At 39.0% G+C, this 1,153,433-nt stretch overlaps 2 long non-coding RNA genes and 2 pseudogenes across 2 annotated transcripts; 2 read left to right on the forward strand and 2 right to left on the reverse strand.

The window, feature by feature from the left end:
- The first annotated feature begins 22,074 nt into the window (after positions 1–22,074).
- Positions 22,075–22,669, forward strand: LOC127107281 (uncharacterized). Its single transcript, XR_007795673.1, has 2 exons — positions 22,075–22,215; positions 22,332–22,669. It is a non-coding gene; the product is annotated as an uncharacterized LOC127107281 (long non-coding RNA).
- A 497,740-nt stretch (positions 22,670–520,409) lies between these two features.
- LOC127105879 (uncharacterized) lies at positions 520,410–520,897 on the forward strand. Its single transcript, XR_007795157.1, has 3 exons — positions 520,410–520,458; positions 520,632–520,748; positions 520,858–520,897. It is a non-coding gene; the product is annotated as an uncharacterized LOC127105879 (long non-coding RNA).
- A 333,225-nt stretch (positions 520,898–854,122) lies between these two features.
- On the reverse strand, positions 854,123–855,540 carry LOC127105174 (ATP synthase subunit a-like; annotated as a pseudogene).
- A 240,525-nt stretch (positions 855,541–1,096,065) lies between these two features.
- On the reverse strand, positions 1,096,066–1,096,165 carry LOC127109173 (uncharacterized; annotated as a pseudogene).
- Between the last annotated feature and the right edge of the window lie 57,268 nt (positions 1,096,166–1,153,433).

Below are 1,153,433 nucleotides of genomic sequence, written 5' to 3' on the forward strand. Positions count from 1 at the left end.
GTATTATTTCCTTCTGGAAGAAAGGATGAGTCAGAACTTCTGAGTTATTCAGATTCTGATTGGTGTGGAGACAGAGTTGACAGAAGAAGTACGTCTGGGTACTTATTCAAATTTCTGGGAGGTCCCATTTCTTGGTGTTACTGTTGTAAGAAGTATGACAAGAAGAAGATCCAATGTTACTGTTGTAAGAAGTTTGGTCACTTTGCTAGAGACTGTTGGTCAAACAAGGAGAGAAAATCAGAAGAAGCAAATATAGCCAGAAGTTCTAATGACGAATCTGTGCTATTGATGGCCTCTGAATCTGATGATATGGATCTGATAGACTGGTGGTATATGGACACTGGTTGTTCAAATCATCTTACTGGAAATAAGAAATGGCTGGTTGACTTTGACTCTGAAAAGAGGACAAAGATCAGATGTGCTGATGACAAATATCTTAATGCAGAAGGTATGGGAAATGTCAGAGTGATTCTGAACAATGGGAAAACAACATTGATTCAGAACGTGTGGTATGTACCTGGCATCAGAAGCAATCTGATGAGTGTGGGACAATTAATTGAGAAAGGTTTTTCAGTTATCATGAAGGACAATCTTCTGAAGCTGTATGACTGCAATCAGAAGTTGATTATGGAGTCAGAACAGGGAAGGAATAGAACATTCAAGGTGAATGTCAGAACTACAGACTCAGAATGCCTTAGTGCAACAAGTGCTGAGAAGGAGAGTGAGTTGTGGCACAGAAGATTTGGTCATTTGAATTTCAGAAGCTTAAAACATCTGAATTCAAAGAAGTTGGTACATGGAATTCCTGCAATTAAGAAGCCTGAAAAGTCATGCAAAGTTTGCATGGAAGGAAAACAACCACGATTTCCATTTGCGTCAGAAACTGCTCCAAGAGCAAAACATGCCTTAGGAGTTGTACATTCTGATGTGTGTGGTCCATTTCCAGTAGCATCGATTGGAGGGAATAAATACTTTGTGTTATTTGTTGATGAATTCACAAGAATGACATGGGTGTCCCTTATTAAGTTTAAACACGAGGTGTTTGATGAATTCAAGAAGTTCAGAATGAAGGCTGAGAATCAGAGTGGTCAGAAGTTGAAGATTCTTAGAACTGACGGTGGAGGTCAATATAACTCCAAAGAGTTCCAGAAGTTCTGTGAGGAGAATGGAATTGAGCATGAGGTTACTGCTCCTTATACCCCTCAACACAATGGTCTTGCTGAAAGAAGAAACCGCACTTTGCTTGATATGGTGAGAAGCATGCTAAAGGAGAAGAAACTTCCTTAGAAGCTCTGGCGAGAAGCTGTTGCCACTGCAACGTATGTACTCAACCGATGTCCTACGAAGAAGTTGAAGGAAATAGTTCCAATACAGAAGTGGACTAGAGATAAGCAAAGTGTTAGTCATCTAAAGGTGTTTGGTTCTGTTTGCTATAAACATGTTCCAGAAGCCAGAAGCCAGAAGACAGAAGTTGGATGATAGAAGCAAAGTGATGATTCTGATAGGGTACCACAGTACAGGTGCATACAAGCTCTATTGTCCAGAAACCAACAAAATTGAATTAAGCAGAGATGTGATTGTGAAGGAATCAGAATTTTGGAATTGGGATAAGTCTCAATCTGATTCTGATGTTAGAACTTCTGAAGAAAGGTCAGAGTTAAGAATTTCTGAAGTTGGAGTAAACTCTGACGTTGATTCTGACTCTGATAGTGATTCTGACTCTGGAGAAGACTCAGAAGATGAAGGTGACTCTGATGATCCAGACTCTGATGACCCAGACTCTGATGGTAATCCAGATTCTGGTGGCAATTCAGACTCTGGAAATATGTCAGCCCCTGAAGATGGTCAAAGCTCTGGAGGAAGTCAACCATCTGAAGCTAGAAACTCTGAAGCTCAAGACTCTGAACAAGTTCAGAGACCACAAAGAATCAGAAACATAACATCCCCAGAAGATATGCAGAATTTGACATGCTGCAAGGCACTGAAGTAGACTCTGAAGGAGAAGTTATTCAGTGTGCCATGTTAGTAGACTCTGAACCCATAAGTACAGAAGAGGCTCTTAAGAAGAAGCTCTGGCTGAAGGCCATGAAAGAAGAACTTGATGCTATAGAGAGAAACAAGACTTGGAAGCTGACAGAACTTCCAAAAGACAAGAAAGCCATCAGCGTCAGATGGGTTTTCAAGCAGAAGTTAAAGCCATATGGTTCAATGGGCAAACATAAAGCAAGGTTGGTAGCCAGAGGATTTCTACAGAAACCTGGGTTGGATTACTCTGAAGTGTTTGCACCTGTAGCAAGACATGAAACAATTAGAATGGTGATTGCAATAGCTGCTAACAGGAATTGGCCTCTGATGCATTTAGATGTAAAATCTGCATTTCTGAACGGTCCATTAGAAGAAGAAGTTTACGTGTCACAGCCTCCTGGATTTGTGAAAAAGAATCAGGAAGGAATGGTGTACAGATTATACAAAGCTCTATATGGATTGAAACAAGCGCCCAAAGCTTAGAATCAGAAGATTGATTCATTTTTCAAGAAGCAAGGCTTTCAGAAATGTGAGATGGAGTATGGTGTCTATGTTCAGCATACTTCTGAAGGAAATATGACTCGGGTATGTTTATATGTTGATGATATACTGCTGACTGGAAGTTCTGAACAGGAGATAGCCAAGTTCAAGAAAGTTCTGATGAATGAATTCGAAATGACTGATCTAGGCAAAATGACATACTTTCTAGGGATGGAATTCAGATACTCTGAGAAAGGTATTATTTTGCATCAGCTCAAGTATGAATTAGAAATTCTGAAGAGATTTAATCTGAAGAATTGTAAGATTGCTGTCACACCTTCTGATACAAATTAGAAACTGGATTCTGACTCTGATGGAAAGGATGTGGACGCTACAACCTTCAAACAGTTGGTTGGTTCTCTGAGGTATTTGTGCAATACCAGACCTGATATTTTCTATTCAGTTGGGATGGTTAGTAGGTTCATGAGTAAACCTAAGTGGTCGCATTACCAAGCTGCTGTCAGGATTCTGAGGTATATCAAGGGAACTCTGAAGTATGGAGTATTATTTCCTTCTGGAAGAAAGGATGAGTCAGAACTTCTGAGTTATTCAGATTTTGATTGGTGTGGAGACAGAGTTGACAGAAGAAGTACGTCTGGGTACTTATTCAAGTTTCTGGGAGGTCCCATTTCTTGGTGTTCCAAGAAGCAACCTGTTGTTTATTGTTAAGTTGTTATTATTATTGTTGTTGTTGTTGTTGTTGTTATTGTTATTGTTGTTGTTGTTGAGACCCGTTATTGTGACCCTAAACCCTAGAGGTTTAATCTTGTTGTTGTTGTTTAAAAAAATATATTTTTTGGTTTGTTGATGTTGTTGTTGTTGTTGTTGTTATTGAGACCCTAAACCTTAGAGGTTTAATCTTGTTGTTGTTGTTGTTTGAACAAATTTATGCTATAGGTTTATTTATGATGTTGTTGTAGTTTTTTTGAGTGTTTTTTTGAGTTGTTATTTAATGTAAGTCGTTGTTTTTTAGTTATTGATGTTATTGTTGTTGTTGTTTAGTTGTTATACTACCCAAAGTTATGAAAATATATATGTTGTAGTTTAGTTGTTGTTCATGAGTTTGAGTTTGACATTGATATTGAGATTGAGATTATGTCTTTTGTGATTCTTTGTGCACCTCTCATCTTGTTCCGTAAAATTGAGTTTATTATATATAATACCCATTGTTTGTTTGACTAACCTCTTTTTGAATATATAACCTATTAAATTGATTTTGGAAATAATCACATGAAAAATTAGGTTGTATCTTAAACTTATTTTACACTAATTAATGATTTTGTAACATTCTGCAACTCATAGTTTATCTCATGTTTTTTTATCGTTAAAATATCTTCAATACTTCTAGTTTTCGTTCAATTTTCTTCCCTATTTGTTTATTTTCCAGAGCATCAAACTTTATGCTTTCAAGAATGAATTAGTAGAAAAGGAAGATTTGAATAAAGATTTTGAAATATTTAAGAGATTTTAACCATAAAATAGCGTGATATGAACGATGAGTTACAAGATGCTCGAAAATCATTGATTAATGTAAGTTGTTCTTCATATATAACACAATTGTTGATATAATTATTTTTCTAACCAATTTTGAGAAGTTATATGTTCAATTAGGGTTTAGTGATACAAGAATCCATATTATATTTAATAAATTCAAACGTGTTTTGTTCGTCGGTTGAATGTCAAAACCGAGGTGAAAGGTGTTATAGTCATTGGTGGATATCAAAACCGAGGGTAATGATGTTTTTTCCATTTAAGAATTCCAAAAAATATCTCCATAGGGATCAAACCCATGACTTTTACACATTACCAGTCGGTTGTGATAAAACTGAGAGTTAAAGTGTCATACTTTTCATGACGCCCTTCATTATCTCGCCTGTAAAACCGGAGTAAGACCTCTTTTTCAGCCGAGGTAAAATGTGTTTTTCGTTGTAGTGACCATATCAACCGTTTCTAATTCAATATTGGACCCTTAAACATTTATCATGATATGTATAATTGGAAAATTCAATCTAGATCATTCATGTCCCTCATCATGATTTGTGAAGTATCTATTAACCATCTTTATATATATATATATATATATATATATATATATATATATATATATATATATATATATATATATATATATATATATATATATATATATATATATATATATATATATATATATATATATATATATATATATATATACACATGGATTGCTAGTGAGATCTAGTATTCTGAACTTGCAAAATTAACCCATTATCATCATGAACGAAATCAATAAGATCTGCAATATAAGATACACAACTTTCTTCCCAAGAATTAGCAAAGAGATCCAATTCGTATAATTGACCTTTGTACTAGAAACGACAACTATCTAAAGCCATTTTCAACTTATACAGTTGTCATCCAAGCTTAACATTTAACTTATACTGTGATATAAATATATAGTTCATAAATTTTGGAATAACATCATTATAACTCCTTTAGAATGATTATTCCCATATACTCTCAAGAAAAGGAACACCGGATATTTTTAAAATATTCATAGACTTTCTTTATAGTGATCTAGTGATGAACACTCTAATAATTTTGGTACTTCTTGTTTATGCTCATAGCATATAGTGCATCTAATGCAATATATATAATGATGTCTATTTTTCTTGTCCAATAAGGTAATACATTATCCATTAGACAAAACATAATGTCACATATGCAATAAAGTTAATGTGGGATTATGCATATTATGTGTCTCAACACTTCGTAGGAATCTGTACTTATGCTAGGATTTAGATTCATCAACCATCTATTTCTATATGTTTTGATTCCTAACCTTTTACGAAACCTCACCTAAGCATTTCATCAAAACCATTTCCTTAACCATGTCCTACATTGGTGTTGTAGGGAATTTGTTTTAATTATTAGTATGTCGCCTACATACATACTAAATTAATGTAAATACTCCCACTAACCTTTTGTGTGCACAATATTTAAACACGACATTTATTAATCTATGTTTTTAAAAAACTTCGTTAATAAAAGGATTCAACTCCAAAAGGCCTACTCCAATCCATAAATGGATTTAGATAACTTATATACCTTTTAGAATCGAGGTTATTTATGATTTTCTCCAGATCTCGTGCTACATGTGCCAATGGTCCAACAACAACCCCCTTGTTGAATTGGTTCATGTTACATTCTCATAAATATATGTATTTATGATGCTTGAGTTTTTTCAAGTTCTACATCACTCCCACTAGCTCCTTTAGATACATATTATCTCTAATAGAATATTTCGGTTCTAGCAACAACAAAAATTATTCTATAAAGTGTTATAGAATATGCGTCCCCAATTTTCATTAGGATACATCCATCAATACATCTTCATCTATATTGTGATCAAATTTACTTGATAAACCTTACAACCCAAATAATCATAAAGACAAACTAGGCATTCTTACCTCCATATCAAATATGGTGTCTCTACGACTACTTTAAATGAAATTGGTTATGGATGTGAATAATTGTATGTAAACAAAAATTATAAATAAGAGTCACAAAGATATAATCGAACTATATTATATTGAACAATGTCAAACATGATACAATTTAAATAGTCATTATATTCTTTATATATGTATTTAGCACATCGAACAACTTGTATGCTCTTAATACATTTTCAAGTTGTTTCCTTCTACTTCATTCTTTAACTCTTCTCAAAAGAATTCTAACTTGTATCACATACACAAGTCCATAATTATTAAGTTTGTCAGTAATATAAATGAAGTAAGAGAAATAAAATTCATCTAGCAAATATATTTAGAGCTCCATATACATCACACATGTATATAATCAAGATATATCATGTGTAATATCACTTTAGTCAATAGTTTGAGATGTTATATATATCTTAAAAATTAAGACTTGCATCTATCAATTGATATAAAATCAAATGATTCAAACGATCTATTCTCATAGACTTTGAAAATGCATTTCCCACTTATTTGGACTAAACATTAATGTAATTGATATTTACATGGTTCAAATCTTATTCGATACATCCTACATTTGTTATAGATGAGCTTATCAAGATCCTAGAACTCAAATCCACTACTTCATTCAGTATTGCAAACACTGTTTTGGATAATCATAACAATACTTGTCCATTATCAAACATGCATTCCTCATCTTGTCAATAGAAGACTTATAATCAATGTTTCTTTTACTAAATGAAACTTAATAATAATTATTTGTCTTCATTGCAAGCTCTAATCTAAGGTGACTCAAATTATAATTAATCTCTTACTTCTTTAAAACTCTTCACATTCTCATAAATGTGAGATCAATATATGGTATTACATACCCATGATATAGAAGTAGACAATTTGACTTTATATAACTAAATGTATGAATAAAAATTCTCACTTTTTTCTTCTACTTTGACTCTTTTGATAACCATTAACAATTTTCTTCTTTTGACACATGAAATCAATGTCTCTCTTTAGAACCGTGTTTTTCTGTCAAAATTCAAAGGAATATAAAATGAATTTCATCCCTTTTATAATTCATCTATTTAGAATCACAAACTACTTTCTTTTCTTTTAAATAAGATGTGGTTGATATATTTAAAATTTATTCATAATGAATCTAGTCTACCTATCCGAGACAATCTCAAATAAAAATTGACCAGCTATTTGGTCTATAAGAAATCCCAATTTTAAATCTCAATATTATTTTAGATCCATTTGGATTCCTAATTTACAAATAATATTAATTACTTATAAATTAAATTAATATATATATATATATATATATATATATATATATATATATATATAAATTAATATATATATATATATAAATTAATATATATATATATATATATATAAATTAATATATATATATATATATCTTGTAAAAAAATTTATTTATATATATGTGTTCATATAAATTAATATAATTAATAAAAAATATAAATTTATAAATTAAAAAAAATTAAAAAAACAAAAAAAATAACATTTATAAAAATAATAAAAATAAATAAATAAATAAAAAAATGGAATGGGCATAGGCGCCACTCCTAGTGGCGACTTGCCCTACCCATTAAGGGTAGGCGCCAACTAGGGTGGCGCCTAAGGGTAAAATTTGGCCAAAAATGGCCATTTGTGTAATTATTTTGAAAAATGGTATATTTTTGAATTTTTTTTGAAATTTTTGGATATTTAAAAAAAAAATTCAAGATATGTTATATCTATAAACTCGACTTGATCCTTCCCATAACTATCATTCTTTGAATCTAGTTATATTTGGTTTTTAGGAATTGGTTTCTTGAGAACATACAATTTTTCTCATGCTTGAGAATAATTCTCTATTTTCGTACCAACTCAAGAACTCTTTTATGATCCTTAGATCCTTCATTAGGACATTTTATAGTAAAATATAAAATAAAATGCAAAAGAAATTCTAACTACAAATGTGTAAAACATTGTATCAAATTAAATCACTTTAATAAGGCCTTTATTAAAATGCTCCAAATATTTTTACTCAAACCAAATGACCCTCATCATTTAATTCGAAAAATCCTGTCGGAGGATTTTCTAGCGAGTCGAGATCCATGTTTCTCTTTGTTTTAAGTTCGCATAGGAGAATTACACAAAACTATGTTATGTAGGTATGAAGTCTTTCCAATTGTATCTAATACAATTCTCACATTTTATCAGTTGAGTGAATAACTCCTTATTCTAATTCATCATATGGATTATTCTCAACCCTTGCCTCTAAATATATATAATCCTATCATAATTAGTTTAATATACAATCCTATTATAATTAGTTTATTTAAGTCAAACCCGTAAATTTAGTAGTTGGATATTACATTATCTCATTGCATCTTACTAATACAAAACATGCATCTCGCGTTGAGCGAAACCTACATTATTCGATACTAGTCTTGATGAGTGCTAAAATTTTGGAAAGCCATTAACTTAATATTTAATCGAGGGCTTTTCTTAAGTTTGGTCTCACTTATTTGTGTATCTCAAGCACTTCCATATAATCATACATTTCGTACATCACAGACATAAAATAAATTTTGGTAATACGAATATGACCACCTAAAACGCAAAAATTAAATAAACTACTTTATAACAATTCTTTGACCCACGAGCAAGCTTCTCCATCGGCGTCATCGTTTGGCGTTGTCTTCTCTTCAACTCTTGAACTTGAAAAATTATAATATTTACATATATAAAATAAATAATTAAATGACACGACGCACATGTCACATTTAATTAAAATAAATCATGACATGCATGCCATATTTAAAATAAACAAATGCCGAAATTTAAGATCATAACCGTATACCAATTTATTTAGTAATAAATAATTCAATAAGAAATAATAATATATTATTATTTTATAAATATTGGCGCATCAACACTGGATGCCTTTTGCAAATTCCAAAGGCACAACTCTTGCATCATCACAAACTTTAATGAAAATGCATTGATACTGTCATACCCCAAAATTTGCCCGTTAATCTTGCAAGACATTTTTCAAGGCACTCCAACTCATTTTTCAAGACATTGATCTTAAAGGAACAAAGACCCAGCACACAGGTGGCCAAATCCAGAAAATGACTTAAACTGGCTTGCTCGCTAGGCGACCAAAATCCTTCGCCTAGCGAACTCTTCGCTGCACCACTCGCCTAGCGAAGCTTGCGAATACTAGAAATTTTGGGCTTCATTCTGAGCCCATTAGGTCAAAAAAACTATTATAAATACCAATACCTCATTCAGAAAAAAGGGGGAGGAAAAAGAAAAAGGAAGAAACACAAACCCACACAGACAGCAAACCCTGGAGGCTAACCAAGAGAATTCAGAGCAACCCTAAAGGAAACCCTGAAGGAAACTCATCTGCACAAAGGTTACCTCCGCCCAACTCAATCCGGCACCAACCCTAAGAGTGATCCGCCAATTCAACGGTGCAATTCAATTGCAAACAGGTTTGCACTATCACTACCGTTTTATGCTTCCAATTGACCGGGCAGCGGAACCCCCGGCTGACTCTGCGTAGTATGGTCGGTCGCCGAAATTTAATTTGGTTTTAATTAATTAAAGGAATTAAAATTTAATAATAACAATGTGTTTATTATTATTGCCTTGTGGTGATCAGTTATGGCCTTAGTTGTCCTTTATTTTATTTTGGGTTTTAAATACGACCTGCGTGTCGTGCCTCTCCTTTTGATATCTTAATGTAACTTCTTTTCTCATCTCAAACCCTCGTATGTAAAACGAGTTTCTTCTGGAATGTAATGTTATGAATAAAGAGAAGAAGACAATGTTATGAAGAAAGAGAAGATTTCAATATCAAAAGAGGACAATCTTGAAGATCTTGCTTGGAGAAGCTTAGAGAAGAATTCAATATTAAAGGAGGACAACCTTGAAGATCTTGCTTGGAGAAGCTTAGATCGTAGTAGGTTAGCTTAGGTTCTCTCATTGGCTTGAGAGAACAATTGCGCTAGGGGCCATAACTGTTTCATTTTGTTTGTATGTATGTTGATGCATGTGAATGTATGTTGATGCATGTGAGAGACGATTTATATGATAAACAAGCCGGTGAGATCATAACAATTGCAATTCCCTCAAACTAAAATATTAAGTTTATGCTTTCCAAGTTTTAGCACTCATCAAGACTAGTATCGGATAATGTAGGTTTCGCCAAAGCGAGGTGCATGTTCTATATTAGTAAGGTGCGATGGGATAATTGTAATATCCAACTGCTAAAACAATGGGTCAAACTTAACTAAACAAATTATGATGATATTATATGTGTTTGCTTTCCAAGTTTTAGCACTCATCAAGACTAGTATCGGATAATGTAGGTTTCGCCAAAGCGAGGTGCATGTTCTATATTAGTAAGGTGCGATGGGATAATTGTAATATCCAACTGCTAAGACAATGGGTCAAACTTAATTATAATAATATCATATATGTTTTAGAAGCAAAAGTTGGGAATAATCCATATGATGGATTGGAATAAGGAGTTATTCACCCAACTGAAATTTTCGAGAGTTGTATGAGATACAACTGGAAGGAGTTCCTACCTAAATAACCTAGTTTTGTGTAATCCGCCTACGCGGACTTAGAACGAAGTGAAATATGGATCTCGACCCACTAGAAAATCTTCCAACGGGATTTTCCGAATCAAATGATGAGGGTCATTTGTTTTGAGTAAAATAGTGGGAGCATATTTGATTAAAGGCCTAATTAAATATGTCAATGATACTTATATTTTCTTAATTCTTATGTAGATTACCATGACAACAAACACCTTTAACAACATCTTGCGATCAATCCTTGACAAGGAAAAATTGTCTGGGACAAATTTCCTGGATTGGCACCGAAACCTGAGGATTGTCCTCAAACATGATAAAAAGCTGTATGTCTTGGAGACTCCTGTTCCTGAAGAGGAACCTCCTAGTTCTGCACCTAAGGCAGAAAGAGATGCTTATAAGAAGCATGTCGATGATGCCAATGAAACTGCTTGTCTCATGCTAGCTACCATGAACTCAGAATTGCAAAAGCAACATGAGAACATGTCAGCGTTCGATATGATCGAACACCTGAAGTTGCTCTATCAAGAGCAAGCAAGGCATGAGAGGTTTGAAGTTTCAAAAGCCCTTTTTCAAAGCAAGTTAGCTGAGGGAGCCCCTGTAAGTCCCCATGTGCTCAAGATGATTGGGTATGTGGAAAACCTTGAAAGGTTGGGTTTTCCCCTCGGAAAGGAACTTGCGACTGATTTGATCTTGCAATCGTTGCCAGATAGATTCAGTCAATTTGTCCTAAATTTCAATATGAATGATATGGATAAATCTCTTCCTGGACTGCTAGGCATGTTAAGAACAGCTGAACAGAATCTGAAGACAAAAGGGAAGTCCATTCTGATGATCAGAAATGGAAAGAGACAGAACAAAAGGCCCACCAAGCAGGGTGATAAAGGGAAAGGCAAGGAAGTTGCCAAACCCAGACCCGCTGTTGCTGCTTTGAAGCCTAGTGGAGGCATAGCAAAGGCAGGCACCTGCTTCCATTGCGGTAAGACCGGACACTGGAAGAGAAACTGCCCAAAGTACCTGGAAGATACGAAGAATGGAGTAGAGACTTCAACTTCAGGTATTTTTGTTATTGAAATAAATTTATCTACTTCTGCATCATGGATATTAGATACTGGATGCGGTTCTCACATTTGTACAAATGTGCAGGGGCTAAAAAGAAGTAGAGATTTGGCAAAAGGTGAAGTTGACCTACGAGTTGGCAATGGAGCAAAGGTTGCTGCTTTAGCCGTAGGAACTTATGTATTAACTTTACCTAGTGGTTTAATAATTCAGTTAGAGAACTGTTATTATGTACCTGCAATTAGCAGGAATATTATTTCCATTTCTTGTTTGGACAAGTTTGGTTTTTCATTTATAATAAAGAACAATTGTTGCTCAATTTATTTGAATGATATATTCTATGCTACTGCACAAATGAGCAATGGACTGTATGTCCTTGATCTCGAAATGCCTATATATAACATTAATACTAAAAGGATGAAACCTAACGAGTTAAATCCAACTTACCTTTGGCATTGTCGATTAGGCCACATAAATGAGAAACGCATTTCCAAACTCCATAAAGATGGACTCTTGGACTCTTTTGATTATGAATCATATGAGACATGCAGATCTTGTTTAATTGGAAAGATGACAAAGTCTCCATTCACAGGAAAAGGTGAAAGAGCTAATGATCTTTTGGCCCTCATACATACTGATGTATGTGGACCACTGAACATACCAGCCAGAGGAGGTTTTCAGTACTTCATCACATTCACTGATGATTTCAGTAGATATGGTTATGTGTATTTAATGAAACACAAATCAGAGTCCTTTGAAAAGTTCAAGGAATTCAAGAATGAAGTACAAAACCAACTAGGTAAGAATATTAAAACTCTTCGATCAGATCGAGGTGGTGAGTATTTAAGCCTAGAGTTTGATGACCATCTGAAAGAGTGTGGGATCCTATCCCAACTTACTCCTCCTGGAACACCCCAATGGAATGGTGTATCTGAGAGAAGAAATCGAACCCTGTTAGACATGGTCCGATCCATGATGAGTCACGCAGATCTTCCAAACTCCTTTTGGGGACATGCACTATTGACAGTAGCTTACACACTTAACCGTGTTCCATCCAAGAAGGTTGACAAGACACCATATGAAATATGGAGTGGTAAGAAACCACATATGTCTTACATGAAGATTTGGGGTTGCGAGGTTTATGTGAAACGACAAATTTCAACTAAGCTTGAGCCCAAATCTGACAAATGCTTATTTGTGGGGTATCCTAAAGAAACAAAAGGGTATTACTTCTACAATCCTTCTGACGGCAAAGTGTTTGTCGCTCGAACTGGAGTTTTCCTAGAAAAGGATTTTATTTCCAAAGGAACCAGTGGGAGGAAAGTAGAGCTTGAAGAAATTCAAGAATCACAAAGCATAGATACACCTATGGAGGAACTAGAGCAGGAAACACAAGAAGTTGTGGAAGAGCAACCTGCTCAAGTAGAACAAAACCAGCGTAGGTCAAGCAGGATACGTCAACTACCTGAGAGATATGGATATCTCATAACTGATCAAGGTGATGTATTACTCATGGATCAAGATGAGCCTGTGACCTACCAAGAGGCCATAACTGGTCCCGAGTCTGAGAAGTGGCTAGAAGCCATGAAATCTGAAATGGATTCCATGTACACAAACCAAGTTTGGACCTTGGTAGAGCCTCCTGTAGGAGTTAACCCTATAGGATGCAAGTGGGTCTTCAAAAAGAAGACTGACATGGATGGTAAGGTACATACCTATAAGGCAAGACTGGTTGCAAAAGGATATAAACAAATTCATGGGATTGACTATGATGAAACCTTTTCACCAGTTGCAATGCTTAAATCTGTTCGGATTTTACTTGCTATCGCTGCATATCATGATTATGAAATATGGCAGATGGATGTCAAAACTGCTTTCCTTAATGGAAATCTTCTTGAGGATGTGTACATGACACAACCTGAAGGATTTGACATACCAGAGGAAGCCCAAAAGATATGTAAGTTACAAAGATCAATCTATGGATTGAAGCAAGCTTCCAGGAGCTGGAATCTTCGTTTTGATGAAACAGTAAAACAATATGGATTCATCAAGAACGAAGATGAGCCTTGTGTCTACAAGAAGGTTAGTGGGAGCATGATCGTTTTCCTGGTATTATATGTGGATGACATATTACTCATTGGAAACGATATCCCTACCCTACAACAAGTAAAGTCTTGGTTAGGGAAATGCTTTTCTATGAAGGACCTAGGTGAAGCAGCCTATATATTAGGAATCAGAATCTATAGAGATAGATCACAAAAACTGCTTGGCCTAAGTCAGAGTACATACATAGACAAAGTGTTGAGACGCTTTAATATGCATGATTCCAAGAAAGGATTCATACCTATGCAACATGGCCTATGTCTATCAAAAACACAATCCCCTTTAACTAAGGAAGAAAGGGATCGCATGAATAAGATTCCATATGCATCTGCAATAGGATCTATCATGTATGCCATGTTATGTACTCGACCAGATGTCTCGTATGCTTTGAGTGCAACGAGTAGGTACCAATCTGATCCTGGTGATGCTCACTGGGTAGCAGTCAAGAATATCCTTAAGTATTTAAGAAGGACTAAGGACTCATTCTTGATATATGGAGGTCAGGAAGAGTTGGCTGTAATTGGATACACTGATGCTAGCTTCCAGACAGATAAGGATGACTTTAGATCGCAATCTGGTTATGTGTTTTGCTTAAACGGTGGCGCTGTGAGCTGGAAAAGTTCAAAGCAAGATACAGTTGCTGATTCTACAACGGAGGCCGAGTATATTGCTGCCTCAAGTGCAGCAAAGGAAGCTGTTTGGATCAAAAAGTTCATTAGTGAACTTGGCATAGTCCCTAGCATTGTGGATCCCATTGGTCTCTACTGTGATAACAATGGTGCTATCGCACAAGCCAAGGAGCCTAGATCTCACCAACGATCCAAACACATACTTAGGCGTTATCATCTCATTCGAGAGATAATAGATAGAGGAGATGTGAAAATATGCAGAGTACCTACACTTGACAATATTGCTGACCCACTGACAAAGCCTCTTGCGCAGCAGAAGCATGATGGCCATATTAGATCTATGGGTATTAAGGGTATGCCTGATTGGCTCTAGTGCTAGTGGGAGATTGTTGGTGTAAGCCCTAGAGGCCAATACTTTTGATACTTGTATCGAATTATTTATTAATAATAAAAGGCTTTTTCTTTATTACGTTTGTTTAATAAAGTCCCTAGAATAGCTAGTCTGTTTAATGTATCAAGTATGACTTAATCATGAGATCACATTAAACATAAGGACACTATTCTTAAAGTATCCGTAGTCGGGCTTTAGTGTGAAGTGGGATAACATTAAAGCATCAAGACTATTATGTTTGGAGACTGATGATCACATCTCATGGATCATGGATAAAGAGTTATCAAGTCTTAAACATAGGTATGAATATTAAGAGTAATATTTGTACCGGATTGACCCGCTATGAGAATACTATATAGAAAGTTATGCAAAGTGTCATAAGTTATTCTCATGGTGATAATAGTGTATTCCACTCTTCGACCTGAAACCACTATGGATCCTAGATGTAGAGTCGAGTGCTTTATTGCTGATCCAACGTTGTCCGTAACTGGATAACCATAAAGACAGTTAATGGGTACTCCACAAAGCATGCTGAGGGACATGAGTGTCCTAGATGGAATTTGCCCATCCTGCGTAACAGGATAAATGTCTATGGGCCCAATATTGAACTGAACAAGGATGACACGGTCTATGCCTTGTGTTCAATATAGACATAAGGGCAAAAGGGTAATTATACACATAATTATTATCACGGAAGGAATTGTCAGATCACTTGACATTTTCGTGTCTTGGGTAGCAGTGATGTGTTGCTAGATACCGCTCACTGTTTGTTATGTTAAATGTGTGATTTAATATAATTGCCAACGTCACGAAAACCTACAGGGTCACACACAAAGGACGGATTGATGAGAGATAGAGTAACTAAGGAATATCGTAAGGTACGGTACCCTTAACTGAATTATAGAACATCGTAAGGTACGGTGTACTTGAGTAGAATACGAAATATGGTAAGGTACCATGGGCTTAAGTGATTTTGGGCATATTATAAGATATGGGCCAAAATACACTTAAGTGGGCTTTTAGCTTGAAGCCCGCACAAGTGGTTCTATAAATAGAACCCTTGTGCAGAAGCAAAAATTTGCGGTTGCATTATTTTCGTTTTCTATCACTCTCTCTCTCTCTCACTCAAAGTCTTCATTCGTACCAGCTAGCACTGAGATTGAAGGAACCCGTTCGTGTGGACTGAGTAGAGACGTTGTCATCGTTCAACGTTCGTGATCGCTTCGTGGATTTGCATCAAAGGTTTTGATCGTCACAAGAGATCTGCACCAAAGGTTTCAACCGTCACAAAAGGTAAATATTCTATCACTGATCATGACCATTCGTAAGGATCTCTAAAGGAGAAATTTTTTAATTTCCGCTGCGCTTTGGGTCGCAATTCTCCTTCATCACATACTTCCGAAGAAGGTAGCTGGCTAGGTATTCCGCTTTATTTGTGGGATACCCTTGTGGAGATTCATCCTAATTACCTAACTGATTACAAATGTTGCCTTTGAATATATGATCTTGGCCCTCTCTTTGTTGCCTTACGGTATTACGGTCATGTCCCGCGAATGTAAGGATACCCTTAGCCAAGACCCTTCGATTAAATCATTATGTCCCTATAAGATAAATCATAGTCCCTCGGATGTTGCCTTCGAATATATGACTTTGTCCCTCGATGACCCTTCGTGGTAGCCTACGGTTAAATGATGATCGTCCCTTCGAATGCTAAGGTATCCTTACAAATGTTGCCTTCAATGACCAATCGACGACCCTACGATGTCCCTTCACATCCAAAGGATAAGACTACTTACTTCTCAATAGTAAGGACAGTTTTACCCTCCTAAGGATAGGAAATACCCATAAAGACCTTGGGTAGGTATAACTCTTAAATGCTGACTCACAATGTCGCATTACGCGAAAAACCGGCGGGAAAACAAGAACAACAGAGCCGCCACCGTGCGTTATTTATCCCAAAAAGAGGGAAAGGAAACGCTCAGAGTAAACCTGGGAAAAGACGTGGTCTCGCGACCAAAGAGAATGGGATCGGGAGTCGGTCATGCGAAGGGAAGGTATTAGCACCCCTACGCATCCGTCGTACTCGACGGGATCCACGCACAATAGGAAGGGAAATTGGTTGCTAAAACACTGCTCAAACACACACAAACACTGGCTGAAAGAGACACAAGGAAACAAACAAGACTGACTCGGCAGGACATCGTATCCTGGGCCTACTTAGTCTATCAGGCATAGACATCAGAGTCAAAGTAGTTCGGACAGGGGAAACGACACATGCTCGCTAGGATGTCGCATCCTATGCATACGTATCTCCTTTGGACGAAGGAGAATCAGAGCATTCGTAGCTCGGCTGACACACACACAAACAAACGAAGGCAAACGTGGAGCCTGAATGCCAATCACTGGACTTATATCAGCATCCGAACCAAAACGCACACACACTGGAACCCGAATGCCACTCGATGGTCTTACATCGGCTTCCAAGCACACAACAACACAACAAGTTAATAGGGAGTCGGGGACTCGAGCCTATAACTGTCAAGCAACACGCACAAAAAGAAAAAAAAGCGCCCGGAGAGATCAGCTCAATCTCCTGCCTACATACTTCATCTGGTGTGAAGATCAGGGCGATGTAGTTCCCCTACGCAGGGAAAAAGGACTAACCTAACCAGATAACAGAGGGAGACACAACACTAGGGAGACTACGACTCGAGCCTAGATGTTGTCATGCAAAGTCATCCCTAAGTTAAGGTTTCTAGCTAACTTGCACAGGAAGCAAGGGTCTCGATTGCAACTAGGGCAAGAGAAAGGGGAGGTCTCAATCGCAACGAGGGCGAGAGAAAAGAATTAGTGTTAGTGGTTAGTCAAACTCGACAAGAAATCGCATCTCGTGCCTACGTATCTCATCTGAATATGAGAATCAGAGTTGCCGTAGTTCGGCTAAACTATTCCTGTTGGTTTGTGTTTTTTAAGTGGACAACGTCACTACGCAATCTACCTGATGCTCGACCTTTGGAGACTTACTCACCTGTAGTAGAAGGAGTTGACGTATCCTTAAGAGGGGATAATGTTTGTTTGTGTTTTAGGAAAGCTCAAGCAAGAAAGGAAGTCCTATACGAAGGAACCGTGCTACCTTAATTGTCATGCAAACGAGACTACGCGGAGTCTAGCAAACCTAGGGGATACAATCACACCACACAAACATGTACAGCATGAAATAAACACACCAACAAGGGGCTCAAACATCAGGGCTAGGCTTTAGTCGAGGGGTCATATCAACCTCAACAAACAAGCCTCTGTATCGGGGTCAGGTTAGCTCTTAACCTTGCCATTGAGGGGCTAAGGTGAAGCTGATGAAAGGTGAGTGAAGATGAGACTTCACAGCTCTTATCCCTGGTCAGGGAGAGCTTCAGACAAAGGAGCGTGGGTCCAGAATGGAGGGACCCTTCTACGCTCGAGACTCTGACTCGATTGTGCAACAGCACAAGATCTTGGGTTTGTGTCCCAATGCATCAACACACAACCGTGCGAGCAGAGGGACGACTCAACAGAATAGTGGGGGATAGATTGCATATCCCTTGGCTTCCACCAATTGCCTTAAATAAGGACTTTCCCTGCCTGGCACAAAATGTAAACAACCACAAACATCGCCTCTTAAGGAGGACTTTAGACAGTTGCCTGGCCAATTAACAGGCCAGGTCTTCCAGACTACATGAAGTCAGAAGATTATACCTCAGTGGTAAGCAACCACAAGCTAGCAAAGCAAAGTTCAAAAATGAACTCAAAGCCACTTAGGTACCTGTGAAAAAATCTAAAACAATCAGTTAAACTGTATAGACAAACAACCAACAGTCAATATTAAACAGACAGACAAAGCATCATCAGACAATGAGCAAGGCACAAGCACAAGTGAATTTGTTCTCAAAGCCTACAAAACAACACAATGTTAGCCAACATCAACCAATAATCAGGCTTAAATGAATGAGGCACTCCAATCATGGCAATGTGCCTTTGAACCTGAAATCCATAATCCAAACAGTGAGTCCAAACCACTAGGTCAAAGCCTAGGGTCAAAAGAGGGAAAAAATCCAGAACAGAAGCTGATACTCCACATGAAATTCATTTACTCAAGTGATAACATGTCCTAAAATTAAGGGAGCACGCAAGATTGAATTATTTCTAAGTCTAGGGGTAGAACAGTTATCTCACAGTTAGGGAGCAATATTGAACTAAAATTCTATTATGAGATCCTAATTAGAATCAATTAAAATCTAAGCTAGATTTAATATTCTAAAAAAAATCCAAGCGATTATCTAATTCTAATAATATTTCTAATTGTTTCTAAAATTCTAAGCTAATATCCTAATTAACTTTTTCTAATTATTAACAGCAACTAAACAAGTAACCTACTAACCACACCTACTTATTTCAAAAAAAAACTATTAGACTATTCTAAACATCATGCTAAATCAACAAATTCTAATTCTAATTTGACAAATAAAAATGATAAAATTCTGAAATTTATTTCTAATAATATCACAATTAATCCTAATTACTAGTTAACCTAATTAACTATTGTAAAAAACCAAGCCATGGATTATTCAGAAATTCAGCAGACTGGGCCTAAAGGCTAAGCCCACACTGAGGGGGTATGAATAGCGAAAGGAGCATGGAAATACCGAAGGCTCGGGCCTAAGGCCCAACCAAACCCAAGGCTGCATCAACGGGATGTATATCCCTTCTTCGCCTTCCTGTGAACAAAATGTCTCTAAGGAAAAATGGAAACAATGCGTGTTTAAACAACTCCGCCACGCCGGAGCTCATCGCCGGTGACGGCGGAGCTCCTATCACCCCTAAAACCATGTCAATACAGCGAAATTCCAAACCGAACCTACGCACGGGAATAGTTTCCCTTAACTCTCCATAATCCGTCCGAATCGAGGACGTCCTTCCAAGAAACCAAACTCTCACAGGCGAAATCACACGGAGGATTCGCGTCAACTCAAACAACTAGCTTAGGGTTCACGATCTCTAAGACGACTCCACAATACGGTGGCGAATTTATGCCGAACTAAAGGGAAAAGATAAATACCTCCGATGTGAATTCCGACGAGGATGAGCTGAAGAAGATGGACGTGGTTTTATTGACGGTGAAGCGCCGACGATGACCGAGTGAAGTAGACGCCGGTGTTGGATCCAGAGGCGCACGCGAGCAATCGAGGCGTATAATGAGTGATTTCTTCGTGTCGGACTTCCGTTTACGTTCAGCCACAAGGAGGCGTTCGTCACCGGTTCAGATCGAACCGATACCGGTATTCCGAAGTCGTTAATGATGTTCACAGGTGATTATCCTTCCTCTTCCGTATGAATCTTTTACGCTATATTCCTGCTTCTTCCCTATGGATTCTTGCGGTTGTTTCTTCTTCTTCAGTTTCTTTCTTGGAGTGATTCTGGTGAGATGTTGATTGTTGATGGTGAAGGTGTCGTGAATTTGTTACGGTAGTCGAAGATTCTGTGAGTATGGTTGAAGATTGACACAGTGAATGTCGTTGAAGAATCGAGGTGGAAGTGGTGGTTTAGCTCTGCCGTGTAGAGCTTCGAATGATGAAGCTCCCACAACAATGGAGGATGAGCGTGTACTGAAGGTGAGGATTGAGTGCAGAAGCTTTTTTGGAATCAGGGAAAAATCTTTCGAACCCAATGATTGGCAATGATTGCCTCTTATATAGGCTTGATCCAAGGGGCAAATTGGAGAATTGGATTTGGGTTGTTAGATCCTGATTTTGCCAGCTGGATTTAAGTGAAGGTGAGTTTTAAATTAAATCACGTGGAATTTTCCACAAGTTCACTCTCTAATCCCTTTGCTTTAAGTTCTTTGATCCAACTGTGGATAACTGTTATTGAACCAAACTGATTTGGACTGTTGCTTAACTTCCTGAACTGCATATTATTTTGAAACTCATTGATTTGAACTGAACTGCATTGGCTTGTTGTGACTTGCTTAGATATTTTCTATGGTGCAGGATTCGTGTTCAGTTTGGTGTAGTGTCAGGGTTAATATACATTGTGTCAACACAAGCAAATTCATTGCAAGCCCCCGTCGGTTGCCGTTATTGCTCGATGCTAAGTTTAGTGGCTTGATGCAAGACTCGCCCTGTCGCAGTGCAGTATTGTTATGCTGCTAGATCCGGAACTAGCCTTAGACCGATGTTGCCGGTAACTCGAGTATGCTGCTGGATGTTGTGTTGGTCTGCTGCAACAGGTATATCTGACTGAATTGTTGCTATTACTAGCTGCTGAGTATGCTTTGTTGAAGTGACCAAATGGCTAATTGTAAGTTTGCATTGCCTTGCTGCTGCAGCTTGAAATGAGTATGGTTTTAGGTTTGCCCTTTAATACCCCAAACAGGTCATGCTTTATTGCAGGCGAAGCCTTGTTTCACTTGGTCTATGTGTGTTTTGGACAGGGTTTGGCAGTATTTGCCTGTAACAGTCCTTGAGCAGAAGGTAATTGATCAGATAAGCTCAGAGGTGCTACTTTCTCATCTTCCATCAACGTTCCAGAGGGAATATGAAGTCTTCCGTCAATGTTCCGGTTTGATGACCTGTGGGGTCTACATTTCCCATAGTGTTTTTCTACCCAGTGTTCTAACCACAAATGAATCATTATTTGCCTCTTTGATTGTGGCCTTTGGAGGAACACCGAGAACAACAGCTTCATTCAACAATCCACCTTTAAGGACCTTTTCCACATCTGGCAGTGCATATTTGAATCCCGCTTGGCAATTTCTCTTCTCATCTTCGAAACTGTCCCGTTTAGGCATGGTAACTCCCATCCTCTTCTCTAATTCTGACTTGTGTCGGTTGTGACTTATTGTTCAGAAGTTGCGCATGTTGGCAACATGACAATGACCTGACCCTTGGTCCCCTTTTGCAGGCTAATACTGTTCACGATCACGACGCCGACTTCTTCATGGCCTGATGGGTTAGAATGAATTGCAGCTAAGCGTCGCAATATTTTACAATATGACAAGCTGGATGTGATTCTGCAGGTGAGACACCACTGCTGTCCGGTTGCAGGCCTACACATTGATCCATTATGTCATGACTGCAGTTCTGTTCTGATTTTGACTTGTGGTTCAATGTTGTTAGCAGGTACGGTGACATCTGGGTCTGTATTATGGCAAAGCACCTCAAACTTCTACATTGCTTGATAACCGTGGATGCCAAGCCTTGCGTAAAGACGTTGAAGGGCTTTAGTCTTCAAAAGAAGAACATCCACATTTCCGCTTGTTTAGGCTAGCTGTATCAGATGCTTCCTCACAACAGGAGTATTTAATCCAGATCCAACTAATAACAGCAGCAAGAGTAACTCAACTCTCTCTAATCTGTAACTTCATTTATTCAACTCCATACACTGTCATTATTGGATGCACGATTTCTAGCATGACCAACTTTGATTCACTTTCTTGGATTTCATGCAGGTCATGTGCACATGGAGGGTGATTCGTTGAACAAAACCACATGATGGCCAACATTGAGTTTTACGACCATTCACGACACATGGCAAACCAAAAACAACAGTCACAGATTAAGATTGAGAACGGAATCAGAATTGGGATTGGGGATATAGGGTTTTAGGAAGTTGGGGAATTAGGTTGACTTTGGTCAAAGTTGACCAAAAAGTCAACTGTTGACCAAAAAGTCCAATATTGGTCAACACCTCTTCCTTTGCATTTTTTCCATGTAATGAACCTTTTATGATCATGTAATGAATGACATTTCTTCATTTAAATGAACTTGGATTGGTATTTGAATTAAATGGCTCTCGAAATGAATTAATTTGAAATTATCTTACATGAATGAGTGGATTTTGAACATGTATTGGAACAAAGTGAAATGGATATGACACTGACTGAATTAATCATGAGTGACACTCCAATGATAATCATGAAACAAAAGGACTTAGAAAGGATCAAGATGTGCTGAACCACAACCTTCGTAAACCGAATACTAGAATCAATGAACATGAGCATGGTAGATAGAAACACAACCAAGAACTCCACCCAGATGAACCAGGACCAAGAAGTTGCTGAATGCAAGTTGACCAAGCAAGGGGATCAAGCATTTTGAATGATGATGTACCAGCCGAACTAGGACTAGGAGGCCACAATATAGGAATTTGACCTGATCAGGGTATGGAACCATGACCAAGTAAAGGCCTTTAAATCAGGGTCTTGATCCCTCCAGAACCACTATTAACATCAGATTTAAGCATAATGCCCGAACATCTCCACACTAGGCTTCGATTGGGGCCACCCCGAATTCACTGAGAAATCCTAGTTTCCACTAGGTGTAAGAATAAAGCTCTGAATTCAAGTCACTGCTCTCTTGTATTGAACCTTGCTTATGTAGATGAAATGCATGCTTATGATGATATGCAAATGTTAATAACCTAAAAATGAAATGAATGTACAAATGGGAGGGTGCAAATTTGAGGTGCTACAGCTGCCCCTATTCAATCAACTGGGAACCCGAATGGATGAGAGCAACGGCTGTCAGACTTTCAGGGTAAACAGGGATTGAATACCAAGTACCGTAGAATTTGCACACTGCTGGGAATTTTTTTTTGTTTTCTTCTTTCTTTTCAGGGTAAAGCACATCCAGACATCGACACACGATGAATGGGAACAGAAATCATCTCAACTAGATGCCAACGGACAACTAGGAAACACTCAACGTTTACCAAAACCAACGGAGAGGTAACTCAACTCTACTGGGGATAACCAGGAAAGGATACAACCATACGTCAGCGGACGTAATGGGGAAAAACTCAACGTTTACCAAGACCAACGGAGAGGTAACCAATCATTAATGAATGACTGGAAGGATAGTGATACAACCATACGTCAGCGGACGAAATGGGAAAGACTCAACGTTTACCAAGACCAACGGAGAGGTAACCAATCATTAATGAATGACTGGAAGGATAGTGATACAACCATACGTCAGCGGACGTAATGGGAAAAACTCAACGTTTACCAAAACCAACGGAGAGGTGACCAGACATCATCGGATGAATGGGAAGAGAGATACAACCATACGTCAGGGGACGTAATAGGAAAAACTCAACGTTTACCAAAACCAACGGAGAGGTGACCAGACATCATCGGATGAATGGGAAGAGAGATACAACCATACGTCAGCGGACGAAATGGGAAAAACTCAACGTTCACCAAGACCAACGGAGAGGTAACCAATCATCATCGGATGAATGGAAAGAGATATACAACCATACGTCAGCGGACGAAATGGGAAAAACTCAACGTTTACCAAGACCAACGGAGAGGTGAACCAACTTGGGGAAAGGTACAACTAGACGTCATAGGACGACTAGGAAAAACTCGACGTTTACCAAGACCAACGGAGAGGTAACCAATCATTAATGAATGAATGGGAAAACTCAACCAGACGTCATAGGACGAAAGGGAGACTCAACGTTTATCGACACCAACGGAGAAGGAGGAAACTCAACCAGACGTCATAGGACGAAAGGGAGACTCAACGTTTATCGACACCAACGGAGAAGGAGAAAACTCAACCAGACGTCATAGGACGAAAGGGAGACTCAACGTTTATCGACACCAACGGAGAAGGAGAAAACTCAACCAGACGTCATAGGACGAAAGGGAGACTCAACGTTTATCGACACCAACGGAGAAGGAGAAAACTCAGCCAGACGTCATAGGACAAAAGGGAGACTCAACGTTTATCGACACCAACGGAGAAGGAGAAAACTCAGCCAGACGTCATAGGACGAAAGGGAGACTCAACGTTTATCGACACCAACGGAGAAGGAGAAAACTCAGCCAGACGTCATAGGACGAAAGGGAGACTCAACGTTTATCGACACCAACGGAGAAGGAGAAAACTCAGCCAGACGTCATAGGACGAAAGGGAGACTCAACGTTTATCGACACCAACGGAGAAGGAGAAAACTCAGCCAGACGTCATAGGACGAAAGGGAGACTCAACGTTTATCGACACCAACGGAGAAGGAGAAAACTCAGCCAGACGTCATAGGACGAAAGGGAGACTCAACGTTTATCGACACCAACGGAGAAGGAGAAAACTCAACCAGACGTCATAGGATGAAAGGGAGACCACAACCGGACACCAAATAGGACGTCTACTGGGGATTCTGGCTGGGAAATCAACCAGACATTAATGAATGACTGGGAATAGGGTATACAATCAGACGTCATCGGACGAATGAGAAAAACACAACGTTTATCGAAACCAACGGGGAGGTAAATCCACTTGGGGAAGGGTACAACTAGACGTCATAGGACGAATAGGAAAAACTCGACGTTTATCGACACCAACGGAGAGGAGAAAACTCTGAGGGGAATCATATGGTATTACCAAATGATCTGTAGGGAATAAGCAGCTAGACATCATCGGACGACTAGGAAAAACTCGACGTTTATCGACACCAACGGAGAGGAGGATTCTTCTAGGGTGAGCGAACACAACCAAATCATCAACGGATAATTGGGAAAAACTCGACGTTTATCGACACCAACGGAGAGGAGGAATCTTCACTAGGGAAGAAGGACGACGTTACGAACATCGAAAGATGATGTTTACCGACACCAAAGAAGACCAGACACTTACGCATGACTGGGAAAGCACCGAAAGATGGTGTTTACCGACACCAAAGAAACAACACACGCGGGTGCTGACAGGACGACATCTACACATGTCTGGGGCAAGGCTAAACACTTGCAGGGGATCTCACTGGGGATCAAGGTCATGACAGCGAGCAAACAGGAAGGAACACCAAGGATACCGGGTTGTAGGCATGAAACGGGTGACCGACCAAAGCGTGAATTGGTTTGTGTTCCAAAACACTCATCATCCTGAAGAGGGCTAGAAAAGCGATCTTGTTAAAGGATGGACATTCGATTCCACAAGGAATACGAATCTTACTCAACTGGGGAGGACGACTTCGACCCAAGAGCGCGTGAGACAGATTACCTATAGCCGTCAAAACGTAGATAATAGACTCGCATGGAAGATTATCCATAACCGGGTTGTAGGTTGTTAGATGGATAAAACGACCGAAATCATCCTGAAGAGAGCGAAAGCAAACTTGTTAAAGGATGGAAATTCGATTCCACAAGGAATACGAATCTTACTCTGCTGGAGAAAACAATCAAAAGACCGACCAGAGAGTGCATGAGACATATTATCTATAGCCGTCAAAACGTAGATAACATACTCGCATGGAAGATTATCCATAACCGGGTTGTAGGTTGTTAAATGGATAAGCGACCGAAAAGAAAGGCATCGGGGTACCAGGAATAGGTATGCAAAGATGACCAATCAAAAGAGGATGAAGTTGCTTACTCGGAGCAAATATCCGAAAGGAAGGAGAAGACCCACCGGGGACAATACTGCTTGATCAAGGCAAGTATCCAGAGGGGACAAGACTATCAATACCGCCAACTGGGTACTGATAACTGCAAAGAGGGGATTACATCTACCGGTTTGTAGGTAGAAAACCACGGAAAAGTAACCAGTCATCGATAAGATGAGCACACAGGGTTAACTCCACCAAGGGGATGAAAGTGGGATTTTACAACTACCATCTAATAGGTAGAAAACCACAAAGATAGGACTTACAACTACCGGGTTGTAGGTAGAAGCCGACCGACAGAATGAACCACAAAGGTTACCTCTGCTAGGGGATGAAAGTGGGATTTTACAACTACCGGTTGGGTAGAAAACCACAAAGATAGGACTTACAACTACCGGTTTGTAGGTAGAAGCCCACAAATTCCGCTAAGGATAAGATGAATGAGTACCGGTTAGTGAGCCACTATTCATTCATGCCCCAGGGCAACACAAGAGACAGTCAACAAGAAGCCAATTTAGGATCGATCCAAAAAGGCAAACTGAATCAAGACTCATCCTAATGAGGAAAGAACTCAATAGGGAAAACCCATCCCATTAGGGAGGGAACGGAAGCAACCGTCATCCACGAGGATGTATCTCAGTGGGGAAATGGCAGGAAAGGATGGACACTTTCTGCTTAAGGGGTAGACTCTACATGGAGAGATCAGACACACCCACATCTACTAGGAGGCTACTGGGTAGAACCAGGTTTTTCTTTCACCAACGGATGAGGAAATAAACCTCTCTGGGGGTACCAATCCTGAGTGCCGTCAGGAGCAACTGTAGCGAAAGCGCTGTACAGACGTCGAACAAGAAGCTGCCTCTGCCGGGGAGACGGTCTGATCGGGTTAACACATGAATGCATATGTTTGAATTTTTCTATGGCGTAATGCTCCATTATGAATGGAAATGCTACGCGATTTGAGGATGCAATGATCACTACATGCAAAATGCAAAGTGAAAGGAAACCCCGCTAGGGAGCCCACTGATCAAATACTCCACTCTGTGGGGAGACTCTGCTGAGGAAATCTGCTTGATGAAAACTCTGTAGGGAGAGCACTGACTTCTCACTCATGCTGGAGAACAGAGATACCAAGAATCAGCCAGATCTCTGGTGAAAATAGATAGGCATCGATGAAGTTCCTCATGTCAACCACTCTGCTGAGGACCTACCTGAGAAAATGACGGAATACTGAGACGTCAATCCTCCAAATACCGAATCGTTGCAGAAAAGCATCCGTGCCAGGGAGAGGAGAAGACTGCTCTGCTGGAGAGACGAAAATTGAAGTCTTCAGTACACCTACTGCTTGAGAACTGGCCCACGATAATGTCCAAAACAACAACCTTGCTAAGGATGCCCCACGCTAGGGCTCAAACAGCACTCTATTAGGGATGCCCCACCATAGGGCTAACAGAGACTTGGAGAAAACATGTTGCACTGTCGGGGACGTGAAGATGAACAACTTCAACCAACACTGCACTGAGCAACCTCGCTGAGGAGAGACCATGAAAAGGTTCTACAGGACAAAGATACAGTTATGCTTGAGATACGAACGACTGTCTTACCCGTCGGTAATCATACCACCCTTGGGAGAGCACTGCGGGTCTCCTAGGTATCCTTTCATCATTGTGAATGTTCACTTTGTTTAAGAACAATTTTGTGAAAAATTTTGTTTATTTTGAAAACAATGATACTTTATCAATTAAAACATGCAAAACATTTGTTGAGTTGAAACAAATAAGAGTGCAAATAATGGGATAAAATCTCAAATCGATGTGATGGAATGGTAGTCTGCAAAGGGCGAGACTCCATAGATCTGTACAAGTTTGAAATCGGTGATATATATTGGAGAGGGCTACATTGAACATAATGACCTTTCCTCTACCATTCTGAATTTCGATGTATTCGGAGCTTCGGTCGACGACGCATAGAGAATTCCTGGCGGATGACAGATATAGGACACGGTCTTGTCAAGATGCAGTTACTTGCCAAATCCCTAACTTTTGCCTAGATTGCCCCAGTGTGAGGTGTTTAATCTAGCGGGATGCAAATTCTTTTTTTTCCATGTCTCTAACTTTTGCCTGGATCGCCCTTTCGGGTTTTCAATCCACCGAGACGCTCCTTTTTGCCTAAGTCGCCCTTTGGGGTGTTCAACTTAGCGAGCTGTCTTGCTTTTTTTTTGTTTAGGCTAAGTATTTCTTGACTGCATCCGGATTCACAGGACGAGTGAACTTCTTCATCCATTGTTGTAAGTGTCAAAGCACCGCCTGAAAAGGCTCTCTTGAAAACATATGGACGTTCATAGCTTGTAGTCCACTTGCCCCTGGAATCGGGCACGAAAGACAAGACTTTCTTGAGCACAAGGTCATTTTCTCAGAACTCGAGACTCGACCTTCTAGTCGAATGCTTTCGTCACTCTCTGCTGATATAACTGACCATGACACCTGGCAGTTAATCTCTTCTTTTCGATCGAATTCAGCATCAGTCAACTTGGGACTTTGAGGATGCTATTTTTCCTTTGTTTTTTCTTTTGATTTTGCTTTTGATTTCTTTTGATTTCTTTTGCACCCTTTCTTTCTTTGTTTTTTTTTTTTTTTGATTGATTTTTTTTTTGATGCCCCAGTTGGCTGTTCTGCTGATTCTCGAGATGCAGCTGAGTGATCTTCTTTTCTTGCTCAAGAAGTCGGGAAATCTCGTCAGGAATCCCTTCAACATCATCTTCTTCTACTTCGAATACAGGGAATTCAAAATTGGGAGATGACGTCCGATCATTATGTTCAATGGGTTTGAGAAACAACCTGCATAATGATTTCGATATGAAAAACTTTTTGGAAAACAAACAAGACAATCGTTATGCAGATGAAAAGATTGCTTTTATTCCTGTTTTTAGGGTTTTTTGTGATCACCGATTTCATGCAAAAAGCGAAAAGGGAAAACAATTGGAAAAACAAATGTTTAACATGCATTTACTTGAATGAAAATATCATTGCACAAAATGTTGCCAACAATGTCATCACTTCTCCTTTTGGCATGGGAGAAGGGTTTTTAAACAAAGTGATTATTACTCTGACTTATGAACAACTGTAGGAACGCCCACAGTGACCCAATTGTGATAGATCTCACCAGGGATAACAATTGTCAGAATCTCTTGCATTAGTAGCTTCTGCTTTTGATCAACCCTCTTTGTTGAAGACCTCAGGAGAAAAGCCAACGCCAGCCCGCGACTTGTTATCTTCAAGCTTGGTTAACACGGGGACCCAAGTCTTCAAAGTTCAGAGTACCTGACTGCACAAGGTCTTGAACCTTCATTTTCAACTGAAAGCAACTATCCACATCATGACCAGGAGCACCCGAATGATACACACAATGCTGCTCAGGCCTATACCACCACCGAGGGTTGACGGGTATAGCCGGCGGGTCTATGGGAGTAATCAAGTTCCGCTCTATCAACGAGGGATACAGCTCTGCGTAAGACATAGGGATCGGATCAAAAATGACCCTCTTCCTCTCATTACTTGTACCGGCTTGATTATCATAGGGAGGCTGGTAAGCCTGCTGTTGCGGACGATGTTGCTGATGTTGATACCGCTGAGTTGGCCTTCCCTGTTGCTGTTGGGTTGCTGGAATAGTCACAGCGGCAGCTTGACGATATTGTCCTCTGTTCGCACTCCTTCGCCGGTGCACAGCATTTGTTTCACTCTCTCCCCTTTTGGGTGCCCCAGAGAATGGCTTCTTAGAATTCAACGAACTTGAAGAGCCACGATGGCGAACCGGAGTACGGGTTGCTCTGACATTAACAGTTTCTGTAGCAAGAGGCTGTCCATTGACTATGATACCCCTCAAATCATCATCCACGTCGTAGTTGTTGACGGGAATAGTGGCAGCAGCAATTTGATCATTAACGGGGACCCCCTCTGGTGAAGCACGACTGGGTGGCAGAATCATGGCTTCCTGTCTCTGGGCTAAGGCTCGCAGCTCCTCTTGCCCCTGAACGACCCCTTGCATCATGGTCATGAACTGGGCCATGTTTGCCCTCATCTCAGCCAACTCAGTATGAACCTGATCCATACTCCTCTGATGATTCGATCTGGTTGCGGTGCGGACGATGATCAACAATCCTGTCTCAGACAGGAGCCAGAGTGAGAAGTCCGAACTAGAACACCTGTTATGCAACATGTTATGATTATGATGCTAATGCATATGATGCACATGATAATGATCATTTCTCAGGCCTTCAAAGAGCCTGATTCATCTTCGAGAAAAAAAAGCAATCTGCAGCAACGACACAGTATACAAGAGCAATGAGTACCGAGTGAAACCAACAATTTCATCTGTAAATGAGCACCCGGATCTATCAGTGAACAGACTCTGGAATGTACCTGAGAAATGATATGCATGCAGAGATCATTTTTTTTCTTTTTTTTCAATTTTTTTATTGATTCTTTTTTTTTTGTTGATTGCGTTTCTTTTGAAAAATAAACATGCTATGATGCACATGATGCAGACACGACTGGCAAGCTGTGCATATCTGGACACAGGATCGAAGCTTCGGCTCGAACTCTGATCACAACCATCTGAAACCCCAAAGTCAACTGGTCAACTGTCGTCTGAACCCAATCTGAGAAACTGAGTCACCAACAGAACCCTGAGTCACCCACAGAACCCTGAGTCACCAACAGAACTCTGAGTCACCAACAGTCACCATCTGTACCTATTAAAATGATCATTCCCTCCCCACTCACGGGTGTCATCTAGGCCAGGGTAAGGTCGAGAGAAACGCAGGATAAACAACCCTTTCAAGAATATCATCCTGTGCACACCAGATGTATGCACCGATAATACCCCATCAGAGTCTGAACTGCTCGTGATATCAATGTTCCGCTAAGTGGCGTACACCACCCGCTTCCCATGAATCACTCTATTCCTAGGTTTCCTAGATTGCACTCATAGCCTGGGTATTGGGCCTTTTACCTCGAGTATCACCCACCCCCAATCAGAGAACACACAACCAGCACAGCAGATGAAATGAATGAATGCAAACATTAATGCACACATTGAATGCAAACAGTACATGAAATGAATGCAATAAATAACAGCAAATAACAACCAAAGCCCTAACCTAGAGAGCGCTAGGAGAGACTCACTTAGGGAAGAAGGACCAGCACAGGTCAACTTCTCTATGTATCCCCAGCAGAGTCGCCAGCTGTCGCATTACGCGAAAAACCGGCGGGAAAACAAGAACAACAAAGCCGCCACCGTGCGTTATTTATCCCAAAAAGAGGGAAAGGAAACGCTCAGAGTAAACCTGGGAAAAGACGTGGTCTCGCGACCAAAGAGAATGGGATCGGGAGTCGGTTATGCGAAGGGAAGGTATTAGCACCCCTACGCATCCGTCGTACTCGACGGGATCCACGCACAATAGGAAGGGAAATTGGTTGCTAAAACACTGCTCAAACACACACAAACACTGGCTGAAAGAGACACAAGGAAACAAACAAGACTGACTCGGCAGGACATCGTATCCTGGGCCTACTTAGTCTATCAGGCATAGACATCAGAGTCAAAGTAGTTCGGACAGGGGAAACGACACATGCTCGCTAGGATGTCGCATCCTATGCATACGTATCTCCTTTGGACGAAGGAGAATCAGAGCATTCGTAGCTCGGCTGACACGCACACAAACAAACGAAGGCAAACGTGGAGCCTGAATGCCAATCACTGGACTTATATCAGCATCCGAACCAAAACGCACACACACTGGAACCCGAATGCCACTCGATGGTCTTACATCGGCTTCCAAGCACACAACAACACAACAAGTTAATAGGGAGTCGGGGACTCGAGCCTATAACTGTCAAGCAACACGCACAAAAAGAAAAAAAAGCGCCCGGAGAGATCAGCTCAATCTCCTGCCTACATACTTCATCTGGTGTGAAGATCAGGGCGATGTAGTTCCCCTACGCAGGGAAAAAGGACTAACCTAACCAGATAACAGAGGGAGACACAACACTAGGGAGACTACGACTCGAGCCTAGATGTTGTCATGCAAAGTCATCCCTAAGTTAAGGTTTCTAGCTAACTTGCACAGGAAGCAAGGGTCTCGATTGCAACTAGGGCAAGAGAAAGGGGAGGTCTCAATCGCAACGAGGGCGAGAGAAAAGAATTAGTGTTAGTGGTTAGTCAAACTCGACAAGAAATCGCATCTCGTGCCTACGTATCTCATCTGAATATGAGAATCAGAGTTGTCGTAGTTCGGCTAAACTATTCCTGTTGGTTTGTGTTTTTTAAATGGACAACGTCACTACGCAATCTACCTGATGCTCGACCTTTGGAGACTTACTCACCTGTAGTAGAAGGAGTTGACGTATCCTTAAGAGGGGATAATGTTTGTTTGTGTTTTAGGAAAGCTCAAGCAAGAAAGGAAGTCCTATACGAAGGAACCGTGCTACCTTAATTGTCATGCAAACGAGACTACGCGGAGTCTAGCAAACCTAGGGGATACAATCACACCACACAAACATGTACATCATGAAATAAACACACCAACAAGGGGCTCAAACATCAGGGCTAGGCTTTAGTCGAGGGGTCATATCAACCTCAACAAACAAGCCTCTGTATCGGGGTCAGGTTAGCTCTTAACCTTGCCATTGAGGGGCTAAGGTGAAGCTGATGAAAGGTGAGTGAAGATGAGACTTCACAGCTCTTATCCCTGGTCAGGGAGAGCTTCAGACAAAGGAGCGTGGGTCCAGAATGGAGGGACCCTTCTACGCTCGAGACTCTGACTCGATTGTGCAACAGCACAAGATCTTGGGTTTGTGTCCCAATGCATCAACACACAGCCGTGCGAGCAGAGGGACGACTCAACAGAATAGTGGGGGATAGATTGCATATCCCTTGGCTTCCACCAATTGCCTTAAATAAGGACTTTCCCTGCCTGGCACAAAATGTAAACAACCACAAACATCGCCTCTTAAGGAGGACTTCAGACAGTTGCCTGGCCAATTAACAGGCCAGGTCTTCCAGACTACATGATGTCAGAAGATTATACCTCAGTGGTAAGCAACCACAAGCTAGCAAAGCAAAGTTCAAAAATGAACTCAAAGCCACTTAGGTACCTGTGAAAAAATCTAAAACAATCAGTTAAACTGTATAGACAAACAACCAACAGTCAATATTAAACAGACAGACAAAGCATCATCAGACAATGAGCAAGGCACAAGCACAAGTGAATTTGTTCTCATAGCCTACAAAACAACACAATGTTAGCCAACATCAACCAATAATCAGGCTTAAATGAATGAGGCACTCCAATCATGGCAATGTGCCTTTGAACCTGAAATCCATAATCCAAACAGTGAGTCCAAACCACTAGGTCAAAGCCTAGGGTCAAAAGAGGGAAAAAATCCAGAACAGAAGCCGATACTCCACATGAAATTCATTTACTCAAGTGATAACATGTCCTAAAATTAAGGGAGCACGCAAGATTGAATTATTTCTAAGTCTAGGGGTAGAACAGTTATCTCACAGTTAGGGAGCAATATTGAACTAAAATTCTATTATGAGATCCTAATTAGAATCAATTAAAATCTAAGCTAGATTTAATATTCTAAAAAAAATCCAAGAGATTATCTAATTCTAATAATATTTCTAATTGTTTCTAAAATTCTAAGCTAATATCCTAATTAACTTTTTCTAATTATTAACAGCAACTAAACAAGTAACCTACTAACCACACCTACTTATTTCAAAAAAAACTATTAGACTATTCTAAACATCATGCTAAATCAACAAATTCTAATTCTAATTTGACAAATAAAAATGATAAAATTCTGAAATTTATTTCTAATAATATCACAATTAATCCTAATTACTAGTTAACCTAATTAACTATTGTAAAAAACCAAGCCATGGATTATTCAGAAATTCAGCAGACTGGGCCTAAAGGTTAAGCCCACACTGAGGGGGTATGAATAGCGAAAGGAGCATGGAAATACCGAAGGCTCGGGCCTAAGGCCCAACCAAACCCAAGGCTGCATCAACGGGATGTATATCCCTTCTTCGCCTTCCTGTGAACAAAATGTCTCTAAGGAAAAATGGAAACAACGCGTGTTTAAACAACTCCGCCACGCCGGAGCTCATCGCCGGTGACGGCGGAGCTCCTATCACCCCCAAAACCATGTCAATACAGCGAAATTCCAAACCGAACCTACGCACGGGAATAGTTTCCCTTAACTCTCCATAATCCGTCCGAATCGAGGATGTCCTTCCAAGAAACCAAACTCTCACAGGCGAAATCACACGGAGGATTCGCGTCAACTCAAACAACTAGCTTAGGGTTCACGATCTCTAAGACGACTCCACAATACGGTGGCGAATTTATGCCGAACTAAAGGGAAAAGATAAATACCTCCGATGTGAATTCCGACGAGGATGAGCTGAAGAAGATGGACGTGGTTTTATTGACGGTGAAGCGCCGACGATGACCGAGTGAAGTAGACGCCGGTGTTGGATCCAGAGGCGCACGCGAGCAATCGAGGCGTATAATGAGTGATTTCTCCGTGTCGGACTTCCGTTTACGTTCAGCCACAAGGAGGCGTTCGTCACCGGTTCAGATCGAACCGATACCGGTATTCCGAAGTCGTTAATGATGTTCACAGGTGATTATCCTTCCTCTTCCGTATGAATCTTTTACGCTATATTCCTGCTTCTTCCCTATGGATTCTTGCGGTTGTTTCTTCTTCTTCAGTTTCTTTCTTGGAGTGATTCTGGTGAGATGTTGATTGTTGATGGTGAAGGTGTCGTGAATTTGTTACGGTAGTCGAAGATTCTGTGAGTATGGTTGAAGATTGACACAGTGAATGTCGTTGAAGAATCGAGGTGGAAGTGGTGGTTTAGCTCTGCCGTGTAGAGCTTCGAATGATGAAGCTCCCACAACAATGGAGGATGAGCGTGTACTGAAGGTGAGGATTGAGTGCAGAAGCTTTTTTGGAATCAGGGAAAAATCTTTCGAACCCAATGATTGGCAATGATTGCCTCTTATATAGGCTTGATCCAAGGGGCAAATTGGAGAATTGGATTTGGGTTGTTAGATCCTGATTTTGCCAGCTGGATTTAAGTGAAGGTGAGTTTTAAATTAAATCACGTGGAATTTTCCACAAGTTCACTCTCTAATCCCTTTGCTTTAAGTTCTTTGATCCAACTGTGGATAACTGTTATTGAACCAAACTGATTTGGACTGTTGCTTAACTTCCTGAACTGCATATTATTTTGAAACTCATTGATTTGAACTGAACTGCATTGGCTTGTTGTGACTTGCTTAGATATTTTCTATGGTGCAGGATTCGTGTTCAGTTTGGTGTAGTGTCAGGGTTAATATACATTGTGTCAACACAAGCAAATTCATTGCAAGCCCCCGTCGGTTGCCGTTATTGCTCGATGCTAAGTTTAGTGGCTTGATGCAAGACTCGCCCTGTCGCAGTGCAGTATTGTTATGCTGCTAGATCCGGAACTAGCCTTAGACCGATGTTGCCGGTAACTCGAGTATGCTGCTGGATGTTGTGTTGGTCTGCTGCAACAGGTATATCTGACTGAATTGTTGCTATTACTAGCTGCTGAGTCTGCTTTGTTGAAGTGACCAAATGGCTAATTGTAAGTTTGCATTGCCTTGCTGCTGCAGCTTGAAATGAGTATGGTTTTAGGTTTGCCCTTTAATACCCCAAACAGGTCATGCTTTATTGCAGGCGAAGCCTTGTTTCACTTGGTCTATGTGTGTTTTGGACAGGGTTTGGCAGTATTTGCCTGTAACATTCCTTGAGCAGAAGGTAATTGATCAGATAAGCTCAGAGGTGCTACTTTCTCATCTTCCATCAACGTTCCAGAGGGAATATGAAGTCTTCCGTCAATGTTCCGGTTTGATGACCTGTGGGGTCTGCATTTCCCATAGTGTTTTTCTACCCAGTGTTCTAACCACAAATGAATCATTATTTGCCTCTTTGATTGTGGCCTTTGGAGGAACACCGAGAACAACAGCTTCATTCAACAATCCACCTTTAAGGACCTTTTCCACATCTGGCAGTGCATATTTGAATCCCGCTTGGCAATTTCTCTTCTCATCTTCGAAACTGTCCCGTTTAGGCATGGTAACTCCCATCCTCTTCTCTAATTCTGACTTGTGTCGGTTGTGACTTATTGTTCAGAAGTTGCGCATGTTGGCAACATGACAATGCCTGACCCTTGGTCCCCTTTTGCAGGCTAATACTGTTCACGATCACGACGCCGACTTCTTCATGGCCTGATGGGTTAGAATGAATTGCAGCTAAGCGTCGCAATATTTTACAATATGACAAGCTGGATGTGATTTTGCAGGTGAGACACCACTGCTGTCCGGTTGCAGGCCTACACATTCACAACTTAAAATTAAATGAGATAAATACTTTGTATACATTCGTACTAGAATCATTACCAAGTTATATTTTTCTAAACAGCTTTCAAAATTAAATGAGATAAATACTTTGTATACATTCGTACAAGAATCATTACAAAGTTAAACTCTCTTTTCAAAACATTTTTTTTAAACAGCTCTCAAACACTTTTTTCAGACAAGAAAAACATAAGTGATCAAGCAATTAAGAGCCCATGGATAACCATGGATACAAAAGGTGCTAACACCTTCCCTTTGTATAATGTACCTCCCGAACCCAAAATCTAATCAAGGTGTTTCCTGTTCTTTTCCGCCTTTCCTTATTGGATAAAAGAAAAGTCGGTGGCGACTCTTGCTATCCGCGACATTTGCTTTCCAAAGCAAAAAACTCCCAAGGTCAGTTCACCGTATGACAGAACTGGCGACTCTGCTGGGGACTTAAAAAGAGAGGTTACCTTAAAAAAAAGAGAAAAAAATTAATAAGGTCATTTATGTTTTAAGGGATTGCTTGGGTATTTTATGCTTGAGTGAAAGATCCTACACCCGGATCTAGTGTACCTTAGGTAAGTAGCAAGAGATCATCGCGACTATCCGGCGTATACTGGAATGGTTAAAATGATGGCTACGGTTAATGTGACACTTTGGATGTCCTGATGTTCCTCATGTTTACTTGAGGAAAAATTTGGCATCCGTGTGGTGTCATCAAAGCGTTAACCAGACCTTTAGAACCCTAATTGACTCATCCTAGCCATTAGAAAGTAGTGAGATAACTGACTTCGGTTCCGACTGGGGTTGGTTGAGACTCGATACTACACTCTTTGAGATTGGACTTTAGGGAAGCTTTGGTCAACCACTTGGTGTTGCACTGAAGTGGACTTAAAGAAAGGTCAATGATTTGAGATCCTTCTAGAACCCGGTTACTATTCTAGGACAGGTTGAACCAACCGAACTTCAGTGGGGAGGGTACTTACCTATGGAACTCATGCAAGCCTTAAAACCTAGGAATGATTGCGGTGTGACTTGTTTGTGCTTGTTACATCATGACATCATAACATCATAACATCATAACATCATGACATCATGACACTGTACTAACCATTTCAAGGACTTAGGGATTTAGCTTTGCACTGTTAAACAGGTTATGGCTTCCAGGAAGACCATCCGGATCAATCTTGTAGCAATCTCTCCTCAACTCAAAGATTTAGTTTCAGAACTTCTCGATCATGCTCAGTTCATCAAGAAACATGGTTCTCTCCTCAATTTGGTTACCCACATTAGAAGAATTTTCCAGGCTGCTTGAGATACCTATTCCAGTTCTTCGATCTTAAACATCATTGCTTCACCTTCCCAGATTATCAGTTGGTACCCACATTAGAAGAATTTTCCAGGCTGCTTGAGATACCTATCCTTGATCAAACCCCTTTCAGTGGTTTAGAAAAGATTCCGAAGTCTGAAGAGGTTGCCGCAACTTTACATATGACAAAGTCCGACATTGAGACCAATTGGGTAACAAGAAGTGGAATTAAGGGTTTACTTGCCAAATTTCTGATAAATAAAGCCCGAGAATTCCTAAAAGCTATGAAGGTCCAGGATTTCGAAGATGTTCTAGCATTGCTAATTTATGGGTTGGCGCTATTTCCTAACCCGGATCAATTCATAGACATGAATGCTATTAAGATATTTCTCACTCATAACCCTGGGCCTACCTTGCTTGGAGACATTTTGCATTCCCTTCACACCCGTACTGTGAAAAGGCAACGGACTCTCATGTGTTGCATACCTTTATTATCTAGGTGGTTTATTTCGCACCTTCCTCAATCAGTCTTGAAGAATGAGCAAAATTTGAAATGGTCTCAAAGGATAATATCGCTCTCGCATTCAGACATCCATTGGTGTCCCCAACCCAAAGAAAATGTTATCATCATTGACCGTTGTGGGGAATTCTCTAACGTACCACTCCTGGGGATAAGAGGAGGTATTACTTATAACCCAGATTTAGCCCTACGTCAGTTTGGTTATGCTCGAAGAGATGGTCCACAGGAAATAATTATTCAAGGCACTGTGTTTGACTATGACAACGATTCTCAAGGTCTCCGTCAAAGGTTTGTACGAGCTTGGGGCATGGTGAAAAGAAGTACTTTAGGACAGAAAAACTCTATTCCTATGGAACCTTATCTCAGATGGGTACGCGCAAGAGCTCGTGAACTTGTCATGCCATATCCTGCAGTCGGACCGCTGATTGTTGAACCAGGAGTTGAAGGAGGTGCCCCTCAGATCATTCCTTATCCAGATATGCCTACCAATGTTGAAGAATTGAAGAAATCCTGGATCCAGTTGAGAGAGGAAAGGGATACTTTTGAAACTCAGTTTGGTGCAGAAAGGAAGAAAGTGTTAGAACTTACCAGCCAGCTTAATGAGGAACGAAGACTCAATGCATATCTTCGCCCAAAAAGAAGCCGTCCCTGGGAGACTTGAGCTTTCATTGTATTTTATTATTCTTGTTGTAATAAACGTTGATTAAAAAATTATTAATAAAAGTTCCTTTCTTGGTGGTTCACGCAAAGTTAAATTCCAAAAGTCCTTGAAAACCTTTCATACATTGCATAGCATAACATAACATTGCATAACAGGTATTCTAAAGGATCAATGTTCTCACGGTCTTCCTTCTCGAACAAACTGTCAAAGATCTCCAGGCTCAAAATGCTCAATTCTAGGAGATGATCTTGAACTTATCCAAGGGGCAGGAGGAGCTGAAGGCTCTCTTGCTCGAGAAGAAGAAAGACAAGAAAGCTGTGAGTTACATTAACCCGGGAAGAAGGCTTAAAGGACAGGCCGCAGGAGTCAAGATTAGAATTCCGAAGGATCAAGAAGAGGAGACAGAAAATGATTCGGAAGAGGAGAATGTTGATCCCTTCAATCCTGAGGACGACGATGAAGATTATGAGAATGAACTGTACTCTCCAAAAGATGACAAGTATACGTTGCTGGAAGAACGTATGCTAGCTATGGAGGGTCAGAAGGCGCCCGGTCTGGATTTCGAAATCTTAGGTCTGGTCTCTGATGTGGTCATTCCCCGCAAATTCAAGGTCCCCGCTTTCACTAAGTATGATGGTGCGTCTTATCCTCAGATGCATCTGAGAGCTTATGTGAGAAAGATCCAGCCGTATACCACTAATAGGAAGCTATGGATCCATTTCTTCCAAGAGAGTCTGTCTGGCACACAGTTAGAGTGGTATTATCAGCTCGAAAGCTCTAACATCCGCACCTGGACTGATTTAGCGACAGCTTTCTACAAGCACTACCAGTATAATTATGAATTGGCGCCTACTCGGCTACAGTTGCAGAATATGACTATGGGATCTAAAGAAAACTTCAAAGAATATGCTCAAAAATGGAGAGATTGGGCTGGCAGAGTCAAACCCCCTATGACTGATCGAGAATTAGTGGACATGTTCATGGGTACACTGACTGGCCCATTCTACAACCATCTATTGGGAAGTTCCTCATCGGGTTTCACTGAACTTATACTAACAGGTGAACGTGTTGAAAGCGGCATTCGAAGTGGAAATATACAAGCGGCTACCTCTGATCCTCCGGAGACTCCTAATGTCATCACTGCTCCTCTGCCTAATCTTGACAAGACTGTCAATGTTGTAGAAGATGCTGATAATGATTGTGACTTGGATAGCTGGATTTTTCTAACAATTGGTGACAGACTCGACAATTGGAAGGCTGAGGACACTATCCTGATTTCCTTTAGTAAGGAGTAATTGTTATTGCTTATTTTAATGTATTAAATTTTATTAAAGGTTTTGTCATTTTCATAAGCATATTTGCATTCAATAAATCAATGGACCTTTTGCATTCAAATATTGCGCTCTTTATTTTTCCTGTCGTCTTTCAAACAAGCTATGCTTTCTTACACACACTCACGTAACAAATTGCAGATCCGTATCCACTCTGGATCCTAGTGATAATAATTCTGCTACTGTTCATTATGACTTTGAAAATCCGATCTACCAAGCCGATGATGGAAGTGAGGAAGATTGTGAAGTCCCTGGAGAACTTGCCAGACTGTTACTGAAAGAAGAAAAGACCATACAGCCGCATGAGGAATCAATTGAAATTGTAAATCTGGGTACTGAAGTAGACAAGGAAGAAGTCAAAATAGGAGCAGGCTTGGAAAACAGTGTCAAAGAAAGATTGATTCAGATGTTACATGACTATGTAGAGGTTTTCGCTGGAAAAATCAAGAGATAATATGGAATGATGAATGTCAAGAAGCTTTAGACAAAATCAAGAAGTATCTCCAAGAACTTCCAATTCTTATGCCACCAGTTGAAGGAAGACCTCTAATCATGTATTTGACCGTGTTAGAAAATTCAATGGGGTGTGTGTTGGGGCAACATGATGAGTCTGGTCGAAAAGAGCATGCCACATACTACCTTAGCAAAAGTTTACCGGCTGTGAAACAAGATACTCGCAGCTCGAGAAAACTTGCTATGCTTTGGCTTGGGCTGCTCGCCGACTAAGACAGTATATGTTGAATCATACCACTTTATTGATTTGTAAGATGGATCCGATCAAATATATATTTGAGAAAACTGCCCTCTCCGGAAGAATAGCAAGATGGCAGATGATTTTAACAGAGTATGATATCCAATATACTACTCAGAAAGCGATCAAAGGAAGCGTGTTAGCTGATCATTTGGATCATCAAGCAGTTGATGATTACCAATCTATGAATTTTGAGTTCCCAGATGAGGATGTCATGCTTGTTACTAATTATGAAGAACCTGGACCAGATGAAGGACCCGAACTAGGATCCCGATGGACTATGGTTTTTGACGGATCTTCTAATGCGTTGGGCAATGGTGTTGGTGTTGTAATTATTTCTCTCAAGGGTTGCCATACGCCTTTCACTGCTAAACTATGTTTTGACTGTACCAACAATATGGCTGAGTATGAAGCATGTATTTTGGGACTCAAGGCTGCTATAGACCTGCGAATCAAGTTTTTGAGTGTGTACGGAGACTCAGCCTTAGTAATCAGTCAGATCAAAGGAGCATGGGACACTAAACATCCGAATCTCATCCCTTATCGAGAGAGGGTGTTAACATTAATCCCATACTTTGGAGAGATTACATTCGAACATATTCCACGAGAAGAGAATCAGTTGGCAGACGCATTGGCTACCATGTCATCTATGTTCAGAGTCAGATGGGACAATGAAGCTCCCATGATCACCATTGAACGATTAGATGAACCAGCATATTGTTATGAACTTAATGCTGATGAAGTAGAAGAGAAACCTTGGTTCCACGAAGTAAAAAGATATTTAGAAACTCAGGAATACCCTGAAGGGGCATCCATCAATGACAGAAAATTTCTGAGGAAGTTCTCCGCTAAATTCTTTTTGAGTAATGGAGTATTATACAAACGTAATCATGATTCGACTTTGCTTCGCTGTGTGGATAAAAAGGAAGCAGAAAAGATTATGGAAGACATACATGACGGTATTTTTGGGACTCATTCTAGTGGACATACGATGGCCAAGAAGATTCTGAGATCAGGGTATTATTGGTCTACCATGGAAGCTGATTGCCACCATCACTCCAGAACTTGTCACAAGTGCCAGATCTATGCGGACAAAGTACATATACCTCCTGCTCCATTGAACGTGTTGACAGCACCTTGGCCCTTTGAAATGTGGGGCATTGATATGATCGGAGAGATTAAACCTACTGCTTCTAATGGACATCGTTTCATTCTTGTTGCTATTGATTACTTTACAAAGTGGGTAGAGGCAGCCTCATTTGCTTCTGTCACCAAGAATGTGGTGGCACGGTTCATCAAGAATAGTCTTATTTGTCGATATGGCATCCCTGAAAGAGTTATCACAGACAATGGCACCAATTTGAACAACAAGATGATTACTGAACTCTGCACGCAGTTCAAAATAAAACACCATAACTCTTCTCCGTACCGGCCAAAGATGAATGGCGCCGTAGAAGCTGCTAATAAGAATATTAAGAAGATCATACAAAAGATGACAGTAACATACAAAGACTGGCATGAGATGTTACCCTTTGCTCTTCATGGTTATCGCACCTCTGTGCGCACTTCGACAGGGGGAACTCCTTTCTCTTTAGTCTACGGAATGGAAGCCATTTTACCAGTGGAAGTTCAGATTCCCTCTCTAAGAATTATGAAAGATTCAGGCTTAGATGAAGATGAATGGATTCAGACTCGACTCGATCAGATAAATTTGATTGATGAAAAGAGACTTGCGGCTGTTTGTCATGGGCAGATATATCAGAAGTGCATGACCCAGGCATTTAACAAAAAGGTCAAGAGACAGGTGTATCAAATTGGCGACTTGGTGATCAAACGTATCATTCTACCGCAAGGTGATCCCAGAGGCAAATGGACTCCCACATACGAAGGGCCATTTGTGGTTAAGAAGGTATTCTCTGGTGGAGCCATGATACTTGCTACAATGGACGGCGAAGACTTCCCGCATCCCGTGAACGCAGACATAGTTAAAAAATACTACGCATAAAAGAGACCCGCTAGGTCGACGTATCTAGACAAAAGTAAGGGCATCCCGGCGAACCAAAAGGGTTCGGGAAAAAATTAGGGATAAACATATAAAAATGTACACCCGGCAAGTCGAAAACCTGAAAAGGCGGCTTGGGCAAAAAAGGGTATCCTGGTGGACTGAAAACCTGAAAAGGCGGTCCAGGCAAAAATTAGGGATTAAAGCGTATGACTATGTCCCGTTCTCAGTCAGCTTCACCCAAGTCAAAGGGACTGAACAAGCCAATCACTTCTATCCGACAGCAGGAGATGAGACGCTTGAAGACATAATGACAGTAGCAGAATTAAAGTCAATAGGACTTTTCCTTCATAGCTTGTTCTTTGCTTTCTTGACAATTTCCTCTTACTAGGATTTCTGTCTCCTTGTATTCAAATTGCCTGTTTATAGGCCCTCTTTCAAAATCAATACAATTTTATTTCCAAAAAGATGCTTTTGTTTTACTTTCTCTGTTTTGTTTGCGTAAACGTCCATTGATTTAATTTGAATTAATATATGCATTTGAATATGATCGATGTTTACCAAAAATACATACATAAAATAGAGATCACAATTACTAAAAGACTTCGGGATCGAGGATAAGGTCTAACCATGCTTTCCAATGAATCCGTTGCTAATTCTACCCCCCAGCAAAACCAGTTATTCCCCATAAGAAATTGGCATTACTAGACAACTGGTCATCTGTTTATCCCCAGCCAGGTCCGGTTGAATGTTTTTACCATCAGACAGAAACCAAGTATCCCCAGCTAAGAAAGGGTCATCAATGCAAATGTCTCCAACCATAATATTGGGATTTATTTTCCCCTGGAAAAACTTTTCGGACGCATAATTCATTCATTACATCATTTCACAGCATACGCATGCATGCAATGTTCGCATTTATTTTCAAAAGCATAAAACATCTCATTCATCATGACATGGCATGAAGCTAACTTTATTTTTCAGGTTAATTATTCTCCTGATACAGTCAAAATAAAGATCCATTCAGACGGATATCTTCATCGATTACATTCAAGATTCAAATACATCTTTCAGATATAATCCATATGGACATCCATTCTGACAAGCACTCTGATATCCTCCTAATGGTGGCATCTTTAAGCCCATCCCAGACATTTATTGCAAATACGACATATACCAATATTATCAGATATAGCCTAACGTACGGTTCATTCTGATTCAGCCCAACATATGATTCCTTCAACTATTCCAATACGGTCTAACGTACGACCTATCTGGATGTTCATTTCGTCAGATACTACCTAGCGTACGGTACATTCCGAGGTGTAGTCTAGCGTACGACTACTTTTCGTCAGACACAGCCTAACGTACGACTCATTCTGCAACTCAGATACGATCTAACGTACGATCCATTCTGATCTTCATTCATCAGATACTACCTAGCGTACGGTACATTCCGAGGTGTAGTCTAGCGTACGACTACTTTTTGTCAGATACAGCCTAACGTACGACTCATTCGGCAACTCAGATACGATCTAGCGTACGATCCATTCTGATTCTTACTTCGTCAGATACAGCCTAACGTATGGCTCATTCTGCAACTCAGATACGATCTAGCGTACGATCCATTCTGATTCTTACTTCGTCAGATACAGCCTAACATACGGCTCATTCTTCAACTCAGATACGATCTAGTGTACGATCCATTCTGATTCTTACTTCGTCAGATACAGCCTAACGTACGGCTCATTCTGCAACTCAGATACGATCTAGCGTACGATCCATTCTGATTCTTACTTCGTCAGATACAGCCTAACGTACGACTCATTCTGCAACCCGGATACGATCTAGCGCACGATCCATTCTGATTCTTATTTCGACAGATACAGCCTAACGTACGGCTCATTCTGCAACTCAGATACGATCTAGCGTATGATCCATTCTGATCCTTCATCTCCAGTGAAGTCGACAGCCTAATGGATGACTCACTATACGGTCTAGCGTACGACCCGGTGTGGCACCCATGTCTTCAAATGTGGTCTGATGTACGACGCACTCTGAAGCTCTCATCATCAAACTTCCTAGATGGCATCTTTAAGCCCATCTCCATCAAGACTAACTTTTAATTAACAAGTGCAAATTTTTGGGGCATTCTAAGTGTTCAATAATCTTCCACCTCCAGACCACGAATGGCGTACATACCATTCTAACTCTCTCGGTTTAAGAATATTGAACAGGGGCAGCTGTCATACCCCAAAATTTTCCTGTTAATCTTGCAAGACATTTTTCAAGGCACTCCAACTCATTTTTCAAGACATTGATCTTAAAGGAACAAAGACCCAGCACACAGGTGGCCAAATCCAGAAAATGACTTAAACTGGCTTGCTCGCTAGGCGAGCAAAATCCTTCGCCTAGCGAACTCTTCGCTGCACCACTCGCCTAGCGAAGCTTGCGAATACCAGAAATTTTGGGCTTCATTCTGAGCCCATTAGGTCACAAAAACTATTATAAATACCAAGACCTCATTCAGAAAAAAGGGGGAGGAAAAAGAAAAAGGGAGAAACACAAACCCACACAGACAGCAAACCCTGGAGGCTAACCAAGAGAATTCAGAGCAACCCTAAAGGAAACCCTGAAGGAAACTCATCTGCACAAATGTTAAGTATGCATGAATATCCTGAATGTTTAACCATGTAATTTCGGTAATGGATGCCATAGGGTTCGGAGTTCCGGAAATCGTACTGTTATCAAACTCAAAACCCGCAGCCGTTCGCTAGCACATCGCTAAGCAAACATGCATCAAGGGTTCGCCAAGCCTTCGCTAGGCGAGGCAGTAGCGAACATGGCAGTCGCTAATTTTTCCTGTTCTGTTATGTGCTTATCTAATATGAGTTATTATAACCGTGCATTGTTTACCTGACATTATTATTACTCTTTTGTTTGGTGCAATCCCGTCTTGGTATTCTAACCCGTTTGTTGAATTTTGTGAGGGCTCACATACTTCCGAAGAAGGTAGCTGGCTAGGTATTCCGCTTTATTTGTGGGATACCCTTGTGGAGATTCATCCTAATTACCTAACTGATTACAAATGTTGCCTTTGAATATATGATCTTGGCCCTCTCTTTGTTGCCTTACGGTATTACGGTCATGTCCCGCGAATGTAAGGATACCCTTAGCCAAGACCCTTCGATTAAATCATCATGTCCCTATAAGATAAATCATAGTCCTTCGGATGTTGCCTTAGAATATATGACTTTGTCCCTCGATGACCCTTCGTGGTAGCCTACGGTTAAATGATGATCGTCCCTTCGAATGCTAAGGTATCCTTACAAATGTTGCCTTCAATGACCAATCGACGACCCTACGATGTCCCTTCACATCCAAAGGATAAGACTACTTACTTCTCAATAGTAAGGACAGTTTTACCCTCCTAAGGATAGGAAATACCCATAAAGACCTTGGGTAGGTATAACTCTTAAATGCTGACTCACAACTTAAAACACTTTTCACACCTCACACTTTGCAAAACATCTATTAGAAAATCACCACTTGGTATACATTCGTACTAGAATCATTGCCAAGTTATATTTTTCTAAACAGCTTTCAAAATTAAATGAGATAAATACTTTGTATACATTCGTACAAGAATCATTACAAAGTTAAACTCTCTTTTCAAAACATTTTTTTTAAACAGCTCTCAAACACTTTTTTAAGACAAGAAAAACATAAGTTATCAAGCAATTAAGAGCCCACGGATAACCATAGATACAAAGGGTGCTAACACCTTCCCTTTGTATAATGTACCTCCCGAACCCAAAATCTAATCAAGGTCTTTCCTGTTCTTTTCCGCCTTTCCTTATTGGATAAAAGAAAAGTCGGTGGCGACTCTTGCTATCCGCGACATTTGCTTTCCAAAGCAAAAAACTCCCAAGGTCAGTTCACCGTATGACAGATACCATCAAAATATAATGATTTATTATTCAATATGATTGATTCAAATGTCATTGCTTCACCATACAAATGTCAGATTTCAAAACAAAATGAAAATTTATCATTTAAATGTATAACAATCATTATAATAATGGAATGAACGAAATAACACAATATATCAAACATATTGACATCGCATTAGAAATATTTATATCATATATAAATTGGTTAAGCATATTTTTATCACTTATGGATGATCGAAGTATCTATTGGTCCACAAGGTTGAAGATGAAGATGAAGATGGAAGAAGAGAGAGAACAGAGAGAAAACAGTTATAACAAAATCTCAGAAATGGTATAAGAAAAATTATGTCTCTATATTCTATTAAAAACGATTACAAGAGTTGCTTAAATACACAACTAAAACTTCCATGTAAGTAAAACAACAAATTCTAAAACTCGGAAGATTGAAAAGAAAAGAAAGTAGTTTGTGATTCTAAATAGATGAATTATAAAAGGGATGGAATTCATTTAATATTCCTTTGAATTTTGACAGAAAAACATGGTTCTAAAGAAAGACATTGATTTCATGTGTCAAAAGAAGAAAATTGTTCAATAACACAACATACTTTAGAGTCCCCTTAATATACATCAGAATTCTGACAGGAGCTTGGTAACGTGGCCACTTTGGTTTGTTCAGTAAACCTACTTACCATTCCAACTGCATAACAGATGTCATGCCCGGTGTTACAAAGATATCTCAATGAGCCAACCAACTGTTTAAAAGTTATAGCATCTACATCATCACCCCAACATTAGAATTTAATTTGTGATTCGTTTCAGCAGGTGTGATTGCAATCTTGAAATTTGTCAGCTCGAATCTCTTTAGAAGTTCAAGTTTATACTTTAGCTGATGCAAATGATACTCTACTCGGTGCATAGAATCTTCACCCCTAGAAAATATACGATATTTCCCAGATCAGTCATCTCAAACTCATTCATCCGCACCTTCTTGAACTTCATTATCTCATTTGAACAACTTCTTGTCAGCAATATATCATCAACATAGAGACACACCAGAGTTATATTTCTTCAGAATTATGCTGAACATAAACACCATACTCCATATCACATTTTCTAAATCCTTGGAGCTTGAAAAATGAATCAATTTTAAGATTTCAAGCACTAGGAGCTTGTTTCAGTCCATTCAATGATTTATGTAACCTGTACACCACCTCTTCCTGATTCTTTTTCATAAATCCAAGAGATTGTGACACATATACCTCTTCTTGCAATGGACCGTTCAGAAAGGCATATTTCACATCCAGATGTATCAGATGCCAATTCCTATTTGCAACTATAGCAATCACCAATCTGGTTGTTTCATATCTAGCTACAGGCGCAAATAATTAAAATCAATCTAATCCAAATTTCTATAGAAATACTCTTTCTACTAACCTTGCTTTTTGTTTTTCAATTGATCCATCTAGCTTCAGTTTCACCTTTAAAACCCATATGACGCTGATGGATTTCTTGTTCTTTGGAAGCTCAGTTAACTTCCAAGTCTTGTTTCTTTCTATATCCTCAAGTTCTTCTTTCATAGCCTTCAACCACACTTTCTTCTTGAACGCTTCTTCAACACTAACTAGTTCAAAGTATACTAACATGGCACACTGAATAACTTACCCTTCATAGTCTATCTCAGTATCTTGCAACATGTAAAACTCTGCAAATCTCCATGGTATCTGACGAATTCTTTGTGGTCTTGTTTCAGAGGCTGGACCACCTTCAGAGGCATGACCATCGTCATAGGTTGGATTACCACAAGAATTTGAATCATCATTAGATTCACCTTCAGAGTCTTCTTCAGATTCAAATTTACTATCAAACTCTCACTCTTCTTCGGACTCAGAGTCTCCATCATGCTCTGACTCATATTCAGAGGAAGAATGCCCTTTAGACACAGATTCTCCTTCAGAGTCAGAAATCTCTTCAGAATTTGACTTAGGTGTTAACACTGCACCAGAGTTGGATTTGGACTTGTTCCAATCCCATGCTTCTGATTCTTTCACAACAACATCTATGTTGAATTCCACCTTATTAGTGATTGGACAATAAAGCTTATACGCACATGTACTGTGGTACCCAATCAGTAACATTACTTTACTTCTATCATCCATCTTCTTTCTATTAGCACCTGGAACATGTTTGTAACAGACGAAACCGAATACCCTAAAATGACACACACTTTGCTGATCACCAGTCCACTTCTCAAAAGGAACAATTTCCTTCATCTTCTTTGTTGGACACCTGTTGAGCACATACGTTGTAGTGGCAACATCTTCTCTCCACAATGTGTGAGGAAGCTTCTTATCCTTCAGCATACACCTTATCATATCAAACAAAGTTCGGTTTCTTCTTTCAGCAAGACCATTGTGCTGAGGAGTATATGGAGTAGTCACCTCATGCTTAACAACATTCTCCTCACATAACTTTATGAACTCTGTAGAGTTATATTCACTTCCCCCATTAGTTCTGAGAACTTTCAATGTCTGACCACTCTGTTTTTTAGCCTTCACCTTGAACTTCTGAAACTCAGCAAACACCTCATGCTTAAACTTGATGGGTGTTACCCATGTCATTCTTGTGAACTCATCCATAAACAACATAAGATATTTGTTTCATCCAAGTGAAGGTACTTCAAATGGTTATATTTGTTTCATCCAAGTGAAGGTACATCAAATGGTCCACAAACGTCAGAATGTACTACTCCTAAAGCCTGCTTTTCTCTTAGGGCTGCCTCTGATGCAAATGGAAATTTATGTTGCTTTCCTTTCATGCATATCACACATGACTTCTCAGGTTTCACAATCTTGAGAATGCAATATACCAGCTTCTTAGAATTCAGATGTCCTAAGCTTCTAAAATTAAGATGCATGTGCCACAACTCACTATCACCTTCAACGTCTTCTATATTAAGGAATTTAGTTTTAGTTATCTCCACGTTCACCTTGAATATTCTATTTCTTCCCTTCTCATATTGCATAATTAGCTTCTGATCAGAATCATACAACTTTAAGAGATTATTTTTCATAGTAACTGAGAAACCTTTCTCAATGAGCTGACCTACACTCATCAGATTGCTCTTCATGCCAGGAACATACCAAACATCCTTGATCAGAACAATTTTACCATTCTTCACCTTGACTTTGACATTTCCCATACCTTCAGCGTTAAGGTATTTATCATCAACACATCTGATCTTTTTCCTCTTTCTAGAGTCAAAATCAATCAACCATTGTTTGCTTCCATTTAGGTGATTTGAGCAGCCAATATCCATATACCACCAGTTTACCAAATACGCACCATCAGATTCAGAAGCCATCAATAACACAAGTTCATCATCAGAATCTCATCTGGCTATGTTTGCTTCTTCTTATTTTCTTTCCTTGTTTGACCAACAACCAGTAGCAAAGCGACCAAACTTCTTACAACAATAGCATTGAACCTTCTTATTGTCAAACATATCATTTCCCTTTTGATGTTCCTTCTCATAAGAATTGGAGGCTTCTCACTTCTGAAAACCATCACCATGTATCTTCTTGCCTTCTGACCAAGACTGCTTCTGACTCTTCTTCCTAGAAGATGGCTTCAGAGCCTGCTCTACCTCTCTTTCAAAGGTTCTCTCAATCATACGCAACTCTTGTGCCTCTAGACTGCTCTGCAGCTCTTCAATCCTCATGGTGCTTAGATATTTAGAATGTTCAATTGCTATAACAATGTAATCAAATTGAGGAGTAAGATATCTCAGTACCTTCTCTATGATTACTTATTTTGACAAAGTTTCTCCACAATACTTCATCTCATTGGTGATCATAATCACTCTAGACATATAATCAAGTAACTTCTCATTGTCCTTTATGTTGATATTCTCATATTATTTACATAGAGACTAAAGCTTCACCTTCTTCACTAATGCATCACCGCCGTAACACTGTACCAGTGTGTCCCACGTAGCCTTCGCCGTCGTTGAATCAACGATTTTCTCAAACACGTCCGCATCCACACACTGACGGATGTAGAACAACGCCTTTTGATCTTTCTTGCTTATTTCTCTTTGCGTGTTTCTTTGTGCTTCCGTCACATCTGTCGCAACCAGAACATAAATGTCGTTGACGAGATCAAGAACGTCTTCAGCGCCAAACAACACATGCATCTGAATTGACTACAAGTTCTAGTTATTTCCATAAAAAAACTAGAAGCTTTGTATTCAAGCTACCGTTCTCGTCGTTCATCTTCAATTTGTGCACTAAAACTCACACAGATCTCACCAAACACTTGTGTTTCCCAATCCCGCAAAATCAAGAAATGTGATTCTGTTATGATTTCGATCGGGAGTTCAAGAAACGAAATCAATCGCACACGCCTCACTGTACACTCGTCTTACCATGTGAATGTAACTTGAGCTCTAGATACCACTTGTTGGTGCACAAGGTTGAAGATGAAGATGAAAGAAGAGAGAGAAGATAGAGGAAACGATTATAACAAACTCTCAAAAATGGTGGAAGAAAAATTATGTTGCTATATTCTATTGAAAAACTATTAGAAGAGTTGCTTAAATACATAACTCAAACGGGCACGTAAGCAAAACAGCAGATGCTAAAACTCAGAAGTAAAGCTAGGTTCTGAGTAGGCAACTTCTAAGCTACGCTGAGTAAGGTTTCTGAAATATGTAGCTTCTGAACACTACACCTTCTGAAACAACTTCTAACTACCGCTTCTGACTAACAACCTCAAAAGCTTCTAACTAATACAAGTTATGAATAATAAATTACTTCTATCAGTATCAATGCTTCATCATACAAATGCCGGATTCTGAAGCATAATCAACATCGAACATCCAAATTATACAAAACATGATATCAATATTTAATATTAAATAATATATTTTTTTACTTTTATTATTATTTATAATAATAAACTATTATTATTATTATTATTATTATTATTATTATTATTATTATTTATTATTATTATTATTATTATTATTATTATTATTATTATTAGTTATAATAATAATAAAACCAAACAATAACAGTGTTATGGCAAGAGAAAACATACACCTTGCGAATTTTTTTTTTAAATATCCAAAATTTTCAAAAAAATTTCAAAAATATCCAATTTTTCAAAATAATTACACAAATGGCCAAAATTGGCCATTTTATACACTTAGGCGCCACCCTAGTTGGCGCCTACCCTTAATGGGTAGGGCAAGTCGCCACTAGGAGTGGCGCCTATGCCCAATCCATCTTTTTTTTTTTTTTTTTTTTTTTAATGTTATTTTTTTTGTTTTTTTAATTTTTATTTATTTATAAATTTATGTTTTTTATTAATTATATTAATTTATGTTAACACATATATATAAATAAATTTTTTTACAAGATATATATATATATATATATATATATATATATTAATTTATATATATATATTAATTTATATATATATATATAATATAATTTATAAGTAATTAATATTATTTGTAAATTTTTGGAAATAAAATTAATTTATATATGTATAAAGATATGATAGACAATATTTTTAAAGATAAAGATAAAGATATAAAGATAATAAACAGAAAATATTTTTATTTAAATAATAGACAAGACAAATATTACAAAGATATGATTAATCACATATGATGCGGTCCCTTGTACGATCCGCACGGGGGAGGTCTAGTTACTTGCCTAGACGGTTCACGTGGTGGTGGTGCTTCCCTATTACCACCCCTTGCCCTAACGCGCCCCCTTGCCGCTTGCCGTTGTGGTTGGGTCGAAGTCCCTTCAGTGCTGTAGGAAAGACGGGTCCCCTCTGCGCCCTCGAAGCTTTGTCTCGGTGGGACAAACTGACTACTGCTGGGTGCGCCCTCGAATTGTGGTCTTTGGTAGTTTAGGGTTGAATCGGGTTGGCCAAAGTGCAATGTTTGTTGTGGTGTGTAGTAGTCCTGTTGGTAGTCCTCTTGTATACCCGTGTCGGGGCTAGGTGGAGGACTGGAAGAGCTTGGGAAATTGTCGTGTTGGAAGTGTTGGGATTGGTGGAAGTGGGGGGATTGATATTGTGGTAGGTGTTGGGACTGTTGATGGTGGTGGGAATGTTGAGTTTGTTGTTGGTAGTCTTCATGGTATTGGGATTGAGTTTGTGGTATGTATTGTTGATTTGGTTGGGGGGTGGACATGTGTTGTGGTTGTTGTTGTTGGTAATATGGTGGTGGTGGTTGTTGTTGGTAATAAGGTGGTGGTGGTTGTTGTTGGTAAAATGGTTGTGGTGGTTGTTGTTGGTAATAAGGTGGTGGTTGTTGTTGTTGGGAATACTGTGGTGGTTGTTGTTGTTGGGAATACTGTGGTGGTTGTTGTTGTTGGAAATATGGCTGTTGCATCCGGGGATCGTCCAAATAGAACGGGTCAGACACAATCATTTCTGGATTGGTATTTGCTCTATACCAATCCACATATTCCCTTGTCGGCTTCATTTCGTTGGGCGCCACCGGAAATTGTAGAACATAGTGGGCACGGTCTTTCCACATTTTTCGAAACTCCTTAGCAAATTCCTTCCAATTTTGGGCATACCACTGGTGGCTGACTTTTTTTAGATGCCAAGGTTCCATAGACATTGGGAGGCCTGGGATTTCTTGATGCATTCCGAATTGAAGCTTGACACGGTCACTTTGGTGCATCTCCACAGTGGTGAACCGCATTATGGCCGTTTTTGCTGTCCAAACAGCTGCATCTTCGGGGTTGGGTTGATGTTCCAATCCCAAATATGGCCTCCAAATAAACTGCAGAGAAAAAAGTAAATATGTTATTTATCGAGAATGCATGACATTAATAAATCAGTTAGAAGTTGAGTGATTTAGTGGTAATACATCCTGTGCTCGGAGACGATCCAACAGTTGACGATAAAATATAATTTTATTTTTGGGGGTAAGACTATAATCCAGTCCGGTTGTAATGAACCTAAACAAAAAAAGATAAATAATATTAGTTACAAATATTTATAGAATAAATATACAAAATGAAATAAGATCATAAATTTACCTAGTTGCGTAGGGGAAGGAGTAGTCATTAGGATTTTCTGGGGCTAGCCTCGGCAATCTCCACCACCCCCATGTTTGGAGCAAAAAGGCACATCCAGAAAATGTACAGTGCTCATTTTGTGCATTTTTACACAAAGAGCTATATAGGAATGCTAATACTGCAGAACCCCAACTATATGTGCTTATTCTATCAATGTCCCCGAGCAAACTCAAGTACATAAAATTTATGCTATTTCCCGTCCCTTCGGGAAATAGCAAGTTCCCAAACAATAGCATAATGTAAACCCGGGTTTTTATGACTTTTTCTTGTTCGGAGGATTCCTCAGTCAAAGTTATGGAGTCGTGGTACAATTGTAGGCTAGATAATTTAATACCCTGACCCCTTGCTTTGGCAGACCCCTCACCCTCGACCAGATCTACCCCCAACATTTGAACACATATTTGGTTAGGCTGTTGAACATTTCCGGTCACAGGCTTACCATCTATTCTAAGACCTAAAAGCATGTACACGTCCTCTAATGTGACGGTACATTCACAAGTTGGTAGGTGAAAGGTGTGTGTCTCAGGTCTCCAACGTTCACACAGAGCCAAAATGAATTTGGCATCAATGGTGGCATTTACGACATGCATTACATGACCGAAACCCGCACGCTCTATGTAAGGTACGCACCATGGGTCTGGATAAGGCATTGGGTGTGAACGTTGACGAAATTTCTTGGGATCCTTTAAAAACAAACAATATAAAAAATCATTATATTGGACTTTTAAAAAAGTAATTACAAACATACGAAAGAGGCAATGTTCAAGAAAAACTTACGAATGAGGCAATGTTTGCCCTAGTTCCTCTGTGTTCTTGGCCCATGGTAAGAAGCGACATGACTGCAATGTAGGAAGAAGCTTGGTGGATGAGAAGTTTCGCCTGAGTTCTCTGAATAAAAGTGTTAGTGGTTGATGAAAACTTGCAAGAATGACCCTCTATTTGTACTCGTTTTCAAGTAGACTGAATATGCAAAAATGTGACAAGTGTAAGGCATGCGTGGTAGTGTTGGCATGCATTGGTGGAATCTGATGATGCAGAAACGTGACAAGTGTAAGGCATGCGTGGGAATCTTGCAGAATAGGTGCAGACTCGGTGGCAGTGTTGGCATGCATAGGTGCAGACTAGGTGGGAGTTGTCTTGTCTTGGGGAAGACTTGGTGGAATCTGATGATGCAGAAACGTGACAAGTGTAAGGCATGCGTGGGAATCTTGCAGAATATGTGCAGACTAGGTGGCAGTGTTGGCATGCATAGGTGCAGACTAGGTGGGAGTTGTCTTGTCTTGGGGAAGACTTGGTGGAATCTGATGATGCAAAGGTGTGACACGTGGAAGGCATGCGTGGGAATCTCTGAGACTTGGTGGTGAAGAGTTGATGGGGAACAGGCATGCATGGGAATCTCTGAGACTAACTTCAGACTAGGTGGATAGGTTGGCATGCATTAGTACAGACTAGGTGGGAGTGTTGCATTCAAGGGTGTGACACGTGTAAGGCATGCGTGGGAATCTCTGAGACTTGGTGGTGAAGAGTTGATGGGGAACAGGCATGCATGGGAATCTCTGAGACTAACTTCAGACTAGGTGGATAGGTTGGCATGCATTAGTACAGACTAGGTGGGAGTGTTGCATTCAAGGGTGTGACACGTGTAAGGCATGCGTGGGAATCTCTGAGACTTGGTGGTGAAGAGTTGATGGGGAACAGGCATGCATGGGAATCTCTGAGACTAACTTCAGACTAGGTGGATAGGTTGGCATGCATTAGTACAGACTAGGTGGGAGTGTTGCATTCAAGGGTGTGACACGTGTAAGGCATGCGTGGGAATCTCTGAGACTTGGTGGTGAAGGGTTGATGGGGAACAGGCATGCATGGGAATCTCTGAGACTAACTTCAGACTAGGTGGATAGGTTGGCATGCATTAGTACAGACTAGGTGGGAGTGTTGCATTCAAGGGTGTGACACGTGTAAGGCATGCGTGGGAATCTCTGAGACTTGGTGGTGAAGAGTTGATGGGGAACAGGCATGCATGGGAATCTCTGAGACTAACTTCAGACTAGGTGGATAGGTTGGCATGCATTAGTACAGACTAGGTGGGAGTGTTGCATTCAAGGGTGTGACACGTGTAAGGCATGCGTGGGAATCTCTGAGACTTGGTGGTGAAGACTTGATGGGGAACAGGCATGCATGGGAATCTCTGAGACTAACTTCAGACTAGGTGGATAGGTTGGCATGCATTAGTACAGACTAGGTGGGAGTGTTGCATTCAAGGGTGTGACACGTGTAAGGCATGCGTGGGAATCTCTGAGACTAACTTCAGACTTGGTGGTGAAGACCTGATGGATAGGCAGTAAGATTCTTGCAGTATAAATATTCACACACATTTTCGCAAAGGTATTCACAATATCTTCACAGCAATCTTCACAATATCTTCACAATATCTTCACAAAACCTTCACAATTCCTTCACAAAACCTTCACAAAACCTTCACAAAACCTTCACAAAACCTTCACAATGTCTTCACAAAACATGTCATCTTCTTCACAATACAAAGTCAAAGCTCACGTCAACGGTGAGACTTATGAATGTGATATGTCTGGCTTCCTATTTAGAAACACCGAATGCACTCGGTTTTGTCTAAATAGAGGAGCTGACTTCTCTTATCTGAAAAGGAAGATTGAGTCCAAACTAAGACAACCCGTGTCCCAAATTTTTTATCAACAACCTTTTTTTTCAGAAAACAACTCTGTCAAGTTTTATAAGTCATTGATTCAAAATGACATGGAGACACAACACATGCTTCGTTACCATGAGTACTCTGGTTACGAATACATAGTGTTGTACATTGTGTTGGAACAACCTCAACCAACTCAGAATATTCAATCACGGGTTATTGATCCTGTGATTGATGACGAACAACATGCTGAGCACCACGTTGAAGACGATGTGGTTGATGATGCTGAAGACGTGGTTGATGACTTGGTGAACCGTCATTCTGAAGACGAAGACCAACCTCAAATACCTATAGCGCAACGCTACTCACCTCCTGCGCACTTCACAACACTTAACTTGGGCGAGGATGAGCACTCATCAGATATGTTCTACAACCCATATATGAGGTCTGATGAGGACTTAAAGAAGGGTGACCAATTTCGGACCAAGGAAGAGTGTCTGTTAGCAATAAAGAACTGGCACTTGAAAAATTGTGTTGACTACGATGTTATCAAATCAAATCCGGAAAGATACGTTATTGTATGCAAAAATCCGGAGTGTGGATATAGGTTGATGGCATCGTACAAGAAGAAGTATAATGCGTGGGTGATAGGGTCCATATCTCAAGCTCACATTTGCGTCAACACCAACATGGCACAGGATCATCGCAAACTTAGCCATGACATGATCTGCCATTCCATATTACCTCTAGTTAAGGCTGACCCGTCACTGAAGGTCAAAACAATTATCTCCCATTGTGTGGCTGTTTTCAAATATACACCGTCATACAGAAAGGCTTGGTTAGCGAAAACCAAGGCAATTGAACTAGTGTACGGTAACTGGGAGGAATCATACAAACAACTACCACGCTACCTGGCTGCACTACGATTGTATTCACCTGGGACGGTTACTATAATGGAGACCTTGCCTGCACAATCCCCTGACGGAACTCGTCTAGAAGGTAATGGAATTTTCCACAGACTTTTCTGGGCATTCCGTCCCTGCATCATCGGGTTCACATTCTGCAAACCACTTGTTCAAGTCGATGGAACTTGGCTGTATGGGAAATACAAAGGATCGTTACTGATGGCGGTCGCACAAGATGGCAATTCAAATATTTTCCCAATAGCCTTTGCATTGGTGGAAGGAGAAACGGCTGCTGCATGGAGTTTCTTCCTTAAGAATCTTCGAACGCACGTGACTCCACAAGCTGGCATCTGCGTGATTTCTGACAGGCACGCTTCAATAGACAGTGCATACAATAATCCAGCAAATGGTTGGCATGACCCCCCATCTACCCATGTTTACTGCATCAGGCATATTGCCCAAAATTTTATGCGGGAGTTCAAGGATAACTTCTTGAAGCAACATTTGATAAATGCGGGGTATGCATTAAACCAACCTGGATTCCAATACTACCGCCGGGAAATAGTGTTGGCAAACTCTGATGCAGGGAGGTGGATCGATAATATCGACAGAGCGAAGTGGACTAGATCATATGACGATGGGGTGAGGTGGGGCCACATGACAACAAATCTTGTGGAATCAATGAACGGCGTCTTTAAGGGCATACGTAACCTCCCGGTAACCGCATTGGTGAGTGCGACCTATTTTCGGATGGCAACGTTGTTCGTAACAAGAGGCAGGCGCTGGCATGAAGTGTTGCAGACGAGTCAGGTATATAGTGATGCCTGCATGAAGTTTATGAGGCAGGAATCTGCCAAAGCCAGCAGCCATCGGGTTACGGAATTCGACCGCCATGGCCACACTTTTAGTGTCAAGGAAACAATTGACCACAACCAAGGGCTGCCCAGGCAAGAGTATAGGGTCCTAATACCAGACCGTTGGTGCGACTGTGGTCAATTTCAGGCCTATCGTATGCCTTGTTCCCATGTCATTGCAGCGTGTTCACACAGCCACTTCGATGCATTATCGCTAGTGTCTCCAATCTACAAAGTTGCAACATTGCTCAATGTATACGACAATCCCTTTCCGGTGGTAGCATTGGAGGCGTATTGGCCAGAGTATGACGGGGAAGTTGTTTGGCACAACGAATCGATGCGGCGGAATAAAAGTGGTCGCCCAAATAGCAGGCGCATTAGAACTGAAATGGACGTCGCAGAGAAAATGCAGAGGAAGTGTAGCATATGTAGACAACTAGGGCATAATAAGAACAACTGTCCATATCGTGGATCTAGTTCCACAACTTAGTTTTCATATTCATAAATTTGTGTACCAAAATCATTTTAAATTTAAGTTTACTTTTTATTCCAAATAGAAGATGACACTTGAACAACAAACACAAACATCTCACATTACAACACCAATTACTAAAACAAAAACAAATACTGGAACAAAAACAAGTACTAAAACAAGAAGAAGTACTAGAACAATAACAAATACAACAACAACATGACAAACAACCATTAAAATCTAAGAAATTACAACAGTTAACACTATGTCGTCTGATCCATGCATCATTTGGATGCAATCAATGTCGCTTTCAACTTCAACCCACCAACGTATCGTTTCTCCAGTTTCAAATGAGAACCTTGTTCTAAGCCTCTGAATCCTTCTGATGACTTCACCAGGTTTGTAATCTCCCTCTAACCAAGACATCAAGGACCTTTTTAGTTGGTCCAACGAACGGATGTTCCAAAATTTCATCTCCATTGGGGGTTTCAAAGGCGAGAAAATAACATGCCCATCCCTTTTTAAGATTACTGGTTCAGGATCCGGGCGCCTTGATGATGTTCGCTGCCATGACGACGGTCTTGGAGATGCCATGAACTCAACTTGATACAGAAAGTGATAGGAAACAGTGGTGAAGAAAATGCAAGGAAATAACACTTTATTTATAGGAAAAGATCTGGGTTGTACACCAGTCTACTTAACCCTAATTAGTGTCGCACTTGATTAATTAGGGTTTCAATTAGGTCATAACTACCAAACTCGGATTATAACCGATCAATAAACCCTAATTATAATTGATAGATTAACCTTAACATGAATAACCCTAATTCTCCCAAAAATTTATAAATAATATTATTTACTTATAAATTAAATTAATATATATATAAATTAATATATATATATATATATATATATATATATATATATATATATATATATATATATATATATATATATATATATATATATATATATATATATATATATATATATATATATATATATATATATATCTTGTAAATAAATATTTATATATATTAATTAAATGTGTATAATATTAATTGTTTATAAATTAAATTAATATATATATATATATATATATATATATATATATATATAAATTAATATATACATAAATTAATATATATATATATCTTGTAATAATTTTATTTATATATAAGTGTTAATATAAATTAATATAATTTATAAAAAAATATATTTATCAAATATCTAATATTTAAAAAAAAAAATTAAAAAAAAAATTAATAAAACATTTAAAAAAAAAAAAAAAAAAAAAAAAAAAAAGGGATTGGGCATAGGCGCCACTCCTAGTGGCGACTTGCCCTACCCATTAAGGGTAGGCGCCAACTAGGGTGGCGCCTATGTACACAATTAGGGCAAATTTTGCCCATTTGTGTAATTTTTTTGTAAAAATGGTTAATTTTGAAAAAAAATTTAAAATTTTGGATATTTAAAAAAAAAAATTCACACCTTGCGGTGGTTTCTGCAAATATATATGTGATGCAAGAAAAACATAAACCCGTAACGCTCCGTTTTGATGCTTTAAAATATAACTCTGAATGATTAGACATTTCACAATAGCAAGTATATAGATATATGGTCAAGCTAAGATGTGATTTGCAGGCAAGCATACACGCTTTTACTGTAAAAACACAATCACATCACATATGAAAATTGGAATTAAAATTGAATCCAATTCAATTATATATGATCAAACAACATATTATTTTAACTATATCAGCATATTTAATCATATTTAAATTAATGATTTAATCAGAATCATACTCGGATGTTGGGGTAAGGATTTAAGAGGGATTTTTCAAATATTTTGATTCTTTTAGCGGACAATCTCGATGAACGAACTTTAATTAAATTATTAATCACAAATCAAACAGCAAAATAACGATTCAAGAATTAACTCTTGAAGTGTGTTTTATCTTTGATTATCAATTGCAGAAGATATCAGAGTCTCTACATAATCCACATGAGCACAAAATAGAACACAATGCTAGTTGTTTTTTTGAGAATGACAAAATTAACAATTACGATTGCAAGAGAAAGAGATTCTCTATTTATAGAGAGCTACTAAAATCCTAATCCTTTTATTTTGAACTTTTTCAAAATAAACACAATTTTATTTAATTAAATTATTTTAATTAAAATAAATATTATTTATATTTAATTAAACTCTTTTAATTAAATAAAATAAAATATTAATTAAATTAAATCATATTTAATTTAATCAATTATGAATTCTCAATTAAATAATATTTAATCAAATAAATTATATTTATGTTAATTTATTAAATAATATAATTATCATCTAATTAAATTAAATCGTATTTAATTTAATCATTCGTTCCATTATTAGTGTTCTATGTGTGTGATCTTGTAGGTTCTCGCTATGTTGACAATAATATTAAATCACATATTTAATATTATAAATAGTAATCATTATCTAGAAACACATCATTATTACCCCCCAAGTGACAAAAATATCGTGTGATGTGACATAACCTTTCTATGATAATGATCACGTGTATAATTATCATTTTTTCTTTATATCTATATTGAATACAAGACATAGAACGTGCCTCCCTTGTATAGTCCAATATTTTATTCCTTGATCCCTGCATATACTTGATAACAACTAACAAACTCAATATCTCATATCGATTTATTTGAGCATGACCATGCATTTTACAGTCATACTCTATCAAGAGGGTCATAGATATTACTCATGTATATGTACGAGGGACAAATCTCATCTAGGTCACTCATGTCCCTCAACATGATTTCTAAAGTACTCATCAACCATCTTTATGGTCATCCTGTTACGAATAATATCTGATTGACAATAAAGTACTCGACTCCACATCTTGGGTGCATAGTGGTTTCAGGTCGAAGGGTGGTATACACCACTATCACTACGAGAATAACTTATGACAGTTACATAACAAACTATGTAGAATTCTAATGATGGGTCAATCAAGTATAAATATTACTTCTAATATTTATACCTACGTGAAGACTTGATATCTCATATCCATGATCCATGCCATACATTCATCAGTCTACTCACATAATAGTCTTTATGTATTATTGTTGTCCTATTTGATAGTAAAATTTGACTACAGATACATTAAGAATAACATTTTTATGTTTAATGAGATCTCATGATTAAGTCACATTCAATTGATCATTAAAATATTAAACTGACTAATTATTCTAAAATATTTATTATGTCATATCTAAATAACATAATGAATACAATATATATATATATATATATATATATATATATATATATATATATATATATATATATATATATATATATATATATATATATATATATATCAAAGTCATGATACAAAAGCATATACAACTAGGGGTGTTCAAAACCGAACCAACCCAATAGAAAACCACAAATCAAACCAAAACCGTCAAAAAATCGTATTTGGTTCAGATGCATTTGAGTCATTTTTTAACAAAACCACATGGTTTGGTTTGGTTTGCGATTTAGATTTTGCAAACCGAACTAAACCAAATCAAACAGAATTATGTTACAACCCAAACTTCACTTATACCACATTCAATCCAAAATCCAAACCTATTATGCCTTAGCCTTACAAATATTCTCTTACTCACACTTATGGTTTTAGTTTCAACCTTCTCAATTCTCTCCCAGTAGTATCGCACATTCTTCTCATATTCTTTGCCACGTAAATCTCCTTTATTATATTCTAATCTCTCCTCTATTATGTTCCTTATTTTTCATCTTCTCATTTTTATGTTATTGTTTCTCTTTCAAATATGTTTTTGTATATTTAATGAGAAGTTTTTGTATAAATATAATGAGTTTTGTTGTTATTTGGTAATGTATGAATGACTAAACACAAGGTTATGTTATTCCTATATGTTTATGTATGACTCAATAAAAATCTTGTAAAAATCCGAACCAACCGAACCAATCCAAACCGCATTGATTTGGTTTGGTTTGATTTTATTTTATTCCTAAAAGCCAACCGAACCAAAGCAAACCACGTCATTTTTTCTCTTGTGGTTCAGATGATTTTTAGTTTCAAAATCATCCAAACCGCATCGCGAACACCCCTATATACAACTAATATTGATTGATTATTAGAACTTAGTCCAACATTAACCTCGTGTAAGAATAAGGCGGCTATATTTATATAAGTGTGTAACGATAATAGGGGTGCATAGAGTGTGATTGATTAGTTTGTATATTTGATGGTAAATATAAAATTAGTGATTCGATCTCTATTGTATTTTAATTTTAATGTAATTGACTTTGAAATCCTTAGAAACCCTTGTGATTTTTTTACGGTTTAATCATTTTATGCTTTACCCTTTTTGTAATGAATGTTAATCATTGTAATATAAGTTATAAATTGAGTATTCTCTTTAATTTAATCGATTTTCATCTTTATTTTACTCTTTTATTTATATTGTTTTGTTTCTTCTATATTTACTATTTAGTGAAAACATTATTTCATCTATTATTTTGATTTTGCAGTTTAAACTTCCGGTTCGTAACTTTTTGCTTCTTGTAATTTTAGTTTTTTCATGTTAGTTTTAATTCTTGATTTTAGTTTTTTGATGTTAATTTTAACTCATGTAACTTTACAAAAGAAATTTACAACTCAAGTATCTCAGAATAATAGAAAGTAACCTAGGACAAAATTGAAGATAACCGAAACATATTTTGTATCTTAATCAATAAAATATCCACTACAATTTCATATAATTAGTGTATATTTTATATCTTTATATAGAGCCAATTTGGATAAAATACTTATTAGATTTTCACAAACAAATCCATAACTTATGGAATCTTGAACAAAATAAATATTTCTAAAAGAAATATTTCCAAAATAAATCATGGATATTTTGGAACAAAATAAGTCTTTTCTAAATAATACTTACATAATCTAAAACAAAATAACATAGCATGCAAACATGATTCTTTCTTAAAAACTTAACCAAAATCCAAAATCAAATGAAAACATTCCAAAAATAACGCACAAGTTGATAGCGAAATCAAGATGTCTTGTCAACTTAACTGATATATTGCTTAACATTTTTCTGATAAAAATAAAGCAATTCATATGAAATAAAAAACTGTCTCTTTGCCTATTTTTTTGGCAAAATAAAAAAATAGAGCACTTTTAGCACGTTAATCGTCAGATAAGGCTATTACCAAGATAAATTGACGAAAATGAAATACATGCATCTAATAAACAAAACTAAACCAAAAATAAAAAACACATAAGTGCCTCTTCTCCCCCACAAAATTTCATGTTCTTCCATTATTTGCCTGAAATCACTACTATAAAAAATAGATACAAAGACGTCACTATTACAACGGTCCTTCGAAGGGCTGTGGTGATATCTCAAATTTTATGCGCCTCTATAATTTTTTATTTTTTAATTAAATGTTGTTAGTTTAAAACCCCGGTTTTCTAAAACAACTGTGGTGATATAATTTGATGTTTTATAAGTTCGACTCTCAGTGCTTGCTATTTCGTGATTTCTTTATAATTTAACATCATCTTTCATTTTTATTTAATCAAAGAAAGATATATCACTACGGTTTTTTAAACTAACCATTGTGATATATTTTCTATTTTTTATATTTTAATTACTTAAAACTTGACGTTTTTTTTAAATATCATTAATGTTAATGTCAATTTATATCACCATGGTTTTTCAAAAAACATTGTTGTGATATCTTTTTTATTATTTTTATTTGCTTAAGACATGGCGCTCTTTTATAAATTTCATCATATATTACAACAGTTTTTAGAAAAAATCATGGTGATATCATTTAATCACTTTACACAAAGCTAACTAACTTGTCTCTTCAGTTGCATATTTTTATTTCCATCAAAAAAACAATTCTTCACGAAACAACACGATTTTCAACCCTAACAAAACGTACATCACCATTTCAACCCCAATGATACAAAACCAGTTTCAACCCTAACGAAACGTTCAACACCATCTTCAAACCAGAAGAAATAACAACATTTTCATCTGCTTTCTAACTGTCGAGGAGGGAGGCGATACCATGGTGTTTGTTTATCTGCCTTCAGTTTAGCTGTCGAGGAGGAACTTTAAGATTCTGACAACATTTTTTCCTTATTCATCACATTTCTAGTACGTAAAATTTCCCGTCCCATGCATCTAAACTACCTACATTTTCTATTGTTATTGTTGTTGATGTTTGTTATTAATGCTTTGTTGAAGATGATATTTGTTGTTATTTTTGTTGCTTATCTATTTGTTGTTGGTGATTATTTCTTTGACTTACATGAGATCAAAGAGTTTTCCTTGTTATTGATTTTCTAGACTAAGAAACATGCTGACTCAATTATTGCACAACAAAAGCAATGTCAATTGCCAAAAAATATCAATTGTTATCGATTCGATATTATGTTATATAAACACTAATACATATTTATTGTTTTAAATGTGTAGTTGACGTTTGAACTTAGTGATGATTGGATGTTGAAAAAAAATTGGTTAACTTATGCTAGTACAACTTGGATGAATTTTAAGTCATGGCTCACGAGTGACTACATTACGAAGCCAAAGGCTAATATTGAACATCGGTGGGTGAAATATCCTTTTCTTGACAAGAAGGTTTGGAAAAAGTTTGTGAAGTCTCGTAACAGTGAGGAGTTCATGGTTAGTACTAGTTGTATTTTATGATAGTTTTAATGATAAACCAAGGACGTTAATATTTTTCCTATGTTTATAACAGGCTAAAAGTAAAATCGGAAAGCTGAACAAGTCCAAAACCAAATACCCCTATAGATTATCCCGTAGGGGATATAAGAAACATGAGAAAACCATGATTATTAAAAAAAGACAACAACTAAGAGATGGGGACTCCATAAGTCGTGATCAGGAATCATCTCCACCATCACGACATGAGAAGTCAAAGAGGGCTCGACTGAGACAAAATGAAGACTACACTTCAGATGCCTCTAGATTGGTAGCTAGGAGAATTGTAAGCAGGACTTGTTGTGTATATGTTTAGTGTTATTTAAGTCACTTTGATAATTAAAAATGTATATCTTATCATACTGTGTAGGATTCATTGGTTAACTCAGCCCTTGAGGTACATTTGTTCCAGAATCACAATATGATATATTAGTAGAAGTAAATAGAATAAAGGAACATGGTGGGTGTGTCCGTGGGGTTGGAGATAGCATCGGCTCGAGAGTGTTTTTTGGTACGTCTAAAAAAACACCGGACAAGTATCAAATGAAACATTGGAAGAACTTCAGAGGAAGATAGATACTTAAAAGCAAGAACTTGACAAGAAGTTAGAAGCGGAGCGGGAAACTCGAAGGAAAGAATTGGAAGAATTAAAAGAGTTATATAAGATATGTGAGAGTGAAATTTGTGTTATCTGAAATGTATGATATACATTGTGTTAATTCTGTTTTGTGTTACTTTGTGTATTTTATGATATAGAGAATCAGTGAAACCGTGCCATAATGTAAAAATAAAGAGGAAGATACTGATGAACAACTAACAGGTAGATATGTTGTACATGATGCAAGCACAAAAGATAGTTGTCCAGTCTCCCCTACCGGTAGAGAGATCCAATACGGGTTACTGGCTCCTTCTGAAGAATCATATTCCAAAATGATGGCTTATTTTATGCACAACGAAGATGAGGTGTTTACCCTTTCGCTAAAACATGATCCTACGGTTGTGGGGTTAAAGGATTTCTTTATGATTCTTAAAAATATAAAGGATATGATTGATGGAAAATGGTAGTTGGACATAGGGATACTACAAGTTTGGTGCACGTAAGTATATCTCATCATATGGTACATTCATTATTTTGTATAGAATTAATTCCTCCCGTGTTTTTTATATTTTGTTTAACCTTTTAGGCACATTCACCGTGTATGTATAAAATTAAATAAATCGAATACTTATGGATTGTTGGATCCAATTAGAGTACGATTTACAAATAATTTCGCTAAAAACATTGAAGAATACTTAACACCACAGATAGCAGATGGGAAAGAATGTTACTTAGCACCATTTCTCAATAAGTAAGTAGTTTTAAAATTATGGTTTCTCTATTATATTTAATTTTTATGTTTTACAAAATACTAATTATATATGCTTGTATTGTTCATTAAGAGAATATTATCAATTGATCATCATATCTCTTCGGACGAATTTGACAACTACATTGTGTGACATAGAACTTGATCCTACGATGAAAAAAAATCATTACTAGGTAACTTTATGTTTATGAGAATTTTTATGAAATTTTATCTTTGACTATGTAATTATCTTAATGTGTATTATTTTAAAATCATTTTCAATAATCAGGGTTGTCAAAAGGCAGTATAGGTTGAACAACTCTAGAAAAAAGCTCGCATTTTATGAGCCCAAGATTAAAGTACAAACACACACACATCACGACATGAAATGCATGTTTGGTTATATATTCTTGAAATATGTAATTGCAGACGAGGAGACAAGCAAAGCCATACGAGTGTGAGTATTATGTAATGAAACACATCTTTAACATTGTCGTTGTCGACATTGTTCATTCGTGGGATCAAATATATAATGTCATGGAATATTTTTAATAACATAAAAATTTTCTATTATAATTCAAATCCAGTGATATTCATTTCTTTTACTTGTTTATATAGACGTTTAATGTCATGATACACTTCTCTTTCGAAGACTTAGATGACGTTCGTAGACGTTGGGCATTTATTTTTAATGTTTTAGTTGAAAAGGAGGGGGTGGTATTTGTAATGGTTAATTTGATATTTTATATATTTAATTTGATATTTTATATATATATATATATATATATATATATATATATATATATATATATATATATATATATATATATATATATAGGTTTGTAATATACATGTAAAACAAATACAAGTCTATAATATATGGAGAAATAAAATAAAATATAAAGAAAAACACAAAGAATTTAAACACGGTTACTTATACAAACTGTTGGTATAGATATAGCGCGAAATATTATTAACCGTTGTAGCGGTAAATTCATGACCATTAAGCTATGGATAAATTTAACGTCAATAAAACCAGAGTGGCCACCGCGCTTTTATTGTTTCCAAGGGAAAAATACGGACAAAACCCAAAGATAAGAAGTTTTCGAATCAAAACTAATAAAATGCCAGAGATTATAGGTAAGGGGGTTGGTTACACAGAGGGAAGGTGTTAGCATCCAAAATGTCATAGATACTCCTAGGGAGCCCTTTTTTATGTGTGTATGTGATTTGGTATAAAATGATGTTTGCAATAAATAAAGTGTGGGGATGAGAAAAGAATTCATTAATTATATTTTTGTGTTTGAAAAGACCTTCGGACTTGTGCCTACGTAGCAAGATAAAATGAGGGATCAAAACCTCGTAGTTCATGGTAACAATTTCAAAGTGAGTGAGTTGATTTTTAACAAAAAATTAAGTTTAAAAGAGGCACAAAGGGCCTAAAAGAGTTTGAATGAGTGTTAGTTTTTTTTGTCTTTTAAAATTTTAAGTCAAATATGATTAAATTTATTTACAAGTTTGATTATGAAAAAAGGGGTGTGAAAAATGCAATGACATAAGGCCAAAGTTTCTAATTTTCAATAAAGTCTAAGTTTAGAAATTACAAGCAAAGAAGATTTTAAAAGGAGGGAGAAATTTAAAATTAAAGAAGTGGGAGGAGATGAAGAGACTAATCCTAGGCAAAATTAAAAGTTAAGAGTTGAAAAGATCTGACCAATGGGATGCAATCCAATAGACAAGAATGTCATATAGAAACATAATTTTCCCTTGGACTTTAGAACCAAGCAATGTCAATACACAAATACCAAGATGAAGAGCATTGCATCAAATAAAGATAGCCTCATCCAAGCTTAACAGATTCATGATCTTCTTCATAATCTCCTATGTATCAAATGATTTTAGTTTTTTGATGTTAATTTTAACTCATGTAACTTTACAAAAGAAATTTACAACTCAAGTATCTCAGAATAATAGAAAGTTACCTAGGACAAAATTGAACATAACCGAAACATATTTTGTATCTTAATCAATAAAATAACCACTACAATTTCATATAATTAGTGTATATTTTATATCTTTATATAGAGCCAATTTGGATAAAATACTTATTAGATTTTCACAAACAAATCCATAACTTATGGAATCTTGAACAAAATAAATATTTCTAAAAGAAATATTTCCAAAATAAATCATGGATATTTTGGAACAAAATAAGTCTTTTCTAAATAATACTTACATAATCTAAAACAAAATAACATAGCATGCAAACATGATTCTTTCTTAAAAACTTAACCAAAATCCAAAATCAAATGAAAACATTCCAAAAATAACGCACAAGTTGATAGCGAAATCAAGATGTCTTGTCAACTTAACTGATATATTGCTTAACATTTTTCTGATAAAAATAAAGCAATTCATATGAAATAAAAAACTGTCTCTTTGCCTATTTTTTTGGCAAAATAAAAAAATAGAGCACTTTTAGCACGTTAATCGTCAGATAAGGCTATTACCAAGATAAATTGACGAAAATGAAATACATGCATCTAATAAACAAAACTAAACCAAAAATAAAAAACACATAAGTGCCTCTTCTCCCCCACAAAATTTCATGTTCTTCCATTATTTGCCTGAAATCACTACTATAAAAAATAGATACAAAGACGTCACTATTACAACGGTCCTTCGAAGGGCTGTGGTGATATCTCAAATTTTATGCGCCTCTATAATTTTTTATTTTTTAATTAAATGTTGTTAGTTTAAAACCCCGGTTTTCTAAAACAACTGTGGTGATATAATTTGATGTTTTATAAGTTCGACTCTCAGTGCTTGCTATTTCGTGATTTCTTTATAATTTAACATCATCTTTCATTTTTATTTAATCAAAGAAAGATATATCACTACGGTTTTTTAAACTAACCATTGTGATATATTTTCTATTTTTTATATTTTAATTACTTAAAACTTGACGTTTTTTTTAAATATCATTAATGTTAATGTCAATTTATATCACCATGGTTTTTCAAAAAACATTGTTGTGATATCTTTTTTATTATTTTTATTTGCTTAAGACATGGCGCTCTTTTATAAATTTCATCATATATTACAACAGTTTTTAGAAAAAATCATGGTGATATCATTTAATCACTTTACACAAAGCTAACTAACTTGTCTCTTCAGTTGCATATTTTTATTTCCATCAAAAAAACAATTCTTCACGAAACAACACGATTTTCAACCCTAACAAAACGTACATCACCATTTCAACCCCAATGATACAAAACCAGTTTCAACCCTAACGAAACGTTCAACACCATCTTCAAACCAGAAGAAATAACAACATTTTCATCTGCTTTCTAACTGTCGAGGAGGGAGGCGATACCATGGTGTTTGTTTATCTGCCTTCAGTTTAGCTGTCGAGGAGGAACTTTAAGATTCTGACAACATTTTTTCCTTATTCATCACATTTCTAGTACGTAAAATTTCCCGTCCCATGCATCTAAACTACCTACATTTTCTATTGTTATTGTTGTTGATGTTTGTTATTAATGCTTTGTTGAAGATGATATTTGTTGTTATTTTTGTTGCTTATCTATTTGTTGTTGGTGATTATTTCTTTGACTTACATGAGATCAAAGAGTTTTCCTTGTTATTGATTTTCTAGACTAAGAAACATGCTGACTCAATTATTGCACAACAAAAGCAATGTCAATTGCCAAAAAATATCAATTGTTATCGATTCGATATTATGTTATATAAACACTAATACATATTTATTGTTTTAAATGTGTAGTTGACGTTTGAACTTAGTGATGATTGGATGTTGAAAAAAAATTGGTTAACTTATGCTAGTACAACTTGGATGAATTTTAAGTCATGGCTCACGAGTGACTACATTACGAAGCCAAAGGCTAATATTGAACATCGGTGGGTGAAATATCCTTTTCTTGACAAGAAGGTTTGGAAAAAGTTTGTGAAGTCTCGTAACAGTGAGGAGTTCATGGTTAGTACTAGTTGTATTTTATGATAGTTTTAATGATAAACCAAGGACGTTAATATTTTTCCTATGTTTATAACAGGCTAAAAGTAAAATCGGAAAGCTGAACAAGTCCAAAACCAAATACCCCTATAGATTATCCCGTAGGGGATATAAGAAACATGAGAAAACCATGATTATTAAAAAAAGACAACAACTAAGAGATGGGGACTCCATAAGTCGTGATCAGGAATCATCTCCACCATCACGACATGAGAAGTCAAAGAGGGCTCGACTGAGACAAAATGAAGACTACACTTCAGATGCCTCTAGATTGGTAGCTAGGAGAATTGTAAGCAGGACTTGTTGTGTATATGTTTAGTGTTATTTAAGTCACTTTGATAATTAAAAATGTATATCTTATCATACTGTGTAGGATTCATTGGTTAACTCAGCCCTTGAGGTACATTTGTTCCAGAATCACAATATGATATATTAGTAGAAGTAAATAGAATAAAGGAACATGGTGGGTGTGTCCGTGGGGTTGGAGATAGCATCGGCTCGAGAGTGTTTTTTGGTACGTCTAAAAAAACACCGGACAAGTATCAAATGAAACATTGGAAGAACTTCAGAGGAAGATAGATACTTAAAAGCAAGAACTTGACAAGAAGTTAGAAGCGGAGCGGGAAACTCGAAGGAAAGAATTGGAAGAATTAAAAGAGTTATATAAGATATGTGAGAGTGAAATTTGTGTTATCTGAAATGTATGATATACATTGTGTTAATTCTGTTTTGTGTTACTTTGTGTATTTTATGATATAGAGAATCAGTGAAACCGTGCCATAATGTAAAAATAAAGAGGAAGATACTGATGAACAACTAACAGGTAGATATGTTGTACATGATGCAAGCACAAAAGATAGTTGTCCAGTCTCCCCTACCGGTAGAGAGATCCAATACGGGTTACTGGCTCCTTCTGAAGAATCATATTCCAAAATGATGGCTTATTTTATGCACAACGAAGATGAGGTGTTTACCCTTTCGCTAAAACATGATCCTACGGTTGTGGGGTTAAAGGATTTCTTTATGATTCTTAAAAATATAAAGGATATGATTGATGGAAAATGGTAGTTGGACATAGGGATACTACAAGTTTGGTGCACGTAAGTATATCTCATCATATGGTACATTCATTATTTTGTATAGAATTAATTCCTCCCGTGTTTTTTATATTTTGTTTAACCTTTTAGGCACATTCACCGTGTATGTATAAAATTAAATAAATCGAATACTTATGGATTGTTGGATCCAATTAGAGTACGATTTACAAATAATTTCGCTAAAAACATTGAAGAATACTTAACACCACAGATAGCAGATGGGAAAGAATGTTACTTAGCACCATTTCTCAATAAGTAAGTAGTTTTAAAATTATGGTTTCTCTATTATATTTAATTTTTATGTTTTACAAAATACTAATTATATATGCTTGTATTGTTCATTAAGAGAATATTATCAATTGATCATCATATCTCTTCGGACGAATTTGACAACTACATTGTGTGACATAGAACTTGATCCTACGATGAAAAAAAATCATTACTAGGTAACTTTATGTTTATGAGAATTTTTATGAAATTTTATCTTTGACTATGTAATTATCTTAATGTGTATTATTTTAAAATCATTTTCAATAATCAGGGTTGTCAAAAGGCAGTATAGGTTGAACAACTCTAGAAAAAAGCTCGCATTTTATGAGCCCAAGATTAAAGTACAAACACACACACATCACGACATGAAATGCATGTTTGGTTATATATTCTTGAAATATGTAATTGCAGACGAGGAGACAAGCAAAGCCATACGAGTGTGAGTATTATGTAATGAAACACATCTTTAACATTGTCGTTGTCGACATTGTTCATTCGTGGGATCAAATATATAATGTCATGGAATATTTTCAATAACATAAAATTTTTCTATTATAATTCAAATCCAGTGATATTCATTTCTTTTACTTGTTTATATAGACGTTTAATGTCATGATACACTTCTCTTTCGAAGACTTAGATGACGTTCGTAGACGTTGGGCATTTATTTTTAATGTTTTAGTTGAAAAGGAGGGGGTGGTATTTGTAATGGTTAATTTGATATTTTTTATATATATATATATATATATATATATATATATATATATATATATATATATATAGGTTTGTAATATACATGTAAAACAAATACAAGTCTATAATATATGGAGAAATAAAATAAAATATAAAGAAAAACACAAAGAATTTAAACACGGTTACTTATACAAACTGTTGGTATAGATATAGCGCGAAATATTATTAACCGTTGTAGCGGTAAATTCATGACCATTAAGCTATGGATAAATTTAACGTCAATAAAACCAGAGTGGCCACCGCGCTTTTATTGTTTCCAAGGGAAAAGTACGGACAAAACCCAAAGATAAGAAGTTTTCGAATCAAAACTAATAAAATGCCAGAGATTATAGGTAAGGGGGTTGGTTACACAGAGGGAAGGTGTTAGCATCCAAAATGTCATAGATACTCCTAGGGAGCCCTTTTTTATGTGTGTATGTGATTTGGTATAAAATGATGTTTGCAATAAATAAAGTGTGGGGATGAGAAAAGAATTCATTAATTATATTTTTGTGTTTGAAAAGACCTTCGGACTTGTGCCTACGTAGCAAGATAAAATGAGGGATCAAAACCTCGTAGTTCATGGTAACAATTTCAAAGTGAGTGAGTTGATTTTTAACAAAAAATTAAGTTTAAAAGAGGCACAAAGGGCCTAAAAGAGTTTGAATGAGTGTTAGTTTTTTTTGTCTTTTGAAATTTTAAGTCAAATATGATTAAATTTATTTACAAGTTTGATTATGAAAAAAGGGGTGTGAAAAATGCAATGACATAAGGCCAAAGTTTCTAATTTTCAATAAAGTCTAAGTTTAGAAATTACAAGCAAAGAAGATTTTAAAAGGAGGGAGAAATTTAAAATTAAAGAAGTGGGAGGAGATGAAGAGACTAATCCTAGGCAAAATTAAAAGTTAAGAGTTGAAAAGATCTGACCAATGGGATGCAATCCAATAGACAAGAATGTCATATAGAAACATAATTTTCCCTTGGACTTTAGAACCAAGCAATGTCAATACACAAATACCAAGATGAAGAGCATTGCATCAAATAAAGATAGCCTCATCCAAGCTTAACAGATTCATGATCTTCTTCATAATCTCCTATGTATCAAATGACCTATCCCTTGAATGGCTCAGAGATAGGCATTAGACACAGGTTCAAAGTAACAACTTCATCAAGACCATGTAACAGATGAACTCAAAAGGGATCTCAATACTTGCATCAAATGAAAGTTCACTTCACAAGAACTTGGTTTCAGAAAAGTTGGCATTGGCCAAGTCCTTTTACATAGGGAGTGTTGCCTAATTCTAAGTCCAATGTCTCAGATCAAACCCAATAGTCCATACAAATCTTTTTTTAGAGTTTTTGTTGTTATTAGGTACATTAAGGTCAAAAGACCCCAAAACAAAACAAGATACACAAACAAATATATACAATCACAAGATATGACTCAAGTGAGCAAAGTGAAAATGACATTAAAGTAAACAAGTTAAATGGTATGAATATGGCAAATGGATAAAGACTTGAATTTAAAGTACATAAAGTAAATGGCTTGAAATTAAATGTTAGTTGATTAAAAGTTAGTATTGCTTTTGCTTTTTATGTTTAAGTCATTCTTTGAAGAACACTCAACCCTCTATTCATAAGCATGGATCCTTGAACCAAGACATCTTCCAAAGAAAGGAAAAAAGGCCAAGTTTCAACATAATACCATGAAAGGGGGGAGACTTACAATCTCACTTACTAGAATGCTATGTCTTTTGTGTCAAAATTTAGCGCTATGTTAAGTAATCGTAATTGGACTTATGTAGAAGTCACAACTATTTGAGGTCGGGCAATAGAAATTTTAGTGTTAATGCATGTTAGAGATACGGTATTATGAACCATACTCCTAAAACATACCACACTTAAAAGAAAACGGCAAAGGGATGGTCCTAATTTCATCCATACTTATGTTGATTTTACAATCAACTAGCCTTAGGATATAGAGATATCATAGGTCCATGAAATGGATGAGAATAGAATAGGATTGAGATGAAGAGGAAGGGGAAATGAGATAAACACAAATTGGTCAAAGGAAGACTTTTATCAAATTAAAATCATTCATTCATTTTGGGAGATGAAATATACATTTCATCAATCCCCTAAATTCAATGATTTTAACTCAACAAAGTCAAATCAACCTTGACCAACGCCCAACAACAATAGTCAAACTCAACAAGTTAACACAAATAGCTCAACATAATTTATTTACAATTAAACAATTAAAAAATCAATTAAAAAATACATTAAATTATATTATGGTTGGTCAAAATCCTAAAACCTCATCAAAACCCCAAATAAATGGCCATGAGATTTATCATAGGTCAAATAAGGCCGAAGGTCAAACAAGGCCGAAGGTCAAACAAGGCCGAAGGACCTTGGAGGAAAAATTTCATAATTTTTGGAAACTTAAAACTATTTTGAAACAATTAAAAATATTCACAAAAACAATTAAATCATGAAAAAAATTAATATTGATCCAAAATATAATTTTAATTCAGAAAATGAAAGAGAAAAATATTTGAGAATTTTTGGTGAAAGTCCCATATTTTTTGGATCAATATTAAAATTAATATGAATGAATGAAAATAAGGCAATAAAAATAAAAATTAGAAAATGCAAAAATACGTGGACCATTTGATCTCCCTCATTAATTGAGGTGGCAGATCAAGTGGATCAGAGCGTGCGTTCCATGATGTTCCCTAGTCAATGTGCCACACACGTGGTAATTAGTTTGGACGCTCAAGATTAAAACAAAATAGAAGGATCCTATGGTCTGGAGACACGCCAACGCATCGCCGGAGCCAGAGCTCTGGTCTTCTTCTCCGGTGGACCTCACCAGACTGGTCCATCCTCAACCATCACCAAAATGAAAAAATAGGACATGAATTTAAATTAAAAATGCTCAGGAGCTCGAATCTGGCCTCAATTTCATCTAACTCCAAGTATATTGACAGATACAGGGAGTTGAAACTTAAGGATAATGATCTGAGTTGCTTCGATTTGACATCAAAGCAACTCAATCTTGTTGCCTATATTGGTAGGACTTCAGACAACCAAAAATCAACAAGAATTATGGAGAATTGAGTGAGAATCGAAGAGATGAAAAATTCAAAAATTCACCTTCACTGTAGGTTCAGATGGATACGATCTTGCTCTCAATTGTGCTTGGCCTTGCTCTGGATGCTTGATGGAGTGGAAATGGATCAAGAAATAAGAAGGAGTCTTGGAGTTTTGAACCTCAAAACAGTGGGAGATTCAAACTCGATTTTCAATGAAAATCCTCAAGGTTATCCTTTGAATGTGAGGTTTTAGGGTTAGAGATTCAAAGCTGGCGCGCAAGGGTCCTCAATTCAGAGTGAAAGAGCTTCTATTTATATCCAAGGCACTTGATATTTTCACACTTCATTCAAACTTTCAAAAATAGAAAAATCCCTTTGCATGGATGCATGGGCGTGCCATATGCCCATGTAATGATGCATTCAGGTCCAAAATCATGTGCAAGCAATGCTGAAGTCATGCTAACAAGCCATGCAATCGTGTATGGAAAGTGGAAGTTCAAATATGCCAAATGGTCATTCAACTTTAAGCCATACGCAAGTCACTCATACTGTGTCTAAATGGGATGAATTTGGACTTTTTGGAAAGGTTAGATCAAGAGGACAGACTTTCATGTTGGACATGTTTCAATTTGAAGCTTGGATCATGATGAATTTTTAGGTAGAAGTTTGTAAAATCAAACATATCAAAAACATTTCTAAGTACCAAGCCATATGTTCACTTCTTCCACCTTGGCTAACTTTTTCTATGAGCTTCAAATGAGAAACGCTCATTCATCAAAGTTGTATCTATCTCAAAGTACTTCAAATTGGTCACAAATTTGACCTCATTTGGATTTAGCATGAATGAGTTATGTATTTTAGAAGTTGAGGAAAATCACTTGTTCAACGGCATTGGTCCAAAAGGACCTATAATGTCTCCTCATATCACATGCATTTAAAAGTTGAATTTGAACTTCCTCCAAACATCGAAGTTGAAGTAGACATCTTGAATTGGATCATAAAACTTGAATGGATTTCATCTCATAAAAATTGAGCAAGTTATGGTCTTGAGAAGTTGACTTTCAAATTAGGGTTTAGACAAAATGACCTATATTCTCGCACCATAAAAAATGACTTTCCAAGCAAAACTAGCTCTTAACTTAAACATTAAAGTTGTTTGGAATGTTATTTCGAGTAACTTTTATCTTGGAATCATTTTCATATAACACAAGTTGTAGGAGATAAGGCCTAGGCATCCCGAGTTTTGATCAGTTGACTTCCTCTGGTCAACCACCATGAACCAACTTGCTAGCTTGCTATTCTTTTGACTTTTGGGACTCATGGAGGATCATATATGCATAAGATAATAAAATGTGAAGTATCACTTGAAATATTTGATCAATTGTTGAAGAAGCTTGTTAAAGAAGTTACATAAGATACCCAGATGAATTAGGGTTTCCAAGGCAAACCAACTCCAAACTCTTGATGATTTCTTGATCAAAATAACTTGTGAAGAACATGGGGATTCATATATGATACTTAGAGCCATAATAGACCAATTATTGATTGAGCTCCTTGCAATGAGGGTCTTAAACCCTAGATATGAGCTTGATAGATCAAAGGTGAGCATGTACAATACCTACAAAAGAGTTAGATTATACAATGACATATTTTTGGTATTTTGGTTAGTCAAAATAAAGAAAGATAAAGTATGATACAATCAAATGGTGCTTGGTGATCTCTCCCAATGCAAACCCAATGAATGAGGGGTAAGGAGAATGCTAAGGTATGATCCCAATGCTAATGAATATGATGAAAATAGCATGAGGGATCTTAGGGTCAAAATTGGGGTCTTACAGTTGCCCCTATTTAAGGACGTTCTAGCTGAGGAGATGAAGGTTAAGATCTTCGTATCGACTTAGTAGAATTGGCTTAAATAACAACATAAAGAAACAAATTTTGGTCCCGAAGAGACCTCATGATGCATATGATATGATTGCTTAAATAATCTTTGTGGGGAAAATGCTGCCACAAAGGAAAAGAATCCGGAGAGACTAAATGTCCGCTGGAGCACAATGCATTCCATAAGGAAAACTCATTGGAGGAGATAGAGACTCTGGGGAAAAAGGTTATGCGTAGGCCAGACTACGACTTTAAAAACTGCTGGGGGACACGAGGGATTCCATGAAAATAAATCAATGGAAAGACTCAGTTGGGGATAAAAGGACATCTGCGGGGGAAACAGGTAAGTAAGAACAAAGCTGAAATACCTGAACCGAACAGGGGACGAGGACTTCACTGAGGAAATACACACGTAAACTCAACTGGGGAAGAAACGATCTTCAGCGCAGGAGTAACAGAAGTATATTATCCATTACTGGTTACTGGGTAAAGGGGATAACAAAAATCTGATAGGGAGGACATCCGTTACCGGTTAGGGTAAACATATCAAGGATGACTCGCTGAGGGCAACCAGGAGGTGTATTCATTACCAGTTACTGGGTAAGAATAACCTGCTAGGGAAAAGTCAAATAGGATTTACAACTACTGGTTACTGGCCAGAAGACCAAAGAAAGAGAATACCCGTCACTAATTAAAGTGAACATATCAAGGATAAACTCAAACGGAAGAATATCCGTCATCAGTTAGGATGAGCATATCAAGGATAGACTTGCCTAGGGACATTAGGAAGGATATCCGTTATTGGTTAGGGTAAACATATCAAGGATAAACTGCCTTAAAAAGTAGGGATTACATCTATCAGATACTGGATAGAATACCAAAAAAAGAATATTTATCACCGGTTAGGATGAACACATCAAGGATAGACTCAAAGGGGAAAAATAGGAATTATATCTATCAATTACTGGATAGAAAACCAAGAAGAGAATATCCGTCACCGGTTAGGATGAATATATCAAGGATAGACTCTGCAAGGGGAAGCAGGATTTACAACTACCGGTTACCGGGAAGAAGGCCGCAAAGAGACGGAAATCCGTCACCGATTAGGATGAACATATCAAGGATTAACTCTCTGGGGAACAAAAATAGGGATTACAACTACCTTTTTACTAGGTAGAATACCAAAGAAAGAGAATATCCGTCACCGGTTAGGGTGAACATATCAAGGATAGACTCAAAGCAGGGGAAGAAAATATTCGTCATCGGTTAAGATGAACATATCAAGGAAACGTGAAAACTAATCCGCTGGGAAGAAAAGGGTTACCTTTGCCAAATCTTGGGCAGAAATAAAATACTTGCAAATTGAGAAGAATATTATCTATTACTGGGTAATAGACTCTCAAGGGGACCAGAAGCATCTATCTAGGTAAGATCTAGAAAGAAACGGTCAATCAAAGACTCAACCCAATAAGGACATAACTCAAGGGGAGTGGTTCCATCCAAATAATCAACTGGAGAGGAAACTGAAATAATAATCATCCACGAGGAAATAACTCAGTGGGGAATGGGAAAGGTTAAATTCTTTTTGCTTAATGGGTTGATGTAACACCCTTCTAAAATACCCCAAAATTAAATTAAAACATGAAAACATAAATCAGAGTAGATATGCAATTTAAGGGTGTCACACTTGACACTTCACACCGTTTTCTAAAATATCCTGTCATGCTCATTTATTTAATCAAAATAAAACATTTGCATAATACGCAGCGGATAAAACTAACAACATTCAAACCATGTAACACATTACATGTAAAGTCGTTCAACAACCAAATGAAAACATAGTAAAACATCCCATCCCGATGTTACATCTACCAGAGCATGACCCACTGAGGAACTACACTAGACTCCAAGGACTAGCTTCTACTCAATCACTGCTCATTACCTGAAACATAGTTGTAAGGGTGAGTTCCTCAATCGATATAATAAGCATTATAAAATATCATGTAATGCTAAGTAAGTTAACACATTCAATCACCCTAATCAGATCACACAATCAGTAACGGCAATATCAACTCCAAAATCATACTCAACACAATCACAAAACAACACGTATAATATTGGAATACATCCATTCATATTATACGCCATACATGATTACATTATGCAATGAGACTCCATGCATGCGGTACCGACTATTCGTGAACATATAGTTCAACCTCACCGATCAAATCCAGATACGGCTACCAAGCTCACTAGTCCCACTCATTTGAGACACAGTGACTCACTCACTAATTCCTCACCATGGGAATTAGCTACCACCCCAAGGGCTATGATATGCACGCTAATCACCTAGCATGCAAACATCAACAACAATCCATAATAATTCACTCACTAATTCCTCACCATGGGAATTAGCTACCACCATAAAGGCCATAATATGCACGCTAAATCAACTAGCATGCAAACATCAACATATCCACAATGGACATATGCTCACACTCTAAGCCATAAACAGTCCATTCACAATTGCATACATAATAGATACGTTCACAACATTATGCATACCATCATACATCATCAACATTTTTTCACATAATCATATCATGTCATGCCACATAATCAATCACAGTATTAGCACACTCTACTAATACCTATACTGTTCAAAACAACGGGAAATGATCCCTACTCTATCATACATCAGCTACATTACATTACTCAGCTGAACAACCAAAAACTGCACAACAACTGCTCAGAAAAATCACAATGCTGTCCATACGCGTATTGCCTAGTCCCATACGCGTATGGCCCATTTCCAAGCCAAGCCCATACGCGTATCACCTGTCTCATACGCGTATGCTACGCGTACCACTTCTCCATACGCGTACCAACAGAGACCAAACCACGTTCAAAACATCATTTTCCTCATCCATACGCGTATGGCCTCACCCCATACGCGTACCACCACAGAATACGCGTAATAACATGCGTATGGCGCGTATCAGCGCCAATCTCCTCCCCTCCACGCCATCTCATACGCGTATTGCCTAGTGCCATACGCGTATGACCAGAAACCAAGTTTCAGATCTGCTATGGGTTTTTCTCTGCTACGAGATCCCTCAGATCCAACCTCCCACAGTCCAATTTTACACAGTGTTCGTTCATATCATCTAACACGAATCATACCCTATTCAATTTCACAAATTCTAACATTATTCCTTCTAATTCTTACGAATCTTCTTCGATTATAACTCATATCACATTCATCCATAAGTTCATAAATTTCAACATTCATCATTCTAATCAGGGTCAAATCAATGGTTTATCACTACCCATTACATGTCAACCCATAATACCCATCAAACGACGATAAACCCCCCTTACCTGAGTAAATCCGGCAACCTTTTGCTTCCAGCTTTTTCCTTTCTTCAACCCTCGTTCTCTTGCTCTTTGCCTTTTTCCACTTTAGAGTCGTTTCTCTGTTTTCACGTGGAAACTCTCTTTTACCAAATGGGACCTTTTCTAATTCCAACTTTTATTCCAATAATAATAATAATAATAATAATAATAATCCAATTATTTAATTAAATTAATAAATATACTATTAATTTAAATTAAATAATTATCCTTATTTCATCGGGGTGTTACAACTCTCCCCCACTAAAAGAGTTTTCGTCCTCGAAAACATACATCAAGCGAATAACTCCGGATAAGACTCCTTCATCTGACTCTCAAGTTCCCAAGTTACATTGCCACCTACTGGTCCTCCCCAAGCTACCTTTACCAAAGCAATCTCTTTACCCCGCAACTGCTTCAACTCTCGATCCTCGATCCTCATAGGTGATGTTTCAACAGTCAGGTTATCTCTCACCTGTACATCATCTACTTGGACCACATGCGACGGATCAGGAATGTACCTCCTCAACTGAGACACATGAAAAACCTCATGCAAGTTCGCAAGTGACGGCGGTAAAGCGATACGATAGGCTACCTCCCCTATCCTCTCCAAAATCTGATAAGGACCAATAAATCGAGGTGTCAGCTTCTTCGACTTCAAAGCTCGACCAACCCCAGTTATCGGAGTAACACGAAGAAACACATGATCTCCCTCTTGAAACTCAAGTGACTTCCTCCTCTTGTCGTGATAACTCTTCTGACGACTCTGAGCAATCCTCATCTTCTCCTGAATCATCTTAATCTTTTCCGTAGTTTGTTGAACAATCTCCGGTCCAACCACAGCACTCTCACCGGACTCATACCAACATAAAGGCGTCCGACATCTCCTACCATACAAAGCTTCAAACGGTGCCATACCAATGCTCGAATGAAAACTATTGTTGTAGGTAAACTCAATCAAAGGTAAATAACAATCCCAAGCACCTCCCTTTTCCAAAACACAAGCCCTCAAAAGATCCTCCAGTGACTGAATCGTCCTCTCAGTCTGACCATCAGTCTGCGGATGATATGCAGAACTCAATCTCAGCTTAGTTCCCAAAGCCCTCTGCAAACCTTCCCAGAACTTCGATGTAAATCTAGGATCTCTATCCGAAACAATACTCGACGGAATACCATGCAAACTTACAATCTTCTCAATATACAACTCAGCTAATCTCTCTAACGGATAATCCATTCTGATCGGAATGAAATGAGCCGATTTTGTCAATCTGTCCACAATCACCCAAATAGCTTCAAAATTCTTAATTGTCCTCGGTAAACCAGAAACAAAATCCATACTGATACTATCCCACTTCCACTCTAGAATAGCCAACGGTTGCATTAGCCCAGACGGCTTCTGATGCTCAATCTTTGACTTCTGACAAGTCAAACAAGAATAAACAAAACTCGCAATTTCTCTTTTCATTCCTGGCCACCAAAATAACTTTTTCAAATCATGATACATCTTCGTAGCTCCAGGATGAATACTCAAGCCACTACGATGTCCTTCCTCAATATTACTCTTCTTAAGTTCGGTAACATCCGGAATACACACCCGATTACCAAATTTCAAAACACCATTCTCATCAACTCTGAATTCACCACCTTGACCTTGATGCACTAGAGTCAACTTATCAACCAAAAGCATATCGGATTTCTGACCCTCTCTAATCTCATCCAGAATACCACTCGTTAACTTCAACATTCCCAATTTAACACTATTGTGAGTACTCTCACACACCAAACTCAAGTCTCTAAACTGCTCAATTAAATCCAATTCCTTAACCATTAACATAGACATATGCAATGATTTCCGACTCAATGCATCAGCCACTACGTTTGCTTTACCCGGATGGTAATTCAAACCAAAGTCGTAATCCTTCAGAAACTCTAACCATCTCCTTTGTCTCATATTCAGTTCTTTCTGATCAAACAAATACTTTAAACTTTTATGGTCACTGAAAACCTCAAATCTTGACCCGTACAAGTAATGCCTCCATAACTTCAGAACAAATACCACAGCTGCCAACTCTAAATCATATGTCGGATAGTTCCTCTCATGAACCTTCAGTTGTCTCGAAGCATAGGCTACAACCTGCTTATTCTGCATCAAAACACCACCTAAACCCAACAATGAAGCATCACAGTAAACCTCAAATGGTTCCGACGGACTCGGTAATATCAGAATAGGAGCAGTAGTTAACCTTCTCTTTAACTCTTGGAAACCTTCTTCACATTTTGAGTCCCAAACAAACGCTTGCCCCTTTCTAGTCAACATCGTCAACGGTAACGCCAACTTAGAAAATCCCTCAATGAATTTCCTATAATAACCTGCAAGTCCAAGAAAACTCCTTATCTCAGAAACTGACTTCGGAGCTTCCCACTTAGATACCGCTTCTATCTTAGAAGGATCAACAGCAACACCACCTCTTGAAATCGCATGACCAAGAAAACTAACCTCTTCTAACCAAAATTCACACTTGGACAGTTTAGCAAATAACTTCTTTTCTCGTAGAACTCCTAAAACCATTCTCAAATGTTCAGCATGCTCTTCTTCCGATTTCGAATACACCAAAATATCGTCAATAAACACCACAACAAACTTGTCTAGATACGGATGGAAAATTCTATTCATATACTCCATAAATACCCCAGGCGCATTAGTCACACCAAAAGGCATTACAGAATACTCATAATGTCCATACCTTGTTCTGAAAGCAGTCTTCTGAATATCCTCAGTCTTCACACGTATCTGATGATAACCCGATCTCAAATCTATTTTGCTGAACACACTCACACCAACCAACTGATCCATTAAATCATCAATCCTCGGCAAGGGATACCGATTCTTGATCGTCACTTTATTCAGTTGTCTGTAGTCCACACACAACCTCATAGTACCTTCTTTCTTCTTAACCAACAACACTGGTGCACCCCACGGTGACACACTCGGACGAATAAATTTCTTATCCAACAGATCTTCCAACTGACTTTTCAATTCAGTTAACTCAACAGCAGACATACGGTACGGAGCCATCGATATCGGCCTAGTACCAGGTACCAAATCAATCGAGAACTCAACTTCACGCTCTGGTGGTAATTCATTCACTTCTTCAGGAAACACATCAGGAAAATCACACACCACGGCTAGATCGCAAATCACCAGTTTATCTTTAGCCTCCAAAGTCGCTAACAGCATAAACAACTCTGCCCCATCTGCTACTGCCTCATTCACCTGCCTTGCTGATAGAAACAAACTCTTTCCTTCCTCAATCTCAGGAAAGATCACAGTCTTATCAAAACAGTTGATATACACTCGGTTAAACACCAACCAGTTCATACCCAGGATAACATCAATCTGCACTAGTGGAAGACACACGAGGTCCATCCCAAAGTCTCTACCAAAAATACTCAAAGGACAATTTAAACAAACTGAAGTAGTAGTCACTGAACCATTCGCAAGAGTATCAATCACCATACTACCATGCATCTCAGATATCTCTAATTTAAGTTTCACAGCACAATCCAAAGATATAAAGGAATGAGTCGCACCTGTGTCAATAATAGCTACAAGAGGAAAGCCATTAATATAACACGTACCTCGGATCAAACGATCATCTGCAGAAGTCTCAGAACCCGATAAAGCAAAGACCTTGCCCCCCGACTGGTTCTCTCTCTTCGGCTTAGGACACTGTGGACTGATATGACCCACCTCTCCACAGTTGAAACAAGTCACGGTCTTCAACCGGCACTCTGCAGCCAAGTGACCACCTTTTCCACACTTGAAACACTTCTTCTCAGTACTGGTACACTCATGGATACGATGTCCAGCCTGACCACATCTGAAACACTTAGCAGGGGCACTGGAGTCTCCCCCACTAGGTCTCTTCATCCCACTTTGTCTCTGGAAACCCTTGCCAGCTGCATACGGTTTCCCACGATCACTCTGATTCTTGCCTTTCCTATCAACCCTTTGCTGATAGCTCTCTGCTCTGGCCTTGGTATCTTGTTCAAAAATCCTGCAACAGTCAACCAAGTCAGAAAACACTCTAATCCGCTGATACCCAATAGCCTGCTTGATCTCGGGACGTAACCCGTTCTCAAACTTCACACATTTTGAAAATTCCCCAGTAGCCTCATTATAGGGAGTGTAATACTTCGACAGCTCTGTGAACTTAGCAGCATACTCAGTAACAGACCGGTTGCCCTGCTTCAATTCTAAGAACTCTATCTCTTTCTTTCCTCTGACATCCTCGGGAAAGTACTTCCTCAGAAATCTCTCTCTGAACACCGCCCAAGTGATCTCAGCACCCCCAACAACTTCCAACTCAGTGCGGGTAGCAACCCACCAATCATCTGCTTCCTCTGACAGCATATGCGTACCGAACCTGACCTTCTGGTTATCGGCACACTCAGTCACTCGGAAGATCCTCTCGATCTCCTTCAACCACTTCTGAGCACCATCTGGATCGTATGCTCCCTTGGACATTGGAGGATTGTTCTTCTGGAACTCACTCAGTTGACGAGCAGCTCCCAAGCCCACAACATTCGGATTCCCTCCAAGTACTCCAGCTAGCATACCCAGAGCCTCAGCAATCGCAGCATCGTCTCTACCTCTTCCAGCCATCTCTATTCTGAAAGTCCAACAAGCTAAAACAATAAGTACTGATAGGGTTACACAACACCTATCCCGTACAGGGGAACAAAATAATTACGACTCGACTCGACCGACTATGCTCTGATACCACTAATGTAACACCCTTCTAAAATACCCCAAAATTAAATTAAAACATGAAAACATAAATCAGAGTAGATATGCAATTTAAGGGTGTCACACTTGACACTTCACACCGTTTTCTAAAATATCCTGTCATGCTCATTTATTTAATCAAAATAAAACATTTGCATAATACGCAGCGGATAAAACTAACAACATTCAAACCATGTAACACATTACATGTAAAGTCGTTCAACAACCAAATGAAAACATAGTAAAACATCCCATCCCGATGTTACATCTACCAGAGCATGACCCACTGAGGAACTACACTAGACTCCAAGGACTAGCTTCTACTCAATCACTGCTCATTACCTGAAACATAGTTGTAAGGGTGAGTTCCTCAATCGATATAATAAGCATTATAAAATATCATGTAATGCTAAGTAAGTTAACACATTCAATCACCCTAATCAGATCACACAATCAGTAACGGCAATATCAACTCCAAAATCATACTCAACACAATCACAAAACAACACGTATAATATTGGAATACATCCATTCATATTATACGCCATACATGATTACATTATGCAATGAGACTCCATGCATGCGGTACCGACTATTCGTGAACATATAGTTCAACCTCACCGATCAAATCCAGATACGGCTACCAAGCTCACTAGTCCCACTCATTTGAGACACAGTGACTCACTCACTAATTCCTCACCATGGGAATTAGCTACCACCCCAAGGGCTATGATATGCACGCTAATCACCTAGCATGCAAACATCAACAACAATCCATAATAATTCACTCACTAATTCCTCACCATGGGAATTAGCTACCACCATAAAGGCCATAATATGCACGCTAAATCAACTAGCATGCAAACATCAACATATCCACAATGGACATATGCTCACACTCTAAGCCATAAACAGTCCATTCACAATTGCATACATAATAGATACGTTCACAACATTATGCATACCATCATACATCATCAACATTTTTATCACATAATCATATCATGTCATGCCACATAATCAATCACAGTATTAGCACACTCTACTAATACCTATACTGTTCAAAACAACGGGAAATGATCCCTACTCTATCATACATCAGCTACATTACATTACTCAGCTGAACAACCAAAAACTGCACAACAACAGCTCAGAAAAATCACAATGCTGTCCATACGCGTATTGCCTAGTCCCATACGCGTATGGCCCATTTCCAAGCCAAGCCCATACGCGTATCACCTGTCTCATACGCGTATGCTACGCGTACCACTTCTCCATACGCGTACCAACAGAGACCAAACCACGTTCAAAACATCATCTTCCTCATCCATACGCGTATGGCCTCACCCCATACGCGTACCACCACAGAATACGCGTAATAACATTCGTATGGCGCGTATCAGCGCCAATCTCCGCCCCTCCACGCCATCTCATACGCGTATTGCCTAGTGCCATACGTGTATGACCAGAAACCAAGTTTCAGATCTGCTATGGGTTTTTCTCTGCTACGAGATCCCTCAGATCCAACCTCCCATAGTCCAATTTTACACAGTGTTCGTTCATATCATCTAACACGAATCATACCCTATTCAATTTCACAAATTCTAACATTATTCCTTCTAATTCTTACGAATCTTCTTCGATTATAACTCATATCACATTCATCCATAAGTTCATAAATTTCAACATTCATCATTCTAATCAGGGTCAAATCAATGGTTTATCACTACCCATTACATGTCAACCCATAATACCCATCAAACGACGATAAACCCCCCTTACCTGAGTAAATCCGGCAACCTTTTGCTTCCAGCTTTTTCCTTTCTTCAACCCTCGTTCTCTTGCTCTTTGCCCTTTTCCACTTTAGAGTCGTTTCTCTGTTTTCACGTGAAAACTCTCTTTTACCAAATGGGACCTTTTCTAATTCCAACTTTTATTCCAATAATAATAATAATAATCCAATAATAATAATCCAATTATTTAATTAAATTAATAAATATACTATTAATTTAAATTAAATAATTATCCTTATTTCATCGGGGTGTTACAGTTGATACTCTACAATTGAAAGAGGACAGACACACCAAATTTGTATGGGGAAAAGGATATTACCATAGCAGAGGATCAGAGAAATAATGAATCTCAAAGTGTATGCAAATAATGAAATTTATGAATGTATATGTATATGTATATATGATGATTATGCTGATAAAACAATCCCAAAGGATACAATTGTCGCTGGTTTGAATCATCGATACAATTCTCAGCCAATCCACTTAAAAGGGAAACATCTGTTGGAGAGAATCCACTTAAAAGGGCTACATCAACTCTGCGGGGAATTTTAGGTCAACACCATATTAAATGGGAGGCAACCCTGCAGGGGACAATTACAACACTGCTCAGAATCAGGGCTAACAGAGGTTAGGGATAATTATGACGGCGACTTGCAAGGAAGCAAAATCGGTCAAACTGTGCAAACTACTGAAATAACACACCTACAACTCACAGGAGGCAAATACAAACTCGACTGGGGAACCAACAAAATTCGGCTGGAGATGTTGAAAAGCTGCTGGAACGTTGTTGGGGGATGAAAATAGGGATCGTGCCAACTGCTTGGGAAGAACCAATAATGCTCCACATTTTAAGGCTTACCGCTTTCAGACCGTTGTTGATATTCCTTAATGAAATTGATTGCTTTTTAAAGTAATTGCATTTATTATTTAAGAAAACATGATTTTTTAATTTAAAATTTTAATTTCAAAAATGATTATAATAAAATTTAATTCTAATTAGCTGAAATAAACAAGAGTAGAAACAATTGGATAAAAGCTCAACTTTATTTAATGGAATGGTAGTCCGTAAATGACAAGACTCCATAGATCTTTACAAAAATTTGAAAAATGGTAATTTACATGGAAAAGGGCTACATTGAATATAATGATCACTAATCCTTCTACAAACTTTGATGTCCACCGTGCTTTTGGCGTCGGTTGGGAATGATGAATCAGAATTGACTAACTTGCTCAAGAATGTCTTTAAAACTGAAGATCAGCAAGATGCAGTTACTTGCCATAATCCCTAATTTTTGCATAAATTGCCCCAAGATGGGGTACTCAATTTATTAGGATGATTTTTCTGTTTTATGTCTCTAACTTTTGCCTGGATCGCCCTTTCGGGTTTTCAATCCACCAAGATGCTCATTTTTGCATAAGCCGCCCTTTCGGGTTTTCGACATAGCGAGCTGTTCTTTTCTTTTTTAGGCGAAGTATTTCTTGACTGCATCTACGTTCACAAGACAAGTGAACTCTTCACCATCCATAGTTATAAGAATCAAAGCGCCTACTAAAAAGGCTCTCTTAATATGGGCCTTCATAATCAGGAATCCATTTGCCCCTAGAATATGGTTTGAAAGATAAGATCTTCTTGAGCACAAGGTCACCATCTCTGAACGCACGAGGTCTAACCTTCTTATTAAAAGCTTTCTTCATCCTCTGCTGATATAACTGTCCATGACACATGGCAATTAACCTCTTTTCTTCAATCAAATTCAACTGATCATACCTGGTCTGACACCATTCAGCCTCAGTCAACTTAGCTTCCATTAGCACACGCAATGATGGGATCTCCACTTCTACTGGGAGCACAACTTCCATGCCATAAACAAGTGAGAAAAGGGGTTACCCCTGTTGAAGTGCGGATGGATGTACGATACCCATGCAAAGCAAATGGGAGCATATCATGCCAATCCTTGTACGTCACAACCATCTTCTGAATGATCTTCTTGATGTTCTTGTTTGCAGCTTCAACAACCCCATTCATCTTGGGTCTGTAGGGAGAAGAATTATGGCGTGCAATTTTGAAGTCTTTGCAAAGAGCTTCCACCGTATTATTGTTCAAGTTCGATCTATTATCAGTAATGATCTTACTTGGCATACCATATTGGCATATAATTTGATTCTTGATAAACCGCACAATGACTTGCTTGGTTACATTCGCATACGATGCCGCTTCCACCCACTTTGTGAAGTAGTCAATAGCCACCATAATGAAACGATGTTCGTTCAAAGCTTTGGGCTCAATCATGACAATCATATCAAATCCCCACATGGAGAAGGGCCATGGAGAGGAAATGACATTCAACAATGTCGGAGGAACATATATTTTATCTGCATAAATTTGACACTTGTGGAACTTCTTCACAAACTTGCAACAATCAGATTCCATTGTCAGCCAATAGTAACCCGCCCTCAACATCTTCTTAGCCATAACATGTCCATTAGAGTGAGTACCAAAGAAACCTACATGGACATCAATCATTAATATGTCTGCTTCGTGTCTATCCATGCATCTGAGTAGAACCATATCGAAATTTCTCTTGTGCAATACATCACCATTCAGGTAGAAATTGCCGACTGATCTTCTCAAAGTCTTATTATCTTTCAAAGATACCCCATACGGGTAAATATGACTTTGAAGGAAACACTTGATATCATAATACCAATGTAAGACCCTAATTTTGACCCTAAGATCCCTCATGACATCATATCATTGCTCAATGCACTGCCTCAAGGATCATAGTATGTTTGGCACCTTAACCCTAGGGTTGGGACTTGTTTGAGTGTTTTGAGATCAACAAGCATGCTTGTATTGTATATTATTGCTTTTCTTATTTGATTACTAACCAAAAGCACAAAAATATGTCACTAACTCTTTTTGTTTTGAAGCTCAAGTGATCATGTGCTCCAATGCTCCTAGGAGGCTCCTTAGCCCAATGAAATGGCCAGATGAAGGTGAGGAAAAGCATGACCATGGTCCAGAAAGTACCTAATCATCATATATGTCTCCTAAGTATTTCAATTTTCCAATTTGATCAAGATAACCCGAAGGGCTTGAGGATTGTTTCCCAAGGAAACCCTAATTTCATTATACTTTGAGTGTGCCTTGCCCTTGAAGCAATCTCAACCTCTGATCAAATTTAATCAATGTAAGTCCTTTCATTCATCATTTTATTCATATATGATCCTATTTGAGAATCCTCAATCATTTATTCATCAAGATTGGAAGTTTGGCCTTGAGAAGTTGACCAGTTAAGTCATCTGACTAAGCTAAGCACCATTGAGGTATAACTTTTGATGTGTTTACCAAATGAAGATTACCCAAAGATAAACAATGTTCTTAAGAACCATATAAACAACTTTCATGTTCATAAAAATTCCATTTGAAACTTGAAAGGTTATCATTCATTTCAAAACATTATAGGTCATTCTGACTGAAACCCTAATTTTGGGTCAACTTACCAAGGGCCTAACTTCCTTAGTTTTTATGATTTTGAGGTGAGACCAAATGAATTAGAAATATTGAGATGTTTAATTAAAATTTTATGTTGGACAAAATTTCATAATCCTAAAATAAATACATGTGATAATACAAAACATTATAGGTCATATTGGACCTAATTCATTGAATTTGAAAATGTACCCAACTTCAAATGCCCATAACTTTATCATAGAAAATCCAAATGTAGCAAAATTTGAGTCTAAATTTATCATCTTGAAAATCTCTACAACGTTTATGTTGGATGTTTTTCTAGTTGAAGCTTGCATCATGAAAATAGAGGGGTTTGATTAAGCTTGCTTTTGGGGAAATTTTTCAAAGAACTTTGAATATGTTTTGTACTTGGATTTTCAAAGCCAGTTTTTATTAATTTCCAAATGCAAAATGAATTTTTGCCTAACATGACTTTTGTTCCTTATTTCAAGGGCTTTCCAACCATTACTCACATTACTCTTTTGGACTTACCATTTGGGATTTTCAAAGACCTTTCCATTCATGTGCATTTTGGTATTTCATGTTATAACTTGGTATGCAAGTTGATTCCACTTCATGTACATGTCCAAATCCATTCCATATGAACTTAGGAAGATGTTTCACTTATCATTAGGCCTCACGCGCGCCTGTACAGGCCCATGCATCCAATTTCAATTTGCCATGCACACATGAGAAGTGTGATCATTTGAGACTTTCAGCTATAAATAGAGGTTCCCTCTCATTCATTCATCAACCTTTTGGAGATCTGAATTACTGCATCATTGAAACCTTAGCCATACCAAAGGAATTTGATCAAAATTTTTCTCACTTTCGAGCTTGAAACTCAGCATCATTAGCTGATCTTCAAAGCTTAATTCCTTAGCCTTTCACTTCCACTGCATCCCTAGAGCAAAGAGGAACCAAGATCTTGAAGGTTTCGTGGCCTGGAGAGCTTCACTTCAGAGGTATACCTTCAAACTTTTTGGATCTAGAACTCTCATTTCAATGTAGCATTCTTGTGTTTGTGTGGTTTTCTGAAGTCCTCACACTTGAGGCAAGCCAATGGTGGTTTCAATTTTCCATTTCGTGCACTTTCAGTTTGAACACCATGATCTTCCACTTCACATTTATCTCAATAAAGGAAGAGTGAGGAAGATCCATGTATACAGTGGTGATCTCAATCACACGAGCTTCATTTCCATGTCCTTACTTTCCATTTTTATTAAACTTTTTTTCTCTGCAACTGGTGGCCGGATTCTGTTGGCTCACCGGAGAAGACGGTGGTTTCCACCACCACTACAACATGTCTTGTCTCCTGGCCCTTGGATCACCTTGCCACGTTTTAATCCTGATCCTCCATTGTGTGTACTTATTTTAATTCATAATGTTGCGCGTTTGACTCAAGCACACACTGCGCCCTCAGATCTGGACAATCCATCCATGCCACGTCAATTAATGAATTGTATCACGCGGCTGTGATTTTTTCCATTATTTCTATTTTCTTTTATTTTCAATTAATTCATTTGATTTTCAAAAATTCCCAAAAAATTTATTTGAAGTCATAAAAATATGAGACCAATTCCAAAAATTTTCTTGAAAAATCTAGTTTCGTATTTTGATTTTTAATTTTTTTTGTGACTTCATTTAATATTTTTTGTGAATTATTTGGTTTTTAATAGTTTTAATTCATTTTAAAATACTTTCTGACTTTTGAAAAATCCAAAAAATATTTTCCTAGCATTTATGGATCACGATAAATCAATGAAAAATAGTCTCATCAATTTCTTATTTGATTTGAGATTTATTTGAGATTTTAATCCATTTTGTGCTATTTTTAATTGTTTTTAATTGTTTTAAATTGCTTTCTGGATTCAAAAATTGATGAGAAAATTAGTCAAAGCTTGTTTGATAATGTTGGACCTATGAGAATTTAATTGGATTTGTTCAATTTGTTTTGAATTAGATTAGAGGTTTGACCTTATTTGTTTATTTTTATTTGCATTTTATTTTAATTCAAAAAATACCAAAAAAATCTCATTGACTCTTTGACTCTTTGACTTGTTATCTTCATTTCTTTTCTATTTGGTGTTGATTGATGATGATTTGGTTCACATTTGATAAATTGGATTTGATACTTGTCTTCTTTTCCATTCCCTTTCATCTTCATCCCATTCTTTCCATCATTGGCCAATGAGTTAATGTCTTATGGTTGGTCTTGACAAATGAGAGGTTTAACCTTCTTTGATCCAAACCAAACTCAACTTGATCAATGATCAAGTGGGTTGTTTTGTGTCCAAGATAGGTTGCTTCTTGGTCAAGCAAATAACCTAAAGTCCATACAAGGTCCTTCCCCTTTTGTTTTGGCATGGCAAGTTCATGGAGCTTGGCTTACTAGTCATGATCTCTAACTTGTGTTATTTGCCTATATTTTTATTGACCGACCTTAGATAGGTGTGACTACTACATTAGTCCACTTACGATTGCTTAACATAACGCTACATTGTTTTATGAAAAGCTAACATAACCTCCACTAATTACTAACTTTAATTTGAGCATTTAATTTTCTTGTCATTTACTTTTAATGTCATTTATTTCTTGCTCATTATTCATATTGATTTTCCCTTTGCTCACTTGAGCACATATTTTATGTTTATGTCATTTTTCTTTTGCTCATTTGAGCCCATTATTGTATATAAATATATTGCCATCTTGTGTTTGCTTTTTGTTTGTTTTGTGTGAACCAAATGCAAAAAGGAGAAATGACTTAGAATTAGGACTACCTATGCTTAAAGGAGTTCAAGAGAAACTAGACCTTATGCCTTTAGAATGCTAAATTTGTTGAAGAGCAAATGAGCCTCATGCCGTTAAAATGATAAGACTCAAAGTTGGTCGAAAAAGGACTTCTCTTCCAAACTTATTCTTTGTCCATTCCCCTTATTGTGTTGTGAACCTTTCGATGTTTGATTTTGTGTGATAGGGATCCCATCTTGAGATTGTGAAAAGAGGACCATTGTCATGAATAGCCAAGTTAAGAGACAAGCCAAAATGGAGATCCTAGGAGCTTGAATTCAAATTTTGTGATTGCTTGTTTGTTTGCTAAGTCCAAAGGAAAGGAGCATCTTGAATCATCTCTATGATTTCAAGAAAAGGAACTCCAAGGGTTTATCTTTCCCCTCTTATCTTTGTATGCTTTAGGACTAGCCCTTCTCTTCTTCTCTCCACTCTAACCAAGCCAAAAACCTTTTTTCTTCAAACTTTGACTTTGTTTTAAATTAGAAACCTAAGCCTTAAGCCTTTGACTTTTCAAAACTATTTTCATAAACCCTTATTGTGAATAAATCTTAATCCCACTTTGACTTTATTTTGTAAATAAATCTAACTTGTAAATATAACTCATTTAAAGTTATTTTTGTGGTTCCAATGGCCACTTATTAAAACTTTTCAAAAACATTAGTCATAGGTTTGAGTTATCATAGTGGTTGATGTAAATCTCACCTCATCCTTAGTGGTTGGATTATAAGTCTTCCATGCTTATTATAGGGTTAACCCCTCCCTAGCATCTTGAAGCCTTCCTCACATGGTGGATTGTTGGTTTAGGTTGAGTTTTCTCCCTTTGATAACAAAAGATCTTAAGGATTTTGATCAAATCAATTCACCAATCTTTGAGATTTTTTCCCCGAACTACGAGGTTTTGATCCTCCTTTGTGATGGTACATAGGCAATGGGTTCATCCATTCAAACAACAAAATTTGTAAATATAATCTATTCTCTTCTCATCCCCCCAATCTTTTCACAAATACCAACCTACAACACATATTTGCAAAAAGGGTTCCCTTAGAGTACTAAGGATATTTTGGGTGCGTAAAACCTTCCCATTTCATAACCAACCCCCTTACCTAGATCTCTGACATTTTTATTAGTTTTTGATTTGAAAAACTTCTTACTTGGCTTTTGTTCGCTTTTTAGCCTTTCCTTTGGACAAATAAAAGTGCGGTGGCGACTCGAATTGTATGTTGACTTTTGGTTTAGTCAATAAACCTAAAGGTAGCGGAAACCCCGCTACAGAAAAGTGGCCACTCTGCTGGGGACTTTCCATTCCCTAGTGGGTTTAGCCTACTTTTTGCTTATGTGTGTTGTATGTTTATATTTATTCGTGACATATTTTTATGGAAATTTGGGATGAATGTATTGTTTGTAATGTATGAATTGATTAATATATTAATTGCTTATATGCTTGGTGGTTTCTTGTGAGATGAGTTCTATACCCGAAATTGAGTGCACTTATGATAGGAGAATGACATAGTCTTGTTGACTTGTGTGGAGTTATTCCTTAACAAGTTAACTTGCAAGCCCATTCACTTGGTGGAGGTCTTATTGGGATCAATAATGTCACATGAGTAGTCGTGGGTAGGCATTACTCTTTCCAATATAAACCTTAGAAGCCAAGGACCTTAGATACCTAGCCCATCTTGGCCTATTTTAGGATGTAGTGCGAAGGTCGTTCAAGTGTAAGACTTGAGGCGATTGTTACGCGATACTACACTCATATGAGTCCCTCTTGAGAATATTTTTGTAGGACGAGTAGTCGTTTTATCCGATAATATCCGAAAGATGAGATGATGACTATGGGAACCTTTTTAGAACATGATTGTCAGGTTTAACCATAGTACACTCCTGTTGGGTGGTTCTTAACCGAGACTCCATGCTCGTGACTTACAACAAACCCTTGATTCGCAGTCGATCCGTTCTAGTATATCCTCAATATCAATGGAACTTGGGTGTTGATAAGGTGTAAACCATAACCCACCAAAATGGATGATTGATATTGACGATGACTTAAGCCATCCCGTGACCTTTTTGTGATGTGACTTGCTTGATCCTTGAGTGTGATTGTTGCATCCATGCATTCATTCGCATTCATGTCATCAACAATAAAGGTTTTTCAAGGAACTTAAGAGGTCTATTTGTAAATTTTTAGACATGGATAAGCAAAGAAGGAATACGAAGAAGTACAGTTTCAGACAACCCGACTTGAAAGAGTTAAGGAGTTTGGTATCTTATGTATTAGAGCCCTTGGAATTCAAAGCTCGCCATGGGAAGCTTCTATCTATTCTTTCTACCAAGGTGGATAAGGGTCTGATGAGTGTGTTGGTGCAGTTCTACGTCCCTCTGTATCGGTGCTTCACTTTTTTGGATTTCCAGCTTTTGCCTACATTGGAGGAGTATGCTTATCATGTGGGTATACCTATTCTTGATCAGTTGTCGTTCAGTGGTTTAGAGAAGATTTCGTCTTCTCAAGAGATTGCTGATATGCTTCATATGGATGTATCTGACATTGTTGCTAATATGACTACCAAAGGTGGAATTCAAGGTCTCCCATATGATTTTCTGATTGCCAAAGCTACTTTGTTTGGCAGGGCCATGAGTAAGGAAGCTTTTGAAGCCATATTTGTACTCCTCATTTATGGGCTAGTGTTATTTGCCAACACCGACAACTTCATGGATGTGAACATTATTAGGATTTTCTCTTCTCTTAATCCCGTTCTGACTCTGTTGGGTGACACTTATTTCTTTTCGCATATGAGGAATGCAAAGGGTGGTGGTTCCATTGTGTGTTGTCTGCCTCTGTTGTACAAGTGGTTTATTTCACACTTGCCTCAGACGCTTGCCTTCAAGGAGAACAAGGGATGTCTACGATGGTCCACGAGACTTATGTCTCTCACTAATGATGATATCTCTTGGTATAATCGTGTTTATGATGGCGTTCAGATCATTGATTCTTGTGGTGAGTTCTGCAATGTACCTCTTCTTGGTACATGCGGTGGAATTAACTATAACCCTGCTTTGGCTCGTCGCCAGCTTGGGTTCCCCCTTAAAGGATAAATCTAACAACATTTTGTTGGAAGGCTTCTTCTTTCAAGAGGGTAAAGATCCCAAAAACTTGAAGGATAGGATGGTCCGCGCCTGGCGCAAGGTTCATAGAAAAGGAAGGAATGAGCTTGGTCCAAAGCATTGTGTTGCTTTGGAACCTTACACCGCTTGGGTGAGGAAGAGAGCTCTTGAGTACCGCATGCCGTACGAATGTCCGGGACCTACCCCTATGGTTATGGTTGGGCCTTCAACCCTTCCTAATCAAGGAGTAGAGGAGTTGAGAGACGAAGATCGGTCGCGTGCATGGGTTCGTGAGCGTGAGAAACTTCTTCAGCAGCTCAAGGATAAGGATGCAATGATAGAATTCCTAGAGCATCAGGTTATTGATGAGCCTGATGATGTGGTTACTTCTCTCCTTCCTAATTCATCTAGGTTTTGGGAGAGGAAGTATGATCAGCTCGCCAAGGAGAAGGCCGACATGGAAGCAGCTTATGAGAGAGAGGTGAAGAGGCTTCATGCTACCTATCTTCTGATATCGAAGGATTTGGACGATTGCTTCTAGGGCTCCATAGGATGTTATTTCTCCTTTTCCCTTGTATTGTATTTGGTTACCGAAACTCTACTAGTTCCTTGGTGTAAAAAGTTTCCAAATATTATTGCTATGAGTATTCCATATATGCCTTAAAGGTTCAATATTTTCAAAACATTTGCAAATAGATCTCTATAAAGTTCCGCTGATAAAAAACAAATCATATGCACAAGCATTGTATGCATCATATGCATAAGCAGGTTTTGTTCCGAGCTCCTAATACAGTGGTCTAACTCTTTGCTCTTCATTTATTTTGAAGACAAGCTGACGCACCGGTATAACACCCGAGCAAATCATCAGAAGATAATGGAACACCTTGAACAAGAGAACATGGATATGAAGGAAGAGATTGCCAGGCTGACTGCCATGATGGAGTCAGTCCTTGCTGCGAAAATTCAAGCTTCACCAACTCCTGCAACTCCTCCCGCAAGGACGATCATTTTTGAAGTGGCTACTTCAACAGTGCCTGCTGCCACAACCCACTTCACAACCCAGCTTTGCTTCTCTACCGGCATCTAGCCCGGTTCTGTCTGGGCCACCTCTCATCGTGCACACTCTCCCGCGAGTAGAAGACACCATTCATCATTCCGAGCCATCTGAGGGCCCAGACGTATATGAGAAAATGGATGAGATGAAAGATCAATTCCTTGAGCTGCGCAAGGAACTGAAGACTTTGAGAGGTAAAGACCTCTTTGGGAAGAGTACTATTGAGTTGTGCTTGGTGCCCAACGTTAAAATCCTAGTTAAATTCAAAGTTCCTGACTTTGAGAAGTACAAGGGAAATATATGTCCGCTCATCCATCTTGTGGTGTATGCTCGCAAGATCTCGACCCAAACAGACAACGATCAAATGTTGATTCACTACTTTCAGAACAACCTGACAGGTGCTGCGCTCCGATGGTATATGGGGCTGGAGAGTGAAAGCATTCACACTTTCAATGATCTTGGAGAGGCGTTTGTAAAGCAGTATAAATATAATGTGGATATGGCTCCAGACGGGGACCAGTTGAGGGCAATGTCCCATAAAGACAAGGAGACCTTCAAGGAATACGCCCAGAGATGGCGAGAATTGGCAGCTCAGATAGTGTCACCCTTAGAGGAGAAGGAGATGACAAAGATCTTCTTGAAGACTTTGAGCTCTTTCTACTACGAGCGCATGATCGCTAGTGCTCCCTCGGATTTCACCGAAATGGTGAATATGGGGATGAGGCTAGAAGAGGGGGTCCGTGAAGGACGCTTGTCTCGTGATGATGGTTCCTCGGCAAAGAAGTATGGAGGATTTGCCAGGAAGAAGGAAGGGGAAACTCATGTTGTTTCTTCCCATGTCAAGAGAAGACCCTCTTTGAAGAGGAGAGAAGTCCGACCAACTGTCAACCAACACCAGGTGGCTCATATAGCACCTGCTTTCAGAGAAGTTTGACAACAACCACAACAACAACATCATCAACAACAGCAGGCTTACCAGCTCGCAACAACAACCCCAACACCAACAACTATGAGAGGAAGAGGGTGACTTTTGACCCGATTCCAATGACGTATGTTGAACTTTATCCTTCCTTAATTGATAGGAAGGTGATAACTCCTTGTGATCCTCCCGCTGTGCCAGCTAGTCCCCAATGGTGGTACAAGCCCGAACTTCACTGTGTATATCATTCTGGTGCGCCCGTACATGACATGGAGAATTGTTTTCCTTTGAAGACCAAGGTGCAAGACCTTGTAAGGAGTGGGATACTGTTCTTTGAAGACGTAGGCCCAAATGTGAAGAAGAACCAATTTCCCGAGCATGGGAAGACAACTGTTAATGAGGTTCAGGGGTGCCCTGGCAAATACAAGGTCCTTTATATGAATGACATAAGGCAATACTTGGTAGAGATGCATAAGCTGTTGTGCAAACATAACCATTATGAGCATGATCATGATAGGTGCCAGGTGTGCAATATCAAAGAAAGGGGATGCCGTCAAGTGAGAAGGGACATCCAAGAGATGCTAGATCAAGGGATGATTGAGATACTTCAGAATCGTAATAAGGATGAAGTCAATGTTATCACTCCTATGTTTAAAATTCCTGATCCCGTTGTTATCAAGTATGATGGCAGCAAGAAGAAAGTATCGCCAGCTCTTGTGATCAAGCCAGCGGGACCTGTCCCGTATGTATCAGACAAAGAGGTTCCCTACCGTTATAACGCTATTATACTGGAGGATGGGAAGGAGGTTTCGTTTCCCTCAACCTCTGTTGTGAGCATTTCTGACGTTAGTGGAGTGACACATAGTGGTCTTGTTTTCTCGGCTAAGCCGAAATCCCACGAAGACGTTGTGAGGAAAGATGCTGTCAGTCCTGCCAGTCCCGTGGGGACTTCTTCTTCAAATCAGTTTGTTCCTATTGTGAAGGGTGTTGACCCTGTTGTTGTTAAATCCAATAATACTCCTATCCTAGTTGGCTAGTCTGGCATTTTGAGAGAGGATGGTGATGAGATGCTAAGGCTCATCAAAAGGAGTGAGTATAATGTTGTGGATCAGTTGCTACAAACTCCATCAAAGATATCTGTTTTATTTTTGTTAATGAATTCAGAGCCACACCGCAAAGCGTTACAAAGGGTGTTGGACGTGGCATACGTGGATCACAATGTCACAATTGAGCAGTTTGATAGCATTGTTGCAAATATAATTGCCTGCAACAATTTGAGCTTCTGTGATGCTGATCTTCCCGAGGAGGGAAAAGACCACTATTTGGCTTTACATATATCCATGAACTGTAAAGATGATGCCCTGTCCAATGTGTTGGTGGACACAGGGTCATCACTCCATGTATTGCTAAAATCCACTCTTGCCAAACTTTCATATCAGGGGGCTCCCATGAGGCATAATGGAGTGGTAATGAAAGCTTTTGATGGATCACGTAAAATTGTGATTGGCAAATTAGACCTCCCAATCAAGATTGGACGTAGTGACTTCCAGATCACTTTCCAGGTCATGGATATTAATCTGTCATACAATTGTTTGCTCGGTAGACCATGGATTCACGAGGCAGGCGCCATGACATCCACCCTGCACCAAAAGTTGAAGTTCGTTAAGAACAAGAAGTTGGTGGCGATAGGGTGAGAGAAGACTCTCTTGGTTAGCCATTTATCTTCCTTCTCCTATATTGATGCTGAGGATGAGGTTGGAACTCCGTTCCAAGCCTTATCTATTGCTGAGATTAATAGGAAAGGACTTTCTTCATTTGTCTCCTATAATGATGCGATGTTGGCCATATAACATGGTGCAACTACTGGTTTGGGGAAAATGATCAAATTGGAAGATAACAAGTCTCGGGCTAGTATAAGGTATTCTTCTGATGTTTCCAATGATCTTGGGCTGTTTCAGAGTGGAGGTTTCATCCACACCGTTGAGGATCAGGAAGCTGCTGCCATCGTTGAAGAAGATGAAGAGGAAAACCTTGGCAACTTTGTCATACCCGGAGGAATCTGCAATAATTGGGTCGCTGTTGATGTTCCAACAGTTATCCATAAGTCAACGTAATGTGTTCAATTTGTTAAAAAACCCTTCTCCCATGCCAAAAGGAGAAGTGAAGACATTTTTGGCATAATTTGATTAATACAATGATATTCATTCAATAATCGCATGTTAAATGTTTGTTTTGTCAAATTATTTTTCCTTTTTGCTTTTTTCATGAAATTGGTGATCGCCATAAAACCCTAAAAAGAGAATAAAATCAATCTTTTCATCTACATAATGATTTGCCTTGTTTGAATTCTGAAATCTCTTTTATACTCAAAATCCTTATGCAGGTTAATCAAACCCATTGAACATAATGATCCAACACCATCTCCCAACTTTGAGTTCCCTATACTTGAGGCAGAAGAAGATGATGTTGAAGAGATTCCTGATGAGATTACCCGTCTGCTTGAGCATAAGGAGAAGATCATTCAGCCGTATCTTGAGAACCTGGAGACAGTCAACTTGGGGTCTGAAGATTGCATTCGTGAAGTGAAGATTGGGGCACTCCTTGAAGAGTCTATTAAGAAGGGGTTGATTGAGTTGCTACGAGAATATGTCGACGTCTTTGCCTGGTCGTATGAAGACATGCCTGGTCTAGATACTGATATCGTGCAACATTTCTTGCCGTTGAAGCCTGAGTGTGTGCCTGTGAAGCAAAAGCTCAGAAGAACTCATCCTGATATGGCAGTGAAGATTAAAGAAGAAGTGCAAAAGCAAATTGATGCAGGGTTTCTGGTGACTTCTACATATCCTCAATGGGTGGCCAATATTGTGCCTGTGCCTAAGAAAGATGGAAAAGTCCGAATGTGTGTAGATTACCGTGACTTGAATAAAGCTAGTCCGAAAGATGATTTTCCCCTACCACACATTGATATGTTGGTAGACAATACAACTAAATTCAATGTCTTTTTGTTTATGGACGGATTTTTCGGGTATAATCAGATTAAAATGGCACCCGAGGATATGGAGAAGACAACATTCATTATACCTTAGGGAACATTTTGTTATCGAGTGATGCCCTTCGGTTTTTAGAACACCGGAGCCACGTATCAACATGCTATGACTACCTTGTTTCATGACATGATGCACAAGGAGATCGAGGTGTATGTCGACGATATGATTGCAAAGTCGAAAACGGAAGTTGAACATGTAGAGCACTTGTTGAAGCTTTTCCAGCGTTTGAGGAAGTACAAGCTCCGCTTGAACCTAAACAAGTGTATATTTGGAGTCCGTTCCGGCAAGTTAGTGGGCTTTATTGTCAGCGAGAGAGGGATTGAGGTTGATCCTGCCAAGGTCAAAGCAATACAAGAGATGCCTGCGCCCAAAACTGAGAAGTAAGTCTGAGGTTTTCTTGGCCGCTTGAATTACATTTCGAGATTTATATCGCACATGACTGCCACATGTGCGCCTATAGCGGTGTATTCGTCACTTTATGATTTATTGATTAAACCAAAAGCAAAGTATACAAAGATAGAGTCGCCACCGCACTTTTATTTATCCAAAGGAATGGCTAAAAAGCGAACAAACGCCTAAGAAGTTTTACACATAGAAAACTAATGAAAAGGTCAGAGATCTGGGTAAGGGGTTAATTACGCAATGGGAAGGTGTTAGGCACCCAAAAGGTGTGAGGGAGCCCTTTTCACACTTGTTGTACGAAATGTTATTTGTTTATGAAATATTTATTGTGCAAACATGGATGGAAGAGATGAGAAAAGAATATACAAGTTATTATTTTTGTGTTTGGATGGATAACCATTGCCTACGTACCTTTACAGGATCAAAACCTCGAGATACACAAAGCTTCTTGATCTCTCTCTTATAGGCTGCTTCCATATCCGCTTTCTCCTTAGCAAGTCGATCATACTTCCTCTTCCAGAATTTGGAAGACTGAGGAAGCAGAGAAGTCCAGGTATCATTCGGATCATCTATCACCTGATGCTCGAGGAACTCAATCAGAGTGTCCTTCTCCTTGATTTGCTGAAGCAACTCTTCTCTTTCACGGATCCAGGCACGTGAAAGGTCTTCGTCTCTCAACTCCTCTACATCTTGGTTAGGGAGGTTTGAAGGCCCAGCCACAACCAACAGTGTAGGTCTCGGATAGTCATATGGCATGAGATACTCAGAAGCTCTCTGTCTGACCCAAGAGGTATATGGCTCCAAAGCAATGCAGTTCTTCGGACCCAAATCATTCCTACCCTTCTTGTGAATCTTGCGCCAAGCGCGGACCATCCTTGCTTTCAGGCCTTGGGGATCTTTACCCTCCTGAAAGAACACACCTTCTAACAGAATATTATGAGGTTTATCCTTTAGGGGGAACCCAAGCTGACGACGTGCTAAGATAGGATTGTAGCTGATCCCACCACATGTACCAAGAAGAGGCACATTAGGGAATTCACCACAATAATCAATAATCTGAACAGTATCATACACTCGATCATACCAAGAGATATCATCATTAGTGAGAGACATAAGTCTCGTAGACCACCGTAGACATCCCTTGTTCTCCTTGAAAGCAACCGTCTGCGGTAAGTGAGAAATAAACCACTTATACAACAGAGGCAAACAGCACACAATAACTCCTCCACCCTATGCATTCCTCAGATGCAAAGAGAAATAGGCATCACCTAACAGAGTCGGAACGGGATTAAGAACAGAAAGGATCCTAATGGCGTTCACATCCACAAATTTATCGATGTTGGGGAATAATACCAAACCATAGATGAGTAGCACAAATAAAGCCTCAAAGGCATCCTCACTCATGGCCTTCCTATAAACGGTAGCTTGAGCGACGAGGAAATCGGAAGGAAGACCCTGAATTCCACCTTTGGTAGTCATATGAGCTTTAATAAGGGATTCATCTATGTGCAACAAGTCTGCGATCTCTCGAGAAGTCAGAATACTCTTCAAGCCACTGAACGGCACCTGATCCAGAATAGGAATACCCACAAGATGAGCATACTCCTCCAAGGTAGGCAACAGCTGGAAGTCCGGAAAAGAAAAGCAATGATACAGAGGATCGTAGAACTGAGCCAGAGTACTCATCAACCCTTCGTCAACCTGAGTAGTCAACAGAGGCAGAAGCTTCCCATAACGAGCTTTGAAACCCAAGGGATCTAATACGTAGGATGTCAGATTCCTTAACTCTTTCACATCGGGCTGTCTAAAGCTGTACTTCTTTGTATGCCTTTTTGGTCTTTCCATGTCTGAAAATTTTGCAAATAAACCCTTTAAGTTCCTTGAAAATTTTCTCATTTTTCTGATGACATGAATGCAGATGAATGCATGAATGCATGAATGCAACAAACACACTCAAGGATCAAGCAAAGCACACCAGACAAAGGTCATGGGAAAGTTCATAGTATCCTTAATATCAATCATCCATTTTGGTGGATTATGGTTTTCACCTTATCAACACCCAAGTTCCATTGATATTAACGGTACATGAACCGGCTCAATCATCCTTAATATCAATCATCCATTTTGGTGGATTATGGTTTACACCTTATCGACACCCAAGTTCCATTGATATTAAGGATGTCTGAACGACTCAACCATGAATAACGGGTTTGTTGATAGTCACGAGCATGGAGTATCGGTTAAGAACCACCCAAAGGGAGTGTACTAGGGTTTAAACCTGCCGAACATGTTCTACCAGAGGTTCCCATAGTCATTATCCCATCTCTCGAATATTATCGGAGGAACGAATACTTGTATTCCAAAAATATTCTCAAGAGAGACTCTTATGAGTGTAGTACCGCGTAACAATCGCATCATATCTGACATCTGAACGACCTCCGCACTACGTCCTAAAATAGGCCAAGATGGGCTTGGTAAACTAAGGTCCTTGGCTTCTAAGGCACATGATTGAAAGAATAATGCCTAACCACAAATAACTTGTGTGACATTATTAATCCAACATGACCTCCACCAAGTGAATGGACTCGTAAGTCAACTTGTTAAGGAATACTCCACACAAGTCGACAAGACTATGCCATTCTCCTATCCTAAGGTGCACTCGAGTTCGGGTATAGAACTCATCTCACAGAGATCACCAAGCAAACAACAATTGTATATCAAGCAATTCAAACATTACAATCAATACAGTTATCCCAAATTGTACAAAAATATGTCAAATAACAGATAACAATATCACACAACAAGGGTGAAAAGTAGGCAAAACCACCAAGGAAATTTTATTCCCCAGTGAAGTCGCCACTTTTCTGTAGCGGTGTATTCGTCACTTTATGATTTATTTGATTAAACCAAAAGCAAAGTATACAAAGATAGAGTCGCCACCGCACTTTTATTTATCCAAAGGAATGGCTAAAAAGCGAACAAAAGCCTAAGAAGTTTTACACATATAAAACTAATGAAAAGGTCAGAGATCTGGGTAAGGGGTTAATTACGCAATGGGAAGGTGTTAGGCACCCAAAACGTCCTAGGTACTCCTATGGAGCCCTTTTCACACTTGTTGTACGAAATGTTATTTGTTTATGAAATATTTATTGTGTAAACATGGATGGAAGAGATGAGAAAAGAATATACAAGTTATTATTTTTGTGTTTGGATGGATAACCATTGCCTACGTACCTTTACAGGATCAAAACCTCATAGTTCGGCTAAAAGATTTCCAAAATATGAGTGGGTTGATTTTAAACAAAAGCCCTAAGGTCTTTCGTTATCCACGGGAGAAAACTCAACCTTATACAAACAACAAGTCCACCACGTGAGAAAAGCTTCAACTTGCTAGTGAGGGGTTAACCCTATAATAAGCAAGGAAGTCTTACAATTCAATCACTAAGGACAAAAGGTGAGATTAACATCAACCAACTAGGATAAATCAAACCTATGGCTAATGTATGAAAACTTATCAAGAATGGACAAAGCCACAAAACAATTGAATGAGTTGGATTAACCAATTAGAATTATTCACAAAAGAGGGTCAAAGTATGATTAGAATTCAATTCAAAGAAGTATTATGAAATGGAGTTTCAAAAATAAAAGGCTTAAGGCCTAGGTTTCTAATTTGAAAAGAAATGAGAATGTTTGCACAATATTTTTCTGGTTTGAGTTAACATGCACATGGAGGTTTAAATAAACAAAAGGTGGGAGGGTGAGGAAGTCTAAAACTTCTTAGATGTTCACCTCTTGAGATCATATGTAGATGATCCAAGTGATTCCTTTGGAATAGGCAATGAGCAATAAGCAAATAAACAAAGCAAATGGATACCGGATGCCAATCAATGGACTTACACCAATCTCACAAAATAAACTGGATACGGGATACCAATCAATGGATTTACACCAATCTCCTAAAACAAACTTGGATATCAGATGCCAATCAATGGACTTATACTAGTCTCACAAGAATGATCATGGGAAACAAATGCCAATAAATGGACTTACAATTGACTCCTCACATAAAACAAACAAAACAAATGCAATAAGCAAGAGGAAACAAGTTGCCAATAAATGGTCTTACACTCGACTCCAAGGAAATAGGATGCCGATAAATGGTCTTAGTCCCAACTCCTTCCAGATCATAGGAAACAATGGCCAATAAATGGACTTACAATTGAATCCTCAATGGACAAACAAAAATGTCACAAAGATATGAACAATGATCATGCAATGATGTACAATTAATAATGATAAATGCACAAAGGCACACTCAAGCAAATATGCACAGATGAATCAAGTAATCAGACAAACAAGTCAATTAGCACACACTATATACAATCAATTAGGCTCAATCAAGGTTAGGCTTTACAGCCAACTAGAATGGGGTAACTTGAGCTCTTAACCCTAACATTGAGAGTTAGGGTGAAGCAGATGAAATGGAGATGAGGGGTGTGCCTCATAGCTCTTATCCCTGGTCAGGGAGAGCTTTGAATAATAGAAGGTGTGGGAGTTCAGAAAGTTGGAACTCTTCTCCACAAGTGATTGACTCTATAAGATCTTGGGTTAATATCCACAATGCACCAACATGTTATGTGAGCAAAGGGATGACACACTGAATAACAGGAGATGGATTACACATCTCTTTTATCTGCCAATTGCCTCATAAGAGGACTTTTCCTACTTGGCACAAAAAGTAAACAATCACAAGCATTGCCTCTTAAGGAGGACTTCAGACAAGTGCCTGCCCACATAACAGGACAAGTCTTCCAGACTACATGAAGAAGAGAGGTTATACCTAAGTGGTTAAGCAACCAAGCAAAAGCAAGTTCAAAATGAACTTAAGCAACTAATGTACCTGTGGAACATCAAACAAATCAGTATACAACTCAGACAATCAAACAACAGTCAAACCCAATAAGCAAAGGCATAAGCCACAAGTCAAGCTCAAATGAGTCTACATCAACCTACAAAACACACAATGTTAGTAGTCAAAGGTAAACAAATATGCTCAAATGATGGAGCATCATTAACCAAGTAACTTGGATGTTCAACCTGAAATCAAAGCTCAAACATGAGAGGCAAACCACTAGGTCAAAGCCTAGGGTCAAAGATGGAGAAAAAATTCAAAACAGAAGCTGAAAATTAACATGAATCAACTTCAAATACATCTTGAAACAATCCAAAAGGTCTCACATCAATATCATTCACAAAATCCATTTCATGATCAATTGAAGTTCAAGGCAAATTTAAAGCTCAAATGTGATCAACCAGAATGAAAAATCTCAATTAAATCAGAAATGATTCAAACAATTCCAAGAAAAATCATGCACATTCACAACATTCATATCAAGCATCATACAAAAAATAAGAACAATTAGAATTCATTTGGCAAGGCAAACACATCACATAAGATGAACAAGCAAAGGTGTGACACAAATTGTCACACCTACCTTAACATGATCATAAAACAGCAATGACACATGATAAAAATACCAAATCAACACCACAATTACAAGCAAAGTGTCTAGTTTCAACATGTAAAATTTCAGATTCATTGGATAAAAACTCAGCATTTCACAAATGATATGCCAAGGCGAGGTACAAAATGCATACATGTTCATATTCGCTAGCACAAAATAAAATCCAGCCAAGCACAATTTATGGAAAAATGATAACAAAATACTAGATAGAAAATTGAATGCAATGCAAAAAACCTCATAATTTTTGGATTATTTTTTAATTAGATATGATTTTTTTAAGATGATGAAAAAAGTAAAAAAATACATGAAGCAAGTACATGAAATGAATGGAGGGAAATTGGAAAATATGGCATTTGAATTATTCCCTTCGCTGGGAATCGAACCGAGATGCAATTCAAAAGACTCAGCGCGCCAAGCCTTGAAACTCTGCGTTTCATTTATGACGTGGCTTGGTCAACATGCTGAGTGTGCGAGTCAAACGCGTCTGAGCGAATAGAAACGCCATGTAAGCGAGGACGTGGACCAGTACATGCTGAGATACAGACAAACACATGCAATGCACAGAAAAGTGTTTTCAGCAAATCAAAAGCGTGGCCTAAAGTTACAGTTCATCATCTTCCTCACGCGTTCATATGAACAGTAGCATATCATCATGCATCAAGAACATTTTTACCAGAAATCCAAATTGAACATATCATCATGTAGATCTTTCAACATAGAGCACGAATATATGCATGGCTAAGGCTAATTCAACATACACGAGGAGAATCGATCACATGAATATTCATACACCAAACTTTAAATCAACATTTCTCAGCCAATAATGCACGAATTTCAATGGTTCAAAGCTCAGAACACTTAGCATCAAAAGATCAACAACAATAGCATAACAATTTTTAGAATTAGAGAGATCGATTTGGAACCACTTTGAAGTGCAGCAGCTGGATTTCGTGTGTTTCAGGCTTTGCAATGCTCTAAACCTCCTCTACAATGCTTGTACAGATGATTGGAAGAGAGATCGAAGTTCAATTATGCATGAATTCTCCAGAATTTCAAATCACCATTGATAAGTTCAAGCTTCAAGATGCTTCAAACAGGCACGGATTCCCTTGGTTCTTCCTTCAAACTTGATCAAAGATGCTACCAGATGATGAATCAAGTAATGGATGATGAATTGGTTTGAAGAAAATTGAAGAAAATTTTAGAGAAAAAATTTCAAGAATTGGATCTAGATCTGAAAATTGTGATGGTTGTTAGTGAAAAACAGTCAGGGTTTCTGTTATATACCTCCTACTAATCATGCTTCTAATCAAGTTTAGCCAAATGTTAAGTGAATTAGCAAGAATGTGGTGTATATGCAAATTTGGTATTTCACCTCTATGCATGGTGTGCATGGTGAACAGTGCACGAGTTTGGATTGAAATTCACTCAAAATATCATTTTGGAGCTAAATGCAATGGTAGAATGCTTAAACAATGCACCAATTTTAAACTTTAAAATTTTCCTCCAAAAATCAAATGAAATGGAAAATGATTATTTGATGATAATTGATGAAATGCAATGTATGTTTTGGAAACTAGAGGTCAAAATGAGAATTTAGCAAAAAGAACCACTTGAATTGGAGCTTTGGTTGAGAAATTATGACCATTTGAAGTTCAATGTATACTTTGCCATGTTTTGATCATATCTCCTTAACCACACATGAGAAATTGATGATCTTGGACTTTTTGGAAATGGGAGAGAAAGATCTGCAATTTTCATGTTCAACAAAATTTCATTTGAAGCTTTATTAATGATGTAATTTGAAGTTGAAGTTAGGTTAAAACCTTTCCATTTTTGGCAATTTTGAATTATAGGTCACTTTCTATTTTTGGAAAGTTTTGACCTGACTTTATTTTCTTCATTGTTGATGTTTGAAATGTCAAATGAGACTTGTTTGAACATGAATGAAGTATTTCTAGGCTCTTCCCACCTCCAAATCCAACAGTTGACTTGACTGTTGACTTTCTAGGCTTCCAGTTGGCTTGACAATGTTCTGATGAAATTCAAGCCTCTACCACTTGGGATTTTGATTCAAAATGATCACATAGCTCATATGAACTCTTGATAATGATTATGGGGTCCAAATTCTCAAGAATGGCCACCATCTATTGCTCAATGACTGCCTTTGACTGCTTTGACTATTGATTGCTTCATCTGCAAGACAAGGGTTAGATGACATATTTTTGTACTTTTGGTTAGTAGTAAAAAGAAAAGCAATGATCTACAAATGCAAAACATGCTTGGTGATCAAGAAACACTCTAAAAAAGATGACCCACCCATAAGGAAGGAGGCAAGGTGCACAATGATCCTTGAGGCAATGATATGATATGATATGATGCCATGAGGGATCTTAGGGACAAAATTGGGGTCTTACAGATGCCCCTATTTAAGGTCATTCTAGCCGGAGAAATGAAGTTTAGAAATCTTCATCTCGACGCGGTAGAATGGGCTTAAATAACAGTAATGAGACAAATTTTGGTCCCTAAGAGACCTCATGATGCAGATATATGCATGCCATGGAAACAACCTCTGTGGGGGATAGTGATCCACAAAGAAGAAAAGATGATCCATCGGAGTAATACACTCACCAGGAACGGAGACTCTAACAGGACTCTCATGGGGATAAAAAAGGAAAAAGAATGCGTGAGCAGGACACGACTATGAATTAGGGGTGAAATTCTAGTTATCAGACTTTGGATGTCACACGGGTTGTTATGACATCCAATTCTGCACAGACAGGAATTATGCAGAACTTAAAAGTAAGTGCAGTAAATAACACAAGTAATTGTTTACCCAGTTCAGTCCAACATGACCTACATCTGGGGGTTACCAAGCCAGGGAGGAAATCCACTATTAGTAGTATCAATTCAAAGCTAAACTCACCCGTTTACAACTTATCACTTAATCCCTACCCAATGCAATTTCAATCTTACACTAAGATCAGAGTTCCTACTCACTCCCCCTCAATCACCTCAGTGATTACTATCTTTAAACAATATTAAAGACAAGTTGAAGTCACACTTCAAACAACTCTTGATTGTGCTTCATAGCTTTAATCAAGATACACAGCACTCACGCTTAAAAGCTTTGAGCGACACAACACTTACAACTCAATGAACACCCTATGCCACAACAATCATCTACTTGATAATGGCTTGGCTTACAAGTTACGTCTAATACAAGACTCACAAAAATACAGCAGTGAAGTATGATGGACACACTTAGTCTTCACGCCTCAAAATCCCCGAAACTGAATGAAGGAACGCCTTCCTTTTTATATTGCAGTACCTGGGCTTTTGCACCTGTATTCTCCTGAATTTAAGGTCACACGCGTTCCCGTAAATTCAACATTTAGGTTACTAACAAATAGGCTATTTGTCAGGTTCATTAAATGTAACTTGGTTGTTGGTTTCCTGGTTTTTCTCTAAGCTGTTGACTTCCTGAAGAATAGCCCAAGAAAAGCTGAAACAGAAAACTGAACAACCTACAATATAGCATATGCTGTCAGGAATGAATGTCATGACATTCAGCTTGACATCAAGGTCCATATGCTGAGTCTGTTTTTACAGAAAACAGAATGTACAATTTTGCTGACCTGTACATGATCAAAATGACCATACTACAATAACAACTTACATTAATAAATGTTAAAGTGTCCAACTTAACATTTACACATTGGGCCTTATGTTAGTTATGTTATTCTATTGAAGAACAAACTAAGTTACATGCTGAAGTATAGCAGAACACCACTCTGTCTAATGTTCAGTAGCTGCTGTCAATGATGAATGTCATAACATCCAGTTTGACATTCAGTCAGTAGGCCTTATGCCAGGTCTGGTCTTTCCTTGATAACCAGACTGGAAATAAATACTAAGTTCTAACAGAACACCAGCTGTTCTATTCCTTAGTATCTGTTGACAGGTATGAATGTCACAGCATCCAGTTTGACATTCAATAAATCCTGTGTTAGCTAATCCTGCAGTAACTACTCAAGTGTGTCATGACATCAGTTAAGACATCAGAGTACAGTTAGATATTCTAACCTACAATGTAGTCACCTATACATACCATGTCATGACATCAGTCAAGACATTAGTAACCAGCTAGTGTTTTACCATATAATGCAGCCAATTAAGCACCTACAAACTCCCCCTTTGGCAAATTTTTGGCTAAAACACTTTGATCCCCATAACAGAGTTCATAGCAGCGGAATCACACACCTAGCAGGAAATAATATTAGCTAATACACTCAGAGTGGCAGCACACTCACACACATGGAAGTTAAATAAAAACTTCACATAGCAGCACACATACAGCAGCTGCAGGGGAGGGAATCTGTCATGAGAGTCTGTTGTAGAGACCCACTCTGTTTTTCAGGGGTGGTTATATTACTCCCCCTTTTTGTCAAAAATGTTGCTAAAGCCAACAACATAACCAGAGAACAATGACAGAGTTACAGACTTGGTTTTACTTCACAGTTTCAACCAAGTTAGCCTCCACTTGATCTTGCTTCACAGCTTTGATCAAGTAATCACCCACTTTTGCTTTACAGTAGGTACCACCATATCAGATGCCATGATTTTGTTTCTGACATCCAGAACCACTCCTGCATGAACAGCATCCTTGAACTCCTGCAGGTACATTGGCCTTCTCACGACAGGGTGTCTCCTTACCCTCTTGTAGCCACACTTGTTGCAAGTAGCATAGTTGTGATCTGTTGACCAATCAGAGTATAATACCAATTGTTTAATAGGCAGAGATATTAAACAATACATCCCAAACATCAGTGGTTGCTATAAGGTCTCAGAGAGACATATTCCCAGTTTGCTCCTTAAGTTTTCAAACTGAGTAGCATCCAGAGCCTTTGTAAATATGTCAGCCAGTTGAAGGTCCGTGGCTACATGTACCAAGGTGATCACCTTGTCTTCCACCAGATCTCTGATGATGTGGTGCCTAATGTCAATGTGTTTGGTCCTGCTGTGTTGGATGGGATTCTTGGAGATATTGATGGCACTGAGATTATCACAGAACAATGTCATAACATTTTGAGTGACATTGTACTCAGTGAGCATCTGTTTCATCCAAACCAGTTGGGAACAACTGCTTCCAGCGGCTATGTATTCAGCCTCTGCAGTGGACAGAGAAACACAATTCTGCTTCTTGCTGAACCAAGATATGAGATTGTCTCCTAAGAAGAAACATCCACCTGATGTGCTTTTTCTGTCATCAGCACTCCCAGCCCAGTCAGCATCACAGTACCCAGATAGGACAGGTTCAGACCCATGTGAATACAGCATCCCATAGTCACAAGTCCCATTGATGTACTTGAGAATCCTTTTGACTTGATTCAAGTGGCTCACTTTAGGCTCTGCTTGGTATCTAGCACATACTCCAACTGCATAAGAAATGTCAGGTCTACTTGCAGTTAGGTAAAGTAGGCTTCCTATCATGCTTCTATACAAGCATTGATCAACACCAGGTCCTCCATCATCTTTGGTTAACTTCAGATGAGTAGGTGCAGGAGTCCTCTTGTGCCTAGCATTATCCATATCAAACTTCTTAACTATGTTCTTGGCATACTTGCTTTGGGAGAGAAACATAGAGTCCTCTATTTGGTTTACTTGCTACCCCTAACAGCAATCTGATGGACTCAAGCCTAGCCACAGGAGCAAATGTTTCATCAAAATCTACCCCTTCAACTTGAGTGTATCCTTGAGCTACTAGTCTTGCTTTATTCCTAGTAATTACTCCTTTCTCATCAGATTTGTTTTTGTAGATCCACTTGGTACCAATGATGTTGGTCCCTTCAGGTCTTGGAACTAGCTCCCATACTTCATTCCTTTTGAACTGCTCAAGTTCCTCTTGCATGGCATTGATCTAGTACTCGTCAGTCAGGGCTTCTTTCACATTCTTTGGTTCAACCTTGGATACAAAGCAGGAATTTGAGCTTATTCCCCGTGACCTGGTAGTCACACCACTGTTAGGATCCCCTATGATAAGATCCTTAGGGTGGTCTTTCTGAATTCTGATAGATGGCATTTTGGTGGTTGCATCTACTTCACATTCAAGAGGAGGTTCCTTTTCTCAAGGTGACTCTGTTGTGAACATAGCATGCGGTATTCATTGCTTCAGCCCAAAAGTGCATGGGGAGCTTCTTTGCATGAATCATTGCCCTGGCAGATTCTTGAATAGTTCTATTTTTTCTTTCAACTATTCCATTCTGCTGAGGGGTTATAGGGGAGGAGAACTCATGACTTATTCTTTCAGATGAGCAAAACTCATCAAACTTGGAATTCTTGAACTCCGTACCATGATCACTTCTAATCCGGACCACACAACTGGCCTTTTCCCTTTGAAGTCTTATGCACAGGTCTTTGAAGACATCAAATGTATCTGACTTCTCTCTGATGAAGCTTATCCACATGTATCTGGAATGGTCATCAACCACCACGTAGGCATATCTCTTTCCACGAAGACTTTCAACCTGCATAGGTCCCATTAAGTCCATATGCAACAGTTCCAGAACTCTGGAAGTTGTGGGGTGTCCCAGCTTCCGATGTGACATCTTGGTTTGCTTGCCCACCTGGCATTCTCCACAGACTCTTCCTTCATCAATAAGCAACTTTGGGATCCCTCTGACTGCTTCCTTGGATATAATCTTCTTCATTCCCCGTAAGTGGAGATGTTCAAGACGTCTATGCCACAGCTTCACCTCCTGTTCTTCCTTGGTTGAGGAGCATATTGTTGAAAAGTTAGAGACTTTAGGTTCCCACAGATAACAGTTATCTTTGGACCTGGTTCCTCTCATAACTTCCTGATTGTCACCATTAGTCACAATGCATAGCTCCTTCGTAAACTGAACATGAAACCCTTGATCACACAGCTGACTTATGCTGATGAGGTTTGCAGTTAGTCCTCTTACTAACAGCACATTATTCAGTTTTGGAACTCCAGAGCAGTCCAGCTTACCCACACCTTTTATTTTTCCTTTGGCATCATCACCAAAGGTCACATAGCTGGTAGTGTGAGGTTGAATATCTACCAGTAGATTTTCCATACCAGTCATATGTCTTGAGCATCCACTGTCAAAGTACCAGTCTTCTCTGGAAGAAGCCCTTAGAGCAGTGTGTGCTATCCTAGCATACCATTGTTGCTTCTTGATGGGAACATAGCGCTTATATGGTTTATGCTTAGGCCTGACATGCGAGACTTGGTTAGGGAAACCATGAATCCAGTAGCAGAAGGCTTTTATATGACCAAGTCTACCACAGTGGTGACACCTCCACTCCTGGTATTTCCTCTTCTGATGATCATTCATCCTAGTTCCTCGATGTTGAGACATTGGCTTTGACTTCCGCTTGAACTTCTGAACTTTAGCCTTTGGGCGTTTGTGTTCAGCTGAGGATCTTTTCCCAAATCTTAGGCCAGATTTGGTTCCAGACTGCTGTCCCACCTTTAGAATCTCTTCCAAGGTGTCAGTTCCCTTATTCATCATTCTGATGGATTTAGTCATCTGATTCAGCTTGGAGGTCAGCAGGGCTATCTCACCATTTAGACCCTCTATGACAGACAGTTGCTTCTGTCTCTCATCTTCCAGTTCCTTGATGAGGTTCTTCTGTTTTTCTCCTTGTGCACGCACTTCTGCACTGGTGGTACACAACTTCTTATAGGCTGCAACAAGTTCATCAAGGGTCAGATCATTTGCACTTGAGTCATCATCAGAGGCACAAACACTGGTTAGTGCAGTGACATGTTTGGCAGATTCTCCTTCAGATTCACTTTCAGAATCTCCTTCAGACCATGTGATAGTTAGCCCCTTCTGTTTCATCTTGAGATAAGTAGGACATTCAGCTCTGACGTGTCCATACCCTTCACAACCATGACACTGGATTCCCTTGCCTTGGTTGAACTTTTCTTCAGAAGTTGATCTTTTCCTGATGTCAGACGGGATGTTCTTGACATTAGGTCTCCCTCTTTGATCAATCTTCTTCACGAACTTGTTGAACTGTCTCCGAAGCATGGCTAAGGCTTTTGATATACTTTCATCACCTTTAGTATATCCTGCTTCTGACTCCTCTTCAGCATTAGATACAAAAGCTATGCTTTTGTTCTTCTTTTCAGGATTCTCACACAAGCCGATTTCAAAGGTTTGGAGAGAACCAATGAGCTCATCCACCTTCATATTGCAGATGTCCTGTGCCTCCTCTATGGCTGTGACCTTCATAGCAAATCTCTTAGGCAAGGACCTGAGAATCTTTCTTACAAGTTTCTCTTCAGCCATTTTCTCACCTAGTCCACCAGAGGTGTTTGCAATTTCAAGAATATTCATGTGAAAGTCATGAATAGTCTCATCCTCTTTCATCCTCAGATTTTCAAACTTGGTGGTCAGCATCTGAAGTTTGGACATCTTCACCTTGGAAGTACCTTCATGAGTTACCTTGAGGGTATCCCAAACTTCCTTAGCTAGTTCACAGTGGTGCACCAGCCTGAAGATGTTCTTACTGATTCCATTGAACAATGCATTCAAGGCCTTGTAATTTCCAAGAGCTAGTGCCTCTTGCTCCTTGTCCCACTCTTCTTCAGGAATCTGCTCACTGCCTCCATCTTCACCTGTCCTCGTTGGATGTTCCCATCCTTTGTTGACAGCTCTCCAGACTTTGCTATCTAGAGACCTTAAGAAGGCTATCATACGAGGCTTCCAGTCATCATAATTAGAGCCATCCAACATGGGTGGTCTATTTGAGTGTCCTATATCCTTGTCCATGGTACTAGAAAGTAACTTCCCTAGATCTCACCCAGAAATTCACAGGCAGGGTGCCTGCTCTGATACCAATTGAAATTCTAGTTATCAGACTTTGGATGTCACACGGGTTGTTATGACATCCAATTCTGCACAGACAGGAATTATGCAGAACTTAAAAGTAAGTGCAGTAAATAACACAAGTAATTGTTTACCCAGTTCAGTCCAACATGACCTACATCTGGGGGCTACCAAGCCAGGGAGGAAATCCACTATTAGTAGTATCAATTCAAAGCTAAACTCACCCGTTTACAACTTATCACTTAATCCCTACCCAATGCAATTTCAATCTTACACTAAGATCAGAGTTCCTACTCACTCCCCCTCAATCACCTCAGTGATTACTATCTTTAAACAATATTAAAGACAAGTTGAAGTCACACTTCAAACAACTCTTGATTGTGCTTCACAGCTTTAATCAAGATACACATCACTCACGCTTAAAAGCTTTGAGCGACACAACACTTACAACTCAATGAACACCTTATGCCACAGCAATCATCTACTTGATAATGGCTTGGCTTACAAGTTACGTCTAATACAAGACTCACAAAAATACAGCAGTGAAGTATGATGGACACACTTAGTCTTCACGCCTCAAAATCCCCGAAACTGAATGAAGGAACACCTTCCTTTTTATATTGCAGTACCTGGGCTTTTGCACCTGTATTCTCCTGAATTTAAGGTCACACGCGTTCCCGTAAATTCAACATTTAGGTTACTAACAAATAGGCTATTTGTCAGGTTCATTAAATGTAACTTGGTTGTTGGTTTCCTGGTTTTTCTCTAAGCTGTTGACTTCCTGAAGAATAGCCCAAGAAAAGCTGAAACAGAAAACTGAACAACCTACAATATAGAATATGCTGTCAGGAATGAATGTCACGACATTCAGCTTGACATCAAGGTTCATATGCTGAGTCTGTTTTTCCAGAAAACAGACTGTACAATTTTGCTGACCTGTACATGATCAAAATGACCATACTACAGTAACAACTTACATTAATAAATGTTAAAGTGTCCAACTTAACATTTACACATTTGGCCTTATGTTAGTTATGTTATTCTATTGAAGAACAAACTAAGTTACATGCTGAAGTATAGCAGAACACCACTCTGTCTAATGTTCAGTAGCTGCTGTCAATGATGAATGTCATAACATCCAGTTTGACATTCAGTCAGTAGGCCTTATGCCAGGTCTGGTCTTTCCTTGATAACCAGACTGGAAATAAATACTAAGTTCTAACAGAACACCAGCTGTTCTATTCCTTAGTATCTGTTGACAGGTATGAATGTCACAGCATCCAGTTTGACATTCAATAAATCCTGTGTTAGCTAATCCTGCAGTAACTACTCAAGTGTGTCATGACATCAGTCAAGACATCAGAGTATAGTTAGATATTCTAACCTACAATGTAGTCACCTATACATACCATGTCATGACATCAGTCAAGACATTAGTAACCAGCTAGTGTTTTACCATATAATGCAGCCAATTAAGCACCTACAAGGGGAAACTGACGCTGCATGAATCAAGACACGACTGGAGACTTTACTAGGGAGTAGAGGACTCAAACTGGGGAAAAGAAGAATTCCAAAGGACGACACATCCAATGGAAAGACTCAAGCTGACTCAAACTATCCACAAAGGATACTTCGGATAAAATTCCGGACTCGGACTGGGGAAAAGATTCACAAAGAACCTCCCTGCCGGGGGAAATTGCATATATTGGGGAAAACGCCAATACAGCAAAAGGGTAAAATCACCACAAGAAACTCGACTGGAGAAAGGTCTAACAAAAAGACTCTCCTGGGGAAGCAACAAGGAAATGAGGGGTTACCGGTACAAGGGTAACAAACTCAGGAAGAATGAATATCTAAGACCGGTATAAGGGTGAGAGATATCAATCAACCAAACATCTGAGAAAGACCTGAAAAAAGGTATATCAACTCAGGAAAATCTGACTCCACAGGGGACCATGGTCATAATAGGGAGCAGAAAGGAAGGAACACCAGAGATACCGGTTACTGGGTATATAATAGGTGACCGACCAAAGCGTGAATTGGTATATATGCCAAAACACTCATCATCCGAAAGGAGGGCTTGAAAAAGCAAATTGACTTACAGGATGGACATTCGAATCCACAACGGGAAAACGAATCTTGCTCAGCTGGGGACACAAACCCAAAGAGCGCATGAGATATAATATCCATTACCGTCAGAACGTGGATAGTATACTCGCATGAGATATATTATCTATTACCGTCAGAATGTAGATAACATACTCGCATGGAAGGAAACACTAGGGATACCGGTTACTGGGTATATAATAGGTGACCTACCGAAAACGTGGATTGGTATATATGCCAAAACACTCATCATCCAAAACACAAACTTGTTAAAGGATGGATATTCGATTCTACAAAGAATACGAATCTTACTCCGCTGGGGAAAATCAACAAAGTATTCCAACCAAAGAGCGAAAGAGACATATTATTCATTATCGTCAGAACGTGAATAATACACTCGAAAAGGAAGAGACACCAGAGATACCGGTTACAGGGTATATAATAGGTGACCAGCCAAAAAGAGAGACAATCGTTACCAACAACAACCGGGTAAACGAAAGACAACTCACAGGGGATAAATTGCAAGCATCCAGCAATTATCCAGGAACAAAGAATATTCGATTCCACAAAGGAATAATGAATCTTACTCGACTGGGGAAACACAACAGGCTTCGACTGAAGAGTGCATGAGATATATTATCCATTACCGTCAGAACGTGGATAACATACTCGCATGGAAGATTATCCACAACCGATTATTGGGTTAATAAAGGATAAATCGACCGAAAAGAAAGGCATCGGGATACCAAAACTAGGTATATAAAGATGACCAATCAAAGGGAGAAACAACCATTACCAAGCAAAAGGGTAAATGAAAGAAGACTCGCTGGGGATGAACTGCATAAACAACAATTATCCACCAGGACTTGCTGGGAATAAAATTGCTAGCAAACGGCAATTACCCAGAAGCAAGGAGGGAATATCAACATCGAATATTGAATGAAGATAACCACAAAGAGTAACCATCATCGGTTAAGATGAACAGCAAGGTTAACTCTGCAAAGGAGAGAAATTAGGGTTTACAACTACCGAATACGGGGTAGAATACCAAAACTCTGGCTGGGGATAGGGTGAACGATTGCCGAATACTGAGCAATTATTCGACTTATTCCATAAAAAGGCGCAGACTCCGTTGGGGATTGTAGGTGTTTAATTGGCTGCATTATATGGTAAAACACAAATGTCTTGACTGATGTCATGACATGCATATGTGACTACATTGTAGTTACTGCAGGACAAGCTAACACAGGATTTATTGAATGTCAAACTGGACGTTGTGACATTCATACCTGTCAACAGATACTAAGGAATAGAACATCAGGAGTTCTGTTAGAACTTAGTATTCACTTGCAGTCTGGTTATCAAGGAAGAACCAGACCTGGCATAAGGCCTACTGATTGAATGTCAAACTGGATGTTGTGACATTCATCATTGACAGCAGCTACTGAAGATTGGGCAGAGTGGTGTTCTGCTATACTTCAGCATTTTACTTAGTTTGTTCTTCAAGAGAATAAAAGAACTAACTTAAGGCCAACTGTGTAAATGTTAAGTTGGACACTTTGACATTTACTAATGTAAGCTGGTACTGTAGTATGGTCATTTTGATCATGTACAAGTCAGCAGATTTGTACAGTCTGTTTTCTGGAAAAACAGACTCAGCATATGGACCTTGATGTCAAGCTGAATGTCGTGACATTCATTCCTGACAGCATATGCTAAATTGTAGGTTGTTCAGTTTTCTGTTACAGCTTTCTCAGGCTATTCTTTAGGAAGTCAACAGCTTAGAGAAAATTCAGGAAATCAACAACCAAGCTACATTCAATGAACCTAACAAATAGCCTATTTGTTAGCAACCTAAATATTGAATTTGTGGGAACTTATGTGACCTAAAATTCAGGAAAATACAGGTGCAAAAGCCCAGGTGCTGCAATATAAAAAGGAAGGCATTCCTCCATTCAGTTTCAGGGATTTTGAGGCGTGAAGATTTAGTGTGTCCATCTTACTTCACTGCTGTATTTTTGTGAGTCTAGAATTAGACGTATCTTGTAAGCCAAGTCATTATCAAGTAGATCATTGCTTTGGCATAGGGTGTTCATTGAGTTGTAAGTGTTGTGTCACTCGAAGCTTTTAAGCGTGAGTGCTGTGTATCTTGGTTTAAGCTGTGAAGCATAACCAAGAGTTGTTTTTGAAGTGTGACTTCAAAGTGTTTTTAATATCACTGAGGTGATTGAGGGGGAGTGAGTAGGAACTCTGATCTTAGATTAAGATTGAAATTGCATTGGGTAGGGATTAAGTGATAAGTTGTAAACGGGTGAGTTTAGCTTTGAATTGATACTACTAATAGTGGATTTCCTCCCTGGCTTGGTAGCCCCCAGATGTAGGTCATGTTGGACTGAACTGGGTGAACAATTACTTGTGTTATTTACTGCACTTACTGTTAAGTTCTGCATAATCCCTGTCTGTGCAGAATTGGATGTCATAACAACCAGTGTGACATCCAAAGTCTGATAACTAGAATTTCAATTGGTATCAGAGCAGGCACCCTGCCTGTGAAGTTCTGGGTGAGATCTAGGGAAGTTACTTTCTAGTACCATGGACAAGGATTTAGGACACTCAAATAGACCACCCATGTTGGATGGCTCTAATTATGATGACTGGAAGCCTCGTATGATAGCCTTCTTAAGGTCTCTAGACAGCAAAGTCTGGAGAGCTGTCAACAAAGGATGGGAACATCCAATGAGGACAGGTGAAGATGGAGTCAGTGTGCAGATTCCTGAAGAAGAGTGGGACAAGGAGCAAGAGGCACTAGCTCTTGGAAATTCCAAGGCCTTGAATGCATTGTTCAATGGAATCAGCAAGAACATCTTCAGACTAGTGCACCATTGTGAACTAGCTAAGGAAGTTTGGGATACCCTCAAGGTAACTCATGAAGGTACTTCCAAGGTGAAGATGTCCAAACTTCAGATGTTGACAACAAAGTTTGAAAATCTGAGGATGAAAGAGGAAGAGACTATTCATGAATTTCACATGAATATTCTTGAAATTGCAAACACCTCTGGTGGACTAGGTGAGAAAATGACTGAAGAGAAACTTGTAAGAAAGATTCTCAGGTCCTTGCCTAAGAGGTTTGCTATGAAGGTCACTGCCATAGAGGAGGCTCAGGACATCAGCAATATGAAGGTAGATGAGCTCATTGGTTCTCTCCAAACCTTTGAAATGGGCTTAGGTGAGTATGCTGAGAAGAAGAAAAGCATAGCCTTTATAACAAATGCTGAAGAGGAGTCAGAAGAAGGATATACAGGAGGTGATGAAAGTATATCAGAAGCCTTAGCCATGCTTGGGAGGCAATTCAACAAGGTCATGAAGAAGATTGATCAAAGAGGTAGACCTAATGTCAAGAACATCCCGTCTGACATTAAGAAAAGATCAACTTATGATGAGAAGTTCAACCATGGGAAGGGAATCCAGTGTCATGGCTGTGAAGGGTATGGACACGTCAGAGCTGAATGCCCTACTTACCTCAAATTGCAAAGTAAGGGGCTAGCTATCACATGGTCTGAAGGAGATTCTGAAAGTGAATCTGAAGGAGAATCTGCCAAACATGTCACTGCACTAACCAGTGTGTGTGTCTCTGAAGATGACACAAGTGCAGATGAGCTGACATTTGATGAACTTTCTGCAGCATACAAGAAGCTGTGTACCACCTGTGCAGATGTGTGTGCACAAGGAGAAAAACAGAAGAAACTCATCAAGGAACTGGAAGATGAGAGACAGAAACAAATGTCTGCCATAGAGGGGCTAAATGAGGAGATAGCCCTGTTGACCTCCAAGCTGAACCAGATGACCAAATCCATCAGAATGATGAATAAGGGAACTGACACCTTGGAAGAAATACTGAAGGTGGGACAGCAGTCTGGAACCAAATCTGGGCTAGGATTTGGAAAAAGAGCTGAACACAAACGCCCAAAGGCTAGAGTTCAGAAGTTCAAGCAGATGTCAAAGCCAATGTCTCAACATCGAGGAGCTAGGATGAATGATCTTCAGAAGAGAATATACCAGAATTGGAGGTGTCACCACTGTGGCAGGCTTGGGCATATAAAAGCCTTCTGCTACTGGATTCATGGCTTCCCTAACAGAGCCTCACATGTCAGACCTAAGCATAACACACGTAAGCGATGTGTTCCCATTAAGAAGCAACAATGGTATGCTAGGATAGCACACACTGCCCTAAGGGCCTCTTCCAGAGAAGACTGGTACTTTGACAGTGCATGCTCAAGACATATGACTGGTATGGAAAATCTACTGGTAGACATTCAACCTCACACCACCAGCTATGTGACTTTTGGTGATGGAGCCAAAGGAAAAATAAGAGGTGTGGGCAAACTGGACTGTTCTGGAGTGCCAAAACTGAACAATGTGCTGTTAGTAAGAGGACTAACTGCAAACCTTATAAGCATAAGTCAGCTGTGTGATCAAGGTTTTGATGTTCAGTTTACTAAGGAGCTGTGCATTGTGACAAATGGTGACAATCAGGAAGTTATGAGAGGAACCAGGTCCAAAGACAACTGCTACCTGTGGGAACCTGATCTCTCTAACTTTTCCACAACATGCTCCTCAGCCAAGGAAGAACAGGAGGTGAAGCTGTGGCATAGAAGACTCGGACATCTCCACTTACGGGGAATGAAGAAGATTATATCCAAGGAAGCAGTCAGAGGAATGCCAAAGCTTCTGATTGATGAAGGAAGAGTCTGTGGAGAATGCCAAGTGGGCAAGCAAACCAAGATGTCAGACCCAAAGCTGGGACATTCCACAACCTCCAGAGTTCTGGAACTGCTGCACATGGACCTAATGGGACCTATGCAGGTTGAAAGTCTTGGTGGGAAGAAGTATGCCTACGTGGTGGTTGATGACCATTCCAGATACACGTGGATAAGCTTCATCAGAGAGAAGTCAGATGCATTTGATGTCTTCAAAGATCTGTGCCTAAGACTTCAAAGGGAAAAGGACAGTAGTGTGGTCCGGATTAGAAGTGATCATGGTACTGAGTTCAAGAATTCCAAGTTTGATGAGTTCTGCTCGTCTGAAGGAATAAGCCATGAGTTCTCCTCACCTATAACTCCTCAGCAGAATGGAATAGTTGAAAGAAAAAATAGAACTATTCAAGAATCTGCCAGAGCAATGATTCATGCAAAGAAGCTCCCTATGCACTTTTGGGCTGAAGCAATGAATACCGCGTGCTATGTTCACAACAGAGTCACCTTGAGAAAAGGAACCTCCTCCACTCTGTATGAAATATGGAAGGGTAGAAAACCCACTGTGAAGTACTTTCATATTTTTGGAAGTAAATGCTACATCCTCACAGATCGTGAACAGAGAAGGAAGCTAGATCCCAAAAGTGATGAAGGCGTATTTCTGGGATACTCCACAAACAGCAGAGCCTATAGAGTGCTCAACTACAGGACCAATGTCCTGATGGAGTCCATAAATGTCATTGTGGATGATAAAGAGGAAGGAACAGATGTCATGGAGGATGTTGAAACATTCCTCGACAGTCAAACTGACAGTCCAGTCAAGTCTGAAGAAGTACAGGAACCTCCTCCTGAATGTGAAGTAGAGGCAACCACCAAAGTGCCATCTATCAGAATTCAGAAAGACCACCCTAAGGATCTCATCATAGGGGATCCCACCAGTGGTGTAACCACCAGGTCAAGAGGAATAAACTCAAATTCCTGCTTTGTTTCCAAGGTTGAACCAAAGAATGTGAAAGAAGCCCTGACAGATGAATACTGGATCAGTGCCATGCAAGAGGAACTCGAGCAGTTCACAAGGCATGAAGTATGGGAGCTGGTTCCAAGACCTGAAGGGTCCAACATCATTAGTACCAAGTGGATCTACAAAAACAAATCTGATGAGAAAGGAGTAATTACTAGAAATAAAGCAAGACTAGTAGCTCAAGGATACACTCAAGTTGAAGGAGTAGACTTTGATGAGACATTTGCTCCTGTGGCTAGACTTGAGTCCATCAGATTGCTGTTGGGGGTAGCTTGCATCCTAAAGTTTAAGCTATTCCAAATGGATGTGAAGAGTGCATTCTTGAATGGCTACCTGAATGAAGAAGTCTATGTGGAACAACCCAAAGGGTTCTGTGATCCTAACCAACCTGAGCATGTATACAAGTTGAAGAAAGCCTTGTATGGGTTGAAGCAAGCACCCAGAGCTTGGTATGAAAGGTTAACCGAATTTCTGACCTCAAATGGATACAGAAAGGGTGGCATAGATAAAACCTTGTTTGTGAAGGATGAAGAAGGCAAAATCATGATAGCTCAAATCTATGTTGATGATATAGTCTTTGGTGGAATGTCAGAACAAATGGTTAAAAAATTTGTTCACCAGATGCAGTCTGAGTTTGAAATGAGTCTAGTGGGAGAACTGACCTATTTCCTTGGAATGCAAGTAAACCAAATGGAGGACTCTATGTTTCTCTCCCAAAGCAAGTATGCCAAGAACATAGTCAAGAAGTTTGGTATGGATCATGCCAGGCACAAGAGGACTCCAGCTCCTACTCATCTGAAGTTAACCAAAGATGATGGAGGGCCTAGTGTTGATCAATGCCTGTACAGGAGCATGATAGGTAGTCTGCTGTATCTAACTGCAAGTAGACCTGACATTTCTTATGCAGTTGGAGTATGTGCCAGATACCAAGCAGAGCCCAAGGTGAGTCACTTGAATCAAGTCAAAAGGATTCTCAAGTACATCAATGGGACATGTGACTATGGGATGCTGTACTCACATGGGTCTGAGCCTGTCCTATCTGGGTACTGTGATGCTGATTGGGCTGGAAGTGCTGACGACAGAAAAAGCACATCAGGTGGATGTTTCTTCTTAGGAGAAAACCTCATATCGTGGTTCAGCAAGAAGCAGAACTGTGTCTCTCTGTCCACTGCAGAGGCTGAATACATAGCTGCTGGAAGCAGTTGCTCCCAACTGGTTTGGATGAAACAAATGCTCACTGAGTACAATGTCACTCAAAATGTCATGACATTGTTCTGTGATAATCTCAGTGCCATCAACATCTCCAAGAATCCCATCCAACACAGCAGGACCAAACATATTGACATTAGGCACCACTTCATCAGAGATCTGGTGGAAGACAAGGTGATCACTTTGGAACATGTAGCCACGGATCTTCAACTGGCTGACATATTTACAAAGGCTCTGGATGCTACTCAGTTTGAAAACTTAAGGAGCAAACTGGGAATATGTCTCTCTGAGACCTTATAGCAACCACTGATGTTTGGGATAAATTGTTTAATATCTCTGCCTATTAAACAATTTGTACTAGGCTATGATTGGTCAACAGATCATAGCTGTGCTGCTTGCAACAAGGGTGTATACAAGAGGGTAAGGAGACACCCTACAGTGAGAAGGCCATTGTACCTGCAGGAGTTCAAGGATGCTGTTCATGCAGGAGTGGTTCTGGATGTCAGAAACAAAATCATGGCATCTGATATGGTGGTACCTACTGTTAAGCAAAAGTGGGTGATCACTTGATCGAAGCTGTGAAGCAAGATCAAGTGGATGTTAACTTGGTTGAAACTGTGAAGTAAAACCAAGTCTGGGGCTCTGTCATTGTGCTCTGATAATGTTGTTGGCTTTGGCAACATTTGTGACAAAAAGGGGGAGTAATAACCATCAATCCCCTGACAAACAGAGTAAGTCTCTACAACAGACTCTCATGACAGATCTGAAGACCCCCCCCCTGCAGCAGATATTGAAGTTTAGGTGCAACTTCTAATATGTGGGTGCTGCTATGTGAAGTTTTTATTTAACTTCCATGTGTGTGAGTGTGCTGCCACTCTGAGTGTTTTTAGCTAGTATTATTTCCTGCTAGGTGAGTGTTTCCGCTGCTATGAACTCTATTATGGGGATCAAAGTGTTTTAGCCAAAAATTTGCCAAAGGGGGAGTTTGTAGGTGTTTAATTGGCTGCATTATATGGTAAAACACAAATGTCTTGACTGATGTCATGACATGCATATGTGACTACATTGTAGTTACTGCAGGACTAGCTAACACAGGATTTATTGAATGTCAAACTGGACGTTGTGACATTCATACCTGTCAACAGATACTAAGGAATAGAACATCAGGAGTTCTGTTAGAACTTAGTATTCACTTGCAGTCTGGTTATCAAGGAAGAACCAGACCTGGCATAAGGCCTACTGATTGAATGTCAAACTGGATGTTGTGACATTCATCATTGACAGCAGCTACTGAAGATTGGGCAGAGTGGTGTTCTGCTATACTTCAGCATTTTACTTAGTTTGTTCTTCAAGATAATAAAAGAACTAACTTAAGGCCAACTGTGTAAATGTTAAGTTGGACACTTTGACATTTACTAATGTAAGCTGGTACTGTAGTATGGTCATTTTGATCATGTACAGGTCAGCAGATTTGTACAGTCTGTTTTCTGGAAAAACAGACTCAGCATATGGACCTTGATGTCAAGCTGAATGTCGTGACATTCATTCCTGACAGCATATGCTAAATTGTAGGTTGTTCAGTTTTCTGTTACAGCTTTCTCAGGCTATTCTTTAGGAAGTCAACAGCTTAGAGAAAATTCAGGAAATCAACAACCAAGCTACATTCAATGAACCTAACAAATAGCCTATTTGTTAGCAACCTAAATATTGAATTTGTGGGAACTTATGTGACCTAAAATTCAGGAAAATACAGGTGCAAAAGCCCAGGTGCTGCAATATAAAAAGGAAGGCATTCCTCCATCCAGTTTCAGGGATTTTGAGGCGTGAAGATTTAGTGTGTCCATCTTACTTCACTGCTGTATTTTTGTGAGTCTAGAATTAGACGTATCTTGTAAGCCAAGTCATTATCAAGTAGATGATTGCTTTGGCATAGGGTGTTCATTGAGTTGTAAGTGTTGTGTCACTCGAAGCTTTTAAGCGTGAGTGCTGTGTATCTTGGTTTAAGCTGTGAAGCATAACCAAGAGTTGTTTTTGAAGTGTGACTTCAAAGTGTTTTTAATATCACTGAGGTGATTGAGGGGGAGTGAGTAGGAACTCTGATCTTAGATTAAGATTGAAATTGCATTGGGTAGGGATTAAGTGATAAGTTGTAAACGGGTGAGTTTAGCTTTGAATTGATACTACTAATAGTGGATTTCCTCCCTGGCTTGGTAGCCCCCAGATGTAGGTCATGTTGGACTGAACTGGGTGAACAATTACTTGTGTTATTTACTGCACTTACTGTTAAGTTCTGCATAATCCCTGTCTGTGCAGAATTGGATGTCATAACAACCAGTGTGACATCCAAAGTCTGATAACTAGAATTTCAGGGATAAAACCGCAACAACATAGGATTTACAACTACCGAATACGGGGTAGAAGACCACAAAATCCACCATCAACCAGAACGAACCACAAAGGTTACCTCTGCTAGGGAAAAGAGATAGGACTTACGACTACCGAATACGGGGTAGTAGCCAACAACTCTGATGAGGATAAAAAGATAGGTTTACATCTACCGAATACGGGTAGAAAACCACAACTCCGCGTGGGAATGAAAGAATCACAATTCCGCACGGGAAACAAAATAGGGTTTATAACAAACCACCAACTGCTGAAGAGCAAGCAAAAACTAGGATTTACGACTACCGACTGCTGGGTAGAAAACCAAATCGACTCTTGCTGAGGAATAAAAGGTATATAACCATAAATTCCGCCAAGAAAGAGTAACATAGGACTTACAACTACCGGTATAAGGGTAGAGGCCCAAAAGATTCCGCTGGGAATAAGATGAACTATTGCCGGTTACTGGGCAATTCATTCATTTATTCCACAGGGAAACACAAAAAACAGTTGACAAATGCCGATTCGGGATCAAACCGAAAAGACAGACTGAATCAAGACTCGTCCTATTGAGAATATAACTCAATAGGAAGATCCGTCCCAATATATGTGTTGGGAGGAAACGAAAGAAACCGTCATCCACGAGGGTATATCTCAGTGGGGAACTGCAAAAGGAAAGACAAACACTTTCTGCTTATGGGGCTGACTTTATATTGAGAGATTAGACACCCGACATTTGCTTGGGAAGATCTACTAGAGAGATCGATATCACCCATTAGCAGGAAACAATAAACAAAAGATATATGGCAAAAATGCAACATGAATATCTGAATGTTTATGAGTATGCATGAATATGCGTGATTTATGTTTGATGAAAAATCCAACATGAATATCTAACACAAACAGGCCCAGGAATCAAACGCCCGGTACTACACTTCCAGAGGAAAAATCCAAGAACCAACTGGAAAGCCAATCTGCTAGAGATCCATATGCTGACAAGCAAAGATCTTCGGGGAGGCAAAAGATCAGAGGATATCACAAAACACCAAATCTCTGAATGACGGATCAATCAACAACCCAACTGGGGAACAGAAAGTCACAATAGGCGTAAACATCCACAAAGACAAATCTGTTGGGGAAACGAAGAAATCCCGAGATATCTGCAGGGGGATCCTCAGTATCAACTGGGAAACAAGAATTCACTGCACTAGCAAGAACTGCCACGAAAGCAACTCCAAATAACTCCGCTGGGGAACAACCCACAAAGGGAGAACACATCATCCATGTTGAATCTAACTGCACAAGCAACTCTACTGGGAAAACTGTCAGCCACTCCATTGGGGATAAACCCACTGAGGGAGAAATAGATCACAAAAGTAGATTCTGCAACAAGCCACTCTAATAGGGATCAAAAGCATCAGGGAATTAACCACATCTCTGGACGATAGATCACCAACCGACCCTACTGGAGAAACAAAGATTTCAACAGGCAGAAACTGCCACAAATCTGTTGAGAAAACCAACTCTTGGCGGGGATCCTGACCCTGTTGGGGACTCTGGGGGAATCACAGCTACAATCCACTATACCACAAATCTACTGATGGCCCCACCGGGGAATCCACTGGGGATGAGGAGGAGAGCTGCGGATCAACCACCAAATGTTGAACCTTCCAAGAATAAACCCACAACTGCCGAGGAGGAAAATAAACACTGCTCTGCTGAAGGGATAAGAGGTGAAAACCTCAACAAGCGCTCCGATGGGGAGGAATAGCATAAATGTAGTATATCAACAAAACCTGCTAGCGACTGTGCTGAGGAAAGTGGTAAAGTACCGGGATGTCAACCCACCAACCACTGAATCTTCCTAAAGAAATCACCCATGCTGGGGAGAGAATGCTGTTGGAGAGGATCGTGAAGTCTCAACAAACACTCTGCTTAGGGAACAACCCTAACAAAAGCTCTGCTTGGGGAACAACCCCAACAACAAATCTGGAGAAAGAGTATACAACCATGCCAGGAATATGAACAAATGTCTTACCTGTTGGAAATCATACCACCCTTGGAAGAACACTGAGAAATTCTTAAGTATCCTTTTATCATTGTGAATGTTCACTTTGTTTAAAACAACAAATTTAAAAAATTTACTTGTTTAAAACAATGACATTTTATCAATTAAAACATGCAAAACATTTGTTGAATTGAAACAAATAAGAGTGCAAATAATTGGATAAAAGCTCAAATTGATTTGATGGAATGGTAGCCTGCAAATGGCAAGACTCCATAGATCTGTACAAATTTGAAATCAGTGATATATATTGGAAGAGGGCTACATTGAACATAATGATCCTTTCTCTACCAATTTGAATCTCGATGTATTCGAAGCTTCAGTTGACGATGAATCGAGAATCTCTGACAAACAGACAACTGCGGAACAGAAAGTCTTGTCAGGATGGAGTTACTTGCCAAATCCCTAATTTTGCCTAGATTGCCCCTGGATGAGGTACTCAATCTAGCGGGATGCAAATTCATTTTTTTTCAAGTCTCTAACTTTTGCATGGATCGCCCTTTCGGGTTCTCCACCGAGACGCTCATTTTTGCCTAAGCCGCCCTTTCGGGTTTTCAACTTAGCGAGCTATTATGTTTTTCATTTGCATACTTTTTCTTTTTTTAGGCAAAGTATTTCTTGACTGCATCTGAATTCACAGGATGAGTGAAATCCTCCCCATCCATTGTTGTAAGCATCAAAGCTCCGCCTGAAAAGGCTCTCTTAACAACAGATGGACCCTCATAGTTTGGAGTCCACTTGCCCCTGGAATCGGGCGCGAAAGATAAGACTTTCTTGAGCACGAGGTCACCTTCTCGGAACACACGAGGCTTGACCTTCTTATCGAATGCTTTCTTCATTCTTTGCTGATACAACTGACCATGACACATGGCAGTCAATCGCTTCTCTTTAATCAAATTCAGTTGGTCATAACGACTCTGAATCCATTCAGCATCAGTCAACTTGGCTTCCATCAAGACTCTCATTGATGGGATCTCCACCTCTACTGGGAGAACAGCTTCCATGCCGTAAACAAGAGAGAAAGGGGTTGCCCATGTTGAAGTGCAGACAGATGTACGATATCCATGCAAAGCAAATGGCAGCATCTCATGCCAATCTTTGTACGTAACTGTCATCTTCTGGATAATCTTCTTAATATTCTTATTAGCAGCTTCAACAACCCCATTCATCTTTGGTCTGTAAGGAGAGGAATTATGGTGTGAAATCTTGAACTCAGCGTACAACTCTTCCATCATCTTGTTATTCAGATTAGATCCATTATCAGTAATGATCTTATCTGGCACACCATAACGGCAAATCAACTGATATTTAATAAACTTCACAACCACCTGCCTGGTCACATTCGCATACGAAGCAGCTTCGACCCATTTGGTGAAGTAATCAATTGCTACGAGAATAAACCTGTGTCCATTGGACGCTTTCGGTTCAATCATGCCGATCATGTCGATTCCCCACATAGAGAAAGGCCATGGTGATGAAATCACATTCAGAAGTGTCGGAGGAATATGAATCTTATCCGCATAAATCTGACACTTGTGGCATTTCTTCACATATTTGCAGCAGTCAGACTCCATTGTCAGCCAATAATAGCCTGCTCTCAACATCTTTCTAGCCATGGCATGTCCATTGGAATGAGTACCAAATGAACCCTCATGGACCTCAGTCATCAACAGGTTTGCTTCGTGTCTATCCACGCATCTGAGCAAAACCATGTCAAAATGTCTCTTATATAGCACTTCACCACTGAGGTAGAAACTGCCTGACAACTTTCCCAAAGTTTTCCTATCTTTCACAGATGCCCCAGGCGGGTAGACCTGGTTCTGGAGGAAATTCTTGATATCAAAATACCAAGGCTTGTCATCATTGACTTCTTCAACTGCAAATACATGAGCTTGTCTATCCAGGCGCATCACGGCAATGTTGGGTACTTCATTCCAATACTTGACCACAATCATGGAAGCAAGCGTAGCAAGAGCATCTGCCATCCGATTATCCTCTCGAGGAATATGATGAAAGTCAACTTCAGTAAAGAACGTTGAAATCCTCCTCGCATAATCTCTGTACGGAATGAGACCTGGCTGATTCGTCTCCCATTCACCCTTGATCTGATTGACAACCAAGGCTGAATCACCATACACATCAAGATGTTTGATTCTCAAATCAATACATTCTTCCAGTCCCATAATACATGCCTCATACTCAGCCATATTATTAGTGCATTTGAAAGTTAGCCTTGCTGTAAACGGAATATATGTGCCATGAGGAGTAATGATTACTGCCCCAATTCCATTTCCGTACTGATTCACAGCACCATCAAACACCATCGTCCATCTGGAACCAGGTTCTGGACCTTCATCAAGTGTAGGCTCATCACAATCTTTCATTTTCAAATACAGATTCTCCTCATCTGGGAAGTCGTACTGAACAGACTGATGATCTTCAATCGGTTGGTTCGCTAAATGATCAGCCAAGATACTACCTTTGATAGCTTTCTGAGCTTGATACTCGATATCATACTCAGATAACAACATCTGCCAACGGGCAATCCTCCCAGTTAAACCAGGCTTCTCGAAAATATACTTGATTGGATCCATTCTGGATATCAACCAAGTTGTATGATTTATCATGTACTGGCGCAAACGCTTAGCAGCCCAAGCCAAAGCACAGCACGTCTTCTCAAGCATAGAGTATCGAGACTCACAATCAGTAAACTTCTTACTGAGGTAGTGTCGCATTACGCGAAAAACCGGCGGGAAACGAAGAAACAACAGAGCCGCCACCGTGCGTTATTTATCCCAAAAGAGGGAAAGGAAACGCTCGAAGTAAACCTAGGAAAGAACATGGTCTCGCGACCAAAGAGAATGGGTTCGGGAGTCGGTTATGCGAAGGGAAGGTATTAACACCCCTACGCATCCGTCGTACTCGACGGGATCCACGCACAATAGAAAGGAAAATGGTTGCTAAACACTGCTCAAACTCACACACACTGGCTGAAAGAGACAAAAGAAACTGACTGAAACTGACTCGGCAGGATATCGTATCCTGGGCCTACTTAGTCTATCAGGCATAGACATCAAAGTCGAAGTAGTTCGGACTGGGGAAACGACACATGCTCGCTAGGATATCGTATCCTATGCATACGTATCTTCTCGGACGAGAGAAGAATCAGAGCATTCGTAGCTCGGCTGACACGCACACAAACAAACATAAACAAAGGCAAACGTGGAGCCCAAATGCCAATCACTGGACTTACATCGGCGTCCGAACCTAAACACACACACACTGGAACCCAAATGCCACTCGATGGACTTACATCGGCTTCCAAGCACACAACAACAAAACGGGTTAATAGGGAGTCGGGGACTCGAGCCTATAACTGTCAAGCACACACAAAAGAAAAGAAAAGGCGCCCGGAGAGATCAGCTCAATCTCCTGCCTACATACTTCATCTGGTATGAAGATCAGGGCGATGTAGTTCCCCTACGCAGGGACAAAGGACTACGACTCGAGCCTAGATGTTGTCATGCAAAGTCGTCCCTAAGTTAAGGTTTCTAGCTAACAGACACAAGAAAAAGAAGGGTCTCGATTGCAACTAGGGCAAGAGAAAGGGGATATCTCAATCCCAACAAGGGTGAGAGAAAAGAATTAGTGTTAGTGGTTAGTCAAACTCGACAAGACATCGCATCTCGTGCCTACGTATCTCATCTGAACATGAGAATCAGAGTTGCCGTAGTTCGGCTAAACTATTACTGTTGGTTTGTGTTTTTTAAGTGGACAACGTCACTACACAATCTACCTGATGCTCGACCTTTGGAGACTTACTCACCTGTAGTAGAAGGAGTTAACGTATCCTTAAGAGGGGATGATGTTTGTTTGTGTTTTAAAAAAGCTCAAGCAAGAAAGGAAGTCCTATACGAAGGAACCGTGCTACCTTAATTGACATGCAAACGAGACTACACGGAGTCTAACAAACCTAGGGGATACAATCACACCACACAAGCACACACAAGCACATACAGCATAAAATAAACACACCAACAAGGGGGCTCAAACATGGGTTAGGTTTTAGTCGAGGGGTCACATCAACCTCAACAAACAAACCTCTGGAATGGGGTGAATGTTGCTCTTAACCTTGCCATTGAGGGGCTAAGGTGAAGCAGATGAAGGGAGATGAGGGGTGTGCCTCATTGCTCTTATTCCTGGCCAGGGAGAGCATTTGACAAGAATGTGTGGGTTCAGAAAGTGGGAACCCTTCTACACATTTGATACTGACTCAACTGTACAATTGTACAAGATCTTGGGCTTGTATCTGCAATGCATCAACACAGTGGTGTGAGCAAAGCAGAAGACACACAGAATAGCAGGGGATAGGTTGCATATCCCTTGGGTTCTGCCAATTGCCTCTTCACTTAGGAGGTCTTTGACTATGTACAAGGACAAATTAAACATACACAAACATTGCCTCTTAAGGAGGACTTCAGATAGTTGCCTGGCCAAGTAACAGGCCAGGTCTTCCAGACTACATGAAGATTAAGGGATTATACCTCAAAGCAAGTTGCTATTAAAGCAAAGCAAAGCAAGTTCAAAGAACTAAGCAACTAAATGGTACCTGAAATAGTCAAACAGATCAGTACACAATTCTAAATCAAAGTAAAAAGGAAACAGGCATTAGCATTTAATCAGAAGCAAATGGATGTGCAAGGCACAAGGCTTAAGGCTTGAGAGCCAAGCCACCTACAAAACAAACAAGTTAAACAAAGATATTCAAGCAAACTCATGTCAAAAGAATTGGCCTCATTGGTCATTTGTTGGTCAACCTGAAAACACAAGCTCAAAAGTGAGTAACAGGACCACTAGAGCAAGCCTAGGGTCAAAAGAGAATGAAAAAGTCAAAACAGCAAAGGGCAAGCATTCAAAATCATGTTCAAACATTTAGGAAGCAAACCCAATTGGTTTCATGTTCATATCATGCATCATTATCATTTCATAAGCAAAAGAAGTCAAAGCATGGCAAGTGAGAGCTCATAAAAGTCAACAGAAAGACTTGCATTAAAAGTCAACTCAAACATTTCCAAAAATCACCAAATAAATCATGATAAATCCTAACACATAGCATGGTAAGCATGTCAAATTTCATCTTATTTGGACAAGTGGAATGCAGTCAATGAAAATCAGAAAGTCAAAGCAATTTTGAACATGCTCAATGAAGTCAACCAAACATGCATCAACTTGAAAAATTCATAAATCAGAGATGGTGTATGATAAATGAATGGGACTAAAACCATGGCAAAGATGAGGATGTCTAGTTATCTCATGTAAAATTTCATGCCCATCTAATAAAGTATGAGGATTTCACAAATGAAATGGCAACATGCATCACACAAGGTCAACATTTTGGTCAAACAGGGGAGAAAATCTCACACAAATGGAAAATGGCACAAATAATTCCAAGAAAAATCATGTTCAAGCTAGACATACAAGAGTAGGTTCATGCAAAATTTTAGATCAATTGGAGGTCAAGAAGCACGGATACAAAAATCAACAAGTTACACATCAATGGTGTGACACAAATTGTCACACCCTACTTCAAAAATTCACAACTCACAATCCAGATAAGATAAACTCACAAACTCTACATCAAAATAAACATGAATGTGTCTAGTTTGAGCACAAAAAAAATCAGGGTCATTGGATATATCATCATCATTTCACAATTGAATTGGTAAAAGGTACAAAGAATTGATACATGAACAAAACCCTAATGCCATTAAAAATTAAACCATCCAAAAAATCAGCAAAAATCATGATAAAATACTAGAGATCAAACAGGACAATATGCAAAAAATTTCATGAATTTTGGATTTGAAATGATGATGTTATGAATTTTGTAAGATGAGTAATCAAAGTGAAATAAATATTAAACAAAAAAAAGAATTAACACATGATTAATTAAATAATATAGGGCACGGTGGCATTTCAGTAATTATGTGGTCATTTAAATGAAACGGTGCGCATCAGTTGGAGAGGTGGCACGCTGGGAATGGTTACATGCTAATGAAACAGGGTATCCATGCAAGACAAACCCATGACCAAACAGACAAAAAATTCTGGAAAATTTGAACCTAGGGTTTATGCATCTACAGTGTTCATCATCATCTCCAAAAATCGCAGCAAAAATTTGTTCCCAGAAATTAACAACAAGCATGGCAATCGAACAAATGAACCAAACACAATCATAATATAACAATCATTTTCCTCAAATCGAGCTATCAAAGAAGAATTAACCAAAAACATATTTGATAGTGAAACTTTGAATCCACTTTTCTCACTCAACACTGGACCATTTTTAGTAATCTAAAGCTCATTGGAATCAGCGAGGCATAAACTATCTAAAGCATGGCATAATTTAGTGAAACAAGGGATTCGAAAACTAACCAATGTTGAAGCTCAGTGATGATTCAGTGCTTTTTTGGCTACAAATATCCAAAACAGACATGCAAGAAGTGTCCAGGAGATGAATGGAGGAAGGTTTTATGCTCAGAAACCTTGGAAATAAACCAACTCGGATCTTGCCATGGAAGTGCTTGGAGAAAACAGAACATGAAGATGCTATTCCAGTTGGTGATTGATGCTTGCAAACAGCTCACAATGATGGTCAGGTGATGAATCAACAAAGGGTTGCTTGAGTCCTTTGGAAGTTTTTTTGCAGATTTTCAAAATGAAAGGATTGTGTATTTTGAGAGCAAGTGATCTTTTCTGTTAGAAATGAGGCTGCTGCTAGGGTTTTTGGACAGAGAATATGTTTATATACTTCTGTTTAGTGTTCTCTAATCAAGTGTTAATCAACTTTATCTCAAATGAACCAATTTTGCCAATTTGCTAATTTTCACCAAGTGGTAAGGAGGTGCATGTTCTGCACGAATTTGGGCCTTGTACAAGTCACAAATGATGTCCTAAACCATTCCCAATTGGCCAATCTGATGGAAATTGCTTAATTCAAAAAATCAAATTTGTACCACACTTGAAATTTAAACATGCTAGGTTCAAAAGGGCCATTTTGATTGGCAATGTTTTGGTGCATGATGAATACATTTTTGGAAAGAGGAGGTTAAATGTGGTTTGTTGGAAAAAACCTCACCAATTTTGGCCAAATGGTTTGAGAGATATGGCCTTTTGAAGTTCAAGAATTTGTGAAAATGATTTGATCATATCTTGCCAACCATACATGGGAATTGAGAGTTCTTGGACTTTTTGGAAATGGGAGAACAAGATCTTCAACTTTCTTGTTGGGCAAAAATTCATTTGAAGCTTGTATCATGATGTAAGATTAGGCTAAAGAAGTTTCCATTTTTGGCAGTTAAAATTACAGGTCCAGTTTCTATTTTTGGAAATTTTCTGTTTGGCTTCAAATTCTTCAATGATGTTGTTTGTCATGATATATGAGGCCTATTTGGACATGAATAAGCTCTCTCAAACCAAATCCATCCATCAAAACCATAAAATCAATCACAGTTGACCAAGTTTGACTTTTTAGGGTTTCTGACTGACTGTGCATTGAATGATGACCTCTGAGCCTCCAATCTTTGACCAAAACTCTTCAAATGGATCCCCAAGTCATGTGAACATGTTGGACCAACCCTAGGGCCTTGGCTCAATGAAAAACTCACTTGCTTGCTTGGTTGACTGATCTCCTGATCAGTTTGACCTAATTTCTTGATTGGCTTGCACTTGAGGCAAATGGGGCAATGCAATGCTATGCAGTGGACCATGATATGCTATGACCTAATATGAAAATGTATGTACAATGATAGGTGCAAATTTGAGGTGCTACAGCTGCCCCTATTCAATCAGCTGGGAACCCGAACGGATGATAGCAATGGCTGTCAGACTTTCAGGGTAAACAGGGATTGAATACCAAAGAACCGTAGGAATTTGCACCGACTGGATATAATACAAGAAGAACCACGTCATTTACCGATGACAACTGCATGACAACTTCAGAAAAGCAAAACCATTTACCGATGGTTAAAAAACTTTGATATTTACCGATATCAACTTCAACAAGACCATTTACCGATGGCTGCTGGGAAAAACAACATCTGAAAAGCGAAACCATTTACCGATGGTTGGAAACTAGAAACTTGATATTTACCGATATCAACTTCAGCAAAACCATTTACCGATGGCTGCTGGGAAAAAACAACTTCTGAAAAGTGAAACCATTTACCGATGGTTGGAAACTGGAAACTTGATATTTACCGATATCAACTTCAGCAAGACCATTTACCGATGGTTGCTGGGAGATAATTTGGTGTATAAAGGAAGCAAGACCATTTACCGATGGTGGCTTCAAAGCAAACTTGATATTTACCGATATCAAGGCCATTTACCGATGGCTGCTGCAACTGGGAATTCGATATTTACCGATATCGAAGAAAACTGGGCCATTTACCGATGGCATCTCTGCTTGGAGAGGAACAAAATCTTTGTGGTGGAACCAGATAAGACGTTTACCGACGACTTCTGGGGGATTTTGATATTATTAACAAGAGAACAAAGAAAGACCAGACATTTACCGATGACTGGGATGAGACTCGATGTTTACCGACATCGAGAGATGATGTTTACCGACATCAAAAGAATGACCAGACATTTACGGATGACTGGGTGAGAAATTTATTGGGGAGATACAAACAAATATTCGCAACTGAAAACCAGGTAGGACATTTACCGATGACTCTACTGGGGATTTCTAGCTGGGGAGTTATCAGACATTTACCGATGACTGAGGGAAAGACTCGATGTTTACCGACATCAAAAAATGACCAGACATTCACCGATGACTGGGTGAGACTCGATGTTTACCGACACCGAAACAATGGTGTTTACCGACACCAAAAATGACCAGACCTTTACCGATGACTGGGTGAGACTCGATGTTTACCGACACCGAAACAATGGTGTTTACCGACACCAAAAATGACCAGACATTTACCGATGACTGGGTGAGACTCGATGTTTACCGACACCGAAACAATGGTGTTTACCTACACCAAAAATGACCAGACATTTACCGATGACTGGGTGAGACTCGATGTTTACCGACACCGAAACAATGGTGTTTACCGACACCAAAAATGACCAGACATTTACCGATGACTGGGGTGAGACTCGATGTTTACCGACACCAAAACAATGGTGTTTACCGACACCAAAAATGACCAGACATTTACCGATGACTGGGGTGAGACTCGATGTTTACCGACACCGAAACAATGGTGTTTACTGACACCCAAAGAATGATAGAATACACGCGGGTGTTGACATAATACTTACTGGTATTACAAGAACGGCATCTAAGATATGTCAAGGCAAGGCTGATCACTTGCTGGGTATCTTACTAAGGAGAAACAACCTTTCTGTCACCATCGGGTGAGGAAATAAACCTCTGTGGGGATAATCAATTCTGAATGCTGTCGAAGCAACTGTAGTAGACTTGCTGTGCTGATGTTGAATAAAAAAGATCCGCCTCTGCCGGGGATACGGTCTGATGGGGTCTCGAACACATGAATGCATATGTTTGAATTTTTTCTATGGCGTAATGTTCCATATGGAAAGGAAATGCTACGCAGTTTTGAGGATGCAATGATCACTACATGCAATGCAAAATGATGAGAACTCCGCTAGGGAATACACAGGACGACTGTGCTGAGAAATCTTCAGGATAAATCCACTGAGGGAAACAAAGCAACTGTTGGGGAACCAACAATACAACTCCGCTAGGGGAAGACAAGGCAACTCACTGGGGAGTAATAAAGCAACTTGTTATAGCTAAAAGTAAACTGCTGGAGATATCCTAATCAATTCACAAAGATTCCGCTGGGGGAAATAACTGCTCCACTGGGGAAGACAAAACCAGGCAACTCTCTGGGGATAAGTCTCATACAGACCTCAGGTACGATAAACTCTGCTTTGGGAAATATCTGCTCTGCTGAGGAAATAGTTGCTCCACTGGGGACGACCTTCGCAATCCACAGGTAGAAACAAACTCAGCTGGGGATGCGAATACCGATCTGTTACGGAAACTTGGCCAATCCACTGGTAGGATAAACTCTGCTGGAGAGATAACTGCTTCACTAGGGAAGACTTAAACAATTCATAGCTAGGAGAAAAACTCTGTCTGGGAAAGAACTGCTGGAGAAAAGCTTACAGGTGACGACCTGCAAAACGGAACAATAGATGCCCCAGGGGGTACATGGACAAGATACGCTCAAGTGTCCTCAACATTCAAAATGATTTTCAAATGTTTTGATCTTTCTGCACGTTATTGTTTAGCCTTCATGTTTTTAGATGCAATGTTTATCAAAAATTCGGACGTTTTTGCAAACAAAACAGTAAAAGTAAAAACAAGAGAGCAATTTATCTGAATAACGACTTTTATTGATTGAAAATGTGCCTGAAAAGGCAAGTACGTTAGGAAGCAATTCCTAGGAAAAGGTAATTGCGCACAAAAGGAAAATAAACTATCCTAATGGCAATGTGAACACGGCATCCACTGTTTCCCAACTCTGTTATAACTCATATATCATCAGTTTCCTCCCAATTCCTTGCTTTCTGAGAAGACTGACTGGACCGATCACATCCTTTGAGATGGCAGCTGACGAAGCGTGATGAAGTACAGATGACTCAGACTGTAGTCTTCGCTTTAATCCCTCTTTTGGCTGGACCGTCCTTTCGGGTTTTCAATCCACCGGGATACCCATTTTTGCCTAAGCCGCCCTTGCGGGTTTTCGACTTACCGGGTGTACAATTTTTTTATTTTTATCCCTAACTTTTGCCCGAACCTTTTCTTTCTGTTTTTTGGTTCGCCGGGATGCCCATTTTTGCCTGGACTCTTTTATTCTTTTTGTCCAGCGGGTCTATTTATGCGAAGTATTTTTTGACTACGTCTGAGTTAACGGGGGAAGGAAAATCTTCACCATCCATAGTTGCAAGCATCAAGGCTCCGCCGGAGAAGACCTTCTTCACAACATATGGTCCTTCGTAATTAGGAGTCCACTTGCCCCTGTTATCTGTACCGGGAGGGAGGATCCTCTTCAAAACTAGATCGCCAGTTTGAAATGTCCGAGGACGCACTTTCTGATCAAAGGCTCGCTTCATCCTTCTCTGATATAACTGCCCATGGCACACAGCTGCTAACCGTCTTTCTTCGATAAGGCTTAACTCACTAAACCTTGTACGAATCCACTCGGCTTCGTCCAACTGGACATCTAATAGTACCCTCAGAGAAGGGATCTCCACTTCAACTGGTAGGACTGCTTCCATACCATACACAAGGGAGTATGGGGTTGCCCCGGTCGACGTACGTACTGAGGTACGGTACCCATGCAAAGCGAAAGGCAACATTTCATGCCAATCCTTGTACGTAACGACCATCTTCTGCACAATCTTCTTGATATTCTTGTTTGCTGCCTCTACAGCACCGTTCATCTTTGGCCTGTAAGGAGAAGAATTGTGATGTTCAATCTTGAAATCTCTGCACAGTTCTTTCATCATCTTGTTGTTGAGATTTGAACCATTGTCAGTGATGATTCTCTCAGGGACTCCATAACGACAGATGATTTCCTTCTTGATGAACCGGGCAACCACTTGTTTGGTGACACTGGCGAAAGAAGCTGCTTCTACCCACTTGGTGAAGTAATCAATCGCAACCAAGATGAAGCGATGTCCATTCGAAGCAGTAGGCTCAATCTTCCCAATCATGTCGATGCCCCACATGGCGAACGGCCAAGGCGAGTTCATGACATTCAACGGGCTTGGTGGTACATGCACCTTATCAGCATAGATCTGGCATTTATGGCACTTCCGAGCGTATTTGAAGCAATCGGACTCCATAGTCATCCAATAATATCCGGCTCTCAGCAATTTCTTCGACATTGCATGACCACCGGCATGGGTACCAAACGAACCCTCGTGCACTTCTTGCATTAACATGTCTGCTTCGTGTCAATCCACGCATCTGAGCAAGACCATGTCAAAGTTTCTCTTGTACAACACGTCATCCTGATTTAAGTAAAAGCTTCCAGCTAGCCTTCTCAGGGTCTTCTTATCATTCTTCGACGCACCCTCAGGATACTCTTGAGTCTTGAGGAAGTTCTTGATATCATAATACCACGGTTTCTTATCAATCGCAACAACAGACTCGGCTGCAAACACATACGCAGGCCTCTCGAGTCGATTTACCGCAACATGTGGCACATGATTCCACCAATGAACCTTTATCATGGACGATAAAGTAGCCAAAGCATCAGCCATCTGATTCTCATCCCGGGGGACGTGATACAACTTCACCTTCTTGAAGAACGTCAGTATTCTTCTGGTGTAATCTCTATAAGGAATCAGATGCGGCTGGTTTGTATTCCAATCTCCATTGACCTGATTGATCACTAGAGCTGAATCTCCAAATATGTCAAGAGTTATGATCCTCAGATCAATGGCTTCTTCTATCCCCATGATACAAGCCTCATACTCAGCTTCATTGTTGGTGACGTCGAAAGTCAATCTGGCAGAGAAAGGTATATGAGCACCTTTAGGATTGATCAACACTGCCCCAACACCGTTACCATTCATATTCACAGCCCCATCAAACATCAGTGTCCACTTGTCATCAGGATCCGGTCCTTCCTCGACAGGTGGCTCTTCACAATCTTTCGTCTTCAGGTACATGATGTCTTCATCAGGGAATTCAAACATCATAGGCTGATAATCGTCAATTGGTTGTTCGGCGAGATAGTCTGACAGGATACTACCTTTGATGGCCTTCTGCGACGTGTACTGAATGTCATACTCTGTTAGGATCATTTGCCAACGGGCAACACATCCGGTGAGAGCCGGCTTCTCAAAGATGTACTTTACTGGATCCATCTTAGAAATCAACAGAGTAGTATGGTTCAACATATACTGCCTTAGTCGGCGAGCAGCCCAGGCCAAAGCACAGCAAGTTTTCTCGAGCAGTGAATATCTTGTTTCACAGTCGGTAAACTTTTTGCTTAGGTAGTATATGGCATGCTCTTTTCGACCAGACTCGTCATGCTGACCTAATACACACCCCATTGAAGTCTCGGTAACTGATAGGTACATTATCAGTGGCCTCCCTGGAACTGGAGGAATCAGGATTGGAGGGTTCTGTAAATACTCTTTGATCTTGTCAAAAGCTTTCTGACAGTCATCGTTCCATTTGATTGCCTGATTCTTTCTGAGCAGTTTGAAAATTGGTTCACATGTAGCAGTTAGATGAGATATGAACCTTGCAATGTAGTTCAATCTCCCTAAAAACCCACGGACTTGCTTTTCCGTCTTCGGTTCAGGCATCTCTTGAATAACTTTGACTTTTGCTGGATCAACCTCAATCCCTTTCTCACTGACAATGAAACCTAGCAGTTTCCCTGATCTCACCCCAAACGTACACTTGTTCGGATTCAGCCTCAGCTTGAACTTGACCAGTCTATCAAATAACTTCTGCAAATTAACCAGGTGCTCCTCTTCTGTCTGTGACTTCGCAATCATATCATCCACGTACACTTCAATTTCTTTGTGCATCATGTCATGAAAGAGAGTCGTCATTGCCCTCTGATAGGTAGCACCAGCATTCTTCAGCCCAAATGGCATCACTTTGTAGCAGAACGTGCCCCAAGGTGTAATGAATGTCGTCTTTTCCATGTCTTCTGGCGCCATCTTGATCTGGTTATAGCCAGAGAAACCGTCCATGAAAGAGAATACCGAGGATTGAGCCGTGTTATCCACCAATACATCAATGTGAGGTAATGGGAAATCATCTTTCGGACTCGCCCTATTCAAATCCCGGTAATCGACACACATTCTGACTTTGCCATCCTTCTTCGGCACGGGAACAATGTTGGCAACCCACGGTGGATATCTGGTGATAGCCAGAAAACCTGCATCCCACTGCTTCTGAACCTCTTCCTTGATCTTGACGGCCATATCAGGACTAGTTCTGCGAAGCTTCTGTTTGACTGACGGACACTCTTCTCTGAGAGGTAATCGATGCACCACAATGTCTGTATCCAACCCAGGCATGTCTTGATATGTCCAGGCGAATATTTCCACATATTCTCTTAGCATCTCAATTAACCTCCTCTTGACAGAGTCTTCTAAAGCAGCCCCGATCTTGATCTCTCTTCTGGCGTCCTCAGTACCCAGATTAACAGTTTCCAACTCCTCCTGATGAGGTTGGATGACCCTTTCCTCTTGCTTCAGTAGTCTGACCAATTCTGCAGGGAGTTCACAGTCTTCCTCACTCTCCTCTTCAGCTTGGTAGATGGGATTGTCGAAATCATACTGAGCCATAACAGAGTCGCTCACAGTGGATGCCAAAATATCACTTCTGGATGTTTAATGTTTTGTTTTTAGAAAAAGATTTCAATAAAGTCACAGAAAACAAAAACATTGCCATTTTTTTATTTTATTTTTTTGAAAAAGTGAAAAACAGAAAATAGAAAGACAAAGATCTCAAAATTTGATTGCAAAACGTCCTTTATTTATGATAATCATTTTAAACATGATGTGGCCCTACAATGAACCACTACGCCTTGGGCAGAACGTAGGGTTTTCATGCAAAATGAAAAAACAAAAGAAAATTACTCTGTCAGTAGAGTAACTTGGACCACTTCTTCAGCTGTCCAGTTGTTGATAGACTCGCCTGGTGCACAAGGGCGGACCCAGACGTCTACACTGCAGTCATTGTCACAGTCTTCACCATCAGTAGCAAAGACATCTCCATGGTTCATCAGCCCGGCGCTGGTAAAGGTGCTCGGACCTGCTTGTACGCTCTGCTCTGCTTGGAGAGGCTCATACCCAATGCCGAATTTGTCTTCTTTGATTGGCAGGTCAACCATCTTGCCCCAGCCCTCAGCCCTACCGGAGTCAACTACCTCCTTGGCTTGCTTGTACGATGTAATCGAAGCACCTGGCTTCCTCTGCTCAGCACAAGCTACCCCCTCCAAAGCCACGGTCTCAAACGCCTGGCACAGGGTTTCATGGATCTCGCCATCTACCTCAACATACTTGAATGAGGAGAGATGACTCACCAGAATTTCTTCTTCACCACATACGGTCACAATCTGACCGTTCCAGACATATTTGAGTTTTTGGTGGAGAGTCGAGGAGACTGCCCCAGCGGCGTGTATCCATGGACGCCCCAACAAACAGCTATAAGCAGGCTGAATGTCCATAACGTAGAAAATGACGTCAAAAACTTCCGGACCTATCTTTACCGGCAAGGTGACTTCTCCAAACACAGAACGTTTGGATCCGTCAAAGGCACGCACAATAAGGTCACTGGGAGTGAGCACAACTCCCTCAACATCAATCTTCTTCAGAATTTGTTTGGGTAGGACATTCAGGGACGACCCGGTGTCTACCAATACGTGAGACAAAACAGCGCCCTTGCACTCCATAGTGATGTGCAAGGCTTTGTTATGATTACGACCTTCAGGCGTTAGGTCTAGGTCAGTGAAGCCTACACCATGCCTGGTGCTCACGTTGGCTAGTACACCCTCCAACTGGTTGACGGAGATCTCTTGCGGGACGTACGCCATGTTCAGCATCTTCAGCAAAGCGTCCCGGTGTGCCTCAGAGCACAACAGCAGAGAGAGTATTGAAATTTTGGACGGAGTTTGGTTGAGCTGATCTACAATCTTGTAGTCACTCTTCTTGATTATCTTCATAAACTCCTCAACGTCTTTTTCAAAAGAACCCTCAGCCTCCTTCTGAGCCGGTTCCTCGTCAACCACAGCTTGTTTACCCTTAGCCCTGGCAGATGCCTCAGCATTAGCATCTCTCAGCGGCTGGGGAGCAAACAGTCGTCCGCTCCTGGTAAAACCTCCCGGTCCTCCAACGTTGTCCACCACAGGACTTGCAACCACGGGATTTCTTACCGGAGCACTGATTGTTACTGGCGCTTGCAAGGCTGGCCTCGTCTGGTTACCAGCCCTTCTATCACTGCGATAGGCGTTGTCATACCTCCACGGAACAGCCCTACTATTTTCAGTTGGTCTTCTGCCAGACACATTGATAGTAGTTGGTGCACTGATGGTTACCGGAGCTGGAATGGTAACTGGAGTATTGCTTGTTGTAGGTGCACTGACAGCCCCTCGTCCTCGTCCTTCAGACGGCTTGAAGTAAATGGTGACAGTGGACACTGACCCATTATTTTTAACAGCCCGACTGAACTGAAGACAGCCTTCATTAATCAATCTCTGAACACCAGCCTTCAACTGGTCGCAGCCATTAACAGTCTCAGAACAACTCAAACAATCTTTACTACAGCCCGGGTCAACACCCCCCTTCAGCAGACGGTCCTTCACAACAAGTAGAGAAGTCTGAACATCTTCAACATTCACAACCAAATCTTCAGCCTCTCCTCCTTCAATATTATTCACCCTATGCCCACCATGCTGAGGCATAGGATTGTTCACCACATTCGGCACTGGAGCAAAATTGATTGCCTTAGCATCAATCAAGTCTTGAACTTTGTGCTGGAGAGCCCGGCATCTTTCAGTATGGTGGCCTGGTGCCCCAGAATGAAAGTCACATCGGACGTTCGCATCATAACCGGGAGGCAACACTGTTGGAGTAGCCATTGTACGCAGCTCTACAAACCCTAACCGGAGTAGTTCGGGTAACAATTCGGCGTACGTCATAGGCAGTGGGTCAAATCTTCTGTCAGCCTGCAATCTCTGCCTTGGCTGGAAAGGACGTTGCTGTTGTTGTTGTTGTTGTTGTGGTTGTTGAACCCTCTGTTGTTGTTGCGGACGAGGTTGAGGTGCAGGAATAGTCACTGCAGCCACCGGACGATATTGATCTCTGTTTGCATTTGCTCTGTACACACCCCCTCTGTGTTGTACAGCATTGGTCTCTCCTTCTCTACGGCGAGGTGCCCCAGAGAAGGGTTTCTTTGATGACGAAGAAGAACCCGCATCATGAATCCTTCCAGCCTTGATTAAACTTTCGGTTCTTTCGCCACAGATGACGACATCAGAAAAACTTCCGAATGGGCAGCTCCCCATCCGGTCCATATACACACCTTGAAGAGTGCTGATAAACATGTCGGTCAACTCCCTTTCTAGCATAGGGGGTTGAACTCTCGCAGCCAGCTCGCGCCATCTCTGGGCGTACTCTTTAAAGCTTTCAGTGTTCTTCTGACACAGACTCTGCAGCTGAGTCCTAGTCGGAGCCATGTCCATATTATGCTTGTACTGTCTAAGGAATGCTTCACCCAAATCCCTCCAGCATCTGATTGAATCCCGCTTCAACTCCATATACCAGTCCAAAGACGCCCCAGATAGGCTGTCTTGGAAAAAATACATCCACATCTTCTCATCATCAGTGTATGCGGAGATTTTTCTGTAGTATGCCTGCACATGGGTGCGAGGGCAGGAGGTACCGTTGTATTTGTCAAATGACGGTGCCTTGAATTTGTGTGGGATTCTCAGTCCTTCTACCAATCCCATATTTGTAACATCAAAACCGAGGGAGTTTTGACATTCCATTGCCCGGATCTTCTCAGCAAGGGCCTCAACTTTGCGATCTCTCGCATCATTTCTACCCAAGATATCTTCGTCTTCACTAAGTAAGGTAAACATATCCTCTTGTCTGTCAACAATCGGAATTCTGTTACGGGCCGGAGCATGGATTACCCTGGCATTAGCAGTATCGGGAGCAATTGGTTGACCGTCAACTCGAATACCCCTCAACTCTTCACCTACAACATAGTTGTTGACGGGGATAGCAGCAGCAGGAGTGCCAAGAACTGGATTTCCTTCTGGCAAAGCCTGGTTGGGCGGTGGAATTGCAGCTTCTTGCCTCTGAACTAGAGCTCGAAGTTCTTCTTGCCCTTGCGCAACCCCTTGCATCATGTGAATGAACTGGGCCATGTTAGCCCTCATCTCAGCTAACTCGGCTTGTACCTGATCCATATTGCGTTGATAGTTGAGTCGCGTTGAGTAGCGGTGCGGTCTTTGATCAGCTATCCTGCCTGGACACAGGAATCAAAGTGAGAAGACGGCACAAGAACACCTGTTATGCAAATGATATGAGTATGATGTTAAATGATGCGTATGATGCACATGATATGCTCATTTCTCAGGCATTCAAAGAGCCTGACCCATCCTGAAAAGATGGCAACCTGCAGCAACAAAAGAACAACAGATACAGGGAAATATGAGAACAACAGGGAAATACTGACAACCTTATCTATACATAAGGGTAAAAAGGTCATACAACCAAGTCAACAGAATATTCGCATAAACAGAGTACAAAGAAAAGAATCCCATCCAACAGGCCTGGAGGTGATTCTCAACAACAAAAATTCAAAAGAAACGGGGTACAAACAAATGAATCCCATCCAACAAGCCTGGAGGTGATTCTCAACAAAAAGAAACAAAGATACAAACTAAGACAGACGGTCTTCCGGAATGAGGGTCTTCAGGTAATGGCACTGGTCTATCAACAGTGTGCATTCTGAACATTCTGGTAGAGGAGTGATCTTCTCTTTCAACTGCCTTCTAAGCTCTAAGACTTCTCCTCCAAGATAATCCTCTGATTTCTGTCTCAACTCCATCTCTTTCTTCAACTGAGTGTCTTTGTCTTGGAGTTGCTTCTCCAAGTCTCTGATCTTCTTCTGATAGTTGACTTCTGCTCTCTGTAGCCTCAAGCACTCCCTATGCTCTGTATCCAACATGGACTCCATCTCATCATATGATCTCTTCTTACCCCTTGCTCTGCCAGCATCCTCTCCTTGCACTTCCCTGAGTTGATGGGCCAAGTGCAACTTATCAGCTTTAGCTTTATACAGTTCCATCTGAGTGTCTTGCTCCTTCTCTCTCAGACGACGACTCTCCATCAAAGCTTGCTTATAGTGCTCAGCAGGCACACTATCAGCAAGAACCAAGGGTGGTTGCTCCTGCAACGGTTCCATCCTATCGTAGGGTAGCAGCAAAGTTTCCACTCTCTTCCTTACCCAATCAGTGTAATCGGGCATTGCAATGGCAAACTTTTTCCCTAAGACGGATCCATCCTTCACTCCAACAGATCTCCAGGCTCTCCCTATCTGCTCCAATCTAGCCGGGTCATCTTTCTTCTCAAAATACACACTCTCAACTATCTCAGCTTCAAGTGGTCTTCTACTCATAACAAACCCTAACTGGCGAAGAGAAAGAACTGGATTATAATTGATACAACCCTTGGTCCCCACGAGTGGCACATTCCGGAATTCCCCACAGCTCATAATAACATTCCGTACGTCCATCCGGTAAGACTGCCATCCGATGTCATAGGAGGTAAGCGACATGACCCTCTGAGTCCACTTAAGAGTGCTCTGGGTATCCACAAAGGGTCCACTGACAGGCAGGAATGACATAAACCATCTGAACAGGAGAGGTAAACAACACCTGATGGCTCCACCCTTACCATGCCTACTGTGAATGGCATAGTAAGTGTCAGCTAAAAGAGTGGGAACTGGATTCCTTCCCATAAAAATACTGATGGCAGCATGGTCAATGAAATTGGGCATGCTCGGGAATAGGACGATCCCATATATCATAGCAACAAGCTGGGCATGAAAAACTTCCCAATTCCCCTTCTCGGCTTCATCTCTAGCAACCCTCAGAAGGAACTTCAACGGCAGACCCACAACTTCCCCACAGGGCTTCCAATTATCGCCAACTTCCTTGACACTCAACCGGAGAGCTCTGGCAATAACTTGAAAGTCAACCTCTTTTGGGACGTCCAAAAAAGGAACCTGATGCTGAATAGGGACACCCAATAGGATAGAATACTCCTCGAGAGTAGGCGCCAACTGGTAATCTTGGAAAGTAAAACATCTGAGCTTCGGGTCATAGAACTGAAGAAGTGTCTGCAGCGGCACTGGATCAACTACTGTCTTCAACACTGTCAGGATGTCTCCATACTGCCGAACAAAACCCTTCAGACGATCATCAGTCACAAGGCTACCCAACTCTATCAATGAAGTCAACGGCTCACGATAAAAACTGTAGGAACAGGTCTTCCGCTTCGGCTCGGGGACTGTTGCCATCTCTATCAGTAGACCAAGCTCTGGAATGTACCTGAGAAATGATATGCATGCAGGGATTAGTTTTTTTCTTTTTTTTTCAATTTTTTTTTTGCATTTCTTTTGAAAAATAAATATGCTATGATGCACATGATGCAGACTGGACTGGCTGGTTGTGCAATTCTGATCACAAGGTCGAAGCTTCAGTCAAAATTCAGAACCCAAATCCAACTTGAAAACCCAAGGTCAACTGAATACACTGTTGTCTGAACCCAAAGTCACCAACAGAACCACAAGTCACCAACGGTACCTGTAATGATCAACCCTTCCCCACTCACAGGTGTAGTCTAGGCCAGGGTAAGGTCGAGAGAAACACAGCATAAATAACCTTTCGCAGAATATCATCATATACACACCTGAAGTATGCAACGACAATATCCCACCAGGGTCTGAACTGTTCGTGATATCAATGTTCCGTTGAGTGGCGCAATACCACCCGCTTCCCATGAATCACTCTATTCCTAAGCATCCTAGATTTCACTCATGGTCTGGGTATTGGACCTTTTACCTCAAGTGACTCCCACCCCCACAAAGAAAACAGACAACCAGCCAGGCAGAATGAATAATGAATATGAATGCAAACATAATTACAAACATAAATGCAAACAATAGACAATGAATGCAAACAGTAAATAATGAATGCAATAAATAAACACAACACAAAGCAACCAAAAACCCTAACCTAGAGAGCGCTAGGAGAGACTCGCTTAGGGAAGATGGACCAGCACAGGTCAACTTCTCTTTGTCCCCAGCAGAGTCGCCAGCTGTCGCATTACGCGAAAAACCGGCGGGAAACGAAGAAACAACAGAGCCGCCACCGTGCGTTATTTATCCCAAAAGAGGGAAAGGAAACGCTCGAAGTAAACCTAGGAAAGAACATGGTCTCGCGACCAAAGAGAATGGGTTCGGGAGTCGGTTATGCGAAGGGAAGGTATTAGCACCCCTACGCATCCGTCGTACTCGACGGGATCCACGCACAATAGAAAGGAAAATGGTTGCTAAACACTGCTCAAACTCACACACACTGGCTGAAAGAGACAAAAGAAACTGACTGAAACTGACTCGGCAGGATATCGTATCCTGGGCCTACTTAGTCTATCAGGCATAGACATCAGAGTCGAAGTAGTTCGGACTGGGGAAACGACACATGCTCGCTAGGATATCGTATCCTATGCATACGTGTCTTCTCGGACGAGAGAAGAATCAGAGCATTCGTAGCTCGGCTGACACGCACATAAAGGGGGAGTAATAACCATCAATCCCCTGACAAACAGAGTAAGTCTCTACAACAGACTCTCATGACAGATCTGAAGACCCCCCCCTGCAGCAGATATTGAAGTTTAGGTGCAACTTCTAATATGTGGGTGCTGCTATGTGAAGTTTTTATTTAACTTCCATGTGTGTGAGTGTGCTGCCACTCTGAGTGTTTTTAGCTAGTATTATTTCCTGCTAGGTGAGTGTTTCCGCTGCTATGAACTCTGTTATGGGGATCAAAGTGTTTTAGCCAAAAATTTGCCAAAGGGGGAGTTTGTAGGTGTTTAATTGGCTGCATTATATGGTAAAACACAAATGTCTTGACTGATGTCATGACATGCATATGTGACTACATTGTAGTTACTGCAGGACTAGCTAACACAGGATTTATTGAATGTCAAACTGGACGTTGTGACATTCATACCTGTCAACAGATACTAAGGAATAGAACATCAGGAGTTCTGTTAGAACTTAGTATTCACTTGCAGTCTGGTTATCAAGGAAGAACCAGACCTGGCATAAGGCCTACTGATTGAATGTCAAACTGGATGTTGTGACATTCATCATTGACAGCAGCTACTGAAGATTGGGCAGAGTGGTGTTCTGCTATACTTCAGCATTTTACTTAGTTTGTTCTTCAAGAGAATAAAAGAACTAACTTAAGGCCAACTGTGTAAATGTTAAGTTGGACACTTTGACATTTACTAATGTAAGCTGGTACTGTAGTATGGTCATTTTGATCATGTACAGGTCAACAGATTTGTACAGTCTGTTTTCTGGAAAAACAGACTCAGCATATGGACCTTGATGTCAAGCTGAATGTCGTGACATTCATTCCTGACAGCATATGCTAAATTGTAGGTTGTTCAGTTTTCTGTTACAGCTTTCTCAGGCTATTCTTTAGGAAGTCAACAGCTTAGAGAAAATTCAGGAAATCAACAACCAAGCTACATTCAATGAACCTAACAAATAGCCTATTTGTTAGCAACCTAAATATTGAATTTGTGGGAACTTATGTGACCTAAAATTCAGGAAAATACAGGTGCAAAAGCCCAGGTGCTGCAATATAAAAAGGAAGGCATTCCTCCATTCAGTTTCAGGGATTTTGAGGCGTGAAGATTTAGTGTGTCCATCTTACTTCACTGCTGTATTTTTGTGAGTCTAGAATTAGACGTATCTTGTAAGCCAAGTCATTATCAAGTAGATGATTGCTTTGGCATAGGGTGTTCATTGAGTTGTAAGTGTTGTGTCACTCGAAGCTTTTAAGCGTGAGTGCTGTGTATCTTGGTTTAAGCTGTGAAGCATAACCAAGAGTTGTTTTTGAAGTGTGACTTCAAAGTGTTTTTAATATCACTGAGGTGATTGAGGGGGAGTGAGTAGGAACTCTGATCTTAGATTAAGATTGAAATTGCATTGGGTAGGGATTAAGTGATAAGTTGTAAACGGGTGAGTTTAGCTTTGAATTGATACTACTAATAGTGGATTTCCTCCCTGGCTTGGTAGCCCCCAGATGTAGGTCATGTTGGACTGAACTGGGTGAACAATTACTTGTGTTATTTACTGCACTTACTGTTAAGTTCTGCATAATCCCTGTCTGTGCAGAATTGGATGTCATAACAACCAGTGTGACATCCAAAGTCTGATAACTAGAATTTCAGGGATAAAACCGCAACAACATAGGATTTACAACTACCGAATACGGGGTAGAAGACCACAAAATCCACCATCAACCAGAACGAACCACAAAGGTTACCTCTGCTAGGGAAAAGAGATAGGACTTACGACTACCGAATACGGGGTAGTAGCCAACAACTCTGATGAGGATAAAAAGATAGGTTTACATCTACCGAATACGGGTAGAAAACCACAACTCCGCGTGGGAATGAAAGAATCACAATTCCGCACGGGAAACAAAATAGGGTTTATAACAAACCACCAACTGCTGAAGAGCAAGCAAAAACTAGGATTTACGACTACCGACTGCTGGGTAGAAAACCAAATCGACTCTTGCTGAGGAATAAAAGGTATATAACCATAAATTCCGCCAAGAAAGAGTAACATAGGACTTACAACTACCGGTATGAGGGTAGAGGCCCAAAAGATTCCGCTGGGAATAAGATGAACTATTGCCGGTTACTGGGCAATTCATTCATTTATTCCACAGGGAAACACAAAAAACAGTTGACAAATGCCGATTCGGGATCAAACCGAAAAGACAGACTGAATCAAGACTCGTCCTATTGAGAATATAACTCAATAGGAAGATCCGTCCCAATATATGTGTTGGGAGGAAACGAAAGAAACCGTCATCCACGAGGGTATATCTCAGTGGGGAACTGCAAAAGGAAAGACAAACACTTTCTGCTTATGGGGCTGACTTTATATTGAGAGATTAGACACCCGACATTTGCTTGGGAAGATCTACTAGAGAGATCGATATCACCCATTAGCAGGAAACAATAAACAAAAGATATATGGCAAAAATGCAACATGAATATCTGAATGTTTATGAGTATGCATGAATATGCGTGATTTATGTTTGATGAAAAATCCAACATGAATATCTAACACAAACAGGCCCAGGAATCAAACGCCCGGTACTACACTTCCAGAGGAAAAATCCAAGAACCAACTGGAAAGCCAATCTGCTGGAGATCCATATGCTGACAAGCAAAGATCTTCGGGGAGGCAAAAGATCAGAGGATATCACAAAACACCAAATCTCTGAATGACGGATCAATCAACAACCCAACTGGGGAACAGAAAGTCACAATAGGCGTAAACATCCACAAAGACAAATCTGTTGGGGAAACGAAGAAATCCCGAGATATCTGCAGGGGGATCCTCAGTATCAACTGGGAAACAAGAATTCACTGCACTAGCAAGAACTGCCACGAAAGCAACTCCAAATAACTCCGCTGGGGAACAACCCACAAAGGGAGAACACATCATCCATGTTGAATCTAACTGCACAAGCAACTCTACTGGGAAAACTGTCAGCCACTCCATTGGGGATAAACCCACTGAGGGAGAAATAGATCACAAAAGTAGATTCTGCAACAAGCCACTCTAATAGGGATCAAAAGCATCAGGGAATCAACCACATCTCTGGACGATAGATCACCAACCGACCCTACTGGAGAAACAAAGATTTCAACAGGCAGAAACTGCCACAAATCTGTTGAGAAAACCAACTCTTGGCGGGGATCCTGACCCTGTTGGGGACTCTGGGGGAATCACAGCTACAATCCACTATACCACAAATCTACTGATGGCCCCACCGGGGAATCCACTGGGGATGAGGAGGAGAGCTGCGGATCAACCACCAAATGCTGAACCTTCCAAGAATAAACCCACAACTGCCGAGGAGGAAAATAAACACTGCTCTGCTGAAGGGATAAGAGGTGAAAACCTCAACAAGCGCTCCGATGGGGAGGAATAGCATAAATGTAGTATATCAACAAAACCTGCTAGCGACTGTGCTGAGGAAAGTGGTAAAGTACCGGGATGTCAACCCACCAACCACTGAATCTTCCTAAAGAAATCACCCATGCTGGGGAGAGAATGCTGTTGGAGAGGATCGTGAAGTCTCAACAAACACTCTGCTTAGGGAACAACCCTAACAAAAGCTCTGCTTGGGGAACAACCCCAACAACAAATCTGGAGAAAGAGTATACAACCATGCCAGGAATATGAACAAATGTCTTACCTGTTGGAAATCATACCACCCTTGGAAGAACACTGAGAAATTCTTAAGTATCCTTTTATCATTGTGAATGTTCACTTTGTTTAAAACAACAAATTTAAAAAATTTACTTGTTTAAAACAATGACATTTTATCAATTAAAACATGCAAAACATTTGTTGAATTGAAACAAATAAGAGTGCAAATAATTGGATAAAAGCTCAAATTGATTTGATGGAATGGTAGCCTGCAAATGGCAAGACTCCATAGATCTGTACAAATTTGAAATCAGTGATATATATTGGAAGAGGGCTACATTGAACATAATGATCCTTTCTCTACCAATTTGAATCTCGATGTATTCGAAGCTTCAGTTGACGATGAATCGAGAATCTCTGACAAACAGACAACTGCGGAACAGAAAGTCTTGTCAGGATGGAGTTACTTGCCAAATCCCTAATTTTGCCTAGATTGCCCCTGGATGAGGTACTCAATCTAGCGGGATGCAAATTCATTTTTTTTCAAGTCTCTAACTTTTGCATGGATCGCCCTTTCGGGTTCTCCACCGAGACGCTCATTTTTGCCTAAGCCGCCCTTTCGGGTTTTCAACTTAGCGAGCTATTATGTTTTTCATTTGCATACTTTTTCTTTTTTTAGGCAAAGTATTTCTTGACTGCATCTGAATTCACAGGATGAGTGAAATCCTCCCCATCCATTGTTGTAAGCATCAAAGCTCCGCCTGAAAAGGCTCTCTTAACAACAGATGGACCCTCATAGTTTGGAGTCCACTTGCCCCTGGAATCGGGCGCGAAAGATAAGACTTTCTTGAGCACGAGGTCACCTTCTCGGAACACACGAGGCTTGACCTTCTTATCGAATGCTTTCTTCATTCTTTGCTGATACAACTGACCATGACACATGGCAGTCAATCGCTTCTCTTCAATCAAATTCAGTTGGTCATAACGACTCTGAATCCATTCAGCATCAGTCAACTTGGCTTCCATCAAGACTCTCATTGATGGGATCTCCACCTCTACTGGGAGAACAGCTTCCATGCCGTAAACAAGAGAGAAAGGGGTTGCCCATGTTGAAGTGCAGACAGATGTACGATATCCATGCAAAGCAAATGGCAGCATCTCATGCCAATCTTTGTACGTAACTGTCATCTTCTGGATAATCTTCTTAATATTCTTATTAGCAGCTTCAACAACCCCATTCATCTTTGGTCTGTAAGGAGAGGAATTATGGTGTGAAATCTTGAACTCAGCGCACAACTCTTCCATCATCTTGTTATTCAGATTAGATCCATTATCAGTAATGATCTTATCTGGCACACCATAACGGCAAATCAACTGATATTTAATAAACTTCACAACCACCTGCCTGGTCACATTCGCATACGAAGCAGCTTCGACCCATTTGGTGAAGTAATCAATTGCTACGAGAATAAACCTGTGTCCATTGGACGCTTTCGGTTCAATCATGCCGATCATGTCGATTCCCCACATAGAGAAAGGCCATGGTGATGAAATCACATTCAGAAGTGTCGGAGGAATATGAATCTTATCCGCATAAATCTGACACTTGTGGCATTTCTTCACATATTTGCAGCAGTCAGACTCCATTGTCAGCCAATAATAGCCTGCTCTCAACATCTTTCTAGCCATGGAATGTCCATTGGAATGAGTACCAAATGAACCCTCATGGACCTCAGTCATCAACAGGTTTGCTTCGTGTCTATCCACGCATCTGAGCAAAACCATGTCAAAATGTCTCTTATATAACACTTCACCACTGAGGTAGAAACTGCCTGACAACTTTCCCAAAGTTTTCCTATCTTTCACAGATGCCCCAGGCGGGTAGACCTGGTTCTGGAGGAAATTCTTGATATCAAAATACCAAGGCTTGTCATCATTGACTTCTTCAACTGCAAATACATGAGCTTGTCTATCCAGGCGCATCACGGCAATGTTGGGTACTTCATTCCAATACTTGACCACAATCATGGAAGCAAGCGTAGCAAGAGCATCTGCCATCCGATTATCCTCTCGAGGAATATGATGAAAGTCAACTTCAGTAAAGAACGTTGAAATCCTCCTCGCATAATCTCTGTACGGAATGAGACCTGGCTGATTCGTCTCCCATTCACCCTTGATCTGATTGACAACCAAGGCTGAATCACCATACACATCAAGATGTTTGATTCTCAAATCAATACATTCTTCCAGTCCCATAATACATGCCTCATACTCAGCCATATTATTAGTGCATTTGAAAGTTAGCCTTGCTGTAAACGGAATATATGTGCCATGAGGAGTAATGATTACTGCCCCAATTCCATTTCCGTACTGATTCACAGCGCCATCAAACACCATCGTCCATCTGGAACCAGGTTCTGGACCTTCATCAAGTGTAGGCTCATCACAATCTTTCATTTTCAAATACAGATTCTCCTCATCTGGGAAGTCGTACTGAACAGACTGATGATCTTCAATCGGTTGGTTCGCTAAATGATCAGCCAAGATACTACCTTTGATAGCTTTCTGAGCTCGATACTCGATATCATACTCAGATAACAACATCTGCCAACGGGCAATCCTCCCAGTTAAAGCAGGCTTCTCGAAAATATACTTGATTGGATCCATTCTGGATATCAACCAAGTTGTATGATTTATCATGTACTGGCGCAAACGCTTAGCAGCCCAAGCCAAAGCATAACACGTCTTCTCAAGCATAGAGTATCGAGACTCACAATCAGTAAACTTCTTACTGAGGTAGTGTCGCATTACGCGAAAAACCGGCGGGAAACGAAGAAACAACAGAGCCGCCACCGTGCGTTATTTATCCCAAAAGAGGGAAAGGAAACGCTCGAAGTAAACCTAGGAAAGAACATGGTCTCGCGACCAAAGAGAATGGGTTCGGGAGTCGGTTATGCGAAGGGAAGGTATTAACACCCCTACGCATCCGTCGTACTCGACGGGATCCACGCACAATAGAAAGGAAAATGGTTGCTAAACACTGCTCAAACTCACACACACTGGCTGAAAGAGACAAAAGAAACTGACTGAAACTGACTCGGCAGGATATCGTATCCTGGGCCTACTTAGTCTATCAGGCATAGACATCAAAGTCGAAGTAGTTCGGACTGGGGAAACGACACATGCTCGCTAGGATATCGTATCCTATGCATACGTATCTTCTCGGACGAGAGAAGAATCAGAGCATTCGTAGCTCGGCTGACACGCACACAAACAAACATAAACAAAGGCAAACGTGGAGCCCGAATGCCAATCACTGGACTTACATCGGCGTCCGAACCTAAACACACACACACTGGAACCCAAATGCCACTCGATGGACTTACATCGGCTTCCAAGCACACAACAACACAACGGGTTAATAGGGAGTCGGGGACTCGAGCCTATAACTGTCAAGCACACACAAAAGAAAAGAAAAGGCGCCCGGAGAGATCAGCTCAATCTCCTGCCTACATACTTCATCTGGTATGAAGATCAGGGCGATGTAGTTCCCCTACGCAGGGACAAAGGACTAGCCTAACCAGATAACAGAGGGAGACACAACACTAGGGAGACTACGACTCGAGCCTAGATGTTGTCATGCAAAGTCGTCCCTAAGTTAAGGTTTCTAGCTAACAGACACAAGAAAAAGAAGGGTCTCGATTGCAACTAGGGCAAGAGAAAGGGGATATCTCAATCACAACAAGGGTGAGAGAAAAGAATTAGTGTTAGTGGTTAGTCAAACTCGACAAGACATCGCATCTCGTGCCTACGTATCTCATCTGAACATGAGAATCAGAGTTGCTGTAGTTCGGCTAAACTATTACTGTTGGTTTGTGTTTTTTAAGTGGACAACGTCACTACACAATCTACCTGATGCTCGACCTTTGGAGACTTACTCACCTGTAGTAGAAGGAGTTAACGTATCCTTAAGAGGGGATGATGTTTGTTTGTGTTTTAAAAAAGCTCAAGCAAGAAAGGAAGTCCTATACGAAGGAACCGTGCTACCTTAATTGACATGCAAACGAGACTACGCGGAGTCTAACAAACCTAGGGGATACAATCACACCACACAAGCACACACAAGCACATACAGCATAAAATAAACACACCAACAAGGGGGCTCAAACATGGGTTAGGTTTTAGTCGAGGGGTCACATCAACCTCAACAAACAAACCTCTGGAATGGGGTGAATGTTGCTCTTAACATTGCCATTGAGGGGCTAAGGTGAAGCAGATGAAGGGAGATGAGGGGTGTGCCTCATTGCTCTTATCCCTGGCCAGGGAGAGCATTTGACAAGAATGTGTGGGTTCAGAAAGTGGGAACCCTTCTACACATTTGATACTGACTCAACTGTACAATTGTACAAGATCTTGGGCTTGTATCTGCAATGCATCAACACAGTGGTGTGAGCAAAGCAGAAGACACACAGAATAGCAGGGGATAGGTTGCATATCCCTTGGGTTCTGCCAATTGCCTCTTCACTTAGGAGGTCTTTGACTATGTACAAGGACAAATTAAACATACACAAACATTGCCTCTTAAGGAGGACTTCAGACAGTTGCCTGGCCAAGTAACAGGCCAGGTCTTCCAGACTACATGAAGATTAAGGGATTATACCTCAAAGCAAGTTGCTATTAAAGCAAAGCAAAGCAAGTTCAAAGAACTAAGCAACTAAATGGTACCTGAAATAGTCAAACAGATCAGTACACAATTCTAAATCAAAGTAAAAAGGAAACAGGCATTAGCATTTAATCAGAAGCAAATGGATGTGCAAGGCACAAGGCTTAAGGCTTGAGAGCCAAGCCACCTACAAAACAAACAAGTTAAACAAAGATATTCAAGCAAACTCATGTCAAAAGAATTGGCCTCATTGGTCATTTGTTGGTCAACCTGAAAACACAAGCTCAAAAGTGAGTAACAGGACCACTAGAGCAAGCCTAGGGTCAAAAGAGAATGAAAAAGTCAAAACAGCAAAGGGCAAGCATTCAAAATCATGTTCAAACATTTAGGAAGCAAACCCAATTGGTTTCATGTTCATATCATGCATCATTATCATTTCATAAGCAAAAGAAGTCAAAGCATGGCAAGTGAGAGCTCATAAAAGTCAACAGAAAGACTTGCATTAAAAGTCAACTCAAACATTTCCAAAAATCACCAAATAAATCATGATAAATCCTAACACATAGCATGGTAAGCATGTCAAATTTCATCTTATTTGGACAAGTGGAATGCAGTCAATGAAAATCAGAAAGTCAAAGCAATTTTGAACATGCTCAATGAAGTCAACCAAACATGCATCAACTTGAAAAATTCATAAATCAGAGATGGTGTATGATAAATGAATGGGACTAAAACCATGGCAAAGATGAGGATGTCTAGTTATCTCATGTAAAATTTCATGCCCATCTAATAAAGTATGAGGATTTCACAAATGAAATGGCAACATGCATCACACAAGGTCAACATTTTGGTCAAACAGGGGAGAAAATCTCACACAAATGGAAAATGGCACAAATAATTCCAAGAAAAATCATGTTCAAGCTAGACATACAAGAGTAGGTTCATGCAAAATTTTAGATCAATTGGAGGTCAAGAAGCATGGATACAAAAATCAACAAGTTACACATCAATGGTGTGACACAAATTGTCACACCCTACTTCAAAAATTCACAACTCACAATCCAGATAAGATAAACTCACAAACTCTACATCAAAATAAACATGAATGTGTCTAGTTTGAGCACACAAAAAATCAGGGTCATTGGATATATCATCATCATTTCACAATTGAATTGGTAAAAGGTACAAAGAATTGATACATGAACAAAACCCTAATGCCATTAAAAATTAAACCATCCAAAAAATCAGCAAAAATCATGATAAAATACTAGAGATCAAACAAGACAATATGCAAAAAATTTCATGAATTTTGGATTTGAAATGATGATGTTATGAATTTTGTAAGATGAGTAATCAAAGTGAAATAAATATTAAACAAAAAAAAGAATTAACACATGATTAATTAAATAATATAGGGCACGGTGGCATTTCAGTAATTATGTGGTCATTTAAATGAAACGGTGCGCATCAGTTGGAGAGGTGGCACGCTGGGAATGGTTACATGCTAATGAAACAGGGTATCCATGCAAGACAAACCCATGACCAAACAGACAAAAAATTCTGGAAAATTTGAACCTAGGGTTTATGCATCTACAGTGTTCATCATCATCTCCAAAAATCGCAGCAAAAATTTGTTCCCAGAAATTAACAACAAGCATGGCAATCGAACAAATGAACCAAACACAATCATAATATAACAATCATTTTCCTCAAATCGAGCTATCAAAGAAGAATTAACCAAAAACATATTTGATAGTGAAACTTTGAATCCACTTTTCTCACTCAACACTGGACCATTTTTAGTAATCTAAAGCTCATTGGAATCAGCGAGGCATAAACTATCTAAAGCATGGCATAATTTAGTGAAACAAGGGATTCGAAAACTAACCAATGTTGAAGCTCAGTGATGATTCAGTGCTTTTTTGGCTACAAATATCCAAAACAGACATGCAAGAAGTGTCCAGGAGATGAATGGAGGAAGGTTTTATGCTCAGAAACCTTGGAAATAAACCAACTCGGATCTTGCCATGGAAGTGCTTGGAGAAAACAGAACATGAAGATGCTGTTCCAGTTGGTGATTGATGCTTGCAAACAGCTCACAATGATGGTCAGGTGATGAATCAACAAAGGGTTGCTTGAGTCCTTTGGAAGTTTTTTTGCAGATTTTCAAAATGAAAGGATTGTGTATTTTGAGAGCAAGTGATCTTTTTTGTTAGAAATGAGGCTGCTGCTAGGGTTTTTGGACAGAGAATATGTTTATATACTTCTGTTTAGTGTTCTCTAATCAAGTGTTAATCAACTTTATCTCAAATGAACCAATTTTGCCAATTTGCTAATTTTCACCAAGTGGTAAGGAGGTGCATGTTCTGCACGAATTTGGGCCTTGTACAAGTCACAAATGATGTCCTAAACCATTCCCAATTGGCCAATCTGATGGAAATTGCTTAATTCAAAAAATCAAATTTGTACCACACTTGAAATTTAAACATGCTAGGTTCAAAAGGGCCATTTTGATTGGCAATGTTTTGGTGCATGATGAATACATTTTTGGAAAGAGGAGGTTAAATGTGGTTTGTTGGAAAAAACCTCACCAATTTTGGCCAAATGGTTTGAGAGATATGGCCTTTTGAAGTTCAAGAATTTGTGAAAATGATTTGATCATATCTTGCCAACCATACATGGGAATTGAGAGTTCTTGGACTTTTTGGAAATGGGAGAACAAGATCTTCAACTTTCTTGTTGGGCAAAAATTCATTTGAAGCTTGTATCATGATGTAAGATTAGGCTAAAGAAGTTTCCATTTTTGGCAGTTAAAATTACAGGTCCAGTTTCTATTTTTGGAAATTTTCTGTTTGGCTTCAAATTCTTCAATGATGTTGTTTGTCATGATATATGAGGCCTATTTGGACATGAATAAGCTCTCTCAAACCAAATCCATCCATCAAAACCATAAAATCAATCACAGTTGACCAAGTTTGACTTTTTAGGGTTTCTGACTGACTGTGCATTGAATGATGACCTCTGAGCCTCCAATCTTTGACCAAAACTCTTCAAATGGATCCCCAAGTCATGTGAACATGTTGGACCAACCCTAGGGCCTTGGCTCAATGAAAAACTCACTTGCTTGCTTGGTTGACTGATCTCCTGATCAGTTTGACCTAATTTCTTGATTGGCTTGCACTTGAGGCAAATGGGGCAATGCAATGCTATGCAGTGGACCATGATATGCTATGACCTAATATGAAAATGTATGTACAATGATAGGTGCAAATTTGAGGTGCTACAGGTAGTAGATAGCAGATTCTTTCTTCCCTGATTCATCTTGTTGACCGAGTACACAACCCATCGAGTCTTCAAGAACAGTCAAATACATGATCAGAGGTCTTCCTTCTACAGGCGGAGACAAGATCGGAGGTTCAGACAGATATTCTTTGATACTGTCGAAAGCTTTCTGGCAATCCTTGGTCCAATCATGGGATTGATCTTTCCAGAGGAGCTTGAATATCGGCGCACATGTGGCAGTCATGTGGGATATAAATCTGGAAATATAATTCAAGCGGCCAAGAAAACCTCGGACTTGCTTTTCAGTTTTGGGTGCAGGCATCTCTTGTATTGCTTTGACCTTTGCAGGATCAACCTCAATACCTCTTTCGCTGACAGCAAAACCCAACAACTTGCCAGAACGGACTCCAAATGTACATTTGTTCGGATTCAGGCGAAGTCTGAACTTCCTCAGACGCTGAAAAAGCTTCAACAAATGCTCAGCATGTTCAACTTCCGTTCGGGACTTAGCAATTATATCATCAACATAGACCTCTATCTCCTTGTGCATCATATCATGAAACAAGGTAGTCATAGCACGTTGATATGTGGCTCCGGCGTTCTTCAGACCGAAGGGCATCACTCGATAACAAAATGTTCCCCAAGGTGTGATGAATGTTGTCTTCTCCATATCTTCGGGTGCCATCTTGATTTGATTATAACCGGAAAATCCGTCCATAAAGGAAAAGACTTTGAATTTAGCTGTATTGTCTACCAACATATCAATGTGTGGTAGAGGAAAATCATCTTTTGGACTAGCTTTGTTCAAATCTCTGTAATCAACACACATACGGACTTTTCCGTCTTTCTTAGGCACAGGCACAATATTGGCCACCCATTGAGGATATGTAGAAGTCACCAGAAACCCCACATCAGTTTGCTTATTAACCTCCTCTTTGATCTTCACTGCCATATCTGGATGAGTTCTTCTGAGCTTCTGCTTCACTGGCACGCACTCAGGCTTCAAAGGCAGGAAATGTTGCACAATATCTGTATCTAGACCCGGCATGTCTTCATACGACCAAGCAAAGATATCTGAATATTCTCGTAGCAAACTGATCAACCCCTTCTTGACAGACTCTTCAAGAAGCGCCCCCAATCTTCACCATACGAACACAATCTTCAGACCCCAAGTTGACTGTTTCTAGATCTTCAAGATGCGGCTGAATGATCTTCTTCTCGTGCTCAAGAAGACGTGTAATCTCATCAGGAATTCCTTCAACATCATCTTCCTCTGCCTCAAATACAGGGAATTCAAAATTGGGAGATGGCGTTGGATCATTATGTTCAATGGGTTTTAGAATCAACCTGCATAATGATTTTGGTTAATAAAAACTTTAGAATTTAAACAAGCAAACCATTATGCAGATGAAAAGATTGTTTTATTCTTGTTTTTTATGGTCTTTTGTGATCACTGATTTCATGCAAAAGCAAAAAGTGAAAACAAATGGAAAAACAAATGTTTAACAATGCATTAATTGAATGAAATATCATTGTATAAATGCTGCCAACAATGTCATCACTTCTCCTTTTGGCATGGGAGAAGGGTTTTGAACAAAGTGAACCATTACTCTGATCTATGAATGACTGTAGGAACATCTACAGCGACCCAATTGTGGCAGACACCACCAGGTATGATGAAGTTGCTCAAGTCCTCTGCATCCTCTTCCAAGATAGCAGCAGCCTCTTCAACTGGATCAACATGGATGAAACCTCCACTCTTGAACAACCCTTGTTCGTTGAATGCCCCAGACGAAAAGCCAATGCCAGCCCGGGACTTATTGTCTTCAAGCTCAATCATCTTCCCTAAACCAGCAACTGCACCATATTCAATGGCCAGTTTCGCATCACGGTAGGAAGCAAATGAAGGAGACTTCTTCTCAATCGGCTCAGCAATAGATAAAGCTTGGAAAGGCGTTCCAACTTCATCCTCAGCATCAATGTATGAGAAAGAAGACAGGTGGCTAACCAGGAGAGCCTTTTCTCCCCCTACCACAACCAGTTTCTTATTCTTGACGAATTTCAGCTTCTGGTGTAGGGTGGATGTCACGGCGCCAGCCTCGTGAATCCATGGTCTACCAAGGAGACAACTATAAGATGGGTGGATATCCATAACCTGAAAGGTAACTTGGAAATCACTTGGTCCAATCTTGATTGGGAGATCAACTTCCCCAATCACGGTCTTACGCGACCCATCAAAAGCCTTCACAACAACACCACTCTGCCTCATGGGAGGCCCCTGATAAGACAGTCTCGAAAGAGTGGTTTTCAGCAGTACATTCAGAGATGACCCAGTGTCCACCAGCACGTTGGACATGGCATCAGTCCTGCAGTTCATAGAAATATGTAAAGCCATGTTGTGGTCTCTTCCCTCCTCAGGGAGATCAGCGTCACAGAAACTCAAAGTGTTGCAAGCAGTAATGTTTGCAACGATACTATCAAACTGTTCAATAGTGACGTCGTGATCAACATACGACAGGTCCAAAACTTTCTGCAGAGCCTCCCTATGGGGTTCTGAATTCAGAAGTAAAGATAGCACGGAGATCTTGGACGGCGTTTGTAGAAGTTGGTCTACAACATTGTACTCACTCTTCTTGATGAGCCTCAGCATCTCATCACATTCTTCATTCACAGTGCCACTCGGGCCAACAGAAGAAGCAGGAGTCTTTTGTATAGAGGAGGGTTTGGCAACAGCAAGTGCCGGGTTCGGAACATTCACCGCAGTCCCAACCGGACGCTCAACAGAATCAGAAACAACAGCTTTAGCCTGAGGCTTAGGCGCAGAAAACACGCGACCACTCCGGGTCAAACCACTCACATCAGCAATATTAACAACGGAAGTCGAAGGCAACGACACTTCCTTCCCATCTTCCACAGCAACCAGATTGTAACGGAAAGGAATCGCTTTATCCGAAGAATAAGGCACAGGGCCTGCAGGCTTGATGACCAGAGAAGGAGAAACCTTCGGCTTGCTACCATCATAACGGATGACAACAGGCTCGGGCAACTTGAACAAAGGAGAAATAACATTCACCTCTGGTTCATCTTCATCAACATTTCGATTCTGCAGAATCTCAATGGTACCATCATTCAACAGCTCTTGAAGCTCTCTTCGCACTTGGCGACAACCCAATCTATTGACGGAGCAGATACGGCATCTGTCATGGTCGTGCTCCATATTACTGTACTGACACAGCAAACGATTCAACTCGACCAACGACTGTCGAATATGGCTCACATATTTTACTTTATATTTGCCAGGGCAACCCTGGACCATGTTAATCGACTTCCCATGCTCGGGCAATGGGTTCTTCGTAACATTCGGGCCTGAGATCTCAAAGCTCAGTATGCCACATCGCATATGGTCTTGAACCTTGGTCTTCAATGGATAACAGTTTTCAATATTGTGTCCCGGAGCACCGGAATGATAAACACAATGTTGACCGGGCTTGTACCACCACTGCGGGTTAGCAGGCACAGCCGGAGGCTCCCTGGGAGTAACCAGGTTCCTCTCCAACAAGGAAGGACATAATTCAGCATATGACATAGGAATAGGATCGAAACTGATCTTCTTCCTATCATAATTCAGATTGGCCTGATTAGTGGTGCTGCCACGAGGCTGGTAAGCCTGTTGCTGTGGACGATGTTGCTGTTGATACTGAGGTTGTTGCTGATGCTGATGATGTTGCTGATACTGCTGAGAATTATCTCTGAAAACAGGTGCAATATGAGCCACCTCGTGCTGGCCGCTGGCATGACGCATAGGCTTCCTCTTAACAGAGGGTCTTCTTGGTTTAGCATGGGATTGCACATCATGTTCCTCCCCATCTTTCTTCTTAAACGCCCCATACCGTTTAGAAGAGCTCTCATCTTTAGCCAACCGTCCTTCACGGACACCTTCCTCCAGACGCATCCCCATGTTCACCATCTCGGTGAAATCAGAGGGAGCACTAGCTACCATCCGCTCATAATAAAATGAACTAAGAGTCTTCAGAAAGATCTTAGTCATCTCCTTCTCTTCCAGCGGAGGAGTAATCTGAGCTGCTAACTCTCGCCACCTCTGGGCGTACTCCTTAAATGTCTCTTTATCCTTTTGGGACATGGCCCTGAGTTGATCACGGTCAGGCGCCATATCAACATTATACTTGTATTGCTTGACGAAGGCTTCGCCAAGATCGTTGAAGGATCGGATGTTTGCGCTATCAAGGCTCATATACCAATGAAGAGCCGCACCGGACAAACTATCCTGAAAGTAGTGAATCAGAAGCTGATCATTATCAGTCTGAGTAGACATTTTCCTGGCGTACATGACCAGGTGAGCGAGAGGGCAGGTGTTCCCCTTGTATTTCTCAAAGTCAGGAACTTTGAATTTGAGAGGTATCTTCACACCGGGAACTAGGCATAACTCGGCAACAGACTTGCCGAACATATCTTTCCCTCGGAGGGTCTTCAATTCCTTACGGAGCTCGAGGAATTGGTCATTCATCGCATCCATCTTCTCATTAACATCTGGGCCCTCAGAGGGCTCAGAATGATAGACGGTGTCGTCTACCCTGGGAATGGTATGCACGACAGGAGGAGGCATAGCAAGGACCGGGCTAGATGCCGGCATAGAAGCAAAGGTAGGAGCTGGAATATCTGGCATGAAACCAGGAGGCATACCCCACGGAAACCCGGCTGGCATGGCATTCGGCCCAAAGTGAGCACTAGCAGCTGGCACTGTCGAAGAGACAACCTCTGATATAACGGTCCTCTGGAGAGGAGTTGCAGGAGGTGGAGAAGGTTGATGCTGAGCAGCCAACAATTGCTCCATCAGAGCACCCAATCTGGCGACCTCTTCTTTCAGCTCTCTGTTCTCTTATTCTAGTTGATCCATCACTCTAGCAGAATTGGCTCTGGTATAGTACCGGTGAGTCAGCTTGTCTTCAAAATAAATGAAGAGCACAGAGTTAGGCCATAAACAAGAAGACTAGAACAACCTGCTTATGCAAAATGATGCATGCAATGCTCGTGCATATGCTTTGTTTTTATTTCAAGGAACATTTATGGTTCTATTTGCAATTTTTTTGAATATTTAAAGCATTTAATAGCATATGGAAAATATCTCATCAAATATATATATTCAAGACAAAGAAGTACAGCATTTTTGATTATTACAAGGGAAAAGGAAAATAAACATCCTATGGATCCCTAGAAGCTCGAGATGCTGGAAGTCGAGATACACAAAGCTTCTTGATCTCTCTCTTATAGGCTGCTTCCATATCCGCTTTCTCCTTAGCAAGTCGATCATACTTCCTCTTCCAGAATTTGGAAGACTGAGGAAGCAGAGAAGTCCAGGTATCATTCGGATCATCTATCACCTGATGCTCGAGGAACTCAATCAGAGTGTCCTTCTCCTTGATTTGCTGAAGCAACTCTTCTCTTTCACGGATCCAGGCACGTGAAAGGTCGTCGTCTCTCAACTCCTCTACATCTTGGTTAGGGAGGTTTGAAGGCCCAGCCACAACCAACAGTGTAGGTCTCGGATAGTCATATGGCATGAGATACTCAGAAGCTCTCTGTCTGACCCAAGAGGTATATGGCTCCAAAGCAATGCAGTTCTTCGGACCCAAATCATTCCTACCCTTCTTGTGAATCTTGCGCCAAGCGCGGACCATCCTGGCTTTCAGGACTTGGGGATCTTTACCCTCCTGAAAGAACACACCTTCTAACAGAATATTATGAGGTTTATCCTTTAGGGGGAACCCAAGCTGACAACGTGCTAAGATAGGATTGTAGCTGATCCCACCACATGTACCAAGAAGAGGCACATTAGGGAATTCACCACAATAATCAATAATCTGAACAGTATCATACACTCGATCATACCAAGAGATATCATCATTAGTGAGAGACATAAGTCTCGTAGACCACCGTAGACATCCCTTGTTCTCCTTGAAAGCAACCGTCTGCGGTAAGTGAGAAATAAACCACTTATACAACAGAGGCAAACAGCACACAATAACTCCTCCACCCTTTGCATTCCTCAGATGCAAAGAGAAATAGGCATCACCCAACAGAGTCGGAACGGGATTAAGAACAGAAAGGATCCTAATGGCGTTCATATCCACAAATTTATCGATGTTGGGGAATAATACCAAACCATAGATGAGTAGCACAAATAAAGCCTCAAAGGCATCCTCACTCATGGCCTTCCTATAAACGGTAGCTTGAGCGACGAGGAAATCGGAAGGAAGACCCTGAATTCCACCTTTGGTAGTCATATGAGCTTTAATAAGGGATTCATCTATGTGCAACAAGTCTGCGATCTCTCGAGAAGTCAGAATACTCTTCAAGCCACTGAACGGCACCTGATCCAGAATAGGAATGCCCACAAGATGAGCATACTCCTCCAAGGTAGGCAACAGCTGGAAGTCCGGAAAAGAAAAGCAATGATACAGAGGATCGTAGAACTGAGCCAGAGTACTCATCAACCCTTTGTCAACTTGAGTAGTCAACAGAGGCAGAAGCTTCCCATAACGAGCTTTGAAACCCAAGGGATCTAATACATAGGATGTCAGATTCCTTAACTCTTTCACATCGGGCTGTCTAAAGCTGTACTTCTTTGTATGCCTTTTTGGTCTTTCCATGTCTGAAAATTTTGCAAATAAACCCTTTAAGTTCCTTGAAAATTTTCTCATTTTTCTGATGACATGAATGCAGATGAATGCATGAATGCATGAATGCAACAAACACACTCAAGGATCAAGCAAAGCACACCAGACAAAGGTCATGGGAAAGTTCATAGTATCCTTAATATCAATCATCCATTTTGGTGGATTATGGTTTTCACCTTATCAACACCCAAGTTCCATTGATATTAACGGTACATGAACCGGCTCAATCATCCTTAATATCAATCATCCATTTTGGTGGATTATGGTTTACACCTTATCGACACCCAAGTTCCATTGATATTAAGGATGTCTGAACGACTCAACCATGAATAACGGGTTTGTTGATAGTCACGAGCATGGAGTATCGGTTAAGAACCACCCAAAGGGAGTGTACTAGGGTTTAAACCTGCCGAACATGTTCTACCAGAGGTTCCCATAGTCATTATCCCATCTCTCGAATATTATCGGAGGAACGAATACTCGTATTCCAAAAATATTCTCAAGAGAGACTCTTATGAGTGTAGTACCGCGTAACAATCGCATCATATCTGACATCTGAACGACCTCCGTACTACGTCCTAAAATAGGCCAAGATGGGCTTGGTAAACTAAGGTCCTTGGCTTCTAAGGCACATGATTGAAAGAATAATGCCTAACCACAAATAACTTGTGTGACATTATTAATCCAACATGACCTCCACCAAGTGAATGGACTCGCAAGTCAACTTGTTAAGGAATACTCCACACAAGTCGACAAGACTATGCCATTCTCCTATCCTAAGGTGCACTCGAGTTCGGGTATAGAACTCATCTTACAGAGATCACCAAGCAAACAACAATTGTATATCAAGCAATTCAAACATTACAATCAATACAGTTATCCCAAATTGTACAAAAATATGTCAAATAACAGATAACAATATCACACAACAAGGGTGAAAAGTAGGCAAAACCACCAAGGAAATTTTATTCCCCAGTGAAGTCGCCACTTTTCTGTAGCGGTGTATTCGTCACTTTATGATTTATTGATTAAACCAAAAGCAAAGTATACAAAGATAGAGTCGCCACCGCACTTTTATTTATCCAAAGGAATGGCTAAAAAGCGAACAAAAGCCTAAGAAGTTTTACACATAGAAAACTAATGAAAAGGTCAGAGATCTGGGTAAGGGGTTAATTACGCAATGGGAAGGTGTTAGGCACCCAAAACGTCCTAGGTACTCCTATGGAGCCCTTTTCACACTTGTTGTACGAAATGTTATTTGTTTATGAAATATTTATTGTGTAAACATGGATGGAAGAGATGAGAAAAGAATATACAAGTTATTATTTTTGTGTTTGGATGGATAACCATTGCCTACGTACCTTTACACGATCAAAACCTCATAGTTCGGCTAAAAGATTTCCAAAATATGAGTGGGTTGATTTTAAACAAAAGCCCTAAGGTCTTTCGTTATCCACGGGAGAAAACTCAACCTTATACAAACAACAAGTCCACCACGTGAGAAAAGCTTCAACTTGCTAGTGAGGGGTTAACCCTATAATAAGCAAGGAAGTCTTACAATTCAATCACTAAGGACAAAAGGTGAGATTAACATCAACCAACTAGGATAAATCAAACCTATGGCTAATGTATGAAAACTTATCAAGAATGGACAAAGCCACAAAACAATTGAATGAGTTGGATTAACCAATTAGAATTATTCACAAAAGAGGGTCAAAGTATGATTAGAATTCAATTCAAAGAAGTATTATGAAATGGAGTTTGAAAAGTCAAAGGCTTAAGACCTAGGTTTCTAATTTGAAAAGAAATGAGAATGTTTGCACAATATTTTTCTGGTTTGAGTTAACATGCACATGGAGGTTTAAAGAAACAAAAGGTGGGAGGGTGAGGAAGTGTAAAACTTCTTAGATGTTCACCTCTTGAGATCATATGTAGATGATCCAAGTGATTCCTTTGGAATAGGCAATGAGCAATAAGCAAATAAACAAAGCAAATGGATACTGGATGCCAATCAATGGACTTACACCAATCTCATAAAACAAACTGGATACGGGATACCAATCAATGGATTTACACCAATCTCCTAAAACAAACTTGGATATCAGATGCCAATCAATGGACTTATACTAGTCTCACAAGAATGATCATGGGAAACAAATGCCAATAAATGGACTTACAATTGACTCCTCACATAAAACAAACAAAACAAATGCAATAAGCAAGAGGAAACAAGTTGCCAATAAATGGTCTTACACTCGACTCCAAGGAAATAGGATGCCAATAATTGGTCTTAGTCCCAACTCCTTCCAAATCATAGGAAACAATGGCCAATAAATGGACTTACAATTGAATCCTCAATGGACAAACAAAAATGTCACAAAGATATGAACAATGATCATGCAATGATGTACAATTAATGATGATAAATGCACAAAGGCACACTCAAGCAAAGATGCACAGATAAATCAAGTAATCAGACAAACAAGTCAATTAGCACACACTATATACAATCAATTAGGCTCAATCAAGGTTAGGCTTTACAGCCAACTGGAATGGGGTAACTTGAGCTCTTAACCCTAACATTGAGAGTTAGGGTGAAGCAGATGAAATGGAGATGAAGGGTGTGCCTCATAGCTCTTATCCCTGGTCAGGGAGAGCTTTGAATAATAGAAGGTGTGGGAGTTCAGAAAGTTGGAACTCTTCTCCACAAGTGATTGACTCTATAAGATCTTGGGTTAATATCCACAATGCATCAACATGTTATGTGAGCAAAGGGATGACACACTGAATAGCAGGAGATAGATTACACATCTCTTTTATCTGCCAATTGCCTCATAAGAGGACTTTTCCTGCTTGGCACAAAAAGTAAACAATCACAAGCATTGCCTCTTAAGGAGGACTTCAGACAAGTGCCTGCCCACATAACAGGATAGGTCTTCTAGACTACATGAAGAAGTGAGTTATACCTAAGTGGTTAAGCAACCAAGCAAAAGCAAGTTCAAAATGAACTTAAGCAACTAATGTACTTGTGGAACATCAAACAAATCAGTATACAACTCAGACAATCAAACAACAGTCAATATCAACAGTCAAACCCAATAAGCAAAGGCATAAGCCACAAGTCAAGCTCAAATGAGTCCACATCAACCTACAAAACACACAATGTTAGTAGTCAAAGGTAAACAACAATGCTCAAATGATGGAGCATCATTAACCAAGTAACTTGGATGTTCAACCTGAAATCAAAGCTCAAACATGAGAGGCAAACCACTAGGTCAAAGCCTAGGGTCAAAGATGGAGAAAAAATTCAAAACAGAAGCTGAAAACTAACATGAATCAACTTCAAATACATCTTAAAACAATCCAAAAGGTCTCACATCAATATCATTCACCAAATCCATTTCATGATCAATTGAAGTTCAAGGCAAATTTTTAAAGCTCAAATGTGATCAACCAGAATGAAAAATCTCAATTAAATCAGAAATGATTCAAAAAATTCCAAGAAAAATCATGCATATTCACAACATTCATATCAAGCATCATACAAAAAATCAGAACAATTGGAATTCATTTGGCAAGGCAAACACATCACATAAGATGAACAAGCAAAGGTGTGACACAAATTGTCACACCTACCTTAACATGATCATAAAACAGCAATGACACATGATAAAAATACCAAATCAACACCACAATTACAAGCAAAGTGTCTATTTTCAACATGTAAAATTTCAGATTCATTGGATAAAAACTCAGCATTTCACAAATGATATGGCAAGGCAAGGTACAAAATGCATACATGTTCATATTCCCTAGCACAAAATAAAATCCAGCCAAGCACAATTTATGGAAAAATGATAAACAAATACTAGACAGAAAATGGAATGCAATGCAAAAAACCTCATAATTTTTGGATGATTTTTTAATTAGATATGATTTTTTTAAGATGATGAAAAAAAAGAAAAAAAATACATGAAGCAAGTACATGAAATGAATGGAGGGAAATTGGAAAATATGGCATTTGAATTATTCCCTTCGCTGGGAATCGAACCGAGATGCAATTCAAAAGACTCAGCGCGCCAAGCCTTGAAACTCTGCGTTTCATTTACGATGTGGCTTGGTCAACATGCTGAGTGTGCGAGTCAAACGCGTCTGAGCGAATAGAAACGCCATGCAAGCGAGGACGTGGACCAGTACATGTTGAGATACAGACAAACACATGCAATGCACAGAAAAGTGTTTTCAGCAAATCAAAAGCGTGGCCTAAAGTTACAGTTCATCATCTTCCTCACGCGTTCATATGAACAGTAGCATATCATCATGCATCAAGAACATTTTTACCAGAAATCCAAATTGAACATATCATCATGTAGATCTTTCAACATAGAGCACGAATATATGCATGGCTAAGGCTAATTCAACATACACGAGGAGAATCGATCACATGAATATTCATACACCAAACTTTAAATCAACATTTCTCAGCCAATAATGCACGAATTTCAATGGTTCAAAGCTCAGAACACTCAGCATCAAAAGATCAACAACAATAGCATAACAATTTTTAGAATTAGAGAGATCGATTTGGAACCTCTTTGAAGTGCAGCAGCTGGATTTCGTGTGTTTCAGGCTTTGCAATGCTCTAAACCTCCTCTACAATGCTTGTACAAATGATTGGAAGAGAGATCGAAGTTCAATTATGCATGAATCCTCCAGAATTTCAAATCACCATTGATAAGTTCAAGCTTCAAGATGCTTCAAACATACACGGATTCCCTTGGTTCTTCCTTCAAACTTGATCAAAGATTCTACCAGAGGATGAATCAAGTAATGGATGATGAATTGGTTTGAAGAAAATTGAAGAAAATTTTAGAGAAAAAATTTCAAGAATTGGATCTAGATCTGAAAATTGTGATGGTTGTTAGTGAAAAACAGTTAGGGTTTCTGTTATATACCTCCTACTAATCATGCTTCTAATCAAGTTTAGCCAAATGTTAAGTGAATTAGCAAGAATGTGGTGTATATGCAAATTTGGTATTTCACCTCTATGCATGGTGTGCATGGTGAACAGTGCACGGGTTTGGATTGAAATTCACTCAAAATATCATTTTGGAGCTAAATGCAATGGTAGAATGCTTAAACAATGCACCAATTTTAAACTTTAAAATTTCCCTCCAAAAATCAAATGAAATGGCAAATGATTATGTGATGATAATTGATGAAATGCAATGTATGTTTTGGAAACTGGAGGTCAAAATGAGAATTTAGCAAAAAGAACCACTTGAATTGGAGCTTTGGTTGAGAAATTATGACCATTTGAAGTTTAATGTATACTTTTCCATGTTTTGATCATATCTCCTTAACCACACATGAGAAATTGATGATCTTGGACTTTTTGGAAATGGGAGAGAAAGATCTACAACTTTCATGTTCAACAAAATTTAATTTGAAGCTTTCTTGATGATGTAATTTGAAGTTGAAGTTAGGTTAAAACCTTTCCATTTTTGGCAATTTTGAATTATAGGTCACTTTCTATTTTTGGAAAGTTTTGACCTGACTTTATTTTCTTCATTGTTGATGTTTGAAATGTCAAATGAGACTTGTTTGAACATGAATGAGTATTTCTAGGCTCTTCCCACCTCCAAATCCAACAGTTGACTTGACTGTTGACTTTTTAGGCTTCTAGTTGGCCGGGCAATGTTCTGATGAAATTCAAGCCTCTACCACTTGGGATTTTGATTCAAAATGATCACATAGCTCATATGAACTCTTGATAATGATTATGGGGTCCAAATTCTCAAGAATGGCCACCATCTATTGCTCAATGACTGCCTTTGACTGCTTTGACTGTTGATTGCTTCATCTGCAAGACAAGGGTTAGATGACATATTTTTGTACTTTTGGTTAGTAGTAAAAAGAAAAGCAATGATCTACAAATGCAAAACATGCTTGGTGATCAAGAAACACTCTCAAAAAGATGAGCCACCCACAAGGAAGGAGGTAAGGTGCACAATGATCCTTGAGGCAATGATATGATATGATATGATGCCATGAGGAATCTTTGGGACAAAATTGGGGTCTTACAGCGCCTATATTCGAGCTCCTCCGGAAAGATCAGCGTCATGATTGGACCGAGGATTGCCAAAAAGCCTTTGACAATATCAAAGAGTATTTGTCCGAGCTTCCGATTCTGTCTCCGCCTATTGAAGGGAGACCATTTGTAGCACCTCAAATTTCCACCCTATATTCATGCATTCATTTCATTTTTAGGTCATTAAATATTGCATATGGCATTGCATCATATCAACAAGGACTGGCATCAAGAGAATTCATCTGTGCAAAGAGAGCAAGTTTTCCTTTAGATGAAGGCCACATGAGTATTCTAGAGAGCTTATATGAATCATGGTTCATTTTGAAGCAATTTTGCCAAGTGGTAGAGGTCCAAAGTCCACAGTGCATGTCCAGATCATCTAGGGCCCACAAAAGTCAACTGAAAGTCAACTGAGGGCTAGGAGGTGGAGAAATGGTTTGAGACACTTCATTCATGTCCAAAAGAGGTTTATTCATCATGTCAAACATCTACCTTGAAGATTTTGAAGTCAGACCAAAAGTTTCCAAAAATGGAAAGTGACCTGTAATTTCAAGTTTCCAAAAAATGGCAAGTTTTTGGACCACATTCAACTTGACTTTCCAACATCAAAGAAGCTTCAAATGAAATTTTGGCCAACATGAAAGTTGGAGATCTTTCTCTCCCATTTTAAAAAAGTCCAAGATCATGAGCATCTGATGAATGGTTGAGAAGTTATGAGCAAATGATCACCAAGTGTGCATGAAACTTCAAAGTGCCATAACTTTTGATTCAAAACTCCAATTTGAGCCACTCTTTTTGCATATTGCTTCTCATGACCTATATTTTCCAAATCTATCATTGCATTGCATGAAAAAATCGCACATGATCATTTGGCCATGCATGTGCTTTTTGGAGGGAAAATGAAGAATTTAAAATTGGTGCATCACATGAACTTAATTCCATTGCCATTGTGTTCCTTGGTTGATTTTAAGAGCATTTGAGCCATGCATGTGTACTATTCACGTCCATTTTGCCACGCATAAGGTGAATTTTGCAATTTGGTCATACACCTCATTTTTCATTAAACTTTCATTAGCCAAGCCTAATTATCATTAGCAAAGTGATTAACATGTGATATAAAAGCTTAATTGTAACAGAATTGTTGAGTTTTCACAAGTTCTAGATCTAGAATCTCACTTCCCTCCAAATTTTCTCTCAATTGAAACTTCAAATTTTTACACATAGCACCTGAATTTTATTGCATATTTGTGTTCATTGATCATCATTTAGTAGGGATAAAGCATTGATTTGAAGAATTCCATCAAGAATCAAGCAAGTTGAGCTCATGAACATGAACATGGAGGTTTGAATTTCAGCTAGATCCAGGACAATTCAAGCATCAAATCGTGCACAAAGCTTCATAACAAAAGTAGAGGAGAAGATTTGGACACTTTTGAAACCTTGAATCCACCAAATCAACATTCTGTCCTTCAAGAGGTTGGAAATTCGATCACCTTAATTCTTCATTTTATTGCCATAATTGTGTAAAGCTTTGAACACTGATGATTCTGATATAAATTTTATTGAATTTGGTGAAGTATTGATTGAGTTATGAGGAATTAAAGTTTGATGCATGATTTTGTTTTCCTTCGATTCGTGTTGGTTATGGAGTTTTAGGCTAAATAGATATTGGATCCGTGTTGTACGTTGAACAAGCTTTCCAATGATATATGCTATGCGAAATTCTGCAAAAAAAAGTTGTTGAATGCTACTGTAGCTTCGCCGGTTCCAACGAGGAAGACGGTGGAAACCACTGTCAACCTCCGCCATGAACAGTGCATAATCTCTCTGGTTCGTTCACTAGGGTTTACTGCTAGCGCGCTATTCACCGCCTCATCCTGCGTTCGATTCCCAGCGAAGGACATTTCATTTTTCACTTCTTATTTCCTTTTCCAAACCAAACGGCAGCGTTTCCATGTTAAATGCGCTTGTGACCTCAAGGTCACCTGTTCGAACCTTTGCCCATTCCTTTTGCTTGTTTTCCAATTATTTTCCTCAAGCGCTATTGTAACCTCCATGTCCACAACTCGATTCCAGCGCTATGCATTTCCTAATTCCAATTAATTTTGTTTTAGCTGAGCGCGCCTATAGCCTTGAGGACCTGGGTTCAACACCAGCCTATGGCATTTTCATGTCATTGTCATTTTCCACATTGATTTTCTTTATTTCATTTTTTGTTTGTTAATTCAAAAAAATCATTAAAAATAGAATATATATCCAAATTGAATGCAATTTTTTCCTACATGTTCATCTTGATGTCTAGTATTTTGTGATGTTCATTTCCTGATTTTATCATTTCTGGATTTTTTATGGTGAGTTGTTATTTGAGCATGGTGCAAAATGTGACATGTTGTGCTATTTTACTTGTGAAATGCTCATACTTTCTCCAATTGCCTTGAAATTTGACATGCTTGTTCTATACATGTAACATGAATTTTGAGAATTGGTTTGGCATTTTTAGCATTTTTCATTTCTGTTTTGGACACATGAATGTATGGTGTGACAATTTGTGTCACACATTTGGATATTGATCTTGTTCATTTTCATTCCCATGCCAATTAAGCTCTTCCGATTCTAATTTTTTGTATCATGCTTGTGTTTAATGTGTTGAGCTCACACAAAAAATTTCATGATCATTGGATGTGTTTCTGATTTAATGTGCATTTTCTCATTTGAATGTCCAATTGTTGGTCACATTGTATGCCTTTGCCTTATCATTATCAATTGATGACCTTGCCATAGGATTTGAGTTTGGTCCTTTTTAGGACATGTTCTTGCTTGATCAAATGTGATTTATGTTGAATATTGGCTGCTGTTTTGACTTTTTGCTTTGCCTTTGACCCTAGTCTTGGTACTAGTGGTTTGTACTCACCTTTTGAGCTTTGTATTTCAGGTTCAAGCATCTAGCTTTAATGGATGATGTAATCTCATGACTTGAGATGCAAATTACTTTGTCCACTAACCTTTGTTATGTTGTAGGTTCCTTGGAGATGAACTCATTTGAGTTGTTTACACATAGGACTTGTATTGTGTACATATTGAGGAACCACTCTTGTGTCTGTTTGATTTGTCTGAATGTGAATACTGACTTGTTTGACTTTTGTACAGGTACTTTAGTCGTTTTTAGCTCATTGCTTGAGCTTTGCTTTGCTTGTGGTTGGTATACATCCCCTAACTCCATGTAGTCTGGAAGCCCTGTCGTTTCTTTTGGCAGGCATTTGGCTGAAGTCCTCCTTAAGAGGCAATGACTGTGATTGTTTATATTTGTGCCATGTACTTGTTAAGTCCTCCTAAGTGAAGAGGCAATTGACAGATAGAAGAGATTAGCAATCAATCCCCTGTTAATCGTTGAGTCGTTCATTATGCTCGCACTACGTGCTGATGCTCTTGAACCTAACCCAAGATCCTTGTATATAGAGTCAGTCAAGTGGAGTAGGGTCCCCCATTCTGGATCCCCATGTTTTCATTGATTCAAGCTCACCCAGGCCCGGGTTAAGAGCTATGAGGTCTTATCCTCATTACCCTTCATCTGCTCACCCTGACGGTCAATGTCAAGGGTTAAGAGTTTCCTTACACCCCTACAGTGTTGGCTTGTTTGTCGAGGATGATATGACCCCTTGACTAAAGCCCAGCCTTGTATGAGCCGCTTGTTTGCATATAGTGTGTGATACCTGTTCACATGTGCTTGTTTACTTGTAGCTTTGACTAGCTTGCTTCCTGTGCGAGTTAGGTTCTGATTAGAGACCTCAACTTAGGGATCGTTTGCATGACAACTTCTAGGCTCGAGCCGTAGTCTCCCTATTAGTTCGTTATCTCCCTAGTCTCTAGTTAGGAAATTTTTTCCCTGTTAAGGGGAACTACGTCGCCCTGATCCTCATACCAGATGAGGTACGTAGGCAGGAGATTGAGCTGATCTCTCTGGGCAACCTTTTTGTTTTGTTTGGTGTGTGTTCACCACCCTTGCACCCTCTTTTCTTTTTCCACCCTCTTGTGTGTATGTTCGGAGTCTGATGTAAGTCCATCTGTTGGTATTCGGTTTCCCGTTTGCTTGTGTGTGTGTTTGGAGTCTGATGTAAGTCCAGCTATTGGCATTCGGTTTCCCGTTTGTTTGTCGTTTGTTCGGAGTCTGATGTAAGTCCAGCTATTGGCATTCGGTTTCCCGTTTGCATTCCTTTGTTTGGAGTTGGACGTAAGCCCATTGATTGGCATTCCGTTTCCTGTGGTGTGTTTCGTTTGACGTCTTAGCGTCTCCTTTCAGTGTTTTGTTTCGGCGTGCGTTAGCCGAGCTACGAGTGCTCTGATTCTTACTCTGGTTAGAGAAGATACGTATGCATAGGATGCGATGTCCTAGGGAGCACGTTCCCCATTTCCCCGAACTACGTCGACTCTGATGTTTGTGTCTGACAAACTACGTAGGCCCAGGATGCGACATCCTGCCGAGTTCGCTTTCTCCGTCTTCTTTCATCCTGTGTTTTATTCCAGCTTGGTGCGTGCATTCTTTGAGCAGTTTCTTAGCAACCTTTTTTATTCTTTTGAGCGTGGATCCCGTCGAGTACAACGGACGTGAGGGGTGCTAATACCTTCCCCTTGCGTAATCGACTCCCGATCCTAGCAATCTCTGGTCGTAAGACCATTCCTTTCCTTTCTTAGGTTTACTTCGAGCGTTTCCTTTCCCTCCTTTGGGATAAATAACGCACGGTGGGGCTCTGTGTCTTTTCCCTCCGGTTGTTTTTCGCGGATGCGACAGCTGACGACTCTGCTGGGGATTAAAAGAAAAGTTGACCTCTTGCTGGTCCATCTTCCCTAAGCGAGTCAATCCTAGCGCTCTTTAGGATAGTTGTGGTTGCTTTTACTGCTTTATTTATTGCATTTATGATTATGCTGTGATTGTATATACTTGCATATACGTTTGCATGCATCATATTATCATCGTGTTGGCTGTGTATTTGTTTTTCTGTTGGGTGGGAGTTTGATCGGTCACCATTTTACTTGATTTTCATCATGCATTCGGCCAAAATTCATCAATGTGGTAAGACTTTATTTTGAGTTTTAGTGTTTGAGTTTTAAGTATTTCATATTTGAGTATTTTTATGCTTATTTTGCTTTTGGTGTTAATTTAGGCTTTTAGATGTGTTTGATGTCGTTTCCATGGTATTGTGCATGTTTCAGAAGTAGTTGAAGAGTCGGAAGTGTCAAGACAACAATGGAAGAGGATGGAAGAGTTAAAGAAAAAAATAAAAAATTAATAATCCTGGAGCCAAACACGGCCCGTGTCTCCTGACACGGCCCGTGCTGCAAGCACATCTTCTTCCCATACAAAAACCAGAGAGCCAACACGGTCGGCCGTGTTGCTTGGCACGACCCGTGTTGGCAGGTGCGCTGAATTTTCTGATTTCTTGTTTTCACTCATGAGGTGATCCCAGAGGGAATTTTGGACTTTTTGGCTTGGCTGTAATGTGTACGGTGCTATTTAGACCTAAGAAAAGAAGAAAAGAGGACGACGGGACAAAGAGAAGAAAGAATCAAAATTTTTGGAGAACGGAGATCATCAAGCGCGGAAGCAATTGAAGATCGAAGCTATCTAATCTCTTGTAATGTCTAATTTTACATTTGTACCTTCTTTGAATAGTATGATGAGCTAAACCCCCCTATGCTAGGGGGTGTCCCTGAATTGCTTTTGTAATGAACCTTTTTCCTACAATTTTATGAATGTTTATGTTTTTATGAATCCAATTTGTTATACACGATTGTAATGCTTGCCGTATTGGAAAATTAGGTATTGATTTGGAGGTAAAGGAGGTCGGATAAATCCCTTTATCACTTTGTGTATAAGAACATCGCTAATTTCTCTTAGGAATGAGGATCTAATAGTGATGATGGGAAATTTATGATATTCATGCATGGGATTAATATTCTTTTGAATGGCTAAGGAATTGGGATTTAAAATTGAATGTTAATGGTTTCTGGCTAAGGAATTAGGGGAAACTACTCTTGAGAATCATATTGGATCATTCTAGCATAGATTTTATGAAATAAGGATTAAGTTTATTTCATAGCAATTCATACACCCCGGACCTAACATGCTTAATTTTACTGCATTAAAAATTCTCTATTTTTCCTTTATATTTTACAGAGCGAATTTACTCTTCACTTACCAAACACAGGTTCTTTTGTTTAATTGAATCATTACCAAAACTGATAGTTCCTACGCAGTCCTCGAGATCGATACTCAGGATAATTCCTTTTCATTACTACATCGGTAAAAATAGTACACTTGCTATTTTCCCGATCAAGTTTTTGGCGCCGTTGCCGGGGACTGCCAAACTATCAGTTAATAATTATTCAATTGGAATTTTGTTGCTCTGCAACTAAAATTTTATTTTATTTTATTTGTTTATTTCACTTTGCCTATCCTAACAACTGTCTAATATTTTTATGCGAGGTAAGGCCTCAGCTGAATTTCTTTTTGACGCAGAACCAGAACGATCGTTGCGAGCACGAATCAGAAAAGTCAGACGCGACAGACTGGAAGCGCCGGAAGAACCGCTGATAGTTTCTGATTCCGAGAAAGAGGGAACCGTTTCAATTCATTTGGAACACTCTGATTCTGAAAATTCGGATACCGAGCCTGAAACTATGGCAGATGCCCCACCTCATATGGAGAGACTATTAGGTGATTACGGGGGAGCTAATGCCCCGCTTGGAAGGATGACAATAGTAAATCAACCAGTCAATGTTGCCCACTTTCAACTTCACCCCTCAACGATACGACAACTTGAAAGGAGACCTTTCTCAGGAAAAATTAACGAAGATGCCAACAAGCATTTGCAGAGGTTTCTTACTATGACTACGTCGTTAAAGATTGAGGGGCATTCTGAGGAAGCTAAGAAGCTGGTCATGTTTCCGTTTACACTGTCAGAAGATGCTGAAGAGTGATTCTACTCTTTACCTGATGGAAGCATCACAACTTGGCAATAGATAGAGACAACTTTTCTCAACGAGTACTTTCTGGCTTCTGTATACATCCGAAAGAGGTACGACATAGTGAATTTTAAATAGAAAGAAGGAGAGTCACTTGGAGATGCGTATAAGAGGTTCAAACGATTGTTGGTTGCATGTCCTACTCATAATATGGATGCAACGGAGCAAATGCAGAATTTTGTAAATAGTCTTCGGCTGAAGACTAAACAACTCATTGACACAGCAGCTGGTGGCTCAACCAATTTTACAACAGCCACTGGTATTAAAAAGATTATCGAAGCCATTGCAGCCAATGAGCACCTGGAGTTGTATGACCGCAGTGTTAGTCAACCCGAAGGGATAATTGACCTGAAATTGGCAAGCCAAGTGGTGAAGATGGAAGATCAAATAGCAGCTGAAGTAGAAAGGAGACTGAAGAAGATGGCTATTGATACCCAAACTGTTGCACAGGTTCGACAGGTTCAACCAACTCACACTAGTAATTGCGAAATTTGTGGAGGACCTCATCTTACCGTACATTGCGCTGCTACCGCACAACAAATTGAGGAGATCAAGTTTCTTAGGCAGAACAACCCTTATTCAAACACATACAATCCGGGTTAGAAAAACCATCCTAATTTCTCATGGAAGGATCAACAAGGAAATATGCAGAACCAACCACAGCAATAACTTTTTCGACCTCAGCAACAACAACAACCATATCAACAACATCAACAACAGTTTCAGCAACAGGTACCAAGAAAAGCTGATTGGGAGCTTGCCATTGAGAAGATGGCCGCTCAAAGCTCTCAATTTCAAGAAGAGACTCGGAGTAATTTAAAGAACACAGGTGCTTCAATTAAGAATCTTGAAATACAGATGAGTCAGATAGCCCAACAACTAGCGGGCTCTCAACAACAGGGAGTTTTACCAAGGTCTACGGTTACTAATCCAAGAGAAAATAATCATGTGAATGCGGTGACCACAAGGAATGGTAAGTCGAAAGAAATACCTAAGAAGAGTTCTGAAGAAGAAGACTTATTGCTAGAAGTTGATCTAGAGATAAAAGAAAATGAGGTTGCAAATGAAGAGGTCACTCATGATGAAAGAGTGGTCAAAGATAAAGTGATTGATCCAAAACCGGCCGTCAAACTGCCATTCCCAACAAGGAATAAGAAGAAGGGGCAACATGAGAAAAACTTTGAGAAGTTCTTAGAGATGTTTAAAAAGCTTGAGCTAAACATTCCGTTCTTGGAGGCGCTTGAGAAAATGCCTACCTACGCTAAGTTCATGAAAGACATCATCTCGAAAAAGCGAACCATGGAGACTAACCCTATTATTCTAACCAAAACTTGTAGTGCCATTTTGCAGGGTATGAAGGTTCCCGTGAAAAAGAAGGATCGAGGTTCTGTGACTATCCCGTGTACCATTGGCGATAGATCCTTCAAGAAAGCTCTAATTGATTTGGGAGCGAGTGTAAGTCTTATGTCGCTGTCCATTTATAAGAGGTTGGGAATAGGAAAAATTCAAGATACGAGAATGACACTCCAATTTGCTAACCATTATGTGAAGAGACCTTATGGGATAGTAGAAGATGTGCTAGTAAAGATCGACAAGTTTGTGTTTCCGGTAGATTTTGTCATTTTGGAAATGCCGGAAGATGAAGAGATACCAATCATTTTGGGAAGACCATTTCTAGAAACTGGGAGATGTTTGATCGACATAGAAGAAGGCACGATGACTTTGAAAGTGTATGATGAAGAGTTAAAAATTGATGTGCGAAACACCATGAAATACAAGGATGAGGTTGCCACTAGTCAACACATTGAGACAATCGATCAAATATGTGAAAGGAAAATAGCTTGACAACACAAAAATTACCCTTGGAAAGGGTGTTGAGCTTATCAATTTTTAAAGAAAAGGAAGTAGTTGACGAGAAAGATATGGAAGTGCTAGCTATGATGGATGCATCACAACCTTTTAAAGGTTATCGACACAACCGGTGGGAGGATTTAAGGCAACCCTTAGTGGAAGAAAAGAAAGATGAACAAAAGAAGGGGACCGAATTGAAACAACTTCCGGACAACCTAAAATATGTCTTCCTAGATAAAGAGAGTAAGTGCCCAGCCATCATAAGTTCACATCTAGAAGTGCTTCAGGAAAATAAGCTTGTCAAAGTTTTAAAAAAACATAAGAGTGCTATTGGATGGTGTAACACCTCAAAATTTGCCCTCCTCTCTTGGGACTAGCTTAGCATATTGCATTTCATCTTTTAGGACATTAGGCATTACATCTTTGCATGTCATGTGAGAAATGAACAAGTCATCCTCCTAAGTCTTGCTCAGAAGATAAAGAGGTTAAAAGATTCTAGCTTGAGGGTCTCATGAATTGATCACTAATCATTTGAGGTTTGTGCTTCAATTAGGGTTTTTTTGTTCCTCAAGGAGGTTGGGTATTATCTTGGTTGAGATGGTACATCATCATCATCATGATTCATTATTTCTGATCAAGCTCCTTGGGATTAGGGTTTTGACCTCTGGTCAACCCTAATCAGTTGCATTATACCAATCAGGGTTCTTCAAGGAGATGAGGTCTTTATTGAGTTGGAGATCATCATATGATTTTGTTGAGCTTGTATAAGCTAGGGTTTCATGTTGGAGCCATTTCATCAAGAGGTTGAGGCTCAAAATCATATGTGCATGGCCAAGTCATCTATCAATTGCAAAAGTCAACTGTCAGGTCAACTGTTGGATTTGGAGGTGGGAAGTGATTAGAAATACTTCATTCATGTTCAAACAAGTCTCATTTGACATTTCAAACATCAACATTGAAGAATTTGAAGTCAGGATAAAACTTTCCAAAAATAGAAAGTGACCTGTAATTTGAATTTGCCAAAAATGGAAATTTTTTCAACTCAAGATTTCATCCTCAAGAAAGCTTCAAATGAAATTTTGTTGAACATGAAAGTTGTAGATCTTTCTCTCCCATTTCCAAAAAGTCCAAGATCATCAATTTCTCATGTGTGGTTAAGGAGATATGATTAAAACATGGCCAAGTATACATGAAGATTCAAATGGGCATACCTTCTCAACCAAAACTCCAATTCAAGTGGTTCTTTTTGCCTTGTTCTTATTTTGACCTCTAATTTCAAAATCTTGCATTGCATTACATCAACTATCATCACATAATCATTTGCAAAATCTTGGATTTTTGGAGGGAAAACATGAAATTCAAAATTGGTGAATTATTTGAACATTTGGCAATTACCATTGATTTTAAAATATGGTTTTAAGTGAAATTCAATAATTTTCGTGTACTGTTCATCCATGATTTCCATGCATAAGGGTGAAAGCTTAATTTTGCAAAACTTCTCCAAACTTAATCCATTTTCATTAGCATTCAGTTTAGGCATAATTAAGCATGTTTAGCATAGCATATATATACCTAGAGCCGTCAATTTAGGGGGCCGGGGCCTAACTTTTAAGGCCTCCAAAATATAGGGGATCCAAAATTCTAAAAATAAATTAGCCCCAAAATATATAGGCCCCCTAAACTAAAGGCCCATAAAATTCAAGTAAAACCTTAAGGCCCCATCATTTTTTAAAGTTGATTTTTTAAAGAAAAAAAATTAACTTTTTAAAAAAAAAAATTATTTTATTATTTTATTTTCATAAAAATCATTTTTTTCAAAAAATATCAACTTTTTTATTTTAGGAAAAATTCGATTTTGTTTCAAAAAAAATTAAACTTTTTTATTTAAAAAAATCGATTTAATTTTTTGGAAAAAATCAATTTTTTTTTATTTTAGAAAAAACTTTGACTTTTTTTTTCTATTTCCGAAAAAAGTCAGTTTTTTTTTATTTTCGAAAAACTTCGGGTTTTTTTTCAAAAACAAATCACCTTTTTTTTTCAAAAAAATCGACTTTTTTTATATATAAAAAAAATTGAAATTTTTTCAAAAAAAATCAAATTTTTTACTTTCAGAAAAAATCGACTTTTTTCTCGAAAAAAATCGATTGTTTATTTTCAAAATAAAATTGATATTCTTTTTCGAAAAAATAATTTTTTTTTAAAAAAAGAATTGACTTTTTGTTCGAAAAAAATTGATTTTTTATTTTTAAAGAAAAACCGCCTGTCTCATTTTAAAAAATTAATCAGTTTTTTTTTATGGAAAAAAGTTATTTATTTTTTTTGAAAAAATTATTTTGTTTTCAAAAATATCAAATTTTTTTTAAAAAACTAAAAATTTTAATACTTTAAAAAAATCGATTATGTTTATTTTTTAAAAAAATGATTTCTTTTATTTAAAAAAATGATTTTTTTTATTTACAAAAATTGATTTTTTTTATTTTAAAAAAATAAGGTTTTTTTTGAAAAAAAATAGTTTTCAAAAATATTTATTATTTAAAAATATTTCTTTAAAAAAATAAAATATATTGTTTCAAATAACATATATTTTGAGCCCCTCATTTAGGCCCTTTAAAAAACAAAAATATGAGGGGGCTTAAAAACAAGGGGCCAAAGAGTTATTGATTTAGTATGGGGCCTAAAAAAATGGGGCCAAATAGGGGCCTAATTGTTAGGGCTTTATCATTTAGGGCTTTTTTGACCCCTCTATATATACCATAACCCTAACTGTTTTTGAGATTAACATTCACAATTTTCAGATCTAGAAATTTCTCACACTTTTTATCTCTCAAATTTTCTGTCATTTTTCTTGAATCAAACCACAATCCATTGCCTAATTCATCATCTGGAAGCATCATGGAGCAAGTTTGAAGATAGATCCAAGAGAATTCGTGCACTTTGTTCATGCTTGAAGCTATGGAAGCAACAATGGTGAAATCCAATTCTGGTTGAATCAAGAGCAAGTGAACCTCAAGATCTCTTCCAATCAACTGCACAAACTTCCTAGAAGAACCTCTGAGCATTGCAAGGCCTGATTTCATTGAATTTCAAAGCTGCACTTCAAGAGGTCACAAAATTGATTCTCTTAATTCTCAATTATGCTATGCTAATGTTGTATATCTTGTTGTTGTGATCATTCTGAGCTTCAAATCATTAATTTCCATGCATTATCGTGTTAGATATGGTAGAATAAAGTTTTGATGATGAAATTTGTTTTGCTTGATTCACTTGATGTGTGATGATCCATGCTTAATCAATGCTTGATTCATGATCTGTGATGTTTATGATATGTGTACATGTGCTTATTTTTGAAAACTGGGAAATTTGTTCTTGAGTTCTTGATGATGCTCACTGTTCATGTATGGCTGCGTGAAGAAGACGAAGTACAGACTTTTGAGAACAGTTTTTGATCCCTTTGCCATGTTAAAGCGTTGCTATAGGTGTTTCACTAGGGCTTGTACGCGATTGGATCATGAATTTCCCATGCAAGCTTCCTGATTGGCCGAGCGTATTGTTGACCTTGGTTGACCAGCCAACACATTAATGAAACGCAGCGTTTCATGTGATGGCGCCAAATTTAATTCAAATTAAATAAATTCCAATTAATCCATTTAAATTGTTTCATTTGATTTCATTTCATTTCGCAATCTTCCAAAATTCATATCAAATCCAAAACACATCCAAAAATTATGGGATTTTTTGCATCATGATCCTGATTCTCTCTAGTTTTTTTTTATCATAAAAATAAAAATTGTGCATGGCTGAATATTTTTTGGTGCTAGGATACTTGAACATGAGTGCATTCTTGACCTTGCCTTGCCATATCATTTGTGAAATGCTTGATTCTTATCCAATGATTCTCAAATTTTGCATGCTATAACTAGACTCTTTTCTGGACATTTTGGTGTTGAGTTTGCATTTTTATGAATTGTCATTTTTGATTTATGATTTTCCTAAGTTGGTGTGACAATTTGTGTCACACCTTGTGATGTTCAACTTGATTGAAGAATTTGCCATGCCAAATGAATTCCAAATGTCCTAATTTTTTGTATGATGCTTGATATGAATGTTGTGAATGAGCATGATTTTTGTTGGAATTTTTGGGATCATTTCTGATTTAATTAAGATTTTTTCATTCTGGATGGTCACATTTGAACTTTTGAAATGCCTTGAACTTCATTTGATTGTGAAATGCTTGTTCCTTATCCAATGAATGTGACATTTTGCATACTATTTCTAGACATGTTGAGTGGTGTTTTGGCTTTGGTTTGAGATCTTTACCATAATCCATCTCTGCTTTATGCCTATGCTAACTTGGTGTGACATTTGGTGTCACACATGTGCTTGTTGTGCTTGTCTTGACTTATGCAATGTGATTGCCATGTCTAATGATGTCCAATGCTTCTAATTTTTTGTGTGATGATCATGTTGTATGTCTTGTTTACCCATGAATTTTGCCAAAATTGTTTGAAGCATTTTTGAATTATTGTGCATTTGTTCATTCTGATGTCACAATGTGGTCACAAGTTGCATACCTTGCCATGTTTGGTTCATGAAATGGATTTGGTAATTGATATTGAGATGAGACCTTTTGGATTGTTTCAAGATGTGAATGAAGTTAATTCATGTTAAGTTTCATGTTCTGTTTTGGATTTTTTCTCCATCTTTGACCCTAGGCCTTGACCTAGTGGTTGGTTGCTTATGTTTGAGCTTTGATTTCAGGTGGAGCATTCAAGTTCCATAGTTGTTGGTGCTCTATCACTTGAGCCTTTGATGTTTACTTTTGACTACTAACATTGTGTGTTTTGTAGGGTTGTTAACTCATTTGAGTTTGACTTGTTGGCTTATGCCTTTGCTCATTGGGTTTGACTGTTTGATATTCATGATTGTCTGTTTGTCTGTATAGTTGTGCTGATTTGTCTGATGTTTCAACAGGTACATAAGTTGCTTAAGTTCACTTTGAACTTGCTTTTGCTTGGTTGCTTAACCATTGAGGTATAACTCTCTTGACTTCATGTAGTCTGGAAGACCTGTCCTGTTATGTGGGCAGGCACCTGTCTGAAGCCCTCCTTAAGAGGCAATGCTTGTGTTTGTTTACTTTTGTGCCAAGCAGGTAAAGACCTCTTAAGAGGCAATCGGCAGATAAAAGAGATGTGTAATCCATCTCTTGCTACTCAGTGTGTCATCCACTTTGCTCACACCATGTGTTGATGCATTGTGGATATTAACCCAAATCCTTTGTTGTGTCAGTCATATGTGGAGAAGAGTTCCAACTTTCTGAACTCCCACACTTTCATTTGTCTGAAGCTCTCCCAGGCCAAGGATAAGAGCTGTGAGGTCTTACCCTCACTTCCCATTTCATCTGCTTCACCCTAACTCTCAATGTTAGGGATAAGAGCTAACTACACCCGATTCCAGTTGGCTTGCTTTTGCAGCCTAACCTTGTATGAGCCTAATTGTGTGCATATAGTGTGTGTGCTTGCTTTTTATGCTTGTATGACTTTGCCTGTGTTGTTTAGGATAGCTTGCTGCCTGTGCAAGTTAGATAGAAACCTTAACCTAGGACCATTGTGGATTGCATGATAACTATTAGGCTCGAGTCAGACCCCCTTTTAGTTTGTCATTTCCCAGTCTCTGGTTAGGAGAAAGTTTCTCCCCTGTTAAGGGGAACTACGTTCCCCTGATCCTTATACCAGATGAGGTACGTAGGCAGGAGATTGTACGAGATCTCTCCGGGCACCCTTTTCTTTTTTTTGTGTGTGTTTGCTTGACAGTTATTAGGCTCGAGTTCCAGACTCCCTATTAACTTGTCTGTTGGTTAACCTTCTTGTGTGTGTTAGGAGATGGATGTAAGACCAGCGATTGGCATTCCGTATCCTATTGGTGTTTATTTGTGTGGAGTCTGACGTAAGTCCAGCGATTGGCATTCGGTTTCCATGTTTACCTGTTTGTGTGGAGTCTGACGTAAGCCCAGCGATTGGCAGTCGGTTTCTTGTGTGTGTGTTTTGTTTGGCGTGCGTGAGCTGAACTACGGTAGCTCTGATTCTCATTCCAGATGAGATACGTAGGCATAGGATGCGATGTCCTAGCGATCCCGTTCCCTTCTTCTCCCACCTGTGTCTTATGTGAGAAAAGTCTTTACTTTGAATTAATTTTGAATGATAGCAAATTGTGTGATAATCATCCTTATGTTGGCTGTGCATTACATTACATGATACATTTGTGTTTTTATTGTGTTTTTATCCCATTCCATTGTTGCATAACTGTACATAAAGACCTACATTGATACTCCTCTTAAAATAACTCATAAAATCCATTTTGTGTCAGTATGCATCAACACATAAGCCTATGCATCGATACATACAACATATGGTAAATCACAACACTTTTTTTGTTCAGTATGCATCGATGCATACGAGTCATGTGTCGACACATGAAAGGCAAAACGCTCTATGGATCGATCCAAACGATCCTTGCATCGATGCATGATCAGTTGAAACAGCCCATGTATCAATGCATACGTATTAGGCATCGATACATGTTAGTGGAAATGTCATATGCATCAATACATACGAATTATGCATCGATCCATGCTTTATCCATTTCACCAAAAACTCATTCACTTTACAGTATGCATCGATGCATACCCTCATGTATCAATGCATAAGTTTGTTTTGTGTTCTAACAGCTTCTGTTTTCAATATATATAAGAGGTGTTGTGACAGCAGTGGCTCCTTACGAATTCTTTTAAGGGAAAAACAATTGAACACAAGATCAAAAGCAGTGTAGCAGCAATTGTTCAAGAGCATATAGAAACCTGAAAGAGACTTCATCTTCTTCATCTTCTCAATCACTTTTCTTCAAGAACATCAACACATAACCATTCTTGTTCTCTGGATTAAAGGATTATCGAGATAACATTCAGTGGTACGATCAAGGATCTAGCTGTGGTATTCAGTGGAACGATCGAGGATCTAGCTGAGTTGAAGATTGAAGGGGGTTTCGAGGAAAAACCTACTGGTTTATCCTTCAAGAACTGGAGTGTTCTGGAGGGTTTGTGAGTCACGTTTGCAGAACAGATTCAGCCGCAGCGTTGCGTTTGGAGATCGGGGGATTTCGCAAGCAGGTCGTGGAACCGGTGAATTGTTTGCAATTTCGTGCAGGAAATTTTTGATCGTGCTCAGATCAAGTGAAGGTTCATACAAGAAGAAGTTCTTGGAATTTAGAATTCTGTCTTTGTATCATAACCTTGTATCAACGAATTCGGTAATAATTGATAATCAAAGTTCTCAATTTCATTTGAAATTGAGAGGGAGACGTACCCACACGCGAGGACGACGTGGGGAACTTCCTTACCAAATCTCTGCATATCGTATTCTTACCTTACTCCTCTTTACGTTTAAAACAGTTTTCGCAATTTCAGTTAGTGTGTTGTGATTTATCCTTTTGCAAGACAGCAGTGGCAAGAAAACCTTTTTAATTAAACTCTACTGTTGTTCATCATTGATCACATACACACCAACTATTTGACAAAATTGTTAGCTAGGTTTTATTCATTGGAAATAGACTTTAATGATAAGTGCATTCAATTAGCTAAAATTCTGGTGTTGATTGTTTCTGTCATTCTTATTCATATCCAGCATTAAACTCGTGTGTCCGGTTTTCTAGTAGCGGTTCAGAATTGACGGAAGTCGATTCGGGACTGATATTTTCCGCCAACTTTAAAAACTCTGATAAAGCTTTAAATCCGTTAAATTTCAAAGAGGTGATCTATTCACCCCCCCCCCTCGATCACTAGCCACACCGTCTAATATGTGGTATCAGAGCCTGGTTCGCTGGTGCTCTGTGGCTGCCTGTAACAGTACGGATTCTGAACCAAAGGGGGCGTATAATAGAGCGCCTATTTTCAATGGTGAAAATTACGGCTACTGGAAAGACTGCATGCGAGTTCATATAAATTATGTGGATAGGCTAGTATGGGCTGCCATTGAAAATGGTCCGTTTCAAATTACTATGACAAATGCGGCTGGCGCCATAGTACCTGTAGCGGTGTATTCGTCGCTATATGATCTATCGATTAAATCATGAGCTAAGAGATACAATGAAAATTTCGAGTCGCCACCGCACTTTTATTTATCCAAAGGATTGGCTAAAAAGCGAACAAAAGCCTAAGAAGTTTTACACATAGAAAACTAATAAAAAGATCAGAGATTCTGGGTAAGGGGTAAATTACGCAATGGGAAGGTGTTAGGCACCCACTACGTCCTAGGTACTCCTAGGGAGCCCTTTTCACACTTGTTGTACTAAATTGTTATTTATTATGACATAAGTATTGTGCAAACATGATTGAGATGATGAGAAAAGAATATACAAGTTTTATTATTTTTGGGTTCGAACGGATGAACCCGTTGCCTACGTACCTTCCATCAAAGGTAAGGATCAGAACGCCGTAGTTCGGCTAAAAGATTTCCAAAAGTGGGTTAGGTTTAATTTTAAACACAAACCCTAGGTCTTACGTTATCCACGGGAGAAAACTCAACCTTATACAATCAACAACGTCCACCATGTGAGAAAAGCTTCAACTTGCCAAGGAGGGGTTAACCCTATAATAGGCAAGGAAGGCTTACAATTCAATCACTAAAGACAAAAGGTGAGATTAACATCAACCACTAAGATAAATCAAACCTATAGCTCATGTATGAAAGCATTAATGGACAAAGCCAAAACAAGTGAATGAGTGGAGTTACTGATTATGATTATGAAAATGAAGTCAAAGTATGATTAAGATCAATTCAAATAAGTATTATGAAATGGAGTTTGAAAAAAAAGGTCAAGGACTTGAGTCCAGGTTTTTAGTTAGAAAACATGAAGATGTTTGCGCAACACTTATGTCGAGTTTAAAAGGTATAGTGTGAAAAGTCTAGGACATAATGAATGATGAATGGATGAAGAATGGATAGTAAAACTTCTTAGAAGGTTCACTTCTTGAAATCATATAGCAGATGATTCAAGTGTGTCCTTTGGAATAGAAATAAGCAATAACAAACAAACAAAGCAAAGGCGGATATCGGATGCCAATCAATGGTCTTATACCAATATCCTAAAACAAAACGGGATATCAGAGGCCACTCTATGGACTTACACTAATCTCCACAGGCAAAGAAAATAAAAAGCGGATACCGGATACCAATAGATGGATTTACACCAGTCTCCTAAAATAAAAATGGATATCAGATGCCACTCAATGGACTTACACTAATCTCCTCAAAAGAAAACAAAGATGAAACATGGAAATTAACTGCCAATCTGTCTGGACTTAGGTTAACTCCACAAATATGCTCATAGGAATACCAATGCCACGTTGCAGGGACTTACAGTGGATCCTCACATACAAGAACAAAAGCAACAATATGATCACAGGAATGCAAATGCCAACTTACAGGGACTTATAATTGCAACCTCTCACACAAACAGATAAACAAACTATGATCACAGGAAAACAGATGCCAACTTACAGGGACTTATAACTGCAACCTCACGTACAAATCAAACAGATCAAATTATGATCACAGGATAACAGATGCCAACTTACAGGGACTTATAACTGTATCCTCACATACAAAACCAAACAGATCAAATTATGATCACATGATAACAGATGCCAACTTACAGGGATTTATAACTGTATCATCACATACAAACAGATAAATAGAAGATATGAGTGACCAATGAGGTCTTACACTCTATCCTTCCATATCACAGGAACAAATGCCAAAGCAATGGACTTACAATTGTCCTCAATGGGCAAACAACAATGATAGCATCACAAAACAAATGAGATGATCATGCACTAATGGCAATTGATGATGATGATAAATGCATAGCATACAGGCAAACAAGTGCACATGAAGCAATCAATCAAGCAATGAATATCAAACAGCACACTCTATAGCCAAACAATGGGGGGCTCACACAAGAGGGTTTGACTTTAAAAGTCCACTGTAATGGATGAAGGTTGCTCTTAACCTGGCCATTGAGGGACTCAGGTGAAGCAGATGAAAAGGAGATGAGGGGTGTGCCTCATTGCTTCTATCTCAAATAAGAGAGAGCATCAAATAGAAAGTGGGGGAGTTCAGAAAGATGGAACTCTTTCCCCTTTATTGACTCGATTAGATCTTGGGTATTTATCTCAATGCTCAACCATGTAATGGGAGCAAAGAGAGGACACACTGAATAGTGGGGGATAGATTGCTTATCCCTACCTTCCACCAATTGCCTTACTTGAAGGACTTTTCCTGCTTGGGACAAATATAAACAAACACAGGCATTGCCTCTTAAGGAGGACTTCAGACAGTTTGCCCGGTCAAATAACAGACCGGGTCTCCAGACTACATGAAGAAGAAATATTTATACCTCAAAGCAAATGCTAAAAAGCAAAGCAAGCAATCAAGTTCAAAGAACTTAGGCAACTAAAGTACCTGAAAAAGTCAAACTCATTAGTAAACAAGTCAACAGTCAAAATCAAAAGGAAATAACCCCAAAAGTCAACAAGAAAGGGACCAATTGTGCAAGGCACAAAGACTCAAGCATATGAGTCACCTACAAAACAAAGGTTAGCACATCAAACAATCAAACTAAAACACATTTGAATGATCCTCAAGGCATTGGTGCTTAACCTGAAACAGATGAACTCAACATAAGCTCAGAAGACCACTAGGGCTAGCCTAGGGTCAAAGATGAAAGAAAAAGTCAAGGCAGCAAGAAAAAGTCAACCCAAACCAAGTCTAAACATTCAAGAAGCATTCTCAATTGGATTCATAATAAAATCATGCATCATGGTCATTTCATATGCAAAAGGATGCAAAGCATGGCAAGAGAAGCATACAAAAGTCAACAGCAAAGACTTCATTCAAAAGTCAACTCAAACATTTTCAAAAATTATGAAATAAATCACACGCAATCCTAACATCTAACATGGTATACATGTAAAATTTCATGGCATTTGGATGAGAGGAAGGCAGTCAATGAAATTCATGAAGTCAAACCAAATTCAAGTAAGCATGGTGAAAGTCAACAAGCATGGGTCAACTTCAAAAAATCATATCAATTTGAAAACAGAAGATAAATGAATGAGATTAACACCAATGCAAAGCTTGAGATGTCTAGTTATCACATATGAAATTTCATGGTCATACAATAAGATTTGAGAATTTCACAAAAGATTTGGCAAGGCATAGCACAAAAAGTCAACAAATGACCACATGTGGAAGAAAATTCTCAATCAAATGGAAAACAGCAAGATTAATTCCAAGAAAATTCATACACAAACTAGACATGTGATAGATCATTCATGCAAAATTTCAAGTGATTTGGATAAGAGGAAGCATGTGAACAAAAATTGGGAAAATGCATGATCATGGTATAGCACCAAATTCAACACATAACTCCAAAAAATCATAACTCTCAATCTACAAATGATAAATGCACAAACTTTATATGGAAATGAAGGTCAATGTGTCTATTTTCACCACAAAAAGTTTCAAAGGCAATAGATATGTCATGAGCATTTCACAATTGAAATGGTAAAGGGTATCATTCATGCACACATGTTGAGAAAATAATTGTCAATTAAAAACCAACCAATGGAAAATTAATTAAAATTCACAATTAAATTCTAGACTCATTTGTGAGTATGAGGAAAAAATTTCATAATTTTTTGATGAAAAATGAAGGAGAAATTAATTTGTGGAAGATGAATAAACATTGGGGTGAAAACATGAACAAAAGCAAAACAAATGGTCAACACAAGGGTCAACCGTGGCATTGTGGTAATATCAGGCTCATTAACCAAAACTGCAGCGTTTTGGGGGGAGGGAACGAAATGTTCCTATTGGCTCTCAGCCAATGGAACAGTGCACAGCCAAAGGTTCAAATTTTCTGGTTTTTCTCATAAACCCTTAGGGTTTCTAACAGTATGGCAAGCATTCAACATCAATGTTCAACAATCAAACAACAACTTTCAAATGGAATAGATCAACCAGCCATTGCAAAACAGCATGTCCCTCATGTAGTCGATCAAAATAACATCAAATGGACAGCAGCAAACTAATCATGGCATTGGCATAGTGGATATCACACAAACATCATATGACAAAACCCAACAAACCAAGTGGAATTTCTGTTTTAGCTGGAAAATAACAAAGTGCAACAGCATGGTATTATCAACTTCAGTTTCATGTTTATGGTTCATCAACATTAAACACGTTTCAAACACAAAACACACAATGTCATGGCCTTAATGAACTACAAGCAACATTAACCAATAACCAAGTAAACAATACTCATGTGAAAATCTGGACAAGGAAGTTTTGCAAAACAGCAGTATGATATCATCATCATATTCATAGTTTATTAACAGCATGCCAAATTCAAACAAAATGGTAGACAAATGGCCAAAGCAGTGATTCATGGTTACCAACAGTAACAGTCATCAACCCACATGCATACACGAACTGGATTTCTAGAAATATGCTAGATTTTCATGACAGCAACATTCATCACTTCATGCTCATAATCCTCAACTAACACTCGAAACAAGTGGATTACACAACAGCACATAAACAGCATGGCCATGGAAATGTGTAGCAGCAGGACATTAATGTTTCACATGAATTTCATGGCAATGTTCATGGTTTAATAGCAGGGCATTTCATCATCAATTTGCAGCATGGTTGATAGCATAACAGCATTCATTTTCAAACAGCATCATCAACATGGCATTGTGTAAGGTTCATAATGCAAACAAACAAAAGCATGCAACATACTTCACATGGTTTTCCTGGTCATGATGTTTGGTTCAAATAACAGCAGGGCATTCAATCCACCTTCATGGTTCAAAATCGACATGAGCAAATGAAAATCAAACCAACAAATCCCATACAGTATGGCAGGTATCATGTTCTCATAGCAAGCAAACCAACAATATATAGCACAAAACATATGGTTCTTCTTCTGGGAATTTTCGAGGATTTCAAACAGCATGGCAAACTTCATCAGGGCAGCACATGTTTATCACAACAGCACACACATATGTGACAAGTAGCAAACAAAACATATGAGCTGGATTTCTGGAAGAAAGAATAAGGGTTGCAAAACAGCAGCAGGCATACATTCATGTTCATTAACAAATAAAACTCAAACAGCCCCATGGACACCACATGATAATACACTCATGATGTTTATGCAACATATAACACACGGCAACCAAAACATATGCTGGATTTCTGGAAACAGTATGAGGGTTTCAACAGCATATCACCATCACCAACAACTAAATCGTGAAAATTGGAAGAGCTCAGAACATGAAATTAGGCATGGCAAACGACATAATAAACATCCAGCATGCTCATTCTACAGTTCATTTGCACTAAAACACACTAGGTATCATGAATCAAGCAAAACATCCATGAACACAAAAAACTTTGAACTCAAATATCTCACAGCACAAGCAAGCATAATACACGATTCAAAGCACACAATACTCAACAACACAAGGGCTACACATGGCATAGCAAGAATTTGAGAAAAGAGTTGGTCGAAACTTTACTTGCTTTTGAAGAAAATGAGACACAGTTGGTATTCTGGTGATATAGCTTGAAACAGGTGAAGACAATGCTGTAGAATGATGAATGCTTGAAGAAGATCAGTGCAAACTTGCTTGGTTTCACTCTAAACCCAAGCTGCCATTGAAGGACTCCTTTGAAAACAGAACAGGATAAAAACTGTGCAGAGGATGCTTTGTGCTCGAAAGGAGTTCCAAAGAATGTCCAGATGAAGAATCAATCCCAGTTGTTCAAGGGTTTTTTGTGTTTTAAGCAGAAAATGCCAAATGCAAAAAAAAGGAGAATGAGAGAGTATCAAGGTTCTTGGTCTGTGGCTGCAGTGTCTAGGGTTTGTTTGGACAGAAAAACCTTTATATATCACCTGTTTAACATCCCTTAATTAAATGGTAAGCTTGTTTAGTGTAAATGCACTCATTTGCATTTTTGCTAATTATGTCCAAATGAAGTGGAGGTGTGTGTTTTGCTGAGAATTTGGGCTGGGCACAGGCTGTACAGACTGCATTTCTGCTGCTTTGGTTGTACAAGTGAAATGCTGTACTGATTTTTATTTTTGTGAAGCTTCTTTTGCCAAATTGCCAAATTTGCATTTTGATTCAAAATGATGGGAAAATGGTGGTATGATGATGGTTTTGGGATTGGAACAAGTCACAAGTGTGATATGGAACATTTCCCAATTGACCAAATCAAGAAAAAGTCAAAAACTCAAAAAGTCAAAGTTTGGTCAAACTTTGAATTTAAATGCAAAAGGTCCAAAAATGCCATTTTGATTGGCAAGGTTTTAGGTCATGAAATTTATATTTTTGGAAAGAGGATGAAAAATGTGATTTGTAGGAAAAAACCCCACCAAATTTGGCCTTATGGTTTGAGAGTTATGGCTTGTTGAAGTTCAAAAATTGGTGAAAATGATTTGATCATATCTTGACAACCACACATGGGATTTTGATGTTCTTGGACTTTTTGAAAATGGGAGAACAAGATCTTCAACTTTCATGTTGGGCAAAAATTCATTTGAAGCTTGTATCATGATGTAAGTTTAAGATCAAGAAGTTTCCATTTTTGGCAGTTGAAATTACAGGTCCACTTTCTATTTCTGGAAAATTTTCTGATTGGCTTGATTTTCTTCCATAATGAGGTTGAACATGATAGATGAGGCTTATACAAGCATGAATGAACTCCTTCAAATCAATTCTATCCATCAAATCTCTGATTAAATCAACAGTTGACCAAGTTTGACTTTTCTAGGGTTTTGGACTGATTGATGCACTTCTGATGATTTCCAAACCCTAATTCCTTGAGAACTTGACTTCAAATGATGTCCCAAGATGTATGAACTTGTGATTATTGATCATGATGCCCAAATTCCACAAGAATGGCCATCATCCATTGCTTTGACTGATCAATGACTGACTTTGACCTAATTGCTGATGATTGCTTCAACTGCAAGCAACAAGGTTAGACTGACAATATTTTTGTACTTTTTGAATGATAAACATATGAAAGCAAAGATATACAAATGCAAAGTATGCTTGGTGATCAAGAAACAAAACCACAAGGCAATCTACCCACTAGGAGGGAAGCAAAGGCATGCAATGATCCTTGAGGCTATGATATGAATGATATGGGCCATGAGGGATCTTAGGGCCCAAAATTGGGGTCTTACAGATGCCCCTATTTAAGGTCATTCTAGCCGGAGGAGTGAAGTTTAGAAATCTTCATCTCGACGCGGTAGAATGGGCTTAAATAACAATAATGAGACAAATTTTGGTCCCTAAGAGACCTCATGATGCAAATGTATGTATGCAAAAGACACAAATTCTGTGGGGAATATGATTCACACAGAAGAAAAGACGATCCATCGGAGTAGTACACTCACCAGGAACAGAGACTCTGACAAGACTCTATGGGGATAATAAAAGAAACAGAAATGTGCAAACAATACACGACTCCAAACTGGGGAAAAACAAAACTGACATAATCGTGAACCAGACACGACTCTGATTAGGGTAACAGAAAACAGACTGGAGAACTCACTGGGAGGTGAAGGACTCACACTGGGAAAGAATTCCGAAGGGAAATAAATCCATTGGAGAGACACAAGCTGACTCCTGAGGAGAAGCAACAAAAAGTTCCACTGGGGAAGGCAACAAAGAAAATGAGATGTTACCAGGCATACGGGTAACAAACTCAGGAAAAATCTGACTCCACAGGGGGACCGAGGTCATAATAGGGAGCAGAAAGGAGGGAACACCAAGGATACCGGTTACTGGGTATATAATAGGTGACCGACCAAAGCGTGAATTGGTTTTCACTTCCAAAACACTCATCATCCTGAAGAGAGCTAGAAAAGCAAACTTGCTTATAGGATGGATATTCAATTCCACAAGGAAAATGAATCTTACTCTGAGGGGAAAACAATCAAAAGATTGACTCAAGAGCGAACGAGATATAATATCCATTACCGTCAGAACGTGGATAGAATACTCAGATGAGACATATTATTCATTACCGGCAGACCGTGAATAATATACTCGAAAGGGAAAATTATCCTGAACCGGTTACTGGGTTGTTTATAGGATAAAATCCGAAGACGTGAATTGGTTTTCACTTCCAAAACACTCATCATCCGAAAGGAGGGCTTGAAAAAGCAAATCGACTTACAGGATGGGCATTCGAATCCACAACGGGAAAACGAATCTTACTCAACTGGGGACACAAACCCAAAGAGTGCATGAGATATAATATCCATTACCGGCAGACCGTGGATAAGATACTCGCATGAGATATATTATCTATTACCGTCAGAACGTAGATAATAAACTCGCATGGTAAGAAACACCAGAGATACCGGTTACTGGGTATATAATAGGTGATCTACCGAAACGTGAATTGGTTTTCACTTCCAAAACACTCATCATCCAAAACACAAACTGGTTAAAGGATGGATATTCGATTCTACAAAGAATACGAATCTTGCTCAGTTGGAGAAAATCAACAAAGGATTCCAACTAAAGAGCACATGAGATATATTATTCATTACCGGCAGACCGTGAATAATACACTCGACAGGAAAAGACACCAGAGATACCGGTTACTGGGTATATAATAGGTGACTAACCGAAAAGAGAGACAATCGATACCAAGCATACGGGTAAACGAAAGACAACTCAAAGGATAAATTGCAAGCATCCGGCAATTATCCGACAACAAAGAAATATTCGACTCCACAAAGGGAAATAACGAATCTTACTCGACCGGGGAAACGCAAAAGGCTTCGACTGAAGAGTGCATGAGATATATTATTCATTACCGGCAGACCGTGAATAACATACTCGCATGGAAGATTATCCATAACCGGTTACTGGGTTAATAAAGGATAAATCAACCGAAAAGAAAGGCATAGGGATACCAAACTAGGTATATAATGATAACCAATCAAAAGGAGCAACAGACATTACCAACAAAAGGGTAAATGAAAGGCGAACTGCTGAGGATAAATTGCAAGCATCCGGCAATTATCGACAGAAGACTAGCTGGGGATGCATTGGTAAACAACCAATGATCCGGGGGACAAATCACTAGCATACGGTGAAAAGACCCACTGGGGATAAAATTGCTAGCATACGGCAATTATCCACAAAGGACTTGCTGAGGATATAAGTGCTGATCTGAGCAACTTATACAAGCAAAGGAAAATCAACATCAAAGACTAGATGAAGATAACCACAAAATTAGGGTTTACATCTACCGAATACGGGGTAGAAGACCAACAACTCCGCGTGGGGATAGAACAAATCACAAATCCGCACGGGAAACCAAAATAGGGTTTATAACAAACCACAAACTGCTGAAGAGCAGGAAAATAGGATTTACAACTACCGGGTAGTAGGTAGAAAACCAAAAACTCTGGCTGGAGAATAAAAGGTGTATAACCACAAATTCTGTCAAGAAAGCCAGGAAAAGTAGGACTTACAACTACCGGTTTGTAGGCAGAGGCCCAAAAACATTCCGCTGGGGAACAACCCACTAGGAAGCACAAGACATGACAAATAGCCAATTCGGGAATGATCCGAAAAGACAGACTGAATAAAGACACGTCCTAATGAGGATGTAACTCAAATAGGAACTTCCATCCCAATATATGTGTTGGGAGGAAACGGAAGAAACCGTCATCCACGAGGATATATCTCGGTGGGGAACTGCAGAAGGAAAGACAAACATTTTCTGCTTATGGGGTTGACTCTATATGGAGAGATTTATAACACCCGACATCTGCTTGGGGAGATCTGTAAAGAGATCTATATCACCATAGCAGGAGACACGACAAACAAAAGATATATGGCGAGAAATGCAACATGAATATCTGAATGTTTATGAATATGCATGAATATGCGTGATCTATGTTTGATGAATGCTGACAAAACAGACAATTCTAACACAAACAGGTTCAGGAACAAAACGTCCGGTATTATACTTCCAGGGGAATAACCAACTGGAGAGCCACTCTGCGGAGATCTATATGCTGTAAAGCAAAGATCTGCAGGTACTGCTGAAGAAGCAGAGGATCAAAGATATCAGGAAACAACCCAATCAGGGTACAGAAAGTCACAACGGGCAAAACAGCCACCAAGACGAATCTGTAGGGGAACAAGAGAAATCCCAAAGATATCTGCAGGGGATCCCAGGGTTAACTGAGAAACAAAAGTGCATAGGCACAAGCACAAACTGCTGTAGAAGCAAATCCACATAACTCCACTGGGGAATAACCCACTGAGGGAGAATGATATCATCCAAATAGAATCTGACTGCATAAGCAACTCTATTGGGGAAAACTGTCGGCTACTCTCTTGGGAACAAACCACCGAGGGAGGACAGATCAAACAAAATATGTTCTGCAACGGACCACTCCACTTGGGAGAATATACAGCAAATTGATCACAACAAGTAGATTCTGCAATATAAGCCACTCTACTGGGGATCACAAACAGTTAGTGAATTAATCCGTTCACTGGAGGCAAAAGCCATCATCCGACCATATCGGGATTGAAGGAGTATCAACGGGCGAAACTGCCACAACAAACATTCTGCAGACTAAGCTGAGGAAAAGATGATTGAAAAACTGGGATACTAACCCAATCAACCACGGAGTAGGAAAATAAATCCTGCTCTGCTGAAGAGATAAAACTCTGATGGAGAGATAGCAATAATTCCACAGACGACTTCGCCGGGGAAAAGGTAAAGTACCGGGTATCAAACCACTGACTTACCAAGTCTTCAAAAAGAAAACGATCGTGCTGAAGAAACAGACAAATCCTACTGGCACACTGCATGGGGAGAAGAGGTGACAACTCCACCTGCAATCCTGGTGGGGATATTAATAACAGCTTTACTCGCGACTCCGAGGGGAGTATCAATCAATCAATTATACTCATGATTGCTCTGAGGAGACAAATAAAGTCTGGGGGATACGACCCACTGGAGAAAGTGACGGGGCACCAGGATGACAAACCATCAACCGCCGAAACTTCACAATAAAACATCCATGCTAGGGGAAAACTGCTGCTGGAGAAAACAAAGTCTTCAACAACACATCACTTGCGACTGTACTGGGGAACAGCCCCAACAACAACTCTGTTTGAGGAACAACCCCAACAAAGGTCTGAAGAAAGAAGATACAACCAAACCAGGAATATGAACAAATGTCTTACCTGTTGGGAATCATGCCACCCTCGGGAGAGTACTGAGATATTCTTGAGTATCCTTTCAATCTTGTGAATGTTCACTTTGTTTTAAAACAAAAATTTGAAAAATTTGATTTGTTTAAAACAATGACATTTTATCAATTTAAAATATGCAAAACATTTGTTGAATTGAAACAAATAAGAGTGCAAATAAATTGGATAAAAAGCTCAAATTGATTTGATAGAATGGTAGTCTGCAAATGGCAAGACTCCATAGATCTGTACAAGTTTGAAATCAGTGATATATATTGGAAGAGGGCTACATTGAACATAATGATCCTTTCTCTACCAATTTGAATCTCGATGTATCCGAAGCTTCAGTTGACGGCGAATCGAGAGTCTTCTGACGAAATGACGACTGATGAACCAGAAAGTCTTGTCAGGATGCAGTTACTTGCCAAATCCCTAATTTTTGCCTAGATTGCCCCAGGGTGAGGTACTCAATCTAGCGGGATGCAAATATATATTTTTTTTTCAAGTCTCTAATTTTTGCCTGGATTACCCTTGCGGGTTCTCCACCGAGACGCTCATTTTTGCCTAAGCCGCCCTTTCGGGTTTTCAACTTAGCGAGCTATTCTGTTTTTTTTTCATTCTTTTTTCATTTGCATATACTCTTCTTTTTTTTTTTTAGGCAAAGTATCTCTTAACTGCATCTGAATTCACAGGACGAGTGAAATCCTCCCCATCCATTGTTGTAAGCATCAAAGCTCCGCCTGAAAAGGCTCTCTTAACAACATATGGACCCTCGTAGTTTGGAGTCCACTTGCCCCTGGAATCGGGCGCGAAAGACAAAACTTTCTTGAGCACAAGGTCACCTTCTCGGAACACACGAGGCTTGACCTTCTTGTCGAATGCTTTCTTCATTCTCTGCTGATATAACTGACCATGGCACATGGCAGTTAAGCGCTTCTCTTCGATCAAATTCAACTGGTCATAACGACTCTGAATCCATTCAGCATCAGTCAACTTGGCTTCCATCAAGACTCGCATTGATGGGATCTCCACCTCTACTGGGAGAACGGCTTCCATGCCATAAACAAGAGAGAAAGGGGTTGCCCCTGTTGAAGTGCGTACAGACGTACGGTATCCATGCAAAGCAAATGGCAGCATCTCATGCCAATCTTTGTAAGTGACAGTCATCTTCTGTATAATTCTCTTGATATTCTTGTTAGCAGCTTCAACAGCCCCATTCATCTTAGGCCTGTAAGGAGAGGAATTATGGTGTGCAATCTTGAATTCAGCGCACAACTCATCCATCATCTTGTTATTCAGATTGGATCCATTATCAGTAATGATCCTCTCTGGCACACCATAACGGCAAATCAGCTGATTCTTGATAAACTTCACAACCACCTGCCTGGTTACATTCGCGTACGACGCGGCTTCAACCCATTTGGTGAAGTAATCAATTGCTACGAGAATAAACCGATGTCCGTTGGACGCTTTCGGCTCAATCATACCGATCATGTCGATTCCCCACATAGAGAAAGGCCACGGTGATGAAATCACATTCAGGAGTGTCGGAGGAATATGAATCTTATCCGCATAAATTTGACACTTGTGACATTTCTTCACATACTTGCAACAGTCAGACTCCATTGTCAGCCAATAGTAGCCTGCTCTCAACATCTTCTTAGCCATGGCATGTCCATTGGAATGAGTACCAAATGAACCCTCATGGACCTCAGTCATCAACAGGTTTGCTTCGTGTCTATCCACGCATCTGAGCAAAACCAAATCAAAATTTCTCTTGTACAGCACTTCACCACTGAGGTAGAAACTGCCTGACAACCTTCTCAAAGTTTTCCTATCTTTCACAGATGCCCCAGGCGGGTAGACCTGGTCCTGGAGGAAATTCTTGATATCAAAATACCAAGGCTTGTCATCTTTCACGTCTTCGATTGCAAATATGTGAGCGGGTCTATCCAAGCGCATCACAGTAATGTTGGGAACATCATTCCACCATCTGACAACAATCATGGAGGCAAGCGTTGCAAGGGCATCTGCCATCCGATTATCCTCTCGAGGAATATGATAAAATTCAACTTCTGTAAAGAAAGTTGAAATTCTCCTTGCGTAATCTCTGTATGGGATGAGACCTGGTTGATTTGTCTCCCATTCACCTTTGATCTGATTGACAACCAAAGCTGAATCACCATAGACATCAAGATATTTGATTCTCAAGTCAATGCATTCTTCAAGTCCCATAATACAGGCTTCATACTCCGCCATATTATTCGTGCATTTGAAAGTTAGCCTTGCTGTAAATGGAATGTGCGATCCCTGGGGATTAACAATTACTGCCCCAATTCCATTTCCATATTGATTAACCGCGCCATCAAACACCATCGTCCATCTGGAACCAGGTTCTGGACCTTCATCAAGTGTAGGCTCATCGCAATCTTTCATCTTCAAATACAGAATTTCCTCGTCAGGGAAGTCATACTGAACAGACTGATGATCTTCAATTGGCTGGTGCGCTAGATGATCAGCCAAGATACTACCTTTGATAGCTTTCTGAGCTCGATACTCAATATCGTACTCAGACAACAGCATCTGCCAACGGGCGATCCTCCCAGTTAAAGCAGGCTTCTCGAAGATATACTTAATTGGATCCATTCTGGATATCAACCAAGTTGTATGATTTATCATGTACTGGCGCAAACGCTTAGCTGCCCAAGCTAAAGCACAGCACGTCTTCTCAAGCATAGAGTACCGAGACTCACAATCGGTAAACTTCTTACTGAGGTAGTATATAGCAAACTCCTTCTTCCCTGATTCATCTTGTTGACCGAGTACACAACCCATTGAGTCTTCAAGAACTGTCAAGTACATGATCAGAGGTCTTCCTTCTACTGGCGGAGACAAAATCGGGGGTTCGGACAGATAATCCTTGATACTGTCGAAAGTTTTCTGGCAATCCTCGGTCCAATCATGAGACTGATCTTTCCGAAGGAGCTTGAATATCGGCGCACATGTGGCAGTCATGTGGGATATAAATCTGGAAATGTAGTTCAAGCGGCCAAGAAAACCTCGGACTTGCTTCTCAGTTTTGGGTGCGGGCATCTCTTGTATTGCTTTGACCTTTGCAGGATCAACCTCAATACCTCTTTCACTTACCACAAAACCCAACAACTTGCCGGAACGGACTCCAAAAGTACATTTGTTCGGATTCAGGCGAAGTTTGAACTTCCTCAAACGCTGAAAAAGCTTCAACAAATGCTCAATATGCTCAACTTCCGTTCGGGACTTAGCAATCATATCATCAACATAGACTTCTATCTCCTTGTGCATCATGTCATGAAACAAGGTAGTCATAGCTCGTTGATACGTGGCTCCGGCGTTCTTCAAACCGAAGGGCATCACTCGATAACAGAATGTTCCCCAAGGTGTGATGAATGTTGTCTTCTCCATATCCTCTGGTGCCATCTTGATTTGATTATATCCGGAAAATCCGTCCATAAAGGAAAAGACTTTGAATTTAGCTGTATTGTCTACCAACATGTCAATGTGTGGTAGAGGAAAATCATCTTTTGGACTAGCTTTATTCAAATCTCTGTAATCAACGCACATACGGACTTTTCCGTCCTTCTTAGGAACAGGCACAATATTGGCCACCCATTGAGGATATGTCGAAGTCACCAGAAACCCCGCATCAATTTGCTTCTGAACTTCCTCTTTGATCTTCACTGCCATATCTGGATGAGTTCTTCTGAGCTTCTGCTTCACAGGCACGCACTCAGGCTTCAAAGGCAGGAAGTGTTGCACAATATCTGTATCTAAACCCGGCATGTCTTCATATGACCAAGCAAAGATATCTGAATATTCTCGTAGCAAGCTGATCAAATCTTCCTTAACAGACCCTTCAAGAAGTGCCCCAATCTTCACCAGGCGCTCACAATCTTCAGATCCCAAGTTGACTGTTTCCAAGTCTTCGAGATGCGGCTGAATGATCTTCTCTTCGTGCTCAAGGAGACGGGTGATCTCATCAGGAATCTCTTCAACGTCATCTTCTTCTGCCTCAAATACAGGGAATTCAAAATTGGGAGATGGCGTTGGATCATTATGTTCAATGGGTTTTAGGATCAACCTGCATAATGATTTTGGTTAAGAAAAATTCAGCATTTAAACAAGCAAATCATTATGCAGATGAAAAAAATGTTGCTTTTATAGCTTTTATTTTTGTTTTTATGGTTTTTGTGATCACTGATTTCATAAAGAAAAGCAAAAAGTGAAAACAAAGGAAAAACAAATGTTTTGACAATGCAAAAATTGAATGAAAATATCATTGTATATATGCTTTGCCAACAATGTCATCACTTCTCCTTTTGGCATGGGAGAAGGGTTTTAAACAAAATGAACAATTACTCTGATCTATGGATAACTGTAGGAACATCCACAGCGACCCAATTGTGGCAGACACCACCAGGAATAACAAAATTGTTCAAGTCTTCTGCATCTTCTTCTTCAATGATAGCAGCAGCTTCCTCTTCTGCAGGTTGATCAGCATGGATGAATCCTCCGCTGGTGAACAGACCTTGCTCGTTGAATGCCCCAGAACCAAAGCCAATGCCAGCCCGGGATCGATTATCTTCAAGTTCAAGCACTTTCCCAAGACCAGCGACTGCACCACATTCAATGGCCAGCTTAGCATCACGGTAGGAAGTGAATGAAGGAGACTTCTTCTCGATTGGTTTATCAATAGATAAAGCTTGGAACTGAGTTCCAACTTCATCCTCTGCATCAATGTACGAGAAGGAAGACAGATTACTGACCAAGAGAGCCTTTTCTCCCCCTACTACAACCAATTTCTTATTTTTCACAAACTTCAGCTTTTGGTGTAGGGTGGATGTCACGGCGCCAGCCTCGTGAATCCATGGTCTGCCCAAGAGACAGCTGTATGATGGGTGGATATCCATTACTTGGAAAGTGATCTGGAAATCACTTGGTCCAATCTTGATTGGGAGATCAACTTCCCCAATCACGGTCTTACGCGACCCATCAAAAGCTTTAACAACAACCCCACTCTGCCTCATAGGAGGACCTTGATATGACAATCGAGAGAGTGTGGATTTTGGCAATACATTAAGGGACGATCCAGTGTCCACCAGTACATTGGACATTGCATCCGATTTGCAATTCATAGATATATGTAAAGCCATGTTGTGGTCTCTTCCCTCCTCAGGGAGATCAGCGTCACAAAAGCTCAGAGTGTTGCAAGCAGTAATGTTTGCAACAATGCTATCAAATTGTTCCAAGGTGACGTCGTGATCGACATATGCCAGGTCCAAGACTTTCTGCAGAGACTCCCTATGAGGCTCTGAATTCAGCAACAAAGAAAGAATGGAAATCTTGGAGGGCGTGTGTAGAAGCTGGTCTACAATATTGTACTCGCTCTTTCTGATGAGCCTCAGCATCTCATCAGATTCTTCATCAACAATGCCACTCGGGCCAACAACTGAAGAAATGGGAGTCTTTTGTACAGACGAGGAGGGTTTGGCAACATCAAGTGCCGGATTCTGAACATTCACAGCATTCCCTACAGGGCGCTCAACAGATTCAGAAGAAACAGCAGGAGCTTTGGCAGGCGCAGAAAAGACACGACCACTGCGGGTCAATCCACTAACATCAGCGATAGTGGTCACGGAAGTGGAAGGCAAAGGTACTTCAACCCCATCCTGGACAGCAACAGGATTGTATCTGAAAGGTACAGCTTTATCAGATGAATACGGCACAGGGCCGGCTGGTTTGATGATCAAAGCAGGTGATGCCTTAGGCTTGTTGCTATTGTAGCGAATAACAACAGGCTCAGGCAATTTGAACACCGGGGAGATGACACTCACTTCGGGCTCAACAACATCAACATTGCGATTCTGGAGAATCTCAATGGTACCTTCATTCAACAGCATTTGCAATTCATTGCGAACTTGGTCACAGCCCAAACGATTGACCGAGCAGACGCGGCACTGGTCATGGTTATGCTTCAAATAGCTGTGCTGACACAGCATCTTATGTAATCCAACCAATGACTGCCGGATATGACTGACATATTTCACCTTGTACTTCCCAAGGTCCTCCTGAATCATATTCACAGATTTCCCATGCGAAGGCAATGGGTTCCTGGTGACATTTGGGTTGGAGTCTTCAAAACTCAGTATTCCACTTCTCATAAGGTCTTGAACCTTATTCTTCAGCGGGAAACAGTTCTCAACGTTGTGGCCCGGAGCACCGGAATGGTAGACACAATGCTGGTCTGGTTTGTACCACCATTGCGGGTTGGCAGGAATAGCAGGAGGATCTCTAGGAGACACCAACTTCCGCTCTATCAGAGAGGGATAGAGCTCTGCATACGACATCGGAATTGGATCGAAGCTGATCTTCTTCCTTTCATAACCCACGTTTGCTTGATTACTCGTATTCCCACGAGGCTGGTAAGCCTGTTGCTGTGGACGAGCTTGTTGATACTGCGGTTGTTGGTATTGTTGTTGATGTTGATACTGTTGCGGTTGATATTGCTGACGTTGAGGAGTGTTGTCCTTGAAAACAGGTGCTACGTGAGCCACCTGGTGCTGATGACCAGAATGTCGTGCAGGTTTCCTCTGGACAGAGGGTCTTCGATGCTTTGGCTGAGACTGCACAACATGCGCTTCTCCTTCTTTCCTCTTAAACGCTCCATACCGCTTAGAGGAAGAACCATCATCTTTAGTTAATCGTCCTTCTCGGACACCTTCTTCAAGACGCATCCCCATGTTCACCATCTCGGTGAAATCAGAGGGAGCGCTGGCCACCATTCTCTCATAATAAAATGACCTAAGAGTCTTCAGAAAGATCTTGGTCATCTCCTTCTCTTCTAATGGTGGAGTGATTTGAGCTGCCAGCTCACGCCATCTCTGGGCGTACTCCTTGAACGATTCTTTGTCCTTTTGTGACATAGACCTGAGTTGATCTCTGTCAGGCGCCATGTCAACATTGTATTTATATTGTTTGACGAAAGCTTCGCCAAGGTCGTTGAAAGAGCGGATGTTGGCACTGTCCAGACTCATGTACCAACGGAGAGCAGCACCAGACAAACTGTCTTGAAAGTAGTGGATCAAGAGTTGATCGTTGTCTGTTTGCGTTGACATCTTTCTGGCATACATAACCAAGTGTGCCAAAGGACAAGTGTTCCCTTTATACTTCTCAAAGTCTGGGACCTTGAATTTAACTGGTATTTTAACACCGGGAACTAGACAAAGTTCGGCTGCTGACTTGCCGAAGAGATCTTTGCCTCTAAGAGTTCTCAATTCCTTTCTCAGCTCAAGGAATTGATCGTTCATTGCATCCATCTTTTCGTGAACATCTGAGCCTTCAGAAGCTTCAGAGTGATAGATGGTGTCGTCTACCCTAGGCATGGTATGCACGACAGGAGGAACAGGTATAGGGACCGGGCTAGATGCCGGCATTTGAGCAAATGTTGGAGCTGGCAGATCGGGCATAAAGCCAGGAGGCATCCCCCAAGGAAAACCGGGAGGCATGGCATTAGGCTGCTGGGCACTAACAGGCACTGTTGAAGTAGCTATTTCTGAAATAACCGTCCGCTGAACGGGAGTTGCTGGTTGAGGAGCAGGCTGATTCTGAGCAGCAAGAAGTTGCTCCATCAGAGCGCCAAGTCTGGCGACTTCATCTCTCAAACCCTGGTTCTCTTGTTCCAATTGCTCCATAATCCTTGCAGAGTTGACTCTCGTATAATACCGGTGAGTCAGCTTGTCTTCAAAATAAATGAAGAGCAGATGTTAGAACCAGAAGACCAGAAAAAGATGGGTACCTGTTTATGCAGGAATGATGCATGAAATGCTTGTGCAAATGCTTTAATTTTCAAGGAACCCTCAGGGTACATTTGCAATATTTTGAATATTTAAACATTTTAATTGCTCATGGAAAATATTTCATTCAAAACATTAAGACAAAGAAGTACAGCATTCTTTTAAATATTACAAAGAGAAAAGGTAAATGACATCCTATGGATCCCTATTAGCTCGGGATGCTGGAAGACGAGAAGTGCACAACTTCTTGATCTCTCTCTCATAGGCGGCCTCCATATCAGCTTTCTCCTTTGCAAGTTGATCATACTTCCTTTTCCAGAATTTGGAGGACTGAGGAAGCAGAGAAGTCCAAGTGTCGTTCGGATCGTCGATCACTCGGTGCTCGAGAAATTCAATCATAGCATCCTTCTCCTTGAGCTGCTGCAGCAATTCCTCTTTCTCGCGGATCCAGGCACGCGAAAGGTCTTCTTCTCTCAACTCCTCTACACGTTGGGTAGGGAGGGTTGAAGGCCCAGCCACATCCAACAGTGTAGGTCTCGGATGATCATATGGCATCAGGTAGGTAGCAGCCCTCTGTCTGACCCAAGAGGTATAGGGCTCCAAAGCAATGCAGTTCTTTGGACCCAATTCATTCCTACTCTTCATGCGAATATTGCGCCAAGCGTGGACAAATCTGGCTTTCAGGCCTTGGGGATCTTTACCCTCCTGAAAGAATACACCTTCTAACAGAATGTTATGGGGTTTATCCTTTAGGGGGAACCCAAGCTGACGACGTGCAAGCGTAGGGTTGTAGGTAATCCCACCACATGTACCAAGAAGAGGCACATTGGGGAATTCACCACAAGAGTTAATGATCTGAACGGTATCATACACGCGATCATACCAGGTGATATCATCATTGGTGAGAGACATGAGTCTCTGAGACCACCGTAGACATCCCTTGTTCTCCTTGAAAGCAACTGTCTGCGGCAAGTGCGAAATAAACCACTTGTACAGCAGGGGTAAACAGCAGACAATGACTCCTCCATTCTTCTTATTCCTTAGATGCAAGGAGACATACGCATCACCCAACAAGGTCGGAACCGGATTAAGGACTGAAAAAATCCTAATGGCATTCATGTCGACGAACTTGTCGAAGTTGGGAAACAGCACCAATCCATAGATAAGCAATACGAATAGAGCCTCAAAGGCATCCTCACTCATGGCCTTCCCATAAAAGGTAGCTTGGGCAATGAGGAACTCGGAAGGAAAACCCTGAATTCCGCCTTTGGTAGTCAGATTAGCTCTAATCAGATCTTCATCTATGTGCAACAGACTGGAAATCTCTCGAGCAGAAGGAATACTCTCTAAGCCACTGAACGGCACTTGATCCAGAATAGGAATCCCAATAAGGTGAGAGTATTCTTCCAAAGTCGGCAACAACTGGAAGTCCGGAAATAAGAAGCAATGATAGAGCGGATCATAGAACTGAGCAAGAGTGCTCATCAATCCCTCATCCACTTGAGTAGTCAGCAACGGCAGAAGCTTCCCATATCGAGCTTTGAAACCCAAGGGATCTAATACATACGATGTCAGATTCCTTAACTCTTTTACATCGGGCTGCTTGAAGCTGTACTTCTTTGTATGCCTTTTCGGTCTTTCCATGTCTGAAAATTTTGCCAATAACCCTTTAAGTTCCTTGAAAATTTTCTCTTTTGATGACATGAATGCGGATGAATGCGTGAATGCATGAATGCAACAAACACACTCAAGGATCAAACAAAGCACACCAAGCAAAGGTCGTGGGAAAGCTCTATGTATCCCTAATATCAATCATCCATTTTGGTGGATTTAGGTTTTCACCTTATCGACACCCAAGTTCCATTGATATTAACGGTACATGAACCGGTTCAAACATTCCTAATATCAACCAGCCACTTTGATGGATTTTAGGTTTTACACCTGATCCGGGATCCATTGATATTAACAATGTTTGAACGACTCAACCACGAATCACGGGTTTGTTGAGAGTCACGAGCATGGAGTCTCGGTTAAAAACCACCCAAAGGGAGTGTACTAGGGTTTAAACCTGCCAGACATGTTCTATCAGAGGTTCCCATAATCATCGTTCCATCTTTCGAATATTTTCGGAGGAACGAATACTCGTATTCCAAGAATATTCTCAAGAGAAACTCTTATGAGTGTAGTATCGCGTGACAATCGTATCAGAACTGACATCTGAACGACCTCCGCACTACGGTCCTAAAAATAGGCCAAGATGGGTTTGGTAAACTAAGGTCCTTGGCTTCCGCGGCACATGATTGAAAGAATAATGCCTAACCACAAATAACTTGTGTGACATTATTAGTTCAACATGACCTCCACCAAGTGAATGGGCTCGCAAGTCAACTGGCTAAGGACTACTCCACACCAGTCAACAAGACTATGCCATTCTCCTATCCTAGAGAGCACTCGAGTTCGGGTATAGAACTCATCTCACAGATCACCAAAGCAAACAACAATTGTATATCAAGCAATTCACACATTACAATCAATACATTCATCCCAAATTGTACAAAAATATGTCAGATAAAAAATAACAATATAGCACAACAAGGGTGAAAAGTAGGCAATACCACCAGGGATGCTGGTGAGGTCTCCCCAGCAGAGTCGCCACTTTTCTGTAGCGGTGTATTCGTCGCTATATGATCTATCGATTAAATCATGAGCTAAGAGATACAATGAAAATTTCGAGTCGCCACCGCACTTTTATTTATCCAAAGGATTGGCTAAAAAGCGAACAAAAGCCTAAGAAGTTTTACACATAGAAAACTAATAAAAAGATCAGAGATTCTGGGTAAGGGGTAAATTACGCAATGGGAAGGTGTTAGGCACCCACTACGTCCTAGGTACTCCTAGGGAGCCCTTTTCACACTTGTTGTACTAAATTGTTATTTATTATGACATAAGTATTGTGCAAACATGATTGAGATGATGAGAAAAGAATATACAAGTTTTATTATTTTTGGGTTCGAACGGATGAACCCGTTGCCTACGTACCTTCCATCAAAGGTAAGGATCAGAACGCCGTAGTTCGGCTAAAAGATTTCCAAAAGTGGGTTAGGTTTAATTTTAAACACAAACCCTAGGTCTTACGTTATCCACGGGAGAAAACTCAACCTTATACAATCAACAACGTCCACCATGTGAGAAAAGCTTCAACTTGCCAAGGAGGGGTTAACCCTATAATAGGCAAGGAAGGCTTACAATTCAATCACTAAAGACAAAAGGTGAGATTAACATCAACCACTAAGATAAATCAAACCTATAGCTCATGTATGAAAGCATTAATGGACAAAGCCAAAACAAGTGAATGAGTGGAGTTACTGATTATGATTATGAAAATGAAGTCAAAGTATGATTAAGATCAATTCAAATAAGTATTATGAAATGGAGTTTGAAAAAAAAGGTCAAGGACTTGAGTCCAGGTTTTTAGTTAGAAAACATGAAGATGTTTGCGCAACACTTATGTCGAGTTTAAAAGGTATAGTGTGAAAAGTCTAGGACATAATGAATGATGAATGGATGAAGAATGGATAGTAAAACTTCTTAGAAGGTTCACTTCTTGAAATCATATAGCAGATGATTCAAGTGTGTCCTTTGGAATAGAAATAAGCAATAACAAACAAACAAAGCAAAGGCGGATATCGGATGCCAATCAATGGTCTTATACCAATATCCTAAAACAAAACGGGATATCAGAGGCCACTCTATGGACTTACACTAATCTCCACAGGCAAAGAAAATAAAAAGCGGATACCGGATACCAATAGATGGATTTACACCAGTCTCCTAAAATAAAAATGGATATCAGATGCCACTCAATGGACTTACACTAATCTCCTCAAAAGAAAACAAAGATGAAACATGGAAATTAACTGCCAATCTGTCTGGACTTAGGTTAACTCCACAAATATGCTCATAGGAATACCAATGCCACGTTGCAGGGACTTACAGTGGATCCTCACATACAAGAACAAAAGCAACAATATGATCACAGGAATGCAAATGCCAACTTACAGGGACTTATAATTGCAACCTCTCACACAAACAGATAAACAAACTATGATCACAGGAAAACAGATGCCAACTTACAGGGACTTATAACTGCAACCTCACGTACAAATCAAACAGATCAAATTATGATCACAGGATAACAGATGCCAACTTACAGGGACTTATAACTGTATCCTCACATACAAAACCAAACAGATCAAATTATGATCACATGATAACAGATGCCAACTTACAGGGATTTATAACTGTATCATCACATACAAACAGATAAATAGAAGATATGAGTGACCAATGAGGTCTTACACTCTATCCTTCCATATCACAGGAACAAATGCCAAAGCAATGGACTTACAATTGTCCTCAATGGGCAAACAACAATGATAGCATCACAAAACAAATGAGATCATCATGCACTAATGGCAATTGATGATGATGATAAATGCATAGCATACAGGCAAACAAGTGCACATGAAGCAATCAATCAAGCAATGAATATCAAACAGCACACTCTATAGCCAAACAATGGGGGGCTCACACAAGAGGGTTTGACTTTAAAAGTCCACTGTAATGGATGAAGGTTGCTCTTAACCTGGCCATTGAGGGACTCAGGTGAAGCAGATGAAAAGGAGATGAGGGGTGTGCCTCATTGCTTCTATCTCAAATAAGAGAGAGCATCAAATAGAAAGTGGGGGAGTTCAGAAAGATGGAACTCTTTCCCCTTTATTGACTCGATTAGATCTTGGGTATTTATCTCAATGCTCAACCATGTAATGGGAGCAAAGAGAGGACACACTGAATAGTGGGGGATAGATTGCTTATCCCTACCTTCCACCAATTGCCTTACTTGAAGGACTTTTCCTGCTTGGGACAAATATAAACAAACACAGGCATTGCCTCTTAAGGAGGACTTCAGACAGTTTGCCCGGTCAAATAACAGACCGGGTCTCCAGACTACATGAAGAAGAAATATTTATACCTCAAAGCAAATGCTAAAAAGCAAAGCAAGCAATCAAGTTCAAAGAACTTAGGCAACTAAAGTACCTGAAAAAGTCAAACTCATTAGTAAACAAGTCAACAGTCAAAATCAAAAGGAAATAACCCCAAAAGTCAACAAGAAAGGGACCAATTGTGCAAGGCACAAAGACTCAAGCATATGAGTCACCTACAAAACAAAGGTTAGCACATCAAACAATCAAACTAAAACACATTTGAATGATCCTCAAGGCATTGGTGCTTAACCTGAAACAGATGAACTCAACATAAGCTCAGAAGACCACTAGGGCTAGCCTAGGGTCAAAGATGAAAGAAAAAGTCAAGGCAGCAAGAAAAAGTCAACCCAAACCAAGTCTAAACATTCAAGAAGCATTCTCAATTGGATTCATAATAAAATCATGCATCATGGTCATTTCATATGCAAAAGGATGCAAAGCATGGCAAGAGAAGCATACAAAAGTCAACAGCAAAGACTTCATTCAAAAGTCAACTCAAACATTTTCAAAAATTATGAAATAAATCACACTCAATCCTAACATCTAACATGGTATACATGTAAAATTTCATGGCATTTGGATGAGAGGAAGGCAGTCAATGAAATTCATGAAGTCAAACCAAATTCAAGTAAGAATGGTGAAAGTCAACAAGCATGGGTCAACTTCAAAAAATCATATCAATTTGAAAACAGAAGATAAATGAATGAGATTAACACCAATGCAAAGCTTGAGATGTCTAGTTATCACATATGAAATTTCATGGTCATACAATAAGATTTGAGAATTTCACAAAAGATTTGGCAAGGCATAGCACAAAAAGTCAACAAATGACCACATGTGGAAGAAAATTCTCAATCAAATGGAAAACAGCAAGATTAATTCCAAGAAAATTCATACACAAACTAGACATGTGATAGATCATTCATGCAAAATTTCAAGTGATTTGGATAAGAGGAAGCATGTGAACAAAAATTGGGAAAATGCATGATCATGGTATAGCACCAAATTCAACACATAACTCCAAAAAATCATAACTCTCAATCTACAAATGATAAATGCACAAACTTTATATGGAAATGAAGGTCAATGTGTCTATTTTCACCACAAAAAGTTTCAAAGGCAATAGATATGTCATGAGCATTTCACAATTGAAATGGTAAAGGGTATCATTCATGCACACATGTTGAGAACATAATTGTCAATTAAAAACCAACCAATGGAAAATTAATTAAAATTCACAATTAAATTCTAGACTCATTTGTGAGTATGAGGAAAAAATTTCATAATTTTTTGATGAAAAATGAAGGAGAAATTAATTTGTGGAAGATGAATAAACATTGGGGTGAAAACATGAACAAAAGCAAAACAAATGGTCAACACAAGGGTCAACCGTGGCATTGTGGTAATATCAGGCTCATTAACCAAAACTGCAGCGTTTTGGGGGGAGGGAACGAAATGTTCCTATTGGCTCTCAGCCAATGGAACAGTGCACAGCCAAAGGTTCAAATTTTCTGGTTTTTCTCATAAACCCTTAGGGTTTCTAACAGTATGGCAAGCATTCAACATCAATGTTCAACAATCAAACAACAACTTTCAAATGGAATAGATCAACCAGCCATTGCAAAACAGCATGTCCCTCATGTAGTCGATCAAAATAACATCAAATGGACAGCAGCAAACTAATCATGGCATTGGCATAGTGGATATCACACAAACATCATATGACAAAACCCAACAAACCAAGTGGAATTTCTGTTTTAGCTGGAAAATAACAAAGTGCAACAGCATGGTATTATCAACTTCAGTTTCATGTTTATGGTTCATCAACATTAAACACGTTTCAAACACAAAACACACAATGTCATGGCCTTAATGAACTACAAGCAACATTAACCAATAACCAAGTAAACAATACTCATGTGAAAATCTGGACAAGGAAGTTTTGCAAAACAGCAGTATGATATCATCATCATATTCATAGTTTATTAACAGCATGCCAAATTCAAACAAAATGGTAGACAAATGGCCAAAGCAGTGATTCATGGTTACCAACAGTAACAGTCATCAACCCACATGCATACACGAACTGGATTTCTAGAAATATGCTAGATTTTCATGACAGCAACATTCATCACTTCATGCTCATAATCCTCAACTAACACTCGAAACAAGTGGATTACACAACAGCACATAAACAGCATGGCCATGGAAATGTGTAGCAGCAGGACATTAATGTTTCACATGAATTTCATGGCAATGTTCATGGTTTAATAGCAGGGCATTTCATCATCAATTTGCAGCATGGTTGATAGCATAACAGCATTCATTTTCAAACAGCATCATCAACATGGCATTGTGTAAGGTTCATAATGCAAACAAACAAAAGCATGCAACATACTTCACATGGTTTTCCTGGTCATGATGTTTGGTTCAAATAACAGCAGGGCATTCAATCCACCTTCATGGTTCAAAATCGACATGAGCAAATGAAAATCAAACCAACAAATCCCATACAGTATGGCAGGTATCATGTTCTCATAGCAAGCAAACCAACAATATATAGCACAAAACATATGGTTCTTCTTCTGGGAATTTTCGAGGATTTCAAACAGCATGGCAAACTTCATCAGGGCAGCACATGTTTATCACAACAGCACACACATATGTGACAAGTAGCAAACAAAACATATGAGCTGGATTTCTGGAAGAAAGAATAAGGGTTGCAAAACAGCAGCAGGCATACATTCATGTTCATTAACAAATAAAACTCAAACAGCCCCATGGACACCACATGATAATACACTCATGATGTTTATGCAACATATAACACACGGCAACCAAAACATATGCTGGATTTCTGGAAACAGTATGAGGGTTTCAACAGCATATCACCATCACCAACAACTAAATCGTGAAAATTGGAAGAGCTCAGAACATGAAATTAGGCATGGCAAACGACATAATAAACATCCAGCATGCTCATTCTACAGTTCATTTGCACTAAAACACACTAGGTATCATGAATCAAGCAAAACATCCATGAACACAAAAAACTTTGAACTCAAATATCTCACAGCACAAGCAAGCATAATACACGATTCAAAGCACACAGTACTCAACAACACAAGGGCTACACATGGCATAGCAAGAATTTGAGAAAAGAGTTGGTCGAAACTTTACTTGCTTTTGAAGAAAATGAGACACAGTTGGTATTCTGGTGATATAGCTTGAAACAGGTGAAGACAATGCTGTAGAATGATGAATGCTTGAAGAAGATCAGTGCAAACTTGCTTGGTTTCACTCTAAACCCAAGCTGCCATTGAAGGACTCCTTTGAAAACAGAACAGGATAAAAACTGTGCAGAGGATGCTTTGTGCTCGAAAGGAGTTCCAAAGAATGTCCAGATGAAGAATCAATCCCAGTTGTTCAAGGGTTTTTTGTGTTTTAAGCAGAAAATGCCAAATGCAAAAAAAAGGAGAATGAGAGAGTATCAAGGTTCTTGGTCTGTGGCTGCAGTGTCTAGGGTTTGTTTGGACAGAAAAACCTTTATATATCACCTGTTTAACATCCCTTAATTAAATGGTAAGCTTGTTTAGTGTAAATGCACTCATTTGCATTTTTGCTAATTATGTCCAAATGAAGTGGAGGTGTGTGTTTTGCTGAGAATTTGGGCTGGGCACAGGCTGTACAGACTGCATTTCTGCTGCTTTGGTTGTACAAGTGAAATGCTGTACTGATTTTTATTTTTGTGAAGCTTCTTTTGCCAAATTGCCAAATTTGCATTTTGATTCAAAATGATGGGAAAATGGTGGTATGATGATGGTTTTGGGATTGGAACAAGTCACAAGTGTGATATGGAACATTTCCCAATTGACCAAATCAAGAAAAAGTCAAAAACTCAAAAAGTCAAAGTTTGGTCAAACTTTGAATTTAAATGCAAAAGGTCCAAAAATGCCATTTTGATTGGCAAGGTTTTAGGTCATGAAATTTATATTTTTGGAAAGAGGATGAAAAATGTGATTTGTAGGAAAAAACCCCACCAAATTTGGCCTTATGGTTTGAGAGTTATGGCTTGTTGAAGTTCAAAAATTGGTGAAAATGATTTGATCATATCTTGACAACCACACATGGGATTTTGATGTTCTTGGACTTTTTGAAAATGGGAGAACAAGATCTTCAACTTTCATGTTGGGCAAAAATTCATTTGAAGCTTGTATCATGATGTAAGTTTAAGATCAAGAAGTTTCCATTTTTGGCAGTTGAAATTACAGGTCCACTTTCTATTTCTGGAAAATTTTCTGATTGGCTTGATTTTCTTCCATAATGAGGTTGAACATGATAGATGAGGCTTATACAAGCATGAATGAACTCCTTCAAATCAATTCTATCCATCAAATCTCTGATTAAATCAACAGTTGACCAAGTTTGACTTTTCTAGGGTTTTGGACTGATTGATGCACTTCTGATGATTTCCAAACCCTAATTCCTTGAGAACTTGACTTCAAATGATGTCCCAAGATGTATGAACTTGTGATTATTGATCATGATGCCCAAATTCCACAAGAATGGCCATCATCCATTGCTTTGACTGATCAATGACTGACTTTGACCTAATTGCTGATGATTGCTTCAACTGCAAGCAACAAGGTTAGACTGACAATATTTTTGTACTTTTTGAATGATAAACATATGAAAGCAAAGATATACAAATGCAAAGTATGCTTGGTGATCAAGAAACAAAACCACAAGGCAATCTACCCACTAGGAGGGAAGCAAAGGCATGCAATGATCCTTGAGGCTATGATATGAACGATATGGGCCATGAGGGATCTTAGGGCCCAAAATTGGGGTCTTACAGTACCTAAACCAGAAGATGATTGTAATGAGAAAGATGAGAAAAAGTGGTCGTGTGATTGGAAAGCTCGAAACATGCTAATTTCAGCACTTGGTGTTGATGAGTATTATCGAGTATCCCATTGCACGACAGCTAAAGAAATGTGGGATGCTTTAGAAGTTGCCCATGAGGGCACTACTGAAGTAAAACAGTCCCGCATTAACACACTCAATCAAGAGTTTGAGCTCTTTCGCATGAAACAAGGAGAATCTATCTCCGACATGCAAAAGAGATTCACTCATCTAACTAACCGATTGAATGCGCTTGGAAAACCTATTTCCAATGAAATTGCTACTAATAAAATTCTCAGGTGTCTTAGCAGGGAGTGGCAACCTAAAGTAACAGCAATTAAGGAAGCCAACGATTTAACAAGACTTACGATTACAACTTTGTTTGGAAAGCTAGAAGAACATCAGCAAGCATTGGAAAGTCTTGAAAAATATGAGAACAAAAGTAAGAAGGAAAAGGAGAAGAAAAGAGACAAAGAGGGAGAGAAGAAGCCTCTAGCTCTTGTGGCCTCTAGCTCTAAGTCCTCACGAAAAGAGCAAAGCGACAATGATTCAAGTAGTGACAAAGACTCGGATGATGAGGAAATGGGATTGTTTGTAAGGAGATATAATAGATTCATTCGAAAGAATGGAGTCAAGCATTCCGACAAAAATCTCATGAAGTTTCGACGACAATCTACAAATTCGAAACAAGAAGAGAACAAGAATAGTAGAGGAAGAGGATCCTGTTTTAATTGTAGTAAATCTGGACATTATAAAACGGACTTCCCTATGAAGTATAAGGATCAAAGAAAAGATTCACCAAGAGGGTACAACAAACAAAGAAGAGCGTACATTGCATGGGAAAGTGATAGTGATTCATCAAGCACACAAAGCTCAAGTGATGGTGATGAAGCCGCAAATCTGTGCCTTATGGCTCACACAAAAAATCTGTCCTTCCACAAGAAGAAAAACAATGACAAAAAGGTAAAACAAGCCTATTACAATAATTTCTCTTCTATGTCTTTTTCGGAACTAAAAATAGCTTTTGAAAAACTGCATAACGAAGTTGTAGATGCTTTTAAAAGACTATCTTCCGACAAACATATTTTTTCATTTTTGGAAGGTAAAGTAAACAAAGCTGAAATTGATTTAGAAGCGTTGAAAGCTAGTATTGCAGAAAATTCAAAAAATATTGACATTGATCGATGTAGTAGAGTTAGGTATTGTGACGCTTGTTATATTTAGCAAAAAGAGGTAAACACTCTTAAGGTCAAATTAAAGAAGGCGCTACAACCTAAAGTTACTTATGCCGTTAACTCTAGTTTGTTTAAGAAGTCATTAAATCCTCCATATGCAAAATACTCTTTTATTCTAAAGGATTCAATGAACAAGAAACAACAAACACATCATCATGGTTTATGTCATTATTGTTGTCATGCTGGCCATACCATTGAGAAATGCAAGTTTAGGAGATTTCTTGTCCCTAAAGGTATTTATCAATGGAAGCCAAAAGGCAACCATGTTAGAACTTACCCACTTGGACCCAATGAAAATTGGGTACCAACATCTCTCTTTTGATATTGTAGGATGAGTGCCTTGCCTCCGCAGATAGAAGGTGGTTTCTTGACAGCGGATGCTCGAGGCACATGACCGGTGACATATCGTTTTTTATAGACTTCAATGCAAAGAAGAAGGGATATGTTACTTATGGAGACAATAACAAAGGAGCTATACTCGGCAAAGGTAGTGTAGGTAATCCCTCCACCACTACTATTTCAAGTGTCCATCTAGTAGAGGGACTTAAACACAATTTGTTAAGCATAAGTCAACTATGCGACATGGGCTATAAAGTTTCGTTCACAAAAACTTGCTGCATAATTGAACATGCTGAACAGAACATTGTGTTTAAGGGTGTAAGAGTAAACAATATCTATATGCTTGACCTGTTTGATGTACCTTTGACAAGTACTAAATGTCTAGTCACCTTGAATGATGATTCTTGGCTTTGGCATAGATGTTTAGCGCACGTTAATTTCGATTTGCTTAATAAGGTTGTATCTAAGGATCTAGTAGTCGGTCTACCAAAAATAAAATTTTCAAAAGACCACCTATGTGACGCGTGCCAAATGGGAAAGCAAACGAGGGTCTCTTTTAAATCTAAAAACGTAATTTCAACTTCACGACCCCTTGAGCTTCTCCATATGGATCTCTTTGGACCTTCTAGGACAAAGAGCCTAGGTGGAAATTACTATGGCTTTGTAATAGTTGATGACTACTCTAGATTTACTTGGACTATATTCCTTCATAGCAAAGATGAAACTTTTTCTGCTTTTAAGAATTTTGCAAATCTGTCCCAAAACAAAATGAATTCCAAAATAGTTACAATTCGTAGCGATCATGGTGGTGAGTTTCAAAATTATCACTTTGAGAAGTTCTGTGACAAGTATGGTATTGAGCATAATTTTTCAGCTCCTCGAACTCCACAACAAAATGGCGTTGTGGAGCGTAAAAATCGTGTTTTAGAGGTGTTGGCAAGAACAATGCTTAATGAGGGTGGATTACCAAAATACTTTTGGGCTGATGCTGTCAGCACAGCCTGTTATGTTTTAAATAGAATCTTAATTCGCCCTATCTTAAATAAAACTCCTTATGAACTTTTGAAAGGAAGAAAACCAAACTTGTCACATCTTCACGTATTCGGTTGTAAGTGTTTTGTTTTGAATAACGGTAAGGAAAATATTGGGAAGTTTGATGCAAAAGCGGATGAAGGTATCTTTCTTGGTTACTCACTGTCAAGTAAAGCATATAGAGTGTATAATAAGCGTTTACTTACTGTTGAAGAATCTGTTCATGTTTCGTTTGATGAGTCTTATCCGAAAAATGTCGGAAAAGGTATTTCTTTTGATGACGCAGGTGTATCTACAGAAGACATACTCAAGGAAGCTGTTGAGGAAACTGATCAGTCCAAAACAGCTGCCCATGAGAAGGAGGAAGATACTAGTCATGAAGAAAATGAGGAAGAAAAGACAGCTGAAGTGAAGGATCTTCCAACAGCTTGGAAATCCTCAAAAGACCATCCCATTGACAACATCTTGGGAGACATTTCAAAGGGAGTAATGACCCGTTCTAAGATAAGTAATTTTTGTTCTCACTTCGCGTTTGTTTCACAAGTAGAACCTAAAAATGCCAAAGAGGCCTTGATTGATGAATTTTGGCTAATGGCCATGCAAGAAGAGCTTAATCAATTTAAAAGAAATGACGTTTGGGAACTTGTCCCTCGTCCGCGAGATCATCATATCATAGGCACTAAGTGGGTTTTTAGAAATAAGCTTGATGAAAACGGAGTGATTACTAGGAACAAGGCACGTTTAGTAGCACAAGGGTATAACCAAGAGGAGGGCATAGACTATGAGGAAACTTATGCTCCAGTTGCTCGCCTTGAAGCTATACGTCTTTTGCTTGCCTATGCGTGTTCTAAGGATTTTAAGCTTTACCAAATGGACGTAAAGAGTGCTTTTCTTAATGGTGTCATAAATGAAGAAGTATATGTTTCACAACCTCCTGGTTTTGAAAATGCTGAAAATCCAGATCATGTTTTCAAATTAAAACGAGCTTTGTATGGTCTTAAACAAGCCCCTCAGGTTTGGTATGAAAGGCTTAGCAAATTCCTAATTGATCATGGATATTCAAGAGGTAAGGTGGACAATACTCTCTTTATTAAACACAAAGGGAAGCACATTCTTTTAGTTCAAGTTTATGTCGACGATATAATATTTGGTTCAACTAACATACACTTGGTCGAAGAATTTTCTAAGGTTATGCAGGGTGAATTTGAGATGAGTCTAATGGGGGAGCTGAACTACTTCCTAGGACTGCAAATAAAGCAACTTGATGAGGGTACAACAATATGTCAAACAAAATACTGCAGAGAACTACTCAAGCGCTTTGGAATGAATGACTCAAAATCAATTGACACCCCAATGCCTACCAACGGAAATCTAGATAAGGATGAGCATGGTAAGTGTGTAGATGTCAAAAAGTTCAGAGGTATGATTGGATCTCTCTTATATCTTTCTGCTTCTAGACCTGACATCATGTTTAGTGTTTGTATGTGTGCACGCTATCAATCAAATCCTAAGGAATCGCACCTAAAAGCGGTGAAGCGCATATTTAGATATCTTCACGGAACACCTAAATATGGGCTTTGGTATTCCAAAGGAAGTGATTGTAGTTTAGTAGGGTACTCCGACTTTGATTTTGCTGGCTGCAAATCAGATAGGAAAAGCACAAGTGGTACATGTCACCTGTTTTCAAATTCCTTAGTAAGTTGGCATAGCAAAAAGCAGGTTTCTGTGGCTTTGTCAACTGCAGAGGCAGAATACGTTGCAGCCGGTAGTTGTTGCGCTCATATTTTATGGCTGAAGCAGCAACTACAAGACTTCAACATTCAACTCAAACGTATTCCTATAAAATGTGACAACACTAGTGCCATAAACCTTACTAAAAACCCTGTTTTACACTCACGCACTAAACACATAGAGATTAGACATCACTTTCTTCACGACCATGTTGAAAAAGAAGACGTTGTATTTGAGCACGTTGACTCCAAAAATCAGCTTGCTGATATTTTCGCTAAACCTTTGGCAACAGAACCTTTCTTCAACATTCGTCGTGAATTAGGGATCTTAGATCTTTCTCATTTGATGTCTTAAGCATGTTGCCTCTTAATTATATTATGCCTCACCTTGGTTAATAAGATTCGTTTTAGATGACACTTATCCATCACAAGATTACGCCAACAGAGGTAATATCAATCCTCTCTACAATTCTCTTACTGCTAAGTGGTTGTGTATGTTAGAACAGATGTTCTTACTCTCGTTGATATACATTTGATTGCATATATTGTTTGCCTATATTGCTTGAACATTACAAAAATCTGACTTTTGAATCTTTCTTGGGCATAACCATCATGACATAGTGCATAATGCATATCCATACTGCATCAAAATTCATTAAAATCTGGCTTGGCATCAGTATGCATCGACACAAAACATGTATGCATCGATCCATATATTCTGAATTTCAATTTTTTTTTACAACTAGTTCAGGATGCATCGATGCATCCATCGCATGTATCGATACACAGACCTGTTATAAACAAAAATGAATGATAGGCATCGATCCATGGCCATTTGCATCGACACATACTGATGCTATTTGATTTAAATACATTTCTTTCTCTCTCATGCATCGACACATCAGCCAACCCTATCACTTCCCATCTCAAGACTTCATATCATCTGTCCTCAAAAACCCCAAAACCATTGACTAACCCTAATCTTCCTCATCTTCACCTTCTCTAAAACCCTAAATATCACATCACCATGCCTCCACGCACTATTCCAGCCAGAGCAAAAGGAAAAGGAAAAGGAAAGGAAACAGCCGGTACTTCTCAGCAACCACCAGATGTTCCTCCAAATGCCTCAGACATACTTCATCCTGCCATTGCTGCTGAATTTGAGGAATCCTTCAAGACAAGGTTGGTAATGAAACCCCATGTCTTTGATAAAACAGATGTTATTCATCTGCATCTAACTGATGTGGTTGAACTCCTGCATGCACAAAGACTTGGGTCCTTTCTATCTACAAAGGATGAGTATCATGAGGATTTCATCCGGGCCTTTTTATGCTGGTTTACAAACTGGTAGAGGCTATATGTTCTGGTGTTCTATCGGTATCAGAACATATACCTTTGAAGCCTCTGATTGGGAAACGGTATTTCAAATTCCGCCTCCGTCGATGAATTTCAAGTCCTGGCATGACCTGAATTTTGATACTGAGTTTGACATGAAGGACTTTACTCCATCTATCTTAAAGATAGACAGACCGCTAAGTGAGGATGAACACGTCACGACCGGTATGATAAAGCAAACTCCGCGTATTCTTCATTGGATCATCACACACATTCTGCGCCCAACAAACAGTGGCCATTCTCGGTTGGACAGGGCAAGCATACACCTTCTCTACATTCTGCAAAATAAGGTTCTCTTAAATTGGGCAAACTACTTTGTAAAACGTCTATTTTTCGCGCGCAACAACTCCAAGAATGTTGCTCTAGGTTATGCCTCTCAAATAATGAAAATCCTTAAGTTTTGGAATGTTGCAATACCTCTTGTTCCTCTCCTATCTCCATCCGCTGCTCAAGAGTTTGACTCTTCCACTCTATCGCATATGGGATATCGGTGGGACAAGGACCGTAAATGCTTCTACTTCTTTGAAAGAAAATCTAAAACCAGAATTTACAACTTTGATGAGCCTTCTGAACGAATCTATGTCGTTGAAGATCAGCCTGATGAAGAAATGCAGGATGCGCCTGAAGAAGATGTGCCTCAAGCTGAGGCCAATGCTGGTTGGGGTGAGTGGGTGCCACGAAGGTGGTCTCCTACCAACTATGTACCTGAACCTACAGCCCCTCCATTCTCCGGTGGTACTTCATCCTCAATACCTACTGCGGACATCACTCATATGCTTCAACAGATGGAAATTGCCAACAAAGAACGTCATGAAGAAGCACGGTATTGGAATGTACAACAATCTGAGTGGCACAAGGAGCATCGTGACTGGCATGATGAGCATACACGGATGTATCAGAATCAACACGCTTGGCACCAAGACTTGGTTAAATGGCACCAAGTTTTCTACAACGAAATGTCTGGCTTTATGGACGATTGCAACGAAAATCCTGGTATTATGGACAGATTTAGAAGTATTGAAGTTCAAAACCGATTTAGGCAATACTCCTTCATGGGCCAAAATCCAGACACAACGCCTCCTCCTCCGCCTCCGCCAAGCTACAGAGACCCTGACAGAGATGATGAGGAGTCCTGTGGTGGCCACAATCCAAATTAACCCACCATCATTTCATCTCACTGCATTTCATCTCATATTGTTCAAGTTTTATTTTGTTGCACAATATATGGTTTAGCTTATGTAATTCTTAAACTCGTTCGAATCCTTAAATGCATTTCTCTTTCTGTTTATCTCTATTGTTATTGCCCTTATTCGTCATTCTTTGTGAATGATTCTTTACTTTGAAGCTTCCTTCTTTGTGATTGATAGCTTCTTATCAATTTTTTTGCCATGTCCGGCTACACCATGCTACCTTGATAGACCTGCTTCTTCCTATTTTTGATGTTGACAAAGGGGGAGAAAATGCAGATATGCACAAACTCAGGGGGAGTATCACACATCTTGCCAAGAATTTGCCATCATCAAAAAGGGGGAGTTTGTGAGAAAAGTGTTTACTTTGAATTAATTTTGAATGATAGCAAATTGTGTGATAATCATCCTTATGTTGGCTGTGCATTACATTACATGATACATTTGTGTTTTTATTGTGTTTTTATCCCATTCCATTGTTGCATAACTGTACATAAAGACCTACATTGAGACTCCTCTTAAAATAACTCATAAAATCCATTTTGTGTCAGTATGCATCAACACATAAGCCTATGCATCGATACATACAGCATATGGTAAATTACAACACTTTTTTTGTTCAGTATGCATCGATGCATACGAGTCATGTGTCGACACATGAAAGGCAAAATGCTCTATGGATCGATCCAAACGATCCTTGCATCGATGCATGATCAGTTGAAACAGCCCATGTATCAATGCATACGTATTAGGCATTGATACATGTTAGTGGAAATGTCATATGCATCAATACATACGAATTATGCATCGATCCATGCTTTATCCATTTCACCAAAAACTCATTCACTTTACAGTATGCATCGATGCATACCCTCATGTATCAATGCATAAGTTTGTTTTGTGTTCTAACAGCTTCTGTTTTCAATATATATAAGAGGTGTTGTGACAGCAGTGGCTCCTTACGAATTCTTTTGAGGGAAAAACAATTGAACACAAGATCAAAAGCAGTGTAGCAGCAATTGTTCAAGAGCATATAGAAACCTGAAAGAGACTTCATCTTCTTCATCTTCTCAATCACTTTTCTTCAAGAACATCAACACATAACCATTCTTGTTCTCTGGATTAAAGGATTATCGAGATAACATTCAGTGGTACGATCAAGGATCTAGCTGTGGTATTCAGTGGAACGATCGAGGATCTAGCTGAGTTGAAGATTGAAGGGGGTTTCGAGGAAAAACCTACTGGTTTATCCTTCAAGAACTGGAGTGTTCTGGAGGGTTTGTGAGTCACGTTTGCAGAACAGATTCAGCCGCAGCGTTGCGTTTGGAGATCTGGGGATTTCGCAAGCAGGTCGTGGAACCGGTGAATTGTTTGCAATTTCGTGCAGAAAATTTTTGATCGTGCTCAGATCAAGTGAAGGTTCATACAAGAAGAAGTTCTTGGAATTTAGAATTCTGTCTTTGTATCATAACCTTGTATCAACGAATTCGGTAATAATTGATAATCAAAGTTCTCAATTTCATTTGAAATTGAGAGGGAGACGTACCCACACGCGAGGACGACGTGGGGAACTTCCTTACCAAATCTCTGCGTATCGTATTCTTACCTTCCTCCTCTTTACATTTAAAACAGTTTTCGCAATTTCAGTTAGTGTGTCGTGATTGATCCTTTTGCAAGACAACAGTGGCAAGAAAACCTTTTTAATTAAACTCTACTGTTGTTCATCATTGATCACATACACACCAACTGTTTGACAAAATTGTTAGCTAGGTTTTATTCATTGGAAATAGACTTTAATGATAAGTGCATTCAATTAGCTAAAATTCTGGTGTTGATTGTTTTTGTCATTCTTATTCAAATCCAGCATTAAACTCGTGTGTCCGGTTTTCTAGTAGCGGTTCAGAATAGACAGAAGTCGATTCGGGACTGATATTTTCCGCCAACTTTAAAAACTCTGATAAAACTTTAAATCCGTTAAATTTCAAAGAGGTGATCTATTCACCCCCCCCTCTCGATCACTAGCCACACCGTCTAACATCTTATTCCAGTGTGTGTGTGCATTCTTTTGAGCAGTGTTTAGCAACCTTTCTTCTATTCTTTCTGAGCGTGGATCCCGTCGAGTACGACGGATGCGTAGGGGTGCTAATACCTTCCCTTCGCATAACAGACTCTCAATCCCATCTCTCTTTGGTAGCGAGACCATGTCTTTTCCAAGTTTACTTCGAGCGTTTCCTTTCCCTCTTTGGGTTAAATAACGCACGGTGGCGGCTCTATTTGTTTTGTTTTTGCCCGCCGGTTGTTTTTCGCGGATGCGACAGCTGGCGACTAATGTTTTCATTTTCCTTTTTCAATTTGTCTCGCTCCGGTTCTAAAGCAATGCATGAATCAACATTCATGCAGATGCGATCATTCGCCGGATCTCATTGATAACAATCTTGTTACAGCCTTATATGACTTCGACAATCCGATCTATCATACCGAAGAAGAAGGCGAAGAAGATTGTGAACTGCCGGGGGAATTAGCCAAGTTGTTGAAACAAGAGGAGAAGGTGATTCAGCCGCACGAGGAACAGGTAGAGATAGTGAATCTGGGTACCGAAGAGGTCAGAAAGGAAGTGAAGATCGGGGCCACTTTGGAGGAAAGTGTTAAGAGCAGAATGGTAGCCTTGTTGAAAGAGTATGTCGACATCTTCGCCTGGTCTTATCAAGATATGCCAGGGTTGGATACCGATATCGTTGTGCACAAGCTACCATTGAGAGCAGATTGTCCTCCAATGAAGCAGAAGTTGCGCAGAAGTCGACCAGAGATGGCCATGAAAATTAAGGAAGAAGTGCAGAAACAGAGGGATGCTGGTTTCCTAGCTGTCACTAATTATCCGCCTTGGGTTGCAAATATTGTGCTGGTCCCGAAGAAGGATGGGAAGGTGAGAATGTGTATGGACTACCGGGATCTGAACAGAGCTAGCCCGAAGGATGATTTCCCGCTACCTCACATTGATGTGTTGGTAGATAATACAACTCAGTTCTCGGTGTTTTCCTTCATGGATGACTTTTCTGGCTATAATCAAATCAAAATGTCGCCAGATGATATGGAGAAAACAACGTTCATCACACCGTGGGGCACTTTTTGCTATAAGGTGATGCCATTCGGTCTCAAGAACGCCGGTGCTACTTATCAGAGAGCCATGGTGACTTTGTTTCATGATATGATTCATCATGAAATCGAATGCTATGATGATGACATGATAACAAAGTCCCAGACAGAAGAAGGGCATTTGGTAGATCTGGCCAAGTTGTTTGACCGGCTGAGACAGTTCAGACTGAGGTTGAATCCGAACAAGTGCACTTTCGGAGTGCGGTCGGGTAAATTGCCGGGGTTCATTGTAAGTGAAAAAGGAATCGAGGTTGATCCTGCTAAAGTAAAAGCAATAAGAGAAATGCCTGAACCGAGAACGGAGAAAGAGGTTCGTGGTTTCTTAGGTAGATTGAACTACATTTCGCGGTTCATATCTCATCTAACAGCCACGTGTGAACCAATATTCAAGTTATTGAGAAAAGATCAAACGGTCAGGTGGAATAATGATTGCCAAGCGGCATTTGAAAAGATAAAAGAGTATTTGCTGGAGCCTCCGATTCTGATGCCTCCTGTGGAGGGACGACCGTTAATTTTGTACTTGACAGTCCTCGAGGGGTCTATGGGGTGTGTATTGGGGCAGCATGACGAGTCTGGTCGAAAAGAGCATGCCATATACTACCTTAGCAAAAAGTTTACCGACTGTGAAACAAGATATTCACTACTCGAGAAAACTTGTTGTGCTTTGGTTTGGGCTGCTCGCCGACTAAGGCAATATATGCTGGTTCATACCACTTTATTGATTTCCAAGATGGATCCAATCAAGTACATTTTTAAAAAGCCAGCATTGACCGGACGGGTTGCGAGATGGCAAATGATTTTGAATGAATATGATATACAGTATACCTCCCAGAAAGCAATCAAGGGGAGTGTATTGTCTGATTATCTCGCCCAACAACCCATTGAGGATTATCAACCAATGAAGTTTGAATTCCCTGATGAGGACATCATGTTTCTCAAATCGAAAGATTGTGAGGAACCGATCCCGGAGGCGGGGCCTGACCCTGAATCCGAATGGATTCTGATGTTTGATGGGGCCGTTAACGTGAATGGTAGTGGTGTTGGTGTTGTTTTGGTTACGCCGAAAGGGTCCCGTATTCCTTTTGCTGCCCGGCTAACGTTTGAGTGCACCAACAACGTGGCTGAATACGAAGCTTGTATCCTGGGGATTGAAGAGGCGATTGATTTGCGGATCAAGAACCTTGTTATATATGGAGATTCAGCTTTGGTGGTGAATCAGGTTAACAGAAAATGGTATACGCATCAATCTCATTTAATTCCATATCGGGATTATACGAGGAGATTGTTGACGTTTTTCACCAAGGTGGTAATGCATCATGTGCCTAGAGAAGAGAATCCGTTGGCAGATGCTTTGGCTACTCTGGCCGCCTTGATTAAGGTGCAGTGGTGGAATCAGTTCCCCAGTGTTGAGGTGGGACGTCTGGATAGACCGACTTATGTGTTTGCTGTTGACACAGCGCCTGACGATGAGAAGCCGTGGTATTATGATATCAAGCGCTATCTGGAGACCCAAGAGTATCCTGAGGGAGCATCTAAAAAGGACCGAAAGACTCTGCGGAGGTTGGCCATTGTGTTCTACTTGAATAAGGATGGGGTTTTGTACAAGAGAAATTTCGATTGGGTTTTGCTCAGATGTGTTGATGATAAAGAAGCAAGCCAATTGATGAAAGAGGTTCACGAGGGGTTGTTCGGTACCCATGCCAGTGGGAATGCAATGGTGAAGAAGCTGCTGAGGGCAGGTTATTATTGGATGACAATGGAGGCCCAATGTTTCAATTTCGTGCGGAAGTGTCATAAATGCCAGATTTATGCTGACAAGGTGCACGTGCCTCCAAATCCGTTGAGCTTGATGTCATCTCCGTGGCCGTTTGCTATGTGGGGCATTGATATGATTGGAAAGATTGAGCCTACGACTTCGAATGGGCACCGGTTCATATTAGTGGCTATTGACTACTTCACCAAGTGGGTGGAAGCAGCCTCTTATGCAAACGTGACGAAGCAGGTCGTCGCCAGATTCTTGAAGAGAGACATCATTTGCAGATATGGGGTTCCCGAAAGAATCATTACTGATAATGGTTCTAATTTGAATAATAAGATGATGGCAGACTTGTGTCGGGAATTCAAGATCGAGCATCACAATTCTTCTCCTTATCGTCCGAAGATGAATGGGGCAGTTGAGGCAGCCAATAAGAATATAAAGAAGATTGTGCAGAAGATGGTCGTGACCTATAAAGATTGGCATGAGATGTTGCCATTTGCATTGCATGGGTATCGAACTTCGGTGCATACATCTACTGGGGCAACGCCTTTCTCGTTGGTATATGGGATGGAAGCCGTGTTACCGGTTGAGGTTCAAATTCCTTCGTTGAGGGTCCTAATGGACGTGAAGTTGCAAGAGGCTGAATGGGTAAGAACTCGGTATGAAGAGTTGAGCCTGATTGAGGAAAAGAGGCTGGCGGCCATTTGTCATGGGCAGTTGTACCAGCAGCGGATGAAGCGTGCTTTCGACCTAAAGGTGCGACCTCGTGTGTATCACGTAGGTGATATGGTGCTGAAAAGGATCCTTCCTCCTCAAAACGATCGTAGGGGTAAGTGGACACCCAATTATGAAGGTCCATTCGTGGTCAAGAAGGTTTTCTCTGGCGGAGCCTTGTTGTTAACGACCATGGATGGCGAAGATTTTCCATCCCCTGTGAATGCGGACGCAGTTAAAAAATACTTCGTATAAAGAGACCCGCTGGACAAAAAGAATAAAATAGTCCAGGAAAAAATGGGCATCCCGACGAACCAAAAAAAAATTGAAAATGATGATGAAAAGGTTCGGGCAAAAATTAGGGATAAAAAAGGAAAAATTGTACACCTGGCAAGTCGAAAACCTGAAAAGGCGGCTTGGGCTAACGAGGGTATCCTGATGGACTGAAAACCCGAAAGGGCGGTCCAGGAAAAAGAGAGATTGAAACGAACAACTACGTCTGGCATGATCGTTTGCGCTTTGGTTAAGGCACATGGATAATCCCCGGTAGGGATCGGTCTGAAGCGTCTTGTTCAGAAGGCAAAAAGCACGGGGAGTCTGAGGACATATGGGGTGTAACCGAGTTGGAACTCGATGAGATTACGGTTTCACATTGCCATTAGGATAGATTTTTCCTTTTGTGCGCAATTACCTCTTTTCAGGAATTGCTTCCTTTGTATTGCTCAGTTTGAGCCACATTTTTTCAATTAATAAAACGCATATTCAGTCAAATAATTTCGTTTTTATTTTCATTACCGCTTTGATTGCAAAAACATCCAATTGTTTGTGATAAAGAATCTTGCATTTTAAGACATACAGGTCCCTTCCAATGCATGTTTATAAGATTGAAACTTGAAATCTTACTCGGAAGGTTGAGTGACCCAAGTGTTGAAATTTTGGCATACCTGGGGCATGTTTTTATCTAACAATCTTTTGCAGGTGCTGTTAGATATTTTCACTCACTTGCAGGTTGTGATGTGAAGCTTTTGACAAAAGATCCCCGTGGATTCCAATCAGGGACGAAAGAATTGAAGAATGGTGAAAAGATGGCGAAAAACGTACGACGATCCTTGAGAGTTAATCAAGAAGACTCTTCAAAGTCTGAGATTGGAAAGTCTGTATGAATCCCAGGAGTTCGATCACCGTCGAGTACGGAGGGGGCGAGAATGCAAGGTGATGAATCAGAAAAGTCCAGACGAGTTTGGGAGCTCTCAAAAGTGGAAAGCTGACATTGGATTTAGAAGTTGAATACCAGGGTTCGACGAGTCGACGGGTGTTCTGTGCCAGAATTTCCTTGTTCCCTAGGCAGTGGCGGGGTTGTTACCTCCTCAGCAGATTCAAGGTCTGTGTTTTCCCTAGCAGGGTCGGGATGGTTATCTCCCCAGCAGGTTTGAGATTGATGTTTCCTCAGCAACCAGGCCTGAAGGTTGCTATTTCCCAGCGGAGGTGTTTGTGGGTAGCTATTTCCCCTGGCATGGTGGAGCTTGCTGTTCCCCAGCGAGTCGGAGGTCGTGGTTTCCCCACAGAGTGTGTTGGTGGTTTTTTCCCCAACGAAGTCCCCAGGTGGATCGGGTTTCGTGGAGGTTCTCCCTGGTAAGGGTGACCTATTTCCCAGCAGCAGTGCTATTCCCCAGCAGGGTGGAGATTGGAGTGTTGTCGAGTTCCTCAGCAGAGTGCCTCGAGTTCCCTAGGAGAGTCCCTTGAGGGGGATACTTTTTATGCCTTCATCATGTAGATAAGCATAGCATATTGCATAATTAATTGCGTAGCATTTCCATGATTGTGGAGCATTACGCTGAAAAATTATCATGCATCAGCATTGCAGGCATAAGCTAGTCTCAAGTCGTGGTTATTGTTTGAGAAGTGGTTTCGCCAGAAGGTGAAGATGTTACTCCGAGGAGTTTGGCATCGTGATTTTGAATTAACAGTATTCCCCAGTAGTGCGATATTGGAGGAAGAGTTTCTGTCGGGCGGGGATGGAAATGATAATTCAAGAAGTTTCGGGGTCCAAAAAGTAAAGTAAAGAGAAAGAGATAATCCCCAGCTAAGCGCAAAGTGTTCGTTTGCTACGGTTGAATAGAGAATAGCCGGTTCATGGCTTGTTATCCCCGGCATGGATCGTTGGCACGCGTGCCGCCTCGTTTATCACTATTCATTATTTCTGCCGATGCTGACAGGCGTGACGAGTTTTTCGGGTATTCAGACCGTTATGGCATTTAGGCCAGTTTTCCGACGTTAAGGTCGAGGAACTTGTGGCAGTCAAGCCAATTTCCGATTTTCAGATCGAAGAAGTTTCCGACGCTCAGGTCGAAGTACTTGTGGTATTCAGACCAATTTCCGATTTTCAGATCGAAGAAGTTTCTGACGCTCAGGTCGATGTAACTTGTGGCACTTAGGCCCGGTTCCGATTTTCAGATCGAAGAAGTTTCCGACGATCAGGTCGAAGAACTTGTGGCACTCAGGCCAGTTTCTGATTTTCAGATCGAAGAAGTTTCCGACGCTCAGGTCGATGTAACTTGTGGCACTCAGGCCAGTTTCCGATTTTCAGATCGAAGCAGTTTCCGATATTCAGGTCGAAGAACTTGTGGCACTCAGGCCAGCTTTCTGGTATCTAGACTGAAATGGCATTCAGGCCAGTTTTTCGGGCATTCAGGCCAATCTCCCGGTGTTAAGACCGATATCCATACTCTCATACTATGAGGTTCAGTATTCAGACTGATGAGCGGCGTTCAGGCCATGGTGGTTCCTGTGTTACCATTTATTTTGGTATATAGGTCAAAAATTTTGTACGGAATTCAGGCCGACTTTCTCCGTACCAGACGGATTCTTCTTTTGAGAATTGCTTCTTTGCCGATTCTGACAGGCATTATTAACTATTTCCCATCAGAGTGCAAATTGTTCGTCTGTTCTTGGTATTCAATCACTTTTCACCCGGATCATCTGAAAGCCGAGGCTATTCATATTGACAGGTTCACAGTGGATTGAATAGGGGCAGCTGTAACACCTCAAAATTTGCCCTCATCTCTTGGGACTAGCTTAGCATATTGCATTTCATCTTTTAGGACATTAGGCATTACATCTTTGCATGTCATGTGAGAAATGAACAAGTCATCCTCCTAAGTCTTGCTCAGAAGATAAAGAGGTTAAAAGATTCAAGCTTGAGGGTCTCATGAATTGATCACTAATCATCTGAGGTTTGTGCTTCAATTAGGGTTTTTTTGTTCCTCAAGGAGGTTGGGTATTATCTTGGTTGAGATGGTACATCATCATCATCATGATTCATTATTTCTGATCAAGCTCCTTGGGATTAGGGTTTTGACCTCTGGTCAACCGTAATCAGTTGCATTATACCAATCAGGGTTCTTCAAGGAGATGAGGTCTTTATTGAGTTGGAGATCATCATATGATTTTGTTGAGCTTGTATAAGCTAGGGTTTCATGTTGGAGCCATTTCATCAAGAGGTTGAGGCTCAAAATCATATGTGCATGGCCAAGTCATCTATCAACTACAAAAGTCAACTGTCAGGTCAACTGTTGGATTTGGAGGTGGGAAGTGATTAGAAATACTTCATTCATGTTCAAACAAGTCTCATTTGACATTTCAAACATCAACATTGAAGAAATTGAAGTCAGGACAAAACTTTCCAAAAATAGAAAGTGACCTGTAATTTGAATTTGCCAAAAATGAGAAGGTTTTCAACTCAATATTTCATCATCAAGAAAGCTTCAAATGAAATTTTGTTGAACATGAAAGTTGTAGATCTTTCTCTCCCATTTCCAAAAAGTCCAAGATCATCAATTTCTCATGTGTGGTTAATGATATATGATCAAAACATGGCCAAGTATACATGAAGATTCAAATGGTCATAACTTCTCAACCAAAACTCCAATTCAAGTGGTTCTTTTTGCCTTATTCTTATTTTGACCTCTAATTTCAAAATATTTCATTGCATTACATCAATTATCATCACATAATCATTTGCAAAATCTTGAATTTTTGGAGGGAAAACATGAAATTCAAAATTGGTGAATTATTTGAACATTTGGCAATTACCATTGATTTTAAAATATGGTTTTAAGTGAAATTCAATAATTTTCGTGTACAGTTCATCCATGATTTCCATGCATAAGGGTGAAAGCTTAATTTTGCAAAACACCTCCAAATTTAATCCATTTTCATTAGCATTCAGTTTAGGCATAATTAAGCATGTTTAGCATAGCATATATATACCATAACCCTAACTGTTTTTGAGATTAACATTCACAATTTTCAGATCTAGAAATTTCTCACACTTTTTTTCTCTCAAATTTTCTCTCATTTTTCTTGAATCAAACCACAATCCATTGCCTAATTCATCATCTGGAAGCATCATGGAGCAAGTTTGAAGATAGATCCAAGAGAATTCGTGCACTTTGTTCATGCTTGAAGCTATGGAAGCAACAATGGTGAAATCCAATTCTGGTTGAATCAAGAGCAAGTGAACCTCAAGATCTCTTCCAATTAACTGCACAAACTTCCTAGAAGAACCTCTGAGCATTGCAAGGCCTGATTTCATTGAATTTCAAAGCTGCACTTCAAGAGGTCACAAAATTGATTCTCTTAATTCTCAATTATGCTATGCTAATGTTGTAGATCTTGTTGTTTCTGATCATTTTGAGCTTCGAATCATTAATTTCCATGCATTATCATGTTAGATATGGTAGATTAAAGTTTTGATGATGAAATGTGTTTTGCTCGATTCACTTGATGTGTGATGATCCATGCTTAATCAATGCTTGATTCATGATCTGTGATGTTTATGCTATGTGTACATGTGCTTATTTTTGAAAACTGGGAAATTTGTTCTTGAGTTCTTGATGATGCTCACTGTTCATGTATGGTTGCGTGAAGAAGACGAAGTACAGACTTTTGAGAACGGTTTTTGATCCCTTTGCCATGTTAAAGCGTTGCTATAGGTGTTTCACTAGGGCTTGTACGCGATTGGATCATGAATTTCCCATGCAAGCTTCCTGATTGGCCGAGCGTATTGTTGACCTTGGTTGACCAGCCAACACATTAATGAAACGCAGCGTTTCATGTGATGGCGCCAAATTTAATTCAAATTAAATAAATTCCAATTAATCCATTTAAATTGTTTCATTTGATTTCATTTCCTTTCGCAATCTTCCAAAATTCATATCAAATCCAAAACACATCCAAAAATTATGGGATTTTTTGCATCATGATCCTGATTCTCTCTAGTTTTTTTTTATCATAAAAATAAAAATTGTGCATGGCTGAACAATTTTTGGTGCTAGGATACTTGAACATGAGTGCATTCTTGACCTTGCCTTGCCATATCATTTGTGAAATGCTTGATTCTTATCCAATGATTCTCAAATTTTGCATGCTATAACTAGACTCTTTTCTGGACATTTTGGTGTTGAGTTTGCATTTTTATGAATTGTCATTTTTGATTTATGATTTTCCTAAGTTGGTGTGACAATTTGTGTCACACCTTGTGATGTTCAACTTGATTGAAGAATTTGCCATGCCAAATGAATTCCAAATGTCCTGATTTTTTGTATGATGCTTGATATGAATGTTGTGAATGAGCATGATTTTTGTTGGAATTTTTGGGATCATTTCTGATTTAATTAAGATTTTGTAATTCTGGATGGTCACATTTGAACTTTTGAAATGCCTTGAACTTCATTTGATTGTGAAATGCTTGTTCCTTATCCAATGAATGTGAAATTTTGCATACTATTTCTAGACATGTTGAGTGGTGTGTTGGCTTTGGTTTGAGGTCTTTACCATAATCCATCTCTGTTTTATGCCTATGCTAACTTGGTGTGACAATTGGTGTCACACATTTGCTTGTTGTGCTTGTCTTGACTTATGCAATGTGATTGCCATGCCTAATGATGTCCAATGCTTCTATATTTTTGTGTGATGATCATGTTGTATGTCCTGTTTACCCATCAATTTTGCCAAAATTGTTTGAATCATTTTTGAATTATTGTGCATTTGTTCATTCTGATGTCACAATGTGGTCACAAGTTGCATACCTTGCCATGTTTGGTTCATGAAATGGATTTGATAATTGATATTGAGATGAGACCTTTTGGATTGTTTCAAGATGTGAATGAAGTTGATTCATGTTAAATTTCATGTTCTGTTTTGGATATTTTCTCCATCTTTGACCCTAGGACTTGACCAAGTGGTTGGTTGCTTATGTTTGAGTTTTGATTTTAGGTGGAGCATTCAAGTTCCATAGTTGTTGGTGCTCTATCACTTGAGCCTTTGATGTTTACTTTTGACTACTAACATTGTGTGTTTTGTAGGGTTGTTAACTCATTTGAGTTTGACTTGTTGGCTTATGCCTTTGCTCATTGGGTTTGACTGTTTGATATTCATGATTGTCTGTTTGTCTGTATAGTTGTGCTGATTTGTCTGATGTTTCAACAGGTACATAAGTTGCTTAAGTTCACTTTGAACTTGCTTTTGCTTGGTTGCTTAACCATTGAGGTGTAACTCGCTTGACTTCATGTAGTCAGGAAGACCTGTCCTGTTATGTGGGCAGACACCTGTCTTAAGCCCTCCTTAAGAGGCAATGCTTGTGTTTGTTTACTTTTGTGCCAAGCAGGTAAAGACCTCTTAAGAGGCAATCGACAGATAAAAGAGATGTGTAATCGATCTCCTGCTACTCAGTGTGTCATCCACTTTGCTCACACCATGTGTTGATGCATTTTGGATATTAACCCAAAATCTTTGTTGTGTCAGTCATATGTGGAGAAGAGTTCCAACTTTCTGAACTCCCACACTTTCATTTGTCTGAAGCTCTCCCAGGCCAGGGATAAGAGCTGTGAGGTCTTACCCTCACTTCCCATTTCATCTGCTTCACCCTAACACTCAATGTTAGGGTTAAGAGCTAACTACACCCGATTCCAGTTGGCTTGCTTTTGCAGCCTAACCTTGTATGAGCCTAATTGTGTGCATATAGTGTGTGTGCTTGCTTTTTGTGCTTGTATGACTTTGCCTGTGCTGTTTAGGATAGCTTGTTGCCTGTGCAAGTTAGATAGAAACCTTAACCTAGGACCATTGTGGATTGCATGATAACTATCAGGATCGAGTCAGACTCCCTTTTAGTTTGTCATTTCCCAGTCTCTGGTTAGGAGAAAGTTTCTCCCCTGTTAAGGGGAACTACGTTGCCCTGATCCTTATACCAGATGAGGTACGTAGGCAGGAGATTGTACGAGATCTCTCCGGGCACCCTTTTCTTTTTTTTGTGTGTGTTTGCTTGACAGTTATTAGGCTCGAGTTCCAGACTCCCTATTAACTTGTCTGTTGGTTAACCTTCTTGTGTGTGTTAGGAGATGGATGTAAGACTAGCGATTGGCATTCCGTATCCTATTGGTGTTTGTTTGTGTGGAGTATGACGTAAGTCCAGCGATTGGCAGTTGGTTTCCTGTGTGTGTTTGTTGGTTCGGAGTCTGATGTAAGTCCAGCGATTGGCATTCGGTTTCCATGTTTGCCTGTTTGTGTGAAGTCTGACGTAAGCCCAGCGATTAGCAGTCGGTTTCTTGTGTGTGTGTTTTGTTTGGCGTGCGTGAGCCGAACTACGGTAGCTCTGATTCTCATTCCAGATGACATATGTAGGCATAGGATGCGATGTCCTAGCGAGCTCGTTCCCTTCTTCTCCCACCTGTGTCTTATTCTAGTGTGTGTGTGCATTCTTTGAGCAGTGTTTAGCAACCTTTCTTCTATTCTTTCTGAGCGTGGATCCCGTCGAGTACGACGGATGCGTAGGGGTGCTAATACCTTCCCTTCGCATAACAGACTCCCGATCCCATCTCTCTTTGGTCGCGAGACCATGTCTTTTCCAGGTTTACTTCGAGCGTTTCCTTTCCCTCTTTGGGATAAATAACGCACGGTGGCGGCTCTGTTTGTTTTGTTTTTGCCCGCCGGTTGTGTTTTGCGAATGCGTCAGCTGGTATATTGAAGATTTGAAGGGGATAAACCCTACATTATGCATGCATAAAATTCTTATCGAAGATGATCACAAGCCGGTTGTCCAACCTCAACGACGACTTAACCCAACAACGAAGGAAGTTGTCAGAAAAGAGGTGGTTAAACTGTTGGATGTAGGGATGATTTATCCCATATCTGATAGTTCGTGGGTAAGTCCAGTTCATGTGGTGCCAAAGAAAGGTGGAACTACTGTGATAAAAAATGAGAAGAATGAGTTGATACCCACAAGGACAGTCACTGGTTGGCGGGTATGCATCGACTATAGAAGGCTGAATCTTGCCACCAGGAAGGACCATTTTCCCTTACCATTCATTGATCAGATGTTGGAAAGGTTAGTCGGTCATGACTATTATTGCTTCCTCGATGGCTACTCGAGATACAATCAGATAGCTGTTGCACCAGAGGATCAGGAGAAGACCGCATTTACATGCCCTTTGGTATTTTTGCCTACAGAAGAATGCCATTCGGGTTATGTAATGCACCAGCAACTTTTCAGAGATGCATGCAATCAATCTTTGCAGATATGCTTGAGAAGCATATGGAAGTCTTCATGGATGATTTGTCAGTTTTTGGTAAGTCCTTCGATAATTTCTTGACTAACCTTGCTCTTGTGTTAGAAAGGTGCCAACAAACAAATCTTATCCTAAACTGAGAGAAGTGTCACTTCATGGTACGTGAAGGGATAGTCTTGGGTCACAAAATTTCCTACAAAGGAATAGAAGTGGACCAAGCAAAGATTGAAGTCATCTCAAAGCTTCCCCCACCGATGAATGAAAAAGGTATTAGAAGTTTCTTAGGGCATGCGGGTTTTTACCGTAGGTTCATAAGAGATTTCTCTAAAATAGCAAAACCCTTAACGACTCTTTTAGTTAAGGATAATACCTTTGTTTTTGATAAAGAGTGTGCTGTAGCGTTTGAAACACTAAAGCAAAAATTAGTATAAGCACCAATTGTTTTAGCCCCGGACTGGTCTCTCCCTTTTGAGATAATGTGTGATGCAAGTGATATTGCAGTGGGGGCAGTTCTTGGGCAGCGTCGAGAAAAATTGTTACATGTCATTTATTATGCTAGTCATGTGTTGAACCCCGCACAGATGAACTATGCAACGACTGAAAAGGAGTTGTTAGCTGTAGTGTACGCCTTTGATAAATTCAGGCAATATCTGTTGGGTTCTAGAGTCATTGTTTATACTGACCATGCTGCTTTGAAGTATCTTTTTGCTAAACAGGACTCTAAGCCAAGACTTCATAGGTGGATCTTACTCCTTCAAGAGTTTGATGTGGAGATTCGTGACAAGAAAGGATGCGAAAACATTGTTGCCGATCACCTCTCCCGAATATCACCTATAGAAGAGACAGAAGACAAGCGTCCAATAAAGGATGAGTTCGCCGATGAACACATCCTCGCTGTCAATGGAGTGCCTTGGTTTGCAGATTATGCGAACTATCTGGTCGGTGGGGTAATCCCCCATGATTTTGATTTTAACAAGAAAAAGTTTTTGCATGATTGCAGGTTCTACTTGTGGGACGATCCTTTTTTGTATAAGAGAGGAGTGGATGGACTTATCAGGAGATGTGTTCCAGAGGAGGAACAAAGGGATGTGTTGAAAGAATGCCACGACTCCGACTATGGAGGACACTTTAGTGGTGACAAAACCGCCGCCAAAGTTCTCCAATCTGGGTTATACTGGCCAACTTTATTCAAAGATGCTCAACAAATAATTAAAGAGTGCGATAAATGCCAGAGAACGGGCAACATCTCAAAAAGAAATCAGATGCCCCAAAATGCCATGTTAGAAGTTGAACTCTTTGATGTGTGGGGTATCGATTTCATGGGTCCATTCCCACCATCTTTTGGGAAGCAGTACATCTTAGTGGCGGTGGATTATGTCTCAAAGTGGGTGGAGGCCGTGGCCCTACCAACTAATGATGCTCGAGTGGTGATTAGGTTTCTAAAGAAGACTATCTTTTCTAGGTTCGGAGTACCAAGAGCTTTAATAAGTGATGAAGGAACACATTTTCTGAATCATCTAATGGAGAAGCTCCTCTTGAAATATAATGTGAAGCATCGAATTGCGACTCCGTACCACCCTCAAACTAGTGGGCAGGTGGAAGTGTCAAACACGCAACTCAAACAAATCCTTGAAAAGACTGTAAACTCATCCCGCAAGGATTGGGCAAGCAAGTTGGATGATGCACTTTGGGCTTACCGAATGGCTTTCAAAATGCCAATTGGTATGTCACTGTACCAGTTAGTTTACGGCAAGGCATGCCATCTACCGCTTGAATTAGAACACAAGGCATTTTAGGCTTCAAAATTTTTGAATATGGATTTATCCAAGGCAGGAAGTTGTCGGATCCTTCAGCTCCACGAATTAGAAGAATTTTGGAATCGTGCGTATGAGAATGCTAAGGTCTATAAAAACCAAACAAAGAAATGGCATGATAAAAGGATAGTGAGAAAAGAGTTTTATGAAGGACAACTGGTCCTTTTGTATAATTCTCGATTAAAGTTATTCCCTGGGAAGTTGAAATCCAATGGTCAGGCCCGTTTGTTGTTCACAAAGTTTTCCCTCATGGAGCGATTGAATTACAGAATCAAGCAAACGGGGATACGTTCAAAGTCAATGGTCAGAGGTTAAAGTCGTATTACCAAGGACAAGAAATCGGTCAAATACATGTTGCTCGTCTCACAGGATGAGATGAACAACCGTCGAGCCATGCGACGTTAAACGAAGCGCTTCGTGGGAGGCAACCCACGGGTTTTCAATTTTTCTCTCTAATGATTTTTTTTTTGTGTTTCTATTTTTTTGAGTTTGAATGTTTGTAGGTTATCGCAGTGTGCTACTGGTGAAGGTGAAAAACTCGAATGGGGTAACAACTAAGGTGTTCAACCGTGGACGTGTAAGGAGAAAAGTGCAAGACAGAACAAGGCAACACGGTCGGCCGTGTTGGCTAGCACGGGCCGTGTTGCAGGCTTACCAATTTCCTCATACATTTTCCAGAGGAAGAGGAGCAACACGGGCAGCCGTGTGTGCCAGCCCGGGCCGTGTTGCTCATATGGCCTTGTCCTCATACATTTTCCAGGGGTGCAACATGGCCGGCCGTGTTGGCTAGCACGGGCCATGTTGCAGTGTGTAACGCAGATTTTTTTTTTAAAATTTAGAGACGTTGGAGTGGGGCCCACATGTCTTTAAATACCTTTTACCACTCCCCACTCACTTTTCAGCCACTTCATCTCCTCCAACCCTATTTTTCTCTCAAATCTCTCAAACTCCATAACCACCTTCACCTTAAACCTCAAATTTCATCATCATCCAACCATTTTTTTTTCAAAGTTCCTTCACAAAAGCTGGGCCGTTTCTCGCACTCTACACCGTGACGGTATTATTTTTCTCTATCTCCACTATTTTTTTCCGCTAACTTTTCAGGTGACCATTATGCCCCCCAAAAGAGCCGAGCGAGGAAAGGCTGTGGTAGAGACCTCAAGACCGAGACAAAGGGCTCGGAGGATGCCAAATGCACACGGAATCATTTTTGAGGATGATGATCATGTTGAAAGGTACAAGACTCACCTTAAAAGGAAGCTTGTACCTACAAGGTATGTTTGTGATGATACTATGAGTGCTTTAGGAATTCTAGATGATGTATCTCAAATGTTCCACAATTTAGGTATTTTTGAATTTATGCATGCAGATGTGCCTTCCTATGAACGCATCACTCTAGAGTTCCTAAGCACTGTTAAATTTAAATTGGAAAAGAACTGGACTGGTCATGTTTATGAAGATTTTGGTACTATGAGTTTCCGGCTTTATAACGAAGATTATTCGATGTCAGTTATTCAGCTTGGGCAATGCCTCCGGTTACCATTGGTAGGATCCGGGGCAGTGCCAAATGACTTTTCTGCAGGTTCCTTTTGGTCCTCTATTACAGGTTTACCGCAGTACGAACCCCGGAGTGCAAAGGCATCATGGATTCAAAACCCGTGCTTCCGATATGCTAAAAAAGGGTTAGCGTTCACCTTGTTCGGACGAGGAGATAGTAAAGGTGTGGCGGCAAAGCGGGAGTTATATTTGATGCATGCCATGGTTAATGAGGAACCAGTGAATGTGGCGGCATTCGCCGCTGACCATTTAGGTACCATGGGGCGTGCCAGCTCAGGTGCCATTTCAGTGGGTGGTATGATTACACAAATTGCTGACTGGTGTGGGTGTACGCCGGTTTTGGACGGAGAAACCCCGATGCGGGCGTTGGGCAAGCTTGACCTCAATGCCCTGTGCACGCAAGGAATGCTCGAACAAAGCCGTCATGGGTATGTGTTGGTAAGCCGGAAACGCCGGCTGTTCCGCTTACCGAACACTGATAAAACTAATATTGATAACAATGAGAATTGGTTGTATACTTCTGTTAACCACGAAGAGGCGGGAGAAGATGATTTTCGTGCAGGTGAAACGATGGAGGAAGATGCACCGGCAAGGGAAAGGGGTATTCCTCACCCTTACACCTCTCACCACCGAGGTATGGGAAGATGCACCGGAGCCACGTAACAACGAGCTATGACTACCTTGTTTCATGATATGATGCACAAGGAGATAGAGGTCTATGTCGATGACATGATTGCTAAGTCTCGAAGGGAAGTTGAACATGTTGAACATTTGTTGAAGCTTTTTCAGCGTTTGAGGAAGTACAAGCTTCGTCTGTGTCATACCCCAAAATTTGCCCGTTGATATTACAAGGCATTGTTCAAGACACTCGGACTTATTCTGCAAGGCACTGATCTTAAAGGAACAAAAGGCCAGCTCACAACATACCCACTCCAGAAAAAGGCCCAAACTAGCTTGCTCGCTAGGCGAGCAATTCCTTCGCCTAGCGAACCCTTCGTTATGCAACTCGCCCAGCGAAGCACCTGATCCAGAAAAAAGGGCCAAACTAGCTTGCTCGCTAGGCGAGCAATTCCTTCGCCTAGCGAAGCTTGCGAATATCAGAATTTCTGGGCTTCATTCTGAGCCCATTAGGTCATAACAAGAGCATTATAAATAGCCAAGCTTCAGTCAAAAAAGGGGGGAACAAAAACGGAGAAAGGAGAGCCGTAGCAAGCAAACCCTAACACTCACAGGAGACAAACCCTGAAGGAACTCGGCGGCACCAAGGTCTACCTCTGCCCAATTCAATCCGATTTGCCGATTCGAAGTCGCAATTCAGTTGCCAACAGGTTTACATTGCTATTACTACCTTATGTTCGTAATTTGCATATGGCTTTATGATTAGATTTATGAAAATAGCTTAAGTTTGGCATGTGAACTTTAGTATGTACCTGAATACCTTAAATGATTAACCATATAATTGCGGTAATGAAAGCCATAAGGCATAAAATTGGTTGACAATGTACTGATATCAAAACCAGAATCCGCAGCCGCTCGCTAGCACATCGCTAAGCGAGCATGCAGCGAGTATTCGCTAAGCCTTCGCTAGGCGAGGCAGGAGCGAACGTGACAGTAGCTGACTTTTCTGTTCTGATTTTTCACTCATGTTTTATCATGCATCATTTATCCGACCTTATTTACTGTTATGATTTTTTTTTTGTGGTGTAATCCTCGATTGCACCCTGATTTGGTGTTCTGACATGTTTTGTTGAGTTTTGTAAAGGTTCGCATACCCCAGGAAAGGATTGCTTGTTAGGTATCCCACTTTATTTGTGGGGTACCCTTATGAAGATTCACCCTGAATTACTCAATTGATTGTAATGTATCGATTTTATGGCGAAGATCCACCCTAATAGCTTAATTGGTCTTAATGTATTACCTACTTGATTACGGCTACCTAATTAATTGTAAAACTTTGCCTTTAAATAAGTGATCTCGGACCTCTCTTTGTTACCCTATGATTATGGTATTATGGTCATGTCCCGCGAATGTGGGGATGCATTTAGCAAAGACCCTTCGGTTAAATCATCATAGTCCCTCGAATGTTGCCTTTGTCCCTCGATGACCCTTCGGTGTAGCCTACGGTTAAATGATGATAGTCCCTTCGAATGCTAAGGTATCCTCACAACTGTTGCCTTCAATGACCAATCGATGACCCAACGATGACCCTTTTACATCCAAAGGATAGGACTACTTACTTCTCAATAGTAAGGATAGTTTTACCCTCATAAGGATAGGAAATGCCCGTAAAGACCTTGGATAGGTATACCTCTTAATTGCTTATTCATAACCTAAAATACTTTTCACACCTCACACCTTTCAAAACATCTTAGAAAATCACCACTTGGCATACATCCGTACTAGGATCATTGCCGAGTTATATTTTTCTAAACGACTTTCAAAACTAAATGAGATAACCACTTTGTATACATTCATGCAAGAATCATTACAAAGTTAAATTCTCCTTTTCCAAAACATTTCCTACACATTTCTCAAACACTTTTTCAAACTAGAAAAACATAAATGATTAAGCAATTAACAGCCCATGGATAACCATGGATACAAAGGGTGCTAACACCTTCCCTTTGTATAATGTACCTCCCGAACCTAAAAATCTAAATTAAGGTCTTTCCTATTCTTTTCCACCTTTCCTTATTGGATAAAAGAAAAGTCGGTGGCGACTCTTGCTAACCGCGACATTGCGATTAAAAAACACCTTAAAGTCAGTTCATCGTATGACAGAACTGGCGATTCTGCTGGGGAACACAAAGAGAGGTCACCTTAAAAAATCATTTATGTTTTCAATTGTTCCTTCTTTTAAGGGTATTGTTGAGTGAAAGATCCTACACCCGGATCTAGTGTGCCTTAGGTAAGTAGCAATAGATCATCGCGACTATCCGGCGTATACTGGAATGGTTAAAATGATGGCTACGGTTAATGTGACACTTTGGATGTCCTGATGTTCCTCATGTTTACTTGAGGAAAAATTTGGCATTCGCGTGGTGTCATCAAAGCATTAACCAGACCTTTAGAACCCTAATTGACTCATCCTAGCCATTAGAAAGTAGTGAGATAACTGACTTCGGTTCTGACTGGGGTTGGTTGAGACTCGATACTACACTCTTTGAGATTGGACTTTAGGGAAGCTTTGGTCAACCACTTGGCGTTGCACTGAAGTGGACTTAAGGAAAGGTCGATGATTTGAGATCCTTCTAGAACCCGGTTACTATTCTAGGACAGGTTGAACCAACCAAACTTCAGTGGGGAGGGTACTTACCTATGGAACTCATGCAAGCCTTAAAACCTAGGAATGATTGTTGTGTGATTTGCTTGTGCTTGTTATCACCATAACAACTTAACATCATAACATCATGACATCATAACATCATAGCATTGTACTAACCATTTCAAGGACTTAGGGATTTAACTTTGCTCTGTTTGGTAAAAAAAAAAGTTTCCTTTTTCGGTAGTTTATGCAAAGTTAAATTCCGAAAGTCCTTGAAAACATTTCATACATTGCATAGCATAACATTGCATAACAGGTACTCTAAAGGGATCAGTGTTCTCACGGTTTTCCTCCAAACAGAAAAATGGCTCTCGAACAAGCTATCAAAGAGCTCCAGGCTCAAAATGCTCGACTCCAAGAGATGATCTTGAATTTATCCAAGGGGCAGGAGGAACTGAAGGTTCTCTTGCTCGAGAAAAAGGAAGACAAGGAACCTGTGAGTTACATTAACCTGGGAAGAAGGCTTAAAGGACATACTGCAGGAGTCAAGATTAGGATTCCGAAGGATCAAGAAGAGGGGACAGATTCAGAAGAGGAGAATGTTGATCTCTTCAACCCTGAGGACGATGATGAAGATTATGAGGATGAACAGTATTCTCCAAGAGATGATAAGTACAAGTTGCTGGAAGAACGTATGCTAGCTATGGAAGGTCAGAAGGCGCCCGGTCTGGATTTCGAAAGCTTAGGTCTGGTCTCTGATGTGGTCATTCCCCGCAAATTCAAGGTCCCCACTTTCACTAAGTATGATGGGGTATCTTGTCCTCAAATGCATCTGAGAGCTTATGTGAGGAAGATTCAGCCGTATACCACTAATAAGAAGCTATGGATCCATTTCTTCCAAGAGAGTCTGTCTGGAACCCAGTTGGAATGGTACTATCAGCTCGAGAGCTCTAACATCCGCACCTGGACTGGTGTAGCAACAACTTTCTACAAGCACTACCAATATAATTCTGAATCAGCGCCCACTCGGCTACAGTTGCAGAATATGACTATGGGCTCTAAAGAAAGCTTCAAAGAATATGCCCAAAAATGGAGAGATTTGGCTGGCAGAGTCAAACCCCCTATGACTGATCGAGAATTAGTAGACATGTTCATGGGTACACTGACTGGCCCATTCTACAGCCATTTATTGAAAAGTTCCTCATCGGGTTTCACTGAACTTATATTGACAGGTGAACGTGTTGAAAGCAGCATTCGAAGTGGAAAGATACAGGCGGCTACCTCTGATCCTCCGGAGACTCCTAATGACATCACTGCCCCTCTGCCTAACCTTGACGAGACTGTTAATGCTGTAGAAGATGCTGATAGCGATTGCGACCCAGATAGCTGGATTTTCCCAACAATTGGTGACAGACTCAATAATTGGAAGGCTGAAGACACTATCCTGATTTCCTTTAGTCAGGAGTAATTGTTATTGCTATTTTAGTATTTCAAAGCATTGTGCCTATGCCCGGGGCACAATAGCTAACTTTTCAAGGGTTTTGTCATTTTCATAAGCATATTCATATTCAATAAATCAATGGACTTTTTGCATTCAAATATTGCGCTCTTTATCTTTCCTGTCATTTTGTCAAACAAGCTATGTTTTCTTGCACACACTCACGTAACAAATTGCGTATCCATATCCACTATGGATCCTGTTGATAATAGTTCTGCTACTGTTCATTATGACTTTGAAAATCCGATCTACCAAACCGACGATGGAAGTGAGGAAGCTTGTGAAGTACCTGGAGAACTTGCCAGACTGGTACTGCAAGAAGAAAAGACCATACAGCCGCATGAGGAATCAACTGAATCTAGGTACTGAAGTAGACAAGAAAATTACTGAGGAAAAATCAAGAGATAATATGGAATGATGAATGTCAAGAAGCTTTTGACAAAATCAAGAAGTATCTCCAAGAACCTCCAATTTTGATGCCACCAGTTGAAGGAAGACCTCTAATCATGTATTTGACCGTGTTAGAAAATTCAATAGGGTGTGTGTTGGGCAACATGACGAGTCTGGTCGAAAAGAGCATGCAATATACTGCCTTAGCAAAAGGTACCGACTGTGAAACAAGATACTCACTGCTCGAGAAAACTTGCTGTGCTTTGGCTTAGGCTGCTCGCCGACTAAGACAGTATATGTTGAATCACACCACTTTATTGATTTCTAAGATGGATCCTATCAAATATACATCTGAGAAACCTGCTCTCTCCGGTTGAACAACAAGATGATTACTCAACTCTGCACGCAGTTCAAAATAAGACACCATAACTCTTCTCCGTACCGGCCAAAGATGAATGGCGCCGTAGAAGCTGCTAATAAGAAGATCAAGAAGATCATACAAAAATCACAGTAACATACAAAGACTGGCATGAGATGTTACCCTTTGCTCTTCATGGTTATCGCACTTCAGTACGCACTTCGACAGGGGCAACTCCTTTCTCTTTAGTCTACGGAATGGAATCCGTTTTACCAGTGGAAGTTCAGATTCCCTCCCTAGGAATCATGAAAGAGGTGGGCTTAGACGAAGATGAATGGATTCAGACTCGACTCGATCAGATAAATTTGATTGATGAGAAGAGACTTGCGGCTGTTTGTCATGGGCAGATATATCAGAAGCGCATGACCCAGGCCTTCAACAAAAAGGTCAAGAGACAGGTGTATCAAATTGGCGACTTGGTGATCAAGCGTATCATTCTACCACAAAGTGATCCCAGGGGCAAATGGAACCCCACATACGAAGGGCCATTTGTAGTTAAGAAAGTATTCTCTGGTGGGGCCATGATACTTGCTACGATAGACGGCGAAGACTTCCCACATCCGGTGAACGGGGACATAGTTAAAAAATACTACGCATAAAAGAGACCCGCTAGGTCAATGTATCTAGGCAAAAGTAAGGGCATCCCGGCGAATCAAAAAGGTTTGGGCAAAAATTAGGGATAAACATATAAAAATGTACACCCGGCAAGTCGAAAACCTGAAAAGGCGGCTTGGGCAACAACGGGTATCCTGGTGGACTGAAAACCTGAAAAGGCGGTCCAGGCAAAAATTAGGGATTAAAGCGTATGACTATGCCCCGTTCTCTGTCATCTTCAACCAAGTTCAAGGGACTGAACAAGCCAATCACTTCTATCCGACAGCAGGAGATGAGATGCTTGAAGACATAATGACAGTAGTGGAATTAAGATCAATAGGACTTTTTCTGCATAGCTTTCTCTTTGTTTTCCTGACAATTTCCTCTTACTAGGATTTCTGTCTCCCTGTACACGAATTGCCTGTTTATAGGCCCTCTTTCAAAATCAATACAATTTTATCTCCAAAAAAGATGCTTTTGTTTTCACTTTTTCTGTTTTGTTTGCGTAAACGTCCATTGATTTAATTTGAATTGATATATGCATTTGAATATGATCAATGTTTACAAAAAAATTGCATGCCTAGAATAGTAATAGCAATTACTATACGACTTCAGGATCGAGGAGAAGGTCTAACCATGCTTTCGAATGAATCCGTTGCCAATTCTATTCCCTGGCTAAGCCAGTTATTCCCCAGAAGAAATTGGCATCACCAGACGAATTGGTCATCTCTTCTATCCCCCAGCCAGGCTTTGTCGAATGTTTCTACCATCAGACAGAAATCAAATACCCCAGCTGAGACAGGGTCATCAATACAAATATCTCCGACCAGAAGACTAGATTTATTTCCCCAGTAGAGTCCCCTGGAAGAACGTTTCAGACGCATAGCGCATTCATTACATCATTTCACATCACATACCTGCATACAATGTTCTGATTTATTTCATTCTGCATCATATACATTACATCGTTTCATAGCATGCACATGCATACCATGTTCGCAGGCATAAAACATCTCATGCATCATGACATGACATGAAGCTAACTTTATTTTTCAGGTTAATTATCCTCCTGATACAGTCGAAGTAAAGATCCATTCAGACGGATATCTTCATCGATCACATTCAAGATTCGAATACAGCTCTCGGATATAATCCATGTGACAAACTCTGACATTCTCCTAATGATGGCATCTTTAAGCCCATCTCAGACATTTACTGCAAATACAACAAATATTATCAGATACAGCCTAACGTACGGTTCACTCTGATTCAGCCCAACATATGACTCCTTCAGCTCAGATACGATCTAACGTACGATCCATTCTGACATTCATCAACTCCAAGACGGTCTAACGTACGACCCATTTGGATCTTCAACTCAGATGCGATCTAACGTACGATCCATTCTGACCCCCTTTCAGATACAACCTAACGTACGGTTCATTCTGCAACTCCAATACGGTCTAACGTACGACCCATTTGGACCTTCAAATCCTCAGATGCTGCCTAGCGTACGGTACATTCCGGGGTGTAGTCTCGCGTACGACTACTTTCATCCTCAGATACTGCCTAGCGTACGGTACATTCCGGGGTGTAGTCTAGCGTACGACTACTTTCTCCTTCAGATACAGCCTAACGTACGGCTCATTCTGTAACTCCAATACGGTCTAACGTACGACCCATTTGGACCTTCAAATCCTCAGATGCTGCCTAGCGTACGGTACATTCCGAGGTGTAGTCTAGCGTACGACTACTTTCTCCTTCAGATACAGCCTAACATACGGCTCATTCTGCAACTCCAAGACGGTCTAACGTACGACCCATTCGGACCTTCAACTCAGATGCGATCTAGCGTACGATCCATTCTGATTCCACCTTCGTCAGATACAGCCTAACGTATGGCTCATTCTGCAACTCAGATACGATCTAGCGTACGATTCATTCTGATCTTCCATCCCCAGCGAAGTCATCCGCCCAATGAACAACTCACTCTGGGATTCAGATGCGGTCTAGCGTATGATCCATTCTGATCCCTTATCCCCAGCGGCGTATAGCACACCCTGACTCCCCAGCGAAGTCAGCAGCCTAATGGATAACTCCCTATACGGTCTAGCGTATGACCCGATATGACATCCATGGCTTCAGATATTGTCTAATGTACGACGCACTCTGAAGTTTCCATCATCGAGCTTCCTGGATGGCATCTTTAAGCCCATCTCCATCAGGAATAACTTCTGATTAACAAGTGCAACTTTTTGGGGCATTCTAGTGTTTAATACTCTTCCACCTCCAGACCACGAATGGTGTACATACCATCCTAACTCTCTCGGTTCAAGAATATTAAACAGGGGCAGCTGTCATACCCCAAAATTTTCCCGTTGATATTACAAGGCATTGTTCAAGACACTCCGACTTATTCTGCAAGGCACTGATCTTAAAGGAACAAAAGGCCAGCTCACAACAGACCCACTGCAGAAAAAGGCCCAAACTAGCTTGCTCGCTAGGCGAGCAATTCCTTCGCCTAGCGAACCCTTAGTTATGCAACTCGCCCAGCGAAGCACCTGATCCAGAAAAAAGGCCCAAACTAGCTTGCTCGCTAGGCGAGCAATTCCTTCGCCTAGCGAAGCTTGCGAATATCAGAATTTCTAGGCTTCATTCTGAGCCCATTAGGTCATAACAAGAGCATTATAAATAGCCAAGCTTCAGTCAAAAAAGGGGGGAACAAAAACGGAGAAAGGAGAGCCCTAGCAAGCAAACCCTAACACTCACGGGAGACAAACCCTGAAGGAACTCGGCGGCACCAAGGTCTACCTCAGCCCAATTCAATCCGATTTGTCGATTCGAAGTCGCAATTCAATTGCCAACAGGTTTACATTGCTATTACTGCCTTATGTTCTTAATTTGCATATGGCTTTATGATTAGATTTATGAAAATAGCTTAAGTTTGGCATGTGAACTTTAGTATGTACCTGAATACCTTAAATGATTAACCATATAATTGCGGTAATGAAAGCCATAAGGCATAAAATTGGTTGAAAATGTACTGATATCAAAACCAGAATCCGCAGCCGCTCGCTAGCACATCGCTAAGCGAGCATGCAGCGAGTATTCGCTAAGCCTTCGCTAGGCGAGGCAGGAGCGAACGTGACAGTAGCTGACTTTTCTGTTCTGATTTTTCACTCATGTTTTATCATGCATCATTTATCCGACCTTATTTACTGTTATGATTTTTTTTTGTGGTGTAATCCTCGATTGCACCCTGATTTGGTGTTCTGACATGTTTTGTTGAGTTTTGTAAAGGTTCGCATACCCCAGGAAAGGATTGCTTGTTAGGTATCCCACTTTATTTGTGGGGTACCCTTATGAAGATTCACCCTGAATTACTCAATTGATTGTAATGTATCGATTTTATGGCGAAGATCCACCCTAATAGCTTAATTGGTCTTAATGTATTACCTACTTGATTACGGCTACCTAATTAATTGTAAAACTTTGCCTTTAAATAAGTGATCTCGGACCTCTCTTTGTTACCCTACAATTATGGTATTATGGTTATGTCCCGCGAATGTGGGGATGCATTTAGCAAAGACCCTTCGGTTAAATCATCATAGTCCCTCGAATGTTGCCTTTGTCCCTCGATGACCCTTCGGTGTAGCCTACGGTTAAATGATGATAGTCCCTTCGAATGCTAAGGTATCCTCACAACTGTTGCCTTCAATGACCAATCGATGACCCTACGATGACCCTTTTACATCCAAAGGATAGGACTACTTACTTCTCAATAGTAAGGATAGTTTTACCCTCATAAGGATAGGAAATGCCCGTAAAGACCTTGGATAGGTATACCTCTTAATTGCTTATTCATAACCTAAAATACTTTTCACACCTCACACCTTTCAAAACATCTTAGAATATCACCACTTGGCATACATCCGTACTAGGATCATTGCCGAGTTATATTTTTCTAAACGACTTTCAAAACTAAATGAGATAACCACTTTGTATACATTCATGCAAGAATCATTACAAAGTTAAATTCTCCTTTTCCAAAACATTTCCTACACATTTCTCAAACACTTTTTCAAACTAGAAAAACATAAATGATTAAGCAATTAAGAGCCCATGGATAACCATGGATACAAAGGGTGCTAACACCTTCCCTTTGTATAATGTACCTCCCGAACCTAAAAATCTAAATTAAGGTCTTTCCTGTTCTTTTCCACCTTTCCTTATTGGATAAAAGAAAAGTCGGTGGCGACTCTTGCTAACCGCGACATTGCGATTAAAAAACACCTTAAAGTCAGTTCACCGTATGACAGTCTGGATCCGAACAAATGTACATTTGGAGTCCGTTCCGGCAAGTTATTGGGTTTTGTTGTCAGCGAGAGAGGTATTGAGGTTGATCCTGCAAAGGTCAAAGCAATACAAGAGATGCTTGCGCCCAAAACTGAAAAGCAAGTCCGAGGTTTTCTTGGCCGCTTGAACTATATTTCCATATTTATATCCCACATGACTGCCACATGTGCGCCGATATTCAAGCTCCTCCGGAAATATCAATCTCTTGATTGGACCGCGGATTGCCAGAAAGCTTTCGACAGTATCAAAGAGTATCTGTCTGAACCTCCGATCTTGTCTCCGCCTGTAGAAGGAAGACCTCTGATCATGTATCTGACTGTTCATGAAGACTCGATGGGTTGTGTACTCGGTCAACAAGATGAATCAGGGAAGAAAGAATCTGCTATTTACTACCTCAGTAAGAAGTTCACTGATCGTGAGTCTCGATACTCTATGCTTGAGAAGACGTGTTGTGCTTTGGCTTGGGTTGCTAAGTGTTTGCGCCAGTACATGATAAATTATACAACTTGGTTGATATCCTGAATGGATCCAATCAAGTATATCTTTGAGAAGCCTGCTTTAACTGGGAGGATTGCCCGTTGGCAGATGTTGTTGTCTGAGTATGATATCGAGTATCGAGCTCAGAAAGCTATCAAAGGTAGTATCTTGGCTGACCATTTGGCACATCAGCCGATTGAAGATCCCCAGTATGTTCAGTACGACTTCCTAGATGAGGAGATTCTGTATTTGAAAATGAAAGATTGTGATGAGCCTACACTTGATGAAGGTCCGGAACCTGGTTCCAGATGGACGATGGTGTTTGATGGCGCTGTAAATCAGTATGGAAATGGAATTGGGGCAGTGATCATTACTCCTCATGGCACACATATTCCGTTTACAGCAAGGCTAACTTTCAAATGCACGAATAATATGGCTGAGTATGAGGCCTGCATTATGGGATTGGAAGAATGTATTGATTTGAGAATCAAGCATCTTGATGTGTATGGTGATTCGGCCTTGGTTGTCAATCAGATCAAGGATGAATGAGAGACGAATCAGCATGGTCTCATTCCGTATAGAGATTCTGCGAGGAGGATTTCAACGTTCTTTACAGAAGTTGACTTTCATCATATTCCTCGAGAGGATAATCGGATGGCAGATGCTCTTGCTACGCTTGCTTCGATGATTGTGGTCAAGTATTGGAATGAAGTTCCCAACATCACCGTGATGCGCTTGGATAGACCAGCTCACGTGTTTGCAGTTGAAGAAGTGAATGATGACAAGCCTTGGTATTTTGATATCAAGAATTTCCTCCAGAACCAGGTCTACCCGCCTGGGGAATCTGTGAAAGATAGGAAAACTTTGAGAAGGTTGTCAGGCAGTTTCTACCTCAGTGGTGAAGTGCTTTACAAGAGAAATTTTGACATGGTTTTGCTCAGATGCGTGGATAGACACGAAGCAAACCTGTTGATGACTGAGGCTCATGAGGGTTCATTTGGTACTCATTCCAATGGACATGCCATGGCTAGAAAGATGCTGAGAGCAGGCTACTATTGGCTGACAATGGAGTCTGACTGTTGCAAATATGTGAAGAAATGCCACAAGTGTCAGATTTACGCGGACAAGATTCATATTCCTCCGACACTTCTGAATGTGATTTCATCACCATGGCCTTTCTCTATGTGGGGAATCGACATGATTGGCATGATTGAACCGAAAGCGTCCAACGGACACAGGTTTATTCTCGTAGCAATTGACTACTTCACCAAGTGGGTTGAAGCCGCATCATATGCGAATGTGACTAGGCAGGTGGTCGTGAAGTTCATCAAGAATCAGCTTATTTGCCGTTATGGTGTGCCAGATAAGATCATTACTGATAATGGATCTAATCTAAATAATTAGATGATGGAAGAGTTGTGCGCTGAGTTTAAGATTGCACACCATAATTCCTCTCCCTACAGACCCAAGATGAATGGGGCTGTTGAAGCTGCTAACAAGAATATCAAGAAGATTATCCAGAAGATGGTGGTTACGTACAAAGATTTACATGAGATGCTGCCATTTGCTTTGCATGGGTATCGTACATTTGTTCGCACTTCAACAGGGGAAACCCCTTTCTCTCTTGTTTACGGCATGGAGGCTGTTCTCCCAGTAGAGGTGGAGATCCCATCAATGAGAGTCTTGATGGAAGCCAAGTTGACTGATGCTGAATGGATTCAGAGTCGTTACGACCAGTTGAATTTGATTGAAGAGAAGAGATTGACTGCCATGTGCCATGGTCAGTTATATGAGCAAAGAATGAAGAAAGCATTCGATAAGAAGGTCAAGCCTCGTGTGTTCCGAGAAGGTGACCTTGTGCTCAAGAAAGTCTTGTCTTTCGCGCCCGATTCCAGGGGCAAGTGCACTCCGAACTACGAGGGTCCATATGTTGTTAAGAGAGCCTTTTCAGGCGGAGCTTTGATGCTTACAACAATGGATGGGGAGGATTTCACTCGTCCTGTGAATTCAGATGCAGTCAAGAAATACTTTGCCTAAAAAAAGTATATGAAAAATAGAATAGCTCGCTAAGTTGAAAACCCGAAAGGGCGGCTTAGGCAAAAATGAGCGTCTCGGTGGAGAACCTGAAAGGGTGATCCAGACAAAAGTTAGAGACATAAAAAAGAAGAGAATATTTGCATCCCGCTAGATTGAATACCTCACCCTGGGGCAATCTAGGCAAAAAATTAGGGATTTGGCAAGTAACTGCATCCTGACAAGATCTTCCTGTTCCGCAGCTGTCTTTTCGTCAAAGATTCTCGATTCGTCGTCGACTGAAGCTTCGAATACATCGAAATTCAAATTGGTAGAGAAAGGATCATTATGTTCAATGTAGCCCTCTTCCAATATATATCACTGATTTCAAATTTGTACAGATCTATGGAGTCTTGCCATTTGCAGGCTACCATTCCATCAAATCAATTTGAGCTTTTCTCCAATTATTTGCACTCTTATTTGTTTCAATTCAACAAATGTTTTGCATGTTTTAATTGATAAAATGTCATTGTTTTAAACAAGTAAAATTTTCAAATTTTGTTTTAAACAAAGTGAATATTCACAATGATGAAAGGATACTTAAGAATTTCTCAGTGCTCTCCCAAGGGTGGCATGATTCCCAACAGGATAAGACATTTGTTCATATTCATGGCATTGGTTGTATCCTCTTTCTTCAGATTGTTGATAGGGTTGTTCCTTAAGCAGAGCTTCTGTTGAGATTTTGTTCCCTAAGCAGAGTGTTTGTTGAGAACTTCACAATCTTCTCCAACAATATCCTCTCCCCGGCATGGGTGCTTTCCTTTTGGAAGATTCGGTAGTTGGTGGGCTGATATCCCGGTACTTCGGCTATTTCCTCAGTGAAGTCGCCAGCGGAGTTGTTGATGGCATGATATACTTCATCTATGCTATTTTTCCTCATCAGAGTGCTTGTTGAGGTTCTCACCTCTTATCCCTTCAGTAGAGCAGTGATTATTTCCTCCTCGGCAGTTGGTAGTTTCCTCTTAGAAGGTTCAGTATTTGGTGGTTGATCACCAATTCTCCTTCTCTTCCTCAGATAATTCGCCAGTAGATTTGTGGTATGGTGGATTGTGTCTGTGATGTTTTCCTACAGAAGTTTCATGTTTTCCCTGCAGTATTGCCAACAGAGTGGGTATCCTCAACAGAGTTGCTTTTGTGGCAGTTTCTGCCTGTTGTAAGCTTCTGTTCCCTATTAGGGTTGGTTGGTGATCTATCATCCATAGACTTGTTGATTTCCTGATGCTTGTGATCCCCAATAGAGTGGCTGGTGTGCAAAATCTACTTGTGTGATCTATTTTTTCCTCAGTGGGTTTATCCCTAATGGAGTGGATAATAGTATTCCTAGTAGAATTGCTTGTGCGGCTAGATTCTACTTGTGTGCTCTGTTCTTTTCAGCAGTTCTTGCTTGTGCAGTGAACTCTTGTTTCCCAGTTGATACTGAGGATTCCCCTGCAGAAATCCCGGGATTTCTCCTTTTCCCCAACAGATTTGTTTTTTTGTGGCAGTTTCTGCCTGTTGTGAACTTCTGTTCCCTAGTTGGGTTGATTGATGATCCATCACTCAGAGATTTTGTGATTTCTTTGATATCTCTGAACTTTTGCTTTCCAGCAGATCTTCGCTTTTAGCATGAAGATCTTCAGCAGTTTGGCTTTCCAGTTGGATTTCTTTGGTTTTTTTCCTCTGGAAATGTAGTACCGGGTTTTTGATTCCTGGACCTATTTGTGTTAGAAATGTTTGTTTTGTCAGCATTCATCAAACATAAATCACACATATTCATGCATACTTTCAACATTCAGATATTCATGATTGCATTTTTGCCATATATCTTTTGTTTGTTGTTTCCTGCTAATGGTAATATGGATCTCTCCAGTAGATCTTCCCAAGCAGATGTCGGGTGTCAAATCTCTCAATATAGAGTCAGCCCCATAAGCAGAAAGTGTCTGTCTTTCCTTCTGCAGTTCCCCACTGAGATATACCCTCGTGGATGACGGTTGTTTCCGTTTCCTCCCAACACATATATTGGGATGGATCTTCCTATTGAGTTATATCCTCATTAGGACGAGTCTTGATTCAGTTTTCCTTTTTGGTTTGATCCTGAATTGGCATTTTTTCTAACTGTCTCTTGTGCTTCCCTGTGGAATAAATGAATGAATTGCCCAGTAACCGGTAATAATTCTTTTATCCCCAGCGGAGTTTTGGTCCTCTACCCAGTAACCGGTAGTTGTAAGTCCTATGTTCCTTTTCCCTCTTGGCGGAATTTGTGGTTATATACCTTTTATTCCTCAGCAAGAGTTGATTGGTCTTCTACCCCGTATTCGGTAGTCGTAAATCCTTTTTTTTCTCTTGCTCTCCAGCAGTTGGTGGTTTGTTATAAACCCTATTTTGTTCCCCGTGCGGAGTGGTGATTCTTTCATTCCCCACGCAGAGAGTTTGTTGGTTTTCTACCATGTATTCGGTAGTTATAAACCCTACTTTTATCCCCTAGCAGAGGTAACCTTTGTGGTTCATTCTGGTTGATGGTGGATTTTGTGGTCTTCTACCCCGTATTCGGTAGTTGTAAATCCTAATTTCTCCCTTTTGCAGAGTTAACCTTGTTGTTCATCCTAACCGATGATGATTACTCTTTGTGGTTATCTTCATCTAGTAGTCGATGTGGATATTCCCCCCTTTTCTTTTGGGTGATTGTCGTATGCTAGCAGTTGTACCCCTAGCAGATCTTTCCTTGTGGATAATTGCCGGATGCTAGCAATTTTATTCCTCAGTGGGTCCTTTCACCGTTTGTTAGTGATTTGTTCCCCGGATCATTGATGTTCATCAATGCATCCCCCGGTGAGTTCTCTTTCATTTACCCTTTTGCCAGTAATGATTGTTGCTCCCTTTTGATCGGTCATCTTTATATACCTAGTTTTGGTATCCCGATACCTTTCTTTTCGGTCGATTTATCCTTTATTAACCCAGTAACCGGTTGTGGATAATCTTCCATGCGAGTATACTATCAACGTTCTGACGATAATGGATAATATATCTCATGCACTCTTCGGTCGAAGCCTATTGTGTTTCCCCAGTCGAGTAAGATTCGTATTCCTTTGTGGAATTGGATATTCTTTGTTCCCCTTTTGAGTGTATCTCCCAGTAACTGGTGATATGTCTCTTGGATAATTGTCGGATGCTTGCAATTTATCCCCTGTGAGTTATCTTTCGTCTACCCTGTTGTTGTTGGTATCGATTGTCTCTCTGTTTTCGGTTGGTCACCTATTATTTACCCAGTAACCGGTATCCCTGGTGTTCCTTCCATGCGAGTATATTATCTACGTTTTGACGGTAATAAATAATATATCTCATGCGAGTATACTATCCACGTTCTGACGGTAATGGATATTGTATCTCATGCGCTCTTTGGGTTTTCTCCCCAACTGAGTAAGATTCGTTTTCCCGTTGCAGAGTCGAATGTCCGTCCTGTAAGTCGATTTGCTTTTTCAAGCCCTCCTTTCGGATGATGAGTGTTTTGGCATATATACCAATTCACGCTTTGGTCGGTCACCTATTATATACCCAGTAACTGGTATCCCTGGTGTTCCTTCCTTTCTGCTCCCTATTATGACCTTGGTCCCCTATGGAGTCAGATTTTCCTGAGTTGATGTACCTTTTTTAGGTCTTTCTCAGATGTTTGGTTGATTGATATCTCTCACCCTTATACCGGTCTTAGATATTCATTCTTTCGGAGCTTGTTGTTCTTTCACCCAGTAACCGGTGTTTAGATCACTTGTCTCTTTTAGTTCGTTACCCAGTAGCCGGTAACACCTCATTTTGCAGGTTTTCTTCTCCAGGAGAGTCTCTTTGTTAGACATTCCCCAGTGGAGTTTCTGTTGTGATTTTACCCTTTTGCTGTATTGGTGTTTTCCCCAGTATATGCAGTTTTCCCGGCAGGGAGGTTCTGTGTGAATCTTTCCCTAGTCCGGGTCCGGATTTTTATCCGAAGATAGTTTGAGTCAGCTTGAGTCTTTCCAATGGGTTTATTTCCTTTGGAATTCTTCTTTTCCCCAGTTCGAGCCCTTTACTCCCTAGTGAGGTCTCTAGTCCAGTCGTGGCTTGTTCACGCAGCGTCAGTGTCCCCTAATTCAGAGTCATGTCCTGCTCACACATTTTTTCTTATCCCCATGTGAGTCCTGTTAGAGTCTCTGTTCCTGGTGAGTGCATTACTCCGATGAATCGTCTTTTCTTCTTTGTGGACCTGTATTCCCCACAGAGTTTGTATCTTTTGCATGCATACATTCGCATCATGAGGTCTCTTAGGGATCAAAATTTGTATCATTACTGTTATTTAAGCCCATTCTACTGCGTCGATATGAAGATTTTAACCTTCACTTCTCCGGCTAGAATGACCTTAAATAGGGGCATCTGTAAGACCCCAATTTTGTCCCTAAGATCCCTCATGGCATCATATCATAATACTGCATTGCCTCAAGGATCATTGGACACCTTGCTTCCTTCCTTGTGGGTGGGATCATTTTGAGAGTAGTTCTTGATCACCAAGCATTCCTTGCATTTGTATATCATTGTTTTTCTTTCTATCACTAACCAAAAGTACGAAAATATGTCATCTAACCTTTGTCTTGCAGATGAAGCAACAATAGGTCAAGGCAATCAAGGGCATTCATTGAGCAATAGATGGTGGTCATTCTTGAGATTTGGACCCCACAATCATTCACAAGAGTTCACATGAGCTATAATGTTATTTTGAAGCAAAATCCCAAGTGGTAGAGGCTTGAATTTCATCAGAACATTCCCAAGACAACTGAAGACCTAGAAAGTCAACTGCAAAGTCAACTCTGGATTTGGAGGTGGGAAGTGATTATAAATACTTCATTCATGTTCAAACAAGTCTCATTTGACATTTCAAACACTCACATTGAAAAATTTGAGGTCCAGTAAAAATTTTCCAAAAATAGCAAGTGACCTATAATTTGAACTTTCCAAAAATGGAAAGATTTTGGACCAACTTCAACTCAATATTACTTCATCAAGAATGCTTCAAATGAAATTTTGTTGAACATGAAAGTTGTATATTTTTCTCTCCCATTTCCAAAATGTCCAAGATCATGAATTTCTCATGTGTGGTTAAGGAGATATGATCAAATCATGGCAAAGTATGCATGGGACTTCAAATGGCCATAACCTTTCAACCAAAGCTCCAAAATGAGTGGTTCTTTTTGCAATATTCTCCTCTTGACCTCTAATTTCCAAATCATGCATCACATTACATGAATTGTCATCACATGATCACTTGTTAATCCATTGGCTTTTTGGAGGGAAATCATAAAATTCAAAATTGGTGCATGGTTTGAACTTTTTACCATTACCATTGGTTTTAAAATTGGATTTTAAGTGAAAATGGTTGAAATTCGTGAACTGTTCACACATGCATTCCATGCATGGGGGTGAAAATCCAATTTTGCACATACACTCCATAAATTGCTAATCACCTTTGGCTTTGGCTTAAACATGATTTAAACATGATTAGTAGGAGGTATATAAGGATAAGCATAACTGTTTTCAGGAGGGACATTCATTTTTCAGATCTAGATCCAAAATTCTTCAAACTTTTCTCTCAATTTTTTTTGCAAATTCTTCAAACAAGAGCACATTCTATTGCTTGATTCTTGATCCTGACGCATTTTGGAGTAGAATCGGACGTGGAATTGAAGCAATTGGCGCCATATTGAAGCATACACAAAGCTTGAAGCATCCATGGAATTTTCAAAATCTGTTGGATTCGTGTGCAATTAAGCTTCAATTTCTCCTTCAATCACCTATACAAGCATCATAGAGGAACATTGGAGCTATCACAAGCCTTAAATCAAGCCAAATCCGAATCTGCACTTCAAGAGGTCATAAATCGATTCTCTTAATTTTAAAATCTATTATGATGTTGTTGTAGATCTTGATGTGCTGGTAATTTTGAGCTTTGAATCGTGAATTTTGGTGCAATAATGACTGAGTTAGGTTAGATTAAAGTTTCATGGATGAAAATTATCTTGTTCGATTCTCTCTCAATATGCGGATTTAGCCTTAGCTATGCATTGATTCATGATCTCCATTGAATGTACTACATGTTAGTGTGTTTGATTGTGATTTCTGGAATATTTTCTGGAAATTTGTATGAACACGTGTTACTGTTCATTTGCTGCTCGAGGAAGAAGATGAAGTTCTTCATTCAGGCCACGGCTTTGATCCTTTGGCCACGCTTTGCCTGCATTTGCATGTGTTAGTTTAGGGCTTGGCATGTACTGGTCCACGTGTGCGTCCACACAGCACTTCCATTGGCTCACGTTGCGCTGACCGAGCCACACAAGCATTGACCGTGCCACCTCAATTAGTTAAACGGTGCGTTTTGCACCTTGGCGCGCTTCAGTTCAAATGTTGACTGAATTCGATTCCTGGCCAATGCAAAATATTCAAATGCAAATTCATTTCATTCATTTTCCCTCCATAATCATGCTATGTGCTTCTCATGTTTTTTATTTTTTTTCTCATCTTGTAAAATTCATAACTATTTGAAAATTGATCCAAAAAATACCTGGTTTTTTGCATAGTGATCCTTGAGATGTCTATTTTCTAATGATCATGATTTTACAAGTTGTGCTTGGCTGGATATTATTTTGTGCTAGAGTGATTGATCATATGTCCATTTTTGACCTTGCCTTGCTTATACCTTTGTGAAATGCTTGTTTCTTATCCAATGAATGTGAAATTTTGCATGACGAAACTAGACACATTGCTTGACATTTTGGTGTTAGTTTGGTATTTTTCCTGTGATCCATTGCTGTTTTATGATTGTGTTAACTTGGTGTGATAATTAGTGTCACACCTTTTGATGTTCAACTTGTATGATGAGTTTGCCATGCCAAATGATGTCCAATGCTTCTGAGTTTTTGTGTGATGCATATTATGAATGTCTTGATTGATCATGAATTTTGTTGGAATTATTTGAATCATTTTTGTTTTAATTGAGATTTTTCATTCATGTTGATCACATGTGAGCTTTGAAATTGCCTTGAACTTCATTTGATCATGAAATGCCTTTGGTGATTGATTTTGATAAGAGGCCTTTTGGAATGTGTCAAGATGTGATTGAAGTTGATTCGTGTTAAATTTGAGCTCCTGTTTTAAATTTTTTCTCCATCTTTGACCCTAGGCTTTGACCTAGTGGTTTGTGGCTTACATTTGAGCTTTGATTTCAGGTTGAACATCCAAGTTCCATAGTTGATGATGCTCCATCATTTGAGTGTCGATGTTTGCCTTTAATTACTAAAATTTGTGTGTTTTATAGGTTGATGTTAACTCATTTGAGTTTGCCTCATGGCTTACACATTTTGTACATTGGGATTGTCTGTTGCTTATTGACTGTTGTCTGTTTGTCTGAGTATTGTACTGATTTGTTTAGTGTTTCCACAGGTACTTAAGTTGCTCTAAGTTCATTTTGAACTTTGCTTTGCTTGGTTTCTTAACCACTTAGGTATAATCCCTAATCTTCATGTAGTCTGGAAGACCTACTGTCATTGGTAGGCATCTGTCTGAAGTCCTCCTTAAGAGGCAATGCTTGTGTTTGTTTAATGTTGTGCCAAGCAGGAAAAGTCCTCTTAAGAGGCGATTGGCAGATAAAAGAGATGTGTAATGCATCTCCTGCTATTCAGTGTGTCATTCACTTTGCTCACACCATGTGTTGATGCATTGTGAATAATAACTCAAGATCTTATAGAGTCCATTTGTGGAGAAGAGTTCCAACTTTCTGAACTCCCACACGTTCCATTGATTAAAGCTCTCCCTGACCAGGGATAAGAGCTATGAGGCACACCCCTCATCTCCATTTCATCTGCTTCACCCTAACTCTCAATGTTAGGGTTAAGAGCTCAAAATACCCCATTCCAGTTGGTTGTAAAGCCTAACCTTGCTTGAGCCTAATTGATTGTGTATAGTGTGTGCTAATTGACTTATTTGTTTACTTACTTGATTCATCTGTGCATATTTACCTGAGTGTGCCTTTGTGCATGTATCTTCATCACTTATATATCATTTCATAAACATTGTTCATCACTTTGTAACATTTTGTTTTGTCCATGTAGGAGACTAGTATAAGTCCATTGATTGGCATTTGGTATCCATTTTTGTTTTGGTGAGACTAGTATAAGTCCAGAGATTGGCCTCTCGTATCCATGTTTTGTTTGCTTTGTGAGATTGGTATAAGTCCATTGATTGGCATCCGGTATCCATTTACTTTATCCATCTTGTTATTTGCTTATTGCATTGTTGCCTATTCCAAAGAAATCACTTGAATTATCTACATATGATCTCAAGAGGTGAACATCTAAGAAGTTTTACTTCCTCACCCTCCCACCTTTTGTTTCTTTAAACCTCCATTTGTATGTTAACCCAAACCTGAAAACTATTGTGCAAACATTTTCATTTGTTCTTTTCAAAATAGAAACCTAGGCCTTAAGCCTTTAATTTTCAAACTTCATTTTCATGATACTTCTTTTGAATTGAATTCTAATCATACATTGACCACTTTTGTGAATAAATCCTAATTGGTTAATTTCACTCATTCAATTGTTTTGTGGCTTTGTCCATTCTTGATAAGTTTTCATACATTAGCCATAGGTTTGATTTATCCTAGTTGGTTGATGTTAATCTCACCTTTTGTCCTTAGTGATTGAATTGTAAGACTTCCTTGCTTATTATAGGGTTAACCCCTCACTAGCAAGTTGAAGTTTTCTCACATGGTGGACTTATTGTTTGTATAAGGTTGAGTTTTCCCCTGTGGATAACGAAAGACCTTAGGACTTTTGTTTTAAAATCAATCCACTCATATTTTGGAAATCTTTTAGCCGAACTACGGCGTTTTGATCCTTACCTTCCATGGAAAGGTACGTAGGCAACGGGTTCATCCGTTCAAACACAAAAATAATAACTTGTATATTCTTTCTCTCATCCCTTCAATCCATGTTTGCACATTAAATATTTCATAAACAAATAACATTTCATACAACAAGTTGTGAAAAGGGATCCTTAGGAGTACCTAGGACGTTTTGGGTGCCTAATACCTTCCCATTGCGTAATTAACCCCTTACCCAGATCTCTGATCTTTTCATTAGTTTTCTATGTGTAAAACTTCTTAGGCTTTTGTTCGCTTTTTAGCCATTCCTTTGGATAAATAAAAGTGCGGTGGCGACTCGATTCTTTGTATGCTTTGCTTTTGATTTAGTCAATAAATCATAAAGTGACGAATACACCGCTACACATCCGGACATCATATTGAGGGTTGTAGAGCTTTTAAGCATGTCGTTCAAGATTTGGTGGATTCTAAAGCCATCAATTTTGCATCGACACCGAATGTTGATGCTAACCCCGTGCCGATGCATGGTCCTATGGGGGTGAACGTGATGTCAAAGAACAAGAGAAAAATGGAGGATACAGATGTGGATCAGTTGAGGATTCCAATGCCTGTGGTCCAGAGACATCTGATGAAGAGTGGAGTTTTCCCTGGCTGTGATAACTATTGTGCGGATGTCGCCATGAATGGGTGTGCAATGATGAAGGAGACGCTTCAAAGAATGATAGAGGTGTAAATGGACGGTGAACTATGTGAAACACCATGTCAGGCATTTGACACCGTCAAGGTAGAGAATGCCATCTTTGCTAAAGAAGAGACAAAGCCGTCCATTTCTTCTTACAAACAGGCCATGGAAGTGTTGAAGAGCGGAGAAGCCCAAGGGTGGGGAAGAATGGTAGACATTGCAGTGAAAGTGGATAGGTTTGGGGTTGGCTATCAGCCGGGCCAAGACTCGTCTGGGAAAAACAGAGAACATCGTCAACCGTTCACGTTCATCAGTGTTGGAATGCTGGATCCAGGTCACGCCTGTGCGGTGGGCGAAGAGATTGACAGTGATTGCGAGCTCGAATCGTGGATAAAATCGTGCGTACCATAGAACTGGAAGGCCTCAAAGATCATCACTGTCACTCATCCTGAAGAGTAATATTTCTATTTTTCAATTCTGTTTGCATGAAAGCCATACGTTTTGCCCGAAACGTATTGGTCCTTTGTAAGGGCCACCTCATGTGTTTCATTTTGCAACATTTTGCATCATTAATAAATGGATGTTTTTGTAGTAAAAGCGGTGTTCCCTGTTTTTCATTTATTTTTGCAGTTTAAAAAATAAAAAATGGCAATGTTTATTTTCATTTGTCTCGTTCCGACCTCAAAAGCAATGCATGAATCAAAGTTCATGTAGATGCGATCATTCTCCTGATCTCATTGATAATAATTCGGTTACACCTCTATATGACTTCGATAATCCGATCTATCGTGCTGAAGAAGAAGGCGAAGAAGATTGTGAACTACCGAAGGAATTAGCCAGGATGTTAAAACAAGAGGAAAAGGTGATTCAACCGCACGAGGAGCGAGTTGAGACTGTCAATTCCGGCACAGAGAAGGTCGGGAAGGAAGTGAAAGTTGGGGCCGCTTCAGAGGAAAATGTCAAGAGCAGAATGGTAGCCTTGCTGAAAGAGTATGTTGATATCTTCGCCCAGTCTTATCAAGGTATGTCGGGGTGGAATACCAATGTTGTGGTGCACAGGCTACCATTGAGAGAAGACCGTCTTCCAGTGAAGCAGAAGCTGCGGTGCCAAAGAAAGGATGTGAATGTGAGAATGTGTGTAGATTACCGGGATTTGAACAGAGCAAACCCGAAAGATGATTTCCCATTACATCACGTCGATGTGTTGGTAGGTAATACAGCTCAATTCTCGGTGTTTTTCTTCATGGATGGCTTTTCTGGCTATAATCAAATCAAAATGTCGCCAAATAATATGGAGAAAACAACGTTCATCATACCGTGGGTCACTTTTCGTTATAAGGTGATGCCATTCGATCTCAAGAACGCCGGTGCCACATATCAGAGAGCTATGGTGACTTTGTTTCATGATATGATTCATTATGAAATCGAATGCTATGTTGATGACATGATAGCAAAGTCCCAAGCAGAAGGGGGGCGTTCGTTAGACCGAGGCAAGTTGTTTGACCGGTTGAGACAATTCAGACTGAGGTTGAATCCGAGTAAGTGTACTTTCGGAGTGTGGTCCGGTAAGTTGCTGAGGCTTATTGTGAAAGATAAGAGGAATCGAGGTCCTGCTAAAGTAAAAGCAATACAAGAAAGGCCTGAACCGTGAACAGAAAAAGGAGGTTCGTGTTTTCTTAGGTAGATTGAACTGCATTTCACGATTCACATCTCATCTAACAGCCACGTGTGAACCCATTCAAGCTGTTGAAAAAAAAAAGATCAAACGGTCAGGTGGAATGATGTTTGCCAAGTGGCATTCGGAAAAATAAAAGAATATTCGCAGGAGCCTCCGATTCTGATGCCTCCCTGTGGAGGGATGACCGTTAATTCTGCACTTGACAGGCCTCGAGGGATCTACGGGGTGTGTATTGGGGCAGCATGACGAGTCTGGTCGAAAAGAGCATGCAATTTACCTTAGCAAAAAGTTTACCGACCGTGAAACAAAATATTCACTGCTCGAGAAAACTTGCGGTGCTTTGGCATAGGCTGCTCGCCGACTGAGACAGTATATGCGGGTTCATACCACTTTGTGGATTTCCAAGATGGATCCGATCAGGTATGTATTTAAAAAGCCAGCATGAGAAGCCAGCATTGACCGGGCGGGTTGCGAGAGGGCAAATGATTTTGATTGAATACGATGTTCAATATACCTCTCAGAAAGCAATAAAGGGGAGTGTACTATCTGATTACCTCGCCCAGCAGCCCATTGATGATTATCAATCAAGGAAGTTTGAGTTCCCTGATGAGGATATCGAGGTTCTCAAATCAAAAGATTGTGAGGAACCGATCCCGGAGGAGGGGCCTGACCCTGAATCCGAACGGATTCTGATGTTTGATGAGGCCCTCGACGTGAATGGTATGAGTGAGTGTTGTTTTGGTTATGCCGAAAGGATCCCACATTCCTTGTGCTGCTAGGCTAGCATTTGAATGCACCAACAACAGTGTGGCTTAATACGAAGCTTGTATCCTGGGTATTGAACCTCGGTGCGTACATCAACTAGGGCAACACCTTTCTCGCTCGTATGGGATGGAAGCCGTGCTACCCGTGGATGTCCAGATTCTATCACTGAGAGTCCGGATGGACGTAAAATTGAAAGAAACGGAATGGGTAAGGACTCGGTATGAAGAGTTGATCCTGATTGAGAAAAAGAGGCTAGCAATCATTTGTCATGGGCAGTTGTACCAGCCGCGGATTAAGCGGGCTTTTGACCGAAAGGTTCGAACTTGTGGGTATCGTGTGGAAGACGTGGTGTTGAAAAGGATCCTCCCTCCTCAGAACGATCATAGGGGCAAGTGGACACCCAATTATGGATGCCCCTTCGTGGTCAAGAAGGTTTTCTCCGGCGGAGCCTTGTTGTTGACGACCATGGATGGTGAGGATTTTCCATCCCCTGTGAATGCGGATGCAGTTAAAAGATACTTCGTAAAAGAGACCCGCTGGACGAAAAGAATAAAATAGTCCAGGAAAAAAGGGGCATCCCGGCGAACCAAAAAAAAATGAAAAGGTTCGGGCAAAAATTAGGGATAACAAGAAAAAATTGTACACCCGGTAAGTCAAAAACCCCACAAGGGCGACTTGGGCAAAAAAGGGTATCCCGGTGGAATGAAAACCCGAAAGGGCGGTCCAGGCAAAAGAGGGATTGAAACGAACAACTGCGTCTAGCATGACCGTTGGTACTTTGGTTAAGACACCTGGATAATCACCGGAAGAGATTGGTCGGAAGCGTCTTTTTCAGAAGGCAGAAAGTACGGAGAGTCTTAAGGACATATGGGGTGTAACCGGGTTGGAGCTCGATGAGATCACGGTTTCACATTGCCATTAGGATAGATTTTTCCTTTTGTGCGCAATCACCTCTTTTCAGGGATTGCTTCCTGTTTTGCTCAGTCATGAGCCACCTTTTTCAGTCAATAAAATGCATGTTCAGTCAAATAATTTTGTTTTTGTTTTCATTACCGCTTTGATTGCAAAAACATCCGTTTATTTTGATAAAGAATCTTTGCATTTTGAGACATAGAGGTCCCTTCCGATGCATGCTTATAAGATTGAAAACGTGAAATCTTATTCGGAAGGTCGAGTGACCTAGGTGTTGAAATCTTGGCACGCCTGGGTGTAGCACCTCAAATTTGCACCCATCATTTTGTACATTCATTTCATATTAGGTCATTAACATAAAATAGTTCATTTCATAACATTGCATTGCCCTTTGCCCAAGTGCAAGCTCAGTTGACAAATTAGGTCAAACTGGTCAGGAGAATCAGTCAAACAAGCAAACATGTGCTATTTTCATTGGAACAAAGCCCTATGGTTGATTTATCAAGTTCATATGGTCTAAGGATCATTGTGCAGTGGTTTGGCCAAAGATTGGATGTTCAGAAGTCATCAGTCAAGCTGAATTTCTTCAGAAACCCTAGAAAGTCAACTGTGGTCAACTGTGCCTGATTTTATGGATTGGAAGGTGTGAGATGGTTTGAAAGGCCTCATTCATGTCCATATAAGTCTCATTTGACATATCAAAGACCAAGGTTGAAGATTTGGAGGTCAGACAAGAAGTTTCCCAAAATAGCAGGTGACCTGTAATTTCAACTGCCAAAAATGGAAAGTTTTTCTCCCCAAAATAACTTCATCATACAAGCTTCAAATGGAATTTTGTCCAACATGAAAGTTAAAGATCTTGATCTTACCATTCCAAAAAGTCCAAGAACTTGAAATTCCCATGTGTGGTTGGCAAGATATGGTCCATTCATTTTCCAAAAATGTCCAAAATCAAAGTGCCATAACTTTTACATGGAGTGGCCAAATTGGATGGTTTTTCTTTGAGAAAATCACATTTAATGTGTACTTTCATAATCCATCATCACATTTTGCCAAAAGCCTTCACATAAAAAGGTCAATTTTCAAGTGCACTAATTAAAAATCCAAGGGCAAAATGGTCCAATTTGAGAAATACTTGGAATTTTGGCATGGGGCTTTTTGTAACACTTTCTAAATATCATTTGTGACTTGTTTGAACAAAATTTGGACAGAAAATGAGCTGCATTGAGGAAGGGCATTTTGGCCACACACTTGAAAAATACACTTAACACTAATCTTTCCATTATGCTTAATCATGATTAATTTTGGATTAATGAATTGGTATATATTGTTAATTATAACTGTATTGCTTAAGCACTAATCATTTTTCAGATCCATAACAAAAAACTCAAGAATTCTCTCACTTTTTCTCCATTTTTCACCATTCTTCAATAATTCTCCATTGTTTTGGCAATTTCTTGGTGATTTCTTCATGCGCAGGTGATGCTAAAGATCTGTTTGTAGCGATTGAAGCAAGAAACACGCAAAAATTCCAACTGTCCAAGCTTCACTCTTCAATGGCAGTCGCGATTTCACACGGATTCAAGCACTTGTGAGCTGGAAATTCTTCACCAATCACCTTCCTAATCCTCATTCTTCATCTGTTTCCACGAATCAAGGCCAAGAACACACCGAATCTCCAACTGCGCTTCAAGAAGGTGATTTTTCGAAACCTTCAATTCTTGAAATCAAGATGTGGCTTATGTAGTGCGTGGAATGTAGGTTAATTTGATGTTTGAATCGCGCGATTCCGTTAAGTATTGAGCTAGATATGTTGATCCGAATATTTGTGTGTGAAACTTCTTTCGATTAGATCTTTTTGTACGTTAATCTTTAGACGATTCCATGGCCATATCCTTGATCTACGTTGCAAGAGGAAGAGTTTGGTATACGGCTTGTGCAGTTTGGTTGAGGTTTGCTCGTAACCGATGCTGGCACGATGAACATGAAGAACGGTGTGGAAGCTTCGTGAAATCTGGAAAAAATCCCGTGCAGATCCGTTTCGCTGGCCTGGCACTTTTGAAAATGTGTTTCCCACCTGTTTTGACCAATCATACGTCGACACGCAATAAATGAGGCTGTACCACGTTTTGGACTAATTACGATTCTGCCACTGCAAGCTTAATTAATTCATTAATCATTAAATAATTATTCAATAAATATTACAAATCTTAAAAAATTCATATAAAATCCAATATTAGTCCAAATTAGGTGGGAGTTTTTTTGTTGGATCCCAATTTTTCTCTAGAATGTTTTAGGCATAGAAACTTAAGTTGTGCCTGGTAGAATTTTTGAATGGCATATTGATTTTTGACATGTGTGTAATATTCATATGTTTTACCATTTTAATCACCAAATAACCATGCTAGCTCCAAATTAATTGAAATTTCATATGATGATTCTTGAGACATTCCTGGAGATTTTGATATATGATTTGTAATTTTTGGACCTCTGGTTTGTTAGATATGATTTATTCAATTTGAGTGTGACAATATGTGTCACACTATGCTATGCTGACTTCATGATTTATTTTTCCAGGCTTACCTTAGGCCCATGGCTCTGATTTTTTGCATGAGATGGCTCTTATATGTTAGGTTTCACCATGATTTTTTGTGGATTTAATTGATCCATTTTCTAATTGATTTGGATTTTTTATTGCTGTTTAGCAATTTTGGATTGTTTCTTGAGTAGCAAATTTATATGTATTGTAAAATACTCATCCCTTATCCTATGAATATGAAATTTGATGGAGTGATTCATAACATGTATAGCTTTAATTTGGCTTTGGCCCCATTCATTTCTAATTTGATTTCACTGTTTTACCATTGATTGAAATTGGTGTACAATTGGTGACCCAATTTGGTTGTGTTTTTGCATGCCTTGACATGTTGATTTAATTCCCATAGTTCCTTTTGTCCAAATGGCGTGAAAATTGATGTGTAGCTCATTGAATGCCCTCTGTTTAGGATATAATTTTTGTGGAATTTATTGAGCTGTTTTGATATTTGTTTGGATGAAATCATTATGGTTGTTCATATGTGATTCAACTTTGCTCACTTTGTCTTAATTTGTGCATAAAATTAATTTGGTGCATAGTTTAGACATGAGACCAATTGGATTCTCTTTGTATGTGATTAATGTTGATGTTGATCATGTTTCACTTGCTGTTTTGACTTTTTCCCTTCTTTTTGACCCTAGGCTTGTCCTAGTGGTCTTGTATCTCATGTTTGAATGTGGTTTTCAGGTCAAGAGGCAAAATACCTTAAGGAGGTGGATTCACATTTGATTGAGATATCATTTGACATTGTACACTAACTTGGTTAGTTTTGTAGGATGTTTGGCTTTTGAGTTGCTTGCACTTTGGTGCATTGGATTGTATTTGTCTGTTTATAGCTAGTTGTTGAATCATTTGCGGTTTAGTTCTGTGATTGGTATACTGATGATATTTGATTGATTTCAGGTACATTAGTTGCTAATATTGCTTTGGTTTGCTTGATAAGCAATTTGCACTGAGGTATAACACTCTTGTCTCCATGTAGTCTGGAAGACCTGGCCTGTTATTTGGCCAGGCACGTCTGAAGTCCTCCTTAAAAGGCGATGTTTGTGATTGTTTACTTTTGTCCCCAAGCAGGTAAAGACCTCAATGAGGCAATTGGCGGAACCCAAGGGATATGCAATCTATCCCCCGCTATTCTGTTGAGTCGTCCCTCTGCTCACACCACTGTGTTGATGCATTGGGACACAAACCCAAGATCTTGTACAATGTACAGTTGTGTCAGAGTCTCGAGTGTAGAAGGGTTCCTCCTTTCTGAACCCACGCTCCTTTGTCTGAAGCTCTCCCTGACCAAGGATAAGAGCCGTGAAGTCTTATCTTCGCTCACTTTTCATCTGCTTCACCCTAGCCCCTCAATGGCAAGGTTAAGAGCAAAACCTCACCTGTACAGTTGGCTTGCCTCTGCAGCCTTACCCTTTGTTTGAGCCTCACTTGTGTGCATATAGTGTGTGCTGTTTGTGATTGATTGTTTGATATTGCTTGTGCTTTAGGATAGGCTGGCTCCCTGTGCCAGTTAGCTGGAAACCTTGACTTAGGGACGATTTTGCATGATAACATCTAGGCTCGAGTCGTAGTCTCCCTAGTTGTGTCTCCCTCTGTCATCTGGCTAGGCTAGTCCTGTGTCCCTTCGTAGGGGAACTACGTCGCCCTGATCCTCATACCAGATGAGGTACGTAGGCAGGAGATGAGCAGATCTCTCCGGGCGCCTGTGTCTTTGTTTTGTGTTGTTGTGTGCTTGGAAGCTGATGCAAGTCCATCGAGTGGCGTTCGGGTTCCAGTGTGGGCTTGTTTGGTTCGGATGCTGATGTAAGCCCAGTGATTGGCATTCAGGCTCCATGTTTGCCTTCTTGTGTGTGTTTTGGTTCGGATGCTGATGTAAGCCCAGTGATTGGCATTTGGGCTCCACGTTTGCCTTCTTGAGTGTGTTTTGGTTCGGATGCTGATGTAAGTCCAGTGATTGGCATTCAGGCTCCACGTTTGCCTTTGCCTGTGTTTGTGTGTGTGCGTGTTAGCCGAGCTACGAATCCTCTGATTCTCCTTCGTCCAAAGGAGATACGTATGCATAGGATGCGACATCCTAGCGAGCATGTTTTTCCCCAGTCCGAACTACTTTGACTCTGATGTCTATGCCTGATAGACTAAGTAGGCCCAGGATGCGATATCCTGTCGAGTCAGCCTTGTCTGTTTTCTTGTGTCTCTTTCAGCCAGTGTGTGTGTGTTTGAGCAGCGTTTTAGCAACCATTTTCCTTCCTATTGTGCGTGGATCCCGTCGAGTACGACGGATGCGTAGGGGTGCTAATACCTTCCCTTCGCATAACCGACTCCCGATCCCATTCTCTTTGGTCGCGAGACCACGTCTTTTCCAGGTTTACTCTGAGCGTTTCCTTTCCCTCTTTTGGGATAAATAACGCACGGTGGCGGCTCTGTTGTTCTTCGTTTCCCGCCGGTTTTTCGCGTAATGCGACACTGGGGCACGCTTTTGTCTAACGATCTCTTTTACAGGTGCTGTTAGGTATTTTCACTCACTTGCAGGTTGTGATGTGGAGCGTTTTAACAAGAGATCCCCGCAGAGTCCAATCAGGGGCAAGGGATTGAAGAACGGTGAAAAAACGATGAAAGAAGGGCGACGATCCTAGAGGGTATTCAAGAAGACTCTTCAAGGTCTGAGGATTTGAGAGTTGGCCCGAATCTGAGGAGATCGTTTGTCTCGAAGTAGAGAAAAGCCGAGAATACAAGGTGATGAATCAGAAGAGACCGGATGAGTCTGGGAGCTCTCAAAAGTGGAAATTTGACACTATGGTTGGATGGTGAGTGCCAGTGTTCGACGAATCGACGGGCGTTCCGTGTCAAATAGGTCGTATCTCCCCAGCGGGTTCGAGGTCGTTATCTCCCCAGCGGATTCGAGATCAGTGTTTCCTCAGCAGCCAGGCTTGAAGTTTGCTGCAATCCCCAACAGGGTTGTTAAGGTAATCCCCAGCGAGCCTGAGGGTTGCTATTTCCCCAACGGAGGTGTCTGTGGGTGGTTTGTTCCTCAGCAGCCGGATCTGGGATTTGTTGTAATCCCCAGCAGGGTTGTGACTGTTAGTTCCCGAGCTAGTCTGAAGGTTACTATTTCCCCAACTAGTCCGAAGTTTGCTGTTTCTCTCAGCAGGTTTGAGAATGTTATTTCCCCAGCAAGTCTGAAGGTTGTTGTTTCCCCAGCGGAGGTGGGCGTTGTATGTATTCCCCCAGCGAAGTCCCCAAGCGGATCGAGTTCAGCGGAGGTTGTCCCCAGTGAGGATTATCCGTTCCCCAACAGTAGTGCTATTCCCTAGCAGGGTGGAGATTGGAGTGATATTGAGTTCCTCAGCAGAGTTCCTCGAGATCCCCAGTAGAGTCCCCGGAGGGGGACATTTTTTATGCATTCATCATTTAGAAAAGCATAACATATTACATCATTAAATGCGTAGCATTTCCATGGTTATGGAGAATTACGCTGAAGAAAAAAAAACTCATGCATCAGCATTGCAAGCATAAGCTAGCCCCAAGCCGTGGTTACCATTCGAGGATTGGTTTAGCTGGCTGGTGAAGATGTTACTCTGATGAGCTTAGCATCGCGACCTTGGGTCATCTGGGTCGATTTCAGAATTGGTTTCCCCAGCATGGTCGAAAGGTTGGTGTTTTCCCAACAAGTGAATCCCTTGTCGAGTTGGTTTCTCTTCCGTTTCGAGAATGACAGATCAGCAAGCATCCCCAGCAGCAGTGCTAATCCCCACAGAGTTGGGAGATCGAATCGGGAATCGTGTGCTCAGAAAAGTGATCATTTGCTTTCCCAGCAGGAGTTTTCTTCCCCTTACATCTTGCAGGCTTGGATCTTTCCCCAGCAGAGGTGGATCATTTCCCAACATCTGTATAGCACATTTGCAGCGGTTGCTCCTGACAGCATTCAGGATTGATAATACCCAGAGAGATTTTGTTTCCTCACCCATCCGTGAAAGGAAAGCGTGACTCCCCAATGCAGTCCCTGGCAAGTGTCAACCTTGTTTGACCTAGGTAGATGTCGTCCTTACGATACCAGTAGGTGTCGTGTTGATCCCCGTGTGGGTCCTTTCTTTTGGTGTCAGTAGACATCATCTTTCGATGTCGGTAAGCATCTGGTTCTTTATTCCCATTCATCCGTTGATGTCTGGTCGTGGTTTTTCTCTTCCCATTCATCCTTTGATGTCTGGTCGTGGTTTCTCTTCCCATTCATCCTTTGATGTCTGGTCGTGGTTTCTCTTCCCATTCATCCTTTGATGTCTGGTCGTGGTCTCTCTTCCCATTCATCCTTTGATGGCTGGTCGTGGTTTCTCTTCCCATTCATCCGTTGATGTCTGGTCGTGGTTTCTCTTCCCATTCATCCTTTGATGTCTGGTCGTGGTTTCTCTTCCCATTCATCCTTTGATGTCTGGTCGTGGTCTCTCTTCCCATTCATCCTTTGATGTCTGGTCGTGGTTTCTCTTCCCATTCATCCTTTGATGTCTGGTCGTGGTTTCTCTTCCCATTCATCCGTAGACGTCTGGTCGTGGTTTCTCTTCCCATTCATTTGTTGATGTCTGGTCGTGGTTTCTCTTCCCATTCAACCGTTGATTTCTGGTCGTGGTTTCTCTTCCCATTCATCCGTTGATGTCTGGTCATGGTTTCTTCCTTCCCAGTCATCGGAAAAAGTCTGGTCGTTCTTTTTTGGTGTCAGTAAACATCATCTTTCAATGTCGGTAAACATGGAGTTCCTTCCCAGTCATCGGTAAATCTCTGGTCGTCCTTTTTTTGGTGTCAGTAAACATCATCGTTCGATGTCGGTAAACGTCGAGTTCTTTCCCAATCATCGGTAAATGTCTGGTCATGTATCCTTCCTTCCCAGTCAACGGTAAATGTCTGGTCATGTATTCTTCCTTCCCAGTCATCGATAAATGTCTGGTCATGTATCTTTTCGTTGATAAATATCAAAATCCCCAATAGAGTCGTCGGTAAACGACTGGTCTGGTTCTAGTTGTAAACATCTTTTCCTCCCCAGTCGAAGCCGCCATCTGTAAATGGCCCCGCTTTCCTTGATATCAGTGTATATCAAGTCGACTGTTTTGAAGCCGCCATCGGTAAATGGCCCCGCTTTCCTTGATATCAGTGTATATCAAGTCGACTGTTTTGAAGCCGCCATCGATAAATGGCCCCGCTTTCCTTGATATCAGTGTATATCAAGTCGATTGTTTTGATGCCACCATCGATAAATGGCCCCACTTTCCTTGATATTAGTGTATATCAAGTCGACTGTTTTGAAGCCGCCATCGGTAAATGAGCCTCACTTTCCTTGATATCAGTGTATATCAAGTCGACTATTTTGAAGCCGCCATCGGTAAATGAGCCTCGCTTCCTTCACTTCGTCCCCTGCAGAGTGCAAATTCCAGGTTCTTTTGGTATTCAATCCCTGTTTACCTTGAAGGTCTGATAGCCGTTGCTCTCATCCATTCAGGTTCCTAGTTGATTGGATAGGGGCAGCTGTAGCACCTCAAATTTGCACCCCCCATTCATGCATTCATTTCTTTTTTAGGTCATTAAATATTGCATATGGCATTGCATCATATCAACAAGGACTGGCATCAAGAGAATTCATCTGTGAAAAGAGAGCAAGTTTTCCTTGAGATGAAGGCCACATGAGTATTATAGAGAGCTTATATGAATCTAAGTTCATTTTGAAGCAATTTTGCCAAGTGGTAGAGGTCCAAAGTCCACAGTGCATGTCCAGGTCATCTGGGGCCCATAAAAGTCAACTGAAAGTCAACTGAGGGCTAGGAGGTGGAGAAATGGTTTGAGACACTTCATTCATGTCCAAAAGAGGTTTATTCATCATGTCAAACATCTACCCTGAAGATTTTGAAGTCAGACCAAAAGTTTCCAAAAATGGAAAGTGACCTGTAATTTCAAGTTTCCAAAAAATGTCAAGTTTTTGGACCACATTCAACTTGACTTTCCAACATCAAAGATGCTTCAAATGAAATTTTGGCCAACATGAAAGTTGAAGATCTTTCTCTCCCATTTTCAAAAAGTCCAAGATTGTTAGCATCTGATGAATGGTTGAGAAGTTATGAGCAAATGATCACCAAGTGTGCATGAAACTTCAAAGTGCCATAACTTTTGATTCAAAACTCCAATTTGAGCCACTCTTTTTGCATATTGCTTCTTATGACCTATATTTTCCAAATCTATCATTGCATTGCATGAAAAAATATCACATGATCATTTGGCCATGCATGTGCTTTTTGGAGGGAAAATGAAGAATTTAAAATTGGTGCATCACATGAACTTAATTCCATTGCCATTGTGTTCCTTGGTTGATTTTAAGAGCATTTGAGCCATGCATGTGTACTGTTCACGTCCATTTTGCCATGCATAAGGTGAATTTTGCAATTTGTTCATACACCTCATTTTCATTAAACTTTCATTAGCCAAGCCTAATTATCATTAGCAAAGTGATTAACATGTGATATAAAAGCTTAATTGTAACAGAATTGTTGAGTTTTCACAAGTTCTAGATCTAGAATCTCACTTCCCTCCAAATTTTCTCTTAATTGAAACTTCAAAATTTTGCACATAGCACCTGAATTTTATTGCATATTTGTGTTCATTGATCATCATTTAGTTGGGGATAAAGCATTGATTTGAAGAATTCCATCAAGAATCAAGCAAGTTGAGCTCATGAACATGAACATGGAGGTTTGAATTTCAGCTAGATCCAGGACAATTCAAGCATCGAATCATGCACAAAGCTTCACAACAAGAGTAAAGGAGAAGATTTGGACACTTTTGAAGCCTTGAATCCACCAAATCAACATTCTGTCCTTCAAGAGGTTGGAAATTCGATTACCTTAATTCTTCATTTTATTGCCATAATTGTGTAGAGCTTTGAATACTGATGATTCTGATATAAATTTCATTGAATTTGGTGAAGTATTGATTGAGTTATGAGGAATTAAAGTTTGATGCATGATTTTGTTTTCCTTCGATTCGTGTTGGTTATGGAGTTTTAGGCTAAATAGATATTGGATCTGTGTTGTACGTTGAACAAGCTTTCCAATGATATATGCTATGCGAAATTCTGCAAAAAAATGTTGTTGAATGCTACTGTAGCTTCGCCGGTTTCAACGAGGAAAACGGTGGAAACCACCGTCAACCTCCGCCATGAACAGTGCATAAACTCTCTGGTTCGTTCACTAGGGTTTACTGCTAGCGCGCTATTCACCGCCTCATCCTGCGTTCGATTCCCAGCGAAGGACATTTCATTTTTCACTTCTTATTTCCTTTTCCAAACCAAACAGCAACGTTTCCATGTTAAATGCGATTGTGACCTCAAGGTCACCTGTTCAAACCTTCGCCCATTCCTTATGCTTGTTTTCCAATTATTTTCCTCAAGCGCTATTGTAACCTCCATGTCCACAGCTCGATTCCAGCGTTATGCATTTCCTAATTCCAATTAATTTTTTTTTACCTGAGCGCGCCTATAGCCTTGAGGACCTAGGTTCAACATCAGCCTATGGCATTTTCATGTCATTGTCATTTTCCACATTGATTTTCTTTATTTCATTTTTTGTTTGTTAATTCAAAAAAATCATTAAAAATAGAATATATATCTAAGTTGAATGCAATTTTTTCCTACATGTTCATCTTGATGTCTAGTATTTTGTGATGTTCATTTCCTGATTTTATCATTTCTGGATTTTTTATGGTGAGTTGTTATTTGAGCATGGTGCAAAATGTGACATGTTGTGCTATTTGACTTGTGAAATGCTCATACTTTCTCCAATTGCCTTGAAATTTGATATGCTTGTTCTATACATGTAACATGATTTTTGAGAATTGGTTTGGCATTTTTAGAATTTTTCATTTCGGTTTTGGACACATGAATGTATGGTGTGACAATTTGTGTCACACATTTGGATGTTGATCTTGTTCATTTTCATTCCCATGCCAATTAAGCTCTTCCGATTCTAATTTTTTGTGTCATGCTTGTGTTTAATGTGTTGAGCTCACACAAAAATTTTCATGATCATTGGATGTGTTTCTGATTTAATGTGCATTTTCTCATTTGAATGTCCAATTGTTGGTCACATTGTATGCCTTTGCTTTATCATGATCAATTGATGACCTTGCCTTAGGATTTGAGTTTGGTCCTTTTTAGGACATGTTCTTGCTTGATCAAATGTGATTTATGTTGAATATTGGCTGCTGTTTTGACTTTTTGCTTTGCCTTTGACCCTAGTCTTGGTACTAGTGGTTTGTACTCACCTTTTGAGCTTTGTATTTCAGGTTCAAGCATCTAGCTTTAATGGTTGATGTAATCTCATGACTTGAGATGCAAATTACTTTGTCCACTAACCTTTGTTGTGTTGTAGGTCCCTTGGAGATGAACTCATTTGAGTTGTTTACACATAGGACTTGTATTGTGTACATATTGAGGAACCACTGTTGTGTCTGTTTGATTTGTCTGAATGTGAATATTGACTTGTTTGACTTTTGTACAAGTACTTTAGTCGCTTTTAGCTCATTGCTTGAGCTTTGCTTTGCTTGTGGTTGGTATACCACCTAGGTAATCATCCCCTAACTCCATGTAGTCTGGAAGCCCTATCATTTCTTTTGGCAGGCATTTGGCTGAAGTCCTCCTTAGGAGGCAATGACTGTGATTGTTTATATTTGTGCCATGTACTTGTTAAGTCCTCCTAAGTGAAGAGGCATTTGACAGATAGAAGGGATTAGCAATCAATCCCCTGTTAATCGTTGAGTCGTTCATTATAGAGTCAGTCAAGTGGAGTAGGATCCCCCATTCTGGATCCCCATGTTTTCATTGATTCAAGCTCACCCAGGCCTGGGTTAAGAGCTATGAGGTCTTATCCTCATTACCCTTCATCTGCTCACCCTGATGGTCAATGTCAGTGGTTAAGAGTTTCCTTACACCCCTACAGTGTTGGCTGGTTTGTCGAGGTTGATATGACCCCTTGACTAAAGCCCAGCCTTGTATGAGCCACTTGTTTGCATATAGTGTGTGATACCTGTTCACCTGTGCTTGTTTACTTGTAGCTTTGATTAGCTTGCTTCCTGTGCGAGTTAGGTTCTGATTAGAGACCTCAACTTAGGGATCGTTTGCATGACAACTTCTAGGCTCGAGCCGTAGTCTCCCTATTAGTTCGTTATCTCCCTAGTCTCTGGTTAGGAAAGTTTTTCCCTGTTAAGGGGAACTACGTCGCCCTGATCCTCATACCAGATGAGGTACGTAGGCAGGAGATTGAGCTGATCTCTCTAGGCAACCTTTTTGTTTTGTTTAGTGTGTGTTCACCACCCTTGCACCCTTTTTTCTTTTTCCACCCTCTTGTGTGCATGTTCGGAGTCTGATGTAAGTCCATCTGTTGGCATTCGGTTTCCCGTTTGCTTGTGTGAGTGTTTGGAGTCTGATGTAAGTCCAGCAATTGGCATTCGGTTTCCCATTTGTTTGTCGTTTGTTCGGAGTCTGATGTAAGTCCAGTTATTGGCATTCGGTTTCCCGTTTGCGTTCCTTTGTTTGGAGGTGGACGTAAGCCCATTGATTGGCATTCCGTTTCCTGTGGTGTGTTTCGTTTGACGTCTTAGCGTCTCCTTTCAGTGTTTTGTTTCGGCGAGCGTTAGCCGAGCTACGAGTGCTCTGATTCTTACTCTGGTTAGAGAAGATACGTATGCATAGGATGCGACGTCCTAGCGAGCACGTTCCCCATTTCCCCGAACTATGTCGACTCTGATGTTTGTGTCTGACAAACTACGTAGGCCCAGGATGCGACATCCTGCCGAGTTCGCTTTCTCCGTCTTCTTTCATCCTGTGTTTTATTCCAGCTTGGTGCGTGCATTCTTTGAGCAGTTTCTTAGCAACCTTTTTCTATTCTTTTGAGCGTGGATCCCGTCGAGTACGACAGACGTGAGGGGTGCTAATACCTTCCCCTTGCGTAACCGACTCCCGATCCTAGCAATATCTGGTCGTAAGACCATTCCTTTCCTTTCTTAGGTTTACTTCGAGCGTTTCCTTTCCCTCCTTTGGGATAAATAACGCATAGTGGCGGCTCTGTGTCTTTTCCTGCCGGTTGTTTTTCGCGGATGCGACACCATTGGTTATGTACTTAACTGTGCTTGATGATTCCATGGGTTGTGTCCTTGGTCAGCAAGATGAATCAGGAAATAAAGAGTACGCGATATACTACTTAAGTAAGAAGTTCACTGACTGTGAGTCTCGGTACTCAATGCTTGAGAAGACATGTTATGCTTTGGCTTGGGCTGCTAAGCGCTTACGCCCGTAATGTTGAATCATACAACTTGGTTGATATCCAAAATGGATCCAATCAAGTATATCTTTGAGAAGCCTGCTTTAACTGGGAGAATTGCCCGTTGGCAGATGTTGTTATCTGAGTATGATATTGAGTATCGAGCTCAAAAAGCTATTAAAGGTAGTATCTTGGCTGACCATTTGGCGCATCAACCAATTGAGGATTATCAGTCCGTGCAATACGACTTCCCTGATGAGGAGATTCTGTATTTGAAGGTGAAAGATTGTGATGAGCCTACGCTCGATGAAGGGCCAGAGCCTGGTTCCCGATAGGGTATGGTGTTCGATGGTGCTGTTAATTAGTATGGAAATGGTATTGGGGAAGTGATTATTACTCCTCAAGACACACATTTTCCTTTTACGGCAAGGCTAACTTTCAAATGCACGAATAATATGGAGGAGTATGAGGCTTGTATTATGGGTTTGGAGGAATGTATTGATCTAAGGATCAAACATCTTGTTGTTTATGGTGATTCGGCCCTTATTGTTAATTAGATAACAGGTGAATGGGTGACGAATCAGCCTGGCCTCATCCCATACAGAGAATATGCGAGGAGGATTTCAACTTTCTTTACTAAGGTTGACTTTCATCATATTCCTCGAGATGAGAATCAGATGGCGGATGCTCTCGATACGCTTGCTTCAATTATTGTTGTCAATTATTGGAATTAAGTTCCAAATATTACTATGATGCGCTTGGATAGACCAACTCATGTGTTTTCAGTTGAGGAAGTGAAAAATGATAAGCCATGGTATTATGATATCAAGTGTTTTCTCCAAAGTCAAACTTACCCGCCCGAGGCATCTATTAAGGACAAGAAGACTTTGATGAGATTATCTGGCAGTTTCTACCTTATTGGTGATGTGCTTTACAAGAGGAATTTTGACATGGTTCTGCTCAGATGCATGGATAGACACGAAGAAGACATTTTGATGACTGAAGTCCATGAAGGTTCATTTGGTACTTATTCCAATGGCAATGCTAGGGCGAAAAAAATGTTGAGAGCAGGCTACTATTGGCTGACAATGGAGTCCGGTTGCTACAAGTATGTGAAGAGATGCCACAAGTGTCAGATTTATGCGGATAAGATTCATATTCCCCCGACACTTCTGAATGTTATTTCTTTACCATGGCCTTTCTCCATGTGGGGAATTGACATGATTGGCATGATTGAACCTAAGGTGTCGAATGGTCACCGTTTTATTCTCGTAGCTATTGATTACTTCACCAAGTGGGTTGAAGCGACATTGTATGCAAATGTGACCAGGAAGGTGGTTGTGAAGTTTATCAAGAATCAACTCATATGCTGATATGGTGTGTCAAACAAGATCATTACTGATAATGGATCTAACTTGAACAATAAGATGATGAAAGAGATGAGTAGCGAGTTCAAGATTGCACATCATAATTCTTCTCCCTATAGACCTAAGATGAATGGGGCTGTTGAAGTTGCTAACAAGAACATCAAGAAGATTATTCATAAGATAGTTGTTACGTACAAAGATTGGCATGAGATTCTGCCATTTTCTTTGCATGGCTATCGTTCATCTGCCTGCATTTCAATAGGGGCAACCCCTTTCTCTTGAGGCAATGCACTTATCAATTATATGGTTGTCATCCCTTGTGTGGACTGACCTAAAATCCCTTATAGATTGATAAAAGTTGATATGCTATTCTACTCACGAGGATTTTGTCTCTTCCCAGCATGAGCAGAAGTTCCCAGCGGAGTAAGTGTAAGACCTTAATTTTGACCCTAAGATCCCTCATGGCATCATATCATTGCTCAGTGCATTGCCTCAAGGATCATAGCATGTTTGGTTCCTTAACCGTAAGGTTGGGAATTGTGTGAGTGGTTTGAAACCACCAAGCATGCTTGTATTGTATATTATTGCTTTCCTTATTTTTGATTACTAACCAAAAGCACAAAAATATGTCACTAACTCTTTTGTTTTGAAGCTCAAGTGATCATGTGCTCCAATGCTCCTAGGAGGCTCCTAAGCCCAAGGAAATGGCTAGATGAAGATGAGAAAAAGCATGACAATGGTCCACAAAGATCCTAATCATCATATATGTCTTCCAAGTATCTCAATTTTCCAATTTGATCAAGATAACCCAAAGGGCTTGAGGATTGTTTCCCAAGGAAACCCTAATTCAACTATGCCCTGACCGTGCCTTGCTCATGAAGCAACCTCAACCTATGATCAAATTTAACTAAGGGAAGTTTATTTAATTCATCATTTTATGCATATATGAGCCTATGTGACACCCCCTCAATCATTTATTCATCAATATTGGAAGTTTGGCCTTGAAAAGTTAACCAGTCAAGTCATCTACCTAAACTGAGGCCCACTGAGATGTACATTTTTATGTGTTTGTCAAATGAAGATGATCCCTAGAGAAAACATGTTCTTAAGAACCATATGAACAACTTTCATGTTCATCAAAAATCCATTTAAAACTTGGAAGGTCATAATTCATTGCAAAACATTATAGGTCATTTTGACTGAAACCCTAATTGTGGGTCAACTTACCAAGGGCATAACTTCCTTAATTTGTATGATTTTGAGGTCATACCAAATGAATTGGAAATATTAAGATGTCTACTTAAAATGTTATGTTGGATAAAATTTCATAATCCTAAAAAAAATACATGTGATAATACAAAACATTATAGGTCATATTGGACCTAATTCATTGAATTTGAAAAAGTACCCAACTTCAAATGCCCATAACATTATCATAGAAAATCCAAATGATGCAAACTTTGAGTTTAAATTGATCATATTGAAAATATCTACAACTTTTATGTTGGAGGTTTTTCCATTTGAATCTTGCATGATGAAAAAAGAGGGGTTTGATTAGGCTTACTTTTGGTGAAAAATTTCAAAGGTGACTTAAACATGTTTTGTAACTAAATTTTCACAGCCATTTTTCATTAATTTCCAAATTCCAAATAAAATTTTTCCCAACATAACTTTTATTCCTTATTTCAAGGGATTTCCAACCATTACTCACATTACTTTTTTGGACTTACCATGTGTGAGTTTCGAAGAACTCTTCATTTATGTGCATTTTGGCATTTCTTGCTATAACTTGGTATGCAAGCTAATTCCACTTCATGTACACGTCCAAATCCATTTCAAATGAACTCAGCATGGTTTTACACCCATCATTAGGCCTCACATGCGCCTGTACAGGCCCATGCATATCCAATTTCAATTGCCATGCACACGAGGGAAGCATGATGCACAACCAATTTCAGCTATAAATAAACAGTCCTTCTCATTCATCTATCAACCTTTTGGAGATCTAAAACGTTGCATCATTGAAACCATAGCCATACCAAAGGAATTTTCCAAAAACTTTTCTCACTTTCAAGCTTGAAATTTAACATCATTAGTTGATTTTCAAAGCTCAAATCCTTAGCCTATCATCTCCACTACATCCCTAGAGTAAAGAGGAGTCAAGATCTTGAAGGTTTCGTGGCTTAAAGAGCTTTAATTCAGAGTATACCTTTAAATTTTTTGGATCTAGAACTTGCAATTCAATGTAGCTTTCTCTTGTTTGTGTGGTTTTCTGAAGTCTCACACTTGATGCAAGCTAATGGTGGTTTCAATTTTCCAGTTCGTGCACTTTTAGTTTGAACACCATGATCTTCCACTTCACATTTCTCTCAATATAGGAAGAGTGAGGAAGATCCATGGATATAGTGTTGATCTCCATCACATGAGTTTCAATTTCATGTCCTTACTTTCAATTTTTGTTAATTTTTTTTCTCTGCAACTGGTGGCCGGAGGTTGTTGGTTCACCGGAGAAGATGGTGGTTTCCACCACCATCACCATGTGTATGCCTTCATTGCCTCAAGGATCATAGTATGTTTGGCTCCTTAACCCTAGGGTTGGGACTTGTTTGAGTGTTTTGAGATCAACAAGCATGCTTGTATTGTATATTATTGCTTTTCTTATTTGATTACTAACCAAAAGCACAAAAATATGTCACTAACTCTTTTTGTTTTGAAGCTCAAGTGATCATGTGCTCCAATGCTCCTAGGAGGCTCCTTAGCCCAATGAAATGGCCAGATGAAGGTGAGGAAAAGCATGACAATGGTCCACAAAGTACCTAATCATCATATATGTCTCCCAAGTATTTCAATTTGCCAATTTGATCAAGATAACCCAAAGGGCTTGAGGATTGTTTCCCAAGGAAACCCTAATTTCATTATGCTTTGAGTGTGCCTTGCCCTTGAAGCAATCTCAACCTTTGATCAAATTTAATCAATGTAAGTCCTTTCATTCATCATTTTATGCATATATGATCCTATTTGAAAATCCTCAATCATTTATTCATCAAGATTGGAAGTTTGGCCTTGAGAAGTTGACCAGTTAAGTCATCTGACTAAGCTGAGCACCATTGAGGTATAACTTTTGATGTGTTTACCAAATTAAGATTACCCCAAGATAAACAATGTTCTTAAGAACCATATAAACAACTTTCAGGTTTATCAAAATTCCATTTGAAACTTGGAAGGTTATCATTCATTGCAAAACATTATAGGTCATTTTGACTGAAACCCTAATTTTTGGTCAACTTACCAAGAGCCTAACTTCCTTAGTTTTTATGATTTTGAGGTGAGACCAAATGAATTAGAAATATTGAGATGTTTACTTAAAATTTTATGTTGGACAAAATTTCATAATCCTAAAATAAATACATGTGATAATACAAAACATTATAGGTCATATTGGACCTAATTCATTGAATTTGAAAAAGTACCCAACTTCAAATGCCCATAACTTTATCATAGAAAATCCAAATGATGTAAACTTTGAGTCTAAATTGATCATATTGAAAATATCTACAACTTTTATGTTGGAGGTTTTTCCATTTGAATCTTGCATGATGAAAAAAGAGGGGTTTGATTAGGCTTACTTTTGATGAAAAATTTCAAAGGTGACTTAAACATGTTTTGTAACTAAATTTTCACAGCCATTTTTCATTAATTTCCAAATTCCAAATAAAATTTTTCCCAACATAACTTTTATTCCTTATTTCAAGGGATTTCCAACCATTACTCACATTACTTTTTTGGACTTACCATGTGTGAGTTTCGAAGAACTCTTCATTTATGTGCATTTTGGCATTTCTTGCTATAACTTGGTATGCAAGCTAATTCCACTTCATGTACACGTCCAAATCCATTTCAAATGAACTCAGCATGGTTTTACACCCATCATTAGGCCTCACATGCGCCTGTACAGGCCCATGCATATCCAATTTCAATTGCCATGCACACGAGGGAAGCATGATGCACAACCAATTTCAGCTATAAATAAACAGTCCTTCTCATTCATCTATCAACCTTTTGGAGATCTAAAACGTTGCATCATTGAAACCATAGCCATACCAAAGGAATTTTCCAAAAACTTTTCTCACTTTCAAGCTTGAAATTTAACATCATTAGTTGATTTTCAAAGCTCAAATCCTTAGCCTATCATCTCCACTACATCCCTAGAGTAAAGAGGAGTCAAGATCTTGAAGGTTTCGTGGCTTAAAGAGCTTTAATTCAGAGTATACCTTTAAATTTTTTGGATCTAGAACTTGCAATTCAATGTAGCTTTCTCTTGTTTGTGTGGTTTTCTGAAGTCTCACACTTGATGCAAGCTAATGGTGGTTTCAATTTTCCAGTTCGTGCACTTTTAGTTTGAACACCATGATCTTCCACTTCACATTTCTCTCAATATAGGAAGAGTGAGGAAGATCCATGGATATAGTGTTGATCTCCATCACATGAGTTTCAATTTCATGTCCTTACTTTCAATTTTTGTTAATTTTTTTTCTCTGCAACTGGTGGCCGGAGGTTGTTGGTTCACCGGAGAAGATGGTGGTTTCCACCACCATCACCATGTGTATGCCTTCATTGCCTCAAGGATCATAGTATGTTTGGCTCCTTAACCCTAGGGTTGGGACTTGTTTGAGTGTTTTGAGATCAACAAGCATGCTTGTATTGTATATTATTGCTTTTCTTATTTGATTACTAACCAAAAGCACAAAAATATGTCACTAACTCTTTTTGTTTTGAAGCTCAAGTGATCATGTGCTCCAATGCTCCTAGGAGGCTCCTTAGCCCAATGAAATGGCCAGATGAAGGTGAGGAAAAGCATGACAATGGTCCACAAAGTACCTAATCATCATATATGTCTCCCAAGTATTTCAATTTGCCAATTTGATCAAGATAACCCAAAGGGCTTGAGGATTGTTTCCCAAGGAAACCCTAATTTCATTATGCTTTGAGTGTGCCTTGCCCTTGAAGCAATCTCAACCTTTGATCAAATTTAATCAATGTAAGTCCTTTCATTCATCATTTTATGCATATATGATCCTATTTGAAAATCCTCAATCATTTATTCATCAAGATTGGAAGTTTGGCCTTGAGAAGTTGACCAGTTAAGTCATCTGACTAAGCTGAGCACCATTGAGGTATAACTTTTGATGTGTTTACCAAATTAAGATTACCCCAAGATAAACAATGTTCTTAAGAACCATATAAACAACTTTCAGGTTTATCAAAATTCCATTTGAAACTTGGAAGGTTATCATTCATTGCAAAACATTATAGGTCATTTTGACTGAAACCCTAATTTTTGGTCAACTTACCAAGAGCCTAACTTCCTTAGTTTTTATGATTTTGAGGTGAGACCAAATGAATTAGAAATATTGAGATGTTTACTTAAAATTTTATGTTGGACAAAATTTCATAATCCTAAAATAAATACATGTGATAATACAAAACATTATAGGTCATATTGGACCTAATTCATTGAATTTGAAAAAGTACCCAACTTCAAATGCCCATAACTTTATCATAGAAAATCCAAATGATGTAAACTTTGAGTCTAAATTGATCATATTGAAAATATCTACAACTTTTATGTTGGAGGTTTTTCCATTTGAATCTTGCATGATGAAAAAAGAGGGGTTTGATTAGGCTTACTTTTGATGAAAAATTTCAAAGGTGACTTAAACATGTTTTGTACCTAAATTTTCACAGCCATTTTTCATTAATTTCCAAATTCCAAATAAAATTTTTCCCAACATAACTTTTATTCCTTATTTCAAGGGATTTCCAACCATTACTCACATTACTTTTTTGGACTTACCATGTGTGAGTTTCGAAGAACTCTTCATTTATGTGCATTTTGGCATTTCTTGCTATAACTTGGTATGCAAGCTAATTCCACTTCATGTACACGTCCAAATCCATTTCAAATGAACTCAGCATGGTTTTACACCCATCATTAGGCCTCACATGCGCCTGTACAGGCCCATGCATATCCAATTTCAATTGCCATGCACACGAGGGAAGCATGATGCACAACCAATTTCAGCTATAAATAAACAGTCCTTCTCATTCATCCATCAACCTTTTGGAGATCTAAAACGTTGCATCATTGAAACCATAGCCATACCAAAGGAATTTTCCAAAAACTTTTCTCACTTTCAAGCTTGAAATTTAACATCATTAGTTGATTTTCAAAGCTCAAATCCTTAGCCTATCATCTCCACTACATCCCTAGAGTAAAGAGGAGTCAAGATCTTGAAGGTTTCGTGGCTTAAAGAGCTTTAATTCAGAGTATACCTTTAAATTTTTTGGATCTAGAACTTGCAATTCAATGTAGCTTTCTCTTGTTTGTGTGGTTTTCTGAAGTCTCACACTTGATGCAAGCTAATGGTGGTTTCAATTTTCCAGTTCGTGCACTTTTAGTTTGAACACCATGATCTTCCACTTCACATTTCTCTCAATATAGGAAGAGTGAGGAAGATCCATGGATATAGTGTTGATCTCCATCACATGAGTTTCAATTTCATGTCCTTACTTTCAATTTTTGTTAATTTTTTTTCTCTGCAACTGGTGGCCGGAGGTTGTTGGTTCACCGGAGAAGATGGTGGTTTCCACCACCATCACCATGTGTATGCCTTCATTGCCTCAAGGATCATAGTATGTTTGGCTCCTTAACCCTAGGGTTGGGACTTGTTTGAGTGTTTTGAGATCAACAAGCATGCTTGTATTGTATATTATTGCTTTTCTTATTTGATTACTAACCAAAAGCACAAAAATATGTCACTAACTCTTTTTGTTTTGAAGCTCAAGTGATCATGTGCTCCAATGCTCCTAGGAGGCTCCTTAGCCCAATGAAATGGCCAGATGAAGGTGAGGAAAAGCATGACAATGGTCCACAAAGTACCTAATCATCATATATGTCTCCCAAGTATTTCAATTTGCCAATTTGATCAAGATAACCCAAAGGGCTTGAGGATTGTTTCCCAAGGAAACCCTAATTTCATTATGCTTTGAGTGTGCCTTGCCCTTGAAGCAATCTCACCCTCTGATCAAATTTAATCAATGTAAGTCCTTTCATTCATCATTTTATGCATATATGATCCTATTTGAGAATCCTCAATCATTTATTCATCAAGATTGGAAGTTTGGCCTTGAGAAGTTGACCAGTTAAGTCATCTGACTAAGCTGAGCACCATTGAGGTATAACTTTTGATGTGTTTACCAAATTAAGATTACCCCAAGATAAACAATGTTCTTAAGAACCATATAAACAACTTTCAGGTTTATCAAAATTCCATTTGAAACTTGGAAGGTTATCATTCATTGCAAAACATTATAGGTCATTTTGACTGAAACCCTAATTTTTGGTCAACTTACCAAGAGCCTAACTTCCTTAGTTTTTATGATTTTGAGGTGAGACCAAATGAATTAGAAATATTGAGATGTTTACTTAAAATTTTATGTTGGACAAAATTTCATAATCCTAAAATAAGTACATGTGATAATACAAAACATTATAGGTCATATTGGACCTAATTCATTGAATTTGAAAAAGTACCCAACTTCAAATGCCCATAACTTTATCATAGAAAATCCAAATGATGTAAACTTTGAGTCTAAATTGATCATATTGAAAATATCTACAACTTTTATGTTGGAGGTTTTTCCATTTGAATCTTTCATGATGAAAAAAGAGGGGTTTGATTAGGCTTACTTTTGGTGAAAAATTTCAAAGGTGACTTAAACATGTTTTGTACCTAAATTTTCACAGCCATTTTTCATTAATTTCCAAATTCCAAATAAAATTTTTCCCAACATAACTTTTATTCCTTATTTCAAGGGATTTCCAACCATTACTCACATTACTTTTTTGGACTTACCATGTGTGAGTTTCGAAGAACTCTTCATTTATGTGCATTTTGGCATTTCTTGCTATAACTTGGTATGCAAGCTAATTCCACTTCATGTACACGTCCAAATCCATTTCAAATGAACTCAGCATGGTTTTACACCCATCATTAGGCCTCACATGCGCCTGTACAGGCCCATGCATATCCAATTTCAATTGCCATGCACACGAGGGAAGCATGATGCACAACCAATTTCAGCTATAAATAAACAGTCCTTCTCATTCATCCATCAACCTTTTGGAGATCTAAAACGTTGCATCATTGAAACCATAGCCATACCAAAGGAATTTTCCAAAAACTTTTCTCACTTTCAAGCTTGAAATTTAACATCATTAGTTGATTTTCAAAGCTCAAATCCTTAGCCTATCATCTCCACTACATCCCTAGAGTAAAGAGGAGTCAAGATCTTGAAGGTTTCGTGGCTTAAAGAGCTTTAATTCAGAGTATACCTTTAAATTTTTTGGATCTAGAACTTGCAATTCAATGTAGCTTTCTCTTGTTTGTGTGGTTTTCTGAAGTCTCACACTTGATGCAAGCTAATGGTGGTTTCAATTTTCCAGTTCGTGCACTTTTAGTTTGAACACCATGATCTTCCACTTCACATTTCTCTCAATATAGGAAGAGTGAGGAAGATCCATGGATATAGTGTTGATCTCCATCACATGAGTTTCAATTTCATGTCCTTACTTTCAATTTTTGTTAATTTTTTTTCTCTGCAACTGGTGGCCGGAGGTTGTTGGTTCACCGGAGAAGATGGTGGTTTCCACCACCATCACCATGTGTATGCCTTCATTGCCTCAAGGATCATAGTATGTTTGGCTCCTTAACCCTAGGGTTGGGACTTGTTTGAGTGTTTTGAGATCAACAAGCATGCTTGTATTGTATATTATTGCTTTTCTTATTTGATTACTAACCAAAAGCACAAAAATATGTCACTAACTCTTTTTGTTTTGAAGCTCAAGTGATCATGTGCTCCAATGCTCCTAGGAGGCTCCTTAGCCCAATGAAATGGCCAGATGAAGGTGAGGAAAAGCATGACAATGGTCCACAAAGTACCTAATCATCATATATGTCTCCCAAGTATTTCAATTTTCCAATTTGATCAAGATAACCCAAAGGGCTTGAGGATTGTTTCCCAAGGAAACCCTAATTTCATTATGCTTTGAGTGTGCCTTGCCCTTGAAGCAATCTCACCCTCTGATCAAATTTAATCAATGTAAGTCCTTTCATTCATCATTTTATGCATATATGATCCTATTTGAGAATCCTCAATCATTTATTCATCAAGATTGGAAGTTTGGCCTTGAGAAGTTGACCAGTTAAGTCATCTGACTAAGCTGAGCACCATTGAGGTATAACTTTTGATGTGTTTACCAAATTAAGATTACCCCAAGATAAACAATGTTCTTAAGAACCATATAAACAACTTTCAGGTTTATCAAAATTCCATTTGAAACTTGGAAGGTTATCATTCATTGCAAAACATTATAGGTCATTTTGACTGAAACCCTAATTTTTGGTCAACTTACCAAGAGCCTAACTTCCTTAGTTTTTATGATTTTGAGGTGAGACCAAATGAATTAGAAATATTGAGATGTTTACTTAAAATTTTATGTTGGACAAAATTTCATAATCCTAAAATAAGTACATGTGATAATACAAAACATTATAGGTCATATTGGACCTAATTCATTGAATTTGAAAAAGTACCCAACTTCAAATGCCCATAACTTTATCATAGAAAATCCAAATGATGTAAACTTTGAGTCTAAATTGATCATATTGAAAATATCTACAACTTTTATGTTGGAGGTTTTTCCATTTGAATCTTTCATGATGAAAAAAGAGGGGTTTGATTAGGCTTACTTTTGGTGAAAAATTTCAAAGGTGACTTAAACATGTTTTGTACCTAAATTTTCACAGCCATTTTTCATTAATTTCCAAATTCCAAATAAAAATTTTCCCAACATAACTTTTATTCCTTATTTCAAGGGATTTCCAACCATTACTCACATTACTTTTTTGGACTTACCATGTGTGAGTTTCGAAGAACTCTTCATTTATGTGCATTTTGGCATTTCTTGCTATAACTTGGTATGCAAGCTAATTCCACTTCATGTACACGTCTAAATCCATTTCAAATGAACTCAGCATGGTTTTACACCCATCATTAGGCCTCACATGCGCCTGTACAGGCCCATGCATATCCAATTTCAATTGCCATGCACACGAGGGAAGCATGATGCACAACCAATTTCAGCTATAAATAAACAGTCCTTCTCATTCATCCATCAACCTTTTGGAGATCTAAAACGTTGCATCATTGAAACCATAGCCATACCAAAGGAATTTTCCAAAAACTTTTCTCACTTTCAAGCTTGAAATTTAACATCATTAGTTGATTTTCAAAGCTCAAATCCTTAGCCTATCATCTCCACTACATCCCTAGAGTAAAGAGGAGTCAAGATCTTGAAGGTTTCGTGGCTTAAAGAGCTTTAATTCAGAGTATACCTTTAAATTTTTTGGATCTAGAACTTGCAATTCAATGTAGCTTTCTCTTGTTTGTGTGGTTTTCTGAAGTCTCACACTTGATGCAAGCTAATGGTGGTTTCAATTTTCCAGTTCGTGCACTTTTAGTTTGAACACCATGATCTTCCACTTCACATTTCTCTCAATATAGGAAGAGTGAGGAAGATCCATGGATATAGTGTTGATCTCCATCACATGAGTTTCAATTTCATGTCCTTACTTTCAATTTTTGTTAATTTTTTTTCTCTGCAACTGGTGGCCGGAGGTTGTTGGTTCACCGGAGAAGATGGTGGTTTCCACCACCATCACCATGTGTATGCCTTCATTGCCTCAAGGATCATAGTATGTTTGGCTCCTTAACCCTAGGGTTGGGACTTGTTTGAGTGTTTTGAGATCAACAAGCATGCTTGTATTGTATATTATTGCTTTTCTTATTTGATTACTAACCAAAAGCACAAAAATATGTCACTAACTCTTTTTGTTTTGAAGCTCAAGTGATCATGTGCTCCAATGCTCCTAGGAGGCTCCTTAGCCCAATGAAATGGCCAGATGAAGGTGAGGAAAAGCATGACAATGGTCCACAAATTACCTAATCATCATATATGTCTCCCAAGTATTTCAATTTGCCAATTTGATCAAGATAACCCAAAGGGCTTGAGGATTGTTTCCCAAGGAAACCCTAATTTCATTATGCTTTGAGTGTGCCTTGCCCTTGAAGCAATCTCAACCTCTGATCAAATTTAATCAATGTAAGTCCTTTCATTCATCATTTTATGCATATATGGTCCTATTTGAGAATCCTCAATCATTTATTCATCAAGATTGGAAGTTTGGCCTTGAGAAGTTGACCAGTTAAGTCATCTGACTAAGCTGAGCACCATTGAGGTATAACTTTTGATGTGTTTACCAAATTAAGATTACCCCAAGATAAACAATGTTCTTAAGAACCATATAAACAACTTTCAGGTTTATCAAAATTCCATTTGAAACATGGAAGGTTATCATTCATTGCAAAACATTATAGGTCATTTTGACTGAAACCCTAATTTTTGGTCAACTTACCAAGAGCCTAACTTCCTTAGTTTTTATGATTTTGAGGTGAGACCAAATGAATTAGAAATATTGAGATGTTTACTTAAAATTTATGTTGGACAAAATTTCATAATCCTAAAATAAATACATGTGATAATACAAAACATTATAGGTCATATTGGATCTAATTCATTGAATTTGAAAAAGTACCCAACTTCAAATGCCCATAACTTTATCATAGAAAATCCAAATGATGTAAACTTTGAGTCTAAATTGATCATATTGAAAATATCTACAACTTTTATGTTGGAGGTTTTTCCATTTGAATCTTGCATGATGAAAAAAGAGGGGTTTGATTAGGCTTACTTTTGGTGAAAAATTTCGAAGGTGACTTAAACATGTTTTGTACCTAAATTTTCACAGCCATTTTTCATTAATTTCCAAATTCCAAATAAAATTTTTCCCAACATAACTTTTATTCCTTATTTCAAGGGATTTCCAACCATTACTCACATTACTTTTTTGGACTTACCATGTGTGAGTTTCGAAGAACTCTTCATTTATGTGCATTTTGGCATTTCTTGCTATAACTTGGTATGCAAGCTAATTCCACTTCATGTACACGTCCAAATCCATTTCAAATGAACTCAGCATGGTTTTACACCCATCATTAGGCCTCACATGCGCCTGTACAGGCCCATGCATATCCAATTTCAATTGCCATGCACACGAGGGAAGCATGATGCACAACCAATTTCAGCTATAAATAAACAGTCCTTCTCATTCATCCATCAACCTTTTGGAGATCTAAAACGTTGCATCATTGAAACCATAGCCATACCAAAGGAATTTTCCAAAAACTTTTCTCACTTTCAAGCTTGAAATTTAACATCATTAGTTGATTTTCAAAGCTCAAATCCTTAGCCTATCATCTCCACTACATCCCTAGAGTAAAGAGGAGTCAAGATCTTGAAGGTTTCGTGGCTTAAAGAGCTTTAATTCAGAGTATACCTTTAAATTTTTTGGATCTAGAACTTGCAATTCAATGTAGCTTTCTCTTGTTTGTGTGGTTTTCTGAAGTCTCACACTTGATGCAAGCTAATGGTGGTTTCAATTTTCCAGTTCGTGCACTTTTAGTTTGAACACCATGATCTTCCACTTCACATTTCTCTCAATATAGGAAGAGTGAGGAAGATCCATGGATATAGTGTTGATCTCCATCACATGAGTTTCAATTTCATGTCCTTACTTTCAATTTTTGTTAATTTTTTTTCTCTGCAACTGGTGGCCGGAGGTTGTTGGTTCACCGGAGAAGATGGTGGTTTCCACCACCATCACCATGTGTATGCCTTCATTGCCTCAAGGATCATAGTATGTTTGGCTCCTTAACCCTAGGGTTGGGACTTGTTTGAGTGTTTTGAGATCAACAAGCATGCTTGTATTGTATATTATTGCTTTTCTTATTTGATTACTAACCAAAAGCACAAAAATATGTCACTAACTCTTTTTGTTTTGAAGCTCAAGTGATCATGTGCTCCAATGCTCCTAGGAGGCTCCTTAGCCCAATGAAATGGCCAGATGAAGGTGAGGAAAAGCATGACAATGGTCCACAAATTACCTAATCATCATATATGTCTCCCAAGTATTTCAATTTGCCAATTTGATCAAGATAACCCAAAGGGCTTGAGGATTGTTTCCCAAGGAAACCCTAATTTCATTATGCTTTGAGTGTGCCTTGCCCTTGAAGCAATCTCAACCTCTGATCAAATTTAATCAATGTAAGTCCTTTCATTCATCATTTTATGCATATATGGTCCTATTTGAGAATCCTCAATCATTTATTCATCAAGATTGGAAGTTTGGCCTTGAGAAGTTGACCAGTTAAGTCATCTGACTAAGCTGAGCACCATTGAGGTATAACTTTTGATGTGTTTACCAAATTAAGATTACCCCAAGATAAACAATGTTCTTAAGAACCATATAAACAACTTTCAGGTTTATCAAAATTCCATTTGAAACATGGAAGGTTATCATTCATTGCAAAACATTATAGGTCATTTTGACTGAAACCCTAATTTTTGGTCAACTTACCAAGAGCCTAACTTCCTTAGTTTTTATGATTTTGAGGTGAGACCAAATGAATTAGAAATATTGAGATGTTTACTTAAAATTTATGTTGGACAAAATTTCATAATCCTAAAATAAATACATGTGATAATACAAAACATTATAGGTCATATTGGATCTAATTCATTGAATTTGAAAAAGTACCCAACTTCAAATGCCCATAACTTTATCATAGAAAATCCAAATGATGTAAACTTTGAGTCTAAATTGATCATATTGAAAATATCTACAACTTTTATGTTGGAGGTTTTTCCATTTGAATCTTGCATGATGAAAAAAGAGGGGTTTGATTAGGCTTACTTTTGGTGAAAAATTTCGAAGGTGACTTAAACATGTTTTGTACCTAAATTTTCACAGCCATTTTTCATTAATTTCCAAATTCCAAATAAAATTTTTCCCAACATAACTTTTATTCCTTATTTCAAGGTATTTCCAACCATTACTCACATTACTTTTTTGGACTTACCATGTGTGAGTTTCGAAGAACTCTTCATTTATGTGCATTTTGGCATTTCTTGCTATAACTTGGTATGCAAGCTAATTCCACTTCATGTACACGTCCAAATCCATTTCAAATGAACTCAGCATGGTTTTACACCCATCATTAGGCCTCACATGCGCCTGTACAGGCCCATGCATATCCAATTTCAATTGCCATGCACACGAGGGAAGCATGATGCACAACCAATTTCAGCTATAAATAAACAGTCCTTCTCATTCATCCATCAACCTTTTGGAGATCTAAAACGTTGCATCATTGAAACCATAGCCATACCAAAGGAATTTTCCAAAAACTTTTCTCACTTTCAAGCTTGAAATTTAACATCATTAGTTGATTTTCAAAGCTCAAATCCTTAGCCTATCATCTCCACTACATCCCTAGAGTAAAGAGGAGTCAAGATCTTGAAGGTTTCGTGGCTTAAAGAGCTTTAATTCAGAGTATACCTTTAAATTTTTTGGATCTAGAACTTGCAATTCAATGTAGCTTTCTCTTGTTTGTGTGGTTTTCTGAAGTCTCACACTTGATGCAAGCTAATGGTGGTTTCAATTTTCCAGTTCGTGCACTTTTAGTTTGAACACCATGATCTTCCACTTCACATTTCTCTCAATATAGGAAGAGTGAGGAAGATCCATGGATATAGTGTTGATCTCCATCACATGAGTTTCAATTTCATGTCCTTACTTTCAATTTTTGTTAATTTTTTTCTCTGCAACTGGTGGCCGGAGGTTGTTGGTTCACCGGAGAAGATGGTGGTTTCCACCACCATCACCATGTGTATGCCTTCATTGCCTCAAGGATCATAGTATGTTTGGCTCCTTAACCCTAGGGTTGGGACTTGTTTGAGTGTTTTGAGATCAACAAGCATGCTTGTATTGTATATTATTGCTTTTCTTATTTGATTACTAACCAAAAGCACAAAAATATGTCACTAACTCTTTTTGTTTTGAAGCTCAAGTGATCATGTGCTCCAATGCTCCTAGGAGGCTCCTTAGCCCAATGAAATGGCCAGATGAAGGTGAGGAAAAGCATGACAATGGTCCACAAATTACCTAATCATCATATATGTCTCCCAAGTATTTCAATTTGCCAATTTGATCAAGATAACCCAAAGGGCTTGAGGATTGTTTCCCAAGGAAACCCTAATTTCATTATGCTTTGAGTGTGCCTTGCCCTTGAAGCAATCTCAACCTCTGATCAAATTTAATCAATGTAAGTCCTTTCATTCATCATTTTATGCATATATGGTCCTATTTGAGAATCCTCAATCATTTATTCATCAAGATTGGAAGTTTGGCCTTGAGAAGTTGACCAGTTAAGTCATCTGACTAAGCTGAGCACCATTGAGGTATAACTTTTGATGTGTTTACCAAATTAAGATTACCCCAAGATAAACAATGTTCTTAAGAACCATATAAACAACTTTCAGGTTTATCAAAATTCCATTTGAAACATGGAAGGTTATCATTCATTGCAAAACATTATAGGTCATTTTGACTGAAACCCTAATTTTTGGTCAACTTACCAAGAGCCTAACTTCCTTAGTTTTTATGATTTTGAGGTGAGACCAAATGAATTAGAAATATTGAGATGTTTACTTAAAATTTATGTTGGACAAAATTTCATAATCCTAAAATAAATACATGTGATAATACAAAACATTATAGGTCATATTGGATCTAATTCATTGAATTTGAAAAAGTACCCAACTTTAAATGCCCATAACTTTATCATAGAAAATCCAAATGATGTAAACTTTGAGTCTAAATTGATCATATTGAAAATATCTACAACTTTTATGTTGGAGGTTTTTCCATTTGAATCTTGCATGATGAAAAAAGAGGGGTTTGATTAGGCTTACTTTTGGTGAAAAATTTCGAAGGTGACTTAAACATGTTTTGTACCTAAATTTTCACAGCCATTTTTCATTAATTTCCAAATTCCAAATAAAATTTTTCCCAACATAACTTTTATTCCTTATTTCAAGGGATTTCCAACCATTACTCACATTACTTTTTTGGACTTACCATGTGTGAGTTTCGAAGAACTCTTCATTTATGTGCATTTTGGCATTTCTTGCTATAACTTGGTATGCAAGCTAATTCCACTTCATGTACACGTCCAAATCCATTTCAAATGAACTCAGCATGGTTTTACACCCATCATTAGGCCTCACATGCGCCTGTACAGGCCCATGCATATCCAATTTCAATTGCCATGCACACGAGGGAAGCATGATGCACAACCAATTTCAGCTATAAATAAACAGTCCTTCTCATTCATCCATCAACCTCTTGGAGATCTAAAACGTTGCATCATTGAAACCATAGCCATACCAAAGGAATTTTCCAAAAATTTTCTCACTTTCAAGCTTGAAATTTAACATCATTAGTTGATTTTCAAAGCTCAAATCCTTAGCCTATCATCTCCACTACATCCCTAGAGTAAAGAGGAGTCAAGATCTTGAAGGTTTCGTGGCTTAAAGAGCTTTAATTCAGAGTATACCTTTAAATTTTTTGGATCTAGAACTTGCAATTCAATGTAGCTTTGTCTTGTTTGTGTGGTTTTCTGAAGTCTCACACTTGATGCAAGCTAATGGTGGTTTCAATTTTCCAATTCGTGCACTTTTAGTTTGAACACCATGATCTTCCACTTCACATTTCTCTCAATATAGGAAGAGTGAGGAAGATCCATGGATATAGTGTTGATCTCCATCACATGAGTTTCAATTTCATGTCCTTACTTTCAATTTTTGTTAATTTTTTTTCTCTGCAACTGGTGGCCGGAGGTTGTTGGTTCACCGGAGAAGATGGTGGTTTCCACCACCATCACCATGTGTATGCCTTCATTGCCTCAAGGATCATAGTATGTTTGGCTCCTTAACCCTAGGGTTGGGACTTGTTTGAGTGTTTTGAGATCAACAAGCATGCTTGTATTGTATATTATTGCTTTTCTTATTTGATTACTAACCAAAAGCACAAAAATATGTCACTAACTCGTTTTGTTTTGAAGCTCAAGTGATCATGTGCTCCAATGCTCCTAGGAGGCTCCTTAGCCCAATGAAATGGCCAGATGAAGGTGAGGAAAAGCATGACAATGGTCCACAAAGTACCTAATCATCATATATGTCTCCCAAGTATTTCAATTTGCCAATTTGATCAAGATAACCCAAAGGGCTTGAGGATTGTTTCCCAAGGAAACCCTAATTTCATTATGCTTTGAGTGTGCCTTGCCCTTGAAGCAATCTCAACCTCTGATCAAATTTAATCAATGTAAGTCCTTTCATTCATAATTTTATGCATATATGATCCTATTTGAGAATCCTCAATCATTTATTCATCAAGATTGGAAGTTTGGCCTTGAGAAGTTGACCAGTTAAGTCATCTGACTAAGCTGAGCACCATTGAGGTATAACTTTTGATGTGTTTACCAAATGAAGATTACCCCAAGATAAACAATGTTCTTAAGAACCATCTAAACAACATTCAGGTTCATCAAAATTCCATTTGAAACTTGGAAGGTTATCATTCATTTCAAAACATTATAGGTCATTTTGACTGAAACCCTAATTTTGGGTCAACTTACCAAGGGCCTGACTTCCTTAGTTTTTATGATTTTTAGGTGAGACCAAATGAATTAGAAATATTGAGATATTTACTTAAAATTTTATGTTGGACAAAATTTCATAATCCTAAAATAAATACATGTGATAATACAAAACATTATAGGTCATATTGGACCTAATTCATTGAATTTGAAAAAGTACCCAACTTCAAATGCCCATAACTTTATCATAGAAAATCCAAATGATGTAAACTTTGAGTCTAAATTGATCATATTGAAAATATCTACAACTTTTATGTTGGAGGTTTTTCCATTTGAATCTTGCATGATGAAAAAAGAGGGGTTTGATTAGGCTTACTTTTGATGAAAAATTTCAAAGGTGACTTAAACATGTTTTGTAACTAAATTTTCACAGCCATTTTTCATTAATTTCCAAATTCCAAATAAAATTTTTCCCAACATAACTTTTATTCCTTATTTCAAGGGATTTCCAACCATTACTCACATTACTTTTTTGGACTTACCATGTGTGAGTTTCGAAGAACTCTTCATTTATGTGCATTTTGGCATTTCTTGCTATAACTTGGTATGCAAGCTAATTCCACTTCATGTACACGTCCAAATCCATTTCAAATGAACTCAGCATGGTTTTACACCCATCATTAGGCCTCACATGCGCCTGTACAGGCCCATGCATATCCAATTTCAATTGCCATGCACACGAGGGAAGCATGATGCACAACCAATTTCAGCTATAAATAAACAGTCCTTCTCATTCATCCATCAACCTTTTGGAGATCTAAAACGTTGCATCATTGAAACCATAGCCATACCAAAGGAATTTTCCAAAAATTTTCTCACTTTCAAGCTTGAAATTTAACATCATTAGTTGATTTTCAAAGCTCAAATCCTTAGCCTATCATCTCCACTACATCCCTAGAGTAAAGAGGAGTCAAGATCTTGAAGGTTTCGTGGCTTAAAGAGCTTTAATTCAGAGTATACCTTTAAATTTTTTGGATCTAGAACTTGCAATTCAATGTAGCTTTGTCTTGTTTGTGTGGTTTTCTGAAGTCTCACACTTGATGCAAGCTAATGGTGGTTTCAATTTTCCAATTCGTGCACTTTTAGTTTGAACACCATGATCTTCCACTTCACATTTCTCTCAATATAGGAAGAGTGAGGAAGATCCATGGATATAGTGTTGATCTCCATCACATGAGTTTCAATTTCATGTCCTTACTTTCAATTTTTGTTAATTTTTTTTCTCTGCAACTGGTGGCCGGAGGTTGTTGGTTCACCGGAGAAGATGGTGGTTTCCACCACCATCACCATGTGTATGCCTTCATTGCCTCAAGGATCATAGTATGTTTGGCTCCTTAACCCTAGGGTTGGGACTTGTTTGAGTGTTTTGAGATCAACAAGCATGCTTGTATTGTATATTATTGCTTTTCTTATTTGATTACTAACCAAAAGCACAAAAATATGTCACTAACTCGTTTTGTTTTGAAGCTCAAGTGATCATGTGCTCCAATGCTCCTAGGAGGCTCCTTAGCCCAATGAAATGGCCAGATGAAGGTGAGGAAAAGCATGACAATGGTCCACAAAGTACCTAATCATCATATATGTCTCCCAAGTATTTCAATTTGCCAATTTGATCAAGATAACCCAAAGGGCTTGAGGATTGTTTCCCAAGGAAACCCTAATTTCATTATGCTTTGAGTGTGCCTGGCCCTTGAAGCAATCTCAACCTCTGATCAAATTTAATCAATGTAAGTCCTTTCATTCATAATTTTATGCATATATGATCCTATTTGAGAATCCTCAATCATTTATTCATCAAGATTGGAAGTTTGGCCTTGAGAAGTTGACCAGTTAAGTCATCTGACTAAGCTGAGCACCATTGAGGTATAACTTTTGATGTGTTTACCAAATGAAGATTACCCCAAGATAAACAATGTTCTTAAGAACCTTCTAAACAACATTCAGGTTCATCAAAATTCCATTTGAAACTTGGAAGGTTATCATTCATTTCAAAACATTATAGGTCATTTTGACTGAAACCCTAATTTTGGGTCAACTTACCAAGGGCCTGACTTCCTTAGTTTTTATGATTTTTAGGTGAGACCAAATGAATTAGAAATATTGAGATGTTTACTTAAAATTTTATGTTGGACAAAATTTCATAATCCTAAAATAAATACATGTGATAATACAAAACATTATAGGTCATATTGGACCTAATTCATTGAATTTGAAAAAGTACCCAACTTCAAATGCCCATAACTTTATCATAGAAAATCCAAATGTAACAAACTTTGAGTCTAAATTTATCATCTTGAAAAGCTCTACAACGTTTATGTTGGATGTTTTTATAGTTGAAGCTTTCATCATGAAAACAGAGGGGTTTGATTAAGCTTGCTTTTGGGGAAATTTTTCAAAGAACTTTGAATATGTTTTGTACTTGGATTTTCAAAGCCAGTTTTTATTAATTTCCAAATGCAAAATGAATTTTTTCCCAACATGACTTTTGTTCCTTATTTCAAGGGCTTTCCAACCATTACTCACATTACTCTTTTGAACTTACCATTTGGGAGTTTCGAAGACCTTTCCATTCATGTGCATTTTGGTATTTCATGTTATAACTTGGTATGCAAGCTGATTCCACTTCATGTACACGTCCAAATCCATTCCATATGAACTTAGCAAGATGTTTCACTTATCATTAGGCCTCACGCGCGCCTGTGCAGGCCCATGCATCCAATTTCAATTTGCCATGCACACATGAGAAGTGTGATCATTTGAGACTTTCAGCTATAAATAGAGGTTCCTTCTCATTCATTCATCAACCTTTTGGAGATCTGAATTGCTGCATCATTGAAACCTTAGCCATACCAAAGGAAATTGATCAAATTTTTTCTCACTTTCGAGCTTGAAATTCAGCATCATTAGCTGATCTTCAAAGCTTAATTCCTTAGCCTTTCACTTCCACTGCATCCCTAGAGCAAAGAGAAACCAAGATCTTGAAGGTTTCGTGGCCTTGAGAGATTCAATTCAGAGGTATACCTTCAAATTTTTTGGATCTAGAACTCTCATTTCAATGTAGCATTCTTGTGTTTGTGTGGTTTTCTGAAGTCCTCACACTTGAGGCAAGCCAATGGTGGTTTCAATTTTCCATTTCGTGCACTTTCAGTTTGAATACCATGATCTTCCACTTCACATTTATCTCAATATAGGAAGAGTGAGGAAGATCCATGTATACAGTGGTGATCTCAATCACACGAGCTTCATTTCCATGTCCTTACTTTCCATTTTTGTTAAACTTTTTTTCTCTGCAACTGGTGGCCGGATTCTGTTGGCTCACCGGAGAAGACGGTGGTTTCCACCATCACCACAACGTGTCTTGTCTCCTGGCCCTTGGATCACCTTGCCACGTTTTAATCTTGATCCTCCATTGTGTGTACTTATTTTAATTTATAATGTTGCGCGTTTGACTCAAGCACACACTGCGCCCTCAGATCTGGACAGTCCATCCATGCCACGTCAATTAATGAATTGTATCACGCGGCTGTGATTTTTTCCATTATTTTTATTTTCTTTTATTTTCAGTTAATTCATTTGATTTTCAAAAATTCCCAAAAAACTTATTTGAAGTCATAAAAATATGAGACCAATTCCAAAAATTTCTTGAAAAATCTAGTTTCGTATTTTGATTTTTAATTTTTTGTGTGACTTCATTTAATATTTTTTGTGAATTATTTGGTTTTTAATAGTTTTAATTCATTTTAAAATACTTTCTGACTTTTGAAAAATCCAAAAAATATTTTCCTAGCATTTATGGATCACGATAAATCAATGAAAAATAGTCTCATCAATTTCTTATTTGATTTGAGATTTATTTGAGATTTTAATCCATTTTGTGCTATTTTTAATTGTTTTTAATTGTTTTAAATTGCTTTCTGATTTCAAAAATTGATGAGAAAATTAGTCAAAGCTTGTTTGATAATGTTGGACCTATGAGAATTTAATTGGATTTGTTCAAGTTGTTTTGAATTAGATTAGAGGTTTGACCTTATTTGTTTATTTTTATTTGCATTTTATTTTAATTCAAAAAATACCAAAAAAATCTCATTGACTCTTTGACTTGTTATCTTCATTTCTTTTCTATTTGGTGTTGATTGATGATGATTTAGTTCACATTTGATAAATTGGATTTGATACTTGTCTTCTTTTCCATTCCCTTTCATCTTCATCCCATTCTTTCCATCATTGGCCAATGAGTTAATGTCTTATGGTTGGTCTTGACAAATGAGAGATTTAACCTTCTTTGATCCAAACCAAACTCAACTTGATCAATGATCAAGTGAGTTGTTTTGTGTCCAAGATAGGTTGCTTCTTGGTCAAGCAAATAACCTAAAGTCCATACAAGGTCCTTCCCCTTTTGTTTTGGCATGGCAAGTTCATGGAGCTTGGCTTACTAGTCATGATCTCTAACTTGTGTTATTTGCCTATATTTTTATTGACCGGCCTCAGATAGGTGTGACAACTACATTAGTCCACTTACGATTGCTTAACATAGCGCTACATTGTCTTATGATAAGCTAACATAACCTCCACTAATTACTAACTTTAATTTGAGCATTTAATTTTCTTGTCATTTACTTTTAATGTAATTTATTTCTTGCTCATTATTCATATTGATTTTCCCTTTGCTCACTTGAGCATATATTTTATGTTTATGTCATTTTTCTTTTGCTCATTTGAGCCCATTATTGTATATAAATATATTCCCATCTTGTGTTTGCTTTGTGTTTGTTTTGTGTGAACCAAATGCAAAAAGGAGAAATGACTTAGAATTAGGACATACCTATGCTTAAAGGAGTTCAAGAGCAACTAGGCCTTATGCCTTTAGAATGCTAAATTTGTTGAAGAGAAAATGGGCCTCATGCCGTTAAAATGCTAAGACTCAAAGTTGGTCGAAAAAAGACTTCTCTTCCAAACTTATTCTTTGTCCCTTCCCCTTATTGTGTTGTAAACCTTTTGATGTTTGCTTTTGTGTGATAGGGATCCCATCTTGAGATTGTGAAAAGAGGACCATTGTCATGAATAGCCAAGTTAAGAGACAAGCCAAAATGGAGATCCTAGGAGCTTGAATTCAAATTTTGTGATTGCTTGTTTGTTTGCTAAGTCCAAAGGAAAGGAGCATCTTGAATCATCTCTATGATTTCAAGAAAAGGAACTCCAAGGGTATATCTTTCCCCTCTTATCTTTGTATGCTTTAGGACTAGCCCTTCTCTTCTTCTCTCCACTCTAACCAAGCCAAAAACCTTTTTTCTTCAAACTTTGACTTTGTTTTAAATTAGAAACCTAAGCCTTAAGCCTTTGACTTTTTAAAACTATTTTCATAAACCCTTATTGTGAATAAATCTTAATCCCACTTTGACTTCATTTTGTAAATAAATCTAACTTGTAAATATAACTCATTTAAAGTTATTTTTGTGGTTCCAATGGCCACTTGTTAAAACGTTTCAAAAACATTAGTCATAGGTTTGAGTTATCATAGTAGTTGATGTAAATCTCACCTCATCCTTAGTGGTTGGATTATAAGTCTTCCATGCTTATTATAGGGTTAACCCCTCCCTAGAATCTTGAAGCCTTCCTCACATGGTGGATTGTTGGTTTAGGTTGGGTTTTCTCCCCTTGATAACAAAAGATCTTAAGGATTTTGATCAAATCAATTCACCAATCTTTGAGATTTTTTCCCCGAACTACGAGGTTTTGATCCTCCTTTGTGATGGTACATAGGCAATGGGTTCATCCATTCAAACAACAAAATTTGTAAATATAATCTATTCTCTTCTCATCCCCCCAATCTTTTCACAAATACCAACCTACATCACATATTTGCAAAAAGGGTTCCCTTAGAGTACTAAGGATATTTTGGGTGCGTAAAACCTTCCCATTTCATAACCAACCCCCTTACCCGGATCTCTGACATTTTTATTAGTTTTTGATTCGAAAAACTTCTTACCTTGGCTTTTGTTCGCTTTTTAGCCTTTCCTTTGGACAAATAAAAGTGCGGTGGCGACTCGAATTGTATGTTGACTTTTGGTTTAGTCAATAAACCTAAAGGTAGCGGAAACCCCGCTACAGAAAAGTGGCCACTCTGCTGGGGACTTTCCATTCACTAGTGGGTTTAGCCTACTTTTTGCTTATGTGTGTTGTATGTTTATATTTATTCGTGACATATTTTTATGGAAATTTGGGATGAATGTATTGTTTGTAATGTATGAATTGCTTAATATATTAATTGCTTGTATGCTTGGTGGTTTCTTGTGAGATGAGTTCTATACCCGAAATCGAGTGCACTTATGATAGGAGAATGACATAGTCTTGTTGACTTGTGTGGAGTTATTCCTTAACAAGTTAACTTGCAAGCCCATTCACTTGGTGGAGGTCTTATTGGGATCAATAATGTCACATGAGTAGTTGTGGGTAGGCATTACTCTTTCCAATATAAACCTTAGAAGCCAAGGACCTTAGATACCTAGCCCATCTTGGCCTATTTTAGGATGTAGTGCGAAGGTCGTTCAAGTGTAAGACTTGAGGCGATTGTTACGCGATACTACACTCATAAGAGTCCCTCTTGAGAATATTTGTGTAGGACGAGTAGTCGTTTTATCCGATAATATCCGAAAGATGAGATGATGGCTATGGGAACCTTTTTAGAACATGATTGTCAGGTTTAACCATAGTACACTCCTGTTGGGTGGTTCTTAACCGAGACTCCATGCTCGTAACTTACAACAAACCCTTGATTCGCGGTCGATCCGTTCTAGTATATCCTCAATATCAATGGAACTTGGGTGTTGATAAGATGTAAACCATAATCCACCAAAATGGATGATTGAAATTGACGATGACTTGAGCCATCCCGTGACCTTTGTATGATGTGACTTGCTTGATCCTTGAGTGTGTTTGTTGCATCCATGCATTCATGCATTCATTCGCATTCATGTCATCAACAATAAAGGTTTTTCAAGGAACTTAAGAGGTCTATTTGTAAATTTTTAGACATGGATAAGCAAAGAAGGAATACGAAGAAGTACAGTTTCAGACAACCCGACTTGAAAGAGTTAAGGAGTTTGGTATCTTATGTATTAGAGCCCTTGGAATTCAAAGCTCGCCATGGGAAGCTTCTATCTATTCTTTCTACCAAGGTGGATAAGGGTCTGATGAGTGTGTTGGTGCAGTTCTACGTTCCTCTGTATCGGTGCTTTACTTTTTTGGATTTCCAGCTTTTGCCTACATTGGAGGAGTATGCTTATCATGTGGGTATACCTATTCTTGATCAGTTGTCATTCAGTGGTTTAGAGAAGATTTCGTCTTCTCAAGAGATTGCTGATATGCTTCATATGGATGTATCTGACATTGTTGCTAATATGACTACCAAAGGTGGAATTCAAGGTCTCCCATATGATTTTCTGATTGCCAAAGCTACTTCGTTTGGGAGGACCGTGAGTAAGGAAGCTTTTGAAGCCATATTTGTACTCCTCATTTATGGGCTAGTGTTATTTGCCAACATCGACAACTTCATGGATGTGAACGTTATTAGGATTTTCTCTTCTCTTAATCCCGTTCTGACTCTGTTGGGTGACACTTATTTCTTTTCGCATATGAGGAATGCAAAGGGTGGTGGTTCCATTGTGTGCTGTCTGCCTCTGTTATACAAGTGGTTTATTTCGCACTTGCCTCAGACGCTTGCCTTCAAGGAGAACAAGGGATGTCTACGGTGGTCCACGAGACTTATGTCTCTCACTAATGATGATATCTCTTGGTATAATCGTGTTTATGATGGTGTTTAGATCATTGATTCTTGTGGTGAGTTTTGCAATGTACCTCTTCTCGGTACATGCGGTAGAATTAACTATAACCCTGCTTTGGCTCGTCGCCAGCTTGGGTTCCCCTTAAAGGATAAACCTAACAACATTTTGTTGGAAGGCTTCTTCTTTCAAAAGGGTAAAGATCCCAAAAACTTGAAGGATAGGATGGTCCGCGCCTGGCGCAAGGTTCATAGAAAAGGAAGGAATGAGCTTGGTCCAAAGAATTGTGTTGCTTTGGAACCTTACACCGCTTGGGTGAGGAAGAGAGCTCTTGAGTACCGCATGCCGTACGAATGTCCGGGACCTACCCCTATGGTTATGTTTGGGCCTTCAACCCTCCCTAATCAAGGAGTAGAGGAGTTTAGAGACGAAGATCGGTCGCGTGCATGGGTTCGTGAGCGTGAGGAACTTCTTCAGCAGCTCAAGGATAAGGATGCAATGATAGAATTTCTAAAGCATCAGGTTATTGATGAGCCTGATGATGTGGTTACTTCTCTCCTTCCTAATTCATCTAGGTTTTAGGAGAGGAAGTATGATCAGCTCGCTAAGGAGAAGGCCGACATGGAAGCAGCTTATGAGAGAGAGGTGAAGAGGCTTCGTGCTACCTATCTTCCGATCTCGAAGGATTTGGACGATTGCTTCTAGGGCTCCATAGGATGTTATTTCTCCTTTTCCCTTGTATTGTATTTGGTTACCGAAACTCTACTAGTTCCTTGGTGTAAAAAGTTTCCAAATATTATTGCTATGAGTATTCCATATATGCCTTAAAGGTTCAATATTTTCAAAACATTTGCAAATAGATCTCTATAAAGTTCCGCTGATAAAAAACAAATCATATGCACAAGCATTGCATGCATCATATGCATAAGCAGGTTTTGTTCCGAGCTCCTGATACAGTGGTCTAACTCTTTGCTCTTCATTTATTTTGAAGACAAGCTGATGCACCGGTATAACACCCGAGCAAATCATCAGAAGATAATGGAACACCTTGAACAAGAGAACATGGATATGAAGGAAGAGATTGCCAGACTGACTACCATGATGGAGTCAGTCCTTGCTGCGCAAATTCAAGCTTCACCAACTCCTGCAACTCCTCCCGCAAGGACGGTCATTTTTGTAGTGGCTACTTCAACAGTGCCTGATGCCACAACCCACTTCACTCCGAGTATGCCAGCTGGGTTCCCTTGGGGAATGCCATCTAATTTTGTTCCAGAGGGTTTTGCTTCCACCTTTGCTTCTCTGCCGGCATCTAGCCCGGTTCTGTCTGTGCCACCTCTCATCGTGCACACTCTCCCGCGAGTAGAAGACACCATTTATCATTCTGAGCCATCTGAGGGCCCAGACGTATATGAGAAAATGGATGAGATGAAAGATTAATTCCTTGAGCTACGCAAGGAACTGAAGACTTTGAGAGGTAAAGACCTCTTTGGGAAGAGTACTGCTGAGTTGTGCTTGTTGCCCAACGTTAAAATCCTAGTTAAATTCAAAGTGGCTGACTTTGAGAAGTACAAGGGAAATATATGTCCGCTCAGCCATCTTGTGATGTATGCTCGGAAGATCTTGACCTAAACAGACAACGATCAAATATTGATTCACTACTTTCAGAACAACCTGACAGGTGCTGCGCTTTGATGGTATATGGGGCTGGAGAGTAAAAGCATCCGCACTTTCAATGATCTTGGAGAGGCATTTGTAAAGCAGTATAAATATAATATGGATATGGCTCCAGACGGGGACCAGTTGAAACCTTCAAGGAATACGCCCAGAGATGGCGAGAATTGGCAGCTCAGATAGTGCCACCCTTAGAGGAGAAGGAGATGACAAAGATCTTCTTGAAGACTTTGAGCTCTTTCTACTACGAGCGCATGATCGCTAGTGCTCCCTCGGATTTCACCGAAATGGTGAATATGGGGATGAGGCTAGAAGAGGGGGTCCGTGAAGGACGCTTGTCTCGTGATGATGGTTCCTCGGCAAAGAAGTATGGAGGATTTGCTAGGAAGAAGGAAGGGGAGACTCATGTTGTTTCTTCCCATGTCAAGAGAAGACCCTCTTTGAAGAGGAGAGAAATCCGACCAACTGTCAACCAACACCAGGTGGCTCATATAGCACCTGCTTTCAGAGAAGTTCGACAACAACCACAACAACAACATCGTCAACAACAGCAGGCTTACCAGCTCGCAACAACAACAACACCGGCACCAACAACTATGAGAGGAAGAGGGTGACTTTTGACCCGATTCCAATGACGTATACTGAACTTTATCCTTCCTTAATTGATAGGAAGATGATAACTCCTCGTGATCTTCTTGCTGTGCCAGCTAATCCCCAATGGTGGTACAAGCCCGAATTTCACTGTGTGTATCATTCCGGTGCACCCGTACATGACGTGGAGAATTGTTTTCCTTTGAAGACCAAGGTGCAATACCTTGTAAGGAGAGGGATATTGTTTTTTGAAGACGTAGGCCCAAATGTGAAGAAGAACCCATTTCTCGAGCATGGGAAGACAGTTGTTAATATGGTTCAGGGGTGCCATGGCAAATACAAGGTCCTTTATGTGAATGACATAAGGCAATCCTTCGTAGAGATGCATAAGCTGTTGTGCAAACATAACCATTATGAGCATGATCATGATAGGTGCCAGGTGTGCAATATCAATGAAAGGGGATACCGTCAAGTGAGAAGGGACATCCACGAGATGCTAGATCAAGGGATGATTGAGATACTTCAGAATCGTAATAAGGATGAAGTCAATGTTATCACTCCTATGTTTAAAATTCCTGATCCTGTTGTTATCAAGTATGATGGCAGCAAGAAGAAAGTATCGCCAGCTCTTGTGATCAAGCCAGCGGGACCTGTCCCGTATCTATCAGACAAAGAGGTTCCCTACCATTATAACGCTGTTATATTGGAGGATGGGAAGGAGGTTTCATTGCCCTCAACCTTTGTTGTGAGCATTTCTGACGTTAGTGGAGTGACATGTAGTGGTCTTGTTTTCTCGGCTAAGCTGAAATCCCACGAAGACGTTGTGAGGAAAGATGCTGTCAATCCTGCCAGTCCCGTGGGGACTTCTTCTTCAAATCAGTCGGTTCCTATTGTGAAGGGTGTTGACCCTGTTGCTGTTAAATCCAATAATACTCCTATCCTAGTTGGCCAGTCTGGCATTTTGAGAGAGGATGGTGATGAGATGCTAAGGCTCATCAAAAGGAGTGAGTATAATGTTGTGGATCAGTTGCTACAAACTCCATCAAAGATATCTGTTTTATTTTTGTTAATGAATTCAGAGCCACACCGCAAAGCGTTACAAAGGGTGTTGGACGTGGCATACGTGGATCACAATGTCACAATTGAGCAGTTTGATAGCATTGTTGCAAATATAATTGCCTGCACCAATTTGAGCTTCTGTGATGTTGATCTTCCCGAGGAGGGAAAAGACAACAATTTGGCTTTACATATATCCATGAACTGTAAAGATGATGCCCTGTCCAATGTGTTGGTGGACACAGGGTCATCACTCAATGTATTGCTAAAATCCACTCTTGCCAAACTTTCATATCAGGGGGCTCCCATGAGGCATAGTGGAGTGGTAGTGAAAGCTTTTGATGGATCGCGTAAAATTGTGATTGGCAAATTAGACCTCCCAATCAAGATTGGACCTAGTGACTTCCAGATCACTTTCTAGGTCATGGATACTCATCTGTCATACAACTGTTTGCTCGGTAGACCATGGATTCACGAGGCAGGCGCCATGACATCCACCCTGCACCAAAAGTTGAAGTTCGTTAAGAACAAGAAGTTGGTGGTGATAGGGGGAGAGAAGACTCTCTTGGTTATCCATTTATCTTCCTTCTCCTATATTGATGCTGAGGATGAGGTTGGAACTCCGTTCCAAGCCTTATCTATTGCTGAGCCTTATAGGAAAGGACTTTCTTCATTTGTCTCCTATAATGATGCGATGTTGGCCATATAGCATGGTGCAACTACTGGTTTGGGGAAAATGATCAAATTGGAAGATAACAAGTCTCGGGCTGGTATAAGGTATTCTTCTGGTATTTCCAATGATCTTGGGCTGTTTCAGAGTGGAGGTTTCATCCACACCGTTGAAGATCAGGAAGCTGCTACCATCATTGAAGAAGATGAAGAGGAAGACCTTGGCAACTTTGTCATACCCGGAGGAATCTGCAATAATTGGGTCGCTGTTGATGTTCCAACAGTTATCCATAAGTCAACGTAATGTGTTCAATTTGTTTAAAAACCCTTCTCCCATGCCAAAAGGAGAAGTGAAGACATTTTTGGCATAATTTGATTAATACAATGATATTCATTCAATAATCGCATGTTAAATGTTTGTTTTCTCAAATTATTTTTCCTTTTTGCTTTTTTCATGAAATTGGTGATCACCATAAAACCCTAAAAAGAGAATAAAATCAATCTTTTCGTCTGCATAATGATTTGCCTTGTTTGAATTCTGAAATCTCTTTTATACTCAAAATCCTTATGCAGGTTAATCAAACCCATTGAACATAATGATCCAACACCATCTCCCAACTTTGAGTTCCCTGTACTTGAGGAAGAAAAAGATGATGTTGAAGAGATTCCTGATGAGATTACCCGTCTGCTTGAGCACAAGGAGAAGATCATTCAGCCGTATCTTGAGAACCTGGAGACAGTCAACTTGAGGTCTGAAGATTGCATTCGTGAAGTGAAGATTGGAGCACTCCTTGAAGAGTCTGTTAAGAAGGGGTTGATCGAGTTGCTACGAGAATATGTCGACGTCTTTGCCTGGTCGTATGAAGACATGCCTGGTCTAGATACTGATATCGTGCAACATTTCTTTCCGTTGAAGCCTGAGTGTGTACCTGTGAAGCAAAAGCTCAGAAGAACTCATCCTGATATGGCAGTGAAGATTAAAGAAGAAGTGCAGAAGCAAATTGATGCAGGGTTTCTGGTGACTTCTACATATCCTCAATGGGTGGCCAATATTGTGCCTGTGCCTAAGAAAGATGGAAAAGTCCGAACGTGTGTAGATTACCGTGACTTGAATAAAGCTAGTCAGAAAGATGATTTTCCCCTACCACACATTGATATGTTGGTAGACAATACAACTAAATTCAATGTCTTTTCGTGTATGGACGGATTTTTTGGTTATAATCAGATTAAAATGGCACACGAGGATATGGAGAAGACAACATTCATCACACCTTGGGGAACATTCTGTTATCGAGTGATGCCCTTCGGTTTGAAGAACGCCGGAGCCACGTATCAACGTGCTATGACTACCTTGTTTCATGACATGATGCACAAGGAGATCGAGGTGTATGTCGACGATATGATTGCAAATTCGAAAATGGAAGTTGAACATGTAGAGCACTTGTTGAAGCTTTTCCAGCGTTTGAGGAAGTACAAGCTCCGCTTGAACCCAAACAAGTGTACCTTTGGAGTCCGTTCCGGCAAGTTATTGGGCTTTATTGTCAGCGAGAGAGGTATTGAGGTTGATCCTGCCAAGGTCAAAGCAATACAAGAGATGCTTGCGCCCAAAATTGAGAAGTAAGTCTGAGGTTTTCTTGGCCGCTTGAATTACATTTCGAGATTTATATCGCACATGATTGGACCGAGGATTGCCAAAAAGCCTTTGACAGTATCAAAGAGTATTTGTCCGAGCTTCCGATTCTGTCTCCGCCTATTGAAGGGAGACCATTGGTTATGTACTTAACTGTACTTGATGATTCCATGGGTTGTGTCCTTGGTCAGCAAGATGAATCAGGAAAGAAAGAATACGCGATATACTACTTAAGTAAGAAGTTCACTGACTGTGAGTCTCGGTACTCAATGCTTGAGAAGACATGTTGTGCTTTGGCTTGGGCTGCTAAGCGCTTATGCCCGTATATCAATTGAGGATGATATTGAGTATCGATCTCAAAAAGCTATTAAAGGTAGTATCTTGGCTGACCATTTGGCGCATCAATCAATTGAGGATTATCAGTCCGTGCAATACGACTTCCCTGATGAGGAGATTCTGTATTTGAAGGCGAAAGATTGTGATGAGCCTACGTTCGATGAAGGGCCAGAGCCTGGTTCCCGATAGGGTATGGTGTTCGATGGTGCTGTTAATCAGTATGGAAATGGTATTGGGGAAGTGATTATTGTAGGTGTTTAATTGGTTGCATTGTATGGTAAAACACTAGCTGGATTCTAATGTCTTAACTGATGTCATGACATACTGTGGAGGTGTTTGTTTGACTGCATTATATGTTAGAATATCTAGTTGTACTCTGATGTCTTGGCTGATGTCATGACATACTTGAGTAGTATACTGCAGGATTAGCTAATACTGGATTTATTGAATGTCAAACTGGATGTTATGACATTCATCCCTGTCAGCAGATACTGAGGAATAGAACAGTTGGTGTTCTGTTAGAACTCAGTATTTATTTTCAGTCTGGTTATCAAGAAAATACCAGACCTGGCATAAGGCCTACTGTCTGAATGTCAAACAGGATGTTATGAAATTCATCATTGACAGCATATATTGAACAATAGGCAGAGTGGTTTTCTGCTACACTTCAGTATGTATCTCAGTCGGTTCTTCAGGAGGATAACGAACCTGACATAAGGCTAATTGTGTAAATGTAAAATTGGATGTCTTGACATTTATTAATGTACGCTGATAATGAGGTATGGACAGATTGGTCCTATACAGTTCAGCAAATTTGTACTGTCTGTTTTCAGGAAAAACAGACTTAGCATATGGTCCTTGAGTTGGATGTCAAACTGAATGTTGTAACATTCATTCCTGACAGCGTATGCTATATTGTAGGTTGTTTAGTTTTTCTGTTTCAGCATTTTTCTCAGGCTATTCTTCAGGGATTCAACAGCTGAGAGAAAATCCAGGAAACCAACAACCAAGCTACAATTAATGAACCTAACAAATAGCGTATTTGTTAGTAACCTAGATGTGGAATTTAGGGGAACTCGCGTGACCTTAATTTCAGGAAAATACAAGTACAAGGCCCAAGTGCTGCAATATAAAAGGATGGCAATCCTTCATTCAGAACGGGGGATTTTAGGCGTGAAGATTTAGTGTGTCCATCATACTTCACTCCTGTATTTTTGTGTGTCTTGTATTAGACGTATCTTGTAAGCCAAGCTATTATCACGTAGATGATTGCATTGGTATAGGGTGTTCATTGGGTTGTAAGTGTTGTGTCACTCTAAGCTTTTAAGCGTGAGTGTTGTGTATCTTGATTAAAGCTGTTAAGCACAATCAAGAGTTGTTTGAAGTGTGACTTCATAATTGTCTTTAATATTGATTAAAGGTAGTAATCACTGAGGTGATTGAGGGGGAGTGAGTAGGAACTCTGATCTTAGTGTAAGATTGAAATTGCATTGGGTAGGTATTAAGTGATAGGGTTAAACAGTTGGTTTAAGGTCTGAATTAATACTACTGATAGCGGATTTCCTCCCTGGCTTGGTAGCCCCCAGACGTAGGTCATGTTGGACCGAACTGGGTAAACAATTACTTGTGTTATTTACTGCGCTTACATTTTAAGTTCTACATAATTCTTGTTTGCGCAGAATTGGATGTCATAACAACCCTTGTGACATCGGAAGTCTGTTAACTAGAATTTCAATTGGCATCAGAGCAGGCACCCTGCCTGTTAATTTCTGGGTGAGATCTAGGGAAGTTACTTTCTAGTATCATGGACAAGGATATAGGACACTCAAATAGACCACCCATGTTGGATGGCTCTAACTATGATGACTGGAAGCCTCGTATGATAGCCTTCTTAAGGTCTCTAGATAGCAAAGTCTGGAGAGCTGTCAACAAAGGATGGGAACATCCAACGAAGACAGGTAACGATAGAGTCAGTATGCAAATCCCTGAAGAAGACTAGGACAAGGAGCAAGAGGCATTAGCCCATGGAAATTCTAAGGCCTTGAATGCATTGTTCAATGGAATAAGTAAGAACATCTTCAGACTGGTGCACCACTGTGAGCTGGCCAAGGAAGTGTGGGTTACCCTCAAGGTAACTCATGAAGGTACCTCCAATGTGAAGATGGCTAAACTTCAGATGCTGACCACCAAGTTTGAAAATCTTAGGTTGAAAGAGGATGAGACTATTCATGACTTTCACATGAATATTCTTGAAATTGCCAACACCTCTGGTGGCTTAGGTGAGAAAATGGCTGAAGAGAAACTTGTAAGAAAGATTCTCAGGTCTTTATCTAAGAGATTTGCAATGAAGGTCACTGCTATAGAAGAGGCTCAGGAGATCTGCAAGATGAAGGTGGATGAGCTCATTGGTTCTCTCCAAACCTTTGAAATGGGCTTGTGTGAGAATGTTGAAAAGAAGAACAAAAGCATAGCTTTTGTATCAAATACTGAAGAGAATTCAGAAGAAGGAAACATTGGGGGAAATGAAAGCATTTCAGAAGCCATAGCCATGCTTGGAAGACAGTTCAACAAGTTCATAAAGAAGGTTGATCAACAGGGTAGACCTAATGTCAAGAACTCTTCATATGACATCAGTAGAAAGCCAAAATATGAAGAAAAGGTCACTCATGGCAAGGGAATCCAGTTCCATGGATGTGAAGGTTATGGTCATATTAAAGCTGAATGCCCTACCTTTCTCAAGATGCAAAAGAAAGGGCTAGCTGCCACCTGGTCTGAAGAAGACTCTGAGAGTGAATCTGAAGGAGAATCTGCTAAACATGTCACTGCTCTGACCAGTGTCTGTGCCTCAGAGGATAACTCAAGCGGAAATGAGCTTACCTTGGATGAACTTGCTGCTTCATATAAAGAGTTATGTGTTAAAAGTGCAGAAGTATGTATCCAAGGAGAAAAGTAGAAGAAACTCATCAAAGAGCTGGAAGCTGAGAAACAGAAGCAACTGAAAGTCATAGATGGTCTTAATGGTGAGATTTCTTTGCTGACGGCTAAGCTAGAACAAATGACAAAATCCATCAGAATGTTGAACAAAGGAACTGACACCTTGGAAGAGATTCTAAAGGTAGGACAGAAGTCAGGAACCATGTCTGGTTTAGGTTTTGCTAAGAAATCTCCATCTGAACTCAAAAGATCTAAGGATGAAGTTCAGAAATTCAAGCAGAAGTCATAACTGATGTCTCAACATCAGAGAACCAGAATGAGTAACCATCAGAAGAAGAAATTCCAGAGATGGAGATGTCATTACTGTGGTAGATTTGGTCACATAAAACCCTTCTGCTACAGGTTGCATGGTTATCCCAACCAGACTACTCAACTCAAACCTAAGCAGAAGGCGTCTAAGCTTAACGCCCCCATTAAGAAACAAAAATGAGCTGATAATCAGACACCTCAAGTCAGACCTAAGCAGCAGGCATCTAAGCTTAATCTCTCCCTTGAGAATCAACAATGTGTTGCTAAACTAGCTCACACATCTCCAAGGGCACCTACCAGACAAGACTGGTACTTTGAAAGTGGCTGCTCAAGACATATGACTGGGATGAGCAACCTATTGGTGGATCTTCAACCCCATGCCACCAGGTATGTGACATTTGGTGATGGAGCTAAAGGAGAAGTCACGGGTGTTGGTAAGCTGGATTGTCCTGAAGTTCCAAAACTGAGTAATGTGTTGTTAGTAAAAGGCCTAACTGCAAATCTCATCAGCATAAGCCAGCTATGTGACCAAGGATTCAATATGAAATTTACTAGGGGAGGATGTGTGGTGTTGAATGTTTGCAATCAGGAAGTGATGAGAGGGGCCAGATCCAAAGATAACTGTTATCTATGGAAATCTAAAGACTCACTAGACTTCCCCAAGTGCCCCGTAGCCAAGGGAGAGCAGGAATTGAAGCTGAAACATGGAAGACTTGGACAACTTAATTTAAAAGGAATGAAGAAGATCATTTCCAAGGAAGAAATTAGAGGAATCCCATATCTGCCTTTGGATAAAAGAACAAACTATGGAAAAAGTCTGATTGAAAGCTGTGAGTCATTGGCACCTATTGGTCATCATACAAATGGTGCGGTAGCAGGGGATAAACAGATGTGTGTACCATTGTCGTCTGCAGAAACTAAGTACCTAGCTTCTGGTAGCAGGTGGTCATCACTAGTATGGATGAACCTGATGCAGACTGAGTACAACGTCACTCAGAATGTCATGACATTGGATGCTACTCAGTTTGACAATGGTAGGGGCAAAGTGGGAATATGCCTCTCTGAGGACTTATAACAACCAATGATGTTTGGGATGTATTGTTTAATATCTCAACCGATTAAACAATTGATAGTGTGCTATGACTGGACAACAGTTCACAGCTATGTTACTTACTGCAAGTATAGTAACAAGATGTTAAGGGGATATCCTAACATAGGTTGGCCTATGCGGCTGCTGGACTTCAAGAAAGTGTTCATGCATGAGGGGTTCAAGATGTCAGACTCAAAGTCATGGCATCTGATATGGGTGTAAAGCAAGAATATGTAACTACTTGATCAAAGCTGTGAAGCAAGATCAAGTGGATGATGTCTTGATCAAGTTGTAAAGCAAGATCAAGAGGGGGGGTATGCTTGATTGAAACTGTGAAGTAAAATCAAGTCTGTAATTCTGTCATTTATGTGTAATTCTATCATTGATTGTCTTTGGCAACATTTTTGACAAAAAGGGGGAGTAACACCTGTGATGCCCCCAAGACAATAGATTGTTTTGCTAAAACAAATATTCAAGACAGATTCAAGATCCTCTACTCTGCAGCTGATGTTCCACTTCTATGAGTGTGAGTATGTATGTGTGTGCTGCAATTAGAAGTTTTTATGTGTGCTGCAATTAGAAGTTTTTATTTAACTTCTGTATGTGTGCTGTTTTATGAAGTTTTTATTTAACTTCCATGTGTGTGAGTGTGTTGCCACTCTGAGTGTATTAGCTATGTTAATTTCCTGCTAGATGTGTGTTTTCCGCTGCTATGGACTCTGTTGTGAGACCAAAGTGTTTTAGCCAAAAATTTGCCAAAGGGGGAGTTTGTAGGTGTTTAATTGGCTGCATTGTATGGTAAAACACTAGCTGGATTCTAATGTCTTGACTGATGTCATGACATACTGTGGAGGTGTTTGTTTGACTGCATTGTATGTTAGAATATCTAGCTGTACTCTGATGTCTTGGCTGATGTCATGACATACTTGAGTAGTATACTGCAGGATTAGCTAATACAGGATTTATTGAATGTCAAACTGGATGTTATGACATTCATCCCTGTCAGCAGATACTGAGGAATATAACAGTTGGTGTTCTGTTAGAACTCAGTATTTATTTTCAGTCTGGTTATCAAGTAAATACAGACCTGGCATAAGGCCTACTGTCTGAATGTCAAACTGGATGTTATAACATTCATCATTGACAACATATATTGAACAATAGGCAGAGTAGTTTTCTGCTACACTTCAGTATGTATCTCAGTCGGTTCTTCAGGAGGATAACGAACCTGACATAAGGCTAATTGTGTAAATGTAAAATTGGATGTCTTGACATTTATTAATGTACGCTGATACTGAGGTATGGACAGATTGGTCCTGTACAGTTCAGCAAATTTGTACTGTCTGTTTTCAGGAAAAACAGACTTAGCATATAGTCCTTGAGTTGGATGTCAAACTGAATGTTGTGACATTCATTCCTGACAGCGTATGCTATATTGTAGGTTGTTTAGTTTTTCTGTTTCATCATTTTTCTCAGGCTATTCTTTAGGGATTCAACAGCTGAGAGAAAATCCAAGAAACCAACAACCAAGCTACAATTAATGAACCTAACAAATAGCGTATTTGTTAGTAACCTAGATGTGGAATTTAGGGGAACTCGCGTGACCTTAATTTCAGGAAAATACAAGTACAAGGCCCAAGTGCTGCAATATAAAAGGATGGCAATCCTTCATTCAGAACGGGGGATTTTAGGCGTGAAGATTAAGTGTGTCCATCATACTTCACTGCTGTATTTTTGTGTGTCTTGTATTAGACGTATCTTGTAAGCCAAGCTATTATCACGTAGATGATTACATTGGTATAGGGTGTTCATTGAGTTGTAAGTGTTGTGTCACTCTAAGCTTTTAAGCGTGAGTGCTGTGTATATTGATTAAAGTCGTTAAGCACAATCAAGAGTTGTTTGAAGTGTGACTTCATAATTGTGTTTAATATTGATTAAAGGTAGTAATCACTGAGGTGATTGAGGGGGAGTAAGTAGGAACTCTGATCTTAGTGTAAGATTGAAATTACATTGGGTAGGTATTAAGTGATAGGGTTAAACAGTTGGTTTAAGGTCTGAATTAATACTACTGATAGTGGATTTCCTCCCTGGCTTGGTAGCCCCCAGACGTAGGTCATGTTGGACCAAACTGGGTAAACAATTACTTGTGTTATTTAATGCACTTACATTTTAAGTTCTGCATAATTCTTGCCTGCGCAGAATTGGATGTCATAACAACCCTTGTGACATCGGAAGTCTGTTAACTAGAATTTCAATTTTTTCTCCTCAAGGCACACATTTTCCTTTTACGGCAAGGCTAACTTTCAAATGAACGAATAATATGGCGGAGTATGAGGCTTGTATTATGGGTTTGGAGGAATGTATTGATCTAAAGATCAAACATCTTGTTGTTTATGGTGATTCGACCCTTATTGTTAATTAGATAACAGGTGAATGGGTGACGAATCAGCCTGGCCTCATCCCATACAGAGATTATGCGAGGAGGATTTCAACTTTCTTTACTAAGGTTGACTTTCATCATATTCCTCGAGATGAGAATTGGATGGCGGATGCTCTCGATACTGAAATTCTGGTGTAGTCAGAATTTAGATGTTCTACTCCAAGTCATGACATCTGATCTAACATTGTAACTAATACAGCAAGACAGTTATTAACCACTGTACTAATATGCACACGTTCACAGATGTCACGACATCTCATTCTATGTCACCCTAGACTGGATGAACACCTGGTTCTGTGCATCAGGAAGAAAGACTCAACAGAGATCAGTCCTAGCACTCACTTCTGTTGTTTTCTTACACAGTTATCAGCATGATGTCTTGCTGTTGATTTTGGACATCATTTGTTACATTGTTCCAGTGTGTTTGTCTTTTACTTGTATTTCCTGAATAAAAGGTTGAACACGTTAATCTAATTTCCACTTATTAGATTACTAACAACTAGGTATTTGTTAGGTTCATTAATTGTAGGTTAGTAGTTGGTTTCCTGGATTTTAGCTCAGCTGTTTAATCCCTGAAGAATAGCCTGAGAAAAATACTGAAACAGAAAAACCAATCATCCTACACTTTAGCACATGCTGTTGGGAATGAATGTCACAACATTCAGTTCGACAGCCAGACCATATGTTGGTTCTGTTATGTTCCTGGAAACGGACTGTGCTAAGTTTGCAGTACTGTAAAAGACCAACTAGTCTCTACTTCAGTATCAGCTTTCAGTATCAACTGTCAAAACATCCAGTTTGACAGTTTCACAATGATCCTTCGGCCAGGTCTGTTATCCTTGAAAAGAACAGACTTAAATAAATACTGAACTGAAATTAACCTGCTTATTATTCAGTATACGCTGTCACTGATGAATGTTACAACATTCTGATTGACATTCAAACAGAAGGCTATATACCAGATATGTTATCATCTTGATAAGCTGACTGGAATACCAGCTGAGTTATGACAGTAATACAAACACATGCAGAAGGAAAACAAACACAGGAAATTGTTAACCCAGTTCAGTCCAACATGACCTACATCTGGGGGCTACCAAGCCAGGAAGAAGATCCACTATTAGCAGTATTAATTCAGAGTTAAACTCCCCCGTTTAAAACTCTTCACTTAATCCCTACCCAATGCAATCTATACCTAGGAACTCCTAGATAGAAACCTCCAGTTTCCATTCCTATCACTACAAATACAATGTAATGTTAACACACCTTGAACTTTCTTCACAGCTTCATTCAAGAACAAAATCACTCTTGCCTACAAGCTTTGAGTTACAAACACTCTCAGCTTTGACCACTGAGAAACACATGGTAACCTTCCCACAGATTGGGAGGTTTACCTCACACACACCCATAAACATTCATTCTAAGAGGCTTACAAAAACTAGGTTACAATGTGCTATTTATAACCTAATCACCCAACTGGATTTGGGCCTTCAGAAATCGCAGCAAACTTGTTCTTTACTGTTACAAATTCAGCAGAAAAATTCTGCTACAAACAAGGTCTTCAATCCTAGAATCTCTCCATATATATCTCCATATTTAGAGCCTATATATATTCTGATTAAGTCTTTAAGACCTCCACATGGGAGTTAGGATATTCACCAGATATCCTTGCTAATCCCAGAAATATATACTGAATTAATTAATTCAGTTTTCTACACATGTGCGATGTCACAGGCTTGATGTCGTGACATCGTACATGACATGTTGGTCCAGATGTTGAACTTCTTCCACCCAACATATTAAACAACAGAGGTGAATACATTATTTGTTTTACTAAAATTAATGTCAATCCTAAGGTATTAACAATCTCCCCCTTTGGCAAATTTTAGCTAAAACAAATACGCCTCTGTCATTCTCTCCACCACCACAAACACCAAAAATGGTTTACATGAGGAAGTAGAGGAACAAGAATCAGTTGTACCAGAACCCTTCCCCTCAACAGGAGAGCTTCCTGAAGAATATGTAATGCTGAGTACATAGACAATGTAACTCAGATCACAAGGCACAACTGTCTTCTTAACTCAGATCACAAGACACAAGTGGTAAACCCAGTTGGTGGATTTTGTGCCTGACGCCAACTTCTGTTTGCTACCACACCCACAGTTGGCTTGCTTCTGGTACATTCTCAACCCCAGGACTGTATTTCTCTCCCCCTTTTTTGCTAAACATTTGTAAAGGCACCCCTCACAAAACCAGATCCAGACGCAGCTTGCCCAAACCTTAACATACCCCATGATTCTGAGGGAATGGAGTGTTTCACTTGTGAGAAGAAGAGGGCTATTACATCCTTTAAATAGTCCAGCCCGTGCTTAGGAATTAACGGTAGGAATGAATGCTTGGTCAAGATTCATTAATTTTTGCTGAGAAACAGTCAGAGAATCACCAACAAAATCTCAGACTATCTTTGAATACCTTTTATAGCTCTTGACTGTTTCTTTTCCAAAACAGCAGTTCCAGTGCATGGAGACTATTCCATATATGCAGTCAGACACGTTGCACGCGATGTCTTAACATTCCACGCGGCTTTTTCCTGCATTCTGCCAGTATTCAACATTTCCCAAGACCCCTGTCATACCTCCAGTAGAGACTTGACATCTGGCACTGCTACAGCCAAATTCCCACACTTCAGCAGATGGTTACTCCCCCTGTACCACACAGTTGTAGCCATCAGGCTTATTCTGAATTATCAGAATTTGACACATCACCCTTATAATTCCTAATGACTTTAAGACTCAGAAGGAATTTATAGCATTGTTCAGGGCAATGTCATGACATCCGGTCAGACATTCTTCTGCTCACTCAGCCTTGACATACATCACAGCATCCTGATAACTGACAAGGTGCCATATCTAGTTATCTGAGAATACGTAGACTACAAGCTTGATGATTTCTTGCAGCACACAGACAGAACTCCCCCTGTCATGAACAACCCACTCTCCTCTTGAAACTTGGAGATCACACCTGGGCATATCCAACATCCCAAAGTTGGACCTTCACATACTTCCTGATTCAAAGAGAATCCAGACCACTTGATGAATGGAAAACATAAGACGCATCTTCATGTCTTCAAGAGCACACCCTCTGTTCAACCCTCTTAGCTGAACACATTCACACTCTGTGTCAATCTCTCTTCTAACCAGAACAGAAGACCACTTCACAAGATGTTCTAACATCAGCTGGGACATCCTTCATAACAAGACAAGGAACACCAATCTGATAGTCTTCAGATATTGCTGAGTCACCGGCTGGATCAAGAAGAACCCAGACATACATTGGGACATATACATTTTCATCCCATAACAAGAGATAATCTTCCATAGATGGCTCAGAACTCCTACCACAAGCTCCAAGGGATGAATAGAAAACACCTCCTTTTGTCTTCAACTTAATACTTTTCTGCTCAAAAGTAATTTGTCTCAGACTTTCCTCAAGAATAATCAGTTGCCATATGTTGATTATCTTGATTCTTTGAACTCACTTCTAAGGTAGACCAACTGCCATTGGTTGATTACCTCCTTCATGAATCCTCATATGAAAAAGTCAAATGCCACCTTTTGACCTCTCCAAGTTTATCAGACTTCTCCCAAAGATATTCTGACCTTCCAAGTGAGATTTGAACTTCAAGCCTTTTGAAGTGTCCAATCTACAACCCTGCAGACCCTTCTATCTCAAGTTGATGTGCCACTTCACCAACTAAGAATCTGATGTTGAACCAAATGTCACAACATTGTGTTTTGACATCCAACTGTTGAATTCAGCTCCTTCTTCTGCCACTTGAAAGAGCTTCCTCCCTTCACAGAACAAGAGTTCAATGTTCTCATAGACTTGATTGTGGAACCAAGTTTGAGTAAACAATCTCCATCCTGCAGGTTTGCAGTTAAGTCATCCAAGTTCACACCTTGATGAATCCCTGCCTCTTCTCCAAAGACATCAGACACTCTGGTGCATGAGTCTTCAGAAGGACCAGTTAGCAACTAACCCTTCAGCTATACCAAGGATTCTACTTCCTAAAGCACGACTGTTTCCATGATGTTAAGAAAGCTGCCACTTGTTCTTAACTTCATAGTGTGCATTAGCCAATGCACTTTCTTACCTAGATCAGGAATAAGCTGATCCAAGTAACCACCATCAAGACTATGATGTCTTCTTCTTCTTGTACATACCAAGGTTGAACATGTTTCTTGCCAGGAAACCTTTTCAGAGATCATATGCTTTTGCTGCCACCAAAGAGATAGATCATAAGCCAATGTACTATCCTTCCTGTGATTCTGCACAGGGTCTTGAAGAAGAGATGTTCCAACATCTTTAAGAACATCAGATATCTTGAGCTCCAAGGATAATCAATTAAATACTTGTACTTGGCACAAGCTGACATTGATCATAAATCCTTTCCCACTATTCCTTTCAGATACTTCCACCATAAGACTACTTTAAACATACTCTTCTAGTGTCAACATCTTCTGCTTGCAAGCACTTCAACAGTGTTGAAAATCTTCTCAGATTAAATTCACCCTTAGGAATGAGAGAGATGAATTCTTCCTTGCAAATGTGTCACACAACCACCAGACCCCATGTGACACAGGTCAGCAGCCAACCAGACCCTAGGCTGACCAAACGTGAGGAGGTTAACCAAAACTCCCCCTCAAATTAACAATCATGGAAACTTCACACCAATATCCATGCATTGTACAGACATGTCTCAACATGACATACTCCATCCCTACCAGTGGTAACTAACTCTATGAGTTATACCTACACATACTCCAATCACACCAATCAGACTTTAGCTGACCATAAGTACTAAAGGAACACCAGTCAATAGCAGACATGCATTGCCAGAGCATACTACATCAACTAACCTATGAATCTTCATATTCTCACTCCTTGAAAGAACTACCACTTCTGATCGTGGTGCTTGAATAGCAAGATTCATGGTCCCAATCCTCTTAAATGAAGTAGCAGTCAAGTTACCCCATTGTTGACTTCTAACATCCAGAGGACTTGTCTTCCAACACTCCATAGTACTCTAGAGAACAGCTATCCAGCCCTGATCAATCTACAGGAGTAGGACAAGCAGCAGGAAATTGCGCAATGTCACATCTCACCCAGCTCCACTTCTAGAGACCAAACCTCTACATGTGACCTTCTTGAGCATACACACAGTTGATCCTACACTTGTCAACTTAGCACACACAGATGTCTCCTCTTCCAGGTCAGGAGTAGGTTCCAAACAAGGTCTCCCTTTGTTTGACACCTAAAAACATATGCTCTTCAACCAGTAGTTGCATACTTGTTGAACACCATGTTCTAACATCGCATAGAGCATTAGTTCCACCTCCTTGGAACAAACCTTCCTTGAAGGTCTTCAATGTCTTCATACACCCTACTCAAGTGAGTAAAAGAATCATTGATTAAGTGATTCTTATCATCCTGAAGTGAGAACGTCATGATGAGTGGACTTGAGGAGACTCGAGTATCTTTGACATCTTCAATAGATTATGATGAAATCTTGAATACAGCAGCCTTTCATCCACATGAGGGGAAACTACATCAGAGTTTGAGTTTTGCCAGGTATTATGCAGCGGAAGTCATAATACAACTCAACCAATGAACACACACTTCACTAGATCGGCCTCCAAGAACATACCAAGTTTGAATATGATTCAATACTTGCACACCTGTCCTACACAAAGGCCAATTGCCAATTGTAAGACCCCAATTTTGGCCCTACGATCCCTCATGGCATCATATCATATTATTCATTGCCTCAAGGATCATTGTGCACCTTTGCTTGCCTCCTAGTGGGTGGGCTATCTTGTGAGTGTGATTTCTTGATCACCAAGCATGTATTGCATTTGTATATCATTGCTTTTCATTTGTTTACTAACCAAAAGTACAAAAATATGGTCATCTAACCTTGTTACTTGCAGATGAAGCAAACTAGGTCAAACCAATCAAATCATTCATTGAGCAATGGATGGTGGCCATTCTTGAAGAATTTGGGCACCATGATCATTCATCAAGAGTTCATATGAGTTGTGATATCATTTGGAATCAAGATCTCAAGTGGAAGAGGCTTGAAATTCATCAAAGCATGGCTCAGTCAATCAAAACCCTAGCAAAGTCAACTGTGGTCAACTGTGCATTTAATCAGGGATTTGAAGGTGTGAGATGGTTGGAAAGGTCTCATTCATCATATAAGTCTCAATTAAAATTTCAAAGATCATCATTGAAGAATTGGAGGTCAGACAGAAAGTTTCCAAAAATAGTAAGGACCTGTAATTTCAAACTGCCAAAAATGGAATGTTCTTCTCCTCAAAATTACATGTCCAAGCAAGCTTCAAATCAAATTTTGTCCAACATGAAAGTTGAAGATATTTCTCTCACCTTTCCAAAAAGTCCAAGAACACTCATTTCTTATGTGTGGTTGGCAAGTTGTGATCAAATCATTTTCAAGAATTTTGGAATTTCAAGGAGGCATAACTTTCAAACCATTTGGCCAAATTGGGTGATTCTTTTTTGAGAAAATCCCATTTGACATGTACTATGATAATGCATCATTACATTTCATCAAAAATCATCACATCAAAAGGTCATTTTTCAAGTGAACCATTTTGCATTTTGGTGGGAAAAATAGTGAATTTGAAAAATACACATGATTTTCATGCCAAATCAATTCCAATAGCTTTTACACAGAAAATTGGGTTTGCTTAAACTAGTTGTGCACTGTTCCATTGGTTCTAATTGAGAAAGGGCAATTTTGCCAAATTGCATAACAAGCTTCATCCACTAATCCAATTGCATTTGTTGCTAATCATGTTTAACAGGTGATTAACAAGGACTATATAGTCCTAATCATAACAGAAAATTGGGATCCACAATCACAATCTCAGATCCAAATCAAAAATTCTCTAAATTCTCTCAAAATTTTCGAAACTTTTTTCACTTGGTTCTTCAAAATTCTTCATTCTTTGTGCTCTCTCTCGTGTTGATCTTCACTTGCAGGTACTATTGAACAACTGTTGAAGAAGAATTGTGGAAGAACTTGGCTAAATCGTGGCTGTTGCATCTTGAGCTTGCACATGGCAGTTGAAGATCCAGGCTAATCCAAGAGGTTTCGAGCTGAATTATTGATTCCATACATCTTCCTCATCATCACAGGCTATCTGTTTTACACTTTCAAGGCTTGAAGAGCACGATAACAGGATCTGCATCTCCAAGAGGTAGGAATTCAACCATCTCAATTCTTGAAATTACCATGTGCCTTTGGTAGATCTGGTTACGTAGATCATTCTGCAACTTGAATCGCGTGAATCCATTAGGTTTTAAGCAAGTTATGCTAGTTTGAAATCTTGATGACAAAACTTCTTTTGATCGAATCTCTTGCCATGCATAGAATTAGGACAAATCAAGGTTATATTGTTGATCTATGTTGAACGTTGATTCGATCCATATATGGTTTATGCATTTCTGTAACTTTTTGTTCATGATGATGATGAATGTGCAAGAACACGATGAAGCTTGTTTGATTTTCGTTCCCAGGCATGCTTAGATCCATTTTGTTTCGTTCGCATGTGAATTCCGTGTTTCTGTGCCATGCAGCGTATCACATTTAGCCACGTGATCGGTCACCATTTCCATTGAATTCCCGCCGTTAATCCGACGTATTTTCATCACTCTGGTAAGATTTATGTTTGTTTTTAGTTGCATTTGAGTCAAGTATCGAGTTTTGTTGGTTTGGTATTACATTACATTCGATTACGAGTTTAAGTCAAAAAGACCTCGTTTATGCTTCGTTTGGGTAGCGTCATTGTTCCAGGTTCAAAAGCAAGAATGGTGAAGTTCGGGACACTCTGAAGGACGAAAATATGACAGAACAGCTGGTCAACACGGCCACCCGTGTGCCACCACACGGCCGTGTTGTTGGTCAAGCAGAGAAAAAGATGAAGCAGAAAACAGGGATCAACACGGGCACCCGTGTGTACACACACGGCCGTGTTGATTAAAACAGTGCATTAACACGGGCGCCCGTGTGTACACACACGGCCGTGTTGATTGCACGCAGCTTGGAAAACCTAATTTTTCCTTGTGAACCGATTCTGATCATTAAGGGCAGTATGGACCTTTTGCTTAGAGAGGAGGCATATGAAACTATAAGAAGGCTTGGAAGAGAAAGGAAAAGGGACCTTTTGACAGACGAACGAAAGCATTACAGTGGAGAAGAGAGCGAATACAACGGATTCGAAGACGGCGAGATTCAACGGTAGCCACCATTGAAGATCAAATTCTCCTAATTCTTTGTAATGTCTAATCTTTACTTTATGAATTCTTTAAGTACTATGAGAGGCTAAACCCCCTGATGCTAGGGGGTGGTCCTGATGTTATCGTATGTTATGAATGTGAACCAATGATTCCTTGATTACTATGTTATGTCTTTCAATTTAATTGTGTGATGTTATTATGCTTTTGTATCGGACAAATACAAATTAATCTATGACTTCCAATAACAGGACTGTGATTGGTAGGGTTTTCACACAATTGGGTTTATGAATGCATCATCTAGGACTAGTGACTTTCATAAATTACCGTAAACCTTGATATATTGTATGATTAAAACCAATGATTAATTGAATGGACATTTGAGTAAGAATTGGTAGTTTAATAGTTTCTCACTTAAGGACTTAAGTAAGAACATTCTGAGGTTAGGTGATTGAATGTATCATAGGCCTTAAGGAAATCGGGATAAATTCATAACGGGCTAACTCAACCACTTACCCTAGCATCTTTTATCTTAATCAGTTATTTTTACTATCATCGTGTCACTATTCGCAATTCCAAAACAAACCAACCATTATCTTTTTGTTTGAATAGAATCGAATTGAAATAAGTAATTCCTACGCAATCCTCGAGATCGATACTGGGAAATAAACTCCCTATTACTACATCGGTGAAAATAGTACACTTGCTATTTTTCCGATCACCACGTCATAAATGAAACGGGGCGTTTCATCCTGAAACGCGCCCCATTCAAATTGGCCAGGGGTTCGATTCCCCGCTGGCTACAAAAGCTTGGCCTTGTTTTATTTTTTTCATGTGATACCTTATGTTCATGCCATGCCTTCTCCTTCATTTTTATTATTTTCCTTTCACTTCAAAAATTCATAAATCATAAAATACACATCCAAAATTCATGATCTTTTTTTTGATTTGTTCATCATCATATCTATTATTTTATGGACATTTTTAATAAATTTGTGCACGGTTAGATTTTTTAAATGCCTAGGGTTTGTTCTAGTGTACCATGCCTTACACCATGCTTACTATTTCTTTCATGAAATCTTGATGCTTAATTGGAAATGTTTGAAATTTTGTATGCATGATCTTGACTCATTCCTGGTCATTTTGGTATATGGTTTGCTATTTTTGAGTTTCTGGATTGGGAGATATGATGTGATCTTCATGAGTGTGACAATGTATGTCACACTATGTTTTGTCAAACTTCTTGAATATTGTTTCCATATTTGTGCTATGCCAATTGCGATGAAGTTTTGCATGTCATTACTTCTGTAAGTCTAGTGTGAGCATGATTTTTTGTAGATTTTTTAGATTCATTTCCTATTTGATTGGGATTTTCTTTGCTGTTTAGTCATTTGTGACCTTTTCTTGAGTGTCCAACTTCTATGATTTGTGAAATTCTTAATATGAATTGGATGTACTTGAACTTTTGTGGAGTGATACTAGACATCTTGAAGTTTATCATGGTTTTGGCCTCACTCATTTATCATGTTTGGTTACTGTATTATGATTGCTTGAAGTTCGTGCATCATTTGTGGCCTTGTATGAGCTTGTATATGCTTACCATGACTTCATGAATTTAATTTCTATACTTCCCTTTGTCCAAATGCCATGAAATTTGGTGTTTTGCTCATTGAATGTGTTCTGTTTAAGCATGATTTTTCCTGGAATTTATTGAGTCATTTTGGTATTGATATGCTTGTGTTCATTCTGTTTACATCATTGAGTTCTTAACTTGCCTAGTTTGACATGATTTGCTTATGAAATGAAATTGGTGTATGATTTGAACATTAGGCCTTCTGGATTTTGTTCCTATTTGATTAATCTTGACTTTGACCAATTTTCATGTTCTGTTACAAATTTTTTCTCCTCTTTTGACCCTAGGCTTTAGCCTAAGGGTTCACTTCTCATGTTTGAGTTTGTTTTCAGGTGAAGAGGCAAATGCTTTAAGGAAATTAATTCAAGTTGATTGAGTTTGGTTTAGTTGATTGTGATGGACTAACTTGGTTTGTTTTGTAGGATGCCTCTAGCTCATTTGATTTGAGTTTGTGCTTTGCACATGTGATTGATTGTGTTGACTGTTGGTTCTTATTTTGTCTGTTTTGACTTTTTGATTTGAATACTGATTATATTTGATTGATTTCAGGTACCATAGTTGCTTTAGTTCCTTTGTGAACTTGCTATTGCTTTGCTTTGCTTAAGCATTGAGGTAGAATCTCTTGTCTCCATGTAGTCTGGAAGACCTGGCTTGTTATTTAGCCAGGCACCTGTCTGAAGTCCTCCTTAAGAGGCAAGGTTTGTGCTTGTTTATTTTTGTCCCCAAGCAGGTGAAGTCCTTTTAATAAGGAAATTGGTAGACAAAAGAGATATGTAGCCCATCTCCTACTATTCTGTGAGTCACTCACCTTGCTCACACCACATGTGTTGATGCATAGTGAGTAAAAGCCCAAGATCGATCGAGTCATTAACTTGTGGAGAGAGTTCCAACTTTCTGAACTCCCACACCTTCTGATATTCAAGGCTCTCCCTGACCAGGGATAAGAGTGATGAGGCACACCCCTCATATCCTTTCATCTGCTTCACCTTGGCTCTCAATGTCAAGGTTAAGAGCACCATTTACCCCATTCCAGTTGACTTTGATGTCTAACCCTTGCTTGAGCCTAATTGCTTGGTTATAGAGTGTGCTAAATGACTTTGGATGATTGATTGGTTGATTCATCTGTACATGTTTGCTTGCATGCCTTTGTGCATTTATCCTCATTGATTGTTCATTATTGCATGATCATCATTGCATATCTTTGTGACACATTTGTGTTTGCCCATTGAGGACAATTGTAAGCCCATGTTCATTGGCCATTGTTCCTATGATTTGGAAGGGATTGAGTGTAAGACCATTTCATTGGTCACTCATGTCCATTGCTTAGTGCTTTCTGTTTGTTTGTAGTATGTGAGGATACAATTGTAAGACCATGTTGTTGGCATTTGTACTCCCATGATCATCTGTTGGAGATCAGAGTAAGCCCAGATAGATTGGCATCTAATATCCATCTTTTCATTTGTGTTTGCTATGTGAGGATACAACTATAAGTCCATGTTGTTGGAATTTGTATTCCTCCGATCATCCTTTGGAGGTTGGTATAAGTCTAGATAGATTGGCACCTGACATCCATGTTTTATTTTGTTGATTGAGATTGGAGTAAGACCATGTATTGGCGTCCGGTATCATTGTTTTGTTTTAGGAGATTGGTGTTAATCCATTTATTGGTATCCGGTATCCGCTTTTGTTTGTGAGATTGGTATAAGTCCATTGATGGCATCTGGTATCACCTCGCTTTTATTTTGCTTGTTTGCTCTGTTGCTTTATTCCAAAGGACACACTTGAATCATCTCCTATATGATTTCAAGAGGTGAACTTCTAGGAAGTTTTACACTCCATCATCCATACCCTTTTGTTTCAAAAATCCCTTCTCACTTGTTGACTTTTCAAACTTGTATATACATGTTGTGCAAACATTCTCACCTCTTTCAAATTAGAAACCTGGACCTTAAGTCCTTGATTTTCAAAATTCACTTTTGTTAATATTTCTCTTCGAATCAATTTTAATCATACTTTGACCATACTTTGTGAATACTCATAATCAATTAACTTCACCCATTCAATTGTTTTTGTGGCTTTGTCCATTGTTAATATGTTTTCATACATTAGCCATAGGTTTCAATTCTCATAGTGGTTGATGTAAATCTCACCGCATCCTTAGTGAGTTGATTGTAAGTCTTCCATACTTATTATAGGGTTAACCCCTCACTAGTATGTTGAAGCTATCCTCGCATGGTGGATTGTGGGTATTGGTTGAGTTTTCTCCCGTTGAGAATGAAAAGCCTTAGTGCTCTTGTTTTAAAATTGAACCCACTGATAATTTGGAAATCTTTTAGCCGAACTACGACGTTTTGATCCTTACCTTTGATGGAAGGTACGTAGGCAACGGGTTCATCCGTTCAAACACAAAAATAATTAACTTGTACATTCTTTTCTCATCATCCCATTCATGTTTGCACAATATGTCAAAAACAAATAAATATTTTCATTCAACAAGTGTGAAAAGGGCTCCCTAGGAGTACCTAGGACGTGATGGGTGCCTAACACCTTCCCATTGCGTAATTTACCCCTTACCCAGATTCTCTGATCTTTTCATTAGTTTTCTATGTGTAAAACTTCTTAGGCTTTTGTTCGCTTTTTAGCCAATCCTTTGGATAAATAAAAGTGCGGCGGTGACTCGATTCCTTTGTATACTTTGCTTTTGGTTTAATCAATAAATCATAAAGTGACGAATACACCGCTACACCAATCTCTAGAGGCAGGTGCACACAGTTCCTATCATGAATAGTCCATCCACCTACTTCAAGGGACCATTTAGGGAAACAAAAGAACCTTCTACAGGTTCCAACATCAGTACTAACATAACTTCTTGCAAGATACCAGAAAGTATCACCCATGGATCTCATCCAGAAACAGAACAGGATGCCTACTCTGATACCAATTGAAATTCTGGTGTAGTCAGAATTCAGATGTTCTACTCCAAGTCATGACATCTGATCTAACATTGTAACTAATACAGCAAGACAGTTATTAACCACTGTACTAATATGCACACGTTCACAGATGTCACGACATCTCATTCTATGTCACCCTAGACTGGATGAACACCTGGTTCTGTGCATCAGGAAGAAAGACTCAACAGAGATCAGTCCTAGCACTCACTTCTGTTGTTTTCTTACACAGTTATCAGCATGATGTCTTGCTGTTAATTTTGGACATCATTTGTTACATTGTTCTAGTGTGTTTGTCTTTTACTTCTATTTCCTGAATAAAAGGTTGAACACGTTAATCTAATTTCCACTTATTAGATTGCTAACAACTAGGCTATTTGTTAGGTTCATTAATTGTAGGTTAGTAGTTGGTTTCCTGGATTTTAGCTCAGCTGTTGAATCCCTGAAGAATAGCCTGAGAAAAATACCGAAACAGAAAAACCAATCATCCTACACTTTAGCACATGCTGTTGGGAATGAATGTCACAACATTCAGTTCGACGGTCAGACCATATGCTGGTTCTGTTATGTTCTTGGAAACGGACTGTGCTAAGTTTGCAGTACTGTAAAAGACCAACTAGTCTCAACTTCAGTATCAGCTTTCAGTATCAACTATCAAAACATCCAGTTTGACAGTTTCACAATGATCCTTCGGCCAGGTCTATTATCCTTGAAAAGAACAGACTTAAATAAATACTGAACTGAAATTAACCTGCTTATTATTCAGTATACGCTGTCACTGATGAATGTTACAACATTCTGATTGACATTCAAACAAAAGGCTATATACCAGATCTGTTATCATCTTGTTAAGCTGACTGGAATACCAGCTGAGTTATGACAGTAATACAAACACATGCAAAAGGAAAACAAACACAGGAAATTGTTAACCCAGTTCAGTCCAACATGACCTACATCTGGGGGCTACCAAGCCAGGAAGAAGATCCACTATTAGCAGTATTAATTCAGAGTTAAACTCCCCCGTTTACAACTCTTCACTTAATCCCTACCCAATGCAATCTATACCTAGGAACTCCTAGATAGAAACCTCTAGTTTCCATTCCTATCACTACAAATACAATGTAATGTTAACACACCTTGAACTTGCTTCACAGCTTCATTCAAGAACAAAATCACTCTTGCCTACAGGCTTTGAGTTACAAACACTCTCAGCTTTGACCACTGAGAAACACATGGTAACCTTCCCACAGATTGGGAGGTTTACCTCACACACACCCCTAAAAATTCATTCTAAGAGGCTTACAAAAACTAGGTTACAATGTGCTATTTATAACCTAATCACCCAACTGGATTTGGGCCTTCAGAAATCGCAGCAAACTTGTTCTTTGCTGTTACAAATTCAGCAGAAAAATTCTGCTACAAACAAGGTCTTCAATCCTAGAATCTCTCCATATATATCTCCATATTTAGAGCCTATATATATTCTGATTAAGTCTTTAAGACCTCCACATGGGAGTTAGGATATTCACCAGATATCCTTGCTAATCCCAGAAATATATACTGAATTAATTAATTCAGTTTTCTACACATGTGCGATGTCACAGGCTTGATGTCGTGACATCGTACATGACATGTTGGTCCAGATGTTGAACTTCTTCAACCCAACATATTAAAACAGCAGAGGTGAATACATTATTTGTTTTACTAAAATTAATGCCAATCCTAAGGTATTAACAGATACGCTCGCTTCAATGATTGCTGTCAATTATTGGAATGAAGTTCCAAATATTACTGTGATGCGCTTGGATAGACCAACTCATGTGTTTGCAGTTGAGGAAGTGAAAAATGATAAGCCATGGTATTATGATATCAAGTGTTTTCTCCAAAGTCAAACTTCCCCGCCCGGGGCATCTGTTAAGGACAAGAAGGCTTTGATGAGATTATCTGGCAGTTTCTACCTTAATGGTGATGTGCTTTACAAGAGGAATTTTGACATGGTTCTGCTCAGATGCATGGATAGACACGAAGAAGACCTTTTGATGACTGAAGTCCATTAAGGTTCATTTGGTACTTACTCCAATGGACATGCTATGGCGAAAAAGATGTTGAGAGCAGGCTACTATTGGCTAACAATGGAGTCCGACTACTGCAAGTATGTGAAGAGATGCCACAAGTGTCAGATTTATGCGGATAAGATTCATATTCCCCCGACACTTCTTAATGTTATTTCTTTACCATGGCCTTTCTCCATGTGGGGAATTGACATGATTGGCATGATTGAACCTAAGGCGTCGAATGGTCACCGTTTTATTCTCGTAGCTATTGATTACTTCACCAAGTGGGTTGAAGCGACATCGTATGCAAATGTGACCAAGAAGGTGGTTGTGAAGTTTATCAAGAATCAACTCATATGCTGATATGGTGTGCCAAACAAGATCATTACTGATAATGGATCTAACTTGAACAATAAGATGATGAAAGAGCTAAGTAGCAAGTTCAAGATTGCACATCATAATTCTTCTCCCTATAGACCTAAGATGAATGGGGCTGTTGAAGCTGCTAACAAGAACATCAAGAAGATTATTCAGAAGATAGTTGTTACGTACAAAGATTGGCATGAGATTCTGCCATTTTCTTTGCATGGCTATCGTACATCTGTCCGCACTTCAACAGGGGCAACCCCTTTCTCTCTTGTATATGGCATGGAGGTTGTGCTCCTGGTAGAGGTCGAGATCCCCTCAATGAGAGTCTTGATGGAAGCCAAGTTGACTGAGGCTGAAGGGGTTCAGAGTCGTTATGACCAATTGAATTTGATTGAAGAGAAGAGATTAACTTCCATGTGCCATGGTCAGTTGTATCAACAAAGGATGAAGAAAGCCATTGATAAGAAGGTCAAGCCTCGTGTGTTCCGGGAAGGTGACCTCGTGCTCAAGAAAGTCTTGTCATTCACGCCCGATTCAAGGGGCAAGTGGACTCTAAACTATGAAGGTCCCTACGTTGTTAAGAGAGCCTTTTCAGGCGGTGCTTTGTTGCTTACAACTATGGATGGGGAGGATTTCACTCGTCCTGTGAATTCAGATGCTGTCAAGAAATACTTCGCCTAAGGAAAGAATGAGCGTCTCGGTGGATTGAAAACCTGAAAGGGTGATCCAGGAAAAAGTTAGAGACATGAAAAAATAATAAATATATATCCCGCTAGATTGAGTACCTTATCCTGGGGCAATCTAGGAAAAAAATAGGGATTTGGCAAGTAACTGCATCCTGACAAGACTTTGTTCTACAACCGTCGTTTGTCAAGAATTCTCGCTCAGTCATCGTCAACTGAAGCTTCGAATATAGTGGATTCAAAGTTGGTAGAGAAATGGTCATTATGTTCAATGTAGCCCTTTTTCCATCTATATCACCAATTTCAAAATTGTAAAGATCCATGGAGTCTCGCCATTTGCGGACTACCATTCTCATAAATAAATTTGAGCCTTTATCCAATTCTTTGCACTCTTATTTGTTTCTGTTTAACAAATGTTTGCATGTTTTAATTGATAAAGGTCATTGTTTTAAACAATATGAACATTCATAATGACCGAAAGGATAAGTGGAATGTCCTCAGTGCTTTCCCAAGGATAGTATGATTATCAAAAGGTAAGACATTTGTTCATATTCTGGAATTCTTATATCCTCTTCATCAGCTTTCAAGTTGTCTCCCCAGCGAGCGCTGAAAGAATAGTATATCATCAGCCTCCCAGAGAGTTTGGTATGAGAAGTTCTCTTTGATGACAGCGGATTGATCTATCTTATTGGATTGCTTTATCCTAGCAGAATTTGTGGATGTTCATCCAACGCATTCCCAAATGGTTTGTTTGTGCATACGTGCTTGTTTCCCCGCGAAGTTTTAGCAATTCGTGATCGGTTGGATGGTTGATCCCATCTGTTCCAGTTCTTGCCTTAATCTTTTGGAGACGTGTATCCCTCTATATCAGGCACTAGCATTTGTGTTTTATCAATTATATGGTTGTCATCCCTTGTGTGGACTGACCTAAAATCCCTTATAGATTGATAAAATTTGATATGCTATTCTACTCACGAGGATTTTGTCTCTCCCCAGCATGAGCAAGAGTTCCCAGTGGAGTAAGTGTAAGACCTTAATTTTGACCCTAAGATCCCTCATGGCATCATATCATTGCTGAATGCATTGCCTCAAGGATCATAGCATGTTTGGTTCCTTAACCGTAGGGTTGGGAATTGTGTGAGTGGTTTGAAACCACCAAGCATGCTTGTATTGTATATTATTGCTTTCCTTATTTTTGATTACTAACCAAAATCACAAAAATATGTCACTAACTCTTTTGTTTTGAAGCTCAAGTGATCATGTGCTCCAATGCTCCTAGGAGGCTCCTAAGCCCAATGAAATGGCTAGATGAAGATGAGAAAAAGCATGACAATGGTCCACAAAGCTCCTAATCATAATATATGTCTCACAAGTATCTCAATTTTCCAATTTGATCAAGATAACCCAAAGGGCTTGAGGATTATTTCCCAAGGAAACCCTAATTCAATTGTGCCTTGACTGTGCCTTGCTCATGAAGCAACCTCAACCTATGATCAAATTTAACTAAGGGAAGTTTATTTAATTCATCCTTTTATGCATATATGAGCCTATGTGATCCCCCCTCAATCATTTATTCATCAATATTGGAAGTTTGGCCTTGTAAAGTTAACCAGTCAAGTCATCTACCTAAATTGAGGCCCACTGAGATGTCCATTTTTATGTGTTTGTCAAATGAAGATGATCCCTAGAGAAAAAATGTTCTTAAGAACCATATGAACAACTTTCATGTTCATCAAAAATCCATTTAAACTTGGAAGGTCATCATTCATTGCAAAACATTATAGGTCATTTTTACTGAAACCCTAATTATGGGTCAACTTACCAAGGGCATAACTTCCTTAATTTGTATGATTTTAAGGTGATACCAAATGATTTGGAAATATTAAGATGTCTACTTAAAATTTTATGTTGGATAAAATTTCATAATCCTAAAAAAAATACATGTGATAATACAAAACATTATAGGTCATCTTGGACCTAATTCATTGAATTTGAAAAAGTACCCAACTTCAAATGCCCATAACATTATCATATAAAATCCAAATGATGCAAACTTTGAGTCTAAATTGATCATATTGAAAATATCTACAACTTTTATGTTGGTGGTTTTTCCATTTGAATCTTGTATCATGAAAAAATAGGGGTTTGATTAGGCTTACTTTTGGTGAAAATTTTCAAAGGTGACTTAAACATGTTTTGTACCTAAATTTTCACAGCCATTTTTCATTAATTTCCAAATTCCAAATAAAAATTTTCCCAACATAACTTTTTTTCCTTATTTCAAGGGATTTCCAACCATTACTCACATTACTTTTTTGGACTTACCATGTGTGAGTTTCGAAGAACTCTTCATTTATGTGCATTTTGGCATTTCTTGCTGTAACTTGGTATGCAAGCTAATTCCACTTCATGTACACGTCCAAATCCATTTTAAATGAACTCAGCATGGTTTTGCACCCATCATTAGGCCTCACATGCGCCCGTACAGGCCCATTCATATCCAATTTCAAATGCCACGCACACGAGGGAAGCATGATGCACAGCCAATTTCAGCTATAAATAAACAGTCCTTCTCATTCATCCATCAACCTTTTGGAGATCTAAAACGCTGCATCATTGAAACCATAGCCATATCAAAGGAATTTTCCAGAAACTTTTCTCACTTTCAAGCTTGAAATTTAACATCATTAGTTGATTTTCAAAGCTCAATTTCTTAGCCTATCATCTCCACTGCATCCCTAGAGTAAAGAGGAGTCAGGATCTTGAAGGTTTCGTGGCATAAAGAGCTTCAATTCCGAGTATACCTTTAAAATTTTTGGATCTAGAACTTGCAATTCAATGTAGCTTTCTCTTGTTTGTGTGGTTTTCTGAAGTCCTCACACTTGAGGCAAGCTAATGGTGGTTTCAATTTTCCAGTTCGTGCACTTTCAGTTTGAACACCATGATCTTTCACTTCACATTTCTCTCAATATAGGAAGAGTGAGGAAGATCCATGGATATAGTGTTGATCTCCATCACATGAGCTTCAACTGGTGGCCGGAGGTTGTTGGTTCACCGGAAAAGATGGTGGTTTCCACCACCATCACCACGTGTATGCCTTCATGGCCCTTGGATTACCTTGCCACGTTTTAATCTTGATCATCCATTGTGTTTACGTTTCTTAAATCACTTTGTGGCGCGCTTGACTTAGTTGTATCGTGTTCCTCATGACCTGGACCATTCAGCCTTGCCACTTCAATTAATGAATCTGATCCTGTGGCGCTGGATTTTCCATTATTTCTATTTTTTCATTTTATTTTCAGTTAATTTCTTTTATTTTAAAAAATTCATAAAAAATTTATTTGATGTCATAAAAATATGAGACCAATTCCAAAAATTTTCTTGAAAAATCTAGTTTCATATTTTGATTTTTAATTATTTTTGTGACTTCTTTAATATTTTTTCTGAATTATTTTGTTTTTAATAGTTTTAATTCATTTTAAATTACTTTCTGACTTTTGAAAAATCAAAAAATATTTTCCTAACACCTATGGATCATGATAAGTCAATAAAAAATAGTCTCATCAATTTCTTATTTGATTTGAGATTTTAATCCATTTTGTGCTATTTTTAATAGTTTTTAATTGTTTTAAATTGCTTTTTGATTTCAAAAATTGTTGAGAAAATTAGTCAAAGCTTGTTTGACCATGTTGAACCTATGCGAGTTTAATTGGACTTGTTGAAGTTGAAATGAATTGAATTTGAGGTTTGACCTTATTTGTTTATTTTTTATTTGCATTTTATTTTAATTCAAAAAAATACTAAAAAATATTGTTGACTTATTGACTTGTAATCTTTATTTCTTTTCTGTTTGGTGTTGATTGATGTTGGTTTGATCCATATTTGATCAATTGGACTTCATACTTGTCTTCTTTTCCATTTCCTTTCATCTTCATCCCATTCTTTCCAGCAATGGCCAATGAGTTAAGTTCTTATTGTTGGTCTTGACAAATGAGAGGTTTAACCTTCTTTGATCTAAACCAAACTCAACTTGATCCATGATCAAGTGAGTTGTTTTGTGTCCAAGATAGGTTGCTTCTTGGTCAAGCAAATAACCTAAAGACAATACAAGGCCCTTCCCCTTTTGTTTTAGAATGGCAAGTTTATGGAGCTTGGCTTACTAGTCATGATCTCTAACTTGTGTTCTTTGCCTATATTTTTATTGACCGGCCTCAGATAGGTGTGACTACTACATTAGTCCACTTACGATTGCTTAACATAGCGCTACATTGTCTTATGACAAACTAACATAACTACACTAATTACTAACATTAATTTGAGCATTTAATTTCTTTCCATTTACTTTTAATGTCATTTATTTCTTGCTCATTATTCATATTGATTTTCCCTTTGCTCACTTGAGCATATATTTTATGTTTATGTCATTTTTCTTTTGCTCATTTGAGCCCATTATTGTATATAAATATATTGCTATCTTGTTTTATTTTGTGTTTGTTTGATGTGAACCAAATGCAAAAGGAGAAAGGACTTAGAATTAGGACCTACCTATGCTTAAAGGAGTTCAAGAGAAACTAGGCCTCATGCTTTTAGAATGCTAATTTGTTGACGAGCAACTAGGCCTCATGCCTTTAGAATGCTAAAATCCAAAATTGATCTCAAAGGACTTCTCATCCAAACTTATTCTTTGTCCATTCCCCTTATTGTGTTGTGAACTTTTTGATGTTTGTTTTTGTGTGATAGGGATCCCACCTTGAGATTGTGAAAGGAGGACCATTGTCATGAGTAGCCAAGTTAAGAGACAAGCCAAATGGAAATCCTAGGAGCTTGAGTTAAAAATTTGTTTGATTTCTTGCTTGTGTGCTAAGTCCAAAGGAAAGGAGAATCTTGAATCATCTTTATGATTTCAAGAAAAGGAACTCCAAAGGTTTATCTTTCCCCTCTTATCTTTGTATGCTTTAGGACTAGCCCTTCTCTTCTTCTAACCACTTTAACCAAGCCAAAAATCTTTTTTTTTCTAAAACTTTGACTTTGTTTCAAATTAGAAACCTAGGCCTTAAGCCTTTGACTTTTTAAACCATTTTTATCAATACTCATTTTGAATAAATCTTAATCCAACTTTGACTTCATTTTTGTAAATAAATCTAACTTGTAAATAGAACTCACTTCAAGTTGTGTTTGTGGTTCCAATGGCCACCTTATTAAAACCTTTTCAAAAATATTAGTCATAGGTTTGAGTTATCATAGTGGTTGATGTAAATCTCACCTCATCCTTAGTGGTTGGATTATAAGTCTTCCATGCTTATTACAGGGTTAACCCCTCACTAGTATGTTGAAGCCTTCCTCACATGGTGGATTGTTGGTTTAGGTTGAGTTTTCTCCCTTTGATAACAAAAGACCTTAAGGCTTTTGATCAAATCAATTCACCAATCTTTGAGATTTTTACCCCGAACTATGAGGTTTTGATCCTCCTTTGTGATGGTACGTAGGCAATGGGTTCATCCATTCAAACAACAAAATTTGTAAATATTATCTATTCTCTTCTCATCCCTCCAATCCTTTGTACAAATTTTTTCACAAGTACCGACCTACAATACATATTTGCATAAAGGGTTCCCTTAGAGTACTAAGGATGTTTTGGGTGCGTAAAACCTTCCCATTTCATAACCAACCCCCTTACCCGGATCTCTGACATTTTTATTAGTTTTTGATTCGAAAAACTTCTTACCTTGGCTTTTGTTCGCTTTTTAGCCTTTCCTTTGGACAAATAAAAGTGCGGTGGCGACTCGAATTGTATGTTTACTTTTGGTTTAGTCAATAAACCTAAAGGTAACGAAAACCCCGCTACAGTAAGCATGTATTCCTTGTAGAGCTATCTTTTCAGATAATTGTCTCCTCAGCAGGTAGTCGCCTAGAGCATTTGGTGAAGGGCTTGTCTCCCTTTTCATCCCTAGCATGTCGCTTGTTGACAAAGGATTCATTTCCGTTTTCCTCAGCTAGGGTAGTTTCGTCGAGAACATTTGCAGCTTGTCCCGGGTAGGGTTGCCTGATCCGAGTTTGATGATTGGTATCTTCTCCAGGTATGAAGATTTCTTCTAGCATTGAGAGATGGTATTGAAGATGTTTATTTCCTTCCCCAGTGGAGCAAAATGCTATTTCTCCCCTTAGCAGAGTTTCCTCTCCAGCAGATAGAAGGGAATGTTTTGATTAATGTACATCTGGTTGGTGGTTGTCCCCCACAGGGTTCCACATCTTTCCTTGATTAAGCTTCCCCAGTAGAGTTTCTTCTCCGGCGGATCTTACTGTTATTCAACCACCTCTCCCCGAGAGAGTTGATAGAAATCCCCGGCAGATCTTCTGCATCTTCCTCATGTCATGATTGTTTGCCCCTAGGAGACTTCTCTTGTGTAGAGTGTTACCTCTTGCAGTTGTAAGCTTTGACTTTGCCTATTCCCAGCTATGGTTAAAGTCTCCTCTTGTCCCCGAGATCATCCCCACCAGAGCTGAGTCCTCAAGTTGGCTTCGCCCTTCTTGTTGAGATGTTGTGTCGGGTGTCTGTTCGTGATTCTTGGACTTGTTTGTGTTAGATATGTCTTTTTCTCAGCATTAATCATACACAAATCATGCATATACATGCATAATCATAACATTCAGATATTCATAATGCATTCTTTGCCATATATCTTTGCTTGTTATCCGCTGTTATTGGTGAAATGTTCTTCCCCAAGCAGATGTTTGTGTCTGATCTCTCCATATAGAGTCAGCCCCTGTAAGACCCCAATTTTGGCCCTAAGATCCCTCATGGCCCATACCATATCATATCATGGCCTCAAGGATCATTGCATGCCCTAGCTTCCCTCCTAGTGGGTGGTTTGTCTTGTGAGTTTGGTTCTTGATCACCAAGCATGCTTTGCATTTGTATATCTTTGCTTTTCACATGTTTACTAACCAAAAAGTACAAAAATATTGTCAGCTAACCATGTTACTTGCAGATGAAGCAATCATCAGTCAAACAGTCAAATCAGCCATTAAGCAGTGGATGGTGGCCATTCTTGAAGAATTTGGGCACCATGATCAATAATCAAGAGTTCATATATGTTGTGATATCATTTGGAATCAAGATCTCAAGGAATTAGGGTTTGGAATTCATCAGAAGTGGTTCAATCAAGCAAAACCCTAGAAAAGTCAAACTTGGTCAACTGTGGATTTAATCAGTGATTTGATGATGGGAATTGGTTTGAGGGAGTTCATTCATGTCCATATAGGCCTCATATATCATGTCAAACACCATCATGGAAGAATTTGAAGTCAAACAAGAAATTTCCAGAAATAGAAACTTGACCTGTAATTTTCACCTGCCAAAAATGGAAACTTCTTGATCTTAATCTTGCATCATGATACAAGCTTCAAATGAATTTTTGCCCAACATTAAAGTTGAAGATCTTGTTCTCCCATTTTCAAAAAGTCCAAGAACACTCAATTCCCATGTATGGTTGGCAAGATATGATCAAATCATTTTCAAAAATTTGTGAACTTCAAAAGGCCATATCTCTCAAACCATTTGGCCAAATTTGGTGGGGTTTTTTCCTACAAGTCACATTTGATCCCCTCTTTCCAAAAATGTCATCATCATGCATTAAAACATCACCATTCAAAATGGCCTTTTTGAACTTGCTTGAATTAATTTCAAGTGAGGTTGAAATTTGACTTTTCCAAATAATCATTTTTAATCATTTTGGCCAATTGGGAATGTTTTGAAATGTCATTTGAGACATGTTTGCCAAGCCCAAATTCGTGCAGCACCTACCCCCATACCAACTTGATTTGTGTTTTAGCAATTTTGGCAAAACATGTCATTTGAGCCAAATCCCAATTACAACATCAACTAATCCTACTTAGCTCACTAAACAGCAAATATATAACACATTTTCTGTCAATTGCAACCCTAGCAGCCAGCATACCAAAACAGAAATTCCATTTCTCTCATGATCTCACTTTGTGCATTTTGAACTTTTCTCCAAAAAACTCAAAGGACTCGAGCTTGGCCTTGACTGCTACATCACATACCATCACTCTTGAGCTCATTGGAAGCCTTATGTCACCACTGTAAGCACAGAACACAGGCTGTTTTCAAAGAGCTCTTCCATGGCAGACATTGTTTAGAGCTGTTTTGAGCCTTCTTGAGTTGAAGTCTTTTGACCATTCACCAAAGCAAGCCTGAAGCTTCATCTGTTTCATCACAAAACGACCAAAGAATCACTGAATCACAACTGCATCATCACTGTGCTCTGAATTTGGTAAGAACTCGATCCTCTTATTTCCAAAAACTCTGATATGCTTATGATAGAGCTTGCTATGCTGGTCATTCTGAGACTTGAATCATAGAAAATGGTTGTATATTCTCAAAGTTATGTTGACATGAAATTTCACATATGAATATGTTCTTGCATGATTCGTGTTGTGTGGTTCGATTTATTGAAAACTATGGCTGGATTCATGATGTGTGTGGTTTACTGGTTCTAATGATGTGTTGGATTTCATTTTCTGGGCACAAAATTTTTTTGATCGATTGAAGGAGATGAACACTGTTGCAAAACCCTAGAGCTTTTCCAGAAACACGTTTGGCTGTTGTCGTTTTCTGCCTTGCATGAGAATTGTTACTGTTTGATTGCCCATGTTCAATCATCACACGCCACGCTTCTATTCCCATCGCACCGTTTCATTAAAGTTCCCATTATTTACAAAATTGCCACGCCATGTTACAATATCCATTAATCCATTTATTTTCTTTAATTTTTATTTCATTTTGATTCATCAACTTACAAAAATCATATCATCATCTTTTGTGATCCAAATTTCATGAAAATTTTTGCATTATGCTCTGCTTGATCTCTACTTTTTTTATCATGATTTTTTCTGATTTTTTGGATGAGTAGATTTTTAATGGTATTAGGGTTTTGTTCATGTATCAATATTTTGTACCTTTTACCAATTCAATTGTGAAATGATGATACATTATCCAATGGCCCTAAAATTTTTTGTGCATAAACTAGACTCATCCATGGTGATTTTGGTATAGAGTTTGTGAATTTATCTTATCTGGTCATTGAGTTATGAATTTTTGAATTAGGGAGTGACAATTTGTATCACACCATTGATGTGCAACTTCATGATTTTTGATACCATGCTTCTTGACCTCCAATTGATCTGAATTTTTGCATGAACCTACTCTTGGATGTCTAGTTTACATGTGAATTTTCTTGGAATTATTTGTGGCATTTCCTAGTTGCTTGAGATTTTCTCCCCTGTTTGACCAAAATGTTGACTTTTATGATACATGTTGCCATTTCATTTGTGAAATTCTCATACTTTATTAGATGGACATGAAATTTGGTATGTGATTACTAGACATCTTAAGCTTTGCCATGGTGTTGATCCCATTCATTTCTCATTTGTTATCACTGAGTTATTAATTTTTGAAGTTGATGCATGTTTGGTTGACTTCTTTGAGCATGCTTGAAATTGTTTTGACTTTCTGATTTTCATTGACCATCTTCCCATGATCCAATTGAGCTGAAATTTGATATGTATGTCATGTTATGGATTAGGATTGATCATGATTTATTTGATGATTTTTAGAAATGTTTATGATTGGTTTTGAGTTAAGTCTTGCTGTTGACTTCTATGAGCTTTCATTTGCCATGCTTTGACTTCTTTTGCTTATGAAATGATGATGATGCATGATATGAACATGAAACCAATTGAGCTTGCTTCTTAAATGTTTGAATTTGATTTTGATTGGATGTCACTTGCTGTTTTGACTTTCTCATTCTCTTTTGACCCTAGGCTTGTCCTAGTGGTCTTATTGCTTATGATTGAGTTCATGTTTTCAGGTTAAGAAGCAATTGCCTCAAAGAGATCATAAAAATTTGATTGAGCTTGTTTGATTATCATGAGCTAACCTCTTTGTTTTGTAGGTTGCTTGACTCATATGCTTTGAGTCTTGTGCTTGGCACATTTGTCTGTTTGTTTTGACTGTTAACCCTTACATCATTTTGGTTTGACTTTTGAACTGTGTACTGATTCTGTTTGACTATTTCAGGTACCTTTAGTTGCTTAGTTCTTTGAACTTGCTTTGCTTTTCTATATAGAAATTTGCATTGAGGTATAATCCCTTTTCTTCATGTAGTCTGGAAGACCTGGCCTGTTATTTGGCCATGCAACTGTCTGAAGTCCTCCTTAAGAGGCAATGCTTGTGTGTGTTTATATTTGTCCCAAGCAGGAAAAGTCCTTCAAATAAGGCAATTGGTAGAATCCAAGAGATATGCAACCTATCTCCTACTATTTTGTGAGTCTTCTCCTTGCTCCCATTACATGGTTGTAGCATTGAGATCTTAGCCCAAGATCTATTGAGTCAATAATCTGTGGAGAGAGTTCCTACTTTCTGAACTCCCACGCCTTCTGATATTCAATGCTCTCCCTGATCAGGGATAAGAGCAATGAGGCACACCCCTCATATCCTTTCATCTGCTTCACCTTAGCCCCTTAATGGCAAGGTTAAGAGCACCATTGACCCTATTCCAGTTGGCTTCAATGCCTAACCCTCTTGTATGAGCCTCCTTGTTTGGTTATAGTGTGTGCTGATTGCTTTCACTGAATGATTGTTTCTTTATATGCACATGTTTGCTTGTATGCTCTATGCATTTATCATCATTAATTGCTCATTATTGCATGATCATCTCATTTGTCCTTGTGACATCATTTATCATTGTTTGTTTCCCATTGAGAACAACTGTAAGACCATTCCTTTGGCCATTGTTTCTATGATATGGAAGTGAGTTGTAAGACCATTTCATTGGCCACTCATCTTATCTTTGCTTGATGCATTTGTTTGATTGTATGTGAGGATGCAATTATAAGTCCCTGTGATGTGGCATTTGTATTCCTAGGACCATACTGTGGAGATTAGAGTAAGCCCAGATAAATTGGCATCTGACATCCATGTTTTACTTCTGTGAGGATGCAATTATAAGTCCGTGTAATTTGGCATTTGTATTCCTATGATCATGTGTTGGAGATTAGAGTAAGCCCAGATAAATTGGCATCTGACATCCCAATGTTTCCTTTGTTGGAGATTGGTATAAGTCCAGATAGATTGGCATCCGGTATCCACTTTCTTTCATTTTCTTTGTTGAGGAGATTAGTATAAGTCCATTGAGTGGCCTCTGATATCCATTTCTGTTTTAGGAGATTGGTGTAAATCCATCTATTGGTATCCGGTATCCGCTTTTTGTTTGTGAGATTGGAGTAAGACCATTGAGTGGCATCCGGTATCATTTGTTTGCTTACTTTGTTATTGCTTATTGCCCATTCCAAAGGACACACTTGAATCATCTTCTATATGATTTCAAGAGGTGAACCTTCTAAGAAGTTTTACAACCCATCTTCATCCATTCATCCCCATTATGTCCTAAACCTTTTCACACATTACTTTCAAATTTGAGATAGAAATTGTGCAAACATCTTCATGTTTTCAAATTAAAAACCTGGACCCAAGTCCTTGACTCTTTTTTCAAACTCCATTTCATAATACTTCTTTGAATTAATCTTAATCATACTTTGACTTCATTTTCATAATCACAATCAATTAACTTCACCCATTCAATTGTTCTGGCTTTGTCCATTGTTAATCTTTTCATACACGAGCTATAGGTTTGATTTATCTTAGTTGGTTGATGTCAATCTCACCTATTTGTCCTTAGTTGATTGAATTGTAAGTCTTCCTTGCTTATTATAGGGTTAACCCCTCACTAGCAAGTTGAAGCTGTTCTCACATGGTGGACCTGTTGTTTGTATAAGGTTGAGTTTTCTCCCGTGGATAACGTAAGACCTTAGGGCTTGTGTTTAAAATTGAATCCACTAACTTTTGGAAGTTTTTTAGCCGAACTACGGCGTTTTGATCCTTACCTTTGATGGAAGGTACGTAGGCAACGGGTTCATCCGTTCAAACCCAATAAAAATTGTATATTCTTTTCTCATCATCCCAATCATGTTTGCACAATATTTATGTCATAACAAATAACAATTTTATACAACAAGTGTGAAAAGGGCTCCCTAGGAGTACCTAGGACGTAGTGGGTGCCTAACACCTTCCCATTGCGTAATTTACCCCTTACCCAGACTCTCTGATCTTTTTATTAGTTTTCTACGTGTAAAACTTCTTAGGCTTTTGTTCGCTTTTTAGCCAGTCCTTTGGATAAATAAAAGTGCGGTGGCGACTCGAAATCTTTGTATACCTTGCTTATGATTTAATCGATAGATCATATAGCGACCAATACACCGCTACAGAAAAGTGGCGACTCTGCTGGGGAGACAGGATCCTTGGTGGTATTGCCTACTTTTCACCCTTGTTGTGCTATATTGTTATTTGTTATATGACATATTTTTGTATAATTTGGGATGACTGTATTGATTGTAATGTTTGAATTGCTTGATATACAATTGTTGTTTGCTTTGGTGATCTGTGAGATGAGTTCTATACCCGAACTCGAGTGCACTCTAGGATAGGAGAATGGCATAGTCTTGTTGACTGGTGTGGAGTATTCCTTAGCCAGTTGACTTGCGAGTCCATTCACTTGGTGGAGGTCATGTTGGACTAATAATGTCACACAAGTTATTTGTGGATAGGCATTATTCTTTCAATCGTGTTCCGCAGAAGCCAAGGACCGTAGTTTACCAAACCCATCTTGGCCTATTTTTAGGACCGTAGTGCGGAGGTCGTTCAGATGTCAGTTCTGATACGATTGTCACGCGATACTACACTCATAAGAGTTTCTCTTGAGAATATTCTTGGAATACGAGTATTCGTTCCTCCGATAATATTCGAAAGATGGAACGATGATTATGGGAACCTCTGATAGAACATGTCTGGCAGGTTTAAACCCTAGTACACTCCCTATGGGTGGTTTTTAACCGAGACTCCATGCTCGTGACTCTCAACAAACCCGTGATTCATGGTTGAGTCGTTTAGACACCGTTAATATCAATGGATCCCGGATCAGGTGTAAAACCTAAAATCCACCAAAGCGGCTGGTTGATATTAAGGGTGTTCGAGCCGGTTCATGTACCGTTAATATCAATGGAACTTGGGTGTCGATAAGGTGAAAACCTAAATCCACCAAAATGGATGATTGATATTAGGGATACAATGAGCTTTCCCATGACCTTTGCTTGGTGTGCTTTGCTTGATCCTTGAGTGTGTTTGTTGCATTCATACATTCATGCATTCATCTGCACTTCATGTCATCAAAAAAGAAAATTTTCAAGGACCTTAAAGGGTTTATTTGCAAAATTTTCAGACATGGAAAGACCGAAAAGGCATACAAAGAAGTACAGCTTTAGACAGCCCGATGTAAAAGAGTTAAGGAATCTGACATCGTGTGTATTAGATCCCTTGGGTTTTAAAGCTCGCTATGGGAAGCTTCTACCTCTGCTGACTACTCAGGTTGATGAAGGGTTGATGAGTACTCTAGCTCAGTTCTACGATCCGTTGCATCACTGCTTCTTATTTCCGGACTTCCAGTTGTTGCCAACTTTGGAGGAATATTCTCACCTTATTGGGATTCCGATTCTGGACCAAGTGCCGTTCAGTGGCTTAGAAGATATTCCATCTGCTCGAGAGATTGCCAGCTTGTTGCACATAGATGAAGAGTTGATTAGAGCTAATCTGACTACCAAAGGCGGAATTCAGGGTTTTCCTTCCGAGTTCCTCATTGCCCAAGCTACATTTTATGGGAAGGACATGAGTGAGGATGCCTTTGAGGCTCTGTTTGTGCTACTCATCTATGGATTAGTGCTATTTCCTAACTTCGACAAGTTCGTGGACATGAATGCTATTAGGATCTTCTCAGTTCTTAATCCGGTTCCGACTTTGTTGGGCGATGCCTATATTTCCTTGCACTCCAGGAATGCAAAAGGAGGAGGAGTTATTGTCTGCTGTCTACCCCTGCTGTACAAGTGGTTTATTTCGCACTTGCCGCAGACAGTTGCTTTCAAGGAGAACAAGGGATGTCTACGGTGGTCTCAGAGACTCATGTCTCTCACCAATGATGATATCACCTGGTATGATCGCGTGTATGATACCGTTCAGATCATCGACTATTGTGGTGAATTCCCTAATGTGCCTCTTCTTGGTACATGTGGTGGGATTAGCTACAATCCTATTCTCGCACGTCGTCAGCTTGGGTTCCCCCTAAAGGATAAACCCCATAACCTTCTGTTAGAAGGTGTATTCTTTCTGGAGGGTAAAGATCCCCAAGGCCTGAAAGCCAGATTTGTCCGTGCTTGGCGCAGTATTCGCAAGAAGAGTAGGAACGAGTTGGGTCCAAAGAACTGCATTGCTTTGGAGCCTTACACCTCTTGGGTCAGACAAAGGGCTGCTACCTACCTGATGCCGTATGATCATCCGAGACCTACACCGTTGGATGTGGCTGGGCCTTCAACCCTCCCTACCCAACGTGTAGAGGAGTTGAGAGAAGAAGACCTTTCGCGTGCTTGGATCCGTGAAAGGGAGGAATTGCTGCAGCAGCTTAAGGAGAAGGACGCTATGATTGAGTTCCTCGAGCACCGAGTGATCGACGATCCGAACGACACTTGGACATCTCTGCTTCCTCAGTCTTCCAAATCCTGGAAAAGGAAGTATGATCAACTTGCTAAGGAGAAAGCTGACATGGAAGCGGCCTATGAGAGAAAGATCAAGAAGTTGTGCACTTCTCGTCTTCCAGCATCCCGAGCTTCTAGGGATCCATAGGATGTCATTTACCTTTTCTCTTTGTAATGATTAAAGTATGATGTACTTCTTTGTCTTGATATTTTGAATGAAATATTTTCCATGGGTAATTAAAATGCTTTAACAATTCAAAATATTGCAAATAATACCCTAAGGGTTCCTTGAAAACAAAGCATTTGCACAAGCATTTCATGCATCATTCTTGCATAAGCAGGTACCCTTTGTTTCTGGTCTTCTGTTCCTAACCCTCTGTTCTTCATTTATTTTGAAGACAAGCTGACTCACCGGTATTATACGCGAGTCAACTCTGCCAGAGTCATGGAGCAATTGGAACAAGAGAATAGGGAATTGAAGGAAGAGGTCGCCAGACTTGGCGCTTTGATGGAGCAACTTCTTGCTGCTCAAAATCAACCTACTCCGACTCCCGCAACTCCTGCTCAGAGGACAGTTATATCAGAGATAGCCACTTCTACAGTGCCAGTCAGCGCCCATGCGCCCAATGCCATGCCAGCCGGGTTCCCTTGGGGGATGCCTCCAGGCTTTATGCCAGATATTCTTGCGCCAACATTTGCTCATATGCCGGCATCTAGCCCGGTCCCTGTTCCCGCTCCTCCTGTCGTGCATACCATGCCCAGGGTAGACGACACCATCTATCACTCTGAGCCATCTGAGGGCTCAGACGTTCATGAAAAGATGGATGCCATGAACGACCAATTCCTTGAGCTGAGAAAGGAATTGAGGACTCTTCGAGGCAAAGATCTCTTCGGCAAGTCTGCAGCCGAACTTTGCTTAGTTCCCGGTGTGAAGATACCAATCAAATTCAAGGTCCCGGACTTTGAAAAGTACAAGGGGAACACCTGTCCACTAGCTCACCTGGTCATGTACGCCAGGAAGATGTCGACTCAGACAGATAATGATCAACTTCTGATTCATTATTTCCAAGACAGCTTATCCGGTGCCGCGCTCAGATGGTACATGAGCCTGGACAGTGCCAACATCCGATCTTTCAACGACCTTGGCGAAGCTTTCGTCAAGCAATATAAGTACAACGTCGATATGGCGCCTGACCGAGATCAACTCAGGTCCATGTCGCAGAAAGACAAGGAATCGTTCAAGGAGTACGCCCAGAGGTGGCGAGAGCTGGCAGCTCAAATCACTCCACCGCTAGAAGAGAAAGAAATGACCAAGATCTTTCTGAAAACTCTTGGCTCATTTTATTATGAGCGGATGGTAGCAAGCGCTCCCTCTGATTTCACCGAGATGGTGAACATGGGGATGCGTCTCGAAGAAGGTGTCCGTGAAGGACGGTTGGCTAAGGATGATAGCTCTTCCTCTAAACGATATGGGGCGTTTAAGAGGAAAGAAGGGGAAGCACATGTTGTGCAGTCTCAGCCTAAACATAGAAGACCCTCTGTTCAGAGGAAGCCTGCACATCGTGCCGGACATCAGCACCAGGTGGCTCATATAGCACCTGTATTCAAAGATAATGCTCAGCAATATCAACATCCACAGTATCAGCATCAGCAGCAATATCAGCAACCGCAATACCAACAACAACAGCAACGTCCACAGCAACAGGCTTACCAGCCTCGTGGAAGTACAACCAATCAAGCTAATGTGAATTATGATAGGAAGAAGGTCAACTTCGACCCAATTCCTATGACATATGCAGAGCTTTATCCTTCCTTGTTGGAAAGGAAATTGGTTTCTCCCAGGGATCCTCCTGCCATTCCTGCAAATCCGCAATGGTGGTACAAACCAGACCAGCATTGTATCTATCATTCCGGTGCTCCGGGCCACAATGTAGAGAACTGTTTCCCACTGAATACTAAGGTGCAAGACCTTATGAGAAGTGGAATTCTGAGTTTTGAAGACTCAAACCCGAACGTCACCAAGAACCCATTGCCTTCGCATGGGAAGTCTGTGAATATGATTCAGGAATGCCTTGGGAAGTACAAGGTTAGATATGTAAGCCATATCAGGCAGTCGTTGGTTGAATTACATCGGATGCTGTGTCAGTACAGCTACTTGGAGCATAACCACGACAAGTGCCGCGTCTGTTCAGTTAACCGCTTGGGTTGCGACCAGGTCCGCAAAGAGCTTCAGAAAATGTTGAATGAAGGCACCATTGAGATTCTGCAAAATCGCAATGTTGATGAAATTGAGCCTGAAGTGAATGTCATCTCACCAGTGTTCAAACTGCCTGAGCCGGTTGTTATCCGTTATAATAGCAACAAGCTTAAGGCTTCCCCTTCTTTGATCATCAAACCTGCAGGCCCTGTGCCCTATTCCTCTGATCGAGCTGTGCCATTCCGGTACAATCCTGTCGCTGTCCAGGATGGGTTCGAAGTGCCTTTGCCTTCCACTTCCGTGACTAATGTAGCTGGTGTCAGTGGGTTGACCCGAAGTGGTCGTGTATTTTCTGCACCTGCCAAAGCTCCTGCTGTTTCTTCTGAATCTGTTGAGCGTCCTGTGGGGACCGCTGCCAAAATTCAGAATCCGGCACTTGATGCCGCCAAACCCTCCTCCTCTGTACAAAGGACTCCTGTTTCTTCAGTTGGCCCGAGTGGCATTGTAGATGAAGAATCTGATGAGATGCTGAGGCTCATCAGAAAGAGTGAGTACAACGTTGTAGACCAGCTTCTACACACACCATCCAAGATTTCTATTCTTTCTCTGCTGATGAATTCAGAACCCCATAGGGAGTCTCTGCAGAAAGTCTTGGACCTGGCGTATGTTGATCATGACGTCACCCTTGAGCAGTTTGATAGTATTGTTGCAAACATCACCGCTTGCAACACTTTGAGCTTTTGTGACGCTGATCTCCCTGAGGAGGGAAGAGACCACAACATGGCCTTACATATCTCCATGAATTGCAAGTCAGATGCAATGTCCAATGTGCTGGTGAACACTGGATCTTCTCTTAATGTATTGCCAAAATCCACACTCTCTAGACTGTCATATCAAGGTCCTCCTATGAGGCAGAGTGGGGTTGTTGTGAAAGCATTCGATGGGTCGCGCAAGACCGTGATTGGAGAAGTTGATCTCCCAATCAAGATAGGACCAAGTGATTTCCAAGTTACTTTTCAAGTAATGGATATCCACCCATCTTATAGCTGTCTCTTGGGCAGACCATGGATTCACGAGGCTGGCGCCGTGACATCCACCCTACACCAGAAGCTGAAATTTGTCAAGAACAAGAAATTGGTTGTAGTAGGGGGAGAAAAGGCTCTCCTGGTTAGCCATCTGTCTTCTTTCTCGTACATTGACGCAGAGGATGAAGTTGGAACTCCATTCCAAGCTTTATCTATTGATGAACCAATCGAGAAGAAGTTTCCTTCATTCACTTCCTACCGTGATGCTAAGCTGGCCATTGAATGTGGTGCAGTTGCTGGATTAGGGAAAGTGCTTGAGCTTGAAGATAACCGATCCCGGGCTGGCATTGGCTACTGTTCTGGGGCATGCAATGAGCAAGGTTTGTTCACGAGTGGAGGATTCATCTATGCTGATCAACCTGAAGAAGAGGAAGCTGCTGCTATCATTGAAGAAGATGCAGAGGACATGAACAATTTTGTTATTCCTGGTGGTATCTGCCACAATTGGGTCGCTGTGGATGTTCCTACAGTTATCCATAGATCAGAGTAAATTGTTCACTTTGTTTAAAACCCTTCTCCCATGCCAAAAGGAGAAGTGATGACATTGTTGGCAAAGCATATATACAATGATGTTTTCATTCAATTTTTGCATTGTTAAACATTTGTTTTTCCTTTGTTTTCACTTTTTGCTTTTCATTATGAAATCAGTGATCACAAAAAACCATAAAAACAAAAATAAAATCAAACATTTTTCATCTGCATAATGATTTGCTTGTTTAAGTTCTGAAGTTTTTCCCTAACCAAAATCATTATGCAGGTTGATCCTAAAACCCATTGAACATAATGATCCAACGCCATCTCCCAATTTTGAATTCCCTGTATTTGAGGCCGAGGAAGATGATGTTGAAGGGATTCCTGATGAGATCACTCGTCTCCTTGAGCACGAAGAGAAGATCATTCAGCCGCATCTCGAAGACTTGGAAACAGTCAACTTGGGGTCTGAGGATTGTGTTCGCCTGGTGAAGATTGGGGCACTTCTTGAAGGGTCTGTTAAGGAAGATTTGATCAGCTTGCTACGAGAATATTCAGATATCTTTGCTTGGTCCTATGAAGACATGCCGGGTTTAGATACAGATATTGTGCAACATTTCCTGCCTTTGAAGCCTGAGTGCGTGCCTGTGAAGCAGAAGCTCAGAAGAACTCATCCAGATATGGCAGTGAAGATCAAAGTGGAAGTTCAGAAGCAAATTGATGCGGGGTTTCTGGTGACTTCTACATATCCTCAATGGGTGGCCAATATTGTGCATGTTCCTAAGAAGGACGGAAAAGTCCGTATGTGCGTTGACTACAGAGATTTGAATAAAGCTAGTCCCAAAGATGATTTTCCTCTACCGCACATCGACATGTTGGTAGACAATACAGCTAAATTCAAAGTCTTTTCCTTTATGGACGGATTTTCCGGATATAATCAAATCAAGATGGCACCAGAGGATATGGAGAAGACAACATTCATCACACCTTGGGGAACATTCTGTTATCGAGTGATGCCCTTCGGTTTGAAGAACGCCGGAGCCACGTATCAACGAGCTATGACTACCTTGTTTCATGATATGATGCACAAGGAGATAGAGGTCTATGTTGATGATATGATTGCTAAGTCCCGAACGGAAGTTGAACATGTTGAGCATTTGTTGAAGCTTTTTCAGCGTCTGAGGAAGTTCAAACTTCGCCTGAATCCAAACAAATGTACCTTTGGAGTCCGTTCCGGCAAGTTGTTGGGTTTTGTGGTAAGTGAAAGAGGTATTGAAGTTGATCCTGCAAAGGTCAAAGCAATACAAGAGATGCCCGCACCCAAAACTGAGAAGCAAGTCCGAGGTTTTCTTGGCCGCTTGAACTACATTTCCAGATTTATATCCCACATGACTGCCACATGTGCGCCGATATTCAAGCTCCTCCGGAAAGATCAGTCTCATGATTGGACCGAGGATTGCCAGAAAGCTTTCGACAGTATCAAAGATTATCTGTCTGAACCTCCGATTTTGTCTCCGCCTGTGGAAGGAAGACCTCTGATTATGTATTTGACAGTTCTTGAAGACTCGATGGGTTGTGTACTCGGTCAACAAGATGAATCAGGGAGGAAGGAATTTGCTATCTACTACCTCAGTAAGAAGTTTACTGATTGTGAGTCTCGGTACTCTACGCTTGAGAAGACGTGCTGTGCTTTGGCTTGGGCTGCTAAGCGTTTGCGCCAGTACATGATAAATCATACAACTTGGTTGATATCCAGAATGGATCCAATTAAGTATATCATTGAGAAGCCTGCTTCGACTGGGAGGATTGCTCGTTGGCAGATGTTGTTGTCTGAGTATGATATTGAGTATCGAGCTCAGAAAGCTATCAAAGGTAGTATCTTGGCTGACCATTTAGCGCACCAGCCGATTGAAGATCATCAGTCTGTTCAGTATGACTTCCCGGACGAGGAAATTCTGTATTTGAAGATGAAAGATTGCGATGAGCCTACACTTGATGAAGGTCCAGAACCTGGTTCCAGATGGACGATGGTGTTTGATGGCGCTGTTAATCAATATGGGAATGGAATTGGGGCAGTGATCATTACTCCTCAAGGTTCACACATTCCGTTTACAGCAAGGCTAACTTTCAAATGCACGAATAATATGGCGGAGTATGAAGCCTGTATTATGGGACTTGAAGAATGCATTAACTTGAGAATCAAGTATCTTGATGTCTATGGTGATTCGGCCTTGGTTGTCAATCAGATCAAGGGTGAATGGGAGACGAATCAGCCAGGTCTCATTCCGTACAGAGATTATGCAAGGAGAATTTCAACATTCTTCACAGAAGTTGAATTTTATCATATTCCTCGAGAGGATAATCGGATGGCAGATGCCCTTGCTACGCTTGCTTCCATGATAGTAGTCAGATGGTGGAATGATGTCCCCAATATTACTGTGATGCGCTTGGACAGACCAGCTCACATATTTGCGATCGAAGAAGTGAAAGATGACAAGCCTTGGTATTTTGATATCAAGAATTTCCTCCAGAACCAGGTTTACCCGCCTGGGGCATCTGTGAAAGATAGGAAAACTTTGAGAAGGTTGTCAGGCAGTTTCTACCTCAGTGGTGAAGTGCCGTATAAGAGAAATTTTGATATGGTTTTGCTCAAATGCGTGGATAGACACGAAGCAAACCTGTTGATGACTGAGGTCCATGAGGGTTCATTTGGTACTCATTCCAATGGACATGCCATGGCTAAGAAGATGCTGAGAGCAGGCTACTATTGGCTGACAATGGAGTCTGACTGTTGCAAGTATGTGAAGAAATGTCACAAGTGTCAAATTTATGCGGATAAGATTCATATTCCTCCGACACTTCTGAATGTGATTTCATCACCATGGCCTTTCTCTATGTGGGGAATCGACATGATCGGCATGATTGAGCCGAAAGCATCCAACGGACACCGGTTTATCCTCGTAGCAATTGATTACTTCACCAAATGGGTTGAAGCCGCTTCGTATGCGAATGTAACCAGACAGGTGGTTGTGAAGTTTATCAAGAACCAGCTGATTTGCCGTTATGGTGTGCCAGAGAGGATCATTACTGATAATGGATCCAATATGAATAACAAGATGATGGATGAGTTGTACGCTGAATTCAAGATTGCACACCATAATTCCTCTCCCTACAGACCTAAGATGAATGGGGCTGTTGAAGCTGCTAATAAGAATATCAAGAGAATTATCCAGAAGATGACTGTCACGTACAAAGATTGGCATGAGATGCTGCCATTTGCTTTGCATGGATATCGTACGTCTGTACGCACTTCAACAGGGGCAACCCCTTTCTCTCTTGTCTATGGCATGGAAGCCGTTCTCCCAGTAGAGATGGAGATCCCATCAATGCGAGTCTTGATGGAAGCCAAGTTGACTGATGCTGAATGGATTCAGAGTCGTTACGACCAGTTGAATTTGATTGAAGAGAAGAGATTGACTGCCATGTGCCATGGTCAGTTATATCAGCAGAGAATGAAGAAAGCATTTGATAAGAAGGTCAAGCCTCGTGTGTTCCGAGAAGGTGACCTTGTGCTCAAGAAAGTTTTGTCTTTCACGCCCGATTCCAGGGGCAAGTGGACTCCAAACTACGAGGGTCCATATGTTGTTAAGAGAGCCTTTTCAGGCGGTGCTTTGATGCTTACAAAAATGGACGGGGAGGATTTCACTCGTCCTGTGAATTCAGATGCAGTCAAGAGATACTTTGCCTAAAAAAAAAGTATATGCAAATGAAAAAAAAACAGAATTGCTCGCTAAGTTGAAAACCCGAAGGGGCGGCTTAGGCAAAAATGAGCGTCTCGGTGGAGAACCCGCAAGGGTAATCCAGGCAAAAATTAGAGACTTGAAAAAAAATAGAATATATTTGCATCCCGCTAGATTGAGTACCTCATCCTGGGGCAATCTAGGCAAAAATTAGGGATTTGGCAAGTAACTGCATCCTGACAAGACTTTCTGTTTCACCAGTCGTCATTTCGTCGGAAGATTCTCGATTCGTCGTCAACTAAAGCTTCGGATACATCGAGATTCAAATTGGTGGAGAAAGGATCATTATGTTCAATGTAGCCCTCTTCCAATATATATCACTGATTTCAAATTTGTACAGATCTATGGAGTATTGCCATTTGCAGGCTACCATTCCATCAAATCAATTTGAGCTTTTTATCCAATTATTTGCACTCTTATTTGTTTCAATTCAACAAATGTTTTGCATGTTTTAAATTGATAAAATGTCATTGTTTTAAACAAATCAAATTTTTCAAAATTGTTGTTTTAAACAAAGTGAACATTCACAAGATTGAAAGGATGCTCAAGAATATCTCAGTGCTCTCCCGAGGGTGGCATGATTTCCAACAGGTAAGACATTTGTTCATATTCCTGGTTTGGTGGTATCTTCTTTCTTCAGATCCTTGTTGAGGTTGTTCCTCAGGCAGATTTGTTGTTGGGGTTGTTCCCCAGTATAGTCGCAAGCAGAGCGTTGTTGAAGACTTCGTTTTCTCCAGCAGCAATCTTCCCTAGCATGTTTGTTTTTCTTGTAGAAGTTTCGGTGGTTGATGGTCTGTCATCTTGGTGCCCCGTCACTTTCTCCAGTGGGTTGATATCCCCAGACTTTATTTGTCTCCTCAACACAGTCACGAGTAGAGCTGTTGTTGATGTCCCCATCGGATTCGCGAGCAGAGTTGTTGTCACTCTTCCCAGTGCAGTTGCCAGCGGAGTTGTCTGTTTCCTCAGCACAATCGCTTTCCTTTTAAAAGGCTTGGTAAGTCAGTGGTTTGATACCCGGTGCTTTACCTTTTCCCCGGCGAAGTCGTCTGCGGAATTGTTGTTATCTCTCCATCAGAGTTTTTCTCTTCAGCAGAGCAGGATTTATTTTCCTACTCAGTGGTTGATTTGGGTTGACATCCCAGTATTTCATCAATCTTTTCCTCAGCTTAGTCTGCAGAGTGTTTGTTGTGGCAGTTTTGCCTGTTGAATACTCCTTCAATCCCCAGTATGGTCGGATGATGGCTTTGGCCTCCAGTGAACGGATTGATTTCCTGACTATTTGTGATCCCCAGTAGAGTGGCTTATATTGCAGAATCTACTTGTTGTGATCAGTTTGCTATGTGTATTCTCCCCGAGTGGATTGGTTTGTTGAATCTACTTGTTTGATCTGTCCTCCCTCAGTGGTTTGTTCCCCAAGAGAGTAGCCGACAGTTTTTCCCAGTAGAGTTGCTTATGCAGTTAGATTCTATTTGGATGATATCATTCTCCCTCAGTGGGTTGTTCCCCCAGCGGAGTTATGTGGAGTTGCTTCTACAGCAGTTCGTGCTTATGCAATGCACCTTTTGTTTCTCAGTTGACATTGGGATCCCCTGCAGATATCTTGGATTTTCTCTTGTTCCCCGACAGATTTTTCTTGGTGGCTGTTTTTGCCCGTTGTGACTTTCTGTGTCCGGATTGGGTTGTTCCCCGATATCTCCGATCCTCTGCTTCTCCAGCAGTATTCGCAGATCTTTGCTTTTCAGCATGTAGATCTCCGCAAATTGGCTCTCCAGTTGGTTTTTCCCCTGGAAGTATAATACCGGGCGTCTGATTCCTGGACCTGTTTGTGTTAGATATGTCTGTTTTGTCAGCATTCATCAAACATAAATCACGCATATTCATGCATGCTCATAAACATTCAGATATTCATGTTGCATTTACTGCCACGTATCCTTTGTTTGTTATTCCCTGCTTTCGGGTGATATAGATCTCTTTACAGATCTCCCCAAGCAGATGTCGGGTGTTTTAAAATCTCTCCATATAGAGTCAGCCCCATAAGCAGAAAATGTGTTTGTCCTTCCTTTTGCAGTTCCCCACTGAGATATATCCTCGTGGATGACGGTTTCTTCCGTTTCCTCCCAACGCATGTATTGGGATGGATTTTCCTATTTGAGTTACATCCTCATTAGGACATGTCTTGATTCAGTCTGCCTTTTTGGATTATTCCCGAATTGGCTATTTGTCAAAAGTCTTGTGTTTCCCAGTGGGTTGTTCCCCAGCGGAATTTTTCGGGCCTCTACCCTCATACCGGTAGTTATAAGTCCTATTTTTCCTGGTTTCTTGGCGGAATTTGTGGTTATACACCTTTTATTCCCCAGCCAGATTTGTTGGTTTTCTACCACAGTCGGTAGTTGTAAATCCTACTTTCCTGCTCCAGCAGTTTGTGGTTTGTTATAAACCCTATTTTGGTTCCCCGTGCGGATTTGTGATTTGTTCTATCCCCACGCGGAGTTGTTGGTTTTCTACCCCGTATTCGGTAGATGTAAACCCTAAATTTGTGGTTATCTCCATCTAGTTCTTGATGTTGAGTTTCCTTTGCTCGGATAAGTTGCTCAGATAAGCACTTGTATCCCTAGCAAATCTTTTGTGGATAATTGCCGTATGCTAGCAATTTTATCCCCAGTGGGTCCTTTCACCTTCTGTCAGTGATTGCGTTCCCCGGATATTTGATTGTCATCATTATATCCCTAACCTGTTGTTGTGGATAATTGATGTTACGCAATTCATCCCTGGATCATTGATTTTCACCAGTGATTCCTCAGCAGATTGCCTTTCATTTACCCTTTTGATTGGTAATGTCTGTTGCTCCTCTTGATTGGTCATCATTATATACCTAGTTTGGTATCCCGATGCCTTTCTTTTCGGATGATTTATCCTTTATTAACCCAGTAACCGGTTGTGGATAACTTTCCTTTCGAGTATATTATTCACGGTCTGCCGGTAATGAATAATATATCTCATGCACTCTTCAGTCGAAGCCTTTCGTGTTTCCTTTGTCGAGTAAGATTCGTTATTTCCCTTTGTGGAATCGAATATCTCTTTGTTGTCGGATAATTGCCGGATGCTTGCAATTATCCCTTTGAGTTATCTTTCGTTTACCCGGATGCTTGGTATCGATTGTCTCTCTTTTCGGTTAGTCACCTATTATATACTTCGGTATCTCTGGTGTCTTTTCCTTTCGAGTATATTATTCACGGTCTGCCGGTAATGAATAATATATCTCATGCACTCTTCAGTCGAAACCTTTTGTGTTTCCCTTGTTGAGTAGGATTCGTTATTTACCTTTGTGGAATCGAATATTTCTTTGTTGTTGGATAATTGCCGGATGCTTGCAATTTATCCCCTTGAGTCGTCTTTCGTTTACCCGGATGCTTGGTATCGATTGTCTCTCTTTTCGGTTAGTCACCTATTATATACTTCGGTATCTCTGGTGTCTTTTCCTTTCGAGTATATTATTCACGGTCTGCCGGTAATGAATAATATATCTCATGCACTCTTCAGTCGAAACCTTTTGTGTTTCCCTTGTTGAGTAGGATTCGTTATTTACCTTTGTGGAATCGAATATTTCTTTGTTGTTGGATAATTTCCGGATGCTTGCAATTTATCCCCTTGAGTCGTCTTTCGTTTACCCGGATGCTTGGTATCGATTGTCTCTCTTTTCGGTTAGTCACCTATTATATACTTCGGTATCTCTGGTGTCTTTTCCTTTCGAGTATATTATTCACGGTCTGCCGGTAATGAATAATATATCTCATGCACTCTTCTGTTGAAGCCTTTTGTGTTTCCCTAGTCGTGTAAGATTCGTTATTTCCCTTTGTGGAATTGAATATTTCTTTGTTGTCGGATAATTGCCGGATGCTTGCAATTTATCCCTTAGAGTTGTCTTTCGTTTACCCGGATGCTTGGTATCGATTGTCTCTTTTTTTTTTGTTAGTCACCTATCATATACTTCGGTATCTCTGGTGTCTTTTCCTTTCGAGTATATTATTCACGGTCTGCCAGTAATGAATAATATGTCTCATGCGCTCTTTAGTTGGAATCCTTTGTTGATTTTCCCCAGCTGAGCAAGATTCGTATTCTTTGTAGAATCGAATATCCATCCTTTAACCAGTTTGTGTTCTGGATGATGAGTGTTTTGGCATATATACCAATTCACGTTTTCGGTAGATCACCTATTATATACCCAGTAACCGGTATCTCTGGTGTTTCTTACCATGCGAGTTTATTATCTACGTTCTGACGGTAATAGATAATATATCTCATGCGAGTATCCTTATCCACGGTCTGCCGGTAATGGATATTGTATCTCATGCACTCCTTTGGGTTTGTGTCCCCAGTTGAGTAAGATTCGTTTTCCCGTCGTGGATTCGAATGTCCATCCTGTAAGTCGATTTGCTTTTTCAAGCCCTCCTTTCGGATGATGAGTGTTTTGGCATATATACCAATTCACGTTTCGGTCGGTCACCTATTATATACCCAGTAACCGGTATCCCTGGTGTTCCTTCCTTTCTGCTCCCTATTATGACCTTGGTCCCCTGTGGAGTCAGATTTTCCTGAGTTTATGTACCTTTTCAGGTCTTTCTCAGATGTTGGCTGATTGATATCTCTCACCCTTATACCGGTCTTAGATATTCATTCTTCCTGAGTTTGTTACCCTTATACCGGTAACATCTCATTCCTTTGGTGCTTCCCCAGTGGAGTTCCTTTTGCTTCTTCCCAGGAGTCAGTTTGTGTCTCTCCAATGGATTTATTTTCCTTTGATTTTCTTTTCCCCAGTGTGAGTCTTTCACTCCCCCAGTGAGGTCTCCAGTCTGTTTTCTGTTCCCTAACCCGAGTCGTGTCTTGTTCACGCATTTCTTTTTCTTACTATCCCCAACTAGAGTCCTGTTAGAGTCTCTGTTCCTGGTGTGCATATTACTCCGATGGATCGTCTTTTCTTCTGTGTGAATCGTATTCCCCACAGAATCTGTGTCTTTTGCATGCATACATTTGCATCATGAGGTCTCTTAGGGACCAAAATTTGTCTCATTACTGTTATTTAAGCCCATTCTACCGCGTCAAGATGAAGATTTCTAAACTTCACTTCTCCGGCTAGAATGACCTTAAATAGGGGCATCTGTAAGACCCCAATTTTTGCCCTAAGATCCCTCATGGCCCATACCATATCATATCATGGCCTCAAGGATCATTGCATGCCCTAGCTTCCCTCCTAGTGGGTGGTTTGTCTTGTGAGTTTGGTTCTTGATCACCAAGCATGCTTTGCATTTGTATATCTTTGCTTTTCACATGTTTACTAACCAAAAAGTACAAAAATATTGTCAGCTAACCATGTTACTTGCAGATGAAGCAATCATCAGTCAAACAGTCAAATCAGCCATTAAGCAGTGGATGGTGGCCATTCTTGAAGAATTTGGGTACCATGATCAATAATCAAGAGTTCATATATGTTGTGATATCATTTGGAATCAAGATCTCAAGGAATTAGGGTTTGGAATTCATCAGAAGTGGTTCAATCAAGCAAAACCCTAGAAAAGTCAAACTTGGTCAACTGTGGATTTAATCAGTGATTTGATGATGGGAATTGGTTTGAGGGAGTTCATTCATGTCCATATAGGCCTCATATATCATGTCAAACACCATCATGGAAGAATTTGAAGTCAAACAAGAAATTTCCAGAAATAGAAACTTGACCTGTAATTTTCACCTGCCAAAAATGGAAACTTCTTGATCTTAATCTTGCATCATGATACAAGCTTCAAATGAATTTTTGCCCAACATTAAAGTTGAAGATCTTGTTCTCCCATTTTCAAAAAGTCCAAGAACACTCAATTCCCATGTATGGTTGGCAAGATATGAATAAATCATTTTCAAAAATTTGTGAACTTCAAAAGGCCATATCTCTCAAACCATTTGGCCAAATTTGGTGGGGGTTTTTCCTACAAGTCACATTTGATCCCCTCTTTCCAAAAATTTCATCATCATGCATTAAAACATCACCATTCAAAATGGCCTTTTTGAACTTGCTTGAATTAATTTCAAGTGAGGTTGAAATTTGACTTTTCCAAATAATCATTTTTAATCATTTTGGCCAATTGGGAATGTTTTGAAATGTCATTTGAGACATGTTTGCCAAGCCCAAATTCGTGCAGCACCTACCCCCATACCAACTTGATTTGTGTTTTAGCAATTTTGGCAAAACATGTCATTTGAGCCAAATCCCAATTACAACATCAACTAATCCTACTTAGCTCACTAAACAGCAAATATATAACACATTTTCTGTCAATTGCAACCCTAGCAGCCAGCATACCAAAACAGAAATTCCATTTCTCTCATGATCTCACTTTGTGCATTTTGAACTTTTCTCCAAAAAACTCAAAGGACTCGAGCTTGGCCTTGACTGCTACATCACATACCATCACTCTAGAGCTCATTGGAAGCCTTATGTCACCACTGTAAGCACAGAACACAGGCTGTTTTCAAAGAGCTCTTCCATGGCAGACATTGTTTAGAGCTGTTTTGAGCCTTCTTGAGTTGAAGTCTTTTGACCATTCACCAAAGCAAGCCTGAAGCTTCATCTGTTTCATCACAAAACGACCAAAGAATCACTGAATCACAACTGCATCATCACTGTGCTCTGAATTTGGTAAGAACTCGATCCTCTTATTTCCAAAAACTCTGATATGCTTATGATAGAGCTTGCTATGCTGGTCATTCTGAGACTTGAATCATAGAAAATGGTTGTATATTCTCAAAGTTATGTTGACATGAAATTTCACATATGAATATGTTCTTGCATGATTCGTGTTGTGTGGTTCGATTTATTGAAAACTATGGCTGGATTCATGATGTGTGTGGTTTACTGGTTCTAATGATGTGTTGGATTTCATTTTCTGGGCACAAAAATTTTTTGATCGATTGAAGGAGATGAACACTGTTGCAAAACCCTAGAGCTTTTCCAGAAACACGTTTGGCTGTTGTCGTTTTCTGCCTTGCATGAGAATTGTTACTGTTTGATTGCCCATGTCCAATCATCACACGCCACGCTTCTATTCCCATACGCACCGTTTCATTAAAGTTCCCATTATTTACAAAATTGCCACGCCATGTTACAATATCCATTAATCCATTTATTTTCTTTAATTTTTATTTCATTTTGATTCATCAACTTACAAAAATCATATCATCATCTTTTGTGATCCAAATTTCATGAAATTTTTTGCATTATGCTCTGCTTGATCTCTACTTTTTTATCATGATTTTTTCTGATTTTTTGGATGAGTAGATTTTTAATGGTATTAGGGTTTTGTTCATGTATCAATATTTTGTACCTTTTACCAATTCAATTGTGAAATGATGATACATTATCCAATGGCCCTAAAATTTTTTGTGCACAAACTAGACTCATCCATGGTGATTTTGGTATAGAGTTTGTGAATTTATCTTATCTGGTCATTGAGTTATGAATTTTTGAATTAGGGTGTGACAATTTGTGTCACACCATTGATGTGCAACTTCATGATTTTTGATACCATGCTTCTTGACCTCCAATTGATCTGAATTTTTGCATGAACCTACTCTTGGATGTCTAGTTTACATGTGAATTTTCTTGGAATTATTTGTGGCATTTCCTAATTGCTTGAGATTTTCTCCCCTGTTTGACCAAAATGTTGACTTTTGTGATACATGTTGCCATTTCATTTGTGAAATTCTCATACTTTATTAGATGGACATGAAATTTGGTATGTGATTACTAGACATCTTAAGCTTTGCCATGGTGTTGATCCCATTCATTTCTCATTTGTTATCACTGAGTTATGAATTTTTGAAGTTGATGCATGTTTGGTTGACTTCTTTGAGCATGCTTGAAATTGTTTTGACTTTCTGATTTTCATTGACCATCTTCCCATGATCCAATTGAGCTGAAATTTGATATGTATGTCATGTTATGGATTAGGATTCATCATGATTTATTTGATGATTTTTAGAAATGTTTATGATTGGTTTTGAGTTAAGTCTTGCTGTTGACTTCTATGAGCTTTCATTTGCCATGCTTTGACTTCTTTTGCTTATGAAATGATGATGATGCATGATATGAACATGAAACCAATTGAGCTTGCTTCTTAAATGTTTGAATTTGATTTTGATTGGATGTCACTTGCTGTTTTGACTTTCTCATTCTCTTTTGACCCTAGGCTTGTCCTAGTGGTCTTATTGCTTATGATTGAGTTCATGTTTTCAGGTTAAGAAGCAATTGCCTCAAAGAGATCATACAAATTTGATTGATCTTGTTTGATTATCATGAGCTAACCTCTTTGTTTTGTAGGTTGCTTGACTCATATGCTTTGAGTCTTGTGCTTGGCACATTTGTCTGTTTGTTTTGACTGTTAACCCTTACATCATTTTGCTTTGACTTTTGAACTGTGTACTGATTCTGTTTGACTATTTCAGGTACCTTTAGTTGCTTAGTTCTTTGAACTTGCTTTGCTTTGCTATATAGCAATTTGCATTGAGGTATAATCCCTTTTCTTCATGTAGTCTGGAAGACCTGGCCTGTTATTTGGCCATGCAACTGTCTGAAGTCCTCCTTAAGAGGCAATGCTTGTGTGTGTTTATATTTGTCCCAAGCAGGAAAAGTCCTTCAAATAAGGCAATTGGTAGAATCCAAGAGATATGCAACCTATCTCCTACTATTTTGTGAGTCTTCTCCTTGCTCCCATTACATGGTTGTAGCATTGAGATCTTAGCCCAAGATCTATTGAGTCAATAATCTGTGGAGAGAGTTCCTACTTTCTGAACTCCCACGCCTTCTGATATTCAATGCTCTCCCTGATCAGGGATAAGAGCAATGAGGCACACCCCTCATATCCTTTCATCTGCTTCACCTTAGCCCCTTAATGGCAAGGTTAAGAGCACCATTGACCCTATTCCAGTTGGCTTCAATGCCTAACCCTCTTGTATGAGCCTCCTTGTTTGGTTATAGTGTGTGCTGATTGCTTTCACTGAATGATTGTTGCTTCATATGCACATGTTTGCTTTGTATGCTCTATGCATTTATCATCATTAATTGCTCATTATTGCATGATCATCTCATTTGTCCTTGTGACATCATTTATCATTGTTTGTTTCCCATTGAGAACAACTGTAAGATCATTCCTTTGGCCATTGTTTCTATGATATGGAAGTGAGTTGTAAGACCATTTCATTGGCCACTCATCTTATCTTTGCTTGATGCATTTGTTTGATTGTATGTGAGGATGCAATTATAAGTCCCTGTGATGTGGCATTTGTATTCCTAGGACCATACTGTGGAGATTAGAGTAAGCCCAGATAAATTGGCATCTGACATCCATGTTTTACTTCTGTGAGGATGCAATTATAAGTCCGTGTAATTTGGCATTTGTATTCCTATGATCATGTGTTAGAGATTAGAGTAAGCCCAGATAAATTGGCATCTGACATCCCAATGTTTCCTTTGTTGGAGATTGGTATAAGTCCAGATAGATTGGCATCCGGTATCCACTTTCTTTCATTTTCTTTGTTGAGGAGATTAGTATAAGTCCATTGAGTGGCCTCTGATATCCATTTCTGTTTTAGGAGATTGGTGTAAATCCATCTATTGGTATCCGGTATCCGCTTTTTGTTTGTCAGATTGGAGTAAGACCATTGAGTGGCATCCGGTATCATTTGTTTGCTTACTTTGTTATTGCTTATTGCCCATTCCAAAGGACACACTTGAATCATCTTCTATATGATTTCAAGAGGTGAACCTTCTAAGAAGTTTTACAACCCATCTTCATCCATTCATCCCCATTATGTCCTAAACCTTTTCACACATTACTTTCAAATTTGAGATAGAAATTGTGCAAACATCTTCATGTTTTCAAATTAAAAACCTGGACCCAAGTCCTTGACTCTTTTTTCAAACTCCATTTCATAATACTTCTTTGAATTAATCTTAATCATACTTTGACTTCATTTTCATAATCACAATCAATTAACTTCACCCATTCAATTGTTTTGGCTTTGTCCATTGTTAATCTTTTCATACACGAGCTATAGGTTTGATTTATCTTAGTTGGTTGATGTCAATCTCACCTATTTGTCCTTAGTTGATTGAATTGTAAGTCTTCCTTGCTTATTATAGGGTTAACCCCTCACTAGCAAGTTGAAGTTGTTCTCACATGGTGGACCTGTTGTTTGTATAAGGTTGAGTTTTCTCCCGTGGATAACGTAAGACCTTAGGGCTTGTGTTTAAAATTGAATCCACTAACTTTTGGAAGTTTTTTAGCCGAACTACGGCGTTTTGATCCTTACCTTTGATGGAAGGTACGTAGGCAACGGGTTCATCCGTTCAAACCCAATAAAAATTGTATATTCTTTTCTCATCATCCCATTCATGTTTGCACAATATTTATGTCATAACAAATAACAATTTTATACAACAAGTGTGAAAAGGGCTCCCTAGGAGTACCTAGGACGTAGTGGGTGCCTAACACCTTCCCATTGCGTAATTTACCCCTTACCCAGACTCTCTGATCTTTTTATTAGTTTTCTACGTGTAAAACTTCTTAGGCTTTTGTTCGCTTTTTAGCCAGTCCTTTGGATAAATAAAAGTGCGGTGGCGACTCGAAATCTTTGTATACCTTGCTTATGATTTAATCGATAGATCATATAGCGACGAATACACCGCTACAGTCCCATAGGCAGAAAGTGTCTATCGTTTCTTATTTCTTCCCCACTGAGTTATGTCCTCATGGATGATTATTGTTTCAGTTTCCTCCCCAGTTGTGTACTGGGACGGAATTACTCCCCTGAGTTATACCCTCACCAGGTTGAGTCTTGTTTGACTATGTCTTTCTAGTTTGTTCCTAGATTGATTCCTTTCTTGTTATCCCCTGCAGTTCCCTGTGGTTCAGTTATTCAATTGCTCAGTAACCAGTAATTGTTCATCTTTTCCCTAGTGAATTTTGTGGCCTTCTACCTAGTAACCAGTAGTTGTAAGTCTTATTTCTGTGGTTTTCTACTCAGTAACCGGTAGATGTAATCCCCTCTTTGTTGGTTATCTTTATCCAGTAATCGGTATTGATATTCCTTCATTTTTGAGTATACCACCCAGTAACCGGTTATATATCTCTTGGATAATTGCTTTTGTCAGGAAATTTATGCCTAGCGAGTCATTTTTCATTTACCCTTGTTTGGTAATGTTGTTTCTCCTTATGATTGGTCACCATTTTATACCCAGTAATCGGTACCCCGATGTCCTTTCTTTTCGGTCGATTTATCCTTTATTAACCCAGTAACTGGTTGTGGATAATCTTCCATGCGAGTATGTTGTCTACGGTATGACGATAATAGATAATATATCTCATGCGCTCTTCAGTCGAAGTCTTTTTCTTCCCCAGTCGAGTAAGATTCGTATTTCCTTGTGGAATCGAATGTCCATCCATGGGTTGCAAATATCGTTCCAGTACCTATAAAGGATGGAAAGGTACGGATGTGTGTTGACTACCGGGATCTGAACAGAGCTAGTCCTAAAGATGATTTCCCATTACCTCACATCGACGTTTTGGTGGATAACACGGCTCAGTTCTCGGTATTCTCCTTCATGGATGGCTTTTCTGGCTATAATCAAATTAAGATGGCACCAGAAGACATGGAGAAGATAATTTCATAACCCATGGGGCACCTTCTGCTACAAGGTGATGTCGTTTGGTCTGAAAAATGCTGGGGCAACATATCAACGAGCTATGGTAACTCTTTTCCATGATATGATTCATCATGAAATAGAGGTTTATGTTGATGATATGATTGCCAAATCTCAGACGGAAGAAGAACATCTGGTGAATTTGCAGAAACTGTTTGAGTGTTTGAGGAAATTCAAGTTGAGGCTTAATCCGAACAAGTGTTCTTTCGGGGTGAGATCTGGAAAACTGTTGGGTTTTATTGTTAGTGAAAAAGGGATTGAGGTGGATCCAACCAAAGTGAAAGCGATACAAGAAATGCCCGAGCCAAGAACAGAAAAACAAGTCTGTGGTTTCTTAGGAAGGTTGAACTACGTTGCAAGGTTCATCTCTCACCTAACAGCCATGTGTGAGCCAATATTCAAATTGTTGAGAAAAGATCAGGCCATCAGGTGGAATGATGATTGCCAAAGGGATTTCGAGAAGATAAAAGATTATTTGCAGAATCCTCCAATCCTTATGCCTCCAATCCCAGGGAGACCGCTGATTATGTATTTGACAGTACTTGATAATTCCATGGGTTGTGTTCTCGGTCAACACAACAAGACAGGTAGGAAAGAGCATGCCATCTACTACCTGAGTAAAAAATTCACAGATTGCGAGTCGAGATACTCAATGCTTGAAAAGACATGTTGTGCACTTGCATGGGCTGCTAAGCGATTGAGACAATACATGCTGACTCACACGACCTTACTGATCTCCAAAATGGATCCAGTCAAGTATATATTTGAGAAGCCAACTCTCACCGGAAGGGTTGCTCGTTGGCAAATGGTACTGACAGAGTACGACATCTAGTATACATCCTAGAAAGCCATCAGAGGCAGTATTCTGTCAAACTATCTTGCTCAGCAGCCGATTGATGATTATGAGCCGATGAAGTTTGATTTTCCGGATGAAGACATCATGTTCCTCAAGATGAAAGACTGTGAAGAGCCAGTTGTTGAGGAGGGACCTGATCCAGATGAAAAGTTGACTTTAATGTTTGATGGGGGCGTCAATGCCAAAGGAAGTGGAATTGGTGCTGTCATTACCACTCCGAACATGCCTTTCACCGCTCGTCTGACTTTTGAGTGCACCAATAATGAAGTTGAGTATGAAGCATGTATCTTGGGTATCGAGCAAGCCATTGATTTGAGAATCAATACTCTGGACATCTTCGAAGATTCAACTCTAGTGATCAATCAAGTGAATGGTGATTGGAATACTCTCCAGCCTAATCTGGTCCCCTACAGAGACTACACGAGAAGACTGTTGACTTTCTTCACAACAGTAAGGTTGTATCATATACCTCGTGATGAGAACCAGATGGCAGATGCTCTTGCTACTCTGTCCTCCATGATCAAGGTGATTCGGTGGAACTATGCTCCCCGGATCGATGTTATGCGCCTTGATATGGCCGCATATGTGTTTGCTGCTGAACTGGTAGTTGATCACAAGCCCTGGTACCACGACATCAAGTGCTTTCTGAAGAATCAAGAGTACCCTGCAGGGGCATCCAACAATGATAGAAAGACTTGTAAAGATTGGCAGGAAGTTTCTTCTTGAACAAAGATGATGTGCTGTATAAGAGGAACTTCGACATGGTTTTGCTCAGATGCGTGGATAGACACGAAGCAGACATGTTAATGTAGGAAGTTCATGAAGGCTCATTCGGTACTCATGCCGGCGGAGATGCAATGGCTAAGAAATTGTTGAGAGCGGGTTATTACTGGATGACCATGGAATCTGATTGTTTCAAATATGCTCGGAAGTGTCATAAATGCCAGATTTCTGCTGATAAGGTGCATGTGCCGCCAAATCATTTGAATGTGATGTCTTCACCGTGGATGTTTGCCATGTGGGGCATTGATATGATTGGAAAGATTGAGTCGACTGCTTCCAATGGGCATCTCTTCATCCTTGTTGCCATCGACTATTTCACCAAGTGGGTCGAAGCAGCCTCATTTGCGAAGGTCACCAGACACGTGGTTTCCCGATTCATCAAGAAAGAAATCATTTGTCGTTATGGGATTCCCGAAAGAATCATTACTGATAATGGTTCTAATCTCAATAACAAAATGATGAAAGGGTTGTGCAAGAACTTCAACATTCAACATCACAACTCTTCCCCTTATCGTCCTAAGATGAATGGTGTTGTTGAGGCAGCAAATAAGAACATAAAGAAGATTGTGCAGAAGATGGTCGTTATGTACAAAGATTGGCATGAGATGCTACCCTTCGCCTTGCATGGGTACCATACTTCAGTACGTACATCGACCGGGGCAACCCCTTATTCCCTTGTGTATGGTATGGAAGCAGTCCTACCTGTTAAAGTGGAGATTCCTTCTCTAAGAGTCATGTTGGATGTCAAGTTAGACGAAGCTGAATGGATTCAGACAAGGTTCAATGAGTTGAGTCTTATCGAAGAGAAGCGAATGGCAGCCATTTGTCATGGGCTATTGTATTAGAGTCGGATGAAGAGAGCCTTTGATCAGAAAGTGCATCCTTGATGCTTCCATGTCAGAGATTTGGTGTTGAAAAGGATCCTTCCTCCTCAGACAAATCACAGGGGAAAGTGGACTCCTAACTATGATGGACCGTATATTATCACCAAGGTTTTTGATGGTGGAGCCTTAATGCTTGCAACTATGGATGGTGAAAACTTCACTTCCCCTGTGTACTCAAACGCATTTAAAAAATACTTCGCATAAAATAGACCCGCTGGACAATAAAAAGAATAGTCCAGGCAAAAAATGGGCATCCCGGCGAACCAAGAAAACGAAAAAGGTTCGGGCAAAAGTTAGGGATTAAAAATGAAAAGATTGTACACACGCTAAGTTGAAAACCTGAAAGGGCAACTTAGGAAAAAATGGGTATCCCGGTGGATTGAAAACCCGAAAGGCGATCCAGGCAAAAGTTAGGGACTAAGCGAATGGATGCGTTCTGAGTAGTTCTGAATATCATCTCGTGTCGATAACCGGAAACTTCCGAAGGATAGGAAACAGTCCAATCACCTTTTTCGGAAAGCTGATCATCTGGAGGATCTTGAAGACGAGCGAATCATAGCAGAATTGGAACCCGATAGAAATCCATTTCACATTGCCATTAGATTAATTTCTGTTTTTATCTGTTGTAAATGCCTATTCAAAGGCCACTCAATCAATAAAATCATGTTATTTAGTACATCTTTGTGTTCATTTTCATTTTACTGTTTTGTTTGCAAAAATGACGTCCGAATTTTTGATAAACATTACATCATGAAACATAAGAGCTTTACAGGTACGTGCTTAATAAACATTGAAAATTGCTGTAAATTTTAAGTGCTTTGGATCGTCTATTCAGAATAGGTACACTCGGGGCATTTCCTTAAGGTCCCCATCAAATGATCGCGGATGTTTTTCCTCAACAGTTGGAATTTGGTATCTTATCCCTGCAGAGCTGGTCCAAGCGTTGGATTCTTCAATCCCCAGCAGGCTCTCACTGCTGTACTTCCCCAAGCATTTGTTTCAGATTATACATTCACCACTAGAGTCGACAGTGTCTGACTATATATCCCCAGCGGAGTTGACAGTGTCTGACTGTATATCCCTAACAGAGTTGACAGTGCCAGACTGTATCTTCCCAGCAGAAGTGGCTGCTCCTCAGAGTTCGATGCCAGATCGATGATCTCGACGCTAGACCCATGGTCTCTTTCCTTGAAGCAGAATCTCGGTATCGTATCGGTGTTTGCTTCCCCTGCTGAGTCGTCTCTCTCGCAGATTATGGTTGCCAGAACCACTGTCGCTTTCCTTAGCAACAAGTTTTCAGTGTCATTCTCTCCCCAATCAGAGCCTCAGTATTTTGTTATTTTCCAGAACACCGTGTGGCGGGTCATTTCCCCACATAGTTCTTTGTGCTGTGCATCTCCAACAGCCTTGCCAGGGTCCAGAAGATGGTGATCATTTCCCCAGCAAAACTCCTTCCCTCGGCTTGGCGTTCTCTCTAATCAAGCATTTCTCATCCCTACATGTAGAATCATATCGCATTACATCCTCCCAAATCGCGTAGCATTTCCATTTTCATGGAGCATTACGCCATTGAAAAATTCAAACATACGCATGTAAAGCATAAGGCATTCTCAGTATCCCAAGTGATAAGCCAGAAGTTGTTTTCAGTACTCAGACTGAAGATTGTTCATGACTTATATTTATTATTCCCAGCAGGGGTCGTTGGCCCACGCGCCGCCTCAATTATCATTTTCCCTATTTTTGCCGATGCTGACAGGAATGAAAGTTTCCGGTATTCAGACCGAAGTGGCATTTAGGCCAGTTTTTCGATGTTCAGATCGAAGAAGTTTCCGATGTTCAGGTCGACGCAACTTGTGGCATTCAGGCCAAGTTTCCGGTATTCAGACCGAAGTGGCATTCGGGCCAGTTTTCCGATGTTCAGATCGAAGAAGTTTCCGACGTTCAGGTCGACGCAACTTGTGGCATTCAGACCAAGTTTCCGGTATTCAGACCGAAGTGGCATTCAGGCCAGTTTTCCGATGTTCAGATCGAAGAAGTTTCCGACGTTCAGGTCGACGCAACTTGTGGCATTCAGGCCAAGTTTCCGGTATTCATACCGAAGTGGAATTCAGGCCAGTTTCCCAGTGTTCAGACCGATGTTTGATAATCTAATATCTTCCGATGTTCAAATCGAAGAAGTTTCCGACATTCAGGTCGATGCAACTTGTGGCATTCAGGCCAGTTTTCCGGTATCCAGACCGAAGTGGCATTCATGCCAGTTTTCCGATGTTCATATCGAAGAAGTTTCCGACGTTCAGGTCGACGCAACTTGTGGCATTCAGGCCAAATTTCCGGTATTCAGACCGAAGTGGCATTCAGGCCAGTTTCCCGGTGTTCAGACCGATGTTTGATAATCTAGTATCATCTGATGCTCAGATCGAAGTCATTTCCAGTATTCAGATTGATGAGCGGCATTCAGGCCATGGTTATTTCTGTGTTACCATTTATTTTGGTATTCAGGCTAACATCATTGTTTCGGTGTTCAGACCGACTCTCACCGTACCAGACGGGTTCTTTTTCAAGACCACCTCTTGGCCTATTCTGACAGGCATTGTTACTTCATTTTTTCACTTCAGTGTAAATTTTCGGGCTTTTATCGTATTCAATCACTTGGTACCTCGAAAGTGCGAAAGTTGTTGTGTAGCACCTCAAATTTGCCCTCCTCATTCATGCATTCATTTTAGGTCATTTAACATTTCATATTGCATTTCATCACGTCAATCAGAATTAGCTCAAAAAGTTTATCTTCCAAGAAGCTTGGATATCATCCAAGTCAATTGGTTTCATTTTCAGAGGTTTTCTTCAAAAGATCAAGCTTAACAGGCTCAGTACAGTTCAAAAGTCAACTATTGGTCAATTGAAAGTCAAATGGCTGGAGGATGACTTGAGTTACTTCTAACATGTTCAAATGAGGCCTATTCATCATTCTACATATTAATCTTGAAGGAACAAAGGTCCAGCGCACAGGTTACAAATTTGGAAAGAGGATTTGAACTGTCATGCTAACTAGGCGAGCAGAATGGTTCGCCTAGCGAGCCACCAGAGTCTGAACTGTCATGCTCGCTAGGCGAGCAAATTCTTTGCTAGGCGAAGCCCACGCGTTTTAAAAATGAAAATATATAACAGAAAGTCATGGCTTGAGTTGCCCTCATTCTGAGCCCACAAAGCCACAAAAATCAGAGTATAAATTCTAATTTCATGGGAAGAAAACCCTAGCTAACTAATCTGCAGCAGCCTTGAGAGACTGAAGGGAACACATCTGCAAAGAACCAATTCCATCTCATATAAACCCTAAGATTGCTTTGCAAACCCAACCGTGCCATTCAATTTCAATCAGTCTCTCCAATCAGGTTTGCCCTATTTCCACTACTTTATGCTTTCAATTTGAAATTTCTGAATTTATAAGATATTATGGGTGAATTTGAAAGAGTGGGTATCGTTAAGTTTTGCATGTGGGTTTAGATGTGCATGAATGTGTAGAACAATACCTTGAATGTTTAATTACTTAGTTTCTGAAATAGGTACCATAGGATTTAGGGGTTTTGGAAATCGTACTGTTATCAGAGAAGAATCCAGAACCCGCAGGCATTCGCTAGCTGCTCCGCTAAGCGAGCATGTAGCGAAGCTTCGCTAAGCCTTCGCTAAGCGAAGCAGTAGCGATCGCGACAGTAGCTATTTTTTCTGTTTGCTCTCCAATCTGTTTTGTGTTTGTTATTACATGCTTTCTATTGCACCCGGGCACATGTTTTAGTATGTATGTCATGTCTTGATGTGTGGATCCTTGCCCCCTGATTTTGAGTTTTGATACCCTTTTGATGCATTCGTTTGACAAGAGGTTTAGGCCTCCTACCCTTGGTTGCTTTTTGTGAGCTTTTTTCGTGAACTTTAATGGCATGATTCATGTGGTTACATTTTGATTTGGTGCAACTCCATATTGCGCCCCATCTTGTTATTCTAACCTGTTTGTTGAGTTTTTGTGAGGGTTCACATGGCTCTTGAAGAGATAGCTTGCTTGGTATTCCACTTTATTTGTGGGATACCATTTGGAGATTTATTCTGATTGCTTTGCTGACTTGCTTTCTTTGATGCTGCTAGCTTGAGAGATCTCTGGGTTTCTTATTTCTTTAGTTGCTGTTACTTCGGATCTTTATCCGTGCGGTAGATCTCTTGATCCCTTTTATATCTTTCCTGTATTTTATCGCTTTCTTAGCTAGAAGACCTCGATAGGAGCAATGTTTTTTTGTGTTTACTTTTGTGCCCAAAGACCTCCAAGAGGAGGCACCAGTGCTAAATACCTCCATGAAGAGGCAATTGACGGATAGAATGGATTAGTAGTCAATCCCATGTTATTCAGTGTGTCATTCTTTATGCTCGCACTACGTGTCTATGCTTCAGAACAAAAGCCCAGGATCTTTTGTCCGGTCAGTCAGTGGAGAGGGTTCCACCATTTTGAATACCCACTGTTTGTCATGAGCTCACCCTGTCCAGGGTTAATAGCTATGAGGTCTTATCCTCATTACCCTTTTGATCTGCTCACCCTGACGTTCAATGTCAGTGGTTAAGAGCCCGTTTGATTACCCTTCCATGGTGTCGCATCCGCGAAAAATCAACCGGCGGGCTAAAACAAAACAAACACAGAGCCGCCACTGCGCGTTATATATCCCAAAATAGGGAAAGGAAACGCTCAGAGAAACCTGGAAAGGAAATGGTCTCGCGACCAAAGAGAAAGGGTAAGGGAGTCGGTTACGCAAGGGGAAGGTATTAGCACCCCTCACGTCCGTCGTACTCGACGGGATCCACGTTCTAAAATAAAGAATAGGTTGCTAAAACATCACACACACACACACAGGGAACGCAGGTGGGGTTAGGAGAAGGGAGCTCGATAGGACATCGCGTCCTATGCCTACATATCTCGTCTGGAACGAGAATCAGAGCCGCTGTAGTTCGGCTTACGCACGCCAAACAACACAAAACGCACAAACAGATGGCAAACATGGAGCCCGACAACCACTCGATGGAATTACGTCAGCATCCGAACCAAAACACACGCAAAAGGGCAAACGTGGAGCCCGACAGCCAATCACTGGACTTATGTCGGCATCCGAACCAAACACACAATCAGATAACAAGTAAACACACACAAAAAAGAAAAAGGTTGCCCGGAGTGGTCTCGCACGACCACCTGCCTACATACCTCGTTTGGAACAAGGATCAGGGCGATGTAGTTCCCCCTCAAGGGAAAGAAAATCTAGCTAGAAACCAAGGGAAGACACACTACCAGGGAGCTGGACTCGAGCCTAGTGTTGTCATGCATCATTGCCCTACGTTGAGGTTTCTACCTACTTGCACAACTGCAAGCTACTCCTATCCAGGAAGAAAGCAAGCATACAAGCATACAATCAATTCAAGCATTTCAAGCAAACATGTCAAACTAATATTCACAAAGCACACACTATAACCAGTCAAGTGGGCTCAAACAATGGGTTTAACTGCCGAAGTAATTTATCTGTACATGGGTATTATTCGCTCTTAACCTTGCCATTACGAGGCTAAGGTGAAGCAGATGAAAGGTGAAGTGAGGATGAGACCTCACAGCTCTTATCCCTGACCAGGGAGAGCTTCAGACAAAGGAGCGTGGGTCCAGAATGGAGGGACCCTTCTACGCTCAAAGACTCTGACTCGATTGCGCAACAGCACGAGATCTTGGGTTTGTGTCCCAATGCATCAACACACAGCCGTGTGAGCAGAGGGACGACTCACAGAATAGTGGGGGATAGATTGCATATCCCTTGGTTTCCACCAATTGCCTTAATCAAGGACTTTACCTGCTTAGGCACAATATTAAACAATCACAAACATCGCCTCTTAAGGAGGACTTCAGACATTTTGCCCGGCCAAATAACAGGCCGGGTCTCCCAGACTACATGAAGAATAGAAGTCCTACCTCAAGTGGTTTAAAAACCAAGCAGCAGCAAGCAAGTTCTTAAAGAACTGTAAGCGACTAAATGTACCTGAAATCAATCAAGCATCATCAGTACTCAGACAGACAACAATAAACAGCAAATGTTAATCAGTCAGACTATACAAACAACACAAGCACATAAATGCAAGCTACAAGCTCAAGCTCAAGCTTCACAACCTACAAAACAAAGTTATGTTAGTTCTCCACATCAAACAAATTCAATTTTATTGACTTGAATCATTCTCCTTAAGCTTTGTGCATTTCATCCTGAAAAGTCAAACCAAATGTGAGAAACTGGACCACTAGGCCCAGCCTAGGGTCCAAAAGGGAGAAAAAATTCTAAACAGCAAACAATTCTCAACCAAAACCAAATTAATGCAAATAGAAAGCAAATGCAATTGATCCCATACTCATATCATCCTCCATATTCATTTCATGCACAATTTGGTACAAACTAGGTCAAATGGAACCTCAAATGTCCAAACAGAATAACTTCAATCAAAAGCATACCAAAATAATTCCAAAAATCCTCAAATAATTCACACCTAAACAGGACATATTCAAGGTATAACATGTCAATTTTCAGCTCAATTGGACAAAAGGAACTAGGTCAATGAAAATCAAGAAATCCAGACACAATTATTCAAGCCAAACCATAGCATCAACACATGCATTCACTTCAAAAATTCATAAGTCAATGAAAACAATTAAGAAATGAATGGGACCAAAACAGGGATGTCCTACAATGTGTCTACAACCAGCATACCAAATTTCACATTCATCCAATAGCATATGAGCATTTCACACAAGATATACAAACATGTGTCCTATAAGCTTGCACAATGAACCAACAGAGAAGAAAAATACCAATCAAATTGAAAATGCCATAGAAAAATCCAGAAAAAATCTCATAACATCTCAACATGTCAATAATCATCCATGCAAAATTTCAATCCATTTCAACAACCATAGGCCAGGCAAAAATATTCATGAAGTTAACCTAGCTAGGTGTGACACAAATTGTCACACCTAGGTTCAAAAAATCATATCTCACTCCACAGGTATCCAAAAATCACAAACTTTATATGTAAATCACCATCAACATGTCTAGAATAAGCTCAAAACAGTTCAGGCATTTCTTTAAATGTATGAGCATTTCACAATGAAAATGGCAAAACATGCACAAAAAATGACATAAGTCAAAGTTCTATAGTCCAAGTCAACAATTTACCATGCACAACTTCTAAAATCATGCTCATAAAAAACTAGGGGAAAAATGAGATCCAACAAAAAAACTCTCACAATTTTTGGATTAGCCATTATTTTTTTATGATTTTTCTAAGTTTTAGTGAATTATGTAATAATTATGTAATTGTTATTATTAATTAAAATGTTCAGTGGCAGTTTGGTAATTTTCACGATCCAGGCGCGGTAAACACGAGATTTGAATTCCCAGCCAGCAAAACGGATCAAATGAGGTATTTTTCCAGAATTCTTTTTCTTCTTCGCACGGCATGTGTTCTTCAACGACAGCATCGGTCACGAGCAAAACTCAACCAAAATACCCAAATGACACATGGTTGGAAAGGTCTAAGCATGTAGAGTTCAAATATGTATATGAAAATGTCCAGAAGTTTATACACAACACGAATCGATTAAATGAAGTTTTGACATCAAAGCTTTGAATCAACATAACTTTCTCCACAGTTAATCATTTTGAAAACTAAAAGCATCATGACGATCTACATGCAACGATCTTTCAAACGCATATAATAATTTAAGGAAATAAGAGTTTCGAATTCTGCACCTTGTGAGATGGCAGTGATGAATTTGTGTGTATTTGGATGTGGTTCCTTGAAACAGATGCAGGAGAAGCTACAGGAAAGTGAATTCAAGGCTTAGTTTGGATCGAAATTGCTCCAAGTGCAAGAAATTCCAATTCACCATTGATGCACACACTTTGAACAGTGGAGATTCGTGGAGCTTCTTGATGCCAAATGCCAAAACAGTTGAAGAAGAAGATGAATGGAGATTGAAGCAAAAAGAAAATCGTGATTTGATGGAGAATTGGAAGAGATTTGCTCAATTTTGCTTTTGTGTGTTCTTGAGAGATTTTGAGAATTGGAGGGAAAAGTTGTTACAATTTCTTGTGATTGCTGATTGTTCCAAAGTTTGTTACAATTAAGAATTTATACTTCCAACTAATTACATCCTTAATCATCCAATTAGCAAAAGTGCAAGTGATTAGCAAAATGCAATTTCCTTAAGCAAGGGCAAAATGGTATTTTCACTCAAGCCTTGTGACAGCTCATTGACAGCTCACACACTCTCAAAATGACATGTGTGATGTGTTGCAACTTGTCCCATGGCCATTGGATGTGTATTTTTTATTTTCAGTATGTCATGGTAAATTGTATACTTTTCAAGTGAAGTTCAAAAGTGACTTGTTCAAATATGAGACCTTGACATGTTATGACCATTCCAACAATTTTCAAATTGCATTTGTGAGGTGTTGCAAAAATCCCCATTCCAAAATTCTCATTATTTCTCAAGTTGGACCATTTTGCCCCTGTCTTTTTTAACTGTATACTTGAAAATTGACTTTTTGCACTGACCATTTTTGATGAATTCCAATTATGCACCATGAAAGTACATGTCAAATGGAGTTTGCACATAAAAAGATCACTCAATTTGGACACTCCATGTGGAAGTTATGCCCCTCTGATTACGGGTCATTTTTGAAATTGAATGGACCATAACTTGCCAACCATACATGGGATTTTCAAGTTCTTGGACTTTTTGAAAGGTGAGACCAAGATCTACAACTTTCATGTTGAACAAATTTTCATTTGAAGCTTCCTTGGACATGTAATTTTGAGGTCAAAAACTTTCCATTTTTGGAATCTTCCATTACAAGTCACTTTCTATTTTTGGCAATTTTTGTTCTGACTTGATTTTCTCCATTCTTGAGCTTTGAAATGTCAAATAACACTTGTTCCAACATGAATGAAGTGTATCCAACTCATCTCCACCTCCAAATCCATTAAATCATGCACAGTTGACCACAGTTGACTTTTCAACTGATAGATGAATTTGGCAATGCACTGATCACACTGAGCTCCATTCTTCTTATGAAATGGCTCAAGGATGAAACCCTAGCCTCAATAATCTCCATAAAATCATGGGATGATCCCCATATACATCATAGACCCCATCTCTTGATCATGCCCTGATTGGCCCAATGCAATTGATTAGGGTTGACTAGTGGTCAAAACCCTAATCTCAAGGAATCTGCTTCAACACTTGATGAAATCAAACCATGATGATGATGATGTATCATTTCAAACAAGATGAAGACCAATATCCTTTGAGAACCACAAAACCCTAACTTGGACCCCCACATCCTCAGATGATCAATGATTAGTCCAATGAAACCCTAGCTGGCACTTTGACTTCCTCATCTTCTGACCAAGACTTGGGAGTATGACTTGCACAATGTAACCACATGATATGCAATATGCAATGCCTAATGACCTACAATGATATGTAATATGTTATGCTAGTCCCAAGAGAGGAGGGCAAATTTTGAGGTGTTACAGCTGCCCCTATTCAATCCACTGTGAACCTGTCGATATGAATAGCCTCGGCTTTCAGATGATCAGGATGAAGAGTGATTGAATACCAAGAACAGACGAACAATTTGCACTCTGATGGGATATAATTAACAACGCCTGTCAGAATCGGCGAAGAACACAATCTTGAAAGAAAATCCGTCTGGTACGGAGAAAGTCGGCCTGATCACCGAAATGAAACTGTCGACCTGGATACCAAAATAAATGGTAACACAGGGATAACCATGGTCTGAACACCACATCCGCTGGAGATTATCATTTCTTTTTCTTCTCTTATTTTATATTTTTTCATTTTTTTGAACCCCAAAATTTTCTGATAATCACTTTTTTTTATTTTCTTGAACCCCGAAATTTCCTTCTATTTTTGGTCTGAAAACCACCTCGATTTGAATACCGCTTCGGTCTGAATACCAGAAACTTGGCCTGATCGCCACTTCGGTCTGAACTCCGGAAACTTGGCCTGATCGCCACTTCGGTCTGAACTCCGGAAAATTGGCCTGACTGCCACAAGCTGCATCGATCTAACGTCGGGCGCTTCTTCGATCTGAAAATCGGAACATTGGCCTGAACGCCACTTCGGTCTGGACACCGCCTCGGTCTGAACACTGGAAAAAGTACTTCAACCTGATCGTCGGAAACTTCTTCGATCTGAAAATCGGAACTTTGGCCTGAACGCCACATCGGTCTGGACACCGCCTCGGTTTGAACTCCGGAAAATTGGCCTGACTGCCACAAGCTGCATCGATCTAAACGTCGGGCGCTTCTTTGATCTGAAAATCGGCACATTGGCCTGAACACCACTTCGGTCTGGACACCGCCTCGGTCTGATCACCGGAAAAAGTACTTCAACCTGATCGTCGGAAACTTCTTCGATCTGAAAATCGGAACATTGGCCTGAACGCCACTTCGGTCTGAACTCCGGAAACTTCTTCGATCATCATTCCCATCTTCGCTCGACAGAAACTTCGTGGCAACTGATTACCATGCCAAACTTGTCAGAATAACACCTTCATCTTCTGGCGAAACCGCCTCTCAAACAGTAACCACGGTCTAAGACTAGCTTATGCCTGCAATGATGCATGATTGATTTTTCTACGTAATGCTCCAAAAATATGGAAATGCTACGCGATTATTTATTTTTCTATGCAATATGCTATGCTATTTTTCAGGATGAATGCATAAAAAGCATCCCCCTCAAGGGACTCTTCTGGGGAATACGAGGCACTCTGCTGAGGAACTCGTCACCGCTCCGATTCCACCCTGCTGGGGAATAGTACTGCTACTGGGAAAAGGTAACCCTTGCTGGGGAAACACCTCCTTTGCACCCAATCCGCTCGAAAAACTGCTGGGGATAAGCACCACCACCACTCTGTGGGGATACAACAGTCTTCGGCTTGCTGAGGATATCAATCCCGAACCTGCTTTGGGAAAACCTCACAGATACCTGACGACTTCACTGGGGAAATGCTCACAGATACTCTGCTGGGAAACAGCCACCTTCAGGCCTGGCAACTGGGGAAGCATCGATCTGACACCTGCTGGGGATAACCATCCAAACCCTGCTAGGGAAAACGAATGCTACTCCGCTGGGGACAACCCATGCAATCCATAAGTAGAATCAACTCAGCTGGGGATGCAGATATCGGACTGCTACGGAAACTCGTCCAATCCACTGGTAGGATGAACACTGCTGGAGATATATTTCCTTGAAACCCGCTCCACTCGGGGAGTAGCAACCTTCTGGCCTGGCTGCTGAGGAAACACCGTTGTAAACCTGCCGGGGATAACCATCCTGACTCGGCTGGAGAAGTTACAGACCTCGGATCTGCTGGGGAGCTAGTCCTCACCGCTCTGCTTGGGGATTTAGCTGGGAAATGAGAAAAGTTGATACAGAACACCCGTCGACTCGTCGAACCCTGGTATCCACCTCCCAATCTCGCATCAGTTTTCCTCTTTTGAGAATTCCCAGACTCGTCTGGACCTTTTCTGCTCCATCATCTTGTATTCCAAAGTCGCGCCGCGCTCGACGAGACGTACTCCTGGGATTTATACAGAAATTTTAATTTTCCGACTTTGAAGAGTCTTCTTGATTAATTTCAAGGATCGTCGTACGTCTCAACGTCTTCTCTTCGTCCCTTCTTCATGCACTCGTCCCCGAGCAAACTCTCTGGGGATCTGTTACAAAGCTTCCACATCACAACCTGCAAGTGAGTGAGAAATACCCAACAGTTCCTGCAAAACAGATCGTTAGATAAAACCGCGCCCCAGGCGTGTCAAGATTTCAACATTTGGGTCACTCAACCTTCCAAATAAGATTTCAAGCTTTCAATCTTATAAACATGCATTGGAAGGAACCTGTATGTCTTAAAATGCAAAAATTCTTTATCAAAAATAATCAGATGTTTTTGCAATCAAAGCGGTAATGAAAAACAAAAAAATTATTTGACTGAATATGCATTTTATTGATTGAAAAAAGTTTGGCTCAAATGAGCAATACAAAAGGAAGCAATTCCTGAAAAGAGGTAATTGCGCTCAAAAGGAAAAATCTATCCTAATGGCAATGTGAAACCCGTGATCTCATCGAGTTCCAACTCGGTTACACCCCATATGTCCTCAGACTCTCCGTACTTTCTGCCTTCTGAACAAGACGTTTCTGATTGATCCCTACCGGGTATTATCCATGATGTTTTAACCAAAGCGCAAACGATCATGCTGGACGCAGTTGTTCGTTTCAATCCCTCTTTTGCCTGGACCGCCCTTTCGGGTTTTCAGTCCACCGGGATACCCATTTTTGCCCAAGTCGCCTTTTCAGGTTCTCGACTTGCCGGGTGTACAATTTTTTCATTTTATCCCTAACTTTTGCCCGAACCTTTCTTCTTTTTTTTCGTTCGCCGGGATGCCCATTTTTGCCTGGACTATTTTATTCTTTTCGTCCAGCGGGTCTCTTTATACGAAGTACTTTTTAACTGCGTCCGCATTCACAGGGGATGGGAAATCCTCGCCATCCAGGGTCGTTAACAACAAGGCTCCACCAGAGAAAACCTTCTTGACCACGAATGGACCTTCATAATTCGGCGTCCACTTGCCCCTTCGATGGTTTTGAGGAGGAAGGATCCTTTTCAGCACGATATCACCCACGTGATATACCCGAGGTCGCACCTTCTTGTCAAAAGCACGCTTCATCCTCTGCTGGTACAACTGCCCATGACAGATGGCTGCTAGCCTCTTTTCTTCAATCAGGCTCAACTCTTCATACCGGGTCTTTACCCATTCAGCCTCTTGCAATTTCACGTCCATCAGGACTCTCAAAGAGGGAATCTGAACCTCAACAGGTAACACAGCTTCCATCCCATATACCAATGAGAAAGGAGTTGCCCCAGTAGATGTACGCACTGACGTTCGATACCCATGCAATGCAAACGGTAACATCTCATGCCAGTCTTTATAGGTTACCACCATTTTCTGCACAATCTTCTTTATATTCTTATTGGCTGCCTCAACTGCCTCATTCATCTTCGGACGATAGGGAGAAGAATTGTGATGCTCAATTTTGAATTCCCGGCACAGCTCTGCCATCATCTTATTGTTCAAATTAGAACCATTATCAGTAATGATTCTCTCGGGAACCCCATATCTGCAAATGATGTCTCTCTTGAGAAATCTGGCTACGACCTGCTTCGTTACGTTCGTATAAGAGGCTGCTTCCACCCACTTGGTGAAGTAATCAATAGCCACTAATATGAATCTGTGCCCATTCGAAGTTGTAGGCTCTATCTTCCCGATCATATCAATGCCCCACATAGCAAACGGCCATGGAGACGACATTAAGCTCAACGGATTTGGAGGCACATGCACCTTGTCGGCATAAATCTGGCATTTATGACACTTCCGCACGAAATTAAAACATTGGGCCTCCATTGTCATCCAATAATAACCTGCTCTCAACAGCTTCTTTACCATTGCATTCCCACTGGCATGGGTACCGAACGATCCCTCATGAACCTCTTTCAATCAAAATTCCGCTTATACAGAACCCCATCCTTATTCAGGTAGAACACCATGGCCAACCTCCGCAGAGTCTTTCGATCCTTCTTTGATGCTCCCTCAGGATACTCTTGCGTCTCAAGATAGCGCTTGATATCAAAATACCACGGCTTCTCATCATCAGGCACTGTGTCAACAGCAAACACATAAGCCGGTCTATCCAGACGACCTATCTCAACACTGGGGAACTGATTCCACCACTGTACCTTAATCAAGGCAGCCAGAGTAGCCAAAGCATCTGCCAAAGAATTCTCCTCTCTGGGCACATGATGCAACTTCACCTTGGTGAAAAACGTCAACAATCTCCTCGTATAATCTCGATACGGAACCAAATGAGATTGATGCGTATACCATTTCCCGTTAACCTGATTTATCACCAGACCTGAATCTCCATATATGACAAGGTTCTTGATTCTCAAATCAATCGCCTCTTCAATCCCCAATATGCAAGCTTCATATTCAGCTACGTTGTTGGTGCACTCAAATGTTAGCCGGGCAGCAAAAGGAATGTGGGATCCTTTCGGCGTAACCAAAACAGCACCAACACCGCTACCATTCACGTTAACGGCCCCATCAAACATCAGAATCCATTCGGATTCAGGGTCAGGCCCCTCCCCCGGGATTGGTTCCTCACAATCTTTCGATTTGAGAAACATGATGTCCTCATCAGGGAATTCAAACTTCATCGGTTGATAATCATCAATGGGTTGCTGGGCGAGGTAATCAGACAATACACTCCCCTTGATCGCCTTCTGAGAGGTATACTGTATATCATATTCAGTCAAAATCATTTGCCACCTCGCAACCCGTCCGGTTAATGCTGGCTTCTCAAAAATGTACTTGATTGGGTCCATCTTGGAAATCAACAAAGTGGTATGAACCAGCATATACTGCCTTAGTCGGCGAGCAGCCCAGACCAAAGCACAGCAAGTTTTCTCGAGCAATGAATATCTTGTTTCACAGTCGGTAAACTTTTTGCTAAGGTAGTATATGGCATGCTCTTTTCGACCAGACTCGTCATGCTGCCCCAATACACACCCCATAGATCCCTCGAGGACTGTCAGGTACATAATTAATGGTCTTCCCTCCACAGGAGGCATCAAAATCGGAGGCTCCTGCAAATATTCTTTTACTTTTTCAAATGCCGCTTGGCAATCATTATTCCACCTGACCGTTTGATCTTTTCTTAACAATTTGAATATCGGTTCACACGTGGCTGTTAGATGAGATATGAACCGTGAAATGTAGTTCAATCTTCCTAAGAAACCACGAACCTCCTTCTCTGTTCTCGGTTCAGGCATTTCTCTTATCGCTTTTACTTTTGCAGGATCCACCTCGATTCCTTTCTCACTCACAATAAACCCCAGCAGTTTACCGGATCGCACTCCGAATGTGCACTTGTTCGGATTCAACCTCAGTCTGAACTGTCTCAGCCGGTCGAACAACTTGGCCAGATCTACCAAATGCCCCTCTTCTGTTTGGGACTTTGCTATCATGTCATCAACATAGCATTCAATTTCATGATGAATCATATCATGAAACAAAGTCACCATGGCCCTCTGATAAGTAGCACCGGCGTTCTTGAGACCAAACGGCATCACCTTGTAACAAAAAGTACCCCACGGTGTAATGAACGTTGTTTTCTCCATATCATCTGGCGACATTTTAATTTGATTATAGCCAGAAAAGCCATCCATGAAGGAAAACACCGAGAATTCAGCTGTATTGTCTACCAACACATCAATGTGAGGTAGTGGAAAATCATCTTTCGGACTAGCTCTGTTCAGATCTCGGTAGTCCACACACATTCTCACTTTCCCATCCTTCTTCGGGACTGGCACAATGTTCGCAACCCATGGCGGATAATTAGTGACAGCTAGGAAACCAGCATCCCACTGCTTCTGCACTTCTTCCTTGATTTTCATGGCCATATCATGTCGAGTTCTGCGCAACTTCTGCTTCACTGGAGGACAATCTGTTCTCAACGGTAGCTTGTGCACAACGATATCGGTATCCAATCCTGGCATATCTTGATAAGACCAGGCGAAGATGTCGACATACTCTTTCAACAATGCCACCATTCTGCTCTTAACACTTTCCTCCAAAGCAGCCCCGATTTTCACTTCTTTCTTAACCTTGTCGGTACCCAAATTCACCACCTCAATCTGCTCTTCATGCGGCTGAATCACATTCTCCTCTTGTTTCAACAGTCTGGCTAATTCCCCTGGCAGTTCACAATCTTCTTCGTCTTCTTCTTCAGCAAGATAGATCGGATTGTCGAAGTCATACAAGGGTGTAACAGGATTGTTATCAATGAGATCCGAAGAAGAATCGCATCTGCATGAATGTTGATTCATGCATTGCTTTAGAACCGGTGTGAGAATTTGAAAAAGAAAAAAATGAAAACATTGCCATTTTTATTTTGTTTTTATTATTTAAACTGCAAAAATAAATGAAAAACAAGGAACACCGCTTTTAATTGAAAAACATCCTTTTATTAATGATGCAAAATCTTGCAAATTTAAACATGAGGTGGCCCTTACAATGGACCATTACGAGTCGGGCAACACGTATGGCTTTCATGCATATAAAACTGAAAACAGGAAAAATATTACTCTTCAAGGAGAGTGACCCGGATGATCTCTTCAGCCTTCCAGTTCTGGATTCCCATCCCTGGTGCGCACGGCTTTATCCACTGGTCAATGTCGCAGTCGCTATCAGTATCTTCACCCATCATGCAGATGTGATCCGGATCCAGCATTCCGGCACTTGTAAAGGTTACTGACGTACGACGTCCTCCGCCTCGTCCAGACGAGTCTCTGCCAGGCTGATACCCAACTCCGAACCGATCTTTCTTCGCGGGGACCTCCATCATTCTGCCCCAACCAGGAGCCTCTCCACTTTTAACCACCTCGGCGGCCTGCTTGTATGAAGCGATGGACGGTTTCTCTTCCTCCTTAGCAAACAGATCATTCTCCACCTTAACGGTTTCGAAAGCCTGACTGGGGGTCTCCCAGATCTCACCATCCATCTCCACGTATTTGAAAGAAGACAAGTGGCTGACAAATATGTCCTCTTCTCCACACACAGTGACAACTTGACCTTCCCAAATATACTTCAGTTTCTGGTGCAAAGTCGACGTTACTGCCCCAGCAGCATGAATCCATGGCCTATCCAACAAGCAACTGTAAGCCGGCTGAATATCCATGACATAGAAAGTCGACTTGAACACCTCAGGTCCAATCTTCACTGGCAGCTCAACCTCCCCGAATACGGCCCGCTTCGACCCATCAAAAGCCAGTACAATCAAATCGGTCGGGGTCAAAATCAGCCCATCACAATTAAGCTTCGCCAGAGCCTTCTTTGGCAACACATTCAATGAGGAGCCGGTATCAACCAGCACATGCGAAAGCACGGCTCCTTTACATTCCATAGCAATGTGTAGCGCCCTGTTATGATTCCTTCCATCCACGGTCAGGTCCATATCAGTAAAACCCAGCCCATGACTGGCATGCACGTTGGACACCACCATTTCCAACTGATTAATAGTGATCTCCTGAGGAACATAAGCCTTCTTAAGAATTTTCAACAAAGCTTCCCTATGCCCCTCAGAGCTTAACAGCAAAGACAAAATGGAGATCTTGGAAGGAGTCTGCTGAAGATGGTCAACCAACTTATACTCCGACTTTTTGATGATCCTCAGAAATTCTTCCGCGTCATCATCAAGTTTATCTTCCGACCCCGCAGGCGCCGGTGTCACCACAGGAGTATTACTATCAACCACAGCCTTCCCTTTCGCCCTGGCTAAAGGCTCGGCCTTTTCTTTTTTATCTTTTTCTTCTTCTCCTCTCCTCAACGCATCAGGAGCAAACAGCCTTCCGCTGCGAGTGAAACCGCTGGGACCGGTATTATCCACCTTTAACACGGTGGTTTCACTTGCAGATTGCTCTTCTATCTTTTCCCCATTACAGTACACTTCCCCACCATAATGCCAAGGCACGACATCATCTTTGTCGTAAGGAATTGGTCCAGGTACCGTGATGGTAACTGGAGCCTCTTCAACAAGGTTCGACAAATCCACCGGGTCGAAGTAAATCGTTATGGTGGAGACTTCTTCCTTTTCCGAACCAGCCTTCTCAATCACAACATTCCCATCATCCATTAGACCCTGAACAGTATTTCTCAACAATGAGCACCCATTGACAGAGACAGTGCACTCAGCACAACCAGAATCACAGCCCGGATAAACCTCATTCTTCACCAACAACCTCTTGACCTCAGCCAGAGGCGCTCTCAACTGATCCACAGTAGACAGCCCAAACCTACTCTCTGCAGAAATGGCATTCACCCCCCTTTGACCATGCGCGGGCATGGGATTGGCATTAACATTGGGAGATGGTGCAAAGTTGATCGCTTTCGAATCCACCAGGTCTTGGACTACGTGCTTAAAAGCTTTGCAGTCCTCTACATTGTGTCCGGGAGCACCCGAATGGAATTCTCATTTTGCGTTCTCATTATAACTAGCTGGCCTTTGATCAGGTCTCAAAGGTGCCAGCGTCCTCAGTTGTACCAGCCCAAGGTCTTGCAATTTCTTCAGCAGAAAAGAATAGGTCACCGGAGGCCTGTCAAACTGCCTATCGTTCATCCGGCCCCTGACTTGGTACCCGGCCCTCTGTGGCCTCTGTTGAAAAGGTTGTCTCTGTTGCTGTTGTTGCTGTTGCGGTTGTGCAGGCTGAGACTCAGCAGGAATGGTTACTGCAGCATTGTGCTGGAAGTAACGATCCCTACTGGGTCCTCGTTGTGAGTACACAGCACTGGTATCACCCTCTTTCTTCCTCTGACCCCCATTATTACCAAATGGCTTCTTTGACCCCGAAGAAGAAGCAGAAGCAGTACCCTGAATTTTCCCGAGCTTCAGCCAGCTCTCAATTCTCTCCCCTGCCACAACAATATCTGAGAAGTTGGTGACTGGACATCCGACCATTCTCTCAGCAAACGGCCCCTGCAGGGTTCCCATAAAGAGATCTGACATCTCACGATCAACCAGAGGAGGCTGCACTCTTGCAGCCAATTCTCTCCACCGCTGAGCATACTCCTTAAACCCTTCATTGTTTTTCTGAGACATACCCTGCAGCTGGGTACGGCTCGGAGCCATGTCAGCGTTGAACTGATATTGCTTGAAGAACGCGTCCCCAAGATCCTGCCAGTTCTTAATGTCCGAGGATTTCAACTTGGTATACCATTCCAGGGAACCTCCGGACAGGCTGTCCTTGAAAAAGTACATCCACAGTTTCTGATCCATGGTGTATGCAGAAATTTTGCGGACGAAGGCTTGAAGATGGGTCTCTGGACAAGAACTCCCATTATACCTGTCAAATGTGGGCGCCTTAAACTTCTGTGGGATCACAATCCCTTCAACCAGCCCCATGTTAGACATGTTCACCACCCCAGGAGTGGCATAGCTTTCCAACACTTTAATCTTTTCAGCCAGCAGCTGAATCTCCCTGTTCTGAGGCGGAGCACTGTAGGGAACAAACGGTTCATTCTGCATTGAGAACTGGTCAGCCTCCCTGTCTTCCTCCTGGTCTTCATCAAACCCATAGAACGGAGGCAACATATTGTCCTTCAAATTCTGGCTCGGCCCAGGTTGACCAGCAGCACCAAAACCACCGGCATTATTCACAACACCAACAGTCGTCCTCTTTCCGCCGTCTCGAGACCCCAGCCCCTGGTTGGAGACTCCATCCAGGTTAACCCCGCTGTTTGCTGCAGAAGCCCGCTCGAGCTTTTCAACTTTGTCTGCCAGAGCCTTCTGACCAACTGCCAAGCCTTGCATGATGTTGATCAGCTCATTCATTTTATCCTTCAGCTCGAGAAGATCTGCACTAGGAAGCTCCATGAGTCTGGGAGTATTGCGTCTGGTATAATATCTGTGAGGGCGTGTTGAGTGCAAAGGTACAGTTCTACCAGCACGAGCAATGATTCCTGAAACAATCAAGCACGTTAGCAACAGATACCTGCAAAACAAAACACAAGTTATTATGATCAATGCATGAATGCAGTGTTTATCCACATGACGGACACTTTATCTCTCGATCCTGGCATCATCGAGACAAATAATAATCCGGCCATCAATATTCTGTATTCAGCATTTGATTCCATTGTGCAAATCGGAGATATGTGATTTAGCATGATACCCCCAACCATGTGTGTGCTTGTGTGAGTGCATACGGTAAAGCAAATAAAGCTTGTAAACCAATCACTGAATGAAAAACCACCATCACATAGCAAAAAGTGCACAAACAGTGCCATAGTCATACATCAATCCAGATAAAAATCAAATACAATCCTCCGGAATCAGGAAAGAAATACAAGCAAGTAGATTCCGTCAACAAGCCTGACGGTAATCTACACAAATGAAAGAACTAGCTGGATGAGGGTCCCACAGATGGCCCTATCTCATCTTCCATCTTCGCGAACTCTACGGCGAACCTGAGCTCGGTGTTCTCCTGCTGCAATCTCCCCACTTCTTTCTGATGAATCTTCATCTGTCTGGAGTAGTGATCTCTCTCTGCCATATAATGATCTCTCTCGGCGACGATCTTTGCTTTCTCCGCTTCCCACTCTGCAGCAAGGGCCCTGGCTCTGGCATCTCTCTGATCTCTCACGAGAGTCTGCCTCCGCTTCTCATCCTCAATGATCTGTGAAGCTCTAGCCAATCTCTCTTTGGTGATGTCATGCTCCCTGTTAGATGATGCTAATGCCTGATTAACCTTCCCATAGTAGGCTGTATCCATCTCAAAGCGCTTGGCTTCCAAGGCATGTCGCTTGTCTTGATCTTCCATCTTCACTTTGACCTCTTGATTAGCTGTCTGAAACCGAGCAACATTTCTCTCCAATTCAGCTTTCTCTGCAAGTAACTGATCTCTGGCCCTCTTCATCTCAAGGAATTCTTCCATACTGACAGAAGAACTTGGACCCTCAATCAAAGGACACCCAAGATCACCTCCAGGAAATGGTAGAAGTGTAACCTCAATTCTCTTCCGCAACCAATCATCAAATAGAGGAAAATACCGACTGTTGACTTTACCATAAGGAACTTTGCCCTTTCTCTGGAAATCACGCCACTCATTCAATACTTGCCTCAGCTTGGCCTGATTGCCATGAATCGGGAAGTAAAAGGACTCCTGAATCTCCCGCCCGAGAGGAGGACCCTCTACAGCAAACCCCATCTGTCTCCTGAGAAGCACCGGGTTGTAATTAATGCAACCCTGAACTCCCACAAGAGGCACATTAGGTAAACTCCCACAACTATATATGAAATCCCGACCAGCCAAACCATTATGAGTCCATGCAATATCATCAGCCCGCAAACCCATCAACCTGAAAGACCACTTGACAGTGGGATCAATATGAGCAAAAGCACCTCTGGAAGGCAAATACCCCATAAACCACCTGAAGAGCAACTGAGCACAGCACCGGATCAGACCACCACGCCGCTTCTCATTCCTGTTATGAACCGAGTAGTAAACATCTCCGATCAAAGTAGGGATAGGGTTTCTCTGCATGAATAATCTGACAGCATTATGGTCCACAAAATTCTTCTGATTAGGAAACAGAACAATCCCATAAATGCTCACAGCAACCAATGCGCAAACCGTCTTCCAGTTACCCATAGCAGCATGTTCCTTGGCATTAGCCTCCAAGAAACTCAAATGAAATCCAGGTAATTTTCCTTTCTCCTTCAAACCCTCCTTGACCATTTCCGGACTCAAATAAAGAGCACGGGAAATCCCAAGGACATCTGGCTCTGCCCTAGTGACATGGAAAGGAATCTGATCACGGATCTGTATACCCAAGATGCTAGCATAATCCTCCATCAGAGGTCCCAACAAATAATCTGGAAACACGAAGCATCTCAGCCCCGGGTCATAGAACTGAAGAAGAGTATGAATGGCACTTCTGTCATTGTCAGTGAGTCTGAAAACCATCTTCAGGATACTACCATATGACTCTCTGAACATCCCCACATGGTCGGGAACAATCAATGCTACCATATCCTTCAGCACACCAATCTCCGGGTCAAAGAAACTGTAGGCCACATCGTGCTTCAAACCGGTTCTCATGTCTGAGCAGAAAGTCTCTCAACCAGGATCTCGATCAAAAAGGTCCCTGCATATGGGTAAACATGTGTTATATGCAGGTAAATGCAAAATGTAATGATGCTGATGAATGAATGCAATGCGTTGCCATCCTCCAAGTCGTCTGATCATCTGCACTGAAACCTGGTCTCCGAACTGATCATACCCATCTGAGGGAGCAAGTAACCACCAATCTGACCCACGGGTTCCGAAATAAACGGAAGAAAAATACATCATCATCATCATTAGTCTCTGAGCAGACCCATCACACAATCTCTAAATCGGCCCGGGGAATCCCGAAATAAACGGATCCCCACTGATAAATAACTCGACCCTGGGAATCCTGAAATAAACGGATCCCCACTGATAAATACCACGGACAGCACTCCGGCGTCACAGCAATAAATGGCCATAAATCCGACTTATAAATAGGACCCACGGAACAAATAGTTACCATCTGAATCACCATCTGAACATGCATCTGAAAGAATCACCCTCCCCTCACAGGTAAATTCTAAACAGGTCATCCTAAGGCGGATAATAGTCTCGACAATTGGGCAGGGATACTCAATGGGTTTGCCCTTTCGGGTGTGCCATTGTAGCTCCCTTAAGATCGTCTAAACCAAAAATCCGGGAAATGATCGGTCACCAGAGTCAACAGCTCAGATGAAGTAACTAAGCCAAAGTGGATACTCCACAGAGGAAAGCACTATCAAATGAACCTCGTCCGGCTTGTGGTACATCACGCCGCCAAGCACATGTTAACCTAACACGAAAGAGGCGACATGAGACCACACTAGTCCTAGGTGTATACTCGGGCCTGGGTTTTAGCCCCACTCAGAACACCCACCCCAAACAGAGGAACCACCTGCACAGAGGACGGCAACATGATAGTATGATGCATGCAAGTATTTATGCAAATATATACACTGGTTAGAATAATAAGTGCAATAAATAAAGCAAAACAAGCAACCTAAACTAATCCTAGAACGCTAGGAAGGACCCGCTTAGGGAAGATGGACCAGCAAGAGGTCAACTTCGAGTCCCCAGCAGAGTCGCCAGCTGTCGCATCCGCGAAAAATCAACCGGCGGGCTAAAACAAAACAAACACAGAGTCGCCACTGCGCGTTATTTATCCCAAAATAGGGAAAGGAAACGCTCAGAGGAACCTGGAAAGGAAATGGTCTCGCGACCAAAGAGAAAGGGTAAGGGAGTCGGTTACGCAAGGGGAAGGTATTAGCACCCCTCACGTCCGTCGTACTCGACGGGATCCACGTTCTAAAATAAAGAATAGGTTGCTAAAACATCACACACACACACACAGGGAACGCAGGTGGGGTTAGGAGAAGGGAGCTCGATAGGACATCGCGTCCTATGCCTACATATCTCGTCTGGAACGAGAATCAGAGCCGCTGTAGTTCGGCTTACGCACGCCAAACAACACAAAACGCACAAACAGATGGCAAACATGGAGCCCGACAACCACTCGATGGAATTACGTCAGCATCCGAACCAAAACACACGCAAAAGGGCAAACGTGGAGCCCGACAGCCAATCACTGGACTTATGTCGGCATCCGAACCAAACACACAATCAGATAACAAGTAAACACACACAAAAAAGAAAAAGGTTGCCCGGAGTGGTCTCGCACGACCACCTGCCTACATACCTCGTCTGGAACAAGGATCAGGGCGATGTAGTTCCCCCTCAAGGGAAAGAAAATCTAGCTAGAAACCAAGGGAAGACACACTACCAGGGAGCTGGACTCGAGCCTAGTGTTGTCATGCATCATTGCCCTACGTTGAGGTTTCTACCTACTTGCACAACTGCAAGCTACTCCTATCCAGGAAGAAAGCAAGCATACAAGCATACAATCAATTCAAGCATTTCAAGCAAACATGTCAAACTAATATTCACAAAGCACACACTATAACCAGTCAAGTGGGCTCAAACAATGGGTTTAACTGCCGAAGTAATTTATCTGTACATGGGTATTATTCGCTCTTAACCTTGCCATTACGAGGCTAAGGTGAAGCAGATGAAAGGTGAAGTGAGGATGAGACCTCACAGCTCTTATCCCTGACCAGGGAGAGCTTCAGACAAAGGAGCGTGGGTCCAGAATGGAGGGACCCTTCTACGCTCAAAGACTCTGACTCGATTGTGCAACAGCACGAGATCTTGGGTTTGTGTCCCAATGCATCAACACACAGCCGTGTAAGTAGAGGGACGACTCACAGAATAGTGGGGGATAGATTGAATATCCCTTGGCTTCCACCAATTGCCTTAATCAAGGACTTTACCTGCTTAGGCACAATATTAAACAATCACAAACATCGCCTCTTAAGGAGGACTTCAGACATTTTGCCCGGCCAAATAACAAGCCGGGTCTCCCAGACTACATGAAGAATAGAAGTCCTACCTCAAGTGGTTTAAAAACCAAGCAGCAGCAAGCAAGTTCTTAAAGAACTGTAAGCGACTAAATGTACCTGAAATCAATCAAGCATCATCAGTACTCAGACAGACAACAATAAACAGCAAATGTTAATCAGTCAGACTATACAAACAACACAAGCACATAAATGCAAGCTACAAGCTCAAGCTCAAGCTTCACAACCTACAAAACAAAGTTATGTTAGTTCTCCACATCAAACAAATTCAATTTTATTGACTTGAATCATTCTCCTTAAGCTTTGTGCATTTCATCCTGAAAAGTCAAACCAAATGTGAGAAACTGGACCACTAGGCCCAGCCTAGGGTCCAAAAGGGAGAAAAAATTCTAAACAGCAAACAATTCTCAACCAAAACCAAATTAATGCAAATAGAAAGCAAATGCAATTTATCCCATACTCATATCATCCTCCATATTCATTTCATGCACAATTTGGTACAAACTAGGTCAAATGGAACCTCAAATGTCCAAACAGAATAACTTCAATCAAAAGCATACCAAATAATTCCAAAAATCCTCAAATAATTCACACCTAAACAGGACATATTCAAGGTAGAGCATGTCAATTTTTAGCTCAATTGGACAAAAGGAACTAGGTCAATGAAAATCAAGAAATCCAGACACAATTATTCAAGCCAAACCATAGCATCAACACATGCATTCACTTCAAAAATTCATAAGTCAATGAAAACAATTAAGAAATGAATGGGACCAAAACAGGGATGTCCTACAATGTGTCTACAACCAGCATACCAAATTTCACATTCATCCAATACCATATGAGCATTTCACACAAGATATACAAACATGTGTCCTATAAGCTTGCACAATGAACCAACAGAGAAGAAAAATACCAATCAAATTGAAAATGCCATAGAAAAATCCATAAAAAATCTCATAACATCTCAACATGTCAATAATCATCCATGCAAAATTTCAATCCATTTCAACAACCATAGGCCAGGCAAAAATATTCATGAAGTTAACCTAGCTAGGTGTGACACAAATTGTCACACCTAGGTTCAAAAAATCATATCTCACTCCACAGGTATCCAAAAATCACAAACTTTATATGTAAATCACCATCAACATGTCTAGAATAAGCTCAAAACATTTCAGGCATTTCTTTAAATGTATGAGCATTTCACAATGAAAATGGCAAAACATGCACAAAAAATGACATAAGTCAAAGTTCTATAGTCCAAGTCAACAATTTACCATGCACAACTTCTAAAATCATGCTCATAAAAAACTAGGGGAAAAATGAGATCCAACAAAAAAACTCTCACAATTTTTGGATTAGCCATTATTTTTTTATGATTTTTCTATGTTTTAGTGAATTATGTAATAATTATGTAATTGTTATTATTAATTAAAATGTTCAGTGGCAGTTTGGTAATTTTCACGATCCAGGCGCGGTAAACACGGGATTTGAATTCCCAGCCAGCAGAACGGATCAAATGAGGTATTTTTCTAGAATTCTTTTTCTTCTTCGCACGGCATGTGTTCTTCAACGGCAGCATCGGTCACGAGCAAAACTCAACCAAAATACGCAAATGACACATGGTTGGAAAGGTCTAAGCATGTAGAGTTCAAATATGTATATGAAAATGTCCAGAAGTTTATACACAACACGAATCAATTAAATGAAGTTTTGACATCAAAGCTTTGAATCAACATAACTTTCTCCACAGTTAATCATTTTGAAAACTAAAAGCATCATGACGATCTACATGCAACGATCTTTCAAACGCATATAATAATTTAAGGAAATAAGAGTTTCGAATTCTGCACCTTGTGAGATGGCAGTGATGAATTTGTGTGTATTTGGATGTGGTTCCTTGAAACAGATGCAGGAGAAGCTACAGGAAAGTGAATTCAAGGCTTAGTTTAGATCGAAATTGCTCCAAGTGCAAGAAATTCCAATTCACCATTGATGCACACACTTTGAACAGTGGAGATTCGTGGAGCTTCTTGATGCCAAATGCCAAAACATTTGAAGAAGAAGATGAATGGAGATTGAAGCAAAAAGAAAATCGTGATTTGATGGAGAATTGGAAGAGATTTGCTCAATTTTGCTTTTGTGTGTTCTTGAGAGATTTTGAGAATTGGAGGGAAAAGTTGTTACAATTTCTTGTGATTGCTGATTGTTCCAAAGTTTGTTACAATTAAGAATTTATACTTCCAACTAATTACATCCTTAATCATCCAATTAGCAAAAGTGCAAGTGATTAGCAAAATGCAATTTCCTTAAGCAAGGGCAAAATGGTATTTTCACTCAAGCCTTGTGACAGCTCATTGACAGCTCACACACTCTCAAAATGACATGTGTGATGTGTTGCAACTTGTCCCATGGCCATTGGATGTGTATTTTTGATTTTCACTATGTCATGGTAAATTGTATACTTTTCAAGTGAAGTTCAAAAGTGACTTGTTCAAATATGAGACCTTGACATGTTATGACCATTCCAACAATTTTCAAATTGCATTTGTGAGGTGTTGCAAAAATCCCCATTCCAAAATTCTCATTATTTCTCAAGTTGGACCATTTTGCCCCTGTCTTTTTTAACTGTACACTTGAAAATTGACTTTTTGCACTGACCATTTTTGATGAATTCCAATTATGCACCATGAAAGTACATGTCAAATGGAGTTTGCACATAAAAAGATCACTCAATTTGGACACTCCATGTGGAAGTTATGCCCCTCTGATTACGGGTCATTTTTGAAATTGAATGGACCATAACTTGCCAACCATACATGGGATTTTCAAGTTCTTGGACTTTTTGGAAAGGTGAGACCAAGCTCTACAACTTTCATGTTGAACAAATTTTCATTTGAAGCCTCCTTGGACATGTAATTTTGAGGTCAAAAACTTTCCATTTTTGGAAACTTCCATTACAAGTCACTTTCTATTTTTGGCAATTTTTGTTCTGACTTGATTTTCTCCATTCTTGAGCTTTGAAATGTCAAATAACACTTGTTCCAACATGAATGAAGTGTATCCAACTCATCTCCACCTCCAAATCCATTAAATCATGCACAGTTGACCACAGTTGACTTTTCAACTAATAGATGAATTTGGCAATGCACTGATCACACTGAGCTCCATTCTTCTTATGAAATGGCTCAAGGATGAAACCCTAGCCTCAATAATCTCCATAAAATCATGGGATGATCCCCATATACATCATAGACCCCATCTTTTGATCATGCCCTGATTGGCCCAATGCAACTAATTAGGGTTGACCAGTGGTCAAAACCCTAATCTCAAGGAATCTGCTTCAACACTTGATGAAATCAAACCATGATGATGATGATGTATCATTTCAAACAAGATGAAGACCAATATCCTTTGAGAACCACAAAACCCTAACTTGGACCCCCACATCCTCAGATGATCAATGATTAGTCCAATGAAACCCTAGCTGGCACTTTGACTTCCTCATCTTCTGACCAAGACTTGGGAGTATGACTTGCACAATGTAACCACATGATATGCAATATGCAATGCCTAATGACCTACAATGATATGTAATATGTTATGCTAGTCCCAAGAGAGGAGGGCAAATTTTGAGGTGTTACACATGGCTTGTTTGTCGAGGTTGATATGACCCCTCTTGACTAAAGCCCTACCCATGCATGTTTGACCCCCTTGTTGGCGTGTTTGCTTTATGCATGTTTGTTTTTTATGGTGATCGTCTCCCCATAGGATTGCTAGGCTTTGTATAGTCTCTCGTTTGCATGTCAATTAAGGTAGCACGGTGCCTTTTTGCATGAGCATTCCTAAAACACAAACAAACTCTTTGATTTTTCTTCTCCTAAGAACATGTTAACTCCTTCTACTACAGGTGAGTAAGTCTCCAAAGGTCGAGCATCCGATAGATTGCATAGTAACGTCGTTCATCTAAAAAACACAAAACAAACAAAAATAGGTCAGCCGAGCTACGAAGACTCTGATTCTTATATTCAGATGAGATACGTATGCAGTGGATGCGACATCCGTGCGAGTCATTTTCTTTCGACCCCTCTTTTAGTAAATAGTACATTAGATAAACCCACACCCTTTAGACAAGAACAATAAGAGTGGATCCCGTAGAGTACTACGGATGCGTAGGGGTGCTAATACCTTCCCTTCGCATAATCGACTCCCGAACCCAAGATTTGGTTGCGAGACCTTGTCTTTTCCTTTCCTTTTTCCAGGTTTACTTCGAGCGTTTCCTTTCCCTCCTTTGGGATAAATAACGCACGGTGGCGACCCTTCTGTCATTTCTTTTTTCGCCGGTTGTTTCGTCTCGCATTTAGGTTGCGACACGTTGCTATCTTCCTTTCGGGTTTCCAGTTGATTGAATAGGGGCTGCTGTAATACCCCAAAATTTACCCTTCATTTTTCCTAGAAGTTGGGATTATGTTTTACACTTCATTAGCATCATATTAGGTCATACTCATTGCATACTGCATTAGTGACATGGAGATCAGGTTTGGATCGATCACTCCTTAACAAAAGGAGCCCACACAAAGCAAGATTGAGAATTGGACTTCATTTTCTAAGTATACAAGTCTCAAGGGTCTCAGAGGGATCCAAGTATCTTATTATGGTCCTAAGTTCATCAGTGAAGGATTCAAAGCTATCAGAGTGTTCATCTGGATTTAATAAGAAATTAGGGTTTCATGGCTACCTGCAACAGGAAATGTTTGGTTGGAAGTAGAGGAGCTCATCCGTGTCATGATTAGAGAGGCATCTTGGCCTAGGAAGTTTCACAATTATCTCAGAAAGATCCATTGGCAATCAGTGCAATCAGTTCCTGATCATTTTGCCCTAAAACTAGGGTTTGGTATAGAATCAGTTTATTTCTGATTCTTTGGGTGAAACTCTTTTCCATGGCCCTTCATATGTCCACAAGGGTCTACATACAAAAAATCAGCTTTTTATTTGAGCTAGAAGTGCTTCAATTGATCAATGGAATCGGGAATCAGACAACTTGGGAAAAGTCAACTATGGGGCCAGAAAAGTCAACTCCTGACATTTTGAGAGTGGAATCTCAAAATCCATGCCTATGGGATCCTACATGTGAAATTTGATCAAGGTTGGATCATGGATTCATCATTTAATTAGGAATTGGAAAAGTTACTTAATTTGGAAATGGTTGACTTTCCATTTAGGGCAAGTTCTCATGATCGTTGCACTCACTTTAAGCCCATTTTGCATCAAGATAAAAGCTCCATTTGAACGTTTCTCCAGCATGAAATTTGTTCCTCTTGTTCCAAGCTTTCTATAGATATCAAGTTTGCTCCATTTGGATTAGAATTAAGAAAGTTATGCTTAGTCAAAGTGAGACATTTTTTTAGGACACTTAGAAAAATTTCTAAGTCCAAAATCTTCAAAATTTGTCAAGACTTCTTGGCCAGTTTTCTTGCACTTTAAGGCATTATTTAAAAATACTTTCTTCACAAAAATTGTACCTTGCCATGTCCTATTTCACATCCTTTGGGAATCATCTCATTTGGATCCATGGTTTGAGAGATACATTCATTTAAAGTGGGCATCATGACTTGATTTTCTAGGCAGACTTTGGGCCTGGCTGGCCCAATCAGATTTTCTAAGCATGCTGCACAAACCAGTCACGTTTTTTTACCTCTTTTGGTCATGCATTGGACATCCATTCACTTATGTTTGGCCAAAAATAACAATATTTTACACCTCACTTCACACCTTTATTCTGATGGATAAATCACGTATTAAAAATCCCATGAGAACATCTAATCCACCCTATTTAAGAAGCTGAAACCCTAATCCTAAAGGAGCATTGGAATTTCGTGGCAAGGAGGCAAAGCTTCATCACATATCAGATTCCACTTCACTTCTATTTTCCATTAGGTAATCATCTCTTCCATGGCCATGTTTTGATATATCTACGCTTGCTTACCATGTTCATCACCATTAATGCTTCCTTTTTCATATTTCTTTTTCTTATTTAAAATATTTTCTTCGTCCATAAAATTACCCAAAAATATTTTTCACTTTTCTTAACGTTTTATTTAATTTTATATAATTTTTATTTTCGTATTTTTTTAATATCACTATTTTATTTTAATTATTTATTCTAAATGGTCCATTTTAACACATTGTTTTTATTGATTTTATTTTTATGACTTAAATTTTTTGTTAGCATTTGATTTTTGGGATGAAGGTTGACCACTGTCTCATGGTCAACCTGACCTTTTCTTGGAATTTTATGTCGCATTTTCAATTTATTTTGGATTTATTTTTGACCTAGTTTGGTTGATGGACTTTTAATTTGACTTCTGTTTTATTTTAATTAATTCACATACCAATTTTCATTATTTTTAAAATCTTTTTGGGGGATGTTGATATCCTGAACCCATCCTATTTAGTTAAATTTTTCATAATTTTCTTTAATAATTTACTATTTATTCTTGATTTATTTCTAACCTAGTCTTATTAATTGACTTTTGGTTTGACCTATGTTTTATTTTAATTAATTCACGTACCAATTTTCATTATTTTTAAAATATTTTTGGGGGATGATAATGTCCCGACCCCACCTTATTTAGTTTAATTTTTCATAATTTTCTTGATAATTTACTATTTATTCTTGATTTATTTCTAACCTAGTCTTATTAATTGACTTTTGGTTTGACCTATGATTTGTTTTAATTAATTCACGTGCCAATTTTCATTATTTTAAAAATATTTTTGGGGGATGATGATGTCCTGACCCCACCTTATTTAGTTTAATTTTTCATAATTTTCTTGATTAATTTGCTATTTATTTGTTATTTTTTAAGTTGACGTGAATTTTCAGTTGACTTCTTTATGATCGATGTTTGACTTAGGGATTGCTTATGGCAATTGAAGAGATCTTTTGATCCTCCCTTATTCATCTAATATGCCATGTATTAGAGGCCTTTTACCTTGATTTTATTTGGTCCTTACCTCATTTCCTGATTAAATTATTCAGTGGAACCTTCGTGTGTATATTTTCATCAGTTTGTTTCATCTATTATCTTTTATACTTGTTTCTCTCATTCATGCTTTCTATTGCTTGATTATTTAACATGTTCATACTCTCATGCATTGTTTAAATACTCCATTATTTGATTCTTTGGTTTGATTATATATTGTTTATTTATCCGATCTGATTGATAACTGTTGCCTACTTGTATGATGTATGAGGCATATATTCTTATTGTTTGTTTGCCATGAACAATCCCCATTCATAACAAATGTACCCCTCTCCCATAAAGTGTATAATATTTATTTCTTTATTTCTTTAGTCACCTGTTAATAGAAGAATTAAAACGAACATCTGATAACCATTTCAAAATAAGATCAAAAGCTCGATCCAACGTCGAGTAACCATTTTCAAAATTAACAGAACCAGTACGCATTCATCCATCCTCTTGTTAGTCGATTGTCTCAGGCATCGCCATCTATCTATAAGTCGATTGCCTCTGGCATCGCCATCTACCCTTATCCGTAACGCCTCTCCGCGCTCCATCCGTCGACTCTTGTTCCGTTTAGGTAGCACCCATTAGGTAGAACCCTTTGTATGATAACATAGGTAGAATTCCTTTATTCTTTGCATGCTAACATTAGGTAAATGTTCCCCTTTGCAAATCCTAACACATAGGTCCATATTGCATGACAACTCTAGAGCAGAGCTTCCCCACTTTTAGACCTTCCGTGCATCTCCGATCTTGTGGCATGTCAGTCTATTCTATTGCAAAGAGTTAACTGCCTAAGACTCGATTCAGCGAGCTGCGACACCTACTGCTAGGACGTTGAACACACTTCTCACCCTCCTTTGAAACAGTTGGTGTCCTCTTTTGTAAGTCCATGTTCAGATGGCAATCCTTAACCCCTAGTTACCCGAACTACGTTTTGCTCTGATTCTCATTCCAGATGAGATACGTAGGCATAAGACGCGACATCTTACCAAGCATACTTCTCTTTAACCCATAGGTAGCCGAGCTACGAAGACTATGATTCTTATACTCATATGAGATACGTAGGCAGTGGATGCGACATCCTTGCGAGTCATTTTCTTTTAACCTTCCTTTTAGTAAATAGTACTTTAGATATACCTACACCCTTTAGACTAGAACAACACTTATGAAAAGGGCTCCCTAGGAGTACCTAGGATGTTTTGGGTGCTTAAAACCTTCCTATTGCATAACCAACCCCCTTATCCAGATCTCTGACATTTTTACTAGTTTTTGATTCGATAAAACTTTTAGGTTTTTGTTCGCTTTCTAACCATTCCTTTGGATAAATAGAAGTGCGGTGGCGACTCGACTTGTATGGTTTACCTTGGATTTAGTCAATATCTCTAATGGTAACGAATACCCTGCTACAGGGTGTCGCAGAATTTGAATCATCGATATAATTCTCGGTCAATCAACAAAAAAGGGAGACAACTGCAGGAGAAACGTGAGATCAGCGTCCCAAAGGCCCAAACCTAGCTGGGGGAAGGTGGAGATCTGCTGAGAAAGACTTTTATCGAGTCTGCAGGGAATTTTAGGTCAACACCATATCAAATGGGGGACAACCATGCAGAGGATAAACACAAATAGATGCTCAGAAACCAGGAGAAGACTCTGATTGGGAGTGAATCTGATGGTGACTGGTGAGGAAACCAAAGTTCTGCCGAAATCATGCAAATTACCGTAATGAAATGTCCGCACTCAGTTGGGAACTCGGTTGGGGAATATCTAATAATATTTGTTTGGAGAAATCGACAAACACCCAGTGCTGAACAATGTTGTCGGGGATGAAAGATAAATTGCGCCTACTGCTTGGGGAGGACCAATACTGCTTCACACTTAGGGCTTACTGCTTTCGAACCACCGTTGATATTCCTTTTAAATGAAATCGATTGTTTAAAATTATTGATTTTATATGTTTAAGAAAACATGTTTTGATTAAAACTTTAATTTTCAAAAAAGATCATAATAAAATTTAAAACTATTTGGCTGAAATAGATAAGAGTAGAAACAATTGGATAAAAGATCCACTTTATTTAATAGAATGGTAGTCTGTAAATGACAAGACTCCATAGATCTTTACAAATTTGAAAATGGTAATTTACATGGAAAAGCGTTACATTGAATACAAATGTCAGCTAATCGTTCCACCAACTCTTGATGTCCACTGTGCTCTTGGCCGCTACTGGGGATGATGAATCATTGTCGACCATTATGCTCAACAAAGTCTCCAAATCTGAAGATCAGCAGGATGCAGTTACTTTCTATAATCCCTAATTTTTGCATATTTTCCCCCAAGATGGGGTACTCAATTTATCGGGATAATTCTTTTCTGTTTTTATGTCTCTAACTTTTGCCTGGATCGCCCTTTCGGGTTTTCAATCCACCGAGACACTTATTTTTTCCTAAGCCTCCCTTTTGGGTTTTCAACTTAGCGAATTGTTCTTTTTTTTCTAGGCGAAGTATTCCTTGACTGCATATGCGATCACAGGACGAGTGAACTCTTCACCATCCATAGTTGTAAGAATCAAAGCATCACCCGAAAAGGCTCACTTAACAACATATGGGCCTTCATAATAAGAAGTCCATTTTCCCCTAGAATCTGGTTTGAACGACAAGATCTTTTTGAGCACAAGGTCGCCTTCTCTGAATACACGAGGTATGACCTTTTTATCAAAAGCTTTCTTGATCCTCTACTGATACAACTGACCATGACACATGGCAGTTAACCTCTTCTCTTCTATCAAATTTAGCTGATCAAACCTGGTCTGACACCATTCAACCTCAGTCAACTTGGCTTCCATGAGCACACGCAATGAAGGGATCTCAACCTCTACGGGGAGTACTGCTTCCATGCCAAAAACAAGTGAGAAAGGGGTTTCCCATGTTGAAGTGCGGATGAATGTACGATACCCGTGCAAAGCAAATGAGAGCATCTCATGCCAATCCTTATATGTTACAACCATCTTATAAATAATCTTCTTGATGTTCTTGTTTGCAGCCTGAACAACCCCATTCATCTTAGGTCTGTAGGGAGAAGAATTATGATGTGCAATCTTGAAGTCTTTGCAAAGAGCTTCCACCATATTATTATTCAAGTTTGATCCATTATTAGTAATGATCTTACTTGGCAAACCATAACGACATATAATATGATTCTTGATAAACCTTACAACAACTTGCTTGGTTACATTCACATATGATGCCGCTTCAACTCATTTTGTGAAGTAATCAATTTCTATCAAAATGAAACGATGTCCATTTGAAGCTTTAGGCTCAATCATGCCAATCATATCAATTCCCCACATGGAGAAGGTCCATGGGGAGGAAATAACGTTAAATAGTGTCGGAGGAACATGAATCTTATCCGCATAAATTTGACACTTGTGGCATTTCTTCACAAACTTGTAACAGTCAGATTCCATTGTCAGCCAATAGTAACCTATTCGCAACATCTGCTTCACCATTGCATGTCCATTGGAATGAGTACCAAAGTAACCTTCATAAACTTCAGTCATCAACAAGTTTGTTTCGTGTCTATCCACGTATCTGAGCAAAACCATATCGAAGTTTCTCTTGTACAGAACATCACCATTCAGGTAAAAATTGATGGCTAATCTCCTCAAAGTCTTGTTATCTTTCAAAGATGCCCCCGGCGGGTAAATATGACTTTGGAGGAAACACTTAATATCAAAATACCACGGTTTCTCGTCTTTGATCTCTTCAACAGCAAACACATGAGCTGGCCTATCAAGACGCATCACAGTCAAATTAGGAACCTCGTTATAATATTTCACTATAATCATCGATGCCAACGTTGCAAGAGCATCTGCCATCCAGTTTTTATCCCGAGGGATATGATGAAACTCAACCTTCGTAAAAAAGTTGAAATCCTCCTCGCATAATCTCTATCTGGTATCAAACCGGGTTGATTTGTCTCCCATTCCCCTTTGATCTAATTCACAACCAAAGTCGAATCTCCAAAGACATACAAATGCTTGATTATGAGATCAATGGCCTCTTCGAGCCCCATAATGCAAGCTTCATATTCTGGCATATTGTTTGTACACTTGAAAGTCAATCTAGCTGTAAATGGAAAATGTGTTCCTTGAGGAGTAATAATCACTTCCCCAATGCTATTACAGTACTGATTAACAACTCCATCAAATATCATGCCCCAACGGGAACCAGGTTCCGGCCCTTCTTCAAGCAATGGTTCATCACAATCTTTCATTTTCAAGTTCAAAATCTCTTCATCAGGAAAATCATACTGCACTGACTGGTAATCTTCAATTGGTTGGTGAGCCAAATGGTCAGCCAAGACCCTACCTTTGATCGCTTTCTAAGATCAGTATTCGATATCATACTCTAATAACAACATCTGCCAATGGGCAATCCTCCCAGTTAAAGCAGGCTTCTCAAATATATACTTGATTGGATCCATTTTGGATATCAACAAAGTGGTATGTGTAAGACCCCAATTTTGTCCCTAAGATCCCTCATGACATCATAACATTGCATTGCATAGCCTCAAGGATCATTGAGCATCTTGGCTCCCTTTCCCTTTAGGTAGGGATCTCTTGTGAGTGGTTTGAGATCACCATGCATGCTTGAATTGTATATTATTGCTTTTCTTATTTTATTTACTAACGAAAAGCATAAAAATATGTCACTAACATCTTTTGTTTGTAGCTTAAGCAATCACCAGGTCAAGAGCTTCAAGAAGATCCTTTGTGCAAGAGATGAGGTATTTTCTTCGGATGAGGATCACATGATTATTATAAGGAGCTTACATGAGCTAGGGTTTCATTTTGAAGCAATTTCACCAAGTGGTAGAGGCTCAAGTTAATCAAGACATTTCAAGGTCATCTGAGGACCAAAAGTCAATTATGTAGTCAACTGATGGCTATGAGGTGGGGAAATGAGTTGAGACACCACAATCATGTTCAAATGGGGTCTATTTATCATTCTAAACATCCATTCAAATTGGGCATCACTCGATAACAGAATGTTCCCCAAGGTGTGATGAATGTTGTCTTCTCCATATCCTCGAGTGCCATCTTAATCTGATTATATCCGGAAAATCCATCCATAAATGAGAAGACTTTGAATTTAGCTGTATTGTCTACCAACATATCAATATGTGGTAGAGGGAAATCATCTTTCGGACTAGCTTTATTCAAGTCTCTATAGTCTACACACATCTGAACTTTTCCATCTTTCTTAGGCACGGGCACAATATTGGCCACCCATTGAGGATATGTAGAAGTCACAAGAAACCCCGCATCAATTTGCTTCTGAACTTCCTCTTTGATCTTTACTGCCATATCGGGATGAGTTCTTCTGAGCTGCTGCTTCACAGGAACACACTCAGGCTTCAAGGGTAGGAAATGTTGCACAATATCTGTATCTAGACCCGGCATGTCTTCATACGACCAAGCAAAGACATCGACATATTCTCGTAGCAATTCAATCAACCCCTCCTTAACAGATTCTTCCAGGAGTGCTCCAATCTTCACTTCTGTCATCACCCATTCAAATTTCCCTTTTGTAGTTTCAATGGCCACTCTCTTAATCAAAACTTTTTTTTCATAACCTTTAGCTATTAGGTTTGAGTTATCCTTGAGGTAGATATAATACTCACCTATATCCTTAGTGATGGACAATGAGTCTTCCATGCTTATTATAGGGTTAACCCCTCACTAGCATGTTGAAGCTATCCTCACATGGTGGATTTGTGGTTTGGTTGAGTTTTCCCCCTTGGATAACAAAAGACCTTAAGGCTTTTGGACCAATCAATTCACCAATTTGTTTTGAGATTTTTACCCCGAACTACGAGGTTTTGATCCTAATCTTTTTATAGGATGGTAAGTAGGCAATGGGTTTATTCATCCAAACACAAAATGTAAATAACTTGTAAATTCTCTTCTCATCTCTTCAATCATGTTTTCACAAATAAAATTTTCCCAAGACAAACTACCTTACAACAAGTACGAAAAGGGCTCCCTAGGAGTACCTAGGATGTTTTGGGTGCCTAACACCTTCCCATTTTGCATAACCAACCCCCTTACCCAGATCTCTGTTTCTTTTACTAGTTTTTTTGTTAAAACTATTAGGTTTTTGTTCGCTTTCTAACCATTCCTTTGGATAATAGAAGTGCGGTGGCGACTCTACTTGTATGGTTTACCTTGGATTTAGTCAATATCTCCAATGGTAACGAATACCCCACTACAGAAAAGTGGCGACGCTGCTGGGGAGTAAATCCTAGTGGGTTTTTCCAACTTTTCATGCTTGTTGTATTGTATTGTTTTGTGACATATTTTTATGCAATTTGGGATTACTGTATTGTACGCAATGATTGATTTGCTTGATATTAATTCCTTGTATGCTTGGTGATCTTTGTGAGATGAGTTCTATACCCGGACTCGAGTGCACTTAGGATAGGAGAATGGCGTAGTCTTGTTGACTTGCGTGGAGTTATTCCTTAGCAAGTTGATTTGCAAGTCCATTCACTTGCTGGAGGTCATGTTGGGATCAATAATGTCACACAAGTAAGTTGTGGTTAGACATTACTCTTTCCAATATAGACCTTAGAAGCCAAGGACCTTAGTTTACCAAGCCCATCTTGGCCTATTTTTAGGATGTAGTGCGAAAGTCGTTCAAATGAAAGATTTGATACGATTGTTACGCGATACTACACTCATAAGAGTCTCTCTTGAGAATATTTTTGGAATACGAGTAGTCGTTTCTCCGATAATATCCGAAAGATGGGATGATGACTATGGGAACCTCTTGTAGAACATATTTGGCAGGTTTAAACCCTAGTACATTCCCTTTGGGTGGTTCTTAGCCTAAACTCCATGCTCGCGACTTACAACAAACCCTTGATTCATGGTTGATTCGTTCATGTATCCTTAATATCAATGGAACTTGGGTGTTGATAAGGTGTAAACCATAATCCACCAAAATGGATGATTGATATTAAGGATAATATGATCCATCCCATGACCTTTGTTTGGTGTGCTTTGCTTGATCCTTGAGTGTGATTGTTGCATTCATGCATTCATGCACTCATTTGCATCCATATCATCAATAATAAAAGAAATTTTCAAGGAACTTAAGGGGTTTATTTGCAAAATTTTCAGACATGGAAAGATAAAGAAGGAATACAAAGATGTACAGCTTCAGACAGCCAGATTTGAAAGAGTTAAGGAACTTGACATCCTATGTATTAGATCCCTTGGGTTTCAAGGCTCGCTTTGGGAAGCTTCTTCCTCTTATGACTACTCAGGTGGATGAAGGGTTGATGAGCGTATTGGTGCAGTTTTATGATCCATTGTATCGTTGCTTCTCGTTTCTGGATTTCCAGCTTTGGCCTACCCTTGAGGAGTATGCTTATCTCGTGGGTATACCTATTCTAGACCAGTTGCCGTTCAGTGGCTTGGAGAGTATTCATACTTCTCAAGAGATAGCTGACATGTTGCACATAGATGAATCTCTGATTGGTGCTCATATGACTACCAAAGGTGGAATTCAAGGTCTCCCTTCTGAGTTCCTCATTGCTCAAGCTACTGTTTGTGGGAAGGCCATGAGTGAGGACGCCTTTGAAGCCATATTTGTACTTCTAATCTATGGGTTGGTATTGTTCCCTAACATCGATAAGTTTGTGGATGTGAACGCTATTAGGATCTTCTCCGCTCTTAATCCCGTTCCGACTTTGTTGGGTGATACCTATTTCTCTTTGCATATGAGGAATGCAAAGGGTGGTGGTGCCATTGTGTGTTGTTTGCCTCTATTGTATAAGTGGTTTATTTCTCACTTACCTCAGACGGTCGCCTTCAAGGAGAACAAGAGATGTCTACGGTGGTCCACGAGACTCATGTCTCTCACTAATGATGATATCTCTTGGTACAACCGCGTGTATGATGGCATTCAGATTATCGACTCTTGTGGTGAATTCTCCAATGTGCCTCTTCTTGGTACATGTGGTGGGATTAACTACAACCCTGTTTTGGCACGTCGACAACTTGGGTTCCCCCTAAAGGATAAACCTAATAACATTCTGTTAGAGGGTGTGTTCTTTCAGGAGGGTAAAGATCCCCAAGGCTTGAAAGCTAGGATGGTTCGCGCTTGGCGCAAGGTTCATAAAAAAGGAAGGAAGGAGTTGGGTCCTAAGAATTGCATTGCTTTGGAACCTTATACTGCTTGGGGTAAGGAAGAGAGCATCTGAGTATCTCATGCCTTACGAATATCCGAGACTTACACCTTTGGTTGTGGCTGGGCCTTCAACCCTCCCTAACCAAGGAGTAGAGGAGTTGAGAGACGAAGACCTATCACGTGTCTGGATCCGTGAAAGGGAAGAGTTGCTTCAGCAGATTAAGGAGAATGATGCTTTGATAGAGTTCCTCGAGCATCAGGTTATTGATGATCCTAATGATGCATGGACTTCTCTACTTCCTTAGTCTTCCAAGTTTTGGAAGAGGAAGTATGACCGACTCGCCAAGGAAAAGGAAGATATGGAGGCAGCTTACGAGAAGGAGGTGAAGAGACTTCGCGCATCCTATCTTCCTGTGTCCCGAGCTTTAGATGATTGTTCCTAGGGATCCATAGGATGATTATTTTCCTTTTCTCTTGTATATGATCGACAATGTTGTACTTCTTTTCCCTGATATTATTTTATGAGATATTTCCATATGTGATAAAATGCTCAATGCTTCCAAAAATTTGCGAATAAAACTCTAGAGTTCCTTTGAAATAAAAACAAATCATATGCACAAGCATTGCATGCATCATATGCATAAGCAGGTTTTGTTCCCGGCTTCTGGTCTTATGGTCTAACTCTGTGTTCTTCATTTATTTTGAAGACAAGCTGACTCACCGGTACTACACTAGAGCCAACTCTTCAAGACTGATGGATCATCTAGAGCAAGAGAACCGTGAACTCAAAGAAGAAGTCGCCAGACTGAGTTCTTTGATGGAATCATTCCTGGCTGCCCAAAGCCAGTCTTCTCCAACACCTTCAACTCCTCCCCAGAGGACAGTCATCTCTGAGATTGTTTCCTCAACTGTGCCTGCAGCCAATGCACATTTTGCTCCAGCCTCTATGCCAACCGGATTCCCATGGGGGATGCCTCCCAATTTCATGCCTGAGGGCCCTGCTCCAACTTTTGCTTCTATGCCGGCATCTAGCCCGGTCCTTGCTATTCCTCCGCCTGTCGTGCATACCATGCCTAGGGTAGACGACAACATCTATCATTCTGAGCCATCTGTGGGGCCAGATGTCCATGAGAAGATGGACACTATGAACAACCAATTTCTTGAGCTTCGCAAGGAATTGAAGACTCTTAGAGGAAAGGATCTCTTCGACAAGTCTGCTGTCGAATTATGCTTGGTTCCCAATGTGAAGATCCCTGTGAAATTCAAGGTCCCTGACTTTGAAAAATACAAGGGGAACACCTGTCCTCTCAGCCACCTGGTTATGTATGCCAGGAAGATGTCAACTCAGACTGATAATGACCAATTGCTCATCCACTACTTTCAGGACAGTCTGTCCGGTGCCGCTCTGTGCTGGTATATGGTGCTGGACAGTACGAACATCCGATCCTTCAAAGACCTTGGCGAGGCCTTCGTTAAGCAGTACAAGTATAATGCGGATATGGCTCCCGATAGGGATCAATTGAGGGTGATGTCCCAGAAGGACAAGGAAATGTTCAAAGAATATGCCCAGAGGTGGCGAGAGGTGGCAGCAGAGATCGTGCCCCTGCTAGAAGAGAAGGAAATGACCAAGATTTTTCTGAAGACCTTGAGTTCATTCTATTACGAGCGGATGATCGCTAGCGCTCCTTCTGACTTCACCGAGATGGTGAATATGGGGATGCGGTTAGAAGAAGGGGTCAGAGAAGGACGTCTAACCCAAGAAGAAGAAAGATGGAGAGGCACATGCTGTGACCTCCCATGGGAAACCTAGAAGACCCTCTGTAAGGAGGAAGACTGTGCGTCCCGCCGGTAACCAACACCAGGTGACTCACATAGCACCTGTTTTTAGAGATAATCAACAGTATCAGCAACATAGCAACAATCAATAATCACCTCAGCAATATCAACAACAACAACATCGTCCACAACAGCAGGCCTATCAGCCTCGAAACAGTAATCAAACCAGCACGAGCTACGAGAGGAAAAAGGTCACTTTTGATCCTATTCCGATGACATACGTAAAACTATATCCCTCTTTGATAGAGAGGAAGTTGATTACTCCGAGAGACCCACCAGCTATACCTGTTAACCCTCAGTGGTGGTATAAGCCTGAATTGCATTGTGTATACCACTCTGATGCTCCCGGCCACGACGTGGAGAATTGCTATCCTTTGAAGACTAAGGTTCAAGACCTTGTGAGGTGTGGCATCCTGTGTTTTGAGGACGTAGGTCCTAATGTGAAGAAGAACCCATTGCCCGAGCATGGGAAATCTGTCAACATGGTCCAGGGGTGCCCTGGCAAGTACAAAGTCAAATATGTTAGTCATATTCGACAATCGTTGGTTGAAATGCATCATTTGCTATGCGAGTATAGTCACTATGAACACGATCATGATAGATGCCGAGTCTGCTCTGTTAACCGATTGGGTTGTCGCCAGGTGCGCAAAGATCTTCAGGAAATGCTGGACGAAGGAGTTATCGAGATCCTTCAAAATAGGAATGTTGGCGAAGATGAGCCAGAGGTCAACGTAATTTCCCCAGTATTCCGGATGCCCGAGCCTGTTATCGTTAAGTATGATGGTAACAAGCAGAAGGTCTCTCCTACCCTAATCATTAAGCCTGCCGGTCCAGTACCGTATTCTTCTGAACAAGCAATTCCCTTTCGTTACAACGCTGTTGCTGTAGAAGATGGGAAAGAGGTGACTTTGCCATCCTCCTCTGTTGTGAATATTGCTTACGTAAGTGGTTTGACCCGCAGCGGTCGTGTGTTTTCAGCACCACCGAAGCCCCAGGCTAAGGCTGATTTTGTTGAACGCCCGATTGGGAATACTGTAAGCACCCCGAATCCGGCACCTGTTGTTAAGCCCTCCTCTGTACTAAAAACTCCTACTTATGTTGGCCCTAGCGGAAATGTGAAAGAAGACTGTGATGAGATGCTGAGGCTCATCAAGAAGAGTGAGTACAATGTTGTAGACCAGCTTCTACAAACGCCATCCAAGATATCCGTGTTATCATTACTCCTGAATTCAGAACAAAATAGAGAGGCTCTGCAGAAAGTTTTGGATGTGGCATATGTATATCATGATGTCACAATAGAACAGTTCAATAGCATTGTTACGAACATTACTGCTTGTAACAATTTGAGTTTCTGTGACTCTGATCTCCCTGAGGAGGGAAGAGACCACAACTTGGCTTTACACATATCCATGAACTATAAAGACGATGCCATGTCCAATGTGTTGGTGGACACTGGGTCATCCCTGAATGTATTGCCAAAGTCCACTCTTTCCAGACTATCATATCAAGGGCCTCCCATGCGGCAGAATGGGGTAGTTGTGAAAGCTTTCGATGGGTCTCGAAAGACTGTGATTGGGGAAGTTGATCTCTCTATCAAGATTGGACCAAGTGATTTCCAGATTACCTTCCAGGTTATGGATATTCACCCATCATACAACTGTCTCTTGGGCTGATCATGGATTCACGAGACAGGCGTCGTGACATCCACCCTACACCAGAAGCTGAAATTCGTGAAGAATAAGAAACTGGTAGTGGTAGGGAGAGAAAAGGCTCTCCTGGTTAGCCACTTGTCTTCCTTCTCGTACATAGATCCTGAGTATGAAATTGGAACTCCTTTCCAAGCTTTATCTATAGCTGAGCCTGTTGAGAAAAGAATTCCTTCATTTACTTCCTATAGAGATGCGAAATTGGCCATTGAGTGTGGTGCAATTGCTGGTCTAGGAAAAATGATTGAGCTGGAAGACAATAAGTCTCGGGCTGGCATAGGCTTTTCTTCTGGGGTTTTCAATGAGAAAGGGTTGTTCAAGAGTGGAGGTTTTATCCACATTGGTCAGGATGAGGAAGCTGCTGCTGTTTTGGAAGAAGATATAGAGGATTCTGACAATTTCATCATCCCTGGAGAGGTCTGCAACAATTGGGTCGTTGTGGATATTCCTACATTTATCCAGAAGTCAACGTAATGATCACTTTGTTTAAAAAAACCTTCTCCCATGCCAAAAGGAGAAGTGATGACATTATTGGCAACATAAATACAATGATATTTTCATTCAATAAATTCATGTTAAATGTTTGTTTTTCCAATTATTTTCCCTTTTCGTTTTTTACATGAAATTGGTGATCACATAAAACCCTAAAAATAGAATAAAATCAATCTTTTCATCTGCATAATGATTTGCCTTGTTTGATTTCTAAAAGCTTTTCATATCCAAAATCATTATACAGGTTGATCAAACCCATTGAACATAATGATCCGACACCATCTCCCAAATTTGAGTTCCCTGTATTTGAGGCAGAGGAAGATGATGTTGAAGAGATTCCTGACGAGATTACCCGTCTACTTGAGCATGAAGAGAAGATCATTCAGCTACATCTTAAGAATCTGGAAACAATCAACTTGGGGTCTGAGGATTGTGTGCGAGAAGTGAAGATTGGAGCACTCCTGGAAGAATCTGTTAAGGAGGGGTTGATTGAATTGCTACGAGAATATGTTGATGTCTTTGCTTGGTCGTATGAAGACATGCCGGGTCTAGATACAGATATTGTGCAACATTTCCTACCCTTGAAGCCTGAGTGTGTGCCTGTGAAGAAGAAGCTCAGAAGAACTCATCCCGATATGGCAGTAAAGATCAAAGAGGAAGTTCAGAAGCAAATTGATGCGGGGTTTCTGGTGACTTCTACATATCCTCAATGGGTGGCCAATATTGTGCCCGTGCCTAAGAAAGATGGAAACGTTCGGATGTGTGTGGACTATAGAGACAAGAATAAAGCTAGTCCGAAAGATGATTTCCCTCTACCACATATTGATACGTTGGTAGACAATACAGCTAAATTCAAAGTCTTCTCATTTATGGATGGATTTTCTGGATATAATCAGATTAAGATGGCACTCGAGGATATGGAGAAGACAACATTCATCACACCTTGGGGAACATTCCGTCATCAATAAGAGATGCCTGCGCCCAAAACTGAGAAGCAAGTCCGAGGTTTTCTTGGTCGCTTAAATTACATTTCCAGATTCATATCCCACATGACTGCCACATGTGCGCCGATATTCAAGCTCCTCCAGAAAGATCAGTCCCATGATTGGACCGAGGATTGCCAGAAAGCTTTCGACAGTATTAAAGAGTATCTGTCCAAGCCTCCGATCCTGTCCCCGCCTGTGGAAGGGAGACCCTTGATTATGTATTTGACTGTTCCCGAAGATTCAATGGGTTGTGTCCTTGGTCAGCAAGATGAATCAGGAAAGAAAGAATATGCCATCTACTACCTGAGCAAGAAGTTCACTGATTGTGAGTCTCGATACTCAATGCTTGAGAAGACATGTTGGGCTTTAGCTTGGGCTGCTAAGCGCCTACGCCAGTATATGATAAATCATACAACTTGGTTGATATCTAGAATGGATCCAATCAAGTACATATTTGAGAATCCTGCTTTAACCGGGAGGATTGCCCGTTGGCAGATGTTGTTATCTGAGTATGATATTGAGTATCGAGCTCAAAAGGCTATTAAAGGTAGTATCTTGGCTGACCACTTGGCACATCAGCCGATTGAGGATTATCAGTCACTTCAGTATAATTTCCTAGATGAGGAGATTCTGTATTTGAAGATGAAAGATTGTGATAAGCCTACACTCGACGAAGGGCCAGAGCCTGGTTCCAGATGGAGTATGGTGTTTGATGGCGCTGTAAATCAGTATGGAAATGGTATTGGGGCAGTAATCATTACTCCTCAGGGCACACATATTCCTTTTATAGTAAGGCTAACTTTCAAATGCACGAATAATATGGCTGAGTATGAAGCCTGTATTATGGGATTAGAGGAGTGCATTGATCTTAGGATCAAGCACCTTGATGTTTATGGTGATTCGGCCCTTGTTGTCAATCAGATTAAGGGTGAATGGGAAACGAATCAGCCTGGTCTTATTCCATATAGGGATTACGCGAGGAGGATTTCAACGTTCTTTACTGAGGTTGACTTTCACCATATTCCTCGAGATGAGAATCGGATGGCAGACGCTCTTGCTAGGCTAGCTTCAATAATTGTGGTTAAATATTGGAATGAAGTTCCCAATATCACCGTGATGCGCTTGGATAGACCAGCTCATGTATTTGCAATTGAAGAAGTGAAGGATGATAAACCATGGTATTATGACATCAAGTGTTTCCTTCAGAACCAGGTTTATCCGCCTAGGGCATCTGTGAAAGATAGGTTGACATTGAGAAGATTGTCAGGCAGCTTCTACCTCAATGGCGATGTGCTTTACAAAAGAAATTTTGACATGGTGCTGTTCAGATGCGTGGATAGACACGAAGCAGACTTGTTGATGACTGAGGTCCATGAAAGTTCATTTGGTACCCATTCCAATGGACATGCCATGGCTAGAAAGATGTTGAGAGCAGGCTACTATTGGCTGACAATGGAGTCTGACTGCTGCAAATATGTAAAGAAATGCCATAAGTGTCAGATTTATGCGGATAAGATTCATATTCCCCTCGACACTTCTGAATATAATTTCATCACCATGGCCTTTCTCCATGTGGGGAATTGACATGATTGGCATGATAAAGCCGAAAGCGTCCAACGGACACAGATTTATTCTCGTAGCAATTGATTACTTCACCAAGTGGGTTGAAGCAGCGTCATATGCAAGTGTGACCAGGCAGGTGGTCGTGAAGTTTATCAAGAATCAACTCATATGCCGTTATGGTGTGCTAGATAAGATCATTATTGATAATGGATCTAACCTGTACAATAAAATGATAAAAGAGCTGTGTAGTGAGTTCAAGATTGCACATCATAATTCTTCTCCTTATAGACCCAAGATGAATGGGGTTGTTGAAGCTGCTAATAAGAATATCAAGAAAATTATCCAAAAGATGGTTGTCACGTACAAAGATTGGCATGAGATGCTGCCATTTGCTTTGCATGGATATCGTACATCTGTCCGCACTTCAACAAGGGCAACCCCTTTCTCTCTTGTTTATGGCATGGAGGCCATACTCCCACTAGAGGTGGAGATCCCATCAATGAGAGTCTTGATGGAGGCCAAGTTGACTGATGCTGAATGGGTTCAGAGTCGCTATGACCAGCTGAATTTAATTGAAGAGAAGAGATTGACTGCCATGTGTCATGGTCAGTTGTATCAGCAGAGAATGAAGAAGGCTTTTGATAAGAAGGTCAAGCCTCGTGTGTTTCGAGAGGGTGACCTCGTGCTCAAGAAGGTCTTTTCTTTCGTGCCCGATTCCAGGGGCAAGTGGACTCCAAACTATGAGGGTCCATCTGTTGTTAAGAGAGCCTTTTCAGGCGGAGCTTTGATACTTACAACTATAGATGGGGAGGATTTCACTTGTCCTGTGAATTTAGATGCAGTCAAGAAATACTTCGCCTAAAAATAAAAACAGAACAACTCGCTAAGTTGAAAACCCGAAAGGGCGGCTTAGGTAAAAATGAGCGTCTCGGTGGATTGAAAACCCGAAAGGGCGATCCAGGCAAAAGTTAGAGACATAAAAAATGAATATATGCATCCCGCTAGATTGAGTACCTCATCCTGGGGCAATCTAGGCAAAAATTAGGGATTCGGCAAGTAACTGCATCCTTACAAGACTGTGTTCTATAACTGTCATCCATCAGATATTCTTGTTCATCCGTCGTCAACCAAAGCTTCGAATACATCGAATTCAGAATTGATGGAGAAATGGTCATTATGTTCAATGTAGCCCTTTTCCAATATATATCACCAATTTCAAACTTGTAAAAAATCTATGGGGTCTTGCCATTTGCAGGCTACCATTCCATCAAACGAATTTGAGCCTTTTATCCAATTATTTGCACTCTTATTTGCTTCTATTTCAACAAATGTTTTGCATTTTTTAATTGAGAAAATATTATTGTTTTAAATAAATGAATTTTTCATAACTTGTTTTTTAAACAAAGTGAACATTCACAATGACAAAAGGATACTTAGGAGATCCTCAGTGCTCTCCCAAGGGTGGTATGATCCCGAATAGGGTAAGACATTTGTGCATATCCCTGGTATGACTGTATCTTCTTCCTCCGGAGCCCCTTTTATGGTTCATCCCCGAGTGGTATGCTTGTTGAGATGTTCACCACTCTCCCCTTCAGCGGAAGAGCGATCTTTTCTCCTCAGCAGGTGTGATCTCCTTGGTGAGTTTGGTACTTGGTGTCGGATCACCAGATTCCTCTTATATCCCTTAGATGGATTCCCCAGTAGAGTTGCTTTTGTGGCAGTTTCTGCCTGTGCAATGAACTTTTTTCCCCACCCGGATTGACTGATGATTCATCCCCCAGAGATTTTGTGATTTCCTGGTATCTCTGATTCCCCGACAGATTGGATACTCTCCATTGGAATTTTGGGCTTCCTCCCTTGAGATGTAGTACCGGACGGCTGTGTGCCTTTTCCTTTGGAGCTGTTTGTGTTAGAATGTCTGTTTGTCAGCATTCATCATACATAAATCACGCATATGTGCATATAACCTTCAAACATTTGGATATTCATATTGCATTTTTTGCCATATATCTATTGTTTGTTATCCTCTGCTAGTTAGTAATACATTTCCCAAGCAGATGTCGGTGTCTGATCCCTCAATATAGAGTCAGCCCCTTTAAGCAGAAAGTGTTTAACTTTCCTGCAATATTCCCCACTGAGTTATATCCTCGTGGACGACGGTTCTTTCTGCTTCCTCCCAACCCATATATTGGGATGGGTTCCCCTATTGAGTTATATCCTCATTAGGATAAGTCTCGATTCAGTTTGCCTTTTTGGTTTGATCCTAAATTCGCCTCTTGTGACTGTCTCTGGTGTTTCCCTGTGGTAAATGAATAATTGCTCAGTAATCAATAATTATTCACCTTATCCTCAGCGGAGTTTGTGGTTTTCTACCCTTATACCGCTAGTTGTAAACCCAATTTTCGCCCCTTTGCAGAGTTAACCATTGTTGTTCATCCTAGTTGATGACAGTTACTCTTCCGTGGTTTTCTACCCAGTATCCGATAGATGTAATCCCCTCTTTGACGGTTATCATTATCCAATATTCGGTATTGATATTCCCTCCTTCTTTTGGATAATTACTCTGATTAAGCAATTTTATCCCCAGCGGTTCGTCTTTCATTTACCGTTTGCCGGTGATGTTTGTTGCTCCCCTTGTTTGGTAATCATTATATACCTAGTTTTGGAATCCCGATGCCTTTCTCTGTCCGTCGATTTATCCTTTATTAACCCAGTAACCGGTTGTGGATAATCTTCCATGCGAGTATATTATCTATGTTCCGACGGTAATAGATAATATATCTCATGCACTCTTTGGTTGAAGCCTTTTGTTCTTCCCCAGTCGAGTAAGATTCGTATCCCTGTTTTGGAATCGAATGTCCATCCCATAATCGAATTTGCGTTCTACCCTCTTTTTGGATAATGAGTGTTTTAGGAATATTCCCGAATTCATGCTTTGGTTGGTCACCTATTATATGCCCAGTAACCGGTATCCCTGGTGTTCCTTCCTTCTGCTCCCTATTATGACCTTGGTCCCCTGTGGAGTCAGATTTTCCTAAGTTGAAATATACCTTTTAGGTCTTCCTCAGATGATTTGGTTGATTGATATCTCTCACCCTTATACCGGTCTTAGATATTCATTCTTCCCGAGCTTGTTGTTCTCTCACCCTTATACCGGTGATCAGATCACATGTCTCATTGAGCTTGTTACCCAGTAACCGGTAACACCTCATCATGCTGCTTCCCCAGGAGAGTCTTTTTAGACATCCACAGCGAGGTATTTGTTATGGATCGCCTTTTGCTGTGTTGGCATATTCCACAACACATGCACCTTCGAGTCAGCTCGATGTCCTTCCATTGGGTTTACTCCCTTTGGGATTCTGTTCCCCAAGTTTCAAGTCGTGACCTGCTCACGCATTTTTTTATTCTTCTTCTTATCCCTATGAGAGTCCCCAGAGTCTCTATCCCTAGTGAGTGTATTACTCCTATGGATTGTCAATTTCTCCGGATGTCTTTTCTTCTTTGTGGACACATATCCCCACAAAGTTTGTTTGTTTTGCATACATACATTTGCATTATGAGGTCTCTTAGGGACAAAATTTGTCTCTTTGTTATTATTTAAGCCCATTCTACCTCGTCGAGACGAAGATTTTAACCTTCACTTCTCCGGCTAGAATGACCTTAAATAGGGGCATCTGTAAGACCCCAATTTTGTCCCTAAGATCCCTCATGGCATCATAATATTGCATTGCATAGCCTCAAGGATCATTGAGCATCTTGGCTCCCTTTCCCTTTAGGTAGGGATCTCCTGTGAGTGGTTTGAGATCACCAAGCATGCTTGAATTGTATATCATTGCTTTTCTTGTTTTATTTACTATCCAAAAGCACAAAAATATGTCACTAACATCTTTTGTTTGTAGCTTAAGCAATCACCAGGTCAAGAGCTTCAAGAAGATCCTTTGTGCAAGAGATGAGGTATTTTCTTGGGATGAGGATCACATGATTATTATAAGGAGCTTACATGAGCTAGGGTTTCATTTTGAACCAATTTCACCAAGTGGAAGAGGCTCAAGTTAATCAAGACATTTCAAGGTCATCTGAAGGACCAAAAGTCAACTGTGCAGTCAACTGAGGGCTATGAGGTGGGGAAATGAGTTGAGACACCTCAATCATATTCAAATGGGGTCTATTCATCATTCTAAACATCCATCTTGAAGATTCAAAGGTCATGGAAAAAGTTACTAAAAATGCAAAATGACCTATAATTCAAAGTTTCCAAATTTGGCATGTTTTGGTCCACTTTCAACTTGACTTGTCAATGTCAAAGAAGTTTCAAATGGATTTTCGGTGAACATGAAAGTTGTAGATTTTTGTCTCCCCTTTCCAAAAAGTCCTAATTCATGTCCATATGATGATTGGTTGAGAAGTTATGGTCATTTGATCACAAAGTGTGCATGGAAATTCAAAATGGCATAACTTTTGATGTAATGCTTCAAATTGGTTCATTCTTTTTGCAAAGTGCTCCTCATGTTTAAGGCATCTCAAAGTAACATCATTTGGCTCAATTATGCAAAGGAATCATGGTCAAATGTTCATTATTTCACACATGTTCATTTTGAAGTAAATCTTCACCATTCATTTTTGGCTTGAGATGTAAGCAAAATAATCCTCAAATCATGCCCCTTGGTTTATGGGCATGTTGTAGCACCTCAAATTTGCACCCTACCATTTTGTACATTCATTTCATTTCTAGGTTAGTAACATTTGCATATCATCATAAGCATGCATTTCATCTACATAAGCAAGGTTCAATACAAGAGAGCAGTGACTTGAATTCAGAGCTTTATTCTTACACCTAGTGGAAAACTAGGATTTCTCAGTGAATTCGGGGTGGCCCCAATCGAAGCCTAGTGTGGAGATGTTCGGGCATTATGCTTAAATCTGATGTTAATAGTGGTTCTGGAGGGATCAAGACCCTGATTTAAAGGCCTTTACTTGGTCATGGTTCCATACCCTGATCAGGTCAAACTCCTATATTGTGGCCTCCTAATCCTAGTTCGGCTGGTACATCATCATTCAAAATGCTTGATCCCCTTGCTTGGTCAACTTGCATTCAGCAACTGCTTGGCCCTGGTTCATCCGGGTGGAGTTCTTGGTTGTGTTCCTATTTACCATGCTCATGATCATTGATTCTAGTGTTTGGTTTATGAAGGTTGTAGTTCAGCACATCTTGATCCTTTCTAAGTCCTTTGTTTCATGATTATCATTGGAGTGTCACTCATGATTAATTCGGTGAGTGTCATATCCATTTCACTCTGTTCCAATACATGTTCAAAATCCATTCATTCATGTAAGATAATTTCAAATTCATTTTAAGAGTCCTCCAGTTCAAATACCAATCCAAGTTCATTTAAATGAAGAAATGTCCTTCATTACATGATCATAAAAGGTTCATTACATGGAAAAAATGCAAAGGAAGAGGTGTTGACCAATATTGGACTTTTTGGTCAACAGTTGACTTTTTGGTCAACTTTGACCAAAGTCAACCTAATTCCCCAACTTCCTAAAACCCTATATCCCCAATCCCAATTCTGATTCCGTTCTCAATCTTAATCTGTGACTGTTGTTTTTGGTTTGCCATGTGTCGTGAATGGTCGTAAAACTCAATGTTGGCCATCATGTGGTTTTGTTCAACGAATCACCCTCCATGTGCACATGACCTGCATGAAATCCAAGAAAGTGAATCAAAGTTGGTCATGCTAGAAATCGTGCATCCAATAATGACAGTGTATGGAGTTGAATAAATGAAGTTACAGATTAGAGAGATTTGAGTTACTCTTGCTGCTGTTATTAGTTGGATCTGGATTAAATACTCCTGTTGTGAGGAAGCATCTGATACAGCTAGCCTAAACAAGCGGAAATGTGGATGTTCTTCTTTTGAAGACTAAAGCCCTTCAACGTCTTTACGCAAGGCTTGGCATCCACGGTTATCAAGCAATGTAGAAGTTTGAGGTGCTTTGCCATAATACAGACCCAGATGTCACCGTACCTGCTAACAACATTGAACCACAAGTCAAAATCAGAACAGAACTGCAGTCATGACATAATGGATCAATGTGTAGGCCTGCAACCGGACAGCAGTGGTGTCTCACCTGCAGAATCACATCCAGCTTGTCATATTGTAAAATATTGCGACGCTTAGCTGCAATTCATTCTAACCCATCAGGCCATGAAGAAGTCGGCGTCGTGATCATGAACAGTATTAGCCTGCAAAAGGGGACCAAGGGTCAGGTCATTGTCATGTTGCCAACCTGCGCAACTTCTGAACAATAAGTCACAACCGACACAAGTCAGAATTAGAGAAGAGGATGGGAGTTACCATGCCTAAACGGGACAGTTTCGAAGATGAGAAGAGAAATTGCCAAGCGGGATTCAAATATGCACTGCCAGATGTGGAAAAGGTCCTTAAAGGTGGATTGTTGAATGAAGCTGTTGTTCTCGGTGTTCCTCCAAAGGCCACAATCAAAGAGGCAAATAATGATTCATTTGTGGTTAGAACACTGGGTAGAAAAACACTATGGGAAATGCAGACCCCACAGGTCATCAAACCGGAACATTGACGGAAGACTTCATATTCCCTCTGGAACGTTGATGGAAGATGAGAAAGTAGCACCTCTGAGCTTATCTGATCAATTACCTTCTGCTCAAGGACTGTTACAGGCAAATACTGCCAAACCCTGTCCAAAACACACATAGACCAAGTGAAACAAGGCTTCGCCTGCAATAAAGCATGACCTGTTTGGGGTATTAAAGGGCAAACCTAAAACCATACTCATTTCAAGCTGCAGCAGCAAGGCAATGCAAACTTACAATTAGCCATTTGGTCACTTCAACAAAGCAGACTCAGCAGCTAGTAATAGCAACAATTCAGTCAGATATACCTGTTGCAGCAGACCAACACAACATCCAGCAGCATACTCGAGTTACCGGCAACATCGGTCTAAGGCTAGTTCCGGATCTAGCAGCATAACAATACTGCACTGCGACAGGGCGAGTCTTGCATCAAGCCACTAAACTTAGCATCGAGCAATAACGGCAACCGACGGGGGCTTGCAATGAATTTGCTTGTGTTGACACAATGTATATTAACCCTGACACTACACCAAACTGAACACGAATCCTGCACCATAGAAAATATCTAAGCAAGTCACAACAAGCCAATGCAGTTCAGTTCAAATCAATGAGTTTCAAAATAATATGCAGTTCAGGAAGTTAAGCAACAGTCCAAATCAGTTTGGTTCAATAACAGTTATCCACAGTTGGATCAAAGAACTTAAAGCAAAGGGATTAGAGAGTGAACTTGTGGAAAATTCCACGTGATTTAATTTAAAACTCACCTTCACTTAAATCCAGCTGGCAAAATCAGGATCTAACAACCCAAATCCAATTCTCCAATTTGCCCCTTGGATCAAGCCTATATAAGAGGCAATCATTGCCAATCATTGGGTTCGAAAGATTTTTCCCTGATTCCAAAAAGCTTCTGCACTCAATCCTCACCTTCAGTACACGCTCATCCTCCATTGTTGTGGGAGCTTCATCATTCGAAGCTCTACACGGCAGAGCTAAACCACCACTTCCACCTCGATTCTTCAACGACATTCACTGTATCAATCTTCAACCATACTCTTAGAATCTTCAACCACCGTAACGAATTCTCGAAACCTTCGCCATCAACGATCAACGTCTCACCAGAATCACTCCAAGAAAGGCAGAAGAAGAAGAGCACTGAATACAAGTGGAGGCGAAGCTCGCGGCAAGGAGAAATTCTAACCGAATTCAAGAAAATTGCAAGCACTGAAACAGAAGGAAGAAGAACGCGGACTCATCAAACCTGTGATGCACCAAACCTTTCTGGCGTAATCGCACACCATCAACAAGTAACGCGTCGCCGAAGCTTCTTTCGCCGCCGCCGGTAGTCCTCAACGCTCTTCTTTCGAATTCTGCAGATCCATTCGTAGCCGTCACCGATCCGTCATCCCGTCGTCATCGCCGGTAAGTTGTTGTTCTTCTTTTTCATCATGCTCGAGCAATTCGGTGATGCCGTTGCGATTCGGCTCCGTAGATTAGGATAGCTGATGTTGTTGATTTCGTGAGTTTGAGTAGTTGATTGTTGATGGTGGATGGACGCGAATCGCGTTAGACTGTTGAACGATCCGAAATGGTGGAGCGTCCGCGAACAGCGATGTTGGTTGGTGAATGTCATGGTGATGACGAACGTGATGTTCGCATGGAGTTTTTTTTTAAGCACTTTTTCCACTGCAAGCGCTTCATTTGCCCGTGTAGCTTTTGCGAAAAAAGCGCGTTTGGTGAATTTTTCTTGGACTTCACCTGTACGCTTCCTCACATGTGTATTTTGAGGTTCCAGATGGTTAGATGCTGACTAGAAGAATTAGGATTATGTAGAAGCATTATATCTCAGATTAATATGCTAGTTAATTAGTTCTTAGGACTTTAATTAGGTATTAAAATTGGTTTAGGAGCTAATTAGGTCTTAGAGATTAATTAGAATAGATTTAGGATTTAGAATTAGAGTTAAATAATAATTAGAAATTAATCTTAGGACTGTTACGATGAGTACATTAATATTAGGATTAACTTTAGAGTTAATTAGGTGGATTAGTAATAGAAGTCATTAGAAAGATTAATTTTAGGATTAATTGTGAACTATTAGAAATACTGTTAGAGTTAGAAATAATTCTAGGATTAGTCTAAATAGATTTTAGAAGCTAATTAGAATTTTAGTTGATGATAGAAGTCATTTGAAACATTAATTTTAGGATTAGAGTTAAATAATCTCTTAGGAGTTTTTTTTTAGAATATTAAATCTAACTTAGATTTTAATTGATTCTAATTAGGATCTCATAATAGAATTTTAGTTCAATATTACTCCCTAACTGTGAAATGACTCTTCTACCCCTAGGCTTAGAAATAATTCGGTCTTGCATGCTCCCTTAATTTTAGGACATGTTATCACTTGAGTAAATGAATTTCATGTGGAGTATCAGCTTCTGTTCTGGATTTTTTCCCTCTTTTGACCCTAGGCTTTGACCTAGTGGTTTGGACTCACTGTTTGGATTATGGATTTCAGGTTCAAAGGCACATTGCCATGATTGGAGTGCCTCATTCATTTAAGCCTGATTATTGGTTGATGTTGGCTAACATTGTGTTGTTTTGTAGGCTTTGAGAACAAATTCACTTGTGCTTGTGCCTTGCTCCTTGTCTGATGATGCTTTGTCTGTCTGTTTGATATTGACTGTTGGTTGTTTGTCTATACAGCTTAACTGATTGTTTTAGATTTTTTCACAGGTACCTAAGTGGCTTTGAGTTCATTTTGAACTTTGCTTTGCTAGCTTGTGGTTGCTTACCACTGAGGTATAATCTTCTGACTTCATGTAGTCTGGAAGACCTGGCCTGTTAATTGGCCAGACAACTGTCTGAAGTCCTCCTTAAGAGGCGATGTTTGTGGTTGTTTACATTTGTGCCAGGCAGGGAAAGTCCTTATTTAAGGCGATTGGTGGAAGCCAAGGGATATGCAATCTATCCCCCACTATTCTGTTGAGTCGTCCCTCTACTCACACCGCTGTGTTGATGCATTGGGACACAAACCCAAGATCTTGTGCTGTTGCACAATCGAGTCAGAGTCTTGAGCGTAGAAGGGTCCCTCCATTCTGAACCCACGCTCCTTTGTCTGAAGCTCTCCCTGACCAGGGATAAGAGCTGTGAAGTCTCATCTTCACTCACCTTTCATCAGCTTCACCTTAGCCCCTCAATGGCAAGGTTAAGAGCTAACCTTACCCCGATACAGAGGCTTGTTTGTTGAGGTTGATATGACCCCTCGACTAAAGCCTAGCCCTGATGTTTGAGCCCCTTGTTGGTGTGTTTATTTCATGCTGTATACGTTTGTGTGGTGTGATTGTATCCCCTAGGTTTGCTAGACTCCGCGTAGTCTCGTTTGCATGACAATTAAGGTAGCACGGTTCCTTCGTATAGGACTTCCTTTCTTGCTTGAGCTTTCCTAAAACACAAACAAACATTATCCCTTCTTAAGGATACGTTAACTCCTTCTACTACAGGTGAGTAAGTCTCCAAAGGTCGAGCATCCGGTAGATTGCGTAGTGACGTTGTCCACCTAAAAAACACAAACCAACAGGAATAGTTTAGCCGAACTACGGCAACTCTGATTCTCATGTCCAGATGAGATACGTAGGCACGAGATGCGATGTCTTGTCGAGTTTGACTAACAACTAACACTAATTCTTTTCTCTTGCCCTAGTTGCAATCGAGACCTTTCTTCTGCCTGTGTCTTCGTTTTGTGTTGTTGTATGCTTGGAAGCTGATGTAAGTCCATCGAGTGGCATTCGGGTTCCAGTGTGCGTGTGTTTTGGTTCGGATGCTGATGTAAGTGCAGTGATTGGCATTCAGGCTCCACGTTTGCCTCCTTGTGTGTGTTTTCGGTTCAGATGCTGATGTAAGTCCAGTGATTGGCATTCAGGCTCCCCGTTTGCCTTTGCCTGTGTTTGTTTGTGTGCGTGTTAGCCGAGCTACGAATGCTCTGATTCTCCTTCGTCCAAAGGAGATACGTATGCATAGGATGCGACATCCTAGCGAGCATGTGTCGTTTCCCCAGTCCGAACTACTTTGACTCTGATGTCTATGCCTGATAGACTAAGTAGGCCCAGGACGCGATATCCTGCCGAGTCAGTCTTGTCTGTTTTCTTGTGTCTCTTTCAGCCTGTGTAGATGTTTATTTGAGCAGTGTTTTAGCAACCATTTTCCTCCCTATTGTGCGTGGATCCCGTCGAGTACGACGGATGCGTAGGGGTGCTAATACCTTCCCTTTGGTCACGAGACCATGCTTTTTCCAGGTTTACTCTGAGCGTTTCCTTTCCCTCTTTTGGGATAAATAACGCACGGTGGCGGCTCTGTTGTTCTTGTTTTCCCGCCGGTTTTTCGCGTAATGCGACAGCTGGCGACTCTGCTGGGGAATCTTTAGAGAAGTCGACCTGTGCTGGTACTTCTTCCCTAAGCGAGTCTCTCCTAGCGCTCTCTAGGTTAGGGCTTTGGTTGCTATCTGCTGTTATTTATTGCATTCATTGTTTATTGTTTGCATGTATTGTTTGCATTAATGTTTGCATTCATTCATATTCATCTGCTGTGCTGGCTGTGCTTCTCTGTTTGGGGTGGGAGTTACTCGAGGTAAAAGGCCCAATACCCAGGCTATGAGTGAAATCTAGGAAACCTAGGAACAGAGTGATTCATGGGAAGCGGGTGGTGTACGCCACTTAGCGGAACATTGACATCACGAGCAGTTCAGATTCTGATGGGGTATCATCGGTGCATACATCTGGTGTGCACAGGATGATATTCTTGAAAGGGTTGTTTATCCTGCGTTTCTTTTGACCTTACCCTGCCTAGATGACACCCGTGAGTGGGGAGGGATGATGATTATTGCAGGTACAGTTGCTGACTTGTTGGTGACTTGTCGGTGACTCTTGGTACTGATGGTGACTGTGAATCATGGGCATTTATTTCTGGGACGCCGGAGTTCTGTCCGTGGTTTATCAGCGGACTCCGTTTATTTCGGATCCCCGGGTTGAATTTGAGAGTACCTGTTCAGAGGATCCGGCTGTCATCCGCTCGGTGGATGTTTCTGTGATGATGGTGATGTAATCTCCAGTTCCGTTTATTTCGGAACTCCCCATGTCGGATTTATGGTGACTCAGTTGACTATGACTGGTTCAGAGAATGGGTTTTCAGAGGAATTGGTGGCACAAGTAACCTGCATTCATGCATTTGCATTGGTCCCATTTCGCATTCATCTGCATTCAACTCATGTCTGTCCGTACTCAGGGTCCATTATTTTAACAGAGATACTGGTTGAGAGACATCCAGATGTCAGATTGTTATTGATGAAAAATTATTTGTCTCAGTGATGCTAGAATCCAAGGACGGAATATTCCTGGTACGGATAGACATTGCATGTGTGAGTCATACTAACCCATTTGCTATTTTGTAGGTGTCAACCGGTGCGCATAGCTCGTCTGTTCAAATTTCCTGCTAGGGGCAACAAATCCAAACTGATGGATCCACTTAACACCGGTAAAGGCAGACATGTTTGGGATCGGTTATCGGCCAGATCAAGAGTCGTCTAGACCAAACAGAGGACGTCGTCCACCGTACATCTTTGTCAGTGCAGGAATGTTGGATTCTGATCATGCTTGTTCAGTGAGTGAAGAGATCGACCGCGACCGCGAGCTCGAGTTATGGATAAAGTCGTGCGTACCAGGCAATTGGAAGGCCTCCAAAATCACCACTGTCGCTCATCCGGAAGTGTAGCATTTCTGTGTTTTAATTTTGTTTGCATGAAAGCCATACGTTTTGCCCGAAACGTAATGGTCTATTGTAAGGGTCATCTCATGTGTTTCATTTTGCAACATTTTGCATCAGTAATAAACGGATGTTTTTGTGATCAAAAGCGGTGTTCCGTGTTTTTCATTTTTTGCAGTTTTAAAAAAATAAAAATGGCAATGTTTTTCGTTTTTCTTTTGAACTTGTCTTGTTCCAGCCACAAAAGTGATTACCCTCCTGATCTCATCGATAACAATTTGGTTACCCCTCTATATGACTTCGACAATCCAAGCTATCATGCCGAAGAAAAAGGCGAAGAAGATTGTGATCTGCTGGAATTAGCTAGGTTGTTGAAACAAGAGGAGAAGGTGATTCAACCACACGAGGAGCGAGTCAAGATGGTAATCCCAAGTACCGCCGAGGTCAGAAGGGAAATGAAAGTTGAGGCCGCTTCAGAGGCAAGTCAAGAGCAGAATGGTAGCCCTGTTGAAAGAGCAGGTTGATATCTTCACCTGGTTGCATCCAGATACACCAGGGTGGAATACCCATGTTGTGGGGCACGAGCTACCATCGAGAGAAGACTATCCTCTAGTGAAGAAGAAGGCCGGTGCCACGAATCAAAGGGCTACGGTGACTTTGTTTCATGATATGACTCATCGAGAAAGCAAATGCCATGTTGATGACATGATGACAAAGTCCCAAGTAGAAGAGGGGCATCCGGTGGACTTGATCGAGTTGTTTGACCGGTTGAGATAACTCATACTGTTGAGTTCGAATTAGCGCACTTATGGAGTGTTGTCCGGTAAGCTGTCGAGGCTTATTACGAGCGGATAAGAGGAATCGAGGTCGATCCTGCAAAAAAAAAAAAAAAAAAAACAATACTAGAAACGCCTGAACCAAAAACAAACAAAAAAAAGAGAGAAAAGAAATCAAATGGTCAGGTGGAATGATGACTGCCAAGGGGCATGGAAAGAAAAAATGAGTAGCAGGAACCTCTGATTCTGATGCCTTCCTTGGAAGAAACAACTGTTAATCTGGTACTTGACAGCCCTCAAGGGGTCTACGAGGTGTGTATGTGTCAGCATGACGAGTCTTGTCGAAAAGAACATGCAATTTACCTAAGCAAAAGGTTTATCGACTGTGAAACAATACACTCACTGCTCGAAAAAACTTGATGTACTTTGGCATAGGCTGCTCGCCGACTGAGACAGTATGCTGGTTCATACCACCTGGTGGATGTCCAAAATGGATATGATCAAGTATGTGCTTGAGAAGTCAGCAATGGACCGGACGAGTTGCGAGAGGGCAAATGGTGTCGACTGAATACGATATTCGGTATACCTCCCAGAAAGCAATCAAGAAGAGGGTATTGTATGGTTATCTCGCCCAACAACCCATCGATGATTCTCAACCAAGGAAGTTTGAAGTCCCTGATGAGGATATCTCGAGGTACTCAAATCGAAAGATTGAGAGTGACCGATTCCGGAGGAGGGGCCTGACCCTGAATCCGAACGGGTTCTGATGTCTGATGGGGAGAGTTTAAAGTGAATGAGCTAGTGCTTCCCTGATAACATTTGAATGCACCAACGATGGTGGCTGAATACGAGGTTGGTATCCTGAGTGTCATACTTCGGTACGTGCATCTACTGGGGCAACGCCTTTCTCACTCCGGTATGAGATGAAGGTTGTACTACCATTTGAGACTCAGGTTTCGTCATGGGGTCCCGTTGGACGTAAACTTGAAAAAGGATGAGTGGATAAGGACTCAGTATGACACGTTGAGCCTGACCGATGAGAAAAGGGCTGACGGTTACTTGTCATGGGGCAGTTGTACCCAGTAAATGAAGCGTGTTGTTAACTAAGAAGTGCGACCTCGTGGGTATCATGAGAGATATGGTGTTGAAAAGGATCCTTCCTCCTCAAGACGATCATGGGGCAAGTGGATAAACAGTTATGAATGTCCATTCGGGGTCGAAAAGGTCTCCTCTGACAGAGCCTTGTGATCGATGACCACGAATGATGAAGATTTTCCAATCCCTGTGAATGCGGACACAGTTAGAAGATACTTCGTGAAAAAAAATTGACCCGCTGGACAAAAAGAAAAGTCCAGGCAAAAAGGGGCATCCAGGCGAACCAAGGAAAAAAAGAGAAAAAGGTTCGGGATAATAAAAGAAAAGAACTGTACACCCGACAAGTCGAAAACCCCACAAGGGCGACTTGGGCAAAAATGGGTATCCCGGTGGACTGAAACCCGAAAGGGCGGTCCAGGCAAAAGAGGGATTGAAACGAACAACTGCGTCTAGCATGATCGTTTGTGCTTTGGTTAAGACATCACAGCTAGTCTCCGACAGAGGTCGATTGGAAGCGTCTTGTTCAGAAGGCCGAAAGTGCGGAAAGTCTTGAGGACATGTGAGGTGTAACCGAGTTGGAACCCGATGAGATCACGGTTTCACATTGCCATTAGGATAGATTTTTCCTTTTGTGCGCAATCACCTCTTTCCAGGGTTTGCCTCCTGTGTATTGCTCAGTTCTGAGCCATCCTTTTGTTTCAGTCAATAAATGCGTGTTCAGTCAAATAGTTTTGTTTTTGTTTTCATTACCATTTTGATTACGAAAACATCCGTTTATTTTGATAAGAATATTTGCATTTTGAAACATAGAGGTCCCTTCCGATGCATGCTTATAAGATTGAAATCTGGAAATCTTATTCGGAAGTTTGAGTGACCAAGATGTTGAAGTGTTGGCACGCCTGGGGCACGCTTTTATCTAACAATCTCTTGTGCAGGTGCCGTTAGATATCTTCATTCGCTGGCAAGTAGTGATATGAAGCCTTTTGACAAAAGATCCCCACAGAGTCCAACCAGGGGCAAGGGATAGACGAACAATGAAAGGACGGTGAAGGATTACGACGACGATCCTGGAAAGTTAACCAAGAAGACTCTTCAAAGTCTAAGGACTGGAAAGTTTGTATGAATCCCAGGAATTTGATCTTCGTGGGATGAATCAGAAAAGTCCAGATGAGTCTGGGAGTCCTCAAAAGTGGAAAGTCAACACTGTGGTAGGATGGTGAACACCAGTGTTCGACAAATCGAAGGACGGCCCGTGTCCGACAGGCCGTATTTCTCCAATGGGTTTGAGAGTGTCATCTCCCTAGCAGATTCGAGATCGGTGCCTCCCCAGCAAGCCTGAAGGTTACCGTATCCCCAGCGGAGTTGTGACTGTTTCCCAAGTCTGAAGCTGTCTTCCCAGCAGAGTTTGTGTTGATGGTTCTCCCCCAGCAAGGTCCCCAAGTGGATCAAGTTCGGAGAAAATCATCTCTAGTAGAGGTAAGGATTGGTTGCTTCCTCTAGCAGAGTAATCTCCATGCAGTTCGGGTTCGATGGAGGTCATCCCCAGCAAAGGTTGTCTCTCCCTAGCAGGGTGGAAATTGACGTGGTAATGAGATCCTCAGCACAGTTCCTGGAGCTCCCCGGTGTTGTCTCTGGAGGAGACGTGTGTTTATGCATCCATCATTTAGATAAGCATATCATATTGCATCATTAGTGCATAGCATTTCCCTGATCATGGGGCATTGTGTAGAACAAAAAAAAACTCATGCATCAACATTGCAAACATGTCCATTAGTCCTAGGTAGTGGTGACCAGCCGAGATTGGGTTGTTGGAAAGAGTTTAGCGTCGCGCCATTGGATCGGCTTCAGAGCTGGGTTCCCCAGCATGGTTGAGAGGTTGGTGTTTTCTCAGCAAGCGACTCCTTAGTCGAGCGGGTATCCCCAGCAGTACAATTCCCCTAGCAGATGTGGGTGTGTCTGATCTCTCCATGTAGAGTCTACCCCTTAAGCAGAAAGTGTCTACCATTTCCTTCTGTGTTCCCCCACTGAGTTAGATCCTCGTGGATGACGGTTGTTTCCGTTCCCTCCCTCACGGGACGGGTTTCCCTATTGAGTTCTTTCCTCATTAGGATGAGTCTTGATTCAGTTTGCCTTTTTGGATCGATCCTAAATTGGCTTCTTGTTGACTGTCTCTTGTGTTGCCCTGGGGCATGAATGAATAGTGGCTCACTAACCGGTACTCATTCATCTTATCCTCAGCGGAATTTGTTGGCTTCTACCTGCAAACCGGTAGCTGTAAGTCCTATCGTCGTGGTTTTCTACCTACTCTTGGTAGTTGTAAAATCCCACTTTCATCCCCTAGCAGAGGTAACCTTTGTGGTTCATTCTGGTTGTTGGCGGATTTTGCGGTCTTCTACTACCCGGTAGTTGTAAATCGTTTTTTCTCACTCTGTTTCTCAGCAGACTGTTTGTTGGCTTCTACCTACAAACCGGTAGTTGTAAGTCCTATCGTCGTGGTTTTCTACCTACTCTTGGTAGTTGTAAAATCCCACTTTCATCCCCTAGCAGAGGTAACCTTTGTGGTTCATTCTGTCGGTTGGCTTCTACCTACAACCCGGTAGTTGTAAGTCCTATCTTTGTGGTTTTCTACCTACAAATCGGTAGTTGTAAAATCCCACTTTCATCCCCTTGGTGGAGTTAACCCTGTGTGCTCATCTTATCGATGACTGGTTACTTTTCCGTGGTTTTCTGCCTACTAACCGGTAGATGTAATCCCCTCTTTGCAGTTATCAGTATCCAGTTTGCGGTATTGATATTCGTTTCCCCTCTGGATACTTGCCTTGATCAAGCAGTATTGTCCCCAGTGGGTCTTCCCCTTCCTTTTGGGTATTTGCTCCGAGTTAGCAATTTTATCCTCTTTTGATTGGTCAACTTTTGCATACCTAGTCCTGGTACCCTGATGCCTTTCTTTTCGGTCGTTTATCCATCTAACAACCTACAACCCGGTTATGGATAATCTTCCATGCGAGGTTATTATCTACGTTTCGACGGCTATAGATAATATATCTCATGCACTCTCTGGTCAGTCTTTTGATTGTTTTCACCATCAGAGTAAGATTCGTATTCCTTGTGGAATCGAATATCCATCCTTTAACAAGTTTGCTTTCGCTCTCTTCAGGATGATGTCGGTCGTTTATCCATTTAACAACCTGCAACCCGGTTATGGATAATCTTCCATGCGAGTGTGTTATCTACGTTTTGACGGCTATAGATAATATGTCTCATGCGCTCTTGGGTCGAAGTCGTCCTCCCCAGTCGAGTAAGATTCGTATTCCCTATGGAATCGAATGTCCATCCTCTAACAAGAATGCTTTTCTAGCCCTCTTCAGGATGTTGAGTGTTTTGGAGCACAAACCAATTCACGTTTGGTCGGTCACCTGTTTCATACCTACAACCCGGTATCCTTGGTGTTCCTTCCTGTTGGCTCGCTGTCGTGACCTTGATCCCCAATGAGATCCCCTGCAAGTGTGTAGCCTTGCCCTAACGTATGTAGATGTCAGTATCCTGTCAGCACCCGCGTGTGTTGTTTCTTTGGTGTCGGAAAACACCATCTTTCGGTGATTTCCAGTCATGCGTAGTGTCTGGTCTTCTTTGGTGCCGGTAAACACCATCTTTCGGTGCTTTCCCAGTCATGCGTAGTGTCTGGTATTCGCTGATGTCGGTAAACATCATCTTTCGATGTTCGTAACGTCGTCCCTTCCCTAGTGAAGTTTCCTCCTCTCCGTTGGTGTCGATAAACGTCGAGTTTTTCCCGATCATCCGTTGATGATTTGGTTGTGTTCACTCTCCCTAGAAGAGTCCTCCTCTCCGTTGGTGTCGATAAACGTCGAGTTTTTTCCTATGCGTCCGTTGGCGTATAGTTGATATCTTTCCCCACAGGGTCGTCCCCAGAAGAATCCTCCTCTCCGTTGGTGTCGATAAACGTCGAGTTTTTCCTAGTCGTCCGATGACGTCTAGTTGTTTACCCCTCACAGATCATTCATTAATGACTGTTGATTCCCCTCAGAGTTTTCTCCTCTTCGTTGGTGTCGATAAACGTCGAGTTTTTCCTATTCGTCCTATGACGTCTAGTTGTACCCTTCCCCAAGTGGATTTACCTCCCCGTTGGTTTCGATAAACGTTGTGTTTTTCTCATTCGTCCGATGACGTCTGATTGGATACCCTATTCCCAGTTCATTCATTAATGTCTGGTTGATTTCCCAGCCAGAATCCCCAGTAGACGTCCTATTTGGTGTCCGGTTGTGGTCTCCCTTTCGTCCTATGACGTCTGGCTGAGTTTTCTCCTTCTCCGTTGGTGTCGATAAACGTTGAGTCTCCCTTTCGTCCTATGACGTCTGGCTGAGTTTTCTCCTTCTCCGTTGGTGTCGATAAACGTTGAGTCTCCCTTTCGTCCTATGACGTCTGGCTGAGTTTTCTCCTTCTCCGTTGGTGTCGATAAACGTTGAGTCTCCCTTTCGTCCTATGACGTCTGGCTGAGTTTTCTCCTTCTCCGTTGGTGTCGATAAACGTTGAGTCTCCCTTTCGTCCTATGACGTCTGGTTGAGTTTTCTACCTCTCCGTTGGTTTTGGTAAACGTTGAGTTTTTCCCATTACGTCCGCTGACGTATGGTTGTATCTCTCTTTCCATTCATTCATTAATGATTGGTTACCTCTCCGTTGGTTTTGGTAAACGTTGAGTGTTTCCCATTGCGTCCGCTGACGTATGGTTGTATCCTTTCCTGGTCGTCCCAGTAGAGTTGGTTTACCTCTCCGTTGGTCTTGGTAAACGTTGAGTTTTTCCTAGTTGTCCATTGGCATCTAGCTGACGATTTCTGTTCCCATTCATCGTGTGTCGATGTCTGGATGTGGTTGTACCCTGAAAACAGAAAACGGAAAATTCCCAGCAGTGTGCAAATTTCTACGGTTCTTGGTATTCAATCCCTGTTTACCCTGAAAGTCTGACAGCCATTGCTCTCATCCATTCGGGTTCCCAGTTGATTGAATAGGGGCAGCTGTAGCACCTCAAATTTGCACCCTACCATTTTGTACATTCATTTCATTTCTAGGTTAGTAACATTTGCATATCATCATAAGCATGCATTTCATCTACATAAGCAAGGTTCAATACAAGAGAGCAGTGACTTGAATTCAGAGCTTTATTCTTACACCTAGTGGAAAACTAGGATTTTTCAGTGAATTCGGGGTGGCCCCAATCGAAGCCTAGTGTGGAGATGTTCGGGCATTATGCTTAAATCTGATGTTAATAGTGGTTCTGGAGGGATCAAGACCCTGATTTAAAGGCCTTTACTTGGTCATGGTTCCATACCCTGATCAGGTCAAACTCCTATATTGTGGCCTCCTAATCCTAGTTCGGCTGGTACATCATCATTCAAAATGCTTGATCCCCTTGCTTGGTCAACTTGCATTCAGCAACTGCTTGGCCCTGGTTCATCCGGGTGGAGTTCTTGGTTGTGTTCCTATTTACCATGCTCATGATCATTGATTCTAGTGTTTGGTTTATGAAGGTTGTAGTTCAACACATCTTGATCCTTTCTAAGTCCTTTGTTTCATGATTATCATTGGAGTGTCACTCATGATTAATTCGGTCAGTGTCATATCCATTTCACTCTGTTCCAATACATGTTCAAAATCCATTCATTCATGTAAGATAATTTCAAATTCATTTTAAGAGTCCTCCAGTTCAAATACCAATCCAAGTTCATTTAAATGAAGAAATGTCATTCATTACATGATCATAAAAGGTTCATTACATGGAAAAAATGCAAAGGAAGAGGTGTTGACCAATATTGGACTTTTTGGTCAACAGTTGACTTTTTGGTCAACTTTGACCAAAGTCAACCTAATTCCCCAACTTCCTAAAACCCTATATCCCTAATCCCAATTCTGATTCCGTTCTCAATCTTAATCTGTGACTGTTGTTTTTGGTTTGCCAAGTGTCATGAATGGTCGTAAAACTCAATGTTGGCCATCATGTGGTTTTGTTCAACGAATCACCCTCCATGTGCACATGACCTGCATGAAATCCAAGAAAGTGAATCAAAGTTGGTCATGCTAGAAATCGTGCATCCAATAATGACAGTGTATGGAGTTGAATAAATGAAGTTACAGATTAGAGAGATTTGAGTTACTCTTGCTGCTGTTATTAGTTGGATCTGGATTAAATACTCCTGTTGTGAGGAAGCATCTGATACAGCTAGCCTAAACAAGCGGAAATGTGGATGTTCTTCTTTTGAAGACTAAAGCCCTTCAACGTCTTTACGCAAGGCTTGGCATCCACGGTTATCAAGCAATGTAGAAGTTTGAGGTGCTTTGCCATAATACAGACCCAGATGTCACCGTACCTGCTAACAACATTGAACCACAAGTCAAAATCAGAACAGAACTGCAGTCATGACATAATGGATCAATGTGTAGGCCTGCAACCGGACAACAGTGGTGTCTCACCTGCAGAATCACATCCAGCTTGTCATATTATAAAATATTGCGACGCTTAGCTGCAATTGATTCTAACCCATCAGGCCATGAAGAAGTCGGCGTCGTGATCATGAACAGTATTAGCCTGCAAAAGGGGACCAAGGGTCAGGTCATTGTCATGTTGCCAACCTGCGCAACTTCTGAACAATAAGTCACAACCGACACAAGTCAGAATTAGAGAAGAGGATGGGAGTTACCATGCCTAAACGGGACAGTTTCGAAGATGAGAAGAGAAATTGCCAAGCGGGATTCAAATATGCACTGCCAGATGTGGAAAAGGTCCTTAAAGGTGGATTGTTGAATGAAGCTGTTGTTCTCGGTGTTCCTCCAAAGGCCACAATCAAAGAGGCAAATAATGATTCATTTGTGGTTAGAACACTGGGTAGAAAAACACTATGGGAAATGCAGACCCCACAGGTCATCAAACCGGAACATTGACGGAAGACTTCATATTCCCTCTGGAACGTTGATGGAAGATGAGAAAGTAGCACCTCTGAGCTTATCTGATCAATTACCTTCTGCTCAAGGACTGTTACAGGCAAATACTGCCAAACCCTGTCCAAAACACACATAGACCAAGTGAAACAAGGCTTCGCCTGCAATAAAGCATGACCTGTTTGGGGTATTAAAGGGCAAACCTAAAACCATACTCATTTCAAGCTGCAGCAGCAAGGCAATGCAAACTTACAATTAGCCATTTGGTCACTTCAACAAAGCAGACTCAGCAGCTAGTAATAGCAACAATTCAGTCAGATATACCTGTTGCAGCAGACCAACACAACATCCAGCAGCATACTCGAGTTACCGGCAACATCGGTCTAAGGCTAGTTCTGGATCTAGCAGCATAACAATACTGCACTGCGACAGGGCGAGTCTTGCATCAAGCCACTAAACTTAGCATCGAGCAATAACGGCAACCGACGGGGGCTTGCAATGAATTTGCTTGTGTTGACACAATATATATTAACCCTGACACTACACCAAACTGAACACGAATCCTGCACCATAGAAAATATCTAAGCAAGTCACAACAAGCCAATGCAGTTCAGTTCAAATCAATGAGTTTCAAAATAATACGCAGTTCAGGAAGTTAAGCAACAGTCCAAATCAGTTTGGTTCAATAACAGTTATCCACAGTTGGATCAAAGAACTTAAAGCAAAGGGATTAGAGAGTGAACTTGTGGAAAATTCCACGTGATTTAATTTAAAACTCACCTTCACTTAAATCCAGCTGGCAAAATCAGGATCTAACAACCCAAATCCAATTCTCCAATTTGCCCCTTGGATCAAGCCTATATAAGAGGCAATCATTGCCAATCATTGGGTTCGAAAGATTTTTCCCTGATTCCAAAAAGCTTCTGCACTCAATCCTCACCTTCAGTACACGCTCATCCTCCATTGTTGTGGGAGCTTCATCATTCGAAGCTCTACACGGCAGAGCTAAACCACCACTTCCACCTCGATTCTTCAACGACATTCACTGTATCAATCTTCAACCATACTCTTAGAATCTTCAACCACCGTAACGAATTCTCGAAACCTTCGCCATCAACGATCAACGTCTCACCAGAATCACTCCAAGAAAGGCAGAAGAAGAAGAGCACTGAATACAAGTGGAGGCGAAGCTCGCGGCAAGGAGAAATTCTAACCGAATTCAAGAAAATTGCAAGCACTGAAACAGAAGGAAGAAGAACGCGGACTCATCAAACCTGTGATGCACCAAACCTTTCTGGCGTAATCGCACACCATCAACAAGTAACGCGTCGCCGAAGCTTCTTTCGCCGCCGCCGATAGTCCTCAACGCTCTTCTTTCGAATTCTGCAGATCCATTCGTAGCCGTCACCGATCCGTCATCCCGTCGTCATCGCCGGTAAGTTGTTGTTCTTCTTTTTCGTCATGCTCGAGCAATTCGGTGATGCCGTTGCGATTCGGCTCCGTAGATTAGGATAGCTGATGTTGTTGATTTCGTGAGTTTGAGTAGTTGATTGTTGATGGTGGATGGACGCGAATCGCGTTAGACTGTTGAACGATCCGAAATGGTGGAGCGTCCGCGAACAGCGATGTTGGTTGGTGAATGTCATGGTGATGACGAACGTGATGTTCGCATGGAGTTTTTTTTTTAAGCACTTTTTCCACTGCAAGCGCCTCATTTGCCAGTGTAGCTTTTGCGAAAAAAGCGCGTTTGGTGAATTTTTCTTGGACTTCACCTGTACGCTTCCTCACATGTGTATTTTGAGGTTCCAGATGGTTGGATGCTGACTAGAAGAATTAGGATTATGTAGAAGCATTATATCTCAGATTAATATGCTAGTTAATTAGTTCTTAGGACTTTAATTAGGTATTAAAATTGGTTTAGGAGCTAATTAGGTCTTAGAGATTAATTAGAATAGATTTAGGATTTAGAATTAGAGTTAAATAATAATTAGAAATTAATCTTAGGACTGTTACGATGAGTACATTAATATTAGGATTAACTTTAGAGTTAATTAGGTGGATTAGTAATAGAAGTCATTAGAAAGATTAATTTTAGGATTAATTGTGAACTATTAGAAATACTGTTAGAGTTAGAAATAATTCTAGGATTAGTCTAAATAGATTTTAGAAGCTAATTAGAATTTTAGTTGATGATAGAAGTCATTTGAAACATTAATTTTAGGATTAGAGTTAAATAATCTCTTAGGAGTTTTTTTTTAGAATATTAAATCTAACTTAGATTTTAATTGATTCTAATTAGGATCTCATAATAGAATTTTAGTTCAATATTACTCCCTAACTGTGAAATGACTATTCTACCCCTAGGCTTAGAAATAATTCGGTCTTGCATGCTCCCTTAATTTTAGGACATGTTATCACTTGAGTAAATGAATTTCATGTGGAGTATCAGCTTCTGTTCTGGATTTTTTCCCTCTTTTGACCCTAGGCTTTGACCTAGTGGTTTGGACTCACTGTTTGGATTATGGATTACAGGTTCAAAGGCACATTGCCATGATTGGAGTGCCTCATTCATTTAAGCCTGATTATTGGTTGATGTTGGCTAACATTGTGTTGTTTTGTAGGCTTTGAGAACAAATTCACTTGTGCTTGTGCCTTGCTCCTTGTCTGATGATGCTTTGTCTGTCTGTTTGATATTGACTGTTGGTTGTTTGTCTATACAGCTTAACTGATTGTTTTAGATTTTTTCACAGGTACCTAAGTGGCTTTGAGTTCATTTTGAACTTTTCTTTGCTAGCTTGTGGTTGCTTACCACTGAGGTATAATCTTCTGACTTCATGTAGTCTGGAAGACCTGGCCTGTTAATTGGCCAGGCAACTGTCTGAAGTCCTCCTTAAGAGGCGATGTTTGTGGTTGTTTACATTTGTGCCAGGCAGGGAAAGTCCTTATTTAAGGCGATTGGTGGAAGCCAAGGGATATGCAATCTATCCCCCACTATTCTGTTGAGTCGTCCCTCTGCTCACACCGCTGTGTTGATGCATTGGGACACAAACCCAAGATCTTGTGCTGTTGCACAATCGAGTCAGAGTCTTGAGCGTAGAAGGGTCCCTCCATTCTGAACCCACGCTCCTTTGTCTGAAGCTCTCCCTGACCAGGGATAAGAGCTGTGAAGTCTCATCTTCACTCACCTTTCATCAGCTTCACCTTAGCCCCTCAATGGCAAGGTTAAGAGCTAACCTTACCCCGATACAGAGGCTTGTTTGTTGAGGTTGATATGACCCCTCGACTAAAGCCTAGCCCTGATGTTTGAGCCCCTTGTTGGTGTGTTTATTTCATGCTGTATACGTTTGTGTGGTGTGATTGTATCCCCTAGGTTTGCTAGACTCCGCGTAGTCTCGTTTGCATGACAATTAAGGTAGCACGGTTCCTTCGTATAGGACTTCCTTTCTTGCTTGAGCTTTCCTAAAACACAAACAAACATTATCCCTTCTTAAGGATACGTTAACTCCTTCTACTACAGGTGAGTAAGTCTCCAAAGGTCGAGCATCCGGTAGATTGCGTAGTGACGTTGTCCACCTAAACAACACAAACCAACAGGAATAGTTTAGCCGAACTACGGCAACTCTGATTCTCATGTCCAGATGAGATACGTAGGCACGAGATGCGATGTCTTGTCGAGTTTGACTAACAACTAACACTAATTCTTTTCTCTTGCCCTAGTTGCAATCGAGACCTTTCTTCTGCCTGTGTCTTCGTTTTGTGTTGTTGTGTGCTTGGAAGCTGATGTAAGTCCATCGAGTGGCATTCGGGTTCCAGTGTGCGTGTGTTTTGGTTCGGATGCTGATGTAAGTCCAGTGATTGGCATTCAGGCTCCACGTTTGCCTCCTTGTGTGTGTTTTCGGTTCGGATGCTGATGTAAGTCCAGTGATTGGCATTCAGGCTCCCCGTTTGCCTTTGCCTGTGTTTGTTTGTGTGCGTGTTAGCCGAGCTACGAATGCTCTGATTCTCCTTCGTCCAAAGGAGATACGTATGCATAGGATGCGACATCCTAGCGAGCATGTGTCGTTTCCCCAGTCCGAACTACTTTGACTCTGATGTCTATGCCTGATAGACTAAGTAGGCCCAGGACGCGATATCCTGCCGAGTCAGTCTTGTCTGTTTTCTTGTGTCTCTTTCAGCCTGTGTAGATGTTTATTTGAGCAGTGTTTTAGCAACCATTTTCCTCCCTATTGTGCGTGGATCCCGTCGAGTACGACGGATGCGTAGGGGTGCTAATACCTTCCCTCCGCATAACCGACTCCCGATCCCATTCTCTTTGGTCACGAGACCATGCTTTTTCCAGGTTTACTCTGAGCGTTTCCTTTCCCTCTTTTGGGATAAATAACGCACGGTGGCGGCTCTGTTGTTCTTGTTTTCCCGCCGGTTTTTCGCGTAATGCGACACATGTGAGCTCATTTTGCATTTTTGCAAATTGCTACATATCTCACTAATCATGATTAGCAAATGGAAAAGATGATTAGCATTGTCATTAGCAAGGGATATAAATAGGAAAACCCTAATCATAACTGTCATAACAACCATTTCAGATCTAGAATTCAAGAGTCTCTCCAAAATTTTCTCTCAATCGAATTTGATTTTTCTCCACACAAGCCTCAAATATTATTACATATTCTTGATCCTCATGCTTCACTGATCAAGAATCATTCATTGTTTGGTGCCATACCTCAAGAATTCGAGCAGTTCATGTTCATTCTCATGTTGATGGAATTTGGAAATTGAAGCATATTCAAGTGGTTTCAGCCATTGCTTTTTGCACTAAGCTTCAAAGGAAGTTCAAGAAGTTTGATCTAGAGCAGTAGAGCTTGAGAGATCGCAGTTTCAGAGGTCTTCATTTCCAGGTACCTTTGTTGCTTGCTTGCTTTAGCTCTTGCTTAAGCTTTGGATTGTGGTTGACACACCACTCAGGAGTTTCCATTTGAGCTTAATTGGAGGATCATTACCATGTTCATCCAAGTGGAAGATACGAGATACATTGATGATCTCTTATGAGACTTGTTTGATTGCTTATACTTTGTGGTTGCTTTGTTCCAAAGGATGGGAGCTACTTGGATCATCAATATGATCTCAAGAGAGGGACTCCTAGTGTGGTTTCATTTCTTATCCCTCATCTTTTTGTTTTCCTTAGGACTTAGCCCTTCTTCTTCATCTCTCCACTCTAACCCAAGCCAAAACCCTTTTTGTGCAAACATTCAACCTTTGTTTTCAACATTAGAAACCTAAGCCTTATGCTTTTGATTTTCAAACTTTCTCTTCATAACACTCATTTTGAATTGAATTTTTAAGTCAACTTTGACTACTTTTGTATATACTTCTAATTGGTAAATATAACCCATTCAAATTTCCCTTTTGTGGTTTCAATGGCCACTCTCTTAATCAAAACTTTTTTTTCATAACCTTTAGCTATTAGGTTTGAGTTATCCTTGAGGTAGATATAATACTCACCTATATCATTAGTGATGGACAATGAGTCTTCCATGCTTATTATAGGGTTAACCCCTCACTAGCATGTTGAAGCTATCCTCACATGGTGGATTTGTGGTTTGGTTGAGTTTTCTCCCTTGGATAACAAAAGACCTTAAGGCTTTTGGACGAATCAATTCACCAATTTGTTTTGAGATTTTTACCCCGAACTACGAGGTTTTGATCCTAATATTTTTATAAGACGGTACGTAGGCAATGGGTTTATTCATCCAAACAGAAAATGTAAATAACTTGTAAATTCTCTTCTCGTCTCTTCAATCATGTTTGCACAAATAAAATTTTCACAAGACAAACTACCTTACAACAAGTACGAAAAGGTCTCCCTAGGAGTACCTAGGATGTTTTGGGTGCCTAACACCTTCCCATTGCATAACCAACCCCCTTACCCAGATCTCTGTTTCTTTTACTAGTTTTTTTGTTAAAACTATTAGGTTTTTGTTCGCTTTCTAACCATTCCTTTGGATAAATAGAAGTGCGGTTGCGACTCGACTTGTATGGTTTACCTTGGATTTAGTCAATATCTCCAATGGTAACGAATACCCCGCTACAATATGATTTAACATGTACTGACGCAGACACTTAGCAGCCCAAGCCAATGTGCAACAAGTCTTCTCTAGCATAGAATACCGAGTCTCACAGTCGGTGAACTTCTTACTGAGGTAGTAAATAACATATTATTTCTTTCCAGTCTCATCTTGCTGACCTAGAACACAACCCATACTATCTTCAAGCACAATCAAATACATGATCAATGGTCTTCTTTCAACAGGCGGAGACAAAATCGGTGGTTCAAGCAGATATTCTTTGATACTGTCAAAAGCTTTCTGGTAATCTTCGGTCCAATCACAAGACTTATCTTTCCGAAGAAGCTTGAATGTAGGCGCCCATGTGGCAGTCATGTGTGAAATGAATCTTGATATATAATTCAAGCGGCCAAGAAAACCACTAACTTGCTTCTTAGTTTTGGGCGCAGGCATCTTTTGTATTGCTTTGACCTTGGAAGGATCAACTTCAATACCCTTGTCGCTGACAATAAAGCCTAACAACTTACCAGAACGAACACCAAAAGCACTTATTGGGATTCATGTGGAGTTTATACTTCTTCAAACGCTGGGATAACTTCAACAAATGCTCAACATGTCCCTCTTCATTAACGAATTTAGTAATCATGTCATCAACATAAACTTCAATCTCTTTATGCATCATATCATGAAAAATAGTAGTCATTGCTCTTTGGTAAGTTGCTCACATTCTTTAAACCGAAAGGCATCACTCTATAATAGAATGTTCCTGAAGGTGTAATGAATGCGGTCTTCTCCATATCTTCGGGTGCCATCTTGATCTGATTATATCCGGAAAATCCATCCATAAACGAAAAGACTTTGAATTTAGCGGTATTGTCTACCAACATATCAATGTGTGGCAGAGGGAAATCATCTTTTGCACTGGCTTTATTCAAATCTCTATAATCAACACACATGCGGACTTTTCCATCTTTCTTTGGCACATGCACAATATTGTCCACCCATTGTGGATACCCAGCGGTCATAAGGAAGCCGACATCAATCTGCTTCTGTACTTCTTATTTGATCTTTACTGCCATATTAGCATGCATTCTTCTCAACTTCTGCTTGACTAGCGGGCATTCTGGCTTCAACAACAATCTATGCTCCATAATATTAGAATCAAAACTAGGCATGTCTTGTTAGGACCAAGCAAACACATCTGAATATTCTCGGAGAAGATAAGTCAACCCCTTTTTAACCTCTGGACACACTTGAGACCCAATCTTGACTTCCTTCAAATCATCTTCGGAACCCAAGTTGACTAGCTCAATCTTCTCTTCGAATGGCTGAACGACTTTTCCTTCATGCTCAAGAAGACGAGACAATTCATCACTCATTGCTTCAACACTTTCCTCCTCAGCTTCAACCACGGGGAATTAAAAATTTTGAGAAGGAGAAGGATCATTATATTCAATGGGGTTAGAAACCAATCTGCATAATGATTTGATATTTTGATTTTAGAGAAGTGAATTTGTAACCAAATATTATGCAGATGGAAAATTATATTATTTATTTATGTTTTTTGTGCTTACCATTTTCAGAATAAAGCAAAAAGTACAAACAAAATAACATAGATGTGGATGAATAGAATTATATTTTATTGATGATCAAAATTGAAAATGCCAAACAATGTTCACTTCTCCCTTAGGCATAGGAGAAGGATTTTTGAAAACAAATAAAAGAAATTACTTAGATCAATGAATAATAACAGGAATATCAACAGCAGTCCAATTGTTGCAAGCCTTTCCATGCGTCACAAAATTGGTGCAGTCTTCCTCTTCTTCGTCCTCTAGTACAACAACTAAGTGTTGTTCATTGCCATGAGTGAACCCTCCGCTACAGATCTGAGTTGCATATCCTCTGATCTAGCAGCTGACGAACTTTGCTGAAAACCCAGACCGGTCCTATCTTGTTATTGGAGACCTCTACCACTATCCCCCACTGATCAATAATTCCTTCTTCAACAATCTTCCTGGCATCTTTTAATGAGGACATAGGTGCCCCAACTCTCTTTTCAATAGCAATAGATAAGGCTTGGAACAATGTTCCAACCTCATCCTCAGCTTCAACATAAGAGAAAAATGACATGTGGCTAACCAACAACGCCTTCTCGCCGCCAACAATGACTAACTTCCCATTCTTGACAAATTGGAGTTTCTGATGTAACGTGGCGGTAACCGCCATTGCCTCGTTGATCCATGGCCTTCGCAACACACAACTATAGGCCGATTGGATATCCTTTACTTGAAAATTAATTTGAAAATCATTAGGAGCTATATTCACTAGAAGGTCCACTTCACCAATCACTATTTTGCGTGAACTGTCAAAAGCTTTGACGATTATGCCGCTATATCTCACAGGTGCTCCTTGATATGAAAACTTTGATAATGTTGACTTCGGCAACACATTCAACGAAGATCCGATGTCAACAAGAACATTGGATAAAGCGTCCTCTTTGTAATTCATGGAGATATGCAAAGCCAGATTATGATTCCTACCCCCCCCCCCCCCCCCCTCAGGGAGTTCTTCATCACAAAAGTTGAGATTTTTGCAGGCAGTGATGTTAGCCACAATATGATCAAATTGATCCATCATAACATCATGTTCTACAAATGCTTACTCAAGAACTCTTTGTAGTGTTTCTCTGTGCACTTCTGAATTCATTAACAAAGATAATACTGAAATCTTTGAGGTGGTTTGGAGCAGTTGCTCCACCATATTAAACTCACTCTTCTTTATCAACCGAAGTACCTCATTATCATCGTTAGTCTTCAAATTTATGGATTCACCAGAATGACGCTTTTGGGAACACCGACCCAAACACTCGACCACTGCGGGTCACCTTGGTAACATCAACAATGCTCACGACAGAATTGGTCGTAGGTAATGGAACCTCTTGACCATCCTTCACCATAGTTGCATTATACTGATAAGGAATAGCCTTATCGGATGCGTACGGGAATGGACCCACCAACCGTATGACCAACGACGATACCGATCTTTGGCTGATACTATTACTATTGCTGCTATCATATTGAATCACCACTCTCTCGGGATTCTTCAACACGGGAACAATTACATTGACATCATCATCTATGTGTCGGGATTGATCAATCTGAATCATACCCTCATCCATCAACCGCTGGATGTCTCCTTTCACAACCATACAACCTCTTGGGTTAATACTACAGATAACACAACCATCACGGTGATGCTCACAATCACTAACCAAGCAAATATCCTTGTGCATCATCACTAAGGATCTATTTGAGAGGTAAGAGTGTTGTTGAACTGTGTCTAGTGCCGAATGTGAAGACTCCAGTGAAATTCAAAGTTCCTGACATTGAAAAATACAAACGGAACACATGTCCGCTCAGTCATTTGGTGATGTATGCCCGCAAAATGTCTACCCAAACAGACAACGATCAGCTGTTGATCCACTACTTTCAAGTTAGTCTGATCGGCACCACATTAAGATGGTATATGGGGTTGGATAGTGCGAGCATCCACACTTTCAGCGATTTGGGTGAAGCATTTGTAAAGCAGTATAAGTATAACGTTGATATGGCTCCCGAGCAAGATCAGTTGAGATCACTATTTCAGAAGGACAAAGAGACATTTAAGGAGTATGCACAGAGGTGGAGAGAACTCACCGCTCAGATCAATCCTCCTTTAGAAGAAAAGGAGATGACCAAAAATTTTCTGAAGATCCTTAGCTCATTTTATTATGAGAGGATGGTCGCAAGTGCACCCAGTGATTTTACCAAAATGGTAAATATGGGGATGAGGCTAGAAGAAGGTGTCCGAGAAGGACAATTTCTAAGGAGGAAGTATCATCCAGCAATAGATACGACAATAGTTTTGGTAAGAAGAAGGATAATGAAATGAATATAATTACTAGTGGGAGGCAGAGAAGGCATTAAATCAGAAGAAGTCAACCACCCCATCAACATCATCGTCAAGTATCTTTGGCTATTCCTGTATTTTCAACAAGTCAATCAGCACCAATTCAACAACAACAACCACAACAACGAACAAACACCTACAACAATACCAACAATCATCAACAATAGAATTGTTTAAGAGGAAGAAGGTCTCTTTCGACCCGATTCTTATAACATATGCAGAACTATATCCCTCTTTGGTTCTCAAGAACCTACTTCAACCAAGAAATCCTCCGCAAATCCCTAAACCACTTCCATGGTGGCACAAGCCAGACCTCCAATGTGCTTTTCATCAAGGAGCACCCGGACGTGACATTGAGAACTGCTATTCACTCAAATATGAAGTTCAAAAGCAGGTTAAGAGTTAAATGATGTTCTTTGATGACCGTGTGCAGAATGTAAAAGCAAACCCACTACCCGCCCATGGAAATTCATCTGTCAATATGGTAGAAGGCTGCCATAGGGAGTTCAAAGTGTTCGACATCCATTTCATTAGAAGGTCCTTGGTGACGGGGCACAAGGATATTTGCTTGGTTAGTGATTGTGAGCATGACCATGATGGTTGTGCTATCTGCAGTATTAACCCGAGGGGTTGTATGGTTGTGAAAAGAGACATCCAGCGGTTGATGGATGAGGGTATGATTCAGATTGTTCAATCCTGACACATAGATGATGATGTCAATGCAATTGTTCCCGTATTCAAGAATCCCGAGAGAGTGGTCATTGTCGCAACTGGTGCGAAAAAACAATCGACGAGGAAAAAGAAACAGAAGAGTCTCCACCGTTCGTTATTTATCCCAAAGGAGGGAAAGGAAACGATCAAAGAAAACCTGATGAAAAAGGAAAAGACAAGGTCTCGCAACCAAATCTTGGGTTCGGGAGTCGATTATGCAAAGGGAAGGTATTAGCACCCCTACGCATCCGTAGTATTCTACGGGATCCACTCTTGTCGTTCTAGTCTAAAAGGTGTAGGTATATCTAAGGTACTATTTACTAAAGGAAAGTTAAAAGAAAATGACTCGTAAGGATGTCGCATCCACTGACTACGTATCTCATCTGAACATGAGAATCAGAGGCTTCGTAGCTCGGCTACCTATGGGTTAAAGAGATATGTGCTTGCTAAGACATCGCGTCTTATGCCTACGTATCTCATCTGGAATGAGAATCAGAGCAAAACGTAGTTCAGCTAACTACGTGAACAAGTGTCTCGATTGCAACTAGGGCAAGAGAAAGGGAAGGTCTCGATCGCAACGAGGGTGAGAGAAAAGAACCGCAGCAAAGGCGAAAACAAGAAAGGATTAGTTGTTAATTATCAGTCAAAAACTCGGCAAGACATCGCATCTCGTGCCTACGTATCTCATCTGAACATGAGAATCAGAGTTTTCGTAGTTCGACTAACTAGGGGTTAAGGATTGCCATCTGAACATGGTCTTACAAAAGAGGACACCAACTGTGTCAAAGGAAAGTGGGCAATGTGTTCAACGTCCTAGCAGTAGGTGTCGCAGCTTGCTGAATCGAGTCTTAGGCAGTTACCTCTTTGCAATATAACGGATTGACATGCCACAAGTTCGGAGACGCACGGAAGGTCTAAAACTGGGGAGGCTCTGCCCTAGAGTTGTCATGCAATGTGGACCTATGTGTTAGGACTTACAGAGGGGAATATCTACCTAATGTTAGCATGCAAAGAATAAGGGAATTCTACCTATGTTATCATACAAAGGGTTCTACCTAATGGGTGCTACCTAAACGAATCAAGAGTCGATGGATGGAGCACAAAGAGGAACCAAGGATAAGGGTAGATGGCGATGCCTGAGGCAATCGACTTATAGGTAGATGGAGATGCATGAAGCAATCGACTTACAAGAGGATGAATGGATACGTGATGGTTCTGTTAAGTTTTGAAAATGATTACTCGACGTTGGATCGAGCTTTTGATCTTGTTTTGAAATGATTATCGGATGTTCATTTTAATTCTTGTATTAATAGATGAATAAAGAATGAAAGAATAAACATTATACACTTCATGGGAGAGGGGTAAATTTGTTATGAATGGGGATGGTTCATGGCAATCAAATAATAAGAGTATATGCCTCATACATCATACAAGTAGGCAACAGTTAATCAAACAATAAGAATATATACCTCAATCATCATACAAGTAGGCAACATTTATCGATCAAATTAGATAAGTAAACAGGTATAATCAAATCCAAGAATCAAAGAATGGAATAATGGAGCATTATACAAAGTCATGGGAAATATGAACATGTTAAACAATCAAGAAATAATAAGCATGGATGAAAGAAACAAGTGTACAAGGACAGATGAAAATATGCACAAGAGGGTCCACTAAATAACAGATGAATCAGACAGATGAAAATATGCACAATAGGGTCCACTAAATAATTAAATCCGGAAATGAGGTAGGATCAAATAAACCAAGGTTAAAGGCCTCTAATACATGGCATATGAGATGAACAAGGGAGGATCAAAAGATCTCTTCAATTGCCACAAGCAATCCCTAAGTCAAACATCGATCATAAAGAAGTCAACTGAAAGTTCAAGTCAACTTAAAAAATATCAAATAAATAGAAAATTAATCAAGAAAATTATGAAAAATTAAACTAAATGAGGTGGGGTCAGGACATCATCATCCCCCAAAAATATTTTAAAATTAATGAAAATTGGTTATTGAATTAATTGAAATAAAACAGAGGTCAAAATAAAAGTCAACCATCAAACTAGGTCAAAAATAAATCCAAAATAAATTGAAAATGGGAAATAAAATTCCAAGAAACGGTCAGGTTGACCACGGGACATTGATCAACCTTCATCCCAAAAATCAAGAACTAAAAATAACTCTAAGACATAAAAATAAAATCAATAAAAAAAAGTATGCTAAAATGAATCACTTGGAATAAAGAATTAAAATAAAATATTAATATTATATAAATACGAAAATAAAAATTAAATAAAATTAAATAAGACATTAAGAAATATGGAAAATATTTTTGGAGATTTTTATGAATAAATAAAATATTTTTTATTAGTTAAAATCAAAACAGAAAAATAAATGTGAATTGAAAAAGAAAATGATAAGAGAAAGTAATAGTGCTGATGGGCCCTGAAACGTGGGGGTGTGGAAAGTAAGTGGCTCAGAGGCCCAGTCCAAACAATATTAAACCCAACGTGACACTTAAATAACATTTAAATAAAATAAATCATGTAACCTAACATCAATCGGTCAAGGCCATTTTAAGTGACTACAAGACAAAAATAAATGGACAACCCAGATTAAAACATGAGCGCACGATTGAGTGGTCCTAGAGATGCCACGTAATCATCTTCTTCCTCAAGACAAACCCTAATGCCATGCAAGCACGAAAATGAAGCTCATGCAGTGATTTTTTCAAACTTCCACTCAATAATACAACCACTATAGGGCACCAAATGACACGAAATAAAAACCAAAACTCAAGTATAAAATGTGTAGATTAACATGGTATCCTTGTTTGAATAAAATGATGGCTTGATCATGGAGAAATATTGTCAACAAGGTGACAACATGGGCACGGGCTAGGGCAAAAACGACAGCATAAACCAACAACAATAACACAAGCATGTGATTGGCATTGTAAACAAGCATGAAACCAACATGAGCATATGATTAGCATGGCAAACGGTAATGATAATAATGATGACCATGGTAATGATGATGATGAACATGGATTTATCAATACATGGCCATGGAAGAGAAGCAAGATGATTACCTAGTGGATGTTAGGGCCACTGCCCCTTGATTATGGAGAGGTATGGAAGAATATGATGCCTCCTTTGTGCCTTACTTCAAGAACTTGGTGAGAAAAGGAAGTCTTTTAGGTTTAGGGTTTGCATCTTTTAAATATGGTGGTCAAATGATCTTAATGGGCTTTGAAATCCATGTTTTGGTTTATGGGCAAAAAATGCAAAGTGAGGTGTAGAAAGAGGGCATGTGAAATGTTGTTATTTTGGGCCAAACTTAAGTGAGTGAATATCCAATGCATGGGCAAAAGAGGTAGCAGAAACGTGGTCTGGTTTGCAGCATGCCTTGGCAAGCAAGAAATTCATTTCAAAGTGATGACTTTGAGGCCATGTAACTTAATGAGCAAGCTACTAATTGGTGAAACAATGCAAACAGTAGAAAGATCTCATGGAGTATGTCAACTTTCATGTTGAGCACAAGTTGAAATGATGAATGGAAGAAGGTGAAAAATGGGCTCAAAGTCATGTCACCACAACTACAAAATGGTTGGGCCAGTTTGGCCTAAAATCTTCCTAGAAAATCAAGTCATGGTGCCAACTTTAGGTGAATGTATCTCTCAAAACATGGATTCAAATGAGATGATTCCAAAAGGATATGAAAGAGTACATGGCAAGGTATAATTGTTGTAAAGAAATTAATTTCAATTGATGCCTTGAAATGCCAGAAAACTGGCCAAGAAGTCTTGACAAACTTTGAAGATTTTGAGACTTAGAAATTATTCTAAGTGTCCTAAACAAATGTCCCACTCTGACCAAGCATAACTTTCTCAATTTTGATCCAAATGGAGCAAACTTTATATCCCTGGAAATCATGGAACAAGAGGAACAACTTTCATGTTGGAGAAATTTTCAAATGGAGCTTTTATCTCGATGGAAAATGAGCTTAAAGTGAGTGCAACAATCATGAAAACTTACCCTAAATGGAAAGTCAACAATTTCGAAATTAAGTAACTTTTCCAATTCTTGATTAAATGATGAATCCATGATCCAACCTTGATCAAATTTCACATGTAGGATCCCATAGGCATGGATTTTGAGATTCCACTCTCAAAATGTCAGGATTTGACTTTTCTGGCCCCATAGTTGACTTTTCCCGAACTATCTAATTCCCGATTCCAGTGATCAATTGAAGCACCTCTGGCTCTAATAAAGAGCTGATTTTTTGTATGTAGACCCTTGTGGACACATGGAGGGCCATGGAAAAGAGTTTCACCCAAGGAATCAGAAATAAACTGATTTTATACCAAACCCTAGTTTTAGGGCAAAAATGATTAGGAACTGATTGCACTGATTGCCAATGGCTCTTTCTGAGATAATTGTGAATCTTCCTAGGCCAAGATGCCTCTTCAATAATGACATGGATGAGCCCCTCTACCTCCAAACAAACATTTCCTGTTGCAGGTAGCCATGAAACCATAATTTCTTGATTTAATCCAAATGAGCACTCTGATAGCTCTGAATCCTTCACTGATGATCTGAGGACCATAATAAGATAGTTGGACCTACCTGAGACCCTTGAGACTTGTATATTTAGAAAATGAAGTCCAATTCTCAATCTTGCTTTGTGTGGGCTCCTTCTGTTAAGGAGTGATCCATCAAAACCTGACTTCCCAATCACTAATGCAGTATGCCATGAGTATGACCTAGTATGATGCTAATGAAGTGTAAAACATAATCCCATGCTTCCAAGAAAAATGTAGGGTGAATTTTGGGGTATTACAGCTGCCCCTATTCAATCAACTGGAAACCCGAAAGGAAGATAGCAACGGCTTTCGCACTTTCGAGGTATCAAGGGATTGAATACGATAAAAGCCTGAAAATTTACACTGAAGTAAAAGATGAAGTTATAATTCCTGTCAGAATCGGCAAAGAGATGGTCTTGAAAGAAGAATCTGTCTGGTACGGTGAGAGTCGGTCTGAACACCGAAAAAAGGAATGTTAGCCTGAATACCAAGATAAATGGTAACACAGAAATAACCATGGCCTGAATGCCGCTCACAAATCTGAATACTGGAAAACTGGCCTGAATGCCACTTCGGTCTGAATACCGGAAACTGGCCTGAATGCCCCAAGTTGCGTCGACCTGAACGTCGGAAACTTCTTCGATTTGAACATCGGAAAATTGGCCTGAATGCCACTTAGGTCTGAATACCGGAAATTGGCCTGAATGCCACAAGTTTCATCGACCTGAACGTCGGAAACTTCTTCGATCTGAACATCGGAAATCTGGCCTGAATGCCACTTCGATCTGAACATCGGAAAACTGGCTTGAATGCCACAAGTTGCATCGACCCGAACGTCGGAAACTTCTTCGATCTGAACATCGGAAAACTGGCCTGAATGCCACTTCGGTCTGAATACCGAAAACTGCATGCCTGTCTGTATCGGCGGAAATAGGGAAAATGATAATTGAGGCGCCACGTGGGCCAACGACCCCTGCTAGGAATAATAACGGATAAGTCATGAACAACCTTCAGTCTGAGTACTAGAAACAAACTTTTGGATTATCACTAGGGATACCGAGAATGTTTTATGCTTTACATGCGTATGTTTGAATTTTTCAATGGCGTAATGCTCCATGAAAATGGAAGTGCTACGCGATTTGGGACGATGCAATGCAATATGATTCTATGTGCAGGGATGCGAAATGCTAGGTTATAGAGAACGCCAAGTCGAGGCAAGGAATTCTGCTGGGGAACTGATCAAAATCCTCTGGATCCATGCAAGGTTGTTGGAGATACACAACACAAAGAACTTTGTGGGGAAATGACCGGCCACGCGGTGTTCTGGCAATGATAAAATACCGAGACTCTGACTGGGGAGAGAATGGCACTAAAAGCTTGCTGCTGAGGAAGGCGACGGTGGTTCTGGCAACCATAATCTGCGAGACAGACGACTCAATAGGGGAAGCCAACACCGATACGGTACCGAGATTCTGCTTCAAGGAAAGAGACCATGGATCTAGCATCGAGATCATCAATCTGGCGTCGAACTCTGAGGAGTAGCCGCTTCTACTGGGAAGATACAGTCTGGCACCGTCAACTCCGATGGGGATACACAGTCTGACACAAATGCTTGGGGAAGTACAGTAGTGAGAAACTGCTGGGGATTGAAGAATCCAACGCTTGAACCAACTTTGCAAGGATAAGATACCAACTGTTGAGGAAAAACATCCGCGAACATCTGCTGGGAACCTCAAGGAGATGCCCCGTGTGTACCTGTTCTGAATAGACGATCCAAAGCACTTAAAATTTACAACAATTTTAAATGTTTATTAAGCATGTACCTGTAAAGCTCTTATGTTTCATGATGCAAAGTTTATCAAAAATTTGGACGTCATTTTTGCAAACAAAACAGTAAAATGAAAATGAACATAAAGATATACTGAATAACATGATTTTATTGATTGAATGGCCTCTGAATAGGCATTTACATCAGGAAGCAATCCCTGGAAAGAGGTAATTGCACAAAAGATAAAAAGCAGAAATTAATCTAATGGCAATGTGAAATGGATTTCTATCGGGTTCCAATTCTGCTATGACTCGCTCGTCCTCAAGATCCTCCAGATGATCAGCTTTCTAAAAAAGGTAACTGGACTGTTTCCTATCCTTCGAAACTTTCCAATTATCGACATGAGATGAGATTCGGAACTACTCTGAACGCAGTCATTCGCTTAATCCCTAACTTTTGCCTGGATCGCCCTTTCGGGTTTTCAATCCACCGGGATACCCATTTTTGCCTAAGTTGCCTTTTCAGGTTTTCAACTTACCGGGTGTACAATCTTTTCATTTTTTTATCCCTAACTTTTGCCCGAACCTCTCTCATTTTCTGGATTTGCCGGGATGCCCATTTTTTTCCTGGACTATTCTTTTTATTGTCCAGTGGGTCTATTTTATGCGGAGTATTTTTTTTAACTGCGTCTGAGTTCACAGGGGAAGTGAAGTCTTCACCATCCATAGTTGCAAGCATTAAGGCTCCACCATTAAAAATCTTGGTGACAATGTATGGTCCATCATAGTTAGGAGTCCACTTGCCCCTGTGATCTGTCTGAGGAAGAAGGATCCTTTTCAACACCAAATCTCCGACTTGGAAGCATCGAGGACACACTTTCTGATCAAAGGCTCTCTTCATCTGACTTTGATACAACTGCCCATGACAAATGGCTGCCATTCACTTCTCTTTGATAAGACTCAACTCATTGAACCTTGTCTGAATCCTTTCAGCTTCGTCTAACTCAACCAGCAGGACACTTAGAGAAGGAATCTCCACTTCAACAGGTAGGACTGCTTCCGTACCATACACAAGGGAGTAAGGGGTTGCCCCGGTCGATGTACGTACTGAAGTACGGTACCCATGCAAGGCGAAGGGTAGAATCTCATGCCAATCTCTGTACGTAATGACCATCTTCTTCACAATCTTCTTTATGTTCTTATTTGCTGCCTCAACATCACCGTTCATCTTGGAACGATAAGGGGAGAATTGTGATGTTGAATGTTGAATTTCTCGCACAACTCCTTCATCATTTTGTTATTGAGATTAGAACCATTATCAGTAATGATTCTTTCGGGAATCCCATAACGACAAATGATTTCTTTCTTAATGAATCTGGCAACCACATGTCTGGTGACCTTCGCATATGACGCTGCTTCAATCCACTTGGTGAAATAGTCGATGGCAACAAGGATGAAGCGATGCCCATTGGAAGCAGTCGGCTCAATCTTTCCAATCACATCAATGCCCCACATAGCAAACGGCCACGACAAAGACATCACATTCAGAGGATTTGGCGGCACATGCACCTTATCAGCATAAATCTGGCATTTATGACACTTCCGAGCATATTTGAAACAATCTGATTCCATGGTCATTCAGTAATAACCCGCTCTCAATAATTTCTTAGCCATTGTATGTCCGCCGGCATGAGTACCAAAGGAGCCTTCATGAACTTCCTGCATTAACATGTTCGCTTCGTGTCTATCCACATATCTGAGAAAAACCAAGTCGAAGTTCCTCTTGTACAACACGTCATCTTTGTTCAAGAAGAAACTGCATGCCAATCTTCTCAAAGTCTTTCTATCATTGTTGGATGCCCCTGCAGGGTACTCTTGATTCTTCAGAAAGCACTTGATGTCGTGATACCAGGGATTGTCATCGACTACCAGCTCAGCAGTAAACACATACGCGGCCCTATCAAGGCGCATAACATCGATCCTGGGAACATAGTTCCAACGAATCACCTTGATCATGGAGGATAGAGTAGCAAGAGCATCTGCCATCTCGTTCTCATCACGAGGTATATGATACAACTTTACTATTGTGAAGAAAGTCAACAGTCTTCTCGTGTAATCTCTATAGGGGACCAGATTAGGCTGGAGAGTGTTCCAATCACCATTCACTTGATTGATCACTAGAGCTGAATCTCCGAAAATGTCCAGGGTCTTGATTCTCAAATCAATGGCTTGGTCAATACCCAAGATACATGCTTCATACTCAGCTTCATTATTGGTGCACTCAAAAGTCAGACGAGCGGTGAAAGGCATGTGGGCACCTTTCGGAGTGGTAATGACAGCACCAATTCCACTTCATTTGGCATTGACGGGCCCATCAAACATTAAAGTCTGCTTTTCATCTGGATCATGTCCCTCCTCAACAACTGGCTCTTCACAGTCTTTCATCTTGAGGAACATGATGTCTTCATCCGGAAAACCAAACTTCATTGGCTCATAATCATCAATTGACTGCTGAGCAAGATAGTGTGACAGAATACTCCCTTTGATGGCTTTCTGGGATGTAAACTAGATGTCATACTCTATCAGTACCATTTGCCAACGAGCAACCCTTCCGGTGAGAGCTGGCTTCTCAAATATATACTTGATTGGATCCATTTTGGAGATCAGTAAGGTTGTGTGAGTCAGCATGTATTGTCTCAATCACTTAACAGCCAATGCAAGTGCACAACATGTCTTTTCAAGCATTGAGTGTCTCGACTCGCAATCTGTGAATTTTTTACTCAGGTAGTAGATGGCATGCTCTTCCCTACCTGTCTCGTCGTGTTTACCGAGAACACAACCCATGGAATTATCAAGTACTGTCAAATACATAATCAGCGGTCTCCCTGGGACTGGAGGCATAAGGATTGGGGGAATCTGCAAATACTCTTTTATTTTTTCGAAAGCCCTCTGGCAATCATCATTCCACCTGATAGCCTGATCTTTTCTTAACAATTTGAATATTGGCTCACACGTGGCTGTTAGGTGAGAGATGAACCTTGCAATGTAGTTCAACCTTCCTAAGAAACCACGAACTTGTTTTTCTATTCTTGGCTCAGGCATTTCTTGTATTGCTTTTACTTTGGCAGGATCCACCTCAATCCCTTTTTCACTAACAATAAAACCCAGCAGTTTTCCAGATCTCACCCCGAAAGTACACTTGTTCGGATTAAGCCTCAGCTTGAATTTCCTCAAACGCTCAAACAGTTTTTGCAGATTCACAAAATGCTCTTCTTCCGTCTGGGATTTGGGAATCATATCTACAACATAAACCTCGATTTCATGATGAATCATATAATGGAAAAGTGTTACCATAGCTCGTTGATATGTTGCCCCAGCATTTTTTAGACCAAACGACATCTCCTTGTAGCAGAAGGTGCCCCATGGGGCTATGAAAGTTGTCTTCTCCATGTCTTCTTGTGCCATAATAATATGATTATAGCCAGAAAAGCCATCCATGAAGGAGAATACCGAGAAATGAGCCGTGTTATCCACCAAAACGTCGATGTGAGGTAATGGGAAATCATCTTTAGGACTAGCTCTGTTCAGATCCCGGTAGTCGACACACATTCGTACCTTTCCATCCTTCTTAGGTACTGGAACGATATTTGCAACCCATGGCGGATAATTTGTAACCGCTAGAATACCTGCATCCAACTGTTTTTTCACTTCTTCCTTTATCTTGACAGCCATCTCTGGTCTTGTTCTTCTGAGCTTCTGCTTGACCGGAGGACAACCTTCTTTGAGAGGCAAACGGTGTACCACAATGTCTGTGTCAAGCCCTGGCATGTCCTGATAAGACCAAGCGAAGATGTCAACATACTCTTGCAGCAATTCAATCAACCCATTCTTCACATTATCTTCCAAAGCAACCCCTATCTTGATTTCTCTCTTGACGTCCTCGGTGCCCAGATTAATCACTTCAATAGAGTCTTGATGCGGTTGAATGACCCTTTCTTCCTGTTTTAACAACCTGGCAAGTTCTTCAGGGAGTTCACAGTCTTCATCACCCTCTTCTTCAGCTTGAAAGATTGGATTTTCAAAGTCGAAGCGAGCCATAGCAGAACTGTTATCAATAGGATCCGGTGACGTGCATCTGCATGAGTGATGGTATGTGCTTGTGAGTGTGAACAAGGAGTGAAAACTAAACAAAACATTGCCAAATATTTTTTTTGATTTTTGAAAACTGCAAAAATAGAAAGACAGTGAACAAAATATTTGAATGCAAAAAGACGTCCTTTATTTATGATAAAAAATGCAGGCATTCACATAGATGAGCCCTACAATGAGTCATTACGCCCTGGGCAGAATGTAAGACTTGGATATGCATGAATAAACAAAGAAAATTACTCTTCAAAAAGAGTGACTTGGATAATCTCTTCAGAAGACCAATTGCGGAGAACTTCACCCGGGACCCTTGGACGCACCCAGTTGTCAATGTTGCAATCACTATCCTCATCTTCTTTGTTGATTGCAGAGACCTGGCCATACTGAATGATGCCGGTACTGGAGAAAGTAATCGGCCCCTGACGAGTTTGAGGCGTTGAAGTTGTAGAAGTCAATGCTGGCTGATACCCAATCCCAAACTTGTCTTCCTTCATAGGTAAATCCAACAGACGTCCCCAACCGGGAGAAACACCTGAATTTACCAAGGCCTGCGCCTACTTGAAGGACGAAATAGAGGCACCTGCTTCAACCTCTTCCATTGGAGCTGCATCCTTGACTTGAACTGTCTCAAAGGCCTGACACAAGGTCTCATGAATCTCACCTTCTACCTCTACATACTTGAATGTAGACAGGTGACTGACCAGAATATCCTCCTCACCACAGAAAGTGATAATTCTTCCGTTGACGGGGAACTTGATCTTCTGATGCAAGGTTGAGGACACTGCCTCAGCATTGTGGATCCAAGGATGACCCAGCAAGCAACTATACGAAGGATTGATATCCATCACGTAGAAGACGGTGTTGAAGGTTTGTGATCCAATCTGAATTGGCAATTCTACCTCTCCGAACACCGACCTCTTAGAACCATCGAAGGCTCTCACCACAAGATCGGAAGGCTTCAAGATCAAACCTTCTACATCTAACTTTGACAGGGCTCTCTTGGGTAGCACATTGAGAGAGGAACCTGTATCCACCAGAACTTGAGATAACACAGTGTCTTCGCATTCCATCGAGATGTGCAAAGCCTTGTTATGATCGCGCCGAACTGGTGTCAAGTCAGAATCAGTAAAACCCAACCCGTTGCTTGCATGAACATTTGTAACGATCCCTTCTAGTTGGTTCATTGAGATCTCCTGAGGCACATATGCAGCATTAAGTACCTTCAGAAGTGCCTCCCTGTGTGCCTCCGAACACAGTAGGAGTGAGAGAATAGATATCTTAGACGGCGTCTAAATCAACTGATCGACTACCTTGTAGTCGCTTTTCCTTATGATTCTTAAAAGCTTATTCACATCTTTCGCAAAAGCAGGCTCAGAGCCAGAATGTGGTGTAGAGGTACCCTCATTCACAACTTGCTTGCCTTTGGCCTTCACCGCGGCGTCAGCACTATCAGGTTGGATAACCGGTGGTGAGAACAGTCTACCACTTCTGGTGAATCGCCCGATTCCACCAACATTGTCCACTGCGGGATCTTTTATTTCAACTCCAGGTTCAGACTTCTGATCTTGCACCTCTTCTATTTTCAGTGGCTGCTCCACTCTATGATCGTGCGTGCGCACACTCCCCCCTTAATGCCAAGGAATGGCCCTTTCGCTGGTGAAAGGTAAAGGACCAGGGGTCGTGATAGTCATAGTGGATTGACGCGGTCGAACTGGTGGTACCGGTTGCGCTACTGGCACACTGATCTGAGCAATTGGGTAGAAAATTGTGATAGTGGCAACATCACAGTCATACTCAGAAATCTTATCTATTGAAGTACAAACGTCTGAAACATCAGAATCAAGTTCAACAAGTACATCAGAATCAAGCACAATGTTTGGAATATCAATAACAGCATCAGAAAAATTAACTACATCATTGGGAATTTCAAAATCAGCAGGAACAACATTTGTAAATTCTTCAGCATCTTTAGGAAAGAGAGGATCAACATTTGCATTCTCAACAGCCCCTTCAACAACCCCTTCAACAGACCTTTGGGCAGATAAGTCTTCAGCTTGAAGGACACCATTGTCAAGCAAGGCTTGGATACCCTGTCGCAGCTTCACATAACCCCTACTCTGTGCAACACAACCCAAACAACCGCTCTCACAACCGGGGAAAACATCTGCCTTTAGCAAGTATTCTTTGATTTCTAACAGCGGAGTCTTCAGCTTCGACACATCCTTAACTAACTTGACTTCTCCTTCCACCATGTTAACATTTTCACCACCATGTTGTGGCATGGGATTGTTGACAACATTAGGAGCCGGCGCAAAGTTAATGGCCTTTGAGATAATAAGGTCCTGAACTACGTGCTTACAAGCTTTGCAGTTCTCAATAGTGTGGCCAGGTGCCCAAGAGTGGAACTCAACCTAGCATTGGCGTCATAACCCACTGGAAGCCTGCCAAAAGGAGGAGCCAAAGTGCGTAACTGCACAAGTTGCAATTGTTGAAGGTTGGGAAGCAATTGGGCGTATGACATCGGAAGAGTGTCGAAACGCCTATCCATCATCCTCTGTCTCTGTTGATAAGCAGGTTTGTTACCCTATTGTTGTTGGTATTGATTTTGTTGACGCTGAGGTTGTTGTTGTTGTACTGGTGCTGCAGCCAGAATGGTCACAGTTGCAACATAAGGTTGCTGATGGTAGTTTTGAAAATTGGTCCTTCGGTTACCGCTGCTCTGATAAGAAGACACAACATTTGCATCCCCTTCTCTCCTCTTCTGTCCTCCTAAGAACGGCTTCTTTGACCATGATGATGATCCAACCCGATTTTGGATCTTACACGTCTTCAAGTAGTTCTCCACCCTCTCACCGGTAGAGACCACATCAGCAAAATTCGAGGCGTTGCAACCCACTAGACGCTCCAAATAAGATCCAAGCAGCGTGTTCATAAACATGTTGGCCATCTCTTTTTCCAACATCGGAGGCTGAACACGGGAAGCCATCTCTCTCCAGCGTTGAGCATACTCTTTGAAGCACTCTTTGCTCTTGAGAGACAGATTATGGAGTTGAGTCCTGTCAGGTGCCATATCCGTGTCGTACTGATATTGCTTCACAAAGGCCTCAACCAAGTCTCTCCAGCATCGAATATGGGCTCTGTCTAGCCTCATATACCACTCCAGGGATACCCCAGCTAGGTTGTCCTGGAAGAAGTACATGAGCAGCTTCTCATCATCAGAATATGCAACCATCTTGCAGAAGTAAGCCTGTACATGAGTCTTCGGGAAAGAGTTGCCATTGTATTTATCGAAAACAGGGACTCTGAATTTTGGTGGAACTCTCACACCTGGGACCAGCCCCAAGTCAGCAACATCCACACCCAGAGCATTCTGCCCTTCCACAGCCTTCAACCTCTCCTCCAATCTCCGGAACATAGGGTCCATACCATGGCCCAAGCCAAAGTCCTCCTGAAGCAGGGGGAACTGATCCTCCTGATCATCATGGATGGGTTATTATTCAAGGTTGACATGTGGGATCGGGATAAACCCCGGTCCATTGGGTCCATTAGCCTCTCCAGTTGGAGGATCTGCCACAACCTCCGGTGGAGTAGTAGGGGGATCCCTCTGTACCAACAATCTAAGCTCCTGCTGTCCCTGAGCCACTCCTTAGACCACTTCCATGAACTGATTCATGTGAATCCTCATCTTAGCAAGCTCTGCTTGTAGACCTTCCATTGCTCTTTGTTGATTCCTGCGGGTACCGTATCGGTGAATGCCTGAGTCAGCTATCCTGCTAGTGGAATACCAAACAAACTGAGAACACTGCGGCGGTACCTGTTATGCAAGACATGCTAATGGATATGCAAATGCAATGACATGTTTATCAATTCCAAAGGGTATCCTACCCCTTGATTCCAGTCTCACATCAAATAAACAGTGTAAGAAAACCCCGACTAGGATCAAGAAGAAGATATAAACCCCTGGGAATAGATAAACATGTGTTAAATGATATGAATGCAAAATGATGTGATGCAATGCAGTGACATGGGAATCAGGATTGCTGTATCCGCTTGAACAACTGTCAGGTTGCACTGTCTGAAGAGAAAACCACTGAGGAACATATAAGAGATCAAAGTTCTGCTCCAACGAGAATACCAGAAAACCGGGTTGGTTGAAGGTTAAGGTTTCTTGAATTTAGCCCGCCCCTCACTAGTAGGTTCTAAGAATAGAAGTTCGTCAACTTCTAGCCCTTCAGTCGAGAATAATACGTTTACCACTGAAGGTTTGGCATTATTACGAGACAAAAGACCTCCACTGACTCCCCTCAACCGGACATCCTAAAAGCATGTTCCCAGCCTTGGGGTCCTCGGATTGAGCAGCGAGAATGCGCCCACCAGAGCTAACATAACCGCGTCTCGGAGGAGAGGCCTCGACAGAGTCCTCGGGAAATGGTCAACAAAGTCGACAATTTCTAGAGGAATATCTTGTCGTTACGGAACACCCGTAGGACAAAATATATCCAAAAGAAACCTCATCTGGGTGTGGGTGTTCATGAACGACTTAACGTAGAAACATACTACGCAAGCCTCATGACTATCCACTCTAAAAATTGTGTGTACACTCAAGCCTGGGTAATGGGCTTATGTCTCATAGAACAACCCATCCCAACAAACAGCCACTCCAACAGATCCAACAGATACAACAATCATATATACACAATGCAATAAGATAAAGCAGATAAAAGATGGAAGTAAATAACTGTACAAAAGAATAAACACCCAAAAAACAAGAAACTCACAAAAGCTAGGAGGGACTCGCATAGGGAAACCAGGGTCCCCAGTAGAGTCGACAGCTGTCGCAACTGGTGCACAAAAAAAACCGGCGAGGAAAAAGAAACAGAAGAGTCGCCACCGTTCGTCATTTATCCCAAGGGAGGGAAAGGAAACGATCAAAGAAAACCTGATGAAAAAGGAAAAGACAAGGTCTCGCAACCAAATCTTGGGTTCGGGAGTCGATTATGCGAAGGGAAGGTATTAGCACCCCTACGCATCGGTAGTATTCAACGGGATCCACTCTTGTCGTTCTAGTCTAAAGGGTATATGTATATCTAAGGTACTATTTACTAAAGGAAAGTTAAAAGAAAATGACTCGCAAGGATGTCGCATCCACTGCCTACGTATCTCATCTGAACATGAGAATTAGAGTCTTCGTAGCTTGGCTACCTATGGGTTAAAGAGATGTGTGCTCGCTAAGACATCGCGTCTTATGCCTACGTGTCTCATCTGGAATGAGAATCAGAGCAAAACGTAGTTCAGCCAACTATGGGAACAAGGGTCTCGATTGCAACTAGGGCAAGAGAAAGGGAAGGTCTAGATCTCAACGAGGGCAAGAGAAAATAATCGCAGCAAGGGCGAAAACAAGAAAGGATTAGTTGTTAATTGTCAGTCAAAAACTCGGAGAGACATCACATCTCGTGCCTACGTATCTCATCTGAACATGAGAATCAGAGTTATCGTAGTTCGACTAACTAGGGGTTAAGGATTGCCATCTGAACATGGTCTTATAAAAGAGGACACCAACTGTGTCAAATGAAAGTGGGCAATGTGTTCAACATCCTAGCAGTAGGTGTCGCAGCTCGCTGAATCGAGTCTTAGGCAGTTACCTCTTTGCAATAGAATGGATTGACATGCCACAATATCGGAGACACACGGAAGGTCTAAAAATGGGGAGGCTCTGCCCTAGAGTTGTCATGCAATGTGGACCTATGTGTTGGGACTTACAGAGGGGAATATCTACCTAATGTTAGCATGCAAAGAATAAGGGAATTCTACCTATGTTATCATACAAAGGGTTCTACCTAATGGGTGCTACCTAAACGAATCAAGAGTCGATGGATGGAGCACAAAGAGGAACCAAGGATAAGGGTAGATGGTGATGCCTGAGGCAATCGACTTATAGGTAGATGGAGATGCATGAAGCAATCGACTTACAAGAGGATGAATGGATACGTGATGGTTCTGTTAAGTTTTGAAAATGATTACTCGACGTTGGATCGAGCTTTTGATCTTGTTTTGAAATGATTATCGGATGTTCATTTTAATTCTTGTATTAATAGATGAATAAAGAATGAAAGAATAAACATTATACACTTCATGGGAGAGGGGTAAATTTGTTATGAATGAGGATGGTTCATGGCAATCAAATAATAAGAATATATGCCTCATACATCATACAAGTAGGCAACAATTAATCAGACAATAAGAATATATACCTCAATCATCATACAAGTAGGCAACAGTTATCGATCAAATTAGATAAGTAAACAGGTATAATCAAATCCAAGAATCAAAGAATGGAATAATGGAGCATAATACATAGGCATGGGAAGTATGAACATGTTAAACAATCAAGAAATAATAAGCATGGATGAAAGAAACAAGTGTAACAAATAACAGATGAATCAGACAGATGAAAATATGCACAAGAGGGTCCACTGAATAATTAAATCAGGAAATGAGGTAGGATCAAATAAAACCAAGGTAAAAGGCCTCTAATACATGGCATATGAGATGAACAATGGAGGATCAAAAGATATCTTCAATTGCCACAAGCAATCCCTAAGTCAAACATTGATCATAAAGAAGTCAACTGAGAATTCAAGTCAACTTAAAAAATATCAAATAAATAGCAAATTAATTAAGAAAATTATGAAAAATTAAACTAAATGAGGTGGGGTCAGGTCATCATCATCTCCCAAAAAGATTTTAAAAATAATGAAAATTGGTTACTGAATTAATTGAAATAAAACAGAAGTCAAAACAAAAGACAACCAACCAAACTAGGTCAAAAATAAATCAAAAATAAATTGAAAATGGGAAGTAAAATTCCAAGAAAAGGTCAGGTTGACCATGGGACATTGGTCAACCTTCATCACAAAAATCAAGAACTAAAAATAATTCTAAGACATAAAAATAAAATCAATAAAAAAAGTATGCTAAAATGAATCACTTGGAATAAACAATTAAAATAAAATATTAATATTAAATAAATACGAAAATAAAAATTAAATAAAATTAAATAAGAAATTAAGAAACATGGAAAATATTTTTGGGGATTCTTATGAATAAAGAAAATATTTTTTATTAGTTAAAATGAAAAGTAAGTGGCGCAGAGGCTATTTTTTATTAGTTAAAATTAAGTAAATGTGAATTGAAAAAGAAAATGAAAAGAGAAAGTAATAGTGCTGATGGGCCCTAAAACGTGGGGGTGTGGAAAGTAAGTGGCGCAGAGGCCCAGTCCAAACAATATTAAACCCAGCGTGGAACTTAAATAACATTTAAATAAAATAAATCATGTAACCTAACATCAATCGGTCAAGGCCATTTTAAGTGACTACAAGACAAAAATAAATGGACAGCCAAGATTAAAACATGACCGCACGATCCAGTGGTCCTAGAGATGCCACATAATCATCTTCTTCCTCAAGACAAACCATAATTCCATGCAAGCACGAAAATGCAGCTCATGCAATGATTTTTTCAAACTTCCACTCAATAATACGACCACTATAGGGAACCAAATGACACGAAATAAAAACCAAAACTCAAGTCGTGTAGATTAACATGGTATCCTTATTTGAATAAAATGATGGCTTGATCATGGAGAAATGTTGTCAACAAGGTGACAACATGGGCACGGGCTAGGGCAAAAACGACAGCATAAACCAACAACAATAACACAAGCATGTGATTGGCATTGTAAACAAGCATGAAACCAACATGAGCATATGATTAGCATGGCAAACGGTAATGATAATAATGATGACCATGGTAATGATGATGATGAACATAGATATATCAATACATGGCCATGGAAGAGAAGCAAGATGATTACCTAGTGGATGTTAGGTCCACTGCCCCTTGATTATGGAGAGGTATGGAAGAATATGATGCCTCCTTTGTGCCTTGCTTCAAGAACTTGGTGAGAAAAGGGAGTCTGCTATGTGACCTTGCCTTGCTTGCTTGCCACGAAATTCCAATGCCTCTTTTAGGTTTAGGGTTTGCAACTTTTAAATATGGTGGTCAAATGATCTTAATGGGCTTTCAAATCCATGCTTTGGTTTATGGGCAAAAAATGCAAAGTGAGGTGTAGAAAGAGGGCATGTGAAATGTTATTATTTTGGGCCAAACATAAGTGAGTGAATATTCAATGCATGGCCAAAAGAGGTAGCAGAAACGTGGGTTGGTTTGCAGTATGGCTTGGCAAGCAAGAAATTCATTTCAAAGTTATGACTTTGAGGCCATGTAACTTAATGAGCAAGCTACTAATTGGTGAGACAATGCAAACAGTAGAAAGATCTCATGGAGTATGTCAACTTTCATGTTGAGCACAAGTTGAAATGATGAATGGAAGAAGGTGAAAAATGGGCTCAAAGTCATGTCACCACAACTGCAAAATGGTTGGGCCAGTTTGGCCTAAAATCTGCCTAGAAAATCAAGTTTTGGTGCCAACTTTAGGTGAATGTATCTCTCAAAACATGGATTCAAATGAGATGATTCCAAAAGGATGTGAAAGAGGACATGGCAAGGTATAATTGTTGTGAAGAAATCAATTTCAATTGATACCTTGAAATGCAAGAAAACTGGCCAAGAAGTCTTGACAAACTTTCAAGATTTTGAGACTTAGAAATTTTTCTAAGTGTCTTAAAAAAATGTCCCACTTTGACCAAGCATAACTTTCTCAATTTTGATCCAAATGGAGCAAACTTTATATCCCTAGAAAGCTTGGAACAAGAGGAAAAACTTTCATGCTGGATAAATTATCAAATGAAGCTTTTATCTTGATAGAAAATGGGCTTAAAGTAAGTGCAATAATCATGAAAACTTGCCCTAAATGGAAAGTCAACCATTTCCAAATTAAGTAACTTTTCCAATTCTTGATTAAATGATGAATCCATGATCCAACCTTGATCAAGTTTCACATGTAGGATCGCTTAGGCATGGAGTTTGAGATTCCACTCTCAAAATGTCAGGAGTTGACTTTTCTGGCCCCACTATTGACTTTTCCCAAACTGTGTGATTCCCTATTCTAGTGATCAATTAAAGCACCTTTGGCTCAAATAAAGAGCTGATTTTTTGTATGTAGACCCTTGTGGACACATGGAGGGCCATGGACAAGAGTTTCACCAAAGGAATCAGAAATAAATTGATTTTATACCAAACCCTAGTTTTAGGGCAAAAATGACCAGGAACTGATTGCACTGATTGCCAATGAATCTTTCTGAGATAATTGTGAATCTTCCTAGGCCAATATGCCTCTTCAATCATGACATGGATGAGCCCCTCTACCTCCAAACAAACATTTCCTGTTACAGGTAGCCATGAAACCCTAATTTCTTGATTAAATCCAGATGAGCACTCTAATAGCTCTGAATCCTTCCCTGATGAACCGAGGACCATAATAAGATACCTGGACCCACCTAAGACCCTAGAGACTTGTATATTTAGAAAATGAAGTCCAATTCTCAGTCTTGCTTTGTCTGGGCTCCTTCTGTTAAGGAGTGGTCAATCACAACATGACTTCCCAATCACTAATGCAGTATGCCATGAGTATGACCTAGTATGATGCTAATGAAGTGTAAAACATAATCCCACGCGTCCAAGAAAAATGTAGGGTAAATTTTGGGGTATTACAGTCATTCAGTATGATTATAACAATAACAGCAGTATCATCCAAAGATCGGTATCTCCATTGGTTATACGGTTGGTTGGTCCAGTCCCGTACGCGTTCGATAAGGCTGTTCCTTATCAGTATAATGCAACTATGGTGAAGGATGGTCAAGAGGTTCCATTACCTACAACCAATTATGTCGTGAGCATTGCTGATGTTACCAAGGTGACCCACAGTGGTCGAGTGTTTAGGCTGGTGTTCCCAAAAGATGTACAAGATTGTCTAGTTGGTAAGAAAGTAGAAGTGCCTACAGTAGATCCAGTTAGTGCTTCAAAGCGTGAGTCTGGTGAATCCAGCATTTTGAAGACTAACGACGATGATGAGGTGCTTTTGTTGATAAAAAAGAGTGTGTTTAATATGGTGGAGCAGCTGCTCCAAACCCCCCCAAAGATTTCAGTACTGTCTCTGTTAATGAATTTTGAACCGCACAGAGAAGCACTACAAAGAGTTCTTGAGCAAGCGTTCGTGGAACATGATGTTACGGTGGATCAGTTTGATCATATTGTAGCTAACATCACTTTCTGCAACAATCTTAACTTCTGTGATGAAGAACTCCTAGAGGTGGGTAGGAATCATAATCTGGCTTTGCATATCTCCATGAATTACAAAGATGACACTTTATCCAATGTTCTTGTTGACACTGGATCTTCATTGAATATGTTGCCGAAGTCAACACTATCAAAGTTGTCATACCAAGGAGCGCCTATGAGATATAGTGGTGTAATCGTCAAAGCTTTTGATGGTTCACGCAAGACGGTGATTGGTGAAGTGGACCTTCCGGTGAAGATAGGTCAGAGTGATTTTCAAATTACTTTTCAAGTAATGGATATCCACCCAGCCTACAGTTGTCTGTCGGGAAGGCCATGGATCCACGAGGCAGGAGTTGTTACCTCCATATTGCATCAGAAACACAAATTTGTCAAGAATGGGAAGTTAGTCATTGTTGGCGGGGAGAAGGCGTTGTTGGTTAGCTACCTGTCATCTTTCTCTTATGTTGAAGTTGAGGATGAGGTTGGAACTCTGTTCCAAGCCTTATCTATTACTGTTGAAAAATGAGTTGGGGAACCTATGTCCTCATTGAAAGATGCAAGGAAGATTGTTGAAGAAGGAATTGTTGATAAGTGGGGGATAGTAGTAAAGGTCTCCGATAACAAGAATAGGACTGTATGGGTTTTCAGCAAGGTTTATCAGCTGCTAGATCAGAGGATATGCAACTCAGATTCCGTAGCGGATGATTCATTCATGGCAATGTATAACACTTAGCTGCTATGCTGGAGGACAACGAAGAGGAAGACTGCACCAATTTTGTGACGCATGGAAAGGTTTGCAACAATTGGACTGCTGTTGATATTCCTGTTATTATGCATCGATCTAAGTAATTGCTTTTATTTTATTTCGAAAATCCTTCTCCTATGCCTAAGGGAGAAGTGAACATTGTTTGGCATTTTCAAATTTGATCATCAATAAAATATAATTCTATTCATCCACATTTATGATGTTTTATTTTTACTTTTTGATTTATTCTGAAAATGGTAATCACAAAAAACATAAATAAATAAATAAACTTGTCCATCTGCATAATATTTGGTCACAAATTCACTTCTCTAAAATCAAAATATCAAATCATTATGCATGTTGGTTTCTAACCCCATTGAATACAATGATTCTTTTCCTTCTCTAAATTTTGAATTCCCTGTGTTTGAGGATGAGGAGGAAAGTGATGAAGAAGTGAGTGATGAATTCTCTCGTCTTCTTCAGCATGAAGGAAAAGCCATTCAGCCATTCAAAGAGAAGATTGAGCTAGTCAACTTGGGTTCCGGAGATGATGTGAAGGAAGTCAGGATTGAGTCTCGAATGTGTCCTGAGGTTAAGAAGGGGTTGATTGATCTTCTCCGAGAATATTCAGATGTGTTTGCTTGGTCCTATCATGACATGCCTAGGTTGTATTATGAGATAGTGGAGCATAGATTTCCGTTGAAGCCAGAATGCTCGTCAGTCAAGCAGAAGTTGAGGAGAACTCATCCTAATATGGGAGTAAAGATCAAAGAAGAAGTGCAAAAGAAGATTGATGTCGGTTTCCTGGTGACCGCTGAATATCCGCAATGGGTGGCCAATATTGTGATTGTTCTGAAGAAGGATGGAAAAGTCCGCATGTGTGTTGATTACAGAGATTTGAATAAAGCCAGTCCGAAAGAAGATTTCTCTCTGCCACACATTGATATGTTGGTAGACACTACCGCTAAATTCAAAGTCTTTTCATTTATGGATTGATTTTTTGGATATAATCAGATCAAGATGGCACTCAAAGATATGGAAAAGACCACATTCATTACACCTTGGGGAACATTTTGTTATAGAGTGATGCCTTTCGATTTGAAGAATGCTGGTGCAACTTACCAGAGAGCAATGACTACTCTTTTTCATGATATGATGCATAAAGAAATTGAAGTATATGTTGATGATATGATTGCTAAATCTATTGATGAAGAGGAACATGTTGAACATTTGTTGAAGTTATTCTAGCGTTTGAGGAAGTACAAACTCCGCTTGAATCCCAATAAGTGTACTTTTGGTGTTCGTTCTGGTAAGTTGTTGGGCTTTATTGTTAGCGAGAAAGGTGTTGAAGTTGATCCTGCCAAGGTAAGAGCAATACAAGAGATGCATGCTCCCAAGACTGAGAAGCAAGTCAGAGGTTTTCTCGGCCGCTTAAATTATATCTCAAGATTCATTTCACACGTGAATGCCACATGTGCGCCTATATTCAAGCTTCTTTAGAAAGATCAGTCCTGTGATTAGACCGAGGATTGCTAGAAAGCTTTTGACAGTATCAAAGAATATCTGCTTGAACCTCCGATTTTGTCTCCACTTATTGACGGAAGACCGTTGATCATGTATTTGACTGTGCTTGAAGATAGTATGGGTTGTGTTCTTGGTCAGTAAGATGAGACTAGAAAGAAAGAAATTGTAATTTACTACCTCAGTAAGAAGTTCATCGACTGTGAGATTCGGTATTTTATGCTAGAGAAGACTTGTTACACATTGGCTTGGGATGCTAAGCGTCTGCGTCAATATATGTTGAATCATACCACTTGGTTGATATCCAAAATGGATCCAATCAAGTATATATTTGAGAAGCCTGCTTTAACTAGGTGGATTTCCCGTTGGCAGATGTTGTTATCAAAGTATGATATCGAATACCGATCTCAGAAAGTGATCAAAGGTAGTGTCTTGGCTGACCATTTGGCTGACCAACCGATTGAAGATTACCAATCAGTACAGTATGACTTTCCTTATGAAGAGATTTTGTACTTGAAAATGAAAGATTGTGATGAACCATTGCTCGAAGAAGAGCCATAACCTGATTGCTGTTGGGGCATGGTAATTGATGGAGTTATTAATCAATATGGTAATGGCATTGGGGCAGTAATCATTACTCCTCAAGGCACTCATTTTCCATTTATAACTAGATTGACTTTCAAGTGTACAAACAATATGGCAGAATATGAAACTTGCATTATAGGTCTTTAAGAGGCCATTAATCTCAGAATCAAGCATTTAGATGTCTTTGGAGATTCAGCTTTGGTTGTGAATCAGATCAAAGGGGAATGGGAGACGAATCAACCCGGTTTGATACCATATAGAGATTATGCGAGGAGAATTTCGACTTTCTTTACCAAGGTTGAATTTCACCATATCCCTCGAGATAAAAACCGGATGGCAGATGCTCTTGCAACGTTTGCATCAATAATTGTAGTAAAGTATTGGAATGAGGTTCCCAATTTGACTATCATGCGTCTTGATAGGCTACCTCATGTGTTTTTTGTTGAAGATATCAAAGATGAGAAGCCGTGGTATTACGACATCAAATGTTTCCTCCAAAGTCATATTTACCTGTCTGGGGCATCTTTGAAAGATAAGAAGACTTTGAGAAGATTAGCCAGCAATTTCTACCTGAATGGTGATGTGTTATGTAAGAGAAACTTTGATATGCTTTTGCTCAGATGCGTGGATAGACACGAAGCAAACATGTTAATGACTGAAGTCCATGAAGGTTCCTTTCGTACGCATTCCAATGGACATGCAATAGCGAAGAAGATGTTGCGAGCAAGTTACTATTGGCTGACAATGGAATCTGATTGTTGCAAGTTTGTGAAGAAATGCCACAAGTATCAAATATATGAGGATAAGATTCGTGTTCCTCTGACACTGTTGAACGTCATTTCCTCCCCATGGCCCTTTTCCATATGGGGAATTGATATGATTGGCATGATTGAGCCCAAAGCTTCAAACGCACATTGTTTCATTTTGGTGGCAATTGACTACTTCACAAAATGGGTTGAATCGACATTGTATGCGAATGTAACCAAGCAAGTTGTTGTGAGGTTTATCAAGAACCAGATTATATGTCGTTATGGTTTGACAAGCAAGATCATTATTGATAGTGGATCAAACTTGAATAATAACCTGGTGGAAGCTCTTTGTAAAGAATTCAGGATTGCAAATCATAATTCTTCTCCCTATAGACCCAAGATGAATGGGGATGTTGAATCTGCAAACAAGAACATCAAGAAGATTATTTAGAAGATGGTTGTAACATATAAGGATTGCAATGAGATGCTCCTATTTGTTTTGCACGGGTATCGTACATCCATCCGCACTTCAATAGGGGTAACCCCTTTCTCACTTGTTTATGGCATGGAATTGGTACTCCCCATAGAGGTTGAGATCCCTTCATTGTGTGTGCTCATGGAAGCCAAGTTGACTGAGGCTGATTGGTGTCAAACTAGGTTTGATTAGCTGGATTTGATAGAAGAGAAGAGGTTGACTGCCATGTGTCATGGTCAGTTATACTAGCAAAGAATGAAAAAAGCATTTGATAAGAAGGTCAGACCTCGTGTATTCAGAGAAGGTGACCTTGTGCTCAAGAAGATCTTGTCATTCAAACCAGATTCTAGGGGAAAATGGACTCCTAATTATGAAGGCCTATATGTTGTCAAGAGAGCCTTTTAAGGTAGTGCTTTGATTCTTACAACTATGGATGGTAAAGAGTTCACTCGTTCTATGAATGCATATGTAGTCAAGAAATACTTTACCTAAAAAAGAAAAGAACAAATCGCTAAATTGAAAACCTGAAAGGGAGGCTTAGGAAAAAATGAGAGTCTCGGTGGATTGAAAACTCGAAAAGGTGATCTAGGCAAAAGTTAGAGACATAAAAACAGAAAAGAATTATCCCAATAAATTGAGTACCCCATCTTGGGGAAATTTATGTAAAAATTAGGGATTATGGCAAGTAACTGTATCTTGCTGATCTTCATATTTGAAGACTTTGTTGAGCACAACGGTCGATGATGATTCACCATCCCGAGTAGCGGGCAAGAGCACAATGGACATCAAGAGTTGGTGGAAGGATTAATGGTCATTTGTATTCAATGTAACCTGTTTCCATGTAAATTACCATTTTAACTTTTGTAAAGATATATGGAGTCTTGTCATTTATAAACTACCATTCTATTAAATAAATTTGAGCTTTCATCCAATTGTTTCTACTCTTATTTATTTTAGCCAAATAGTTTTAAATTTTATTATGATCATTTTTGAAAATTAAATTTTTAATCAAAATCATTTTTCTTAAACATATATAAGCATGAATTTTAAGCAATCGATTTCATTTAAAAAGAATATCAACAGTAGGTCGAAAGCAGTAAGCCCTAAGTGTGGAGTGTTATTAGTTCTCCCCATGCAGTAGGCGCAATTTCTCTTTCATCCTCGATAACATTATTCAGCACTCGGTGTTTGCTGATTTCTACAAACGGTTATTGTTCGCTATTCCCCAGTAAGGTAGCCAGCTGAGTTGGTTGATTAGTCCCCTGCGGAGTGTTTATTCCCCGGACGAGTTGGTTGTTTGACCCCTAGCGGAGTAAGAATGGTTTCCTTAGCAGTTCGCATGGTTTCAGTAGAACTTTGGTTTCCCCACGAATCGCTATCAGATTCACTCCCAGTCAGAGTTTCCTCGTGGTTTCTGAGCTTTTATTTGTGTTTATCCTCTGCATGGTTGTCTCCCATTTGATGTAGGGTTGACCTAAAATCCCTGCAGACTCGATAAAAGTTTTTCTCGGCAGATCTCCTCCTTCCCCCAACTAGGTTTGGGCCTTTGGGACGCTGATCTCTCTTCTCTCCAACACTTGTCTCCCTTTTTTTGGATTGACCGAGAATTGTATCGATGATTCAAATACTGCGACACCCTTGTATCCTTTACGATCGTTTTGCCAGCATAATCATCACAGTTATTGACTCATTCTTGTGATTCTTATTCTCTGTTATGGTGGTACTTTATCTCCATACGATTTTGGTGTATGCCCTCCCTCAAATATAGAGTGTCAGCCCCCTAAGGAGAAAGATTTTAACCTTTCTCCTTTCCCCAATGAGTTATTTCCTCGTGGATGATCAGTATTTCAGTTTCCTTCCTAGTTGATTATCTGGATGGAACCATTCCCCTTGAGTTATATCCTTATTGGGTCGAGTCTTGATTGGCCGTTTCTTTCTAGATCCTACCTAGTAGATGTTTTGGGTCCCCTAAGAGTTTATTACCCGGTAATTGGTAATATTATTCTTGGTTTGCAATTTGTTACTTCTTGCCCAAGACCTGACAAAAGTACCCCTCTTTTCTCCCCAGTGGAGTCCCCAGCGGATTCATTTTATGTTTCCCCGGGAAGTATATCCTTGATATGTTCATCCTAACCGATGACATATATTTTCTTCCCCTGTTGTGAGTTTATCCTTGATATGTTCATCCTAACCGATGAAAGATACTCTCATCTTTGATATTCTACCTAGTAAAAAGATAGTTGTAATACCTATTTTGATTCCCTAGAGGGTTAATCCTTGATATGTTCATCCTAACCGATGATACTTTTTCTTCTCTTTGTGGTCTTCTTCCCAGTAACCGGTAGTTGTAAATCCTGCTTTTTCTCCCCTTTGTAGAGTATATCCTTGATATGTTCACTTTAACGAGTGACAGATATTTCTCTTTGGTATTCTATCTAGTAACTGATAGATATAATTCCTATTTTTCTCCTCACAAAGTTTATCCTTGATATGTTCAACCTAACCGATGACAAATTTTCTCTTTGATGGTATTCTATCCAGCATTCGATAGATGTAATTCCTACTTTTTGTTCAGTTGGTTTATCCTTGATATGTTCATACTAACCGATGGCGGATATTCTCCTTGACATCCCTAGGGCAGTCTATCCTTGATATGTTCATCTTAACCGATGACAAATTTTCTTTCCTTTCATTCTATCCTTGATGTGTTCACCTTAACTAGTGACAGATATTCTCATCTTTGGTCTTCTGCCCAGTAACTGGTAGTTGTAAATCCTATTTCTGCAGTTTTCCCCAGCAAGGCTATTCTTACCCAGTAACCAGTAATGAATACTCCCTTCTGGTGGTTCCCAGCGAGTCATCCTTGATATGTTCATCCTAACTCGTGATGGATGCCCTCTCTGTCAGATCATTATTATCTCCTCACCCAGCAACCAGTATTGGATAATAAATTTCTGCTCCTCCTGTGTTAAAGTCTATTTCGTCCCCCAGTTGAGTTGAGTGTGTGTTTCCTTAGTGAAATCGATGTTCCTGCATGATTCAAGTATGTCAGTTTTATCCTGATCTACTCGTTTTCCCTACAGATGTTTTTGTTTTCCCGGTTGAGCCTTTCCATTTTCTATTGAATTGCTCTAGTGTCCCAGCAGTCTTTAAGTCATAGCATGTCCTATGCATACCCCTTTTATTCCCCCCAGAGTCTCTATTTCCCCAGTGAGTTTTCCTTACAGAATGCATTGTGCTCCTGCGGTCTTTCGGTCACTCTGATTTCTTTTCCTTTGTGGCAACATTTCCGCACAGAGAATTTTCTTTTACATTCATATCATATGCATCATGAGGTCTCTTAGAGACACAATTTGTTTCTATATGTTATTATTTAATCCCATTCTAAGATAGAATGTTCTTAAATAGGGGCAGCTGTAAGACCCCAATTTTGATCCTAAGATCCCTCATGTAATTTCATCATATGCATTAGCATTGGGATCACACATTGGCATCCTCCTTACCTCTCTTTCATTAGGTTTATTTTGGGAGAGATCGCCAAGCACCATGTGATTGTATCATACTTGTATATTATCATTTTACTAACCAAAATACCAAAAATATCTCTTTGCATTTCTCTAACTCTTTTGTAGGTAAGGCATGATCCCCATTGATCTATCAGGTTCATATCTAGGGTTTAAGACCCTCATGGATAAGAACACAACCAAGGAATGATCCACAATGTCTCTAAGCATCATATATGAGTCCCAATGATCTTTGCATATTTATTTTGATCAAGATTTTTTCAAGATTTTGGAGTTGGTTTGTCTTGGAAACCCTAGTTTGTTTGGGTATCTTGAGTAACTTCTTCAACAAGCTTCCTCATCAATTGATCAAATTCCTCAAGGGAAACTTCAAAATTCATCATCTTATGCATATATTATCTAACATGAGCCTAAAAAGTCAAGAGAATTGCAAGTTAGCAAGTTGGCTGATGGTGGTTGGCCAGATGAATTCATCTTATCAAAACTGGGTTTCCCTAGACCCTATCTCCAACAATTTTCATCATATGAAAATCATTCCAAAAGAAAAGTTACTCTAAATTACATTCCAAATAACATTCATGTTGAGGTCTAGAGCTAAGTTTGCTTGGAAAGTCATTTTCTATGTTGAACATTATAGGTCATTTTGTCTAAACCCTAATTTGAAAGTAAACTTCCCAAGGCCATAACTTGCTCAATTTTTATATGATGAAAGATTTCCAAGTTGCAAAATCAAATTCAAAATGTGTACTTAAACTGTTATGTTTGGAGTGAGAGCTAAATCAACCTTTATGAGCATGTGATATGAGGATACATTATAGGTCATTTTGGACCAATACCATTGAACAAGTGGTTTTCTTCAACTTCAAAAATGCAGAACTCTTCCATTATAAATCAAAATGATGTCAAATTGGTGTCAATTTTGAAGGAATTTGAAATAGCTACAACTTTTATGAATGCACTTTTCACATTTGGAGCTCACATAAAACGTTTAGTAAGGTGGAACATTGAAGTATATGACTTGATACTTAGAAATTTTTTCAACATGTTGAAATTTGCAAACTTCCACCTCAAAATTCATCATTATCCAAGTTCCAAATGGAAAAGTATTCAACATAAGAGTTTTTCTTCTAGATCTAAGCTTTCTAAAGAGTCCTAATTCATTCATTTTAGATGAGGTTTGCTAGAGTTGCGCATGGTGTTAACAGGCCTGCATCAATTGGTAAAATCAAAACTTCAAATTACCATTTCACTTTGCCGTGGCCTAATCTCATCCATACTCATGTTGATTTTTCAATCAACTAGCTTTAGGACATTGAGATATCATATGCCAAATGAAATGGATGCATAAAGAAGGGGAATTAGATGAAGAGGGAGGGGAATTGATCAAAACTCAAATTGGTCAAAGGAGGACTTTTACCAAATTAATATCATTCCTTCATTTTGGGAGATGAAATGTACATTCCATCAATCTCCTAAATCTAATGATATTAACCTAGCAAAGTCAAATCAACCTTGACCAAGGCCTAACAACACAAGTCAAACTTACACAAACCATCACAAGAGGTCAACACAATTATTTGGCATTTATTCAATTTAAATATAGTAAAACCTCATCAAAACACCAAAGAAATGGCCATGAGATTTATCATAGGTCAAACAAGGTCAAAAGACCTTGGAGAAAAAAAATCAGAATTTTTAAAGACTTAAAAGTATTTTTAAACAATTTAAAATAAACACAAAATCAATTAAATCATGAAAAATATTAATAATGATCCAAAAAGTTATATTAATTCAGAATATGAAAGAGGAATATATTGAAAAAAATTTGGTGAAACTCTCATATTTTTTGGATTAATATTAAAATTAATATGAATTAATGAAAATCAAATGAATTAAAACAAAAATAAAAAAATCAAAAAAACGTGAGCCTTTTAATCTCCCTCATTAATTGAGGTGGAAGATCAAGTGGGCATAAATGCGCGTTCCATGATGGAACCTAGTCAGCGCGTCACACACGTGGTATTCAAAACCAACACCTAAGATTAAAACAATTTGAATGGATCCTGTGGCTGGGAGACGTGCCAACACACTGCCGGAGCCAGAGCTTCGGTCTTCTTCTCCGGTGGAAAACTCACCGGACTGGTCCACCCTTAACATCACCAAAATAAAAAAAGAGGACATGATCTAAAAGAAAAAATGGCGTAGAACACGAATCTGACTTCAATTTCAACTAACTCCAAATATATAAAAAAATATGACGAGTTAAATTTTGAGTGTGACAACTGAGTTGCTTCGATTTGACCTCAAAGCAACTCAATCTTCTTGCCTACATTGGTAGGACTTCAGACAACCAAAGATCCAAGAGAATTGATGACAATTGAGTGAGAATTAAATAGATGAAGTTTTCTGAAATTTACCTTCAATGATGTGCAGAATTTGATGTTGCTTGCTTCAAACATGATTTGATCACACTTGAGAAGCTTGTAGCAGAGGTTTGGCAATGGTACAAAGCTTTGGAACCTGGAGTTTTTGAATCTCCAAACAGTGAGATTCAAACTCAATTTTCAAGTTGAAAATTATCAGGATTTCCTTTGAAATGTGAGGGTTTAAATTGGAGAGCAAAACTGGCGCGCCATGTGTGTTTGAATTGAGCTCCAAGGGCCTGTATTTATAGCAATTGGGACAAATATTTTCACACTTGAAAAATTGCTAAATTTGGTCATTTCATGCACAAGCTTGCATGGGCGTGTACAGGCCCCTGAAGAAATCCAATTTGATCCATGTACAATCATTTTGAAGTTCAAATGAGGCTTGGATGTCAAGGCAATGTGAAATGTGATTTTTTCCATTTGATTTCTTCCAATCATGCAGCTCTGTTAAAACAATGCGCAAACCTAGCAAATCTCATCCAAAATGCATGAACTTTGGTTCGTTGGAAATCTTAGATCAAGGGGAATAAGTTTGATGTTGAACACTTTTCCATTTGGAGCTTGGATCATGGTGAATTTTGAGGTGGAAGTTTGGGAATTTTAACATGTTGAATTTTTTTCAATATATCTCAATATTCCACCTTGCTTAACATTTTATGTGAGCTTCAAATGAGAAAAGTGTCTTCATCAAAGTTGTAAATATTTCAAAGACCTTCAAAATGGTCCATATTTCATGTCATTTGTATTTATAATGATAGAGTTATGCATTTTGGAAGTTTGGAAAAGTCATTTGTTCAATGGTATAGGTAAAAAATGACCTATAATGTATCTTAATATCACATGCTCATAAAAGTTGAATTAACTATCACTTCAAACATCAAAGTTGAAGTAGACATATTGAATTTTATTGTGAAACTTGGAAATATTTCATATCATACAAATTGAGCAAGTTATGGCCTTGGGAAGTTGACTTTCAAATTAGGGTTTAGACAAAGTGACCTATAATGTTTCAACATAGAAAATGATTTTCCAAGAAAAAATAGCTTTAGGTCTCAACATGAAAGTTGTTTTTAATGTCATTTAGAGTAAATTTTCTCTTGGAATCATTTTCATATGGTGCAAATTGTAAGAGATAGGGTCTAGGGAGACCCAGTTTTGATCAGATGAATTCATCTGGCCAACCACCATCAACCAACTTGCTAACCATCCATTATCTTGAGTTTTTAGGTTCATGGTAGATCATATATGCGTATACTGATGAATTTTTGAAGTTTCCTCTAAGAAATTTTATCAATTGGTGAGATAGCTTGTTGGAGAAGTTACTCAAGATACCCAGTCAAACTAGGGTTTCCAAGACATATCACCTCCAAACTCTTGAAGAATACTTTATAAATACAACATGTAGAGATCAACAGGACTAATATATGATACTTTGAGACATTTTGGATCAATCTTTGATTGTGCTCTTAGCCATGAGGGTCTTAAACTCTAGATGTGAATTTGATAGATCAATGAGGATCATTCCTTACCTACAAAAAGTTAGGCACATGAAAAGACATATTTTTGGTATTTTGGTTAGTAAAATGATAATATACAAGTATGATACAATCACATGGTGCTTGGTGATCTCTCCGAAAACAAACTCAATGAAAGAGGGGTAAGGAGGATGCCAAGGTGTGATCCCAATGCTAATGCATATGATGAAATTGCCTGAGGGATCTTAGGGTCAAAATTGAGGTCTTACATATTCCCCAGTAGAGTTGAACGGGTGTTCAGTCCCTTTTTGCAAACCATTTTCCCCAGCTGAGTTGTAGGCTCACATCGTCCGCAGTTTTCCTAGATCCTCCATGTAGTGTTTTATCTCTTGTACTCTCCGGCGGAGTTCATCTTCAAATATGGAAGTGTTGATTCTGAGCAATATTTGATTTGGTCTCCTGGGAGGTTGTCTCCCATTTGATATGGTATTGACCGAAAATTCCCCACAATATTGACAACTTCGATCCTTAGTAGATCTTTTTCACTTTCCCCAACCAGGATTGAGTTATTCAGGACCAGGATATTTGTGTTCATCCCCAACATTTCTCTCCAGTTGGTGTTTCCATCTTTTTGAGATTATCCAAGTGTTACAGTGGTGATTTAGATTTGTGATATGTGTATCCTTTGTGATTGTTTTGTCATCATAATCATCAATCATATACATACACATTCATACATCAGATATTTTCATTATGTATTTTATGGCATTTGATTCCTTATTTATGATCCCATATTATGATGATATTATTTCCCTATGCAGATTTGGTGCATTTATCCTCCTTCAATAGTAGAGTGTCGTCCTCTTAAGTAGAAAGAGTTTAACCTTTCCCATTCCCCATTGAGTTATTTCCTCGTGGATGATCATTGTTTCTGTTTCCTCCCCAGTTAATTATCTGGATGGAACTACTCCCCTTGAGTTATATCCTCATTAGGTTGAGTCTTTGTTTGACCATTTTTTTCTAGTTCTTACCTAGATAGATATCGTCGGTCCCTTGAGAGTCTATTACCCAGAAACTGGTAATATTCTTCTCGATTTTTGAGTACTTTACTTTTGTCCAATACCCGGTAGAAGTAATCTACATCCTCTATTTTCTCAAGCAGATTCGTTTTCATGTTTCCCCAGGCAGTCTATCCTTGATATGTTCATCCTAACCAATGACGGATATTCTCCCATTGTGATTTTCTACACAGTAAAAAGGTAGTTGTAATCCCTATTTCATTCCCTAGAGAGTTAATTCGTCATATGTTCATCCTAACCTATGATGTATTTTTCTCCCTTTAGTATTCTATCTAGTAAATGGTAGATATAAATCCTACTTCTCCCCTCAGAGTTAATCCTTGATATGTTCGTCCTAACCGATGACGGATTTCTTACCTTTGTGGTCTTCTGCCTAGTAACCGGTAGTTGTAAACCTTGTTTCCCCCTGCTGAGTCTATCCTTGATGTGTTCATCCTAACTGGTGACATATACTCTCTCTTCGGTATTCTATCCAGTAACTGATATATATAATTCCTACTTTTCCCCGGTAGTCTATCATTGATATGTTCATCCTAACCGATGACAAATATGCTTCCTTTTGAGTTTATCCTTCATATGTTCACTTTAACCGGTGACGGATATCCTCTCTTTGGTCTTCTGCCCAGTAACCGGTAGTTGTAAATCCTATTTGATATTTTCCCCAGCAGGTTATTCTTACCCAAAAACCGGTAACAAATACACCTCATTTTTCTCAGCGAGTCATCCTTGATATGTTTACCCTAACTGGTAACAGATGTCCCTCTATCAGAGGACATAATCTTCCTACCCAGTAACCGATAATGGATAACATACTTCTGGTACTCTTATGTTGAAGTTTATTCTTCCCCAGTAGAGTTTGAGCGCGTATTTCCTCAGTGGAATCGCCTTTTTTCTTGTTTGGTCAGAGTATTTCAACTTCGCTATGATTTACCCGCTTCCCCTCCAGATTTCCCTTTATCCCCAATCGAGTCCTTCCATTGATTTATTTTCATGGAAATCCCCTCGTGTCTCCAGTAGTCTCCAAGTCGTAGCCTGGCCTACGCACAACTATTTATCCCCAGAGTCTCTGTCTCCCCAGTGAGTTTTCCTTATGAAATGCACTATACTCCTGTGGACTTTTAGTCTCTCCAGATTCTTTTCCTTTGTGGGAATATTTTCCCCACAAAAATTATTTTTAACATTACATATCATATGCATCATGAGGTCTCTTAGGGGACTAAAATTTGTTTCTATATGTTGTTATTTAAGTCGATTCTACTGAGTTGATACAAAGATTTAAACATTCACATCCTAAGTTAGAATGTCCTTAAATAGGGGCAGCTGTGAGACCCCAATTTTGACCCTAAGATCCCTCATGATATCTCATCATATGCATTGGCTTTGGGATCACACCTTGGCATCCTCCTTACCCCTCATTTATTGGGTTTGCATTAGGAGAGATCACCAAGAAGTTTTGATTATATTATACTTTGTTTTTCTTTATTTACTAACCAAAATATCAAAAATATGTCAATGTATAGTTTGTTGCTTTTGTAGGTAGTGTGTGTGACCCCCAATCCCTCGTCAAGCTCATATCTAGGATTTGAGACCCTCAATGCAAGGAGACTAATCAAGATATGGTTCACATTGACTCTAGACATCATATATGGATCCCCATGATCTTCACATATCATATTGATCAAGAATTCATCAAGAGTTTGAAGCTTGTGTGACTTCCTCAACAAGTTTCTTCAACATTTGATCAATATTTCAAGGGATACTTCATATTACATTATATTACACATATATGATCCTCCATGAGTCCCAAATATTAAGACAATGTCAAGTTAGCAAGTTGGTTCATGGTAGTTGACAAGAGAAAGTCAACTGGTCAAAACTAGGGTTCCCTGGACCCTATCTCCTACAATTTTTGTCATATGAAAATGATTCCAAGAGAAACGTTACTCCTCATAACATTCCAATTAACTTTCATGTTTAAGTCAAGCTCTAGTTTTTCTTGGAAAGTTATTTTTTATGGTAAATGATTATAGGCCATTTTGTCTAAACCATAGTTAGGAGGTCAACTTCCAAAGACCATAACTTGCTTAATTTTTATGAGATGAAACCCATTCAAGTTCCATGATTAAATTCAATATTTCCTTTCCAACTTTGATATTTGTAATAAGTCCAAATTCATCTTTCAAATGCATGTGCCAAGAAGAAACATTATAGGTCATTTTAGGCCATTACCATTGAACAAGTGATCTTCCTCAACTTCTAAAATGCACAACTCTTTCATGTGAAATCCAAATGAGGTCAAATTTGTGACAAAATTGGACAAGTTTGAAAGAGATACAACTTTGATGAAGGAAAAGTTTCCATTTGAAGTCCATAGCAAAAGTTATTCAAGGTGGAAGAAATGAATATTTGACTTCGTACTTAGAAAATTTTCAAATATGTTTGATTTTCCAAATCTCCACCTCAAAATTCAGCATGATCCAAGCTTCAAATGGAAAAGTGTTCAACATGAAAGTTGTTCCCCTTGATCTCACCTTTCTAAAAGTCCAATATCATCTCATTTGGATCAAAATTGAGGGACTTGTGCATGGCTCCATTGTGGGATTTGTTTTGGCATGTTTTTGATCCAAGTGATCATTCCTCTTTGCATGCTTCCATGTAATGACTTCAGCATCAAATGCACATGAATTAGAGATGAATTGCATCATTCCTTAGGCCCAAATCATTTCCCATGCATCCATGCACTATGGTTTACAATTTTGGAAAAATTTCATGTGGTGCAAAAATCAATTCCCTTGCCTATTTAAACAAAAAATATGGGACTTTCTTTTTTGATTTTTCTTTTTAATTTCTAAGTTTATGTTAATTCCATTTATTTTGTTTAATTCATAATAATTTCATTTTTAATCCAAAAAATGTGGGACTTTCACCAAAAATCTTTAGTTATTTTTCTCTTTCATTTTCTGAATTAAAATTAATTTTTGGATTAACTTTGATATTTTTCATTAATTAAATGTTTTTGTGCATATTTTTAATTGTTTAAAAATACTTCTGACTTTTCAAAAATCAAGAATTTTTTTGTCTAAGGTCATTCGAATTTGTTTGACCTAGGATAAATCTCTTGGCCATTTACTTGGTGTTTGGAAGAGATTTTAGGTTTTGACCATATTAAATTGAATCTTAATGCATTTTTAATTGATTAATTATGTAAAATTATGTTGAGACATTTTTAGGGTCTTGTGATGTTTGACTATTTGTTTGGGCCTTAGTCAAGGTTGATTTGACTTTTGTTGGATTAAAATCATTGGAATTAGGGGATTGATGAAATGTAATTTTGATCTCCCAAAATGAATTAATGATCTTAATTTGATAAAACTCCTCCCATGACCAATTTGTGTTTCTCTCATTTCCCTCCCTTTTCATCTTCATTCATATTCTTTCCTACTCCTTTCATTGACCAATGAAATATCAAAATATCCTAAGGCAAATTGGTTCATCAATGACCTTGTGTCAGATGAACCAATACAAGCATGAATGAGGTATGTCCATCCATTTTGATCTTTTCTTTTAGTATGTGGTACGTTTTAGGAGTTTGGTTCATCATACCAAATCTCTAACATGCATTAACACCTAAATTTTTATTATCCAACCTCAGATAGTTGTGACTTCTACATAAGTCCAATTACGATTGCTTAACATATAGCTAAATTTGACCCTAAAGGCATTGAATTCTAGTAAGTTAGATTGTAAGTCTCCTATCTTTCATGGTATTGTATGGAAACTTGGCCTTTTTTCCTTCCTATGGAAGATGTTTTGGTTCAAGGATCCATACTTGTAAATAGGTGGTTGAGTGTTCTCCAAAGAATGACTTAATCAATTTAAAAGTAAAACACCACTAACATTCAATTAACCTTTAGTATCATTTAACTATCTCTTATTAATATTTCTTTACTTTCAAGTCATTTACTTTATGCAATTTACTTTCTAGTCATTTATCATTCATTTCCATTTACATTTCATTTAATATGTTCATGATTATGTCAGTTTCATTTTGCTCATTTGAGTCATATCTTATGATTGTATATTTTTGTTTGTGTATTTTGATCTTGTTTGTGGTCTTAGGACCTTAAAACACTTAATAAACAACAAAAAACCCTAAAAAATGTTTGGTGGACTGTTGATCTTGATCTGAACTTTTGGACTTAGTACTAGGCAACATTCCATATACAAAAGGACTTGGCCAATGCCAATATTCTAAGACCAAGTTATTGTGAAATGAGCTTTCATCTGATGCACGTCTTGGGATTTATTTGAACTCATCTGCTACATTATCTTGATGCCAACTGTTATTTTGATGTTATGTCTAATGCTTTATTCTCAGTTGATCAAGGAATATGTCATCTGATACATGAGAAGACAAAGAAGACTGCTAGCTATGGGATTTGCTTGCTTAGATGTGGCTATATTTATTTGATGCCTTGATATTCATGATGGATGATGGTTCTAATTGCTTGTTGGATATTGTTTGATTCAAAGTCCAAAAGGAATGTATGTTTTCTATATGTCATTCTTGTCTGTTGGATTGCATCCCATTGGTCAGATCTTTTTAACTCTTAACTTTTAATTTTGTGCTTAAGATTAGTCTCTTCATCTTCTCCAACTTCTTAAATTTAAAAATCTCCCCCCCCCCCCTTTTCAAAAACCTTCTTTGCTTGTGATTTCAAACTTAGAATTTGTTTAAATGATTAGAAACGTTGGCCATATGCCATTGAATTTTTAAATCTTTTCTTAAATCAAACTTGTAAATAAATCTAATCAGATTGACTTAAAATTTCAAAAAAAAAATTAATTAACACTCATTCAAACATTTGGGCCTTTTGTGCCTCTTTTTAAAAAAATTTGATTTAAAGCAATTCACTCACTTTGAAATTGTTACCACGAACTACGAGGTCTTGATCTCTCATTTTTATGTTGGTACGTAGGCACAAGTCCGAAGGTCTTGTCAAACACAAAAATATAATCAATTAATTATTCTCTCATCCCCACACTTTATTTTATCAAACATCATTTATACCAAAAAAACACATGCACACATAAAAAAGGGCTCCCTAGGAGTATCTAGAACACTTTGGGTGCTAACACCTTCCCTCTGTGTAACCAACCCCCCTACGTGTAATCTCGGGCATTTTATTAGTTTTGATTTGAAAACTTCTTATCTTTGGGTCTTATTCATTCTTTTCACTTTTCCTTTGGAAACAATAAAAGCCCGGTGGCGACTCTGGTTTTATTGACGTTAAGCTTATCCATTGCTTGATGCTCATGAATTTACCGCTACACCATCCTCCTATCTTAATTGCACTCATGTTCGGGTTAGAACTTATCTTGCCACTCAGAGATCACCAAGCACAACAAACAAATTATATCATACAAATGATATACAAACATCAAATATACAAATATATACACATAAAAATGTTGGCTAAATCCACTAAGGACTACTCCCCAGTAGAGTCGCCACCGAGCTTTTATTGTTTACAAAGGAAAAGGGAAAAGTACGAACCAAACCCAAAGATAAGAAGTTGTCAAATCAAAAGGAATAAAATGCCAGAGATTACGGGTAAGGGGGTTGGTTACATAGAGGGAAGGTGTTAGTACTCAAAATGTCATAGGTACTCCTAGGGAGCCCTTTTTTATGTGTGTATATGTTTTTGGTATAAATGATGTTTGATAAAATAGAGTGTAGGGATGAGAAAAGAATTTATTGATTATATTTTTTGTGTTTGACAATATCTTCGGTCTCGTGCCTACGTACCAACATAAAAATGAGGGATCAAAAACTCGTAGTTCGTGGTAAAAATTTCAAATAAGTTGGTGAATTGATTTTAACAAAGGTTTAGGTAAAAGGGCACAAGAGGCCAAAAGTTTGAATGGATTTGTTAGTTCTTTTTGTCTTTTGAAATTTTCAGTCAAAATGATTAAGTTTATTTACAAATTTAATTTAAGAAAGAGTATGAAAATTGAATGCATACGGCCAAAGTTTCTAATCATTAAAACATAGTCTAAGTTTGAAATCACAAGCAAAGAAAGGTTTTGAAAAGGGGAGAGATTTTGAAATTTAAGAAGTGGGAGGAGATGAAGAGGTTATCCTAAGAAAAAATTTAAAAGTTAAGAGTTGAAAATATCTGACCAATGGGATGCAATCCAACAGACAAGAAGGTCATTAAGAAACCCATTTTCCTTTGGACTTTAATCAAGAAATAATCAATAAGCAATGAGCAATATCCAGACAGCATGAAGATCAAGGCATCAAATAAAGATGCTCCAAGCAAGCACTTCAATAACTAACAGTCTTCATTGTCTTCCCATGTATCAGATGAAATATTCCCTGATCAACTTAGAACAAAACATCAAACACAATATCAAAATAACAATTAAGTACAGTGTCAAAGTAGTAGATGAACCCAAGAAACTCTCAAGTCTTGTATCAGATGAAGGCAGAGTTCAAAGTAGCTCAATCTCAAGATGTTGTCATTGGCCAAGACCTTTTAGCATAAAGAATGTTGCCTAATCCTAAGTCTAAAAGTTCAGATCAAGTTCGACAGTCCACCAGATATTTGTTAGGGTTTTGTTGTTATTAGGTGTTTTAGGGTCTTAAGACCACAAACAAAATCAAAATACACAAACAATCTATACATTCAAAAGATATGTCTCAAATGAGAAAAGTGAAAAGGATATAAACATAAACAAGTTATATGAAATGTAAATGGAAATGAATGATAAAGGACTGAAATTTAAATTTTATAATAGTCAATGACTTGAACCTAAAGCAATATTAACAAGTGTTTATTAAATGTTAGTCAAATGTTAGTGGTGATTTTTAATTGATTAAGTCATTCTTTGTAGAATACTCAACCATTCATTCACAAGTATGAATCCTAAAACCAAGACATCTTCCATGAGAAGGGCCCAACATGGATAATTCAACAAGTATGCCACTAACTCCAATGAAAGGAAAAAAGATCAAGTCTCCACACAATGCCATGAAGAATGGGAGACTTACAATCTAATTTACTAGAATTTTATGCCTTGGGGGTCAAATTTAGCGTTATATTAAGCAATTGTAATTGGACTTATGTAGAAGTCACAACTATCTAAGGTTGGGTAATAAAAATTTAGGTGTTAATGCATGTTAAATATTTGGTATGAAGAACGAAATTCCTAAAACATACCACACACTAAAAGAAAAGTCAAAAGGGAAAGACCTATATCAGTCATACTTGTATTGATTCATCTGACACAAGGTCATTGATGAATCAGTTAGCCTTTAGACATTAGAGATTTCATTGGTCAAATGAGGGAATGGGAAATAATAGGGATGAAGATGAAGAGGGAGGGGAAGATAGAAACACAAATTGATCATGATAGGAATTTCATCAAATCAAAACCATCCATTCATTTTGGGAGATGAAATGTATATTTCATCAATCTCCTAAATCCAATGGTTTTGATTCAACAAAATTCAAATCAACCATGACCAAGGCCCAAATAGAAAGTCAAACATCACAAGACCATAAAAATGGCTCAACAATATTTTAAAACATTTAACCAATTAAAAATCAATTTAAAAAAGAATTAAAATACCTTTTAATTTGGTAAAAACCTAAAATCCCTTCAAAACACCTTATAAATGGCAAGAGATTTACCCTAGGTCAAACAAGGTCAAAGGACCTTAGACAAGATTTTTTTTACTATTTTTAAGAAGTTAGAAATATTTTTAAACAATTAAAAATATATACAAAAACATTTCATACATGAAAAATATCAAAATTAATCCAAAAAATAATTAAAATTCAAAATATGGAAAAGAAAAATATTTACATATTTTTGGTGAAAGTCCCATATTTTTTGGATTAAAAATAAAATTAATATGAATTAAACAAAATAAAGGGATTAAATGGAAAATCAGAAAATAAAATGAAATAAAAAAAAACAAGGGCCATCAAATCTCCCTCATTAATTGAGGTGGCAGATCTTATGGTCAAGCGCGCGCTTCCATCAAATGCCTTAGTCAACGGGTGTACACGCGAGGTATTCAAAAGAAAGGGCCAGGATTAGATGTGGATTCATGATCAGATGGTTTGGGCAATTCCAGCACACCACTGGAGCCCTAGCTCCGGTCATCTTCTCCAGTGGACCTCACCGGACTGGTCCACCATAAACCACCACCAAAATAAAAAGTAAGGACATGATTTTAAAGGAAAAACGCCCAGGAGCACGAATCTAACCTTCATTTCTTCCAATTCCAAGTATATTGAAAGATACATGGATTTAAAATTTGAGGTTCATGATCTGAGTTGCTTCGGTTTAACCTCAAAGAAACTCAGTGTTGTTGCCTACATTGGTAGGACTTCATCCAACCAAATATCAAATAGAATGGTGAAGAATTGAGAGAGAATAAAAGAGAGAAACTTTGACAAATTTCACCTTCTGTTTGCAGTGATGAAGCTCGATCTGGATCTCAATTTGCTTGGGCTTGCTTGGACTTGACTGCAGGAGGTGAATTGAGAGCTCAAATGGCTTGGATTCTTGGAGTTTCAACTTCAAAACAGAAGTGAAATTGAAACTCGATTTTTAACTGAAAACCGTCAAGATTATCCTCTAATGGTGATGGGAAGGTCGTAGGAGAAAATCTTGGGCAAGGTCTCTATAAATTTGAGCATGAGGCAATGTATTTATAGGCTTGGCAATTGATTTTCACACACTTCCATTCAAATGTCAAAAATATAAATTCAAGTGTGCATGCTTGCATGGGCGTGTGATAGGCTCATGAAATGATGTCAAAATTTCAAAATATGATCATGAGTGATATTGAAAGTGTAACATGAAGCCATGCATTTGAAATTGAGAAGTGGTCATGAGATTCATACAAATGGAACCATGACGAGTAACCATGCAAAATTCATTCAAACCTTGTCCAAATGAAGTTATTTTGGACTTTTTGGAAAGGTGAGATCAAGGGGAACAACTTTCATGTTTAACATCTTTCAAACCTATTAAATTTGGTCACAAATTCGACCTCATTTGGATTTGGCATGAAGGCGTTATGCATTTTAGAAGTTGAGGAAAATTGCTTGATCAATGGTAATGGCGCAAAATGACCTATAATGCTTCCTTTTGGCACATTCCCTTGGAAAGTGAATTTGAAGTTTCTAAAAGAATCAAAGTTGGAGAGGACATCTTGAAATTGATCATGAAACTTAGATGGCTTTGATCTAATAAAAATTGAGAAAGTTATGGTTCTTGTAAGTTGACCTCCTAACTAGGGCATAAACAAAATGACCTATAATCTTTCACCATAAAAAATGAATTTCAAAGAAAACCTAGATCTTTACCTTAACATGAAAGTTGTTTGGAATGTAATACGAAGTAACTTTTCTCTTGGAATCATTTTCATATGACAAAAAGTGTAGGAGATAAGATCTAGGGAATCCCAGTTTTGACCAGTTGACTTTCTCTAGTCAACCACCTTGAACCAACTTGCAATCTTGAAGTTATCATGATCTTTGGGACTCATGGAGGATTATATATGCATAAGATGATGTAATATGAAGTATCCCTTGAAATATTTTATCAATTGTTGAAGAAACTTAATGAGGAAGTCTCATAAGATACCTAGATGAATTAGGGATTCTAAGGCAAACAAGCTTCAATCTCTTGATGAATTCTTGATCAAAATTATAGATGAAGATCATGGGGATCCATAAATGATGTATAGAAACACTTTGAACCATCTATTAATTAATCTCCTTGCATTGAGGGTCTCAAACCCTAATTGTGAGCTTGATGAGGCATTGGTGGATGCACATACTACCTACAGAATAAACAAAGTTATACAAAGACATATTTTTGGAATTTCGGTTAGTAAATAATGATAAAAAAATTATGATACAATCAAATGTGATTGGTGAACTCTCTCAATGCAAACCCAATGAATGAGGGGTAAGAAGGATGTCAAGGTGTGATCCCAAATCCAATGCATATGATGAGATATCGTGAGGGATCTTAGGGTCGAAATTGGGGTCTTACAGAGTGCGAAGCTGTTTGTTTTACCTTCCTCAAGAAGTTCTTCATCATAAAAGCTCAGGTTATTACATGAAGTAATATTGGAAACAATGTGGTCAAACTGATCCACAGTAACATCATGCTCTACGTAGGCTTGCTCCAACATTTTCTGTAAAACCTCTATATGCGCCTCAGAATTCATTAATAATGATAACACATAAATGTGTGATGGCGTTTGGAGCAGCTGTTCCATAATGTTGAACTCACTTTTCTTGACCAGACGTAGAACCTCATCATCATCATTAATCTTCAACATGCTGGACTCGCCAGATTGACAAGTTAGAGCATTAATCGGATCAACTATGGGAACATCTGCTTTCTTACCCACTGAAACATCTTCGATAACTCTAGGAGATAAAGGGCCAAATACACGACCACTATAATTCACCTTCACGACATCTATAATGCTTACCACTGAATTTTTAATGGGAAGACGAACCTTTTACGCATTCTCAATCATGGTGGCATTGTACTTATATGGCACAACTTTATCGGATGAATAGGGGACGGGGGCCCCTAACCGTATAACCAACGGCGATACCGATTTATTAACATTTCTGATGCTGCTGCTCTCAAACTAGATAATTACCCACACAGGGGTCTTGAACACTAGTACTGTAACATTCACATCATTGCCCATACCTCGGGACTGTAGGCTCTGAATTGTACCTTCATCTACAAATTTTTGAATATCCCTTTTGACTATCACACATCCGAGGGTTGACATTGCAGATAACAAAACTGTCATAGTCATGTTCATAATCACTAACTAAGCATAGAGTCCTATGGATCTCCACCAAATACTGGCGAATATAACGAATATCGAACACTCTGAAATTCTCGAAACAACCATCTACCATGTTCGCAGATGCATTGCCATGAGTGGGGAACAAATTTTATTTAACATTAGGTGTTCAGTCCTCAAAGAACACCATACCGCTCTTAATCAGCTTCTGAACCTCATACTTCAAAGGATAGAAATTTTCAATATCGTGGCCAGGAGCTCCTTGATGAAAATTACAGTGCAAGTCAGGCTTGAACCACCATGGAAAAGGTTCAGGAGTATGTGGAGGATTCCTTGGTTGGATTAGATTCTTGAGAATCAAAGAAGGATACAATTCTGCATATATCATAGGAATAGGGTCAAAAGAGACCTTCTTCCTCTCAAAATTTTGATGATGATTGTTGTTGTTGTAGTTAGTACATTGTTATGGTTGTTGTAGATGTTGTTGCTGAACAGGAACTGATTGATTTGCTGAATTATGGGTAAAAGCAGGAATTACTGATGATATTTAATGATGATGTTGACGGGACTAGGAAATCTTCTTCACAAGAGGCCTTCTCTGCCTCCCTGCAGACACTACATTGGTTTCCCCTTCCTTCCTTTTGGATAAACCACCACCATATTTCTTACTTGCAGACGCTTCATCTTTGGATAACTGTCCTTCTTGGACACCTTCTTCCAATCTCATCCCCATGTTCACCATTTCGGTGAAATCATTAGGAGCACTAGTAATCATGTGTTCATAATAAAATGAACTCAAGGTCTTTAAAAATACATTGGTCATTTATTTCTCCTCCAAGGGTAGGTTAATTTCAGAAGCCAACTTTTCCATCTTTGGGCGTATTCTTTGAATGTCTCTCTGTCCTTCTGGGACATTGATCTCAACTGATCCGGATCTAAAGCCATATCAATATTATACATGTATTTCTTGACAAAGGCCTCTCCCAAGTCATTAAAAGTATGGACACTATCATTGTACAAGCCCATATACCACCAAAGTACAACACCAGTTAAACTGTCCTGGAAGTAATGGATGAGTAGCTGATCATTGTCAGTCTGAGTAGACATCTTTTGAGCATAGATGACAAGATGACTTAGAGGACAAGTATTTCCCTTATATTTTTCAAAGTCTGGGACCTTGAACTTGACAGGAATCTTGACAAACTCCATCAAGGCAGTGAGTCTGTAAATCTTATCCATAAGCTCTTTATTCTCTTGTTTAAGATGCTCCATTCTTCTCTAGCGATTGCCTAGAGTATAGTAGTTATGAGTCAGCTTAGCTAATACACATAAGAAGAACCCATAAGACATTTGGCTGAAGAAAACCCGCTTATTCAAATGATGCATGAAAAATGCAATGTTTTTTATTTTGATTTTCAAGGAACATACAAAGTCCTATTTGCAAATACTTAGATTAATAATAATAATTAGTAATAATAGTATCAATTTTGACCATAAAATATCTTTTTATTCATAATATTTGGAAGGATTACACTGAGTACAGTTTCAGAAACCAAAAATACAAATACAAGAGAAAAAGAACACATCATCCAATGATCCCTAGCAAAAGAATCAGCTAAACTGGCCAAGGGAGTGTACTTCCTTTCGATGAGTCTGACCTTTGTCTCCATCTGAGCTATCTCGAGTACAAGTCGATCAACAATCTTCTTCCAAGCACCAGAAGGCTGCGGAATATTGGAGGAAAATAAATCTGGTGGCTATCTTTGTCTCTTCACTGCACGCTCTTCAAGAACCTCAATAAGTGCATATGTGGCTCTCGACTGAATATGCAACTCTACATGCTTTCGGTTCAAAGCATGGAACAATTCCTCCCACAAGTCTCTCTCTTATTTCATATTGGAGAGTGCATCTTCCAATTCCTCTACATCTTGGTTAGGGAGAGTTGATGGCTCAGCCCCAACCACAGACATAGTATTTTCGCAGGTGTACAACACCTTAAGCTCCAAAGCTCTCTTCTTCACCCAAATAGTGTAAGCTTCCGAAGCTACACAAATGCATGGACCAAGCTCGGCTCTTCCTTTCCTATGCACATTGTACCAAGCATGCACCATTATGTTCTTCAAATGTTGGGGATTTTTACCCTCTTGATAGAATAGACCCTCTGACTCAAATTTATTAGGCTTATCTCTCAAGGGGAACCCAAGCTGACGACGAGCCAATGTTGGATTGTAGTTGATTCCTCCTTACACACCAATGAGAGGCACGTTATAGAAGTCACCATAACTATCAATAATCCTTATCCTATCAAAAATAGAATCATACCAAACAATATCATCATTAGTGAGAGACACGAGTCTCTAAGACCACTGTAGACATTGTTGGTTCTCCAAGAAAACTGGTGTGTGAGGCAAGTGCGGAATAAACCTCTTGTACAGAAAAGGAACACAACACACTATGGTTCTGCCACCCTTAGAATTCCCCAAATGCAAAGAGAAATACGTGTCACCTAACAGAGTAGGAACAGGATTCCTAATCAAGAAAATTCTAATGGCGTTAAAATCAATAAAACTGTCAATGGTAGGGAATAAAGATAAGCCATAGATGAGCAAGACAAAGATGGATTCAAAAGCGTCCATGCTACCAGCTTGAGCAAAAACAGTAGGTCTACCATGGAGAAACTCAGAAGTCAACCCTTGAATCCCTCATTTCAAATGAAGAGCTCCGACTATGACTTGAGATTTGGGAATCTCTTCTAATCCACTGAAGGGCACCTTGTTAGATACGGGTATACCCATGAGATGGGTGTACTCTTCAAACATATCATTGAGCTGATAATCCGGAAAAGTGAAGCACTGGTAAAGAGGGTCATAGAATTGAACCAAGACACTCAGGAGTCCTTCAACCACATCAATAGATAATACGGACAAAATCTTCCCATGACGTTGCTTGAAATCTAAGGGATCTAATACAAAGGATGATAGCTTCCTTAACTCCTTCAAATCAGGACATCTAAAACTGTACTTTTATGTATTCCTCTGTCCATAATCCATGGTCTGAAAATTATATATAAATAAGACCTTAGTTCCTTGAAACTTTATTGTTGTGATGAATGTTATGATGCGCATGAATGCATGAATGAAACAATCACACACAAGGCAAACACAAAAAAAGGTCAAGGGATGGATTAAGATGTCATCAAGATCAATCATTCATTTTGGTGGATTATGATTTTCACCTTTACCAACACCCAAGTTCCATTGATATTGATGAGACTCATCGGATCAACCAAGAATCAAAGGGTTTGTTGTGAGTCACGAGCATGGAGTCGGGTTAAGAACCATCCAAAAGGAGTGTACTATGGATAAAAACCTATAGAGCATGTTCTAAAAAGTTCCCAGAGTCGTGATCCCATCTATCGAATACTATAGATTTAGATGACTGACATATCAACCCATAGTATTCTCAAGAGAAACTCGTCTGAGTATGGTATCGCATAACAACTGTTATCAACTCTACACTTGAACAATATTCACACCACGTCCTAAATATGCTAAGTTAGGTTATATGTTCTATGGTCCTCAGCTTCTCGGACTCCCAAGTCGAAAAAAGTAATGTCTACCCACGACTTACTCGTGTGACATTAGTAACTCCAATGGGGTCTCCACTGAGTAGATGGATCTCAAGACAACTCGTTAAGAATTACTCCACACGAGCTGAACATGACTATAGCATCCTCCTATCTTAATTCCACTCAAGTTTGGGTTAGAACTTATCGCACCACTCAGAGATCACCAAGAACAACAGACAAATTATATCGCACAAACAATATATTTAAACAAACATCAAATATCAACAAAATATTGCACATAAAAAAGTAGTCTAAACCCACTGAGAACTACTCCCCAGCAGAGTCTCCATTTTTTTCTGTAGTGGTGCATCCATGATCATCGGCTATGGATAAACCCGACGTCAATTGAAAAATCAGAGTCGCCACTGTGCCTTATTTATTTCCAAAGAAAAAAAGGGAAAAGTACAAACAAAACCGAAAGATAACAAGTTTTCAAATCAAAATTAATAGAATGCCAGAGATAACAGGTAAGGCGGTTGGTTAAACAGAGGGAAGGTATTGGCACCCAAAGTGTCCTAGGTACTCCTAGAGATCCCTTTTTTGTGTGCAAGTGTTTTACTCAAAATTATGTTTGATAAAAAATGTAATGGAGGGAGGAGAAAATAATTCAATTATTATATTTTTGTGTTTGACAAGACCTTCAGTCTTATGTCTATGTACCAACATAAAAATGAGGGATCAAAACCCCGTAGTTCATGGTAAAAATTTAAAAGAAGTTGATGGATTGATTTTAACAAAAGTTTAAAAGAAAAGGGCACAAAATGGTCAAAAGATTTAAATGAAGTTGTTAATTCTTTTGTCTTTTTTGAAATTGAGGTCAATATGATTAAGTTTATTCACATGTTTGATTTAAGAAAAAGTTTGAAAAATTCATTGGCTTAAGGCCAAAGTTTCTACTCATTTAAACATGTATAAGTTGAAAACCCAAACAAAGAAGGGTTTTGGAATGAGGGAGAGATTTTGAAATTTAAGAAGTGGGAGGAGATGAAGGGACAACCCTAGACATGGATTTAAAAGTTAAGAGTTGAAAAGATCTGACCAATGGGAAGCAATCAATAAGACAATAATGCCATATAGAAACCCATTTCCTTTGGAATTTTGAGTAAACAAATAAGCATAAGCAACATCCAAGCAAATAATCATAAAGACCAAGGCATCAAATAAAGATAGCCATAATATCCAAGCAAGCATTCTTATACCAAGCAGTCTTCAATGTCTTCAAATGTATCAGGTGAAATATTTCCTTGGCAAACTCACAGAAACAATCATCAGACATCAATCAGAATAGCAGCATAACAATTAAGCACAGAGACAAAGTGACAAATAAACCCCTAGTGGAAATCCCAAAGCTTGCATCAGATGAAAGTCACTGTCAGGGATGGTTCAGTCTCAAAATAATGGCATTGGCCAAGTCCTTCGGAGCATAGGGAATGTTGCCTATTCTAAGTCCAAAATCTCATATCAAGCCAAGGTCAAAGGTCCAACAATCCACCAACATATTTTTTAGGTTTTTTTGTTATTGTTAAGTATTTTAAGGCCCTAAGACCACAAACAAAATCACAAGAACACAGTATATAAAATCCCAAGATATGGTCAAGTGAGAAAAGTGAAAATGACTGAAACATAAATAAGTTGCATGAAATGTAAATGGCAATGAATGATAAGGGTACTTGAGTTTAAATGGCATTAAGTAAATGACCTGAAAGTAAAGCAATATTAATGAAAGGTTAGTCAAATGTTAGTGAAGAGTTTAATTGTTTAAGTCATTCTTTGGAGAATAATCAATCATCTATCACAAGATGAACCAAGACATCATCCATGAGAAGGGCTCCAACTTGGATAAATCAACAAGTATGCCACTAGCTCTTATGAACGGAAGAAAGGTTAAGTCTTCACACAATGCCATGAAGAATGGGAGACTTACAATCTCACTTACTAGAATGCTATGCCTTGTGGGACAAATTTAACTCTATGTTAAGCAATCGTAATTGGACTTATGTTGAAGTTACAACTATCTGAGGTCGGGCAATAAAGATATTGATGTTAATAGATATTAGAGACTTGGTACAGAGAACCAAGCTCCTAAAACATACCACACACAAAAATAAGATGGGAATGACCTATCTCAATTGGGCTCATGTTGATTCATCTGACACAAAGTCATTGATGAATCAACTAGAATTAGACATGAAGAGAATTCATTGGTCAATGAGGGATTGAGAAAGAATAGGGATGAAGATGAAGATGGGAGGGGAAATAGAAACCCAAATTGATCACGGGAGGAATTTCATCTGATAAATACTATCCATTCATCTTGAGGGATAAAATGTACATTTCATCAATCCCCTAAATCCAATAGTATTGATCAAATAAAAGTTCAAATCAATAATGACCAAGGCCAAACAGAAAGTCAGACATCACAAAATCAACCAAATGGCTCAAAAATATTTTTAAACAATTAAATAAATAAAACTAAATTTTTAAAATGAATTAAAATGCTGTTTTAAATGGAGAAAACCTCAAATCCCTTCAAATCACCAAATAAATGACCAAGGGATTTATCCTAGGTCAAATAAGGTCAAAAGACCTTAGAATATTTAAAGATTTTTTATGAAAGTCCCATTTTTTTGGATTAAAAATGAATTTAATATGAATTAATCAAAATAGAAGGATTTAAAATGAAATCAGAAAATTCAAATAAAATATGAAAAAACAAGGGCCATCAGATCTCTCTCATTGATTGTGGTGGCGGATCTGATGGCCACGCGTGTGGTGTCTACCATACAACCAAGTCAACGCGCTGCAATGTGGGTAATTCAAACCAAATGCCAGGATTAGATCATTGGACCATGATGAGATGGATGTGAGGCTGCCAACACACCACCGGAGTTAGGGCTCTGATCATCTTCTCCGGTGGACCTCACCGGACTGATCCACCATCAATATTCACCAAAATGAGTTTCTTCGATTTGACCTTAAAGCAACTCAATCTTGTTGCCTACATTGTTAGGTCTTCAGACAACCAAAGAACAACCAACATAGTGGAGAATTGAGGGAAAATTGAAGAAGAGAAAAATCAGAAAATTCACCTTCGATTTTCTTCAACTGAGATTGATCTTGCTTCCAATTTGGCTTGGCTCGCCTCTAACAACTTGAAGGAAGCGAAATAGATGATTAAAAGGCTTGGATTCTTGGAGTTTCAATTCCAAAATAGAATGAGAATTGAAACTCGATTTCAAGATAAATCCTCAATTTTATCCTTTAATGGAGGTTGGGGAAGAAGCAGTGTAAAGCTTGGGCCAAAGGGATCCCATTCTGAGCTCAAGATCATGTATATATAGCCTACACATTGCTTTCCACACCTTTCAAAATTTTGCAAAAAATAGCAATGCGATAGTGCATGCTTGCATGGGTGTGTGCTAGGCCCAAAGAATGATTGGAATGAGTCCAAAATTGTGCAGAAGTGATGTTGAAACCTTAACATGAGGCCATGCAAGGTGGAATGGAAATTGGTCATGAAAATCTTCCAAATGGGGCCATGCAATGCACCCATGCGCAAGTCACTAAAGGGGAACATAAAGGGGAAAAACTTTTCTATTGAAACTTTTTCAATTTGGAAAGGTAACATAAAGGGGAAAAACTTTTCTATTGAAACTTTTTCAATTTGGATCTTGGATCATGATGAATGTTTAGGTGGAATTTGGAGAAATCAAACATAGTTGAAAAATTTCTAAGGTAAAAGTCAAATGATCACTTTTTCCACCTTGAATAAATTTTGCTATGAGCTTCAAATGAAAATTGTTCCTTCTTCAAAGTTTTATCCCTTTCATTCATCTTGAACTTGGTCATAAATTTGACACCATTTGAATCGTGAATGAGGGAGTTATGGATTTTATAACTTTAGGGAAATTGCTTGTCCAATGATGATGGCCCAAAATGACCTATAATATTTCCTATTGGCACATGCCTTTGCAAGTATAATATGACATTTATAAAAGAATAAAAGTTTGAGAATACATCTAGAAATTGATCATGAAACTTGGATGGTCTTCATATCAAAAAATTGAGCAAGTTATGATTCTTGGAAGTTGACCTTCTATCTAGGGCACAAACAAAATGACCTATAATCTTTCACCATGAAAAAAGACTTTCTATGCCAAATTAGATCTTTATTCCAACATGAAAGTTGTTTGAAATGTCATAATGAGTAACTTGTATCTTGGAATAATTTTCATATGAAAAAACGTTTAGGAGATAGAGTATAGGGAACCCCATATTTGACTAGTTGACTTCTCTGGTCAACCTCTTTGAACCATCTTGCAATCATGAAGTTATTTTGATATTTGGGGCTCATGGATGATTATATATGCTTAAGATGATGTATAACGAAGTATCCCATAATATATTTTCCAATTGTCGAGGAAACTTGCTGAGGAAGTCACATAAGATACCCTGATGAATTTGGGCTTCCAAAGCAAACAAGCTTCAAACCTCTGATAAATACTTGATCAAATAAAAATTAAAGAGCATGGGGATCCATATATGATTCTTAGAACCATGGTGAACCTTTCCTTGACTGATCTCTTGCACTAGGGTCCCAAACCCTAGATATGAGCTTGATATGGCACAAATGGATGCACACACTATCTACAAAAGAAATGAAACTACACTAGACATATTTTTGGTATTTTGGTTAGTAAAAAAAGGAAAATAAATTATGATACAATCAAATATTCTTTGTGATATATCCAAATTCAAACCAAATGAATGAGGGGTGAGGAGGATACCAAGGTGTGATCCCAAAGCCAATGCAAATGATGAGATAGCATGAGGGATCTTAGAGACAAAATTGGGGTCTTACAATCGTTATGGCCTTATTATGATTTTTGAAATCATTCTTTTATTGATATGTCATAGCACTTTTTTCTTTATTATTTCCTTCAGGATTAACTGGGTGAATGTAGCCATCGACTACAGGATCCCAGAGATCAACATCGTATCCAAGAAAGAAACTTTCGATTCTTTCTTTCCATTAATCAAATTTCTCACCATCAAATATTGGTGGTTTAGCACTGTAGTGATATCTCTCATTGTTTTTAACAATGTTAGCAACGACTATTATTTCTCACACAAATTGGATCGGTACTGAACATTGTGAAGTATTGATAAATATTTTATCACAATCAAAATTGAAGCTCTAATGCCAATTGAAAGTGTGAAAAACACAAGAAATAGGGCATTTGAATTAGGTTTTTAAAACAAAAGTTTTTTACCAACTCAAGAACACCAATCAAATGTTAATAAAAAAAAAAAAAAACACAAGTATTTTTATTCTGGATCGCTTGAAACTCAAAGTTGCTCCAATCAACCCGCCAAGGTGTTTTCGTATTATACACAAGGACTTAATCCATTATAACCAACTGCTTACAACAATAACAAAGAATAACCTTATTTGTCTTTTCAAGGATCCAACTATGCCCTAGTCTCCTTAAGGAATCACAAAAAAAAAACTTTCTCTGTCTTCTCAAGGATCTGACTATACCCTAGTCTCCTTAAGGAAAATCAAACAAATAGTTTGAATAAGATTTTATGTGTTACAAGTTGCTTCTACACAAGCATATTTTACACAAATGAAATACAAACACTTAAAGAAAAACTATGTACAAAAATGATAGCTTTTGAGCCACGACACTTTTTCAAGTCTCCAAGTCTCAGTTGTATAGATTTAAAAAGATACTATTGGAGGGAAAATGGGGATACCAAATATAGCAGTTGTCCACTGTTGGATTGGTGAAAGGAGTGACACATAGTACCATCCTTTGCCCACAATTTCAGTGGCAATTGTGATGTATAGTATTATCCTTTTCCCACCATATTAGGTAGTGGAAGGAATATTTGATTTCTACCATGTATTATTTGATCATGTATCCATTTTGATCTAATCTTCAAATTTATTGGCTTCTGATGAAAGTTGATGAAGCATGAAATGAAGAAACGTATAGTTGTATCGGTAAATTCATGACCATCAGGCCATGGATAAGCTTAACGTCAATAAAACCAGAGTCGCCACCGCGCTTTTATTGTTTCCAAAGGAAAAGGAAAAAGTACGAAAAAACCCAAATATAAGAAGTTTTCAAATCAAAACTAATAAAATTCCAGAGATTACAGGTAAGGGGGTTGGTTACATAGAGGGAAGGTGTTAGCACTCAAAGTGTCCTAGGTACTCCGAGGGAGCCCTTTCTTATGTGTGTATGTGTCTTGGTATAAATGATGTTTGAGAAAAAAATTGAGTGTAGGGATGAGAAAAGAATTCATTGATTATATTTTTGTGTTTGACAAGACCTCCGGATTTGTGCCTATGTACCAACATAAAAATGAGGGATCAAAACCTCGTAGTTCGTGGTAACAATTTCAAAAGTGCAAACATTTGAATGAAGTTGTTAGTTATTTTTGTCTTTTAAAATTTTAAGTCAATATGATTAAGTTTACTTACAAATTTGATTTAAGAAAAAGTTTGAAAATTCAATGGCATAAGGCCAAAGTTTCTATTTGAAATAAGGTCTAAGTTTGAAATCACGAGCAAAGAAATTTTTTGAAAAGGGGGAGAAATTTTTGAAATTGAAGAAGTGGGAGGAGATGAAGAGACTATCCTAAGCACAAATTTAAAAGTTGAGAGTTGAAAAGATTTGACCAATGGGATGCAATCCAACAGACAAGAATGCCATATAGAAAACCCATTTTCCCTTTGAACTTTGAATCAAGAAATAATCAACAAGCAACTAACAATATCAAACATCATGAATATTAAGGCGTCAAATAAAGATGGCCACATCCAAGCAAGCAAATCCCACAGCTAGCAGTCTTCTTTGTCATCTCATGTATTAGATGAAATATTTCTTGATCAACTCAGAAGAAAGCAACAGACACAAGATCAAAATAATAATTAGCACAAAGAAAAGGTAGCAGATGAATTCAAATAAATCACAAGGCTGGCATCAGATGAAGGCTCGGTTCCCAATAACTTTGTCTCAAAATGTTGGCATTGGAAAAGTCCTTTTTGCACAGGGAATGTTGCCTAATCCTAAGTCCAAAAGTTCAGATCAAGATTAACAGTCCACTAAACATTTTTTAGGGTTTTTGTTGTTTATTAAGTGTTTTGAGGCCCTAAGACCACAAACAAAATCAAAATGCGCAAATAAACATATAGAATCACAAGATATGGCTCAAATGAGCAAAGTGAAAATGACATAAACATGAACAAGTTAAATGAAATGTAAATGGCAATAAATGGTAAATGACTGAAATTTAAATTGCATAAAGTAAACGACTTGAAAGTAAAGCAATATTAATAAAAGTTAGTCAAATATTAGTCAAATCTTAGTCAAGTGTCAGTGGTGTTTTGTTTTTAATTGATTAAGTCATTCTTTGGAGAACACTCAACCATCCATTCACAAGCATGGATCCTTAAACCAAGACATCTTCCATGTGAAGGAAAAAAGGTCAAGTTTCCATACAATACCATGAAAGATGGGAGACTTACAATCTCACTTACTAGAATGATATGCCTTTATGGTCAAATTCAACTCTATGTTAAGCAATCGTAATTGGACTTATGTAGAAGTCACAACTATCTGAGACCGGGCAATAAAAATTTAGGTTTTAATGTATGTTAGAGATTTGGTATGATGAACCAGACTCCTAAAACATACCACACACTAAAAGAAAAGGTCAATAAGGGTGGACCTATCTCGTCTATACTTGTATTGGTTTTTCTGACACAAGGTCACTGATGAACCAATTAGCCTTTAGATATTAGAGATTTCATTGGTCAATGAAAGGAATGGGAAAGAATAGGGATGAAGATGATGAGGGAGGGGATTGAGAGAAACACAAATTGGTCATGGGAGGAATTTTATCAAATTAAATTCATTCATTCATTTTGGGGATAAAATGTAGATTTCATCAATCCCCTAAATCAATGGTTTTAATCCAACAAAAGTCAAATCAACCTTGACCAAGGCCCAAACAAATAGTCAAACATCACAAGATCATAAAAATGGCTCAACATAATTTTTACACAATTAATCAATTAAAAATTAATTGAAAAATGAATTAAAATACAATTTAATTTGGTCAAAACCTAAAATCTCTTCAAAAAACCAAATAAATGGCCAAGATATTTATCTTAGTTAAAAAAAGGTCAAAGAACCTTAGACAACATATTTCATGATTTTTGAAAAGTCAAAAGTATTTTTAAACTATAAAAAATATGCACAAAAACATTTAATTCATGAAAAATATCAAAATTAATCCAAAAACAATTTTAATTCAGAATATGAAAGAGAAAAATATTTAAAGAGTTTTGGTGAAAGTCTTATATTTTTTGGATTAAAAATGAAATTAAAATGAATAAAACAAAATAAAAGGATTAAATATAAAATCAGAAATTAAAATAAAAACACAAAAAACAAGGGCCATTAGATCTCCAACATTAATTGAGATGGCGGATCTGATGGCCAAAATGCGCACTTTATCATGTACCACAGTCAACACGTGTACACGTGTGGTAATCAGAAGCGAAGGCCAAGATTAGAACATGGGAAAAGATCACATGGTTCAGGATATTGCCAACACATCATCGGAGCTAGAGCTCTGGTCTTCTTCTTCAGTGGACCTCACCGGACTGGTCCACGACAAATTACCTTGGAAATGAAAAACAAGGACATGGATTAAAAGAAAAATGCTCAAGAGCTCGAATCTGGCCTCAATTTTCTCCAACTCCAAGTATATCAAAAGATACAAGGATTTGAATTTTGAGGATCATGAACTGAGTTGCTTCGATTTGACCTCAAAGCAACTCAATCTTGTTGCCTATATTGGTAGGACTTCAGCCAACCAAAAATCACAAAGAATAGTGAAGAATTAAGATAGAATTGAAGAGATGAAAATTCTGGAAAATCACCTTCGAATGAGCTTCAACCTTGCTTGATCTTGCTTCAAATTTACCTAGGATTGGCTTCCGAAGCTAGTAGGAGGTGAATAGGATCAAAGAAAAGCTTGGAGTCTTGGAGTTTCAATCTTAAAACATAATGATATTTGAAGCTCAATTTTCAAATGAAAACCTTCAAGATTATCCTTTAATGGTGAGGGTTTGGATTGCAGGTTCAAAGCTAGGGCATGAGGTCCTCAATTTTGAGCCATGAGGGTTGTATTTATAGGCATTCCAATTCATTTCCACACACTTCCAAAAAATTTAAAATATAGAAATTTGCCTTGCATGCTTGCATGTCTGTATGATAGGACCATCAAGTGATGTATTCAGGTTCAAAATCAACAATGTAAAATGCTGAAATCATGTCATGTGGCCATGCATTTGAAATTGAAAAGTGAAAGTGAAATCCATCCAAATGAACCTTTGAAAAGAATCCATGCGCAAGTCCTTCATTTCTTGGCAAAATGATATGATCTTAAACTTTTTGGAAAGGTGAGATAACGGGGAATAACTTTCATGTTGAACACTTTTCCATTTGAAGTAAGGATCATGATAAATTTTGAGGTGGAAGTTTTGAAAAGCAAAAACATTTGAAAATTTTCTAAGTACCGAGTCAAATGTTCACTTCTTCCACCTTGAATAACTTTTGCTATGGACTTCAAATGGAAAACGCTTCTTCATCAAAGTTCTAGCTATTTCAAACGTATTCAATTTTTCCACAAATTTAACCTCATTTGGATTTGACATCAAGGAGTTATTCATTTTAGAAGTTGAGGAAAATCACTTGTTCAATGGCAGTGGCCCAAAATGACCTATAATGTTTCATCTTGGCACATACATTTTTAAGTTGAATTTGAACTTCTTCCAAACATCAAAGTTGAGTAAAACACCTTGAATTGAATCATGAAACATGAATGTCTTTCATCTCATAAAATTTGAGCAAGTTATGGTCTTTGGAAGTTGACCTCACAACTAGGGTTCAGACAAAATGGCATAGAATCTTTCACCATAAAAAATGACTTTCCAAGAAAAACTAGCTCTTGACTTAAACATGAAATTTGTTTGGAATGCCATAAGGAGTAACTTTGATCTTGTAATCATTTTAACATGACAAACATTGTAGGAGATATGGTCTAAGGAACCCTAGTTTTGACTAGTTTACTACCTCTGGTCAACCACCATGAACCACCTTGCAAATTTGACATTCTCTTGATATTTGGGACTAATGGAGGATAATATATGTTTAGGATGATGTAATATATAGGAGTACATTTTCCCCTAGCATCACGTTTGAAGGATAAAATCTTCTTGAGGACAAGGTCACCTTCTCTGAACACACGAGGCATGACCTTCTTACCAAATGCCTTCTTCATTCTTTGCTGATATAATTGACCATGACACATGGCAGTCACCCTTATCTCTTCAATCAAATTCATATGATCATATCTGGTCTGGAACCATTCAGCTTTTGTTAACTTGGCTTCCATCAAGACACATAATGATGGGATCTCAACCTCCACTTGGAGCACATCTTCCATGCCATAAACGAGAGAGAAAGGGGATGCCCCTGTTGAAATGCGGACGGATGTAGGGTACCCATGCAAAGAAAATGGGAGAATCTCATGTCAATCTTTATATGTCAAAACCATCTTCTTAATGTTCTTGTTTACAGATTCAACAACCCCATTCATCTTAGGTCTGTAAGGAGAAGAATTGTGGTGTGAAAACTTGAAGTCTTTGGAAAGATCTTCCACCATATTATTGTTAAAGTTCTTTCCATTATCAGTAATGGTCTTACTCGGCACACCATAACGGATAATATAATCTGATTCTTGATAAACCTCACAATAACTTGTTGGTTACACTCACGTACGATACTGTTTCTACCCACTTTGTGAAGTAGTCAATAGTCACCAGAATAAAATGATGTCCATTTGAAGCTTTTGGATCAATCATGCCAATCATAACAATTCCCCACATGGAGAAGGTCCACTGGAGAGGAAATGACATTCAATAGTGTCAGAGGAACACGAATCTCATCTGCATAAATTTGACACTTGTGGCATTTCTTCACAAACTTGCAACAGTCAGATTCCATTGTCAGCCAATAGTAACTTGCTCTCAACATCTTCTTGGCCATATAATGTCCATTGGAATGAGTACCAAAAGAAACCTTCATGGACTTCTGTCATCAATAAGTACGCTTCGTGTCTATCACGCATCTGGGCAAAAACATATCGAAGATTCTCTTATAAAGCACATCACCATTCAGGTAGAAGTTACCAGCTACTCTCCTCAAAGTCTTTTTATCTTTCAAAGATGCCCTGGGGGCGTAAATCTGACTTTGGAGGAAACACTTGATATCAATATACCATTGCTTTTCATCTTTAACTTCTTCAACAGCAAATACATGAGTTGGCCTATCAAGACGCATCACAGTCAAATTAGTAAGTTCATTCAAAAATTTCACCATAATCATTAAAGCCAATGTTGCAAGAGCATCTTTCATCCGGTTTTCATCTCGAGGGATATGACGAAACTAATCCTTTGTAAAGAAAGTTGAAATCCTCGTCGCATAGTCTCTATATGGTATCAAACTGGGTTGATTCGTCTCCCATTCACCTTTGATCTGATTCACAACCAAAGTTCAATCTCCATAGACGTCAAGATATTTGATTCAGAGATCAAGGCCCCCTTCAAGCCCCATAATGCAAGCTTCATACTCAGCTATATTGTTTGTACACATGAAACTCAATCTAGCTGTAAACGGAAAATGAGGGCCTTGGGAGTAATAATCACTGCCCCTATGCCATTACCATACGAGTTAACAGCTCCATCAAATACCATGCCCCAACCTGAACCAGGTTTTGGCCCTTCTTCAAGCAATGGTTCATCACAATCTTTCATCTTTAAGTACAAAATCTCTTCATCGGTAAAATCATATTGCACTGACTGGTAATCTTCAATCGGTTGGTGAGCCAAATGGTCAAAATTTATTTTTTAATGCATTTTTAAATTGATTTTTAATTTATTAATTGTGTAAAAATTTAGTTGAGCCATTTTTTTGGTCTTGTGATGTTTGACTATTTGATTGGGCCTTGGTCAAGGTTAATTTGACTTTTGTTGGATTATCATCATCGGGTTTAGGGGATTGATGAAATGTACATTTCATCTCCCAAAATGAATGAATGAGTTTAATTTTTTAAAATTCCTCCCATGACCAATTTGTATTTCTCTAACTCCCCTCCCTATTCATCTTCATCCATATTCTTTCCCATTCCTTTCATTGACCAGTGAAATCTCAAGTATCATAAGGCTAATTGGTTCATTAATGACTTTGTGTCAGATGAACCAATACAAGTATGGATGAGATAGATCCATCTTTTTTGATCTTTTCTTTTAGTGTGTGGTATGCTTTAGGAGTTTGGTTCATTATACCAAATCTCTAACATGCATTAACACCTAAAATTTTATTATCCGACCTCAGATGGTTTTGACTTCTACATAAGTCCAATTAGGATTACGTAACATAGAGCTAAATTTGACCCTAAAGGCATAGCATTCTGGTAAGTGAGATTGTAATACTCTTATCTGTCATGGTATTATATGGAAAGTTGTCCTTTTTTCCTTCCTACGGAATATGTCTTTGTTCAAGGATCCATGTTTGTGGATTGATGGTTGAGTGTTCTCCAAAGAATGACTTAATCAATTAAAAAGCAAAACACCACTAACATTTAATTAACCTTGACTAAAATTTGACTAACTATTGTTAATATTGCTTTACTTTCAAGTCATTAACTTTATGCAATTTAATTTTCAGTCATTCATTCATTGCCATTTACAATTCATTTAACTTGTTTATGTTTATGCCATTTTTACTTTGCTCATTTGAGCCATATCTTGTGATTGTATATATTGTTTGTGCATTTTGATTTTGTTTATGGCCTTAGGACCTTAAAACAATTAATAAACAACAAAAACCCTAAAAAATGTTTGGTGGTTTGTTGGTCTTGATTTGAACTTTTGGCCTTAGGATTAGGCAACATTTCCTGTGCAAAAAGGACATGGCCAATGTCATCATTTTGAAATCAAGTTATTATGAACTGAGCCTTCATCTGATGCAAGTCTTGGGACTTATTTGAACTCATCTGCTACATTATCTTGAGGCCAACTGTTATTTTGATCTTATGTCTAATAATTTGTTATAAGTTGATCAAGGAGTATTTCATCTGATACATGAGAGGACAAAGAAGACTGCTAGCTATGGGATTTGCTTGCTTGAATATGGCCATATTTATTTGATGCCTTTATCTTCTTGATGTAGGATATTGCTAATTGCTTGTTGATTATGGCTTGATTCAAAGTCCAAATAGAAAGTGGGTTTTCTATATGACATTCTTGTCTGTTGGATTGCATCTCATTGGTCAGATCTTTTCAACTTTTAACTTTTAATTTTATGCTTAGGATTAGTCTCTTCATCTCCTCTCACTTCTTAAATTTCAAAATATGTCCCCCTATTTTTTCAACAACTTTCTTTGCTTGAGTTTTCAAACATAGACTTTGTTTAAATTATTAGAAACTTTGGCCTTATGCCAATGAATTTTCAAACCTTTTTTTCTTAAATCAAATTTATAAATGAACTTAACCATATTGACTTAAAATTTCAAAATACAAAAAGAACTGACACTCACTCAAACTTTTGGGCCCTTTATGTCCCTTTTATTAAAACTTTTAATTAAAAGAAATTCACCCATTTTGAAACTGATACCACGAACTACGAGGTTTTCATCCCTCATTTTTATGTTGGTACGTAGGCACAAGTCCAAAGGTCTTGTCAAACACAAAAATATATACAATGAATTCTTTTCTCCTCCCCATAATATATTTTTGTACCAAAAACACATACACACATAAAAAAGGGCTCCCTAGGAGTACCTAAGATACTTTGGGTGCTAACACCTTCCCTCTATGTAACCAACCCCCTTACCTATAATCTTTGGCATTTTATCAGTTTTGATTTGTAAACTTATTATCTTTGGGTTTTGTTCATACTTTTCCCTTTTTCCTTTGGAAATAATAAAAGCGCAGTGGCGACTCTGGTTTTATTGACATCAGGCTTATCCATAGCTTGATGGTCATAAATATACTTCTACAAAAATTAAGTGGTGACTCTGCTGGGGAGTAGTCCTCAGTGGGTTTAGCCTACTTTTTTTATGTGTATATAATTGTATATTTGATATTTGTATACTTGTTTGTGTGATATAATCTTCCTATTGTACTTGGTGATCTCTGAGTGGTGAGGTAAGTTCTAACCCGAACTTGAGTGCAATTAAGATAGGAGGATGGTATACTCAGGTTAGACTTGTGTGGAGTAGTCCTTAATAAGTTAACTTGAGACCCATCTACTCAGTGGAGACCATCACTACGCCAAAAATGACTTTTAACAGCGCATCTTAGACAGCGCTTTTAAAAGAAAGCGCTGTCTAAGGTTAAAATTAAAATAAAACACGGAAAATGTTCCAAAAAAATAATGAAAGCGCTGTCTAAGGGGGGGTCTTAGACAGCGCTTTCTAAAAGCGCTGTCTAAGACCCCCCCTTAGACAGCGCTTTTAGAAAGCGCTTTTAAATATAGATCTTAGTCAGCGCTTTTGATAAAGCGCTGTCTAAAATCTTTAAATTAAAAAGAGGTTGAAAGTATCAGATCCACACATTTCCTTGTTTCACTCTCTTTCTCCTCCTCAAATGTTGTCTTCACCGCGCTAGAAACCACATCCGCAACGAGGCTCCTCCCATTCATGAAAACGAGCTATCCAAAAACCCACCTCCCCATCCTCTCTCCGTTTTCTTACCCTAACACTCTTAAGCCTCCATCAACCTACCAAATCCTAAACCTAAATTTCAATTTAAATGAAGAACATCTCCTAATTCATACAAGAAGCGCAGCAGGATAGTGAAGAGAATACGCACAAGGGCACCAAGATGTGGAGAACATCTCCTATTTCGTATGTTAGTGGTTCTAAATGGTAAATAGGATAAATGCTATTTAGTAAATTCAAGTCCTAGTTAGAAAATGAATGTCAGTGATGTTAGGAATGAATTTGAATCAGTTGAATGCCCACTGTACTACTATGGAATGTGGCGGATTTATTGACTTTGAATGTGAGATGTTAGTGAAATGATATTGTTTATGAAATTGAACTGTTATTGTTAGTGAGATTGTTATGTGAATTAATGCATTGCTGTGAAGAATTAATAGAAATTAGCTTGAAATTTTTGTTTAGTGAATTAGTGTTGAATAAAAAAGGTTATGTCAGTCTTGGTTAGAATGCTAATGAATTGTTAGTAAGTTAGATTAGTTATGTTAGGAATGTCACTGTCATGCTATGTGAATTGGAGCTTTTGGATTGAATTGAGTTAGCATAGTTAGAATTGTGGGGCTATTAATATTAATGTTAGAATTGGTCTAATTTGCTGCTTGAAATTTGTTAAGTTAATTATGATGATAAATGGAACTGAATGTTAGTTAACTAGTTAGTGAACATTGAAATTCTATGCTAGATGCTTGTACTAACGTGGAACTGATTTTGTGGTTAGTGTTTGATTGCCATGTCAATTGATCAAATCTGGTGTAACTTGTCATGAAAATATGAACTAGCCCAACTTCGAAATTGTCAAGGCATGAATCAAAGTTATGCTAGGTTATGTTAAATGTGGATTGTTGATATTGTGTTGAACTGATTAGTTTAAAAATGAGTTTTTAGTAAGTTAGATCGGTTATGTTAACCGAATTATGCTTAATCATGGGATGATAATTGCTATGGACCTGTTTGTAATTGGTATTGGTTATAGGTTATGTTTTGATGTATGGTATACAAATTGGTTTGTGGATACTGGCTTGATTTTTGTCATTGTGTATTATAGTCATGCCTTGAATTGTACGTGCCTTTGGTCATGTGTGTCTATGTATGAATGTATAACTGATTATGTATGTATCTGGTGTGGTTTTGCAGGATTTGTACACATGGGAAGGCTTGGCAAGGCATTTTGGTCACGGAGAAGCTTAGCACATTTGATAATTCTGTTGATCAATTGACTTCACGTTCTTCAATATCAAAGTCTTCGGTTTGCCAAGTTAGATGTGTTCTTAAAATCAATCAAGTAGTTAATTGCTTTGTAAATAACTTGTTAGCAGTTCGCTTTGGTTTTGTAATGACTTAAAAGTATTCAAAATCAGAAACAATTTGCTTTCAGTTAACACGAACAAACAGTAAGTGACTAGTAAATGACATAGCCTTGAAATGGGTTTTTGTCAAGTTTTTAATGGTGAGCTGAGTTCTTGATGTTTTATGTCAATGTGGATTCTCATGCAATACTTCACTAGGATTTCTTCAAACCTGTTTATAATTTAAATAGTTGCTTGGCCTTTTTTGTGCTCAACAGTCTCAGTTACGGCATGCTGTATACGTGGAGGATTATGAAGAAGCTTCTAGGCTTCAGGTGGCGATTGCAGCTGCATCTAACAATGACAGTGTTGGAAAAGTGATATCTCTTCTCAAAGTAGGGATTTTGACAAATGGGTGTTATGCTGTTAGCTGATTTTTGTGAGTTACTTTTTCACTATATTGTATATAATTTAATTATGTCTGTATATTTTCTAATCTTGCAGAGAGCCATAAAAGAAGAGCGGTACCATGATGCAGCTTTTATAAGAGATAAAGCTGGTGCTGGACTTGTGAGTTCTTATGGAATTTATTTAATGGCAACTTGCATGAATGTCTTTGAATTGTGGTGGAATTAGAATGTCAGATGCAATGTCATAGGGCGGCCCCAGTAATACATATTGGTGCTGAAATTGCTATTACCCGGGTTGATAATTTGTTTTTGACATCAAGACAACACTTTCCTCACCACTTCACTTATGAAACCAATAACTAAATTGTAAGGTGTTTTTGTAGACTAAATTTATTTTTGTATCTTGCTAATAAGCCGTGGAACCTAATGACAGTTATATTATGAGAGCTAGATAACGAATAATAATCCATTTTTGAAAATATTTAGTTTGCTTATTATCATGATTTCAAATTTTAAGGTGCATTTGTTTTTTCACTTTGATTTCAAATATGGATTATTTATATTAACGTGCATTTGTTTTGAATTTTTAGGAGCTACACCAAAATCAGTTCTTGAGCTTATGGATGTAAAGGATCTAACTCTATCACATGTTAAATCTCATTTGCAGGTATAATTATCTTCAACTCCTTCATTGCAATAGATCACTAAACATAGTTTAGTTATAATTATAATTACATTATTATGATGTTGTTAATATGTTGAGTAGTGTTGTGAGGTTGCGTCACAGAAAAACTTTTAGGATTTTGGTCGGTATAGATGTTGCGAAGTTGCGATACCGTAGTTTTTGCTGTTGCAGACGGTTTTCTAATCCTTGTGACTGTGAGGTTGAATAGAGTACGGTTCTGATAGCGTGTTTTAATGGTGCCTGTAATGGAATTATAATAGTAATAAAATATACAGTATAGTACAAGGAGTTGTTAATTTATGGATAAGTTTCAAATTCCAATGGTTAATTAATTTAATTTCCTTACAGAGAGTCTTTCACATCCTTAGCAAAAAATTGCTTTTATATTAGACACCTGTTGAGTCTGTTTCTGCAAGCTAGTAATAAAACAGCTTTTTTGCATGGAAGAATGTGTTGGTGCAAAGGTAGAATGAAAGATGAATATTTTATTCAGAGAATGACGGCTACAAAACATGATTAAAGTTACAATGATTGTCACCCTATTTATAACTAAAATTAGGGTTACTAGAATAAGAGAAAATACTAAAATACCCTCTAACAAACTTAGGGGCTAAGAAAATATTACAATTAAATATGAATTAATTCTAATACCATCCCTTAATTCATATTCCATCAAAACTTGTAACACCAATTCCATCCCTTAATCTGAGAAATTGATCAGTCTTGATGGCTTTCGTCAGAACATCTGCCAACTGTTTCTGAGTGCTGCAGTGTACAACTTCTAACACTCCCCTCTGAACTTGATGTCTCAGAAAATGATACTTGGTCTCAATGTGCTTGCTTCTCCCATGCAACACTGGGTTTCTGGCAAGATTGATTGCAGACTTGTTGTCAATCATCAGCTTCAGAGGTTTGTTTACTTTAATCTTCAGATCCTGCAATAGATTCAGAATCCACACAGCTTGGCATGCAGTAACAGCACCTGCAATGTATTCAGCTTCACAAGTTGACAACGCCACAACAGGTTGCTTCTTGGAACACCAAGAAATGGGACCTCCCAGAAATTTGAATAAGTACCCAGACGTACTTCTTCTGTCAACTCTGTCTCCACACCAATCAAAATCTGAATAACTCAAGAGTTCTGACTCATCCTTTCTTCCAGAGGGAAATAATACTCCATACTTCAGAGTTCCCTTGATATACCTCAGAATCCTGACTGCAGCTTGGTAATGGGACCACTTAGGTTTACTCATGAACCTACTAACCATCCCAACTGAATAGCAAATATCAGGTCTGGTATTGCACAAATACCTCAGAGAACCAACCAACTGTTTGAAGGTTGTAGCGTCCACATCCTTTCCATCAGAGTCAGAATCCAGCTTCTGATTTGTATCAGAAGGTGTCACAGCAATCTTACAATTCTTTAGTTCAAATCTCTTCAGAAGTTCTAATTCATACTTGAGCTGATGCAAAATAATACCTTTCTCAGAGTATCTGAAGTCCATCCCTAGAAAGTATGTCATTTTGCCTAGATCAGTCATTTCGAATTCATTCATCAGAACTTTCTTGAACTTGGCTATCTCCTGTTCAGAACTTCCAGTCAGCAGTATATCATCAACATATAAACATACCAGAGTCATATTTCCTTCAGAAGTATGTTGAACATAGACACCGTACTCCATCTCACATTTCTGAAAGCCTTGCTTCTTGAAAAATGAATCAATCTTCAGATTCCAAGCTCTGGGCACTTGTTTCAATCCATATAGAGCTTTGTATAATCTGTACACCATCCCTTCCTGATTCTTTTTCACAAATCCAGGAGGTTGTGACACGTAAACTTCTTCTTCTAATGGACCGTTCAGAAATGCAGATTTTACATCTAAATGCATCAGAGGCCAATTCCTGTTAGCAGCTATTGCAATCACCATTCTGATTGTTTCATGTCTTGCTACAGGTGCAAACACTTCAGAGTAATCCAGCCCAAGTTTCTGTAGAAATCCTCTGGCTACCAACCTTGCTTTATGTTTGCCAATTGAACCATCTGGCTTTAACTTCTGCTTGAAAACCCATCTGACGCTGATGGCTTTCTTGTCTTTGGGAAGTTCTGTCAGCTTCCAAATCTTGTTTCTCTCTATAGCATCAAGTTCTTCTTTCATGGCCTTCAGCCAGAGCTTCTGCTTAAGAGCCTCTTCTGTACTTATGGGTTCAGAGTCTACTAACATGGCACACTGAATAACTTCTCCTTCAGAGTCTACTTCAGTGTCTTGCAGCATGTCAAATTCTGCATATCTTCTGGGGATGTTTCTGATTCTTTGTGGTCTCTGAACTTGTTCAGAGTCTTGAGCTTCAGAGTTTCTAACTTCAGATGGTTGACTTCCTCCAGAGCTTTGACCATCTTCAGGGGCTGACATATTTCCAGAGTCTGAATTGCCACCAGAATCTGGATTACCATCAGAGTCACCTTCATCTTCTGAGTCTTCTCCAAAGTCAGAATCACTATCAGAGTCAGAATCAACGTCAGAGTTTACTCCAACTTCAGAAATTCTTAACTCTGACCTTTCTTCAGAAGTTCTAACATCAGAATCAGATTGAGACTTATCCCAATTCCAAACTTCTGATTCCTTCACAATCACATCTCTGCTGAATTCAATTTTGTTGGTTTCTGGACAATAGAGCTTGTATGCACCTGTACTGTGGTACCCTATCAGAATCATCACTTTGCTTCTATCATCCAGCTTCTGTCTTCTGGCTTCTGGAACATGTTTATAGCAAACAGAACCAAACACCTTCAGATGACTAACACTTTGCTTATCTCCAGTCCACTTCTGTATTGGAACTATTTCCTTCAACTTCTTCGTAGGACATCGGTTGAGTACATACGTTGCGGTGGCAACAGCTTCTCCCCAGAGCTTCTAAGGAAGCTTCTTCTCCTTTAGCATGCTTCTCACCATATCAAGCAAAGTGCGGTTTCTTCTTTCAGCAAGGTCATTGTGTTGAGGGGTATAAGGAGCAGTAACCTCATGCTCAATTCCATTCTCCTCACAGAACTTCTGGAACTCTTTGGAGTTATACTCACCTCCACCGTCAGTTCTAAGAATCTTCAACTTCTAACCACTCTGATTCTCAGCCTTCATTCTGAACTTCTTGAATTCATCAAACACCTCGTGTTTAAACTTAATAAGGGATACCCATGTCATTCTTGTGAATTCATCAACAAATAACACAAAGTATTTATTCCCTCCAATCGATGCTACTGGAAATGGACCACACACATCAGAATGTACAACTCCCAAGGCATGTTTTGCTCTTGGAGCAGTTTCTGACGCAAATGGCAATCGTGGTTGTTTTCCTTCCATGCAAACTTTGCATGACTTTTCAGGCTTCTTAATTGCAGGAATTCCATGTACCAACTTCTTTGAATTCAGATGTTTTAAGCTTCTGAAATTCAAATGACCAAATCTTCTGTGCCACAGCTCACTCTCCTTCTCAGCACTTGTTGCACTAAGACATTCTGAGTCTGCAGTTCTGACATTCACCTTGAATGTTCTATTCATTCCCTGTTCTGACTCCATAATCAACTTCTGATTGCAGTCATACAGCTTCAGAAGATTGTCCTTCATGGTAACTGAAAAACCTTTCTCAATTAATTGTCCCACACTCATCAGATTGCTTCTGATGCCAGGTACATACCACACGTTCTGAATCAATGCTGTTTTCCCATTGTTCAGAATCACTCTGACATTTCCTATACCTTCTGCATTAAGATATTTGTCATCAGCACATCTGATCTTTGTCCTCTTTTCAGAGTCAAAGTCAACCAGCCATTTCTTGTTTCCAGTAAGATGATTTGAACAGCCAGTGTCCATATACCACCAGTCTATCAGATCCATATCATCAGATTCAGAGGCCATCAATAGCACAGATTCGTCATCAGAACTTCTGGCTATATTTGCTTCTTCTGATTTTCTCTCCTTGTTTGACCAACAGTCTCTAGCAAAGTGACCAAACTTCTTACAACAGTAACATTGGATCTTCTTCTTGTCATACTTATCTTTTCCCTTCTGAGCATTCTTTTGTCTATCAGAGGTTGAGCTTTCTGACTTCTGACCACCATCAGATCTTCTCCTGGCTTCTGACTGCTTCTGATACCTCCTATCAGAAGTTGCTTTCAGAGCCTGCTGCTCTACTTCCCTTTCAGAAGTTCTTTCAGTCAAACGCAACTCTTGCGCTTCTAGACTGCTTTGCAGCTCTTCAATTCTCATGGTGCTCAGATCTTTGGAATGTTCTATTGCTACCACAATGTAATCAAATTGAGAGGTAAGGGATCTCAATACCTTCTCCATGATTGTTTCTTCAGAAAGAGTTTCTCCACACGCTTTCATCTCATTAGTGATCAGAATCACTCTGGAGATGTATTCAGAAACTTTCTCATTATTCTTCATGTTGAGATTCTCATATTGCTTTCTCAAGGACTGAAGCTTCACCTTCTTCACTGATGCGTCACCACCATAACATCTAACCAGTGTGTCCCACGCAGCCTTTGCTGTCGTTGAATCTGCAATCTTCTCAAACACATTTACATCAACACATTGATGAATGAAGAACAATGCTTTCTGATCCTTCTTCCTTACTTCCTTCTGCGCGTTTTTCTGTTCATCCGTCGCATCTGCTGCTACCGGAACATAACCATCAGTGACAAGATCTAGAACATCTTGAGCACCGAACAATACACGCATCTGGATCATCCAACGATTCTAGTTTTTACCGTCAAATACTGGAAGTTTGGTGTTCATGTTGCCGTTTCCGTTCATCTTTCTACCTTGCACAGTACACTCAGATTTCTCACACAGTGTTTCCCAACCCACAGAATTAAAATTCTGATCAGATTTTGTTCAAGATTCAACACGAATCTAAGAATCAAAATCAAACACACAAGACCTCACGTTCACTCGTGTTTCCCGTGTTTCCCAATGAATCCGAACTGGAGCTCTGATACCAATTGTTGGTGCAAAGGTAGAATGAAAGATGAATATTCTATTCAGAGAATGACGGCTACAAAACATGATTAAAGTTACAATGATTGTCACCCTATTTATAAGCTAAAATTAGGGTTACTAGAATAAGAGAAAATACTAAAATACCCTCTAACAAACTTAGGGCCTAAGAAAATATTACAATTAAATATGAATTAATTCTAATAGAATGAACCACCCAAATTGAAAGAGAAAAATTGAAGTGACTGAGAAAGAAAAAGAGAGAGAGAGTACACTACACAGTATAGCAATTTCTAAAAAGGAGTAAGACAAAGACTCAGAAATTCAATATCGTATCCGGTTAGTAACAATATTATGATTATTTTCAATTTCTATTAAGAGTACACTACACGATATTGACACTTATGATTATTTTCAATTTATTCATTATTAAAATTATTATTAGTGTCGACACGTCAGTAACAATATCGTATTCGGTTACCGAATCTGTGCTTCATAGTATATATATATATATATATATATATATATATATATATATATATATATATATATATATATATATATATATATATATATATATATATATATATATATATATATATATATATATATATATATATATATAATATATATATATATATATATATATATATATATATATATATATATATATATAATATATATATATATATATATATATATATATATATATATATATAATATAATAGAGAGAGATGCAATGTCACATGGGTGGGATAAAACTTTATTTGAATGAACAGAATAAGTAAAAGGGTCTATAAATAAGACAGTAAAAGATTGCTTTCTTTGGTCAGTATGAATGGTTTCCACTAATGGGAAATATTCTCTCATGTGTTTGGTAGTAACAGGGAAGCTTGGTTGCATGGTAAGCCAGTAGACTCAGTTGGAAACTTGCCTTGTATTGAGGTTTGTGAATATTACTCAATGCCTCCTTTATTTTTCAAGTATTATCTTTAGACAATGATGTTTTTAATATGGATGTCAAAAAAATGATAAGAATTCACCATTGAGTTTTTTATAGCAAGGTCTATACCTACTTGAAACACTAGTTTATTTGATTACTTTTTCATCCAATCATGGAAATTATACAGAGAGAAAAAGGAAATAATTTTCAAAAGCTTGCTGCTTTGTCCTTCACATATTCAAATTGGTGGACCAACGTACCTTTTTTACATTTGCTAATTACAAGGCTAAAAAAACTAATTTTGATGGAAAAAGTACAAAGCTTTAATGAATGATGGCCTACTTCAAAAGATACAAGAAATCTAAACCTATAAGCATTTGACTTAGTGTAATTAAAATGTAACCAAGAATTTATGCATGCTAGACCATCTTTTTTTTTCATATGTAGTGTCCTCAACAACGTAATCAAATAGATTGCGGGTATTTCATGTTGAGGTTTATGCGAGATACTCTTGCTTTGGGCCGATTAAAGATTCCCACCGATGTATGTATTTCTAACTTATGAGTTATTTTTTATATTTACACATATCTCATATAATTAAATAGTTGGAATTAATTCAAAATATGTTATATTATTATGTAGTACTTTGAGGAATTCAAGTGTTCATTTTATACAAAGGATCAAGTGGACGAAATCAAAGAGGAGTGGTGTCAATTCATGATAGAGCTCAATGTTTGTTCATAAATTTGTGTAATTAATGTGTACATTTGTAGTATATGTAATGACTTGTAAATGTGTACATAAATTTGTATATATTTTGATACATTTAAGGCAAAATTGGTTTGAATTGGTATATATATATTTGTTAGCCAAAAATTGGTAGAAAAAAGGCCAAAATGGCATATATAAAATGTGATAATTGTCTGTCAAAATCTGGTTGAAAACAGGTAGAAATTCTGGTTTATAAACCTGGAAAAAATGTGGTTTAAAACAAAAGCTTCAAAAATTTTCGTATACCTTAGACAGCGCTTTTGTAAAAAGCGCTGTCTAAGGTATACCTAAAAAAATTAAAATAGGAGGGTCTTAGAAAGCGCTTTTGGCCAAAGCGCTGTCTAAGGGGGTGGGGCTTAGACAGCGCTTTTCAAAAGCGCTGTCTAAGGTATACCTAAAAAATTTAAAATAAGAGGGTCTTATAAAGCGCTTTTGGCCAAAGCGCTGTCTAAGGGGGGGGCTTAGACAGCGCTTTTAAGATTTAAAAAAGCGCTGTCTAAACCTTTAGCAGCGGAGGTTTAGACAGCGCTTTAAAGCGCTGTCTAAGGCTAAAAAAAGCGCTGTCTAAGGTCTTGTTTGTTGTAGTGCATTTTGGAGTTACTAATGTCACACAAGTTATTTGTGGTTAGACATTACTTTCTCTGATTTGGGGTCCGAGAAGCTGAGGATCGTATAACATTTAACCCAACTTGGCTTACTTAGGACGTAGTGAGGAGAATGTTCAAGTGTAGACCTGATAATAGTTGTTACACGATACTACACTCAGACAAGTTTCTCTTGAGAATATTATGGGTTGATGAGTCAGTCATCCTAACTTGTACTATCTGATAGATGGAGTCAAGATCTGAGATATTTTTAGAACATGATCTACAGGTTTTTATCCTTAGTACACTCATTTGGGATGGTTCTTAACCTGACTCCATGCTCATGGCTCATAACAAACCCTTTGATTCTCGATTGATCCGATCAAGTCTTGTCAATATCAATGGAACTTGGGTGTTGATAAGGTGAAAACCATAATCCACCAAAATGGATGATTGATATTGATGATGACTTGATCCATCCCTTGACCTTTGTTTGTGTTTGCCTTGTGTGTGATCCCTTGTTTGTGATTGTTGCATTCATGCATACATGCGCATCATAACATTCATCACAGAAAAATAAATTTCAAGGAACTGAGGTCTTATTTGCAAATATTTTCAGACCATGGATTATCGACGAAGAAACACTAAGAAGTACAGTTTCATATGTCCTGATTTGAAAGAGCTAAGGAATTTGTCATATTTTGTATTAGATCCCTTGGACTTCAAGCAACGTCATGGGAAGCTCTTGTCTATGTTATCTACTGATTTGGTTGAAGGACTTTTGAGCATTTCGGTTCAGTTCTATGATCCTGTCTACCAGTGATTCACTTTTCCCGATTATTAGCTTATGCCTACATTAGAGGAGTATGCCCATCTCTTGAGAATACCTGTTTCTTACAAGGTACCTTTTAGTGGATTGGAGGAGATTCCCATATCTCATATCATAGCTGAAGCTCTTCATCTGAAGAAGTCTGAGATTGAGACTCATTGGGTGAAGAAAGGAGGAATTATGGGGTTGACTTCTGAGTTCCTCAAAGAAAAAGCTATTGTATTTGCTCAAGCCAGTAGTGTGGATTCTTTTGAAGCCATTATTGTGTTTCTCATCTATGGTCTAACTTTGTTCCCTCACATTGATGATTTTGTTGATGTTAACACCATCAGAGTTTTCTTGATTGGGAACCATATTCCTACTTTGTTGGGTGACATGTATTTCCCTTTGCATTTGAAAAATTCTAAAGGAGGTGGGGTTATTGTTTATTGTGTTCCTCTTCTGTACAAGTGGTTTATTTTGCACTTGCCTCAGACGCCTGCTTTATTGGAGAACAAGCAATGTCTACGGTGGTCTCAGAGACTTAGCTCTCTTACTAATGATGATATTGTTTGGTATGATTCTGCATTGAGTAGTGTGGATATTATTGAAAGTTGTGGTGAATTCTCTAATGTGCCTCTCATTGGTACACAAGGAGGAATCAACTACAACCCCGCTTTGGCTCGTCGTCAACTTGGGTTTCCCTTGAGAGACAAACCTAATAATACTCGGTTAGAAGGTATTTTCTATCAAGAGGGTAAAGATCCCCAACATTCGAAGAAGAGGATGATACATGCTTGGCATAAGGTGCATAGGAAGGGAAGTCTTAGCTTGGTCCATGCAACTGTGTAGCTATGGAAGCTTACACTACTTGGGTGAAGAAGAGAGCTCTGGAGCTGAAGATGTCGTATGCTTGTGAAAGACCTATGTCTTTGGTTATGGCTGAGCCATCAATTCTCCCTAACCAAGATATAGAGGAGTTGGAAGACACACTCATTAAGATGAAGCAAGAGAGGGATATGTGGGAAGAGCGGTTCCATGCTTTTAGCCGAAAGCATGAGGAGTTGCATCTTGAGTCAAAGGATAAAGACGCGCTTATTGAACTTCTTGAAGACCGAGTAATGAAGAGACAGAGAGAGTCATGGGGTCCACCTTCCTCTTGTATGCCTCAGCCTTCCGGTACTTTGAGGAAGATTATTGATCAGCTTGTCCTTGAGGAAGCTCAGATGAAAACATCCTTTGAGTCCGAGATTCGACGCATCCAAAGGAAGTACGCACCTACAGCCAGATCATTGGATACCTTTGCTAAGGGATCCTTAGGATGATTAGTTTCCTTTTCTCTTGTATTTGTAATTTGGTTTCTAAAATTGTACTAAGTGTAATCCTTCCAAATTTTATGAATAAAAACAGAGATTTTATGGTCAATCAAATTGTTACTATTGTTATTATTTAATATATGAAAATAAAACTTCACATGTTCCTTGAAATTAAATATAAAAAAAACATTACATTTCATGCATCATTTGCATAGCAGGTTTGCTTCCGCCAGATGTCTTATCGGTTATTCTTTTGTGCTTCGGCTAAGCTGGCTCACTGATACAACACTGCGTTAATCAACCAAAGATCATGGAGCACTTAGAACAAGAGAGTAGAGAGTTGAAGGATGAAATTGCACGGTTAACTGCTATGATGGAGTTTGTTCTTGCTGCGTAGAATCAGTCTTCACCAACTGCTGCAACTCCTCCCCAGGGCACTGTTATTTCTGAGGTTGCTACCTCAACTGTTCCTATTGCTGCTAGCCAATTTGGTCCTTCCATGCCCATTGGATTCCCTTGGGGAATGCCATCCAACTTAATGCCTGAAGGGTATGCACCCACTTTTGTTTCTCTGCCGACATCTAGCCTGATCATGTCCGTGCCTTATCCAGTTGTTCACACTTTGCCTCGTGTTGAGGATATCATCTACCACTCTGAGCCATCTGAGGGCCTAAATGTATATGAGAAAATGGACTAAATGAAGGATCAGTTCCTCGAGCTGTGTAAGGAGTTGAAGACTCTTAGAGGGAAGGATTTATTTGGGAAGATTGCTGTTGAGCTTTGCCTGGTACCCAATGTGAAGATCTAGATGAATTTCAAGGTCCCTGACTTTGAAAAGTATAAGGGAAACACTTGTCCGCTAAGCCATCTTGTGATGTACGCCAGAAAGATGTCTACACAAATTGATAATAATTAGTTACTGATTCATTACTTCCAAGATAGTTTGACAGGTGTTCCTTTGAGATGGTATATGGGGTTAGACAGTGCAAGTGTCCGTACTTTCAATGACTTGGGTGAAGCCTTTGTTAAGCAGTACAAATACAACATTGATATGGCGCCTGATAGAGACCAGCTAAGGTCTATGTCTCAGAAAGATAAGGAGACATTCAAGGAGTATACTCATAGGTGCAGGGAACTTGCTGCCCAGAGTAGTCCACCATTAGAAGAGAAAGAGATGACGAAGATTTTCTTGAAGACGGTGAGTTCGTTTTATTACAAACGTATGATTGCCAGTGACCCCAATGACTTCACCAAAATGGTAAATATGGGGATGTGGTTAGAAGAAGGCGTCTGTGAGGGACGTTTGTCTAAAGAAGAAGCATCGTCTAGCAAGAAGTATGGGGGTACTTTCTCCAAGAGAAAGGAGCGGGAAACTAATTCAGTAACTTTGGGGAGGAAGAGGAGGCCTTATATCAGAAAGAGTTCTCAACCTTGTCAACATCAACATCAAGTTTCATCAGTGATTCCTGTATTTTCCAACAACTCCAATAATCAATTTGTTCTGATTCAACAACAACCACGTCAACAACAACAACTGTAACAAAGAACCGACTACAATAACAACAATAATAACCAGAAAAATTTTGAGAGGAAGAAGGTCTCCTTTGACCCTATTCCTATGTCCTATGCAGAATTGTACCCGCCTCTGGTTCTCAAGAACCTAATTCAACCCAGAAATCCTCCGCAAATTCCTAAGCCACTTCCATGGTGGTTCAAACTTGAACTTCATTGTGCCTTTCACCAGGGAGCCCCTCGCCACGACATAGAAAACTAATATTTGTTGAAGTATGGAGTACAAAAGCTTGTGAAAAGTGGGATGGTGTCCTTTGAGAATCGAGCGCTTAATGTGAAAGCTAATCCATTGCCTGCTCACGATAATGCTTCTGTCAATATGGTAGATGGTTGTTCTGGTGAGTATAAGGTTTATGATGTCCGCCATATTAGACAATCTTTGGTGGCAATTCATAAAGATATCTGTTTAGTCAGTGATTATGAGCATGACCATGATCGTTGTGTGATATGCAGCGTGAACCCTCGTGGATGTGTTATTTTCAAGAGGGATATTCAGAGGCTAATGGATGAAGGTCTTATCCAGATTTGTCAGTCGAGAGAGGTAAATGATGTAAATGTAATTGTGCATGTGTTCAAGACCCCGAAGCGGATAGTAGTCCAGTTCGATAGCAGCAACAATAACAGTATTAATAGATTGGTATCATCGTTAGTAATATGGTTAGCGAGCCTTGTTCCGTATACATCTGATAAAGTTGTGGCTTATTAGTATAATGTCACAATGGTTAAGAATGGTCAAGAGGTTCCTCTACCAATTGCAGATTTTATGGTAAATATTGCTGATATCGTGAAGGTGACCTGTAGTGGTCGTGTGTTTGGTCCGGTTTTTTTGAAGGAGGTAGAAGATGTGGTAGCCAGTAAGAAGGTAGAAATTTCAGTAGCAAATCCAGTTAGTACTTCAGTGTGTCAGTCTGGAGAATCCAGCAAATTGAAGGCTAATGATGATGATGAAGTCTTAAAGCTAATCAAAAGAAGTGAGTTCAATATGGTGGAGCAGTTGCTCCAAACCCTGTCAAAGATCTTTGTGTTGTCCTTATTGATGAATTCTGAGGCACATAGGGAGGAATTGCAGAAAGTGCTTGAGCAAGCTTATGTTGAACACGATGTTACTGTGGATCAGTTTGACCATATTGTTGCCAACATCACTTCTTGAGGAAGGCAGAAATCACAATCTAACACTCCCTATTTCTATGGACTGCAAGGAGGATGCTATGTCCAATGTGCTGGTTGACACTGGGTCATCTTTAAACGTGCTTCCAAAGTCAACATTGTCAAGACTTTTTTACCAATGCACCTCAACGAGGTATAGTTACGTGATTGTTAAAGCATTTGATGGTTCTTGTAAACTGTTATTGGTGAAGTGGACCTTCCAATTAAGATAGGTCCGAGTGATTTCCAAATTACTTTCCATGCAATGGATATCCACTCGGCTTATAATTGCTTGTTAGGAAGGCCATGGATTCATGATGATGGAGTTGTGACGTCTATTCTACACCAGAAGCTTAAATTTGTGAAGAACGGAAAGCTTGTCATTGTTGGTGGAGAAAAGGCACTATTTATGAGCCATTTGTCATCCTTTTCATACGTTGAAGCTAACGAGGAGGTTGGAACATCGTTCCAAGCCTTGTCTATTACTGATGTAGTATAGAAAACGGGGGCACCCATGTCTTCTTTGAAGGATGCTCAAAAGGCTATTGAGGCTGGAAGTATTGATTAGTGGGGTCGAATGATAGAGATTGCTGAGAACAAGAATAGGGATGGATTGGGATTTCAACTAGGGTCCTTCAACATCAAAGTTGAAGATGTGTAACCGAGTTTCCGCAGTGGAGGGTTCATGCATGATAGTGATCAACACTCAGCTACTATGATTGAGGATGGTGATATTGAAGATGAAAGTTGTGCCATCTTTGTGACGCATGGCCATACTTGCAACAATTAGGTTGATATTGATGATCCTACTGTTGTTCACCAATCTAAGTAATATGTTTTCATTTTTTAAGAAAAAAATTCTTCTCTTATGCCTAAGGGAGAAGTGAACATTGTTGGGCATTTCTATTATCATCAATAAAATACAATTTTATTCATCTATATCTATGATGTTTTATTTTTACTTTTTGCTTTTCTGAAAATGGTAATCACAAAAAACATAATTAAATAATAATATTCCATCTGCATAATATTTGGTCACAATTCACTTCTCTAAAATCAAAATATCAAATCATTATGCAGGTTGGTTCTCAACCCCATTCAATTCAATGACCCTACTCCCTCTTCATACTTTGATTTCCCTGTGTTTGAGGCTGAGGAAGAAAATGATGAAGAAGTATCTGATGAATTATCTAGTTTACTTGAGCATGAGGAAAGAGTCATTCCGTCGTTTGAAGAGAAAATTGAACTAATCAACTTGGGTTTGGAAGATGATGTGAAGGAAGTCATGATTGGGTCTCCACTGTGTCCAGAGACTAAGAAGGGGTTGATTGATCTTCTTCAAGAATATTCCGATGTGTTTTCTTGGTCCTATCAAAACATGCCTAGTTTGGATTCTAAGATTATGGAACATAGATTGTCGTTGAAGCCAGAATGCTCGTCGATCAAGCAGAAGTTGAGAAGAACTTATCCTGATATGGAAGTAAAGATAAAAGAGGAAGTACATAAGCAAATTGATAATGGTTTTCTTGTTACCTTTGAATATCCGTAGTTGGTGGCCAACATTGTGCCTGTTTCGAAGAGAGATGGAAAAGTCTGCTTGTGTGTTGATTACAGAGGTTTGAATAAATCCAGTCCGAAAGATGATTTTCCTATGCCATACATTGACATGTTGGTCGATAATATAACTAAATTCAAAGTCTTTTCATTTATGGACGGATTTTCCAGTTATGATCAAATCAAGATGGAACCTGAAGATATGGAGAAGACCACGTTCATTACACCTTAGGGAACATTCTGTTATTGAGTGATGCCTTTCGGTTTAAAGAATGCTGGTGCAAGTTACCAAAGGGATATGACCACTCTTTTTCATGATATGATGCACACAAAAATTAAAGTTTATGTTCATGATATGATTTCCAGATCAACTAATGAAGAAGAACATGTTGAGCATTTGTTAAAGTTATTCCAGCGTTTGAGAAAGTACAAACTCCGCTTCAATCCCAATAAGTGTACCTTTGGCTATCATTCTGGTAAGTTGTTGGGATTTATCGTCAGTGAGAAGGGTATTGAAGTTGATCCTGCCAAGGTCAAAGCAATACAAGAAATGCCTGCACCCAAAACTGAGAAGCAAGTCAGAGGTTTTCTCGACCGATTGAATTATATCTCAAGATTTATATCACATATGAATGCCACATGCGCTCCTATTTTCAAGCTACTTCGGAAAGATTAGTCTTTTGATTGGACCGAAGATTTCCAGAAAGCTTTTGACAATATCAAAGAGTATTTACTTGAGCCTCCGATTATGTCTCCGCTTGTTGAAGGAAGACCATTGATCATGTATTTCACTGTGCTTAATGAGAGCATGGGTTATGTTCTTGGTCAGCAAGATGAATCAGGAAAGAAAGAGTATCCAATTTACTACTGTAAGACCCCAATTTTGTCCCTAAGGTCCCTCATGGCACCATATTGTTGCATTGCATAGCCTCAAGGATCATTTGAGCATCTTGGTTTCCTTTACCTTTGGGTTGGGATCTCCTGTGAGTGGTTTAAGATCACCAGGCATGCTTGCATTGTATATCTTTGCTTTTCTTGTTTTAATCACTAACCAAAAGCACAAAAATATGTCACTAACATTTGTTTTGTAGCTGAAGCAAGCATCAGGTCAAGGTTTTCAAGGATTTCATTTGTGCATTGAGTTAAGGTATTTTCTTGAGATGAGGACCACATGATATTATATGGAGCTTATATGAGCTAGGGTTTCATTTTGAAGCAATATCCCCGAGTGGTAAAGGCCCAAGTTCATTCAAGCATGTCAAGGTCATCTGAAAACCAAATAATCAACTGTGTAGTCAACTGAGTGCTTTGAGGTGGGGGAAATGATTTGAAACATCCTAATCATGTTCAAACAAGGCCTATTCATCATGTCAAACATCTATCTTAAAGATTTTGAAGTCATGGCAAAAGTTTCCAAAAATGGAAAGTGACCTGTAATTCCAAGTTTCCAAAAATGACAAGTTTTTGGCCCACATTTCAACATCAAAGAAGCTTCAAATGGATTTTTGGTGAACATGAAAGTTGAAGATCTTTCTCTCCTCTTTTAAAAAATTCCTATATCATGTCCATCTGATGATTGGTTGAGAAGTTATGGCCAAATGATCACAAAGTATGCATGGAAGTTCAAAGTGGGATAACTTTTGATTCAAAACTCCAAATTGGTCCACTCTTTTTGAAAAATGCTCCTTGTGACCAATACTTTCCAAATGAATCATTGCCTTGCATGAAAGAAGCTCATATGATCACTTGTTCACACATGTGCAAAATGGAGGGAAATTTTATAATTCAAATTTGGCCTAAGCTACAAGCAATTTGATCATTCCATCATGTTTATGGGATAATTTTAAGTGAATTTGAAGCTCAGCATGGTACTGTTCACGTGCTACATGGCCATGCTAGATGCATTTGGCAATTTTGCAATTCACCTCATATCTCCCTAATCTTAATTACCAAAGCCTAATGTTGATTTTAGTGTGATTAGTGAGTGGTATATAAGGTGTAAACCATAATCCACCAAAATGGATGATTGATATTAAGGATGATATGATCCATCCCATGACCTTTGTTTGGTGTGCTTTACTTGATCCTTGAGTGTGATTGTTGCATTCATGCATTCATGCACTCACTTGCATCCATATCATCAATAATGAAGAAAATTTTCAAGGAACTTAAGGGGTTTATTTGCAAAATTTTCAGACATGGAAAGACAAAGAAGGAATACAAAGAAGTACAGCTTCAGGCAACCAGATTTGAAAGAGTTAAGGAATCTGACATCCTATGTACTAGATCCCTTGGGTTTCAAAGCTCGTTTTGGGAAGCTTCTTCCTCTTCTGACTACTCAGGTGGACGAAGGATTGATGAGTGTATTGGTACAGTTTTATGATCCCTTGTACTGTTGCTTCACGTTCTCGGACTTTCAACTTTTGCCTACCCTTGAGGAGTATGCTTATCTTGTGGGTATACCTATCCTGGATCAGTTGCCGTTCAGTGGCTTAGAGAGTATCCCTACTTCTCAAGAGATAGCTGACATGTTGCACATAGATGAATCCCTGGTTTGTGCTCATATGACTACCAAAGGTGGAATTCAAGGTCTCCCTTCTGAGTTCCTCATTGCTCAAGCTACTGTTTATGGGAAGGCCATGAGTGAGGACGCCTTTGAGGCCATATTTGTACTTCTTATCTATGGGTTAGTATTGTTCCCCAACATCGACAAGGTTGTGGATGTGAACGCTATTAGGATCTTATCTACTCTTAATCCCGTTCCGACTCTGTTGGGTGATACCTATTTCTCTTTGCATATGAGGAATGCAAAGGGTGGTGGCGCCATTGTGTGCTATTTGCCTCTGTTGTATAAGTGGTTTATTTCTCACTTACCTCAGACGATCGCTTTCAAGGAGAACAAGGGATGTCTACGGTGGTCCACGAGACTTATGTCTCTCACTAATGATGATATCTCTTCGTACAATCGCGTATATGATGGTGTGCATATTATCGACTCTTGTGGTGAATTCTCCAATGTACCTCTTCTTGGTACATATGGTGGGATTAACTACAACCCTATTTTGGCACGTCGTCAGCTTGGGTTCCCCCTAAAGGATAAACCTAATAACATTCTGTTAGAGGGTGTGTTCTTTCAGGAGGGTAAAGATCCCCAAGGCTTGAAGGGCAGAATGGTCCGCGCTTGGCGCAAGATTCATAAGAAAGGAAGGAAGGAGTTAGGTCCTAAGAATTGCATTGCTTTGGAGCCTTATACTGTTTGGGTTAGGAAGAGAGCGTCTGAATATCTCATGCCTTACGAGTATCCGAGACCTACACCTTTGGATATGGCTGGGTCTTCAACCCTCCCTAACCAAGGAGTAGAGTAGTTGAGAGACGAAGACCTATCACGTGCCTGGATCCGTGAAAGGGAAGAGTTGCTTCAGCAGATTAAGGAGAAGGATGCTTTGATAGAGTTCCTTGAGCATCAGGTTATTGATGATCCTAATGATGTATGGACTTCTCTAATTCCTCAGTCTTCCCGGTTTTGGAAGAGGAAGTACGATCGACTCGCCAAAGAGAAGGCGGATATGGAGGCAGCTTATGAGGAGGGAGGTGAAGAGGCTTCGTGCATCCTATCTTCCGGTGTCCCGAGCATTTGATGATTGTTTCTAGGGATCCATAGGATGATTATTTTCCTTTCCTCTTGTACATAATTGACAATGATGTACTTCTTTTCCCTGATATTATTTTTATGAGATATTTCTATATGCGATAAATGTCAAATGATTCCAAAAATTTGCAAGGAAAACCCTAGAGTTCCTTTGAAATATAAAAACAAATCATGTGCACAAGCATTGCATGCATCATGTGCATAAGCAGGTTTTGGTTCCCGACTTCTTGTCCTGTGGTCTAACTCTGTGCTCTTCATTTATTTTGAAGACAAGCTGACTCACCGGTACTACACTAGAGCCAACTCTGTAAGACTGGTGGATCAACTAGAGCAAGAAAACTGTGAACTCAAAGAGGAAGTGGCCAGACTAAGTGCTTTGATGGAATCATTCCTGGCTGCCCAGAGCCAGTCTTCTCCGACGACTTCAACTCCTCCCCAGAGGACAGTTATCTCAGAGATTGTCTCCTCAACTGTGCCTGCAGCCAGTGCATACTTTGCTCCTACATCTATGTCAACCGGATTCCCTTGGGGGATGCCTCATAATTTCATGCCTGAGGGTCCTGGTCCTACTTTTGCTTCTATGTAGGCATCTAGCCCGGTCCTTGCTGTTCCTCCTCCTGTCGTGCATACTCTTCCCAGGGTAGACGACACCATCTATCATTCTAAGCCATCTGAAGGCCCAGATGTCTATGAGAAGATGGACGCAATGAACGATCAATTTCTGGAGCTTCGCAAGGAATTGAAGACTCTTAGAGGAAAGGATCTCTTCGGCAAGTCTGCTGTCGAACTGTGTTTGGTTCCCAATGTAAAGATTCCCGTGAAGTTCAAGGTCCCCGACTTTGAAAAATACAAAGGAAACACTTGTCCTCTCAGCCACCTGGTCATGTATGCCAGGAAGATGTCTACTCAGACTAATAATGACTAGTTGCTCATCCACTACTTTCAGGATAGTTTGTCCGGTGCTGCGCTGAGATGGTACATGGGGTTAGACAGTGCGAACATCCGATCTTTCAACGACCTTGGCGAAGCCTTCGTCAAGCAATACAAATATAATATGGATATGGCTCCCGATAGGGATCAATTGAGGGCCATGTCCCAGAAAGACAAGGAAACATTCAAAGAGTATGCCCAGAGGTGGCGAGAGGTGGCAGCACAGATCGTGCCTCCGCTAGAAGAGAAGGAAATGACCAAGATCTTTTTGAAGACCTTGAGTTCATTCTATTATAAGCGGATGATTGCTAGCGCTCCTTCAGATTTCACCGAGATGGTGAATATGGGGATACGTTTAGAAGAAGGGGTTAGAGAAGGACGTCTAACCAGAGAAGAAGGCTCTTCTGCCAAACGTTATGGGGCGTTTGCGAAGAAGAAAGATGGAGAGGCACATGCTGTGATCTACCATATGAAACCAAGAAGACCCTCTGTGAGGAGGAAGACCGTGCGTCCCGCCAGTAACCAGCACCAGGTGGCTCATATAGCACCTATTTTCAGAGACAATCAACAGTACCAACAACATAGCAACAATCAACAACCACATCAGCAATATCAGCAGCAACAACACCGTCCGCAACAGCAGGCCTACCAGCCTCGAAACAGTAATCAAACCAGCACGAGTTACGAGAGGAAAAAGGTCACTTTTGATCCTATTCCGATGACGTACACAGAGTTATACCCTTCTTTAATAGAGAGGAAGTTGATTACTCTGAGAGACCCACCGACTATACCTGCTAACCCTCAACGGTGGTATAAGCCCGAATTGCATTGTGTTTACCATTCTGGTGCTCCCGGCCACGACGTGGAGAATTGCTATCCTTTAAAGACAAAGGTTCAAGACCTTGTAAGGTGTGGCATTCTGTGTTTTGAGGACGTAGGTCCTAATGTGAAGAGGAACCCATTGCCCGAGCATGGGAAATATGTCGTCATGGTCTAGGGCTTCCCCGGCAAGTACAAAGTCAAATATGTCAGTCACATCCGACAATCCCTGGTCGAGATGCATCGTTTGCTATGTGATTATAGTCACTATGAACACGACCATGATAGATGTCGAGTCTGCTCTGTTAACCGATTGCGTTGTCGCCAGGTGCGTAAAGATCTTCAGGAAATGCTGGATGAAGGAGTTATTGAGATCCTTCAGAATAGGAATGTTGACGAAGATGAGCCAGAGGTTAACGTAATTTCCCCAGTGTTCCGGATGCCCGAGCCTGTTACCATTAAGTATGATGGTAGCAAGCAGAAGGTTTCTCCTGTTCTTATCATTAAGCCTGCCGGTCCAGTACCGTATTCTTCTGAAAAAGTGATTCCCTTTCGTTACAACGCTGTTGCTGTAGAAGGAGAGAAAGAAGTGCCTTTGCCTTCTTCATCTGTGGTGAACATCGCTGATGTAAGTGCTTTGACCCGGAGCGGTCGTGTATTTTCAGCACCACCGAAACCTCAAGCTAATGTTGATATTGTTGAACGCCCGATTGGGAATGCGGTGAATTCTCCGAATCCGGCACTTGCTGATAAACCCTCCTCTGTACTAAAAACTCCTACTTCTGTTGGCCCTAGTGGTAATGAGAAAGAAGGCTGTGATGAGATGCTAAGGCTCATCAAGAAGAGTGAATACAATGTTGTAGACTAGCTTCTACAAACACCCTCCAAAATAACAGTATTATCTTTGCTATTGAATTCAGAACCACATAGAGAGGCTCTGCAGAAATTTTTGGATGTCGCATATGTAGATCATGATGTCACTATAGAACAATTCGATAGTATTGTTGCAAATATCACTGCTTGTAACAATTTGAGTTTCTATGACTCTGATCTCCCTGAGGAGGGAAGAGACCACAACTTGGCATTACACATCTCCATGAACTGCAAAGACGACGCCATGTCCAATGTGCTAGTGGACACTGGGTCATCCCTGAATGTATTGCCGAAGTCCACTCTCTCGAAATTGTCATATCAAGGGACTCCCATGAGGCAGAGTGGAGTAGCTGTGAAGGCCTTCGATGGGTCGCGTAAAACTGTGATTGGGGAAGTTAATCTCCCAATCAAAATTGGACCAAGTGATTTCCATATCACCTTCCAGGTCATGGACATTCACCCATCGTACAGTTGTCTCTTAGGCAAACCATGGATTCACGAGGCTGGCGCCGTGACATCCACCCTACAACAGAAGCTGAAATTTGTGAAGAATAAGAAACTGGTAGTGGTAGGGGGAGAAAAGGCTCTCCTGGTTAGCCACTTGTCTTCCTTCTCGTACATAGATGTTAAGGATGAAGTTGGAACTCCTTTCCAAGCTTTATCTATAGCTGAGCCTATTGAGAAGAGAACTCCTTCATTTACTTCCTATAAAGATGCGAAGTTGGACATTGAGTGTGGTGCAATTGCTGGTCTAGGAAAAATGATCGAGCTAGAAGACAATAAGTCTCGGGCTGGCATAGGCTTTTCCTCTGGGATTTTCAATGAGAAAGGGCTATTCAAGAGTGGAGGTTTCATCCACACTGGTCAGGATGAGGAAGCTGCTGCTGTCTTGGAAGAAGATACAGAGGATTCTGGAAATTTCATCATCCCTGGAGGGATCTGCAACAATTGGGTCGCTGTGGATATTCCTACAGTTATCCACAAGTCAACGTAATGATCACTTTGTTTAAAAACCCTTCTCCCATGCCAAAAGGAGGAGTGATGACATTGTTGGCAACATAAATACAATGATATTTTCATTCAATAAATTCATGTTAAATGTTTGTTTTTCCAATTATTTTCCCTTTTCGTTTTTGCATGAAATTGGTGATCACATAAAACCCTAAAAATAGAATAAAATCTTTTCATCTGCATAATGATTTGCCTTGTTTGAATTCTAAAGCTTTTCATATCCAAAATCATTATGCAGGTTGATTTCTAGACCCATTGAACATAATGACTCAAAGCCATCTCCCAATTTTGAATTCCCTGTATTTGAGGCAGAGGAAGATGATGTTGAAGAGATTCCTGATGAGATCACCCGGCGACTTGAGCATGAAGAGAAGATCATTCAGCCGCATCTTGAAAATCTGGAAACAATCAACTTGGGGTCTGAAGATTGTGTGCGAGAGGTAAAGATTGGGGCACTCCTGGAAGAATCTGTTAAGAAGGGGTTGATTGAATTACTACGAGAATACGTCGACGTCTTTGCTTGGTCATACGAAGACATGCCGGGTCTGGATACTGATATTGTCCAACATTTCCTGCTTTTAAAGCCTGAGTGCGTGCCTGTGAAGCAGAAGCTCAGAAGAACTCATCCTGATATGGCAGTGAAGATCAAAGAGGAAGTTCAAAAGCAAATTGATGTGGGGTTTCTGGTGACTTCTATATATCCTCAATGGGTGGCCAATATTGTGCACGTGCCTAAAAAAGATGGAAAAGTCCGGATGTGTGTGGACTATAGAGACTTGAATAAAGCTAGTCCGAAAGATGATTTCCCTCTACCACATATTGATATGCTGGTAGACAATACAACTAAATTCAAAGTCTTCTCATTTATGGATGGATTTTCCGGATATAATCAAATTAAGATGGCACCCGAGGATATGGAGAAGACAACATTCATCACACCTTGGGAACATTCTGTTATCGAGTGATGCCATTCGGTTTGAAGAACGCCGGAGCCACGTATCAACGAGCTATGACTACCTTGTTTCATGATATGATACACAAGGAGATTGAGGTATATGTTGATGATATGATTGCTAAGTCAAGAACGGAGGTTGAACATGTAGAGCACTTGTTGAAGCTTTTCCAGCGCTTGAGGAAGTATAAGCTTCGTCTGAATCCCAACAAGTGTACATTTGGAGTCCGTTCCGGCAAGTTATTGGGCTTCATCGTCAGTGAAAGAGGTATTGAGGTTGATCCTGCAAAGGTCAAAGCAATACAAGAGATGCCTGCACCCAAAACTGAGAAGCAAGTCCGAGGTTTTCTTGGTCGCTTGAATTACATCTCCAGATTCATATACCACATGACTGCCACATGTGCGCCGATATTCAAGCTCCTCTGGAAAGATCAGTCTCATGATTGGACCGAGGATTTCCAGAAAGCCTTTGACAGTATTAAATAGTATTTGTCTGAGCCTCTGATTCTGTCCCCACCTGTGGAAGGGAGACCATTGATCATGTATCTGACTGTTCTTGAAGATTCAATGGGTTGTGTCCTTGGTCAGCAAGATGAATCAGGGAAGAAAGAGTATGATATCTACTACTTAAGTAAGAAGTTCACTGATTGTGAGTCTCAATACTCAATGCTTGAAAAGACATGTTATGCTTTGGCTTGGGCTGCTAAGCGCTTACGCCAGTATATGATAAATCATACGACTTGGTTGATATCCAGAATGGATCCAATCAAGTACATCTTCGAGAAGCCTAATTTAACAGAAAGGATTTCCCGTTGGCAGATGTTGTTATCTGAGTATGATATTGAGTATCAAGCTCAGAAGGCTATTAAAGGTAGTATCTTGGCTGACCATTTGGCACACCAGCCGATCAAGGATTATCAGTCAGTTCAGTATGACTTCCCGGATGAGGAAATTTTGTATTTGAAAATGAAATGAGCCTACACTCGATAAAGGGCCAGAGCTTGGTTCCAGATGGAGTATGGTGTTCGATGGCGCTGTAAATCAGTATGGAAATGGTATTGGGGCAGTGATTATTACTCCTCGGGGCATGCATAATATAGCATGAATAATATGGCTGAGTATGAGGCATGTATTATGGGATTGGAGGAATGCATTGATTTAAGGATCAAGCATCTTGATGTTTATGGTGATTCGGCCCTTGTAATTAATCAGATTAAGGGTGAATGGGAGATGAATTAGCCTGGTCTTATTCCATATAGGGATTATGCGAGGAGGATTTCAACGTTCTTTACTAAGGTTGACTTCCATCATATTCCTCGAGATGAGAATCGGATGGCAGATGCTCTTGCCACGCTTGCTTCAATGATTGTGGTTAAGCTATGGAATGAAGTTCCCAATATCTCTGTGATGCGCTTGGACAGACCAGCTCATGTATTTGCAGTAGAAGAAGTGAAAGATGATAAGCCGTGGTATTATGATCTCAAGTGTTTCCTTCAGAACCAGGTTTACCCACCGGGGGCATTTGTGAAAGATAGGAAGACTTTGAGGAGATTATCAGGCAGTTTCTACCTCAATGGCGAAGTGCTTTACAAAAGAAATTTTGACGTGGTTCTGCTCAGATGCGTGGATAGACATGAAGCAGACCTGTTGATGACTGAAGTTCATGAAGGTTCATTTGGTACTCATTCCAATGGACATGCCATGGCTAGAAAGATGTTGAGAGCAGGCTACTATTGGCTGACAATGGAGTCTGACTGCTGCAAGTACGTGAAGAAATGCCATAAGTGTCAGATTTATGCGGATAAGATCCATATTCCCCCGACACTTCTGAATGTGATTTCATCACCATGGCCCTTCTCCATGTGGGGAAATGACATGATTGGCATGATAGAGTCGAAAGCGTCCAATGGACACAGATTTATTCTTGTAGCAATTGATTACTTCACCAAGTGGGTTAAAGCAGCGTCATACACAAATGTGACCAGGAAGGTGGTCGTGAAGTTTATCAAGAATAAACTCATATGCCGGTATGGTGTGCCAGATAAAATCATTACTGATAATGGATCTAACTTGAACAATAAGATGATGAAAGAGCTGTGTAGCAAGTTCAAGATAGCACATCATAATTCTTCTCCTTACAGACCCAAGATGAATGGGGATGTTGAAGCTGCTAACAAGAACATCAAGAAGATTATCCAGAAGATGGTTGTTACGTTCAAAGATTGGCATGAGATGCTGCCATTTGCTTTACATGGATATCGTACATCTGTCTGCACTTCAACAGGGGCAACCCCTTTCTCTCTTGTTTATGGCATGGAAGTCGTACTCCCAGTAGAGGTGGAGATCCCATCAATGAGAGTCTTAATGGAAGCCAAGTTGATTGATGCTGAATGGGTTCAGAGTCGTTATGACCAGCTGAATTTGATTGAAGAGAAGAGATTGACTGCCATGTGCCATGGTCAATTGTATCAGCAGAGAATGAAGAAAGCTTTTGACAAGAAAGTCAAGCCTCGTGTGTTCCGAGAAGGTGATCTTGTGCTCAAGAAAGTCTTGTCTTTCGCGACCGATTCCAGGGGCAAGTGGACTCCAAACTATGAAGGTCCATATGTTGTTAAGAGAGCCTTTTCAGGCGGCGCTTTGATACTTACAACTATAGATGGGGAGGATTTCACTCGTCATATGAATTCAGATGCAGTCAAGAAATACTTCGCCTAAAAATAAAAATAGAATAGCTCGCTAAGTTGAAAACCCGAAAAGGCGGCTTAGGAAAAAATGAGCGTCTCGGTGGATTGAAAATCCGAAAGGGCGGTCCAGGCAAAAATTAGAGACATGAAAAAAAATGAATATTTGTATCCCGCTAGATCTAGTACCTCATCCTGGGCAATCTAGGCAAAAATTAGGGATTTGGCAAGTAACTGCATCCTGACAAGACTTTGTTCTACAATTATCATCCGTCAGAGATTCTCGTTCATTCGTCATCAACCGAAGCTTCGAATACATCGAGTTCAGAATTGGTGGAGAAACGGTCATTATGTTCAATGTAGCCCTTTTCCAATATATATCACCAATTTCAAACTTGTAAAAATCTATGGAGTCTTGCCATTTGCAAACTACCATTCCATCAAATAAGTTTGAGCCTGTTATCCAATTGTTTGCACTCTTATTTGTTTCTATTCAAAAAATGTTTCACATGCTTTAATTGAGAAAATATCATTGTTTTAAACAATCAAATTTTTTATAAATTGTTTTTAAACAAAGTGAACATTCACAATGACGAAAGGATACTTAAGAGATCCTCAGTGCTCTCCCAAGGGTGGTTTGATCTCCAACAGGTTGATTCTCTAGAATCCCTTTATCCATCGGATAGACTCGCCAGTAGAGTTACTCATGTGGTGGATGTGGTCTCATTGTAACTCCTATCCCCAGCCGGGTTGACTATTGATTCCTCCCCTGCAGAGATTTTGTTATTTCCTGGTATCCCTGAGCTCCGGCAGATTGATCGCTCTCTGGTGATTTTGGCTTTCTCTCTTGAAGGGTAGTACCGGATGTTTGCGTGTTATTCCTATGAAGCCTGTTTGTGTTAGAAAGGTCTGTTTGTCAGCATTCATCATACATTAACCACGCATGTGTGCATACAATTTCCGAACATTGGAATATTCATATTGCATTTTTTGCCATATATCTTCTGTCGTTATTCTCTGCTAGGTGGTAATACGCTTCCCAAGCAGGTGTCGGTGTCTGGTCCCTCAACGTAGAGTCAGCATATTAAGCAGAAAGTGTTTATCTTTCCTTCCGCATTCCCCACTGAGTTATATCCTCGTGGACGACGGTTGTTTCCGCTTCCTCCCAACACATATATTGGGATGGGTTTCCCTGTTGAGTTATAACCTCACCAGGACAAGTCTTGATTCAGTTTGCCTTTTAGGTTTGATCCTAAATTGGCCCCTCGAAGCTATTTCCTTTGTTTCCCCGCGGTATAAATGAATAATTACTCGATAATTAGTAATCATTCATATTATCCCCGACGGAGTCTGTGGTTTTCTACCCTGATACCGGTAGTTGTAAATCCTAATTTCTCCCCTTTGCAGAGTTAACCTTTGGTTCATCATAATCGATGACGGTTACTTTTCCGTGGTTTCCTACCCAGTATCCGGTAGGTGTAATCGCCTCCTTGGTGGTTATCTTCATCCAATATTCGGTGTTGATATTCCCTATTTTGCCTGGATAATTGCCCTGTTTACGCAATTTATCCCCAGCGAGTCATCTCTCGTCTACCATTTGTTGTTGATGACGATTGTTTCTCCCCTGGATTGGTCATCATTATATACCTCGTTTCGGTATCCCGATGCCTTGTTCTTTTTAGTCGATTTATCCTTTATCAACCCAGTAACTGGTTATGGATAATCTTCAATGCGAGTATATTATCTACGTTCTGATGGTAATAGATAGTATATCTCATGCACTCTTCGGTCGAATCCTTTTGTTCTTCCCCAGTTGAGTAAGATTCGCTTCCCCTTTGCGGAGTCGAGTATCCATCCTATAATCGAGTTTTCTTTTAGCCCTCTTTCGGATGATGAGTGTCTTGGGAATATTCCCCAATTCACGCCTTGGTTGGTCACCTATTATATGCCCAGTAACCGGTATCCCTAGTGTTCCTCCCTTTCTTCTCCCTATTATGACTTTTGTCCCCTGGGGAGTCAGATTTCCCTGAGTTGAAATATACCTTTTTAGGTCTTCCTCAGATGTTTCGGAGTTTCGATATCTCTCACCCTTATACCGGTCTTAGATATTCATTCTTCCCGAGCATGTTGTTCTCTCACCCTTATACCGGTGTTCAGATCACATGTCTCATTAAGCTTGTTACCCAGTAACCGGTAACACCTCATCTCGCTGCTTCCCCAGGAGAGTCTTTTTAGACATCCCCAACGAGATCCCTTAGTGGATTGTTTTCGTCCGGATTTCTATCTGAAGTATTCGTTGTGGATAGTTTCGCGGTATTGACATATTCCCCAATACGGGTGTCTTCGAGTCGGCTCGAGTCTTTCCATTGGTTTATTCCCTTTGGAATTCTGCTCCCCAAACTTTGAGTCGTGCCCTGCTCACGCATTTCTTCTTATCCCCATAAGAGTCCACAGGATTTTGTCCCATGGAATGTATCACTCATATGGATTGTCAATGTCTCCGGATTGTCTTTACTCCTTTGTGGATACATATTCCCCACAAAGTATTATCCCTTTGCATGTATACATTTGCATCATGAGGTCTCTTAGGGACCAAAATTCGTCTCTTTGTTATTATTTAAGCCCATTCTACCTCGTCGAGACGAAGATTTTAACCTTCACTTATCAGGCTAGAATGACCTTAAATAGGGGCATCTGTAAGACCCCAATTTTGTCCCTAAGATCCCTCATAGCATCATAACATTGTATTGCATAGCCTCAAGGATCATTGAGCATCTTGGTCCCTTGCCTTTGGGTGGGACTCCTTGTGAGTAATTTGAGATCACCAAGCATGCTTGAATTGTATATCAATGTTTTTCCCATTTTATTTACTAACCAAAAGCACAAAAATATGTCACTAACATCTTTTGTTTGTAGTTTGAGCAATCACAAGGTCAAAAGCTTCTAGGAGATCCTTTGTGCAATGATATGGCCAAGAGAAGATGAAAGCAAGCATGGTAATGGTTCCCAAATCTCTCATCCATCAAATATGCCTCCCTAGCATCTTAATTCATCATTTTGATCAAAGCAAGTTAAAGGGTTGGAGGTTTGTTTCTCAAGGAAACCCTAATTCATCTGTGTACCACAATGCCTTGCTCATGAAGCAATCTCAGCCCATGGTCAAATACAATCAAGGGAAGTTATTTAAATTCACCATTTCATGCATATTTGAAGTTATTTGAGTGTCCTCAATCATCAATTCATCAAAATATGAGGCATGGATTTGAGAAGTTGATCAGTCAATCCATCTGACTATTTTGAAATACACTGAGACCTAACTTTTTATGTGTTGGTCAAATAGAGATGTTCCCAAAGAAAGAATTATCTTAAGGATAATATGAACAACCTTCATGTTCATCAAAATTTGATTTAAATCTTGTAAAACCATTTGCCATTCCAATACATTATATGTCACTTTGACTGAAACCCTAATTTTGGGTCAACTTCCCAATGACATAACTCATTCATTTTTTACGACTTTGAGGTGGGATCAAATGCATTGGAAATCTTAAGATGTATGCTTCAAATGTTATGTTGAACAAAATTTCAAAATATCAAAGTAATTACATGTGATAATGCAAGACATTATAAGTTCTTTTGGTTCAAAGGCATTAAAAGTCAAAAAAAGTCCAACTTCAAGTGCCCATAACTTCTTCATCAAAAATCCAAATGATGCAAAATTTAAGCCCACTTTGATTTTCTTGAAAAGATCTACAACGTTGATGTTGGAGGGTTTTTCATTTGAAGCTTTCATCATCAAAACAGAAGGGCTTGAAAGTTGGCCAATTTTAGAAACCTTGCCTTGACATGTTTTGCACATCACACTTTAAACTCAAATTTCCTAAATTTCCACATTCCAAATGAATTTTTGACCAACATAACAATTGTTACTTATATCAAGACCTTTTCAACTATTACTCACATGGCTACATTTGGATTTGGCAAATACCATTTTCGAAGAGGAGAACTTTAAGTGCATTTTTGGGAAACTTGATTCAATTACCATGCATGAGCTGATTGCATCAAAATTGCATGTCCATTTCATTCATTCTTGATCTCAGCTTGCCAATCCATGTGGAATTGGGCCCTCCATGCGCCTGTACAGGCCCATGCATGGAGGCCCTCTTCATTCATGCAAGTTTGAAATCACACTTTCAGCATGGCATTGGCTATAAATACATGGCATGAGAGCCTCCAAAACACACGAATTTCAACCCGAAATGCTGCAGAAATCTTTCCCTAACCATCACTAAAGAAGCAATTGCATTTTCTTCAAAAAATTCAGATCTAGAATTCAGCTTCATCTGGTTGTATTCTTAGATCTAGTGCTTCTAGACCTTCGTCATACACTTCATTGAACTTCTGTTTTGATAAAGCAAGCAAGGTTTCAAGCTCAAATCACCAGAACTCAAACTTACATTCCAACTGGTATTTCCTTCAATTCTCCTAATCCACTGACCTATTGGCTTAGATTTTATGTTGGCTGAAGTCCTCTCAATAGAGGCATCATGTTTATGCTTTTGATTTTTGCAATTCATTAAGTTCATGATGAACACCAGATTTTTCCATCTCTGATTTCTCACACCATGGAGATCTAGAGGGAAAAAGGATGGTACAGGAATGATGTACATCATCCCAGCTTTCTATTGATGTATAGATCGCACGATTTGGTTGAGGTTTTAATTTCTGCAATTTGGCCGGAATTCTAGAGCTCACTAGAGAAGACGGTGGCTCCGGTGGCTTCATCCTCTCCAGTTTAAATCTGGACCGTGTGATCTAATCTCCAGATTTAATCTCGTCCCTTGCTTGTTATGACTTTTAATTCTTTCTCATGTGCACGCATTTGTAACACCTCAAAATTTGCCCTCCTCTCTTGGGACTAGCTTAACATATTGCATTGCATTTCTTAGGTCATTAGTCATTAGCATGTTGCATATCATGTGGCTACATTGAGCAATTCATTCTCCTAAGTCTTGGTCAAAAGATAGGAGTTTGAGATTCAAGCCTGAGGGTTTCATTGAATGGATCATTAGCCATCTGAGGGTTTGTGATTCAAATTAGGGTTTCATGATTCCTCAAGGAGGTTGAGCTTGATCTTGGTTGAAATGGTACATCATCATCCTCATGGTTTTGTATTCACCAAGAGATTCATTGAGCTTGATCAGATACCTTGAGATTAGGGTTTTGACCTCTGGTCAACCCTAATCAGTTGTATTGGGCCAATCAGGGCTTGGCAAGGAGATGAGGTGTTCAATGGATATGGGGACCATCATGTGATTATATTGAGCTTATGGAAGCTAGGGTTTCATCATTGAGCCATTTCATCAGGAGTTTGAAGCTCAAGTTCATCAGTGCATAGCCAGATTCATCTATCAGTCAGAAAAGTCAATTATGGTCAACTGTGCCTGAAATGATGGATTTGGAGGTGGGAGAGAGTTAGAGACACTTCATTCATGTCTAAACAAGTTTCATTTGACATTTCAAACATCAAGAATGAAGAAAATAAAGTCAGATGGAAACTTTCCAAAAATAGAAAGTGCTTGTAATTTAAAATTGCCAAAAATGGAAAGTTTTTCTCCTCAAAATTACATGTCCAAAAATGCTTCAAATGAAAATTTGTTCAACATGAAAGTTGTAGATCTTTCTCTCACCTTTCCAAAAAGTCCAAGAACATGAATTTCTCATTTGTGGTTGGCAAGTTATGGATTGATCATTGTCCAAAAAAGTTGATTTTCAAAGTGGCATAACTTTTGATTCACAAGCCCAAATTGAGTGAGGTTTCTTTGAGCAAACTTCATTTGACATGTACTATCATGATCCATAATTACATTTCATCAAAACTCATCACATAAAAAGGCCATTTTTCAAGTGGACTTAATTTTAAAAAGTGGAGGGAAAAAGTGATTTTGCAAAATATTCATTGTTTTCACATGATTCCTTTTGCACTAGCTCACATACACCATTTGTAACATGCTGCAACAAAGAATTTTCACTGTTACATTGGTTTGGCATAAGTGAGGTGAAATTACCAATTGTCCATTTAGCATAAAAGTGCATTTTCACTAATCCATTTCATTAGCACTAATTAGGATTAGAATCATCATTAACATAACATATAAAAACATAATCCTAACTGTTTTTTGATTAACCATAACAGAATTCAACATTCTAGATCTAGATCTCCAAAACCTCTTCACTTTCTCTCTCACTTTTTTTTCCAAAAATTTGCATAAACATTGCATTGTTCTTCATCAATTCATCATTTACATGCATTATTGAAGCTAATTGAAGCAAGATTTCTTCATTTCCAAGCCAAATTTTAGACTATTAAAGTGAGGTGCAACAATGGCAATTCAAGATTTCATCAAGATCGTGCGTAATTGAGCAACAAGACTTGTTCCATTCACCTATACAAGAGTCATAGCGCATCTGTTTTGCAATTTCAAGGCCAAAAACACGCAAATTCGCAACTGTCTTCAAATTAAGGTGATTTTTCGAATTCAATAATTCTTGAAATTGATTGATGATTTGGATAGATCTTTCTTAGTAGAAAATTCTGCAATTCGTTTCACTAAATTTGGTTGAGAAATGAGAGAGTTATGTTGATTTAATGTTTCATGCATGATTATGTTTGGCTTCGATTCTCTTAATTTAGGAAGAATTAGGAAAAATTAATTTGAGATTGTGAATGTACATTAGAAGAGCTTTCCATTGATATAAGGTTTGTTTGATTTGGTGACAAAAAGTTCTTGAGTGATGAACATGAAGAACACATGATGAATGTTCAAAAATTTTCCAAAAAGTGTTGTTTGATCTTCAAATTCGTGTTTGGCCATGCTGTTAGTGTTTGTGAACAGTAGCGCGCGCGTCAGCTTTTGAATGGGGACCACCGTTCGATCCCGCTGTACAGCATATTCCACCTTGTGCCTTTTCCATTTATTTCATCCATTATTCATACTTCACATGCTTGTTCATCATTTTTTAATTTATTCTCAACATTAGAAAATCCATATCTCATCCAATTTTTGTCTAAATAATATGAGGTTGTTTGTGGAATGATCCTTGTAGTCTCTACTATTTTTTGGTTATTTTTAATAAAATTGTGCACGTGTAATTTTTGGAATGGCCTAGGGTTTGTATGAACATGTGGTTTCTTGCACCATGCTTACTATATTGATCATAAAATGATGATGCTTAATTGGAAATTCTTGAAATTTTGCATGCATATTCTAGAGACCTTAATGGACATTTTGGTATTTGGTTTGTGATTTTTTAGTTCCTGGATTGAGAGATATGACATGATCATTAGAGGTGTGACAATTTGTGCGACACCATTTCTTGCCTAACTTCATGAATTTTGTTACCATGCCATATGAACTTGGATTGACCTGAATTTTTGCATAATTATGCTTAGGGATGTTAGGTTCACATGTGAATTTTTCTGGAATTTTTGGATGTGTTTCCCATTTGATTGAGAATTTCCTTTCTGTTTGACCAAATGTGGACCTTTTGTGAGTCATGATTTTAATTGATTTGTGAAATTCTGGATATGTATTGGATGGACTTGAAATTTTGTGGAGTGATTATAGACACATTAAAGTATGTCATGGTTTTGGTTTGGTGCATTTATCATGTTTCTACACTGTTTTATGCTTGATTGAAGTTGATACATGAAATTGTGCCTTGTTTGGACTTGTATAAGCATGACTTGACTTGATGAATTTAATTGACTTGCTTCCAATTGTCCAATTGACCTGAAATTTGGTGTGATTGACATGTGATGAATGCTGTTTAGCTGTGAACTTTTTGGAGATTTATTGAATTGTTTTGGATTGAGTTTGGATTGATGCATTCTGTTTGGTCCAATGAGCTTCTAGATTGCATGTTTTGCACTATTTCTTTCATGAAATGATCTTGGTGAATGATATGAGCATGAGACCAATTGGACTTGTTTCTAAATTGATTTAACTTGATTTTTGATAATTTTCATGTTCTGTTTTGAATTTTTGATCCCATTTTGACCCTAGGCTTTGTCCTAGGGGTTTGGCTTCTCATGATTGAGTTGTGTTTCAGGACAAAAGGCAAATGGAATGGAGGAAGTAATGCACTTGGTTTGGGTTGCTCATGTGAATGTTGTTGATTAACATTAATTTTGTTTTGTAGGTGGTTTCTAATTCATTTGTGTTGAGCATTGGCTTATGCTTTGCTTGATGCATTGCTTGTGTACAATTAACTGTGTGACTTTTAACTTGTCTGTTTAACTGTTTGAGCTGAGTACTGATCATATTAGATTGATTTCAGGTACCTTAGTTGCCATAGTTCCTTGTGAACTTGCTTGTGCTGTTGCTTGGTTGTATAAACCAATTGAGGTATAGCATCACTAACTCCATGTAGTCTGGAAGACCTGGCCTGTTACTTGGCCAGGCACCTGTCTGAAGTCCTCCTTAAGAGGCAATGTTTGTGCTTGTTTATCTTTGTCCCCAAGCAGGAAAAGACCTTGAAAAAGGCAATTGGCAGACACAAGAGATGTGCAATCCATCTCCTGCTCTTCTGTTGAGTCATCCCTTGGCTCACATTACATGTTGATGCCTTGAGGATAGAAACCCAAGATCCTTGTACAGTTGTACAGTTGAGTCAGTGTCATAAGTGTAGAAGGGTTCCCACTTTCTGAACCCACACTTCTTTGTCTAAAGCTCTCCCTAGCCAAGGATAAGTGCTGTGAAGTCTAATCTTCACTCACCTTTCATCAGCTTCACCCTGACTCTCAATGTTAGGGTTAAGAGCTAACACCACCCTGATACAGTCGACTTGCTTTGGCAGTCTAACCCTTGATTGAGCCACATTTGTCTGTATATAGTGTGTGCTAACTGTGAATGTTTGATTTGTTTTGATTGTGCTTGCATGCTTTGCTTTGCCTGGTTAGGATTAGCTTGCTGCTTGTGCAAGTAGATAGAGAACTCAACCTAGGACCAATTGTGGAATACATGATAACTATTAGGCTCGAGTCAGTCTCCCTTTTAGTTGGCCATTTCCCAGTCTCTGATTAGGAGATAGTTTCTCCCTGTTAAGGGGAACTACGTTGCCCTGATCCTCATACCAGATGAGGTACGTAGGCAGGAGGTCGCACGAGATCTCTCCGGGCAAACCCTTTTTCTTTTTTGTGTGTGTTTGCTTGACAGTTGCTAGGCTCAAGTTCCCGACTCCTTAGTAACTTGTTGCTTGTTTCTTCTTGTGTGTGTTAGGAGATGGATGTAAGCCCAGCGATTGGCATTTCGTATCCTCTTGTTGTGTGCTTGAGTCCGGTATAAGTCCATCAAGTGGCATCTGGTTTCCAGTGTGGGTTTGTTTGGTTCGGAAGCTGATGTAAGTCCAGCTATTGGCGTTCGGGTTCCATGTTTGCCTTTTTGTGCGTGTGTTTGTTTCGGCGTGCGTGAGCCGAACTACGGTAGCTCTGATTCTCGTTCCAGACGAGATACGTAGGCATAGGACGCAATGTCCTAGCGATCCCTCTTCCTTCTTTCTCCACCTGTGTTTCTTGTGTGTGTGATGTTTGTTTTAGCAACCTTTTTCTATCTTTTGAGCATGGATCCCATCGAGTACGACGGACGTGAGGGGTGCTAATACCTTCCCCTTGCGTAACCGACTCCCGATCCCATTCTCTTTGGTCGCGAGACCATGCTTTTTCCAGGTTTACTTCGAGCGTTTCCTTTCCCTCTTTTGGGATAAATAACGCACGATGGCGGCTCTGTGTTGTTTTGTTTTAGCCCGCCGGTTGTTTTTCGCGGATGCGACAGCTGGCGACTCTGCTGGGGATTTAGCGATGTTGACCTGTGCTGGTCCATCTTCCCTAAGCGAGTCTCTCCTAGCGTTCTAGGATATTTTAGGTTGCTTGTGCTCTATTTATTGCATTTATTATTCTGATTGTGTATATATTTGCATAAATATTTGCATGCATCATACTATCATGTTGTCGTCCTCTGTGCAGGTGGTTCCTCTGTTTTGGGGTGGGTGTTCTGAGTGGGGCTAAAACCCAGGCCCGAGTATACACCTAGAATTAGTGTGGTCTCACGTTCCTCACATGTTGGTTGAGCATGTTGTTGCGACGTGACATACCACAAGCCGGACGAGGTTCATCTGAGAGTGCTCTTCCTCAGTGGGGTTTTCCACTTTGGTTGGGTTACCTCTTTTGAACTATTGACTCTGGTGACCGATCATTTCCCGGATATTTGGTTTAGACGATCTCAGGAGAGCTACAATGGCACACCCGAAAGGGCAAACCCATTGAGTATCTTTGCCCGATTGTCGAGACTATTATCCGCCTTAGGATGACCTGTTTAGAGTTTACCTGTGAGGGGAGGGTGATTCTTACAGATGCATGTTCAGATGGTGACTTTGTTGGTGACTTTTGGTTCCGTTGATCAGAGTCCTATTTATAAGTCGGATTTATGGCCATTTATTTCTGAGACGCCGGAGTGCTGTCCGTGTTATTTATTAGTGGGGATCCGTTTATTTCAGGATTCCCCAGGCCGATTCAGAGGGTCTTATGATTGTCTGCTCAGAGTTTGTCTGATGATGATGATGGTGTATCTTTCAGTTCCGTTTATTTCGGAACCCTTGAGGTGGATTTGTGGTTACATTTTCCTTCAGATGGTTGTGATCGGTTCAGAGATCAGGGTTTCAGTGCAACAGATGTTCAGATGACTTGGAGGATGGCACAGTGCATTGCATTCACGCATCAACATCATTCTCATTTTGCATTCATCACGCATCTTGAATTTCAGAATATGGATGTCAAAATGTTATCTGTCTCGATGAAACCAGAATCAAAGGACAGAATCTTCCTCATATGGATAGACATTGCATTCATGCATGTTAACCTGTTTGCTGTTTTGCAGGTGTCAGTTTCTAACCTGTTTGATTGACACAGGAATGATGAATTCGCCCAACGTCGACATCCTCGAACTGAAAGAGATGATGGGGGAGTTGTTCAAAGCCGTGCAGGGGCTCGCCTTGGGGCAGAAGGTAATTGCTGAAAAGGTGGAGAAGATTGAGAAATGGCTGCTAACGGAGAGAGTTCAGGGAAAGGCTCCGTCGCCCGTAGTAAAGAAGACCCCTGACAGTGGTCATTTCAAGAAGAAGGTTGAATCAGGTGGTGTGCAGACTAAAAGAGAATACGGTAAGGATCGTTACCACCCTTATGCTGCCGCCGTAACCATTCCTGTTGGTGATTCACCTGCACCACAGCGACAACAGTCACCTCAACGGAGGACACAAAGAGTTGGGGGCCAAGTGAGAAGGAGGACGACAGATCGTCATTTCAATAGGCCGCCCGTGACTTACACCTCTCTGTTCAAAAGGTTGAAGGATCTTGGGTTGGTGCAGCCAAGGACATTGATTCCGGGGAAACCGGATCAGAGGGTTGCCAGTTATGATGAGAATGTCAGGTGCGAGTTCCATGCTGGGGCACCCGGACATCATGTTGAGGATTGCAAAGCTTTTAAGCATGTGGTCCAGGACTTGGTGGATTCTAAAGCCATCAATTTTGCACCGATGGCAGATGATAGTGCTAACCTCGTGCCAGGGCATGGTCATGTAAAAGTGAAAATGGTGTCGAAGGACAAGAGAGGGATAGAGGTGACTGAGAAGGATCAGTTAAGAATGCCAGTGTCTGTGGTCCCAAAACCTCGGATGAAGGATGGAGCTTTCCCTAGTGTTGATGATTGTTGTGCGGCTGTCGCCACAAATGGGCATGCAATGATGGGGGAAACAATTCGAGGAATGATTGAAGTAGAAATGGACGATGCAAGATGTAAAGTACCCAGTCTGGCAGTTGAAACCGTCAAGGTGGAAAATGCCATTGGTGTTGAAAAGAGAAAAAGTCGTCCATTTCTTCTTACAAGCAGGCACTGGAAGTGGTGAGAAATTGAGGGATCCCAGGCTGGGGAAATATCATAGGCATTGTGGTAAAGGCAGATATGTTCGGGATTGGCTATCAGGAAAGTCAAGACTCGTCTGAGCAAAACAAAGGACGTCGTCTGCCGTTCGCATTTGTCAGGGCCGGAATGTTGGATCCAGGTCACGCTTGTACAGTGGGTGGAGAGATTGACAGTGACCGCGAGCTGGAGTCGTGGATAAAATCGTGCGTACCAGGTGTAACACCTCAAATTTGCACCTATCATTGTATATACATTTTCATATTAGGTCATAGCATATCATGGTCCACTGCATAGCATTGCATTGTCCCATTTGCCTCAAGTGCAAGCCAATCAAGAAATTAGGTCAAACTGATCAGGAGATCAGTCAACCAAGCAAGCAAGTGCATTTCTCAAGGAGCCAAGGCCCTAGGGTTGGCCCAACATGTTCACATGACTTGGGGATCCATTTGAAGTGTTTTGGTCAAGGATTGGATGTTCATAAGTCATCAGTCAATGCATAGTCAGTCAGAAACCCTAAAAGTCAACTGTTGGTCAACTGTCCATTTAATCAGTGATTTGATGATGGGAATTGGTTTGAGAGGTCTCATTCATGTCCAAATAGACCTAATATATCATGTCAAACACCATCATGGAAGAATTTGAAGCCAGATCAGAAATTTCCAAAAATGGAAACTGGACCTGTAACTGAAACCTGCCCAAAATGGAAAGTCTTGATCCTCAAACTTACATCATGATACAAGCTTCAAATGAATTTTTGCCCAACATGAAAGTTGAAGATCTTGTTCTCCCATTTCCAAAAAGTCCAAGAACACTCAATTCCCATGTATGGTTGGCAAGTTATGATCGAATCGTTTTCAGAAATTTTTGAACTTCAAAAGGCCATATCTCTCAAACCATTTGGCCAATTTTGGTGGGGTTTTTTCCTACAAGTCACATTTGATCCCCTCTTTCCAAAAATGTAATTTTCATGTACCAAAACTTCACCATGCAAAATGGCCTTTTTGAACTTGCCTTAATTAATTTCAAGTGAGTTCAATTTTGGCTTTTCAAAATAATCATTTCTAACCAGTTCTACCAATCAAACATGTTCTGAAAATGCATTTATGACTTGTTGCAAGCCCATTTTTATGCAGTACACATAGCCATCACCTAGTTGCTTGAAAATTGGAAGAAAAGTACACTTTTACCAACTCTATCCCATATTTCCATGGACTTGGATTCAGTACCACAAAAAACAGCAGATGTACATCATTTTTTCTGCTGAATGAAACCCCTAGTAGCAACACCAAACACTCAGATTTCATTTCATTCTCTCAAACCTCATTTTGTGCATTTTCAAAAATCTGCCAAAATCCTCAAAGAGACCAAGCCTTGCCTTACTTGCTTCACCATCTCTCTTCATTATGAGCACATCTCCATCATCCTAAACCAACTGTAATCAAGATTCATGGACTGTCTTTTTCAAGCATCATCCATGGAAGAACTTGTTGGAAGCTAGAAGCAAGGCGTATGAGCACTCCACACTTGACCATTCATACATACAGACCACAAGGGGGATCTGTTTCGCCTCTTTGCAACCAAACGACCACAACCCAACTCTGTTCTTCAAATCTGGTATGGTTTTTCGAATCTCTCATTTTCCAAAACCATGTTATGCGTTATGAAGGTCTTGCAATGCTGATTGTTTTAAGCTTTACCTCATCGAAAATGGTCGCATATTAAGGAAGTTATGTTGCCTTAAAGTGTCATGTATGAATGTGTTTGAGCTTTGATCTCTCTCGTGAGCATGATTATATGATTTTTGTTGCTGTAATATTGATGAGCATGGAGTGTTGATTCGAATGCCCTTTTTGATTTCAAATTCTGGGCATAAAATTTTTTCGAGCTGATTGGAAGGGATGAGTGTTCACTATTCATGGCCAAACCCTAATATTTTTTCCAGAAAATCTGTATCACGCATGTGCATCTTACTGTTCCCCATGCCAGCCAATAGGAACATTTCCCTGGCCGCGCCTAAACGGCGTCGTTTTGATTAATGAAATCCAAAATTACAAGATTGCCATCCGGTTCATTAGTAAATCCAATTAATTCATTTTAATTTCATATTTTATTTCACTTTGGTTACTCAACTTTGAAAAATCATATTTCACTCATTTCAAATCCAATTTTCATGGGGTTTTTTGTGGAATGTTCATCACAATCTCTAGTTTTTAATCATATTTTTTCCAGAATTTTTTGATGGATGGTTTTTAAATGGCATTAGGGTTTGTAGAATGTGACAAAATTTTGTACACTTTGCCAAAACATTTGTGAAATGATGATACTTTATCCAATGGCTCCCAAATTTTTTGTGCTTAAACTAGACACACTCATGGTGATTTTGGTGTAGAGTTTGTGAATTTATCATTGCTGGTTTGTGAGTTATGATTTTTTAGGGTGTGACAATTTGTGTCACACCATTGATGTCCAACTTCATGATTTTTGGATCCATGCTTCTTGACCTCCAATTGATCTGATTTTTTGCATGAACCTACTCTTTTATGTCTAGTTTACATGTGAATTTTCTTGGAATTATTAGTGGCATTTCCTAATTGTTTGAGATTTTCTCCCCTGTTTAGTCAAATGTTGACCTTGTGTGACACTTGTTCCCATTTCATTTGTGAAATTCTCATACTTTATTAGATGGACATGAAATTTTACATGAGATAACTAGACATCCTCATATTTGACATGGTTTTAGTCCCATTCATAGACCTCATATATCATGTCAAACACCATCATGGAAGAATTTGAAGCCAGATCAGAAATTTCCAAAAATGGAAACTGGACCTGTAACTGAAACCTGCCCAAAATGGAAAGTCTTGATCCTCAAACTTACATCATGATACAAGCTTCAAATGAATTTTTTCCCAACATGAAAGTTGAAGATCTTGTTCTCCCATTTCCAAAAAGTCCAAGAACACTCAATTCCCATGTATGGTTGGCAAGTTATGATCGAATCGTTTTCAGAAATTTTTGAACTTCAAAAGGCCATATCTCTCAAACCATTTGGCCAATTTTGGTGGGGTTTTTTCCTACAAGTCACATTTGATCCCCTCTTTCCAAAAATGTAATTTTCATGTACCAAAACTTCACCATGCAAAATGGCCTTTTTGAACTTGCCTTAATTAATTTCAAGTGAGTTCAATTTTGGCTTTTCAAAATAATCATTTCTAACCAATTCTACCAATCAAACATGTTCTGAAAATGCATTTATGACTTGTTGCAAGCCCATTTTTATGCAGTACACATAGCCATCACCTAGTTGCTTGAAAATTGGAAGAAAAGTACACTTTTACCAACTCTATCCCATATTTCCATGGACTTGGATTCAGTACCACAAAAAACAGCAGATGTACATCATTTTTTCTGCTGAATGAAACCCCTAGTAGCAGCACCAAACACTCAGATTTCATTTCATTCTCTCAAACCTCATTTTGTGCATTTTCAAAAATCTGCCAAAATCCTCAAAGAGACCAAGCCTTGCCTTACTTGCTTCACCATCTCTCTTCATTATGAGCACATCTCCATCATCCTAAACCAACTCTAATCAAGATTCATGGACTGTCTTTTTCAAGCATCATCCATGGCAGAACTTGTTGGAAGCTAGAAGCAAGGCGTATGAGCACTCCACACTTGACCATTCATACATACAGACCACAAGGGGGATCTGTTTCGCCTCTTTGCAACCAAACGACCACAACCCAACTCTGTTCTTCAAATCTGGTATGGTTTTTCGAATCTCTCATTTTCCAAAACCATGTTATGCGTTATGAAGGTCTTGCAATGCTGATTGTTTTAAGCTTTACCTCATCGAAAATGGTCGCATATTAAGGAAGTTATGTTGCCTTAAAGTGTCATGTATGAATGTGTTTGAGCTTTGATCTCTCTCGTGAGCATGATTATATGATTTTTGTTGCTGTAATATTGATGAGCATGGAGTGTTGATTCGAATGCCCTTTTTGATTTCAAATTCTGGGCATAAAATTTTTTCGAGCTGATTGGAAGGGATGAGTGTTCACTATTCATGGCCAAACCCTAATATTTTTTCCAGAAAATCTGTATCACGCATGTGCATCTTACTGTTCCCCATGCCAGCCAATAGGAACATTTCCCTGGCCGCGCCTAAACGGCGTCGTTTTGATTAATGAAATCCAAAATTACAAGATTGCCATCCGGTTCATTAGTAAATCCAATTAATTCATTTTAATTTCATATTTTATTTCACTTTGGTTACTCAACTTTGAAAAATCATATTTCACTCATTTCAAATCCAATTTTCATGGGGTTTTTTGTGGAATGTTCATCACAATCTCTAGTTTTTAATCATATTTTTTCCAGAATTTTTTGATGGATGGTTTTTAAATGGCATTAGGGTTTGTAGAATGTGACAAAATTTTGTACACTTTGCCAAAACATTTGTGAAATGATGATACTTTATCCAATGGCTCCCAAATTTTTTGTGCTTAAACTAGACACACTCATGGTGATTTTGGTGTAGAGTTTGTGAATTTATCATTTCTGGTTTGTGAGTTATGATTTTTTAGGGTGTGACAATTTGTGTCACACCATTGATGTCCAACTTCATGATTTTTGGATCCATGCTTCTTGACCTCCAATTGATCTGATTTTTTGCATGAACCTACTCTTTTATGTCTAGTTTACATGTGAATTTTCTTGGAATTATTTGTGGCATTTCCTAATTGTTTGAGATTTTCTCCCCTGTTTAGTCAAATGTTGACCTTGTGTGACACTTGTTCCCATTTCATTTGTGAAATTCTCATACTTTATTAGATGGACATGAAATTTTACATGAGATAACTAGACATCCTCATATTTGACATGGTTTTAGTCCCATTCATTTATCATACACCATCTCTGATTTATGATTTTTCTAAGTTGATGCATGTTTGGTTGACTTCATTGAGCATGTTCAAAATTGCTTTGACTTTCTGATTTTCATTGACTGCCTTCCACTTGTCCAAATGAGATGAAATTTGACATGCTTACCATTCTGTGGGTTGTGATTGGTCATGATTTATTTGGTGATTTTTAGAAATGTTTGAGTTGACTTTTGATGCAAGTCTTCCTGTTGACTTCTATGAGCTTCTGAATGCCATGCTTTGACTTCTTTTGTTCATGAAATGATGATGGTGATTGATATGAATGTGAACCCAATTGGTTGTGTTTCTTAATTGTCTAAACATGATTTTGGATACTTGCCCTTTGCTGTTTGAACTTTTTCATTCCTTTTTGACCCTAGGCTTGCCCTAGTGGTCCTGTTACTCACTTTTGAGCTCATGTTTTCAGGTTGATCAACAAATGACCAATGAGACCAATTCTTTTTGATTGAGCTTGCTTGAATATCATTGTCTAACTTGTTTGTTTTGTAGGTGGCTTGGCTCACATGCCTTGAGCCTTGTGCCTTGCACATTCACTTGCTTGTGTTGACTGGTTGATATCTGTTTCATTTTGATTCAACTTTGACTTGTATACTAACTGTGCTTGACTGGTTTCAGGTACTTTAGTTGCTCAGTTCCTTGTGAACTTTTGCTTTGCCTTGCTTGTATAAGAAATTTGCATTGAGGTATACCTTTCTCATCTTCATGTAGTCTGGAAGACCTGGCCTGTTACTTGGCCAGGCAACTGTCTGAAGTCCTCCTTAAGAGGCAATGTTTGTGACTGTTTACTTTTGTCCTTGCATAGAGTCAAAGACCTCCTAAGTGAAGAGGCAATTGGCAGAACCAAGGGATAAGCAACCTATCCCCTGCTATTCAGTGTGTCTTCTGCTTTGCTCACACCACTGTGTTGATGCATTGCAGATACAAACCCAAGATCTTGTACAATTGTACAGTTGAGTCAGTTTTAAATGTGTAGAAGGGTTCCCACTTTCTGAACCCACACATTCTTGTCTTAAGCTCTCCCAGGCCAGGGATAAGAGCTGTGAAGTCTCATCTTCACTCACCTTTCATCTGCTTCACCTTGGCTCTCAATGTCAAGGTTAAGAGCACATTCACCCAGTTCCAGTGGTTTGTTTGTTGAGGTTGATATGACCCCTCGACTAAAACCTAACCCTTGTTTGAGCCACTTGCTTGTGTATAGTGTGTGCTATCTGTGCTTGTATGTTTGTTTGACTTGCTTCCTGTGCAAGTTAAGTGTGAGTGTGGCTTGCTTCCTGTGCAAGTCATGATTAGGATAGGCTGGCTCCCTGTGCCAGTTAGCTAGAAACCTTAACTTAGGGATGATTTTGCATGATAACATCTAGGCTCGAGTCGTAGTCTCCCTAGTTGTGTCTCCCTCTGTTATCTGGTTAGGCTAGTCCTTTTTCCCTCTGTAGGGGAACTACGTCGCCCTGATCCTCATACCAGATGAGGTATGTAGGCAGGAGATGAGCTGATCTCTCCGGGCGCCTGTGTCTTTGTTTTGTCTTGTTGTGTGCTTGGAAGCTGATGTAAGTCCATCGAGTGGCATTTGGGTTCCAGTGTGGGTTTGTTGGTTCGGATGCTGATGTAAGTCCAGTGATTGGCATTCAGGCTCCACGTTTGCCTCTTTGTGTGTGTTTTGGTTCGGATGCTGATGTAAGTCCAGTGATTGGCAGTCAGGCTCCACGTTTGCCTCTTTGTGTGTTTGTTGGTTCGGATGCTGATGTAAGTCCAGTGATTGGCATTCGGGCTCCACGTTTGCCTTTGCCTATGTTTGTTTGTGTGCGTGTCAGCCGAGCTACGAATGCTCTGATTCTTCTCTCGTCCGAGAAGATACGTATGCATAGGATGCGGTATCCTAGCGAGCATGTGTCGTTTCCCCAGTCCGAACTACTTCGACTCTGATGTCTATGCCTGATAGACTAAGTAGGCCCAGGATGCGATATTCTGCCGAGTCAGTTTCAGTCAGTTTCTTTTGTCTCCTTCAGCCAGTGTGTGTGAGTTTGAGCAGTGTTTTAGCAACCATTTTTCCTACCTATTGTGCGTGGATCCCGTCGAGTACGACGGATGCGTAGGGGTGCTAATACCTTCCCTTCGCATAACCGACTTTTTCCAGGTTTACTCTGAGCGTTTCCTTTCCCTCTTTTGGGATAAATAACGCACGGTGGCGGCTCTGTTGTTCTTCTTTTCCCGCCGGTTTTTCGCGTGATGCGACAGCTGGCGACTCTGCTGGGGACATAGAGAAGTTGACCTGTGCTGGTCCGTCTTCCCTAAGCGAGTCTCTCCTAGCGCTCTCTAGGTTAGGGTTTTGGTTGTTGTTTGCTGTTGTATTTATTGCATTCATTTGTATATATTTGCATTTACTGTTTGCATTTATTGTTTGCATTAATGTTTGCATTCATATTCATCTGTTCACCTGGCTGGTTGTCTGTTTCTCTCTGTTGGGGTGGGAGTTACATGAGGTAAAAGGCCCAATACCCAGGCCATGAGTGAAATCTAGGATACTTAGGAATAGAGTGATTCATGGGAAGCGGGTGGTATTGCGCCACTTAGCGGAACATTGATATCACGAGCAGTTCAGACCCTGGTGGGGCATTATCGTTACATACTTCGGGTGTGTATATGATGATGTTCTGCGAAAGGTTATTTATGCTGCGTTTCTCTCGACCTTACCCTGGCCTAGATGACACCCGTGAGTGGGGAGGGAATGATCATTATTACAGGTACAGTTGGTGACTTGTTGGTGACCTGTTGGTGACTTGTGATCCTGTTGGTGACTATTGGTTCAGAATTTTGGGGTCTCAGATGACTTTGGGTTTCAGATGAATTTGTGGTTCCGAGTTCAAGCCGAAGCTTTGATCCTGTGTTCTGAGAGACACAGCCAACCAGTCGTGTCTGCATCATTTGCATCATAGCATATTTAATTTTCAAAAGATACGCAATAAAAAAAAAAAAAAAAAAAAAAAAAAAAAGAAGAAAAAAACTAATCCCTGCATGCATATCATTTCTCAGGTACATTCCAGAGCTTGTTCACTGATAGAGATGGCAACAGTCCCAGAGTTGAAAATCCTACGATCTGCCCAAGGCGTAGTGATTCATTGTAGGGCCTCATCATGTTTTAATGATTATCATTAATGAAGGACATTTTTTGAAATCAAACTTTGTGATCCCTGTCTTTCTATTTTTTTTGTTTTCATCTTTTTTCAAAAACAATAAAAATGGCAATGTTTTTGTTTTTGTGACTTTATTGAACTCTTTTTTCTAAAACAAAGCATTAAACATGCAGAAGCGATCTTATGGCATTCACTATGAACAGTTCTGTTATGGCTCAGTATGATTTCGACAATCCCATCTACCAAGCTGAAGAGGAGAGTGAGGAAGACTGTGAACTCCCTGCAGAATTGGTCAGATTGCTGAAGCAGGAGGAAAGGGTCATCCAACCTCATCAGGAGGAGTTGGAGGTTGTTAATTTGGGTACTGAGGACGCCAAAAGAGAAATCAAGATTGGGGCTGCTTTAGAGGACTCTGTCAAGAGGAGGCTGATTGAGATGCTGAGAGAATATGTGGAGATATTCGCCTGGTCATATCAAGACATGCCTGGGTTGGATACAGACATTGTGGTGCATCGATTACCTCTTAGAGAAGGATGTCCTTCGGTCAAGCAGAAGCTTCGTAGAACGAGTCCTGATATGGCAACTAAGATCAAGGAAGAGGTTCAGAAGCAGTGGGATGCGGGTTTTTTGGCTGTTACAAGTTATCCCCCATGGGTGGCCAACGTCGTTCCTGTGCCGAAGAAGGATGGTAAAGTCAGAATGTGTGTCGATTACCGGGATTTGAATAGAGCGAGTCCGAAAGATGATTTCCCATTACCTCACATTGATGTATTGGTTGATAATACGGCTCAATCCTCGGTATTCTCTTTCATGGATGGTTTCTCCGGATATAACCAGATCAAGATGGCGCCAGAGGACATGGAAAAGACGACATTCATTACACCTTGGGGCACGTTCTGCTATAAGGTGATGCCATTTGAGCTAAAGAATGCTGGTGCTACCTATCAGAGGGCAATGACGACTCTTTTTCACGACATGATGCACAAAGAAATTGAAGTGTATGTAGATGATATGATTGCAAAGTCGCAGACAGAAGAGGAGCATCTGGTTAATTTGCAGAAGCTGTTTGACCGGTTGAGGAGGTTCAAGCTGAGGTTGAATCCGAACAAGTGTACGTTTGGGGTGAGATCAGGGAAGCTTTTAGGCTTCATTGTCAGTGAGAAAGGGATTGAGGTTGATCCAGCGAAAGTCAAAGCTATTCAAGAGATGCCTGAACCGAAAACGGAGAAGCAAGTCCGTGGGTTTTTAGGGAGATTGAACTACATTGCAAGGTTCATATCTCACCTAACAGCCACGTGCGAACCAATTTTCAAATTGTTAAGAAAGAATCAGGCGATCAAGTGGAATGATGATTGTCAGAAAGCTTTTGACAAGATAAAGGAGTATTTACAGAAACCTCCAATCCTTATACCTCCAGTTCCAGGGAGACCTCTGATAATGTACCTGTCAGTGACTGAGAACTCGATGGGGTGTGTATTGGGACAGCATGACGAGTCTGGTCGAAAAGAGCATGCCATATACTACCTTAGCAATAAGTTTACCGACTGTGAAATAAGATATTCACTGCTCGAGAAAACTTGCTGTGCTTTGGCCTGGGCTGCTCGCCGACTGAGGCAGTATATGTTGAACCATACTACCCTATTGATTTCTAAGATGGATCCAGTGAAGTACATCTTTGAGAAACCAGCTCTCACCGGACGCGTTGCTCGTTGGCAGATGATTCTAACGGAATATGATATTCAGTACACGTCACAAAAGGCCATCAAAGGTAGTATTCTGTCAGACTACCTCGCCGAGCAACCGATTGATGACTATCAGCCTATGATGTTTGAATTCCCTGATGAAGACATCATGTATCTTAAAATGAAAGATTGCGAAGAGCCTCTTGTCGAGGAAGGACCGAATCCGGATGACAAATGGACACTGATGTTTGATGGGGCTGTGAATATGAATGGTAACGGTGTTGGGGCAGTATTGATCAATCCTAAAGGTGCTCATATGCCTTTTTCTGCTAGATTGACGTTTGACGTCACCAACAACGAAGCTGAGTATGAGGCTTGTATCATGGGGATAGAAGAAGCCATTGATCTGAGGATCAAAACTCTTGATATATTTGGAGATTCAGCTCTAGTGGTCAATCAAGTCAATGGAGATTGGAATACGAATCAGCCGCATTTGATTCCATATAGAGATTACACCAGAAGAATACTGACGTTCTTCAAGAAGGTGAAGTTGTATCATGTCCCCCGGGATGAGAATCAGATGGCTGATGCTTTGGCTACTTTGTCGTCTATGATCAAAGTTCATTGGTGGAATCATGTGCCACATGTTGCGGTGAATCGACTCGAGAGGCCTGCGTATGTGTTTGCAGCCGAGTCTGTTGTGATTGATGAGAAGCCGTGGTATTATGACATCAAGAACTTCCTCAAGACTCAGGAGTATCCTGAAGGCGCGTCGAAGAATGACAAGAAGACCCTGAGAAGGCTAGCTGGAAGCTTCTATTTGAATCAGGATGATGTGCTGTATAAGAGAAACTTTGACATGGTCTTGCTCAGATGCGTGGACAGACCCGAGGCAGACATGTTAATGCAGGAAGTTCATGAAGGTTCCTTCGGTACTCATGCTGGCGGACATGCAATGGCTAAGAAATTGTTGAGAGCGGGTTATTACTGGATGACCATGGAATCCGATTGTTTCAAGTATGCTCGGTAGTGCCATAAGTGTCAAATCTATGCTGATAAGGTGCATGTACCACCAAGCCCTCTGAATGTCATGAATTCGCCTTGGCCGTTTGCCATGTGGGGCATTGATATGATTGGGAAGATTGAGCCTACTGCTTCGAATGGACATCGCTTCATTTTGGTTGCGATTGACTATTTCACCAAATGGGTGGAAGCGGCTTCCTATGCTAACGTTACCAAACAAGTGGTTACCCGGTTCATCAAGAAAGAAATCATCTGTCGTTATGGAGTTCCTGAGAGAATCATCACTGACAATGGTTCGAATCTCAATAACAAGATGATGAAAGAGCTTTGTAAAGATTTCAAGATTGAACATCACAATTCTTCTCCTTACAGACCGAAGATGAATGGTGCTGTAGAAGCGGCGAACAAGAATATCAAGAAGATTGTGCAGAAGATGGTCGTTACGTACAAGGATTGGCATGAGATGCTGCCTTTCGCTTTGCATGGGTACCGTACCTCAGTACGTACGTCGACCGGGGCAACCCCTTACTCCCTTGTGTATGGTATGGAAGCTGTCCTACCTGTTGAAGTGGAGATTCCTTCTCTGAGAGTTTTATTGGATGTCAAGCTGGACGAAGCCGAGTGGATTCGAACAAGGTTTAACGAGTTGAGCCTTATCGAAGAGAGACGGCTAGCAGCTGTATGTCATGGACAGTTGTATCAGCGAAGGATGAAGCGAGCCTTTGATCAGAAAGTGTGTCCTCGAAGCTATCAGATCGGCGATCTAGTTTTGAAGAGGATCCTCCCTCCTGGTACAGATAACAGGGGCAAGTGGACTCCTAATTATGAAGGTCCGTATGTTGTGAAGAAGGTCTTCTCCGGTGGAGCCTTGATGCTTACAACTATGGATGGTGAAGATTTTCCGTCTCCTGTTAACTCAGATGTAGTCAAAAAATACTTCGCATAAATTGACCCGCTGGACAAAAAGAAAAAGAGTCCAGGCAAAAAAAGGGCATCCCGGCGAACCCAAAAACAGAAAGAAAAGGTTCGGGCAAAAATTAGGGATAAAATGAAAAGAATTTGTACACCCGGTAAGTCGAAAACCCGCAAGGGCGGCTTAGGCAAAAATGGGTATCCCGGTGGATTGAAAACCCGAAAGGGCGATCCAGCCAAAAGAGGGATTAAAGCGAAGACTACAGTCTGAGTTGCCTGTACTTCATCGAGCTTTGTCGTCTGCCATCTCGAAAGATGTGATCCGTCCAGTCATTCTTCTCAGAAAGCAAAGAGTTGGGAGGAAAACTGATGATCTGTGAGTTATAACAGAATTGGGAAATAGTGGATGCCGTGTTCACATTGCCATTAGGATAGAATTTTCCTTTTGTGCGCAATTACCTCTTCCTAGGAATTGCCTCCCAATGTATTTGCCTTTTCAGGCACATTTTCAATCAATAAAAGTCGTTATTCAGATAAATAGCTCTTTGGTTTTTACTTTTACTGTTTTGTTTGCAAAAATGTCCGAATTTTTTATAAGCATTGCATATAAGAACATGAAGGCTACACAATAACGTGCAAAAGGATGAAACATTTGAAAATCATTTTGAATGTTGAGGACACTTGAGCGTATCTTGTCCATGTATCCCCTGGGGGCATTTTGTTGTGCTGTTTTTCAGGTTGGCATCTGTGAGGACGTTTCCTCAGCAGATATTTTCCCCAAGCAAGTTTGGAAGCTATCAGAGCTATGTTCCCCTGCGGAGACGTCTGTGGATAGTGCCTTCTATTCCCCAACAGATCTAAGGATTGCCTATCCCCAGCAGGCCTATATTTGCCGATTTCCTCCTCGAGTGAGGCATGTTCATTGAAATTTATCTCCAGCATTTATCCTATCTGTGGACTGAAGGATATCCCCAATGGAGTTTACCTTTCCCCCAGCAGCGGTGCTATTCTCCAACATGAATGAGAAGTCGTTGCTCTCCTTGCAGAGTCTCCCCGCAGAGTTGGAGTACCCAATCAGTTTTGGCTCCCCAGCCGGAGTTTTTCATCATTTTTGCATTTTTGCGTTTTTAGTGATCATTGCATCCTCAAACTGCGTAGCATTCCCATTCAATATGGAGCATTACGCCATAGAAAAATTCAAACATATGCATTCATGTGTTAACCTCACCAGACCGTATCCCCGGCAGAGGCGGATCATTTCGTTCAACATCAGCACAGCAAGTCTGTTACAGTTGCTCTTGACAGCACTCAGGATTGATATCCCCGCAGAGGTTTATTACCTCACCCATTGGTGACAGAAAGTTTGTTTCTCCCCAGTGAGACCCCCAGCAGGTGGTCAGCCTTGCCTTGACATATCTAAAAAGTCGTTCTTGTGATACCGGTAAGTGTCATGCCAGCACCCGCGTGTGTTTCTTTGATTGGTGTCGGTAAACACCATTGTTTCGGTGTCTGTAAACATCGGGTATTCTCCCCAGTCATCAGTAAATGTCTGGTCATCATTTTTGGTGTCGGTAAACACCATTGTTTCGGTGTCGGTAAACATCGAGTCGCACCCAGTCATCGGTAAATGTCTGGTCATTTTTTGATGTCGGTAAACATCATCTTTCGATGTCGGTAAACATCAAGTCTTTTCTGCAGTCATCGGTAAATGTCTGGTAATCCCCAGCTAGAAATCCCCAGTAGAGTCATCTGTAAACGTCCTAACTGGTTTCCAGTTGCAAATATTTGTTTTCCTTTAGTGAAGTGTTTCCCAGTCATCGGTAAATGTCTGGTCGTTTTTGGATGTCGGTAGACATCATCTTTCGATGTCGGTAAACGTCGAGTCTCATCCCAGTCATCGGTAAATGTCTGGTCATGTTTTGTTTCCTTGTTGATAAAATCAAGATCCCCAGAAGTCGTCGGTAAGCGTCTTGTCTGATTACACCACAAAGATTTTGTTCCTCCCCAAGTGGAGACGCCATCGGTAAATGGCCCCGTATGCTTCGATATCGGTAAATATTGAATGCCCAGTTTTATCCGCCATCGGTAAATGGCCCCGTTTTCTTCGATATCGGTAAATATCGGATCCCCAGTTGAAGTAGCCATCGGTAAATGGTCGAGTTGAAGTTGATATCGGTAAATGTCAAGTTTCTTTGAAATCACCATCGGTAAATGGTCTTGCTTCCTTTTACATCAGATTTGTTTCCCAACAGCCATCGGTAAATGGTCTCGCTGAAGTTGATATCGGTAAATATCAAATTACCATCTTCTAACCATCGGTAAATGGTTTCACCTTTCTGAAATTGTCAATTGCAGGCGTCATCGGTAAATGACGTGGTTCTTCCTGTATCATATCCGACAGAGTGCAAATTTCTACGGTTCTCGGTATTCAATCCCTGTTTACCCTGAAAGTCTGACAGCCGTTGCTATCATCCATTCGGGTTCCCAGCTGATTGAATAGGGGCAGCTGTAACACCTCAAATTTGCACCTATCATTGTACATACATTTTCATATTAGGTCATAGCATATCATGGTCCACTGCATAGCATTGCATTGTCCCATTTGCCTCAAGTGCAAGCCAATCAAGAAATTAGGTCAAACTGGTCAGGAGATCAGTCAACCAAGCAAGCAAGTGCATTTCTCAAGGAGCCAAGGCCCTAGGGTTGGCCCAACATGTTCACATGACTTGGGGATCCATTTGAAGTGTTTTGGTCAAGGATTGGATGTTCAGAAGTCATCAGTCAATGCACAGTCAGTCAGAAACCCTAAAAGTCAACTATTGGTCAACTGTCCATTTAATCAGTGATTTGATGATGGGAATTGGTTTGAGAGGTCTCATTCATGTCCAAATAGACCTCATATATCATGTCAAACACCATCATGGAAGAATTTGAAGCCAGATCAGAAATTTCCAAAAATGGAAACTGGACCTGTAACTGAAACCTGCCCAAAATGGAAAGTCTTGATCCTCAAACTTACATCATGATACAAGCTTCAAATGAATTTTTTCCCAACATGAAAGTTGAAGATCTTGTTCTCCCATTTCCAAAAAGTCCAAGAACACTCAATTCCCATGTATGGTTGGCAAGTTATGATCGAATCGTTTTCAGAAATTTTTGAACTTCAAAAGGCCATATCTCTCAAACCATTTGGCCAATTTTGGTGGGGTTTTTTCCTACAAGTCACATTTGATCCCCTCTTTCCAAAAATGTAATTTTCATGTACCAAAACTTCACCATGCAAAATGGCCTTTTTGAACTTGCCTTAATTAATTTCAAGTGAGTTCAATTTTGGCTTTTCAAAATAATCATTTCTAACCAATTCTACCAATCAAACATGTTCTGAAAATGCATTTATGACTTGTTGCAAGCCCATTTTTATGCAGTACACATAGCCATCACCTAGTTGCTTGAAAATTGGAAGAAAAGTACACTTTTACCAACTCTATCCCATATTTCCATGGACTTGGATTCAGTACCACAAAAAACAGCAAATGTACATCATTTTTTCTGCTGAATGAAACCCCTAGTAGCAGCACCAAACACTCAGATTTCATTTCATTCTCTCAAACCTCATTTTGTGCATTTTCAAAAATCTGCCAAAATCCTCAAAGAGACCAAGCCTTGCCTTACTTGCTTCACCATCTCTCTTCATTATGAGCACATCTCCATCATCCTAAACCAACTGTAATCAAGATTCATGGACTGTCTTTTTCAAGCATCATCCATGGCAGAACTTGTTGGAAGCTAGAAGCAAGGCGTATGAGCACTCCACACTTGACCATTCATACCTACAGACCACAAGGGGGATCTGTTTCGCCTCTTTGCAACCAAACGACCACAACCCAACTCTGTTCTTCAAATCTGGTATGGTTTTTCGAATCTCTCATTTTCCAAAACCATGTTATGCGTTATGAAGGTCTTGCAATGCTGATTGTTTTAAGCTTTACCTCATCGAAAATGGTCGCATATTAAGGAAGTTATGTTGCCTTAAAGTGTCATGTATGAATGTGTTTGAGCTTTGATCTCTCTCGTGAGCATGATTCTATGATTTTTGTTGCTGTAATATTGATGAGCATGGAGTGTTGATTCGAATGCCCTTTTTGATTTCAAATTCTGGGCATAAAATTTTTTCGAGCTGATTGGAAGGGATGAGTGTTCACTATTCATGGCCAAACCCTAATATTTTTTCCAGAAAATCTGTATCACGCATGTGCATCTTACTGTTCCCCATGCCAGCCAATAGGAACATTTCCCTGGCCGCGCCTAAACGGCGTCGTTTTGATTAATGAAATCCAAAATTACAAGATTGCCATCCGGTTCATTAGTAAATCCAATTAATTCATTTTAATTTCATATTTTATTTCACTTTGGTTACTCAACTTTGAAAAATCATATTTCACTCATTTCAAATCCAATTTTCATGGGGTTTTTTGTGGAATGTTCATCACAATCTCTAGTTTTTAATCATATTTTTTCCAGAATTTTTTGATGGATGGTTTTTAAATGGCATTAGGGTTTGTAGAATGTGACAAAATTTTGTACACTTTGCCAAAACATTTGTGAAATGATGATACTTTATCCAATGGCTCCCAAATTTTTTGTGATTAAACTAGACACACTCATGGTGATTTTGGTGTAGAGTTTGTGAATTTATCATTGCTGGTTTGTGAGTTATGATTTTTTAGGGTGTGACAATTTGTGTCACACCATTGATGTCCAACTTCATGATTTTTGGATCCATGCTTCTTGACCTCCAATTGATCTGATTTTTTGCATGAACCTACTCTTTTATGTCTAGTTTACATGTTAATTTTCTTGGAATTATTTGTGGCATTTCCTAATTGTTTGAGATTTTCTCCCCTGTTTAGTCAAATGTTGACCTTGTGTGACACTTGTTCCCATTTCATTTGTGAAATTCTCATACTTTATTAGATGGACATGAAATTTTACATGAGATAACTAGACATCCTCATATTTGACATGGTTTTAGTCCCATTCATTTATCATACACCATCTCTGATTTATGATTTTTCTAAGTTGATGCATGTTTGGTTGACTTCATTGAGCATGTTCAAAATTGCTTTGACTTTCTGATTTTCATTGACTGCCTTCCACTTGTCCAAATGAGATGAAATTTGACATGCTTACCATTCTGTGGGTTGTGATTGGTCATGATTTATTTGGTGATTTTTAGAAATGTTTGAGTTGACTTTTGATGCAAGTCTTCCTGTTGACTTCTATGAGCTTCTGAATGCCATGCTTTGACTTCTTTTGTTCATGAAATGATGATGGTGATTGATATGAATGTGAACCCAATTGGTTGTGTTTCTTAATTGTCTAAACATGATTTTGGATACTTGCCCTTTGCTGTTTGAACTTTTTCATTCCTTTTTGACCCTAGGCTTGCCCTAGTGGTCCTGTTACTCACTTTTGAGCTCATGTTTTCAGGTTGATCAACAAATGACCAATGAGACCAATTCTTTTTGATTGAGCTTGCTTGAATATCATTGTCTAACTTGTTTGTTTTGTAGGTGGCTTGGCTCACATGCCTTGAGCCTTGTGCCTTGCACATTCACTTGCTTGTGTTGACTGGTTGATATCTGTTTCATTTTGATTCAACTTTGACTTGTATACTAACTGTGCTTGACTGGTTTCAGGTACTTTAGTTGCTCAGTTCCTTGTGAACTTTTGCTTTGCCTTGCTTGTATAAGCAATTTGCATTGAGGTATACCTTTCTCATCTTCATGTAGTCTGGAAGACCTGGCCTGTTACTTGGCCAGGCAACTGTCTGAAGTCCTCCTTAAGAGGCAATGTTTGTGACTGTTTACTTTTGTCCTTGCATAGAGTCAAAGACCTCCTAAGTGAAGAGGCAATTGGCAGAACCAAGGGATAAGCAACCTATCCCCTGCTATTCAGTGTGTCTTCTGCTTTGCTCACACCACTGTGTTGATGCATTGCAGATACAAACCCAAGATCTTGTACAATTGTACAGTTGAGTCAGTTTTAAATGTGTAGAAGGGTTCCCACTTTCTGAACCCACACATTCTTGTCTTAAGCTCTCCCAGGCCAGGGATAAGAGCTGTGAAGTCTCATCTTCACTCACCTTTCATCTGCTTCACATTGGCTCTCAATGTCAAGGTTAAGAGCACATTCACCCAGTTCCAGAGGTTTGTTTGTTGAGGTTGATATGATCCCTCGACTAAAACCTAACCCTTGTTTGAGCCACTTGCTTGTGTATAGTGTGTGCTATCTGTGCTTGTATGTTTGTTTGACTTGCTTCCTGTGCAAGTTAGGGTTAGTTTAGACTTGCTTCCTGTGCAAGATAGGTTTTGCTTGGCTTGCTTCCTGTGCAAGTTAAGTGTCAGTGTGGCTTGCTTCCTGTGCAAGTCATGATTAGGATAGGCTGGCTCCCTGTGCCAGTTAGCTAGAAACCTTAACTTAGGGATGATTTTGCATGATAACATCTAGGCTCGAGTCGTAGTCTCCCTAGTTGTGTCTCCCTCTGTTATCTGGTTAGGCTAGTCCTTTTTCCCTCTGTAGGGGAACTACGTCGCCCTGATCCTCATACCAGATGAGGTACGTAGGCAGGAGATGAGCTGATCTCTCCGGGCGCCTGTGTCTTTGTTTTGTCTTGTTGTGTGCTTGGAAGCTGATGTAAGTCCATCGAGTGGCATTTGGGTTCCAGTGTGGGTTTGTTGGTTCGGATGCTGATGTAAGTCCAGTGATTGGCATTCAGGCTCCACGTTTGCCTCTTTGTGTGTGTTTTGGTTCGGATGCTGATGTAAGTCCAGTGATTGGCAGTCAGGCTCCACGTTTGCCTCTTTGTGTGTTTGTTGGTTCGGATGCTGATGTAAGTCCAGTGATTGGCATTCGGGCTCCACGTTTGCCTTTGCCTATGTTTGTTTGTGTGCGTGTCAGCCGAGCTACGAATGCTCTGATTCTTCTCTCGTCCGAGAAGACACGTATGCATAGGATGCGGTATCCTAGCGAGCATGTGTCGTTTCCCCAGTCCGAACTACTTCGACTCTGATGTCTATGCCTGATAGACTAAGTAGGCCCAGGATGCGATATTCTGCCGAGTCAGTTTCAGTCAGTTTCTTTTGTCTCCTTCAGCCAGTGTGTGTGAGTTTGAGCAGTGTTTTAGCAACCATTTTTCCTACCTATTGTGCGTGGATCCCGTCGAGTACGACGGATGCGTAGGGGTGCTAATACCTTCCCTTCGCATAACCGACTCCCGAACCCATCCTCTTTGGTCGCGAGACCATGTCTTTTCCAGGTTTACTCTGAGCGTTTCCTTTCCCTCTTTTGGGATAAATAACGCACGGTGGCGGCTCTGTTGTTCTTCTTTTCCCGCCGGTTTTTCGCGTGATGCGACACCAGGAAGCTGGAAGGCTTAACAGATCATCACCGTCATTCTACTGGAAGAGTAATATTTCTTGTTTTTAGTCTTTATTTGCATGAAAGCCATACGTGTTGCCCGACACGTAATGGTTCATTGTAAGGGCCACCTCATATGTTTCATTTTGCAACATTTTGCATCATTAATAAATGGATGTTTTTCAGTTAAAAGCGGTGTTCCCTGTTTTTCATTTATTTTTGCAGTTTAAAAACAAATAAAAATGGCAATGTTTGTTTTCATTTTTTCCCTTTTTTGTTTTGTCTCGTTCCGACTTCGGAAAGTAATTCTCCGGATCTCATTGATAACAATTTGGTTACACCTCTGTATGACTTCGACAATCCGATCTATCATGCCGAAGGAGAAGGCGAAGAAGATTGTGATCTGCTGGAATTAGCCAGGTTGTTAAAACAAGAGGAGAAGGTGATTCAGCCGCATGAGGAGCGGATTAAGATTGTTATTCCAAGCACCGCCGAGGTCAGAAGGGAAGTGAAATTGGGGCCATTTCAGAGGCGAGTCGAGAGCAGAATGGTAGCCCTGCGGAAAGAGCATGTCGACATCTTCACCTGGTCGTGTCAGGATATGCCAGGGTCGGATACCGATGTCGTTGTGCACAAGCTACCATGGAGAGAAAACTGTCCTCTAGAGAAGCAGAACATCGGTGCTACTTATCAGAGAGTCCTGGTGACTTTGTTTCATGATATGATTCATCATGAAATTGAATGCTATGTTGATGACATGATAGCAAAGTCCCAAACAGAAGAGGGGCATCTGGTGGACCTGGCCAAGCTGAGTGGACCGGTTGAGACAGTTCAAACTGAGGTTGAACCAGAATAAGTGCACTTTCAGGGTGCGGGCCGGTAAGCTGTTGGGGTTCGTTGTAAGAGGGGAATCGAGGGTGATCCTGCTAAAAAAAAAAAAAAAAAAAGAAAAACAAGAAGTGCCTGGACCGAAAACAGAAAAAGAGGTTCGTGGTCTATTAGGTAGATTAAACTACATGTCATGGTTCACATCTCATCTAACAGTCACGTATGAACTTATACTCTAGCTGTTGAAAAAAAAAAGATCAAACGGTCAGGTGAAATAATGATTGCCAAGGGGCATTGAGAAATAAAAGAATAAGTTGCAGGAGCCTCCGATTCTGTTGCCTCCCTATGGAGAGAGACTGTTAATCTGTACTTGACGGCCCTCGAGGGGTCTGTGAGGTGTGTACTGGGGCAGCATGACGAGTCTGGTCGAAAAGAGCATGCAATTTACCTTAGCAAAAAGTTTACCGACTGTGAAACAATACATTCACTGTTCGAGAAAACTTGATGTACTTTGGCATAGGCTGCTCGCCGATTGAGACAGTATATGCTGGTTCATACCACTTTGTGGATTTCGAGATGGATCTGATCAGGTAGATTTCTGAAAGAGCCAGGAATGACCAGACGGGTTGCAAGAGGGAAAATGATTTTGATTGAATGCGATATTCAGTACACCGCTCAGAAAACAATCTAGGGGAGTGTATTGTCTGATTACCTCGCCCGACAACCCGTGAAGAATTGTCAACCGATGAGGTTTGAGTTCCCCGATGAGGACATCTCGGGGTGCTCCAATCGAAAGATTGAGAGTAACCGATCCCGGAGGAGGGGCCTGACCCCGAATCCGAACGGGTTCTGATGTCTGATGGGGTTAATGGTGGGAGTTGGTGTTGTTTTGGTCACGCCAAAAAGGTCCCATATTCCTTTTGTTGCCCGGATAACATTTGAATGCACCGACGGTGTGATTGAGTATGAAGCTTGTATCCTGGGTATTGAACTCCGATGCGCACATCTACTGGGGCAACGCCTTTCTCACTGGTGTATGGGATGGAAGTCGTGCTACCGGTTGAGGTTCAAATTTCCTCTTTGAGAGTCCTGATGGACATGAGATTGCAAGAGGCAGAATGGGTAAGGACCCGGTACGAAGAGTTGAGCCTGATTGAGGAAAAAAGGCTGGCGGCCATTTGTCATGGGCAGTTATACCAGCAGAGGATAAAGCGTGCTTTTGACAGAAAGGTACGACCTCGGGTATATCACGTAGGTGATATGGTGCTGAAAAGGATCCTTCCTCCTCAAAACGATCGAAGGGGCAAATGGACACCTAATTATGAAGGTCCATTCGTGGTCAAGAAGGTCTTCTCTGGTGGAGCCTTGTTGCTAACGACCATGGATGGCGAAGATTATCCATCCCCTGTGAATGCAGACGCAGTTAAAAAATACTTCGTACAAAGAGACCCGCTGGACGAAAAGAATAAAATAGTCCAGGCAAAAATGGGCATCCCGGCGAACCAAAAAACAGAAAGAAAAAGGTTCGGGCAAAAATTAGGGATAAGAAAGAAAAATGTACACCCGGCAAGTCAAAGACCTGAAAAGGCGACTTGGGCAAAAAAGGGTATCCCGGTGGACTGAAAACCTGAAAGGGCGGTCCAGGCAAAAGAGGGATTGAAACGAACAACTGCGTCTGGCATGATCGTTTGCGCTTTAATTAAGGCATCATAGATAATACCCGGTAGGGGTCAGTCGGAATCGTCTTGTTCAGAAGGCAGAAAGCACGGAGAGTCTGAGGACATATGGGGTGTAACCGAGTTGGAACTCGATGAGATCACGGGTTTCACATTGCCGTTAGGATAGATTTTTCCTTTTGTGCGCAATTGCCTCTTTTCAGGAATTGCTTCCTTTGTATTGCTCAACGTGAGCCACACTTTTTCGATCAATAAAATGCATATTCAGTCAAATAATTTTGTTTTTGTTTTTCATTACCGCTTTGATTGCAAAAACATCTGATTATTTTTGATAAAGAATCTTGCATTTTAAGACATACAGGTCCCTTCCAATGCATGCTTATAAGATTGAAGCTTGAAATCTTATTCGGAAGGTTGAGTGACCCATGTGTTGAAATCTTGACACGCCTGGGGCACGGTTTTATCTAACGATCTCTTTTGCAGGTGCTGTTAGATATTTTCACTCACTTGCAGGTTGTGATACGGAAGCTTTTGACAAAACAAATCCCCATGGAGTCCGATCAGGGACGGACAAATGAATGGAAGAACAGTGGAAAAGACGATGAGGCGTACGACGATCCTTGAAATTAATCAAGAAGACTCTTCAAAGTCGGAAGATTGAAAAGTTTGTATAAATCCCAGTAGTTCGCTCTCCGTCGAGCTCGGAGCGGTTGGGAATACAAGATGATGGAGCAGAAAAGGTCCAGACGGGTCTGGGAGTTTTCAAAATTGGAAAGATGACATGGGAGTTGGATATGAATGTCGTGATTCGACGAGTCGACGGGTGTTCAATACCAGACTGTCCTCCTCCCCAAGCAGAGTCAGAACGACTAATTCCCCAGCAGAGTCAAGGTCTGTGGATTCCCTAGCAGGGTCAGGATGGTTATCCCCAGCCGATTTCAGATCGATGCTTCCCCAGTCGCCAGGTCTGAAGGTTGCTATTTCCCAGCGGAGGTATCTGTGAGTGGTGGTTCCCCAAATAGAGTCTGGAGTGTTGCATCCCCAGCAAGTCTAAGACTGGTGTTTCCCCACAGAGTGCATTGGTGGTTCTTTCCCCAGCAATTCCCCAAGCGGATCGGGTGCAAAGGATGTTTTCCCCAGCAAGGGTTGCCTTTTCCTAGCAGCAGCGCTATTCCCCATCAGGGTGGAAATTGGAGTGTTGGCGAGTTCCTCAGCAGAGTGTCTCGAGCTCCCCAGAAGAGTCCCTTGAGGGGGATACCTTTCATACATTCATCATGTAGAATAAGCATAGCATATTGCATAACAAAAAAAAGAAGTAAATCGCGTAGCATTTCCATAATTATGGAGCATTACGCAAAAAAATCAAATCATGCATCATATTGCAAGCATAGGCTAGTCTCGAGCCGAGGTTACCATTTGAGATTTGGTTTTGCCAGTGGATGAAGATGCTACTCAAGCCGTGGTTACCGTTTGAGGAGTGGTTTCGCTAGTTGGAAAATCATCAGCATTGCAAGTATCAGTTGCTCAGGCCGTGGTTACCGCTTGAGGTTTTGGTTTCGCCGGATGGTGAAGATGTTACTCTGAGGAGTTTAACATCGTGGTGATGGATCAACAATATTCCCCAGTAGTGCGATACTGGAGGAGATTTCTGTCGTGCGAGACAGAAGTTGGAAGATGTTACTCTGAGGAGTTTAACATCATGACGTCAGAACCAATGTTCCCCAGTAGTGCGATACTGGAGGAAACCTTTCCGTCGGGCAGAGATGGAAACATGACGCGATCAGCGCGATTCGAGCCGTGGTTACCGCTTGAGATTTGGTTTCACCGGATGGTGAATATGTTACTCTGAGGAGTCTAGCGTCATGATGTCAGGTCAGCAATGTTCCCCAGTAGTGCGATACTGGAGGAAATTTTTCCGTCGGGCGGAGAGGGAAATGAAATCAAAGGACGTTACGCGATCAGCGCGACAATCAAGGTTCAAATGGAGAAAGGGAAATGTTGAGACATTTTCTGGAGAGTGGGGTCCAAATAGAGAGTGGAGTTGAAGATTATGTCCAGGATGAGGTCCTCAGGATTATCTTCTGTTCATGTGTCACCTTAGACTTCGGCTGAGGCCAATGGAGGTCGTTATGGGTGTCTTCTGAGGAAGAGATGCACATGTTACCTTCCTTTCGTGAAGGTGTACCCTCTGATATGTCGCCCTCAGAGTGGTGTTTGGTGTTATTTCCGACGTTGCTAGCGGAATTATCACAAGAAAGCGGAGAACGGGGTTCAAACGGAGAAAGGGAAATGTTGAGGCATTTTCTGGAGAACGGGGTCCAAATGGAGAAAGGGAGATGTTGAGGCATTTTCTGGAGAATGGGGTTCACAATGGCGATCACAAGTTATCGTCAGGCGACTGGGGTTCAAATGGAGAATGAGGTTCATTATTTTGGCAAACAAGATGTCGGGGTTCAAATGCAATGATCCGGGATCATTTGCGCGAAGGAAATTTCGGGGCTCAAGAAAAGCATTAAAAAGAGAGATAATAATCCCCAGCGGGTGTGGTGTTCAGGCCATGGCTATCCCTGCGTTATTTTGGTATACAGGTCGACGTTTTGTTTCGGTGATCAGGCCGACTTTCTCCGTACCAGACGGATTTTTTTTTCGAGGTTGTTTCTTTGCCGATTCTGACAGGCATTGTCAATTATTTTCCCATCAGAGTGCAAATTGTTCGTCTGTTCTTGGTATTCAATCACTCTTCATCCTGATCATCTGAAAGTCGAGGCTATTCATATCGACAGGTTCACAGTGGATTGAATAGGGGCAGCTGTAACACCTCAAAATTTGCCCTCCTCTCTTGGGACTAGCTTAACATATTGCATTGCATTTCTTAGGTCATTAGTCATTAGCATGTTGCATATCATGTGGCTACATTGAGCAAGTCATTCTCCTAAGTCTTGGTCAGAAGATAGGAGGTTGAGATTCAAGCCTGAGGGTTTCATTGAATGGATCATTAGCCATCTGAGGGTTTGTGATTCAAATTAGGGTTTCATGATTCCTCAAGGAGGTTGAGCTTGATATTGGTTAAAATGGTACATCATCATCCTCATGGTTTTGTAATCACCAAGAGATTCATTGAGCTTGATCAGATACCTTGAGATTAGGGTTTTGACCTCTGGTCAACCCTAATCAGTTGTATTGGGCCAATCAGGGCTTGGCAAGGAGATGAGGTTTTCAATGGATATGGGGATAATAATGTGATTATATTGAGCTTATGGAAGCTAGGGTTTCATCATTGAGCCATTTCATCAGGAGTTTGAAGCTCAAGTTCATCAGTGCATAGCCAGATTCATCTATCAGTCAGAAAAGTCAATTGTGGTCAACTGTGCCTGAAATGATGGATTTGGAGGTGGGAGAGAGTTAGAGACACTTCATTCATGTCTAAACAAGTTTCATTTGACATTTCAAACATCAAGAATGAAGAAAATAAAGTCAGATGGAAACTTTCCAAAAATAGAAAGTGACTTGTAATTGAAAATTGCCAAAAATGGAAAGTTTTTCTCCTCAAAATTACATGTCCAAAAATGCTTCAAATGAAAATTTGTTCAACATGAAAGTTGTAGATCTTGCTCTCACCTTTCCAAAAAGTCCAATAACATGAATTTCTCATTTGTGGTTGGCAAGTTATGGACTGATCATTGTCCAAAAAAGTTGATTTTGAAAGTGTCATAACTTTTGATTCACAAGGCCAAATTGAATGAGGTTTCTTTGAGCAAACTCCATTTGACATGTACTATCATGATCCATCATTACATTTCATCAAAACTCATCACATAAAAAGGCCATTTTTCAAGTGGACTTAATTTTAAAAAGTGGAGGGAAAAAGTGATTTTGCAAAATATTCATTGTTTTCACATGATTCCTTTTGCACTAACTCACATACACCATTTGTAACTTGCTGCAACAAAGAATTTTCACTGTTACATTGGTTTGGCATAAGTGAGGTGAAATTACCAATTGTCCATTTAGCATAAAAGTGCATTTTCACTAATCCATTTCATTAGCACTAATTAGGATTAGAATCATCATTAACATAACATATAAAAACATAATCCTAACTGTTTTTTTATTAACCATAACAGAATTCAACATTCTAGATCTAGATCTCCAAAACCTCTTCACTTTCTCTCTCACTTTTTTTCCAAAAATTTGCATAAACATTGCATTGTTCTTCATCAATTCATCATTTACATGCATTATTGAAGCTAATTGAAGCAAGATTTCTTCATTTCCAAGCCAAATTTTGGACTGTTAAAGTGAGGTGCAATAATGGCAATTCAAGATTTCATCAAGATAGTGCGTAATTGAGCAACAAGACTTGTTCCATTCACCTATACAAGAGTCATAGCGCATCTGTTTTGCAATTTCAAGGCCAAAAACACGCAAATTCGCAACTGTCTTCAAATTAAGGTGATTTTTCGAATTCAATAATTCTTGAAATTGATTGATGATTTGGATAGATCTTTCTTAGTAGAAAATTCTGCAATTCGTTTCACTAAATTTGGTTGAGAAATGAGAGAGTTATGTTGATTTGAAGTTTCATGCATGATTATGTTTGGCTTCGATTCTCTTAATTTAGGAAGAATTAGGAAAAATTAATTTGAGATTGTGAATGTACATTAGAAGAGCTTTCCATTGATATAAGGTTTGTTTGATTTGGTGACAAAAAGTTCTTGAGTGATGAACATGAAGAACACATGATGAATGTTCAAAATTTTTCCAAAAAGTGTTGTTTGATCTTCAAATTCGTGTTTGGCCATGCTGTTAGTGTTTGTGAACAGTAGCACGCGCGTCAGCTTTTGAATGGGGACCACCGTTCGATCCCGCTGTACAGCATATTCCACCTTGTGCCTTTTCCATTTATTTCATCCATTATTCATACTTCACATGCTTGTTCATCATTTTTTAATTTTTTCTCAACATTAGAAAATCCATATCTCATCCAATTTTTGTCCAAATAATGTGAGATTTTTTGTGGAATGATCCTTGTAGTCTCTACTATTTTTTGGTTATTTTTAATAAAATTGTGCACGTGTAATATTTGGAATGGCCTAGGGTTTGTATGAACATGTGGTTTCTTGCACCATGCTTACTATATTGATCATAAAATGATGATGCTTAATTGGAAATTCTTGAAATTTTGCATGCTTATTCTAGAGACCTTAATGGACATTTTGGTATTTGGTTTGTGATTTTTGAGTTCCTGGATTGAGAGATATGACATGATCATTAGAGGTGTGACAATTTGTGCGACACCATTTCTTGCCTAACTTCATGAATTTTGTTACCATGCCATATGAACTTGGATTGAGCTGAATTTTTTCATGATTATGCTTAGGGTTGTTAGGTTCACATGTGAATTTTTCTGGAATTTTTGGATGTGTTTCCAATTTGATTGAGAATTTCCTTTCTGTTTGACCAAATGTGGACCTTTTGTGAGTCATGATTTTAATTGATTTGTGAAATTCTGGATATGTATTGGATGGACTTGAAATTTTGTGGAGTGATTATAGACACATTAAAGTATGTCATGGTTTTGGTTTGGTGCATTTATCATGTTTCTACACTGTTTTATGCTTGATTGAAGTTGATACATGAAATTGTGCCTTGTTTGGACTTATATAAGCATGACTTGACTTGATGAATTTAATTGACTTTCTTCCAATTGTCCAATTGACCTGAAATTTGGTGTGATTGACATGTAATGAATGCTGTTTAGCTGTGAATTATTTGGAGATTTATTGAATTGTTTTGGATTGAGTTTGGATTGATGCATTCTGTTTGGTCCAATGAGCTTCTAGATTGCATGTTTTGCACTATTTCTTTCATGAAATGATCTTGGTGAATGATATGAGCATGAGACCAATTGGACTTGTTTCTAAATTGATTTAAATTGATTTTTGATAATTTTCATGTTCTGTTTTGAATTTTTGATCCCATTTTGACCCTAGGCTTTGTCCTAGGGGTTTTGCTTCTCATGATTGAGTTGTGTTTCAGGACAAAAGGCAAATGGAATGGAGGAAGTAATGCACTTGGTTTGGGTTGCTCATGTGAATGTTGTTGATTAACATTAATTTTGTTTTGTAGGTGGTTTATAATTCATTTGTGTTGAGCATTGGCTTATGCTTTGCTTGATGCATTGCTTGTGTACAGTTAACTGTGTGACTTTTAACTTGTCTGTTTAACTGTTTGAGCTGAGTACTGATCATATTAGATTAATTTCAGGTACCTTAGTTGCAATAGTTCCTTGTGAACTTGCTTGTGTTGTTGCTTGGTTGTAGAAACCAATTGAGGTATAGCATCACTAACTCCATGTAGTCTGGAAGACCTGGCCTGTTACTTGGCCAGCCACCTGTCTGAAGTCCTCCTTAAGAGGCAATGTTTGTGCTTGTTTATCTTTGTCCACAAGCAGGAAAAGACCTTGAAAAAGGCAATTGGCAGACACAAGAGATGTGCAATCCATCTCCTGCTCTTCTGTTGAGTCATCCCTTGGCTCACATTACATGTTGAAGCCTTGAGGATAGAAACCCAAGATCCTTGTACAGTTGTACAGTTGAGTCAGTGTCATAAGTGTAGAAGGGTTCCCACTTTCTGAACCCACACTTCTTTGTCTGAAGCTCTCCCTGGCCAGGGATAAGAGCTGTGAAGTCTAATCTTCACTCACCTTTCATCAGCTTCACCCTGACTCTCAATGTCAGGGTTAAGAGCTAACACCACCCTGATACAGTCGACTTGCTTTGGCAGTCTAACCCTTGATTGAGCCACATTTGTCTGTATATAGTGTGTGCTAACTGTGAATGTTTGATTTGTTTTGATTGTGCTTGCATGCTTTGCTTTGCCTGGTTAGGATTAGCTTGTTGCTTGTGCAAGTAGATAGAGAACTCAACCTAGGACCAATTGTGGAATACATGATAACTATTAGGCTCGAGTCAGTCTCCCTTTTAGTTGGTCATTTCCCAGTCTCTGATTAGGAGATAGTTTCTCCCCTGTTAAGGGGAACTACGTTGCCCTGATCCTCATACCAGATGAGGTACGTAGGCAGGAGGTCGCACGAGATCTCTCCGGGCAAACCCTTTTTCTTTTTTGTGTGTGTTTGCTTGACAGTTGCTAGGCTCAAGTTCCCGATTCCTTAGTAACTTGTTGCTTGTTTCTTCTTGTGTGTGTTAGGAGATGGATGTAAGCCCAGCGATTGGCATTCCGTATCCTCTTGTTGTGTGCTTGGAGTCCGGTATAAGTCCATCAAGTGGCATCTGGTTTCCAGTGTGGGTTTGTTTGGTTCGGAAGCTGATGTAAGTCCAGCTATTGGCGTTCGGGTTCCATGTTTGCCTTTTTGTGCGTGTGTTTGTTTCGGTGTGCGTGAGCCGAACTACGGTAGCTCTGATTCTCGTTCCAGACGAGATACGTAGGCATAGGACGCGATGTCCTAGCGAGCCGTCTTCCTTCTTTCTCCACCTGTGTTTCTTGTGTATGTGATGTTTGTTTTAGCAACCTTTTTCTATCTTTTCAGCGTGGATCCCGTCGAGTACGACGGACGTGAGGGGTGCTAATACCTTCCCCTTGCGTAACCGACTCCCGATCCCATTCTCTTTGGTCGCGAGACCATGCTTTTTCCAGGTTTACTTCGAGCATTTCCTTTCCCTCTTTTGGGATAAATAACGCACGGTGGCGGCTCTGTGTTATTTTGTTTTAGCCCGCCGGTTGTTTTTCGCGGATGCGACAGTATTGACTTGGATCCATGGTAAGCGCGCGCTGAGAGTCCTTGGATGTGCCACCTCATTTAATGAGGTTGATCCAACGTGCCATGATTTTTCTCATTTTCTGAATTTCTTTTTATTTTTGTTTAATTCCTTTTATTTCCAAAAATCATATCTCTCTCACTTTTAATCCAAAAATTATGGGACCAATTGCATTATTTCCCAAATAATTTCTAGTTTCTATTTCTGATTTTTAATATTTTTTATTTCATCACTTGATATTTTTTGTGAATTTTCTCTTTTCTGGATATTTTTAATTCATCTTAAATAGTTTTTGATATTCAAAAAACGCAAAAATATTTTCCTAACCTATTTGAATGATGATGGATCTATGAAAAATATTCTCATCAATTTTTGAATTGATTTGAGATTTATTTGAGATTTTAGTTCAATTAGGTTATTTTTATCCATTTGTAATTGATTAAAAATAGTTTCTGACTTTTAAAAATGCTGAAATTTTTTGTCAAACTTTGTTTAACCTTGTTGAACTTAGGATAAATCACTTGGACCTTTCAAGGTTGATTTAAAGTGATTTTGAAGTTTGACATTTCTTTAATATTTTAATTCAAGTTTATTTTAATATTAAAAAAATGCAAAAAATATTTTATTCTTTTCTTGACTTCCAATCTTCATCTCACTTCTGTTTTTGATTGTTTGACCTTGACCTTCAATGTTATTGGTCAACATATGAGGATTGGTACATGATGTTTCATTTAATGCACTTTAATTTTGTCATTTCCATTTCTCTTATTCATCTCCTTCTTCTTCTTCTTCTTTCTTTTTGATCAGTTAGTTGAAGGTTGATAAGTTAGCATTAATTAGGGAGATTTGACCTTCCTTGATTCAAATCTAATTCATCTTGATCAATTGATCAAGTGAATGGCTTTGCATTAAGGATAGGTTGTCTTTTAAATCATGCAAAAGGCTTATACCAATACAAGATCAATTTTCTTCTCATTTTTGGCATGGCAAGTTGTTGGGACTTGGTTCACTAATCAAGACTCCTAACTTGTGTTTGTTGCCTACATTATGATTGACCGGCCTCAGATAGTTGTGACTTCTACATAAGTCCAATTACGATTGCTTAACATAGCGCTAAATTTGCCTTATGGCACACTAACTTCTAACACTAACCATTGACAATTAACATTTACTTTATGCAATTTATTTTAATGCAATTTACTATTCTTGCATATATTATTCATTTGCTTTTCTCTTTGCTCACTTGAGCACGTGTTTATGTTAATGCCATTTGCCTTTTGCTCACTTGAGCACATAATTGTGTATATATTATTTTGCTTGTGTTTTACTTTGATTGTGGTGAACCAAATGCAAAGAAATGGACTTAGTTTCTAGGACTTTCCCTATGCAAAGAAATGGAGAATTGGACTTAGTTTCTAGGACCTTCCTTATGCAAAATTGGAGTAAAAGGATCTTAATGGTGAAGATGGATTAGGAGGACCAAATCTCTAAACTCACTCTTGTCCATTCTTGTTTTACTTCATGGAACTTTTGATGTGTGTGCTTTTGTGCTAGGAGTTTCCATTTGAGCTTAATTGGAGGACCATTGCCATGTTCATCTAAGTGGAAGATACAAGATACATTGAGGATCTCTTGTGAGACTTGTTTGATTGCTTATACTTTGTGGTTGCTTATTCCAAAGGATGGGAGCTACTTGGATCATCAATATGATCTCAAGAGAGGAACTCCATTATGGTTTTATATCTTTATCCCTCATCTTTTGCTTTCCTTAGGACTTAGACCTTCTTCTTCTTCTCTCCATTCTAACCCAAGCCAAAACCTTTTGTGCAAACATTTAACTATTGTTTTCAAACATTAGAAACCTAAGCCTTATGCTTTTGATTTTTAAACTTTCTTTTCATAACACTTATTTTGAATTGAATCTTTAAGTCAACTTTGACCACTTTTGTATATACTTTCAATTGGTCAATATAGCCCATTCAAATTTCTTTTTTGTGGTTCCAATGGCCACTTCCTTAATCAAAATCTTTCATAACTTCTAGCTATTAGGTTTGAGTTATCCTTGTGGTAGATGTAATACTCACCTACATCCTTAGTGATGGACAATGAGCCTTCCATGCTTATTATAGGGTTAACCCCTCACTAGCATGTTGAAGCTATCCTCACATGGTGGATTTGTGGTTTGGTTGAGTTTTCTCCCTTTGATAACAAAGGACCTTAAGGCTTTTGGACCAATCAATTCACCGACTCATTTTAAGATTTTTACCCCGAACTACGAGGTTTTGATCCTAATCTTTTTATAAGATGGTACGTAGGCAATGGGTTTATCCATCCAAACACAAAAAATGTAAATAACTTGTACATTCTCTTCTCATCTCTTCAATCACGTTTGCATAAACAAATTTTTACAAAGACAACAACCTTCACAACAAGTATGAAAAGGGTTCCCTAGGAGTACCTAGGATGTTTTGGGTGCCTAACACCTTCCCATTACATAACCAACCCCCTTACCCAGATCTCTGTTTCTTTTACTAGTTTTTGTTAAAACTATTAGGTTTTTGTTCGCTTTCTAACCATTCCTTTGGATAAATAGAAGTGCGGTGGCGACTCGACTTGTATGATTTACCTTGGATTTAGTCAATGTCTCTAATGGTAACGAATACCCCGCTACAGGATGCTCTGATTTTCTTTGCATGGGTACTGTACATCTGTCTGCACTTCAACAAGGGCAACCCCTTCCTCTCTTGTTTATGGCATAGAAGTTGTGCTCCCAGTAGAGGTTGAGATCCTATCATTGTGTGTCTTGATGGAAGTCAAGTTGACAAAAGTTGAATGGTGCCAAACCAAATATGATCAGTTGAATTTGATTGAAGAGAAAAGATTAACTTCCATGTATCATGGTCAGTTGTATCAGCAGAGAATGAAGAAGGCATTTGATAAGAAGGTCAAACCTCGTGTGTTTCGGAAAGGTGACCTTATGCTCAAGAAGATTTTATCTTTCAAACCTGATGCTAGGGGAAAATAGACTCCTAATTATGAAGTCCCGTATGTTATTAAGAGAGCCTTTTCAGGCGGTGCTTTGATTCTTACAACTATGGATGGTGAAGAGTTCACTCGTCCTGTGAATGCTGATGCAGTCAAGAAATACAGCGCCTAAAAAGAAAAGAACAACTCGCTAAGTTGAAAACCCGAAAGGGCGGCTTAGGAAAAAATGAGTGTCTCGGTGGATTGAAAACCCGAAAGGGCGATCCAAGAAAAAGTTAGAGACATAAAACAGAAAATTTATCCCGGTAGGAAAAAATTAGGGATTTTGGCAAGTAACCGCATTTGGTTGGTCCTGATCATTGATGCAGTTTTGAGCAAGTTGCTTGGTTCCGATTCGTCATTCTCAACCAAAGCCAAGAGCACAGCGGATATTGAATTGGTAGGAAGAGTAGTGGTCATTGTATTCAATGTAGCCCTTTTTATGTAAATTACCATTTTTCATCTTTCTAAAGATCTATGGATTCTTGTTATTTACAGACTACCATTCTATTAAATAAAGTTGAGCTTTTTATCCAATTGTTTCTATGCTTATTTATTTCAGCTAAATAAAATTCAATTTTTATGATGATAATTTTGAAAAGAATTAATAAATCAAAAGCATTTTTCTTAAGAATATGAAAGCAATCACTTTAAAAGCAATTGATTTCAGTAAAGAATATCAACGGCAATCCGAGAACAAGTCTTGACGTGCAAAGCCTCGTTGGTCTTCCCCAAGCAGTTGGTTTGGTAGTAATTCCGAACAATTCATCATTTATCCCCAGTAGAGTTGAGTTGGTGATCAATCCTTGTTGCAAACTCATTCTCCAGCTGAATTGTATGCTCACATCCTCGATAATTTGCCTAGATCCTATGGGTAAAGTTTTATCTCTTCTACTCCCCGGTGGAGTCCGTCTCTAGATATCGAAGATCTCCAGTTCCCGACAGTGTTTGGTCCTGAGCAATGTTTAATTTGGTCCCCTGCAAGGTTGTCTCCTATTTGATATGGTGTTGACCTAAAATTCCCCACAGAGTTGACCGTTTAGATCTTTAGTAGATATTTTCCCTCTCCCTAGCCAAGGTTTGAATTATTCAGAGCCAGGTAATTTGTGTTCATCCCTAACATTTATCTCCAGTTGGTGTTTCCATCTTGTTGAGATTAGCCGAGTGTTGCAGTAGTGCTTCAAATCTATGATATTTGTATCCTTTATGATGGTTTTGTCAGCATAATCATCAATCATATACATACATAGTCATACATCAGATATTTCATTACGCATTTTATGGCATTCGATTCCCTATTTCTGATCCTCTATTTTTGTGATATTATTTCCCCATACAGGTTTGGTGCGTCTGTCCTCCTTTAATTGTAGAGGGTCATCCCCTTAAGCAGAAAGAATTTAATCTTTCTCATTTCCCCACTGAGTTATTTCCTCGTGGATGATCATTATTTCAGTTTCCTCCCCAGTTAATTATCTGGATGTAACCACTCCCCTTGAGTTATATCCTCATTAGGGTTGAGTCTTTGTTTGACCGTTTTTTTCTAGCTCTTCCCTAGATAGATATTTTTGGTCCCTTGAGAGTCTATTACCCAGTAACTGGTAATTTTTCTTCTCAATTTTTGAGTATTTTACTTTTGCCTAATACCTGATAAAAGTAATTTACTTCCTTTGCTTTCCCCAACGGATTCATTTTCACGTTATCCCAAGAAGTATATCCTTGATATGTTCATCCTAACCGATGGCGGATATTCTCCTCTTTATGATTTTCTACCCAGTAAAAAGGTAGTTGTAATCCCTATTTCATTCCCCAGAGAGTTAATCCTTGATATGTTCATCTTAACCAATGACGGATTTCCTCCTCTTTGTAGTCTTCTTCCCAGTAACCGGTAGTTGTAAATCCTACTTTTCCCTGCTGAGTCTATCCTTCATATGTTCATCCTAATTGGTGAGGGATATTCTTTCTTTGGTATTATATCCAGTAACTGATAGATATAATTCCTACTTTCCCCAGCAGTCTATCTTTGATATGCTCATCCTAACCGATGACGAATATTCTTCCTTTGAGTTTATCCTCAATATGTTCATTTTAACCGGTGACGGATATTATCTCTCTGGTCTTCTTCCCAGTAACCGATAGTTGTAAATCCTATTTTTCACTAGTAGGTTGTTCTTACCTAGTAACCGGTAATGAATGCACCTCCTGTTTCTCAGCGAGTCACCCTTAATATGTTTACCCTAATCGGTAACGTATGTCCCTCTATCAGAGTACATTATCTTCGTACCCATTAACCGATACTAGATAATATACTTTTGATAATCTCGTGTTGAATTTTATTCTTCCCCCAGTTGATTTTGAGTGTGTATTTCCTCAGTGAAATCTCCATTCCCCTGCTTGGTACGAGTATCTCAGTTTTGTTCTGATTTACCCATTTTCCCTACATATTTTCCCTTTATCCCCAACTGAATTGCATTGATTTATTTCCATGGAATTCTTCTCGTGTCTCCAGCAGTTCTCAAGTCGTAGCCTGGCCTACACACAACTGTTTATCCTTGAAGTCTCTGTCTTGCTAGTGAGTTTTCCTTATGGAATGCATTATACTCCTGTGGACTTTCAGTCTCTCCGAATTCTTTTCCTTTGTGGCAATATTTCCCCCACAGATATTATTTTAACATTCATATCAGATGCATCATAAGGTCTCTTAGAGACCAAAATTTGTTTCTATATGTTGTTATTTAAGTCCATTATGCTAAGTTGATATGAACATTTTAACCTTCACATCCTCAATTAGAATGTCCTTAAATAGGGGCAGTTGTAAGACCCCAATTTTGACCCTAAGATACCTCATGCTATCTCATGATATGCATTAGCTTTGGGATCATAACTTAACATCCTTTTTACCCCTCATTCATCGGGTTTGCATGGGGAGATATCACCAAGCATATTTGATTGTATTATACTTTCTTTTTCATTATTTGCTAACCAAAATGCCAAAAATATGTCAATGTATACTTTGTTGCTTTTGTAGATAGTGTGCATATCCACCAATGCCCCATCAAGCTCACATATGGGGTTTGGGACCCTCAATGCAAGGAGAGCAATCAATATATGGATCACATTGACTCTAGACATCATGTGTCGATCCCCCATGGTCTTCACATATTATTTTGATCAAGAATTCATCAAGAGTTTGAAGCTTGGTTGCTTCGGAAATCCTAATTCATCTGGGTATCTTGTGTGACTTCCTCAACAAGTTTCTTCAAATATTTGATCAAATATGTCAAGGGATACTTAATATTACATTATCCTACACATATATGATCCTCCATAAGTCCCAAAAATCAAGAGAATGTCAAGTTTTCAAGATGGTTCATTGTGGTTGGCCAGAGTAAATCGACTAGTCAAAACTGTGGTTCCCTAGACCCTATCTCCTGCAATTTTTGTCATATGAAAATGATTCCAATAGAAACGTTACTCCTCATGACATTCCAAACAACTTTCATGTTTAATTAAAGAGCTATTTGTTCTTGGAAAGTCATTTTTTATTGTGAAAGATTATAGATCATTTTGTCTAAACCCTAGTTAGGAGGTCAACTTCCAAAGACCATAACTTGCTCAATTTTTATGATATTAAAGCCATTCAAGTTCCATGATCAAATTCAAGATGTCCTTTTTAACATTTATGTTTGGAATAAGTTCAAATTCAACTTGAAAATTCATGTTTCAAGAGGAAAGATTATAGGTCATTTTGGGCCATTACCATTGAACAAGTGATTTTCCTCAACTTCTAAAATGCATAACTCCTTCATGCCAAATACAAATGAGGTCGTATTTATGACCAAATTGAAGAGGTTTGAAAGAGATACAACTTTTATGAAGGAAATTTTTCTATTTGAAGCCCATAGAAAAAGGTATTCAAGGTGGAAGAAGTGAACATTTGACTTGGTACTTAGAAAATTTTCAAACACGTTTGATTTTCCAAACTTTCACCTCAAATTTCGTCATGATACAAGCTTCAAATGGAATAGTGTTCAACATGAAAGTTGTTTCCCTTGATATCACCTTTCCAAAAAGTCAAATATCAGCTCATTTTTCCAAATAATGAAATACTTGCATGTGGATTCTTTTCAAGGGACCATTTGGATGAATTTCACCTTCACATTTCATATTCAAATGCATGGCCACATGGCATGATTTCAACATGATTCTCGAGAAATTTTGGACCTGAATACATCACTTGATGGGCCTATCACACGCCCATGCAAGCATGCAATGAGAATTGCTGAATTTGGCAAAATATGGAAGTGTGTGGAAATGAATTGGAATGCCTATAAATACAACCCTTCATGCTCATAATTGAGGACCTGATGCACAAGCTTTGAACCTGCAATCCAAACCCTCTCCATTAAAGGAAAATCTTAAAGGTTTTCATTTGAAAATCGAGCTTCAAATCTCATTCTGTTTTGAGATTGAAACTCCAAGAGTCCAAGCCATTTTCAAATATTAATCACTTCCTACAAGCTTCTGAAACCAAGCCAAACACAATTGGGATCCAAATCAAGCAAGGTTGAAGCTCCCTCAAAGGTAATTTTTCATTATTTTCATCTCTTCGATTCTCCCTCGATTCTTCATTATTCTTTGTGATTTTTGGTTGGCTGAAGTCCTACCAATGTAGGCAAGAAGATTGAGTTGCTTTGAGGTCAAATCGAAGCAACTTAGTTCATGATCCTCAAAATTCAAATCTCTGTATCTTTTTATATATTTGGAATTGGAGAAAATTGAGGCCAGATTCGAGCTCCTGAGCATTTTCTCTACAAAATAGTGTCCTTGTTTTTCATTTTTCCTGATGTTGAGGTTAGACCAGTCAGGTGGTCATCACCGGAGAAGATGATCGGGGCTAGGGCTCCAGTTGTGAGTTGGCTTCATCTCATCCATCCGATCTTGGTCCAAGGATCTAGTCTCAGCCTTTGGTTTGAATTTCCGCTTGTACATGCGCGTTGACTATGGACTATGATGGATGATACACGCTTGGCCATCAGATATGCCACCTCAATTAATGAGGGAGATCTGATGGCCCTCGTTTTTTCCAATATCCTTTTATTTTTTGAATTTTAGTTTAATTATTTTATTTTGTTTAATTCATAATAATTTCATTTTTATTTCAAAAAATATGGGACTTTCACCAAAAATCTTTAAATATTTTTCTCTTTCATTTTCTGAACTAAAATGATTTTTTGGATTAATTTTGATATTTTTCATGAGTTAAATGTTTTTGTATATATTTTTAATTGTTTAAAAATACTTATGAGTTTTCAAAAATCATGAAATGTTTTGTCTAAGGTCCTTTGACCTTGTTTAACCTAGGATAAATCTCTTGACCAAATTAAATTAAATTTTAATGCATTTTTAAATTGATTTTTAATTGATTAATTGTGTAAAAGTTGTGCTGAGCCATTTTTATGGTCTTGTGATGTTTGACTATTTGTTTGGGTCTTGGTCAAGGTTGATTTGACTTTTGTTTGATTAAAATTATTGGATTTAGGGGATTCATGAAATGCACATGTCATCTACCAAAATGAATGAATGATTTTAATTTGATAAAAAGCCTCCCATGACCAATTTGTGTTTCTCTACCTCCCCTCCATCTTCATATTCATCCCTATTCTTTCCGATTCCTTTCATTCACTAATGAAATCTCAAGTATCCTAAGGCTAATTGGTTCATAATGACTTTGTGTCAGATGAACCAATACAAGTATGGATGAGATAGGTTCATCCCTTTTGATCTTTTATTTTAGTGTGTGGTATGTTTTAGGAGTTTGGTTCATTATACCAAATCTCTAACATGAATTAACACCTAATTTTGTATTGCCCGATCTCAGATTATTGTGACTTCTACATAAGCCCAATTATGATTGCTTAACATAAAGCTAAATTTGACCCTAAAGGTATAACATTCTAGTAAGTGAGATTGTAAGTCTCTCATCTTTCATGGTATTGTGTGGAAACTTGGCCTTCTTTTCTTCCTATGGAAGATGTCTTGGTTCAAGGATCGATGCTTGTGAATGAATGGTTGAGTGTTCTCCAAAGAATGACTTAATCAATTAAAAAGAAAAACACAACTAACATTAAATTAACCTTGACTAACATTTTACTAACTATTGTTAATATTGCTTTACTTTCAAGTCATTTACTTTATACAAATTAGTTTTCAGTCATTTATCGTTCATTGTCATTTACATTTCATTTAACTTGTTTCTTTTTATGCCATTTTCACTTTGCCCATTTGAGCCATATCTTGTGATTGTATATATTGTTTGTGCATTTTGATTTTGTTTGTGGTCTTAGGACCTTAAAACACTTAATAAACAACAAAAACCCTAACAAATGTTTAGTGGATTGTTGATCTTGATCTGAACATTTGGACTTAAGATTAGGCAACATTCCTTGTGAAAAAAGGACTTGGCCAATGTCAACATTTTGAAATCAAGTTATTCTGAATGGAGCCTTCATCTAATGCAAGTCTTGGGATTTATTTGAACTCATCTTCTATATCTTGAGGCCAACTGTTATTTGGATCTTATGTCTACTGCTTTATTTTGAGTTGATCAAGGAGTATTTCATCTAATACATGAGAAGACAAAGAAGACTGCTAGCTATTGGATTTGCTTGCTTGGATGTGGCCATCTTTATATTAATGCCTTGACCTTCTTGATGTCTGGTATTGCTAATTGTTTTTTTATTATGGCTTGATTCAAAGTCCAAAGGGAAAATGGGTTTTCTATATAACATTCTTGTCTGTTGGATTGCATCCCATTGGTCAGATCTTTTCAACTCTTAACTTTTAGTTTTATGCTTAGGATTAGTCTTTTCATCTTATCCCACTTCTTAAATTTCAAAATCTCTCCCCCATTTATTTCAAAAACTTTCTTTGCTTGAGTTTTCAAACTTAGCCTTTGTTTAAATGATTAGACATTTTGGCCTTTTGCCAATGAATTTTCAAACCTTTTTTTCTTATATCAAATTCATAAATGATCTTAACCATATTGACTTAAAATTTTAAAAGACAAAAAGAATTGACACTCACACAAACTTTTTGGCCATTTGTGTCCCTTTTATTAAAACTTTTAATTAAAAGTAATTCACACATTCTGAAATTGATACCACGAACTACGAGGTTTTGATCCCTCATTTTTATGTTGGTACGTAGGCACAAGTCTGAAAGTCTTGTCAAACACAAAAATATAATCAATGAATTCTTTTCTCATCCCTACACTCTATTTTTATCAAATATATTGAAATTCTGGCGTAGTCAGAATTCAGATGTTCTACTCCAAGTCATGACATCTGATCCAACATTGTAACTTGGAATGGAAGAACACCTAGTTCTGTCCTTCTTGTACATAGCAGAGATTAAACACTACACTTACTTCTGTTGTGTTTGGACAGTTGTCAGCATGATATATCAATATTGATTTGCACATCACCTGTTACTGTATTCCAATTTGCTGGCTTAGTACTCGTGTTTCCTAAACAAAAAGTCAAACAAGGTAACCTAATTTCCACACATTAGGGAGCTGACAAATAGGCTATTTGTTAGGTTCATTAATTGTAGGTTAGTTGTTATTTTCCTGGATTTTAGCTCAGCTGTTGGATTCCTTAAATTAGCCTGAGAAGAATACTGAAACAGAAAAACTAATTATCCTACAATTTAGCACCAACTGTTAGGTGTGAATGTCACAATATTTAGTTTGACATTCAGAACATATACCTCATGCTGATTCTGTTATGTTCCTGAAAGACTAATCAGTCTCTACTTCAGTATCAGTCTACACGTACAACTGTCAAGACTTCCAGTTTGACAGTTTCACTAGGATCCTTTGGCCAAGTCTGTTATCCTCTTAACTAAATACTGAACTGAGATCAACATGCCTATTATTCAGCATGTGTTGTTAAAGATGAATGTCAAAACATTCTGATTGACATTCAAACAGAAGGCTATGTGTCAGGTCTGTTATTAACTTGATAAGCAGACTGAATTACAACCTAAGTTATGGCAGACAGGATTATAACATGCAGAAGGAAAACACACAGAAAATTGTTTACCCAGTTCGGTCCAACATGACCTACATCTGGGGGCTACCAAGCCAGGAAGAAGATCCACTATCAGCAGTATTAATTCAGAGTTAAACTCCCCCGTTTACAACTCTTCACTTAATCCCTACCCAATGCAATCTATACCTAGGAACTCCTAGATAGAAACCTCTAGTTTCCATTCCTATCACTACAAATACAATGTAATGTCAAAACAACTTGAACTTGCTTCACAGCTTCATTCAAGACCATAATCACTCTTGCCTACAGGCTTTGAGTTACAAACACTCTCATCTTTGACCACTGAGAAACACATGGAAACCTTCCCACAAGTTGGGAGGTTTACCTCACACACACCCCTAATTTTTCATTCTCAGAGGCTTACAAACACAAGGTTACAATATGCTATTTATAACCTAATCACCCAACTGGATTTGGGCCTTCAGAAATCGCAGCAAACTTCTCCTTTATTGTTACAAATACAATAGAAACTTTCTGCTACAATCAAGGTCTTCAATCCTAAAATCTCTCCATATATATATCCTTATTTTGAGCCTATATATATTCTGATTGAGTCTTTAAGACCTCCACATGGGAGTTAGGATATTCACCAAATATCCTTACTAACCCCAGCATATACACTGAATTAATTAATTCAGTTTTCTACACATGTGCGATGTCACAGACATGATGTCGTGACATCGTACATGACATGTTGGTCCAGATGTTGAACTTCTTCAACCCAACATATTAAAACAACAGAGATGATTACATTATTTGTTTTACAAAATTAATGTCAATGCTAAGGTATTAACAATCTCCCCCTTTGGCAAATTTTAGCTAAAACAAATAAACCTCTGTTATTATCTCCACCCCCACAAACACCAAAGTTGGTGTACATGAGAAAGTAGAGGTACCAGAATCAGTTGCATCAAAATTCTTCTCCTCAACAGTAGAGCTTCCTGAAGAATATGTAATGATGAGTACATAGATAATGTAACTCAGATCACAAGACATAATTGTCCTCTTAACTCAGATCACAAGGCACAAGTGATATACACAGTTAGCGACTTTGTTTCATGAAGCCAACTTCTGCTTGCTACCACATTTTGCTTGACTCTGGTACATTCTCAGGACAATATTCCTAATATTCCTCTCCCCCTTTTTAGCTGAACATTTGCAAATGAACCCATCACAAAACCAGATCCAGGCGCAGTTTGCCCAAACCTTAACATACCCCATGGTTTAGAGGAAATGGAGTGTTTCTCTTGTGAGAAGAGGAGTGCTGTTACATCCTTTAAATAGACCAGCCCGTGCTTAGGAATTACCAGTAGGAATAAATGCTTGGTCAAGATTCATTAATATTTGCTGAGAAACAGTCAGAGAATCACCAACAAGATCTCAGACTATCTTTGAATACCTTTTTAGCTCTTGACTGTTTCTTTTCCAAAACAGCAGTTCCAATGCATGGAGACTATTCCCTATATGCAGTCAGTCACGTTGCCCGTGATGTCTTAACATTCAACGTGGCTTTTGCCTGCATTCTTCAAGTATTCTTCCTCTCAACATTTCCTAAGACCGCTTTCGTACCTCCAGTAGAAACTTGACATCTGGCACCACTAAAGCCAAAATCACAAACACCATTAGATGGTTACTCCCCCTGTACCACACAACTGTAACAATCAGGCTTATTCTAATTTATCATAATTAGACACACCACATCCATAATTCCTCATGACTTTAATGTTCAGAAGGAAATAACAGCATTGTCCAAGGCAATGTCATGACATCCGGTCAGACATTCTTCTGCTCACTCAGCCTTGACATACACCACCTCATCCTGATAACTAACAAGGTGCCATACCCAGTTATCTGAGAACACATAGACCACAAGCTTGATGGTTACTTGCAGCACAAAGACAGAACTCCCCCTGTCATGAACAACCAACTCTCCTCTTGAAACTTGGAGATCACACATGACCATATCCAACACCCCAAGGTTGGACCTTCACATACTTCCTGATTCAAAGAGAACCCAGACCACTTGATGAATGGAAAACATAAGACGCATCTTCATGTCTTCAAGAGCACACCCTCTGTTCAACCCTCTTGGCTGAACACATCCACACTCTGTGACAATCTCTCTTCTAACCAGAACAGAAAACCACTTCACAAAATGTTCTAACATTAGTTAGGACATCCTCACAACATAACAAGGAACACCATCTGATAATGTTCAGATATCACTGAGTCACCAGCTTAATCCAAAAGAACCAGACACAAATTGGGACATATACATTCTCATCCCATTACAAGAGATAATCTTCCATAGATAGCTTAGAACTCCTACCACAAGCTCCAAGAGATGAATAGAAAAACATCTCCTTTTGTCTTCAACTTACTACTTTTCTGCTCAAAAGTAATTTGTCTCAGACTTTCCTCAAGAATAATCAGCTGCCATATGTTCATTATCTTGATCCTTCGAACTCACTTCATAGATAGACCAAATGCCACTGGTTGATTACCTCCTTCATGAATCCTCATATGAACAAGTCAAATGCCACCTTTTGACCTCTCCAAGTTTATCAGACTTCTCCCAAAGATATTCTGACCTTCCAAGTGAGACTTGAACTTCAAGCTGCATGCTAAACAAAGCTTAGATTCTCTAAGACATGTAGCATCTTCTCCATCCAGCAATTTCAAAGTACTGCAATTAGAACGATCCTTTTGAAGTACCCAATCTACACCTCTGTAGATCCGTCTATCTTAAGTTGATGTGCCACTTCACCAACTAAGATTCTGATGTTGAACCAAATGTCACAACATTGTGCTTTAACATCTAGCTGTTGAATTTAGCTCCTTCTTCTGTCACTTGAAAGAACTTCCTCCCTTCACAGAACAAGAGTTGAATGCTCTCATGGACTTGATTGTGGAACCAAGTTTGAGTAAACAACCTCCATCCTGCAGGTTTGCAGTTAAGTCATCCAAGCTCACACCTTGATGAATCCCTGCTTCTTCTCCAAAGACATCAGACACTCTGATGCATGAGTCTTCAGAAGGACCAGTTAGAAACTACCCCTTCAGCTATACCAAGGATTCCACTTCCTAAAGCAAGGTTGTTTCCATGATGTCAAGAATGCTGCCACTTGTTCTTAACTCCACAGTGTGCATTAGCCAATGCACCTCCTTACCTAGATCAGAAATAAATTGATCCAAGTAACCCCCATCCAGACTATGATGTCTTCTTCATCTTGTACACACCAAGGCTGAACATGTTTCTTGCCAGGAAACCTTTTCAGAGATCATATGCTTTTGCTGCCACCAAAGAGATAGACCTTAAACCAATGTACTATCCTTCCTATGGTTCTGCACAGGGTCTTGAAGAAGAGAAGTTCCAACATCTTTAAGAACATCAGTTATCTTGAGCTCCAAGGATAATCAATTAAATACTTGTACTTGGCACAAGTAGACATTGATCTTAAATCCTTTCCCAATTATCCTTTCAGATACTTCCATCAAAAGAATATTTTGAAAATACTCTTCTTGTGTTAGCATCTTCTGCTTGCAAGCACCTCAACAGATTTGAGAATCTTTCCAGATTAGATTCATACTTAGGAATGAGAGAGATGAATCCTTCCTTGCAGATGTGTCACACAACAACCAGAACCCATGTGACACAGGTCAACAGCCAACCAGACCCTAGGCTGACCAACCGTGAGGAGGTTAACCAAAACTCCCCCTCAAATTACCAATCATGGAAACTCCACAACAATATACATGCATTGTACACAAGTGTCTCAACATAACATACACTATCCCTACCAGTGGAAACTAACTCTATGAGTTATACCTATGCATACTCCAATCACACCAATCAGATTCCAGCTGACTATAAGTACTAGTGAGACAAACAGCACCAGTCAATAGTAGATATGCATTGCCAGAGCATACTACCTCAACCACCCTCTGAATCTTCATACTCTCACTTCTTGAAAGAACTGCCACTTCTGAGCGAGGTGTTTGAATAACAAGACTCATGGTTCCAATCCTCTTAAATGAAATAGCAATCAAGTTACCCCATTATTGACTTCTAACATCCAGAGGACTTGTCTTCCAACACACCCTAGTACTCCAGAGAACAGCTATCCAGTCCTGATCAATCTACAGGAGTAGGACAAGCAGCAGGAAATTGCACAATGTCACATCTCAGCCAGCTCCACTTCTAGAGACTAGACCTCTACATGTGACCTTCTTGAGCATACACACAGTTGACCCTACCCTTGTCAACTTAGCACACACAGAGGTATCCTCTTCCAGGTCAGGAGTAGGTTCCAAACAAGGTCTCCCTTTGTCTGACACCTAAAAACATCTACTCTTCAACCAGTAGCTGCACACGTGTTGAACAACATGTTCTAACATCACATAGAACATTAGTTCCACCTCCTTGGAACAAACTTTCCTTGAAATTCTTCAAGGTCTTCATATACATTACCAAAAGAGTAAAAGAATCAGTGATTAGTTGATTCTTACCATCCTTAAGTGAGAGCGTCATGATGAGTGGTCTTGAGGAGACTCGAGTATCTTTGACATCTTCAATAGATTATGATGAAATCTTGAATACAGCAGCCTTTCATCCACATGAGGGGAAACTACATCAGAGTTTGAGTTTTGCCAGGTATTATGCAGCGGAAATCATAATACAACTCAACCTATGAACACACACTTCACCAGATCAGCCTCCAAGACCATACCAAGTTTGAATGTGATTCAATACTGGCACAGCTGTCCCACACAAAGGCCAATTGCCAACCTCCAGAGACAGGTACACATCATTCCCGTCATGAACAGTCCATCCACCTACTTCAAGGGACCATTCATGGAAATTACAGAACCTTTTACAGGTTCCAGCATCAGTGCTAACATAACTCCTTGCAAGATACCAGAACGTATCACCCATGGATCTCATCCAGAAACAGACAGGATGCCTGCTCTGATACCAATTGAAATTCTAGCGTAGTCAGAATTCAGATGTTCTACTCCAAGTCATAACATCTGATCCAACATTGTAACTTGGAATGGAAGAACACCTAGTTCTGTCCTTCTTGTACATAGCAGAGATTAGACACCACACTTACTTCTGTTATGTTTGGACAGTTGTCAGCATGATATATCAATATTGATTTGCACATCACCTGTTACTGTATTCCAATTTGCTGGCTTAGTACTCGTGTTTCCTAAACAAAAAGTCAAACAAGGTAACCTAATTTCCACACATTAGGGAGCTGACAAATAGGCTATTTGTTAGGTTCATTAATGTTAGGTTAGTTGTTATTTTCCTGGATTTTAGCTCAGCTGTTGGATTCCTTAAATTATCCTGAGAAAAATACTGAAACAGAAAAACTAATTATCCTACAATTTAGCACCAACTGTCAGGTGTGAATGTCACAACATTTAGTTTGACATTCAGAACATATACCTCATGTTGATTCTGTTATGTTCCTGAAAATAGACTGTGCTAACATTACTATAATGTGAAAGACTAATCAGTCTCTACTTCAGTATCAGTCTACACGTACAACTGTCAAGACTTCCAGTTTGACAGTTTCACTAGGATCCTTTGGCCAAGTCTGTTATCCTCTTAACTAAATACTGAACTGAGATCAACATGCCTATTATTCAGCATGTGTTGTTAAAGATGAATGTCAAAACATTCTGATTGACATTCAAACAGAAGGCTATGTGTCAGGTCTGTTATTAACTTGATAAGAAGACTGAATTACAACCTGAGTTATGGCAGACAGGATTATAACATGCAGAAGGAAAACACATAGAAAATTGTTTACCCAGTTCGGTCCAACATGACCAACATCTGGGGGCTACCAAGCCAGGAAGAAGATCCACTATCAGTAGTATTAATTCAGAGTTAAACTTCCCCGTTTACAACTCTTCACTTAATCCCTACCCAATGCAATCTATACCTAGGAACTCCTAGATAGAAACCTCCAGTTTCCATTCCTATCACTACAAATACAATTTAATGTCAAAACAACTTGAACTTGCTTCACAGCTTCATTCAAGACCATAATCACTCTTGCCTACAGGCTTTGAATTACAAACACTCTCAGCTTTGACCACTGAGAAACACATGGTAACCTTCCCACAAGTTGGGAGGTTTACCTCACACACCCCCCTAATTTTTCATTCTCAGAGGCTAACAAACACTAGGTTACAATATTCTATTTATAACCTAATCACCCAACTGAATTTGGGCCTTCAGAAATCGCAGCAAACTTCTCCTTTGCTGTTACAAATACAGCAGAAACTTTCTGCTACAATCAAGGTCTTCAATCCTAAAATCTCTCCATATATATCTCCTTATTTTGAGCCTATATATATTCTGATTGAGTCTTTAAGACCTCCACATGGGAGTTAGGATATTCACCAAATATCCTTACTAATCCCAGCATATATACTGAATTAATTAATTCAGTTTTCTACACATGTGCGATGTCACAGACATGATGTCGTGACATCGTACATGACATGTTGGTCCAGATGTTGAACTTCTTCAACCCAACATATTAAAACAACAGAGATGATTACATTATTTGTTTTACAAAATTAATGCCAATCCTAAGGTATTAACACATATTTTATACCAAAAACACATACATACATAAGCAAGGTCTCCCTAGGAGTACCTAGGACACTTTGGGTGCTAACACCTTCCCTCTGTGAAACCAACTTCCTTACCTATAATCTCTGGCATTTTATCAGTTTTTATTTGAAAACTTCTTATCTTTGGGTTTTGTTCATACTTTTCTCTTTTCCTTTGGAAACAATAAAAGCGTGTGGGTGACTGTGATTTTATTGACGTCGAGCTTATCCATAGCTTAACGGGCATGAGTTTAACGCTACATACTTCTTCTTTGATCTTTACTGCCATATCAGGATGAGTTCTCAAAAACTTTTGTTTGATTGGCGAGCATTCTTGATTCAACTGAAATCTATTCTCCACAATCTCAAAGTCCAACCAAGGCATGTCTTGATAGGACCAAGCAAACACATCAGAATATTCTCGAAGAAGATCAATCAACCCCTTCTTAGCCTTTGGACACAGTTGAGATCCAATCTTGACTTCCTTCACATGATCTTTGGAGCCCAAGTTGACTAGTTCAATCTGCTCTTCAAACGGAGGAATGGCTCTTTCCTCGTGCTCAAGAAAACAAGATATGTCATCAGATACCTCTTCATTATCAGTCTCTTCCTCAGCTTCAAACACAGGGAAATCAACGTTTGGAGAGGGAGTACGATCATTGTATTCAATGGGTTTGAGAACCAACCTGCATAATCATTTGATATTTTGATTTTAGAGAGGTGGAGTGCAAACAAATATCATGCAGATGGAAGATTATTATTTACTTATGTTTTTTGAGATTACTATTTTCAGAAAAGTAAAAAGTAAAAATTAAACATCATAGATATGGATGAATAAAAATTTCATTTTATTGATGATAATAGAAGTGCCCAACAATGTTCACTTCTCCCTTAGGCATAGGAGAAGGATTTTTCTTTAAAATGAAAAAAATAAATTACTTAGAGCGATGAATAACAGTAGGAACATGAACAGAAACCCAATTGTTGCAAATTTGGCCATGCGTCACAAAGTTGGCGCAAGCTTCATCTTCAATACCGCTGTCTTTAATTATAGGAGCTGAGTGTTGATCATTCCCATGAATGAACCCTCCACTATGGAAACTTGGTTGCACATCTTCAATTTTGACGTTGAGCGGCCCTGATTGAAATCCCAATTCGACCTTATTCTTGTTCTCAGCAATCTCTATCATACGGCCCCACTGATCAATGTTGCCAACCTCAATAGCCTTTTGTGCATCTTTTAAAGAAGACATGGATGCTCCAATTTTCTTCTCCTCGAAAATAAAAGGCTTGGAACAGTGTTCCAACCTCCTCCTTAGCTTCAACATATGAAAAAGATGACAAATGGCTTACCAATAGTGCCTTCTCTCCACCAATAACGACAAGTTTTTCGTTCTTCATAAATTTTAGCTTTTGGTGTAGAGTAGACGTCACTTCTCCAGCTTCATGAATCCATGGCCTTCTCAATACACAATTGTAGGCCAGGTGGATATCCATTACCTGGAAAGTAATATGGAAATCACTCGGACCTATCTTCACTTGAAGGTCCTCCTCACCGATGATAGTTTTTCGAGAACCATCAAACGCTTTGACAAGCACACCACTGTACCTCATTGGGGCGCCTTGGTAGGAAAGCCTTGACAATGTTGACTTCGGAAGCACATTCAGTGATGACCCCGTTGTTGGTGTAATCCCTAGATGCCAATACTTTTGGTACTTGTATCGAAATATTTATTATTAATAAAAGGCTTTTTCCTTATTATGTTTGTTTAATAACGACCCTAGAATTTCTAGTCCATTTAATGTATCAAGTGTGACTTAATCATGAGATCCCATTAAACATAAGGACACTATTCTTAGAGTATCCGTAGTCGAGCTTTATTGCGAAGTGAGATAACATTAAAGTATTAAGGCTATTATGTATATAGACTAATGATCACATCTCATGGATCATGGATAAGGAGTTATCAAGTCTTAAACATAGGTATGAATATTAAGAGTAATATTTATACTGGATTGACCCGCTATGAGAATACTATATAGAATGTTATGCAAAGTGTCATAAGTTACTCTCATGGTGATAATGGTATATACCATCCTTCGACCTGAAACCACTATGGATCCTAGATGTAGAGTCGAGTGCCTCATTGCTGATCAAACATTGTCTATAACTGGATGACCATAAAGACACTTGACGGGTACTCCATGAAGCATGCTGAGGGACATGAATGACCTTGATGGAATTTGCCCATCTTGCGTAATAGGATAAATGTCTACGGGCTCAATATTGAACTGGACAAGGATAACACGGTCTATTCCTTATGTTTAATATAGACATAAGGGCTAAAGGGTAATTGTACACATAAGTATTATCACAAAAGGATTTGTCAGATCACATGACAATTTCGTGTCTTGGGTAGCAGTGATGTGTTGCTAGATATCGCTCACTGTTTATTATGTTAAATACGTGATTTAATATAATTGCTAATGTTGCGAAAACCTACAGGGTCACACACAAAAGGACGGAATGATGAGAGATAGAGTAAATAAGGAACACTGTAAGGTACGGTGCACTTAAGTGAATTATAGAACATTGTAAGGTACAGTGTACTTAATTAGAATACAAAATATGGTAAGGTAGCACGCGCTTAGGTGATTTTGGCATATCATAAGATATGGGCCACATACACTTAAGTGGGATTTTTAGCTTGCAGCCCACACAAGTGTTTCTATAAATAGAACCCTTATGCAAAAGCATTTGTTTAGTTGTAATTTAGGTTCTCTCCCTTTCTCACTCAAAGCCTTCATTTGTAGTCGCTAGCACTGAGATTGAAGGAACTCGTTCATGTGGACTGAGTAGAGGCGTTGTCACCACTCAACATTCGTGATCGCTCCGTAGATCTGCATCAAAGGTTTCAATCTCCACAAGAGGTAACGATTCTATCACTGATCATGCCCATTCATAAGGATCACTAAAGGAGAAGTTTTTTAAATTCCGCTGCGTTTTGGTTCGCTACTCTTCTTCAGTGGTATCAGAGCCACTTACGAAACCATGCATCTGATAGCTGTTTATTTTCTGTATTAATATGATTGAAAGACAGAATGAATCAAATGATAAACGAGTAATTAAATTTGGCATCATGTGTGTATGATTTGGATGATTGATGTTGACTATGCTTCAGAATTCGACATTAGTATGGTGAAGCAGCGATACATCGATCGTCCATAGGTTATGCAATTGAGATCGATCAAGTTATATATGATATAAGTAATCCTGATGCAAAATACGGTATATATGATATGCTATTTATGTTTCGTTTATTCAAACACTTAATGGTTGTTTTCCTTTGAGCGATCAATGGTCATTTGCTTCTTGATCCGACATTAGTATGGTAAAGCAATGACATATTGATCAATCATACTGAATTAACAATCGAGGTGTCTTTGACGGCCTGAAATTGGTGCATTAGGGTTCATGACGGTACAAGGGTTGTGATGTCAAAGAGTTATGCGATTAGGGTTGTGCTTTAAAGTATCAAGTGTTGGTGTGGAACCCCCGACTAACTCTGCATAGTGTGATCGGCCGCCAAAATTTAATTTGGTTTATTTAATTAACAGAATTTAAATTAATAATAATGTGTTTATTATTATTGTCTTGTGGTGATCGGCTATGGCCTTAGTTTTCCTTTATTTTGTTTTGAGATTTTAAAATACAACTTGTATGTCGTGCCTCTCTTTTAGTCTCTTAATGTAACTTCTTTTCTTATCTCACTCCCTCGTATGTAAAATGAGTTTCTTTTATGTAATATAATGTTATGAAGAAATAGAAGAATACAATATCAAAGGAGGACAACCTTGAAGATCTTGCTTGGAGAAGCTTAGATCGTTATTAGGTTAGCTTAGGTTCTCTCATTGGCTTGGGAGAAAAAATGCGCTAGGGGCCATAATTGTTTCAATTTGTATGTATGTTGATGCATGTGAATGTAGGTTGATGCATGTGAGAGACGATTTATATGACAAATAAGTCAGTGAGGTGCATATTCTATATTAGTAAGGTGCGACTGGATAATTTTAATGTCCAATTGCTAAAACAATCGATCAAACTTAACTAAACAAATTATAATAAGATTATATATGTTCAGAAGCAAGAGTTGGAAATGATCCATGTGATGGATTGGAATAAGGTTATTCACCCAACTAAAATATTCGAGAGTTGTATTAGATACAATTAGAAGAAGTTCCTACCTAAATAACCTAGTTTTATGTAATTCGCCTACGCGAACATAAAACAAAGTGAAATGTGGATCTCGACCAACTAGAAAATCTTCCAACGGGATTTTTCGAATCAAATGGTGAGGGTCATTTATTTTGAGTAAAATAGTGGGAGCATATTTAATTAAAGGCCTAATTAAATATGTTATTGATACTTATATTTTCATTATTTTCATGTAGATTACCATGACAACAAACGCCTCTAACAACATTTTACGATCAATCCTTGATAAGGAAAAATTATCTGGGACAAATTTTTTGGATTGGCACCGAAATCTGAGGATTATCCTCAAACATGATAGAAAGTGGTATGTCTTGGAGAAACCTTCTCCTGAAGAGGAACCTCCTAGTTTTGCATCTAAGACAGAAAGAGATGCTTATAAGAAGCATGTCGATGATGCCAATGACACTGCTTTCCTCATGCTAGCTACCATGAACTCAGAGTTGCAAAAGCAACATGAGAACATGACAGTGTTCGATATGATTGAACACCTGAAGATGCTCTATCAAGAGCAGGCAAGGCATGAAAGGTTTGAAGTTTCAAAAGCCCTTTTTCAAGGCAAGTTAGCTGAGGGAGCCCCTGTAGGTCCCCATGTGCTCAAGATGATTGAGTATGTGGAGAACCTTGAGAGGTTGGGTTTTCCCCTCTGAAAGGAACTTGTGACTGATTTGATCTTGGAATCGTTGCCAGATAGATTCAGTTAATTTGTCCTTAATTTCAATATGAATGATATGGACAAATCTCTTCCTGAACTGCTAGCCATGTTAAGAACTGCTGAGCAGAATCTGAAGTCAAAAGGGAAGTCCATTATGATGATCGGAAATGGAAAGAGACACAACAAAAGGCCCACCAAGCAGGGTGATAAAGGGAAAGGCAAGGAAGTTGCCAAACCCAAACCCACTTCTCCTGCTTTGAAGCCTAGTGGATGCATAGCAAAGGAAGACACCTGCTTCTATTATAGTAAGACCGGACACTAGAAGAGAAACTGCCCAAAGTACCTGGAAGATAAGAAGAATGGAGTAGAGACTTCAACTTCAGGTATTTTTGTTATTGAAATTAATTTATGTACTTCTGCATCATGGGTATTAGATACTGGATGCGGTTCTCACATTTGTACCAATGTGCAGGGGATAAAAAGGAGTAGAGATTTGGCAAAAGGTGAAGTTGACCTACGAGTTAGCAATGGAGCAAAGGTTGCTGCATTAGCCGTAGGAACTTATGTATTGACTTTACCTAGTGGTTTAATAATTCAGTTAGAGAACTGTTATTATGTACTTGCAATTAGCAGGAATATTATTTTTGTTTCTTGTTTGGACAAGTTTGGTTTTTCAGTTATAATAAAGAACAATTGTCTCTCTATTTATTTGAATGATATATTCTATGCTACTGCACAAATGAATAATGTACTATATGTCCTTGATCTTGAAATGCCTATTTATAACATTAATACTAAAAGGATGACACCTAATGAGTTAAATCCAACTTACCTTTGGCATTGTCGATTAGGCCACACAAATGAGAAACGTATTTCCAAACTCCATAAAGATGGACTCTTGGACTCTTTTGATTATGAATCATATGAGACATGTAGATCTTGTTTAATTGGAAAGATGACAAAGTCTCCATTCATAGGAAAAGGTGAAAGAGCTAATGATCTTTTGGCACTCATACATACTGATGTATGTGGACCACTGCACATTCCAGCCAGGGGAGGTTTTCAGTACTTCATCACATTTACTGATGATTTGAGTAGATATGGTTATGTGTATTTAAAGAAACACAAATCAGAGTCCTTCGAAAAGTTCAAGGAATTCAATAATAAAGTACAAAACTAACTAGGTAAGAGTATTAAAACTCTTCGATCAGATCGAGGTGGTGAGTATTTAAGCCTAAAGTCTGATGACCATCTGAAAGAGTGTGGGATCCTATCCCAACTTACTCCTCCTAGAACACCCCAATGGAACGATATACCTGAAAGAAGAAATCGAACCTTGTTAGACATGGTCCGATCCATGATGAGTCACGCCGATCTTCCAAACTCCTTTTGGGGACATGCACTGTTGACAACAACTTACACACTTAACCGTGTTCCATCCAAAAGGTTGAGAAGACACCATACGAGATATGGAGTGGTAAGAAACCATATATGTCTTACATGAAGATTTGGGGTTGCGAAGTTTATGTGAAACGACAAATTTTAACTAAGCTTGAGCCCAAATCTGACAAATGCTTATTTGTGTGATATCCTAAAGAAACAAGAGGGTATTACTTATACAATCCTTCTCAGGGAAAAGTGTTTGTCGCTCGAACTGGAGTTTTCCTAGAAAAGGATTTTATTTCAAAAGAAATCAGTGGGAGGAAAGTAGAACTTGAAGAAATTCAAGAATCACAAAGCATTGATACACCTATTGAGGAATTAGAGCAGGAAACACAAGTAATTATGGAAGAGAAACCTGCTCAAATAGAACAAGACCAACGTATATCAAGCAGGATACGTCACCTTCCTGGGAGATATGGATATCTCATAACTGATTAAGGTGATGTATTACTCATGGATCAAGATGAGTCTGTGACCTACCAAGAGGCCATAATTGGTCCCGAGTCTGAGAAGTGGCTAGAAGCCATGAAATCTGAAATGGATTCCATGTACACAAATCAGGTTTGGACCTTGGTAAAACCTCCTTTAGGAGTTAACCCTATAGGATGCAAGTGGTTCTTCAAAAAGAAGACTGACATGGATGGTAAGGTACATACCTATAAGGAAAGACTAGTTGCAAAGGATATAAACAAATTCATGGGGTTGACTATGATGAAACCTTTTCACCAGTTGCAATGCTTAAATCTGTTCAAATTTTACTTGCTATCACTGCATGTCATGATTATGAAATATGGAAGATGGATGTTAAAACTGATTTCCTTAATGGGAATCTTCTTAAGGATGTGTAAATGACACAGCCTTAAGGATTTGACATACCAGAAGAAGCCCAAAAGATATGTAAGTTTCAAAGATCAAACTATGGATTTAAGCAAGCCTCCAGAAGCTGGAATCTTTGTTTTGGTGAAACAGTAAAACAATATGGATTCATCAAGAATGAAGATGAGCCTTATGTCTATAAGAAGGTTAGTAGGAGCATGATCGTCTTCCTGGTATTATATGTAGATGACATATTACTCATTGGAAATGATGTCCCTACCTTACAACAAGTAAAGTCTTGGTTGGGGAAATGCTTTATGAAGGACCTGGGTGAAGCAGCCTATATATTAGGAATCAGGATCTATAGAGATAGATCATAAAAACTGCTTGGCCTAAGTTAGAGTACATACATAGACAAAGTGTTGAGACGCTTTAATATGCATGATTCCAAGAAAGGATTCATACCTATGCAACATGGCCTGTGTCTATCAAAAACACAATCCCCTTCAACTAATGAAGAAAGGGATTGCATGAATAAGATTTCATATGCATCTGCTATAGGACCTATCATGTATGTCATGTTATGCACTCGACCAGATGTCTCGTATGCTTTAAGTGCAACGAATAGGTACCAATCTGATCCCGGTGATGCTTATTGGGTAGCTGTCACGAATATCCTTAAGTATTTGAGAAGGACTAAGGACTCATTCTTGATATATGGAGGTCAGGAAGAGCTTGATGTAATTGGATACACCGATGCTGGCTTCCAGACAGATAAGGATGACTTTAAATCACAATCTGGTTGTGTGTTTTGCTTAAATTGTGACGTTGTGAGCTAGAAAAGTTCAAAGTAAGATACAGTTGATGCTTCTACAACCGAGGCCGAGTATATTGCTGCCTCAAGTGTGGCAAAGGAAGCTATTTGGATCAAAAAGTTCATAAGTGAACTTGGCATAGTTCCTAGCATTGTGAATCCCATTGATCTCTATTGTGATAACAATGGTGCTATCACACAAGCTAAGGAGCCTAGATCTCAACAACGATCTAAACACATACTTATGCGTTATCACCTCATTCGAGAGATAATAGATAGAGGAGATGTGAAAATATGCAGAGTACCTACACTTGACAATATTGTTGACCCACTGACAAAGCCTCTTGCGCATCAGAAGCATGATGGCCATACTAGATCTATGGGCATTAGGGGTAAGTCTGATTAGCTCTAGTGCTAGTGGGAGATTGTTGGTGTAAGCCCTAGAGGCCAATACTTTTGGTACTTGTATTGAATTATTTATTAATAATAAAAGGCTTTTTCTTTATTATGTTTGTTTAATAAAGTCCCTAGAATAGCTAGTCCGTTTAATGTATCAAGTGTGACTTAATCATGAGATCCCATTAAACATAAGGACATTATTCTTAAAGTATCCGTAGTCGAGCTTTATTGTAAGTGGGATAACATTAAAGCATTAAGACTATTATGTATGTAGACTGATGATCACATCTCATGGATCATGGATAAGGAGTTATCAACTCTTAAACATAGGTATGAATATTAAGAGTAATATTTATACTGGATTGACCCGCTATGAGAATACTATATAGAATGTTATGCAAAGTGTCATAAGTTATTCTCATGGCGATAATGGTGTATACCATCCTTCAACCTGAAACTACTATGGACCCCAGATGGAGAGTTGAGTGCCTTATTGCTGATCAAACATTGTCCATAACTGGATGACCATAAAGACAGTTGATGAGTACTCCACGAATCATGCTGAGGGATATGGGTGACCTAGATAGAATTTTCCCATCCTGCGTAACAGGATAAATATCTATGGGCCCAATATTGAACTAGACAAGGATGACACGGTTTATGCCTTGTGTTCAATATAGACATAAGGGCAAAAGGATAATTGTACACATAAGTATTATTACAAAAGGATTTGTCAGATCAAGTGACATTTTCATGTCTTGGGTAGGAGTGATTTATTTCTATATACCGCTCACTATTTATTATGTTAAATACGTGATTTTATATAATTGCTAATGTCGCGAAAATATACAGGGTCACACACAAAAGGAAGGAATGATGAGAGGTAGAGTAAATAAGGAATACCGTAAGGTATGGTGCACTTAAATGAATTGTAGAACATCATAAGGTATGGTGTACTTAAGTAGAATACGAAATAAAGGTACCACACGTTAAGTGATTTTGGCATATCATAAGATATGGGCCACATACACTTAAGTGGGCTTTTTAGCTTGCATCCCATACAAGTCGTTCTATAAATTGAACCCTTGTGCAGAAGCATTTGCTCAGTTGTAATTTCGTTTCTCTCTCTATCTCACACTCAAAGCCTTCATTCGTAGCAGCTAGCACTGAGATTGAAGGAATCTGTTCGTGTGGACTAAGTAGAGGCGTTGTCATCATTAAACGTTTGTGATCGTTCCGTAGATATGCATCAAAGGTTTCAATCGCCACAAGAGGTAACGGTTCTATCACTGATCATACCCATTTGTAAGGATCACTAAAGGAGAAAGTTTTTTAATTCCGTTGCATTTTGGCTCGCTACTGTCCTTCACCAGTATCAACCAACACATTGGACATAGCGTCCTCCTTGCAATTCATCGAAATATGCAATGCCAAATTGTGATTTCTGCCTTCCTCGGGAAGCTATTCATCACAAAAACTCAGATTATTGCAAGTAATATGGCAACAATGTGGTCAAACTGATCCACAGTCACATCTTGCTCAATGTAAGTCTGCTCGATCAATTTTTGCAATGCTTCTCTGTGTGCTTCAGAATTCATTAATAGTGACAACACGGAGATTTTTGACGGAGTTTGGAGCAATTGCTCCATAACATTGAACTCGCTTCTTTTGATCAATCTCAGCATTTCATCATCATCGTTAGCCTTCAATTTGTTGGATTCACCAGAATGACACACTTAAGTACTAACTGGATTCGCTACTGGAATTTATGCCTTCTTACTTGCTACATCATCTTCTACCTCTCTCAGAAAAACCAGACCAAACACACGACCACTACGGGTCACCTTCGCAATATCAACAATATTTATCATATAGTCTGCAACTAGTACAGGAACCTCTTGACTTTTTCTATCATTATGGCATTGTATTGATAAGGCACAACTTTATCGGATGCATATGATTTAAGGCCCGCTAACCGTATAACCAACAACAATACCGATCTGTTGACATTGTTGTTATTGCTGCTATCAAACTGGATAACTACTCGCTCATGGGTCTTGAACACCGACACGATTACATTCGCATCATCTATATCTCTTGACTAGCAGATCTAAATAAGTCCTTCATCCATCAACCTCTGAATATCCCTCTTGACAATAAGACATCCTCGAGGGTTCACACTGTATATCACACAACCATCATGGTCATGCTCACAGTTACTGACCAAACAGATATCTTTATGTATTGCCACCAAATATTTTCTGATATGGCGAACATCATAAACCTTGTACTCACCAGGACAACCATATACCATATTGACAGAAGCATTACCATGAGCAGGCAACGGATTAGCTTTCACGTTAGGAACTTTGTCCTAAAAGGACACCATCCCACTCTTCAAAAGCTTTTGTACTTCATACTCCAACGGATATCAGTATCTATGTTGTGGCCAGGGGCTCCCTGGTGAAAAGCGCGGCGAAGTTCAGGTTTGAACCACCATGGAAGTGGCTCGGGAATTTATGGAGGATTTCTTGGTTGAATGAGGTTCTTGAGAACCAAGGACGGGTATAATTCTGCATATGACATAAGAATTGGGTCAAAGGAGACCTTCTTCCTCTCAAAGTTTTGTTGTTGATTATTGTTGTTGTTGTTGGTTCTTTGTTATAGTTGTTGTTGACGTTGTTGTTGTTGTTGTTTTATCGAAATTGATTGATTGTTGGAATACTTGGAAAATACAGGAATCACTGATGAAACTAGAGGTTGAAGTTGACGAGGTTGAGAACTCTTTCTGACATGAGGCTGAAGGAGAATAGCCATCCAAGGCGCAGCGGAATTTAAAATTTTCTCCATTTAGTGATCCTTACGAATGGGCATGATCAGTGATAGAATCGTTACCTCTTATGGCGATTCAAACCTTTGGTGCAGATCTCTGATAATGATCAAAACCTTTGATACAGATCCACGGGGCGATCACGAACGTTGAACGATGACAACGTCTCTACTCAGTCCACACGAACGGATTTCTTCAATCGCAGTGCTAGCTGTTATGAATGAAGGCTTTGAGTGAGAGAAAGATGGAAACAAAATTCCAAGTCTCTACTTGAATTTCTGTCTGAGTGGAAAATGGAGTGACAATGCTTCTACCCAAGGGGTTCTATTTATAGAACCACTTGTGTGGGCTTCAAGCCAAAAAGCCCCTTTAAGTTCATTTTGGCCCATATCTCATAATATGCCAAAATCACTTAAGTATTTGGTACCTTACCATATTTCGTCTCCCACTTAAGTGCACCGTACCCTACGGTGTTCCTTAATTATTCTATCTCTCATCAATCCGTCCTTTGTGTGTGACCCTATAGGTTTTCGCGACGTTGGCAATTATATTAAATCACGCATTTAACATAATAAACAGTGAACGGTATCTAGCAACACATCACTGCTACCCAAGTCACGAAAATGTCATGTGATCTGACAAAACCTCCTGTGATAATAATTATGTGTATAATTACCCCTTTGCCCTTATGTCTATATTGAACACAAGGTATAGACCGTGTCACCCTTGTCCATTTCAATATTGGGCCCATAGACAATTATCCTGTTACGCAGGATTGGCAAATTCCATCTAGGACACTCATGTCCCTCAGCATGCTTCGTGGAGTACCCATCAACTGTCTTTATGGTTATCTAGTTACGAACAACGTTGGATCAGTAATAAAGCACTCGACTTTACATCTAGGATCCATAGTGGTTTCAGGTCGAAGAGTGGTATACACTATTATCACCATGAGAATAACTTATGACACTTTGCATAACTTTCTATATAGTATTCTCATAGCGGGTCAATCCGGTATAAATATTACTCCTAATATTCCTACTTATGTTTAAGACTTGATAACTCTTTATCCATGATCCATGAGATGTGATCATCAGTCTACAAACATAATAGTCTTAATGCTTTAATGTTATCCCACTTCACATTAAAGCTCGACTACGAATACTTTAAGAATAGTGCCCTTATGTTTAATGTGTTCTCATGATTAAGTCACACTTAATACATTAAACGAACTATTTATTCTAGGGACTTTATTAATCAACTATAATAAAGAAAATGCCTTTTATTTTTAATAAATAATTCGATACAAGTACCAAAACGTATTGGCCTCTAGGGCTTACACCAACAATCTCCTACTAGCACTAGAGCCAATCAGGCATACCCCGTATGCCCAATTATCCAGTATGGCCATCATGCTTCTGCTGCGCAAGAGGCTTTGTCAGTGGGTCAACTATATTGTCAAGTGTAGGTACTTTACATATTTTCGCACAACGCCTAAGTATGTGTTTGGATCGTTGGTGAGATCTAGGCTCCTTAGCTTGTGCGATAACACCATTGTTATCATAATAGAGACCAATGGGATCCACAATGCTAGGGACTATGCCAAGTTTATTGATCCAAACAGCTTCCTTTGCTGCACTTAAGGCAGCAATATACTCGGCCTCAGTTGTAGAATCAGCAACTGCATCTTGCGTTGAACTTTTCAAGCTCACGGTGCCACCATTTAAGCAAAAACATAACCAGATTGGAATCATTCATATTAAAGCGTCTCAGCACTTTGTCTATGTATGTACTCTGACTTAGGCCAAGCAGTTTTGTGATCTATCTCTATAGATTCTGATTGGCTGCTTCACCTAGGTCCTTCATAGAAAAGCATTTCCCCAACCAAGACTTTACTTGTTGCAGGGTAGGGATATTGATTCCAATGAGTAATATGTCATCTACATATAATGCCAGGAATACGATCATGCTCCCACTAACCTTCTTGTAGACACAAGGCTCATCTTCGTTCTTGATGAATCCATACAGTTTTACTGTTTCATCAAGGCGAAGATTCCATGAGTAGGTCACAGGCTCATCTTGATCCATGAGTAATACATCACCTTGATCAGATATCCATATATCTCAGGTAGGTGACGTATCCTGCCTGACCTACGCTGGTCTTGTTCTACTTGAGCAGGTTGCTCTTACACAACTACTTGTGTTTCCTGCTCTAATTCCTCCATAGGTGTATCGATGCTTTGTGATTTTTGAATTTCTTCAAACTCTACTTTCCTCCCACTGGTTCCTTTGGAATTAAAATCCTTTTCTAGGAAAACTCCAGTTCGAGCGACAAACACTTTGCCCTCCGAAGGATTGTAGAAGTAATATCCTCTTGTTTCTTTAGGATACCCCCACAAATAAGCATTGGTCAGATTTGGGCTCAAGCTTAGTCGAAATTTGTCGTTTCACATAAACTTCGCAACCCCAAATCTTCATGTAAGACATATGTGGTCTCTTACCACTCCATATCTCATATGGTGTCTTATCAACCTTTTTGGATGGAACACGGTTAAGTGTGTAAGCTGCGGTCAACAGCGCATGTCCCCAAAAGGAGTTTGGAAGATCGGCTTGACTCATCATGGATCGGACCATGTCCAACAGGGTTCGATTTCTTCTCTCAGACACACCATTCCATTGGGGTGTTTCAGGAGGAGTGAGTTGGGATATGATCCCACACTCTTTCAGATGGTCATCAAACTCTAGGCTTAAATATTCACCACCTCGATCTGATCGAAGAGCTTTAATATTCTTACCTAGTTGGTTTTGTACTTCATTCTTGAATTCTTTGAACTTTTCAAAGGACTCTAATTTGTGTTTCATTAAATACACATAACCATATCTACTGAAATCATCAGTGAATGTGATGAAGTATTGAAAACCTCCTCTGGCTGATATGTTCAGTGGACCACATACATCAGTATGTATGAGGGCCAAAAGATCATTAGCTCTTTCACCTTTTCCTGTGAATGGAGACTTTGTCATCTTTCCAATTAAACAAGATCTGCATGTCTCATATGATTCATAATCAAAAGAGTCCAACAGTCCATCTTTATGAAGTTTGGAAGTGCGTTTCTCATTTATGTGGCCTAATCGACAATGCCAAAGGTAAGTTGGATTTAACTCATTAGGTTTCATCCTTTTAGTATTAATGTTATAAATAGGCATTTCAAGATCAATGACATATAGTCCATTGTTCATTTGTGCAGTTGCATAGAATATATCATTCAAATAAATTGAACAACAATTGTTTTTTATTATGAATGAAAAACCGAACTTGTCCAAACAAGAAACGGAAATAATATTCCTGCTTATTGCTGGTACATAATAACAGTTCTCTAACTGAATTATTAAACCACTAGGTAAAGTCAATTCATAAGTTCCTACGGCTAAGGCAGCAACTTTTGCTCCATTACCAACTCGTAGGTCGACTTCACCTTTTGCCAATTTTCTACTCTCTTTTAGTTCTTGCACATTTATACAAATGTGAGAACCGCATCCAGTATCTAATACCCATGATGCAGAAGTAGACAAATTAATTTAAATAACAAAAATACCTGAAGTTGGAGTCTCTACTCCATTCTTCCTATCTTCCAGGTACTTTGGGCAGTTCCTCTTCCAGTGTGCGGTCTTACCGCAATGGAAGCAGGTGCCTTCCTTTTCTATGCTTCCACTAGGCTTCAAAGCAGCACTAGTGGGTTTGGGTTTGGCAACTTCCTTGCCTTTCCCTTTATCATGTGTGAGGACAATCCTCATGTCTCGGTACCAATCCAGAAAATTTGTCCCAGACAATTTTTCCATATCAAGGATTGATTGCAGGATGTTGTTAGAGGTGTTTGCTGTCATGGTAATCTACATAAGGATTAATGAAAATATAAGTATCATGGACATATTTAATTAGGCCTTTAATTAAATATGCTCCCACTATTTTACTCAAAACAAATGACCCTCATCATCTGATTCGGAAAATCCCGTTGGAAGATTTTCTAGTGGGTTGAGATCCATATTTCACTTCGTTCTAAATCCGTGTAGGCGGATTACACAAAACTAGGTTATTTAGGTAGGAACTCCTTCCAATTGTATCTCATACAACTCTCGAAAATTTCAATTGGGTGAATAACTCCTTATTCCAATCCATCATATGGATTATTCCCAACTCTTGCTTCTAAACATATATAAGAAAATTATAATCAAGTTTGACTCATCGTTTTAGCAGTTGGATATTACAATTATCCCATCGCACCTTAACTAATATAAAACATGCACCTCGCGTAGGCGAAACCTACATATCCTATACCAATCTTGATGAGTGCTAAAACTTGGAAAGCAAACATATATAATATTCTCATAATTTGTTTAGTTAAGTTTGACCCATTGTTTTAACAGTTGGATATTACAATTATCCCATCGCACCTTACTAATATATAGATCATGCACCTCGCGTAGGCGAAACCTACATTATCCATTACTAGTCTTGATGAGTGTTAAAACTTGGAAAGCATAAACTTAATATTTAATTTGAGGGAATTCCAATTTTTTCTGATCTCACCGGCTTGTTTATCATATAAACCGTCTCTCACATGCATCAACATACATTCACATGCATCAACATACATACAAACAAAATGAAACAGTTATGGCCCCTAGCGCAATTGTTCTCCCAAGCCAATGAGAGAACCTAAGCTAACCTACAACGATCTAAGCTTCTCCAAGCAAGATCTTCAAGGTTTTCCTCCTTTGGCACTGACTTCTTTGCTTTCTTCATATCATTACATTACATGAAAGAAACTCGTTTTACATACGAGGGAGTGAGATGAGAAAAGAAGTTACATTTTGGAGATTAAGAGAGAGGCACGACACGCAGGTCGTATTTTAAAACCCAAAATAAAACAAAGGAAAACTAAGGCCATAACTGATCGCCACAAGATAATAATAAACACTTTATTATTATTATAATTAATTCCTTTAATTAATTAAAATCAAATTAAATTTCGACGACCGATCATCACATTTTAATGAACAATTCATTTAAAATCAAGTTGCTTTTCGTATCAACACTTGACACTTTTAAAACACTGAGTTAGCCGAACGGGTGAAAATTTCCTTGCGTTAACCGGTTAACCATATGCGTTAACCGGTTAACACTGTTTGAAAACTTTTAGAAAATTCTTTTTTGCCTTGCGTTAACCGGTTAACCATATGCGTTAACTGGTTAACACTGTTGAAAAATTTCTGGGAAAACTGTTTTCCGCCTTGCGTTAACCGGTTAACCAAATGCGTTAACCGGTTAACACTGTTTGAAAATTTCAAAATTTTTATTTCGCATTGCGTTAACCGGTTAACCATATGCGTTAACCGGTTAACATTGTTCCAAAAAGTGTTTAGGAAGCACAACTCTTGTGCGTTCAAACCCCAATCGCATAACTCTCTGACAACACAACCCTTGTGTCGTCACTAACCCTGATGCACCAATTTCAGACCGTCAAACACATCTCGATTGTTAATTCAGTATGATTGATCAACACGTCATTGCTTCACCATACTAATGTCGGATCAAGAAGCAAACGACCATTGATCGCTCAAAGGAAAACAATCATTGAGGGTTTGAATGAACGAAACAAGAACACTATATCATATATAATGTATTTTGCATCAGGGTTACATATATCACATATATGTAACTTGATCGATCTCAATTTAACCTTTGATTCATTCTGTCTTTAATCATATTATTACAGAACAAAAACAAATATCAGATTCATGGTTTCGTAAGTGGCTCTGATACCACTGAAGGAGAATAGCCATCCAAGGCGCAGCGGAATTTAAAATTTTCTCCATTTAGTGATCCTTACGAATGGGCATGATCAGTGATAGAATCGTTACCTCTTGTGGCGATTCAAACCTTTGGTGCAGATCTCTGATAATGATCAAAACCTTTGATACAGATCCACGGGGCGATCACGAACGTTGAACGATGACAACGTCTCTACTCAGTCCACACGAACGGATTTCTTCAACCGCAGTGCTAGCTGTTATGAATGAAGGCTTTGAGTGAGAGAAAGAGGGAAACAAAATTCCAAGTCTCTACTTGAATTTCTATCTGAGTGGAAAATGGAGTGACAATGCTTCTACCCAAGGGGTTCTATTTATAGAACCACTTGTGTGGGCTTCAAGCCAAAAAGCCCCTTTAAGTTCATTTTGGCCCATATCTCATAATATGCCAAAATCACTTAAGTATTTGGTACCTTACCATATTTCGTCTCCCACTTAAGTGCATCGTAGCCTATGGTGTTCCTTAATTATTCTATCTCTCATCAATCCGTCCTTTGTGTGTGACCCTATAGGTTTTCGGGACGTTGGCAATTATATTAAATCACGCATTTAACATAATAAACAGTGAACGGTATCTAGCAACACATCACTGCTACCCAAGTCACGAAAATGTCATGTGATCTGACAAAACATCCTGTGATAATAATTATGTGTATAATTACCCCTTTGCCCTTATGTCTATCTTGAACACAAGGTATAGACCGTGTCACCCTTGTCCATTTCAATATTGGGCCCATAGACATTTATCCTGTTACGCAGGATTGGCAAATTCCATCTAGGACACTCATGTCCCTCAGCATGCTTCGTGGAGTACCCATCAACTGTCTTTATGGTTATCCAGTTACGGACAACGTTGGATCAGCAATAAAGCACTCGACTCTACATCTAGGATCCATAGTGGTTTCAGGTCGAAGAGTGGTATACACTATTATCACCATGAGAATAACTTATGACACTTTACATAACTTTCTATATAGTATTCTCATAGTGGGTCAATCTGGTATAAATATTACTCCTAATATTCATACCTATGTTTAAGACTTGATAACTCTTTATCCATGATCCATGAGATGTGATCATCAGTCTACAAACATAATAGTCTTAATGCTTTAATGTTATCCCACTTCACATTAAAGCTCGACTACGGATACTTTAAGAATAGTGCCCTTATGTTTAATGTGTTCTCATGATTAAGTCACACTTAATACATTAAACGGACTATCTATTCTAGGGACTTTATTAATCAACTGAAATAAAGAAATTGCCTTTTATTATTAATAAATAATTCGATACAAGTACCAAAACGTATTGGCCTCTAGGGCTTACACCAATAGAGGCCTCATCTGCCTCCCTACTGACACTGAATTAGTTTCTCCCTCCTTCCTTTTTGAGAAACTCCCACCATACTTCTTGCTAGACGATGCTTCTTCCTTAGAAAAACGTCTTGCAAGGACTCCCTCTTCTAGCCTCATCCCCATATTTACCATTTCAGTAAAGTCATTGGGGGAACTTGCAACCATATGTCCGTAATAAAACAAACTCAGCGTCTTCAAGAAGATCTTCGCCATCTCTTTCTCTTCCAATGGTGGAGTAATCTGGGCAGCCAACTCCCTCCATCTCTCGGCATACTCCTTGAACATCTCTTTATCTTTCTGAGACATACATCAACTGGTCTCTATCGGGCGCCATATCAATGATGTACTTGTAATAATTGACAAAGGCTTTGCCTAAGTCATTGAAAGTACGGACGATCGCACTGTCCAACACCATAAACCATCTTAAAGTGGCACCAGTCAAACTGTCTTGGAAGTAGTGAATCAGTAACTGGTCATTATCAGTTTGATTAGACATCTTTCTGGCGTACATCACCAGGTGGCTTAGAGAAAAATTGTTCCCCTTATACTTTTCTAAGTCAGGGACTTTGAACTTCATCAGGATTTTCATATTGGGTACCAGGCAGAGCTCAGTAGCACTCTTCCCAAACAAGTACTTCCCATTCAGAGTCTTCAACTATTTATGTAGCTCGAGGAACTGATCCTTCATCTCGTTCATTTTCTCATACATGTCTGGACCCTCAAATGGCTCAGAGTTGTAATAGTGTCCTCAACAGGAGACAGAGTGTGAACAACTGGAGGCGGCACGGACATGATCGGGCTAGATGCCGACAAAGATACAAAAGTGGGTGCATACCCTTCTGGCATAAAATTGGATGGCACTCCCCAAGGGAATCCAGCAGGCATGGAAGGACCGGATTGGTTGGAAGCGATAGGAACGGTTGAGGTAGCAACCTCAGAAATAACAGTCCTTTAGGGAGGAGTTGCAGGAGTTGGTGAAGATTGGTTTTATGCAGCAATGACAAATTCCAGTAACGTTGTTAACCTGGAAATCTCATCCTTCAGCTCTCTGTTATCTTGCTCTAGATACTCCATTATCCTTGGTTGATTAGCGCGAGTGTTGTATCGATGAGTCAGCTTGGCTGAAGCACAGAAGAATAACTGATAAGACATCTGGCGGAAGAAAACCTAATATGCAAATGATGCATGAAATGCAATGTTTTTGTTTTTTTAATTTCAAGGAACATATGAAATCCTATTTGCAAATATACCTATTTAAATAATAACAATAGTAATAATTTGATTGACCATGAAATCTCTTTTCATAAAATTTGGAAGGATTACACTGAGTACAATTTCATAAACCAAAGTACAAATACAAGAGAAAAGGAAACTAATCATCCTAAGGATCCCTTAGCAACAGTATCAGATGATCTAGATGTGGGCGCGTACTTCCTTCAAATGCATTGAATCTCAGACTCAAAAGATGACTTCATCTGAGCCTTCTTAAGGACAAGCTAATCAACAATCTTCTTCCAAGCATCGGGAGGCTGAGGCATTCTAGAAGAAGGTAAACCCTTGGGATCTCTTTGTCTCTTCACTACTCGGTCTTCAAGAAGTTCAATAAGCGCATCCTTGTCTTTTGACTCAAGTTGCGACTCTTTGTGCTTTCGGCTCAAAACATGGAACCGCTCTTCCCACATATCTTTCTCTTGCTTCATCTTGGTGAGTGTGTCTTCCAACTCCTCTACATCTTGGTTAGGGAGAGTTGATAGCTCAGCCACAACCAAAGACATGGGTCTTTCACAAGCATACGACATCTTCAGCTCCAAAGCTCTCTTCTTCACCCAAGTAGTGTAAGCTTTCAAAGCTACATAGTTGCACGGACCAAGCTCGGATCTTCCTTTCCTATGCACATTATGCCAAGCATCTATCATCTTCAGCTTCAAATGTTGGGAATATTTACCCTCTTGATAGAAAAGACCTTCTAACTTGTTGTTATTAGGTTTATCTCTCAAGGGGAACCTAAGTTGAAGACGAGGCAAAGCAGGGTTGTAGTTGATTCCTCCTTGTGTACCAATGAGAGGCACATTAGAGAATTCACCATAACTATCAATAATGTTCAATCTACTCAATGCATAATCATACCAAACAATATCATCATTAATGAGAGACATAAGTCTTTGGGACCACCGTAGACATTGTTTGTTCTCCAAAAAAACAGGCGTATGAGGTAAGTGCGAAATAAACCACTTGTACAGAAGAGGAACACGGCACACAATAGTCTCACCACCTTTAGAACTCCTTAAATGCAAAGAGAAATGCATATCACCCAACAGACTAGGAACAGGATTCCCAATTAAGAAGATTCTAATGACGTTAACATCAACAAAACCGTCTATGTTAGGAAACCAAGCTAGACCATAGATGAGCAATACAAAGATGGCTTCAAAAGCATCCATACTACCGGCTTGAGCAAAGACAGTAGCTTTACCAATGAGGAACTTAGAAGTCAACCCAAGAATACCTCATTTTTCATTAAATGAGCATCAATCTCATATTTCTTCAAATGAAGAGCTTCAGCTATGATATGAGATCTAGGAATCTCCTCTAATCCACTAAAAGGTACCTTGTCAGATATGGGTATTCCCAAGAGATGGGCATATTCCTCTAACGCATGCACAAGCTGATAATCAGGAAAGGTCAAGCATCGGTAGAGAGGATCATAGAACTAAACAAATACACTTAGAAGTTCTTCAACCACATCAGTAGATAACACAGACAAGAGCTTCCCATGACGTTTCTTGAAGTCCAAGTACAAAGGATAACAACTTTCTTAGCTCTTTCAAATCAGGACATCTGAAACTATACTTCTTACTGTTCGTTCGTCCATAATCCATAGTCTGAAAATATTTACAGGCAAGACTTCAGTTCCTTGGAATTTATTTTTTTGTGATGAATGTTATGATGCGCATGTATGCATGAATGCAACAATCACAAACAAGAGATCACACACAAGACAAACACAAATAAAGGGCTAGGTATGGATCAAGTCATCATCAAGATCAATCATCCATTTTGGTGGATTATGGTCTTTTTCACCTTATCAACATCCAAGTCCCATTAATATTGATAAGACTTGATCGGATCAACCGAGAATCAAAGGGTTTGTTGTGACTCACGAGCATGAAGCCAGGTTAAGAACCATCCCAAAGGAGTGTACTAAGGATAAAAAAACATGTAGATCATGTTCTATCATAGTTCCCAGAGTCTTAATCCCATATATCGGATATTACAATTTAGGATGACTGACTCATCAACCCGTAATATTCTAAATAGAAACTCGTATGAGTATAGTATCGCGTAACAACTGTTATCAGGTCTACACCTGAATAATTTCCGCACTACGTCCTAAATATGCCAAGTTGGGTTAAATATTCTACGGAGAAAGTAATTCCTAACCACAAATAACTTGTGTGACATTAGTAACTCCAAAAGGGTCTGCAATGAGTAGATGGGTCTCATGCCAACTTGTTAAAGACTAATCCACACAAGTTGAACATGACTATACCATCCTCCTATCTTAATTGCACTCAAGTTCGGGTTAGAACTTATCTCACCACTCAGATATCACCAAGCATAACAGACAGATTATATCACACAAACAAATATACAAATATCAAATATACAAATATATATATATATATATATATATATATATATATATATATATATTGACATATTTTTGGTATTTTGGTTAGTAAATAATGAAAAAAAAAGTATGATACAATCAAATATTCTTGGTGATCTACCAATGCAAACCCAATGAATGAAGGGTAAGGAGGATGCCAAGGTGTGATCCCAAAGCCAATGCATATGATGAGATAGCATGATGGATCTTAGGGTCAAAATTGGGGTCTTACAATAGCTGGATTCAGAAACTTCAGAATCTTCATTCAGAACCCTGGCAACATCAGCAATATGGCTTGAGATCTTTAGTATTTTCATAATCTTCAGAATATTTAGACTTTTTAGTTAGAACCTTGATAACATCAACGTCTCGCTTGAGATCTTCAGAATCTTTAGCTGAGTAACAAAACTTCATAAGCTTGCTATTCTTCAGAAGCTTGACGATCAGAGTCATATCAATAAGCATAAACCGAGAGAACGTTGTAGCAACAACATATTTTCCCCTCAGAAACTTCTTAGGAGTGAATCAGCACAGAAGCAGAAAGATCATTGCAACAATAACTTGAACATCTTTCAGAACTTCTCATGATTAGTGCAGAAGCGGAATTGGAACACAATGTTCAAAATTTGATGACGTTTCATGTCATAAACTCATAATCAGAATTGGCTGATAAAGCTACACAATAACAAATCATTAGGGTACCAAAATTGTTCTCACACAAATACAACATTGTTATAATCACAAGTACTACATCAAGAAATGATTGAAAGTACTACTTGAAGTACTAATTGGATAACTTACATTGTCTGCATCCTTATTAAAAGTACTAATTGAAGAAGTGATTGAGAGTTCAACACTAGATGTTTCATTTGGAAGAACTTTTGAAGAATCCACATCTAGAAGAATATATGAAGAATTAACATCTGGAAGAACTTTTAAAGAATTAAAATTTGTACGAATATTTGAAGAATCAACGTACGAGAAATTTTTGAGAGATTCAATATATCAAGCATCTCCTTAAGAGGAAAAATCAATGGGATAGGTCTCAAGGGACTCATTCAAATATTCATTCAAAGATTTAATTCAAATACATTAATGAAGAAGATCATGATAAGGTAACATATCTAGCTTATAAGTAAAAAATTAAGTTAAGTTTTAGACTTAGTAAAAAGAATGAAAAATTATAAAGAAACAACATAAAGCTTAAATATTATATTGAATTTATGGAAAATAGTAATAAACCGCTTGGAAATGAAATAACAAATATATGAGCGCAATCAGTCAAATGTGAAACCTGTGTTTCTTTAAAAAATGAAGTAGATAACCTGCATGAAATCCCAAGTAAATTCGCTAAGGGTAAAGACAACCTAGATTAATTTTATTGAAATCAAAGGGGTTCCTATAATAAAAATTGATTTTCTTATCAACCTAATAAATTAATAATTAGCATTTGTGATGATAGGAACAAATTTGATTGATATCTGTTTAAATGCAAGTATTGCAAGAAGCTTTCTCATTATAAAGCTTTCTCTTATTTTAAATGTCATGATTTAAGATAGGAAAATTGAAATAACATAAGACATATTAAATATACTAACTCCAAAAGGGCCCAAAAAGATTTATGAGCCAAAAATTAAAAAAAAAATTATTTGTTTTGCAGGCATGTGTTGTAGCTTTGAGGACTTAATCATAAATTGAGAAAACTAATGCAAGGCATGAATTTGAAAGTTCCACCAAAAGAAAGTTTTTATGATTTTGATGGTTGAGTAACCTTTTGGAAAACTTTTGTGATCCTATTTTATTTATGAGCCAACTCTTGTGTACAAATATCCATAGAGATTTCAAATTGATGGTGTGATGACATTCTCTTCATTGAGTGAGTTCTCAAAATTTCTTAAGAACATGATGTAAAATACGTGATATAAAATAATATTTAAAAAACTATGATTATTCATCTAGCAGTGTATTATTTATGTGTCGAGTGAATTTTTTTTTACTAACCTTTTGGTTTAGGAATCTGAGAATTTATGAAAAGGGTACAAAGATAATAAAAAGTGGGTGTAGAAAGAAGAAGATATGCCCAAAGTCATCCAAGGCCCAAATTAACCAAGGAAGCTGAAAAGTTTATTCTAATCGGTTAACCTAAATATACTAATTGATTAAACGCATTTGAAACTTAAATTTTGTTCCACCTGATCGATTAACCCTAATGGACTAATCGATTTGACAATCCTAGAACTCCCGCCACCATCAATCAATCATCATAATGAATTTCATTTATTTCCTTAATCGATTAAGGCGTGCCTATAAAAGGGTATTTCACCCTCTTCTATTATGTATTCATTTTTTACCTTGTAGCTTTCTTTTTTTATTGAACGGGGGGCTAAAAGCCCCCCCCCCCCCCTTAAAAAAAGAAACTACAAAAGAGTCACTCGAGGGGAGGAATCCCCTTATAAATCAACATATAAGACAAATAATCTCTAGAGGGAAGCTATCATAAATCATTGTTCTCGTGTTATGGATGCTTAACTTCACCAAGGCATCCATACTTCTATTAACTTAACTATAAATGTGTTGAACCCGAACATAACAATATATATTGAGAAACCTGCTAAAGCAAAACATTTCCCAAGACTATGTTACTTGTGTTCATATTGATTGCTTGATACAACATTTTTCTTCTATTTAGTGGATAATGTTCCTATGTTCATGTTCAAAAGCCAACTGAAGCCCAATAAGGATGTCTTTTCGTTCTGCCTCAATCATTGTAGCAACTCCCATGTTGTGGGAAGCCACCACACCAATGGCTCTTGATGTCCCAAATTATCCCTTTTCATCCTGCATACAGGTTACCTTTTAAAAAGTAATATTGTTTACTCCATTCTACCGTGATACAAACAATCTCTTAAGCCTTCCTTGAGAGCATACAAACCAATGTTTAACTGCTACAAAGCATTCTAAATACTCGTTCAATACTTTCCCCTGGCATAATCGACTCCCTAACCAAAATTTAGTTGTGAAGACCATTTTCTTTTTTTTCTTAAGGGTTTTATCAATATTTTCCCATTCTTTCTTTGGAATAAATAAATTTCAATGGTGACTCTGTTCAATCATTTATGCGGGCACATGAATGCCTCGCGAAAGAATGCATTTTTTTAGATGCTACAAAGAGTTTGACCAATGGAAAGCTAGAATGAATATTTTAATTGAAGCTAATGATTTTGAATGATGGAAATTTGTTATTAATGGTCCATTTATTCCTATTTACTATGTTAATAATAAATTATTGAATAAACTAGATATTCTTTGGAGTGAATTAGATTTAAATCCAAGTACTTGATGATGAGTGATCTAAGCATTGGAGAGTATCTTTATGTTTTTAATTGTTATCCGACCAAGGAAGTATGGGACACTCTTGAAATGTTATATGAATATTTTCTCGATATCAAAAGAGAGAGAATGTGTATATGTATCCAAAAAGAAGAGTCATCAAATGAAAGTGAAGATTATCTTACATATGGTTCTCAAACATTGGAATCCTTAGAAGTTGTTTTAGCAACTTGGTATATAACAAATATTTATGTCTCGAAAGTTTATGTCATAAATTTGATCCAATATTTTATTCAAAAGATAGAAAAGTATATGTTATATTTCAAGAAAAAATCATAAACGAAGAAATGATCTTGAAACTCAAATAGGTAATCGAGCTTCTAGAAAATGAACAAAAGAATTCAAGAGAACTTGAAGAACCTTCATTGTCTTCATCCTCATCAAAAGTACTACTTGAAGAAGTGATTGAAAGATCAACACCAGATGTTTCATTTGGAAGAAAGTTTGAAGAATCTACATCCAGAAGAATCTATGAAGAATCAACATTTGGAAGAACTTTTAAATAATTAAAATCTATATGAATATTAGAAGAATCAACGTACGGGAATTTTTTGGGAGATTCAATATATCAAGCCTCTCCTTAAGAGGAGAAATCGATGGGATATGACTTAAGAGACTCATTCAAAGATGTATTCAAAAATATATCTTGCAACTCATTTAAAGATTCTCATGAAATACCCTCTAGAAGAACGAAAAAGGAATCTGACAAAGCAGAACATGTTTAATTCAAAACCATTAATGAAGAAGACCATGACAAGGTAACATCTCTAGCTTATAAGCAATCATTTAAGTTAAGTTTCAAACTTAGTAAAAAGAATGAAAAATTAGAAAGAAACAACATAGAGTTTAAATTTTATATTGAATTTATGGAAAAATGTAACAAATTGCTTGGAAATGAAATAACAAATATAAGAGCGCAATCAGTGAAATGTGAAACATGTGTTTCATTAAAAAATTAAGTAGATAACCTGCATGAAATCCTAAGTAAATTCACTAAGGCTGAAGACAACCTAGACTAATTTTATCGAATCAAAGGGCTTCCTATAATAAAAATGGATTCGGTTATCAACCTATAAGTCAATCATTAGCATTTTCCATGATATAAATAAATCTAATTGCTATCTGTTTAAATGCAAGTATTGTAAGAAGATTTGTCATTATGAAGCTTTCTCTTGTTTTAAATTTCAGGATTTAATATGGTCAAATGGAAATAACATAAGACATCTTAAATCTACTAACTCCAAAAGGGGCCAAAAATATTTGTGAACGAAAAGCAAAAAAATTATTTGTTTTGTAGGTATGCTTTACAGCTATGAGGGCTTCATCATAAATTAATAAAACTAATGCAAGGCATGAATTTGAGAGTTCCACCAAAATAAATTTATGATGATCTTGATGGTTGAGTAACCCTTTGGAAAAATTTTATGAACCTATTTTATTTGTGAGCTAACTCTTGTGTAAAGCGAACCAAAGAGATTTCAAATTGATGGTGTGATGACATTCTCTTTAATGAGTGAGTTCTCCAAATTTATTAAGAACTCGAGGTAAAACCTGTGATAGAGAATAATATTTAGAAAAACTGTGATTATTCCTCTAGCAATGTGTTATTTAGGTGTCGAGTGAATTTTTTTTTCTAACGTTTTGGTTTGACAAAGTGAGAATTTAGGAAAAGGATACAAATCTAATAAAAAAGGAGTATAGAAAGCATAAGATATGCCCAAAGTCATCCAAGGCCCAAATTGACCAAGGAAGCTGAAATGTTGCTTCTAATCATTAACCCAAATATACTAATCGATTAAGCGCATTTGAAATTTAAATTTTGTGTCCCCTAATCGATTAAACTTAATGTACTAATCGATTTGACAATCCTAGAACTCCCGCCACCATCAATCAATCATCATAATGAATTTCATTTATTTCCTTAATCGATTAAAAGTCAAGTTAATTGATTAAGTTGTTGTTATAAAAGGGTACTTCACCCTCATATATTTTCATGTCATAATCTATTTTATATTTTTTACCTTTTATCTTTCTTTTTTATTCAAGGGAGGGCTAAAAGCCCAAAAAAAATGAAACTATAAAAGAGTCACTCGATGGGAGGAAACCCCTTACAAATCAGCATATAAGACATAAATCATCTATAAAGGGAAGCTATCATAAATCACTATTCCTGTGTGATGGATGATTAACTTAACCAAGGCATCCATACTTCTACTAGCTTCACTATAAATTTGTTGAACCCGAACATCCCAATCTCTATTGAGAAACCTCATAACTTGCTGAAGCAAAACATTTCCCAAGACTATGTTGTTTGTGTTCATATTGATTGCTAGATACACTATTTGTTGTGTATTTGGTGGATGATATTCCTATTTCCATGTTCAAAAGCCAAATGAATCCCAATAAAAATGGCTTTCAGTTCTACCTTAACCATTGTAGCAGCTCTAATGTTGTGGGTAAATCCCTTGATGTCTCGAATGATCCCTCTGCATCATGCATACAGGTTACCTTTTAAAAAATAACATTATTTAGTCCATTCCACAGTGATACAAATAAGCTCTAAAGTCTCCCTCGCGAGAATACAAGTCAATATTTAACCGCTAGAACGCGTTCTAAATACTCGTTCAATACATTCCCCTTGCGTAATTGACTCCCTAACCTGAACTTTGTTACGACGACCATTTTATTTGTTTCTTAAGGGTTTTATAAATATTTTCCCTTTTCTTCTTTGGGATAAATAAAATTTGTTGGCGACTATGTTCAATCATTTATGTGGGCGCATGAACGCCTCGCGAATGATTGGATTTTTTGAGAAGTGATAAATGGTTTGACCAATGGAAAGTTAGAATGAATATTTTGATGGAAGCTAATGATTTTTAATTATAGAAATTTGTTATAGATGGTCCATTTATTCCTATTTACTATGTTAATAATAAATTACTGAATAAACTAGATATTCGTTCGACTGAAGAAAATAAAATAAAAGTTAAACTTGGTTTTAAATCTATGTACTTGATGATGAGTGATCTAAGAATTAGAGGGTACCTTTATTCTTTTAATTGTTATCCATCCAACGAAGTATGGGACACTGTTTAAATGATATTTGAATATTTTCTAAATTTCTAACAAGAAAGAATGAACATATATGTCCAAAAAGAAGAGTCACCAAATGAAAGTGAAGATTATCTTCACAGATGGTTCTCAAACATTGGAATCCTTTGAAGTTGTTTTATCTAGTTTCTATATAACAAATATTTATGTATCAAGAAATTATGTCATAAATGTGATCCAATATTTTATTCAAAATATATAAAAGTATGTATTAAATTTCAAGAAAATTCCAGAAAGGAAGAAATTATCTTGATACTCGAATAGGTAATCAAGCTTCTAGATAATGAACAAAATAACTCAAGAGAATTTGAAGAACCTTAATTATCTCCATCCTCGTCAAAACTACTACTTGAATAAGTGATTGAAATTACAACACCAAATGTTTCATTTAGAAGAACTTTTGAAGAATCTACATCTGATAGAATCTATGAAGAATCAACATCTGGAAGAACTTTTAAAGAATTAAAATCCGTGAGAATATTTGAAGAATAAACGCACAAGAATTTTTTTGGAGATTCATTATATCAAGCATCTCCTTAAAATGAGAAATTGATGAGATATGCCTGAAGATACTCATTCAAAGATGTATTCAAAGATATATCTTGCAACTCGTTTGAAGATTCTCATGAAGTATCCTCTAGAAGAAGAAAAAATGAATATGAAGGTGTCAAATTTTAGTTTTAACACCAATATGTATCACTTATAACACCAGTTTATCATCGGTGTTAAATCGATTTACCATACCTTTTTAAAACCAGTGTCAAAATCATACTTACAATACTGGTAGCATCAACACCAAAAAAATAGGTATTAAATCTCTAAAAAATTGGTGTTAAATCCCTTATTCACACTAGTGAATACTTAGTGGATGGTCACCTCTTAAGGTTGCCAAAAGAATTTCACAGCAAAACAACGAGTTAATTCAAGAAAGATTTCATAATGCGCAACTTTTTCTAATTACTTCTGGCGTGACACCATGGTATGCTGACATTGTTAACGACTTGGTCAACAGATACATTCCACCTGATTTCAACTCTTAACAAAGGAATAGGTTCTTCCATATGACCAAAAGTTATTTTTGGGAGGAACCATTTCTTTACAAGTGACTTTTAATGACTTAATCGATTAAGTAATATGGTTATTCGATTAAGAGCTTCAACACAACTGCAACCCTAATCCCAAAATGTAAACCAAAAAATGTGTCTTAATCAATTAGGAGTATTTCAAATCTATTAAGGAGCCTTTTTACTTGCTCTATTAAATTGGATTAAGTCCCTAATTGATTAGGCAATGTGCAAACGCTTATAAATGAATAGGAATACTCTTGGTCAATTCCAAATGCGCCTTGATATTTCTTCAATAGGTTTTAAGGGGTTTTAGTAAATCCATATAGGTTATAGGAACATTTTCAACTAAGTGTGTGAGTTTCCTTAGTAATTCAAGAATGAATCTTATACCTTTACAATACAATGATCACTCAGAGAGGACAAGGCAAGCTTTCACACTTCCTCTATTTCAAGGAGGTGAAAATAAAATAAATACATGGGTGAATGGTTTGATTAGTTAAAACCCTCCTAAAAATATAGAGAGTACACCCTACTTTCCCTAAGAGTATACTTCTCCCTCTTTTGCATTATAAATAAAAGGTAGGAATGATAAATAGATAAAAATGTGGGAAAATATATTCAAGCATATAGATCACAAGTCATTAAAGAAGGAAAATATATTAAAGCATATACTTCAACCTATGGAAGAACTATCAAGGTGAATTTGGAATTGACCAAGAGTATTCAGATTCATTTATAAGCGTTTTTACATTGCCTAATCAATTAGGGACTTAATCCAAATGAATAGAGCAAGTCAAAAGGATCCTTAATAGATTTTAAATACTCCTAATTTATTAGGACACATTTTTTGGTTTACATTTTGGTATTAGGGTTGAAGTTGTGTTGAAGCTCTTAATCGAATAACCATATTACTTAATCGATTAAGTCATTAAAATGCACATGGATCTTTTTCCTTTTTGAGCCAAATTTTTATCCTATAAATAGAGGTTTTCTCCTCATTTAAAAATACACCACAAAACATATTTCAAAAATACTTTCTCACTTTCTAACCTCTTTACTTCATTTCTCTCCATTTCTCCACAAAGTTGGCTTAGTGCTCCGAGACTGAAAAATACTTGTCAATTTTTCTTATTTTCTGGTGTTGTGACGTTATTTAAAATTACTTAAAATAAGGGTTTGTATTTTATATAATATTATTTCTTAAAAACGTGTTACATGCAAGTATACATGTTTGTTATAAAGTAGCAAGTGATAAAAAATAAGGATATCGTACCCACAGAGAGTGGAAGTAACTTAGGTTGATTTTATAAGTAAATATCTTTCGAAATTAAGCTTAATCAAGATTAAAAAGAATAGTTGATTGTCACAAATTCAGTTTTCCTTAAATCAATATCTTAACATGGAAGATAAAGTGTTATAAAAAAAATAGAGTGTAAGTAAAACTATGATCCATTAATATATATATATATATATATATATATATATATATATATATATATATATATATATATATATATATATATATATATATATATATATATATATATATATATATAAAGTAATTATGTGTATATGATGTGAAGTGTTGTGCCAGGAAAGGTCAGTGGGTGATCTAAGAGTGTATTTCTGCAACATCAAACTCATGCATAATAGGGCAATGGAACAAATCTCTAAGTCACACTTATAACCCAAGGACACGTCTGTTTATCTCCTGAAATTCCTTTACAGTTATAGTCTCTTATCTCTAATCAAACTAAATGAGTGGATATCTCTATCTTACTCATTCAACTACTTTTATTAGGAAATCCACTTCTTGTTGGATCTCTCATAACAACAAATCTTTTATCTTCTTCTAAGTTGATCATTCCAATAATTAGATTCATCATATTCTATTATTTCCTTCAACTTCGTTTGCAAGAAATATGGTACAAGGACAATAATGGGGGAAATTATGTAGTGCGATAGTCTGCAGTGGCAAGGGTGCATACGACGCTATCCTTTTCTTTATGGTGGGCTCCTTAGTGGATGTATTATTGTTCCTTATTTTGTATTTTATCTCCATGAGTCTTATCCATTTAGCTCAAGGGAATTCCATATATATTCTTTTCTAATCTAGCTTCTTTTCCATGCATGCCTTGGTGATTCAGTTGATTACTTCATTTCATTCCATAGTTGAGTTCAACTTTGTTCCAACTTGAACTTCCAGGTTTTGTCCCCGACTATCTTGCCTCAGCTCATCTGAACACTAAAGCAACACACATATCAAAACTACAAAAGAGAGCATCTATTACGCTCTAAGCTAAACACTATAGAAACATATATAATGGAATAAAACAAATACAAAATGATAACTCTACTTGCTTTAAACAAGAGATTAGGTTGTATAATAACTCACAAAATATGGTTTATCAAATATCTTCAAAAGAAGTTGTTTTTTAGTTCTTGAGCTTAACTAGTTAAAATGTCTTTTTGGTTTTAGAGATATGCCAAGTCAAATATATGTTACTTTCTTGAGCTCATCCTATTAAAACTCTTGTTTGGTTATTAAGTTTAGCGATAAAAACTACGTTTTGTTCCTAATCTCAGCCTAGTGTAAAAGCTCTGATCGGCTCAGGGATTAGCCTGGTTTAAAATATCTAGTTTGGTTTGGGGATAAGACAATATAAAATCTCATGTTTGGTTGTAAGAAGGTTCGTGGGCATAACCTGTCAAAAGCTCGCATCTCATATAATGGAAATACTCTAGAAGAAATTCTTTATGACATCAGTATACCTAGTGGTTAGGTCAAACCTATATAAATCATTGATGTTGTTCCCTATAACTTTATCTTTTTTATACTTTTCCAACTCACCAATCTCTTATCTTTTGGAGTCACATGCCCAAAAAGTATCATCACAACTTAACCCCTATTATAAGACTAATTGATTTAGAAGGTAGAATAATGTCATTAAACACTTATTTTGTTTTTAACAATGGACAATTCCTAATACACATCCACTATGGTGAAAGGTTTGACTAATGGAGAGCTAGAATGAATATTTTTATTGAAGCTAGTGATTTTGAATTATGATTTTTTTTATCAATCACTACGCCAAATAAGGGAAAAAAGGGCGCTTATTTTGGCCTATAACAGCGCTTTTAAGCGCCCTCTAAAGTGGCGCTGGCATAGGTAAAGACAGCGCTTTGTTTTCCTGGAGAAAACGCTCTCTAAAATGGCCCTTTAAGGGCCACATTATAGTGCGCTTTCAGAAAAAAGCGCCCTCTGTAGTGGTCCATAAAGGGCCACCTTAGAGGGCGCTTTCTGGACAAAGCGCCCTCTAAAATTGTCAATGTAAAGTGTTTAGAGGGGGCTTCCTACAGAAAGCGCCCTCTAAAGTGTTAGTTATTTTAAAAAAATTTGTTTGAAAAACAGTGGGTATTTAATTGGGAACCTGTTCGCATGCTGCAAAAGTGTAAAATTCATATTGATTTCATCCTTTAATCCAATGTTATACGCCATTAATCCATTGATATATACAACATGAATCCATTTATATACAACATTAATCCTCCATATATACAACATTAATATATTGATATTCATGCATGTACAACAACATTCCATACATATATGTACAACAACTACAACCTATATGATTCTATGATCAATAATGAATTGACATAATTCATCCTTCATTTCATCCAAATGAGCTCTTGAGTAAGATTTGTATTCGTCAAAGTACTACAATTAAGAGAATAAAACATATTCATGATTTAGTAACAAATTAGATGAAATATCCGATAATATTAAAATAAACCCTAAGTTATTATTCCATACCATTTTTGGAATGTCTATACGATTCAACGCAATGATATCTCTCATAAATCTCAATACAAAAAATCCGCAATCGATCGAATTGTTTTGCTGAGGACACTACACAGAAAAACAAACAATATATATATATATATATATATATATATATATATATATATATATATATATATATATATATATATAGTTAATTTCTTACAAACACTATTATAAGCAAAAATAAGAAACTTAATATATATCTGAACTCTGACCCAGGTAATGTCCTTCCTATTACGATAATTCTTTTTCGATCTAAATTTTAGTATTGCCCTAACAAAATAAAAACGTATATTGAGATCAATCTGACAAACATAATTAAATATACAAATACACACGAATATTTAGGGGAATTTCACTTACGCGTCAACCGTCTTCTTCATACTCGGATATTTACTCCAATCACCCGGTAACGAATCGAGATAATACACCATTATTCTCGAAAGATCCATAGCAACCAACACCCAGTGACCACTGTAAAATAAAACAAAAATTTAGATGCATGAAAATTTTCTACGTAAAAGATATACATAGATTAGAATGAAATTATTAGAAAGAAAATCTAACCCGTTGCCAGAATTAAACGGTAAAAAATACAAACTGGGTGTAGTATTATCGCCGGCCACCATGAATCTATCGACTAGTTCATTCATTACGGATGTTGGATTTTTCGTTATAAATGTTGTGTTGACACGGGAAGCAGCAATAAAATTGAATCGGTTACACAATTCAGTTCCCCGCATCAATGTGTCATACATATACCTTAAATAGAAACATAATAAACATTAGACTACTCATTGAAATGTGTAAATAAATTGTTCAACTAAGTAAATAATAGATTGATCGGAGTACCATATGTATGTATGAATGACAGCGATGCCCAATTCGTCGTGTTCAAAAAGTTGTTGCATGTCCTCCTTTGCAATTAATTCGGAATGAGCAATTCCGAAAACACCTTCATCCATATCTACACTACGGATGGCGCCGTGCATAATATCTTACTCTTCCACCATTTTCTCAAGACGCATCACAATTTGAGATTTTGTCCCGGACGTCGTTGGAATTTCCTTACTAGCTTTGTCCAACATTTGACCGGGAACCTAAAAATATAAATTAAATCATGACTTTTTGTGATGCAACAGAATCGTTGTGTATATAATTCAATGGGTATATATATTTGTATCTCTTTTTGAGATTTAGGATTTGTTTTTGTCCCGGACTTCGTTGGAATATCCTTACCAGCTTTTTTCAACATTCGACCGGGAACCTAAAAATTCATATAAATTAAATCATGACTTTTTGTGATGCAACAGAATCGTTGTGTATATAATTCAATGGGTATATATATTTGTACCTCTTTTTGAGATTTAGGGTTTGTTTTTGTCCCGGACTTCGTTGGAATATCCTTACCAGTTTTTTTCAACATTCGACCGGGAATCTAAAAATTCATATAAATTAAATCATGACTTTTTGTGATGCAACAGAATCGTTGTGTATATAATTCAATGGGTATATATATTTGTACCTCTTTTTGAGATGCAACCGACTCGATGCGTCTTGAAATCCCTTTACCAACTTTATGTGTGGGTCTTATAGGAGTCTAACATTACCATGTAATAAGGATTGATTAAATATCATAATTGTAGCTGAATTGAAATGCGAATACTAAATATTCATAATCATTTAGAACATATATACCTCGGCATCTGGGAAAATTTGATCTGACGGCCATCCAACAAAGGATCCGACTGCATCTCGCATCAACGTTGTCTCTAAAACAACGTCAGGTAATGGTAGAAGCGCGTCCGTATCTAATACAACGTCAACCGAAACTTTCATATATCCCACCGGGAGGGGATTATGGTGAAGTAATTCACCCGTAGTGTTGTGCACTTTTCCCTTGCCAACTATGCGATAAGTTGGTGACGATAGATACAGCTGACAAGGTGTAATGCCTTAAACCAATAATAAATATGTTATTGTTAACGTGTATATGTGTCAAGTAAAAAAGTGTTATTTTAATTTCATAATAACATATATAATTACCTCGGGAAATTTCGGTTGACAATTGATACTAGCTCGGTCACTAGTATCGTTTGCCTCGGAACCGCGCCTTTCCTCTCTATACCCTGCATTCTCCTTTTGCAGTTCGAGTACTTGTGCCCTTAACTCCGCCAAGGTCTCCATCACCTCTTTGTTGGTAGGATTTTTTGTTTTTGGTTTTTTAAAAAATGACGACGGAGTCACACCAAAACCCTTACCCCTCACACGACCGGAATACTCAGGAACATTTAGTACTCGACTAAGTAGGCTCCTGCAATCCTGGACCTCGGTTGAAGGTAAGGTTTGGGATAAAGTCTCCTGAAATATTATTAGAGGAGATTAAAAATGAATTATATGTCTAACAAAATTTTCGATATAATTAAAGAAATAATGTTATATATACTTACACATTCGTCATAAACATTTTGAACCGCTTCAACGACAGCCCCATCCTTCCCAACCCGAGCAGCCTTCCACAATACGTGCTCCGGAAGAGATGTTGCGTCACTTTTCTCCTCGGCTAGCTACACATTGAATCAGATTATAAGATCATCAATTATAACATATTGTGACAATGTATAAGCTCATAGCATTTGAATATACTTACAATTCTTTGTTGTAACCGTGCATATCCCATACGCCCTTTTTTGTACGGATACGCGGGTTTTGATGCCCTTTTCCGATTTTTATCGCTTACTTCCTGGACAAAAAAGTGTAAGGCATATCAGAACCAAGTAACTTAACAATTGTATAATACCATAACTAATAGACATTACATGGAATTTTTCGTTTCTTCGTTTGGCGACAAAGTTATCCCATTCTTCGGCTGAAATAATCTCCGCATACTTCATTGGCCGTTCTGCTTCAACAAATTTTCCTTCCTCATCCTTGAGAAATTTGTTGGACAAAAAGGATCGAAATCCTCAGAGTCTTTTTCCGGCCAATTGAATACAATATTTTTGCCGGCTTTCATCGATGTGAAAGGATCTCTAAAAAACATACACATGGAGTGTGTTATTATAAGTAATATTATAACAATATATGGTCAACAAATAGTCAACAAAAAAACATATAACAATATATGGTAAGTACCTATATCTCGGACCATATTTTTTCTTTGACAACCTTCAATTCCGGACATCTCCAATTATCACATGTAATCGGAATATGTTGTCGAACAAGAAAACCAATGTAACTTGTCAATATTGAACCGTTAGGCTCAATTAGTTGGTCTTCAGCACTCCAATGTACTTCGAATTTTTCACCCTTGTCTCTTGCACGAATGATTGACTTCATAACAGTCAATCCTCGTTTGATTTCATTTTCAACATTGTTACGTGATCCACTCGCGTCATGGGTATCGTCTTGGTTACTAGCCATTTTATCTGTAATATAGAAATGATTCAATAAGACCCAAGTAAGACAATGACCATATTCGTGAAGCTACACAAAAAACACATTCATATACCTTCCATTTCTCTCATGTTACAACAATCTAAACTCTCTCTTTTTTTCATCATTATTGAATACAAACTCACACACACCTACTACATACAAAAGACCAATGCAAACTTATGGTGTTTGGAACATGAACAAACTTGCATCCATAATCATCAAACTTCCAAGCACAAGCTCAAACACACTCCAAATGACATCAGTTTTCAATCAGAAATAAAAAACCTTACATAACCATACAACATACAACATTCAGTGATCAAAACCATACACAAAAAAATAACAAAAAATGATTTTCAACAAGGTGCTCATGAACACCATATAGTGCTCGTTTGCCCTAAACAACATTAATCAACATAATGCACAAAATGTAAAACTCAGTTTAGAAAATGCCCTAATAAAACACCTGAAAATACAAACTATTGAGAGAAATACCTTCAAGGTGACGGTAACGATGGAGAAAAAAGTGAACAGCGACGGTGGATGCAGATAACTCAGTGAACCTGAACGCAGCAGCAGAAAAAGGCGACGACGACGACGACGGTGAGGGAGGGAGAACGAACGGAGGACGAGAATAATCGCAGTAGAGAGTAATCGCAGTAGAGAGAAAACCAAGTTACGTAAACGAAATAGCATATAGCGAGGGAAAATAAAGAGACATGCAGTATATGATATAATTTTAATGTTTACTAAAGGGGACCTTAGAGGGCGCTTGTGTAAAAAAAGCGCCCTCTAAAGGGGGCCTAAGAGGGCGCTTCTAAAAGCGCTCTCTAAGGCTTTCCAAAAGCGCCTTATAAACTGGAAATGTACATGGACTTAGAGAGCGCTTTTTTAAAAGCGCCCTCTAAGGGTACCCTTAGAGGACGCTTTCATAAACGCGCCCTCTATTGGTGTCCCTCCATTTCCTCATTATTTTTTCGCTTCACTTTAGAGGGCGCTTTGTTACAAAAGCGCCCTCTAAAGTGCACTGTCTATTCTAGTTGTTCGCTCCTTATTTTTTCTCTTCACTTTAGAGTGCGCTTTTATAATAAAGTGCCCTCTAAGGTGCGCTGTCTATTCCAGTTTTTGGCGTAGTGAATGGTTCATTTATTCTTATTTACTATTTTAATAATAAATTATTGAATAAACTAGATAGTCTTTGGATTGAAAAAATAAGAGAAAAGTTAAACTTGGATTTAAAGTGAATTACTTGATAATGATTGATCTAAGCACTAGATAGTACCTTTATATTTTTAATTGTTATCCGGACAAGAAAGTATGGGACACTCTTGAAATGATATATGAATATTTTCTCAATATCTAACAAGAGAGAATGAACATATGTCTCAAAAAGAAGAGTCACCAAATGAAAGTGAAGATTATCTTCACAGATGGTTCTCAAATATTGGAATCCTTAGAAGTTATTTTATCTAGTTTGTATATAACAAATATTTATGCCTCAAGAACTTATGTCATAAATGTGATCCAATATTTTATTTAGAAGATAGAAAAGTATCTGTTAAATTTCAAGAAAAATCCAAAAGGGAAGAAATGATCTTGAAAGTCAAGGAGGTAATCGAGCTTCTAGAAAATGAAGAAAATAATTCAAGAGAATTCAAAGAACCTTCATTGTATTCATCCTCATCAAAAATACTACTTTAATAAGTGATTGAAATATCAACACCAGATGTTTCATTTGGAAGAACTTTTGAAGAATCTACATCCGAAAAAATCTTTAAAGAATCAACATCTGGAAGAAATTTTAAAGAATTAAAATCCGCGAGAGTATTTGAAGAATCAACGTAAGAGAAATTTTTGGGAGATTCATTATATCAAGCATCTCCTTAAAATGAGAAATCGTTGAGATATGCCTGAAGATACTCATTCAAAGATGTATTCAAAGATATATCTTGCAACTCGTTTGAAGATTCTCATGAAGTATCCTCTAGAAGAAGGAAAAAATGAAAATGACATAGAAAAACATATTTAATTCAAAGCCATCAATGAAAAAGATGATGATAAGGTAACATCTCTAGCTTATAAATCAATGTTTAGGGTCAATTTTTGATACAGAATAACCCTTCTAAATTTGTTTTCCTTTACTTTTCATTCAAATAAGTGATTTCACATTTATTTTTTATTTTTTCATCATAATTTCATCGTCTTAGTGCGACGTTGTGTTGATCGTCGTCTTATTGAGGCGTTATTTTATTTTCCTATATTGGTACAGTGTTTGTTCGGCATAAATTGACATATTAGTTTCGACTCAGTGCATATTCAATCAATGAATTTAACGTCACTGCAGTCTTAGATACATGAATAATCTAAGCATTTCAATTTCGTCATATTTGTAGGCTTTGTCACATTTGTAGGCATTTTACAGTTATATGCTATTAATGTGGGTGTTATGAGTTTATTCGCAAATTCATTCTTTTTCCGTTTATAGCGATTTTAAATTTGTATTATTTGATGTATTCTATCAATTTGAATGAATGAATGTCGTCTTTAATCATACACAAAAAAAAAGTTAAGTGTCAAACTTAGTAAAAAGAATGAAAATTAGAAAGAAATGACATAAAATTTAAATATTATATTGAATTTATGGAAAATAGTAATAAAATGCTTGAAAATTAAATAGAAAGCATTAGAACGCATGGCCCATTAAGGTTTGATACATTTTTTTGCGGCTGAAGCAAATCCAAAAAGCATAAGGCATTAATATTCATTAAGTTGATTTGAAATCTTTAATTCGATAAATCTCTACCAAAATCCATATATATATATATATATATATATATATATATATATATATACCTCTACCTTACGGAGGAATATATGATTGAGCCAAAAACTAAAAATCATTAATAAAACAAAACCTATATATAAAATATTTTTTTTCAAGATTCAAATAAAAAATTCAGCAACAGCAGATAATAGGATTTTCAAGACAAGTAGAGAAGAGTAAACTGGATGGCTACCAAAATACTATTTATAAGATGAAGAACTGCTCTCGTCTATTAAGTTCTCCATATTTAAAGGTCGGATGGCTACCAAAATATATTTATAAGACGAAAAATTGCTCTCATTTTTTAAGTTTTCCACATTTAAAGGTGTACTTGTAAGAATGACATCGTTCTAATATAATATTAAGGGCATAATATGATCGACTTTATTTATGGAGGTTGGAACATTAATATAAGCTTTAAGGAGGATTGTGTAAGTTGACACGCTGTAAACTTACAACATCAAAATAGTAAAAAGTTATTTATCCTTAGAGACTAATTCGAGTACCAAATTCTAATGTTCTTATGCTTATATAAGACGGTCATTTAGGTTGGTTTGTTTTAAGAATAATTAAAATCGATTTTTAGTAGTTTATAAAATGGGATCGAGGACTATGATTCATGTTCTTGACATACTCATGTAAATTCTAATTTCAATTAAAAACAAGAAAAATATTTGTAGAAAATTAATAGAAATTATTGATAATGTCTACTTTCATCAATGCATTACTTTGTTCTAAATTAACGAGTTACATGCTTTCGCAACGTATCTCGTATCTCATTCATTTAGAAACCTTTTTAAAAAACACATCTATTAAAATTAGTGGATATTTTTTAGTTGACTCTTATACACTTTTGCAACCTTAGATTCAACTTTCTAAAATTTCTAAGTGAGGCATTAACTATACCATTTTAACATATAGTTGACCCATAAATTGTCCCTACTTTCAAAGTGAACTTAATCTTTCAAAACAGAAAATTAGAATAAATGGAAGTTTCTCTTTATTAATCATTCATCAGGGAATAACATTTTATGCAGTTTCTCAACTATATTCATTACGAGAAAAAGTAATTTATGGAAAACTTGGAAAAATGAATCATACCTACTTTCGTCAACAAGTGATTCTATCCTAAACCAACAATCTATTTACTTTCGTCAACATAGTTTGTTCGTTTAGGATCCATTTTTAGGTACTAACGTTTTTAAAATGAGACTTTTTCAACTGGGATTGACACACTTTTCTAACCTATGTGATTGGTATCTAATTAATTCCTACTTTCGTAAAGAAATTGCACATTTAAAGTAGAAAACCAGAATAAGTGTTATATTTTTCTCAGTAACAAATATTATAAAGAATTTACATAAGGTTTATCATAGGACAATCCTCGGGATCATAAAACTTAGAAATATCTACTCAAACATGCTTAAGATTAAATTAAATAAAGTTGCAGAAAACACAAGCATATTCGTAAAGTAAAACTAGAACTAAAAACATGAAATGTAGTGTAACTTGATAAAAAAAAGTCATCTCCAAAGAGATTTTTAACAAAAACACAACAATTGCACTTGTGGAATGTAAAAATGCAGGAAAAATAAAATAAAGCTTAAGAGAACTACTATGTACAACCAAAATTCACAAGCTTTTGTCTTTTTCTCAAAGTTACATGGATTTATATAGGCCTCAAACCATTAAGAATGACTTGAATTCATGAAAATGATCCCTTGATGATTAAATGAAACAACAAAAATATTCAGAATTAAAGAGGCAAAAGAAAACAACTGATTAAAAATCGAATTTGTGGCTAGTGATGGACCCATGACGACCATAATTCTCATTATGGGAAGGCCGTAATGTCCTGACTTTTGTATGGAAGCCTAATTTGGAAAGGGGAAGGAGTTGCACCCATTACCACTGGTAACAACAATTACCGCTTGGTCGTAACGGGCTCTAGTTTGTCCTATGGACACCTTCTCTTGTAGAGTTTTCATACTTTTTATCACGGTTTCGCTCCAACTTGGCATATCCTATCCTTTTTAATCTAATACACCAGAAAAACTAAGAAACATAAGTAAAAAGCATAGAGATCAAACACACTACGCCAAATAAGGGAAAAGAGGGCGCTTTTTTTGGCCTATAACAACGCTTTAAAGCGCCCTCTAATCTGGCGCTGGCATAGGTAAAGACAGCGCTTTTTTTCCTGGTGAAAGCGCTCTCTAAAGTGGCTTTTTAAGCCCTTTAAGGGCCACTTTAGAGGGCGCTTTTACTGGAAAGCGCCCTCTAAAGTGGAAACTTTTAAGGGTTTAGAGGGCGCTTTTACTGGAAAGCGCCCTCTAAAGTGGAAACTTTTAAGGGTTTAGAGGGCGCTTTTATTGGAAAGAGCCCTCTAAAGTGGAAATTTAAAGGGTTTAGAGGACGCTTATTTTGGAAAGCGCCCTCTAAAGTTGGTGGTTATTTAAATTTTTTTTTTAAAAAGCGCTATATTTTTTTATTTATTTTAGACAACCTGTATATTAAAGTAGTACACCTAAAACTGTATAATTTGAAGCCCTTTTTCACACATTGGATTCAACAAGCCTTATATACAACAATCCATACATATACAACAATCCACTGATATATAATCGTTTAACTTCTAAAGATTCTAAATATACAATCAATTCATAACTTAAAAAGAAATAAAACTAAGTAGCAAAAGCATCTCTGAGATGTATGGTTTTTTTGCTAGCCGCAGTCTTCTTAGCAACAACCTCTTTTTGTTCAATATCAATAGCATGAACCGAAAATATCATAAAATTAGTTAGGTGAAGTATAAGATCAAGAATTAACATTTTCTATGCATAAATATCATATAATTGTGTTTATACCTTTTTTTTTTATGCAACTGACTCGATTTATTGCGTAATCCCCTTATATTTTTGGTCTCTTATCTTTTGAAGATAGAATTGATATTTGTTTAGATGGACATGTTCCATTGTCGTAGAGGGATACTTTCAAATATTCAGCATCATCATTTACGCGAATGAGGCTTGACGACAATGGAACATCTCCATCTAAACAAATATCAATTGATACTTTCAAGTATCCCTTGCCCCTTGCACGAATGATTGACTTCATAATAGCCATTTTACCTGTAATAAAGAAAACAATTAAAATCAGATGACAAATATAAAAACAATTAAAATCATAAAAGCCATTTTACCTGTAATAAAGAAAATAATTAAAATCATTTGACCTGTACCTTTTTCACTAAGTTCTCTTTCTTTTCTTGGTTGGAATATGTTCTACATGTCTCTTAACAACATGGACGGTTGGATTGATCCAAATACCCTCATTATGATCATTTCTAATATATGAATCATTTGATATAATATTCTCATCTTGATCATTTCTGGTAAACGATTCAATCTCAACATCAATATCACCTTGATCTCCAGTGTTTTCATCAATTACTTTGTTGGAAAAAAGAACTATAGACCATTTCGTATTTTTCGGATCATTGACATAGAACATTTGTCTAGCTTGAGAGGCTAGAATAAAAGACTCATCTTTGTATCCCACCCTATTAAGATCCACTTGCAAAAATCCTGACTTATCCATTCGAATGCCGTTATTATTTTCAACCCACTTGCAACCAAATATAGGAATCTGAAACTTCTCATAATCAAACATCCAAATGCGCTCGATAACACCAAAATACGACAGATTTGCAAATTTGGGGTTTAAGTCCTTCACACTTGATATGTGCATTGCTTCAGCTACCACGGTGACACCACTATTCTGCATAGTACTTTTATCATCTTGTTCTTTGGTATAAAATGTGTATCCATTAATCACGTATGCGCTATAAGAAAAAACATGGAAACTTGGACCATATGCTAAGCATCTCAACCTTTCTGTTATTGAAGCGGGATCTGAATAATACTTTGAATAAATATGATCCTTAAACCAAGGTATAAAACATCGATTATGCTCTCGTACTATCCAATTTTCATTTCTATTGGGATTTAAACCTCGGAGAACATCCTTGTGAATTTCAACATACGGCTCAACCTCATTCTCATTGTGCAGAACATACAAATGCACTTGATCCCGTTCGACCCTTGATACTGCCACGATTTAATTTCCAATTAGATTTTTTCCTTCTTTCTTTTCGACAAGCTGAGACTTGGGGAGTCCGATTGACTGAACATTAGACAAATATTCAGTACAAAACTCAATCGCTTCTTCAACAATGTATCTTTCAACCATACAACCTTCTGGTCGACTTCGGTTCTTCACGTACCCTTTTAATATTTTCATATAACGTTCAACAGGGTACATCCATCTCATATAAGCTGGTCCACACAATTGTGTCTCTTTCACAAGATGAACAACTAGATGTACCATTATGTCAAAAAATGATGGAGGAAAAAACATTTCAAGCTCACACAAAGTAATAACGATTTCTTTTTGCAACATTGGTAAGATCGCAGGATCGATCACCTTACTGCAAATTGACTTGAAGAAAGAACACAACTTAGTTATAGAGCTTCTTACTTTTTCTGGAAGAATAGAACGTATACCTATTGGGAGAAAATGTTCCATTATAACATGGCAATCATGGGTCTTTAAACTCTTTAACTTGAGGTCTTTCATAGACACAAGTCTTCTAATATCTGAAGAGTACCCTTCTGGAACTTTAACTTCACTTAGAAACTTACACAATGTTTTTTTCTCCTTTCTAGATAGAGTATAAGTAGCAGGCGGTAGATATGTTCGTTTTCCTTTCTTCAAGGGTCCTAATTCAGTTCGTATTCCCATCGCTATCAAGTCCTTTCTTGCCTTAAGGCCATCCTTAGACTTTCCTTGTATATTGAGTAAGGTGCCAATAACACTTTCAAATACATTTTTTTCAATATGCATAACATCAAGAAAATGTCTCACATACAAGGACTTCCAATACGGCAATTAAAAAAAAACTGACCTCTTCTTCCACCCACTTTTGACAAGTGTGTGGGCAAAAGGCTTGCCAAACTGAGTATCCAAATCTTTGACCTTTTCAAAAATTTGATCACCCGTCAATATAGGTGGAGCTCTGCCTTGTTCTGTCTCTCCATTGAATGCCTTTCTCCATCCACGGTAGTGATGATTTGAATTTAAGAATCTCCGATGACCGAGAAAGACATTCTTCTGACCAAACTCCAAGCGCTTCCAATATGTTTTATCTTCACAAATAGGACACGCACATTGACCTTTTATGCTATACCCTGATAGATTTTCGTATGCTGGAAAATCATTAATTGTGCCAAACAACATCGCCCTCAATTTGAAACTTTCTTTCCTATATCCATCATAAACCTCCACACCGGTCTCCCACAAAATCTTTAAATCTTCGATTAAGGGCTTCAAGTACACGTCTATGTCATTCCCTGGTTGTTTAGGTCCAGAAATCAACATAGACAACATCATGTACTTACGCTTCATACATAGCCATGGAGGTAGGTTATAAATCATAATAATCACAAGCCATGTACTATGTGAGATACTCTGGATACCGTGTGGGTTCATTCCATCAGTAGATAATGCCAAGCGAAGGTTTCTTGATTCTTCTCCAAATTCAGGATAATCATTATCAATTTTCAACCACTGTGGTGAATCTGCCGGATGTCGATACTTTCCATTTATAATTCTTTCATCTGCATGCCAGGTCAAGTGTCTTGAATCGGTTTCACTATGAAACATGCGTCTAAATCTCGGAATAACAGGAAAATACCACAAGACTTTTACTGGAGACAACTTGTTCTTATATCGCGAGACACCGCATTTAGGACACTCATTTAACGATGCATACTCATTTAGAAACAAAATGCAATCGTTTGGACATGCATGTATCTTATCATAGCTCATGCCAATATAGCACAAAATCTTTTTGGTCTCATATGTTCGATTGGGAAGAACATTATCCTCAGGAAGCATATCTTTCAAAAGGGCTAATAACTCTGTGAAACTTTTATCCGACCATCCATTGCCCGCCTTTAAGTTTTACAACTTTAATACCGCAGACAATCTTGTGAATTTAGTGCAACCATCATACAAAGGTTTCTCTGCATCACTTACCAACCTCTCAAACATTTCGGGACAATCCTTAAGATCTCCTTCAAGTGCTTCTGCAATCTCTTCAACTCGATCACAATCGTATGTATCTGCGCCACTATAGTTTGAGGCATAGGTCGTACTATCCCCCGGTTCAACATTCTCGTTACTTTTCTCACCATGAAAATTCCAACATGTATAACTTCGATCAATTCCATGCCTCATTAGATGCGATGTCAACTGAATTGCGTCAACCCGTTTCCCATAACAACAACCCAAACAAGGACATATCATTCTACTGGGGTCTTCGGCGTGCGCAACGGCAAACTTAACGAATTCTGATACGCCATTCTCGTACTCTCTCGACAATCGATTGGAAGACATCCATGTATTATCCATTACTAATTAGAATAAACAAAAAGCAATTTCAGAAGAGAAACCAAAAATGGGATGAGACAAAACAATTTCGCTTTATTGAGTTAGTCTCTGTGCAGGGCATTCATGTCTCCATTTACTCTATCAAATAACATCCATACCTAAACTTCTTAAGTTACTAGCTACGCTATGTATGCTAGAATAAATACACTCATAAGCTACATAGTGTACCTTTGATTGGTAGAAGGTGTTTTAGATATTGCTGCCTGAATAGTCAAAAATTTGAAACTTTTTTAGGGTTTTACAAAATGTTATTAAACTACAATCTAAGCCGCGAAATTAAAGGTTTCTAATGTCTCTATAATGCAACCATAACCGAACCCTAACAACAGTCTTTGAATGTGATTCATAGCGATATCAAATTCATCAATTTAAAAACCAACCGTCAATTGCCTAATAAACCCAAACTATTTAAATGATTATGAATAATGAAACTTTACAGGGTTAACCAACAAATGTGATTCATAGCGATATTAAATTCCGCAATTTAAAAACCAACTGTCACTTGCCTAATAAACCCAAACTATTTAAATGACTATGAATATTGAAACTTCACAAGGTTAACCAACAAATGAGTCAATAATAAATCATAAAATTTCATTTTTTTTCTTCATCATTAATTTTGATGGTCGAAACAAACGTAGCATAGACAACAATAACATAAAACTGAAATGGGGCAAAGCTAAAACAAAGCAATAGTGCAAGTAATAATGTATGCTAGAATAAATACACTCATTAGCTGCATAGTGTACCTTTGATTGGTAGAAGGAGGAAACGTCGTAGATCTAACAGAGGTGGAAGGAGAACGCCTTAGAAGTAGCGAAAATCGTAGCAGTGAGAACTCTAACGTGAAAAAGAACGAAAATAACAGAGAGTGAAATAACAAAATGCGCAGTATGTTATAATTTTAATGTTTACTAAAGGGGACCTTTGTCGCAACCTGAAAAATACAGTGCGCGAAAAAAAACAACCGGCGAAAGAAAAAGACAGAAGAGTCGCCACCGTGCGTTATTCATCCCAAAGGAGGGAAAGGAAACGCTCGAAGTAAACCTGAAAAAGGAAAGGACAAGACGGGGTCTCGCAACCAAATCTTGGGTTCGGGAGTCGGTTATGCGAAGGGAAGGTATTAGCACCCCTACGCATCCATAGTACTCTACGGGATCCACTTTTGTGGTTTTTTTCTAAAGGGTGTGGGTTTACCTAATGTGTTTATTTACTAAAAAGGTTAAGAGAAATGACTCGCGCGGATGTCGCATCCACTGCATACGTATCTCATCTGAATATGAGAATCAGAGTCTTCGTAGCTCGGCTGACCTATGGGTTGGGGGATGTGTGCTCGCTTAGACATCGCGTCTTATGCCTACGTATCTCATCTGGAATGAGAATCAGAGCATGCCGTAGTTCGGCTAACTACGGGGTTATGGATTGGGTTTTGGACGAACAACGTTACTACGCAATCTACCGGATGCTCGACCTTTGGAGACTTACTCGCCTGTAGTAGAAGGAGATAACGTGTTGCTTTGGGTTTTAGGGTTTGTTTGCGTTGTAGGAACGCGCATGCAAAAAGGAAGTCCTAGGCGAAGGAACAGTGCTACCTGTGGGGATATGAATACAAAACACAAAACATGTATCTCAAAGTAAAATGCCACCAAGGGGCTCAAACATGGCCTCCTATCGAGGTCTTCCAGCTAGGAAAGCAGTAAAATGCGGGAAAAATGTAAAAAATTACCACACGGATAAAGATCCGAAGTAACAGCAATTAAAGGATTAGCGACCCTGAGATCCCTCCAGCTAGACCATCAAAGAAAATCAGTCAATACGAGTAATCAAAATAAACCTCCGAATGGTATCCGTGCAAGAGTATGAGTCCTCACAAAAACTCGACAAAAGGGTTAGACAAACAAGATGAAATCCAGGGAAAACAATGCCATGGCAACACAAAAAAAAAACAGGTTAGAACAAAACAGAACAAAAAGCAAATACTGTCACATTCGCGACTGCTTCGCCTAGCGAAGGCTTAGCGAAGCTTCGCTACAGGCTCGCCTAGCGAAGTGGCTAGCGAAGGCCTGCGGGTTTTGGATTCCTCCTTGATAACAGTTCAATCTTTATGATCCGAAACCCTGTGGTATCCAACTCATAAACGAAAATGATTAAAACATTCATGGTATTGTTACACATATTCATACATAAATATAAACCCACGGGAAAAACCAGATGTTACCTCATCCATTCATAATATTCAAATTCAAGGCGTAAGGTAATAGGAACAAAGGCATACCTGATGAGAGAGACTGATTAGGATTGAATGGTACGGCCGGATCTGCAAAGTAGTATTAGGGTTCGTGTGAGGCGGAGTGAACTTCTCAGAGCTGCCTGAAGGTTGCTGCAGAGTAGTTCCTAGGTTTCTTTCTCCAGTCTCTGGTCTTTTCTGTTCAGCCAGTGTTCAGGGTTTACTTCATTGACTACTCTGGTATTTATAGGCCAAATTTCGCAGCTTGTGGGCTTTGAATGAGGACAGCTCAGGCCCAAAACTTTTCTGATATTTTCTGAAATGCGCGTCCTTCGCCTAGCGAAGGATCTGCTCGCCTAGCGAGCATGACAGTGTTCTTCGCTAGGCGAAGCATCTGCTCGCCTAGCGAGCATGACAGCTCATCAGCCGATTCTTGCTTCTTTAGGTCTGGCAATTTGCACGGTGAATAGGCCTCATCTGGCCCTGTTGGTAGTACCTCAAGTCTTTTCCTTGTGTTGACTGATCATTTGAATAAAACCCACAAAGTGTCCTGGATGATGTCCGAGCTTCTTGGAGCTAATTCCGATTGACATGATGCAATGTAATATGAAACACTAAATGGCCTAAAAAATGAATGCATGAATGGGGAGGGCAAATTTTGGGGTGTTACAGTTGCCCCTATTCAATCAACTAGAGACCCGGAAAGAAGATGGCAGTGGCTTTCGTACTTTCGAGGTATCAAGGGATTGAATACAATAAGCCCGAAAATTTGCACTGAAGTGAAGTGAAGTAACAATGCCTGTCAGAATCGGCAAAGAGGTGGTCTTGAAGGAAGAATCCGTTCGGTACGGTGAAAGTCAGTCTGAATACCGAAAAAGAATGTTAACTTGGATACCAAAATAAATGGTAACACAGAAATAACCATGGCCTGAATGCCGCTCATCAGTCTGAATACTGGAAATGACTTCGATCTGAACATCGTGAGATATGAGATTATTAATATCGATCTGAACATCGGAAACTTCTTCGATCTGAACATCAGAAAGCTGGCCTGAACGCCACTTCGGTCTGGATACCGGAACACTGGCCTGAACGCCACTTTGGTCTGAATACCGGAAACACTGGCCTGAATGCCACAAGTTGCGTCGACCTGAACATCGGAAACTTCTTCGATCTGAACATCGGAAAGCTGGCCTGAACGCCACTTTGGTCTGGATACCGGAACACTGGCCCGAACGCCACTTTGGTCTGGATACCGGAAACACTGGCCTGAATGCCAGAAGTTGCGTCGACCTGAACATCGGAAACTTCTTCGATCTGAACATCGGAAAGCTGGCCTGAAGGCCACTTCGGTCTGGATACCGGAACACTGGCCTGAACGCCACTTCGGTTTGGATACCGGAACACTAGCCTGAATGCCACAAGTTGCGTCGACCTGAACATCGGAAACTTCTTCGATCTGAACATCGGAAAGCTGGCCTGAACGCCACTTCGGTCTGGATACCGGAACACTGGCCTGAACGCCACTTTGGTCTGGATACCGGAAACACTGACCTGAATGCCACAAGTTGCGTCGACCTGAACATCGGAAACTTCTTCGATCTGAACATCGGAAAGCTGGCCTGAACGCCACTTCGGTCTGGATACCGGAACACTGGCCTGAACGCCACTTCGGTCTGAATACCGGAAAAACTTCATGCCTTTCAGCATCGGCAGAAATAGGGAAAGATGATAGAGGCGGCGCATGGGCCAATGACACTTGCTGGGGATAACCAAGGTGAGTCATGAACAATCTTCAGTCCGAGTACTGGAAACAACTTCTAGCTTATCACTTGGGATACCGAGAATGTTTTATGATTACATGCGTATGTTTGAATTTTTCAATGGCGTAATGCTCCATGAAAATGGAAATGCTACGCGATTTGGAAGGATGCAATGCAATATGATTCTAAATGCAGGGATGCGGAATGCTGGGTAAAATGCCAAGTTGAGGCAAATGGGATCTGCTGGGGAAATGATCACCATCCTTTGGGCTCTATCCAGGCTGCTGGAGATGCACAACACAAAGAACTCTGTGGGGAAATGACCCGCCACGCGTTGTTCTAGCAATGACGAAATACCGAGACTCTGACCGGGGAGAGAACGGCACTGAAAACCTGCTGTTGGGGAAAGCGATAGTGGTTCTGGCAACCACGATCTGCGAGAGATAACTCAACAAGGGAAGCAAACACTGATACGGTACCGAGGTTCTGCTTCAAGGAAAGAAACCATGGATCTGGCATTGGGATTATCGATCTGGCCTCGAACTCTAAGGAGCAGCCACTTCTGCTGGGAAGATACAGTCTGGAACTGTCAACTCTGCTGGGGATATATAGTCTGGCACTGTCAACTCTACTAGGGAGTGTATGTCCTGAAACAAACGCTTGGGGAAGTACAGTGGTGAGAACCTGCTGGGGATTGAAGAATCCAACGCTCTGATCAGCTCTGCAGGGATAAGACACCGAATTCGTCTGTTGGTGACTTCACTGGGGAAGATATTCACGATCATCTGCAGGGGATTTTAAGGAAATTCCCCGAGGGTACCTGTTCTGAATAGACGATCCAAAGCACTTAAGATTTACAGCAATTTTAAATGTTTATTAAGCATGTACCTGTAAAGCCCTTATGTGTCATGATGCAATGTTTATCAAAAATTCGGACGTCATTTTTGCAAACAAAACAGTAAAATGAAAACAAAGATATACTGAATAACATGATTTTATTGATTGAATGGCCTCTGAATAGGCATTTACATCAGGAAGCAATCCCTGGAAAGAGGTAATCGCACAAAAGATAAAAACAGAAATTAATCTAATGGCAATGTGAAATGGATTTCTATTGGGTTCCAATTCTGCTATGACTTGCTCGTCTTCAAGATCCTCCAGATGATCAGCCTTCTGAAAAGGTGATTGGACTGTTTACTACCTTTCGAAAATTTCCAGTCATCGACATGAGATGAGATTCAGAACTAACTCAGAACGCAGTCATTCGCTCAATCCCTAACTTTTGCCTGGATCGCCCTTTTCGGGTTTTCAATCCACCAGGATACCCATTTTTGCCTAAGTTGCCTTTTCAGGTTTTCAACTTACCGGGTGTACGATCTTTTCATTTTTAATCCCTAATTTTTGCCCGAACCTTTTCATTTTCTTGATTCGTCGGGATGCCCATTTTTTGCCTGGACTATTCTTTTTACTGTCCAGCGGGTCTATTTTATGCGAAGTATTTTTTAACTGCGTCTGAGTTCACAGGGGAAGTGAAGTTTTCACCATCCATAGTTGCAAGCATTAAGGCCCCACCATCAAAAACCTTGGTGACAATATACAGTCCATCATAGTTAGGAGTCCACTTGCCCCTGTGATCTGTCTGAGGAGGAAGGATCCTTTTCAGCACTAAATCTCCGACTTGGAAGCAACGAGGACGCACTTTCTGATCAAAGGCTCTCTTCATCCGACTCTGATACAACTGCCCATGACAAATGGCTGCCATTCGCTTCTCTTCGATAAGACTCAACTCATTGAACCTTGTCCGAATCCATTCGGCTTCGTCTAACTTGACATCCAACAGGACTCTTAGAGAAGGAATCTCCACTTCAACAGGTAGGACTGCTTCCATACCATACACCAGGGAGTAAGGGACTGCCCCGGTCGATGTACGTACTGAAGTGCGGTACCCATGCAAGGCGAATGGTAGCATCTCAAGCCAATCTTTGTACGTGACGACCATCTTCTGCACAATCTTCTTTACGTTCTTATTTGCCGCCTCAACAGTGCCGTTCATCTTAGGGCGGTAAGGGGAAGAATTGTGATGCTGAATGTTGAAGTTCTGACACAACTCCTTCATCATTTTTTGTTGAGATTAGAACCATTATCAGTAATGATTCTTTCAGGAATCCCATAGCGACAAATGATTTCTTTCTTGATGAAACGGGCAACCACATGTCTGGTGACATTCGCGAACGACGCTGCTTCGACCCACTTGGTGAAATAGTCGATGGCGACAAGGATGAAGCGATGCCCATTGGAAGCAGTCGGTTCAATCTTTCCAATCATGTCAATACCCCACATAGAAAACGGCCACGGCGAAGACATCACATTCAGAGGATTCGGCGGTACATGCATCTTATCAGCATAAATCTGGCATTTATGACACTTTCGAGCATATTTGAAGCAATCTGACTCCATGGTCATCCAATAATAACCCGCTTTCAACAATTTCTTAGCCAGTGCATGTCCGCCGGCATGAGTACCGAAGGAACCTTCATGAACTTCCTGCATTAACATGTCCGCCTCGTGCCTGTCCACGCATCTGAGCAAAACCATGTCGAAGTTCCTCTTATACAGCACATCGTCTTTGTTCAAGAAGAAACTGCCTGCCAATCTTCTCAAAGTCTTTCTGTCATTGTTAGATGCCCCTGCAGGGTACTCTTGATTCTTCAGAAAGCACTTGATATCATGATACCAGGGCTTGTCATCGACTACCAGTTCAGCAGCAAACACATATGCGGCCCTGTCAAGGCGCATCACATCGATCCTGGGAGCATGGTTCCAACGAATTACCTTGATCATGGAGGATAGAGTAGCAAGTGCGTCTGCCATCTGGTTCTCATCACGAGGTATATGATACAATTTTACTATTATGAAGAAAGTCAACAGTCTTCTCGTGTAGTCTCTGTAGGGGACCAGAGTGGGCTGGAGAGTATTCCAATCACCATTTACTTGATTGATCACCAGAGCTGAATCTCCGAAGATCTCCAGAGTCTTGATTCTCAGATCAATGGCTTGCTCAATACCCAAAATACAGGCCTCGTACTCAGCTTCATTATTTGTGCCCTCAAAAGTCAAACGAGCGGTGAAAGGTATGTGGGCACCTTTCGGAGTTGTAATGACAGCACCAATTCCACTTCCTCTAGCATTGACAGCCCCATCAAACAACAAAGTCCACTTCTCGTTTGGATCAGGTCCCTCCTCAACAACTGGCTCTTCACAGTCTTTCATCTTGAGGAACATGATGTCTTCATCTGGAAAATCAAACTTCATCGGCTCATAATCATCAATCGGCTGCTGAGCAAGATAGTCCGACAGAATACTCCCTTTGATGGCTTTCTGGGATGTATACTGGATATCATACTCTGTTAAAATCATCTGCCAACGGGCAACACGTCCGGTGAGAGTCGGCTTCTCAAATATGTATTTCACTGGATCCATCTTAGAAATCAACAAGGTAGTATGGTTCAATATATACTGCCTCAGTCGGCGAGCAGCCCAGGCCAAAGCACAGTAAGTTTTCTCAAGCTGCGAATATTTGATTTCATAGTCGGTAAACTTTTTACTAAGGTAGTATATGGCATGCTCTTTTCGACCAGACTCGTCATGCTGTCCCAATACACACCCCATCGAGTTCTCAGTCACTGATAGGTACATTATCAGAGGTCTCCCAGGAACTGGAGGTATAAGGATTGGAGGTTTCTGTAGATACTCTTTTATCTTCTCGAAAGCCCTTTGACAATCTTCATTCCACCTGATAGCCTGATCTTTCCTCAGCAATTTGAAAATTGTCTCACACGTGGTTGTTAGGTGAGAGATGAACCTTGCAATGTAGTTCAACCTCCCTAAGAAACTACGGACTTGCTTCTCTGTTCTTGGCTCAGGCATTTCCTGTATCGCTTTCACTTTGTCGGGATCCACCTCAATCCCTTTTCCGCTAACAATAAAACCCAACAATTTTCCCGATCTCACCCCGAAAGTGCACTTGTTCGGATTAAGTCTCAGTTTGAATTTCCTCAAACGCTCAAACAGTTTCTGCAAATTCACCAAATGTTCTTCTTCTGTCTGAGATTTGGCAATCATATCGTCCACATAAACCTCAATTTCATGATGAATCATATCATGGAACAGAGTCACCATAGCTCGTTGATATGTTGCTCCGGCATTTTTCAGACCAAACGGCATCACCTTGTAGCAGAATGTGCCCCATGGGGTTATGAAAGTTGTCTTTTCCATGTCTTCTGGTGCCATCTTAATTTGATTATAGCCAGAAAAGCCATCCATGAAGGAGAATACCGAGAACTGAGCTGTATTATCCACCAAAACGTCGATGTGAGGTAATGGGAAATCATCTTTAGGGCTAGCTCTGTTCAGATCCCGGTAGTCGACACACATCCGTACCTTTCCATCCTTCTTAGGTACTGGGACGATGTTTGCAACCCATGGCGGATAATTGGTGACTGCTAGAAACCCTGCATCCAACTGCTTTTGCACTTCTTCCTTTATCTTGACGGCCATCTCTGGTCTTGTTCTTCTGAGCTTCTGCTTGACCGGAGGACAACCTTCTTTGAGAGGCAAGCGGTGTACCACGATGTCTGTGTCCAGCCCAGGCATGTCCTGATAAGACCAGGCGAAGATGTCAACGTATTCTTGCAGCAATTCAATCAACCCCTTCTTCACATCATCTCTCAAAACAGCCCCTATCTTGATTTCTCTCTTGGCGTCCTCGGTGCCGAGATTAATCACTTCAACAGACTCTTGATGCGGTTGAATAACCCCTTCCTCTTGTTCTAATAACCTGGTAAGCTCTTCAGGGAGTTCACAGTCTTCATCACCCTCTTCTTCAGCTTGAAAGATTGGATTTTCAAAGTCGAAGCGAGCCATAGCAGAACCGTTATCAATAGGATCCGGTGATGTGCATTTGCATGAGTGATGGTATGTGCTTATGAGTGTGAACAAGAAGTGAAAACTAAACAAAACATTGCTATTTTTTTTATTTTGAAAAACTGCAAAAATAGAAAGACAGGGAACGAAATATTTGGATGCAAAAATACGTCCTTTATTTATGATAAAAATGCAAGTGTCACATAGACGGGCCCTACAATGAGTCATTACGCCCTGGGCGGAACGTAAGACTTGGATATGCACGAATAAACAAAGAAAATTACTCTTCAAGAAGAGTGACTTGGATAATCTCTTTAGAAGACCAATTGTTGATGACTTCACCCGGGATCCTCGGACGCACCCAGTTGTCAATGTCACAATCACTATCCCCATCCTCTTCGTTGATTGCTGATATCTGGCCATACTGAAAGATGCCAGCGCTGGAGAAAGTAATCGGCCCCTGATGAGTCTGAAGTGTTGAAGTTGTAGAAGTCAGAGCTGGCTGGTACCCAATCCCGAACTTATCTTCTTTCATTGGTAATTCCAACAGACGCCCCCAACCGGGAGCAACACCTGAATCCACCACGGCCCGTGCCTGCTTAAAGGTTGAGATAGAGGCACCCGCTTTAACCTCTTCCACAGACTCTTGGACAGACAAATCTTCAACCTGAAGGATACCCTTGTCGAGCAAGGCCTGGATACCCTGCTGTAGCTTCAAACAACCTCCACTCTGAGTGGCACAATCCAAACAACCCTTCCCACAACCGGGGAAAACATCGGCCTTCAGCAAGCATCCTTTGATATCCAACAATGGAGTCTTCAACTTCAACACATCCTTTGATATTAACGTTCGCACCACCATGCTGGGGCATGGGATTGTTGACGACATTAGGAGTCGGTGCAAGGTCGACGGCCTTTGAATCTATGAGGTCCTGAACTACGTGCTTAAAAGCTTTGCAGTTCTCAATATTGTGGCCAGGTGCCCCAGAGTGGAAGCAACACCTAGCATCGGCGTCGTAACCCACCGGAAGTCTACCAACAGGAGGAGCCAGAGTGCGCAGTTGCACAAGTTGTAGTTGTTGAAGACTAGAAAGCAACTGAGCGTACGACATTGGAAGGGTGTCGAAACGCCGGTCCATCATCCTTTGCCTCTGTTGATAAGCGGGTCTGTTACCTGGTTGCTGCTGCTGTTGATACTGAGCTGGTTGACGTTGTGATTGTTATTGTTGTAGTGGTGTTGCAGCTGGAATGGTCACAGCCGCAACATACGGTTGCTGATGATAATTCTGAAAATTATTCCTCCGGTTATCCCTGTTCTGATAAGAAGATATGGCATTTGCATCCCCTTCTCTCCTCTTCTGTCCCTGAATGAACGGCTTCTTCACCCCTGATGAGGATCCACCTCCACTCTGGCTCTTATAGGTCTTCAGGTAATTCTCCACCCTTTCTCCAGTAGAGACCACATCAGCAAAGTTGGAAGCATTGCAACCCACCAGACGCTTCAGATAAGGTCCAGGCAGCGTATTCATGAACATGTTGGCCATTTCCTTTTCCAACATAGGAGGCTGAACACGGGAAGCTGTATCCCTCCAGCGTTAAGCGTATTCCCTGAAGCACTCATTGCTTTTAAGAGACAGATTCTGAAGTTGAGTTCTATCCGGAGCCATGTCTGCATTATACTGATACTGCTTCACGAAAGCCTCCGCCAAATCCCTCCAGCAACGGATGTGGGCTCTGTCCAGCCTCATATACCATTCCAAGGATGCCCCAGCTAGGCTGTCCTGGAAGAAGTACATAAGTAGCTTCTCGTCATCAGAGTATGCAACCATTTTACGGAAATAGGCTTGCACGTGAGTTTTGGGGCAAGAGCTGCCATTGTATTTGTCAAATATCGGGACCTTGAATTTCGGTGGCACTCTCACACCTGGGACCAGCCCCAAGTCAGCAACATCTACTCCCAGAAGATTCTGTCCTTCCACTGCTTTCAACCTCTCTTCCAATCTTCTAAACATGGGGTCCATGCCAAAGTCTTCCTGAAGCAATGGGAACTGATCATCCTGACCATCCTGAATGGGTTGTTGGTCTAGGTTGATACGCGGGATCGGGATAGGCCCCGGTCCATTGGGACCATTAGCCTCTCCAGCTGGAGGATCAGCCAACGTCTCCGGTTGAGTAATAGGGGGATCCCTCTGCACCAACAATCTAAGCTCCTGCTGTCCTTGAGCCACCCCTTGAACCAAATCCATAAATTGATTCATGTGAATCTTCATCTCGGCGAGCTCTGCCTGTAGGCTTTCCATTACTCTCTGTTGATTCCTTCGGGTACCGTATCGGTGAATGCCTGAGTCAGCTATCCTGCTAGTGGGACACCAAACAAACTGAGAACACTGTGGCGGTACCTGTTATGCGGATGACTATGCAATGACATGTTTATCAATTCCAAAAGGTATTCTACCCCCTTGATTCCAGTCTCACATTTGATAAACAGTGTAAGAAGAAAACCCCGACTAGAATCAAGAAGAAGATTTAAACCCCCTTGAAAAGGATAAACATGTGTTAAATGATATGAATGCAAATGATGTGATGATGTGAATGCAATGCAGTGGCATGTCAATCAGGATTGCTGTATCTGCTTGAACATCTGTCAGGTTACACTGTCTGAAGAGAAAACCACTGAGGAATATAATACAAGATCAAAGCTCTGCTCCAGAAAACCGGGTTGGTTGGAGGTTAAGGTTTCCTGAATTTAGCCCGCCCCTCACTGGTAGGTTCTAAGAACAGAAGTTCGTCAACTTCAGCCCTTCAGTCGCGAATAATACGTTTACCACTGAAGGTTTGGTATTATTACGAGATAAAAGACCTCCACTGACTCCCCTCAACAGGACATCCTAAAGCAAGTTCCCAGTCTCGGGGTCCTCGGATTGATCAGCGAGAATGCGCCCACCAGAGCTAACATAATCACGTCTCGGAGGAGAGGCCTCGACTGAGTTCTCGGGAAATGGTCACCAGAGTCGACGATTTCTAAAGGAACATCATGTCGTTACGGAACATCCGTAGAACATAATATATCCAAAAGAAACCTCGTCTGGGTGTGGTTCTTCACGAACGACTTAACGTAGCAACATGCCACGCAAGCCTCATGATCATCCACTCTAAAACCTGTGTGTGCACTCAAGCCTGGGTAATGGGCTTATCTCTCGTAGAACATCCCATCCCAACAAACAAACAACAGCTCCAACAGATACAGCAGATGAATGCAAGCAAGTAAGTAAATAAATGTGCAAAAGCATGAACATCCAATAAACAAGAAATCACAAAAGCTAGGAGGGACTCGCTTAGGGAAGATGGACCAGCAAGAGGTCAACTTCTTATTTCCCCAGCAGAGTCGTCAGCTGTCGCAACCTGAAAAATACAGTGCGCGAAAAAAAACAACCGGCGAAAGAAAAAGACAGAAGAGTCGCCACCGTGCGTTATTCATCCCAAAGGAGGGAAAGGAAACGCTCGAAGTAAACCTGAAAAAGGAAAGGACAAGACGGGGTCTCGCAACCAAATCTTGGGTTCGGGAGTCGGTTATGCGAAGGGAAGGTATTAGCACCCCTGCATCCATAGTACTCTACGGGATCCACTTTTGTGGTTTTTGTCTAAAGGGTGTGGGTTTACCTAATGTGTTTATTTACTAAAAAGGTTAAGAGAAATGACTCGCGCGGATGTCGCATCCACTGCATACGTATCTCATCTGAATATGAGAATCAGAGTCTTCGTAGCTCGGCTGACCTATGGGTTGGGGGATGTGTGCTCGCTAAGGCATCGCGTCTTATGCCTACGTATCTCATCTGGAATGAGAATCAGAGCAAGCCGTAGTTCGGATAACTACGGGGTTATGGATTGGGTTTTGGATGAACAACGTTACTACGCAATCTACCGGATGCTCGACCTTTGGAGACTTACTCGCCTGTAGTAGAAGGAGATAACGTGTTGCTTTGGGTTTTAGGGTTTGTTTGCGTTGTAGGAACGCGCATGCAAAAAGGAAGTCCTAGGCGAAGGAACAGTGCTATCTGTGGGGATATGAATACAAAACACAAAACATGTATCTCAAAGTAAAATGCCACCAAGGGGCTCAAACATTGCCTCCTATCGAGGTCTTCCAGCTAGGAAAGCAGTAAAATGCGGGAAAAATGTAAAAAATTACCACACGGATAAAGATCCGAAGTAACAACAATTAAAGGATTAGCGACCCTGAGATCCCTCCAGCTAGACCATCAAAGAAAATCAGTCAATACGAGTAATCAGAATAAACCTCCGAATGGTATCCCTGCAAGAGTATGAGTCCTCACAAAAACTCGACAAAAGGGTTAGACAAACAAGATGAAATCCAGGGAAAACAATTCCATGGCAACACAAAAAAAAAACAGGTTAGAACAAAACAGAACAAAAAGCAAATACTGTCACATTCGCAACTGCTTCGCCTAGCGAAGGCTTAGCGAAGCTTCGCTACAGGCTCGCCTAGCGAAGCGGCTAGCGAAGGCCTGCGGGTTTTGGATTCCTCCTTGATAACAGTTCGATCTTTATGATCCGAAACCCTGTGGTATCCAACTCATAAACGAAAATGATTAAAACATTCATGGTATTGTTACACATATTCATACATAAATATAAACCCACGGGCAAAACCAGATGTTACCTCATACATTCATAATATTCAAATTCAAGGCGTAAGGTAATAGGAACAAAGGCATACCTGATGAGAGAGACTGATTAGGATTGAATGGTACGGCCGGATCTGCAAAGTAGTATTAGGGTTCGTGTGAGGCGGAGTGAACTTCTCAGAGCTGCCTGAAGGTTGCTGCAGAGTAGTTCCTAGGTTTCTTTCTCTAGTCTCTGGTCTTTTCTGTTCAGCCAGTGTTCAGGGTTTACTTCATTGACTACTCTGGTATTTATAGGCCAAATTTCACAGCTTGTGGGCTTTGAATGAGGACAGCTCAGGCCCAAAACTTTTCTGATATTTTCTGAAATGCGCGTCCTTCGCCTAGCGAGCATGACAGTGTTCTTCGCTAGGCGAAGCATCTGCTCGCCTAGCGAGCATGACAGCTCATCAGCCGATTCTTGCTTCTTCAAGTCTGGAAATTTGCACGGTGAATAGGCCTCATCTGGCCCTGTTGGTAGTACCTCAAGTCTTTTCCTTGTGTTGACTGATCATTTGAATAAAACCCACAAAGTGTCCTGGATGATGTCCGAGCTTCTTGGAGCTAATTCCGATTGACATGATGCAATGTAATATGAAACACTAAATGGCCTAAAAAATGAATGCATGAATGGGGAGGGCAAATTTTGGGGTGTTACAACCTTAGAGGGCGCTTGTGGAAAAGAAGTGCCCTCTAAAGGGGGCCTAAGAGGGCGCTTATGAAAGCGCTCTCTAAAGCTTTCCAAAAGCGCTTTATAAACTGGAAATACACATGGATTTATAGAGTGCTTTTTTAAAAGTGCCCTCTAAGGGTAACCTTAGAGGGCGCTTTCTAAAAAGCGCCATGTATTTTTGTCCCTCTATCTCCTCCTTATTTTTTCGCTTCACCTTAGAGGGCGCTTTATTACAAAAGCGCCCTCTAAAGTGCGTTGTCTATTCCAGTTGTTCGCTCCTTATTTTTTCGCTTCACTTTAGAGTGCGCTTTTGTAATAAAGCGCCCTCTAAGGTGCGCTGTCTATTTCAGTTTTTGGCGTAGTGACAACTAGAAATTGACGATATAACACATGAGAAAAACAATCAACATACCATTAATAATAAGTCGACGCAACCGAGTAAACCACATCATTTTCATGTCGCCACCACCATCTTTCTGGGGAAAAGATAGTTCTTGAAACTAATAAAATAATATTAACAACCAACTCATGTTCCCAAGGGATCTCCTTAAATGAAGGTTCTAAACTAGAAACCCTTCATCCCAAAAATCAACTTTTCCATTTTTATATCATATTTATTAGAATTGAGATATAGCCAAGAGAGCCTAAAGCCAAGAGGGATTTCCCCCACCCAAGCATCATCCCAAAAATAAGTTAGAAGGTAAGTCCCCACCTTTCTCTATATAGCCTGCAAACCAATTAGAGCAAACTCGAATTTATAACCTCGAAAAATGGGGATACGACTACAAAGCGAAGTGCGATCGCACGCTCGCAATGATGGACTGAACAGAGTCGCCACCGAACTTTATTTATTCCTAAAAAGGAAAGGGGAAATATCGATAAAACCCAAGACAAAAGAAAGGATAAGATATGGTCATCACAACCAATATCAGAGTTCGGGAGTCAATTACGCAAGGGAAAGGTATTAACACCCCTCACGTCCGTTGTACTCAACGGGAACCATTAGGTTAGTTGTGTGCGTTAGTGTTAGTTAAAATATTAGGCTTTTCGAATTATTAGGTGGGAAGGAAAGAAAGGATGAGAAGAGAATGTTTTTGGATTTTTGACGAAGGACTAAACTTAAGTTTTTTTATTAGTGGGCCTGACAAGATTTAAAAATCCTGCTCCTACGTATCTCAAAAGAGAAATCAAGGCTTACGTAGTTCTGGGTAGAAAAATGTTTGTTTGTTGGTCGATTTTAGCGAAAGCTATATTATATTAATCGACGAGAACATTGTTTTACCCAAAACAAATGAGGAGTGGTCGCATACCACACATCGAACGGATTTATAAATCTACATTCAGAAAAGCGTCACTTATCTCGACTCAACAATCGTGGCCGAAACATTGTTTTGTATCACCTTAAGACAATATATCTTTCATTTATGAAAAGGGTTCTTTGATTAGTCGCACGACGGCAAAAAAGTGTTTGATTGGTTGGAGGTATTTTGAGTGATGGCGAGAGCTTGGATGAGCGAGATATACATCTCGAATCCTAGTCTCAGGAGTGTACGGTATACACCATGTTCCATTTCCATCTTTATTGAAAGAGGTTAAGATAAGAATTAAGTATTTTTGAATTTGATTGAGAAAGGGTTTGAAGAAACCGCATTGACAATTTTAGACTATGGCGAGAGCCAAGATAGGCGAGGCATACGTCTCGAATCTTAATCTCAGGAGTGCACGGTATACACCATGTTCCATTTCCACCTTTATTGAAAAAGTGTTAAATAAGAATTAGGTATTTTGAGTTTTGTTGTGAAAATGACTTGACCCTAGATCAAGTATTGATGGACGTTTAAGAGAAATTTGAATGAGTGTTTGAGAGAAAACAAAGTGGATAAATTTGGATGATGGCGAGAGCTAAGATAGGCGAGGCATGCGTCTCGAATCTTAATCTTAGGAGTGCGCGGTATACACCACGTTCCACTTCCATCTTATCGAAAAGGTCTTAACTATGAATTAATATTTTTGAGTTTTTATTAAGAAAACTGGCTTGACGTTGAATCAAGCTTTTGATGAAAGTTTGAAAGAAATGGAATAGAATAGGAGGGAGAAATGAATTGATTTGTTTATTGAGAAAATACTCGACGTTGGATCGAGTCATTATTTTTGATCTTTTGGAAATGGTTGATTTTATTCTTGTGTTAGTATCTAACTAAACAGTCAAACAAATAAAGAAATAAAACAGTACAAAATTATTACACTTCGGGGGAGTGGGGTACATTTTGTCAAATGGGGATTCAAAATCATGAAATAACTAAATCGGGCCCAAACAACAAATAATGCAATGTATGAGTGTAAGTGCAAGAGAACTGACTCATTGTAAGAAAGCCCAAGAGTAAGCTATGTGAGATTGATGGCGATGCTTAAAAAGCAATCGACTTACAAGGGTATGGAAATGGGTATTAATAACCTAAAGTTAAAATAAACTGCAAGGTACTATATAGAAAAAGAAATTAAATAAAATAATAGACATAACAAATATAAACACAAAAATTGGCTATCCCCAAGTATATAACCCGCTCCACTAAAGACCATGAAACTGCCCTCTCTCCACTAGGCCAATTATGATTAGTTATTATTTACAAAAACAACTTGGCTATATAAACAGAACTAGCTGAAGATAGTTTAGAAAACAAATCAATTAAATTGAGATGGGCTACTGTTACTGGACCACCTAACTAAATGATGGAGGAATATAAAACACAACCATAGCCCCCTGACTGTTGGTTTTTCAAAAGAAAAATTAATTGGTAGAGATAAACATAAATATGTTACTAATACCCATATACCAAAATTAATGACCAACTGTAAGGGAAACTAAATGGTCACTTAAATGGGATTTAATGGTCTGTTTAAGAAAGAACAAATAATAAATAAATAAATAAAAAACGAAAAGAAAAAGTGAGGACGCAGATGAGAGTCCCAGAACTCAATCATTTTCCCCCCTATCGATTTCGCTCATCCTCATCTCTCTACCACGCGCCTCTCTCATCAAAACCCTCTCTCAAACGCACTCACACTAGCCTCAACCGTTCCTCTCTCCGTCTCACTTTCACTAATCCTCAAACTTTCGCTCTCACTCCAGAAATCAAACACTTCAGAGAGATTCAAGAAAAAACTCACCTTCAGCGGCGGTAATGACGAGCTTGCAACTGCCTCACTTCACTAGCTTTCAGGTTTTCGTTGTGGTCTCTCTGGTTTTCGTATTAGGGTTTAGTTTTGTGGTTTTCGTCACCTCCGAAATTTTTTCCGTCGTCCCTTGCCGTTTAGCGTTTCTGTTGTTTTTGAGTTAGGGTTTCGTGGTGGTCGTCTCCAATCTCCTTCCGTCCTCCCCTTCCTCAATCTCACCTTCCCTTTTTATATCTTGCAGATTAGGGTTTGAATTTAGTCTTTGGTGATCCAAGAAGTATCTCTGCGAACTCCTTTCAGGGCTCAGAATTCGGATTGACCTGTTTGATGCTTGTTCTTGGAACGGTAATCTGAACCCACTCTTTTCCTTTGAACTTTTGTCTCCATTCCATTTTGGGATATTTCTTGATATTTACTGCCTTTGCTAATTACCTTGTTTTTTTTACTGCAGTGACAACGAGAATCTTCATGAACGGCTATGGCCTTGGTTTAACGCTCCTGTATTGTGTCTATTCTGTTTTTCTTGCTTTCTATTTTTCTGTTACAATTTGTGTTATGGTTTACTCATGGTATGCATTGCTTGGTGATTCACTTCATGCTTTTAAGCTTGCAATGCGTTTATGACCTGTATTCTACAGTATGACTCTTCCTCCTTCGACTTGGTGTACTTGGTGTAATTTGTGTGCCGTATAGCATGTAGTGAAGCATTGTTGTTTGTAGTATCATGATGACATTGCAGGTCCATTTGGCATGGTGACGAATTGGAAGGCTTATGGATTATGCTCATGGAGGATTGCAATTGCTGCAGGTCGCTTCATGTTTTGACTTGGCTCAAGATTGCAAGTTTGTTGTATCTTGGTGTGTTTTTGTGCAGGTCACAGGTTGGATTATGTTAGCTAGGTTGAATGGTTGTCAATTTGTGGCTTTTGGTTGATGGTTGGTTATACTTTTGTAACATGTTTCCACTGCAGGTTTTGGCTCAAAATGAGGCTTGGCGATTGTGGTCTACTGCAGGGTCCAAGACAAAATGAAATGGTGTGTCACAAAATTCTGGTGAGCTCTTTGACGACAGTCTCTTCTTCACTACCCACTTAGGTACGGTGTCTTTCTTCCATTTTGTTCATAAGTCACAAAGGGAGACTTCCTGATCTTGTCATCTGGAAATTTTGCAGGTGTTATGCTCAAAAATGAATCAAGTCGACCTTCCTTTCTATTGTAACTCCAACACCCCAATCCATCACAGGTTGCCGAACAAATCCCAAGCCATTTCTTCTATTGCTGAAAACTGAATGGAATTGCAAGATGTATGTTTGATGTTGCCTATTATTGGCATTGCTGCCTGCTGCAGCTGTGTTGTTCTTGTACATAATAGTTCAATTGGTATGCAAACTGCTCAATTCCATTTCTGGTTTTGGTTTTGATGCAATATGGCATGATGTTCAAGTTGCTGAAATATTTGGATGCATAAACCATGTTTGCATAAATCATGTTTACATACATGATTGTCATGATGATGTTGGCTCACAAAATGCACTTTGGTTATGTTACATGGCTAATGATTTGTATGCTTGACAGTTTTCAGGCACATTCCATGACAGGATCATGGCTACTGCAGGATCAAGATGGCAGGATGTTTGTCATAGTAAATCCAAGACCAAACCCATGTGTGCTCTCTTGTCCAAATGGCCAATGTAAGTGTAGTATTGGACCCTGGGACTATGGATTGAAAATGGTTAGTGTAAAATGTAGAATGAATTGGAAGTGAAATTGTAACTTGGTTTGAAAGTATTCATGGAATTTGGTTTGAATGAAATGAATATGTGGTTGTAGTTGGAACTTGATTGAAGTGATTGTAAAGAATAAAAAAAATGGTTGTAACTGGGTTTAAATGAAATGGATATTTGGTTATAAAAATGGATCTTAGAAATACTCCAAGACTAATCAAAATGTCAATTTAAAATCAAAAACCAATAAAACCAATTAAAATCAAATTAATCTATAATTTGTTAAAATTACTTTGATATCAACTGTAACATTTATTTGGAAGTTAAAATCAATTAGAGTTTGAATCATTAGTAAAAATACAATTAAGATTAAATTGAAATTTGGAATTAGACTTAATTTGAAATTAAAATCGAATTGAAAATTAAAAAGTCAAATAATTAGAATCCATTTTATAATCAAGAACACCATGATCAAAAAGCTTAGATAATAATCAATGTTTAAAAAATAAATATGGATTTGGGAATGGACGGTTGCCTTTGGTCATGAATGTATGCAAATGAACTTTAGGCCAAGTGCCAAAATAAAAAATGAAAAAATGAAAAAATTTCAGGACCAAAATCGGGGTATGACAGTTGCCCCCTATTTAAGCGTCTTCAACTAGAGAATATGAAGCAGGACACTCTTCATATGATCATAGTGGGAGATGGTTAAATACTAAGAAGACCCGGATTTTGATCCTGAATCCTTATGGCATGATATGATATGATATGATATGACATGACATGATATGATATGATATGATATGGCATGATATGTGCTGATGCGAGATTTTTTTTTTTTGTAATTTTTATCTGCTAGGGATATGGTGAACCCTTAACCGGAGATGCTACTAGGAGGACCAATCTGTGGGGAATGCTGATGACCCACAGGAAGACAGACAAATGGTAAAAAAACAACTTTGCTGGGGAAAACAAACCTGTTGGAGAATCAGACACACACTGGGGAGTACTCAAAGTGAAATTTGATAAACGATACTTAGAACACAAGGGATTTCGGTAGTAAGTTCACATATGACTTACTAAACCTGAATAAAGAAAAAAATGCTACAACAGGTTCATATATGACCTGACAATACTGGCATAAAGCACAACAACAGGTTCATATATGACCTGACAATGCTTGGGAATATCAAGAAGTTCTGACAGCAGGTTCAGATATGACCTAACAAACTCAGAAAAATACAAGAAGAGTGTATCAAACAGGTTCATATGTGACCTGGTAATACTAGAATGAAAGCTCAAAAGCAGGTTTATATATGACCTGACAATACTGAAACAATCATAGAGAAAAACTCTTCAGAACAGGTTCAGATATGACTTGACACTGGAATAAGGTTCAACAACAGGTTCATATATGACCTGAATAGTATTGAACAACATAGGGAAAAACTCTTCAGGACAGGTTCATATATGACCTGACACTGGAATAAGGTTCAACAACAGGTTCATATATGACCTGAATAGTATTGAACAACAGGTTCATATATGACCTGACAATGGAATAAAAAGCTCAACAACAGGTTCATATATGACCTGAATAGTATTGAACAACAGGTTCATATATGACCTAACAATGGAATAAAGCTCAACAACAGGTTCATATATGACCTGAATAGTATTGAACAAAATAGGGAAAAACTCTTCAGGACAGGTTCATATATGACCTGACACTGGAATAAGGTTCAACAACAGGTTCATATATGACCTGAATAGTATTGAACAACAGATTCATATATGACCTGACAATGGAATAAAAAGTCAACACCAGGTTCACATATGACCTGAATGCATTTGAACAACAGGTTCATATATGACCTGATAATGGAATAACAACAATTGGACTCTGACCGTAAGCAATGGACTATAACCAACTTTTAACGGATTTTACCAACAACAATTGGACTTGCAAATGACTGCGAAAATCGGATGTTGGTTTAAGGGCACCAAATACAAACTGGAATCAAAGGTCAAAGGATATAGGATCGACAACCAGACCTGGGTCAATGCAAAATGAGCACGAAGAACATTTCGGCTATGCATTATTTGAATGCATGATATATGAATGATCATGATTATGAGAATGCTGACACTTGGCAGACTATGAGTTTGTAGGGACTGTTTATGGAGATCGTGATTCCTCAACACCGAGAACTCAACCAAATATTTTATGATAGATGTTATCAAGGGAGAATTTTATCAAGCTTGACAGCCACAACTTTGCCAATGGGATCCTTTTGGAGGATTAATGAATCGTGCTAGCATAATTTTCGGGCACTCGTCTTAAACTCAATAGTTGTTGTCGTATGGTAGAATTTGTTTGAGCAGTTTGAAAGCACGAAGCAAGAGGTTCTGCCCCTCTGTGGCTCATCTTGCCCCAGTTTGTTGGGTCTTTGGAAATGTTCACCTTGAAAGTGGGTTTGGAAACAACTTGCCATGAGACTACCTCGAGATGGCTTGCTCCAAGTGTTTAAAACTTGCAATGGTCTGAACCTGACTAATCCAAATGTTGGAATGGTAGACTCTTGATTGACTTTCCTTGGATAGTTGGACTTAATGAGCTCTGAGGTGGCTTGCCCCGGTCTGAGTCTTGAAGCAGATTACTCTTGGCTAGATGACCCTTAGGGTTATTAACTCGAATTAACTGATGCTCAAAGTGATTTCCCCTGTTTGGACTTCTTTCACTTTATCAATTTCCTCAACTGCATATTGTTGGAATTTCTTTGACGCTAAGTGTTGACTCGCAAATAAGATTGTGCATTCAAAAAATGGTAATTTTAATGCAATGTTCATGCAAAAATTTGAACTCAAAGTTTATTAATATGAATGGGTGAAATACAGTGAAAGAGTCGTTGATAAGAACACAATGGTGATCAAGTCATTTACAGTATGCAAGTTGGTGCCATCAAATGATTAACAAAAATCGTTTGGAGTCAAGTTAACACAACCTTGTTATAGTATGCTTTCAAAATAAACTCTGCCTCAATTAGGTCTTTTAAGGGTTGTAACGTGGTCTGGTTCACGGTTTTTTTTTTGAAACAAAAGGATATAAGGCTCAAAATTTATTTTTACCCACCCCTTCTTCTTGATGATCTCCAGTTCCTATGTTCAGTTAATTCGATACACGCATTCGACTTCCAAGAGGGTTCGAAGGTGTGATGGTAAAGATGAGGGTTCAAGATAGATTTCCTTGAATGGCAGTCACCTTGTTTTGTTTTTGTTGAGGACTTAGTGACCTCTTTTGATTGATTTTCTTTATCCCTAATTTTGCCTGCACTGCTTCTTTGAAGCTTTCGGTCCATCGGGATGCCCTGACTTTTGCCTAAGTCATTTTGTGGTGTTTGACTTAGCGGACTTTTTTTGTTGTTTTTTTTAAACGTGTTGACTGCCACATTATTGGTGAATGAGGACCAACCAACACTAATTTTAGCTTTTCTCAACTTCTTTGACACTTCAACATGTGCGCGAAGGATAACATGTGGTTGAACCTAATTAGAGGGTGTACATATGGACGATTTTTTGAAAGATCGAATGCATGATCAAACTATCTGAGCATAACTACCCTGCCCCAGATTAAGATTAAGGGTTTTAGATCCGAAATAAACACCAACTTCTAGGCTCAAAGTGGTTGACTAGGGATTAACTCCTTATCTTTCAGTGTTTGGGGATTTGAAACAATGCCTTACATCATCGACAAGGTTTTACTCAAAAGCATACCACAATAATTTCAGGTGTTTCGTTTTCATCATCCTCCTTCCAATCTTTGTTAACACAACGGTTCTATAAACAAAAGTGAATGAGAGGAGTATTTTTGTTTTTAACATGAATGAAAAACGAGTGAATACGAATGGATTAATTCAAAAGATGCATAAACATTTCATTAATCTTACCAATTCAAAGAAAACAACAATGCTTAAAAGCAATTAACAATCAACATGCAAGGAAACTACAAAAGAAATGCTGAAACAACCAAATGATTGCCAGCTTTAGGGAATTAACTTCTTCAAACTTGAAGGTTGGGATCAACAAGCCTTTTGACATTGGCATGATGATCTTCAAATTCTTTTCCTTCAATCTCGTCGTTGAACGCAACCTTCTTGGATCCACTACTCACTTCTCCTTTTCTTTCATTGGTATGGGCCGTGACATATGAAATCCAAGGCGGTATCTCAATGCCCTTACCAGGAAACAATGATAGCTCATCAACCACATCCCTGACATCTTCCTTGTGGAACAAAACCTTGAGGGGTTTCAAGGGTCCTTTCCCTTTCTCATTACCTGGCCCAGAAATCAAGGTATATGTACCTGAGCCTTCCTCCTTGAGTGTTGGTGACCTTATGTCAATCAATCTTTGCAGCCTGAGCTTGAAACTCTTGCATTCCTCGATGGAGTGCCCCATTGTTCTAGTATGGTATTCGCATTTGACCTTCGGGTGATCTTCTTCAAGGATTAAGCTCTTTTTGTTAATCAACTCTCGCACCAAGGCTCTCAGCGCTAAGCAAGAATCCAGATCATGTCCCAATGCTCCTTTATGGAATTCACATGTTGCATTTGGATTGTACCATGACAGGTATGGTGACACAGGTGTGAGAGATCGAGGGGTCACCAAAGCATTCTGGATCAGTTGTGGGTAGAGCTGGCTATATGGCACCGGAATTGGGTCATTGTGATTTTCGTTCCTCTTGTTCTGATTCTGATTTTTGTTCTGAACCTGACTTTGGTGATTTTGAGGAGGAATAGCCAGAGGATGTTGATGATGACGTCTTGAGGGAGGGCCATATGCCGGCAGACGAGGAGCTTCCACATGGAATTTCCCTTGACTTGGGGTAACACTAGATGGATGTGGAGTAGTAGCTCTCTTTGTTGCAGTAGTGTATATTGGGTGACCCTCTTTTCTCCACAAGACTTGTAGGGTTTCCAAGACCCATCTCATTTGGCTCTTCAAAAGATTAAGTTCCTCCTTCAGTGCTTCTTGGCTTTTCCTTAGCTCGTCCGTCATCTTCTGAGACATGGTTCTTTGTTCTTCGCGTGTCAGGAATCACTTTGCTTATCATGGACAAAGGATGGATGAGTTTTTTTGTATTTTTTGGGAAATGATATGCAATGCATGATAACGAATGCATATGCAATGGTATATGAATGGATGCATTTTTTTTTTGTTTTTTCTTTGGATAGGTTCAAAGGTCGGAGGTATGGATAAATTTGATTGCTTTTCCAAAACGGGGTTCTCACCGGGTATGATCTAGGGCTTTGTCACAAAGGATCCCTAGAGTCATTGATTCACAAGAATATTTGGCACTTACGGGAAATACTTTCTGATCGTCAACTCCATCAAGGGAATCTATTCTGGGTGAGGTTCTCGTACCGATTCTTACGAAGTATTCACCTCGGGAATCCGTACTACGCAACCATCGACTGGGTTCTAGACAGGGTACTCAGAGTCATGGATTCAAAAGACTGTTTGACGTCTACGGAAAATACTTTTCGATCGTCAACTCCATCTAGAGAATCTATTCTGAGCGAGGTTCTCGTATCGATTCTAACGAGGTATTCACCTCGGGAATCCGTACTACGCAACCATCATTTCTAGTTGGCCAAAGGTTCAATGTTCTAAAAGGTCCTTAGAGTCATGGACCCCTTTGAAACATCGAAGCTTACGAGGTATACACCTCGGGCGACAATATTTGCAAAAGAATCTACTCTAAGTGAGGTTCTCGTACCGACTCTTACGAGGTATTCACCTCGGGAGTCCGTACTACTCAACCATCGTCCTATCTTATGTTTTTTTTCAATCTAGACTCGGGTGTAGAGTCTTTCCCACATGGTTTGCAATCAAAATCCAAGTACCCAACACGGTGGAACCAATATACAACAAATATCAATATAACAATAAAGATATTAAAAAGCAATAAATAAGGGAAAAGCCACATAATTAAACAAACAAAGACACACAAACGTCCTAACTAGGCTTGACTCACTTAGGATTGTATTCCCCAGCAGAGTCGCCATCTGTCGCACCTTGAAAAATGGGGATACGACTACAAAGTGAAGTGCGATCGCACGCTCGCAATGATGGACTGAACAGAGTCGCCACCGAACTTTATTTATTCCTAAAAAGGAAAGGGGAAATATCGATAAAACCCAAGACAAAAAAAAGGATAAGATATGGTCATCGCAACCAATATCAGGGTTCGGGAGTCAATTACGCAAGGGAAAGGTATTAGCATCCCTCACGTCCGTTGTACTCAACGGGAACCATTAGGTTAGTTGTGTGCGTTAGTGTTAGTTAAAATATTAGGCTTTTCGAATTATTAGGTGGGAAGGAAAGAAAGGATGAGAAGAGAATGTTTTTGGATTTTTGACGAAGGACTAAACCTAAGTTTTTTTATTAGTGGGCCTGACAAGATTTAAAAATCCCGCTCCTACATATCTCAAAAGAGAAATCAAGGCTTACGTAGTTCTGGGTAGAAAAATGTTTGTTTGTTGGTCGATTTTAGCGAAAGCTATATTATATTAAATGACGAGAACATTGTTTTACCCAAAACAGATGAGGAGTGGTCACATACCACACATCGAACGGATTTATAAATATACATTCAGAAAAGCGTCACTTATCTCGACTCAACAATCGTGGCCGAAACATTGTTTTGTATCACCTTAAGACAATATATCTTTCATTTATGAAAAGGGTTCTTTGATTAGTCGCACGACGACAAAAAAGAGTTTGATTGGTTGGAGGTATTTTGAGTGATGGCGAGAGCTTGGATGAGCGAGATATACATCTCGAATCCTAGTCTCAGGAGTGCACGGTATACACCATGTTCCATTTCCATCTTTATTGAAAGAGGTTAAGATAGGAATTAAGTATTTTGGAATTTGATTGAGAAAGGGTTTGAAGAAACCGCATTGACAATTTTAGACGATGGCGAGAGCCAAGATAGGCGAGGCATACGTCTCGAATCTTAATCTCAGGAGTGCACGGTATACACCATGTTCCATTTTCACCTTTATTGAAAAAGTGTTAAATAAGAATTAGGTATTTTGAGTTTTGTTGTGAAAATGACTTGACCCTAGATCAAGTATTGATGGACGTTTAAGAGAAATTTGAATGAGTGTTTGAGAGAAAACAAAGTGGATAAATTTGGATGATGGCGAGAGCTAAGATAGGTGAGGCATACGTCTTGAATCTTAATCTCAGGAGTGCGCGGTATACACCACGTTCCACTTCCATCTTATTGAAAAGGTCTTAACTATGAACTAATATTTTTGAGTTTTTATTAAGAAAACTGGCTTAACATTGAATCAAGCATTTGATGAAAGTTTGAAAGAAATGGAATAGAATAGGAGGGAGAAATGAATTGATTTGTTTATTGAGAAAATACTCGACGTTGGATCGAGTCATTATTTTTGATCTTTTGGAAATGGTTGATTTTATTCTTGTGTTAGTATCTAACTAAATAGTCAAACAAATAAAGAAATAAAACAGTACAAAATTATTACACTTCGGGGGAGTGGGGTACATTTTGTCAAATGGGGATTCAAAATTATGAAATAACTAAATCGGGCCCAAACAACAAATAATGCAATGTATGAGTGTAAGTGCAAGAGAACTGGCTCATTATAAGAAAGCCCAAGAGTAAGCTATGTGAGGTTGATGGCGATGCTTAAAAAGCAATCGACTTACAAGGGTATGGAAATGGGTATTAATAACCTAAAGTTAAAATAAATTTCAAGGTACTATATAGAAAAAGAAATTAAATAAAATAATAGACATAACAAATATAAACACAAAAATTGGCTATCCCCAAGTATCAAACCCGCTCCACTAAAGACCATGAAACTGCCCTCTCTCCTCTAGGCCAATTATGATTAGTTATTATTTACAAAAACAACTTGGATATATAAACAGAACTAGCTGAAGATAGTTTAGAAAACAAATCAATTAAAATGAGATGGGCTACTGTTACTGGACCACCTAACTAAATGATGGAGGAATATAAAACACAACCATAGCCGCCTGGCTGTTGGTTTTTCTAAAGAAAAATTAATTGGTAGAGATAAACATAAATATGTTACTAATACCCATATACCAAAATTAATGACCAACTGTAAGGGAAACTAAATGGTCACTTAAATGGGATTTAATGGTCTGTTTAAGAAAGAATAAATAAAAAATAAATAAAAAACGAAAAGAAAAAGTGAGGACGCAGATGAGAGTCCCAGAACTCAATCATTTTCCCCCCTATCGATTTCGCTCATCCTCATCTCTCTACCACGCGCCTCTCTCATCAAAACCCTCTCTCAAACGCACTCACACTAGCCTCAACCGTTCCTCTCTCCGTCTCACTTTCACTCATCCTCAAACTTTCGCTCTCACTCTAGAAATCAAACACTTTAGAGAGATTCAAGCAAAAACTCACCTTCAGCGGCGGTAATGACGAGCTTGCAACTGCCTCACTTCACTAGCTTTCAGGTTTTCGTTGTGGTCTCTCTGGTTTTCGTATTAGGGTTTAGTTTTGTGGTTTTCGTCGCCTCCGAATTTTTTCTATCCTCCCTTGCCGTTTAGCGTTTCTGTTGTTTTTGAGTTAGGGTTTCGTGGTGGTCGCCTCCGATCTCCTTTCGTCTTCCCCTTCCTCAATCTCACCTTCCCTTTTTATATCTTGAAGATTAGGGTTTCAATTTAGTCTTTGGTGATCCAAGAAGTATCTCTGCGAATTCCTTTCAGGGCTCAGAATTCGGATTGACCTGTTTGATGCTTGTTCTTGGAACGGTAATCTGAACCCGCTCTTTTCCTTTGAACTTTTGTCTCCATTCCATTTTGGGATATTTCTTGATATTTACTGCCTTTGCTAATTACCTTGTTTTTTTTACTGCAGTGACAACGAGAATCTTCATGAATGGCTATGGCCTTGGTTTAACGCTCCTGTATTATGTCTATTCTGTTTTTCTTGCTTTCTATTTTTCTGTTACAATTTGTGTTTTGGTTTACTCATGGTATGCATTGCTTGGTGATTCACTTCATGCTTTTAAGCTTGCAATGCGTTTATGACCTATATTCTGCAGTATGACTCTTCCTCCTTCGACTTGGTGTACTTGGTGTAATTTGTGTGCCGTATAGCATGTAGTGGAGCATTGTTGTTTATAGTATCATGATGATATTGCAGGTCCATTTGGCATGGTGATGAATTGGAATGCTTATGGATTATGCTCATGGAGGATTGCAATTTCTGCAGGTCGCTTCATGTTTTGACTTGGCTCAAGATTGCAAGTTTGTTCTGTCTTGGTGTGTTTTTGTGCAGGTCACAGGTTGGATTATGTTAGCTAGGTTGAATGGTTGTCAATTTGTGGCTTTTGGTTGATGGTTGGTTATACTTTTGTAACATGTTTCCACTGCAGGTTTTGGCTCAAAATGAGGCTTGGCGATTGTGGTCTACTGCAGGGTCCAAGACAAAATGAAATGGTGTGTCACAAAATTCTAGTGAGCTCTTTGACGACAGTCTCTTCTTCACTACCCACTTAGGTACGGTGTCTTTCTTCCATTTTGTTCATAAGTCACAAAAGGAGACTTCCTGATCTTGTCATCTGGAAATTCTACAGGTGTTATGCTCAAAAATGAATCAAGTCGACCTTCCTTTCTATTGTAACTTCGACACCCCAATCCATCACAGGCTGCCGAACAAATCCCAAGCCATTTCTTCTATTGCTGAAAACTGAATGGAATTGCAAGATGTATGTTTGATGCTGCCTATTATTGGCATTGCTGCCTGCTGCAGCTGTGTTGTTCTTGTACAGAATAGTTCAATTGGTATGCAAACTGCTCAATTCCATTTTTGGTTTTGGTTTTGATGCAATATGGCATGATGTTCAAGTTGCTGAAATGTTTGGATGCATAAACCATGTTTGCATAAATCATGTTTACATACATGATTGTCATGATGATGTTGGCTCACAAAATGCACTTTGGTTATGTTACATGGCTAATGATTTGTATGCTTGACAGTTTTCAGGCACATTCCATGACAGGATCATGGCTACTGCAGGATCAAGATGGCAGGATGTTTGTCATAGTGAATCCAAGACCAAACCCATGTGTGCTCTCTTGTCCAAATGGCCAATGTAAGTGTAGTATTGGACCCTGGGACTATGATTCTTGGTTGTTAGGTAAAGGACCTATTTAGCAAGGTGAGAAATGGTTGGCAAGGCAAAAAGTTCAAGTAATGGCATGGTGAGCATGAAGTTGCAAATAAGCCAAGTTACTTGAAAATGAAGAAACAAAGCAAAAGCATATCAAACGTGACTTTTGGATGATGAATCAAGGCCAAGTGGGTTAGATTAGGTCTTAGGCGGCCAAAAAATGGACGAGTTGACTTTGGTCAAAGTTGTCAAAAAAAATTGTATTCTTCCATGTAATGATTAATGTAGTGAGTTGTAATGGTTTAAATGGATTGAAAATGGTTAGTGTAAAATGTAGAATGAATTGGAAGTGAAATTGTAACTTGGTTTGAAATTATTCATGGAATTTGGTTTGAATGAAATGAATTTGTGGTTGTAGTTGGAACTTGATTGAAGTGATTGTAAAGAATAAAAAAAATGGTTGTAACTTGGTTTAAATGAAATGGATATTTGGTTATAAAAATGGATCTTAGAAATACTCCAAGACTAATCAAAATGTCAATTTAAAATCAAAAATCAATAAAACCAATTAAAATCAAATTAATCTATAATTTGTTAAAATTACTTTGATATCAACTCTAACATTTATTTGGAAGTTAAAATCAATTAGAGTTTGAATCATTAGTAAAAACACAATTAAGATTAAATTGAAATTTGGAATTAGACTTAATTTGAAATTAAAATCGAATTGAAAATTAAAAAGTCAAATAATTAGAATCCATTTTATAATCAAGAACACTACGATCAAAAAGCTTAGATAATAATCAATGTTTAAAAAATAAATATGGATTTGGGAATGGACGGTTGCCTTTGGTCATGAATGTATGCAAATGAACTTTAGGCCAAGTGCCAAAATAAAAAATGAAAAAATGAAAAAATTTCAGGACCAAAATCGGGGTATGACAAGTGTTTTTTAAATAGCTTTGGTAAGAAACAATGCATGTCTTATCATGTTGTGTAGGATTCGTTGATAAATTCAGGCCGTGAAGGTTCCTTTGTTCCAGAACTACGACCTTATACATTAGTAGAAGCAATTGGAATAAAGAAATATGGTGGGCATGTCTGTGGGGTTAAAGATGGCATCGTTATGAGAGTGTTTTTTTGGTACATATAGAAAAATCATTGGACAGGTGCAAAAAGAAACGTTGGAAGAGCTTCAGAGATATATAGATACTCAAAAGCAAGAATTTGAAGAGAAGTTAAAAGCGAAGCGGGAAACTCGTAGGAAAGAATTGGAAGAAATAAAAGAGTTATATGCGATATGTGAGAGTGAGAATATTGTGATATCTGAAATGTATGATATATATTGTGTTAATTTTGTTGTGTTCCTGTCTAAGATGACCTATCTAAGATTAAAGGGGAGTTCCTCAGTAGTGGTGGCCTTTTCACTCTTCCATGGACTGATACATGTACTGAATGCTCATACGGGAAAGTCGACTCATGGGTCTAGAACAAAGTCTTCGATAAATCCTTTATTTCTCGTCCACTCAGGGGGTTGCGGACACACCTGTGCGGGTTACAAGTGACAGTTACGAGAATGGCGGGGAAGTTAACAATACCCGACGATATTTAGGGATGGATATAGACCCAATGAGAGAGAAAAGAATGTTACTTAACACTATTCTTCAATAAGTGAGTAATTTTAAAACTATAATTTCTCTATTAGAGTTAATTTTTATATTTTACCAAATATTGATTATGTATGCTTATATTGTTTATGCAAAGAACATTATCAATTGATCATCATATCTCTTCGGACGAATATGGTAACTACACTGTCTTCGTTACATTATCCACTTGATCCTATGATGAAATAAATTATTACTATGTAACTTTATGTTTATGAGACTTTTAGTAATATTTTATTTGACTTTGTAATTATCTTAGCGTGTAATATTTTTAAATCATTTTCAATATACATGGTTGTGGAGAGACGCTATAGGTTGAACAACTCTAAAAAAAAACCTCGCATTTTGTGAGCCCAAGGTAAGTGGATTAATTGTGATATTCACTTATATATATTCAGTGCATGGTTTTATATTAATGAAATGTTTAAATTTGTAGACTAAGAAACAAGAAAAAGGATACAAGTGTGGGTACTATGTAATGAAACACATGTTAACATTGTCTTTGCTGACATTGTTGATTTTTGGGATTACATATATATAATATCATGAAATATTTACAATAACATATTAATGTTAAAATAATTTGTTATTATATTTCAAATCACGTTATATTCAATTTTTTGGACTTGTTTATGTAGACGTTTAACGACAAGACACTTTTCTCTCCCGATGGATTAGACGACATCTGTAGATGTTTGGGCGTTTATTTTCAATGCGTTAGTTGAAAATGGGGGTGGTAATGTATGACTTAGTATTTGATGGTTGTAAATATATTTTTATTTCTTAATTTGATATTTTGTAAATATTTAGCGAATATATGTATAATATACAAGTAAAAAAATACAGGTTTGTAATATATGAAAAAATAAAAAAAAATATTTAAAAAAATATTTAATCACGATTATTTATATCAACCGTTATTATAAATAGAATGAAAAATATTATAATTCATACAATCATTGGGTTTCAAACCCATTATTTTTCACTTTATACCACATCGATTGTATACTTTGATCGTGATATATAGTCTGCTACCTAGTTTATCACATCGGCCCTACACCCGTGGTGGAAAGCATCATACGTACAATGTCGGATGTGGTTGTATCTCTTTTTCAACTATTATGATATGTGTTTTTCGTAGTAGTGTTGATTCTTGATTTGAATTTTCTCTCGTCTCCTTGATGCTTAAATCTTAAGTCTCGATAGCCATTATTGAAAATATTATAAAAATTTTAGAAAATTGATTTGTAAATTTAATAGATCTAGGCTAGAATCATGAATAAATGACTTTCTTTATAGTGTTTCAAGCAATCTCTAATTGTCTTAGAGTTTATACGCAGGAATACCGAGGATAATTCAGCCTTACTCGAGTTTGCACAAGACCGATGAAAACTCGAATGTAGGGAAGATGAAATCCATAATTTTGTGTGAAGAGAATAAGCTTTTATAATGTGATTTTATGAATCCGTAATGCTCAATTTATAGGCTAAAGTAGTGTTGTTTCATAAGATTGCGACCCTTGATGAAACACACAATTTCAGCAAAACATTTGCTAAATGTTGCATTGTTTCGCCTACAACAATACTTTTCAAACGTTGCAATATTTTGCCTACAACAACAGTTTTTAAATGTTGTACTCTTTCACATTCTGCAATACTTCAAAAAGTATTGTCTATTTCTGAGTTCAAAATATAAATTGTCTACTGCAACACTTCACAAGTTTTTCTCATTTCTAAATTCAAAATTAACTTTTACTTGCATATTTTCTTGTCATTTTAAAACACACTCAAAATTATTAACTGTTAATAATTTAAGCAATTACAAAATGCACAAGATGATAAACAGATAAGATAAATGTATCATATCATGTCTCAATCGAGTAATTCTCAAAACAACATAAGATGATAAGTTAACAATTAAAGTTTTCAACAATCAAAGTGCACTTTATAATGACTTTTGGTAAATGAATAATTAAAAATAAATATTTAATTAGTGCAAATTGTGGACTTCCGATGTGTTTGAAAAAGCATATTCTAACACTCCTACAATGAATGGAAATGTACCTTATGAAGCATTGTTTGGTTGTGCTACCTATGACCCTCTATAATCAATGCTTCACCAAATCAATTATTCATTATACTTTGATCAACATAAAACCAACAAAGTTAATACTTCTTTATCCTTTTGTAGAAGACCAAGCAAATACCCTATGTAGTTTTTCCTCGGATGACCAATAAACTTATTCATGAAGATCAAATTTCGTTTATAATTTGATTTTTTCCGTCTTAAAATATTAAATTTGAATTTGAGAGACAACTGACATAGTATACAAGATACACTAGTACAAATATTGCGCAAAAGTTTATGAAGATAGTAGACAATTATATGTAAATTCTTTGACACGAAGTACACTTGTGTGCAACGATTCTAATGCCAAAAGTTATATCCTAGAAAGGCCCAATCAAATACTTTGAAGAGAAAAGTAGATAATTTTCCCAATAAAATCTATGAACTAACTTTTGAACAAGCTCTACACTATAAAACATGAAAGAAAGAAATATTGAAAGCATCGAGTGACACAAATTATATATTCTTTATAGATAGAAAACTTTTGTATTTGTGCTATAAGTTTTGTTTACATCAATTGGGAGCTAAATTATAGAAGGTAAATAGACTAAGTTGTAGTCAAATCTTTGGATTGAGATATTGACATGTTATGGTTACTTTATCTATGTAAGATCTACCATAATCTCATGTTCCAGTGAAGAGGGGTCGGGATGCTGACCAACATTTCTCTCTGGAAGAAGGCTCTCCTAAACAGTCTCGACTGTCTAGGGAAGTTTTTTTGGGGTCACTCACTCTCTTCTTCCACCTTCCCTTCATTCTCCCTTATCTAATTCCTCGTACTTCTAAGGAAGTTATTTTTATCGTCTCTATGAATGACATGTCTTCTGTCCTGAATATTTCCGACACAGAGAAAACGAAATTCCTTTTTGAAGTCACCATCCACACCTACCATATTTCTTCTTTTTTCTCCCTGGTCGCTACTAGAAGATGGAGGTATTGGCTTTAGGTAAGCCTACCAAGGAAAGGGTCACTTGGAAGGGAAAATGTTAAGCTATGGAGCAGAAATGCTCCGCTTTCTAAAAGGAACTAGTTGACTTACAGGGGGAAGTAAAGCTTGTTGAGGCTCTACAAGAAGAAGTGAAGGTCCATGGACCACCTTCATCTCAATCTACTCGGATTGGTGAGTTGGGGTCCTCTCTCGAGGCAGAGAAAAAACAATATTAAGAGACTTTAAATGATATTGCTCGTAGATATTTGTGCGGAGGAGGCTTAGAAAACTCCCCAACAGGAAAATGAGACTCGTGTTGAGGCTTTGAGGACTCACGAAGACAACGTAGTCACTCTGAAGGAGAAGGTCCATGAGTCCCTTCCATGAACTGTGAAGGCTGTGTATGGGGTTCTTGACCAGACACTAAGTCAGGTAAATATATTTTGTCCTGATAGTCCTATCCCTATTAAAGGATTGGACCTCGTCACGGCTGATCTATATGGGACTTTCGGGGGTGATCAAGGCACATCGTCTCTAGGCACAAATGCTTGATTATTTTTTTTCTTGTAATATTTTCCAAGTTTTTGTGCTTTGGCTATGATAACAATATTTGTCACTTCTTGATCGTCGTATGTTGTTGTTGATGGTTTGCTAGTGTCTTCACTTAGGGATCGATTAGCAAGCTATTTTTTCGCTAGGGATTATTCTTCATCCCTGCAATTTAAATTTTGTTTTCCCCATGGTAGATTTGGATTTCATTCGCCTCATGGATTGAAAAATATATTGGATCCAAAATAAATTTTTTATGTGTTTTGAAATAATTATTTGTAGCTTTGAGGGATTAATTGTAAATTATGAAAAGTTGTGCAAAGCATGAGTTTGAAGGTTCCACTAGAAGATGGTTTTGATGATCTTTATGGTTGTGGAATTCATTGGAAAGTTTTTTTATTCTTCTCTATCACGATTGGAGGTAAATTAAACCAAATATCGTATCAAGAACTTTTTACAGATGGAAAACTTGATGGTGTTATGTTGTTCTCTACAATGGGGGAGTTCTCAAATTTTTTGAGAATTTGAGGTAAAACACTCGATAGAGAATAAAAATCAGAAAGCTCTGATTAATCCTCTAGTAAGTATCTAACTATATACTTAGTAAATTTGTTTTATATTTTCTAATATGTTGGTTTGAGATAAATATATGTCAAAGAAAAGTTTGCCTATCCAAAATAAGAATTTAAGCAAGAGGTGCCAAATGATAAGAAATGAGAGCATAAAGAAGAAGAAGTGAAGCCCAAAAGCCATCCCAAGCCCAAATGAAACAAAGAAGGCTGGAAATCATCATATAATTAATTTACCTTAAGCTAATTCATTAGGCTCTTTTTGAAGTTTCAAATTTCGCGCCTTATAATTAATTAACCCTATGGGCGTAATTAATTAAAATCCTAGACAAGTGAGTTGCAGTCAATCAATCATCTGAGTTAAATTACACTTATTTCCTCAATCAATTATAAGCTCATCTAATCAATTACAAAATCATTATAAAGTGTATTTTGCGCCTCTCCTTATTCATCCCATCTCATTCTCTCTTTGTCTCTTCTTTGCTTTCAAGTATTCTAGTTTTATTTGAGAGTTTGTGAGGCTTCTTGAGTATTATCATTCATCATCACTAAATGGAAACTAAAGAGTAATTACCTCTAGGAGCTCCTCTATTTCGGAATATTTCTCAAAATATTTCTCATCTTAAGAGAAATACAATAGGTACAACAAAGATTTTGCTGCCCAAAGTCTTCTCCCAGCCTACTAGTTTGACTTAAATCATTTGTCTACGTCCATGATTCATGTCACACAAAGCATGACTCAAATCGCAGTTTATTTTGAAGAAAAATTGATATTCATGATTCAAATCGAATAGCTTGTGATTTGAGTTAAGAAGTGTTGTGATTTGAATCACACTCTCTCCTGATTCGAATCAGGCTAGCAGTGGACAATTCTAAACTTCCAATCAAGTGTTTTGATTCGACTCATAACTTCTCTGATTCAAATCAAGCCTCACAAAAACCATAATTTAAGACTTCTAACTTGTGATTCAAGTTACACTCGATATTTTGACTTATATCAAATTGCAAAGGATGAACAACACATTCTCATGAATCCAAATCTAATAGTTTAAATGTATAGATATCTAAAGGTACATGTTTAAACAAATGAAGCGATAAAGTTAAAGACAAATTATAAATGAATTATAAATGCCCAATAAATCAAATTGCACACATACATATCAAATATAGATAAAACATCAAAATAAAACGATATTGACTACAATGCAATTTCTGTCTCCCTCTTTTTAATGTTTGTAAAATTTGAGATATTATTTGTTCAATTTGATTTATCAAATGAGTTGAAATTTGTAATTTGTATTTCGGGTTTATTTTCTCAGCACACAACAAATGATACAACACATAGAACTTGATTGATTTTTAAGCTCTCAAGCTTTCCTTGCATTTAAGACTTAATCAACATAAATATAATGATAATATATCACAAACTTCTCCCCTTTGATAAATATTAAAAATAGAAAGGAAAAAACAAATACAATGCACAAAAATGGACTAAAGATGACATATAAGCCAATACGAAATTCCATAGAGTAGTAATTAAATTTAAAATTGGAAAATTGAGTACAAACACACACTCTCTCTCTCTCACACACACACATGAGTAATGCGATTTCAAAAAATAGACAAGATAAGAGACTGTAGAAGTATAACAAGAGATATGAAACATATAATCAACATCAATATACTTAAAAATGGAAAAACCACGCCATACAATAAATTATCCAAAATACTTAGTCATGAAATTATCCAAAGTAGCGAAAGATGATATCCAAAATAAGATAATTAAACTACAATAAAATAATGCAACTATTCAAAATCAAAGCTTGAACCTTTTTGAGCAACAATGACTTCCTTGATGCTTTCAAACAAAGCAATCATCTGGTCTTCCTTGCTCTGGCTTCAACAACCTCTGCGTTAAATCGAGCCATCAGACACTCTTCTCTAAAATGAATAGCCATCACGTGTGGAACCTTATTTTGAAGGTTATTGATCTAGAAAGATCTATTGAAAACAAATATGCTTTTGGTGATAATAACTAGCTTTTAATGATGACAATTAGTTTCTGACGACAACAACCAAAGTCAAGTATAAAGTGGTTAAAGATGTAACTAAATCATTAGGGTTTGATGAACTTGAATATATGAGGATGGTACCTAAATGGAATATAAATCAAGCCTCGTCTCAAAATAAAGCTCAATCAAGTGTCTACAAGAATGAAGTATATGACTAGACTTAAAGTGTTTGAAAGCTCTCTATGACATGTCTCCGTGAATAACATTGTAAAAGCATAAGGGCTTTATCATAAATTTATACGGCTAATCACACACGCACTAATTTTTTTAAAAACTTGTATTTCTCAAGAAATATTTCTAAAATGTCTTGAAGTCGTGTCAGATAATTTGGGAATTATTAGAAAAGTTATGAGCAATTTTTTGTTCTTGCCAATCTATTGAAACAATTCAAAAATGAGAGGAAACAACTGTATATGTTTTATTTACTTTTAAAATAAGCCAAATGATTATTTTTAGGCCAACCAATAATTTTGTACATTATTCCAAGCGATTGGCTCATGTATTCTGGCCCGATTTTTTTGTGTGCCAATATCTAGCCTATAAATAGAGGTCACTTCTCACATATTTTCACATGTAGAAACATGAGCTTTCATACCTCACTCCTCACTTTGTGTCTAAAATATTTTTGTCTTTACTTTCTCTCATAAATATTCATCGTAGCGCTTTCGAGAAAGTCGTTTTGCAAGTGAGGGTTTTGTAATTCTGAAAGGGCAATATTGTAAACTCACCTAGGGATTTTGTTTTTACCTTGGTTGAATAATTCATCCATTTAGGGATTATTTATTTTGGTTCGAAAGTTTAGACTGTTCAAATGCTTTCAAAGGGTTGAGATCAACATGATGTTAAAATGACATCTTGGTTGGTGGTTATCTTGCGATAAAACCTCTTTTTCTTTAAGCACATCCTAGTGTTAATAGCTTGCTAAGATTGGAGATAACCTAATATGAAAATCTACTAGGTTCGTGGTTAGCCCGTGAAAACCCAGGTTTGGTTCGAGTTCACCCCGTGATAAAGTATTGCCCACTTTCAAGATCAACTCGTGTAAAATCTTAGTTTTTAAGCTTAAAGACTAACTGCTCCAAGTTTCATGTGGAAAGATGACTAACCGCTTTGATCCATCATTTGGAAGGAACACTCGTCAATTCTCTTTGTGTTTGCTGTTTGGTTAGAAGTTAGCCACAAAATTCATTTTCCTTCTATAAGGGGTTTCAAGAGTTCAACCTACTAAAAGCTCTTAAGATTATTGGATAATCTCAAGATTAAATCTTGGGGAGAGGATTAGGTCATTTTTATTTTACCGAACCTCTATATTTTCTTGTGTTTTTCTCTCTTCCATTAACTTTTACTTTCCACACTTTACTTTTTTAATATTATTTTCCATTGCTTATTTCTAAAACATTTCTAAAAATATTCTTCCAACTCTAATAATGATCCATAAAGTTTTTTTAACTTATGTTTTTTATGAAACACACAATTCAACCCCCCCCCCCCCCCCCTTTCTTTTGTATGGAGTCACATGTCTAACAAGTGTCATTAGAGCCTAATCGTTTCAAGAGTAAAATAACTTCGAACAAACCTTTAAGGGGATCTCTTCTAAACACACCTCTATCTTTTAATAGTATTCGGTTTGGTATGTGGCAAGCTAGGGTTCAAATTTCTATCCAAAGTATTAATTATGAATTATGCTAAACTAGGGATCTCTTCTAAGCAATTGTTCTAGCAAAAAATGATTAGACAAGTCCCAACTTTGTTTTGTGACAACCTTTACTCTAATCCACCAAAGTATTACTTAGAGTATTGAGCACAAAAATAATGGGTTTTTTGGTAAAAGATTGAAGATAATGATTAGCATCTAAAGATTCTCACATAACACAACTACAAATTCTCACTATATCAACATTCTAGGAAGTTTATCATGGTTTCTCTCAAGAATCTTGACAAATAAATATTGGGTTCTTCATTAATATTTTGGATACTTCTCCCTGGATTGTTTAACAACTTATCAAAATGAATTTTTAAATCATTGTGATTATTTTTTCATTAGTCGTCATTTGAAAAATGAATCATCATCAATTTTTTAAAGAGACAATGAGAAGAATTTAAATATGTGCTAGAGATAAGTCACAATAAAAGTTAGCAAAAAATAATATGATTCGAGTAAAATCATGATTTTGTGATTTGAATCAAAGAATGAATGATTTATATCAAAAGTAGTAAAGTGAAGAATTAGTTAGTGTGACTTAAATCATATGTGTGGTTTGAGTCAAAAAAAACATGATTTGAATCATAGTTCATTTGAAGAAAAAGTGATTTCCATGATTCGAATCAAACTTCCTGTGATTTTACCCAAAAAAATATGTCGTGATTTGAATCCCACAGTCTCCAGATTCAAATCAGGCTAGCACAAGAAAATTCTAAACTTCAAAGTAAGTGTTTGATTCAAATCATAACTTGTCTGATTCAAATGAAGCATCACAAAAACCTTTATTTAAGACTTCTAACTTGTGATTCAAACTACACTCGTTATTTTGACTTATATCAAATTGCAAAAAACATATTCTCATGGGTACAAATATAATGGAATAAATGTAGATGTATCTCAAGGTACATGTATAAACAATTGAAGCAATAAATTTACATACAAATTATAAATGTGCAATAAATCAAATTACACACACAGATCAAACATAAACAAAACATATAAATAAAATGATCTTGATTGTAATGCAATTTTAGCTTGTTGAGACCAGGATTCCATTGGCATCTGGGATGTTTAGTGATGAATATGAGGATACTGAGTAGCCTTCACTTGCTTGCTTTTCTTTACTCATTGGTTGTTTTCCTTATTTAGATTTAGTAGCTCTGTTTTGGTATTCCTTCCTTTGTTTAATGAATAATTATTTTATGGTAATTGGATCTATCTTAGCTTTATCTCCTTCCTTATTTGAATTTTTTTATCAATGAGTATGAATTTATTTTTCCTGACTTATTACCTATTTTTTTTACTATTCCATCCTTTTTGATAATTTAACAAGGGAGAAATATACTCTCAAAGGGAGTAGGGTATACTCTTTAGATTTGTGAGAGAGGTTTAATCACTCAAACCTTTCGTCTATGTTTTTCTGCTTAATTCACCTCCGTGAGAGATTTGATGTTATCATGAAAAATGGAGAAATATGGATATATGTGCTTGCATGTACATTTATGTGTTACCGTCACATGTTCATGATGGTGTTGATGATGACAACAATATGATATGAATTCTTCATCTATCAAGAAGAGGAATTAACCAAGATTCTCTTTCAATATGCCTATGTGAGATCAAGATGTCAAATCTAATCTCAATATGAACAACACCAGATGTTAAGCGACGATTGGTGGAATCCATAATGATCTATGGTCACACAAACTCTGATTATGGTGTCTATCAAGAAGTCATATGAAACATCATTAGTTAGAAGAAGCAATTTGCGTATGAAGTATTGAATAAATGATGCAACAAGTATGGGATATTGAAGCTTCAAATATTATGTAATAGCGAAAGTGTGAAAGCTTAACTGATGCGTACATTAGTGTATTATAAAGATATTAGAGTAATTATTAAATTACTAAGGCAACTCAAAGACACACACACATAAAGATAGTTTAAAACCTCTTTCTTTTTCTAAAACACCTGAAACCCTATAAAGGAACCATCAAGGTGCATGTGAGATTGACCAAGAGTGTTTCTAATCATTTAAGAAGCATTTGTACATTGGCCAAGCGATTGGGGACTTAACTCAATTGGTTATAGCAAGGAAAAAATCTCCTTAATCAATTAAGAATAGTCCTATTCGAATAAGACTCATAATCGTTGTAGGGGTTCCCTTTTGAAATTTAGGTTTCTATATTTTTTTAAGCTTCTAATCGATTATACATAGGTCTTAATCAATTAGATCCTTAAAAGGCCCAAGTTTTTTTTCCTTTTTGAGCCAAATTTTTCTCTAGGGTTTTTCCTCAGTTCAAAACACACTAGAAAATATATTTCTATAATAATTTCTCATTTTATGGTCTCTCCATTTCATTTCTCTCATTTACTTTATGAAATTTCCTTTATGTTTTGAGAGTGAAAAATATGTGCAGGATTTTTATTGTTCTAGTGCTAGGGTTAAAAGCTCTATTTTGTTCATGAGATTAACCAGGTAAAATCTTTGTTTTGGTTTGTGAGGTGAGTCTGTTAAAAGCTCATGGTTGGTTATATAGTTTAGCCGTTAAAAATTGTGTTTGGTTCTTGAGCGTTCAGTTTGGTTATGAGATTAATCCGATATAAAATTTCTTGATTGGTTAGGGGATAAACCAATATAAAATATCTTGTTTGGTTGTAAGAAGGTTCGCGGATGTAACCTCTAAAAAAACTCACATCTTATATAGTGGAAACTTTCAAAAAGAAGTTCTTGGGGATAGGAGGATGACAATTGTTCGGCTGAATCGATATAAATCACCGGTAGATTTCCCACTTCCTTTATCTTTTTACTTTTTTATTTTTTATTTTTTTTCTGTTTCATTTCCTTACCTTCATCTCTTTGATTTTCATTTTTAAAAAAATTTCTGCTGCTTAAACGCTATGTGATTTATAAAATTTATTTAAACATTTTTATAAATCAAATTTTTTATAGTTGGACATTATTTTTGATCCTACACAGTTCGCTTCCAATAAATTTGGTCAAGTGAATCAACGAGAAAAATAAGGGAATCTAAATCAACATTATAATGTATGTCATGATCCCGGAAATCAGTTTTAGAAATAAGCAAAGATGTGTTCATCAAAAACAACATTTTTAGAATAATTTTTTTATCTATTATACAGATCATAAACAATATAACATTTTGATCCGAATATGTAACCAATAAATATACACGTAACTGGATTTTATTTTGTTGAAGTGTGGAAACAAAACAAAACTAGGTATATGTGTATATAGCAACTCATAAGGAGTTAACTTATTATTGGAATTCGATGTTAACCCATTAATCAAATGATATGCATGTTGGACATCAAAGGACCAAAATATTTTTGGAAGGTTAGCGTGAAATAATAATAACATTCAAAATATGCATGTGTTTTCTTTCCTCAATGAAAAATACTAAATTTTGCATAAAAAATCAGGATACATAAACTCACTCTCATTGTCAAATTTAATATTTTTGATATTCTTCTTGAATTGATTTTTTTTAGCAAAAATAACAAAATCATACATGAATTTATGCTTTCATACTTGTTTTTCATATGATAGAGCCAGCCAATTATGTTTATTATAATCATCAACAATAATTAAAAATATACCTACGACCATGAATAGAAGTTATGGATAAGGGTCTCTATACAGTGAAAAAGGTAGTAATAGATTGAAAGGGTGGGTCTAGATTTCTTAGCAACATAGCAGTAATCACAAAATTTATTAGAATTGTAACAACAGTAACACAAATAATAAAACTAACACTAATACACTATATGAAATATGAAATAATATATCAAAGAAGGGGGAAAAGTTGAAAGTTACACTCTCTGAGGTGATGCTTTCAAACTCTGCAGTGAAAGCTATGTTTCAACACTACAAGATATAACACGGCTTTGCCGATGGAAGAAAAATCTAACCATGGATTGAATAAATTGGGAAACGCAATAATTGTTCATGCAAGTTGCCATTTTTCTTTAAAGTAATTTTCCTAACACTTTCACCCTTACCTCAAATAATGCAAGTTGCAATAACGAGAAATAATGACTATTTCTCATTCTCTCACAATTACACGAAGAATCATTATCGCAACAAATATTTTAAAATCGAAAGGATAAATTTTTTGATTTAGGATTTAATTGATTCAACTGATTAAATCTAGAATTAAATTATTTATTAAACAAATTAATAATATGAAATTAAATTTCATAGATATTCACAAATTAATAAAATAAATCTTTCAAAATTTTATTTCAAAGATAATACAAAAATATCAATAGTATACATAATAACACAAGATAGATATACACATAATTTCAACTTTCATTTAAAAAATATTGATCAAATTAAATAATTTCAATAAATAAGTTAAATCAATTCAAACTAAAATTAAAATAATAGAACATAATACCTAAAACAAAATTCAAATAATTAATAATACATAAATTAAATATGATAGAATTACTAAATATAAATAATACAATATACTTAATTGAATAAAAGTAAGCGAATGCGAGTTGAACGACGAAAAACAAGTCATAATTGGGCAACTACGAACAATATTGAGTTGAACGTCTTGAGTTGGACAATGTGACTATGCTTGAAAGAGATGACGTGATGATGATGGAACGTGGTTGAAAAATAACTATAATGAAGTGATAATATTTAGAAGTTTGTATGGTTGTAGAAAAAATAAAGATTTTTTTGTGAATTGTTGAATGTTTTGTGTTTTGATATTGACATATTAAGCTTTTCAAAAAAATATTTTGAAATCACAAATTTGATGCATTTTTTTCATCGGTTGATTTGGCAAAACTAACTCTAATTCTTTGGTTCAGACGATTTTAGAGGGCTTAATCCGGTTTTTCCAATTTTACTTTGGTTTTGACCCACTAGCGGTTTTAAAAGGTTAACTGAATCAAATTCAACTCCAGTTTCCGATCCAACCGGTTGAGCCGACTGATTCGATCCTGTTTTTAAAGTCACAACTAATGCAATTCAGAAATTGATTAAATAATTATGTTGTCTTCTTTTTCCTTTTTTTACTTTCTTTTTAAAATTAAACAATTGTTGGGTTTGGGCTTCCTTCCTATGTGGAAAAATGCTCAAATATGATTAGCCCATTTGTCTAACTTATTTAAGTGAAGATAACAATTTAGGATTGTGAAAGAGAGAGAGAAAACAAGGATTCGAAAGAAAGAAAAGAGGAGAGAAACACATTCCCATTTTTCTGCAACAAGTCTCACTAAATCGGTGATTCTCAATTCTGTATCTGTCGGATCGAGCTCAAATTTGGAGGGCATGTTCTTAACATATTTATCAAACTTTGGACCGTTCAAAATTTCAAAACAACGGCTGAGGTGAGAACTAAAGTGAAGATAACAATTTAGGATTGAAAAGGAGAGAGAGAAAACAAAGATTCAAATGAAAGAAAAGAGGAGAGAAACACATTCCCATTTTTCTACAACAAGTCTCACTAAATCGGCGATCCCCAATTATGTAACCGTCGGATTGAACTCAAATCTGGAGGGCACGTTCTTAACATATTTATCTAACTTTTGACCGTTCAAAATTTCAAAACAACGTCTGAGGTGAGAGTTATCTACTTTACACTGAAGCTGCAGATTTTGAGAATTTTTTCAGCTTTTTATTTTTATTTGTAAGCTAGTTTACTTTGTGATTTGTGGTTGTTAGCACTAGTTTCTGAATCACTTTAAGACTCTCTTGTAACCTTAATTGATTAAAGTGAAATTATTTTTTGGTCTGAACGACTCTTGATTTTTACTCTCATATTGAGGGGTTTTCAACGTTAAGAATATCGTTGTACTTTTGTGCCTTTATTAGTTCGATTCGTTATCTTATATTTGTTGTTCATCCTCAAAGTTCTTACAAGTTTGGGGAATTTTTTTTCCTCTTCATATTGATCTATTTTTGTATCTAAGTTTCCTATCAGAGTGGCATCATAGCTCTTGGTTAAGGGCTATTTTACTTGTTTGAATGATGGAGTAAAATAAGATGACGAATATGGTATTGTTGAATGGTTCTAATTACCATTTATGGAAGGACAAAATGAAAAACTTACTATTTATGAAGAAATTACATTAACCGATTTTTAGTTCCGTAATGTCGGATTATGTGTCTAAGGAAGAATGAGAGTTTGAACATCAACAAATATCTGATTTTATTCGACAATATGTAGAATATAATATTTATAATCATATTGCTAATGAGATACATGCAAACACTTTGTGGGAGAAGATAAAGTCCTTGTATGCCTCTAAATCAGGGAATAATAAATTGTTCTTGTTGAATAGCTTCATAAGTTTAAAGTATAAGGAGAGGACTTCTATTTCAGATCACTTGAGTGCATTTTAAGGGCTCCTTGATTAGATGTCAGGAATGAGTATCAAATTTGACGATGAACTTTTGGGACTATTTCTATTACTATCTTTACCAGAGTCTTGGGAGACGTTTCAGGTAGGAATAGAAACAGTCCCAAAATTTCATCATCAAATTTGATACTCCTTCCTAACATCTGATCAATGAGCCCTTGAAATTCACTTAAGTGATCTGAAATAGAAGTCCCCTCCTTATAGTTTAAACTTATGAAGCTATTAAACAAGAACAATTTATTATTCCCTGATTTGAAGGCATACAAGGACTCTATCTTCTCCCACAAAAATTTTAAATTTGTCTCATTAGTAATATGATTATTAACATTATCTTCTACATATTTTCGAATAAAGCCACATACTTGTTGATGTTCAAACTCTCTTTCTTCATCAGACACAAAATCTGGCATTGCGGAACTAAAAACCAGTAAATGCAATTTATTCATAAATAGTAAGTTTTTCACCTCGCCCTTCAATAAATGATAATTAGAACCATTCAATAATACCATATTCATCTTTTTATTTGACTTCATCATTCAAACAATAAAATAGCCCTTAATAAAGAGCTATGATGTCACTCTGATGGGAAATTAAGACACAACAACAGACCAATATGCAACGAATATAAAATTCTCCAGACTTGTAGGAACCTTGAGGATCAACAACAAACACAAGACGACAAATCAATCAAATAAAGGCATAAAAGAACACCGATATTTTTAACGTGGGAAACCCTCAATATGAGAGTAAAAACCACGAGTCTTTCAGACCAAAGAAATTACTCCACTATAATCAATTAAGGACAAAGAGATTCTTAAATTGATTCATAAACTAGTGCTAACAACCGTAAATCACAAAGAAAACTAGCTTACAAATAAGAATCAAAAAACTGAAAAATTTCTCAAGTATGCAACTTCAGTGCGAAGTAGATAACTCTCACCTCAAACGCTGTTTTCAAATTCTGAACGGTCAAAAGTTATACATATGTGCTACAAATTTGCCCTCCAAGTTTGAGCTTCATCCCACACTTAATGAATCAGGGATCGTTGATTTAGTAAGATTCATTGTAAGACAACGGGGATGAGTTTCTCTCCTTTTTTTTCTCTTTTGAATTCTTATTTTCTCTCTATCTCTCTCAACCTTAAATTCATCCTCTCAACTTAAATAAGTGATACAAATAGACTAATCATTTTAGACTTTTCTCCGCGTAGGAAGGAAGCGCAAACCCAACATTATCTTCTTTAAATTTTCTTATTAGATTCACATATCATTTTTTCATTTTATACTTTGGACAAGAAGTATTGCTTCTTTTTTTCTTTTCATATGTGCTTCCTTGCATAGTATCTTTCAACATACTCTTTGTTATGTTCTCAGTTTAATTGATTATTACACTTATGAGTGGATGCAAACTTGGAATAGAGAGTATAACTAATGACAAAAGTTATTTAAAAACATTATATACTTAAAGGTGATTTCATTTTGTTAATTGGAAAATGTAGATCATTTTGATGATTTTGCGGGAATTCGGAATAGTGGGAGCTCAAACTTATGATGTGGTTTTTTAGCTTTGAGTGCATAAAGAATTTAGATGGTAACTCAAGTAGTGTGAGTGTTTATGTAAGCTTCCTCTATATGATTCCTAGTCTTTGAATTGTTAGATGTTACAATTTTGGTAAAATATCCTTTTTAATCCTTTAACTTTATCTTTGGGTCTATTTTGGTCTCTCAATTTTAAAAAGTTTCAAGTTGATCATTTGATTAGTCATTTCTGTTAGATCTCTTAGTCAATGTCAAATTCAGGATCCATTTGACATACATGTGGCGCTGAGGTGGCATAAGCTCATTAAAAGGTTACCAAAATTTTGGACACACCTAAATTCAAACCCAAACCCATTTAGTTGCTGATCACACTACTTTACTACTAATTCACTTTGCCTTTGCATTTGGATTTACACATAACCTATAATTGAACAAGATTATAATTCATTATAAAATTATTTGGATTTATGCATTCCCTATAATTGAACTTTATTATAATTCATTATAAAAATAGGGTTAATAATTTGGGGCTTCCCTTCGAAGAACAAGAAAAGAAGTGTTTGGAAGTAATTCGGGACTTCTCCTAGTCACACAACTACATTTCCTTCATATAAAAATGAATGGTCAACTTTTTATGAGACAGTTTCTCCTAAACTGCAAAAAGACATAAAATATCCATCCATTGAAAACTACTTGGAATGCTATAATGACACCAAAATGTACATCAATATCTTACACCGTATCACATTACATGAAGGTTGCATACAATTATGGACAAGAACGCATATCAAGATTTTAATAAAATAGTAAAAAATCTAAAGCACTGTATAAAATACGGTGTAATGTTAAAAATTGGTCTCAACTTAGGATTCTTGATATTACTGTAATCAAATTTAGAGTAGCAATATTACCTCTTGGAGCCCTTGCTTGGGTGTGCTTGAAACTAGTTTTACATTCCTGTTATGAATTTAACAATTCTTCAATTTGTTTTCCCTCATTAAATCTCAACCAAGAAATTACTTAACTCAAATAAGTTTGGAAGGGGCCAATGGACACATTCCTTTGTTCTATCTAGTTTTGTTCTTTGTAAGATGAAATTCGTAATTTAGCTAGTCATTTCTATTAGATCTCTTAGTCAATGTCAAATTCAGGATCCATTTGACATACATGTGGCGCTGAGGTGGCACAAGCTCATTAAAAGGTTACCAAAAGTTTTGGACACACCTAAATTCAAACCCTAATCCATCTAGTTGATGGGCACACTACTTTACTACTAATTCACTTTGCCTTTGCATTTGGATTTACGCATTACCTATAATTGAACTTGATTATAATTCATTATAAAATTATTTGGATTTATGCATTACCTATAATTGAACTTGATTATAATTGATTATAAAAATAGGGTTAATAATTTGGGGCTTCCCTTCGAAGAACAAGAAAAGAAGTGTTTGGAAGTAATTCGGGACTTCTCCTAGTCACACAACTACATTTCCTTCATATAAAAATGAATGGTCAACTTTTTATGAGACAGTTTCTCCTAAACTGCAATAAGACATAAAATATCCATCCAGTGAAAACCTCTTGGAATGCTATAATGACACCAAAATTTACATCAATATCTTACACCGTATCACATTACATGAAGGTTGCATACAATTATGGACAACAACGCATATCAAGATTTTAATAAAATAGGAAAAAAATCTAAAGCACTGTATAAAATACGGTGTAATGTTAAAAATTGGAGTCAACTTAGCATTCTTGATATTACTGTAATCAAATTTAGAGTAGCAATATTACCTCTTGGAACCCTTGCTTGGGTGCGCTTGAAACTGGTTTTACATTCCGGTTATGAATTTAACAATTCTTCAATTTGTTTTCCCTCATTAAATCTCAACCAAGAAATTACTTAACTCAAATAAGTTTGGAAGGGGCCAATTGACACATTCCCTTGTTCTATCTAGTTTTGTTCTTTGTAAGATGAAATTCGTAATTTAATTAGTCATTTCTGTTAGATCTCTTAGTCAATGTCAAATTCAGGATCCATTTGACATACATGTGGCGTTGAGGTGGCATAAGCTCATTAAAAGGTTACCAAAAATTTTGGACACACCTAAATTCAAACCCTAATCCATTTAGTAACTTGTCACACTACTTTACTACTTATTCAGTTTGCCTTTGCATTTGGATTTACGCATTACCTATAATTGAACTTGATTATAATTCATTATAAAATTATTTGGATTTATGCATTACCTATAATTGAACTTGATTATAATTGATTATAAAAATAGGGTTAATAATTTGGGGCTTCCCTTTGAAGAACAAGAAAATAAGTGTTTGGAAGTAATTCGGGACTTCTCCTAGTCACACAACAACATTTCCTTCATATAAAAATGAATGGTCAACTTTTTATGAGACAGTTTCTCCTAAACTGCAAAAAGACATAAAATATCCATCCAGTGAAAACCTCTTGGAATGCTATAATGACACCAAAATATACATCAATATCTTACACCGTATCACATTACATGAAGGTTGCATACAATTATGGACAAGAACGCATATCAAGATTTTAATAAAATAGGAAAAAAATCTAAAGCACTGTATAAAATACGGTGTAATTTTGAAAATTGGTCTCAACTTAGCATTCTTGATATTACTGTAATCAAATTTAGAGTAGCAATATTACCTCTTGGAACCCTTGCTTGGGTGTGCTTGAAACTGGTTTTACATTCCTGTTATGAATTTAACAATTCTTCAATTTGTTTTCCCTCATTAAAATTTCATCCAAGAAATTACTTAACTCAAATAAGTTTGGAAGGGGCCAATTGACACATTCCTTGTTCTATCTAGTTTTGTTCTTTGTAAGATGAAATTCGTAATTTAATTAGTCATTTCTGTTAGATCTCTTAGTCCATGTCAAATTCAGGATCCATTTGACATACATGTGGCGCTGAGGTGGCACAAGCTCAGTAAAAGGTTACCAAAATATTTGGACACACCTAAATTCAAACCCTAATCCATTTAGTTGTTGATCACACTAATTTACTACTAATTCACTTTGCCTTTGCATTTGGATTTACGCATTACCTATAATTGATTATAATTCATTATAAAATTATTTGGATTTATGCATTCCCTATAATTGAACTTTATTATAATTCATTATAATAATAGGGTTAATAATTTGGGGCTTCCCTTCGAAGAACAAGAAAAGAAGTGTTTGGAAGTAATTCGGGACTTCTCCTAGTCACACAACTACATTTCCTTCATATAAAAATGAATGGTCATCTTTTTATGAGACAGTTTCTCCTAAACTGCAAAAAGACATAAAATATCCATCCAGTGAAAACCTCTTGGAATGCTATAATGACACCAAAATTTACATCAATATCTTACACCGTATCACATTACATGAAGGTTGCGTACAATTATGGACAAGAGCGCATATCAAGATTTTAATAAAATAGTAAAAAAATCTAAAGCACTGTATAGAATACGGTGTAATGTTAAAAATTGGTCTCAACTTAGCATTCTTGATATTACTGTAATCAAATTTGAAGTAGCAATATTACCTCTTGGAACCCTTTCTTGGGTGTGCCTGAAACTGGTTTTACATTCCTGTTATGAATTTAACAATTCTTCAATTTGTTTTCCCTCATTAAAATTTCAACCAAGAAATTACTTAACTCGAATAATTTTGGAAGGGGCCAATTGACACATTCCTTTGTTCTATCTAGTTTTGTTCTTTGTAAGATGAAATTCGTAATTTAATTAGTCATTTCTGTTAGATCTCTTAGTCAATGTCAAATTCAGGATCCATTTGACATACACGTGGCGCTGAGGTGGCATAAGCTCATTAAAAGGTTACCAAAATTTTGGACACACCTAAATTCAAACCCAAACCCATTTAGTTGCTGATCACACTACTTTACTACTAATTCACTTTGCCTTTGCATTTGGATTTACACATAACCTATAATTGAACAAGATTATAATTCATTATAAAATTATTTGGATTTATGCATTCCCTATAATTGAACTTTATTATAATTCATTATAAAAATAGGGTTAATAATTTGGGGCTTCCCTTCGAAGAACAAGAAAAGAAGTGTTTGGAAGTAATTCGGGACTTCTCCTAGTCACTCAACTACATTTCCTTCATATAAAAATGAATGGTCAACTTTTTATGAGACAGTTTCTCCTAAACTGCAAAAAGACATAAAATATCCATCCATTGAAAACTACTTGGAATGCTATAATGACACCAAAATGTACATCAATATCTTACACCGTATCACATTACATGAAGGTTGCATACAATTATGGACAAGAACGCATATCAAGATTTTAATAAAATAGTAAAAAATCTAAAGCACTGTATAAAATACGGTGTAATGTTAAAAATTGGTCTCAACTTAGGATTCTTGATATTACTGTAATCAAATTTAGAGTAGCAATATTACCTCTTGGAGCCCTTGCTTGGGTGTGCTTGAAACTAGTTTTACATTCCTGTTATGAATTTAACAATTCTTCAATTTGTTTTCCCTCATTAAATCTCAACCAAGAAATTACTTAACTCAAATAAGTTTGGAAGGGGCCAATGGACACATTCCTTTGTTCTATCTAGTTTTGTTCTTTGTAAGATGAAATTCGTAATTTAGCTAGTCATTTCTATTAGATCTCTTAGTCAATGTCAAATTCAGGATCCATTTGACATACATGTGGCGCTGAGGTGGCACAAGCTCATTAAAAGGTTACCAAAAGTTTTGGACACACCTAAATTCAAACCCTAATCCATCTAGTTGATGGGCACACAACTTTACTACTAATTCACTTTGCCTTTGCATTTGGATTTACGCATTACCTATAATTGAACTTGATTATAATTCATTATAAAATTATTTGGATTTATGCATTACCTATAATTGAACTTGATTATAATTGATTATAAAAATAGGGTTAATAATTTGGGGCTTCCCTTCGAAGAACAAGAAAAGAAGTGTTTGGAAGTAATTCGGGACTTCTCCTAGTCACACAACTACATTTCCTTCTTATAAAAATGAATGGTCAACTTTTTATGAGACAGTTTCTCCTAAACTGCAAAAAGACATAAAATATCCATCCAGTGAAAACCTCTTGGAATGCTATAATGACACCAAAATTTACATCAATATCTTACACCGTATCACATTACATGAAGGTTGCATACAATTATGGACAACAACGCATATCAAGATTTTAATAAAATAGGAAAAAAATCTAAAGCACTGTATAAAATACGGTGTAATATTAAAAATTGGAGTCAACTTAGCATTCTTGATATTACTGTAATCAAATTTAGAGTAGCAATATTACCTCTTGGAACCCTTGCTTGGGTGTGCTTGAAACTGGTTTTACATTCCGGTTATGAATTTAACAATTCTTCAATTTGTTTTCCCTCATTAAATCTCAACCAAGAAATTACTTAACTCAAATAAGTTTGGAAGGGGCCAATTGACACATTCCCTTGTTCTATCTAGTTTTGTTCTTTGTAAGATGAAATTCGTAATTTAATTAGTCATTTCTGTTAGATCTCTTAGTCAATGTCAAATTCAGGATCCATTTGACATACATGTGGCGTTGAGGTGGCATAAGCTCATTAAAAGGTTACCAAAAATTTTGGACACACCTAAATTCAAACCCTAATCCATTTAGTAACTTGTCACACTACTTTACTACTTATTCAGTTTGCCTTTGCATTTGGATTTACGCATTACCTATAATTGAACTTGATTATAATTCATTATAAAATTATTTGGATTTATGCATTACCTATAATTGAACTTGATTATAATTGATTATAAAAATAGGGTTAATAATTTGGGGCTTCCCTTTGAAGAACAAGAAAATAAGTGTTTGGAAGTAATTCGGGACTTCTCCTAGTCACACAACAACATTTCCTTCATATAAAAATGAATGGTCAACTTTTTATGAGACAGTTTCTCCTAAACTGCAAAAAGACATAAAATATCCATCCAGTGAAAACCTCTTGGAATGCTATAATGACACCAAAATATACATCAATATCTTACACCGTATCACATTACATGAAGGTTGCATACAATTATGGACAAGAACGCATATCAAGATTTTAATAAAATAGGAAAAAAATCTAAAGCACTGTATAAAATACGGTGTAATTTTGAAAATTGGTCTCAACTTAGCATTCTTGATATTACTGTAATCAAATTTAGAGTAGCAATATTACCTCTTGGAACCCTTGCTTGGGTGTGCTTGAAACTGGTTTTACATTCCTGTTATGAATTTAACAATTCTTCAATTTGTTTTCCCTCATTAAAATTTCATCCAAGAAATTACTTAACTCAAATAAGTTTGGAAGGGGCCAATTGACACATTCCTTGTTCTATCTAGTTTTGTTCTTTGTAAGATGAAATTCGTAATTTAATTAGTCATTTCTGTTAGATCTCTTAGTCCATGTCAAATTCAGGATCCATTTGACATACATGTGGCGCTGATGTGGCACAAGCTCAGTAAAAGGTTACCAAAATATTTGGACACACCTAAATTCAAACCCTAATCCATTTAGTTGTTGATCACACTAATTTACTACTAATTCACTTTGCCTTTGCATTTGGATTTACGCATTACCTATAATTGATTATAATTCCTTATAAAATTATTTGGATTTATGCATTCCCTATAATTGAACTTTATTATAATTCATTATAATAATAGGGTTAATAATTTGGGGCTTCCCTTCGAAGAACAAGAAAAGAAGTGTTTGGAAGTAATTCGGGACTTCTCCTAGTCACACAACTACATTTCCTTCATATAAAAATGAATGGTCATCTTTTTATGAGACAGTTTCTCCTAAACTGCAAAAAGACATAAAATATCCATCCAGTGAAAACCTCTTGGAATGCTATAATGACACCAAAATTTACATCAATATCTTACACCGTATCACATTACATGAAGGTTGCGTACAATTATGGACAAGAGCGCATATCAAGATTTTAATTAAATAGTAAAAAAATCTAAAGCACTGTATAGAATACGGTGTAATGTTAAAAATTGGTCTCAACTTAGCATTCTTGATATTACTGTAATCAAATTTGAAGTAGCAATATTACCTCTTGGAACCCTTTCTTGGGTGTGCCTGAAACTGGTTTTACATTCCTGTTATGAATTTAACAATTCTTCAATTTGTTTTCCCTCATTAAAATTTCAACCAAGAAATTACTTAACTCGAATAATTTTGGAAGGGGCCAATTGACACATTCCTTTGTTCTATCTAGTTTTGTTCTTTGTAAGATGAAATTCGTAATTTAATTAGTCATTTCTGTTAGATCTATTAGTCAATGTCAAATTCAGGATCCATTTGACATACATGTGGCGCTGAGGTGGCATAAGCTCATTAAAAGGTTACCAAATTTTTGGACACACCTAAATTCAAACCCTAACCCATTTAGTTGCTGATCACACTAATTTACTACTAATTCACTTTGCCTTTGCATTTGGATTTACGCATTACCTATAATTGAACTTGATTATAATTCATTATAAAATTATTTGGATTTATGCATTCCCTATAATCGAACTTTATTATAATTCATTATAAAAATAGGGTTAATAATTTGGGGCTTCCCTTCGAAGAACAAGAAAAGAAGTGTTTGGAAGTAATTCGGGACTTCTCCTAGTCACACAACTACATTTCCTTCATATAAAAATGAATGGTCAACTTTTTATGAGACAGTTTCTCCTAAACTGCAAAAAGACGTAAAATATCCATCCAGTGAAAACCTCTTGGAATGCTATAATGAGACCAAAATGTACATTAATATCTTACACCGTATCACATTACATGAAGGTTGCATACAATTATGGACAAGAACGCATATCAAGATTTTAATAAAATAGTAAAAAATCTAAAGCACTGTATAAAATACGGTGTAATATTAAAAATTGGTCTCAACTTAGCATTCTTGATATTACTGTTATCAAATTTAGAGTAGCAATATTACCTCTTGGAACCCTTGCTTGGGTGTGCTTGAAACTACTTTTACATTCCTGTTATGAATTTAACAATTCTTCAATTTGTTTTCCCTCATTAAATCTCAACCAAGAAATTACTTAACTCAAATAAGTTTGGAAGGGGCCATTGGACACATTCCTTTGTTCTATCTAGTTTTGTTCTTTGTAAGATGTAATTCGTAATTTAACTAGTCATTTCTATTAGATCTATTAGTCAATGTCAAATTCAGGATCCATTTGACATACATGTGGCGCTGAGGTGGCACAAGCTCATTAAAAGGTTACCAAAAGTTTTTGAAACACCTAAATTCAAACCCTAATCCATTTAATTGATGGGCACACTACTTTACTACTAATTCACTTTGCCTTTGCATTTGGATTTATGCATTACCTATAATTGAACGTGATTAGAATTCATTATAAAATTATTTGGATTTATGCATTACCTATAATTGAACTTGATTATAATTGATTATAAAAATAGGGTTAATAATTTGGGGCTTCCCTTCGAAGAACAAGAAAAGAAGTGTTTGGAAGTAATTCGGGACTTCTCCAAGTCACACAACTACATTTCCTTCATATAAAAATGAATGGTCAACTTTTTATGAGACAGTTTCTCCTAAACTGCAAAAAGACATAAAATATCCATCCAGTGAAAACCTCTTGGAATGCTATAATGACACCAAAATTTACATCAATATCTTACACCGTATCACATTACATGAAGGTTGCATACAATTATGGACAACAACGCATATCAAGATTTTAATAAAATAGGAAAAAAATCTAAAGCACTGTATAAAATATGGTGTAATGTTAAAAATTGGAGTCAACTTAGCATTCTTGATATTACTGTAATCAAATTTAGAGTAGCAATATTACCTCTTGGAACCCTTGCTTGGGTGTGCTTGAAACTGGTTTTACATTCCGGTTATGAATTTAACAATTCTTCAATTTGTTTTCCCTCATTAAATCTCAACCAAGAAATTACTTAACTCAAATAAGTTTGGAAGGGGCCAATTGACACATTCCCTTGTTCTGTCTAGTTTTGTTCTTTGTAAGATGAAATTCGTAATTTAATTAGTCATTTCTGTTAGATCTCTTAGTCAATGTCAAATTCAGAATCCATTTGACATACATGTGGCGTTGAGGTGGCATAAGCTCATTAAAAGGTTACCAAAAATTTTGGACACACCTAAATTCAAACCCTAATCCATTTAGTTTCTTGTCACACTACTTTACTACTTATTCACTTTGCCTTTGCATTTGGATTTACGCATTACCTATAATTGAACTTGATTATAATTCATTATAAAATTATTTGGATTTATGCATTACCTATAATTGAACTTGATTATAATTGATTAAAAATAGGGTTAATAATTTGGGGCTTCCCTTTGAAGAACAAGAAAAGAAGTGTTTGGAAGTAATTCGGGACTTCTCCTAGTCACACAACTACATTTCCTTCATATAAAAATGAATGGTCAACTTTTTATGAGACAGTTTCTCCTAAACTGCAAAAAGACATAAAATATCCATCCAGTGAAAACCTCTTGGAATGCTATAATGACACCAAAATTTACATCAATATCTTACACCGTATCACATTACGTGAAGGTTGCATACAATTATGGACAAGAACGCATATCAAGATTTTAATAAAATAGTAAAAAAATCTAAAGCACTGTATAAAATACGGTGTAATGTTAAAAATTGGTCTCAACTTAGCATTCTTGATATTACTGTAATCAAATTTAGAGTAGCAATATTACCTCTTGGAACCCTTGCTTGGGTGTGCTTGAAACTGGTTTTACATTCCTGTTATGAATTTAACAATTCTTCAATTTGTTTTCCCTCATTAAAATTTCTACCAAGCAATTACTTAACTCAAATAAGTTTGGAACGGGCCAATTGACACATTCCTTTGTTCTATCTAGTTTTGTTCTTTGTAAGATGAAATTCGTAATTTAATTAGTCATTTCTGTTAGATCTCTTAGTCAATGTCAAATTCAGGATCCATTTGACATACATGTGGCGCTGAGGTGGCACAAGCTCAGTAAAAGGTTACCAAAATTTTTGGACACACCTAAATTCAAACCCTAATCCATTTAGTTGTTGATCACACTACTTTACTACTAATTCACTTTTCCTTTGCATTTGGATTTACGCATTACCTATAATTGATTATAATTCATTATAAAATTATTTGGATTTATGCATTCCCTAAAATTGAACTTTATTATAATTCATTATAAAAATAGGGTTAATAATTTTGGGCTTACCTTCGAAGAACAAGAAAAGAAGTGTTTGGAAATAATTCGGGACTTCTCCTAGTCACACAACTACATTTCCTTCATATAAAAATGAATGGTCAACTTTTTATGAGACAGTTTCTCCTAAACTGCAAAAAGACATAAAATATCCATCCAGTGAAAACCTCTTGGAATGCTATAATGACACCAAAATTTACATCAATATCTTACACCGTATCACATTACATGAAGGTTGCATACAATTATGGACAACAACGCATATCAAGATTTTAATAAAATAGGAAAAAAATCTAAAGCACTGTATAAAATATGGTGTAATGTTAAAAATTGGAGTCAACTTAGCATTCTTGATATTACTGTAATCAAATTTAGAGTAGCAATATTACCTCTTGGAACCCTTGCTTGGGTGTGCTTGAAACTGGTTTTACATTCCGGTTATGAATTTAACAATTCTTCAATTTGTTTTCCCTCATTAAATCTCAACCAAGAAATTACTTAACTCAAATAAGTTTGGAAGGGGCCAATTGACACATTCCCTTGTTCTGTCTAGTTTTGTTCTTTGTAAGATGAAATTCGTAATTTAATTAGTCATTTCTGTTAGATCTCTTAGTCAATGTCAAATTCAGGATCCATTTGACATACATGTGGCGTTGAGGTGGCATAAGCTCATTAAAAGGTTACCAAAAATTTTGGACACACCTAAATTCAAACCCTAATCCATTTAGTTTCTTGTCACACTACTTTACTACTTATTCACTTTGCCTTTGCATTTGGATTTACGCATTACCTATAATTGAACTTGATTATAATTCATTATAAAATTATTTGGATTTATGCATTACCTATAATTGAACTTGATTATAATTGATTAAAAATAGGGTTAATAATTTGGGGCTTCCCTTTGAAGAACAAGAAAAGAAGTGTTTGGAAGTAATTCGGGACTTCTCCTAGTCACACAACTACATTTCCTTCATATAAAAATGAATGGTCAACTTTTTATGAGACAGTTTCTCCTAAACTGCAAAAAGACATAAAATATCCATCCAGTGAAAACCTCTTGGAATGCTATAATGACACCAAAATTTACATCAATATCTTACACCGTATCACATTACGTGAAGGTTGCATACAATTATGGACAAGAACGCATATCAAGATTTTAATAAAATAGTAAAAAAATCTAAAGCACTGTATAAAATACGGTGTAATGTTAAAAATTGGTCTCAACTTAGCATTCTTGATATTACTGTAATCAAATTTAGAGTAGCAATATTACCTCTTGGAACCCTTGCTTGGGTGTGCTTGAAACTGGTTTTACATTCCTGTTATGAATTTAACAATTCTTCAATTTGTTTTCCCTCATTAAAATTTCTACCAAGCAATTACTTAACTCAAATAAGTTTGGAACGGGCCAATTGACACATTCCTTTGTTCTATCTAGTTTTGTTCTTTGTAAGATGAAATTCGTAATTTAATTAGTCATTTCTGTTAGATCTCTTAGTCAATGTCAAATTCAGGATCCATTTGACATACATGTGGCGCTGAGGTGGCACAAGCTCAGTAAAAGGTTACCAAAATTTTTGGACACACCTAAATTCAAACCCTAATCCATTTAGTTGTTGATCACACTACTTTACTACTAATTCACTTTTCCTTTGCATTTGGATTTACGCATTACCTATAATTGATTATAATTCATTATAAAATTATTTGGATTTATGCATTCCCTAAAATTGAACTTTATTATAATTCATTATAAAAATAGGGTTTATAATTTTGGGCTTACCTTCGAAGAACAAGAAAAGAAGTGTTTGGAAATAATTCGGGACTTCTCCTAGTCACACAACTACATTTCCTTCATATAAAAATGAATGGTCAACTTTTTATGAGACAATTTCTTCTAAACTGCAAAAAGACATAAAATATCCATCCAGTGAAAACCTCTTGGAATGCTATAATGACACCAAAATTTACATCAATATCTTACACCGTATCACATTACATGAAGGTTACGTACAATTATGGACAAGAGCGCATATCAAGATTTTAATATTATAGTAAAAAAATCTAAAGCACTGTATAAAATACGGTGTAATGTTAAAAATTGGTCTTAACTTAGCATTCTTGATATTACTGTAATCAAATTTGAAGTAGCAATATTACCTCTTGGAACCCTTGCTTGGGTGTGCTTGAAACTAGTTTTACATTCCTGTTATGAATTTAACAATTCTTCAATTTGTTTTCCCTCATTAAATCTCAACCAAGAAATTACTTAACTCAAATAAGTTTGGAAGGGGCCAATGGACACATTCCTTTGTTCTATCTAGTTTTGTTCTTTGTAAGATGAAATTCGTAATTTAACCAGTCATTTCTATTAGATCTCTTAGTCAATGTAAAATTCAGGATCCATTTGACATACATGTGGCGCTGAGGTGGCACTACCTCATTAAAAGGTTACCAAATGTTTTGGACACACCTAAATTCAAACCCTAACCATTTAGTTGAAGGGCACACTACTTTACTACTAATTCACTTTGCCGTTGCATTTGGATTTACGCATTACCTATAATTGAACTTGATTATAATTCATTATAAAATTATTTGGATTTATGCATTACCTATAATTGAACTTGATTATAATTGATTATAAAAATAGGGTTAATAATTTGGGGCTTCCCTTCGAAGAACAAGAAAAGAAGTGTTTGGAAGTAATTCGGGACTTCTCCTAGTCACACAACTACATTTCCTTCATATAAAAATGAATGGTCAACTTTTTATGAGACAGTTTCTCCTAAACTGCAAAAAGACATAAAATATCCATCCAAAGAAAACCTCTTGGAATGCTATAATGACACCAAAATTTACATCAATATCTTACACCGTATCACATTACATGAAGGTTGCATACAATTATGGACAACAACGCATATCAAGATTTTAATAAAATAGTAAAAAAATCTAAAGCACTGTATAAAATACGGTGTAATGTTAAAAATTGGAGTCAACTTAGCATTCTTGATATTACTGTAATCAAATTTAGAGTAGCAATATTACCTCTTGGAACCCTTGCTTGGGTGTGCTTGAAACTGGTTTTACATTCCGGTTATGAATTTAACAATTCTTCAATTTGTTTTCCCTCATTAAATCTCAACCAAGAAATTACTTAACTCAAATAAGTTTGGAAGGGGCCAATTGACACATTCCCTTGTTCTATCTAGTTTTGTTCTTTGTAAGATGAAACTCGTAATTTAATTAGTCATTTCTGTTAGATCTCTTAGTCAATGTCAAATTCAGGATCCATTTGACATACATGTGGCATTGAGGTGGCATAAGATCATTAAAAGGTTACCAAAAATTTTGGACACACCTAAATTCAAACCCTAATCCATTTAGTTGCTTGTCACACTACTTTACTATTATTCACTTTGCCTTTGCATTTGGATTTACGCATTACCTATAATTGAACTTGATTATAATTCATTATAAAATTATTTGGTTTTATGCATTACCTATAATTGAACTTGATTATAATTGATTAAAAATAGGGTTAATAATTTGGGGCTTCCCTTTGAAGAACAACAAAAGAAGTGTTTGGAAGTAATTCGGGACTTCTCATAGTCACACAACTACATTTCCTTCATATTAAAATGAATGGTCAACTTTTTATGAGACAGTTTCTCCTAAACTGCAAAAAGACATAAAATATCCATCCAGTGAAAACCTCTTGGAATGCTATAATTGCTAGACGGTGTGGCTAGTGATCGAGAGGGGGGGGGGGTGAATAGATCACCTTTTTAAAATTGAACGGATTTAAAATTTTATCAGAGTTTTTAAACTTGGCGGAAAATATCGGTCCCGAATCGACTTCCGTCTATTCTGAACCGCCACCAGAAAAACCGGACACGCGAGTTTAATGCTGGATTTGGATAAGAATGACAGAAATTATTAACACCAGAATCTTAGCTAGTTGAATGCACTTATCATTAAAGTCTATTTCCAATGAATAAAACCTGGCTAACAATTTTGTCAAACAGTTGGTGTGTATGTGCTTAATGATGAACAATGGTGGACTTTAGTTTGAAAGTTTTCTTGCCACTATTGTATCGCAAAGGGTACAGCTACAACACACAAACTGATATTGCAAAACTGATGAAAACGTAAAGAAAAGTAAGGAAAGAATACGATACGCAGAGATTTGGTAAGGAAGTTCCCCACGTCGTCCTCGCGTGTGGGTACGTCTCCCTCTCAATTTCAAATGAAATTGAGAACTTTGATTATCAATTATGCCGAATTCGTAGATACAAGGTTACGATACACAAACAGAATTCTAAATTCCAAGAACTTCTTCTTGTATGAAACCTCCACTTGATCTGAGCACGATCAAGAATTTCCTGCACGAAATTGCAAACAATTCACCGGTTCCACGACCTGTTTGCGAAATCCCCCGATCTCCAAACGCAACGCTGCGGCTGAATCTGTTCTGCAAACGTGACTAACAAACCCTCAAGAACACTCCAGTTCTTGAAGGACAAACCAATTGGTTTTTTCTCGAAACCCCCTTCAATCTTCAACTCAGCTAGATCCTCGATCGTTCCACTGAAAAACTCAGCTAGATCCTTAATCGTACCACTGAACGTTATCTCGTTGATCCTTTAATCCAAAGAACAAGAATGATTATGTGTTGATGTTCTTGAAGAAAAGTGATTGAGAAGATGAAGAAGATGAAGTCTCTTTCAGGTTTCTGATTGCTCCAAAAACAATTGCTGCTACACTCTTTTGATCTTGTGTTCAACTGTTTTTCTTCTCAGAATTCGTGATATCCCCTGCTGTCACAACATTTCTTATATATGCAAAAACAGAAGCTGTTAGAACATAAAACAGACTTATGCATTGATACATGAGGGTATGCATCGATGCATACTGTAAGATGAATGAGTTTTTGGTGAATTTAAGTAAGCATGGATCGATGCATAATTCGTATGTATTGATGCATATGACATTTCCACTAACATGGATCGATGCATAATTCGCATGCATTGATATATAGGACATTTCAACTAATCATGGATCGATGCAAGGCTCGTATGGATCGATCCATAGAGCATTTTGCCTGTCCATGTATCGATACATGACTCATATGCATCGATGCATACTGAACAGAAGAGTTTTGTGATTTACAACATACTGTATGGATCGATGCATAGGATTATGTGTTGATGCATACTGACACAAAATGGATTTTATGAGTTCTTTTAAGAGATGTATCAATGTAGGTCTTTATGTACAGTCACGCAACAATAGAATGGAATAAAAACACAATGAAAACACAAGTGTATCATGTAAGGTAATGCACAACCAACATTTGGATGATGATCACACAATTTGCTATCATTCAAAATTTATTCAAAGTAAAGAATTTTCTCACAAACTCCCCCTTTTTGATGATGGAAATTTTTTGGCAAGATGTGTGATACTCCCCCTGAGTTTGTGCATATCTGCATTTCTCCCCCTTTGTCAATATCAAAAAGAGGAAGAGACAGGTTTATCAAGGCAACATAAAAAAGAGTTTGTAGCAGGACATGGCAAAAATTGATAAAAAGCTAGCAATCACAAAGAAGGAAGCTTCAAGGTAAAGAATCACTCACAAAGAATGACAAATAAGGGCAATAACAGTAGAAGTAAACAGAAAGTGAAAAGCATTTGAGAATTCGAACGAGTTTAATAATTATATAAGCTAAACCATATATTGTGCAACAAAATAAGACGTGAGCAAGATGAGATGAAATGCAGTGCAACGAAATGATGATGGGTTAATGGGGATTGTGGCCACCACAGGACTCCTCATCATCTCTATCATGATCTCTGTAGCTTGGCAGAGGCGGAGGAGGTGGCATTGTGTCTGGATTTTGGCCCATGAAGGAGTAGTGCCTAAATCGGTCCTGAACTTCAATACTTCTAAATCTGTCCATAATACCAGGATTTTCACGGCAGTCGTCCATAAAACCAGACATTTCATTGTAGAAAACTTGGTGCCACTTAACAAAGTCTTGGTGCCAAGAGTGTTGATTCTGATACATCCGTGTATGCTCATCATGCCAGTCACGATGCTCCTTATGCCACTCATTTTGTTGGACATGCCAATACCTTGCCTCTTCATGACGTTCCTTGTTAGCAAGTTCCATTTGTTGAAGCATATGAGTGATGTCCGTAGTAGGCATTGAAGATGAAGTACCACCGGAGAACGGAGGAGCAGTAGGTTCAGGCACATAGTTTGTTGGAGACCACCTTCGTGGCACCCAATCACCCCAACCAGCATTGGCCTCAGCTGGAGGCACATCTGCTTCAGGCGCATCCTGCATTTCTTCATCAGGCTGGTCTTCAACAACATGGATTCGTTCCGAAGGCACATCAAAGTTGTAGATTCGTGTTTTGGATTTTCTGTCAAAGAAGTAGAAGCATTTACGGTCCTTGTCCCACCGATATCCCATATGCGATAAAGTGGAAGAGTCAAACTCTTGAGCAGCAGATGGAGATAGGAGAGGAACTAGAGGGATTGCAACCTTCCAAAACTTAAGAATTTTCATTATTTGAGAGGCATAACCTAGAGCAACATTCTTGGAGCTGTTGCGCGCGTAAAATAGACGTTTTACAAAGTAGTTTGCCCAATTTAAGAGAACCTTATTTTGCAGAATGTAGAGAAGGTGTATGCTTGCCCTGTCCAACCGAGAATGTCCACTGTTTGTTGGACGCAGAATGTGTGAGATAATCAAATGAAGAATACGCGGAGTTTTCTTAATCATACCAGACGTGACGTGTTCATCCTCACTCAGCGGCCTGTCTATCTTTAAGATAGATGTAGTAAAGTCCTTCATGTCAAATTCAGTATCAAAATGCAGGTCATGCCAGGACTTGAAATTTAGCGACGGAGGCGAAATTTGAAACACCGTTTCCCAATCAGAAGCTTCAAAAGTATATGTTCTGACACCAATAGAACACCTAAACATATAGCCTCTACCAGTTTGTAAACCAGCATAAAAGGCCCGGATGAAATCCTCATGGTAGTCATCCTTTGTAGACAAGAATGACCCGAGTCTTTGTGCATCTAGGAGTTCAACCACATCATGGAGATGCAGATGAATAGCATCATTTTTATCAAAGACATGGGGTTTCATAACTAACCTTGTCTTGAAGGAATCCTCAAATTCAGTAGCGATTGCTGGATGAAGCAAGTCTAAGGCATTTGGAGGAATGTCCGGTGGCTGCTGAGAAGTACCAACTGGTTCCCTTTGCTCTGGCTGGAATGGTGCGTGGAGGCATGGTGATGAGAGATTTAGGGTTTTAGAATGAGGGATGATGAGGAAGATTAGGGTTAGCCACTGGTTTTTGGGTTTTTGAGTATTGATGATATGAAGTATTGGGATAGGAAGTGATAAGGGTGGCTGATGTGTCGATGCATGAGAGAGAAAAAATATGCATTTAATTCAAATAGCATCAGTATGTGTCGATGCATGTGGCCATGGGTCGATGCATATCAGGCATTTTTGTTTTTAACAGATCTATGTATCGATGCATGCGACGGATGGATCGATGCATCCTGAACTAGTTTTGAAAAATTTGAAATGCAGAAGATATGAATCGATGCATACATGTTTGGATCGATACATGCTGATGCCAAAGCAAATTTTAATGAATTTTTATGCAGTATGGATATGCATTATGAAGTATGTCATGATGGTTATGCCCAAGAATAATCACAAATCAGATTGTTAATGTGCAAACAGTATAGGCAGACAATATATGCATCCAAATTTACCTCAATGGGAGTAAGAACTTTGGTTCTAACATACACAACTACTTAGTAGTAAAAGAATTGTAGAAGGGAGTGATATTACCTCTGTTGACGTAATCTTGTGATGGATAAATGATATCTAAGACGAATCTCATCAACCAAGGTGAGGCATAATATAATTAAGAACCAACATGCTTAAGACATCAAATGAGAAAGATCTAGGATCCCTAATTCACGACGAATGTTGAAGAACGGTTCCGTTGCCAAAGGTTTAGTGAATATATCAGCAAGCTGATTTTTGGAGTCAACATGCTTAAATACAACGTCTTCTTTTTCAACATGGTCGCGAAGAAAGTGATGTCTAATCTCTATGTGTTTAGTGCGTGAGTGTAAAACAGGGTTTTTAGTAAGGTTTAAGGCACTAGTGTTGTCACATTTTATAGGAATACGTTTGAGTTGAATGTTAAAGTCTTGTAGTTGCTGCTTTAGCCATAAAATCTGAGCGCAACAACTACCGGCTGCAACGTATTCTGCCTCTGCAGTTGACAAAGCCACAGAAACCTGCTTTTTGCTATGCCAACTTACCAAGGAATTTGAAAACAGGTGACATGTACCACTTGTGCTTTTCCTATCTGATTTGCAGCCAGCAAAATCAGAATCGGAGTACCCTACTAAACTACAATCACTTCCTTTGGAATACCAAAGCCCATATTTAGGTGTTCCGTGAAGATATCTAAATATGCGCTTAACAACTTTTAGGTGTGATTCCTTAGGATTTGATTGATAGTGTGCACACATACAAACACTAAACATGATGTCAGGTCTAGAAGCAGAAAGATAGAAGAGAGATCCAATCATACCTCTGAACTTTTTGACATCTACACACTTACCATGCTCATCCTTATCTAGATTTCCGTTGGTAGGCATAGGTGTGTCAATCGATTTTGAGTCATTCATTCCAAAGCGCTTGAGTAGTTCTTTGCAGTATTTTGTTTGACATACTGCAGTACCCTCATCAAGTTGCTTAATTTGCAGTCCTAGGAAGTAATTCAGCTCCCCCATGAGACTCATCTCAAATTCACCCTGCATAACCTCAGAGAATTCTTTGACCAAGTGTATGTTAGTTGAACCAAAAATTATATCGTCTACATAGACTTGGACTAGAAGTATGTGCTTTCCCTTGTGTTTAATAAAGAGAGTATTATCCACTTTACCTCTTGAATATCCATGATCAATTAGAAATTTTCTAAGCCTTTCATACCAAACCCGAGGGGCTTGTTTAAGACCATACAAGGCTCGTTTTAATTTGTAGATATAATCTGGATTTTCAGCATTTTCAAAACCAGGAGGTTGTGAGACATATACCTCTTCATTTATGACACCATTAAGAAAAGCACTCTTTACGTCCATTTGGTAAAGCTTAAAATCATTAGAACACGCATAGGCAAGCAAGAGACGTATAGCTTCAAGGCGAGCAACTGGAGCATAAGTTTCCTCATAGTCTATGCCCTCCTCTTGGTTATACCCTTGTGCTACTAAACGTGCCTTGTTCCTAGTTATCACTCCGTTTTCATCAAGCTTATTTCTAAAAACCCATTTAGTACCTATGATATGATGATCTCGCGGATGAGGGACAAGTTCCCAAACGTCGTTTCTTTTAAATTGATTAAGCTCTTCTTGCATGGCCATTAGCCAAAATTCATCAATCAAGGCCTCTTTGGCATTTTTAGGCTCTACTTGTGAAACAAAAGAGAAGTGAGAACAAAAATTACTTATCTTAGAACGAGTCATTACTCCCTTTGAAATGTCTCCCAAGATGTTGTCAATAGGATGGTTTTTTGAGGATTTCCAAGCTGTTGGAAGATCATTCACTTCAGCTGTCTTTTCTTCCTCATTTTCTTCATGACTAGTATCTTCCTCCTTCTCATGGGCAGCTGTTTTGGACTGATCAGTTTCCTCAACAGCTTCCTTGAGTATGTCTTCAGTAGATACAGTTGCATCATCAAAAGAAATACCTTTTCCGACATTTTTCGGATAAGACTCATCAAAAGAAACATGAACAGATTCTTCAACAGTAAGTAAACGCTTATTATACACTCTATATGCTTTACTTGACAGTGAGTAACCAAGAAAGATACCTTCATCTGCTTTTGCATCAAACTTCCCAATATTTTCCTTACCGTTATTCAAAACAAAACACTTACAACCGAATACGTGAAGATGTGACAGGTTTGGCTTTCTTCCTTTTAAATGTTCATAAGGAGTTTTATTTAAAGTAGGGCGAATTAAGATTTTGTTTAAAACATAACAAGCTGTGCTAACAGCATCAACCCAAAAGTATTTTGGTAATCCACCCTCATTTAGCATTGTTCTTGCCAACTCCTCTAAAACACGATTTTTACGCTCCACAACGCCATTTTGTTGTGGAGTTCGAGGAGCTGAAAAGTTATGCTCAATACCATACTTGTCACAGTACTTCTCAAAGTGATAGTTTTGAAATTCACCACCATGATCGCTACGAATTGTAACTATTTTGGAATTCATTTTGTTTTGGGACAGATTTGCAAAATTCTTGAAAGCAGAAAAAGTTTCATCTTTGCTATGAAGGAATATAGTCCAAGTAAATCTAGAGTAGTCATCAACTATTACAAAGCCATAGTAATTTCCACCTAGGCTCTTTGTCCTAGAAGGTCCAAAGAGATCCATATGGAGAAGCTCAAGGGGTCGTGAAGTTGAAATTATATTTTTAGATTTAAAAGAGACCCTCGTTTGCTTTCCCATTTGGCACGCGTCACATAGGTGGTCTTTTGAAAATTTCATTTTTGGAAGACCGACTACTAGATTCTTAGATACGACCTTGTTAAGCAAATCGAAATTAACATGCGCTAGACGTCTATGCCAAAGCCAAGAATCGTCATTCAAGGTGACTAGACATTTAGTACTTGTTAAAGATACATCAAAAAGGTCAAGCATATAGATATTGTTTACTCTTATTCCCTTAAACACAACGTTCTGTTCAGCATGTTCAATTATGCAGCAAGTTTTTGTGAAAGAAACTTTATAGCCCATGTCACACAATTGACTTAATGTTAACAAATTATGTTTAAGTCCCTCTACTAGGTGGACATTAGAAATAGTAGTGGTGGAGGGATTACCTACACTACCTTTGCCGAGTATAGCTCCTTTGTTATTGTCTCCATAAGTAACATATCCCTTCTTCTTTGCTTTGAAGTCTATGAAAAGCGATATGTCACCGGTCATGTGCCTTGAGCAACCGCTGTCAAGAAACCATCTTCTATCTACGGAAGCAAGACACTCATCCTACAATATCAAAAGAGAGAAGTTGGTACCCAATTTTCATTGGGTCCAAGTGGGTAAGTGCTAACATGGTTGCCTTTTGGCTTCCATTGATAAATACCTTTAGGAACAAGAAATCTCCTAAACTTGCATTTCTCAATGGTATGGCCAGCATGACAACAATAATGACATAAACCATGATGATGTGTTTGTTGTTTCTTGTTCATTAAATCCTTTAGAATAAAAGAGTATTTTGCATATGGTGGATTTAATGACTTCTTAAACAACCTAGAGTCAACGGCATAAGTAACTTTAGGTTGTAAGGCTTTTTCCAATTTGACCTTGAGAGTGTTTACCTCTTTTTGCCAAATGTGACAAGCTTCACAGTACCTAACTTTACTACATCCGTCAATGTCAATAACTTTTGAATTTTCTGCAATACTAGCATTTAACCTTTCTAAATCTGTTTCAGCTTTGTATACTTTACCTTCCAAAAATGAAAAAATCTGTTTATCGGAAGATAGTCTTTTAAAAGCATCTACAGCTTCGTTATGCAGTTTTTCAAAAGCTATTTTCAATTCGGAAAAAGACATAGAAGAGAAATTATTATAATAGGCTTGTTTTACCTTTTTGTCATTGATTTTCTTCTTGTGGTAGGACAGATTTTTTGTGTGAGCCATACGACACAGATTTGCGGCTTCATCACCATCACTTGAGCTTTGTGTACTTGATGAATCACTATCACTTTCCCATGCAATGTACGCTCTTCTTTGTTTGCTGTACCCTTTTGGTGAAGCTTTTCTTTGATCCTTATATTTCATAGGGCAGTCCGTTTTATAATGTCCAGATTTACCACAACTAAAACAAGATCCCCTTCCTCTACTCTTCTTGTTCTCTTCCTGTTTCGAATCGGTAGATTGTCTTTGAAACTTCATGATGTTTTTGTCGGAATGCTTGACTCCATTCTTTCGAATGAATCTATTATATCTCCTTACAAACAGTCCCATTTCCTCATCATCCGAATCTTTGTCACTACTTGAATCATTGTCGCTTTGCTCTTTTCGTGAGGACTTAAAGCTAGAGGCCACAAGAGCTATTGGCTTCTTCTCTCCCTCTTTGTCTCTTTTCTTCTCCTTTTCTTTCTTACTCTTGTTCTCAAACTTTTTAAGACTTTCTAATGCTTGCTGATGTTCTTCCAGCTTTCCAAACAGAGTTGTGATTGTAAGTCTCGTTAGATCGTTGGCTTCCTTAATTGCTGTTACTTTAGGTTGCCACTCCCTGCTAAGACACCTCAGAATTTTATTAGTAGCAATTTCATTGGAAACAGGTTTTCCAAGAGCATTTAACCTATTAGTGAGATGAGTGAATCTCTTTTGCATGTCGGAGATAGATTCTCCTTGTTTCATGCGAAAGAGCTCAAACTCTTGATTGAGTGTGTTAATGCGGGACTGTTTTACTTCAGTAGTACCTTCATGGGCAACTTCTAAAGCATCCCACATCTCTTTAGCTGTCGTGCAATGGGATACCCGATAATACTCATCAACACCCAGTGCTGAAATTAGCATGTTTCGAGCTCTCCAATCACACGACCACTTTTTCTCATCTTTCTCATTCTAATCATCTTCTGGTTTAGGAACTATGGCGCCAGCCGCATTTGTCATAGTAATTTGAAAAGGACCATTTTCAATGGCAGCCCATACTAGCCTATCCACAGAATTTATATGAACTCGCATGCAGTCTTTCCAGTAGCCATAATTTTCACCGTTGAAAATAGGCGCTCTATTATACGCCCCCTTTGGTTCAGAATCCATACTGTTACAGGCAGCCACAGAGCACCAGCGAACCAGGCTCTGATACCACTTGTTAGACGGTGTGGCTAGTGATCGAGAGGGGGGGGTGAATAGATCACCTTTTTAAAATTGAACGGATTTAACATTTTATCAGAGTTTTTAAACTTGGCGGAAAATATCGGTCCCGAATCGACTTCCGTCTATTCTGAACCGCCACCAGAAAAACCGGACACGCGAGTTTAATGCTGGATTTGGATAAGAATGACAGAAATTATTAACACCAGAATCTTAGCTAGCTGAATGCACTTATCATTAAAGTCTATTTCCAATGAATAAAACCTGGCTAACAATTTTGTCAAACAGTTGGTGTGTATGTGCTTAATGATGAACAATGGTGGACTTTAGTTTGAAAGTTTTCTTGCCACTATTGTATCGCAAAGGGTACAGCCACAACACACAAACTGATATTGCAAAACTGAAGAAAACGTAAAGAAAATTAAGGAAAGAATACAATACGCAGAGATTTGGTAAGGAAGTTCCCCACGTCGTTCTCACGTGTGGGTACGTCTCCCTCTCAATTTCAAATGAAATTGAGAACTTTGATTATCAATTATGCCGAATTCGTAGATACAAGGTTACGATACACAAACAGAATTCTAAATTCCAAGAACTTCTTCTTGTATGAAACCTCCACTTGATCTGAGCACGATCAAGAATTTCCTTCACGAAATTGCAAACAATTCACCGGTTCCACGACCTGTTTGCGAAATCCCCCGATCTCCAAACGCAACGCTGCGGCTGAATCTGTTCTGCAAACGTGACTAACAAACCCTCAAGAACACTCCAGTTCTTGAAGGACAAACCAATTGGTTTTTTCTCGAAACCCCCTTCAATCTTCAACTCAGCTAGATCCTCGATCGTTCCACTGAAAAACTCAGCTAGATCCTTAATCGTACCACTGAACGTTATCTAGTTGATCCTTTAATCCAAAGAACAAGAATGATTATGTGTTGATGTTCTTGAAGAAAAGTGATTGAGAAGATGAAGAAGATGAAGTCTCTTTCACGTTTCTGATTGCTCCAAAAACAATTGCTGCTACACTCTTTTGATCTTGTGTTCAACTGTTTTTCTTCTCAGAATTCGTGATATCCCCTGCTGTCACAACATTTCTTATATATGCAAAAACAGAAGCTGTTAGAACATAAAACAGACTTATGCATTGATACATGAGGGTATGCATCGATGCATACTGTAAGATAAATGAGTTTTTGGTGAATTTAAGTAAGCATGGATCGATGCATAATTCATATGTATTGATGCATATGACATTTCCACTAACATGGATCGATGCATAATTCGCATGCATTGATACATAGGACATTTCAACTAATCATGGATCGATGCAAGGCTCGTATGGATCGATCCATAGAGCATTTTGCCTGTCCATGTATCGATACATGACTCATATGCATCGATGCATACTGAACAGAAGAGTTTTGTGATTTACAACATACTGTATGGATCGATGCATAGGATTATGTGTTGATGCATACTAACACAAAATGGATTTTATGAGTTCTTTTAAGAGATGTATCAATGTAGGTCTTTATGTACAGTCACGCAACAATAGAATGGAATAAAAACACAATAAAAACACAAGGGTATCATGTAAGGTAATGCACAACCAACATTTGGATGATGATCACACAATTTGCTATCATTCAAAATTTATTCAAAGTAAAGAATTGTCTCACAATAATGACACCAAAATTTACATCAATATCTTACACCGTATCACATTACATGAAGGTTGCATACAATTATGGACAAGAACGCATATCAAGATTTTAATAAAATAGTAAAAAAATCTAAAGCACTGTATAAAATACGGTGTAATGTTAAAAATTGGTCTCAACTTAGCATTCTTGATATTACTGTAATCAAATTTAGAGTAGCAATATTACCTCTTGGAACCCTTGCTTGGGTGTGCTTGAAACTGGTTTTACATTCCTGTTATGAATTTAACAATTCTTCAATTTGTTTTCCCTCATTAAAATTTCAACCAAGAAGTTACTTAACTCAAATAAGTTTGGAAGGGGCCAATTGAAACATTCCTTTGTTCTATCTAGTTTTGTTCTTTGTAAGATGAAATTCGTAATTTAATTAGTCATTTCTGTTAGATCTCTTAGTCAATGTCAAATTCAGGATCCATTTAACATACATGTGGCGCTGAGGTGGCACAAGCTCAGTAAAAGGTTACCAAAAATTTTGGACACACCTAAATTCAAACCCTAATCCATTTAGTTGTTGATCACACTACTTTACTACTAATTCACTTTGCCTTTGCATTTGGATTTACGCATTACCTATAATTGATTATAATTCATTATAAAATTATTTGGATTTATGCATTCCCTATAATTGAACTTTATTATAATTCATTATAAAAATAGGGTTAATAATTTGGGGCTTCCCTTCGAAGAACAAGAAAAGAAGTGTTTGGAAGTAATTCGGGACTTCTCCTAGTCACACAACTACATTTCCTTCATATAAAAATGAATGGTCAACTTTTTATGAGACAATTTCTCCTAAACTGCAAAAAGACATAAAATATCCATCCAGTGAAAACCTCTTGGAATGCTATAATGACACCAAAATTTACATCAATATCTTACACCGTATCACATTACATGAAGGTTGCATACAATTATGGACAACAACGCATATCAAGATTTTAAGTAAATAGGAAAAAAATCTAAAGCACTGTATAAAATACGGTGTAATGTTAAAAATTGGAGTCAACTTAGCATTCTTGATATTACTGTAATCAAATTTAGAGTAACAATATTACCTCTTGGAACCCTTGCTTGGGTGTGCTTGAAACTGGTTTTACATTCCGGTTATGAATTTAACAATTCTTCAATTTGTTTTCCCTCATTAAATCTCAACCAAGAAATTACTTAACTCAAATAAGTTTGGAAGGGGCCAATTGACACATTCCCTTGTTCTATCTAGTTTTGTTCTTTGTAAGATGAAATTCGTAATTTAATTAGTCATTTCTGTTAGATCTCTTAGTCAATGTCAAATTCAGGATCCATTTGACATACATGTGGCATTGAGGTGGCATAAGCTCATTAAAAGGTTACCAAAAATTTTGGACACACCTAAATTCAAACCCTAATCCATTTAGTTGCTTGTCACACTACTTTACTAATTATTCACTTTGCCTTTGCATTTGGATTTACGCATTACCTATAATTGAACTTGAGTATAATTCATTATAAAAATTATTTGGATTTATGCATTACCTATAGTTGAACTTGATTATAATTGATTAAAAATAGGGTTAATAATTTGGGGCTTCCCTTTGAAGAACAAGAAAAGAAGTGTTTGGAAGTAATTCGGGACTTCTCCTAGTCACACAACTACATTTCCTTCATATAAAAATGAATGGTCAACTTTTTATGAGACAGTTTCTCCTAAACTGCAAAAAGACATAAAATATCCATCCAGTGAAAACCTCTTGGAATGCTATAATGACACCAAAATTTACATCAATATCTTACACCGTATCACATTACATGAAGGTTGCATACAATTATGGACAAGAACGCATATCAAGATTTTAATAAAATAGTAAAAAAATCTAAAGCACTGTATAAAATACGGTGTAATGTTAAAAATTGGTCTCAACTTAGCATTCTTGATATTACTGTAATCAAATTTAGAGTAGCAATATTACCTCTTGGAACCCTTGCTTCGGTGTGCTTGAAACTGGTTTTACATTCCTGTTATGAATTTAACAATTCTTCAATTTGTTTTCCCTCATTAAAATTTTAACCAAGAAATTACTTAACTCAAATAAGTTTGGAAGGGGCCAATTGACACATTCCTTTGTTTTATCTAGTTTTGTTCTTTGTAAGATGAAATTCGTAATTTAATTAGTCATTTCTATTAGATCTCTTAGTCAATGTCAAATTCAGGATCCATTTGACATACATGTGGCGCTGAGGTGGCACAAGCTCAGTAAAAGGTTACCAAATTTTTTGGACACACCTAAATTCAAACCCTAATCCATTTAGTTGTTGATCACACTACTTTACTACTAATTCACTTTGCCTTTGCATTTGGATTTACGCATTACCTATAATTGATTATAATTCATTATAAAATTATTTGGATTTATGCATTCCCTATAATTGAACTTTATTATAATTCATTATAAAAATAAGGTTAATAATTTGGGGATTCCCTTCGAAGAACAAGAAAAGAAGTGTTTGGAAGTAATTCGGGACTTCTCCTAGTCACACAACTACATTTCCTTCATATAAAAATGAATGGTCAACTTTTTATGAGACAGTTTCTCCTAAACTGCAAAAAGACATAAAATATCCATCCAGTGAAAACCTCTTGGAATGCTATAATGACACCATAATTTACATTAATATCATACACCGTATCACGTTACATGAAGGTTGCGTACAATTATGGACAAGAGCGCATATCAAGATTTTAATAAAATAGTAAAAAAATCTAAAGCACTGTATAAAATACGGTGTAATGTTAAAAATTGGTCTCAACTTAGCATTCTTGATATTACTGTAATCAAATTTAGAGTAGCAATATTACCTCTTGGAACCCTTTCTTGGGTGTGCTTGAAACTGGTTTTACATTCCTGTTATGAATTTAACAATTCTTCAATTTGTTTTCCCTCATTAAATCTCAACCAAGAAATTACTTAACTCAAATAAGTTTGGAAGGGGCCAATGGACACATTCCTTTGTTCTATCTAGTTTTGTTTTTTGTAAGATGAAATTCGTAATTTAACTAGTCATTTCTATTAGATCTCTTAGTCAATGTCAAATTTAGGATCCATTTGACATACATGTGGCGCTGAGGTGGCACAAGCTCATTAAAAGGTTACCAAATGTTTTGGACACACCTAAATTCAAACCCTAATCCATTTAGTTGATGGGCACACTACTTTACTACTAATTCACTTTGCCTTTGCATTTGGATTTACGCATTACCTATAATTCAGCTTGATTATAATTCATTATAAAATTATTTGGATTTATGCATTACCTATAATTGAACTTGATTATAATTGATGATAAAAATAGGGTTAATAATTTGGGGCTTCCCTTTGAAGAACAAGAAAAGAAGTGTTTGGAAGTAATTCGGGACTTCTCCTAGTCACACAACTACATTTCCTTCATATAAAAATGAATGGTCAACTTTTTATGAGACAGTTTCTCCTAAACTGCAAAAAGACATAAAATATCCATTTAGTGAAAACCTCTTGGAATGCTATAATGACACCAAAATTTACATCAATATCTTACACCGTATCACATTACATGAAGGTTGCATACAATTATGGACAACAACGCATATCAAGATTTTAATAAAATAGTAAAAAAATCTAAAGCACTGTATAAATTACGGTGTAATGTTAAAAATTGGAGTCAACTTAGCATTCTTGATATTACTGTAATCAAATTTAGAGTGGCAATATTACCTCTTGGAACCCTTGCTTGGGTGTGCTTGAAACTGGTTTTACATTCCGGTTATGAATTTAACAATTCTTCAATTTGTTTTCCCTCATTAAATCTCAACCAAGAAATTACTTAACTCAAATAAGTTTGGAAGGGGCCAATGGACACATTCCTTTGTTCTATCTAGTTTTGTTTTTTGTAAGATGAAATTCGTAATTTAACTAGTCATTTCTATTAGATCTCTTAGTCAATGTCAAATTTAGGATCCATTTGACATACATGTGGCGCTGAGGTGGCACAAGCTCATTAAAAGGTTACCAAATGTTTTGGACACACCTAAATTCAAACCCTAATCCATTTAGTTGATGGGCACACTACTTTACTACTAATTCACTTTGCCTTTGCATTTGGATTTACGTATTACCTATAATTCAACTTGATTATAATTCATTATAAAATTATTTAGATTTATGCATTACCTATAATTGAACTTGATTATAATTGATGATAAAAATAGGGTTAATAATTTGGGGCTTCCCTTCGAAGAACAAGAAAAGAAGTGTTTGGAAGTAATTCGGGACTTCTCCTAGTCACACAACTACATTTCCTTCATATAAAAATGAATGGTCAACTTTTTATGAGACAGTTTCTCCTAAACTGCAAAAAGACATAAAATATCCATCCAGTGAAAACCTCTTGGAATGCTATAATGACACCAAAATTTACATCAATATCTTACACCATATCACATTACATGAAGGTTGCATACAATTATGGACAACAACGCATATCAAGATTTTAATAAAATAGTAAAAAAATCTAAAGCACTGTATAAAATACGGTGTAATGTTAAAAATTGGTCTCAACTTAGCATTCTTGATATTACTGTAATCAAATTTAGAGTGGCAATATTACCTCTTGGAACCCTTGCTTGGGTGTGCTTGAAACTGGTTTTACATTCCGGTTATGAATTTAACAATTCTTCAATTTGTTTTCCCTCATTAAATCTCAACCAAGAAATTACTTAACTCAAATAAGTTTGGAAGGGGCCAATTGACACATTCCCTTGTTCTATCTAGTTTTGTTCTTTGTAAGATGAAATTCGTAATTTAATTAGTCATTTCTGTTAGATCTCTTAGTCAATGTCAAATTCAGGATCCATTTGACATACATGTGGCATTGAGGTGGCACAAGCTCATTAAAAGGTTACCAAATGTTTTGGACACACCTAAATTCAAACCCTAATCCATTTAGTTGATGGGCACACTACTTTACTACTAATTCACTTTGCCTTTGCATTTGGATTTACGTATTACCTATAATTCAACTTGATTATAATTCATTATAAAATTATTTGGATTTATGCATTACCTATAATTGAACTTGATTATAATTGATGATAAAAATAGGGTTAATAATTTGGGGCTTCCCTTCGAAGAACAAGAAAAGAAGTGTTTGGAAGTAATTCGGGACTTCTCCTAGTCACACAACTACATTTCCTTCATATAAAAATGAATGGTCAACTTTTTATGAGACAGTTTCTCCTAAACTGCAAAAAGACATAAAATATCCATCCAGTGAAAACCTCTTGGAATGCTATAATGACACCAAAATTTACATCAATATCTTACACCATATCACATTACATGAAGGTTGCATACAATTATGGACAACAACGCATATCAAGATTTTAATAAAATAGTAAAAAAATCTAAAGCACTGTATAAAATACGGTGTAATGTTAAAAATTGGTCTCAACTTAGCATTCTTGATATTACTGTAATCAAATTTAGAGTGGCAATATTACCTCTTGGAACCCTTGCTTGGGTGTGCTTGAAACTGGTTTTACATTCCGGTTATGAATTTAACAATTCTTCAATTTGTTTTCCCTCATTAAATCTCAACCAAGAAATTACTTAACTCAAATAAGTTTGGAAGGGGCCAATTGACACATTCCCTTGTTCTATCTAGTTTTGTTCTTTGTAAGATGAAATTCGTAATTTAATTAGTCATTTCTGTTAGATCTCTTAGTCAATGTCAAATTCAGGATCCATTTGACATACATGTGGCATTGAGGTGGCACAAGCTCATTAAAAGGTTACCAAATGTTTTGGACACACCTAAATTCAAACCCTAATCCATTTAGTTGATGGGCACACTACTTTACTACTAATTCACTTTGCCTTTGCATTTGGATTTACGTATTACCTATAATTCAACTTGATTATAATTCATTATAAAATTATTTGGATTTATGCATTACCTATAATTGAACTTGATTATAATTGATGATAAAAATAGGGTTAATAATTTGGGGCTTCCCTTCGAAGAACAAGAAAAGAAGTGTTTGGAAGTAATTCGGGACTTCTCCTAGTCACACAACTACATTTCCTTCATATAAAAATGAATGGTCAACTTTTTATGAGACAGTTTCTCCTAAACTGCAAAAAGACATAAAATATCCATCCAGTGAAAACCTCTTGGAATGCTATAATGACACCAAAATTTACATCAATATCTTACACCGTATCACATTACATGAAGGTTGCATACAATTATGGACAACAACGCATATCAAGATTTTAATAAAATAGTAAAAAAATCTAAAGCACTGTATAAAATACGGTGTAATGTTAAAAATTGGTCTCAACTTAGCATTCTTGATATTACTGTAATCAAATTTAGAGTGGCAATATTACCTCTTGGAACCCTTGCTTGGGTGTGCTTGAAACTGGTTTTACATTCCGGTTATGAATTTAACAATTCTTCAATTTGTTTTCCCTCATTAAATCTCAACCAAGAAATTACTTAACTCAAATAAGTTTGGAAGGGGCCAATTGACACATTCCCTTGTTCTATCTAGTTTTGTTCTTTGTAAGATGAAATTCGTAATTTAATTAGTCATTTCTGTTAGATCTCTTAGTCAATGTCAAATTCAGGATCCATTTGACATACATGTGGCATTGAGGTGGCATAAGCTCATTAGAAGGTTACCAAAAATTTTGGACACACCTAAATTCAAACCCTAATCCATTTAGTTGCTTGTCACACTACTTTACTACTTATTCACTTTGCCTTTGCATTTGGATTTACGCATTACCTATAATTGAACTTGAGTATAATTCATTATAAAATTATTTGGATTTATGCATTACCTATAATTGAACTTGATTATAATTGATTAAAAATAGGGTTAATAATTTGGGGCTTCCCTTTGAAGAACAAGAAAAGAAGTGTTTGGAAGTAATTCGGGACTTCTCCTAGTCACACAACTACATTTCCTTCATATAAAAATGAATGGTCAACTTTTTATGAGACAGTTTCTACTAAACTGCAAAAAGACATAAAATATCCATCCAGTGAAAACCTCTTGGAATGCTATAATGACACCAAAATTTACATCAATATCTTACACCGTATCACATTACATGAAGGTCGCATACAATTATGGACAAGAACGCATATCAAGATTTTAATAAAATAGTAAAAAAATCTAAAGCACTGTATAAAATACGGTGTAATGTTAAAAATTGGTCTCAACTTAGCATTCTTGATATTACTGTAATCAAAATTAGAGTAGCAATATTACCTCTTGGAACCCTTGCTTCGGTGTGCTTGAAACTGGTTTTACATTCCTGTTATGAATTTAACAATTCTTCAATTTGTTTTCCCTCATTAAAATTTTAACCAAGAAATTACTTAACTCAAATAAGTTTGGAAGGGGCCAATTGACACATTCCTTTGTTTTATCTAGTTTTGTTCTTTGTAAGATGAAATTCGTAATTTAATTAGTCATTTCTGTTAGATCTCTTAGTCAATGTCAAATTCAGGATCCATTTGACATACATGTGGCGCTGAGGTGGCACAAGCTCAGTAAAAGGTTACCAAATTTTTTGGACACACCTAAATTCAAACCCTAATCCATTTAGTTGTTGAATACACTACTTTACTACTAATTCACTTTGCCTTTGCATTTGGATTTACGCATTACCTATAATTGAACTTGATTATAATTCATTATAAAATTATTTGGATTTATGCATTCCCTATAATTGAACTTTATTATAATTCATTATAAACATAGGGTTAATAATTTGGGGTTTCCCTTCGAAGAACAAGGAAAGAAGTGTTTGGAAGTAATTTGGGACTTCTCCTAGTCACACAACTACATTTCCTTCATATAAAAATGAATGGTCAACTTTTTATGAGACAGTTTCTCCTAAACTGCAAAAAGACATAAAATATCCATCCAGTGAAAACCTCTTGGAATGCTATAATGACACCAAAATGTACATCAATATCTTACACCGTATCACATTACATGAAGGTTGCATACAATTATGGACAAGAACGCATATCAAGATTTTAATAAAATAGTAAATAATCTAAAGCACTGTATAAATTACGGTGTAATGTTAAAAATTGGAGTCAACTTAGCATTCTTGATATTACTGTAATCAAATTTAGAGTAGCAATATTACCTCTTGGAACCCTTGCTTGGGTGTGCTTGAAACTAGTTTTACATTCCTGTTATAAATTTAACAATTCTTCAATTTGTTTTCCCTCATTAAATCTCAACCAAGAAATTACTTAACTCAAATAAGTTTGGAAGGGGCCAATGGACACATTCCTTTGTTCTATCTAGTTTTGTTTTTTGTAAGATGAAATTCGTAATTTAACTAGTCATTTCTATTAGATCTCTTAGTCAATGTCAAATTTAGGATCCATTTGACATACATGTGGCGCTGAGGTGGCACAAGCTCATTAAAAGGTTACCAAATGTTTTGGACACACCTAAATTCAAACCCTAATCCATTTAGTTGATGGGCACACTACTTTACTACTAATTCACTTTGCCTTTGCATTTGGATTTACGTATTACCTATAATTCAACTTGATTATAATTCATTATAAAATTATTTGGATTTATGCATTACCTATAATTAAACTTGATTATAATTGATGATAAAAATAGGGTTAATAATTTGGGGCTTCCCTTCGAAGAACAAGAAAAGAAGTGTTTGGAAGTAATTCGGGACTTCTCCTAGTCACACAACTACATTTCCTTCATATAAAAATGAATGGTCAACTTTTTATGAGACAGTTTCTCCTAAACTGCAAAAAGACATAAAATATCCATCCAGTGAAAACCTCTTGGAATGCTATAATGACACCAAAATTTACATCAATATCTTACACCGTATCACATTACATGAAGGTTGCATACAATTATGGACAACAACGCATATCAAGATTTTAATAAAATAGTAAAAAAAATCTAAAGCACTGTATAAAATACGGTGTAATGTTAAAAATTGGTCTCAACTTAGCATTCTTGATATTACTGTAATCAAATTTAGAGTGGCAATATTACCTCTTGGAACCCTTGCTTGGGTGTGCTTGAAACTGGTTTTACATTCCGGTTATGAATTTAACAATTCTTCAATTTGTTTTCCCTCATTAAATCTCAACCAAGAAATTACTTAACTCAAATAAGTTTGGAAGGGGCCAATTGACACATTCCCTTGTTCTATCTAGTTTTGTTCTTTGTAAGATGAAATTCGTAATTTAATTAGTCATTTCTGTTAGATCTCTTAGTCAATGTCAAATTCAGGATCCATTTGACATACATGTGGCATTGAGGTGGCATAAGCTCATTAGAAGGTTACCAAAAATTTGGACACACCTAAATTCAAACCCTAATCCATTTAGTTGCTTGTCACACTACTTTACTACTTATTCACTTTGCCTTTGCATTTGGATTTACGCATTACCTATAATTGAACTTGAGTATAATTCATTATAAAATTATTTGGATTTATGCATTACCTATAATTGAACTTGATTATAATTGATTAAAAATAGGGTTAATAATTTGGGGCTTCCCTTTGAAGAACAAGAAAAGAAGTGTTTGGAAGTAATTCGGGACTTCTCCTAGTCACACAACTACATTTCCTTCATATAAAAATGAATGGTCAACTTTTTATGAGACAGTTTCTCCTAAACTGCAAAAAGACATAAAATATCCATCCAGTGAAAACCTCTTGGAATGCTATAATGACACCAAAATTTACATCAATATCTTACACCGTATCACATTACATGAAGGTTGCATACAATTATGGACAACAACGCATATCAAGATTTTAATAAAATAGTAAAAAAATCTAAAGCACTGTATAAAATACGGTGTAATGTTAAAAATTGGTCTCAACTTAGCATTCTTGATATTACTGTAATCAAATTTAGAGTGGCAATATTACCTCTTGGAACCCTTGCTTGGGTGTGCTTGAAACTGGTTTTACATTCCGGTTATGAATTTAGCAATTCTTCAATTTGTTTTCCCTCATTAAATCTCAACCAAGAAATTACTTAACTCAAATAAGTTTGGAAGGGGCCAATTGACACATTCCCTTGTTCTATCTAGTTTTGTTCTTTGTAAGATGAAATTCGTAATTTAATTAGTCATTTCTGTTAGATCTCTTAGTCAATGTCAAATTCAGGATCCATTTGACATACATGTGGCATTGAGGTGGCATAAGCTCATTAGAAGGTTACCAAAAATTTTGTACACACCTAAATTCAAACCCTAATCCATTTAGTTGCTTGTCACACTACTTTACTACTTATTCACTTTGCCTTTGCATTTGGATTTACGCATTACCTATAATTGAACTTGAGTATAATTCATTATAAAATTATTTGGATTTATGCATTACCTATAATTGAACTTGATTATAATTGATTAAAAATAGGGTTAATAATTTGGGGCTTCCCTTTGAAGAACAAGAAAAGAAGTGTTTGGAAGTAATTCGGGACTTCTCCTAGTCACACAACTACATTTCCTTCATATAAAAATGAATGGTCAACTTTTTATGAGACAGTTTCTACTAAACTGCAAAAAGACATAAAATATCCATCCAGTGAAAACCTCTTGGAATGCTATAATGACACCAAAATTTACATCAATATCTTACACCGTATCACATTACATGAAGGTCGCATACAATTATGGACAAGAACGCATATCAAGATTTTAATAAAATAGTAAAAAAATCTAAAGCACTGTATAAAATACGGTGTAATGTTAAAAATTGGTCTCAACTTAGCATTCTTGATATTACTGTAATCAAAATTAGAGTAGCAATATTACCTCTTGGAACCCTTGCTTCGGTGTGCTTGAAACTGGTTTTACATTCCTGTTATGAATTTAACAATTCTTCAATTTGTTTTCCCTCATTAAAATTTTAACCAAGAAATTACTTAACTCAAATAAGTTTGGAAGGGGCCAATTGACACATTCCTTTGTTTTATCTAGTTTTGTTCTTTGTAAGATGAAATTCGTAATTTAATTAGTCATTTCTATTAGATCTCTTAGTCAATGTCAAATTCAGGATCCATTTGACATACATGTGGCGCTGAGGTGGCACAAGCTCAGTAAAAGGTTACCAAATTTTTTGGACACACCTAAATTCAAACCCTAATCCATTTAGTTGTTGAATACACTACTTTACTACTAATTCACTTTGCCTTTGCATTTGGATTTACGCATTACCTATAATTGAACTTGATTATAATTCATTATAAAATTATTTGGATTTATGCATTCCCTATAATTGAACTTTATTATAATTCATTATAAACATAGGGTTAATAATTTGGGGTTTCCCTTCGAAGAACAAGAAAAGAAGTGTTTGGAAGTAATTTGGGAGTTCTCCTAGTCACACAACTACATTTCCTTCATATAAAAATGAATGGTCAACTTTTTATGAGACAGTTTCTCCTAAACTGCAAAAAGACATAAAATATCCATCAAGTGAAAACCTCTTGGAATGCTATAATGACACCAAAATGTACATCAATATCTTACACCGTATCACATTACATGAAGGTTGCATACAATTATGGACAAGAACGCATATCAAGATTTTAATAAAATAGTAAATAATCTAAAGCACTGTATAAATTACGGTGTAATGTTAAAAATTGGAGTCAACTTAGCATTCTTGATATTACTGTAATCAAATTTAGAGTAGCAATATTACCTCTTGGAACCCTTGCTTGGGTGTGCTTGAAACTAGTTTTACATTCCTGTTATGAATTTAACAATTCTTCAATTTGTTTTCCCTCATTAAATCTCAACCAAGAAATTACTTAACTCAAATAAGTTTGGAAGGGGCCAATGGACACATTCCTTTGTTCTATCTAGTTTTGTTTTTTGTAAGATGAAATTCGTAATTTAACTAGTCATTTCTATTAGATCTCTTAGTCAATGTCAAATTTAGGATCCATTTGACATACATGTGGCGCTGAGGTGGCACAAGCTCATTAAAAGGTTACCAAATGTTTTGGACACACCTAAATTCAAACCCTAATCCATTTAGTTGATGGGCACACTACTTTACTACTAATTCACTTTGCCTTTGCATTTGGATTTACGTATTACCTATAATTCAACTTGATTATAATTCATTATAAAATTATTTGGATTTATGCATTACCTATAATTGAACTTGATTATAATTGATGATAAAAATAGGGTTAATAATTTGGGGCTTCCCTTCGAAGAACAAGAAAAGAAGTGTTTGGAAGTAATTCGGGACTTCTCCTAGTCACACAACTACATTTCCTTCATATAAAAATGAATGGTCAACTTTTTATGAGACAGTTTCTCCTAAACTGCAAAAAGACATAAAATATCCATCCAGTGAAAACCTCTTGGAATGCTATAATGACACCAAAATTTACATCAATATCTTACACCGTATCACATTACATGAAGGTTGCATACAATTATGGACAACAACGCATATCAAGATTTTAATAAAATAGTAAAAAAATCTAAAGCACTGTATAAAATACGGTGTAATGTTAAAAATTGGTCTCAACTTAGCATTCTTGATATTACTGTAATCAAATTTAGAGTGGCAATATTACCTCTTGGAACCCTTGCTTGGGTGTGCTTGAAACTGGTTTTACATTCCGGTTATGAATTTAACAATTCTTCAATTTGTTTTCCCTCATTAAATCTCAACCAAGAAATTACTTAACTCAAATAAGTTTGGAAGGGGCCAATTGACACATTCCCTTGTTCTATCTAGTTTTGTTCTTTGTAAGATGAAATTCGTAATTTAATTAGTCATTTCTGTTAGATCTCTTAGTCAATGTCAAATTCAGGATCCATTTGACATACATGTGGCATTGAGGTGGCATAAGCTCATTAGAAGGTTACCAAAAATTTTGGACACACCTAAATTCAAACCCTAATCCATTTAGTTGCTTGTCACACTACTTTACTACTTATTCACTTTGCCTTTACATTTGGATTTACGCATTACCTATAATTGAACTTGAGTATAATTCATTATAAAATTATTTGGATTTATGCATTACCTATAATTGAACTTGATTATAATTGATTAAAAATAGGGTTAATAATTTGGGGCTTCCCTTTGAAGAACAAGAAAAGAAGTGTTTGGAAGTAATTCGGGACTTCTCCTAGTCACACAACTACATTTCCTTCATATAAAAATGAATGGTCAACTTTTTATGAGACAGTTTCTCCTAAACTGCAAAAAGACATAAAATATCCATCCAGTGAAAACCTCTTGGAATGCTATAATGACACCAAAATTTACATCAATATCTTACACCGTATCACATTACATGAAGGTTGCATACAATTATGGACAACAACGCATATCAAGATTTTAATAAAATAGTAAAAAAATCTAAAGCACTGTATAAAATACGGTGTAATGTTAAAAATTGGTCTCAACTTCGCATTCTTGATATTACTGTAATCAAATTTAGAGTGGCAATATTACCTCTTGGAACCCTTGCTTGGGTGTGCTTGAAACTGGTTTTACATTCCGGTTATGAATTTAGCAATTCTTCAATTTGTTTTCCCTCATTAAATCTCAACCAAGAAATTACTTAACTCAAATATGTTTGGAAGGGGCCAATTGACACATTCCCTTGTTCTATCTAGTTTTGTTCTTTGTAAGATGAAATTCGTAATTTAATTAGTCATTTCTGTTAGATCTCTTAGTCAATGTCAAATTCAGGATCCATTTGACATACATGTGGCATTGAGGTGGCATAAGCTCATTAGAAGGTTACCAAAAATTTTGGACACACCTAAATTCAAACCCTAATCCATTTAGTTGCTTGTCACACTACTTTACTACTTATTCACTTTGCCTTTGCATTTGGATTTACGCATTACCTATAATTGAACTTGAGTATAATTCATTATAAAATTATTTGGATTTATGCATTACCTATAATTGAACTTGATTATAATTGATTAAAAATAGGGTTAATAATTTGGGGCTTCCCTTTGAAGAACAAGAAAAGAAGTGTTTGGAAGTAATTCGGGACTTCTCCTAGTCACACAACTACATTTCCTTCATATAAAAATGAATGGTCAACTTTTTATGAGACAGTTTCTACTAAACTGCAAAAAGACATAAAATATCCATCCAGTGAAAACCTCTTGGAATGCTATAATGACACCAAAATTTACATCAATATCTTACACCGTATCACATTACATGAAGGTCGCATACAATTATGGACAAGAACGCATATCAAGATTTTAATAAAATAGTAAAAAAATCTAAAGCACTGTATAAAATACGGTGTAATGTTAAAAATTGGTCTCAACTTAGCATTCTTGATATTACTGTAATCAAAATTAGAGTAGCAATATTACCTCTTGGAACCCTTGCTTCGGTGTGCTTGAAACTGGTTTTACATTCCTGTTATGAATTTAACAATTCTTCAATTTGTTTTCCCTCATTAAAAATTTAACCAAGAAATTACTTAACTCAAATAAGTTTGGAAGGGGCCAATTGACACATTCCTTTGTTTTATCTAGTTTTGTTCTTTGTAAGATGAAATTCGTAATTTAATTAGTCATTTCTATTAGATCTCTTAGTCAATGTCAAATTCAGGATCCATTTGACATACATGTGGCGCTGAGGTGGCACAAGCTCAGTAAAAGGTTACCAAATTTTTTGGACACACCTAAATTCAAACCCTAATCCATTTAGTCGTTGAATACACTACTTTACTACTAATTCACTTTGCCTTTGCATTTGGATTTACGCATTACCTATAATTGAACTTGATTATAATTCATTATAAAATTATTTGGATTTATGCATTCCCTATAATTGAACTTTATTATAATTCATTATAAACATAGGGTTAATAATTTGGGGTTTCCCTTCGAAGAACAAGAAAAGAAGTGTTTGGAAGTAATTTGGGACTTCTCCTAGTCACACAACTACATTTCCTTCATATAAAAATGAATGGTCAACTTTTTATGAGACAGTTTCTCCTAAACTGCAAAAAGACATAAAATATCCATCCAGTGAAAACCTCTTGGAATGCTATAATGACACCAAAATGTACATCAATATCTTACACCGTATCACATTACATGAAGGTTGCATACAATTATGGACAAGAACGCATATCAAGATTTTAATAAAATAGTAAATAATCTAAAGCACTGTATAAATTACGGTGTAATGTTAAAAATTGGAGTCAACTTAGCATTCTTGATATTACTGTAATCAAATTTAGAGTAGCAATATTACCTCTTGGAACCCTTGCTTGGGTGTGCTTGAAACTAGTTTTACATTCCTGTTATGAATTTAACAATTCTTCAATTTGTTTTCCCTCATTAAATCTCAACCAAGAAATTACTTAACTCAAATAAGTTTGGAAGGGGCCAATGGACACATTCCTTTGTTCTATCTAGTTTTGTTTTTTGTAAGATGAAATTCGTAATTTAACTAGTCATTTCTATTAGATCTCTTAGTCAATGTCAAATTTAGGATCCATTTGACATACATGTGGCGCTGAGGTGGCACAAGCTCATTAAAAGGTTACCAAATGTTTTGGACACACCTAAATTCAAACCCTAATCCATTTAGTTGATGGGCACACTACTTTACTACTAATTCACTTTGCCTTTGCATTTGGATTTACGTATTACCTATAATTCAACTTGATTATAATTCATTATAAAATTATTTGGATTTATGCATTACCTATAATTGAACTTGATTATAATTGATGATAAAAATAGGGTTAATAATTTGGGGCTTCCCTTCGAAGAACAAGAAAAGAAGTGTTTGGAAGTAATTCGGGACTTCTCCTAGTCACACAACTACATTTCCTTCATATAAAAATGAATGGTCAACTTTTTATGAGACAGTTTCTCCTAAACTGCAAAAAGACATAAAATATCCATCCAGTGAAAACCTCTTGGAATGCTATAATGACACCAAAATTTACATCAATATCTTACACCGTATCACATTACATGAAGGTTGCATACAATTATGGACAACAACGCATATCAAGATTTTAATAAAATAGTAAAAAAATCTAAAGCACTGTATAAAATACGGTGTAATGTTAAAAATTGGTCTCAACTTAGCATTCTTGATATTACTGTAATCAAATTTAGAGTGGCAATATTACCTCTTGGAACCCTTGCTTGGGTGTGCTTGAAACTGGTTTTACATTCCGGTTATGAATTTAACAATTCTTCAATTTGTTTTCCCTCATTAAATCTCAACCAAGAAATTACTTAACTCAAATAAGTTTGGAAGGGGCCAATTGACACATTCCCTTGTTCTATCTAGTTTTGTTCTTTGTAAGATGAAATTCGTAATTTAATTAGTCATTTCTGTTAGATCTCTTAGTCAATGTCAAATTCAGGATCCATTTGACATACATGTGGCATTGAGGTGGCATAAGCTCATTAGAAGGTTACCAAAAAATTTGGACACACCTAAATTCAAACCCTAATCCATTTAGTTGCTTGTCACACTACTTTACTACTTATTCACTTTGCCTTTGCATTTGGATTTACGCATTACCTATAATTGAACTTGAGTATAATTCATTATAAAATTATTTGGATTTATGCATTACCTATAATTGAACTTGATTATAATTGATTAAAAATAGGGTTAATAATTTGGGGCTTCCCTTTGAAGAACAAGAAAAGAAGTGTTTGGAAGTAATTCGGGACTTCTCCTAGTCACACAACTACATTTCCTTCATATAAAAATGAATGGTCAACTTTTTATGAGACAGTTTCTCCTAAACTGCAAAAAGACATAAAATATCCATCCAGTGAAAACCTCTTGGAATGCTATAATGACACCAAAATTTACATCAATATCTTACACCGTATCACATTACATGAAGGTTGCATACAATTATGGACAACAACGCATATCAAGATTTTAATAAAATAGTAAAAAAATCTAAAGCACTGTATAAAATACGGTGTAATGTTAAAAATTGGTCTCAACTTAGCATTCTTGATATTACTGTAATCAAATTTAGAGTGGCAATATTACCTCTTGGAACCCTTGCTTGGGTGTGCTTGAAACTGGTTTTACATTCCGGTTATGAATTTAGCAATTCTTCAATTTGTTTTCCCTCATTAAATCTCAACCAAGAAATTACTTAACTCAAATAAGTTTGGAAGGGGCCAATTGACACATTCCCTTGTTCTATCTAGTTTTGTTCTTTGTAAGATGAAATTCGTAATTTAATTAGTCATTTCTGTTAGATCACTTAGTCAATGTCAAATTCAGGATCCATTTGACATACATGTGGCATTGAGGTGGCATAAGCTCATTAGAAGGTTACCAAAAATTTTGGACACACCTAAATTCAAACCCTAATCCATTTAGTTGCTTGTCACACTACTTTACTACTTATTCACTTTGCCTTTGCATTTGGATTTACGCATTACCTATAATTGAACTTGAGTATAATTCATTATAAAATTATTTGGATTTATGCATTACCTATAATTGAACTTGATTATAATTGATTAAAAATAGGGTTAATAATTTGGGGCTTCCCTTTGAAGAACAAGAAAAGAAGTGTTTGGAAGTAATTCGGGACTTCTCCTAGTCACACAACTACATTTCCTTCATATAAAAATGAATGGTCAACTTTTTATGAGACAGTTTCTACTAAACTGCAAAAAGACATAAAATATCCATCCAGTGAAAACCTCTTGGAATGCTATAATGACACCAAAATTTACATCAATATCTTACACCGTATCACATTACATGAAGGTTGCATACAATTATGGACAAGAACGCATATCAAGATTTTAATAAAATAGTAAAAAAATCTAAAGCACTGTATAAAATACGGTGTAATGTTAAAAATTGGTCTCAACTTAGCATTCTTGATATTACTGTAATCAAATTTGAAGTAGCAATATTACCTCTTGGAACCCTTTCTTGGGTGTGCTTGAAACTGGTTTTACATTCCTGTTATGAATTTAACAATTCTTCAATTTGTTTTCCCTCATTAAAATTTCAACCAAGAAATTACTTAACTCAAATAATTTTGGAAGGGGCCAATTGACACATTCCTTTGTTTTATCTAGTTTTGTTCTTTGTAAGATGAAATTCGTAATTTAATTAGTCATTTCTGTTAGATCTCTTAGTCAATGTCAAATTCAGGATCCATTTGACATACATGTGGCGTTGAGGTGGCATAAGCTCATTAAAAGGTTACCAAATTTTTTGGACACACCTAAATTCAAACCCTAACCCATTTAGTTGCTGATCGCACTACTTTACTACTAATTCACTTTGCCTTTGCATTTGGATTTACGCATTACCTATAATTGAACTTGATTATAATTCATTATAAAATTATTTGGATTTATGCACTCCCTATAATTGAACTTTATTATAATTCATTATAAAAATAGGGTTAATAATTTGGGGCTTCCCTTCGAAGAACAAGAAAAGAAGTGTTTGGAAGTAATTTGGGACTTCTCCTAGTCACACAACTACATTTCCTTCATATAAAAATGAATGGTCAACTTTTTATGAGACAGTTTCTCCTAAATTGCAAAAAGACATAAAATTTCCATCCAGTGAAAACCTCTTGGAATGCTATAATGACACCAAAATGTACTTCAATATCTTACACCGTATCACATTACCTGAAGGTTGCATACAATTATGGACAATAACGCATATCAAGATTTTAATAAAATAGTAAAAAATCTAAAGCACTGTATAAAATACGGTGTAATGTTAAAAATTGGTCTCAACTTAGCATTTTTGATATTACTGTAATCAAATTTAGAGTAGCAATATTACCTCTTGGAACCCTTGCTTGGGTGTGCTTGAAACTAGTTTTACATTCCTGTTATGAATTTAACAATTCTTCAATTTGTTTTCCCTCATTAAATCTCAACCAAGAAATTACTTAACTCAAATAAGTTTGGAAGGGGCCAATGGACACATTCCTTTGTTCTATCTAGTTTTGTTCTTTGTAAGATGAAATTCGTAATTTAACTATTCATTTCTATTAGATCTCTTAGTCAATGTCAAATTCAGGATCCATTTGACATACTGTAAGACCCCAATTTTGTCCCTAAGATCCCTCATGGCATCATATCATATCGTATCATTGCCTCAAGGATCTTTGTGCACCTTTGCTTCCCTCCTAGTGGGTGGGCTATCTTGTGAGTGTGGTTCTTGATCACCAAGCATGTCTAGCATTTGTATATCATTGCTTTTCATTTGTTTACTAACCAAAAGTACAAAAATATTGTCATCTAACCTTGTTACTTGCATCTGAAGCAAACTAGGTCAAACAGTCAAATCATTCATTGAGCAATAGATGGTGGCCATTCTTGAAGAATTTGGGCACCATGATCATTCATCAAGAGTTCATATGAGTTGTGATATCATTTGGAATCAAGATCTCAAGTGGTAGAGGCTTGAAATTCATCAGAGCATGGCTCAGTCAACCAAAACCCTAACAAAGTCAACTGTGGTCAACTGTGCATTTAATCAGGGATTTGAAGGTGTGAGATGGTTGGAAAGGTCTCATTCATGTCCATACAAGTCTCATTTGACATTTCAAAGATCATCATTGAAGGATTTGAGGTCAGACAAAAAGTTTCCAAAAATAGTAAGTGACCTGTAATTTCAAATTGCCAAAAATAGAAAGGCCTTCTCCTCAAGATTACATCATCAAGAAAGCTTCAAATCAAATTTTGTCCAACATGAAAGTTGAAGATCTTGCTCTCACCTTTCCAAAAAGTCCAAGAACACTCATTTCTCATTTGTGGTTGGCAAGTTATGATCAAATCATTTTCAAGAAAAGTTGAACTTCAAGGAGGCATAACTTTTGAACCATAAGGCCAATTCATGTGATTCTTTTTTGAGCAAACTCCATTTGACATGAGCTATCATAATCCATCATTACATTTCATCAAAAATCATCACATAAAAAGTCCATTTTTCAAGTGAACCAATTTGAATTTTGGTGGGAAAAAAGGTCATTTTGAAAAGTACACATGATATTCACTCCAAACCAATTCAAATGGCTTTGAAACAGGTTTTGTGACTTGCTGCAAGAAGAATTACACTGTTCCATTGGTTGCATTTAAAAAAGGGCATTTTGACCAAGTTACATGACATGAGCATTCACTAATCCATTTCCATTTTGCTAATCATGATTAAGAAACTGGATTAAGAGGTGGTATATAGTCTTAATTGTAACAGAATTTCGGAATCAAGAATCACAATCTCAGATCCAAATCAAAAATCATCTCAATTCTCTCAAATTGTCTCAAAAAATTTCAACTTCTTTTCATCAATTTTTGCATTGCTTTTGCTTTGTTCTTGTTCTAATCATCATTTGCAGGCTGTATTGGTGTAAGTTGAAGGAAGATCATTGAGAATTCGGTGCTGGATCTTGACTGTTGAAAGTTGAAGATTCACATGGCAGTTGAAGATTTCTGCGCATTCAAGCATTGTTGAGCTGAGGTTTTGCTTCCATTCATCTTCCTATTGATCATAGAAGTTCTGTTTTCACCATTGGAGCTTTGAATCCAACAGAATCAAGATCTGCATCTTCATTGAGGTAAAACTCGATTGCTCCAATTCTCATAATTAGCATATGGCTTTGGTAGATCTTTTGTTGCTGAGCACGTAAAACTTTGAATCGTGCAATTTCATTAAGTTTTGAGGAAGATATTTGGATTTGAATATTGATTGTTAGAATTTGTTTTGCTCGATTCATGTGATATAGTTAGAATTAATTCAAACTGAAGCTGGATTGGTGATGTGCATGTTGAGATGAATCGATCCATATGATTTTTAAGAATTTCTGTGGCCAAATGTTCTTGATGATTATGAACAGCATGAAGATGATGATGAACTTCATATTTTCGTTTCCAGAACATGCTTCAATCCGTTTTGCCTTGCCTTTGCATGTGATTTCGCGTTTTAGCTCCATGAGCCAATCAAAGCGCGTCATGCACTTAAGTGAAACGCAGCGTTTCACTTAAGTGGCGCTCATTTTTGAATTACTCAGGGGTTCGATTCCCCGCTTCAGCATCCATCCAATTTGCTTTGTTGCATTTTTATCATATATGCCTATCATGTTACATGCTTCCTTCCATGCATTTTTTATTTTTCTTTTACATTAGAAAATTCATAAATCATCCAATATTGATCCGATTCACATGAGGTTTTTTCCACCATGATCCTTGAGATGTCCTTCACTTTTTGATGATTTTTAATAAATCTGTGCACGGTTGGATTTTTAAAATGCCTAGGGTTTGTTTTTACATGCCATTCCTTGCACCTTGCCTACCTTTTCATTTGTGAAATCATGATGGTTGATCCAAAATTATTGAAATTTTACATGCATGATCTAGGCTCATTCCTGGTCATTTTGGTATATGGTTTGTGATTTTTGAGTTCCTGGATTGTGAGATATGATGTGATCTTTAGAGGTGTGACAATGTGTGTCACACCATTTCTTGTCCATGTTCTTGATTTTATTTACCATGCTTATGCTATGCCAATTGATCTGCGTTTTTGCATGTGGAGTCATCTGGATGTCTAGCTTGCTTGTGATATTTCCTGGAATTTTTGAATGCATTTTCTATTTGTTTGAGAATTTTCCCTCTGTTTGACCAATTGTGAATCTTTTGTGAGTCATGATCTCATATGATTTGTGAAATCCTTGGTGTTTATTGGATGAACTTAAAATTTGGCATGTGTATTATAGACATCTTGAAGTTTGCCATGGTTTTGGTTTCACTCATTTATCTCATGTCATTTCTGTTTTATGATTGCTTGAAGTTGATGCATGATTTGGTGCCTTGTATGAGCTTGTTTGAACATGTTTTGACTTAGGGATTTTAATTGACTTGCTTCCCCATATCCAAATGCAATGAGTTTTGGTATGTTGCTCATTGAATGTGTCCTGGTTAAGCATGATTTTTCTTGGAATTTATTGAGCCATTTTGGTATTGATATGCTTGTGTTCATTCTGTTTACATCATTGAGCTTCCAACTTGCACATGTTGACATGATTTGCTTATGAAATGGATTTGGTGCATAGTTTTGACATGAGACCAATTGGACTTTGTTCTTATTTGATTAATCTTGATTTTGATCAACTTTCATGTTCTGTTTTGGTTTATTTCTCCTCCTTTGACCCTAGGCTTTGTCCTAGTGGTCTACTTCTCATGTTTGAGTTTGATTTTTAGGTTAAGAAGCAATTGCTTTAAGGAGATTAATTCAAGTTGATTGAGTTTGGTTTATTTGATTGTTATGAACTAACTTGGTTTGTTTTGTAGGATGCCTCTAGCTCATTTGCTTTGAGCTTCTGCTTTGCACAAGTGTTTGTTTGTGTTGACTGTTGGTTCATGTCTTGTCTGTTTTGACTTTGTGATTGGTGTACTGATTAAATTTGATTGATTTCTGGTACATTAGTTTCTATAGTTCCTTTGTGAACTTGCTTTGCTTTGCTTGATAGCATTAGCATTGAGGTATAACACCTTCTTCTTCATGTAGTCTGGGAGACCTGGCTTGTTACTTAGCCAGGCACCTGTCTGAAGTCCTCCTTAAGAGGCAATGTTTGTGCTTGTTTATCTTTGTCCCCAAGCAGGAAAAGTCCTTTGAATAAGGCAATTGGTAGATAGAAGAGATGTATAGTCCATCTCCTACTATTCTGTGTGCCTTCCCTTTGCTCACATTACATGTTGTAGCATTGTGGATCCTAACCCAAGATCTATAGAGTCATTAACTTGTGGAGAGAGTTCCAACTTTCTGAACTCCCACACCTTCTGATATTCAAAGCTCTCCCTGACCAGGGATAAGAGCGATGAGGCACACCCTTCATATCCTTTCATCTGCTTCACCTTAACTCTCAATGTTAAGGTTAAGAGCACCACTTACCCCATTCCAGTTGACTTGAAAGTCTAACCCTTGCTTGAGCCTAATTGCTTGGTTATAGTGTGTGCTAAATGACCTTGTTTGATTGATTGCTTGGCTCATCTGTACATGTTTGCTTGCATGCCTTTGTGCATTTATCATCATTAATTGTTCATTATTGCATGATCATCATTTCATATCTTTGTGACTTGTTTGAGTTTGCCCATTGAGGACAACACTAAGTCCATTCATTGGCCATTGTTCCTATGATTTGGAAGGGATAGGGTGTAAGACCATATCATTGGCCACTCATGTCCATTGCTTTTGTTTGGTTGTATGTGAGGATGCAATTATAAGTCCATATTGTTGGCCTTTGTATTCCTATGATCATCTGTTGGAGACTAGAATAAGTCCAGATAGATTGGCATCTGATATCCATGCTTTGTGTTTGCTTTGTGAGGATGCTATTGTAAGCCCATGTTGATGGACTTAGTATTCCTATGATCATCTGTTGGAGGTTAGAGTAAGCCCAGATAGATTGGCATCTGACATCCATGTTTTATTTTGTTTGTGAGATTGGAGTAAGACCATTTATTGGCATCCGGTATCATTGTTTTGTTTAGGAGATTGGTGTAAATCCATTTATTGGTATCCGGTATCCGCTTTTGTTTGTGAGATTGGAGTAAGACCATTTATTGGCATCCGGTATCATTGTTTTGTTTTAGGAGATTGGTGTAAATCCATTTATTGGTATCCGGTATCCGCCTTTGTTTGTGAGATTGGTATAAGTCCATTGATGGCATCCGGTATCACCTCGCTTTTATTTGCTTGCTCGCTTTGTTGCTTCATTCCAAAGGACACACTTGAATCATCTTCTATATGATTTCAAGAGGTGAACTTCTAGGAAGTTTTACATTCCTCCATCCATATCCTTTTTGTTTCAAAACCCTTTCTCACTTTTTGACTTTTAAAAACTTGTAAATACATAATGTGCAAACATTTTCATGTCTTTTCAAATTAGAAACCTGGACCTTAAGTGCTTGACTTTTCAAACTCCATTTCATAACACTTCTCTTTGAATTGATCTTAATCATACTTTGACCACATTTTGTGAATACTCATAATCAATTAACTTCACCCATTCAATTGTTTTGTGGCTTTGTCCATTGTTAATATGTTTTCATACATTAGCCATAGGTTTCAATTCTCATAGTGGTTGATGTAAATCTCACCACATCCTTAGTGAGTTGATTGTAAGTCTTCCATACTTATTATAGGGTTAACCCCTCACTAGTATGTTGAAGCTATCCTTGCATGGTGGATTGTTGGTCTTGGTTGAGTTTTCTCCCGTTAAGAATGAAAAGCCTTAGTGCTCTTGTTTTAAAATTGAACCCACTGATATTTTGGAAATCTTTTAGCCGAACTACGGCGTTTTGATCCTTACCTTTGATGGAAGGTACGTAGGCAATGGGTACATCCATTCAAACACAAAAATAATAAAATTGTACATTCTTTTCTCATCATCCCATTCATGTTTGCACAATATGTCATAAACAAATAAACATTTTCATTCAACAAGTGTGAAAAGGGCTCCCTAGGAGTACCTAGGACGTGATGGGTGCCTAACACCTTCCCATTGCGTAATTTACCCCTTACCCAGATTCTCTGATCTTTTCATTAGTTTTCTACGTGTAAAACGTCTTAGGCTTTTGTTCGCTTTTTAGCCAGTCCTTTGGATAAATAAAAGTGCGGTGGCGACTCGATTTCTTTGTATACTTTGCTTATGGTTTAATCAATAAATCATATAGCGACGAATACACCGCTACAGAAAAGTGGCGACTCTGCTGGGGAGTCAATTCCTTGGTGGTATTGCCTACTTTTCACCCTTGTTGTGTGATATTTGTTTATTTGTTATTTGACATATTTTTGTACAATTTGGGATAACTGTATTGATTGTAATGTTTGAATTGCTTGATATACAATTGCTGTTTGCTTTGGTGATCTCTGTGAGATGAGTTCTATACCCGAACTCGAGTGCACTCTAGGATAGGAGAATGGCATAGTCTTGTTGACTGGTGTGGAGTATTCCTTAGCCAGTTGACTTGCGAGTCCATTCACTTGGTGGAGGTCATGTTGGATTAATAATGTCACACAAGTTATTTGTGGTTAGGCATTATTCTTCCAATCACGTGCCTTAGAAGCCAAGGACCTTAGTTTACCAAGCCCATCTTGGCCTATTTTTAGGACGTAGCGCGGAGGTCGTTCAGACGTCAGATCTGATGCGATTGTTACGCGATACTACACTCATAAGAGTCTCTCTTGAGAATATTTTTGGAATACGAGTATTCGTTCCTCCGATAATATCCGAGAGATGGGACGATGATTATGGGAACCTCTGGTAGAACATGTCTGGCAGGTTTAAACCCCAGTACACTCCCTTTGGGTGGTTCTTAACCGAGACTCCATGCTCGTGACTCTCAGCAAACCCGTGATTCATGGTTGAGTCATTCAGACAACCTTAATATCAATGGAACTTGGGCGTTGATAAGGTGAAAACCATAATCCTCCAAAATGGATGATTGATATTAAGGATGTCAGAGCCGGTTCATGTACCGTTAATATCAATGGAACTTGGGTGTCGATAAGGTGAAAACCTAAATCCACCAAAATGGATGATTGATATTAGGGATACAATGAGCTTTCCCATGACCTTTGTTTGGTGTGACTTGCTTGATCCTTGAGTGTGATTGTTGCATTCATGCATTCATGCATTCATCTGCATTTCATGTCATCAAAAAAGAGAAAAATTTCAAGGAACTTAAAAGGGTTTATTTGCAAAATTTTCAGACATGGAAAGACCAAAAAGGCATACAAAGAAGTACAGCTTTAGACAGCCTGATGTGAAAGAGTTAAGGAATCTGACATCTTATGTACTAGATCCCTTGGGTTTTCCTTCCGAGTTCCTCATCGCTCAAGCGACCTTTTATGGGAAGGCCAAGAGTGAGGATGCCTTTGAGGCTTTATTTGTGCTGCTCATCTATGGGTTGGTCTTATTCCCCAACTTCGACAAATTTGTGGACATGAACGCCATTAGGATCTTCTCAGTTCTTAATCCCGTTCCGACTCTGTTGGGTGATGCCTATGTCTCTTTGCATCTGAGGAATGCGAAGGGTGGAGGAGTTATCGCCTGCTGTCTGCCTTTGCTGTACAAGTGGTTTATTTCGCACTTGCCGCAGACTGTTGCTTTCAAGGAGAACAAGGGATGTCTACGGTGGTCCTAGAGACTCATGTCTCTCACTAATGATGATATCTCTTGGTATGATCGCGTGTATGATACTGTGCAGATTATTGATTATTGTGGTGAATTCCCTAATGTGCCTCTTCTTGGTACATGTGGTGGGATCAGCTACAATCCCATCTTAGCACGTCGTTAGCTTGGGTTCCCCCTAAAGGATAAACCTCATAACATTCTGTTAGAAGGTGTGTTCTTTCAGGAGGGTAAAGATCCCCAAGGCCTGAAAGCCAAATTTGTCCGCGCTTGGCGCAAGATCTGCAAGAAGAGTAGGAATGAGCTAGGTCCGAAGAATTGCATTGCTTTGGAACCTTATACTTCTTGGGTCAGACAGAGAGCTGCCGTATACTTGATGCCATACGATCATCCGAGACCTATACCGTTGGATGTGGCTGGGCCTTCAACCCTCCCTACCCAACGTGTAGAGGAGTTGAGAGAAGAAGACCTTTCACGTGCTTGGATCCGTGAAAGAGAAGAATTGCTGCAGCAGCTTAAGGAGAAGGACGCTCTGATTGAGTTTCTCGAGCATCGGGTGATCGACGATCCGAACGACACTTGGACTTCTCTACTTCCTCAGTCTTCCAAGTTCTGGAAGAGGAGGTATGATCAGCTTGCTAAGGAGAAAGAGGATATGGAAGCAGCCTATGAGAGAGAGATCAAGAAGCTGTGTACTTCTCGTCTTCCAGCATCCCGAGCATCTAGGGATCCATAGGATGTTGTTTTCCTTTTCTCTTTGTAATGATAAAAAATGCTGTACTTCTTTGTCGAATATATTGAATGAGATATTTTCCATGAGAAATTAAAATGCTTTAAATATTCAAACTTTTTTTTCCAAATAATACCCTAAAGGTACCTTGAAAATAAATAAAGCATCTGCACAAGCATTTCATGCATCATTTTGCATAAGCAGGTACCTTGTTTCTGGTCTTCTTGTCCTAACTTTGTGCTCTTCATTTATTTTGAAGACAAGCTGACTCACCAGTATTATACTCGAGCCAATTCTGCAAGAGTTATGGATCAGCTAGAGCAAGAGAACCGTGAACTGAAGGAAGAGGTCGCCAGACTTGGCGCTTTGATGGAGCAACTCCTTGCTGCTCAGAATCAACCGGCTCAACCGCCTGCAACTCCTGTTCAGAGGACGGTTATTTCAGAAGTCGTTGCTTCGACTGTGCTAGCCAGTGCTCATTTTGTGCCTCATGTTATGCCAGTCGGGTTCCCTTGGGGTATGCCTCCAGGTTTCATGCCTGATATCCCTGCTCCAACTTTTGCTCATATGTCGGCATCTAGCCCGGTCCCTGTTGCTGCTCCTCCTGTCGTGCATACCATGCCTAGGGTAGACGACACCATCTATCATTCCGAGCCGTCTGAGGGCCCGGATGTTAATGAAAAGATGGACGCTATGAATGACCAATTCCTCGAGCTGAGAAAGGAATTGAAGACCCTCAGAGGTAAAGATCTGTTCGGCAAGTCTGCTGCCGAGTTGTCCCTCGTTCCCGGTGTCAAGATACCAATCAAGTTCAAAGTACCTGACTTTCAAAAATATAAAGGGAACACCTACCCTCTTGCTCACCTGGTCATGTACGCCAAGAAGATGTCTACTCAAACTGATAATGATCAGCTTCTGATCCATTATTTTCAAGATAGTCTGTCTGGTGCTACACTCAGATGGTACATGAGTTTGGACAGTGCTAATATCCGATCCTTCAACGATCTTGGCGAAGCTTTCATCAAGCAGTACAAGTATAACGTTGATATGGCGCCTGACCATGATCAGCTCAGAGCCATGTCTCAGAAGGATAAGGAGACATTTAAGGAGTACGCCCAGAGGTGGCGAGAGCTGGCTGCTCAGATTACTCCACCGCTGGAGGAGAAAGAGATGACTAAGATCTTCTTGAAGACTCTTAGTTCATTTTATTACGAGCGGATGGTAGCAAGTGCTCCCTCTGGTTTCACTGAGATGGTGAACATGGGGATGCGATTGGAGGAAGGAGTCCGTGAAGGACGATTGGCAAAGGATGAAAGCTCTTCTTCTAAACGGTATAGGGCGTTTAAGAAGAAAGATGGGGAGGCACATGCTGTGCAATCCCATGCTAAGCTTAGAAGACCCTCTGTTCAGAGGAAGCCAGCACGGCGTAACAACAATCAGCACCAGGTGGCTCATATAGCACCTGTCTTCAAAGACAATTCTCAGCAATATCAACAGCCTCAGTATCAGCAACAGCAGCGTCCACAGCAACAGGCTTACCAGCCTCGTGGCAGTACCACCAACCAGGCTAATTTGAGTTATGATAGGAAGAAGATCAGCTTCGATCCAATTCCTATGTCATATGCAGAGCTTTATCCTTCCTTGTTGGAAAGGAAGTTGGTTTCTCCCAGGGATCTTCCTGCCATGCCCGCAAATCCCTAATGGTGGTATAAACCAGACCAGCACTGCGTTTATCATTCCGGTGCTCCGGGTCATAACATTGAGAACTGCTATCCACTGAAGACTAAGGTTCAAGACCTTATGAGATGTGGAATTCCGAGCTTTGAGGATTCAGGCCCGAATGTTACCAAGAACCCATTGCTCGCGCATGGGAAATCTGTCAATATGGTCCAGGGATGCCCTGGGAAGTACAAACTCAAATATGTAAGCCATATTAGACGATCGTTGGTCGAATTACATCGGTTGCTGTGTCAGTACAGCCACATGGAGCATGACCACGACAAGTGCCGTATTTGTTCAGTTAATCGTCTGGGTTGCAATCAGGTACGCAGAGAACTTCAAGAGTTGCTGGATGAGGGTACCATTGAGATCCTTCAGAATCGCAATGTTGATGAAGATGAGCCGGAGGTGAATGTTATATCTCCAGTGTTCAAATTACCCGAGCCTGTTGTTATTCGTTATGATAGCAGCAAGCCGAAGGTCTCTCCGTCTTTGGTGATTAAGCCTGCAGGCCCTGTGCCTTATTCTTCTGACAGAGCTGTGCCATTCAGGTACAATCCCGTTGTTGTGCAAGATGGGGTGGAAATGCCTTTGCCGTCAACGTCTGTAACCAATATCGCTGATGTGAGCGGGTTGACCCGTAGTGGTCGCGTGTTTTCTGCACCTCCCAAGGCTCCTGTGGCTTCTGACTCCGTTGAGCATCCTGTTGGGACGACTGTGAATATTCAGAATCCGGCACTTGCTGTTGCCAAACAACCCTCCTCCTCTGTACAAAAGACTCATGCTTCTTCAGTTGGCCCTAGTGGCATTATGAATGAAGAATCTGATGAGATGCTGAGGCTCATCAAGAAGAGTGAGTACAATGTTGTAGACCAGCTTCTACAAACGCCATCTAAAATATTCGTGCTTTCGTTGCTGTTGAATTCAGAACCCCATAGGGAGGCTCTATAGAGAGTCTTGGATCTGGCGTATGTTGATCATGACGTCACTATTGAGCAATTTGACAGTATAGTTGCAAACATCACCGCTTGCAACACTTTGAGTTTTTGTGACGCTGATCTCCCTGAGGAGGGAAGAGACCACAACATGGCTTTACACATCTCTATGAATTGCAAATCTGATGCCATGTCCAACGTGCTGGTGGACACTGGATCATCTTTGAATGTATTGCCAAGATCCACACTCTCCAGATTGTCATATCAGGGGCCTCCCATGAGGCAGAGTGGTGTTGTTGTGAAAGCATTCGATGGGTCGCGTAAGACCGTGATTGGGGAAGTTGATCTCCCAATCAAGATTGGACCTAGTGATTTCCAGGTTACCTTCCAGGTAATGGATATCCACCCATCTTATAGCTGTCTCCTTGGCAGACCATGGATTCACGAGGCTGGCGCCGTGACATCCACCCTACACTAGAAGCTGAAATTCGTGAAGAATAAGAAACTGGTGGTGGTAGGGGGAGAAAAGGCTCTCCTGGTTAGCCACCTGTCTTCTTTCTCATATATTGACGCTGAGGATGAAGTTGGAACTCCGTTCCAAGCTTTATCTATTGATGAACCAATCGAGAAGAAGTCTCCTTCATTTGCTTCCTACCGTGATGCGAAACTGGCCATTGAATGTGGTGCAGTTGCTGGTTTGGGGAAGGTGATTGAGCTTGAAGACAATAGATCCCGGGCTGGCATTGGCTACTGTTCTGGGGCATTTAATGAGCAAGGTATGTTCAAGAGTGGGGGATTCATCCATGCTGATCAACCTGAGGAAGAAGCTGCTGCTATCTTGGAAGAGGATGCAGAGGATCTGAACAATTTCGTCATTCCTGGTGGTGTCTGCCACAATTGGGTCGCTGTAGATGTTCCTACAGTCATCCATAGATCAGAGTAATTGTTCACTTTGTTCAAAACCCTTCTCCCATGCCAAAAGGAGAAGTGATGACATTGTTGGCAGCATATATACAATGATGTTTTCATTCAATTAATGCATTGTCAAACATTTGTTTTTCCATTTGTTTTCACTTTTTGGTTTTGCATGAAATCAGTGATCACAAAAAACCCGTAAAAACAAGAATAAAAGCAACATTTTCATCTGCATAATGATTTGTTTGTTTAAATTCTAAAGTTTTCATTAACCAAAATCATTATGCAGGTTGATCTTAAAACCCATTGAACATAATGATCCAACGCCATATCCCAATCTTGAATTCCCTGTATTCGAGGAAGAGGAAGATGATGTTGAAGGGGATTCCTGATGAGATTACTCGTCTTCTTGAGCACGAAAGGAAGCTCATTCAGCTGTATCATGAGAATCAGCAGAACAGTCAAACTGGGGCATTACAAATGTAATGTAAAAAAAAAAAAAGAGGGTGAAAAACAAAATGAAAAATCACAAAAATTTAAATAAAAAAAAAAGAAAAAGCATACCCTCAAATCCCTAGTTGACTGATGCTGAATAGATTCAGAGTCGTTACGACCAGCTGAATTTGATTGAAGAGAAGCGATTGACTGCCATGTGCCATGGTCAGTTATATCAGCAGAGAATGAAGAAAGCATTAGATAAGAAGGTCAAGCCTTGTGTGTTCCGAGAAGGCGACCTTGTGCTCAAGAAAGTCTTGTCTTTCGCGCCCGATTCCAGGGGCAAGTGGACTCCAAACTACGAGGGTCCATATGTTGTTAAGAGAGCCTTTTCAGGCGGTGCTTTGATGCTTACAACAATGGATGGGGAGGATTTTACTCGTCCTGTGAATTCAGATGCAGTTAAGAAATACTTTGCCTAAAAAAAAAGAGTATATGCAAATGAAAAAACAGAATAGCTCGCTAAGTTGAAAACCCGAAAGGGCGGCTTAGGCAAAAATGAGCGTCTTGGTGGAGAACCCGCAAGGGTAATCCAGGAAAAAGTTAGAGACTTGGAAAAAAAGGATATATTTGCATCCCGCTAGATTGAGTACCTCACCTTGGGGCAATCTAGGCAAAAATTAGGGATTTGGCAAGTAACTGCATCCTGACAAGACTTTCTGTTCCGCAGCCGTCTTTTCGTCAGAGATTCTCGATTCGTCGTCAACTGAAGCTTCGAATACATCGAGATTCAAATTGGTAGAGAAAGGATCATTTTGTTCAATGTAGACCTCTTCCGATATATATCACTGATTTCAGATTTGTACAGATCTATGGAGTCTTGCCATTTGCAGGCTACCATTCCATCAAATAAATTTGAGCTTTTTATCCAATTATTGGCACTCTTATTTGTTTCAATTCAACAAATGTTTTGCATGTTTTAATTGATAAAATGTCATTGTTTTAAAACAAAGAATTTTCAAAACTATTGTTTAAACAAAGTGAACATTCACAATGATGAAAGGATACTTAAGAACTTCTCAGGGCTCTCCCGAGGGTGGCATGGTTTTCCAACAGGTAAGACGATTGTTCATACTCCTGGCTGGTTTGTATCCTTTTCTCCAGATTTTGTCGTTGGGGTTGCTCCCCAAGCAGAGATTGTTGTTAGGGTTGTTCCCTATGCAGAGCTTCTGTTGAGATTTTGATTCCCAGAGCAGAGTGTTTGTTGAAGACTCAGTTGCTTCTCCAGCAGTAGTCTCTCCTCAGCATGGTTGTTTCCTTTTCAGAAGATTTTGTGGTCAGTGGTTTGAAGCCCGGTACCCTGTCACTCCCTAGTGCAGTTGCCAGCGGAGTTGTCTCTATCCTCAGCGCAGTCGATTTCCTTTCGGGAAGATTCGATAAGTTGGTGGGTTGACACCCGGTACTTTACCCTTCTACTCGAAGTCGTCAGCAGAGTTATTCGCTCTCCATCAGAGTGTTTAATCCCTTCAGCAGAGCAGTGTTTATTGTTCCTACTCAGCAGTTGTTTGGGTTTTTTCTGGAAGATTCAGTGGTTGTTTGGGTTGATATCCCAACATTTCATCCATTTCTCCCCAGCTTAGTTTGTAGAGGAGTTGTCGTGGCAGTTTTGCCTGTGGAAACCTCGGTTCCCCAGTAGGTCGGTTGGTGGCTTATCATCCAGAGATTTGGTTGATTTTGATCCCCAAGTAGAGTGGTTTGTTGCAGAATCTACTTGTGTAATCTTTTCTTCCAGTGGGTTGTTCCCCAGTGAAGTCCTTTCGGATACGCTCTCGTAGCAGTGAGCTTTTGATACTGGAATCCCCTGCAGATGCCTCGAGATTACTCTCTTTCCCCAACAGATTCGTCTTTTGTGGCTGTTTCCGCCTGTTGTGACTTTCTGTACCCTGGTTGGGATTTTTGCTGATCCATAACTCAGAGATTCTGTGATATCTCCGATCTTTTGCCTCCCCGCAGATCTTTGCTTTTCAGCATGTGGATCTCCAGCAGATTGGCTTTCCAGTTGGTTTTTCCCCTGGAAGTATAGTACCGGGCGTTTGATTCCTGGACTCTGTTTGTGTTAGATATGTCTGTTTTGTCAGCATTCATCAAACATAAATCACGCATATTCATGCATGTTCATAAACATTCAGATATTCATATTGCATTGTCGCCATATATCTTTTGTTTGTTGTTCTCCTGCTTTGGGTGATATAGATCTCTTTATAGATCTCCTTAAGCAGATGTCGGGTGGTTTATCTCTCCATATAGAGTCAACCCATAAGCAGAAAGTGTCTGTCTTTTCCTTCTGCAGTTCCCCACTGAGATTATCCTCGTGGATGACGGTTTCTTCCGTTTCCTCCCAACACATATATTGGGATGGATTGTTCCTTTTGAGTTATATCCTCATAGGACGAGTCTTGGTTCAGTCCGTCTTTTCGGTTTAATCCCGATTTGACCATTTGTCAACCGTTTCTTGTGCTTCCCTGTGGAATAAATGAACGATTTGCCCAGTAACCGGCATTAATTCTTTTATCCCCCAGCGGAATCTTTTTGGGCCTCTACCCAGTAACCGGTAGTTGTAAGTCCTATTGTTCTTGCTTTTTGGCGGAATTTGTGGTTATATACCTTTTATTCCTCAGTAAGAGTTTTTGGTTTTCTACCCAGTATTCGGTAGTCGTAAATCTTGTTTGCCTGCTCGCCAGCAGAGTTTGTGGTTTGTTATAAACCCTATTTTTGTTCCCGTGCGGATTTGTGTTTCTTCCCATCCCCACGCGGAGTTGTTGGTTTTTTACCCAGTATTCGGTAGATGTAAACCCTAATTCAGGTTTATCCCCACCAGAGTATGGCTACTACCCCGTATTCGGTAGTCGTAAGTCCTATCTCCTTTCCCCTATCAGAGGTAATCTTTGTGGTTCATTCTGGTTGGTGGTGGATGTTGTGTTGTTGTGGTTTTATCCCTAACGAAGTTTGCGTTTCCCTGTGGAATAAGTTGAATAAGTGCTCAGTATTTGGCCTTCATTCACCCTATCCCCAGTGGAGTCTGTGGTTTTCTACCCCGTATTCGGTAGTTGTAAATCCCATGTTTTGATTGTTCTCCCCATCGGAGTTTTGTACCTTGTGATACAGTTGGATAATTGTCGGATGCTTGCAATTTTATCCCAGCTGAGTCTTTGGTTTCTACCCCGTAGTCGGTAGTGTTAACCTCTTGTTTTCTCAGTTAGATGTTTGGTATTCTACCCCGTATTCGGTAGTTGTAAACCCTAATTTCTCCCCTTTGCAGAGTTAACCTTGTTGTTCATCCTAACCGATGATGGTTACTCTTTGTGGTTATCTTCATTCGTTGTTCGATGATGATATTACCTCTTTGCTTGTGGATAATTGTCGTTTGCTAACAATTGTATCCCCAGCAAGTTGTCTTCTGGATCATTGCCGTATGCTTGCAATGATGTCTTTTGAAGTCGCCAGTGGGTCTTTTCACCGTTTGCTAGTGATTTGTTCCCCGGATCATTGATTCTTTATCAATGTATCCCCAGCTAGTCCTTGTGGATAATTGCCGGATGCTCGCAATTCATCCCTAGCAGGTCTTCTTTCATTTACTCGTTTGCTTGGTAATGATTGTTGCTCCTTTTGATTGGTCATCATTATATACCTAGTTTTGGTATCCCGATGCCTTTCTTTTCGGTCGATTTATCCTTTGTTAACCCAGTAACCGGTTGTGGATAATCTTCCATGCGAGTATGTTATCCACGTTCTGACGGTAATGGATAATATATCTCATGCACTCTTCAGTTGAAACCTTTTGTGTTTCCCTAGTCGAGTACGACTCGTTGTTTCCCTCTGCGGAGTCGAATATTCTTTGTTGATTAATTGCCGGATGCTTGCAATTTATCCCGTGAGTTGTCTTTCGTTTACCCTGTTGTTGCTGGGTATCGATTGTCCCTATTTTTCGTTAGTCACCTATTATATACCCTGTAACCGGTATCTCTGGTGTCTCTTCCTTTCGAGTATATTATTCACGTTCTGACGGTAATGAATAATATATCTCTTTCACTCTTTGGTTGGAATCCTTTGTTGGTTTTCCCCAGTGGAGTAAGGTTCGTATTCTTTGTAGAATCGAATATCCATCCTTTAACCAGTTTGGGTTTTGGATGATGAGTGTTTTGGCATATATACCAATCCATGTTTTCGGTAGATCACCTTTTATATACCTCGGTATCTCTGGTGTTTCTTACCATGCGAGTATATTATCTACGTTCTGACGGTAATAGATAATATATCTCATGCGAGTATTCTATCCACGTTCTGACGGTAATGGATATTATATCTCATGCACTCTTTGGGTTTGTGTCCCCAGTTGAGTAAGATTCGTCTTCCATTTGTGGATTCGAATGTCCATCCAGTAAGTCGATTTGCTTTTTCAAGCCCTCCTTTCGGATGATGAGTGTTTTGGCATATATACCAATTCACGTTTTGGTCGGTCACCTATTATATACCTCGGTATCTCTGGTGTTCCTTCCTTTCTGCTCCCTATTATGACCTTGGTCCCTTGTGGAGTCAGATTTCCCTGAGTTTATGTACCTTTTTCAGGTCTTTCTCAGATGTTTGATCGATTGATATCTCTCACCCTTATACCGGTCTTAGATATTCATTCTTCCTGAGCTTGTTACCCTTATACCGGTAACACCTCATCTTGTTGCTTCCCCGTGAGAGTCTCTTTGTTAGACATTTTTTCCAGTGGAATTGCCTGTTGTGATTTTACCCTTTTGCTATATTGGCGTTTCCCCAATATATGCATTTTCCCGGCAGGGAGATTCTTTTTGGATCTTTTCCTGGTCCGAGTCCAGATTTTTATCCGAAGTATCCTTTGTGGATAGTTTGAGTCAGCTTGTTGTCTTTTCAATGGATGTGTTTTCCTTTGGAATCTTTTGTTCCCCAGTGTGAGTCTTTTCACTTCCCCAGTGAGGTCTCCAGTCCGATTTCTGTTATCCCCTAATCAGAGTCGTGTCTTGTGTACGTTGTGTCAGTTTTGTTTTCCCCAACTCGGAGTCGTGTCCTGCTCACGCATCCTTTTCCTGTTATTATCCCCAATAAGAGTCTTGTTAGAGTCTCTGTTCCTGGTGAGTGTATTACTCCGATGGATCGTCTCTTCTTCTGTGTGAACCATATTCCCCCACAGAGTTTGTGTCTTTTGCATGCATACATTTGCATCATGAGGTCTCTTAGGGACCAAAATTTGTCTCACTACTGTTATTTAAGCCCATTCTACCGCGTCGAGATGAAGATTTCTAAACTTCACTTCTCCGGATAGAATGACCTTAAATAGGGGCATCTGTAAGACCCCAATTTTGTCCCTAAGATCCCTCATGGCATCATATTATATCATATCATATCATTGCCTCAAGGATCTTTGTGCACCTTTGCTTCCCTCCTAGTGGGTGGGCTATCTTGTGAGTGTGGTTCTTGATCACCAAGCATGTCTAGCATTTGTATATCATTGCTTTTCATTTGTTTACTAACCAAAAGTACAAAAATATTGTCATCTAACCTTGTTACTTGCAGCTGAAGCAAACTAGGTCAAACAGTCAAATCATTCATTGAGCAATAGATGGTGGCGATTCTTGAAGAATTTGGGCACCATGATCATTCATCAAGAGTTCATATGAGTTGTGATATCATTTGGAATCAAGATCTCAAGTGGTAGAGGCTTGAAATTCATCAGAGCATGGCTCAGTCAACCAAAACCCTAGCAAAGTCAATTGTGGTCAACTGTGCATTTAATCACGGATTTGAAGGTGTGAGATGGTTGGAAAGGTCTCATTCATGTCCATACAAGTCTCATTTGACATTTCAAATATCATCATTGAAGGATTTGAGGTCAGACAAAAAGTTTCCAAAAATAGTAAGTGACCTGTAATTTCAAATTGCCAAAAATGGAAAGGCCTTCTCCTCAAGATTACATCATCAAGAAAGCTTCAAATCAAATTTTGTCCAACATGAAAGTTGAAGATCTTGCTCTCACCTTCCCAAAAAGTCCAAGAACACTCATTTCTCATTTGTGGTTGGCAAGTTATGATCAAATCATTTTCAAGAAAAGTTGAAATTCAAGGAGGCATAACGTTTGAACCATAAGGCCAATTCATGTGATTCTTTTTTGAGCAAACTCCATTTGTCATGAGCTATCATAATCCATCATTACATTTCATCAAAAATCAACACATAAAAAGTCCATTTTTCAAGTGAACCAATTTGAATTTTGGTGGGAAAAATGGTCATTTTGAGAAGTACACATGATTTTCACTCCAAACCAATTCAAATGGCTTTGAAACAGGTTTTGTGACTTGCTGCAAGAAGAATTACACTGTTCCATTGGTTGCATTTAAAAAAGGGAATTTTGGCCAAGTTACATGACATGAGCATTCACTAATCCATTTCCATTTTGCTAATCATGATTAAGAAACTGGATTAAGAGGTGGTATATAGTCTTAATTGTAACAGAATTTCGGAATCAAGAATCACAATCTCAGATCCAAATCAAAAATCATCTCAATTCTCTCAAATTCTCTCAAAAAATTTCAACTTCTTTTCATCAATTTCTGCATTGCTTTTGCTTTGTTCTTGTTCTAATCATCATTTGCAGGCTGTATTGGTGTAAGTTGAAGGAAGATCATTGAGAATTCGGTGCTGGATCTTGACTGTTGAAAGTTGAAGATTCACATGGCAGTTGAAGATTTCTGCGCATTCAAGCATTGTTGAGCTGAGGTTTTGCTTCCATTCATCTTCTTATTGATCATAGAAGTTCTGTTTTCACCATTGGAGCTTTGAATCCAACAGAATCAAGATCTCCATCTTCATTGAGGTAAAACTTGATTGCTCCAATTCTCATAATTAGCATATGGCTTTGGTAGATCTTTTGTTGCTGAGCACGTAGAACTTTGAATCGTGCAATTTCATTAAGTTTTGAGGAAGATATTTGGAATTGAATATTGATTGTTAGAATTTGTTTTGCTCGATTCATGTGATATAGTTAGAATTAATTCAAACTGAAGCTGGATTGGTGATGTGCATGTTGAGATGAATCGATCCATATGATTTTTATGAATTTCTGTGGCCAAATGTTCTTGATGATTATGAACAGCATGAAGATGATGATGAACTTCATATTTTCGTTTCCAGAACATGCTTCAATCTGTTTTGCCTTGCCTTTGCATGTGATTTCGCGTTTTAGCGCCATGAGCCAATCAGAGCGCGCCATGCACTTAAGTGAAACGTAGCGTTTCACTTAAGTGGCGCTCATTTTTGAATTACTCAGGGGTTCGATTCCCCGCTTCAGCATCCATCCAATTTGCTTTGTTGCATTTTTATCATATATGCCTATCATGTTACATGCTTCCTTCCATGCATTTTTTATTTTTCTTTTACATTAGAAAATTCATAAATCATCCAATATTGATCCGATTCATATGAGGTTTTTTCCACCATGATCCTTGAGATGTCCTTCATTTTTTGATGATTTTTAATAAATCTGTGCACGATTGGATTTTTAAAATGCCTAGGGTTTGTTTTTACATGCCATTCCTTGCACCTTGCCTACCTTTTCATTTGTGAAATCATGATGGTTGATCCAAAATTATTGAAATTTTACATGCATGATCTAGACTCATTCCTGGTCATTTTGATATATGGTTTGTTATTTTTGAGATCTGGATTGTGAGATATGATGTGATCTTTAGAGGTGTGACAATGTGTGTCACACCATTTCTTGTCCATGTTCTTGATTTTATTTACCATGCTTATGCTATGCCAATTGATCTGGATTTTTGCATGTGGAATCTTCTGGATGTCTAGCTTGCTTGTGATTTTTCCTAGAATTTTTGAATGCATTTTCTATTTGTTTGAGAATTTTCCCTCTGTTTGACCAATTGTGAATCTTTTGTGAGTCATGATCTCATATGATTTGTGAAATCCTTGGTGTTTATTGGATGAACTTAAAATTTGGCATGTGTATTATAGACATCTTGAAGTTTGCCATGGTTTTGGTTTCACTCATTTATCTCATGTCATTTCTGTTTTATGATTGCTTGAAGTTGATGCATGATTTGGTGCCTTGTATGAGCTTGTTTGAACATGTTTTGACTTAGGGATTTTAATTGACTTGCTTCACCATATCCAAATGCAATGATTTTTGATATGTTGCTCATTGAATGTGTCCTGGTAATGTGTCCTGGTTAAGCATGATTTTTCTTGGAATTTATTGAGCCATTTTGGTATTGATATGCTTGTGTTCATTCTGTTTACATCATTGAGCTTCCAACTTGCACATGTTGACATGATTTGCTTATGAAATGGATTTGGTGCATAGTTTTGACATGAGACCAATTGGACTTTGTTCTTATTTGATTAATCTTGATTTTGATCAACTTTCATGTTCTGTTTTGGTTTATTTCTCCTCCTTTGACCCTAGGCTTTGTCCTAGTGGTCTACTTCTCATGTTTGAGTTTGATTTTTAGGTTAAGAAGCAATTGCTTTAAGGAGATTAATTCAAGTTGATTGAGTTTGGTTTATTTGATTGTTATGAACTAACTTGGTTTGTTTTGTAGGATGCCTCTAGCTCATTTGCTTTGAGCTTCTGCTTTGCACAAGTGTTTGTTTGTGTTGACTGTTGGTTCATGTCTTGTCTGTTTTGACTTTGTGATTGGTGTACTGATTATATTTGATTGATTTCTGGTACATTAGTTTCTATAGTTCCTTTGTGAACTTGCTTTGCTTTGCTTGATAGCATTAGCATTGAGGTATAACACCGTCTTCTTCATGTAGTCTGGAAGACCTGGCTTGTTACTTAGCCAGGCACCTGTCTGAAGTCCTCCTTAAGAGGCAATGTTTGTGCTTGTTTATCTTTGTCCCCAAGCAGGAAAAGTCCTTTGAATAAGGCAATTGGTAGATAGAAGAGATGTATAGTCCATCTCCTACTATTCTGTGTGTCTTCCCTTTGCTCACATTACATGTTGTAGCATTGTGGATCCTAACCCAAGATCTATAGAGTCATTAACTTGTGGAGAGAGTTCCAACTTTCTGAACTCCCACACCTTCTGATATTCAAAGCTCTCCCTGACCAGGGATAAGAGCGATGAGGCACAACCCTCATATCCTTTCATCTGCTTCACCTTAACTCTCAATGTTAAGGTTAAGAGCACCACTTACCCCATTCCAGTTGACTTGAAAGTCTAACCCTTGCTTGAGCCTAATTGCTTGGTTATAGTGTGTGCTAAATGACCTTGTTTGATTGATTGCTTGGCTCATCTGTACATGTTTGCTTGCATGCCTTTGTGCATTTATCATCATTAATTGTTCATTATTGCATGATCATCATTTCATATCTTTGTGACTTGTTTGAGTTTGCCCATTGAGGACAACATTAAGTCCATTCATTGGCCATTGTTCCTATGATTTGGAAGGGATAGGGTGTAAGACCATATCATTGGCCACTCATGTCCATTGCTTTTGTTTGGTTGTATGTGAGGATGCAATTATAAGTCCATATTGTTGGCCTTTGTATTCCTATGATCATCTGTTGGAGATTAGAATAAGTCCAGATAGATTGGCATCTGTTATCCATGCTTTGTGTTTGCTTTGTGAGGATGCTATTATAAGCCCATGTTGATGGCCTTAGTATTCCTATGATCATCTGTTGGAGGTTAGAGTAAGCCCAGATAGATTGGCATCTGACATCCATGTTTTGTTTTGTTTGTGAGATTGGAGTAAGACCATTTATTGGCATCCGGTATCATTGTTTTGTTTAGGAGATTGGTGTAAATCCATTTATTGGTATCCGGTATCCGCTTTTGTTTGTGAGATTGGAGTAAGACCATTTATTGGCATCCGGTATCATTGTTTTGTTTTAGGAGATTGGTGTAAATCCATTTATTGGTATCCGGTATCCGCCTTTGTTTGTGAGATTGGTATAAGTCCTTTGATGGCATCCGGTATCACCTCGCTTTTATTTGCTTGCTCGCTTTGTTGCTTCATTCTAAAGGACACACTTGAATCATCTTCTATATGATTTCAAGAGGTGAACTTCTAGGAAGTTTTACATTCCTCCATCCATATCCTTTTTGTTTCAAAACCCTTTCTCACTTGTTGACTTTTAAAAACTTGTAAATACATAATGTGCAAACATTTTCATGTCTTTTCAAATTAGAAACCTGGACCTTAAGTCCTTGACTTTTCAAACTCCATTTCATAACACTTCTCTTTGAATTGATCTTAATCATACTTTGACCACATTTTGTGAATACTCATAATCAATTAACTTCACCCATTCAATTGTTTTGTGGCTTTGTCCATTGTTAATATGTTTTCATACATTAGCCATAGGTTTCAATTCTCATAGAGTTGATTGTAAGTCTTCCATACTTATTATAGGGTTAACCCCTCACTAGTATGTTGAAGCTATCCTTGCATGGTGGATTGTTGGTCTTGGTTGAGTTTTCTCCCATTAAGAATGAAAAGCCTTAGTGCTCTTGTTTTAAAATTGAACCCACTGATAATTTGGAAATCTTTTAGCCGAACTACGGCGTTTTGATCCTTACCTTTGATGGAAGGTACGTAGGCAACAGGTTCATCCGTTCAAACACAAAAATAATAAAATTGTACATTCTTTTCTCATCATCCCATTCATGTTTGCACAATATGTCATAAACAAATAAACATTTTCATTCAACAAGTGTGAAAAGGGCTCCCTAGGAGTACCTAGGACGTGATGGGTGCCTAACACCTTCCCATTGCGTAATTTACCCCTTACCCAGATTCTCTGATCTTTTCATTAGTTTTCTACGTGTAAAACTTCTTAGGCTTTTGTTCGCTTTTTAGCCAGTCCTTTGGATAAATAAAAGTGCGGTGGCGACTCGATTTCTTTGTATACTTTGCTTATGGTTTAATCAATAAATCATATAGCGACGAATACACCGCTACACATACATGTGGCGCTGAGGTGGCACAAAGGTTACCAAAAGTTTTGGACGCACCTAAATTCAAACCCTAATCCATTTAGTTGATGGGCACACTACTTTACTATTAATTCACTTTGCCTTTGCATTTGGATTTACGCATTACCTATAATGGATTATAATTCATTATAAAATTATTTGGATTTATGCATTCCCTATAATTGAACTTTATTATAATTCATTATAAAAATAGGGTTAATAATTTGGGGCTTCCCTTCGAAGAACAAGAAAAGAAGTGTTTGGAAGTAATTCGGGACTTCTCCTAGTCACACAACTACATTTCCTTCATATAAAAATGAATGGTCAACTTTTTATGAGACAGTTTCTCCTAAACTGCAAAAAGACATAAAATATCCATCCAGTGAAAACCTCTTGGAATGCTATAATGACACCAAAATGTACATCAATATCTTACACCGTATCACATCACATGAAGGTTGCATACAATTATGGACAAGAACACATATCAAGATTTTAATAAAATAGTAAAAAATCTAAAGCACTGTATAAAATACGGTGTAATGTTAAAAATTGGTCTCAACTTAGCATTCTTTATATTACTGTAATCAAATTTAGAGTAGCAATTTTACCTCTTGGAACCCTTGCTTGGGTGTGCTTGAAACTAGTTTTACATTCCTGTTATGAATTTAACAATTATTCAATTTGTTTTCCCTCATTAAATCTCAACCAAGAAATTACTTAACTCAAATAAGTTTGGAAGGGGCCAATGGACACATTCCTTTGTTCTATCTAGTTTTGTTCTTTGTTAGATGAAATTCGTAATTTAACTAGTTATTTCTATTAGATCTCTTAGTCAATGTCAAATTCAGGATCCATTTGACATACATGTGGCGCTGAGGTGGCACAAACTCATTAAAAGGTTACCAAAAGTTTTGGACACACCTAAATTCAAACCCTAATCCATTTAGTTGATGGGCACCCTACTTTACTACTAATTGACTTTGCCTTTGCATTTCGATTTACGCATTACCTATAATGGATTATAATTCATTATAAAATTATTTGGATTTATGCATTCCCTATAATTGAACTTTATTATAATTCATTATAAAAATAGGGTTAATAATTTGGGGCTTCCCTTCGAAGAACAAGAAAAGAAGTGTTTGGAAGTAATTCGGGACTTCTCCAAGTCACACAACTACATTTCCTTCATATAAAAATGAATGGTCAACTTTTTATGAGACAGTTTCTCCTAAACTGCAAAAAGACATAAAATATCCATCCAGTGAAAACCTCTTGGAATGCTATAATGACACCAAAATTTACATCAATATCTTACACCGTATCACATTACATGAAGGTTGCATACAATTATGGACAACAACGCATATCAAGATTTTAATAAAATAGTAAAAAAATCTAAAGCACTGTATAAAATACGGTGTAATGTTAAAAATTGGTCTCAACTTAGCATTCTTGATATTACTGTAATCAAATTTAGAGTAGCAATATTACCTCTTGGAACCCTTTCCTGGGTGTGCTTGAAACTGGTTTTACATCCCTGTTATGAATTTAACAATTCTTCAATTTGTTTTCCCTCATTAAATCTCAACCAAGAAATTACTTAACTCAAATAAGTTTGGAAGGGGCCAATGGACACATTCCTTTAGTCTATCTAGTTTTGTTCTTTGTAAGATGAAATTCGTAATTTAACTAGTTATTTCTATTAGATCTCTTAGTCAATGTCAAATTCAGGATCCATTTGACATACATGTGGCGCTGAGGTGGCACAAGCTCATTAAAAGGTTACCAAAAGTTTTGGACACACCTAAATTCAAACCCTAATCCATTTAGTTGATGGGCACACTACTTTACTACTAATTCAGTTTGCCTTTGCATTTGGATTTACGCATTACCTATAATGGCTTATAATTCATTATAAAATTATTTGGATTTATGCATTCCCTATAATTGAACTTTATTATAATTCATTATAAAAATAGGGTTAATAATTTGGGGCTTCCCTTCGAAGAACAAGAAAAGAAGTGTTTGGAAGTAATTCGGGACTTCTCCTAGTCACACAACTACATTTCCTTCATATAAAAATGAATGGTCAACTTTTTGTGAGACAGTTTCTCCTAAAACGCAAAAAGACATGAAATATCCATCCAGTGAAAACCTCTTGGAATGCTATAATGACACCAAAATGTACATCAATATCTTACACCGTATCACATTACGTGAAGGTTGCATACAATTATGGACAAGAACGCATATCAAGATTTTATTAAAATAGTAAAAAATCTAAAGCACTGTATAAAATACGGTGTAATGTTAAAAATTGGTCTCAACTTAGCATTCTTTATATTACTGTAATCAAATTTAGAGTTGCAATATTACCTCTTGGAACCCTTGCTTGGGTGTGCTTGAAACTAGTTTTACATTCCTGTTATGAATTTAACAATGATTCAATTTGTTTTCCCTCATTAAATCTCAACCAAGAAATTACTTAACTCAAATAAGTTTGGAAGGGGCCAATGGACACATTCCTTTGTTCTATCTAGTTTTGTTCTTTGTAAGATGAAATTCGTAATTTAACCAGTTATTTCTATTAGATCTCTTAGTCAATGTCAAATTCAGGATCCATTTGACATACATGTGGCGCTGAGGTGGCACAAGCTCATTAAAAGGTTACCAAAAGTTTTGGACACACCTAAATTCAAACCCTAATCCATTTAGTTGATGGGCACACTACTTTACTACTAATTCACTTTGCCTTTGCATTTGGATTTAAGCATTACCTATAATGGATTATAATTCATTATAAAATTATTTGGATTTATGCATTCCCTATAATTGAACTTTATTATAATTCATTATAAAAATAGGGTTAATAATTTGGGGCTTCCCTTCGAAGAACAAGAAAAGAAGTTTTTGGAAGTAATTCGGGACTTCTCCTAGTCACACAACTACATTTCCTTCATATAAAAATGAATGGTCAACTTTTTATGAGACAGTTTCTCCTAAACTGCAAAAACACATAAAATATCCATCCAGTGAAAACCCCTTGGAATGCTATAATGACACCAAAATTTACATCAATATCTTACACCGTATCACATTACATGAAGGTTGCATACAATTATGGACAAGAACGCATATCAAGATTTTAATAAAATAGTAAAAAAATCTAAAGCACTGTATAAAATACGGTGTAATGTTAAAAATTGGTCTCAACTTAGCATTCTTGATATTACTGTAATCAAATTTAGAGTAGCAATATTACCTCTTGGAACCCTTGCTTGGGTGTGCTTGAAACTGGTTTTACATTCCGGTTATGAATTTAACAATTCTTCAATTTGTTTTCCCTCATTAAATCTCAACCAAGAAATTACTTAACTCAAATAAGTTTGGAAGGGGCAAATTGACACATTCCCTTGTTCTATCTAGTTTTGTTCTTTGTAAGATGAAATTCGTAATTTAATTAGTCATTTCTGTTAGATCTCTTAGTCAATGTCAAATTCAGGATCCATTTGACATACATGTGGCGTTGAGGTGGCATAAGCTCATTAAAAGGTTACCAAAAATTTTGGACACACCTAAATTCAAACCCTAATCCATTTAGTTGCTTGTCACACTACTTTACTACTTATTCACTTTGCCTTTGCATTTGGATTTACGCATTACCTATAATTGAACTTGATTATAATTCATTATAAAATTATTTGGATTTATGCATTACCTATAATTGAACTTGATTATAATTGATTATAAAAATAGGGTTAATAATTTGGGGCTTCCCTTTGAAGAACAAGAAAAGAAGTGTTTGGAAGTAATTCGGGACTTCTCCTAGTCACACAACTACATTTCCTTCATATAAAAATGAATGGTCAACTTTTTATGAGACAGTTTCTCCTAAACTGCAAAAAGACATAAAATATCCATCCAGTGAAAACCTCTTGGAATGCTATAATGACACCAAAATGTACATCAATATCTTACACCGTATCACATTACATGAAGGTTGCATACAATTATGGACAAGAACGCATATCAAGATTTTAATAAAATAGTAAAAAATCTAAAGCACTGTATAAAATACGGTGTAATGTTAAAAATTGGTCTCAACTTAGCATTCTTTATATTACTGTAATCAAATTTAGAGTAGCAATATTACCTCTTGGAACCCTTGCTTGGGTGTGCTTGAAACTAGTTTTACATTCCTGTTATGAATTTAACAATTATTCAAATTGTTTTCCCTCATTAAATCTCAACCAAGAAATTACTTAACTCAAATAAGTTTGGAAGGGGCCAATGGACACATTCCTTTAGTCTATCTAGTTTTGTTCTTTGTAAGATGAAATTCGTAATTTAACTAGTTATTTCTATTAGATCTCTTAGTCAATGTCAAATTCAGGATCCATTTGACATACATGTGGCGCTGAGGTGGCACAAGCTCATTAAAAGGTTACCAAAAGTTTTGGACACACCTAAATTCAAACCCTAATCCATTTAGTTGATGGGCACACTACTTTACTACTAATTCAGTTTGCCTTTGCATTTGGATTTACGCATTACCTATAATGGCTTATAATTCATTATAAAATTATTTGGATTTATGCATTCCCTATAATTGAACTTTATTATAATTCATTATAAAAATAGGGTTAATAATTTGGGGCTTCCCTTCGAAGAACAAGAAAAGAAGTGTTTGGAAGTAATTCGGGACTTCTCCTAGTCACACAACTACATTTCCTTCATATAAAAATGAATGGTCAACTTTTTGTGAGACAGTTTCTCCTAAAACGCAAAAAGACATGAAATATCCATCCAGTGAAAACCTCTTGGAATGCTATAATGACACCAAAATGTACATCAATATCTTACACCGTATCACATTACGTGAAGGTTGCATACAATTATGGACAAGAACGCATATCAAGATTTTATTAAAATAGTAAAAAATCTAAAGCACTGTATAAAATACGGTGTAATGTTAAAAATTGGTCTCAACTTAGCATTCTTTATATTACTGTAATCAAATTTAGAGTAGCAATATTACCTCTTGGAACCCTTGCTTGGGTGTGCTTGAAACTAGTTTTACATTCCTGTTATGAATTTAACAATGATTCAATTTGTTTTCCCTCATTAAATCTCAACCAAGAAATTACTTAACTCAAATAAGTTTGGAAGGGGCCAATGGACACATTCCTTTGTTCTATCTAGTTTTGTTCTTTGTAAGATGAAATTCGTAATTTAACCAGTTATTTCTATTAGATCTCTTAGTCAATGTCAAATTCAGGATCCATTTGACATACATGTGGCGCTGAGGTGGCACAAGCTCATTAAAAGGTTACCAAAAGTTTTGGACACACCTAAATTCAAACCCTAATCCATTTAGTTGATGGGCACACTACTTTACTACTAATTCACTTTGCCTTTGCATTTGGATTTAAGCATTACCTATAATGGATTATAATTCATTATAAAATTATTTGGATTTATGCATTCCCTATAATTGAACTTTATTATAATTCATTATAAAAATAGGGTTAATAATTTGGGGCTTCCCTTCGAAGAACAAGAAAAGAAGTTTTTGGAAGTAATTCGGGACTTCTCCTAGTCACACAACTACATTTCCTTCATATAAAAATGAATGGTCAACTTTTTATGAGACAGTTTCTCCTAAACTGCAAAAACACATAAAATATCCATCCAGTGAAAACCCTTGGAATGCTATAATGACACCAAAATTTACATCAATATCTTACACCGTATCACATTACATGAAGGTTGCATACAATTATGGACAAGAACGCATATCAAGATTTTAATAAAATAGTAAAAAAATCTAAAGCACTGTATAAAATACGGTGTAATGTTAAAAATTGGTCTCAACTTAGCATTCTTGATATTACTGTAATCAAATTTAGAGTAGCAATATTACCTCTTGGAACCCTTGCTTGGGTGTGCTTGAAACTGGTTTTACATTCCGGTTATGAATTTAACAATTCTTCAATTTGTTTTCCCTCATTAAATCTCAACCAAGAAATTACTTAACTCAAATAAGTTAGGAAGGGGCAAATTGACACATTCCCTTGTTCTATCTAGTTTTGTTCTTTGTAAGATGAAATTCGTAATTTAATTAGTCATTTCTGTTAGATCTCTTAGTCAATGTCAAATTCAGGATCCATTTGACATACATGTGGCGTTGAGGTGGCATAAGCTCATTAAAAGGTTACCAAAAATTTTGGACACACCTAAATTCAAACCCTAATCCATTTAGTTGCTTGTCACACTACTTTACTACTTATTCACTTTGCCTTTGCATTTGGATTTACGCATTACCTATAATTGAACTTGATTATAATTCATTATAAAATTATTTGGATTTATGCATTACCTATAATTGAACTTGATTATAATTGATTATAAAAATAGGGTTAATAATTTGGGGCTTCCCTTTGAAGAACAAGAAAAGAAGTGTTTGGAAGTAATTCGGGACTTCTCCTAGTCACACAACTACATTTCCTTCATATAAAAATGAATGGTCAACTTTTTATGAGACAGTTTCTCCTAAACTGCAAAAAGACATAAAATATCCATCCAGTGAAAACCTCTTGGAAAGCTATAATGACACCAAAATTTACATCAATATCTTACACCGTATCACATTACATGAAGGTTGCATATAATTATGGACAAGAACACATATCAAGATTTTAATAAAATAGTAAAAAAATCTAAAGCACTGTATAAAATACGGTGTAATGTTAAAAATTGGAGTCAACTTAGCATTTTTGATATTACTGTAATCAAATTTAGAGTAGCAATATTACCTCTTGGAACCCTTGCTTGGGTGTGCTTGAAACTGGTTTTACATTGCGGTTATGAATTTAACAATTCTTCAATTTGTTTTCCCTCATTAAAATTTAAACCAAGAAATTACTTAACTCAAATAATTTTGGAAGGGGCCAATTGACACATTCCTTTGTTCTATCTAGTTTTGTTCTTTGTAAGATGAAATTCGTAATTTAATTAGTCATTTCTGTTAGATCTCTTAGTCAATGTCAAATTCAGGATCCATTTGACATACATGTGGCGCTGAGGTGGCATAAGCTCATTAAAAGGTTACCAAAATTTTTGGACACACCTAATTTCAAACCCTAACCCATTTAGTTGCTGATCACACTACTTTACTACTAATTCACTTTGCCTTTGCATTTGGATTTACGCATTACCTATAATTGAACTTGATTATAATTCATTATAAAATTATTTGGATTTATGCATTCCCTATAATTGAACTTTATTATAAATAATTATAAAAATAGGGTTAATAATTTGGGGCTTCCCTTCGAAGAACAAGAAAAGAAGTGTTTGGAAGTAATTCGGGACTTCTCCTAGTCACACAACTACATTTCCTTCATATAAAAATGAATGGTCAACTTTTTATGAGACAGTTTCTCCTAAACTGCAAAAAGACATAAAATATCCATCCAGTGAAAACCTCTTGGAATGCTATAGTGACACCAAAATTTACATCAATATCTTACACCGTATCACATTACATGAAGGTTGCATACAATTATGGACAACAACGCATATCAAGATTTTAATAAAATAGTAAAAAAATCTAAAGCATTGTATAAAATACGGTGTAATGTTAAAAATTGGTCTCAACTTAGCATTCTTGATATTACTGTAATCAAATTTAGAGTAGCAATATTACCTCTTGGAACCCTTTCCTGGGTGTGCTTGAAACTGGTTTTACATCCCTGTTATGAATTTAACAATTCTTCAATTTGTTTTCCCTCATTAAAATTTCAACCAAGAAATTACTTAACTCAAATAAGTTTGGAAGGGGCCAACGGACACATTCCTTTGTTCTATCTAGTTTTGTTCTTTGTAAGATGAAATTCGTAATTTAACTAGTCATTTCTATTAGATCTCTTAGTCAATGTCAAATTCAGGATCCATTTAACATACATGTGGCGCTGAGGTGGCATAAGCTCATTAAAAGGTTACCAAAAGTTTTGGACACACCTAAATTCAAACCCTAACCCATTTAGTTGCTGATCACACTACTTTACTACTAATTCACTTTGCCTTTGCATTTGGATTTACGCATTACCTATAATTGAACTTGATTATAATTCATTATAAAATTATTTGGATTTATGCATTCCCTATAATTGAACTTTATTATAATTCATTATAAAAGTAGGGTTAATAATTTGGGGCTTCCCTTCAAAGAACAAGAAAAGAAGTGTTTGGAAGTAATTCGGGACTTCTCCTAGTCACACAACTACATTTCCTTCATATAAAAATGAATGGTCAACTTTTTATGAGACAGTTTCTCCTAAACTGCAAAAAGACATAAAATATCCATCCAGTGAAAACCTCTTGGAATGCTATAATGACACCAAAATTTACATCAATATCCTACACCGTATCACATTACATGAAGGTTGCATACAATTATGGACAACAACGCATATCAAGATTTTAATAAAATATAAAAAAATCTAAAGCACTGTATAAAATACGGTGTAATGTTAAAAATTGGTCTCAACTTAGCATTCTTGATATTACTGTAATCAAATTTAGAGTAACAATATTACCTCTTGGAACCCTTTCCTGGGTGTGCTTGAAACTGGTTTTACATCCCTGTTATGAATTTAACAATTCTTCAATTTGTTTTCCCTCATTAAATCTCAACCAAGAAATTACTTAACTCAAATAAGTTTGGAAGGGGCCAATGGACACATTCCTTTGTTCTATCTAGTTTTGTTCTTTGTAAGATGAAATTCGTAATTTAACTAGTCATTTCTATTAGATCTCTTAGTCAATGTCATATTCAGGATCCATTTGACATACATGTGGCGCTGAGGTGGCATAAGCTCATTAAAAGGTTACCAAAAGTTTTGGACACACCTAAATTCAAACCCTAATCCATTTAGTTGATGGGCACACTACTTTACTACTAATTCACTTTGACTTTGCATTTGGATTTACGCATTACCTATAATTGATTATAATTCATTATAAAATTATTTGGATTTATGCATTCCCTATAATTGAACTTTATTATAATTCATTATAAAAATAGGGTTAATAATTTGGGGCTTCCCTTCGAAGAACAAGAAAAGAAGTGTTTGGAAGTAATTCGGGACTTCTCCTAGTCACACAACTACATTTCCTTCATATAAAAATGAATGGTCAACTTTTTATGACACAGTTTCTCCTAAACTGCAAAAAGACATAAAATATCCATCCAGTGAAAACCTCTTGGAATGCTATAATGACACCAAAATTTACATCAATGTCTTACACCGTATCACATTACATGAAGGTTGCATACAATTTTTGACAAGAACGCATATCAAGATTTTAATAAAATAGTAAAAAAATCTAAAGCACTGTATAAAATACGGTGTAGTGTTAAAAATTGGTCTCAACTTAGCATTCTTGATATAACTGTAATCAAATTTGAAGTAGCAATATTATCTCTTGGAACCCTTTCTTGGGTGTGCTTGAAACTGGTTTTACATTCCTGTTATGAATTTAACAATTCTTCAATTTGTTTTCCCTCATTAAAATTTCAACCAAGAAATTACTTAACTCAAATAATTTTGGAAGGGGCCAATTGACACATTCCTTTGTTCTATCTAGTTTTGTTCTTTGTAAGATGAAATTCGTAATTTAATTAGTCATTTCTATTAGATCTCTTAGTCAATGTCAAATTCAGGATCCATTTAACATACATGTGGCGCTGAGGTGGCATAAGCTCATTAAAAGGTTACCAAAATTTTTGGACACACCTAAATTCAAACCCTAACCCATTTAGTTGCTGATCACACTACTTTACTACTAATTCACTTTGCCTTTGCATTTGGATTTACGCATTACCTATAATTGAACTTGATTATAATTCATTATAAAATTATTTGGATTTATGCATTCCCTATAATTGAACTTTATTATAATTCATTATAAAAATAGGGTTAATAATTTGGGGCTTCCCTTCGAAGAACAAGAAAAGAAGTGTTTGGAAGTAATTCGGGACTTTTCCTAGTCACACAACTACATTTCCTTCATATAAAAATGAATGGTCAACTTTTTATGAGACAGTTTCTCCTAAACTGCAAAAAGACATAAAATATCCATCCAGTGAAAACCTCTTGGAATGCTATAGTGACACCAAAATTTACATCAATATCTTACACCGTATCACATTACATGAAGGTTGCATACAATTATGGACAACAACGCATATCAAGATTTTAATAAAATAGTAAAAAAATCTAAAGCACTGTATAAAATACGGTGTAATGTTAAAAATTGGTCTCAACTTAGCATTCTTGATATTACTGTAATCAAATTTAGAGTAGCAATATTACCTCTTGGAACCCTTTCCTGGGTGTGCTTGAAACTGGTTTTACATCCCTGTTATGAATTTAACAATTCTTCAATTTGTTTTCCCTCATTAAAATTTCAACCAAGAAATTACTTAACTCAAATAAGTTTGGAAGGGGCCAATGGACACATTCCTTTGTTCTATCTAGTTTTGTTCTTTGTAAGATGAAATTCGTAATTTAACTAGTCATTTCTATTAGATCTCTTAGTCAATGTCAAATTCAGGATCCATTTAACATACATGTGGCGCTGAGGTGGCATAAGCTCATTAAAAGGTTACCAAAAGTTTTGGACACACCTAAATTCAAACCCTAACCCATTTAGTTGCTGATCACACTACTTTACTACTAATTCACTTTGCCTTTGCATTTGGATTTACGCATTACCTATAATTGAACTTGATTATAATTCATTATAAAATTATTTGGATTTATGCATTCCCGATAATTGAACTTTATTATAATTCATTATAAAAATAGGGTTAATAATTTGGGGCTTCCCTTTGAAGAACAAGAAAAGAAGTGTTTGGAAGTAATTCGGGACTTCTCCTAGTCACACAATTACATTTCCTTCATATAAAAATGAATGGTCAACTTTTTATGAGACAGTTTCTCCTAAACTGCAAAAAGACATAAAATATCCATCCAGTGAAAACCTCTTGGAATGCTATAATGACACCAAAATTTACATCAATATCTTACACCGTATCACATTACATGAAGGTTGCATACAATTATGGACAACAACGCATATCAAGATTTTAATAAAATAGTAAAAAAATCTAAAGCACTGTATAAAATACGGTGTAATGTTAAAAATTGGTCTCAACTTAGCATTCTTGATATTACTGTAATCAAATTTAGAGTAGCAATATTACCTCTTGGAACCCTTTCCTGGGTGTGCTTGAAACTGGTTTTACATCCCTGTTATGAATTTAACAATTCTTCAATTTGTTTTCCCTCATTAAATCTCAACCAAGAAATTACTTAACTCAAATAAGTTTGGAAGGGGCCAATGGACACATTCCTTTGTTCTATCTAGTTTTGTTCTTTGTAAGATGAAATTCGTAATTTAACTAGTCATTTCTATTAGATCTCTTAGTCAATGTCATATTCAGGATCCATTTGACATACATGTGGCGCTGAGGTGGCATAAGCTCATTAAAAGGTCACCAAAAGTTTTGGACACACCTAAATTCAAACCCTAATCCATTTAGTTGATGGGCACACTACTTTACTACTAATTCACTTTGCCTTTGCATTTGGATTTACGCATTACCTATAATTGATTATAATTCATTATAAAATTATTTGGATTTATGCATTCCCTATAATTGAACTTTATTATAATTCATTATAAAAATAGGGTTAATAATTTGGGGCTTCCCTTCGAAGAACAAGAAAAGAAGTGTTTGGAAGTAATTCGGGACTTCTCCTAGTCACACAACTACATTTCCTTCATATAAAAATGAATGGTCAACTTTTTATGAGACAGTTTCTCCTAAACTGCAAAAAGACATAAAATATCCATCCAGTGAAAACCTCTTGGAATGCTATAATGACACCAAAATTTACATCAATATCTTACACCGTATCACATTACATGAAGGTTGCATACAATTATTGACAAGAACGCATATCAAGATTTTAATAAAATAGTAAAAAAATCTAAAGCACTGTATAAAATACGGTGTAGTGTTAAAAATTGGTCTCAACTTAGCATTCTTGATATAACTGTAATCAAATTTGAAGTAGCAATATTACCTCTTGGAACCCTTTCTTGGGTGTGCTTGAAACTGGTTTTACATTCCTGTTATGAATTTAACAATTCTTCAATTTGTTTTCCCTCATTAAAATTTCAACCAAGAAATTACTTAACTCAAATAATTTTGGAAGGGGCCAATTGACACATTCCTTTGTTCTATCTAGTTTTGTTCTTTGTAAGATGAAATTCGTAATTTAATTAGTCAATTCTTTTAGATCTCTTAGTCAATGTCAAATTCAGGATCCATTTAACATACATGTGGCGCTGAGGTGGCATAAGCTCATTAAAAGGTTACCAAAATTTTTGGACACACCTAAATTCAAACCCTAACCCATTTAGTTGCTGATCGCACTACTTTACTACTAATTCACTTTGCCTTTGCATTTGGATTTACGCATTACCTATAATTGAACTTGATTATAATTCATTATAAAATTATTTGGATTTATGCATTCCCTATAATTGAACTTTATTATAATTCATTATAAAAATAGGGTTAATAATTTGGGGCTTCCCTTCGAAGAACAAGAAAAGAAGTGTTTGGAAGTAATTCGGGACTTCTCCTAGTCACACAACTACATTTCCTTCATATAAAAATGAATGGTCAACTTTTTATGAGACAGTTTCTCCTAAACTGCAAAAAGACATAAAATATCCATCCAGTGAAAACCTCTTGGAATGCTATAGTGACACCAAAATTTACATCAATATCTTACACCGTATCACATTACATGAAGGTTGCATACAATTATGGACAACAACGCATATCAAGATTTTAATAAAATAGTAAAAAAAATCTAAAGCACTGTATAAAATACGGTGTAATGTTAAAAATTGGTCTCAACTTAGCATTCTTGATATTACTGTAATCAAATTTAGAGTAGCAATATTACCTCTTGGAACCCTTTCCTGGGTGTGCTTGAAACTGGTTTTACATCCCTGTTATGAATTTAACAATTCTTCAATTTGTTTTCCCTCATTAAAATTTCAACCAAGAAATTACTTAACTCAAATAAGTTTGGAAGGGGCCAATGGACACATTCCTTTGTTCTATCTAGTTTTGTTCTTTGTAAGATGAAATTCGTAATTTAACTAGTCATTTCTATTAGATCTCTTAGTCAATGTCAAATTCAGGATCCATTTAACATACATGTGGCGCTGAGGTGGCATAAGCTCATTAAAAGGTTACCAAAAGTTTTGGACACACCTCAATTCAAACCCTAACCCATTTAGTTGCTGATCACACTACTTTACTACTAATTCACTTTGCCTTTGCATTTGGATTTACGCATTACCTATAATTGAACTTGATTATAATTCATTATAAAATTATTTGGATTTATGCATTCCCTATAATTGAACTTTATTATAATTCATTATAAAAATAGGGTTAATAATTTGGGGCTTCCCTTCGAAGAACAAGAAAAGAAGTGTTTGGAAGTAATTCGGGACTTCTCCTAGTCACACAACTACATTTCCTTCATATAAAAATGAATGGTCAACTTTTTATGAGACAGTTTCTCCTAAACTGCAAAAAGACATAAAATATCCATCCAGTGAAAACCTCTTGGAATGCTATAATGACACCAAAATTTACATCAATATCTTACACCGTATCACATTACATGAAGGTTGCATACAATTATGGACAACAACGCATATCAAGATTTTAATAAAATAGTAAAAAAATCTAAAGCACTGTATAAAATACGGTGTAATGTTAAAAATTGGTCTCAACTTAGCATTCTTGATATTACTGTAATCAAATTTAGAGTAGCAATATTACCTCTTGGAACCCTTTCCTGGGTGTGCTTGAAACTGGTTTTACATCCCTGTTATGAATTTAACAATTCTTCAATTTGTTTTCCCTCATTAAATCTCAACCAAGAAATTACTTAACTCAAATAAGTTTAGAAGGGGCCAATGGACACATTCCTTTGTTCTATCAAGTTTTGTTCTTTGTAAGATGAAATTCGTAATTTAACTAGTCATTTCTATTAGATCTCTTAGTCAATGTCATATTCAGGATCCATTTGACATACATGTGGCGCTGAGGTGGCATAAGCTCATTAAAAGGTTACCAAAAGTTTTGGACACACATAAATTCAAACCCTAACCCATTTAGTTGCTGATCGCACTACTTTACTACTAATTCACTTTGCCTTTGCATTTGGATTTACGCATTACCTATAATTGAACTTGATTATAATTCATTATAAAATTATTTGGATTTATGCATTCCCTATAATTGAACTTTATTATAATTCATTATAAAAATAGGGTTAATAATTTGGGGCTTCCCTTCGAAGAACAAGAAAAGAAGTGTTTGGAAGTAATTCGGGACTTCTCCTAGTCACACAACTACATTTCCTTCATATAAAAATGAATGGTCAACTTTTTATGAGACAGTTTCTCCTAAACTGCAAAAAGACATAAAATATTCATCAAGTGAAAACCTCTTGGAATGCTATAGTGACACCAAAATTTACATCAATATCTTACACCGTATCACATTACATGAAGGTTGCATACAATTATGGACAACAACGCATATCAAGATTTTAATAAAATAGTAAAAAAATCTAAAGCACTGTATAAAATACGGTGTAATGTTAAAAATTGGTCTCAACTTAGCATTCTTGATATTACTGTAATCAAATTTAGAGTAGCAATATTACCTCTTGGAACCCTTTCCTGGGTGTGCTTGAAACTGGTTTTACATCCCTGTTATGAATTTAACAATTCTTCAATTTGTTTTCCCTCATTAAAATTTCAACCAAGAAATTACTTAACTCAAATAAGTTTGGAAGGGGCCAATGGACACATTCCTTTGTTCTATCTAGTTTTGTTCTTTGTAAGATGAAATTCGTAATTTAACTAGTCATTTCTATTAGATCTCTTAGTCAATGTCAAATTCAGGATCCATTTGACATACATGTGGCGTTGAGGTGGCATAAGCTCATTAAAAGGTTACCAAAAGTTTTGGACACACCTCAATTCAAACCCTAACCCATTTAGTTGCTGATCACACTACTTTACTACTAATTCACTTTGCCTTTGCATTTGGATTTACGCATTACCTATAATTGAACTTGATTATAATTCATTATAAAATTATTTGGATTTATGCATTCCCTATAATTGAACTTTATTATAATTCATTACAAAAATAGGGTTAATAATTTGGGGCTTCCCTTCGAAGAACAAGAAAAGAAGTGTTTGGAAGTAATTCGGGACTTCTCCTAGTCACACAACTACATTTCCTTCATATAAAAATGAATGGTCAACTTTTTATGAGACAGTTTCTCCTAAACTGCAAAAAGACATAAAATATCCATCCAGTGAAAACCTCTTGGAATGCTATAATGACACCAAAATTTACATCAATATCTTACACCGTATCACATTACATGAAGGTTGCATACAATTATGGACAACAACGCATATCAAGATTTTAATAAAATAGTAAAAAAATCTAAAGCACTGTATAAAATACGGTGTAATGTTAAAAATTGGTCTCAACTTAGCATTCTTGATATTACTGTAATCAAATTTAGAGTAGCAATATTACCTCTTGGAACCCTTTCCTGGGTGTGCTTGAAACTGGTTTTACATCCCTGTTATGAATTTAACAATTCTTCAATTTGTTTTCCCTCATTAAATCTCAACCAAGAAATTACTTAACTCAAATAAGTTTGGAAGGGGCCAATGGACACATTCCTTTGTTCTATCAAGTTTTGTTCTTTGTAAGATGAAATTCGTAATTTAACTAGTCATTTCTATTAGATCTCTTAGTCAATGTCATATTCAGGATCCATTTGACATACATGTGGCGCTGAGGTGGCATAAGCTCATTAAAAGGTTACCAAAAGTTTTGGACACACATAAATTCAAACCCTAATCCATTTAGTTGATGGGCACACTACTTTACTACTAATTCACTTTGCCTTTGCATTTGGATTTACGCATTACCTATAATTGATTATAATTCATTATAAAATTATTTGGATTTATGCATTCCCTATAATTGAACTTTATTATAATTCATTATAAAATTATTTGGATTTATGCATTCCCTATAATTGAACTTTATTATAATTCATTATAAAAATAGGGTTAATAATTTGGGGCTTCCCTTCGAAGAACAAGAAAAGAAGTGTTTGGAAGTAATTCGGGACTTCTCCTAGTCACACAACTACAGTTCCTTCATATAAAAATGAATGGTCATTGTTTTATGAGACAGTTTCTCCTAAACTGCAAAAAGACATAAAATATCCATCCAGTGAAAACCTCTTGGAATGCTATAATGACACCAAAATTTACATCAATATCTTACACCGTATCACATTACATGAAGGTTGCATACAATTTTTGACAAGAACGCATATCAAGATTTTAATAAAATAGTAAAAAAATCTAAAGCACTGTATAAAATACGGTGTAATGTTAAAAATTGGTCTCAACTTAGCATTCTTGATATTACTGTAATCAAATTTAGAGTAGCAATATTACCTCTTGGAACCCTTTCCTGGGTGTGCTTGAAACTGGTTTTACATCCCTGTTATGAATTTAACAATTCTTCAATTTGTTTTCCCTCATTAAAATTTCAACCAAGAAATTACTTAACTCAAATAAGTTTGGAAGGGGCCAATGGACACATTCCTTTGTTCTATCTAGTTTTGTTCTTTGTAAGATGAAATTCGTAATTTAACTAGTCATTTCCTATTAGATCTCTTAGTCAATGTCAAATTCAGGATCCATTTAACATACATGTGGCGCTGAGGTGGCATAAGCTCATTAAAAGGTTACCAAAAGTTTTGGACACACATAAATTCAAACCCTAATCCATTTAGTTGATGGGCACACTACTTTACTACTAATTCACTTTGCCTTTGCATTTGGATTTACGCATTACCTATAATTGATTATAATTCATTATAAAATTATTTGGATTTATGCATTCCCTATAATTGAACTTTATTATAATTCATTATAAAAATAGGGTTAATAATTTGGGGCTTCCCTTCGAAGAACAAGAAAAGAAGTGTTTGGAAGTAATTCGGGACTTCTCCTAGTCACACAACTACATTTCCTTCATATAAAAATGAATGGTCAATGTTTTATGAGACAGTTTCTCCTAAACTGCAAAAAGACATAAAATATCCATCCAGTGAAAACCTCTTGGAATGCTATAATGACACCAAAATTTACATCAATATCTTACACCGTATCACATTACATGAAGGTTGCATACAATTTTTGACAAGAACGCATATCAAGATTTTAATAAAATAGTAAAAAAATCTAAAGCACTGTATAAAATACGGTGTAATGTTAAAAATTGGTCTCAACTTAGCATTCTTGATATTACTGTAATCAAATTTAGAGTAGCAATATTACCTCTTGGAACCCTTTCCTGGGTGTGCTTGAAACTGGTTTTACATCCCTGTTATGAATTTAACAATTCTTCAATTTGTTTTCCCTCATTAAAATTTCAACCAAGAAATTACTTAACTCAAATAAGTTTGGAAGGGGCCAATGGACACATTCCTTTGTTCTATCTAGTTTTGTTCTTTGTAAGATGAAATTCGTAATTTAACTAGTCATTTCTATTAGATCTCTTAGTCAATGTCAAATTCAGGATCCATTTAACATACATGTGGCGCTGAGGTGGCATAAGCTCATTAAAAGGTTACCAAAAGTTTTGGACACACCTAAATTCAAACCCTAACCCATTTAGTTGCTGATCGCACTACTTTACTACTAATTCACTTTGCCTTTGCATTTGGATTTACGCATTACCTATAATTGAACTTGATTATAATTCATTATAAAATTATTTGGATTTATGCATTCCCTATAATTGAACTTTATTATAATTCATTATAAAAATAGGGTTAATAATTTGGGGCTTCCCTTCGAAGAACAAGAAAAGAAGTGTTTGGAAGTAATTCGGGACTTCTCCTAGTCACACAACTACATTTCCTTCATATAAAAATGAATGGTCAACTTTTTATGAGACAGTTTCTCCTAAACTGCAAAAAGACATAAAATATCCATCCAGTGAAAACCTCTTGGAATGCTATAGTGACACCAAAATTTACATCAATATCTTACACCGTATCACATTACATGAAGGTTGCATACAATTATGGACAACAACGCATATCAAGATTTTAATAAAATAGTAAAAAAATCTAAAGCACTGTATAAAATACGGTGTAATGTTAAAAATTGGTCTCAACTTAGCATTCTTGATATTACTGTAATCAAATTTAGAGTAGCAATATTACCTCTTGGAACCCTTTCCTGGGTGTGCTTGAAACTGGTTTTACATCCCTGTTATGAATTTAACAATTCTTCAATTTGTTTTCCCTCATTAAAATTTCAACCAAGAAATTACTTAACTCAAATAAGTTTGGAAGGGGCCAATGGACACATTCCTTTGTTCTATCTAGTTTTGTTCTTTGTAAGATGAAATTCGTAATTTAACTAGTCATTTCTATTAGATCTCTTAGTCAATGTCAAATTCAGGATCCATTTGACATACATGTGGCGTTGAGGTGGCATAAGCTCATTAAAAGGTTACCAAAAGTTTTGGACACACCTCAATTCAAACCCTAACCCATTTAGTTGCTGATCACACTACTTTACTACTAATTCACTTTGCCTTTGCATTTGGATTTACGCATTACCTATAATTGAACTTGATTATAATTCATTATAAAATTATTTGGATTTATGCATTCCCTATAATTGAACTTTATTATAATTCATTACAAAAATAGGGTTAATAATTTGGGGCTTCCCTTTGAAGAACAAGAAAAGAAGTGTTTGGAAGTAATTCGGGACTTCTCCTAGTCACACAACTACATTTCCTTCATATAAAAATGAATGGTCAACTTTTTATGAGACAGTTTCTCCTAAACTGCAAAAAGACATAAAATATCCATCCAGTGAAAACCTCTTGGAATGCTATAATGACACCAAAATTTACATCAATATCTTACACCGTATCACATTACATGAAGGTTGCATACAATTATGGACAACAACGCATATCAAGATTTTAATAAAATAGTAAAAAAATCTAAAGCACTGTATAAAATACGGTGTAATGTTAAAAATTGGTCTCAACTTAGCATTCTTGATATTACTGTAATCAAATTTAGAGTAGCAATATTACCTCTTGGAACCCTTTCCTGGGTGTGCTTGAAACTGGTTTTACATCCCTGTTATGAATTTAACAATTCTTCAATTTGTTTTCCCTCATTAAATCTCAACCAAGAAATTACTTAACTCAAATAAGTTTGGAAGGGGCCAATGGACACATTCCTTTGTTCTATCAAGTTTTGTTCTTTGTAAGATGAAATTCGTAATTTAACTAGTCATTTCTATTAGATCTCTTAGTCAATGTCATATTCAGGATCCATTTGACATACATGTGGCGCTGAGGTGGCATAAGCTCATTAAAAGGTTACCAAAAGTTTTGGACACACATAAATTCAAACCCTAATCCATTTAGTTGATGGGCACACTACTTTACTACTAATTCACTTTGCCTTTGCATTTGGATTTACGCATTACCTATAATTGATTATAATTCATTATAAAATTATTTGGATTTATGCATTCCCTATAATTGAACTTTATTATAATTCATTATAAAAATAGGGTTAATAATTTGGGGCTTCCCTTCGAAGAACAAGAAAAGAAGTGTTTGGAAGTAATTCGGGACTTCTCCTAGTCACACAACTACATTTCCTTCATATAAAAATGAATGGTCAACGTTTTATGAGACAGTTTCTCCTAAACTGCAAAAAGACATAAAATATCCATCCAGTGAAAACCTCTTGGAATGCTATAATGACACCAAAATTTACATCAATATCTTACACCGTATCACATTACATGAAGGTTGCATACAATTTTTGACAAGAACGCATATCAAGATTTTAATAAAATAGTAAAAAAATCTAAAGCACTGTATAAAATACGGTGTAATGTTAAAAATTGGTCTCAACTTAGCATTCTTGATATTGCTGTAATCAAATTTAGAGTAGCAATATTACCTCTTGGAACCCTTTCCTGGGTGTTCTTGAAACTGGTTTTACATCCCTGTTATGAATTTAACAATTCTTCAATTTGTTTTCCCTCATTAAAATTTCAACCAAGAAATTACTTAACTCAAATAAGTTTGGAAGGGGCCAATGGACACATTCCTTTGTTCTATCTAGTTTTGTTCTTTGTAAGATGAAATTCGTAATTTAACTAGTCATTTCCTATTAGATCTCTTAGTCAATGTCAAATTCAGGATCCATTTAACATACATGTGGCGCTGAGGTGGCATAAGCTCATTAAAAGGTTACCAAAAGTTTTGGACACACCTCAATTCAAACCCTAACCCATTTAGTTGCTGATCACACTACTTTACTACTAATTCACTTTGCCTTTGCATTTGGATTTACGCATTACCTATAATTGAACTTGATTATAATTCATTATAAAATTATTTGGATTTATGCATTCCCTATAATTGAACTTTATTATAATTCATTATAAAAATAGGGTTAATAATTTGGGGCTTCCCTTCGAAGAACAAGAAAAGAAGTGTTTGGAAGTAATTCGGGACTTCTCCTAGTCACACAACTACATTTCCTTCATATAAAAATGAATGGTCAACGTTTTATGAGACAGTTTCTCCTAAACTGCAAAAAGACATAAAATATCCATCCAGTGAAAACCTCTTGGAATGCTATAATGACACCAAAATTTACATCAATATCTTACACCGTATCACATTACATGAAGGTTGCATACAATTTTTGACAAGAACGCATATCAAGATTTTAATAAAATAGTAAAAAAATCTAAAGCACTGTATAAAATACGGTGTAATGTTAAAAATTGGTCTCAACTTAGCATTCTTGATATTACTGTAATCAAATTTAGAGTAGCAATATTACCTCTTGGAACCCTTTCCTGGGTGTGCTTGAAACTGGTTTTACATCCCTGTTATGAATTTAACAATTCTTCAATTTGTTTTCCCTCATTAAAATTTCAACCAAGAAATTACTTAACTCAAATAAGTTTGGAAGGGGCCAATGGACACATTCCTTTGTTCTATCTAGTTTTGTTCTTTGTAAGATGAAATTCGTAATTTAACTAGTCATTTCTATTAGATCTCTTAGTCAATGTCAAATTCAGGATCCATTTAACATACATGTGGCGCTGAGGTGGCATAAGCTCATTAAAAGGTTACCAAAAGTTTTGGACACACCTCAATTCAAACCCTAACCCATTTAGTTGCTGATCACACTACTTTACTACTAATTCACTTTGCCTTTGCATTTGGATTTACGCATTACCTATAATTGAACTTGATTATAATTCATTATAAAATTATTTGGATTTATGCATTCCCTATAATTGAACTTTATTATAATTCATTATAAAAATAGGGTTAATAATTTGGGGCTTCCCTTCGAAGAACAAGAAAAGAAGTGTTTGGAAGTAATTCGGGACTTTTCCTAGTCACACAACTACATTTCCTTCATATAAAAATGAATGGTCAACTTTTTATGAGACAGTTTCTCCTAAACTGCAAAAAGACATAAAATATCCATCCAGTGAAAACCTCTTGGAATGCTATAATGACACCAAAATTTACATCAATATCTTACACCGTATCACATTACATGAAGGTTGCATACAATTATGGACAACAACGCATATCAAGATTTTAATAAAATAGTAAAAAAATCTAAAGCACTGTATAAAATACGGTGTAATGTTAAAAATTGGTCTCAACTTAGCATTCTTGATATTACTGTAATCAAATTTAGAGTAGCAATATTACCTCTTGGAACCCTTTCCTGGGTGTGCTTGAAACTGGTTTTACATCCCTGTTATGAATTTAACAATTCTTCAATTTGTTTTCCCTCATTAAATCTCAACCAAGAAATTACTTAACTCAAATAAGTTTGGAAGGGGCCAATGGACACATTCCTTTGTTCTATCAAGTTTTGTTCTTTGTAAGATGAAATTCGTAATTTAACTAGTCATTTCTATTAGATCTCTTAGTCAATGTCATATTCAGGATCCATTTGACATACATGTGGCGCTGAGGTGGCATAAGCTCATTAAAAGGTTACCAAAAGTTTTGGACACACATAAATTCAAACCCTAATCCATTTAGTTGATGGGCACACTACTTTACTACTAATTCACTTTGCCTTTGCATTTGGATTTACGCATTACCTATAATTGAACTTGATTATAATTCATTATAAAATTATTTGGATTTATGCATTCCCTATAATTGAACTTTATTATAATTCATTATAAAAATAGGGTTAATAATTTGGGGCTTCCCTTCGAAGAACAAGAAAAGAAGTGTTTGGAAGTAATTCGGGACTTCTCCTAGTCACATAACTACATTTCCTTCATATAAAAATGAATGGTCAACGTTTTATGAGACAGTTTCTCCTAAACTGCAAAAAGACATAAAATATCCATCCAGTGAAAACCTCTTGGAATGCTATAATGACACCAAAATTTACATCAATATCTTACACCGTATCACATTACATGAAGGTTGCATACAATTTTTGACAAGAACGCATATCAAGATTTTAATAAAATAGTAAAAAAATCTAAAGCACTGTATAAAATACGGTGTAGTGTTAAAAATTGGTCTCAACATAGCATTCTTGATATAACTGTAATCAAATTTGAAGTAGCAATATTACCTCTTGGAACCCTTTCTTGGGTGTGCTTGAAACTGGTTTTACATTCCTGTTATGAATTTAACAATTCTTCAATTTGTTTTCCCTCATTAAAATTTCAACCAAGAAATTACTTAACTCAAATAATTTTGGAAGGGGCCAATTGACACATTCCTTTGTTCTATCTAGTTTTGTTCTTTGTAAGATGAAATTCGTAATTTAATTAGTCATTTCTGTTAGATCTCTTAGTCAATGTCAAATTCAGGATCCATTTAACATACATGTGGCGCTGAGGTGGCATAAGCTCATTAAAAGGTTACCAAAATTTTTGGACACACCTAAATTCAAACCCTAACCCATTTAGTTGCTGATCACACTACTTTACTACTAATTCACTTTGCCTTTGCATTTGGATTTACGCATTACCTATAATTGAACTTGATTATAATTCATTATAAAATTATTTGGATTTATGCATTCCCTATAATTGAACTTTATTATAATTCATTATAAAAATAGGGTTAATAATTTGGGGCTTCCCTTCGAAGAACAAGAAAAGAAGTGTTTGGAAGTAATTCGGGACTTCTCCTAGTCACACAACTACATTTCCTTCATATAAAAATGAATGGTCAACTTTTTATGAGACAGTTTCTCCTAAACTGCAAAAAGACATAAAATATCCATCAGTGAAAACCTCTTGGAATGCTATAATGACACCAAAATTTACATCAATATCTTACACCGTATCACATTACTTGAAGGTTGCATACAATTATGGACAAGAGCGCATATCAAGATTTTAATAAAATAGTAAAAAAATCTAAAGCACTGTATAAAATACGGTGTAATGTTAAAAATTGGTCTCAATTTAGCATTCTTGATATTACTGTAATCAAATTTAGAGTAGCAATATTACCTCTTGGAACCCTTTCTTGGGTGTGCTTGAAACTGGTTTTACATTGCGGTTATGAATTTAACAATTCTTCAATTTGTTTTCCCTCATTAAAATTTCAACCAAGAAATTACTTAACTCAAATAATTTTGGAAGGGGCCAATTGACACATTCCTTTGTTCTATCTAGTTTTGTTCTTTGTAAGATGAATTTCGTAATTTAACTAGTCATTTCTATTAGATCTCTTAGTCAATGTCATATTCAGGATCCATTTGACATACATGTGGCGCTGAGGTGGCATAAGCTCATTAAAAGGTTACCAAAAGTTTTGGACACACCTAAATTCAAACCCATATCTATTTAGTTGATGGGCACACTACTTTACTACTAATTCACTTTGCCTTTGCATTTGGATTTACGCATTACTTATAATTGATTATGATTCATTATAAAATTATTTGGATTTATGCATTCCCTATAATTGAACTTTATTATAATTCATTATAAAAATAGGGTTAATAATTTGGGGCTTCCCTTCGAAGAACAAGAATAGAAGTGTTTGGAAGTAATTCGGGACTTCTCCTAGTCACACAACTACATTTCCTTCATATAAAAATGAATGGTCAACTTTTTATGAGACAGTTTCTCCTAAACTGCAAAAAGACATAAAATATCCATCCAGTGAAAACCTCTTGGAATGCTATAATGACACCAAAATTTACATCAATATCTTACACCGTATCACATTACATGAAGGTTGCATACAATTTTTGACAAGAACGCATATCAAGATTTTAATAAAATAGTAAAAAAATCTAAAGCACTGTATAAAATACGGTGTAGTGTTAAAAATTGGTCTCAACTTAGCATTCTTGATATAACTGTAATCAAATTTGAAGTAGCAATATTACCTCTTGGAACCCTTTCTTGGGTGTGCTTGAAACTGGTTTTACATTCCTGTTATGAATTTAACAATTCTTCAATTTGTTTTCCCTCATTAAAATTTCAACCAAGAAATTACTTAACTCAAATAGTTTTGGAAGGGGCCAATTGGCACATTCCTTTGTTCTATCTAGTTTTGTTCTTTGTAAGATGAAATTCGTAATTTAATTAGTCATTTCTGTTAGATCTCTTAGTCAATGTCAAATTCAGGATCCATTTAACATACATGTGGCGCTGAGGTGGCATAAGCTCATTAAAAGGTTACCAAAATTTTTGGACACACCTAAATTCAAACCCTAACCCATTTAGTTGCTGATCACACTACTTTACTACTAATTCACTTTGCCTTTGCATTTGGATTTACGCATTACCTATAATTGAACTTGATTATAATTCATTATAAAATTATTTGGATTTATGCATTCCCTATAATTGAACTTTATTATAATTCATTATAAAAATAGGGTTAATAATTTGGGGCTTCCCTTCGAAGAACAAGAAAAGAAGTGTTTGGAAGTAATTCGGGACTTCTCCTAGTCACACAACTACATTTCCTTCATATAAAAATGAATGGTCAACTTTTTATGAGACAGTTTCTCCTAAACTGCAAAAAGACATAAAATATCCATCAGTGAAAACCTCTTGGAATGCTATAATGACACCAAAATTTACATCAATATCTTACACCGTATCACATTACTTGAAGGTTGCATACAATTATGGACAAGAGCGCATATCAAGATTTTAATAAAATAGTAAAAAAATCTAAAGCACTGTATAAAATACGGTGTAATGTTAAAAAATGGTCTCAACTTAGCATTCTTGATATTAATGTAATCAAATTTAGAGTAGCAATATTACCTCTTGGAACCCTTTCTTGGGTGTGCTTGAAACTGGTTTTACATTCCTGTTATGAATTTAACAATTCTTCAATTTGTTTTCCCTCATTAAAATTTCAACCAAGAAATTACTTAACTCAAATAATTTTGGAAGGGGCCAATTGACACATTCCTTTGTTCTATCTAGTTTTGTTCTTTGTAAGATGAAATTCGTAATTTAATTAGTCATTTCTGTTACATCTCTTAGTCAATGTCAAATTCAGGATCCATTTGACATACATGTGGCGTTGAGGTGGCATAAGCTCATTAAAAGGTTACCAAAATTTTTGGACACACCTAAATTCAAACCCTAATCCATTTAGTTGCTTGTCACACTACTTTACTACTTATTCACTTTGCCTTTGCATTTGGATTTACGCATTACCTATAATTGAACTTGATTATAATTCATTATAAAATTATTAGGATTTATGCATTACCTATAATTGAACTTGATTATAATTGATTATAAAAATAGGGTTAATGATTTGGGGCTTCCCTTTGAAGAACAAGAAAAAAGTGTTTGGAAGTAATTCGGGACTTCTCCTAGTCACACAACTACATTTCCTTCATATAAAAATGAATGGTCAACTTTTTATGAGACAGTTTCTCCTAAACTGCAAAAAGACAAAAAATATCCATCTAGTGAAAACCTCTTGGAATGCTATAATGACACCAAAATTTACATCAATATCTTACACCGTATCACATTACATGAAGGTTGCATACAATTATGGACAAGAGCGCATATCAAGATTTTAATAAAATAGTAAAAAAATCTAAAGCATTGTATAAAATACGGTGTAATGTCAAAAATTGGTCTCAACTTAGCATTCTTGATATTACTGTAATCAAATTTAGAGTAGCAATATTACCAAACTTTGGCCTTATGCCATTGCATTTTCAAACTTCTTTTCTTAAATCAAACTTGTAAATAAACTTAATTATACTTGACTTAAAAATTTCAAAAGCCAAAAAGAACTAACTCATTCAAACCATTTTGTAGGCCCTTGTGCATTTCAAACTTAATATTTGATTAAAACCAATGCATCCACTTTGAAATTTGTATCACGAACTACGAGGTTTTGATCCCTCATTTTTATGTTGGTACGTAGGCACAAGTCCGAAGGTCTTGTCAAACATAAAAATATAATTAATGAATTGTTTTCTCATCCCCCCATTCTATTTGTTTGTAAATATCACTTTGTACAAAATACATATGCACACAAGAAAGGGATCCCTAAGAGTACCTAGGACACTTTGGATGCTAACACCTTCCCTTTGTGTAACCAACCCCCTTACCTGTAATCTCTGGCACTTTATTAGTTTTGATTTGAAAAATTCTTACTTTTGGGTTTTGTTCGTACTTTTCCCTTTTCCCTTGGAAACAATAAAAGCGCGGTGGCGACTCTTGTTATTTGATGTCTTGCTTATCCATATCTTGATGATCATGAATTTACCGCAACAGAAATTAAGTGGCGACTTTGCTTGGAAGTAGTCTCCAGTGGGTTTAGCCTACTTTGTTGTGTGTATATAATTATATATATGTGATGTATGTATATTTGTGTGATATAATATGCTTGTTGTGCTTGGTAATCTCTGAGTGGTGAGATAAGTTCTAACCCGAACTTGAGTGAAATTAAGATAGGAGGATGGTATAGTCATGTTCAACTTGTGTGGAGTAGTCCTTAACAAGTTGGCTTGAGATCCATCTGCTTAGTGGAGACCCTTTTGGATTTGGAAATGTCACACAAGTATTTATGGTTAGGCATTACTATCTCTAATTTGGGTCCGAGAAGCTGAGGACCATAGAACATTTACCCCCTCTTGGACTATTTAGGGCGTAGTGCGGAGACTGTTCAAGTGTAGACTTGATAATAGTTGTTACGCGATACTACACTCAGAAGAGTTTCTCTTGAGAATATTATGGGTTGATGAGTCAGTCATCTTAACCTTTAATATCCGATAGATGGAATTAAGACTCTGGGAACTTTTTAGAACATGATCTACATGTTTTATCCTTAGTTCACTCCTTTGGGATGGTTCTTACCCAGACTCCATGCTCGTGACTCACAATAAACCCTTGATTCTTGGTTGATCCAATCAAGTCTTGTCAATATCTATGGAACTTGGGTGTTGATAAGGTGTAAACCATAATCCACCAAAATGGATGATTGATATTGACAATGACCTGATTCATCCCTTGACCTTTGTTTGCTTGCCTTGTGTGTGATCCCTTATTTGTGATTGTTGCATTCATGCATTCATACTCATCATAACATTCATCACATGAAAATTTCAAGGAACTGAGGTATTATTTGCAAATATTTTCAGACCATGGATTATGGACGAAGGAACACTAAGAAGTACGATTTCAGAAGTCCTGACATGAAAGAGTTAAGGAAGCTAGCATCTTTTGTATTAGATCCCTTGGACTTCAAACAACGCCATGGGAAGCTTCTATCTATCTTGTCTACTGATGTAGTTGAAGGACTTTTGAGTGTGTTAGTGCAGTTCTATGATCCTCTCTACCGTTGCTTCACTTTTCCGGATTATCAGCTTGTGCCTATGTTGGAGGAGTATTCTCATATCTTGGGGATACCCATTTCTAGTAGAGTGCCTTTTAGTGGATTGGAGAAGATTCCCAGATCTCATCTTATTGCTGAGCTCTTCACTTGAAGAAGTCTGAGATAGAGGCTCATTGGGTGAAGAAAGGAGGATTGTTTGGGTTACCATCTGATTTCCTCATCAAGGAAGCTACTGCTTTTTCTCAAGTAGGTAGATTGGATGCTTTTGAAGCTATCTTTGTGTTTCTCATTTATGGATTAGCTTTGTTCCATAACATTGACGGTTTTGTTGATGTTAACGCCATTAGACTTTTTTTGATTGGGAGTCCTGTGCCTACTTTGTTGGGTGATATGTATTTATCTTTGCATCTAAGGAACTCTAAAGGTGGTGGAACTATTGTCTATTGCATTCCTCTTCTGTACAAGTGGTTTATTTCGCACTTGCCTCAAACACCTGCTTTTGTAGAGAACAACCAATGTCTACGGTGGTCTCAGAGACTTATGTCTTTGACTAATGATGATATAGTTTGGTATGATCCTTCTTTGAGTAGTTTGGAGATTATTGATTGTTGTGGTGAATTCTCTAATGTGCCTCTCATTGTTACACAAGGAGGAATTAATTACAAACCTGCTTTGGCTCGTCGTCACCTTGGGTTCCCCTTGAGAGACAAACCTAATAAGACTTTGTTAGAAGGTCTTTTATATCAAGAGGGTAAAGATCCCCAACATTTTAAGCAGAAGATTGTGCATGCTTGGCATAATGTGCATAGGAATGGAAGATCCGAGCTTGGTCCGTGCAATTGTGTAACTTTGGAAGCTTACACTCTTTGGGTGAAGAAAAGAGCATTGGAGTTAAAGATGCCTTATCTTTGTGAAAGATCTATATCTATGGTTGTGGTTGAGCCATTAACTCTCCCTAACCAAGATGTAGAGGAGTTGGAAGACGCACTTGCCAAGATGAAGCAAGAGAAGGATATGTTGGAAGAGCGTTTTCGTGTTTTGAGCAAGAAGCATGAGGAGTTGCAGTTAGAGTTTAAGGACAAAGATGCACTCATTGAGCTACTTGAAGGCTGAGTGACGAAGAGACAGAGAGAGCCAGAGGTTTCATCTTCTAGCATGCCTCAGCCTTCCGTTGCTTGGAAGAAGATTGTTGATCATCTTGCCCTCGAGAAGACTCAGATGAAGACTTCTTTTGAGACCGAGATTCGACGCATTCGAAGGAAGTACGTGCCTATAGCCAGATCTTCTAACATTGTTGTTAGGGATCCTTGGGATGACTGGTCTCCTGTGCTTTAGCCAAGCTGACTTATTGGTACAACTCTCGCGCCAATCACTCCAGAATCATGGAACATCTTGAGCAAGAGAATATATAGCTGAGGGACGAGATCGCTCGAATGACTGCCATGATGGAGTCAATGCTAGTTGCTCAGAGCCAGTCTTCTCCAACATCCGCAACTCCTCCTCCTCAAAGGACTATTATTTCAGAGGTGGCTACCTCTACCATGCATGCTGCCACCGCTCATTTTACGTCTGCCGGATTCCCGTGGGGAATGCCGCCGAACTTCATGCCTGAAGGCTTTGCGCCTACCTTTGCGTCTATGCCGACATCTAGCCCGGTCATGTCTATGCCACCTCCTGTTGTGCACACCTTACTTCGTGTGGAAGACACCATTTATCATTCTGAGCCATCTGAGGGCCCGGACGTGTATGAGAAAATGGATGAGATGAAGGATCAATTTCTTGAGTTGCGCAAGGAATTGAAGACATTAAGAGGAAAGGATCTTTTTGGGAAGAGTGCTGCTGAATTATGTCTGGTGCCGAATGTGAAGATTCCGGTGAAGTTCAAAGTGCCTGACTCTGAAAAATACAGAGGGAACACATGTCCACTCAATCATTTGGTGATGTATGCCTACAAAATATCTACCCAAACTGACAATGATCAGCTGTTAATTCACTACTTCCAAGACAATCTGACCGATGCGGCGCTCAGGTGGTACATGGGTTTGGATAGTGCGAGTATCCACACGTTCAACGATTTGGGAGAAGCTTTCGTCAAACAGTATAAATATAATGTGGATATGGTGCCTGATAGAGACCAATTAAGGTCCATGCCACAGAAAGATAAGGAGACATTCAAAGAATATGCACTGACATGGGGAGAGTTAGCTGCTTAGATCAGTCCTCCTTTGGAAGAGAAGGAGATGACAAAGATCTTTTTGAAGACCCTGAGTTTATTTTACTATGAACGTATGATCTCTAGTCTAGTTCCCTTAGTGACTTTACCGAAATGGTAAATATAAGGATTAGGCTTGAAGAAGGTGCCTGAGAAGGACAATTGTCAAAAGAGGAGGCATCATCGAGTAAGAGATATGGCAGCAGTTTCGAGAAGAAGAAAGACAGCGAAGCCAACACAATTTCCAGTGGGAGGCAGAGGAGGCCTCAAATCAGAAGGAATCAACCACCCCGTCAACACCATCATTAAGTATCCTCTGTAATTCCTCTTTTCTCAGCAAGTCAATCAACACCAATTCAAGAATAACATCGTCAACAACAACAACCACAACAACGAGTAAACACCTACAACAACAACAATACCAACAATCATCAGCAACAAAGTTTTGAGAGGAAGAAGGACTCTTTTGACCCAATTCCTAAGACATATGCAGAACTGTATCCGTCTTTGGTTCTTAAGAACCTACTCCAACCGAGGAATCCACCATAAATCCCTGAACCACTTCCATGGTGGTACCAGCCTGAACTCCATTGTGCTTTTCATCAAGGAGCACCCGGAAATGATATTGAGAATTGTTGTCCACTCAAATACGAAGTTCATAAGCTAGTGAAGAGTCGAATGGTGTCCTTTGAGGACCGCACACCTAATGTAAAAGTAAACCCACTGCCAGCCCATGGAAATTCATCTATTAATATGGTAGACGGCTGCCCTGGGGAATTCAATGTATTTGATGTCTGTTTCATCAAAAGGTCTTTAGTGATGATGCATAAGGACATTTGTATGGTAAGCGATTGTGAGCATGACCATGATAGTTGTGCTATCTGCAGTGTCAACCCGATGGGTTGTATGGTAGTGAAAAGAGACATCCAACTGTTGATGGATGAAGGTATGATTCAAATGGTCAATCCCGTCACGTAGATGACGATGTGAATGTCATAGTGCTCATTTTCAAGAATCCAGAAAGAGTAGTCATTCAATATGACAGTATTAATAATAACAACATCGGTCAGAGATCGATATCATCATTGGTCATACGGTTAGTGGGTCCAGTCCCGTATTCATCCGATAAGGCTGTTGCGTATCAGTATAATGCAACAATGTTGAACGATGGTCAAGAGGTTCCATTGCCTACGACCAACTCTGTAGTGAGCATTGCTAATATTACTAAAGTGACCCGTAGCGTTCGAGTGTTTGAGCCGGTGTTCCCAAAAGATAAGGAATAATCAACTGCCAGTAAGAAGGTGGAAGTACCTGCAGTAGATCCGACTAGTGCTTCAAAGTGTCAATCTGGTGAATCTAGAACTTTGAAGGGTAATGATGATGATGAGGTACTCCGTTTGATCAAGAAAAGCGAGTTTAATATGGTGGAGCAGTTGCTCCAAACCCCCTCAAAGATATCAGTACTGTCTCTGCTCATGAATTCCGAGGAGCATAGAGAAGCACTGCAGAGAGTTCTGGAACAAGCGTTTGTGGAACATGATGTTACGGTGGATCAGTATGATCATATAGTAGCTAATATCACTTCCTACAACAATCTCAACTTTTATGATGAAGAACTCCCTGAGGAGGGTAGGAATCATAATTTGGCTCTACATATCTCCATGAATTGCAAAGACGATGCTTTGTCCAATGTACTTGTTGACACCGGATCATTGTTGAATATGCTGCCGAAGTCAACTCTTTCAAAGATGACATATCAAGGAGCGCCTATGAGGAATAGTGGTGTAATCATCAAAGCTTTTGACGGTTCATGCAAAACGGTGATAGGCGAAGTGGATCTTCCAGTGAAGATAGGTTCGAGTGACTTCCAGATTACTTTTCAAGTAATGGATATCCACCCGACCTATAGTTGTCTGTTGGGAATGCCATGGATCCATGAGGCAGGAGCTGTTACCTCCATATTACATTAGAAGCTCTGAAGAATGGAATGCTTGTTGTTGTTGGTGGGGAAAAGGCATTGTTAGTTAGCCACCTGTTATCTTTCTCTTATGTTGAAGCTGAGGATGAGGTTGGAACTCCGTTCCAAGCCTTATCTATTGCTGCTAAAAAGAGAGTTGGGGCACCTATGTCCTCATTGAAAGATGCAAGGAAGATTGTTGAAGAAGGTAGTGTTTATCAGTGGGGGCGCATGGTAGAGGTCTCCGATAACAAAGGTAGAACCGGTCTGGGCTTTCAACAAGGTTTATCAATTGCTAGATAAGAGGATATGCAACTTAGCTTCCGTAGAGGAGGGTTCATTCATGGAAATGAACAACACTTAGCTTCTGTGCTAGAGGATGACGAAGAGGAAGACTGCACCAATTTTCTGACGCATGGAAAGGCTTGCAACAATTGGATTGTTGTTGACATTCCTGTTATTTTGCATCAATCTAAGTAATTGCTTTTATTTGTTTTAAAAAAAACCCTTCTCCTATGCCTAAGGGATAAGTGAACATTGTTGGGCATTTTCAAATTTGATCATCAATAAAATTAATTCTATTCATCCACATCTATGATGTTTTGTTTTTACTTTTTGCTTTATTCTGAAAATGGTAATCACAAAAAAATAATAATAAACAATATAATTGTCCATCTGCATAATATTTGGTCACAAATTCACTTCTCTAAAAACAAAATATCAAATCATTATGCAGGTTGGTTTCTAACCCCATTGAATACAGTGATCCTTCTCCTTCTCCAAATTTTGAATTCCTTGTGTTTGAGGTCGAGGAGGAAAGTGATGAAGAGGTGAGTGATGAATTGTCTCGTCTTCTTAAGCATGATGAAAAAGCCATTCAGCCGTTCGAAGAGAAGATTGAGTTAGTCAACCTAGGTTCTGAGGATGGTGTGAAGGAAGTCAATACTGGGTCTCGACTGTGTCCATATGTGAAGAATGGGTTGGTTGATCTTCTTCGAGAGTATTCAGATGTGTTTGGTTGGTCCTATCAAGACACGCTTGGTTTGGATTCTGAGATTGTGGAGCATAGATTGCCGTTGAAGCCAGAATGCCCTCCAGTCAAGCAAAAGTTGAGAAGAACGCATCCTGATGTGGTAGTGAAGATCAAAGAAGAAGTGCAAATATAGATTGATGTCAGTTTCCTTGTGACTGCTGAGTATCCGCAATGGGTGTCCAATATTATGTCTGTCCCGAAGAAAGATGGAAAAGTCCGCATGTGTGTCGATTACAGAGATTTGAATAAAGCCAGTCTGAAAGATGATTTCTCTCTGCCCCACATTGATATGTTGGTAGACAATACTGCTAAATTCAAAGTCTTTTTGTTTATGGATGGATTTTCCGGATATAATCAGATCAAGATGGCACCCGAAGATATGGACAAGACGATATTCATTACATCTTAGGGAACATTCTGTTATAGAGTGATGCCTTTCCATTTAAAGAATGCTGGTGCAACTTACCAATGAGCAATGACTACTCTTTTTCATGATATGATGCATAAAGAGATTGAAGTTTATGTCAATGACATGATTTCTAAATCAATTGATGAAGAGGAACATGTTGAGCATTTGTTGAAGCTATTCCAGTGTTTGAGGAAGTATAAACTCTGCTTGAATCCCAATAAGTGTACTTTTGGTGTTCGTTCCGGTAAGTTGTTGGGCTTTATTGTTAGCGAGAAGGGTATTGAAGTTGATCCTGCCAAGGTCAAAGCAATACAAGAGATGCCTGCGCCCAAAACTGAGAAGCAAGTTAGAGGTTTTCTCGACCGCTTGAATTATATCTCAAGATTCATTTCACACATGACAGCCACATGTGCGCCTATATTCAAGCTTCTTTGGAAATATCAGTCTTATGATTAGACCGAAGAACCTCCAGAAAGCTTTTGATAACATCAAAAGTATTTGCTTGAACCTCCGATCTTGTCTCCACCTTTTGAAGGAAGACCATTGATCATGTATTTGACTGTGCTTGAAGATAGTATACATTGTGTTCTTGGTCAAGAAGATGAAACTGGAAAGAAAGAATTTTCAATTTACTACCTCAGTAAGAAGTTCACCGACGGTGAGACTCGGTATTCTATGCTAGAAAAGACTTGTTGCGCATTGGCTTGGGCTGCTAAGCGTCTGCGCCAGTCTATGTTGAATCATACCACTTGGTTGATATCCAAAATGGATCCAATCAAGTATATATTTGAGAAGCCTGCTTTAATTGGGAGGATTTCCCGTTGGCAGATGTTGTTATGAGAGTATGATATTGAATACCGATCTCAGAAAGCAATCAAAGGTTGTATCTTGGCTAACCATTTGGCTCACCAACCAATTGAAGATTATAAGTCAGTGCAGTATGACTTTCCTGATGAAGAGATCTCGTACTTGAAAATGAGAGACTGTGATGAACCATTGCTTGAAGAAGGGCCAGAACCTGGTTCCCGTTGGGGCATGGTATTTGATGGAGCTGTTAATCAATATGGTAATGGCATTGGGGCAGTGATTATTACTCCTCAAGGCACGCATTCTCCCTTTACAGCTAGATTGGCTTTCAAGTGTACAAATAATATGGCAGAATACGAAGCTTGCATTATGGGGCTCGAAGAGGCCATAGATCTCAGAATCAAGCATTTAGATGTCTTTGGAGATTCAACTTTTATTATGAATCAGATCAAAGGTGTGTAGCAGTAAATTCATGATCATCAAGCTATGGATAAGCTAGAGATCCAATAACAAGATTCACCACCGCGCTTTTATTGTTTCCAAGGGAAAAGGGAAAAAGTACGAACAAAATCCAAAAGTAAGAAGTTTTCAAATCAAAACTTATAAAAAGTCAGAGATTACAGGTAAGGGGGTTGGTTACACAGAGGGAAGGTGTTAGCACCCAAAGTATCCTAGGTACTCCTAGGGAGCCCTTTTTGTGTGCATATGTATTTGGTACAAAGTGATGTTTACAAACAAATAGAATGGGGGGGATAAGAAAAGAATTCAGTAATTATATTTTTGTGTTTGACAAGACCTTCAGACTTGTGCCTACGAACCAACTTAAAAATGAGGGATCAAAACCTCGTAGTTCGTGATACAAATTCCAAAGTGAGTGCATTGCTTTTAACAAAGATCAAGTTTGAAAGGCACAAAGGCCTAAAAATGGTTTGAATGAGTTAGCTATTTTTGGCTTTTTGAAAATTTAAGTCAAGTATAGTTAAGTTTATTTACAAGTTTTATTTAAGAAAAGAAGTTTGAAAATGCAATGGCATAAGGCCAAAGTTTCTATCTTTCTGCAAAAGTGGTCAAAGTTTAGAACAAAATAAGTTCAATCAAAGAAGGTTTTGAAAAAAAGGGAGGGAGAGATTTTGAAATTAAAGAAATGAAGAGAATATCCTATGTACAAAATTAAAAGTTTAGAGTTGAAAAGATCTGACCAAATGGGTAGCAATTCAATAGACAAGAATGTCAATAGAAACCCAGAATTCCCTTGGACCTTTAGAATTAAGCAACACACAAATGGACAATTATATTATCTTGAAGAGCAAGGCATCAAATAAAGATGGCTACATCCAAGCTTATCCATTCCATGATCTTCTTCAAGGTAGCCCATGTAACAGATGAATTCCACAAGTCACAGGTTCAAAATAACAGTTTCACAATGATCATGTTGCAGATGAACTCAGAGGGGCCTTGAATGATGTATCAGATGAAGTTTCAAATAGCAAGCACTTGGTTTCTCAATAATTTGGCATTGTCCAAGTCATTTAGCATAGGAATGTTGCCTAAGTTCTAAGTCCATTTGTCCAAGATCAAGCCAACAGTCCACACTAAAGTTTTTTAGGGGTTTTGTTGTTATTATGTACATTAATGGTCAAAGACCAAACAAGTAAAATATACACAAACAAAATATATCACACAATATGGTCCAAGTGGGCAAAGTGAAAATTGCATTATCATAAACAATTAGAATGATATGAACAATGGAAAATGTATAAAAGCTAGAATTAAATGGCATTAAAGTAAAAGGCTTGAAATTAAAAGTTAGTAGTTAATAGGTTAGAAGTTAATATTGTTTTGTTTTTTGCTTTTTCATTCTTAGAAATTATTTGAAGAACACTCAACCCACTTATCACAAGCATAAATCCTTGAGCCAAAACATCTTCCAAAGGAAGGAAAGAAGGCCAAGTTTCCACACAATACCATGAAAGAGGGGAGACTTACAATCTCATTAACTAGAATGCTATGCCTTTTATGTCACAAATTTAGCGCTATGTTAAGCAATCGTAATTGGACTTATGTAGAAGTCACAACTATTTGAGGTCGGGCAATAGAATTTTGGTGTTAATGCATATTAGAGACATAGTATAATGGACTATGCTCATGAAACATACCACATACAAAAAAATATGCAAAAGGTGTGGCCTAATCTCATCCATACTCATGTTAATTTTTCAATCAACTAGCTTTAGGATCTTGAGACATCATAGGCCAAATGAAATGAATGAATGAAGAAGGGGAATGAGATGAAGTGGGAGGGGCATGGGTCAAAACACAAATTAATCAAAGGAGGACTTTTACCAAATTAATATCATCCACTCATTTTGGGAGATGGAATGTACATTCCATTAATCCCCTAAATCCAATGATATTAATTTGACAAAGTCAAATCAACCTTGATCATGGCCCAACAACAATAGTCAAACACCACCAAGTCATCACAATTGATCAACAAAATTATTTGGCATTTATTCCAATTAAAAATACTAAAATAAGGCATTTAAATTAAATATGGTTTGTCCAATTCCTAAAATCTCATCAAAACACCAAAGAAATGACCATGAGATTTATCTTAGGTCAAACAAGGTCAAAGGACCTTGGAGAAAAAATTTCATAATATTTGGACATTTAGAAGTATTTTTAAACAATTAAAAACGAATGAAAAATCAATTAAATCATGAAAAATATTAATAATGATCCAAAAAATAATTTTAATTCAGAATATGAAAGAGGAGAATATTTGAATTTTTTTGGTGAAACTCTCATATTTTTTTGATCAATATTAAAATTAATATGAATTAATGAAAATAAAAGGAATAAAAGAAAAATAGAAAATAACAAAAAAAACGTGAGCCACTTGATCTCCCTCATTAATTGAGTGGCAGATCAAGTGGCCACCAGCGCACGTTCCATTATGGTCTTGAGTCAATGCGCCACAGGAAAGGTAATTACAATGCACGCTCATGATTAAAACAATTCAAATGAGATCAATGGCTCATAACCAAGCCAGCACATCACCGGCGTCCAAAGGCCGATCGTCTTCTCCGGCGACCCTGGCCGGACTGGTTCACTCATCACCATTAGAAAAATGAAAAAGGAGGACATGATCTGAGAGAAAAAAATGGCGTAGAGCACGAATCTGGCCTCAATTCAACCTAACTCCAAGTATATTGAGAGATACATGGATTTGAAATTTGAGGTACATGAATTGAGTTATTTCGATTTGGCCTCAAAGCAACTCAATCTTCTTGCCTACATTGGTAGGACTTCAGACAACCAAAGAATCAAGAGAATTGAGAAAGATTGAGAGAGAATCGAAGAGATTAAAATTTCTGGAAAATACCTTTGATGTAGGTCTGGATTCAACTGTTCTTGCCTTGGCTCGTGCTTGATCTCACTCCAAATTCTTACAGAAGTAGAATGGAATGCACAAAAGGTCTTAGATCCCTGGAGTTTTGAATCTCAAACAGTGAAAATTCAAACTCAATTTCAAGTAAAATTCTCAGGATTATCCTTTGGAATAAGAGGGTTAGAGGTTTGGGATCAAAGTTGGCGCGAATGTGTGTGAAATTCTGAGCATATGGAGCTCTATTTATAGCCAATTCAATTGATATTTGCACACTTGAAGTGAACTTCCAACATTAGCAATGTGTGATGCATGAGTGCATGAGCGTGTACAAGCCAATGAAATCACTCCATCTGATCCATAATTGAGTGTAAGCAAGGCTGAAGGCATATTGGAATTCTAGGCAATTGTGCATGGATGTTTGAAGTACAACCTTGCCAAATTATGATACCATGTTCAAGCCACACGCAGCCTATTCATTTCTTGTCCAAAATAGATGAATTTGGACTTTTTGGAAAGTTTAGATCAAGAGGAACAACTTTCATGTTCAACACATTTCCATTTGGAGCTTGGAACTTGAAGAATTTTGAGGTGGAAGTTTGGAAATTTTAACATATTGAAATTTTTTCTAAGTATCAAGCCATATATCTCAATATTCCACCTTGTTTAACTTTTTATGTGAGCTTCAAATGAGAAAAGTGTTTTCATCAAAGTTGTAGATATTTAAAAGACCTTCAAAATGGTCACCAATTTCATGTCATTTTATTTGAAATGATAGAGTTATGCATTTTTGAAGTTTGGAAAAATCGCTTGTTCAATGGTATAGGTCAAAAGTGACCTATAATGTAGCCTCATATCACATGCTCATAAAAGTTGAATTATCTCTCACTCCAAACATAAAGGTTTAAGTAGACATCTTGAATTTGATTGTAAAACTTGGAAATCTTTCATCTCATAAATATTGAGCAAGTTATGGCCTTGAGAAGTTGACTTTCAAATTAGGGTTTAGACAAAATGACCTACAATGTTTCAACATAGAAAATGATTTTACAAGAAAAACTAGCTCTAGGTCTCAACATTAAAGTTGTTTGGAATGTAATTTAGAGTATGTTTTATCTTATAATAATTTTCATATGGTGAAAATTGATGGAGATAGGGTCTAGGGAGGCCCAGTTTTGATCAGATGAATTCATATGGCCAACCACCATCAACCAACTTGCTAACCTTCAATTCTCTTGACTTTCTAGGCTCGTGGTAGATCATATATGCATAAGATGATGGATTTTGAAGTGTACCTTAAGATATTTGATCAAATGGCAAGATAGCTTGTTGGAGAAGTTACTCAAGATACCCAGTCAAATTAGGGTTTCCAAGGCAAATCACCCTTAAATTCTTGAAGAAAAGTTGATCAATATAACATGTAGAAACCATTGAAACTTATATATGATGCCTGTAACCATTCTTGGATCAATTCTTGGTTGTGCTCTTTGTCATGAGGGTCTTAAACCTTATACATGAACTTTATAGATCGATGGAGATCATGCCCTACCTACAAAAGAGTTAGGCAAATGCAAAGGCATATTTTTGGTATTTTGGTTAGTAAAATGATAAAATACAAGTATGATACAATCACAAAGTTCTTGGTGATCTCTCCCAAAACAAACCCAATGAAGGAGGGGTAAGGAGGATGCCAAGGTATGATCTCAATGCTAATGCTTATGATGAATTTGCATAAGGGATCTTAGGGTCAAAATTGGGGTCTTACAAGGTGAATGGGAGAAGAATCAACCCGGTTTGATACCATATAGAGATTACGCGAGGAGGATTTCAACTTTCTTCAATAAGGTTGAATTTTATCATATCCCTCGAGATGAGAACTGGATGGCAGATGCTCTTGCAACGTTGGCATACATGATTACAGTGAAGTATTGGAATGAAGTTCCCGATTTGACTGTGATGCGTCTTGATAGGCCAACTCATGTATTTGTTGTTGAAGAGATCAAAGACGAAAAGTCGTGGTATTATGACATCAAGTGTTTCCTCCAAAGTCATATTTACCCGTCTGGGGCATCTGTGAAAGATAAGAAGACTTTGAGAAGATTAGCCGGAAACTTCTACCTAAATGGCGATGTGCTGTACAAGAGAAACTTCGATATGGTTTTGCTTAGATGCGTGGATAGACACGAAGCAGACCGATTGATGACTGAAGTTCATGAAGGTTCCTTTGGTACTCATTCCAATGGACATGCAATGGCGAAGAAGATGTTGCGAGCAGGTTACTATTGGCTGACAATGGAATCTGACTGTTGCAAGTTTGGGTAGAAATGACACAAGTGTCAAATACATGCAGATAAGATTCATGTTCCTCCAACACTGTTGAATGTCATTTCCTCCCCATGTCCCTTATCCATGTGGGGAATTGATATGATTGGCATGATTGAGCCTAAAACTTTGAATGGACATCGTTTCATTTTGGTGGCAATTGACTACTTCACAAAATAGGTTGAAGCGGCGTCATATGCGAATGTGAACAAGCAAGTTGTTGTAAGGTTTATCAAGAATCAGATCATATGCCGTTATGGTGTGCCAAGTAAGATCATTACTGATAATGAGTCGAACTTGAATAATAATATGGTGGAAGATCTTTGTAAAGACTTCAAGATTGCACATCATAATTCATCTCCCTACAGACCTAAGATGAATGGGGTTGTTGAAGTTGCGAATAAGAAAATCAAGAAGATTATTCAGAAGATGGTTGTGACATATAAGGATTGGCATGAGATGCTCCCATTTGCTTTGCACGAGTATCGTATATCTATCCGCACTTCAATAGGGGAAACCCCTTTCTCTCTAGTATATGGTATGGAAGTAGTGCTCACCGTAGAGGTCGAGATTCCTTCATTGCGTGTGCTCATGGAAGCCAAGTTGACTAAAGCTGAATGGTGTCAAACCAGGTTTGATCAGTTGAATTTAATAGAAGAGAAGAGGCTAATTGCCATGTGCCATGGTCAGTTATATCAGCAAAGGATGAATGGAGCTTTTGATAAGAAGGTTAGACCTCGGGTATTTAGAGAAGGTGACTTTGTGCTCAAGAAGATTTTATCGTTTAAACCATATTCTAGGGGAAAATGGACTTCTAATTACGAAGGCCCATATGTTGTTAAGAGAGCCTTTTCATGCGGTGCATTAATTCTTACAACTACGGATGGTGAAGAGTTCACTCGTCCTGTGAACGCAGATCCAATCAAGAAATACTTTGCCTAAGAAAGAAAAGAACAACTCGTTAAGTTGAAAACCCGAAAGGGCGGCTAAGGCAAAAATGAACGTCTCGGTGGATTGAAGACCCGAAAGGGCGATCCAAGCAAATGTTAGAGACATAAAACAGAAAGAATTCTCCCAATAAGTTGAGTACCCCACCTTGGGGCAACTTATGCAAAAAAATTAGGGATTATGGCAAGTAACTGCATTCTGCTGATCTTCAAATTTTGGAGAAACTTTGTTGAGTACAAGGGTTGACGTAAATTCATCATCCCTAGTAGCGGCCAAAGGCACATCGAATATCAAGAGTTGGTGGAAGGATTAGTGATCATTTGTATTCAATGTAACCCTTTTCCATGTAAATTACCATTTTCAACTTTATAAAGATCTATGGAGTATTGTCATTTACAGACTACCATTCTATTAAATAAAGTTTGAAACTGAAGAGACTCATCCACCTACTCTGAATGTTGACAATGCTAAGGAACAAGATCCCGAGTATAGGGCCCCTCCTATCACTTTCAAAATTTCTTCTCAACTAGCTCAACCGAATCGCTATGGTTCAATCACTTTTAAACAATGTTGCGCTCCAGTATGCTCATTCTAGGGAACCACTTGCTCCCAATGTGCAACCTAGGGGACACTTATCTCAAAAGGGCACTCTATCTGTTCAGAATCTGAACCCTGCCTTGTTGTATTAGATGTATTCATAGTTCATGCCGCTACCACCACCTGCTCAGAATGTTGCTCAACCTCCTCCAAGGGTTGCTACTCAAAGGGTCCCCAGATTCAATCTACCTAGGCCTGCAGAGTAACAACTTTTAGAGGAAAGGATCCTTACTATTGAAGGTTTGTCTGCTCATGGTTTGAATGCTAGAGAGATGTGCTTAGTGTTGAATCTTGTGCTCCCATAGAAATTCAAGGTACCTGACTTGCCCAAGTACAAAGGTTTGAGTTGTCCTCATAGTCACATCACCATGTATTGTAGGAAGATAACTTCATATATTGACAATGATGAGTTACTTATCAATTGCTTCCAAGACAACCTATCAGGGGCATCATTGGATTGGTACATGAAAATGGAACCAGGGAAGATAAGCACATGGAAATGTTTGTCTGAGGCATTCTTGAATCAGTACAAGTATAATCTAGATATGGCTCCTAAAATATTGCAGATACAAAATCAATGACAAAGGTCTAATTAAAAGTTCAAAGAGTACGCGCAAAGGTGGCACAAGATGGCTTCAGAGTCAGGCCTTCTTTATCTGATACTGAATTGGTAGATATCTTTTTTGGGAACTCTCCAAGGTTTGTCCTATGAAAAGATGGTTGGTAGTTCATCTTCCAACTTTTCTTATATAGTCGTGATTGGAGAAAGAAAAGAGAATGGACTCAAGTTAGGAAACATCACCAGTGGTAATAGTAATCAACAATCTGCAGCCAGGAAGCCTCCGAGTGGTTATGCAAAGAAGAAGGAAGGAGAAAAAAGTGTCATAACGACAAGTGTTCCTCAATAATAAGCTCATATGGCCCTACTTCGTACTTTCCTTATCCATATTTAGCCGTCACTCAGTTCCAACAACAACCTTTTCAGTACCAACCACAATTTTAGCATCCTCCCCAGGCTTCGCAACAACAACAACCTCCTCAGGGACAAGCTCCACATAAACAATATCAGAACAATAGAAATTAGAATTTGAATAAAAGGAATCCATAATATACAAAGATCCTTGTGTCAGACACTTAATTGTTGCCATACCTGGTGCATGTAGGGGGCATTGTTCCTAAAGAGATTCCACTGGCAGGCTATATTGGGCATTCAAACGAAGACTGTATTGTGTTCAAAAATAAAGTGAAAGAAATTATTGATCAAGATATTTTGTCCTTCAACGAGGAGAAGCCAAATGTGAAGAATAATTTGTTGTCTAATGATGGTAATCCGACAGTCAACGCAGTTCTTGAAGAAGAGGAAATAGAAACGGTCAGTCTAGTGGGTGATTAGAAGACTCCATTATCGGTTATCTCACCAAATTTACAGAACAATGTGTTTTGGCTAGTGGTCATGACAATTGTGACGTATGTAAGACCGAGCCAGATAAGTGTGAAGAACTCAAGGGTTGTATCCAAGAGTTAATGAATTAGGGGGTCTTATATTTTGTAAGAGCTAGAGTCGTGGAAGAGTCTTATGTCATTGAGCCAATCGAGATTGTGTACCAAAAGAATAAGATTAAGAGTCCAATGAAGAAAATAGAACCCATCAACATATGTATTCCCTCTCCTTTTCCTTACCAAGATTCCAAGGATGTGCCCTAGAAATATGATGCAACCATCTCTGTTGGTGGAAAAGAGATCCAGTTTTCTGATGCTGAAATTGTCAACATAGCAGGTACAAGTGGGATAACCCAAAACGGTCATGTGGTTGCACCGAAGTATACACCCAAATTTATTCAAGCACCAGTGGTGGTTCCGCCTCCTCCTCCTCCTCAGGCAGGGGTGTCGCACCTCAAAAAATTATAATGTAATCCCTCACGATGGAACGCGGAAAAAATATTAGTTCGAACAGAGTCGCCACCGAACTTTATTCATTCCAATGAAGGAATAGGAAAATATCGAGAAAAACCTTTAAAAATAAAAATAATGGTCGTCGCAACCACATTCGGGTTCGGGAGTCGATTACGTAAGGGCAAGGTATTAGCACCCCTCACGTCCGTTGTACTCAACGGGAACCTTTTAGTCCGATTTTGCTATTTGACTGTTAGTTGAATGCTATTTTCTTGCTTCGAGTGTTTAGAATTGATGATAGATATGGATGAAGACCTCAAGAGGGGGAAATGGGAGGCTTTTTTTATTAGTGTGCTCGCGAAGATACAACGATCTCCTGCCTACGTATCCTTATAGTGCAATAAGGAAATCAGTGCATTCGTAGTTCGGGCTACTACGAACATTGGTGTGTTTTGTTTGATGAACGACTGTGTAGGTCGGCGTTCTAACGGCTAAATGCTGGCTTGTCTACTCTCGGTGGAGGCTCTAGCACTGGTTTGTTGTGCGCATTAGAAAGGATTGACAGTGTTCTTTTGAGAGGAGTTTTGGTCACGCGGGGTGACAAGTTGAATTGATGTGTTTGGGTTTGATTGGTTTTGATCGCTCGGGGCGAGAAGTTAGTTTGATTTGTTAAAGATGTTTTGAAGAACGACGAAAGATTGAGCAATGTGGTGTACACCAATCGTTCAATTCTTTCGAGGAATAATAAGGCGACCGCCTTCTACTCCTTTTTCGTTCGAATTTTTATCGAAAGTTTGTTTGCGGATGTTGAATATGCACGGTAGTGAGGCGTACGCCTCCAACTTGCTCATCCAAAGAATAATGAGGCGTGCGCCATTTTTTCCTTTATCCAAGTTTAGTTAAAATGTATTAATCGGAAGTCGATAATTTGTGCAATATGGCGATCGCCAACTATTCAAATAATCGAGAGATGGTGAGGTGAACGTCTCCCATCTTTTGTCATCCGAAGTTTAATTTATGAAAGATATGCTTTTAGATATTGCATTCGATTTGCGAAAATAGCTTGAATTTTGAATTGGTAGGTTTGGATTTGGTATGTTTAGAAAGTCGATGATTTGAGCAATGTGGCGTACGCCAATTATTCAAATAATCAAGGAATGGTGAGGCGAACGCCTCCCATTCTCAATTGAAGTTTAATTTGTAAAGTTTAATTTGAAACTGTGTTTTAATATAAAAGGTGATTTGAGTTTATTCGATTGTAGTTTTAATTTGATGACGAAGATTTGAGCAATATGGCGTACGCCAATTATTCGAATAATCGAAAGATAGTGAGGCGAGCGCCTCCTATCCTTTTATTATCTGAAATTTGGAATTAAAAGGATTTAGAATTTATAGTTAATTTGAAAGAAGTGATTTGAACTTGTATAATTATGGTTTTAAAATAATTTGAATTTAGAAATTATATTTAATTTGGAAAAAGTGATTTGGAATTGGTATTTTGTTAAAGTTTTAATTGGGTGACAAATATTCGAGCAATATGGCGTACGCCAATCGTTCGAGTAATTGAGAAATAGTGAAGCAAACGCTTCCTATATTCGTTTTCATCCAAAGTTCACAAAAATATCTTTGGGAAGTTATATTGATTCGGAAAAGATTCGAATTCGCATCGGCAAGGATTTAATTGAATTCGAAACTGATTTTAAAATGACTTTCTTTTATTGAGGATGATGAGAACATTGGTTCTTTATAATGTTTAACAATAATCAAAATTAACTCGTTTACAAATATGAAAGCACTTAATTTTAATTAATAAATTATAATGGTGTAAGCAACCTAAAAGTGAGAATGATATAGCATTAGGTCCAACTCATGAACTGTCAAAATCATAATTGCAGAATAACTAGATAAATGAATAAAGGTACATGAAATAAACTAAAGATTAAAGATAAAGAAAAATGACTCTTTCCAAATTTCTTTCTACGTTAGTAGGGACACAAATTATGCATAGTGAAAAGCAACAGACAAGCTTCAATAGAAATTCCATCTCAAATTAAAAGTGGATTTTATTTCCTTTCCGTGGACATCCCATATGGTACTGCATATCACATAGAACTCTCTTTCTCTTTTCCAACCCAATTTAAACTCAAACTTTTCCATTTTAAAGAATAAAGAAAAAGAAGAAAAAAAAAACAGTATAATCTCAAGAGCTATCAATCATCCATTGAATCCAACCATACATATCAAATAACAATCCACTTAAAAATATAATGGATTATATACAAACAATCCAGGATGAAAAAAAACATTCGACTCGAATACACGCACAGAAACACATATCTAAGTGTAGCACCTCAAATTTGCACCTATCATTATGCATACATTTTTCATATTAGGTCATAGCATATCAAGATCCATTGCATAGCATTTGCATTGTCCCTCAGTTGCCTCAAGAGCAAGCAATCAAGAATTAGGTCAAACTAATCTCCTGATCAGTCAACCAAGCAAGCAAAGGAATTTCTCATTGAACCAAGGCCTTGGGGTTTGTCCAACAAGTTCACATGGCTTAGAGGTCTATTTGAAGTATTTTGGTCAAGGGTTAAGGGCTCAGAGGTCAGCAGTTCATGCCCAGACAGTCAAAAACCCTAAAAAAGTCAACTCTCAGTCAAAGCAGTGGATGGTGGTCATTCTTGTGGAATTTGGGCACCATGGTCAATAATCAAGAGTTCATACAACTTGGGACATCATTTGAGGTCAAGTTCTCAAGGAATTAGGGTTTGGAATTCATCAGAAGATGCACAATCAGACAGAAGCCCTAAAAGTCAACTGTTGGTCAACTGTCCATTTAATCAGTGATTGGATGATTGGAATTGGTTTGTGAGAGTTCATTCATGTCCAAATAGTCATCATACATCATGCCAAACACCATCATGGAAGAATTTGAAGCCAGATCATGAATTTCCACAAAACGGAAACTGGGCCTGTAACTGAAACCTGCCATAAATGGAAAGTTTTGATCTTCAAACTTACATTTTGATACAAGCCTCAAATGAATTTTTGCCCAACATGAAAGTTGAAGATCTTGTTCTCCCATTTCCAAAAAGTCCTAGAACTCTCAATTCCCATGTGTGGTTGGCAAGTTATGATCGAATCGATTTCAGAAAATCTTGAACTTCAAAGGGCCATATCTCCCAAACCGTTTGGCCAAATTGGGTGGGGTTTTTTCCTACAAACCACATTTTTCATCCTCTTTCCAAAAATATAAATTTCATGACCTAAAACCTTACCAATCAAAATGGCATATTTTGACCTTTTTCATTTAAATGAAAGTTTGACCAAGAGTTGACTTTTTGACTCAAACATTTTTTCAGCATTTGGCCAATTGGAATAGCTCATAAATGTCATTTAGAAGGTGTTTGCAAAGTCAAAATATGCAGCACATGTGAATATTGCTTGGTTGCTTGAATTGTAAGAAAAGTACCCTTTGACCATACATGCACCATACTTGTCCATGCCTTGCCTTGTACCTCAAGAGGACAGCAATTATGCAGCATTCTTGATCATTCTTCTGTCACTTTTGAGGCCTTGTAGTGCAGCCATACTCCAATAGTACATATGGCCATGTACTCCAATGAGTACAAAGCAACCATTCATCCATGTTTCCACACCTTAATTTGTACTATCCAACAGCAGGGCATGGCATGATTTTCTGTCACTGATAGCAGCATTGGAAGCAAGGAGCAAAGGAACCAATCTTTCATTCACCTTGCCCTCACCCTGCTATGTGCATCTCACCCTTTCTGCCAAAAGAAATATGACATAGATCTGGCCCTCACCTTGTTTCTTCTGAAAAGAACAAAAAACACCTAAGCCAAAGCCTTTGCCCTTTCTTTTGCATCATTTTCTGTCATACACACACACGTAGAACAAACAACCCTGCCACAAAATAACTAAATCTCCAAACCAGCAAAAAAGGCACCACACCCCTGTCATGAAAAGATCCTGCATCATTTTTCCTGCCCTTGGTAGACAACAGCAACCTGGTTCATAAAAAATAAACTCACTTGCATTATGCCAAACCTTGCCTTGCATTGTCTAAAAAAAACTGCACCATTTCCCTGCCATAACAAGACCATTAGCAGACAAAAACAAGCTGACTGAGGCCAAAATCTTGATTTCCCTCTCATTTGGCACTGTTGGAAAACTGTCAAAAACTCCATCTTTCATGGCTATGCTTGGTACTGCAGAGACCAATCTTGTTCATTTTTCTGCCACACCACAAAATCCTAGCAGCAGACCAACCAAAGGTTCTTGGACCTGGCCTTGCATTTTCTAAAAATTGTCCAAACACAAGAGTGCCAAAACCTTGCCAACAAACTTGCTAGCAGCATACCACCATACAGCAGCCACAGACCAAAACATCCATTCTCCTCTCATCTTGCATTTTTTGCACAAAGGGAGTTCTGAGCAAAACATCAAAAAACCCTTGAACCACCTTCATTATTTCTTCATCTGGACTCCATTTGGAAGTGATTTGCTGCATCAGACATCCTCTGCATAGCCATCTTCATGTCCTGTTTTCTCAAAGCTCAACAAATGGCAAATCGAGCTGTGAGATTTTCCAAGCATTCTTGAGCTTGTCTACACCAAGTATCCTTCATTGCCAAGCACAAGGAAGGACTGTTCGAGCACAACAACTTCAAAACACCACTGCATCACCATTGTGCTTCAAATTTGGTAATATTTCGAACTTCATCATTCATTAAGCCATGCCATGTTTCATGTAGGTCTTACTTAGTAGGATGATTTAAGCTTTGAATCACATTAAATGGATGACTATGCTGTGAGATATCTTGATTTTCATTTTGGTGAACAAATGCATTTTTCATCGATTTAGCTTGGTTATAATGATTTGGTGAAAAGTGGTGCCATGTTTGTGATACTGAATGTTTGATGATGCTATTGGTGCAATTAATTTTGGGATCTGAGCATTTTGATTTTCCTGCTTACATGAAAATGATGATCATGCTGTTACCTTAAAACCCTAATTCTGTCCAGAGTTTCTCACTGTTAATGCTTGTTTGGTGGGTGGTTGATGTTGCTTGATGGTCACTATGCCATGACATTGTGTGTTTGTGTTTGAAACTTGTTGGATGTTGATGAATCATAAACATGAAATTGGTGTTGCTTACCCTGCTAAGTGATTTTTGTTTTCTTTGATGTTGATTAAGCATGAGATGAGTTTATGCAGGCTGTTGTTTAAACCCTAGTCTTCCAGAAGCCTACATGAATTTAGTGGCTTACTATTGTTCTAGTTGTGTGAGAGCCAATACTATGCTATGCCCTGCTGTTGTTATTAGTATTTGCATGATCATTTGTTACTGCTATGCTGAAAATGATGTGTACCCCTGCTGTTTTGCTGCCTTAAGCTGCCAAGGAAATCTCATGAATATGATGTATGCTGTTGTTCATGATTGGTGGTTTGAATGATGATTAGTGATGAATACATGTTACCATGCTGCTAAACCCTGCCATGATAAATCCTGTGATTTTTCCAGAAAACTAGATCATGTATGTTGGCTGATGTTTGTTTGTTGGTGTTAGAAGTTTGTTTTGATGTTGGTAAATACACAATGAACCATGCCTAGAAAATCCATGTGAATCATGTTTGAATGCTGTTTGATTGGTTGTTTATTTGTTGGAATTTCAATTGATTACTTGATGCTGTCAATGCCCTGCTGTTTGAAAAAACCTTTAAACTTGCTTGTAAAATCCACATGATTGATGTTTGGTTGTGTTGGTCGTGGATGCTTGACTTATGTATTGTTACATGTTGCTGTTCATTTGTTGTTGTTTCTGGTTGATTGATCAAGCTGAATGATGAGCCATTGCTGTTGTTTGTTTTGTTTTGGATCGATACCATGAGCTTGATGCATTGCCCTGCTGTTTTGAGTTTGTTTGTTGGACTTCATTTTGATTAATTGCATGAAGTTACATGGGTGAGAATGCCAAGCCATGCTGCTAAAACCCTGTTGCTGTCTTGAACTTAGCCCAGAAATCCATATGTTTTGTGTTACCATGCTGCTGTTAAAATACTTGTCAAAACCAAACTTTGCTTGGATGATGAATGCTGTTGTATGCTGATCGAGTTTTGGTGTTGATGTTGGAAATATCATAAGGATGCCTTGCTGTTTGTCTGTTGGTGTGAGCATGCTTGTTCTAATGTTGGTTGTTGTTGCTTAATGATAAGTGTTCATGGCCATGCTCGTTGGTTTGATGCTGGTTGTTTTTGTTCATGGATGATGTTGTTTGAAAATTCATGCTGTTTGCTTGCATTGTTGGCCATACTGTTAGAAACCCTAAGGGTTTATGTAAAAACTCAGAATTTTGAACCATTGGCCAAATTACTGTTCTATTGGCTGGGAGCCAATCAGAACATTTCGTTTTGCCTTGCCAAAACGCAGTAGTTTTGATTAATGAGCCCAGAATTACACTTCTGCCATTCGTTGACTCATTGTTGACCATTTGCCATGCTATGTGTTTCATACTTTGTTCAATTATCCATCCAACTTCAACAATTCATTTAAAATTCATTTTAACTCCAAAAATGGTGAGATTTTTTGCATTAAACTCATGAATGTGTCTAGTTTTTTATGGTGAATTTTATTTAATTTTTCAGTGGCTGGATTTTAAATGATAATTATTTTCTTCACATGTGTGCATAAGTGATACATTGTGCCATTTCAATTGTGAAATATTCATGCCATATCCAATGAGCCTGAAATTTTTTGTGGTAAAACTAGACACATTGACCTTCATTTCCATATAAGGTTTGTGCATTTATCATTTGTGGATTGAGAGTTATGATTTTCTGAAGTTATGTGTTACATTTGGTTCTATACCATGATCATGCATTTTCCCAATTTTTGTTCACATGCTTCCTCTTCTCCAAATCACTTGAAATTTTGCATGGATGTTCTTTCACATGTCTAGTTTGTGTATGAATTTTCTTGGAATTAATCTTGCTGTTTTCCATTTGATTGAGAATTTTCTTCCATATTTGGTCATTTGTTGACTTTTTGTGCTATGCCTTGCCAAATCTTTTGTGAAATTCTCAAATCTTATTGTATGATCATGAAATTTCATATGTGATAACTAGACATCTCAAGCTTTGCATTGGTGTTAATCTCATTCATTTCTCTTCTGTTTTCAAATTGATATGATTTTTTGAAGTTGACCCATGTTTGTTGACCTTCATTATGCATGCTTAAATTTGGTTTGACTTTCTGATTTTAATTGACTGCCTTCCTCTCATCAAAATGCCATGAAATTTGACCTGCTTGCCATGCTAGATGTTAGGATTGAATGTGATTTATTTGGTGATTTTTGGAAAATGTTTAGATTGCTTTTGATGCAAGTCTTTTTGTTGACTTCTGTGAGCTTCTGTTTACCATGCTTTGACCTAAATGGCTCATGAAATGATGATAGTGATTGATACGGATGTGAACCCAATTGGTTGTGTTTCTTGAATGTTTAAACTTGACTTTGATTGGATATCCTTTGCTGTTTTGACTTTCTCATTCACTTTTGACCCTAGGCTTGCCCTAGTGGTCCTGCTACTCACCTTTGAGTTTGTGATTTCAGGTTGACCATCAAATGGCCATTGAGACCAATTCTTTTGATTGAGCTTGCTCAAGTATCATTGTCTAACCTCTTTGTTTTGTAGGTGGTTTGGCTCACATGCCTTGAGCCTTGTGCCTTGCACATCCTTGTGCCCCCTAATGGACTGTTGTTGTCTGTTTCTGTTTGTTTTGTTTGAAGTTGCATACTAACCTCTGCTTGACTGTTTCAGGTGCTTTAGTTGCTTAGTTCTTTGTGAACTTTTTGCTTTGCTTTGCTTGTATAAGCAATTTGCATTGAGGTATGTCTCTTTTACTCCATGTAGTCTGGAAGACCTGGTCTGTTACTTGGCCAGGCAACTGTCTGAAGTCCTCCTTAAGAGGCAATGTTTGTGACTGTTTACTTTTGTCCTTGCATAGAGTCAAAGTCCTCCTAAGTGAAGAGGCAATTGGTGGAAGGTAGGGATATGCAATCTATCCCCCACTATTCAGTGTGTCATCTGCTTTGCTCACACCACTGTGTTGATGCATTGCAGATACAAACCCAAGATCTTGTACAACTGTACAGTTGAGTCAGTTTTAATGTGTAGAAGGGTTCCCACTTTCTGAACCCACACATTCTTGTCTTGAGCTCTCCCAAGCCAGGGATAAGAGCTGTGAGGTCTCATCCTCACTTCATCCTTTCATCTGCTTCACCTTAGTCTCTCAATGGCAAGGTTAAGAGCACCTTCACCCAGTTCCAGAGGTTTGTTTGTTGAGGTTGATATGACCCCTTGACTAAAACCTAACCCTTGTTTGAGCCACTTGTTTGTGTATAGCGTGTGCTATCTGTGCTTGTAGGATTGTTTGACTTGCTTCCTGTGCAAGATAGGATTGTTTGACTTGCTTCTTGTGCAAGTTAGGATTAGTTTAGACTTGCTTCCTGTGCAAGTTAGGTTTTGCTTGGCTTGCTTCCCGTGCAAGTTAAGTGTGTGTGGCTTGCTTCCTGTGTGAGCCATACTTAGGATAGGTTGGCCCTTGTGCCATTTAGCTAGAAACCATAACTTAGGGTTGATTTGCATGATAACATCTAGGCTCGAGTCGTAGTCTCCCTAGTTGTGTCTCCCTCTGTTATCTGGTTAGGCTAGATCCTTATCCCTCCGTAGGGGAACTACATCGCCCTGATCTTCATACCAGATGAAGTATGTAGGCAGGAGATTGAGCTGATCTCTCCGGGCGCCCTTTTCTATTTTTGTGTGTGTTGTCTGACCTTTGCTAGGCTCGAGTCCGTGACTCCTTAGCATTTGCTGTCTGTCTTGAGTGTGTTATTTGACAGTTATAGGCTCGAGTCCCCGACTCCCTATTAACCTGTTGTGTTGTTGTGTGCTTGGAAGCTGATGTAAGTCCATCGAGTGGCATTTGGGTTCCAGTGTGCGTGCGTTTGGTTCGGATGCTGATGTAAGTCCAGTGATTGGCAGTCGGGCTCCACGTTTGCCTTTGCCTGTGTTTGTTTGTGCGCGTGTCAGCCGAGCTACGAATGCTCTGATTCTTCTCTCGTCCGAGAAGATACGTATGCATAGGATGCGACATCCTAGCGAGCATGTGTCGTTCCCCCAGTCCGAACTACTTCGACTCTGATGTCTATGCCTGATAGACTAAGTAGGCCCAGGATACGATATCCTGCCGAGTCAGTTCAGTCAGTCTCTTTTGTCTCCTTCAGCCAGTGTGTGTGAGTTTGAGCAGTGTTTAGCAACCAATATTCCTTCCTTTTGTGCGTGGATCCCGTAGAGTACTACGGATGCGTAGGGGTGCTAATACCTTCCCTTCGCATAACCGACTCCCGAACCCATCCTCTTTGGTCGCGAGACCATGTTCTTTCCCAGGTTTACTTCGAGCGTTTCCTTTCCCTCTTTTGGGATAAATAACGCACGGTGGCGGCTCTGTTGTTCTTCTTTTCCCGCCGGTTTTTCGCGCGATGCGACACTAAGACCAACATTTGTTTATACAATTCTATTAGCAGACCATCATTCTTTGATATTTAATTATCGCACAACATAAATTAAGTCATGAAAGCAGCTTATGATGAACCTCTAGCATGAACATGAACCCGTTACAGTACTTTTTAAACTCCCAAATAAACCTTAACTATTGATTAAACTATATATAAAAACAAGTTCCAGTAAAATGCTTCAAATGAAATATAATATACACAATTTAAATAGACACGAAATCGAATCTGGAATAAACAGCGACACCAAGCTTCGTACTAGATTTAGCCAGCCTTAAATATCAAGAAACTTGAAAAAAAATTATGACAGTAACCATAACTCAAACTCAGAATTTTTAAACAGATTCATATCCTCAACATCATTCTCAGTTTAAAAGGATACCGAATGCGGAGTCGGAGTCAATGTTGCTTCAAGTCCTCGTTGTGCTTGAGTCTGCCGATATCGCTACAGAGTGACCTTGAAGCTGTGAAGGAATCGAATTGGAGTACGCTTGCCGAGTTTATGGTGTGGACGTATGGAAGCCGTTGTGAGTGGAATCGGAGGTGCGGAGGCATGGACAACACCGTTGATTTGCGAGGCGGTGTTCTTACTGCTGCTGTGAATCACGGTCGTAAGGGTTTGGTTGGTGACAACGATCGTTACGCGTTGAGCGGTGTGTGTCGGCGATGGTTTTTCGCGGTGAAGGAGAAGAACGTTGAGGAGTTCGTTGGAGATGTTTTGTGTAAGTGGGATTTCACGGTGGAGACGGACAGAGGGAGATGAAAGGTAATGATGTGGGTTGTAGTGTTGTTGTGAGGGGGTGAGAGAGATGGAGTGAGGGGATTTTTGTGGTGGCTAGGGTTCTGAAGCAGGAAGATGAGAGTGAAGGGTTTTCTTGTAGGTGAGGAGAGAGGCGTGGGAAGTAATAAGAGAGAGAGGGACGTGTGTGGGAATGAAGAAAAATGTGAGTGAGTGGTAGGTGAGTAGGGCGGCGTGAGGTGTCACGTGAGAGAGTGATGGCAGTGATAAGTGGCTGCAGAGAGATCCATTGTGAGTGGGAAGGTGGCGTGCAGGTAATGGGCTAGAAAGAAAATAGGGAGACGCGTATGATGTGAGTTGTCAAATTGCCAAAAAAGAAAGAATCCAATGTTGATTAAATACATTTATTTGTAAACAATTTTATTTTCTATTATTAAAAATTAGTTATTGAAAAATCTTAAACATTAATTTAACTTAGATAATAGTAATAATAATAAAAACTCTAATTGTTTAATTTGATATTTTGAATAAAGAAATAAAATGATCTGATTAAAAATAGAAATTGAATAAAAATTGATTCAAAAAAATAGATCGAACACACTAAAATAATCAGCACAAAATATACTTATTGAAAAAATACAGTGTTTCTTCAAATTCTGAAATAAATTTGCACCGGTTAAAAGGCTCCGGCGGGTTAAAATGCAACCGAAACAGCCGCTGAGAAATACCACGAGCAAACTAGGTTAGAAAAGGTGAACCGTAGATTAATAATACCGGTGTCTGTAATTTAAATTTTGAAACTTTTTTACCCGCTGATTTGCACCTTCTTGAGAAACAATTTAACCGATTTGTCTGTATCCTCAATAAATTTATCCTGACTGATATTTTAAGTATTATTCATGATGGAATGCATGTCATGCTGTGCATATGATGCACAATAAAAATAAAATCAATTCTATGAAAATTTCAATATGCTCGGACAAAATTGGGGTATGACAGATGCCCCTATTTAATTAACTTGTACTAGAAGGTAAGAATGACAACAGTCTTCATACATTCGTGGTGGAAGGTAATTAAATACAAAAAGATCCAAATTTTGTCCTTTGAAATGCAATGGAGAAATGCAGAAAGAAAATGCAATGGATTCTAACAACTCCAAGGTGATAGGGGTGGAATGTTAAATCAATGTCAACCCTCGAGTCGACACTCGGTCTTGCAAAGGTCGTTTATGATGTAAAGACAATTGTGAGACTAAAAATTGAAGGTAAAATCAAGACAAAACTCGTTACCATCAAAAGGATGATAATAAGTCAAAACAATCACCATCACCAAAAGGATGAAGGTATAATTAAAACAGAATTTGTTACCACCAAAAGGATGATAATATGTCGAAACTCAATGATCACCATCACCAAAAGGATGAAGGTAAGTTACAAGACAAAACTTGTTATCACCAAAAGGATGATAATAAGTCAAAACAATCACCATCACCAAAAGGATGAAGGTACAATTAAACCACCAAACTTGTTACCACCAAAAGGATGATAATGAGTCAACAATCACCATCACCAAAAGGATGAAGGTAAGATACAAGATAAAACTTGTTACCACCAAAAGGATGATAATAAGTCAATAACTCAAATGATCACCGTCACCAAAAGGATGAAGGTCATGCCTAATAACAAAACTTGTTATCACCAAAAGGATGACAATAAGTCAAAACAATCACCATCACCAAATGGATGAAGGTAAAATTACAACAGAACTCGTTATCACCAAAAGGATGATAATGAATCAACAATCACCATCACCAAAAGGATGTAAGTGAGATCATAACTTCGAAACTTGTTACCACCAAAAGGATGATAATGAGTTATAATAACTTCAAATATTGCTGACACCAAAAGGATGACAATGGGATTGGACTTTCCAAATGTCACCATCACCAAAAGGATGATAGCTTAAACCAAACTCCATAATATCTATCACCAAAAGGATGATTTTAGATTGAACTAGACATCATCACCAAAAGGATGATGATTGAACCAAAATGACAAGGATTTCTCATCACCATAAGGATCGCCGGCACCAAAAGGATGACGGTAGACTGTAATAATTGTAGAGGTCGCCATTCACCAAAAGGATGAAGGTTGAACCAAAACTTCAAGGATCTTCGACACCAAAAGGATGACAGTAAGATCACAAATGTCAAGGATTTACCATTACCAAAAGGATAACAGTTATCGTAAACAGGGTGATGATTAATATTATTCCTCAATGGACTTTCACCAAAAGGATGATAGTGAGAAAAATATTGGAAAAACAAAGTTAGTGACAAAGTTCAGTAAAACCCGACTTGCAGCATTGGGACATTGCTGGGTAAGACTTGCTTGGGGTATCAATCAACAAAAGGTTGCAAAATAAATATTCTTTGGGGAGATGTAGTTTCTATCAACAAAAGGTTACAGGAAACGACTCATTGAGGGACGCTCAATGTGAAACAAGGCAAGTGTTTAAAGAAACATTTCTTGGCTTAGCTGAGGATAACATCTTATCAACAAAAGGTTGAAGGATGTAACTCAATGGGGAACTCCCGATAATAGGGTAGGAACTCACTCAGAGAAAGTGACAATGACTCAACTGAGGGTTGGCCTGGATGCCTACGACTAAACCTTGGATTTTGACTCGTGCTATATGCATAAATGTCATGTATGCGTTATGTAATGAGGTGATGCATATGATGCATGTGATGCATGTTTGAATCCAAAGAATGATTGGTTTGTTTGGGATTGGCCCCCATTTTCAAAGGCAAAGTGTTTTCTGGAAACCAATGTTTGTTGTATTTGTTTTTGTGTGTGTGCCAGCAAGATGGATGTTGGCTTTTCTGGTAATTGTCAATGTGGGTTGGAATGTTGATGGTGGAAGGATCTGATTTCCCGACACTCGGTAGTTGATGATGTGATGAACACGCAATAGATGTGGATACTCTTGGTGCCCCAAGTTTGATGTCTTGCTAATATATTGTGTATTTGTCTTTGAGAAGATCTCGATTCTTCCTCTGAGATGTCTGGCCAGCCTGTAACTGAGCATAACAACGTGATCAACGCATGATGATTGTGCTTTTGACGTGCCCTAAGGATTCTTGTCAAGATGTGATATTGTACTAGTATGAACTTTCGACATCTTGGTTTGAATTCAAGCGGTTACTAGTGTCTGATGCAATCTGCTTAACTGGCTTGAAGATATGAAGGGAATTTTGCCCCTTGCAACTTGTCTTGCCCCCTGATTAGCCTTTGAGGGACCTGCCCCAGGCGGGCTGAGTTTTGAAGTTTTTTTTTTCCTGATTTACCGATGCTTGGAGATTTGTCTTATACTGACTGCTTCTTAGGTCAATATTAATCAAAATGATGCCATGCCCCAGATTCATAGGATGGTCTTGATTCGTGTCAGCACCAACGATCAAGTGCCCCTTAAATTGCCCCTTGTTGGAATTTTCTCGATGTCAAGTACTGACTAACAATTAAGAATTGTCATCCAAGAAATGGTGATTTTAATGCAAGAGTTATGCAAGTTTTGAAAAACAATCATTCACCCGGGAGTGTTGTGGTAGTGTGTGACGAGTGGACCAAGAGTCCAAACGTGGTGTTGATTTTGCTTAGCGTGTGAGTGACACAGTGAGAATATAATATTAGCAAATCTTTGGGAGTCAGTTTACTCAACCTTGCTATAGTATGCTTTCAGAATAAACCCTACTTCAATTAGGTCTTTTGAGGGTTGTAACGTGGCTTGGTTCATGGTTATTGAAACAAAAGGATATAAGGCTCAAAGCTCATTTTAACCCACCCCTTCTTCATGATGATCTCTAATCCTATGTTCAGTTAATTCACACACATTCGTCTTTTGCAGGTGTAAGGATAAAGATGGTGATTCAAAGTCTCTTGGAATGGCAACCACCTTATTTCTTTTTTTGGATGTCGGTGACCCTTTGATTTTAGTATGGTGGTCACTGAATCTTGTTTTGTTTTGTTGGAGACTTTCATTGTCTCTTTCGATTTTTGTTTTGATCCCTAACTTTTGCATGGACTACTTTGTTTGAAGCTCTAATCCATCGGGATTGCCCCTGTTTTTGCCTAAGTCTCTTTTTAGGGTGTTGGACTTAGCTTTCCTTTTCTGATCTGACTTTCAATTCGTTCTCCCACAGAGACAACCTCAGCAAAGGTCGGGAAGCTGGAGCCCACCATCTTCTCCATGTATTGGGTATGCAGAGTTCCCATAAAACATATCAATTAGCTCCTTGTCAAGAAGAGGAGGTTGGACACGAGCTGCTAGCTCTCTCCACCGCTGGGCGTACTCCTTGAATGACTCATTGTTGCGTTGAGTCATGTCTTGCAGTTGTGTGTGATTGGGTGCTAGATCAGTATTGTACTGGTAATTCCTAAGGAAGGCTTCAGCGAGATCTCTCCAAGATTGGACCTGACCTCTCTCTAGCTGCATATACCACTCCAAAGATGCCCCACTGAGACTATCTTGGAAGTAATGAATCAAGAGTTGATCATTACCGATGTGGGCAGCTATCTTGCGGTAGTAAGCTCTGAGGTGAGTTCTCGAGAAACTAATCCCTTTGTACTTGTCAAAGTCCGGTACTTTGAATTTTTGCGGAATCACCAAGCCTGGTACCAAGCACATGTCGACAGCGTCCAAACCGGGGGTAGTGTGAACCTCCAAGGACTTGAATTTCTCTTCCAGAGCATGGAGTCTCTCAACAACTGGGTCCGGGAGATCTCCAACAGCAGGTTTGGCTGGTTGTGGCATGAAGAAGGCGTCATATGGATCTTCATCACCTATCACAGATTCGTGTCGAGCAGATACAGTAGAATGCTCGTGGGGTTTTATATTGTCCATTGGGATCGGAATAGGGGTCGGTCCTCCTCTAGGCTGGGCAAGATTACCATTAAGGTCAGTCTCTCCAGGGATGCTAAGCGATGGTGATCCAAATTGAGCAGCAATTCTTCTGGCTTCGGCGTTAGTCTCGGCATCCTTCTCCTTCTGGGCTAAGAGCAACATGGTCTTAAGTAAATGATCCATCTTAGCCTGTATAGAGTCAATGTCTGTCCTCATCAAAACATGGTTGGCTTCAAGTTGTTCGAGTGTCATCTTGTAGTTGCAGCGTGTCTCGTACCGGTGTCGAGTAGTCAGCGTTTAGTGGTCAAAGGGTAGAATATGGTGTAAGTTTTTGTCTCTGGAAGATGATATGCAGTGCATGTTTATGATATGCAAATACATGAAATTCTGTCATGTTTTTTTGCGAAGGAATACAAATACTCAAGATTATTCATACGTCAGGTACATCAGGATAAAGGAAGAAGCCCGAGCTTCTCTGATTACTAGAAATTCCCCAAAGGTAGGTTCTAAAGTTATGTTTTCAAGGAAGGAACTTAGACTCACGGATCAGGTTCAAAACTTCCTCGCAATGGTGGGCTAGCCATATCGTGATGAGAGTTCTGAAATGATCTAATCTAAGTGGGATTCTTGTATTGTTCGAATAGGGTGTAGACCCTTCGGTTCAATACTACATAATCGCCAATCATGAAAACAAAACTTGGGTTTAAGGCGAGGTTCCTAGAGTCACTGATCGTATTTAGAACCTCCCCACAATAATGGGCTAGCCATATTGTGATGGAAACTCCAAATAGATCTACTCTAGGTGGAGTCTTCGTACTGTCCCAATAAGGTGTACACCCCTCGGTTCAATACTACACAACTCCGGGTTCTAAGTTTTTCTCGAAGCTCGGGTATGGAGCTTATCTCACAGCAAACATCAGGCCCCATATTAAATTATCAACACATTAGATACAACACAAGTAATCAGAATAAAATACAGAGAGATAACCATGGAAAGAAAGAATATCTTCCAACAGTCATAGCAAAATCAGACTAAGTTAGGCTAGAGTTTCTCTTGCTTGGAGCAGGGTCCCCAGCAGAGTCGTCAGTCTGTCGCACCTCAAAAAATGATAATGCGATCCCTCGCGACGGAACGCGGAAAAAATATTAGTTCGAACAGAGTCGCCACCGAACTTTATTCATTCCAATGAAGGAATAGGAAAATATCGAGAAAAACCTTTAAAAATAAGAATAATGGTCGTCGCAACCATATTCGGGTTCGGGAGTCGATTACGTAAGGGGAAGGTATTAGCACCCCTCACGTCCGTTGTACTCAACGGGAACCTTTTAGTCCTATTTTGCTATTTGACTGTTAGTTGAATGTTATTTGCTTGCTTCGAGTGTTTAGAATTGATGATAGATATAGATGAAGACCTCAGGAGGGGGAAATGGGAGGCTTTTTTTATTAGTGTGCTCGCGAAGATACAGCGATCTCCTGCCTACGTATCCTTATAGTGCAATAAGGAAATCAGAGCATTCGTAGTTCGGGCTACTACGAACATTGGTGTGTTTTGTTTGATGAACGACTGTGTAGGTCGGCGTTCTAACGGCTAAACGCTGGCTTGTCTACTCTCGGTGGAGGCTCTAGCACTGGTTTGTTGTGCGCATTAGAAAGGATTGATAGTGTTCTTTTGAGAGGAGTTTTGGTCACGCGGGGTGACAAGTTGAATTGATGTGTTTGGGTTTGATTGGTTTCGATCGCTCGGGGCGAGAAGTTAGTTTGATTTGTTTGAGATGTTTTGAAGAACGACGAAAGATTGAGCAATGTGGTGTACACCAATCGTTCAATTCTTTCGAGGAATAATAAGGCGATCGCCTTCTACTCCTTTTTTGTTCGAATTTTTATCGAATGTTTGTTTGCGGATGTTGAATATGCACGGTAGTGAGGCGTACGCCTCCTACTTGCTCATCCAAAGAATAATGAGGCGTGCGTCATTTATTCCTTTATCCAAGTTTAGTTAAAATGTATTAATCGGAAGTCGATAATTTGTGCAATATGGCGATCGCCAACTATTCAAATAATCGAGAGATGGTGAGGTGAATGTCTCCCATCTTTTGTCATCCGAAGTTTAATTTATGAAAGATATGTTTTTAGATATTATATTCGATTTTCGAAAATAGCTTGAATTTTGAATTGGTAGGTTTGGATTTGGTATGTTTAGAAAGTCGATGATTTCAGCAATGTGGCGTACGCCAATTATTCAAATAATCAAGGAATGGTGAGGCGAACGCCTCCCATTCTCAATTGAAGTTTAATTTGTAAAGTTTAATTTGAAACTGTGTTTTAATATAAAAGGTGATTTGAGTTTATTCGATTGTAGTTTTAATTTGATGACGAAGATTCAAGCAATATGGCGTACGCCAATTATTCGAATAATCGAAAGATAGTGAGGCGAACGCCTCCTATCCTTTTATTATCGGAAATAATTAAAAGAATTTGGAATTTGTAGTTGATTTAAAAAAAATGATTTGAAATGTTATGGTTTGATGTTTTAATTAAATGACGAAGATTCGATTAATATGGCGTACGCCAATTATTCGAATAATCGAAGGATAATGAGGTGAACGCCTCCTATCCTTTTATTATCTGAAATTTGGAATTAAAAGGATTTAGAATTTATAGTTAATTTGAAAGAAGTGATTCGAACTTGTATAATTATGGTTTTAAAATAATTTGAATTTAGAAATTATATTTAATTTGGAAAAAGTGATTTGGAATTAGTATTTTGTTAAAGTTTTAATTGGGTGACAAATATTCGAGCAATATGGCGTACGCCAATCGTTCGAGTAATTGAGAAATAGTGAAGCGGCAAGGATTTAATTGAATTCGAAAAAGATTCGAATTCGAAAAATATCTTTTGGAAGTTATATTGATTCGAAAAAGATTCGAATTCGCATCGGCAAGGATTTAATTGAATTCGAAACTGATTTTAAAATGACTTTCTTTTATTGAGGATGATGAGAACATTGGTTCTTTATAATGTTTAACAATAATCAAAATTAACTCGTTTACAAATATGAAAGCACTTAATTTTAATTAATAAATTATAATGGTGTAAGCAACCTAAAAGTGAGAATGATATAGCATTAGGTCCAACTCATGAACTGTCAAAATCATAATTGCAGAATAACTAGATAAACGAATAAAGGTACATGAAATAAACTAAAGATTAAAGATAAAGAAAAATGACTCTTTCCAAATTTCTTTCTACGTTAGTAGGGACACAAATTATGCATAGTGAAAAGCAACAGATAAGCTTCAATAGAAATTCCATCTCAAATTAAAAGTGGATTTTATTTCCTTTCCGTGGACATCCCATATGGTACTGCATATCACATAGAACTCTCTTTCTCTTTTCCAACCCAATTTAAACTCAATCTTTTCCATTAGAAAGAATAAAGAAAAAGAAGAAAAAAAACAGTATAATCTCAAGAGCTATCAATCATCCATTAAATCCAACCATACATACCAAATAACAATCCACTTAAAAATATAATGGATTATATACAAACAATCCAGGATGAAAAAAAACATTCGACTCGAATACACGCACAGAAACACATAACTAAGACCAACATTTGTTTATACAATTCTATTAGCAGACCATCATTCTTTGATATTTAATTATCGCACAACATAAATTAAGTCATGAAAGCAGCTTATGATGAACCTCTAGCATGAACATGAACCCGTTACAGTACTTTTTAAACTCCAAAATAAACCTTAACTATTGATTAAACTATATATAAAAACAAGTTCCAGTAAAATGCTTCAAATGAAATATAATATACACAATTTAAATAGACACGAAATCGAATCTGGAATAAACAGCGACACCAAGCTTCGTACTAGATTTAGCCAGCCTTAAATATCAAGAAACTTGAAAAAAAATTATGACAGTAACCATAACTCAAACTCAAAATTTTTAAACAGATTCATATCCTCAACATCATTCTCAGTTTAAAAGGTTACCGAATGCGGAGTCGGAGTCAATGTTGCTTCAAGTCCTCGTTGTGCTTGAGTCTGCCGATATCGCTACAGAGTGACCTTGAAGCTGTGAAGGAATCGAATTGGAGTACGCTTGCCGGGTCTATGGTGTGGACGTATGGAAGCCGTCGTGAGTGGAATCGGAGGTGCGGCGGCATGGACAACACCGTTGATTTGCGAGGCGGTGTTCTTACTGCTGCTGTGAATCACGGTCGTAAGGGTTTGGTTGGTGACAACAATCGTTACGCGTTGAGCGGTGTGTGTCGGCGATGGTTTTTCGCGGTGAAGGAGAAGAACGTTGAGGAGTTCGTTGGAGATGTTTTGTGTAAGTGGGATTTCACGGTGGAGACGGACAGAGGGAGATGAAAGGTAATGATGTGGGTTGTAGTGTTGTTGTGAGGGGGTGAGAGAGATGGAGTGAGGGGATTTTTGTGGTGGCTAGGGTTCTAAAGCAGGAAGATGAGAGTGAAGGGTTTTCTTGTAGGTGAGGAGAGAGGCGTGGGAGGTAATAAGAGAGAGAGGGACGTGTGTGGGAATGAAGAAAAATGTGAGTGAGTGGTAGGTGAGTAGGGCGGCGTGAGGTGTCACGTGAGAGAGTGATGGCAGTGATAAGTGGCTGCAGAGAGATCCATTGTGAGTGGGTAGGTGGCGTGTAGGTTGTGGGCTAGAGAGAAAATACGGAGACGCGTATGATGTGAGTTGTCCAATTGCCAAAAAAGAAAGAATCCAATGTTGATTAAATACATTTATTTGTAAACAATTTTATTTTCTATTATTAAAAATTAGTTATTGAAAAATCTTAAACAGTAATTTAACTTAGATAATAGTAATAATAATAAAAACTCTAATTGTTTAATTTGATATTTTGAATAAAGAAATAAAATGATCTAATTAAAAATAGAAATTGAATAAAAATTGATTCAAAAAAATAGGTCGAACACACTAAAATAATCAGCACAAAATATACTTATTGAAAAAATACAGTGTTTCTTCAAATTCTGAAATAAATTTGCACCAGTTAAAAGGCTCAGGCAGGTTAAAATCCAACCGAAACAGCCGCTGAGAAATACCACGAGCACACTAGGTTAGACAAGGTGAACCGTAGATTAATAATACCGGTGTCTGTAATTTAAATTTTGAAACTTTTTACCCCGCTGATTTGCACCTTCTTGAGAAACAATTTAACCGATTTGTCTGTATCCTCAATAAATTTACCCTGACTGATATTTTAAGTATTATTCATGATGGAATGCATGTCATGCTGTGCATATGATGCACAATAAAAATAAAATCAATTCTATGAAATTTTGAATATGCCCGGACAAAATTGGGGTATGACAAGGGGCACCAGAGGAGTTGAGAGACAAAGACCGTTCGCGTGCTTGGATTTGGCCATTTGGTTCAAAAGTTATGCATGCTTGAAGTTCAAATTTGCTTGACCATGATTTGATCATAATTCTTCAACCACAAATGAGAAATTCATGTTCTTGGACTTTTTGGAAATGTGAGAGCAAGATCTTCAACTTTCATGTTGCACAAAATTTCATTTGGAGCTTGCTTGATGATGTAATCTTGAGGAGAAGACGTTTCCATTTTTGGCAATTTCAAATTACAGGTCACTTACTATTTTTGGAAATTTTTCATCTGACCTCAAATTCTTCATTGTTGATGTTTGAAATGTCAAATGAGACTTGTATGGACATGAATGAGGTCTCTCTAACCATCTCCCACCTTCAAATCCATAATTGAATGCACAGTTGACTTGTGTTGACTTTTCTAGGGTTTTAGTTGACCTGGCTATGATCAGATGAAATTCAAGCCTCTACCAATTGGGACTTTGATTCAAAATTATGCCATAGCTCATATGAACTCTTGTGAATGATCATGGTGCCCAATTTCTCAAGAATGGCCACCATCTATAGCTCAATGACTGCCTTGACCTGTAATTGCTTCATCTGCAAGTAACAAGGTTAGATGACAATATTTTTGTACTTTTGGTTAGTAAACAAATGAAAAGCAATGATATACATATGCAAAACATGCTTGGTGATCAAGAACCACTCTCAAAAGATGACCCACCCACAGGGAAGGAGGCAAGGTGCACAATGATCCTTGAGGCAATGATATGATATGATATGATGCCATGAGGGATCTTAGGGCCAAAATTGGGGTCTTACAGATGCCCCTATTTAAGGTCATTCTAGCCGGAGAAGTGAAGTTTAGAAATCTTCATCTCGACGCGGTAGAATGAGCTTAAATAACAGTAATGAGACAAATTTTGGTTCCTAAGAGACCTCATGATGCAAAATGTATGCATGTAAAAGACACAAACTTTGTGGGGACATGGTTCACATAGAAGAAAAGACGATCCATCGGAGTAATACACTCACCAGGAATAGAGACTCTAAGAGGACTCTTGTGGGGATAATACAAAAAGAAAAAGAAATGCGTGAGAAGGATACGACTTTGAATTAGGGGAACAAACTGACACTGCGTGAACAACACACGACTGGACTAGAGACCTCACTGGGGAGTGAAAGACTCACACTGGGGAAAAGAAGATTTCCAAAGGAAAACATATCCATTGGGAAGACACAAGCTGACTCGAACTATCCACAAGGGATACCTCGGATAAAAATCCGGACTCGGACCAGGAAAGATTCACACAGAACCTCCCTGCCGGGGAAAAATGCATATATTGGGGAAAACGCCAATACAGCAAAGAGGGTAAAATCACCACAAGAAACTCCACCGGGAAAGGTCTAACAAAGAGACTCTCCTGGGGAAGCAACAAAGAAATGAGGTGTCACCGGTATAAGGGTAACAAACTCAGGAAGAAAGAATATCTAAGACCGGTATAAGGGTGAGAGATATCAATCAACCAACATCTGAGAAAGACCTGAAAAAGGTACATCAACTCAGGAAAATCTGACTCCACAGGGGACCAAGGTCATAATAGGGAGCAGAAAGGAAGGAACTCCAGGGATACCGGTTACTGGGTATATAATAGGTGACCGACCAAAGCGTGAATTGGTATATGTGCCAAAACACTCATCATCCGAAAGGAGGGCTTCAAAAAGCAAATCGACTTACAGGATGGACATTCGAATCCGCAACAGGAAAACGAATCTTACTCAAATGGGGACACAAGCCCAAAGAGTGCATGAGATATAATATCCATTACCGTCAGAACATGGATAGAATACTCGCATGAGATATATTATCTATTACCGTCAGAACGTAGATAATATACTCGCATGGAAGGAAACACAAGAGATACCGGGGTATATAATAGGTGACCTACCGAAAACGTGAATTGGTATATATGCCAATACACTCATCATCCAAAACACAAACTCGTTAAAGGATGGATATTCGATTCTACAAAGAATACGAATCAAACTCTACTGGGGAAGATCAACAAAAGACTTCAACCAAAGAGCGAAAGAGATATATCATTCATTACCGTCAGAACGTGAATAATATACTCGAAAAGGAAGAGACACCAGAGATACCGGTTAGGGTATATAATAGGTGGTCAACCAAAAAGAGAGACAATCGATACCACAACAACAAGGTAAATGAAAGACAACTCACAGGGGATAAATTGCAAGCATCCGGCAATTATCCAAGAGAATAACAAATATTCGATTCCACAAAGGAATAACGAATCTTACTCGACTGGGGAAACACAACAGGCTTCGACTGAAGAGTGCATGAGATATATTATCCATTACCGTCAGAACGTGGATAACACACTCGCATGGAAGATTATCCATAACCGGTTACTGGGTTAACAAAGGATAAATCGACCGAAAAGAAAGGCATCGGGATACTAAAACTAGGTATATAATGATGACCAATCAAAAGGGAGCAACAACATTACCAACAAAAGGGTAAATGAAAGTAGACTCGCTGGGGATACATTGATACAAAAATCAATGATCCGAGGATCAATTGCATAAACAACAATTACCCATAAGGACTTGCTGGCGACTCCAAAAGGAGATAACATTGCAAGCATACGGCAATGATCCAGAAGACTGCTGGGGATACAATTGCTAGCAAAAGGCAATTATCCAGAAGCAAGGAAGGAATATCAACATCGAACAACGAATGAAGATAACCACAAAGAGTAACCACCATCGGGTAGGATGAACAACAAGGTTAACTCTGCAAAGGGGAGAAATTAGGGTTTACAACTACCGAATACGGGGTAGAATACCAAAACTCTGGCTGGGGATAAAATTGCTAGCAACCGGCAATTATCCACAAAAAGCACAGACTCCGTTGGGAAATAAAACCACAACAACACAAAATCCACCATCAACCAGAACGAACCACAAAGGTTACCTCTGCTAGGGGAAAAGAGATAAGACTTACAACTACCGAATACGGGGTAGTAGCCAACAACTCTGATGAGGATAAAAGATAGGGTTTACATCCACCGAATACTGGGTAGAAAACCAAACAACTCCACGTGGGGAATGAAAGAATCACAAAACCGCACGGGAAACAAAATAGGGTTTGTAACAAACCACCAACTGCTGGAGAGCAGGGGAATGGGATTTACGACTACCGAATATTGGGTAGAAAACCAAATCGACTCTTGCCGAGGAATAAAAGGTATATAACCACCAATTCCGTCGAAAGGCAAGGAAAATAGGACTTACAACTACCGGTATAAGGGTAGAGGCCCAAACAGATTCCGCTGGGGATAAAAGAATTAATGCCGGTTACTGGGCAACTCATTCATTTATTCCACAAGGAAATACGAGAAACAGTTGACAAATGCCAATTCGGGACTAAACCGAAAAGACAGACTGAATCAAGACTCATCCTTTGAGGATATAACTCAATAGGAAAATCCATCCCAATATATGTGTTGGGAGGACACGGAAGAAACCGTCATCCACGAGGATAATCTCAGTGGGGAACTGCAGAAGGAAAGACAGACGCTTTCTGCTTATGGGGCTGACTCTATATAGAGAGATTTAAACACCCGACATCTGCTTGGGAAGATCTATTATGGAGATCTATATCACCCATAGCAGGGAAACAGACAAACAAAAGATATATGGCAAACAATGCAACATGAATATCTGAATGTTTATGAGTATGCATGAATATGCGTGATTTATGTTTGATGAATGCTGACAAAACAGACATATCTAACACAAACAGGGTCCAGGAATCACACGCCCGCTACTATACTTCCAGGGGAAAAACCAACTGGAAAGCCAATCTGCTGAAGATCTACATGCTGAAAAGCCAAGATCTGCGGGAAGGCAAAAGATCAAAGATATCAAAGAAATCGCAAAAATCTCTGAGTAATGGATCAACAATCAACCCAACTGGGATACAGAAAGTCACAACAGGCAACAACGGCCACAAAGACAAATCTGTTGGGGAAACAGGAGAAATCCCGAGATATCTGCAGGGGGACCTTCAGTATCAACTGAGAAACAAAAGTTCACTGCACAAGCAAAAACTGCTATGAAAGCAACTCCACGCAACTCCACTGGGGAACAACCCAGAAAGGGAGAAAAGATCATGCATGTAGAATCTACTGCACAAGCAACTCTACCTAGAGAGAACACAAGTAGCCATTCCATCGGGAATACACCCACTGAAAAAAAACAGATCACACAAGTAGATTCTGCCACAAGCCACTCTACTGAGGATCAAAAGCAATCAGGAAATCAACCCAATCTCTGGATGCTAGACCACCAACACAAACCTACTGGGGAAACAGAGATTTTCAACAAGCAGAAACTGCCACAAAAGCAACTCTAATGAGGATACCAGCTCCAGCGGAGACTCTGAGGGAATTATCACAGATGCCATCCTGGTTCTGTTGGGTACCAACTCTTTTGGGGATTTTGAATAAATGCAATCCACCAAACCACAAACCTACTGACGGCTGGGGAATCCACCGAAGAACCCACTAGGGATATGGAGGAGAGCTGGGATCAACCACTGAATGCTACACCTTCCAAAAACGAATCAACAACTGCTGAGGAGGAAAATAATCACTACTCTGCTGAAGGCTAAACGCTCTGATGGGGAGCTAACAACAAATATGCAGGCGACTGCGCTGAGGAAAGTGGTAAAATACCGGGATATCAGTCCACCAACCACCGAATCTTCAAAAAGAAAGCAACCATGCTGAGGAGAGAAACAACAACTCCGTTAGCGACTGCACTAGAGAGAGACTACTGCTGGAGAGGAAAACGAAGTCTCCAACAACACTTTGCTTGGGGAACAACCCACAACAACAACTTTGCTTGGGGAACAACCCCAACAACAAAGCAGGAGAAAGAGGATACAGCCAAGCCAGGAATATGAACAAATGTCTTACCTGTTGGAAATCATGCCACCCTTGGGAGAGCACTGAGAAATTCTTAAGTATCCTTCCATCATTGTGAATGTTCACTTTGTTTAAAACAACAATTTTTTTTGAAGAAATTTATTTATTTAAAACAATGACATTTTATCAATTAAAACATGCAAAACATTTGTTGAATTGAAACAAATAAGAGTGCAAATAATTGGATAAAAAGCTCAAATTGATTTGATGGAATGGTAGCCTGTAAATGGCAAGACTCCATAGATCTGTACAAATTTGAAATCAGTGATATATATTGGAAGAGGGCTACATTGAACATAATGATCCCTTCTCTACCAATTTGAATCTCGATGTATTCGAAGCTTCAGTTGACGACGAATCGAGAATCTCTGACGAAAAGATAGGTGCGGAACAGAAAGTCTTGTCAGGATGCAGTTACTTGCCAAATCCCTAATTTTTGCCTAGATTTCCCCAGGGTGAGGTACTCAATCTAGCGGGATGCAAATATTCTCTTTTTTTCCAATGTCTCTAACTTTTGCCTGGATTGCCCTTGCGGGTTCTCCACCGAGACGCTCATTTTTGCCTAAGCCGCCCTTTCGGGTTTTCAACTTAGCGAGCTATTCTGTTTTTCATTTGCATATGCTTTTTTTTAGGCAAAGTATTTCTTGACTGCATCTGAATTCACGGGACGAGTGAAATCCTCCCCATCCATTGTTGTAAGCATCAAAGCACCGTCTGAAAAGGCTCTCTTAATAACATATGGACCCTCGTAGTTTGGAGTCCACTTGCCCCTAGAATCGGGCGTGAAAGACAAGACTTTCTTGAGCACGAGGTCACCTTCTCGGAACACACGAGGCTTGACCTTCTTATCGAATGCTTTCTTCATTCTTTGCTGATATAACTGACCATGACACATGGCAGTCAATCTCTTTTCTTCAATCAAATTCAGTTGGTCATAACGACTCTGAATCCATTCAGCATCAGTCAACTCGGCTTCCATCAAGACTCTCATTGATGGGATCTCCACCTCTACGGGGAGAATAGCTTCCATGCCGTAAACAAGAGAGAAAGGGGTTGCCCCTGTTGAAGTGCGGACAGATGTACGATAACCATGCAAAGCAAATGGCAGCATCTCATGCCAATCTTTGTACGTAACTGTCATTTTCTGGATAATCTTCTTGATATTCTTATTAGCAGCTTCAACAGCCCCATTCATCTTTGGTTTGTAGGGAGAGGAATTATGGTGTGCAATTTTGAACTCAGCGCACAACTCATCCATCATCTTATTATTCAGATTAGATCTATTATCAGTAATGATCTTATCTGGCACACCATAACGGCAAATCAACTGATTCTTTATAAACTTCACAACCACCTGCCTGGTCACATTCGCATACGAAGCGGCTTCAACCCATTTGGTGAAGTAGTCAATTGCTACGAGAATAAACCTGTGTCCATTGGACGCTTTCGGCTCAATCATGCCAATCATGTCAATTCCCCACATAGAGAAAGGCCATGGTGATGAAATTACATTTAGAAGTGTCGGAGGAATATGAATCTTATCCGCATAAATCTGACACTTGTGGCATTTCTTCACATATTTGCAGCAGTCAGACTCCATTGTCAGCCAATAGTAGCCTGCTCTCAACATCTTTCTAGCCATGGCATGTCCATTGGAATGAGTACCAAATGAACCCTCATGAACCTCAGTCATCAACAGGTTTGCTTCGTGTCTATCTACGCATTTGAGCAAAACCATGTCAAAATTTCTCTTATACAGCACTTCACCACTGAGGTAGAAACTGCCTGACAACCTTCTCAAAGTTTTCCTGTCTTTCACAGATGCCCCAGGCGGGTAGACTTGGTTCTGGAGGAAATTCTTGATATCAAAATACCAAGGCTTGTCATCATTCACTTCTTCAACTGCAAACACGTGAGCTGGTCTATCCAAGCGCATCACGGCAATGTTGGGAACTTCATTCCAATACTTGACCACAATCATTGAAGCCAGCGTAGCAAGCGCATCTACCATCCGATTATCCTCTCGAGGAATATGATGAAAGTCAACTTCTGTAAAGAACGTTGAAATCCTTCTGGCATAATCTCTGTATGGAATGAGACCAGGCTGATTCATCTCCCATTCACCCTTGATCTGATTGACAACCAGGGCCGAATCACCATACACATCAAGATGCTTGATTCTCAAATCAATACACTCTTCCAGTCCCATAATACAGGCCTCATACTCAGCCATATTATTCGTGCATTTGAAAGTTAGCCTCGCTGTAAGCGGAATATGCGTGCCATGAGGAGTAATGATTACTGCCCCAATTCCATTTCCATACTGATTTACAGCGCCATCAAACACCATCGTCCATCTGGAACCAGGTTCCGGACCTTCATCAAGTGTAGGCTCATCACAATCTTTCATTTTCAAATACAGAATCTCCTCATCTGGGAAGTCATACTGAACAGACTGATGATCTTCAATTGGCTGGTGCGCTAAATGGTCAGCCAAGATACTACCTATGATAGCTTTCTGAGCTCGATACTCAATATCATACTCAGACAACAACATCTGCCAACGGGCAATTCTCCCAGTTAAAGCAGGCTTCTCGAAAATATACTTAATTGGATCCATTCGGGATATCAACCAAGTTGTATGCTTTATCATGTACTGGCGCAAACGCTTAGCATCCCAAGCCAGAGCACAACACATCTTCTCAAGCATAGAGTATCGAGACTCACAATCAGTAAACTTCTTACTGAGGTAGTAGATAGCTGATTCTTTCTTCCCTGATTCATCTTGTTGACCGAGTACACAACCCATCGAGTCTTCAAGAACAGTCAAATACATGATCAGAGGTTTTCCTTCTACAGGCGGAGACAAGATCGGAGGTTCAGACAGATACTCCTTGATACTGTCGAAAGCTTTCTGGAAATCCTCGGTCCAATCATGAGACTGATCTTTCCGAAGGAGCTTGAATATCGGCACACATGTGGCAGTCATGTGGGATATAAATATGGAAATATAGTTCAAGCGGCCAAGAAAACCTCGGACTTGCTTCTCGGTTTTGGGTGCAGGCATCTCTTGTATTGCTTTGACCTTTGCAGGATCAACTTCAATACCTCTCTCGCTGACAACAAAACCCAACAACTTGCCAGAACAGACGCTGAAAAAGCTTCAACAAATGCTCGACATGTTCAACTTCCGTTCGGGACTTAGCAATCATATCATAAACATAGACCTCTATCTCCTTGTGCATCATATCATGAAACAAGGTAGTCATTGCTCGTTGATACGTGGCTCCGGCGTTCTTCAAACCGAAGGGCATCACTCGATAACAGAATGTTCCCCAAGGTGTGATGAATGTTGTCTTCTCCATATCTTCGGGTGCCATCTTGATCTGATTATATCCGGAAAATCCGTCCATAAACGAAAAGACTTTGAATTTAGCTGTATTGTCTACCAACATATCAATGTGTGGTAGAGGGAAATCATCTTTTGGACTAGCTTTATTCAAATCTCTGTAATCAACACACATACGGACTTTTCCGTCCTTCTTAGGCACAGGCACAATATTGGCCACCCATTGAGGATATGTAGAAGTCACCAGAAACCCCGCATCAATTTGCTTCTGAACTTCCTCTTTAATCTTCACTGCCATATCTGGGTGAGTTCTTCTGAGCTTCTGCTTCACGGGCACGCACTCAGGCTTCAAAGGCATGAAATGTTGCACAATATCTGTATCTAGACCCGGCATGTCTTCATATGACCAAGCGAAGATATCGGAATATTTTCGTAGCAACTCAATCAATCTCGTCTTGACAGACTCTTCAAGAAGTGCCCCAATCTTCACCATACGAACACAATCCTCAGACCCCAAGTTGACTGTTTCCAGATCTTCAAGATGCGGCTGAATGATCTTCTTCTCGTGCTCAAGGAGACGGGTAATCTCATCAGGAATCCCTTCAACATCATCTTCCTCTGCCTCGAATACAGAGAATTCAAAATTAGGAGATGGCGTTGGATCATTATGTTCAATGGGTTTTAGAATCAACCTACATAATGATTTTGGTTAATGAAAAACTTTAGAATTTAAACAAACAAACCATTATGCAGATGAAAAGATTGCTTTTATTCTTGTTTTTATGGGTTTTTTGTGATCACTGATTTCATGCAAAAGCAAAAAGTGAAAACAAATGGAAAAACAAATGTTTAACAATGACCTCAAATTCTTCAATGTTGGTCTTTGACATGTCAAATGAGACTTTTGTGGACATGAATGAAGCCTTTCAAACCATTTCCCACCTTCAAATCCATGAATTCAAGCACAGTTGACCACAGTTGACTTTCTAGGGTTTCTGGTGGATTGAACAATGACTGATGACTTCTGAGCACCCAATATTTGACCAAACCACTTCAAAATGATCCCTAGGTCATGTGAACATGTTGAACCAACCCTAGGGCTTTGCTTCCTTGAGAAATGCACTTGCTTGCTTGTTTGACTGATCCCCTGATCATCTTGACCTAATCTTGTCTGATGACTTGCACTTGGGCAAAGGACAATGCTATGCAGTGGACAAGGTAATGTTATGACCTAATGATGAAAATGTATGTACAAAATGGGAGGTGCAAATTTGAGGTGCTACAGTTTGTAAAAGCTGGTCTACAACATTGTACTCACTCTTCTTGATGAGCCTCAGCATCTCATCACATTCTTCATTCACAACGCCACTCGGGTTCTGAACATTCACAGCCGTCCCAACCAGACGCTCAGCAGAATCAGAAGCAACAGCTCTAGCCTGAGGCTTAGGAGTAGAAAACACACGACCACTCTGGGTCAACCCGCTTACGTCAGCAATATTAGTAACAGAAGTTAAAGGCAACGACACTTCCTTCACATCTTCCATAGCAACGGGATTGTACCTGAAGGGAATAGCTCTATCTGAAGAATAAGGCACAGGGCCTGCAGGCTTGATTACCAATGAAGGAGAGACCTTCGGCTTGCTGCCATCATAACGGATGACAACAGGCTCAGGCAACTTGAACACAGGAGAAATAACATTTACTTCTGGTTCATCTTCATCAACATTACGGTTCTGAAGAATCTCTATAGTACCTTCATCCAATAGTTCTTGAAGCTCTCTTCGCACTTGGCGACAACCTAGTCTATTAACTGAACAGATGCGGCATCTGTCATGGTCATGCTCCATATGACTGTACTGACACAGCAAACGATGCAACTCGACCAATGACTGTCGAATATGACTCACATATTTGACTTTGTACTTCCCAGGGCATCCCTGGACCATGTTCACTGATTTCCCATGCTCGGGCAATGGGTTCTAGGTAACATTGGGGCCTGAGTCCTCGAAGCTCAGAAGACCGCATCTCATAAGGTCTTGCACCTTAGTCTTCAACGGATAGCAATTTTCGATGTTATGACCCGGAGCACCGGAATGATACACACAGTGTTGATCTGGCTTGTATCACCATTGCGGGTTCGCAGGCACAGCTGGAGGATCCTTGGGAGTAACCAGCTTCCTTTCCAACAAGGAAGGATACAATTCAGCGTATGACATAGGAATGGGATCGAAGCTGATCTTCTTCCTATCATAGTTCAGATGAGCCTGGTTACTAGTACTGCCACGAGGCTGGTAAGCCTGTTGCTGTGGACGGTGCTGTTGTTGATATTAAGATTGTTGCTGATGCTGATGCTGATTGGGCTGCTGATACTGAGCACTATCTCTGAAGACAGGTGCTATATGAGCCACCTGGTGCTGATTGCCGGTACGACGTACTGGCTTCCTCTTAATAGAGGGTCTTCTCGGTTTAGCATGGGACTGCACAGCATATGCCTCCCCATCTTTCTTCTTAAACGCCCCATACCGTTTAGAAGAGCTCTTGTCTTTTGACAGACGTCCCTCATGAACTCCTTCCTCCAGACGCATCCCCATGTTCACCATCTCGGTGAAATCAGAGGGAGCACTTGCAACCATCCGCTCATAATAGAATGAGCTAAGAGTCTTCAAAAAGATCTTAGTCATTTCTTTCTCTTCCAGCGGAGGAGTAATCTGAGCTGCTAACTCTCGCCACCTCTGGGCGTACTCTTTAAATGTCTCCTTATCCTTCTGGGACATGGCCCTGAGTTGATCACGGTCAGGCGCCATATCAACATTATACTTATATTGCTTGACGAAGGCTTCACCAAGATCGTTGAAGGACTGGATGTTTGCACTATCAAGGCTCATATACCAACGAAGAGCCGCACCGGACAAACTGATCATTATCTGTTTGCGTAGACATTTTCCTGGCATACATGACCAGGTGAGCGAGAGGGCAGGTGTTCCCCTTGTATTTTTCAAAGTCAGGCACTTTGAACTTGATCGGAATCTTAACACCGGGAACTAGGCAAAGTTCAGCAGTAGACTTGCCAAACAGATCTTTCCCTCAGAGGGTCTTCAATTCCTTTCGCAGCTCAAGGAATTGGTCGTTCATCGCTTCCATCTTCTCATTAACATCTGGGCCCTCAAACGGATCAAAATGATAGATGGTGTCGTCTACCCTAGGCATGGTATGCACGACAGGAGGAGCAGCAGCAAGGACCGGGATAGATGTCGGCACAGAAGCAAAAGTTGGGGCAGGAATATCAGGCATGAAACCCGGAGGCATTCCCCACGGAAACCCGGCTGGCATGGCATTTGGCATAAAGTGAGCACTAGCAGCTGGCACAGTCAGAGCGACAACTTCAGATATCACCGTCCTCTGGGGAGGAGTTGCAGGAGGTGGAGAAGGTTGATTCTGAGCAGACAGAAACTGCTCCATCAAAGCACTCAGACGAGCGACTTCTTCCTTCAATTCTCTGTTCTCTTGTTCAAGTTGATCCATTACTCTGGCAGAATTGGCTCTTGTACAATACCGGTGAGTCAGCTTGTCTTCAAAATAAATGAAGAGCACAGAGTTAGGCCACAGACAAGAAGACCAGAACAACCTGCTTATGCAAAATGATGCATGCAATGCTTGTGCATATGCTTTGTTTTTATTTTCAAGGAACTTTTAGGGTTCTATTTGCAAATTTGAATTTTTAAGCATTTAATAGCATATGGAAAATATCTCATCGAATATATTTGGAACAAAGAAGTACAGTATTTTTGATTATTACAAGGGAAAAGGAAAATAAACATCCTATGGATCCCTAGAAGCTCGGGATGCTGGAAGACGAGATGCACACAGCTTCTTGATCTCTCTCTCATAGGCTGCTTCCATATCCGCTTTCTCCTTTGCGAGTCGATCATACTTCCTCTTCCAGAACTTGGAAGACTGAGGAAGCAGAGAAGTCCAAGTATCATTCGGATCATCGATCACCTGATGCTCGAGAAACTCAATCAGAGCGTCCTTCTCCTTCAGCTGTTGAAGCAACTCTTCTCTTTCACGGATCCAGGCACGTGAAAGGTCTTCTTCTCTCAACTCCTCTACATTTTGGTTAGGGAGGGTTGAAGGCCCAGCCATAACCAACGGTGTAGGTCTCGGATGATCATAAGGCAAAAGATATTCAGAAGCTCTCTGTCTGACCCAAGAGGTATACGGCTCCAAAGCTATGCAGTTCTTCGGACCCAATTCATTCCTACCCTTCTTGTGAATATTGTGCCAAGCGCGGACAAATCTGGCTTTCAGGCCTTGGGGATCTTTACCCTCCTGAAAGAACACACCTTCTAACAGAATGTTATGAGGTTTATCCTTTAGGGGGAACCCAAGCTGACGACGTGCTAAGATAGGATTGTAGCTGATCCCACCACATGTACCAAGAAGAGGCACATTAGGGAATTCACCACAATAATCAATAATCTGCACAGTATCATACACGCGATCATACCAAGAGATATCATCATTAGTGAGAGACATGAGTCTCTGAGACCACCGTAGACATCCCTTGTTCTCTTTGAAAGCAACCGTCTGCCGTAAGTGAGAAATAAACCACTTATACAGCAGAGGCAAACAACACACAATAACTCCTCCACCCTTCGCATTCCTCAGATGCAAAGAGAAATAGGCATCACCCAACAGAGTAGGAACGGGATTAAGAACTGAGAAGATCCTAATGGCGTTCACATCCACAAATTTGTCGATGTTGGGGAACAATACCAAACCATAGATGAGCAACACAAATAAAGCTTCAAAGGCATCCTTACTCCTGAACTTCCCATACATGGTAGCTTGAGCGATGAGGAACTCGGAAGGAAGACCCTGAATTCCACCTTTGACAGTCAAATTAGCTTTAACCAAAGCTTCATCTATGTGCAACAAGTCTGCAATCTCTCGAGCAGTCGGAATACTCTCCAAGCCACTGAACGGCACCTGATCCAGAATCGGGATCCCAATAAGATGAGCATACTCCTCAAGCGTAGGCAACAACTGGAAGTCCGGGAAAGAGAAGCAGTGATACAGAGGATCATAAAACTGTGCCAGAGTACTTATCAAACCCTCATCAACCTGAGTAGTCAACAGAGGCAGAAGCTTCCCATAGCGAGCTTTGAAACCCAAGGGATTTAATACATAGGATGTCAGATTCCTTAACTCTTTTACATCAGGTTGTCTAAAGTTGTACTTCTTTGTATGCCTTTTTGGTCTTTCCATGTCTGAAAATTTTGCAAATAAACCCCTTAAGTTCCTTGAAATTTTTCTCATTTCTGATGACATGAATGCAGATGAATGCATGAATGCATGAATGCAACAATCACACTCAAGGATCAAGCAAGGCACACCAAACAAAGGTCATGGGAAAACTCATTGTATCCCTAATATCAATCATCCATTTTGGTGGATTATGGTTTTCACCTTATCAACACCCAAGTTCCATTGATATTAACGGTACATGAACCGGCTCAAACATCCTTAATATCAACCATCCATTTTGGCGGATTATGGTTTATACCTTATCAACGCCCAAGTTCCATTGATATTAAGGTTGTCTGAACGACTCAACCATGAATCACGGGTTTGCTGAGAGTCACGAGCATGGAGTCTCGGTTAAGAACCACCCAAAGGGAGTGTACTAGGGTTTAAACCTGTCGAACATGTTCTACCAGAGGTTCCCATAATCATCGTCCCATCTTTCAGATATTATCGGAGGAACGAATACTCGTATTCCAAAAATATTCTCAAGAGAGACTCTTATGAGTGTAGTATCGCGTGACAATCGCATCAGATCTGACATCTAAACGACCTCCGCACTACGTCCTAAAAAATAGGCCAAGATGGGCTTGGTAAACTAAGGTCCTTGGCTTCTAAGGCACATGATTGAAAGAATAATGCCTAACCACAAATAACTTGTGTGACATTATTAATCCAACATGACCTCCACCAAGTGAATGGACTCGCAAGTCAACTGGCTAAGGAATACTCCACACCAGTCGACAAGACTATGCCATTCTCCTATCCTAGAGTGCACTCGAGTTCGGGTATAGAACTCATCTCACAGAGATCACCAAAGCAAACAACAATTGTATATCAAGCAATTCAAACATTACAATTAATACAGTTATCCCAAATTGTACAAAAATATGTCATATAACAAATAACAATATCACACAACAAAGGTGAAAAGTAGGCAATACCACCAAGGATTTCTCTCCCCAGCAGAGTCGCCACTTTTCTGTAGCGGTGTATTCGTCACTTTATGATTTATTGGCTAAATCAAAAGCAAAGCATACAAAGAATCGAGTCGCCACCGCACTTTTATTTATCCAAAGGAATGGCTAAAAAGCGAACAAAAGCCTAAGAAGTTTTACACATAGAAAACTAATGAAAAGATCAGAGATCGGGGTAAGGGGTAAATTACGCAATGGGAAGGTGTTAGGCACCCAAAACGTCCTAGGTACTCCTAGGGAGCCCTTTTCACACTTGTTGTATAAAAAGTTTATTTGTTTATGACATATTGTGCAAACATGATTGGGAAGATGAGAAAAGAATGTACAAGTTATTATTTTTGTGTTTGAACGGATGAACCCGTTGCCTACGTACCTTCCATGAAAGGTAAGGATCAAAACGCCGTAGTTCGGCTAAAAGATTTCCAAAATATGAGCGGGTTCATTTTAAACAAAAGCCCTAAGGTCTTTCGTTATCCACGGGAGAAAACTCAACCTTATACAAACAACAAGTCCACCATGTGAGAAAAGCTTCAACTTGCTAGTGAGGGGTTAACCCTATAATAAGCAAGGAAGTCTTACAATTCAATCACTAAGGACAAAAGGTGAGATTAACATCAACCAACTAGGATAAATCAAACCTATGGCTAATGTATGAAAACTTAATCAAGAATGGACAAAGCCACAAAACAATTGAATGGGTGATGTTAATTGATTATGGGTATTCACAAAATATGGTCAAAGTATGATTAAAATTTGATTCAGAAAAGTGTTATGAAATGGAGTTTGAAAAATCAAAGGCCTAAAGCCTAGGTTTCTAATTTGAAAAGAGATGAGAATGTTTGCACAATAGTTGTCAAAGTTTTTGAATTAACAATGTGAAAAGGGAGTTTTGAAAACAAAAGGTGGGAGGGTGAGCAAACAAAACTTCTTATATGTTCACCTCTTGAGATCATATGAGAGATGATCCAAGTGTGTCCTTTGGAATGAGGCAAAGGGCAAGTAACAAATAAGAAGCAAGGTGATACCGGATGCCAATCAATGGACTTACACCAATCTCACAAACAAAAGCGGATACCGGATACCAATCAATGGATTTACACCTATCTCCTAAAACAAACAAGGATATCAGATGCCAATCAATGGACTTATACCAATCTCACAAACAAAGGCGGATACCGGATACGAATCAATGGATTTACACCAATCTCCTAAAACAAACATGGATATCAGATGCCAATCAATGGACTTATACCAATCTCACAAACAAAGGCGGATACCGGATACCAATCAATGGATTTACCCCAATCTCTTAAAACAAACAAGGATATCAGATGCCAATCAATGGACTTATACCAATCTCACAAACAAAGGCGGATACCGGATACCAATCAATGGATTTACACCAATCTCCTAAAACAAAACAATGATATCAGATGCCAATCAATGGACTTATACCAATCTCACAAGGCAAAACAAAACATGGATATCAGATGCCAATCTATCTGGGCTTATACCAATCTCCAAAGGATCAAAACAAACAGGGATACTAGATGCCAATAAATGGACTTATTCCAATCTCCACAGGATGATCATAGGAGTACAAATGCCAACAACATGGACTTACAATTGCATCCTCACATACAACAAACAAACAAAAGCAATAAGCAAAGAGGATACTAGTTGCCAACAAATTACACTCAATCCCTTCCAAATCATAGGATCAATGGCCAACAACTGGACTTACAACTGATTCCTCAATGGACAAACAAAGATGTGACAGAGATATGAAATGATGATCATGTAATAATGAACAATTAATGATGATAAATGCACAAAGCACACAAGCAAGCATGTACAGATGGATCAAGCAATCAATCAAACAAAGTCAATTAATTAATGAAATAACTTTCCTTGATTAAATTTGACCATAGTTTGAGGTTGTTTCATGAGCAAGGCACAATTGAATTAGGGTTTCCTTGGGAAACAAACCTCATGCCCTTTGGGTTATCCTGATCAAATTGGCAAATTGAGATACTTGGGAGACATATATTATGATTAGGAGCTTTGTGGACCATTTTCATGCCTTTTCTCATCTTCATCTATGTAATACCCCAAAATTTACCCTTCATTTTTCCTGGAAGCATACGCTTTACCCCTTATGCATGCATTCATTTTTAGGTCATTTAACATTTCATATTGCATTTCATCATGTCAATCAGAATCGGATCCAAGAAGCTTGAACATCATCCAGGACACTTTGTGGGCTCTATTTAGATGACCAGTCAACACAAGGGAAACACTTGAGTTACTTCCAACCGGGGTCTATTCGTCAGTCAAAACGTTAATCTTGAAGGAGCAAAGGTTTGTTCATGAGCTGTCATGCTCGCTAGGCGAAGCCCACGTGTTTTGAAAAAATAAAAAATAAAATAAATAAATAAATAAATAAATAAATAAATAAATAAATAAATAAATAAATAAATAAATAAATAAATAAATAAATAAATAAATAAATAAATAAATAAATAAATAAATAAATAAATAAATAAATAAATAAATAAATAAATAAATAAATAAATAAATAAATAAAAGAAAAAATCTTGGACTTGGACCTCTCTCATTTGAGCCCACAGGTCCACAAAAGTCAGGTTATAAGTTCAGACTTTCAGTGAAACAAAAGGAAATTCTATTCCTATTACCCTGTCTGGGAAAAATATAGTGAGAGAAGAACCCTGGGAAAAAAGATAGTGAGAGAAGAGCTAACAGAGTTCAGAGCAACCTCCAGGCAACTCTGAAAGGTTCATTCTGACTCACACACTTTCAGCTCAAGCAAACCCTAACATTGGTTTGCAAATCCAGCCGTGCCATTTGATTTCAACCGATCTCTCCAATCAGGTTTGCCCTTATTCCCATTACCTTTGTGCTTTGAAGTTGAATACTCTGAATGTTTGAGGTATGATGGATGAATTTCATTAGGTTTTTGCCCACGGGTTCATAATTATGTATGAATGTATAAATAATGCCTTGAATGCTTAATCGTTTAATTTCTGAAGTGTATGCCACAAGGTTTGAGGTTTCTGAAACCATACTGTTATCCATGAAAAACCATACTATTTTGCTCTAATCTGACTTACGTTTGTCATAACATGTTTTCTCATAATCCTTATCTTGTTTCACTAACCCTTTTGTTGAGTTTTTGTGAAGGCTCACATGACTTTTGCAGGGATATCTCGCTGGATATTCCACTTTGCTTGTGGGATACCATTTGAGAGATTTATTCTGATTGCCTTGTTGGCACATTTACTTTATACATGTTTGTTTTGTATGTGTTCGTATCCCCGCAGGTAGCGCGGTTCCTTCGTCAAGGTCTGCCTTTTTGCATGAGCATCCCAAACCCTAATCCTTCATTGATTTTTCTTCTCCTAAGAACACGTTTACTCCTTCTACTACAGGCGAGTAAGTCTCCAAAGGTCGAGCATCCCGTAGATTGCGTGGTAACGTCGTTCGTCCAAAACCCAATCCATAACCCCGTAGTTAGCCGAACTACGGCTTACTCTGATTCTCATTCCAGATGAGATACGTAGGCATAAGACGCGATGTCTTACCGATAACACTTCCCTTTAACCCCTAGGTAGCCGAGCTACGAATACTATGATTCTCATATGCAGTGGATGCGACATCCGCGTGAGTCATTTTCATTTAACCCCTTTTTTAGTAAACATCACAAGATAAACTCACACCCTTTAGACAAGAACTACAAAAGTGGATCCCGTAGAGTACTACGGATGCGTAGGGGTGCTAATACCTTCCCTTCGCATAACCGACTCCCCACCCAGGATTTGGTTGCGAGACCTTGTCTTTTCCTTTCCTCTTTTCAGGTTTACTTCGAGCGTTTCCTTTCCCTCCTTTGGGATAAATAACGCACGGTGGCGACTCTTCTGTCATTTTTTCTTTCGCCGGTTGTTTTTTTTCGCACACTGTATTTTTCATATTGCGACAGCTAGCGACTCTGCTGGGGACCCAGTTTCCCTAAGCGAGTCCCTCCTAGCTTTTGTAGTTTGTTTGTTTATTGGGTGTTCATGATTTTGTACAGTTATTTATTTACCTGCTTTACCTTATTGCATTGTGTACATATCATTGCTGTATCTGTTGGCTGGCTATGGCTGCTTGGTGATCTTTGTGAGATGAGTTCTATACCCGAACTCGAGTGCACTTAGGATAGGAGAATGGCATAGTCTTCTCGACTTGTGTGGAGTTATTCCTTAGCAAATTGACTTGCAAGCCCATTCACTTGGTGGAGGTCATGTTGAGATCAATAATGTCACACAAGTAAGTTGTGGTTAGACATTACTTTTTCCAATATAGACCTTAGAAGTCGAGGACCTTAGTTTACCAAACCCATCTTGGCCTATTCGTAGGACGTAGTGCGAAATTCGTTCAAGTGTAAGATTTGATACGATTGTTACATGATACTACACTCATAAGAGTCTCTCTTGAGAATATTTTTGGAATACGAGTAGCCGTTCCTCCGATAATATCCGAAAGATGGGATAATGACTATGGGAACCTTTTGTAGAACATGTTTGGCAGGTTTAAACCTTAGTATACTCCTTTTAGGTGGTTCTTAACCTAAACTCCATGCTCGTGACTTGCAAATAACCCTTGATTCATGGTTGATCCGATCAGGTATCCTTAATATCAATGAAACTTGGGTGTTGATAAGGTGTAAACCATAATCCACCAAAATGGGTGGTTGATATTAAGGATAACATGATCCATACCATGACCTTTGTTTGGTGTGCTCTTAATTTCTCTCCAGACAGTGCAACCTGACAGATGTTCAAGCAGATACAGCGATCCTGATTCCCATGCCACTGCACTGCATTCACGTCATTTTGCATTCATAATCATTCACACATGTTTATCCATTTCTGTGGGGTTTATATCTTCTACTTGATTCTAGTCGGAATTTTCTTGGTTCTCATCAACGGCTTAGTCTTTTTTTTTACATCGTTTATCTATTGAGAGACTGGAATCAAGGGGGTAGAATACCTTTGGAATTGATAAACATGTCATTGCATTTACATATTCATTAGCATGTCTTGCATAACAGGTACCGCCACAGTGTTCTTAGTTTGTTTGGTGTTCCATCAGCAGAATAGATGACCCAAGAATTCACCGGTACGGTACCCACAGAAACCAATAGAGAGTAATGGAAAGCCTATAGGCAGAGTTCGCCGAGATGAAAATCCGCATGAATCAATTCATGGATGTGGTTCAAGGGGTGGCTCAGGGACAACAAGAGCTCAGGCAGATGATACAGAGGAATCCCCCTGCTCAACCAGAGACGGTGACTGATCCTCCAGCTGAAGAGGCTAACGGACCCAATGGACCGGGGCCTATCCCAATCCTACATGTCACCTCCGGTCAACAGCCCGTTCATGATGATCAGGACGATCAATTCCCCCTGCTGCAGGAAGACTTTGGTATGGGTCATGGTGTGGACCCCATGTTTAGAAGATTAAAAGAGAGGTTGAAGGCAGTGGAAGGACAGAATCCTATGGGAGTAGATGTTGCTGACTTGGGGCTGGTCTCAGGTGTGAGAGTGCCACCGAAATTCAAGGTCCCGATATTTGACAAATACAATGGCAACTCTTGCCCGAAGACCCATGTGCAAGCCTATTTCCATAAAATGGTTGCATACTCCGATGACGAAAAGTTGCCTATGTACTTTTTCTAGGACAGCCTAACAGGGGCATCCCTAGAATGATATATGAGGCTGGACAGAGCCCACATCATTTGCTGGAGGGATTTGGCTGAGGCTTTCGTGAAGCAGTATCAGTATAATGCAGACATGGCTCTGGACAGAACTCAACTTCAAAATCTGTCTCTTAAAAGCAATGAGTGCTTCAGAGAATACGCTCAACGCTGGAGAGAAACAACTTCCCGTGTTCAACCTCCTATGTTGGAGAAGGAAATGGCTAACATGTTCATGAACACTCTGCCAGGACCTTATTTGGAGCGCCTGGTGGGTTGCAATGCCTCCAATTTTGCTGATGTAGTCTCTACCGGAGAGAGGGTGGAGAATTACCTGAGGACATACAAGACCCATAGTGAAGGTGGATCCTCATCAGGGGTGAAGAAGCCGCTCATTCAAGGACAGAAGAGGAGAGAAGGGGAAGAAGTCGTCTGGGTGAAAGCTGGCGGCAGGGCTTGCTTAACCGTATATATGGAATCGGGACTCGCCCTGGATCTCCGAATAGCCTCACCTGAAACTGGTAGACACACTGAGCAACCACGTACCCCTCTTGCCCGTCGTATGCTATGGATGGTCACACTAGCCCCTCGGTGGCATGGCGGGATTTCCCATTGACTGTTCCTGAGGTGAGGTCATTCATTCTTTTCGGAGATCCTTAATCCTGGAAAGAAGGAAAGGCATCAATCCAGACCGGCAGCACCCAAAAAGGAGTCTTAGCTTTAGGTAGTCTTTCCACGCTTGGCTTTGCTAGGCAGGCTTCCCCAGTCGTACCGTTCGTAAATTCCTTCCGTTCTCCTCCAATTCTTTTTTAATTTTATTTTGCTTCCATTGTCTTGCTGAACTGCTTTTCCTGTTGAAGCTTTTACGGGGGCTTTTGCTCATGCCGATTCAGAATGCTTTCTCATTAAAATATTAAATCTCTCTTTTGTGTCCATTCACCGAGACGAGCACAAGACAGTGCTTGGAGATTAGATCTTGTCTTCTTTCGCTTGGTTTCCCCAGGTGGTGCGGTTGGGGAGCAGAGACGTCGATGCCGGGTCGTTCCAAAGTGACTTGCTATTGCTGCTGCAGTGCTTCTTGTTTATCATCCAAGAATTTCTTTAGAATCTTTGCCTTCCTTACCAGGAATTGGATTCGAACCAAGTATAAGATATTAAAAATGTCGGAGAATACCCGGTATTTGAGTTTTTAGCATTAACACGATTAAATCTTCTTTTTTCCTAGCCGATTCTTCCCTTCCTTCTCTTCTCACTCCCCAGGTTTAGCTCCCGACTGGAGGGAGAGGGGCAAGGCATTAGGGATAGCAGCTTTCGTCTCTAGTAATGGATAAGGTGGTAGTGCAAAATTTTGGAGTAGCCGTAATGGAAGAACTTTTAGCTTGGTTGTCCGGCCCTCTTCACCGATCTCCTAGCCCTACGAATCAAACATCTCCGGGCATCTGGTTTCAAAGAGAGATTGGTTAGTCGCCTTCTGTTCATTCTTACCCCTGACTACTGGACCCCATTGGTTAAGTTAGGGCAGGAATAGCTATCGGACTACGATCACAGGCCGGGCCAACCCTCCTTTATTCTAGTCCAGTTGGAGAGGGAAAAGTCCCATCCGTTCCAGAAGTCGTAGAGAAATGGAAGGCTTTAATACCAAAAATTACGGGGGCATGATCTAAAAATGGGTAAGCCCGGTGGTTCAAGTTGAGCCTAGCCAACAACCAACATCAGCTTCTAGGGAGAGTAGGAGCTCCTATTGCTCCAACCATTCTAGTGAACCGGTCGAGACCAGCAACTATGAATACCTTGTGCCGGTTGTGCAAAGGCAGCCTCAATAAAAATCAATAAAAACGTCCTCCTCAGGAAATAAAGCTGATTCACCTCTACCCTATTGGTTTGGTTAATCCCGAAGGAAGCTTCCTTGAGAGAGCTGCTATAAGATAAGCTCTTTTTCCATTTAGTTTAGAGAGAGTAGCTTGCTTTCCGCGGTCTGCTATTCCTTTCCTCTAATGACTCAATTTAAAACCTACCGAAATGGCTCTTTAAAGAAGGGCTTGATTCACAGGAAAATTTTGAGAGGGTCGACCAGTCCATTTATTATCCCACCACTCACCCAAGCAAGCTCAGGAGTTCAGGTGCTACAGATTAGTGAAGCCCGATCGTAAGTAACTTCCACAAAAGATATCTAGTTTTTGTCCTTCTCGGATTCCAGTCCAATCTTCTGCTCCTGCCCCCGGCCTATACTTAATTTTAGACTTTTTGGTCCAGGCCTCAGGCTTACACAAGTCTAATTCTTCCGCTACCGATATTGGATCTGAGCCTTCCTTGAAAGAATTGCAAACAAAGAGTCAATTTCTTAGCTTATCGAGATCGCCCCCTCTTTCTTTCCTTTTGCGCCAAAATTCCTTTCTTTTTTATATTTAGCTTCTGCCACACATTTGACACTGACACCTGGGCTCCACCTGAGGATCACCCAGATGCACGAGCATAGACTGGTGTACACTCTCTGCACATCGCGGGACTTAGGCCTTTGCATGCAGCACCTGTCTTCCGCAGGTCTAGAGTAGCACAACTGAAGCAAAACCTTCTTTTTGGCAATACGCGCCCAGGAGAGAGAGACATCTCTCGTTATTGCTGCCTTTCTTACTACTTTGACACAGCCGTCTACGTAAAGGTCTGCACTCAGGAGAGATGCAGTCCCCCATGTATGACATCTTTGAGCCTTGTGGCAGAAATTGGAGGAATGACTCATTTTGGAAGATGTTATACTCCAGAAGAGTTGGAACTAAGAAGGAAGAAAAGAAAGGATAAAATGGGAGATATTTTACCTGTCAAGCAGCAGAGGAAGAAATAAATAACGGAATTCTTGAGGATCATCAAGAATAGTGAATTCAGTGTGGTTGAACAACTCAATAAGATGCCAGTCTATCTTAGGTCTCCTGATAGCATCAGAAGCTCACAGGAATGCCTTACTCAAAATCCTCAATGAACCCCATGTCGCCTCCAATATTTCGACTATAAATCTGGTGGGACAACAAAAAGGTTATCACTTTTAGAGAAAATGCTTCTTGCCTTATTAGACTTCAGTCTGAACGTCTGGAAACCTAGGTGCATCGTATATATGGTAAGATAGACAGACCCCAGGGAACTACCTTTCTTCGAAGCGCGACAGGTCTACTTTTCATATTCCCGTAGATAAAGAACGAGAGTCGGCTTCCTTAAATATGTTCTTCCTCAGTAAGAAGAGGGGGAATATAGTAGTGCCCTAATTCTTCACTTTGAACCCCTCCTTTGACTTTCCTAAGGAATATTCGGGGAGGAGCCTATTTCAATTTTTAAAATTAATTCCTGCTATAGTCACTTCAACTGCTTATGAATGTAGTTCCCAGATTGCGAAGTTAAAGCGGAATTCCTTTCATTTAACTTGTGACAGTCATTCCCCTGTAGAAAAGAGGGAAAATATAATCTTTATTTTTGCTCGCAATAAAGTTAGCGTCCTGATGTCCCTTGTGTCGTTGAAAGGTGTCTAAAGCCAGATAAGATCATTCCCTAAGGGACTAGTCCTTCTATCTTACTTCTTCTACCCAATCAGCATGAAAAGGCATTGAAGGATGCAATACTTCTATCTTTCTGCCACTTTGTCTTGTACCTGTCCTTTTGGGACATCCTCTCTCTTGACACCTTGAACTAGGACTAAAACCTATCCCTTCTATTATGAATAAATCGTGCTTAACCGCTAAAGGAACATAGTTGCATTTCTATAAGGAGAGGGATTTAAGCTTGTTTGATAGAATAAGCGACAGGTATGTTTAATTGCAGGTTCTTTAGAGCTTGGAGTTTAGAAGCATACTTGTTAGAGTCAGGAACGGAGATACTCGACTGATAAGGAGAGGAACGAAGTAGCGTGTTGTTGATAGAACAAGGTATGAAGTAGCTCGACATTATAAAAGGAAAGGGGTTGGCTGGCTTCCCATCGATAGGTGATACCCTAATTATAACATGCTTTCTTTCTCTGGGTATGCCTTCGGCTTCTTCCTCAGGGTCATCCCCTGAATGAAAATTATGGGACTACGGAAAGGCTAAAGTCTGATTACCTGTTATTCAAGTAGCAAGGCTTGGTCTTCTGTGAGTGAAAGAACCCGGAGCGATTGGCTGACCTTACCCTAGCTCGAGAAACTTCTATCCCCGCTTTTGTTCAGTTATAAATAAATAACAAGCAAGTTTGATAGAGATTTGTAGCATCATTCAAGTAAATACAGATTGAGATCGTAGAAACTCGAGCTTGTGATATAGCTACACCTAATTCCGGACCGGTTAATGCAAGAACTATAAATAAAGGACCAAGATCTCCTATGAAATATAAAAGATCATTCATACATAGCATAGTCCAAGCGAACCCACTTAAAATCTTTACTAAACTATGACCGGCCATCATATTAGCAAATAAACGTATTCATAAGCTTAATGCGCGAAAACAATAAGAGATTAGCTCAAGGAGTACTAAAAAAGGCGCTAACGGCAATGGGACTCCTGCGGGTAATAAGAAGCTTAAAAAATGAAGCCCATTTCTTTGAAATCCCACTATAGTAAAGCCAATAAAAATAGAAAATGAGAGACCCAAAGTAATGAGAAAATGACTTTTAACTGTGAAGCTATAAGGTATCATACCCTAAAGATTACAAAATAACAAAAAAGTAAAAGTGACAAAGATGCAAGGGAAAAACTGTTGTTTCACATTTCCGGAAAGACCACCTATTTGTTCATTTACCAGGTTCGGCACGAAATCATAAATAAGCTCTACCAAGGATTGCCAAGCATTGTGTACTGACTTTCCTCCTCCCTTTTTAGTAACAAAATGAACCAGCAGTAAGACCAAACTGAGAGTGAGCAGCATAAACAAAGAGGCATTTGTGAATGAGAAATACAAGTCACCTATCTTCATAGGAAGAAAAGGGATTATCTCAAATTGTTCAAGAGGGCTGGGAACCACCCCCGACCCTAGGTATAAGTGTAAGTTGTTGTTGTATAAGTATAAGTCTAACTGGAAGTACAAGTTCATGGCGAGTTAAGTTAAAATTCTGATTTACTTTAAGCAATGAGAAAAGAGTTGTCGAAAAGGAAATAGCCGGTTGGTTGATCCAGAAATGCAAGGGAGAAAGATGCACAAACGAAAAAGGAAAGAATTTATCGGGAGCAATATCAACTACCTGCTCTAATAGAATTCCATAAACACAACGCGAAGAGACTTTACTGAATGACTTGATCGATCGTACTGTACTAGAAAGACCATAATCCTTTCATACACTATTTTTGATCCAATCTCGCACTTGGTCTGATCCTCTTTCTTGATGTTCCCTCACAGACCCTTTATGTAACCTGATCTTATTACGACGTATCTTTCTTGTCTTGATTGAATACATCATTGATTGAAACAATCATGCAAGAGGTCTGCTACGTCAATTGTGTGCGTAACGAGTTAGAACGGCACCATGTGAGATTCTCATCCCGACTCGTTCGATTAATGGTGTTGTTGTCAGCCCTGTTCCTAGAGATCTGGGATGGAGGGACGCAAGATAGAGCAAGAGGTTTATTTTCGCCCTTTTTATTTGAATAGGCAACTTTTACATACGGGAACTTACGAATAATGATTCCCTTTGACAGGAACTTGCTTATAAGAGACTCTCTTCGATGCAACTCAAAGGAAGTAGCTCCAGGAGTCCAGAGAGCAAGCAGCCAACAGTCGGAAGATGTTCTAGACTAGCGTGACCGGAACCTCTGAGGATAGAAAGCCTGCTGCTTACCATATTATGCTAGCAACTTCACACCGACAGAGAGCAAATATAAGGCGGAATGGAGACCATATGTCTCCGCGCCGGCTCAAAAAGAAAGGTTTTTACTCCGAGAAGACTTACCAAAAAGAGCCCGTTCAGGTCAGCAACTCGACCTTCGCCTACTTCGGAAGGATCCAATGAAAGTTGGCCCAATTGCTTGAATATAGAACCTTCATATCCGAGAGTAGACCTTTCGTAAAAATCCAACCTTTTCACAAACCACTTCATCTTCTTCATCACTTCTCAAGATCTTTCAAATGGAGTTTAACGGATTCATTCTTCGAGGAGGGAAACCGGGGGATAGACAAAGAAAAATTATTGAATAGTTGCAAAATCAGGAAATTCTCCCGACAAGGTATGTTGACGAAAACTGTCTCTACACTTTAGGTATCTATCATAGCATATTTCATTTATTAGATAATTTAGGTTTGCATAATTTTATTTCCAGTAAAGGACCTACCTATGAGCGGTTGACAATTGAATTTTTGAGTTCCTTAATTTATATTATCAACCCTAACACTGCTAGCATAGTTGGTACTGTCAAATTTAGAATGTTTGCTGTTGAATACCAATTCAGTACGGACGAACTAGCCAGCTTGTTAGAAATCCCTCATGGGGACGGTGCTATTTGTGAGGCCCCTTTGGATTCCGAATGGTCTGTTGAAGTATTTTCCTTCTGGGAGCGTTTATCAAACACTTCCATAAACTCTTTTGAAGGAGTTCTTGCCTCAACTATCCATAACCCGACCATCAGAGTTTTTAGATATCTGTTGGCATGCACTATTTTTGGTTGGGAGAATCCAAATAAGATTAATGCTAGAGAGCTTCTATTTTTACAAGGAAGCCTCACAAATAGACGTATTAATTCGGTCCTACGATTACCAATACACAAGCCCGTCAGCAACAATACCACCAGCAACACATTGCTCTCATAGAAAACACTCAGGGTACCATTTTAGGTCACCTTCGAGAAGTGAGGACCGCTCAGGATGCCCTGCAGGCGAGGATGGTTCAGAGAGATCGTCGTCGTACCCGATCCCGTCGTCCACCTCAGGATGGCAAGGGCACTAGTGGTCGGCAATAGGTTGTCAGGTAACTCTTCCCTTATCTTATTTCGAAACATTGGGGACAATGTTTGATCTAAGTGTGGGAGGAGACTCTATCGTCTTTCCTTTATTACCTTTATCACTTTTTCTTTGCTGTTTTTAGATAGTTTATTTATTGTTATTCCCATTTTTAGTTGTTTATTTTGCTTTTTAGTATATTGCATGAGTCTGACGAGTCACCAAATACAGTAGATCTCTAGTACAATCCTACCTCCCTATACCTTTAGCCCTACCGAATTTTTTTTGCAAAAGAAAATAGTGTTATTTCAAAAGTTTTCAGGTTTTCAAGACATGTTTTGAGTAAGCATGCGGTGACTTGGGAGAACTTTGTGAAACACCAGTATCTGTTTTAGCACCATAAGCTTCGTAAATATAGGAATCATTCCCGAAACCCCATATACCATGGCCTTAATCATCATTTCCATATAAGTCCTTAGTAGTTTATCTCAGCAGTCAGCTCTGGCCTACGCATCCTCTACATAGGGGACCGATGCAAATAAGTGAATGATCTAGAAAAAAAAATTAATAATAATAAGCAAAAAGGAAACTCCGGTATAGGTGACCCTCACAAAGTCATTTAAACCAAAGAATTGTAAAAAATTGCTACAAAAAGAAAAAGAAAAAGAAAAAGAAAAACTTACCCACTGTTAGTTGGTTCAGAGGTTTCTGGCACTGAACTCGGTAGGGCGGATTACGATCCGATCCCCCACAACTACAGTTGGGTCCAATAAAAAGGTTTACACATATTTATGTGCCAGAAACCCCATGCTCAGATCATAATCACTAACAAGCCACTCTACTATGAAGCATGTACGGATAATGGGCTTATTGTCATTGCGCCTGAATGAAAAGGACACAAAAAGAGATGAAGAGGCAGGCCTAGGTATTGTGGGATAATATGGGTTGGTTAATATAGGAATGAAGTTTATGCCCGTATTTGCGGATTAGAGTCATCATGATACCCTTAGTTCACTCAGTTAGTACCTATCACTGCATCCCGACTTGAACTTAGAATTTTTACCTGAAGCACTCATTTACACAAATTTTCTTTTATGAACTTTTTAATGTTTTGCTTGAGGACAAGCAAAGGTTTAAGTGTGGGAGAGTTTGATAACACTGAAATTTACCGTATTTTCGACTCCGATTTCACATGCATTCTAGTTGTTTTATTATCATTCTATTGTGTTATTGCTATGTTTTCCTTTGTTTTCAGGTTTTTACTTTAATCGGAGCCCTGATCGAGAAAAGGAGTGAAAAAGAGCTAAAAACCCTAAAATTCAGCATTTTGTACTTGTGGCCTACCCCATGGTTGGCGCCATAGACCCTGCCATGACGTGTCCAAGCTCAACTTCACTCAACTTCCACGTTCCCCACTACTTCCACTAAGGCGCCTCAAATTGGCCTTGTGGCGGGCGCCATGGCCTTGTGGCGGGCGCCTCGAGAGGAAATATTTTTTCTCCCATTTTCAAGTTGAAGGGCATCCTTGTCATTTCCATCTTTTTACTTGCTTATAAATAGAAACTCGAATTCACTTTTACAATCATCCAAACTTAGAGCAGAGGCAAACTCAGAGCAACTTTGTTTCACTTAGGCATATATTTAGTATTATAAAGTGGTAATCGCTTCGCATTGGAGTGTTACCACAATTGTGTAATCGAGTCTGTGATAGAGTCTGTAATCGAGTTTGGAGAACTTTGGAAGAAAGTTAATCGTGCCGCCATTTTGATTTCCGCGTTGCAATTTATTCAACCCTCCGATTGGAGCAGGTTTTTATTACTTGTCTTTATCCTATTTATTTTCCCGCACTCGCTTTACTTCTATTTATTTCCTCGCACTCGCTTTACTTTTATTTAATTCTTCGCAGTCGCTTTAGTTTTATTTATTTCCTCGCACTCGCTTTAAATTATTTATTTCCTCGCACTCGCTTTACTTTTATTTATTTTCCCGCACTCGCTTTACTTTTATTTATTTCCTCGCACTCGCTTTACTTTTATTTATTTCCTCGCACTCGCTTTAAATTATTTATTTTCTCGCACTCGCACTACTTTTATTTATTTTAATGCACTTTTACTTTACCATGTCTAACTAAATCTATAGGGTTAGAATGTAAGAATCGTAATTGAACCGATAATCCGTACAATTGTTCGTAGAAGCACTTAAGGGCTATTTTAACTTTCATCTTAAGTTTTCCCGCACTTCAATTCCGTTAGGTAAGATCGAAAGCCGTCCAACGTCTATCTAAACTTAATTGTTTTTAACTATTTCAAAAACAGCGAAAGCGCTTTGTCTAGTTCATTAGGAGTTTTTAACTTAAGAAGAAAAGAGATTTTAAAAGTAATTTCTGACGCGTTTATAAGTTTTGAGTCTGGTTCGTGAGAACCTCTTTTGATTAAGAAATCCAGGTTATAATACTTTTCAACTTAGTCAAGAGGGTTTGATTAGGGAGTACAACTCGGTTCTGAATACGCGAAAGCGACAGTTCCTGTTAAATTAGTTCTTTTCAAAGTAGGAAACATTGCCCATAAGTAGCTCTATTAGCAAGTACTTGGATTATCCATTGATTACGTGAATTACATTCGACCGTGTCTTTATTAATTAAATTTATTTCAATACTTTACTTTTCATTGCACACTCCAAAAAACACCTATTTTGATTGCCTTTGATAAACACCATAACAATAGATAACGATAGATTGACACTTGGTCTCTGTGGATTCGACAATCTTTTATATTACTCTGACGCATTCGTATACTTGCGAAACACCGCATCAAGCACACACAATGAAGGAATTTCAACCTCTACGGAGAACACTGCTTCCATACCATACACAAGAGAGAAAGGGGTTGCCCCTGTTGAAGTGCGGACGGATGTACGATACCCATGTAAAGCAAATGGGAGCATCTCATGCCAATCCTTGTATGTGACAACCATCTTCTGGATAATCTTCTTGATTTTCTTATTCGCAGCTTCAACAACCCCATTCATCTTGGGCTGTAGGGAGAAGAATTATGATGTGCAATCTTGAAGTCTTTGCAAATATCTTCCACCATACTATTATTCAAGTTTGATCCATTATTAGTAATGATCTTAATTGGCACACCATAACGACATATAATTTGATTCTTCATAAACCTTACAACAACTTGCTTGGTTACATTTGCATACGATGCTAGTTCAACCCATTTTATGAAGTAGTCAATTGCCACTAAAATGAAACGATGTCAATTCGAAGGTTTGGGCTCAATCATCCCAATCATATCAATTCCCCACATGGAGAAGGGACATGGGGAAGAGATAACATTCGATAGTGTCGGAGGAACATGAATTTTATCAGCATAAATTTGACACTTGTGGCACTTCTTCACAAATTTGCAATAGTCAGATTCCATTGTCAGCCAATAGTAACTTACTCGCAACATCTTCTTCTCCATTGCATGTCCATTGGAATGAGTACCAAAGGAACCTTCATGCACTTCATTCATCAACAAGTCTGCTTCGTATCTATCCATGCATCTGAGCAAAACCATGTCGAAGTTTCTCTTGTACAATATATCACCATTCAAGTAGAAATTACCGGCTAATCTTCTCAAAGTCTTCTTATCTTTCAAAAATGCCCCAGGCGGGTAAATCTGACTTTGGAGGAAACATTTGATGTCGTAATACCATGGTTTCTCGTGTTTAATTTCTTCAACAACAAACATATGGGCTGGCCTATCAAGACGCATCACGGATAAATTGGGAACTTCATTCCAATACTTTACTACAATCATTGATGCCAATGTTGCAAGAGCATCTGCCATCCGGTTCTCATCTCGAGGAATATGATGAAACTCAACCTTTGTAAAGAAAGTTGAAATTCTCCTCACATAATCTCTATATGGTATTAAACCGGGTTGATTTGTCTCCCATTCTCCTTTGATTTGATTCACAACCAAAGCGGAATCAGCGAAGAAATCCAAATACTTGATTCTGAGATTCATGGCCTCTTCAAGCCCCATAATGCAAGTTTCATATTCTTCCATGTTGTTTGTACATTTGAAAGTCAATCTAGCTGTAAATGGTAAGTGCGTGCCTTGAGGAGTAATAATCACTGCCCCAATTCCATTTCCATATTGATTAACAGCTCCATCAAATACCACGCCCCAACGGGAACCAGGTTCTGGCCCTTCTTTAAGCAATGGTTCATCACAATCTTTCATTTTCAAGTACAAAATCTCTTCATCAGGGAAGTCATACTGCACTGATTGGTAATCTTCAATTGGTTGGTGAGCCAAATGGTCAACCAAGATACTACCTTTGATCACTTTCTGAGATCTGTATTCGATATCATACTCTGATAACAACATCTGCCAACGGGCAATTCTCCTAGTTAAAGCAGGCTTCTCAAATATATACTTGATTGGATCCATTTTGGATATCAACCAAGTGGTATGATTCAACATATACTGGCGCAGACGCTTAGCAGCCCAAGCCAATGTGTAACAAGTCTTCTCAAGCATTGAATACCGAGTCTCACAATCGGTGAACTTCTTACTGAGGTAGTAAATTGCAAATTCTTTCTTTCTAGTCTCGTCTTGCTGACCAAGAACACAACCCATACTATCTTCTAGCACAATCAAATACATGATCAACGATCTTTCTTCAACAGGTGGAGACAAAATCGGAGGCTCAAGCAAATATTCCTTGATAGTATCAAATGCCTTCTAGCAGTCTTCGGTCCAATCATAAGACTGATCTTTCAGAAGAAGCTTGAATATAGGCGCACATGTGGCAGTCATGTGGGAAATGAATCTGGAAATATAATTCAAGCGGCCGAGAAAACCTCTGACTTGCTTCTCAGTTTTGGGCGCAGGCATCTCTTTTGTATTGCTTTGACCTTGGCAGGATCAACTTCAATACCTTTCTCGCTGACAATAAAGCCCAACAACTTACCAGAACGAACACCAAAAGTGCACTTATTACGATTCAAGCGGAGTTGATACTTCCTCAAATGTTGGAATAGCTTCAACAAATGCTCAACATGTTCCTCTTTATCAATTGACTTAGCAATCATGTCATCGACATAAACTTCAATCTCTTTATGCATCATATCATGAAAAAGAGTAGTCATTGCTCTCTAGTAAGTTGCACCAGCATTCTTTAGACCGAAAGGAATCACTCTATAATAGAATGTTCCCCAGGGTGTTATGAATATGGTCTTCTCCGTATCCTCGGGTGCCATCTTGATCTGATTATATCCGTAAAATCCATCCATAAACGAAAAGACTTTGAATTTATCTGTATTGTCTACCAACATATTAATGTGTGGCAGAGGGAAATCATCTTTCGGACTGGCTTTATTCAAATCTCTATAATCGACACACATGCGGACTTTTCCATCTTTCTTCGGCACAGGCACAATATTGGCCACCCATTACAGATACTCAGTACTTACAAGGAAACCGACATCAATCTGCTTCTGAACTTCCTCTTTGATCTTCACAGCCATATCAGGATGTATTCTTCTTAACTTCTGCTTGACTGACAGGCACTCTGGCTTCAACGGCAATCTATGCTCCACAATCTCAGAATCCAAACCAGGCATGTCTTGATAGGACCAAACAAACATATTTGAATACTCTCGAAGAAGATCAATCAACCCCTTCTTAACATCTGGACACAGTCGAGATCCAATATTGACTTCCTTCACATCATCATCGGAACCCAAGTTGACAAGCTCAATCTGCTCTTCAAACGGCGGAATAATCTTTTCATCTTGCCCAAGAAGACGAGATAATTCATCACTCACCTCTACATCACTTTCCTCATCGGCTTAAAAAACACAGGAAATTCAAAATTTAGAGAAGGAGAAGGATCATTGTATTCAATGGGGTTAGGAACCAACATGCATAATGATTTGATATTTTGATTTTAGAGAAGTGAATTTGTGACCAAATATTATGCAGATGGACAATTATATTGTTTATTTATGTTTTTTGTGATTACCATTTTGAGAATAAAGCAAAAAGTAAAAATAAACATCAAAGTGTCGCATCTCGGACTCGCGATGGTCGCGGAAAAATTTATGTTCGAACAGAGTCTCCACCGAACTTTATTTATTCCAATGATGGAATAGGAAAATATCGATAAAACCTTTGAAAAATAGAATAATGATCATCGCAACCATATTCGGGTTCGGGAGTCGATTACGCAAGGGGAAGGTATTAGCACCCCTCACGTCCGTTGTACTCAATGGGAACCTTTTAGTCTAGTTTTCTATTTGAATGTTAGTTAACTGTTATTTGATTTCTTCGAGTAATTAGAGTTGATGATAGATATGGATGAAGACCTCAGGAGGAGAACGAGGAGGTTTTTTATTAGTGTGCTCGCCAAGATCTCGCAATCTCGTACCTACGTATCCTTATGGTGCAATAAGGAAATCAGAGCATTTGTAGTTTGGGGAACTACCATTTTTGTTGGTGTCTTTTAATTAACGACTGTGTAGATCACGTTCTAAAGGCTAAACGATGGCTTGTCTACTCTCGGCGGAGGCTTAAGCATTGGTTTGTTGTGGGCATTAGAAAGGATTAACAATGTTCTTTTGAAAAGAAATTTTAAGTTGTTGGTCGCACGGGGGCGAGACATTAATTTGATTTGTTAAGGTGTTTTGAAGAATGACGAAAGATTGAGCAATGTGGTGCACACCAATCGTCCAATTCTTTCGAGGAATAATAAGGCGAACGCCTTCTACTCCTTTTTCGTTCGATTATTTTGAAAGTTTGTTTGGGAATGTTGAATATGCACGATAGTGAGGCGTACACCACTTATTCCTTTATCCAAGTTTATTTAAAATGTATTAATCAGAAGTCGATGATTCGTGCAATATGGCGAGCGCCAATTATTCAAACAATCGAGAGATGGTGAGGCGAACGCCTCCCATCTTTTATCATCCGAAGTTTAATTTAAGAAGAAAGGTTTTTAAATGTTGTATTTGTTATAAAAGATGATTTGAATGTATTCGATCGCATTTTAATTTTGACGACGAGAATTCGATCAATATGGCGTACGCAAATTATTCGAATAATCGGAAGATAGTGAGGCGAACGCCTCCCATCCTTAATTATCGGAAATTTAGCATTAAAATATTTTTGAATTTTGTAGTTGATTTAAAAGAAATGATTCGGAATGTTATGATTTGATGTTTTAATCGGACGACAAGAACTCGAGCAATATGGCGTACGCCAATTATTCAAGAAATTGAGAAATAGCGAAATGTACGCTCCCTATATTATTTTTCATCCCAAGTTTATAAAAAGATATATTTTGAGTATTACTTTAATTTGAAAAGATGATTTGTATTTTTTATGATTATTAGGGTTTTAATTGAATGACGAAAATCCGAGCAATATGGCGTACGCCAATTATTCGAATAATCGAGAGATAATGAAGCGGATGCTCACTATTCTCCTTTTCATTCAAAGATTAATTATTAAAATAAAGCTTTTAAAATTTATAATTAATTGGGGGAGTGATTTTAATTTTATGGAGTTTTAGGGTTTTAAATGAATGACGAAAATCCGAGCAATATGGTGTACGTCAATTGTTCGAATAGTCGAGAGATAGTGAAGCGGAGGCTTACTATTCTCCTTTTCATTCAAATTTAATTTAGATAATGAAACTTTTAGGATTTATAATTAACTTGAGGAGGTGATTTTAATTTTATGGAGTTTTAGGGTTTTAATTGAATGACGAAAATCCGAGCAATATGGCGTACGCCAATTATTCGAATAGTCTAGAGATAGTGAAACGGAGGCTTACTATTCTCCTTTTCATTCAAAATTAAATTAAAATAAATCTTTTAGAGTATGTGGATAAAAATATATGGATTCGATCTAAAACAGAGTTAGTCGGAAAAAGTAATTTGGTCAAGATTAAATGATTAATTAAAATAACTTTGATTAGCTAATATAGTAAAAAAATTAATATAAATATGAGGCTTATTTAATATTCTTGGGAGCTGGGGGTGGGAATATGAATTAATGTAAAATTAATATGAATTAATATAAATTTTTTTGGTGAAACTCTCATATTTTTTGGATCAATATTAAAATTAATATGAATTAATGAAAACCAAATGAATTAAAACAACAATCAAAAAATGAAAAAAACGTGAGCCATTTGATCTCCCTCATTAATTGAGGTGGCAGATCAAGTGGGCACAAACGCGCGTTCCATGATGGAACCTAGTCAGCGCGCCACACGCGTGGTAATCAAAACCAATGCCTAAGATTAAAACAATCTGAATGGATCATGTGGCTGGGAGACGTGCCAACACATCGTCGGAGCTAGAGCTTCAGTCTTCTTCTCCAGTGGACCTCACCGGACTGGTCCACCCTCAACCATCACCAAAACAAAAAAAGAGGACATGATCTAAAAGAAAAAATGACGTATAGCATGAATCAGACCTCAATTTCAACTAACTCCAAATATATAAAAAGATATGAGGAGTTGAATTTTTAGGTGTGACAACTGAGTTGCTTCTATTTGATCTCAAAGCAACTCAATATTCTTGCCTATATTGGTAGGACTTCACACAACCAAAGATTCAAGAGAATTGATGAGAATTGAGTGAGTATCGAAGAGATGAAGTTTTCTGAAATTTACCTTCAATGTTGTGCAGAACTTGATGTTGCTTGCTTCAAACTTGATCTGATCACACCTGAGAAGCTTGTAGGAGAGGTTTGGCAATGGTACAAAGCTTTGGATCCTGGAGTTCTTGAATCTCCAAATAGTGAGATTCAAACTCAATTTTCAAGTTGAAAATTATCAGGTTTTCCTTTGAAATGTGAGGGTTTCAATTGGGGGGAAAAGCTGGCGCGCAAGGTGTCCTTGAATTGAGCTCCAAGGGCATGTGTTTATAGCAATTGGGACTGATATTTGCACACTTGAGAGTTTGCTAAATTTGGACATTTCATGCACAAGCTTTCATGGGCGTGTACAGGCCCATGAAGCAATCCAATTTGATCCATGTACAATCATTCTGCAGTTCAAATGAAATGTGAAATTTGATTTTTGGCATTTGATTTCTTCCAATCATGTAGCTCTGTTAAATCCATGCGTAGACCTAGCAAATCTCATCCAAAATGCATGAACTTGGGTTCTTTGAAAAGCTTAGATCAAAGGGAACAAGTTTGATGTTGAACACTTTTCCATTTGGAGCTTGGATCATGGTGAATTTTTAGGTGGAAGTTTGGAAATTTCAACATGCTAAAAATTTTGCTAAGTGTCAAGTCATATATCTCAATATTCCATCTTGCTTAACTTTTTATGGGAGCTTCAAATGAGAAAAGTGTATTCATCAAAGTTGTAGACATTTAAAATAAATTCAAAATGGTCACCAATTTCATGTCATTTTGATTTAGAATGATAGATTTATGCATTTTTGAAGTTTGGAAAAATCACTTGTTCAATGGTATAGGTAAAAAATGACCTATAATGTATCCTCATATCACATGCTCATAAAAGTTTAGTTAGTTCTCGCTCCAAACATAAAAGTTGAAGTAGACATCTTGAATTTGATTTTGAAACATGGAAATCTTTCATCTCATAAAATATGAGCAAGTTATGGCCTTGGGAAGTTGTCTTTTAAATTAGGGTTTAGACAAAATGACCTATAATGTTTCAACATAGAAAATGATTTTCCAAGCAAAACTAGCTCTAGGTCTCAACATTAAAGTTGTTTGTAATGTCATTTAGAGTAACTTTTCTCTTGGAATTATTTTCATGTGGTGAAAAGTGTAGGAGATAGAGTCTAGGGAGACCCAGTTTTGATCAGATTAATTCATCTGGCCAACCACCATCAACCAACTTGCTAACCTTCAATTCTTTTGATCTTTTAGGCTCATGGTAGATCATATATGCATAAGATGATGAATTTTGGAAGTTTCTGTTTATAAATTTTATCAATTTGGGAGATAGATTGTTGGAGAAGTTACTCAAGATACCCAGTCAAACTAGGGTTTCCAAGGCTCTTGAAGAATACTTGATCAATATAACATGTAGAGATCAATGGGACTCATATATGATGCTTTAAAACATTTTGGATCAATCTTTGATTGTGCTCTTAGCAATGAGGGTCTTAAACCCTAGATGTGAACTTGATAGATCAATGCGGATCATGCCCCTACCTACAAAAACTTAGGCACAGACAAAGACATATTTTGGGTATTTTGGTTAGTAAAATGATAATATACAAGTATGATACAATCACATGGTTCCTGGTGATCTCTCCCAAAACAAACCTAATGAAAGAGGGGTATGGAGGATGCCAAGGTGTGATCCCAATGCTAATGCATATGATGAAATTGCATGAGGGATCTTAGGGTCAAAATTGGGGTCTTACACCATGCCCCAACGAGAACCAGGTTTTGGCCCTTATTCAAGCAATGGTTCATCACAATATTTCATCTTCAACTAAAAAATCTCTTCGTCAGGAAAATCATATTGTACTGACTGATAATCTACAATAGGTTGGTGAGCCAAATGGTCACCCAAGACACTACCCTTATTTTCTTTTTGAGATCGGTATTTGATAACGCGAAAACACATTAGATAATTGCCTTAATTTGCACTCAAAGATCACACCATTTCGATTAATATCCCGATTATTGCGCAAGTATTCTTGTTGTTTTTGCAGGTATTTAAATCTCCATGCACTAAAGAGAAAAATGAAGAAAAGGAAGAAAAAGAAGAAGAAACATGTGAAAAAACACAGAAAAAGCAGAAAAGCAGAAATACAGAGTTTACTGATGTGACGACCGCCACAGATTCATGACGCTCGTCACGACCCAGACTGTGACAACCGTCATAGGCCCATGACGAGCGTCACACGGCCACAATATGCGCTTTCAAACAGTCAGCCACATGCATCCAAACGTGCCTAAATCTCCTCCAACAAACTTATTCCCACGAATTCCTCACTCAAAACCAAGTCTCCCTTGATTTTCTCAACCACCAAGACGTAAAGGACACTCTATAAAGGACCAGAATGGGAAAAATTGGGGACGCCTATTTTGAGATTTACACTCTGCAATTTAGTTTTCAGCTTTTTAGCTTTTAGCATTTTTTCTTTCCAGCAACCTTGTTTCCGTTGCCTTATTGTATTTGCCATTCTTTTTAGAGTTTCCCTTTTTCCAGTTATTTTTCCAGTTTGTTTTGCAGTTACCCATAGTAGTAGTTTCCTACACTAAGGAACTACTACACTTTATTTAATTTTAGTAGTAATTTGTATTGAAGAAGCAAAGCCTACCGACTTGTGGAGGATTGCTCAAGTACTCCAAGAATCTCTATACTCTGTTACTTGGATCTCCAGGTTTTTATTGAATTATTATTGTTATTGCCCATTTATTGTTATAAGCATGTTTGACGCAATGTTGATCTATTTATGCCTTGTGTTTGCTTAATTTAATATGTCCGGCTAAACTACCGGTATCGGTATGTAGTAACTTAATTTGATGGGATTTGATAATAACCGCTGAAAACCCTTTTTCTCAAATAACCTTTTAGGCTGAAGTTTTTAATCTAAATTTAATTAACTTCATCACAAAAGCGTGAAAAGCTATTTAATACGATTTTGCCACGAGAGTGGGAAATTAACTAAGGTGAGAACCAACAATCGCGAGAGCGTGAGGCTCGAGCTGGATAGTAAAAATTAAGCATTGAGTTTAAAAACAGCGAGAGCACTTTAAAAGCAACTAGAACTTATTTATTTTTAAAAGGTGATTTTGACTTCAAATGGGACAGCGAGAGCGTACATTCTAACTTAAAGTTATAGGCCGAATCAACAACCACAAGAGTGTGAGATAAAGTCTTTTAAATAAACATTTTCTACTGAGAGATATTTGGCATTTAAACTATTCACCGGTGACTTATCGAATCCCTGACAATTAATGCGCTGCATACTAATTCTTTCTTAAAACCAAAAACTCCCCTTAGATTTACTATATTACCCCCGAACTTCTACTAACCAATTCCCTTAGCTAAACATAGTGACGTCAGTAGCACTAGTTTGACCATAGGTCCCTGTGGGATCGATATCTTTTAAAACTAAAGCGACTAGACTGTGCACTTGCAGTCAAGTACCCGATAGACTATATTTTACATATAGTCACGACAAGCATCAGTATTCAATATCATACTCAGATAACAACATCTACCAACAGGAAATTCTCCCAGTTAAAGCAGGCTTCTCAAAATTGTACTTGATTGGATCCATTTTGGATATCAACCAAGTAGTATGATTCAACATATACTGGCGCAGACGCTTAGCAACCCAAGCCAATGCGCATCAAGTCTTCTCAAGCATAGAATACCGAGTCTCACAATAAGTGAATTTCTTACTGAGGTAGTAAATTGATACTCCTTCTTCCCAGATTCATATTCCTGACCAAGAACACAACCCATACTCTCATCAAGCACAATCAAATACATGATCGACGGTCCAATCACAAGACTGATCTTTTCGAAGAAGCTTTAAAATAAGCGTACATGTGGCAGTCATATGTGATATAACTCTTGAGATATAATTCAAGCGACCGAGAAAACCTCTGACTTACTTCTCAGTTTTGGGCGCAAACATCTCTTGTATTGCTTTGACCTTGGCAGGATCAACTTTAATACCCTTCTCAGTGACAATAAAGCCCAACAACTTACCATAACGAACATCAAAAGTACACTTATTGGGATTCAAGCCGAGTTTGTACTTCCTCAAATGCTGGAATAACTTCAACAAATGCTCAACATGTTCTTCTTCATCACTTGATTTGGCAATCATATCATCAACATAAACTTCAATCTCTTTATGCATCATATCATAAAAAAGAGTGGCCATAGCTCTCTGGTATGTTACACCAGCATTCTTTAAACCGAAAGGCATCACTCTATAATAGAATTTTCCCTAAGGTGTAATGAATGTGGTTTTCTCCATATCTTCAGGTGCCATCTTGATTCGATTATAACCGGAAAATCCATCCATAAATGAAAAGACTTTGAATTTAGTTCTATTGTCTACCAACATATCAATGTGTGGCAGAGGAAAATCATCTTTCGGACTGGCTTTATTCAAATCTCTATAATCAACACACATGCGGACTTTTCCATCCTTCTTAGTAACAGGCACAATGTTGGCCACCCATTGCGGATACTCGGAGGTTACAAGACAACCAATATCAATCTGCTTCTGCACTTCCTCTTTGATCTTTACTGCCATATCGGGATGCGTTCTTCTCAACTTCTGCTTGACCGACGGGCATTCTGGCTTCAACGGAAACCTATGCTCCACAATCTCAGAATCCAAACCAGGAATGTCTTGATCAGACCAAGCAAGCACATCGGAGTATATGAAGAAGATCAATCAACCCCTTCTTAGCTTCTAGACACAGTTGAGACCCAATCTTGACTTCCTCCACATTATCATTGGAACCCAAGTTGACTAGTTCAATCTTCTCTTCAAACGACTGAGTGGCTTTTTCCTCGTGCTCAAGTAAACGAGATAACTCATCAGATCATTCTTCATCACCATTCTCCTCCTCAGCTTCAAACACTAGAAATCAAATTTTGGAGAGGGAGTAGGATCATTGTATTCAATGTGTTTGAGAACCAACCTCCATAATGATTTTATATTTTGATTTTAGAGAAGTGGAGTGCAACAAAATATTATGCAGATGGAAGATTATTATTTATTTATGTTTTTTTTTGTGATTACCATTTTCAGAAAAAGCAAAAAGTAAAAATAAAACATCATAGATGTGGATGAATAAAATTGTATTTTATTGATGATAATCAGAAAATGCCCAACAATGCTCACTTCTCCCTTAGGCATAAGAGAAGGATTTTTCTCAAAAATGATTGAAAACAAATTACGTAGAACAATGAATAATAGTAGGAACATCAACAGCAACCCAATGGTTGCAAGACTGGCCATGCGTCACAAAGTTGGCACAAGCTTCGTCTTCATCATCACTGTCTTCAATCACGACATCTGAGTCTTGATCATTCCCATGAATGAATCCTCCACTGCGGAAAATTGGTTGCACAACTTCAGTTCTGATGTTGAATGGCCCTGGTTGAAATCCCAATCCAGTTCTATTCTTTTTCTCAATAATCTCTACCATACGATCCCATTGATCAATGTTGTCAGTCTGGATTTCCTCTTGTGCATCTTTCAAAGAAGACACGGGTTCCCCAATTTTCTTCATCTCACCGGCAATAGACAAGGCTTAGAACGGAGTTCCAACCTCCTCCTTAGCATCAACATATGTGAAAGATGACAGATGGCTTACGAACAATTCCTTCTCTCCACCAACAACGACAAGCTTGTGTTCTTCACAAATTTCAATTTCTGGTGTAGAGTAGACGTCACAACTCCTACTTCATGAATCTGTGGCCTTCCCAATAGACAACTATAGGCCGTGTGGATATCCATTACCTGGAAAGTAATTTGGAAATCACTCGGACCTATTTTAACTGGAAGGTCCACTTCGCCAGTGACAGTTTTACGAGAATCGTCGAGCGCTTTAACAACTACGCGGTTATACCTCATTAGGGCGCCTTGGTAAAAGAGTCTTGATAAAGTTGATTTTAGAAGCACATTTAAAGGCGAACCAGTGTCGACCAACACATTGGACATAGCGTCCTCCTTACAGTTCATGGAAAAATGGAGTGCCAAATTATGATTGTTGCCTTCCTCGGGAAGCTCTTCATCACAAAAGTTTAAATTATTACAAGAAGTAATATTGGCAACTATGTGGTCAAACTAATCCACGGTCACATTATGCTCAACATAATCCTGCTCTAGCACTTTCTGTAATGCCTCTCTATGTGCTCCATAGTTCATCAATAGTGACAACACGAAGATCTTTGACGGAGTTTGGAGCAGCTGCTCCACAACATTGAACTCACTTCTCTTAATTAGTTTTACAATTCATCATCATCGTTAGCCTTCAGTTTGCTAGATTCACCTTACTGACACATTAAAGAATTAACTATATTCACCATTGGAATCTCTACTTTCTTACTTGCGGAAACATCTTCTACTTCTTTCGGAAAAACTGGGCCAAACACACGACCACTACGGGTTACCTTTGCTATATCAGCAATATTAACCATTAAATCTGTGACTGGTAGAGGAACCTCTTGACCATTCTCAATCATTGTGGTGTTGTATTGATATGGCACAGCTTTATCGGATGCGCACGGAACAAGGCCCGCTAACCGTATAACAAACAGCGATATCGATCTACTGACATTGTTATTGCTGCTACTATCGACTTGAATGACTACCCGCTTAGGGGTCTTGAATACAGGCACAATCACATTCACATCATCTATATCCCTTGACTGTTGAGTCTGTACTACGTTCTCATCCATCAACTTCTAGATACCTCTCTTGACAATCATACATCCATGGGGGTTCACGCTATAGATGACACAACTTTCATGGTCATGTTCACAGTCACTGATCAAACACAAGGTTCTATGCATTTCCACCAATGACCTACGAATATGCCGCACATCGAATACTCTGAAATTCCTTGGACAACTGTCCACCATGTAGACAGTAGCATTACCATGCAAAGGCAACGGGTTAGCTTTCGCGTCCGGTGCTCTATCCTCAAAGGACACCATACCATTCTTCACAAGTTTCTGGACCTCATATTTCAACGGATAGTAGTTCTCTATGTCATGGCCAGCGACTCCCTGGTGAAAAGCACAACGAAGTTCATGTTTGAACCACCATGGAAGTGGCTCAGGGATTTGCGGAGGATTTCTTTGTTGAATGAGGTTCGTGAGAACAAATGACGGGTACAATTCTGCATATGTCATTGGAATAAGGTCAAAAGAGACCTTCTTCCTCTCAAAGTTTTGTTGGTGATGATTATTGTTGTTGCTGTTTTAGTTGGTTCTTTGTTGCGGTTGTTGTTGATGTTGTTGTTAATGTTGTTGTTGAATTGGAACTGATTGATTAGAATTATTGGAAAATACAAGAATTACTGATGAAACATGGTGTTGATGTTGGTGGGGTTGAGAACTTTTTTTTGACATGAGGCCTCCTCTGCCTCCCCACTGATACTGAATAGTTTCTCCCTCCTTCCTCTTGGAGAAACTCCCACCATATTTCTTGTTGCACGATGCTTCTTCCTTAGACAAACGTCCTTACAGACTCCTTCTTCTAGCCTCATCCCCATATTTACCATTTTGGTAAATTCATTAGGGGAACTCACAATCATACGTTCTTAATAAAACAAACTCAACATATTCAGGAAGATATTAGTCATTTCCTTCTCTTCCAAGGGTGGATTAATTTGGCCAGCCAATTCTCTCCATCTCTGGGCATACTCTTCAAATGTCTCTTTATCCTTCTGAGACATATACCTCAACTGGTCTCTATCAGGCGCCATATCCCCGTTGTACTTATACTACTTGACAAAGGCCTTGCCCAAGTTGTTGAAAGTACGGATACTTTCTCTGTCCAAAACCATATACAATCTTAAGGCAGCTCCAGTAAAACTGTCTTGGAAATAGTGAATCAGCAACTGATCATTATCAGTCTGAGTAGACATTTTTCTAGCGTACATCACAAGATGGCTCAACGGACAAGTATTCCCTCTATACTTTTCAATGTCGGGGACCTTGAACTTCACCGGGATTTTAACATTGGGGACCAGGAAAAGTTCGGCAACACTCTTCCCAAACAAATCTTTTCCTCTCAGAGTCTTCAACTCTTTATGCAACTTAAGGAATTGATCTTTCATTTCATCCATCTTCTCATAAACATTGGGACCTTCAGACGGCTCATAATGGTAGATAGTGTCCTCAACACGAGGCAAAGTATGGACAACAGGAGGTGGCACTGACATGACCGGGCTAGATGCCAACAAAGAAACAAATATGGGCGCATACCCTTCTGGCATAAAGTTTGATGGCATCCCCCAAGGGAATCCAACAGGCATAGAAGGACCAGATTCACTGGCAGCAGCAACGAGAATAGTAGAGGTAGCTCCCTTAGAAATGATAGTTCTCTGGGGAGGAGTTGCACGAGTTGGTGAAGATTGATTCTGTGCAGCAATGACAGATTCCATCAGCGCCGTTAATCTAGCAATATCATCCTTTAGCTCTTGGTTCTCTTTCTCTAGATTTTCCATGATCCTTGGTTGATTAGCACAAGTGTTATATCGGTGAGTCAGCATGGCTGATGCCCAAAAGAAGAACTGATAAGACATCTGGTGGAAGAAAAACATGTTATGCAAATTATGCATGAAACGCAATGTTTTTTTATTGTTTTGAATTTCAAGGAACATATGAAGTCCTATTTGCAAATATATATTAAAATAATAATAATAGCAATTTAATAAAATCCCTTGTTATTCATAAAATTTGGAAGGATTACACTTAATACAATTTCAGAAACTAAAATACAAATACAAGAGAAAAGGAAACTATGATCCTAAGGATCCCTAGCAACTGCATCAGATGATCTAGATGTGGGTGCGTACTTTCTTCGGATGTGTCGATCCTCGGATTCAAAGGATGTGTTCATCTGAGCCTTCTTAAGGACTAACTGATCAACAATCTGCTTCCAAGCACCGGTAGGCTGGGGCATACCAGAGGAAGGTAGACCCTCGGGCTCTCCCTGTCTCTTCACTGCTCGGTCTTCAAGAACCTTAATAAGCGCATCCTTGTCCTTTGACTCAAGCTGTAACTCTTCATGCTTCCAGCTCAAATCATGGAACTACTCTTCCCACATGTCTCCCTCTTGCTTCATCTTGGTGAGTGCGTCTTCCAATGCCTCTATATCTTTGTTAGGGAGAGTTGATGACTCATTCATAACCAAATACATAGGTCTTTCACAAGCATGCAACATCTTCAGCTTCAAAGCTCTCTTCTTCACCCACATAGTGTAAGCTTTCAAAGCTACACAGTTTCCTGGACCCAGCTAGAATCTTCCTTTCCTATGCATATTATGCCAAGAATGCACCATCTTTTGCTTCAAATGTTGGGGATATTTACCCTCTTGATAGAAAAGACCTTCTAATTGAGTGTTATTAGGTTTATCTCTCAAGGGGAACCCAAGTTAATGATGAGCCAAAGCAGGGTTATAATTGATTCCTCCTTGTGTACCAATGAGATTCACATTAGAGAATTCACCATAATTATCAATAATATCCAAGATACTCAATGCAGAATCATACCAAAAAATATCATCATTAGTGAGAGACATAAGTCTCTGAGACTACCATAGGCATTGCTTGTTCTCCAAGAAAGTAGGCGTCTGAGGCAAGTGCGAAATAAACCACTTGTACAGAAGAGGAACGCAGCACACAATAGTCCCACCACCTTTAAAATTCTTCAAATGCAAAGAGAAATACATATTACCCAACAAAGTAGGAACAAGATTCCCAATCAAGAAGATTCTAATGTCGTTAACATCAATAAAACCGTCAATTTTAGGGAACAATTCTAAACCATAGATTAGCAATACAAAGATGGCTTCAAAAGCGTCCATGCTCCCAGCTTGAGAAAAATCAATAGCTTTACCAATGAGGAACTCAGAAGTCAACCCAAAAATACGTCTTTTCTTTACCAAATGAGCATCAATCTCAGATTTCTTCAGATGAAGAGCCTCAGTTATGATATGAGATCTGGAAATCTCCTCCAATCCACTAAAAGGTACTTTGTCCGGTACGGGTATACCCAAGAGATGGGCATACTCTTTTAACGTCGGCTGATCCGTTGTCGCACGCGGTTCAAAAACGAGTATTTTTGACAAAACGTAGTTAGCGACAAATTGACTCGGATTATCGTTCTCACAAGGATTCTTGAATGAATTAACCAATGATAGTAACGATTAATGGGGTTTTGGTTGGTTTAGGATTCAATTAAAAAAATAGATTAAAATAAAGTGATTATTCAAATAAGCTGTAGCAACAATTTACTGATTCGGTCTTTGCCTATCATCGACTATCGTAATTCCAACCGCAGATTAACTATTCCTATTCGATTATAATATCAACTGACAAGCACAATTGATAGTATAAGTTGTATGTTCCTATTATCCTAATTAAGCAAACGGGATTAAGTTTCATGAATTAAGCAAACATGAATTAAACGGACTCGATAACGAATTAAGCAAACGAAATCGTGACTATAGTTAGGATCACACAATCAATTGGATTAAATCAATATAGCATATGTAAATCGGATTAAGCAAACAAAATACATATATTAATATTGAAAGGAATAAAAAACCTGAATACGAATTACTAAAATCTCAAGGTATCGGAACCCGAATACAACAAATTGTTTGGATCGATTAGTTCTTCGTGAGAATTCTTGCCAACGCTTTCTAGTATTTCGTGAATAGTGATCCTCCTAATGTTATGCGGCTGCTAGGTATATGGAAAACAATGAATTTGGTTTACAACCCAACTGGATCGAAAACATAACCCAAACCCAAAACTAATGACACAAAACTTAAATAAAACTAATGCTGCAACTTTAACGACTTTTCTGGCCCTGCTACAGTCTGATTCAGGTCTCGATATCCGAAAAAAAGTTGTAGATATTTTTCTTAGCTTTCCATCAACTGGTAGCACGTCTCAATCCGATACTCCTAGCTCAAGATATGATTTTTCTCGCGAAAGCTGCTAATGCTGAAAATTAAATACGAAAATTAAATAAGTGCAAAAATAACATAAATTATGAAAACACATTAAAACATAAAAATAATCAAAGCAAACCAAAGAAATGCTTAAGTACAAACATGGAAGAACGTGCATCAAAATGCACTGATCAAATTCCCCCACACTTGAACTTTTGCACTCTGAGCAAAATTTAAAATAAAATAAAGAAAACACAAATACATCATTAGTTACACATCCTAGGCTACAAGTCTTCTTCGGTTAAGTTTGCATCAATAGATACTAATCTTGCACACTAAGGATATCGTAGGAACACTAATCCACAATTGTGCAGTCATAAACCTCCTGAATACACAAATCAACTCGAATCATGTTATTATGTTAAAGCCTAACTTACTCATCCTTCTTTTTGCTCTTTTTCATTCAGGCGCAATCACATTAAGCCCGTTATCTCCACACACCCATAGCAAGGCTACTGGTTAGTGACTCTGATCCTTTTCTGCACGGGGTTCTGGTACTTAAGTGGCATAACCCTTTGCTTACTCAATTGTAGTTGCGGGGGATCGGACCGTAATCCGCCCTACCAAGTTCAGCACCAGAAACCGCTGAACCAACTACAAAAGAGTCTCATTTCCAACTTTTTTTGAAGGTTCCACAAGCGTTGGGTTAAGTGACCGGGTGAGGGTCACCAAACTTAGAAGGTGCATTCCTTTATTTTTTTCTCTTTTTTTTTTGGAACACTCACTTATATTCATCGGCTTCCCTGTGTAGAGTGTGTGTGAGATGGTGCTGACTGCTGAAATAAACTACTCAAGAGCTGTCAGAGGATGAGAATGTAAGGCTAAAACATAATAAAAATTCAACTCAATTTCCATATGCAGGAGACTTACGAGGTTAAAACAATACCGATTTTGTGAATTTTTCCCAAGTCTCCGCAAACTCGACTCAAAGTAACCTATAGCCTAAAACTTTCAAGAAGATGCATTTTTTTTAAGAAAGAAAAAAAAACCAAACAAAACAAAGAACAAAAACAAAGAAAATAAAGTATTCTCTCCCCCACACTTAAAATATGCATTGTCCTCAATGAAAGAAACAAACATAAAATAAGAGAGAGAAGAGAGAGGAAATAACACACCCGAGTAGTCAAGGAGGATAGGTGATCATATAAGCAGCCTTTCCCAAAGAGATATATTCTACATTTTCTTCTTCCAAAGTGGGGATGTCACGGAATAGCTTTGGGTAATGTCCATTGAACTTGAAATTTTTGTTAGTATCTTCGCCTCTTATTCCAAGATTAAAGAATCTTCTAAAAGTAAAAGTGTCAAATGGACACGTGAAGGTGATCTGATCTGGAATGTCAGCCAATGTCCAACCAAATTCCTTTTTATGCTTCCTTAAAACCTGCAAAAACTTATTTTCTTGATCGAAATCAAGGTTAGAAGAAGTTATAGCCGGTAGTTTTTCAATCATCACTAAATAAGCATATTTCATATTTTCAGGAAGTTCCTTCAGCTCGAGGGAAGGTGGCGGCTCAATAGAAGGGGTGTTTGGGGCAGCCGGGCTGTCAAGAGCTTTATCTACATGAACAACTTTATTTGCAACCTCATCTGCAGTAACAATATCAACTTGCAAGGCAGCCTCAATTTCAGCACAAACAGAGCAAATTTTAGTTTCAGTACAAATATCACAAGAATAAACATCATCAAAACTAGACAATGATGGAAAATCAGATGCAAATAAATCAATACAAGTATCATCAACAATTTCAGAAATCAAATCTATTTGAAAAACAGAATGTTCTTCCAAGGGTTGTTGGTTTGATCCTTGAGCTTGTTGCATGGCATTCACCAAAGTGGCAAGCTGCCCAATCTGTGTTTGCAAAGTCTTTAAAGTAGAATCTACTTGTTGTTGAAACTGGAGATTATTTGCAGCCATTTGTTTGACAATATCTTCTAGTGAAGGTCCAGAAGCTGCAGAGCACACAACCTCAAATTCCTTCAGATGCTCATGCGGATCCTCACCTGCAAGACCACTAAACCTTGGAAACAAGTGTATTAAACCAGATTTCAATTCAAAAGAAACCGAAAAATCAGAATAATCAATACAAAATTCATTATAATTAACATCAGGAGCATCAAACTGCCTTAATGTTCTTTGATCATCCATGTAAAAAAAAAACACAGAAATACCAACTATGTCCGAAATAGACAAAAACAAATAGAAAGAAGAAAAACGATTAAAATAAATTCATAAAAATACAAAAGCACCAAACTTAATCTTATGACGTGAAATAAAAATTTTGCGATTTTTTTTGAATTTTTTCGACACTACGAAAACAGTAAAAAATTAATTAAAAATAGAAAAATAAGGAATTTGGCAAATTTGACATCACAGTCCCTTAGGGTGTATTGATCGCACGGTTTTTCTGCTTCTAGTAGGCAAAAAACTTATACAATCAAACACAAATTTTCCAAAAACCGGTTTTTTCTGACTCTAGACGCAACTCCGAACGCGAAACTGTAGAAAAATTCGGCAAAATAACAGGAAAATGCAGAACAACAAAACACACAATCCTTAAAACTAAACTATTGGCTAATTCGACAAGAATCCACGGCAACGGCGCCAATTTGATCAGCTGTCGCGGGCGGATCAAAAACGAGTATTTTTGACAAAACATAGTTAGCGACAAATTGACTCGGATTATCGTTCTCACAAGGATTCTTGAATGAATTAACCAATGATAGTAACGATTAATGGGGTTTTGGTTGGTTTAGGATTCAATTAAAAAAAGAGATTAAAATAAGTGATTATTGAAATAAGCTGTAGCAACAATTTGCTGATTCGGTCTTTGCCTATCATCGACTATCGTAATTCCAACCGCAGATTAACTATTCCTATTCGATTATAATATCAACTTACAAGCGCAATTGATAGTATAAGTTGTATGTTCCTATTATCCGAATTAAGCAAACGGGATTAAGTTTCATGAATTAAGCAAACATGAATTAAACGGACTCAATAACGAATTAAGCAAACGAAATCGTGACTATAGTTAGTATCACACAATCAATCGGATTAAATCAATATAGCATATGTAAATCGGATTAAGCAAACAAAATACATATATTAATATTGAAAGGAATAAAAAACCTGAATACGAATTACTAAAATCTCAAGGTATCGGAACCCGAATACAACAAATTGTTTGGATCGATTAGTTCTTCATGAGAATTCTTGCCAAAGCTTTCTAGTATTTCGTGAATAGTGATCCTCCTAAAGTTATGCGGCTGCTAGGTATATGGAAAACAAGGAATTTGGTTTACAACCCAACTGGATCGAAAACATAACCCAAGCCCAAAACTAATGACCCAAAACTTAAATAAAACTAATGCTGCAACTTCAACGACTTTTCTGGCCCTGCTACAGTCTTATTCAGCTCTCTACTTCCGAACAAAAGTTGTAGATCTTTTACTTAGCTTTCCATCGACTGTCAGCACGTCTCAATCCGATACTCCTAGCTCAAGATATGATTTTTCTCGCGAAAGCTGCTAATGCTGAAAATTAAATACAAAAATTAAATAAGTGCAAAAATAACATAAATTATGAAAACACATTAAAACATAAAAATTATCAAAGCAAACCGAAGAAATGCTTAAGTACACACATGGAAGAACGTGCATCAAAATGCACTGATCATAGGCATAAGCTGATAATTAGGGAAAGTGAAGCACGGGTAAAGAGGGTTATAGAACATAACCAAAACACTCAGAAGTCCTTCAACCACATCAACAAATAATATAGACAAATGTTTCCCATGACGTTGCTTGAAGTCCAAAGGATTTAATACAAAGGAAGACAAATTCCTTAGCTCTTTCTAATCAGGACATCTGAAACCGTACTTCTTAGTGTTCCTTCGTCCATAATCCATGGTCTGAAAATATTTGCAAATGAGACCTCAGTTCCTTGAATTTTATTTTTCTATGATGAATGTTATGATGTGCATGTATGCATGAATGCAACAATCAAAAACAAGGGATCAGACACAAGGTAAACACAAACAAAGATTAAGGAACGGATCAAATCATCACCAATATCAATCATCCATTTTGGTGGATTATGGTTGTTCACCTTACCAACACCCAAGTTCCATTGATATTGATGAGACTTGATCGGATCAACCAAGAATCAAAGGGGTTGTTGTGAGTCACGAGCTTTGAGTCAGGTTAAGAACCATCCCAAAGGAGTGTACTAAGGATAAAACCTGCATATCATGTTCTAAAAGAGTTCCCAAGGTCTTAATCCCATCTATCGGATATTACAGGTTAGGATGACTGACTCATCAACCCATAATATTCTCAAGAGAAACTCGTCTAAGTGTAGTATTGCGTAACAACTGTTATCAGGTCTACACTTGAACAGTCTCTACACTACGTCCTAAATAGGCCAAGTTGGTTTAACTGTTCTACGGTCCTCAGCTTCTCGGACCCCAAATCATAGAAAGTAATGCCTAATCACAAATAACTTGTGTGACATTAGTAACTCCAAAAGGGTCTCCACTGAGTAGATGGGTCTCAAGCTAACTTGTTAAGGACTACTCCACACAAGTTGAACATGACTATACCATCCTTCTATCTTAATTGCACTCAAGTTTGGGTTAGAACTTATCTCACCACTCAGAGATCACCAAGCACAACAAACAGATTATATCACACAAACAAAATATACAAACATCATATACACAAATATATACACATAAAAAAGTAGGCTAAACCCACTGAGGACTACACCCCAACAGAGTCGCCACTTAATTTCTAGGGCGGTAAATTCATGACCATCAAGCTATGGATAACATCAAGAAAAACAGAGTCGCCACCACGGTTTTATTGTTTCCAAAGGAAAAGGGAAAATTAAGAACAAAACCAAAAGATAAGAAGTTTTCAAATCAAAACTAATAAAATGGCAGAGACTACAGGTAAGGGGGTTGGTTACAGAGAGGGAAGGTGCTAGAACCCAAAGTGTCCTATGTACTCCTAGGGAGCCCTTTTTTATGTTTGCATATGTGATTGGTATAAATGATGTTTGAGAAAAAATAGAGTGTAGGGATGAGAAAAAAAATTCATTTATTATATTTTTGTGTTTGACAAGACCTTCAGACTTGTGCCTACGTACCAACTTAAAAATGAGGAATCAAAACCTCATAGTTCGTGGTAAAAACTTCAAAGTTAGTGAATTCCTTTTAACAAAAGTTTGGTAAGAAAAGGCACAAAGGGCCAAAAGTTTGTATGAGTTATTAGTTCTTTTTTATCTTTTTTTTGAAATTTGAAGTCAATATGATTAAGTTTATTTACAAATTTGATTTAAGAAAGAGTTTAAAAATTCATTGGCATAAAGCCATAGTTTCTAACCATTAAAACAAAGTTTAAGTTTGAAATCACAAGCAAGGAAGGTTTTTTTAAAAAGAAGGAGAGATTTTGAAATTTAAGAAGTGGGAAGAGATGAAGAGGCTATCCTTAGCAAAAAAAAATTAAAAGTTGAGAGTTGAAAAGATCTGACCAATGGGATGCAATCCAATAGACAAGAATGTCATATAGAAACCCCATTTCCCTTTGGACTTTAATCAAGCAATAATCAATGAGCAATTAGCAATATCCAAACATTATGAAGATCAAGGCATCATATAAATATGGCACATCCAAGCAAGCAATCCCAAAAGCTAGCGGTCTTCTTTGTCTTCTCATGTATCAGATGAAATATTTGTTGATCAACTAACAACAAAGCATCAAACACCATGCCAAAATAACAACTAGTACAAAGACAGAGTAGCAGATGAATCCAAACAAGATCCAAGGCTTGCATCAGAAGAAAGCTCAGTTCACAATAGTTTAGTCTCAAAATGTTAGCATTTGCCAAGTCCTTTTTGCACAGGGAATGTTGCCTAGTTCTAAGTCCAAGAGTTCAGATCAAGATCAACAGTCCACCATACATTTTTAGGGTTTTTGTTGTTATTAAGTATTTTAAGGTCCTTGGACCACAAACAAAACTATAATTCACAAAAAGTATATACAATCACAAGATATGGCTCAAATGAGCAAGGTAAAAATGACATAAACATAAACAAGTTAAATGGAATGTAAATGGCAGTGAATGATAAATGACTGATATTTAAATTGCATAAAGTAAATGACTTTAAAGTAAAGCAATATTAACAAGAGTTAGTCAAATGTTAGTCAAAAGTTAGTCAAGTTTTAATGGTGTTTTTTAATTGATGAAGTCATGCTTTGGAGAACACTCAACCATCCATTCACAAGTATGAATCCTTAAACCAAGACGTCTTCCATGAGAAGGGCTCCAACTTGGATAATTCAACAAGTATGACACTAGCTCTCATGAAAGGAAAAAAGGCCAAGTTTCCACACAATGCCATGAAGAATGGGAGACTTACAATCTCACTTACTAGAATTCTATGCCTTTAGGGTCAAATTTAGCTATATGTTAAGCAATCGTAATTTGACTTATGTAGAAGACACAACTATATGAGGTCGGGCAATAAAAATTTAGGTGTTAATGCATGTTAGATATTTGGTATGAAGAACCAAACTCCTACAAAATACCACACACTAAAAGAAAAGATCAAGAGGGAGGGACCTATCTCAGTCATACTTGTATTGGTTCATCTGACACAAGCTCACTGATGAACCAATTAGTCTTAAGACATTAGAGATCTCATTGGTCAAAAATGAGGGAATCAGAAAAAATAAGGATGAATATGAAGATGTAGGGGAATATAGAAACACAAATTGACCAAGGGAGGATTTTCATCAAATTCAAAACCATCCATTCATTTTGGGAGATGAAATGTACATTTCATCAATCCCCTAAATCCAATGGTTTTGATCCAACAAAAGTCAAATCAACCTTGACCAAGGCCCAAGCAGAAAGTCAAACATCACAAGACCATAAAAATGGCTCAACATAATTTGAAAACAATTAATCAATTACATATCCAATTAAAAGTGAATTAAAATACATTTTAATTTGGTCAAAACCTAAAATCTCTTCAAAACACCAAATAAATGGCCAAGAGATTTATCCTAGGTCAAACAAGGTCAAAGGACCTTAGACAAAAAAATTCATTATTTCTGAAAAGCCAGAAGTAATTTTAAACAATCAAAATTTGCACAAAAACATTTAATTCATGAAAAATATCAAAATTAATCCAAAAAGTTATTTTTATTCAGAATATAAAAGAGAAAAATATTTAAAGCTTTTGGTGAAAGTCCCATATTTTTTGGATTAAAAATAAAATTAATATGAATTAAACAAAATAAAAGGATTAAACATAAAATCAAAAGTTAAAATAAAATAAGAAAAAACAAGGGCCATCAGATCTCCCTCATTAATTGAGGTGGCAGATCTGATGGCCACACGCGCGCGTTCCACGGTGGTATTGAGTCAACATGATGTACATGTGGTAATTCAAACCAAAGGTCCAGATTAGAACATCCAAACATGATCAGATGGCCAGGAGGTATGCCAGTACACCACCAGAGCTAAGGCTCTGGTCATCTTCTCCGGTGACCTCCACCTGACTGGTCCAAATTCATCTCAATGGAAAATGAAAAACAAGGACACTATTTTAAAGAGAAAATGCTCAGGATCACGAATCTGACCTCAATTTTCTCAAATTCCAAGTATATAAAAAGATACAGGTATTTGAATTTTGAGGATAATGAACTGAGTTGCTTAGATTTGACCTCAAAGCAACTCAATCTTGTTGCCTACATTGGTAGGACTTAATCCAGCCAAAAATCACCAAGAATGGTGAAGAATTGAGAGAGAATTGAAGAGATGAAAATTCTGGAAAATCACCTTTGAGGGAGCTTGAAACTTGCTTGATCTTGCTTCCAATTGGCACTGGGTTTAGTTCAGAAGCTTCCAGAAGTGGAATTGGATCAAGGAAAGACTAGGATTCTTGGAGTTTCAATCTGAAAACAGAAGGAGATTTGAAACTCGATTTTCAAATGAAAACCTTTAAGATTGCTCTATAATGGTGAGGGTTTGGATTGCCGGTTCAAAGCTTGGGCAAGGTGTCCTTAATTCTGAGCATGAAGGGTCTCATTTATAGGCAATGCATTGGTTTCACACCCTTCATTCAAAATTCCAAAAATAGAAATTCACCCTTGCATGGATACATGGGCATGTGATAGGCCCATGAAATGATGTAATTAGGTCCAAATTTTCTCATGTGCAATCCTGAAAGTGTGTCATGTGATCATGCAATGGTAATTGGAAACTGAACATGAAATTCATCCAAATGGAGCCTTGTGAAGAGCACATGCACAAGTAATCCAATTCTTGGCCAACTGAGGTAATCTTGGACTTTTTGGAAAGGTTAGATCAATGGGAACAAAGTTCATGTTGAACACTTTTCCATTTGAAGCTTGGATCATGATGAATTTTGATGTGGAAGTTTGGGAAATCAAACATATTTGAAAATTTTCTAAGTATTAAGTCAAATGTTGATTTCTTCCACCTTTGAATAACTTTTGGTATGGGTTTCAAATCGAAAACGTTCCTTCATCAAAGTTGTAGATAATTCAAACCTATTCAATTTAGTCACAAATTTGACCTCATTTGGATTTGGCATGGAGGAGGTATGCATTTATAAGTTGAGGAAAATCACTTGTTCAATGATAATAGCCTAAAATGACCTATAATGTTTCCTCAGGGCACATGCCCTTGCAATTTGAATTTGAATTTCTCAAAAGAACAAAAAGTTGGAGAGGAAACCTTAATTTTTAATCATGAAACTTGAATTGCCTTCATCTCATAAATATTGAGCAAGTTATGGTCCTTGGAAGTTGACCTCCTAACAAGGGTTCAGACAAAATGATCTATAATCTTTTACCATAAAAAAGGACTTTCCAAGCAAAACTAGATCTTGACTTCAACATGAAGGTTGTTTGAAATGTCATAACAGTAACTTTGATCTTGGAATAATTTTCATATGAGAAAAATTATAGGAAATAGGTTCTAGGGAACCCCAGTTTTGACCAATTGACTTTCTCTAGTACACCAACATGAACCAACTTGCAAACTTGAAGATCTCTTGATCTCTTGGACTCATGAAGGATCATATATGTATAAGATGATGTATAATTAAGTATCCCTTGAAATATTTGATCTAATGATGAAGAAACTTGCTGAGGAAGTCACATAAGATACCCATATGAATTATGGCTTCCAAGGCAAACAAGCTTCAAACTCTTGATGAATTATTGACCAAAATAATAAATGGAGATCATAGGGATCCATATATGATGTCTAGAGTCAATGTGAACCATCTCTTTATTAGTCTCCTTGCATTGAAGGTCTCAAACCATAGATATGAGCTTGATGAGGCCTTGGTGGATGCACACATTTCCTTCAAAAGAAACAAAGTTATACATAGACATATTTTTGGTATTTTGGTTAGTAAATAAATAAAACTAAGTATGATACAATAAAATATGCCTGATGACATCTCCTAATGCAAACCCAATGAATGAGGGGTAAGGAGGACGGTAAGGTGTGATCCCTAAAGCCAATGCATAGTATGAGGTAACATGAGGGATCTTAGGGTCAATATTGGGTTCTTCATACCAAATATATAACACACATTAATACCTAAATTTTTATTGCCCGACCTCGGATAGTTGTGACTTCTACTTAAGTCCAATTACGATTGCTTAACATAGAGCTAAATTTGACCCTCAAGGCATATCATTCTAGTAAGTGAGATTGTATGTCTCCCATTCTTCATGGCATTATGTGGAGCCTTGACCTTTTTTTCTTTCATGAGAGCTAGTGGCATACTTGTTGAATTATCCAAGTTGGAGCCCTTCTCATGGAAGATGTCTTGGTTTAAGGATTCATACTTGTGAATGAATGGTTGAGTGTTCTCCAAACAATGACTTAATCAATTAAAAAACACCATTAATCTTTACTAACTTTTGACTAACATTTGGCTAACTCTTGTTAATATTGCTTTACTTCCAAGTCATTTACTTTATGCAATTTAAATTCTAGTCATTTATCATTCATTTCCATTTACATTTCATATAACTTGTTTATGCTTATGTTATTTTCACTTTGCTCATTTGAGCCATATGTTGTGATTGTATATATTTGTTTGTGTGTTTTGATTTTGTTTGTCATCTTAGGACCTTAAAATACTTAATAACAACAAAAACACTAAAAAACATCTGGTGGACTATTGATCTTGATCTGAACTTTTGGACTTAGAATTAGGAAACATTCCCAATGCAAAAAGGACTTGGCCAATGCCAACATTTTGAGACTGAGCTATATTCAATTGAGTCTTCATCTGATGCAAGCCTTGGGTAATTGTTTGAATTCATTTGCTACTCTGTTTGTGTACTTAATTGTTATTTCGATCTTGTGTCTGATGCTTTGCTCTAAGTTGATCAAGGAATATTTCATCTGATACATGGAAAGAAAAGGAAGACTGCTAGCTTTTGGATTGCTTGATTGGATGTGGCTATCTTTATTTGATGCCTTGAGCTTCATGATGTCTGGATATTACTTATTTCCTGTTGTTTATTGCTTGGTAAAAGTCCAAGTGAAAATGGGTTTCTATATGACATTTTTGTCTGTCGGATTGCACCCCATCGGTCCTATATTTTCAACTCTTAACTTTTAATTTCTGCTTAGGATAGCCTTTTCATATCCTCCCACTTCATAAATTTCAAAATCTCTCCCCTCTTTCAAAAACTTCTTTGCTTTTGATTTCAAACTTAGACTTTGTTTAAATACTTAGAAACTTTGGCCTTATGCTATTGAATTTTCAAACTCTTTCTTATATCAAATTTGTAAATGAACTTAATCATATTGAATTAAAATTTCAAAATACAAAAAGAACTAACAACTTCATTCAAACTTTTGGACCTTTGTGCCTTTTCTTATTAAAATTTTGTTAAAAGCAACTCACTAACTTCTTTGAAATTTTTACCACAAACTACGAGGTTTTGATCCCTCATTATTATGTTGGTACGTAGGCACAAGTCTGAAGGTCTTGTCAAACACCAAAAATATAATCAATGAATTCTTTTCTCACCCTCACACTCTATTTTTCTCAAACATATTTTATTCCAAACACATGCACACAAAAAAAAGGTCTCCCTAGGAGTACCTAGGACACTTTGGGTGCTAACACCTTTCCTTTGTGTAACCAACCCCCTTACCTGTAATCTCTGGCATTTTATTAGTTTTGATTTGAAAACTTCTTACCTTTGGGTTTCATTCGTACTTTTCCATTTTCCTTGGAAACAATAAAAGCACGATGGTGACTCTGGTTTTATTGACGTTAAACTTATCCATAGCTTGATGGTCATGAATTTACCGCTACACTCTGGACTTAAGACACTGAGATGGATGAGGTAAGTGGGGTCAAAATTTTGGGTGTGACAATATGTACCAGTTGTTCATGTTTTCTAGACCATCAACCAACCTGATTTCTTCGATCCTAGCAACAGGTGAAAAAACTTCTTTGAAGTCGATTCCTTCCTTCTAAAAAAATCCTTTCGCCAGAAGCCTTGCCTTGTGTTGAGTTACTTCTCTTTTGGGATTGAACTTCACCTTTTATACCCACTCCACATTGATTTCCTTCTTTCCCTGAGGCAATTCTACAAGTGACTAAGTGTTGTTGACTTCGATGGACTCTAGTTCCTCATTCATTGCTTTCACCTACTTAGAATCCTTGATTGCCTCAACTTCATTGATTGGTTTGACATCTACATCGAAATCATAGTGCATCATCTCACCTTCATCATCAACCACATCATCTGATGTAATCACACATTCATGTAACCTTATAGGCATGTGTTTAAAATATATGTGTAGCGGTTAATTCATGATCATCAAGCTATGGATAAGCTTGACGTCAATAAAACCAGAGTCACCACCGCGCTTTTATTGTTTCCAAAGGAAAAGGGAAAAGTACGAACAAAACCCAAAGATAAGATGTTTTCAAACCAAAACTAGTAATATTCAAGAGATTATAGGTAAAGGGGTTGGTTACACAGAGGTAACGTGTTAGCACCCAAAGTGTCCTAGGTACTCCTAGGGAGTCCTTTTTTATGTGTGTATATGTTTTTGGTATAAAAGATGTTTGATAAAAATAGAGTGTGGGGATGAGAAAAGAATTCATTGATTATATTTTTGTGTTTGACAAGACCTTCAGACTTGTGCCTACGTACTAACATAAAAATGAGGGATCAAAACCTCGTAGTTCATGGCAAAAATTTCAAATAAGTTGATGAATTGCTTTTAACAAAAGTTTAATAAAAAAAGGGCACAAAGGGCCAAAAGTTTGAGTGAAGTTGTTAGTTCTTTTTGTCTTTTGAAACTTTAAGTCAATATGATTAAGTTTATTTTCAAATTTGATTGAAGAGAGAGTTTGAAAACTCATTGGCATAAGGCCAAAGATTCTAATTATTAAAATAAAGTCTAAGTTTGAAATCACAAGCAAGTAAGGTTTTTTAAAAGGGATGAGTTTTTGAAATTTAAGAAGTGGGAGGAGATGAAGAGACTATCCTAAGCACAAATTTAAAAGTTAAGAGTTGAAACATCTGACCAATGGGATGCAATCCAACATACAAGAATGTCATATAGAAAACCCATTTTACCTTTGGACTTTGAATCAAGCAATAATCAAGGAGCAATTAGCAATATCCAGACATCATGAAGATTAAGGAATCAAATAAAGATAGCCACATCCAAGCAAGTTATCCCAAAAGCTAGCAGTCTTCTTTGTCTTCTAATGTATCAGATGAATTATTCCTTGATCAACTCAGAGTAAAGCATCAGACACAAGATCAAAATAACAGTTAAGCATAAGGACAAAGTAGTAGATGAATTCAAACAAATCCCAAGGCTTGCATCAGAGGAAGGCTTAGTTCACAATAACTTGATTTCAAAATATTGGCATTAGCCAAGTCCTTTTTGCACGGGGAATGTTGCCTAATCCTAAGTCCAAGAGTTCAGATCAAGATCACCAGTCCACCAAACATTTTTTAGGGTTTTTGTTGTTATTAAGTATTTTAAGGTCCTAAGACCACAAACAAAACCAAAATGCACAAACAATATAATACAATCACAAGATATGGCTCAAATGAGCAAAGTTAAAATAAAATAAAAAACATAAACAAGTTAGATGGAATGTAAATGGCAATGAATGATAAATGACTGAAATTTAAATTGCATAAAGTAAATGACTTGAAAGTAAATCAATATTAAAAAGAGTTAGTGAAATGTTAGTCAAGTGTTAGTGGTGTTTTTTTAATTGATTAAGTCATCCTTTGGAGAACACTCGACCATCCATTCACAAGCATGGAGCGTTAAACCAAGACATCTTCCATGAGAAGGGCTCCAACTTGGATAATTCAACAAGTATGTCAATAGCTCTCATGAAAGGAAAAAAAGGTCAATTTTCCACATAATACCATGAAGAATGGGAGACTTACAATCTCACTTACTAGAATGTTATACGTTTAGGGTCAAATTTAGCTCTATGTTAAGTAATCGTAATTGGACTTATGTAGAAGCCACAACCATCTGAGGTCAGGCAATAAAAATTTAGGTGTTAATGCATGTTGAAGATTTTGAATGAAGAACCAAACTCCTAAAACATACCACACACTAAAAGAAAATATCAAGAGGGATGGATCTATATCAGTCATACTTGTATTGGTTCATCTGGCACAAGGTCATTGATGAACCGATTAGCCATAAGACATTAGAGATTTCATTGGTCAAATGAGGGAATGGGAAAAAATAAGGATGAAGATGAATAGGGAGGGGAGGATAGAAACACAAATTGATCAATGGAGGATTTTATCAAATTAAAACCATTCATTCATTTTGGGAGATAAAATATACATTTCATCAATCCCCTAAATCCAATGGTTTTAATCCCAAAAAAGTCGAATCAACCTTGACCAAGGCCCTAACAAATAGTCAAATATCACAAGACCATGAAAATGGCTCAATATAATTTTTACACATTTAATCAATTAAAAATCAATTTAAAAATGAATTAAAATACAATTTAATTTGGTCAAAACCTAAAATCACTTCAAAACACCAAATAAATGGTCAAGAAATTTATCCTAGGTCAAACAAGGTCAAAGGACCTTAGACAAAAAAATTCATGATTTTTGAAAAGTTAGAAGTATTTTTAAACAATTAAAAATATGGACAAAAACATTTAATTCATGAAAAATATCAAAATAAACCGAAATAATAATTTTAATTCAGAATATGGCAGAGAAAGATACTTAAATATTTTTAGTGAAAGTCCCATATTTTTTGGATTAAAAATGAAATTAATATGAATTAAACAAAATAAGAGGATTAAATGAAAATAAGAAATTAAAATAAAAATAGAAAAAACAAGGGCCATCAGATCTCCTTCATTAATTGAGGTGGCAGATCTGATGGCCACACGTGCGTGTCCCATGGTGGACTCTAGTCAACTCAATGTACGTGTGATAATCAGATAAAATAGTCCAGATTAAAACATCCATGCTTGATCAGATGTCCAAGAAATGTGACAACGCACCACCGGAGCTAGGGCTCCGGTCATCTTCTCCGGTGACCTCCACCGGACTGGTCCTACTTCACTTTAATGGAAAATGAAAAACAAGGACACTATTTCAAAGAGAAAATCCTCAGGATCACGAATCTGGACTCAATTTTCTCCAATTCCAAGTACATAAAAAGATATAGGGATTTGAATTTTGAGGATCATGAACTGATTTGCTTCGATTTAACCTCAAAGTAAGTCAATCTTGTTTCCTACATTGGTAGGACTTCAGCCAACCAAAAATCACAAAGAATAGTGAAGAATTGAGAGAGAATCGAAAAGATGAAAATTTTGGAAAATCACCTTCGAGTGAGCTTCAAACATGCTTGATCTTGCTTCCAATTTGCCTTGGCTTTACTTCAGAAGCTTGTAAGAGTTTAATTAGATCAAGGAAAAGCTTGGACTCTTGGAGTTTCAATCTCAAAATAGAAAGAGATTTGAAGCTCTATTTTCAAATGAAAACCTTCAAGATTATCCTTCAATGGTGAGGGTTTGAATTGCAGGTTCAAAGCTTGGGAAAAAGGTCTTTAATTCTAAGCCAAGAGGGTCTTATTATAGGCTATATATTTGATTTTCACACACTTCCAAAATTGGCCAAAAATAGCAATTCCCTTGCATGCTTTCATGGGCGTGTGATAGGCCCATCAAAAGATTCTATAGGGTCCAAAATCACTCATGTGCAATTCTGAAATCATGTCATGTGGTCATGCAAAGGATATTGAAATGTGAATTTGAAATTCATCCAAATGAACCTTTGAAAAGAACCCATGCGCAAGTCCTCAAATTCTTGTCCAAATGAGATGATCTTAGCTTTTCCGAAAGTTGAGATCAAGGGGAAAAACTTTCATGTTAAACACTTTTCCATTTGAATCTTGGATCATGATGAATTTTGAGGTGGAAGTTTGGAAAATCAAACATATTTTAAAATTTTCAAGTACCAAGTCAAATGTTCATCTCTTCCACCTTGAATGACTTTTGCTATGGACTTCAAATGGAAAACGTTCCTTCATAAAAGTTGTATCTCTTTCAAACCTATTCAAAGTTTTCACAAATTTGACCTCATTTGGATTTGACATGAAGGAGTTATGCATTTTAGAAGTTGAGGAAAATCACTTGTTCAATGGTAATGGCCTAAAATGACCTATAACGTTTCCTCTTGGCACATGCATTTGCAACTTGAATTTGAATTTTTTCCAAGAATAAAAGTTAGAGTGGACATCTTTAATATGATCATGAAACTTTAATGGCTTTCATCTCATAAAAATTTAGCAAGGTATGGTCCTTGGAAGTTGACCTCCTAACTAGGGTTCAGACAAAATGACCTATAATCTTTCATCATAAAAAATGACTTTCCAATCAGAACTAGCTCTTTACTTGAACATGAAAGTTGTTTCTAATGATATAAGGAATAAAGTTTCTCTTGGAATCATTTTCATATGACAAAAATTGTAGGAGATAGGATCTAGGGAACCCCAGTTTTGACGAGTTGACTTTCTCTGGTCAACCACCATGAACTATCTTACAAACATGAAGTTCTCTTGATCTTTAGGACTCGTGGAGGATCATATATGCATAAGATGATGTAATATGAAGTATTCCCTTGAAATATTTTGATCAAGTGTTGAAGAAGTCACACAAGATACCCAAATGAATTAGGGCTTCCAAGGAAAACAAGCTTCAAACTCTTGGTGAATTCTTGTTCAAAATGATAAATGAAGAACATGGGGATCCATAAGTAATGCCTAGAACCATTGTGAACCATCCCTTGATTTATATCCTTGTATTGAGGGTCTCAAACCCTAGTTGTGAGCTTGATGAGGCATTGGTGGATACACACACTACCTACAAAAGAAACAAAGCTATACATGGACATATTTTTGGTATTTGGAAGTAAACAAAGAAAAACAAAGTATAATACAATTAAATGTGCTTGGTGATCTCTCCCAATGCAAACCCAATTAATGAGGGGTAAGGAGGATGCCAAGGGGTGATCCCAAAGCCAATGCAAGTGATGAGATAGCATGAGGGATCTTAGGGTCAAAATTGGGGTCTTACATCAACCCCTATTTAAGGACATTCTATTTGAGAATGTGACGATTAAAATGTAGAATGGACTTAAAAAACAACATCTAGAAACAAATTTTGGTCCCTAAGAGACTTCATGATGCATATGATACGAATGTTAAAAGTAATCTTTGTGGGGAATATATTGCCCCAAAGGAAAAGAATTCGGAGAGACTTAAAGTCCACAGGAGCATAATGCATTCCATAAAGAAAACTCACTAGGGAGACAAAGACTCTGGTGGGAATAAATAGTTATGCGTAAGGCCAGGCTACGACTTAAAAACTGATGGAGACACCAGGGGAATTTTCATGAAAATAAATCAATGGAAGGACCGGGTCGGGGATAAGGGAAAATCTATAGGGGAAACAGGCAGATCGGAACAAAGTTGACATACCTGAATCAAACTCAACTGGGAAAGAGTGATCTTCAATACATGAGTACCAGAAATATATTATCTATTACCGGTTACTGGGTAGGAAGATAATATGTTCTGACAGAGGGACATCCATTACCGATTAGGGTAAACATATAAAGGATGACTCGCTGAGGAAAGTGAACATATCAAGGATAGAATCAAAGGAAGAATATCTGTCATCGGTTAGGATGAACATATCAAGGATAAACTGTCGGGGAAAAATAAGAATTATATTTATCGGTTACTAGATATAATACTAAAGAGAGAATATCCGTTACCGGTTAGGATGAACATATCAAGGATAGACTCAACAGGGGAAAGAAGGATTTACTACTACCGGTTACTGGGCAGAAGACTGCAAAGAGAAGAAAATCTGTAATCTGTTAGGATGAACATATCAAGGATTGACTCTCTGGGGAATAAAAGTAGGGATTACAACTACCTTTTTACTGGGTAGAAAACCACAAAGGAATAATATCCGTCATTGGTTAGGATGAACATATCAAGGATAGACTACCTGGGTATTGGGTAAAAGAAAAGTACTCAAAAAATCGAGTAATCGGGTATTGGGTAAAAGTAAAGTACTAAAAAAAATCGAGAAGAATATTACCAGTTACTGGGTAACATACTCTCACGGGACCAAAATATCCAGTTATGTAATAACTAGAAAGAAACGGTCAAACGAAGACTCAACCCAATGAGGATATAACACAAGGGGAGTGGTTCCATCCAGATAATTAACTGGGGAGGAAACTGAAATAATGATCATCCACGAGGAAACAACTCAGTGGGGAATGGGAAAGGTTAAATTATTTCAGCTTAAGGGGCTGACACACTACAATTGAAGGAAAACAGATGCACCAAACTTGCCTGGGGAAATAATATCATCGAAGCAAAGGATCAGAATAAAGGAATCAAATGCAGTAAAAATGCATAACAAAATATCTGATGTATGAATATGTATGTATATGATTGATGATTATGCTGACAAAACAGCACAAAGGATACAAATATCACAAATTTGAATCATCGTTGTAACACTCGGATAATCTTTACAGGATGGAAGCACCACCTGGAGAAAAATACTAGGGATGAACAGAAATTATCCAACTCTGAATAACTCAATCCTAGATGGGGAGAGAGAAAGGATTTGTTGAGGATTCAAATTGTCAATGCTGCGGGGAATTTTAGGTCATCACCATATCGTATGGGAGACAACCTTGCAGGGGACTAAATCAAACACTGATCAGAATCCCAAAACTGTCGGGAACAAGGGTTCTTCGATATCTGAAGATGAACTCTACCAGACGATACAAGAGATAAAACTCTGCATAGGGATCTAAGCCAATTGCTGGGGATGTGACCCTACAACTCAATTGGGAATACCTGACGAACTGTTGGGGAAAAATCACTAAACAAACTGCTTGGGGAAGACCAACAATTCTTCACATTTCAAGACTTACTTGTTCTGAGACTGTTGTTGATATTCCTTGTTGAAATCGATTGTTCTTAATGTAATTGTTTTTATATTCTTAAGTAAAAACGATTTTTTTTATTAATTTATTTCAAAATTATAATCATAAAATTCAATTTTATTTTGAAGAAATAAATAAGTGTATAAGCAATTGTATAAAAAGCTCATTTTTATTTAATAGAATGGTCCATAGATCTTTACAAAAGTTGAAAAATGGTAATTTACATGGGAAAGGGCTACATTGAATACAATGATCACTACTCCTCCTACCAACTTCAATATCCATTGTGCTCTTGGATTTGGTTAAGAATAATGAATCAGAACCAAATGACTTACTCTACACTTCCCCCATGACAAGGACCAACCGAATGCAGTTACTTGCCATAATCCCTAATTTTGCCTAGATTTCCCCAAGGCGGGGTACTCAATCTATCGGGATAAATTTTTCTTTATGTCTCTAACTTTTTCCTGGATTTCCCTTTGGGTTTTCAACTTAGCAAGCTATTCTTTTTTTCTTTTTTAGGCGAAGTATTTCTTGACTGCATCGACATTCACAGGACGAGTGAACTCTTCACCATCCATAGTTGTAAGTATCGAAGCACCACCTAAAAAGGCTCTCTTAACAATATATGAGCCTTCATAATTAGGAGTCCATTTTCCCCTGGCATCAAGTTTGAAACATAGAATCTTCTTGAGCACGAGGTCACCTTCTCTAAACACATGAGGCTTGACCTTCTTATCAAATGCCTTCTTCATTCTCTGCTGATATAATTGACCATGACACATGGCAGTCAATCTTTTCTATTCAATCAAATTCAGCTTATCATATCTGGTTTGGCACCATTCAGCTTCTGTCAACTTGCCATACATCAAGACACGTAATGATGGGATCTCAACCTCTAATCGGAACACAACTTCCATGCCATAAATAAGAGAGAAAGGAGTTGCCCCTGTTGAAGTGCGGATGGATGTACGGTACCCATGCAAAGAAAATGGGAGCATCTCATGCCAATCTTTATATGTTATAACCATTTTCTAAATGATCTTCTTGATGTTCTTATTTGCAGTTTCAACAACCCCATTCATCTTGTGTCTGTAAGGAGAAGAATTATGATGTGCAATCTTGAAGTCTTTACAAAGAGGTTTCACCATATTATTGTTCAGGTTAGATCCATTATCAGTTATAATCTTACTTGGCATACCATAACGGTATATAATCTGATTCTTGATAAACCTCACGATAACTTGCTTGGTTACATTTGCATATGATGTCGCTTCAACCCACTTTGTGAAGTAATCAATAGCCACCAGAATGATACGATGTTCGTTCGAAGCTTTTGGCCTAATCAAGCCAATCATATCAATTCTCCACATGGAGAAGGGCCATGGAGAGGAAATGACATTCAACAATGTCCGAGGAACATGAATCTTATCTGCATAAATTTGACACTTGTGGCATTTCTTCATAAACTTGCAACAACCAGATTCCATTGCCATCCAATAGTAACCTGCTTTCAACATCTTCTTTTCCATAGAATGTCCATTAGAGTGAGTACCAAAGGAACATTTAAGGACTTCAGTCATCAACAGGTCTGCTTCGTGTCTATCCACGCATCTGAGCAGAACCATATCGAAGATTCTCTTGTAAAGCACATCACCATTCAGGTATAAGTTGCCATTTAATCTTCTCAAAGTCTTCTTATCTTTCAAAGATGCCCCAGGTGGGTAAATCTGACTTTGGAGGAAGCACTTGATATCAAAATACCACAGCTTTTCATCTACGACCTCTTCAACACCAAATACATGAGTCGGCCTATCAAGACGCATCATAGTCAAATTAGGAACTTCATTCCAAAATTTCACCACAATCATTCAAGCCAACATTTCAATAGTATCTGACATCCGGTTTTTAGCTCGAGGGATTCGATGAAACTCAACCTTTGTAAAGAAATTTGAAATCCTCCTCGCATAATCTCTATATGGTATGAATATGGGTTGATTCATCTCCCATTCACCTTTGAGTTGATTCACAACATAAGTTGAATCTCCATAGACGTCCAAATATATGATTTTGAGATCAATGGCTTCTTCAAGCCCCATAATGCAAGCTTCATACTCAGCCATATTGTTTGTACATTTGAAAGTTAATCTAGCTGTAAACGGAAAATGGGTGCCTTGAGGTGTAATAACCACTGCCCCAATTCCACTACCATATGAATTAACAACTCCATCAAATACCATGGACCAACGGGAACCAGGTTCTGGCCCTTCTTCAACTTATGGTTCATTGCAATCTTTCATCTTTAGGTACAGAATCTCTTCGTCAAGAAAATCATACTGCATTGACTGATAATCTTCAATCGGTTGGTGAGCCAAATGGTGAGCCAAGACACTACCTTTGATAGATTTATGAGATTAGTATTAAATATCATACTAAGATAACAACATCTGCCAACGGGAGATCCTCCCAGTTAGGGAGGGCTTCTCAAATATATACTTGATCGAATCCATTTTGGATATCAATCAAGTAGTATGATTCAACATATACTGGCGCAGACGCTTAGCAGCCCAAGCCAGTGTGCAACATGTCTTTTCAAGCATAGAATACCGAGTCTCACAGTCGGTGGACTTCTTACTGAGGTAGTAAATTGCATACTCTTTCTCTCAAGATTCATCTTGCTGACCAAGAACACAACCCATACTCTCATCAAGCACACTCAGATACATGATCAAAGGTCTCCCTTCAACAAGCGGGGACAAAATCAGAGGCTCAAGCGGATACTCTTTCATACTATCAAAAGCTTTCTGGCAATCTTCGGTCCAATCACAAGATTGATCTTTCCGAAGAAGCTTGAATATAGGCGCACATGTGGCAGTCATATGTGATATAAATCTTGAGATATAATTCAAGCGACCGAGAAAACCTCTAACTTGCTTCTCAGTTTTGGTTGTAGGAATCTCTTGTATTTCTTTGACCTCGGAAGGATCAACTTCAATACCCTTCTCACTAACAATAAAGCCCAAGAACTTACCAAAACGAACACCGAACGTACATTTATTGGGATTCAAGTGGAGTTTGTACTTCCTCAAACACTAGAATAACTTCAATAAATTCTTAACATGTTCTTCTTCATCACTTGATTTGGCAATCATATCATCAACATAAACATCAATCTCTTTATGCATCATATCATGAAAAAGAGTGGTCATAGCTCTCTGGTATGTCGCACCACCATTCTTTAAATCGAAATGCATCACTCTATAACAGAATGTTCCCCAGGGCGTAATGAATGTGGTCTTATCCATATCTTCAGGTGCCATCTTGATTTGATTATAACCTGAAAATTCGTCCATAAACGAAAAGACTTTGAATTTAGTTGTATTGTCTACCAACATATCAATGTGAGGCAAAGGAAAATCATCTTTCGGACTGGATTTGTTCAAATATATATAATCAACACACATGCGGACCTTTCCATCTTTCTTTGGAATAAGCACAATATTTGCTACCCATTGCAGATACTCAGATGTTACGAGAAAACCGGCATCAATCTGCTTCTGCACTTTCTCTTTGATCATAATTGCCATATCATGATGAGTCCTTCTCAATTTCTACTAGACTGGTGGGCATTATGGCTTCAACGACAATCTATGTTCCACAATCTCAGAATCCAACCCAGGCATGTCTTGATAGGACCAAGCTAACACATTAGAATATCCGTTGATATCCAATCTTGACTTCCTTCACATCATCATCGGAACCCAAGTTGACTAATTTAATTTGTTCTTTAAATGGATGAATGGCTTTTTCCTCGTGCTCAAGTAAACGAGATAATTTATCAGATATTCCCTCAGCATCATTCTGTTCCTCAACTTCAAACACAGGGAAACCAAACTTTGGAGAGGGAGTAGGATCATAGTATTCAATGGGTTTGAGAACCAACCTGCATAATTATTTGATATTTTGATTTTAGAGAAGTGGAGTGCAGACAAATATTATGCAGATGGAAAGATTATTTATTTATTTATGTTTTTTCTGATTACCATTTTCAGAAAAAGAAAAAAGTAAAAATAAAACATCATAGATGTGGATGAATAAAATTGTATTTTTATTGATGATAATAATAAAAATGCCCAACAATGTTTACTTCTCCCTTAGGCATAGGAGAAGGATTTTTCTTAAAATAATAGAAAACAAATTTCTTAGAACGATGAATGACAACAGGAACATCGACAATAACCCAATTGTTGCAAGTCTGGTCATGCGTCACAAAGTTGGTGCAAGCTTCGTCTTCATCACTATCTTCTTTAATTACGGCAGCTAAGTGTTGATCATTCCCATGAATGAACCCTCCGCTGTAGAAAATCGGTTGCACAACTTCAGTTCTGACGCTGAACGACCCTGGTTGAAATCCAAATCCCGCCATATTCTTGTTCTCAGCAATCTCTATCATACGGCCCCACTGATCAATGATGCCAGCGTCAATAGCCCTTTGTGCATCTTTTAAAGAAGACATGGGTGCCCCAGTTTTCTTCTCCTCAGTAATAGACAATGCTTGGAACGGGATTCCAACGTCCTCCTTAGCTTCAACATAAGTAAAAGATGACAGATGGCTCACCAATAGTGCCTTTTCTCCACCAACAACGACAAGCTTGTCGTTCTTCACGAATTTCAACTTCTGGTGTAGAGTAGACGTTATAGCTCCTACTTCATGAATCCATGGCCTTCCCAACAAGCAGTTATAGGCCGGGTGAATATGCATTACCTAGAAAGTAATTTGGAAATCACTCGGACCTATCTTTATTGGAAGGTCCACTTCACTAATGACATTTTTTCGAGAACCGTCGAACGCTTTAACAATTACGCCGTTGTACCTCATTGGGGCAACTTTATAAGTAACCCTTGACAAAGTTGACTTCCGAAGCACATTCAAAGATGACCCCGTGTCGACCAACACATTGGACATAACATCCTCCTTATAATTCAGTGAAATGTGCAGCGCCAAATTGTGATTTCTACCTGCCTTAGGAAGTTCTTCATCACAAAAACTCAAATTATTGCAAGAAGTAATATTGGAAACAATGTGATCAAACAAATCCAAAATCACATCATGCTCAACGTAATCCTGCGTGAGCACTTTCTGCAACGCCATCCTATGTGCCTCATAATTCATTAATAGTGACAGCACGAAGATCTTTGATGGAGTTTAGAGCAGCTGCTCCACAACATTGAACTTGCTTTTTTTTATGAATTTCAACACTTCATCATCATCGTTAGCCTTCAGTTTGCTGGATTCCCTAGACTGACACACTGAAGTACTAACTGGATTCTCTATTGGAATCTCTACCTTCTTACTTGCTGCAACATCTTCTATCTCTTTCGGAAAAACCTGACCAAACACACGACCACTACGGGTCACCTTTTCAATATCAGCAATGTTCACCACAAAGTCTGCAACTGGTACAAGAATCTCTTGATCATTTTCAATCACTGTGGCATTGTATTGATAAGGCACAACTTTATCGAATGCATACGGAACAGGGCCCGCTAACCATTATTATCGTTGCTGCTATCAAACTAGATAACTACCCGCTCAGGGGTTTTTAATACTGGCACGATCATATTCACATCATCTATATCTCTGGACTGGCAAAACTGGATAAGTCCTTCATTAATCAACCTTCGAATATCCCTCTTAACAATAACACATCCTCAAGGGTTCACACTGCAAGTCACACAACCATCATGGTCATGCTCACATTCACTGACCAAATCGATGTCTTTATGAATTGCCCCCAAATATTGTCTGATATGGCGTACATCATAAACCTTGAACTCACCAGGACAACCATCTACCATATTGACCGTAGCATTACCATGAGCAGACAATGGATTAACTTTCACATTAGGCGCTCTGTCCTCAAAGGACACCATCCCACTCTTTACAAGCTTTTGAACTTCGTACTTTAATGGATAGAAGTTCTCTATGTCATGGCCAGGGGCTCCCTGGTGAGAAGCACAACGAACTTCAGGTTTGAACCACCATGGAAGTGGCTCATGAATTTGCTGAGGATTTTTGGGTTGAATGAGGTTCTTGAGAACCAAGGACGGGTATAATTCTGCATGCGACATAGGAATATGGTCAAAGGAGACCTTCTTCCTCTCAAAGCTTTGTTGGTTATTATTGTTGTTGTTGTTGGTTTTTTGTTGCGGTTGTTTATGACGTTGTTGTTGCTGAATCAGAACTGATTGATTGTTGGAATTGTTTGAAAATACAGGAATCACTGATGAAACTTGATGTTGATGTTGTCGAGGATGAGAACTCTTTATGACATGAGGCCTCCTTTTCCTCCCTAATGATACTGAATTAGTTTCCCCCTCCTTCCTCTTGGAGAAACCATATTTCTTGTTATATGATGCTTCTTCTATAGACAGACGTCATTCATGGACTCCTTCTTCTAACCTCATCCCCATATTTACCATTTTGGTAAAGTAATTGGGAGCACTCGCAATCATGCGTTCATAATAAAATGAACTCAATGTCTTTAAGAAGATATCTGTCATCTCTTTCTCTTCAAATGGTGGACTAATCTGGGAAGCCAACTCTCTCCATCTCTGCGCATACTCTTTGAATGTATCCTTATTCTTCTGAGACATAGACCTCAACAAGTCTCTATCGGGTGCCATATCCACATTATACTTGTACTGCTTGACAAAGGCCTTACCTAAGTCGTTGAAATTATGGACATTTGCACTGTCTAAACTCATATACCATCTCAAAGCGGCACCAATTAAACTGTCTCAGTAACAGTGAATCAGCAACTGATCATTATCAGTTTGAGTAGACATCTTTATGGATTACATCACAAGGTGGCTTAGCGGACAAGTGTTCCCTTTATACTTTTCAAGGTCGGGGACCTTGAACTTCATCGGGACTTTCACATTAGGGCCAAGTAGAGCTCAGCAACACTCTTCCCAAAGAAGTCCTTTCCTCTCAAAGTCTTCAACTCTTTGTGCATCTTGAGGAACTGATCCTTCATTTTTTCCATTTTCTCATACACGTCTGGACCCTCAGACGTCTCAGAATGGTAGATAGTGTCCTCACCACGAGGAAGAGTGTGAACAATCGGAGGTGGCACTGACATGACCGGGATAGATGTCGGCAGAGAGACAAAAATTGGTGCATACCCTTTAGGCATAAAGTTGGATGGCATCCCCCAAGGGAATCCAGCAGGAATAGAAGGACCGGATTGACTGGCAGCAACAGGAACAGTTGAGGTAGCAACCTCAGAAATGGCAGTCCTCGGGGGAGGAGTTGCAGGAGTTGGTGAAGATTGGTTTTGTGCAGCAATGACAGATTCCATCAGTTTCGTTAACCTGGAAACCTCATCCTTCAGCTCTATGTTCTCTTGCTCTAGATGGTCCATTATCCTTGGTTGATTAACGCGAGTGATGTATGGATGAGTCAGCTTGGCTGAAGCATAGAAGAATAATCGATAAGACATCTGGCGGAAAAAACCTATTATGCAAATGATGCATGAAGTGCAATGTTTTTTATTGTTTTCAATTTCAAGGAACATAGGAAGTGCTATTTGCAAATATATAATAATAATAATAATAATAATAATAATAATAATAATATTAATAATAATAATAATAATAATAACAGTTTGATTAACCATAAAATCTCTTTTTATTCATAAAATTTGGAAGGATTACACTGAGTTCAATTTCAGAAACCAATGTACAAAGACAAGAGAAAGGGAAACTAATCATCCTAATGATCCCTTAGCAACGGTATCAGATGTTCTGGCTGCGGGCGCGTACTTCCTTCCAATGCGTCGAATCTCAGACTCAAAGGACGTCTTCGTCTGAGCCTTCTCAAGGACAAGCTGATCAACAATCTTCTTCCAAGCACCGGAAGGTTGAGGCATGCTAGAGGTGGATAGGCCCTCTAGCTGTCTTTGTCTCTTCACTACTCGGTCTTCAAGAATCTCAATAAGCGCATCTTTATCTTTTGATTCAAGTTGTAACTCTTCATGTTTTTGGCTCAAAGCATGGAACCGCTCTTCCAACATGTCTCTCTCTTGCTTCATCTTGGAGAGTGCGTCTTCTAACTCCTCTACATCTTAGATAGGTAGAGTTGATGGCTCAGTCACAACCTGTCGCATACGCGAAAAACAACCGGCAGGAAAAGACACAGAGCCGCCACCGTGCGTTATTTATCCCAAAGGAGGGAAAGGAAACGCTTGAAGTAAACCTGGAAAGGAAATGGTCTTACGACCGGAGATTACAAGGATCGGGAGTCGGTTACGCAAGGGGAAGATATTAGCACCCTCTCACGTCCGTCGTACTCGACGGGATCCACGCTCAGAAAGAATAGAATAAGGTTTCTAAACAAAACTGCTCAAGAACTGCACAAAACTGGGATGAAACACAGGTGAAAGACGGAGGAAACGGGACTCGGCAGGATGTCGCATCCTGGGTCTATGTAGTTTGCCAGACACAAACATTAGAGTCGACGTAGTTCGGGAGAAGGGGGAACGTGCTCGCTAGGATATCGCATCCTATGCATACGTATCTTCTCTAACCAGAGTAAGAATCAGAGCACTCGTAGCTCGGCTAACGCACGCCAAAACGGAACGCTGAAAGAAGACGCTAAGACGTCAAAGCAAACGCACAACAGGAATCGGAATGCCAATCGCAGGTCTTACATCCAACTCCAGACACACAAACACAACCGAGGAAACCGAATGCCAATCGCTGGACTTACATCAGACTCCAAACAAACAAACACACGGAAACCGACTGCCAATCGCTAGACTTACATCAGACTCCAAACACACACAAGAGGGTTGAAAAAGAAAAAGGGTGCCCGAAGAGATCAGCTCAATCTTCTGCCTACGTACCTCATCTGGTATGAGGATCAGGGCGACGTAGTTCCCCTTAATAGGGAAAAACTATCCTAACCAGAGACTAGGGAGATAACAACTAGAAGGGAGACTACGACTCGAGCCTAGAAGTTGTCATGCAAACGATCCCTATGTTAGAGTCTCTAACCAGCACCTAACTCGCACAGGAAGCAAGCTAGCCTAAACAGCAAATAAGCAATCACAAGAGAGAAAGTATCACACGATATATGCAAAAAAAGTGGCTCATACAAGGTTGGGCTTTAGTCAAGGGGTCATATCAACCTCGACAAATAAGCCAACTGGAAGGGTATTTGAGGGCTCTTAACCACTGACATTGACCGTCAGGGTGAGCAGATGAAAAGGTAATGAGGATAAGACCTCATAGCTCTTAACCCGGCCTAGGTGACCTGGAATCAATGAAAACGTGGGAGTCCAGAATGGGGGACTCTACTCCACTTGACCGACTCTATATACAAGATCTTGGGTGTTTATTCAAAATGCATCAGCACGTAGTGCGAGCAAGATGAAAGACTGAACTGAATAGCAGGGGATTGATTGCAAATCCCTTCTATCTGCCAATTGCCTCTTCACTTAGGAGGACTTGAAGTACATGGCACAAAAGTAAACAAACACAGTCATTGCCTCTTAAGGAGGACTTCAGCCAAATGCCTGCCAAACATAAACGACAGGGCTTCCAGACTACATGGAGAATAGGGGGATTACCTAAGTGGTATGCCAACCACAAGCAAAGCAAAGCAACTCAAGCAATGAGTTAAAGCGGCTAAAGTACCTGTAAGAACAACTAAACAATCAGTATGATATCCAGACAAACAACCAACAGTCAATAGTGTTACAACTCAATATGCACACAAGTCAAGCTTTATGACTCAAGAATTCAAGTGATTCCACCACACTCCATGAACCTACAACATAAAGGATTAGTGCACAAAGTAATTTGCATCTCATGAAGTGAGATTACATCAATCATTAGGATTAGGATCTTGAACCTGAAATACAAAGCATAAAAAGTGAGTACAAACCACTAGCACCAATGCTAGGGTCAAAGGTAAGGCAAAAAGTTAAAACAGCAACCAATATTCAACATGTAGCACATTTAATCTATCATGAACATGTCCTAAAAAGGACCAAGTCAAAAGCATTAAGCAAAGTCATCTCATGAGCAAAATATGGCAAAGGCAATTTCAAGGCACACAATTGATCATCAAGAAACAAAATTCCATATTAAAACAGAAATGACTCAAACAATCATGAAACATTTTATGAGCATACAACATGTCAAACATAATCATCATGCCAAAAATTAGAATCAACAGTGTTCAATTGATCTAGAAATGAAAATGCACAAGTATGATATCAAATTGTGTGACACACATTGTCACACCATACAATCACATGCCTAAAACAGAGAAGGAAAATGCTAAAAATGCCAAATAAAAACTCAAACATCCTACAACATTTTAGGAACTGGCATATAAAATTTCATGGCAATTGGACAATTATTGAGCATTTCACATCAATTTGAATGAGGCATGGTACATTTGCATACATGTTCAAATAATCCCACACAATCAAAAATCCAGAAGTGGTAAAATCATGAAATCACACCACAAAAATACTAGACATTCACATGATCATGTAGGAAAAAATTGGGAATTAATTGGATCAACATGCTATTTATTATGATTTTTTGAACTAACATGAATAAAATGAAATAAATCGAAAACATTGAAAATAATGTGAAAATATGAATGAAATTGGAAATTGCATTATGGAGGAATCGAACAGAGGCGCCCAAGGCTAAAACAGGCGCTAGCAAAATGCTGTGCTTAAATAATTGATGTGGCATCCCAATCATCAGGTCGAAGCATGCGTGGAATGGTCAAAGAAGCGAGGTCCAATGAAACTGCCAACGGAGCGCACACGCAAGCCCCCAGCAAGGAAATATTGAAACAAAGCAAATTCTAAATGCAAGAATCGAACACACGATGCGAAGGATAATGGTGCTTCTACATTAAAAATGAACAAGCTGAACTAGTAAGCCCTAATTACTATTCAGGCACGGTGGTTTCCACCGTCTTCTTCATGAAGACGGTGGCGTTACAGTAGAAAGCTCCAAATTTTTTCCAGATTCATGCAAAATATACATCATTCGAAAGGTTATCACATGCACATTCCAAATCCAGCATTATTTTGATCTAATTCATCATGAATCATGCAAATCGAACGAAAACTTCTATGAACATCAAACTTTAAACTCAGCATAACTCAGTCAATTCTCAACCATTTTTCATGAATTTTATATCAGCGTGATCAGCAAGCAAAGATCTACAACATTATGCACATAAAAAGGAGAATTAAGATACTCGAAAACCTAACCTCTTGAAGAGCAGTCACTGAAATCTGTAGATTCAAGGCTTGGCAAGTATCCAGATCTACTCCTGAGATGATATTATGAAGCTTTACGCGTGAATTGAAGCTTGGAGATGCTTGGATCTAGCTAAAATGTCAATTTCCATTGTCATGTTCTTGAGCTTGCACACCTTGATTCTGGTCCAAATTCTTCAATCAAGAGCTTGATCTATACTCAATGAAGATCAGAGAACAAGAATATCCAATAAAATCAATGGCTTATGTGAAGAAAATTTGAATTATGATTGAGAGAAATTTTGGAGGGAAAACTCAAATCTAGATCTAGAATGTGAAAACTGAAAAATTCTGTTAGGATTAGCATTATATACCATGTCTTAATCACATTGCTAATTACACTTAGGCATGGCTAATGAAAGTTTAATGAGATATGAGGTGTAATGCCAAATTGGAAATTTCACCCTATGCATGGCCATTATGAACGTGAACAGTAGCATGCATGGTGTATTTTCACTTAAAATGAGCTTATGAACCTGATGGAATGGTTAAAACACTTGTAGCATGCACCAAATTTAAATTGATGATTTTCCCTCCAAAAATCACATGCATGGCCAAATGATTATGTGAATAAATTTCATGCCATGTAATGAATGATTTGGAAAATATATGTCATGAGGAGCATAATGCAAAAAGAGGCACTCAATTTGGAGTTTTAGATCAAAAGTTATGGCTCTTGGAAGTTCCATGCACACTTAGTGATCATTTGACCCTAACTCCTCAACCATTCATCAGATGATCATGATCTTGGAATTTTTGGAAATGGGAGAAAAAGATCTTCAACTTTGATGTTGGACAGAATTTCATTTCAAGCTTCTTTGATGTTGGAAAGTCAAGTTGAAAGTGGTCCAAAAACTTGCCATTTTTGGAAACTTGAAATTACAGGTCAGTTTCCATTTTTGGAAACTTTTGATTTGGCTTCAAATTCTTCAAGGTATGAGTTTTACATGATGAGTAAACCTCTTTTGGCCATGAATGAAGTGTCTCAAACCATTTCTCCACCTCCTAGCCCTCAGTTGACTTGCAATTGACTTTTATGGGCCCCAGATGACCTGGACATGTACTGTGGACTTTTGAACCTCTACCACTTGGTCAAGTTGCTTCAAAAATGAACCTTGGCTCATATAAGCTCTTCAAAATAGTCATGTGGCCTTTATCTCAAGGAAATGCTTAGTCTCTTGCACTAGTGATTCTTCTGATGCCAATTCTTGACTGCCAAGATGCAATGCAATATGCAATGTTAATGTAATGTTAATGACCTAAAAATGAAATGAATGCATGAGTGGGGGGTGCAAATTTGAGGTGCTACAGTTGCCCCTATTCAATCAACTGAGAACTTGAACGGATGAGAGCAACGGCTGTCAGACCTTCAAGGTAAACAGGGATTGAATACCAAAGAACCGTAGAATTTGCACTCTGCGGGGGATGATCAAAGAAAACAATGTTCACCAATGGCAGCTTCCACTGGGGATTTGATATTTATCACTGGACCAGACAAGACGTTTACCGACGACTCTATTGGGGATTTTGATTTTTATCGGAGAAAGAAACCACGACCAGACGCCAACGGACGAATTGGAAGAGAAACCACGACCAGACATCAACAAATGAATGGGGAAAGAAACCACGACCAGACGCCAACGGACGAATGGGAAGAGAAACCACGACCAGACATCAACAGATGAATGGGAAAGAGAAACTACGACCAGACATCAACAGATGAATGGGAAGAGAAACCACTACCAGACGCCAACGGACGAATGGGAAGAGAAACCACGACCAGACGCCAACAGACGAATGGGAAGAGAAACCACGTCCAGACATCAACAGATGAATGGGAAGAGAAACCATGACCAGACGCCAACGGACGAATGGGAAGAGAACTCGATGTTGCGACATCGAAAGATGATGTTTACCGACACCAAAAGGACGACCAGACATTTACCGATGACTAGAAAAAAAGATACCCAACCAGACGTCAACGGACGAATGGGAAAAACTCGACCAGACATAAACGGATGAATGGGAGAAAGAAGCCACAACCAGACGCCAACGGACGAATGGAAAGAGAAACCACGACCAGACGCCAATGGACGAATGGGAAGAGAAACCATGACCAGACGCCAACGGACGAATGGGAAGAGAAACCACGACTAGACATCAACAGATGAATGGGAATAAAAACCACGACCAGACGCCAACGGACGAATGGGAAGAGAACTCGATGTTGCGACATCGAAAGATGATGTTTACCGACACCAAGAAAGGAAGGACCCACATGGGGATCAACACGACACCTACTGGTATCGTAAGAACGACATCTACATGTGTCAAGACAAGGCCAACCACTTGTCGGGGACTACTCTGGGGGAGTCAAGCTTTCCTTCCACGAACGGGTGAGGAAATAAACCTCTCTGGGGATGATCGAGTGTGAATGCTGCCAAGAGAAACTGATGCAAATGTGCCATACAGATGTTGAAAAATGATCCGCCTCTGCTGGGGATATGGTCCAATCCGGTTTAACACATGTATGCATATGTTTGGCTTGTTCTATGGCGTAATGCTCCATATTGAATGGAAATGCTACGCAATTTGAGGATGCAAATGCAAATGATGATTACTATATGCAAGATGCAAAGGAGGAAAACTCCTGCTCGGAGAGCCAATGATCGCTCTGCTGAGCACACGATCCTGTTTTGATCTTCCAACTCTGTGGGGAGACACAATAATCTGCTGCGGACACTTCGCTGATCTAACACTCTGGGGACGGCAGAGAAACCAATCTCAACTAGGGAGTCACCTGTTGGGAAACACCAACCTTCCAATCATGCTGGGGAGTAGCACTGCTGTTGGGGAGAGGATAATATTCACTAGGGACGACCTCCACTGAACCCGATCCACCTGGGGATTCCACTGGGGGAAACAACCAATGCAAACCTCCGCTGGGGAAATTGCCAACTTCATACTTGCTGGGGAACCAACATTCTCAACCCTGCTGGGGATTACAGCACTTCAAACTTGGCTGCTGAGGAACAAACCAGCCACAGACACCTCCGCTAGGGAAAAGGAAACCTTCATGCGCACTAGGGAACTAACAGTGCTCAGACTTGCTGGGGAAAAGGCCACCTGTAGACCTGGTTGGAAAAAAAACATCCTCAACCCTGCTGGGGATTGCAATCAACTTCAGGCCTGGCTGCCGAGGAAACACTGGCCTCGGACTCGCTGGGGAGACAAGCTCTGAACTTGCTTTGGACAACCCAACTTCTCACACTACTGGACAATGCTGAAATACCTTTGAACAAACTGCGGCTCATCTGCTTTAGCCAGTAATCAAAGATAGTGATCTGCAAAACAGCAAGACATACATGCCATAGGGGATTGTATGGACAAGATATACCCAAGTGTACTCGACATTCAAAATGATTTTCAAACGTTTTATCTTTTTGCACGTTATTGTCTAGCCTTCGTGTTTTTTTTAGATGCAATGTTTATCAAAAATTCGGACGTTTTTTGCAAACAAAACAGTAAAATAAAAATAAGAGAGCAATTTAACTGAATAACGACTTTTATTGATTGAAAAATGGCTTGAAAAGGCGAATACATCGGGAAGCAATTCCTAGGAAGAGGTAATTGCGCCAAACAAGGAAATAAACTATCCTATTGGCAATGTGAACACGACATCCACTATTTTCCAATTCTGTTATGACTCACAGATCCTCAATTTTCTCCCAAATTCCTTGCTTTCTGAGGAGAATGATTGGACCAATCATATCCTTCAGGATGGTAGACGATGAAGCGCGATGAAGTACAGATAACTCAGACTGTAGCCTCGCTTTAATCCCTCTTTTGCCTGGATCGCCCTTTCGGGTTTTCAATCCACCGGGATACCCATTTTTGCCTAAGCCACCTTTTCAGGTTTTCGACTTACCGGGTGTACATATTCTTTTCATTCTTTATCCCTAACTTTTGCCCGAACCTTTTTCTTTTTTTTTCATTGGCTCGCCGGGATGCCCTTTTTTGCCAGGACTCTTTTATTCTTTTTGTCCAGCGGGTCAATTTACACGAAGTATTTTTTGACGACATCTGAGTTCACAGGGGACGAAAAATCTTCACCATCAATAGTTGTAAGCATCAAGGCTCCACCAGAGAAAACCTTCTTAACAACATATGGACCTTCGTAATTCGGAGTCCACTTGCCCCTGTTATCTATACCGGGAGGAAGGATCCTCTTCAAAACCAAATCACCTGTCTGATAGCTTCGAGGACGCATTTTCTGATCAAAGGCCTTCTTCAACCTTCTCTGATACAATTGCCTGTGGCACACAGCTGCTAACCTCTTCTCTTCGATAAGGCTCGACTCATTGAACCTTATCCGAATCCACTCAGCTTCGTCTAGCTTGACATCCAACAGGACTCTCAAAGAAGGAATCTCCACTTCAACAGGTAGGACTGCTTCCATACCATACACAAGGGAGTAAGGGGTTCCCCCGGTCAACGTCCGTACTGAGGTACGGTACCCATGCAAAGCGAAAGGCAACATCTCATGCCAATCCTTGTATGTTACGACCATCTTCTGCACAATCCTCTTGATGTTCTTGTTCGCCGCCTCTACAGCACCATTCATTTTCGGTCTGTAAGGAGAAGAATTGTGGTGTTCGATCTTAAAATCTTTGCAAAGCTCTTTCATCATCTTGTTATTGAGATTCGAACCATTATCAATAATGATTCTCTCAGGAACCCCATAACGACAGATAATCTCCTTCTTGATGAATCAGGCAACCACTTGCTTGGTATCATTAGCATAGGAAGCCGCTTCCACCCACTTGGTGAAGTAATCAATCGCTACCAGGATGAAGCGATGCCCATTAGAAGCAGTAGGTTCAATCTTCCCAATCATATTGATGCCCCACATCGCGAACGACCAAGGAGAATTCATAACATTCAGAGGGCTTGGTGGTACATGCACCTTATCTACATAGATCTGACATTTATGGCACTTCCGAGCGTACTTGAAACAATCGGATTCCATGGTTATCCAGTAATAACCGGCTCTCAACAACTTTTTGGACATTGCATGACCACCAGCATGGGTACCGAACGATCCCTCGTGTACTTCTTGCATTAACATGTCTGCTTTGTGTCTATCCACGCATCTGAGCAGAACCATGTCAAAGTTCCTCTTGTACAACACATCATCCTGATTCAAATAAAAGCTTCCAGCTAGCCTTCTCAGTGTCTTCTTGTCATTCTTTGACGCTCCTTCAGGATACTCCTGGCTTTTGAGAAAATTCTTGATATCATAGTACCACGACTTCTCATCAACAACAGGCTCGGCTGCAAACACATACGCAGGCATCTCGATTCGATTCACAGCAACGTGTGGCACGTGATTCGGCCAACGAACTTTAATCATAGAAGACAAAGTAGCGAAGGCATCAGCCATCTGATTTTCATCTCGGGGTACATGATACAACTTCACTGTCTTGAAGAAAGTCAGCATCCTCCTAGTGTAATCTCGATAAGGAATCAAATGCGGTTGATGAGTATTCCAATCTCCATTGACTTGATTAATCACTAGAGCGGAATCTCCATAGATGTCCAGAGTTTTGATCCTTAAATCGATGCCTTCTTCAATCCTCATGATACAAGCCTCATACTCAACTTCGTTGTTGGTCACTTCAAAGGTCAACCTGGCAGAAAAAGGCAAATGAGCACCTTTGGGATTGATGAGTATTGCCCCAACACCGTTTCCATTCACATTAACTGCCCCATCAAACATCAGCGTCCACTTGTCATCAGGATCCGGTCCTTCCTCGACAAGAGGCTCTTCACAATCTTTCATCTTTAAATACATGATATCTTCATAGGGGAATTCAAACATCATCGGCTGATAATCATCAATCGGTTGCTCGGCAAGGTAATCAGATAGAATACTACCTTTGATGGCCTTCTGCGACGTCTACTGGATATCATACTCAGTCAAAATCATCTGCCACCGAGCCACACGTCCGGTGAGAGCCGGCTTTTCAAAGATGTACTTCATTGGGTCCATCTTAGAAATCAACAAGGTAGTATGGTTCAACATATACTGTCTCAGTCGGCGAGCAGCCCATGCCAAAGCGCAACAAGTTTTCTCGAGCTACGAATATCTTATTTCACAGTCGGTAAACTTTTTGCTAAGGTAGTATATTGCATGCTCTTTTCGACCAGACTCATCATGCTGTCCCAATACACACCCCATCGAGTTCTCAGTCACTGAAAGGTACATTATCAGAGGCCTCCCTGGAACTGGAGGTATAAGAATTGGAGGTTTCTGCAAATACTCTTTTATCTTATCAAAAGCTTTTTGACATTCATCATTCCACCTGATTGCTTGATCTTTTCTGAGCAATTTGAACATCGATTCACACGTGGCAGTTAGGTGAGATACGAACCGTATAGTGTAGTTCAATCTCCCTAAAAACCCACGAACCTGCTTTTCAGTTCTCGGTTCAGGAATTTCTTGAATAGCTTTTACTTTCGCTGGATCAACCTCAATCCCCTTCTCACTGACAATGAAACCCAACAACTTTCTGGATCTCACTCCAAACGTACACTTGTTTGGATTCAGCCTCAGTTTGAACTTTCTCAGTCTTTCAAACAACTTCTGCAGGTTTACCAGGTGCTCCTCTCCTGTCTGAGACTTCACAATCATATCATCCACGTACACTTCAATCTCTTTATGCATCATGTCATGAAAGAGAGTCGTCATAGCCCTCTGATAGGTAGCACCGGCATTCTTCAGCCCAAATGGCATCACCTTATAGAAAAACTTGCCCCAAGGTGTAATGAATGTCGTCTTTTCCATGTCTTCTGGCGCCATCTTGATCTGATTATAGCCAGAAAATCCATCCATGAAAGAGAAAACCGAGGATTGAGCAGTATTATCAACCAATACATCAATGTGAGGTAATGGGAAGTCATATTTTGGACTGGCTCTGTTTAAATCCCGGTAATCGACACATATCCTGACTTTACCATCCTTCTTCGGCACGGGTACGATGATGGCCACCCACGGGGGATAATTGGTAACTGCCAGAAAACCCGCATCCAACGGCTTATGAACTTCCTCTTTGATCTTGACAGCCATATCAGGACTAGTTCTGCGAAGCTTCTGCTTTACCGAAGGACAATCTTCTCTGAGAGGTAGCCTGTGCACCACAATATCTGTATCCAACCCGGGCATATCTTGATACGACCATGCGAATATCTCCACATATTCTCGCAGCATTTCAATCAGCCCTCTCTTGACAGATTCCTTCAAGGCAGCACCGATCTTGATCTCTTTCCTGGCGTCCTCAGTACCAAGGTTAACGATCTCCAACTCTTCCTGATGAGGTTGGATGACCCTTTCCTCCTGTTTCAATAATCTGACCAATTCTTTGGGGAGTTCACAATCTTCTTCACTCTCCTCTTCGGCTTGGTAAATGGGATTATCGAAATCATTCTGAGCCATAATAGAATTGTTTTTAATGGAGTCCGGGAGATCGATTCTGCATGTTTAATGCTTTATTTTAGAAAAGAGTTCAAGAAAATCACAAAAAATAAAACATTGCCATTTTATTGTTTTGAAAAAATGAAAATAAAACAGAAAGACAGTGAGCGCAAATTTGTTTGCAAAACGTCATTTTTTAATGATAATCATTTCAAATTCAAACATGATGTGGCCCTACAATGAACCACTACGCCCCGGGCAGAGCGTAGGGTTTTTGTGCAGAATGAAAAACAAAAGAAAATTACTTTGTCTGAAGAGTAACTTGGACTATTTCTTCGGCTGTCCAATTATTCACCATCTCCCCTGGAGGACACGGGCGCACCTAGTTGTCCAGATCACAATCATTGTCCCCGTCTTCACTACCGGCTGCAAAGACGTCTCCATGATTCATCAGCCCAGCGCTGGTGAAGGTACTTGGCCCCTTCTGAACACCCTGCTCTTCAATACCAAATTTGTCTTCTTTGACGGGCAAATCAACCATTTTGCCCCAGCCTTCTGCATTGCCTGACTTAACAACCTCCACCGCCTGCTTGTATGACGCAATTGAGACACCTGGCTTCTTCTGCTCGACGAAAGCCACCTTCTCAATGTCAATGGTCTTGAAATCTTGGCGCAGAGTTTCATGAATCTCTCCATCCATCTCCACATACTTGAAGGAAGATAGATGACTCACAAAAATGTCCTCCTCGCCGCACACAGTCACGACCTGACCATTCCACACGTACTTCAGCTTCTGATGGATAGTTGACGAAACCGCTCCAGCCCCATGTATCCAGGGACGCCCCAATAGACAACTATATGCTGGTTGGATATCCATCACATAGAAGACAATGTTGAACACCTCCGGGCCAATTTTCACGGGCAAGGTGACTTCACCAAAAACAGACCGCTTGGATCCATCAAAAGCTCAGATAATGAGATCACTCGGCATGAGAATAACCCCTTCAACATCCAACTTGCTCAAAACCTTTTTGGGCAACACATTCAAGGACGAGTCAGTATCAACTAACACATGCGACAGCACCTCACCTTTGCACTCCATGGTGATATGTAAGGCTCTGTTATGGTTGCGACCCTCAGGCGTCAAATCCAGATCTGTGAACCCCAACCCATGTCTCGTGCTCACATTCGCAATAACACCCTCGAGCTGGTTAACCGAAATCTCCTAAGGCACGTAAGCCAGATTCAACATCTTCAGCAAGGCGTTACGGTGTGCCTCAGAACACAATAACAACGAGAGGATAGAGATTTTTGACGGAGTTTGGTTCAGCTGGTCCACAATCTTATAGTCACTCTTCTTAATGATCTTCATGAACTCCTCCACATCTTTCTCAAAGGAACCCTCAGGCACTTCCTTCTGCACGGATCCTTCTTCAACCACAGCTTGCTTCCCTCTTGCTTTGGTAAGAGCCTCAGCATTATTGTCTCTCAAAGTCTGTGGTGCAAACAGACGACCACTTCTAGTAAACCCTCCAGGTCCTCCCACATTGTCCACAGCCGGACCAACAGTTATAGGAGTTTTAGTTGGCCCACCAATGGTCACTGGAGCCTGATTCACCGGTCTGATATGACTTTCTGGTCTTCTGTTACTGCGGAAAGCATTATCATACTTCCACGGAACCGCCCTACCATTCTGAATAGGCCTTTTACCAGAAGCGACAATAGTGGTAGGAGTACCAACCATCACTAGTGCAGATATGGTTACAGGAGTACCAATAGTTACGGGTGCACTGACAGTTCTCGGAGCACATCCAGGACCCTCAGACGGTTTAAAGTAAATGGTGACAGTTGATACCACCCCACGATCTTTCACAGCCTGACTAAACTGCAAGCAACCCTCATCCATCAATCCCTGGATACCTCTTCTCAACTTCATACAACCATTCTCTTGATTAGCACAATCTGAACAGCCTTCATCACAGCCCGGGAACACTCCCCCTTTCAACAGACGTTCTTTTACCACAAGCAACAAAGTCTGAACCTCATCAACACTGACTACCAAATCCACAACTTCCTCATCTTCCACATTGTTCACCCTAGGCCCACCATGCTGAGGCATAGGATTATTCACAACATTCGGAACAGGAGCAAAGTTGATTGTCTTAGCATCAATCAAATCCTGGACCTTATGATGAAAAGCCCTACAATTCTCAATATGATGCCCCGGTGCACCGGAATGAAAGTCACAACGGACATTCGAATCGTACCCAGCAGGTATCTTCGTTAACAGACCCATGGTGCGAAGTTCAACAAACCCCAACCTGAGCAGTTCAGGAAGCAACTCAGCATATGTCATCGGTAACGGGTCGAAATGACGAGCCGGCATTCTTTGTCTTGGCTGAAACGGGCGTTGTTGTTGTTGTTGTTGTTGTGGTGGCCCCCTTTTCTGTTGTTGAGGTTGAGTTGTTGGGATGGTCACAGCGGCAACCTAACGATACTGTCCTCTGTTTGTATTTCTCCGATGATGAACAACATTAGTTTCACCCTCTCTCCTTCGGGGTGCCCTAGAAAATGGCTTCTTCAAACTTGAAGATGAAGAACCAGAATCTTGAATCTTACCTACTTTGATGAGACCCTCAGTCCTCCCTGCAATGTTCCGATAAACAAATCGGTCAGCTCTCTCTCCAACATCGGAGGTTGCACTCTTGCGGCTAGCTCACGCCACCTCTCGGCGTACTCTTTGAAGCTTTCACCAGACTTCTGAAACAAGCTCTGCAGTTGGGTTCTGCTCGGAGCCATGTCAATATTGTGCTTGTATTGCCTCAAGAAGGCTTCACCCAGATCTCTCCAGCTTCTAACAGACTCTCTCTTCAGGTCCATGTACCAGTCCAAAGACGCCCCAGACAAGCTGTCTTGGAAGAAGTACATCCACATCTTTTCATCATCTGTATATGCTGAGAACTTTCTGTAATAAGCCTGCACATGGGTGCGAGGACAAGAAGTGTCGTTGTATTTGTCAAAGAATGGTGCCTTGAATTTGTAGGGAATCCTCAGCCCATCAACCAAGCCCTTATTCGTTACATCAAATCCCAAAGAGTTCTGACACTCTATGGCACGAATTTTCTCAGCTAGGGCATCAACTTTCCTATCCCTCTCTTCAGTCCTAGCCACCTCATCATCATCACTAAGAAGGGTGAACATATCCTCTTGCCTGTCAACCAACGGAGCAGGATGGCGAACAGGAGCACGGGTTCCTCGAACATTAACAGTCTCTGGAGTAATAGGTTGTCCGTTGATTCTGATACCCCTCAATTCATCACCCACAACATAGTTATTGATGGGAATAGTAGCAGCAGCAGTGTCATTAACAGGGGCTCCTTCCGGCGAGTTACGGTTGATAGGTGGAACCATAATTTCCTGTCTCTGGGCCAAGGCTCACAGCTCCTCTTGCCCTTGAACGACCCCTTGCATCATGCTCATAAACTTGGCCATGTTAGCCCTCATCTCTGCCAATTCAGCCTGAACTTGATCCATGCTTCTCTATTGATTCAGTCTTGTCGCGTAGCGGTGCGGACGATGATCAGCAATCCTGCCTAAGACAGGAACCAAAATGAGAAACCTTGTTCAAGAACACCTGTAATGCAAGAATGATATGTGTATGATGCGTATGATGCATATGCTATGTTCGTTTCTTAGGTATTCAAGAGTCTTATCCATCTTTTGAAAAATGGCAACCTGCAATATGAACAATAGAAAAGCAACCTATACAGGATGATGAGCACAAGTGAAACATCAACAATCTCATCTATAACCATGAGAAATAAGGATCATACAACATAGTTCAAACAAAGATCCAAATCATCACAATAGAACAAGGAATCCCATCCAACAGTCCTGGAGGTGATTCTCAAAATAAATAACAAGACAAGCTAAGAAGGTCGTCCTCCAGGAATGAGAGTCTTCAGGTACTGGCACTGATCAATCAACCGGTCGCACTCTGAATAATCAGGTAAAGGAGTGAGCTTCTCCTTTAGTTACACTATGACCCCACCACTTCTTCTCTGATGCATGCCTTATGTCCACTTCCTTCTTCAACTGAACATCTTTGTCCTTAAGCTGCCTTTCCAAGTCTCGTATCTTCTTTTGATAATTGGCTTCCGCTTTTTGCAACCTCAAGCGCTCATGGTGTTCTTCATTCAACATTGTCTCCATTTCCTCATAGGACCTCTTTTTGTTCTTCAACCTACTAGCACTTTCTCCTTGCACTCCTTTTAGTTTATGGGCCAAATTCAGCTTATCAGTTTTGGCTTTGTAAAGCTCCATTTGGATTTCTTGTTCCTTCTCTTTCAACTGGAGATTCTCCATTAAGGCTCGCTTGTAATACTCTGCAGGCACATTCTCAGAATGTATCAAAGGTGGTCGCTCTTGCAATGGTTCTGTCATACGGTGAACTGACTTTTTGTGTTTTGCTTTGGAAAGCAAATGTCGCGGTTAGCAAGAGTCGCCACCGAATTTTCTTTTATCCAATAAGGAAAGGCGGAAAAGAACAGGAAAGACCTTAATTTAGATTTTGGGTTCGGGAGGTACATTATACAAAGGAAAGGTGTTAGCACCCTTTGTATCCATGGTTATCCATGGGCTCTTAATTGCTTGATCACTTATGTTTTTCTTATTTGAAAAAGTGTTTGAGAAATGTTTAGGAAAGGTTTTGAAAAGGAGAATTTAACTTTGTAATGATTCTGTAATGAATGTATACAAAGTGGTTATCTCGTTTAGTTTTGAAAGTCGTTTAGAAAAATATAACTCGGCAATGATTCTAGTACGAATGTATGCCAAGTGGTGATTTTCTAATGGAGGTTTTGAAAAGGTGTGAGGTGTGAAAAGTATTCCAATTTATGAGTAAGCAATTAAGAGTTATACCTACCCAAGGTCTTTATGGGCATTTCCTATCCTTATGAGGGTAAAACTGTCCTTACTATTGAGAAGTAAGTAGTTTTATCCTTTGGATGTAAAAGGGTCATCGTAGGGTCATCGATTGGTCATTGAAGGCAACATTTGTAAGGATACCTTAGCATTCGAAGGGACGATCATCATTTAACCGTAGGCTATACCGAAGGATCATCGAGGGACAAAGGCAACATTCGAGGGACTATGATGATTTAACCGAAGGGTCTTTGCTAAGTGCATCCCCACATTTGCGGGACATGACCATAATACCGTAATATCGTAGGGTAACAAAGAGAGGTCCAAGATTGCATATTTAAAGGCAAAGTTTTACAATTAATTAGATAGCCGTAATCGATTAAGTAATTAGGTCCACATTAAAATCGATGAAATCAATACATTAAAATCAGCTAGGTAATTTAGGATGAATCGCCACATTAAAATTAAGTAATTCAGAATCCATCTCCATAAGGGTATCCCACACATAAAGTGGAATACCTAGCCGGCCGTTTCCTCGGGAATATGTAAGCCTTTACACAATTCAGCACACAGGTTAGAACATCGAGATAAAGTACAATTGAAAATTGCACCACAAAATAAACACAACAGTCACAAAGTCAGGCCAAATAATGCAGAATTATAATAAATCTTGATTAGATAAACATAAGGCAGAACAGAAAAGAAACAAAATAGCCACTGTCCCGTTCGCTCCTGCTTCGCCTAGCGAAGGCTTAGCGAGTGCTCGTTACAGGCTCGCTTAGCGATGTGCTAGCGAGCGGCTACGGGTTTTGAGTTTGATAGCAGCATGATCTCCGGAACCCCGAACTTTATGGCATTTAATTACAGGAATAGCATGGACAAACATTCAGGATAGTCAGACATACTTAAATTCACATGTGAAATCAAATTACATATCCGAAAATTTAATCATGATGCCTTATGTATGTAGAGATTACCGATTAAAAGCATAAAACAGTAGTGATGCGCAAACCTGTTTGCAACTGAGCTGCGATGTTGAAGGGACTGACCACTCTTGGTATCAGATGGAGTTGGGCGGAGGTAACTTCGGTGCGGATGAGCGGCCTTCAGGGTTTCTTTACTCGGAATTCTCTGAGTTAGTCTCCAGGGTTTCTATGCCAGGGTTTCTGTCCGTCTTCGTCTGTCCCTTTTCGTGACTGAAGTGTCGGTATTTATAGTGATTGTGGTGACCTAATGGGCTCAGAATGAAGCCCGAAAATTCTGATATATCGCAAGCTTCGCTAGGCGAGTATTGTAGCGAAAGGAGTGGCTCGCCTAGCGAGCAAGCTAGTTTGGGCCTTTTTCTGGATTGGGTCTGTTGTGAGCTGGGCTTTTGTTCCTTTAAGGTCAGTGCCTTGAAAAACAAGTTGGAGTGTCTTGAAAAATGCCTTGTAATATTAACGGGTAAATTTTGCGGTATGACAGCTGCCCCTGTTCAATATTCTTGAACCGAGAGAATTAGAACGGTGTGTACGCCATTCGTGATCTGGAGGTGGAAGATTATTGAACACTAGAATGCCCCAGAATTTTGCACTTGTTAATCGAGAGGTGGGCTTAAAGATGCCATCCAGGTAGTTTGGTGATGAGAGCTTCAGAGTGCGTCGTACATTAGACGATATCTGAAGGCATGGGTGTCATACTGGGTCATACGCTAGACCGTATAGTGAGTCTTCCATTATGCTGTCGACTTCGCTGGGGAGTCAGAGTGTGTTATACGCTGCTGGGGATAAGGGATCAGAATGGATCATACGCTAGACCGTATCTGAATACCAGAGTGAGTTGTTCATTAGGCGGATGACTTCGCTGGGGAGGAAAGATCAGAATGGATCGTACGCTAGATCGTATCTAAGTTGCGGAATGAGCCGTTCGTTAGGCTATATCTAACGAAGGTAGAATCAGAATGGATCGTACGCTAGATCGTATCTGAGTTGAAGATCCAAATGGGTCGTATGTCAGACCGTATTGGAGTTGCAGAATGAGTCGTATGTTAGGCTGTATCTGAAGAAGAAAGTAGTCGTACGCTAGACTACACCCCGGAATGTACCGTACGCTGGGCAGCATCTGAGGATTTGAAGGTCCAACTGGGTCGTACATTAGACCGTATTGGAGTAGTTGAAGGTCAGAATGGATCGTACGCTAGATCGTATCTGAGTTGAAGGAGTCATATGTCGAGCTGAATCAGAATGAACCGTACGCTAGGCTATATCTGATAGTATTTGTATATGTTGTATTTGCAATGAATATCTGGGGTGGGCTTAAAGATGCCACCATTGGGCGGATATCGGAGTGCTTGCCAGAGTGGATTGTATCTGAGAGATGTAGTTGAATCTTGAATGTAATTGATAAAGATGTCCTTCTGAATGGACCTTTGTTTTGACTGTATCAGGAGGATAATTGACCTGAAAAATAAAGTTAGCTTCATGCTATGTCATGATGCATGAGATGTTTTATGCTTATGAAAATAAATGCGAACAATGTATGCATGCGTATGCTGTAAAATGATGTAATGAATGAATTATGCGTTTGAACAGTTTTTCCTGGCGACTTCCCGGGGCAGATAAATCCCCATTTTCTGGTTGGAGATACTTGTATTGATGACCCTTTCTTAGCTGGGGATACTTGATTTCTGTCTGATGGTGGAAACACTCAACAGAGCCCGGCTGGGGATGGAAGAGATGACCAGTCTGTCTGGTGATGCCAACCTCTTCTGGGAAATAGCTGGTTTATGCTGGGGAATAGAATTAACAACCGGATTCATTGGAACGCATGGCTAGACCTGCTCCTCGATCCTGAAGTCTTTTGTAATTGCTATTTCCGTTTTATGCATGTATTTTTGACAAACATCGATCATATTCAAATGCACATATTAATTCAAATTAAATCAATGGACGCTTACGCAAACAAAACAGAAAAAGTAAAACGAAAGCATCTTTTGGAAATAAAATTGTATTGAGTTTGAAAGAGGGCCTATAAACAGGCCATTTGTGTACAAAGAGACAAAAATCCTAGTAAGAGGAAATTGTCGAGAACATAAAGGAAAAGCTATGAAGGAAAAGTCCTATCGATTTTAATTCTGCTACTGTTATTATGTCTTCAAGCGTCTCATCTCCTACTGTCGGATAGAAGTGATTGGCTTGTTCAGTCCCTTTGACTTGGGTGAAGCTGACCGAGAACGGGACATAGTCATACGCTTTAATCCCTAATTTTTGCCTGGACCGCCTTTTAGGTTTTCAGTCCACCAGGATACCCTTTTTTGCCCAAGCCGCCTTTTCGGGTTTTCGACTTGCCGGGTGTACATTTTTATATGTTTATCCCTAATTTTTGCCCGAACCCTTTTGGTTCGCCGGGATGCCCTTACTTTTGCCTAGATACGTCGACCTAGCGGGTATTTTATGCGTAGTATTTTTTAACTATGTCTGCGTTCACGGGATGTGGGAAGTCTTCGCCATCCATCGTAGCAAGTATCATGGCTCCACCGGAGAATACCTTCTTAACCACAAATGGCCCTTCGTATGTGGGTGTCCATTTGCCTCTGGGATCACCTTGTGGTAGAATGATATGCTTGATTACCAAGTCACCAATTTGATACACCTGTCTCTTGACTCTTTTGTTAAATGCCTGGGTCATGCGCTTCTGATATATCTGCCCATGACAATCAGCCGCAAGTCTCTTCTCATCAATCAAATTTATCTGATCAAGTCGAGTTTGAATCCATTCATCTTCATCTAAGCCCACCTCTTTCATGATTCTTAGAGAGGGAATCTGGACTTCCACTGGTAAAACGGCTTCCATTCCATAGACTAAAGAGAACGGAGTTGCCCCTGTTGAAGTGCGCACTGAAGTGCGATAACCATGGAGAGCAAAGGGTAACGTCTCATGCCAGTCTTCGTACGTTACTGTCATCTTTTGTATAATCTTCTTAATATTCTTATTAGCAGCTTCCATGGCGCCATTCATCTTTGGCCGGTACGGAGAAGAGTTATGGTGTTTTATTTTGAACTGCGTGCAGAGTTCAGTAATCATCTTGTTGTTCAAATTAGTACCATTATCAGTAATGATCCTTTCAGGGATTCCATATCGACAAATAAGACTATTCTTGATGAACCGTGCCACCACATTCTTGGTGACAGAAGCAAATGAGGTTGCCTCTACCCATTTCGTAAAGTAATCAATAGCAACAAGGATGAAACGATGTCCATTGGAAGCAGTAGGTTTAATCTCTCCAATCATGTCGATGCCCCACATTGCAAAGGGCCAAGGTGCTGTCAACACGTTCAATGGAGCAGGAGGCACATGTATTTTATCCGCAAAGATCTGGCACTTGTGACAAGTCCTGGAGTGATGGTGGCAATCAGCTTCCATGGTAGACCAATAATACCCTGATCTCAGAATCTTCTTGGCCATCGTATGTCCACTAGAATGAGTCCCAAAAATACCGTCATGCATGTCTTCCATAATCTTTTCTGCTTCCTTTTTATCCACACAGCGAAGCAGAGTCGAATCATGATTACGTTTGTATAACACTCCATTACTCAAAAAGAATTTAACGGAGAACTTCCTCAGGAACTTTCTGTCATTGATGGATGCCCCTTCAGGGTATTCCTGAGTTTCTAAATATCTTTTCACTTCGTGGAACCAAGGTCTCTCCTCTACTCCCTCAGTATTAAGTTCATAACAATATGCTGGTTCATCTAATCGTTCAACGGTGATCCTGGGAGCTTCATTATCCCATCTGACTCTGAACATAGATGACATGGTAGCCAATGCGTCCGCCATCTGATTCTCTTCTCTTGGTATATGTTCAAATGTAACCTCTTCAAAGTATGGGATTAACGTCAACACCCGCTCTCGATAAGGGATGAGATTCAGATGTTTAGTATCCCATTCTCCTTTGATCTGACTGATTACTAATGCTGAGTCTCCGTACACACTCAAAAACTTGATTTGCAGGTCTATAGCAGCTCTGAGTCCCAAAATACACGCTTCATACTCATCCATATTATTGGTGCAATCAAAACATAGTCTAGCAGTGAAAGGTGTATGGCCACCCCTGGGAGAAATGATTACAACACCAACACCATTGCCCAACGCATTAGAAGATCCATCAAAAACCATAGTCCATCGGGATCCCAGCTCGGGTCCTTCATCCGGTCCAGGTTTTTCATAATCAGTAACAAGCATGACATCTTCATCTGGGAACTCAAAATTCATAGACTGGTAATCATCCACCGCTTGATGAGCCAAATGATCAGCTAGCACGCTTCCTTTGATTGCCTTTTGGGTAGTATACTGGATATCATACTCTGTTAAAATCATCTGCCATCTTGCTATCCTTCCGGAGAGGGCGGGTTTCTCAAATATGTATTTGATAGGGTCCATCTTAGAAATCAATAAAGTGGTATGATTCAACATATACTGTCTTAGTCGGCGAGCAGCCCAAGCCAAAGCACAGCAAGTTTTCTCGAGCAGCGAGTATCTTGTTTCACAGTCGGTAAACTTTTTGCTAAGGTAGTATATGGCATGCTCTTTTCGACCAGACTCGTCATGTTGCCCCAACACACACCCCATTGAATTTTCTAACACGGTCAAATACATGATTAGAGGTCTTCCTTCAACTGGTGGTATCAGAATTGGAGGTTCCTGGAGATACTTCTTGATTTTGTCAAAAGCTTCTTGACATTCGTCATTCCATATCATCTCTTGATTCTTCCTCAGTAGTTTGAAGATGGGTTTGCAGGTAGCAGTTAAATGGGAGATAAACCGGGCGATGTAATTCAAACGTCCCAAGAAACCTCGGACTTCTTTATCTGTACGGGGCATTGGCATTTCTTGAATAGCTCTCACCTTAGCCGGGTCAACCTCAATTCCTTTACCACTGACAATAAATCCCAAGAGTTTACCGGATCTTACTCCAAAGGTGCATTTGTTCGGGTTCAATCTCAGCCTGTATTTCTTCAACCTTGTAGCACCTCAAATTTGCACCTACTTCTTGTACATACATTCTCATATTAGGTCATAACATAACATGGTCCACTGCATAACATTGCATTGTCCCTTTGCCTCAAGTGCAAGCCAGTCAGAAGAATTAGGTCAAACTGGTCAGGAGATCAGTCAGTCAAGCAAGCAAGTGCAATTTTCATTGAAACAAGGCCCTAGGGTTGGTCCAAAATGTTCACATGACTTGGGGATCCATTTGAAGTGTTTTGGTCAAGGATTGGATGTTCAGAAGTCATCAGTCAATGCACAGTTTGCCAGAAACCCTAAAAAGTCAAACTTGGTCAACTGTGTCTGATTTTATGGTTTTGATGGTTGGATTTGGTTTGAGAGAGCTCATTCATGTCCAAATAGGCCTCATGTATCATGTCAAAGACCATTATTGAAGAATTGGAAGCCAGACAAGAAATTTCCAAAAATAGAAACTGGACCTGTAATTGAAACTTGCCAAAAATGGAAACTTCTTGAGCCTAAACTTACATCATGATACAAGCTTCAAATGAATTTTTTCCCAACATGAAAGTTGAAGATCTTGTTCTCCCATTTCCAAAAAGTCCAAGAACTCTCAATTCCCATGTATGGTTGGCAAGATATGATCAATTCATTTTCAAAAATTCTTGAACTTCAAAAGGCCATATCTCTCAAACCATTTGGCCAATTTGGGTGGGGTTTTTTCCTACAAGTCACATTTGATCCCCTCTTTCCAAAAATGTCATCATCATGCACCAAAACATCACCATTCAAAATGGCCTTTTTGGACTTGCTTGAATTAATTTCAAGTGAGGTTGAAATTTGACTTTTCCAAATAATCATTTTTAATCATTTTGGCCAATTGGGAATGTTCTGAAATGTCATTTGGGACATGTTTGCAAGCCCAAATTCGTGCAGCATACACACCCCATGTGAAGTTGGTGGAATTTTAGCAAATGACAAAACTTACTTCATTTGAGCTAATTGTGTTTAGCATTCCACTTAGCAACCTTAAACAGCATATATATTCATTCTTTTCTGCCAATCTAAACCCTAGCAGCCACCATTTACAAACAGAACATCTCATTTTCTCTAAAAAACACCATTTTTCTCATTCTTGTATTTTCTGGCCAAAACCTCAAAGGAACTCGAGCCTTGGTTAGCCTTGCATCCTTCATCATCATTATTGAACCACTTGCCAACCTCATTCCACAACTGTAAAGCTTCCTTCATAGACTGCATTAAAGGAGCTCATCAATGGCAGATTTCGAGTTAAGCCATTTCAAGGGTTGCTGAGCTAAACTTTCTTCACCATTCACCTTGTGGAAGCTAGTGGAGCATCTGTTTTGAGCCTATACATCCAAACAACACCTGTTTCATCATTTTCTTCAAGATCAAGTAAGTTTTCGAGTTTCTCTATTTACAAAACTATGCTATGCTTATGACAGAGTGTGTTGTGCTGGTCATTTTGAAACTTGAATCATTGAAAATGGTTGGCTATTCTGAAAGTTATGATGATTTAAAGTTTGTTGCTCCAATATGTTTTTGCTCGATTCATGATGCTGGGCTTGATTCATAGAAAATGGCTTTTGGAATGTTGATGTGTGTTGTTTGCTGGTCATGATGATGCTTCCCATTCGAATTTCTGGAAAAATAATTTTTTCGAATTTGATTGATGAAGATGAAGCTTACTGTAGCGTACGAACCCTAGTTCCCTGCCCAGAACACGTTTCGCCCTTGCATTGCATGTTCCTCCAAATTTCTGGGCCATGAAGCCAATCACTGGCTGCCACGCAGGCTATCCAATGCACACCGTTTCATTTAAATTCCCCAATAATTACCACAATGCCATTTCCGGTTTTAAATTCAATTAAATCATTTATTTTCTCAATTTTTATTTCATTTGATATGCTCAACTTGCAAAATTCATAGATCATTCATTTGTGATCCAAATTTCATGGGAACTTTTGCTAAATGCTCAGCATGGTCTCTAGTATTTTATCATGATTTTTCCTGAATTTTTGGATGGTTGGATTTTAATTGGTGCTAGGGTTTTGTTCATGTGTCCATATTTTGTACCTTTTGCCAAAACAATTGTGAAATGATGATGCTTTATCCAATGGCTCCCAAATTTTTTGTGCTTAAACTAGACACATTCATGGTGATTCTGGTGTAGAGTTTGTGAATTTATCATCTCTGGTTATTAAGTTATGATTTTTTGAATTAGGGTGTGACGATTTGTGTCACACCATGCCTCTTGACCTCAAATTGGATTGAATTTTTGCATGAAAGTACTTGAGTATGTCTAGTTTACATTTGATTTTTCTTGGAATTATTTGTTGCATTTCCTAATTGTTTGAGATTTTTCTCCCCTGTTTGGTCATATGTTGACTTTTTGTGATACATGTTCCCATTTCATTTGTGAAATTCTCATACTTTATTAGATGGACATGAAATTTGACATGTGATTAGTAGACATCTTAAGGTTTATCATGGTGTTGATCCCATTAATTTCTCATATGCTATCACTGAGTTATGATTTTTTGAAGTTGATACATGTTTGGTTGACTTCTTTGAGCATGTTTGAACTTGCCTTGCCTTTCTGATTTTCATTGACCTACTTCCCATGATCCAATTGAGTTGAAATTTGGTGTGCTTACCATGCTATGGATTATGTTTGATCATGATTTATTTGATGATTTTTGGGATTGTTTATGATTGGTTTTGAGTTGAGTCTTGCTGTTGACTTCTATGGGCTTCTAAATGCCATGCTTTGACCTAATCTGTTCATGAAATGATGATGATGGTTGATATGAACATGAAACCAATTGAGTTTGCTTCTTGATTGCTTGAACTTGATTTTGATTGAAATTCATTTGTTGTTTTGACTTTCTTATCTCTTTTTGACCCTAGGCTTGTCCTAGTGGTCATGTTGCTCATGTTTAAGTTTGTTGTTTCAGGTTAAGCAACAAATACCCAAAGAGATCAATACAAATTGATTGAGCTTGATTGAATATCATGACTAACTTGTGTATTTTGTAGGTTGCTTGGCTCACATGCCTTGAGCTTTGTGCATTGCACATTTATCTGCTTGTGTTGACTGTTGACCTTTGTTTCATTTTGATTTAACTTTGACTTGTGTACTAATGTTGTCTGACTGGTTTCAGGTACTTTTAGTTGCTTAGTTCCTTGTGAACTTTTGCTTTGCTTTGCTTGCTAAGCAATTTGCATTGAGGTATAACTTCTTTACTTCATGTAGTCTGGAAGACCTGGCCTGTTACTCGGCCAGGCAACTGTCTGAAGTCCTCCTTAAGAGGCAATGTTTGTGATTGTTTACAATTTGTCCTTGTACATATTTAAAGACCTCCTAAGTGGAGAGGCATTGGCAGACACAAGGGATGTGCAATCCATCCCCTGCTATTCTGTGTGTCATCTGCTTTGCTCACACCACTGTGTTGATGCATTGCAGGTACCAACCCAAGATCTTGTACAGTTGTATAGTTGAGTCAGTTTCAAATGTGTAGAAGGGTTCCTACTTTCTGAACCCACACATTCTTGTCTTAAGCTCTCCCAGGCCAGGGATAAGAGCTGTGAAGTCCTATCTTCACTCACCTTTCATCTGCTTCACCTTAGCCCCTCAATGGCAAGGTTAAGAGCTAACACTACCCAGTTCCAGTGGTTTGTTTGTTGAGGTTGATATGACCCCTCGACTAAAACCTGACCTTGTTTGAGCCCATTGCTTGCATATAGTGTGTGCTACTTGTGCTTGTGTGATTGCTTTAGCTTGCTTCCTGTGCAAGTCAGGTTTAGTTTAGCTTGCTTCCTGTGCAAGTTAGGTGTGGCTTGCTTCCTGTGCAAGTCATATTTAGGATAGGCTTGCTCCCTGTACAAGTTAGCTAGAAACCTTAACTTAGGGATGATTTTGCATGATAACATCTAGGCTCGAGCCGTAGTCTCCCTAGTTGTGTCTCCCTCTGTTATCTGGTTAGGCTAGTCCTTTATCCCTCTGTAGGGGAACTACGTCGCCCTGATCCTCATACCAGATGAGGTACGTAGGCAGGAGATGAGCTGATCTCTCCGGGCGCCCCTTTTTCTTTTTCAACCTTTTTGTCTTCTACCCCTCTGTGTGTGTTGTTGCGTGCTTGGAAGTTGATGTAAGTCCATCGAGTGGCATTCGGGTTCCAGTGTGGGTGTGTTTTGGTTCGGATGCTGATGTAAGTCCAGTGATTGGCATTCGGGCTCCACGTTTGCCTTTGCCTGTATTTGTTTGTGTGCGTGTCAGCCGAGCTACGAGTGCTCTGATTCTCCTCTCGTCCGAGAAGATACGTATGCATAGGGTGCGATACCCTAGCGAGCATGTGTCGTTTCCCCAGTCCGAACTACTTCGACTCTGATGTCTGTGCCTGATAGACTAAGTAGGCCCAGGATGCGATATCCTGCCGAGTCAGTCTTGTCTGTTTTCTTGTGTCTCCTTCAGCCAGTGTGTGTGTGTGTGAGCAGTGTTTAGCAACCATTTTCCTTCCTATTGTGCGTGGATCCCGTCGAGTACGACGGATGCGTAGGGGTGCTAATACCTTCCCTTCGCATAACCGACTCCTGATCCCATTCTCTTTGGTCGCGAGACCTTTCCTTTCCCAGGTTTACTCTGAGCGTTTCCTTTCCCTCTTTTGGGATAAATAACGCACGGTGGCGGCTCTGTTGTTCTTGTTTTCCCGCCGGTTTTTCGCGTGATGCGACAGCTGGCGACTCTGCTGGGGATATAGAGAAGTTGACCTCTTGCTGGTCCATCTTCCCTAAGCGAGTCTCTCCTAGCGCTCTCTAGGATAGGGTTTGGTTGCTATTGGCTGTTATTCATTGCATTCATTTGTATATATGTGCATTTATCGTTTGCATTTATTGTTTGCATTAATGTTTGCATTCATTCATTGTTTACCTGGCTAGCTGGTTGTCTGTTTCTCTCTGTTGGGGTGGGAGTTACATGAGGTAAAAGGCCCAATACCCAGGCCATGAGTGAAATCTAGGATACTTAGGAATAGAGTGATTCATGGGAAGCGGGTGGTATTGCGCCACTTAGCGGAACATTGATATCACGAGCAGTTCAGACCCTGGTGGGATATTATCGTTACATACTTCGGGTGTGTATATGATGATGTTCTGCGAAAGGTTATTTATGCTGCGTTTCTCTCGACCTTACCCTGGCCTAGATGACACCCGTGAGTGGGGAGGGAATGATCATTATTACAGGTACAGTTGGTGACTTGTTGGTGACTTGTTGGTGACTTGTGATCCTGTTGGTGACTATTGGTTCAGAAGTTTGGGGTCTCAGATGACTTTGGGTTTCAGATGAATTTGTGGTTCCGAGTTCAAGCCGAAGCTTTGATCCTGTGTTCCGGGAGACACAGCCAACCAGTCCAGTCTGCATCATTTGCATCATAGCATATTTATTTTTCAAAAGAAACGCAATAAAAAAAAAGATACAAAAAAAAAAGAAAAGAAAAAGAAAAAAGAAAAAAAAACTAATCCCTGCATGCATATCATTTCTCAGGTACATTCCAGAGCTTGTTCACTGATAGAGATGGCAACAGTCCCAGAGTTGAAGCGGAAGACTTGTTCCTACAGCTTTCACCGTGAACCTTTGACGTCTCTGATTGAGTTGAGCAACCTTATGACCAGTGGTAACCAGAAGGGGTTTGTTGACTAGTATGGAGATATTCTGACACTGTTGAAGATGGTAGTCGATCCGGTGCCGTTGCAGACTCTTCTACAGTTCTACGACCCAGAGCTTCATTGTTTCACCTTTCAAGATTATCAGTTGGCGCCTACTCTTGAGGAGTACTCCATTCTGCTGAGTGTCCCGGTCCGGTATCAGGTTCCTTTCTTGGATGTGCCCAAGGAGGTTGATTTCAGAGTTGTTGCCAGAGCTCTCCATTTGGGTATCAAGGAAGTCAGTGATAGTTGGAAGTCCAGTGGGGATGTTGTAGGATTGCCTTTGAAGTTTCTGTTGAGGGTAGCTAGAGAAGAAGCAGAGAAGGGAAGTTGGGAAGCCTTTCATGCTCAGTTGGCCGTCATGATCTATGGGATCGTCCTGTTTCCGAGTATGCCCAATTTTGTTGACTATGCTGCAGTCAGTATTTTCATTGGAGGAAATCCAGTTCCTACTCTGTTGGCTGACACTTACTATGCTATTCACAGTAGGCATGGTAAGGGTGGGGCTATCAGGTGTTGTCTCCCGCTTTTGCTCAGATGGTTCTTGTCTCTCCTGCCAGTCAGTGGACCTTTTGTGGATGCTCAGAGCACGCATAAGTGGACTCAGAGGGTTATGTGTCTTACCTCCTATGATATCAGGTGGCAATCTTACCGGATGGATGTGCGTAACGTCATTATGAGCCGTGGAGGATTCCGTAATGTGCCACTCGTAGGGACTAGGGGTTGCATCAATTACAACCCGGTTCTTTCTCTTCGCCAGTTGGGGTTTGTGATGAAGGGAAGACCACTTGAGGCTGAGGTAGCTGAAAGTGTGTATTTTGAGAAGCAGAGTGACCCGGCCAGATTGGAGCAGATAGGGAGAGCTTGGAAGTCTATTGGTGTGAAGGATGGATCTGTCTTAGGGAAGAAGTTTGCCGTTGCTATGCCGGATTACACTGATTGGGTCAAGGAGAGAGTAGGAACTTTGTTGTTACCCTACGATAGGATGGAGCCGTTGCAGGAGCAACCACCTTTGATCCTTGCTGAGAGTGTGCCTGCGGAGCACTACAAGCAAGCCCTGATGGAGAATCGCCGTTTGAGAGAGAAGGAGCAGGATACCCAGATGGAGTTGTACAAAGCCAAAGCTGATAGGTTGAATTTGGCTCATCAACTCAGAGGAGTGCGAGGAGAAGATGCTAGCAGACTGAGAAGCAAGAAGAGATCCTACGAGGAGGTGGAAAGCATGTTAGATGCAGAACACCGGGAGTGCTTGAGGCTGCAGAGAGCTGAGGCCAGCTATCAGAAGAAGATCAGAGACTTGGAGAAGCAACTCAGAGATAAAGACATCCAGTTGAAGAAGGAAGTAGACTTGAGACAGGCATCAGAGAACCACCTTGGAGGAGAAGTGGTAGAGCTTAGACGACAACTGAAGGAGAAGATCACTCTTTTGCCAGAATGTTCAGAATGTGACCTGTTGATAGACCAGTGTCAGTACTTGAAGACTCTCATTCCGGGAGGCCGTTTGTCTTAGCTTGTATCTTTGATGTGTATGTTGAGAATCACCTCCAGGCTTGTTGGATGGGATTCATTGTTGTACTCCGATTGTTTGGATTTTCTTGGTCGACTTTGTTGTATGATCCTGTTACTCATATAGATGAAGTTGTTGGTTTCACCTTGTACTCATCACTCTTGTGTATGTTGTTTTTGTGCTTCTGTGTTGTTCTTGCTGCAGGTTGCCATCTTTTGAGGATGACTCAGGCTCTTTGAATGCCTAAGAAATGAATATATCATGTGCATCATACGCATCATTAGCACCATACTCATATCATTTTGCATAACAAGTGTACTTGGTTGTGACTTCTCACTCTGGTTCCTGTTTTAGGCAGGATAGCTGATCAACGTCCGCACCGCTACTCAACAAGACTGAATCAACAGAGAGGTATGGATCAAGTTCAAGCTGAGTTGGCTAAGATGAAGGCTAACATGGCCCAGTTCATGAATATGATGCAAGGGGTTGCACAAGGTCAAGAAGAACTTCGAGCCCTGGTTCAGAGACAAGAAGCTGCAATTCCACCGGTCAACCATGCTCCGCCAGAGGGAGGCCCGGTCAATGATAACAATGTTGCTGCTGCTGTACCCATCAACAACTATGCTGTAGGTGATGAGTTGGGGGGAATTCGAATCAACGGTCAACCTATTGCTCCAGATGCCGCTAATGCCAGAGCGGTCCGTGCCCCGGCCCGTAATCCTGCTCCGATTGTTGACAGACAAGAGGATATGTTTACTCTGCTTAGTGAAGACGAAGACGTTCTGGGAAGGGTTGACGAGAGGGATCGTAAAGTTGATGCCCTTGCTGAGAAGATCCGGGCTATGGAATGTCAAAATTCTCTCGGTTTTGATGTTACCAATATGGGGTTGGTGGAAGGTTTGAGAATCCCTTACAAGTTCAAAGCACCGTCCTTCGATAAATACAACGGTACTTCTTGCCCTCGCACCCATGTGCAAGCTTATTATCGAAAAATCTCTGCGTATACCGATGATGAAAAGATGTGGATGTATTTTTTCCAAGATAGTCTATCTGGGGCTTCTTTGGACTGGTACATGGAATTAAAGAGAGATTCGATCCGATGCTGGAGGGATCTGGGTGAGGCTTTCTTGAGGCAATATAAACATAACATGGACATGGCGCCTAGCCGGACTCAGCTGCAGAGTCTATGTCAGAAATCCGGAGAGAGCTTCAAGGAGTACGCCCAGAGGTGGCGTGAACTGGCTGCTAGAGTTCAACCCCCTATGCTGGAGAGGGAGTTGACAGATATGTTTATCGGTACTCTTCAGGGTGTGTTTATGGACCGGATGGGGAGCTGCCCATTCGGTAGTTTTTCTGATGTTGTCATTTATGGAGAGAGGACTGAGAGCTTGATTAAAACTGGGAAGATCCAAGATGCTGGTTCCTCTTCTTCTAAGAAGCCGTTTGCTGGGGCACCTTGTCGAAGAGAGGGTGAAACTAATGCTGTTCAACACCGCAGAGATCAGAGCAGAAGTGAATACCGTCAAGTTGCTGCAGTAACCATTCCGGCACCTCAACCTCGTCAACAACAACAATAAAGAGTTCAACAACCGCAACAACAACAACAACAGCAACGTCCGTATCAGCCCAGACAAAGGATGCCTGATCGACGTTTTGATTCGCTACCCATGTCGTACGCCGAACTGCTGCCCGAACTACTCAGGTTGGGGTTGGTTGAGTTGCGTACAATGGCTCCGCCTACAGTATTGCCTCCTGGGTACGACGCCAACGTCCGTTGTGACTTTCACTCTGGGGCACCAGGGCATCATACTGAGAAGTGTCGGGCTCTCCAGCACAAGATCCAAGATTTGATCGATGCTAAGGCGATCAACTTCGCTCCAGTGCCTAACGTCGTAAACAACCCTATGCCTCAGCATGGTGGGCATAGAGTGAACAATATTGAGGGGAAAGAAGCTGAAGATCTGGTTGTTAATGTTGATGATGTTCAGACTTCTCTGCTAGTTGTGAAGGGCCGTCTGCTGAATGGGGGTGTCTACTCGGGTTGTGATGAGGATTGTTTGGGCTGTGCAGAATCTGAGAATGGTTGCGACCAGTTAAGGGCCGGTATCCAGGGTATGATGGATGAGGGTTGTTTGCAATTCAGTAGGGTTGTAAAAGATCGTGGGACAGTGTCAACTATCACCATTTACTTTAAACCGTCTGAAGGACGTGGACAAAGGGTCGTTAGTGCACCTGCAACGAATGGTACCCCAGTTACCATTTCCGTGCCTGTAACCATCAGTGCTCCAACTACTATCGTTGCGTCTGGAAGAAGGGCTGTTGAGAATAGTAGAGTCGTGCCGTGGAAGTATGATAATGCTTACCGCAGTAACAGAAGGGCTGAAAGTCAAACGAGACCAGTGAATCAAGCTCCAGTGACAATTGGTTTACCAAATAGAGTTCCTGCAACTGTTGGTCCGGCTGTGGATAATGTAGGGGGTCCAGGAGGTTTTACCAGAAGCGGTCGTCTGTTCGCACCGCAGCCTTTGAGGGACAATAATGCTGAGGCTCTCGCCAGAGCAAAGGGTAAGCAAGCTGTGGTTGAGGAAGAGCCTGTCCAGAAGGAAGCGCCCGAGGGCTCATTTGAGAAAGACGTGGAGGAGTTTATGAAAATAATCAAGAAGAGTGACTACAAGATTGTAGATCAGTTGAACCAAACTCCGTCCAAGATTTCTATACTTTCACTGTTGTTGTGCTCTGAGGCACACCGTAATGCCTTGCTGAAGATGTTGAATCTGGCTTACGTGCCTCAGGAGATTTCTGTCAATCAACTGGAGGGTGTGATGGCCAATGTGAGCACCAGGCATGGTGTAGGGTTCACCAACCTGGACTTAACGCCTGAAGGGCGAAACCATAACAAAGCCTTGCACATCACCATGGAGTGCAAGGGGGCAGTGTTATCTCACGTATTGGTAGACACCGGGTCGTCGCTGAATGTGCTACCTAAGCAGATTCTGAAGAAGATTGATGTGGAAGGGTTTGTGCTTACTCCCAGTGACCTGATCGTTCGTGCTTTCGACGGCTCCAAACGTTCTGTGTGTGGGGAAGTTACCTTGCCTGTGAAGATAGGTCCTGAGGTATTCGATATCATCTTCTATGTTATGGACATCCAGCCCGCCTATAGTTGTTTATTGGGGCGTCCATGGATTCATGCAGCAGGGGCAGTCTCGTCGACTCTCCATCAAAAGCTCAAGTATGTCTGGAACGGTCAGATTGTGACCGTGTGCGGTGAAGAAGAGATTCTGGTGAGTCATCTATCCTCGTTCAAATATGTTGAGGTGGATGGCGAGATCCACGAAACCTTATGCCAGGCGTTTGAGACTGTGGCTCTTGAGAAAGTGGCGTACGCTGAGCAGAGGAAGCCAGGTGCTTCAATTACTTCTTACAAGCAGGCTAAGGAGGTTGTTGATTCTGGCAAAGCTGAAGGCTGGGGCAAGATGGTGGACTTGCCTGTCAAAGAAGACAAATTTGGCGTTGGTTATGAGCCTCTCCAAGCAGAGCAGAATGGTCAAGCGGGTCCGAGTACCTTTACCAGCGCTGGGCTGATGAATCATGGCGACGTCTCTGCAACCGGTAGTGAAGACTGTGACAGTGATTGTGATTTGGACAACTGGGTTCGCCCGTGTGCACCAGGGGAGTCTATCAACAACTGGACGGCTGAAGAAGTGGTTCAAGTTACTCTTCTGACAGAGTAATTTTCTGTTGTTTTTTCATTTTGCATGAAAATCCTACGATCTGCCCAAGGCGTAGTGATTCATTGTAGGGCCTCATCATGTTTTAATGATTATCATTAATGAAGGACATTTTTGTAATCAAACTTTGTGATCCCTGTCTTTCTATTTTTTGTTTTCATCTTTTTTCAAAAAACAATAAAAATGGCAATGTTTTTGTTTTTTGTGACTTTATTGAACTCTTTTTCTAAAACAAAGCATTAAACATGCAGAAGCGATCTTATGGCATTCACTATGAACAGTTTTGTTATGGCTCAGTATGATTTCGACAATCCCATCTACCAAGCTGAAGAGGAGAGTGAGGAAGACTGTGAACTTCCTGCAGAATTGGTCAGATTGCTGAAGCAGGAGGAAAGGGTCATCCAACCTCATCAGGAGGAGTTGGAGGTTGTTAATTTGGGTACTGAGGACGCCAAAAGAGAAATCAAGATTGGGGCTGCTTTAGAGGACTCTGTCAAGAGGAGGCTGATTGAGATGCTGAGAGCATATGTGGAGATATTCGCCTGGTCATATCAAGATATGCCTGGGTTGGATACAGACATTGTGGTGCATCGATTACCTCTTAGAGAAGGATGTCCTTCGGTCAAGCAGAAGCTTCGTAGAACGAGTCCTGATATGGCAGCTAAGATCAAGGAAGAGGTTCAGAAGCAGTGGGATGCGGGTTTTTTGGCTGTTACGAGTTATCCCCCATGGGTGGCCAACATCGTTCCTGTGCCGAAGAAGGATGGTAAAGTCAGAATGTGTGTCGATTACCGGGATTTGAATAGAGCGAGTCCGAAAGATGATTTCCCATTACCTCACATTGATGTATTGGTTGATAATACGGCTCAATCCTCGGTATTCTCTTTCATGGATGGTTTCTCTGGATATAATCAGATCAAGATGGCGCCAGAGGACATGGAAAAGACGACATTCATTACACCTTGGGGCACGTTCTGCTATAAGGTGATGCCATTTGGGCTAAAGAATGCTGGTGCTACCTATCAGAGGGCAATGACGACTCTTTTTCATGACATGATGCACAAAGAAATTGAAGTGTACGTAGATGATATGATTGCGAAGTCGCAGACAGAAGAGGAGCACCTGGTTAATTTGCAGAAGCTGTTTGACCGGTTGAGAAAGTTCAAGCTGAGGTTGAATCCGAACAAGTGTACGTTTGGGGTGAGATCAGGGAAGCTTTTAGGCTTCATTGTCAGTGAGAAAGGGATTGAGGTTGATCCAGCAAAAGTCAAAGCTATTCAAGAGATGCCTGAACCGAAAACGGAGAAGCAAGTCCATGGGTTTTTAGGGAGATTGAACTACATTGCAAGGTTCATATCTCACCTAACTGCCACGTGTGAACCAATTTTCAAATTGCTAAGAAAGAATCAAGCGATCAGGTGGAATGATGACTGTCAGAAAGCTTTTGACAAGATAAAGGAGTATTTACAGAAACCTCCAATCCTTATACCTCCAGTTCCAGGGAGACCTCTGATAATGTACCTGTCAGTGACTGAGAACTCGATGGGGTGTGTATTGGGACAACATGACGAGTCTGGTCGAAAAGAGCATGCCATATACTACCTTAGCAAAAAGTTTACCGACTGTGAAACAAGATATTCACTGCTCGAGAAAACTTGCTGTGCTTTGGCCTGGGCTGCTCGCCGACTGAGGCAGTATATGTTGAACCATACTACCTTATTGATTTCTAAGATGGATCCAGTGAAGTACATCTTTGAGAAACCGGCTCTCACCGGACGCGTTGCTCGTTGGCAGATGATTCTAACAGAATATGATATTCAGTACACGTCACAAAAGGCCATCAAAGGTAGTATTCTGTCAGACTACCTCGCCGAGCAACCGATTGAAGATTATCAGCCTATGATGTTTGAATTCCCTGATGAAGACATCATGTATCTTAAGATGAAAGATTGCGAAGAGCCTCTTGTCGAGGAAGGACCGGATCCGGATGACAAATGGACACTGATGTTTGATGGGGCTGTGAATATGAACGGTAACGGTGTGGGTGCGGTGCTGATCAATCCCAAAGGTGCTCATATACCTTTTTCTGCCAGATTGACGTTTGACGTCACCAACAACGAAGCTGAGTATGAGGCTTGTATCATGGGGATAGAAGAAGCCATTGATCTGAGGATCAAAACTCTTGACATATTTGGAGATTCCGCTCTAGTGGTCAATCAAGTCAACGGAGATTGGAATACGAACCAGCCGCATTTGATTCCGTATAGAGATTACACCAGAAGAATACTGACGTTCTTCAAGAAGGTGAAGTTGTATCATGTCCCCCGGGATGAGAATCAAATGGCTGATGCCTTGGCTACTTTGTCGTCTATGATCAAAGTTCATTGGTGGAATCATGTGCCACATGTTGCGGTGAATCGACTCGAGAGGCCTGCGTATGTGTTTGCAGCCGAGTCTGTTGTGATTGATGAGAAGCCGTGGTATTATGACATCAAGAACTTCCTCAAGACTCAGGAGTATCCTGAAGGTGCGTCGAAGAATGACAAGAAAACCCTGAGAAGGCTAGCTGGAAGCTTCTATTTGAATCAGGATGATGTGCTGTATAAGAGAAACTTTGACATGGTCTTGCTCAGATGCGTGGACAGACCCGAGGCAGACATGTTAATGCAGGAAGTTCATGAAGGTTCCTTCGGTACTCATGCCGGCGGACATGCAATGGCTAAGAAATTGTTGAGAGCGGGTTATTACTGGATGACTATGGAATCCGATTGTTTCAAGTATGCTCGGAAGTGCCATAAGTGTCAAATTTATGCTGATAAGGTGCATGTACCACCAAGCCCTCTGAATGTCATGAATTCGCCTTGGCCGTTTGCCATGTGGGGCATTGATATGATTGGGAAGATTGAGCCTACTGCTTCGAATGGACATCGCTTCATTTTGGTAGCGATTGACTATTTCACCAAATGGGTGGAAGCAGCTTCCTATGCTAACGTTACCAAACAAGTGGTTACCCGGTTCATCAAGAAAGAAATCATATGTCGTTATGGAGTTCCTGAGAGAATCATCACTGACAATGGTTCGAATCTCAATAACAAGATGATGAAAGAGCTTTGTAAAGATTTCAAGATTGAACATCACAATTCTTCTCCTTACAGACCGAAGATGAATGGTGCTGTAGAAGCGGCAAACAAGAATATCAAGAAGATTGTGCAGAAGATGGTCGTTACGTACAAGGATTGGCATGAGATGCTGCCTTTCGCTTTGCATGGGTACCGTACCTCAGTACGTACGTCGACCGGGGAAACCCCTTACTCCCTTGTGTATGGTATGGAAGCTGTCCTACCTGTTGAAGTGGAGATTCCTTCTCTGAGAGTTTTATTGGATGTCAAGCTGGACGAAGCCGAGTGGATTCGAACAAGGTTTAACGAGTTGAGCCTTATCGAGGAGAGACGGCTAGCAGCTGTATGCCATGGACAGTTGTATCAGAGAAGGATGAAGCGAGCCTTTGATCAGAAAGTGCGTCCTCGAAGCTATCAGATCGGTGATCTAGTTTTGAAGAGGATCCTCCCTCCCGGTGCAGATAACAGGGGCAAGTGGACTCCTAATTATGAAGGTCCATATGTTGTGAAAAAGGTCTTCTCCGGTGGAGCCTTGATGCTTACAACTATGGATGGTGAAGATTTTCCGTCTCCTGTTAACTCAGATGTAGTCAAAAAATACTTCGCATAAATTGACCCGCTGGACAAAAAGGAAAAAAGAGTGCAGGCAAAAAAAAAGGGCATCCCGGCGAACCAAAAAAAAAGAAAGAAAAGGTTCGGGCAAAAATTAGGGATAAAATGAAAAAAGAATTTGTACACCCGGTAAGTCGAAAACCCGCAAGGGCGGCTTAGGCAAAAATGGGTATCCCGGTGGATTGAAAACCCGAAAGGGCGATCCAGCCAAAAGAGGGATTAAAGCGAAGACTACAGTCTGAGTTGTCTGTACTTCATCGAGCTTTGTCGTCTGCCATCTCGAAAGATGTGATCCGTCCAGTCATTCTTCTCAGAAAGCAAGGAGTTGGGAGGAAAACTGATGATCTGTGAGTTATAACAGAATTGGGAAATAGTGGATGCCGTGTTCACATTGCCATTAGGATAGATTTTTCCTTTTATGCGCAATTACCTCTTTCTAGGAATTGCCTCCCAATGTATTTGCCTTTTCAGGCGCATTTTCAATCAATAAAAGTCGTTATTCAGATAAATGGCTCTTTTGTTTTTATTTTTACTGTTTTGTTTGCAAAAATGTCCGAATTTTTGATAAGCATTGCATATAAGAACATGAAGGCTACACAATAACGTGCAAAAAGATAAAACATTTGAAAATCATTTTGAATGTTGAGGACACTTGAGCGTATCTTGTCCATGTATCCCCTGGGGGCATTTTGTTGTGCTGTTTTTCAGGTTGGCATCTGTGAGGACGTTTCCTCAGCAGCATATTTTCCCCAAGCAAGTTTGGAAGCTATCAGAGCTATGTTCCCCTGCGGAGACGTCTGTGGATAGTGCCTTCTATTCCCCAACAGATCTAAGGATTGCCTATCCCCAGCAGGCCTGTATTTGCCGATTTCCTCCCCGAGTGAGGCAGGTTCATTGAAATTTATCTCCAACATTTATCCTATCTATGGACTGAAGGATATCCCCAGCGGAGTTTACCTTCCCCCCAGCAGCAGTGCTATTCTCCAACATGAGTGAGAAGTCGTTGCTCTCCCTGCAGAGTCTCCCCGCAAAGTTGGAGTACCCGATCATTTTTGGCTCCCCAGCCGGAGTTTTTCATCATTTTTGCATCTTGCATGTAGTGATCATTGCATCCTCAAACTGCGTAGCATTCCCATTCAATATGGAGCATTACGCCATAGAAAAATTCAAACATATGCATTCATGTGTTAACCTCACCAGACCGTATCCCCGGCAGAGGCGGATCATTTCATTCAACATCAGCACAGCAAGTCTGCTACAGTTGCTCTTAACAGCATTCAGGATTGATATCCCCACAGAGGTTTATTACCTCACCCGTTGGCGATAGAAAGTTTGTTTCTCCCCAGTGAGACCCCCAGCAAGTGGTCAACCTTGCCTTGACATATCTAAGATGTCGTTCTTGTGATACCGGTAAGTGTCATGCCAGCACCCGCGTGTGTTTCTTTGTTTGGTGTCGGTAAACACCATTGTTTCGGTGTCTGTAAACATCGGGTATTCTCCCCAGTCATCAGTAAATGTCTGGTCATCATTTTTGGTGTCGGTAAACACCATTGTTTCGGTGTCTGTAAATATCGGGTTTTCTCCCCAGTCATCGGTAAATGTCTGGTCATTTTTTGATGTCGGTAAACATCATCTTTCGATGTCGGTAAACATCGAGTCTTTTCTGCAGACATCGGTAAAATGTCTGATAATCCCCAGCTAGAGATCCCCAGTAGAGTCATCGGTAAATGTCCTATCTGGTTTCCAGTTGCAAATATTTGTTTTTTCCCTTAGTGAAGTGTTCCCCGGTCATCGGTAAATGTCTGGTCGTTTGTTTTGATGTCGGTAAACATCATCTTTCGATGTCGGTAAACGTCGAGTCTCATCCCAGTCATCGGTAAATGTCTGGTCATGCTTTGTTTCCTTGTTGATAAAATCAAGATCCCCAGAAGTCGTCGGTAAACGTCTTGTCTGATTACACCACAAAGATTTTGTTCCTCCTCAAGTGGAGACGCCATCGGTAAATGGCCCCGTATGCTTCGATATCGGTAAATATTGAATGCCCAGTTTTATCCGCCATCGATAAATGGCCCCGTATGCTTCGATATCGGTAAATAGCGGATCCCTAGTTGCAGTAGCCATCGGTAAATGGTCGAGTTAAAGTTGATATCGGTAAATGTCAAGTTTCTTTGAAACCACCATCGGTAAATGGTTTTGCTTCCTTTTACATCAGAAGTTGTTTCCCAGCAGCCATCGGTAAATGGTCTTGCTGAAGTTGATATCGGTAAATATCAAGTTACCAGTTTCTAACCATCGGTAAATGGTTTCGCCTTTCTGAAGTTGTCAATTGCAGGCGTCATCGGTAAATGACGTGGTTCTTCTTGTATCATATCCGGCAGAGTGCAAATTTCTACGGTTCTTTGGTATTCAATCCCTGTTTACCCTGAAAGTCTGACAGTCGTCGCTATCATCCGTTCGGGTTCCCAGCTGATTGAATAGGGGCAGCTGTAGCACCTCAAATTTGCACCTACTTCTTGTACATACATTCTCATATTAGGTCATAACATAACATGGTCCACTGCATAACATTGCATTGTCCCTTTGCCTCAAGTGCAAGCCAGTCAGAAGAATTAGGTCAAACTGGTCAGGAGATCAGTCAGTCAAGCATGCAAGTGCAATTTTCATTGAAACAAGGCCCTAGGGTTGGTCCAACATGTTCACATGACTTGGGGATCCATTTGAAGTGTTTTGGTCAAGGATTGGATGTTCAGAAGTCATCAGTCAATGCACAGTTTGCCAGAATCCCTAAAAAGTCAAACTTGGTCAACTGTGTCTGATTTTATGGTTTTGATGGTTGGATTTGGTTTGAGAGAGCTCATTCATGTCCAAATAGGCCTCATGTATCATGTCAAAGACCATTATTGAAGAATTGGAAGCCAGACAAGAAATTTCCAAAAATAGAAACTGGACCTGTAATTGAAACTTGCCAAAAATGGAAACATCTTGAGCCTAAACTTACATCATGATACAAGCTTCAAATGAATTTTTTCCCAACATGAAAGTTGAGGATCTTGTTCTCCCATTTCCAAAAAGTCCAAGAACTCTCAATTCCCATGTATGGTTGACAAGATATGATCAATTCATTTTCAAAAATTCTTGAACTTCAAAAGGCCATATCTCTCAAACCATTTGGCCAATTTGGGTGGGGTTTTTTCCTACAAGTCATATTTGATCCCCTCTTTCCAAAAATGTCATCATCATGCACCAAAACATCACCATTCAAAATGGCATTTTTGGACTTGCTTGAATTAATTTCAAGTGAGGTTGAAATTTGACTTTTCCAAATCATCATTTTTAATCATTTTGGCCAATTGGGAATGTTCTGAAATGTCATTTGGGACATGTTTGCAAGCCCAAATTCGTGCAGCATACACACCCCATGTGAAGTTGGTGGAATTTTAGCAAATGACAAAACTTACTTCATTTGAGCTAATTGTGTTTAGCATTCCACTTAGCAACCTTAAACAGCATATATATTCATTCTTTTCTGCCAATCTAAACCCTAGCAGCCACCATTTACAAACAGAACATCTCATTTTCTCTAAAAAACACCATTTTTCTCATTCTTGTATTTTCTGGCCAAAACCTCAAAGGAACTCGAGCCTTGGTTAGCCTTGCATCCTTCATCATCATTATTGAACCACTTGCCAACCTCATTCCACAACTGTAAAGCTTACTTCATAGACTGCATTAAAGGAGCTCATCAATGGCAGATTTCGAGTTAAGCCATTTCAAGGGTTGCTGAGCTAAACTTTCTTCACCATTCACCTTGTGGAAGCTAGTGGAGCATCTGTTTTGAGCCTATACATCCAAACAACACCTGTTTCATCATTTTCTTCAAGATCAAGTAAGTTTTCGAGTTTCTCTATTTACAAAACTATGCTATGCTTATGACAGAGTGTGTTGTGCTGGTCATTTTGAAACTTGAATCATTGAAAATGGTTGGCTATTCTGAAAGTTATGATGATTTAAAGTTTGTTGCTCCAATATGTTTTTGCTCGATTCATGATGCTGGGCTTGATTCATAGAAAATGGCTTTTGGAATGTTGATGTGTGTTGTTTGCTGGTCATGATGATGCTTCCCATTCGAATTTCTGGAAAAATAATTTTTTCGAATTTGATTGATGAAGATGAAGCTTACTGTAGCGTACGAACCCTAGTTCCCTGCCCAGAACACGTTTCGCCCTTGCATTGCATGTTCCTCCAAATTTCTGGGCCATGAAGCCAATCACTGGCTGCCACGCAGGCTATCCAATGCACACCGTTTCATTTAAATTCCCCAATAATTACCACAATGCCATTTTCGGTTTTAAATTCAATTAAATCATTTATTTTCTCAATTTTTATTTCATTTGATATGCTCAACTTGCAAAATTCATAGATCATTCATTTGTGATCCAAATTTCATGGGAATTTTTGCTAAATGCTCAGCATGGTCTCTAGTATTTTATCATGATTTTTCCTGAATTTTTGGATGGTTGGATTTTAATTGGTGCTAGGGTTTTGTTCATGTGTCCATATTTTGTACCTTTTGCCAAAACAATTGTGAAATGATGATGCTTTATCCAATGGCTCCCAAATTTTTTGTGCTTAAACTAGACACATTCATGGTGATTTTGCTGTAGAGTTTTTGAATTTATCATCTCTGGTCATTAAGTTATGATTTTTTGAATTTGGGTGTGACAATTTGTGTCACACCAATGATGTGCAACTTGATGATTTTCAATACCATGCCTCTTGACCTCAAATTGGATTGAATTTTTGCATGAAAGTAATTGAGTATGTCTAGTTTACATGTGATTTTTCTTGGAATTATTTGTGGCATTTCCTAATTGTTTGAGATTTTTCTCCCCTGTTTGGTCATATGTTGACTTTTTGTGATACATGTTCCCATTTCATTTGTGAAATTCTCATACTTTATTAGATGGACATGAAATTTGACATGTGATTAGTAGACATCTTAAGGTTTATCATGGTGTTGATCCCATTCATTTCTCATATGCTATCACTGAGTTATGATTTTTTGAAGTTGATACATGTTTGGTTGACTTCTTTGAGCATGTTTGAACTTGCCTTGCCTTTCTGATTTTCATTGACCTACTTCCCATGATCCAATTGAGTTGAAATTTGGTGTGCTTACCATGATATGGATTATGTTTGATCATGATTTATTTGATGATTTTTGGGATTGTTTATGATTGGTTTTGAGTTGAGTCTTGCTGTTGACTTCTATGGGCTTCTAAATGCCATGCTTTGACCTAATCTGTTCATGAAATGATGATGATGGTTGATATGAACATGAAACCAATTGAGTTCGCTTCTTGATTGCTTGAACTTGATTTTGATTGAAATTCATTTGCTGTTTTGACTTTCTTATCTCTTTTTGACCCTAGGCTTGTCCTAGTGGTCATGTTGCTCATGTCTAAGTTTGTTGTTTCAGGTTAAGCAACAAATACCCAAAGAGATCAATACAAATTGATTGAGCTTGATTGAATATTATGACTAACTTGTGTGTTTTGTAGGTTGCTTGGCTCACATGCCTTGAGCTTTGTGCATTGCACATTTATCTGCTTGTGTTGACTGTTGACCTTTGTTTCATTTTGATTTAACTTTGACTTGTGTACTAATGTTGTCTGACTGGTTTCAGGTACTTTTAGTTGCTTAGTTCCTTGTGAACTTTTGCTTTGCTTTGCTTGATAAGCAATTTGCATTGAGGTATAACTTCTTTACTTCATGTAGTCTGGAAGACCTGGCCTGTTACTCGGCCAGGCAACTGTCTGAAGTCCTCCTTAAGAGGCAATGTTTGTGATTGTTTACAATTTGTCCTTGTACATATTTAAAGACCTCCTAAGTGGAGAGGCATTGGCAGACAAAAGGGATGTGCAATCCATCCCCTGCTATTCTGTGTGTCATCTGCTTTGCTCACACCACTGTGTTGATGCATTGCAGGTACCAACCCAAGATCTTGTACAGTTGTATAGTTGAGTCAGTTTCAAATGCGTAGAAGGGTTCCTACTTTCTGAACCCACACATTCTTGTCTTAAGCTCTCCCAGGCCAGGGATAAGAGCTGTGAAGTCCTATCTTCACTCACCTTTCATCTGCTTCACCTTAGCCCCTCAATGGCAAGGTTAAGAGCTAACACTACCCAGTTCCAGTGGTTTGTTTGTTGAGGTTGATATGACCCCGCGACTAAAACCTGACCTTGTTTGAGCCCATTGCTTGCATATAGTGTGTGCTACTTGTGCTTGTGTGATTGCTTTAGCTTGCTTCCTGTGCAAGTCAGGTTTAGTTTAGCTTGCTTCCTGTGCAAGTTAGGTGTGGCTTGCTTCCTGTGCAAGTCATATTTAGGATAGGCTTGCTCCCTGTGCAAGTTAGCTAGAAACCTTAACTTAGGGATGATTTTGCATGATAACATCTAGGCTCGAGCCGTAGTCTCCCTAGTTTTGTCTCCCTCTGTTATCTGGTTAGGCTAGTCCTTTATCCCTCTGTAGGGGAACTACGTCGCCCTGATCCTCATACCAGATGAGGTACGTAGGCAGGAGATGAGCTGATCTCTCTGGGCGCCCCTTTTTCTTTTTCAACCTTTTTATCTTCAACCCCTCTGTGTGTGTTGTTGCGTGCTTGGAAGTTGATGTAAGTCCATCGAGTGGCATTCGGGTTCCAGTGTGGGTGTGTTTTGGTTCGGATGCTGATGTAAGTCCAGTGATTGGCATTCGGGCTCCACGTTTGCCTTTGCCTGTGTTTGTTTGTGTGCGTGTCAGCCGAGCTACGAGTGCTCTGATTCTCCTCTCGTCCGAGAAGATACGTATGCATAGGGTGCGATACCCTAGCGAGCATGTGTCGTTTCCCCAGTCCGAACTACTTCGACTCTGATGTCTGTGCCTGATAGACTAAGTAGGCCCAGGATGCGATATCCTGCCGAGTCAGTCTTGTCTATTTTCTTGTGTCTCCTTCAGCCAGTGTGTGTGTGTGTGAGCAGTGTTTAGCAACCATTTTCCTTCCTATTGTGCGTGGATCCCGTCGAGTACGACGAATGCGTAGGGGTGCTAATACCTTCCCTTCGCATAACCGACTCCCGATCCCATTCTCTTTGGTCGCGAGACCTTTCCTTTCCCAGGTTTACTCTGAGCGTTTCCTTTCCCTCTTTTGGGATAAATAACGCACGGTGGCGGCTCTGTTGTTCTTGTTTTCCCGCCGGTTTTTCGCGTGATGCGACAAACCTCTCAAACAATTTGTACAAATGATCGAGATGTTCTTCTTCAGTATGAGATCTGGCTATCATGTCATCCACATATACTTCTATTTCATGATGAATCATATCATGGAACAAAACCACCATAGCACGCTGGTACGTTGCCCCGACGTTCTTTAAACCGAATGGCATTACTTTGTAACAGAAAGTGCCCCATTGTGTCACAAACGTAGTTTTCTCCATGTCCTCAAGCGCCATCTTAATCTGATTATAACCTGAGAAGCCGTCCATGAATGAGAATACCTTGTGTTGAGCGGTGTTATCTACCAGAACATCAATGTGCGGAAGTGGAAAGTCATCCTTGGGACTCGCCTTATTCAAATCTCTGTAATCTACACACATTCGCACCTTACCATCCTTCTTCGGTACCGGTACCACATTAGCAACCCATTGAGGATAAGAAGTAATGGCTAGGAAACCGGCGTTAAATTGTTTCATAACTTCGGCTTTGATTTTCTCAAACATTTCCGGGCGCATGCGACAAACCTTCTGCTTAACAGGACGACAATCTTCCTTCATTGGCAGCCGATGCACTACTATACCAGTATCCAATCCTGGCATGTCTTCAAAAAACCAAGCAAAAATCTCTACATAGTCATGTAACATCTGAATCAATTTTTCTTTGACACTGTTTTCCAAGCCTGCTCCTATTTTGACTTCTTTCTTATCCACTTCAATACCCAGATTTACAATTTCGATTGACTCCTCATGCGGCTGTATAGTCTTTTCTTCTTGCAATACCAGTCTGGCAAGTTCTCCAGGTACTTCACAATCTTCCTCACTTCCATCCTCGGCTTGGTAGATCGGATTTTCAAAGTCATAATGAACAGTAGTAGAACTATTATCAACAGGATCCAGAGTGGGTACGGATCTGCAATTTGTTACGTGAGTGTGTGTAAGAAAACATAGCTTGTTTGGAAGATGACAGGAAAGATAAAGAGCGCAATATTTGAATGCAGAAAGTCCATTGATTTATTGAATGTGAATATGCTTATGAAATGACAAACTCTTAACAAATTAGCTATTGTGCCCCGGGCCTAGACACAATGCTTTAAGAAGTTCAATTGTAAACATTAAAATTAAAAAATTTGCAACACTAAAATAGACAATAACAATTACTCCTGACTAAAGGAAATCGGGATAGTGTCTTCAGCCTTCCAATTATTGAGTCTGTCACCAATTGTTGGGAAAATCCAGCTATCCAAGTCGCAATCGCTATCAGCATCTTCTACAGCATTAATCTGATCCTTGACTACCTTCTTAGAGCTAAACCCTAGGCCAAATCTATCAGACTTGTACGGTACATTGATCAGTTGACCCCAGCCAGGACGACCACCATCTTCAACCACAGCTTGAGCATCTTTCAGAGAAATCATAGTAGGAGGAGCACGAATAACCTTGGGCGCACAGGAAGTTGGCTTAAGGACAGGATTAATCGGAGGAATTACTTCAAATGACTGAGACGGAGTCTCAAAGAATTCACCCTCCATCTCGATGTATCTGAAGGTATGTACACTACTGACGATATACTCTTCTTCCCCACACACAGTGACGATCTTACCCTCTATTGGATATCTCAGCTTTTGATGGAGAGACGAAGCTACAACACTTGCCCCATGAATCCAAGGGCGTCCCAGCAAACAGGAATAGGCGGGACGAATGTTCATTACATGAAAGGTAGTGTTGAAGACTCGAGGTCCTATCTTGATAGGGAGAACCACTTCACCATGGACAACACTCTTCGCACCATCGTAAGCACGCACCACAATGTCGCTAGGCTTCAGTTCAATGCTTTTGCAAACAAGTTTATCGAGCACGGCTTTCGGTAGCACATTCAAAGAAGAGCCATTATCAATCAATACATGAGACAAGGTGATCCCCTTACACTCAATGGAGATATGCAGAGCTTTATTGTGATTCTTCCCTGCTGGGATCAGGTCAGCATTGGAAAAACCTAGGCCATTGTCAACAGTCAGGTTAGTAACATAGTTTTCGAACTGATCGACGGAGGTCTCCTGAGGTACATGAGCAGTCTTCAAGAATTTTATCAAGGCATTGGCATGAGATTCAGAAGATAACAACAAGGATAACATCGAGATCTTAGACGGGGTATGCCCCAACTGTTCTACCACATCAAAATCACTCTTGCGGATGATTTTCAGCACTTCTTCCATTTCTTGTTTGGCAACATCTTCAGTAATAACTTCGACCGATGTCTCTGACTGAGAAGGGTTGACTGGTTCCTTTCCTCGGTTTTCGGGGACTGGAGGTGAGATCTCTGGGGAAAAGATCCTTCCGCTTCGAGTAATTCTACTAGTCCCAACAATGTCAACGTCATCAGAATTAGCAGAATTATCATCTTGCTTTACACCATGGATGTAAACATCACCTCCATAATTCCACGGAACGGCTTTGCTTGAGGAATATGGTACTGGGCCAGGTGCAGTAATGATCAGGGGAGCTACCTTGGGCTTAGCAATAATCTTCACAGGTGCTCTGGTAGCAGTAATCTTCACTGGAACTTTGGACCTTGAAATCACAGATATCTCTTCAACAGTGTTTTCCACCTTAGGAATCCTTTCAAAGAGAATTGTACGATCCTCTATCAACCGTTGAATACCATTCCTCAATTCCAGGCAATCATTAGGTCAGAGCATACAGAGATCGCAATTTTCCGCACAACCTGGAGATAAACCAGCTCGCAATAGGTTCTTCTTGATGATCAGGAGAGGAGATGTTAAGTCTGCTACAGTAGTGACGTGGGAATTGTCCTCGACAACATTAACAGTCTTGTCATGATTAGGCATAGATGCAGTGATGACATTAGGAGTCTCCGGAGGCTCAAATTCAATTTCCCCAACGTCGATCATATCCTGAATTTTATTCTTCAACAACCAACAATCGTTTGTATCATGCCCGGGGCTATCGGAGTGATATGCACACCTGGCATTGGGATTATAACGAGGCGAAGTAGTGTTGACATTTGCAGGAGGGCCTCTGAGAGTGAGTAAGTTTGCCTTTAGCATTCTTTGCAGTGCTTGTGCTAAAGTCATATTGATCTTGGTAAACTGCCTTCTTGGCCTGTCCTGTCTGTGCTGGAAGTTTTGAGATGGTGGTGTTGCAATCGTAACTGCTCCAATGGTATGGTCACGATTTTTCTTGTTACGACCCTTTTGACCGTACACAGCATTTGATTCGTTCCTCCCCTGGTAGGACCTTTTGGTGCTTGCAGAGGTAGTCGCCTGTATCTTTCCACTTCGAATGCCACTCTCCACCTGTTCACCTGTCAATATAAGTTCAGTGAAACCTGATGAAGAACTTCCCAGTAGATGGCTGTAGAATGGGCCAGTCAGTGTACCCATGAACATGTCTACTAATTCTCGATCAGTCATAGGGGGTTTGACTCTGCCAGCCAAATCTCTCCATTTTTGGGCATATTCTTTGAAGCTTTCTTTAGATCCCATAGTCATATTCTGCAGCTGTAGCCGAGTAGGTGCTAGTTCAGAATTATACTGGTAGTGCTTGTAGAAAGCTGTCGCTAAATCAGTCCAGGTGCGGATGTTAGAGCTTTCGAGCTGATAATACCACTCCAACTGTGTACCAGACAGGCTCTCCTGGAAGAAATGGATCCATAGCTTCCTATCAGTGGTATACGGCTGAATCTTTCTCACGTAATCTCTCAGATGCATCTGAGGACAAGACACACCATCGTACTTAGTGAAAGTGGGGATCTTGAATTTGCGGGGGATGACCACGTCGGAAACCAGACCCAAGCTTTCAAAATCCAGACTGGGCGCCTTCTGGCCTTCCATAGCTAGCATACGTTCTTCTAGCAACTTGTACTTGCCATCTTTTGGAGAGTACTGTTCATTCTCGTAATCTTCATCGTCGTCCTCAGGGTTGAAGAGATCAACATCCTCCTCTCCTGAATCATTTTCTGTCTCCTCTTCTTGCTCTTTCGGAAGTCTAATCTTGACTCCTGCAGCCTGTCCTTTACGCCTCCTTCCCGGGTTAATGTAACTCACAGGTTTCGGGTCTTTCTTCTTCTCGAGCAAGAGAGCCTTCAGTTCCTCCTGCCCCTTGGATAAGCTCAGCATCATCTCCTGGAATTGAGCATTCTGAGCCTGGAGATCTTTGACAGTTTGTTCGAGAGCCATTTTTCTGTTTGGAAGGAAGGTCGTGAGAATATTGATCTTTTAGAATACCTGTTATGCAATGTTATGTTATGCTATGCAATGTATGAAATGTTTTCAAGGACTCCTGGAATTTAGCTTTGCGTAAACCATCAAAAGAGAAGAGGGAAACTTTTATTAATAATTTCTTTAATCAATGTTCATTACAAAAGAAAATACAATGAAAGCTCAAATCTCCCAGGGACGACTTCTTTTTGGGCGAAGATATGTATTGAGTCTTTGTTCCTCATTAAGCTGGTTGGTGAGCTCTAATACTTTCTTCCTTTCTGCAACGAACTGAGTCTCAAAAGTATCCCTTTCCTCTCTCAACTGGATCCAGGATCTCTTTAACTCTTCAACATTGGTAGGCATATCTGGATAAGGAATGATCTGAGGAGTACCTCCATCAACTTCTGGTTCCACAGTCAGCGGTCCGACTGCAAGATATGGCATGCCAAGTTCACGAGCTCTTGCGCGTACCCATCTGAGATAAGGTTCCATAGGAATAGAGTTTTTCGGTCCTAAAGTACTTCTTTTCACCATGCCCCAAGCTCGTACAAATCTTTGACGGAGACCTTGGGAATCGTTGTCATAGTCAAACACCGTGCCTTGGATAATCATTTCGTGTGGACCATCTCTTCGAGCACAACCAAACTGACGTAGGGCTAAAGCAGGATTATAAGTAATACCTCCTCTTATCCCCATGAGTGGTACATTAGGGAATTCTCCATAACGGTCGATGAGGATAACATTTTCTCTGAGATTAGGACACCAACGGATGTCTGAATGGGAGAGCGACATTATCCTTTGAGACCATTTCAGATTTTGCTCATTCTTCAAGACTGATTGAGGAAGGTGCGAAATAAACCACCTAGACAATAACGGTACGCAGCACATGAGAGTCCCTTGCCTTTTCATAGTACGAGTGTGAAGGGAATGCAAAATGTCTCCAAGCAAGGTAGGCACAGGGTTATGAGTGAGGAATATCTTAATAGCATTCATGTCTATGAATTGGTCTGGATTAGGGAATAACACCAAACCATAGATTAGTAGTGCTAGAACATCTTTGAAAGCATGGACATCCATAACTTTTAAGAATTCTCGGGCCTTATTTATCAGGACTTTGGCAAGTAAACCCTTAACTCCACTTCTTGTTACCCAATTAGTTTCAATGATTGACTTTGTCACGTGTAAAGCTGCGGCAACTTCTTCAGACTTCGAAATCTTTTCTAAACCACAGAAAGGTGTTTGATCAAGAATAGGTATCCCAAGCAGCCTGGAAAATTCTTCTAATGTAGGTACCAATTGATAATCTGGGAAGGTGAAACAATGGTGTTTAGGATCGAAGAACTGGAATAGAACTCTCATCATATCTTCTTTGAAACCAGTGGTAACCAAATTGAGGAGAGAACCATGTTTCTTGATGAATTGAGCATGATCGGGAAGTTCCGACACTAAATCCTTTAGTTGAGGAGCGATTGCTACAAAATTGATCCGGATGGTCTTCCTGGAAGCCATAACCTGTTTAATAGAGCAAAGCTAAATCCCTAAGTCCTTGAAATGGTTAGTACAATGTTATGATGTTATAATGTTATGATGTTATGTAAACAACAAGCACAAGCAAGTTACACAACAATCATTCCTAAGTTTTAAGGCTTGCATGAGTTCCATAGGTAAGTACCCTCCCCACTGAAGTTTGGTTGGTTCAACCTGTCCTAGAATAGTAACCGGGTTCTAGAAGGATCTCCAATCATTGACCTTCTTTTAAGTCCACTTCAGTGCAACACCAAGTGGTTGACCGAAGCTTCCCTAAAGTCCAATCTCAAAGAGTGTAGTATCGAGTCTCAACCAACCTCAGTCGGAACCGAAGTCAGTTATCTCACTACTTTCTAATGGCCAGGATGAGTCAATTAGGGTTCTAAAGGTCTGGTTAATGCTTTGATGACACCACGCAGAAGCCAAATTTTTCCTCAAGTAAACATGAGGAACATCAGGACATCCAAAGTGTCACATTAACCGTAGCCATCATTTTAACCATTCCAGTATACGCCAGATAGTCGCGATGATCTATTGCTACTTACCTAAGGTACACTAGATCCGGGTGTAGGATCTTTCACTCGAAAATACCCGTAAAAGAAGGAACAATTTGACAACATAAATGATTTTTTAAGGTGACCTCTCTTTGTGGTATCCCCAGCAGAGTCGCCAGTTCTGTCATACGGTGAACTGACTTTTTGTGTTTTGCTTTGGAAAGCAAATGTCGCGGTTAGCAAGAGTCGCCACCGACTTTTCTTTTATCCAATAAGGAAAGGCGGAAAAGAACAGGAAAGACCTTAATTTAGATTTTAGGTTCGGGAGGTACATTATACAAAGGGAAGGTGTTAGCACCCTTTGTATCCATGGTTATCCATGGGCTCTTAATTGCTTGATCACTTATGTTTTTCTTGTTTGAAAAAGTGTTTGAGAAATGTTTAGGGAAGGTTTTGAAAAGGAGAATTTAACTTTGTAATGATTCTTGTATGAATATATACAAAGTGGTTACCTCGTTTAGTTTTGAAAGTCGTTTAGAAAAATATAACTCGGCAATGATTCTAGTACGAATGTATGCCAAGTGGTGATTTTCTAATGGAGGTTTTGAAAAGGTGTGAGGTGTGAAAAGTATTCCAATTTATGAGTAAGCAATTAAGAGTTATACCTACCCAAGGTCTTTATGGGCATTTCCTATCCTTATGAGGGTAAAACTGTCCTTACTATTTAGAAGTAAGTAGTTTTATCCTTTGGATGTAAAAGGGTCATCGTAGGGTCATCGATTGGTCATTGAAGGCAACATTTGTAAGGATACCTTAGCATTCGAAGGGACAATCATCATTTAACCGTAGGCTATACCGAAGGGTCATCGAGGGATAAAGGCAACATTCGAGGGACTATGATGATTTAACCGAAGGGTCTTTGCTAAGTGCATCCTCACATTCGCGGGACATGACCATAATACCGTAATATCGTAGGGTAACAAAGAGAGGTCCAAGATCGCATATTTAAAGGCAAAGTTTTACAATTAATTAGATAGCCGTAATCGATTAAGTAATTAGGTCCACATTAAAATCGATGAAATCAATACATTAAAATCAGCTAGGTAATTTAGGATGAATCTCCACATTAAAATTAAGTAATTCAGAATCCATCTCTATAAGGGTATCCCACACATAAAGTGGAATACCTAGCCGGCCGTTTCCTCCGGAATATGTAAGCCTTTACACAATTCAGCACACGGGTTAGAACATCGAGATAAAGTACAATTGAAAATTGCACCACAAAATAAACACAACAGTCATAAAGTCAGGCCAAATAATGCAGAATTATAATAAATCTTGATTAGATAAACATAAGGCAGAACAGAAAAGAAACAAAACAGCCACTGTCCCGTTCGCTCCTGCTTCGCCTAGCGAAGGCTTAGCGAGTGCTCGCTACAGGCTCGCTTAGCAATGTGCTAGCGAGCGGCTACAGGTTTTGAGTTTGATAGCAGCATGATCTCCGGAACCCTGAACTTTATGGAATTTAATTACAGGAATAGCATGGACAAACATTCAGGATAGTCAGGCATACTTAAATTCACATGTGAAATCAAATTACATATCCGAAAATTTAATCATGATGCCTTATGTATGTAGAGATTACCGATTAAAAGCATAAAACAGTAGTGATGCGCAAACCTGTTTGCAACTGAGCTGCTATGTTGAAGGGACTGACCACTCTTGGTATCGGATGGAGTTGGGCGGAGGTAACTTCAGTGCGGATGAGCGGCCTTCAGGGTTTCTTTACTCGGAATTCTCTGAGTTAGTCTCCAGGGTTTCTATGCCAGGGTTTCTGTCCGTCTTCGTCTGTCCCTTTTCGTGACTGAAGTGTCGGTATTTATAGTGATTGTGGTGACCTAATGGGCTCAGAATGAAGCCCGAAAATTCTGATATATCGCAAGCTTCGCTAGGCGAGTATTGTAGCGAAAGGTTCGCTAGGCGAAGGAGTGGCTCGCCTAGCGAGCAAGCTAGTTTGGGCCTTTTTGTGGATTGGGTCTGTTGTGAGCTGGGCTTTTGTTCCTTTAAGGTCAGTGCCTTGAAAAACAAGTTGGAGTGCCTTGAAAAATGCCTTGTAATATTAACGGGTAAATTTTGGGGTATGACAGGTTCCATCCTATCATAGGGTAACAACAAAGTCTCAACTCTATCCTTGACCCATTCAAGTAAGCAGGCATAGCAATAGCAAACTTCTTCCCTAACACAGCTCCATCCTTAACACCAATATTCTCCCAAGCTTTTCCCACTTGCTCCAATCTAGATGGGTCACTCCGCTTCTCAAAATACACACTCTCAGCTATCTCAGCATCTAGTGGCCTTTCATTCATGACAAAACCCAACTGACGGAGAAAAAGAACCGGATTGTAGTTGATGCAACCCTTAGTTCCTATAAGTGGAACATTACGAAACCTTCCACAACTCATAATGACATTACGCACGTTCATCCTATAAGCTTACCACCTGATGTCATAGGATGTGAGAGACATGATCCTCTGAGTCCACTTATGAGTATTCTGAGTATCCGCAAAAGGTCCATTGGTTGGTAGAAAGGATAAGAACCATTTGAGTAGCAATGGGAGACAACACCTGATAGCTCCACCCTTACCATGCCTGTTGTGTATAGCATAATAAGTGTCAGCTAACAAGGTAGGAACCGGGTTTTCTCCGATGAAAATAGTGATCGCTGCAAGGTCCACAAAATTAGGCATACTAGGGAACAACACAACTCCATAAATCATGACGGCTAATTGAGCGTTGAAAGCTTCCCAATTCCCTTTCTTCGCTTCTTCCTTAGCCACTCTCACCAAGTACTTCAAAGACTAACCCACAATATCACCACTTGATTTCCAACTGTCACTCACTTCTTTGATACCCAAATGGAGAGCCTTAGCAACAACCCTGAAATCTACCTCCTTTGGCACATCTAGGAAAGGCACTTGGTATCTGATTCAGACATTCATAAGGATGGAGTACTTTTCAAGAGTGGGCGCCAACTGATAGTCTTGAAAAGTGAAGCAACGGAGCTCTGGATCCTAGAACTGTAAGAGAGTCTGCAGAGGTACTAGATCAACCACCATCTTCAATAATGCCAGGATATCCCCATACTGATCATCAAACACCTTCTGATTACAACCGGTCACCAAATTACTCAACTCTACCAACGATGTCAACGGCTCACGGTAAAAACTGTAGGTGCAAGTCTTCCTCTTCAACTCAGGAATGGCTGTCATCTCTCACTGTGAACAGACTCCTGAATGAACCTGAGAAATGATATGCATGTACAAGTTAGCTTTTTTTCTCTTTTCTTTTTTTTTCATTTTTTTTTGCATTATTATTATTTTTTTTGAAAATATACATGCTATGATGCAAATGATGAGACCATGACTGGTTGGCTGTGTATCACACGACACAGGTTCAAAACTTCGGCATGACTTCGGAACCGGAAACCACATATCAATGTCATCTGGAGCCCAAGGTCATCTGAAACCGAAGGTCATCTGAAACCCATACTTCAGAACCAAATCACCAACAGGACCAAACGGAAGTCACCAACAGGATACGGTCACCAACAGATCAAGTCACCAACAATACCTGTAAATGATTCATTCCCGCCCCACTCACGGGTGTCATCTAGGCCAGGGTAAGGTCAAGAGAAACGCAGGATAAACAACCCTTTCAAGAATATCATCATATACACACCAGATGTATGCAACGATAATACCCCATCAGGATCTGAACTGCTCATGATACCATGTTCCGCTAAGTGGCGCTATACCACCCGCTTCCCATGAATCAGTCTATTCCTAGGTGTCCTAAAGTTCACTCATAGCCTGGGTATTTGGCCTTTTACCTTGGGTAACTCCCACCCAACAGAGCAACAGATACACAGCCAGCATAATGATAATATGATGTATGCAAACATATATGCAAATATACAATCACAACATAATAATCATAAATGCAATAAATAAAGCAGTAAAAGCAACCACAACTATCCTAAAGAGCGCTAGGATTGACTCGCTTAGGGAAGATGGACCAGCAAGAGGTCAACTTCTTTATTCCCTAGCAGAGTCGCCAGCTGTCGCATTACGCGAAAATCAACCGGCGGGAAAAGAAACAGAGCCGCCACCGTGCGTTATTTATCCCAAAGGAGGGAAAGGAAACGCTCGAAGTAAACCTGGAAAGGAAATGGTCTCGCGACCAGAGATTGATAGGATCGGGAGTCGGTTATGCGAAGGGAAGGTATTAGCACCCCTACGCATCCATCGTACTCGACGGGATCCACGCTCAAGAGAATAGAAGAAAGGTTGCTAAAGAGACTGCTCAAGAACTGCACAAGCTGGGATGAAACACAGGAAAGACGGAAGAAGCGGACTCGACAGGATATTGCATCCTAGGCCTACGTAGTTTGTCAGACACAAACATCAGAGTCGACGTAGTTCGGGGAAATGGGAGACGTGCTCGCTAGGATATCGCATCCTATGCATACGTATATTCTCTAACCAGAGAAAGAATCAGAGCACTCGTAGCTCGGCTAACACACGCCAAAATAAAATGCTGAAAGAAGACGCTGAGACGTCAAAGCAAACACACAACAGGAAACAGAATGGCAATCGCTGGTCTTACATCCAACTCCAGACAAACAAACACACAGGAAACCGAATGCCAATCGCTGGACTTACATCAGACTCTACACAAACAACAAACAAACGGGAAACCGAATGCCAATCACTGGACTTACATCAGACTCCGAACAAACAAACACACACGGGAAACCGACTGCCAATCGTTGGACTTGCGTCAGACTCCGCATAAACAAACACCCACAGGAAACCGAATGCCAATCGCTGGACTTACGTCAGACTCCGCACAAACAAACACCCACAGGAAAATGACTGCCAATGGCTGGAGTTACGTCAGACTCCAAACACACAAACAAACGAATGGGAAACCGAATGCCAATCGTTGGACTTACATCAGACTCCAAGCACACACACAACACGGGAAACCGACTGCGAATCGCTGGACTTATGTCAGACTCCAAACAAGTAAACACACACAGGAGGGTTGAAAAAGAAAAAGGGCGCCCGGAGAGATCTGCTCATCTCCTGCCTACGTACCTCATCTGGTATGAGGATCAGGGCGACGTAGTTCCCCTTAACATGGAAGAAACTGTCCTAACCAGAGACTAGGGAGATAACAACTAAAAGGGAGACTACGACTTGAGCCTAGAAGTTGTCATGCAAATGATCCCTATGTTGAGGTCTCTAATAAGCACCTAACTCGCACAGGAAGCAAGCTAGCCTAAACAGTAAATAAGCAATCACAAGCACAGGTATCACACGCTATATGCAAACAAGTGGCTCATAAAAGGTTGGGCTTTAGTCAAGGGATCATATCAACCTCAACAAACAAGCCAACTGGAAGGGTATCTGAAATCTCTTAACCACTGACATTGACCGTCAAGGTGAGCAGATGAAAAGGTAATGAGGATAAGACCTCATAGCTCTTAACCCGGCCTGGGTGAGCTTCAATCAATGAAAACGTGGGAGTCTAGAATGTGGGACTCTACTCCACTTGACCGACTCTATATACAAGATCTTGGGTTAGGTTCAAGAGCCTCAACACGTAGTGCGAGCTTAATGAACGACTCAAACGATTAGCAGGGGACTGACTGCTAGCCCCTTCTATCTGCCAATTGCCTCTTCACTTACGAGGACTTGAAGTACAAGGCCCAAAAGGAGACAAACATAATCATTGCCTCTTAAGGAGGACTTCAGCCAAATGCCTGCCAAACATAAACGATAGGGCTTCCAGACTACATGGAGTTTAAAGGGATTACCTAAGTGGTATGCCAACCACAAGCAAAGCAAAGCAACTCAAGCAATGAGTTAAAGCGGCTAAAGTACCTGTAAGAAAAGCTAAACAATCAGTATTATATTCAGACAAACAACCAACAGTCAACAGTGTTACAACTCAATATGCGCAAAGGTCAAGCTTTATGACTCAAGAATTCAAGTGATTCCACCATTTCAAATGACCTACAAACAGCAAGGGTTAGCGGACAAAGTAAAGGCATCTCAAATCATGAGATCAACATCATCCCTTAGGACTATAAGCTTGAACTTGAAATGCAAAACTCAAAAGATGAGTACAAACCACTAGCACCAAGGCTAGGGTCAAAGGTAAGGCAAAAAGTCAAAACAGCAACCAATTCTCAACATGTAGCATATTTATTCAAGTAAGAACATGTCCTAAAAAGGACCAAATCAAAAGCATTAAGCAAGGTCATCACATGAGCAAAATGTGGCAAAGGCAATTTCAAGGCACACAATTGGTCATCAAGAATCAAAATTCCATATTAAAACAGAAATGACTCAAACAATCATGAAATTTTTTATGAGCATACAGCATGTCAAGCACAGTCATCATGCCAAAAATTATAAACAGAGAAGCTCAATTGATAAGGCAATGAAAATGAACAAGATCAACATCAAATTGTGTGACACACATTGTCACACCATACAATCATGTGTCCAAAACAGAGATGAAAAATGAGAAAAATGCACAACCAAGCCTAAAAAATCATGCAACATGTTGAGAATCATCACACCAAATTTCAAATCAATTGGCCAATTATTGAGTATTTCACAATAGAATGAGTGAAGCATGTCACATTTGCATACATGTCCAAAGAAGTCAACACAATTAAAAATCCAGAAGTGACAAAATCATGAAATCACAACCAAAAAATAGTAGACATTCACATGACCATGTAGCAGAAAATTTGGAATTAATTGGATCAATTTTCAATTTGTTATAATTTTTTGAAGTTGGAGAAAATAAATGGAAAACATTGAAAATAACATGAAAATATGAATGAAATTGGAAATTGCACAAGCGTGGATTCGAACTGAGGCGCATTAGGTTCCAGGCAGGGCATCAAAACGCAGCGTATCAATAATTGACGTGGCATCCCAGTCATCGGGTCAAGGTACACAAGGCTTGGTCAAAGAAACTACAACCTATGGATTGGACACTAGGACGCCATGCAAGTAGTGACAAGGAAATGAATTAAACAAACAAATGCTGAAGGAAAGGATCGAACGCGCGCTGCAAATGTTATAGGCGCTTCTATAGTGGAAAATCAGAACTGAACCAGCAAACCCTAGGAATACTAACGCACGGCCATGCACGGTGGTTTCCACCGTCTTCTTCATGAAGACGGTGGCTGAACAGTAGCAACCGATAATTTTTTTTCCAGATTTTGCAACCAGGTACACCATTCGAAAGGTTATCCAACAAGGAACACAGATCAATCATCAATTACGTCTAATTCTTCCTAAATCAAGAGAATCGAGCAAAAACATATTTCCACTCAAACTTTCAATTCACCGTATCTCAGCATTCAAAGATCTACACTAATATGGCAAAAGAATGGAGAATTCAAAGATCTACACTAATATGGCAAAAGAGTGGAGAATTAAGAGCTTCGAAAAACCTACCTCTTGAAGAGCAGTCACTGAAAATTGCAGAATCCATGCCTTGCAGGTATCCAAATCCAGTCCTGAGATGATATTATGAAGTTTGATGTATGAATTGAAGCTTGGAGATGCTTGGATCTAGCTCAAAAGTCAGTTTCCATCTTCATGTTCTTGAGCTTCATGTGCTTGATTTCTACTCGAATTCTTCATAGCAAAGCTTGATCTATACTCAATGATAATCAGAGAACAAGAATATGCAATCAAATTCAGGTGTTATGAGGAAGAATTTCAAATTTCAATGGAGAGAAAAATTTGGAGGGAACTTGAATCTAGATCTAGAATTGATGAATCTGAAAAATTCTGTTAGGATTAGCATTATATACCATGTCTTAATCACATTGCTAATTACACTTAGGCATGGCTAATGAAATTTTAATGTAAAATGAGGTGTAGTGCAAATTTGGAAAATTCATGCCATGCATGCAACATGAATGTGAACAGTACCACCTTACCATTCAATTACACTTAAAATCCACTTATGAACACCATGGAATGATCAAAAAGCTCATGTGATGCACCAATTTTAAGTTCATGATTTTCCCTCCAAAAATCACATGCATGGCCAAATGATTATGTGAACAAATTTCATGCAATACAATGTTGGTTTTGGACAATATAGGTCATAACATGTATTATGCAAAAAGAGGCACTCAATTTGGAGTTTTAGATCAAAAGTTATGGCACTTGGAAGTTCCATGCACACTTGGCAATAATATGATCATATCTCCTCAACCATCCATCATATGCTCATGCTCTTGGACTTTTTGGAAATGGGAGAGAAAGATCTTAAACTTTCATGTTGGACAAAATTTCATTTGAAGCTTCTTTGATGTTGGAAAGACAAATTGAAAGTGGTCCATAAACTTGCCATTTTTGGAAACTTTAAATTACAGGTCACTTTCCATTTTAGGAAACATTTGATCTGGCTTCAAATTATTCAAGGTAGATATTTGACATGATGAATAAACCTCTTTTGGACATGAATGAAGTGTCTTAACCCATTTCTCCATCTCCTAGCCCTCAGTTGACTTGCATTTGACTTTTATGGGCCCTAGATGACCTGGACATGTACTGATGACTTTTGAGCCTCTAGCCTTTGGTCAAGTTGCTTCAAAATGAACCTTGGCTCATATAAGCTCTCTAGAACAATCACGTGGCCCTCATCTCAAGGAAATGCTTAGTCTCTTGCATTGGTGATTCCTCTTGATGCCAGTCTTGACTGATGGGATGCAATGTACTATGCCCTGTTAATGTAGTGTTAATGTAATGGTAATGACCTAAAATTGAAATGAATGCATGAATGTGGGGTGCAAATTTGAGGTGCTACAACATCCAACAATCCTGGAGTGATTCTCAAAATAAACAACAAGACAAGCTACAAAAGTCGTCCTCCAGGAATGAGAGTCTTCAGATACTGGCACTGATCAATCAACCGGTCACACTCTGAGCACTCAGGTAAAGGAGTGAGCTTCTCCTTCAGTTGCACTTTGAGTTCCACAACTTCTTCTCTGAGCTGGCTCTCTGATGCACGCTTCAGGTCTACCTCTTTCTTCAATTGAGCATCTTTGTCCCTGAGCTGCTTTTCCAAGTCTCGTATCTTCTTTTGGTAATTGGCTTCCGCTTTTTGTAACTTCAAGCGTTCATGGTGTTCTTCATTCAACATTGTCTCCATCTCCTCATAATACCTCTTTTTACTCTTCAATCTACTAGCACTTTCACCTTGCACTCCTTTGAGCTTGTGAGCCAAATTCAACTTATCAGCTTTGGCTTTGTAAAGCTCCATTTGGATTTCTTGTTCCTTCTCTTTCAACTGACGATTCTCCATTAAGGCTCATTCGTAATACTCAGCAGGCACATTCTCAGAATGTATCAAAGGTGGTTGCTCTTGCAATGGTTCCATCCTATCATAGGGTAACAACAAAGTCTCAACTCTATCCTTGACCTACTCAATGTAGGCAGGCATAACAATAGCAAACTTCTTCCCTAACACAGCTCCATCCTTGACACCAATATTCTCCCAAGCCTTCCCTACTTGCTCCAATCTAGCTGGGTCACTCCGTTTCTCAAAATACACACTCTCAGCTATCTCAGCATCTAGTGGCTTTTCATTCATGACAAAACCCAACTGACGGAGTGAAAGAACCGGATTGTAGTTGATGCAACCCTTAGATCCTATGAGTGGAACATTACGAAACCTTCCACAACTCATAATGACATTACGCACATTCATCGTATAAGCTTGCCACCTGATGTCATAGGATGTGAGAGACATGATCCTCTGAGTCCACTTATGAGTATTCTGAGTATCCGCAAAAGGTCCACTGGTTGGTAGAAAGGATAAGAACCATTTTAGTAGCAATGGGAGACAACACCTGATAGCTCCACCCTTACCATGCCTGCTGTGTATAGCATAATAAGTGTCAGCTAACAAGGTAGGAACCGGGTTTCCTCTGATGAAAATAGTGATCGCTGCAAGGTCCACAAAATTAGGCATACTAGGGAACAACACAACTCCATAAATCATGACGGCTAATTGAGCGTTGAAAGATTCCCAATTCCCTTTCTTCGCTTCTTCCTTAGCCACTCTCACCAAGTACTTCAAAGACAAACCCACAACATCACCACTTGATTTCCAACTGTCACTCACTTCTTTGATACCCAAATGGAGAGCCTTAGCAACAACCCTGAAATCTACCTCCTTTGGCACATCTAGGAAGGGCACTTGGTATTTGATCGAGACATTCATAAGGATGGAGTACTCTTCAAGAGCGTGTGCTAACTGATAGTCCTGAAAAGTGAAACAACGGAGCTCTGGATCATAGAACTGTAGGAGAGTCTGCAAAGGAACCGGATCAACCACCATCTTCAACAATGCCAGAATATCCCCATACTGATTATCAAACACCTTCTGATTACAGTCGGTCACTAGGTTACCCAACTCTGCCAAAGATGTCAACGGCTCACGGTAGAAACTGTAGGTGCAAATCTTCCTCTTTAACTCTGGAATGGCTGCCATCTCTCAATGTGAACGGACTCCTGAATGAACCTGAGAAATTATATGCATGCAAGTTAGCTTTTTTTTCTTCTTTTTTTTTCATTTTTTTTTTGCATTATTTTTTTTTTTGAAAATAAACATGCTATGATGCAAATGATGAGACCATGATTGGTTGGTTGTGTATCACATGGCACAGGTTCAGAACTTCGGCATGACTTCGGAACCGGAAACCACATATCAAGATCATCTGGAACCCAAGGTCATCTGGAACCCATACTTCAGAACCAAGTCACCAACAGGACCAAACAGAAGTCACCAATAGGATACGTTCATCAACAGATCAAGTCACCAACAGATCAAGTCACCAACAGTGCCTGTAAATGATTCATTCCCTCCCCACTCACGGGTGTCATCTAGGCCAGGGTAAGGTCAAGAGAAACGCAGGATAAACAACCCTTTCAAGAATATCATCATATACACACCAGATGTATGCAACGATAATACCCCATCAGGATCTGGACTACTCGTGATACCATGTTCCGCTAAGTCGTGCTATACCACCCGCTTCCCATTAATCACACTATTCCTAGGTGTCCTAAAGTTCACTCATAGCCTGGGTATTGGGCCTTTTACCTCTTATGATTCCCACCCAACAGAGAAACAAATACACAGCCAACACAATGATAATATGATGCATGCAAACACATAATGCACATATATACAATCACAACATAATAATAAATGCAAAAAATAAAGCATTAAAAGCAGCCACAACTATCCTAAAGAGCGCTAGGATTGACTCACTTAGGGAAGATGGACCAGCAAGAGGTCAACTTCTCTATTGTCCCCAGCAGAGTCGCCAGCTGTCGCATACGCGAAAAACAACCGGCGGGAAAAGACACAGAGCCGCCACCGTGCGTTATTTATCCCAAAGGAGGGAAAGGAAACGCTCGAAGTAAACCTGGAAAGGAAATGGTCTTACGACCGAAGATTACAAGGATCGGGAGTCGGTTACGCAAGGGGAAGGTATTAGCACCCCCTCACGTCCGTCGTACTCGACGAGATCCACGCTCAGAAAGAATAGAATAAGGTTGCTAAACAAAACTGCTCAAGAACTGCACAAAACTAGGATGAAACACAGGTGAAAGACGCAGGAAATGGGACTCGGCAGGATGTCGCATCCCGGGCCTACGTAGTTTGCCAGACACAAACATCAGAGTCGACGTAGTTCGGGGGAAGGGGGAACGTGTTCGCTAGGATATCGCATCCTATGCATATGTATCTTCTCTAATTAGAGTAAAAATCAGAGCACTCGTAGCTCGGCTAACGCACGCCAAAACGGAACACTAAAAGAAGACGCTGAGACGTCAAAGCAAACGCACAACAGGAATCGGAATGCCAATTGCTGGTCTTACATCCAACTCCAGACACACAAACACAACCGAGGAAACCGAATGCCAATCGCTGGACTTACATCAGACTTCAAACAAACAAACACAGGGAAACCGACTGCTAATCGCTGGACTTACATCAGACTCCAAACACACACAAGAGGGTTGAAAAAGAAAAAGGGCGCCCGGAGAGATCAACTGAATCTCCTACCTACGTACCTCATCTGGTATGAGGATCAGGGCAACGTAGTTCCCCTTAACAGGGAAAAAACTATCCTAACCAGAGACTAGGGAGATAACAACTAGAAGGGAGACTACGACTCGAGCCTAGAAGTTGTCATGTAAACGATCCCTATGTTGAGGTCTCTAATCAGCACCTAACTCGCACAGGAAGCAAGCTAGCCTAAACAGCAAATAAGAAATCACAGGAGAGCAAGTATCACATGCTATATGGAAACAAGTGGCTCATACAAGGTTGGGCTTTAGTCAAGGGGTCATATCAACCTCGACAAACAAGCCAACTGGAAGGGTATCTGAGGGCTCTTAACCACTGACATTGACCGTCAGGGTGAGCAGATGAAAAGGTAATGAGGATAAGACCTCATAGCTCTTAACCCGACCTGGGTGAGCTTGAATCAATGAAAACATGGGAGTCCAGAATGGGGGACTCTACTCCACTTGACCGACTCTATATACAAGATCTTGGGTGTTTATTCAAAATGCATCAGCACTTAGTGCGAGCAAGATGAAAGACTCAACTGAATAGCAGGGGATTGATTGTAAATCCCTTCTATCTGCCAATTGCCTTTTCACTTACGAGGACAAGAAGTACATGGCACAAAAGTAAACAAACACAGTCATTGCCTCTTAAGGAGGACTTCAGCCAAATGCCTGCCAAACATAAACGACAGGGCTTCCAGACTACATGGAGAATAGGGGGATTACCTAAGTGGTATGCCAACCACAAGCAAAGCAAAGCAACTCAAGCAATGCGTTAAAGCGGCTAAAGTACCTGTAAGAACAGCTAAATAATCAGTATGATATCCAGACAAACAACCAACAGTCAACAGTGTTACAACTCAATATGCACACAAGTCAAGCTTTATGACTCAAGAATTCAAGTGATTCCACCACACTCCATGAACCTACAACACAAAGGATTAGTGCACAAAGTAATTTGCATCTCATGAAGTGAGATTACATCAATCATTAGGATTAGGAGCTTGAACCTGAAATACAAAGCTTAAAAAGTGAGTACAAACCACTAGCACCAAGGCTAGGGTCAAAGGTAAGGCAAAAAGTCAAAACAACAACCAATATTCAACATGTAGCACATTTAATCTATCATGAACATTAAGCAAAGACATCTCATGAGCAAAATATGGCAAAGGCAATTTCAAGGCACACAATTGATCATCAAGAAACAAAATTCCATATTAAAACAAAAATGACTCAAACAATCATGAAATTTTTATGAGCATACAACATGTCAAACACAATCATCATTCCAAAAATTAGAATCAACAGAGTTCAATTGATCTAGAAATGAAAATGCACAAGTATGACATCAAATTGTGTGACACACATTGTCACACCATACAATCACATGCCTAAAACAGATAAGGAAAATGCTAAAAATGCTAAATAAAAACTCAAACATCCTACAACATGTTAGGAATTAGCATATAAAATTTCGTGGCAATTGGACAATTATTGAGCATTTCACATCAATTTGAATGAGGCATGGTACATTTGCATACATGTTCAAATAATCCCACACAATGAAAAATCCAGAAGTGGTAAAATCATGAAATCACACCACAAAAATACTAGGCATTCACATGATCATGCAGAAAAAAATTGGGAATTAATTGGATCAACATGCTATTTATTATGATTTTTTGAACTAACAAGAATAAAACGAAATAAATGGAAAACATTGAAAATAATGTGAAAATATGAATGAAATTGGAAATTGCATTATGGAGGAATCGAACAGAGGCGCCCAAGGCTAAAACAGGCGCTAGCAAAACGCTGCGCTTAAATAATTGATGTGGCATCCCAATCATCAGGTCAAAGCATGCGTGGAATGGTCAAAGAAGCAAGGTCCAATGAAACTGCCAACGGAGCGCACACGCAAGCGCCAGCAAGGGAATATTGGAACAAAGCAAATGCTAAATGCAAGAATCGAACACATGATGCGAAGGATAATGGCGCTTCTACAGTAAAAATGAAGAAGCTGAACCAGTAAGCCCTAATTACTATTCACGCACGGCCAGGCACAATGGTTTCCACGGTCTTCTTCATGAAGACGGTGGCGCTACAGTAGCAAGCTCCAAAAAATTTCCAGATTCATGCAAAATATACATCATTCGAAAGGTTATCACATGCACATTCCAAATCCAGCATTATTTTGATCTAATTCATCATGAATCATGCAAATCGAACAAAAACTTCTATGAACATCAAACTTTAAACTCAGCATAACTCAGTCAATTCTCAACCATTTTTCATGAATTTTATATCAGCGTGATCAACAAGCAAAGATCTACAACATTATGTACATAAAAAGGAGAATTAAGATACTCAAAAACCTAACCTCTTGAAGAGAAGTCACTGAAATCTGTAGATTCAAGGCTTGGCAAGTATCCAGATCTACTCCTGAGATGATATTATGAAGCTTTACGCGTGAATTGAAGCTTGGAGATGCTTGGATCTAGCTCAAATTTCAATTTCCATTGTCATGCTCTTGAGCTTGCACACCTTGATTCTGGTCCAAATTCTTCAATCAAGAGCTTGATCTATACTCAATGAAGATCAGAGAACAAGAATATCCAATAAAATCAATGGCTTATGTGAAGAAAATTTGAATTATGATTGAGAGAAATTTTGGAGGGAAAACTCAAATCTAGATCTAGAATGTGAAAACTGAAAAATTTTGTTAGGATTAGCATTATATACCATGTCTTAATCACATTGCTAATTACACTTAGGCATCGCTAATGAAAGTTTAATGAGATATGAGGTGTAATGCCAAATTGGAAATTTCACCCTATGCATAGCCATTATGAACGTGAACAGTAGGATGCATGGTGTATTTTCAATTAAAATGAGCTTATGAACATGATGGAATGGTTAAAACACTTGTAGCATGCACCAAATTCAAATTGATGATTTTCCCTCCAAAAAAATCACATGCATGGCCAAATGATTATGTGAATAAGTTTCATGCCATGTAATGAATGATTTGGAAAATATATGTCATGAGGAGCATAATGCAAAAAGAGGCACTCAATTAGGAGTTTTAGATCAAAAGTTATGGCTCTTGGAAGTTCCATGCACACTCAGTGATCATTTGACCATAACTCCTCAACCATTCATCAGATGCTCATGATCTTTGACTTTTTGAAAATGGGAGAGAAAGATCTTCAACTTTCGTGTTGGACAAAATTTCATTTGAAGCATATTTCATGTTGGAAAGTCAAGTTGAAAGTGGTCCAAAAACATGCCATTTTTGGAAACTTGAAATTACAGGTCACTTCCCATTTTTGGAAACTTTTTATTTGGCTTCAAATTCTTCAAGGTATGAGTTTGACATGATGAATAAACCTCTTTTGGACATGAATGAAGTGTCTCAAACCATTTCTCCACCTCCTAGCCCTCAATTGACTTGCAGTTGACTTTTATGGGCCCCAGATGACCTGGACATGTACCGTGGACTTTTGAACTTCTACCACTTGGTCAAGTTGCTTAAAAAATGAACCTTGGCTCATATAAGCTCTTCAAAATAGTCATGTGGCCTTCATCTCAAGGAAATGCTTGGTCTCTTGCACTATTGATTCTTCTGATGCCAATTCTTGACTGCCAAGATGCAATGCAATATGCAATGTTAATGACCTAAAAATGAAATGAATACATGAGTGAGGGGTGCAAATTTGAGGTGCTACACAACCAAAGACACAGGTCTTTCACATTCGTACGACATCTTTAGCTCCAAATCTCTCTTCTTCACCCAAATAATGTAAGCTTCCAAAGCAACACAGTTGCACGAACCAAGCTCGGATCTTCCTTTCCTATGCACCTTATGCCAAGCATGTATCATCCTCTGCTTCAAATGTTGGGAATCCAAACCCTCTTGATAAAAAAAACTTTCTAACTGAGTGTTAATAGGTTTATCTCTCAAGGGGAACCCAAGTTGACGACGAGCTAAAGTAGGGTTGTAGTTGATTCCTCCTTGTGTACCAATGAGAGGCACATTAGAGAACTCACCACAACTATCAATAATGTACAAGCTACCGAATGAAGAATCATTCCAAACAATATAATCATTAGTGAGAGACATAAGTCTATGAGACCACCGTAGACATTGCTTGTTCTCTAGGAAAGCAGGCGTCTGAGGCAAGTGCGAGATAAACCACTTGTACAGAAGGGGAATGCAACACACAATAGTCCCACCACCTTTAGAATTTATCAAATGCAAAGAGAAATACATGTCACCCAACAGTCTAGGAACATGATTCCCAATCAAGAAAATTCTAATGGCGTTAACATCAACAAAACCGTCAATGTTAGGGAACAAAGCTAGACCATAGATGAGCAACACAAAGATGTCTTCAAAAGCATCCATACTATCGACTTGAGCAAAGACAGTAGCTTTTTCTATGATCTTCAACTAGAAATGGTTCCTTCACCTAAGTTGTATGGCCTTCATCTCATAAAGATTGAGCAAGTTAGGATCCTTGGAAGTTGACCTCCTAACTAGGGCACAGACAAAATGACTTATAATCGTTCACCATCAAAAATGACTTTCCAAGAAAAAATAGATCTTGATATCAACATGAAAGTTGTTTCGAATGTCATAAAGAGTAACTTTTCTCGTCTAATCATTTTAATATGACAAAAAACATAGGAGATAGGGTCTAGGGAACCCCAGTTTTGACTAGTTGACTTTCTCTGGTCAGCCTCTTTGAACTAACTTGCAAACTTGAAGTTCTCTTGGTCTTTAGGCACCATGGAGGATCATATATGCATAAAATGATTATAATGAAATATGCCTTGATATATTTGTGCAATTGTTGAAGAAACTTGTTGAGGAAGTCACACAAGATACCTAGATAAATTAGGGCTTCCAAGGCAAACAAGCTCCAAACTCTTGATGAAATCTTGATCAAAATGATAATTGAAGATCATGGGGATCCAGATATGATGTTTACAACCATAGTGAACCATTCCTTGATTGATATCTTGCACTAAGGGTGTCAAACCCTAGTTGTGAGCTTGATGGGGCATTGGTGGATGCACACACTACCTACAAAAGAAATGAAGCTATACATTGACATATTTTTCGCATTTTGGTTAGTAAACAAAGAAAAATAAAGTATGATACAATTAAATTTTTTTGGTGATCTCTCCCAATGCAAACCAAATAAATGAGGGGTAAGGAGGATACCAGGGTGTGATCCCAAAGTCAATGCAAATGATGAGATAGCATGAGGGATCTTAGGGTAAAAATAGGGGTCTTACATTCCCCAAGGGAATCCAACTGGCATAGCGGGAACAGACAGGCTGGCAGCAGCGACGGTTACAGATGGGAAAGCAATCTCTGAAATGACAGTCCATTGAGGAGGAGGAGTTACAGGAGATGGTGACAGTTGGTTCAGAGCAGCAATCACGGATTCCATCAGCGTAGTAAGTCTGGAAATCTTATCCTTCATCTCTCTATTCTCTTGATCTAAATGCTCCGTTCTTCTCAATCGATTAGCTCGAGTGTTGAAGTGGTGAGCCGTTTGGCTGATACACAGAAGATGAACTGATATGACACCTGGCAGAAGGACCCTGTTATGCAAGTGATGCATGAAATGCAATGTTTCTGATTGTTTTTAATTTCAAGGAACATGTGAAGTCATATTTGCAAATATAACAATAATCAACAATAAGAATTCAATTGACCATAAAATTTGTTTCTATTCATAAAACTTTGGAAGAATTACATTGAGTACAATTTCAGAAACAAAAAAACAAATTAAAGAGAAAAGGAAAATGTCACCCATATAGTGTAAGCATGCCAAGCTACACAGTTGCATGGACCAAGCTCAGATCTTCCCTTCCTATGCACATTGTGCCAAGCATGCACCATCCTTTCCGTAAAATGCTGGAGATATTTACCCTCTTAATAGAATAGACCCTATAACTGAACATTATTAGGCTTATCTCTCAACGGGAACCTATGTTGACGACGAGTCAAAGCAGGGTTGTAGTTGATTCCTCCTTGTGTACCAATGAAAGGTACATTAGATAATTCACCACAACTATCAATAATGTCCAAGCTACCTAATTCAAGATCATACCAAACAATATCATCATTAGTGCAAGACATAAGTCTCTGAGACCACCGTAGACATTGTCGTTTCTCCAAGAAAGCAGGTGTCTGAGGCAAGTGTGAAATAAACCACTTGTACAAGATAGGAACACAACACACAATAGTCCCACCACTTTTGGAATTCCTCAAATGCAAAGATAAATACATGTCACCCAATAGAGTAGGAACATGATTTCCTATCAAGAAGATCCTAATGGCATTAACATCAACAAAGCCATCAATGTTAGGGAACAAAGCTAGACCATAAATAAGCAGAACAAAAATAGCTTCAAAAGGATCCAGGCTACTGACTTGAGCAAAAACAGTAACTCTACCAATGAGGAACTTAGAAGTAAACCCAAGAATACCTCTTTTCTTCACCAAATGAGCCTCAACCTCAGATATCTTCAAATGAAGAGCTTCAGCTATGACATGAGATCTAGGAATCTCCTCTAATCCACTAAAAGGTACTTTGTTAGATACGAGCATACCCAAGAGGTGGGAATACTCTTCTAACATAGGAACAAGCTGATAATCAGGAAATGTGAAGCACCAGTACAGAGGGTCATAAAATTGCACCAAAATGCTCAAGAGTCCCTCAACCCATGACGTTGCTTGAAGTCCAAAGGATCTAATACAAAGGATGACAATTTCCTTAAACCTTTCAAATTAGGACATTTGAAACTGTACTTCTTAGTGTTCCTTCGTCTGTAATCGATGGTCTGAAAATATTTGCAAATAAGAACTTAGTTCCCTTGAAATTTATATTTCTATGATGAATGTCATGATGCGCATGTATGCATGAATGCAACAATCACAAACAAGGGATCACACATAAGGCAAACACAAAAAAAGGTCATGGGATGGATCAAGTCATCATCAAGATCAATCATCCATTTTGGTGGATTATGGTTTTCACCTTATCAACACCCAAGTACCATTGATATTGATGAGACTTGATTGAATCAACCGAGAATCAAAGGGTTTGCTGCGAGTCATGAGCATGGAGTCGGGTTAAGAACCATCCCAAAGGAGTGTAATATGGATAAAAACTTGTAGATCATGTTCTAAGAAGTTCCCAAAGTCCTGATTCCATCTATCATATATTATAGGTTAGGATGACTGACTCACTAACCCGTAATATTCACAAGAGAAACTCGTCTGAGTGTAGTATCGCCTAACAACTATTATCAAGTATAAACTTGAACAGTCTCTACACTACGTCCTAAATAGGACAAGTTGCATTAAATGTTCTTCGGTCCTCACCTTCTCGGACCCCCAAATTAGAGAATGCAATGCCTATCCATAAATAACTTGTGTGACATCAGTAACTCTAAAGAGGTCTCCACTGAGTAGATGGATCTCAAGCCACTTTGTTAAGGAATACTCCACACAAGTTGAACATGACTATACCATCCTCGTATCTTAATTGCACTCAAGTTTAGGTTATAACTTATCTCATCACATAGAGATCGCCAAACACAACAGACAGATTATATCACACTAACAATATATACAAACATCAAATATACAAATATATACACATAAAAAGTAGGCTAAACCGATTGAGGACTACTCCCCAGCAGTGTCTCCACTTAATTTCTATAGCGGTTAATTTGTGACCATCAAGCTATGGATAAACTTGGCGTTAGTAAAACCAGAGTCGTCACCGCGCTTATATTGTTTCCAAAGGAAAGGGCAAAAGTATCAACAAAACCTAAAGATAAGAAGTTTTCAAATCATAACTAATAAAATGCCATAGATTATAGGTAATGGGGTTGGTTACACAGAGGGGAGGTTTTAGCAACCAAAGTGTCATAGGTACTCCTAGGGAGCCCTCTTTGTGTGCATATGTTTTTGGGTATAAATGATGTTTGATAAAATATAAAGTGAGGGGATTAGAAAAGAATACATTCATTATATTTTTGGGTTTGACAAGACCTTCGGTCTTATGCCTACGTACCAACATAAAAATGAGGGATCAAATCCCTGTAGTTCGTGGTAAAATTTCAAAGAAGTTGGTGAATTAATTTTAACAAAAGTTTTAACAAGAAAAGGCACAAAAGGCCAAATATTTGAATGGAGTTGTTAGTTCTTTTTGTCTTTTAAAATTTAAGTCAATATGGTTAAGTTTATTTACAAGTTTGATTTAAGAAAAAATTTGAAAATTCAATGGCATAAGGCCAATGTTTCTAATCATTGATACATGTCTAAGTTTGAAATCACAAGAGAAGAAAGTTTTTGAAGAGAGGGAGAGATTTTCAAATTAAAGAAGTGGGAGAAGATGAAGAGGCTAACCTAAGAAAAAATTAAAAGTTAAGAGTTGAAAAGATATGACCAATGGGATACAATCCAACAGACATATAAAAACCCATTTTCCTTTGGACTTTAATCAAGCAATAAGCAATGAGCAATATCCAAACATCATGAAGATCAAGGCATCCAATAAAGATAGCCATATCCAAGCCAGCACTCTAATATCTAGCAGTCTTAAGTGTCTTCCAATGTATCAGATGAAATATTCCTCAGTCAACTCAGAACAATATATCAGACATAGGCAATAACAAAACAATAATTAAATCCATAGACAAAGTAGCAAATGAATCAAAGAGATCCAAGGTCATGCATCAGATGAAAGCCACTGTCTAGGATAACTCAGTCATAAGTGTTGGCATTGGCCAAGTCCTTTAGCACAGGGATTGTTACCTAGTCCTAAGTCCAAAATTTCAGATCAAGTCCCAATAGTCCAACAAATATTTTTTAGGGTTTTTGTTATTACTAGGTGTTTTAAGGTCCTAATACCACAAACAAAATCAAAACACACAAACAACTATACAAAAACACAAGATATGGCTCAAATGAGAAAAGTGAAAAGGACTGAAACATAAACAAGTTGCAAGAAATGTAAATGGTAATGAATGATAAATGACTGAAATTTAAAGTGCATAAAGTAAATGACTTGAAAGTAAAAGCATAATGAATAACAGTTAGTCAATGGTTAGTCAAATGTTAGTGTTGAGTTTTAATTGATTAAGTCATTCTTTGGAAAATACTCAACCATTCATTCACAAGTATGAATCCTTAAACCAAGATATCTTCCATGAGAATGGCTCCAACTTGGATAATTCAACAAGTATGCCACTAGCTCTCATGAAAGGGAAGAAGGTCAAGTTTCCATACAATGCCATGAAGAATGGGAGACTTACAATCTCACTTACTAGAATGTTATAACTTGAGGGATAAATTTAGCTATATGTTAAGAAATCGTAATTGGACTTATGTAGAAGTCACAATAATCTGAGGTCGGGAAATAAAAATATAAGTGTTAATGCATGTTAGAGATTTGGTACAAAGAACCAAACTCCTAAAACATATCACACACTAAAAGAAATGGGGAAAGGACCTATCTCAGTTTGGCTCAAATTGATTCATCTGACACAAGGTCATTGATGAATCAACTAGCATTATACATGAAGAGATTTCACTGGTCAATGATGGCTTAGAGAAGAATAGGGATGAAGATGAAGAGGGAAGGGGAAATAGAATCACAAATTGATCATGAGAAGAATTTCATTTGATCAATACCATCCATTCATTTTTGGGGATGAAATGTACATTTAATCAATCCCCTAAGTCCAATGGTTTTGATCAAACAAAAGCCAAATCAACCATGACCAAGGCCCAAATAGAAATTCAAACAATACAAGACTATAAAAATGGCTCATCATAATTTTCAAGGAATTATTCAATTAAAAATGAATTAAAATGCATTTTAATTTGGACAAAACCTCAAATCCCTTCAAAAACACCAAATAAATGGCCAATGGATTTACCCTAGGTCAAACAAGGTCAAAGGACCTTAGACAAAAAAAATCACAATTTTTGGAAAGTCAAAAGTATTTTAAAATAATTAAAAATATGCACAAAAACATTTAATTCATGAAAAATACCAACATTAATCCAAAATATAATTTTAATTCAAAATATCAAAGAGAATAATATTTAAAGATTTTTGGTGAAAGTCCTATATTTTTTGGATTAAAAATGAAATTTATATGAATAAAATAAAATAAAGGGATTAAATGGAAATTCTGAAAATAAAAAGAAATTAGAAAAAATGAGGGCCATCAGATCTCCCTCATTAATTGAGGTGGCAGATCCGATGATCAAGCGCACGCGTTCCACCAAAGGTCCTAGTCAACGTGTAACACCAAAGCTAATCAGATCACATGGTTGAGGTTATAACGTGAATGTGAGGTCAGATGGCTAGAACCTTGCCAACACATCACCAGAGCCCTAGCTTCAGTCATCTTCTCCGGTGGACCTCAACGGACTAGTCCACCATAAACCATCACTAAAATGAAAAGTAAGGACATGGTTTTAAAGGAAAAATGCTCAGGAGTTCGAATCTGACATCCATTTCATTAAATTCCAAGTATATTGAAAGATAAATGGATTTGAAATTTGAGGTTCATGATCTGAGTTGCTTCGATTTGACCTAAAAGCAACTCAATCTTGTTGCTTACATTGGTAGGACTTCAGCCAACTAAAAATCAAAGAGAATGGTTAAGAATTGAGAGAGAATCGAAGGCTTAAAGTTTCTGAAAAATCACCTTCGGGTAGCTTGAAATTGGCTTGATCTTGATTTGAATTCACTTGGTTCTTCCCCCTCTTGCTTGTAGTGATCAATTCAGATGAAAAAGGCAATGAATCCTTGGAGTTTGAATCTCAAAACAGAAGGTGAAATTCAAACTCAATTTCAAAGAAACCTTCAAGGAATTCTATGGTGTGTTCTGAGGTAGCTTGGCAAGGCTTGGGCGTACTAATCTTGAGGCAATTCACTTGTTTATATAGGCAATGGGACTCATTTTTGCACCGTTTGAAATTTTGCCAAAATTAGTAATGTTGGTGCATGGATGCACGGGCAATGATTTGGGCCCAATTCATGATGCAATTTAACTCCAATTCGTTCACAAGGAGTATTGAAACAACTCCAACAGGAAATGGTTATTTGAATTCAAAACTTGGCAAAACAAACCTATGAAAGGAACCATGCGCAAGTCCCATAATCTTTGTCCAAATGAGGTGATCTTAGATTTTTTGGAAAGTCTACATCAAGGTGAAAATTTTTGATGTTGAACAATTTTCCATTTGGATCTTGGATCAAGAAGAATTTTGAGGTGGAAGTTTGAGAAATCAAACATAATTGAAATTTTTCTAAGTACCAAGTCAAATGACCACTTCTTCCACCTTGAATAACTTTTGCTATGAGATTCAAATGGAAATCGTTCCTTCATCAAAGTTGGAGCTCTTTCATACCTATTAAATTTGGTTACAAATTCGACCTCATTTGGATTTTGCATGAAGGAGTTATGCATTTTAGAAGTTGAGGTAAATTGCTTGTTCAATGGTAATGGCCCAAAATGACCTATAATGTTTCCTCTTGGCACATGCCTTTGCAAGTTGATTTTAAAATTTCTCAAAGAATCAAAGATTTAGAGGACATATTTAATTTGATAATGAAACTTGGATGACCTTTATATCCTAAATATTGATCAAGTTATGGTCCTTGGAAGTTGACCTCCTAATTAGGGCACAGACAAAATGACCTATAATCTTTCACCATAACAAATGACTTTCTAAGAAAAAATAACTCTTGATGTCAACATGAAAGTTTTTTGGAATGTCATAAAGAGTAACTTTACTCTTGGAATCATTTTAATATGACAAAAAACATAGGAGATAGGATCTAGGGAACCCCTGATTTGACCAATTGACTTTCTCTAGTCAACCTCTTTGAACCAACTTGCAAACTTGAAGTTATCTTGGTCTTTAGGAGTCATGGAGGATCATATATAAATAAAATGATGTATAATGAAATATGCCTTTATATATTTGACCAATTGTTGATGAAACTTGTCGAGGAAGTCACACAAGATACCTAGATGAATTAGGGTTTCCAAGACAAACAAGCTTCAAACTCATGATAAATTCTTGATCAAAATGATAAATGAAGAACATGGGTATCCATATATTATGTTCAGAACCCATGGTGAACCATTCCCTGATTGATCTCTTGTCATGAGTTTCTCAAACCCTAGTTGTGAGCTTGATGGGTGATAGGTGGATGCACACAATACCTACAAAAGAAACAAAGTTATACATAGACATGTTTTTTGTATTTTGGTTAGTAAACAAAGAAAAATAAAGTATGATACAATCAAATGTGCTTGGTGATCTCTCCCCATGCAAACCCAATGAATAAGGGGTAAGGAGGATGCCAAGGTGTGATCCCAAAGCCAATGAAAATGATGAGATAACATGAGGGATCTTAGGGTCTAAATTGGGATCTTACAATTTCCTATCTTTATTCCATCCCCATTTGACAAAATGTATCCCTTACCCTGGGTTGTATTGATTATGTAACTTGATCGCTTTTCTTCTAATTGCTTGGTTATCTTAGTCATTTGCTAACTCAAGATTAAAATCAATCACCTTTCAAAAGAAGAACAAATAGTAAAACTCAATCCAACATCGATCCATTTTCTCATATCAAACTATTTTCATCTAATTTCATTACCTCCAAATCATTTCTCATCTATGCAAATCAAACCTCGATCAACATCGAGTGTATTTTCTTAATCAAATTTAAATACTTATTATCCTATTTTCACGACAAGGTGGATGAAAAAGTTAGGATGGTGTAGACTTTCTCTTTCCCTGAGTGGCTGGGAAATGTTGTAGAGCTCTATGTCTGAATGTTCGTCCTCCATATTAAAACAAAATACTTACTTGAATTAAGTTTGGTTCTCCTATAGAAGGAGAAAGAAGGATGGGTGTTAACATTCTCCATTCGCAATTATTTGGGAAACACTGTAGAGCTCCCTATGTGAATAGTTGCCTTTCGTAAATGAACCTCAACTCAATTTGGCACACAATTTTTATAATCAATGAGGAGAAAAAGGAAGGATTGTGTAGACTTTTGCCTTCCACGAATATTTGGACAATGTTGTAGACCTCTATGTTCGAATACTAGTCTTCCACCTAAAAATAATCCAACCAATCAAACTTGTCTTTTTCTTGCATCTGTGCGATCTTCAAAACCTTTTCATAAACGAAATATATTTCATCTCGAGACAATGCAAACAATGCTTCGTACATACATGCCTGAGTTGAGATAAGTGGCGTTTTCCCGTGAATGTTGATATGTAGAAATCCATTCAATGTGATGCAAACGCCCACTCCTCTAACTGTTTTGGGTAAGCAATTTTTTTCCGCAGATTGTGATAAAATAGATATTTCTAATATCAACCAAAACATAAACATTTTCTACCCAGAACTACGTAGTCTTAAGTTCTCCTCGCACCTGGAGATACGTAGGAGCGAACCCGCGATCTCATCAGGCACATTAATAAAAATATTTTTGCGACCCCTTTCTTTTTTATCTTTAACCTTTTACCACTTGAAGAAAACAATTGACATATACTAACATTCTAATCCTAAATATAAATGAAAAGGTTTTTGTTGAGTATAACAAACGTTTGGGGTGCTAATATCTTCCCCTTGCGTAATCGACTCCCAGACCCGAATATGGTTGCGACGACCATCTTCTTTTAAAGGTTTTAACGATATTTTATTATTCCTTCATTGGAATAAATAAATTTCAATGGAGACTTTGTTCTAACTATTTTCTGTGAGCGCACAATACGCTTCACGAAGGATCTCATTTTTTGAGGGACGACACTTGTGACCTTGGTGCACATTCATGATAGCTTGTCCGTCAACATGGGTAATATCGTCAACTATCTATCTTCTCTGATAATGCTCGTCACGCACCCATGATGATCGCCATTAGGTTGACATCATAACGGTCAGCCCGTCACCCATGTTGACGACCGTCACCTAGGCCGATTCCACCCATTTTTGTTTTTGCCTTAAAAAATAAAAATAAAATGTTTCTATTTTTTATATAGTTAATGCTATATTTGTATTACTTCATATTTAGTGTATGATTTCTATGTGATTCTTAATAATAGCTAAGTTGCAAAAACGATTTTGTAGTTGTGCAAATTTTCTGTTTTTGCCAATAGAAAAAGGGAATAAACGGATGTCCAACCATCTATCCTCGAGTAAACGAATGTAAGACATATGTCTTGTTTAAATTTGAATATTCGTCTTCTTCATAAAAAAATATCAACAACTCATCCTGAATACCACATAGTCATGTTAAGCTATATATATTTTTATATAAACAAATAAGCCAAGCGCAAAGAATAAAAGTCAGTAAGTAAATGAACATCTATTTTAATCATCGAGATTGTGAGACATAAGTTGCATAACTTGGTTATTTTAATTATCATTTTTAATGAATCAAAATCAGATTAAAAGGGAATAATTGGATGCACATGCTTTTATCCTTGATTAAGCGAACACAAGATGTACGTCTTATCTTAATTTGAAAGCTCGCCTTCCTCATAAAAGCAACGACAACCAACAAACTTTTATATTTTCGCCTTAGCGTGAAAAATTATTTTTATCAAAGAACTTTTTTATGCCTTTGTGCAATCAAATCTTTTTTTCTTAAGATCAATCAACGCACAACTTTTTGCTACCAAAGAACTACGTAGCTTTGAATTCCCCATCACACCTGGACACATGTAGAAGAAAAATTCAATGTCTTGTCAAGCACCCTAATAAAAAACTCGTTTCCTCCTTTTTTTTAAACACGTTTGAAATTTTGGTATCAGATATGAGATGTCGAAGGTAATGTCACGACACTAATATCTGAACAATACAAACAGGATAAAAGATAAAGAACAGTAATGCAAGAGACACAAGCAATTGTTAACCCAGTTCGGTGCAAAGTCACCTACGTCTGGGGGCTACCAAGCCAGGAAGGAAATCCACTAAACAGAATCAGTTCAATGACACTCAGTAAACGACATCAAGTTACAGTCTTTTCACCTAATCTCTACCCGTGTGACTTCTACCTAAGAACTCTTAGATATGAGATCCTGCTCACTCCCCCTCAATCACAACAACGATATAAAACAAGAATTATAATGAAAAGAAGACACTCTTCAAAGACACATACTTGATCTTACTTAAAAGCTTCAATCATTTAAACACACACTCATGCTTCAAAGCTTAGAGTGGACAAATTACAACTCAAAAATCAGACCAATTCAATCATATATGGATGAATTGAATGGCTTAGAATTCACACGACCACACAAGACTTAAACCCTTATTCTCTCTCAATATTTTGTTCGTTATTTCTTGTGTATCAAATCAGGTTTTCCATGTCCTTTTTATAGAAGCAATTGGCTGGGCTTGGACATCATAAAACCCTAAAACTATTTTCCATTCATATCTTCTCATGACAGTTGATTATATCTCTTTGGAAAATAAGTCAATCTAATTATAATTACTGATTGATAGCGTGTTCAATCATCTCATCAATCATACACAAATTAACATTAAAAACGCAATCACCTAATACATAACATTCAGACTGAATGTTCTGTATACAGATGTCATGACGTTGGGTCTGACATCTCAGTAAAATCCTACATAATCACATTTTAAACATCCTGCAGGTACATGTGAACTTATGTCAAGACAACACATGTGACAACTTGTGAACATTCTAGGTTTTACCAAAATTTCTGCCAACACATAGAACCAACAAACTCCCCCTTTGGCAAATTTTGGCTAAAACATATATCAGTCCATTTGTTCACAAGAATACAAACACATCAGTAGTTAAGCAGTAGTAGAAGTAATAAACCACACATTTACTAGCTATAATAGCAAACTAGTAAACACACATTAAGCACAAATGTGCTTATTCTCCCCTTAAGTCTGTTCAACACAGACATCTCCTTCAACAACACCTGTAACATCCATCACCCCATCTGACATCTCCTTCGACATCACTTGTACAACACAGAACATCATTCTGTTCAACATCAGCTATCATCTATTTAGCCTAGCTACTTCAACACATATTAACTGCAGCTCTCCACATATTAACTGCAACTCTCCACATATTAACTTCTCCCCCTTTTTAGTCAAAATAGACCAGAGTGACCAATTAGACAAAATAAATGTCAATTAGTCCAACAGAGAATGTCACATAGAATGTTAAAACATGTAGAATGTTAAAACATGTAGAATGTTAAAACATGTAGAATGTTAAAACATGTAGAATGTTAAAACATATTGTCAGGTGTTACAGAACCATAATTATACACAACTATAAAAGCTAAGATAAAAAGAAATCTAGAGAACTCACCAAGAACCCAAAAATTACATCATGGCATCAAAACAAGACTGCCAAAAAAAAACATCAAACATCAAAGCATCTAGAGCAGTACATTATTATAATAGGGGAACCATCTTCACCACCACTCAGTCTGAGGAGCTAGCATCTTCATCAACTTCAGATCCAGAACTGCCACTTTATTTTTCTTGAGATTCAGACCTCTCACTAGAGGTGTGGGCATCTGTGTCCTTAGCTTGACCAACATTATCGATGTCTCCTTGCTCCAAGCTATTAATCAAAACCTCCAGAGCTTCTTTCCTAGCTTTAGCCACCCTAATCCGAGTCTTCAATTCCTTACAGGTCTCTTTCAGTTCAGCAATCAGGCCACCTTGAGAGGCTGGCTTCTTTATAGCAGATGTCATGACAATGTCAAAGACATGACTCCCTTTAAATAACTTGTAATGAACTAAAAATGGAGGTTTTCTTCTACTAGGGTATCACTTGTGCTCTAAATACCAGGTTGCTGACTTAGGATTATCCCACAAATTATTGAGGGAAAAGCAATGGGCAACTTCACTGCATTTGTGGAAGCATGTTTGAGAATTTGTTCAAACATGAACCTTCCATAATCAAAATTAAGCTTGGTTCCAATAGCAAATATGATCCTTCCAAGAGCATTAGAGATTGTAGAGATGTGATTTGTTGGTACCCAGTTGGCTGACCCTATCTTATGCAAGATAGCATATTTCACAGTTAATTTACCAGCAGAGAGATGCTTTTTGCTTGGCCACTCCTTGACCCGACCTCTTCCTAGGAACTTATTGATCACAGCAGGAGAAAACTTCACACACTTTCCTCTAACAAAAATCTTACAAAACTCTTTGTTGTTCTTATCAGCAATGTCCTCAGGGATATTCACCACAAACTCTTTAACAAGACCTTCAAAACATTTTTCCACAACATCCTTCCCCAGTTCTCTTTTCCACATCTACTCTCCTCTGTATTACAAATTTCCACTTGGCTGCACCATCTTCCAGATGGAAGGAAATGTTATCCAAATGCACAGCAGCAACCTTGGCAGGGGATTTTCTAACAGTTTTCTTTTTGACAGGAGAGATGTCTGGGACATCGTCTTCAACATCTTGTTGAGCTTGTGAAAGAATTTTTGTTTCCCTAGCAGAGATGGTCGATACAGTTTGATGAAGATGGAAGTGGTTGAGCTGAGGTTGCGTGTAAAAATGCTATAGATGGTAGTTCCAATACTAGGTAATGATTTACCATAAATGAGGCACTTTCTTTTAAGTGGGCAGACAATATTTTTATTACCTTTTCCACTCCAAATTAATTGCTATAAATTCTCATATATAAAAATCCCTAATTTCCCTCTTAAATATTCAAATTGATTAGCATCCAAAGCCTTTTTAAATATGTCAGCTAATTGCATTTCAGTAGTCACATGCTCCAGGGCTATGATTTTCTCTTCCACTAGTTCTCTAATGAAGTGATGGAGAATATCAATGTGCTTTGTCCTGCTGTGCTGAATGGGATTCTTGGAAATATTTATAGCACTCATGTTGTCATAGTACAATGTCATGACATCTTGTGTGATATTGTATTCAGTCAACATTTGTTTCATCCAAACTAGTTGAGAATAACTACTCCCAGCTGCTATGTATTCAGCTTCAGCAGTGGATAGGGACACACAATTTTGTTTCTTACTAAACCATGATATTAAATTATTCCGTAAGAAGAAACATCCTCCTTATGTGCTTTTCCTATCATCAGCACTTCCAGCCCAGTCAGCATCGCAATATCCAGTCAACATAGATCCAGATCCATGAGTATACAACATCCCATAGTCACTAGTGCCATTGACATATTTCAGTATCCTCTTCACTTGGTTTATGTGATTGACTTTTTTTCAGCTTGATATCTAGCACAAAAACCTACAGCAAAAGCAATGCCAGGTCTACTTGCTGTGAGATATAGCAGACTTCCTATCATGCTTCCGTATAGACTTTGATCTACACTAACACCATTTTCATCTTTGGAGACTTTCAGATGTGTAGGAGCGGGTGTCCTTTTATGACTTGCATTCTCCATGCCACACTTCTTAACAATGTTTTTGGCATATTTTCTTTGAGATACCTCCCTCATTCTTAACACCATGAGTTTTCCTCCTTCATTCTTAACAAATAGGGTCTTGTCAATACCTCCCTTCCTGTATCCATTGTTAATGAGGAACATTGTGAGTCTATCATACCAAGCCCTAGGAGCTTGTTTCAAACCATAGAGGGTTTTCCACAACTTGTACACATGCTTTGGAAGATTTGGATCTATGAATCCTTTAGGTTGTTCAACATATACTTCATCATTTAAGTAGCCATTCAAGAAGGCACTTTTTACATCCATTTGGAACAGTTTGAACTTCAGAATACATGCCACTCCAAGCAATAGTCTAATGGACTCAATGCGAGCTACAGGGGAAAATGTTTCATCAAAATCCACTCCTTCAACTTGAGTATATCCTTGTGCTACTAATCTTACTTTATTTTTAGTAACCATCCCTTGTTCATCAGATTTATTCTTATAAACCCACTTTGTACCTATGACATTTATTCCTTCAGGTCTTGGAACCAGTTCCCATACTTGATTCTTCTTGAATTGACCTAACTCCTCATGCATGGCATTGATCCAGAACTCATCAGTCAAGGCTTCCTTGACATTCCTAGGCTCAATCTTGGACACAAAGCAACCATGTGAGATCACTTCCCTTGATCTAGTTGTGACCCCTTTATTTGGGTCTCCTATAATGAGATCTTTGGGATGATCCTTCTGAATTCTGATGGAGGGTCCCTTGTTGATATTTTCATATTCAGGTTCAGCTTGAGGAGGTTCACTCTCATTATTTTTGTTTGACAAATCAGCTGGGGGATCATTTGGAAATGTATCAACATCGTCTGTGACATCAGTCTGTTGATCATCAACCACAACATTGATAGATTCCATCATTACTTTTGTTCTGGAATTAAAGACTCTATATGCTCTGCTGTTTATTGTGTATCCCAGAAATATTCCTTCATCAATCTTCAAGTTGGGAATTCCTCTAACAGCTTCAACAGATATAATCCTCTTCATTCCTTTAAGATGTAGATGGCCCAACCTTTGATGCCATATCTTCACTTCTTCTTCTTTGGCTAGAGTACACATTGATGAATAACCAGTTTCTTGAGAACTCCACATATAGCAGTTGTCCTTAGACCTAAGTCCTTTCATGATCACTTTATTTTCTTTATTAGTAATCAGACATTTAGTTTTTGTGATGTTTACAGTTAGACCTTGGTCACATAGTTGACTGATGCTTATTAGGTTTACAGTCAATCCCTTAACAAGTAAGACATTGTCAGGATTAGGAACTCCAGGGCAGTTAGGCTTACCAATTCCCTTGATTTCACCCTTTGCTCCATCACCAGAGGTTACATAGCGGGTGGCATGAGGATGAAGGCCAGTTAGCAGGTTTTTGTTTCTAGTCATGTGTCTGGAGCACCCAGTGTCAAAATACCAGTCTTCTTTGGCTGAAACTCTGAAGGAAGTGTGAGCTATTAGGTTTGTAACACCAGTTCTAGGAACCCATTGTTTTCTGTTGACAGGTATGTGATGTTTGGGTCTAGGTTGATGATGAGAAGGACTAGGATAGCCATACAACTTATAGCAGAATGGTTTTATGTGGCCAAATTTTCCACGGTAATGACATCTCCATCTTTGATGTTTTCCTTTCTGCTGTCTTCCTTTATGATGTTGTGACATATGTTTTGACATCTTTGGTTTGCTACCAGTGTGATTGCACTCAGGTTTGGATTTTGGTTTGCTACAAGTGTGACTGCACTCAGGTTTGGATTCATTGAACCCAATGCCAGACTTGTCTCCTGTCATTTGTCCAGTCTGGAGAATTTTGTCTAAGGTTTCAGATCCATTGTTTAGCATTCTGACATACTTTGTCATCTCATCCAGTTTTGAATTCAAGAACACTGCTTCAGTCTTTAACTTAGAGATGGTTTCCAAGTGTTCTACCTTCTCATTCTCCAGTTGTGTTATCACTTTCTTCTGACTTTCAACTTATTGACACACTTCTTCACTTATGTGACACAACTTTCTGTAGGTAGTGGCTAACTCATCAAGGTTACTTCATCATCACTTGAGTCTTCCTCAGATCCCCATCTTCCAGTCAATGCAGTCACAAGATTTGCAGACTCTTCTATTTCACTTTCATCAGACCAAGTAGCAGCAAGTCTCTTCTTTTGTTTCTTGAGGTAGGTTCCACATTCAACTCTAATGTGTCCATACCCATCACATTCATGGAACTGAACTCCTTTTCCTTGTTTGGTCTTTTCACCAGATCTTGTTCTTCTTCCAGCATTAATGGACTTACTAATGTCAAATGAGATGTTCTTGACATTAGATTTAAACCTTACATCCATCTTTTTCAGAACTCTGTTGAACTGTCTTCCCAGTAATGCTACATCATTTGCCAGATCATCATCGGTATCTTGACCACTTTCTTCCTTTTTCTCTTCAGTGTTAGACATGAAGGCTATACTTTTGACTTTCTTTTCAGATCCATCACACATTCCCATCTCAAATGTTTGGAGGGGTCCAATTAGCTCATCAACTCTCATATTGGAAATGTTTTGAGACTCTTCTATGGCTGTCACTTTCACGGCAAATCTCTTAGGGAGTGACCTGAGTATTTTCCTCACTAGTTTCTCATCTGACATCTTCTCACCCAGGGCTCCTGAGGCATTAGTAATTTCAAGGATATTCATATGAAATTCATGAATATTTTCATCTTCTTTCATCCTTAAATTTTCAAACTTGGTAGTGAGCAGCTGCAGTCTAGACATCTTTACTCTATAGGTACCTTCATGAGTGGTTTTGAGAATGTTCCAAGCATCTTTAGCCACTTCACAGTTGTTTACCAATCTGAAGATATTTTTATCTACTCCATTGAATATAACATTAAATGCTTTAGAGTTCCCAAGGGCTAGATCGTCCTCCTCCTTGGTCCATTGTTCCTCAGCCTTCTTATCAGTTGTAGCTTCTCCATCTTTAGTAATGACTGGATGTTCCCAGCCTGTTAAAACAGCCTTCGAAGCCTTATTCTCCATCTTCCAGTAGTCATAGTTGGATCCATCCAAAACAGGTGGTATGTGAATAGATTCTTCATCTCTCTCCATAGTACCAAAAATTAACGTCCCTAGATCTGACCCAGAACCAGAGCAGGATGCCTGCTCTGATACCAATTGAAATTCTGGTATTAGATATGAGATGTAGAAGGTAATGTCACGACACTAATATCTGAACAATACAAACAGGATAAAAGATAAAGAACGGTAATTAAAGAGACATAAGCAATTGTTAACCCAGTTCGGTGCAAACTCACCTACGTCTGGGGCTACCAAGCCAGGATTGAAATCCACTAAACAGAATCAGTTCAAAGAGTCTCAGTAAACAACTTCAAGTTACAGTCTTTTCACCTAATCTGTACCCATGTGACTTCTACCTATGAACTCTTAGATATGAGATCCTACTCACTCCCCCTCAATCACAGCAGTGATATAAAACAAGAATTACAATGAAAAGAAGACACTCTTCAAAGACACATACTTGATCTTACTTAAAAGCTTCAATCAAGTAAATACACACTCATGCTTCAAAGCTTAGAGTGGACAAATTACAACTAAAAAATCAGACCAATTCAATCATCTATGGATGAATTGAATGGCTTACAATTCACACGACCACACAAGACTTAAACCCTTATTCTCTCTCAATATTTCGTTCGTTATTTCTTATGTATCAAATCAGGTTTTCGATGTCCTTTTTATAGAAGCAATTGGCTGGGCTTGGACATCATAAAACCCTAAAACTATTTTCCATTCATATCTTCTCATGACAATTGATTATATCTCTTTGGAAGATAAGTCAATCTAGTTGTAATTACTGATTGATAGCGTGTTCAATCATCTCATCAATCATACACAGATTAGCATTAAAAACGCAATCACATAATACATAACATTTAGACTGAATGTTCTGTATACAGATGTCATGACATCGGGTATGACATCTCAGTAAAATCCTGCATAATCACATTTTAAACATCCTGCAGGTACATGTTATCTTATGTCAAGATAACACATGTGGCAACTTGTGAACATTCTAGGTTTTACCAAAATTGCTGCCAACACATAAAACCAACAACGTTGTACGTGATAATTAGGATAAATCAAATACTTTAAGGCAAACAATATTTTTCGCAAAACTAGTTAAAGGTAACTGTTGTTGTGGGGTGCTAATACATTCCCCACACATAATCAACCCTCGGACATGGATTTCGTTGCATTGAGCATATTTTTGTTCTTTAAGGGTTTTATCGACATTTTACCTTTTAAAAAATAAATATCGGTGGAGACTTCATTGTATTTATAGTGTTTACTTGCTTGGTTATTTTTCCCACTGCGACAGTTGGCGACTCCACTAGGGACTTCGAGAGTCAAGTCTAGTTTAGTTAGTTCCACGAATAGTGTATGTCGTGTTTATCCTCTCTTATATTGTCTTTATGTTTTCTTATTTTCATTTTTATTTTATTTTTTTATTCGATCATATTTTGTTCGTATATTTGTCTATATGGATTGCTTTATGGGTTCGGGATTGGTAATTATTTTCACACAGACACACACGTGCACAAACACACACGCACATACATACATATACACACGCACACGCACACAGACGTACACACACACACACACATACACACACAGACACACACACACACAATTTCGAGTGAGGATCTATACTCGAGTCTAAAGAACCTTAAGTTTAAGTATGAAGGTTGCATAATGTTATCCCTCAAGATGCACATCTCGCTTGTTCAGCACGAGGACTCCTCCTAGAGTATATCCTTTTAATATGTTGTCATAAAATAGCTATCCCGTTATTATGGAAATTTTCCAAATAGGGTCTATGACTCTAGGGACCTTGTCTATAACCCTTTTGAGTATGGAGATTGCGTAGTGTTAGCCCTCGAGATGCACATCTCACTAGGTTAGCATGAAGACTCCTCCTGGACTAGATCCTTTCGAGAATGTTGTCAAATAATGGTCAACCCGTTACTACGGCAAAATTACGAATATGGTCCATGACTCTTGGTACCTTATCAAAACCCTAGAGTCATCCTTTGCGAGTTCACTATTTAGAAAGCACTTAAAACTTTTCCCATCATAAGGATCCCCCATATATGTTGTTGGGAACTCAGTCACTCGTACCCCCTAACCCCATAAATGACATTACATCATATCCATAAGCATAAAACTTATTTTCTTAGTATCTGAAATTTATTCTCAGGGAATCATAAAGACTAAGCATATTGTGAATGTCTATAAAAAGTGAAAATGGTTCGAAATAAAGGAAGACTTTTCAATTGAAGGCTAAGCTACCCAAATTGGGGAGTTTAAGGGATCTCACTTCCAAATTAACAATAATAAACTGAGGTGGTTTTCTGGAAAATACGGAGATATCCTTGATCTTTTGTATGTGAAAGAGCGACTAGACGAAATCACAACCTTGGCCTAATTTTAGGACCCTTCATTCAGATGCTTCCTTTTCCAATATTTCCAATTGGTGCCAGATATAACCATAATTCAACTCTATGAATTATCCACCAATGGTACGTATACAAATTCATAACAAATATACTATTCACATATATAGGCTAATCATCAAATGCGCACACTTAGATTTTATTTCAAAATGGTTACAGCATTTAAAAGTTCTCAATTTTCCCTTTTTCAACAGTGGTAACCGGTTAACGCTTTTGGGGTAACCGGTTAACACGAAACAGAATTCACTTCCTGGCAGATTTTTATATACGTAACCGGTTAACACATTTGGGGTAACCGGTTAACACGAAAACAAAATTTAGTCTCTGGGTAGATTTTTAGCATGTAACCGGTTAACACGTTTGGGGTAACCGGTTACTCAGTTTAAAACTGGAATTTTTCTTAACGTTACCATTACTGTAATGACATTTAATAAACTAAGTGGCTTCCCAATCTATCTCTTAATTTCACCCATATACCAATTCCCAAACGCAATTAATCATCACAAATCAAAGATTACTCATCAAAACCTAACAATTTCAAAACCATCAAAATTAGGGATTTCAACCTAAACATATTTCTACCCATTGACCCAATCATACTAACCCATAATAAAAAGGATTCTCCCCCTTACCTCTTCAATTATCTGGAAATCCTAGCTTTTCCGTTGTTCTTCCCCTCTTCTCCTTACTCTTCCTCTCTTCTTTCTTGTTGCCTTGAAATGACCAAGTGAGTGCTACTTCTCACTCTCCTCACCTCTTACTATCCTAGTATTATATTTGGGCTTAAGCAATGATACCTCTAATTTAATTATTAGGCCCAATAAGACATAGTATTTTAATATCTCTCTTTAGTTCAATTAAATTAAACCAACACAATATACACCAAGTCAATTAATATAATCAATTCTTATACTACCAAACAACCAATTAATTAATTAACACTCCAAATAAATAAAATAACATAGTATAATAATATAAGAAATAAATACTAAAAAAGAAATGGATTGTTACAACTCTCCCCCACTTAAAAGATTTTCGGCCTCGAAAATTACCTCAAACGAACAACTCCGGATACGATTCCTTCATCTTATCCTCGAGTTCCCAAGTGATATTGCCATTGGCGGCTCCGCCCCATATCACTTTCACCAAAGCAATCTCCTTACCACGAAGCTTCTTCACTTCTCGATCTTCAATTCGCATAGATGATGCATCAACCGTCAAATTATCCCTCACTTGAACATCATCTAAATGAACAACATGCGATGGATCTGCAATGTACCTCCTCAATTGAGACACATGGAACACATCATGAAGATTAGAAAGAGACGGTCGTAATGCAATCCGATATGCCACTTCACCTACCCTCTCGGAAATCTGATAAGGACCAATGAAACGCGGCATCAACTTACGCGACTTCAAAGCTTTACCAACACCCGTTATTGGCGTAACTCGAAGAAACACATGCTCATCTTTCTCAAACTCAAGAGTCTTCCTCCTCTTATCATGATAACTCTTTTGACGACTCTGAGAAGCATTCATCTTCTCTTGAATCGTCTTAATCTTATCCGTAGTCTCTTGAATCAACTCGGGTCCAACCACAGCACTCTCTCCCAATTCGTACCAACACAAAGGAGTTCTACACCTTCTACCATAAAGAGCCCCAAAAGGTGCCATTCCAATACTCGAATGGAAATTGTTGTTATACGTAAACTCGATTAAATGCAAGAAACTATCCCAATTTCCTCCTTGTTCCAAAACACAAGACCTCAAGAGATCTTCAAGTGACTGAATAGTCCTCTCCGTTTGACCATCAGTTTGCGGATGATATGCCGAACTCAAACGCAACTTCGTACCCAAAGCACTTTGCAAACCTTCCCATAATCTCGAAGTGAACCTCGGGTCTCTATCCGAAACAATGCTCGACGTAATACCATGCAAACACACAATCCTCTCGATGTACAACTTAGCAAGTCGCTCCATCGAATAATCCATCCTCATCGAAATAAAATGAGCATATTTCGTCAACCTGTCCACAACGACCCAAATCGCCTCACAATTACTCGATGTTCTCGGCAAAACCGAAACAAAATCCATAGAGATACTATCCCAATTCCACTCGGGAATAGATAACGGTTGCATCAAACCAGACGGCTTTTGATGTTCAATCTTTGACTTTTGACAAGTCAAACATGAATACACAAATTCCGCTACATCCTTCTTCATACCTTGCCACCAAAACATCTTCCTCAAGTCTTGATACATTTAAGTAGCACCAGGATGAATACTAAGACCACTTATATGCCCTTCCTCAAGAATCCTCTTTCTCAAATCCGCAACATCCGGAACACAAACTCGATCACGACACCTCATGATACCATTCTCATCAATCTGAAGGTCACCACCTTTGCCTTGATTAATCAATGTCATAACATCGACTAATTTCAAATCTTACTTCTGACCTTCTCTAATCTCGTCAAGAATGTCACACGTAAGCTTCAACGTACCAAGCTTAACACACGAAGACGTCGCTTCACAAACCAAACTCAAATCTCTAAATTGCTCTAACAATTCAAACTCTCGAATCATCAATGTAGACATGTGCAATGACTTTCTACTCAATGCATCGGCTACAACATTCGCCTTTCCAGGATGGTAATTCAAACCAAAATCATAATCTTTCAAGAATTCCAACCATCTCCTTTGCCTCATATTCAATTCTTTCTGATCGAACAAGTACTTCAAACTCTTGTGATCACTAAACACATCAAATCTCGATCCAAACAAATAATGTCTCCAAAGCATCAACACAAACACAACGGCGACCAACTCTAAATCATGCGTCAGATAATTCCTCTCATGAACTTTAAGTTGCCTTGAAGCATAATCTACCACTTGCCCTTTTGCATTAAAACACCTCCCAAACCCAACAAAAAAGCATCACAATACACAATGAAAGGTTCTAACGGATCCGGTAAAATCAAAATAGGAGCCGTAGTCAATCTTCTCTTAAGCTCTTGAAAATTCGCTTCACATTGCGAAGTCCAAATGAAAGCTTGACCTTTCCTAGTCAACTGCGTCAACGGTAACAACAACTTAGAAAACCCTTCAATGAACTTCCTATAATAACCAGCCAAACCAAGGAAACTTCTAATCTCAGCAATAGACTTAGGAGCTTCCCATTGAGATACTGCTTCAATCTTCGTAGGATCCACAGAAATACCACCACTATAAATCACATTCCCAAGAAAACTTACTTCACTCAACCAAAACTCACATTTAGAGAGTTTAGCAAACAACTTCTTCTCTTTCAACACCGATAACACAACCTTCAAATGCTCAGCGTGTTCCTCTTCACTCTTAGAATAAATCAATATATCATCGATGAACATAATAACAAACTTATCCAGATAATCATGAAAAATTCTATTCATATACTCCATAAATACACCAGGTGCATTAGTCACACCAAAAGGCATCACGGAGTACTCGTAGTGACCATACCTTGTCCGAAAAGCAATCTTTTGAATATCCTCAGCCTTTACACGAATCTGATGATACCCAGACCTCAAATCAATCTTTCTAAACACACAAGCTCCAACCAGCTGATCCATTAGATCGTCAATCCTCGGAAGTGGATACTTGTTCTTAATCGTCACTTTGTTCAGTTGTCTATAATCAACACATAATCTCATAGAACCCTCTTTCTTCTTGACCAACAGAACAGGTGCACCCCACGGCGACACACTAGGACGAATAAACCTCTTCTCAAGCAAGTCTTCAAGTTGACTCTTCAACTCTTTCAACTCAGAAGCAAACATTCTATAGGGAGCCATCGATACAGGACTAGTTCCAGGAACTAAATCAATTGAAAACTCAACCTCACGTTCCAGCGGCAAATCACTTATATCTTCAGGAAATACCTACGCAAACTCACAAACTATTGGCAATTCTTCAATCGTCCTCTTCTCAGGAATATCCAAAGTTGCCAACAACATAAACAACTCGGCACCATCTTGCACCGATTCATCAACTTCCTTAGCAGACACAAACCAATCTTCCTTAGCACCAACCTTAGGAAAAATAACCGTCTTCTCAAAACAGTTGGTATACACCCGATTAAATTCTAACCAATTCATTCCCAAAATCACATCAAGCTGCTCTAAAGGAAGACAAACTAAATCAATTCCAAAATCCCTACCAAAGATACTCAACGAACAATTCAGACACACATAATAAGTAGAAACAAAACCCATAGTAGGTGTATCAATAACCATACTTCTATGCATATCAGATAATATAAGATCCAATCTCTTAGCACGGTCCAAAGAAATGAAAGAATGTGTTGCATCGGTATCAATAATGGCAATCAAAGGTGTACCATTAATAAAGCACGTACCTTGGATTAGCCTATCATCGGTAGTGGCCTCCGCACTAGACAATGAAAACACTTTTCCTTTCGGTTGCTCCTTCTTCGGCTTATCACATTTGGTACTAATGTGACCTTTCTCACCACAATTGTAACAAGTCACACTCGAACCAACTCCACACTTGTTTGCTTTGATACCACTCTTGCCACACTTGACGTCACAGAATCCTTACCACAATCAACAACACGATGACCTTCAACACCACATTTGAAACACTTAAGTGGAGTAGAAGATCCTCCCCTACTTAGCTTCTTGCCAAAACCAAATTGTTTCCTCTTGTCATCATAAGGTTTCCCACGATCCTGATTTTTCCCCTTCAAACTCTTGTAGAAAGAAGCACTTTCCTTACTATCCTCATCATAAATCCGACTCTTGTTAACTAACTCCGCAAAACGAGTAATCTGTTGGTAACCAATGGCCTTCTTGATATCATGTCTCAAGCCATTCACAAACTTCAAGCATTTAGATCTCTCAGCATTAGCAGTATTGTAATGAGGACAATACTTGATAAGCTCCTGAAATCTAGCAGCATATTCTGCGACAGTAACATTTCCTTGCTTCAATTCAAGGAACTCCACCTCTTTCTTCCCACGACAATCTTCTGGAAAATAGTTCTCCAAGAAGACATCACGGAAAAGAGCCCAAGTAACCTCAATGCCATCCTCTTCAAACCTCTGAAGAGTGTTGTTCCACCAATCTTCAGCTTCCTTCTCAAGCATGTGAGTACCAAACTGCACTTTCTAAGCATCAATACAGTTCATGACTCTGAAGATCTTCTCAATTTCCTTTAGCCAAGCTTGAGCTTTATCAGGTTCATGCTCACCCTAAAAGACAGGAGGATTGTTCCTCTAGAATCTCCCTAAAGCACGAAACTCATCATCATCTCCATTCCGGTTACCAGCATTCGCTTGACGGATCTGACCAATGGAGCCAGCCAACATCCTCAACGCCTCAGTAATGGCATCATCATTCCTGCCTGCAACCATCGTTCTAAACAGCCCGAACAACTAGACAAACAGTATCGATCGTGTCAGATACACAAATCAAATACAACAGGATTGGATAACATTAACGACTATTGACCAACTGGTCGACCATGCTCTGATACCACTAATGTAACACCCATTTTTATACCCCAAAATAATTAACATATAATCAGAATGAATAAGCACGCATATAAACAAAAGGGAGTCAAGTCGACGTTTTCAAAAACTAAAAGCTTTCAAAAACCAACATCATTCATCATCAATATACAATACACCTGGTCATTTAAAATAACACATTTCAAATATCATGAATATACAAGAATATGCGTTCACAGCGGAAAATAATGAATACTCATATATTTCATAAAATGATCCATGTCCCATACCATGATCATCTCTCAATAATCTCCTCAAGATAAAATAAAACCTTATCTAGAATATTTGGCACTGTAGCCTCCCAAACCACAAATTGCAAATAAACATGTTCACAAGTAATAACGTAATACATATCCAATTAAGACATGAGTTCAATACTACTAATCTACCCAGTGTTACATGACCAGAGCATTGACTCACTACCTAGTCTCTAAAACCAAAACACGGAAACTCTTTGGCTAAATCTCGAGTGAGCTACATTCCACTTACTTCTGCAATACTACTCTTGAGTATCTGCACGATGCTCATGTGAAGGCAACATTCAAACAAAAGGGTGAGAATTCGAATCATTATGAAGAAGTATAATAAAGCACAATGATTAAATCAACAATTAAAGGAATTCATCACACCTTGTATAACCATGTAAATAATACTAACCAATATTCATTTCACATGTTTCAAGCATACATCAAAACTCAAGGAGTATAATATTAAAATCCAATGCTATATTCCCAAATATACACAACACTGTAATTATCACATAATCACATATTTTACCAAGTTATGTATCCAACATCACCAATTTCAATTACCATATCTCATACACACATAACAATCACATCAATGCAAATATTCAATTATCACATAACTCTAATGTGACTCAATTCAAGACATGTGACTCTATGCATGTGGTACCGCAATGTGAACCCAGCGTTTCACCGCTTTCCGATTCAATATCTAGAATCCAAGCCACGCTTCTGATCCGGACAAGATCAAAGCCACTACGTCTATTTCCAATTAAGGATCAACATCTTCTACGCCTATTTCCATTCAAGGATCAACGTCTATTACCCTGTGAACCCACAGTTTCACCCCTTCCACCATAAAGCCGACTATGCCATGAACGAATATACAAATACCAAAAATATATGCAATTAAGATCATCTCTACCATTTAACATTCCATATATAACCATAATTCAACTCTATGAATTATCCACCAATGGTACGTATACACATTCATAACAAATATACTATTCACATATATAGGCTAATCATCAAATATGCACACTTAGATTTTATTTCAAAATGGTTACAACATTTAAAAGTTATCAATTTTCCCTTTTTCAATAGTGGTAACCGGTTAATGCTTTTGGGGTAACCGGTTAACACGAAACAGAATTCACTTCCTGGCAGATTTTTATATACGTAACCGGTTAACACATTTGGGGTAACCGGTTAACACGAAAACATAATTCAGTCTCTGGGTAGATTTTTAGCATGTAACCGGTTAACACGTTTGGGGTAACCGGTTACTCAGTTTAAAACTGGAATTTTTCTTAACGTTACTGTAAGACCCCAATTTTTGACCCTAAGATCCCTCATGGCATCATAGCATTGCATTGCATAAGGCTCAAGGATCAATAAGCATCTTGTGCTCCTTTCCCTGTGGGTGGGATTTCTCCTTTGAGTGATTTGATCACAAAGCATGTTTGCATTGTATATCATTGCTTTCTCATTTTTGATTCAATAACCAAAATGCACAAAAATATGTCATTAACCTTTGTTACTTGCAGCTTAAGCAGTCAACAGGTCAAGCACGTCAAGTGAATCCTTTGTGCTAGTGTTGGAGGTATTTCCTTAAGATGAAGACCACTTGATAATTCTAAAGATCTTATATGATCTAGGGTTTCATTTTGAAGCAAATTTACCAAGTGGTAGAGGCCCAAGTTCATTAAGGCATATTCAGGTCATCTGAGGACCATACAAGTCAACTATGCAGCCAATTGAGGGCTTTGAGTTGAGGAATGGAATTTCTTCATCCTAATCATGTTCATACAAGGCCTATTCATCATGTCAAACATCTATCTTGAAGAATTTGAAGTCATTGCAAAAGTTTCCAAAAATGGAAAGTGACTTGTAATTTCAAGTTTCCAAAAATAGCATGTTTTTTGGTCCACATTCAACTTGACTTTCCGACATCAAAGAAGCTTCAAATGGATTTTTGGTGAAAATGAAAGTTGAAGATCTTTCTCTCCCCATTTCAAAAAGTCCTATATCATGATCATCTGATGAAGGTTTGGATCAATTTGGACATGTTTACCATTTTTTATGATTTTTAGAAGTTGAATGAATAAAAGGAAATAATATGAAAATAATGGAAAATGAAAGTCTGAATTAAAATTGGAAACATGCACCAACCAGGTATTGAACACGCATGCTTATGGTAAAGGAGAAAATGTAATTAAAATTCAGAAAAGCAACAATAGCCAGGTTCGAACTCAGGTGTGGACGGTACAAGGGAATATTCAAAAGGAAATCAGAAACAATGCAAGCGAGGGAATCGAACTCATGTGTTGAAGGTCCAAGAGCACATGAAGCGTTGCGTTTCATTAAACGCGTGGAAGCCACATAAGCGGTCAAAGGACACGCGAGCTCGGTCAGAATAATGCAGGCCAATGGAATGTACATGTGAGCAACACAGTCAACAGACACGCAGGAAACCCTAGGTTACACGTAGAGGGCGGAGGACGGCGGTTTCAACCGTCTTCTCCGATGGTACAGGCGGCGATTCATGAACATTTTTTCTAGAAATTAATAAAATGCATATGGTTAGAACCGTCTTGCAACGAGGATCAAGAATATCATGCTCATTAAGCTTAATTCTCCATGAATCAAACCGATCGAAGGAAAACATTTTTGATGTCAAATCTTAAAGTTCATGTATCTAACTCATTTCTTAACCAAACCAAGATCTACAGCTATCAGAATCATCAGCATCAAAAGATCTACAAGTTTATGTACATGAAAAGGCAAAACGAGAGGTTCGAACTTCACCTACCTGAACCTGCAGTGTGTTGAAATCGTGCTTTCAAGGCCTCAAAACTTCCAGATCTTCTTCCTCAACCTTGTTATGAAGCTTGATGCAAGAAACGGCAGCTGAAACCACCTCAATTCACTCGATTTTCAGAAATCCATCTTCGTGTGTTTGCACTTGTGGAGCTCGAATCTGCACTGAATTGACCAAAGTAATGCTTGATTCTTCATCAATGATGCATGATAAACATGATTATGCCAGAATTTTGTGGAATTGGATGAAGAAATTTGAAAATTCAAGAGAGAGTAAATTGAGAGGGAAATGAAATTTTTGATCCAAATTCTGTTATTCTTTTCAAATTGTGATTAAGATTTGGCTTATATATGGTGTGTTAATGATGCTGTAATTGAGATTAGGCTTTGGTTAATTGTGATTAAGGAAAAATGACGTGGAATGCCAAAAATGCAAATGTGACTATGCATGGCTAATATGCACGTGAACAGTGCCATGTTATGCCTCAATTCCACTTAAAATCAGTCAATAAACAACATGGAAGTGGTATTTTGCTCATATGATCCACCAATTTTGAATTCTTGAATTTCCCTCCAAAATGCACTTGTATGGACATTTGATCATGTGAGCTTCTTTCATGCAAGGCAATGACTCATTTGGAATCTCTTGGTCACAAGGAGCATTTTGCAAAAAGAGTGGACCAAATTGGAGTTTTGAATCAAAAGTTATGCCATGTTGAACTTCCATGTATACTTTGTGATCATTTGGCCATAACTTTTCATATTTCATTTTCCATTATTTTCATATTATTTCCCTATTTCATTTTCCATTATTTTCATATTATTTCCTTTTATTCATTCAACTTCTAAAAATCATAAAAAATGGTAAACATGTCCAAATTGATCCAAACTTTTTTTCATATGCTTGTGTTGATGTATATTATTTTTTGATGTTATTTGCATGATTTTTGTGCTTATGGATTTTTAATTGTGATTTTTTGATTGAACATGATGCCATATTGATATGTTGTATTCATTTGCTTGTAAAATGCTAATGGTTTATCCAATTGATGTGAAATTTGACATGCTCGATCCTAACATGTGATGTGATTTTTTGGCTTTGGTTTGAGTATTTTATCATATGCCATCACTGTTTTGGACACATGAACATATGGTGTGACAATTTGTGTGACATATTTGATGTTGCATTTGTGCATTTTCATTCATATGCCATTTGAGCTCTTTTGGACCTAATTTTTTGCATGATGTTCATTCTTAACATGATAAGCTTGTTTGCCTTTGTTTGCTCTTTTGGACCTAATTTTTTGCATGATGTTCATTCTTAACATTGGATGCTTTTCTGTTTTGATTTGGATTTTCTGTCTTTGATGTCTAATTTTGATCACCTTGCTTGCCTTTGTGTTGCCTTGATCATGTGATGGCTTTGCCTTATGATTTGGTCTTGGTCCTTTTTAGGACATGTTCTTGTTTGATTGAATGTGCTTCATGTGAAATATTGACTTCTGTTTTAGTCATTTGACTTGCCTTTGACCCTAGTCTTTGTACTAGTGGTTTGTACTCACCAATTGTGTTTTGTGTTTCAGGTATTGAGCATTTAGCACTAATGTTTGGTTTGGTCCCATTACTTGAGATGCAAGTTGCTTTGATTACTAACTATTGTTGTGTTGTAGGTCCATTAATGTGATGAACTCATTTGAGTTCTTGCACTTGTGACTTGCATTGTGTAGATATTGGAAAGTTACACTGTTGTCTGTTTGGTTTTCTGAATGCAATATTGACTGTTTGGCTTTTGTACAGGTACATTAGTCGCTTTTAGCTCTTGCTTAAGCTTTTCTTTGGTTTATGGTTGATATACCACTTAGGTAACCACTCTCTAACTCCATGTAGTCTGGAAGTCCTGTCGCCTTTTTGGCAGGCATTTGGCTGAAGTCCTCCTTAAGAGGCAATGATTGTGATTGTTTACATTTGTGCTAAAGACCTCCAAGTGAGGCATGTTACTTGATAAGTCCTCCTAAGTGAAGAGGCAATTGATAGATAGAAGGGATTAGCAATCAATCCCCTGTTATTCAGTGAGTCTTTCATTATGCTCGCACTACGTGCTGATGCTTTTGAATAAACACCCAAGATCTTGTATAGAGTCGGTCAAGTGGAATAGGGTCCCTCATTCTGGATCCCCACACTTTCTTTTGTCATAAGCTCACCCAGGCCAGGGTTAAGAGCATGAGGTCTTATCCTCATTTCCATCTTTCATCAGCTTCACCCTAACTCTCAATGTTAGTGGTTAAGAGCTTCAGCATACCCCTACAGTTTTTGCTTGTTTGTCGAGGTTGATATGACCCCTTGACTAAAGCCCAACCATTTTCCTGAGCCTCTTGTTTGTATATAGAGTCTGATGTTTGATTGATTGTTTGCTTACTTGTGAACCTTTCATGTGTTTGTTTTTCATGCATTTTATTGCTTATTTTTTTGTGTGGAGTTAGATGTAAGTCCATCTATTGGCTTTCTGTTTCCCATTTGTTTTGTGGAGTTAGATGTAAGTCCATCTATTGGCTTTCTGTTTCCTATTTGTTTTCGGAGTTGGATGTAAGCCCATTGATTGGCCTTCTGTTTCCAGTTTTGTTGTTCTCTTATGAGACTAGCTTATTGCTTATACATTGTGTTGCCTAATTCCGAAGGAACTTACTTGGATCATTTCTATGATCTTGAGAAAGAAACCATATTCGTGGCTTTGTCCCTTAACCCTCACCTTTTGCATCCTTAACCTTGATCCATATTTTCATCATTAACCCAAACCAGAAAACTTTTGTGCAACGATTTGACTTGTTTTCAACATTAGAAACCTAGGCCTTATGCCTTTGATTTTCAAAACTTTCTTTTCATAATACTCATTTTGAATTGAACTTTAAATCAACTTTGACCATGTTTTGTGAATACTTTTAATTGGTTAATTCAACCCACTCAATTGCTTTTGTGGCCCTTGTCCACTTCTAAATCAAATTTTCATGCATTAGCCATAGATCTGAATTATCTTAGTGGTTGATGTAAATCTCACCGCATCCTTAGTGGTTGGATCGTAAGACTTCCATACTTATTATAGGGTTAACCCCTCACTAGTATGTCGAAGCCTTCCTTACATGGTGCATTGTTGGCTCAGGTCGAGTTTTCTCCCTTTGATAATGAAAGACCTTAAGGCTTTTGTTTTAAAATCAATCCACTCACTGTTTTGAAATTTGTTACCCGAACTACGGGGTTTTGATCCTTATCTTTCATGAGAGGGTACGTAGGAAATGGGTTTATCCATCCAAACACAAAATGTAAATAAACTTGTATATTCTTTTCTCATCTCTTCAATCATGTTTGCACAATAAATATTTCATAAAAAACAATAACAATACAACATTTGTGAAAAGAGGTTCCCTAGGAGTACCTAGGATGTTGTGGGTGCCTAACACCTTCCCATGACATAATTACCCCCTTACCCAGATCTCTGACCTTCTTTTACTAGTTTTGTTTGTAAAACTTTTTAGGCTTTTGTTCGCTTTCTAGCCATTCCTTTGGATAAATAGAAGTGCGGTGACGACTCGACTTTGTATGATTTACCTTGGATCTAGTTAATATTTCCAATGGTGACGAATACACCGCTACAGTTACAATTACTGTAATGACATTTAATAAACTAAGTTGCTTCTCAATCTATCTCTCAATTTCACCCATATATCAATTCCCAAACGCAATTAATCATCACAAATCAAAGATTACTCATCAAAACCTAACAATTTCAAAACCATCAAAATTAGGGATTTTAACCTAAACATATTTCTACCCATTGACCCAATCATACTAACCCATAATAATAAGGATTCTCCCCCTTACCTCTTCAATTTTCTGGAAATCCTAGCTTTTCCCTTGTTCTTCCCCTCTTCTCCTTACTTTTCCTCTCTTCTTTCTTGTTGCCTTGAAATGACCAAGTGAGTGCTACTTCTCACTCTCCTCACCTCTTACTATCCTAGTATTATATTTGGGCTTAAGCAATGATACCTCTAATTTAATTATTAGGCACAATAAGACATAGTATTATAATATCTCTCTTTAGTTCAATTAATTTAAACCAACACAATATACACCAAGTCAATTAATATAATCAATTATTATACTACCTAACAACCAATTAATTAATTAACACTCCAAATAAATAAAATAACATAGTACAATAATATAAGAAATAAATACTAAAAAAATGGGTTGTTACACCCCGACCCTGCATCAACATGCCATCCAACACCTTCATTAAATCATGCATAAAGCTGCATCAAGCCATAATCATTACCACAAGGCAAACCCCAAGTCTGCTACTTAAAACCAAATGGAGGGGTTCCTAGTTGCAATGCATTCCCAAGTCTAAACCATGTGTTGCAGACCTGTTGTAAGATATGTTAGGAATAAGGATACAACCCTTCACAAGCATGTCAATACAATGCCAACAATGCACATTGACCTGCTGCATATAACAAGGATCCAAACATTGACCAACAAGCCATGAGCAAAACCTGCAACACACATGTTAAACCTTCACATGGCCATTTCAAATTACTCAACATTCTGCTATCATTTATAACCAAGAGGAAACCCTGCAGCAACCAAGTATTAAGCATGTCACAATGCAACCTGTCCGCATATAAAACATGGTGAACCATGAGATCAAAAGTGACATAATGCCAATCTCAGCAATTCACAAGAGTGGATGCCTAGCAAGCCATGAAACCATGACATAACATAGATGGGAACCATGACCTGCACTCACCATAAGCCATTGCCCAAATCAGGTAGCAGACAGCAGCATCCACACCACACCTAGTTAAATCAGATGATGCTTGTTCCTGCATTCAGACTACCAGAAACCAAAGCTGAAGGACATGTTCATTCTCCTGCTTGTTGCATACCTGATGTTCCAGACATTATAGACCTTCCAAAGACTTATCTCAAAATGTATTTTTGTACTATAAGCAATACCCTGCAATTCCAAAATTTCAAGAACTCTTACTTAACCATTGTCCAAGTCTAAAACAGACCTAACATCAGGTAGCCACACACACACAAGATGATGGCATTACCAATGGTAGCTTCATTATTTGTCAAGATCATGCTAGTTGAAGCACCCTGAAGAACCACATCCAGGCCTTTGAGACTTCCAGCATAACATAACCCTATCTGCATCACTAATCCAACATAAAATATGCCAAACAATAAGTGGAACTAGCTATGCATGACATACTTGATACAAACCAGGACTATTACACGAATCAACAACAAAAATAATTACCTACATACCAAACCACCGGGACACATAGCAAGCCAAATGGACATCTTACAAAAGTAAATCATAATGACAATACACATAATGTAACCAGTCCAATCTAAGGAAGTAGTATGGCAGTTGTTCAGCTGACCCTGACTTACACAACCACATCCAGGTCACAGCAGTTCTCAGTACAAGTATTACACAAAACTCCAAACATAAGTCCATCAGACAACTAGTTGATCCATCTTCAAGTTCACTGCATAAACACCCTCATAATTAAGTTTTAACCAAGCACATTATGAATACAATAAATCTACAGCAAACTAGTGCAACAAAATTCACAAACAACTCACTATCAGTTGGCAATGCATAGCAAAACAAGAAAATTGAATCAACAACAAGCATCCAAAAATGATAGTATAGCAGACCTAGCAGTATTTAGGCATTACCATAACTAACCAAATGGTACATCAAGCTAATGTCACTCACCAATGCCTAACTTCCATTGAGATTGCACAATTCTGTAGAACCAAGTGAGACATTGCACATTGAAACCAAGTCAGCAAGAGGATTATCAGAGCAACCATTAACAGAGTATATGTTGACAAGAGAAAAAGAACCAACATAAATAGAGATGATTCATTAGCTAAAAGGATGTGAGGATTAACATGAGAACCGTACAACATCATGGCCATGGTGATTCAATGATTCAAGCATCTTCAAATGGCATCAACTTTATGATTAAGGTAAAGGAAATGGTGCAACCAGTTCACATTGGGTCAATGGAAGGTGTCATTCAGACCCCTCTTAACAAGTAGTATAACAGGCTTCTACTAACCTTGGATCCCACCTGGAAGAATAGAGCATTGGTGCACACTCAAATCAAGTTTCCCAAAATACAACAATCAACCATCCAAAATTTACTCAAGTTTTAATCAATCATAACCATGGATCAATCACAATGGAAAAAGCTACACATTCATGACCAATTCCCCTAGTTGAAACTAACCTAACCAATCCCACTTGTCACTAACTAATTGAGTTAGAAACTCAACTCAGTGAGTTATCACTAACTAAATCTAACCAGAATTATCAATCCCAAAGCTGCTATAAGAGCTGACCTAACTACCTACCCTATTCTGTTACAAGCCCTGGATTCTATAAAAGCCTCATCATTGCCAATCATTGAGGCTCTCGATCAAAATTTCCAATCACTCTATTTTCATTCAATCCCAATTTTCTCCCCTCTCACTCAAAGCTCTACTCAAGACTTCATTGAAGCATCACCTTGAAGCTTCAAGCCGAGCGAGCTAAAACACTCCATCATTCTCAATCCAATCGTGTCACAGTAGGTCTTGGAAGAAGAAATAGAAATAGAAGAACATATACAATGAGAAGGAGTCAAGATCGTACCTGTTAACCAAGTGATTTTCCTTTTCTTCGTCTTCTCCAATTTCAATGCTTCGTCGGAGCAATCCTCGGCTTCGGAGGTAGGTTCATCCTTGCCATTTTGTTGTGTTGTTGTTATCATCTTGTAGTTTACTCAGGGGAGATTCAAAGCCCTAACAATTAGAGCTCCGAATCCCAGACCTCGCCATGTAATTAGTATCTATGCTTCAAGGGTTCTTAATCTAGTTCGTCCTGTTCTTGATGTTAGATCCAGTATCACTTAGAATTGGAGTTGTATTCAAAGCGAGGAGATAAAGAGACGTCTATTGGAGTACTTGATCCACATTTCGAGTGGCCACCTTCGTCGGGAGTGACGGCCGGCGCGGTGTCCCATGGTGGCTCGCGACGGCCGATGACCTGAGACGGTGAATTAGGGGAGCGCATGTCTGAGCCTACTTCAAATTCAATTTGGGGGAGGCGCATGTTAGAACTTGGATTCCAACAAGGGCCTTTTGCTTCCATTGGGCTTAGGCCCATTTGTCCTTAGCTTCATCATCCCAAATCTGAGTTTCATACCCCCACTGTTGGATTAGGTTTGATGATATTGAGCCTGGACGGATAATTCTACCTGCACCCCTATTTGTGAACCTTTGGCCCATTTTGCATTTATTTTTCTCTTCAAGATTTTGGTTCCTTTGCCATTTATTTTTTAATTGTTTTAAAGATTAAAATTAGGATTTAATTAGGTTAATATAATAGATATTAGAGATATTAGAACTTAGGTTAATTAGATTTAATTAGAGTTTAGGGATTAATTAAACCTAATATAGTTTTTTCATGGATTTTTTTAATATAGTTTTAATTAGATAAAGAAATAGGTTTTATTGGAATTTTAGGTGATTTTAGAACATAGTGTAATTTCCACACATTAGGTTAAAATCAAACATTAGGACTTAGTCAATTTTTAGGCTATTGATTAGATTCTAACTAGAATTTAATTTGTAGTCAATACCATATATTGTGAAATGTCCATTTGATCCTTTTAGGATTATTTTCTATTTCTACCTTATTAATGCATGCTCCTTTAGGATAAGAATTTTGCATAGAACTTTAATCAACTCTTAACAATGGCATGCTCCCTTTGGGTTGGTACATAGAATTTTTAACTGACTAACACATGATCCCTTAGAATAGTTTGATTAATTCTCACCTTTAGATTAGGTTTAGCCTGGGTTTCTAATTTCTAACCATTAGATTAAGATTAACCTAGTTTCTTAAATCAAATTAAACCCATGATTTAAATTGATCAAAATAAATTTTGATCAATTAAATCCTTTGAACTTCTATGATCCCACGGTCTAAATTGAGTGACCAAAAGACCCTTGGTCACTTAATAAGACTTTTTTCTCTAAGCTGTGGAGGTCGAAGCCTCAAGCCAGATCTTCAATCAAGGCATCCTCTGTCATATCAAGCAGTGGACTATACAAATGTTTCAAAGGTGGCATCTTCAAAAACTTGTCAAATCAAAGTTATAAGTGTATGGCATGAGTCTTAAGTAATAGAGAAGGAGTGGGACTGGAGAATTCCTACCCCCATTCTGAATATCTTTGGGTATGGGACGAATTACCCAACGCTCTCTCTCTCTCTCTCTCTCTCTCTCTCTCTCTCTCTCTCTCTCTCTCTCTCTCTCTCTCTCTTCCCTCTCTCTCTCTCTCTCTTCACAAAGCAGTATGCAACAAACAAAGGACTACATCAACAACTTATCAATCATGAATCAAGTTGTACAATACGAGCCTTAAGCAATAGAGAAGGAGTGGGTTTGGAGAATTCCTACCCCCATTCTGATTATCTTTGGGTATGGGATGAATGACCCAACGCTCATTGTATTCACCTCTATTCATAGACTTTAGTGCAATTTGAACCAAACGAAAAGGTCTTCATTACAAGAAACAACAACAAATATTCTTCTCTCTCCACTTGAAAGTTAGGATGAGAATTACATGTCACGAGCCTTAAGTAGTAAAGAAGGAATGAGACTGGAGCTTTCCTACACTCATTATGGATATCTTTAGACGTTTGGCTCGTTGCTTATCGTATCCACCTTTACTCATAGACTTTAGTGTGATTCTTATCCTACAACTATCAAGTCTACTCATTCTCCATTCCACTCTTTCATTCAATTAATCAATCATATTCTTTTGCCTCAATCACATTGCTTTCAGCCCTAGTAGGCTGAACTACGATTGCTCTGATTTCCTTATTGCACTATTTAGAAACATAGGCAGGAGAATTCAGATTCTTCATTAGCTACCTTATATATCAATCTACCCTATTTATCAATCAATCATTCTTCATTCATTCAATCTCTACCATCTTTTTTAGATCAATCATATTTCTCCTTGGACTCCTTGTCTATCCTTTTGGGATGTCTTAACGATTGTCCATCTCATCAATCGAGAGTTGTTTGGGACCATGCCCAAACACTTATTTCAGTATTTCTTTTGGGTTTTGCCCTATAGTCGCGGTCTTACTAGCCCACGTACTGGTAAATACGTATCTTGCTCTTCGATTCAGAGTCTATCTCCTTCTTGGATCCAAGATACTATTCTTATTTGATCTCGAACTGTTTGTTCCCCATCCAGTGATACATTATTCCTTGTACTATACAATACTCAAATCATTCCTTGAATTGGTGTTTGTCTTGTGAGTCCCCCGTTGCTTGGGAAAATATCTTTCTCTCCTCGTTTCATGGCAGTTAACCATTTGACACCATTTGGTTGGTACAAATTATTACTTCTCACCACTGTATGTCTCTCCCTCTTCTCGTGGTTCCAAACTATAATTGATCTGACTTTCTCATTGCATGATGAGAATACGTAGGCACGAGGATGCGAATCCTTGGTGAGCATACTTCTAATTATTCTTTCTTCAGCCTTAGGGCACCATCCATATCTTTCACTATCCATTACCTACCTTCGATCATAAATTTTTCACCTAGAGACATACTATCTCGTTGATATCGAAATACACTTTCTTTGGGATTCCATACATACACTTTAAGGATGTATAGAGAATAGTTTGCATTCCTACCTAGAGTTGTTTGGGCTACACCCCCAAACACTTAATTCCTCTTTTTTGGCTAAACACCCTATAGTGGCGGTCCTACTAGTCCACATATCGGTTAAAGTTGTTTCCCTCTATGGTATGGATCTCATTTCTTTTATGGATTCCAATATACTTTCACCTATCGGTTCCAAACAATACTTCTTCAGTCACTTGTCAACAGATATTCATTTATGTGACTTTGGTCACTTTATCCCGTTCATCTCCATGATACATTCATATTCTACCTTCCTTCACTCCATGTGATACATCAGTTATCTTTGAGTCAATTACACTACCTCTTTGTGCTCCTTCTTGCATCACCTTGTGAACCAAGAGATGTTTGGGACTGTGCCCAAACACTTTGTTCTTCGTCTTTTCGGCTTTACCCTATAGTGGCGGTCTTACTAGCCCATGTACTGATAATAGCCACCTTACTCTTGGGTTCATCTTTTCACCCTTGTTGGAGCTCAAATCATACAACCCTTTGGTTCATACCATACCTTGATCACACTTCTTTTCATCTCCCGCCTCTAGTTCCTTGAACTACGAAGCTCTGAATTCCTTATTGTCCTATGAGGATACGTAGACATAAGGGCCCTAATCCTCACCGAGCACTTTATCTCTTTCTTTCCTTTTCCCCCATTCTTTTGCGAGTAATCTTAGATATCACATCTATTCGAGCAAGAACAATCAAAATGATTCCCGTGGAGTACCATGGATGTTTGGGGTGCTAATACCTCCCCCTTGCATAACCTACTTCCTTACCCAACATATCTCTTTCCCCCGGGTTTTATCGATGTTTTCCCGTCCCTTAGGGGATAAATAAAGTTCGATGGCGACTCTGTTGTATGTTCCAGCGTGCGATACGTTCGGGTATGTTTCCGCTAGCTTCAGCTGGCGGCTCTGCTGGGGATACTTCACTACATAGAGTAGTTCCTAGCCGCTAAAACGATTCGAGCCTAGTTTTGATCGCTCCTCTGTTAGTTTAGGTGCTTACCTTTATAGATTTACTTGCTATATTTATCATATTTACTTTATTGTTCTAGATATTGTTATGAGTATTATCTGTTATGCTGTTGTTGGCTTGGGATAGACTACATGAGAGGAAATCTCTATAACCGAGCTTAGTATACACATAGGATAGATTTGGGGATAGTCGTGTATGCCTGCGTTTCACACGTTAGGTTGTCACGAAAGCCACACCCAGACTAGATTCACTTGGAAATACTTTTGTCTTGTGAGTATTCATTAAGGCAGGGTATTTCCATTTCGAGTCGATGACTCTGGGAGGCCTTATAAGGACCACCTTGGAGCATATTCCACACCTATGAGGGGGATATGGGTTTTTATCACAGGAAGCCATAGACTATACATACCTTGATACTCATGTTGCGTCGAACTTTTGAACCTACAATGAATGGCATATACAGATTATTCAGAATGTATCAGACTTCTGAATCTGCGTGACTTATATCATTCCATCATTACTTTATCATTCATCATGACAAAATTTTTGCATATGCATTTCTTTTCGAGGAATCCAAGAGCCCAGTTTGTTTACTAAGCATCCGAAACAGAGCATGAATTCCGAGAGGAAAAGCATTCACAGTTACAAGTTCGTGGAGCCTCAGTTGACTGTTGTGAGAGGATTGGGGGCACGTCTAGTTCATGGAAACAAAGATGATTTCAAGACGTCTTATGGATACCTTTTAGGAATCCTGAACACTGAAGTCAATACCACTGTTGTGCACCCCCTGGTGCAATTCTACGATCCTTCGTTGAGATGCTTTACATTCCAGGATTACCAGTTGGCACCCATATTGGAAGAGTATTCACACATTCTTGGTATTAGGATCAAGAACCAAGTTCCTTATGTTTGCACTAAGGAACTCCCCAAATACTAAGTCCTTCTTGAAGCCCTATACATAGGGAAGAAGGAAGTGGGGCTAAACTTGAAACCTAAAGGGGAAATGCATGGCTTCACCTCAAAGTTTGTAGTAGATAAAGCCATTGCCTTCGCTGGAGCTGGGAGTTGGACGACCTTCAATGCTATTCTAGCTCTACTAATCTATGGGATCGTACTGTTTCTGAACATGGAAGAATTCTTGGATTTGGCAGCTATCCACATCTTTTTAACTCAAAATGTTGTTCCCACTCTTCTTGTTGATACTTATTACTCCATCCACGTAAGGACCCAGAAGAAGAAGGGAACCATCGTCTGCTGCACCCCTTTGTTGTATAGATGGTTTATTTCACATCTACCCAGCAATGGTCCTTTCATTGAAAACAAAGAAAATTTGAAATGGTCTTAGCAGATCATGTCCTTGAACACCGAAGACATCTCCTGGTATTCTCGAATATATGACATCATCAAACTCATCCTCAATTATGGTGATTTTCCTAATGTACCTCTTGGTATGAAATGGGGAATAAATTACAATCCAAGGTTGGCATTACTACAGTTGGGATACCCCATGGTAGACAAGCCTGATCTCAAAGGTGTAGAAGGTTTCATCTTGTATGAAGAGGTTGAAGATCCAGAATTAGTCAGGAAGATCGTCAAGGCATGGTGAGCAATTCGTCCTCAAGGGAGATCATAAATGGGTAAGAAGAATTGTATTGCCAAGGGAGATCACCAATTGTTTCCATTTCCGTCTGAACCATCCATGAGCATCAAGCCTCCTGAACCAGTAATCCGTCAAACTTCTGAGGTCGATAAACTGAAAAGAGTTATCAAATCCCTAGAGAAAGAGAACACCGATCTCAAGTCTAGACTTGGTAATATCTCCTTGGAAAAAGAAACTTTGAAATTCAACTTGAACCAAAAAAGAGACAGGGTGCGTCAAGCAGATGATGAAGTGCAAACTGAGATATTCAAAAGAATAAAGGTGGGTGATACACTCAAGGGAACTTATGTTAGTTTAATAGAAAATAAGAAACAATTAGCCGAGACTCAATACCAGGCTTGTAAAGCAAAGCTTAATTACAGAGAACAGACCAAGAAAATCTGAGACCAGCTGGAAGCTTGCAACAAAAGGCTGAAGGATGAGCAAAGCCGCGCCTAGATGTTAGAGGGCACTCTTCGCCATAATCAGTATGAGCTAGACCAGAGACTTGGAGAGATCCGTGAGTTGAAAAACATTCATGCAAGAACCTAGAATGTACCAACCTACTCGAGCAAGAGAATGATCGTCTGAAGAAACACAATGGACACCTTGAAGAACTCCTTAACCAGAAGGGAGCATTTGTGAGAAGCATTTTAGATAAACCTGATCACGATCTACCACCTGACTTCCCTGAAGGAAGCATGGTATTGGAGGAAAGGAGTGCACGCCCGACCCCATTCGCTGAACAAGCCACATAAATTTCTCAAATTTGTTATAAGAAGTTGTTGTCGAGGTGTTTCTACATAGTGCCCTTCGGGCTTGATCTGTATTTCATTCTTGTTTCTAGGTTGATATCTGATAGGGTTGATGCTGAGACTTTTGTAGCCCAGTGGGCAGCTTATTGATATGTACTTATATCCCACTTTCTTGATATATGAATAAAAGAGTTTCCTGGCTATTGACTTCACAAACTGTCTCTCTTTATGCTTTGTTTTTACTTATGATGATAAACAAACTCAAGGGTTCCTTGGAAATTTCTTCCTTTGCATACATGCATGCATCCACACATTTATCTGTCATAGGCTTCCAAAAAACAAAATTCTTACCACCTCCATCTTTCCGCAGCAAAAACGACGACTCGTCTTCACTATTTCACCCGAGCAAACAAATCTAGGATAATGGCTGATTTTGATTCTGACAACGTTGTTGTCCGTGAATCTCTCGCCCAAGTCCAAGGCATAATGGACCTCTTTCAAGGGAACATGGAGGCCATCTTGGAACTCCTCCAGACTCATAGGACTCCTGCCTCTACTAACCCTGCTGATGACAACATCATCCGTGCTACCGGGGTGACCAATCTTGCTACTACTGTTTGTGCTACCGTAGAAACTTCGGTGGAGACTGTAGTACTAACTAATAGGAACCACCAATTAGTCCCTATTGATGTGAATATGCTTGCTGCTGCCTACCCTTGGGGAATGCCCCAAAAATTTGCTGCTCATTTTGCCAATGGGGATGCTTTCTTCCCTCATCCGACTCTCACCTCCCTTGCTACTGTTAGAAACAATGTTTTCCCTTGGGGTGTACCCACTATTCAAACTCCTCCGGTCGATGCTGCCAACCCTGAGGACAACCAAGGTCAGGTCCCTAATGGAACTCCTGACGCTCAAGGAGAGTACCAAGGCCCGCGCCCCCACATTCATATTCCTGCTCAACCTACGAGCACCAATCAAGCTGCTCCATTCAGTTACCCTAGGGTAACTTTTGTACCCATGATGACCTATGCACCCACCAATCTTGCACTCCAGTACATGCAGACAGGGGCTCCTCAGGCCTCCAATGCTCAGGCTGGAGGGCAGTATCCTCATATGGTACATGCCGCTCAGTGTCGCACCTCAAAAAAGAATGATAATGCGATCCCTCGCGATAGGACGCGGAAAGAATGTTATTCGAAACAGAGTCGCCACCGAACTTTATTTATTCCAATGAAGGAACAGGAAAATATCGAGAAAACCTTTAAGAAATAGAATAATGGTCGTCGCAACTATATTCGGGTTCGGGAGTCGATTACGCAAGGGGAAGGTATTAGCACCCCTCACGTCCGTTGTACTCAACGGGAACCTTTTAGTCTGATTTTTCTATTTGACTGTTAATTGAATGTTATTCGTTTGCTTCGAGTGATTAGAATTGGTGATAGATATGGATGAAGACCTCATGAGGTGAAATGGGAGATTTTTTATTAGTGTGCTCGCGAAGATACAACAATCTCCTGCCTACGTATCCTTATGGTGCAATAAGGAAATCAGAGCATTTGTAGTTCGGGCTACTACGAATATTTGGTGGGTTTTGTTTTGATGAACGACTGTGTAGGTCGGCGTTCTAACGGCTAAACGCTGGCTTGTCTACTCTCGGTGGAGGCTCTAGCACTGGTTTGTTGTGCGCATTAGAAAGGATTGACAGTGTTCTATTTGAAAGGGTTTTGGTCACGCGGGGGTGACGAGTTGAATTGATGTGTTGGATGTTTTGGTTTCAATCGCTCGGGGGCGAGAAGTTAGATTGATGTTGGAGATGTTTTGAAGAACGAAGAAAGATTGAGCAATGTGGTGTACACCAATCATTCAATTCTTTTGAGGAATAATAAGGCGACCGCCTTCTATTCCTTTTCGTTAGAATTATTTTGAAAGTTTGTTTGTGGATGTTGAATATGCACGGTAATGAGGCGTACGCCTCCTACTTGTTTATTCAAGTAATAATAAGGCGTACGCCACTTATTCCTTTATCCAAGTTTATTTAGCGTGTTTTAGTCGGAAGTCGATAATTTGTGCAATATGGCGTACGCCAATTATCCAAATAATCGAGAGATGGCGAGGCGAACCCCTCCCATCTTTTATCATCCGAGGTTTAAATTGTAAAAGATATATTTTTAGATATTGTATATGATTTGGGTAGATAGTTTGACTTTTGGTAGGTTTGGATCGATAATTTGAGCAATGTGGCGTACGCCAATTATTCAAATAATCAAGGAATGGTGAGGCGTACGCCTCCCATTCTCTATTTGAGGTTTAAGTTATAAAGTTTGTTTTTGTGAAATTGGATTTGATATGAAATGTGATTTGAATTTATTCGATTGTGTTTTAATTTGATGACGAAAACTCGAGCAATGTGGCGTACGCCAATTATTCGAATAATCGTAAGATAGTGAGGCGTACGCCTCCTGTCCCTTTAATATCGGAAATTTAGAATTGAAAGGATTTGGAATTTGTAGAAATGATTTGAAATATTGTGGTTTGAAAATAATTTGAATTTAGAAATTATATTTGATTTTAAAAAGTGATTTGAAATTGTGTAACTTAAGATTTAATCGGGTGACAAGAACTCGTGCAATATGGCGTACGCCAATTATTCGAGTGCTTGAGAAATAGTGAAGCGTACGCTTCCTATCTCTTTTTCATCCCAAGTTTATGTTTAAAAAAGGAAATTCTTTTGAAATTGAATGGTTCGAAGAGTGGTTTGAATTTGTGTTTATGAAATGAATTTTATTTAGTTTATTATTTCATCTACTCGATTAATCAATAACCAAGTAGGTTTCATTGTAAGGAAGCCCAAGAGTAAGCTATGTGAGGTTGATGGCGATGCGAAGAGCAATCGACTTACAAGGGTGTTTTAAAATGGGCTCGATATTAAATCGAGAATTGTATGATTTGTGTTTTTTTGAAATTGGTTTGTGTTGTTGATGAATTGACATTGAATAAAATTGAAAGTGATTATGAAATGATGATGATATGAAATAGTTTTTTTGTTTGAAATAATGTGAAGTTTGTGAGAGTGGGAGAAATTCATCCATTTCTTTTTAGCAAAATTAATTTATTGAAACTTGGTTAAATCGGTTAATTGAATTAATTAAAAATAATTATCAAAATTATTTAATTAAATTAAATAATTAAGTTAATTAAAATTGATTAATCGAAATTAAACTAACAAAAAGTTTTAATCAATTAATTACATCCAAAGAAAGAAAAAAGATAATGATGTTGATTTAATCGGTATGTGTTGAGGAAGATGTGCTCGGAACCGGTTTATACATATCGACCATCGAAACGTCGTATGTGAAAATGAAAACACGGTGAAATATTCAATTACTTTATTGAACTGTTGGTGGCATAACGACATGAAATGTCAAATCCGTGGAAATAAATCTGATTAAACATAATTACTGCAATAGGATCAAGTAGTATTTCCATCATACTATAATTAGAATTAACAATAAAAATGGTACTAAAAGGTAATAGAAATCTAAATCAACATTGGGCTGGGGCCGAACACACACTCATTTGACATTCCATTATGCTAAAAATCAGTGGTAACTTTCATGTAATAACCAAATATTCTGAATTCTTCAAAGACATGTTTAGTTCAACCTATTTTGAAATGAAACTTCTAGCAGCTTATGATGAACCTCTAGCATGAACATGAATTCGTTATAGTACCCTTTAAACTCTAAACTAATCCTTAATTATTGATTAAACTCTATATACAAACAAGTTCCGGCATAATAAGTTCCAGCATAATGCTTCATATGAGATATAATAAAAGCAATTAAACGGACACAAAATCTAATCCGGAAGTTCATAACAAAATCACATAACTCTAACACTGATATGCTAGCTAAACATTCATGACAGAAAATTAATACGCGTACTCTTTTCAAAATAGTCAACATAAAAACCATATGCAGATGCCCCCAAAACAGCAAACTTGAAGCGACAATTTCACCATGTCAAAATGATAATTAAGCACAGTCGAAAAAATAGAAAGAAAACCAACCAAAATCAAAAGGGGCAAAATGCAGATGAACTTAATTACTGATATGCTGTTAGATTTATATTGCTGAGATGATGTCTTGCTTATTACCGTTGAGGACTTCAGCGAATGGCTTGGTGATGTTAGTTGGTCGCGAGTTGCTTGAATCCGAGCCAGAACCGCATCAAAATGACCAAACACTACCTCCTAAAACCACTTTCATGAGCCAACGAAAGGTGAACAAATGTGAAAGTCGAAACTCCTCTCTTATTTAAAAATCCAGGAGTGGATCTATAACTTGCAACCAAAATCGAGGCCACGAGTGTAATCGTTGTTGGATAAATCATCCATGTAATGTCAAGCCGTTGTAAGTATCGTTTGGGTTTTGAAGGGTTGGACGTTTTGTCGGAAACGTCACGACGAAGGGATTTTGATGGTGGCGGTGTTGGTTGTTGAAGAAAAGTGGGTTTCTTGGTGAGACGCGAGGGTTCCTGTTGGGTTTTGAATGCAGGACGTAGAGGGGTGTTTGCATGACTGAGGGTTGAATCGCCGGTGGATTTATGACATAGTTTGTGAGGGAAGAGTTGATTTAGGGGGGTGGCGGCTATGGGTTGAGGAGGTCGAAGATGGGTCGCGTTTGTTGGTGTGGTAGATGGTGGTTTGAGGGATGAAGACGATGTGAAGCGGTGAAGGTTGTGTGGATCGGTGGGGAGATTTTGATGGTTGAGTTTGAAGAAGATGAAGACGGTGGTTTAGGGTTGGAGAAAGGATGATGGTTGTGATTTTGGATGGAGTGGAGGCGGAAGTGAAGGAGTGAGGCGATGGTTTTTGTGGTTGAGGAAAATGAAGGGGTTGCAGAATGAATTTGTGGCCAAGAGAGACGCGAGAGGTTCGTGTGTGAATCTGAGCTGTTATGAGTGGAGAGTGAGTGGCGTGAGAGGTGGGTAGTTATGAGTGGAGAGAAGAGAGTGACGTGGCGAGAAAAGAGAGATTCTGAGAGATTTATTTTTTTCTTTTTGTTTTTTTATTTTTTATATTTTGAATATTAATACACAAAAATGTTAATAAAATAAAATAAATTTAAACTATATATTTGAATAAACCCTATTTAAGTATGCTGATTTTTGACAATAAATCAAAGAAAAGTAATTAAATAAGTAAATAAGAATTAGATTGAATAATAAAAATGAATGCGAAAAATGACAAAAAATTAAGCTTAATGCACTACGGCGATCAGCACAAAATGTGTTTATTGAGGAAATACAACACTTCTTTAAATTTCAATGATTCAACCGATTTGTCTGTATTCTCAATAAATTCATTCTGACTGATATCGTAGGTATTATTCAGGATGGAATGTATGTCATGCTATGCATATGATGCATGAAAAATGAAAATCAATTCTATGAGAATTTAAATATGCCCAGACAAAATTGGGGTATGACACTCAGACAGTGCCTCCTGGTTTCTCCTAGCCACCGCAAATGTTGTTCGCTCCACAGAATGTGCCTGTTCAGGCGATAGCTTCAGAAACCTCTTGGCTAGCTAGTCAGGTTGTTCCTCCCGCTGTTGATCTGACCAGGCCTGCGGATTATCAACTGTTAGACGATAGAATAAGGGCTATTGAGGGTTTATCATCCTTTGGTATCGATGCTCGAGATCTTTGCCTAGTTCCGAATGTGGCGCTTCCACAGAAGTTCAAGGTGCCAGACCTCCCAAAATACAAAGGTCTATGTTATCCTCATAGCCATATTACAATGTATTACAGGAAGATGGCGTCGTATATCAACAATGATGACCTGCTGATCCATTGCTTCCAAGATAGTCTCTCTGGAGCTTCTCTAGATTGGTATATAGGTTTGGAATATACTAAGATTCGGTCATGGAGGGACCTATCTGAGGCATTTTTGAAATAGTATAAGTATAATCTTGACATGGCACCAACGAGGCTGTAGCTACAGAATCAGGTGCACAGATCCAACGGAACCTTCAAAGAGTATGCTCAGCGTTGGCGCGAGATGGCGTCCAGGGTCCGACCAGCATTGTCAGATGATGAACTTGTGGATATCTTCATGGTACGCTCCAAGGGTTGTATTATGAGAAGATGATTGGAATTCCGTCTACAAATTTTACAGATATGGTAACTATCGATGAACGCGTAGAAAACAGACTGAAATCAGGAAAGATCACATATACAACCGCTCCGCAAACAACGAACAAGAGGGCGCATGAGGGATTTACAAAGAAGAAGAAGGGGGAAGAAAATGCTGTGACGGCGGGTGCCCACCCCCAATATCAGTTTCCGATGGCCCGTATGCCATATTATCCGTATCCATATGTCGCCATAACTCAATATCAACAACCTCCATGTCAGTATCAACCATAGAAAGGTAATCAACAATCATCCCTACTCAGAGAAATCAGAACCAACAGTACAATCGTGACAACAAAGGACAAGGTCGAGGTCAGAATAACAAGAACAATTTTGGTAATTGTCCCTAGATTAACAAGATTCTGGTACCGTATGCAGAATTGCTGCCATATTTGATCCACGTAAGGGCTATCATACCAAAGGAGATACATGCAGCCTCTCCTGCATTCCGCCCATAAGCATGATCCTAATGCTTCATGCGCTTACCACGCTAGATTGATAAGGCACTCTACAGAGGATTGTTAGGCCCTCAAATACAAGATTCAAGATTTGATTAATCAAGAGATCCTGTCCTTCTCCGAGGAGAAACCCAATGTGAAGACGAATCCCCTGCCAAATCATGGTGGTTCAATAGTCAACGCCATAGTCGAAGAGGAAACAACTGAATCCATACTGAGAGCCGATAATTTAAAGACTCTGTTATTAGTTGTATTGAAAAGACTTGAGCAATTTGGGTTTCTAGCAGGTATAGATGATGATTGCGCAGTATGCGAGTACGATCCAAACAATTGCGACGAGTTAAGGGGTTGTGTACAAGAGCTGATGGATCAAGGTTTGATACAGTTCTCCAAGTCCAAGGCAATAAAAGGAGTTTCAGTAATTGAACCAATAACTATTGTATACAAAAAGAAAAAGGTCGAAGCTCCTCCCAAGAGGATTCAACCAATTCATTTTCGTGTTCCCAGTCTGTTTCCGTATCAGAACACCAAGGTAGTACCTTGGAGTTATAAGACAACACCGTATTTGGGAGGAAAATAAATTCGTATTCCTGACACCGAAATCGTCAACATCGCTGGAGCGGGAGGCATTACTCGCAGTGGCTGTGTATTCACTCCAAAATACACTCCTAGGGTGTCTCATCACCCACAGTTATCACGCCTAAGGAGAAGGTCATTCCTACTCCGACTCCAAAGGCAGGGGCAACTGTATTTGCCACTCTGAACATGACAATTGTTCCAGTGCCGACGAATGTTATTGATTACCAAACTTTAGAGTCCAAAGCGTCTAAAGGTAAAGGGTCAATGTTTGGGAATGAGCAAGTTGAAGATCATAAAAAGAGCATCAGTTTTGAGGAAAGCCAAGAATTTCTCAAATTGATCAAGAAGAGTGACTTCAAAATTGTCGACCAGTTGAACTAGACTCCCTCCAAAATATCCATTTTGTCTTTGCTATTGAGTTCTAAGGCTCACCGCAAAGCATTGTTGAAAGTTCTGAATGCCGCTCATGTGATGCAAGATATCACGGTCGATCAGTTTGACGACGTGGTTGCTAATATCACTGCCAATAGGTATTTAGGGTTTAATGAGGACGAACTACCTCCTGAGGGAGATGCCCATAATAAAGCACTACACATTTTGGTCATTGTCGCATCCGCGAAAAACAACCGGCGGGCTAAAACAAAACAAACAGAGCCGCCACCGTGCGTTATTTATCCCAAAGAGGGAAAGGAAACGCTCGAAGTAAACCTGGAAAAGACATGGTCTCGCGACCAAAGAGAGATGGGATCGGGAGTCGGTTACGCAAGGGGAAGGTATTAGCACCCCTCACGTCCGTCGTACTCGACGGGACCCACGCTCAAAAGAATAGAAGAAAGGTTGCTAAACACTGCTCAAAAGAATGCACACACCCACTGGAATAAGACACAGGTGGAATAAGAAGGGAACGGGCTCGCTAGGACATCGCATCCTATGCCTACGTATCTCATCTGGAATGAGAATCAGAGCTACCATAGTTCGGCTCACGCACGCCAAACAAAACACACACAAGAAACCGACTGATAATCGCTGGGCTTATGTCAGACTCCACACAAACCGGCAAACATGGAAACCGAATGCCAATCGCTGGACTTACATCAGACTCTGAACCAACAAACACACACAGGAAACCAACTTCCAATCGCGGGACTTACGTCGGACTCCGAACCAACAAACACTAATAGGATACGGAATGCCAATCGCTGGTCTTACATCCATCTCCTAACACACAAGAGAAGGATAACAAACAAACAAGTTAATAGGAAGTCCGAAACTCGAGCCTAATAACTGTCAAGCAAACACACACAAAAATAAAAAGGGTGCCCGGAGAGATCTCGTACGATCTCCTGCCTACGTACCTCATCTGGTATGAGGATCAGGGCAACGTAGTTCCCCTTAATAGGGGAGAAACTTTCTCCTAACCAGAGACTGGGAAATGACAAACTAGAAGGGAGACTGACTCGAGCCTAATAGTTATCATGAAATCCACAATGGTCCTAGGTTGAGGTTTCTATCTAACTTGCACAGGCAGCAAGCTAACCTAAACAGCACAGTCAAACAACACAAGCACAAAAAGCAAGCACACACACTATATGCACACAAAATGGGCTCATACAAGGTTAGGCTGTGAAACACAAGCCAACTGGAATCGGGTGTAGTTAGCTCTTAACCCTAACATTGAGAGTTAGGGTGAAGCAGATGAAATGGGAAGTGAGGGTAGGACCTCACAACTCTTATCCCTGGCCTGGGAGAGCTTCAGACAAATGAAAGTGTGGGAGTTCAGAAAGTTGGAACTCTTCTCCACATATGACTGACACAACAAAGATCTTGGGTTATTATCCACAATGCATCAACACAAGGTGTGAGCAAAGTGGATGACACACTGAATAGCAGGAGATGGATTGCACATCTCTTTTATCTGCCAATTGCCTTATCAAAGGACTTTTCCTGCTTGGCACAAAAATAAACATTCACAAGCATTGCCTCTTAAGGAGGGCTTCAGACAGGTGCCTGCCCAAGTAACAGGACAGGTCTTCCAAACTACATGAAGTCAGAGGGTTATACCTATGTGGTTAAGCAACCAAGCAAAAGCAAGTTCAATATGAACTTAAGCAACTTATGTACCTGTGGAAACATCAAACAAATCAGTTCAACTGTGCAGACAAACAGACAATCATGAATATCAAACAGTCAAACCCAATGAGCAAAGGCATAAGCCAACAAGTCGAACTCCAATGATTTAACAACCCTACAAAACACACAATGTTAGTAGTCCCAAGTAAACATCAAAGGCTCAAGTGATAGAGCATCATCAACTATGGAACTTGAGTGCTCAACCTGAAATCAAAGCTCAAACATAAGCAACTAACCACTAGGTCAAAGATGGAGAAAAAATTCAAAACAGAACATGAAATTTCACATGAACCAACTTCAATCAATTAAGAACATAATCCAAAAGGCCTCATATCAATATCATTCACCAATTTCATTTCATGAACCAAATATGGCAAGGTATGCAAGTTGTAACCACATTGTGACATCAGAATGAACAAATGCACATTAATTCAAAAATGATTCAAATAATCTCAACAAAATTCATGAGTAAACAGGACATATAACATGATCATCACACAAAAAATTAGAGCATTTGGACAAGATTAGGCATGGTAATCAAATTGCATAAGTCAAGGCAAACATAACAAGCACATGTGTGACACCAAATGTCACACCAACTTAGCACAAGCCTAAAACAGAAATGAATCATGATAAAAAACTCAAACCAAAGCCAAAACACCATTCAACATGTCTAGAAATAGTGTGAAAAATTTCACATCCATTGGATAAACCACAAGCATTTCACAAACAAATGAAGTTCAAAGCAAACCAAAAGCTCAAATATGAACATCCAGAATGAAAAATCTCAATTAAATCATAAATGAATCCAAAAATTCCATCAAAAATCATGAGCAATCACAACACTCATGTCAAGCACCATCCAAACAATCAAAGCATTTGGATATCATTTGACATGGCAAATACATCAATCAAGTTGGACCTCACAAGGTGTCACACAAATTGTCACACCTAACTTAGAAAAGTCATAAATCAACAATGGCAATTGATAAAAATGCAAACTCAACACCAAAATGTCCAGCAAGATGTCTAGTTATAGCATGCAAAATTTCATGAGCATTGGAGAAGAACCAAGGATTTCACAAATGAAGAAGCAAGGCAAGGTCAAGAATAGACATGTATACACAAACCCCAGCACAAAAATAAACCAGCCATGCACAATTTGCAAAATAATATTCATAAAAAACTAGAAAGGATCAGGATCATCATGCAAAAATTTCACAATTTTTGGATCAATTTTCTATTTGTTGTGAATTTTTCAATTTGAAGAAAAAATGAAAAATACATGTGAGAGCAATGCATGACCATATGAAGGAATAATAAAACAAGGCAAATGTGAAATGCTTCCAGCCAGGTTCGAACCATGCGCACATTTAAACTACCTAGCGCGCCAAGCAAAACGACATTGTTTCCCCAGGCCAAACCCTAACGCGCGCGTAACACATTCAAACAAATCCGCAGGAAAATCCCTAGGTAGTGCTATGAAGGTTGCAACAAAATTCGCAGGTAAACTTGTAGGAAACCTGGACATGCATGCATCATGAAGAACACGATGAATGTTCTTCATCCAATTTCCAGAAATTCTTCAAACGTTCCAGAAATGACAATCAAGTATATCATTTGACTCATCATGCATCAAACAACAAGAATCAATCATCATTTCATGAAATTACACACAAACATGCATGAAACGAAGGATCTAACATTTCACCTCCAAACTTAAATCACATGGTTCTTCATGGTTATAGCACAAAATCGCTCGATTCAAAGTGCAGATTCCTCACCATTAAGTGATCTACAAGACTATAACAATAATTTGAAGAATTAAGGAAGTTGAAAAAGTGACCTCTTGATGAGCAGCACTTGTAATCACGCGTTTCCAAGCCTCTTGATGCCTCAATCTTCTTCCAACGTGCTCCTTAAGGTGAGTGATGATGAATATGAGGCTCAACAATGAAGGAATCAAGCTAGATCTTCACTTGCCATGGAAACTTCACCTCTTGAACATGAACAAAATAGCAACCAATTCCTCTGTTTTCACGTGCAAGAATGCTCAATACTAGCTCAGGATCATGAATGAATCAAGGAAAAATGCAAGTGATTGAAGAAATTTGAAGAAAAAGTGAGAGATAATTTTGAGATTTTTTGTGATTCTAGATCTAAGATTGGGAATTGTGAAAAACAGTTAGAGATTTGCTATTTATATGTTATGCTAAACATGCTTAATTATGCCTAAACCAAATGCTAATGAAAATGGATTAAGTTTGGAGGTGTTTTGCAAATTTTAGTTTTTCACCCTTATGCATGGAAATGCATGGTGAACAGTACGAATTTGGACTTAATTTCACTCAAAATCATGTTTTGGAGCCAATGGTGATAGTCACATGTGCAAATGATGTAGAAAATTTAAATTACATTTTTCCCTCCAAAAATCAAATGAATTTCCAAATGTTTATGTGAATGTAATGCATGTCATGTAATGCCAAATTTGGAAACTAGAGGTTAAAACAAGAACAATGCAAAAAGAGCCACTTGATTTGGAGTTTTGATGAAGAAGTTATGCCCATTTGAAGTTCAATGTTCACTTGGCCAAGTTTGATCCATATCTCCTTAACCACACATGAGAAATTGATGATCTTGGACATTTTGGAAATGGGAGAGAAAGATATACAACTTTCATGTTCAACAAAATTTCATTTGAAGCTTCCTTGAAGATGTAATCTTGAGATGAAAACCTTTCCATTTTTGGCAATTTCAAATTACAGGTCACTTTCTATTTTTGGAAAGTTTTGACCTGACTTTATTTTCTTCAATGTTGATGTTTGAAATGTCAAATGAGACTTGTTTGAACATGAATGAAGGATTTCTAACCACTTCCCACCTCCAAATCCAACAGTTGACTTGGCAGTTGACAAAGGACTTGGCCATGTACAGATGAATTTGTGCCTTAACCTCTGGATGGAATGGCTCCAAAATGAAACACTAGATTATACAAGCTCAAGAAAATCACATGATGATCCCCATCTCAATAAAGACCTCATCTCCTTAAAAAACCCTGATTGGCATAATGCAACTGGTTAGGGTTGACCAGAGGTCAAAACCCTAATCCCAAAGCACATGATCAGGCACAATGAACCTCTTGGTGATGATAAGACCATGATGATGGTGATGTACCATCTCAACCAAGATAATGATCAATCTCCTTGAGGAACCAAGAAACCCTAATTGAGGCACAAACCTCAGATGGCTAGTGATCAATTCATGAGACCCTCAAGCTTGAATCTTTTAACCTCTTTATCTTCTGAGAAAGACTTAGGAGGATAACTTGCTCATTGTTTCCACATGATATGCAAATATGCAATGACTAATGCCCTAAAAAATGAAATGCAATATGCTAAGCTAGTCCCATGAGAGGAGGGCAAATTTTGAGGTGTTACAGCTGCCCCTATTCAATCCACTGTGAACCTGTCGATATGAACAGCCTCGGCTTTCAAATGATGAGAGTGAAGAGTGATTGAATACCAAGAACAGACGAACAATTTGCACTCCGATGGGAAATAATTAACAATGCCTGTCAGAATCGGCAAAGAAGCAATCTTGAAAAGAAGAATCCTTCTGGTACGGGAAAAGGTCGGCCTGAATACCAAACCGGAATACTGACCTGTATACCAAAATAATGGTAACATAGGAATAACCATGGCCTGAACGCCGCTCATCAGTATGAATACTGAACATCATAGTATGAGAGTATTAATATCGGTCTGAACACCGAGAGATTGGCCTGAATGCCCAACAATTGGCCTGAACGCCACTTCGGTCTGAATACCGTAAAGCCGGCCTGAGTGCCGCAAGCTGCATCGATCTGAAAATCGGAAACTGGCCTGAGTACCACAAGTTCTTCGACCTGATCGTCGGAAACTTCTTCGATCTAAAAATCGGAAACTGGTCTGAATACCACAAGTGCTTTGACCTGATCGTCGGAAACTACTTTGATCTGAAAATCGGAGACTGGTCTGAATACCCACCTCGGCCTGAACACCGGAACACTGGCCTGAATGCCACAAGTTCTTCGACCTGATCGTCGAAAACTTCTTTGATCTGAAAATCAGAGACTGGTCTGAATACCCACCTCGGCCTGAACACCAGAACACTGGCCTGAATGCCACAAGTTCTTCGACCTGATCGTCGGAAACTTCTTCGATCTGAAAATTGGAGACTGGTCTGAATACCCACCTCGGTCTTGATACCGGGAGATTGGCCTGAATGCCACTTCGGTCTGGATACCGGGAGATTAGCCTGAATGCCACTTCGGTTTGGATACCAGGAGATTAGCCTGAATGCCACTTCGGTCTGGATACCGGGAGTTTTCATGCCTATAAGCATCGGCAGAAATAAGGGACGACGCTAGATGAGGCGGCACGTGTGCCAACGAACCATGTTGGGGATAACAAGCCATGAACTGGCTATTCTCTATTCAACCCTAGCAAACGAACAAATTGCTCCCAGCTGGGGATTACTCTCCTTTTACTTTTTGCCTTTCTTTTTGGACCCCGAAACTTCTTTGATTATCATTTCCAACTCCACCCGACAAAAATCCTTCCTCCAATATCGCACTCCTGGGGAATACTGTTAATTAAAACCATGATGCCAAACTCCTCAGAGTAACATCTTCACCTTCTGGCGAAACCACCTCTCAAACAATAACCACGGCTTGAGACTAGCTTATGCTTGTAATGCTGATGCATGATATTTTTTAGCGTAATGCTCCATAACCATGGAAATGCTACGCAATTAATTATGCAGTATGCTATGCTTATCTACATGATGAATGCATAAAAAGTATCCCCCTCAAGGGACTCTCTTGGGGAGCTTGAGGAACTCTGCTGAGGAACTCGATAGCACTCCAACTCCACCCTGCTGGGGAATAGTGTTGCTGCTGGGGAAAGGACCACCTTTACCAAGGATGACCTCCACTGAAACCCGATCCATTTGGGGATTTCGCTGGGGACTAAACCACCAACGCACTCTGTGGGGAAAACAACAGTCTCCGACTCACTGGGGATATTACAATCCCGACTCTGCTTGGAGAAACCACTACCAATAGATACCTCCGATGGGGGAATAGTAACCTTCAGGCATGGCTGCTAAGGAAACACCGATCTCAAACCTGCTGGGGAGATAACCATCCCGACCCTGCTAGGGAAGACACAGACCTTGAATCTGCTGAGGAGGTAACAATCCCCACCCTGCTTGGGGAAATCAGGAAGTTCTGGCACTGAACACCTATCGACTCGTCGAACCATGGCATTCATCATCCAAATCCAATGTCAGCTTTCCAATTTTGAGAACTCCCAGACTCGTATGGACTTTTCTGATTCATCACCCTGTATTCCCGACGTCTCCGTACTCCACGGCGATCGAACTCCTGGGATTCACACATACTTTCCAATCTCAGACTTTGAAGAGTCTTCTTGATTAATTCTCAAGGGTCGTCGTACGTCTTTCGTCGTCTTTCCACCATTCCTCGATTCATTCGTCCCTGACTGGACTCCACGGGGATCTTTTGTCAAAAGCTTCCACATCACAACCTGCAAGTGAGTGAAAATATCTAACAGCACCTGCAAAAAAGATCGTTAGACAAAAACGTGCCCCAGGTATGCCAAGATTTCAACACCTGAGTCACTCGACCTTCCGAATAAGATTTCAAGTTTTCAATCTTATAAGCATGCATTGGAAGGGACCTGTATGTCTTAAAATGCAAAGATTCTTTATCACAAATAATTGGATTTTTTTTTTTGCAATCAAAGCGGTAATGAAAACAAAAACAAAATTATTTGACTTAATATGCATTTTATTGATTGAAAAAGTGTGGCTCATAACTGAGCAATACAAAGGAAGCAATTCCTGAAAAGAGGTAATTGCGCACAAAAGGAAAAATCTATCCTAATGGCAATGTGAAACCATGATCTCATCGAGTTTCAACTCGGTTACACCCCATATGTCCTCAGACTCTCCGTACTTCCTGCCTTCTGAACAAGACGCTTCCGACTGATCCCTACCGGGGATTATCCATGTCATATCCAAAGTACAAACGATCATGCCAAACGCAGTTGTTCGTTTCAATCCCTCTTTTGCCTGGACCGCCCTTTCGGGTTTTCAGTCCACCGGGATACCCTTTTTTGCCCAAGTTGCCTTTTCAGGTTTTCGACTTGCCGGGTGTACATTTTTTCTCTTTTTATCCCTAATTTTTGCCCGAACCTTTTCATTCATTCATTTTTTTTGGTTCGCCGGGACGCCCATTTTTGCCTGGACTATTTTATTCTTTTTGTCCAGCGGGTCTCTTATACGAAATATTTTTTAACTGCGTCCGCATTCACAGGGGATGGAAAATCTTCACCATCCATGGTCGTCAGCAACAAGGCTCCGCCAGAGAAAACCTTCTTGACCACGAATGGACCTTCATAATTGGGTGTCCATTTTCCCCTACGATCGTTTTGAGGAGGAAGGATCCTTTTCAGCACCATATCACCTACGTGATACACACGAGGTCGCACCTTTCGGTCAAAAGCACGCTTCATCCGCTGCTGGTACAACTGCCCATGACAAATGGCCGCCAGCCTCTTTTCCTCAATCAGGCTCAACTCTTCATACCGGGTCCTTACTCATTCAGCCTCTTGCAATTTCACGTCCATCAGGACTCTTAAAGAGGGAATTTGAACCTCAACCGGTAGCACCACTTCCATTCCATATACCAAAGAGAAAGGTCTTGCCCCAGTAGATGTACGCACCGACGTTCGATACCCATGCAATGCAAATGGCAACATCTCGTGCCAGTCCTTATAGGTCACGACCATCATCTGCACAATCTTCTTAATATTCTTATTGGCTGCCTCAACCGCCCCATTCATCTTCGGACGATAAGGAGAAGAATTGTGATGCTCGATCTTGAATTCCCGGCACAAGTCTGCCATCATCTTATTGTTCAAATTAGAACCATTATCAGTAATGATTCTCTCGGGAACCCCATATCTGCAAATGATGTCTCTCTTGAGAAATCTGGCAACGATCTGCTTTGTCACATTCGCATAAGAGGCTGCTTCCACCCACTTGGTGAAGTAATCAATAGCCACCAATATGAACCGGTGCCCGTTCGAAGCCGTAGGGTCAATCTTCCCAATCATATCAATGCCCCACATAGCAAACGGCCACGGAGACGACATTAAACTCAATGGATTTCGAGGCACGTGCACCTTGTCGACATAAATCTGGCATTTATGACACTTCCGCACGAAGTTGAAACATTGGGCCTCCATTGTCATCCAATAATAACCTGCCCTCAGCAGCTTTTTCACCATTGCATTCCCATTGGCATGGGTACCGAACGACCCCTCGTGAACCTCTTTCATCAATTGGCTTGCCTCTCCGTCATCAACGCATCTGAGCAAAACCCAATCGAAATTCCGCTTGTACAAAACCCCATCCTTATTCAGATAGAACACCATAGCCAACCTCCGTAGAGTCTTTCGGTCCTTCTTGGATGCTCCCTCAGGATACTCTTGAGTTTCTAGATAGCGCTTGATATCGTAATACCACGGCTTCTCATCATCGGGCGTTGTGTCAACAGCAAATACATAAGCCGGTCTATCCAGACGTCCCACCTCAACACTGTGGAACTGATTCCACCACTGCTCCTTAATCAAGGCAGCCAGAGTAGCCAAAGCATCTGCTAACGGATTCTCTTCTCTAGGCACATGATGCAACACCACCTTGGTGAAAAACGTCAATAATCTCCTCGTATAATCCCGGTATGGAACTAAATGAGACTGATGCGTATACCACTTTCCGCTAACTTGGTTCACAACCAAAGCTGAATCTCCATATATTACAAGATTCTTGATTCTCAAATCAATCGCCTCTTCAATCCCCAAGATACAAGCTTCGTATTCAGCCACGTTGTTGGTGCACTCAAATGTTAGCCGGGCAGCAAAAGGAATGTGGGATCTTTTCGGCGTAACCAAAACAGCAACAACACCGCTACCATTCACGTTAACGGCCCCATCAAACATCAGAATCCATTCGGATTCAGGGTCAGGCCCCTCCTCCGGGATTGGTTCCTCACAATCTTTCGATTTGAGAAACATGATGTCCTCATCAGGGAATTCAAACTTCATCGGTTGATAATCCTCAATAGGTTGCTGGGCAAGGTAATCAGACAATACACTCCCCTTGATTGCTTTCTGAGAGGTATACTGGATATCATATTCAGTCAAAATCATTTGCCACCTCGCAACCCGTCCGGTCAATGCTGGCTTTTCAAAAATGTACTTGATTGGATCCATCTTGGAAATCAATAAAGTGGTATGAACCAGCATATACTGCCTCAGTCGGCGAGCAGCCCAGACCAAAGCACAACAAGTTTTCTCGAGCAGTGAATATCTTGTTTCACATTCGGTAAACTTTTTGCTAAGGTAGTATATGGCATGCTCTTTTTGACCAGACTCGTCATGCTGCCCCAATACACACCCCATAGACCCCTCGAGGACCGTCAAGTACAGAATTAACGGTCGTCCCTCCACAGGAGGCATCAGAATCGGAGGCTCCTGCAAATACTCTTTTATTTTTTCAAATGCCGCTTGGCAATCATTATTCCACCTGACCGTTTGATCTTTTCTCAACAATTTGAATATCGGTTCACACGTGGCTGTTAGGTGAGATATGACCCGTGAAATGTAGTTCAATCTACCTAAGAAACCACGAACCTCCTTCTCCGTTCTCGGTTCAGGCATTTCTCTTATTGCTTTTACTTTAGCAGGATCAACCTCGATTCCTTTTGCACTTACAATAAACCCCAGCAATTTACTGGACCGCACTCCGAAAGTGCACTTGTTCGGATTCAACCTCAGTCTGAACTGTCTCAGCCGGTCGAACAACTTGGCCAGATCTACCAAATACCCCTCTTCTGTCTGGGACTTTGCTATCATGTCATCAACATAGCATTCGATTTCATGATGAATCATATCATGAAACAAAGTCACCATAGCCCTCTGATAAGTAGCACCGGCGTTCTTGAGACCAAATGGCATCACCTTATAACAAAAAGTGCCCCACGGTGTGATGAACGTTGTTTTCTCCATATCATCTGGCGACATTTTAATTTGATTATAACCAGAAAAGCCATCCATGAAGGAAAACACCAAAAATTGAGCTGTATTATCTACCAACACGTCAATGTGAGGTAATGGGAAATCATCTTTCGGGCTAGCTCTGTTCAAATCCCGGTAGTCCACACACATTCTCACTTTCCCATCTTTCTTCGGGACTGGCACAATGTTCGCGACCCAAGGTGGATAGTTAGTGACAGCAAGGAAACCAGCATCCCACTGCTTCTGCACTTCCTCTTTAATTTTCACTGGAGGACAATCTGCTCTCAATGGTAACTTGTGCACAACGATATCGGTATCCAACCCTGGCATATCTTGATAAGACCAGGCGAAGATATCGACATATTCTTTCAACAATGCTACCATTCTGCTCTTCACACTTTCCTCCAAAGCAGCCCCCTCTTTCACCTCTTTTCTGACCTCGTCGGTACCCAGATTCACTATCTCAACTTGCTCTTCATGCGGCTGAATCACCTTCTCCTCTTGTTTCAACAACCTGGCTAATTCCTCCGGCAGTTCACAATCTTCTTCGCCTTCTCCTTCGGCATGATAGATCGGATTGTCGAAGTCATATGAGGGTGTAACAGGATTGTTATCAATGAGATCCGGCGAGAAGTCGCATCTGCATGAATGTTGATTCATGCATTGCTTTAGAACCGGAGCGAGACAAATTGAAAAGGAAAATGAAAACATTGCCATTTTTATTTTTATTTTGATTTTTAAACTGCAAAAATAAGTGAAAAATAGGGAACACCGCTTTTAATTGAAAAACATCCTTTTATTTATGATGCAAGAAATTGCGAAATGAAACATGAGGTGGCCCTTACAATGAACCATTACGTTTCGGGCAAAATGTACGGTTTCCATGCAGATAAAATTGAAAACAGAAAATATTACTCTTAAAGTAGAGTGACATTGATGATCTGTTCGGCCTTCCAGTTCTGGACTTCCATCCCTAGTACGCACGGCTTTATCCATTGATCCATCTCACAGTCACTGTCAACTTCTTCACTCACCATACAGATGTGATCTGGATCCAGTATTCCAGCACTGGTGAATGTGAATGACGGACGACGTCCTCTACCTTGTCCAGACGAGCCTCGGCCCGACTGATAACCAACCCCGAATCGGTCTTTCTTAGAGGAGATGTCCATCATCTTTCCCCAACCGGGAGCTTCCCCACTCTTCACCACCTCAGCAGCCTGCTTATACGAAGAAATGGACGGTTTCTCCTCTTCTTTGGCAAAAAGAGCATTCTCCACCTTGACGGTTTCGAATGCTTGACTTGGCATTTCCCATATCTCACCGTCCATCTCAACATACTTGAATGATGATAGGTGGCTGACAAAGATATCCTCCTCTCCACAGACTGTGACGACCTGCCCGTCCCAGATATACTTCAGCTTCTGGTGCAAAGTCGAGGTCACTGCCCCTGCAGCATGAATCCATGGGCGAGCCAACAAGCAACTGTATGCCGGCTGAATGTCCATGACATAGAATACAGACTTAAACACTTCGGGCCCAATCTTCACCTGGAGCTCCACTTCTCCAAACACAGCCCGCTTCGAGCCATCAAAAGCTCTAACTATCAGGTCCGTGGGTGTCAAAATTAACCCTTCACAATTCAGCTTCGCCAAGGCCTTCTTTGGCAACACATTTAAAGAGGAGCCGATATCAACCAACACGTGTGAGAGCACGGCTCCTTTACACTCCGTGGCAATGTGTAAAGCCCGGTTGTGATTCCTTCCATCCACAATTAAATCCATATCAGTGAAACCCAGCCCATGACTGGCATTGACATTAGACACCACCGTCTCTAACTGATTAATTGTTATCTCCTGAGGAACATAGGCTCTTTTCAGAATCTTCAGCAAAGCCTCTCTATGCCCCTCGGAGCTTAGCAACAACGACAAGATCGAGATCTTAGATGGGGTCTGCTGCAGATGGTCAACAAGCTTGTATTCTGACTTCTTGATGATTCTCAAAAATTCTTCAGCTTCATCATCAAGTTCTTTCTCCAACCCACCAGGCGCCGGTGTCACCACTAGAGTACCTTCATTCACCACTTGTTTTCCTCTCGCCATGGCTAAAGCCTCGGCCTTTTCTTTCTTTTCTTTTTCTCCCTCCCCACTCCTCAAAGCGTCAAGGGCAAATAACCTTCCACTGCAAGTGAAACCACTAGGTCCGGCATTATCCACCTTTGAAACGGAGGTTTCACCTGCAGTTTGATCCTCCAACTTCTCCCCATTACAATACACCTCCCCACCATAATGCTACGACACTGCATTATCTTTGTCATACGGAATAGGTCCAGGTACCGTGATAGTAACTGGAGCCGCATCTGCCAGCGTTGACAAATCAACCGGGTCAAAATAGATGGTTATGGTGGAGACATCTTCCCTCCCCAAATCTACTTTCTCAAACCTGAGGCCTCCCTCATCTATCAGCCTCTGGACAACCTCTCTCAACAATATACACCCATTGACAGCAATAGTGCATGCAGCACAAGAATCATCACAGCCCGGGAAGACCCCATTCTTCAATAACTGCCTCTTGACCTCAGCCAAGGGAGTCTTCAACTGACCAACATTCAACAACCCAATTTTTTCCTCTTCAGAGATTGCATTCACCCCCATCTGACCATGCGCGGGCATGGGATTAGCATTCACATTTGGACATAGAGCAAAGTTGATTGCCTTGGAACCCACTAAGTCCTGGACCACATGCTTAAAAGCTTTGCAATTTTCTATGTTGTGTCCAGGTGCACCCGAGTGAAATTCACATTTGGCGTTCTCATCAAAACTGGTTGGCCTCTGATCAGGTCTCAAAGGAGCCAAAGTTCTCAGCTGAACCAACCCTAAGTCTTTCAACTTTTTCAACAAGAATGAATAGGTCACAGGTGGTCTATCGAATTGACGATCATTCATTCGTCCTCGCACCTGATACCCAACCCTCTGTGGTCTCTGTTGAAACGGCTGTCTTTGTTGTTGCGGTTGTTGCTGCTGTTGTTGTGCAGGCTGATTATCAGCAGGAATGGTTACCGCATCAGTGTGCTGGTAGTAACGATCCCTACTCTGTCCTCTTTGGGTATACACTGCACTGGTGTCACCCTCCTTCTTCCTTTGACCATTCCCAAAGGGCTTCTTCGATCCCGACGACGAAGCGTTACCCTGTATTTTCCCCAGCCTCAACCAACGTTCAATTCTCTCCCCGGCCACCACTATATCGGCAAAGTTAGTAACCGGGCAACCAACCATCCTTTCAGCAAAGGTCCCCTGAAGGGTACCCATGAACAGATCTGACATTTCTCTATCCACCAACGGAGGTTGGACCCTGGCAGCCAGCTCCCTCCATCTCTGTGCATATTCCTTAAACCCCTCATTAGGCTTCTGAGACATACCCTGCAGCTGGGTACGACTAGGAGCCATATCAGCATTGAACTGGTATTGTTTAAAGAATGTATCGCCAAGATCCTGCCAGCTCTTGATGTCAGAAGATTTCAGCTTGGTGTACCATTCCAGAGACCCTCCAGACAGACTGTCCTGGAAGAAGTACATCCACAACTTCTGATCCATCGTATACGCAGAGATCTTGCGGACGAAAGCCTGGAGATGAGTTTCCGGGAAAGAACTCCCATTGTATCTGTCAAATGCAGGCGCCTTGAACTTTTGTGGGATCACAATCCCCTCAACCAGCCCCATATTCGACATATTAACAAACCCTGGAGTAGCATGGCTTTCCAGAGCCCTGATTTTCTCTGCCAGCACCTGAATATCCTTGTTTGGTGGTTGGACACCATATTGACCAAAGGGCTCATTCAGCATAGAGAATTGATCTGCTTCCCTGTCCTCCTCTCTATCCTCCTCAGCCCCAAAGAAAGGAGGAAACAGACTGTCTTTCAAATTATTGCCCACCGGACCTGGTCTACCGCTCGTGGCAGCACCAAAACCCCCAACATTATTAGTCACTACACCAACAGTTGTCCTCTTCCCGAGATCTCCTCCATCCCTGGAACCACCAAGACCGTGATTGGAGACCCCCTCTAAATTGACACCACTATTAGCAGATGAAGCCCGCACGAGCTTCTCCACTTTATCAGCAAGTGCTTTCTGCCCGACGGCAAACCCTTGCATGACATTGATCAGTTCATTCATCTTCTCCTTCAACTCGAGAAAGTCTGTATTAGGTAGATCCATCAGCCTATGCGTGTTGCGTCTGGTAAAATATCGGTGCGGACGGGTTGTGTTCAAGGGAATGACTCTACGCGCACGAGCAATGATTCCTGAAACAACCAAGCACGTTAGAGACTGACACCTGCAAAATAGAAGACAAGTTATTATGATTATGCATGAATGCAATGTCTATCCATATGAGGAACACTCTGTCTTTCGATCCTGGTTTCATCGAGACAGATAATAATCCGGCAACAATATTCTGACATTCACCATTTGATTTCCTCATTCAGATCAGAGATATATGATTTAGCAAAGATACCCCCCAACCATGTGTGTGCTATGTGAGTGCATACAGGAAAGCAAATAAAGCTTGATGATCAATCACTGAATGAAAACAACCATTGCATATCAAAAGAGCACCATATGTGCGAGAGTCATACAACAAGTCTGATACAAATCATATACAATTCTCCAGAATCAGAAAGAAACTACAAGCAAGTGAATTCCGTCAACAGGCCTGACGGTAATCCACACAAATGAGAAAGGTCTACACTGATGAAGGTCCCACAGACGGCTCTGCATCATCAACCATCTTGGTAAACCTCGCGGCAAACCTGAGCTCGGTGTTCTCCTGCTGCAATCTCCCTATCTCCTTCTGGTGAATCTTCATCTGTCTGAAGTAATGATCCCTCTCGGCAAGATAGTGATCTCTCTCAGCAATGATCTTCACATTCTCTGCTTCCCCACTCTTCATCTTTGCTTCCCATTTGGCAACGAGGATTCTGACTTTGTCTTCCCTCCGATCCCTCCGATCCCTCCCAAGGATTTGCCTCCTCTTCTCATCTTCAATGACCTTCGAAGCTCTAGCCAATCTCTCCTTGGTGATGTCATGCTCCTTTGTAGACGACTCCAATGCTTGGCTAATCTTGTGGTAATAGGCAGTGTCTATCTCAAAGCGCTTCGCTTTCATGGCATGTCTCCTATCCTGATCTTCCATTCTCCCTTTGATCTCCTGATTGGCTATCTGAATCCTAGCAACACTCATCTCCAATTCAGTCTTCTCTGCTTGCAGCTGATCTCTGGCCTTCTTCATCTCAAGGAACTCTTCCATGCTGACAGAAGAACGTGGCCCCTCAATCAAAGGACACCAAGGATCACCCCCAGGAAATGGTAGATGTGTGAGCTCGATTCTCTTCCTAAGCCAGTCATCAAATGAAGGAAAAGACCTGCTGTTAACCTTGCCAAAAGGAACCTTGCCCTTCCTCTGAATGTCACGCCACTGATCCGACACCTGCCTCAACTTGGCCTGATTGCCCTCAATTGGGAAGCATAAAGACTCCTGAATCTCTCGCCCGAGAGGAGGACCCTCCACAGCAAATCCCATCTGTCTCCTAAGAAGCACCGGGTTGTAATTTATGCAACCTTGAACTCCTATAAGAGGCACATTGGGAAGACTCCCACAACTGTAAATAAAATCTCGTCCAGCCATACCGTTGTGAGTCCAAGCTATGTCATTAGGATCAAGAGCGACTTAACGGTAGGATCAAGAGCGGAAAAGGCACCTTTGGAAGGCAAATACCCCATAAACGACTTGTACAGCAGCTGAGCACAACCTCTGATCAGTCCCCCACGCCGCTTCTCGTTCCGATTATGAACCGAGTAATATACATCTCCAACCAAGGTAGGAATGGGATTCCTCTGCATAAACAACCTGATGGCATTAACATCCACGAAGCTCTTCTGATTAGGGAACAGGATGGTCCCATAGATGCTCACAGCAATCAAGGCACAAACGGTCCTCCAATCACCCACAACAGCATGCTCCTTGGCTTTAACCTCCAAGAAACTCAGATGAAAACCGGGTAACTTTCCCTTCTCCTTCAAACCCCCCTTTGTCACCCCTGGGCTCAAATAAAGAGCGTGAGAGATCTCAGCAACATCAGGTTCCCCCTTAGTGGCAAATAAAGGAATCTGATCTCGGATCTGAATACCCAGGATGCTGGCGTAATCCTCCATCAAAGGTCCCAACAAGTAATCCGGAAACACGAAGCATCTCAAGCCCAGGTCATAAAACTGGAGAAAAGTGTGGATGACGCTCCTATCACTGTCTGTGAGCCTGAAAACCATCTTCAGAATACCACCATATGCCTCACGGAACAAACCCACATGGTCAGGGGTAATCAATGCTATCATATCTCTCAGCACACCAATCTCTGGGTCAAAGAAACTGTAGACGACGTCATCTTTCAAGCCGGTCCTCATGTCTAGAACGAAGAAGCCTCTCAACCAGGATCTCAATCAAAATGTCCCTGCATATGTATAAACATGTGTTAGATGCAGATAAATGCAAAATGTGAATGATGCTGATGTATGAATGCAATGTACTGTGCCATCCTCCCAGTCATCTGAACAACCGATGCACTGAGTTACAACCTCTGAACTGATCACAACCATCCGAGGTACTGAGCAACCCACAAATCCGACTTGGGGTTCCGAAATAAACGGATCCCCACTGATAAATACCACGGACAGTCCCCATCATCACCAGAAAGTCCTCTGAACCAGCCCAGGGAATCCTGAAATAAACGGATCCCCACTGATAAATACCACGGACAGTCCTCCGGCGTCTCAGAAATAAATATCCATAAATCCGACTTATAAATAGAACTCTGATCAATAACTGAACCATTAGTCACCATCAAAGTCACCATCAGAACATGCATGTGTAAGAATCAACCCTCCCCTCACAGGTGAATTCTAATCAGGTCATCCTAAGGCGGATAATGGTCTCGACAATCGGGCAAAGATACTCAACGGGTTTGCCCTTTCGGGTGTGCCGTTGTAGCTCTCTTAAGATCGTCTAAACCAAAGATCCGGGAAAGAACGGTCACCGAAGTCAATAGCTCAAATGAGGTGACTCAACCAAAGTGGATACTCCACAAAGGAAGAGCTCCCTCAAAAGAACCTCGTCCGGCTTGTGGTATGTCACGTCGCCAAAATCATGTTGACCTAACATGAGAGGCAACATGAGACCACATTAATCCTAGGTGTATACTCGGGCCTGGGTTTTAGCCCCGCTCAGAACACCCACCCCAAAATAGAGGAACCAACCTGTACAGAGGATAGCACAATGATAGTATGATGCATGCAAACATTTATGCAAATATATACACAACATAATAATCATAAATGCAATAAATAAAGCAGCACAAGCGACCTAACTATCCTAGAGAGCGCTAGTAGAGACTCGCTTAGGGAAGATGGACCAGCAAAAGGTCAACTTCTTTAGTCCCCAGCAGAGTCGCCAGCTGTCGCATCCGCGAAAAACAACCGGCGGGCTAAAACAAAACAAACAGAGCCGCCACCGTGCGTTATTTATCCCAAAGAGGGAAAGGAAACGCTCGAAGTAAACTTGGAAAAGACATGGTCTCGCGACCAAAGAGAGATGGGATCGAGAGTCGGTTACGCAAGGGGAAGGTATTAGCACCCCTCACGTCCGTCGTACTCGACGGGATCCACGCTCAAAAGAATAGAAGAAAGGTTGCTAAACACTGCTCAAAAGAATGCACACACCCACTGGAATAAGACACAGGTGGAATAAGAAGGGAACGGGCTCGCTAGGACATCGCATCCTATGCCTACGTATCTCATCTGGAATGAGAACCAGAGCTACCGTAGTTCGGCTCACGCACGCCAAACAAAACACACACAAGAAACCGACTGACAATCGCTGGGCTTATGTCAGACTCCACACAAACCGGCAAACATGGAAACCGAATGCCAATCGCTGGACTTACATCAGACTCCGAACCAACAAACACACACAGGAAACCAACTGCCAATCGCTGGACTTACGTCGGACTCCGAACCAACAAACACCAATAGGATACGGAATGCCAATCGCTGGTCTTACATCCATCTCCTAACACACAAGAGAAGGACAACAAACAAACAAGTTAATAGGAAGTCTGAAACTCGAGCCTAATAACTGTCAAGCAAACACAAACAAAAAGAAAAAGGGTGCCCGGAGAGATCTCGTACGATCTCCTGCCTACGTACCTCATCTGGTATGAGGATCAGGGCAACGTAGTTCCCCTTAACAGGGGAGAAACTTTCTCCTAACTAGAGACTAGGAAATGACAAACTAGAAGGGAGACTAACTCGAGCCTAATAGTTATCATGCTATCCACAATGGTCCTAGGTTGAGGTTTCTATCTAACTTGCATAGGCAGCAAGCTAACCTAAACAGCACAGTCAAACAACACAAGCACAAAAAGCAAGCACACACAGTATATGCACACAAAATGGGCTCATACAAGGTTAGGCTGTGAAACACAAGCCAACTGGAATCGGGTGTAGTTAGCTCTTAACCCTAACATTGAGAGTTAGGGTGAAGCAGATGAAATGGGAAGTGACGGTAGGACCTCACAGCTCTTATCCCTGGCCTGGGAGAGCTTCAGACAAATGAAAGTGTGGGAGTTCAGAAAGTTGGAACTCTTCTCCACATATGACTGACACAACAAAGATCTTGGGTTATTATCCACAATGCATCAACACAAGGTGTGAGCAAAGTGGATGACACACTGAATAGCAGGAATTGGATTGCACATCTCTTTTATCTGCCAATTGCCTTATCAAAGGACTTTTCCTGCTTGGCACAAAAATAAACATTCACAAGCATTGCCTCTTAAGGAGGGCTTCAGACAGGTGCCTGCCCAAGTAACAGGACTGGTCTTCCAGACTACATGAAGTCAGAGGGTTATACCTATGTGGTTAAGCAACCAAGCAAAAGCAAGTTCAATATTAACTTAAGCAACTTATGTACCTGTGGAAACATCAAACAAATCAGTTCAACTGTGCAGACAAACAGACAATCACGAATATCAAACAGTCAAACCCAATGAGCAAAGGCATAAGCCAACAAGTCAAACTCAAATGAGTTAACAACCCTACAAAACACACAATGTTAGTAGTCCCAAGTAAACATCAAAGGCTCAAGTGATAGAGCATCATCAACTATGGAACTTGAGTGCTCAACCTGAAATCAAAGCTCAAACATAAGCAACTAACCACTAGGTTAAAGATGGAGAAAAAATTCAAAACAGAACATGAAATTTCACATGAATCAACTTCAATCAATTAAGAACGTAATCCAAAAGGCCTCATATCAATATCATTCACCAATTTCATTTCATGAACCAAATATGGCAAGGTATGCAAGTTGTAACCACATTGTGACATCAGAATGAACAAATGCACATTAATTCAAAAGTGATTCAAATAATCTCAACAAAATTCATGAGTAAACAGGACATACAAAGTGATCATCACACAAAAAATTAGAGCATTTGGACAATATTAGGCATGGTAATCAAATTGCATAAATCAAGGCAAACATAACAAGCACATGTGTGACACCAAATGTCACACCAATTTAGCACAAGCCTAAAACAGAAATGAATCATGATAAAAAACTCAAACCAAAGCTAAAACACCATTCAACATGTCCAGAAATAATGTGCCAAATTTCACATCCATTGGATAAACCACACGCATTTCAGAAACAAATGAAGTTCAAAGCAAACCAAAATCTCAAATATGAACATCCAGAATGCAAAAATCTCAATTAAATCAGAAGTGAATCCAAAAATTCCATTAAAAATCATGAGCAATCACAACACTCATATCAAGCATCATACAAAAAATCAAAGCATTTGGATATCATTTGACATGGCAAATACATCAATCAAGTTGGACCTCATAAGGTGTGACACAAATTGTCACACCTAACTTAGAAAAATCATAAATCAGCAATGGCAATTTATAAAAATGCAAACTCAACACTAAAATGTCCAGCAAGATGTCTAGTTATAGCATGCAAAATTTCATGAGTATTGGAGAAGAACCAAGCATTTCACAAATGAAGAAGCAAGGCAAGGTCAAGAATAGACATCTATACACAAACCCTAGCACAAAAAATAAACCAGCCATGCACAATTTGCAAAATAATATTCATAAAAAACTAGAAAGGATCAGGATCATCATGCAAACATTTCACAATTTTTGGATCAATTTTCTATTTGTTGTGAATTTTTAAAGTTGAAGAAAAAATGAAAAATACATGTGAAGCAATGCATGACCATATGAAGGAATAATAAAACAAGGCAAATGTGAAATGCTTCCAGCCAGGTTCGAACCATGCGCACATTTAAACTACCTAGCGCGCCAAGCAAAACGACATCGTTTCCCCAGGTTAAACCCTAACGCGCGCGTAACACATTCAAACAAATCCGCAGGAAATTCCCTAGGTAGCGCTATGAAGGTTGCAACAAAATTCGCAGGTAAACTTGTAGGAAACCTGGACATGCATGCATCATGAAGAACACGATGAATGTTCTTCATCCAATTTCCAGAAATTCTTCAAACGTTCCAGAAATGACAATCAAGTATATCATTTGACTCATCATGCATCAAACAACAAGAATCAATCATCATTTCATGAAATTACACACAAACATGCATGAATCGAAGGATCTAACATTTCACCTCCAAACTTAAATCACATGGTTCTTCATGGTTATAGCACCAAATCGCTCGATTCAAAGTGCAGATTCCTCACCATTAAGTGATCTACAAGACTATAATAATAATTTGAAGAATTAAGGAAGTTTAAAAAGTGACCTCTTGATGAGCAGCACTTGTAATCACGCGTTTCCAAGCCTCTTGATGCCTCAAACTTCTTCCAACGTGCTCCTTAAGGTGAGTGATGATGAATATGAGGCTCAACAATGAAGGAATCAAGCTAGATCTTCACTTGCCATGGAAACTTCACCTCTTGAACATGAACAAAATAGCAACCAATTCCTCTGTTTTCACGTGCAAGAATGCTCAATACTAGCTCAGGATCATGAATGAATCAAGGAAAAATGCATGTGAATGAAGAAATTTGAAGAAAAAGTGAGAGAGAATTTTGAGAATTTTTGTGATTCTAGATCTAAGATTGGGAATTGTGAAAAACAGTTAGAGATTTGCTATTTATATGCTATGCTAAACATGCTTAATTATGCCTAAACCAAATGCTAATGAAAATGGATTAAGTTTGGAGGTGTTTTGCAAATTTGAGTTTTTCACCCTTATGCATGGAAATGCATGGTGAACAGTACGAATTTGGACTTAATTTCACTCAAAATGATGTTTTGGAGCCAATGGTGATAGTCACATGTGCAAATGATGTACAAAATTTAAATTCCATTTTTCCCTCCAAAAATCAAATGAATTTCCAAATGTTTACGTGAATGTAATGCATGTCATGTAATGCCAAATTTGGAAACTAGAGGTTAAAACAAGAACAATGCAAAAAGAGCCACTTGATTTGGAGTTTTGATGAAGAAGTTATGCCCATTTGAAGTTCAATGTTCACTTGGCCAAGTTTGATCCATATCTCCTTAACCACACATGAGAAATTGATGATCTTTGACTTTTTGGAAATGGGAGAGAAAGATATACAACTTTCATGTTCAACAAAATTTCATTTGAAGCTTCCTTGAAGATGTAATCTTGAGTTGAAAACCTTTCCATTTTTGGCAATTTCAAATTACAGGTCACTTTCTATTTTTGGAAAGTTTTGACCTGACTTTATTTTCTTCAACGTTGATGTTTGCAATGTCAAATGAGACTTGTTTGAACATGAATGAAGTATTTCTAACCACTTCCCACCTCCAAATCCAACAGTTGACTTGGCAGTTGACAAAGGACTTGGCCATGTACAGATGAATTTGAGCTTCAACCTCTGGATGGAATGGCTCCAAAATGAAACCCTAGCTTATACAAGCTCAACAAAATCACATGATGATCCCCATCTCAATAAATACCTCATCTCCTTAAAAAACCCTGATTGGCATAATGCAACTGGTTAGGGTTGACCAGAGGTCAAAACCCTAATCCCAAAGCACATGATCAGGCACAATGAACCTCTTGGTGATGATAAGACCATGATGATGGTGATGTACCATCTCAACCAAGATAATGATCAATCTCCTTGAGGAACCAAGAAACCCTAATTGAGGCACAAACCTCAGATGGCTAGTGATCAATTCATGAGACCCTCAAGCTTGAATCTTTTAACCTCTTTATCTTCTGAGAAAGACTTAGGAGGATAACTTGCTCATTGTTTCCACATGATATGCAAATATGCATTGACTAATGCCCTAAAAAATGAAATGCAATATGCTAAGCTAGTCCCAAGAGAGGAGGGCAAATTTTGAGGTGTTACAGTCATGTGCACAGACTCTCTTCTATCTCGAGTCCTCGTTGACATTGGTTTTTCGCTTAATGTATTGCCAAAATCTACATTAAGTCAATTACAATTTAAGGGACCCGAGATGAGGACCAACGCACTGATTGTCCAGGCTTTTGATGGTTCCCAAAGATAGGTTATTGGGGAAGTTGATCTGCCAATCTGTGTTGGGCCTCACCAGTTCAACATTACCTTTCAATCATGGATATCAACCCGACTTATAGTTGTTTGTTGGGAAGGCCGTGGATTCACGTCGCTGTGGCAGTCACCTCAATGTTGCACCAAAGGCTGAAGTTCTTGATTGATGATAAACTGGTAATCGTGTGTGGTGACGAGGATCTATTGGTTAGAGAACTCTCATCATTCAGATATGTTGAGACAAATGAATGATTGTTGAGATTCTGCTCCACTATTTAGAATTCGAAGAAGTCAGCTCTGCTACAGCCAATCATGACCAATCATCCGCTACCGTCCTATCTTTGGTCAGAAGCGCCAAACAGACATTGGATAAAGGCTCACTCCCCGGTTGGGGTAAAGTTATTGATGTGGCAAAGAAGCGCGACAAATTTGGTATCGGTTATCATCCATCAGCATGCAAGGCAAGTCCAAAAAAGAAGTAGTTCAACCCGGTCAAATTCAGTAACACCGACTTTCAAAAAGATCATACTGTGGCAGTCATTGGAGAGTCTAGTGGCAGCAAACCAGAGACGCCTAACCTCATTCACAGATGTCCTCCAGGGTTCAAGCTTCCCAACTGGACGACTATCGTGATTCCCATAGTGTACTCGGAAAAAACGTAATGCATTTTGTTTTCTCAATCCCTCGTCCATGCCCGAGACGAGAGGATAGCTTGTAAGGGCCCCCATGTTTAAAAGTATTATGTGAATAAATAAAAAGTACTTTTTGCATGCAAAACTTGTGTTCCCTTTTCTTTCAATTATTTTTACTTTTTCACTAAAACAACGAAATGACAAGATTTCTTTCTTCCTTTTTCCACTTCCTTAAAAAAACATAATAAAATAAGCTCTTCATATGCAGAGTAAGCAAAACCATCAATTACAATATGGCAAGAATCAACCGTAAATCTGGATTTCCAATCAACCAAGCTGAAGATGACAGTGAGGAAGATGTTAGACGGTGTGGCTAGTGATCGAGAGGGGGGGTGAACAGATCACCTTTTTAAAATTGAACGGATTTAAAATTTTATCAGAGTTTAGTTTGAAAGTTTTCTTGCCACTATTGTATTGCAAAGGGTACAGCCACAACACACAAACTGATATTGCAAAACTGATGAAAACGTAAAGAAAATTAAGGAAAGAATACGATACGCAGAGATTTGGTAAGGAAGTTCCCCACGTCGTCCTCGCGTGTGGGTACGTCTCCCTCTCAATTTCAAATGAAATTGAGAACTTTGATTATCAATTTTGCCGAATTCGTAGATACAAGGTTACGATACAAACACAAAATTCTAAATTCCAAGAACTTCTTCTTGTATGAAACCTCCACTTGATCTGAGCACGATCAAGAATTTCCTGCACAAAATTGCAAACAATTCACCGGTTCCACGACCTGTTTGCGAAATCCCCCGATCTCCAAACGCAACGCTGCGGCTGAATCTGTTCTGCAAATGTGACTTACAAACCCGCAAGAACACCCTAGTTCTTGAAGGACAAACCAGTAGGTTTTTCCTCGAAACCCCCTTCAATCTTCAACTCAGCTAGATCCTCGATCGTTCCACTGAAAACCTCAGCTAGATCCTTGATCGCACCACTGAATGTTATCTCGTTGATCCTTTAATCCAAAGAACAAGAATGATTATGTGTTGATGTTCTTGAAGAAAAGTGATTGAGAAGATGAAGAAGATGAAGTCTCTTTCAGGTTTCTGATTGCTCCTAACACAATTGTTGCTACACTCTTTTTATCTTGTGTTCAACTGTTTTTCTTCACAGAATTCGTGTGCACCCCTACTGTCACAACATTTCTTATATATGCAAAAACAGAAGCTGTTAAAACATAAAACAGACTTATGCATTGATACATGTGGGTATGCATCGATGCATACTGTAAGATAAATGAGTTTTTGGTGAATTTAAGTGAGCATGGATCGATGCATAATTCGTATGTATTGATGCATATGACATTTCCACTAACATGGATCGATGCATAATTCGCATGCATTGATACATAGGACATTTCAACTAATCATGGATCGATGCAAGGCTCGTATGGATCGATCCATAGAGCATTTTGCCTGTCCATGTATCGATACATGACTCGTATGCATCGATGCATACTGAACAAAAGAATTTTGTGATTTACAACATACTGTATGGATCGATGCATAGGATTATGTGTTGATGCATACTGACACAAAATGGATTTTATGAGTTCTTTTAAGAGATGTATCAATGTAGGTCTTTATGTACAATCACGCAACAATAGAATGGAATAAAAGCAGAATAAAAACACAAATGTATCATGTAAGGTAATGCACAGCCAACATTTGAATGATGATCACACAATTTGCTATCATTCAAAATTCATTCAAAGTAAAGAATTTTCTCACAGAAGAAAAAGCACGACTCCTTGAGCACGAAGAAAAACAGATTCAGCCATACAAAGAACCAGTGGATGTCATTAATTTGGGTTCTGAATCTGATAAAAAAGAAGTAAAGGTTAAGGCATCTCTTGCCAAGCATGTACACTCCGAGTTGGTAGAGTTATTGCACGAGCATGTTGACGTCTTCGCTTGGTCGTATCAAGATATGCTAGGGCTAAACACCAGCATTGTTGAACATCACTTGCCACTTAAACCTGATTGTCCTTCCGTTGAGCAAAAGCTCAGAAGGACTAGACCCGACATGGCACTAAAGATCAAAGAAGTGGTTAAAAAGCAGTTTGATGTTGGCTTTTTGGCAATTTCTAAATATCCGCAGTGGGTTGCTAACATCGTCCCAGTTTCGAAGAAGGATGGTAAAGTCAGAATGTGCGTAGATTATTGAGCCCTCAATAGAGCAAGTCCGAAATATGACGTCCCTCTACCTCATATTGATGTTCTAGTTGATAATACAACTTAGTTTTCTGTCTTTTCTTTCATGGATGGGTTCTCTGGGTACAAATAGATAAATATGTCGTCAGAAGATATGGAGAAGAAAACTTTCATCACACCTTGGGGAACTTACTTCTACAAAGTAATGTCGTTCGGCTTGAAGAATGTAGGGGAAACATATCAACGTACCATGGTAACCCTCTTTCACGATATGTTTCAAGAAGAGATTGAGGTTTATGTGGATGACATTATTTCCAAATCCAGAACTGAGGAAGATCACTTGGTGAACCTGAGGAAATTATTTGTCAGACTCCGAAAGTTTAAGTTGTGTCTGAATCCAGCTAAGTGTACCTTTGGGGTCCGATCCGGAAAGCTCTTGGGTTTCATAGTCAGTCAGAAGGGTATTGAGGTTGGTCCCATAAATGTCCGAGCCATCCAAGAAATGCCATCTCCCCGAACAGAAAAAGAAGTATGAGGTTTCCTTGGTCGACTCAACTACATCTCCAGATTCATATCACACTTAACGGCTACCCGTGAACCTATATTCAAACTGCTGAGAAAGAATCAATCGATTATGTGGAACAACGATTGCCAAGCGGCATTCGACAAAATAAAAAAGTACTTGTAAGAGCCATCAATCCTGATACCATCGATTCCGAGTAGGCCTCTCATTATGTACCTCACATTACTCGATGAATCTATGGGCTGCATTTTGGGCCAACATGACAACACAGGCAAGAAGGAACATGTTGTTTACTATCTCGACAATAAATTCACTGAATGTGCGACCAAATACTCATTTATAGAGAAAACTGGATGTGCTTTGACTTGGGCTGCTCGACGCCTAAGACAATATATGATTTGCCATACCACTTTATTGATATCCAAAATGGATCCGATAAAGTATATCTTCGAAAAGCCTGCTGTCGCTGGTAGAATTGCCTGGTGGAAAATGTTGTTGACGAGTATGATATTCAGTATGTGACCCAGAAAGCAATAAAGGGGAGTGTTTTGTCTCACTACCTTTCTCACCTACCTGTCAAAGGTTATCAGCCGTTGAGGTTTGACTTTCTGGATGAAGACATAATGTTTATCAGAGACTTCACTATGCCAGGCTCCAAGATAAGCCATGAGGAAGGCCTCGAACCTGGACCGCGATGGACCCTCGTGTTCGACGGTGCTTCCAATGCTCGAGGCCATGGCATAGGTGTTGTTATCACTTCTCCAACCGGTTTCCACCTTCCATTTAGCGCTAGAATATGTTTTGACTGCACCAACAATATGGCAAAATATGAAGCATGTATCTAGGGTTTAGAGGCGGCTATTTGTTAGTGTAAGCCCTAGAGGCCAATACTTTTGGTACTTGTATCGAATTATTTATTAATAATAAAAGGCATTTTCTTTATTATGGTTGATTAATAAAGTCCCTGGAATAGATAGTCCGTTTAATGTATTAAGTGTGACTTAATCATGAGAGCACATTAAACATAAGGACACTATTCTTAAAGTATCCGTAGTCGAGCATTAGTATGAAGTGGGATAATATTAAAGCATTAAGACTATTATGTTTGTAGCCTGATGATCACATCCCATGGTTCATGGATAAAGAGTTATCAAGTCTTAAACATAGGTATGAATATTAGGAGTAATATTTATACCGGATTGACCCGCTATGAGAATACTATATAGAAAGTTACGCAAAGTGTCATAAGTTATTCTCATGGTGATAATGGTGTATACAACTCTTCGACCTGAAACCACGATGGATCCTAGATGTAGAGTCGAGTGCTTTATTGTTGATCCAACGTTGTCCGTAACTGGATAACCATAAAGACAGTTGATGGGAACTCCACAAAGCATGCTGAGGGACATGAGTGTCCTAGATGTAATTTGCCCATCCTGCGTAACAGGATAAATGTCTATGGGCCCAATATTGAACTGGACAAGGATGACACGATTTATACCTTGTGTTAAATATAGACATAAGGGCAAAGGGGTAATTATACACATAATCATTATCATAGGAGGTTTTGTCAGATCACATGACATTTTCGTGTCTTGGGTAGCAGTGATGTGTTGCTAGATACCGCTCACTGTTTATTATGTTAAATGCGTGATTTAATATAATTGCCAACTTCGCGAAAACCTACAGGGTCACACACAAAGGACGGATTGATGAGAGATAGAGGAACTAAGGAACATCGTAAGGTACAGTGTACTTAAGTAGAATACGAAGTATGATAAGGTACCAAATACTTAAGTGATTTTGGCATATTATGAGATATGGGCCAAAATACACTTAAGTGGGCTTTTTGGCTTGAAACCCACACAAGTGGTTTTATAAATAGAACTCTTGTGCAGAAGCATTCAATAGTGAATACAACATAACTAAAGAGTTGGAATTTCGTATCTCTCTTTCTCTCACTCAAAGCCTTCATTCATAACAGCTAGCACTACGATTGAAGGAACCCGTTCGTGTGGACTGAGTAGAGACGTTGTCATCGTTCAACGTTCGTGATCGCTTCGTGGATTTGTATCCAAGGTTTTGATCGTTACAAGGGATCTGCACCAAAGGTTTGAATCGCCACAAGAGGTAACGATTTTATCACTGATCATGCCCATTCGTAAGGATTACTAAGTGGAGAAATTTTAAATTTCGCTGCGCCTTGGATGGCAATTCTCCTTCAGTGGTATCAGAGCCACTTACGAAACCATGAATCTGATAACTGTTTTTGTTCTGTAATAATATGATTGAAGACAAAATGAATCAAAGGTTAAATTGAGATCGATCAAGTCATATATATGATATATGTAATCTTGATGCAAAATACATTATATATGATATAGTGTTCTCGTTTCATTCATTCAAACACTTAATGATTGTTTTCCTTTAAGCGATCAATGGTCATTTGCTTCTTGATCCGACATTAGTATGGTGAAGCAATGACGTGTTGATCAATCATACTGAATCAACAATCGAGATGTGTTTGACGGTCTGAAATTGGTGCATCAGGGTTAGTGACGGCACAAGGGTTGTGTTGTCAGAGAGTTATGTGATTGGGGCTGTGACTGCACAAGAGTTGTGCTATCTAAACTCTTTTTGGAACAGTGTTAACCGGTTAACCATATGCGTTAACCGGTTAACGCAATATGAAATGAAAAATTTTAATTTTTCAAACAGTGTTAACTGGTTAACGCATTTGGTTAACCGGTTAACGCAAGACGGAAAACAGTTTTCCAAGACATTTTCAAACAGTGTTAACCGGTTAACGCATTTGGTTAACCAGTTAACGGGAGGCAGAAAATAATTTTTGTACAGATTTCAAACAGTGTTAACCGGTTAACGCATATGGTTAACCGGTTAACGCAAGGCAAAATTCACCCGTTCGACTAACTCAGTGCTTTAAAAGTATCAAGTGTTGATGCGAAAAGCGACATTGATTTTAAATGAATTGTTCATTAAAATGTCGTGATCGGTCGTCAAGATTTAATTTGATTTTAATTAACTAAAGGAATTAATAATAATAATAAAGTGTTTATTATTGTCTTGTGCTGATCGATTATGGCCTTAGTCTTCCTTTATTTTGTTTTGGGTTTTAAAATACGACCTGCGTGTCGTGCCTCTCCCTTAATCTCCCAAATGTAACTTCTTTTCTCATCTCACTCCCTCGTTGTTAGGTTAGCTTAGGTTCTCTCATTGGCTTGGGAGAACAATTGCGCTAAGGGCCATAACTGTTTCATTATGTTTGTATGTATGTTGATGCATGTGAATGTATGTTGATGCATGTGAGAAATGATTTATATGATAAACAAGCCGGTGAGATCAGAAAAATTGCAATTCCCTCAAAATTAAATATTAAGTTTATGCTTTCCAAGTTTTAACACTCATCAAGACTAGTATCGAATAATGTAGGTTTCGCCTACGCGAGGTGCATGTTCTATATTAGTAAGGTGCGATGGGATAATTGTAATATCCAACTGTTAAAACAATGGGTCAAACTTAACTAAACAAATTATAATAAGATTATATATATGTTTAGAAGCAAGAGTTGGGAATGATCCATATGATGGATTGGAATAAGGAGTTATTCACCCAACTGAAATTTTCGAGAGTTGTATGAGATACAATTGGAAGGAGTTCCTACCTAAATAACCTAGTTTTGTGTAATCCGCCTACGCGGACTTAGAACGAAGTGAAATATGGGTCTCGACCCACTTTCCAACATGATTTTCCGAATCAAATGATGAGGGTCATTTGTTTTGAATAAAATAGTGGGAGCATGTTTAATTAAAGGTCTAATTAAATATGTTAATGATACTTATATTTTCATTAATCCTTATGTAGATAACCATGACAACAAACACCTCTAACAACATATTGCGATCAAACCTTGAGAAGGAAAAATTGTCTGGGACAAATTTTCTGGATTGGTACCGAAACATGAGGATTGTCCTAAAACATGATAAAGGGAAAGGCAAGGAAGTTGCCAAACCCAAACCCATTATTGCTGCTTTGAAGCCTAGTGGAAGCATAGAAAAAGAAGGCACCTACTTCCGTTGCAGTAAGACCGCACACTGGAAGAGGAACTGCCCCAAGTACTTGGAAGATAAGAATAATGGAGTAGAGAGTCCAACTTCAGGTATTTTTGTTATTGAAATTAATTTATCTACTTCTGCATCATGGGTATTAGATACTGGATGCGGTTCTCACATGTGTACAAATGTGCATGGACTAAAAAGGAGTAGAGATTTGGCAAAAGGGGAAGTCGACCTACGAGTTGGCAATGGAGCAAAGGTTGCTGCCTTAGCCGTAGGAACTTATGAATTGACTTTACCTAGTGGCTTAATAATTTAGTTAGAGAACTGTTATTATGTACCAGCAATTAGCAGGAATATTATTTCCGTTTCTTGTTTGGACAAGTTCGGTTTTTCATTCATAATAAAGAACAATTGTTGTTCAATTTATTTGAATGATATATTCTATGCTACTGCACAAATGAACAATGGACTATATGTCCTTGATCTTGAAATGCCTATTTATAACATTAATACTAAAAGGATGAAACCTAATGAGTTAAATCCAACTTACCTTTGGCATTGTCGATTAGGCCACATAAATGAGAAACGCATTTCCAAACTCCATAAAGATGGACTGTTGGACTCTTTTGATTATGAATCATATGAGACATGCAGATCTTGTTTAATTGGAAAGATGACAAAGTCTCCATTCACAGGAAAAGGTGAAAGAGCTAATGATCTTTTGGCCCTCATACATACTGATGTATGTGGACCACTGAACATACCAGCCAGGGGAGGTTTTCAATACTTCATCACATTTACTGATGATTTCAGTAGATATGGTTATGTGTATTTAATGAAACACAAATCAGAATCCTTTGAAAAGTTCAAAGAATTCAAGAATGAAGTACAAAACCAACTAGGTAAGAATATTAAAACTCTTCGATCAGATCGAGGTGGTGAGTATTTAAGCCTAGAGTTTGATGACCATCTGAAAGAGTGTGGGATCCTTTCCCAACTCACTCCTTCTGGAACACCCCAATGGAATGGTGTATCTGAGAGAAGAAATCGAACCCTGTTAGACATGGTCCGATCCATGATGAGTCACGCCGATCTTCCAAACTCCTTTTTGGGACATGCGCTATTGACAACAGCTTACACGCTTAACCGTGTTCCATCCAAAAAGGTTGAGAAGACACCATATGAGATATGGAGTGGTGAAAAACCACATATGTCTTACATGAAGATTTGGGGTTGCGAAGTTTATGTGAAACGACAAATTTCAACTAAGCTTGAGCCCAAATCTGATAAATGCTTATTTGTGGGGTATCCTAAAGAAACAAGAGGGTATTACTTCTACAATCCTTCTAAGGGCAAAGTGTTTGTCGCTCGAACTGGAGTTTTCCTAGAAAAGGATTTTATTTCCAAAGGAACCAGTGGGAGGAATGTAGAGCTTGAAGAAATTCAAGAATCACAAAGCATCGATACACCTATGGAGGAATTAGAGCAGGAAAAACAAGTGGTTGTGGAAGAGCAACCTACTCAAGTAGAACAAGACCAGCGTAGGTCTAGCAGGATACACCACCTACCTGAGAGATATGGATATCTCATAATAGATCAAGGTGATGTATTACTTATGGATCAAGATGAGCATGTGACCTACCAAGAGGCCATAACTGGTCCCGAGTCTGAGAAGTCGCTAGAAGCCATGAAATCCGAAATAGATTCCATGTACACAAACCAAGTTTGGAACTTGGTAGAGCCTCCTGTAGGAGTTAATCCTATAGGATGCAAGTGGGTCTTCAAAAAGAAGACTGACATGGATGGTAAGGTACATACCTATAAGGCAAGACTGGTTGCAAAAGGATATAAACAAATTCATGGGGTTGACTATGATGAAACCTTTTCACTAGTTGCAATGCTTAAATCTGTTCGGATTTTACTTGCTATCGTTGCATATCATGATTATGAAATATGGCAGATGGATGTCAAAACTTCTTTCCTTAATGGGAATCTTCTTGAGGATGTGTACATGACACAACTTGAAGGATTTGACATACCAGAAGAAGCCCCAAACATATGTAAGCTACAAGATCAATCTATGGATTGAAGCAAGCTTCCAGAAGCTGGAATATTCGTTTTGATGAAACGGTAAAACAATATGGATTCATCAAGAACGAAGATGAGCCTTGTGTCTATAAGAAGGTTAGTGGGAGCATGATCGTGTTCCTGGTGTTATATGTAGATGACATATTACTCATTGGAAATGATGTCCCTACCCTGCAACAAGTAAAGTCTTGGTTGGGGAAATGCTTTTCTATGAAGGACCTAGGTGAAGCAGCCTATATATTAAGAATCAGAATCTATAGAGATAGATCACGAAAACTGCTTGGCCTAAGTCAGAGTACATACATAGACAAAGTGCCGAGACGCTTTAATATGCATGATTCCAAGAAAGGATTCATACCTATGCAACATGGCCTGTGTCTATCAAAAACACAATCCACTTCAACTAAGGAAGAAAGGGAACGCATGAATAAGATTCCATATGCATCTGCAATAGGATCTATCATGTATGCCATGTTATGTGTAAGGGCAAACTGTCATACAACATACGATCATAGGTTACGATGATGACAAATGACCACCATGGATGAATCGGCAGTGTCGATTCCACCTCTACAAAACAAATGCAACATATCACCTATCATATCCTTTTCTATGCTCATCTATACTGTTATATTTTATACAGCATATGTGGATAAAATGTGGTCATGACAAAATGCATGAAAACCACAAAAATCTGATTTTTGCAGATCTGCAGGGTATGAGTCGACCGTAGGGTCGCCGCATAACATAGTGCATTCCCCACGGGTCAGCGCATGAACACAGTGCTTTTCCCACGGGTCAGCGCACAAGATGCTTGCGTTGACCGCAGGGGTCAGCGCATGAACCACGGGTCAGCGCACGCCGACCTATGGTCGACGCATACTAATGTATTTTGCAATCTGACCAAAACTGCACGCCATGCGTCGACGCATAGTCCTGCTATGGTCGATCGTTCGTGCGTAAATTCAGTTTTTTGATGTTTCCCACTCTATTTGAAAAGCTGTTAAGTGGGTTGGTTGGTTGGTTACTATAAATAGAAGTTTAGTTACTTGTATCAACTAATATTTTGATATTTTGATTCAAGTGTTCAAAGAACAAGAAAAAGTGAAATAGGTGTCCAAGATTCTTCATCTTCATCTTCAACATATCACAACACATCAACTACACATAACCATTTTTGAAGTGCTTTGTGATTGGTTAAAGGTGATAACGTTCAAAGCCGTGATTGGGGAATCCGGTTCGGGTTGAAGCTTGTGATAGGTTTTTTCTTGAATAAAACCTTTAGGGTTTTGTCCTCCAAGATAGGTTTGATTTTGGGGGTTTTTGGGCGAATTTCTTCATCAATTTTCAGCTGAGCAAAGGTGATTGAGAAGAGGAAGTCTTCATCAATCTAGTAGCGGATTCAGTGATATTGAAGGGAAGAATTCGGGTTCGATTTGTTGTAGTTGAGATCAGCCGGGTCGAGGGTTTGAAGAACTGAGGTTTATTCAACAAAGGGGCTGGAATCGGAGGTCTATCAACAATAATCGAAGGACTTGATTCACCTTGAATCAAGGAACAAGGAGTGAAAGCAACATTCAACGTCTTGAGAATTCTGTTGTATATTTGCTTTGCAATCCTTGTATAAACGGTAAAACTCAACAGGTGATATCTATTAAAGTAATCTCAATTCTAGTTTTAGAATTGAGGGCAGATGTACCCCGAAGCGAGGACGACGGGGGAACTGCTTCATCAAATCCTTGCCTTCTCTAATTTTCTGGATATTTAGTTTTAGCTTAAAAATTAAGTGATTTTTGTATAAGCACTTTTATCAAACCTTGATATTATTTGAGTAAGAGGTTAAAACTCTGTTTTTGAATCCAAAGTACAATAGGATATTGTACTAGATTAATTGGAATTACTTACTCAACACAAATATCACTTGGAGTGTTTTTATACACCAAGTGTTTGATAATTTTCCTAAACCAAAATTATCTTAGTTGTGCATCTAGTTTGGTTTGCTCTTTGAATCATTGGAAATAGGAATCCTAGTAAGTGAAATAAATCATTGATAGTGTGACTAGTGTAGTGATTCTTATTCCACATTATCATTAATCCATAGGCTTGACGCATATCCGGTTTTCCAATAACAATTCGTTTTAGACTATATTTTCCTCGGCCGCTTCCGCACTTAAAACAATTTTTCAAAACCAATTTTTAATTGGTAGCGCCGACTCAAATTTTAATTGGGATCTATTCAACCCCCCCCCCCCCCCCTTCTAGATCCGTGCCATAGTCTAACAAGTGGTATCAGAAGCTCCGGTTCACTCCGTGCTTCAAAATATAAGTTTGATAGAAAATGGCTAACGACCCTAAAGGGGCTTATAATAGAGCTACCGTTTTCAATGGTGAAAATTATAGTTATTGGAAAGACTGTATGCGGGTGCACATAAATTCCATAGACAGAAAAATATGGAACGTTATTCTCAATTGTCCAATTCAAAACTCCATAAAGATGGACTGTTGGACTCTTTTGATTATGAATCATATGAGACATGCAGATCTTGTTTAATTGGACAGATGACAAAGTCTCCATTCACAGGAAAAGGTGAAAGAGCTAATGATCTTTTGGCCCTCATACATACTGATGTATGTGGACCACTGAACATACCAGCCAGAGGAGGTTTTCAATACTTCATCACATTTACTGATGATTTCAGTAGATATGGTTATGTGTATTTAATGAAACACAAATCAGAATCCTTTGAAAAGTTCAAAGAATTCAAGAATGAAGTACAAAACCAACTAGGTAAGAATATTAAAACTCTTCGATCAGATCGAGGTGGTGAGTATTTAAGCCTAGAGTTTGATGACCATCTGAAAGAGTGTGGGATCCTATCCCAACTCACTCCTTCTGGAATACCCCAATGGAATGGTGTATCTGAGAGAAGAAATCGAACCCTGTTAGACATGGTCCGATCCATGATGAGTCACGCCGATCTTCCAAACTCCTTTTTGGGACATGCGTTATTGACAACAGCTTACACGCTTAACCGTGTTCAATCCAAAAAGGTTGAGAAGACACCATATGAGATATGGAGTGGTGAGAAACCACATATGTCTTACATGAAGATTTGGGGTTGCGAAGTTTATGTGAAACGATAAATTTCAACTAAGCTTGACCCCAAATCTGATAAATGCTTATTTGTGGGGTATCCTAAAGAAACAAGAGGGTATTACTTCTACAATCCTTCTAAGGGCAAAGTGTTTGTCGCTCGAAATGGAGTTTTCCTAGAAAAGGATTTTATTTCCAAAGGAACCAGTGGGAGGAATGTAGAGCTTGAAGAAATTCAAGAATCACAAAGCATCGATACACCTATGGAGGAATTAGAGCAGGAAAAACAAGTGGTTGTGGAAGAGCAACCTGCTCAAGTAGAACAAGACCAGCGTAGGTCTAGCAGGATACACCACCTACCTGAGAGATATGGATATCTCATAACAGATCAAGGTGATGTATTACTCATGGATCAAGATGAGCATGTGACCTACCAAGAGGCCATAACTGGTCCCGAGTCTGAGAAGTCGCTAGAAGCCATGAAATCCGAAATAGATTCCATGTACACAAACCAAGTTTGGAACTTGGTAGAGCCTCCTGTAGGAGTTAATCCTATAGGATGCAAGTGGGTCTTCAAAAAGAAGACTGACATGGATGGTAAGGTACATACCTATAAGGCAAGACTGGTTGCAAAAGGATATAAACAAATTCATGGGGTTGACTATGATGAAACCTTTTCACTAGTTGCAATGCTTAAATCTGTTCGGATTTTACTTGCTATCGTTGCATATCATGATTATGAAATATGGCAGATGGATGTCAAAACTTCTTTCCTTAATGGGAATCTTCTTGAGGATGTGTACATGACACAACTTGAAGGATTTGACATACCAGAAGAAGCCCCAAACATATGTAAGCTACAAGATCAATCTATGGATTGAAGCAAGCTTCCAGAAGCTGGAATATTCGTTTTGATGAAACGGTAAAACAATATGGATTCATCAAGAACGAAGATGAGCCTTGTGTCTATAAGAAGGTTAGTGGGAGCATGATCGTGTTCCTGGTGTTATATGTAGATGACATATTACTCATTGGAAATGATGTCCCTACCCTGCAACAAGTAAAGTCTTGGTTGGGGAAATGCTTTTCTATGAAGGACCTAGGTGAAGCAGCCTATATATTAAGAATCAGAATCTATAGAGATAGATCACGAAAACTGCTTGGCCTAAGTCAGAGTACATACATAGACAAAGTGCCGAGACGCTTTAATATGCATGATTCCAAGAAAGGATTCATACCTATGCAACATGGCCTGTGTCTATCAAAAACACAATCCACTTCAACTAAGGAAGAAAGGGAACGCATGAATAAGATTCCATATGCATCTGCAATAGGATCTATCATGTATGCCATGTTATGTGTAAGGGCAAACTGTCATACAACATACGATCATAGGTTTCGATGATGACAAATGACCACCATGGATGAATCGGCAGTGTCGATTCCACCTCTACAAAACAAATGCAACATATCACCTATCATATCCTTTTCTATGCTCATCTATACTGTTATATTTTATACAGCATATGTGGATAAAATATGGTCATGACAAAATGCATGAAAACCACAAAAATCTGATTTTTGCAGATCTGCAGGGTATGAGTCGACCGTAGGGTCGCCGCATAACATAGTGCATTCCCCACGGGTCAGCGCATGAACAGAGTGCTTTTCCCACGGGTCAGCGCACAAGATGCTTGCGTCGACCGCAGGGGTCAGCGCATGAACCACGGGTCAGCGCACGCCGACCTATGGTCGACGCATACTAATGTATTTTTCAATCTGACCAAAACTGCAGGCCATGCGTCGACGCATAGTCCTGCTATGGTCGACCGTTCGTGCGTAAATTCAGTTTTTTGATGTTTCCCACTCTGTTTGAAAAGCTGTTAAGTGGGTTGGTTGGTTGGTTACTATAAATAGAAGTTTAGTTACTTGTATCAACTAATATTTTGATATTTTGATTCAAGTGTTCAAAGAACAAGAAAAAGTGAAATAGGTGTCCAAGATTCTTCATCTTCATCTTCAACATCCCACAACACATCAACTACACATAACCATTTTTGAAGTGCTTTGTGATTGGTTAAAGGTGATAACGTTCGAAGTCGTGATTGGGGAATCCGGTTCGGGTTGAAGCTTGTGATAGGTTTTTTCTTGAATAAAACCTTTAGGGTTTTGTCCTCCAAGATAGGTTTGATTTTGGGGGTTTTTGGGCGAATTTCTTCATCAATTTTCAACTGAGCAAAGGTGATTGAGAAGAGGAAGTCTTCATCAATCTAGTAGCGGATTCAGTGATATTGAAGGGAAGAATTCGGGTTCGCTTTGTTGTAGTTGAGATCAGCCGGGCCGAGGGTTTGAAGAACTGAGGTTTATTCAACAAAGGGGCTGGAATCGGAGGTCTATCAACAATAATCGAAGGACTTGATTCACCTTGAATCAAGGAACAAGGAGTGAAAGCAACATTCAACGTCTTGAGAATTCTGTTGTATATTTGCTTTGCAATCCTTGTATAAACGGTAAAACTCAACAGGTGATATCTATTAAAGTAATCTCAATTCTAGTTTTAGAATTGAGGGCAGATGTACCCCGAAGCGAGGACGACGGGGGAACTGCTTCATCAAATCCTTGCCTTCTCTAATTTTCTGGATATTTAGTTTTAGCTTAAAAATTAAGTGATTTTTGTATAAGCACTTTTATCAAACCTTGATATTATTTGAGTAAGAGGTTAAAACTCTGTTTTTGAATCCAAAGTACAATAGGATATTGTACTAGATTAATTGGAATTACTTACTCAACACAAATATCACTTGGAGTGTTTTTATACACCAAGTGTTTGATAATTTTCCTAAACCAAAATTATCTTAGTTGTGCATCTAGTTTGGTTTGCTCTTTGAATCATTGGAAATAGGAATCCTAGTAAGTGAAATAAATCATTGATAGTGTGACTAGTGTAGTGATTCTTATTCCACATTATCACTAATCCATAGGCTTGACGCATATCCGGTTTTCCAATAACAATTCGTTTTAGACTATATTTTCCTCGGCCGCTTCCGCACTTAAAACAATTTTTCAAAACCAATTTTTAATTGGTAGCGCCGACTCAAATTTTAATTGGGATCTATTCAACCCCCCCCCCCTTTCTAGATCCGTGCCATAGTCTAACAAGTGGTATCAGAAGCTTCGGTTCACTCCGTGCTTCAAAATATAAGTTTGATAGAAAATGGCTAACGACCCTAAAGGGGCTTATAATAGAGCTACCGTTTTCAATGGTGAAAATTATAGTTATTGGAAAGACTGTATGCGGGTGCACATAAATTCCATAGACAGAAAAATATGGAACGTTATTCTCAATGGTCCAATTCAAATAACCATGACCAATGAGAATGATGAATTAGTGCCAAAGCCCGAAGCACAATGGACTGATGATGATGAAAGAAAATACAATTATGATTGGAAAGCCAAAAATATCCTAATCTCATCATTAGGTGTAGATGAATATTATCGTGTATCCCATTGTCCGACTGCTAAGGCCATATAGGATTCACTACAAATCGCCCATGAGGGGACGAACGATGTTAAGTTGGCAAGAATCAACAAACTAACACAAGAGTCTGATCTCTTTTTCATGGAGCAAGGGGAAACCATTGCTGACATGCAAAAGAGATTTACTCATCTCATCAATCGATTACACTCATTAGGTAGGCCGGTTTCGAATGATGTTGCTACTAATAAGATCTTGAAATGTCTTAACAAGGAATGGCAGCCGAAAGTGACCGCCATCAAAGAAGCAAATGATCTTACCATATTAGACTTGACAACATTATTTGGCAAACTACAAGAGCATGAACAAGTACTCTTGAGCCTAGAACAACACGAAAAGAAAGGAAAGAAGGACAAAGGAAAGGTGAGTGAAAAGAAACCTATATCTCTAAAGACTTCCTCCTCGAAGTCTCAAGCAAAAGAGCAAAGTGATTATTCCTCGAGCGACGAAGAAGAAGAGGACAAGAGCGAAGATATGGCGTTGTTCGTAAAACGTCACAATCGTTACGTGAGAAAGAACGACATCCAACATTCCAAGAAGAACTTGGTAAACTTCCGGAAACAATCTAGGTACTCAAAAAATGATGACTCAAAAGGTAAAATGACTAGAGGGTCGTGCTATACTTGTGGAAAGCCCGGTCATTACAAACCGGATTGTCCGTTGAACAAGAAGACAAAGGAAAAGGAATCATCCAAATCACATAAGAGATCATCAAAGCCAAGGAGAGCATACATAGCTTTGGAAAGCGAGAGCGACTCCTCCGATGATGAAAGTTCTAGTGATGAAGATGAAAATGCAAACCTATGTCTCTCTACTCATCAAAAGAACAAAAAGAAACAGGTACGACATGCTAAGTATGAAAAATCCTCTAGTATGTATCATTATGAATTACAAGCTGCATTTGATACTTTACACTGTGAAGCTAAAGAGGCCTTTAAAAGGCTTGCCTCAAATAACCAAATTTTTACCCATTTGGAACAAAAAATTCGAGAATCCGAAAGGAAACTTGAGGCACTCAAAGCTTCTATAGTAGAAAGCTCAAAAGCAGGTTGTGAGGACCTTAGAAGTAGGATGATAAACTTTGGGTGTGATACTTGTTATATTTGGCAAGGTGAAGTAAGAAACCTAAAGACCAAACTTGACAAGGCTCTTAAGCCCAAGATTAGCTTTGCAATCGATAAATCAAACTTTCGAAAAAGTATGGTTAATCCATATCAAAAATATAAATATGTTATAAAGGATGAAGATAGAAAAGGCAATCAAAATGTAAATTTCTCTTGTCTTTATTGTTGCAAGAAAGGCCACTCCATTGCTAAATGCAGATTTAGGAGATTCTTAGTTCCTAAAGGCATTTATCAATGGCTGCCCAAATGCAACGATTTCGTTACTCACCATTCAGGACCCAATAAGCCATTGGGTACCTTCTCGTGTTAATTGCATTTCCATAGGTACAATGCCTCGAGACTACCGAGAGAAGATGGATTCTCGACAGTGGATGCTCAAGGCACATGTCAGGAGACATATCACTCTTCATTGACTTCGTGGCTAAGAAGAAAGGATATGTAACCTACGGTGACAACAACCGTGGAGCAATACTAGGTAAAGGTAGTGTAGGTAACCCTTCTTCCACTACTATTTCTGATGTATTGCTTGTCGAAGGTCTTAAACACAATCTACTTAGCATCAGTCAATTATGTGACAAAGGATACAATGTATCGTTTTTAAAAGATTGTTGCAAAATTGTACATAATGATGACACGAAGAGTATGTTTAATGGCCTGCGATTGAATAATGTCTATATGTTAGACTTGAACGAAGTATCGTTAACAAGTGACAAATGCCTTGTAACAATGAGTGAAGATTCATGGCTATGGCATAGGTGTTTAGCACATGTTTACTTTGACTTACTAAATCAAGTAGTCTCAAAAGATCTAGTCCTAGGTCTCCCCAAAATAAAGTTCACCAAGGATCACCTTTGTGATGCTTGTCAAAAAGGGAAGCAAACGAGGATCTCATTTAAATCCAAAAATCTCGTTTCAACAACAAGACCTCTCGAACTTCTTCATATGGACTTATATAGGCCGTCTAGGATTAAAAGTCTAGGAGGAAATTATTACGGTTTCGTAATAGTGGACGATTTTTCTAGATTTTGTTGGACTATCTTTTTAGTAAGCAAGAGCGATACGTTCGTCGCCTTTGAAAGGTTTGCTAAACTTTCCCAAAATAAATTAAATACAAACATTGTTTCAATTAGAAGCGACCATGGGGGTGAGTTCGAAAACCATTTATTTGAAGAATATTGCGGTAACCATGGTATCGATCATAACGTCTCCGCTCCACGTACTCCTCAACAAAATGGGGTTGTGGAGCGTAAAAATCGAATTTTGGAAGAATTGGGAAGAACAATTGAAATTCTGGTATAGTCAGAGTTCAGATGTTCTACACGAAGTCATGACATCTGATCCAACACTGTTACTAAATACAGCAAGACAGTTATACACATTAAAACCTAGTAGTCATATGCACTCAGTTACAAATGTTAAGACATCTGCTAATATACCACCATGGAAATAAGGACATCCAGTTTTGTCCATCTAGTGCAAAGACACAGTAGAGATCAAACATATCCCTTATGTTTATTTATCCTGCCCAATTATCAGCATGATGTCTCAACATAGTTTTGAACATCACCTGTCCCAACACTACAGAAGGATGAACTGTAGTAGACCAACCAGTCTATCGGTAACAGTAGTCAACAATGAATGTCATAACATTCTGTTTTGCAATCAGACTGCAGGCTATGTGTTAGGTCTGTTATTCCCTTCATCAACAGACTAAAACCAGACTGAGTTATAACATGCAGAATATAGAGTGCAGAAGGTAAAAATACCAGTAATTGTTAACCCAGTTCGGTACAACATTATCTACTCTGGGGGCATACCAAGCCAGGAAGAAGATCCACTATTAGCATGATTAATTCAGAGTTAAACTCCCCCGTTTACAACTCCTCACTTAATCCCTACCCAGTGCAATCTATACCTAGGCACTCCTAGATAGAAACCTCCAGTTTCCATTCCTATCACTACAATAACCATGTAGTGTTTAAACAACTTGAACATGCTTCATAGCTTCGTTCAACAACATAACAAACTCTTACCTACAGGCTTTGAGTTACACATAATCTCATGCTTTCAAGCACTGAGAAACACTTGGTAACCTTCCCACAGGTTGGGAGGTAAACCTCACACATACCCCTAATTTTTACATTGTTTGAGGCTTACGAAACCTAGGTTACAATCTACTATTTATAACCTAGCCACCCAACTGGATTCGGGCCTTCAGAAATCGCAGCAAATCTTTCCTTTGCTGTTACAGAGTGTAAGAACAAAAATTGTTCTAAAACAGATTCCAGGATTTTGATGATAACAAAGGATGAAACCAAAAATGGCACTCTAACGAAAAGTTTCTAAGTGTGCAGGATTCTAAACAAGAAGAAAGGAATCTGATTACGTCATTAGATACAGAATCAAATCAGATACAAATTATCAGAAGATCAGAAGCATCTGAAGTAGAAACGTGCTCTAGAAGTTCTGACTCTGAGCAAAACAGCATATCAGAATATCAGAAGCATCTGAAGAAGAAGCGCGCTCTATAAGTTCTGACTCTGAGCAACGGTATATCAGAAATTCCAGAAGTCTCAAGTTCATCTGAAGATATCACAAGAAATCTAAAAGATGAGGACTATAAGAAGCTCTAAAGTCACATCTCAAGATCTCAGTCTAAAAGAGTAACGGCAACTTCAATTTCAAATGGTAAGAAACTATAATTGGAAAGAAGTTATTCAGGGAGACAAACTTGTTCTGGCAAGAAACAAAGAAGTTATGGCATTAAACTCTCATCAAGACTAAATATATGCCATTACTACAAACGGTCGTTTTCACCTCTATATAAAGAACGACGAACCTCATTGAGAGATACACCTAAGCGCACATAATTACTCTACTCTCTCTCTAATCTTTCACGAGCTTTTGCTCATAACGTGAAACTTCTTATCTGCTCTAATTGTTGTAATACTTGCTTTATACTAGAAGCACTCTAGATTACAATTCTGTTTTTACCTCAATTGTTTTAATTCCTCAAGTGACTCTGCGCAGTCTGTATACTTGAGAGGACTAAGAGATCTTTCTCTTAGACGTTGGTTGTAATAATCTTTCAAGATTAGTGGATTAAGTCCTTGTTGAAGGCGAAATCACCTTGGCCGGGTGGACTGGAGTAGCTTTGTGTTATAAGCAAACCAGTATAAAATCCTGTGTGATTTTATTTTGCAAAAGCGCTTATTTTCCAAAACAATTCAAACCCCCCTTTCTTGTTTTTCTCACCTTTAATTGGTATCAGAGCTTCGGCTCTGTTATTGATTTTCCAATCAAACACTTAACCGTGTAGAGAAATCCAGAACGAGAAAAACTATGGCCCACACAAATGAAAGAGACAGTTATAATGCTAAGCCTCCTGTCTTTGATGGAGAGAAATTCGATTACTGGAAAGATAGAATTGAAAGTTTCTTTCTAGGCTATGATGCTGATCTCTGGGACATTGTTACAGATGGATACAAACCTCCTGTAACGGATGTAAGATGTCAGATGATCAGAAGCGTGTTTTCAAGAATCATCACAAGGCCAGAACCAAACTTCTCAATGCTATATCTTACAACGAGTATGAAAAGATCACCAACAGGGAAACAGCCAAAGACATACTTGACTCTCTGAGGATGACTCATGAAGGAAACTCTCAGGTCAAAGAAACAAAGGCTCTGGCGCTTATCCAGAAATATGAAGCCTTCAAAATGGAGGATGACGAAGCCATAAAGGTAATGTTCTCTAGATTCCAAACTCTTATTGCAGGTCTCAAAGTTCTAGAAAAAGGATACACAACTGCAGACCACGTCAAAAAGATAGTCAGAAGCTTGCCAAAGAAGTGGAGACCCATGGTTACTGCTTTGAAGCTGTCAAAGGATCTGAACAACATCAGTCTTGAAGAGCTTGTCAGTTCCCTCAGAAGCCATGAGATAGAACTAGAGGAAGATGAGCCTCAGAAGAAGAACAAGTCTGTAGCATTAAAGTCCAGATCTGAAAGATGCAAATCTGACAGAACCAAAGCACTCCAGGCCGAAACAGAAGATGCTGATGACTCTGAACAGGAAGATTCTGATGATGAAGAAGAATTGTCCCTCCTAACCAGAAGAGTTAAACAACTCTGGAAAAAGAGGAACAATAACTTCAGGAGACCAAGACCCAGAGGGGATCGATCAGAATCAACGTCTAAAGGTAAAACTAACAAAGATGTTACTTGTTATGAATGTAAAGAAACAGGTCACTACAGGAACGAATGCCCAAAGTTAAAGAAAGACGGCTCCAGAAAAGAGAGCTTCAGGAAAAACTCCCTCAGACCCAAGAAGGGATTAATGGCCACCTGGGATGATAGCGAATCTGAATCATCAGAATCTGACTCTGATGAACAGGCCAATGTAGCGTTCATGGCTACCACATCCAGGACCACCTCAGATGAAGAATATGAATCAGAAGAGGTATTTTCTGAACTCTCTCGATCTGACCTAGAATCATGCTTGTCAGAAACTCTTAGCTCATATCAGAAACTAAAACAAAAATTTAAAGCAATAAAAGGTTGTCTTGAAGAAAAATTTGAAGAATGTGGCAAACTTGAGATGACAATTCTAGAACTAAAAGATGAAAACAAAATTTTAACATTACTAAAAGATGCAGTAAAGAAAAATTGTTTAAAACTAGAAGAAGCACTATCTCAAGCACCACAAACTTCAGATACAATAATTTATAAATACGAAAAAGCCTTTCAAAAGTTTTTGAAAAATGGGATAGGAAGGAGTGTAATGGCATCCATGATTTATGGAGTCAGTCAGAACAATAGAAAAGGAATTGGGTATGATCCTAAGGAAGATAAAACTTCTACTAGTGACCAACTTAAATCTCCATTTTCATATCACTATACACACACACAAGAACAAAAATTTGAAAATGCCAGAAAACCCAAAGTGTTAAGAAACTCTGGGAAAACTAATCAGAAAGGACCCAAGAGACTCTGGGTACCAAAAGATAAGATTGTTTATGTTGCAGATATCTTATGCAGCAAAGTTCAAACACCAGTCATGGTACCTGGACTCTGGATGCTCGCGACACATGACGGGAAGAAAGTCTATGTTCCAAAGCCTGGAACTTAAAGACGCTGGATTCGTAGGCTTCGGAGGAGATCAGAAAGGAAGGATCAGAGGCTCCGGAATTATTGGTAATGGTACTCTTCCCCCTATATCTGATGTCCTTTACGTAGAAGGATTAATTCATAATTTGTTATCCATAAGTCAATTAAGTGATAACGGTTATGATGTGATCTTTAATCAAAAAACATGTAAAGCCATAAATCAAAACAATGGTTCTGTCCTATTCACAGGCAAGAGGAAAAACAATATTTATAAAATTAATCTTTCTGATTTAAAAGAACAAAATGTGAAATGTCTGATGTCTGTTCACGAAGAGCAATGGGTATGGCATAGACGCTTGGGCCACATTAGCATGAGGAAACTATCTCAGCTAAATAAACTAGAGTTAGTCAGAGGCCTACCTAAACTGAAGTTCTCTTCAGATGCTCTATGTGAAGCATGTCAGAAAGGGAAATTTTCAAAAACTTCTTTCAAAAAGAAAACTATTGTTACTACCTCTAAGCCTCTGGAACTTCTTCACATTGATCTATTTGGTCCTGTGAAAACAGCATCAGTCAATGGAAAGAAGTACGGACTAGTCATTGTTGATGATTTCAGTCGCTGGACATGGGTGAAATTCCTAAAACACAAGAGTGAGTCTCACTCTGTATTCACTAGTTTCTGCTCCAAAGTGCAAAAAGAATTTGACTCTAAAATTGTCAGAGTCAGAAGTGATCATGGTGGGGAATTCGAAAATAAATCCTTTGAGGAATTATTTGACTCTAATGGAATATCCCATGATTTCTCCTGCCCTAGAAATCCACAACAAAATGGAGTTGTAGAGAGGAAGAATAGGACACTCCAAGAGATGGCCAGAACTATGATCAACGAAACTAATGTGGCTAAGCACTTTTGGGCCGAAGCTGTAAATACAGCGTGTTACATTCAGAATAGAATATCCATAAGACCTATTCTGGAAAAGACTCCCTATGAACTGTGTAAAGGAAGAAAACCAAACATTTCATATTTTCATCCATTTGGATGTTCTTGCTTTATTTTAAACACTAAAGAACATCTGAACAAGTTTGATTCCAAAGCACAGAAAGGTATTATGTTAGGATACTCAGAACGCTCTAAAGGCTACAGAGTATACAATACAGAAACCAAAATTGTGGAAGAATCAATCCATGTCAGATTTGACGATAAGCTTGACCCTGAAAAGTCAAAGCTAGTTGAAAATTTTGCAGATTTAGAAATCACTCTTGCAGGATCTGACAAAGCTCCAGAAGCAACTGCCATTCAGAATTCTGAGGAAATTAACCTTCCATTAATCCCCAAGAAAGCTAAAAGTCGCCTCAACGTGTCTGAAGAATTGATTCTGGGCAACAAGGACGAACCTGTCAGAACCAGATCTACATTCAGGACTTCTAAAGAGACTCCTCTGGGACTAGTGTCTCTGATCGAGCCTACGTCCTGTGATGAAGCACTTCAAGATAACGACTGGGTTCAAGCCATGCAAGAAGAATTAGATCAATTCACAAAGAATGATGTCTGGGATCTTGTTCCCAAGCCCAGAGGCACTCACGTTATCGGAACCAGATGGGTATTCAGAAACAAGCTGAACGAGAAAGGAGAAGTCGTCAGAAACAAAGCTCGACTGGTAGCTCAAGGTTACAGTCAACAAGAAGGTATTAACTACAATGAAACCTTTGCTCCAGTCGCAAGGTTAGAATCTATTTGTCTTCTTGTATCTTTCTCTATAAACCATTCTATTAAATTATATCAAATGGATGTCAAGAGCGCATTCCTTAATGGTTATATATCAGAAGAAGTGTATGTCAACCAACCTCCAGGTTTTGAAAATTCAAATTTTCCAGAACATGTTTTTAAACTTAAAAAATCTTTATATGAACTTAAATAAGATCCCAGAGCTTGGTATGAACGTTTAAGTAACTTTCTTCTGGAACACAATTTTATTAGAGGGAAAGTTGACTCCACACTCTTCTGTAAGAACCTTAACAATGATCTCATGATATGCCAGATATACGTTGATGATATTATTTTTGGTTCAGTTAACGCCTCTGTTTGTCAAGAATTTTCTGAGTTAATGTAGGCAGAATTTGAAATGAGCCTAATGCAAGAACTAAAGTTCTTTCTAGGAATTCAAATAAACCAAACTTCAGAAGTCACGTACGTTCATCAAAGCAAATATAAAAGATGTTCTGAAGAAATTTGACATGGCCGAATGCAACTCTACAAAGACTCCCATGCATCCAACATGCATTCTTAAAAAGGAAGAAGTCAGTAAAAAGGTTTGTCAGAAGCTCTATCGTGGTATGATAGGCTCCCTTCTCTATCTGACTCCTACTTGACCTGATATTCTCTTTAGTGTCTGTCTATGTGCCAGATTCCAATCAGGTCCTAGAGGAACTCACTTAACAACAGTTAAGAGAATTTTCAAATATCTGAAAGGAACTCCTAACCTGGGCCTGATGTATGAGAAAACATCAGAGTATAGACTTTCGGGTTACTGTGATGCAGATTACGCAGGAGATAGATTGGAACGAAAAATCACATCTGGAAATTGTCAGCTCTTAGGAAACAATCTGATATCCTGGGCTAGCAAAAGACAGTCAACTATCGCTCTATCCACAGCAGAAGCTGAATACATCTCAGCATCACTGTGCACAACTCAGATGATCTGGATGAAGAATCAGTTAGAAGATCTGCAAATCTTCGAGAGTAACATTCCTATCTTTTGTGATAATACTGCTGCCATTTGTTTAAGTAAGAATCCCATTCTACACTCCAGAGCTAAGCACATTGAAATAAAACATCATTTTATCAGAGACTATTGTAGCGGTGTATTCGTCACTTTATGATTTATTGACTAAATCAAAAGCAAAGTATACAAAGAAATCGAGTCGCCACCGCACTTTTATTTATCCAAAGGAATGGCTAAAAAGCGAACAAAAGCCTAAGAAGTTTTACACATAGAAAACTAATGAAACGATCAGAGATCGGGGTAAGGGGTAAATTACGCAATGGGAAGGTGTTAGGCATCCAAAACGTCCTAGGTACTCCTAGGGAGCCCTTTTCACACTTGTTGTACGAAATGTTATTTGTTTATGAAAAGTATTTATTGTGCAAACATGGATTGAAGAGATGAGAAAAGAATATACAAGTTATTATTTTTGTGTTTGGATGGAAAACCATTGCCTACGTACCTTTACAGGATCAAAACCTCGTAGTTCGGCTAAAAGATTTCCAAAATATGAGTGGATTCATTTTAAACAAAAGCCCTAAGGTCTTTCATTATCCACGGGAGAAAACTCAACCTTATACAAACAACAAGTCCACCATGTGAGAAAAGCTTCAACTTGCTAGTGAGGGGTTAACCCTATAATAAGCAAGGAAGTCTTACAATTCAATCACTAAGGACAAAAGGTGAGATTAACATCAACCACTAAGATAATTGAGATCTATGGCTAATGTATGAAAACTTATCAAGAAGTGGACAAAGCCACAAAACAATTGAATGAGTGAAATTAACCAATTAGGATTTATTCACAAAAGATGATCAAGGTATGATTAGAATTCAATTCAAAGAAGTATTATGAAAATGAAGTTTGAAAAGTCAAAGGCTTAAGGCCTAGGTTTCTAATTTGAAAAAGAGATGAGAATGTTTGCACAATATTTTTTGGGTTGGGTTAACATGTAAAGATGGAGGTTTAAAGAAACAAAAGGTGGGATGGTGAGGGAGTGTAAAACTTCTTAGATGTTCACCTCTTGAGATCATATGTAGATGATCCAAGTGATTCCTTTGGAATAGGCAATGAGCAAGAACAAATAAACTAAACAAATGGATACCGGATGCCAATCAATGGACTTACACCAATCTCACAAACAAAGGTGGATACCGGATACCAATCAATGGATTTACATCAATCTCCTAAAACAAATATGGATATCAGATGCCAATCAATGGACTTATACCAATCTCCTAACAAAGGTGGATACCGGATACCAATCAATGGATTTACACCAATCTCCTAAAACAAACATGGATATCAGATGCCAATCAATGGACTTACACCAATCTCCCAAAACAAAACATGGATACCAGATGCCAATCAATGGACTTACACCAATCTCCAAAGAATGATCATAGGAAACAAATGCCAATAAATGGAGTTACAATTGACTCCTCACATACAACGAGCAAAACAAATGCAATAAGCAAGAGGAAACAAGTTTTCAATAAATGGTCTTACACTCGACTCCAAGGAAATAGGATGCCAATAAATGGTCTTAGTCCCAACTCCTTCCAGATCATAGGAAACAATGGCCAATAAATGGACTTACAATTGGATCCTCAATGGACAAACAAAGATGTCACAGAGATATGAACAGTGGTCATGCAATGATGTACATTCAATGATGATAAATGCACAGAGGCACACATAAGCAATCATGCACAGATGAATCAGGTAATCAACCAAACAAATCAATTAACACCCACTATACACAAGCAATTAGGCTCAAACAAGGTTAGACTTTGCAGTCAACTGGAATGGGGTATGTTGTGCTCTTAACCCTAACATTGAGAGTTAGGGTGAAGCAGATGAAATGGAGATGAGGAGTATGCCTCATAGCTCTTATCCCTGGTCTGGGAGAGCTTTGAATAATAGAAAGTGCGGGAGTTCAGAAAGTGTGAACTCTTCTCCACAGATGAATGACTCTATAGATCTTGGGTTAATATCCACAATGCATCAACATGTTATGTGAGCAAAGGGATGACACACTGAGTAGCAGGAGATGGATTACACATCTCTTTTATCTGCCAATTGCCCCATAAGAGGACTTCTCTTGCTTGGCACATAGATAAACAATCACAAGCATTTCCTCTTAAGGAGGACTTCAGACAGGTGCCTGCCCACATAACAGAACAGGTCTTCCAGACTACATGAAGAAGAGAGGTTATACCTAAGTGGTTAAGCAACCAAGCAAAAGCAAAGTTCAAAGTGAACTTAAGCAACTAATGTACCTGTGGAAACATCAAACAAATCAGTACAACTATACAGACAAACAACCAACAGTTAATATCAACAGTCAAACCCAATAAGCAAAGGGCATAAGCCACAAGTCAAGCTCAAATGAGTTAACAACCCTACAAAACACACAATGTTAGTAGTCAAAGGCAAACATCAAATTCTCAAATGATGGAGCATCATGAACCATATAACTTGGATGTTCAACCTGAAATCAAAGCTCAAACATGAGAGGCAAACCACTAGGTCAAAGCCTAGGGTCAAAGATGGAGAAAAAATTCAAAACAGAAGCTGAAATTTAACATGAATCAACTTCAAACACATCTTGAAACAATCCAAAAGGTCTCACATAAATATCAATTACCAAAAGTATTTCATGATCAATTGAAGTTCAAGGCAATTTTAAAGCTCAAATGTGACCAACCAGAATGAAAAATCTCAATTAAATCAGAAATCAGTCAAATAATTCCAAGAAAATTTATGTTCATTCACAACATTCATATCAAGCATCATATAAAAAATCAGAACAAGTGGAATTCATTTGGCAAGGCATAAAAATACCAAATCAACACCATATTTCAAGCAAAGTGTCTAGTTTCACCATGTAAAATTTCAGATTCATTCAGATTTTGATATGGCAAGGCAAGGTACAAAATGCATACATGTTCAAATGCCTTAGCACATAATATTTTCCAGCCAAGCATAATTTATGGAAAAATGATCATAAAATACTAGACAGAAAATGCAACATGATGCAAAAAACCACATATTTTTTGGAGCATTTTTCAAATTAATATGAATTTTTAAAGATGGAGAAAAATAAAAAAATGATGAAGCATAGCATATGAATGAATGGAGGGAAATGAAAATAATGAAAATCATTTTGAAAATTGGTTGGCACGGGGAATCGAAGCATGTCACATTTCAAATAATGGCGCGCGCTGAATGAAACGACGACGTATTGTCCTAAACCCTAAAACACGTGCATGCATGGCAAAATGGAATCCGCAGGAAACTATGATGAACTGGCAACAAAATTCGCAGGAAACATATGCATTTCATGGCAAAATTCGCAGGTAATCTGGAAACAGTATGAACACATGAAGATCTTCATCCATGGATTTCCAGAAAAATTCAAAAGTTCCAGAAATTAAAAAAAAGCATATCAACATGTAGATCTTGCATCATACATCAACAATCAACAAACATTTCATCAAGAAATCAACAAACACGCATGGATCGAAGAGAGTAAGTTTCATCATCAAAACTTTAAACAATCGTATCTCACTCAATTATGCATGGAATTCAATGATTTAAAGCTCAGGTTAACCAGCATTAAGAGATCAACAATAATAGCATAACAATTTTGAGAAAAAGAGAGGTCAATTTGGAACCTCTTTGATGAGCAGAGCTGGATTTCGTGTCGTTCAGGCTGTGTAATGGCTCAACAGTTCTTCCACAGTGCTTGTATGGTTGATTAGATGAAAGATTGAGGTCCAATTGTGCATGAATCCTCCAGAATTTCAAATCACCATTGTTGAGTTCAAGCTTCACTTATGCTTCAATCATGCACGATTTGCTATGGTTCTGAGTTCAATTCTTCTCAATGATGCTTCAGCAAGATGAATCAAGCAAAGGAAATGGATCTTGATTGAAGAATTTGAGAGAAAATTTTGAGAGAAAAAGTGTGAAAAATTTCAAGATCTGAAAATTGTGATTGTTCTTAGCTGAAAACAGTTAGGGTTTGTGTTATATACTCCCTCCTAATCATGCTCTTAATCATGTTTAAGGAAATGGTAAGTGGATTAGCAAGAATGAGGTGCATATACAAATTGGCAATTTCACCCTATGCATGAAAATGCATGGTGAACAGTACACGAAATTGTGTTCAAATTCACTCAAAATGTCATTTTGGAGCTATTGGCAATGATAGAATGTTCAAATAATTGACCAATTTTAAACTTCAATTTTTCCCTCCAAAAATCAATTGAAATACCAAATGATTATGTGATGATAATTGATAAAATGCAATGCATAATTTGGAAACTAGAGGTTAAAAGGAGAATTTAGCAAAAAGAACCACTTGAATTGGAGCTTTGGTTGAGAAGTTATGCCCATTTGAAGCTCAATGTATACTTTGCCATGTTTTGATCACATCTCCTTAACCACACATGAGAAATTGATGATCTTGGACTTTTTGGAAATGGGAGAGAAAGATTTACAACTTTTATGTTCAACAAAATTTCATTTGAAGCTTTTTTGATGATGTATTTTGAAGTTGAAGTTGGATGAAAACCTTTCCATTTTTGGCAAATTTGAATTATAGGTCACTTTCTATTTTTTGAAAGTTTTGACCTGACTTTATTTTCTTCAATGTTGATGTTTGAAATGTCAAATGAGACTTGTTTGAACATGAATGAAGTATTTCTAGTCACTTCCCACCTCCAAATCCAACAGTTGACTAGGCAGTTGACTTTTCTAGCTCTTCAGATGACCTGGCAAAGTTCTGATGAAATTCAAGCCTCTACCACTTGGGATTTTGATTCAAAATGATGTCATGGTTCATATGAACTCTTGTGAATGGTTATGGTGCCCAAATTCTCAAGAATGGCCACCATCTATTGCTCAATGACTGCCTTTGACTGTCTTGACCTGAGGTTGCTTCATCTGCAAGACAAAGGTTAGATGACATATTTTTGTACTTTTGGTTAGTGGTAAAAGGAAAAGCAATGGTATACAAATGAAAAACATGCTTGGTGATCAAGAAATCACTCTCAAAAGATAACCCATCCAATGGGAAGGAGGCAAGGTGCACAATGATCCTTGAAGCATTGATATGGTATGATATGATGCCATGAGGGATCTTAGGGACAAAATTGGGGTCTTACAGATGCCCCTATTTAAGGTCATTCTAGCCGGAGAAGTGAAGGTTAAAATCTTCATATCGACGCGGTAGAATGGGCTTAAATAACAATAATGAGACAAATTTTGGTCCCTAAGAGACCTCATGATGCAAATGTATGCATGCAAAAGAAACAAAACTTTGTGGGGAATACTGATCCACAAAGAAGAAAAGACGATCCATCGGAGTAATACACTCACCAGGAACAGAGACACTAGCAAGACTCTTACGGGGATAAGAAAAGAAAAAGAATGCGTGAGCAGGACACGACTCTGACTTAGGGGAAAACTGACACGGCGTGAACAAAGCACGACTGGACTAGAGACCTCACAGGGGAGTGAAGGACTCAAACTGGGGAAAGAAGAATTCCAAAGGAGGACACATCCATTGGAAAGACACAAGCTGACTCAAACTATCCACAAAGGATACTTCGGATAAAAATCCGGACTCGGACCTGGGGAAAAGATTCATAAAGAACCTCCCTGCCGGGAAAAATTGCATATATTGGGGAAAACGCCAATACAGCCAAAAGGGTAACAATCACAACAGAAATTCCGCAGGGGAAGCAACAAAGAATGAGGTGTTACCGGTATAAGGGTAACAAACTCAGGAAGAATGAATATCTAAGACCGGTATAAGGGTGAGAGATATCAGTCAACCAAACATCTGAGAAAGACCTGAAAAAGGTACATCAACTCAGGAAAATCTGCCTCCACAGGGGACCAAAGTCATAATAGGGAGCAGAAAGGAAGGAACACCAAAGATACCAGCTAATGGGTATATAATAGGTGACTGACCAAGGCGTGAATCGGTATATATGCCAAAACACTCATCATCCGAAAGGAGGGCTTGGAAAAAGCAAATCGACTTACAGGATGGACCTTCGAATCCACAACGGGAAAACGAATCTTACTCAGCTAGGGGCACAAACCCAAAGAGCGCGTGAGATATAATATCCATTACCGTCAGAACGTGGATAGTATACTCGCATGAGATATATTATATATTACCGTCAGAACGTAGATAATATACTCGCATGGAAGGAAACACCAGGGATACCGGTTACTGGGTATATAATAGGTGACCTACTGAAATCGTGAATTGGTATATATGCCAAAACACTCATCATCCAAAAGGATGGATATTCAATTCTACAAAGAATACGAATCTTACTCTATAGGAGAAAATCAACAAAGGATTCCAACCAGAGAGTGAAAGAGATATATTATTCATTACCGTCAGAACATGAATAATATACTCGAAAAGGAAGAGACACCAGAGATACCGGTTACTGGGTATATAATAGGTGGCCAACCAAAAAGAGAGACAATCGTTACCAACAACAACAGGGTAAACGAAAGACAACTCACAGAGGAAAAATTGCAAGCATCCGGCAATTATCCGAGAAACAAATATTCGATTCCACAAAGGAATAACGAATCTTACTCGACTGGGGAAACCCAACAGGCTTCGACTGAAGAGTGCATGAGACATATTATCCATTACCGTCAGAATGTGGATAACATACTCCCATGGAAGATTATCCACAACTTGTTACTAGGTCAATAAAGGATAAATCAACCGAAAAGAAAAGCATCGGGATGCCAAACTAGGTATATAATGATGACCAATCAAAGGGAGCAACAATCATTACCAAGCAAAAGGGTAAATGAAAGAAGACCCGCTAGGGATGGATTGCATAAACAGCAACTATCCACAAGGACTTGCTGGGGATAAAATTGCTAGCAAACGGCAATTACCCAGGGGCAAGTGTAACACCCCAAAATTTGCCCTCCTCATTCATGCATTCATTTAGCATTTTATATTGCATTTCATCATGTCAATCAGAATTAGATCCAAAAAAAAAAATAAAAAAAAAAATGAAAATAAAAAAATAAATAAAAAAATAATTTTTTACAAAAAAAAAATAATAAAAAATTTTAATTAATTAATTAAATAAATAATTAAATAAATAAAATATAATAAAAAATTTTGGACTTGGATCTCTCTCATTTGAGCCCACAAAACCATGAAATTCAGTCTATAAATACCAAGGCTTCACTTGAGAGAACACAGAACAAAGGGGGATTTTGAAGAGAAGCAAAATACTCTGAGGTTTCCTTGGAACAAAACCCTGAGGAAAAAGATAGTGAGAGAAGACCTAACGGAGTTCAGAGCAGCCTCCAAACCCCGAAGGGAACTCAGCTACACAGAATCGCCTCTGCCTCACATAAACCCTGAAGATTGTTTTGTAAACCTCACGGGTGCAACTCAATTTCAATCAAGCTCTCCAATCAGGTTTGCCATTATTCCCATTACCTTTGCCCATGGGTTTAATATGTATATGAATGTATAAACAATGCCTTGAATGTTTAACCGTTTAATTTTTGAAATGTATGCCACAGGGTTTGAGTTTTTTGAAACCATACTGTTGATCATGAAAAAAAATGCTTATGGTGTTTCACTAACCCTTTTGTTGAATTTTTGTGAGGGCTCACATGACTTTTGCAGGGATAACATGCGTGGTTTCCCACTTTATTTGTGGGATAACCCCTGGAGGTTCATTCCGATTACCTGTACTGACTCACTTTTCTTTGATGGCATTAGCTTGGAAGGATCTCAGGGTTTCCCGTTCCTCTAATTGCTGTTACTTCGGATCTTTATCCGCGTGGTACTTTTACATTTTTCCCGCATTTTACTGCTTTCCTAGCTGGAAGACCTCGATAGGAGGCAACGTTTGAGCCCCTTGGTGGCATTTTACTTTGAGATACATGTTTTGTGTTTTGTATTCATATCCCTGCAGGTAGCGCGGTTCCTTCATCAAGGACTGCCTTTTTGCCTTCGAGCATCCCAAACCCTAAAACCCAAAGCAACACGCTAACTCCTTCTACTACAGGCGAGTAAGTCTCCAAAGGTCGAGCATCCGGTAGATTGCGTAGTAACGTCGTTCATCCAAAACCCAATCCATAACCCCGTAGTTAGCCGAACTACGTTTTTCTCTGATTCTCAGGCCAGATGAGATACGTAGGCATAAGACGTGATGTCTTAGCGAGCACACATCCCCCAACCCATAGGTAGCCGAGCTACGAAGACTCTGATTCTCATATTCAGATGAGATACGTATGCAGTGGATGCGACATCCGCGCGAGTCATTTTCATTTAACCCTTTTTTTTTGGCAAACAGCACAAGATAAACCCACACCCTTCAGACAAGAACTACAAAAGTGGATCCCGTAGAGTACTATGGATGCGTAGGGGTGCTAATACCTTCCCTTCGCATAACCGACTCCCGAACCCAAGATTTGGTTGCGAGACCCCGTCTTGTCCTTTCCTTTTTTCAGGTTTACTTCGAGCGTTTCCTTTCCCTCCTTTGGGATGAATAACGCACGATGGCGACTCTTCTGTCTTTTTCTTTCGCCGGTTGTTTTTTTTCGCACTGTATTTTTCAGGTTGCGACAGCAAGGAGGGAATATCAACATCGAATACTGAATGAAGATAACCACAAAGAATAACCATCATCGGTTAGGATGAACAACAAGGTTAACTCTGCAAAGGGGAGAAATTAGGGTTTACAACTATCGAATACGGGGTAGAATACCAAACTCTGGCTGGGGATAGGGTGAACGATTGCCGAATACTGAGCAATTATTCAACTTATTCCACAAAAAGGCGCAGACTTCGTTGGGGATAAAACCGCAACAACATAGGATTTACAACTACCGAATACGGGGTAGAAGACCGCAAAATCCACCATCAACCAGAACGAACCACAAAGGTTACCTCTGCTAGGGGAAAAAAGATAAGACCTACAACTACCGAATGCTGGGTAGTAGCCACCAACTCTGATGAGGATAAAAAGTAGGGTTTACATCTACCTGTAGCACCTCAAATTTGCACCTCCCATTTGTATATACATTTTTATTTTAGGTCATTAACATTGCATTGTTCATTGCATAGTCCATCAAGTCATCAGGCAAGACTGGTCAGGAGATTCAGTTGTGCAAGCAAGCAAGTGCATTTTCTATGAAATAAAAGCCCTAGGGTTGGTACAATGAGTTCATGTGACCTAAGGATCATTTTGAAGTGGTTTGGCCAAGAGTTGAAGGTTCAAAGCTCATCAGTCAATGGGAAATTCATCTGAAACCCTAAAAAGTCAACAGAAGTCAACTGTCAGTTCAATTATGGATTTGGAGGTGGGAGATGGTTAGAGATGCCTCATTCATGTTCAAATAAGTCTCCTTTGACATTTCAAACATCAACATTGAAGAATTTGAGGTCAGATCAAAACTTTCCAAAAATAGCAGGTGACCTGTAATTTGAATTTGCCAAAAATGGAAAGGTTTTCAACTCAAGATTACAACATCAAGAAAGCTTCAAATGAAATTTTGTCCAACATAAAAGTTGTAGATCTTTCTCTTCCCTTTCCAAAAAGTCCAAGATCATCAATTTCTCATGTGTGGTTGAGGAGATGTGATCAAAACATGGCAAGGTGTACTTGAAGATTCAAATGAGCATAATTTCTCAACCAAAACTCCAAATGGGATGGCTCTTTTTTGTACATTCTTCTCTTGACCTCTAGTTTCCAAATCATGCATCATATTACACCAATTACATTCACATGAATATTTGGAAATTCACTTGATTTTTGGAGGGAAAATATGGAATTTGAAATTTGTGCATTATTTGAACATGACACCACTTCCATTGGTTCCAAAACTGAATTTGGAATGAATTTGAGTTCATTTTCGTGCACTGTTCATCATGCACACCATGCATAGAGGTGAAATACCAAATTTGCATATGCACCTTATTTTGGCTAATTCCAATTACCATTGCCTAAACCTGATTAGAAGAGTGATTAGGGAGAGGTATATAACACTAAACCTAACTGTTTTCAGCTAACAGCAATCACTTTTTCAGATTTAGATCAAAACCTCTCAATTTTTCTCTCAATTTTTCTTGTAATTTCTTCAAACCAAATCACAATCCATCACTTGATTCATCATCTGGAAGCATTTTGGAGCAAGTTTGAAGGAAGATCCATAACAATTCGTGCAGTGTTGCTCATGCTCGAAGCTTTGATGCATTAATGGTGAACTCAAATTCTGGTGGAATCAAGCACAACTAAGCCTCAATTTTCCTTCCAATCAACTCTACAAGCATTCTAGAGAAGGTTTGGAGCATTGCAAAACATGAAATACACCAATTCCAGTTCTGTTTCTTCAAGAGGTCATTGAATCGATCCTTTTATTTCTCAAAATTGTTATGCTATTGTTGTAGATCTTGCAATGTTGAGTATTCTGAGCTTTAAACCACAAATTTTCATGCACAATTGAGTTAATATGTTAGATTAAAGTTTCATGTGTGATTCTTCTCCTCTTCGATCCATGCACGTTTTGTTGTTTCTTGTTAAATTGATTGTTGATTCTTGTTGTGTGATGGAAGATCTACATAAGGATATGCTCATTTATGATTTCTGGAACTTTTGAAATTTTCTGGAAAAATTGGATGAAGATCTTCATGATCTTCATCGTATGTTCATATCATCTCCAGGTTTCTTGTGGAATTTCCTGCGGAATGCATACATTTTCCTGCGAATTTTATTGCCAGTTCATCATGTTTCCTGCGGATTTCTTAAGGCCATGCATGCACGTGTGTTAGGGTGAAGTGAAACGCATCGTTTCATTCAGAGCGCGCCACTATTTGAATTGTTACTCTGTTCGATCCTCCGTGCCAGCATTTCTTCACATGCTTCATTTATTTATTTTTCCATGTGTTCATATGCCATGCTTCATACATTTTTTATTTTTCATCAACTTCACAAATTCATATCTAATTGAATAATGCTCCAAAAATTATGTGGTTTTTTGCATTATTTCACATTTTTTGTCTAGTGTTTTATGATCATCTTTCCATAAATTGTGCATGGCTGGAAACTATTTGGTGCTAGGGAAGGAAAACATGTATCATATCTTGACCTTGCCTTGCTTCTTCATTTGTGAAATGATGAGCTTTTATCCAATGGATCTGAAATTTTACATGTTGAAACAAGACACTTTGCTGGAAATTATGGTGTTGATTTGGTATTTTTATCATGTGTCATTTCTGTTTTATGATCATGTTAAGGTAGGTGTGACAATTTGTGTCACACCTTGTGATATTCAACTTGATTGATGAATTTGCCATACCAAATGAATTCCAATTGCCTTGATTTTTGTGTGATGCAAGCTACGGATGTTGTGATTGATCATGATTTTTGTTGGAATTTTTGGAATCATTTCTGATTTAATTGAGATTTTTCATTCTGGATGGTCATATGTGAGCTTTTGAATTGCCTTGATTTTCATTTGATTGTGAAATGCTTGTTCTTTATCCTATGAATGTGAAACTTTGCACACTATTTCTAGACATGTTGAATGGTGTTTTGGCTTTGGTTTCAGGTTTTTACCATGATTCATTTCTATTTTATGCTTATGCTAAGTTGGTGTGACAATTTGTGTCACATATGTGCTTGTTGTGATGGTCTTGACCTATGTTATGTGATTGCCATGCCTAATGATGTCCAATGCCTCTAATTTTTTGTGTGATGATCATGTTGTATGTCCTGTTTACTCATGAATTTTGCCAAGATTATTTGAATCATTTTTGAATTAATGTGCATTTGTTCTTTTGATGTCACAATGTGGTCATAACTTGCATACCTTGCCATGTTTGGTTCATGAAATGCATTTGGTTAATGATATTGAGATGGGACCTTTTGGATTGTGTTCTTAACTGATTGAGGTTGATTCATGTTAAATTTCATGTTCAGTTTTGAATGTTTGACCCTCTTTTGACCCTAGGCTTTGACATAGTGGTTTGGACTCACTGCTTGGATTGTGGATTTCAGGTTAAGAAGCACATTGCCATGATTGAAGTGGTTCACTCTCTTGAGTTGATTAAGTGGTTGATGTTGACTAACCTTGAATTGTTTTGTAGGTTGATACCAAGTTATCTGTGTTGTGCCCATTGGCTTGTGCCTTGCTCACTGTTGCATTGCTTGCTTATCTGTCTGATTGTGTGATTGATTGTCTGTCTGTTTATTTGACTTGTGTACTGATTGGGTTAGATTTTTTCAGGTACCTAAGTTGCTTTGAGTTCTTATTGAACTTGCTTTTGCTTTGCTTGGTTGCTTAACCATTTGAGGTATAACTCTCTGACTTCATGTAGTCTGGAAGACCTGTCCTGTTATGTGGACAGGCACCTGTCTGAAGCCCTCCTTAAGAGGCAATGCTTGTGTTTGTTTACTTTTGTGCCAAGCAGGAAAAGTCCTCTTATGAGGCAATTGGCAGATAAAAGAGATGTGCAATCCATCTCCTGCTATTCAGTGTGTCATTCACTTTGCTCACACACCTTGTGTTGATGCATTGTGGATATTAACCCAAGATCTTTGTTGTGTCAGTCATGTGTGGAGAAGAGTTCCAACTTTCTGAACTCCCACACTTTCATTTGTCTGAAGCTCTCCCAGGCCAGGGATAAGAGCTGTGAGGTCTTACCCTCACTCCCCATTTCATCTGCTTCACCCTAACTCTCAATGTTAGGGTTAAGAGCTAACTACACCCGATTCCAGTTGGCTTGCGTTTCACAGTCTAACCTTGTTTGAGCCCATCTGTTTGTATATAGTGTGTGTGCTTGCTTTTGTGCTTTTATCTGTCTGTGTTGTTTAGGATAGCTTGCTCCCTGTGCAAGTTAGATAGAAACCTTAACATAGGGATGGTATGCATGATAACTTCTAGGCTCGAGTCGTAGTCTCCCTAGTAGTTTGTGTCTCCCTTTGTATCTGGTTAGGCTAGTCCTTTTTCCCTGCGTAGGGGAACTACGTCGCCCTGATCCTCATACCAGATGAGGTACGTAGGCAGGAGATGAGCTGATCTCTCCGGGCGCCCTTTTTCTTTTGTCCCTTTGTGTGTGTTGGAGTCTGACATAAGTCCAGCGATTGGTAGTCGGTTTCCTGTGTTGGTTTGTCGTGTGCTTGGAGTCTGACATAAGTCCAGCGATTGGCAGTCGGTTTCTAGTGTGTGTTTGTTGGTTCGGAGTCTGATGTAAGTCCAGCGATTGGCATTCGGTTTCCATGTTTGCCTGTTTGTGTGGAGTCTGACGCAAGTCCAGCGATTGGCAGTCGGTTTCCTGTGTGGTTTTGTTTGGCGTGCGTTAGCCGAGCTACGAGTGCTCTAATTCTTCTTTAAGTCCGAGAAGATACGTATGCATAGGATTCGACATCCTAGCGAGCACATTTCCCCTGTCCCGAACTACGTCGACTCTGATGTCTGTGCCTGACAGACTACGTAGGCCCAGGATGCGATATCCTGCCGAGTTAGTTTCTTTTGTCGTTTCTGTGTCTCTTTTCAGCCTTGTGTGCAGTTTGTGATCAATGTTTAGCAACCTTTCTTCTATTCTTTTGAGCGTGGATCCCGTCGAGTACGAAGGATGCGTAGGGGTGCTAATACCTTCCCTTCGCATAACCGACTCCCGATCCCATCTCTCTCTGGTCGCGAGACCATGTCTTTTCCAGGTTTACTTCGAGCGTTTCCTTTCCCTCCTTTGGGATAAATAATGCACGGTGGCGGCTCTGTTGTTTCGTTTTCCCGCCAGTTTTTCGCGTAATACGACACTACCGAATACGGGGTAGAAAACCAACAACTCCGCGTGGGGATGAAAGAATCACAAATCCGCACGGGAAATAAAATAGGGTTTATCACGAACCACAAACTGCTGAAGAGCAGGAAAATAGGATTTACGACTACCGAATACTGGGTAGAAAACCACATCAACTCTTGCTGAGGAATAAAAGGTATATAACCACAAATTCTGCCAAGAGGAAAGGGAACATAGGACTTACAACTACCGGTATAAGGGTAGAGGCCCAAAAGATTCCACTGGGATAAAAGAATTATTGCCGGTTACTGGGAAAATTATTCATTTATTCCACAGGGAAGCACAAGAAACAGTTGACAAACGCCAATTCGGCATCAATCCGAAAAGACAGACTGAATCAAGACTCGTCCTATGAGGATATAACTCAATACGAAGATCCATCCCAATATATGTGTTGGGAGGAAACGGAAGAAACCGTCATCCACGAGGGTATATCTCAGTGGGGAACTGCAGAAGGAAAGACAGACACTTTCTGCTTATGGGGCTGACTCTATATTGAGAGATTAAAACACCCGACATCTTCTTGGGGAGATCTATTGGAGAGATCTATAAAACCCATTAGCAGGAACAACAAACAAAGGATATATGGCCAAAAATGCAACATGAATATCTGAATGTTTATGATTATGCATGAATATGCGTGATTTATGTTTGATGAATGCTGACAAAACAGACATATCTAACACAAACAGGCCCAGGAATCAAACGCCCGGTACTACACTTCCAGAGGAAAAACCAACTTGGAAAGCCAATCTGCTGAAGATCCACATGCTGAAAAGCAAAGATCTGCGGGGAGGCAAAAGATCAGAGAATATCACAAAATCTCTGAGTGATGGATCAACAATCAACCCGAACTGGGGAGCAACAGGCAACAACGGCCACAAAGACAAATTTGTTGGGGAAAAGGAGAAATCCCAAGATATCTGCAGGGAGATTCTCAGTATCAACTGGGAAACAAGAGTTCACTGCACAAGCAAGAACTGCCACGAAAGCAACTCCAAATAATTCCGCTAGGGAACAACCCACAAAGGGAGAACAGATCATCCATGTAAAATCTAACTGCACAAGCAACTCTATTGGGAATACTGTTAGCCGCTCCATTGGGGATAAACCCACCGAGGAAAGATAGATCACCCAAGTAGATTCTGCAACAAGCCACTCTACTAAGGATCAAAAGCATCAGGGAATCAACCAAATCCTTGGATGATAGATCACCAACCAACCCTACTGGGAAAAACTGAGATTTCAACAGGCAAAAACTGCCATAATAGCAACTCCGTTGAGGATATCAAATCCGGCGGGGACTCTGGACTCTGTTGGGGATACCAACTCCATTGAGGATTCTCCAGGGAGAACACAAAACTTCTGCAGGAAACTTCTCAGATATAATCCACCATACCACAAATCTACTGATGGCTCCACTGGGGAATCCACCGGGGATGAGGAGGAGAGCTGGGGATCAACCACCAATGTTGAACCTTCCAAGAATAAACCCGCAACTTCGGAGGAGGAAAATAAACACTGCTCTACTGAAGGGATGAGAGGTGAAAATCTCAACGAGTGCTCCGATGGGGATACATAGCATACCTGCAGTATATCATACCAACAACCCTGCTAGCGACTATGCTGAGGAAAGTGGTGAAGTATCGGGATATCAACCCACCAACCACTGAATCTTACAAAAGAAAGCACTCATGCTGAGGAGAGAATACTGTTGGAGAGGACTGCTGAAGTTTCCAACAAGCACTCTGACTGGAGAACAACCCCAACAAAAGCTCTGCTTGGGGAACAACCCCAACAACAAAATCTGGAGAAATAGGATACACCCATGCCAGGACTATGAACAAATGTCTTACCTGTTGGAAGTCATGCCACCCTTGGGAGAGCACTGAGAAATTCTTAAGTATCCTTTCATCATTGTGAATGTTCACTTTGTTAAAAACAACAAATTGAAAAATTTATTTGTTTAAAACAATGACATTTTATCAATTAAAACATGCAAAACATTTGTTGAATTGAAACAAATAAGAGTGCAAATAATTGGATAAAAAGCTCAAATTTATTTGATGGAATGGTAGCCTGCAAATGGCAAGACTCCATAGATCTGTACAAATTTGAAATCAGTGATATATATTGGAAGAGGGCTACATTATGATCCTTTCTCTACCAATTTGAGTCTCGATGTATTCGAAGCTTCAGTTGACGACGAATCGAGAATCTCTGACGATCAGACGGCTGCGGAACAAAAAGTCTTGTCAGGATGCAGTTACTTGCCATATCCCTAATTTTTGCCTAGATTGCCCCAGGGTGAGGTACTCAATCTAGCGGGATACAAATATTCTTTTTTTTCATGTCTCTAACTTTTGCCTGGATTGCCCTTTCGGGTTATCCACCGAGACGCTCATTTTTGCCTAAGTCACCCTTTCGGGATTTCAACTTAGCGAGCTATTCTGTTTTTCTTTATATAGTTTTTTTTAGGCAAACTATTTCTTGACTGCATTTGAATTCACAGGACGAGTGAAATCCTACCCATCCATAGTTGTAAGCATCAAAGCACCGCCTGAAAAGGCTCTCTTGACAACATATGGACCTTCATAGTTTGGAGTCCACTTGCCCCTGGAATCGGGCGCGAAAGACAAGACTTTTTTGAGCACGAGGTCACCTTCTCGGAACACACGAGGCTTGACCTTCTTATCGAATGCTTTCTTCATTCTCTGTTGATATAACTGACCATGACACATGGCAGTCAAACGCTTCTCTTAAATCAAATTCAGCTGGTCATAACGACTCTGAATCCATTCAGCATCAGTCAACTTGGCTTCCATCAAGACTCTCATTGATGGGATCTCCACCTCTACTGGGAGAACAACCTCCATGCCATAAACAAGAGAGAAAGGGGTTGCCCCTGTTGAAGTGCGGACAGATGTACGATAACCATGCAAAGCAAACGGCAACATCTCATGCCAATCTTTGTACGTAACTGTCATCTTCTGGATGATCTTCTTGATATTCTTATTAGCAGCTTCAACAACCCCATTCATCTTTGGTCTGTAAGGAGAGGAATTATGGTGTGCAATCTTGAACTCAGCGCACAACTCATCCATCATCTTATTATTCAAATTAGATCAATTATCAGTAATGATCTTATCTGGCACACCATAACGGCAAATCAGCTGGTTCTTGATAAACTTCACAACCACCTGCCTGGTCACATTCGCATACGAAGTGGCTTCAACCCACTTGGTGAAGTAGTCAATCGCTACGAGAATGAACCTGTGTCCATTGGACGCTTTCGGTTCAATCATGCCAATCATGTCGATTCCCCACATAGAGAAAGGCCATGGTGATCAAATCACATTCAGAAGTGTCGGAGGAATATGAATCTTATCCGCATAAATTTGACACTTGTGGCATTTCTTCACATATTTGCAGCAGTCAGACTCCATTGTCAACCAATAGTAGCCTGCTCTCAGCATCTTCTTAGCCATGGCATGTCCATTGGAATGAGTACCAAATGAACCCTCATGGACCTCAGTCATTAACAGGTTTGCTTCGTGTCTATCCACGCATCTGAGCAAAACCATGTCAAAATTTCTCTTATACAGCACTTCACCATTGAGGTAGAAACTGCCTGACAACCTTCTCAAAGTTTTCCTATCTTTCACAAATGCCCCTGGCGGGTAGACCTGGTTCTGGAGGAAATTCTTGATATCAAAATACCAAGTCTTGTCATCATTCCCTTCTTCAACTGAAAACACGTGAGCTGGTCTATCCAAATGCATCACGACAATGTTGGGAAATTCATTCCAATACTTGACCACAATCATGGAAGCAAGCGTTGCGAGCGCATCTGCCATCCGATTATCCTCTCGAGGAATATGATGAAAGTCAACTTCTGTAAAGAACGTTGAAATCCTCCTCGCATAATCTCTATACGGAATGAGACCTGGCTGATTCGTCTCCCATTCACCCTTAATCTGATTAATAACCAGGGCCGAATCACCATACACATCAAGATGTTTGATTCTCAAATCAATACATTCTTCCAGTCCCATAATACAGGCCTCGTACTCTGCCATGTTATTCGTGCATTTGAAAGTTAGCCTTGTTGTAAACGGGAATATGCGTGCCATGAGGAGTAATGATTACTGCCCCAATTCCATTTCAGTACTGATTCACAGCGCCATCAAAGACCATCGTCCATCTGGAACCAGGTTCCGGACCTTCATCAAGTGTAGGCTCATCACAATCTTTCATTTTCAAATACAGAATCTCCTCATCTAGGATGTCGTACTGAACAGACTGATGATCTTCAATTGGCTGGTGCGCTAAATGGTCAACCAAGATACTACCTTTGATAGCTTTCTGAGCTCGATACTCGATATCATACTCAGATAACAACATCTGCCAATGGGCAATCCTCCCAGTTAAAGCAGGCTTCTCGAAGATATACTTGATTGGGTCCATTCTGGATATCAACTAAGTTGTATGATTTATCATGTACTGGCGTAAACGCTTAGCAGCCCAAGCCAAAGCACAGCACGTCTTCTCAAGCATAGAGTATCGAGACTCACAATCAGTAAACTTCTTACTGAGGTAGTAGATATCAGACTCTTTCTTCCCTGATTCATCTTGTTGACCGAGTACACAACCCATCGAGTCTTCAAGAACAGTCAGATACATGATCAGAGGTCTTCCTTCTACAGGCGGAGACAAGATCGGAGGTTCAGACAAATACTCTTTGATATTGTCGAAAGCTTTCTGGCAATCATCGGTCTAATCATGGGACTGATCTTTCCGGAGGAGCTTGTATATCGGCGCACATGTGGCAGTCATGTGGGATATAAATCTGGAAATATAGTTCAAGCGGCCAAGAAAACCTCGGACTTGCTTTTCAGTTTTTGGTGGAGGCATTTCCTGTATTGCTTTGACCTTTGCAGGATCAACTTCAATACCTCTTTCGCTGACAACAAAACCCAACAACTTGCCGGAACGGACTCCAAATGTACATTTGTTCGGATTCAAACGAAGTCTGAACTTCCTCAGACGCTGAAAAAGCTTCAACAAATGCTCAACATGTTCAACTTCCGTTCGGGACTTAGCAATCATATCATCGACATAGACCTCTATCTCCTTGTGCATCATATCATGAAACAAGGTAGTCATAGCTCTTTGATACGTGACTCCGGCGTTCTTCAAACCGAAGGGCATCACTCGATAACAAAATGTTTCCCAAGGTGTGATGAATGTTGTCTTCTCCATATCTTGATTTGATTATAACCGGAAAATCCGTCCATAAACAAAAAGACTTTGAATTTAGCTGTATTGTCTACCAACATATCAATGTGTGGTAGGGGAAAATCATCTTTCGGACTAGCCTTGTTCAAATCTCTGTAATCAACACACATACGGACTTTTCCGTCCTTCTTAGGCACAGGCACAATATTGGCCACCCATTGAGGATATGTGGAAGTCACCAGAAACCCCGCATCAATTTGCTTCTGAACTTCCTCTTTGATCTTCACTGCCATATCTAGATGAGTTCTTCCGAGCTTCTGCTTCACAGGCACGCACTCAGGCTTCAAAGGCAGGAAATGTTGCACAATATCTGTATCTAGACCCGACATGTCTTCATATGACTAAGCAAAGATATCGGAATATTCTCGTAGCAAACTGATCAACCCTTTCTTGACAGACTCTTCAAGAAGTGCTCTAATCTTTACCATGCGAACACAATCTTCAGACCCCAAGTTGACTGTTTCTAGATCTGCGAGATGCGGCTGAATGATCTTCTTCTCGTGCTCAAGGAGACGGGTAATCTCATCAGGAATCCCTTCAACATCATCTTCCTCTGCCTCAAATACAGGGAATTCAAAATTGGGAGATGGCGTTGGATCATTATGTTCAATGGGTTTTAGAATCAACCTGCATAATGATTTTGGTTAATAAAAAGCTTTAGAATTTAAACAAGCAAATCATTATGCAGATGAAAAGATTGCTTTTATTTTTGTTTTTTAGGGTTTTTTGTGATCACTGATTTCATGCAAAAAGCAAAAAGTGAAAACAAATGGAAAAAAAAATGTTTAACAATGCATTAATTGAATGAAATATCATTGTATAAATGCTGCCAACAATGTCATCACTTCTCCTTTTGGCATGGGAGAAGGGTTTTGAACAAAGTGAACCATTACTCTGATCTATGAATGACTGTAGGAACATCTACAGCGACCCAATTGTGGCAGACACCACCAGGTATGATGAAGTTGTTCAAGTCCTTTGCATCCTCTTCCAAGATAGCAACAACTTCTTCAGTCTGATCAGCATGGATGAAACCTCCACTCTTGAACAAACCATGCTCGTTGAATGCCCCAGAAGAATAACCAATGCCAGCCCGGGATTTGTTGTCTTCAAGCTCGATCATCTTCCCTAAACCAGCAATTGTACCACACTCAATGGTCAGTTTCGCATCACGATAGGAAGCAAATGAAGGAGACTTCTTCTCAATTGGCTCAGCTATAGATAAAGCTTGGAAAGACGTTCCAACTTCATCCTCAACATCAATATATGAGAAAGAAGACAAGTGGCTAACCAGGAGACCCTTTTCTCCCCCTACTACAACCAGGAGAGCCTCGTGAATCCATGGTCTACCAAGGAGACAACTATAAGATGGGTAGATATCCATAACCTAGAAGGTAACTTGGAAATCACTTGGTCCAATCTTGATTGGGGGATCAACTTCCCCAAAAACGGTCTTACGTGACCCATCAAAAGCTTTCACAACAACACCACTCTGCCTCATGGGAGGCCCCTGATAAGACAATCTCGAAAGAGTGGTCTTCGGCAATATATTCAAAGATGACCCAGTGTCCACCAGCACATTGGACATGGCGTCGGTCTTGCAGTTCATGGATATATGTAGAGCCATGTTGTGGTCTCTTCCCTCCTCAAGGAGATCTGCGTCACAGAAACTCAAAGTGTTGCAAGCAGTGATGCTTGCAACTATACTGTCAAATTGTTCTATAGGGACATCATGATCAACATAAGCCAGATCCAAAACTTTCTGCAGAGCCTCCCTATGGGGTTCTGAATTCAGCAGCAAAGATAATACGGAGATTTTGGACGGCATTTGTAGAAGCTGGTCTACAACGTTGTACTCACTCTTCTTGATGAGCCTCAGCATCTCATCACATTCTTCATTCACAGTGCCACTCGGGCCAACAGAAGACGCAGGAGTCTTTTGTACAGAGGAGGGTTTGGCAACAACAAGTGTCGGGTTCTGAACATTCACAGCAGTCCCAACCGGACGCTCAGCAGAATCAAAAGCAACAGCTCTAGCCTGAAGCTTAGGAGGTGAAAACACGCGACCACTCCGGGTCAATCCACTTACATCAGCAATATTAATAACCGAGGTCGAAGGCAACATCACTTCCTTCCCATCTTCCACAACAACGGGATTGTATTTGAAAGGAATAGCCTTATCCTAAGAATAAGGCACAGGGCCTGCAGGCTGGATTACAAGAGAAGGAGAGACCTTCGGCTTGCTACCATCGTAACGGATGACAACAGGCTCAGGTAGCTTGAACACAGGAGAAATAACATTCACCTCTGGTTCATCTTCATCAACATTTCGATTCTGCAGAATCTCAATGGTACCCTCATCCAACAGCAACCTATTGATGGAGCAGATACGGCATCTGTCATGGTCATGCTCCATATGACTGTACTGACACAGCAGACGATGCAAATCGACCAATGACTGTCGAATATGGCTGACATATTTGACTTTATATTTGCCAAGGCAACTCTGGACCATGTTAACTGACTTCCCATGCTCGGGCAATGGGTTCTTCGTAACATTGGGGCCTGAGTCCTCAAAGCTCAGGATGCCGCATCGCATCAGGTCTTGAACCTTGGTTTTCAACGGATAGCAGTTTTCAATATTGTGTCCCGGAGCACCGGAATGATACACACAATGTTGATCTGGCTTGTACCACCATTGCGGATTAGCCGGTACAGCCGAAGGCTCCCTGGGAGTAACCAGTTTCCTTTCCAACAAGGAAGGGTATAATTCAGCATATGACATAGGAATAAGATCGAAATTGATCTTCTTCCTATCATAATTCAGATTGGCCTGATTACTAGTACTGCCACGAGGCTGGTAAGCCTGTTGCTGTGGGCGATGTTGCTGTTGATACTGAGGTTGTTGCTGATGCTGATTATGTTGTTGATACTGCTGAGAATTATCTCTGAAAACAGGCGCTATATGAGCCACCTGGTGCTGATGACGCACAGACTTCCTCTTGACAGAGGGTCTTCTTGGCTTAGCATGGGATTGCACAGCATGTGCCTCCCCATCTTTCTTCTTAAACGCCCCATACCGTTTAGAAGAGCTCCCATCTTTAGCCAAACGTCCTTCACGGACACCTTCCTCCAAACGCATCCCCATGTTCACCATCTCGGTGAAATCAGAGGGAGCACTCGCAACCATCCGCTCATAATAGAATGAGCTAAGAGTCTTCAAAAAGATCTTAGTCATTTCTTTCTCTTCCAGCGGAGGAGTAATCTGAGCTGCTAACTCTCGCCATCTCTGGGCGTACTCCTTAAATGTCTCCTTATCCTTCTGGGACATGGCCCTGAGTTGATCACGGTCAGGCTCCATATCAACATTGTACTTGTACTGCATGACGAAGGCTTCGCCAAGATCATTGAAGGATCGGATGTTTGCGCTATCAAGGCTCATATACCAACGAAGAGCCGCACCGGACAAACTATCCTGAAAGTAATGGATCAGAAGCTGATCATTATCGGTTTGAGTAGACATTTTCCTGGCGTACATAACCAGGTGAGCGAGAGGGCAGGTGTTCCCCTTATACTTTTCAAAGTCAGGGACTTTGAACTTGACCGGAATCTTCACACCGGGAACCAGGCATAACTCGGCAGCAGACTTGCCGAACAGATCTTTCCCTCTGAGGGTCTTCAATTCCTTTCGGAGCTCGAGGAATTGGTCACTCATAGCATCCATCTTCTCATTAACATCTGGGCCTCAGACGGCTCAGAATGATAGATGGTGTCGTCTACCCTAGGAGTGGTATGCACGACAGGAGGAGGCATAGCAAGGACCGGGCTAGATGCCGGCATGGAAGCAAAAGTAGGAGCTGGAATATCTGGCATAAAACCAGGAGGCATACCCCACGGAAACCCGGCTGGCATGGCATTCAGCATGAAATGGGCACTAGCAGCTGGCACAGTCGAAGAGACAACTTCTAATATAACAGTCCTCTAGGGAGGAGTTGCAGGAGGTGGAGAAGGTTGATGCTGAGCCGCCAACAATTGCTCCATCAGAGCACCCAATCTGGTGACCTCTTCCTTCAGCTCTCTGTTCTCTTGTTCTAGTTGATCCATCACTCTAGCAGAATTGGCTCTGGTATAGTACCGGTGAGTCAGCTTGTCTTCAAAATAAATGAAGAGCACAGAGTTAGGCCACAGGCAAGAAGACCAGAACAACCTGCTTATGCAAAATGATGCATGCAATGCTTGTGCATATGCTTCGTTTTTATTTCAAGGAGCTTTTAGGGTTCTATTTGCAAATTTTGAATTTTAAAGCATTTAATCGCATATGGAGAATATCTCATCAAATATATATATTCGAGACAAAGAAGTACAACATTTTTTATTATTACAAGGGAAAAGGAAAATGAACATCCTATGGATCCCTAGAAGCTCGGGATGCTGGAAGACGAGATACAAAAAGCTTCTTGATCTGTCTCTCATAGGCCGCTTCCATATCCGCTTTCTCCTTAGCGAGTCGATCATACTTCCTCTTCCAGAATTTGGAAGACTGAGGAAGCAGAGAAGTCCAAGTATCATTCAGATCATCTATCACCTGATGCTCGAGAAACTCGATCAGAGCATCCTTCTCCTTGATTTGCTGAAGCAACTCTCCTCTTTCACGGATCCAGGCACGTGAAAGGTCTTCTTCTCTCAACTCCTCTACGCCTTGGTTGGGGAGGGTTGAAGGCCCAGCCACATCCAACGGTGTAGGTCTCGGATATTCATATGGAATCAGATACTCCGAAGCTCTCTGTCTGACGCAAGAAGTATAAGGCTCCAAAGCAATGCAGTTCTTCGGACCCAACTCGTTTCTACCCTTCTTATGAACCTTGCGCCAAGCGCGGACCATCCTGGCTTTCAGGCATTGGGGATCTTTACCCTCCTGAAAGAACACACCTTCTAACAGAATGTTATGAGGTTTATCCTTTAGGGGGAACCCAAGCTGACGACGTGCTAAGATAGGATTGTAGTTGATCCCAGCACATGTACCAAGAAGAGGCACATTAGGGAATTCACCACAGTAATCAATGATCTGAACAGTATCATACACGTGATCATACCAAGAGATATCATCATTAGTGAGAGACATGAGTCTCGTAGACCACCGTAGACATCCCTTGTTCTCCTTGAAAGCAAGCGTCTGCGGTAAGTGAGAAATAAACCACTTATACAACAGAGGAAAATAGCACACAATAACTCCTCCACCCTTTGCATTCCTCAGGTGCAAAGAGAAATAGGCATCACCCAACAGAGTCGGAACGGGGTTAAGAACTGAGAAGATCCTAATGTCGTTCGCATCCATAAATTTGTCGATGTTGGGGAACAAAACCAAACCATAGATGAGCAGCACAAATAAAGCCTCAAAGTCATCCTCACTCATGGCCTTCCCATAAACGGTAGCTTGAGCGACGAGGAAATCAGAAGGAAGACCCTGAATTCCACCTTTGGTAGTCAGATGAGCTTTAATCAGGGATTCATCTATGTGCAACAAGTCTGCAATCTCTCGAGAAGTCGGAATACTCTCCAAGCCACTGAACGACACCTGATCCAGCACAGGAATACCCATAAGATGAGCATACTCCTCGAGCGTAGGCAACAACTGGAAGTCCGGAAAAGAGAAGCAGTGATACAGAGGATCATAAAACTGAGCCAAAGTACTCATCAACCCTTCGTCAACCTGAGTAGTCAAAAGAGGCAGAAGCTTCCCATAACGAGCTTTGAAACCCAAGGGATCTAGTACATAGGATGTCAGATTCCTTAACTCTTTCACATCAGGCTGTCTAAAGCTGTACTTCTTTGTATGCCTTTTTGGTCTTTCCATGTCTGAAAATTTTGCAAATAAACCCTTTAAGTTCCTTGAAATTTTTCTAATTTTTCTGATGACATGAATGCAGATGAATGCATGAATGCATGAATGCAGCAATCACACTCAAGGATCAAGCAAAGCACACCAGACAAAGGTCATGGGAAAGCTCATAGTATCCTTAATATCAATCATCCATTTTGGTGGATTATGGTTTTAACCTTATCAACACCCAAGTTCCATTGATATTAACAATACATGAACCGGCTCAATCATCCTTAATATCAATCATCCGTTTTGGTGGATTATGGTTTTCACCTTATCGACACCCAGGTTCCATTGATATTAAGGTTGTCTGAACGACTCAACCATGAATCACGGGTTTGCTGAGAGTCACGAGCATGGAGTCTCGGTTAAGAACCACCCAACGGGAGTGTACTAGGGTTTAAATCTGGCGAACATGTTCTACCAGAGGTTCCCATAGTCATCATCCCATCATTCAAATATTATCGGAGGAACGAATACTCGTATTCCAAAAATATTCTCAAGAGAGACTCTTATGAGTGTAGTATCGCGTAACAATCGCATCAGATTTTACATCTGAACGACCTCCACACTACGTCCTAAAAATAGGCCAAGATGGGCTTGGTAAACTAAGGTCCTTGGCTTCTAAGGCACATGATTGAAAGAATAATGCCTAACCACAAATAACTTGTGTGACATTATTAATCCAACATGACCTCCACCAAGTGAATGGACTCGCAAGTCAACTGGCTAAGGAATACTCCACACCAGTCAACAAGACTATGCCATTCTCCTATCCTAAGGTGCACTCGAGTTCGGGTATAGAACTCATCTCACAGAGATCACCAAGCAAACAACAATTGTATATCAAGCAATTCACACATTACAATCAATACAGTTATCCCAAATTGTACAAAAATATGTCATATAACAAATAAACAATATCACACAACAAGGGTGAAAAGTAGGCAATACCACCAAGGATATAGATCCCCAGCAGAGTCGCCATTTTTCTGTAGTGGTGTATTTGTGATAACATGAAATTATATCACATTTTAAGACTTAATTTAATTAGATTATATTATCATTTACTTTAATTTATCCCATTTTATCAGATATTATGCAGTATTTCTTTTCTATTTACATCAGGTACCCATTTTGAAGCAAAAGTGAAAAAAGGAGGAAAAGGAGGTGTAAAAAGCAATAAAAAGGAAACAAATAACCAAGACCAAGCCCAGCCCAAAAGAAAGCGCACGTTGCCCCTGTGACGGGCGTCACAAGGGTTGTGACGAGCGTCACGCGAAGTAGCCTTGTGACGGACGTCACACATGGTGTGACGAGCGTCACACCAGTCCACTAGCTTTTTGGCGCAAGTTACGCTCTCAGAAGAATGGAAGTAACGTTGAGGACTTCGTGTCCTATTCCCAAGCCGTGTATTTAGCCATGCTGAAGACTCGTAGGAAACGCAAGGCAGTTACCAAGGCCATTATAAATAGCCATCTCCTCTCTTTGCCGAACAAGAAGTTTTTGCACGCTCAGTTTTGCGAAAGCTCTGCCAAATTTTCCTTTCACGCCTTTGCTTATTTTTCTTCCTTTCCAGCATTGTTCATTTTATTTATTTCTTTAGCAAGCTTTACTTTCTCTTTTCCCTTGCAATTTATCTTCCCCGTTTTTAGCTTTTAGATATTTTTCGCATAATAGTTTCCACACCGGAAACTACTGTGCAACTTTATACCGGATTTAACCTTACGTTATATTCGAGTTTTATTTCCTTGATTTATTTTACTGCTTAATTGAAGAATCGAAGAACAAATCCTACCGGCTTGTGGTGGAGTGTTCAAGACCATTGTATTACGCATTCAGGTTCTTTAATTGTTATTTAATTTTTTATGTTTTATTCTATTGTTTATTCATATTGCCTGCCTGGAATGAGTCTGTTTATGCATGATATAAATTCTTGTTTATTTAGCATGTCTGGCTAATTTGCCTAGGTATCGGTATGTAAAGTAAGCAGAATAAGGGATCGAGACTGAGTCGGTCTATCTAAACTTAAAATCAAAATCAATCTTTTTATGGTCTCAACTTACAGGTTTAATAACAGGATTTTTTACAAAAGTAAAAGACATAAAGAAGTTAAAATCAATAGAGCGAGAGTTTGAGATTTTAACTGGACAGTGTAAGTTAGGCATTGATTCTAGATCAGGGCGAGAGCAAGTTTTAGAGTTAATTAAATTCTGACCTTTTCCAAAAAGTATTTTTAAAGATTGAATGTGAGGACAAGAGTTAAGCATTTGGATTTAATTATATAACCTAAGTCAACAGAGCGAGAGTTTGAGATAAGGGTGTTTAAAACGGTCAGTATTTTCTTAAAAAGAGTTTCTGCAACTTTATTGTTTTCAAAATATGGTTTTTGACTTAATTATAAGTGACAGCAACATTAATATAAAATCATGGTTTATTCAACAGAGCGAGAGTTTGAGATAGAACCTTTAACCAATAAAGTTAACCGAAACGATTCATTTTAAAACCAAGAAACCGACAAAGACTTGATTCCCTAGTTTTGACGAATTACATACCGATATCCGTTTTATTAATATTTAATCTAGACATTAGTTTAGCTCTTAGTTTTTCCCCAAACAATCAAACATCTTCACCTTAGATTTACGTAGTAACTTTAGATAACGGTATATCGATTCATAAGTCCCTGTGGGATCGATATCTTTTAAAACTACGCGATAGAACTGTGCACTTGCAGTTTGTATCCCATTCTCGACTCACCCAGTCGAGCGACCAAGTTTTTGGCGCCGTTGCCGGGGACTTTTATTCAATCGATATCGTAACTCTTCCGTTACGCTGTAGAGACTAAGGTTTCTTTTTCTTCTATTTTCTTTCTTTCGTTGATTTGTATGCCACGCACTCGCTCTCAAGGCGAACCGCTCTATTTACGAATCAACGATATAGAACTATATCTCCGAGTCTTACGACGAATTCGGGAATATCGTGCTGAAAACAATCTCCCTCCTATAGACCTTCCTGATCTCAAAGATTTTCCTTCTTTAACCGAGATGGCAGAACCAGCTCGTGCTCTTAGAGATTACGCCGCTCCATCGCAAGATGAACCGCATTCAAGTATTGCTCCGCCCGCAATCGAAGCAAACAACTTTGAACTTAAACCTTCGTTGTTGCAGGCTGTGCAACAGAACCAATTCTCTGGAAATCTTACCGAAGATCCAAACCTTCATATATCCGTATTTGTCCAATACGCTGATACTGTTAAAGCTAATGGTGTCACTTCAGAGGCAATTCGACTTCGTCTTTTTCCTTTCTCATTAAGAGATAGCGCTAGAAGATGGCTTCAATCTCTTCCTTCCAACTCAGTCACCACATGGAACGAGTTGAAGAAAGTTTTTCTTGCCCGATATTTTCCACCAAGCAAAACAGCTATGTTAAGAGCCCAGATAAACGGATTTAAACAGAAAGACAACGAGTCTCTTTTCGAAGCATGGGAAAGATACAAAGACATGATGAGACTTTGCCCACACCATGGTTTGGAAGACTGGTTAGTAATTCACACATTTTATAATGGTCTCTTATACAATACAAGGTTAACAATAGACGCCGCTGCAGGTGGTGCACTAATGAACAAACCTTATGCTGATGCTTACCAGCTTATCGAGAGCATGGCCCAAAACCACTATCAGTGGGGAACCGAACGAACAACAGTGGAAAAACCTCAACCGAAAACTGGCATGTACGAGATAAGTAACCTTGATCACGTCAATGCAAAAGTGGATGCTTTGGTCCAGAAGATTGAAAGTTTAAACATATCGCCTCCAGCAGCCGTGGTTGCTATAACTCAGAATTGCGAGGTCTGTGGAATCCAAGGCCACACTCCTGCGGAATGTCAACTCTTGACTGGAATCCAAACAGAGCAAGTAAACTATGCTCAAGGAAGCCCCTATTCGAATACCTATAATCCAAATTGGAAGAACCATCCAAACTTCTCATATAAGAGTAATAATGCTTTATACGCACCTGGACAGTCTCCAAATCAAGCCCCATCTATACCTCCAGGATATCAGAAACCGAATCCTAACAATAATACCCCTAGAAAATCCAACTTGGAAATCATGATGGAAAACTTTATAGCTTCCCAACAACAAACCAATAAAGATTTCTTAAACCAGAACATACACACTGGCGAACAACTTAAACAACTCGCAAGCAAAGTAGATGCCTTGGCTACCCATAACAAAATGCTGGAAACGCAAATATCTCAAGTAGCTCAACAACAAGCACCTACCGCTGCACCAACTGGTACATTACCTGGACAGCCCCAACCCAATCCGAGAAGCCAAGCTCATGCAATTATATTGAGAAGTGGAACGGAAGTGGAAGGACCGTCCGACCCAAGGATAGAAAACCAAAACCCTAAGAAATCAACTGAGGAAAGTGAACCTAAGGAAAAGGAAGAGAGTGATAAGGAAACCCTAGAAAAGAAGGAACCTTATGTACCTCCACCACCTTACAAACCACCTATACCTTAGCCTCAAAGGCTTGTTAAAACCAAAGATGTAGGCCAATTTAGAAAATTTGTTGATCTCCTTAAACAATTAAACGTTACAATTCCGTTTACCGAAGCTATTACGCAGATGCCCTCATATGCTAAATTCTTAAAAGAAATTCTTTCTAATAAGAGGAAACTTGAGGATAGCGAAACCGTTACACTCCCTGCCGAATGTAGCGCTATAATCCAAAACATGCCCCCTAAACTCAAGGATCCGGGTAGCTTCTCTATACCCTGTCACATAGGAAAATTTGTCATCGACAAAGCCTTATGCGATTTAGGAGCCGGAATTAGCGTTATGCCCTTATCCATATGTAAGAAACTGGAGATGGGAGAATTAAGACCGACCAAAATGTCTGTGCAATTAGCAGATCGTTCCATCAAATATCCTGTAGGAATCCTTGAAAACGTTCCCGTACGCATAGGTCAGTTTTACATTCCCACTGACTTCACAATTATGGACATTAGAGAAGATGATACGACACCTATTATACTAGGAAGACCATTCTTAGCAACTGCCGGTGCAATCATAGACGTAAAACGAGGACGACTCACCTTCGAAGTAGGTGAAGAAAAAATTGAATTCATTCTTTCCCAATTCTTGAAAGCACCTGCAATAGAAGATACATGTTACTTCATGGATATCATCGATGAATGCATAAAAGAAGCAGAGTCAGGAGAAGACAAACCATCAGACTATCTTTTAGAGGACAAATCTAAACAATGCCTAGCAATAACACCAGATCCTACGCAGTGTCTTAACAAACCAACCCCTGATTTGAAAACACTTCCCAAAAATCTGAGATATGAATTCCTAGACTTAGAACTTGAACGACCTGTGATAGTTAATGCAGATCTAGGAAGACTCGAAACAGAAAAACTCCTACATATCTTAAGAAAATATCCAACTGCACTAGGATACCACATCACCGATCTTAAAGGAATAGGCCCTTCTATTTGTATGCACCGCATCATGTTAGAAGAAGACTGTAAAACCTCTAGGGAACACCAGAGAAGACTAAATCCGATCCTAAGTGAGGTAGTAAAGAAAGAAATAACCAAGTTATTAGAAGCAGGTATTATATATCCTATATCTGACAGCAAATGGGTTAGTCCTGTACACGTTGTACCCAAGAAAGGAGGCATAACCGTTATTGAAAACGAAAAAGGAGAAACTATAACTAAACGAATCGAATCGGGATGGAGAATGTGCATTGACTATAGGAAACTAAACAAAGCAACCCGAAAAGATCATTTCCCTTTACCATTCATTGACCAAATGTTAGAACGATTAGCTAAACATTCACATTTCTGTTATTTAGACGGTTATTCAGGCTTCTTTCAAATACCAATTCACCCTGATGACCAAGAAAAGACAACATTCACATGCCCTTTTGGTACCTTCGCGTATAGACGAATGCCGTTTGGTCTGTGTAATGCCCCTGCAACTTTTCAAAGATGCATGATGGCAATATTCGCCGACTTTCTCGAAAACATCATGGAAGTATTCATGGATGACTTTTCTGTATACGGACAAAGTTTCGAAGAATGCCTTGAAAACCTGGAAAGAGTTCTTGAACGATGTGTAAAAGTAAACTTAGTACTTAATTGGGAAAAGTGCCACTTTATGGTACAAGAAGGAATTGTTTTAGGACACATCATCTCGAACAGAGGAATTGAAGTAGACAAAGCCAAAATAGAGGTAATCGAAAATCTTCAACCCCCAAGAACCGTGAGAGAAGTACGAAGCTTTCTAGGACACGCCGGTTTTTACCGACGATTCATCAAAGACTTCTCTAAGATAACTAAACCCTTAACCGGACTGTTGATGAAAGATGTTGAATTCATATTCGACGATAACTGTTTAAAAGCATTTCAAACTCTTAAACAAGCATTGATCTCCGCACCCATTATGCAGACACCAGACTGGAATGAACCATTCGAAATAATGTGCGATGCCAGTGATTATGCTGTAGGTGCTGTTTTAGGACAAAGAAAGGATAAAAAGCTTCACGTTATATATTACGCTAGCAGAACCCTGGATGAAGCGCAGATGAATTATGCCACAACCGAGAAAGAACTCCTAGGAGTGGTATTTGCGCTAGATAAATTTCGTTCTTACCTGGTAGGAGCCAAAATAATAGTTTACACTGATCACGCTGCTATCAGGTACCTTTTAACAAAAAAGGATGCTAAACCTAGACTCCTAAGATGGATCTTGTTACTACAAGAATTCGACTTAGAAATCAAGGACAAGAAAGGAACTGAAAACGTAGTAGCAGACCACCTCTCTAGACTTGAGAACCTTGAACCAGAAAGAACATCCATTAATGATGATTTCTCGTATGATAAACTCATAGCTACTTTGGAAGAGAACAACTCCGACATGCAAGTAGAAACCACCTTAGCTATATCTGTCATACCATGGTACGCTGATCTAGTCAATTATTTAGCTGCCGGAATAGTTCCACCTACTTTATCTTACCAGCAGAAGAAACGATTCTTCCACGACATAAAACACTATTACTGGGATGATCCCTTACTTTTCAAAAGAGGCCCCGATGGTATTTTCCGTCGATGTATACCCGAAGAAGAGGTAGAAAATATAATCCAACACTGTCACTCTGCGCCTTATGGTGGTCACACAAGTACATCCAAGACCTGCTCTAAAATCCTACAAGCTGGCTTTTATTGGCCAACTATATGGAAGGACGTACATGCGGCTATTAAGGAGTGTGACAGATGTCAACGCACGGGAAACATATCTAGACGTGACGAGATGCCACAAAAAGGTATTTTGGAAGTAGAGATTTTTGACGTGTGGGGGATAGACTTCATGGGACCCTTTCCATCCTCTTTCGGTAACAAATACATACTCGTGGCAGTTGACTACGTATCAAAATGGATCGAAGCTATAGCTTCTCCAACAAATGACACCCGAGTAGTAACTAGACTCTTTAAAAATATAATATTTCCGAGATTTGGCATCCCAAGAATAGTAGTCAGTGATGGTGGATCACACTTTATATCCAAGGTACTCGAAAAACTACTACTTAAATATGGAGTGAGACATAGGATAGCAACACCTTACCACCCTCAAACCAGTGGACAAGTGGAAATATCTAACAGAGAAATCAAGCAAATACTAGAAAAAACGGTCGCCACTTCAAGGAAAGATTGGTCATTGAAATTACCAGAAGCTTTATGGGCATACCGAACTGCTTATAAAACTCCCATAGGGACGACCCCATTTAAGCTCATTTATGGAAAATCCTGTCACCTCCCGGTAGAATTAGAACATAAAGCCTATTGGGCTATTAGAAATTTAAATTTGAATTATAAAGCCGCCGGTGAAAAGAGAATCCTTGACATAAACGAATTAGAGGAACTCAGAAGAGACGCCTATGAAAATGCCAAAATCTATAAAGAAAGAACAAAACAATGGCATGACAAGCGTATATCAAGGAAAGTCTTCAAGCAAGGCGACGCAGTACTTTTATTTAACTCTAGACTAAAGTTATTCCCGGGAAAACTACGATCCAGATGGTCAGGACCTTTTCATATCACTAAAATCTTTCCCAGTGGAGCGGTAGAAATAAAAGGACAATCTACAGAACCGTTCACCGTAAACGGGCAACGTCTGAAACATTATCACTATGCGGAAACCAACGAGGATTCGAAAATTCTACACTTAGACGAAACGCCCCCAGGACTCATAGACTATATTTAACAGTTTCTTTGTCGAGCTTGCGACATTTAAACAAAGCGCTTAGTGGGAGACAACCCACAAATTAATCTGTTATTTTATTATTCTATTATTATTATCATTTCTCTATTTTTCTCTTAATTATTCTTTTAATTTCTATTTAGTATTCATTATTGATTTATTCAAAAAGAAAAAAAAATATATCTATATATAATAATAATAATTCTTTTCTTCTTTCGGCATTTGGCCAAATCCTGACTTAAACTCATGTTTCTTTTCTCTAGTTAACACTAACCAGATGGGACATTTTGATCGTATGGGTATCAAGTTCAGAGGAATGGCTCAGAAACGAAAGTTTGAAGAACTAGCCGCTAGAGAGATGCTACCTAGTTTATATGCTGATGATTGGGCTATGACTGCCCTTGGACTGAGACAGAGTGTCCTGTTTTTGCTGAATCAGATAGGATGGGAGACCTCCCCTATCCTGAGACATTTCACCACCTACCGGAGACTCACACTAGAATTCCTTAGTTCATTAATCTATCTACCTAGCCATGGAAAAGGAATTAGCAGAGGTTTTATCCAGTTCAGAATGTTCAATATGGAGTACCAATTTAATATTAGAGACTTCACCAACCTTTTGGGTTTTCCTACCTCCTTTGATACATTCACTGTAAGCCAGGAAGAACTTTTTGAATATAGAGAGCTTTAACACTTTTGGGGTAAGCTGACTGGAAATGATGAGCCCGAAGAACATGAGTTTCTCTCTGGAAACATACATAACCCGGCTTTTCGCTGTTTCCATAAGATCCTGACCCACACTTTATTTGGGAAGAAGCCAAATAGTACTTCAGTTTCACGTGATGAACTCTTCATCATATTTTGTGCTTCCCAGAACCGTCCAGTAAACGGTGCTACTTTTATGTTAGCTAATTTGGACCACCTTATCCAGGATGAGCGAGCACCCATTAGAATAGGCGGTTTGATCACTATGATAGGTAATGCTATTGGACTACGTCAGCCTATGCTTGACCTTAACCCTTTTTGTGGCATTACTACTATGAGTATACCCTTCCTCTTCAACACTATGTTTATAGCAAACATAGGGTCTGATGAGTTCGAGCTTATTATTGATAACCAGGTTCTCTGCCTATTCACCATGCCCGATCCTAGAACTAGTGTTCATAATCAAAGGAACTGGCTCTATAACCTGAATGAAACCCCAACTCCGGCTGGATCCACTGAATCCATCCAGGATTATGAGATTTGTGACGACTATGAGCACTATGTTGACCATATCTCTCTTGCTGAATCTGACCCTCAGACACCTTCCGGCTACTATGATATTGATCCTCCTCCTCAGCCTGTCCTGACCGAAGAATCAGTCATGCCTGATCTCCGACACCATATGCCAGGAACAGATATTAAAACTGTCATTGAAGCCTTGATGTCAGAGCAAGACGCCCTCAGGGAAGATTTCCATAACTTGAGACTTGAAATCCTAGAATGCATGAGCAGAACGGCAAGTCAGTTACGTATGTTACGGCATCATGTTAACTCTTTTGCTCCTCCGGCCAGAGATCCGAAGATAGATGGAATTTAGTTATATTTCTTTCTAAGTTATTTAGTTTTAGGCTAGATTTTTTTTCATTAATGTTGTTTGAATTCATGTTTATTTCTATTTCATTTCATTATTTTCCTTCCCTGTAATACATTATGATCATTTTTATTGAAGCTGTTTAATTAATTTTATTATGCAATGGCTATTATGTTCTACTGTTGTTACCTACTATTATTATTATACAAAGCAAGTAAGCGTGCACAATGCATTAAAATTGCATACTAAAAATGATCATAAGCAAAATGAAACATTAAAATACGCTACCAAAGTAATTCTGTGAAGCGCCACTGAAGCCTTGCCAAAAAGGAGGTGTGACGAGCGTCACACACTCCATGACGAACGGCACGCAAAACGCCTGTTACGAACGTCACACCCCTGTGACGAGCGTAACACCCTTCAGACAAGTGAACGTTAAGGAGCCGTTGGAGACGAACGTTACACTTTAATTTTTTTTACATTCCCCATTCATTTTTCATTTACCACACTTAATTACTTTTCAACCACTTTTTCTTTCTACCTTCCAATCCTTCTCCTATAAATACCTACCAAAACTTCCTTCATTCACCACAAAACAATTCTCTCATATCAAACACACTTATTTTCCTTTCCAAATCATCCCTTCAAAAATTCATCACAATGGCGGGAAATCAAAATTTCGGAAATATCATCTTCCGATCCGGAGATGACAACTATCAGCAAGAGCAATTCGAGCGCTTCCAACAGCGAGGCGTCGCTCCCACCAGGTACCCCGATTTAACTTGTTTACAACAATTGGGCTTACTCCAAGGTATCGAGTGGATGCACCGTAAAGCCGATTTAACCTTCCTTTGCACCCATAACCAACCCACCTACCCTTCCCTAACCTTAGAATTCCTAAGTTCTTACGACTACACCACTCCCGCCGGTGAAGGTGAATTTCTAACCGGTACGACAACCTTCCGTATGTTTAACACCGAGTACTCTCTAACCCAACGCCAATTGAGTGCCATGCTACAATTTCCCACAGAAGGTCTGCTGCATGCCAGAATCCCTCCAACCTCAAACTGGAACACAGTTCTAGTTTTCGATCTTTTTAAGAAAATTTCCGGTATAAATACCTACAACTGGGAAGAACTCCTTCTCTCCCACATCCATAACCCCACCATCCGTTATTTTCTCCGTATCCTGCAAAACACACTTTTTGGAAGACCAAACAACAGTAAGGTTAACTCGAAGGAGTTATTTTTCCTCCAGTGCGTTTTCGAACCGGATACTAAGGTAAACGCCGCCTCTTTTCTCTTTCATCATATCCGCACCTTATGCGCTAGAGGCCGGCAACCCTTTATAATTGGTGGATTAATAACCTCCATAGCACTTGGCCTGAACCTAGGGGATAAACTCCAAACTTTAGAATCCCTACCTCCCCTGTCTATGGATATCAGCTATTGCCGCTCCAGCCGCCTGATTAAAAACAGAGTAGGCGGAGGCTATTATCTTATGGTGAACAACCAGGCAGTCCCGAGTGTTGTGCTACCCAATACCACCCTAACTGATGTCACAAACCCCGACTGCCACCTCTACGATCTTAGCGCTCCTGAAACCACCGAGCCTTCACAAACAAACCAGCAAACAGATGAGTTTGAAGAAATGGAACAAGGTGATCATCCGCCAACACAACAATCAGTCCCGCTAAACCCTTCCAGTAATGCCGCCGGCCCATCCTCCCAACGTCGTCGACGACGAAGGCCTGCGACCAACGATGACATTATGGATGCTATCGATGGTATGCAGGCACAGAATACAGAGATGATGCAGATGATGCGTCAAATGCAACAGCAACAGGACGCTCGGAATGCCATAGCCGACCAGCGGTTTACTGAATTGTTCAACAGGATCGACAACTTAGACATACGTCAAAGATCACCAGGTCCAAGAACCAGAGGCGGAAGGCAGCCTTAGTTGTTATTTTCTTTTTCCTTTCCATCTTGTATTTCATTTCCTTAAAACATTGAGGACAATGTTTAGTTTAAGTATGGGGGGGAAACAATATTCTTTCCATTCTCATTTTTTTTCAAGTATGTTATTTTCCCTTTCATTGTTATTTCCCTTTCTTATTATGAAAAAAAAAAAAAAAAAAAAAAATTATTATAATATATATTTATTTTAAGTTAAGTTCCTAAGTGTGAAAATTTTCTATTATCTATTCCCCTCAATTTCCTGAGCCATAACAAAAATTTTAACACACCCAATAAGTATAAAGGTTGCTTACTTTATAAAACTTGAGTGAGATCAAAACAAAACCATTACCGTAACAACGCTTTGAGAACCTCAATATGTTAGATCAGGATAAGTACCTATTATACCAATTCCTCGAACTTTTAGTTCTATGGCAACCCCAAGTAGTTTATACAGAAGTCAGCACCATCTTAATAGCAAACTACGTGGAGAGCCGATGAATATAAGTGAATGATCCCCAAAGTAACCTAAGATATATAAATATATCAAGAAATGCACTAAGTAAATTAGGTGATCCTTACCAGATCATTTGATCTAAAGGTTGCAGATCATGCAAAAGCACAATACGAAAGGTCCATTATGAGTTGGTTCAGTAGGAATCTGGTACTGAACTTGGTAGGGCGGACTACGGTCCGATCCCCCGCAATTTGCAATGGACTGAATAATGAAGTTACCCGACTTATGTACCAGAACTTCTAGCAAAAAGCGGATCATAATCACTAACCGGTTACTCCACTATGTGCGCGAAAAGATAAAGGGCTTAATGTGATTTCGCTAGAATGAAAACGGGTAAAATAAGACTAAAGGAACCAGGATAGCTATCATAGGGTACTTGAAACTGATTGGCATAAAAATAGGGTTATCTAAGTTGTAACGGTAGTTGTTGATGTCAAGATTAAACCCAAAATCCTCTTAAACAAAAATCCATTCGCAACCTAGTACGAATTGAGGTGTGCTTTGAAATTTCACCTAGCTAAAACTTTTAACAAGTTCTATACTGAATTTTGCTTGAGGACAAGCAAAGATTTAAGTATGGGGGAGTTTGATAACATGAAATTATATCACATTTTAAGACTTAATTTAATTAGATTATATTATCATTTACTTTAATTTATCCCATTTTATCAGATATTATGCAGTATTTCTTTTCTATTTACATCAGGTACCCATTTTGAAGCAAAAGTGAAAAAAGGAGGAAAAGGAGGTGTAAAAAGCAATAAAAAGGAAACAAATAACCAAGACCAAGCCCAGCCCAAAAGAAAGCGCACGTTGCCCCTGTGACGGGCGTCACAAGGGTTGTGACGAGCGTCACGCGAAGTAGCCTTGTGACGGACGTCACACATGGTGTGACGAGCGTCACACCAGTCCACTAGCTTTTTGGCGCAAGTTACGCTCTCAGAAGAATGGAAGTAACGTTGAGGACTTCGTGTCCTATTCCCAAGCCGTGTATTTAGCCATGCTGAAGACTCGTAGGAAACGCAAGGCAGTTACCAAGGCCATTATAAATAGCCATCTCCTCTCTTTGCCGAACAAGAAGTTTTTGCACGCTCAGTTTTGCGAAAGCTCTGCCAAATTTTCCTTTCACGCCTTTGCTTATTTTTCTTCCTTTCCAGCATTGTTCATTTTATTTATTTCTTTAGCAAGCTTTACTTTCTCTTTTCCCTTGCAATTTATCTTCCCCGTTTTTAGCTTTTAGATATTTTTCGCATAATAGTTTCCACACCGGAAACTATTGTGCAACTTTATACCGGATTTAACCTTACGTTATATTCAAGTTTTATTTCCTTGATTTATTTTACTGCTTAATTGAAGAATCGAAGAACAAATCCTACCGGCTTGTGGTGGAGTGTTCAAGACCATTGTATTACGCATTCAGGTTCTTTAATTGTTATTTAATTTTTTATGTTTTATTCTATTGTTTATTCATATTGCCTGCCTGGAATGAGTCTGTTTATGCATCATATATATTCTTGTTTATTTAGCATGTCTGGCTAATTTGCCTAGGTATCGGTATGTAAAGTAAGCAGAATAAGGGATCGAGACTGAGTCGGTCTATCTAAACTTAAAATCAAAATCAATCTTTTTATGGTCTCAACTTACAGGTTTAATAACAGGATTTTTTACAAAAGTAAAAGACATAAAGAAGTTAAAATCAATAGAGCGAGAGTTTGAGATTTTAACTGGACAGTGTAAGTTAGGCATTGATTCTAGATCAGGGCGAGAGCAAGTTTTAGAGTTAATTAAATTCTGACCTTTTCCAAAAAGTATTTTTAAAGATTGAATGTGAGGACGAGAGTTAAGCATTTGGATTTAATTATATAACCTAAGTCAACAGAGCGAGAGTTTGAGATAAGGGTGTTTAAAACGGTCAGTATTTTCTTAAAAAGAGTTTCTGCAACTTTATTGTTTTCAAAATATGGTTTTTGACTTAATTATAAGTGACAGCAACATTAATATAAAATCATGGTTTATTCAACAGAGCGAGAGTTTGAGATAGAACCTTTAACCAATAAAGTTAACCGAAACGATTCATTTTAAAACCAAGAAACCGACAAAGACTTGATTCCCTAGTTTTGACGAATTACATACCGATATCCGTTTTATTAATATTTAATCTAGACATTAGTTTAGCTCTTAGTTTTTCCCCAAACAATCAAACATCTTCACCTTAGATTTACGTAGTAACTTTAGATAACGGTATATCGATTCATAAGTCCCTGTGGGATCGATATCTTTTAAAACTACGCGATAGAACTGTGCACTTGCAGTTTGTATCCCATTCCCGACTCACCCAGTCGAGCGACCAATTCGTCACTTTATGATTTATTGACTAAATCAAAAGCAAAGTATACAAAGAAATCGAGTCGCCACCGCACTTTTATTTATCCAAAGGAATGGCTAAAAAGTGAACAACAGCCTAAGAAGTTTTACACATAGAAAACTAATGAAAAGATCAGAGATCGGGGTAAGGGGTAAATTACGCAATGGGAAGGTGTTAGGAACCCAAAACGTCCTAGGTACTCCTAGGGAGCCCTTTTCACACTTGTTGTACGAAATGTTATTTGTTTATGAAAAGTATTTATTGTGCAAACATGGATTGAAGAGATGAGAAAAGAATATACAAGTTATTATATTTGTGTTTGGATGGAAAACCATTGCCTACGTACCTTTACAGGATCAAAACCTCGTAGTTCGGCTAAAAGATTTCCAAAATATGAGTGGATTCATTTTAAACAAAAGCCCTAAGGTCTTTCATTATCCACCGGAGAAAACTCAACCTTATACAAACAACAAGTCCACCATGTGAGAAAAGCTTCAACTTGCTAGTGAGGGGTTAACCCTATAATAAGCAAGGAAGTCTTACAATTCAATCACTAAGGACAAAAGGTGAGATTAACATCAACCACTAAGATAATTGAGATCTATGGCTAATGTATGAAAACTTATGAAGAAGTGGACAAAGCCACAAAACAATTGAATGAGTGAAATTAACCAATTAGGATTTATTCACAAAAGATGATCAAGTTATGATTAGAATTCAATTCAAAGAAGTATTATGAAAATGAAGTTTGAAAAGTCAAAGGCTTAAGCCCTAGGTTTCTAATTTTAAAAAGAGATGAGAATGTTTGCACAATATTTTTCAGGTTGGGTTAACATGTAAAGATGGAGGTTTAAAGAAACAAAAGGTGGGATGGTGAGGGAGTGTAAAACTTCTTAGATGTTCACCTCTTGAGATCATATGTAGATGATCCAAGTGATTCCTTTAGAATAGGCAATGAGCAAGAACAAATAAACAAAACAAATGGATACCTGATGCCAATCAATGGACTTACACCAATCTCACAAACAAAGGTCGATACCGGATACCAATCAATGGATTTACACCAATCTCCTAAAACAAATATGGATATCAGATGCCAATCAATGGACTTATACCAATCTCCTAACAAAGGTGGATACCGGATACCAATCAATGGATTTACATCAATCTCCTAAAACAAACATGGATATCAGATGCCAATCAATGGACTTACACTAATATCCCAAAACAAAACATGGATACCAGATGCCAATCAATGGACTTACACCAATCTCCAAAGAATGATCATAGGAAACAAATGCCAATAAATGGACTTACAATTGACTCCTCACATACAACAAGCAAAACAAATGCAATAAGCAAGGGGAAACAAGTTGCCAATAAATGGTCTTACACTCGACTCCAAGGAAATAGGATGCCAATAAATGGTCTTAGTCCCAACTCCTTCCAGATCATAGGAAACAATGGCCAATAAATGGACTTACAATTGGATCCCCAATGGACAAACAAAGATGTCACAGAGATATGAACAGTGATCATGCAATGATGTACAATCAATGATGATAAATGCACGGAGGCACACATAAGCAATCATGCACAGATGAATCAGGTAATCAACCAAACAAATCAATTAACACCCACTATACACAAGCAATTAGGCTCAAACAAGGTTAGACTTTACAGTCAACTGGAATGGGGTATGTTGTGCTCTTAACCCTAACATTGAGAGTTAGGGTGAAGCAGATGAAATGGAGATGAGGAGTATGCCTCATAGCTCTTATCCCTGGCCTGGGAGAGCTTTGAATAATAGAAAGTGTGGGAGTTCAGAAAGTTGGAACTCTTTTCCACAGATGAATGACTCTGTAGATCTTGGGTTAATATCCACAATGCATCAACATTTTATGTGAGCAAAGGGATGACACACTGAGTAGCAGGAGATGGATTACACATCTCTTTTATCTGCCAATTGCCTCATAAGAGGACTTCTCCTGCTTGGCACAAAGATAAACAATCACAAGCATTGCCTCTTAAGGAGGACTTCAGACAGGTGCCTGCCCACATAACAGGACAGGTCTTCCAGACTACATGAAGAAGAGAGGTTATACCTAAGTGGTTAAGCAACCAAGCAAAAGCAAAGTTCAAAGTGAACTTAAGCATCTAATGTACCTATGGAAACATCAAACAAATCAGTACAACTATACAGACAAACAACCAACAATTAATATCAACAGTCAAACCCAATAAGCAAAGGGTATAAGCCACAAGTCAAGCTCAAATGAGTTAACAAACCTACAAAACACACAATGTTAGTAGTCAAAGGCAAACATCAAATGCTCAAATGATGGAGCATCATGAACCATATAACTTGGATGTTCAACCTGAAATCAAAGCTCAAACATGAGAGGCAAACCACTAGGTCAAATCCTAGGGTCAAAGATGGAGAAAAAATTCAAAACAGAAGCTGAAATTTAACATGAATCAACTTCAAACACATCTTGAAACAATCCAAAAGGTGTCACATCAATATCAATTACCAAAAGTATTTCATGATCAATTGAAGTTCAAGGCAATTTTAAAGCTCAAATGTGACCAACCAGAATGAAAAATCTCAATTAAATCAGAAATCAATAAAATAATTCCAAGAAATTCATGTTCATTCACAACATTCATATCAAGCATCATACAAAAAATCAGAATAATTGGAATTCATTTGGCAAGGCAAACACATCACATAAGATGAACAAGCAAAGGTGTGACACACATTGTCACACCTACCTTAACATGATCATAAAACAACAATGACACATGATAAAATTACCAAATCAACACCATAATTTCAAGCAAAGTGACTTGTTTCACCATGTAAAATTTCAGATTCATTGGATAAAAGCTCAGCCTTTCACAAATGATATGGCAAGGCAAGGTACAAAATGCATACATGTTCAAATGCCCTAGCACAGAATATTTTCCATCCAAGCACAATTTATGGAAAAATGATCATAAAATACTAGACAGAAAATTCAACATGATGCAAAAAACCACATATTTTTTGGAGCATTTTTCAAATTAATATGAATTTCTAAAGATGGAGAAAAAATAACAAAATGATGAAGCATAGCATATGAATGAATGGAGGGAAATGAAAATAATGAAATGCATTTTGAAAATTGGTTGGCACGGGGAATCGAAGCATGTCACATTTCAAATAATGGCGCGCGCTGAATGAAGCGACGACGTATTGTCCTAAACCCTAAAACACGTGCATGCATGGCAAAATGGAATCCGCAGGAAACTATGATGAACTGGCAACAAAATTCGCAGGAAACGTATGCATTTCATGGCAAAATTCGCAGGTAATCTGGAAACAGTATGAACACATGAAGATCTTCATCCATGGATTTCCAGAAAAATTCAAAAGTTCCAGAAATAAAAAAAAAGCATATCAACATGTAGATCTTGCATCATACATCAACAATCAACAAACATTTCATCAAGAAATCAACAAACACGCATGGATCGAAGAGAGTAAGTTTCATCATCAAAACTTTAAACAATCGTATCTCACTCAATTATGCATGGAATTCAATGATTTAAATCTCAGATTAACCAGCATTAAGAGATCAACAATAATAGCATAACAATTTTGAGACAAAGAGAGGTCGATTTGGAACCTCTTTGATGAGCAGAGCTGGATTTCGTGTCGTTCAGGCTGTGTAATGGCTCAACAGTTCTTCCACAGTGCTTGTATGGTTGATTAGATGAAAGATTGAGGTCCAATTATGCACGAATTCTCCAGAATTTCAAATCACCATTGTTGAGTTCATGCTTCACTTATGCTTCAATCATGCACGATTTGCTATGGTTCTGAGTTCAATTCTTCTCAATGATGCTTCAGCAAGATGAATCAAGCAAAGGAAATGGATCTTGATTGAAGAATTTGAGAGAAAATTTTGAGAGAAAAAGTGTGAAAAATTTCTAGATCTGAAAATTGTGATTGTTCTTAGCTGAAAACAGTTAGGGTTTGTGTTATATACTCCCTCTTAATCATGCTCTTAATCATGTTTAAGCAAATGGTAAGTGGATTAGCAAGAATGAGGTGCATATGCAAATTGGCAATTTCACCCTATGCATGACAATGCATGGTGAACAGTACACGAAATTGTGTTCAAGTTCACTCAAAATGTCATTTTGGAGCTATTGGCAATGATAGAATGTTCAAATAATTGACCAATTTTAAACTTCAATTTTTCCCTCCAAAAATCAAGTGAAATACCAAATGATTATGTGATGATAATTGATGAAATGCAATGCATAATTTGGAAACTAGAGGTTAAAAGGAGAATTTAGCAAAAAGAACCACTTGAATTGGAGCTTTGGTTGAGAAGTTGTGCCCATTTGAAGCTCAATGTATACTTCGCCATGTTTTGATCACATCTCCTTAACCACACATGAGAAATTGATGATCTTGGACTTTTTGGAAATGGGGGAGAAAGATCTACAACTTTTATGTTCAACAAAATTTAACTTGAAGCTTTTTTGATGATGTATTTTGAAGTTGAAGTTGGATGAAAACCTTTCAATTTTTGGCAAATTTGAATTATAGGTCACTTTCTATTTTTGGAAAGTTTTGACCTGACTTTATTTTCTTCAATGTTGATGTTTGAAATGTCAAAGGAGACTTGTTTGAACATGAATGAAGTATTTCTAGTCACTTCCCACCTCCAAATCCAACAGTTGACTGGGCAATTGACTTTTCTAGGTCTTCAGATGACCTGGCAATGTTCTGATAAAATTCAAGCCTCTACCACTTGGGATTTTGATTCAAAATGATGTCATGGTTCATATGAACTCTTGTGAATGGTTATTGTGCCCAAATTCTCAAGAATAGCCACCATCTATTGCTCAATGACTGCCTTTGACTGTCTTGACCTAAGGTTGCTTCATCTGCAAGACAAAGGTTAGATGACATATTTTTGTACTTTTGGTTAGTGGTAAAAGGAAAAGCAATGGCATACAAATGAAAAACATGCTTGGTGATCAAGAAATCACTCTCAAAAGATAACCCACCCAATGGGAAGGAGGCAAGGTGCACAATGATCCTTGAAGCATTGATATGGTATGATACGATGCCATGAGGGATCTTAGGGACAAAATTGGGGTCTTACAACTATGTTCAGAAAGGGATAGTAACATTGAAGTTCATTGATACAGATCATCAATGGGAAGATATCTTTACTAAGCCTTTAGCTGAAGATAGATTTCTCTTTATCTTAGAAAATCTGAACATTAAAAATTGCCCTGAATAAATTGTGCATCTGAAGCTGTAAAATGAGACTCTGACATAAACAAATAAGATTCTGCCTCTGACTTTGATACTTCTACCCAGTTAAGAAGATATCTGAGTTAGAAATCTCCAGGAACCATTCGGTTGGTATTCCTGAAGATCAGATAAAGCAAACACGTGGAGTGACTTGCGTCTAACCTTGGAACTTCTAGACAACTGTCTGGCAGTAATCAAGGAACAGACTCTTGAGATCTCCTCGAGCAGTGTGCATACTATTGGGATTAGACATTCATTTATGAGCCATAATCATTTCTCCCTCTAAACATGCTAACTTGGTTTTTGTACTAAACTCTGATTTGTGTGTCATTTTGCATGCGTTTCTTTTGGATATTTAAACACTCCTCTCACACTTCACACACACTTCACTCTCACTCACTTGTTCAACCCAAGCTCTCTCAGGCATTAATGCAAACAAATCATCTTCATCTCGTTCTTCATCAACAATGGATTCTCAACAACAATCTGTGTTCAACTATTCTCAGCAAATGAACTCCAACAACGCAGCTCAAAGCACAAACATATCTACTCCAACCGTTACAGGCGTAACTACAACACCAGTATACAAGGAGCCTCACATTCTTGACCGTGAGCCTCATATTAATCTTGCAACTCCTTTCGAGAAACTGGACGTGCTGTGTGAATCCCTGGTGGATTTTAACAACATGAAGAGAAATGGAGTAGACCTCACTGAATAACTTCATCAACAAGGTTGGGGAAACTATTTTCAACGCCTCTACGGTCCAGTTTACCCAAATCTTATTAAGGAATTCTGGAGGTTTGCTGATGCGGACGATCATTTCATCGTCTCCTACGTCTTGGGTGTAAAAATAGTGATAACTGAAAAGTCAATCGCTGCCTTGCTGAACATGGAAAAGGCTGGAGGAAGAAGAATTTACAACATAAATCCTAGGGCGAAATACATTGCTCATGAAATCAACCCCACAATCTTCAAACTCAACACAGAAGGCAATCCCTCAAAGAACAAGGAACTACATCAGAATCTCCGGGTGTGGCTCAAAATCATTCTGGGAACTATTCATCATCGCCCAGCATCAAACTCATCAGATTACATCAATACAAATCAGAAATGTATTCTGTATTGTATTCATAAAGGTCTGAAGCTTTGCCTCCCAGCACTCCTCTTCAAATACCTCAGAGACTCTGTACGAGAAACCACGAATAACATGAAACCCAGGACTTACATTCCTCTGGGAAGACTCCTCTCAGATGTGCTGATAGAAAATGGTCTCGTGGACCATCTGATAAAACACAAACTCATGGAAGACTTGGCAATAGAAACTGGAAGGCCTCTGAACTCCAGGAATCTGAAGAGCATGGGGATTCTGGAGAAGATTCACGTTAAACCTAGTCTGGACACTTCTTGGGAAGCTTTAAAAGATCAGAGGGATATGCCAAATGGTCTATGTAAGTTCTACAGGGATGAACCCAAAGAGGCAATTCTCCACTATCTCCAACGTCTGAAGGATGAAGGAGTGGACATCTCAGACTTCAGATTAAGCGATCTGCCAGATTCAGCTCCAGACTTCGTGAGGTTTAAAAGAGGTCCATCTGAGAAGGCATCGAAGGCGAAGAAAGCAAAGCTAGGGGAATCCTCTGAATCAAGACCTCCAGCACCTCTGCAAGAGTCTTCTGGTAAGTCTGCCTCTCCTGCTCCCTCTGTACAACAATTTGCTTCTTCTACTCCTCTACCAACACCCATATACACCACATCTGAAACCCCTCCTTCCATAACTAGAACATCTCAACCACTACCCAAATTCAACCTTGCCAATACTTCCTTACCCCTATCTGAAGCTGAAGAAATGAATCAGACCACTTCCTTATCCTCAGCCCCAGAATCACCTCCCTACTTTGTCATTTCCTCTGACACAGAACCCTTTGACCCCGCTTCTCCCACTCTAGCCCAACTTCAATCTCTAAACCGTAATTCACAACAACCACAACAACCTTCACCTGAACCTGATTTAACTTCACCATCCACAGAACAACCAACCGTCACTCCATCTGAAATTCAACCCTCTGACCTCAATACCTCTGACATTACCCCTCCAAACACTTCCGTTGAACCTCAAACTTTCAACCTAAGCCCTCCAAACTCTCCACCTCAACCATCTGATACAGAACATTCCCTGCCAACCCTAGAGGAAGCAATTATGCTGTTTGCAGGAGCATCAGTTGAAAAGGTCAAGTCTCTGACCATCAACTCTGGTATCAGTGATGATCCTGACTCTGTTAGGACACACTGGAACAGAGTCATTGGCTGGATGACATCTGAAGCCTTTAAACTGAAGCACATCTCTGAGCAAGTCAGAAACGACTTCATCAGAGACGCTGAGGCAAGACTACAGGAGCGCTTGGCCAGAGAAGCTGAAGAAGAAGCCAAAAGGATAGAAGAAGAAAGAGAAAGACAAGAAGAACTTCAAAGGGTACGGGAAGCTGAAGCCAAAGCTCTAGCTGATGATGCTGCTGCTGCTGAAACTGAAGCAAAGGCTGCTGCCGAAGCTGAAGCTAAAGCCGCTGAAGAACAGACTGCTCTGACTCAGGGGGAGTCCTCTACTTTTGCCCCTCTGGTGCTAAAGACCCTTGAGGAGCTTCAGAAAGAGCAGAAGGAAGTCCGAGCCAGATTGGATCAACAAGACACAGTCAACGCCAACATCCAGAACCTGCTGACTCAACTGCTTCAGAGAATGCCTCCTCCTCCCAACCCTTAGGCACTTAGGATTTTTTTTGCTTGTTGCCTTGCTTGTCTTTGTCTCTGATGTCTTTGCTTATCTCTAATGTTTTGTTTCTCTTATCTGAATATATATCTATTTCTTCCTGCTTATTATTCTGTTTAAGTCTTTTTAATTCTGACAAAAAGGGGGAGAAATCAAATAGCTCTGATGAAAAATTGCCTAATACCTTAAGCACTCTGCAAACATACTATTCTCTAAAATAAATTCATCTAACACTGGACTTAAGAAATTGCAGAAGGTATCGAGAAACTTCATTGCTTGGAAGCTCTGGTAAGAACTTCTGAACTCCCTAGCCTATCTCAGGGGGAGCTCATTTCTATCTGATCTGATAAACTCTAAATTTTTAATGTTTCATCTGTCATTTGAGTTTTTTTTGTCATCATAAAAAAGGGGGAGATTGTAAGAACAAAAATTGTTCTACAACAGATTCCAGGATTTTGATGATAACAAAGGATGAAACCAAAAATGGCACTCTAACGAAAAGTTTCTAAGTGTGCAGGATTCTAAACAAGAAGAAAGGAATCTGATTACGTCATCAGATACAGAATCAAATCAGATACAAATTATCAGAAGATCAGAAGCATCTGAAGTAGAAACGCGCTCTAGAAGTTTTGACTCTGAGCAAAACAGCATATCAGAATATCAGAAGCATCTGAAGAAGAAGCGCGCTCTAAATGTTCTGACTCTAAGAAACGGTATATCAGAAATTCCAGAAGTCTCAAGATCATCTGAAGACATCACAAGAAATCTAAAAGATGAGGACTATCAGAAGCTCTGAAGTCACATCTCAAGATCTCAGTCTAAAAGAGTAACGACAACTTCAATTTCAAATGGAAAGAAACTATAATTGGATAGAAGTTATTCAGGGAGACAAACTTGTTCTGGCAAGAAACAAAGAAGTTATGGCATTAAACTCTCATCAAGACTAAATATCTGCCATTACTACAAACGGTCGTTTTCACCTCTATATAAAGAACGACGAACCTCATTGAGAGATACACCTAAGCGCACAAAATTACTCTACTCTCTCTCTCTAATCTTTCACGAGCTTTTGCTCATAACGTGAAACTTCTTATCTGCTCTAATTGTTGTAATACTTGCTTTATACTAGAAGCACTCTAGATTACAATTCTGTTTTTACCTCAATTGTTTTAATTCCTCAAGTGACTCTGCGCAGTCTGTGTACTTGAGAGGACTAAGAGATCTTTCTCTTAGACGTTGGTTGTAATAATCTTCCAAGATTAGTGGATTAAGTCCTTGTTGAAGGCGAAATCACCTTGGCCGGGTGGTCTGGAGTAGCTTTGTGTTATAAGCGAACCAGTATAAAATCCTGTGTGATTTTATTTTGCAAAAGCGCTTATTTTCCAAAAGAATTCAAACCCCCCTTTCTTGTTTTTCTCACCTTCACAGAGCTGGCAGAATCTTTCTGCTACAATCAAGGTCTTCTTCAATCTTTTATTTCCTAAAAGATCTCAAGATTTGGGAACTGTATATTCACCAAACATATTTACCAAATCTTCTAATTGAATCTTCAAGCTCTTCACATAGGAGATAGGATATTCACCAGATCTCCTAAATAATCATAAACCAAACCAGAATTAACTGATTCAGTTTGATACACATGTGAGATGTCACATTCCCAATGTCGTGACATCTTACATGACATGTTGGTCCAAATGTTGAACTTCTTCAACCCAACATATTAAAACAACAGAGGTGATTACATTATTTGTTTTAAAAAATTAATGTCAATCTTAAGGTACTAACAATCTCCCCCTTTGGCAAATTTTAGCTAAAACAAATATCCTCTTTGTCTTTGACAGCCCCAATGCCACCACCACTGTTGGTGTACATGAGGAAGAAGATGTACAAGGATCAGCTCCACCACAACCCTTCCCCTCAACAGTAGGGCTTCCTGAAGAATATGTAATGCTGAGTACATAGATAATGTAACTCAGATCACAAGACACAACTGTCTTCTTAACTCAGATCACAAGACACAACTGATATACCCAGTTAGTGACTTTTGTGTCTGAATCCATCTTCTCCTTGCAACCAGATATTGCTTGCTTCTGGTGCATCCTCAGGACAATGTTTCTCTCCGCCTTTTTAGCTAAACATTTATAAAAGGCACCTTCACAAAACCAGATCCAGGAACAGAATGCCCAGATCTTAACAAACCCCATGGTTTAGAGGGAATGAAATGTCGCTCTTGTGAGAAGAGGAGTGCTGATGCATCCTTTAAATAGGCCAGACCATGCTTAGGAATAACGGTAGGAGTAAATGCTTGGTCAAGATCCATAAATATTTGCTGAGAATCAGTCAGAGAATCACCACCAATATCCCAGACTATCTTTGAATACCTTTTACAGCTCTTGACCATTTCGTTCCAGAAGCAGCAGTTCCAAGATTATTCCATAAATGATGTCAGACACGTTGCAAGCTATGTCTTAACATTTGACACTGTTTTTTTTTTGTCTGCCTTCTTCCTATATTCTCCCTATCATTGTTTCCTAAAGCTACTTTCTCACCTCCAATGGTAGCTTGAGATCTGGCACCACACTCCACATTTCCTTATATAACTTCCATCAGGTACATAGGATCTCTTATGTTAAGACATCACATAAGACATCTTGTGAACACTCTGTCCTTTTTGTTCACAAGGTAAACCATCAGCAGTTAAACCACATAACAGTAGTTTAATCAGCAGCAGAAGCAAACAATTACTAGCTATGGCTACTAGTAATACACATATGCACAAGGGTACTTCTCCTCCCCCTCATGTGCAATAATCAACAGAATTACTAGTTATGGATGCAACTAGTAAGACACACAACTGCACAATGCACAAGGGTACTTCTCCCCCTAAATCTGTGCATTCATCAATTAACAGCTACTGAACTTCAGCACCTGTACCAGCCAGAATGTCATACTGACATCTGCTTCAACATCAGCACCTGTGCACCACATCCATATTTCCTTATGACTGAAGTTTCAGAAGGAAATAACACTATTGTCCAAGGCCATGTCATGACATCCGGTCAAACATTCTTCTGCTCACTCAGCCTTGACACACGTCCCATCATCTCACTAACTAACAAGGTGACATACCTTGTTATCTGAGAACTCATAGGCCACAAGCAACATGAACACCCAAATCTCCTCTTGAACCTTGGAGATCACACATGAACATATCCAACACCCCAAGGTTGGACCTTCACAAACTTCTTGACTCAAAGAGAACCCGGACCACCTGATAATTGGAAAACATAAGACGCATCTTCATGTCATCAAGAGCACACCCTTTGTTCAACCCTCTTGGTTGAACACATCCACACTCTGTGTCAATCTCTCTTCTAACCAGAACAGAAAGCTACTTCACTTCATGCTCTAGCATGAATTAGGACATCCTTCACAACATAACACCATCTGATAGTCTTCAGATATCACTGAGTCATTAGCTTGATCCACAAGAAACCAGACACAAACCCTGACTTTCTCTCTAAATTTCGCTCAGTCTTGGTTGTGTGTACAATCAGGTTTTCTAAGTCCCCTTTTATAGAAATATTGGACACTTGAAAACCCTAGATATATTTTCCAAACAAATCTTTTCATATCAGCTGTAAAGATCTCCTTGGAAAATAAACAAATCTGGTGGATATCCCTGAAAGAATGCGCCAGCTAGCCATATCTTCAATCAACCAATGATTGCCACCAATTGTGCAATCACAAAACACCAGACATTCATACTGAATGTTCTGTGTACAAGATGTCAAGACATCGGGTCTGACATCTGGAAAAATCCTGCATAATCCAGTTTCCTTTTATAGCAGGTACAACCATATCAGTTACCATGACAATGAATATGTCAACTGAAACAATCCTGCAGCATATGTCTTCCATGTAAGCTCCAGCAGGTACAACCAATATCAGAAGCCTTGTCAATGCATGTGGCATTTTGAAACAATCCTGCTTGCATATGATCTTCAACTCCAGCAGGTACAAACTCCAAGAGATGACTAGAAAACACATCCTTTTGTCTTCAACTTACTACTTTTCTGCTCAAAAGTAACTTGTCTCAGACTATCCTCAAGAATAATCAGTTTCCATATGTAGATTATCTTGATTCTTCGAAATCACTCCTGAGATAGACCAAGTGCCACTGGTTGATTACCTCCTTCATGAATCCTCATATGAAAAAGTCAAATTCCATTCTTTTGACCTCTCCACGTTTATCAGACTTCTCCCAAAGATATTCTGACCTTCCAAGTGAGACTTGAACTTCAAGATTTTAGAAGTATCCAATCTACAACCCTGTAGACCCTCCTATCTTAAGTTGATGTGCCACTTCATCAACTAGGATTCTGATGTTGAACCAAAAGTCATAACATTGTGTTTTGACATCTAGCTGTTGAACTCAGCTCCTTCTTCTGCCACTTGAAAGAACTTCCTCCCTTCACAGAACAAGAGTTCAATGTTCTCATAGACTTGATTGTGGAACCAAGTTTGAGTAAACATCCTCCATCATGCAGGTTTGCAGTTAAGTCATCCAAGCTCCCACCTTGATGAATCCCTGCTTCTTCTCCAAAGACATCAGACACTCTGATGCATGAGTCTTCAGAAGGACCAGTTAGAAACTATCCCTTCAGCTATACCAAGGATTTCACTTCCTAAAGCAACGCTGTTTCCGTGATGTCAAGACTGCTGCCACTTGTTCTTGACTCCATAGTGTGCATTAGCTAATGCACTTCCTTACCTAGATCAGAAGTAAACTGATCCAAGTAACCACCATCAGGACTATGATGTTTTCTTCTTCTTGTACACACCAAGGCTGAACATGTTTCTTGCCAGGAAACCTTTTCAGAGATCACATACTTTTGCTGCCACCAAAGTGATAGATCATAAACCAATGTACTATCCTTCCTGTGATTCTGCACAGGATCTTGAAGATGAGATGTTCCAACATCTTTTAAAACACCATTTATCTTGAGATCCAAGGATAATCAATTAAATACTTGTACTTGGCACAAGTAGACATTGATCTTAAATCCTTTCCCAATATTCCTTTCAGATATCTTCACCATAAGAATACTTTGAAAATACTCTTCTAGTGTCAACATCTTCTGCTTGCAAGCACTTCAGCAGTTTTGAAAATCTTCCCAAATTAAATTCACCCTTAGGAATGAGAGAGATGAATTCTTCCTTGCAAATGTGTCACACAACCACCAGAACCCATGTGACATAGGTCAACAGCCAACCAGACCCTAGGCTGACAGGACGTGAGGAGGTTAACCAGAACTCCCCCTCAAATTAACAATCATGGAAACTCTACACCAATATCCATGCATTGTGCACACATGTCTCGGCATGACATACACCATCTCTACCAATCAGACTCCAGCTGACCATCACTACTAGTGAAAGAACCTAACACCAGCCAATAGTAGATATGCATTGCCAGAGCATACTACCTCAACCAACCTTTGAATCTTCATATTCTCACTCCTTGAAGGAACTGCCACTTTTGAGCGTGGTGTTTGAATAACAAGATTCATGGTCCCAATGGTAATCAGGTTACCTTATTCTTGACTTCTATCATCCAGGGGACTTGTCTTCATAGTAGTTCAGGGAACAACTATTCAATCCTGACCAATCTATATGAATAAGACAAACAGCAGGAAATTGCACCATGTCGCATCTCAGCCACCTTCACTTTTAGAGACCAGACGTCTAAAAGTGAACTTCTTGGGCTCACATACAGTCGACCCTACCCTTGTCACCTTAGCACACACAGATGTCTCCTCTTCCAGGTCAGGAGTAGGTTCCAAACAAAAGTAACCCTTTGTTTGACACCTAAACACATCTGCTCTTCAACTAGTAGTTGCATACTTGTTGAACAACAAGTTCTAACATCACCTAGAACATTAGTTCCACCTTCTTGGGACAAAAACCTCCTTGAAAGTCTTCAAGGTCTTCATATCCACTACCCAAGAGAGTAAAAGAATCAGTGATCAGGTGATTCTTACAATCCTGAAGAGAGAACGTCATGATGAGTGGACTTGAGGAGACTCAAGTATCTTTGACATCTTCAGTAGATTATGATGAAAACTTGAATACAATAGCCTTTTATCCATATGAGGGAAAAACTTCATCAGAGTTTGAGTTTTGCCAAGTATTATGCAGCGGAAATCATAATACAACTCAACCTATGACCACACACTTTACCAGATCAGCCTCCAAGAACATACCAAGTTTGAATATGTTTCAATACTAGCACAACTGTTCCACACAAAGGCCACTGCCAACCTCCAGAGACAGGTACACACAGTTCTTGTCATGAATGGTCCATCCACCTTCTTCAAGGGACCATTCAGGGGGATCACAGAACCTTCCACAGGTTCCCCCATCAGTACTAACATAACTCCTTGCAAGATACCAGAAAGTATCACCCATGGATCTCATCCAGAAACAGAACAGGATGCCTGCTTTGATACCAATTGATATTCTGGTATAGTCAGAGTTCAGATGTTCTACACGAAGTCATGACATCTGATCCAACACTGTTACTAAATACAGCAAGACAATTATACACATTAAAACCCAGTACTCATATGCACTCAGTTACAGATGTTAAGACATCTGCTAATATACCACCATGGAAATAAGGACATCCATTTTTGTCCATCTAGTGCAAAGACACAATAGAGATCAAACATAGCCCTTATGTTTATTTATCCTGCCCAGTTATCAGCATGATGTCTCAACATAGTTTTGAACATCACCTGTCCCAACACTACAAAAGGATGAACTGTAGCAGACCAACCAGTCTATCAGTAACAGCAGTCAACAATGAATGTCATAACATTCTGTTTTGCAATCAGGCTGCAGGCTATGTGTTAGGTCTGTTATTCCCTTCATCAACAGACTAAAACCAGACTGAGTTATAACATGCAGAATATAGAGTGCAGAAGGTAAAAACACCAGTAATTGTTAACCCAGTTCGGTACAACATTAGCTACTCTGGGGGCATACCAAGCCAGGAAGAAGATCCACTATTAGCAGTATTAATTCAGAGTTAAACTCCCCCGTTTACAACTCCTCACTTAATCCCTACCCAGTGCAATCTATACCTAGACACTCCTAGATAGACACCTCTAGTTTCCATTCCTATCACTACAATAACCATGTAGTGTTTAAACAACTTGAACATGCTTCATAGCTTCGTTCAAGAACATAACAAACTCTTACCTACAGGCTTTGAGTTACACATAATCTCATGCTTTCAAGCACTGAGAAACACTTGGTAACCTTCCCACAGGTTGGGAGGTAAACCTCACACATACCCCTAATTTTTACATTGTTTGAGGCTTACAAAACCTAGGTTACAATCTACTATTTATAACCTAGCCACCCAACTGGATTCGGGCCTTCAGAAATCGCAGCAAATCTTTCCTTTGCTGTTACAGAGCAGGCAGAATCTTTCTGCTACAATCAAGGTCTTCTTCAATCTTTTATTTCCTAAAAGATCTCCATATTTGGGAACTATAGATTCACCAAATATATTTATCAAATCTTCTAATTGAATCTTCAAGCTCTTCACATAGGAGATAGGATATTCACCAGATCTCCTAAATAATCACAAACCAAACCAGAATTAACTGATTCAGTTTGATACACATGTGAGATGTCACAGTCCCGATGTCGTGACATCTTACATGACATGTTGGTCCAGATGTTGAACTTCTTCAACCCAACATATTAAAACAACAGAGGTGATTAGATTATTTTTTTTACAAAATTAATGCCAATCCTAAGGTACTAACAACAATGATTAACGAAAGTGGTTTACCGAAATATTTTTGGGCCGACGCCATTAGTACGGCGTGTTATGTTTTGAATAGGGTGCTCATTCTCCCCATTCTAAATAAAACACCGTATGAGCTTTTAAAAGGGCGAAAGCCAAATGTTTCTCACTTACATGTTTTCGGTTGCAAATGTTTTGTATTAAATAATGGAAAGGAAAACTTGGGCAAATTCGATTCCAAGGCTGACGAAGGTATCTTCCTCGGATACTCTCAATCGAGTAAAGGATATAGAATATATAACAAATGATTACTTGTTGTGGAAGAGTCTGTACATGTCACTTTTGATGAATCTTATCTGAGAAACGTCGGAAAGGGTAGTGTTGTTCATGGTGCAGGTACATCTACGAAAGACATACTCAAGGGTGGCGAGCCGGGGATTGATCAACCCGACAAAGTCAAAGTTGAGGAGGATAAAGATGTACACCATGAGGAAACCGAGGTAGCTCATCCGCCTTTAAACGATGATCTCCCTCAAGCTTGGAAGTCTTCCAAAGACCATCCAATTGACAACATTCTCGGAGATATCTCAAAGGGTGTTACAACTTGATCGAAGCTAAGTAATTTCTGTTATCACTTCGCTTTCATTTCACAAATAGAACCTAAAAACTCTAAAGAAGCCCTACTCGATGAACACTGGTTTTTGTCAATGCAGGAGGAACTAAATCAGTTTACTAGAAATGAGGTTTGGGACCTTGTCCCTCCTCCGCGAGGTCATCGAGTAATCGACACCCGATGGGTGTTTAGGAACAAGTTGGACGAAAACGGGGTAATAACCCGTAACAAGGCGCGTTTAGTCGCGCAAGGGTATAACCAAGAGGAAGGCATCGACTATGAGGAAACTTATGCGCCGGTTCACCGACTCGAGGCTATACGCCTTCTCCTTGCCTCGCTTGTGCGAAAGACTTTAAACTATTCCAAATGGATGTTAAGAGTGTGTTCCTTAACGGTCACATAAATGAAGAGGTCTACGTCGCACAACCTCCGGGTTTTGAATCTCATGAGTATCCCGATCATGTTTACAAACTAAACAGGGCTTTATATGGTCTCAAACAAGCTCATAGAGCTTGGTATGAGCGACTAAGTAAATTTTTGCTTGATCAAGGTTACTCAAGAGGAAAGGTTGACACAACTCTCTTCATTAAACGTCAAGGAAAGCACTTGATATTAGTACAAATTTATGTTGACGATATTATATTTGGGTCGACTAACATGAATCTCGTGAGAGAGTTTTCGGATCTTATGCAGGGTGAATTCGAGATGAGTATGATGGGGGAGCTCACATACTTTCTCGGATTGCAAATTAAACAACTCAATGAAGGAACATTCGTGAGTCAAACAAAGTATTGTTTGGACCTTATCAAGAGATTTAACATGGCAAAAGCTAAGGCCATTGACACCCCCATGCCAACATGTGCAAACTTGAATAAAGATGAAAACGGTAAGGACGTAGAGGTAAAAAGGTAGAGAGGTATGATTGGATCTCTTCTCTATCTTACTGCTTCTCGTACCGACATTATGTTTAGCTTGTGTATGTGCGCAAGATACCAATCATATCCCAAGGAATCCCCTCTAAAAGCTGTCAAACGGATAGTTCGATACCTATCCGGTACTCCGAAGTATGGACTATGGTATTCCAAAGGAAATGATTGCTCATTGGTAGGCTTCTCCGATTCTGATTTTGCCGGTTGCAAATCGGATAGGAAAAGCACTAGTGGCACTTGTCACTTATTTTCAAATTCCTTGGTCAGTTGGCATAGCAAGAAACAAGTTTCGGTTGCTTTGTAAACCGCCGAAGCGGAATACGTTGTCGCCGGTAGTTGTTGTGCACAAATCCTATGGGTTAAGCAACAACTATTGGATTTTAATCTCAACCTCGAACGTATTCCCATTTTCTGTGACAATACAAGTGCCATTAATCTTACCAAAAATCCTGTGTTGCATTCTCGCACCAAACATATCGAAATTCGACACCATTTTCTTCGGGACCATGTAGAGAAAGGTAATGTTGTATTTCAACATGTTGACACTAAAAACCAACTAGCGGACATTTTCACAAAGCCGCTAGCTACTGAGCCCTTCTTTCATATTCGCCGAGAAGTTGGTATTCTCGACATTTCGGAACGGGCATTATAAATTGCTGGATTTATCTTATTTCATTTAAGACTATAATCTTGTACTTCTAACAAGTTGATGTCGTTGCAAGCACAAGTTTATTGTTCATTAAGTTACTCCGGCATCGAGGTGATATTGTTCCTTTACCCTTCTCTCTTTCTCTCCCAATTTTCATGGTTAAATAGTTGTACCACATTATAATATTGTATATATATATGACTTGTCTCTTATACCATATCTGTTTGGATGTTTAATGTTGTGTGGCATTGTATTTATGCATCAAACATGTGAGCATATGTGCAGAATAGTGAAAAATTGGAAATTTTGCCTGTATGAGTCGACCATAACAGAGCAATGGTCGACGCACACTTAAAATTTTTTCTTTTGTTCAAAATTCAAACAGTATGCGTCGACGCATGCATAGTGTTTGGTCGACACATCGCACGAAAACTCAGTTTTTCTCTGCAGAAAACCTTCAAACTTCCCATGCATTTACAATTTCAAATTTGAATTCATTGTGCATTCAACCCACTACATTGTAAGTTGCATCTACCTAGTGCCTATTGTCTCTTGGCCTCTCCTCTTCCCAAAACCCTAAATCCTCATCTACAAAAAGGGCAAACTTCCTTCTTGACAATCATTCTCAAAACCTTACACCAACCCTCACTCTCTCTTTTGCAAAAAGCCTCAGAACCATCACCCATGGCTTCCTCATCCCGCAGACTTATCGGTAAGAGATCAAGGGAATCATCCTCTGCCTCCTTACCCATCTCCGTTGTATCATTAGTTCCACCAGCTCTTGTCGACACCTTCAACAAGGACATTGGTAAAAGAGGAGTTGTGAGGCAACATGCATTCTACAAACTCACAGCAGAACGGATGCATCTCGTAGAAATCATGTCTCTGCTACAGTATCACGACATTGTTAACTTCCTGGAATGCAATGCCAAATATAGCGAGGACCTGGTCCGTGTGTTCTACACCTGCCTTCATGACAAGTTTTGTGGTCAAAAGTTTCACTCCAGGATCGGCACAACAAAGGTATCCTTTAAGTCTGCTGTTTGGAATAAATTTTTTGACATGACTGTGGCTGCTGATGAAAATCCTCTCGCTGAGCTAACTGATTCTCACACAATTGAAGGGTATGAGTTTAAGAGCGCTTTGAACGCTATGCTGAAACGACCCTACCCAGATCACATTGTGAACAGTGATGCTTTCCCACGAACTGTCACTGCCGGCAAGCTGAAAACAGGTGAGCGCATTCTCCAGTGGATTGTGTCACGCATCCTGCGACCTAAGAAGGGTGGCCTCTCCCGAGTTGAACAGGCTGAAGTTCATCTCATATACATCCTAAAGAATCACCGGAAAATAAACTGGCCCTACTACATTGCGAGTAGGATGTTCAGTCTACGTGACTCCGGACGAGGAACGACTCTGGCCTATGGATCTTTTATTCAAGAGGTTCTTACGGCAGCTGACGTTGATTATCCGTCCTTTCCGTATACCTCCATCTCCTCAGACAAAGAATTCAACCCAAAAACTTTGTCTATGATGGGATATTTTTGGTGTGATGAGAGGAGAATATACAAATTTGTTCGCAGAGGGTTTGTTCCTACGAGTGTTGAAGAAGATGATGAAAGTGATGAAAGTGAAGAAGAAGATCAAGAGGAAAACGAAGAAGAAGGAGCTGGACAAGCATTTGACAAGCATGATAGACCTCTACAAGCGGACACACACGACTACAATCACTCCGCTTGGGTTCAGAATTCACATTCAACTGAAGAAGATGCCCCCAACCAGGGTGGCTGGGGTGAATGGCAACATATGGGCTAGTCAACACAACGACAATTCTATCAGCCGTATCAATATGGTGCTAAAGAATCTCCACCGTCTCCTCCGCAACAAGAAAACTCTTCTGAACTCTTAGATACGATGAGAAATATGCAACTGGCTCAACAATCATTCATACAAACTCAGGATGAGCGGTTGGCTCATATATGCAGCCAGCTTCAAGCACAAAATGAGAGGATCGATAACCTCTCTACCAGCATGAATGATCGGTATGCAGCATTCTCCGAGACATTTGAACGACAGGAGCGATCCGTCGATGTGGCTCATATAAGTAATGTTGTAGACCAAATGACTTCTTTGGCAGATCCTGACAGAAACCCGGATATTCGTTACCGTCGAGGACGAGGCCATTAGGACATAGAACTACATATGCATCTGTATTTTTTTTGTTGTTTGACTGAACTATTTTTCTGTTGTGCTCGTTTGTGCAAATCCAATTTAATGATTATCTTCTTTTAATTTGTTCAGTAATAATATTTGGTGTGATATTGTTATCTGATATTATTATCTCCTGCTGAATTTAATGTTACGTTGACTAATCATTCCTTTTCTCTTTTTGATGTTGTCAAAGGGGGAGCAGAGCATGTACCAAACCAAACCCAAGCCAGAATATTCACAATAATTAACAGTTTGTTTTGCAGACAGTCTTAGATTACAAAAGAAAGGGGGAGTGTGTATAATATGTGTAAATATTGCATGTTGTTTTCTCTTTGGTTTCACACAGGATTGTCATCATAAAAAAGGGGGAGTATGTAAGGGCAAACTGTCATACAACATACGATCATAGGTTTCAATGATGACGAATGACCACCATGGATGAATCGGCAGTGTCGATTCCACCTCTACAAAACAAATGCAACATATCACCTATCATATCCTTTTCTATGCTCATCTATACTGTTATATTTTATACAACATATGTGGATAAAATATGGTCATGACAAAATGCATGAAAACCACAAAAATCTGATTTTTTGCAGATCTGCAGGGTATGAGTCGACCGCAGGGTCGGCGCAAAACATAGTGCATTCCCCACGGGTCAGCGCACAAGATGCTTGCGTCGACCGCATGGGTCCGCGCATGAACCACGGGTCAGCGCAAGCCGACCTATGGTCGACGCATACTGATGTATTTTTCAGTCTGACCAAAACTGCAGGCCATGCGTCAACGCATAGTCCTGCTATGGTCGACCGTTCGTGTGCAAATTTAGTTTTTGATGTTTCCCACTCTGTTTGAAAAGATGTTAAGTGGGTTGGTTGGTTGGTTATTATAAATAGAAGTTTAGTTACTTGTATCGACTAACATTTTGATATTTTGATTCAAGTGTTCAAAGAACAAGAAAAAGTGAAATAGGTGTCCAAGATTCTTCATCTTCATCTTCAACATCTCACAACACATCAACTACACACAACCATTTTTGAAGTGCTTTGTGAGTGGTTAAAGGTGATAACGTTCGAAGCCGTGATTGGGGAATCCGGTTCGGGTTGAAGCTTGTGACAGGTTTTTTCTTGAATAAAACCTTTAGGGTTTCGTCCTCCAAGATAGGTTTGATTTTGGGGGTTTTTGGACGAATTTCTTCATCAATTTTCAGTTGAGCGAAGGAGATTGAGAAGAGGAAGTCTTCATCAATCTAGTAGCAGATTCAGTGATATTGAAGGGAAGAATTCGGGTTCGATTTGTTGTAGTTGAGAATAGCCGGGTCGAGGGTTTGAAGAACTGAGGGTTATTCAACAAAGGGGCTGGAATCAGAGGTCTATCAACAACAATCGAAGGACTTGATTCACCTTGAATCAAGGAACATGGAGTGAAAGCAACATTCAACGTCTTGAGAATTCTGTTGTATATTTGCTTTGCAATCCTTGTATAAACGGTTAAACTCAACAGGTGATATCTATTAAAGTAATCTCAATTCTAGTTTTAGAATTGAGGGCAGACGTACCCCGAAGCGAGGACGACGGGGGAACTGCCTCATCAAATCCTTGCCTTCTCTAATTTTCTGCATATTTGGTTTTAGCTTAAAAATTAAGTGATTTTTGTATAAGTACTTTTATCAAACCTTGATATTAATTGAGTAAGAGGTAAAAACTCTGTTTTTGAATCCAAAGTACAATAGGATATTGTACTATATTAATTGCAATTACTTACTCAACACAAATATCACTTGGAGTGTTTTTACACACCAAGTGTTTGATAATTTGCCTAAACCAAAATTATCTTAGTTGTGCATCTAGTTTGGTTTGCTCTTTGAATCATTGGAACCAGGAATCCTAGTAAGTGAAACAAATCATTGATAGTGTGACTAGTGTAGTGATTCTTATTCCACATTATCACTAATCCATAGGCTTGACACATATCCGGTTTTCCAATAACAGTTTGTTTTAGACAATTTTTCAAAACCAATTTTATATTAGTAGCGCCGACTCAAATTTTAATTGGGATCTATTCAACCCCCCCCCCCCCCCTTCTAGATCCGTGCCATAGTCTAACATTATGTACTCGACCAGATGTCTCGTATGCTTTAAGTGTAACGAGTAGGTGTCGCATTACGCGAAAAACCGGCGGGAAAACGAAACAACAGAGCCGCCACCGTGCGTTATTTATCCCAAAAGAGGGAAAGGAAACGCTCGAAGTAAACCTGGAAAAGACATGGTCTCGCGACCAGAGAAAGATGGAGTCGGGAGTCGGTTATGCGAAGGGAAGGTATTAGCACCCCTACGCATCCGTCGTACTCGACGGGATCCACGCACAAAAGGAAGGATAAAGGTTGCTAAAAACTGAACACAAACTGCACACACACAGGCTGGAAGGAGACACAGAAAGACAAAAGAAACTAACTCGGCAGGATATCGCATCCTGGGCCTACGTAGTCTGTCAGGCACAGACATCAGAGTCGACGTAGTTCGGGACAGGGGGAAACGTGCTCGCTAGGATGTCGCATCCTATGCATACGTATCTTCTCTTACTGGAGAAGAATCAGAGCACTCGTAGCTCGGCTAACGCACGCCAAACAAAACCACACAGGAAACCGACTGCCAATCGCTGGACTTATGTCGAACTCCACACAAACAGGCAAACCTGGAAACCGAATGCCAATCGCTAGACTTACATCAGACTCCGAACCAACAAACACACACACACAGGAAACCAACTGCCAATCGTTGGACTTACGTCAGACTCCAACAAGCAAACAAGACACAAGAAACCGACTGCCAATCGCTAGTGTAGCACCTCAAATTTGCACCTCCCATTTTGTATATGCATTTTCATGTTTAGGTCATTAACATTGCATTGTCCATTGCATAGTCCATCATTTGTGCAAGCCAGCAAGTGCATTTTCTATGAAATCAAAGCCCTAGGGTTGGTTCAATGAGTTCATATGACCTAGGGATCATTGTGAAGTGGTTTGGCCAAAGATTGGAGGTTCAAAAACTCATCAGTCAATCATCAATTCATCTGAAACCCTAGAAAGTCAACCAAAGTCAACTGTCAGTTCAATCATGGATTTGAAGGTGGGGGATGGTTAGAGAGGCCTCATTCATGTCCATACAAGTCTCATTTGACATTTCAAACATCAACATTGAAGAATTTGAGGTCAGATCAAAACTTTCCAAAATAGTAAGTGACCTGTAATTTGAAATTGCCAAAAATGGAAAGGTTTTCTCCTCAAGATTACATCATCAAGAAAGCTTCAAATGAAATTTTGTCCAACATGAAAGTTGAAGATCTTTCTCTCCCCTTTCCAAAAAGTCCAAGATCATGAATTTCTCATGTATGGTTGAAAATATATGGATCAATCATGGCCAAGTGAACATGGAACTTCAAACATGCATAACTTTCAAACCATAAGGCCAAATGAAGTGGTTCTTTTTGCAACATTCTTATTTTGACCTGTACTTTCCAAATTATGCATCACATGCCATGCATTCTCATCACATAATTTTTTGGAAAATCACTTGATTTTGGAGGGAAAAATTCAAATTTGAAAATGAAGCATTATTTGATCATTCTACCACTTGCATTGGCTTCCAAACAGAATTTCAAGTGAATTCACATGCCACACGTGCACTGTTCCATTCATTTTCCATGCATAGAGGTGAAGTGGTGATTTTGCATTACACTCTCATTTTACCTAATCCATTTGCCATTTGCTTAAGTGTGATTAAGAACATGATTAGGAGCAAGTATATAAGCCAAATCATAACAGATTTTCTGCTAACAACATCACAATTTTCAGATCTAGAATTTCTTCACAAATTTTCTCTCACTATGTTCTCTCGATTTCTTCAAATACATTGCATATTTCTTGATTCATTCTTCACCTGGAAGCATATTTGAGCATTTTTTAAGCAAGATCCAGTGGAATTCGTGCAAGGTGGAAGCATACTTGAAGCTTGATACATCAATGGTGAACTTCAATTCTGTTGGAATCAAGCTCGATTGAACCTCAATTCCTCATCCATTCAATCATACAAGCTCTGAAGAGGAACTGTTTGAGCACAACAAGGCCTGAATCAACTATTCCAATTTTGTCTTCTTCAAGAGGTCAGAAATCGCATCTCTCCATTCTTAAATTGCTTATGCTAGTTTTGTAGATCTTTGAACACTGGTTAAACTGAGCTTTGTTTCATAGAAATCCATGTAGAATTGAGATAGTTATTCTGATTTGAAGATTGACATGTGAAACTTGTTTGCTTCGATTTGTTCATGTTAGTGAGAATTAGGTTAAATCATGCATGGATTAGTGATGAGTGAGGAGAGATGAACACATTGATGTGCTTATTTTGTGAATCTGAGACTTTTGTTCTTGAGCGTGCATGAACATGATGAACTCGTATGAAGATGATAAATATTTTTCCAGAAAACTGTGTTTGATCCGTGCAAGCGTGTTTCTGATGTGTTGCATGTGTTTTTGAAATAACCTACATGTACTGGTCCATTTGGCATTGGCGTGGCAAGATGATTGGCCAGGGTTGCTTGGACTTGCCACCTGCGTTTAATGAAACGCAGAGTTTTGGCTAAGGCGCGCTTCAATTCAAATTACCTCTCCCTTCGATTCCTGGCTGTGACAAATTCAAATATGCCATTCACATTATTTCCTTTTCCTCATACCACATTCATACATGCTTCTTCATGTTTTTTTATTTTTTCTTTCACTTTAAAAATTCACAAATAATTGAATAATGATCCAAAAAACATGGGAATTTTTGCATTATCTTCCTTATTGTGTCTAGTATTTTTTGGTTATTTTTCCACAAAATGTGCCGGGTTGGAAAATATTTTGACCTAGGGTTTGTGTATGCATGTCCATTTTGTACCTTGCCTTACTATTTAATTTGTAAAATGATGGTTGTTTATCCAATGCTCGTGAAATTTGACATGCTTAAACTAGACTCTGGGCTGGACATTTTGGTGTTGAGTTTGCATTCTTATCATTTGTGGTTGCTGAGTTATGATCATGTGAATGTAGGTGTGACAATGTGTGTCACACCTTTGCTTGCTCAACTTGATTAATTTGTTTGCCATGCCAAATGAATTTCAATTGATGTGATGTTTTTGTATGATGCTTGATATGGATGTTGTGATTGATCATGAATTTTCTTGGAATTTTTGGATTGATTTCTGATTTGATTGAGATTTTTCATTCTGGATTGCCATGTGTGAGCTTTTGAATAGTCATGATTTCCAATTGTTTGTGAAATGCTTGTGCTTTATCCTATGAATGTGAAATTTTGCACATTGTTTCTAGGCATGTTGAAGTTTGTTTTGGCTTTGGTTTGAGGGTTTTACCATGTTCCATTTCTGTTTTAGGCTTGTGCTAAGTTGGTGTAACATTTGGTGTCATATTTGAGCTTGTTTTGATTGCCTTGCCTTATACAATTTGATTACCATGCCTAATCATGTCCAATTGCCCTAATTTTTTGTATGTTGACCATGTTGTATGTTCTGTTTAACCATGAATTTTTATGAGATTAATTGAATCATTTTTGAATTAATGTGCATTTGTTCATTCTATTGTCTCAATGTGCTTTCAACTTGCATACCTTGCCATGATTGGTTTATGAAATGAATTTGGTAAATGATATTGACATGAGACGTTTTGGATTATGTTCTTAATTGATTGAGGTTGATTCATGTTGAATTTCAAGTTCTGTTTTGAATTTTTTAGGGTTAAAGAAGCACATTGCCTTAAGTGAAGTGGTTGACTTATTTGGATGGATTACTTGGTTAATGCTGACCAATCTTGACTTGTTTTGTAGGTTGATGTTAGCTCATTTGAGTTTGAGCTTGTGCCTTGCACATTGTTGCTTGCTTGTCTGTGTACTGTTGACTGTTGACTATCGGTTGTCTGTTTGACTTTTTGAGTTGTATACCGATTGAGTTAGATTTTTTTCAGGTACATTAGTTGCTTAAGTTCTTTCGAACTTGCTTTTGCTTTGCTTGGTTGCTTAACCATTTGAGGTATAACTCTCTGACTTCATGTAGTCTGGAAGACCTGTCCTGTTACTTGGGCAGGCACCTGTCTGAAGTCCTCCTTAAGAGGCAATGCTTGTGTTTGTTTACTTTTGTGCCAAGCAGGAAAAGTCCTCTTATGAGGCAATTGGCAGATAAAAGAGATGTGCAATCCATCTCCTGCTATTCAGTGTGTCATCCACTTTGCTCACACCATGTGTTGATGCATTGTGGATATTAACCCAAGATCTTTGTTGTGTCAGTCATACGTGGAGAAGAGTTCCTACTTTCTGAACTCCCACACTTTCATTTGTCTGAAGCTCTCCCAGGCCAGGGATAAGAGCTGTGAGGTCTTACCCTCACTTCCCATTTCATCTGCTTCACCCTGACTCTCAATGTTAGGGTTAAGAGTTAATTACACCCGATTCCAGTTGGCTTGTGTTTCACAGCTTAACCTTGTGTTAGCCCACTTTGTTTGTATATAGTGTGTGCTAATTGTGTGTATGATTGCTTTGCCTGTGCTGTTTAGGATAGCTTGCTCCCTGTGCAAGTTAGATAGCAACCTTAACATAGGGATCGTATGCATGACAACTTCTAGGCTCGAGTCGTAGTCTCCCTAGTAGTTTGTGTCTCCCTTTGTATCTGGTTAGGCTAGTCTTTTTTTTCCTGCGTAGGAGAACTACGTCGCCCTGATCCTCATACCAGATGAGGTACGTAGGCAGGAGATGAGCTGATCTCTCCGGGCGCCCTTTTTGTTTTGCCTCTTTGTGTGTGTTTGGAGTCTGATGTAAGTCCAGCGATTGGCATTCGGTTTCCATGTTTGCCTGTTTGTGTGGAGTCTGACGTAAGTCCACCGATTGGCAGTCGGTTTCCCATGTGGTTTTGTTTGGCGTGCGTTAGCCGAGCTACGAGTGCTCTGATTCTTCTCTAGTCCGAGAAGATACGTATGCATAGGATGCGACATCCTAGCGAGCACCTTTCCCCTGTCCCCGAACTACGTCGACTCTGATGTCTGTGTTTGACAGGCTACGTAGGCCCAGGCTGCGATATCCTGCCGAGTCCCGTTTCTTCCGTCTTTCTGTGTTTGTCTCCAGCGGGTGTGCAGTGTTTGAGCAGTCTTTAGCAACCTTTCTTTCTATCCTTTCTGAGCGTGGATCCCGTCGAGTACGACGGATGCGTAGGGGTGCTAATACCTTCCCTTCGCATAACCGACTCCCGATCCCATCCATCTCTGGTCGCGAGACCATGTCCTTTCCAGGTTTACTTCGAGCGTTTCCTTTCCCTCTTTTGGGATAAATAACGCACGGTGGCGGCTCTGTTGTTTTGTTTTCCCGCCGGTTTTTTCGCGTAATGCGACAGCTGGCGACTCTACTGGGGAGATAGAGAAGTTGACCTCTTGCTGGTCCATCTTCCCTAAGCGAGTCTCTCCTAGCGTTCTTTAGGTTAGGGTTTGGTTGCTTTTGCTGTTTCATTTATTGCATTCATTTATTTATTGTTTGCATTTATGTTTGCATTTATGTTTGCATTCATTCATTTTCATCTGTGCATCTGGCTGTGCTGTGTTGTCTCTCTGTTGGTGTGGGAGTTACAAGAGGTAAAAGGCCCAATACCCAGGCTATGAATGAAATCTAGGATACCTAGGAATAGAGTGATTCATGGGAAGCGGGTGGTATTGCGCCACTTAGCGGAACATTGATATCACAAGCAGTTCAGACTCTGATGGGGTATTATCGTTACATACTTCGGGTGTGTATATGATGATATTCTATGAAAGGGTTATTTATGCTGCGTTTCTCTCGACCTTACCCTGGCCTAGATGACACCCGTGAGTGGGGAGGGAATGATCATTATTACAGGTACAGTTGGTGACTTGTCGGTGACTTGTTGGTTACTTGTGATCCTGTTGGTGACTTGGTTCTTCAGATTGGGTTGTCTCAGATGACTTTGGGTTTCAGATGAATTGTGGTTCCGAGTTCAAGCCGAAGCTTTGATCTTGTGTTCTGAGATGCACAACCTACCAGTCTTGTCCGCATCATTTGCATCATAGCATGTTTATTTTCAAAAAAAATATGCAATAAAAAAAAAAGAATCAGAAAAAAAAGAAAAACTAATCTTTGCATGCATATCATTTCTCAGGTTCATTCAGGAGTTCGATTCACTGATAGAGATGGCAACAGATCCAGAGTTGAAGCGGAAGACTTGTTCCTACAGTTTTCACCGTGAGCCTTTGACATCACTGATAGAGTTGAGCAACCGTGTGACCAGTGGTAATCAGAAGGGATTTGTTGATCAGTATGGGGATATTCTGACACTGTTGAAGATGGTAGTTGATCCAGTGTCGTTGCAGACTCTTCTACAGTTCTACGACCCAGAGCTTCGTTGCTTCACCTTTCAGGATTATCAGTTAGATCCTACTCTTGAGGAGTACTCCATTCTGTTGAATGTCCCGATCCGATATCAGGTTCCTTTCTTGGATGTTCCGAAGGAGGTCGATTTCAGAGTTGTTGCCAGAGCTCTCCATTTGGGTATCAAGAAAGTCGGTGATAATTGGAGATCCAGTGGGGATGTTGTAGGGTTGCCTTTGAAGTTCCTGTTGAGGATTGCCTGAGAAGAAGCAGAGAAGGGGAATTGGGAAGCTTTTCATGCTCAATTGGCTATCATTGTAACACCCCGATAAAAATAAGATAATTATTTAATTTAAGTTAATATTATATTAATTAATTTAATTAAATAATTGGAATTTTTGGATTATTATTATTATTATTATTATTGGAATAATAATTATTGGAAAATATATAAGTTGGAAATAAGGAAAAAGAGTTCCATTTTTTGGTAAAGAGGGTTTTACGTGAAAAGCAGAGAAGCGGCTGAAAAGAGGAAAAGGGCAAAGAGCAGAGCAAGAGGAAGAAGGTTGGAGAAGAGAAAAGCTTGAAGCTTAAAGATTCGCCGGATTAACTCAGGTAAGGGGGGTTTATCGTCGTTTAATGGGTATTATGGATTAACATGTAATGGGTAGTGATAAGCCGTTGAATTGACACTAATTGGGATGATGAGTGCTGAAAAATTGTGATGAATAAACTGTGTTAAAGCTGTAATTGAATCTGTATTTGTGTGAGTTGTGATTTCCCGAACGTATAGCTTTTTACGGAATCGGAATCGGAGGTCCGGAAGTCCTCCAACGGCGGAAAATGCGGAGAATTCTGCATTCTGCTTTGTGTTAGCGCAGGAACAGCTTTCTGTCTTGCGTTAACCGGTTAACCCAGGGTGTTAACCGGTTAACACTGTTAGGAATTGTGAAGTATTGCTGTTTTGCTTGCGTTAACCGGTTAACCCAGGGCGTTAACCGGTTAACACTGTTGTGATTTGTGAAAATTGCTGTTCTGTTTGCGTTAACCGGTTAACCCAGGGCGTTAACCGGTTAACACTGTTGAGTTTTGCCAGAAAGCGTGTTCTGTGTTGCGTTAACCGGTTAACCCAGGGCGTTAACCGGTTAACACTGTTGGAAAAGTGAAAAATTAATATTTTAATGTTGTGAACATAATTGGTGATTGGCCTATATCGGTGTGTGATATAGTAGGGATTATTTCCCGTTGTTTTGAGTAGGATAGGTATTAGTAGAGTGTGCTAATATTGTGATTGAATTATTTGGCATGTCATGATATGATTATGTGATAAATATGCTGATGATGTGTGAAAATATGCATAATGTTGTGAATGTATATATTATGTATGTAATTGTGGATGGACTGTTTTATGGCTTAGAGTGTGAGCATATGTCCATTGTGGATTGTTGTTGATGTTGCATGCTAGGTGATTTGGCATAGCATAATGTGGCCTTTATGGTGGTAGCTAATTCCCATGGTGAGGAATTAGTGATGTTAGTCATTTTGGACTGTAGTGGATGTTTGCATGCTAGGTGATTAGCGTGCATAGCATGGCCCTTGGGGTGGTAGCTAATTCCCATGGTGAGGAATTAGTGATGTGAGTCACTAGGTCTCAAATGAGTGGGACTAGTGAGCTTGGTAGCCGTACCTGGATTTGGTCGGTGAGGTTGAACTATATGTTCACGAATAGTCGGTACCGCATGCATGGAGTCTCATTGCATAATGTATGTATGGCGTATGATATGAATGGATGTATTCCAGTATTATACGTGTGTTGTGTGTTGTGTGTTGTGTTGATGTTGAGTATGATTGAGTTGATATTGTCGTTGCTGAATGGGTAATTTGATTTGGGTGATGAAATGTGTTAAATTACTTAACATTGCATGATATTTTATAATGCTTATTATATCGATTGAGGAACTCACCCTTACAACTGTTTTTCAGGTAACGAGCAGTGATTGAGTAGGAGCTAGTGCTTGGAGTCTAGTGTAGTTCCTAGTGGGTCATGCTCTGGTAGATGTAACATCGGGATGGGATGTTTTAAATGTTTCTTGTTGGTTGTGAACCAGTTACATGTAATATGCTACATGTTTTGAATGATCGATTTGATCTCTATCCGCTGCGTATTGTGCAATGCTTTATGTTTTGAATTAAATAATGAGCATGACTAAATATTATGGTGAATGGTGTGAAGTATTTGTGTGACACCCTTAATTGCACCTTTACTCTGATGATATATGTTGTTAATTTAATTAAATAATTGGGGTATTTTAGAAGGGTGTTACATTAGTGGTATCAGAGCATAGTCGGTCGAGTCGAGTCGTAATTATTCTGTTTCCCCTGTACGAGATAGGTGTTGTGTAACCCTATCAGTACTTATTGTTTTAGCTTGTTGGGTTTTCAGAATAGAGATGGCTGGAAGAGGTAGAGATGATGCTGCGATTGCTGAGGCTCTGGGTATGCTAGCTGGAGTACTTGGAGGGAATCCGAATGTTGTGGGAATGGGAGCTGCTCGTCAACTGAGTGAGTTCCAGAAGAACAATCCTCCAATGTTCAAGGGAGCATACGATCCAGATGGTGCTCAAAAGTGGTTGAAGGAGATCGAGAGGATCTTCCGAGTGACTGAGTGTGCCGATAACCAGAAGGTCAGGTTCGGTACACATATGCTGTCAGAAGAAGCAGATGATTGGTGGGTTGCTACCCGCACTGAGTTGGAAGCTGCTGGGAATGCTGAGATCACTTGGGCTGTGTTCAGAGAGAGATTCCTGAGGAAGTACTTTCCAGAGGATGTCAGAGGAAAGAAAGAGATAGAGTTCTTGGAATTGAAGCAGGGCAATCGGTCTGTTACTGAGTATGCTGCTAAGTTCACAGAGCTGTCGAAGTATTACACTCCCTATGATGAGGCTACTGGGGAATTTTCGAAATGTGTGAAGTTTGAGAATGGGTTGCATCCCGAGATCAAGCAGGCTATTGGATATCAGCGGATTAGAGTGTTTTCTGATTTGGTTGACTGTTGCAGGATTTTTGAACAGGATACCAAGGCCAGAGCGGAAAGCTATCAGCAGAGGGTTGATAGGAAAGGCAAGAATCAAAATGATCGTGGGAAACCGTATGCAGCTGGCAAAGGTTTCCAGAGACAGAGTGGAATGAAGAGGCCTAGTGGGGGAGACTCTAGTGCCCCTGCTAAGTGTTACAGATGTGGTCAGGCTGGACATCGTTTCCATGAGTGTACCAGTGCTGAGAGGAAGTGTTTCAAGTGTGGAAAAGGTGGTCACTTGGCTGCAGAGTGCCGGTTGAAGACTATGACTTGTTTCAACTGTGGAGAAGTGGGTCATATCAGTCCACAGTGTCCTAAACCGAAGAGAGAGAACCAGTCGGGAGGCAAGGTCTTTGCTTTATCGGGTTCTGAGACTTCTGCAGATGATTGTTTGATCCGAGGTACGTGTTATATTAATGGCTTTCCTCTTGTAGCTATTATTGACACAGGTGCGACTCATTCCTTTATATCTTTGGATTGTGCTGTGAAACTTAAGTTAGAGATATCTGAGATGCATGGGAGTATGGTGATTGATACTCCTGCGAAGGGTTCAGTGACTACTACTTCAGTTTGTTTAAATTGTCCTTTGAGTATTTTTGGTAGAGACTTTGGGATGGACCTAGTGTGTCTTCCACTAGTGCAGATTGATGTTATTCTGGGTATGAACTGGTTGGTGTTTAACCGAGTCTATATCAATTGTTTTGATAAGACTGTGATTTTTCCTGAGATTGAGGAAGGAAAGAGTTTGTTTCTATCAGCAAGGCAGGTGAATGAGACAGTAGCAAATGGGGCAGAGTTGTTTATGCTGTTAGCGACTTTGGAGGCTAAAGATAAACTGGTGATTTGCGATCTAGCTGTGGTGTGTGATTTTCCTGATGTGTTTCCGGAAGAAGTGAATGAATTACCGCCAGAGCGTGAAGTTGAGTTCTCGATTGATTTGGTACCTGGTACTAGGCCGGTGTCGATGGCTCCGTACCGTATGTCTGCTGTTGAGTTAGCTGAATTGAAGAGTCAGCTGGAAGATCTGTTGGATAAGAAATTTATTCGTCCGAGTGTGTCGCCGTGGGGTGCACCAGTGTTGTTAGTTAAGAAGAAAGAAGGTACTATGAGGTTGTGTGTGGACTACAGGCAACTGAATAAAGTGACGATCAAGAATCGGTATCCTTTGCCGAGGATTGATGATTTGATGGATCAGTTGGTTGGTGCGAGTGTGTTCAGCAAAATAGATTTGAGATCGGGTTATCATCAGATACGTGTGAAAACTGAGGATATTCAGAAGACTGCTTTCAGAACGAGGTATGGACATTATGAGTATTCTGTAATGCCTTTTGGTGTGACTAATGCGCCTGGAGTGTTTATGGAGTATATGAATAGGATTTTCCATCCGTACCTAGATCAGTTTGTTGTGGTGTTTATTGACGATATTTTGGTGTATTCGAAATCTGAAGAAGAGCATGCTGAGCATTTGAGAGTGGTTTTAGGAATTCTACGAGAAAAGAAGTTATTTGCTAAGCTGTCTAAGTGTGAATTTTGGTTAGAAGAGGTTAGTTTTCTTGGTCATGTGATTTCAAGAGATGGTGTTGCTGTTGACCCTTCTAAGATAGAAGCGGTATCTAAGTGGGAAGCTCCGAAGTCAGTTTCTGAGATAAGGAGTTTTCTTGGTTTGGCTGGTTATTATAGGAAATTCATCGAGGGATTTGCTAAGTTGGCGTTACCATTGACGATGTTGACTAGAAAGGGGCAAGCGTTTGTTTGGGACTCAAAATGTGAAGAAGGTTTCCAAGAGGTAAAGAGAAGGTTGACTACTGCTCCTATTCTGATATTACCGAGTTCGTCGGAATCATTTGAGGTTTACTGTGATGCTTCATTGTTGGGTTTGGGTGGTGTGTTGATGCAGAATAAGCAGGTTGTAGCTTATGCTTCGAGACAACTGAGGGTTCATGAGAGGAATTATCCGACACACGATTTAGAGTTGGCAGCCGTGGTATTTGTTCTGAAGTTATGGAGGCATTACTTGTATGGGTCAAGATTTGAGGTTTTCAGTGACCATAAAAGTTTAAAGTATTTGTTTGATCAGAAAGAGCTGAATATGAGACAGAGGAGATGGTTAGAATTTCTGAAGGATTATGACTTTGGTTTGAATTACCATCCGGGTAAAGCAAACGTAGTGGCTGATGCATTGAGTCGGAAATCACTGCATATGTCTATGTTAATGGTTAAGGAATGGGATTTAATTGAGCAGTTTAGAGACTTGAGTTTGGTGTGTGAGAGTACTCACAATAGTGTTAAATTGGGAATGTTGAAGTTAACGAGTGGTATTCTGGATGAGATTAGAGAGGGTCAGAAATCTGATGTACTTTTGGTTGATAAGTTGACTCTAGTGAGTCAAGGTCAAGGTGGTGAATTCAGAGTTGATGAGAATGGTGTTTTGAAATTTGGTAATCGGGTGTGTATTCCGAAGGTTACCGAGCTTAAGAAGAGTATTCTTGAGGAAGGACATCGTAGTGGCCTGAGTATTCATCCTGGAGCTACGAAGATGTACCATGATTTGAAAAAGTTATTTTGGTGGCCGGGAATGAAAAGAGAAATTGCGAGTTTTGTTTATTCTTGTTTGACTTGTCAGAAGTCAAAGATTGAGCATCAGAAGTCGTCTGGGCTAATGCAACCGTTGGCTATTCCAGAGTGGAAGTGGGATAGTATCAGTATGGATTTTGTTTCTGGTTTACCGAGGACAAGTAAGAATTTTGAAGCTATTTGGGTGATTGTTGATAGATTGACAAAATCGGCTCATTTCATTCCGATCAGAATGGATTATCCGTTAGAGAGATTAGCTGAGTTGTATATTGAGAAGATTGTAAGTTTGCATGGTATTCCGTCGAGTATTGTTTCGGACAGAGATCCTAGATTTACATCGAAGTTCTGGGAAGGTTTGCAGAGGGCTTTGGGAACTAAGCTGAGATTGAGTTCTGCATATCATCCGCAGACTGATGGTCAGACTGAGAGGACGATTCAGTCACTGGAGGATCTTTTGAGGGCTTGTGTTTTGGAAAAGGGAGGTGCTTGGGATTGTTATTTACCTTTGATTGAGTTTACCTACAACAATAGTTTTCATTCGAGCATTGGTATGGCACCGTTTGAAGCTTTGTATGGTAGGAGATGTCGGACACCTTTATGTTGGTATGAGTCCGGTGAGAGTGCTGTAGTTGGACCGGAGATTGTTCAACAAACTACGGAAAAGATTAAGATGATTCAGGAGAAGATGAGAATTGCTCAGAGTCGTCAGAAGAGTTATCACGACAAGAGAAGGAAGGCATTTGAGTTCCAAGAGGGAGATCATGTGTTTCTTCGTGTTACTCCGATAACTGGGGTTGGTCGAGCTTTGAAGTCGAAGAAGCTGACACCTCGATTTATTGGTCCTTATCAGATTTTGGAGAGGATAGGAGAGGTAGCCTATCGTATCGCTTTACCGCCGTCACTTGCGAATTTTCATGAGGTTTTTCATGTGTCTCAGTTGAGGAGGTACATTCCTGATCCGTCGCATGTGGTCCAAATAGATGATGTACAGGTGAGAGATAACCTGACTGTTGAAACATCACCTATGAGGATCGAGGATCGAGAGTTGAAGCTGTTGCGGGGTAAAGAGATTGCTTTGGTAAAGGTAGCTTGGGGAGGACCAGCAGGTGGCAATGTGACTTGGGAACTTGAGAGTCAGATGAAGGAGTCTTATCTTGAGTTATTCGCTTGAGGTATGTTTTCGAGGACGAAAACTCTTTTAGTGGGGGAGAGTTGTAACACCCCGATAAAAATAAGATAATTATTTAATTTAAGTTAATATTATATTTATTAATTTAATTAAATAATTGGAATTTTTGGATTATTATTATTATTATTATTATTATTATTGGAATAATAATTATTGGAAAATATATAAGTTGGAAATAAGGAAAAAGAGTTCCATTTTTTGGTAAAGAGGGTTTTACGTGAAAAGCAGGGAAGCGGCTGAAAAGAGGAAAAGGGCAAAGAGCAGAGCAAGAGGAAGAAGGTTGGAGAAGAGAAAAGCTTGAAGCTTAAAGATTCGCCGGATTAACTCAGGTAAGGGGGGTTTATCGTCGTTTAATGGGTATTATGGATTAACATGTAATGGGTAGTGATAAGCCGTTGAATTGACCCTAATTGGGATGATGAGTGCTGAAAAATTGTGATGAATAAACTGTGTTAAGGCTGTAATTGAATCTGTATTTGTGTGAGTTGTGATTTCCCGAACGTATAGCTTTTTACGGAATCGGAATCGGAGGTCCGGAGGTCCTCCAACGGCGGAAAATGCGGAGAATTCTGCATTCTGCTTTGTGTTAGCGCAGGAACAGCTTTCTGTCTTGCGTTAACCGGTTAACCCAGGGTGTTAACCGGTTAACACTGTTAGGAATTGTGAAGTATTGCTGTTTTGCTTGCGTTAACCGGTTAACCCAGGGCGTTAACCGGTTAACACTGTTGTGATTTGTGAAAATTGCTGTTCTGTTTGCGTTAACCGGTTAACCCAGGGCGTTAACCGGTTAACACTATTGAGTTTTGCCAGAAAGCGTGTTCTGTGTTGCGTTAACCGGTTAACCCAGGGCGTTAACCGGTTAACACTATTGGAAAAGTGAAAAATTAATATTTTAATGTTGTGAACATAATTGGTGATTGGCCTATATCGGTGTGTGATATAGTAGGGATTATTTCCCGTTGTTTTGAGTAGGATAGGTATTAGTAGAGTGTGCTAATACTGTGATTGAATTATTTGGCATGACATGATATGATTATGTGATAAATATGCTGATGATGTGTGAAAATATGCATAATGTTGTGAATGTATATATTATGTATGTAATTGTGGATGGACTGTTTTATGGCTTAGAGTGTGAGCATATGTCCATTGTGGATTGTTGTTGATGTTGCATGCTAGGTGATTTGGCATAGCATAATGTGGCCTTTATGGTGGTAGCTAATTCCCATGGTGAGGAATTAGTGATGTTAGTCATTTTGGACTGTTGTGGATGTTTGCATGCTAGGTGATTAGCGTGCATAGCATGGCCCTTGGGGTGGTAGCTAATTCCCATGGTGAGGAATTAGTGATGTGAGTCACTAGGTCTCAAATGAGTGGGACTAGTGAGCTTGGTAGCCGTACCTGGATTTGGTCGGTGAGGTTGAACTATATGTTCACGAATAGTCGGTACCGCATGCATGGAGTCTCATTGCATAATGTATGTATGGCGTATGATATGAATGGATGTATTCCAGTATTATACGTGTGTTGTGTGTTGTGTGTTGTGTTGATGTTGAGTATGATTGAGTTGATATTGTCGTTGCTGAATGGGTAATTTGATTTGGGTGATGAAATGTGTTAAATTACTTAACATTGCATGATATTTTATAATGCTTATTATATCGATTGAGGAACTCACCCTTACAACTGTTTTTCAGGTAACGAGCAGTGATTGAGTAGGAGCTAGTGCTTGGAGTCTAGTGTAGTTCCTTAGTGGGTCATGCTCTGGTAGATGTAACATCGGGATGGGATGTTTTAAATGTTTCTTGTTGGTTGTGAACCAGTTACATGTAATATGCTACATGTTTTGAATGATCGATTTGATCTCTATCCGCTGCGTATTGTGCAATGCTTTATGTTTTGAATTAAATAATGAGCATGACTAAATATTATGGTGAATGGTGTGAAGTATTTGTGTGACACCCTTAATTGCACCTTTACTCTGATGATATATGTTGTTAATTTAATTAAATAATTGGGGTATTTTAGAAGGGTGTTACAATCATGACCTATGGGATTGTCTTGTTCCCGAGTATGCCCAACTTTGTGGATTATGCTGCAGTCACTATCTTTCTTGGAGGAAACCCGGTTCCTACTCTGTTAGCTGACACTTACTATGCTATTCACAGTAGGCATGGTAAGGGTGGAGCTATCAGATGTTGCCTTCCACTTTTGCTCAGATGGTTCTTGTCTCTTCTGCCAGTCAGTGGACCTTTTGGGGATGCTCAGAGCACTTATAAGTGGACTCAGAGGATCATGTCTCTTACCTCCTATGATATCAGGTGGCAGTCTTACCGGATGGATGTGCGTGATGTCATCATGAGTTGTGGAGCGTTTCGGAATGTGCCACTTGTAGGGACTAAGGGTTGCATTAATTACAACCCGGTTCTTTCTCTTCGCCAGTTAGGGTTCGTGATGAATGGAAGACCACTCGACGCTGAGATAGTTGAGAGTGTGTATTTTGAGAAGCGAAGTGACCCTGCAAGATTGGAGCAGATAGGAAGAGCTTGGAAGACCATTGGTGTCAAGGATGGAGCTGTCTTAGGGAAGAAGTTTGCCATTGCTATGCCTGACTACACTGAGTGGGTCAAGAAGACAGTGGAAACTTTGATGTTGCCTTATGATAGGATGAATCCTTTGCAAGTGCAGCCACCTTTGATCCTTGCTAAGAGTGTACCTGCTGAGCAGTACAAGCAAGCCCTGATGGAGAATCGTAGGCTGAAAGAGAAGGAGCAAGATGCCCAGATGGAGTTGTACAAAGCCCAAGCTAATAAGTTGAACCTGACTCATCAACTCAGAGATATGCAAAATGCAGATGTTGGTGGAGTAAGAAGCAAGAAGAGATCTTATGAAGAGATGGAGAACTTGTTGAATGCAGAACACTGTGAGTGTTTGAGGCTGTAGAGAATTGAGGCCGGTTATCAGAAGAAGATACGAGACCTGGAGAAGCAACTCAGAGATAAAGACATCCAATTGAAGAAGGAAGTCGACTTGAGACATGCATCAGAGAACCAACTTGGAGGAGAAGTTGTGGAGCTCAGAAGACAGTTGAAGGAGAAGATCACTCCCTTGCCAGAACGTTCGGAGTGTGACCTGTTGATAGACCAGTGTCACTACTTGAAGACGCTCATTCCTGGAAGTCGTTTGTATTAGCTTGTATTTCTGATGTTTATCACCCCCAGGCTTGTTGGGTGGGATTCATTGTTGTACTCTGGTTATTTGGATCTTTGTTGACTGTGTTGTATGATCCTATTGCTCTTATCTATGGATGAGGTTGTTGGTTTCACCTTGTACTCATTACTCTTGTGTATGATTGTTCCTGTGCTTCTGTGGTGTTCTTGTGGCAGGTTGCCATCTTTCGAAGATGAATTAGGCTCTTTGAATGCCTGAGAAATGAACATATCATGTGCATCAAATGCATTAGCGTCATACTCATAACATTTTGCATAACAGGTGTTCTTGTTCGTGACTTCTCACTCTGGTTCCTGTGTCAGGCAGGATAGCTGATCAACGACCGCATCGCTACTCAACCAGACTCAATCATCAGAGAAGCATGGACCAGGTTCAAGCAGAATTGGCTGAGATGAGGGCAAACATGGCCCAGTTTATGACGATGATGCAAGGGGTTGTTCAAGGGCAAGAGGAGCTGCGTGCCTTAGCCCAAAGACAGGAAACCGTGATTCCGCCATCCAACTGTGCTTCACCGGTGGGTGTGCCTGTTCATGAGAATGCTGCTACTGCTGCTCCTGCCAACGACTATGCTGTGGTCGATGAGTTAAGGGGGATCAGAATCAACGGACAGCCTCTTGCTGCAGAGACTGTCAATGCTAGAGCTACCCGGGCTCCTGTTCGTCATCCTGCTCCGATTGTTGATAGACAAGAGGACATGTTCACTCTGCTTAGTGAAGATGATGAGGTTGTTGGAAGAGTCAAAGAGAGGGACCGTAAAGTTGATGCCCTTGTTGAGAAAATCAGGGCTATGGAATGTCAGAATTCCTTAGGTTTCGATGTGACCAACATGGGTTTGGTAGAAGGGTTGAGGATTCCCTACAAATTCAAAGCGCCCTCGTTCGATAAATACAACGGTACTTCTTGCCCTCGCACCCACGTGCTGGCTTAATATCGGAAGATCTCTGCTTACACCGATGACGAGAAGATGTGGATGTACTTTTTCCAGGATAGCTTGTCTGGAGCTTCCTTGGATTGGTACATGGAGCTTAAGAGAGATTCTATCCGCTGTTGGAGAGATCTGGGTGAGGCCTTTTTGAGGCAGTATAAACACAACATGGACATGGCGCCGAGCCGGACTCAGCTGCAGAGTCTTTGTCAAAAATCTGGTGAAAGCTTCAAGGAGTACGCCTAGAGGTGGCGTGAATTGGCTGCTAGAGTACAACCCCCTATGCTGGAGAGGGAGCTGACTGACATGTTCATTGGTACTCTGCAAGGTGTTTTCATGGACCGGATGGGGAGCTGCCCATTCGGTAGTTTTTCAGACGTCGTGATTTGTGGGGAGAGGACTGAAAGTTTGATTAAAGTTGGTAAAATTCAAGATGTTGGGTCCTCGTCTTCTAAGAAACCGTTTGCTGGGGCACCTCGCCGGAGAGAGGGTGAAACCAGTGCTGTGCAACATGGTAGAAGAGTTGTGAACAGGAATCAGTATCACCAGGTTGCTGCTGTGACCATTCCAGCACCTCAACCTCGTCAACCTCAGCACCAACAAAGAGTTCAACAACCGCCACAACAACAACAACAACAGCAGCGTCCGTATCAGCCTAGACAGAGGATGCCTGATCGACGTTTTGATCCGTTACCGATGACCTATGCTGAGTTGCTACCGGAGTTGCTCAGATTAGGGTTCGTTGAGTTGAGAACAATGGCACCGTTGACAAAAATACCACCTGGGTATGATGCCAACGTGCGTTGTGACTTCCATTCTGGTGCACCGGGGCATCACATTGAGAATTGCAGGGCTTTTCATCATAAGGTCCAGGACCTAATTGACGCTAAAACTATCAATTTTGCTCCTGTGCCGAATGTTGTAAATAACCCTATGCCTCCGCATGGTGCACACAGAGTGAACAATATTGAAGGGGAAGAAGCTGAAGATCTGGTGTTCAATGTTGATGATGTTCAGACCTCTTTGTTGGTTGTAAAGGGCCGTTTGTTGAATGGGGGAGTCTTCCCGGGCTGTGATCAGAATTGTGTTGATTGTGCTGAATCTGAGAACGGTTGTAATCAGTTGAGGGCTGGTATCCAGGGTTTGATGGATGAGGGCTGTTTGCAATTCAGTCGGGCTGTTAAGGATCGTGGGTCGGTGTCAACCGTCACTATCTACTTCAAACCGTCTGAGGGACGTGGTCCGAGGGTTGTTGATACACCTACAGCTAGTGGTACTCCTGTTACCCTCTCTGCTCCTATAACTGTCAGTGCTCCAACTACAATTGCTGCTCCGGGCAGAAGGGCTGTTGATAGTAGGGTTGTGTCGTGGAGATATGACAACGCCTACCGCAGTAACCGAAGGGCTGAGAGTCAGGTTAAGCCGATGAATCAAGCGCCTGTGACAATTGGTGTGCCGGTAAGAACTCCTGTGGTTGTGAGTCCGGTTGTGGACAATGTTGGTGGACCAGGAGGCTTTACCCGAAGTGGACGACTGTTTGCTCCGCAACCGTTAAGAGACAACAATGCCGAGGCTCTCGCCAAGGCTAAAGGCAAACAGACTGTGGTTGATGAGGAGCCAGCTCAGAGGGAAGTGCCTGAGGGTTCGTTTGAGAAGGACGTGGAGGAGTTCATGAAAATTATAAAGAGGAGTGACTACAAGATCGTAGATCAATTGAATCAGACTCCATCCAAAATTTCAATACTCTCTTTGCTTCTGTGCTCTGAGGCACATCGTAATGCCCTGTTGAAGATGCTGAATCTGGCTTACGTGCCTCAGGAGATTTCTGTCAACCAGCTAGAAGGGGTTATTGCCAACGTGAGCACCAGGCATGGTTTGGGGTTCATAGACCTAGACTTAACGCCTGAAAGACGTAATCATAATAAGGCCTTGCATATCACCATGGAGTGCAAGGGTGTTGTTTTGTCTCATGTGTTGGTAGACACGGGCTCGTCGCTGAACATGCTGCCTAAGCAGATTCTGAAAAAGATAGCTGTTGAAGGGGTTGTGCTCACTCCGAGTGACCTGATTGTGCGTGCATTTGACGGATCCAAACATTCCGTTTTTGGTGAAGTCACCTTGCCTGTGAAGATAGGTCCGGAGGTTTTTGACATTGTCTTCTATGTCATGGACATCCAACCAACTTACAGTTGTTTGTTGGGGCGTCCTTGGATTCATGCAGCTGGGGCAGTTTCGTCGACTCTCCACCAGAAGCTGAAGTATGTCTGGAACGGTCAGATTGTGACCGTGTGCGGTGAAGAAGATATCCTGGTGAGTCACCTATCCTCTTTCAAATATGTAGAGGTGGATGGCGAGATCCATGAAACTTTATACCAGGCATTTGAGACTATTGCTCTTGAGAGGGTGGCTTTTGCTGAGCAGAGGAAGCCAGGTGCCTCAATTGCATCGTATAAGCAGGCCAAGGAGGTTGTCGACTCTGGCAAAGCTGAAGGCTGGGGCAAGATGGTGGATTTGCTTGTCAAGGAGGACAAGTTTGGAATTGGCTATCAACCCTTGCAGGCGGAGCAGGGTATGCAGACAGGTCCGAGTACCTTTACCAACGTCGGGCTGATGAATCACGTTGACGTCTTTGCGGTCGGTAGTGAAGATGGTGGCAGTGATTGTGATCTCGACAACTGGGTTCGCCCGCGTGCACCAGGGGAGTCGGTCAACAATTGGATAGCAGAAGATATGGTCCAAGTTACTCTTCAAACAAAGTAATTTTCTTTTGTTTTTCATTTTGCACAAAACCCTATGTTCTGCCCAAGGCGTAGTGGTTCATTGTAGGGCCTCATCATGTTTTTTACAATGATATCATTAATAAAGGACGTTTTGCAAACAATTTTGTGATCCTTGTCTTTCTATTTTTGTTTTCATTTTTCAAAAAAAAATAAAATGGCAATGTTTTTGTTTTTTGTGACTTTCTTGAACTCTTTTTCTAAAATAAAGCATTAAACATGCATAAGTGATCTCACGGAATCCAGTATGAACAGTTTTGTTATGGCTCAGTATGATTTCAATAATCCCATCTACCAAGCTGAAGAGGAGAGTGAGGAAGACTGTGAACTCCCTAAAGAATTCGTCAGATTGTTGAAGCAAGAGGAAAGGGTCATCCAACCTCATCAGGAGGAGTTGGAGATTGTTAACCTTGGCACTGAGGACGCCAGAAGAGATATTAAGATCGGGGCTGCTTTGAAAGAAGATGTCAAGAGAAGGTTGATTGAGATGCTGCGAGAGTATGTGGAGATATTCGCCTGGTCGTATCAAGATATGCCTGGGTTGGATACCGATATTATGGTGCATAGGCTACCTCTCAAAGAAGATTGTCCTTCAGTCAAGCAGAAGCTTCGGAGAACTAGTCCTGATATGGCTATTAAGATCAAGGAAGAGGTTCAGAAGCAGTTCGATGCGGGTTTCTTGTCAGTGACGACTTATCCCCCGTGGGTGGCCAACATCGTTCCCGTGCCGAAGAAGGATGGCAAAGTCAGAATGTGTGTCGATTACCGGGATTTGAACAGAGCGAGTCCGAAAGATGATTTCCCATTACCTCACATTGATGTATTGGTAGATAATACGGCTCAATCCTCGGTCTTCTCTTTCATGGATGGTTTCTCTGGTTATAATCAGATCAAGATGGCGCCAGAGGACATGGAAAAGACGACATTCATTACACCTTGGGGCACCTTCTGCTATAAGGTGATGCCATTTGGGCTGAAGAATGTTGGTGCTACCTATCAAAGGGCTATGACGACTCTCTTTCATGACATGATGCACAAAGAGATTGAAGTGTACCTGGATCATATGATTGCGAAGTCGCAGACAGAAGAGGAGCACCTGGTAAATTTGCAGAAGTTGTTTGACAGATTGAGAAAGTTCAAACTGAGGCTGAATCCGAACAAGTGTACGTTTGGCGTGAGATCCGGGAAGCTGTTAGGATTCATTGTCAGTGAAAAAGGGATTGAGGTTGATCCAGCAAAAGTCAAAGCTATTCAAGAGATGCCTGAACCGAAAACAGAAAAGCAGGTTCGTGGGTTTTTAGGGAGATTGAACTACATTGCAAGGTTTGTATCTCACCTAACTGCCACGTGTGAACCGATATTCAAATTGCTAAGAAAGAATCAAGCAATCAGGTGGAATGATGACTACCAGAAAGCTTTTGACAAGATAAAAGAGTATTTACAGAAACCTCCAATCCTTATACCTCCAGTTCCTGGGAGACCGCTGATAATGTACCTGTCAGTGACTGAGAATTTGATGGGGTGTGTATTGGGACAACATGACGAGTCTGGTCGAAAAGAGCATGCCATATACTACCTTAGCAAAAAGTTTACCGACTGTGAAATCTAATATTCACAGCTTGAGAAAACTTGTTGTGCTTTGGCCTGGGCTGCTCGCCGACTGAGGCAGTATATGCTGAACCATACTACCTTGTTGATTTCTAAGATGGATCCAGTAAAGTACATCTTTGAGAAGCCGGCTCTCACCGGACGTGTTGCCTGTTGGCAGATGATCTTAACTGAATATGATATCCAGTACACGTCGCAGAAGGCCATCAAAGGTAGTATCCTGTCAGACTACCTCGCCGAGCAACCGATTGATGATTATCAGCCGATGATGTTTGAATTCCCTGATGAAGACATCATGTATTTGAAGATGAAAGACTGTGAAGAGCCTCTTATCGTGGAAGGACCGAATCCTGATGACAAGTGGACATTGATGTTTGATGGGGCTGTGAATGTGAATGGTAACGGTGTTGGTGCAGTGCTTATCAATCCAAAAGGTTCTCATATACCTTTTTCTGCTAGATTGACTTTTGATGTCACCAACAATGAGGCTGAGTATGAGGCTTGTATCATGGGGATAGAAGAAGCCATTGATTTGAGGATCAAAACGCTTGACATCTTTGGAGATTCCGCTCTAGTGATCAATCATGTCAATGAAGATTGGAATACTAACCAGCCACATTTGATTCCTTCCAGAGATTACACCAGAAGAATACTGACGTTCTTCAAGAAGGTGAAGTTGTATCACGTCCCCCGGGATGAGAATCAGATGGCTGATGCCTTGGCTACTTTATCTTCTATGATCAAAGTTCATTGGTGGAATCATGTGCCACATGTTGCAGTGAATCGACTCGAGAGGCCTGCGTATGTGTTTGCAGCCGAGTCTGTTGTGGATGAGAAGCCGTGGTACTATGATATCAAGAACTTCCTCAAGAGTCAGGAGTATCTTGAAGGTGCGTCGAAGAATGACAAGAAAACCCTGAGAAGGCTAGCTGGAAGCTTTTATTTGAATCAGGATGATGTGTTGTACAAGAGAAACTTTGACATGGTTCTGCTCAGATGTGTGGATAGACACAAAGTAGACATGTTGATGCAGGAAGTGCATGAAGGATCTTTTGGTACCCATGCTGGTGGTCATGCAATGTCTAAGAAACTGTTGAGAGCCGGTTATTACTGGATGACTATGGAATCCGATTGTTTCAAGTATGCTCGGAAGTGCCATAAGTGTCAAATCTATCCTGATAAGGTGCATGTACCACCAAGCCCTCTGAATGTCATGAACTCGCCTTGGCCGTTTGCCATGTGGGGCATTGATATGATTGGGAAGATTGAGCCTACTGCTTCGAATGGACATCGCTTCATCTTGGTTGCGATTGACTACTTCACCAAGTGGGTGGAAGCAGCTTCATATGCTAATGTTACCAAACAAGTGTTTGCCCGGTTCATCAAGAAGGAAATCAACTGTCGATATGGGGTTCCCGAGAGAATCATCACTGACAATGGTTTGAATCTCAATAACAAGATGGTGAAGGAGCTTTGCAAAGATTTCAAGATTGAACATCACAATTCTTCCCCTTACAGACCGAAGATGAATGGTGCTGTAGAGGCGGCGAATAAGAATATTAAGAAGATTGTGCAGAAGATGGTTGTGACGTACAAGGATTGGCATGAGATGCTGCCTTTCGCTTTGCATGGGTACCGTACCTCAGTACGTACGTCGACTGGGGCAACCCCGTACTCCCTTGTGTATGGTATGGAAGCAGTCCTGCCAGTTGAAGTGGAGATTCCTTCTCTGAGAGTCCTGTTGGATGTTAAGCTAGACGAAGCTGAGTGGATTCGAACAAGGTTTAACGAGTTGAGCCTTATCGAAGAGAGACGGCTAGCAGTTGTGTATCATGGGCAGTTGTATCAGATAAGGATGAAGAGAGCCTTTGATCAGAAAGTGCGTCCTCGAAGCTATCAAACTGGTGATCTAGTTTTGAAGAGGATCCTTCCTCCTGGTACAGATAACAGGGGCAAGTGGACTCCTAATTACGAAGGTCCGTATATTGTGAAGAAGGTATTCTCC

This window comes from Lathyrus oleraceus, chromosome 7 (assembly GCF_024323335.1).
Source record: "Lathyrus oleraceus cultivar Zhongwan6 chromosome 7, CAAS_Psat_ZW6_1.0, whole genome shotgun sequence".
Lineage (NCBI taxonomy): Eukaryota > Viridiplantae > Streptophyta > Magnoliopsida > Fabales > Fabaceae > Lathyrus > Lathyrus oleraceus.